This window comes from Meles meles, chromosome 1, assembly GCF_922984935.1.
Source record: "Meles meles chromosome 1, mMelMel3.1 paternal haplotype, whole genome shotgun sequence".
NCBI lineage: Eukaryota > Metazoa > Chordata > Mammalia > Carnivora > Mustelidae > Meles > Meles meles.
In genome coordinates, this window is record NC_060066.1 from 152089266 (window position 1) to 153242698 (window position 1153433).

Sequence of the window (1153433 nt, forward strand, 5' to 3'; positions counted from 1 at the left end):
CCTCCCTTTTGTAATTGAACCAGAGAAGTCAGAGCCCGGCCTGCTTCTACATATGTTATAGCATTTGTCAATATTAAATTTAATTTGTGCTAAGAGCAGCTTGCTAACAGCGAGAACACAAAGCTTGCCGAACTTCACTTTGTGTGTTCAGTACAGCCAACATTAACAAACCTAATGAATTCAGCTACATTATCCTATCCAAATCTAGGTCAGTTCTGTTGATTAAAAATGTTCTAGGTTTGAGGACTGACCCTGTAAAAACCCACTTAAAATTTAACTACTTCATCACCTTTTCTGTCTCCTGCACTTCTCAAATGGAAGAATATGTACCGGTTACCAATCCAATGGGCCACCATTAAGAGGTCATCATCAACAACAGACATTTATTGAGCGCCTATTGTGTGCAAGGCACTGTACTAGGCATGGGGCTACAAAGACAAAGGAGAAACAGTCCCTGCTCTCAAAGAGCTTACAATCTAATTAGACTAATAGGACACACACAGAAAGAGACAGGAACAATAATACAAGGTAGCATAGAATATTAGGGCACTGAGTAAAAACAAACAGGATCACAGACTTTTTTTGCTTTTCTATGGCGGCTCAATACCCTGAGTAGGTGGGGGATTCGTGAGCTGGAGTAGACGGTTTGCTCGTATTCGTTTTCAAACCTGTAGACACTCTCTCACCTCTCTCCACTCTGAAGCATCTTCTGGCATGTGCTAGAACCCAGGCAGTGGATTTACACCCCCCCCCCCGTGACTTAGTATTATATAGTTCTCTCTGAGGTGGCCTTTTGATAGGGTGACCCACTGTCCCAGTTTGCCCGGGGCTTGTCCTCTGTTTTAGCACTGAAGATCTGTCCTGAAGCTCCTCCCCGCCCCCACCAGCCTGAGGGGAACCAGGATGGTGCTTCTGAACAACCTAGTCCTGGAGCCAGATGTCTTCCTCCCACCTACTGTGCTCATTGCCTGGCAGGACCCACCCCAAACCTGTTCCCCAGGTAGGTCTCTAGTTGAAAAACCTACAAGGAAGACCTTAACAGCCTCCAAAGACCACTGGTTGAAGAGCCCAGTGTAGACAAACAATGAGGAGAGAATGATGGCCGAAGGATGGGACTGAGGTCCCAGAGAGAAGCAGGGAGGATGGAAGGAAGGATTGGCTCAGGGACGAAATATGCAGGAGTGTTACCCTCACCTCCTAACACGACAGAGAGAAGAGAAATCTCAGAGTAAGTCTGAACTAACAGTCTGAGTCATCACCCCAGTGGAAATCAGGGTGTATTTCCGAAATGCGGTCACCTCTACATAAGGACAACTATTTGGGTGGGTATTAAACAGGTACAGATATGTTCACATAAGACTGCATGGATCCTGACAAAATTCTTGTTTGTTCCTTCCACTTTTACTTAACATTCACTTAGCTTCCCAATCAATAATTCTAACTTTTGAGGTGAGTTTTTACTTCAAAGTGAGATGATATCCCTCAGTTTTAATGTGATTAAAATAGGTCACTAATGGAGAATACTTCAGGAGACAAAGGGAGTCTGTCCAGAGAGGTGGTGTTTGGCCTCTGAGGCACATACCAGCAATGGGTCAGGGTTCGGAGAGAACCGCAAATTTCTCTTTCAGGTACAGTATTTTGTGTTTTGCTTTCCTTTATTTTTTTTTCAAGATGAGCTCTCACTCTGAAATCTTAGGACCTTGGAAGTTCCTGAATCACTCTGGTTTTATGTCTAGCCCTTAGGAGCACATCCCAGGGTTAGTGAAGCACAGGGACTTAGTTACCAAACACCCATTAACCATAATGGAAATCACGCAGCAAAGTCCCCATGCAGCACACTGAATATTTACCTCCTAATGTTCTTTTAATGTACGCTTTCTTGGGTGAATATTTACTGTAGAATATTAAATGTAAGATTCCTATTTTTATGGGCCATTTGAAGTGATTGATTTTGTTTGTGAATTCCTGTATCTTTGCCCATAATGGCTATCTATTGTAATGGCCTCTGCCAAATGTTCTTGCATTGAAATAACAGACGCCATGGATCGGCCAGCTGTGGCTTTGTATTACTGGGGTCTTAAAAGCGAGGAGGTAGCGGATGACACAGCTGGGAAAGAAGACAAAGGTGTATAACATAACGAGTATGACTCAGGCTCCCAACACAATTGGATATTGAAATCACTGAGGTCTGTAAACATGGTTCTGTCATCATCTTTTATATCAGGGTTGATGTTTAGTGGTTTTGAATGGTGTTGAGACCGAGAGTCAGGAAATGATAGTAGCAAGATAAGAATTCAATTGCCCATGGCCAGCTCCGTCGGCACAATCTATCAGAATTCCAGGCATATTCTTGAAATGCTATAATAAAAACCACTGCCCAAGTGATCAGTCTTACACCTATTTATACCATATTTGAAAAAAATATGAATTCCCATACTCCCGTATCTTAGCTACATTTAGATGTAAGCTATTTCCCAGTGAAGCCAGGGGTTTACAGAATTTGTTTGCTTTACACTCTTCTGAGTATTTGGGAAGAAGGAAGAAGTTACAAAAAAGATGCAGTTATCATACGGTCTTAAAACAAAAACAAAAACAAAAACAAACAAACAAAAACCAAACCAAATCCTAAAACCTAAAGATAGCACAGGCATTTGAGATATTACAGATTAGGTAATACAGCTACATTTTTGCAGGTCCCAAATATGCCTTTCCAAATTTCCATAAAAATAAAAGTTGTTAAAGGAGCTACTTACATGTGAACAACATAATGTCTTCAAGTAATGGTAAAGATGGCCTATAAATCCATCACATGAAATTCATACTCTTTTTCTTATGTTCACAAAGGATCGTGTGTCCGGAGTCCATGCCGCAAAAGAGATTGGGCTGGAATGATGTTCTACAGTCTCTTTAAAAAACTACGAGAAAGTCTGAAGAACACATACGTTTCCATTGTACTGGCTTTTAGCAGCTCAAGCTACACCACAATAATATCAATTTTGTTTTGTTTCTGTCCTATAAATATCTGGACTGTGTTTACACCCCAACCACAGTACCCCATATGATTAGTAGTAATAGTTAGTGCAAGGGAATGGAATCTTAGTACTAAGTAAGGAAAGCAAAAGGAAGTGGCAATGTGAAAAAAAAAAAACCTTCTTTAGTCACAGGTCAGGTCAGGTTCTGTGAAACAATGTCGGTCTCCACACGTAATACTTGCTGGCGCCTTTTAATTTGGCATTGGAAAAGCACATGCCTTCTAAGTCATGTGGAAAAAAAACACTGGTATATATCACTTGCTTAAATGATGGTCCTTCATACTACTCTCTTGGCTCTGGATAAAATACGTCCTTCATACTCCTCCAGACCAGGGAATGGCTGTGACTATCATGTGAGACTTGCAATGAGTGAATCTGAATAGTTCACAGGATAAATGAGTCATCTGATAGGGAAGCTCCTTCTCTTCTCACAGACTCAGAGAAGGACAGTTCCTTGCTCCTATAGCCAGGGAACACCACAGACGTTCTCTCTCTCTTAGTTTTTTGCCCTCCCCCTTTTTGGGGTTCAAGAAACACCAGAAAAGCGGGGGGCAGACTGTAGTCAATGGGGACCAGTGAGGAAGTTATGTTTTTAACCACAGAGGGAGATAGTGGCGGGGGGGAAGACCCCCTAAAGTCAGGCTTTTGCTACTGAGGAAACCCCATCAATCCACGTGCAAGGTCCTCAAGTGGGTCAAGAAGAGGCTTACAGAATTTTAGATTTGGAAGGAAACTTATACTGTCATCTGGTACAGGGACATCATTCTCACACGAGGAAACTAGGGTTTATGCCAAGTAACCTACACCAACTATTACTAAAGACAACTATCTTTAAGTTTCTTTTGTTAGTATCTTTTTGTTGTAACAACACAGTTTTTGGTTTTCGATTTTGTCATTTGGAGCATTTCTTTACGTTAGAAAATGTCATAGCTCTTCTTGAAGGTTCAAAAAATGCCAACTCGACATTTCCAAGCCAATCAACTGCTAACAACGAGTGTCGTGAACGCAGTCACTCACCAGCCCCATTCTAGGTGTCTTCCAACCATCATTCAGGGTTAAAGAGTTAAGAAGGATAAATTATCACATAATCATAATCTATAAAAATACTGGCCTAGAGTACACTAAAAAACTTTTAATAAATAAATATCGGGCATTTGCTTTATGAAAGTCAGTGAAGATGTGCTCTTCAGAAATCATGTCCATACTTTCAGACTGCTTTTTACAAATCACACATACAGAGCCCAACAGATGACAAAGATTATAGATCAGGTTAGGATACAACTCGATAGAAAAAGGTCTTTCACTGTGGCATTTCTACAAAGGAACACAACTAACATTGTTGAGCTGCTCATGCTTCGGTTTTGAAGGCGATACTTAAAGAGATCCAGAATGTTCTTTAGACCACGGCAGCATCACTGACATGGGTGTTTAACTCCTCAGGTAACCCCTTTTGCAAGGGATGACACTCCTGCGGACATAGTAATTCTGGAATTTTCTCCTTACACACCAACCGCAGTGCTTGGTGGTCCTGCTTCTGAACCATCTGTACATGTTGCTCATGGAGGAGTTTCCTGCTCCCGATCCCGTCCCTCTCGTGTGTCTGCTGGCTCTGGAAGTTCAGCGCCCTGGCGTCTGATGCAGTAGGTACTTGAGGTTTTGGTCTGGCACCCTCACTGCTCAGAACACGGGTTTATTCTCCGGAGGCTTTAGAGCAAGTGATTCTGGTTTCCAGTCTGGCTGAAAAAAGTGAATGTTGAATGTCCGTGCCCAGTTCTTAAAGACCCGTTTCTCTGTGATGAAGCGGTGATGACTGCCCTTCCGTCCTCGCTCGTGGGAGAGGTACATGGTGCATTCGTCAGGTCCAAATGGTTCGTAATAGTGGTAAGGTACTGATGGGTGATTGGGATCCCTGTAGGAGGAAGATGAGATGACTGAGTAAAGAGGGAAAAACCTCCTGTGACTGATGAAGCTGATGAGCACAACACGTATTTCCAAGTCAAGTCAATTGCAACAGAGGGTTTTCCTGATGTGTGCACAAGAAGCAAGTGGAAAGGTTTTGAGGTTGTGAAATAAATGTTTGAGCATCACTATCAAAGAGAGAGATTAAAAGTATACTACGGGACGTGCAGGGGTTTGGGACTTAGAAAGCCCACGTTGCTAAGACCCCCACTGTAGTTCCTCCACTCTAGCCCTTGTAGTCAGCTCAGCATAAGCAGCTACAAAGATGTTTACAAAACAAAAACACACCACATTTCCCTCCCATCCCCCCGCTCCACCAAATCCTCCAGAAGCTTCTAATTATAATAAAAGTGTGGCTTATAGGGTGTTACATGAGGTGGTTCTCTCCAGAGCTTTCTTCTAACCCCGGCTTGCCAAACATGCTCCAGCCACGCTGGCCTTTCTGGTCATCAGCTCTGCCAAACTTGACCTTTAGGCCTTGGCACGTGAAGACAGTCACCTGGTTGTAACACGTTTCTAACCAGTTCATCCCTTCTTACTGCTGGGTACTGACTTCAACATGTCCTCTTCAGAGAGGATTTACCTCACACCTTTGTGCTCCCTTTGTGTGTGCTCGCTCTCTCTCTCTCTCTCGGGTTTATTTTTCTTACAGCATTAATCCCTCTCCAGAATTGCTGCTGTTTACTCTTTATATGTTCATGAGGGCAGGCCTTTGTCTTGTTCTTAGTAGGTGCTCAACAAATAATTTTTAAATTTCTGTTGTTGACAGAAATTTGTATGGCGTTGAAAACTAAACAATAAAACCTCTAAAGACAATTTCTCTTCCAACATGGAAAGCTGATGATCCTAGTAAGCACGATGCCACCATTTCCTTCTTGTTGCTCTAGGTAGACAATGGACCCACATCCAGAGTCTCTAAATCCAGAAATTCCAAATCCTCAAATCCTTGCACTTAAGCCCTATAGCCCCAACAGTTTTTCCATTTCTCTATCCCTATTTCACCTCAAATGAGAAATCCTGGCTTATTTCTTCAGGTCAGTGTGCAAAGGATTAACATGTTGAGGCAGTTGGGTGCCCTATGTTACTAAAATATCTAACTCCCAAAGAGCCCTGGTCTCACACTGGTTTCCATTCTAGTCCAATCCACACCACCTCTTCCATGTTGAAGTCTATGATGGAATTAGTCAAGGTATCCCAACAGGCAAACCTTCCCGCCTTGAGCTACGCTCACCAACTGGTTCTGACATAGAGCTTCAGTGCTTCTCTTAAAAGGCGCAGGCAAATCACCTTTCCATGCCCGGTGCCCTGGGGCCCCCCACTTGGGTCACTCGGGCTCTACTCTAAGTACAGTACCTTTGTTTCCCAGAGATGTTCATCCTGCTAGACACCTATTTGTTTTCTTCAGACAAGATCAATACACAAATAGCTCCTGGAGTGGCAACTTTACCGAGGTCAGGGATCGAAGTCTTTTATCAAGAGGGTGTCAAGTTTGTGGCTCTGACAACAATAAACCTTTTGAGCTGCCTCTCCTCTGAGGTTAAAGTTCTTCCAGGAAGAAAGATTTATTTTTGTCATGCAGCATTTAAACGTTCCTCCTCCTGGGTTGGATGCTATGCTGAATTAATACTTTGCATCTGCATCAGGCTTGTCTCAGAAGTATCTCTGTGTTCCGCAGTGACACATCAGATCCAACCCTGTCTAGCTAATACAGATTTCACGTCTTTACTTACTCCAGACATTGGAATCCCCTTGAAGTTTTAACAGAGGCTAATTTCCACACAGAAAATGCATTCTAGGAAGAATTCAAGCTGGAACTGACCACCATGGAGAAAAGAATAAACAAGAAAAGATAGAAATTTGTGAGACAAATGTCCCCAGATTCATATGGCACAATTTGGGGAACAGTGCCAAATTCACCGTGGCATGGTACACTTGGAGTTAAGCTTTTATTCCAATATAAATCCGGTTTTAAATCTGATTTATCTGCACTTTGAACATATTACTGGAATCAATCTGATTAAAGAAACAATTAAGCTTCTAAAAATACCGTGAGATTGAACTGGCACCTAGGAATACAGAGAAATTGGAAACCAGCTAATGGATGCTAGAAGATCAGTTTCCTTATTCAGGAAGACCATCTCTTGGAATGAAAATTTATCTGGCTCCCTATTGATCCCTTAAAAGGAGAATTAAATTTACACATTTAATTGTTATGATTTCCAAGGTATCCAAATAAGTGGGATTGTTTCCACACTTTAAGACTCTGCCCAAATGGCCGAGGAGTGCTTTGTGGGCCTTGAGGGCAGAGCCGAAGAGCGTGTGGGAACAGCCCTCCCGCTGGAAAGCCTGCCACCCGCTGTAATCCACCGCTGCGTCCTTCCCAGAATAAGGTCCTCATTCCTTAGGTCTTTCCTCAAACCTGACTTTAAAGACTGCAGTAGCTTTTTCTCCTTCCTCCTGACCCAGCAGCAATATACATCAGCAGAATTTGCGCACCAGAAGGCAGTTGTAAAGGTGGGTCTGGCACCCCAGTTCCTGTTTGTGGGGGGCCAGGAGAAGCAGAGGACGTGGAGGTGTGAGGGCGGAGATCATCTCAGAGCCAGTTTCCCAAGGAGCCACAGCCTGTCATCAGCACTCTAAGGGTCACCTCAGGAATAAATCCTGCAAAAAACAGTGCAGCAGAGGGTTTTTGTTTCTTTAGGGAGGAAGCAGGGTGGGGTGAGGGGAGTCATGAGAGAACGAACATTCAGTGCACACAGGGAGCTTTAAAGAAATACCGCTGCCTGTGTCCCACCTCCACAGATTCGGGCTTAATTGATTTGGAGGGGGTCCCAGGCATGGCAATTTGAAAAGTGCGTGAAGTTTGAGTATCAGAGTAAATAATGGTAGTACTGGATTATAAACCCCATATAATAAAAGAAATACCCACGAGTCCATGATGATATCAGTAAATAGCTGAATCTATAAATAAACAGGGAGGAAGAAACGGCATTTCCATATAGAAGAATTCCAATTACTAAATCCAGAGAGAATGAGGGAATAGAGAAATCACCACTAAAACAGCCTTGCAACTGTTGCAAGCAAGGTGCGCCGATGAATGAAACATTAGTGGGGGAAAATGATGAAGAGAAATAGGTTATTTACATGAAGTATCTCCCCCAAGATATTTATAATGACAAAGGGAAAAATAATAACTTCGAGGTGAGTAAACCCAGCAAACACCACCTTAGCGAGGCAATCGAGGTTAACACTGCCACACTGAGACATCTGACATCGTATGTCTGTTGACACGTGGGATGCTGGGAAGGGCTTCCTGCTCCTGTGGTACCCTCCCCAGGAATGCACAGCCTCAACCCGATCACGAGAAAACATCACGCGAATCCAAAGTGATGGACCTCCCACAACAATGACCAGATTTCTTCAATGTCGTGAAAGAGAAGGAGAGGCTGAAGGATGCCATGGACAGAAGACTGAGAGCCAGGATATGTAAGTGCGAAGGGGTCCTGGAGTAGGTCCTGGAGATCAGAGACCTCAGCAGGAAAACTGGTGAAATCTGGATAAAGTCTGTCATTTAGGTAAGAGTTTTGCTCTGGTGTTAATTTCTTAGTTTTGATCATTGGACCATAATGATGCAAAATGTTAACATTAGGGGAAGTGGGGTGAAGGGTATAGAGGAACTCTCTGTGCTACTTATGCAACTTTTGGTAAGTGTAAAACCTTTTCAAAACAAAAAATTAAAAAAACGACTGTTAATGTTGAAAAGTGCCTTATGAGGGGCACCTGGGTGGCTCAGTGGGTTAAGCCTCTGCCTTCAGCTCAGGTCATCATCCTAGGGTCCTGGGATCGAGCCCCGCATCGGGCTCTCTGCTCAGCAGGGAGCCTTCTTCCTCCTCTCTGTCTGCCTGCCTGCCTCTCTGCCTACTTGTGATCTCTGTCTGTCAAATAAGTAAATAAAATCTTAAAAAAAAAAAAAAAAAAGAAAAGAAAAGTGCCTTATGAGATTCTAAATAGACAGCCAGGTTGAGGACGGCTGATTTAGTGAGGTTCTTGCTAAGCTCAGGGAGGGAGCCTAAGGTCAGTGTCATTGCTCTGTCTGAGGGCTGAGCAGCCGGCGGGCAGGTGGGGTCTAGGGCCATCATGGACCATCATCACTCATGGACCATCCTGGGTGCCGGACTTTAGTTACCTTTTCAGCACCAAACAGAGCGCTCGGCATTTGACACGACTGAATCCTCACAACACCCCTATGCCAGAGGTACCGTTCTGACCCCAATTTCAGAGATGACAAAACTCATGCATGGAAAAATTGAAGACGTTTCAGGGCTCAGATCTGGACCAAAGTGGAACTCCTAAGAGCGAGGCTCTGTATCTTGGAAAACCTGCTCTACCAGGTGGATTTCTGTACCAATGGCACCTGCTGGAACCTGATTTGGAACGACTCTGTCCTCGCTGCGTTCTCCCGAGCACCTGCGGACAGAGGCGCCCCATGCTCCGTGGACACCCCGCAGCCCGTCAGCGAGAGCAGCAGAGCCCTCGTGCTCCCTGAATGTTATACTCGCGAATATTAATGGTGACGGGAGTTTGTCATGTTCCATCTGTGAATCTCCGACAGCTAAGCTGTACAACCGGCAGAAGCGTCCTAATGTCAACACGCCTGCGAGAATCCTTCCAGTTCCAGGTGTGATCTGGGTGGACCTGGATCCGTTAGTTGGGGCTCAACTATCCACAAGGCTACAAAGGTGCCAGGAAGGGAATGGTGGCTTTGCCTCTCTCTAGAGCTCTCAGTCTCTAAACATGCTTCTATGCTGGTACAGTACGGGGCATCCAGTAGGTAGTCAGGAAACGCTTGTAGAATAGAGCTGACTGGACAGCTGTCAAGTGTCTAGAGTGTTCTGAAATTAGCTTGCATCGCGGGCGTTAGGGATACTATGTAGCATCCCGAAGGAAATGCTCCTAGAGCAGGCCTTCCCACACATCTGCTTCAGCCCGGTGGGACCTGCTGAGTCCCCTTTACGCTGCTGTCTCTTACAGCTTCTTTTGGAAGGAAAACATCTATACCCCTTGGAAGCCAGTGGACTAAGTCTGGTGACTCTGGGGCAGACAGAGCAGCGAGAGCCTGCCGCTGTCCACCCTTTCTGGGGCAAAGAGCCGGAGTGAGTCGTCCGGACTCCCACTCACCCTCCACGACTCCAGCACCTCCGGTGGTGTTACAACATCTCTTCGTAGATCCATGGTACCCACAGGGAGGAAGGTGATAGAAACACCCCGGGACTGCCAAGAGTGGGTCAAATCAGCGCAAAGACAGAAGAAGGAAATGATGGCAATGAGAACTGTCTGGGAAAAAAACACAACACTGTATCTGAAGTCTACTTCATAAAATGTGAACCTCCTGGGTGCATTACCATTCCCTACCTGTCTCTGTAAGCATCTGATTCTACACAGTGGACTGTCGCCAACTAGAACTTTCCCTGTTACACTGGCAGCTTTATTAATGTTCGCTAGCTAATAATTCTAGTAGAATCAACTCTGATATTCACGATACCTTTGAGATGTCCTTCACATTATGGATGAGATATTAATTTAGTTCCATGACAGTGATCACTCTGAGTCATTACTCTGCTAATTAATACTCAAGAAACGACGGGTGACAGAGAGTTGTAAACTTGGTAATGTGTTAAGTATGACCAGAAATAAGATTATTAGGTAGAATTTAAACGCTTGGCCCATTATTATCACAAATAATTTACAGTGGAAAATGAGATTAAAAATACCATAATTTAGTTTGGAAGGCAATGATAACACATTTTTTTTTCATTGCAATTTATAGACCATCTGGATAGAATGGATTTGGCTTTCCGTATGAGATGGCATGACTTAAGGGTCTACTGTCCACACAAGAATATATTTTGAGACTGTCTGGTACAACGTGGCATTAATTTTCCCCAGCTTTCAGAATACCGATGAGCCTGGAGCCCAGGGCTAGGGACAGGATGGAGACTAATTGCCTGATGGCTGAGCCCGTCTGTGAAGACCTAGCGCTCACTCCAGCTGAGTACGACGAAACAGGTGGCTGCCACTGATGTCCTAGGACCCTTCGGATTTGAATTGGTCATTTGCTAATTATATTTTTCATTCACTGGACACTTCTGGTCTTGGGATAACAATAGAATCAGTTTCTTACACACTGCCAAGTTAACGAAGGTTTTCTTTATTCACTGAGTCAATCAATACTGAGTACATACTATGTGCCAGACACAAGAACAAGTCCTGAAGACGCAAGTCTGGACAGAGCACTGACCCCTCCTTTTGATGAGACCACAAGCAAATAAAGGATCCCGACAAACTGGGGCGGCGGGAGGGGGGGGTTGGCAGAGGGCCCAGTGGGGGCTCAGGCAGGGTCTGACAGGACTGAGGAAAAGTTGCAGGAGGAGGGCCTGCTGCACTGAGACTGTGGAGGGAGGTCCCGGAGACCCTAGCTCTGTCACTTCCCTGCCCCGTGACCCTGGACAGCTGTTTTAGGTCTTCAAGCTTGACATGTGAAATGACGAGAGTAATGTTTATCTCATGGCATTACCACAAGACTTCCACGAAATGGCACATGTGTTCATACTAAGCACAGGACCAGCGTGTGGTATGTGCAGAAAAATAGCCATTAATACTATCGTAAAGAACCAGCAGTGATGGGCCAAAAGAAGAAGGAAGGACTGGAAATTCCAAGCTGAGGGCCAAAGGCCAGAGGTCTGCAGGGAGAGCTCCTTTCTAAGTTTTCCCTACAGCAAAAAGAAGTCTGTGTGGGAAGAAGAGGGGGAGAATAGAGCAGATGAAGCCAGGCTCTGGAGGGCTGTGTGCTAAGCCAGGAGGTAGGGATTCTGTTCTAAAAGCTTTAGGGAGGTGGCGCCTGGGTGGATCAGTGGGTTAAAGCCTCTGCCTTCGGCTCAGGTCATGATCTCAGGGTTCTGGGATCGAGCCCCGCATCCGGCTCTCTGCTCTGCAGGGAGCCTGCTTCCCTTCCCCTCTCTCTGCCTGCCTCTCTGCCTACTTGTGATCTCTGTCAAATAAATAAATAAAATCTTTAAAAAAAATAAAAAATAAAAGCTTTAGGGAGGGCGCCTAGTTGGCTCAATCCATTAAGCATCTGCCATTGGCTCAGGTCATGATCCCAGGGTCGTGGGTTCGAGCCTCACATCGGGCTCCCTGCTCAGCGGAGAGCCTGCTTCTCCCTCTCCCTCTGCCTGCTGCTCTGCCTACCTATGTTCTTTCTGTATTTCTCTGGATAAAATCTTTAATAATCTTTAATAAAATAAAAGCTTTGGGGAACTACTGAGGGGTTGAACTGAGTCAGATGTAGTCTCTCCAACAGCACAGTGATGTCTGGAGAGGAAGGAGAGAGAGCAGACTTGGGGACAGCAGTCAGGAGCTACTTCAGCACCAAGCGACAGAGGGAAGGGTTACGTGCTCGTCAGACGACCTTCACCCTGTTAGATTGAGCCAGGTTTTGAGGAATGCGTCCGTCCATTTATAGGTCCACTGCTCCCATCTGTGGTTTTAAATATGAATGTGGGACTATGAGGAGTCCATGTGCTTAGTAGTTTAGGGACTACGAGAAGTTTTCTTGCCAAAGAATGACTCCTGGAAGCAACTCAGGGCCTTTGGGTAGAGGGGTAGGGAGGCCAGACCTCTGGGAGAGCTGGATGGAAACGGGGAGCTCTCGGCTTGCAGGGGCGAGCTTGTCCACCCTTATCCTGGAAACCGGTCCCTCAGGGATTGCTCTGCTGGTTGCTCCCCCGGGGAATAATTTAGTCCCCTACTCCCTCTCATCTTCTGTTCCCTCCCTCATGCTATGCATATGGTGGCTGACGTTCCCTTTGGGTCACTGCCACCTTAGGCTGACAGAGACGACCACAGAAGTAGCCCAGTGTTCGGTCTCTCTGTGCCTCGGTTTCCCCAGCAATAAGAAGGCAATGATTAGATTCTCCTGAAAGGCGTGTGACCGGAGAGCAGCAGGACTGTAGCTCACACCGGAGGCTGTCAGAGCTCTTATTTGACAGGCAACCTTTGACCGAGAAGAGCCTGGATGTAAAACAGATAGAAGTGGGTCTGCTCTTGACGGAGGGGGATGGGTGGGCCCGGTCGTCCTTCTCTCTTGTCCCTGTTCCACCCGGTAGGGTCAGAGGAATGCATACAAGGACCCCTCCGAGTCTGGCAGAAAGTCAGAGGCGGATGTTTGAGGAAAGCTGCGGGTCAGATGCTACTGACGGGCAGACAGTGTGGATTTTCTCCCACAGGCACCTCGTGAGCCTTCTGGCCCTTTTGACCCAATTGTGTCCAAGTGACCCTAAGGGGACTGAAGGCAGAGACTCTGTCTTATTCATCCCTGATTATGTGCTCAGTACCCAACATGAGTCGGTTGAGAGAATGACGTCTCTGTGGTTAATTTAGCAAATAACTCCTTTTGAGGATACTAGTTGCGTCTTAAAGTCAGAAATAGTCGATTTACCCACAATCAGCAGTTGGCTCTCTTTTTGCTTGCTGAAGTCTGGCCCCCGTGCCTAACTCTTCAGTCTAGCGAGACACTGGGAAGCCACAGAATGGGCAGGTTCACTCGAGCCACCCCATGAGATGATGGCCTGTGGGATCTGGAGGCTACGTGCAGCCCAGTCCCCGTGGGACAGAAAAGTGGCATCCTGTTCATACAAGAGGCCACACAGGTCCTTCCCTCTCTAGAAGCCGGGCTCTCCTCACCCCCTGGGAATCATGTGATACCACTTGCTGGACATCTCCTTAAAATGTGGTAATGGGCACCCACACTTGCATATTAGTGCGTCCCTTCACCTGATAAATTTGTGCGTGTCTAATATACACCATGCTTAATATACGCCAAGCCTTCCTCATCTAGTATCTTATGAGATAATCATAGAAACCGTCACAGTAAGTACTGTTGTTGCCACCATTTTAGGGATACGGAAGCTAAGTCACTATACTACAGAGATAGTCAGTACGTGAGATAGTATGTAACTTGCCCAAGATCACTAAGGTCAGTAAAGTCAAGTAACTTTCTCCAAGTCACATAGCTTCTGAGCAGCAGAAGTGGTTATTTTCTCTTCTTTTTTTGGAAGAAGTTCAGGGCCCTTGGAGAATTTAAGTTCCAGTGGGCTCAAACAGCCTGAGCTCTGCTATCTCCCAGAAACTTCCATACCATTCCTGGGTCCTGGTGAGAGCTTACCTCCTTAAGTCCTAGAGCCCAGGACACATGAACCCTACTTGGCCCTTAGAGTTCTCGACTTCTTCCAAAATAAAAACAAAAGGGGGAACGGCTAGATGAGCAGCAGGACTGACTTCCAAGTTGCTTTTTCATTCTCCAGTGGTCGATACTGTCTGCGAGGGTCCTTTGACTCCAAGTGGCTGTGCTGTGTTCATTATGTCTTCGTGCAGATAAGGCTTATGGTGAGTTTCTAGAAGGCAAGAGCTGTGCCCTAGTCTTTGAACCCGCCGAAGTTCTTAGTAACTTTTGGGGGCAACTCTCAAGTACTTAGGAAAACATTAATAATTATTTTATATATCTTACAATATCATATTAACGTATTAGTACTATTCATAGCACCAATCGTCTTTCCTGAGCACAAGCTGTGTGCAGGACACTGAGTCAGACATTCTACAGTCCATGATCTCATTCAAGCTTCACCACGACCTGCTGGCTTTTTTGGCTGTTTTCTTATTACCATCCTGTACATAAGGGAAGCAAGACTCAAGGTCATGGGGTTGCTAACTGGGTGGTTCAGCTAACCTGTCACGGAGACAAAGGTTACAGGAACTTGGGAGGCAGCGTGTGCCGCTCCTGGTTCTTCCCTTCTCGGCCTCCCTGAGCAGAAATTGCGACTGAACAGGGCACTCCCTGCAGCCTCACCGTGTCTGCTGCCCGACACCCGGCACTCTTCTCCACTTGCTCCGCCAGGACACAGAGTACAGGGGTCCTTCCAAAGAGCTCTTGGAGAAAGGGTGTTGTGAGAGCACCCATCGAACCTTCGGGAGGGGAACTGGGGAAAAGAATGCCTGAACCGGTGACCCCATAAGGCTCACCAACAGTCTCTTGACCGCCTTCTTAGGGCCATCCTGAAAGCTGCTTCCCTCCTAGGGACAGTCGTGATGAACTAACCCGGAGTAAGAGGAATGACAGGTTGACTTGCTTTTCATTTGTTTTCCATAATAAATGGAATATTTCCTTGAACACTAGAAGTCATTAACATTTCAATTTATTCATGCTCTTTCTCTCCGGCATCCTGATGGCAATATTACATAATTACACCTGCCGTATAGCTATCAACTTTGACGGCCCTTTGTGTGCCCATAAGCACCTGCTCCCACTGCCCTTGTTAGCCTGTTGGCTTGAGGAGGCAGTTGGCTGTTTTGTTTTGTTTTTTTTTTCTTTTACACTATCCTACCTTCTTTCTGCATATGGATTGCTAACTAGGGAAGCAAGGCCAGTGAGTTAAGTGACGAGGGACTGGGTGGGGATCCAAGCTAACTCTTGCCATGTATAAGGTGCTGTTCTGAGCACTTTACATCTACGAACTTATTTCATCCACTGATGACCTCATGGCCGAGTCTCCAGGATCACTACCTCCACTTCTAAGGAGGAGGAAGCTGAGCTCCTGAGAGACCGAACAACTAGCTCAAGATCACACTCAGTTAGGAAGTGGCCAGGCAGAACCGACTGGAGCTGACCCCAGAACACACAGCCTTCCTCACACCACGTCCCTCCTGGGGACCAGGGAGTCTAGGCATCTATCAAAGGCCTCTTCTGCCCAGCTTTCTCCTCTGTGCCCTGACTCTCACAGACAAACTGGTACGGCCGCTGTGTCGGGTCTCTGGGTTAAAGAGAGTGGGAGAAACGTGGCAAAGTGGTAAATGAGCATGATTAAGTCCTCTCGTACTTGCATCCAAACTCCCAACTTCAGATTCCGTGTAAAAGGCCGTGGCCTTCAAGAAGTCATTAGGTTTCAAACACACACAGGTATGAGCAGGCATATATTTTAATGAGCAAGTTCAAAATGCCCCCCATCCCAGGTTTTGCCATTTGAAGATCAGGATGGAGGCCATGAGCAGGTCATCAGACATTCCCGAAAAGTAGGGCACTTTCTGAACGTACCGGCATCGCTACTCTCAATCACAGGTGGATTTTCAAACCAGTTTCCGCAAACCAGGCCCTGAGGTTTTCCCAGTACGGCTGAGCGTACGCACCCAGTGCTGGCCAGGCCTGTACCGGGGGAGTGGACTTAAGGTAGCAGGGGAGACATGTGTCTGTTCCCTTTAAAGTGGTACATCAAAATCATTATGTCTGTGCTTTTGGCCTTAGAAGTACAAACCAAGGCTACTGACGTAGAGAGGAAAAGAGGCTCAGAGCAATATTTTAATTTTAGCAAATAGGCCTTACCGTCAAAGAAATTGCCCTCTTTAATTCATTAAAAATTACTGCATTCCTTTCAAATGAGAATAAAACTAATATTCCTTAATGCTTGCTCATCATTAATATTATGCCAATTATTTCATTCCTTGTGGTTGATAAATATTCAGAGGATAAATGAAGCCCACAAGATGGATTAATTCTCCAGCAGTACAAACAAAAACTTTCAATATTTTATATCACATAATTAAATGCTGTTTGTTGTTTCTAGCACCAGAACTTGGGACGTGTTAATTAATTGCTTCGAGAAGACAGTTAGACATGTTTCATGGCTGATATCTGGAATCAGACCCTTGTAAGCCCTGCACAACCGCTGATGAATCACACTTGCAGAATAACCCTACCTGCAGAAGTCCGGGGGCACCATGCCATACACATTGATCCTGTCACAGAGCTCCAGCGCGATCGTCATCGTGAACCAGCCAGTGCTGAGCCAAGTGTTGGAGATCTTCCTGGAAGGAACAACAAAGAAGTCCACAGGCTGCTGAAGTCCTCATTACAACCATGACCATCTTAAATCCTTTGGGGAGCAAGGCCGAGTCTCTCTCTCTATCCATCTGGTAAACAGCTGAAACTTTACCAGGTAGAAATCGCTCACCAATAGCATCGTATTCCGCAGTGAGTGATAAATGACATCCGTTTTCTGCCATGGTGGGTTATGACAGGAAAGGGTGCTCAAGCGACTTCTACATCTATAAAGATGATGACTTCATCATCTTTAGCGAAGATGAGAGTGTTTCAGGGTCTAAGTGTGTAGGACCACAACCCAAGCTTTTTAAGGTGACAATCCCCACGTTCAACCCTTTATTAACTAGAATACTTGACTAATTAGAAATATTCCTTGTTCCTCAAGCAGGCTGAATAATGAAGAGGTTATTAAATATGTATAAACACACAGATGTGACTAGGTATTGACTGATATCTATTGATCGATCAAACAATCTTGGGGTAAAAGCTTGCCTTCAATTAGACTAATTAACATTGACATCTTGATTGAATGTCTTTCCTTTTAGGAAGAGTGCATTCATTTGGGAAAGGGCTAATTACTAGAGGAAAAGGACCACAGGAATGCTTATGCTTAATTGAGCATTTGCTTTATTTTACCTCAGAACATCCAGAGCCCTCTAAAACTTTTTTTTTTTATTAGAAGACTGAATTGACAAAATTTAAGGAGTGAATGTGTGTGTTCCTAAATTCACTCGTTTGCCCATTCAAACACCTGTGCTGAACTCCAGCCACGTGCCACGCCTAAGGATAACTGTGGAGATGTAACATCAAGGTCTAATTTGACCCTCTGAGAATGACTCGGTCTACCATGCTTTGCTGCTGTGGATATTAATTTCAATTCTTAGGGGGTTGCGGCTTTTGCTTTTTTTCCCAGTGCTTATGGTATGCCTCATTAGCCGGTTTCAAACACCTTATCCCCAAGGTCAGACTGTCTGACTTTGCCCGGCCATAGCACCATATGTGATGTGAATACCAGAGTTACTGAAAAGCTTTTCTGCTTGCACTGTGTAGCACCCCTCTTTGAGAAGGAAGAAGGCTTTTTGCGAAATCATTTTGCATTATTTCCATTTCACATATGGGCCCCCCAATCCCACAAAAAAAACCATAAAAGCAAAGAAGCATAATAAGGAGTCTTTTATCTTGTCAAATACCTGACAGGATTGGGTGATGCAGTCATGATGAGTTCGTGGTTTCCACTTTGTAGTTCTTAATCCCTTTATTCATTTTAGCTTTCCATAACGTTGTCCCCTGACCCAGTACTAGCCCCAGGAGTACATTTTTTTAAATTTATTTTTTATTTTTGTAAAGATTTTATTTATTTATTTGACAGAGAGAGAGAGAGACAGTGAGAGAGGGGAACACAAGCAGGGGAAGTGGGAGAAGGAGAAGCAGTCTTCCTGCTGAGGATCCTGGGATCATGACCTGAGCCAAAGGCAGATGCTTAATGACTGAGCCACCCAGGCGCTCCAGGAAGTACATTTTAAAAGCCCCTAAGGAGGAGAACATCATGGGTTTGTACGTTGGCTGTTCTACCACAGGCCAGTGGAATGACCTGAGGTGGGTTATCGCTCATCGCTCATGAGCCCGGACTGTCCATCTGTAACACAGGCCTGGGCTTCCTGAGCTACTCCGGGCACTAAGTGAGAGAACACCATAAAAAGAGTCTAGTATGGTGTGTTGATACATCAAGACTCCTTCCTCCTCTCTTTGTTGCCAGATTGGAGCAAAGAAGCAAATAATTCAGCCATTACTTTCAGTGTGTGGTTTTGTTTTGTTTTGTTTTTTTAGCATCCCTGAAGAAACTGCTATCCTTCCAACTCCGCTGCTGGCTCTGGTGTGGGATCCACCATCAATCATCAGGGCAGGAAGGACGAAATTCTGGAGCCTCCAGCCTACAGAGCTATTAACGATCCTCTTCTTTCCCCCAAGGCTGTATATTCATAAGGCAGCCTGGTGGCTCAGTCAGTTGACCATCTGACTCTTGATTTTAGCTCAAGGTTGTGATCTTAGGGCCGTGAGATCAAGCCCCGCGATGGGCTCTCTGTTGCCCGTGAGACACTTGGAATTCTCTCTCTCCCTCTCCCTTCCCACCCCTCTCTCTTAAAAAACCAACCAACCAACCAACCACTATGGGACTGAAGAAGGTGAGGCAGAGCAGAGTTAGCTGACTGAGGAAGGGAAAGGGGAAGGTCTCTTGCCTCAAGTTAGAATCTGTCTTCACCCGCAGGGCTGTGTGGTGCAACGGCCAGGTGTTCTAGACTCACACTGGGTCAGTGAACAACCGAAGGGTTGGGAGGCCCAGGGAAGAGACCGTGTCCCTGTGCTTTCAGGGTTGTCGGCAGCGCCAAGAGTGTTCTCCCCGTGGCAGAAACTCCCCGTTCTCTTGGCTTTCTTTTGCGAGATATAGTAGAGACTGTCAGGCACGGCCAGAAATACTAGAGAGTGTGGCTCTACAGAAAGAGGTTTCGTGGGTAGCAATGGGGGAGAATGCGCAGCGAAGGACAAAAGAAGCCCCCGTGAAGAGCTCTTTCAGATGCCACTTAGAATTCCCCAGACCCCAGAAAGAGTCGTCTTCTGGGATCGCGTGCTATCCAGCTGCAACTGCCTTGTGCTGTCGTTCGGAAAAGATCTGAACTCTTTTTCCAGCAAAGGAATATCTACTGTTTTTACACTTAATCAGCTATAATGAAGGAATGTGAAGAGCTGTCATGTGCTTATTAGGGAAAATGATCAGATATTCTTTTATATGATGAAGTAACACACAGAGCTGATAATTCTACAGTGCACACTAAATTACAATTAAAGGCCTTTCTGCTCCACCAGAATCTCATTTATAATCTCTATGGAAATACTCTTCCTGCAGTTATTTCATTTATGCTTCCTTTATCTAATTACGATAATATTGGTTCTGAATCATATTTTCCTAATATACCCTTATTCAATTAGAAAGTTATTTTCACGTACAGTTACTTTCTGATATCCAAGAATACCACTTGGCCATCTCCGTCATTTGTCACACTTCTTAATTGCAGATTCTTCCTGGGCCATATTTTCCCCTCCACTTTTAAGTAGAGTGAAACTTCTATAAATCAAAATCTATTGTTTTTTTTCCCTCCCAAATAACGGCCTGAATGAATGTTCTGATCATGAGATGTACAAAATTAGACATTCCGCATTTTGGGTACCTATTTGGCTGGGTTTCAAGGAAAACATACAGAGAAGAAACATTCTTGGACCCTCCCCCCACATGTTTTGTGTTTTAATGTTCAGAAACACATTTGTTCTGAGGGGCTATTTCTACCTTGGTTCTCTTAGCTTGGAGTATCCACGTTAAGAATATGGGCACATGAGAATACTGAGTCAATACAATATTAGCCCCTTTAAGACAGGTTCCTAAAGGTAAGAGGCACAGAGATTCCAGAAGCAACAATGTCGTTTGGCACCCTACAACATCCATAAGTGTGAGTCCCCTGAAAAAGAACTGTATGGAACCTTGTAGATGGATGTCTGCACGTGAAAGGCCCAGTAGCCCGTACACAAAGACTTGGTTCCCTCTACCAGTTGGGTTCACCAGAGAGACCGACCCACAGAACAAAGTTTTCGCTGGTCAGAATTTAATAAGCTTAGTGAAAAAGATATATCTCCATGTGAGCGTGTTTCCTGAAGATCTAAGTGACCAAAGGGTGGAGTGATTAGTCTCCAAGTTACCAACTTAAAATAATCCCTTAAGAAGACGCAGGACAAAGTGTAGTTACCTTAAATAGCTTAGACTGCAGCCACGTTTCAGGAATTCTTAAATTTAGCAAACAACCATTAAACTACAAAGAGGGAAAGTGTTTTCTATTGAGGAGCGTTACTACTTATTTCAAATTTTCCAGAGAGCAAAAATGAAACTGTAAATAACTCCTCTCATTCTTCTTCCCTTATAAAATGCTCTGCTAGTTAAATAACTCATTCAAATGTGTGACAGTCCCTCCTCTGATTTGTGGTTTTTACAGGGCAGTAAAATTGGATGTCGTGATGACCAGGATCCCCTATGTGATCTGCAGGCTGGGCTAACCACAGAGGCCGCTGGGCCAGCAGCCAGCTCCCCCCTCTTTTGTTCATCACATGCCATGCTCACCCTGGCCTGGACCTGCTCTTAAAGGGTCCCAAGGTTTCCAGAATTTAAAAAGAATGGTCCTCCTTACAAAGAAGTTGGGGCAAAGCTTTGGTCTTTCTCTAAGACCCTGCTCTCTGATAGTAAGTTCCCCAACCTAGCCTAACCATGGATTTCATACTTTATGTTCTTCATTTCGTTTATCGTGTCTTTTTAGTTTTAAGAAATCAACCTGGCAACAGTTTTTGTAAGGGAAGGGGGTAAATTATATCATTAAATATATATTAATTATAAAATTACATGTTTTAGAATTAAGGAAACAAATTTAATCTTTAGACCAGTCCTATGAGCCTAGTCGCTATGCCCTTTTCTCATCTGAGGTCACTGCAAGTTAGATAACTTGTCCAGGGTCATGTAACCAGTGAAAGATAGAGTCAGAATTCCAGCCTCGAGTTGTGTATTTCTACAACACTGCACCATGCCTTTTGATACCTAGCTGTCCTTTCTTTTTCACCTAGCTTGGGCCAGCTGGTGGCCCTTCATCTCGGCCTCCTCAAGGGCCACTCCCCGACCCCCGCCAGTAGCCCTCCGGATTGGAGCCTTAAAGGACTTTTCTCCAACCCCTTGTGCGTTCTCTCACCTCCGAGCCCTGTACCCACAGGGAGGCTTCCCTCCCCTTCCCAGCTTCTTCTTTACCTGGATAAATACTTATTGGCCCAGGTCTCAGCTTAACTATATATATCCTTTGGAGAAAGACTTTTCCTCATTCCCTCAGCTCCTAGGCCAGTGCTTTTCAAAATATTTTGACCTATAACAAGAAATAACACTTCACATCACAACTGAGATTATACACATATGTGCGTGTGATGGTTTTCATTTCATTTTATTTTTTAAAATGTGTTAATTCAGGGACATCTGGCCAGCTAAGTTGGAAGAGCATGTGATTTTTGATCTTGGGATTGTGTATTCGAGCCCCACATGGAATGCAGAGATGACTTAAATAAATAAAACTTGAAAAAAGTGAACAGGAGCACCTGGGTGGCTCAGTGGATTGAGCGACTGACTCTTGGTTTCTGCTCAGGTCATGATGTCAGGGTCCTGAGAACAAGCCCCGGGTCGGGCTCCATGCTCAGCAGGGAGACTGCTTGAGATTCTCCCCTCTCCAGCCCCCACTCCGGTCCCTCTGTCCCCTATGCACATACCTGTCCTCTCTCTCAAATAAATAAATGAATAAAATCTTAAAAAACATGAAGTGTGTAATTCAGTGGTTTCTTTTTTGTGTATTCACAGGGTTGTGCAATCATCACCACTATCTAATTCCAGAACATTCTCATTACCTCAGAAAACCTTATATATGTATTTTTATGTGGGATGACTGCGGATATTGTTTGTTCTAGTCCATCTCATTCCATGCCATTCTATCCCACTGCATTAAAAAAAAAATCTTGCCGTGACTCACCACATTGATTTCGAGTCCCATTACTGAGCAGTAATGGATAGTTTGCAAAACCTGGCCCTGGACCATGGCAGGTCTCCCCATCCTGCATGTCACAGCACTATTTTCTTTCCTTTGCTTGACGCTTAGCACGTGGGCCACTGCTTGGCGAATGCTTGCACACCTGGCGAAACTTTATATTCCGGGAAGGGAGGGCCTAGATCTCTCTTGTTTTCGACTGTATCCCCAGTGCCTGCTACAGTGGAGGGGTAGATACTCATCAAAAATCGATGCACTGGGGGCACCTGGGTGGCTCAGGGGGTTAAGCCTCTGCCTTCAGCTCAGGTCATGATCTCGGGGGTCCTGGGATTGAGCCCCACAGGGAGCCTGCTCGCCCCTCTCTCTCTGCCTGCCTCTCTGACTACTTGTGATCTCTGTCTGTCAAATAAATAAATAAAATATTAAAAAAAAAATCGATGCACTGAATGCATGTTTGCTTCGAAAGGGAAGAATAAACCCATACCCTCCCTGAGGTCGGCATTCACACGAGTAAAAGGAAATGCAATAAAACTATTATCTTGCACTGACTACAGGGTAAGCGAGCAACTGTGTAGCCTGCTCCTCCCAAATAAAGACTTGGCCTTGAATTACCCATGTAGAGTCTCAGAGCTTGGCTAACTTGGTCTTAATGAGTTCGGTTTGAGCAGCTGGGCAACCAGGGCCCCCTGGAGGCGAGCGCTATCAATGGCATGAGCAGCGGGGCCCCCACAAAAAGCCTCAGCCGAAGTTTTGCTTTGGGTGACTCCACCAGCAGCGCGGCCAGGGGCGCAGATGCGGCCCCGCCCCTCCCCGCCAGGCCCCCTACCTGTCTTTGCCGGTCTCCCGCTTGAAGAGCTCGTCGAACTGCAGCATCTTGTGGCGCGTGGTCATGAAGGCCTTCAGCCGCGGCAGCACCTGGCTCAGGAGCTGCAGGTTGTTGTAGACCTGGCCCTTGCCGTCCCTCCGCATGTAGCTGCTGGGGCCCCAGAAGATGAACACGGTGCCCTGGCTTACGTTGAGCAGGTCGTGGCGATTGCGGAGTATCCTCTGGATGCTGGAATGTGCGATGACCCGCAGGCTGGTGCGGCTGCCCACGTCGCGCCCGTAGCCGCGCGTCGGGGCGTCATTCATGCGGATGACACACTCTGTCTGGTCTATCTGGGGGCCTTGCCGGCTGCGCAGCAGGTGCCCCGAGCTGGTCACCAGGGCACAGTCCCCGCAGTGCATTTTCAGGGGCTAGAAAGCAGAAGGGGAAGGACGTCATCAGCAGGCCACCCTCACTTGGCATCAGCGGGTCATTTTGCTGCCGCTGAAGGATGCCGGGTCCCCCTCTACCCCTCCCATGTCAGCATCTATCCCTGCTGCTGGGGTCTCATCAGCCCTTCCTTTCATTCTCTCCCAAAGCAGATGACAAGACCGTAAGAAGGCTTGCACTGACCTGTCAAACCCTGGTATTAAATAACCAAATCCCCATATCAACCCTGCAAGGTCGCTGTCACTGCCATTTTACAGAGGGGCGATGTAAAGAAATCCGCCCAAGGACGCATAACTAGCAAGTACTGAAGTCACGCCTTCAAACCCAGGTCTTCCTGAATCCAAAGTTACCCCCAAAATGAAGTAAAGACTACACTACCATTTGCTCTGACATGAGCCTGGAAGTTCTTAAGTCACCTTATTGAAAGTTAAGCGCGTATCAATATTCTTGGCTGCTGTACAAACATGTTTATCCTGAATAAACATCGCCTAAGAATCACATGGCAGGGGGAGGGAGGAAGACATGCATGTTGTAATCCCTCAGATGCCATAATTTTGAAAGGACAACTAGGATAGTTTCTCTGTTTTAAAAGGACAGGGAGCAAGACTGAGTTGGTCCATCTTCAAAAATGTAAAAACAAAACAAAATCCCCAAGCTCAGAGCACCGACCTCAGCCGGTGAACACGTGCCCTGTGGCACCCACCAGGGACAACTCCAATGACAAGGTTCATTTCAACACCTTGAACCAATGATTTGCTTTCTGAACGCCTAAGTTCCCACACATTAAACATTCCCCTGTTCATGTTTAATGAGAAATATCTCTTAGTTGCTGTTTGCAGATAATGTAATTAGGGCCGGAGGCCAAGGCCGGCAAGTGCACAAGAAAATGACAATCAAGAATGGTCTGAAGGAGAGCTGCATTGTTACACGTGCCCCAGAGCCTCGGCCCTTCTTCTCTGTGAGCGCTGAACAGGACGCGCTGGCTCCCTGCCTGGTTTCGGGAAGTCGCATCCTGCTTAGTGCTTCTATTTACCCTGGGAGTTTCCTGAGCCATAGCTCTGCCTTCAGAACGAGACAAGGGTACCTGAGGACAGCCACCTTCCCACACTGCATGGTCGTCAAGGGCACCAGCTCTGGGGGGTTATACAACCGGTCCAGCCTTGTCTCCATTACCTATTAACTGTGGGACCTTGGCAAGCCACTGACCTGTGAGAATCTTGGGTTTCTCATCTCCAAATGAGGATAATGAATGCCCCATTCTATCTTGGTTGAATGAAAATGCACATAGTATTAGACCAGGCCATTTGAAATTGCCAGTATTTGAAAAATAGCAGTTGCAGGGGAGTGGGGGTGAGCCCAGTCTTTACATAGGAGCCGGCGCCGTGATCATTGGGTAATGAGACCCTTCTTGGGATTACCTGTTGGAGTGGAGTGATTGCAGACACTCACTAAGTCGGTGCCGATCACTTCGGGTTGATAATTGACATAGAAGCTTATGAAGTGGAGATTCTACCGTTGCAAATCTCATCATTCATTTGACACCCAATTACTCTTAGGTGACAAGCACTATTATGGGCAGTGAGAATGCAAATGGAAGGCAAAAACAGAAACCCTTCGAAGTTTACACTTAAGTGAGGGACAGTAGGTCAGTCAAAACATGCAATAAAGTGTGAGAGGATGAGGCCTGTGCCAAAGTCTTAGTCAAGGGGGCTGTTTAGAGCACAGCAAGGCGGGGGGAGGGGGGCAATGGAGAGAGAGACCCTTTTGCTAATAGCGATGAGATGTCTCTATGGGCCAGACACTGTTCTGAGCTTTTTATATAATTGCATCAATCCTTCAAATAATCCCATAAGAAGGGCATTATATTATCACCCTTATTTTACTAATGAGAATTTTCAGGGATAGGGAAAGTAAGGAGCTTGCTCAAGGCCATACAGTTAGGAAGTGGTAGAGCTGGAATTCAAACCCAGGAAATCAGACTGCAGAGCCCGTAGGATTAACCATCACGGCACCACGGTGCAGTAGAATAAATCGAACATGTGCCATGAGATGTCTTCTTAAGTCATTGCCTTCTTTCCTTCCTCTCTCAACCCCAGAAGCTCAGTGATGCTGTTTCTTAACCAGTAGTGTTATTGCTTTTAGGGCATGGGGCCGGCTGGATGCGGTAAAGTGACAAAGGTCTTATATCCAATACGTCCAATCCTTGGGGCCCCGATAACAGTAGACCCCATCCATCTAGAGCCTTAAGTAAAGGAGAGTAACAGGTACTTAAGACCAAATCTTCCTGGGATGCCTGGGTGGCGTTGGCCACAAGACTCTCAGTTGAACCAAAGGGGCAGAGCCTGAGCCCGGTTGGCCGGGAGGGAAGTGGAGGTGGAGGTGGGAGCTTGGCGGTGAGGGCTGGTGGAGGGTAAATGGCAGAGCAGGAGGATCTGCAGGGCAACCTCGGACACTCAGGGTGACCAAAACTCCCAATTTGTTAGGGGTTGTTTGGGACATATTGGAAAGTCTGCATCCTAGGAAATCTCTACTTGGGAAACCCACTAAAAAATGTCCTACAAGATTGACAAGGGTATCTGCAAATATCATGTTCCTCTGCGATGATTAGGGTCAGGAGACCCAGGGTCTGAATGTTATGTCAGGTCCTTAGCATTCTAACTTGTAAAACAAAGAGGAGATCAACTAGATACTTGTGGTCGCTTGACATTCATTTGTTCATTCATTTAAAAGACACTTGCTGAGCACTCAGTACACCGGTGAGGTGCCATGTAACTCAGTACATTTGTTTAATAAGGTCACTTCGTAGGATTTCATTTCATTGGACCCCCAGGCCATTGGAACCTGCTTTTTCTCATCAGACTCACCCTGAATTATCATCTTGAATTTTCTAGCGTGACTGACAATTACAAGACATTGTGCTTATTTTTACTGGAGAAAACATTCTGAAGAGAAGTCTCCGCATCTCTCTTCCCCATAATTAATTATTCTGCTGTGATTCTCAGAGCATAGGCTGGTTGACAGGTGAACCCCGTGTCACCTATGGAAATTCCAGTGCCTTCTTTCTCCCGCCTCTGTGCATGTGAGGGGAGCAGAAGACCCTTCCAGGAAGGCCAAGGTTCCTGACTGTACCCTACTGATCCTCTGTGGTCACTAGCCGCCACCCACACATGCTGGGTCCGCCCAGTCCAGAAGTCCCTCCCTCATGATTCCTGCCCATCTGCCTGGACTCCGAGGGATTGATTACCTCGGGCGACAACACCACTCTTTGCCTTGTGCAGATACCAAACAATGAGCAAAAGAGTGAAGTCTGAATTATGCCTTAAGTGTCTTTTGGTAAGTGGTGCCCATAAAATGACAATAGCGGTTCTAAACAGAATGTTACATTTCCCACAGCTGAGAAGAGCGCGTACCAAAGGCTGAATCACTTCCCAAGGAGGAAATGAAGTCTGTTTTCTGCCTTCGGAAGGAGAGATGATGTCTGGGGAGGAAGGATGACTAGAAATTATACAAACTCCATGACCCTGTTTCCCAGGATGATTCTAATCCTTGGTGTCTTAATGATAAGGGTGGAGATACACATGCCTTGGTGAGTTAGGATTCCTGATGCCGTATTCACATGTTCCTCCATTAAGCACGCAGATGCTGGGTTCATGAATCACCGAGCAGAGGACGGGAAAGTGAACTTGCAGCTCTGTTAGCGGGTCTAGGAACTAAAGTTCCATGGAGAATGCAGGAGCGCAGGTAGCTCCCGGGGAACCCACTGGCTAGCCAGGCCTTCCCTCTGACTTCCTCCTCACAGTGCTCCATCCCTTGATTCTGGGACATTTTCCTTAAAGGCCCATTTAGTGAGGTATCCCATCCTTTGGTAAGACACACAGACGCCCATATTAGATCTTCATCATCTCTCTTGCTTCCTGACCCCGTAAGAGGCACTCAATTAACACTGAATAATAGATGGATAGATTGGTAAATGAGTGAATAAGATCCAACGGCCTGCCTTGTCTGTTCTCTGAGAAAGCCACTCTCTTGAGACATAAAGAGAAGACACGATGTGGTGCCCTAACCAGGTGTTTGCCTAAAGACCCTAGCCCTGTGTGCTAGATGCCATGGGGAGAAAAAGGCATGGCATATAATGTGAAAGCCTTTGCCTGCAGAGAAGGCGGCTGTGGCCCTTTGCCTCAGGACAGTCTCCCCGTCCAGGGAGCCATAATGACCAGAGCTGAGGGCACTGCTTGGAATTAATGGCTGGCTAGGAAAATGGCCCAGGACACGGTGAGGGCCATTAAGCCCAGCCAGTTATTAATCCCCAGTAAGAGCTTGATGCCAAGGTCATTAGAGCTGTTGTGAAGTAAAAAAAAAAAATGCCCAGGAAAATCTACAATGCATGGAGGCCACTGGTGCTCAGAGTTGCAGCCTCGTCAGGCCCCCAGTGTGTGCAGGAAAGGGGCCCGTGGGAGATGGACAGCCTGACTCTCTGTGGGGAGCGTGCACGGGGTGGACGGACACACGCACAGAGCTTACCATTTTATTTTTGCCCTCACTTTTGCTCTTGGCTAATATGTAAGCATTTGTCATCATCCCAGTACCTAGGGCAGTGTCTGCAACTTAGTAGGGGCTCAGGAAGGTTTTAGCATATTTTAGAAGGTGTGAGTGAGTCTCTCTCCTTCCACCTACTCCCCCCTCCATCAGAGAACAGCGGGCATGACAACTTGCATCACAACTTACTCCTTTGGGCTCAGGCGACAGGAGCAACCCTTGCTTGAGGAGGCACGCTCAGGGAATCAAGGTCTGATTTCTGTCACAGCCCAGAGAGCAGGAGCAGAAGGAATTCTCCCTGTGACCCAGCTGATGTCTCCTGAGCCTTTCTTAAGAGAATAGACCAGGCCAAGTCAAATTAAACTTGACACCTAAAACGCTCAGTGATGTCCTTGCAAACATTTGCAGCATGGCAATCTCAGGCTTCACTTTTTAAAATTCTGATTTATTTGGCAGAGGGAAAGGTACCTCAGAGCATAATGTCCATTAGCTCAGTAATGAGACCAGTCTTGCTCTGGGAGCTGCTTGTTGGTCTGGAGCAAACATAAGATATATTAAATGGCTTCAGGTGTTTCAAGAATCTCTGCACTTTTCAATCTGATGTTTTCCTGTAATTACTGGGCTTTTATTAGCTGTCAATCTCGGTTCAGCCTGACATGGGTATAAGCCACTCTGATTATTTAATGTGATTCCCTAGAAAAATGTTACTCTTTCAAGCTGCTCTTCTCTCTCAGTGACAAGCCCACCCACCAGCCTTCACTGCCAAGAAGTCCTCCTCCCCGCCCCCCAACTCATTTTCCATGATTTCCATCTACTGACTGCCAGAAGATGAGAGCTCCACAGGCAAGGGGCAGTACTGAGCAGTGTTTAAATTATGGCCTTTGGAGTCACAGGCTTGAACTGGCTTCTTCCTCTCCTTAGGTGGATAATTTTGGGCGAGGTGGCTTAGTTTTTCTGTGTCCCCTGTTTTTTTCATCTGTAATATGAATATGGTAACACCAATCTCAAAGGGAAGGCTTGCCATCTCAATTAAAGGCATATCTTCCACCCAGTTTCTCAAGACAAAATTCAAAGCTCATTCTTGATACCTCTCTCTCTCCACCTGCTACAAGTCTTCCAGCCTTATTGGATCTATCCCCTTCCACGTATCCTAAACCTATCCCTTCTCACCCAGTAGCATTGCTGGCAGAAATCTCATAGATTGTCTAGGCTGATAATTTTCAAGGTGTGGTTCCCAGACCCACCGTGACATGGTGACACCACGTGACAACCAAGTCTAGGAACTTTCTAGAAATGCAAATTCTCAGACCCCATCCTAGACCTATGGACTCAGATGCTCTGAGGTGGGGCCCAGCTACCTGTTTTCACAAGTCCTCCAAGTGCTTTCTGATGCATCCTCAAGGTTGAGAGCCTCTGGACCACTCCAGAATCCTCATTTTACAGAGGAAGGAGCCGAAAGTCAAGAGGTTCAATGATTTGCTCGAGGTCACACCCTACAAGAAGCACCTGAGATGAACCCCACGTCTTCTCAGTCCTACACATCTAAGAAAAGCCACCTATATCCATAGCCTGGTCAAAGTCGCTGGGCACCCACTGAAAAAGAGTCACAAGTTTGTGGTGCCCTGAAACAGGACCCAGCATCTGGAAGTGGTTTTGTGGAGACAGACGAGAAAGGAGGATCATTCTTTAGCAACGCTGCCCGCCCCTGCACCACCTGCTGCCTGCCTGGAAGAAGCAGCCAGGAAGAGCCACAGAGCCAGTGAGCCCTGCCTGACAGGGAGAAGGCACGCACAGGGCTGGCGGCAGCTCTCGCCCTGGAAGGTGGGACAAGGGAGTTCTTTCCAGCCAGCGCAGCCCCCCAAAGGCGTGGCCAGACTCAGAGACCTGCTGTGGATTGAACTGTATTCATCCAACAGCCCCTCCCCATACACCCACAAAGTGACATTGAAATCCCACCTGCGGACATGACCTTATTTGGAAAAAGCATTTTTGCCTGAGTAATTAAGAAGGTAAGTCAAGAGGGGTCGCACTGGGTTAGAGCAGTCCTTGTGTACTTAGAAGAAAGGACTCAGAGGCACGGTGACACCCAGGGAGAACACCCGTGAAGAAGGAGGCAGAGGTCGCAGCGAGGCACGGACCGGTCCCGGATGCTGAGGCAGGTATAAGGTACAAGGTAGGATTCTGCCTTAGAGCTTTCGGGAAGAGCTGGGCTTGGCTCTCAGGTCTCAGCTTGAAAGTCATCTCCTCCAGGAGGTCCTCCCTGACTGCCTTAATTGGCAGTCTCCCCGACTTATTATATAACAAAGATATTAACTGCTAATAACACTGACAAAACGTTCGGCTGATATGCCAGGCATGGTTCTCAACACAAGACGTTAATCTAACGCCTGAGTTAATCCTGAAAACAGCCTTGAAAGGCAAGTTCTACCACAGTTCTCATTTTTATCAGGCGAGGAAGTTGAGCTACAAGTTTATCAGGATCCTCTCATGCACGATCCTGTTTATTTCCTCTGACACCTACCACAGTCTCTAGTGATTTACATTTTTAATTTCTTTATGGTCTGTCCTTGCCACTACAGCAAGATTGCCAGGAGAACAGAGATCACGATGCACGTCTGGCGCACAGCAGGTCCTCAGCTGATTGTTAAAGAAATACTTGAGCGCCTTACTTTCTCCACAAGCAGCAGAGGATTTCTCTCTGTCCAAAAAAGGTGTGGATGAGTCGCCAGAGCCACAGGCCCGTTTCCAGAGCCTCCTTCTTCTCTGATGTGCCAGGACGAAGGCTGAGGGTACAGGATGGCTCACCTCACAGCCTTTCAAATAGCCCCCTGCTGGGAGTCCCCTTAAGGTCACTCCTACACAATTCCTTCCTCTAGGAGGCAAGCAGGTCTAAGGGCCACCTGTGCTCATTAAAACAAACAAAAAGCTGCATTTTTATGAGGGGAAGGCGACATTTAATGCTGTCAGACAAACCAGATTCCACAAAGCTGGCTTCTTTGGCCCCTGCTACATTTGAAAGGGCTTTCACGTAAACACAGCATGGCCCAAATCTGATAACTGATAACGGATGGTCAAAAAGACAAGAGAATTAGGAGAATGCAGGGGTACCACATATAGCTGAATCGAGCGGAGGAGAAAAAAGCTATGGTTTCAGCTGACCAGATGAGAAAACAATCTAACAGGACAGAACGTTAAATCTGTTAGAGTTGAAGTAGAAAGAGTCAGACTTGGGTTCAAGTCCCAGTTAAGTCATTTATTGATAGGTACTTCCCTAGTCAGCTTCGATGTTCTCATCTGCAAAATGACACGACAGGCACTCAGGAAGGTGTAACTAGTACAACTATCACGGATTAATTGTCACCAACACAAAAATGGCCCTCCTGAATAAGCCGCTACCCTCCTCTCCTTCCGTCCCGTCACTCCCGAACCTGCACACTCCACCTGCCGTATCTGCTGAGTCTGATCTTTTCTACCCATCGGCATCTTGCTCCCCCACCCCCACCCCTGCTTCAACCCACTGTCTTCCCTGGATCACCGCCAGGCCTCCCACATACACTTCTACTGTCCATATATGTCTGGGAGGCCTTTCTGAAAAGCATATCTCATTAGAACCTGCTTGTGCTTAGTATCCCTACACCCTAAAATCCTTTAGGATCCTCCTGTTGCTTTGAGGACAAAGTCCTTCCAGTGGCTTATGAGACCCTCATATTGCCCCCCCAAGTCCTTCTGTATCCCCCACCCTCTCGTAGCTCCCCATACTCCACTTGCATTGACTTTGACTTTGTAGCTCCAAGTGGCACTATTCAAAGGCTTTGCCTTGGGGCCTTTGCACATGCTTTCTCTGGAAGCCAAGCTGGCTCAATTATAAAAACTGGAACATAATGTCTACCTCGCAGTGGGATTCTGTGGCTTAAGTGAAATAATCACAACATTCAAAGCCTCCCTCCCCTGCCTCCTCTCTCCTGACTTCTGTAACTCCTTCATCATTCACTCAAAGCATCACACCCTCAGAGAACCTTCCCTAAACTCCACCCTGTTTCTCCTTTTCTAGTTCTCACCATGTCGGCAATCTTTGAGTCAGGGTCTCTCTTCCCTCACAGAATGGCAAGGTTCTTAGAAACTGGGTTCATGCCTCCGTGGGGTTTAGCTCACTGTAACATCCCCGGGACCGAATATATAGTGGTTGCTCTCTAAGTATTTGCTGCACAAGTAGCTAAATTTAGTTCATGCAGGTGAGGAGAACATTCTAGAACCACAGCCCTCCCCCAGGCTTTCTCTCTGGTTTTCCTTTCCGTTTGGTATACCCAAGTGTAGATCAAGAGACAAAATCATCCCAAATCACATATTTAACTTGGTGCAAATGCCTCATCTTCTCATAGAAGACGGAGTAGTACCAACCAAACTGATTACACTGTAACCTTACTTCTATCCACTTTATTATCTAAGCATAAGGGAGTTTCCAAAATGAGTCCTTATTTGAGGCTTTGGAAGCTGACTACTGCCAAGTAGCAAATAACCAGATTGTGTCAGTGTTGACACTTTGGTTCTCGAGCTGATGGTTTGTTTATGGAACTGCCTACTTTAGGGGCTCTGAGAGTGGAAGGATGGTCATCAGCAGCCTGAAAAACAACTCGGCACCCCGGCTGGAAACACAAGAGTAAACAGAATCATAATTTCTAACTTTGCCAAGCTCAGTAAACACCATCATGATGCGTTACCAGTAAGGCAGCCATTAGTTAAATAAACACAGCACAAGGCTAAGAAGAGGGTTATTGATGCTGGCACAGGATACTCATTTGCTGACCACTGATGGACATTAGCTGTGATGGACACACTAGGGAGCTACTTTGCCACCTGCTTTCATTTGCTGAACATCATGCATCCTCTGGGCCACAGAATTACTTACTTTGTATTAGTGAAAGATCGCCTTTTCTTCTTTTCGCTTGCTCGCTGTATAGTTATTCAGTACCTACTCCCTGTGTAATGGAAGCTCTTGGGCAGGCTGCCCGGGACACAACTGCTGTTGCTCCTCTGGCTATGGCTCGGTGCGCAGGGGCTGTGAAAGGCAGGGAAGCTGTTCCCGGCGAGAGAGACAAAGCCCCCCCCCCCCCCCCCAGCTTTGTCAAGAAACCTGGAGTGGATGAAGTCAGATAGCATTGATAGCTTAAGAGAGTTTCAATTCTTTTTTTTGAGAGAGGTGTTTTTTGGTTAAAAACAAAGCAACACCAGACGGAACCAGGGAAGATATTTATGCAGTCCTCATCGTGTCTCCATGTATTATTATTAGATCCATATATATTAGATCTCTCTCTAGAGTACACTCCAGCATATCAGCAGATCTGTGACTCCCTGGGGACTCAGGATCCTGACTCATGGCTTCAGCCCTCTGCGCACTGGAGATGTACCCTCTGTTCCAGCTCTTCCTCATCAGGTCCCGGAAATGCCATAATAACAACAGTGATGGCTACCAATGGTTATGAAGCAAGTTTTAATATTATTATTATTATTAATATTATATTAATCTCAGTTAATTCTAAAGTGAACCGGCAAGGTACATGTTACCACCTTGGTTTAAATTTGAGGAAAGAGAGGTTCAAAGTTGAATTGCTCAAGGTCATAGTGTTTCTTTTCTTCTTTTTTCTTTTTTTAAAGATTTTTATTTATTTTTTTTACTTGACAGAGACATAGAGAGAGAGCAGGTAGGCAGAGCAGCAGGCAGAGGGAGAGGGAGAAGCAGGCCCTCCACTGAGCAGGGAGCCCGATGTGGGGCTTGATCCCAGGACCCTGGCAGCAGCTTAACCCACTGACCCACCAGGCGCCCCTTGTGGTGGTTTTATCTGATTTTGGTATTAAGGTAATGCTGGTCTCATAGAATGAATTTGGAAATTTTCCTTCCTCTTCTATTTTTTGGGAATAGTTTATAAATAATAGATATTAACTCCTCTTTACATGTGTGGTAGAATTCATCTGTGAAGCCATCTGGTCTTAGACTTTTTTTTTAAGATTTTTATTTGTTGATTTGACAGACAGAGCTCAAAAGTGGGCAGAGAGGCAGGCAGAGGGGAGTGGGAGGAAGCAGGCTCCTTGCTGAGCAGAGAGCTGGATGCGGAGCTTGATCCCAGGATGCTGGGATCATGACCTGAGCTGAAGGCAGCTGTTTAACCGACTGAGCCACCCAGGAGCCCCAGGTCATAGTGTTTCTAAGGCACAGCTTGTATCAGCACCTGGGTCAATCTTACTCCTAAGTGTGTGGGTGATCTGGCCACCATAACAGGCAAGACAGAGTTGAGTGGAAGACTGTCAAAGAAAAGAAAATTGAAGAGTCTCAAGAGGAGGAAAAAAATCTACAGAGGAGAGGAACTAGTAGATAACAAGAATGGCAGAAGAATGTAGAAAGCATTGGAAAACCGACATTAGAGGTGCTGAGATGATACAGTGACTGTAAAACTTCTTAGGGTGACAGAAAGACTAAAGAGAAAATTTAGTAGAACAGCCTAGAATTCTGGAGGCATTCAGTGCAGAACAAATATTTCTAGCACTCAAAAGCCATCCGTACACAACACACTGCATTATAATAAGTGACATTCATAATGGGGACCCTAAGTCATCAAGAAGAGCTTAAGTTAAGTTAAGCTTTGTTCACTTACGTAGGAAAGTATAAAATCAATTTGGAACCTTCAAGAATAATTTAGACAAATACGATTTGGTGCTAAAAGGGACTATACTTATATTATTTTATTTTAAGCCTCATTTGTTCATAAGACTCATTCCTCAACCAGACTTCAAAATGAGGTGCTAGACTATTCTGAAGTTATCGCTGGCGGGAAAATAGGCTTTTCTTTCTGCATTCACGTGTGATAGACTTTCCGACACGAGTCATGTTTCCTTCTCCAGGGGCAGTCATAGATGGAAGCCCGCCCAGTCAGGGACCGCATTCCTTGTCCCCACGCCTCTGGCGGTGGGAGGACAGGCCTCCCAATGATACCAGAGTGGAAGGTCACTGGAGAACTTAAGAAGCAGTTGCCTTCCCCACTCTCTCTTTCCGATGTCTTGATATACACAGCACAGTGAACCTGGAAGTCCCTGGTCAAAGAGGGCAAAGGAGTGAAAGGAGATCAAGTCCTTGAATCATTGCTTAAATCAGAAATTTCAGAAACTCCCACTTTCTTGACTATGTGAGCAAGAATAAAGAAAACTATACATTTTATAAAGTGGGCAGCATAACTATAATTATTCTATCAGACAGCCAGGAAATTTTCTTTTCCTTCCTTTCCCTTCTCCTTCTTCCTTCCTTCCTCCCTTTCTCTCTTTTCTTCCTCCCTTTCTTTCTCTTTTTCCTTTTTTTTTTTTGTCTACTTATTTTACTAAGTGGCTAGAGCGCAGGAACCACAGTACAGCTCTGATCCTATCACTCCAGCTCAAAGATCTTCCACAACTCCCTATTACCTGTAGAGAGGTCTGCATTTCTAAAAGTGACCCTTCATATCTTATTTTTTACTGACCCATTTCAAGAACTCCCCCAATCGGGACCACCACTCATTTCTCCAAAAGCGTCATCTCTTTGTCTTTGCCCACAGAGTAGCGTCCTTCGGAAATGACTCCAGTCACTGAAAGCTAACTTACCACTCATGGTCCCATGTGACCCACAAAGTGTCCTTCATTCCAACTGCTTGAGTTCAAATCCCATCACTTACCAATTGCTGACTTTGGCAAATTTCTCAACTTCCTTGTACCTTAGTTTCCTCATCTATAAAACAATGGTACTAATAGAAACTACTGCAGAAAGTTGTGAGGGCTCAGTGAGCTAGTCTGCAGAGGGTGCTTGGCTGCTCTTTGCCAGGGATGCCATTGATGACTGCAAATTACTTCCTCATCAGTCGTGACCAGTCAGTCACGTGTCGCCTCTTTGGGAGGCAGAGGAACTTTCCATCCTTGTGTCCCATACTGTCCTGCAAAGTGGCTTAATTAAATATAGAAGATGCCTAATAAATGTTGGCTGAATGAATGGATGTGTAAGTTTCTAAAGCAGCAAGAATTGGGTGTCATGTTTTCTATTTACTCATGATCTGCTCAGAAGACTACAATGTTTTCCTCCAGCTTGAATTCTACTCAGAGAATGGCAATCTGTATTGTTTTTTTTTTTTTTTTAAACACAGATCTTCCTTGACTTAGGAAGGGGTTACCTAATGATAAACACCCTGTAAGTTGAAAATACCATAAGCCAAAAATGCATTTTTTTTCAAAAATGCATTTAATACACCTAACCTATCAAACACTGTGACTTGGTCTAACCTACCTTAACACTTCCATTAGCCTGCAGTTGGGCAAAATCATCTCATACCAGGCCTGTTTTATAATGAAATGTTGAATATCTCATCTTATTTATTGAATCCTATGCTGACGGTGAAAAACAGTGGTTGTCTGGGTATAGAATGGTTGTCTTCTTGCAATCATGGGGGGAGGCTGGGAGCTGCCACTGCCCAGCACCCCCAGAGAACATCGTACCACATATGGCCGGCTTCGGAGATGATCAAAATTTGAAGATTGAAGTGAGGTTTCTACTGAACGCATATTGCTCTCACACCACTATAAAGTCAAAAAATTATTAGATGAACCTTCATAAGTTGGGGACCATCTGTACCCTGAGGTTCTGAGAGGCTCTGATCATTTTTCTGACCTCCCATGAAATATTCTGACCCACCACCTGATCATGAGGACCTGTTTACTAGGAAGCTTTGTCTTGCCTTTCAAGGCATGAGACGGAGAGATACGCTCTGGCTGGGTTGAGCAGAGACAGATAATTTCACCTTCTGTGTTTCTTCCTGGACGTGTCCAAGATGTCTGAGATGTCCAGGATTTGTCTTGAAAGGCCACAGAAGGGTTAAATGATTTGAGGCTGGAAGGATAAATATCCCTGGGAGCTGACAGCACAGGGGGCCGGAGCCGGGGTCGCTGAAGAAAGGCACTGGTAAATACAGAGCCAGACAGACCGTATTCCCCACTGCTCTGGCTCGGCTCATTTTCACTTGCACTCAGGGCTGATGTGATGTTTGCTTCAAAGATAAGACTCTGGAGGGAAGCCAGGACTATAAATCAGTTTCCAAACAAGGAGGAGAGGGTTCTTTAGAACAATATTGGTGTTTAAAAATATTAAAACAGTGAAACTCTCCCACTCAGTAAATGATATCTGGCGTTAATTCCTGATGGACTTTTCCCGCTGGATAGCACATAGGAGCTTCGCCCTCAAACCATCTACAGCTAAACTCTTCCATCTCCCCAAAGCTGCCACCTTTCCTGTGCTGTGATGAGGATCCCAGCCCTACCCCACTGCCCAAACCCCAAGCCTGAGAGTCACACCCTCCCTCTCTTTCTCCACCTTAACCAATCATTACTCATTAAGTCCTGTTATCCTTAGCCTCAAGTTCTCGTAACTCTGTCACTTCTCTCCATTCCTACTGGGAATGCCCCTGTTCAGCCCTCCGCCGTCTCTCACCTGAATTCCGGCAACCTTATTACAACCAGCTTTATATGCCAGGGCCCCTTGCTAGCCCACAGACTCCTTGGGATGTTGTCTTACCCACAGAGCTTACTCCAGTATCCAACACACAGTAGATGCTCAATAAATGGTCACTCATTTCAAGCTTATGCTTCCAACCTTCGGAAGAGGCCAAGGGAAATCGAAGTAGACCTTCACTTCTGTCCCCAAGCGCAGGTCCTCCAAGAGAGGGTCAAAGTGCCACACCCAAGTATAAAGGAAACTGAGCACATTTCAATCCATCTTCAGTATAAAAGACAACACTAATTTTTGTTGCCAGTGATTGGAGGTCAGGGAATATATCTTTTGGGATTAGTTACATTATAGAACCGTGAAAAGACCCTTAGCCACTGTGCGGTGGGAGCTGGCACTTTCTCATTCTTCTCCATATCATGAACGTTTATTAGTTTCTGTTTTGGAATGGAGGTGAAGGGACTCTTCGTCAGCACCCCTCCTTCCTCTACCCCCTCCATCCCCTGGGGGAACATTGACATTGGAGCCAGCCGTTACCGGAACCACTGCACTGCTGCCTGGGACCTCTGCCTGCCTTGTTCTCGATCAGTTTAGGAGAAGCCTGTGGGGCAAGAGCCAGACTCCAACAGTATGTTCTGCGGCACAGCCTTGTACCAAACACATTCCCATTCATTCATTCGTTCATTCAAAAAACAAAAAAAACAAAACAAAAAAATATATATATGTATATAATGTTAAAGGATTTTATTTATTTATTAGAGGAAGAAAAAGCACAAGCAGGTGTGGAGGGCAGAGGGAGAGAAACAAGCAGGCTCCCCGCTGAGCAGAGAGTCCGATGCAGAGCTCCATCCCAGGACCCTGGGATCATGACCTGAGTGGAAGGCAGACACTTAACCGACTGAGCCACCCAGTGGCCCCTCAAAATATATTTCTTAGTAGCGTACTATGTTCCAGTGCCGTTCGATGCTAAGGATACGAGAGTGAGCTAACTGGACATGTCTCTGCCATCACGGCGGCTACCTACAAGCTGGGGAGGCAGACATCAAACTGATAAATAAGTCGAATAGGCCCAGGGGTGAACACCTGCTGCGCTGTGCCCTTTCTGCTGACTTTGGAGAGCCCTGGACAGTAGGCGGCTCCTTGACACCTGGAACCAGGGCTGTATGTGCCCCACCCTGGAGAGCACTAATGTTAGCCCAAATCCTCCTAACGACACCTCTGCAAGCCAGTGCCAACACTGGAATTAGTCCCAGCTCGACACAAAGGCATCCCGGCCAGGATGCATGGGTGTGCCTTTCAGAAAACAGTTTTACATGCAATCTGCCATGCTGTGCCCTCATCCGGACACGACAGGGTGGGTGAGAAGGAGGAGGAAATTAACGCGAGAGGAGCTGATCCAAAGTGCTCGCCCGTCTGAGCATGAAAGTCCCCTCCGCTGGTTAAGAGGCCGGGAGCCTCTCCTTCATCACATTTCCCAGGGTGCTTTTTCCTGCAAAACTGGCAGCAAACAAGTCAAAGGTGGCATGACATTTACATGAAAGAAAGAGTCTCTCCAGGAGGTGAAGGAATTTGACCAAGGTCGCACAGTGAGTCAGTGTCAATGCAGGGAAGAGAAATCCCGTTAAAACTTCCAGCCCAGTTTCCTTTCCATTATGCAACGCCGTCTATTAAGAGAAAATCTTAGGGAATAATATTCTTTCCTGAAAATAGTTTGGACAGGTGCCCGCCTCCCTCTGGAAATGAGCTTGTGATAGGAGACAAGCCTGTCTACCTGTATTTACATGTTTACTATTTACCATCCCCTGAAGCCAGTAAGGCAGCAGGGGCTCTGTAGTCAGAGAGGAGACCCCTTCCTTGAGTCACGAGACTGGCATGAAGAGGGGCCAGTGATCTTACGCAGTGCACGGAACTGGGAACTGGCTGACCTCTCTGTCTTTGGGCTTTTCCTATCGCTTACATTGCTTGCATCACGTCCTGCGACCGCCCCCCCACTTTCCTCACCCTAGCACATAACCAGCACACTCAAGCCATCTCCCTCCTGGCCACCCAAGGATGTCACTGTGGCTGCAGAAGGACCCCTTGTTCCAGATCTTCCTAACCACATTTCCTGGTCAGAATCCATCTAGTCCATGACCTGTTTTCCTCAAGACTATTCCAGGTGCCCAGAGAAAGCTGATTCTCACAAAGTAAATTATGTCCGGGAGTACAAAAGTTCAGTTGTAATCTCTTTAATTCCTTAAGGCAAAAGAGTGAGTGTGCTGGACAGTCAGGCACTTTAGCATCCTTGGAGGGGGATTTGTGTGTTGGTGGGGGGAGATTTCAAAATCCTTTTCAGTAAATGTTCAGTGCTTATGATGTTGATGCCAAGGACCAACAGAATCCACGAGGAGCTGGGGCCGGAGGAAGGAGTCAGAAGCAGAAAGGGCAGAGGGGCCTGGGAGATGACATGCCGGTGCAGAGTTTTGGGGTCTCCCATGTCAAAGGCTTTTCTGAAATCCCCCAAATCCGACTCCGCCACTGACATTTTCCTTGGCCTTCCAGAAGGACACACTCTCCCCATCCACACTGGGGCACCTGTCATCTCACGCCCCGAGGCTAGCAGAGGGCACAGGCTTCTCAGCTTACCCCGGGGAGGATGCTACATCCTGCTCTGGACCTTCCATGGACCCACAGAGTTCCATACCAGAAGTGAGACTCTGACAGCCTGGGGGCATCAACACGCATGAGTTCATTCATTCACTGAACAAGTATTTCTTGAGCTCCGACCCTTGTACATTAGGACCACATCAGGCGCCGTGAAGTCAATGGAAAGTGAAATAGCCATCGTTTCTGCCTTCATAAAACATATGGTTTAGCGGGGAAAACAGGGGTCAGATAATTGCACAAATACATAATTATAACCGAAATAAATGCTATGAAAGAAAAGCACAGGCTGTTATGAGAATATTTTCTGGGGACACCGATCCAGGCCGGGCTTGGGGTGTCAGCATCATGATGTGGTCCCCGATTTCAGGAAGCTCCCAAGCTGCCAGGCCCACCGGAACCAAACTGTCCCTTCCTCTCTGCCTTGGGTCGGGCTGCAGCTGGATGCCTGGGATCTCCTAGACCTGGAACCCCGGACGGCGACCCCTTTACACAAATGGGCTATAGTTCAGTCAGTGCTAACACAGGACGCCTGCCTAGGGGACCCAGATGACTCCCATCTTTAAAAAACGTCCCACCTGCTTCATAGCTCACGCTTTTCTGGTTGTCTCTGCCATGTCTCAATTCAGCCATACCCTCTGCTCGGCCTCTCGCTTCTCTGCCTGTGCTGTGCGAACACGGCGTAATGAAGTAGAGCAAGTACAGAAAGAACACCAACCCCAAATTCTAACCTTGAAGGCTCCCATCTCCTTCACTGCCATGAGTTCTGAGCCTGTCCCGGATTTCAGGTCTGCTTTCGTGGAGCAGCCCCCTAGCCTGGTGTCACCCCACAATTCAGAACGGGCCCTGTGCTCCAATACTGAACGTTGCTATGTCCGCAAGGGCCTCAGGTTACTTTTCATGCATCTCCCCAGGAGCCTGTGCTGGGCGGGCTTAAACAGCACGTGCCAGCCTGACTCTAGTGGCTCTTGTCGAAGATTCTCTCCTGGATCAGACGTTAGCTAGCCTCCTCTGAGCCTCTTTCTCCACCAGGCCTGTCAACCTTGGCCTATAAAAATGAACAAACACAGTTTCTAACAGCTCAAGCCTGCATCCCTGACATGGCCCGGGTTCCCCTCCAAGTGCCTGAGAGATCTCAAGGCTGCCAAGAGAATTTGCTGTTTGCTCCAGCCAACCTTTGAAGACCCCTATCTCCCAGTCGCTGTGGGAGGTGGGAGCCTAACCTCTTCTAGTGCCAGTTAACATGCCCAAGTGGATTTCACACGGGCTAGTTCCCTCTTCTGATTTTTGCAGTTTTCTACTTCCCTGCTTATACCGACCCCCACGCACAGCCATCCCGGAGCCCTCAGGCTGCCTTTTACAAGCCCGGTCATCTCTATACGTATCGAAGCTGGGTTCAGCTCATGTTGGACACTATCTCTGTTGTTTCCTTCTCCAGCTTTATCTTGGCACCCTGAAAGTAAGGATTGTCACAGCCTTAACTCTCGCTAAATCAGGGGACTGGGCCGCTGTCACCTTGCATGGAGCTGTACCCACACAATGCAAGGCGCTTCTAGTTAATCACCCAGAAAAGTGAGTTCCAGCTACACACAGGAGAAGCTCCCCCAGTACCCATTGGCTGGGACTGCCGTAAGTGAGATGCCACAGACAGGGGGGCTGCCACAGCTGTAGTTCATGTCCTCATCATTTTGGAGGCAGGAGGTCTAAGATCAACGTGTCTGCAGGTTTGGTTTCTTCTGAGGCCTCTCACCTTTGCTTGCAGATGGTCTCCTTCTCACTGTTTCCTCACGTGGTTGTCTCTTGTTCCGTCGGGGTCCTAATCTCCTCTCCTTCTAAGAACATAGGTGGATTGATTTAGGGCCCACCCTGAAGACATCATTCTAACGTAATTACCTCTTTAAAGGCCCTATCTCCAGATAGTCCTTCTGAGGTCCTGGGGGTAAAGACTTCAACATACAGATTTGGGGCGGGTCGGCCCAGAACACTCAATGTGCCCAGAAATATTGATTCAGAAAGAGCACAGATGTAGGAGGAAGGAAACCAGAAAGGCTGTGAGATACCCTCTCTTCTAAATGGGGTAATCCAGAGGATTGGCATTGCAGATACGAGAACAAGATAGGCAGTAAAATCCAACTACTTGGAAGTTTTCGTACCTTTATTTTCTCCTTTTTCTTTTACATTTTTTTTTTTAGATTTGTTTATTTGAGAGAGGGATAGAGAGAGAGTGAGGGTGCGCGTGTGCACGCACGTGTGCACACACATGTGTGCGTGTGCTGGAGCAGGGGGAGGGGCAGCGGGAGAGAGAATCTCAAGCCGACTCCCCACTGAGCAGGGAGCCCCGATGTGGAGCTCCATCCCCAGACCCTGAGATCATGACCTGAGCTGAAACTAACAGTTGGATGCTGCACTGACTGGGGGACCCAGGCAACCCCCGGAGTCTGACTCTTTAAGCTGCAATAGAAAACAAACCCAGTTTTCATCACGATTCCTTTTACTGGTCCCCAGTGTGACCACACTGAAGTTAAAGAGACAGAAGCATCCTTTCCTGAGTTTCATGTAAACTAATGAACAAATCACGAAGCCAGCTGGGGTTGCTCAAAAGCTCTGAGTCCCGAGGTAGCTCTGTTTTCTGGGTGCTAGCAGTCATTTGAAGAACATGAGGACTCTAACAGTGTTGCAAGTAAATACGGCCTTACACCAGCTTCCTTGGCCTGCAGGCTTCAGGGGTACAAAGTCCACAGGAGGAGTCAACACTTTCTACAGAACACTTTCTCGGGTCTGCAAGAATAAAGTTCTAGCTCAAGCCTGTGTCTGTGGGAGAGGGCCCCATGCTGTGTCTCTAAATCTCTCTTCCTGGGAGAGGTACAGTTCCATTATGTAGCAAAGCTTCTCTTCAGTGAGGTGTTTGCAACCACCCTAATTTTCTGTTTTTATGGAACTGATGGAAGGGAAAGCTTTTATTAGAGTAATTAAAATACCACTCTCCTCGGAAGAACGCATGCTGGGTTTCTAGGAACTGGACATGTCCCAGATGGCACTACATGAGCATCTTGTTGGCTAGAGAGAAAAAAAAAATTAAATAGACAAAGAGGGGCGTAGCACTTGCTACTGACTGGCATGACCATGTCTGTATATGAAAGGCATTTCTGTTCTTATTAGGAGGTCTGATTACACAGTTCTCAAATTTCCCCTTAAGCCTCCGGAGATGAGTGTGAGGTGCAACCTTGTAAATTGTCAGCACATATAAAGCTAAGATTTAGAGAGTGGTTTCCACTGTGCATCCTATAAAATGTGTCCCAGGAGGAAGATTAGTATCAATCACAGGCTTATTGGAGAGGGAGATGGGATCCAATGATAACCTGGCACTATCAAGTAGAGTAATGGTCTAAGAAGAAAAAGCAATCAGAGAGGAGAAAGGAATATCCCGAAAGAAAGACAGAAGGAGAAAATCAGGGGCAATGTATCATATTGATGAACAGGGGCTGTTGTCCAGGACAAAGGCTCATGTGAGCAATACGGATTCTCAGAGAATGGATATCGCTGAAAGCTGAGCTTGGAGAGAGCAGGAGGAGATTTCCAGAGCACACCCAACAGCCGGACTCTGGGCATGGTAGCACCGAAAGGGAATGAAATCATTACCACACGGGAGTCTTCCGTGTCCTACTTGAGAGTCATTGGCTTATTTCAGAGGCTTCTGAAAGGGCTCTTGGAAAAGAGCAAAGCAGCGTTCTCCATGTCCCGCCAAATGGGTTGTTGGATTCTGTGGACTTCTTTGAGCTGCTTCTCCTCCAGACATGAGTGGATGAGTGGGGGATGGAGGACAAGTGTGACTACTTTTGAAAAGGGAGGCTGGTTTGACAACTTTAAAAAAAAAGACTGTTGGGAATTTTTTCTTATCCTGGAATTTGCTGACACTCCTCTTATCAAGAGGCACAATCTAATTCTCTTTAATCAGCCTGACCTGTGGGCTGACCGAGTGCCTCATCTTCCGTGAATGGAATGCACTGGAAAGTGTCACTGTGGGACTCGGGAAGCTGGATTAGAAATGGTGAAATGCCTTTGGCCTGGCTCTGTCTTGGGATGCTTAACGCTGGAACACAAAAGCTCAGGCCACAGAAAGGGGCCATTTGTTGGTGCTCTGGCCAAAAGCTCCGTGTGAAGGCGCAGCCAACAGCTGGGATCCCAGCCCCAGCCTCTCTCTGACTGCAACCCTATGAGTCATGTAAGCGACCTTGGGGGAGACCAACCCTGCTTGATCTAGTCAAACCTCAGGACTGAGAGATAATACAAATAAGTGATTCTTGGGGTTTTACACCAACTTTCGAGTAGGTTGTTACAGATAGGTTTCCTAAGAGGCATGGCGTCAACAGCATTGCCTGCTGCCCCCCAAGCTAAAAGAGGAAGGAAGGAGGAAGGAATGAGGAGGAAGCTGCAAATACAGGGGAACTGCCTCATGAGCGCCAGACCACAGCCTGGGCTCCCTCTCAGAACCACATTTGAGACACACGGTATCCATTCAACAGAAGGATCCCCTCTAAAACACGCCGGTCAACTTCAAATGGCTCATGAGGAGAATCCGCTGTTGAAAAAGCATCCCAGATTTATAGTTCAGACTTCAAAAGCCATTGCTCCATGTGATTAGTACAATTAAAATTTTCCTCACCATCAAAATAATATGGATTCTTAGCTCCATTCTTTGCATCGTTTGGACCATATCACGCAATCTGAGGGATTTCCATGTAGAATATTGCCTGTGCCTTTTTGCTACAGTGTTGTGTGGAAACACAGTCTGAGGTCTGCGGTCTGAAACCTTTTCGTTTTCAGGCCAGTTTAAAGTAAAAGACGGGAAAGGACACATAAGCCACTCCTACATTCCGGAACTGTGGGCAAAATGTCAGTTTCTCCATGTAACGGAGACGTGTTTTTAATCACTTCCCAGGACTGCAGACACATCCAAGTGGGTCTTTCTAGCAGAAGGAGTTAGCTTCCTATAGCACTGCAGTTGTGAATGGGCAAGAACTTTCAGGAACCTCAGATTGTTGTAAACAAAGGACCCAGGTGTGCCTTCTCCAGCATGCCGATCTATTTATGAAGTCTGGCAGAAGCTGGAATTAACATGAAGTGGGAACAGAGTTGGGGCTCTGCGCAGTGTGCTCTCCGTTCTCTCCACCCCTTGGCTCTGAAGGTGCAGGCCCTCAGGGAGAACTCACAGGGCTTTGAAAACCCACACCACAGTATGGTGAGTAAAGCAAACGTCGTTGGGCTGGTTCCAGGGTCAGCTGGGAACCAAGGCACTTCTGCAGTGACAACAAAGCAGCTTGCCCCTACTGCTTGGAGGATGGCCTCTTTCTCCCTCCTCGAATTTTATCTAAAGAAGGGACATGTCTTTCAATGTTCCACGCCACTGAGCCGTGGGGAACATTTAATACTTCTGCCCGGAACAAATTGCATTTGGGAAGATCCAGGCATATTCTCCTGTGGCCCAGTCTTCAAAGAGTGTGATTGCTTGACAATGGAACAGTGTGAGCAGAGAGAGCATTGTTTTCCTTTCCAGAAGCTCAAGGGAATTTGTGAGGTTTCACTGCTTCCCCAGGGCTTCAAGGAACCAAAAGCTCCAGCGGGCAGAGCCAAGGGGCTGTGTGGGGGCCCTTTGAGTTCTTTTCTAGCTCCTTGGGAAACGTCACGCTCATCTGTTCTGTTATTTCCATGCTTGTTTTCAATCTGATGCAATGGGTCAAGTTTGCAGCCTATTCTGCCTGCTCAGTGAGAAAGAAGACAGCAGAGCGTAATCATGGACCAATCACAAGAATCACTACCGTTTATAGAATGCTCACAAGTACCTGATGTGTCTTATCTAGCTCACTTGATCCTCAAAACGTGGGGCAGGTCCTTTAATTCTTCCTCATCACACATCAGAAAAGTGAGGCTTGAGAGGAATTAAATTACTTTCCCACAGCCGCTCAGCCAGTGGCAGAGCTGGATCTGAGCCGAAGCCTGATTCCAGAAGCCCGAAAGCTGCAGCCCAGGACTTGGCCTCTTGGGCGTGATTCAGGTCTGGGGCTTTGGAGGCGGAGTCCCTGCTGGACTGTTTCCTCCTCACCATGTTCTGCACAAATGGTTTTTCCTCTGGAAGCCGCCATTCCCCCATCTGTGGAGTGAACACAGTAACAGTTCTCTAGAAACCTATTGCTTGGGGTCGTTGGGAGGAATACAACCGTTTGTAGCTGCTTCCCTGCACTCCGTGGGCTCAGTAGCCCGCAGACCGTCGCCGCTGCTAGGATTCTGAATCCTTAACCGTCGTTAGGATTCTTCACCAGGGATAAGATGTCTGATGATCATCCGTTAAATAACTAGACCTGGCAGGACAGAACAGATGAGATACTGAGGCAAGAGAATGAGAGTGGCTCTTTCTGGAACTCTCCTTCTGCCCTCTGTGGTGTTTCTAATATTCTCCGCAGCCCTGGTGTGACAGACTCTTCTCCTTCTTCTTCCATCACTACATCGCGGCGAGAACACTAACTCAGAATGAAACAAAAACTGCCCAGTGCTGAAAGGGGATCCTTGGAGGGATGCCATATGGATTTCACTGGAAAGGGGTGGGGAGGTGGGTCACCAGGTTATAGTTAGAAGAGTGCTCAGATAGAAACCGAATCAAATCTTTGGCTTTACAGCTGAGGAAACTGAGGCAGAATCAACCAAAGCCCTTGTCCGTGGACGCACTGAGATTCAGAAATTCGTATTCCACACCCCGTGCTCTTTTGCTCTGCCCCCTTTCCGCTCTACTTCTCTCGCCATATTAGCTCCTCAATATAGTTCCCACATTTTGACCAAGCCTTGTTTTTAGTATTTAATACCAAATTCTTATCTCACATTTACCTCTTTTCATACTATTGAGATTTACAAATACTGTAAAGTCCTGTGGAGGAACTTCCAGTAGTAAGCAGTGAACGATCATTTTTCCTCCTACTAGCTACGGATACGAGACAAGGGTTGCAGCAATTCAACATCAGGAGCTTTCCAATTTAAAAATATAAAAGAAACACGCAAAACCCAGAATTTTAACTTTCCTCGAAAATGTAGAAGATCCGGGTCACCAGGTCCCCGTTCCCTTACGATCCCAGTCAAGGGGAGCGGAGCAGCCGCCCTGTGGTGTGGGGAGGCATCCATCTGCCCATGTGCCCTTGGCAGTCACGAGGCCAGTCTCCTATTTATAGCTCCTGCCTGGCTCCTTGAGACGTCTCTATTTGTACCCCCTAAACCCGGACGACGATAGCTACTAGCTCTGTTGGCCAGTCAAGAGAGAATAAGACTCTCTGTCACTTGATATCTTGTGGAAACATCCGCTGTTCTACTTCATTGACATTGTAATGCTGAAGGAAATAGAAACTGACGTCATGCACGTCGAGAGCAGCCCTCCGGACGAGCGCCGCCCCGGGTACTGCTTGGGTGGGAGCGCAGAGGTCTCTGCTCTGCTTGCTTTCTGCCTGTTCCTGGGTACAGTCTGCAACATACAAGCTAGGACCAGGCCTGCGGGTTCCCTGTATGCTCTCCGACTTACAAGAAGGCCCAGCCTCTTTTTTTTTTTTTTTTTTTGGATGCTGTACCCAGACTCGTAGTCCATAATGTCCCATTCATGTCATTGCCAATTTTCCTTCTTTACAGTTGCTCATGTAAGTCAGAAATAAGGAGTCTCCATGATGACTCACGTTGTTTCTGAAACAATTCTGAGCTTATTACTTACATTCAATTAAAAAGGGTGTGGTGCATAAACAATGAATCTTAAAACACTGAAAAAAAATTAAAAAAAAGGAAACATGGAAGCAGTTGCTGAAACTCCCAATTTCAGTGCAATATTCCACCCCCTTCTGTGCACGGAGGGCACTTCAAAGGCTTGGGAATGGCGTTGTCTTCTCCAATATGAAACTATTTGAAAAAGAAAATAGTATAATTAAAAGAGGGTGCATCCCAATGAGTTTGAGTGGAAAGGCTGACATACAAGGGAGCCAAAGGGAATGTTTAAGTAACAATGGAACGCAGATGGGACCAGAAGGCTGGTGGCAATCTCAGCCTCTTCCTCAACTAGGAGCAACTGACCTTCAGAAAAATCACTTAGCCTACAGAGCCTTTTCCGTGGAGGCGGGGGGCGGGGATGTTTGAGTGAGGAGTCACCACTGTGTACTTTGAGACAGAGGCATTACCTCTGCTATAGCCATTCCAGAAATGCTTGGTGATGACTAAAAGTCAATCATCTTTCCTCCTGGAGAGAAGGAGGAGGACAAGGACTTGGCTGCGGTTGAATCTGAACCCCTGCCTTCAGGGATGCTGGTCTCAGAAGCCTGGCTCTGTGGAAACAGCCAGTTACAAGCTTACGAGTTCCTCTGTGAATAGGATGGAAGCCTCTCCAGCCCACCTTTCCCCTTTCCCAAACCATTTTCGAAGTTCCAACCATCTGCCTGTTAAGTTCTATCTTGTCGCTGGAGCTTTGCATAAGCTGTTGCCTCTGGAGCTTTGCATATGCTGTTCCCTCTTTCTACAAAGTCCTTTCAGCTTGGTTCTTTGAAGCCTTACACCATTTCCTGTCCTTGAGGCTTTACACAATTCCCTCAGAAGAAACTCTGTTAGACCACACCTAAGACTGAAATAAGCACCCTTCTGTCCTTCCCAAACACCCACTCTTCAACCACTTCAGTACGGTCCATTCTGCGTCATTTTGATGCTTGCTGCCCTCTCTCTCCTTAGACTGTGAGCTCCTTGAGGGTACATGGTGAGCTCTCCACACGTATTTGCTGGGTGAACAAGAGAATTGTTCTTGTGCATAGATGTGTGAGAACATTAGTACATTGAAATCTACTGACTGAGAAAATAATCTGTAGAGAAAGAGGTATCTTACCCTAGAGACCTGGAGTCTAAACCCAGCTGTTATTAAGTAGCCACACGTGAAGGAGGGTCGCTCAAATTTCTAAACCTTAGTTTTCTAAGCCGTGAAATCAAGACTGAAAAACTCCACAATTTCCACTTCACAAAGCATTGTGAGGAACATGTGATAATTTCTGCACATGGCCATGTTTCTCAGAAAATTCCATCCTGGTTGTTTTCTGGTGGCTGACATGCAGGTCCCAGAGGCCGTCTCTGTCTGAGGATCCATCATTCCCCAGAGCGCAAGGACGGAGGTCGGCGGTTTGGGGGCAGCGGCAGGGGCACACGTGAATCTGAGTGTGTGGCCCTGCTCTCTCCGTGGCCCACCCAGTGGGTGTCCACCCAGGTGGGCCAGTGGCGGCTTCTGGAAGCAGCCCATCACCTAAGTCAAGAGCACATCCCATTTTTACAACACCTTCTGAGAGGGCAGTGGCTAGAGTCACAGAATTCATTGCTTGGATCATGCCTTTTAGGAGGGTGGTAGTCTGCCTGCTTATATCCTTTATTCCTAACTTTCGGGAAAGCTACACTAAATCTGCCACTGCCTCCTGCTAATTGCCTGTAAATCACCCATGTGTGAAGTTCCACAGGCCTTCCCATATGCATAGCGTTGAAGGGCCCCACACAATCAGAGGCCCTGATGGGGAATCCTGTCATTCGGCCGATGGAACAGTAATAGATGTGGAAGTAAGTGATGCATAATGGATCATGGGATTTAAAATCCAGCCTCCACAGCCGAGCTGCCTGACAAGGTTAGCGGATTATATGGCACAGCCGCATCAATTGTGAAATAGCAAACACTCTCCCCTCCCCATGCATCTCAGAAGGTGGGAAACATTCTATCCTGGGTCCTTCTGTAAGAGCAGAATACTTGCTTTTATTGATCAGCCTGGGGCCTAAGGAAGTGGAAGGGATAGGGAAACACTTCGGGCCCAGGAATGACAGGCAATGATCCTTTACTTACGACTTTATCCACAATTTGGCTTGACAATTGATGGGAAATGAAGTGTGATCAATTTCAGCCGACTGTACATCGTTTCCCATTGACTGACCTGCCAAATCGTTGATTGAGTAATTAGTTAAGGTTGGGGCCGAGCAGCCATGTTGCACAGCCCTTTCTAGGACAAGTCCTAATGGTGTCCCAGAAAGGCCAGCCTGCTGCCACAAGCTGGGACATTAATTGTTTATCCTTTCACTTAAGGTGGTGAGCCACCATGTCGATGTAAATAAATGTTAATAGCCCCTAAGGGATGAGTGGCAGCTGGGAAATGTGCTGTAGCATTAGGATTTAGTGATGCTTCTCCTAGAGGAAGGAGATGCTTCCAAATGTAAATAGAACTCGGGAAGACAAGTTGTGATACTTCTCTGGTTAAAAGAGGAGGCTTCTCAGTGACAATTAAGGCAAGCTGCTACAGCTTGATGAACAAGTTGCTGGTAAAGGCAGCAAATACCAGTCCTTGCCCCCCCCCCCCCCCGCGAAAATCCTAACCGCCCAAAAGGCACTTTGCGTAGTAGTCACTGCTCGAGAAATATTAGCTTCTTTCCTCCTTGGCAATTCTAGTATTGCAAAAGGGACTGAATGGTTTTTACTATCATCCACCTTCCAGGGGATATAAGTATGAAATTACATACAGAATCACAGGAGCCTAAGAAACAGGGACTCGGACTTCGTGCTGACACATGGACCCAGGCTTGGGGTTTGGAAGGCTCTAGATCCAGGTCTGAGCACTCCATCAAAGAGTACGTAAGAGTTTGGCAACCTGCTGGCTAGTTCTGGTTGTTCATGAGGCACCTAAGGGATGTGGGGCTACCTTCACCTTATGTCCTGTTACACACTGCTCACTTTGCCTGGGATACACTCCACATCAACCAGGACAACTGCCACTCTTTCATGACAATGAATGGTAATACAAGGTCCCTTTAGGGGATTTTCTTGGACTTGACTTTCCCATCTCTAAAAGGTTTGAAGGGCCCTGGCCTCATTGATACCAGGCCAGCTCTCCAGTATGTCTATGGAAACATCACATGAAATGGTGCTGGTTTCCTGTTAGTGTCCACCCCTCAAACTGCGAAATTCTTGCGAAAGGGACCATTTTTTCTTCATTTTTCCATCCTCCTCATTAGATACCTTTATTAAAAATTCTTCCAATCAGGGCGCCTGGGTGGCAGTGGGTTAAGCCTCTGCCTTCGGCTCAGGGTCATGATCTCAGGATCCTGGGATCAAGTCCCACATCGGACTGTCTGATCAGCAGGGATCCTGCTTCCCTCTACTCCCCTGCCTGCCTCTCTGCCTCCTTGTGATCTCTGTCTGTCAAATAAATAAATAAATAAAATTATTTGAAAAAAAAATTAAAAAAACTCTTCCAGTCAACCCATGGTCTTCTGGAACCTGAGTTGAAAGGCCCTAGGCTAGACTATTATAAAAGCCCTTCCAGTTGCTCACAGTGTTCACGGGCTCCCCAATGAAGAGAAGGTCCCAGCTGGCTGGAGAGCAAAAGCGGCTTTATACTGATGCTGTTCCTTTCTCACTCACAGAGCAGAGCTCATCTGGGTTTCCTGCGACTTCCACACCCATCGCAGTCAGGTTGCTGGGGTTCTGCAAAGTCCATAGGTGTCAATCAATGAAGTATGCTCCTGGCCATAGACAGATGGTCTATGTGTATCTAAGGCCCAAGAAACTCCCAACCATCACTTCCACATCAAGAGAGAGAAGGCCTTTCTCTCTCTTCTAGAGTCTTATACTTCTGCTGCCTAGGGATGATGCAATTCTCTCCAAATTTCCAAAAGCTCTTGGTCACTTTGATTAGCACAGTGTGGTCATTAAAAGTTGTCAAATCACTAAGCTGTACATCTGCAAAGAATGTAATTGTGTGTCAACTGTACTAAAAAAACAAAAAGTCTCGGGCACCAGAATCACCAGGTCAGAGGTAAATCCCAGCCCACCACTTCAAGCTGTATCTGTGGCAAGTCTCTTAGCTTTTGTGTCTCTCTTTTCTGATCTATAAAATAGTGACGGGGCACCGGGCGGCTTAGGTGGTGGAACGTGCATCTCTCACTCTCAAGGCTGTGAGTTCAAGCCCCACATTTGGCCTAGAGCTTACTTAAAAAAAAAAAAAAAAAAAAAAATTGAATCACATACTTTAATTGGGCCAACTGTGTGGTATGTGAATTGTATCTCAATAAAGATGTTATTAAAGAAATAAAATGGTGATGATAATACCACCTCTTTCAAATAATAATTGTGAGAATTAATGGTGATAATGTATTTAAAACTCTTGGAACAATATCTTGTATATGATAAGCCGTCCTTATACAGTTACTATGTCACCATTCCCAGTATATTACAAAATGATAATACAGTATAAAGTAACTATATACAAAAGAATTATATTGTATGGTATACTACATATGCACAATATAAAAGGTGAAAATAGAAGACGCTTATATAGGAAATAAAAAGAAAGCAGGTATAAGTCATCTGAGATCCAACTATGTAAACTACACGTGGGAGGCTGCTCTCAGAAACAGTTATTCCCAAACCTGTTGGGCTTTAGAATCATTTGGGGTATCTGCTAAAAAACAAAAATACCTGGGCTGTATCCCCGGAGAATACTTCTCATGTCTTTTCTATCCCCCGACAGTGAAACTGTGTCCTGTGACTCCAGGGGCTGCCTCTATAATGACACTTTCGTGTCCCTAAGACTCCACTCCTGTTTGGATGTTTGGGTGACCTTGTAAAGAAGAGAGAAACCAAGACAATAAAACAAAAATGTTTCTCCACCCCTTAGTTCTGCTTGGGGAGTCAGTGGCTCCCCCCAGAAAAGCTCTCATTGCTCTAAACGCTGCTGCACCAGTGAGGGCTTCTCATAATGTTCCACTCCGGCCATGTCTCACCCTTAAAAAAAGGCCAGAGCTGGGGTGCCTGGCTGGCTCAGTCAGTGGAGCCTGTGACTGTTGATCTCGGGGTTGTGAGTTAGAGCCACATGGTGGGTGAGAGATTGCTTAAAAATAAAATATATATATTAAAAAACAAAACAAAACAAAAAGCCAGAGCTTATTCCCAGCAGGAGTCCCTTACCAGCCAGAAAGTGCTAGGGCATTCTATTCCCTGCTTCAAAGAGGCAAACAGCAGTCACTTCAGAATTCAAGGAAAATGATCAAAGTTTCTTATCTGCACTAAACCATCAGGGGATGAAGAACTTTCTGCCTGTTGAGGGTCCTCAACAGCTGAACGACATGCAGATTTCTTGGGGCAACATAGAGGCATCTCAACTTGCCCTTCAAACATCATTTTTAGGAGAACTGGTGAACTAAATCAACTCGTCTCCTGGTGGTAGTTGCTTTCAGAAATAGTCTGAGAATTTCCATCTCCAAACTAATTAGAGTATTCTCTTTGACATATTTAGGGAGAAATGGGCCAGGTGTTCGGTCCAGAATGCCCAGGTGTCCTGGAACCATGGTTCAGATGACTGACATGCATGGAGTATCCTGGCTTCCTAGGGTGGAGACCATGGGCCACACGTTTTCAGTGCAGTGACTCAGGCTGCAGGAGAGCGCTCCAGGGAAGGAGGGAAATGTCACCTGGAGCAGAGCTGCATAGGTCCACTGGTTGGGAAGCATTAATCCCAGTGGTTCCAGTTGTATCTTGCATGGTTATTGTTTACATCATAGATAATCTCTCTAATCAATGATACATATCTATTGAGCACTGATTGTAGACCAAGCCCTATGCTTGTGCTTAGATAAAACAGATATAATGAAGCTTTGTTGTCTATAGTACTGTCACTTCATGGATGGTCACTGGTAGAAATGCCCAAGGACTCTGCTTCAAGGACTCTCAGAGCAAACATTTTGAGCTCTCGATGCGGCTATTGCCGCAGGCTGACAACCCCTTCAATTCAATTTTTTCTAGCTCGTCTAGAAATTAGAAGGATAGCAAATGGGAAAGGATCGAGGTCATCCTATTAAAAAAAAAGTGATTTTAGTATTTTCCATAAAAGAGGAAATTGGCAATTTGTCCTAACAAAATACTCTAAGACTAGTAAGAAACTGGAAGGCACCTCAATTTCCACAGTGATAGAATTATTATTTTCTCAGGGGGAAAAAGATCACCTAGAACAAGGGAGGAGGTGAGACAAAAGTGAGGAGAGAAATATAGCCCTAGAAGGAAATAAATCTAGGCAGGCAAATCAGCTTCCTGTCACATGGGGGAGGCTGAGAAGATGGTATTTCTCCCAATGCATTACAGTTAATGTTGCTCACAGAACTCAGTCTAAAAATTGGTCTTTTACCCTCATTCATTTCCCCTCTGGATCCCTTTCCTACCCCCGACTTCTTTATTCCCCTGCTTTCTCCCCAGCACAAACTCCCTGCAATCCCCACCCCAGCTACCCAGAGGTAGCATCTGACCATCTCCCTGGTATCTCATATTTATGACGAAGTCACATTGTTCCAGAAAATACAGATTGCATTGTTCCTCTACCTATGATCCAAAATTATTTGTCCCTTCCCTTACTAGAGAAAACTCCATTCCCATCCATCAAAGTCGACTCCCAACCAAACTCTCACTGGGTCCAGCTGCTACTTTCATCTCAGCCCAAAACGGAAAACATGAGATTGAATAAATTCACATTTTCATAGTGTGCTCTTTCAGAAAGTCTGTGGAAAACTACCCAGGAGATGCTTTGGGGGGTTTCTCTAGCAACCCTAATATCATTCCAGGCAAGGTGCTAGCATTTGAAGTGCTGGTTGTTGTTGTTGTTGAGAAAAGATTGATTTGGGATTGCTTCTATGGGGACTCCAAGCCACTGAAAAATTGCTCAAATAATGGGCAACAGCCCAAAAAGGAATCTCTGACTGGCTACGAATAAACACAAGCTTCAGTTCCATAAAGGTCTTTGTCTTCACTTGAAATGGTGCTAGGGTGGTTCAAAGACCACCTCCCCTGGAGCTTAATTTCTGGCACCGACAGCCATGGTGGTCAAAGGCACTTTTTGTAGCGATGGAAGTATAGATCATAACAGCATTTATTAAGATAACAGCCTTTAGCTAGTATTCTTACCAAGTGCCTACTACATCTACGGTGCTGAGGAGTCCATATGCAATCTTTAACATTTCCAAATTTCACGGGGTAGATAGTATCATTATCCCGTCTTATAGACAAACAAACTGAGACTCAAAGAGGTTAAATCTTTTGCCCAAGGTCAATGCTAATAACAGATACATCTGTCTGACTCTGAAGTGCATGCTTTGAACCCTTCCACGGGTAATCGTCTGCTTCCCTTCCCCTGTGATGTCTCAGTACACAGAAACATGAAGCTTGGCTGCTACCCAGAGGAAGTTCTTGTGTATACTGTGAGTTTTCTTTGGCAACATTACTTAAAACCAAGTGTCCCAGCACCTATGAACCATTGGCTGGACATTAAGCTGATGTCACTTTTAGTCTATAAAAATCAACCTTTCCAACAAACTAGTGCTACTCTGAAAATACTGAGATCCATTCTACTCCCACAGGACCAAATACACACAATAGCAAAAAAGAAAGAAGTGTCCAAAGAAAATGTCTATCCTAGACATCCATCACTATTCAGCTGTATATGACCCTTCAGTGCCCTCTGAACTGTGAAGATCTGGGGCTCTCCTTTGGGCAGCAAGGGGGCCAAAAGTTTTAGCCACAAAACCTTGCAGAAAATGTGAAAGAGGTGAGAGACAAATCCATGTGTCTTTTATCAAGATTACAAGTTGGAAGTTCTTATGTCCTACAGAGCTTTACATCTGCTTCCTGGCATTCAAATATTTGGAACTATGAATCAACCAAATTATTTTCCTATATTCAAATATTCATGAAAGCACAAAGGGTGGAGAATGGGAAATAAAGCGTACTCCCCAGGCTTCCTCTTTTTCTTTTTCTCTCTCTTTTTTTTAAACACCATCCTGGATATGTGTGGGAGATCCAAACACATTTATTCTCACTCCTGAAACTTTCCACCTGCAGTAGAATGCAAGTCCTGACAGAACAGGAACTGGACTATTTGCTGACGGCTGTGTACCCAAGGCTTAGAAGAGTCCCAGACACAGGCAGATGCACAATAAATATGTATGTATTATTTTTTAATTAAACTTTGTCCTCAATGTGGGGCTCGAACTCATGATCCAGAGATTAAGAGTCACATGTTCTACAACTGAGCCAGCCAGGTGTCCCCACAATAATGGTTATTAAATGAATGAATGAACACACACATGGAGAGCACTTCAGAGCAGTAGGGACATGTAGTTTTGAGGCCTGCATGCAACGTCAGAGGCATTATGTTCCACTTACTGCTCTCCAACTGCAAGAGGATGTTTTCGGATAACTCAGAGTTTGTCAGACTATTGAATCCATCAGGTAAGTTGTGGTGGAAGGATAATAGTAATGGTCTCAGCTCTTTCTCTGCCTTGCCAGATCCGCACGCTTTGGTAGTGTCCTCCATACTGCCTCTGGGTGTGGCCAGGTGACGAGCTTTGGCCAGTGGGACAGGGAAAGTCATGCAAGAAAATACTTGAAAAGTGCTTGTGCATTGGGGCTGGGAACCTTGCCACCAAGTGAACAAGCCTGGACTAGCCTGCTGGACAATGAGAGATCCTAGGCCCAGTCACCTCATTGCTCCCACCAAACAGCTGAACAACCACTATAAGGCAAATTGGGACCAGGTGACACCCAGCCGACCAGCCATGCGACCATGAAAGCTTGAGCTAAACTGAAAGAGGTCAGATAAGTCTTTCCCAGCTCAGAAGAGCCAACCAGCCGAATTGTGAGCTTAATGCATGAATATTATTTTAAGCTATGAATTTGGGGGAGGTTGGTTTTCAGCAATATGTCACTGAAAAAACAAGTGCTTCCCAAATTACCTGATCACAGGACCCCCTGGAGTGTTGGTTAAAAACTGTACATTCCTGGGTGCCTGAATGGCTCAGTTGGTTGGGCAACTGACTGCCTTTGACTCAGGTCTTGATCCTTGAGTCCTGGGATTGAGTCCCACATTGGAGTCCCAGCTCCATGGGGAGTCTGCTTCTCCCTCTGACCTTCCTCCCTCTCATGCTCTCACTCACTCAAATAAATAAAAATCTAAAAAACAAACAAAGAAAAAAAAACCTGTACATTCCTACATTGTGGTGGTTCCTCAAAAAAATTAAACATAGAATTAACATATAAGCCAGCAATTCCATGGCCAGATATATACCAAAAGAACGGAAAGCAGAGACTTGAACAGATATCTGTTGATCCATATTCCAATGTCAATGGCAGCATTATTCTTTTTTTTAATTTAGTTTTATTTTTTCAGTGTTCCAGGATTCATTGATTATGTACCACACCCAGTGCTCCATGCAATACGTGTCCTCCTTAATACCCACCACCAGGCTCCCCCAAACTCCCACCCCCTCCCTTCCAAAACCCTCAGTTTGTTTCTCAGAGTCCACAGTCTCTCATGGTTTATCTCCTCTTCCGATTTCCCCCAATTCACTTCTCCTCTCCATCTCCCAATGTCCTCCATGTTATTCCTCATGACACAAATAAGCAAAACCATATGATAATTGACTCTCTCTGCTTGACTTATTTTCACTCAGCATAATCTCCAGTTCCCTCCATGTTGATACAAAAGTTGGGTATTCATCCTTTCTGATGGAGGCATAATACTCCATTGTATATACGGACCATATCTTCTTTAACCATTTGTCTATTGAAAGGCATCTTGGTTCTTTCCACAGTTTGGCAACTATGGCCATTGGGCAGCATTATTCTTAATAGCCGAAAGGTGGAAAAACCCAAATGTCTATTGATAGATGAATGTATAAACAAAGTGTGGTCTGTACATACAATGGATTATATTCAGCCTTAAAGAGGAAGGAAATTCTGTCATGCTAAAACATGAATGAGCCTTGAGAACATGCTATGTGGAATAATCCAGATACAAAAGGACAAATACTGTATGATAATATGAGTTCACTCATATTAGGTACCCGGAATAGTCAAATTCATAGAGATAGAAAGTAGGGTTGGGGAAAGGAGAAATGGGGAACTATGGTCTAATAGGTCCAGACTTCCAATTTGGGATGATGATGGAGTTCTGGATAGGGATAGTAGTGTTGGTTGTGCAACAATGTGAATGTACTTAATGCCACTGAATTCTACACTAAAAAATGGTTAAAAAGGTAAATTTTATGTTACATAAATCTTACCAAAATAAAGGGAGAGAAACCCTGTGTATTCCTGAAGCCCACCTTGCACCTACCAGGCACCATATCACTGGGGAAGGAATAGGTTTGTGCGAGATCACCCCATCTCTCAAATTATTTTAGTGTATAATTCAAAACAGCATACTCACACTAGATCAGAATTAAAATTTAAGTCTCTCCCTCTTTATGAACCAGGGCAATATCTGAAAAAAGTCACAAAGCATTGGGTTTGTTTGAAGGATTAAGTTCAGTATCTAAATCCCTCATCATTATGAAAAAGCACCAGATTTCAGACAAAACATACTACAAGGGAAATCCCTTCCTATCCTGGAGCCTAAGGCTGGCCAAGCTGCTTTCTTCCATTTGTTTAGGCATCAAGGGGAAATACCACATCAACTCCAAAAGGTAATTCTAACCTTTTTCTCTTCCTACAATATTGGAACAAAAATAAATTGACTCACTCGGTCTGAAAAGAGCCAGCTGTGTGAGTTTACTTCCCTTCCATAGTCAGTAGAACTAAATAATAATGAAAAAATGTTGCATGGAAATGATTCTAAAATAATTTCTATTCCAGGTATGAAAACAGCACTACTCTTTTAGAAGAGGCTGACTGTTATTTACGCAAGATAGAACTTTCGAATAGTATCCTCAGGTAGGTAATTCACAAGACAGAAACCGTTCCATATTCTGCAGTGTATAATTACAAAAGAGAGTTTCATCTTCAAACATTTCACACATATTAGTCACAGAACTTTTAATGCCTCTGGATTTTTGATGGATTACTCAATGATGGCTCAAAGTCTCTGGAGAATTTTTAAAACTCTAACTTAAAAATTTAAGTTCTCACCATGAGGAAAAAAAAAAAACAACCAGTAGGCAAGTGGTATTGGTATGTAAAGGAAGCTAGATTTTCTTTTCTTGTGAATAATGCCCTTCAGTCTGCTCAGCACAGGGTATAATTCATCTCCTTGCCCATAGTCCTTGCAGATGGTCATTGGATCGGAAATAAAAATACACTTTGTCCAATTACACCATGTAATTGTCCTCAACATTTTTTTTCCTTTAAAATGTCATTTAGAGAATGTCTCTAGACTAGGTACAATCCAAAATTGTCCGTTTCAAATGTAACCTATATTACCGCTATCTGGTTTTATATCTTTCGTGCAAAATGAAAGAAAAGATTGAATCTTGACATGATATTCATTCTAGTATTCGGTGAGTGGTAATTTAGTTGCCTGGATCCTGTGTAAGAGGGATGACTAACAAAAATCCTGACAAGGTTTCAATCCATACGGCAATGGTTTCTATGACCTGGCACTGCTTGACTGGGAACTTTGTGCAGAAGATCTCCAGGTTGGGGCGCCTGGGTGGCTCGGTGGGTTAAGCCTCTGCCTTCAGCTCAGGTCATGATCTTAGGGTCCTGGGATCGAGCCCCACATTGGGCTCTCTGCTTAGCAGGGAGCCTGAGTCCTCCTCTCTCTGCCTGCCTCTCTGTCTACTTGTGATCTCTCCCTGTCAAATAAATAAATAAAATCTTAAAAAAAAAAAAATTTTTCAGGTCATTTGGAGCCAAAGCTGACCTCATCTGTTGCCGCCACGGTCCATGCCTCATACAAAACCACTCCCTCAAGACCTCTTGCAACTTTGACAGATGCCTTCTGCCTCTGCACCATCGTTTTTAATCGTCTCTCCCTGAGTATTCTTCTCCCCTATCTTGAAGCCAGGAATCACTGCCTCCACAAACCATACACACTATGTGCCCCTTCCATGGGAAAACAAATCCTTTATCACTTACTTTATTTCCCGAATTTCTATTCACTTACAGGGTTGTTTTTCTCTTTTTGTTTTGAAGTCATCTATCGTGAGACAAACAAGACAATGGGTTTATTTTGTAAATTGTTATTTGGTGGGACCCCACCCGTCCCTGCGGGGCTTCTGCGAGTGTGACAGCCAAGCAACCCTCTATCTTTTCCAGGGGCTCATGTGACATTCCCGAAACGGACCCTTCTGGTAACTCTTCTTGTTAAAATATAACACATCCTGGTACAAATCCTGGAAGATTACTCTCTTAGACTCAGGTGCCATTTTCTTCCCCATCACCTCAGATCTCACCAGCTCGAATGTGGTAATATGATTTCCACCTCACACCTCTGCAGGTTCTTTTCTCACTTGGAATTCTATGGAACGCTAACACTGGAGTAAGGGGAAAAGACAAAATGCACTGGCTGCTAATATTTTCCGACACAACTAATTCCCTGACGATCCCATCCCGGCTCTCACTGTACATGCTGAAGAAGTTCCACAGTCATTTCATAAATTTAAGCCTTCTGGCCTCAGCTCTGCAAATAAGTACTACCGTGAGGATGCCGAACATATGTGCAGAATGGTTAAAATCTTGTTTCAAACCCAAAGCAATAGTTGTTAATGTACGTGCAAGCCACCAAACCTTGCTTTTCCTCCCATTTAACCTGCGTATTATTGAATCTGCGGGCAGGGTAGGATTCCAACCACACAACAAGATTCAACAACGTAACTTGAAAATTTACATGTTCAAAAAACTAGGCTAGTGTGAGATGGTGAGTATTTTTGAGGGCAAGGACAAAATCTCATTCACGGGCGCCAGCTGAAAACTTCGTGCACTCTAGAGTGGCCCGGCTTAGCCTTAGGAGACGGGTTCAGAGCCTGGTTCTGCCATGAATCAGGTGGGCAACTTCCTGCAAACTGCTTAGCCTCACTGATCTCCAGATCTCTTCTGTAGGTGGGGAAGGGGTAATCCTGCTTGTCATCTTGGTAATAAGGACATGTTTGTGAAAGCTCTTTGTGAAAGATAAAGGCGCTTGCGGCAATGCAACATGATCGAGCCACATTTGCTAAGAGGAGAACTTTTAAGGACAGTGAAATCTAGTGATCTCTCTCTTGTATTTATCCATTCATTTAATACATGCATATTCTGCTCTTCCTGGGCTCTGTTCTAGTTGCTGAGATGAAACAAGGCATGGTCCCCTGCCTCATGGGACAAGCTCATAGATGATACAGAAATATGTTTAGTAAACACAAATATAAACGTCAAATAGCGGCAAGCACTACATACAGGGCTTTACGAAAGAGAAGAAGGGGAGAACAGAGGAGAAATCGTAATTTGAAAAGCACAGGTACCTTGGTTGTTGGTAAGAATGGAGCCCATGTAAGTGTGAGGTAGGTTCTATGAATCTGCTCTTTCCCTGTTCTGTCCCAGTTATCCTGCCTCTCGGTGCCATGTTGAAGGGGATTCCTGATATTTAAAGATACGAAATTTCATTAACAGGCCCAAACGCAAGCTGACTAATCTGGTGATCAATCAAAGAGGCACTGATCCATACCAGTGGTGGGGGATTTACCAATTGGTGGGTTAATTCTGACCACAAGAGATTTTCTCCTTAAAGTTGAATTTAGAATCAACTTCCATTTTGAGGTACACTAAAAGGTTTGGGGGCTCCGCTGGGATAGATAGGAAAGGAGTCTTCGTAGGTTTCTACTCTGGGCAAAAGCCCACAGTTCTACAGGGACCCAGCCCACCTTTCTAATAATCTCTTCTGGAGCTTGAGCCCAAAGTGTAGCAAAAAATAAAACAGGACTTTCCTGCCTTTGGCAGATTATTGTCCCATGTATGTTTTTCTCTTGACATTGTAAGACATGACTGGTGTGGCCTGGGACGGCATGGGGACACTTCCCAATTCTCTCCCATTGGTAGCCTATAAATAGCACCTCTTCGGGGCGCCTGGGTGGCTCAGTGGATTAAGCCGCTGCCTTCGGCTCAGGTCATGATCTCAGGGTTCTGGGATCGAGTCCCGCATCGGGCTCTCTGCTCTGCGGGGAGCCTGCTTCCTCCTCTCTCTCTGCCTGCCTCTCTGCCTACTTGTGATCTCTCTCTCTGTCGAATAAATAAATAAAATCTTAAAAAAAAAAATAGCACCTCTGAGTCATTCCAGTTCCTGAAATTTCATGTACATATTACCAAAAATAGAGGTTCTAAGTGTGGGCTCGTGGTTTTTAATACCTGTCATCTTCATTCTTTTTCTCTTTCATTGAAATGAAATTTAAGAAAAGGTGTACAGCTCATTCGACAGGAGGCCACAAAACAAATAGCTCTGGGAAACTTTGGAAAATCTGTTTCCTACCGCGGGCCATGCCATTCTGAATTTAGTTGTGAAGGTTTTAGTTACAGAAAAATTTTCACCTTACTGAGTAAAACAAAGTCATTTTGTAAAGACAGCCAATGACCAAATTAATTCTTTTATGGAGCTGTCTGATTTGATTAAGTTGTTGTACCACATTTAAAACTCATTAACAGCAGCTATCAAGCTATTTTGTAAGTGATTTTTTTCTAATGTCTTCACGTTTACTGTCCCGGAAGCCTTTTGGTGTCAATCAAAGTAGATGACAATGTTAAATGACTAGCTTCACGACATAATTCAACAGTGGGTGAATTCAGCTGTCTCTATGAAATATGACCTTGCCAAGGTGGCTGATGTGCCTGTTGCCTTCTCTGATAAGAAAATCTATTTATAACAACATTGTGGTTGCATGTGTATTTCAAGGTGTATGTTATTTTATGACACGTTTGTTTACCCTTAAAAGAAATTTCTTCCAATTAGGTGAAAAGAGGGAATCTTAAAAAAAAAAAAAGTTATTTTCCTCTTTCTCTTTTCAACCAAAGTTTCCTCAAATAGATTCTATGTCAGGAAACTCTAGAGAAGAGAAATTCACAATTGAAAACAGAAGGAATATGGCTTTACTGAGAGAGTTTAATGAAAGAAAGAGGAGACAGTTGGATAAATCTGCACAAAGGAGATTAATAATGAGCATTTTCTAGAGCTAAAAGCTAAACATAACACAGTAGAGAATTAATTGCTCAGATACATGGCATAGAGCCTGGCAGAGTCAGGCTTGGCAAATTTCTCTAACCGTAACAATTTCCTTAAACATAAATCTCGGAGATTTGCCACTGTAGGGTAAGTCATTATTTCTAGTAATACAAGAAAAGTATAAACAGGAATTAAACTCCTATATGATCAAAGGATACTGTAACAATAGTCCATATTTCTCACAAAATTCATTAGAGAAAGCTTCAGTGAAATATAACATTGAGACATAAGAGAGATGGCATTAAGACTGCTCAATAAATTAGGTTAATAGAGTGTTCATTTACTTAATAAACTTTGATGGAGCCCTTGCTATCTTCCAAGTTTTGTATTCAGAGAAGGAATGACAAAGAAAAACTACAATACAGTCCAGGCCTTTGATGCTCGTAAAGTAGCTGAATAAACAGAAATTTAAAGATGTTATTTACTGTGAAGCTCAGAGATAGACGGGGCGCCACAAAGTCACAGAGATAGGAGTAAACAATGCCAGAGTTCTTGAAGGTGTCATGGTGGAGGTGATATTTGAGGCAATTTGAGGAGGATTTGGAACTCCTTGGGGAGAGAAAAATGTGCATGGCACCCAGAAAACATTTTAGGGAACTGTGAAAGGTTGATGGGTTGTTGTAAGGCAGTGGGTTGGGGAGGGAGATGAGGCTGGAAAGGTAAGTTGATTTCCATGCTAAGGACTTGGGTCTTTATTCTAGAGATAAGAGGACGTGACCTAGAAGGTAGCTTACATGCCAGTGAGTAACTAAAGAGGACATGCCTTGTCTAAAAAGACCATGAATTCAAATGTAAGGTATGTTGTCAGGTGGGTGCGTGTGCGCACACAGACTCACACACACAAAGGAACCATTTGTGTGCCCAGCAAACAAGGAAGAGATAGCTATTTATTTTGTTTTATTCTTTAAAAAGGAGGATAGTGGGACTAGAATTACATTTCAGGAAGGTAATTGGTTGCTGTGAAGAGAAAGTATTGGCAGGGGTACTACTGAGAGGCAGGAAGAACACGGGAAGGCTTGTCAGTGCTCCAGGAGAAAGATGATGAGGCTCTGTGTCAGGATGGGAGCAGCAGGAACGGAAGTGGAGAGACTTATGACCACCCGGGTGTGGGAAATGGAGGAGAGGGTGTTGAGGACTACGTCTGGGATGTGCTTTTGGGAAACTGACTCCTATATAGGCTCTAGAAATTTCTGATTTCTGCCTCATTCTAGCAAACACCAATGGAAAATTTTGTAAATTTACCTATTTCTCTGCTACAAAAGAAATCCCTTCCATATATTTGTCTATTTTCGTGAGGAAACAAAAATTATGGAGACCACGCCATGTTACTAAGTTTGAGAATGCCGACAGAGGCACAAGACTGTGTGTTGAACGGAGGCGTATTGGGAGGGCTTAAGATAATGAGTTAGGTTTTCAGTATATACATTAAAAATGTCTGTAAGGCATCCAAGTGAAACTGTCCCCTAGGTACCTAGATCTGTGGGCTTCTGTGTACCTAGACAGCCGAGCTGGAGAACTAGTTCGGAGTCTCATTAGAGAAGATACAGAAACTGACATCAAAGAACTGGAAAAGCCCGCCTAGGAGAAAGAGTAGGCATGAAAACGAGGGAGGGAAGAGGCAGACTGTTTATGGAGAATGCATAAGTGGTTGGAAGATTCAGGATAAAATGGTGATAAAAAGTTGATGATTTTCAGAGAATGCTCAGTGGGCGTGTGATTGAACATTTCTCTGCCTTAGCTTTTAAATCCAGAGATTTGTTCCTTTGCTCATGATGAGACATAATTGCGTTGAACCCTAAAATTTATCTTTTAATTGACACCTGGCCTCAGATTTATATTTTCTTTAGAACAATCTTGTATTTGCTTTCTGCAAGTCAACAATCTTTGCAACATGTTGGCTACAGAATAAAGTCCCTTTCAAATATTGCTTAATCAATTGGTGGATCCGTGGAGAGCTGTTTGTCTTCTGTCGGCCCCTCCAGACCCACCGTCCACTCTCCTCCCCTCTGCCGTGGGAGGCTGATCTTTACAGACCGATCGATGGGCTCTATTTGCCATCTGGCTTTAAATTGAGTTTGGCCAATGAGAGCAATGCAGGAGCTGGGAGAGTGAGAGGAGAGAGACTGGGATTCTTCCCCCTGCTTCCCTCCTTACGTGGTCTGCCTCCCTCTACCGAAGGCCACCGTTCCCTCCAGGAAGCCCACTCCAGATAATCCCTTCTATGGCTCCCATAACATGCGCACTCTTCAGGATACTGTGCTATCCCTTGACTGCTTTCCCCAGACTCTAGTGGACAGTTCACAATCTGAGGGGGTTAAGTAATAATCCCTTCATCAAATCCTCAAACCTGAGTGTGCTCTCTGGTTCCATATGCCGGGAGAGATTGGTTCATAAACAATTTGTCAATTGCCAGTGACCCTTTCCTGGAGTAAATGGGGATGTGTGCAAGAAGGTTCGGTGGGAGAGGGGTCAGGAAGGAATCTGGAAAGGCACAGGTTGCCTTCTTTTAGAGTCTGGCTGTCTGTATAGAGCCGGAAAGCCAGCCTCCCGATTATTCCTCTATGCAACCATTCTGAAAGAAGCAACAGGGACAGCAGAAGGCTGAGAAGGTCCACATTTCACCCTGACAGAACTGACAGATTGGAGGATGAAACCTCAGGTGTCTGGGTGTTCAGGTAACTGCTGTTTGAGTTTATGCTCAGCACCATCCATTCTGTGGTAGAGAAGTCTCATAAATCAGGTTGCCATACAATGAGCAATGGCTGCCGTTGCAAAGAAGATGTTCTAAAAGTATTTCTGGCTACTGTTCAAGAAACTCAGGTGGTAGGAGAAAGAATCTTCAAAAATATAAAAGAATATTCTTTGGGCGGAAGCTGGGGATGGGGTAGAAAGTCAGCATATACCCGTGGCTGTGTCATGTCGCTTTATACCTTCTCTCTCCAGAAACCACCCCAAAGCAAATGAGAAATGGAAAGGCAAGACAAAAATGCCATTTTGAATAAAACTTCAAGAGCGATTCAAACATATTTTAAGTATTTTCTAAAGGAACTGAGTCCTCTCACGAGGAAGTGGAGAGAGGCTGAAGAGAGATCTTAAGATCTCAGTGGTTGGAGCCCAGGGTTGACAGATCTCAGGAAATGCCACAAAAAATTCACTTCTTGAAAGTGAGGGATGCGCCTTAAGAGGCAGAAGTCGGAACTTTTCCTGGAGAAAGTGTGTGTGGAAACCAAAGTTCACTTTCTACCCACAAGAGAACCACAGTGAGTTCAATGAAAAGGAGAAAGCAAGGCCGAATGAAGACTTGGATGGATAAGACACACTTTAGGAAGCACTCTATTGTGGTAGAAGCCCTGGGAAGAGAAGAACCTTGACCCTGTGGAGCTGTGCTAGAAAGGAAGGCCAACCGGACTCTGGAAAACACTTAATGAATGCCTGGTCTAGGAGAAGGAAAATCATTCAGTGATGCATAAAATAAAAAATAAAACAATAAGAAAATGATCACATCATCTATATATAGGTACTGAAAGACAAAAGACAAGGAGCAAAATCTTTGAACATCCTTTTGCACTTCTTTTTTGCAATTTATTTCCACAGGACAGATGAAAATTGTGAACAATATTTTGTCATGAATTTGGAGGGGAAAAACCCTTCAAAATAAAAGGGTCACCTGGATGAAAGACGATAGATAACAAGGTAGAAATGGACGAATTCAAGGAATATAGGGTGGGAGAACAGGAGGAAATAAGGTATAGACTGACAGAATTTAGGAAAAGTGTGTAAGGGGAAAAACAGAATTTTTAAAAAAGACAGAGCGAGAAAGAGGACAAGCAGGGGGAGCAGCAGAGGGAGAGTGAGAAGCAGACTCCCTACTGAGCAGGGAGCTCAGTGCGGGACTGGACTCCAGGGCCCTGGAATCATAACCTCAGCCAAAGGCAGTCACTTAATGGACTGAGCCACCCAGGCATCCTGGGGAAAAACTAGAATTTAGGAAATGACAGCAAAAAGGAGCCAGAGAGTGAACAGATACCATGGAAAACACAGTACATTCACAGAAAATAGAAATGAGATCCTTACTGCCAATGAAACAGAAATAAAGAAAGACCCAGAATGATAGATGAGACAGAGCCCAGTAAAAAGTTACCAGGCTTAGAAGATAAACAAATCTTTTGTGCACACAGGTGAAAAATCAAGCCAGTTTAATAAGGAGGGTAAAAAAACCTCAAGCTAGTTCATGATTTTCTACAAAGCAGCCAAATACCAGATAAAATACCTACCAAGAGTCTCAAGAAAAGAAAGTTTGAGGGAAGCACTTTATCTACTTGCAACCTCTTCATTAAGTACAAAAGCTATATGCCATAATTTTAAGATGCAAAAACTGGAGAAATATTATTTTGCTGATCCCTTTTTGTGGAAGTGAATAAAGGAAAAAATTCATTCAATCAAGAAGTTTGGGGAAGAGACTGGAGGAACCGGAATATACTTAGCAATACCACTAAAACTCGAAGAAATATGGGTTAGAGGGCTGATACAGTATTGTAGAACTAAAAGATTGGGAAGGAATGAGGGAAAGCCATCAGAAGGAAGAATAAATGTGTTTGTTGTCTTGTGCAAGAACTGGATGTCAAAGAATTTCATTTGAAGTTGACAAATCAGGGGCACCTGGGTGGCTTAGGGGGTTAAGCCTCTGCCTTCGGCTCAGGCCATGATCTCGGGGTCCTGGGATCGAGCCCCGCATCGGGCTCTCTGCTCAGCAGGAAGTCTGCATCCCCCTCTCTCTCTGCCTGCTTGTGATCTCTCTCTCTCTCTCTCTCTCTCTCTCTGTTAAATAAATAAATAAATAGAATCTTTAAAAAAAAATGAAGTTGACAACTCAAAGGACACTTGGGTGGCTCAATTGATTAAGCATCTGCCTTCAGCTCAGGTCATAATCCCAGGGTCCTGGGATTGAGGCCTGTGTGGGGTTTGAAGGGAGCCTGCTTCTCCAATTTCTTCTGTCCTCACTCCCCCACTCGTGCTCTCTCTCTCAAATAAATAAATACATTTTTTAAAAAAAATAAAGTTGAGAAATCAAGAAATAAAAACCTAAACATACTTGACTATATGAAGGCAAGTACCAAGAAAAATAATATTGACTAAAATCAATTTTGTGGAGGAGAGATGAGGGGGAGAAGAGGAGGAAATGCTCTAATTGTTTAACTCTTCACAGTTAGAAGAATAGACAATCACTAAACAGAGGACAAAGAGGAATTCATAATTAAAGATAACTATAGAAAAACCATAAACTTTCCAAGAAGAGCACACCAAATAACTTCACCAGATAAATGAAATGAAGAAAACTGATCACAGAGTGCACATTTTAACTAATTAATTTTTAAAGTTTTATTTATTTAAGTAATCTCTACACTCAATGTGGGGCTAGAACTCATGACCCTGAGATCAAGAGTCATATACTCTTCTGACTGAGCCAGCCAGGTACCCCTGTAAATACTTTTAAAAATTTAACAAGACTACATTATATAAGATAAAGTGATAGAATTAATACAAAATATATCTAACTTTGGCAAAATTACCTGCTAAATGAAAATGGATTTCAGATGTGTTGCAGCACACAAGACACACATTTAAAATTAAGTGATTCAGAAAAGTAAAAAAAAAAAAAAAAAAGAGAGAAAAGAACAGACAGAAGTCTATCAGGCAAATCCAAACTAAAAGAAAGAAGCAGGAGTCATCATCTTAGCAGAGCTTAATAGCACAGAATGTTTAACTCAACATTTATACAGCACTTACCATATGCCAGGTATTTTTTTTTTTATTTTGTTTACTTATTTGAGAGAGAGAGAGGGAGAGAGAGAGCATGAGCATGAGCGGGGGAAGGGCAGAGAGAGAGAGAGAGAGAAGCAGACTCCCTGCTGCATAGGAAGCTGGATGCTGGGCTTGATCCCAGGACCCTGAGATCATGACCTGAGCTGAAGGCAGACGCTTAACGACTGAGCCACCCAGGCGCCCCAATGGCAAGTATTGTTTTAAGTGTTGTACATTTATTAACATATGCAATCCTCCCTCCAAAAGCAATGAGGTAGTTACCATCATTATGTCCATGTTGTAGATGAAGAAACTGGGGCACAAAGCTAGTAAGGGTGAAAGTCAGAATTTATACCTAAGCCAATCTAGGATTTGTGATCTCGGGGACAATATTTCCTGTTTATCCAGGCAAAGATGCATTAAATGAGAAAAAAAAATATGATATGATTCATGGCGTGGCATTTAAGTTACAAACTGCACAGGCACCAAAAAAGGAGATCAGCAGAGTAAAACCTAACAGGGATATTTACAAAGAGAAATGAGCAGAAAAACTGTAGGAGAGGGGACTTCAGTTTTTAAGCAGCTATATTGAGAGAAAATTGGCATAACATACTTTTCACCCACTGACAGTGTACGACTCAATAGCTTTTAGTATATTGACAAGAGTTGTGCATCCATCACCACAATCAATTCTAAAACATTTTCATGACCCCACAGTGAAGCTCTGCTCCCATTAGCTATTACCACAGAGATCTACATATAATTTTTTCTTTAAAAAATATTTTATTTTTTCAGTAAAAACTGGATGTATACCACATATACACAGTGAAATGATTATCATCAAGCTAATTAACAAATCATCTCACATAGTTACCATTTTATGTTTGAAGAGAGCACCTAAAACCTTACTCTCTTCGCATGTTTTCAGTATTCAACATAGTATTATTAACTACGGTCATGGTGTTTCATATTAGATCTTTACACTTATCCTCTGTAACTACAACTTTGTACCCTTTGACCAATATCCCCCCATTTTCCTTACTCCCGCACCCTTGGTAACCATAATTCTACTCTCTGCTTCTGTGGGTCTGATTTTTTTTTTTTTTTATTCTACATCTAATGATACCATGCAGTATTTGTCTTGTGTTTCGTTTATTTCACTTAGCACAATATCCTCCAGGTTCACCAATGTCTTTGCAAATGACAACACTTCCTTCTTTTTTCTTTAAGGTTAAGTAATATTTCATTGTATATCTTGAAAAAAAAAAACAAAAGCAAGGGAAAACATTTCACTTCTGAATAGTGATGCAAAAATTGTGAATAAATTATTACCAAGTAATTTTAAAACCTTTTCATTTTGCCATATACACAATGGAAAAACTGCATTAAATATAAAGGCAAAGCTCCATAAATTATTATAAAACACAAGCCTATGCAAATACTACCTAGATCAAGAAATCAAACACCACCAGCTCCTTAGAAACCTCACTAGTAACTGTGCCCAATCACCTTTCTCATTTAAACATAACCATGATCCTAACTTTCATGATAACTGTTTTCTTTATGTGTTTATCACCTATGTATGCATTCCTAAACACTGTAGTTTGGTTTTGCCCCCTTTTGAACTTCATATATATGAAGTCATGCAGTATATATTCTTTCACACCTGGCTTTTTTGAGGAGTGAAGAACTCAAAGTTTTGTTTGTGGGATTTGCCTGCCTTAGTGCAAATGTTTGTGATGTTTTGATTTCCATTAAATAGTTTGTGTATGAAAGTACCCCAAATTGTCTATTATTCTGTTGACGAACTTGAAGATTATTTCCAGTTTTTGAATGTTATAAATAATGCTGCTCTAAATATTCTTGCCCTGCAGAATAGAAAATCATTATGACCAGGTGGGATTTATCCCAGGAATGCAAAGATGGTTCAATGTTGGCAACTATATAGATGTAATTATCATTTTAATGTGTCAAAAGGGAAAATATGAAAATCTCCAGATATAAAAATATTTGAAAGATCCACATCCATTCTCGATAAACACTCAATAAAACAGTAATCAGTGGTTAACTGCTTAGGAGATAATGTAGTTACCTCTGTCCCAAACCCAAAGCTAGTATCGTTCTTTTTTTTTTTTTTTTTGAGAAAGAGCGAGTGAGAGAGCTAGCGTGATAGGGACAGTGGGAGAGGGAGAGAGAGAATGTTAAGCAGGCTCCACGCCCAAGGACATGTGGGGCTCGATCTTAGTACCCTGAGACCATGACTTGAGCCAAAATCAAGAGTCAGGCACTTAACAGACTGAGCCACCAAGGTGCCCCATCAGTGTCATTGTTAATAAAGAAACACTGGAAGTATTTTCATAGGTACAGGATACCAAGTACTAACATTACCATTTAATGATTTTCCAGATTTACAATCTCATAAAATTATCATGAGAAAAAAAGAGAGGTATAAAAACTGGAAAGGAGAAGGAATGATAAGATTTTATATCTAAAAACCTATACTAGCAATAAAAAATGTAGTAATGTATCAGCTTATAAAACTAACACATAGATATCAATAGCTTTCATACAAAACTCCATTTACAACAGCAACAAAAATAGTAAAACACCTATGAATAAATTTACCAAGAAAACTTGCAGGCTTTTATTAAGAGGGAAAAAAACCTCTAAAGCAGGCATAAAGAATATAAAGGAACAAATGAAAAGGCATACTACATGTTTTGATATAAAGATTCAAAATCATAATGGTGTCAATCTTTGCTAACTAACAATTTTAATTCAAATCTAATAAAAACACCAAGATTATTTTTTCCTATAACCAGATAAGCTGATTTTTCAACTAGAATTTTCAAGAAAACAAGGAAAGAGAACTAGTTTTAATAGAAATTTAAATATTCAGTAAGTCTTTAGTAATTAAAGCAAGTGCACAAGAATAAATGAATAAATCCCATCAGCACATAACACCGTGGAGAAGATTAATGGACAATCTCACTTGTGACCATAGTTGTAAAAATTCTGAATAAAATAGCAAACCGAATCCAGCAGCACACACACACTCTCTCTCTCACACACACACACACACACACACACACACACACCATGATCAGATGGAATTTAATTCAGAAATACAAAATTGGTTTAATATTTTAAAAATTAATTAATATAATTTATTTATTAACAGTTTAAGAGAAAAATCATTGACATGATCACTTCAGTAGATCAACATTCACCCTTGTCTAAAACATTTAGCAAATGAGATATAAGAGAAGAACTTCTTTAATCTGATAGATGCTATCTCCAAAAACAAAACAACTTTCAACAAACTTCATACCTCCTATGAGGTAACCTTGCTAAGCTTTTTTTGAAAGGAAAAATGAGAATAGCTGTTGCTATTTTAATTTGACATTGTACCAGAGGTTTTTCTTTTCTTTTCTTTTTTTAAGTAGGCTCCACACCCAATGTGGTACTTGAACTCACAACTCAGAGATCAAGAATTATGTGCTCTATGGACTGAGCGAGCCAGGAAACCCCACTCTACCAGAGGTCTTAAACAGTGCAATAAAGAAAGAATATGAAATGAAAGTGACTTGGAAGGAAATAAAATTGTCTTTGTTTATAGATCATTTGGTTGTTTACATAACAAATCCAAAAGAATTCAGAGATGGATTATTAAAATGAAATGAACAAACTCCAGCTACACACACCTGATTCTCAAAGATAGCAGTGAGTGAAAGCCACTCAATGGAATGGTGACTGTATTATTCCATTTATATGATGTTATATAATGTTCAAGAAACTGACACAACTGAATTATACGTGGCATACATATAGATGACTAAATTATGAGTAAGATTAAGGAAGCAATTATTATAAAAGTCAGTAAACTCAGTAGAGTTACCCTTGAGAGGGAGCTTCTGTGTCTAAGGGGGGGGGTTGCTGTTAGCAGTATGATTTAAGGTTCAAGAGCGGCCATTCAGACTTCTGGGTTTTATTCTAAGGGCATTCAACTCAATGAACAGTTTTGAGCTAGAAAATGCCATTGCCCTCGTATTTTTGAAGAGGACAACTCTGGACAATTGTGGGTTGTAGAAGGACAGAATCGGAAGCAGGGAAACCAGTTGCGGTGGGGTACTGTTGTAGCTCAGGCGAGTGATGTCAGTGGCTCAGATTAGGGGACTGTATTAGTCTCCTATTGCTGCTGAAACAAGTTACCATAAACATAGAGGCTTAAACAACACATTTTATTATTTTACCTTCTGTATGGCAGAAGTTCAATGCAGGGTTCATGGGATAACATCAAGGTGGTGGCAGGGCTGTGTTCCCGCCTGGATGCTCTAAAAAGAATCCATTCCTCATCCTTTCCAGCTTCTAGAGACTACATCCATTCTTTGGCTCCTGGCTTCCAACTTCCACTTTCAAAAAACGCCCTGTTGGGGGCGCCTGGGTGGCTCAGTGGGTTAAGCCTCTGCCTTCGGGCTCAGATCATGATCTCAGGGTCCTGGGATTGAGTCCCGTATCGGGCTCTCTGCTTGGCAGGGAGCCTGCTTCCTCCTCTCTCTCTGCCTGCCTCTCTGCCTACTTGTGATCTCTCACTATCAAATAAATAAATAAAACCTTAAAAAAAAAGAAGGCCCTGTGGCATCTCTCTTATCATTCTTTCATAGTCACATCTCCCTTTGACTCTGACTTCAGCTGGAAAATGTTCTTCCCTTTTAAGAATTCATAGGATTAAGTTGGGTTCACCTGGACAATGTAAAAATCATCTCCCATCTCAAGGTCCACAGCCTTGATCACATCTGCAATGACCCCTTTGGTAAGGTAAGGTAAGGAATTCTAAAATAATACATTCACAGGTTCTGGGGAGTAGGATATTTATTAGGACCTATTAGGACATCTTTGTTTTACTGGAACATCATTGTGGGTTTTTATCCTGCCTATCACAGAAGTAGATGGAGGGAAATGGAGAGAAAAGGACATACTCAACGTAATCATCTGCCTTTGAGAGGCAGTCTTGATGACTCTGGTAACCTCTACCTACTGAATTAGACTCCCAACCTACTCTCTGTATGATGATGACCTAAATCAGGCCATCCTTTAATTAAGACATCCCACTCTTCAGTTCAGACCTGTCCTGAATTTGTTGCTTATTTCCACCTTGCTTAGTCCCAGTCATTAGCTCTTCTCAAGGTCAAAGACATTTCAACCACCTAAAGTCTTCGGTTATGCACAATTCCATGGGGTTTTTATAGGCAGAATTGTATCTGTTCTAATAGGAATGGTTGTAAATGCACAGCATTCCGATTGGCCAGAGCACTCACTGTGTGATCTTAGCCTATTATCAATTAAGCATTGGATGCTCACATTAAATTTGATTTATTTTCTAGCTGGGAAAAAAATGTAGAGCTATTTGAGCCTTTAGCCACATAGAGAGTACAGTGGGCAATATCTCTCTCCTATCACAGTCCTATTGTTCCCTTAAAGCTATTTCCTTCAAACTCCTTGGTAAACATTAAGGAATTATAAATCTCTCTTCACTTTCGAATCAGTGGAATCCACTAATGAGTAGAAACAGTCATATTTCTGTTTCTTTTAGACTAAAAAAAAGAAGCCAATTAAAATGCAAGATGAATATATAGTATTTTGCTTTAAAAGATCAAATTAACACCATCTCTGTGTTATACTCTTTATTTTTTATACTTTCTTAAAATAAACATGTATGTGCATGTGTGTGTGTGTGAGAGAGAGAGAGAGAGAGAATTCTTTCGCAGATACAAGAATGCTTTACCCTAGCTATCAATTTCAATACTCCACACTCTCCTATGCCCTTAGATTCTGTAGTTGTTATTGATGATAAAAAATACTTCATAAATTTGCCTTGAATTTTCCAGACCTCTACTCTAGGATCTGCATTACCTAAATAGGTCTTTGTTAAAATGAAAGCAGGCAACATGATCACACACAGCAACTGAGCTTTGGATCTATAATTACATCTCTTTCAAGTCCTCTTGACTTTCCACTGTAAGTCTCTAAACTTTCTGTGAGCTGCTTGACATTTGATCTGGGATCACTGGGCTGCCCATCCCAAGCTCTTCTCTTCACTCTCTCTTTAAACTCCTTGCAGCAGTGATGTGACTAGAAATGAACACTGTGCTTTCAGACACAACCAGTAAGTATCTCTGAATTTTTTATCATGTTTTCTTCAACCTTCTTCCTCAATTTTCTCTTAGTTCTTCCATCTGTCTCTCAGGCTACATGTGCTCAGCTGTTTCAGACTCTCAGAGAGCACCAAATAAAGATTTTTAAACAAATCAGCCTACTCTCTATCTGATTAAATGGTTGTTCACTATTTGTTTCATTTTGGACAGTTAGTTCCTTTCCATGGATTAATTAATTCATGCATCCAACAAAAATTTTACCCAGCACTTTCTGAGGACCAAACTTTCTTCTAAACACAGAGAGTCAATGGTTGGCAAGAATAAACTCTGTTCCTACATTTGCTGAGCTTTTGTTCTGGTGGATGAGGAGCACATTGTTAGTGAAATGACCCTGCAAAAATCTAAAATTATAACTACAAGAAACTCCTTGAAAGTACAAATTACCGTGGGAATGTAAGATGGGACATTCAAGGAGGACTTCTCTGAAGAAGTGATATTTGACATGAGATCTGAAAGATATACAAGTACTACTAAGGGAAGAGATAGTATAGGTACCTTGAAGGTAGGAACAGAGAGTGGGAACAACATATGCAAACATCCTCTGGTGGCAAATGGCATAGAATGTTGGGGAAACTAAAATGAGGCCAGAAAGCAAGGACTTTAGGATGGCAGATGATGCTGGAGAAGTAGGCATGGGGCAGACAATGGACGACTGTAGAGGCTTTAAGAATTTTTCTTATCCCCAAACAAAGGGCTTTTCCGAGGGAGGGTGACATCATTCAATTTTAGTGTCCCCCTGTTTTTACTTATTTATATCCTAGGGACATGTGTGTGTTAAACCATAAACAGGATAACTCACAGAACTTCAAAAAGGTCTAAAGACCTTTTGAATTTGCAATACAATGCAGATTTTAAAAAAGATTTTATTTATTTTATTTGACAGAGAGAGAGATCATAAGTAGGCAGAGAGGCAGGCAGAGAGAGAGGCAGAAGCAAGCTCCCCGCTGAGCAGAGAGCCCGATGTGGGGCTCGATCCCAGGACCTTGAGATCATGACCTGAGCCAAAGGCAGAGGCTTCACCCACTGAGCCACCCAGGTGCCCCCAATTCAGATGTTTTTTTTAAAAAGATTTATTTATTTGAGACAGAGAAAGTGAGCGAGCATGGGGGAAGGGTAGAGGGAGAGGGAGGGAGAGCCCTCAAGCAGACTCAAAACTGAGCATGTAGCCCGATGCAGGGCTCAATTTCATGCCCTTGAGAGCATGACCGGAGCTGAAACCTAGAGTCAGACACTTAAGTGACTGAACCACCCAGGTGCCCCACAATGCAGATTCTTAATTGAATTCATGATCTTAATTGAATTCATGTGTTCATCAAATAATGTACATATAAAAAGTATGTAAAGTATAACTTAACCACATTTTAGAGCACCGTTTAACAATTTTGCAAACTTTCTTGTAGGAAGGGAGCTTACGACATGAAGATGACTTGTTTTCTATTTCAGATTTTATTTTAAAAGCCAGGTCTGTTAAACAAGGAAAAACCACAAAGAACCCCCAGATTCCTAGTTCATCATTCTGTACTCTTTATCCACTTTTTCAAGATACCTTGTTGCATCAGCTGATTGTTAACTATTCATGGAATAGCAAACAAATGCCTGTTTAATAAAGAACTCTGACCAAGGCTGTAAATGCCAGTTACATTATTTTCAGTATTGTTGGTTATATTTAAATTTACCTTATAATAAAGCACACTTTTATAATAATTAAAAAAAAAAGGCTTTCAGGCAAAGCTGCAAAGCTCAGGCAGCTACTTGGATAGTTGTTGTACAGATACAACATGAGATAGATACATGGGCATAAAAGGGGGACATAGATAACCTTGCTTTCTCACCACTCCTTGAGCAGAATGAAGAGGTCTTACATAGCCTATTGCAGAGCTGACCTCTGAAAGGCTGCACAGCACCCAGGTGCTTCTATACTCATTTCGACTCGGGTGTCTTTCTTTTCTTATCAGTCTCTAAAGGAAGATAAACTGCTTTTGATGGAACACCACTTAGGATCTCAAGGTAGAGGCAGGCTTTCAAAGGTGTCAGAATAGTCCCTTAGCACCCACTTTGTGCAGGACTCCTTCTGAGTGCCCTGGGAGAGAAGAAAGTTGCAGTTGCTTTTGAAAAGATGTACCTGAATGGAGAATTTGGGACATAAGAGAGTTACGAAGAATGTGACCATCCATAAAGCTATTCTGAGAAGTCTGATGAGCAGCCAACTTTGAAGGGCGGTCCATCCTCCAAAAACTCAGCAGAAATGAGAGCCTCAAGTGCTGAGAGGCTGGCACTTGACTTTTCTAAGAAACTTACAATCAAGCCCCTGTCCACTTGGTGCTTCAAAATGCATCACCCACATTTGGGCAAGGCCCTAGTTTACATGTTGTATCTCTAAACATCTTCCATTTCTAAGCAAATTAGGCCAAGTTTCCTTATGTTCTACTATGCCCATAGGGCAGGAGAGAAGCAAAAGCAAGGACTACTTCCAGAAGAGTTAGAGTCCAATGTAAAAAAAAGAAAAATATAGATATAATTATGCCATCATGACAGCTTTAAAAAAATACAAAGTAGACAATTGTATTTACATTAAAATACCAAGAAAATAAGAATAAATATATGCAGACTTTGAGTTTCTACATTAACTAACTATGGAGTTCTCTACACCTGTCCTCCAACACCTAAAGAGATCAACCTATAACCCGTCTACAGCATCAGGAAGAAACAGAGAGTGTTACAAATCTCAATTTATAGGGAAAGAAAAATCTGGAGTCTGCGGAGCCAATAGGGCAACGTTGCTGGAGCTGAGTCAGCTGGAGAATGCTTGGGACAGAGGAGAGACCACGTGGAGCACAGATAAAATCCTTCAAGGTAGGAAAATGTCACGCTCTGAGAGGATAAACGCTGATAAAGGTTTATAACCTGCCGGATCAAGGCCCTGCTACTGGGGACATGAAAGGAGAGCCTACTACTGCACAAGACCAGAGGTGGCAGCCTTGGAAAGGCACCTTCTTGGGAGACGGGAGGTGTCCTTGCAGCCTAGGTGGTGGAGTCAAAGAAGGAAGCAAGTGTTTGAGATCAGAAAAGAAGGCATCCCCCACTCCCCCAACAAAAGGTGCAATCTATTCTAAGATTTATTTATTTGAGGGGGCGGAGAGATATCATGTGCATGCATGCACAAGTGGGGAGAGGGGCAGATGGAGAGAGAGGGAGAGAACCTAAAGCAGACTTCCTGCTGTGGAACCCAATACGGGGCTCGATCTCACCACCCTGAGATGATGACCTGAACCAAAAACAAGACTTGGAAGCTTACCTGACTGAACCACCCAGGGGCCCCATGATCTGTTTTAAAGAAAGTACACTTAGCTACATCAACAGAACCCAGCCCTCTTGAACTAAGAAACCAAGTGAGCTTCGCCCAAACCTTACCACTATATACATAGAATTACGTGCTATTGCTGGTCCAGGAAAATAGGAGACAATTCAAAATTAAAACAGCAGACAACATCCCCCTGTCACTGTAAGACCTTGGAAAATGAGAATCAAAAATCTTTCAGTGGGCGAAAATTCTTCCCTGCAAAACTACAAAGCAGCAGAGAACTGTAGCACGACCCTCAAACTGAATTAAATGTCTGTAAAACAGCACTTATGTATATTTTTAAAACCTCTAATCAACAGTCATTTAAGTGTCAGACTTCTGATTTCATCACAGGTCATGATCTCAGGGTCGTTAGATTGAGCCCCAGGTAGGGTCTGGACTGGGCATGGAGCCTGATTAGGATTCTCTCTCTCCCTCTTCCCCTCCCCACCCTTTTCTCTCTCTCTCTTAAAAAAACAAAAACAAAAAAAAATCCCAAAACAAAACAAAAAAATTCACACCTCTAATCAGAAATTCAAAAGTTCATGGGCGCCTGGGTGGCTCAGTGGGTTAAGTCTCTGCTTTCCGCTCAGGTCATGATCTCAGGGTACTGGGACTGAGTCGTGCATCAGGCTCTCTGCTCAGCAAGGAGCCTGCTTCCACCTCTCTCTCTGCCTGCCTCTCTGCCTACTTGTGATCCCTGTCTGTCAAATAAATAAATAAAATCTTAAAAAAAAAGAAATTCAAATGTTCAGAACAGAAATAGAAAAATTTATCCATTCATTCATTCATTCATTCATTCATTCATTCATGAGAGTGAGAGTGGGGATAAAGGGTTTGGGAGAGCCAGAGGGGAAGGGAGAGAGATGCTTAAGCAGGCTCCATGCCCAGTGTGGAGCCTGGTATGGGGCTTGATCTCACCACCCTGAGTTCATGACCTGAGCTGAAATCAAGAGCCTGACACTTAAGCAACTGAGAGAGCCAAGCACCCCAAATTTTCAAAGACAACATGAAACAAGAATTAAGTGAACGGGGAATCATCGAGAACCCCGATACAATGGAGAGAAGTGGCTCTCAGCACTGCAGTCAAGCGATTGTATTTAGCATCATCAGTGATGGAGCAAATGGGAGATCTCAAGCCTCCTGGATGTGATGTAATAGGGACATACGATGTTGCCTATGTAATCTTCTTTCCAAAAATATTTAGCCTGAGCCTAATCATGAAGAAATAATCTGACAAATCTAGAATATAAGACGTTTTCAAAGGTAACTAATTTGGACTTTTCAAAAATGTTAGTGACATGAAAAAAAGGGGTGTGTGTTTTTCCTATAAAAGGAGACTAAGGAGACATAATAAATAAATGCAATGTCGGGTCCTTTATTCAATCCAGATTTAGAAAGAAAAAAAAAAGACAGGGACGCCTGGGTGACTCAGTCAGTTAAGTGGCTGCCTTTGGCTCAGGTCATGATCCTAGGGTCCTGCGATACTGAGTCCTGCATTGGGTTCTCTGCTCAGCAGGGAGCCTGCTTCTCCCTCTGCCTGCTCTGCCTGCTGTTCCCCCTGCTTGTGCTCTCTCTCTCTAGGTTAAATAAATAAATAAAATCTTTTTAAAGTAGACATTAGATATACAGAATATTTTTGAAATAATGGGAAATTTAAATATTGTCTGTATCTCAGACAAATTATGGTAACAGACGTTGAATTTATTATGTTGTTCATAACAATATTGTGATATACAGGACAATGTCTTTTTGTCTTATCAGATACCAACTGGCTGAAGTATGTAGGGGTGAAATGACCTGTCTAGTGTTAACTTTCAAATGGACCAACAACATCTGTGTGTGGGGTTGGAGGCATGCATGCATGCATGGATTGAATTTCAGATAAATGCTTTAAAATGTTAATAATTAATGAATGTACATGTACTAGGTGAAATAGCTCTCTGAAATTCATGTCTATCCAGAAGCCAAGAATGTGACCTTATTTGGAAATAGGATCTTTGCAGGTATCATCAGCTAAATTAAAATGAGGCCATATTGGACTAGGATGGGCACCTAATCCTATATAATTGGTGTCCATATCAAAAGGAGAAATTTGGATACAGACACTCACACTGGGATGATACCATGTGGACCTTAAATCCAATATGACCGCTGACCTTGTAAGAGGAGGAGGAGACACAGAGACACCCACAGGAAGAAGGCTCTGACAATGGAGACAGAGTGATACAAACCAAGGAATCCCAAGGGCTCCAACAATCACCAGAAGGTAGGAAGAGACAACAAAGAATCTTCCCTGGAGCCTTCAGAGGGAGCAGAGCTCCTCTGACCCCTTGATTTCAGAGTCCTAGCCTCCAGTTCTATGAAAGAATGCATTTCTGTTGCATTCAACTTGTAGTAATTGTTATGGCAGTCCTGGGAAACCACATAGGTCAAGGTAAACGCACAAATTGTTTAAAGAGGGGCTCCTGGTTGGCTTACTGAGTAGAGCATACAACTCTTTATCTTGGGGTAGTAAGTTTGAGTCCCACTTTAGGTGCAGAGATTACTTAAAAAAAAAATCTTAAAAAAATATAATGAAAATACTTTCAGTTTCCCCATAGGTTTGAAATATTTCAAAATCTTAGATTGGGAAAAAAAATAAAAACAAATTTTAAAAATTATATGCACAGAAAAAAAAAATCAAATAGCTATCTTCCTAAGAGTTATAAGGGGTTGCCGGCCCCCATGACCTCAGAAACCCTTCCCACCTCCATGTTAACAGGTACACGTAAGCACTGCTCCCCTCCCCAAACGTATGCTCAATTCTGCATGTGACTTTGGTTGTTAGGTGAAATGGCCAGATGCTCGGAACTGGGGAGGGAGTTCGAAGTTACATTCTACATGATGGAAGTGCCTTTGGCCTTCAATAGAAATGAGTGAAAAGAAGGTTCAAAGAAGATAAAGATACAAAGCAGAATCTCCATTCATAGGAGTGATAGACAATATCTCATAACAGGGCAAAATATGAACAAAGTCAATAGTGGGCTTAGATTGAGACAAAGAAACAAAGAAGGGGATGTGTTGGGGAGGAGGGAATAAGTCCACTTTCTATAATCCAAGAAAGTCAGTTAGCTCGTGGACTTGGAACTGGTCTTCCTGAGTCAGAATTGAGGTTATGCGTCTGACTGCCTTTGCGTCTCTAGAAAAATGGGGGTTGTAGTAGATCTCTTACAGGGTTTTTGTAAGCAAGGAATCTGCAAAATGCTTCGAATCATTCCTGCGCCATGGCATCTCCTGTTTTTAAGCGGTACCTGTTTCCTGGATCAGGGCCCATGTTAGGTACATCGCTCCGTCCATTAGTCTCAGACTGTGGTAGACACTGCAGCAGTGATTTTGACAGAGTCGAACTCTGAAATTTTGGAATTAACATGCCCGGTATTTCAGGGTCTGGGGGAAGAATTCTGCTAACAGTAGAACCACTGATCATTTTTCTTTTGTCCGTTGTAGTTTTTGTTATTTTCCAAACTTTCTACATTAACGTCGTGCTAATTTGTCAATCAGAAAACATTAGAGAATGGAAACAAAAAATAACTATGTCCTCCTTAGTTTTCCATCTTCCCACTGGAAAATGGAGATAATAGACCTAGTAGTAGAGTGGAAAGATGAATCCTTTTGTCCCAAAGGATAACAGCACAAGCCAAGAAGCAGAAGCCCTCGGATGTCTCCACAGCCCCTACCCAGGCAGCTACTGAGGGGGCTGGCTGCTCACGGAGACAGGGGAGGCTTCGTGGAAAACCAGGTAAACCAAAAAAACAGAAAAGACTCCAATTCTGAAGAAAGCACACAAATGCAAGCAGGAAAGCCAAAGGATGTCAACCAGTTTGCATGTTTACTTCATTACGAAAACCCATTGCTTAACAATGTATTTTTGAACAAAATCCAATGTTTGTAAGAGTTGAAAATAAATTTGATAAACACTTTAGCAGTCATTTCTTTGTCGCAGGGTTCCAGAGTCTAGCTCCCCAGTACTTTTTCATAATTTAGTCCATTTTTGAAAGGGCACAGTGACTACGGAGTATGCTAGAAAAATATTATTAAAAATATAAATACAAGGGGCACCTGGGTGGCTCAGTGGGTTAAAGCCTCTGCCTTCGGCTCAGGTCATGATCCCAGGATCCTGGGATCGAGCCCCGCATCGGGCTCTCTGCTCAGCGGGGAGCCTGCTTCCTCCTCTCTCTCTGCCTGCTTCTCTGCCTACTTGTGTGCCTACTCCGTCTGTCAAATAAATAAATAAATAAATATAGCATCGGACCTAATGACTACCATATTGAGTGCATTTATCTATGTCTTTAAGGTAAACGAATGAAACAATCTCTTCTCTTAACACATAAGCTGTTCACTGACTCATAAAGTAGGAGAGAGCCCTTTAAGAACCTCTAATTCAGCTTTATATGCAAAGTAAGCATTACAATACTCAGGAAAAAAAGGACAGTAGTTAGGCCTTCAGATGAGGTCTCCAAAAGTCTGCTGTGCTGCTCTGAAACTTACCCAAATCTATAATAAAAAATAGCTAACATTTAGCTATTTCCTAGTTCCTTAGCTAGTTCCTGTTGCTGGAAGTGTGTTGGGTTTTTTGTTGTTGTTGTTGATTGTTTGAATCACAGCACTTGCTTTTTTTTTTTTCCTTTAGGACACTTAACACAATTGTAATACCATTTTATTTACTAGTGTGCTCACTTTCCATTGTCCACCTTCCCATTGGACTGTAAGTTCTTTGAGGGCAAAAATCACAATGATTTTGCTCACTGCTATATCTTTAATCCCTTCTACATAGCCTAAAGCTCATCAAGTATTCAATAAATTAACGAACACAGCTTTTGATTCTTCTTTCCATTTTAACACTACGGGAGAATAAAGGTCAACAAGGCGTTTCCTCAAGGCTGGGAAATGTCAGAGCCAAGATTCAGACCCAGCTTTGTTTGACCACAGAGGCCACGATTGTATTACCAAGCTTCCAGGCTATGAAATTAGTATGAAGGAAACCCATTAATTAAGCAATTTTAAATTAATAGTACGAATTACATTCAATTCCTGCTCCCTCTCCCCAAAGCTAATAACGTGTGAGTTTCAAGCCTGAGTTTTAATTTTCTGCAAGATGGTACTAATGTCACCACTGGGCCTTGACACTTTTATAATGTCTTGTGGTATATGTTGCAATGTTTGCACACGCTCACCATCCCTAATCATCTCTATGACTGCATCTCATCTTCCTTCCCCCAAATCAAAACCACGCACCACAATTTAAATCAATAGTGTGCTGAAGCCCGAACGCACAGTCAAATTGTCAGGGAGTTTGTGAGCTGGATGTCAAATCACAGACATCGTTACAAATAAACTTACAAGAGGATAAATTATATGTAGAACAAAGGAAATTTCAATGGAGAAAGGATAATCTTTTAAGCAAATGCTGCTGGAACAGTTGGGCATCCATAGGCAAAAAAAAAAAAAAAGGAACCCTGACTTACGGCCTCATACCATATACAATTAATTCAAAATGGATCATGGATTTAAATATAAAATGTAAAGCTTTAAAACTTTTCTAAAAGAACATAGGAGAAAATCTTCAGAATCTCAACCTATGTGGGTTCTCAGACACGATACTAAAGGCATGATCTATAAAAGAAAATATTGATAAACTGGGTTTCATCAAAATTTGATATTTTTGTGCTGTAAAAGACCCTTTTAAGAGAATGAAAAGACAAGTTACAGACTGTGAAGAAAAACTTGCAAACCACGTATCTGACAAAGTTCTTTTAGGTAGACCATGTATCATATAAGGTTGCTATTATGCCTCTCTTCCTTACTCTGCACTCAGTGATATCTCATTGGTAGCTGGAAACCGGCCATGTGGGAGGATTTATATCACAGAAATAAGCAAACATGACAAGCTGGAACTTGGTTTATTATACTGTTGATTGTTAAGAAAGTGATGGAGAAAATATTAATGTTATAGACAAAATTTTAAAAGTGTGCTTTGTAGCCATTATATCATGAATAGCATAAAAATGGGTTGTCTATTATTTGAAAACGAAGGTTTGAATCAGCCGAGAAGTCATATGTGCTATTGAGGAGGTATTTTTTGTTTCGTTTTTATCTTACTCATTAAGTAACCAAAAATACCAACCCCATTCATGTTGGAGCTACACTCATTCAACTAATTGCAAACCTCTAAGTTGGCTACAGACACAAGAATTTGGTAAAAATCCATGGAAGCATTCTGTGAGAACTGATTGGCCATACAGAATTTACAGCAAAGAGTATTGTATATTTTATCTTTACTTGTAAGTTGTGCACTGTCTTTATATTAATAAAATTCATAATAAATTTAAGCATGTACATACTCACACTTTTATATTTATTTTTTTTAAGATTTTATTTATTTTATTTGACAGACAGAGATTACAAGTAGACAGAGAGGCTGGCAGAGAGAGAAGAGAGGAGGAAGCAGGCTCCCCGCTGAGCAGAGAGCCTGATGCGGGGCTCGATCCCAGGACCCCAGGACCATGACCTGAGCTGAAGGCAGAGGCTTTAACCCACTGAGCCACCCAGATTCCCCCATACTCACACTTTTAAAAAAGAACTAGTGTTTAAAGGTTTCCCAGCACAACATTGGTTTCAATCCAACCTTCTCTTTTTGTTCTTACTTCCATTGGGAGAAATCACCACTCCTCTTTAAAGTGGTGATGTAGATTAATAATGTTGCATCAGGCTTTTCTCTTTTGCAGATACTCTGTTTCTGGGAAGCTGATCTGAGGCACTGTATGTTGATTTCTGCATCCAGAATCAATGACCTATTACAATTGTAAATCCCGTGGACTCTACAGGAAAATGTTCCAGTTATACCCATGAAGAGATGCTCAGTGTGGGGTCGGTTCTACTTTGCTTTTAGTTTAGACACAAAGTTTACAAGTTTTCTAATGGCTTTCCCATTTCTTTTGGTAAAACAAAGTCAGAAAGCAAGATGTCTTTATAGCAAGTGGTTCATGAGATTAGTCATATTTGTTTTTTTATTTACTAAAGGTTTTATACTCCCGGTCCCTTTGTTGTAGCCATGTACTGGCCAGAGATCAGACTTTCCAACTGATTTGCCACTTGGGTCCTGGCGTAGTTAGATTTTCAGGTTCCTTGCCTCTGTTTATTCTGGAAGGCTTTCTACTCCAGTTCCAGTGCCGAGGACCTACCCTTCTTTTGAGGTTCAGTTCAGCTACGTCCTGACCCTTATCTTTCCTTCCTTAATCCATTCAATACGAAAACCAAAATACACCCCTTTCTCTGAGTTCCCCTGGAATGTAGCCAGATCTTTCTTCTGACATGAGTTCTATTTCTCCTTTATATTGCTGTTACATGTCAGACGTTACTATTATTTCTTTGAAGGCAGACGTCCTTTCTAGTTTATTTCTAAATTCCACCACAATGACTAGTTTAATACCTGTACATAGCAAGGACTTTAAAAAAAAATGTTCAATGGAATGAGTGACTATATGTCACCAAATGAATGAGTCAGTTCATCTCTCTAAGCCTTAGTCTTCTTATCTATAAATTGGGAACAATAATAAAGGGATTATATCTTATGGAGTTCTTGTACAATACAGAGCTAAGTACACAAAATGACTAGCACAGTTCCTGGCTAATGGTGGCTACTCAATTAATGTTGTCTGTGTGTGAGTGTGTATGTGTAGCATGTATGATATGCATAAAGTATAAACATATCGTGTCCATAATTACCATTATTGGCACTGTCACCATATTACTATTCTTGGTACCAGATTCAGGTTTCAGGGAGTGTGTCTATGAATTCTCTAGCACAGGACAGAATAAAAGCATGGGCCTCTGAGTCAGGAGTCTGAAGATACAAACTTTGTGTCAGTTCTGTCCGTTACTACTCATCTTTTTTTTTTTTTTTTTTGGTAAAGATTTTATTTATTTATTTGACAGAGAGAGAGCACAAGTAGGCAGAGAGGCAGACAGAGAGAGAGGAGGAAGCAGGCTTCCCGCTGAGCAGAAAGCCCGACGCGGGGCTCGATCCCAGGACCCCGAGATCATGACCCGAGCCGAAGGCAGAGGCCTAACCCACTGAGCCACCCAGGCGCTGCCGTTACTACTCATCTTGAGTTAGTCAACCTCTCTTGGCTTCAGTTCTCTTGTCGGCAAGATGTGCGTAAATGTGGGAAGGAGGCTGAGCCTCTGAAACTCTGAGGTCTGAAACTTCCCAATGTTGTGTGGTAAGCCCCCTTAGGCTGATCTGTGCTCCCAGTGACAGGCAGCTCTCAGCCTTCAATAACTTTCTCTCTATAAACTCACGAACTCTCCCCCAGCCATGGGCCAAGTATCCTTCGGCAAGGCTGTCTTAGGGATGTATTGGTGGGTACAAAGAGACCCAGCCATTCCACTTGCTGACTTTCCTGGCTGGAGGATTATTTATTTCCTTCTTCAGTCTGTGACCACAGTGAGCATCTGGAAGTTGTAAGAGAAAAAACCCCAATGCCCAAGAGTTTTAGAGGTGATGTGTCTAATGGTTTTTCTCTTGGCAAGTCACTGTGGAGTGGATTCCTTTTGAGGTGGTCAGCCCAGTGACACTGCTCCAATCCATCCTCCCTGCAGACCCTGTGTGACCCAGGGCTGCTGACCTCAATTACAGAGGCAGGAATGCAGAAGCCCACAACAGCAGGGTTTCACAGCTGGGAGAGCCCTGTCGTGTCCAAACATTCGATTTTACACACGAGGAAACTGGAGCTCAGAGGGCCAAAGGACTCCACCAAGGTCGCAGCGCTAATTAGTGGAAGAGGTGGGTCTCAGCTCCTGTCCCACTCCAGGTCCACCACTGCGGGCCAGTATCATGAGCCCCACACAGACACCAACAGGCAGTGTTCAGAACATGGTCCTCTGCCCTACCCCGTTACCAGATAAAGTCTGACAGACATTTGGGGAGAGCTGTAGTTTGCTTGGGGAAAAACTAATCGTAATTCTTGACATCTTTGAGAATAACAAATATTTTGTCTTTGATGTATGTGCCATCCCATCCTGGATATGATTATTTGGGAGCAGCAAGTAGGCAATGGGTACGTCAGAGGGCCTTCTTTTTATGGCTTAGCACATAAAAAGCACAGGAGCACACCTCGGGGCGTGGGTTACATGAAACAGTGATTATGGTTCCCACAGCGTATCCGTCCAGACTCCACGGCAGCTGCTAGACCATGAGCTCCTGGAGAGGAGCGCGGCCCCAGGAACAAGCTGGCGCAAGGCCTGGCACTTGGAAGACATTCAAAATGTTGGCGGGATGAGTCCAGAAAGTGTCACTCACGCTGAGGACCACAATGTCATTGAATATTCAGGAGAATATGAAATGGCTCAGGAGTAGCTACCCTTTAAGAAATGAAGATAAGGTTAATAACCGGGTGGCTTCAGATCAAGGAAGCTTAAGGTTCTTGATGTGTTTTTGGAATAAGGAAATCAGACATGAACTTCATCATCCTCACTACAACGGGAGTAATTACACGGGAGGAAGGGAAATAGAGTAAGAAGTATATTCTTATTCATATTCTTTTTTATTTCAGTAGTGTAAGCATATATTCTCATTTCAGTAGCATTCTTTCTCTCTCTCTCTTCTTACTCTTTAAGAAATGATGTGCAGGACAACCTGGAGTCAGGCCACCTGATTGAAATAGGGCGCCATGCTGGGATTTTATGCTCTTGGGCTTGGTCGAAAGGATAGTACTCTCATTCGATCTCTCTTCCTTTCTCTCTCACTGGGAAGTTTTCTTTCTTTGGAGGGACATTAGCTCAGAGGAGAGAAAACAGGGAGCTGACTGCTAAGATGAGATGACTTTCAGGGAGTTGGCAAATCTCCTGTGGCAGAGACCCCAAGTCCCATGTTGTATCTTCTTCCTGGCCCCACACAGCTCCACATCCCTTGCACTGGCTTGGGATAACGTGGCTGATTACGGTCAGCGAAATGTGGGAGGAAGTATACGAGGCACTTCCAAACCTGGCCCTTACAAACACTTGGAGCAAACTGTTAGCTCTCTCTTTCCTTGACACAGAAACCTTGGAGGTTATAAGATGGAGGAGAAACATCTCATTCATTTTGGACATTGACTGAGTGCAGATAAGCCCTTAGTGTGTTAAACAGTTTCCTCTTTAGGGTTTATTTGTTGCCGAAGTATAGCCTACCTTTTCCTGAATTTTCCTCGGATCTATCAACCCATCTCATCTGAAGATGTAAAGGGGGCCAAGAAAGTAGAACCTCTGCTGAATTAACAATTTTGCATTTGTTAATTCAGGAGAGAGAACCTCTCCTACCCCTTCACAACATGACTGTATCAGTCCAGGAGAGAGGGATTTGAGTGGAATTCACACACACACACACACACACACACACACACACACACACACAAATGTTCTCTTCTGCTTTAAATACTTTCCCCAAAGTCTTACTTTTCCCTAACTGTTCCTTTTTTTCATTTTGATGTGTACTAGAAAAAGCTTTTGAGATAAAACCTAAAGGTGAGTTTAACTTTCAATATTGTTTTTGAACAATAAACTTTCAATATTTTTGTATCTTTTTAAATAAATGTGATCTAATTTAAACTTAAGCAGTCCATCACTTAAAAACGTTACTTATTTAGTTTAAAGAACTATCCGAATGAATTTCTAGGCCCAAGATGGAGCTGCTTCTGCCGACTGGTGCCACGCCAGCAAACGGGAACCTTGATAGGTTTCATGACCCTGTAGTTGCTGCAATGACCAAAAACATGGTATATCCAGTCAGCTAATCCCAATCACCAAGCTAACCCTGGGCACTTTGTTTATTTCCTTTTTCCCAATCCACTTCCATTTTTTTCTCTTCCTGTTCCATATTCTTTACCCTACAGAAACTTCCTGCCTTCCACCCCATTTTGTAGTTCTCTGGACCCTTGAAAATGGACACTGTTCACTTCCTGAAATAGTTAAATAATTTGCATCACTGAAATTGTCTTCTTTAATCATTTTAACTGAATTTCATGTTCACTTATTTCCTGCTCTGTGGTAGAGAACAATTTTTAAAAAGCTACAAGACATAGCTCTTAGGCCAGAATTATTTATATTATGATCAACCTAGATATTATAAAATATGCATCCTAAACTTCGGTTAATATCTAATTAAAAAAAAAAGCAAATTCATTCATTCTGGACCTGGTCTGTTCTCAAAGTTAAATTGTTGCTAATAAATGAATTCTTGTGGTGAATTTGAATGGTTGCCCGTGCTGATTAGAATCATGGATGCCTAAGTAAATAAAAAATGTGTTTGAGTTTGGATAAGTGTTTTATAAACCTAGTATTTCACAAGAGGGAACTGACTCCTACTAAAATTGTATGATCCCTATGTACTGAAATTAATTTTGTCACCTGGTAAGACGCCAACCTATCCAATTGAAATAGATGCACCCATATGAACTAGAAGTTAAATTAGACGCACAAAGAACGGATGTGTGCTTATCCTTAGGTACAGAGAATGCATCATTAAAATTAGATCCAAAAGCATAAATCCCAAATCATTAAAATTCCTAGGTGAAGTCACTTAAAGTGTTAAAAATAAACAACAGCAACTTTTTATCAGCTACCAACCGTTCGGGCCTGCTCTTGCAAAAAAAAGCTCATAAGGCAATTTGGGTTGGAGGCATTTTTCTCCTTTGACTCTTCCAAATTCAGCTTTGTATTAGCATGTTCAATAAAGCAAGTAACACTTCCACTTGATTGCTTGAAACCATTCTTGACCCTCATTTCATTCTAGTTGGAGGTAATTACTTGCTTCTAATGCAAAGTGCTAAAGACAGCCTGAAATTCTGTTGAGTTATTATGTCGGTTGGGAACCAGGCCTCCCCAATTCGCTCTTCAAACAGCACCAGCACTCGAGTGTTTGCTTTGTCAACATCGAACGTCAACCCATTTTTCCAGAGTGAAAAATTCTCACTTGAAATAAGACATGGGTCCTGGAAGGGTGAAAGCAATGGGTGAACTGCTTTGGGAATGAGGTCAGGAATGAACAAATCCATAATGGTGGAGGGCTCTCAGGTACCACAGGATGGGGAGTGGAGCTTTTACTCTCTTCTTTCATAGCCGGTGCCCTGAAAACACAAGCTTTTGTTCAGGCAATCTGAGCAGAAACTCTACAATTTAGCCACAGTCACTGGATAATTTTGTTGTTTTTACCTGCGTCTAGATGGAAATGCTGAATATTAACTCATTTAAATTCAAATCAATCATTTCTCTGCACCAAGAACTCGTCTCTTGATTAATAGTATTTACGGTAAGATGGAGCAGGGTTACTCTTAGCCTCATTCCTGGAATCAATAAAAAAAACCAACATTAGTAAAAGGCTATTCTTTTCTGTGAATACCTAAATGACTTCACAACCATCATTCCACTCAGAGGAAAAATTATTCTTAGATCACAGCGAGAGGGAGAGAGTGTAGGGCTTCTATTAGGACGAATGGAGGTCAGGAGGCAAAGTTCAGTTGTCAAGAAGGAAGTTAGTTGCCACAAGCCTGGGGAACTGGAGGGAAATTTAGTAATTAGTTCCTCCTAACCCACGGGGCTGATTGTTTTACTCTCCCTCCTGCACGAGAAAGCAAAGCACAGGATCATATGTGTTCCTGAAAAGAGTAAGTGGAGGATCTTCCAAAAAATTAAAAAGATGGCAAATGTAATAGTGTGAGCTCAAATGTAAGATCGTGTATTAGCTAGTTTTTCACAAAGTAGAAAATTTAAGTCTACAGCATGTAGAAAAAAACCTCACACTTGAAAAATGGGGGACAGAGGGCCTGATTTATGACCTCAGTTCATCCCGGGAGGGCAGGCCCCAGGCTCATTTTCTGCTACATTTCTACTACTTTCCATTTTCTAAAATTACGCTTCTGGTCTAATCAAAACACTGTTTTGACACAGCCTTTTTAATCTTCCTTTTTTTCTCCCACAAAATCACCTCAGGCATCACAAATCCATTTTATTGGAAACCATAATCTTGTACTTAAAGAACAACTCAGCGTTAACCCTGGGCCCTCTGGACACCTTTTATCAGGTTTAGATGAGTCCTAGAATGTTTAGGATGCCAGTTGGGGCATGAGACAGCAAGGAGGGTCTCCCAGTCCTCCACCAGGTCCTGTTCACCGCAGAGCCATTTCCCCAGACCCTCAGGCACGGCCCTGCAATTTCACAGAGCCAGGACGGAATCCAGAGTCAGCCCTGATTTCCCAAGAAAGCGGTGCTGAGCTGGGCCCAAGCTGCCAAGCATCCCTCCAAAAGCAGCAGCAGCCGCACCGAGCTTCGGGCCCCTGACGTTTCAAACGATGGTCGCCTGTTCGCCTACGTTGCTTTTACTCAATTTGCTAAGCTTCACATGTAAGAGAAGTCTCTCCTCAAGTGAATTCTGGGCTGAAAAAGCTGAAACCGCAGATCCAAAACAAATGCAGGGAAGGAAAACTGGTGGAGGGGAGCCGAGAGCAGATTCTGTGTTAAAGCAATGTCATCGGGCTGGAGGCTGGGATCACAAACGCCACTGCGTCTTAACCTCAAAGCCAGCCCTTAATGGGGGAGGCTGCTTTAGAGATAACGCACAAGCTTATTTTAACAAATGCATCCTTTTGGAAGGATTGTTCTTCAAACCGCGATTCACTCACTCATTCATTTGCATATATGTATTTTTTAAGTTGGTTTTTTCTTTTTTTTAGATTTTATTTGTTTATTTGACAGAGAGAGACACAGAGAAAGAGGGAACACAAGCAGTGGCGGGCGGTGGGTGGGGAGAGTGGTGGGAGAGGGAGAAGCAGGCTTCCTGCTGAGCAGGGAGCCCACTGCGGGGCGATCCTAGGATCCTGGGATCGTGACCAGAGCCAGAGGCAGATACTTAACGACCGAGCCACCCAGGCACCCCACCAATGAATATATATTGAATAGGGACTATGTACCAGGCTCTGTGCCAGGCACCAGGGGTGCCATGATGAGCAAACAGACAAAAATCCGTGCCTTCATGTGGCTTATGTTCTTGGGAGGTGGGCAGGGTGTGCAGAATAAATAATTAGGAAGATAAGAAAGGGAGACAGAGAGGGGGCAACTGAATTTTCCTTCCACTAGAGAGCTCTTTCTATTTAATCCCTCCTGGGCCTGTGATTACATGAGAAAATTCTCTCCCAAACAAAACTCTTCCTCATGCTGTGTTATAATGAATATTACATTTCTTAGCTCCGGATCATCTTGACCTATAAACTGTGGGCTGTGGAAGGGACACAATAGTCCTCTATTTTCTCTTGTAAAACATGAAAGCAATTCCACGGGAATTTTTACCCGTGTTCTAGACAGAACCAGGACACGTTTACCTCTGGATTTCCGGCACCGTACATCAGGGGAAGCACTTCTGTGTCCTACTGGGATGAAAACTATTGCCTCGGGCAGCCTTGGGGTAAGAGAAATAGCCCCCCGCTCACAGGGCTCCTCTCTTTTGATCTGTCTACACTTGGACCTTTGTGCTGCTCAGCCCATGACTGCTAAATAAATCACCTGCTGGGCCCCCACAACTTTCCCGCACCCTCGCTGTGCAAATCACACCTTACTTTTCTTAGAGTGCAGGAGCTCAGGATCGTGCCCTCCAAAGAAATCTCACATGATTTCGTATGTGTACTGACCAAATTTTGGTTCCTAACTTACCGTCACATTTTAGAATTAGATGCGATATCTTGTTACAATAATGAATTAGAAGCATGATTTTTACACCGAGACCCTGGAGAGAAAAGATTCCAGTTAAAGTCCCCTGTTACTTGGGTTTCTGTGGATAGATGGACCGAGGGGACCTCCTCACACTGTCAGAGAGAGCTGAGGGGGCGTGAGCTGTGTCTGGAAATGCTTCCAGTCTGCACACTCTCAGGCCAAAGGCAGCACAGCGGGCTCTCATCCTGCAGAAGGGTGCTCTGCAGAAGGGTGCTGGCGACCGGGAACTGCCTCACGTCAGTGAGAAAGGAGGCTTCAGTGCGTTGCCTTGCCCTTTCATTTTCAATCTCTCTCTTCTCTACGATTCTTTCTGTATATGTCCCAGAGCAGACAGACGGGTATGTGTCGTCAAAGAACCGACATCAGCCACAGACAGGTTCCCAAGGCCTGGTGCCCGGGCCCTGTGATGGCAGCCGAGCCTAACGCCTAGGACTGTGGGCTTGGAAGCCAGACTACAGAACCCCTTCTGTCACTTTACAAATTGGGGAGTAACTTCACCTCTCTTTACCTCAGTTTCTCCATTTGGAAAATGGGAATAAAGGCACCTATCTCTGGTCTTTAAGAGGAGCAAATGAGTTACTACTTCTAAACATGCTTAGACCAGTGCAGGGCAGATCAGTGTCTCCATAAACCGACATGGTGGCTAGAGGGAAGGAAGGGGCAGAGAGAGAGAATTCGTGAGAAACAATGGAACTGGCTAGTGAAGCTCTCCTTAAGCGACGGTTCCCACTCTTTTTTTTTTTTTTTTGAATATTTTATTTATTTGACAGAGAGAAATCACAACTAGGCAGAGAAGCAGGCAGAGAGAGAGAGGAGGAAGCAGGCTCCCTGCGGAGCAGAGAGCCCGATGCGGGGCTCGATCCCAGGACCCTGGGATCATGACCTGAGCCGAAGGCAGAGGCTTTAACCCACTGAGCCACCCAGGCGCCCCAACGACGGTTCCCACTCTTAACGTTGTTATCCCTTAAGGGCAAAAACAAGTGAGTTGTTCTTTATGGGACTTATGATGGCTCATGTTAGCCTTTGAGAGGGGTAGCTCTTCAGACTGCTGCATACCGGTGACAAATCCAGCACAAATCAGCTGTTTGTGGATTTTGTGTCAGGTTCTTTCTTCGTTGGGTTGGGGAGAAGTTCTCTGGAGGTCTGTGCGGGTGGAGGGTGGGTGGGGAGGGGACATTCCCAGAAGCTCTGCGGATGCCCTCATCAGTATCAGAACTCTTTCAGGAATCCAGGTTGCTTTGACTCGGGCTGGGAGAGGGAAGTGTTCAAGAGAAAACTGGGGCGCCTGGGTGGCTCAGTCTGTTAAGTGGCCACCTTCGGCTCAGGTTGTGATCCTGGGCTCCTGGGATCGAGCCCTGAGTTGGGCTCCCTGTTCAGTGATGAGCCTGTTTCTCTCTTTCCCTCTGCCTGGCATTCTGCCTCCTTGGGATTTCTCTCTCTCTCTGTCAGATAAATAAATGAAATCTTAAAAAAAAAAAAAAAAAAAAAAAGGAAGTTAGATCCCAAAAGGATCTCACATCGCACCAAGCTTGGTCTGTCACCATCCAGATGTGCTCCTGTGCCCAGAGCTCCAGAAGGACAGGACCGGGCCTGTTCCGGGCTCCTGAGCACTCCGTGCCCAGCACAGTGCCTGGCACACACAGATGTCTCCACAGGCCAAAGGAAGGAATGCACAGATGTGCGCACATCAGTCATTTCTCCAGATGCCCCCATCTGTGGTACTGGAAGTACCAACTGTTCCAATCATTTTGGAAAGTATTCTGTTGGGTGCAGCTAGACTGATTTATCTATCATAGATGAACTTAAACCAGTCATGAGAGAACACTGGCCTGTCATGTGACTGATACATGAGAGTGAATGGTAAAGGGAAAATGAATGCTGAGTGAAGTCAACAATAGAAAGTATTAAAATAAAAAAACAATATAAGGGGCACCTGGGTGGCTCAGTGGATTAAAGCCTCTGGCTTCGGCTCAGGTCATGATCCCAGAGTCCTGGGATAGAACCCCTGCATCGGGCTCTCTGCTCAGCAGGGAGCCTGCTTCCTCCTCTCTCTCTCTGCCTGCCTTTCTGCCCACTTGTAATCTCTGCCTGTCAAATAAATAAATAAAATCTTAAAAAAAAAACCACAATATAAGAAATACTGTTTGCTAACGTGGTGGCCTCAGAGGTTCAAATTGTTCTTATCATACAGGTTAGAAGAAAAGGTAAATTTTGGGCATCCCTTCACTTCATACATATGGAGAGGGGAAGACTGGAAGTGTATGTGAGAAAACAAGCAAATGAGCAGTCCTTTTGGAAGTCAAGTACGCGGTCAGAGGCTATGTGAACTGTTCTTCCAGAAGCTTGGCCAGGCCTCTCTGTACGTCCATCTTGCTCAGGCAGGTGGGGCCCCTTCTATCTCCCAGGCCAGCCCATCTCTCCCCCCACAGACTAGCATTCTCCAGAAATGACTCTGAATCCTCTGCTCCAGCCAGCACCTCCCATTCAGGGAGCCCTGGACTTGCAGTTGGCAACTGTATTCCTTTCCTGGGGCCTCTGTAATAAATCACTGCAAACTCAGTAGCTTAAAATTTTTTCTCTCATAGTTCTGGAGACTGCAAGCCCGAAATCAGGTTGTAGGCAGGGCCGCACTTCCTCCAAAGACTCTGAGGGGCAGATCATGTCTTGCTTCTTGCATCTTTGGGGGACTCTAGAACTCCTGGCGTGGGGGTGCATCACTCCAGTCACTGCCTGTCTTCACGTGGCCTCCTCTTCTGTCTCTTAGAAGGACGCCTGGAATTGGATTTGGGGCTCACCCACATCACCCAGAATGATCTCATCTCAAGATTCCTAGTTACATCTGCAAGGAGCCCTTTCCCAAATAAAGTCACATTGACAGATTCCAGGGATTAGGAAGTGGACATGTCTTTTTGGGAGCCGCTGTTTTGTCGGCTACAGGGAGTGAGGACAGCAACCAGTTCTCCTAATTCAATGTGTGGGGTTCAAGCAGAACTGGGTACATCCCCTCACAGGAAAAGTCAACGGTGACAGCGCCTATTACGTGGCACTAATGTGAACTCCTCAGCCCGGGAAATTATGTGCTACAAAGATAAATCCAGGTCCATTTTAGAAGAAGCTGCCTAGTAACGTGCCTGAGTGTTGCAAGTTCCGTGTTAAATAGCCAAGCACACAGCGCTGGCTATTTAAGAAGGAACAAAAGTAGTACTGAAGAGGTCCGTGTGATAACAAAATGTCTGACCCACAGAGTTGTCGTTCCTGACATTTGGTCACTACAGCCACATCCTCCATATTTTGTCTCCAACCGCTATTTAATGGGAGTGGTATACAGTAAACCCAATGTTTATTTAATCCCCACAATTAAAATGCTAATTTTTGTGAAGCTCCAAACAGAAGTTCTCACTGATTCCATACAAGCACAACTAAGCCACAGCCATCCAGTGAGACCAGCGATGACTGTCAGTCTTAGAATTGTTGGGTTAGGTTTTTATTTTCGTTATGAACCCACACAACTGGCAGACAGGTGAGGACCCAGGAAAAGGCAAATCACTGTTCTCCAGGCTTATAACTAAGTTTGGCATCCAAGGGCAAGGGGTTTGCCGTCTGCCCTGTGGGGTGAGTGTCACTTATCCTCAACATTGGATCGGAGATGAAGCGGTGAGAAGAGGCAGTGTGGGGTACTGCAGACCATTTCCAGATGGGGCAAAAGAGCAGATTTTAGTTCCCAATTTACTATTCACTATGATATTTGGGCAAGTTATTTTACTTCTCCAGACCCCACGTTCCATCATCCCAAGGAAGTCATACTCCATAATTTCTCCCTCATTCCTAAGGTCCTTTCCATTTCATACATGCTTGGAATAGGTTTGCCATAAAGATGGAAACTAATGTGTGTGTTCATGGGTTGGGGTGAGTTAACATTTGCTAATTTTTGGATAATGTAGAAGTACCACACTTGTGCTCCATTAAGTCAGTCTTATTTACTTATGAAGGCTCCAGGGCCCAATAATCATAGCAACACTAAGAACAACTAGCATTTACTGAGCATTTATTTCAGGCCAGGTATGTGGCTGACCGATTACCCAAACTCAGAAGTCTGTCATCTCTAACATCTGGTCACTGTAACCACATCCTCTGTATCTTGTCTCCAACTGCTACTTAAACTAGAACTGTGTCCAGGAATGATAGTTTTAATTTAATACTCATAATTAAAATGCTAATTTTGTTAAATGCCTCAGATGCAGGTCTTTAGTGAAACTATACATGCATAACTAAGCTACAACAACCCAGTGAAGCCAGCCTAGGTGTTGGTCTTAATATGTCTGAGTTTCACACGCATTTGCATGTAAATAATTAAAGACTCATCACAGCTACACTATGAGGGAGATACTCTGATTATTCTCATCTTCCAGGTAGGATATTAAGGCCTGGAAAGGTTAATTAACTTATCCAAGGTCATTCAGCTAGTGGGTGGCAGTCATGACTCAAATCCTGGAGTCTTCAATTCACTATAAGTTCCATGAAGGTATGCATCGTATCTGTCTTGTCTGCTTATCTCTCTGGTGCCTGTGCCTGGCACAGAGCAGGTGATCAGTAAATACCTGTGGGATGAATGTTTAATTCATATCCCTCTCTCTTAACCACTATGTTGTATATATCACATAATCAACCCTCCCTCTGATCGAGTAAGTGGTAACAAGGGAGACCCCACTGGTGCCCATAAATAGATTAGCATCATTCCTTCTATCCTCAGTCCTGGAAAACCAACTGAAGCCAGTGCACGTTTTGTCGACCTTCTGCACAAAGGATGATGGAGTTATGGGGGTATTTGTGTCAGGGATGCTAAGACGGATAAGGCTGTTTTTCCCTTGGCCTTTGTTCTGAAAATGACATTCCCACTGACAGCGGGTCCCGATTGCACCATGGAAAAACGGCCTGGCCAATCCGTTCGTGTGAGTGACCTCCTCTTGTGACAGCTATGATTCGTGTTCATCACACCTCTACCTTTTGACCACCAATAAATTTGTTTCGCTTTTCTATCACCAGAACTGGCTCCTTGTTATTGTGTTTCCAGCCCTAACAGAAGAGAAATGAGAAGGGAGATGGCGTGAGTGTCCCCGTGGCACTCAACCTGCTAATATTAACACGGAGCAGGGCCATCCATCCCATTAGACTTGACAGAGTGTCCCTGAGACAGCACAGATCCCGCAGTGGAAGCCATAAGCGCCCGGAGTGCAGCCACCTCCAGAACACGGGGGTGCAAAGGAGGCCTCCTGGAAAGGTTTACTGCAAATTAAAAACATTCAGCTCTGCGGAATCCAAGAGGGTTGATTGTTTAGTAAATATTTCATCGAGAACATTAGCGGTGGAATTTGGATGCTTAAGTAAAGCAGATAATTAAATGTAAATATTTAAAAATTAATAATGTTTGAAATGTTAAGCATAATGAGATAGGTGATATTTCAGCAATACAGGGGGTCCACTCCTCCTGAACACCTGCTAAGCACCTTCAGGGCTGTGTCACAGCGGATGTGACCTGCGTCCAGTCCTCGTCGTTCCACTGTCAGCAGATGTCTTCTCTGCTAGACGCCACCACGGCACAGGTTTCTTTACAAAGGAGCTACATAGAGCAGTTATGGGGGGGCGATGGTGATGCGGTGGGGCGCGGGGATCTGTAAATACGTTGCCAGAAATCATATGTCCAGTAGAAGGAGCTGGAAACGAAACCAAGACGAGTCCGGGCTTGTCTAGTGAACCACGTCAGAGAACCACGTCTGGAGAGCGGCTCCCCTGAGTCTTGCTCTTGCTCTCTCATCTTCAAATATTTCCCCTTTCCTTCCCAGCATCTACTTCTCCTCAGTCTAAAAATGATAGAGTCAAGCTTGAAATCAGGCAACACGATGCCCCCAGCTTTGTTTTTCTTTTTGAACATGTCCTTAGCAATTCAGGGTCTTTTCTGGTTCCACACAAATTTTAGGACTGTTTACTCCAGCACTTCAAAGAATGCCGGTGGAATTTTGATCGAGATAGCATTGAACGTATAGATGGCTCTGGGCAGTATAGACATTTTAACAATGTTTATTCTTCCGATCCATGAGCATGGAATGGTTTTCCAACTTTTCGTGTCTTTACTTTCTTTCATGAGTGTTCTGTAACAATTATCCTATGGTTTCACTTACTTGTGGAGCATAAGGAATAACATGGAGGATGTTAGGAGAAGGAAAGGAAAAGTGAATTGGGGGAAATCTGAGGGTGAGGGAGAGATGAACCATGAGAGACTGTGGACTCCGAGAAACAAACTGAGGGTTTTGGAAAGGAAGGGACTGGGGGGATGGGTGAGCCTGGTGGTGGGTATTAAGGAAGGCACATATTGCATGGAGCACTGAGTGTGGTGCATAAACAATGAATCTTGGAACACTGGAAAAAATAAAATAAAATTAAGATGTTAAAAAAAATAAAGGAAAAAATGATATGGTCAGAAGTTCCTATTCATACCAAGAGAATTCTCTCAACACGTCCTCCAGTAAACATAGTGCCCCTCTCTTGAGTTTCTTTCCTTATCAGACCTTTTGAGAGAGCAAGCACACTCCCTCCTCCCTCCCTCTTGGCAGCCCCCTCTCCTTGGTATGGCAGCCTGACTCTGCCCCCACCACACCAGGCAAACCCTGCTCTTATCAGTTACCAACGTTTTCTTCTCTATATATCCAAGGATCTCTTAGGACCTCCTCACAGTATCTTACGTGACTACTTTTCTGAAATTCTCTCTTCCTCTGGTTTGAGATCTAACGTTTTCTCCTAATGTTCCATCTACCTCTTTCAGTTCCTGGCCTGCCCTTTAATGGGAGCTTTACCCCTAAGTTCTTTTTTTCCTCCACAAATGGCCTGGAAATAAAAATGCAGCAGAAGGGTGCCTGAGTGGCTCGGTCCATTGAGCAGCCAACTCTTGACTTTGGCTTTGGTCATGATCTTAGGTCCTGGGATTGAGTGGAGGACTCCACACTCAGTGGAAAATCTGCTTGGGGATTCTCTCTGCCTCTGCCCCTCCCCCAACTTATGCTCTCTTTCTCTCTTCTCTCTCTCAAATGAATACATAAATCTTTTTAAAAATGCAGCAGAGACAAGGCAGGAAATATAAATGCATGAAATGGATGGGAAATGAAGGAATACCAGGCAATAGGGAGTGGTGGAGCCTATGGCAAACTGATGTTGAATATCTTAGTCCTAAAGGCATTCAAATTGGAATACAGTCAGTTTTGATCTCTTCTGGGGCCTGAGAGCAATGAATTATACACATAAATATTATTGGTCATATAGGGTCAGAGGAAAACGAAAGCCTACTTCTTTTATGTGCTCCTCTGGTAATGGGGGCTGACATTGGTATCAGGCACCAGTTCATGGTGCTTTTGTCTTTCTCATTATCTTACCAATAACAGTAGCTAAGCACAATGTACACTTATTAGCTAAATACAATCATTCCCTGTTCTTCCTTAAGTTTGCCTGCACTCTGTCTTAGAAATACCTATTGGGTGTTTGCCTTAATTAGTGCATTTGCTCTTTCCTCTATAACTCTGCAGCCTCAACTCTTCCTTACACTATCTGGTATCAAACTATCAATCATTTCCTTTTTAAAAAAATTATTGGGAATTTAACATGGTTTTAAGCCATGAATAGAAAATGTTTGCACATCATATAGCTGAGCAGGGATTAATATCCAATATATAAGGAACTGATACGATACAATACAACAACAACAACAAAAACCAAACCATCCAATTAAAAATGGAGCAGAGGAACTGAATAAACATTTTTCCAAAGAAGACATACAGATGACCAACAGCTACATGAAAAGGTGCTCAACATCACTAATCATCAGGGAAATGCAAATCAAAACTACAAGATAGTGCCCCGCCTCACACCATTTGGAATGGCTTCCATCAAAAAGACAAGACGTAACAAGGGTTGGTAAAGATGTGGAGGAAAGGCTATCCTTTGTGTACTGTTGCTGAGAATGCAAACTGGAAATCAGTATAGAGATCCCTCAAAAAATTAAAAACAAAACTACCATATGACCCAGTAATCTTACTTTTGAGTATATTGCCAAAAGAAATAAAAACAGGATATCAAAGAGTTATCTGTATTCCCATGTTCAATGTAGCATTATTCACAATAGCCAAGTTATTTAATTCAAGTGTTCATCAACAGATGAAAAAGAAGGAAATTCTGCTATTTGTGACAATGGGGACCTTGAAGGCATTATTAAGTGAGAGAAACCAGAGAAACATAAATATTGCATGGTTTCACTAATATATAGAGTCTTTAAAAAAAAAAAAAGAAAGAAACAGAGGTCAAAAAGTGGTTGCCCCAGAGTGGGGGAGGGTTGCAGAAGATAGGGAGAGGTTCGTAAAAGGGTATAAACTTTCATCTGTAAGATCAGTAAGGTTTACAATAATGCAAAATATAGTGACTATAGTTAATAACATCCTATTATATATCTGAAAATTGCTAAGAGAGTAGAACTTAAATGTTTTCCTCCCCCGACACACACAACTGTAAATTTAACATGATTTTTAACTCTGCTGGTAATTTCTGAGCTTATTGTTGTTTTTATTAATGTTCTGGTTATAAATTGGGTTGTGAGTTCTCTGTCTTATCATTATTTCCCCCATAAGTCCCATTATTTTTTAGTGTTTGATTTATAAAAACCACCTTCAAGTCCAGATTAAGACCTCTGCTGTGATCTCATCATTCATTTTGGCTTTGATTAACCGCTCCTATGGAGACTTATATTCTCCAGCCCAGACCATTCTCTGAAGAAGTAGGGGATATTCAATTATCTGCCAAAAATCTCAACATGGCCTCTTCAATGAATGTATCCAAAATAAGCTTTTTATTTTATAGCTCTCCTTTCTATCTTACCAACATGTTCCCCGTCCTCCGCACCCCCCCCCCCCCAAACCCCGTCACAGGCTCTGCTTTCCTCTTCCTGTCCTAATTTGGATTGTGACCTCTGGGTCCATTTTGAGTCTTTATTCTCTCTCACCTTCTATCTCCAGTGGGTAGCAAAGTCCTATTGATTCTCACTCTGAAATAGCTTTACATCTGACTGTTCTGTATCTAATTCTGCTGTCGCTTCCTCTTTGAGGACCTCATCTTTTGCCTGAAGGAATCCACCAATGTTGAATTGTTTCTCTGACTCCATCCCTTCTTTGCACACTGACATTTCAGACAAACGGAGGGATAGACAGTAAAGGAAACTGATGAGAGTCGAAATAGGCTGTTAACTTTCCATTCTGGTCAGAATCAGCCTTAGCTCTTCATAGGCCTTACTTGAAGGGGATGAGTTATGTGGATAAGTGTTACAGTTCAGGTAAATCAGTGGAGAAAAAAAAAACCTGACGATCCTGAGAACCATTTAAATTTGTTCCATCTGTTGGTTGTCAACAAGGGATGAGACTGATTTTCTGAGTAACTGGCACTGAGAAGGTGGTTGAGAGGTATTTGTTGAATGAAAGTTGGAACACTGGCTGCGGTCTTAGGAATCTGAGAGTTGCCTGCCCTTCTCCTATGCCGCTTAGATTTTGCATTCTGTCTTAAAATCCTTCCATCAATAAAGAGAAAGGAGAAGCTAGTTGATGTTCAGTCAGAGGATGCATATTCTCCTTCCTGGAAGAATACACATTGGATTGAATTTGAGGGATTTCCTTTTTCTTGGGGATATCAGGGAACCGATGGTGGCACATGGGAATGACCTTGGAAACAAGGTCTGTCTAGTCTTGTCTCTTGTCTTCTACTTATACCTCTGCTTCTAATCAAAGAAAGCTCTCTGCATGTGTTCAAGTGTTATTAGTTCATCATGCTTAATAAAAAGTTCAAAATTATTTATTTATTTATACTCTTCTACTTCTCTGATTTTTAAATCTCCCTTTTAAATGGTTATCTAGAATCCGCTTCTCTATTTTAAATTCATTCGCTAACTTCTAATCAGCCAACTGGTTATGAATTAGTTACTCAAATAGCATGTAAGGTTCTTCATAATAGGGCCCTGCCTACGTGTCCCTTTTCAGCCTTCAATTCACTTGTGTAAGACTGGCTATAGCCTGCTTTGCCCTATGCTGCTTTCTGAAAGTACCCAATTTATGCTTTTTTCCTACTTTGGCTTAGTTTTTGTTTTTTTTTTTTTTTTTTTCGCAATCTAGAATGTCTTCACCTTTGACTTCTCCTATTATCCTTCTTAGCCCAGATTAATTATTTCCTCTTTCACGAAGACCTTTCTGATCTCCTTTATTTTCTTTCCCCCTCCTTCCTTTTACAACTGGATAAGAGGCTTTTTTCTTCAAAATCCTAAATTATATAGGAAGTCAAACAGTAATTGTATCAATAATGTATACTACATGGAGCTTCCAATACCTCATTTATTCTGTCATGTTAGGCCATACTTCTTTATTATTTTATCTGTGCTAATTTCTTGCTACTAACCATGTCTTAATTCTGCATCTAAGAGGACAACCAGGGGCGGCTGGGTGGCTCAGTGGGTTAAGGCCTCTGCCTTCAGCTCGGGTCATGATCTCAGGGTCCTGGGATCAAGCCCCGCATCGGGTTCTCTGTTCTGCGGGGAACCTGCTTCCTCCTCTCTCTCTCTCTGCCTGCCTCTCTGCCTACTTGTGATCTCTGTCTGTCAAATAAATAAATAAAATCTTAAAAAAAAAAAAATAAGAGGACAACCAAATGGCATCTTTAATTCTCGGACATGGTTCCCTGTCTCGTTTGCCAGTTCCTCTACTACAGAATCATTAGATTAGATCTTTCCAGTTTCATCCAGAATTCTTCTGGTTTCATGTGTTTCTTATGTTGTCTATTTCCATGGCTTTTAATAGTATTTGCTTGCTTAACAACTTCCAAATGTGCATCTTCATTTTATATTTTTCATTTGGATTTCAAATCCATACAGCTAAGAGCCAACTCGGATATCTAAGACTCAACATGTACAATTGAATTCTTGAGCTTCCCTATACCTAGAAAGGAGGAGAAGAAAAAAAAGGAAAATAACCTCTATTAAAAGGGGGGAGACTTTTCCAATGGTCCTAGAATCAGACATTCCTAAAAGGATCTTGGAATCATCTAGTCCATGTCCCCATTTACAGATGAAAACCTACATTTTCTTGTACAAAATCCAATGTTTTTTCCTCTACATAACCAAATAACCTCTGTTATGGGCCTGAGAAAAATCTTTAGTATCTATAATTCATTATCAGTAGTGTAAAAATTAATACAATTTCAAAAGCTAAGTGATTATAAGACTGAAAATAAATCTCCCAGCTTTATAAATACTTTACGTTTATTTACAAATACTATGTAATTACTATATAATAATGGTCCCTAATTTAAGGTTTAACCCCACAAAGGGAACTAGTCCATAGAAAATTTCCTTCCTCTCAAATTCCGGTAATACTTGCACAAAATATCTAAATGAAATTTGTCAGTGAACTTTTCTCCAAGGGGAAAGGCTCATTTACAAGATGAAAAATGCCATTATTTTTGGGGTATATCTTTTCCTTACTGTGTTTTAAGCTATGAACAACCAAAGAAACTGCAAGTTTGGTTCTTTAAGAAAATATCTGTTGCTTCAAATAAAACACAATAAATCAGACATTTGCTTTAAAGAGCTGTGTACCAACAAAATAAACTGATAGATGGGGACACTATAGTACATATGACAAAGACATAATATCTTAATTCTATAATGAGCTTCAAATGTAAAAATACTAGGACCCTAGGAAAGTAATCAAAGAAGAACTTATTTAAAAAAAGTAATACAATGAGCAAATAAATATGTAAAAATTTTTCAACCCAACTAGAGGTGGGTTGCCTCTTATTTTTCTTTTGAAAAATTAAGAATTTTTATCTTCACAGAGGATTATCTATTACACTAGAGAAAAGTTCTGTGTGCTTGGCTGGAAAGTCAGACAGGAGGAAACAATTCCTTCTTCTTTCTGAAACCATGCCCCATAGGGTTAATGAAGTTAAGACCAGCAGAACATTTAAAGCTTGTTTTTCAGAGAACTGTTTCTCCTTAATCACCTATCACTTCTTTTCAGATTCCACTAACAAATGCACTAGCTGTTTCTGCAAAAGCTTAGACTCAGAGTCAACTGATAGGGTTCCAGCCTATGAACAAGCAAGGCCCTGCATTCCTTAGCCTGAATGGTCTTAGACCGTAGAATAACCCTGGACTACCTATTGGCCAACCAAGAACTAGCCAGCCTAAGCCAGTTTAAACCAGCTTGAGCAGATGCCTGGGTGGTTCAGTTCTTTCAGCGTCTGCCTCTGGATAAGGTCATGATCAGCGTTCTGGGATCCAGTCCCAGGGGCTGGGCTTCCTGCTCCGCGGGGGAGCCTGCTTCTCCCTCTGCTTCTGCCCCTCCCCTTGCTTGTGCTCTCTTTCTCTCTTTGTCAAATACATGAATAAAATCTTAAGAAACAAAAAACCAAAAAAAAAAAAAAAAACAAAACAAAAAAACCAGCTTGAGCTGGGCCACCAAATCAATGCCTATGCAGATGAGCCAAAAAATGTTCAACAGTTACCTCTGCCTCATTATAATGTTAAAGTCTCCATCATAGGAAGAGCACAAGCTTCATTAACATAACATACCAAGCCTGTATAGGCACAACTACACGCCCGCCTTTACCTTTGTTAACAAAGCTCCCCTTTCTAAACATTCTTCCTAAACCCCAAATAAAAAGAACTTGCTCACCCTACTCAGGAAGTCACGGCTTTGGAAATTACTCCCCATGATCCCCTTATTTGCTGCAATTAAAGATTACTTTGTGCCGGAACTCACCTAGTGTAATCTCTAACGGTAACTCACCAAGGAGAGGAGTCCCACTGGTCCTGTTAAGTTTCCTGTACCAACAAATGACCAGAGTCTCAACGAGGTCTGGTGAGAAATTGGTACAGAACTTCAACGAGTTAACTTCAATTATACCTTAGATGTTCTACGGGCTCTAACACAGAATCTATATCTAGTAAGTATAAGCTCATGAGAGTAGAACTTAATTTTGTTCACAGCTGTATTCCTAGGATCTAGAAAGCTCATGAGAGTAGTACTTAATTTTGTTCAGGGCTATCTTCCTATGGTCTGAACTTTTCAGGTACTTAATAATAATAATAATTCTTGAATTAAATTGCATCAAAATGATTTGAATGATTTGAACTGCCACCTCGTTATAGGTCTTTTATACAAATCCCTAATGTTTTGCTATAAAATACTAGGGCCAAAGGTCTTTGGTTTTGTGCTAACTTTACAATTCAATTTTTTTGACATCTGGACCACTTCCACTTTTCCAAAAAAAAAAAAAAAAAAAAAAAAGAGTTAACTAAGGAATTTCAATCATAATAACCAACTAAGAGAACACCAATTTTATTCCCTAATTATTTCCATTACTTCTAGTTACTTAGCACTTCACAACATAATTAACTTACCAACCTACACCTTTATATATACATGTACTTACTCAATTCAACACAAGTATACAATGCCGCACTCACTGAATATATTGCCACTAGTAATGATTTATGCCTAAATAATACTTCGGAATAGAGCTCACTGTTTTATGGGTCTTTGGTGGGATTTTTAAAAAACAAATTCTGCCCAAGAGAGGATGTTAAAAAAAGAAAAACCCATAATCTGATTTTTCCCCCATCCGGTCATTGTATTAGTTTCCTTTTATTAATATAAACAATAAAGTCACTTTGACTTACTGTTATTTGTTATTTATTTCCGACATCTTTCCAAAAAAAGGATTTAGAGTAGTCCATTTTATTAACATGCTGTTAGTGTCTTCGATATTTGGCTCCCTGGAAACAGCTATAAAATTGAATATATACAGCTTCCTCAGCATAAAATCCTATAGAACCAATTTTTCCTATGACCGATAAATAAAACATTTATTATATATGTACATACTTATTATACTGAAGTAATTTCTATTAAATCAGCAATTAAGCAAAGTAAAATCTGACTTACGAATCAATAGCTGCATGAAATGAAAGTAATTATAGTTTAATTTGTGAATACTGTATACAGCCTTAAAAATACTAAAGTACAGATTCATGAAACAATTGATTAGCTCAAAATTTCCGAATTTTGACTGAAGACTCCACGGAGGCTTTCTAAAGGGGGCTGTCTTTCTTGCTTTCTTTCTTTTCTTTTTTTGTTGCCATCATTCCTTCAGAAGAACTGACTAGCAAAGGCTTCCCTTTTAGCCTGTTAATAACTACCAAAATATTCACAGTATTCCCTGGGTCTTCTCCACTTCTCACATCGCCAGGTTTTAGCATGCAGGCCTTATTCTCAACCCAATTACCTGGATATGAAGCAGGAACTTCGCAGCTGTCACAAAACACCTATACCGTTTTAGAAAGGCATTGCTATCAATAACCAAAAACGGGGATTTTATCGCAGACAATATGCGAAATTGCACCTCACTGACAAAACCATTGCAGAACCCGGGTGATAATATTATTATAGTGATTACCATATGTCTTACATCAAATGCAACTCCAGTTTTATTATCATTCAGGTTTTCTAGAAGGAGATAGGAGGGAGCTGTCATAGTTAGACAGATATTTTGTCCTCTATTCAACTGCCAGCTCTCCTCGGAAACACGGGGTTTCTATTCTGCTAAAGGAAATACAATTATAACTCCATTTGCATGGAGAACAAGAGAAGCCCTGGGTTAATTACAGGTAAGGTTCTATTTACATTCCCTGGGGCTAGCTACAGCCAGATTCCATTTCTCACGTGGAAAAAAAGCTGCCGGAGTTTGAGCTAAATCCACATTTTTTATTCCACTCTTGCAGTTCTGTGTGGCCGAAGGGAGCCTGTCAGTCAAAGATCTTTCAAACGTAACCTCAGAAACCTCCATTTTCCAGAGTCTGAATGTAGTTAAAGTAAGTTCAGAACCCAAAGACTAAACAAAAGGAAAGAAAGATAGAGGTCTGAGGCCATCCTGGTGAAGATCAGGGACAGAGAAGGAGGCAATGTGTGTATCATTAGCATTATTGCAATCAACTGTTTAAAAATGTAAGACAAAGGAGTATTAACAGGTGAGAGCCTCAAAACCAATATACTAACAGGACCATTTATTTACAAAAGACTGCATATCTAAAAAATAATTTTTCTCATCTTTAAGTAAGGCTTTTCTGGTTGTCAGGGAATTTTTTTTTTTTTTTTTTAATTTGGCTGAAGAAAGGATGGACAGCTGATGTCAGAAATGGGTCTCTGGGTTCCTTTCTCCTTATTTAGATTAAGCTTTCCAAAAATATATATACGGCAGTTCTTATGCCACTTCCATTCTGGCCAAGGTAATTGCAGACTGTTTAGCTGTCTGGTTGCAATCTGATAATCTTCTAAATTCTGCATATTCTAGATGTCTAAAGCCAGCCTCTTCCCAGTCATTATCATACCTATAATACATAACAGATACCACATCTCTGTTATTTTGCTCATACTCACCACTCACCACTATCTGCTAGATCTTTTTTAAACATATTTGTTGAATTGTTTATTTTCAGCTTCACTCTCCCTCTTCTCCCCCATCACATGCACATAAAAACGCTAGCTTCCTGAAAGCACGGGTCCTTCTTTGGAGCCTAGAACAGCTCCAGACCCATAGTAGTACATACTCATTTGTTAAATGAAAGGATAAACTGCAACAATATTTTCAGATGATCTGAATGTTCACTCTGGCAGTAGCTCCTGCCAGAGTTCCATTCTTGGTGATGTAGCTACAGAGGATGCTTTCTTTATAGACCATTTCTCCAGGAGCAAAAATGTAGGGTTCCATTTAAGAAATGAAATGGAAAACAATTCCAGCTTTATGATGTTAGATTCTTCTGAAGAAAACACAAGTTACCTCGGAAGAGTTGTCATGCATGCATGCACTGTTCCCAGAAGAACCAGCCAGAGAGAAAAATGAAGGATGATTCTGACCTCATTTCACTCAAATCAGATGAAGCAAGAGATGGGGACTGAAAATAGTGCCAACAGGAAAAAGAACAAGTATCACCCTTTCTAGTTAGGAAGGTGTGCATGTCACCCACTGTAAGGACTATGCCCTACAAATAGAATTCCTTGCTTTCAATCTGAAGACCTACATTTTTTTTGTTATGCTAAATTAAAAACAAATCAAAACAGAAGCCTGATTTGTCAGTCAAGATGTGGGAGAATAGTTCATCTGAGTGCAAGAGGGATGGCTTTGGTAACAGCCTCCGAAGCTGGGCTATGAGGTGCAAGCTGGGCTGGGAGTTGCTTCCCAAGTTCGGGTTTCTCCTGTGAATGGAAAAACCAAAATCCATTCACTTTCAACTCCAAGGGAGATTTCATAGTGGGACAGATTTTGGCTTTGGTAAGTCTTAACGCCTCTTAGAAACTCTACTCAACAAGACTCTCATTTGTGCCTAAGCAGCTTCCCTTCTAATTCCCATCAGTGGTTGTATCCATTTAGCCCCTACTCCCTGCCCCACTTCCTCAAGGCAAGTGGAAAAACAAAAGTCCTAAAAATTGCCTAATTACTCATGTGCACACCTATGAGTGTATTTACTTCCACATGTAGGAGCACTTCTTTCCTCCTAATCTGAAAAGAGTTGTTCTCCCCCAATCTGAGGCTGATTCTTCTTCATGCTGTCCATACCACCAATTACCTCTCACCAAATCCTGGCCCTCACTTGTACAGTAACCCCCTTCCTTTTTCACACTGACAACCTCTCTTCTAGTAACTCTTCACAGCAACAAACATGAAAGGCTCTTCTGTCTTAAGAAAACTCTTTCTTTGATTCGACGTTTCCCCTTTAGCTATTACCTAAGTAAATATTTACCTCTACTTCCCATTCCTAAGCTATTTAGTGACTCATTGAAATCCAACTTCCATCCCATCTTACTAAAATCAAATCGCTTCCTAATTCCTAAATCCAATTAATTCAGGTTTCCTTTTCCTTTTTTTGGTACTCTTTTTATCTTGAAACTCTAGGCATCCCTAACATCACTCTCTCTTAAATCTCTTTTTACCTTCCTGACTTGGTTTCCCTTTTGCCGATTCTTCTGTATGGCCCTTAGATGTTGTTTCTCTCCTGAGCCTTGTCCATAGTCTTAACTTCTACAGATGATCAGTGACTTAATCCATTTTAATAGCTCTTATTACCATCTGGAAGATGCTAAGGATTTGAAAGAAATATCTGGTACACAGGTACCTGTGTGGCTCAGTCGGTTAAGTGTCTGCCTTGCTCTCAGTTCATGACCAGGGTCCTGGGATGAGCCCCTCAATGGGCTCTGTGCTCAGCAGGGAGTCTGCTTCTCCTTCTCCCTCTGCCTCCCCCACCTCGCTCTTGCTCTCTCCCTTTCTTTCTCTCTCTCAAAATAAGTAGATAAAATATAAAAATAAATAAAAATAAAACCCAAAAAACCTATCTGGTCCATATCTCTCATTGGAGCTCTAGACATATGTGTCTGGTATTTTCTGAATCATGTCAAACCAAACTATGGGAAACCAAATTATCATTTACCAACCAAAAGTCTATTACATGTAAACTTTAAAATGCTATAAAATATTATAAATATAACTGACTTATTATGAAATATACACCTAAATCCCTCAGCCAGGCTTGAGAAGATGGCAGAGTCTACTGAATCCAAGAACAGGAACAAAGAATTTCAGTGCACATGTCTTTACTTAAAATATGCTTAATGGTTACAATTTGGATAAGTCAAAGTACCAGTGTGTTAGCTACCTATTGCTGAATAACAATATTACTACAAATTAGCAGATTAACAAAACACATATTTCTTGCCCAGTTTTCAGGGGTCAGGAGTCTGGGCATGACTTTGCGGGGTCCTCTGCTTAGGGTCACAACGCAGCAGTCAAGGTGTTGGCAGGGGTCATGGTTTCTTTCGAGGCTTGACTGGGAGGGGATGCAGTTTTAAATTCAATCTGGCTGTTGGCAGAATTTAGTTCTTTGTAGTTTCTTGGTAGTTGTTAGCAGAAGCTGCTCTCAGCTTCTAGAAGCTTTCAGCGGTTTCTTTCTATGTGGAATCCCTCAGCAGGAACATTTACTTCCTCAAAGCCATCAAGGGAAAGAGAAACTTCAGGAAGATGGGAGACACTATCTTATGTCATATTATCACACACATAAAGTCATAAGCATTCCATCACTTTCGCCTTGTTAGCCTGGTTAGAAACAAGTCACAGGCAGGAAACATGTGGGCTGCTCTAGAATCTAGGCAGATTCTCTGCTACAACCCATATATATTTTTTCCTCTATACACAGGTGTCATAAATACCTTAATTTTTGACTGACTTCCCAGTGTCTCCTCCGCAGTTAGTTAACAAGCACACAGAGATTAAAGAGTGACTGCCAACAATGCTCTTTAGCGGGTCTGTTTGGCAAAGAATCTATACTCAACTTAGAAGCTCGAATTTTCATACTTTAGACTTCTTTCTAAGAACCCACACAAAGTAAAAGGGGCCTGCAATTATGTGAAAAGAAAAATCTTGTAGATTTGCCATTCACTTCGGCATCTCTTTCCCAAATAGCTTGCTGGAGAGAAAAGTAATTAATTCCTTTTGAATTTTACTCGTTCCCCTCCATCTGTTCTGGACGAAGAGGAGGGTGGGAAGAAGGGAATTGAGTTAATAAACCATCACAATGTTCCCCAGGTCAGTCTACAATCACTGCTCCTTTAAATTTTGTTAGTTGACATACAGTGCAATATTGGCTTCAGGAGTAGAATTCAGGGATTCATCACTTACATAGAACCCCCAGTGCTCATCACAAGGGCCCTCTTAATACCCAACACCCATCTAGCCCATCCCCCACCCATTTCTCCTTCAGCAACCCTCAGTTTGTTCTCCATCTGTAAGTCTTTTTTTTTTCTTTTTTTTAATTTGACAGAGAGAGATTGCAAGTAGGCAGAGAGGCAGGCAGAGAGAGAGAGAGGGAAGCAGGCTCCCTGCTGAGCAGAGAGCCCAATGCAGGGCTCCATCCCAGGACCCTGGGACCATGACCTGAGCTGAAAGCAGAGGCTTAACCCACTGAGCCACCCAGGCACACCAAGTGTCTTTTTATGACTTGTTTCCTTCTCTTTTTCTTCCCCCTTTGCCTTATGTTCATCTGTCTTCTGTATTAAATTCCACACAAGTGAGATCATATAGTATTTGTCTTTCTCTGACTAACTTACTTCACTTAGCATAAGACACTCTAGCTTCTCCACGCTGTTGCAAATGACAAGAGTTCATTCTTTTTGATGGCTGAGTAATATTCCATGATGTATATATATCACATTTTCTTTATCTATTCATCAGTTGATGGACATTCAGGGTTCTCTCCATAGTTTGGCTATTGTTGATAATGCTACTATAAACATTGGAGTGCATGTACCCCTTTGAACCTGTATTTTTGGATACTTTTTGTAAATAACTAGTAGTGCAATTGTTGGATTGTAGAGTAGTTCTATTTTTAACTTTTTTGAGGGCCTTCATACTGTTCTCCAGAGTGGCTGCACCAATTTGCATTCCCACCAACAGGGCAAGAGGGTTCTCTTTTCTCTGCATCCTCGTCGGCAACTGTTGTTTCTTGTACAACACTGCTATTTAAAAACATTACCCCTTTGATAATTCTACTCACTGGGGTAGACGTGGTAGTGACCAGTAGATTTGTTTACTTACTTAACAAATACATAAAGAGTGTACATTACATGCCAGATACTGTCTGTATGCATCTATTCTCATAGCAACGGCATGAGTTAGGTAGTACTGATATCTTGATTTTACAAGATGATAAGACAAAAGAATTAAAGACAGATTTAGTAAGTTGCCAACGGCCACAAAGCCAGTAAGGGGACATGATCCAGATCGATAGTGGAGCATTCTCCAGCCCATGCTGTCCGACTCTCCACTCACAATATTCGATAGCAATATAATCCAAGTCAGAGATACAAACGGCATCAGTAAATTTAAATTGCCTAGTAGTCACATACATTTTTTTAAATGAGGTGAAATTAATTTTAATAATTTTATTACCCCAAAATATTAAAAAATTATTTCAACACATAATCAATATGAAATTAATAATGAGATATTTTACAGTCCTTTTCCCATACCCCATCGTCAAAATCTGGCATGTATTTTATAGTTTTCCTCCCTCTGAATTCACACTAGCACACTGCATGAGCTCACAGCCACATGTGGCAAGTGGCCACTCTAGTGGACTACACAGGCCTTTGTGTTTCTCTGCTATTCTGCGCTGCCAGTAACGAAGTCCCAGATGCAGTTTTTTAATTTACTTGTTTAATATGAGGGGATACTTGATTTGTTTATCCAAGTTGAAATTGAAAAACACATGAACTGGACAAAAAAGACAATTGAGTTATTTCATTAGATTTTTACTCCCTGAAGGCGGGTTTTTTTCCCTCTCATTTTCACCACTGTAGTCTCTGAGCCAAGAACAATGTTCAGGATTAAACAAGCACTCAGCAGATATTTCGAAAGGGAGAAAGGAAGGCTTGAAGGAAGCCAGACTCTTTCATCCATCAGTTGCATGTGTTACTCATTCAATACGTTAAGATGGCAAGACTGGGTTCACTCAGTTGGAGTCATCCAATTATCACCCTGTGCAAGAGCGCACAGTAGGCACCAAGCCCTGAGGATATATAGAAGACAGGCCTGAATTCTGCCCTTAAGACGCACACATGGAGATGGGTACTTTAAAAATGTAGTGTGGGTATGGACAAGAACAGCGCCTGAAGGCTTGGGAGTGATTAACTGGTCCTGGACAGGGGTTAGGGTAGGGAGCAGGGATGGCAAAAGGCCATATCCCGAAGAGCAAAGATGACAAATACTGAGGCTAGGCAAGAGTAGAGCTGCACATTTCCAAAATAAGGCACCTTTTCACTTACATCTATCCAATTATGCACCTGACCCTTACTAGCTGGGGTAGACTCACCCAACTGATTTCAGTGAATGCCACGGAAACTACAAGCAAAACCCATTGTGGAAAACAACTCTAAAACCTAGGTAAGGCAACGGAACCAATGTGCTGCATTTATTGCTATGAAATCGGGGAAAACGCCTCTAAGGAATTACAGTATATTAAGGACTTGATGGGACACAGTTGATATGGCACAAATGATCACAAGCATTTCCTTTTATTAAAAGTCACACTTCAAAAGCATAATTTTGGTGCCGCACACAATAATGAATATGGCTATAATACATCACATCATGTTAAAAATCAATGAAGGATGGAAATACAAGTACAATATTCAAAACAAGTCCGATTAGGATAAAGTTGTCGACCTTTATGTTCTATTCTCTGGTCTTCGTGTTAGAAGAGAGAGTGACAGAAACAACAGAGTTGGTAGTAAAATATGAGGCTATATTTCACTCTGGTTGGTACCAAAAGTCTGACATTATAAACTGCTGAATAACAGCAAAGTAATACAAGGTCTGTGTGGGGGCTCCCTCCCAAATGTCTGTTCCCAGATTGTCTCCATCATGATTCGTTTTCCTCCAATAAATCACATGTTGAAAAGATCACCACTTTCTACTTTGAACCCCAAATTAGGCCCTACAACATATGGTTAATCTTCTGGAAAGCAGCATTAATATTGGCGTGCACAATTATACCAGAATCAGGAATAAATGACTTTAACAGATTTGCAAACAACCTTTATGGATAAACTCATCAATCAAATTTAAATGCTTGAATGATGCAATAATGCCACTTATCAGACAAACTTAAAGAGATTGGATACATTTGATTGTTGCCAGGGGTAACAAAATGTGATAGAGATCACGAAGGGACTCCACAGCTAAGGAATGGAAGACCTTACATAGCATTAAAACAAATGGGACAAATACAAAAGAAAAAATAATCTCAAAGGTTTGTTTGAAACCATAAATTACTAAAACACACACATTGAGTGTATTATTGTCCTGATTATTTATTCATCTTCCCCCAGGGCTATTTTTTCTTTAAAGATTTATTTATTTAAGAGAGAGAGAGAGAGAGAGAGAGTGCGTGTGCGTGTGACAGAGGGAGAGAGAGAGCAAGCGAAAACACACACAGGCACACAGGTGGAGGAGCAAAGGGAGAGAATCTTAAAGCAGACTTCCCGCTGTGCATGGAGTCCCACATGGGGCTTGATCTCAGGACCCATGAGATCATGACCTCAGCTAAAACCAAGAGCAGATGCTTAACCTACTGAGCCATCCAGGTGCCCCAGGGCTATTTTTTCTTAATATGCATCCCATCATTTTTTTTTTAAAGATTTTACAATTGTGCCTTTGTTAAGTCTTTGTACCTTTATCAAGGGTGATAAAAAAAGATTCTCACATCATTTTGAGTCTCTCCTGTTTCTAAAATTTTGAAGAGACCAGCTACTTTAGTTTTTCTGTCTGCTCATCACCCCGCTATCCTCTAATCCAGCATTGTTTATAATGGTAAGAAACATACAATATCAATATAACCAGCAGTAGGGAAAAAAATCACTAGGAAACTACATTACAGTAAGATTAAATAATGGTGCATTCCTAAAACACATTTTATATAATCATTAAAATATTTTACTTGAAATTTTTAATGAGGGAAAGTAAAAACAATACAATGTTAAAAAGATAAAAGCTGGATGTAAAATTATGTATCAGGTGTTATGTGAAGGTATTAAAATTAATACATAGTTCAAAAACATCCCAAACAAGTCAAAAGACAAATGACAAATTGGGAAAATATTTGCAATACATGATAGACACAAAGTATGTATTTATAAGATAAGATTAAAGATTTATCTTTTGAAAGCAATTTTAGACAAGACAAAAAATCCTAATTTGGAAATGGGCAGAATAAAATGGCCAATAAATCCGTGAAAAGCTGTTTGACTGCACCATTCATAAAAAAGCTACTAGTACAAATGATCTATAGTTTCTACCTAATGAGTGGGGTAACTATTTTATTTTTTCCCTAGTAAGTTGGGAAAATATTAGTAATACCGATAAGGGCATGAGGAATCCCCTTTTCTTACTCCTTACTAGTGAAAGCATAAGTGCTTAGTCTTTTTTTTTTTTTTCCAGCAGTCTCGAAATAGATATAAAAATTCACCCAGTAATTCCTCTTCTAGAAATTTTTCTAGCGCTATTAAGTATAAGATACATGTACAAAGAGCTTCAGTGAAGCATTATTTCAGAGAACAGAAAGCTAGAAGCAACCTTCCTCCTCATAAATAAGGGACGGGTTGCACAATTTCTAAAACATCCATCCATCCACTTAAAAGAATAATCTGCATCCATTAAATTGATTTTTAAAAATATTTCCTGATATAGGAAGATCTCTCAAAAGCTCAATTGAATAAAAATTCCAGACGCAGGGTACGATAGAGCGAATGACCCTTATATAAATTACAGTCATAATTATGTGTAGGTGTGAATAGAGAAATAGACTGGGTGATGGATTTGGATTTGTTTTCTCTATGCTTGCATTTTCTAAATCAGCATGCTGTTTTAATTTTAGAAAAATATTTATTTGCTGTGATTATCACTTAATAGCAAAATCATGCAATTTGTTTCTCTTTTAGCACTTTTGGTATTTTGTTTTTTACTATTACTTTGCTTTAGTTCTGTAACAAGAAAAAAAATAAAATAATAAGAACGAAAAAAGAAAAGTCATGAAATTGTTGGTGCTCACTACCTCGATCCTACCAGAAAGATCGATTTGCTCAGTTTTCCCACCAAGGTACCAGGGGCATGGGAGGTATGGACGTAACTGTTCCTTTCACAGGTCAGGTCAGTAACCAGGGAGCCATGAAAGCCACCCATGGGTTGAAAGTCCTGGTTATAGTGTTGCTGGATTAAAATGTGTCAGTCCAGGTCCCAACCATCTCTTTCAGACAGTTCTGCCACAAGTTATCTCTTAAAATCCTGTCCCTTTAAAGTTGACAAAAGCAAAACAAGCTCAGTTGTTGAAATGGCGATCTGTATCTTCCACAGGTTTATGGTGTGGAAGAAAGGTTTACATTCATTAATGGAACTCTTGGGGAAAAAATGACAATCTAGGTTTTTACTTATAGATTTGTTTTCAGAACACATAAGTAATGATGGACTGTAACACGCAGGACACACAGAACTCACTACTGCTTTCTTCTAGGTATTGGGTATTTGATTTGGGTGCACTCCCAGTGATGATGGGGCTTACAGCTCCTGAACGCATTTTCCTGAAAGACTGCTATTTGAAATTTTAAAGCAAAGGACAGACCGTTCTTATTCTGAATTAATTTGAGTACAGTATTGACTGAAGGCAGAAAAATGGACTCTGCTGTGGTCTGTTCACCCTGTGATCTTCTAGTATAAGTTACTCTGATGGCAAAGATAAATAAGTCTTTGGCTTTGAATTGGCAAATTCAAATAGATTGCTGGAAGCTTTAAGGAAACCGGGCCAGCTATAATAACTCTTTTTAGTTTAAAAAACAAACAAACAAAAAATCTAATTATTGCTCATGGGTCCATAGTGGTTAGGAATGTTTAGACACAAAAGGCTACATATTTCATAACCTTTAGAGTCTCTTGGAACCTCTTGATACCATTAGTTGAACGTGTCCTTGGTCTGAAACCCTGGATATTTAAGCTAATTGGACTGCTGGTGTTCCAGTCCAGCGGTAGGGTGGAGAGGTACTTTAGTATGTATGTGACAGCATATAAGTTTCTCACTAAAGAAATATGTTTAAACTAGTTTTCCAGCAAAGATGACATTGTGGATAAAAGGGGACATGTTAAAATTCTGGTTACCAACATTTTAGGGAAAGGACAGTGTATTAAATATTTTGGTATCATAAAGTTTGATTTTAGTTATATGCGTGGATTCATCCAACTGCTCAACAAATATTTGTGTCCCTCCATAAAAGTAACTGTTTGGGATATTAAGATGTATGAGATGGACCTGCCATCAAGAAATGTGATTTGAATGAACCTTCCCAAATAGAAACATTGTCTCTAGATACTGAGGTAGTAGAGCACCTCTTCAATGTCTGCATTTCATTTCTCACAGCTGGAATTGGAGTGGAATGCAAAAGCAATGCCCCTGAGCAGACTCTCATTTGTGGGCTTTGAAGATATAAATAGTATTTCTTTTATCTGGAAAAAAAAAATAGCCTTTAATCCAACTCACCCACACTGCACACCTGCACACGCACACAAATGCAGAGTTTAAGACAACCCGGCAGACAGGCCCCTGGGTGGCTCAGTCGGTTAAGTGCCTGCCTTTGGTTCAGGTCATGATCCCAGGGTCCTGGGATTGAGCTCTGCATCTGGCTCCCTGCTCAGTGGGGAGTCTGCTTCTCCCTCTGCTTGTGCTCTCTCTCTCTCTCATTTGCTCTTTCTCAAATAAATAAATAAAATCTTAAAAAAAAAAACAAACAAAAAAACAGCAGAAATCTGTCTTTCTCACTCTTTGGCATCACAGACGTGCTAATTTTCCCCCTAACTGGCTCTCATGCTCATTTTAGTACCATCATGCTGTGTTTATTTGACCATGTTTTCACCAGGATGTCATTTGGTACATTTTCAAAAGCCCAGGAGTACAGTATGCAGTACCTTTTCATTGGAATGGAACGCGAATATGTGAAGTGTTGAGCTGATGCATTACAGCTTCTGTGAATATCTGTATAGTGTTTACTAACTAGGATCTGGGCTGGTCATAGGTTGGGATCACATTTTTCTAAGTACACTTCATTACGTCAATTTTTCTGTGGTAAATCTATGAAATCTAACCTCACCGGAGCTCATAATGGAACTGGGTGATCCCTTTGTTGGCAAACAAGTATCTTTTATATCCAAATTGACCACCCTTCCCTCCCCCGCAACTTCCTGGAAGCCACTAATCTGTTCTAACTTCATAGTTTTATTTTTTATTTATTTTTTAAAAAGATTTTATTTATTTATTTGACAGAGAAATCACAAGTAGGCAGAGAGGCAGGTAGAGAGGGGAAGCAGGCTCCCTGCTGAGCAGAGAGCCCGATGTGGGGCTCGATCCTAGGACCCTGAGATCATGACCTGAGCGGAAGGCAGAGGCTTAACCCACTGAGCTACCCAGATGCCCCTAATTTGGTAGTTTTAAAAGTTGTATATAAATGATACTAACCTTTGAAGACTGACTTTTTTTTCCCACTAAGCATAATTCTCTATAGATACATACAAGTTGTATCAACAATTTGTTTCCTTTATTGCTCAATATAATTCCATGACATGGGTTACCACAGTTTAACAATTTGCTCATTGAAGGACACCTGGTTTGTTTCCAATACTTGGCTATTATGAAGAACATTTCTGTACAGGTTTTTTGTGTGAACCTAAGTTTTCATTTCTCTAAGAAAAACTACCAAGAATGTTACCGATGGAATCACCAGTTTTATGGGCAAATGTTAATGGCAAATGAGCAAAATGGCTCTTTTCATACTCCTACCAGCAATGTGTGAGTGATTGCTCCTCTGCATCCTGGACAGCATTTGGTTCTGTCAGTAATGTTTATCAAGCCATTCTGGTAGGTGTGCAATAATACCCCATTGTGGTTTTCATTTGCATTTACTTAATGACTGATAACATTGAACATATTTTCATGTGCTTATTTGCCATATGTATGTCTTCTTCAGTGAAATGTCTGTTCGTATCTTTGCCCATTTCCTAAGTGAATAGTTTTTGTTTCTTTAGTCCTGAGTTTTGAGAGTTCTTTGCATATTCCACATAATAATCCTTTGTTGGAAACATGGTTTGCAAATATTTTCTACCAAATTGTATCTTATTTTTCCTTTCTCTTAATGGGGTTTTTGCTGTGGAACACTTTTAAATTTTGACGAAATGCAGTTTATCAGTTTTTCCTTTTATGGATTCTGCTTTCACTGTCAAGTCTAAAAACTCTGCCCAGTCCCAGATCCTGAAGATTTCCTCCTAATGTCTCTTCTAAAATTTTTTATTTTTTGCATTTTTCCTTAAATTCCACAATGCATTTTGGGTTATTGATTTATAAGGTGTGAAGTTAAGTCAAAGTTCCCTTCTTTTGCCTATGAATGTCCTATTGCTCCAGCACGATTTGTTCAAAATGCTATCCTTCCTCTATTAAATAGCTTTCACACCTTTGCAGAACATCAGCTAGGCATATTTGTGTCGGTCCATTTCTGGGTTCTCTACTCTATTCTGATGAAATATGTGCTGATTCTCCCAGCAATACTACAATATCTTGATTACTATAACTATCTAATTAGTGGCAATATCAGGTAGAGTGATAACTATCATTTCAGCTATTCTAGGGCCTGTGCCTTTCCATACAAATTTTAGAATAAGCTCATCTATGGTTACAGAAAAACCCTGCTTGGATTTTGACAAGAATTGCATTTAAACTATAGATCAGTTTGGGGAAAACTGACATCTTAACTGCGTAAAGTCTTCCAATCCATGAACACAGTATGTCTTTCCATTTATTTAGGTCTTTTTTGATTTCTTTTGTCAATAGTTTGTGGGTTTTGGTATACAGATTCCGTACATGTTTTTATTAAGTCAATATTAAGTATTTCATTTATTTTGGAGTGACTGTAAATGGCTTTGGGTTTTTAATTTTTAGTTCCAAGTGTTCATTGTGAATATACAGAAATGCTACTGATTTGTGCATGTAGATCTTTTTATCCTGTGATGATAGTGCAATTACTTACTGGTTCTAGGACCTTTTTTTTTTTTTTTTTTTGATAGAGTCTTTGAAATTTCCTCTGCGGATAATCATGTCATTTGCAGAGAAAGTTTTTAAACTGTTTTCTCTTCCTTTTCAATACATATGCTTTTAAAATTTCTTTTTCTTTCCTTGTTTCAGTGGCTGCAACTGCCAGCACTATGGTTAAGAAGAGTGGGGACAAATATACTTTTCTTGTTCCCTATCTTAGAGGGAAAGCATTCAATTTTTCACTGTTATATAAGATATTAGCTGTTTTTTTTTTTTTGTAGATATTCTTTATCAACTTGAGTAAGTTCCTCTGCAATCTTAGTTTTGCTGAGAATTTTGATTGTGAATGGGTGTAGGGTTTTGTCAAATGGTTTTCTATGTCAGTTGATATGATCGTATGTTTTTCTCCTTTAGCCTACTGATAAGGCAGATTATATTGATTGCTTTTTAAATGGTGAATTAGTTTTACATATCCTGGTTTCCTTTTCTGATACTTTTAAATGACAAATTCAATTTCATTAATGGTTATGGACTGTTGAGGTTGAGGCTTGGTAGCTTGTGGTTTTCAAAGGATTGCTGCATTTCTTCTAGGTTGTCAAATTTATAAGTGTAAAATTGCTCATAGTATTCCACTGTGATCATTTTAACAAATGCAGAATTTGTAGTGATATCTCTGCTTTATCCTGGTATTGATGATTTTCGTCTTCTCTCTTTGTACTTTTATCAGTCTTGCTAGAGGTTTATCAATTTTATTGATTTTTTTTTCCTGAAGAACCAGCTTTTTGTTTTGCCGATTTTCCCTGTTTACAATTTCTTCTTCTTTTTTATACTTAAAATCAACAAGACAGGAAAAGAAGAGCTCTTTTACTCTCTCATTTTTTTTCAGGTTCTTGTTATCTTCCTCTATCTGTTCTTCATTCTTTTTGTGTCCAAGAAAAAGGATCCTTCTTCCACTTTTCAAAAGCTAAGCCATTTATCATAAATTTTGTTTCAGTTTCTTTCTCTGTGGTCATGCCAAATTTGGTAACTTTGCTTTTTTATAGTCCAGCTTCTCCTTGGCCCATAAGTTTATTCCTACCTCCATTTCATCCTAAATAAAGTCCCTCAAGCATAACTGACACTAAACTATTGCTTCCCTTCATCATCAAACTTCTTAAGTCGGTAGTTACATTCATTGCCACTAGCACTTCATGTTCTATTCATTCTGGCTGTCCCCTATTCTGTGACTTTACCCTAATCATGTCTCAGTTTACTTCTGATTCTGCTTGTTGGCTCCTACTTTTCCTGACACTAACCTCTTGATAAATGATGGTTTCCCCTGCTCTGCCCAATTCTGACCCTCTATTCTCTTCTCTGTCTTATGTCTTCTGTTTTCTTGTGGCCTCTGCCTACTATCTGTTACCTATGTGACTGTGGGTTTTGATGTCAATCTACTATTTGTGTTTCTGCATTCAAACTCTTCAAGAGAGTATCTGACTAGTTGGCCAGTCACTCTCTAGTACAAACTGCTGGATTGGTCACCTTCATTTTGTAAGATTAGCCCATAGTTGACTTGGGGCTGCCCCTGTTCTCTGATCCAACAAGCTGTGCCTAGCACAGCAGGGTAGAGTGTGTACAAAGCATGGTTATTATGCATAAAAAGCTTTCCAGAGGAGGTTGGGAGCAGGGTCTAGGAAGCACTCAGAGTAAACTATGTTTTAAAATTCCAGATTATGTATACTTATGGTGTTATTTTTTAAGTTTTGGCCATTTTTAGTAAAGGAGATCAGTAGACTATTCAATGATAGACATTATATCCAAACTGGCAGGTTATTAAAAACAGACCTAAATATCAATGTTTTAGTTTAAATTTCTTTATAGTTTCTATGGCACATGATTTTGAATTTCATCATGATCAGTCATATGGCTCTTTCCCTTTCAGATGTGTAAAAATAAAGGATTCCTCATTAAAAATGCAGTTGGAACACCCTGAAAGGAGAGCTCTCAGACCCCAGTGCTAAGACCTCAAACAGGAGGAAGTTTACTTACATACTACAGCAGGAGAAAGGAAGAATCTCTCCTTGCCCAGCAACAGCTCTGCCCAGGAGAAACTGCCACACTCAGCCAATGAGAAACCGTCACCAACCAGAACTCTTTAAAATAGTCCTGCCCAACTTCTTTCTTCCTCCATAAAAGCAAGACTCTCTCCTCTGTTCTCTGGACTTGGATATGTTTTGCCATATTTTGATTGCCCCAAATTGTATTTCTCTGTTCTTGAATAAACTCATTTTTTTTTTTTTTGGTAAAATGGTTGGTGTTTTTGTTTTTGTTTTAAGGTCAACCGATGTTAAAAAATAATAAGATTAACTCACAGAAAGTCACTGAATTTACAATAGCTTAGATTTTTAAATTTCTAAGTTTTGTTATTTCTTTGTAGAAGGTAAGATTTAAAAATTCACCAGTACTTCAAAAGACCAGAATATATAGAGAGCTGACTAGAGAAGCTATTCTAAGATAGTTGACTCTCCTTTCCCAGACATGACATGCATATACTTTCCTTTTTCTCCTTTTTTTTTCTAATTTACTGTGAAATATAGTCATCACCAGAAAAATGAATACAGCATGTCAAGACAAGGTGCAGGGCATTATTTCTCACCACTTATTTTTCCACAAATATTTCCATCTTCAAGCTTCAGCACAACTTTCCACCTTATTTAACGCCATATTTACGGCATTTTCTCTGATTTTTATTAGCAGTCTTTGGTGAAACTGGTTACAGCTCTTTTCTATTATTTCTTACACACTGCTAAAAAATTCATTTTTTAGTACTACAGTTCTCATTCTCACTCAAGCTTCAACTCCCTGATTACAAAGTTATTTTAGGGTAAAGATATTCTGAATTTGCCAAGATTATAATGAAAAAGGTCAGAAGTTTATTTTATTTTATTTTTTTAAAAGAAACTAAGAACTCTTGACTTCATCTCTGGGAATTCAGCTTAGATTCAACCTACATTTACTCAGCACTTACAGTGTTAGACACTGGAGATGTTAAAATGAGTTAATACAAGTTCTAAAATCAAAGACCTTACAGCCTAGCAGAGGAGACAGTTGGATATAAGGTTCATTTACACCCAGTGCGACCACTGGTAAATTTCCTGTGGATAACAGGAGAAAGGTACCTTGTCTTTCTGAGACAGAGCAAGGGTGTTAGAAAAAACTTTTCAGACAAGAAGATGGCTGAACCATGCCTTACAAAATGAATAGAAACTCCTTGAGGGAAGAAGGCAAGGGATTTGTGAGGTGTGGAGGCAATGCAGGAGCGGGAATTGTATGAACAATTGGTATGTGAAAAACTAAAAGCTGATTAGTGCCCCGGAATAACATGGCTGCCTGGAAGAGAGGAACTGAGAGGCAAGCATGGCAAATGGGATAAGTTGTCCAAGCTTAGGAATTTTCACTCAATCCTCAGGGCGCCAAGGAAGCTCAGAAGCCATTTAAGCTGGGAGTGTTGGGGTCACATTTGTTCTTTAGAAGGATCACTCAGTTGCAAAGATGAATTTGAAGGGGTAAAATCAAAGGCAAGCAAACCAGTTCAGAACGTTCTGTACTTGTGATTAAAGAGAAAGATAATGGAGGTCTGAGAACTAAGACATTAGTAAAAGGAGCGGAGAGGTGCTTCCCTGAGGAAGTTAAAAAAATAACATTTTAATGTCATTTTCAGGATCTTAAGTGATGCTCTAGTAAACCCAATCTATAAATATAAAAAATATGGAGATGAAAACAAGAAGTGGGCAGAATGGAATCCATATGATTCTTCAGTTACGAGGGAGGCCACTTTACATCAGTAAAACTCATTTTAAATCTCTGAGTGTGTATATGTGTGTACATAACAGATAACAGTCCACTTAATAGCCATTTGTATTGCTGTCCAGCTAAAGAGACTGTTCATTAGGGTGTAAAGTACCAAAACCTCACAAATGCTCAAGCAGCGAGAACGACAGGAGTGTCCAGTGCTCAGCATGGGAACTCATTTTTCTGGTTTTCCAATACTGATGTGATGGTGAAAGTGACCCCTGTATTTAGAAACGTTTTATTATGTTCTCTTCTTTTCCTCATTTTCAAACTGTGTTAGAAGCCAGAGAACAAGTTTTCAGCACGTGATCAACTTGCCCTTGGGTGTCTTTTAGAAAAAAGACAATTTCTTAATTTCTTTAAAAATAATAACTTTTAGTATGTTACTTAAATAATAAATCACTTATACTAAAAATAAGAAAGGAAAAGTTTAAATTATTTATAACTGCATTAAGCAGACGCAACAGGAGTGTGTGTGTGTGTGTGTGTGTGTGTAGATTGACGGTTTAATTTTTCCAAATAATTTAATCACACTGTATATATTTGTTAGTGATCCTAGCTCGATAACAGATCAGGAATAAACACAGGATATTTTGACTCTGCTGTCTATAGTTAGTCTAATTTTTCCTAGCTTGCTTTTTAGCAATGTTCAGTCAGTTTTTGTCCATCACAAATTTTACTTTGTTTTTTAATTTCTTTTGACTTTATTTTGTGTTGGCTATTTACGCCAGTACTTTCATTATAAACTGAAGGGAAAAACTCCTCTTTGCTTTTGTATATATGCAAAGAAAAATAGTAAAACAGATACATAAGTTCTTGGCTTCAGGTAGGGTCAAATAATGAAGTCAAAATTTCCTTTTCTAAATCAAAACTTGTATAGTTGAATAAGGTAGGGCTCAGTTCCTTGTCCAACCGACTTTCCACTCACCCTGAAGGGAGTCCTGGGGAGATTCAATAATTAATCTAGGAGGAATTAATTGTGATGAAGTGTATCTGAGATTCTACTCAGGATTTGTATGTTTTTTCAGTTTGTTCATTATATTTATTATATATTTATTATATATTTATATATCTATATAATTTTTATATAATATATAATAAATATGTATTTATATATTTATAATATATAATATATTATATATAATATATGACATATATAAATAATATATATAACATATAAATAATATATAATAATATAATATATAATAATATAGTTATATATATTTATAAATTATATAATATATAATATATGTTATGTATAACATATAATATTATATATAATATACATTATGTAATATAATATATAATAAATACATATTTATTATTATATATTATAAAATATTGCATAATGTATATTATATATAATATTATATATTATATAATATTATATAATATTATATGTATATATATAATGTATATATATATGCTGAAAATAAACAAATAAAATATTTTCAGCATAACAGTGTTCCTTGTTTTTGCACCACACCCAGTGCTCCATGCAGTACGTGCCCTCCCTATTACCCACCACCAGGTTCCTCAACCTCCCACCCACCCCCCACCCCCGCCCCTTCAAAACCCTCTGGTTGTTTTTCAGAGTCCATAATCTCTCATGGTTCATCTCCCCTTCCAGTTTCCCTCAACTCTCTCTCCTCTCCATCTCCCCATGTCCTCCGGGTTCTTTGTTATGCTCCACAAATAAGTGAGACCATATGATACTTGACTCTCTCTGCTTGACTTATTTCGCTCAGCATAATTTCTTCCAGTCCCGTCCATGTTGCTACAAAAGTTGGGTATTCATCCCTTCCGATGGAGGCATAATACTCCATAGTGTATACGGACCACATCTTCTTTATCCATTCATCCGCTGAAAGGCATCTTGGTTCTTTCCACGGTTTGGCGACTGTGGCCATTGCTGCAATAAACATTGGGGTACAGATGGCCCTTCTTTTCACTACATCTGTGTCTTTGGGGTAAATACCCAGCAGTGCAATTGCAGGGTCATAGGGAAGCTCTATTTTTAATTTCTTCAGGAATCTCCACATTGTTCTCCAAAGTGGCTGCACTAACTTGCATTCCCACCAACAGTGTAAGAGGGTTCCCCTTTCTCCACATCCTCTCCAACACACATTTCCTGTCTTGCTAATTTTGGCCATTCTAACTGGTGTCAGGTGGTATCTCAATGTAGTTTTAATTTGAATCTCCCTGATGGCTAGTGATGATGAACATTTTTTCATGTGTCTGATAGCCATTTGTATGTCTTCATTGGAGAAGTGTCTGTTCATATCTTCTGCCCATTTTTTTATATGATTACCTGTTTTGTGTGTGTTGAGTTTGAGGAGTTCTTTATAGATCCTGGATATCAACCTTTTGTCCGTACTGTCATTTGCAAATATCTTCTCCCATTCTGTGGGTTGCCTTTTTGTTTTGTTGACTGTTTCCTTTGCTGTGCAGAAGCTTTTGATCTTGATGAAGTCCCAAAAATTCATTTTTGCTTTTGTTTCCTTGGCCTTTGGAGACATATCTTGAAAGAAGTTGCTGTGGCTGATATCGAAGAGGTTACTGCCTATGTTCTCCTCTAGGATTCTGATGGATTCCTGTCTCACGTTGAGGTCTTTTATCCATTTCGAGTTTATCTTTGTGTACGGTGTAAGAGAATGGTCGAGTTTCATTCTTCTACATATCGCTGTCCAGTTTTCCCAGCACCATTTATTGAAGAGACTGTCTTTTTTTCATTGTATATTTTTTCCTGTTTTGTCGAAGATTATTTGACCATAAGTTGAGGGTCCATATCTGGGCTCTCCACTCTGTTCCACTGGCCTATGTGTCTGTTTTTATGCCAGTACCACGCTGTCTTGGTGATCACAGCTTTGTAGTAAAGCTTGAAATCGGGTAACGTGATGCCGCCAGTTTTGTTTTTGTTTTTCAACATTTCCTTAGCAATTCGGGGACTCTTCTGATTCCATACAAATTTTAGGATTGTTTGCTCCAGCTCTTTGAAAAATACCAGTGGAATTTTGATCAGAATGGCATTAAAAGTATAGATTGCTCTAGGCAGTATAGACATTTTAACAATGTTTATTCTTCCAATCCAAGAGCATGGAATGGTCTTCCATCTTTTTGTGTCTTCTTCAATTTCTTTCATGAGTGTTCTGTAGTTCCTTGAGTACAGGTCCTTTACCTCTTTGGTTAGGTTTATTCCCAAGTATCTTATGGTTCTCGGTGCTACAGTAAATGGAATCGATTCTCTAATTTCCCTTTCTGTATTTTCATTGTTAGTGTATAAGAAAGCCACTGATTTCTGTACATTGACTTTATATCCTGCCACCTTACTGAATTGCTGTATGAGTTCTAGTAGTTTGGGCGTGGGGTCTTTGGGGTTTTCCATATAAAGAATCATGTCATCTGCGAAGAGAGAGAGTTTGACTTCTTCCTTGCCAATTTGGATACCTTTTATTTCTCTTTGTTGTCTGATTGCCGTTGCTAGAACTTCTAATACTATGTTGAACAAGAGTGGTGAGAGTGGGCATCCTTGTCGTGTTCCTGATCTCAACAGGAAGGCTGCAAGCTTTTTCCCATTGAGGATGATATTTGCTGTGGGTCATTCATAGATAGATTTTATGAAGTTCAGGAATGTTCGCTCCATCCCTATACTTTGAAGCGTTTTCATCAGGAACGGATGCTGGATTTTGTCAAATGCTTTTTCTGCATCAATTGAGAGGACCATGTGGTTCTTCTCTCTTCTCTTATTGATTTGTTCTATCACATTGATTGATTTGCGAATGTTGAACCAACCTTGTAACGCAGGGATGAATCCCACCTGGTCATGGTGGATAATCTTTTTAATGTGCTGCTGGATCCTGTTTGCTAGGATCTTGTTGAGAATCTTAGCATCCATATTCATCAGTGATATTGGTCTTAAATTCTCCTTTTTTGATAGGGTCTTTGCCTAGTTTGGGGATCAGGGTAATGCTGGCTTCATAAAAAGAGTCTGGAAGTTTTCCTTCTGCTTCAATTTTTTGGAACAGCTTCAGGAGAATTGGTGTTATTTCTTCTTTGAAAGTTTGGTAGAATTCCCCAGGGAATCCGTCAGGTCCTGGGCTCTTGTTTTTTGGGAGGTTTATGATCACTGCTTCAATCTCATTACTAGATATCGGTCTATTTAGCTTGTCAATTTCTTCCTGGTTCAATTTTGGGAGTTTATAGTTTTCCAGGAATGCATCCATTTCATCTAGGTTGCTTAGCTTATTGGAATATAACTGTTGGTAATAATTTCTGATGATTGTTTCTATTTCCTGGTGTTAGTTGTGATCTCTCCCTTTTCATTCATAATTTTATTAATTTGGGCTTTCTTTCTTTTCTTTTGGATTAGTGTGGCCAATGGTTTATCGATCTTATTCTTTCAAAAAACCAGCTTCTAGTTTCATTGATAAGTTCTACTCTATCTCTGGTTTCTACCTCATTGATCTCTGCTCTAATCTTGATTATTTCCCTTCTTGCATGTGGAGTTGGTTTGATTTGTTGTTGATTCTCCAGTTCTTTAAGGTGTAGAGAGAGCTGTTGTATTCTGGATTTTTCAATTTTTTTAAGGGAGGCTTGGATGGCTATGTATTTCCCCCTTAGAACCGCCTTTGCTGTATCCCATAGGTTTTGGACCGAGGTGTCTTCATTCTCATTGGTTTCCATGAATTGTTTAAGTTCATCTTTGATCTCCTGGTTGATCCAAGCATTCTTAAGCAAGGTGGTCTTTAGCTTCCAGGTGTTCAAGTTTCTTCTGAACTTCTCTTTGTGATTGAGTTCCAGTTTCAAAGCAGTGTGATCTGAGAATATGCAGGGAATAATGTCAGTCTTTTGGTATCAGTTGAGTCCTGCTTTGTGACCCAGTATGTGGTCTATTCTGGAGAAGGTTCCATGTGCACTTGAGAAGAATGAGTATTCTATTGTTTTAGGGTGGAATGTTCTGTATATGTCTATGAGGTCCATCTGGTCCAATGTTTCATTCAATGCTCTTATTTCTTTATTAATTTTCTGCTTCGATGATCTGTCTATTTCTGAGAGAGGCATATTAAGATCTCCTACTATTATTGTATTCATATCAATATGACTCTTTATCTTGATTAGTAGTTTTCTTATGTAATTGGGTGCTCCCATATTGAGGGTGTAGATATTTATAATTGTTAGATCATCTTGGTGGATAGTCCCTTTAAAAATTATGTAGTGTCCTTCTGTATCTCTGACTACAGTCTTTAGTTTAAAATCTAATTTATCTGATATGAGAATCGCTACCCCCGGCCTTCTTTTGAGGCCCATTGGCATGAAAGATGCTTCTCCATCCCTTCACTTTCAGTCTGGGTGTATCCTTAGGTTCAAAACGGGTCTCTTGTAGACAACATATGGATGGATCCTGTCATTTTATCCAATCTGCAACCCTGTGTCGTTTTATGGGCACATTTAGGCCATTCACATTGAGAGTGATTATTGAGAGATAGGTTTTTATTGACATCGTGTTACCTTTGAAGTCTTTCTGTCTGTAGATTGTTTCTATATTTCTGTTCAATGATATTCTTAGGATTTTTTCTCTTTTATAGGACCCCCCCTTAATATTTCCTGCACTGTTGGCTTGGTGGTTGCATAGTCTTTTAAGCCTTGCCAGTCTTGGAAACTCTTTATCTCTCCATCCATTTTAAATGTCAGTCTTGCTGGATAGAGTATTCTTGGTTGCATGTTCTTCTCATTTAGTACTCTGAATATATTTTGCCAGCCCTTCCTGGCTTGCCAGGTCTCTGTGGACAGGTCTGATGTTATTCTAATGGGCTTTCCTCTGTATGTAAGGAGCTTCTTTGTCCTAGCTGCTTTTAAGAGGGTCTTTCTTGAAACATAATTCCTCATTTTAACTGTAAGGTGTCGTGAGGACTTTCGAGAATCTAAAATCTTGGGGGGAAATCTCTCTGCCTCTAGTACATGAATGTTGTTTCCATTCGTGAGATTGGGAAAATTTTCATAGACAACTTCTTCCACTATATCTTCTAGACTTCTTTCTTTTTCCTCCCCTTCAGGGATTCCAATAATTCTGACGTTGGAACGTTTCATGGCATCATTTATTTCCCTGATTCTGTTTTCATGGCTTCTGAGCTGTTTGTTCCAGGCTTCCTCCTGATCCTTTCTCTCTATCTGTTTGTCCTCCAGCTCACTAATTCTATCTTCTGTCTCAGTTACCCTAGCTTTTAGAGAATTTAGATTAGATTGGAACTCACTGAGAGCATTTTGAACATCATCCCTGGTGGCTTTCAGTTCTGCCCTAACATTGTGAACATCATCCCTGGTGGCTTTCAGTTCTGCCCTAATCAATTCTGTCTGGTCATCCATGGCTTTCTCCAACCTAGCTATTGCCTGGATAATTTTTAGTCTGAATTCCTTTACCAACATATTGTCTATGTCGATAGCCATTAGCTCTGTTGCAGAAGGTCCATCCTCTGTATTTTTCTTCTGTTGGGTATTCCTCCTCCTAGTCATTTTGGTAGGAGATGACTGAACAGATGCAGCTGGATTTATTGATTGTGGTGCAGTCAAGGTGCACCCTGGAACGCTTCTGTGCAATCAGGGTTCCCCACCCAAATGAGAGAAAAAAGAAAAGAAAAAGAAATAGAGAAGAAGAAAGAAAAAAAAAGGGAAAAAAAGAGAGAGAGAGAGAGACACAGGAAAACAAGGGAAGATAAAAGAGAAGCCTCAGCCCAAATGGGCCCCAAGGTAAGATTTATGAAGTATACAAACAAAAACAGACAAACAAAAAGACTGATAAAAGTATATGACGAGAGAAAAAAAAAATATATATATATATATATAAGCAAAAAAGGGAAGAACCTCATCAGAAAGAACCCCAAGTATAAGATTTATATATTATCAGGACAAACACAAATTCACAGAAACACTGGCAGAAGGAAAAATTGGGAGAGTGGTTATAAATTCTCAGTGTGGGCGAGGAATGTTATTTTGATTCTTCCTGGATGTATCTTGATGTTTTTGTTAAGGAACTCAACTTTCCTAAGTTACAGGGGGATTAGAAACTGGTTTGCCTATAGGGGTAGCATTGATTGGTGAAAGGGGATTACCTTGAAGTTTAACTCTATATGTATAGTAGAAAATAAAAATTAAAAAAGAATAAACTAGACTAAACTAAGTTAAAATTTAAAAAAATAGAAAAGCAAAAGAAAAACATGGGTGTATGTATCAAAAAGTTCAGGTTAGAAGGTTATTAAGGAATTTGATGTACTGGACATCTCAGTGTGATGGTAAATAGGTTAAAAAATTATCTGTATGTATTTTTTTTAAAAAAAGAACCAGAATATTGGTAAAGAGTTAAAAATAAAAGTTGTATTTATGAAGGAGTGGTGGTTATTCTCTTGTAGTCTTCTTCTTCTTTTTTTTTTTTTTTCCTTCCTTCCTGGTTGGTTTTCTGGGGGAGGGGCCTGCCACGTGGGTTTTCAGACAATGATGTTCCCTGAGTTAGGTCCTCCCGCTCCCCTCAAGGGGGTGGGCTCTGAGGAAACTTTTTTTCAGGCTTTTGTTCTCTGGGGGTTTTTATGTTCTTTCATCTGTTTTCTCTTGCCTTGACAGCTTTTGATGGTTTTTGGAGTTTTAGAGGAGAGCAAACTGCACCCCGACCTCCCTCTCAGAGAGAAGCCTCAGAATGCTCTGCAGAGCTGCTGGCAGAGTCGGTTCTGAGTCACGGTGTCTGGGGATGCAGGAGCTCCTCGTTGTACCCAATACCAGGGCAGCGGTGGCTCTCTAGGCAGCTCCAGATCACCAGAGAGGTTCCAAGCCGAGATCGCACACTGAGATTTTCCCGCTGTCCCGGGCTGGGAATGTCTGGTTTTTCCGGATGCCAGAGCTCCAGGCTAACGCCTATGAGCACCTCTGCCTTTGGCGTCTTCTGCTCCTGTAGAGATCCAGACGTGTATAATTCTGATCTCAGACTGATTTCATGGGTGGTCGGAGTTCTTTGGTAATTAGCTCACTTTAGGGTACAGGTTGAAACAGCGCCTCCTCCTACTTCCCCGCCATCTTGACTCCCCCCCTCTGTTAATTTCTATAGTAAAACTTTAATAGCATCTAACACTACAAAGCTTAATTTATAGGGAAACCATGACAACATTTTCATTTAACAAAACATAAGGAAAAACTTGTTTGGATCATAAAGCTGCGGCCAAAGTAACATTAAGATACATACTAATTACAAGAACAATACCTAAAAAGAAAGGAAAAGTCTCAAATTTTGCATTGACAAACATAATTCTATTTTTTTACAAAGCCAATGACACACCAGCTACATTTTAACTAGTTTAAAGTTTATTCAAGCTTTGTGGTTTCTCCTTACTGAGCACTGAAGATTGTTTCAAAATCCCATCCTGTAATAACTTTATGTATTTTCCGGAGGATACCTAAATCTTGATGTTTAAAGAAGCTTTACTCTTCCCCTGAAAAAGAAAACTTAGACCGAGATCACAAGAGGAAGACAAAATTTCTGGATCACGAAGTTTCTACTAGTTCCAAACTCTAAGATCAATGTATGATATCTGAATAGGGAACAAAGAGGTGTTTTTTGTTTTTTCCCTTTTGAAAGGAACTAAAGTGAAAACAAAAAGATTGAAAGTCTCTCTGGCAACACACCACCATTCTTAGGATGCTGAACAAGGGATGGGTTGCTAGAGATTGTGCAAAGCAACTGTGTGAGGTGGCTGAGTCACTTCTCTCCTTGACATGTCATGTGTCCCAACCTCCCACCTGCAACTTCTGTTTCAGAAACACTTCTGCAGAGCACAGGTATTGGAAATTTTGTTTTCAAATCCAAAATTTGGATTCTTTTCTTGGTTCAAAGGCAAAAGATAGTTTTCCTTCTAAAAACTATGAATGCAGTCATTCCACAGGAGATAAATTCTCCATGAATGCTTCAGAGAATTTTTTTTAATGCTGATAACTAGAGCAATCTTGTCTTTTAATAGAAAGCACTTTTTCTCTTCACCTTCAAAATTCTCAAAACACAAATGATCATTATTACCACCAAGGTATTTTTATAAACATGTTAATATCCTAACAAAGATCTATACAGTTGCAAGCCTTCCTTGACTGAGCCTATGTGCTTCGATCATCTTCCAAAATCAAGTGTGGTTCTTTAATTAAAGATGAATGTAACTCAGTAGATGTTCTCTTTGTGCAAAGGGAATCCTAGAGCTAATGGGGTTAGCTTTATTAAAGCCTGGTTTTAATCATCTAGGGTTCCAGTTGGTGCTGAATTAGAATTAGGCTATTTTTTTGGCCTTGACTACTTTCTTTTTTTTTTTTTTTTAAAGATTTTATTTATTTGTTTGACAGAGAGAGAGATCACAAGTAGGCAGAGAGGCAGGCAGAGAGAGAGGAGGAAGCAGGCTCCCTGCAGAGCAGAGAGCCCGATGCGGGACTCGATCCCAGAACCCTGAGATCATGACCTGAGCCGAAGGCAGTGGCTTAATCCACTGAGCCACCCAGGCGCCCCGGCCTTGACTACTTTCTAAATGTGCTTATTTACCTAATGCATAATCAGAAGAACAAATTCTATAGTCATAGAGATTCTGAAAGGCATGTAAATCACCACCTGTAACTTTATGTCAACACAAATTTTACAGATTAACTTTATTATTTTTATAGATAGAAATGTCAATATTGATAACAAACATCCAGTTCAAGGAATAAATATGTCTTCAAACTTGCATTGATAACAATCTATGTTATCAAAAATTGTCTTTAAAAGCATATGATCCTCAGTGTTTTGTGTTTTACTTATTTATTTGACAGAGAGAGAGAGACAAAGAGGGAACACAAGCAGGGGGAGTAGGAGAGGGAGAAGCAGGCTTCCCGCAGAGCAGGGATCCCAATGTGGGTCCTGATCCCAGGACCCTGCAATCATGACCTGAGCTGAAGGCAGGTGCTTAATGACTGAGCCACCCAGGCACCTCAGTGTTTTATGTTTTAAAGTTAATACTGAAACTTTCTTTAAAGTGTTTCACCAGCGATCAAACTGATTATTTAAAACCAAGATGTCCAAATCTCTTAGCTGTCAATACAGGCAAAAGCTAAACCTCTGATCCACATCTAAATAAAAATGTTTGGTTAACTTCTTTGGACAATCAATTCAGACAACTAAAATGCTCTCTCCTGAAATTACTATATTTACTTATCCCCCCCCCCACAAAGATTAAAAAAATTATACATTTTTAACCACTGCAATTGTGACATTGCATATCACCACCCACATGTTCTAATTCCATGATTGCATGTATTTAAACAAATTATATAATAAGATACAATTACAATAATTACAGAGGAATAGGCAACAATTGAAAAAAATTACAAATTCCCACTAAAATAACACTAACATGATATGAAAATCATTAGACAAACCAATAAAAGGAAAGAAACAGTTTTAAGATGAATAAAACAATACAGGGCCAAACAATCCAGCAAACACCTCAGTCTAAGCAAACGGAAACATGCTATGCTGGGAAATTTGAGGCTGTTGGTTTAAAAGCCAAGCTCTTTTTCCTTTAAATTTGCTTCCCATTCCTATAATGTGAATGTTTACTATCTTGACTTTCCTAAATACATTATGACTAGAGGACCTTTTTTTTCTTTGTGATTTTTTTGTCATTTCAAAGAAAAGAGGAAGAATCATTACTAAAACAATAAAACATGAACACACTATAGACAACTGTGTGGAATTTAGGTAGGAAAAGCAAGTCCTGCTATGATTTTCTTGTCCTTTTCTCTATAAGCCATCTCCAAGTGTGCATCTCATTTTCAAGGAATTTATGGTCTGAGAATATTGTTTGTCCAGTTTCATTCTCCTTTTTGAAAAGAATATTTGTAAGACAAATAATGCAACTGATACATTTGAGCACTTTACAAATTGTCCTATAGTGCTTTTTATTTGCCTCCCAACATCTCCTCTTGTTTTCTATTTCAGACAATTATCCCTAATATAAAAATTGGGAAGTTTGCCTCTTTTGTTTCTCTTGCAAAGATTTTAGTAGATCTGAGACCATGTCTTGCCAGCCTATGACAAAGAAAAATCCATATTCTAACATAACAGAATTCTCTACAAAGGAGCTTATTCATAATTTCCTTATGTTCCACACACTCATACTGTATTTTATGTAATATTTCCAAAAAACCCCACAAGATGATCTTTTCTATGAGTCATATCCTCATTTTACAGATGAACAAACTGAGGCATTGAGAGCTTAAGTATGGAGATAGATGTCAGAGATAGAAAATAGTTCAGCCAAGACTTGAATTCTGGGCTTATCTTCAGCATTTATATAAACACTTGCTGACTGCTGACATTGTACCAGATATGAGGTTGTGAGGGTACAAAGATGAATACGACATGGTCACCGCCCTTGAGGCCCTTAATGTCTTGCAGGTTACACAGACACAAACACGACCAATTTCAATATACAATGGAAAGTGCGGAGAGATTGCATGGAGAGTTTTTACTATGAAACACGTTTCTTAAGGCAGTATTAGATGCCTCTTGTATCTTACTGTGTAGCAGCAATGGCTTTAATAAACATGGTAGTACAATTTAAAGTAGGGATACATCAGATTCTTTAAGAAATGAAACGAATATATAATTTCAGAAAATAAAACTTCCATGTCTGAGAACATCAGAGACTTGCATAGAATTGTAAATGAATTGAATCACTGATTAAGTGATGAGTGGAGTGATATCTTTATTCTTTCATTAAGAAATGATCATTAAGGGCTTGCTCTGGGCCAGATACTGCAATAGGCCTTGAGGATGCAAGGAAGAACCAGATAGGAACCTACCTCAACCCACTGACAAAGTGTGTCAGATGCCACATGAAGGGAAGGGGGAGGGCAAGTGGAAGTACATAGGAAAAGCTCTAACCCAGATATTCCAGAGGAAATGAAGTCTAAACTAAGGTTACAGAGTAGCCAAGCAAAGAGGAGGGGTAAGATCCCAGTGGTCTGGGGGCAATCCGGTCTACTAGTGTAAAAGCCTTCAGAAGAAAGAGAGCATGGCAAAAAGGGAATCTGAGAGAAAATTATCTGCTTAGAGCCATGGTAGGAAGAGAAAATGATGAGAATAGGTAGTATCATCGGAAAGGAAATTTATTGCATTAAAATCGGATTTTAGGCTAATGGTGCATATGGGAAATGAACCCTTTTCATAGACTCTGCAGGTGGCCTCACATGCTGGAAATATCTTGTGTTACCCTTATAAGAATATAATGCACTAAATTAATGTTTTTAGTGTTAACAAGATAATTGAAAATAATAATAAAATAGGAGGGAGATCAGGACCATTTTAGGATTAAAACTAAGGGGACCTAAGGATATCCACTTAGCTGGAATCCACTAAGTGAAGCGGAGCCAAAGGCTAAGTTCAAACATCTGTTCTGTTTGTCCCAATTATGAGATCTCTCTTCCCATGCTGAATAAGGAGCAAAACCTGATGTAAATGAAGCACACAGTAATCACGAATAGGGTAATGTGGGGTAGATCCGCAGGGGGGAGTCAGAAGACTTTGAGTTCAGGACAAAGTGAGAGATCATGTGAGGAAGCACTTAGGTGGTACATGGAAGGGGCCGCCCAGAGTCTGGCGATGTAAGAAATTGTGTAGATGGACTTTCTCTCACCAGTGTAGTAGCAGCTAGTGAAAACCAACTAAATGTCTTGTTATCATCATCCCACAGAAAGGACACTTGTCTTAAACTTGGCAATTTTGTGGGTTGGTTTGGGCCTTAGCAAATCTGATAGACGGCTGCCTCAATTGTTCTGTCTTTGGCTGCCACCAAAGATAGCTGGGCATCTTCAGAGACAACAGGAACAGGGGGCATCACAGAGACTAAAGTAGTAAGTTCATAAGTAATGCTAATTGAATCCAAGCCATAGTAAGGATTTTAGCTTAAGAACAACAGAAATCCAGCAACTAGGTAGACAAATGACACGAGAGTTGAGTTTTAGAAAGATGCTTCTGGTGGTAACGGATTGAAGAGGGCAAAAGAATGGATGGCTATAGGAAAGCTAGTTAGGAAAATGTTGAAGGGGTCAATGGAGGAATGATGGTGGCCTCCTCTAAATAGGCAAGTGTTGGAGATGCAGGAAGTGGGTGGTTTCAGGAGGTACATGGGAGGGGACTGGCTGGAAAGTCCCACTGGCATGGTAGATGGCAAAATGCAAGTATGATACCTAGACATAGGATTTTGGAAACTGGTTTAGCAAGGATTAATAAAAAGTAGAAATAGTAAAGGCCCAATTTTGAGGGACAGGAGAAGACCGAGATGATGAGTTCTATTTTGAACATGTTGAATTAGGGTACCTGTGGGACATTCAAGGGGATATGCCTAGTAAAGTAGTTGGATATTCAGACCTGCCACTTAGGAGAGAGACCTGGGGTGAAGACACAGGTGTTTTGCATTAGTTATGCACATTTCTAAGCAAAAGGAGACAAGTTCAAGTTCTAAACAGACACATCTTACTACTTAAGAGCACTTTCTGTTTATACTCCATCTTATCAATCAGAACTGTCTTCATAAAATTCTTGTCATGCCTGTACTCAACAATCAAAAAATTATGGGAGAAATACTACATTTAATGATAGTATTCCTCTAAAATTCAACACTTTAAGTGGCATTAATTCTCCCTTCCCATCTTCTAAAGACTTTTAAGAATAATTATCTGATGAGGAAGTTCAAAAGTTCAGATATTATTTTAACTGCTTTTCTCCATTTAAATTCTTCCTTCACCTTTGCAACTGTCATGAACAACGCTGCACTTTATTTCCTTCAAGGAGGAAATGATTCCTGAAAAGTGCTGCCAACAAAAACCAGTGTGAGAAACCTTAATGAGAGTGGCTTTATTCTAGAAGCTCTTGGAAGGCCCACTTTGGTGTGGGTGCGTGTGTGTGTGTGTGACTTTTCTTGTCATATTCTACATCTCAAAAGGGCTTTTAACTCAGCTATATCACTGTGCCATAGAAAGGAATTTTGGCAGGCAATTTTTTTTTCACATTGGCTTTGAATTTTTTTGTTGCTAGATAGTAGTTTAAATATCATTTGCTGCTGTTCAGTTAAGAAAAAGAGAAAGAAAGAACTCATTGTGGCTTTTCCTCCCACAAAATGATGAATACATTTAAGACCAGAGCATTCTGCTTCTTTTCAAGCAGTTAAGTCATGCTAATTTTCTGTATGCTTATGAAAATGGTAGTTCTGCCACACTAGAGAAGGTACCTTTCTCAATCAACACCAGCTAAAAATCACTGGGCTCTAAAAAAGGATTGCGGCAAATGAAAGAGATGAATGTATCACTCACTCTCACCAAAGCTCCCTGATACGTCACACTAACTGAAGCGTGCCCAAGCACATTTATTGGGAAGATTTTTCTTGATAACCCATACATGAACTTCAATCTGCAAAAGACCGATTTAAGAAAGTTAGGTTCTATTTAATGAAAATAACGTTTCAATACAGAATAGTAGTTTTGTTTTTATAACTGGAAAAATTATTTTTATTCATTATCAAAGCACAGAATTTTTAGTTTTTCACTGAACTCAAAGTGAGATCCCCTCCCCAATTCACAGTTTGAAGAACCATGACCTGACAGTTACTAATTACATTTCTTATTGAAAGATTAAGCATGATTCCTGATTTGGATATAATTACACTGTGGCGAAATACACTGTCCTCTACTCCACGTGCCCTCCCATCTACATCTCCTATCTCCATTTAAATCTAGTTGGGATGGGAGGATGCCTGAGCAGCCTTCCCAATGTGGGAGAGGATGGGCATTACCACCGTTAACCTGACATTTAGGAGAATGGCTGGACAGTTTGGTTCCAAGATAATAAAAATGAAATGGCTAAGATGAAAGGGTCTGGTTTTTTGCATGCTCAAGAAATGCCCCGTAACTCTGATTCCTATAAGTGATATCCCTCCACCTCATCCTTGGGCAAATTCTCTACCTCTGCATGAGAGAGAAACGTGATTTACAGCTTAACTCTACAGAAAATAAACAGAGCTTTTCAAAGCTTTTTTTTTTTTCACTTTTAGCAAAGTATAACTTGCATAAAGAAAGATATTATGGCTCAATGAATTTTCACAAAGTAAACATACCCATGTCGACAGCACCCAGACCAAGAAACAGAACATAGTCAGCCCCTCAACAGCCCTTCTTCCTCTGCTTTCATTCACAGCTCCCACCCAAACAATAATCTGTCTTCTCACAACATAGATCCACTGAGTCTATTTTTGAACTTTATTTAAAGAGATCATATAGTTTATATCTTTGTGATTGACTCTATCCCTTCACCATTAGGTTTGTGAGATTCAACAACATTTTGTGCAGTTGTAGTTGGTTCATTCTTGCCACCCTATGGCATTCCAGTTTGAATATACCACAATTTATCTGTTCAGTTAAAGATGGATATTTGGGGCTACTATAACTAGTTTTGCTAAAACATTCTTGTACATGTGTTTTAATGAATGCATTGATGCCTGTCACATGACTCAATAATTGTAAATTTAAATCCCCTCCCTTTGCTTTTCCCACTGAGTCTAATATAGTCCTCCATTCCCGCTCCTGAAAAGACCAGATTTCTTTAGGACCTCAAAGACAGGTATGGTAGACTTTTGCTCTTTTTGCCATCTGGCATTTTTTACTCTTGTTCTGGGAAAATTACGACTCATGTATTCAGATAGAACTTCTCCCCTCAAACAGGCAAAGAGCGTGTGGCCTGGCTCTAAGCCAATAGAGAGTCACATTCCTGTTTTATTTTTATAACACCTTTTTGGAGATAACATTCATATATTTAATTCGTATACCGTACAATTCACTGGTCTAAAGTGCACATTCCGTGTACTTTTCAGAGATATGCAAAACCATCATCACAGTCAATTTTAAAACATATTTATCACCTCAGAAAGAGTGCCGTTTAGCTGGCACTCTCCTGTCTACCAATTCCTCCCTCCTAATCCCCAAAACTAAGATATCACGAATCTACCCAGTTTCTATGGATTTTCCTATTCTGGACACTTCATAGAAGTGGGATTCTAGAATATGTGGTCCCTGGTGACTGGCTTCTTTATCTTAGCATAATGGTTTCAAGGTTTCACAGTTCAGCCATATTGAGGCAGGAATCAGTACTTCATTCTTTTTATGGGTGAATAATATTCACTTGTATGAATATGCCACATGTCGTTTATCCATTCATCAGCCGATTGACATTTAGATTGTTTCCATCTTTTGGCTGTTATGAATAATACTGCCATAAACATTTGTGCACAAGTGTTTTGGTAGCTAGACATTATCATTTATATTGGTAAATACCTTAGAGTGGAACTGTGGGGACATATGGCAACTCTGTATGTAATGATTTGAGGAGCTGCCAATTTTTCAAAATGGTAGCACTCTTTTACATTCCTACCAGCAGTGTGTGAGGGTTCTAATTTCTTTATATTCTTGCCAACGTTTATTTTCTGTCTTTTAGAGTATAGGTATCCCAGTGGGTGTGAAATGCTATCTCGTGGTGGTTTTGACTTACATTTTGCTGATGACTAATGAGGTTGGGAATCTTTTCGTGAGCGTGTTGTCCACTTGTATATCTTCTTTGGAGACGTGTCATTTCCCTATTTTTATTTGGAGTATTTTTCCTTTTTATTGAGATGTAAGTGTTCTTTACATATTTTGGATAGAAGTCTCTTATCAGAAATATGAATTGCAAATATCTCCTCCTATTTCATGGGATGTTGTTCTACTTTCTTGATAATGTTTTCAGAAGCATACAAAATTTTAACTTGAATGAAGAACAACTTATTTTTTTCTTTTGTTGCTTGTACTTTTGGTGTCATGCCTAAAAATTCATTGTCAAATCCAAGGTCATGCAGATTACTGTTTTCTTCTAAGAGTTTTATAGACTTATATTTACAGGCATTTTACATTTAGGTCTTTGATCCATTTTGAGTTAATTTTCTTATGTGGTGTGAGGTTAGTGTACAATTTCATTCCTTTAACATGTAAATATCCATCCAGTCATCCCAGCACTTTTCGTTGAAAAGAATATTCTTTTTTCCACTGAATGGTGTTGACATCCTTGTTAAAACCAGTTGGCCATTGACATATGGGTTTAATTTTGTACTCTCAATCATATTTCACTAATACATAGGTCTATCCAAATGCCAGTAACTCACTGTCTTGATTACTCTTACTTTATGGTAAGTTTTGAAATAGAAAAATTTTAGAATATGAAAGCCTTTAACTTTTTCTTCTTTTTCAAAATTGTTTTTGGCTTTCTGGGTCCCTTGTAATTACATGAATTTTAGAATCATTGTGTCAGTTTGTATGGAGACACCAGCTGGGATTCCAATAGGTACTGAGTTGAATTGGAAGATTAATTTGGAGAGTATGTTCATCTTAACAATATAAAGTGTTTTGATCCATAAACATGTTTTCCACTTATTTAGGTCTTCTTTAACTTCTTTCAAAAATGTTGTATCTTTCTCAGAATGTAAGTTTTGCATTTCTTTTTTCTTTTTTTTTTTTTAAGATTTTATTTATTTATTTGACAGATAGAGATCACAAGTAAGCAGAGAGGCAGGCAGAGAGAGGAGGAAGCAGGCTCCCTGCTGAGCAGAGAGCCCAAGATGGGGCTTGATCCCAGGACCCTGGGATCATGACTGGAGCCGAAGGCAGAGGCTTTAACCCACTGAGCCACCCAGGCGCCCCAAGTTTTGCATTTCTTTTGTTAAACTTATTCCTAAGTATTTGTCTAAAGATTATATTTATTTGCTCATTTAGAGAGAGAATGTGAGTGGGGATGGGGTGGAAGGAGAGGAAGAGAGAGAGAATATCAAGCAGATTCCTTGCTGAGTGCAGAGTGGGACACAGGGTCAGTCTCACCACCCTGAGATCATGACCTGAGCCAATGTCAAGAATCAGATGCTCAACACACTGAGCCACCCCGGCTCCTCTATTCCTAAGTATTTTTTTAATGCTATTATAAATGGAACTGTTTCCTTCATTTCATTTTTGTATTGTTCATTGCCAAGTATATAGAAATAGAATTGATTTTGTATATTGATCTTGTATCTTGCAACCTTGCTGAACTCATTTATTAGTTCTAACAGTTTTTAGTGTATTCCCTAGGATTTTTTTTACATTAGAGATCATGAGTCCTTAAAAAGAAAGAAAGAAAGAAAGAAAAAAGAAAGAAAGAAAGAATCACAATAAAGAGGGAACCAGTTAATTTCAGTGTATCATCTTCTAACAATTTTTTGGAGATGAGAGAATAACACCGTCTGACCCTGAAAGAAAATCTATAAAGGAATTAAAAGGAGAAGTGATGTATTACCCTGTTTTCTCAATTTACTGTAAAATAGGGCTGAGGGGGAAATCAAATGTAACATCTTGCAATTAGAAATAGATTATTCTATTTTAAATGGCCACCTAATAAACATATTGAAGAGAAATTAAAAATCAACAATATAATAAGGTAAGAAAGTAAAATTCAAATTAATAAAGACACTGAGGAAAAAAGAAAAAAATAATAAGATTTTATTTGCTGCACCAGGCAAAAGGTCAGGAAAATGTTATCCAGTTCAGAAAACCAATGCAATGGAGTTTCTCTCCAAGTAGCAAATCCATAGCCAGAACAAAACATTTCTCATTCAGTAGATCTTATATTCCCAAAGTACCCTGTTCTCTTGTTACTTGTTATTTCTCAGCAGTTTCTGAATGTACCATAATTTATCCTCATGTTTCCCAGATACAGTGTTTGATGACTGGTAATAAAAGCATTAAAATGATACTATAGTAGACTAGGAGAATATATATCACCACAGGCTGGTCTGAGTTCTTCCACATAAAAACCTAGGTTTTAACCATACTCACAGTGGTGAATACTGCCCGACTGTATAGAGGTAAACCCAACCCTGGGCTGAGGCCATCTCAGCGCTGCTGGCTCACAGCAGGTGCTGAGAAAGGACATGGGCATGCCTTAGCAGCCAGAACAACAAGGCTCCTTTCAACCCTAAGTGCAAGGAAGGTCCCAAACGATGGCCAGTACGACCTTTAGTCCACCAAAAGGACTTTAAGGACTAAGGAAGTACAATATAGCAAATGAATACATAATTCTTTGTGTCCTTGAAATACTGTGTAGCTCTGCTTTTGATAGATATGCATAAAAACACCAATTATTTATTTCATCAGAAGAAAATGTTGGAATTAATGAACCACAAGCACTTATTGCAACTATTCCAATTCCTCAACCTCCATATTCTAACGCAAAACATCTCACTCAAGACTACTGAGGAATTTCAGAAAATGCTTACTTGAAAACCACACTGACATCTAATGAAGTTAATAATGCGCTGACTGTAAACATTATCATGTTCTTCCCTAAAACACTGATGTTCTGGACCAATACTAATCCATAAATCTGTTCACAATTCATTATCTGAATTAATTATTTATTCTGATAATTCTCAACAAGCCAGTATTATTATGCTACAGAAGACATTAACAACAGATGCATCTATATGTGACTTTTTTAAATCACTGAGGAAATAAGAAACATGTTTAAGAAAAATTATTCCTATTTATAAGGCATAAAAATGAAATATTTGAAATGATTACTTTTATCAATTTGTTCAGTTTGGAAACTAAGGTGACCATTTTCTTACTTCCATTTTGTTTGACAGCATGATCAGCTGCTTTGACCAGGTAAAAATACAAATATTTGGCTCCACCTTATAGCAGACTTGATAAACATTTTCTTTTGCAAAAGTATGCTTTAATTTTGGGCTAACATGAAACATTTCTTCAAGTATGGAATATTTCTACTATACTATAATCTATATAACCTTTAATAATTGAAGTTAGAAATACAAGATGTTGCATATCACTTATTGTGAGGGAAACCCTAAGATATAATTGTGTAACTTCACATCTCAAAAAAATTTCAATACTTACCCCCATCCCAACACACTGTTATTATACATCTACTACTTAGTAGCTTAGTAACATTTTATCATTTATTTATCTTTAACTTTTTTGGATGACTGAAGTTTTTTTTTTACATTGAGATAAATTGGATATAATACATATGTAATAATTTATATAATTGATATATAAGTGAGACTTATAATTGATATATAATACTGTGTAATTTTAAGGTATACCATCTGTTGATTTGATATACCTCCTTGATTTGATATATATCCTGCAATTACATATATATAATACACTGCATATATAATATATAATACAGCATATATAATATAAATACTGCTAATATAATATAATATATAACACTCCTATAGTATAATCCTATTGCAATATATATAAATATATATATTTAACACTTCCATGTCATATAGTTATCATTTCTTTTTTGTGGTGAGAATTTTATATCTACTCTCTTAGCAACTTTGAAGTATATAATATAGCATTGTTGACTATAATCCAAGTTTTGTGCACTAGATCTTCAGAATTTATTCTCTTCTAACTGCAAGTTCATACCCTTTGATCAACTTCTCCCCAATTTCTTCACCCCACCCCCCAGCCCCTGATAACCACAATTCTACTCTGTTTCTAAAAGTTTGGCTTTTTTAAGATTCTTTATCTAAGTGCTATCATACAGAACTTTCTCTGCCCGCCTTGTCTCACTTAGCATAATACCTCAAGGTCCATCCATATTGTCACAAATTATCAGGATTTCCCTCTCTCTCATGACTTAGATTCCATTTTTGTGTGTATGTTCTATACACACACCACACACACATAGACATACAACATCTTCTTTATCCATTCATCCATTGACAGATACTTAGGTTGTTTCCATATCTTGGTTATTCATATCTTGAATAATGTTGCAATGAATATGGAAACACAAATACTTTTTTATATCCTATTGTTTTTTCCTTTGTATATAAGGATTTATATATCCATATATAAATGGGATTGCTGGATCATGTGGTAATTTCATTTTTTAAAGATTTTATTTATTTATTTGACAGACAGGGTGCACATAAACAAGGGGAACAGTAGGCAGAGGGAAAAATAGAAGTAGGTTCCTTACTGAGCAAGAAGCTGATGCAGGGCTCCAGGACTCTGGGATCATGACCTGTACCAAAGGCAGACGCTTAACCAACTGAATCATTCAGGTGCCCCTATTTTTTCTATTTTAGGACAGTGCTCAAGTGTTCCCTTTCCTCCACATCCCTACCAACACTTGTTATTACTTATCTTTTGATAACAGCCATTATAACAGATGCCAGGTGATATTTCACTATGGTTTTGATTAGGAATTCCCTGATGATTAGTGATGTTGAGCATCTTCTCATGCGCCTGTTGGCCATTTGGATGTCTTCTTTGGAAAAATGTTTATGCAGTTTCTCTGCCCATTTTTTAATTGGACTGCTGTTTTTTGTTGTATATTTATTATGTTTTTTGTATATTATATATGTTTTATGTATATTATATATGTTTTTTGTTGTATATATATTTTAGATAGTAATCCCTTATCAGATACATGGTTTGAAAATATTATCTCCCATTCCGCAGGTTGCCTTTACATTTTGTTGATTGTTTCTCTTGCAGTGCAGAAGTTTTTAGTGTGATAAAGTCCCACTTGATTGTTGCTTTTGTTGTGTGTGCTTCAAGAACTTGTTGCCAAGATGAATGCCAAGAAGCTTTTTCTCTATGTTTTCTTTGGAGATTTATGGTGTTGTTGAAGTCTTTAATCCATTCTGAGTTATTTCTTTCTGAGTGGTATAAGATGGAGGTCCAATTTCATTTTTCTGCATGTAGTTATGCAGTTTCCCCAAAACCATGTATTGAGGGCACTGTCCTTTCCCCACTGGATATTCCGGGTACCCTCATCAAATATTAGCTGACTGTATATGTGTGGGGGGCTATCTCTGGTCTCTCTATTCTGTTCCATTGGTCTCTGTGTCTCTTTTTATGCTGGTACCATACCATTTTGATTACTAGAGCTTTGTAGTATAGTTTGAAATCAGGAAGTGTGATGTCTCTGATTTTCTCCTTTCTTAGGCTTGTTTTGGCTATTCAGACTCATTTGTAGTTCCAAATTTAGGATTTTTTTTTCTATTTCTGTGAAAAATGCCATTGGAATTTTGATAGGGACTGTACTGAATCTCTAGATGGCTCTGGGTAGTATGGACATCTTGGACACTATTAATTCTGACCTATGAGTACAGAATATGTTTCTATTTGTTTATGTCTTCTTCAATTTCTTTCATCAAAGTCTTGTTAGTTTTCATTGTATGGATCTTTCACTTCCTCGGTTAAATTTATTACTGCCTATTTTATTGTTGATACTGTTGTGAATGGGATTGTTTTGTTTCTTTTTTGGATGTTTTGTTGTTAGTGTGTAGAAACACAACTGATTTCTGTATGTTGATTTTATATCACACAACTTTACTTAATTTATTGGTAAGTTCTAACATTTTAAAGAGTTTGCATTAACTGTGGAGATATCACCACCTTCACTCATGAAGTGGCAATACTGAGAGATAACACTGTGGAAGGTAAGAGGTTTTTTTTTTTTCATCTTAAGTGTGGCCTCAATCACCAAGTGACAAGTCACAATGGGGTTCCTATAAAGTCCACAGGGAAGACTATTGGACACAGCTGGAGACAAAGTTTCCCTGCTTAAATTTCTCCCCTGCCTCTCATCTGCTCCAAACATCTTTGTCACATGGTATCGTTAACTACAGTTGGTTAATTTTTGTCATGACTCTGAACATAAAACTCCTTAGCATCCTGAATACTGCTGCCACAGGGGCACTGGCCAGGCAGGGGGTATACTCTGTGCCCTGGAATGGGCTGTTCAGCTTGACAGAAGGTCAGTTACCAAGAGACCTCATCGATGTAGCTCCAAAGTAGATTCAAAGCAAACTTTTAAAAGTTTTATGATGATTCAGTTTGTTTCGGCTTCCAGGAAGGTCATGCGGGAAACTTTGGGGATTTCACAGATTTTAGAAAGCCAAAAGGTACAACAAAATTACAGTTTCTGATACAAATGCTTTCCATGATAGCATTGTCTTGAACCTCTTTCAAAGGTAAAGAAAAATTTAAAAGCCTCCCACCTATGACTGATTTGAAAATGTTTACATTTGTATGCCACGGCCACATTTCAGGGTTAAAGAAAATCTGAATATAACTAGCATCTTCCATGTTAATGGCTAACATTTCCTGAGTGCTTCTTGTGTTCCAGGTATTGTACTAAAAGAGTAACATTTATTATCTTATTAAATCCTTCCAATAACCCATGAGGTAGATACTGTTACTCCTTACACATTCTGGAGGGAATTGAGCCTCAAAAATAATTGATTACCCCAAATCAAAACTAATGAACAGCAGATCTAGGATTGAAATCTGGTCTCTGTCTCCAAAGATGGTACCCTTAAGCATTATGCTATAATTTTCCTTTTCTGCCTTCCTTAACTCACCTCTTCTCTCCTTTTACCACTTTGCCTCAGTGTGTCATCACGTGATTCCATCTTTCTCTGGTATGAGGGATGGAATCCAAGTTTGTCCATCCATCTGTGTCTCTGTCCACCCCTTCCTATTTTCCTTCTTCTTTCCTTCTTCATCAACCAACTTCTACTAAACACTCTTTGCCAAGCTATTCTCTGAGAGCTACGTCTTCAAAGCTCAGGCAATTCTCAAGGGCAGGACCTACATTTTTTTCTTTTTCTTTTTTTTTTTTTGCATTGTGCTATTCCTTCTGCTTGCCATGGCTACGGATATAAATTAAGCAGGGACGACACGAACGATATTTAGAACAAATCCCGCTATCTAGTAACCTCATGTACTTGGGGCTGCAACAACGAATCTGGATGCCCTAGCAAATGATAACTGCTGCTGAGAGTAAAAAAAAGTTATGGTGGACGACAGACATGTGTTGATTCATTTTCAGGAAAGTCTATTTAACAACTAGAGACACCCATTACTCCCTTGAATATATGATCCTCCTCCTTGTCTGCACAACTTAAAATGAGAGGTGCAAAAGTTTAAATTAGAGGTTTAATTATGTGTGTTGGGGTTATCATGTGCACTTCATGCTGATCCATTTGTTTGTTGCTTTAAGGACTCCAGGTATGGGAAAGCGGACTTTTTTCTTTGTTCATAAATTTCCTCTGTATCAGCTACAAATGACCCTTCTACTTCAAAAAATATGCGATTGTGTGATTTTGCTTACGGGTGTTCTGTCCTCCCACCTGAGAAATTCATTGTTTTATTAAAGAATAAGATTAATTTGGATGGAATATTTAATACACATTCAGATGCTTCTAGAATTGAAGGGAAAATCTGAGACACTGCTTTGGCTCTATTCATAAAGATTTGTATCAGAAACCACATTTGTCTTCACTGTTTAAAAGTGATGGTGACTCCCTTCCAGGGAAAATAGAAAATCACTGTGAATAAAGAAAACCAAAGTCCTAAACATGACTCTCCCTATTTAAGATCTACCTTATGGTTTTGCTGCATAATGCAAAATGCAATCTTTTGAAACAACAGAAACAAACAAAAAAGCCCTCAATAACAATAGTAGCAATAAATGAGACACAGTCTTTTTCTCCATCCTAGACCATAGTAACACTCTTATGGGAGTATTTTCATTTGAGACTGTCATGTACAAGTTGTGAAATCAAGCTTCCTGCAAATGTGAGCTTTGAGAGACCTGAGAAATTTTACAACCTTTTAACTACTTGCTCAACAGTGTACAAAGCAGAACTATTCTTGGTCCATATAAACCAAATAAACTCTCAGTTGCATAGGCATTTTGACAGGACTTTCAGAAATAATAGACCATGAGTGTTTTCTCTGACCATTGATAATCACTGTCCATGTCAGTCTTAAGCATGTAAGAGCTAGGGACAATATACCTACAATTATTGATGCAATAGAGTTGAGAGTCCACAAATAAACTCTTACATTTGTTTTCAAATTATGTTTGACAAAGGTGAAAAGGCAATTGGATGGAAGAAAGAATAATCTTTTCAAAATGATGCTGAGAAAACTGGATAATATGCAAGAGATAAATTAATTAATTTGGACCCCTATGTCACATCACATACACAAATAATTCAAACTGAATCATAAACATAAATAGAAGAGCTAACACTATAAAACTCTTAGAAGAAAACAGAGGAACAAATCTTCAAGATTTTGGATTATGCTATGGTTTTTTAAATATGGCACCAAAAATACACATGGTAAGAGAAAACAATAGATAAACTAGTGACATTAAAATTAAAAACTATGTCTCATTAGGTTGATGTAAACAAAAACCACAATGAGACAAGGAGACAATACTTCCCACCCGCTAGCATAAAATGAAAAAAACAATGACAAAACATTGGCAAGGATGTGAACACATTTAAATCCTCCTCTGTTGTGGACACATTTGAACCCTCATATGTTGCTGGTTGAGATTGTAAAGCTGTGCAGCCTCTTTGGGAAACAGTCTGGCAGTTCCTCAAAAGGTAAACCCTGGATTATCATATGATCTGGCAATTTTCCTTCTTGGGTATATTCCCTGGAAAAAAATGCAAGCATGTGTTCACACAAAAATCTGTACTTGAATATTCATTATTAGTTATTTTTAATGGCCCCAAAGTGGAAAAACCCAATGTCAAACTGATGAATGGATAAATAAAATGTGGTATGCCCCCATAAGGGAATATTATTCAACAATAAAGTAGGAAGAAGTTCTAATACATGAATGAAGTTTTAACAACTGTGTGTTAAGTGAAAGAAGCCACTCACAAAGGACCAAATATTGAATGACTTAATTTATATGAAATGTCCAGAATAGGTAATCGTAGAGTTAGAGTGTAGATTAGTGGTTGCCCTGGGACTAGAGGCAGAGAATGAGGAGTGACTGCTAATGAGCATGGAGTTTCTTTCAGGAGTGATGATATATTCTAAAATTAGATTACGGTAAAGACTGCACAAGTCCCAATAGGCTAACAACCATTGAATTATGTACTTTAAAAGGGTGAATTATATATGAATAAACCTGTTACTAAAAATCTAATCTAAAAATTTATTGAGCATCTGCTTAAGTGCCTGCTTTTAAAAAATATATCAGGAGCTCCAAGTTAGAGTTCTAATGCATCCCCCAATGTGCCTAGATGAGAGTCCAGAAGATAAAATTTTGTCACACAAGAATTTTTTGACAGCCAAACTGAAAGTATTTAAGAATGTCAGCTAGGCAAGAAACCAGAAATTTCATCTACCCATCTATTGCTACTGAGAAAGTGATTTAAATGTATTTTCCACCCAAATGAGACAAAGGAAAATTAATACAATGATTTGTTTGGGCCAAAAATGACAGGAAGTTCTTTTCTTATCTGATTTAAATCCAAAGTTAGAAATCCTATCATGGATTATATTTTCTGTGGGTATTTTGGTTTGAGGGTAAGATTGGCCTTAACGTTCTTCAGTTGTTCCATTTAAGATTTTCACTCCACTCAAAGAACTAGATCCTATTTTTTCTTTAAATTCTAGGCTTTAGATGAAATGTCTTGTTGTGTTTGATGATCATTTAAATCAATTATTGATACTGTTCTGTTACAACACTTGCTAAAAATGGCTATTAAAAAAAAAAAAAAGGTTTCAGAGGTGCCTGAGTAGCTCAGTCATTTAAACATCTGCCTATGGCTCAGGTCATGATTTCAGGGTCCTGGGATCCAGCCCTACATTAGGCTCTCTGCTCAGCAGGGAGTCTATTTCTCCCTCTGCTCCCCACCCTCCCCCCCACCACTTGCACCTTCTCTCTCTCAAATAAAATCTTTAAAAAGTTTTTTGGTTGAGACATGCTGCTAAAAGAATTACTGAACAAAATATTTTTGTTTTCCACAAAAAGAAGTCTGCATAGTGGAGAGTTTTATTGTTTAAAATATATATATTTTATATATATATATATAAAAAATAAATAAATATTATATTTTTAAAACTTAGATTGGATGGCATGAGAATTTAGATTTTGCTACAGAAAGACTTGATATTATTTGCTGCCAATCTTTTTATATTATCCTCCACTTTTCCATTTGTTAGTATCTTTTAACTATGTTTAAATTGATACATACAATATAATTTCATCTATGTAAAAATAATGTACATAGAAAATAGCCTGTAAGAAAGGATATTAAAAAAAAACTTTTTTAAAGATAAGGGCCAAACTGTTTGAGAACAAGGAAAGGAGAGACTTTTAAAAAAATTTCTTTTTATCTTTTTATTTGAGAGAGAGAGTGAGAGAGAGAGAACACAAGGTGGGAAGGGGCAGAGAGAGAGAGAGAGAGAGGAATAGATTCCTTGGTGTGCAGGAACCTGGATGTGGGTCTTACCTGAAAATCTGTGATGCAGTTGCAGCAGATGAGCAGTTATGACAAATTTATAAGACCCTGACAAGAAGAAGAATCTGAATGTTTTCTTATATGCTTTTATTTATTTATTTAGGATTTTATTTATTTATTTGACAGAGAGAGAGAGAGGGAGAGTGCACAAGCAGGGGGAGCAGTAGGCAAAAGGAGAGGCAGAGAGAGTGCTGACCAGGGATCCTGATGAGGGGGTTCTATCCCAGGACCCTGGGTTCATGACCTGAGCCAAAGACAGATGCTTATTGACTGAGCCACCTAGGTATCCCAAGAATATCAAAATTTTTACAATGGTAATGTTGTCTTTAGTTTATAAAATTTCTGGAAATTTTAATTTTATTCTTTTGATTTACTCTATTTCTAAATTAACCATAACAATCTAATATCAGTTAAAGAACTATATTTTTATACTTGCCACTGATACAAGCACTCAGATGAAATTCCTTGAAAAGTTGAATAAAACAATTTAAAATCTTTTTATTTAGTGAAGTTATAATAAAGTAAGGGAAATACACAGAGGTTGAAAATGAAGCCAGAGTACAAATCTAGCATGGTGAGTGGGCACTGAAGACAGCTGCTGCTCCAGGGATAACTGCTGATCCTTTCACCTAGAGCCCTGGATTTCAACAACCCTGTAGAGGAACAGGAGGCACAGCCCTGAGCCTGAAAAACAAAGGGAGATACTGGAAGGCCAATATAGCTCAAGGAAAGAGTGAACTTGAAAAGGAAAATTTTGTAGTATAGGGGAGGTACCTGTTTATTCTATCCTTGGCCCTGGATGAAGGTGGTAAAAAAATCTTCCTCAACTATTCATAAAAATCTTGTAAATTTGTAGTTTATATTCATTCTATCAACATGTATGCAGAAGGTCAGGCTTATTTTAAGGTGGTAGCTCTTAGTTGGTAGGGCCCCTAGGAGTTTGGCAGAAGCAAATGCAAGCTTTCTTTAGAGGAATACATTTTCAACATAAGTCACTAAGGATTTCTGCAGACACAGTCCAGATGAACATGGAGTCATGATAAACATATATACCTACATAAACACAAACAAACAAACTAAATAAATAAAGTTCTTTAAATAATATCAGAACAAAAATTCCTTAGACCCCCTAATGATTTAAGACATTGGAATTATCAAATACAGAAGATGAATGTAAGAAAGAATACACTATGAAAAAAAGGATGATGTAGGGGGAAAATATAAAAATGACTTGGAAAAAAATTCTTGGTGGATGCATTAAATAACGGATTAGACATAGAAGAATACAGAATTAACAAATTGAAAGATCAGAAGAAATTATACAGAATGCACTACAGTGAGACAAGTAAATAACATATAATGAAGAGATAGAATAAAGAGGAGACAATGTATTTAAAGAAATAATGGTCTAGATTGCTTAAAATGCAATGACAATTAACCTGATGACAAAGAGCCAATATCAACTCTGAGAGGGAAAGAAACTAGAGGAATTAGGTCTTCAAAATATTGCAAGCAAAAATAATTGATGATGTGGAATTGCATTGTCTTTCGAGAATGTGGACAAAATAAAGATATGTTTAGATTAACTAAAACTGTATTTACTGCCAGCAGATCTTCATCAGTCAAACTTCTAAAAAAATTATTGCAAAAAGGATAATGGAAATCTAAGTTGCAAGAAGAAATGATGCAAAGAAATCTGTAATATGCAGGTAAATCTGTATAAACATTGACTAAAACAAAAACAATAGTAATGCGGGGGTGGGTGCCTGGGTGGCTCAGTCATTTGAGCATCCAACTCTTGGTTTCAGCTCAGGTTATGATCTCAGGGTCATGAGATCAAGCCCCAGGTTGGGTTCTGTGCTCAGTGCAGACTCTGCTTTACTCTCTCCCTGCCCCTCCTGTTTGTGCTCTCTCTCTCAAATAAATGAATAAATCTTGAAAAACAATAATAATGTTAATATCCAATTTGTTAGACTTTAAAAAGAGAAAACTAAACTACTTCAATAAAATGGTATGTGAGTTTAGTGTTCAGGTTAACCAAGGTTCAAATATTCCAAGGTCTTAGAATTGTCTGAAAAGAGGATAAAGATATTAATTAAGACTTTGGTAAGTATGCATGTTAAAATTTCAAGAATGACATTAAGAAAATAAATATCAAGAATATAATTTCCAAATGAGTATAGGCTAAAAAATGGAATAAGGAAATAAGGTGGGGACAGGGACAATCCCCTTCTTACCCCCAACTCCACCAATGCAGAGGAAGGGGAAAAAAAAGAGTGAAAATAAAGCATTGAAAAATAGACAAATACAAAGCCAATGTTAAGGTTAAATATATATATATATATTTACATATATATATATTTACACACACACACACATATATATCAATAATACATAGCAAAAATCACAGTAAATGTAAATGAACTAAACTTAACTCTTAAAAGACAGTGATTGTAAATTTAGGTTAAAAAATAAATTCCAGCTATATGCTATTCATATAGGACATACATAGTATTATTCTTAATATCAGTTGAATGTGGCCCCTGAACTGGGCCCAGTGCTTTAGAGTATTGCTACTCAAAATGTGGTTCCTGGAACAACGGTAGCAGCATCACAGGGTGACTGTTAGAAATGCAGGTTCTCAGCTCCCAAGTCAGACCTAAAGATTCAGAATCTAAATTTTAATAAGACCCTCAGCTGATTCCTATGCACATTGTTTGAGATGCACTGCTGAAAGGACACAGCATATCACAAACAATGCACAAATTATATTAAAGCCTATTTGGGCACCTCTTTCATTCTGTCATAGCATTATCCATAGTCATAAATATCCAGTCTGTACCTAATACCATTGAGGTCCCAGAAAAAATGCTTTGCCTCATTTCTTACCCTGTCTTTGAAACAAAAGGCCACTATTTTCAAATGCCATTTGTGGGTTGTACTACTGCTAAAATGGAACTTGTCACTGCTTCAGCTTGTATATGGGGGAAAGAGAGTAAAATAAGCATTTGAGATTCTGATAAAATAGAACATATGAACAGAAACTTCATGGGGAGGGGAGAAACTGAAAAATAAATAGAAAATCTTCAAGAAGATAGTCTGCTTACATTTTTTAAAAATTGGAGATAATGTGAGTGAGTAGAATTCTACTGAACATTACTCACATAAAATTCTGAGGCATGATACTATGCACATTTTATCTAATGAATATTTAATTTTGATCAAACAATAACATGACCAAGAGAATGGTTCTGATCAAATCCTTAACTCCAACAGGTCAAATAAACTTTTCAACTTGAAAATCTTTCCTAAATGAAGACATAATTACGAGGAAAGCAATTAGGGTGTCTGTGGATCTCCATTTGCACTCTTGTCTCAGGCTCTGAAAATATTGTGGGCAGGTATGAATATACAAAAAATGTAAGAACACAGAGACATTGAAAATTTTAGAATGGGAAAAGATATAAAAGGCAAATGCTAACAAAATAAATCATAATGGCTATTTTAATATCAGCAAATGGAAACAAAACACAAAAAAAATCACATGCACTTTTTAAAAAAACCACATAGAGGCTCACATTTAGGTTTAAAGAAAACGGAGAATGCAATGCAAAAAACTGGCAGACATAAACAAAAATTGTATCATTACTTACACAAAGTGTTAGGAAGATGGAAACATTTCCACTTTCCTTCTATTTTTCAAAATGTTTACATTTTTACATAAAGAAATATGATCAATGCAATTAACGTATTTTCCTATTTTTATTTATCTGTTTATTTATATAGGGGTGGCAACAGCTAGAACTAAGGTGGTCTGCACAAGCATGCAGTAATGGGAACTGGAGGCTCAGGAATTTCCACAGGGATGAAAAAAGAAAGAAAAAAGAAGGAAGTACTTCAAAAAATGAATGAGAATGCCAGTGTTCATTGCAGCTTTATTCCCAATGGCCAATAGATGAAAATAATGCAAGTGTCCATCAAAAGATAAGCGGATAGTGCTCGCTTCGGCAGCACATATAGTAAAAAAAAAAAGATAAGTGGATAAACATATTGTGCTATATCCATACAACAGAATATTATTCAACCATAAGAAGGAACAAAGTTCTTTTTTGTTCTTTCAAGTTTTTTTCAAGTTCTAGTTAGTTAACATATAGTGTAATATTGGTTTCAAGAGCAGAATTTAGTGATTCATCACTTACATAAAACACCCAGTGCTCATCACAGTGCCCCTCTTAATACCTATCACCTATTTAACCCATCCCCTCATGTCCCTTCACTCCAGCAAACTAAGGGCTGCTTAGTCTGTTATGGTTTGTCTCCTGTGTGTGTGTGTGTGTGTGTGTGTGTGTGTTAAAGATTTATTTATTTATTTGAGAGAGAGAGAGAGCACAGCAGAGGGAGAAGCAGGCTCCCTGCTGAGCAGGAAGCCTGATGTGGGATTCAATCCCAGGAACCCAGGATAGTGACCTGAACCAAAAGTAGACACTTAACCGACAGAGCCACCCAGGTGTCCCTCCCTCTGTTTTTTTTTTTTTTTCTTCCTTCCCCTAAATTCATCTGTTTTGTTTCTTAAATTCTACATATGAGTAAAATCATACGGTATTTTTCTTTCTCTGACTTGTTTCACTTACTAAAATACACTCTAACTCCAGCCACACCATTGCAAATGGCAAGATTTCGTTCTTTTTATGGTTGAGTAATATTCCATGTGTGGGTATACACACACACACACACACACACACACACACACACACACATTTTCTTTATCCATTCCTCAGTTGATGGACTTTTGGGTTCTTTCCATAATTAAGCTATTTTTTAAAGATTTTTATTTTTAAGTAATCTCTACACCCAACGTGGGGCTTGAATGTATAATCCCTAGATCAAGTATTACATGCTCTCAACTGAACCAGCCAGGCCTCCTTATAATTTGACTATTGCTAATAATGCTGCTATAAACATTGACATGCATGTGCTCCCTTTGAATCAGTATTTTTGTATCCTTTGGATAAATACCTGAATGCAATTGCTAGCTTCTCAGCTAGTTCTATTTTTAACTTTTTGAGGAACTGCAATACAGCTGTCCCAGTTTGCATGCCCACCAACAGTGTAAGAGGGTTTCCCTTTCTCTGCAGCCTCACCAACAAGTGTTGTTTTATGTGTTGTTTATTTTAGCTATTCTGACAGGTGTGAGGTGGTATCTCATTGTGGTTTTGATTTGTATTAAAAGGAACAAAGTTCTGATACATTCAATGATTTGGGTGAACTGTAAAACATTATTCTAAATGAAGTAAGTCAGACATAAAATGACAAATACTGAATTACTCCACTTCCATGAAATTTCTAGAGTTTGCCTAAATTCTTAAAGACAGAAACTAGAATAGATATTACCAGGGTCTGGAGGGAGGGAAAATGGGGAGTTATTGCTTAACAGTTACTGAATCTGTTTGGGGTGAGGAAGAATTTTGGAAATAGGTAGTGTTGTTGGCTGGCTATGCCATGAATGTAGTTAATGCCACTAAATCATACACTTATAAATGGTTAAAATGTTAAATTTTATGTTATATATATATATATATGTCACCACAATAAAAAATATTTTTAAAAATGGATGGGAAGGATTCAGTGATGCCTCAATCTAGAGGATAAAAGAGACACTTGGGCAAAAAACCAAGCACTGGTTTGATAAAGAGCTGGCTGGCAAAGACCTCATGTTCTCAGACTTGAGAAGCCACCAACCAAGATATATGAAATATATCTCCTGCCAGTTAGCCATCAGAGTAGAGGCAGGTCCTGATGTCTCTAATGACAGAATTATTCTACTTGTGGACTAGAAGAGTAACAGGAGACTGGAGATTATGCCAAAATGAAGAAATAACAGCTAGCACATATTTGAAAAATGTAAGAAATAAAGAGTAGCTCAAAGACATCTTCGAGTACAAAACAAACAAACAAACAAACAAACAAAAAACAGTCAGGAAGAATTCCTGACTGGCATAGAATTCAATAAGTTGGTTAAAATAAGATAAAGGAATTAAGATGTTTAATAAGACAAAGATGAAAAATACAGAAAAACTTGCTAATTAAGAAGGTGATAATTACAATTATTTCTGCTATAAAATTTCTTTTTAAGAGAGACAGTTATGTCCAAGTAAACCTGTACTGTATACGGACAAGGATTAGATTTGTACTAGACATGGACAGAGAACCAAACCACAGAGTGAAGCCCAGAAAATAAAGGCAAACTTGAGATACGTATCTGGACAGGAACCACCCAGTGACCATGAAGACAACCATCATCTCTAACCCTGTCCTGGAAGCCTAAAGGAGTTTGCCACAGGCTATTCCCCTGAAATAGCTATTGATAGGTTGGAAGGAACTTACAGAAAAGTGACGAGAAGGATTAAGGGGCTACTGGGAATGATTCATAGAACTTAAAAAATTCTGGAACACATTCGTAGCTGAGCAAACAGGCAGGAGATCAAAGGTAGGGAAGGAGGCATAGCCACAATTTAAAAGTACTTTAGGGCTGTAAACAGCAGGGAAAGAACAGGGATGTTAAGCTAGTAGAGGGATGTATACACCTTTAAGATTAATAAGTGGTGAATTTAGCACAATTATCAAGACATATTTCCTGAATATTCTAATTATAATTGGAATATGCTTTGGTTTTAAGCTATCAAACAAGGTAAGGATCTAACAGATAGTTCATGCCCTCCTTTATACCACTGATGACATCATATTGACAAAACAATACAGAGACCCCACATAACCTACATAAAGGAATAAAAAAAATGGGAAGGAATTACATTAAAACATCACATCTACACACATATGATGTGTATGAAAAATTCTGTAAGGAAATACAAAAAATTACCAACAGTAGTTGTGTCTTGGTGGTAGGTTTATAAATAATTGCTGTTTTCTTTTTACTTCTTGCCATTTTGAGAAGAAAATTAATACACATGCATTTACAACCGGGCAGGGGGTTAAGTTTGCTTTTCAGAAGAAGACCCTGGCTCTCTTCTTCCTTACTTCTTTTTCAACATGCTACAGTGGGGATGAAGCAGAGGAAGGTTTTCCCAGATCGAAGGCTTCCCATGTACTCAAATATAGTCTACGGGCACAATTTGAATGAATTGCTACTGAGTTTTGGTGTTCACAGATTGGCAGGACACCCTGAAAGATACATAAATTAAGATCTGGTCCCTTTCCATCCTTCACATCTTCTAGTGAGTGAGACACTTTCAGGATGCTCTGTGGGTCCAGTAAGAAGAACTCTTCACTTGGCAGACTAGCAAGTATTGAGATTCATAACTCTCTCGAGGACATGAGCTTACTCATCTTAGAGAGATCCTATGGTGGTTAGTTCAGAAAAAAGTCTGGTTGTTAATCTCCCCAACTCTTGTCCATCCTGGTTACAGGAACTTATTTTGACAAAGTGATTCCTTTGCCTTCTGATGTTCTGTTCTGTTACCAAACAGCACATCAAATTACATTCAAATATAATAATATCAAGTTAACTGTGATCTCATCGTGGATTCTACAGAGCCCATGACAAGCCTCTGTTACTAGAACCCAGTCAGCATTTCGGGTCTGTATGGGCAGAAGGAGGGCCCTCTGCTAACAGTGAAGAAACAACTGGTGTTATTTCTTGTTCTGGTCCTTACTCTTGGTCCTGGGTCCTGTTATTTTATCTTTATACTTCATTACTGCAGCCCATTCAGTCAGGATACCATGTTCTTTAGGACAGCTCTCTCTTAACTTTAAATTTCTGAAATAGTGAGGTTTTTTAAAAAAAAAATTTTATTTATTTGTCAGAGAGAGACAGAGAGAGCACAAGAAGGGGAGAGGCAGACAGAGGAAGCAGTAGCCTCCCCGCTGAGCAAGGAGTCGGATGTGGGACTCATCCCAGGACTCTGGGATCATGACCTGAGCCGCAGGCAACAACTTAAACAACTGAGCCACCCAGTCCTGAAAATCCTGAACTTTTTTTTTTTTTTTTTTTTTTTTTTTTAAAGATTTTATTTGTTTATTTGACAGAGAGAGATCATAAGTAGGCAGAGAGGCAGGCAGAGAGAGAGAGAGAGGGAAGCAGGCTCCCTGCCGAGCAGAGAGCCCGATGCGGGACTCGATCCCAGGAACCTGAGATCATGACCTGAGCCGAAGGCAGCAGCTTAACCCACTGAGCCACCCAGGCGCCCCGAAAATCCTGAACTTTTGAGATAAGACTTATCACATTTCAAACTGAGCCCAAACCACACAGAATTGTTAATAAAAATAATAAGCCTCTATACGGCAAAACTAAGAGGCAACCCACGGAATGGGAGAAGATATTCACAAACGACACTACAAAGGGCTGATATCTGTATCTATAAAGATCTATATAGAACTCCTCAAACAACACACACAAAACAGATGATTACATCAAAAAATGGTCAGAAGACATGAACAGACACTTCTCCAAAGAAGACATACAAATGGCCAACAGATACGTGAAAAAATGTTCATCATCACTAGCCATCAGGGAAATTCAAATCGAAACCACACTGAGTTACCACCTTACACCAAATCAGCAGAACAGGAAACAACATATGTTGGAGAAGCTGTGGAGAAAAGGGAACCCTCTTACCCGGTTGGTGGGAATGCAAGTTGGTGCAGCCACTTTGGGAAACAGTGTGGAGATTCCTTAAGAAATTAAAAATAGAGGGACACCTGGGTGGCTCAGTGGGTTAAAGCCTCTGCCTTCCGCTCAGGTCATGATCCCAGGGTCCTGGGACCAAGCCCTGCATCAGGCTCTCTGCTCGGCAGGGAGCCTGCTTCCTCCTCTCTCTCTCTGCCTGCCTCTCTGCCTACTTGTGATCTGTCAAATAAATAAATAAAATCTTAAAAAAAAAAAAAGAAATTAAAAATAGAGCTAATCTATGACCCTGCAGTTGCACTACTGGGTATTTACCCCAAAGATACAGATGTAGTGAAAAGAAAGGTCACCTGTACCCCAATGTTTATAGCAGCAATGTCCACAATTGCCAAACTGTGGAAAGAGCCAAGATGCCTTTCAACAAACAAATGAATAAAGAAGATATGGTCCAAGGGGGTTATGGACATTGGGGAGGGTATGTGCTATTGTGAGTGCTGTGAAGTGTGTAAACCTAGTGATTCACAGACCTGTACCCCTGGGGATAAAAATACATTATATGTTTATTAAAAAAAAAAAAAGAAGAAGAAGAAGATATGGTCCATATATACAATGGAGTATTATGCCTCCATCAGAAAGGATGAATACCCAACTTTTGTATCAACATGGACAGGTCTAGAGGAGATTAAGTTGAGTGAAATAAGTCAAGCAGAGAGAGTCAATTATCCTACAGTTTGACTTACTTATGGAGCATAAGGAATAACATGGAGGGCATTAGGAGAAGGAAAGGAAAAGTGAATTGGAGGAAATCGGAGGGGGAGATGAAGCATGAAAGAGTATGGACTCTGAGAAACAAACTGAAGGATTTGGAGGGGAGGGGGATGAGGGGTTATGTGAGCCTGTCGGTGGGTATTCAGGAGGGCACATATTGCATGGAGCACTGGGTGTGGTGCATAAACAATGAATCTTGGAACACTGAAAAAAAAAACAAAATAAAATTAAGATGTTCAATTAGTAAATTAATTAATTAAAAATAAAAATAACGGGCATATTCTTCAAGAGATTTGTGATGGCTCGAGCATCAGAGTAAAGCTTTTGCTCATCAGTCTGGCTGGGGCATTGGAAGTGAACACATACAAATTCCTACAATCCTCTTTCCCTTTTCCATGTTCTAGCCAAATGTCATCACTTCCTGCACTTTGTTCACCACTTGAAACAAGAGAAGTAAAAATGAAATGAACCAGCTTTATAATTTGCAGTACAGAGTGGAAACACTATGGGTAATGGGTAATGAGAGACAACTGGAAATCCCGGACAGCAGCCTGGCAGGTGTAACATGACAAAGTCACTCCATATGGGCCCCATAAAAACAGAGTTTGTTCCAATATCTACTTTTTTTTTTTAACTCCCAATCAATTTTTTTTAATGAATCAGGACTCAGACTCCCTCTTGACAAATTTTCCATTAATTTATGGCCCATTTCCTTCTGATGCAAGTGAAATAGAAACTTGCCTCTTCCTAGAAGTTGTTAACAACGAAGTGATTTAGAAGAAAGACAATTGTTCTTTCTTTAAGTCTGTGGGAAAGGAAGGAGGAAATCACTCTCTACCCCATACTTCCAACGATCTATAAGATCTATCATGCAACAACTTGACAAGGTTATTCTAGAAGCAAGTCTCTCCTGAGGAGAACTGTTACATAAGTCTCTGGCACTCATTCCACACCCCACTGGCTGTATTGCGGATGGAAACTTTAATTTCTGGGAGGCCAGTATGCATTATAGAATCTCCAGGAATGGCTTGCTTTGGCCTTAACCGTTAACACCATCGTTTTGCTCCAATGTGTGGTGTTAAGATACACAGTGAGATTCAAAATTAGACAACGTTGGAGTGCCATCTGGGATCACCCTCCAACTCTCATTGCTAACTCCTGAGAGGCAGTCTTGAACCACTAAGCTGCTGATTGAGAGCCACATCCAGACGGTCTACACTGATGTGGTGGGGTGGGCAACCACACAAACATAAGGTGGGCAGAATCTTAGGGTCTCTTCCTCCTCTGGCCACCAGCATTATTCACTGAGATCACAGCAACGGTCTGCTAACTGCTAACTCTTCTATTCATCCAGAACTGTTCTGACCTGTGCCTCGCTGAAGCCATGTTAATCCATTCAAAGATACATTTGATTGGAGTCACTCCCACAATTTATCCCTTAAAGACTTCCTCAAAATTTTTAGGATAAAATCTAACCTGTTAGATACCCAAATCGGCACTGTAATTTCATGTCTGTTTATCTGTCTTTCAATAGGCATAAGTTTTGTGGAGTCAGGGAATCACACCTTTTCAGTGTTGCCTCCTGGGTCTTGAACACAATGTCAGGTATATGGATACACAATATTACTTGATAAATAAAGTAATTAATGAATTTAACTTTTCCTCCTCCACAGGCTAGCTCAGGCCTAGACATCATAGTGACTTGCCAAAGAGCTCACAACAAGTAAAAAACTTGGATATGTCCCCTGCCTCCCGTGATACCATACTGTCCTCAGACATGGGCATTCCCACATCTCAGCACCTGGTCTACCACTCTGAAGGGGCAGCAGATGCTGCTCTGTATTTAAAGGGGAACCAAAAATTAAAGATATGAATGTCACATATGTGAAGTCCTTTTGCCCCTACTTATCACTTCTGCCCATTCCTATGGTTAGTAAGTCTATTAGCCACACTTGTTCAAACCTCTTCCTATTATATACAGTTACAACAGGACACTTATCATCTTGACATTCAACAAAAATTTATTGAGTTTTGATGTGTATGAGATACAGTTTTAGGTTCTGGAGATACCATGATGGATTCAGTTATATTCTTTGGCTTAAAAAAGGTACAGTCTAGGGGCGGCTGGGTGGCTCAGTGGGTTAAAGCCTCTGCCTTCGGCTCAGGTCATGATCCCAGAGTCCTGGGATCAAGGCTCGCATCGGGCTCCCTGCTCAGCAGGGAACCTGCTTCCTCCCTTCTCTCTGCCTGCCTCTCTGCCTACTTAAGATGTGTGTCTGTGTATCTACTTAAGATCTGTGTCTGTCAAATAAATAAATAAAATCTTAAAAAAAAAAAAAGGAATGTGGGATCTACTCTGCACAGAGGTTATATGTGGGAGGACTCTGCAAAGGAGATGCTTGAGTTGGATCTTAATGAATGATTAGTTCTCTACCTGGCAGATAAAAAGAGAAAGGGCATTCCATGATGGAGGAAAAGCAGGGAAGCATGAGACAGCAAGATGTATTCCCTGGGTGTGTGGAGCTTGGGGAGAAGGGAAGTGAGGTTGGAGAACTAGGCCAGACAGACCCTATTGGGCCTTGTGAGCCTGGCTGTGGAGTCTGAACTTGAACCTCTAGGCAATGGGAAGCCATTGGAGGCAAGCAAGGAACATGAGCAGATCTGTAAATTACAAACGCAATAATGCAGTTCAGTCAGTGGAGAAGCCCCATATGTGCAATTAATTTCTGGAATATGCTTTCTTATTTAAAAAATGGTTTAACTCTGCATTTCAGTCTTCCCGAGTGTTCTCAGACTCTGTGAGCTTCCCAGGAACACTATGGACACCTTCTTAGCCATTAAAAGAGAATATAATAAAAAGTTCTATTTTCATAATGAGCTTCAACAATGATCAAGGTTAATTTTCCCTACTATGGGTAAAATGGTTTCTTATCTGCCTAAAGTAATTCTACCTCAGACTAGGTATTACATCTCAGAACTTAGGAGGAATCAATGGTTACTGGCAGAATGGCAGTATTTCAAACACTTGCTTAACTGAGTCTCCTGATGATGTTTTCATGTGGAGAAGGTAATTCAGCTAAATGAGTGATCTGTTCATGACATTTTTCCGCAGTAACATGGCAGTTCTTGTGGCTTGGTCTACTTTTTAAAGGCAAAATCCTGTCTTATTTGCAAATTGTTCTAATTACACGGGTACCATGCATTTTGTGAAAACTTTCAAGTACCCACTTGCTAAGCCAGTGGTTGGTGGAAGCTCTTTTGAATACCCAGAGGCATATTCTCATATTTGTTTCAGAATAGTAAGATATTTAAATATTTATTTCTTTCCAATAACTGGGTAGGCCTAGGCTCTTCATTTTAATAAATTCTGTTCAAATAATGTTGAGTCACTGCTTAGAATATATTGGCACTGAAACTTCCCTATGGTAATGACATTCATGTCAGAGACCCACACTGCAGCCCCAGCTCTGCCTCTCACTGGAGACTCTAGGCAAATCACACAAGCACTTGTGAACTCCTTTTGGGAATTTTCAAGTTTTTCTTCCAGCTCAAAACTCTGAATATGTTTTAAGAGATCGGATTAGGACAAGTACATAGAAATGCAATAGTTACAGAACTACAATTGGTGGCAGGGGAAATGGTATATATGTCATAGTGCCAAATAGAAATTTTTTAGGTGGAGTTAGTTTAGAAGAAATTACAATTTCTCATTTATACTCATTCATTCAACAAATACTTACTGAAGACCCATTCTATATCAGACATTATATTAAAGGTTGAGAATACAATGACAAAAATGAGAAAAAAAAAAGTCTCGGCCTCCAAGAGCTGACTGTAGAGCAGGGAAGACAGGCAAGTTGAGACAAGAAACAACAATAAGCTGGAGTAAGTATTACCATGGGATCCTGGCTATGAACACAAAACATATAGCTTAGATCTAACCCAGGCTATAAGTCAGGGAGGGCTTCCCTGTGGATATGTTGTCTAAACTGAAAGAATATGCATGCCTGTGACTTTTATTTGGGAAACCATACTGAATAGGGCACCCAATAAACATGTTTATTTGTCCCAGGCCTAGACTAAGAGTTTAGGACTACAGAGCTCATGAAGAAGAATCAGAGTGCATCTCATAAATAACCCACCTTCAAGTTTTTATCAGTCATTCGATCCTAAACTCACTCCTAATGGAATTCTTCTCTTGAGTCAGGTTCACAGGGTATGGATAATTCCATTATTTAAGAAATAATAATTCCTGGTCTTTGTATACTTAAGATTCTTCACAGCTACTCAAGGAGTATATAGTAGATGTACAGCAGGTTTCAATGATTTGTTGTTTAGTGATGGGTTTTAATTTTCAGTGTTTTCTCATCTCCAATCTTGCTTCATCTCAGCATTCACAGGATGGGAATTAGAGTGAGTTGCTACTTGACCCTACAGACTATGGAAAGTCTCCTCTCTAACAGATGTCATGTTTCTATGACAGATATGATGGCAAATGTTTTTTCTTGTGACCAACACAAATTTATCAAACCATGAGTTATGAGATTGGGTTTGGAAGACATAGTCACCATGTGACAGAAAGAGTTGAACAGGGCAATAGGGTTAGCTCCCTTCAAGATTCAAGAAGACCCTATGCCACCCTAAAGGAAAATCATAAAGAGACTGAGTATTTTTAATTTAACGCAACTATCCACTTTGAAGTTGCTTTGACATCCACGTTTTTATTAAGTATTCATTTCATGTCATACATATAAACACACACACACATATATGCGCAATAAAAAAGGGCTAAAAATTGCAATTTTAGTTGGAAAGTTTTATAACTTCTAAATTAATAATAGTATTTAACTTATTTTATAGATGAGAAAGATCACAGAAATTGGCTCCTTTTTAATGTCAATGCCTTGATTAATTGTTTCCTGGTTTCATATTATTATTCAGCACTTGCTTTATTATTTAACCTTTCTTTCTTGCTTCTTTGTCTTCTGTCTCCAATTAGATCAAAGATAACTTTGATATCTTCCTCCAGAATACCCAATTTTACAACTATTAGGCCTTCAGTGAATATTTACTTTGGGCTATGAGTAGTTCAAAAACCCAGAAACAAATTAACTATGGAACTACACATTATGATGATTAAAAACATTTCAAATGATGATTCTCAAACTTTAATGTGCATAAGAGTTGTAAGGGAAGTCTGCTAAAATGTAAACTCCTAAATCTCATTCTCAGAGTCTTGTTTTAAATCATTTCTTCATCTTCCTTCCATTATTATTACTAGTAGTGTAGTAGCAGTTAACCAAATTAGGAAAGATGAGACATACCAGAGCCTTGAGACTGCACTGATGTTTTTTATAACGAAGGGAGTTTACATAGGGTGAGTTAGCTTTGTCTCTCTCCACAACCTCTCCCCATATACTCGGCTTTCTTCTTTCCTTCAATAAATACCTGCTATGTGCTCATTAAGTGTCAAGTATTATTCTAGAGCCTGGAGTGAAACTGGTCAACAAGATGTACAAATACTTTGCTATCATTGCACTTAGATTCTACCTGGGGGGGGGGGGGACAATACCAAAGACAATTTTAAGATTCGCTCAGATATTATTAAACTAGTAATGGGAAAATAAAACAGGCTGATATAATAGAGAATGACTGTTAAGGAGAGAGCTATTTAAAGAGTATGATCTAGAAGATGACATGTAATTTGAGGACTGAATGACCAGAAGGAACCAATCATGTACAAAATCTTGGGCAAGAGCTTTCCAGGGAGAGGGGACAGAAGTGCAAAGGTCCTGAGGCACAATGTGTTTTCAAGGACCAGCATGGAGGTCAGAATGCCCAGAAATGGAAAGGGAGCCAGGTCTGACCTATTTTCCAGGTGTGGTCTGGACTTTGGCATGGGGATATCTTGGCATTACTCCTTGGGAACCTGAAGAAATACTCCTGGCTCTTGGAATTAAGGAAGGTTATATATTATAACAAATATTACATGAACACTTCTCCTGTTAAAAGCAATCACATTATTACAACTCCTCCCCCATGAAAAATAGTTCATTTTATCATTCTTTTTGGTTGACGATTTGTGTTAACAGGGCTTCATCACTATTGGCAGATTACATTTTAGTAATTACTAGATTTTAGTACTTGAGCTCACTTTGATTTTGAGACCCAAATTATCAATCGTTGATTGGATGCCTCAAATATTATAAAACAGGGTCTAATAAATGGTGCAAACTTATATTTGAGCATTTATATACTTTTTAAAAGAAAGAATAATTCCAAAAGAAGTTATACATCATGTGCCTTTTTTCTGGTTTTGAATGATTTTTCAATTCTTACATTGACTTGTCCTATCACTCCAGCTGGACATCTGTGAATTAATAGCAAACATACTGTTACCTCCAAGCGGTTCCGTTTTGTCTGAATAACTGAGTGCTTAAGGAAAGAAAGAACCAAGGACAAGCATATTATTAGTATGTGTAAAATCCATTCCTGGGAGCTACTACTGAAGCAAGGAGATAGCAGCTCAGCTTCAGACCCCATTGATCACTGCTCCTTCATAAGCCATCTTAGAAAAGGGCAGCCCAGGTGACAAGTGGGCCTCCCGTGATAAGGGCTCCTGTCCACTGGAAATGGGAATCCGCTCATAGTTTCATTTCACAGGGTCCACCAGACGGCAAATGACTTTATCTATTCAGACCAGATCCAGGCTGGAAACAGAATACACTCCATGCTCCCTTCCACTCTGCTGGGAGAACTGAAGCTTTTCTCTGAAGGTTGCTTGATTTAGTGTGTGTGTGTGCGTGTCTGTCTATATGCGTATGTGCGTGTGCACGCACCCCCGCATGCTTTAGTTTGGTTATACATTATGCTATAGTTCTAAATACAGAAGGTTTCTAAAGCCATGAAAATTGGCTTTGCTTGTTGTCTGGCTGATCTGGTTAGAAATCAGTGGCTCCAAAACTGAGGACCAGTACAGTAATGGCTTTTACAGATACAGTACCGGCAGTGACAGACGCGAACAAGATAGAAATGAGTTGGTGAAACGTTGGTGGGAAGAGGTCTGGGGAAAAGGGTTGGAAATGAAGAGAAAGAATCTCTCTAACAGAAAATGAAATGTCTTCATTATCACAAGAAACTCCAAGTAGCCTTCACTTAGTCACACTGGAATTACAATTTCAGTTCACATCGTTTGTGAACGAGGAAGGAGAGAATATGACCATGGAAAGTGATATTTTAAGCTTCAACACACATTGCTCATCACCGGCTTGACTTGCAGCATGTCTTTCAACAAAAGCACACAGTGATTTAATCTCAACAGTAATTTAGTCTGCAGCCGTATGAGACAAGACTATCATTGCCGACAAGATGTAATTTGAGAAATTCAGGTGTTGGGGATTAGGACCACCTGTTGAATTTAATCTCAGAGTTATAATGTTAATACCACCATGTAACTGAACATAAACACTACATATTTATCAGACTTTGGGACCACCAGCCATGGAGATGTGAATATTTTCCTCAATGGTATCTGTAACTCTCTCCAGATTCTGTAAATCAATGGCACATAAAGTCTGTTGGAATTCTGATTCAGTATGCAGCAGCATATGGCTTGGTGGTCATCACATTCAGCACATCCTATAATTTTTCTAAGGTCTGATATGAGAGTGGAAAAAAAAAAGCAATCAGGGTATCATCTGGCAACATAATAATAGAAAATCCTGATTTCTTAACCTCCCCTGTGTTAATCTGGAAAAAAAAAATCCTAGCAATATTCTAACAAATTTCTACCTCTGCTTAAGCAAGACTATTGGAAGATATTAAATAAACCGAAGTAAATAACAACTTGACACTATATGAACCTCCCTATAGCCCTCAGAAATAAAACTTCATCCAATTTCCAGCCAGCAGTCAAGTGACGACATTTTGAGAAGTTTTCATGAGGTTCAGTGGGACAACTGGAATAATGCCTAGAGAGAAGGCATAGATTTTAAGATTTGTATTTGTTTAAAAAAAAAAAAAGATTTGCATTTGTTCTTTTGCTTGGGGTGGGGTAAAATCTTGAATCCTTGGAGTATGGAATTTCATGACCCTGTTGGTTTTCTATGAAAGAATTCCACTGGTATTCATTAGATGCAAAGACCTTTCTGGTCACATTTATAATTCTCTGTTAAGAATTTTAAGAACTTTCACACATTTATCATCCATATAACACGTCACAGTTTATAAAACCCTTTACTATAGATTATCCCAATTTCTCATAAAGAGTTTCAACATTCCTTTCAAAAAAGGGCTGTTTTTCATTTTAATGAAAATACTCTAATACATTGAAAATGGAATCCAATATATTTACATGAATAAACACTATTTTTGAAAACGAACATGAGGGCATCATATTTTGCCTTATGCTATCAATATTCTTAGCTGCTGTCCATCCAGCAGAACACAGGAAGAAAAGTATTAGGAATACCATCCCAAAGGCAGATCAACCCTTTCAGAAAATTTACCTTTTGACACCCCATTAAGCAAAGCTTCACAAGTGCTATACAGCCATTTCCACTAAACTATACCAGTTACACATAAACACCACATCCATCCAGTCAGAAGCCAATGTCTAAAGTTTTCTAGAACTCCAGCCCTTATAGGTTGTTTGCACATACAAAGAGTGTAATCGATCAACACCTTAAAGAGAAAAGTGAAGCTGTTATTGAAAAACTGAAGACCCTCTCTACTTTTGATTTCAAGATTTTATTACCAGCCCCCTCCCCAGTCCCCAAATCACTTCCTAAAGAAATCCCTTCCTCTTTTCTGCTTCCCCAAATTCTCCCCAGGGCAAAGTCTACCTTTTCAGAGAGAATTTCCTTAAACCCTCCTGGGCAGTGATGTTTCTCATTTCTGTACCCCAACAGTATTATTTTATACCTAGCATTTCTTATACATTATATCTATTGGTCTATCCATCCATCCATCCATCCATCCATCCATCCATCCATCCATCCACATTTCATGGTATGTTGTTTTTTTCCCAAAAGCATTCAAAGATCCCTAGCAGCTGCCTTGAATGTTTACACTCCAAAATCCTTTTTGCAATATGCATTGCACAAATGAGTGGAAATATTTTGACTGTCACTTAAAAAAAAGTTAAGACCAATCTTTTCACGGAAAAGGACCACCTGCTAAATAATACTTTGGTTCACAAATATAAAATCTAGTAATATAAAAAGCGGAAGAGCTGGATGGTTTCAAGAAATCCTCTAGCCTTTATAGAGCAGATACGGAGTGGACTTGTTTTAATAAAAACATATTAGCAGCTTCAAATAATGGAGAATATATATTTAAACTATATTAAAATATCTTTTCAGAATCAGGAAACTTGATTAGAATTCTCCCAGAGGCTTCGCGCACTAAAACCAGAGATTTATCACTTGGGGGGGGGGGCTCAATTAAAAAAAAATCATCTTATTAATTATTAGCCAAGCCATGCTACGGCTTCCCGGAAGGCAGAGAAAAACAGGCCCTCAACGATGAGTTTTCAAGCCAATGGAGGCTGAGTTTGTGCCTCCAGTCTTCCGCGCCTGTCTGGGACCGCTCCCCAAGGCGGTGGTAATTCTGCTTAGAGCAATCCGGAGCGCCGAGATCAGAGAGGAATCTCAGAGCAGCCGCCGCGGACTGGATGCCACTGACGCTCCAGTTCCCCGCGGGCCACGCTCCGGCGTTACGCGCGCGATCCCGCTCTCCTCCCTCCCCGGCGCGACTCGGCGGCCAAACCCGACGCTTCAGGCACCCGGCACCCACCCGCGGTTGCAGTTCTGGGGACCAGAAGGTTCTACTTCCAGGCCAGTTCCTGTAAGGAAATTGGGCTTTGGGTCCACTCGTCTCACCCCTAGTCCCTGAAAAACTTTACCTCCGACTCCAAACAGGAATTCATACCGAAAAGGAACTATCCCACCCCACCCCAGCGGGTCCGCTCCCCCTTTCATCTTCCGAATGGCACCTACTCACGGCGCCTCCCAGCCCCGGGAAAGGGGGCAGGCTCAGGTGTGCGGGATCCCCAGGCTGGGTGGCGTGCGCGCCGGCGAGCGAGCTGTCACCTTGTGGTCCCTCACGCCGAGGTATCCGTCCAGCGGCTGCGGTCCCGCGGGGGCCCGGGGCCTCGAGGGGGGGCTGCTCTCCGCCGACGGCTGCGCGCTGCCGGTTGCCGCCGCCTGCTGCTGCTGCTGCGGGGGCCGCTCCTTCTGGCCGCCGAGGCTGCTGTACACGAGCAACAAGCTGGTGCACATGGTGGTGAGCGCTAAACACACAGCCAGACCATGGCGCTGCGGGCGGGCGGGAGAGAGCAGAGGAGAGCCGCTGAGAGGCAGCCCCGGAGGAGCGCGCCGGCGGGGACACGCGCGAGACGGTCAGACGCGCGGGGGAGGTCCGAGGCTGGAGGGAGGTGGCCCGGCTCTTAGTCCCCCGCGCGCAGCCGGGGCAGGGGAAGCACCGTCCCCGCGCGTACGGCAGGGGATGCTCCCGAGCGTTGCTGCTCTCGGCCGACGCTACCTCCCAGATCTCTCGGCAGAGGGCAGGTGGTGCGCGGCGCCCGGCTAGGGGAGGGAAAGCGCGCCGGCTGCCGGGGCAGAGGTGGGCTCGGACTTCGAGGAGGGACCTTCCTCCCCCAACTCGGCGGCTGGAACCTCTAACCCTTGCACCCGGTCCTTTCTGGACCCGCGCGGCTCTACCTCCGCGATTCTTGCAAGTTTGAAATCCGACAAGAAAACCAACAAAGTCTGCGAAGGTCCCCCCCTTCCCGCCCCTCTTAGTTTTTGCCAGGCTGTTGCTTTTGGGCATCCCCCTTCCCCCGAGCCACGCGCCCACCTCTCCACCGCTTCTCCAGTTCTCCGTGGGTCCCTAGACCTCTCGCCTGAGATCCAGAAGCCGAGGCAAACCGAGTTCCCACCTCGGCTCTGGGATTCCGAGCCAGGCAGAACCGGAGAACCGGAAGGGGACACTGAGCAGGTGGAAAGTTGTCCTTTTCTAACAAGCGACCTCGCGGTGCACGGTTAGGCGCCCCTGGAGCTCTCCCGTGCGCCCTGAGGATGCCGCGTCCGGGGGTCCCCGCCTCTGCTCAGAGGAGTTGCCACAAATGACTCACCATCAGGGTCTTCATTTTGGGCACCTCTTTTGTGAGGAATCCTCAGGCACACGCGTCCGGAGCCACTTTTTCTTGGAGGGTTTCCATGGTGGGTGATGGGGGGGGGGGGGCGGGCGGCGGCTCTGATTTTCGCCGGCCGCCGGCGGCGGCTGAGTGGGTAGGAGAGCCGCGGGACCCAGGAAGCGCGGCTATTGCAGAGATTAGAGACAGAATTAAAACTGAACCGGACCCTCGTAGTCTCTCAGTGATCTACACAACTGCCGCCTGCCGCCGCCTGCTGGGTCCTAAAGACCTCTGCATCCCCCCTTCCCGCCCCCAAATAATAATCTTTTCAGCCTACTGGAATTTCTGGGGCGAGAGAGTTAACCGTGCTAGTGTACCCACCTATTGGTCCGAGGGCTTATTTATCTTTTATGAAGTCATCAAGTAAAAAGGAAGGAGAACCCACTTGGATTCAGAACATGATAGCTATTTGAAAATTTTCAAACTAAATTCTGTTTTGTAATTTTGATAAAAACAAGTCAACTGTCCAAATGTCACTTGCTCTATTTATAGTTTTTGCATTTATGCTCCTGGCATGGGGGAATCTGACAGGAATAATTTTTCCAAAAAATTATTTATTATTTCGGTTGTCTGATTGTAGGCTGTAGACATCCCCCTGTATTTTACTTTTTAAATCCAGCTACTGTCATGCAACCTTTATATCTAAATTTTCACCTAAATTATTTAATTCATTTCCTTATTTTAAATATTACAATTTATATTTCTCACAGAACTTTGAGGTTTCTAGCCGTCATCTAAATGATTTTAAGTGTTAGAAACATTCAGCACATCATAGCCACATGATTAACTGGACCTGTAGATTCTTCCTAATTGTGAGCAAAGATTTCTGACTGCTGGAGATAAAACTGCTTATTGTTTATTTTTTAAGACTCCCAAGGACTTTGGTGTTCTCCTTGTATTGGTCTACTGCACTGACAGTACATAATTGCACACTTAGAATGTAGATAAAAATTTTTAAAAATTATTGTCTTATGTTGGGAAATTCACATCAATAGCTTGTTTTAACCCTCCTTGGGTTGAATTACAAATGGCATTTGTTAAATGTCTAATTTAGTCAAAAAAACATATTTCTTGTGAAATTGCTCAGCGAGAATAGTTGTCTTACTGTTTTACTTAACACCTCACCTGTAGCAGCATAATGTTAAAGATTACATTAAGATGGAAATGATCAGCAGGCCAACTGAACCATAGGCACAATAAGAGCTTTCTCAAGGCCAAAAAAAGGCATTACAATCATTTTTTAATCTTCAGTAATCCATTGCTCCACTGATGATACAACAGGAACCATTTTTAACTTATGAGGCATCCTTCCATACTTAGTATTAAGAAAGTTTAAATTATTGGTACCACGGTGACTATCCATGCAGTGTGTTTGGGGGAAGGCAAGACACACATAGGATTTTGCCTTTTAAGGGAAAACAAAAAATTCAAAACACGATCCAATATTGCCAGCCTTGAAGCTATTTATTCAATTTGTGCTCTAGGCATGAATAGTATCAGTTGTTAGGGCAGGAAAAGCAGCAGCCAGAAGAGAATCTTATCGGGTCTTGGCAATTCTTTATTGTATGGTTGCACTTGACACTCAAATTAGGGAAACAAAGGACCAACTTGATGAATCATTGCAAACAGATTATCTGTGTTTCTCCAGGGCTCCTTGTGAGATGCTCCTAGTCAGAGCTCCTACATTTTTCAGGATCGTTCCCCTCCCATCTAGCAAGTTGCCCAGTGACCGATGAAACACTTCTAATATATTTTGCTATGCCAAACAGAGCCATCATATTTATGATTTAAGCTCATGGCAGTACGTTGGACATCTGTTACATGGTATGTCTGACCACATTCATTAGGCTTATGCTGTTGTTTTGGGTTTTTTTTCCCTCTTGGGATAACAGCTAGTTGTTAAATCTACTTATGAGATGGCTGGAGTAAATTTAAAAATGTAATTCTGAACTTGATTTAAATAACTTCAAGGTCTCTGGCTTTCAAATACTTGATGAGATTGATGTGATGGTCTTAGGCAGTCTGGCCTGAGAGCCAAATGGACAAGGTAGAGTGGGGAAAGGGCATATGAATCGCGTAACAGAAGTTAAAATCCTTGTGCTGTTCCATTCAGTGATCATTTAATTATCACCTGCTATCTGGTGGTTCTGTATTAGGGAGTGCAGAGATGAACAAGACACAGATCCTCTCCTCTGGGAGCTCACAACCTAGTGTGCATGTGTGTGTGCACACACACTTGTGCATGGAAAGTGTGTGACACAAGTCTGCAAGTAGGCAATAAAAGATGGTACTAGAGCTTCAACATATATTTGTCAAGCGCTTACCATGTTAATCACCTACTGTTGTGATCACCTACTATGTGCCAGATGTTGGGGAAACCTGGGTGAACAGACCTACTATGTGCCTGATGTTGGGGATACCTGGATGAACAGATTCTGTGCTGCCCTGAAGGAACCCAGTCTATTCCCAGATAAATGCTAAGAACCTTTATGTTATAAAGAACTAACTAAGAAACAATTAAAATACTTGATTTGTTTTTCAACATCTGAGTGCTTACTTATTTAAGATCCAAGGGGTTTGATATTTTAAAGTTACCCAGCTGTGTTTGTGCAACTTCATGCATACTTTTCAAGTTAATATTTGAATATCCAGAAAGAGAAGAAAATAGACAGCCCTTGCAGACACTTGCTTGACCTGGAGACAAGAAGACAAGCCAATAAAGCTATTTTAGTTCATCTAACTTGTCCAGTTCAATACAAAGTGAGTTAGGGAATCACAATTTGCTTCTCAAAATTCAGGTAGCTGAGACAGATTTCTCACCACTTAAAATTTTGCCACATTTCTGCCTCTGGTGCCATCACATCCAATCAAATAGATTCCTACTTTTTGAAAAAAAAGAAAAGAAAGGAAAGGAATAGAAATGGAATGTTCCACAATGTAAGTTATGTAATACACTGAAGGCGAGAATTTATGAAACAAGACATGTCATGGGGTGAGGAGGAGGAGTAGAATCTGAAGCTCAGAGGGAACAGCAGCCTGTGCACTTGGCCATGAAAGCACCACGAAGCTACCGGAGGAGGCAGAAGGACAAACTACTGGAAACGTCACGAGCCCTGCCCGTAAATCCTAAGTGACCTCTCAGTTCAGAAACAACTATTTCAAACATTTCAAAGGTGGACGAATAGCAGAAAACAAAATAATGTAAATTGCATTTGAGATACAACTCTCCACTTCATGGTGCTAGAGAGAGAAAAGTTCTGTTAAATTCTGCAAAAGCAAAGAGCTTAAGAATGGCAGAAAGTCCTAGAACAAATTTGGTATTTGTCCATTTGAGTTCCACAGTTTACTTAGTTCTGTTCACTTCACAGGCTGCGCCTAGTGGGCTAGTTGGTTGGAGAACAAGTCCTTGGAGTCAAGTACCCAAGACCCAGATTCTGACTGTGCCACTTAGCAGCTCTGTGACCTTGGGTAAGTTACTTAGTTTCTTCCTCTGTAAAATGGCAATCAAAAGAGTACCTACCTCAAAGCATTGCTAAATGAAATACTACAAACGTCAAGAGGAGTACTCATAGACAGTTAAATATTGTTCATAATACTTTATGATTATGATTATTAAACTGGGTTTGAAGGCAAAAGACCAGGGTTTGACCTATGTGACCAAGAGCTGCAGATAACAGAGCCTATGCCACAAACTGTTCGAAGGCTTGTGAAGACACTATATATGTCGCTACTCTGTAAACTGAGAAACTCTGCATCAGTTAAGATAATAGTTATTCATTCATCCATCATTTATCAACTGAGCATCTACTGTGTGTCAGGCACCATTCTCGTCCTTGGGGTTGTGACCGAAAGATGCAAGGACTCTCTCTGCCCCACCAGGCTTATATTCAAGCTAGGGCAATAAACCAATACAACAGAATGCCAGGCACTAGGGGGGGGCAATCAGAGAAAAGCAGTTAGAGACTGGGGTGGGAGTGTATGTGATGTTTTAGTTAGGATGCTCGCATTTGAGCAGAGATTTGAATAAAGTCAGGGAAGGACCCATGAGACTATCTGGAGGAAGAATAGGCCAGGCAGAGGGAACAGCATGTACAAAGGCCGTGAAGTAGGAACTTGACTGGTATATTGAAGAGACAGCAAGGAGGTTGGTGTGGCTGGAGAAGGGAGCAAGAGAGAGAGAGTGGTAGGAGAGGAGGACAGAGAGGTAGTCCAGGGCAGATTATCTTGGGCTTCATAGGCTGTGAAAAGGACAGGGTGAGGGAAACCCACTGGAGGGTTTAAAGCAGAGGAAGGCCGTGGATCCTGAATGTTTTGGAAAGGTCACCTGGCTGGTGTGCTGAGACTAGTTCTGGGGGCACAAGACTGGAAGCCCTATGATCCCTTAGGAAGCTCTTGTCGATTTCTAGATGGAAAGCTATCATTGTGCTCTTAGGAATGACTGATTTTAGGATTTGCCAACTAGTGGGTATGAAATATGAGAAAAGGAAAGGAAGCAGGCCAAGACAAGGCAGCGGGAGAATGGAGCTACTCTTTCCAAGATGGGGAGCACTGAGGAAAAGGCATTTTGGGGTGGCTGAGGATGGAGAATTTGGATTTAGATGTCCTTATATACGTGGGAGTTCAGGCATGATACTGGATTCAGAGGCAAGAACTCAGCATCACAGCTCATGAAAGAGTGAGGTCACCTAGGACTGAGCTAGGACACAGAAGAGTAAAGGTCAGAGGCCTGAGCCCTGGGAGCTCCAAATTTCAGACGCCAGGAAGAGAGGCATCATTACAATAATAATACTGAAGAAAAATAAATGACTATCTGAACTTGATTTGATTTAGGTGGCTGATTATTTTCATTTTGAATGGCTATTCCATTCCAAGACAGTCGTTTATGTACTCAGAGCACTTTTCAAATTTTGCGATCATATCAAGCATATTCATTTACATGTTTATTGTTTATCCTTTCTTTGACATCATAAATTTTCTAGAACTGGAACTATGTCCTATTGCTGTTTATATACTATGAGCCTGGCACATAACTGAGGGTAATAATATGAGTCACTAGCATTTATTTAACCCTTACCATATGCAAGTACTAAGTCTAAGAATTTTGCATATATTCACGCCTTCAGTCCCCACAACAACCCCACGGGATAGGTACTATTACCATCCCCATTTCACAGATGAGTGAACCGAGACCCTGAGAGTCATTTGTGCCAAATCACCCAGATCCTGAGTGGTAGCATTGAGCTAAATATATATTTGTTAAAACAAATAATATTTGTTAAAGAATGAAGGAAGAGAAGCTTTGTAAGACTTCCATAACCAAGTTCTTCTACTGAACTCTAAATTTGTATGATTTGTAAGAATATAGTTTACACCTAATCTGTAGGTAACTTAACCAAAGGCAGTTCCTTGTTTTGTGATCTATTTTTTGGCTACTTTTATTTTTCCCAAGATCTATTTTACATACATTATAATACACTAAATCTGAGTGCATAGTTTGATGAGTTTTGACAAAATTTTGCCGTGTTAACCACCACCACCATTAGATATAGATCATTTCCATCATTTCAGAGAATACCCTCATGCCTCCTTTCAGTCATACTAACCCCACCCCATTAGCAAACAGGCAAGCCTTATTCTGATTTTTATCACTATGGATGAACTTCGCCTATTTTAAAACTTAATATAAAGGAAAACAAACCGCATATATACCTTTTATTTATTTGTTTATTTATATTTTTATTTTTAAACATTTTATTTATTTACTTGACACAGATCACAAGCAGGCAGAGAGAGGGGGGTAAGCAGGATCCCCGCTGAGCAGAGAGCCTGATTCGGGGCTTGATCCCAGGACCCTGGGATCATGACCTAAGCCGAAGGCAGAGGCTTTAACCCACTGAGCCACCCAGGCGCCCCCAGCATATGCCTTTTAGTCTGACCTCTGGCACTTAGCATAATATTTTAAGGTTTATCCATGTTGTTGAGGGCCTTCTTAGTCCATTCCATTTTATTACTGAGTACGATCTTATGGTGTGAAAACAGCACAGTTGTTTTTATCCATTCTTCTATTAATGAACATTTGGTTTGTTTCCAGTTTGGGGCTATTAGGAAGGAAGATACTAAGAACATTCTTGTCTTCTTACAGATACATAGTTTCATTTTTCTTGCGTGAATACTGGGGTACATGATGGTTGGGTCATGTGATAGGCCGATGATTAACATTAGGAGAAATTGTCGGACTGTTTCCACAGTGGTTGTACCACTTTGTATTTTCACAAGCAGTGAATGAGAGCTCTGTTTGTTCGACATCAACACCCGTTTGTCAGCACCTGGTGTGATCTGTCCCTTTGCTTTCGGAGAGTTTTGGAGATAAAGAAATCCTTGCGTAGCACCCAGGATCCTTCCTTACTCTGTGTCCACTATTCCCTTTTAATCTCATCTCCCGACTTTCTACACAAGAACACTTCAAACTAACCAAAAAAACCTGTTCCTTGAATTTACGATATTTATGGTCAGTGAGCTGAGCCTTTGAACAAGCTGCTCTATGTTGGGTTCCCTATTCACATCTCTGCCTGTGCCCTGTCTGCCAACAGCCCCCACTATCTGAGCCTGCAGTGGGACTGTGAAGCTCCTCCTTTAGCTCAGTTAAAAGCACAAGCTTGGAACCACACAGGCCAGATTTGGTCCAGCCTCTGACTCTTAACTTACCTGTGACCAAAAGCAAGCCATAGTCATTCTTCTCAGTCTCGTCATTTGTAGTAGGCCAAGAGTAGAACCTTTCTTGCACAGAGAGTGGTTGTGTGGACAAAGATGTACTAACATACATAGTGTTCATCACCATTCTGATTATATAGTTGGATGAAGCAAAAAGTATGTTTTTCATAGAGGACTGCCTGTTTGGTATAAACAGAGGGACCTCCATTCTCAAATGTTTATTGACATTATAATAAAAATAATAATTAAGATGTATTGTGTACCTGCCATCAAGCATTATTAATTATAGGCATTGGCTTATCTAATCTGTAATGATGTCATCTCCATTTTACCAGCAAGGAAACTGAGATATAGAGATGTGAGATCACTTGCCCAAGGTCATATGGCCAGAAAAGGATGGGTCATCTGCCACTTTGTTGCAAACTGGGGATGCTGTATACTAGGAACCAGCAAGGTGTTTATGGAGGCAGGGAGTTTTCAGAACCTCGGTGATTCTGTACAGTTGTAGAGGTTGTGCAGTGCAAAAGGATGCACATTTCAGTGGGCATCACACATCGTGGACACTGCAGATTTGTATATTATTTTGTCAATTTCCTTGAAAATGACCATTGAGCATCTTGCTCTACAGACACGAGAGTATTACAATTTTCCATTAGAACAAGAGTGTGGTAAGTAACAGAAGCCTTTTAAAATTTACACAATAGTGCTATTTGGGCTGAGAGGGGTCTGGTCAGAATTACTTTCCAGTGGCTGTCTCTGCAGATGGTGAGAAGGGTGGATTTGTTGGAGGGAAAGACTAGAGCCAGAGAGGGCAGCCAAGATAATGTGGAAATCCGGGTGAGAGATAAAAACTTCAGCCAGAGCAGGGTGGGTTGGATGGATTCAAGAAATTCTTAGGAGGTATTATGTTATAATGGCTAAAGTGGATCACATCCTATCTACGCAGAAGAGGATTTATAAATACAAAGCTGTGCTTTTTCCATGCAAAATATTGTGTAGGATTCTGGCCACATTTCAAAATGTACTAGCATAATAATACAAGATGGCTTACATCTTGTCTTAGTTTGGGTTCTCTCAGAAGCGTACCCTGGGATCAGGACCCATATGTAAGTATTTCTTTGGCAGGTGAAGAAAACCCCATGGGGTGGGGACAGAAGTGGGGAGTAGGGAAGTGGCACAGGAAGGGAAGGCAGCCAATACGTGGCCCATCATTAAACAAGTAAATACTGTACACCACTGGGGCTCAGGCCTGCTGGGGAAATTCTGGCAGTTAGTAGAGAATTCAGGCGTTGGTTTTTCCACCTGAGGGCCAAGGCAGTGGTGCTGTTTGTTTGATTGAGGGCCTCAATGGTCACAGAGTGGGGTGTATGGATGCGTTGGTCCAGGCTGCCTGCCCCACAGGTGGCAAGGGATGCAGGCTCTGGAGGCACCACCCCTCAGGCAGAGACATGCAGGTGCTGGAGCTTTATGTCCCCAGTTTGCACCCAAGTGGCAAAGGCAGGGGATATGGGCAGGCGAGCCACAAGCATCTGCCTCACGTAGAAATTGCTCTTCAGAGTTTTCAAAGGATTCAAATTCTTTATGTCACTTGAACCTCCCAATAACCTTGTGAGGTAGACAAATGCGTAGTTTCCAACTAAGGCTGGGAATCTCGTATTCATGGTAAATTCCTCCTGCCTCCCCAGAGGCTATTTCACATAGAAACATCTCTTGTCAGGGTCCCTCCTTTTTTCTTCGCTTCTGATCTGTTTAGATGTCTGTCTCCTGATGGAGATGTTGAGCAGTTGAATTAAGAAGTTTTGTATGGAAAAAAAGAAAAAGAAAGAAATTTTGTATGGTTCACTTTCATTTTTCCCAGATACTGAGAAACAGTATCTAAGCTTATGCTTGGTAAAAGTGACTGGGTGGATGGATGAATGATTATTCTCATCACCATTTGAACTTTGCTAAATTGGGACAGAGAGAACGAAGGCAACTTACCCAAAGTCACTCAGCCATTTGGTAGAGGCGGGACTTGAACTCAGCTCTTCCACTCAGCTCTGGAAAAATCTTACCGTCACCCCCTGGCTCAGTGAGTGTGGACGTGGTGAAACTTTGTTGGGGATTCGTAAACCCCGCTGACCCATGAAGTTTGGAGTATTTCAGTTTAGGCCAACAATCGTGAAGAAAGACCAAAAACTTCAGTAAGAGGGAGGTTTTTTTTTTTTTTTAAAGATTTTATTTATTTATTTGACAGAGAGAGATCACAAGTAGACAGAGAGGCAGGCAGAGAGAGAGAGGGAAGCAGGCTCCCTGCTGAGCAGAGAGCCCGACGCGGGACTCGATCCCAGCACCCTGAGATCATGTTAGGAGGTGATTTTTGTTTTATTATTTATAATATCTCAAAGTAAAATGGGGAAAGATAAATAGAGGCCAACACTGTGACCCCATAAAAGGAAACACATCTTTTTCTCCACATATAAAGGATAAAGCACTATCCCTGCAGGTCCTGAGGTTGCAATCCAAGAGCCCAGGGGGGATGTGTGCTGCAAAGCTCCCCATGCTCCCGGCTAATCAGGGAGGTCAAGGGTGACGCTGGGCCTACTTGGAAGGCAGGTATTTTTTATTCTTTTAATGCAGCACACAACATAAAGGGTAGCAGCTGCCAGAGGGGAAACCAGTTAAGAAGTTTTCAAAATGAATTTATAAGTGCGTTCTTGAGGGTCCTTGCAATATTTCTGCTAATGCAAAAGGCATGATTGATCTAGATGCATCTTTCTGCTTCTCTTCCCACGCTAATTTATATCGTTCTGTGTCTTCTTCCCTTTGTTTGGAAATGAAGCATATGCCATTTAAAATAGCTGATTTTATGTAAGCAGCTTTGGAATGTTAAACTTTTAAAAAGTCAACATCATAAAAAAAAAAGTCAACTTGAACCTCCATATCCTCGCTGAAAGCTAAATTTGTGATTTTCAGGTTATCTGTGGACTTCACCTACACTTCACCCTGTGTAAAATTAAGGGTAGCGGCTCTGCTGTGACCTAGATTCATGTTTGAATCATAGCTCTGCCCTTTATGGACTAGGGCTTTGAGCAAGACACAGAATCTCTGTAAGCCCCACTTGTCTCATCCACACAAGGGGACAGTAATACTGCCTTCCTCAGAGGGGCCATTTCATGGATTTATAATTTTTTTAAGGATTTTATTTATTTATTTGTCAGAGAAAGAGAGAGACAGAGAGAGAGTGAGTACAAGCAGGGGGAGCAGCAGGCAGCGGGAGAGGGAGAAGCAGACCCCCCGCTGAGCAGGGAACCTGATGTGGGTCCATCCCGGGACTCTGGGATCATGACCGGAGCTGAAGGCCAATGCTTAACCACCTGAGCCACCCAGGTGTCCCAATTTTGAGGGTTTAAATGAGGTAATGATGACAGAACCTAACATTCACCCAGCATTTTCTGTCTCCTTAATCCTCCTAACGATCTTCGGTTACATACTCTTGTTATGTCCTTTTACTGAGACATGGAATAGACACAACATCTTGCCTAAGATCCAGTTCCCCAGGGGCAGTATCAATATTTGAACCCTCACATACAATGAAATTTTTAAAAAACCCAGCTCTGTTGTTCATCGTTGTTGTTAAAATAATCTCCTACCTGGAGTCTCACTGTATGAATTAAAACTGGAGCTGTCCCGGTTGACATGAAGGTGGGGAACCCAGATCTCTGCCTCCCTGAGGCGGCCATGGAGGCACCTCCTCAGAAAACGAGCCTAACTAGGAAGCCGCTGGCTTTCCTAATGCTGGTAGAGAAAAACAAACATGAATAAAAATGAAGACAAGCTGACGGATACCTACACATGTTCTGTTTGTCTTGCCTTATATGGCCCCATTGGATATTTCAGAAGTAACTACCACTCCTGTTGTTTCTCAAATAATAAACCGCTGCTCTTCCTACGGTGACAGACGAGGGCTGGGACAAAAGGTTTTTTTGGCCTGCTTTTATGAAATCCTAACGAGGGTATGTCAGTGGCACAACCAGATAATTTTGCATTGAAATTTGCACTTAAATGACAACCTAAGGTTTTAAAAAGATTTTATTATTTATTTATTTGACAGAGAGAGAGCGAGAGAGCGAGCACGAGAGCGAGCGCACAAGCAGAGGGAGCGGCAGGCACAGGGAGAGGAAGGAGCAGGCTCCCTGCTGAGCAGAGAACCAGATGCGAGGCTCAATCCCAGGACCCTGGGTTGGTGATCTGAGGTGAAGGCAGATGCTTAACAGACTGAGCCACCCAGGGGCCCCAACAACCTAAATTCTTTGAAAAAATACTCAATTCGGCAAATACTGACAGAGTACAAAGTATGCATTGGACGTGGCTCTGGTCTTTAGGACTTGCTTGTTGGGCTGAAGGTTCTGAAGTAGAAAGCCGGTTATCCATGATTCTTCCTCCTCCTCTTCCTCCTCAGTCATTTCACTTGGCTCCTGTAGGAGCCCCCTGTCCATCCATTCCCTGTGTACAGGCATGACCACTTCTTTGTTGCTCCATATCAGTCCAGACACTGGTGTCTGTTCCCACATTCCCACGTATGTTCTGGAATGCTTCTATCCTGGTTCTCTGTGGAGACACGTGTTGTTTGAGTCTCTGTTTTCAGAACCTCCCTTCCATCCCCTATCAACAAGGGCTAATTCCTCATGTGAATTTATTTCCCTTTTCAAGTCCGATAGAAGGCTGATATTTCCTTCCCACACGATGTCACCGAAGGGACTGGGCTACCACAGTGCCTAACTTGCAAGATCATTACGAGACTTAACCTTTGTAACGCATTTGACAACTGGCACAGGCCCCGGCACATAGAAGGCCATCAGGGACGTATGATTTCCCTTCCTCTTTTAAAAACACGGTAGCTGGAATTACATACCGTGAGATCATTTACAATTTATGCATTGTTATACATCAGTGCTTAAATATATGGAGATCACTTCTTTCTGTTGTAAGTTATCATCAAATAGAATTTATGAGCCCTCAGATTCATGGGGTTGGGACGAATGGTATAAAATTGAGGCAATAAAGCTCCATTCTGCACTTTTGCTCAGAACTACTTTCACACACATTTTTGTACCTAATAATAATATTTCACAGTTGTAAAACTTTTTTTTTCCAACTTGGACATTTGCTACTGTGGTTGGCATTGTTTCATGCTTGCATTAACTGGTCTTATGTACCAGTGAGCTGAGTCTTAATATTCCATATATAAAATTTGGTGCCTGGATTTATATATGCCATAAGTGGAAAAGCTAATTGAAAAGTGGTAAGATTGGAATCTAACTGACTGGATATGCAGCAGCTTCTAGGACTAATTAATTAATTAACTGCTTCACTTATCAAGCATGTATTGAGAACCTACACTGTGACACGCAGCATGCTAGATACTGATAATACGAAGATGGAAATTTCTCAGGAAGTTCATAGGCTGCCAGTAGAAACACTTCAATAAAGGATTGCAGTGTGGTGGATGGAAAGCGCCATAATAGCAGCATGTCTGTGGAATTGCAGTAGCAAAGAAGGAGGAACAACCATCTTACCAAGTTTTAAAATGTGGGTTTTAATATTATTTAGGTGTAATGAGGCCAACCAATCAGGAAATGATGGCCATTGCAGGATACTTTGTTATACTCCGAGATCCCAAAGAAGAGGATATGCTATATCACAGAAAGCCTCAAGGAAAGAACTAGAGTTGTTCAGAAGGTGGGGAGAGGTGGGAATGTGGGTGAGAGCCTTTGCTGGCAAGGGTTGAGCAAGGCAGAGCACACAAGTTTAGTATTGGCTAGTTGAGCAAGTTCAATGGACTCTGGGGCAGAAGGGCTCTCCCTTGTTATCTGGTACCTGATGCTGGGGTGATTCGGGCAGATAGATGGTTGCTAATAAAGAAGGCAGTGCGGGTATGGACTCTGGATTGCCTTTTACTTTCAAAAGGCATGCTCCCAGGCTAGTTGTTCACTATCTAGGAATTAGCTAATCCTTATAGGGAAGGTAAGCAAGTCCTCAGATGTCAAAGCATCAGAACATAAAGAAAAAACTTGGATAACACCAGGGGCCGGGGCAGCTAGGAAAACAGGCCTAAACTAAGAGGAGAAGAACTTTCTGGGCAGAAGGTTCAGCTTATGCAAATTCCCAGGGACATGGTTAGGATGTTTTTAGTTCAGAATGTTTGGAGTCCGAGTGAGGACGCAATGTGAGCAGTGGGGTTGGGGGATGATGTAGGTGGGAGCCAGTTCATGAAGTTTGCCTGGATATTGAATTTGGATTTTTTTTTTTTTAAGTAGTGAGGAATTACTGACAGGTTTTATGTAGGAGGGGGCAGTAATTTCAGTTTATTTCTGTTTGGTAAAGATCTATGCTACTAAATTTGTGCTACTTAAAAATTAACGAGTTTTCACATCTCATCTTTGTAAGAGAAACAGCATGATATGTTTAGTACTTTCAGTGGTGATGTAAAGAATGTTTATTCTTTCTTTCCTATGGATTCTAACTGCTTGGTCTTCTCTTTCCAGCACCTTCCAAGCAGGCAGGTACTACAGCAGAGAGTGTAGAATGATAAGGCAGTAATTGAGGGAGCAGTGTCTTGGTTAGTTCATTGGTTGACTCACCTTACATCTCTAAAGAGAGGCCTAGTGGTTAAGATCAACCAGACAGGGGCGCCTGGGTGGCTCGGTGGGTTAAAGCCTCTGCCTTCGGCTCAGGTCATGATCTCAGGGTCCTGGGATCGAGCCCCGCATCGGGCTCTCTGCTCAGCCGGGAGCCTGCTTCTTCCTCTCTCTGCCTGCCTCTGCCTACTTGTGATTTCTCTCTCTCTCTGTCAAATAAATAAAATCTAAAAAAAAAAAAAAAAAAAGATCAACCAGACAGTGGATATAAGTGCACCTGAGTGGCTCAGTTGGTTAAGCAACTGCCTTTGGCTCAGGTCATGATCCTGGAGTCCCAGGATCAAGTCCCACATCAGGCTCCCTACTCAGTGGGGACTCTGCTTCTCCCTCTGAACATTCCCCTCTCATGCTGTCTCTCTCTCTCTCTCTCTCTCCCAAATAAATAAATAAAATATTTAAAAAAAAAAAAAAAAAAAAGATCATCCAGACAGTGTGTGGATGTGAATCCTGTCTCTTTATTATGTGACCTTGAGCACATTAACTTAAGCTTCGGTTTTCTTATATGTAAAATGGGAAAAAATAAGAATACTTATATCATAGGATTGAAAAGCTTTGGTTTCCTCACCAATCATGACTCTGCCAGCAAACCAATGCCTTATGTAGGGTTATGACGGTCTATGCAACGTTGGATGAATGGGTGCACACCACAACAGAATAAAGGGCAATGGGATGACACTTGTGGAAATTACTGGTACTGTCATATTCCTCAGTCCTCAGAAGTAGCAACTCTCATATGGTGAAGGAGTGGAATATTGAAGACTACTGTTCTTGGTTGAAGCCAAATCCTAAAAAGTTAGTGTGCTATCCTATAGGTTGCATTAAGTCAGAGATCAATATATGGGCTGTTTTCCTCCTACTACTTACAGTGACCAAGATACAGACATTTCACAACCAGCAGCTAGTGTGGAGTCAGGCCTTATACGGTTACATCTCATGCCTCCTAGCCACATTTATGCTTCCTGCCCTTATGATTCTGGGTTCTATTTCTAACCAGGAGATACAATTGTTCCCATGAAATGGAAACTGCCAGTACTGCCTTGCCTTTTCAGATTTTTCATGCCTTGAGGCAACTACCCCAAATGGTATTGTATTTCAGTTGGACTGGTTGACCCAGGACAGCAAGGCAAAGGGGGGTTCCTACATAGAGTAGGGAGGAGTAAGATATGTGTATCTTATTTTTTTTTAAGAGTTTACTTATTTGAGAGAGAAAGAGATAGCAAAAGAGAGAGAGAGCATGAGTGGGGAGAGAGAGAAACAGGCCCTCCGCCAAGCAGGGAGCCTGGTCCGGGCTTGATCCCAGGGCCCTGGGATCATGACCTGAGCTGACAGCAGATGCTTAACCAACTGAACCATCCATGCACCCTTGCCCCATGGAATCTTAATGGAAGACTGTCACAACCCCATATAAGCAGGTGTGCTAAGCACTCAAATCTCTCAAGAAGAAAGCCTGTGTCAATGAGCTTGGAAAAGAACGCCAATATACAAGTTGGTGGTTGAAGGAAAAGGAATGCAGAATATGTACCTTTGAGATGTATTTCCTTCCTTGCTACTCTATAGAGATGACAGATAGATGTTTGAATGTATGTATGTATGTATGCATGGATACATAGATAGATCAATGAATACACACATACATATGTACATATGCACACATATACATACATATATGCATGCATACATATATATATGTACATGTATGTGTATACATAGTAAAATCTCACTTTTACATAAAAGTTGGAGCCTAAAACTTATAAAAACTGTTTATTTGAGGTTGGTGAAAAGCAGTATCTAGAGTTGGTCTTCCAGTCACCATGTAAAAGGAAAGGAAAATGTTCAGTTATTAGTTGTGCGGGAAATAGTGCAACTATTACAAACAGAATATGTCCTATACACCAAGATAAGAAAGTTCCAAATGATTGTAAGGCAGTTGCTCTCTAACCTAAACTTTTTACTAGCCCCTCTCGAGAAGACAAGAATTTTAGCCCAGCCCAAGTTTGGAATAAGAGCTGAGTGGAGGACAGGACTCAATACAATCACGTTACATTGCATTGCCATTGTCTTCTTTTCGGGGGGGGGGGGGAGGAAGGTATGAATATATATTTGGTTTGATATGGTTTCATTATTTTACCTGATAAACGTATTGCTTGAATTAAGTCTTCAAGATTATAGAGGTAAGTTCTGTTAGTTTTGTTGCTGCCCATAATCCATTTTCCTCAGGGTTTTTTGTTTGTTTTGTTTTGTTTTTATGGGGAAATTACCTCTCTTTCATTCATGTCATTAAATGGCACTCTTACTCAAGGGCCCCTACCCTTCTTTGCCAGTAAGTGAGTTCATGACCAGGTACACAAGTCCTTAGCCAATAGGAGTTTCCCTTCCAGGACATGAGAGCTTGAGCAGAGTGATGCAAAGATGGAAACAAATTTGATTGAAGTGGACTCATCCCCATGGTAGGAGTATTATATGGTTCCTTCCCCCAGATCTCTGGAGCCATCTTGGTTCTCGCCCCTTCTATATCTGATTCTTTTCACATTCCTCCCATCTTGTGCACCATCCTTAATTCTTCCAACAAATTCATTTTTTCTTGTGTTAGTTAGACACTTGGAATCTAATAACCCAAGCCAGAATGGGAAAGCTTGTAAAGAAGGTAGGAAGGGGAAAGATTACTCCTGACATAAGGAAGATGTGAGCAAAGTAATGGTGGTCTCCAATAGCGTGATGAGTCTGGATAACCTCAAATAGCTCAGAATAGTTAGTACAAAATTAATCCTAAAGCAGCTTTTATCTTTACCTGGTGATTCCCAATATGTGGACCGTGGATCTCTAGGATATGTATAATCTAAAACTCAGTCAGTAATAATTCATATGTAACCAAACCTCAACTGTAGATTAAATGAACATTGATGGAATTACTATTATGATACTCTGTGAAAAAATTTAAAATACGACAGGTCTTAACATTGACCTGGTGGGAAATAACGGGTCTAAGCCAATAGTTCTCACTTGTAGACTGGTTAACACACTCACCTATCATGTGCAGTTTGATACTGATATCAGTTAAAATGTCAAGATTTATAAGTACATTGCTTCTTTTATAAGTTAGAGTAGATTTAAAGCTGTACTTTGTGTAATCCATCTTGTCTACTTGCATTCTCATTTGTTTTCTTGAGTGGGAGAGAACGTAGTGGAATTTTCACTGCTGCTCAAGAATTGTATACAAATCATCATGGATTGTCTCAGTCACAGAGAATCATGAGCCACGGTCCTGATGTGACATTGATGACTACAGAAGTGATGCATGGCTGTGATGTTGGGGACTTCTAATTCTATCATTACTTCTTCATTCTACCCATGAGCACATTTATTATTTATTTCTAAAACATTCAAAATTAACACAAAAGTTAATAGAAGAGAACAAAAAAATTCCTATATTTTCTCCACTTAGACTTCCCAAATATTAATATTTTACCACATTTTCTCTATCTCCATATATTTATTTATTTATTTATTTATTTCTGTGGTATTCTTAAAAAGAATGCATGCTTGGGGTCTGGTCTTAAGGAAACTGGATAGATCCAGACTATGTAATTATTTGTCCTGTCTCTTTAGTCTCCTTCAATTTGGAATAGTTCTTTATCCACGGTAATTTTAAACAGTTCAGGGCTTTCATGCTATAGGACAGCGTTGCTCAATACATGAACCATATATATATATATGTGTGTGTGTATATATATATATGTATATACACAGTGTATATATATGTATATATGTATCTATCTGTATGTATTTTTAAGTAAACTCTGTGCCCAATGTGGTGCAAAACTCACAATCCCGATATCAAGAGATGCATGCTCAGGGCACCTGCGTGGCTCAGTCAATTAAGTTTCTGACTCTTGGTTTCGGCTCCAGTCATGATCTCAGGGTCATGGGTTTGAGACCCGCATTGGGCTTCTCACTCAGCATGGAGTTCCCTTGATATCCTCTCTTTCCCTCTCCCTCTGCTCCTCCCCCTGCTTACTCATGCTCTCTCTAAATAAATAAATAAACAAACAAACAAAATCTTGGGGGTGGGGGAAGAAGAGACACATGCTCTACAAACTGAGCCAGCCAGGTGTCCCTGAACCATGCCTGTATTTATACTTTCCTAGTAGCCACATAAGAAAAAGTGAAAATAATCAGGTGAAATTAATAGTAAAATATACTTATTTAATCCATTGTATTCAAAATGTTATCACTTAAAAATGTAATCAGTATAAAAATTATATATTTACATTCTTTTTTCATACAAAGATTTTGCAATCCAGGGTATGTACAACATATCTCAATTAGAACCACTCACATTCTGAGGGCTCAGTAGCCACATATGGCCAAGTGGCTATCATACTGGACAGTGCAGTGTTAACATGCCCCATGGTCTAGGTCCATTTAGTTTCCTCATGGCCAGGCTCCAACATGCACTCTTTGCAGGAATAAAGCTGTGCTTTTGGTGGCTTATCACGTCAGAAACACACGTTGTTGAACTGACTCATTACTGTTGATGTCAACCTTAGCCATTTTGTCATGATGGTGACTTCTAGGTTTCTCTACTACAAAGCTACCCTTTTTCCTTTGGCAATTGGTAAGCATTTATCTTATTCCTCATCAAACCATCATCCACTGACCTTACTTTCAAGACAACTCTGCCTAAGTCAATTGCCAATATATTGATTGCCAGCAGGTGTTTTCTATTTCCATCATTCATCTATCTTTATTAGTTGGATTTCTATTATAAAAGAGAGCTTATTTTTCTTCTCCATTGGTTCATATATATTGGTGTGGTCTCAGGGATTTTTATTTTATCCAATAACAGATTTTCATGAGTATTTATTTTGATACTTATAATGTCTGAGATTTAACCAGTAGATGTCTCTTCTAGTTGGCATCTCTGTTGCCTTGACATACCTTTGTCATTTTTTTGAGCATTCCATAAATTTTAGCCAAATAAGGTATTCCAGGTTTGGCTCATATTTTCCCTGATTCACCCTTGGAATTAGTTACTTTGTCAAAGAAACTTGGTTCCTTCTAATGTAGAATGGTATTTAGAGACCAAGATTCTTGTATGTGTTGTGCTTATTTATACTGGGTCAGTGGACAGAACTAAGATATGAACATATCTCTTATAAATTATATATGTATATCTACATGTACATGATATTTATATACCTATTAAAAAAACATGAGTTCACACTGATACCTACAATTCCAATCGAGCATCATAGAGATCTTTCTACTCTTTCCCTCTTCTGTATTTTTTTTCCTCTGCTATATTTTTAATCCCTTTTCTGACATTGAGGAATGTGGTTTCCATTATTTTGAATGTATGGGTTTATTCAGTCCTGCTGCAGGTTACCATTATTTAGATCATGCTGTCTCTTTGGTCCTGACCCTCACTGCTGCCACCTTGTCCTTGTTTCTGCCTTCTTGGTCCCACTGTCATCTCCTCCGTACCACTGCCTCCTCGGTTCCCCAACCTGCAGTCACGTCCTTGACCCTGCTGCTTTTCAGCCCCAAGCCTTTGTAATCTGCTTCATGCTGCTTCTCCGAGGGAAAGGTAAAGAAGGAAAGGAGGGGGAATATGAAGAAGAAATGTTTCTTTTTTTTAAGTTAAGAAATCAAGCATAGACTTAGGCTTTTGTGATAATGGCAGATTACATGTTTTGAAAAGCTCTCCCACTGATAAACACCTAGGTGGTTGATAAATTAAAATCAAACACCAAAGAAAAGCTTTAAATACATTATTAAATATGCAAGAAAGTAAGAGAAATTTTCAAAAGCCAATAACTCCCCCCAAAATAATAAATAAAATAAAAAGTAAGAATCACAGTCATGTGGAACTGAAACCAGAGGGATAAAACCACAGGAAGCTGGGCTGGCCTGGGGTCCGGAAGGGAGAGAAATGCAGTTCCCAATAAAACAGAGCTTTGAAGATTGGTGTCACATGCAGAGATGAGGAATACTAGGCCTCCTGGCCTGTGCAGTGTGGGCAGAGAACAGGTCAATCTCACATGCATCTGGGACACGGAAAGGTGCCACACCCTCACTGAAAAGTGGGGCTAAAAATTGACAGTGAAACTGGCCTATCTCTGCCAAGCAGAAAACAAAAGTATCTCCTGAGAAATTGCTACCATAGATCTACTCCTGTGTAGTGTCTAGGGTTTAAATTTATACTACCTCTGTGGCCAGGCAAATATCAAGCCAAGACATTAAATTAAACTGGTTCTGGCATCTGAAGCGTTTGCAAATTTGAAGACAGAGAAAGCCATCTTAAACTTAGGCTCCTTAAATTCCCCAAGATTAAGTTCAGGCAAATATAAGTTCACAATTAAAAAACAAAACAACAAAAAAAAAAAGTAAAACTTACCAAAGGAAAACGAGCCACATGTTTAAAAATCAGCAGAAATAACCAATCAGAGATTTGGGCTCAGGAAGCTGCAGAGATTTGGATTATCTGTTATAGAACAGAACATACCTATGTGTAAAGAATGAAAGAAATGAAAGGGAAAAAAAAAAGGCAAAAAACAAGGTTCAAAACTAACCGGAAGTGTTTAGGAAAAAATATAGAATCGATGAAATTACAAATAGCTCAAAAGAATCCAGAACTCTCTTACACTACTGGTGAGAGTGTGGATTGGTACAAATACTTGGGAAAATGGGTTGTGTCTATTAAGCACAAATGTCTAGCAAACACTTTGACCTGGTACTCAGAGTACAAACTCAGTGCAAGTGTGAGTTTACGTGCAGCACAGACATGTCCTGGAATGTCCATAGCCCCTACCTGGAAACTGCTCACACGCTGTCAACAGCACACTAGGATGGTAAAGAGATTATGGCATATTAATACCATAGAAAACCATGGGGCAGTGAGAGTGAACAGGCTACAGCCACACTCAACAATACGTGTGAATCTCACAAAGAATCACCCTGTGTAAAAGAAGTCAGATGAAAGAGAACACATAGGATTCCATTTAAATAATGTTCAAAATCAGACAAAACTAAGTTATGCTGTTGAAGCCAAGATAATAATGACTTTGGGTAGGGTTTAGTGACTGGAAGGAAGCACGATTTGGCTTTGAAGGCGTTGGTTAATGGTTTTGGATCTGGGTGCTGGTTACACAAACGTGTTCTGTTTATGAAACTTTATGTGTTGTATATTTAGGATATGTAAGTGTACTCTCATGAATGAACATATATTGTACTTTAAATATTTATTTATTTATTTTAGAGAGAGAGACAGTGAGAGAGAGAACTGGGAGGGGCAGAGGGAGAGGGAGAAAGAGTTTTAAGCAGACTCCATGCTGAGTGCAGATCACTCAGATGCAGGTCTCGCTCTCACGGTGCCCTGTATGTTGTTCTTTAACAAAAAAAGCTGAGTATAGAAGTAATTCTACCTCGCGGCTCCTGGGTAGCTCAGTTGATTAAACATCCTACTCTTTGTTTCAGGTCAGGTCATGATCTCATGGTCTTGAGATCAAGCCCCACGTTGGGTTCCACAGTGGGTATAGAACCTGCTTAAGATTTTCTCTCCCTCTCCCCCTCCCCCACTCCCACTTTTACTCTCTCTCTCAAAAAAAAAAAATTGAAAGACATTTATTTTAAAAAATAATTCCACCTTAAGAGGTACTGAGTAAGGCATTGATGTTCATTCATTCAACGGGTATGTAATTCATTCTTGTAGTTACTGGGAAGTTAGCAGTAAACAAGAAAGATATTGCCCTCAGAAACCTTGTATTACCCTAGTGATGAGAGAAAAATAAAGGAAGAGAGAAAAATAAAGAAACAAATAAATACATTATAAAGTCATAGGAAGTGATAAGTGCATTGAAGAAGAAATGAAAAAAATGCAATGAAGAGTGGGAAAGGATAAATAGCATTGACTGGGGGTCATCAGATTTCTCCATGAGGGGAAGTAACAGAGCAGAAGTTGGAAAAAGTGAGAGCAAACCACGGAAATATCTGGGATGATCCAAAGACCCTCAAGTACGAAGAACATTGGGGTTCTTCTGGAAGAATGAAAAACTCTCCTTAAAGATTGGTAACAACAACCGAAAGAAAGAAAGAAAGAAAGAAAGAATGAAAGAAAGAAAGAAAGAAAGAAAGAAAGAAAGAAAGAAAGAAAGAAAAGAAAAAGAAAGGAAGGAAAAAAAGAAAGAAAGGCAGTCTTGAGCTATTTTTTTCTAATGAAATGAGATATCTAGCTAATAACACAAGGTCTCCTTGACAAATATTTGTGATGGTATTTGCTTTGCTTCTCTACAAAATGTGGGGAGGAGAGTTGGTCAGCAATGGGTGGGTTCTTGCCTCTGAATGATGTTTGTCCTGTGTGTTGCAGTGGAAAGCCACCAAAAGCCACTGCTCTGGGCTGTGAGGAGTCACTGAAGGGAGCTAAGTAGAGGAATGACATGATGAGATTTGTGTTTTGGAGGGATTATTCTGGTCACACTGTGCAGGATCCAGAGGAAAGAGAAACATATAGCCAAGGGGTGTGTGGCATACAGAGGGTGCAGGGAGGAGGGCCTTTGTAGACTTTAGGGCACAGAGGGAAAACAGTCAACAGAACAGTGTGAGTAAAATGACCCTGCCAGTGTAGCTTGTTGTAGACTCTAGGGGCCCGCGTGATGCCTATGGAAGGGTTAAGCTGTTACAAACATCTTTTCCTTGGGATCTGAGATGTTAAGGTGGGGTACTGATGACACTAAGTTCCCAACTTAGTTTTCATTTGCTTGTGTGTGTTTTCACTTAACGTGAGGGAATACTGATGAAAGGCTTGTGGGTTGGGTTTTTTTTTTTTTAACTTTTATTTGAATCTCTCTTGAGATCCAAACCAATTTAGTAATTCATTTCCAAATTCTTCAGATTTATTATTTATTTATTTGACAGAGAGCAAGAGAGAGAGATCACAAGTAGGCAGAGAGGTAGGCAGAGAGAGGGGGAAGCAGGTTCCCCGCTGAGCAGAGAGTCCCATTCGGGGCTCGATCCCAGGACCCTGAGACCATGACCTGAGCCGAAGATGGAGGCCTAACCCACTGAGCCACCCAGGTGCCCCTCATTTCTAAATTCTTACAAATATTGCATAAAATCCTGGTTGGCACCTTTTTTAAACTGAATCCCCTGCATCAAGCAAGCAACTATGCTGCTGAATTATTTAGATAACCCACTACGTAAACAGACCAGCCTTCACTGGACATTGCTTCTCTTATTTTTTTTTTTTATTTGCTTATTTACAGCATAACAGTGTTCATTGTTTTGGCATCACACCCAGTGCTCCATGCAGTACGTGCCCTCCCTATTCCCCACCACCTGGTTCCTCAACCTCCCACCACCCCCCCCCCCCCCGCCCCTTCAAAACCCTCTGGTTGTTTTTCAGAGTCCATAGTCTCTCATGGTTCATCTCCCCTTCCAGTTTCCCTCAACTCCCTCTCCTCTCCATCTCCCCATGTCCTCCGTGTTCTTTGTTATGCTCCACAAATAAGTGAGACCATATGATACTTGACTCTCTCTGCTTGACTTATTTCGCTCAGCATAATTTCTTCCAGTCCCGTCCATGTTGCTACAAAAGTTGGGTATTCATCCTTTCTGATGGAGGCATAATACTCCATTGTGTATATGGACCACATCTTCCTTATCCATTCATCCGTTGAAGGGCATCTTGGTTCCTTCCACAGTTTGGCGACCATAGCCATTGCTGCCATAAACATTGGGGTACAGATGGCCCTTCTTTTCACTCCATCTGTATCTTTGGGGTAAATACCCAGCAGTGCAATTGCAGGGTCATAGGGAAGCTCTATTCTTAATTTCTTCAGGAATCTTCACACTGTTCTCCAAAGTGGCTGCACTAACTTGCATTCCCACCAACAGTGTAAGAGGGTTCCCCTTTCTCCACATCCTCTCCAACACACGTTGTTTCCTGTCTTGCTAATTTTGGCCATTCTAACTGGTGTCAGGTGGTATCTCAATTTGGTTTTAATTTGAATCTCCCTGATGGCTAGTGATGATGAACATTTTTTCATGTGTCTGATAGCCATTTGTATGTCTTCATTGGAGAAGTGTCTGTTCATATCTTCTGCCCATTTTTTGATATGATTATCTATTTTGTGTGCGTTGAGTTTGAGTTCTTTATAGATCCTGGATATCAACCTTTTGTCTGTACTGTCATTTGCAAATATCTTCTCCCATTCCGTAGATTGCCTTTTTGTTTTGTTGACTGTTTCCTTTGCTGTGCAGAAGCTTTTGATCTTGATGAAGTCCCAAAAGTTCATTTTTGCTTTTGTTTCCTTGGCCTTTGGAGACATATCTTGAGAGAAGTTGCTGTGGCTGATATCGAAGAGGTTACTGCCTATGTTCTCCTCTAGGATTCTGATAGATTCCTGTCTCACGTTGAGGTCTTTTATCCATTTCGAGTTTATCTTTGTGTACGGTGTAAGAGAATGGTCGAGTTTCATTCTTCTACATATCGCTGTCCAGTTTTCCCAGCACCATTTATTGAAGAGACTGTCTTTTTTCCATTGAATATTTTTTCCTGTTTTGTCGAAGATTATTTCACCATAGAGTTGAGGGTGCATATCTGGGCTCTCCACTCTGTTCCACTGGTCTATGTGTCTGTTTTTATGCCAGTACCACGCTGTTTTGGTGATCACAGCTTTGTAGTAAAGCTTGAAATCGGGTAATGTGATGCCGCCAGTTTTGTTTTTGTTTTTCAACATTTCCTTAACAATTCGGGGTCTCTTCTGATTCCATACAAATTTTAGGATTATTTGCTCCAGCTCTTTGAAAAATACCGGTGAAATTTTGATCGGAATGGCATTAAAAGTATAGATTGTTCTAGGCAGTATAGACATTTTAACAATGTTTATTCTTCCAATCCAAGAGCATGGAACAGTCTTCCATCTTTTTGTGTCTTCTTCAATTTCATGAGTGTTCTGTAGTTCCTCGAGTATAGGTCCTTTACCTCTTTGGTTAGGTTTATTCCCAGGTATCTTATGGTTCTTGCTGCTATAGTAAATGGAATCGATTCTCTAATTTCCCTTTCTGTATTTTCATTGTTAGTGTATAAGAAAGCCACTGATATCTGTACATTGACTTTGTATCCTGCCACGTTACTGAATTGCTGTATGAGTTCTAGTAGTTTGGGGGTGGAGTCTTTGGGGTTTTCCTTATAAAGAATCATGTCATCTGCGAAGAGAGAGAGTTTGACTTCTTCCTTGCCAATTTGGATACCTTTTATTTCTCTTTGTTGTCTGATTGCCGTTGCTAGAACTTCTAATACTATGTTGAACAAGAGTGGTGAGAGTGGGCATCCTTGTCATGTTCCTGATCTCAGTGGGAAGCCTGCAAGCTTTTTCCCATTGAGGATGATATTTGCTATGGGTCTTTCATAGATAGATTTTATGAAGTTCAGGAATGTTCCCTCTATCCCTATACTTTGAAGCGTTTTCATCAGGAACGGATGCTGGATTTTGTCAAATGCTTTTTCTGCATCAATTGAGAGGACCATGTGGTTCTTCTCTCTTCTCTTATTGATTTGTTCTATCACATTGATTGATTTGTGAATTGCTTCTCTTATTTTTCTGAAAACAACCTGCACCTAGAAGAAACATTGTCCTCCCCTTTTCCTGTTCTCATAGTGTTCCACGCCCCCCACCTCCCCCAGTAGGTTCATGCAGAGCCAAAGGGAGGATAAACCCCACCTTTCCCATCATCTCCACCATTACTGGCCTTCAATCTGTACTAATGTGGTGGGAAAGGAATGTCTGTTACTCTTCAGTGTGAGTGATTTTGACTTCTCTCTGCTGAGTAAGTCCAGTCCACCTAGGACATAAGAAATTTTCATTTTTATGTGGACACCAACCCTAGACCTCCCGCCACATCCCCCATGGACCCTCACAGGTGCTCTGTAGTCACTGCATGCATACAGAGGAAGCACTCCTTTGGCCCACCAGTTTAATTAAGGAGACATGCTAAGTGCCTACACATGTATTTATTGGGCTTTTAAGGAAACTGACTCATCCAGATTACCTTGGATAACTGGATTTTTTTTTAAGTTTAATTCATTTCTTTTTTATTTTATTACTATTATTTATTTATTTGATAGAGAGAGAGAGAGAGATCACAAGTAGGCAGAGAGGCAGGCTGGGGAGGGGGGGGAACAGGGTCCCCGCTGAGCAGAGAGTCTCATGCGGGGCTCGATCCTAGGACCCTGAGCTCATGACCTGAGCTGAAGGCAGAGGCTTAATCCACTGAGCCACCCAGGTGCCCCAATAACTGGATTTTTTGCAAGGATGCGCAGAACAATGTATTATTGAATTTTCAGTCTGTGAAAGAGATGACTACCTACCTTCCGGTGTTTTTTCCTCTCTTTGCTGTGGTTATAGAGCCCCCCCCCCAACTCAACCCCACCAACTTTTAGCAAGCACATAGCTGTGGGCAACCTAAGCTTTCTCTGGTTGGACCACTATTTCCTGCCCCTGTGCAAGGATAATTCCTTCACTTGAACGCTCTGCTAAGGCATCTCCTTTTCTGCAAAACTTCTCCTGAGCCCTTGTGTCTAGCCAAGCCAGGCATCTCACATCTGTGCTCCCGCAGCACCCTGCTTACTTTCTGTCTGCAATACGATTTATTGCACTATCTCCCAACTTCGTGCACATTGACACATTTCTCTTAATCAATTGTAACTTTCTTGAGGGTGAAAATTGGGCATCTCTCAATCTCTCTGATTTGCAGTAAATGTTTAAGGGACTGAACTAAATTGGGAAGAATGTTGGTACCTAAATTTGACATTGCATTTTCATTTGTCTTTAAATTCAGCATAAATTCTACGCCAGATAATTGCCTGAAGGTCTTTGAATTCTTTCATATTTTCCCAACAGTAACACTTCATAATAGTAGGGAAGCAAGTTAGGTTGGATCCCGTCTTTTGGTAATTATAAGGACTAAGTGAACAAGAAGTCACTCAAGGTTTAGGTTAGAAGTTATGCAATTGTCAAACAAGTCTGGACAATTGTTCTGGTCTCCTGGGCATCAACTCTACAGCTCGGACTTGGAAGGAGTGGTACTCAGTGACTTTACAGTTGTGTGTTAGGGTAGAAGCTGAGCTGCAAGAGCAGAGAGATCCCAAAACATATGAGCACAAATGAGGTAGAAGTTTATCTTTCCTCTAACAGGCCAGAGTTGGATGAATAGATGGGCCAGAGTGTGTAGACACTTCTGCTCCAAAGACCCACATTCCTGTTCAGCTCATTTGTCTCTTGAGTTTGTTTTTTCCATCTCATCTTTCACCATGTGGGGTCTGGAAGCAGTCAGTTTTTTTAGTCTTGCAAGATCCCATAATTTCAAGACTCTCTACTTTCTTTCTGCTTGAAATTGCCCATTTTTTCCCCAAAATACTGTCTTAACAGTATCGCCAAACACAGCCAATAATAACAAACATAGAATTAAATTGCAGTTTTCCTACTCCTCCTTCTAAAGATGCCTGCTCAGTAGACACATAATCTGCCCCTCCCCCACCATGTTACCTCAGAAGATGGTTTTCCCAAATACATGACATAGATCTCCATCTCCTTGACTTCAGATAGCACTTTTCTCAACACCTCAATGCCATATGTTATGGGTTTTTTGGTTTGTTTTTACTTTATTTGGTGACAGCTCATTGCTTTTGTTCCCAATCTGTATATTAGTCAGGGTATGGTAATAGATTGTATTTTTGTCCCCAATTATTTGCGAGCCCTCCCTGTGAAGAGATTATAGTTCTCTGCTTCACTGTAGTAAGTCTTATCCATGTGACTTGCTGTGAGCAATGAAATGGGGACAGAAATTTTGTGTGCTGCTTCTGAACGGGAAGTGTAAAAGCCATCATGTGGTTCCACCAACTTTCTTGCTCTGCTGTGAGAACAACAGCGCTCTAGATCAGGGCTGCTTCTTCACCTTGAGTGAAGAAGACTCACAAATCAGAGACACAACCCTTCTACAACCACATCTTATGTCAGAACATGATTAGGTAGTGTTCTAAGCCGTTGGTATTTTGAGGTTGTTTTCACAGCATAACTTCGTGAAAGCTAACTGTTTATAGCTAGGCTATAATACAGTAATAAATAAATCCCCAAATCTTAGTGACTTACCATAAAAGAGTTTAATGCTCTCATTTTGGGTGGGGTGGGGTAGCTTCATTTTCTTTAGGACGCAGCCTCTACTCAGGCATCACTTGGCAAATTGTCATGGGCAACCATGGCTTTGAACTTATCTGACCAATTTCTCTTTGTACCACCATAACCAAATCTACTGGGATGGAGCCTCATACTGGTCTGAATTTTTATTTTTATTTTCTTGTACTTCAAATCCTCTTAGCTTGTTTATATCGTTCGACTCTTGCCATTTTGAGATTTGTTTTTATCTTGGAAGTACGATGTTTTTATTCATTAAAGAAGGATTAATTTGGTTGCTCCAAAATGAATTCCATTCTATTTTCCAAATTCAATATTCTTTTGAATTTATTCCAGAAACTGCAAAAGGCTGCTGGCGTCACAATGTAGAGAGCTATTTGGGCCTCTACAATCTTGGTGGGAGGGGGAAAGCTTTAGACTCAGTAGTCTACCTCTGACCCTCAGTCTCAAACCTCACGTAGAATTTCTAAATGCACCAAAGTGACCAGTTTCTTTCTCTCTTATCTAAAGATGGTGATTAAAATTACTCAGTGCTGAAGCTCTAAAAGCCTTTGAACAGATTTTAGCTGCTCAGTCTAACTTTGATTAGGATATGTTCATTTAGGTGTTCCCACTCTTTTAAAAACTCTTCAGTAAATTTCCCAGCCTCTTGTCTAATACAACTGACCGATTGCCTTTCCAACTCCCAGCCCTAAAGGAGTCTAAAATCATTCTCTGACATTCTCATTGACTAATTGGACTTTGATTGGTGTCAGCTTCTGCCAGCTGTGATAAAACTGTTTTCAGTAGGCCTTGACATTCTAGAGGTGACATTAGGTCACTTCCTCACACTTACAAACAGCAAAGTTTTAGAACTGAGAGGAGAGTTGATGCTTCGGATAGCTTTTTATTCAACAAACCTAAATTAAGAACTGACACTGTGCCAGGTGCTTTTGAATTGGGGTAAAAACTTACTCCTGCTTCCAAATTCCCACTGAAAAGAGCAAATTAACATAATTGGAAAAGATGGTGAGTCCAGACTAAGAGAAAGGCTGTCCAGCTTTGAAATGGCTGGGTGGGGAGGAAGATCCCACGTGTGGATAGAGAGGAGGAGATGAAGTGGAAGTCTACAGCAATCCCTGACTTCCCCAGCAGGGGTATGTGACAGGACAGGTGAGTGTGTGTGTGTGTGTGTGTGTGTGTGTGTGTGTGTGTGAGAGAGAGAGAGAGAGAGAGAGAGAGCGAGAGAGAGAGAAACAGAGAAAGAGAGAGATCTACATCCAACCCTTACAAAATGGCCAGGAGGTGAGTATCAGCCTCTCTGCCTAGAGATGAGGAAACCAGTGCCCTCACAGTACTCACTCAGTTTGTAACTGGATCAGATGATACGTCATGCAGGCACCAATAAAGGTCATTGTGCCAATTAGAGACCGGGTGCCAGAGCCCCAGCTGACATCCTGGCTGCCATGAAGCGCATGGAAGAGATCCACCAGCAAAGGGCCGAGGCTCCCGGACGTGCCGAACCTGGGACTGCAGCTTCCTCCAGTTTCCCCAGGGCCCAGCCAGGTTCCTCATCTCGCCAAGGAGAACTGCAGTAAATCTAAAGGCTCTCCTTTTCTATTTGAGCCTGAAATAGTTGGTGAGGGACCATATTCTCTGTGGCAGAATCTGCTCCACCTCTCAAGGCTGGACAAACAGAGAAAACTTGCTGGATGTGTGAGAAGAAGGAACACCAGCTCGGAGACAGTGGGCGTGCTAATGAACCAGGGCAAATGCTGCCCTTTGACTTACAGGAGGAAGAATCCTTTGTGATGAAAAAGCAGGCAGTCCTGAAAAGGGAAGAGTCTGAAAGTAAAAAAACTATTTCGTGGAGGTGAAAAATATCAACTCTGAATTCACGCAGTGGAGGAAACAGCGAATTGATCACAGGAGAGAACGGGATTAATGAATGAGTAGTAAACTTAATAAATTGGCCCAAGACACTAACAGAAAGGGATAAAGGAATAAAAAAGGTGAGAGAAGACACACACGACATGATCTAGGTGAGCTGGTTTTGTATAATTGAAATACTTTTAGGAGAGGATACAATCAGTGGAAGGAAGTAACAATCAAAGAAATAGTCAAAAAAATTTTAAGTGAAGAAAAAACCCTGAATCTCAGAGTTGAAATAACTAAAATGACTGGATATATCAGGGCAAAGTTTTTTTTAGTGTCATGATTTCTCAATGCAATGAAACACTTATTTATAAAGGAAAGTAATTCGACACCAGAATTCTCTTAAAATGGACGCTGGCAGAAAACAAAGGACAATGGACATTGCCCACATAATTTCGAGGGGCAAAATATTGTGTTTCCAGAATTCTAGCCACAGCCGCATTTGTCTTCATATGGAAAGATAGAGGAAAACAATCTCCCAGTGCAAGACTTCAGAAAGCATATTCTAACTGTACTTTTCCTGGAAAAAATATCGAATAAGTGCTCCAGTGAACCAAGAAATTAATCACAATAAAACATTTAGAAATCAGAAAGATTTATAAAAGAAAATGTAGTGGAAGATGGAACCAATGAAATAGCATTAAATTTAGATTACTGTTGCTAATATAGTTAGGAAAGTTACCGCAAATGTCAAAAATAAAGGGAAAGAGAAGAACTGTAATGTCAAAGTGTATTAAGAAGATTGAGATCTAAAACCCCGGATTATTTTAACAAAGACCAATGGCAAAGAGCGGAGCAGAATTGCACATTTTATGAGAAATTGCATTTTATACTGTTACCTGCGTGATGTTGATAGAAATAATCTTTATATATGTTTTTCAACCTTTTAAAGATGGACACCGGAATAGTAGGTAAAAGTCTGTTTTTAGCAGTTGAAATCCTCCCGTCTCCCACACCCCTACCCATGCACCTGCATATGACAGAGGTGAAGACTACCGCAGTGGAGGCAGAGCCAGAACCCCAGAGCTCTAAGCCCGGGGCTGCACTTCCACCCACAGGAGGGCCTGAGGCCATGCTCACAGAACAGAACTGGAAAACCACAGCACTAGCAGAATAAGGTGAATAACACATCACAGCTTTCGCCAAGGTGCTAGGGTTGGGATGGGTTACAGGCGAGCCACAAGATAATGATCTCTGACTGTGCTTGGCTGGGTGGGCCTGGGGCTAAGGTTGGACTTGCAGCTGCCTCATCCAGGGCTTCTTGAAGAGTGACATGGTCAGATGGTGTGCTCCGGAGCCCCACAGGCTGGCAGGGTGTCATCTCTCATTTGCATTCTGCTTACTACACCGTGTAGAGCAAGGGCAAGGAGGTACTTGTCGTACCTGGATATCCCTTTTGGCAGCTGGGGTTAACAAGTTAATGTTGGGGGGTTACTGTGGTAACTCCAGGCTCCCTGGCTGCCTGTTTTCACACATATCTGAAGCTTCTGTCCATTTGTGGCAGAGTGCCTTTCTAGTGGCAACTTAGCTGGCTTCAGGATTGCCTCTCCAAGAATATCTGCTCATCCTGAAAATTAGAGCATTGTCATCTATACATCCATGATATATATACTATTTTGAAATACTTAATATGAAAAAAATGCAATGGATTAAAAAACCATTCATATCATCACAATATATTTGAATATTACATTAGCACATAAAAGAAAAAGGAAGAGCTATTAGTTTCTTTAAACATAATTTAAATGTTTTTGTAGAATTGTAAATACGCCTTAATTTTTTTTTTTTTTTAATAATCACCTTGGGCAAAGAAAGTTTCTCATTGATTTAGACCTATGAAGAACTTGAAAATATCACGACAGATTCTTTATCAGGAATTTTGTGTAGTTATTTCAAGCATGAAATCTGATATAAATAAAAGAGTGGATGCACGTTCAGGTTTTTGTTAAACACCTTGAGAGTATTTTATTTGGAGGCTTTACACATACCCAATATTCATTGTTTTTCTCGGTTTTACTTTTTTACTTTTTAATCGTAATTTCATAATATAAAGAAAATATATTTTGCACCAAGTCCTGTAGATGCCCTTATATTTCTCCCAGTTTACTGACTGCAGCAAAGGCATTATTTTCCGTGTGTGTATGCCATAATGTGAGAGGTTGGGAAGCACAGTATTAGGAAAATAAACATGCAGAGAAAGTTTAATTTGTAACCAAAACAGGGAATAAAGGAAACCCATTTGAAAGTTAGCCAACAGGTATCAAGTGAGGAGGAGTAGTTATAAAAAGGTATGTATGGTTTATTTGCACTTTTGCAAAATAAAAATATTAAAACTACTCTTAGCGGAAATCTGTGGCTGTCTTGCCAGCTTATTGTGATTCTTCTTCTGGTTACCGCCCCTCTTCAACTCAAACATCCTGATAGGATGAAGGCAGCCATGTTTATGGAATGTAAGCATGTCCCATTCATGACTGATTGGATCAGAGTGCGTTCTTTTATTTATTTATTTATTTATTTATTTATTTATTTATTTGACAGAGAGAGAGAGAGAGATCACAAGTAGGCAGAGAGGCAGGCAGAGAGAGAGGGAGAAGCAGGCTCCCCGATGAAGAGAAAGCCAGATGCGGGACTCGATTCCAGGACTATGGGATCATGACCTGAGCTGAAGGCAGAGGCTTAACCCACTGAGCCACCTAGGCGCCCCAGAGTGGGTTCTTTGAAGAATCTTTATTCCCTTCCCTGGGGAGATTTGGGATTATATTCCAGAATGTCCAATCTCAGTCTGGCTGCTCACTCGAATAGAGAAGATTTACATATCACAAAATGTTGGTCCTTGCCATTTTCTGCCATAGCATGAGGAAACAGAGATGAAAGATGGAGAGAACAGATTTTCTTAATTCCTTGCAGTTTTAGTCTGTTTCTAAGACCTTCTTGTGAATTCGGAGAGACATCCTACTATCCTTATTGTAAATCTTCTCCTTTTGCATTAATTTCTTTAATTAGATTTCTTTTGCCCACATCCAATGAATATATTATATTTTAATTCAAATGAAGAGATGAAAGACAGCAACATCTACATTAAAATATTAGCAGAGCTTAACTCTGGATGGTAGACTATGGGTGAATTTTATTTTTTACTTTGTTTTTAGCAAAACTTTTCCAAAAAGCTTGTATTATTCCTTGTGACAAGAAAAAAAATTAACTAATGTATTTATTTAGGGGATAAGAAGCTGGGTAATTATGTTTGAGCCTAGTTTTTATATTTAAGCTCCTAATTTTAAGCCTTACTATACATGGCATAAAATGGAAGGCTTGACAAATAATTCTGAAAAGACTGGTCTTCATTATTTTAACTATAAAACTAAAATTAAAATCCAGCAATATAGTCTTTAAATAATATAAAATTAATTATATTTTTTCATTTGCTTACTAAGGGAGGAATATACAAACATTTTCTTGGAGTATAAGTTGTACTCCATTTAGAGAAATATTTTATGATGAGAAAGATATCTGTCCTCAGTTTCCTTTGGGCAAGTGAGCCATCAGAAAATGAACAGATTCCCAATCTTGACCCTCCCTTGCAATGTCTGTAAACATCAACAAAGTAAGGTTTCAATGATGTTTAGCCAGTGTTCCTATCCTAGGGGGATGGGGAAGATAAGAAAGCCTCGTTGATTTTGGGAGCTGCCCAGTGATTTGCGGATTAATAGGGAAGTATGTTTTTAATGAAGCACACGAAGCAAAAGGGTACAATCTCTAACCTCAGACTGTTTTCAAAATGCCAGGAAAATCTGAGCCATTGAGAAACCCTATATTTAAATGTTAGACTCTAAGGAGGCAAGAGTGAGAACTTCCTTCTCAAATTGTCTCTTTCTAAGGGAAAATAAAAATACCCAACACATTAATAATTTGGCAAAGCTGGCCATCTGACTCAAAAAGCTTAAATGCTGACATAATTCAGCCTGAAGACTGTGTACTTTTGTGCTCAGCACAGACAGGTTTACCTGCATGAATTTCGGTTCTTATTTAAAGTCGTTGTCTTCAAGATGAGAAATGGAAAGGTGACATTTCCTGCTGCATTTTCCCTTGGCAAGTCTTGAGCAGAAATAATCCCTAGTGTGATTTGTCGGGTGACAATACAATGCAGTAAATGGCACCTGTACTTTGGGTGAAGAAGGAAAAGACTTTGCCCTACTAGAGAGAAAACATGTTTGCTTAAAATAAAAAGCTATTGGATAAGACAGTGTTCAATGTGTGGATAACTCTGTCTTCTTCCTCAATACTTAACTCCAAACGTTGCTTACATCAGGTTGCTGAGTCTGTCATAGACCTTGGCCAGTTCTAATGTGGGCTTTGGATTCAGGCGACGTGGTTTTTTTCGAATCCCTAGTGGTGACACTTTTGAAAGGTAACTTAATTTTGTTGATTATTATTTTTCTTCTTTGTAGAAGGGGCTAATAATACTCACCTCCCAGTAGTGGCAATTAAGTCCTGTTCTCTGACTATCCAGACCCCTGGATAATCACACCCCTGCAGAATATTTCTGTTCTTTATCTATAATATATCTAGAAGCTTAATTTCAGCTCTAACCTTGTCTGTCTTGAAAAACTTCCACTACTCAGCCTCCTTATTCTTTATGAGTATATTTTGTTCATTGCACATGCATTCACGTTTCTTCTGGATCACTTATATATTTGCTATTGGAAAATTTTCTAGAATATTCTTCTAGGGACTCCTTCCTCTGTCCAAGGACTGAGATTCCATTAGCTGTTAGGATCTGGGCACTATCAAGTCAGTACCTTAGAAATATGATTCACTTCTGAGACTTGAAACTATCACAAAGTAGGGATTAGTTGTCTTTGCCTCTTTTGGTTTTTGTGAGAACTAAAGGAGACAGCGTCTCAAGCCTTAACATGATGCCTAAACATGGCTATGTGAGTGAAGATGTTGATTGTCCTGGAAGTCCTAAATGTGCCTGCCAAAAACAATAACTTCGACAAGTAATTATGTTGCAGATTCTTTTCCAATCAAAGATTAAAGGATAGCTCTAGCTTGCAAATAGTATTTGATTCCTTTGCCCACATGCTTTCTGGAATACCAGGTTAAGAAGGATTCTGAAGCTGCATCTTAGCTCAGTGGGAAAGAGTGCTGTAAATGAGTAGAGATTTCAACTCTGAGAGTTGAATGGTGGATCATATTTACTTGTCTTTCTTCTTTTAGGTCCGTTTTTTGTTTTTTGTTTTTCAATAGCTGCTTAGGTGGAGCAAAAGTTTCCTTCATTCATTTATTTTACACTTTCTAGTGTAAAAAAAATACTCTATGGTACAGAAAAAAATTGGAGAAGAGCAGAATAATGAACACTAAACTCAAACTTTTCCACGAAAAAATTATAGGCCCCTCAAAAAGTTATTAACTCACAAAAATGAAGTAAAAATAATAAAATAATAGTAATTCAAAAGCATAGCATTTGTTGAAAACCCTGATAATTTTAGACAACGCTAATGGTATTCTCTTTGTTCCCCTAAAGGGTGCAGATGTTAACCACGTGTATGCCCATGCAGGAGGTTTCCTATGTTGCCAACCCTCGAAGAGTGGTCAGACTTAGAGAATCCTAAATTAGAAGCTTCTATAATTTCTGGTTACACACTAATTTTAGTTTAATGTGACAGAAATTACTAATGGCCCCTAGTATCCCAAAAGGACACTGAGTATATTAGTTGTATATATTCATAAGGTTTGTGGTTGTTGAATGAAATGCTAAATGTAACAATGAGCACACTGGCTGGCACATGGCATAAGCACAAAAAATGTTAGTTATTATTAGTTCGTGCAATTTTAGGAATTCTGGCGAGATGCTGCTATCTCCCTGAATTCTTTTCTATCTTCTTTGTGAGCCTCACTACACCACTTGAATGCACTTTCTTTCATTTAAGGTTTTGATCTATGTTTTTTAAAAAGGCATATTGCTTTGGGAAATCTGACATTTCAGTCCTTTATAGGTTTAGCATATTTATAAGTGTCTATAATGAATTAGATACCATGCAATGCCCTGTATGGGAGAGGGGCGTCACTAAGATGAATGTCATGGTTCCTAACTTCGTGGAACTATCACTCTTTTTTTTTTTTTTTAAGATTTTATTAATTTATTTGACAGACAGAGATCACAAGTAGGCAGAGAGGCAGGCAGAGAGAGAGAGGAGGGAAGCAGGCTCCCTGCTGAGCAGAGAACCCAGTGTGGCTTGATCCCAGGACCCTGAGACTGTGATCTGACCCAAAGGCAGAGGCTTTAACCCACTGAGCCACCTAGGAGCCCCTGGAACTATCACTCTTTCTGGGATGTGTGTGGCTGCCTGGATTCCTCTGATAACTTCCATGAACTGGCCCAGCCCACCTTCCCAAATGAATTTCCTATCACAGTGTGTTTTGCTGTGTCGACATTGAACCACCATATTTCCTAAGCAATCCTTATGCTTTCCAAACCTTGCCTCTTGTCACATTCCATGTCTTCTAACTTGGAAAGATTACTGTTCTCACTTTTAGAAGAAATAGGTCAACTGTAGCCTCACCTGTGAAATCTCCTTTATCATCACAGTCTGAAAGTGAGACTCCCTTCTTTGAATAGCTATAGCAGCATATATTTTTGGTGGATGAGTCGATGTGTAGATGAGTAAATAAGTTTGTATGTTACTATAGTCCTGGCGCATGGGTAAAATTGTGTCTTAGGCATGCCGAGGAAGTCTGCAGGGAAAGGTGGCAAGAGATTCTGAGGCCAGCTTTGGAAGTCTGGCACTTAACACGTACGTACAGCAAGACATACTATATACTGGTGTATAAGGACACTGCTCTGGAATCAAATCCCAACTCCGGGGGCACCTGGGTGACTCAGTCGTTAAGCATCTGCCTTCAGCTCAGGTCATGATCCCAGGGTCCTGGGATCGAGCCTCGTCTCGAGCCCCGCAGGAAGCCGGCTTCTCCCTCTCCCACTCTCCCTCCTCATGTTCCCTCTCTCGCTGTGTCTCTGTCAAAGAAATAAATAAAATCTTAACAGCAACAAAAAAAAACCAGTTCTGTCACTGTATGTATGATCTTAAGCAAGTTTTCTCATCTGTAAAATGGAGATGACAATTATACCTTCATCGCAGAGGCACAAAGATTAAATGAGGCAGTGACTGTTTAGCTCTTGAGAGGGTAAGAACTTGGCATATAGTAGGAATCCAATAAATGTTCATTATTCTTGTCATTTGCTATTTGATGAGTTTCTCCTCCTCCATGTACCTGCAAGGCTAGACTTGGTAGTCTTGAATCCAGATCTTTAGATCCATCTTTCTTGATGGATACATTTGTAAATTGCTTATGCAAGTATAAGGCTGAAGATCATGAGGAGACTATTAGAAGTATCAGGAAATGTAGTTTGTGGGCTTATATTATGTTTCAGATGAGCCAGTTCTTTGACTGGAGTAGATCCTGCTCCATTCTCTTTCAAGTTCATACCTACTGCACTTGATGGTTGTCTCTTTCTGTTAGCCGGTAATAGCTGAAACCAATTAAAATGCAACTAATAAGTGATAACTCTGGTGTAGAATGATGTTGGCTTGTGGCAGAGGTGGTTTGGAGACAGCTGCCCAGCAGTCCTGTCAGACTGGCAGAATAAGCTGGAAACCCATTTAAATGCTCTTTGAAAAACAACTGAAATACTTTCCTCTGAGTGTCACCAACAAAGCACAACACATCCCTGAGAGCAACCTGATGTGATGCTGTTTACATCACATTTCCCCGATGAAGGACAAATGCATCATTTATGTTATATGCGTGTGTGTATGTGTTAAGTAATGTATGCCATCCACTGGAACAGGATATTTCGGTAATGTAATTTGGAAAGAGAAGTAAGGATGAGAAGATTAGAGCCTTATCTGCAACACTACAAAGGATTGGAGCACAGTATTCGAGGTCAGTTGGAGTTTCTTTCAAATCACTTTCATGAGCTACTTAAGCCTGCTGTGGCCTGGCAGGTTGGAAGGTGGCTGGGTAGATCCCTCACCAGGCAGACCCCAGAGACCTGTGAATGAAGGACAAGACCTGGCAGGAGGACCCGTCACTGCGGAGAGGAGCTGGGGAATGGAATGGTGTGTATGAAAGGAGGAGAGCCGTGGTGGGAGGCTAGTCTGGGCTTTTCAGGAGAGCGTGGTTTATACCTGTATTCAGGCATCTTCTCTACTTAGAACCCTCTTCACTCTCAGCGTCCCCGTTTATGCAATAAATTATATACCGACTGGAGTTTAAACTGCAATGCTCAATTTCACTCTAATAAACCAGGAAAAAGTAGCGTGGACCCAAATCTGTCCCTGGCTGCTGAAATTCCCATTTGTCTAATAGGGATTTAGAAGGAAAGGCAAGAGACTGCATGCTGAAAGGCCCAAGTGCATTCACTTGGTTACTTAGGTAATAAAGGTGACACATCTGGGGCTAGCAAGATAATCAAATGTATTAGTACCTAATGCAAATTTGGTCCTCTGGAGGCTCGACGGGCTGTTCGCCTGGGATCTCCTACTGTTCACCTTGTGGCAGAAATGATGCCTCCCTTCTCAACATAGTTGAAGTGAGAAAATACAGGCAAATGGTATGGCTGCTTATAAGATGAAGATTTTATTCAAGGAGGGGGTCTAGAGGGAGATATGGTCCAAGAGCTAATTCTAGTCCAGAGACTGGAACTCATTGCCTTGGAAAGAGTACCTCCTCGGAAAGCAGAGCCGACCCTCGCTATCATCTTCTGGGGTCCCTGCATGTCCACGCAGGAGGGGCCAGCCGCCTCTCCTGCGTGGAGCAGAGCTTAGCTGTGTCGCACTGTGGCGGCTCAGACACTAACAATGGAGTGAGTCCAAGAAGGTGAGCATGGCTCCTGTGCAAGAAGGTGATTGATGCATCCCATTTTTTTGAAGCCAAGTGTTATAACTTTTATTCAACATTGTAACGGAGGCTCTAGCCATTGAAGTAAGGTAAGAAAAAGAAATAAAAGTTGCCACGATTAGAAAGAAATACGCAAAACTAATTATTCAGAGATGACGTGGAAATTGTCCAAGTAGAGTACGCGTGTGCACACATACACACACATCCTGAGAGTTCAACAAGATTGTGAGATATAAGATCAACTGTATAGCCATGTGGTAGCAACCAATAGTTATAAAGTGTTGTTTAATTTCTATAAAATAACATCTAAAATATGATATCAGGGAAGAAACGTAATAAAAGACATCAGCCTTTTATGTGGAAAAACACGGTTATGTGGAAAAACACACATTAAAGAAAACCTAAATAAATGGAGACATGACATGTTTCTAGATAAGTTGATCAGGTTTTCCATAACTGATCTGTTAAAATAGCAATTGAATTCTTGATGAAACTTGACAGATAGCATCTAAGTGTATATGAAAGAGGAAAGGGCAAACAAACAGCCAAGAACAGCTTGAAAAAAGAAAAATGTAGGGGAACTTGACCTACCAGCTGTAAGGATTTGTTACCAAGCTTTCTGTTAGTTCAGTGGATGGCTACACAAAGATCACCTAAACAGAATGAAGAGCCTGGAACAGAGCCTTCCCATGTAGAACCCTGACTTTACAGAGCTCACGTCACAGACCCAGTGGGGAAGACGGGAGTGTGCAGATGAACAGTGTTGGGACAATTCCTTATCCCTATGGAAACGAGTCCGATTGGGTCTCTGCTGCATATTCCAAACAAATCTAGTTCGGGTGAATTTAAAGTTTAAAAGTGAAAAAAAGTTTAAAGCTTCTACAAGAGAATATAGGGTAAAATCTTTACCTCAGGGAAGTATGTATAAACAGTCCACACAAGATAGAAGCTATAAAGGAAAGGAAATAAATTTGGTTATATTAACACAATATTTTATATATATCAGTAGACAGACAGATAAAAAGAAAACCTAAAAGATAATGGGCAAAAGACATAAAAATGACATTCTACAGGAACAAGTACGCTTGATGCTAGTAAATATATGAAAATATTTCACCTGATTAGTAGCCAGAGAAAACCCAATTAAAACGACACCAAATTTGTGTCTTACACCCATTAGACTGACAAAGTTGGTCTGTATTAGACCTGATGAGAATGTGAGAGTGTAATCAGTACAACCACTTTGGAATATTATTTGACATTCTTTTTAAAACTTGAACAAAATATATCTCATTAACTAGCAGTTTTATTCTTAGGGGTATACATATGTAGAGAAAGGCTTGCTCATGTGCATAAGGTATAAAAATATTTGTACTGTGTTTACACAAATGTATGTTCAAATGTCCATGGACACGAGAAAGGATCAATAATTTGTACACCAGGTAGAAGTGAAGGTGATTGAATGCAGCTTCATGCTTCAACATGATGAGAACCAAAATCATTATATGGAGTAAAGAAAGTAAATCACAAAAGGACACCCAGAGTGGGATTCTACTTAGTAAATTTCAGACATACAGAAGGGAGTAGCATATGCTTTTGGGTTACCTGCATACAGAATAAAACTATTTTAAAAAGCTGTAATTGTTGGGGCACCTGGGTGGCTCAGTGGGTTAAAGCCTCTGCCTTCGACTCAGGTCATGATCTCAGGGTCCTGGGATCGAGTTCCGCATCCGGCTTTCTGCTCCTCGGGGAGCCTGCTTCTTCCTCTCTCTCTCTTTCTCTCTCTCTCTCTGCTTGCCTCTCTGCCTACCTGTGATCTCTACTGTCAAATAAAAAAATAAAATCTTTAAAAAAAAAAAAGCTGTAATTGTTGGTGGGGAAGGAGGAAATAAGAAAAACTAATGGGGAAAGATATCAGGGGCTTTGCCAGAATTAGTAATTTGCTATTTCTTAGGCTGGCTTGGGCATATGGATGCTCACTTAATCATTCTTTATACCTTAGCTATTCACTAGACATACTTTTTGAATGTATGAAATATTTCATGAAAAATAAATTTTTAAAAAGCTTCCAGCTGGCCACAGACTCCCATCAACTGATGTAGGCAGTCCAATTATTTCCTTATTTACAGCTGGATTTTATACTTTTAACTTTGGCTCATCCCTGAACAAATTTACTGAACATGGTCTAGTGATCAGATTAGCAGCCTTCTATAACGTTTTAGCTAATCCCAACCTCAGCATATGCATAATACAATTTTAATGACCCAGAACAACATATTTAGTCATCTAGTAGAGGCAGTTTCCCCATTAGCAATTGCATTGGAAATCCCCCAGTATGTAATTTCTATTAGTGACTTTATTATGAAGTTCCATTGCTGCCTGCTGGGGGCTATACCAGGAACCAGATTTGATGATCCCAACAAATGTTACTTCCTCCGTGAAGCCTTTCTCAGTGCCTGAAGGCAGAGTTTGTTGTTCTGTTCGTCTCAATAGCATTTCCTTGTTTGTAAAATGGAGAGTCCTGACTCCCACCTTATAGGTTGCCATGAGGAATAAACGAGAAAATGCATTTAGAGCTCACAGTAAGCACTCAGCAAATATTAGCCATTTTTGTGTTTATGTTTGTATTTGTATTTATATTTTTATTCTTGTTCTCATTATTGTTCTTATGCCTTTATTGGAATGCGTGGCACAGGATGGACATGCATTAATGCTAATTATGAGTAGCTGCTTCTCCCTCTGTAGTCTGTAAACCCACTGAGGGTATGAAGTCTGTCTTCTCATCTATGTATCTCTAGTACCTAGTATTGTTTTGAGTGTGTAGTAGGCACTCAATACCTATTTCTTGAACTCAGGTAAAATGGAATTGTTTTTATGGTTTCAAATTCTTCTTTTAAAATTTAGGATTTCCAGACCTATTCCAGATTCCAGGTCCTTGAAAGGTCCCGAGATTTGTTTCTCAACTCCGTGCCCAGGGAACTGCCAGTATTATTTGGATTTGTCCCTTGCTGGCTTTAATCAAAGTTTCAGTGAGAAGATGGCAGGGCTCTCGTGAACACAACCTGAGGAAAATGAGAATTGTCCACCCTTGGGTGGGCAGTTCACTATTCTGGTAAGAAAAATGTCCTTAAACTGTCATTTATTACTACTGGCTTGGTCAGAAAACGTAGGACCCACACATGAACTAAACCTTCTTTTCCTAAGTCAAATTGTTTTTCAGAAGGAAAAGCACTTTGCATTATTGATCATAACACTATAGTATTATTTATATTTATAATATTGTAATTTACTGCTGAATGTCATCCAGTGAACCTTCAGAGCTGGGGCCTGATTCACTGAAGCTAGACTGCTGTTCCACATGGATCTGAGGCATGAGCAATAGCTAATAGGATGCATGGCAAGGAGAGGGCCAGAGGATATAGACATTGAAGACATTCGGTGAGTCCATTCCTTCAAAGATCTTACATCCTGATCTTGATCTGTGACGAATTCTAGTTGTATAGTCATATGCTAAATATATCCAAGAATTTCTCCGTTAGTAAGGCAAAAAAATGATGTGATACATAATATAGATTAGTATGAAATTTTATTGGGAATTTTATTAGTTTAATTAATAAGCATATAAAATGTATTTGGTTAGAGGGTTTATAAAGATATAATTATGTGGTTACGTATACTTGGAGATAATTTGTGTTATAGTATTAGAACTAGAATATACTAAATCAGTGGATTTGAAGGAATAGATTTTTTTTTTTTAAAGATTTTATTTATTTATTTGTCAGAGAGAGAGGGAGAACACAAGTAGGCAGAGGCAGAGAGAGAAGCAGGCTCCCGCTGAGCAAGGAGCCCAATGCAGGACTCGATCCCAGAAGCCTGGGATCAGGACCTGAGCCGAAGGCAGCGGCTTAACCAACTGAGCCACCCAGGCATCCCTGAAAGAATAGATTTTTAGATAGTGAGCTATTTTAAAGCACTCTCAGGATGGAGAGTAGGAGGCTGGAAGGATCTATGTTTTGCAACCATAGCAATGTTGAGAAACAAGGACAGCAATCAGTCTCTCTAAGTGGGGCAGAAATCTTGGCTAAGAATGGACTCTAAGCATCAGTCTTGGTGGTCCAGGTACCAAGTACCTCCTCATCTCAAGATACCAGGATGAGCAAAACTCCATGCAAAGGAAGTAAACAGGCATCAAGGCAGGGCAGAACTTGGTCTCATAAGCAGGACGTTGGCGTAGGACTTGGTGTGAAGGAATGGCTGAAGTATTGGTAACATGCAGGATCAAACAGGGAGGGGTATTCATGGTGCATAAAAGAGATGCACCACCATCCCCCCACCCCAGAGCCCAGGACACTTTGCTCTTCTAGTCATTTTGCCCATTGGAGTGACTCTGATATATGTCACTAAACTGAGGTGATGTTGTCACTAAGGTGATGGATATGTCACTAAACTAAACATTAGTGATAGGGACAGAGGGAACCCTAGAAGCAGCAGATAGGGGAGCCCACATATTAGAAAGTGTGCAACTTTGGAGTCAGGCAGTGAATTAAGTCCAACCTCTGCCACTCACAGGATCTGAGTTCTTGTATAAGTTACTTAATATTTCTGAGTGTGTTTCTTATTTTTTTTATAAAATGCAATGGAAACAGGTTCTTCTTAAGCATACTTCTATTGGGTTTTGCTTTGTATTTTAATTAAGAACTAGAGACTACATCTATCAAATGCCTGGTACATTGCAGGTCCTTTGAATTCTCTTTACTAATAAACATGTATTGAGTGTAACTCTGGTCAGACCCTGGGCAAGAATGTGAGAAAGAAAGATGAACGAACAGTATTTTATTTATTTATTTTCTTTAAGGAACTCGCTATCTGCTTGAGAAGACAGGTGAACCAGTGTGGTAACTGTTTCACAAGAAGGAGTGGAAGAAACTGCTAGATAGCTGTTCCTCCTTCTTACAATTAAAAAAAAAAAAAAAAAAGAACCTCAAGTCTTTGATGGGGACATTGCCCTTCAACTAAAATACTCTTTCACAAACTCCATTTACTGGTCAGTGTGCTCTTGCAATTAAGTCACAGCCGATGGGAGATAATAAGTTCTGTGTGTGATGTCTGGAAAGTTTCCTGGAGGTAGAGGGACATTTATTTATTGCCTCCTTTTCTTTTTCTGCTATCTGGTATGTGGGAGCTGGAGCTGGAATGGCCAGCTTGGACCTGAGGTGGATGGAAGTCATGTAAGGACAGAACAGTGTGGCAGCAAAGCACTGCCACACCTTGGTAATAGTGAGGCCAGCTTCCAGCTTTTGGCGTCTTGCCTTCTAATTTCATTTACATGAGAGAAGAGTTGAATATATCTTTTGATATATCTTTTGTTTAAGCCTCTCTTCTTTTGAGTTTGCCATAACTTGCAGCCTCACTTAATTGACTTAATGTGATAGGACACAGTGAGGGACACTAAGAAGGGACTGGAGACATTTTTCTCGGGCGTGTTGTGGGGAGGACCAGGAAAGGTTTCTTAGAGGAGGTGATGGTTAGCAGGTTGGGGAGGATGAGCAGGGGGCCTGCCACTTGATATGGTGCCCAGACATTAAGAGTTTGGTTCTTTGTCTATTTATATATATTGTTGGCATTACCTAGACTGGTTTATTTTAAAAAGTGTTTGAGAGTTCTTATGTAAACTGATCTACCATTTCCTAAATAAAAGAATTGTGGAAATTTTCACTGAGAGGCTAAAACAACTGAACTGTTATTTTTTTATTTATTCTGTGTGTGTGTGTGCATGTGTGAGTGCGCATGTGTGAGCATGTTATGATGGTTTGGAAATGCTAATAATTGCTTCCTCCTCATGTTTCCTCTTATTCCATGACCTTTCTCCCATGTTTTGACCAACTAAATTGGTTTGTGTTCACTGCCTCAGAAGATGAAAGTAGCTACACAGAGCAGAAAAAAGGGAATTGTTTTGCTGACTTTTGAACTTCAAAAATACAGGCTCTGAGAAGACTCTCAGACTGTCCAAAGAAGACAAAAATTTTGTTACTGGAGATAGGAGATAGACAAGAAACACCAGTGAATCCCTACGAGGTTCTGTACGCCCTGCTGTCTGAGCCCAGCCTCAGGTCAAGGGAGTGGGCTCACTGGAAAATGCTAGCTTTGTGGGATTTGAAAACAGAAGGTCTGTTAGACCTTGGGTAGAGTCCTGGGTAGTTAACAAGGCTCCAGAAGAGAAGTGACTGTATTATGTCCAGGCAGAATGAACCTTAGATACTCAGCGTTCTCCTAAATTCTAATATGGCATGGGAGTTGCAAAATGATTCCTATGTATCCAGGAGTGGCCAGAAGTAGCAGAGAGAGCACCTCTAGATCCATAGGTGTCTGGGGGAATAGGAGGAATAACTCAGAGGCGACCAAAGGGCGTATTTCTCTGGGTCTTACTATGCAAAGATGGCTGTGAGGATGTGGCACCCACCCTCCAACAACTTGATACTATGTAAGGTCCAATACCATAAGGGTGATGGATGACCCCATCTTCAAAAAATGGAGCTGAGGGGTGCCTGGGTAGCTCAGTTGGTTAAGCATCCAACTTCCAATTTCAGCCCAGGTTATGATCTTGGGTCGTGAGACCAAGCCCCGCATCAGGCTCCATGCTGAGTGTGGAATCTGCTTAAGATTCTTACTCTCCCTCTCCCTCTGCTCCTTTCCTCTCCCACTGGCTTGTACTCACTCTCTCTTTCAAAGTAAAGAGGAAAGAAAGAATTAAAGAACAAAAGAAAGAAAGAAAAGAAAAAAAAAAGAAAAATGGAGTTGAGTCCCACATTGCTAATCTGGTTAAAAAAAAGCAGCTCAGTTCAATTATAGAAAAACAAAGAAAGTGATTGTTCTTGCAGACCTGAGTATGAGAATAGAGATTAGAACCTGCTGCATATTCATTCGGTCAACAATAATTTACTGCCTACCTATGAAGGGATTGGCACTGTACTAGGCATTTGGGACACAGCAGTGAACAAAACAAATGAAATTTCTGCTCTGGTATAGCTTACTTATGGTTAGGGAGATGGACAATTTATAAAAGACAAATAAATGTTTTTTATATTATTCAGACAGGTAGTCATAAGGACTAGGTAGAAAAATAAAGCAGAGTCAGGAATAATTTACCTGTACTAGAAGGTGAATATTCATACATTAATGATGAGTCTGAATAGAACTTCCTCCTCTTATTACCAGTCTCGTTGTGTGTCATATTGATCTTGTGTAACTGATGAGAACACACCATCATTGATCACTCTCAAGGTGGGGACGCCAGAAATGATGATGAAGCAGGTAAATTGTCTATGATACCTTCTAAAGATCAAGGCCAGTGTTGAACTTGAGTGCCAGATATTGGCTAAACCCGAGGGCTAAGACTGAATTTCAGTGCAAGCCTCATGCATTATCTCTCTTAACTCTTAATTCACCCCGCAGGGTAAATATCTGTATTCCATTTCCCCAATGAAAGCACTGACTCTCAGAAAGGTTAGTCAGTTGGCTAAGGTTATGCCAGAAGGCAGACCCAGGACTATAAATTCATGGCCTCCACTCTACACTAACCTGGGGAAAACACTCCATCAGGATCCATGGGCTGTACTCCTGGACTCTCTTTAGATTTGCAGGCAGTTTTGGGGGTTTCAAACGGAAAGAGAAGTTTGGAGGGTCTCAAATAGGTCTGAGAAATCTTCTGCCATCCCCTGCCAACCTTCCCTTGGCTATAGAAGTCTCAGAAAGTCCGAGCACTGCCATTCCGGATGGAGGGTAGAATGAGGTAGGAGGGGCAGGAATGTTTTGCAGAGAGACTCAAAAGCGTCGATTATTCTGCAGCAAACCTCTGTGGATTACATTCAGCTGTCATCAATCTGCAGACCATGACAGAGACATATGTTACGGTACTAAACCAGAAGATTAGAAGGTTTGAAGGGAACTTGGGGATCATCCAGTCCAATCACCACCCTAATCTGTGAATTTCCTCAATAGGGTCTCTGATTTGGAGACACCTCATCTTTTCATTCTCCTCCCACCTCTTGTTTTTTTAGAAAAGTTCTAACCTGACTGAACAAATGCCTGTGCTCAAAGAGGTCTTTCTATTGTAGAGGTGAATAAAGGGTAATGACCAGCTACAAGGGACGAGTAGCCTGGGGTTGTTTGAAAGGGATATCTAAGGACAAAACTCAAGGGTCTCTGTCCAAATTCCAGTGTACCCACTGATAATGCAGAAGAAGAAAATTGGAGCTGATTTTATCATAGTGGGGGCCGTGGACCTCAATTTCATGGCCTTCCTCAATATAGATATCAACAATTTGGCAAAGTTATTGGCCAGTTGACTCACAGAAGAAGTATTAATAAAAGAATTCAACCCAAACAATGTGCTATTTTATGGCTAGTACATGTAGGCTCAACTGTATGAATTTACTGTGCTTATTTAATATCCTCTTTAAGATGAAAAATGATGCCAGCTCAGTGTTAATAGCATCTTTTGACACTGAGAAAGTATTCCCATGGATTGAATGGCAGTCGCTTCTTCCTTGGACAGAGATTGAAAACTTTATCTTGAATGTCTCACATGGGGGAATGGCATCCCATGCAAACAAATCTTTGCTCCAGGGTGCATGTTGGTGGAACAGTGCATTGCTGCTGGAACCTTGACTTTGCAGGCTCACCGGTCAAGGATGTCCTCCTTCAGAGAGCCTTTGTCAGTTGCCATGAAGCCAGTATAAAAGAAGCTGCTAACTAACTCATATTTCAATTTTTAGGTTAGCTCTTGAGATTATTCTCTATCAGATGGCACATTTTGCTTTTTCGTTATTCTATATCTTACTACCTCTTTGAGTCTTAAAATCCTATCATCATGAATAATAACAGATTTGTAGAGATACTCTGGCTATGAAATTATTCAGAGTTTCCTTTGAGATCCTGAGAGCAGTGGGGGAAACACTTGAGAGAACATGGGGAGCACAAGATACTGATCTTTCCTGGGGCTTTGATTCTCTGCCTATCAACTCAGGGAGAGTCTGAAAGTATCTTCTAGCTCTAATATCTCAAAAGTCTATAATTTCTTTCCTGCCTTTAGGAACAAATTCTTAGAAAAGTCTTTCTATTCAGGCACATGACATTTTATTTCTCATTATTTTCTATATAAGATAGTGTAAGCTGGGTAAGGTGTTTGGCAGAAAAATAACATTGGATTAGGACTCCGGAAGCAGATTGTAGCTTTGGCCAATGAAAGTTGTATGTCCTGGAGTAAATCACTTAAGTTCTCTAAATTTTGGTTCATTCATTTATTAAATGAGCGCACTGGGTTTGACTCTGTTTTGTTTTGTTTTTCAGTCAAAACCCTTAAGCCTTGTAGACCATTTTAATTTTGTAATACATAACAAATTACAGAAACAAAAGATAACATATAATTGTCATTTTAACTTCTTTCTAAGGAGATCACATTCCTTTAAATGAAGAAAGGGTTAATGCATTGGGTTCTTATTTGAGGGGCTGGGGGTAAAATACTGACTAAACCAGTGCTTTTCACACTGGTATCCAGGAACTCTTGAGAAGTTATACATGTATTTTAAGAGGTCTGCAAGTTCCTATGTCACTCAAACCAAGTATTACCTGGAATTGGGAATGGGCAGGTTGAAAGTAGAGGTGGATGGGAGGTTGGGGGGTAGGAGGGTGTATGGGTCAGGGTTTTGGCAGTGAACAGAAAGGCATTTAAATTGAGTAATTTGAGGAGAGTCTACTGAAAAGAGTATTTCCAACAGAGCTTAGGAGCCAGGAAATGCATAAAGTGAAAAACAGGGCCCAGATAACTGTTAACACTCTTGGGTCAGCAAGGGTGGAGAAACGGAGATACGAGTAATTCCCAGAACAGAAACAGAGAAGAAGCTGTGACCTTCAGCTGAGGCATAGAGCCAGCCCACAGGTGGGGGCTGCGAAAATATCTCAGCTTCCCCCTCCCTTCCACCTTCATTTGCCTGCAAGGCTCTGCTAGTCTGCATTCGACCAGGGCAAAGGAGCCCACTGGATGTAGCCAGATAGGTCTGACTCCAGGATGGCCAGGCAGGGTGATAGACCTACAGAAGCAACACCCGTGGATAGAGAAAAAGAACCTTCAGATCGTTTAAATGAATGACCCAAATGTTCAGTACCTTCAGTCTATGCTAAAGGCAGGTTTTTCTTAACATGATTCTTTTTCATAAAGGTCTGCAAAGTAACATGGCTATGCATTTCTTCTCTCCTTCCAATACTTGGTGCAACACAAGGTACACATGAGAGCCTCAGTGAAGAGGTGTTGATTTGATTAGATGGATGCTTATACCTTACATTTGCAGGTAACATCTAGAGGAATTTGATCTAGAGGAGTTTCTCAAAACTCATACTTTCCCCTACAAATTAAGAAAAAGAAGAAAAATTAAAATATTCTAGATTTGGGGTTCCTGAGGAAATGAAATAAAAACAAAGAGGGATGCCAGGATTTTATTATTAACCATTATGAACGACGCCATTTTGTTTTGCAATGTCATTTCATGGCTGCTCCCTTATTCTGGTCTTTAAAACAACCTTTGAGTTTATTTTGGTTTGGGGGTCTTGGTGGGGGGGGGACTTTCTTGTTTTTTTTTTTTTTTAACCCCCAATTTCTAGATGAGGAGAATGAAGCTCAAGGAGGTTGAGCAGTTTCCCCCAGGTTCCCCCCCAGCAATGATGCCACTGTTGATTCCACCACACTGCTCATTATTTTAAAAAGACTTAATGCAAGATCCCCTGAGGGGAGATGTTAGCCTACTAATTTATTCTTCTCTTACCTTTTCTTTTTGTAAGTGGAAAATATGACAATTTTATTTGCAACCTAATGGACTATTTTGGAGGGGGGGGAATTGAATTTAAATGATATCATCAATCACCTAGCCAGATGATGTATGGCTTCAGGAAACAAAATTAAAAGAGTTAAAGCAGTTAAGCATATATTTTGTTTCTGTTTGCATTTTTAACAGAACCAGCATACAGTATATTCACCAACACCTGTTTGTTATTTGCAAAATACTATATTTAACTCGTTCTTTAATTGAGCAGGATTTCACATCAGATTCAGATTCTGCAGATGGATTGTTTAGAAATAAAATGTCACATTTCTTGTTCACACATCTAATTTCTTTTTGACCTTAGAGAATTCCTCAAATCTAATGAAACTGCCAGGTAGAGGAGCAAGCAGAATCTGGCTGCTATCAGGCAGTTTTCTTTCTCTTTATGTATTTTTATGATATCTGTCTTGCAATTACCAAATGGTGGTCTCAGGGATATCCATCTGTCATGCCTAATTAGGGACTATTAGGGATGACTTTATGATCTCATTTATATAAGAATCAATGCATATAAAAATATTTATACACCTCCACCCGCCCACATTGCCTATTCAAAATGATGACGTATGAATTGAAACTGAAAAGGAAGGAGAACAACTATAACTTTCTACCTTAACATTTTTTCCCATATGTATTTGTTTTATAACCTAGTAAATGTGATCAAATACTTTAACAATTACACAGGCAAATGAAAGATGAACCAACAATAGAGATTACCTTAAAATTTAGCATTGATTCAGACCACAAATACTGTAACATATGAATTACTATACACCATCTAGTGTGGACTATTAAAATGCTGTCACCTCAGTGTCCCAGATGACTAGGTTGTACATGAGAATACCAAATCAGGCTGCTGCTGCTGCCACCACAGGTTTTGGGGACTTTGGAAGACACTCGTACTTTCCTGAACCCAGATTGGGTTAACATAGTTCTATCAAGTTGTTTTCTTCAATCCAGTTGTTTTGGCCCATCCTCATAGGAAATTATTTTGATAAAAATTAGAATTTTCAATATTCTACAAATGGTGCAGGCAGAACTTTCAGTTCTTTCTCTTTTCAGGCGAATGGAACACAAGAGCAAGTTAGGAAGAGAGTTGGACAAAAAGCAAGTAGTTAATTCCTCACATTTAGGAAGGATGTTGTTATGCATGACATCTAATTTCACCAAGAGTATTATTCAAGCTCCCTTCTGGTTTTCTCTTTGGTGTATGATTTTGTAAGCAACACTACTTATATTTGAACAATATTTATACTTCTATTTTTTGATGTATGAAAAAAATTGTTTTTACAATACGAACTACATTTCTAACTTTACTGATGTGTTATGTTTGAGCATCCATGAAAATTTTAAGCCAGGAGTACCGAATGACAACATGTAACATATTTTCTGTGTGAGAAAAAAATCTAATTCTTTAAGAAATGCTATTTGGGGGGGCACCTTGGTGGCTTAGTGGTCTAAGCCTCTGCCTTCGGCTTGAGTCATGATTTCAGGGTCCTTGGATCAAGCCCCACATCGGGCTCTCTGCTTGGCAGGGAGCCTGCTTCCCCTTCTCTCTCTCTGCCTGCCTCTCTGCCTACTTGTGATCTCTGTCCAATAAATAAATAAAATCTTTTTTTAAAAATGCTATTTTTTTCTAAGATGATGTACTGAGAATGGAAGTCCAGTAACTTCTCTTTAGTAATGGTAGTTTTGTGTTACTGATGATTTTAAAAATTATTAATATGCAGTCTAGCTGTTCAAAATGCAGACAAAAGTGTGTGTGTATGTTTTGGTAGGTCTATTTGAGTTAGGGTGTGTGTGAGTGTATATGTGTGTGTGTGTGTGTGTGTGTGCATGTTTGTAGTCAAAAAAATTGGGACTGACAAAGCATAGCAAGAGTGATCCTCTTACCCTCACCATTTGGGTGTTCCTCGGGCTACTGAGACCAGCATTAAGAGACGAGAAGGCAAGAATTTACATGAGGGTACGGAACTCAGGACTAGTTCTGTTATGGCCCTTGTCAAATCAATCTCTTGGGGTTCCATCATTTATTTAACAAGTATTTATTTAGAACCTAATATGTGGGGCACCTGGGTGGCTCAGTGGGTTAAAGCCTCTGCCTTTGGCTCAGGTCATGATCTCAGGGTCCTGGGATCGAGCCCCGCATCGGGCTCTCTGCTTAGCAGGGAGTCTGCTTCCTCCTCTCTCTCTGCCTGCCTCTCTGCCTACTTGTGATCTCTAGTCTGTCAGATAAATAAATAAAATCTTAAAAAAAAAAAAAAGAACCTAATATGTGTCAGCAGAAGCAGGCACTGGGGATACAGCTGAGAACAAAGTTAGGACTTCAGTGTTTTAGGTAATGTTTTCTCCCCAAGGAGACTCCAAACTGTAAGCTGGAGATTTATTAAGTTGTGTTCTTGGCTTCAACACGTGGGGGAGGGAGGGCAGGAAGAAGGATTGGGCAGGAAGAAGGATTGGACAGGCAGAGAGTGAGCTACACTATAATCTCAGTAGATTATAATCATTTTGTGCTTTTAGAGAAGAAGTAATCCTTCTTTTCTGGAACTCTGTGATCCTGAGTTTCCTGTCCTTCCTTTTTCAGGCCCTTGGCTAATCAGCTACGTTCTTATCACTGCCCGTAAGTCCATGATATTATTACCTTGGGTCACTTTTCTTTTGACATAAACTTGGTGACCCTGTAAACTCTGGGATTGGCCTTCTCAAAGCTCTGCCCATTGGGAGGATTTCCAGTCATCATTGTCTATCAAGGACACTTCTGAAGAGGTGGTATTGTTGCCACCATTCTTTTTCGCCTTTCAGTCCCATACCAAACTGAGTGAACCAAGCTTTGGGGACTTCTCGTCCATTAATGGGTCTTGAGGAATCTCCCAGATGGCCCTACCTGTTGCAGTGCAGGGAGGGAGAAGTGCGGACGCAGAAACAGTGGTGGATGACATGGGTCCTACCTCCTCTTGCAGCTCGTTCATGCACTCCACAATTATTTGTGCTCAATCCTGGCTGTACCACTTCTGATTTAAAATGAACTTCTGTTGGGCCCATCCAATGTTATGACTTCTTGAGTCTCCCAGAGCTCAGGTCATGGTGAACAGTTATACCAGCATGGACATTCGATGCCCCATGGTCTGTCTTTTCCCCAAAGCCCTAGGGCAAGACAACAAATAGATATTGTTGTCTGTTCAAGTCAGTGCAACTATTTCTGATCCTCTTTTCTGATAGGGATGGAAAAGAATTCATTTGCCAGATCAGTATCTGCCTGGCATGTTCTGCTTTAGCATAGATGACACATCTAACATAGCATTTGCCATTGGGACTTCTACTTTTTGAGTTTGCAGGAGCATACTGTCATCCTCCGGTATCCATCTGTTTCTTTATAGGGGCCAGACTTAAGAATCAAATGCTATTCTGATGAGAGTCACCAAACCCTTCATTCTTTAGGTATAAGAGTGGCACTGATTTCTGCCCTCCGCTCTAAAGGTAACATTATTTTTCATTTCTTTTTTTAGCTTGGAGTGGGGAGCAGTTTCACAACCTTCTGCCTGGCCTTCCCCACTATGATGGCTCTTGCCCCACAGGCCAAGCACTCTCTATGTCAGTCATGCTAACTACTAGGTATAGTCAGACTATTAGTCCAGGGCTACATTTTTGACCTGGGCCTTCCATATCCTCATGCTAATGGTGGACCATGATGCCAACTTCAAGTGTTAATGTCAATTCATACTCTGTGTCTGAGAGTCCTGTCACTGTTTGGGTAATCTCCTTTCTTCAGTGTACATCTACTCAAGGAAATGGCAACAGGTCACTTTGGGAGAATGGTGATTAATATGCCAGTATTTACTGGGGAGTGTTTTTAACTATAGAAGGATGCCCAGTTGGGCAGAGAAAGTGGTTGACCTGGAGATACAGTCTCAGTGGAGGCTGAGCTGATCCTAAGGGGAGTTCCAAAGCTGGGATAAGCCTTCAAGTTGTCGTGGCTTGGGGTGAGTGAGATGGGGCTTTGTCTCCCATGTGGGTCACTCGTTGGATGCTTGATGCCTCAAGAAATGTCTGTGATTTAGGACAAGGTGGATCTCTGCAATCAAGGCTATTCCTGTTGAAGTCGACCCTTAAGAGATTTCTATTGCAAGCACTCTCTGCTCTATTCTTCCTGAAGAGGAATGTGGATGGTGGCATTTCAACATCAAACTACAGTCATCATAAATAACAGTCAGTCTACCCTAGGGCTTGGTCTGTCCAAGCACAGCGCTGTATGCGTTAAGGACATTATTTCATCTAATCTTCTCAACAATCCTATGGAATAAGTACCATTAGTTCCCCCATTTTAAAAGTGAGAAAACAGGTGCCTGGGTGGCTCAGTGGGTTAAAGCCTCTGCCTTAGGCTCAAGTCATGATCCCAGGGTCCTGGGATCGAGCCCTGCATCAGGCTCTCTGCTCAGCAGGGACCACCCACCCCCCGCTCCTCTGCCTACTTGTGATCTCTCTCTGTCAAATAAATAAATAAAATCTTTAAAAAAAATAAAAATAAAAATGAGAAAACTGAGGCCTGTAGAGGTTAAGGGAATTTTCTGAGGTGACAGCTAGTAAGCAAAGGAACAAGAATTGAACTTAGTCACTCACACCAAGGAACCCACACATTCTGAGCTAAAGACATCCACACATCAAAATGTAGCCCAGCCATAAGCCATTCTTCATAGCCAGAATGAAGATGGTGGTAGGTCTTTTGTTGCCTTCCGCCCTCATTTCTAGGTGTTCTTTGTTCACACTCAGGAATGCTGTTTGTCTATACCATGCATTTGTGCAAATTAGAAAAAGTAACTCCCTGTAACTTTGGTGGGTATCACCGTTCCTTGGGCACACGGGTTGCCCAGCAAGAGCACCTTTTGGTGAAGAATCGCGCATCCTTTTCTCTAGGCACCTCAGATCTGCTCCAGGATACAAAGACTGTCAAGCCAAACTCAGGCTGGATTTCAGCCCCCCACATCCCCTCTTGGATCAGCACCAATATGCACAGCACTTAGTCATATAAATGGCTTCAAGTGCCGCTGTCAAATACAGATGGCTCTTAAATCCCAATCTCCAGCCCATAGCCATGGCTTGAGTTTATATGTGTTTAATCAGTAGGTCACTAGATATCCCTGTTGGCAATTTCTCCAAAAACTTAAAACTGACATATTTAAAACTTAAAATTTTTCAAGGCAGTATTCCTCATCTTCCTCCTCCATCTCCACAGAAGTCTGTTATTCCTTCTGTATTTTCTAACTCTGCCACAGGCACTGCAACTCTCAGTTGCCCAGGTTAGAGACAGAAACTCAGTTAGTGTTCACTATGCACCTTGTATGTGTCTGGCCCGGTGCTGATGAATAAGACAAACATCTTCGAGTTTACAACCTAGTGAGAGAGACAGGCACAAGCTGGTAAATAGGCAAAATAATTCCGCATTGAGGCTGCTACTATGAAAAACAGTAGGGTGATGTGATAGAAAGTGAGGAACGGCTTTATTTTTAATAAAGTCGTTGGAACGACTTCTTTGAAGAAATGACATTTTAACTGAAACATCAAGAGAGAGAAAAGAAGCAAGGGCAGATGTTTCAAGTTTGATGAGTCATATGTAGTGCTTCACTCTGTGGCTTTTATTTCCTAAAGAGTTCATAAACTAACCTCCTTCTTTCCAGTTTCCCTGAATGCTCTTGCATTTGGGACATCACGTTTTTTTTTTTCCCCTAATTACTTCATATGCATTCTAGACACTGCATGCCATTGTCGTGGTCTCTCCTATCCAGCCTCCATAAAAAGGCACAAATTTGATCATATCATTGCCTTTCTTAAAATCTGACTGGGGTTCCTCTTCTTCAGGAGAAAACTTGTTTCCTGGCATGGAGTACTAGATATTCCTACCTTAGCTCTTGCCAGGTCTCTGGGCTCCCTCCCATAATTCTCTGCATACTTTCCTCCTTTCAGCCATATTGAATCGCTTGTAGCTCCTTTACGGAGCCATGTGCTCACCTGCCTCTGTTTGACTTAGAGTTGTTTTTCTGGAATACCCCATCACCTCCCCTGGAGCATAGTAACACACCTGGCGCTGTGCGGATTGTGATCGATTCACTTCCTCACAGCCTTTCCTTGAGAATAGTCAGCTGGATCCTCATGATGGCTTCTTCCTTTGTCACACTTACTATCTTCTGTAAAATGTGGGTTGGTGGTTTCATCTATTACTTTTCTCCTGCCTACATCTCAGTTTATTTATTTTTATTTAAAGAATTTTTTAAAAAGACTTTGAGAAAGGGGGAGCATGAGAAGGGGGAGGGGCAGTAGGAGAGGGAGCAGCAGACTCCTCGCTGAGCCCCGAGCCCAAAGTCAGCCTGACCTGAGTGGAAGTCAGCTGTTCAACTGCCTGAGCCACCCAGCCCCCCTCCCCCTAACTCCCCACCGCATCTCAGTTTAAAATGCTCTTGTTCAGGTTACTGAGTCTTCTTCCAAACATATTCTTTCCAGTTTTTGTGGTATATATTTCATCTCTTGCCAGAAATTGCATCCAGCAGCTAAATCTTGTTCATCTAACACCCGATGTGGAACTATGTGACTTGATGTGATCCTCTCAGTCAGAATATTTTTTTTAACCAGAAAAAAGGATTTAAAATGCTATGTAGACCCCCCCCCAAGTTCTATTTCCTAGAACTTTAAACTCTCCAGGGATAAACTCCAAGTTTCTTTTGATCGCATCATTGGCTTTCAGGATCAGGTTATCTTCAGTATCTCTTCCTTTAGTCAAATATCATATATTGAACATCTTAGTGGTTCTGAGCATAGCTGTGAAGTCAAACATATATTGATCCAATTCCACTCCACCACTTACCAACTCTGGGGCAAGTTACTTAATCTCTGAGCACCAGTGTCTTTATCTGAAGAGTGGAAATAAAAAGTCATTTTTATGTTACAATGATAATAATCAAAATAAAGTTTATCCACTTACTAAGTACCTACTTTGTGCCAACCTATACTAAATGGGTGATATATCTTGTCACTAATTATCAGTTATCCTGCAAATGGGTATTATTGTCCCCTGTAGATGAGGAGGCTGAAGCTCAAAGATTAAGAGACTTTTCTAAGATCGCTCCGCTAAGAAGTGGTGGCTGTCTAGGTCTGTGTTACTCCAAATCACAAACTCTTAGCTGGCCCTTCAGCAACTGTAAGAGAATTTATCTCCTCATTTAATACATGTCTCCCTTATTTGATCTTAATAAGAATGCTGCTTCCAAATTTTCACTCCATAAACAGTCTTATATATTTATTACATCTCTAGTGGTATTATTTTCCTTTTACTTAAATTTTGTTAGATTTGTTGAATTTGCCAATAGCCCAGGTCATTTTTTGGAAAGCTTTATTGTTTTATCTGGCCATAGTAGTACCTAGTTATTGAAAAAAAAAATTTTCATAAAGCTAGGGATAAAAATGAAGAACACTTCAATTCCTACCTTCCAGGTTATTATTAAGGTGGGATTTTTGTTTCTTTCTCTACATTTGTAATACTTTTAAAATATTCAAATATTGTTTAAGAGTAATTTTTTTTGATTACTCAACTCCTAGATTATTTATCTTGCCCAGGATCACATCTTTCCTACAACATACGGCAACATAGATGGCATTCTGTAAGTCTTTTCATCATTTTAGTCTTTTCATCTTAATTTAAATATCTGCTTAATTTGATTTGATTGCTTTTTCAAAATCGATAATTGGTCACCACCTATATAGACAGTCAAGTAGAATTCTTACCTTGAAGGCAAATACTGTCATTTCCTTGAAACCGTTAGAGCATTTGGAGTTATTCTCTCCTCCTAAAAATGCCTGCTTTATATAACTATGGTTATATAAAGATTGGTGGTTATAGATAAAAAATATAAGCTTGCTTGTTAGTCTTCTCAATCTTCATGATCTCTTCGACCATCTTCTAAAATATTAGTAATAACTTAAATGATTTGGAGCCAACTGAATTGCCAAACTATTGATTTTGGAAAAAACTGCTACACATAGACCTGAGTTGCATACATCCTTAATATGTGAGGGAACCACATAAATCTTTAAGAAAGAGCACTACCTAATAGAAAAATGGGTATATAAACATATTTTATAAAAGAAGATATATACACAACAAATATAATATTTTAATTGACTTCCATTAGTAATCAAAGAAATATAAATTGAAATGACTATAATTACTTTTTGGATTATTAAAGATTTTAAAATTTGCTAATACTTAAAGCTGATGACTATGATGAGATGAACTCGGGCTGGCAGTGGAAAGCATTTGGAAATACGTAACCTTACTCTTCATATACTTTGATGCAAAAATCCATCCCCCAAAATCTTATTTAAGAAAATAATGGCATATACAGACAAAAATTTAGCAGCAAAATTTTATTATAGCATTGTATAATAAAAGGAAAATAGCTTCAATTAGAACTAGTGTTAAGGAAAATACGTATTTTTTATAATGAAATACTATATTAATATAAAATACTGAAAGTAAATGTCTGATCAAAAATTAAAAGAGGTCAACACCCAAAGAACAAATAATCCAATCAAGAAATGGGCAGAGGACATGAGCAGACATTTCTGCAAAGAAGACATCCAGATGGCCAACAGACACATGAAAAAGTGCTCCATATCACTCGGCATCAGGGAAATACAAATCAAAACCACAATGAGATATCACCTCACACCAGTCAGAATGGCTAAAATTAACAAGTCAGGAAATGACAGATGCTGGCAAGGATGCAGATAAAGGGGAACCCTCCTACACTGTTGGTGGGAAGGCAAGCTGGTGCCACCACTCTGGAAAACAGTATGGAGGTTCTTCAAAAGTTGAAAATAGAGCTACCCTATGACCCAGCAATCTCACTACTGGGTATTTACCCTAAAGATACAAATGTAGTGATCCGAAGGGGCAGGTGTACTGAAATGATTATAGCAGCAATGTCCAAATAGCCAAATTATGGAAAGAACCTAGATGTCGTCCATCAACAGATGAATGGATAAAGAAGATGTGATATATATATATACATATATATATACAATGGAATACTACGTGGCCATCAAAAGAAATGAAATCTTGCCATTTGCGATGATGTGGATGGAATTAGAGGGTATTATGCTTAGCAAAATAAGTCAATCGGAGAAAGACAACTATCATATCATCTCCCTGATATGAGGAAGTGGAGATGCAATGGGGGGGCGGTTTGAGGAGTAGGAAAAGAATAAATGAAACAAGATGGGATTGGGAGGGAGACAAACCATAAGAGACTCTTAATCTCACAAAACGAACTGAGGGTTGCTGGGGGGCAGGGGGTATGGAGAGGGTGGTTGGGTTATGGACATTGGGGACGGTATGTGCTATGGTGAGTGCTGTGACATGTGTAAACCTGGCAATTCACAGACCAGTACCCCTGGGGCTAATAATATATGTTTATTAAAAAATTTAAAAAATTATAAAAAAATAAAAATAAATCAAAAGAGGTTATTTCTGAGTGGCATGATTATTTGCAGATTTTGATTATGTCTTTCTACTTCTTACATTAGCCTTTCTTTCAAATCCTCAACAGCAAAACAATAAATGTTTTTTTTAAATAAAACAATATGCCAGAGCCTTATCCATACTCTTTATCACCACTTACAAGTTATTTTGGTCATGTTGAATACCGTGGAAAAACTGTCTTGATTTTGTTTCCTTTCCGTCCTTATTTGAGATGAGGAACTGGAGTAACTGGTCATCAACAAGCTATGACATTTATAGTCCTGCTCCACCTGCTCTTGAAATGGTCCCCAAATCCAGTCTGCCTTTGTTATCGCCCTCAGGACTGGGGTCCCTTTGAGACCCTGAGGAAGTAGGCACCCGCACCCCTCTGCGCACCCTGAGGAAGTAGGAGGGATAGACCATGTTTTTATGTAGAGGCTACCAACTCCCAGCTACAAATCAAAGTAATTGGCTGGAGTTGGTCAGAAATAGTGGAGGGCACATTTCTCAGAGATAAGAAAATGATGAGTTGGTTCTGTCTGCGCTCATCTTCCTACGCCTTCGTTCTTTGTCTCTAACATTACACCCTTGATGACTTATGGATTTCTGAGATGGAGAGAGTTGAAGAAAGGCTTTGTTTTATCTGGTTCAGATCAGAACATTATATTTATTATGGAAATATTTAAGAGACATTAATAATCAAGATGAAGTGTGTTTTTGAGTGTTTGTTCTCACAAGACACCTAACAAAACACTGAATTCCCGAGACTGCCAACCCAAAACCAAACCAAAATGCAGGCATGCTGACAGTGTGGTGTTGTGCAAACTGAGTGTGTGAATATTTCCCTTCATCATTTCATATTTTATATCGATGGTGAGCAGCAAACTGCTCTTTGTGCGTTCTTCCAACCTAGATGATAATTATTTTTTAAAAACTCCAACACCGAGTAACATTTTTTACAAAATGCTGTCCCATACACTGTCTCATTTAAGAGAGGAAATCAGTATGGTGAAGTGGGAAGAATTCAGGCTTTGTATTCAAACTGCCCTGGACTTCAATCCCTTCTCTGCCACTTACTGCTCATGAAATTTGGAAATACTACCTACTTTGCAGTTTTGATATGAAAATTATCAATCACATATGTAACTACCTGGTTTGTTCATTGTTTTATTCACTAAAAAGAAGGCACGATGCATGTTCAGTTTCAGTGATTGAAGAAATATAAACACTATGCAATATATAGGGAACCAAATCAGGCATTGTTCCTCTTTACATAAAACTTATAGTCTAGTGAGTTTAGATACACATTAATCAAATGAGAACAAATAGATTAGTTGTCATTGTGATAAACACTAGACAGGATAGTTTCATGATCCTGTTCAAGTAGAAAGTTGTGCTTAGGCTGAGATGTGAAGAATGTGGAAGAGTTCCCTAGGCAAAGAGGGGAGAGACAAGCATTCTAGAAGAGAAGTTGGCATGGGCAGTGACTGGGGAGTATAGCAAGTGAGCAGGACAGAGAACAAAGGACAGGGTGACAGGTGTGCCTAGAAGGATGGGCAACCGCTAGGCTCTGCAGGAACTTTTGGATGAGTTCATGAGTTTATCTTAATCCACAATATTTCATGTTGAAAACTGTGACATAATCATAAAAACCAAACTAGAAAGAACCCAGAGAACATGCAGTTATATTAGTCAAAAGACTAATTAGTAGCTCAGAAGAGAGATCATAGTAGCTTCAACTAGAATTGCGATGGTGGAAAAAGAAAAATGTGGATGAAATCCAGAGACATTTAAGAGGCAGAATAGAACTTGGTTATGGAATGAGTGTGTGCATTGAGAGGAATATCTACAAAGCCTATTAAATCTCCAGGAGCTCCGGCTGGCTCAGTCAGTTGGGCAGCTGACTCTTGATTTTGGCTGGGGTCGTGGGATTGAGCCCTATGCCAAGTTTCATGGTCAGCATAGAGTCTGCTTAACCCTCTCCATTACCCTGTTTGCTCTCTCTCTCTCTCAATCTTTCTAAAATGAACAAATAGATAAAATCTACAAAAAACACGCAAAGCCTACTAAATTTCTGGATTGCATAACCCAAAGCCATAAAAACAAGGATGAGGGGAGGAGTCAAGATGGCGGAGAAGTAGCAGCCTGAGACTACATCAGGTAACAGGAGATCAGCTCGATAGCTTATCTAAACATAGCAAACACCTACAAATCCAACGGGAGAGCGAAGAGAAGAAGAACAGCAACTCTAGAAACAGAAAATCAACCACTTTCTGAAAGGTAGGACTGGCGGAGAAGTGAATCTAAAACGACGGGAAGATAGACCGCGGGGGGAGGGGCCGGCTCCCGGCAAGCGGCGGAGGAACGGAGCACAAAATCAGGACTTTTAAAAGTCTGTTCCACTGAGGGACATTGCTCCAGGGGCTAAACCGGGGTGAAGCCCACGCGGGGCCAGCGTGGCCCCAGGCCCCGCAGGGTCACAGAAGGATCGGGGGTGTCAGAGTGTCGGAGAGCTCGCAGGTATTAGAACGGAGAAACCGGCTGCAAAGACAGAGCCGAGGACTGAACTCTCAGCTCGGGGTTACCTTGAACTGGTCGCGGGCTGGGTGAGCTCGGAGCGCGGCTAGAGGCTGGGGATACGGGAGTGATTGGGTGCTGTCCTCTGGGGGCGCACTGAGGAGTGGGGCCCCAGGCTCTCGGCTCCTCCGGGCTGGAGACTGGGAGGCCGCAATTTTCATTCCCGTCCTCCGGAACTCTACGGAAAGCGTTCAGGGAACAGAAGCTCCCAAAAGCGAACCCGAGCCGATTACTTAGTCCGGCCGCCAGTAAGGGCGGTGCAATCCCGCCTCGGGCAAAGACACTTGAGAGTCACTACAACAGGCCCCTCCCCCAGAAGATCAACAAAATATCCAGCCAGGACGAAGTTCATCTATCAAGGAGAAAGCAGATTCAATTCCTAAGACAGCAGAGCAATTCCAGAGGAGGAGAAAGCAAAGCACGGAACTCATGGCTTTCTCCCCATGATTCTTTAGTCTTGCGGCTACTTCAATTTTTTTTTCTTTTTTCAATTTTGTATTTTTTTTTCTTTTTTCAATTTTTTTTTCTTTTTTCTTTTTTCTTCTTCTGCTAAATTTTTTTAAAAACTTTTACCCTTTTCTTTTTTAACGTTTTTTGACTAGTTCATCTAAATATATATATTTTTTCTTTCTTTTTTATATTTTTTTATTTCTTTTATTTCTTAAATTTTTTTCTTTTTTTTTTTCTTTTTTTTTCAGAACCTGTTTTTTATCCCCTTCCCCCCCCCCACAATTTGGGGTCTCTTCTGATTTGGTTACAGCGCATTTTTCCGGGGTCTTTGCCACCCTATTAGTAGTTTATTTGCTCCTCATATCCTCTTATCTGGACAAAATGACAAGGCGGAAAAAATCACCACAAACAAAAGAACAAGAGACAGTACCGAAGGCTAGGGACCTAATCAACACAGACATTGGTACTATGTCAGATCAAGAGTTCAGAATGACGATTCTGAACATTCTAGCCAGACTCGAAAAAGGCATGGAAGATATTAGAGAAACCCTCTCTGGAGATATTAAAGCCCTTTCTGGAGAAATTAAAGAACTAAAGTCTAACCAAGTTGAAATAAAAAAAGCTATTAATGAGGTGCAATCAAAAATGGAGGCTCTCACTGCTAGGATCAATGAGGCAGAAGAAAGAATTAGTGATATAGAAGACCAAATGACAGAGAATAAGGAAGCCGAGCAAAAGAGGGACAAACAGCTACTGGACCATGAGGGGAGAATTCGAGAGATAAGTGACACCATAAGACGAAATAACATTAGAATAATTGGGATTCCAGAAGAAGAAGAAACAGAGAGGGGAGCAGAGGGTCTATTGGAGAGAATCATTGGAGAGAATTTCCCTAATATGGCAAAGGGAACAAGCATTAAAATCCAGGAGATGCAGAGAACCCCCCTCAAAGTCAACAAGAATAGGTCCACACCCCGTCACCTAATAGTAAAATTTACAAGTCTTAGTGACAAAGAGAAAATCCTGAAAGCAGCCCGAGAAAAGAAATCAGTAACATACAATGGTAAAAATATTAGATTGGCGGCAGACTTATCCACAGAGACCTGGCAGGCCAGAAAGAGCTGGCATGATATATTCAGAGCACTCAACGAGAAAAACATGCAGCCAAGAATACTCTATCCAGCTAGGCTATCATTGAAAATAGAAGGAGAGATCAAAAGCTTCCAGGACAAACAAAAACTGAAAGAATTTGCAAACACCAAACCAGCTCTACAGGAAATCTTGAAAGGGGTCCTCTAAGCAAAGAGAGAGCCTAAAAGTAGTAGATCAGAAAGGTACAGAGACAATATACAGTAACAGTCACCTTACAGGCTAATAATGGCACTAAATTCATATCTCTCAATAGTTACCCTGAATGTTAATGGGCTAAATGCCCCAATCAAAAGACACAGGGTATCAGAATGGATAAAAAAACAAAACCCATCAGTATGTTGCCTACAAGAAACTCATTTTAGACGCGAAGACACCTCCAGATTTAAAGTGAGGGGGTGGAAAACAATTTACCATGCTAATGGGCATCAGAAGAAAGCTGGGGTGGCAATCCTTATATCAGATCAATTAGATTTTAAGCCAAAGACTATAATAAGAGATGAGGAAGGACACTATATCCTACTCAAAGGGTCTGTCCAACAAGAAGATCTAACAATTTTAAATATCTATGCCCCTAACGTGGGAGCAGCCAACTATATCAACCAATTAATAACAAAATCAAAGAAACACATCAATAATAATACAATAATAGTAGGGGACTTTAACACTCCCCTCACTGAAATGGACAGATCATCCAAGCAAAAGATCAACAAGGAAATAAAGGCCTTAAATGACACACTGGACCAGATGGACATCACAGATATATTCAGAACATTTCATCCCAAAGCAACAGAATACACATTCTTCTCTAGTGCACATGGAACCTTCTCCAGAATAGATCACATCCTGGGTCACAAATCAGGTCTCAACCGGTATCAAAAGATTAGGATTATTCCCTGCATATTTTCAGACCACAGTGCTCTGAAGCTAGAACTCAATCACAAGACGAAAGCTGGAAAGAACCCAAATACATGGAGACTAAACAGCATCCTTCTAAAGAATGAATGGGTCAACCAGGAAATTAAAGAAGAATTGAAAAAATTCATGGAAACAAATGATAATGAAAACACAACAGTTCAAAATCTGTGGGACACAGCAAAGGCAGTCCTGAGAGGAAAATATATAGCGGTACAAGCCTTTCTCAAGAAACAAGAAAGGTCTCAAGTACACAACCTAACCCTACGCGTAAAGGAGCTGGAGAAAGAACAAGAAAGAAACCCTAAACCCAGCAGGAGAAGAGAAATCATAAAGATCAGAGCAGAAATCAATGAAATAGAAACCAAAAAAACAATAGAAAAAATCAATGAAACTAGGAGCTGGTTCTTTGAAAGAATCAATAGGATTGATAAACAGAATCTTTGTGAATCTTCAGGCAAACCAAAACTAACATGCTGGTTCCTTCTTATTTCATTATTCATAATTGTAAGTATAAGAAAATAAACAATGTTCAAATGCAGGATTTTAGCAAGCTTTTTCTACAAAGGACTAGAGAGTAAATATTTTGGCCTTGCAGGTCACAGTGATATGTCACATATTCTTCTTTGTTGACTTTTTACAACCCTTTAAAAATATTCGAGTCAGGGATGCCTGGGTGGCTGAGTCAGTTAAGTGTCTGCCTTTGACTCAGGTCAGATCCTGGGATCTGGGATCAAGTCCTGGGATCCTGGGATCAAGTCCCACATCAGCAGGGATCCTGCTTCTCCCTCTGTCTGCCTCTCTCTCTCTCTCTCTCTCTGACAAATAAGTAAAATACTTTTTAAAATGTTCAAACCATTCTTAGCTCATATGAAAATAGGCCATTGCTTGAATGCGACCCACAGGCTGTACTCAGCAGACCTTTCCTCTAGTTTAAATTTGTATTTTTTATTACTAGGGTACTTCTGCCAATAAGTATTGGAATAAAGAGAATGAGAAAATACATTAAGTAAATAACATATAAGTGATTCTGATTCTGATTTGGACATATGCTGGGTTCAAGTAAGACCATTGATAGCTTCCCTTTATGGCATAGGAGCATTTTCACTAAGACATTAAGTAGTTAGTATGGTTTTGAGGACTGGGGACCATTCAGCACATTAGCTTTGACCAACATCCATGTGCTTTTCTTTCTCTTTCTCAGAGGAGCAGTTTGGATACAGGCTTTATAACATCAGATGCAAGCTGTCATTAACACCCTAAACTGAAAATTGTGTTGCCCTTTATGAAAATGAACAGCTGGTCAGCCCCAGACCACTGGCCACCTCAGATCTATTTGTGTTGTGTATCAGTTGCTATAGTATCCTTTCACAATAAGGGTTTTTAAGGCCTTTGTCAGTCATCGATCAGGAGGGAAATCCTTGCCACAGATAGCAATCTCTTTCAAGGCCAGCCCTGCCTTGGCTTCTGTCTTTCTGTGGACCTGGGAGAGAAATATTCTCCTGGACGACATGATCTAGGATTGTCTTGATCTTTTCTTTTCTGACCTGGGTCTCAAAAAGCTTCCTTGGAGATTTCTGTGGAGTGTCTTTTTTCTTTTCTCCTCCATTTTCCTGACTTTCCCTTTATTTTTCCATGACTACAGACATAAAGAAAATGGATAAATAATTTAAAAACATACAGGTTCCCCAAATATTTATCCCTGCACATGCTTAGAGCAAACTACATTCTTTTCATATAGTCTGGCATGTTTTTTGTTGAATCTTGTATTTTATGTTTAAAGAGGCAGATGGAATCGTGACCCAAGAGCTGAGTCTTCCAATCCTGCCCTCAGCCATTTCCCTGCCTCCCTGAGAACATGAGGTCAGGCATAGGAACACTCTGGCTGAGGTTCTGGCCTCATGCCTTACTGCGATCATCTGTGAGCTGGGCTAGACCAGGCAAATTCCTTTTGGTAGGGTCGATCTTAGTATCTAACACACAGTCCGGATCAAATTAAAGCAACCAACTTCCTTTGTACCTTTCACCCTAAGCCTCCATTGGAGTCTGGCCTTTGGTGCCTCACCCATCCAGGCAGGGAGAGAAGGCTAGCTCGAGAAGAACACACTCGTCGGGGAAGAGAAGCAGCTCAAGGCCAAGAGGGCCCTAGCACATTTGTCCCAGTTCCTAGGTCCGAGCTTGCCTGGTCTGCCTCTCCCAGCCTTCTTGGAGCCCTAGGCTCCAGGCGCTCTCAGGACAAGAGCTGCACCAAGGGAGAAAGCACCCTTCAGTCTCCATTCATGGGGCTTATTCAATCATTCATCCAACCAACGCAGATGTACTGAGTAGCTATCATGTGCCAGATGCTCTTCTAACTACTGGAGACAAAGCCGTGAGTGTGAGGGACAAAGTCTCTGATCATTTTACTCCATACCTTGTTTGGAAGATACCTTCTTTTCATGGACTCTTTCCTTGATCACTTGAGTTTGGTAGAGTGAGAACTGACTTGTGACCAAGGAAAATTTCTTTGAACCAGTCTAATCCCTAGTGCGGGCCTTTCTGAAAGGATAAGGAGGGAGGAGTATTGAACTACAATACTGCCTACAGGCCCTGTGTCTTCATAGGGATAACAGTCTCTCCTTCCTACCTTCTTCCTGATATAAAAAAGATGTGTAATCCTGTTTCATCTCCTAACCTCATCTCATTCTGTTCTGTTTGTCTGGTCTTGGTCTCACTTCCCTGCAGCCTACAGAGGATCTTTAAGTCTCAGCTTACTTAGCCCCAGGCCTGTCACATGCACATTGCAGGCACCATCTTTATGATGTCATGCAGTCAAAGAGTCTTATGTGTCGGGCAGGGAAGTTCCTTTGCGGACGTAGACCACCTGTCTTGACTTCTTGCAAAGATATCCTTTTCTGTTTTCTGTAGTCCCTTCTGGTTTATTTTCTGAGGAAACTCCCAGGCTGAAGCAATGCTTGTCCTATGTTTAATGTATCCAGGTTTTTCCTTTCTGAACGATCTACTGTAGGTAGTTTCTAAGGGGATTTCATTCCTCACTGAAATCAGTTTCTTTGTTGTACTGTCAAGCCCACTACCTCTAACTCCCATTCAGACAGAGAATGGACTTTTTTTTACCCATAAGACAAAAATGACATGTTACTCCTGTTCTAAAATCAATATACTACCAGTACCCCTTATCTTTTCCAGTCCTGTGCCTCTGATTGATTTCTCTGGTTGATCTTCTTCTTCCCATGGTCAGACTTGGGCTCCAGCCCTTCCTGCAGAATACCCCTCAGTGCAATATAAACAGGCTAAAGATGGTTTTCTGGAGACATACAGAAAAACTGAAATGCTATCCACTCCATGTATATCTCTACATCCCTAGAAGAGATTACTCTAGGAAGTAAGTTTAAGGGGCAGGACGGTCATTGAAATGTAGAAATAAACAAAATCAACGTTCTTGCTTTTCCCCAGACCTCACATAGCTTCATATAGTCCAACAAGAGTCCGACTACTCTTCATTGGTTTCCTCTTGGCCTGTAAAGACTCCCCTAGGTATCTTTGTGTCAACCTCTTTGTGTCAAATTTATCACTTTACTGGTCAACCCACTTTTTAAAATTCACATTTTTAAAATATGACATACTGACCTAAAAGTAGGAAAGTTGTCTGTAGTTCCTGGTTAATAAAAACAACAAAATTGACAGTTTCCATGTCTGTAATTAAATTTGTGAAACTGACAAATAGATATAATATGAAAGATTTTCTTTACTGGTCATGTTGTGACACCAGTTTGTATTAAATAATGAGAGTGAGAACTTACAGGATTTGCTTTTCATTGTGGGGAAAATTAACATAAAATTACTGATCTGCAATAGATTTGCATAAGAGTTACTACTATCAGTAATCATTTCGAATTCATTTTACTCAGATAAATTGGAGTCTCCAGGGATAACAAACAGAACTTATCTTCTTCATTCCTGAAGAAAAATTAAAGTAATATTAAAATAATTTAATAAGATTAAAGATTAAAATATTAAATAATAAAGATTAACATAATAGCTGTTTAATATAACTGGATCTTGGGACTGGACACACCTTATACATGTGGCTTTTTATATCTGCTCTTAAGTTTTAAGTATAAGCATGAATTAATGCTACATGAAACTAAGTAAGATGAAGTACAATGAGGATGATGGCTAGGCTAAAGTCAGGAAATCACAGATTTGAAAGGCACCAAAATGTCACCCAGTCCATTCCTCTGCAGAAGATACATAGTACCTCCAGCTGCTGTCATACTTAATGATCTCTGAGAAAGAAAAAAAGAAAAAGATCCTTCAGTAATCAGTTTTAGGAATATCTTTACCCTTTCCCAAATACTAGCCTCTCAAACTCTCTTTATAACACTCAGTTCTTATCTATGTATATAGTTTAAAATAAGATAATTTGTTAGAGAGGATAGAGGTGAGGACAACAGGTAATCACTATCCCCCCCCCTTTTTTTAAAGATTTTATTTATTTATTTGATAGAGAGTTCACAAGTAGGCAGAGAGGCAGGCAGAGAGAGAGGGAGAAACAGGCTCCCCACTGAGCAGAGAGCCTGATGTGGATCCCAGATCCCAGGACCCTGAGATCACCACCTGAGCCGAAGGCAGAGGCTTAACCCACTGAGCCACACAGGCACCCCAGTATCCCTTTTTATTACCCTGCAAATATGGTATGTAACAATTATATCAACCATAATCAAAACACCATACATTAAATGGTTTTTTAAAAAAGATTTTATTTATTTATTTATTTATTTATTTGAGAGAGAGAGAGACAGTACGTGCTCAGGTGAGCAGGGTGGGGGGACAAAGCAGGGCGGGGAGAAATCCTTAAGCAGACTCCCCACTAAGTATGCAGCTCCAAACCGGGCTCATTCCAGGACCCCAAGATTGCTACCTCAGTTGAAATCAAGAGTCAGTTGTTTAACCGACTGAGCCACCCAGGTGCCCCCATATATTGAATGTTCCAATAGACTAGACATTCTTCTGAGTCCTTTAAAAAAAAAAAAAAGTATTATTCTTTTGGTACCCATTGTTATTATCCATAAATAAATACAGACTTAGAGGAGATAAGTAGTTTGCCCAGTTTCACAATTTGTAAGGGACAGAATGAGAATTCAGACCATTTATTCCAAAACTTCACTCATACACTTCCTGATTCTGCATCATCATACAATGAACTACTGTGAATCTATTCATGTGCTATAAATCTATTTAAAAAAAAGTACTCGTTAGGTCCCCTGTGAGTTTTCTTATCTCTGCATTTATTTCCAATTTCTAACGTTTTGCTGCAGTGTCATATTCTAACATTAGTCACTAACAGAGGTGCAGGGCAGACTGTTATTTTAAATCCGCATGCATCAAGAAAATAGGCCTATTGGAGGAAATTAAGGTGGTTGCAATTTCCTGATGATTAAGCACAAAAATTTGTTACTAGAGGAAGTTGTAGAATTTTCCGTTCTGAAAATCTGAAAGAAAAACACAAATAAGGTTTGAACAAACTCTAATTTGAACACCCATTTTCTGATTTTATAAAATGAATGGTTTAGAGTTGATGATCTCCCTTGGGCCTGCCCCAGCCCTCACATCCCACAAGTCTGTAACTTTCTGTAGAGATTGGATGTTCCAACCTTTCAAGGTCTTTTTAGGCTTCTATTTTTATGCTTGAATGATTCTTGACTCTCTTTCGTTCAGCTTCATATTCTTTCAAATGGAGATCTCATAAGAGCTATTATTTAACAGTATCCCAAATGCACGATGTACAGAATTAAATACAACCGTGCATTTAGGACTTCAAAATCATAGTTCATTATTACTGCGTGTTTGTTCTCCTATTTGATTAAGGTTAAACAACAGGACCATATTTCCTATTGGGTAGCATTTTAAAGTGTATTACGTATGTGACAGATGGGATCTTATAAATGCATTAAGCGTGCTTATTTTAATATCTAAGCATATGCAAAAGTTCTAGAAATATTTTACATGCAAATGTCTGGGACTCTGCAAGGGCCTATAATAGAAATCCATACTCTGTGACTTCAAAGCTTTAGTCTCGACAACTAATCACTTGGCTATTTCCAAATCAAATTTCTTCAAACAAATCAAAGGCATTTGTCCTACCCAAGAACCAAGTTCTGTGGCAAGTTTGACATTTGAAAATCAAGCTGCTTATTGAGATATTCATGCACTGAAAAAGGCACCCAGAATTTCTTTCAAGGGCTGAGAAATACCTTTTTACATGCTCCAGTGACTCAGAAATTTGTCAAAGAGAATTTTATCAAATTTCCTTCACACACCCACACAAAACTCACCTTTGCAGTAAGAGCCAGCTTCAGAATTTCAGCCCAAGAAGTCCTTCATTTTCTGAAAGATTATGAGCCCCTGAGATTTCCCTTCTTTCGGAGTCATAATCGCTGTGTTGCTTCTGAGTTGTTAACAATAACACTGATTAAGAGGAGAGAAAAGGAAGAGACATTCCCCATACCAATATTAAATGACTTCACGGAGTAGGAATATTTTAAATACCACAGCATCTGTGGTAAGTATAATAAAGTGCTCAATTTCCCAGGGAGCAAGCAGAAAAGAAAAGAAGAGAATGATAAATAACTAACCTTTCTTCAGGGCTTCCTACATGCAAGGAACTGTGAGAGTTCCTTCACGTGCATTGTTTCATTTAATCTACCCAACCACTTCCCAAGGAGTAAAAACTATAGTAAAAACTCTTAACATTTTTTACCCATGAGGAACGTGAGGTTCAGAGAAGTGAAATAACTCGATTGGAATCACCTGGACAAAATCCAGGCAGGGTACACTTCAATTTCAAGCCTCTGCTCGTAGCTGCTCAACTGCACTCCTGCCTTCTCTTCCAGAGGAGAAGAAGGAAAGGCCCTGACAAGAAGAGGTAACTAAGGGAAAGGAAGAGCAGGCTGGGCTTCCAATGGACGGTGCTTTAAGCCCATATCCCCCCTCGGGTTATAGGGGCTGGCTCAGAGCCAGCGTTCATAATTGTTTGCTGAGTGAATGACTGTATGAATGAATGCAAGACAATGGAAGACAGCTTACAAGACATTCTGGCCCTGCGACGCCCTCCTCCCCTACCCTACTAATCGCACATTCTAGCCCATTCTTGCATCTGTCACTTGTCGGTGATTCTGCAATCCAAACCCTGGCTTCCTCTTCCAGAACCAGTGATGAGCATATTTGTGAAAGGAACAAAATGCCTCTTTGGCAGCCTCTGCCTTTTCTCCTTCCCTCCTGGTACGGCTGTTTCCGAAGACCATGCTGTCCTTGACGCTGGCTGCCGGCTGCCCAAAACTCAACAATCCCAGGGCAAAACCCCCAGGTGAATTTTTGTGATCTACTTACTTCTACTTTCTCCTCCTCTGCTGTCAACATTTCAGGCTCTCTGCAAGCAATTGTTTGTTTGCTTGTCCGTCTTCTCCTTTGAATGGTAAAATCTGTGAAGATGGGAGATGTGTCCACCCTCTACCTCCAGTTGCCCAGCCATGGTCCCTGGAACAAAGTAGTGGTTTAGTCAACATTTGATATCTAAATTGGTGAAGGAGTGGATGAATGTTTTCCACTGTAAACCTTACTTACCAAGATTTGAAGGTAATTGGATACTGCTACCACTAATAATTTTTGTAGTAATATACTTATTTAGAAGTATTACTACAGGAAGATTTTCCAGGGTTGCACATGTGTGTGAAACCAGCATGTTATTAATTTATTCAATAAATATTTACTATGTACTTACTTATTGTGTTGTTTTAGGTATTAGGATATATAATCACTAACCATTGTGCAATCAAAATACAATTCTATCATCGCTTTACTTTTTTTTTTTTTTTTTGAAAGAGATTCTCTTTTTCTGCTCCTGGATGAAAATTCTAGTAGGCTGTATCATTTCTCAACTCACTCATGGGTAAAACAGCCCTAAAATGCCTTGAAGTCACAAATGCAGTCTCAACTCAGTAATTGTAATGTCCAGTTCCATGGAATAATCAAACCTCTGAACTTGAGTTAACATTAAGCCTTCTCCCCTCCCCGGTAGAGCTGTGTGGTCAGAGAGGGCATCATGGGTCTGGGCTTTCTCACCTCTTTCCTCACCTTTCAGCTGCTATTTCAGAGCCCTTCAACTCAGAGTTGAGCATGAGATGGGAGGAAAGTTGCGGGAATAATACCTTACTCGCAATAATTCTTACTTGACTCTTGGTTCTTCAGGCCCGACAAGTGGTCCAAACTGATCCACCTGGATGAGGGAGCTTTCGTGGACCCTTCAGACATTCCCAGTTGGCTCTTTTCTCTGGGGAGGCTTATACTAAGCATGTGTTTCTATTCCAATCTATATGATCTCTTGTGGTCCTTCTCTCAGCCTTTAGGACCTGGAGAGCATATATCCTCAGTGGGAGCCTTCTGAGCCTTAAGGGTGATGTAAGAAAATCCCACACTTGTTCTCCGTCCTATGACTCACATCGCTCTGTGGGAAGCATTCACATCCCTACCCTGCCTGACTCTGGGATGATACGCTGGTTCCTCAGGGGTTAGGCACAAGTTTTCTGTCTCCTGACCAAGAGACACAGCTCACAGGTCTCACAGAGATCTTTGTGAAGATATCTTCACCACACTTTGCAGTAGAGATGGTAATGTGGAGTTTCAGCAAAGCAAGAACTTGCTGATGCAACTCCTTCACTCAGCTCTCCCTTGCACCACACTCTAGACCTCTTTGGATTCTCAGAGTGGGGATTAAATTATAAGATACAAGGGGCACCTGGGTGGCTCAGTGGGTTAAGCCTCTGCCTTCAGCTCAGGTCATGATCTCAGGGTCCTGGATCAAGCCCACATCAGGCTCAGCAGGGAGCCTGCTTCTGTGACCCCCACCTCTCTCTGCCTGCCTCTCTGCCTACTTGTGATCTCTCTCTCTCTCTCTGTCAAATAAATAAATAAAATCTTAAAAAAAAATTATAAGATACAAGAACTTTTTTTTTTTTTAATCTGCACATGATGTGTTCACCTTGGAAATTCCCATCTATTTTATATTGTAGTGTCTGTAGGCACTTAAGGTCTTCACGTAACATTATATAATGTGGGTATTTGGTGTGTGTGTGTGTGTGTGTGTGTGTGTGTGTGTGTGGGTGTGTGTGTGCGTGCACGCACATGTGCGCACGTGATGTAATGTAACAATAAAATTACATTTGTTACCTCTCTCTAAAATATATTTTTCCTCTCTCCCTAGATGAAAACTCAACTTAGGTATTTCCATGGTTTTTCTGATACTTCTTAAGTAATACAAATACTCTGGTCACTTTAAGTAACAAAACACTGTCACAGTTTGGTACTTTAAATGTTTGGTCCCATGTAGTGGTCAAATCTTCCAACTTCATCCAAAATTATGGTGACTCTTTCTCCTCCCAGTAGACCCACAACCTAGAAATGTGAGCACTTGATTTATTTTCCTTTCTTATTCCTCTCTGCACTAGCTAGCTGCTATTTATAGATCATGTGGAGGTAGAGCAAGAGGTAAGGAGGAGAGGCAAGCTCTTATATGGCCAGTTCTTGGTAAGGTGACCTCATGACCACTGGGCCTGGCCTATATTAAAACCTTTTCTCTCATGGAACCCTTTCCTGGGTTCTTTGGACTCCCCTTACCATCCTCAGTGCCAGGAACCTCCCAACTGCACAGTTGTCATGATATGGTGATGAAGCATTTTGCTCCAATTTGTTTCTTATTCCTTCCAAAATCCTGAGGAATGGGTGGGAAGCCCACCCCAGCTTCTATTTTAGGACTTTTCCCATTTCAAAGGTGCTATTAAACAGAAGGGATTTAAAAGAACCTGCATCTGGTTCCCTTGTTTGCATGGCCTGTGTTTAATGTAAGGCACATGCTCATTCAACTTTTGTACGAAGAAACTCAAGGAGACACTTCTTGAGCCATTGTTGGTGCTGGAACTTGTATGTCAGTTTATTATATCTCCCTGGCTATAGGGGACAGATACCAAATTTCCAAGTGACAAGTCAGAGTCTTTTACTTGATTGTATTTGAAGGGACAAGCATCCCTTTGGGGGAGGGACTTTACAACTTAGCTCTTGCTAAAGAAATTCCATCCGGAATTCTTTCCTCTCTTCAGACCTCTTATATTCTGTGCGGTTGACTTGCTTTGGGTTTTAATTGCCTCCATTGCAATTCCTGCAGGCTGGTCTGTATCATAAATCACATTGTATCTGATATCTGTGAGAGCTGAGTATTCAGTCAAAACTTCCAATTTAGCATCCTGTTAAAAACATACGGTTTGAGGAGGAGTCAAGATGGCGGAGAAGTAGCAGCCTGAGACTACATCAGGTAGCAGGAGATCAGCTCGATAGCTTATCTAAACATTGCAAACACCTACAAATCCAACGGGAGAGCGAAGAGAAGAAGAACAGCAACTCTAGAAACAGAAAATCAACCACTTTCTGAAAGGTAGGACTGGCGGAGAAGTGAATCTAAAACGACGGGAAGATAGACCGCGGGGGGAGGGGCCGGCTCCCGGCAAGCGGCGGAGCAACGGAGCACAAAATCAGGACTTTTAAAAGTCTGTTCCACTGAGGGACATTGCTCCAGGGGCTAAACCGGGGTGAAGCCCACGCGGGGCCAGCGTGACCCCAGGCCCCACAGGTTCACAGAAGGATCGGGGGTGTCGGAGTGTCGGAGAGCTTGCAGGTATTAGAACGGAGAAGCCGGCTGGAGAGACAGAGCCAAGGACTAAACTCTCAGCTCGGGGTTACCTTGAACTGGTCGCGGGCTGGGTGAGCTCGGAGCGCGGCTAGAGGCTGGGGATACGGGAGTGATTGGGTGCTGTCCTCTGGGGGCGCACTGAGGAGTGGGGCCCCAGGCTCTCGGCTCCTCCGGGCTGGAGACTGGGAGGCCACCATTTTCATTCCCCTCCTCCGGAACTCTACGGAAAGCGTTCAGGGAACAGAAGCTCCCAAAAGCGAACCCGAGCCGATTACTTAGTCCAGCCGCCGGTAAGGGCGGTGCAATCCCGCCTCGGGCAAAGACACTTGAGAGTCACTACAACAGGCCCCTCCCCCAGAAGATCAACAAAATATCCAGCCAGGACGAAGTTCATCTATCAAGGAGAAAGCAGATTCAATTCCTAAGACAGCAGAGCAATTCCAGAGGAGGAGAAAGCAAAGCACGGAACTCATGGCTTTCTTCCCATGATTCTTTAGTCTTGTGGCTACTTCAATTTTTTTTTCTTTTTTCAATTTTTTTTTCTTTTTTCTTTTTTCTTCTTCTGCTAAATTTTTTTTTAAACTTTTACCCTTTTCTTTTTTAACATTTTTTGACTAGTTCATCTAAATATATATATTTTTTCTTTCTTTTTTATATTTTTTATTTGTTTTATTTTTTAAATTTTTTTCTTTCTTTCTTTTTTTTTTTTCTTTTTTTTTCAGAAGCTGTTTTTATCCCCTTTCTCCCCCCCACAATTTGGGGTCTCTTCTGATTTGGTTACAGCGCATTTTTCCGGGGTCTTTGCCACCCTTTTAGTAGTTTATTTGCTCCTTCATATTCTCTTATCTGGACAAAATGACAAGGCGGAAAAAATCACCACAAACAAAAGAACAAGAGACAGTACCGAAGGCTAGGGACCTAATCAACACAGACATGGGTAATATGTCAGATCAAGAGTTCAGAATGACGATTCTGAACATTCTAGCCGGGCTCGAAAAAGGCATGGAAGATATTAGAGAAACCCTCTCTGGAGATATTAAAGCCCTTTCTGGAGAAATTAAAGAACTAAAATCTAACCAAGTTGAAATCAAAAAAGCTATTAATGAGGTGCAATCAAAAATGGAGGCTCTCACTGCTAGGATCAATGAGGCAGAAGAAAGAATTAGTGATATAGAAGACCAAATGACAGAGAATAAGGAAGCCGAGCAAAAGAGGGACAAACAGCTACTGGACCATGAGGGGAGAATTCGAGAGATAAGTGACACCATAAGACGAAACAACATTAGAATAATTGGGATTCCAGAAGAAGAAGAAACAGAGAGGGGAGCAGAAGGTCTATCGGAGAGAATCATTGGAGAGAATTTCCCTAATATGGCAAAGGGAACAAGCATCAAAATCCAGGAGATGCAGAGAACCCCCCTCAAAGTCACCAAGAATAGGTCCACACCCCGTCACCTAATAGTAAAATTTACAAGTCTTAGTGACAAAGAGAAAATCCTGAAAGCAGCCCAAGAAAAGAAGTCTGTAACATACAATGGTAAAAATATTAGATTGGCGGCAGACTTATCCACAGAGACCTGGCAGGCCAGAAAGAGCTGGCATGATGTATTCAGAGCCTCAACGAGAAAAACATGCAGCCAAGAATACTCTATCCAGCTAGGCTATCATTGAAAATAGAAGGAGAGATCAAAAGCTTCCAGGACACACAAAAACTGAAAGAATTTGCAAACACCAAACCAGCTCTACAGGAAATATTGAAAGGGGTCCTCTAAGCAAAGAGAGAGCCTAAAAGTAGTAGATCAGAAAGGTACAGAGACAATATACAGTAACAGTCATCTTACAGGCTAATAATGGCACTAAATTCATATCTCTCAATAGTTACCCTGAATGTTAATGGGCTAAATGCCCCAATCAAAAGACACGGGGTATCAGAATGGATAAAAAAACAAAACCCATCAGTATGTTGCCTACAAGAAACTCATTTTAGACGCGAAGACACCTCCAGATTTAAAGTGAGGGGGGGGGAAACAATTTACCATGCTAATGGGCATCAGAAGAAAGCTGGGGTGGCAATCCTTATATCAGATCAATTAGATTTTAAGCCAAAGACTATAATAAGAGATGAGGAAGGACACTATATCCTACTCAAAGGGTCTGTCCAACAAGAAGATCTAACCATTTTAAATATCTATGCCCCTAACGTGGGAGCAGCCAACTATATCAACCAATTAATAACAAAATCAAAGAACACATCAATAATAATACAATAATAGTAGGGGACTTTAACACTCCCCTCACTGAAATGGACAGATCATCCAAGCAAAAGATCAACAAGGAAATAAAGGCCTTAAATGACACACTGGACCAGATGGACATCACAGATATATTCAGAACATTTCATCCCAAAGCAACAGAATACACATTCTTCTCTAGTGCACATGGAACCTTCTCCAGAATAGATCACATCCTGGGTCACAAATCAGGTCTCAACCGGTATCAAAAGATTAGGATTATTCCCTGCATATTTTCAGACCACAATGCTCTGAAGCTAGAACTCAATCACAAGAGGAAAGCTGGAAAGAACCCAAATACATGGAGACTAAACAACATCCTTCTAAAGAATGAATGGGTTAACCAGGAAATTAAAGAAGAATTGAAAAAATTCATGGAAACAAATGATAATGAAAACACAACAGTTCAAAATCTGTGGGACACAGCAAAGGCAGTCCTGAGAGGAAAATATATAGCAGTACAAGCCTTTCTCAAGAAACAAGAAAGGTCTCAAGTACACAACCTAACCCTACACGTAAAGGAGCTGGAGAAAGAACAAGAAAGAAACCCTAAACCCAGCAGGAGAAGAGAAATCATAAAGATCAGAGCAGAAATCAATGAAATAGAAAACAAAAAAACAATAGAACAAATCAATGAAACTAGGAGCTGGTTCTTTTTTTTTTTTTTTTTTTTTAAAGATTTTTTATTTACTTATTTGACAGAGAGAGATCACAAGTAGGCAGAGAGGCAGGCAGAGAGAGAGGGAAGCAGGCTTGCTGCTGAGCAGAGAGCCTGATGCGGGACTCGATCCCAGGACCCTGAGATCATGACCTGAGCCGAAGGCAGCAGCTTTAACCACTGAGCCACCCAGGTGCCCCTAGGAGCTGGTTCTTTGAAAGAATCAATAAGATTGATAAACCCCTGGCCAGACTCATCAAAAAGAAAAGAGAAAGGACCCAAATCAATAAAATCATGAATGAAAGAGGAGAGATCACAACTAACACCAAAGAAATACAGACAATTATAAGAACATACTATGAGCAACTCTACGCCAACAAATTGGCCAATCTGGAAGAAATGGATGCATTCCTAGAGACATATAAACTACCACAACTGAACCAGGAAGAAATAGAAAACCTGAACAGGCCCATAACCAGTAAGGAGATTGAAACAGTCATCAAAAATCTCCAAACAAACAAAAGCCCAGGGCCAGACGGCTTCCCAGGGGAATTCTACCAAACATTTAAAGAAGAACTCATTCCTATTCTCCTGAAACTGCTCCAAAAAATAGAAATGGAAGGAAAGCTTCCAAACTCATTCTATGAGGCCAGCATCACCTTGATCCCAAAACCAGACAAGGATCCCACCAAAAAAGAGAACTACAGACCAATATCCTTGATGAACACAGACGCAAAAATTCTCGCCAAAATACTAGCCAATAGGATTCAACAGTACATTAAAAGGATTATTCACCACGATCAAGTGGGATTTATTCCAGGGCTGCAGGGTTGGTTCAACATCCGCAAATCAATCAATGTGATAGAACACATTAATAAAAGAAAGAACAAGAACCATATGATACTCTCAATAGATGCTGAAAAAGCATTTGACAAAGTACAGCATCCCTTCCTGATCAAAACTCTTCAAAGTGTAGGGATAGAGGGCACATACCTCAATATTATCAAAGCCATCTATGAAAAACCCACCGCAAATATCATTCTCAATGGAGAAAAACTGAAAGCTTTTCCATTAAGGTCAGGAACACGGCAGGGATGTCCATTATCACCACTGCTATTCAACATAGTATTAGAAGTCCTAGCCTCAGCAATCAGACAACAAAATGAAATTAAAGGCATCCAAATTGGTAAAGAAGAAGTCAAACTATCACTCTTCGCAGATGATATGATACTATATGTGGAAAACCCAAAAGACTCCACTCCAAAACTGCTAGAACTTGTACAGGAATTCAGTAAAGTGTCAGGATATAAAATCAATGCACAGAAATCAGTTGCATTTCTGTACACCAACAACAAGACTGAAGAAAGAGAAATTAAGGAGTCAATCCCATTCACAATTGTACCCAAAACTATAAGATACCTAGGAATAAACCTAACCAAAGAGACTAAGAATCTATACACAGAAAATTATAAAGTACTCATGAAAGAAATTGAGGAAGACACAAAAAAATGGAAAAATGTTCCATGCTCCTGGATTGGAAGAATAAATATTGTGAAAATGTCTATGCTACCTAAAGCAATCTACACATTTAATGCAATCCCTATCAAAATACCATCCATTTTTTTCAAAGAAATGGAACAAATAATCCTAAAATTTATATGGAACCAGAAAAGACCTCGAATAGCCAAAGGAATATTGAAGAACAAAGCCAAAGTTGGTGGCATCACAATTCCGGACTTCAAGCTCTATTACAAAGCTGTCATCATCAAGACAGCATGGTACTGGCACAAAAACAGACACATAGACCAGTGGAACAGAATAGAGAGCCCAGAAATCGACCCTCAACTCTATGGTCAACTAATCTTCGACAAAGCAGGAAAGAATGTCCAATGGAAAAAAGACAGCCTCTTCAATAAATGGTGCTGGGAAAATTGGACAGCCACATGCAGAAAAATGAAATTGGACCACTTCCTTACACCACACACGAAAATAGACTCCAAATGGATGAAGGACCTCAATGTGAGAAAGGAATCCATCAAAATCCTTGAGGAGAACGCAGGCAGCAACCTCTTCGACCTCAGCCGCAGCAACATCTTCCTAGGAACAATGGCAAAGGCAAGGGAAGCAAGGGTGAAAATGAACTATTGGGATTTCATCAAGATCAAAAGCTTTTGCACAGCAAAGGAAACAGTTAACAAAACCAAAAGACAGCTGACAGAATGGGAGAAGATATTTGCAAACGACATATCAGATAAAGGGCTAGCATCCAAAATCTATAAGGAACTTAGCAAACTCAACACCCAAAGAACAAACAATCCAATCAAGAAATGGGCAGAGGACATGAACAGACATTTCTGCAAAGAAGACATCCAGATGGCCAACAGACACATGAAAAAGTGCTCCACGTCACTCGGCATCAGGGAAATACAAATCAAAACCACAATGAGATATCACCTCACACCAGTCAGAATGGCTAAAATTAACAAGTCAGGAAATGACAGATGCTGGAGAGGATGTGGAGAAAGGGGAACCCTCCTCCACTGTTGGTGGGAATGCAAGCTGGTCCAACCACTCTGGAAAACAGCATGGAGGTTCCTCAAAATGTTGAAAATAGAACTACCCTATGACCCAGCAATTGCACTACTGGGTATTTACCCTAAAGATACAAACATAGTGATCCGAAGGGGCACGTGTACCCGAATGTTTATAGCAGCAATGTCTACAATAGCCAGACTATGGAAAGAACCTAGATGTCCATCAACAGATGAATGGATCAAGAAGATGTGGTATATATACACAATGGAATACTATGCAGCCATCAAAAGAAATGAAATCTTGCCATTTGCGACGACATGGATGGAACTAGAGCGTATCATGCTTAGTGAAATAAGTCAATCGGAGAAAGACAACTATCATATGATCTCCCTGATATGAGGACATGGAGAAGCAACATGGGGGGGTAGGGGGATAGGAGAAGAATAAATGAAACAAGATGGGATTGGGAGGGAGACAAACCATAAATGACTCTTAATCTCACAAAACAAACTGGGGGTTGCTGGGGGGAGGTGGGATTGGGAGAGGGGGAGCGGGCTATGGACATTGGGGAGGGGAGGCGAACCATAAGAGACTATGGACTCTGAAAAACAACCTGAGGGTTTTGAAGGGTCAGGGGTGGGAGGTTGGGGGAACAGGTGGTGGGTGATGGGGAGGGCACGTTTTGCATGGAGCACTGGGTGTTGTGCAAAAAGAATGAATACTGTTACGCTGAAAAAATTAATAAAAAGGGAAAAAAAAAAAAAAAAAAAACAAGGATGAATGGCTAATATTGGGAGTTTTCTATTTGGACATGTTGCATCTGGGGTACCTTCTGGTATCCTAAAGGAGAGTTAAGTAGGAAGTTGGACACAGTCAACTTTTGAAAATGGCATGTATTATTAATCATGTTCTATAAACATGTTACAGTCACAATAACACAAAAACTCTCTATACCCTGTCCCATAGGTCACTATTTCCTACACTGGACAGGGTCCTTAGTTGTGGACAACTGAATGCGCTCTAGCTGCTTGTAGCTGAACAGTATTTATTAAAGAAACCTGGTTAACTAAGAAAAAAATCTGTAAGACATCCAAAGGATTAGCCTTGGATACTACATAGTGATGAACAACAAAACCTGCAGGTGACACATTCAGGACAAATTCCCCAAAACACCTCTGGACTATTCAGTACCTATTAAGAATGGGACCCCAGAACCCAGGCAGCACCAGGAGAATAGGTATTTTGTCAACTGCTTGTCAGAAAAACCGAAATCCCAAGGAGTGTTGGGATTTGGATGCAGAAGTGAGCCCATTGCTCACTTGGGCTCACTTCTGCATCCAAAACGTGGGAGACTTTGTATGATGGGTGTAAATGAGATCATATGCCAGCATCATCACCGCAAAGGAATCTGATTGGACTCTGGTTCAGGAAAGCAAGTTATAAGAAGGCTGGATGGGTTTTGAATGAGCCAACCTACACTATCTTTCAGACCACCTTTTGGGCCCTTTTCCATTCAAACACATTTCTCTTCCCATCATTAAACTTACAAACAAGTTTCTGCCTAACATAGCATAGCCATCCCTCACATAAGCAAACCATGTTCACCCTCCCTTCAAGAGATGGAAAGGGATGATGGGGCAGAGGCAGCTTTTTGCCTGTGAAATATCCATTGTTTACTTTTTCCTTTCTAGGCCTGATTTTGTCTGGGCTGGTAATAGACTTGGCTAAAAAACAAACAAACAAACAAACACCAATAAACATTTCTCAGGCTCTCTTGCACATAGGATTGGCCATGTGACATAGTTCTGAGTAGTGAAATGCAGGTAGAAGTTGCTGTGTAGAATTCTGGGAAAGTGTTGTTTTTTTTTTTTTAAAGGGGTGGGCACAGATAATGACATGTTCCATTTTTGCCTTAGTGCTTCCTTTTCCTTCCTGCCTGAAATGTGGTATGTGCTGACAGTTGCTTTAGTGGCCATCTTGTGGCCATCCCCCATAAGAGAGAAGCCCAGATAAACACAGTAGATTCAGTCCTGATACACGAAATGCCTTTGCCCCGACTCTGGGTTTCCCTTCCAGGCTTACTGTCACACGAGAGGAAAGTCAGCTCCCAGCTTTTTATAAGCCATTGTCTCTGGGGGTATTCTAATACAAGCAACCAATATACTTATTAGATCATAGCTTTAAATATCCCTTCAAGGGGCGCCTGGGTGGCTCAGTGGGTTAAGCCGCTGCCTTCGGCTCAGGTCATGATCTCAGGGTCCTGGGATCGAGCCCCACATCAGGCTCTCTGCTCCGCAGGGAGCCTGCTTCCTCCTCTCTCTCTGCCTGCCTCTCTGCCTACTTGTGATCTCTCTCTCTGTCAAATAAATAAATAAAATCTTTAAAAAAAATAAATAAATAAATATCCCTTCAACATATAGGTCTATTCTGACCCCATAATTTAAAATAAGCCCCCCCCTGTTAATCTCTCTTGCTGTGCCATGTTATTTTCCTTCCATGGTTCTTATCTCTGATTCTATCTACATACAAGCTTATTTCTTTACTATATGTTGTTCATTTGATCTTGACTCCACGAGGACAAGGCCTTTATCTACATGGTTGGTACTTACTACTGAGTACAGATCCTTATACACAATAAATGTTTAATAAATATTGGTTGAATGCTAAATGAATTAATCTATCAGACTCTGCCAACAGCAGACATGTTTGAGCAGTTCAATCTTGTGCATGTTCATTACCGCTGAGAGTCAAATAGAGTTAATGAGATTTTATTGTGATAAAGGACCTTAGTTATCAATAGCCAAATACAAAGCTGGAAATGATCAGAGAGATTAAATGAGTTTTTCAAAGGTCATGACACCCCCTTCCTCAAATTCTTTAAAAAATTCTAGGATTAGATAACTAACTTGTCAAGCAACTTTTATTCATATAGTCATTTTAACAAACATTTATTGAGCTTTTGCTATGTGCCAGGCACTTTGCTAGAGAGAGGTATTAGAGATAAAAGACATACCTTTCCCCAAAAGAGTACATAGATGTGGAGAAGGTGTTTCTGCAGAAGTAGGTGTAGAATCCTCTGGAACCACAAAACTGGGGCACCTAACCCAGCCGAGGAGTATAAGAGAAGACTTCAAGGAAAAGATGACTTGTGTGTGATGTCTTGAAATATTTATAAATAATCATTCTACAGGCTGCTGGATATGACGATGGACATTTTGGCCAGAAGAACAGCATATACAAAGACGTGGAAATTGAAACAGTAAAACCAGAGCAAAATGGAACACTTAGGGAAGACGCCGTCAACTCCCAACTTTCCCCTGGGACTAAGCTCAGCCATCACTAGAGAACCACACTAAAGAACCCTCTTGACTTGGTTTGTCAGGTCTTTCCCCATGATAGAATGTACCACACTGTATTATGATCACTCATTTGCTTCTCTGTTTCCCACACAAGACTGCACAAAGAAATCTGTGCTAAATGGATATTCGAGTTTGGGCAAGGACCAGATTGTGAAAAGCAGGAGCAGGTGAGTTATGTGGCTGGAACTTTGTTTTTGATAGATTACCGTAGTCTGAGGAATTGCGGGCAGGTCTGTTCCAGAGGGGCTGAAAGTGAAGGCACGGTGACTAACAGAAGGATATTGAGATGAGAAACTGTTTTTCATATCCACTTTATGCTTAAGGTAAAATCTCTTCTGGTGACTACATTAAAAATAATTTTCATTAAAAAAAACTGAGGTGGGCACACATGACCCAGCTTGTGTCATACATCGTATAGAATGTCAACATGAGTCCTCACAAGTCGTTCCTTATTGTGATTTTTTTATAAGAAAACTGCCTGTCCTGTTGTTCCCCTCTGATGCCCAGTCTAAACCCCCACTTTTTCCCTCTTCATCAGCAAACTTCTCGAAAAAAACTCATCTGCTTTTTAAACTCAGCTGCTTCTCAAAAAGGGCAAACGGTGCTTTCACTAGTTGCCTAAAAAGTCTCACATTGAGTTGTTCATTCTGTTGATAGCTTTTGGGCTTCTAAAATGTGTGTTTTCTCTTCCTGCCCCAGCCTTGTCACCACTCATTAAATGATGTACTGTGCCGAACTGCTCTTTAAACGTTAAAATTCCATTCTTTTCTCTTCTCGGTCTACACAGAACATTGTCATTGTCATTCGCCTCTCAAGCTTCCAGTATAACCAGTACATCTAACTTTTACATCAATATTCCCTAGTCTCTGCTTCTTTCAAGTGAATGTTTCATAGATACCTCAAACCCATATATCCTGATGTGAATACCTCATGTCCCTCGTCCCCATAAAGCCTTCTCTTCTGTATCCTTTATCTCAGATAATGAAATCATTGTATACTCAATCAGCCAAGGTGTAAACCTCAGAATCATTCTCTGCTCCTCTTTTGCTGTTTCATACACGCCCCCCAATCCAGTTAATCACCAAATCTGATTAATTTTGTCTGTAGAATAACTTTCATCTTGTGGTTGTAATGATCAGAATTGTTCAAAAATGACACTGAAAGCTCATTGTTTGGACAATATGCTAGCTGGAACTAGAGATTCTTCTTTCAGAAAGAGGGACTACACCCAAACCCCACTCCTCCGGATCAAGAGATTTTCTCCTTCTAGCAAGGCCAACTGCATCATCTCATGGTCCCGAGCTCTCTAGGTTTTGAAGAGCTAGACTTTCTGGTCAGTTCCTAACTGTAAGCACCTCAAATTTGGTCTCATACTGGGCAGCCTGCAAAAGCAAGGCTGTTTTTCTCGAGCTTGTCCTAGAAAGACAGAGACCCATGGCTGAGTAGGGGGCATCTTTCCACTGGAACATAGATCCAAAATGCCTGTCTAGCTGAGAATAAATCCCAGAATGCCCTTCTGTGGAATCATGTTAAGACCCAGAGACCTAGAATGAATACTGTTACGCTGAAAAAATAAATAAAATGGAAAAAAAAAAGATCCAGAGATCTTCATCCTTTCTTGCCTTCTTGATCTAGCTTGTAAGTTATCCTCTTCCTCAGTGAAGTCTGTTGCTAAACCCTTGCCATGTATCCTTATAAAATATATCCCAAACCATTGTAAAGAACAGGAAAGAAGCCACAAGGGACCCAGGTGGCCTGTCACAGTGCCTCTCCACCCTAAAGCAGTATCTTTTGTTAAATCCTCATTACCTCTCCACTGGAATACTGCCTGCTCACTGACCTCCTGCCTCAGGTCTTGCCCCTTTTCATTCTAACCTTCACATCAGGTCTCAGGGTAAATTTAAAATGAAAATCGGATCACCTACTCCCCCTTTTAAATCTTTTAGTCGCAACATAGGGCCTATAATAGTGTTTTTCTTTCAAAGGAAAAAAATGCTTTTAGACTCCCAGTGTTGACTTAAATTATTTATTATAATATTAACAGGACCTATAGATAAATAGGCCTAGTGTAGTATAACAATTTCTTTTTCTCATAGAAAATATAGAATTCTAAATCCAAAAATAAATATACAATTGAATATAAATAAAACTATACAGACAATACAATTCTAATTAATAGCATTAACTTAATGTGAAAGATTAATAGTAAAAATGTAAAGCTAAATCTTTCTACATTTCTATGTTCTTTCTTTAATCTGTTTCTGTATCTTAAATTTAAACATACTAAGGAGGACAGCTTTGTTTATTCAAGTATGCTGTCAATAATGGTATTAAGTAACATCACAGTATTGCTTACTGTTTTAGGATATTCAGACAAACTATCTATTCTAATTCTACCCTGTGCAATAATCATCAAATGCCAACTTTAATGAATGGTCCCTTCATCCTCTGAGGCTAAATTAGTAACTTAAAAGTAAGGTGATAATTATGCCATATCTAAATCTGTTCTAAATGATTACTTAATCCAATTATTATTAGACTTGTGGACGGGAAAGTAATATTTGAGGTTATTTTTTGTTTCTTATAGTTGTTGAGAAATGTTCATGGCCACAGCACAGAACCAGTGGAAAGATGTCAGTAAAGACTAGAAATGACTCATTCAAACCATTTTGAAATGACTCGATCATAAATCAAAGTTTCTATCATTGTTTCCATTTTTTCTTAAATTTAGAAGTCTATTCAATCTAAACAAAAGCACCTTTGTACAGTGCCCCCACGATATTGTATGGTCTTTATTTGGCATAAATAAAACATTTTATTTAATTAATCTGTCTCAGATAACTTGTTATAAACCAGAAACACCAAAAGGCACATCATTCCTCCCATGCAATGTTGTTTTTATGATCTCACATTAAAGCCTACTTACTGTTTAACTCAAATAAAAGTCGTATTCTAGGGTGTGTTTTATTTCAATTATCAATGAGAGAGAAACATTTTTTCATAATAAGTAATAAAAATAATTCAACAGAATCACAGTGAATTCAGGGTGGGACAATTGCCATTTTGCCATCAGGCTGTGGCTGTAACCCCACACAAGCAAATCAAATCACTAACACATCAGAAGCTGAAAACGGTCACCTCAGGTCAGGGTTGCGAACTGGTGGGACAGTGTTTTGTTCGGCCTGCACAGAATTATTTTTTACAATCAGACTTAAGCACTTTTTAAAATGAGGCAAGTAATCAGTCCTGATTACTTGCCTCATTTACTCATTTACTCATTACTGGGACCTCCAGACTGGTGGACACGTAGAGGTGCTGGGAGAGTGACACCGTAGTGGGCATGGAAGCTGGGTGTCCTTTCCAAACCTCACCCTGTGCGTGGCTTCTATCTGGCTCTTCGTGTGCTATGCCGTTCTATAGTCAACCAGTGATCTCGGCCCAGCAGAATGGTGGCAGAAGAAGGGCTATTCTGCCATCAACAAGGTAGCGATCAGAGAATACACCATCAACATTCACAAGCGCATCCATGGAGTGGGTTTCAAGAAGTGTGACCCGTAGGCACTCAAGGAGATCCAGAAATCTGCCATGGAGTGAGATGGGGACTCCAGATGGACACACCGACACCAGGCTCAACAAAGCTGTCTGGGCGAAAAGAAAAAGGAATGTTCCATACCGTATCGGAGAGCAGTTGCTCAGAACATGTAAGGAGGATGAAGATTTACCAAAAGAGCTCTATATATTGGTTGGTTATGTGGGTAAGTGTCACCACTGTCAAAAATCTACAGACAGTTAATATGGTGAAGAACTAACTACTTATTGTCAAATAAAGGCATAAAACTGCAAAAAACAAGAACAAAACAAAATACAAGTTTTTGAAAAGACTGTGACTTGTACCCTTATGTTCAATTGCATTAAGTAAAAGTAAAAAAATAAATGGGGCATGTGAGCTAATATGTCACAGGCTCTACCACTCTTGAGTGTTTTGTAGCCACTGTGATCATTTATCTGCAAAATGGACTCTACTGAGTATTCAGCTCCCACAGTGGATGTAAGGTGACAGTGTAACCATGGGCAACAACTACAGTGGTCATCAAGATGACCCAGAATATATCTGTATTCATATTAGGGCTTTTGTGTGTTTTTTCTTTTTCTTTGCTTTGTTTAGATTCTCATCCAAATGGAAAAGAAAAAGCTTTTCTGGGAGAAAGTTTGCATCTGAAGAGTGTGCCCTCATTTCTTCCACCTTAAAGATATAGACTCCTCTGAGAAATACTGGCCTAGAGGATAAAATCAAATTTCTTAATTGAGTGTTTATTCCATTTTAGTGCCATCTTAGGTGTTCAACAGACCTTCCCTCCTCTCTTATCATACACTCTATATTCCTGCCAAATCAATTGCTTGGTTTGTTTGCATTTCTGTACTTGACATTGTACTTTCAAAAATGGGAGGCATAGAATAATACTTTTCTTCAAAGAGGATTTTTATTGGCCTTTGCTAGGACCTTGAGGCAATACTAATCTTGGAAAACATTCATCAGAATTTAAGCTTGGAGGTTCCCTGGACCTAGTGGCCATAAACCTAGGCCACAAGTCCAGCAAGGTTGGCTTATTTCTGGATCACTCTTGAGACAAACCCTTTAGGGTCCCACTTTAATGCAGAAAGATTGTTTGACTCCCCAGATGGGGCTGGTCCTTAGGTTTTATTTTTTCACTCTCTCCCTTCAAGGCTCCCAGAACTACAACTAGGTTCTGCGGCCGTTTATTCCAAATAGGCAAGTGTGCTTGGGGCAACGGCAATTTTGGATGCTGGGCTTCCTTTTTTGGATCCTGAGCAACTCCTAGACCGTGACCAAGTCATTCTTATGGTCTTGTTAGCTCTTACGTGCTTTTAAGAAGATACTTTTATAATTCATACTTTCTTTTTGTTATCTGCAGCAAGAGGGTTAATTAAAATCACTTAGATTGCCATCATTAGAAGAAATCTCACTATAAAACATCCCTGAGCCATGAATTTGGTCATCTCCAGCACGTAGTACAGTGCAAGGCACAAAGCTGAAGCTCAGTAAATATTTGCCGTTGAAAGAATCTGTAGCAACATCTAACCTAAAGAAACGTATTAAGAGAAAAATGAGACAACCCACATAAAAACACAAATTCAAGGTGCCATTTGACGGCTCTAGCTTGAGAGGTGTCGTGACCTGTCCAAGGTCCTAAAGCCAAGTGTGAGAAGAATCAGGATTCCTGATTCCCACTCCAGGGTTCTAGGAGAAACGATGTTCCAGCGAATAACTGCCTTGTGGCATTAGAAAGGCAAGTCTTCCAGGGAGCGATGGAGCTCATTGGTAATGGCCTCCTGTCAGGACAAAACTGTTTCAGTGCCACATGACTGCTTCCCAGAATCTCTCTGGGTGCACGTACACTGACTGTCACATCTCAGCCTGGAGATACTGCATGGCACGCATCATCCACTGGAACAACACACCAAATAAATGGAACATGTGTAGCACTTTCAAAGAACAGAAAGGACAAAAGCCTGGAAGAAAGGCAATCTTTCGCTGGCCACTGTCTCTGCCTTTCAATGGAGCCTGGATCTGCGTTGGATCTGACTGGGGCTACATCGTGGAATGTGATAACATGTTTGTTGTTGTAGCTTGACACTTTCATCTATTAATCTTGTGCTTTACTCATGAAGCGTGGCTTAGCTCAGATCCGCTCAGTTTCACTTGCCCCAAAAATTCTTTCCTGAGGGCATGCCATGTGCTCTGCGCTGGGGGTTCAGGGGTCAGGAATATGGGTAAGACACACACAAACTTCTATCTAAGAGACGGCAGCAGGTGTAGACAGACACAGGAACATAATGATTACATCCCAAAGCACTTCGCTATTGGTGTCCCCAAAGAATTTCTTCTTTGGGGTCAGAGTGTGGGGATATTTCTGCAGATGGGTTTCTTCAATAGTTTTGGTCATAACTTTCATGTTAGATCTTCAGTCCACTGAAATTCAGCACCAGAGCAAACACTGATTTCTGTATTAGGCTTAAATTGAACTCAAACAATGCTGACTATAGACTCAATATTTCGAAGAGCACATGTGTGCCCTTTAGCTGTGAGTCCGTTCTATTTCTCTGGACCTGATTTCTCCAACTGCCGGAAGGAAAGAGTGTTCTTAGTTGAAAATTCGGCCCTAAAGAGAAGCTGGAGACTATGCAAATCTTTTGAGAAATCTGTTTCTCACCAAATTATTCGTTCACTTTTACAAATTCAAAAGCTGGGATAAGTTTCAGGGAAGAAAAAAAAAAAGGAAGAAATCTGATCAGATAAGCTTCCATGCTTTCTAGCTTTTGGGCACTAATTCACTCTGAACTGATCCAGCTTTCACCATCTAATATTTCCACCCATCTCTAAAGGGTATAAAGAGTAGACAGTTTCTTGATTTACTGGTCAGGAAATAATGGGGAAGTGTGTGTGCATGTGTGTGTGTGTGCCCATGTTGTGAGGGTTATAGGAAAGACAGTGGGAATAAAACCTACCTTGAACAAAAATAATGCATATCCAAAGTGAATCTGGCATTTGACACTGAGCAGGATGAATTTTCTGCACAGTGTTTGATATAAATGGGAAAATGGAGGAAGGGCAACGGTGTTGTGTCAGCATACGGATTGCAAATGCAATAAAAATGGTATCTGAAACTAAGGAGGGAAAATGGGAAACAGTTTAAAACACTCTGAGTGGAAAAAGGGAAAGCAGAGGTAGTTGTCTAAGTGGAGAAAAATAAATGTGAGTCAGAAAAGGAAGCAAGAGAGGAAGGAACAGAGGAAGGGGAAGGGGGGTGGTGGGCAGAGAGAGAGAGATGGAGATTGAGAGACAGAGACAGAGTGGGGATAGAAAGAGAAAGACAGAGAGAGAGAGAGGGAAAGAGAAACAAAGAAAAAAGACTTGCTCTGCACTGTTTAGTACTTACCCAGTCTTGACAACAACTCTGCAAAGTAGGTGTTATCCCTATTCTCCAGATGAGGACACTGAGGCTTTGGGGGTATGGCTAACTTGCCCAAGATCACACAGCTAGATTGAGGCATTTGGAATTTAAAATTAAATCCACCTAACTCTGAGACCTGTGTCCTTCCACTTCCCGGGTAGGGGCCCTTATACGTGTTATGGGGAGTAATCCTGTGCTCACAGTGGGGCAGGGGATTAGAATTCTGAACAAAGTGCTTTCTAATCATTTTACTGTCAGAGGGCCTCCACTTTACTTAGTACCAGCTCCAATTTTTCCAGTGTGAAAGGAGGCCTTTGCAAAATAGAAAAAGTGCTTTCATTCCAGAAAGAACCCTAGGAATAAGAAAAAAGGAATCCGTAAAGAAAAGCAGTGGGGGAGATAGCTAATACCACTAGTTTCATTCTCATAAGAGAAAAAAGAGACATTTTAGAAAAGATCTATTGTGTGAACTTGAAAACAAGAAGTAAGGTCAGAAGTGCTATGGTGGCAGGTCCGTGGAGGAAGTAGCCACTAGAATAATAGCCTTGATTGCAAGCCAGTGTTAATTAGGCTTGTGGGCTCCAAATGAGCAAAGAAGATTGAGCTCTAACCATCAGTTCCCACATGGATTTTTTTTTTTTTTTGGTAGCACAAAAAAATATTTAATTTTCCTTTCACACTGTCCTTTTGAATCCTTGCATTAATAAAATCATTTTTAGTGGAAATATCAGCAGCAAGAAATATAAAATACTAACAGCAAGCATTTTTAAAATGCCCACAAGAAGCAGCTAGGAAATTGACACCCGATTGCCAGACATGTTTTACAGCTTTGCTCTTTACCACAGATCAGAGATGATTTTTCTTACAGAGAATTTGCAAGTTTCCAGATGCATCAGGCTGAAGATAGCAAGATCTAGTGCGAGGCAAGTGCCTGCTCCATTCCTGCTTGAATCAATGAGAAGCAGCATGAAAGCAAGAGGTCTTGTACCAGAGAAGAGAAAGGGTGCCGCGTTCAGGGAGAGAGAATAAGAAAGGACTGCTTACCCTTGGTTTACCCCCTCTGTAGTCTGTGCTTTCAGTTCTTGATACTCATTAACATTTTTTACTTAATGTCTGTCTTCCTGAATAAACAGAGAAGCTCCATGATTTTGGGGCTCTATCAATTAATCCTCGTGGAAGACACAGTAGTAGGGTTTAAAAATCTGCTTATGGAGCTAGGATTACTGTTGTTCACATCCCAGCCCCACTAACTGTTAGCTTTGTAGCCTTGGGAAAGTTCCGTTTTCTCAGCCACATTACAGGAGTGATTGTGCAGAAAAACAACATGATTTAATATTTGTTATAATAGTGGCTGGTACCTATATAAACCAGATACACTTTTGCTGCTATAATTATTCTTTATAGCTATATACCCAGTGCCTAGCTAGTATGGTGTTGTTCCTGCAAAATAGTGGATTTTTTTTTTTTTAATGAATGGATAAGTAAGTGAAACAAAAATTTTATTTCTTTTTCCTCTTGGAAGGAAATCGTTTTCTTCTTAAGTGATTAGGAATCCCGAATTTGCCAGACTACCTTAATTTTGTTCCACATGCTGATATAAAGTCAAAATCAAGACAAATGCCTGGGGCGTCTGCATGGTTCAGTGGGTTAAGCCTCTCCCTTGGGCTCAGGTCATGATCTCAGGGTCCTGGGATCGAGCCCCGCATCAAGCTCTCTGCTCGACAGGGAGCCTGCTCCCCTCCTCTCTCTCTCTCTCTGTCTGCCTCTCTGCCTACTTGTGATCTCTCACTCTGTCAAATAAATAAATGAAAAAAAATAAATAAAAAAGAGACAAATGCCCAATGTGGTACACTGATACGTTTTGTTCAGGTATCCATACTCCTAATGATTCTAATAATATATGTAACTTCTGTTTCATAATTGTTTACAGGGCAATTATGTCTGTGAAAAGGCAATTGACAGCCAACCCTTGAATATATTCTAGCTCTTAGTGAACATGCTTTAGCTTAACTTCCAAATGGGATCAATGTTTTCCCACTGGGAATCCTGTAGAACAAAGAGCTCCCCTGTTTAGAGCTACATTGGAAGCCAATTCATTATTCTTTCTGTGAATTTTAATGTCCTTATCTTTTTTTCTTTTTCCTTCTTTCCTTAAAGTTATATTCCAAAACATCTGTTGTGGAGGTTATAGCCAATCAGGGAATGAATAATTTCTCTCTGGTGGCAGTGCAGGCTGATGGAGACCACTGTTTACTCATGATGTGACACCATCATTTAACGAATCCTATACTCTGAGAGGAGGCTAATGAATGTGGAACATTCTAGTATTTCAGGCTGGGCTCTTACAGCCCCAGAGAGCCTGAGTACTTGTTGTTGGGTGCTTTTGTATTTGATGGCCGTTCTTTTAAGAGCGTCTCTTTTCCTGCACTGAGACATCTTGAAGAGATGGGACGAGGTTGCTTAGGGGTGCTGCCTGGTGTTCGTAATCAATCTGAGTTCCAAACAACGTAAACATTCTTAGTGACCAGTGACACCAATGTCACCTCCGTGGCGTGTATTTCGGGACCATGACTTCTTGCTGTTTTGAAAGAGTGTGGTCTAATAGCCTAGGACAGGAATCACTCTGAAGAGTAAGGCCTAAGAATGATGAAAAATCAGGACTAGCCTGCAGTGTGAGGGCCCAGGCACAACCTCCCATTGCTCAGGGAAGACAACATGGTTCATTTCAGTGTCAATTATTTTCAGTTTCGTATTTGGCTTCCTTTTTTATTTGTCTCACATGACTGAAGTTAAGCTTTGAGTGTGTCTTTTATTGATTTTTATGAGTTAAATTTTTTATTTTGAAATAATTGTAGACTCACATGCAGTGGTAAAAAAAATAATACAGAGGCATCCCATGCTGCGTCCTCTACCCAGTTTCTGCTAAGAGCATCTTTGAAAACTGTAGCACACTCTCATAAGCAAGATGTTGATATCGATACAGTCAAGACGCAGGTCCATGGCAAGGGTCCCACACACCCACTTCCTCCACCCTCCTTTATCTTTAACCCCTGACGATCACTAATGCATTTTCCATTTCCATAATGTTGCAACTTTAGGAACATTGTGTAACTAGATTCATACAGGATATTCATTATTTTAATCTTTAGGAGAAAGAAAGCTGCAGTCAGGGAAGGGCTAGAAGTTAAAAATCAAGGCGCTTGCCAGGTACCACTACTAAGTAGCACTGTAATTTCAACAAAGTCATCTAATCGCATCTTCAGGGTGAGTTAGATCTGATGATCTCCTAGGTTCCTTGCAATTCAAAATTGTTCTGATTCCATGAGTCACATGCTATCACAGATAAACTGAAACAACAGGAAGGCAGGGCTGAGGCTTCAGGAATGAGGAGGGTCACTGTCCAGGCATCTCTCTGAAGATATTTCAAACAATGTTCTCATCTTTTCTACCAGAGGGTCACTTTTGGATACTCCCTGCCATGTGAAATCTCTCTCCATTTTCAGTTTTAGGAGGCAGTAGAACATTCAGGAATTTCTCTCCCTGTCCTTTCATTAAGTGGGGTTATAAGGGCCTCTCTGAAATGCACCAACAGAGGAAAAGCATCCCACCTATATTCAAAACTTCATCTTCTCTCATTCTCCATGAATGCTAAGAAAAGACACTTGGGTCATCTGCATCCAGGGACACTTCCGGTCAGGAGGAGTCCCCGCGGACTGCAGGGTGCAGTGGGTGGAAGGCTGGCTGTTAGGAGCCGGTAGCTCCACTGGCAAGACATGTCGGTTCAGGGTGAGTGTCACGTGTCTGACACACACACTCGTACAAGGACCTAGGTGTAGAAGTGGTTTGTCCACCATCACTACCCTGAAAGTCTTCATAATTTTATCTTCCACTTATATTTGATAAGTAGAGTTTCGTGGATAATGGCATTGGTATGTGAGTAGAGGAGGTGTGGAAAGTATGTGTGTTCATGGCTGGGCTTATCACCTCACTGGCACAGAGCCTTTACATGCCCTGCCAGCACCGAATTCTGGGGGATACACGATGTGTGGGCATCCGGGAGACCCAAAGCCAGTACCAGATAACTGGGGTACATCTACGACTGAGTAAATGGGCGGCTGAGCCCCAAGAGGCCATGCTTTCTATTCAAGTCAGAACCTGCTTTGAGTGCTACAAGAAGGCAATAGTTTCTAAAACACATGAATGGCCAAGGAACCTTCTCAAGTCCTTTCTCACTTGTGTTACTTCTCTAAACTTAAGCTAAAAATGATGACATAAAGGGAGGGTTCTCATGATTCCCACTCCCGTTCAGTTCTTCCTTACTCATCACCAAGTCAAAGATGAAATGTGCATATACTAAGGAGTGAAATAAAAACAGTTGTTTTGGGGGCACCTGGGTGGCTCAATGGGTTAAGCCTCTGCTTTCAGCTCGGGTTATGAATCTCAGGGTTGTGGGATCGGATTGAGCCCCGCATCGGGTTCTCTGCTCAGCAGGGAGCCTGCTTCCCTCCCCCCGCCCCTACCTACCTCTCTGCCTACTTGTGATCTCTGTCAAATAAATAAATAAAATCTTTTAAAAAAAAACCAAACAAACCCAGTTGTGTTAGTTTTATGCACTGTTCTCGCAGCTTTGGGAAGAACAAAATACATATATGGATACACCATGCAATATGAATGGTGTAATTTTGGTGGTTCTCTGTATCAGTTAAATGCTCTGATACTTGCATTTAAAACAGGCATTGCCCAATATCACTATAAATAGTAAAATTCATCATCATAATGTCAAATTTTAATTTTTTTACTTGAAACCACATTAAATAAAAAAAAAAAAACTCCATGATGAACCAAGAGACAGATCACATAATAAAGGAGAAATTTTGTATGTTAGTATCTTCAGTGACATTCTCCCCTGTTCTGTATAAGAAGTCCCACGATTTCATCTTGCACTGGGCTCCCAAGTGATACAGTAGCCTCGGGTGATCTGACGGTGGGGGGATGCCAAGCACACACAAATAGGGAGAAGCTTCCTTAGATGCAGTCATTGATTTTTTTTTTCAGTTTAAAGAAAGAAAAACCACCTTAGCTAACTCTATCAAAATATTTTTATTTTGTCTGGGAAGGACACAAAGTACTCGACAGAACTGAAGAAACACCTGAGACAACAGGCTCAGAAAAAGCAGAAATCAGGAAAGTTCAGAGATGCAGCTGTGGGAAGCAGAGGTCAGTCCTGTGGGTATTGTGGTTAGAGTGAATCTCTTCCAGCTGGTTGTCTCTGCCTGTGCAGGTCCACTCAGCAGCCTCAGTCTGGAGGGGTATTTCGATTCTTCCACTGTGGTTTGCCATGTGGTTAGAAGAGGGCAGATCTCCTTGACTGATAGTACCCCAAGACTGCACATAGTAGGAAAGTCACTCCCCAGATAGAAATTGGGGTGCTGATCAGCAGTAAGGGAAAACACCAGCTGAGTTGCAAATTCAACAAATCTTTATTGCACAAAAGAGATCTTCTGAAAATGTAATATCTATACCACCAAAGTATTTGTGCACACCAAAATCCTGATTTTAATAATCGGGTAGATACCATCAGTCCATATATCTATGGACGACAAAACTTGGAGAGATTATTTTTATTTATTCCTTCATGATTCACGCAGGAACTCATATTGAGAGCCCACTACAAGCTGCACTATGTCAAATACTATTGGTCAATATCGGTGATGCAGCCATGGGAATGACAGATATGATCCCTACCTTCAGGGAGTTTGTAACTTAGAAAGACTAGGATGACAGCTATAAGATTGTCAGAGATTATGAGATCCTAATGAATACATGTTTTATCACACACCAACACCTGCAGGTGTACACACAAAGGACGTGCCATTGAATTGTGACGTTGATGTCCAAGTCCCGCTGTCTGAATAGATTAGGGAAAAAAAAAAGCTGTAGTGGTGTTTACAAAAGCATGGTCTTTTTCATTTTTCAGACATCACTGGCTTAGGCTCTACCTGTCTGGTATGGCTAATTCTTTTGCAGGTTCTGTGGATCCTTTTCCATAGTCTGCATGGTGGTTGAGAGAATGGGCTCTTGACACCTGCCTGTCTGTATACAAAACTGATACCACCATTCATAGCTGTGTAAGCCTGAGCACGTTCCATAACCTTCATTCCTTTCTGTAAAATGAAGATAATCCCCTACTACTCAGGCTGGTACTTAATCAGTGCTGGTCTATTACTACTACTACCACTATTGAGTTGATGTCATTTCATCTTTATTGGCCACATTCACTAAATACTAAGGAGCTCTAATCCCTTCCCCTTTCTCTCCATTGTCTAAATTTAGTGTTTGTTCTTAGAATTTTCTGCAACAATGGAAATGTTCTATATCTGCATTGTCCAAAGAGTAACCATTAGTCACACATGGCTCTTGATCTCTCGAAATGTGGTTAGTGTGACTGAGGAATCGAATTTTTCATTTTATATCCTCTTTATTAGTTGAAATTTAAATTTAAATTGCCACATGTGGCTAATAGCTAACATATTGGACAGTGCATGTCTAGAAAAAGGAGCTTTGATTGAATAAGAACAGCAAAGAATCTTTGAGTCACATGCAAGGGGATCTCTCTGATAGGAACATAGCCCAGTTAGAGGAGAAAAGAGGGTTTAAAGGTTATCTTCTCCCCCTCTTCATCTTGCTTCTCTTCTTCTCTCTTTTTATCTTTTCCCTTCCATCTCATATAGCATTGACTTGAGGGGATCCCTGGTTTATCAACTTTTTCATCTTTTGAGGAGTCAAAGGTGGGCCCCAAAGTGAAGGTGATAGGAGGTCAGCCCCTAGACTTGATCTTAGCCTGAAAGGATAAATGATTCTTGCTGGTCTCACACATACCAGCTCAGTTCACTGGTATAAAAGACCCGAAAAAAAATTGGAGCAAAAGCCTAGCTGGTTACAAGGATTTTGCATTTTTCTAAGCTCTCTGTTGGACCTCTCTATTTATTAGAAGCTTAGCTGGGGGCCAGGATCCAGGGACTTCAGTTCTTTGCTATGAAAGTTTAGAAAGGGCTATCAGATTTGAAAAGTCCCTAGTTACAGCCACGTTCTTAATTCCCTTTAGGTGTAATCTTTAGAAATAATATTACCAAGTTTTCTTCTTGCAGAAGACTTTGCAGAACCTTGGCCACTTGATTCTTATTAAGATGGTACATGAAAATAATGCTGAGAAATGTGCCCTTTTGTCTTCAGCATTTCCTTGAAGGTGATTGACATGTTCCTTAGACTCTTGGAGGCATCCACAATCTTGAAAAGAATGAGAATTATTGCAGCAGAAATGCAAAGAGGAAAAAGAGCCAGGTGGAGGGGTTTTTGACTTCTGTTATAGACTATTGGAGCCCACAGCAGAAAGAAATTTTGAAAGGCAAAAGTTTTGAGTTAGAGAAGATTCATCAAGAGAAGATAGGTTCTGAAAAATCACGAGGACAGCCCTCAAGCATACAGGACATAAAGATTCTGCCAGAATATCATACTGGGAAGGGAAACAAAAAGATTCACATGATCTTGCCTCCAGGGACTTGAAATGATCATTGAGACCTGGAGGGAATAAAAAGTGGAATAGGGCATGGGCTTAGAGAAGGAGCTGAGAAAGGAACCCCATATAAGAGAACCATAGGGAAGGGAAAGGAGGCAGCAACAAAAGATCACTCTCCTCCAATGCAGTGGGGCCCTGTGGAAACCAGACCAACCCTGCAGACCATATCTCAACATTCCAGGAGGTACTGCCCAACATCTAGCCAGGAATCCACATTGACCCTTCATGTTGTCCCTGATGCCTGGTGGGACCCTTTTAGTAGTGGCTTCTAGCACACTCATTATTGGGTTGTTCACCAGGAGAAGTGAGGCTTTGCTAAGCCCCACCACCCACGTGAACTGTCCCAACTAGACATTCCTCCATTTTTTAACTCCTCTGGGACACTCATAACCTCCTTAATTAGGTGATGAAAATGTCTGATGTTGACAGGCATGTGGGTAGTGTGTAGGGGAACATGGATGCATTGCATAGTAGAGAAACCCACTCCAGTGATACAGAGAATAATTCACAATCTTACTTTGCTTAGAGCCGAAGGTCTGTGTTTTTATAATTTGGATGCTTTAGGCCCTCCCATCTATGTTTTGTCTTCCCAGTTTTGCTACAATGTAGGAAATACTGTTTTGATTTTTTTTTTTTTTTAAGGAAAGCTAACTTTCTGATTTTTTTTCCTTTTGGGCAGAAATATGGCTCCATGTATTAGCCATTCATCTCTGGTTGAGAGCACATTCAATTCAATTCAATCAATTGCACCAAGAATGTATTGAGTGCCAATTCTAAATCAGGCACCATGCTACTTCCTGGTGATACAAAATTGAATCAGACATGATTACTTGCATTCATGGTCTGGAGAGAGCTTAGTTCTGTGTAACCTTAAAGATCATGCTGTTCATTAATACATTCTTGTTGTCACTGTGGTAGACATGAAAACATTTCAGTAAATGAGTCTGGCTTTTTTTTTTCCTTGGCTGCAAAGTACTACTTAACCTATTCAAAAGTGACTAATGTGGCCCTTTAAAAGAGGGTAAAGAAGGTCTTTGGTGGTTCCGCCTATCCCGGCTTCTCTTTTTGCCAGTTCTTACCTTCATCACTCAAACTTCTCAGCTCTGAAACCCTTTTCCACTCCCATGACTACCTGCCTGGCACTGGGTCAGACTCCTGTGTGTTCCCAAAGCCGAATTCCTATTGTCTTGGTTGTTCCCATTTAGCTCTTAGAGACAGCTGCTTGAGGGTGGTTGGTGGGTAGCTGGAGGCTGTCCAGCTCCATTTGGCTTGTGCTAATAATTTAGAAGGTTTTGTTTTATTTGTTTCCCGTTCTGGATTTTTTAAATAGAAATTTGCTGAGTGGGATGGAAAGGTAGCAGGTGGGTGAGGCTGGAAGAATGGGACTGGGTGCCTCATTCCTGCCACCTGTTAGACTGAGAAATTCATTCCTTTATCTTTTGTGTTTTGTCTCCACCATCTGCCAACCTATGTGAGTCAGGTCTCTTCGGTTACAAGTAAGTTACAAAAACTAAGTTGACCTCATTTAAGTGAAATGGATGTTTATTTTGAGGACATAGGGATCTTTTACAGGACCCAAGAAAAGGTGGACCTCAGGAGGGATTTTGAGCACCTGGAAAGTCTGGCTCTCTCCCTTTTTTATCCCTTATCTTTATTTCTCATGATTCACTGGCTTTCTCTCTCTTTTTCTATCCCCATTTCTGGTTTTGTCTATAGATTCTCTTTCTAGGTTTCTTGTCCAACATGTGAAATATGGCCACCTGAGAGCATCCAAATTCAGATGTTACGGTTCCATTCAGATGCAAAGACTGACCAATACTTCTCAGTCCCAGTTCCACATCTAGGTTTCTAGGTTTCTAGGTTTCTTGTCCAACATGTGAAATATGGCCACCTGAGAGCATCCAAATTCAGATGTTACGGTTCCAATCAGATGCAAAGACTGACCAATACTTCTCAGTCCCAGTTCCACATCCCAGTTCCACATCCACCAATTGTTAATATTGATCTGGTGCTTATCCCTGGTTGAATCAACCAAGAGGAGAGGTGTGGGGACATATAGTATGAACTTGCTGGAAAGATGAACTTCTGTGGACCAGAGACAATCCCTAAATAAGGGAAGATAATTGAGAATAATGGAAGATTTACTAGATAAAATTATCCCTAGAGATGTGCTATAACATATGCCTTTCCCCACTCTAGATCCCTCTAGTACTTTGTTTATATACCTTTGCCACAGGAAGATATAATCATTGTAATTCTTCAGGGCTACCCACCTGTATTCAACCAGATTCATACAGTGGCAGGCATTAAAATTCCAGTGGCTGTAGATCTCCACATATTAACATCTTGATATCTAAGTTCTCAAGTAGTTGGTTTGTTATTCAAGAGGCTGTGAGTGTCTCTGCTCAATTAACTATTGAATATCCAGTGATAACAATAAAGGAGCAACAGCTCCTTGGATTTCTGGGCCCTCACTTCTCCTCCTACTCATCAAGAAAGGGCAATAGTGATATTTGGAAAGTAAGGGCACTTGAGTTAGAGTCCTGACTCTGCTGATCATCTGTAGAATAATGTGATCATAACATCATTTTCCTCATCTCCACATAGTACAATGATGTCTGCTTCATTAATTAATTCAGGGACTTGCTAGATACCTATTACAAGCCAGACATTGTCCTGGGTTGGTGATACAAAGGCTCTGCTCTCACAGATTTTACAGTATAATTTGAAGAAAAAATATTTTAATTATCATAAAATACATATTTTATAATTATTACAAAGTATTTTAGACATTAAAGGAACTATAAAGAATAATAGAGTGAATATTTGTATATGCATGATCTACTTTAGACATAAAATATTCTCATGGCTGTTGAAGTTCACAAACACGTCCCTCCTTTTCCTTTGAAGAAACCACTTCACTTAATTCAGCATTTATCATTACCATGCATTTCTTTACACATTTATGTTATAGATTGAATTGTATCCCCCCAAATATGTTTAAGTCCTAACCCCTAGTACATGTGCATGTGACTCTATTTGGAAATAAGGCATTTACAAATTGTCAGGTTAAAGAAAGATTATTAGAGGGGCGCCTGTGTGGCTCAGTTGGTTGAGCGTCTGACTCTTGATTTCGGCTCAAGTCATGATCTCAAAGTCCATGCTCAGCGTGAAGTCTCCTTAAGATTTTCTCTCTCGGGTGCCTGGGTGACTCAGTGGGTTAAAGCCTCTGCCTTCAGCTCAGGTCATGATCCCAGGGTCCTGGGATCAAGTCCCTCATCAGGCTCTTTGCTCGGCGGGGAGACTACTTTCTCTAATCTCTCTGCCTACCTCTCTGCCTGCTTGTGATCTCTGTCTGTCAAATAAATAAATAAAATCTTAAAAAAAAATTCTGTCTCTCTCTCTCCCTCTGCCCTGCCTCCTCTCTTTCAGAAAGAAACGATTATGAGGGTAGGCCCTAATCTACTATAACTGTGTCCTTATAAAAAGGGGGAAATTAAGACACAGAGATATACACACACTGGGAGAAGCCATGGGCAGGACACAGAGATAGACACACGTGGGGAGAAGCCATGGGCAGAGGCAGGCAGAGATTAGAATGACACATCGATGAGTCAAGAAACACTACAGGTTGCCAGCGAACTGCTAGAAGCTAGTCTACATGGATGGCACAGATTCTCTTACAGCCTTCAGATGCTAACCCTGCTGACCCCTTGATCTCAGATTGAGATCTCCAGACCATAAGACATTGATAGCCTCCAGAACCCTAAGACACTTTTCTATTGTTTCAGCCATCCAGGTTGCGGTACTGGTATAGTATTGTTGCATATTGTATGTAACAGTGTGTAACAATGTATTCTTACAGCATGGTATTGTTACAGCAGCCTGAGCAAACTAATACAACTTACTCCATCTATGTGTTCCCCAAACAAGTTATAATTGTGTGGAGGTATTTTTAAACTTGACATAAACTACACCATGCTGCAGGTAGTCTTGTATAACTCAAATTTTTCTCTTAGAATTATGCTTATGACATTTATCTACTGGTATGTAGAGCTTTAATTTCTTTATTTTTATTGTTGCGTAGTGATCCATTTTATGAATATTCTTTAGTTAAGACAGTTTATCCATTTTCCTGATGATGTACGTGACAGATAATACTGTATGTACATTCTCATCAATATGTCCCTGAATGCATTGAAATAGTTTCCCTGGGGTTTATACTTAGGAGTTGAATTTCTGTGCTGTTATGTATTGTGCAAATTTTCACTCTGGCCAGTGGTATTAAGTTTATGTTGTTCCTGTTGATACACAACCTCACTAATATACAATGTCATCTGACTTACAAATTGTTTCCAGTTAGTCAATATGCATAGAGCAGATATTTAAAACTATGGAGGGTTTTATGAGCAGGTCAATACAGGGTCCTATGGGGATGCACGACAGGTCGAAATTGTGGTGGTATGGTAGAGAAGGCTCTCTTGAGGTGGTACCATACCAGCTGAGACTTGAGATGGAAATGGGTATCAGCCAGCTGGTGGGAGTGGGGGTAAAGACAGCAGCTTTATCAAGAGTGTAAAAGCGAACATAATTACAGCATTGTTGAGCAGGAGGACAGAGAGCATAGCCACTAATGTTAGTATAGACCCTAGATGATGATTAAGGTAAGTCCTCTTCCTGGAGGGGAAGCAATGGTCAAAACATTTTTTTTTTAAGATTTTATTTATTTATTTGACAGACAGAGATTTCAAGTAGGCAGAGAGGCAGGCAGAGAGAGAGGAGGAAGCAGGCTCCCTGCCGAGCCGGAGGACCCTGGGATCATGACCTGAGCCGAAGGCAGAGGCTTTAACCCACTGAGCCACCCAGGTGCCCCCAAAACATCTTTTTGAACTCAATCGTAACACCTGTTGAATGCCAAGGCTGGGACATATGTCTTGAAGGCTGGATGAAGAGGTGTTCTTTTCTCAATATAGATTCGGATCAGAGTTCAAAAGCTGGAAGCAGTGGGCTGACTTAGATTCTCAAATGTATTTTGTTTGTATGTCACAATAATTTTTTATAATTTTTTCATAATTTTTACATTTAATGCCTTTAGTGTTTGGGATACCTAATTTTATATGTCAACTTGACTGACCATGGTGTGTACAGAGTAAACATTATTTCTGAGTGTGTCTGTAAGGGTGCTTCTGGATGAGATTAGCATTTGAATCAGACGAAATAAAGAAGATTGCCTTCCTCCTTGTGGGTGGGCATCATCTAGTCTGTTGAGGATCTGAAGAGAATAAAAGGAGGAGGAAGGGAGAACTGTCCCTGCTTTGCTTCCTGCCTTCCTGTGTGAGTTGAGCCATCACATCTCATCCCCTTCAGCCTTTGTACTGGGATTTAAACCATTGGCAACCCCCATGCTCAGGTCTTGGGACTTGGACTAAATTTATACCATCGGCTCTCCTGGGCTTCTAGCCTGCAGAGGACAGATTGCGGAACTTCTCAGCCTCCAAAAATGCGTGAGCCAATTCCTCATAATAAATTTACATTCTGTATATACACAAAATTTCATATGGAGAAAAAAATATGTATATATATATTCATATCTTACTGGTTCTCTTTCTCTAACTAACTAATTCAGGGTCCTATGGAGACCCTAATACACTAAGACAGTGTTGAATAGCATTAAATGAATTAAGTTACCAACATTCCTTACTGTCTTATACCCCCTTATCTTCCTGGTCTCTGAAGTTAAGTTTAAGTTTGAGACCCCAAACTAAGACTGTAGTGATATGAGTAAGGAGTGGGAAGGGACAAATTACACCCTCTGGACATAGGTTGCCTAATTGTAGATGCTCTAGTTGAAGTAACTGGTAGGACTACAACTCTGGTGGTAAGCTACCACCAAGAAAGCTCAACTGGAGGATCTAGGACCACTTTGGCCCCTGGGACTGGACTCCATTACTCCTCTGGCAAGTTGAGGAGCTTGGAAGGCTGACAGTAACACAGCCCACCTGGTTTTCACAAATGGCCACTTCTCAAGACTGCAGAAATCTGTGGAATATGGCGTATGGGGGACTGGTCTGGGAGTGAAGAGGGTTGCATTTTCCCCGAGAAGATAGAGATTTCTACTGAGAGACTTTAGAAAGGAATTTTGGTAGACGAGCTAGCTACCATGCTGGCAGGGAACCCTGGTAAATAGTGGGGGAACTACCCATGAGGGATACCCTCCCTTTCCGGCTCAGGAAAGTCCAATTCAGTAGAACCTCCTGTACATTTTTTTGAAGATTTTATTTATTTATTTGACAGACAGAGATCACAAGTAGACAGAGAGGCAGGCAGAGAGAGAGGAAGAGAAGCAGGCTCCCTATTGAGCAGAGAGCCCGATGCGGGGCTTGATCCCAGGACCTTGAGATCATGACCTGATCTGAAGGCAGAGGCCTTAACCCACTGAACCACCCAGGTGCCCCCCTCCTGTACATTTCTAGACTCATAGCTCCTTCCCAAAATTGCCCCCATCCTTCCATTAAGTTTCCTTTCTGTGTGAGGTGCATCTGGTATATTGGATGTGGGGAGACTGAGAGGTCAGATAGCAGGGAGAAGGGAGTCTACTTTGTTTATTAGGCTCTTGAAGAAAAGGATACCAGGCCCATTCACTGGGCTGCACCTCAGACTTAAAGTACCATTGATGATTCAGGAGAGATGCCTGTGGGGAATCCTGGAAGGTCAAGAAAGCAACAGGATGTTAGAGAAATAATTCTGAAAGGACAATAAGCCCCCACAGACCAATTATACAATTGGTCTGCAACACAGACCAATTATAAATCAGCATCTCTGGGGAGGAGGATCTAGGCATCAACATTTTAAAAAAATAAAAAATAAAAATAAAACCCTTCCCAGATGATATACCCAGGTTCCACCAAGATAGAGAACATTGTGTTAGAGGATACAGCCTTCTGGAAGGCTTTGGAGGGCCACGGCACACCTGTCTTACAGTTCATCTCAATGATAAAATAGAGCGTATTTGAGTAGAAATTCATCTCAGGACTTCCACATGGCTGTTAAGATGATTTATTAGTGGAAACAAAACAAAACAAAACAAAAACGGGTGGCATTGGAATGGGAAAGAGAGATGCACTATTAGAAATGAAATGCTTTTTTTTTCTTTGCTCGTGAAAACTTGGCAAAATATTACAAACTTTGCCAGAAGAGGTTAGATTCCCATCATATTTTATCTCTTGTGGCAATTGTAATTGCTAGCTCCAGAATGCCCTCCTGCACCACCTTCTGGTTCGTAGATCCCAAAGAGGTTGTGTATTCCCTCTCAGAAATTCATTCTTCCTTGAACTTGCAACATGTTCCCACTCTGGGGGCATTTAGAAGGAATTGCTTAGAAAAAGCCCTGCAGGGAGCCCGTCATCATGATGCAGTTTTAAAGAACACCCCAGACCACTTGTGGGGAATCACTAACCACCCTCCTGTGTTTTGTTTTCCTTCCCGATCTCCAAGCTTTTTGCAATCCTTTGGTTTGGTTTCTAAGGTGGAATTTACGATATGTTGCTGACTGAAGAACAATTGCATTTTATCCAACAGTCTTGTTGGGTTTCAATTTCTCACCAGGAGAACCGAGTACTATTTTCCCATGGTCTCCCCCAATGGGTTCATCTTTATTTTGTTTCATGGCCTCCCTAAAATGGAATGGAGAGGGGAGCTCAGGGAAGCATGTGTGCCCTTGGCAAGCGGGCCGCAGGACAGATGTTTTTCTTCCTTTTTCTAAATGGGGAAGCAGAAAATTTCATGTTTGTGTGCACGTGTGTGTGTGTGTTTACGTGTGTGTGTACTGAGTCCTCTGCAGTGTGACAATAGTAAACAAAATGGATCTTCTATGGCTTCAAATAAAAGCCAAATGGGAGTCTGGGCTTATCATTCAGACGGTGTTTGCTTGGGTTTCATGACACTAACATTGCTCCAGCATCTCCATTTCTGATCTGTTCAGCCAATCATTTCACCTGGCAAGCGGTTGTTTCATGTGGATAAGGGCCTCCGTGTGGAATTTAGAGGCTATAATTGAAAGCCCTGGAAATTTGCTTTCAAAGCCTCATTTTTAACCAGAAGATGCCAACTGCCTTTTACGACTCGATCGCACTGCCTTTATGTGAATCCAGTTGAGTGGGTTTTCTTTAAAAAGCAGACATCGTGTTCTTCCCCCATCTGTTTTCAAATGTTTTATTCAATATTTGTTTCTCATCAAAATTCGGGTATCACTTTCCACATCTTCACATACCTGAGGCGAGCTTGCCTTCCAATTCAGTGCTTCTGATTGGCTGTCCTTCTCCTCTTGCACTACGATTGTTCATTTCTTCTTTTCCATATCAGGCCTGAAAAAGACTCCACAGGTGTTATCATATTTAGCATATTTTTTTCTCACAGCTCAGAATGAAGATAGTGGTTCTGCAGGGTCTGATAGGAGTCTGTGGGCTAAATCGATAATGAGCCTGTCGAGACCCATAGACCCGCGATTGTTCTAGCCAGGCCAAAGGAGGAGAGCAAAGTACTGTCTGCAGCCCCAGCAGTGAGCCAGATGCAGAGAGCAGAGGCAGTCCTGGATTAACGAAATCGCACCGACTCGGCTTGCACCCAGAGCTAAAGCAGCTTTGGAAAAGGCATATGGCAAAAAATAAGCCAAAGTTAATCGCAAAGTCAGGCGTCCAATAAAGCAGCATCTGCTTGAGAAGAAAAGCACATCAGCCCCAGCACAGTGACTTCTCTCCTGCTCCTGTCAAGCAGGGGGGCGTGTAGAGTGGGATTAGCAGGGCGAGGAACCACAGTTCCCAGGCTCCCAGGGTGGCAGCTGAGCTCAGGCCCAGGAGCACCTGGGGCTCAGAGAGCCGCTAAGCACCTGCCCAAGGCAGCCAGCTGTGGCTCAGATGATCAGAGGCGGAGGTTAGGACAGCTCTGGGGCTCATCCCCCTCCTTTCCCTTCCCACTCATAAAACAGCCACCACCATGTCTGTTGTTTCCCACCAATTCTGCCTGCATTGCTGGTTATCAGCAATCGTCTCTGCACTTAAGTGCATGACCTCATTTAAAGAGCTTTGGCAGAATGTCAGCATCGTGTTTTTCCCTCCGCCTTTAATGATGGTGTCCCTTTTGGCCACTTGATTCTGAGTCTGTCATAATTGTCACAAAGAGCTTCTGTGTCCGGGATTTGTAACCCTCCTCCTCTCCTCCCAAAGAGACAAGAAGAGACCAGAGGGTTGCAGACCATCATAGGCTTGCTGCCATGCCTAGAATTTGTTTTCTCAGTTATTATAGAAAATGGCCATGATTTCAGCTTTGGGCTGCTCTCCTGCTTGAAATTCAATTACATTTTCTGAGGGGTACTCTATGGGTTATGGGGGTGGGATGTAAATAAGTGTCATTTAAGAAAATAGCTTTCCAAGTCATCTAATTTTGAGAAAACTGGGTTTTACAAAGTCTTCTTGTTGTACAAAGTTTCTTTATTTTAGGGAGCCTTGATATTTTTAAGATGTGATGTGCTTTATGAATGTGGATAGTGTGGAGTTGGCAAAAATTCCCAATATCTTTGGTATTAGAACTCTCTTTTGGAAGAGTATTTATTATGGGTTGAATTGTGTCATTCCTCTTCCCCCACAAATTCCCATATTGGAATCTTGTCTTGTCAGTTCAGCTGCTATAACAAAAAAGCTATAGAGTGGGTGGCTTAAACAAGATTTATTTCTCACAGTTCCAGAGGTTGGAAATCCATGATTAAGTCACTGGCCAATTCAATGTCAGTGTGAGCACCTTCCTGGTGTATATATGGCCATCTTCTCGCTGTGTCCTCACATGGTAGAAGAGGCAAGGGAGCTCCCTGGGGTCTCTTCTATAAGGGCATTAATTCCATTCATGAAGATTCTGCCCTCCTGACCTAATCACCTCCCCAAACCCTCACCTCCAGATACCATCACATTGGAGATAGGGTTTCAACATTTGAAGCTGGGAGAGTAGAAGCATTCAGTCTCTAGCAAGCTCCGATTCTCAGTAGCTCAGAATATGACCTTATTTGGAACCAAGGTCATTACAAATGTTTAAAATGAGGACATAATGGAATAGTCTGGGCCCCTAATCCAATGTGACTGCCGTCCTTATAAAAGGGGCAGATTTGAACATGAAGACAGACACACACCTAGGCAGAACTCCACTGGCCAAGGAACCACCAGAAGCTAGGACGGGAGTCTGTGACACAGCCTCCCATAGTGCCTTTGGAGGGCAGGTGGCCTCTAAGGACAACTTGATCACAGACTTCTAGCCTCCAGAATTGTGAGAGAATAAATATCTGTTGCTTAAACCACTCAGTTTGTTGGTATGGTGTTTCGACAGCGCCAGGAAACTAACATAGTATTCAGGGGAATACTGTTTTGAATCACTTACTTTGAGAACTGCTGCTTAACAGACTTCCCAGAATAGCAATTATAGCCGTCTATGAAAATATTTGCAGAAGTTTAAGGTTTTTAGAAGAGTAAGTCTCAATCTAAGACTTTCTATATATTTGTGGGTCGAGTTAATTCTGATTAAATTGATGTTATTTCACATTTAAAAGAAAAATCTTGGCTCAACCACATGAGATATTTTTGTAAAGCAAATGGACACGCTGCCCTCTTAGTGCCCCAAATGCTCGAATTATAAAACTAGTTTCATTACTTAAGCCGATGGTAATCTTTCTGCTTTGCCCGAATAACTGCTGCAGTCTTTAATTAGATGGGTTGGCAAAAGTGTCCCAGGAGTTACACTAGCTGTTTTTATTGTATTCCTTTATCCCACTGACTTGAATGAAAATGGGATGCGCTACAATCCGGGGCAGTACGGGGCTGGGGGTGGAGCTAAGAGAGAATTCCTAAGGTTGACTAGGGGGGCCCAAGTTGGGGGGTTTCATGGATGGGAAAAAATTAGAAATTAATTTGGAGACTGACCTCGTTTGTCAACTTTTTCTTTTGGCCACCAAGAATATTAAAACAACACCAAAGGACAAAATGAACAAGAATCAACAAACACCATGTGCCAATGACATCATTTACACTTTTTATTTTGTCAAGCAAGAATATTAAAACAAGAACCAACTAAATATACCCAAAAAAAACCACCCCAAATCAACATCTGCAACAACCATGTACTCGTGACCCTGCTTATAAAAGTGAAGACAATTTCTTAAACTAAGAAGATCAAAAGAGTAAGATGCCATGATGATGCCAGTGAGTTATGTGTTTTGAGTGCTATGTGCAGGGCACATTCTTAAATGTTTTATACACATGAACTCAATCTTCACCAGAAACTTGTAACGTTTTTCATTTAAAAGAGGGGAAACTGAGGTACCAGGGTAGGTAGTGAGGCTGCGAGTTGACGTCACAGATCTGGCTCTGGAGTGTGCGATGCTATGATCTTGAACATCCTGTGATTCTGAATCTCTGACAAGATGGTCCTTTCCAAAAGAGGAACCTCAGTACACTGAGCACGTGTGGATGTTTTTATTCTATTTTTCTCCATTTTGCTGCAGACCTGTGACAACATCATCACAGAGCAGCCTGGACCAGCGTTTGAGAAGCCGGGCTGCAGCTGAAGGCTTGGTGCCAGCAAGGGACGAGAATAGAAATGGCTGGTGCCGTTTGTGGAGGGAATTCCGAAGGTAGACAGTGGAAATGGCTCATTTCATTTTCATCAGTCATCTACGTAGCGTGGAAGGGCTTGAGCAGCTATATAAAAGTGACTACAAATCAATCCTCTCTGTTGACATTTTGAAAAGACTTCAGGGTGGCTGAAAGTCAATGTATCAAATGTTATTAAAGGTTTCAAATGACCAAGCCAAAACTAACATTCTTTAAATTTAACCTCAAAATCTGGGCTTTGATTCAGTCCCGGGTTTGGTGTAGGGGTGTGTGTGTGTGTGTGTGTGTGTGTATGTTTGTGTGGGAGTGTGTGATATGATTTGGATTCCATAGCTGAGATGCATGTGGAAACAGACCACATAAGCGACTCAAAAAGGAACAGCATCAAGTACATCCCTGATCTTCTGTACTTGGAAATTACACACAGGTGTAGCCTTTTCAAGCAAAAACCTTCCTGGTATATAGTGATTTAGTGAAAAGAGTACTGCTTTGGGAGCAGATATACAGGGGTTCAAATCCCGACACTTCTTCTACCTTGCTGAATGGCCTTGGAAAATGAGTCTATTTCATTTGTGAAATGGGAACAATAAAACCTTATCTTACAGGTTTCAAATGAGGATTAGGCTAATTCGTGTCCAATGCTTTGCGTTATTACTGACCGAAAGAGAATTCTAATTGTCAAACAGGTATATATACAGTGTTCATATTGCCAGATCCTGTTCTAAATAACTTCCATTTATAATAATGATGAGGGTAGATATTACCGTTCTTTTCATTTTACAGTTAAGAAAAATGAGATATAGAGAGTAACTTGACAAGGTCACAGAGCTGATAAGGGTCTGGGGCTAATAAGGTCACAGAGCTGATAAGGGTCAAAGGAGGAATCCAAACCCAGGCATCCTTGCGCCAGAGACCGTGTTCTGAATCACTGTTCTGTAATGTCCTGATAAGGAAAGTTGAAATACTTTTTAAGTACTTATCAGGTCACCATAATTGAAAGATTTGCTTTCCCAGAACTTTAGAAACAAAGGAAATAGTTGGATCTGGACAGATTGTATATGAATTTAATTAGTTGTGCATATGCATTGCTAAATTCATAGAAATTGTACAGGGTGGATTTTCTTGTTAACCACCACTTTTTTCACACTAGCAGTTGGCACTAGTGTGTACGCATCAGCTTCCCAGATGGCTCCTATTCTTCTCCTGTCTCTTCCCATTTACCCGCCAGGGTCCCTTCTGGCCTGACTCCCTCCCCACCCCTCAAGGTTCTGTCCTGGCTGTCACTAGATGCAGGAGTTCTCAAACGCTCTCCTGGGCTCTCTGCCTTTGTTAATGTTTTCAGTGTGGGCTGCCACTCTCCCAACATCTCCCCTGATTCCTGGCCACTTCCTCTCCAGATAGCCTTTCCTCCCCTTGCCAGGCTCCCACTCCTATCAAGTCCCCTCCCCTGTCAACACAGGACTTTGCCTCTTTGTTCTCAGAAAGGACCGAGGCCAGTGCACGTGAACTCCCAAGCCCGCCTCCCTGCCACCATTTCTGCATGCGCACAGCTCCATGCAACTAGAGATTCTCCCTCCTCTCTGGAGCTTTGTTGCCCTTGTGCTTCTGGTCTTACTGTTTTGTCCACGGGGTCTTGCTTTGTCCATGATTCTCCCTCTTTCTCTCCTACATCTTCCTTTTTGTCAAGTTTTCCCCATCTTAAAACAAATCCTGTCTCAGCCCTGCAATGAGGTCAGCCTCCTGCCCTTTCTCCTTTCCTTTGTTCACACACATCTTGAAAGAGAGTTGTACTTGCTTTCTCTCCTTTCTCTTGTGCAATCCAGTTCTCAACTCCTGCAGTGTCTTTGGCTTCTTTCCACAACACTTGACTGAATTGCTCTCACGATGGTCATCAATGGTCTGTTAATTGTTGAATCGAATAGCATCTTCTCAGTCATCACACTTGACCTCTCAGCCAGACCCTGCATGGTCTGGCCCAGGGCCAACTCTCTTGCCTCATTTTTCTATTACATCCCCCTTACTTACCAGACCACAGCTACACTGCCCTACCCACTGTTCCACAAACAAGCTAACAGTGCTGTTTCATGGCCTTTGTATGTGCTGGTGCCTTTGCCTCTAGAACATTATTCTCCCAGAAATTTTCATGGCTCTCTTTCTCTTCATCTGGGTCTCTGTGTATGTCACTTCTTAAACAAGGACTCCATGACCCAGTTATCTAAAATGGCACCCATCAGAAAGGATGAATACCCACCATTTGCATCGACATGAGTGGAACCAGAGGGGATCAAGCTAAGTGAAGTAAGTCAAGCAGAGAAAGACAATTATCATATGGTTTCACTCCTATGTAGAACATAAGGAATAGCACAGAAGAGCACAGGGGAAGGGAGGGAAAACTGAATGGGAAGAAATCGGAGAGGGAGACAAACTCTGAGAGACTCTGGATGCAGGGAAACAAACTAAGGGTTGCAGAAGGGAGGGGGTGGGGCAGTGGGGTAGCCGGGTGACAGGTATTAAGGGAGGTGCATGTGGTGATGAGCACTGGGTGTTACATGCAACTAATGAATCGTTGAACACTACATCAAAAACTATTGGTGTGCTATATGCTGGCTAACTGAACATAATAATAAAATAAATAAATAAAATGGCACCCATCTCTTCTCCCATCACTCTCAATCCCCTTGCCTATTTTAGATTTTTTGATAACATCGTATTACCACCTACCTGTTCCTTCTTTGTGTCCCTCGGAAGATAATTTTGGGAGGCCAGAGACAATTCTTTTTTCTTTTGCTTTTTGCAGATGTAGTTGCAGCACCTGTTGTAGGGCCTGGCACATAGGTGTTCTATCAATGTTGAGTCAGATGAACAAACTTGAATGTTGCTCACCTCTTAGCTTCTGTGACTCTGCACTTTCTGGTTCTCCCATTGTCTCCTGACTGTGCCCTCTCTCACTTACACTTGGATGTTAGGGTTTTGTTCCTGATCCTTTTCCTCCCGATCTGTATCTTCCTCTTGGGTGATCTTATCAGTTTTGATGACTTGGCCCTCACTTATGTGTTGATGTCTCCTAGGTCTTTTCTCTTGGACATTTCTACCCAGAGGCAGATCCATCTTTCCAATAGCTTACTATATGCCTCTACTCAGAAATACTCAAACTTAATATGCTCAAAGGAAGGGCTCATTATTCTCCCTTCAAGTTTCCTCCATATTTCTTATTCTCTGTCTCAACTAATGGCCACCTAGCCAGTGGCCCAAGCTAAAAACTTTCTGTCTTCCCCTTTCATGCCCAAGTCCTTGTGCGTCTACTTCAGAAGATGTCCATTTCCATTTCTTCTGCCACGCTTAAGCCCAGGTCCCCATCATTTTTTGCCTGGACTATTCCAATAGTGCATTATATGGTTTCCCTGACTCCAGCCATTTCTACCTCCAACCCAGTATATCTACATAAACTGTTGCCAGAATTCTCCTTCTAAAATGAACATTTGGGGATGCCTAGGTGGTTCAGTCAACTAAGTGCCTGCCTTCAGCTCAGGTCATGATCCCAAGGTCCTGGGATCAAGTCTCACATGAGGCTCCATGTTTCCCCCTCTGTCTGCTGCTTGTGTTTGCTCTCTCTCTCTCCAACAAATAAATAAATAAAATATTTTAAAAACAATACAATTAAAATCTAATCATCATTTCCTCCTGTGGGAATCTTAGTGGACACCTATTGCTTTGGAATTGAAACCCACACTCCCTTGTGTGACCCCCAGACTCTCATGTTTGGGCCTAAGATACTTTGAATCAGTTCTGAGATCAAGACCCAGACTCCCCATGTAGTTGGTGAGCTATGCTAAGGTAAGAAGACCAAGAACTTCTCACGGTGAGATGGGGAGAGGGTGGAATAGCTAACCCAGGAAGTGTATTGATGCAATGCCAACTGCCTAAATGTCCTTTCCTTCAAAGATGTGTAACTTTTCCTGAGTAGGATCAGTGAATATCTTTGTGAAGTGTGCTTTCTTCATAGATACCAGTGGCAATATTTACCATTTACTACATACTAGCATTATTCTAACTATGTATTTTAACTAATTTTATCATAAAATATTAGGTAGATACTATCATTTTCCCCATTATGCAAATGAAGAAACTGAGATACAGAGAGGTTTTTAAGTAACTCTCCAAAGTTCTTATAGATAGAGGTGGAACAGGGATTCAAATTTAGGTAACATAACTTTAATATTAGTTAAGAGGTCAGGGGGGAACTATAGAGCTTATTGAGAAGGAGTTGAAATTGGAATTGAGGGAGCCATAGTCCCTCTTTCCTTCTCTAGGACTCTCAGTGACTGGGCTGAAGAGAATGCCATGAGTAATGATGGCAGGAAAGTACAGGAAGAAATTTTATGGGAAAGAGTTTAGTTTTCTTGAACAATAGTTTGGATGGCTGAACAGAGATATGAAGGTGGTAGAGAGACTAAAGGGTGGGAGGAGGCGGGAGGCAGGGAGAAAGGAAAGAGACTGAGACAGAGATAGAGACAGATGACTGAGAGTGCTTTGTGGACTCCCTCCCTGTGAGACACACAGAGCCTGAAAAATCCTTGTTTGGCACTAAGATATGATTCAGTTAACTAAAACGTGGCCTTACATTTCTCCAGTCCTGGCTTCTGCTATCCCTGCAACAAGCCAGAGGCCACTGCATCTTTCAGAGTGTTTGGTCAGGTGGAAGTGGGTGGCTAGAGTATAGAAGAAGGGCAGATTTAATCCCCTTGGTGCATTTCGAAAGAGAAGGGACTGAGAAGAATTAGGGTTTGTTTGTTTTTTTTAAGATTTTATTTATATATTTAACAGAGAGAGAAATCACAAGTAGGCAGAGAGGCAGGCAGAGAGAGAGGGGGAAGCAGGTTCCCCACTGAGCAGAGAGCCTGATGCGGGGCTTGATCCCAGAACCCTGGGATCATGACCTGAGCCTAAAGCAGAGGCTTAACCCACTGAACCACCCAGGCGCCCTGAGAATTGGTTTTTTGAATCAATTAAACTTGGATACTAGAGAGAGGCAGTGATCAAAGAGACACCTTGGATGTTCCCAGATTCTAGAGTCAACAGTACCATACTAATTGTTGTCTCAGGATGCTGTTCAAGGGCCTGCCATAAGAAGATGCACATGCTTCAAATACATTAAAACGCTCACTGTTGACCCAACAATCAGGATATCTGGGAGAAGCGTCTGTCCATATGCTGCTCTTTCTGTCTTGAATGACCTTCATTTCCCCCCAACCCTTGTCCTGCTCTTATCACTTCCTTTGGTTCCTTCCCCTCTTGATGGAGATCTTGAAGGTATCAAAGGATGGGAGATATATTCTATGACCATATAAAACACATTCAAGTATGGTTTTCTCACTGAACTGTGAGCTTCTTTAAGAGCATGCTTTGAATTTTATTCTTGATATTCCCAACAAGAAGAACAGAGCACATGGTAGGTGCTTAATAAATGTTTGATGAATACATAAATGAATGAATACCTGCAAAACATTTAATGGTGCTGCAGCTGTTGCTGTTGTCACTCCTCATGCATCTTGGTGGATTTTTCTTTTTTCTTTTTTCTTTTTGCACACTGCTCCCACTAAGAAGTAAACAATCCCTTTTCCCCTTGGGGGATTCCAAGAGTGTCATTTGTTACATGGCACTCCTTATGGCATGCAAATAATCCTTTATCCAGTGTCCTTTCTGTTTCTTTATTCAAAAAAAATGAACTAGCTTTGCATTAGAATTCTCTAATTGCAAATCCACACCAAAAAGACTTTACTTCTTGATAATGATGATGGAAAATTCCACTGAGGGATTTACTTTATGCTGGCTACTATGCAGCACACTTTTAACACATGTTCTCACTTAACCCTGAGAGGACTCTCCATGCGAAAAAGCATTATTTTCCATTTAAAGGTGGATGTACTGAGGCTAAGAGGGGCTGAGTGACTTGCCCAAGACCATCTTACTACTAAATGGAGAAGTTAAAATTTCAAACCAGATTCATTTGAACCCCAAAATCCATGTATGGAGGAGCCATGATGAGATTCCTGTTTAGCAGACCTTTCTGACTGCTTCATGGTGCGTGGCTCTGGGCAACAGGGTAGGCTGAAGAGGCAAGTGTAAGCACACGACTGTGATTCCTGGGACAGGGGCCTAGGAATTGAGCCAGGGTGACTGTGACAATTGCGATAGATTAGATGTAGGAGGTTAGGAGCGGAAAGACTTGCTGGTAACATTCAAGGTCTTGGTTGGTTGCCTGGGCATCATTCACTGAGGGGGGCATGTTAGGTGGAAAACCTGAACTGGTGAGAAGAGAGTAAGTTCAACTAGGGGTGATGAGTATTATGTCCTTGGGAAGATTTAAGCTCAGCGTCTGGTAGACATTTGTGGATATGAGTCTGAAATTCAGAAAGAATACCTTGAATCTTTTGTATCATTTGTGTTAGATGATCATTCCATTGCAAGTTCTTCTCAGTTACCGAAAGTTTTTCACTTACTGGTCAGAGGAAATCAAGGGAGTATCTATTAGTGACTCAGAACCTCTTAGGGAAACCTTTTCCATATTATTCTGTTAAATGCTTGGGTGAGATTTTTCCCTTTTCTGCATTTCTCCACGGTCTAACATCCTTCTGCATCCTTAAATTTATGGTATCAAATATTGCTCATTGTCAGGACACAAATAGCTGATTGTGTCACCCTCTATTTCTACAGTTTGAAACTTATCTTGGTTGTCAGGTGAACCATTCACCTCTATGAGTTATCACCACTGTCTTTTTGGAAATACATGTTACAGTGACATCTATTTTTCTTCGACACCATCATCTAATTTGAACAAATTCTATTTTTCCCTTGAACTAAGCATTTGGTCCTTCAGTATAGCCTCGTTTATAATGCTGGACACAAATGAAAATACCATGATTAAATAAATCCTAGGAGTCCCTGTGCAGACATCTCACCAAGGAGAAAAAAATGCTCTAAGATAAAAGGGAATACAGGATGGTCTTAAGTGATAAAAAGCATTATCTTATTGGACAAAAGAAAGAGGACATGTAAGCCAAAATGGGACCTCCTCTTCTTAAAATGGGTGCCCAGTATAGCTTGCTTGATGTAGTAGATACCGCAATGAATTTTGTGTTTGTGGATGTCGCCCCCACCCCATCAAATTATAAAGAGCTAATTCCTACTAAAGAAAGTGAAAACTTCTTGACTCTTCTTCTAGACCCTTGAATTTCCCATGTGGGCCCGTGCCCCAGATGCTGGCAATGAGCGATAATCACTTGAGGCTTGCAGCTGGACGCTGAAGACACGAGGAAGAGCAGGGACTTCACAGACTCCACTCTGAGGGGAGGGGTAGCAGCAACATCCAGGTTTCAGAGACTGCAGAGTGTGGTTCTGGGGCCAGAAGGCTGTACCCACTGTCCATGGTTAGTAGTACATGTTGTGGTATCTGTGTCTGGCTCCCGTGGCAGCGGTGCCTTCATCAGTGAGCTCTGTGGTATGTGATTTTGGACATTGCTTTTATCTGCAAAGCTTCCATGTCTGGCTCTCCTAGAGATTTCATCAGCTACCCATTATCCCTTCATTAAATCTACTTTTTGCTCACATTAGCCAGGGCTGTTGTCTGTTGCTTGCAACTGATTGATGCCTCCCCATTCCATATGATATACTGAATTTTAAGAATTCCTAACACTTGTCCTCCTACAGCTTCTCCTATGGAATGTCTTGAAAATGAATTTCACTTTGCCTTGCATCATAGTTACTTGGGTTATTTATTTTTTTTTCTTTTAAGAAATCAGATTTTTGAGAGTAGAGATTGTGTCTTATTACCTGTGTATTCTTCTGTTACTGCCCCATCCCAAATGCCTTGCTCCTAGTGAAGATTATAAAATTGACTAAAGTAGCTGTAAATAAACCAGACCTTTATGGCTGCAAGGAGATAACATGAGCTCAGCCCACATGTAAGAATGGAGTGTGGAACACTGGGAAATACTGGTGAGAATGGTTCAAGGGTGTCCTCTCATAGTCAAGATTTAGGCGGTGAGAGGCCCCCTCTGAAGCTTTGCCTGTTAATAGGCTCAGGCCACTGGTCGGTAATAGCCAGAATAATGGCAGTAATCCCTTCTCTAAGTATTTCCATCAGAGTCTACTCACTGAGCAGTAATAGTCTGTGTCTCAAAGCCTACTGGGTCTTCTGGTGAGTTATTGCAGTGGACCTAATGCTATTCTTCTTTTCAACAGAGTGGATAGAAGCTCCTATCCCTGTTAGAGGCAAAAAAAAAAAAAAAAAAAAAAAAAGTCTGTAGAATCAGCAGCATGTGCTCTAGATTGTTGTCTTTATTTCTCAGGATCTCACTTTTGTTCTATGGATACAAAAGAAAATACTATATGAATTTTGCATTTATTTCTCCTACACACACAGCTACCAGCCTAATATTTTCATAAACTTTGTTGGACACTTGCATAATATGGAACTTGAAGTCACATTTTGCTACTATTTGGAATGAGTCTAGTATACAAAATTCTGCTAAGTTGGGCTCATCACACCTGAAATTGATCATAGATCTAGCTTATCTGAGCGTGGACACGAATTGAACTCCTTTCCCTTTTACCCCACTTTTTTGAAGCTCATTATTGCTGCTATTACATATTTGTTTGTAATTTCAGTTTGATATTGATTTCTTCCTTATGGAATGGACTTACAGAGGCATGAGAATTCCTTTCCTCCCCCTCCTCTTACCTGTACTGTATAGTGCGACTTACCAAGACTATCATACAACATACTTTCCCTTTAAACAAAAGAAAATAAGTAAATACCTTTTCTGTTTTGTTCCTAAGGCAGCAAAATCACTTAATACACATTTTTAAAGCTTTCTGTTTGTTTTTATTGAAGTATAGTTGACACACAATGTTACATTAGTTTTGGGTGCACAACAAAGTGATTCTACAAGTCTATACATTGTGCTCTGCTCACCACAAGTGTGGCTGCCATTATTACAGAACCACTGACTACATTCTCTGTGCTGTGTGTTTCACCCCTGTGATGCAGTAATTCCATAACTGGAAATCTGTACCTCCCACTCTCCTTCACCCATTCTGTCCATCCCCCCCATATTTCCCCTTCAGCAACCATCAGTTTGTTCTTTGTATTTATGAATCCATTTCAGCTTTTTGATTGTTTGTTGGTTTGTTTTGGATTCTGCATACATGTGAAATCCTATAGTATTTGTGCTTTTCAGACTTATTTCACTTAGCATAATACCCTCTAGGTCCATCCATGTTGTCACAAATGGCAAGAACTCATTGTTTTCATGGCTCAGTAGTAGTCTACTGTGTGTTTACCTGTGTGCATGATCACATCTTCTTTATCCATTCACCTACTGATAAACACTTGGAAATATCATTTCTTTTGATAGAGAGAAGTCTTTCAAGGGATTCTTAGAATAACTTCTAAGCCCCACATTCACGTTTATGTAAAAAAAAAACAAACTGTAAAAACTATTCTAGGGGTGCCTGGGTGGCTCAGTCGGTTAAGCATCTGCCTTCTGCTCAGGTCATGATCGCAGGGTCCTGGGATCAATCCCAGGATCAATCCCCTCATCGGTCTCCCTGTCTCCCTGCTGATGGGCAGCCTGCTTCTCCCTCTCCACTGCTTGTCCTCTCTTACGTGTGCTCTCTCTCCCTCCAATAAGTAAATAAAATCTTAAAAGACAAAACAAAACCCAAAAAACTATTCTAGTTCCTCTCTCTCATAGCCCAATTGTTAAGTGTGAATTTGCCATTTTCCAGATAGGGTCTTCAGTACAGGGCTTAAGAATATGGTATAGCGCAGTAATTAAAAGTATAGCCTCTAATATTAGACTGCTGGGAACCAAATCCCAGCTCTTCCACTTACTGGTTTTGGACTACTAAAATAATAACATCTTGATTCCTCATTTGTAAAAGAATCTAGTAACCTATCTCAGTGTTGTTGTGAGAGTTAATTTTAATATGTAGAGACTTAGAGCATGGTTCCTAATAACACCTCCTTAAACGTGCGCTACTGTTATTTCATTCTCCTTTTATTTATATCATTTAAAATTGCAAAGAGGGGCACCTACGTGGCTCAGTCAGTTAAGTGTCTGCTTTCAGCTTAGATCATGATCTCAGGCTCCTGGGATCAAGCCCCATGTAGGGCTCCCTGCTCAGAGGGGAGCTTGCTTCTCCCTATCCCTCTGAATCTTCCTCTGTTCACACTCTCTCCCTCCCTTTCTCTCTCTCTCTCAATAAATAAATAAAATCTTTAAAAAAAAAAAACTACAAAGATAAGGCTATTCTTTGGGTCTTCTAAAAATATATCCATTGGAATTTAAAAGGAATCAAAACACTAACATTGAACCATTAAGCATCTGAGCATATAATAGATCTAGGAAAAGTTATGTCATACATTACTTTTTTAAAAAATTTTTTATTTATTTCTTATTCTTTTATAGACATATAATGTATTTTTATCCCCAGGGGTACAGGTCTGTGAATCGCCAGGTTTACACACTTCACAGCACTCACCATAGCACACACCCTCCCCAATGTCCATAATCCCAGCCCCCTCTCCCAACCCCATCTTCCCCCAGCAACCCTCAGTTGTTTTGTGAGATTAAGAGTCACTTATGGTTTGTCTCCCTCCCAATCCCATCTTCTTTCATTTATTCTTCTCCTATCCCCCTAACCCCCATGTTGCCTCTCCACGTTCTCATATCAGGGAGATCATATGATAGTTGTCTTTCTCCAATTGTCATACATTACTTTTAAAATGCATAAATTCATCAATTATTTTCATCACCTCCCATGCCATTAAAACATTAGCTCATAAACTAATAGGTTTTGTCAACTTAGGTGTTAGTTTTCTGTAGATCATAAACATATGACTCAAAATGGACTCATGACATTTTAGACTTGGGAGAGGTCTTTGATGTTGAACGTTCTCATTTTCTACCTAAGAAGGAAACACCATTGTACAAGGTCTCACAATACTTGAAGATTTCAAGCCCAAGATGGCAGGTATTTTAAGTAGCAGGAGGGCTAACTGGAAAAGAGTTTGCTTTTCTCTGATTGTAAGATTCTGTTCATATAGAGGACATACCCAGGGACAAAAATCTAGTCTGCAAGGAAACAGTATGATGAAACAGACAATGTTAGACTGTTATTCAAAATAATTCTTATAAAATAAAATTCATGTATATGGGAATAAATGAGCACAGAAAACTGAATTTCATAGGTAACAAGCACTTTGAATTAAGAGTTTATAATAATATATAATTATTATAAATCTCAAAGTGTTACCTATGAAATTCAGTTAATAATATATAATTATTATAAACACTTAGGTGTTGATTAATCTTGTCATTCAGGTCTCAGGTCAAATGTCAGCTCTATAGAGAAGTCTTCCCTCATCATTCTAGCTAAAGAACCCCTCCCCTAGCTACTCTCTCCTTTATCCTTCTTTATTTTCTTCATAGTTTATATCAGAAATTATATGACTCACATTTTTTTTTTAAAGTCTGCTCCACGTCCAGCATGGAGCCCAGTGTGGAACTTGAACTCACAATCCTGAGAATAAGACCTGAGCTGAAATCAAGAGCTGGATGCTTAACCCATTGAGCTGCGAGGTGCCCTGACTTCCTTATTTTTTTATTGTCTTGGTCTCTCACACTAGAATGTAAATTCCATAAGGGTATATGATATTTTCTTTAATATTGTATCTCTGTGTACTAGAACTGTGTGGGACATATAGGTCCCTCCATAAAAACACATTTGTTTGATTGAATGATGAAATCCAGTCCCTGATGAGGAAATTTAGTTTTATTCTGAGTGCATAATAAGGGCAGTCAAAGAATTTTGCAACAGAGTAAGATGCCCAGATTTACATGTTAGAGAAACACTTTGGCAGTTTTGTGTGCTAACCGTTAGCAACCAGGAAATTAAGTTTACTTTTGGACTTAAATTGAGAATACTAGCAAATGTCATTTGAGGCAAAGAAAGCCATGAGATTTAAAGAAATTAGAGATCAGAAGAAGAATAAAAAGAAAGAGAGAGAGAGAGAGAGAGAGAGAGAGAGAGAGAGAAATAACAGGAAAAGATTTGTGAAAACAAATGCCTGGGAAAATGAATTCCAGACAACCAAACAGGTACATCTCAATGAGAGGCAGTGAAGCTTACACAGATTAAAAGAATTCTCCAGCAGGAGCTTGGGGTCATGAAATGTTCTACCGCTAGAGATTAATTTCGGCCCCTGCAATTTTATTTTCAGAGCTGCTTTACTGTCTTTTCCCTCCTAAAGTTTTCTTGCAATTTTGTGCTGATACATGGACTCAATGGTCCAGGAAGTTGCCTGTATCTTGGGGCTCTAGTTAGCCTCATAGGTCACATGTAAGCACCAAGCAGCTGCTGGTAAGTTTGGGGGTGGGCGTGGGGGGTGAAGCCCATGATCTGAGCTGACTTCTGTGTATTTCAATACAGCAGTGGTGACTGTCGACCAAAGAGAAACAAGGCCTCTTCGAATGCTGGATTCAATTTGAGAATTGCAGGTGGGGAAAGGAAGAGGTCACATAATTAACTCTGAGTTAATAGAAAGAGAACAGTGTCATGAATCATGCCAAACAGTAGATCATTTTAAAATTGCATATAAACCTGGCTTTGGAATGCACTGTCTGACTTTTTGGCAAAGGATTTACATCTTATTTGCTTTGCTTAAGCTAATAGTTAAATTAGTTTGTCTTCTGTCTGTATGGAAAGTTGTTTGGCAGCAAGTGAATCGGATGGAAGGAGAGTAGAAGAAAAGGAAGGCGTAGGAAGCAGCCTGGCGAGCTGAGAAGTTCAGGCTGGTGCAGAGATTTGCCATGTGAACCTACGTGGCACAAAACCCCTAGGGGCACAGTGAGGAACAAACCACGTAATCAACTGATATAATCAAAAGCGCCAAGCCAACTAAAATCAGCCTTGTTTTTAAATATGTGTTGAATAAATGGAAATAATTTTTCTCTGATTTTGAAGCAATGATTCCTTAGTTCATTGGAAATCTTCAAATGGCTTATTTAGTGCTGTTTACTTTTTATTAGGCGCTGTCTTGGTACAAAGGCACAGAGAAACTCTTCCTTCTTTTTTCATAGACCAACCCCTGGAAGAAAATTTAGGTCATAAACCCAGCTGCTGCAACCAGAGCTTAATAATACATCCATTTGAACTCAGGTACCAATGCTATTTTTGAAAAGCAATATGTGATTGGCTTTTAGGTATATGTTTTTAAGAGACTGGAGAATGAGTTGCATTCATCTGGGGTTTCCAGCTCTTGAATGTCTGGCTGCTTTTACCATGTGTCCGTAAAACATGCACACACCTGCTGATCACCGATGGAGCTGGAAGCCCGATCTTGGTATGCTCTGCTAATTCTGAGGGGTCAGGGCTACTCTCACCTGGCCCAATCCCAGGAGGGTATGATGGCCAATTCTCGGGACAGCCTGGGGCAGCAGGACACTCAACCAGCCTACACTGCTGCTCTCCTACCAGTTAGGACCCACTTGAGGATGTGATCCAGATCTCAGAGACTCGGTGGCCATCAGAACAACACCCATCGGCAGGTCACTGCACACCCTGCCTGGAGCGGCAAGACACTTGGAAGCCTTAATTTCTTCACTGGCAGGGATTCTGCATTCTCTTTTCCACTGGATCTCAGCAGGACCAAGACATTAAAGCTTGCTCGAGTTTGTCTCCAGATGGTGTGAATCTGTAACTCCATGTAAATAGACTAATCTGGAAAAGAATCTGTTTTGCATCCCCATCATCAGACTACATAGGCATCTGTTCTGAGATTCTCTGTTTCTGCTATCTCACATACACCTACACATAAGTATACAAACTCTCTGTGTCATAGCTGTCGAGCATGATACAAATAGAGCAAAGGCACACAAGGAACAGTTCTGACCAGACACCACCCTAGGGATCTCTATGCTATTCCTAAAACTGTGACCTAGCACCCATAGCAATAGAAATTCTAAGGAAGCCAGTTAAAAACACTTATTGTCATCAATTATTCTTATTTGTTGCTAACACAGTACAGAAAGAAAACCAAAGCCCAAGCTGCTCTGTGACATTTGCTAATGTTCTCTTATGGCAAAGAAAACTGGTGGTGTCCCTCATTGCTAATAAAACCTGGGCTGTGTATATATTGGTAATTGTATCTGCCTGCATGTAATAGAAATTTAACCTCAGTGGTTTAATGGAATACGGTTTTAATTTCTGTAAAGTACTGAAGTTTAGAGGTGGATACCCAAGTGTTGTAGGGTAACTCCATGATGTCATCAAGGACCCAAGTCTCACCTACTTTGCGACTCTGACATTCTGTTGTTAGCTTTTACTCTTTTGCCCACAAGTTGCCTTTTTCCCTCTGGACATCACATCCCACTCCAGGAAAGAACAGGGGGTAAGGTGGGATAAAGGAGGGCAGGTAAAAGGCAAAATAGATACGTTAGATGATTCTGCCCCTTTTCATCAGGAAAATAATAATTTTCCTCAAATCTTAACTGAGTAGATTTCTACCTCCATATATTTGGTCAGAACAGGACCAAATAGCCACCTTAGCAGCAAGGGGAATGGGAAAACTTGTATTTTTTTCTGTTCTAAACAAATTCAAAGTCCTATTGGTAAGAAATACAGGGAAGAATTAATTGGTAAGGATATTGGATGGACAACTTGTGTTTGCCTCAAACTATAACATGTAGAATACAGTTTTTTAAAAGATTATTTATGTATTTATTTATTTGACAGAGATTGAGAGAGAGAGAGCGCAAGCCGGGGGAGCAGCAGGCAGAGGGCAAGGGAGAAGCTGGTTTCCTGCAGAGCAGGGAGCCCAATGCGGGGCTTGATCCCAGGACACTGGGATCATGACCTGAGCTGAAGGCAAATGCTTAGCTGACTGAGCTACCCAGATGCCTCTGGAATACAGTTTTTTCCACATTTGTTAGAATTTGTTGATACTTGAAATGATTCATGAGAGGTTGCTCCGAGCTTCTAATACATGAAGCATATAGATGACCAGATTCCAACAAACTTTTGTTGGGGCAGTGATGGTGTGGCAATTAGACCTAGATCTCAAGGACCTTACTCACTTTTCTTCCTTAATAAGCTGTCAGCCCTGGTGAGTGGGGGAGCAGAGTGCAGGAGCTCAGAGTGTATGCTTTTCTTCTTCACTATTCCCACCCCCCCCAAGCATCTAGTGCATCACATATATTAAATGCTTAGAAAAGCAAGTTTAATGATGAATGAATGCATGAAGAAGAGTCAGTAGATCCAGAATCTGGCACCATCACCAATGGTCTATCAGCTCTTGAGCACATCACTTGACCTATCCATGTCTGCTTTCCCCCGTCTCTGATAGGAGATGTCACATGGGCAAATGTGCCTCATGGGGCTGGGGAGAAGGTCAAATAAGATAACACGTAACAAATATTGCTTAAGCAATGTAGGTGTCTAGAATCCACAAGGTGCCTTCAGTTCCATTGTCTCTCCTACTTTTTTTCATTGCCCAGACCCACCCCGGGCCTGTGGTAGAGTGACAGCAGGCACCACTCATCCACACGTAATGGATCCACTTTTAATAGATTATTATTTAATATATTAATAATAATAGATATTATTAATATCTATTATTATATCATTATTATTAATAATAATAGATATTATTTAATAGATTTAGTGGATTGTTAATCCACTTTTAATAGATTAAGAAACTAAGGCTAGGATGGCTTGTAATTTGTCTAAGCCTAAATAAATTAGAAGAGGTAAAGGTTGATGTTTTGGGGTTTGAAAAAAAAACAGTGTTCAATAAGCCTTTCTTATTCACAACCTGGTTTTTTCCAAAATAGGATTTAATTTGGTTACTCTGAGAAACACATACATTCACTAGCTTACAGATAGCTCAGTACATAAGGTATCAGCTAGCCTACTGAGGAAAAGACTGAGAGCCCTCACGAAGAGTTTCCAGAATATAAGGGACCTAAGGATATAGAACAAAAGGAGTTGAACGAAGCTCAATAAAATTGGGCTAAGTATTGTTAAATATCAAGGAGTTTAAAACTCTAAAATGGGTTAATAAAGTTAATTTCTCTAACGGTTTTTTAAAAATAAGAGAGATTCTTAGCTGTGGGAGGTAGTTTAAGTGCAAAACACTCAGAACAGACCATGTGGTCTGCCTTCTTAAGTGTGCCTTTGAGCCTTCTAATCTCTACACTCTTAGAATTCATTATCACTTCTGCTTATTTACTTCAAAATAACAACTGACACTTTGCAATTTACAAAATGCTTTCACACATAGCCTCTCATTTAATTCTCACAACAACCTTCTAATATATTATGCACGTTTTCCAGAAGGAAGTAACAAAACTGAAATTTGAACCAATTTCTTCTTGCTCTATCTGTGATGCTCTTTTGTGAACATCTCATCTACCTCTCCTCTCCATACGGTAATAGTGTGGCTGGAGAACTGATGAATTCACTGACTTCTGCTTCAGTCCTGGCTCCTTTTACAGTCCTCATCTTGGTTGATGGAACCAGTTGCCTGGGTCAGAGACTCAAGACTGGAAATAGACTATTTACTTTTTTTCTCTAACACTTCTGTTCAATCAAGTCCTGTCGATTTTAGCTCCTAAACATATCTCAAAACTGACCTTTTCCCCACCCCACCCAGTGCCTTTTTAGTTCTAACTCTTCAACACCATTTATCTGAATTATGAAAACATTTTTCTTCTTAGATTTTTCTCCTTTCAAGCATTGCTTCCTTAACTCCAACCTGGGCCAGGGTGAAGAGCCTTATATAGGAGAGTAAGGTGGGGAGATTCCCATGGAAATCCCTGGCCGAGAGCCCTTCAAAAGCTCCCCATTTCCTACTGCAGTGCTTCCTAGATTTTACCATTTTCATAGCCCTTCATACCATTGCCGTAGTCTTAACCACTGAAACTGATATTCAACGTACTGTTGAAAAGAATACATTGCTACCCATAATATTCAATAAAGCAGTGGCCATATGACTAACCCACACTATATGCTCTTTCCAACCTTCCATAGAGTTATGAGGGAAGTTTTGGTTGGTCAAGCTCTGCAACATTCCTGCTAGAACACTGGGCCTGAATTCACTGGGTCTAGGTAGGTTGGCTCACCAGAACAATAACTATTTCAGTACATCGAAGGCAATAATATCCATAAAGTCACGAGTTTGATATGACAGCTATGCTTTCTCCCAATATGCATTAAAATGCAGATAGAACCTGTAAAATAAAATTTTAGAAGTTTGTGTATTACCTAAAAGCATCTCATAATACCAGTGGTAAACTTAATCTGTTTTTGGAAGCTTCTTGATATGAAATAAATGACTTTTTGTGATTTGGCCTCTATTTCACTTTGTAGCCTTTCACATGTAGGGTTATTGTAAGGTGGCCATATAATTTATCACCCAAACCAGGATGCTTTTGAGTGTGAAGTGATATTCACACTTAACTTAGTTGGAACTCCAGGTATAAAATTATACCATCTCAAGAAAATCTGGGCCTACCGTCACTCTATTCCTCTGCTCATTCCCTAATTTCCACTTCATACCTTGAGTGATACTCAAGTATTTTCAGGGTTTTATACTCACAATATGATTTCAATCCTCAGGTTTTTGTGCTTTAGCCTGGAAAACCTTTCTTACATTTCTTCTGATGCCTAAGTTCTAGGTATTGGCTTCTCCAGGGAATCTTTCCAGCTCCAGATTGTATTTCCTAAAAATTCTAAACATATATTTATCTCACTTGCACATTAAGGAGCTGGCCAGAATAGGTCCCAAGTCTTACTGATTTTGTTCCCTGCAGCACCTACACACAGGGTCGAGGCATATACAGGTGACACATTTGACTCCCTGTTCACCAACCCATTGTAGGGATTTGTGCTGTTCTCTGTAGGTAACACCAAAGTTAACTCTAGCCCTTCTGATGATGCTGGCACCGCTGAAAGTATCTCTCTGGAGACAACTGCTTGTTCCCCCTCTCTTTTCAGTGCTTACCTGGGCTTAGATCCAGAACAAGAGTGTCTCCGTGCTTAAGACATGGCTTAGGACTTAGACAGAACTGGTTTCGTACTGCTGCTCTGCACGTACTACCTTTGTGACCTCAGTTTCCTTGTCTGTAAAATCTTGGGCAAATTCCTCAACCTTCCCAGACCTCAGTTTCCTTGTCTGTAAAATCTGAATGATAATAAAACCCTCTTCACAGGAATGTTATGATGATACAGGGCCAGGACGCATCCACAGGGAGGACTATGGTGTCTGGCGTACAGTATGTGCTCAATAAAAGTTTCAGAAAAGAGCCATGGGTGGATGTGGTGAGATTATAAAGAAAGTATTATCTTTCTTCATTAAGGAAGATTGGATTTTCAAGGTCACTTGCTTTGAATAAAAATCCAGGCATAAAGTAAAATTCAAGGCTCTGAAGAAGCATAGAATGAGCACCGAGAATGAAGCTCTTACTTTAGGTGGCATGTATTTCCTGATGTATAAAAATGAAGGCTTTGAAAACATTAATGTTCTTCTCCCACAATATAGCACTGAGATTATCAGCTGCCACAATTCTATTTGGAACTTTTGATGCCACATTGTCTGTGTACTAGAAAAAGTAGATTTTAAGTCCCTGAGACCATCTTCTCCAGCCCCATGAACAACCTGGCTAATTAATCAATCACACAATAATTATTAATTGGTTGACCAGACTTATTGTACACCCATTACACGACATATGCTTGTCTGTGTTCCCACTGTGTGTTAGACATTGCAACGTGTCCCGAGGGTCAAATGATGATAAAGTAAGGATCTGACCCTGGGGGGGTGAGTCAAAGTTCCATCAGTGAAGCAGGTGAGTCCTGATGGAGCTGTGCCCAGGTGCTAAGGGAACGTGGAGGGGTGGTACCTAATGTCCCCTAACAGTGGGAATGGCCGGTCAGTAAAGGCTTCTGTTTTGTTTCTTGAAGTTTTTCTTCAGTGGGGATAACTTGACATGCATGATCTAATTATGCAATCATGAGTAAGAGATTTCTTCACCGCGTCCTTTAACCTCACGTTTTAAAGAGGCTGGGTAATTCCCATGCGTGCCTTTGGGGATTTAGGCCAGTCTCTGCGCAACACACTACCTTCCACTCCTCAATCCTCAGTGCTGGGAACAGAGATAATTGGGTACAGCAGGCAGGGGGGTAATTTAATTAGGTGATTTCTGCAACGCTAGGAAAAAACCACAGGTAGGAACCAATGGAGTAGAAGAAATCTGAGCTTAAGGGGCAACAAGAGGGAGAACGATAAGTTCTGATCAAGATTTTAGCCTAGCTGACCTGATGATGGTGAATAGTATTAAGAATTAGGGAATCAGAGAGGAATAGGAGAAAGCTACCGTGGGAGCCTTAACCTATTTTGTTATGATGGGATTTTTTAATAAGAACTAATCTTTCCATCTGCAAATGGCAATTGCCTTTCTGCCCAATGTTTTCACATTTTTTTTCAGGTTCCAAACAAAATGAGGACTGTCATACATGTCCTAGTACTACCCTAACCCACTTGGTACAGAGAAAATTTGAACAGTGATTAGGGAGATAGTACAATTCCAGTCCGTGTGTAGCTTCAGTCGAGCTCTGTCAGTTGTTAGCTAGTGATTCTTAACAATTCATCAGTCATTTTTAAATGTCTCTATAGACACATGTTTGAAAAATGACAGAGATTAAAACTGTGGTGGCTGCTAACTAATGTTTGGCATGCTCTCCTTGGCCAGCTCGGTGAGATGTGCATCCCTGAAATGTTCTTTGAACAATCCCAGTGTTGGTGACTTAAAATAAACCTTGTCACACTGGCATTCAGTGCAAAGATCATGTCTAATAAAATGGTTCCAGTTTGGAATATTTAGTAAAAATGTCTGAACTGTGGGATCCTTTAAAATAATTACAGACATCACTCTGTGATGTCAGAATTATTTCAGCCAACGTGTTGTTGGACAGCTGTCCTGCCCTAACACAGAGATAAAAATTTACTTATAATTATTGAATCTAAGTATCAGAATAAGCATTTAGGTGATCACAAAGTTTATGTGAAAGTAGGTGCTTCCAAAGTGTGTTTAAAAGCTCTATCCTAAAATATCCTAAAAAAAAAAATAATAAAAAAATAAAAAAGCTCTATCCTAGGACATAGCCAGAATCCTCTTCGAAATCTTGTTTTTATACGGTCCATTGTTCTGGAAGTATACCACTTTCATCTCTATTAGTGAAAAATTAAATTGCTGCCCATTTTCCATTTAATTTTGTTGATTTCATTTTCAACAAATACTAATTGAGAATCTGCTTTACCCTTCAGCAGTCTCCTAGGTGTGAAGAGATACAGCATGAACTGTATGACCCAAGTCCCTGATCTCATGGAGCTTTCATTCATTCTGTTGTGTGCAGATGGTGAGACAGAGAATTTATTGTAACAGCACATTTTTATATCAGTAGCTCTTACAAACACACCAAGTAGGGAATTGAAATAGAGAGTACCTAGGGGAGTAGGAGCTACTTTTGATAGAGTATTGGGGAACATATCTCTGAGTTTGTTTTTGATCTAAGATCTCATGATGACAGGAAGACAGTCAAACTAATATGTGGGAGGAAGAGGACTCCAGGCAAAGGGGAGAGCATGTGCAAAGACCTTGAGACATGATTGAGAATGATGTGTTCAAGGAATAGAAAGAAAGTCTGTGTGGCTAGAATATATTAAATGAGAGAGGGAGGAGGAGATGAGGTCAGCAGGAGATAAAGCCTTCCCTAATGCTTTACCATGGAAAGGCAGAAGTGGGTGATGTGATTTACTGTAAGTGTTGAGATCACCATGCCTGCAATGTGGAGCATGCAATCTGGGGGGACAAAAGGGAAGGAGGGAAACAAGTGGGAGGTGATGCATTAGTCTGCATAAGACTAACGGAAGCTTTTGACTTTGGAAATGATGATGAGTGGTTGGGTTGGGATTTACATTGACAGTCAGGTCTGCAGTACTTGCTGAAGGGCTGAAAGAAGAATATGTTGGAAAGAGAAAAATTAGAGATGGCAATTTTGGAGTTTTAGTTTGAAAAACTCCCTGGATGGTGGTGCCATTTACGAGTTGGGAAACACTGGGAGAAGTTTGGGAGATAAAAATCAAGAGATTAAAGACACATTAAGTTTAGAGGTAGTTTTTTAGACATCTAAATAGAGACGTCACATAGGTAGTCATAAATGTATGTCTATAGCTCATAGAAGGGTCAGGACTGAAGATGCAGATTGAGAAATAATGGGGAGAGTGAAGGTGGGGGACTAGTAGACCCATCATTCCTGTAGGGTCAGAAGAGAGTTAGGCAGGAAAATCCTGAATAAGAGAGCCGGAAGGGTAGAAGTATACAGAAGGTAGGATGAATTGAGTGGTTATGTTAGTTATTGGTGAAAATGATGCCTAAATTAAGACCATGGGAGGGAGATGTTCAGGTAGAGGGCAGAGGATAATATGTCAGGGAATAGTGGTTGGTCCTCCCTGGGGATGTCAAAGTCACTTAGAATGACTACAAGAATAGAGGTGGAGATAAAGTCAGAGGAGCAGATACTATAGCTGCCATAATTGAGGAGCAGTGACCTTGAATGTTGACAGATGGCAGTAACCAAGGATGGTGGGCACCAAATTTTGATGACTTACATGTTAAAAGGTCTGGCAGAAGGGAAGTTAATGGGTTTGGGAGCAATAGAGTGGAGTAAGCGGGACACACCCTACCCATACACCTGATATATAGGTCACAGGGAGATTGGCAGGGTTGGAAAATCAACTTGGGGAGTGTTGATAGGAAAGCAGTATCTTCAAGGGAAATCCTATTTTCAGTCACAGCATCAGACTCCTCTGGGGGAACTTTTTAAAACAGAGACTTCTGGGTGCCATCCCCAGAGTTCGTGTTTCTGTCGTTCTGGGGCATGGCCCAAGAGTCTACATTTATAACAAGCTCCCAGGTGAGGCTGGTGCTGCTGGTCCACAGACCACACTGTGAGCACCACTGAGTTAGAGGCAGAGAGCAAAGCACAGTTTCAGAGAAGAGGTTGAGGCTATGGGGAGACCACCGACAACAGATGGAAGCCCAGAGGATGACATGGAAGCTTTGGGAGAAGAGACAGGATATGATAATAAGTTAAAATGATCAGCTTTGCTCTCTGATGGTGCCTGAAGAAACCAGAGACGTGAGCTCTTTTGGATTAGTCTTTGCTGTCCATGGGAGGGCAGTGATCAGTGAAAGCTTCATGGTTGGGGTCACCAGACAGCTCCATACTTCTCTCACTTAGGAAGGTGCATAGATCCAGACGATCTCCATCTCCATCTCTTGGTCTCTCTAAGTCTACAGGTATATTGGTTTCATTTCCAGAAGGGCTCTCCCTTTATGCCTGTGCATTGGCAGTCAGCAGCCCCAAGCTTACATCTAACCACTCAGAAAACCCAGTGAAAAGAAATCTTTTCTTTCCTAGTAGTTCCTCATAAACTGGGGCAGCGTACCAATCCAGGTACTGATCCTGGTGGCTGGTGGGACAGATGCTCTGATTTGACCTTATCTCATGTGGTCCCTTCTGGAAAAGGAGGGGATGCATGGAGTTCTCCCTCAGCTCCATCTGACCCACGTACACCAAAAGTGGAGGAAACTGGTTTCCTAAAATAAAGTGAAGATACGTGGTTATGATTTTAAAAGATAGTAAGAAGTGTTTTTTGAATGTGTACTCTTCGTAAGGCGTAGTGCTAAGTGTTTTACATGCTTCATCTCACTTAATGGTCAAGGAGCTTGGTGAGAACAATACTACTATGATTTCCGTATTACTGAAGTGCTGAGAGGTTAAGTCGGACCTTGGGTTCACATGACTTGCGAGGAGCAGGGCAGAACCCGGAGTAAATACTGGCGAGGAGCAAGGACAAAGAGCAGTGTGAGGACAGGGGTGTCGGAGAGAAGGACTGACTGAACAGCCCCGGGAGAGCCTCCTGGAGGCGGATGGGAGCAGTGGGGCCCACAGTCAGTAGGGGGATGTGGGCGGGGCTCATTTTCAGGGTGGGGGGTACAACATCAACAGTGACAGGGCAGTGCCAGAGAGCAAGATGGGAAGAGAATGTCAAAACGATGTGCCACCAGACTCGGAAAACCAAGTAAGTGACGATGGACTTAATGAGGCCTCACAGCACAAAGCTGTGGCTGTCACGATCACTTACTCCCTCCGCAAACAAGCTGACCTAGCACAAATGTCGAAGGAGAGAAAATCTGAGTCACATGGCTTGCTGGTACCTCATTGACATGTTTGTACAGAGAATCATACATTTCCCATCTGGTTTTCAATTTACTTCATGAATCTGGATCTTTTGTTTACAAATCCCACCCCCTTTCCCCCAAGGCAGAGTTGTGCGTGATGATACTGAACTTGAGTCGAAAACATGATTATGATTCCAACTTCAGCCGTAAGAATATTCATTTTGTTATCACACACAACACTTTTAAGTAACATTATGGGAACGAGAAACTACAGGGAAATTTCAGCAATCGTGAAGCTCACAAAACACGCACTGTTTTCTTTGCCGGTGTCCAGATGGAAACACTTTTGGGGAAGAATGAACGGGATCACACACAGTGCGTTGGGCGCAATGAGGCAGACATGGAGAACTTCCAGTTTCCCTTGGGAGGAGCCCCTTCTCGCCTCTGTGCAGATTTCTCTCTCCTTTTTCGCCCTTAATTGATCATAACAGCTGCGATAAAACCCCCTTCACCTAACAACAAAAAACAAAAAAACCCACCCACTTCACCTTAATAAAAACACATCAGAGAGACTCCTGCTATATATTCCAAACTTACTTGCACAAATGTTGATTATTGATCTGAAAACATGCTAAGCCTTAGCCTGGTAATATTTAGCTTCATTTTCCCACTTTAGGCTTCACCTCGCCTGCAGTGGAATTGCCCGAGCAGAACGATATGATAGCAGACAGGTCAGAAAATCTATCTTGGGTCAACAATTTGTCATAATGAAAATTGCAGAGGCCCAAATGTGTTCACTGAACAGTTAGCTAACTTATGCTTTTCTCCCCGATATATCACATGCTTCGGGCTTGCGGACGCCCATCGATAAATCCAATTTCTTCAGAAGAGCTGATAATTAAGGTACTGAACGATTGATTTGGCATCACCACATAACCAAAGCTGATTTGGTTGTCCCTGCTGCAAAAAGGAAAGTGACCGTAGTTGCCGCCAAATGCCATGTACCCCTCAAGAACAGTTTAGGAAGGCAAAAACTCAAAAAGCATCTAATGCTTCTTTCCAGATGAGCTGTTTTGCTAGCACCTCATGGTGATGTGAGAAGAGGCTATCTTAAAAGTGATACTAGGGCCGCGGCTAGCTTTCCTTTCCTTCCCTAACTTCCATCCTCTTCAAACCACAAAGTCTACAGGTTGATGAGGTCATCTTGCCAAGGGCCAGAATCTCAGAGCTGTTTCCAGATGGGAGCATCAAGCTGTGTGTTCTGCCTCTTCTTTTCTTGTGGACAATACACACTGTAATCTTCCATTCTGTTCGATAGCAGCTCAGGGAGTAGCCACACGTCCGGAGCCCTCGGCTGGGGTCTACAGGTGTGTGTGATTTGTATGCACCTTGTTTCTGTTTGTTTTTGAAAGTGCCACAGGGTTGTTTCCTGGGGTAAGCATTTCTCTGTCAGCTCGATTTCCGCTCCATTCCGTGGCTGTCATGGTGTGTTATTGTGTCTTCTACGCTCTCAAACAAACCACAGACCGAGGGGTGGGACTTCACAGCTGCGATTCCAGGTGCCATGACCCGGAAGCGGGGAGGTGTCACTGGGCTCAGTGGAGCTGGGCTCGCCCCACTTTACACAGCTTGGCAGACTCAGTGACAGTACCGGGAGGTAAGAGCTTGCCTGGTCCTCCTGTGCAAATGCACAGTAGTTGAAGAATACTTAGAAATTATTACTAAAAGAAAAAAAAAGGATAAAAACTGTTGACAATCACCTAGAGATGATCACTCTTGTTATTTTTGCTACTTTAATATTTACTTTGTACACACACATAGACACATACACATACACTCACTCTTACGGAAAATGGAGCTGTGCTATTGTGGAGACAATTTTTTTTTTTCCATTAAGAAAATACTGTGAATGTGGATTCTTTTCTTCCCCATTTTTTTTAATTTAAATATTTTATTTATTTATTTGACAGAGAGAGATCACAAGTAGGCAGAGAGGCAGGCAGAGTGAGAGTGGGGGAAGCAGGCTCGCTGCTGAGCAGAGCCCAATGCGGGGCTTGATCCCAGGGATCATGGGATCCCTGGGATCATGACCTGAGCCAAAGGCAGAGGCTTTAATCCACTGAGCCACCCAGGCACCCCTTCTTCTCCATTTTTAAAAATAGAGTGCCCATTATGTGCAGGCACTGTCCTGGGCATGGAGGTTTGTGAACAAAAGAAGCAGATTCTAGGACTCATTTACTGGGGGTGGCAAGAAAATGAAAATTAAAGAAACAAACAAGAAAATATGATGAAAATGTTCACAGGAGCTTGAGGGATGCTTTTGTTTGGATGGGCAGAGGAGGCTTCCTTCAGAAAATAACATTAAACAGTCACTCCCACGACAAAAGGAACTGGCCATGGGAAGATTTCAGGAAGAGCGTAGAAAGACCAGCTAGTGCAAGGGCTCAAGGACAGACCCGGTTGGGCAGATTGTAGGAAGGAAGAGAAGGTCCTTGTGGGTGAAGTAGGTGAAGGAGGGAAGACCAGTATGAGATGAGTGGGGAGAGGGAGGCAGGGAGCAGCTCCTGTCTGCAGTTTTCTTCTGTGTGTGATCAAAATCACTGGAGGGTTTTAAAATGGGGCAATACCATGAATGGATTTGTATTTAAAAAACAAAGAAACAAACAAAATGAAACAAAACTCTAGCTTCTGTGTGGGGATGGATTGCAGGGGGAAAAGTGTATCTAGGGATGTCACTAAAGAGGTCATTAAAGTAGTTCTGGAGAAAGATGACAGCGGCTGCCCCAGGGAGTTCAAGTCATTACCCTAGAAGGTTTATGTATACTATCTAGGGGGTATTAATTTATTCTAAAGGTAACTAAGGTATGGGCAGAATCTAGCAGTATGTTCTTGGGAAGAAGAAAACCCATGCAAATCTTTGGATGTTTTAATCAGAGACAAGAAAACTCTTGAGCATTGAGGGCCATTGATAGGGTTGACACTGGAAAGAGAAGAGAGATGAAAAAGACAATGTCAGCAGAAAACAATGAAGAGAAAGAAAGGAGCATGCCAAGAGGAGAAATTATAAAAACAGATGTCAAGTGGTCGTGAGTGGTAATGCTATTACAAATTTCTACTCATTGGCACCTTTGTACCAAATCATTTACCTCCTCCAGCATTGAGTCATTGGTAAAATTAGGTAATTGTTAGGAACTTGCAAAGAAGGGTGGAATCCAGTGGGTTGATCACAACTTTAAGTATTCTATTGTCTGAACTGTGGTGGAAACTTATTAAAATCTGGAAATAAGCAGTACAGGATCTCAGACAGGAATAGATATGCAGAGCAACATGATGTCATCTCAAAATCACTTCCTTGATAATTACACATAAAGGACTTGGTCTGTGTTCTCTTTTATGTACTTAATTCCCAGGAGAAGCCAATTATAAGTTGAGGACCTGACCTGACTTCCCTGGTTTCCAGTAGTGTATTTTCACACCCTTTCTTCTAATGACTCCCTTTATTTGTTCTCATGTTGCTAGTATCCCTCTCCATGGTGTATGACAGGGAGAGAGAGATGAACAGAAGAAGAGAGAGAGAGAGAGAGGAGAATGACATATTTAGAATCTAAGTGACTGCCTCTTCACACAGACAAATGTCTTCTAAGTGGGAACTGTGTGGAAATCTTATTTTGCCTGAAATATCTGGGCAGTAACTGGAGACGTCCTATATCCTAGAATGATTGTTTCATGTAAGGAAGAACAGAAGTTGCAGAAAAAGCAGGCACTTTGGTGCCAGGGGCATCCTGATTTGAATACTGGTTCTGACATTGTTCTGTGACTTTGTCAATGTAGGTGAGCTCTCTGGTGGCCTTGGTTTTGTCATCTGCACAATGGAGGCCAAATCACCTCTCCTGCAGAGCGTGAGGAAGAATAGCTATGATCGATGTGAAAAATGCTTTACACCCAGCGTCATTTTCTTCTCTTCACTGCTTTCTTTCCGTTGGGCCATTTATGCAGTCCAGTACTCCCTCCCTGGAGCCTATTTCTACCTATGCTTAGACCAAAGCACTTCGTTGGCTCTCTGTCTGTTGTCACCTGTCTTCCTGTCTACTAAATCCTGCTGCCACTTTCAGTGGATGAAGCTTTGCTATTTCAAGCTGTCAGCTCGTTGGGCCACAGTCTGGATCTGTCAGCTTGGTTATGGGCCATGTAGTATGTAAATAATGACATCTCTTCAAATATTTTTAATCCTTCATCTTGATGGATGCTTCTGTGTCTCCTGTTTGTCCTTTAAGGAAGAAGGAAAGTAATAGCTCCTTTAGGTGACAGGGTAAGTACACACCAAGAGCTGCATTAGCACCAAGAACTGTGCCGAGATGTCTTGGTAAAGGACAGACTTGTTCAAAATTCCACCCCTCTTCCTGATGGTTCGAAGAGAAGGTAGGTGCACTTTTAATTATGCTTAAACACTGGATCATCAGCAATGCGAAAAGCTGTTGCCGACTCAGTCAGGTTCAGAATTGCCCAGCAGTGGAGTCAGGAGAACATGGCTTGGCTTCAGCACTAGGCTGACAAAAGCCAGTTTGATTGGCATTTGGAGCTGAATTCATGCACCATGTGCCCAGAAAATCACACAACCAGAGGAGAAGATCGGACTTGTGGTCTTGGTTCTACGTGTGTCCTTGTTTCTTCCTGGCATAACCTGACTTCAGTGAAATGATTCTTAGCCTGTTCCACAGTTGCAAGAAGTAGGTTGTCCATAAAATACCCCACGAAGGGATCTATGCAGGTTAATTGGATGAAGCAGTGTAACGTAATAGCTAACATTTCCTGAGCACTTACCATGTGCCAAGCATTTTACATACATCAGTCCTCTCAGCAACCGTGACGTAGGTAGTCTTGGTTTCCCCATCTTACAGATGAGTGAATCAATGACCAAATAATTAAATAGCTTTTCCAAGGTTACATGGAACTGGAATCTAGGCAGCCCATGTCTAAAATCTGTGCCGTTAGCCACAACGCTGTGTCACCTGGTGTAGACTCAGGGTCGAAGCCCACTAGCCTGAGATTCGGGAGATCTGGGCTAGACTGCCGTCACGCTTGCTGTGTGCCTACAGGAAAGCCCCTTATGCTCTCTGGTGTTTCGTTAAAAAGGTGATAATACTGCCTTCCCAACCTCAGAGGACAAATAACCCTAGACTTTATTAAGAATATATTATGTTTCAGGTATGTTATATGCATTCTGCCTATTTCTTTAACGCACCCGAAAGGTACAAACAATTATCTTCAGTTTCTGATTCACATTTTAAGTAGTGTGCCCAAGACCTGTTGGATCCAAATCTGTCAAGACTCAGCGTTTAAACTCTTTCTAAGAGAATCCACGACCTTGCTTCCTACGTCTTGCTTGGCCAGCCCACAGCCGTACTCTGTCTCCCTGACCCATGGCTGATGGTTATTCATCTCACCTCCTCTTTTGTACCATTTCCCAATTACTTACCACGTGTTAGGAATTGTACAATGTGCTTACCCTCCTTTCAATTCTCCAAATATGTCTATAAAGTAGGAGCTTAGTGCACTTTTCTTGGTTGTTCTCTTATGAATATAGAAAGGAATAAAGGAAGGAAAACGAGAACATGAAACAACATTTTATTGAACACATATTATGTGCCAGGCTGTGTCCTTAGAAAGTTACGCAGGTACTACTATTCTTTCCTTTTTAACAGATGAGAAAACTAAGGTATAGGGAGATTATACCCAGCCTGTCAGGCAGTCTGACTCCAGATCCAGTAGTCTCAACCACATTTCCTTCTCCCAGGGCCTGGCCAGGTAGATAATTTAATGTTCTTCCTTGATGAGCAAACGATCGCTGAGAGCAGTGAACTTAGGACACACACCTGTTATGTGTCAGAGCTGTGACTCGAACTGAATCTGACTTATAAAGGTCATTGTTGTTGTCCCGCATTGCTTCACTTGTCTCTCAGTCACAGGCCTGCATCGTTTCCAGAACTTCAGTTTGAAAGGTGCTCTGTGAGCCTTGAAGTCACATTTAAATAAAACCTCTGAAGGACCCCCTAAGAGCCAGATGACTCTCCTTTGCCTTTGGTACCCCCGCCAGCTCGGTAGTTTAGAAGGTGAACACAGCTGTGGGATAGAGTAGTCTGGTGAGCATCAGACTGAGACTGAGAGGTACAACGCAGGACCCCTATCCAACTGGTATAAATGGTCCCCTAGACCTGCGCTTATGCCTTAAAGGAGGCACGATCCCCAGTGCACGTGTGAGACATACTTAATACATCCCCAACCCCAGAGCTTTTCCCGCGGCTTAGGGAGAGTCACCTCATCTTACAACGTCTCGAAAGACATACCTTCCTAAATTGGTCATCCAATCCCCAAACATAGGGAAATAGATGATCTTCTTTAGCTCACAGTCCTCTTGCGGATTTGGACAGGGCTCTCAGCTGGGTGGTCTTCCGGGCTGAGCAACACTTGCTTATTTCTTGTTTGCTGTTTCAAATATCCGGGGTCTCAGCTGGGAAGTCTGGAAGCTCGGGGACCTGTTCTCCAAAATGTCACCTCTTGTTGTCCAAATGCCAGCTCAAGATAATTGTGTACGGGGAGGCGAAAGGCTCCCTGCACGAGAGCATAGCCTGCAAGGCCCCGGGAGGCCGAAACTGAAAACTTGCACAATGTCATTTCTGATACATTCTATTCATGCAAACAAGCCTTAAAGTCAACTACAAGTAGTATTCACGGGGCGAGGAAGAGAGTCTACTTCTTGGTAGAAAGAGCTTCAGAACTGTGCAACCATATTTGCAGTCCATCACATTTTCCTTATTTGGTTCCTTCCTCAGAAATTTCCAGATTCTTTTCTGTCCATCAGTCACCCCATAGCTGATCTATTTCAAGGACTCAGTCTTATAGGAACTGCTCTCAGTTATATATCGACCATTTCTATTTTCTTCTGGCCAGGGTCAATCTTTTACATCATAATTACGCATTATCTTTTATAGTTCTTTAAATGGAATTGTTTTGGTGGACGTGGATCGTGCTACTCCTGCTTTCTTCTTGCTGGTGTTTGCCTGACAGAATTTTGCTCTCTTTGTTTTCAGTTTTCTATGCTATTTTATTTGCGATACCTCTTATGAACAGCTCTTATAAACAGCACATTCCAGTAGTTTCAATATCTTTTTTTAGGAAAATATGGTGCATTTGGATTTATTATAACTCTTTACCTTTACCTACGTTGCTTTTCTTTGTTCCATTTGCTTTTTTGCTCAGGAGTTTTGAAATCATGCTTCTTGTGTCTTTCCTTCTACGCTCTCCTTCTGCTCTATGGCTTTGTTATATTTTTTCAACGTATTTAATCTCTTTACACCTTCCTACTCTAACCAAGACATGGGACATGCTTTCATAATGCCCTTATCTTCTCCTGTGTTTTATTGAAATAGCTTGAGATTTTGGTTCTAGATAGTTATTTGTCCTCACAAGCCCATATTCTTCTTAGAAACTGAGTCTTCCAATTTATCTGAATTTTCACCATACATTCATATGCAATATTAAGGAAAAATTGATAAATGTAGACCAAAAATTTTGTAGACATAGGTACACTGCTCAAAGTTCGAATGCGTATGATTGGGAAATTTGCTATTTTGATGTAATTTTTCTTTTTGTATCTTTAATTGATTTTATCGAGGTATAGTTCACAAATAAACTTCACCAATGTAGTAAAATTAATTGTTTTGACAAATGTAATTGTTTAACCACAACCAAAATCAAGACATAGAACATTTCCATCACATCTGAAATTTTCCTAGAAATGTCTTACAGTCAGTTTTCACCACTAAACCTCCAGCTCCCTGTGGTAACCTTATCAGAAACCAGATGATCATTTATGCATGCATCAATTCTGTACTTTTTTTTAAAAAGATTTTATTTATTTATTTGACAGAGAGATAGAAAGAGATCACAAGTAGGCAGAGAGGCAGGTAGAGAGACAGGAGGAAGTAGGCTCCCTGTTGAGCAGAGAGCCCCATGCGGGGCTCGATCCCAGGACCCTGAGATCATGACCTGAGCTGAAGGCAGAGGCTTAACACACTGAGCCACCCAGGGGCCCCCAATTCTGTACTTTTATTCTGTTCCAGGGACCAGTTTATCTGGTTTCCCTCTGATACTACACCATCTCGTTTATTATAGTTTCATACTAAGTCTTAGAGCCAAGTAATATTAATGTTCTCACTTTGTGCCTGCCCCCTGAACTCACTGTTCCATTAGCTTAGTAATCAATAATGACTGGATAGAGATTTAATTAAACGCCTGGAACCGAAAATATTCCAGTCTTTGCTGAAGTATATTCTGGCAGAAGGGATTCTTGGTTATGCCTTCTTGTGTGTCTAAACTATATTTCTTTATGTGTTGGCTAGGCAAACAAAATAGATAGAACTTAAAGACATTGCTTTATTGTTTTCCAGAATCTACTGTTTCGTATAAGACTTCTAATATCAAATCATTGATAGTTCGTTTTCATCTCTTAAGGAGAATTTAGGATTTTCTGTGTTCTTTGGAACTCAGCTTTGCTCCAAAACTCAGTTGCTTTGGTGGGAGGAAGATATAGGAAGCTATTTTAAAAATCTAGACTTCTGGGAAAAAGAACTGTGAAAAATGGGTTTCCCCCCACAGAGCTTTATGAGCTCCTACTCACATGTAGGAGTGACGCCTGTCTGATGCCTCAGGCCTGCCTTTGTCCCCAGTATTCCTGTCTGTGTCCTCCTTCTTACTTTGAAATTCCTCACCCCGTCTGTCAACGGGTCTTGCCTTTTATAGGCTATTTTGAGTCCTGAGGACCAGGCTTGTGCTATTTGTTCAGCTGACAGTCATTTTTGCTTTACATAGAAACAAGTCTGAAAGTTTTATTCCCCTTATAAAAAAAAAAATCAAAGCTCAGAGATTTATCCGCTTTACCTTATAGATTTTTTTCAGCTCCGTATACAAATGTTTGGAAACGAAGTATAACAACTTTGCAGCTAGATCTAAAAGAAAAATGCTTCAGCTTGAACCCCAAGTTCTGATCTGAGGATCACATATACTTACTGGTAAATGGTATTGCCTATGAAAATTAATTTGAGGTTTAAATAGGCAAAAAATGATATTAGAGGGGCGCCTGGGTGGCTCAGCGGGTTAAGCCACTGCCTTTGGCTCGGGTCATGATCTCGGGGTCCTGGGATCGGGTCCCGCATCGGGCTCTCTGCTCAGCGGGGAGCCTGCTTCCCTCTCTCTCTCTCTCTCTCTCTCTCTCTCTGCCTGCCTCTCCATCTACTTGTGATCTCTCTCTGTCAAATAAACAAATAAAATCTTTAAAAAAAATGATATTAGAGGTGATAACGTGTTAAAGGGAACATCGCATGCCCATTTTCATTTCATGAATCTTTCTTAAATTATGTAATGCCATCAAAATTGAAGCCAGCCTATGGAAGACCACAGCTATGGAATAAAAGTGGGTGAAACAGCTATGCCTTTGTGTGTGTGTTTTAAACCTAGAATGCCTGCTATCAAACAGCATAAGAAAGGGCTATTTCCTTCCCAAACATTCAGCAAAAAAGAGTGGGGGGAAGAAGATCTGGGGATGTCTGGGTGGCACAATCTGCTAAGTGCCTGACTCTTGGTTTCGGCTCAGGTCATGATCTCAGGATCATGACATCAAGCCCCATGTCAGGCTCTGTGCTCAAGCAGGGAGTCTGCTTATGAGTTTCCCTCTCCCTCTGTCCCTCCATCCCCCTCCCGCCCATGCACGTGCATGCACCCTCATTCTCTCCCACCCTCAAATTAATTAATTAATTTTAAAAAAAAGAAAAGATATAAACTAGGGTAGATGCTTTGTGTAAAAATGTGGTTTCTGAATGCAAGTTTAAATACCCTTCTGCTATAGCATATTCTGACTGAAGTTTTATAGATACATGGAAGGTAAGAAGAAGGTAAGTTCCCTCCTCTTGGCATTTTAACACACGTACAAGGAAGCATTCCTTTAAATACTTCAGTCAACCGTATTTGTTGGTGTTCTCTATGGTTGCAATGCAAACTATTCTCAGTGCCTAGTATGTGTCTTCATGGCCGAAATTAGTTTACTAGGAGTTCTGTTTCTTCGGGGTTCCTAGGAATAGCTGGGCATGTCACCAGGTCATGTCCCCCAGGACATTGTAATGGGGCTCCTGTGCTCTAGCCTTTAATGTTTCTGTGCTTCCAAACGCAGACAGCAGAAAGTGACAATGGCTGGATGTCCATTTCAAACAGCCCTTCCCTGCATCGAAAGACTGGCAGAAAAAGAGCACTTTTCTGAAAAGAAATGCTTTAAAAAGTAAAAGATAAAACAGAAACACGACATGCGAAGGTAGTATAGGGAGAAGGTTAAGGTCTAAGATTTAGACAGAAAAACAAGCACGTTATTCAATATAGAAAGTCTGCTTGGAAATAAAGATCTTAAAAATATGGAGATATGCTTGGGCAGGGCAAAAATCCTGTGCAACATGGACTCCTTATAACAAATACCGGGGTATAGCCATTATGAGCTCCTGTCACAAAAGAAACAGCAGGTGGTGGAGAAGGAGAGGCTGCAAGGCCATGGCTAACAAATCCAAATTGTGGCAATCCAGTCTAGTTGGCAAAGAAACTTTGGACAAGCAAAAACCAGGGATGTTTTAATTTTTCAAAAAGGGAGAAAAGCAAAGAGTCAAGAATTTCTATCTTGGGAGAAAGAATTTAGAATAGCAGAAATGATTAATCCCACAAATGCCAGATAGTTACATTCCAATTGGCATTTTGGTACATTGCCGGTGACAATTGCAAACGAGTGTGATTCTCTTGAAAGCAATATGGCAAGACGAAGCAAGAGCTGGAGAGACAGTCATAGCCCTTAACCCAGGAATCTGACCCAGGGGAATGTGTCCTCAGGCCATAATTCCACAGAAGCAAAACATCTACATGCAAGGAAATATTCATTGTAGCAGCTTTATAATAACAGCTGCAAAAATGTCTCTGAGAAACAATATATGTATAGAACAGTTGTGAATTTGTTTAGTAAATTATGGAACATTAAGCTTATGGAATATTACTCTACCATTAAAATTGTAATTATGAAGGCCATGAGTAACCAGAAGTTGTTAATATGATGTTAAGAGGAAAAAGTGAAATTAAAGCACTATTTACATCACTATTGCATCTGTTTAAAAATATGTAAGTGAATGGAAAGAAAGTGTGCAAAACAATATGGTTATGTTATTTTGGTGGAATTATGATTTATTTTCTGTTTCAAAATCATGTTTAATAAAGGATCAATGTATTTTAATAAAAACTGGCCAAGGAGGATAAAAAGATTAAGTAATGGAATGCTGGCAAAGAAGATATAGAAAGCAATGCTGTCTGATGATTGTGGAAATCTTGTTGCTCCAAAGGAGCTGTTCTAAGCCTTGGCATTAAGTGTATAGTTTTCTTTCCATGATAATCAGTTACAGACACAGAGTGTAAGCAGAACTGACCAAAGCACTGACTTACTGGAAACAGATTTGCTGACTCCGTATTCTGCATCCCCGATAACTACGGTCTTGTCCACTCCCGCCACAACGTAGCCCCATGCGTTTAGTAGATACAAGTGAATGTGCAATGTGTACATCTTTGAATCTGTATGTGGTTATTTATTTGCTTTTCCTTTTAAAAATTATGGATGACTTTGTACATAAAGAAAAATGTGTGAAACCCATTAAGTGTACTAGATAGTTACAAAGAGAACCCTTCCACAACAACCATCCAGAATGGGGGTATAGCTCAGTGGAAGAGCATTTGACTGCAGAATGTGGACAACAGTGTTACCGCTACCTTAGAAGCTCCCAGTCATGCTTCTTCTGTCACCCACCAGAGGTAGTCATAGTCAGGAAGCACTACCCTGATTTGGGGGGTGGGGAATAATCACCCCTTGGTTTTGCTTGCTTTTTCTACGGGTCTCAGGTGCACAGATTGTAATAGTCCTAATTCTTGGTTCATGGCACACTGTTACGATTGGCCTATGCATAGACTGCTATTTTCATTCTCCTTCATAATATCATGATGGAGCATATGAATCCATCACCTAATCCAAGAACTAGGACATTATCACTAACTTACAGCTTCCTAAGTGCTCTTCAACTATCCCATTCCATTGCCTCCTTCTCAGAGGTACCCAGGATCCTGAATTTTGTGTTATTCTTCCCTTGCTCTTTTTAGAAATAGTTTTAACACCTGCAGATGTGTCTTCAGACAATCTGTGTTTAATTTTGTCTGGCTCTGAATTTACATGAATGGAATTATACCACATGTATTCTTCAGTGACGTGATTCTTTCACTACAATTATGTCTCTAAGATTCATCTCTGTTGATGTGTCTACCTCAAGTTTGTTTTTCTCACCTTTAAGTAGCATTTGATTGTATGTGTATATCACAATTTACGTTTCAATTTAAGGTTGACAGGCATTTGTGCTTCCAATGCTTAAAATTATAAACAGTGCTGCTGTGAACAATTTTGAACAAGTCTCTCGATGCACACATAGGAGACTTTCTCTAGGTTATATTCCGGAGGTTCATCCAAGGTACATTTCAGTAGGGTACTGAAATCAGTAGTCCACCAAAACGGAAGTCAAGCATAAATGCCATCCTAATAGAATAAACTCTATTCTATAAGCATAAAATTTGGAATTTTGTACCAAATCGTAATTATCATAATTTAAATATTAAAATTTTTAGTGACTGAGTTTTAAACCTTTAGAGTGGCACACTGATTTCCTCAGTACTGTTGACCAGTATCAGTTCTGTTGGTGACACTGTGACTACCATATTGCATTTTTATAGCAGACACTTTGAATTAGGGTCAGGTGAGAAACAGGTATCATTTCTCCCACTCAGCTTAGTATAGAGCTTTTTGATGGAAGTGCTGGCACCAGTTATTATGCATTCCTTCTTTCTAATGGAAATGGGCTATCAAAAACACAACTTCGCTTCAACTCAAGAACCTGAGAATTTGGTCTATGGTGATGATGCAATTTTACTGAAGCAAACTGAAGTTTTGGCTATTGTTTAAAGAAAACCACATCTGACTATTTTCTGAAGTAAACTTAAGGCTAATGTCCACACATAGGTTTTTAAATTTCTGATAGTTTTGCTTTTTTTTTTTTTAAGATTTTTTTTTTTTTTTAATTTGACAAAGAGAGAGATCACAAGTAGGCTGAGAGTCAGGTAGAGAGGAGGAAACAGGATCCTTGCTGAGCAGAGAGCCTGATGCAGGCTTGATCCCAGGACCCTGAGGTCATGACCTGAGCCAAACGCAGAGGCTTAACCCACTGAGCCACCCAAGCACCCCTGATAGTTTTGCTTTTAATATTTCCTACAACCATCAAATTGAGAAAAAAACTTAAGTATTGGATTTATAAATGGGGCAGTACAACAATATGGTAAACTTTCAAGTTAAAAAAAAACAAGTCATATGAAAATCTCCATCTCCATCTCAGCTTTCACTGAATGCACAATAATTTCAGATTGTTCTTTTAAGTAGAATGATGGGAGAATTTTTTCAGCAGGTATTAGGTATACTTGAATTTTCAAGGCAAATGAGTTTGATTGCTTCTTCAGCAGCTTACAGCAAATAAATCATTTCATTGTGTGCTAACAGACCCTACTTTATTGATATTGTTCACTGCAATATATAGTACTAAAGTTTTTGTTGTTTCTTTTATTAACACATAGTAGTTGTTTCTCTAGTTTTTTTTTTTTAACATTTTGTGTAAGTATAATACAAAGATGTTCCAAAATCTCTTGTATGTAATTAGGTCGGCTTTCGTGGGAAGAGAATAGTGAAGGTGGCCCAACAACAATTTATCTGTGATCATCAATTCTGTAACATTATGTTGAAAATGGAATACATCACTGGAGGGTATGAACAAAATGTCATAGGTATATGATTTCTGAACCATTCATAATCTTGCCATATGGTTTCATCATTAATGACAATTGCACCACGCTTATGTTCATTGATTTTTCCTGGAACTCAGCCATATGAGTAGCAAAATTCATGCAATGGACATATATAGAATATTGCATCCAACAACTGTCAGGAATACATTCTGTTTATTTTTTTTTTAATTTTTAAAAGATTTTATTTATTATTTATTTGACAGACAGAGATCACAAGTAGGCAGACAGAGAGAGAGGAAGGGAAACAGCCTCACTGCTGAGCGGAGATCCCGATGCAGGGCTTGACCCCAGGACCCTGAGATCATGACCTGAGCCAAAGGCAGAGGCTTTAAACCACTTAGCCACCCAGGAGCCCCAGGAATACATTCTGTTTAAAACATATGCAAAATTTGAACATTATCTGAGTCATAAAACAAATCTCAGCAAGTATTCAAGAACTGGAGTCATACAGACACATCCTCCGACCACAATGCATTTAACCTAGGAATCAGTCAATAATTTAAAAATTATATATTTGGAAATTCTAAAAAATACATTCTTTAATTTTAGTAAACCAGTGGATCAAAAAAGAAATCACATGGGAAATTAGAAAACATTTGAACTGACAAAAATGATAATGGCACCTATCAAATATGGGGGGATTCAACAAAACCTAGAGGGAAAAGTGTAGCCTATAGCATAAAAATGCTGGCATTTAAAAAGAAAAAAAACTTTAAAAAAATCAATAAAGTAATTATCCAAATTCGATTTAGAAAACAACAGGGAAATAAACCCAAAGAACAAAAGAAGAAAAGTAAATGTAAGAGTAGTAATTAATGAATGCAATTAAAACTTTAAATATGAAGAACTAAAAAGACAAACTTTTTAAAAGAGACTAATTGGGGTTCCCAGCTGGCTCAGTCAGAAGAGCATATGACTCTTGATCTTGGGGTTTTAAGTTCAAGCCTCATTGTGGGTATAGAGATCACTTAAAAATAAAATCTTAAAAAAAAAAGACTAGTTTAATTAAGAAACCTGTGCACGAGAGTGAAAAAGCAAAAAAGAAATAGCACAAACTATACAAAGAATGTAAAAGTATAGAAGCTAAGACATTAAAATGTAATAAAATATTAATTTATAGGCAGTTTCGTGGAAATAAAATATAGGTTAAGTAGGTTATATTTTGTTAAAATACAAGGTACAGTATAAAAAATAAATAGACTGTGTTCTGTAACAGGCTATATTCACCACTGCAACTCAAAAAGAAGTAGGAAATCTGATAGAGCAATAAACATTAAAGAAATTGTATTAGTAGGCAAAATTCTTCCTGCATGGCAACTCAAGGACCAGATGGCCTCACTGGCAAATTTTACCAAGAATTTAAGACAAAAGTGACTTCTAATCTTCAACAAATGATTCAAGAGGTGTGAGAAGGAAGGAATGTTCCCAAACTGACCTTATGAGACAAACTTAATCTTGATACTAAGAATTAGAAAAGATTATTCAAGAAAGGAAAGAGGTTGCATATAAAAATAGAAGCAATAACTCTAAACAAAATGTTAGAATGAATCCAGGAGTAATATATGGAGCATCATAATACATTATGGCCATTTGGGGTTTAATCTAAGAATTAAAGATTAGTTAAATATTAGAAAAATTAATGAATGTCATTTATCACATCAAACAGATGAAAAGGAAAAATCTCCATAGATGCAGAAAAATTCTTTGACAAAACAACATCTATTTATAATTAAAACTCTAGACAAACTAGAAAAGTTTCTTAACCCATAAAGGTATTTACAACAGTTTTTATTAAACCTCATGTTCAAAGTGAAATGTTGAAGTCTTTACCTTTGAAATCAGTGAAAGAAAACAGGTTCTCATCATTCCTTCTTTTAGTATTTGTTGGAGATCCCAACCAACACAATAAGGCAGGAAAAAGAAATTAAAAGATTATAAAGAATTGGTTACCATTTTTCAATTGGGATAATGAGCATTATTAGAATTCATATTATTTTACATTGAGTCTGTAATTTTTATCAGTTGTTAAAACTCCTCATTTTCTACTAAGAAAGAAAAAGAAATGATGCCAAATAAAATCTGACACTACCTTAACAATAGTCCTGCATACTGCATGAATTAATCTGTATTTATACTGAGGGTTTGGTCACTTTCTCCAGTCTTTCCAGGATTTAAGGAAGATCTTCCCTCAGTTTTATTGCTTGATGTAAGGTAGATAATTATTTTGTACTTGTGGTGGTAACAACCTGTCACATACCTTTATCTACTTATGGGAATTTTTCTTTCTTTTCTTTCCTAATAGCTCTTGGTTATTGTTTTGTAAGTAAATATATTTTGATTATTCCTCCCATAATGAATATTTACTACATTATTATCTGGTTTATGTGCTGTTGCTCTATTTCTGTGCCTTTTGTGCATTCAATAACTTTTCTTTCCAAAACTTAATAATAGTGTAATTGTTTTAAAGATGTTTTAACTGACACATTCAGCACATGGATTACTAACTACATGCACAATTCAACTGAACTAATAACATCAGCTATGACCAAGTTCACTCATGCACAGACAATGGTGACTACTGCCTAAAAAACAGTGATTATAAATTAGATTATAAGATTCCTTTCAATTTCAGAGGTGTTAAAATGTATGAAAAGATGTACTTTGGATTTGCTTAAATATAAGACAGTTTAGCAGGTTTTCAGGATACAAGCTCAGTATAGAAGAAAGATTGCACTTCTTTACCAGCAATAGACAGAACACCTAATTAGTTGGGTTGGAGCTGCTGAGCTGTTGCCCTATTTAAGGTAGTATAAGATGGAAGAAAGAGCACTATGAGAAAACTTCTCCCCACCTCCCTGCTCCTCTTCTACCCTAGGTTCTTCCCTGCCTCCTTCCCACCCAGCATACATACTGGGAGCCAACTACCTTCCATTTCTCCAGAGGTTTCCTGCATTGCGTTTGTAACCTTCTGGCATTGTGAATCTTTTGGATTCTGGACCTCTCCAGGATTGGACTTGAATAACGGAATCACATCTGGATAAGTTTTCCATCTAAAATCCAGTTTAGACTTTTCTAAAGCTTTTTGAATCTCTCATATTTAATGTGTGCATTTTTGTTTCTTTTAAGAAACAAGGGTATGAGAAGGGTTTATGTCATTCAATGTTTCTACAGAACAAGGAAAAACTCACCATATGATCCCTTTCTCTGTCTTGCCATTTGAATCTTCATATGTATATATCAAAATAAGTACTTTTAGTCAAACCCTGTCATTTAGAATAGTTAACTCGAATAAATGAGCACAGAGTTTGTTATTGGAACTCTCAAAGTTCTGATAAAAGGTTTTGAATGTACTCAGTAGTTAGAGTGTTGGATCTTGTAGATATTTTCTTCAGTTGTATAAATTCTTGGTGACATCTCAAATCTAAAGAGAATTTGAGCAGGAAAGACACACATTCCTTTACTTTATACCCAATCTTTTCAGCAAACTCTCATGAGTTGATCAGCCAGTTTCATCATGTACTAAGTAGATAATTTTATCTTGCACTACATAGGTAACCACTTTATGGTTGGCAAATCTTTGACAACTTCTGTTTTTGGTAGTTGATTATTTTCTAAACTACGGCACCACCAAAAGATCACCTGCTTAATGAGACAGGCAAGGAAGCTATTTGCAGACATGCGGATGCTTATTTTTTCACTCTCTTTCCAATTATTTCTGCAGCCATTGTAGTCATCCTCCCTGGGTGACACCTTTGACTTCATCAGGCAATGTGCTTCTTTTTGTTAATCACACAATATGGCTTTCTTATCAACCTTACCTACGCTGTGCTCTTTCTTTTTCCATCTTGACCATTGTGTTGTGAGTCAACGAGCAAAATAAGATACACTTATTGTATTGTTTTGGAAGAAAGTGATTGTCAAAATAATACCATTCTACTCCATATATCTCTTCCCCAAGTGACACAGCTGACTGCTTTATTGACAACAACAAATGTTCACTTTTGGGAATGTTGCAAAGCCAATATAACCAGGGAGGAGAAAAAGAAATGTCATTCGGTTTTCGTTGTCAGCAATCAAATTATATCTAAAGTCTTACTGCAAAATTTATCTTACTGATCTATGAAAAACACCTGAACACTTTGATAGAGTTTTGGGGATGGACACAACCGTGTTAAATATATTAAATCTATTTTTGTCTTTATAGGAAAGTTACTGGGACTAATAAACTATAAACCACTCTCAAGTCAATTTTAAAGTTATTTCCTTTGGTCTATTTTGTGAGCAGGCTTATTGTGGAGGAGAACTGACAGTGGAATAATTCTGTCCTGGGTATCTATTTTGCCCTGTATCCCTTAGCAAGTTGTTTCCTGAACTGTCTGCCTAAGAAAGTGGCAGAATTCTCAAGTTATTTAACATTGGTTGCTTCATAAAGATATCCAAGTTCTTCTCACTATTTATAGCAGGACTCCCTCTACTATAATGCCAAGTAGATATTAAGAATGTGAGCTCTGGGGGAACCTGGGTGGCTCAGTGGGTTAAAGCCTCTGCCTTCGGCTCAGGTCATGGTCTCAGGGTTTCGGGATTGAGCCCCACATCGGGCTCTCTGCTTGGCAGGGAGCCTGTTTCCTCCTCCTCTCTCTCTGTCTGCCTCTCTGCCTATTTGTGATCTCTGTCTGTCAAATAAATAAATAAAATCTTAAAAAAAAAATATATATATATATATCCAAGTTCTTCTCACTATTTATAGCAGGACTCCCTCTACTATAATGTCAAGTAGATATTAAGAATGTGAACTCTGAGCTCAGTTCTTGGTTATTAACTTTGTACAAGTTACTTACCTCTCTGAGTCTCAGTTTCCTTATCTGTAAAGTGGGAATAGTATGTGTATTTACCTCCTAGGGATTAAATGAGAAAATGTATGTAACCATGTAGTACAGAGATGGAATGAGAGAAGACATTCAACAAATGCTAGCTTACTATTGTTACTAACAGCAGGGCAAATGAGCAGAGGAAGTGGTTGTGTGCGTCATAGTGGTTAGGATGTAAGGGATATAACTTGATCAATACCACACCTGGTACCATGAACCATATTACTAAAAGGGCTTCTATAGTTCTTATCAAAAAATAAAAGTTACTCTAAATCGTAGAAGATTCCCAAAAGAACATAGAGCTGGTATGACTTGGACAAAATTACACTGCTAACCCATTGACTGTAAAAATCACTTTCAGCTTCAGAAGGAAATAAAAGTTAATGCAATGAATGGAAATGAAATAAAATAACCTTGAAAGTGATGATGATTAACTGATGAATAGATGATTAGAAAACTCTTTAAAAATAAAACGTGACCTAGATCAAAGCTTTGGGCTAATATTTGAGTACTTAAGAAATACTGGATGTCTTACAAAAGAAATTTCAATCTAACACTGGAACCCCAAAGCAAGCAAAGAAACAAAGCCAAACAAATCAGGAGATACTCAACTACAATACAGCAAGTTAAAATCTCTTACCATTTCCCTGTCCATCTGCACCAATATAACTTCCCAAAGTAACACAATTCACTGCATCAGACAGAATAGGTAAGCTCAGACCCAAGGATGTGACATATCCAGAAATGTCAAGCAGTAAAGGGAAGGCATTTGCTTTATTACCACAAGCGTTGCAGACGGGGTTAACAATCCCATAACCTCTGATCAAGGTATCTTTCATTTGATGAAAAAGCCCTATAAATTTAACATGATAAAAGATAAATCAGAGAGCTCTTGAAAAAACCATTAAGTCTTAAGTGTTAATTTCCTTAGTGAAATCTTCACTCTCGATCACCTTGTTATATATGAATCATGGCATTAAAGTGTGAAAGGACTGCTCACAGACATTGAGGGCTCAGCTTTATGTCTCCCAGCCCAGGTCAGGTCCTCAAACTTCTAGTAAAATCTACCAATTTTCAAGAGCCTATTTAGGAGATCTAAAAAAGGGAAAGGAAGGTTGGGGAGGGGGATATCTGAACAAATAAAAAAATGAAGACCTATTTCACAGAGATCTCATTGACTTTTAGAAATACTTTGAACAACAGCCATGGCCACTGGGGTGCTGTAATGACATGCCCCATTATAAAATGTAACACTAAGTAAACGTAGGAGTGGAAATTTAACAATTGAACATTTAATGGCTGCAATTATGGCAAAAGAATAATGAACCTATTAGACAGGAGAACTGGCAATTACTCTACAGCTTATTGGAATACAGCTGTGAAAAAGTAATACAGCAGCATACTTAAGAATGGTTATTAAAAGAGGATAATGCATTCTGTTTACACTGACAGAAGCAATTTTTCTTTTGAAATGAAATGGGGCTTTTTGGCGATCAGACATATGAACTCAGATATGATGAATCCTACTATTTAAAGGTAATGCATTTTCAGATATGCCTCTCTGGCTATAAATGATGCCTCTACTAAGATCATAAGGGTGAGAGTTTTTTGGTGGAAGAAATGGAAGAAGATGTCAAAATGGACTTATAAACACTAAATAAATCACCTGGAGAAAAGTGGGCTAAATTTTAAATGATCCAAATAGCTGCAATAAATGAAACAAGTACAAGTTCAAAGATGAGGGTTGTCGAGAGAAGGTGTTAGGAACAATTACATGATCTATGAAATCATCATTTTGGTCTCCAGGAGTGATGGATGGGTCCCATTAAATTTTCAAATGTATACACTTCTAAGTACAATTTATATGGCCCTCTCCATTTTCAGATAGACCCTTCCAAACATCGTTATCAGAACCCTGGGACTCAGCCAAGCTGCAGGCTGGCTGAAAACAATAATCTAGACAAAGGGTCAGGCACTGAAGTGCAGTTGAAGTGTAGGAAAAAACATCCTACCTAAGTGCATTTGACAGAACTGAGAGAGGGCTCAGTGCCTTCAAGATCTAGACACCTGCCGTAGACGGTTTTGAAGAAGATACATTCTTGTAACAAGGTGTCATTTATGGCCGTTTTCAAGGTATATTGGAGGAATACAAGACAGAAGTCTCAACTTTATAAAATGCTGGATATTCAGAGATCTTTGGAGGAAGTCCTCTGATCTATCCGTCAGTTAGATGGCAGGGCCATATTTAAGCCATCTAACACAGACAGAGAAGCTTCCATTTTGTCTTTCACTGAGGAAGACTAACTTGTTGTTTATGATAATGAGAACAATTGCCTACTTTCCTCTCTGTGGGGAAAGTCTGCGTGAAATTCAAGCTCAGATCCCTTTTCTTATTACTCTCCGTAATTGTATAGGACAGGATTAAAGCAAGGTGACCAGGTCTTGAACCTCAGCATCCCTGGCAAACTGTGGTGCACAGATGCCCCACCCACTTCAGTCTGCACTTGGCCACAATCTGGTCACACCGTTGGAGCACAAGTCAGTTGTGCTCAGTATGCCTTACATAACATGCTAATGTTTCTAATGGTGTGTTGTGTCTGCTCTAGGGCCATTTTGATGTCTGACACATGTAAAAAGAACAAAGTAAGTTATCTTTTGACCCGGAAGGAAGTTGCTTAGGTCAGGGAATGAATGTAAAGCTAAAGAACAAGATTTTTTTTTTTACAGTTCCAGGGTCACTAACCTGTTTTTAGGATCTAATGGAATCTGTAGACAATCACTCCAGAAAAATGAATATGCATACTAGTTTTGCACAGAATTTCAAGGCTAAAAACCTAGTGGGAAATTTACAGCATTAAAAAAGAAAAAAAGTGGCCATTATCAACCTCCTCAGATAAAGCTTTATGCAACTGCTAGTTCTCAAACGTTAGATTTAACGAGGCCAGTGACAGTGGTGAAATTAAGTCCATGTAATTTTATTATTATTTTTTTAAATATTTGTTATTTATTTATCCGACAGATAGATCACAAGTAGGTAGAGAGGCAGGAAGAGAGAGAGAAGGAAGCAGGCTCCCCACTGAGCAGAGAGCCCTATGCGGGGCTCAATCCCAGACTGTGGGATCATGACCAGAGCCGAAGGCACAGGTTTTAACCCACTGAGCCACCCAGGCGCTCAAGTCCATGTAATTTTAAAAAATGGTTATAGCTAAGTGGTTTTCTCAGCTTTCTTACCAAGTCAGATTCTAACTGGTTTGGATTTCACCTTCCTTTCCTTCCCATGTTCACTCTGGTAGAGGAGTGATAGAGAACAGACATCTAGAGTATGGACTAGAGGATTTTAGATGGCCAGTTCCTGAGTAATGAACATTAATTGTCAGCTTTGAGAGAAGAAAGAGATGGAAGATTAGAAGACGGTTTTGCCCCTATCCTCCCATCAACTCTGTCCTCACCTCTGAACCAAACTTCTCCTCATCCAAGTTCAAGATGATGGAAAGAATAAGACCCCCTTTCTCCATAGGGGCCAATAAAAATGGGCTTAAAAGGTCCAGCCCTTTGTAGAGTTTCTGTAATGACTTTCAGTCCTCACCTGCTCTGCTCAGTTCAGTAGCTGCCCTCATCTGTGCATATCATTTGGCTCTTCATTCTGGTTTCTCCTTGGACTTTGGGTCTGGTCTCAAAATCAAAATCACTCTTACCCTGTTTACTTTCTTACTTGGTTTACTTGGATTTTTGTTCCCTTGAGACAGTTGTTAGTGTTTCCTTGAGTGAGCTCCCGTTTTTGATAAGCAGCTGCCCAACTAATCTCGACCTCCCAGACTCTGAACCCCATAGAGAGGGTTGGAGAATGGTCTGGATCTTGTGCTTCTTGAAACCGCTCTGCTATCAATGAGTACATGCTAGGGAAGAAAAGGAATGACTGATTATTAAGGTGGGGTGTGAGGTAGAAGGTGTGGGTACTTGGTTGGCATCTGTGCCCAAAATTTCCTCAACTTGAAAATTCTGGCTTCTCTACTCCAATCCCACAGATAGGTTAGAAAGAGGGCACCTTTAAAAAAAAAAAAAAAAAAAAGAGTTTTTATTTATTTGAGAGGGGGAGGGATGCAGGGCAAGGGATGGGGGAAAGGGAGAGAGAGACTCTCAAACAGACTGTATGCTAAGCGTGGAGCCCGATGCCAACTCGAGCCCAGGACCCTGGGATCCTGACCTAGCCAAAATCACGAGTTGGACATTTAACTGACTGAGCCACCCAGGCACCCCAAGAGGGCATCCTTTTTACAATTTTAGGCTTGTGCACCATTTCAGATCACAGTGCATATTTTTTGCAATGAAATAATTCTTTAAAAATATTTTAGTATGAATTATGCAATTATATCTCTTCATGTGTATTAAAATTGTTAATTTATTAAATGAAAACATTTAATCTGTAATCCTGATCTGTTTTTTTTTAATTTTTATATAGTTGGAGTCTCAAAAAAAATTAAAAACAGAGTAAATATCCCAGACCCCTATCTATTTCTGAAATATCCCACTCTTCTATCTATTTCTGATAGCCCTGGGGAAAGGAAAGAGAATAAAAGGAGAGAGAAAGAAAAATGAGGAAAAAGAAAAAAAGAGAAAGTACAGGGTTTTAGTCTGTACAGAGATTGAGTCTGCCTTTTCTCATAATCCCTCTGTTATCCTTTATCTCTCACCATGAAAATGGAAATGTTCCCTTCCCTGGTGCTCCCTATTGCCTGATTGTGTACTGATGAAACTATGCAAATTAAAATATGCAGAGGGCAAGGTGTGGCTTCCTTGAGAATATCCTAGAGGGTTTGTTAGATGTTAAAATACGAAGTGCCAAAATTCCCCAGTTCTGTGATTTCACATGGTAGTGTCACCATAAACGCTGGTTATAATAAATTCAAAGTGAGTGAGTTTTGGTGCATTTTCAAGTTCCTCTCCAAATATCCACAGCTAATCAATTAATAGCTCCATTTACTGATATTCCCATGAATTGTGTGGATACTGAATAAGTCACTCATGACTTATCTAGTCAACCGTTTACATTGTATACACAAGAGAAATGTTTGACTATTTCAAAGACCTGAATTTGACTATTTCAAAGACCCAATTCTACCTTCAACTAGCTGTGTGATTTTCAGCCAGCCACTGGAGCCTTCTGAGCCTCGTTTCCTTCTCTGAAAATAAAGGCATTGACTTATGACAGCATGGGAGATGTTTTCCAGACCTGAATGCTTGTGGTTCTGTGATTTTTATTGTGCACTATGATGCTGTTAATGCACTACGGCACAAAAACTCAATCCTAGGTATTTTGTTGTCTGCGTACACTAGATCGGTATTTCTAAAACAAATTAATATTTCTATCCATGCATACAACTGGAGCCCTTGTTTTTCTGAATACACCAACAGCTTATTTTCACTTGGCATGTCAATGCAGAGATAATAGGAACTTGGTCTGAGGGACAATTGAAGAAGTAAGGCTTGTGATTACTCGGGAACTTATGCAAATTTCTCAACGGAACACGGTCCCTTCGTAGATTGCCATGATGAGATTTTTAAAAAGTCTGACGCCAGCCCTAGCCTACCTCTGGAGATTATGATTACATGTTTAGACACATTTTATCATATCTCAGTGGGAGCTGGTTGAACGCACCAACAAACTGTGCTTCCTTGCACTAGAATTTTCAGTCACGCCGTGGTAACACAACCTGTTTGCTTTAGGACATGCGTTTAGCTGATTAGAAAATACAGAAATAAAGCTGGAGTCTGGCAAACACGGAGCTCAGAAAGGTGATTAATAAGAAAGAGGAAATTATGCAGCAGCAACATATCTTTATGAATGTGTACTCCCCGTAGCTAATATCTGAGGCAAATATTTTGAATTTTGAATTGGCTCGTAAATGCAGCTATCAACAGAGCAAGAGTAGCATAATTCTTAGAGAATGCATATATTGCTTAAAGAATAAACATAGCTCTTTCTTACAGAGTAGGGAAGCTTGGTTGATTATTGACAGAAAAGCTAAAAAAAAAAAAAACAGTAAGGGGATATATTCAGAAGAAACCGTTCCAACCCATGCCAATCTAGGTAAATTGCATTTTACAGAAAAGAGCAGCACCGTAACCTGCTTTGAGGACATGCAACATCATCTTTTCAATATTTTCTTTGCTGGCGTTAATGTTCATTGTGAAGAAAGTAACTGTTTACATCCGAAGTACCCTTTCTTGGCTGTCTTCATCTTTAGCAGACTTTGAGGAAAGATCCGATTGCTTTTACAAATACCATACAAAAATTCCTGCTCTAGGAATAGCTCTTCCCTCTCAAATCTAACAAATTGATGCAAGGCCTTTTTTTTTTCTCATTTACTCTCCCTATAGCATATCACTGCATATATCACTGCTGGTGTATTAATAATATTTAATGATAATTATGTTAGCAACATTAATAAAGCATTTTAATTCTCTTTCCCAATTAAATCAATTCCCTTGAGTGAAAAAGAAATCATCAGTAATTCCACATTGACTCACAAAATTTTCCAATTATTTTCATGTTGAATTTTCAGACTTCCACAGAGATGTGGTAAATAAACAAGGCCTTTGCATGTGATAATTCAAACCCTTTCATTTCAGCTTCTACATGTGGCATTGGAAGAGCAAGCTGGTGAGGCGTTTGAAAGGGGGGCGGGGATTTGCACCTTCATTTGCCAATTTCAACAAGAAGCTGCTTCAGTAATACACCAGGGGGGCTGGGATTGTATCTTTTCCCTTGTTCTTCTCTAACATTTAATGAATCATGTTTCTCTTTTACTGTTTTCCTTTGTTTTGATATATAACACAGGCTTTGGTGTTTATAAGGAGACTGCTCATTAAATAAATCCTTAAATCTAGTTGGATTAATGCAGTCAGTGTAGCAATCCTATATGGCTCTTAGCCAAGCTATGTCTTGGGGACCACAATATTTCCAACTTGCAAGTCAGGAATCCCAGAATCCCTTGCTTTTAGCCTACTGGATGGAAGACTGTGTGTGTGTGTGTGTGTGTGTGTGTGTGTGTGTGTGTGTAGAAGACCTAACCTCTTATCTGCCTCAGATTAGAAAGTATGCAGATTTCCTTTAATTTTATGCCAGCAAGAATTGGTCACATGGCCCCACCTAGTTATATGAGGGCAGAGAAATACAATGGTTATTTTGTGAGTACCAGCAGTCTCCATCATATCTTTAAAAAATACATGATTATATCTATTGGGAAGGGGGAAAAGCAAAATTCAAGGTGTAGCTAAACAAAACAAAGAAATTGTCATTTCTGCCAAGAGCATAGAGGGCTTTTTGGATAAAGAAAATCTAGACACTCAATATCATCAGTAATTCTAGCATTAATAATTCTGGTATTTCCACTTTGGAAAATACTTTTACAATACTGTATACTCAGAAACATTGACAGTTTCTTTTTTTCTTTTTTTTAAATTAAATTTAATTTAATTTTTGTGTGTGTGTGTTCCAAAATTCATTGTTTGTGCTGACAGTTTCTGACGTATAACAGTTGCTCAATAAATATTTGTTGGATCCATGAATGCTTATCAACTCCACTCAAGCTTTTAATGGCCTTACATCCCATCACTGGCTGGCTAATGAGGCCACTAGTAAATAAAACTCTGGTTACAAACTCCTTAGCCACAGTTTACAAAGACCATCAGGCAGCAAATGAACAGAGTTGCCCTCTTTCTTCTTTGGCTCTGCCCAGCCAGCTGGTGAACGTGGAACTGCTCTGGACCTCTTCTCTAGGGAGGAGAAGAAGACGTACAGTTGTAGCTTTCCTTTTCCTTTTTCTTTTCCCCTTAAATATTAGGTTTTCTGATCGAGTGTATGGTAAATTCTAATGGCTGTTATAGATAAGCCCCACTGAAATTTATTCCTTACTCAGTGTGCGTGCTCCTGGTCAGGAAGGCTCTCTTGCAAGTTATGTTCTGATGACTAAGGCTACTTCCATTTTGAGGATCCACCGCTCACCCCTTCCGTCTCTCAGGTTTTGCTGGAGGGTCTTCTCCATTCAAATTAGCTCCAAGGAGAATTCATCGCAGATCGTACCTGGAAGGTTTTTATGGCAGGTTTGGTTTTTTTTTTTTCCTTTAATTTTTTATTTTTTTATAAACATATAATGTATTTTTATCCCCAGGGGTACAGGTCTGTGAATCGCCAAGTTTACACACTTCACAGCACTCACCATAGCACATACCCTCCCCAATGTCCATAACCCCCACTCCCCCTCTGCAGGTTTGGTTTTTTGTTGTTGTTGTTGTTGTTGTTGTTGTTGAATAGACCTGTAAGTCTTGCTCATGACTGGCACCTGTATCCCACAGACTGAAACTCAGCCCTATGACCTATGACGAAAGGGGACTGGGAGATGTCTCTAAGTTATCATTCTGAGGGAGAAAAACAGGCAGTCTCTGTCACAATAGTCAGCACAGATTAAACAGACACAATGTTCATAAGTTAGATATGAATTCCCAGGAAACACGAGATACTTATGTTAACAGGACTTACAAATTTGACTCCGACGACACACAGACATATATTTTATCTATTAGCTAGTCACTCTTTTTCACAAACTGCCATCCACGGGGTAATGGAAAAAGAAAAGACACTAGATTTTAGCTTAATCCCATGCTACACTACCACCGAAGGCTTCTTATCTCGTGTTCTTATTATCAGTATTTTGTTGGTTACTTGAAGAAAGCTTAGTAAGGGAGCAAATCATAAAAAGAGATTCATAAACACACTTAGGATGTTTGCTTAAAACATATAAATGCGCATTGTCTAGCCTAGGTCATAATATAAATGCAGACTTTCATCTGTGTGGGGATGTATTGGGTAAAGCACACCTTAACTTTCTTACGTAAACTACCACTGCTATGTGTTTTCTGTAATTCTCAGTTTCAGTTTTCTTAAAAAGGAGCAAATTTCCAACTCCCTCTGTTTTTTCAGTTGTCTCTCCCATATCTGACTTGATCATCATTTTTTAAATTGACATAGACTTACCAAGATTTTCCAAGACATTCATATTTATTTATTTTTCTTACGGGGAAACACATCAAACAAATCAAAACATGTATCTATAGTTAAAAGAAATAGATCTACTACTCATCTTTAGAAATTGACCATTATTGTGCACTTGGAGCCCTACTGTGTTCCCCTCCCTGACACACTACTCACTCTTCCTTTCCTTCTGAGGCAAACCCTATCTTGAATTTTAACCATTTCCTTTGCTTCTCACATAGTTTTGCTAGATGTGTAAATACTCTTGGAAATACATGGTGTCTGATTCGCCATTTTTTATATTTTAGATGCATGTAGCATGTAATATACAGAATACCAATAACTGACTTCTTTTTTAATCAAAGTTAATTCTTTTGAAAACCATCCATGTTGATGTATATTTCCATAGTTCATGCGTTCTTTAAATTGAGATACAGTCGACATATAACATTGTGTATGGTTAAGGTGTACAACATATTGATTTCACACATTTATACTGCAATGTGATCGCCGTGGTAGTGCTAGCTGTCACCTCTATCGTGTCACCTAGTTATCATTCCTTCTAGTGTCGGAAACAGTCAAGATCGAGTCTCTTAGTAGATTTAATGCTTATAGTACAGTTGTGTTGTCTATAATCACTATACTGCGTGTTAGGTCTCCAGGACTCGCTTATCCACTCATTGCAAACACACATCCTTAAACCACATCTCTCCCATTTACCCTGCCCCCAGCCCCTGGTAACAACCATTTTACTCTGCTTTTACGAGTTTGGTGTTTTTGCTTGTTTGTTTGTTTTTTAGATTCCACATATAACAGAACTACAGTATTGGCCTTTCCCTGTCTGACTTATCTCACTTAACATACCCACACACTCAGCGGCTGTATATGACACCATAGTTTGGTTATGTCAGTTTACCCATTCTAGGGTTGTTAGAGAGGTTTTGCCACTGTGAAAATTCTTGTATATGTCTCCTCATACACATTTACAAAATTTCCTTGGCTCTATCTAGGAGTGGAGATACTAGTATAGGTAATGGACATGTTCAAAATCATTATAAAATGCCAACCAGTTTTCCAAAGAGGCTGTGGCGATGTGTAGTCCTACTAGCCATATACAACAATTCTCATTGTTCCATATGAAAACCAATGCCCAATGCTTGATATTTTCCTGCTGTTTCTTTGGACACTAATCAATGGTGGGATAAATGTAGTAAACATCTTTTGCCAGCTTTTGGGTTCTTATGCCTCTCTTCATTGTGTCTTTTAGTGAACAGGAGGGTTTTTTTTTTTTTTTTTTTAAGATTTATTTACTTATTTGAGAGAGAGAGAGAGAGAGTGAGAGAGCATGAGTGGGGGAAGGGGCAGAGGGAGAGGGAGAGAAGTAGACGCTTCTGAACACAGAGGTCGATGCGGGGCTCAGTCTCACAACCCTGAGATCATGACCTGAGCCGAAATCAAGAGTCTGTTGCTTAACAGACTGAGCCACCCAGGTGCCCTGTAGTGAACAGAAGTTTTAAAAGTTCCACGTAATTAAATGTATTGTGTTTTATAAATGGATGTCTTATGTCTTATTTAAGGAATATTAAACTATCCGAAGGTCATAAAGGAATTCTTCTGTATTCTGTTTTAAAAGTTTAATAATTTTTCTTTCACAGGTAAATATTTAAGCTCTATGGAATTGATTTTTGTGTGTGTAAGGGTCCAATTTCATTTTTTGTTCAGTGATGAATCAATTGTTCTAATGCCTTTTATTAAATAATCTGTCATTGCCCCTGCCCTAAACTAATCTGCAATGCCAATTTTCTTATATATCATGTTTCCGCATTAAATAGATTTATTTCTAGACTCTTGCTGTTCTCTTGGGCTATTTACCCCTAAGACAATACAAAACTGATAATTGCTATAGCTTTATAATTTTTTTTTTTTTTTACTACCTTGTAGGGAAACATTCCCTAATTTCCCTTGTGGAAAACAGGAAACTTTATGATATTGATTTCTTTCATCCATGATCATGGTGCGGTTTTCATTTATTTACATATTTTAATACCTTTCAATAAGAGTTTGTAATTTTATCCTCAAAAGTCTTTTGCATCTTTATTACTGAATAGTTTATATATTTTTTGATATTATGAAAGTACATTTAATGTTATATTTCTAATTATACTTGCTGCTATGTAGAAATGGTAAACACAGTAACTCAGGACTTTTTAAACATCTATATACATTGTAAAATACAGTTGTCAAATAATGACAATTTTGTCTCCTACTTTGTTGAAATTCATCAAATGCTTTTACTATAGTATTGAGATGATCATATAATGTTTTCTCTTATCTGTTAATGTAATGAATTACATTTATTGGCTTTCCAATGTTAAGCCAATCCTGAATTTCTGGGCTAAATACAATTTGGTCATGAAAATGTTCTCTAACTATGTCTGCATTTGGTTGGCTGAATAGCACTTCTTCCTTTATGTTCATAAGAGACACTGAGCTATAAATTTTCCCTTCTCTGTTGGGAAGGATCTCATATCCACATTGTGTCGGCCTCAACAAATGCAAAAGGGAATGTCTTTCTTTCTCTACTCTGAGAATAGTTTGTGTAAGATTAGAATAATTTATCTCCTGAATATTTGATAGAATGTCAGTAAAACCAACAAAAATAAATAAATTCTGGTTTGGTTTCATGGGTTATGTGACTCTTCAGTTTTCTTATGTATTTGTGAATCAACTCTGAGAGGTTAGAGTTGTTTAGGAATTTGCCTATCTCGTCTCAGTTTCCAAGTTTTTTCTGGTATGAAGTTGATCTTAATACAGACTTTTTATTTCTTCATTTCCACTCAATGTGTAGTAACTGCCACCTGCTTCCTTCTTAGAATCACTCATTTGTAATCTTTGTTCTCTGATTATTCTTCCCATCGTTTTGCCTGTTTGAAGTAACTTATCTTTCTTAAAGAACTGACATTTGATTTGCTCTACTCTTTATAGTAGCTTTTTCCTTCTCCACATCATTGATTTCTCCTTTTATCACTGTTGTTTCTCTCTGTCCAATATTTTAAGGTTTTCTTGTATTCTGTGTCTAACTAAATATGTTGAATACTTAATTCACTAATTTTCGGCTTTCTTACCTTTTTAAAAAGACTTATTTATTATTTTAGGGGGCGGGACTGAGGGAAAGAGAGAGGGAGAATCCTTTGTTTTTTAAATTATTTTTATTATGTTATGTTAGTCACCATACAATAATGTCATTAGTTTTTGATGTAGTGTTCCATGATTCATTGTTTACGTTTAACACCAAGTGCTCCATGCAGTCTGTGCCCTCCTTAATACCCATCACTGGGCAGACCCATCCTCCCACTCAGTTTGTTTCTCAGAGTCCACAGTCTCTCATGGTTCATCTCCCCCTCTGATTCCCACTCCCCTTCATTTTCCTCATGCCCTCCGTGCTATTTCTTATGTTCGACAAGTAAGTGAAACCATATGATAATTGACTTTGAGAGAGGAAGAACCTTAAGCAGGCTTCATGCTCAGTGCGGAGCCTGATGTGGGGCTCAATCTCACCACCCTGAGATCATGACCTGACCTGAAATCAAGAGTTGGCTGCTTAACCAACTGAGCCACCCAGGTGTCCCATCAGCTGTTCTTACTAATGGAAGCATTTCAGGCTATAAATTCTCCTCTAAGTAACACATTAGCTGCATACCACAAGTTTTGATAAATACTCTTTCAACTACTGTTCTGTTACAAATATTTCCCAATTTCCATTGTTTCTTTTTCCAAAAGAAACCAGGAGTTCCTGACTGATTTTAAATTTCCAAACACTTAGAGTTTTTAAGTTCTTTTGTTATTAGTCTCTAACTATATGCATTGTGCTTGACACTAATCCTTTGAAATGTATTGAGGTTCTCTTTATGGCCTTGCACATCATTAATTTTTATGAATATGCCACATGTACTGGAGAAGAATGTGTGTTCTGGAGTTTTGGGATATAATGTTCCTGCTAGTCCTAAATAATTCATTGTGCTGTTTAAATTTCATCTATCCTCACTCAATTTTGGCTGCTTATTCTATCAATTATTGAGTACCTATGTTAAATACCCCCATTTTGATAGTGGGTTGTTAATATCCAGTTTTAGGATAATGATAGATTTTCAGATAAACCCCTGAGTAAGCAGATGCATATATGAGTCTGGAGTTCAGAGAAGTCCAAGGTGGAAATGCAAATCTAGGTATTTTGCATGGAGGTAATCTTTCCGGGAAGAGAATAGATGAGATCACACAAAGAACGGAAATGAGAAAGAAGATTAGAAGTCTGAAGTTTGGGCCATGGGGCACTCAAGTGTTTACAGGCTGTGGAGATGGGGGCAGGGGTGTGGGGAATAGACAGAGTGACTGAAAAAAAAAAAAAGGTATTCTCTATAGTGGCAGAGAAACATGGTGAACTAGGAGATGAAGACGTTTGCAAAGTATTTAATGTTTCATAATTAATAATCCATCATGTTTGGCCTATAAGAAATGTGAATTTCCTATCTTACTCTTCCCTCTACACACACACACACACACACACACACACACACACACACACATGCACACACAGGTTGTTTCTGGTCTGGAAGAAGATGGCTGCCGTAGATAGTCCTTCACGGGGAGATTAAAATTAATGGTTAAATGAAGGAGCCGTCTTATTGGAAGCTTTGGGAACATCATCATAACAAGCCCTTAGTTCTAACCATCAGGACTGTCCCTAGAAGGGTAAAGGACTTCAGATAACTCAATCAGAACAAGGGGGGACAAGGGAAATACTGCTCTGAGACCTGGGTCAGAGAGGCCCCTTCCCTGTATCCTGCACTTTGACAGACACTTAACTCTGGCCCTTCTTGGTCCATGCTCCCTGACTGGGGTAGAGTGCCAGGGGCAAAGTAACAGGTCCACTAGGAACCTGCACCTTTCCCCATTCCAACTTGTAGGCCACATCCTTGGTACCAATGATTCATGGCTCAAGTCCATCACTAAGGCATATGGAGAATTATTCCTGGAATCTGTCCTCCTGGGAGTGGACCACACCTCAGATGACATCCTTGTAGGCCCTGGGTGAGCTAATGTGTGGTTGTGGGGAGGCGGGGCTGTAACATAGCTCAGCAAGTGGACAGACATTTCCAGATATATTTGAACATCCTACAGTGGGGGATGTAATCAGGTGTGGGAAGAGTGGCAGTGGATTTCCTCAAACCACCAGATTTCAGCTTGAAACTTGGAAGATTCCAGGAACTCTTAAACTCAAAACTTACCTTCCAGCTTGTTAGGAAGATATATTGGTCAGGGCAGAAATGTAGAACGGTCTTCATTTAATATTTGGTTAGATTGATTTATAAGTTACAAATATTTAAATATACTGTATATCTTGCTGTGGGTCCTATGGATGCTAAGGACAGAATGTAGGAAGTAGAACCTATTAAGGTTGGTGTGGGTAAAAAGTTATGTCATAAAATAACACGTGTACTGTAAAATAAGTCATGAAAAATGCTTTAGGTGTCCCTTTTAGTATGACACAGCACCTTGCTGCAGCCCTTCCCAACACAACCTCCAAGCAACACCCTAACTGCCAAATCCCCATCACACTGGGTTCCCCATCTCTCTACAATTCTCCTCCCAATTAAAAGTCTCTTCCCTCTCGAGGCTGTGCACCTTCCCACCCTCTTGTATTTCTCTTGTCCTCTTACTGAGCTGAACTGTGCCATCTTACCAGCTCCCTTTGCTCTGTATATAGTAAAACTCCACTTGTCTTTCCAGTCCTCGCACAAAGCCCAACCACGGTGATTTCTAATCATCCCTTTACGCTCCTGTGGCTCCCAGTAGCGTTTGAGCCCCTGAGGTCAGGGAGAATATCTGATTCATCCTTGTTTCTCTAGGCCTCCGCCAGAATCCCACACATGCAAGGCATTCACCGAGTGTCTTTGGGATAAATGAATAAATTCCCCGAGCCTTATAGCATACATATCTAGCATGACGGGTTTAGTCCTGGATGATATACTGAATATATCAGCAGGAGGGCTGTTTCCCCTCTGTACAGTTTTTCTTACCAACTGATTTAAAATTCTAAAAAGGATACTGTAGTTATCTTTCTATGAATCTTTTGGAGTAACTAGCGTAGTTGTGAGATCGCAGTTGGTTCCCCGTAATACCTCGTTAAGTTCATTAGAGGAAAAAAAATGGGAAGAAAATGATTTAGGATAAAAGTGAAGATAGGTACTTCTAAAATGATAGTAAAGAATGCCTCATGTCCACACATGTGTTTTGGTAAGGGGGAGAGGGAAGGAGAGAAAAAATTGGAGAAGATTAGAAATTATCCCCAGATCCTACAGTGAGAATTTCATTTCTATTTTTTCCTTCCCTATCACTGTCCTTATTTTCAGGATTCACAGTGATCTTTGAGGAGATTCCCCACTGTCACTGCACCCTTTCCTCATAGTGCAGGCTCTCATATTGCTTGACATATTGCATATTTCTCTCTAGTAGATACAACTTGCAAACACCTTCCAAAGCATCATTCCAAATCTTGAAAAAAATAATGCTAGCAGTTTTCACTTTGTATCATCCCCTAGACCAATAACGGAGCTTTCAAACCCCTTCTATTAATTCACCTTGGTCTCTGGAATACTTTTTTCCTGAACATTAGCACAGCAGTGAATTAGTTTCATCACAACTTTAATTAAGATTTTTTTTAAAAACCATAATCACAGATAATACAGTTAAGATGGCTAAAAAGAGTCAGTATCAAGCCAAAAAGCTACACTATGATTAGGCAATATATCAGGACAACACCTTTTTTCACAATTCAAGTCAAATAAAAATGAAGAATAGAGAGTGAGGTGGCTGCGGAGAGTGGAGATCTATAGTCATACCCCCATTTGCATGGGGGACGGGAGGGCGGGGCCGGAGCAGGAGGCAAGCCAGAAACAGAGGGAGTAAAAAGTAGATCTGGTAGCAAGAGCAAGCAATTGGATTTGCATGCACTTTTTTTTTTTTTCAAACGGTTTACTTTTGGTGGTTCAAAAAATAGTCCAAAATCATCATCTTTATATACACTCCTCTTATTCTCCTTCTGTTGTCTAGTGAAGTAAATACACACGCATACGCTACAATTATGATATACCAAACTTTTCAATAGCTTCCTATTCTTTTGTTTTGTTTTTGCTTCTTAAACTTTTATTTTATTTCTAGTTAGTTCGCACTCAGTGTAATATTAGTTTCAGGTGTACAATATTGTGGTTCAACACTTCCACATACCACAATGTGTTCACCATGACAAGGGCACTCAAAAATATAGAATGCTTCACGAGTTCGAATGTCATCCTCACGCGGGGGTGGGGCATGCTGATCTTCTCTGTATTGTTCCAATTTTAGTATATGTGCGGCTAACGCGAGCACTTGGATATGTTTTTTAAGAGAGAACTGGGGGCAAATTCCACTCACTAAAACCTTGGGCAACTAAAGTTCTCTGAGTCTTCATTTCTTCATGTTTTATTAAATTATCTCACGAAACTAGGACTAATGAGCAGTATTTAGTATAGCAGTAGACTTTATGAGGTTGCAGCAAACAGGGTGAATCTTGGAAGAAATTTAATAAGGAAACAGAAAATTCTACTCTTATGACTTAAAAAAATGACCCTATCACCAAACTCACAAATACAGTAGTAATTACGCACACACACATAACCAGAGTGGGACCAACAGAACTTGTAAAAGAAAAAAAGATACACCAGCTTTCAACTATCACACACAAAAACTTTACACAGGGGGCACTTGGGTGGCTCAGTGGGTTAAGCCTCTGCTTTCAGCTCAGGTCATGATCTCAGGCTCCTGGGATCGAGTCCCGCATCGGGCTCTCGGCTGAGCAGGGAGCCTGCTTCCTCCTCTCTCTCTCTCTCTGCTTGCCTCTCTGCCTACTTGTGATCTCTCTGTCAAATAAATAAAATCTTAAAAAAAAACAAAAAACCAAAACTTTACACAGAAATGACATATGAGTTAAGTCTTGGAGGACAAATTTAAATTCCCAGGAAAAAGACTTTTGGCAACTGACAGATTAAACGTTCTTATTACTCCAGAGGGCTATATAGGCAGAACTATTAGAGAAGAAGACTTTAGGTCACTGGCAGGCATGTCTAACCAGCAGAACAGACAAGGATGAAATAAGCCTTTTCTGAGGCTAGTGAACTCTCATGCCTGTATTCAAGCGAAAACTCAACTGAAGGTTGGATAATGTAATGGGTAATCACACATCCTGGAGACAGATTGCCTGGGTTGAAATCCCAGGTCCGCCTCTTTTACAGGCTGTGTCTTTTTGTGCCTCAGTGTAAAATGAATATAAAAGCAATGTCTGCCCCATATAGGTGTTATGCAGATTAAATAATTAACACATGTAAAACACATTAGTGCTATGTAAGCTTTAGACACCATTAATGATAGTATTTCTTGAAGGGATTATTGTAGAGGAACTCATGCCTTGGTTGGGTTGGGTGAGGTAATCAAAGAGGGATCTGCCTCTTCTGAGATCCAATGTTTCTATATTCCCCGACGTCCAGGGATTGAAATTGCTGATCAACTGAGCATGAGCTGAAGCATCTTTGGAAAACAAAACAAAACTAGAGCATGTTTCTCTTAAAAAGATCTTCATCATCCTTTTTTTTTTTTTTTAAGATTTTATTTATTTATTTGACAGACAGAGATCACAAGTAGGCAGAGAGGCAGGCAGAGAGAGAGAGAGAGAGAGAGAGAGGAGGAAGCAGGCTTCCTGCTAAGCAGAGAGCCCGATGTGGGACTTGATCCCTGGACCCTGGGATCATGACCCGAGCTGAAGGCAGAGGCTTTAACCCACTGAGCCAGCCAGGTGCCCCTTCATCATCCTTTTGAAGATAACAATGAATAGCCTGTGTGAACAACTATTCATATAATTATTTTATAACTCCCAAAAGAAAATAGGTCCCCTCAAACCAGCCCTGGAGCACCTAGGAGCCGCACAGATAGGCAGAAAGGAGTGGGGGATGGGAATCAAAATTAAATTCCTTACAGAAGAAACCAGTCTGTAAGTGATTTTAGAGTGTGATGTACAAAATGAAAGCTGATTGTTTGGGGTCGTGAAGAATACGTTCCCTTGCTGTGAAGGGTAAGCTTCAGTGGGGATGGGGGGGAGGGCAGCGCTACGGGCGTCCACACCTTGAGGGAATGCACCGATTCCCTATTGCAAACAGCTTCTTCACTGTTCTCCCCTACCTCAGTCTCCCTGTCCCCCGTCCATCGTGTGCTCCTGTCTCAGTGTTCCTTCTAAAACGCTAATTCACCCCTGCCTCACACCTCACAGGGGCTTTCCATCCAGCCACAGTATGACTTGCGAATTCCTGGTCTCATGACTCATCATCAACCATAGCAAAGTTCCAGCTGTTTCCCATGCATGAGGTTTGTTTACATGCAGTTTCCTGAGCTCCCCACAGAGGTATTAAAATCAGAGTCTCCGCAGCTGGATCCCGAGGTAAAGCAACTCAACCCAACTCTGTATCCCCATTCGGACTGGCTGCCATGACAGAAGCGTCTTTTTTTCATTGCATTTTAAGTGGAATAATGTTCGGCAGCCTTCACATCTACCTTTCCTCTCAACCAGCCAGGTGCCCCAGCAGCAGCAGCAGCAAGCACTTAACAGAGCTCTGATTGAGGCAAATGGCCAAAGACAGCTTAGCCCTTTTCTCTGGCACTGTGTCTTCCAGCTGAACCGGAGATATAACTCACGGTAGCAAACCTGAAACTGCAACTCTTGACAGATTAATTCCATAACAAAAATCAATCATGGCACTAGTTGCTGGCATACATAATATTTTGAGTTTCCTGTCGAGCACCACCGAGAAGCAGACCTCCTTGACCTTGACTATATTAAACGAATGCACCAATACAGTAATGTAATCAGCTGATCACGCATGCACCATCATCCCAGGTCTGTATAACAGTGATCAGCATTGAGCTCTTGTTTCCTGTGGCGCCTCCTAACCCAACCAAATTGCCGTCTTTACTAGCAGAATGTCTCTTCTAGACAAAAATAGTAGTTGCAGCAGCTCCTCAGAAGGTCTTATTTTTCAACTGGTCACCTCAGGCGATATGTCAGCTGACTTGCCTGCTAGCTTTTCCCTGAGCAAATATCAGCCAGCCAAACCGGGGGTGGGGGGCAGGGGATGTGGAGGAGCACACACAATAAATCCCACTCTGGCCACAGATAGAATACCCTCCTGTTCAGAAAAACCCCTGTTCACTCCTCGGGCCAAAGAGGCTAGACAGGAAAGGAAGCATGAACAGGTGGCTGGGTGAGCTCATCACCTACATAATGAGCAAAATGAAAGGGTTGGAGCCATGGGCGTGCAAGGTGGATGGAATGGAGAGAAGAAAAGGAACTTCTTCTTTTTAACATTAGAGGGAATAGGTTACACCTGACATGTGAATTGCATTTGGGGCAGAAGAACCATCTGGAAAAGGGCAATTGACAATCCTGCTGGGTTGCTCATCATGGCATGGATCAGGATGGGGGAAGACTTTCACAGCTGATGGCACCTGACAGGCAGAGCTTCTGAGTAGCCTAGGGTGAATTTCCCAGAAACCAGGACCACTCTTGCTAGAAACCAGTATTTTCCTAGAAACCAGGACCACTGTTGCTGATTTGCCCCATTTGGTTACTTACAGCTAAAACAAGTGATACTTGGGCTGCTGGGGAAGTGGAGATGATGTGGCCACCATCCCCAGCATCCAATGCCTATAGAGAAGTCTCGTGCGTCATGTCTAACCAGAAGCATGCTTGCATGAGTATTTCACTCATTCAAAGATGCTTTAGATACCTGCAAGCCAAATGGAGATATTTCATCCTCAAAGCTCTCAATTTACCTTTTTTAATAAAATGATCTTGTGGCAAAAGGGAAGAGCTAATTAAGCATTTCATTATCTGACTGGTATAATGAACCACAAAGTGGCAGTGAAAAAAATCAGCATTGGGAAACATCTGTCCCACTCTAATGCTGAGAATGTCACAGCCTAGGACAGCATCTGCAGATGGAGATTTTTAAAAATTGAAATAGAAGAATCTTCAAATAGCATGTTATAGAAATACCTCCAGGGAATAAACTCCAGGTAAAATTTGCTCTTCAAACCTGCACATAGAATTTACTGTTCTTAGAAATGATAGTGTATCTGTACAAAGGAAATCATGTTCAAGTTGGCAGTGATTTAATGAATACAAGGAAATTATACCAGAATTTACTGTGTATTGTCTCTTTCATGCTCAAGGCTTTCCAAAGTGTCTTACTAACAAGCAATTAAAATGCTGAGAGACCAGGGATGGTGGGCAATGGTAAAATGTCTACTCTTATCCTGGTAGCTTGCAAATTGCCTAGAATAGCTCCTTGGTTGCTGAGGAATGTTGATTGTGGATGTCACAGCTGTCCTTGCAATTGTTTAAACAGGCGATGAGATCTGGGGTTCTCCCTAGTTAGTGGAATTTAAGGGAGAACTTCATTTGTAGCCTCTTCTATTAATACTGTAGTAATAAATCAGTATGCACACATCAGGCATTTATCCTGAAAATGTGCTGCCCAAAATCACATCAGTCAAAAGTATCTAAGCAAATAAAAGCACTTGGCTTAATAATTTCTAATGTAAAATTAATAGATCACTAGTGTTGAAATATAGAAAACACAGATAAGCAAAAAGAAGAAATAAGAACAATTTATAATTTCACCCCAGGAAGAGTTAATTGGCACAATGCCTGGTACATAGTAAGTGCTTCAGAAATACTTCTTAAATAAATATTTCCTTCTAGTCCTTTAAAATGCAAATGTATACACTGTTTAAATAAAAATTGGATCATATCGTACTTACTTTTCTGAAACTTAATTGTAAAAATTTTAGCATTAGATCCTATGTAGTTTTCCAAGTCATTAAATATTCTAGCAGTTTAAACGACTGGTTAGTATTACATTTTGGGAAAGATTTGGGGTAAAAATTAGTTAACATTTAATAACATATTCTCATTCTTTCATCCATTCAATAAATAATTTTTTGAGCACTTCCTATGTAGTGCCTCTAGTCTAGACATGTGAATACAACAGGGAACAGATAAAACTCTTGCCTTCAAGGAACTTAAACTGTAGTTGAGGAAGACGGGCCATCAAATTGAGAGTAATAACTAAATGTTTGAAGATGGTAAGAGCCATGGAAGAGGATAAAGCTGGATAAATTGGTTAGAGAATATCTGGAAAGTAGTGGAAGAGTAGTAATTTTTTTTAAGAGTAGTAATTTTAAAAGGTGAAATTTAAGTAAAGTCTTGAAGAAGGAAAAGGATTTGGTCACAGGAATATTTTAAGGAAAGTGCTTCTGGCAGAGGAAACAGCCAACGCAAAGGCCATACAGTTGGAATGTAACTGACATGCTCAAGGATAAGTGAGGTGGTTGGAGCAGGATCAGTAGAAAGAGTAGAGGACATGGTTGGAGAAGAACAGAGGAAAGAACAAGAGTTTTGGCTTCTTCTCTAAGGGAAACTGGGAGCCCCTGCAGTGTTTTGAGCAGAGAAATGACACAGTGTGCCTTCTATTTTTATAGGATCTGCCTGAATGCTGTGTCAAGAATAGAATGTACGGGAAAATGTGTGAGAGGCTACTGCAGTGAAGCAAGCAACAGTGGTGATGGCTCAAACCAGAATAGGACTGTGAAGGTGGTAAGAAGTTTACTTCCAGATGGATTTTGAAGGTAGTGCTAATGGCATATATTGATGGGTAGGATGTCGTGTGCAAGAGAAAGAGAAGCATGGAAAGTAAGTCAAGTCATCTGGCTGAGCAGCTGGAAAGGGTAGAGTTGCTTTGTATGAAGATGGGAAGACTATAGGCGGAGCAGATTTCAGGAGGCAGAGATCAGGATTCAGTTGGGGGCATGTTAAATTTGAGATGTTTATTAAACACCCAAGTGGGGATGTTGAGGATATAGTTGGATTTAAGAGCCTGGAATTCAGGGGGAGTCCAAGAAACAAGAGTCTGGCTAGAGACAAATTTGGGGGGTCATGGACATAAAATTAGCTTTGAAGTCAAGCAACTGGTAAGATCACGTATGTGTAAGTGTGGGACAAAAGAGAATCCAAAGTGCCGAGGCATTCCAACATTGCCATGTCCACCATGGGAAGATGAAGACCTAGTGAAAAAGACTTAATGGGAGCCCCCAGTGAGTGGGGAGGAAAATCAAGTGTGTGGGTCCTGGAAGCCATAAAGAAGGTGCATCAAGGAGGAAGGTATGATGATGTCAACTGTTGCTAATGGGATCACTGGTACTGGTCAAGATCTTTGTGTGAGATAGGAAATGGCACCCTCTACATGGAGAAGTGCTCTTACAGAGCCGCAGTTCAGCAAGTACAAGGTGGACTAAACTCACATCCATCCGTCCCCTTTTCCAGGAGCCTTGTGCAGGCACAAGCTGCATAACCATCATATTAACCCTCACTGCTGATGGGAAAGATAAGGACCAAAAATTAGTCACTGAATTTAGCAACATGGATGCCACAAATGTCCTTGGCAGGAGGAATTTTGGAGGAGTGGCGGTCACAAAAACATCAATGTTAAGAGTTTAAGAGAGAATGAGAACAGAGGCATTGGGGACAGTGAATACAGATAGCTCTACAGGGGGGCGATTTGCTACAAAGAGAAGGCAAGCAGTCGCTGGTGGGGGATATAGGGTTAGAGCACTGGAAGAAACTGCTAGCACTGGAAGGAACGAGGCACAGCATCGTTCTCCTGCCTTGACCACTGTGGTGGTCTTCTCACTGTTTGCTTACATACACTCTTGCATCCTACAGTCTTCTCTCCAAATACCCCTAACGTGATCCTCTTAAATCATCAAGTAAATAATGTCATAATCCCTTCCCATCACACTTCAAATGAAATGCCATCTCGACCATGACCTGTAAGATCTTGCCTGCCTAACTCTGCCCCTTCATTTCTTACCCCTTGTCCCCTCAAATATGCAGGTCCAGCCATGCTGGCCTGTTTCTCCCTCCAACATGCAAAGCATTCTCCCAGCTCAGGCTCTGCACTTGCTGTTCCTTCTACCTGGAACTCTCGGCCCCATATTTTCACAGGTCTCACTTCCACATCTCACTCAGGTCTCCACCCAAACACTGCTTCGCCCTGACACATATGGTCTCCCTATCACAAGCTGTTACAGTGCTATTGGATTTTTCATAGTGCTAATCACTACCTGACTTCATGTAATTCCTTATTACTGTTTGTCTTCCCTCAAACATGTAAGTTCCGTGTAGACAGAGATGTTGTCTCATTTCATTCACATCTTTATCCCCAGCCAGTGCAATGATGTCTGGCATGTAGCAGGTGCTTAATAAGTATGTTATGTACATGAGTAATTGAAAAAAAAAATACTACTATTGATACTACGAACACTTCAATGATTTTTAACATATTGACATTAAGGGTCATGGGTTGGAGTTCTGTTGGCCTTGGCAGATGAGCAGAGAGGAGCTCTAGGGTATACCCTTCCTTCCAGCATACATAGGCATGTGCCTTGAAGATAGGCAAAGGATGTGGTTCAACCTAATTGTACTGTTTAGGATTTTAATGTAATGGGAAAAGTTTGGTAGAAAATAAAACCAGAGGTGTCCTCTGTTGTAGTGGAGAGGACACCGGATATGCATCACAAGGGCTGGATTCAAGTCTGCACTCTATGTGCCTGTGCTGTGTGCTTTCTGCAAGTCACTGTATCTCTCTGTGTCTTTGATCCCTAAATTTAAATTTGTGAGAAATAATACCTCCTGCACTTCCCTCACCTCCTTGCTGGAGGGCCAAATGAGATATTTGGGATAGTGCTAAACAAATGCACATAAATATTTTCTCGGGATGAAAAGAAAGTGTTTGAAGTGAATCTAGGCAGGGTGGCGGGGAGAAGGCAGAGTTCTGCTGCGGCATATGCACCATCTGGCACTTTAAAATGTGTCCCTCAGGAAGAAAAATGAGACTGTTGTTGAGACTGCAGTAAAGAATCATTCCAAAAGTGATATTTTCCAACTCTAATAAGTCTGTGATCAAACAATCAGTTTCTGGGGTAAAGGCCACTACTTTCCACCAACTGACCTGGAAGCCTGTACCGTATACTTAATGTCAGGAGTGTGCCAGCATAAGCAGTTTCTGCTGCTAAAGAACGGAGAATAAAATCTTGTGGCATGAGAGACTAGACACCCGCATCTAGCTGGAAGCTGGAAGAGAAACCTGCCTCCACAGACCTCTGGATGCACTGCCTGGCAAATGCCAGCCCGTCCCTGGAGTGACCAGAGGTGGTATTTGAAATGCGGCATCTGTGTACAGCATAGTTGCAAGAAAACAGGAGCTGCCTGAAGGGATGTGAAAGCCAGGACTGGCGGGGGAGGGGGCATAGCTCAGGGCTCTCCTGGCTGTTCCCTCTGCCTCCCCACGGCAGCATTTCCTCCTACTCTTCTTACCTGCTCCTGTTCCCTCTTCACCGTCACCTTCCGCAACTTACTTGTGGTCTGTGCCTGATCCACTGGGGTCACCCTGAACCTGGACCATTCCATGTGCCGTGGCCCAGAAAACTAAAACAGCCTCTTAGTTTCCCAGGTCCAAATATTTCTAGACAACTCTTTTTGGCCCAGCTCACCTAAACACTTTGAGTCTGGCCACATAAATCTTGGGTCCCTGCTGTCTTTATTTTGGACTGCCCTTGAGAAGGGTGCTCATCCCGGACTAGAGCTGTGTCAGGCGGTGTAGAACGCAGCTCTGCACATTGGCAGGGACTGCGGGCTTGGACGGATGCCCTGAGAAATGATTAGGTGGCCCAGACATTTTAAGTGATACCTTGTTTAGGTGAGGGCCTATGTGTGTGGGTTGCCCCCACAGTCTCTTCTAGAACCTATGTTTATTCAAAAAGCAGAAAGCTGCTAACTCAAAGAGACAGATTCAATAGGTTACCAAATCTACTTGAAATCTTTCTTCTTGTCTATCAGTCTAAAATATTTTATGTCAGGCTTATTAATTTTCAAGGCTAACAAACTGGTTTCTAATGTGCCAGAAAAGGGCCTGGACATTAAGTCCCATTAAGTTGTAAGAGCTGTTTGACTACACACACTTTTCTCATATGTGGCTTGGGCTGTCCACACTGTGCAGTAAAACTGGGGATCCTACCATGCTGTACCCTTCCTCTGATGCCCACCCACCCAACTCTGATTCACTTCTCCAAGAGGTCCTAGCAGTGAGAGATGGACATCACACTATGACCTCCTGTTCCCAGGAATTTGCTTTTGACTCTGTAGACGACCACTATTTGGCAAACAATACAACCGGGGAAATGCTGTAACACTTCCACCTGCCAGACTGAAAATAGAGGCTGCCTTGGACAGATGGAGGAGATCAGGACTCTCTGCTCTGACCATCAATGCCCCTGATACCATCCTTCTATAAAAATGAATTTTTGTGTCATTGTCATAGAGATGGAAGCTGGAAATGCTCTCCTCTTGGCTCTTAGCTACCAGCACTGCCTGAGTGTGCATCTGGCCCAGGGCTTGGAAAATTATGTGGCCTCATGAGAAATTTTCTCAAGATGTGGAGCTGGGAACTCCACATCCCAGAATCTGAAGTACAGTGAAGCTCTAATGCCCCAACACTTCCACATACCATTAACAGCCAGAGAATTGTCTTTGGGGATTTTCTTGAAGAGGGGGCTTCTAGAGATTCCTTCGTCATGCCCTGTAACCAGCCCAGTTGCCACTTATTTAAAAAAAAAAAGAAAAAAAGAATGAGGAGCCTTGGCTCTGCTCAGGTCATGGGGCTGATTGTGTAAGGTTGTTGTAACTCCCATTCATTCCTAGATTTCTGCACTGGTTAAGGGAGGCATTCACACAGATAGACTTCTTGCTGGGACATAGCCTCTTTATGGTTGAGACAGCCACCAATGAAAGATGGAGTTTTACACCTTGCCCTGGCGGTTTAACTTCCCCTAAAGTGTGTCTTAGAAAGCCTGAAAGTAGAGTCTTTAAATAATGACCTTTCTGACCAGGAAGTCCAAATGAAGGTGAGAATGATGATGATGTTAATGATGATGATAACATCAATAAGCCCTATAGATATCTGGGAGTGTTAAGTGACTTGACTAGAGTCACATATATAGTAAATGGCCCCAATTTTAGAGAGGTTTCCATGACCATTAAGGAAAAACATGCAGGTGTTTGAAAATTTTACATGGGCATAGATGACTCACTCTCAATTTTCCAGCCCAGGTTTCTTTCTGACTTTTAAAATGGAGAATATTGACTTAGACTCTAGATATTCAAGGACTAAAAGGATTCCACCTCTCTTTGCATCTTGAACCACTCTCTATTTGTCTATAGTATGCACTGGGGGGTTTGGAAGAGAGATTCGATGCAGGAATTGCCTTAGAGGGCTCACTTGTGCCTGTATTTAGGCTGCAAATGAGATACTTACCAAAGAAGCCATATATCTTTGCAAGAAGGATGGCTTTGGGGGTTCTGAAATCACACAACCACGTACAGTTGGGCAGTTTGGCACCGCAGAAGGGTCCTGGCTTAAATAGAGCGTGGGAATATTAAATACATGCCAAGGTCATAGGGCTGGTAAGGGACAAAACTCCTAGCACAGTGCCTGAAAAACAATAGGTTATCAGTAGATAGTTATTGAATGAATGAGACACAGAGTCCAAATTCAACTTTCTATTCCAAAGGCACTACAGTTTCCATTTGGACGGTCTGCTTCCATCTTCGATGTCTTTCACTAATTAGCCCTGAGGAAAAAAGACATTCTTAATTTTACTTGTTATCTCTGCAACAGAGACATCATGTTTCAATAGTAAAGAATCATATCAGAGCAATGCTACTATGAAGATAGTAGAAACTCAGTCATTCTGACCATCCCCCTTGTGGGCCTGGAATTTCCTTTGTGTTTGACAGTGGAATACCAAATGAGTCTAAAATTAGTGTCAATGAATATTGGAAGGAAAGAATCCCACTTGAGATGATTGTGTTGCCGTGAATATGATAGGCAGACCAAGGTGTCAGTCTCCCCCGCTGAGGAGAGCAGCGGATTGGATGGCGATACACGACGACTCTGACCTGAGTGGGACCATTCCTGAGATTCATCAGGTAAGCTGTTTCAGGACTGTTTCATGTTTTAAAGGCCAGTTAAAAATGACCACTGTGGAATATCACTGTAATGCAACCTGTCATAGTTTAGAACTCAGCATACAGTTAAATAACCTATCCAAGGATATTATGCTAATCAAGTAGCATAAAAGGGCGTCTCCCTTAGTAAGGCATACCCAGAGTATGGGTAGAGACAGTGCTCAATGAGCACTCCACTTAGTATTCAACAGGTGAGAAAAGGCTTAATAAGGTGTCTCTTAGATTTAAAAATCTGAGAAATTTTCTCTCTCTCTTCCTCTCTCCCTGACCCCTTCATCTTCTTCCCCCTCTTCTTTTCTTTCTTAAAATCCCAGGATCAGTGAAATTTGTAAACTCCACCGAATTTCTTACCCACTTTAACTGTGTTAGTAAAACACTCTGTAATGTAGTTCTTGGTGCAAAAAATGGAGCCATTAAGCCCAGTTTAAACCCTATAAAATAACTGTCCCTATCCCCAATTTTGCTCTAGCAGTGATCTCTCTTCTCATCAGTTGGTCTCACGCAAAAACAGGGTAAATTTTAATTACTTTTCTCATGAGTACAAGCAAATGCTTTGCTGCCTACTTGTCTCCTGGCCTATCTGTGGATGTTGGGAACCGAGGTGGGGAAAATTGGCAGAAGGAATATGGCAGAGCCAGGGCAAAGGGTGCCCAAAACATGGCTGGAACCTACGTTTCTGTATCCCTGGCCAGAACGGATTTATTAAACCATGTAGGTATGCAAAAGGCCATTGCACCTCCAAGGCGACCTGTTTATCCTTGAGGGTGAGGGAAAGGCTCACTCCTGTTCCACTTCTGTATTATTGCATCTTCCTTTTGGTATAGGATCACATAACCAACAGTAGGCAGCATGGCGGGGGGTGGGGGCAGAAGCAAGTGATGTACCCCATCCAGAGCATGCTCGTGTCAATGAAAGGACTCCTCACAGAGACCCAGTGGTCTGGCCTAGACTAGAATGAGAATTTCAACTTCTTGGCGCCACCATCTCTCTTCTTCAAAGTGGAGAAATTGCTCACTGAAAATGTTAACTGATCTTCAAAGTCTTTCTAGCTCTGCACAAACTTACTGAACCTCAAGTATGATTTCAATTATGTTCACCTAGTGCCCTTCACCAGCACATAACCTCTGATTTTTCCCTTGGTATATATTTATTGCCTTAAGAGTTTCCTTACCTGCCCCCCAAGTTGAAGCAATTTAAAATGGAATAAAATTTAACATATACCACATTTGAATGGTGTCTCTGTCATAAAGCACTCTGTTCCCTGAGAGGAACAGACTGCAAAATAATTCCTTAATTAGTTTAGGGGCTGTGAATAGGGTGAAGGAAGATAAAGGATCAGAAGTGTTGTGAAAACTTATTTTAGTTTAAGCAGAAAAGAAGTATTTCTCAGGAAGGACTCATTTCATAAGATTATCACTTAGCAGCTTAGTGAGTTTATAAAATTTAGACTCCAAAATGATGATTCTATAATAGCCACCTTCAGGTAGCCTTTGTAAGTGAACTTGGCTGGGTGAAAACAGACATGAGCAGCCCCAGTAACCCCAAAATACCAAGCTTGCGGGTGATGTGTTTCCAACCATGTCCCACATTGGTTAAAGCCAACTGAGCAGCTCAAACAACAAATTCTGCAGCCCAGTGATCACCTGTGGGGCTTTAAGTTCAGTGAATAGAACACTGATCTAGAAAACCTTACACATCTGGAGAAAATTACCTGCAGTTGTATGAAAACATGATGAATTTCAAGAAGTACTCTTTGTTTTAGAATTTGATGACTAACACCCTATTTAACCTTGAGATACTGATACTGTAGGAGTATTGGTGTGGTCCAGCATTGGCGTATATAATTATAAATCTGCTTTGTCAGAGAGAGATTTATGTGCAGGCTATTATGTTATTATTATTATTATTATTACTATCATTATCATTATTATTTTAAAGGTATTTCTTTTTTAAGATTTTATTTATTTGAGAGAGAAGGAGAGTACAAGTGCAGGGTGGGGGAGGGGGCAGAGGGAGAAACAGACTCCCTCCTGAGCAAGGAGCCAGACTCAGAACTCAATCCCAGGACCCCAGGATCACGAGCTGAGCTGAAGACAGATGCTTAACTGACTGAGCCCCCCAGCCACCCCTATATTATGATGATAATGATGATGATGTTAATTCTGATATTAAGATTGAAAGAAAATATGTAGGTGGCTAAGAAAATCAGGTTTTGTGTTTTTATTTGAAAAAGATTGAAAGACATTTTCTAAGGCAAAGTATTTTTTGAAGTCCCTTTTGTTTGAATGAATTGTCCTCCTACACTTTTAAGACTATTCTGGAGTGCAGATTATAAGTTTAGGAAAACTTTTTAGTGGCGTGAGTTCTACTTGGTAACACTGACTTCTGCAATCAACTTCTTTTTCCCTTTGCTTTTTGCTTGTGAGACACACGTGTAGCCTTTCAGCTTAGGCTTTAGAAACTTCGAAAATAAAGCCTTGTCTTGGAAACACAGGAAGGCGGGCCACCCGCAGCTGGGAGCCAGTGGTTCTCTGGCCTTGTTCAGCATGGCCATTCCAGTTTAAACTCACATTTGAAGCCAGTGTCGGGAGAGCTCTTGCATAGTATGGAGACTATCAAATAAGGTATTAAAGCTGGAAATGACTTCGTTGAGGCTGCAGTTGGAGCTTGCAATGACAGCTTGGAGTTTTAGGCTGTTAATATCTCTAGATGCTTATTTCTCCTCATCTTCTCCCTCCTATAAATGAACATAAAAACAGGCAAAGCATCTCCTACCCACATGAAATTCTCTTTTCAATTTCCCCAGGTCCTTTGAAGATACCTTTTGTCTCTCATGCTAGCTCTTCTTAGGTCCTCAACATCAGACTAAGGAAATCAGAAAGAAGATTAGAGGTGTTCAGGGTCATTTCCAAGGAGAGATGTGAATGCCCGGCAGGGTAAAGGAGACCAGAAGAGAAAGTGTAGACCCAGGGAGACAATGGAAAACAAAATTAAGCAGAGATTGGCTTGAGGATCAAGAAAGTGGAACATTGGTCATGCAAATGGGAGAAAAGAACAAAATTCTTCTTTCAGAGATTGTCTCCAGATGTTCAGGCCATGTGTTTGGAGAAGAATGCATTACTTCATCATTACTCCCCAGAACTGTTAGCAGAAACCTTTATGGAATTAAACACTGCTTTTACATAATTGTCATTTACTTAATCTTTTGTGGTTTTGGTGGTGGTAAAATATATCTAATATAAAATTTGACATTTTAATCATTCTTAAAGTATAATTCAATTCAATGACATTAATTATGTTAAAAATATCTTATAACCAACACCACTATTTCCAAAACATTGTATTATCCTAAACAGAATTTCTGTAACCATTAAGTAATGAATCACCATCCTCCCTCCTGCCCCAGTAATTCCCTGGTAATCTTTAATCTACTTCTGGTCTGCATGAATTTGTCTCTCTAGATATTTCACATAAGTAAGATTATACAATATCTGTCCTTTTATGTCTGGCTTATTTCATGTGCCATAATGTTTTCAAGGTCATCTATACGATAACATGTATCAGAACCTCATTCTTTTTATGGTTGAATAATATTCCATTGAATGTGTATACCACATTTTGTTTATCCATTCATCTATAATGATCACTTGGGTTGTTTCCACCCCTTGGCTCTTGTGAATAACACTCCATTTAACTAGTCTTTTAAAATTTACAATAGCCATTTGTTGAAGAATAGTCCTTCCCTGCAAGGTTAATTCTTTAAGGAACAATTTTAAAATATCTTTATTAGGGAAAGGAATTTCCAGTTCCATCCTAGCAGCGTAGTATGGTGGGCACCACTATTCTTGCTTTGAGTACCGAGTCAACAGAGTCACTTCTGAACTTGTTCTGGTTCCACCAAGGTAAACCGAGGGTTATCGGTGTAACATTATTGCCCTGAATGAACCTGGATGATAAACAGTGCTCAGCATTAAGTCAAAAAATAGATGAGAGCTGAGATCCAAGAGAAGAACGAGTGGCTGAATCAGCCACCTAGAGAGTTAACAACTATGTGGTCTTCAAGCTAAGGCTAATGAGAAAGGAGACAGACCCACTCTAAATACTTAAAGCAAGAAGGGATTTAAGACGGGGAGTTGGTTGCTTCTATTCTTAGAAGGACTGGTGGAGTGGATATGAAGATGGCATGAGAAATCTCTCAATGACTTCACTGACCCCTAAGAGAGTTACCATCTGAAACCATCACTGGAGCTAAGAATTCAAGAACACACCTTTGCATGTCCAGTGGTCCAGGGTTCTGGAACCGGAAATCACTGCAGTTGGTGCTGCTTCTGCCCCAGCCGCATCCAAGGCAATTGCCTTGCAGTCCTTATAAAATTGGAAAACGGTCTCTGGATAATACCTATAGAATTGTCTCACATTGTACAGCCTTGCTTGCCAACAGAAGCGAAAGGCGATCTGTCTCACTTTCACCTAAGCTCAGTTTGCTCTTATCTTGGGAGCCTTTGCTTTCCAACTTGGTGGAATCAACTTGGATAACATGGCCCTTTGCCCCACAAAGTAGTCTCATGGGGGGAAAAGGTAATTTAGGCTGAATCAAAGGTCTTGCATTCCCTGATGCCATTTTCTTTCTTTTTTGAGTAGGATCAAAATAGAGATAGATTGTCTAGGGCTATTCACTGAACTCTGAAGTTTGTGAAGAATGGAAATTGAAAATTAGAAAGAGATCTCATCACTTCTTAATTTTTTTTTGATTACAAACTTATAGATGGTGATGAAAAATAACATTTCCATAGTAATGAATTTAAGACGAGGACCCGGGTCTGTGCAAACAGAGAAGAACTCGCGACTTCAGAGAGAAGTTTCTTCTGGGGTCAAGTGTGGAGATTAGGGCACCCCAGTCAGAGCTCAGCAAACTCTGGAATGAGCCTTGCAGTTTCCGAGGAAGAGGTTCTACGCTGGAGGCTCGGAACACGCTCTGCCACTTTCTAGCAGGGTGAAAATGGCCACATTTTCCTCAAGTGTCAGATGGGCTTGAAAGTATCCATTCTCCCCAATTTTCTTAAAGGACATTGAAAAGACATTGAAAAAGTATTTCGCAAGAACAACTGAGACCTATCCATATGGAAGGTCTTGTTATGATTATTTTTATCATTCTTTCGAGATACATAAAGTGCCTTATACCACAGAACGCTCTATGTAGGAAGATTTTCAAAGAATTGCAGTTGCGTTACCTAATGAACTCAAATATATTCATTGGTTATGTGTCGAGACATCATGCTGGTGCTGGGAAAGCAGAGGTAGTTCTTGCCCTTAAAGAACTCCTCATTCCAAAAGTCCCATAAACAGTATGCCCGCTAGATACATCAACAGATCATTTCAAGGCTAAGTGCTAAGAGCAGTAATTGAGGAGTACACTGGGTACTGTGGGAACACAGCAACAGGCATCTCATTTGGCCGAGCCAGGAAAGGCTTGCTAGAGGAGGTGAGGCAGAGAGAGTGAGGGACAGCACCAGCAGGAAGGTGCCCTTTGGCACTGGTAAAAAAAAAAAAAAAATCTTTTGTTTATTTTTTTCTTTCAGAAAGGAGGGAAGTTCAGAGAGAAAAAAAATAATTTTTTAAAAGATTTTATTTATTTATTTGAGAAAAAGAGTGAGAGCGAGAGAGCACAAGCAGTGGGAGCGGCAGAGGGAGGAGAGGGAGAAGCAGGGAGAGCCCGATGCGGGGCTCCATCCCAGCACCCTGGAATCATGATCTGAGCTCAAGGCAGACACCCAACCAACAGAGGCCCTCAGGTGCCCCACAGAAATGTCTGTAGAGCACATTAGAAATGATTTTAAAGTAGGAAATGGTTGTAGTAAGGTAGTAAGGTACTACTTAAAGTAGTAAGCTTGAGCCTTGAACACCACAAGTTTGAACTGCATGGGTCTATTTATACGCAGATTTTTAAAAATAAATATAGTAGAGTACTATAAATGTATTTTCTCCTCCTTATCATTTCTTAGTAACAATTTCTTTTCTCTAGCTTACTTATTATATGAATACAGTATATAATACTTATAACATGCAAAATATGTGTTAATTGACAGTTTATGCTCTCAGGAAGGCTTCCAGTCAACAGTAGGTATTAGGAGTTAAGTTTTGGGGGAGTCAAATAGTATACACGGATTTTCGGCTGCAGAGAGGGTCAGTGTCCCTGACCCCCACATTGTTCAAGGGTTGATTGTACTTTGTGTCAAAGCAGATTTTGACATTTCCTCCCATCACTGAAAGATTTGGGGGTTTGGATAAAATTTTAGGAACTACATTTAGCGTACTTCCCAGTGTCTAGTTGTAAGAGCATATTTGTAGACATCTTATAGAAGTTGAGATCTGGTAGTGAAGTGTTGAGACCAAGCAATTAGGAGAGGCTGATGAATTGGCATCCAGATCCTGTCTGAAAACAAGGATGCAGAGATAGCCCTAGTGGAGAACTCCTGGATACAAGGAAATCAGGAGAGGGGAGCTGACCTTTGGTAGGGTGACTCTAAGTGGGTGACTCTAAGTGGGCTTGAAGTTTCGGAATCCCAGCAAGAAGTGGAAGGGGGATACATGCAAAATTTCCTGTGGCTCATGAACTTGTCTTCTCGCTTGTCTATTTGCAAAATAAGTCTCGCTGCAACACTGCTGGAAAGTGTGTATGTGGACGGGGTTGGGAGGAGGAATTTCCTGAGCTGCCTTCCTTGGCGTCCTCCACTATCCACTAGAGTATCACTGGTTGGTGAGCCAGGGAGAGGGAACAAGGCAGGTATGATTCAGTGCTTCCCCCCCCACCCTCTCTCTGTGGGAGCTGGCAACACTCAGTACATGATCTGCTCTGTGCCTAAGTGTTCATAGTTTTCAGGGGCCTGGTTGAGAGGCATCTTTAGTGTTCAGTATGGCCCACAATATTTGGACTTTAATCTTTGAGCTGCAATTTCTTCTTGGGAAATTTCATAAGGGAAGATGACTCAAGTTCAAACATGTTCAGTCTTTTTGTTACTGGAGAGTCTTCAGGTTATCATGCAATTTCATTGCAGAACCACTAATGGACAAATCAGACACTGTGAATGGACATGGTTTAGGTAGGGGAATTGAGTGGCGGAGCGAATTTTCAGCCTTGAGTCTAGAATGACCTTGTATAGTACTGTCCTGTAACATTCTGATTGACTTCAGAGCCTTCTGGGGCCAAGATCTAAATTGTCTGCCAGTGCTGAGTAAAGGGTGGTTTCTTCCTTCAAGACTAATCAAGCCCCTGATCAAACCTTTAGGTTAGGGAATATCTGGGGAGAAGTTCAGTTTTCTAGCTTCATGCTTCCATATGAAAACCTCAATTAATTGATGCTTTTGGGGACACTGAGTTCACAAAGTTCAGTTTCTTCCTCTCCCTGGGGTCTTTGGAGAGAGCAGTCGACAGAAGTATAAATTGTGTTCTGCTTTGCTCTTTGCCTCCAGGGCAAGCTTGTGGTTGTTCCGCACATCCACTGATTGTGGGTGGGCAAGTCCCTTGCATCAGAGCAAAGTACTACCAGGCCTGCTATCAGTAGATCTCGATCACCAGTCTCCAATATCAGTTCTTATCAATAATCCCTCTGACTTTTGGACCTCTCTCTTAATTGATTCTAAACTTGGTCTCTTTTTTGGTTCTGAAATTGGGAGAGAAAGGGGGAGGTATATTAAGGAATAACCCACTCGAACCCTTACAGATGCACGTTAAGAGGATTTTCCCCACTCCTTGAGCCCGGTCTGATTCACAGGGTGCACCAGGGAGGGTGCAAATGCCACACCCCAGGAGGCTGATTCTGCCAGGAATGTAGGCCTCCAGTGGTAGTCATCTCCCTAGCTCAGGCTGTGATGTCATGAACTTGGGAGGGGATTTGTAATGCATTTGCCTATTTTTTTTAAAGATTTATTTATTTATTGGTCAGAGAGAGAGAGAGCACAAACAGGGGGAGCATCAGAAAGAGGGAGAGGGAGAAGAGCCTGCGACTGAGACACCCAGGTGTCCCTGGGACTATTAGTGAAATAGATTATTAGTGAAACTTAATTTTTAAGTGATATCCAGAGAAATTCCAGGGTTTCACATGACCCAGTTTCATCCTAGTGTCTTACCTAAAAAAAACATAATTCAGCAGCAAAAAAAAAAAAAAATATATATATATATATATATATATATTTCAAGCTCTGTAATTGTCACTTTATTTATTTTTTTAAAGACTTTATTTATTTATTTATTTGACAGGCAGAGATCACAAGTAGGCAAGAGAGGAAGGCAGAGAGAGAGAGAGAGAGGTGGAAGCAGGCTCCCTGCTGAGCAGAGAGCTCAGTCCTCCAGCTCCCAGGACCCTGGGATCACCACCTGAGCCAAAGGCAGAGGCTTTAACCCACTGAGCCACCCAGGCGCCCCTGTAATAGTCACTTTATATAAATTATCTCATTTAATGCTCACCATAAGTATTTCTCATCACATTTTTATAGAAAAAGAGAGAAAACAGAGAAAAGAAAAAAGAGAAAACACACATGCACATGTGCACACACACACACACACACACAACACACACAAATAGGGAATGGCTACCTTGTGCTGGGTACTGTGCTACTGTCCTTGCCTTCTTGAAGTTACGGTCAGATGTGTGGAGGCCAGGGGAGGAATATAAATACCATATATGTATAACCACATATATAATATAATTCCATATTTATATACCATACATATATAACCATACACTGTAGCTAATAGAGAACCCAACAAGGCTTGGAGAGCAAGGAAGGTTTCCTTGAGGAAACCATATTTCAACTTAACCCTGAATTTGATTTGTTTGATAGCAAAGCCTTTTAAAACCCTAATGAGTTGAGGGGCGCCTGGGTGGCTCAGTGGATTAAGCCGCTGCCTTCGGCTCAGGTCATGATCTCAGGGTCCTGGGATCGAGCCCCACATCGAGCCCCACATCGGGCTCTCTGCTCCGCAGGGAGCCTGCTTCCTCCTCTCTCTCTGCCTGCGTCTCTGCCTACTTGTGATCTCTGTCTGTCAAATAAATAAATAAAATCTTAAAAACAAAACAAAACAAAAACAAAAAAAAAACCCTAATGAGTTGAGAACAGTTAAAGTCATGAATTTAAGTTCCAGCAGACCGGGATTCAAATCCTAGGGGGTTTTGTTGTTGTTTTTTGGTTTTCTTTCTTACCTTTTTTTTTTTTAACTATCTGTGTTAAGCCAACTAATTTTCAATTTCATTTGCTTAGAGTGGTGAAGATGATGACGATGGTAGTGGTGCTGGTGGGACAATGACAGCGATCTCACAAGGTAAGGACTAAAAGTGATTAGTATGTAAGCATTTAGCTCAGTGTCTGGCATCTGGATTTTCTTTTCTGTTCCTCTTGCTCTTGTCCACTTTCTCCTTCGTTGTAGTTGGGCGGTCTTTATTCTGGTTCCCAAGAGCCTGACTGTTGGCCTTAAAGTCCCCTTGCTTTTGGAATGTCCCTTTGGCATGGGACATTCGTGCAGATGGGATTGCTAGAAGTATGTTCTCATGCCCAAACTCCCTCAAGCAGATATGTAGATTAGGTGACCACCTTGCAAACAGAAGATGCATTTCTTATGAGATAAAGCCCTTCACCATGAGCCAAAGATTAAAAACCAGCAAACAAATAGGATTGCTTATCTCTGACAGCATCCTCTCCAGCTGGCCAGTTTTTCCCAGCCCTGATTCCTTGGGGTTTTACTTTCCCTGGGTAAGTTGCAGACCTCTGCTCATTGCCACAGGTGATGCAGCTCCCTCTGCTTACTGTGTGGGTTGTGGCAACCTTGCTGAGCCTCCCCACCCAGGACACAATTACTGCCAATTGCACTGGGATATTCTGTGGGAGAGAATACCCTGTAACAAAACACACAGAGGGAAGCAAAACACTGATTATTTAATTTGCATTGTTTTTCCATGAATCTAAAGAAACTCCCTTCTGGAAGGAGAGTGGATGCAAAATGATTAAGACAGAACAACCAGAATAGAATAAAATAAACCTACTCACTTGAAAGAAAAGGGTGGTGGTGGGGGGGACTCCTGGAAGCAGAAGCAGTCATAAAAAACAATGTTATTTAAATAATACTATATCTTTCCTGCCTTATCATTCTGATTACATTCAACTAATCTACAAAATTGAAAGGTAATGAGCAGTATTTCCTTAAAGCACATTAAATAATAGTGTCAAAATGCAAATTTATTCATTAAGTATAGATGAGTGTGTTAAATATTCATGAATTGTTGCTCACAGTATATAATTAATCCCATGGTCTTTGTGTCCAAAGCATTGAGAGCTTAAAGGGTTGCACCACCACTGTTATAAAATTATATCACTCCCCAAAATGCCCCTTAGGGTAAAGGTTAGGCTTCTAGCAGATCCCAATCTGTAACTTCATTTTATCAATAGAGTATGTTGTATTTTAATAGGGACATGGTCATCTGATGACACAGATTTATTTTTTCCAACTCCTGTATCTGATAATCTAAGTGGAAAATAAATATTTCAGGCCTGAAGAAGATCTTGCTTGGTTTGAATATACTAGATCTGAGATTCTCTTTGTTTCTGACCTTAGGCAAATGGAAGCATTTTATAAAAGTCCCCTGATTAAACAAAAAATGTCATGTTTCTACCTCCTGTCCTATTCTTCCTTTTTCTCTTTCTTTCGTTCTTCTTCCTTTCTTTCAGATTAGTCCTTTCATTTGTGATGGAGCACTGTAGTTTTACAATCTTTTGAAAATATGGCCCATTTTTTCTACATGGCCCATCTCATCTAGGGCCATATGCAGTTTAAAAATCATTTCTCTCCCAAAATGGCTAATGTATCTTTTTGAGTTCCGGGAAGTTAAAAACCACCCACTCATAGTATTTCTTACTTACTTCTAAGTTACTTGTGTTACTGTTTATTTTGATTCATGAGTAATGTTGGTCTCTGGGGAACTCATACGTACAAAATAACAAATGAAAAAAAATCCAGATTTTTACCAAAAGTCAAAAAAGCTATAAGTTTTATTCCTCCTTTTATATCCAAGTTTATTAATAAACTTTATAGTGTTTGGAAATTTTAAAGTTAGAAAGCAGGTTTTTCCAATTCTGTGACTTATCAGTAATGAACTAGTTGTGCATGATGTCTTTTATGTAAAACTATATTTTTATGTCTGTTTATGGATTGAATTCTTGTTCTCAATTCCTTACCCTTCATATATTATACTTATAAACCCTAGCCTTTGGCATCTGATTTTTGCAGTATATTCTCCAAGAGTAGCCAAAGCAGATTTTTCTGCTCCATTGATGTGGGACTTAGCCATATAATTTGTTTTATCCAATGAAATGTTGGCAGAAGTGAAAGTGGGCCAGCTTAAAGCCAAGGCTTTAAGAGGCATCATGTACTTGTACTCTCATTTCCTTATGCTTTTGTTATTCACCACAAGGAAAACATGTCCCAAGGAGCTGCTAGTCTAAAAAGTATGAAAGGAAAAATGGATCTCTCTTAGGCTGGGCCAAGACCAGTCGAATTCCATACAAACCCTAGCATACCTGCAGATCAGTGAAGGCGAACACAAATGTTACAACAGGCTACTAGGTTTTGGAATATGTATGTGTTTATTCTGGTAAGTATACACAACATAAAATTCACCATTTTAACCATTTTCATTATTTATTTATAAACATTTAATTTATTTATTTATTTATTTATTTATTTGGCAGAGAGAGACAGCAAGAGAGGGAACACAAGCAGGGGGAGTGGGAGAGGGAGAAGCAAGCTTCCCACTGAGCAGGGAGCCCAATGTAGGGCTTGATCCCAGGACCCTGGGATCATGACCTGAGCCAAAGTCAGATGTTTAATGACTGAGCCACTCAGGTGCCCCTATTGTAACCATTTTTAAATGTACAATACTGTGTCATTAAGTACATTCATATTGTTGGTCAACCATCACCACGACCTATCTCCAGGACTTTTTCATGTTCCCCTTCTGCAGCTCTTGATCCATTAAACACTTATTCCCCTTTCTTCCTTCCACCAGCCCCTAGCAACTACCATTTTACTATGTCTTTCTTTGAATTTGATTATTCCAGGAATCTCATATAAGAGGAATCATATAATTTTTGTTCTTTTGTGGCTGGCTGATTTCATTTAGCATGTCTTCAGGGTTCATCCATGTTGTAGTTTGTGTCAATTCCATTCCTTTTTAAGGCTGAATAATATTCCACTGCATGTGTATACCACATTTTATTTACCCATTCATCAATGGACACTTGAGTTGCTTTTACCTTTTGGTTATTGTGACTAATGCTGTTATGAACATGGCTGAACTACCTCTATTTGAGTCCCTTTCTCTTCTTTTGAGTGTATACCCAGAGGCAGAATTGCTGGATCATACCATAATCCAACAATCAATTTTTTTGAGGAGTTTCATACTGTTATATTGTTTTTCGCAGGTTCCAGACCATTTTATTTTCCCACCATTTCCCACATCACTTATCATGGCAGCTTCATTTGAATTTGTGACTCCTGGGAAAAACAGATATGTGGGAGCTTGGGACATTTAACTTTCCCAAGTCTCCACATGCCATGTGTGGCAGTGGGCAATGCAAAGTAGTGGAAAGTATCTAAGATTTAAAGTCCGAGGATTCTGAGGTCAAATCATGTTTCTGTCTTGGTATCTTGGTGACCTTGCAAAAATAATCTCAACTCTTCAAAGGCTCTGCTTTGTTATTTATAAAATAGAATTACCCACATTACAGGGTTATTGTGAGGATTATATGAAATTATATATATATATATATATATATATATATATATATATATAAAATATGAGAAAAAAATATATATATATGCCTAAAGGAGCACATGGCAAAAGGAAGCCCTTATATAGAGAGATCTCTTCTCCTTCCGCTGCCCCAGACTGTCAATGTTTAACAAGGACAACAGCAGCAGCAATGATAATTTTCATTTTTTGAGTGCTTATTGATTGCTAAATACCGTGTTAACTATTTTACAGTCACTCTCAAGACCCATGATTTCCAGTAGTCCCTGGAGTAGTCTTCCTATAGATATCCACGTGGCAGTGTCCTTCTTCAAATTTTTGCTTAAAAGTCATCTTCTCAATGAGACCTATCCTGACCATCCTTTTACTTAGGTTTTCTCTCTGTCTTTCACTTTGGATAGATTTTATTGCTTCAGACTCAACTTGTATAGATTCTATGTCTTCAAGTTTACTAGTTCTTTTCTTTCTCAATTATCTGCTGTAAATTTCATCTAGTATCTTTTTAATCTCATATATTGTAATTTTCATGTCTAGAAATTTAATGAGTCTTTTACATATATTACATGTCTTTACTTGACTTTTTTGAGCATATTCAGTTATAAGAATTGTTTCAATATCTTTGCCAGCTAATGCCAATACTTGCATCAATTCTATATTGATTTTTATTTGATTGATTTTTCTTCATATTTTCCTGCTTCTTTGCGTTCCTAGTCATTTTTTTATAGAATGCCTGATGGTTGTAAATTTTACTTTGTTGGGTACTGGATATCTTTGTATATTTATAAATAGTCTTTACCTTTCTTTTGGAACACAGTTACTTAGTAGCAGTTTAATCCCTTCAACTTGTTCTTAAAACTTGTTAGGTGGGACCAAAGCAATATTAAGGGTAGGACTAATTATTCTTCAGTCAAGAACTTTCTGAAAACTGTACTCAGCACTCCATAGATGATGAGGTTTCCCAGTCTTGCTGATAAAAATGGCCACTATTCTTGGCCCTGTGTGAACCCTGGCAATTGTTCCTTCTAATCCGTTTAGGTAGCGAGCTCCTATGTCTCGAAAGTTCGTGCTGACTGGAGACTCTAGGGGATCTTCTGCAAATCAACAAAATTCTCCATCTGTATACTTTTCTCCTGTCTGGGACTCTGTCTTGCCAACTCTTATCACCTTGGTCTTTCTAGAATCCCAACTTCTTCTTCTTTACTCAGGGTAACCACCAGAATTTGTTTGGGTTCCCTCTTCCTGAGAAATAGCCTGGAAACTCTTGCAAGTAGTAAGCTGGGACAATGATAAAGATTACCTCATTTGTTTCCCATTTCTCAGAAATTACTGTTCTTTGTTCCCTGGTGTTCAGTATCTTGAAAACCCATGTTTTGCATATTTTATTTCCTTGGTAGTTTCAGGCTGAAAGGTGAATCCAGCCTTTCCTATCCTGGTCAGAAGAAGTCTTTAATTATTTTTAAATTTTATTATTAAAATTATATATTTATATATATGTTATATATATATATATATCTCACAAGAAAGGTCAGAGAACTTTAATTTATTTTTGTCATTTATAGGTGGGGAAAGCCATTTTTGGCATGTGTATTGGTCAATACTATTCAGTTTTTTTATGATAAATTTGGGAATTTGGAACCAGAAACCACAAGAAAATCTGGAACTAATCATCTTTTCTGTAAATAACACACCATCAACAGCAAAAGATAAAATAAAGAATGCTTTGGTTTTCCCTTATGAGTGTTTGGAGGTGGAAAGGGCAGAAAAACATGGGTATAACTGGAATTACCAGAATGCAGGACTGCAGACATGCAAGCTAAATTTCAGGACATCTTTTATCATCATCAGTCAAATGATTAATAAGACAAAAGAATACACTGTGTAAAGCATTAGAATAGGATGGTGTCATTGTGAAGGACATCTCTTTGAGATATCATGATCAATGGAAATGAACAGTAACTACAGTGATTCTTCACTCTGGAGTTGTGAGACCATAGATGCCGAAAGTAATCAACAAAGGCATCACTAAGCAAGGCTACATTTGTATGGTCTTCAGTGGGAAAGCTGAGCATGATTTGCTTGGTATAACATGATAAGGCTATAAAGTAAGATGAGGGGTATGGCACCTAGAATTTCCTCACATAGTTGGGTGTGGAGATAAAGGTGGGGAAACAGGTGGGAAGGCACTTCTGTCTGCCTAAGTATCACTGGTGATCCAGGGACATTTCTGGTATTTAAGAAGCGATCCTAGGTTTTTTGCTTATCTTTAACCATGGGCCTCATCCCATATGTTTATATATTCAATTCTGCTTTCATAACACAAACTGTAAAGTCTCACCAAAATGAATACTTTACTGTGAACAATTCAATTTGGTTCTATCTCTTGGATATAATTGACCAGGTAAATCTTTTGGTTTCTTCATACCATATATAAATGATTCACATATGACAGTGTGGAGGGTAATAATGATAGTATTAGCAGGATACGTATTGGATTCACCATAGGCCAAGTTCTTTATATGTATCAATTCATTTAATCATGTCAATAGCTACAGAAATTAGATATTTTAGCTTTGTATGTGAGGCTTGAAGAGATTAAATAACTTGCTCAAAGTCATATACTTTATGTGTAGTGAAATCTGAAAAGCTTCAGATACCTCATCTAACAGTATGCATGCTTATTGGATTCCCCTGAGTTGTCGTTAGTGTTAAGCAAAATACGGGTGAAGTGTTCTTAGCTACAATGCCTGACACAAAGTAAGTACCCAGTACATGATAGGTAAGTACCACCTTCATTATCATTGGTGTTTTGTTCAAGGTCACACACTTAGTAAGTTAGAGCCAGGCTTTAGAAACCTCTTCTTCTGGTTCCAGATCCTAAGCTTTCTAACTGCTCTTCTGACTGTTTTTAATCTATTTCCCACAGGCTTTGGGGTAATTAGAGGCATAACTTCAATTACTGGCAGGTGGATCTGACAAACAGGAAAGTTGACAAGAAAAATGCAAGATGGAATCATAAAAGAGAGGATCCATGGTTTCCAGAGGAGCTAGCTCATCATGAAAAGTTCTCTGGAAGTTCTTCCTGCTTACTCAAAACTTGAGATAAGATAGTGTTCTAAAAGCAGACCAGTAGATGACTTAGCAACCAAAGAGGAATTGATAGGACGCCACCGGAAATTCTTGTGGTTATCAGTCAAATTGGAAACATGGACTAGCCAGATGCAGCAGTAGTTTACCATGACTACCAACTGGTCAGCTCAATGAATAGCTAGTATGATTAGGAAGACCAAGAAGAGAGATGTGACAGTAAGGTCATTGCCTTGTGACCATGCAAGGATGGGGTTCCTCAAAGCTTCCTGGTGGGTTCAAGGAGCATAAAGGAAATATAATCCTTAAAAAAACAAAGCATTAAACCAAGAGATCAGTAGTGGTGGTGATGGATGAGGTGGGGGAATACAGAGGTGGTAACGAGAACAGTAGTGGGTTGTGCTCCCCCTCTGGTCTTTTATAAGAACCAGCTCATCCAAGTGCACACAAAAGCTGATAATGGTTGATGATGGTTGCTACTTGAGGAATTATGTGAGAGTTTCTTTCCATGTACCTGATTGACCTACTAATCCCTGTATTTTTTAGCACATATTTTAGTTTTTCTTGGCTTCCCAATATCTCCCCCGCCCCCCTTTCACTTTGCTTACCTGTTGAGCATTATTCTCAGCTGACTGCAGTTCCTATCCCCTTTGAAGCTTCACCTATCTCTTACCTATTGCAATGTCCTTGTGGTCACATGATGGTAAGAGTTCCTAGACTCTGGCAACACTAAGCCTTTGAAGCAGAAGCACCACCACTTGAAGTGATCAGAAGCCCTAGGGACGCCCTGGAGTCCGAACTTTGGGGCACTGGGCTCTTAAAACAACTTTGCACAAAGTTCTAGTTTGATTCTTCTCTGCCTCTCCAGGTGCTTCCTCACTTCTCCCTCTAGATCTTATGCTCCCTGGAAGAAACTGAAAAGACTTCAGCCTTCACGAACAGTCAGGCATGGAATAAAATTCTGCTCAGTTGCTGATTAGCAGTCTGATCTTGAGCCATTTACTTAAGTTCTCTGAACCTTACCTTCCTCATCTGTAAAGGGGGAAATAATAGCACTTACCTCACAGAGCTGAGTGAAGATGAAAGGAGAGAACTCCATAATTTTTATGCTTCAAATAACAGTCTTCAATTCTTGCTCCGTTTAATATTACTTGTTAATTGTCCCTCTCTTCTTCCAGCCCCATCACCTATCTTTCCCATCTCTTAGTTCTGCTATCTTCTTCCTCTAAATCTTCCTTTTTAACACTTCAAGAATATTATTTTTAAAAAAACCCTCCTCTACACTCTTTTTAAAACATGTATTTTATTGTCAAATATGATAGACATACAAAAAAGTCCAGGAACTCTAAGGGTATATTTAATAAATTGAACAATGGGTAACAGTATAGCTCCTTCCAGGTCAAAAAAACTCAGACTTTGTGCTCCAGAATCCCCTATATTCATCACCCTTTCTCAGAGAGCCTCCATCACTCCCTTGCCCTAACTGAAGAATCACTTCCTCCTCTCCATACAGATTTCCTTCCGGTTTCTGAAGGGAAGTCATGGCACTTGTTGTCTGCCAGGAACTCCCATGAGGAAAGAGTGGGGAGAAAGGACTGAGGGAGAAATGCAAAAAGGATGAGAAAAACTGAGCAAATAGAGAGCCTTTTCTAGGGAAGTCAGCAGCCCAAGCTAACTGGGCTCTGATCTTGGGGACTTGTCCCTTCCTAAGAAGTTGCATCAGGAGAACTCAGGACCTGGTGATGGAGCGTTCTGGCAGCACCAGTTCTCAGTGTCTGGTGGATTTCTGAGTTGTACCACAGGTGACTCTGTCCAAAGAATGTGGACATTTCCTGAAAGCAGCTCCAGGGAACTGCCCTGGGAGGAGTTTATAACTAGGTTGCATTTCAGAATAGCGCTGTAATCCCAGAATGCATAATTAATTTAAGGGTGTACTTTTACTATTTCCTGGACACAAGGAACTTTATTCTTCTTGTGTTTATTAGTAATTATGTCATGTGCTTCTATTTTAAAATATTTCTAACTCCACAAACTTGATTATTATTATTATTTTATGCCACCAATATATATTACTTACGTATTTATCCCCTCTATTGCTTTTTTTTTAAATTTTATTTCTAAGTAATCTCTACACATAACACGGGGTTTGAACTCACAACCCGAGATCAAGAGTTGCATGCTCTACCAACTGAGCCAGTCAGGCACCTCTCTATTGTTCTTTATTACTTCTTGCATTTCTGTGTTTCCATTTCTGATAGATTGCTATTTTCCACCTTAAAAAAATACTTTCTTATTTATTTCAGCCCAGATATACTGGTGACAAATTCATTTATGTGAAAATATCTGTTTTTTGTTCCATTCTTATAGGGTATTACCCCTGGTTATAAAATTTAAGGTTGGCAGTTTTGCAGATGGCATTGGATTATCCTCTGGTGTCACTATTTCTATTGAGAAGCCACCTGTCAGTATTATTTTTGCTCTTTTGAAATTAATATGTTCTTTTTTCCTTTGGCTGCTTTTAAGACCCACCCACCCCCACTTTTTTTCAGTTATATTATGGAATGTTCATGTGTTGCTTTCTTTGTATTGGTCCTTCTTGGAGTTTAAAGTACTTTTTGAATCTGTGGCTTGATGTCTTTTTTGCTTAGAAAATTTCCTGGTCATATATTTTCAAATTTCTAACCTTCTTCTCTTTCTTAGACTTCAGTTATATGTGTATTACTCTTTTTCCTGTGCTTCAGCCTGGATATTTACTACTGACCTATCTTCCAGTTTAGTCCTCTTTTTAGCTATTATCTAGTCTACATTTGAACTCATCTCTTGAGTTCTTGTTTTGTTTTTGAAGTTTACTGTGGTAGAACTTTTATTTGGTATTTTGGTTGTCTGCTGAATTATTCATCTTGCCATATATTTTAAAAAACAGATTAGACATGGTTATTTTTACTTCATGTATGATACCTCTAATATTTTATTTCCCATAAGTTCATTTCCATTGTCTATTATTTTCCTTGTTGATCCCTTCCACTAATTTCTAAAAAGATTTTTATTTTTTTAATATTTAGATTTTGCATATGAGAAAACATAGAAATAATTTTATTCTGGGTCCTATTGGTTTCCTTGAAAGAAGGGTTTTTGTTTGTTGGTTTGGTTTGGTTTGTTTTATTTGTTTTCTTGACAGACAGGCTGGGGGTAAATCACTTTAATTCAATTTAGATTAACATGATTAGACTCCAGTTTCATGTGGGCTGGTCTGTTTCTTGTTAACCTTTTTTCTAGTGAGAAGTCCTTTAAGGGTCTCAACTGAAAGTCTTAGGTGTTTGTCATAGCTCCTTCTCTTTGATAGGACTTGAATTTTTTACTCCCAAGCTCCATAGACTGTTGAAAACTTTGCTTAGTTTTTTAGTGTCTCAGAGTCTGCCTACAAATCAGCAGGTACTTGGAAGGGAACAGTAGAGACAGATATCTGGCGTATCTTTTTATTTCTATTCTCCAAGGATCTTGGTTTCTTGCATTCTTGATAGCTCCCCAGGGTTTTCCAACAGATTTTTTTGAGGGGGTTCATATTTTATCCAGCCTTCCCAGTTCTTGGCAGTGAATATTGGTCTTACATGAGTTAATATGCCATCACTGGAATCAGAACATTTTATCATGCTTTTGAAGGTGTAATATTTGATGTAAATATTTTATCTTTATTACTAGGTGGTAAACTCTTAGATGAAAGCCCCATTTTTTATTTGTAACACCTTGCCCTATATATAGTATGTGCTCATATTTTCTGACTAAATGAATTAACACATTTTTTTATTGGGAATCTCCCAATTTAAAAAATAATGTTAAAATCCTTTTCTTCAGGAGTTGAAATTTTCCATAAAGATGCTATTGAGGAGTCATTGTGGTAAATGAATATAGACTCAGAAAAGTGAGCCAGATAAAGTACATCAAAGTTTCAGAATAATGTCAGAAAAGTCAGACACAGAAATTCTGAAAACTTTTAACTCTCCAGGATTTATTCATTTTACACGAAATAAGTGTTTGGCTGGTGACACTTTGATCTGACATCCTCATGTTGTCAGAGTTCAGAAGCCTTAAGACTTCAAAGTGCTCCTCTGATTTTGATCCAAAACCATAATCAGGTTTGATCCATTGCAGACAAGAGATTTAATCTCTAGAGTCCAGTGGCAGCTATGGCACAGAGGAGCCGTAAATGCATAGACCAAAGGCCCAGCAAGGAGCAAACAACTGATAAATGTGTTGCTAAAACTGTTAGTCCACTTCCCTCTTCCCTTTCTTTGATTACTTGCCATAACCATATTTATTTCTTTTTTTTGTAGCTTTTTGAATTATAGGGTGTTTTTTTTTTTTTAAAGATTTTATTCACTTGTTTGACAGAGATCACAAGTAGGCAGTGAGGCAGGCAGAGAGAAGGGGAAGCAAGCTCCCTGCTGAGCAGAGAGCCCGATGATGCGGGGCTTGATCTCAGGACCCTGAGATCATGACCTGAGCCAAAGGCAGAGGAGGTTTTAACTCACTGAGCCACCCAGGTGCCCCTGAATTATAGTTTTTATTATTGTTATTTATTTAAGAAATATATTTAGTGTCTACCATGAGAAATACCATGTAAATACTAGGGCTGGGTAGATTCAGACAGATGTATAAAAGTATCAAGTAGAATACTTGACCTCCAAATGGGGGAAAAGGGGTGTGTGTGTGTGTGTGTGTGTGTTGATATATATGATGAAGAGAGGAGATAGCCTAGACAGAATGAAACTAGAGATAGTTTTCAAATTCCAGATTGAAGCCTTACAGTGGAAAACATGTTTACTGAATGAACAAATGGATTTCAAGGAAATTTTTGAAAGGTAGGTTCTGATTGCAAAAGAACTTGTTTAGATCTGAGGTGTTTATAACTTTAGTCACAGGAAGATGGTAAGTTAGGTTCACAGGATTTGGATATTTCAAAAATAAAAGCATCTCCGAATTTTTGCCTAGTTTTCTAAGTGTAAAAAGGAATTCTAAGATTCCAACAAATAGGAGTCTTTGGGATCTCTCAGATCGTAAAACTGGAGTTTTCATTTAAGTCATACTGTCCAGGAAGATTTGGGCAGGGGAAGTCTCTATGGGGATATGAGACTAGGATCAGGTTCAGAAGGGAGTTCTCTCTACATGTCAACTCACAGCTGACCAGGCAGGGTCCTGGAACCTCCACGAGGAGAGAGTCAGACTGCTTTAAATTGAATGGTCTTTTTTTTTTTTTTTTTTTTTTTTTAAATTGAATGGTCTTAAAACAGTTTGGTGTAGTGGATCCACAGATACAATGACTGATTTATCCAAGATGGGCTCAACCAACTTCTTCCTGTACCAAAGAAACATGATCATGATAAACACTTCTCTTTCAACTCCTCAATGAGATGATTCTAACAAGTTTATAACTGGCCAAACTGAGGAATACAGTATTTTGATTATTAAGAGGTAACAGTTTGTTAATCTCTCTTTGTCTAGAAGTTATTTATTGAATATGTACATGTTACTAGATTCTTGGGGAATCATAAATAAATGATACTGATTATTATTCAGGACAGTTTGCTACTAATAGAAAACCTTCAAATAATAGCCCTAGCAGGACTGGGCTAGAATGTTGCTGATTTCCAGGTAATTTTCATACACAGATTTAAAGGAATCCTTTCCTTACCTACTTCCTCTATGTGATTTCCCCCATAACTCTGGTTCTCAGAAGCACCCTTTTCTAATGCTTTGTCCATAACTCTAGTCCTTTAGCCTTCCTGTTTGCCCAGCACTTCCCCATGTTGGGTCTGCCTTGGAGTGGAGAATTCAGAGAAAAGAGACTTAAATCCCACTTCTGTTCTTACCACCACTGCTGGAGGGATGTAGCTTCATTACTGAGGCTCCATCCTATAGGAGATTCTTTCTGGCCCTCTTGTTGGAGAGAGAGAGAATTGGGGGAGGGGGGATTCTTTTCTTTCTTTCTTTCTTTCTCTCTTTCTTTCAAGAGAATGTGTGTGTGCAAGTTGGGAGTTGGGGGAAGGGGCAAAAAGAGAGGGAGAGTGAGAGAGTATCTTAAGTAAGCTCCATGCCATCGTGAATCTTGATTTTAGGACCCTGAGAACATGACCTGAGCTGAAATCAAGAGTTGGACACTTAACCAACTGAATCATCCAGGAAACCCTGGGAGATTTTTCTGTTCATGCATAATTGCACTGTTCTAGGATTTGGGATACCTAAAATGTAATCCAGGAAATATGAGAGGAAACACAAGCAAAGAAGGAATTCACTGCCATATGGGATATTCTTCACATTTTTGTTTCTATCTCCAGTCTGACTGCTATTATTTAGTGTTCAGAGAGTGAGAGATAGGGTGCTCACTCCTTAAATGGAATTAGAAAACTATCAGCCATTTTGTAAGAAATTTGCTGCCTCAAGCTTACACAACATGCAGGCGTACATCTCATTGACCAGAACTTAATAATATGACCATACTCACCTGCAAAGTTGCATGACCAAATTCCCAGACAAAAGTTAGAGGCTTTGCCACCAAAAAGAATGGAAAAATAGATTTTAGGGAACATCTAATAGTTTCTACACCACTATTCTTACCTTCAAAAATCTCAGTGTCTAATAGGGGAGAAAGGTATGCAAGCCATGAGTTACATTATTATGTTGTAGGTGTTTTAAGAGACATTTGTCCTCAAGAGCATAGTTTCCACACTGACTGAAGCCTTTGGAATCTAGGGCAGTCTGGTGATAGTCACATAGGTCCCAAGATTTTGTCATCTTTTGCAAAATTTCATGGAAGTTTTACGTTTACCTTTGATTAGTTTCCAAAAGTTAACAAAGCACTACATTTCTTTTCCTTTGGTTCTGTCAACTCAATTAGTAATTCTAGTTTTCTTATCCTGATTAGAAATTTAGAAAGTTTCTCAGTTATTAAAAATATAAAACAAATTTCTTTTTACTTAATAAGTGCAATATAGTAGACAATATCTTTTAAAACATGTTGGTACATTTTATTTAGTCTAGATTCTTTTGACAGCAAATAGTAAACATCCAATTCAGTTCCTAGATAGTTTTTATGAAACAAAAAAGAAAAGGGGCATTTATTGGCTCATATAATTGAGAAAAACATACAAAGTAAGCTTTATTCATTATTTTTTTGAAGATTCAAAGTATTGCCGGCTAGCTTTTTTGTCTTTTCGCTTCTGTGCAGCATGGGCATTTTTCCAATTGAAGGGAAGATCGCTATTGGCCCAATAGGTTAATAGTATATCTTTATAGCAATGTCACTGGGAAGAGTCCATTCCTTTCTTCCAGAATCTGTATTTCAATCACAGGAATGGGATAGATACCCATTCCAAACCAATCACCATGGGCAAGATAATAAGGTCCAAAATTTGGCCCATCATGGATTATAGACTCATCATGAAGATCATGGTTTGTTACTAGATGACTAGATAAAGAAAGAGGAAAAAGAAAACAATCTGTGTTGGGAAGAGAAAAATAACAGCTACCAAGCATTAATATAGAGTACAATAAGACCACCAAATAGGACACCTAAGATTATTTGTTTGTCTTTAGTTGGGTCTCATTTTTTTTTTTTCTCAACTGCAGAGCTATATCATCCACTAAGTTTTTCCATTGAGAAAGATCACAATCAAAAACGTCTCTGAAATTATTACTTAATGACTGTGCCACCCAGGCACCCCTGAAATTATTACTTAGAATGTATTCTAGGGGCGCCTGTGTGGCGCCCATCAGGGTCATGATCCATAAGCCCATCAGGTCATGATCCCAGGGTCCTGGGATGGAGCCCCATGTTGGACTCCCTGCGCAGTGGCAAAACCTGCTTCTCCCTCTCCCACTCCCTTTGCTTATGTTCCCTCTCTCGCTCTCTCTCTCTTTCTGCCAAATAAATAAATATTTTTAAAAAATGTATTCTACATTTAATTTTCTTTTTCTGTCAAGAATTCTGAATTGTCACTTTGTATCCCCTAGTCAGGAATATATTCTGTCATTAGAGCCAGAGAGGAAATATCAACTTCATCTTAGCCATAGGTGGTGTAGATATGAAAACTCTTTTTCTCCATTCTTTTGCCACATTCCAGCTGTGATACAGATAACTTAGCACCAGGACTGAGTGTTAATTTGAAATATTATAGTTTTTTACTTAAAGTTCCAAACTGTTTTACTTAAACTTTCAATGATCACTTAGTAAATATTTATTAAATGAATTAATTATAAATGAATAATCTGATAAATATTGCTCACTGAGAATATCAAAAGATACTTTTGTGGTTTTTGGGGGGATCTTGCAATTTCCCCTATATACACTTAACATTTATGATGCATGTTTTATCCTAATTAAAAATGTGATTTTAGCTCTTTTTTCTTTCTTCTAGCCTATGGCTCATGCATTTCTGGAAACAGTATTCCTACCATCATGTCAGTTCTAAAAACTTGACTGAATTTCTCACTGTTCCTGTCCTCTTTCCATCATCTCAGAGCCTATCTGGTGCCAATATGTCTGCGACTCTCAATTCCCGATGTGTTTGTTCTTGTTTGGGAAGCCAAATAACATACAAAGCATATTTAGAAACAGATTTACTCTCTTGATTTTTGATAATAACTGAATTCATACTCCTTCATTAATACCTATGCATCCCGCTATGCTTATTTTTACTAGCAGAACTCCACTCTAAATATGTCTCTATTCATTTGTACATTTGTAAACATGATAACTTATTAAAATCATCCCCCCTTTTTTTCTTGATTTTTTTAGTCCATGAGACTATTTTTAGTTGTATTCATTCTTTCAAGTTATATACTAGATTTATGACAACTTCGTGTATGTTGGTCGATTTGATCCATGTTCAATACTGACATAGAAAAGTATGGAAATTTTACCAATCAATATCAAGATAAGAAACTGAAACATCACCAATCTGCCCTTTCCTTTTGACTATTTAGAATTCACACATTTTTCCCTCATATTCAAGCGTCACTTTCATGTGGAAGCTTTCTTACCCCTACTAGGTAGAGGTAGAGAGATAGATAGCTTGTAGGTACTCTGTAATGATCCTGACTTTTGGTATTCATGGCTTTATGTAATCCCCTCCTCAATAGGAACTTGCTTCTATCCAATACAATACCTCAACATTGAGGTTATGTTATGTCCATGATTAAATTACAGGAGCTTATTACTTTTATTTTGCTAACAGACTGTTTTTTTGGTGACTTTGATAAAGCAAGCTACCATGTTGATGAGCTGCCCTATGGAGAGGCCCACATGGCAAGGTATTAAGAATAGCCTTCAGCTTATAGCCATCAAGGAACTGAATCAAGGCAACAACCACATGAACTTCGAAGTGGATCCTTCCCCAGCTGAACTTTGATGGGGTGTCAGTCCTGGTCAACACCTTTATTGCAACTTTGTGAAAAACTCTACAGAAGAGGTCCCAGATAAGTCATGCCTGCACTCCTGACTCACAGAAATTGTGATAAAACAAATGCGTGTTGTTTGAAGTGACTAAGTTTGTGGTATTTTGTTACACAGAAATAGATAATTCATATAGACGTTCTTTTTTAATGCCAATTAAATTTATTTATTTATTTATATTAACATATAATGTATTATTTGCTCCAGGGGTACAGGTCTGTGAATCATCAGGCTTACACACCTCACAGCGCTCACCATAGCACATACCCTCCCCAATGTCCATAACCCAGCCACCCTATCCCTCCCCACCCTCCCCCCAGCAACCCTCAGTTTGTTTTGTGAGATTAAGAGTCTCATATAGTTTGTCTCCCTCCCGATCCCATCTTGTTTCATTTTTTGCCTCCATACCCACCACAACCCTCCACCCTGCCTCTGAAATTTCTCATATCAGAGAGATCATATGATAATTGTCTTTCTCTGATTGATATTTTGCTTAGCATAATACCCCCTAGTTCCATCCACATTGTTGCAAATGGCAAGTTTTTGGGGTTTTGATGGCTGCATAGTATTCCATTTTATATATATACCACATCTTCTTTATCCATTCATCTGTTGATGGACATCTGGGTTCTTTCCATAGTTTGGCTATTTGGACATTGCTTCTATAAAGATTCGGGTGCACACACCCCTTCAGATCACTACATTTGTATTTTTAAGGTAAATATCCAGTAGTGCAATTGCTGGGTTGTAGGGTACCTCTATTTTCAACTTACCTCTCTGCATCCTCGCCAATATCTGTCGTTTCCTGACTTGTTAATTTTAGCCATTCTGACTGGTGTGAGGTGGTATCTCACCGTGGTTTTGATTTGTAATTTCCTGATGCTGAGTGATGTGGAGCACTTTTTCATGTATCTGTTGGCCATTTGGATGTCTTCTTTGCAGAAATGTCTGTTCATATCTTCTGCCCATTTCTTGATTGGATTATTTGTTCTTTGGGTGTTGAGTTTGATAAGTTCTTTATAGATTTTGGATACAAGCACTTTATCTGATATGTCATTTGTGAATATCTTCTTCCATTCTGTCTATTGTCTTTTGGTTTTGTTGACTGTTTCCTTTGCTGCACAAAAGCTTTTTATCCTGATGAAGTCCCAATAGTTTCATTTTTGCCCTCGATTCCCTTGCTTTTGGTGATATTTCTAGGAAGAAGTTGTTGCGGCTCATGTCAGAGAGGTTGGTGCCCATGTTCTCTTCAAGGATTTTGATGAATTTCTGTCTCACATTAAGGTCTTTCATCCATTTTGAGTCTATTTTTTGTGTCTATATTTTGTGTGTGTCAGGAAATGGTCCAGTTTCATTCTTCTGTATATGGCTGCCCAATTTTTGCAATACCATTTGTTGAAGAGACTATCTTTTTTCCACTGGACATTCTTTCCTGCTTCGTTGAAGATAGTTGACCATAGCGTTGAGAGTCCATTTATGGGGTCTCTATTCTGTTCCATTGATCTATGTGTCTGTTTTTGTGCCAGTACCATGCTGTCTTGATGATGACAGCTTTGTAATAGAGCTTGAAGTCCGGAATTGTGATGCCACCAACTTTGGCTTACTTTTTCAATATTCCTTTGGCTATTCGAGGTCTTTTCTGGTTCCATATAAATTTTAGGATTATTTGTTCCATTTCTTTGGGAAAAAAAGGATGGTATTTTGATAGGGATTGCATTAAATGTGTAGATTACTCTAGGTAGCATATTCATTTTCACAATATTTGTTCTTCCAATCCATGAGCATGGAACATTTTTCCATTTCTTTGTGTCTTCCTAAATTCTTTCATGAGTACCCTATAGTTTTCTGAGTACAGATTCTTTGCCTCTTTGGTTAGATTTATTCCTAGGTAGTTTATGGTTTTGGGTTGTAAATGGGATCAACTCCTTAATTTCTCTTTCTTTTATCTTGTTGTTGTTGTGTAAAAACGCAACTGATCTCTGTGCATTGATTTTATATCTTGACAGTTGACTGAATTCCTGTATGAGTTCTAGCAGTTTTGGAGTGGAGTCTTTTGGGTTTTCCACATAAGGTATCATATCATCTGCAGAGTGAGAGTTTGACTTCTTCTTTGCTGATTCAGATGCATTTTATTTCTTTTTGTTGTCTGATTTCTGAGGCTAGGACTTCTAGTACTATGTTGAATAGCAGTTGTGATAGTGGATAGTCCTGCCGTGTTCCTGACCTTTTAAGGAAAAGCTCTCAGTTTTTCCCTATTGAGGATGATATTCACTCTGGGTTTTTAATAGGTGGCTTTGATGATATTAAGGTGTGTACCCTCTATCCCTACACTTTGAAGAGTTTTGATCAAGAAAGGATGCTGTACTTTGTCAAATAGTTTTTAAGCATCTTAGAGAGTATCATATGGTTCTTGTTCTTTATTTATTAATGTATTGTATACATTGATTGATTTGCAGATTGTGAGCCAATCTTGCAGCCCAGGAATAAATCCCACTTGGTTGTGATAAATAATCCTTTCAATGTACTGTTGGATCCTATTGGCTAGTATTTTGGCGAGAATTTTTGCATCTGTGTTCATCAAGGATATTGGTCTGTAATTCTCCTTTTTTGATGGGGTCTTTGTCTGGTTTTGGGATCAATGTAAAAATGAGTTTGGAAGTTTTCCTTCCATTTCTATTTTTTGAAACAGTTTCAGGAGGATAAATATTCATTCTTTTTTAAATGTCTGGTAGAATTCCCCTGGGAAGCCGACTGGCCCTGAGCTCTTGTTTATTGGGAGATTTTTGAGGACTACTTCAATCCCATTACTGTTTTGGGTCTGTTCAGGTTTTCTATTTCTTCCTGGTTCAGTTTTGGTAGTTTTTATGTCTCTAGGAATGCATCCATTTTTTCCAGATTGTCAAATTTGCTGGTGTATAGTTGCTCATAATATGTCCTTATAATTGTTTGTATTTCTTTGGTGTTGGTGTGATCTCTTCTCTTTCATTCATGATTTTATTAATTTGGGTCCTTTCTCTTTTCTTTTTGATAAGTCTGGGTAGGGGTTTATCCATCTTAATAATTTTTTCAAAGAACCAGCTCCTAGTTTTGTTGATTTTTTCTACTATTTTTTTGATTTCTATTTCATTGATTTCAGCTCTGATCTTTATTATTTCTCTTCTCCTGCTGGGTTCAGGATTTCTTTGCTGTTCTTTCTCCAGCTCCTTTAGGTGTAGGGTTAGGTTGTGTACTTGAGACCTTTCTTGTTTCTTGAGAAAGGCTTGTATTGGTGTATATTTTCCTCTCAGGACAGCGTTTGGTGCGTTCCAAAAATTTTGAACAGTTGTGTTTCCATTTTCATTTGTTTCCATGATTTTTTTCAATTCTGCTTTAATTTCCTGGTTGACCTATTCATTCTTTAGTAGGATGCTCTTTAGCCTCTGTGTATTTGGGCTCTTTCCAACTTTCTTCTTGTGATCGAGTTCTAGCTTGAGAGCATTGTGGTCTGAAAATATGCAGGGAATGATCCCAATCTTTTGGTACCAGTTAGAGACCTGATTTGTGACCCAGGATGTGATCTATTCTGGAGAATGTTCCATGTTCACTAGAGAAGAATGTGTATTCTGTTGTTTGGGGATGAAATGTTCTAAATATATCTGTGATGTCCATCTGATCCAGTGTGTCATTTAAAACCTTTATTTCTTTGTTGATCTTTTGCTTAGATGATCTGTCCATTTCAGTGAGAGGGTTGTTAAAGTCCCCTACTATTATTTATTATTGTGGATATGTTTCTTTGATTTTTTTTTTTATTAACCAGTTTAGATAATTGGCTGCTCCCAAGTTAGGGGCATAGATATTTAAAATTGTTAGAAATTCCATTGTATATTTTTTCCTGTTTTGTCGAAGATTATTTGACCATAGAGTTGAGGGTCCATATCTGGGCTCTCTACTCTGTTCTACTGGTCTAGGTGTCTGTTTTTATGCCAGTACCACGCTGTCTTGGTGATCACAGCTTTGTAGTAAAGCTTGAAATCAGGTAACGTGATGCCGCCAGTTTTGTTTTTGTTTTTCAACATTCCCTTAGCAATTCGGGGTCTCTTCTGATTCCATACAAATTTTAGGATTATTTGCTCCAGCTCTTTGAAAAATACTGGTGGAATTTTGATCGGAATGGCATTAAAAGTATAGATTGCTCTAGGCAGTATAGACATTTTAACAATGTTTATTCTTACAATCCAAGAGCATGGAACGGTCTTCCATCTTTTTGTGTCTTCTTCAATTTCATGAGTGTTCTGTAGTTCCTCGAGTATAGGTCCTTTACCTCTTTGGTTAGGTTTAATCCCAGGTATCTTATGGTTCTTGGTGCTATAGTAAATGGAATCGATTCTCTCATTTCCCTTTCTGTATTTTCATTGTTAGTGTATAAGAAAGCCACTGATTTCTGTACATTGACTTTGTATCCTGCCACGTTACCGAATTGCTGTATGAGTTCTAGTAGTTTGGGGGTGGAATCTTTGGGGTTTTCCAGTTAGAATGGCCAAAATTAGCAAGACAGGAAACAACGTGTGTTGGAGAGGATGTGGAAAAAGGGGAACCCTCTTACACTGTTGGTGGGAATGCAAGTTGGTGCAGCCACTTTGGAGAACACTGTGGAGATTCCTCAAGAAATTAAAAATAGAGCTTCCCTCTGACCCTGCAATTGCACTTCTGGGTATTTACCCCAAAGATACAGATGGAGTGAAAAGAAGAGCCATCTGTACCCCAATGTTTATTGCAGCAATGGCCACGGTCGCCAAACTGTGGAAAGAACCAAGATGCCCTTCAACGGACGAATGGATAAGGAAGATGTGATCCATATACACGATGGAGTATTATGCCTCCATCAGAAAGGATGAATATCCAACTTTTATAGCAACATGGATGGGACTGGAAGAGATTATGCTGAGAGAAATAAGTCAAGCAGAGAGAGTCAAGTATCATATGGTCTCACTTATTTGTGGAGCATAACAAAGAACATGGAGGACATGGGGAGATGGAGAGGAGAAGGGAGTTGAGGGAAACTGGAAGGGGAGATGAACCATGAGAGACTATGGACTTTGAAAACCACCAGAGGGTTTTGAAGGGGCAGGGGGTGGGAGGTTGGGAGAACCAGGTAGTGGGTAATAGGGAGGGCACGTACTGCATGGAGCACTGGGTGTGGTGCAAAAACAATAAATAAATTAAATAAATTAAATAAATAAATAAATAAATAAATAAAATATAAAATATAAAAATAATATAAATATATATAAATATAAAATAAATAAATAAAATAAATAAATAAATAAATAAAAATAAAACAAAATAAAATAAAATTGTTAGAAATTCTTTAAAAAATTGTTAGAAGTTCTTGTTGGACAAACCCTTTAAGTATGATATAGTGTCCTTCCTCATCTCTTATTATGGTCTTTGGCTTAAAATCTAATTTATCTGATATAAGGATCCCAGCTTCCTTTTGATGTCCATTAGCATGGTCAATTGTTTTCCACATCCTCACTTTAAATCTGGAGGTGTCTTTGGGTCTAAAATGAGTTTCTTGTAGACAGCATATCGATGAATCTTGTTTTTTATCCATTCTGATACCCTGTGTTTTTTGATTGGGACATTTAGCCCATTTACATTCAGGGTAACTCTTGAAAGATATGAATTTAGTGCCATTGTTTTATCTGTAAGGTGACTGTTACTGTATATTGTCTGTGTTCCTTTCTGGTGTACTACTTTTAGGCTCTCTCTTTGGTTAGAGGACCTCTTTCAATATTTCCTGTAGGGTTGGTTTGCAAATTCTTTTAGTTTTTGTTTGTCCTGGAAGCTTCTTATCTCTCCTTCTATTTTCAATGACAGCTTAGATGGATATAGTATTTTTGGTTGCATATTTTTCTCGTTTAGTGCTCTGAATATATCATGCCAGTTCTTTCTGGCCTGCCAGGTCTCTGTGGATAGGTTTGATGCCAATCTAATATTTCTCCTGTTGTAACTTATAGACCTCTTGTCCCAAGCTGCTCTCAGGATTTTCTCTTTGTCACTGAGACTTGTAAGTTCTACCATTAGATTACGGGGTGTGGACCTATTTTTGTTGATTTAGAGGGAGTTTCTCTGTGCCTCCTGGATTTTGATGCTTGTTCCCTTTGCCAAATTAGGGAATTCTCTGCTATAGTTTGCTCCAATGTACTTTCTGCCCTCCTCTCTCTTTCTTCTTCCTCTGGGATTCCAATTATTCTAATATTGTTTCATCTTATGGTATCACTTATCTCTCAAATTCTTCCTTCGTGGTCCAGTAATTGTGTGTCTCTCTTTGGCTCAGCTTCCTTATTCTCCATCATTTGGTCTTCTATATCATTAATTCTGTCTTCTGCCTCATTTGTCCTAACAGTAAGAGCCTCCATTTTTTGTTGCACCTCATTAATAGCTTTTTTTATTTCAACTTGGTTAGATTTTAGTTCTTTCATTTCTCCAGAAAAAGATTTTCTTTCTCCAGAAAGGGATACTCTAGTATCTTCCATGCTTTCTTCAAGCCCAGCCAGCACCTTGATAATCATCTTTCTGAACTCTAGTTCTGACATATTCCCAATGTCCATATTCATTAGGTGCCTAGCCATAAGTACTGCCAATATTTTTTATTTATTTATTTATTTATTTACTTACTTACTTACTTACTTTTTGTGTTGAGTTTTTCTGTTTCGACATTTTATTCAGATAAGAGTAGACAAATGAGAGAACAAAGTACTAAAAGGGTAGCAACGACCCCAGAAAACTTTACACCATCCAAATCAGAAGAGACCCAAAACCAGGGGGAGAAAAAAGGGGGAAAAAAGGAAAGAAAAGAAAACAAACAAACAAAATATATATGTATATACATACATATATGTGTATATATACATATGTGTGTGTGTGTGTGTGCGTGTGTGTGTGCATACACACTCCTTATACTCCTCAAAGCTCCCTCAGAAAAGCAGTCAAACCCTCCCATCTCCCTGGTGTCCGGCTGTACTTTGTGCTCACCTGGCCTGTGACTGAGCATTTGTATTGCTGGCACATGGCCCTGTTTGGAGTCTCCAAACCCAGCCAATTCTTGCCACATATTCCCATGCCACTCCTCCTGGAGGAGGGAGGTGAGTCTCCCCAGATCTGCTGCTTGTTGGGTCCCTGCCTGAAGAGCCGTGGTCCAACTACACTTCGGATCATGGTTTAGGGTAACCCCGAGCTGAGAGTGCACTCCTTGGCTCCTGTCTCTGTAGCTGGCTTCTCTGTTCTGATACCTGGGAGCTCTGCCACTTGCAGATACCCCAGGTCTTTCCGTGGTCCCATGGCTTCTAGACAACACTGTCCCATGAGGGCTTTGCCCACCAGTTAGCCTCTGCAGCAATGTCCCTCAGTGCAGCAGACTTCTAAAAGTTCCAATTTTGTGCCCCACTGCTCTCTCACTTGCTGGGAGCTGGCACCTCCTCCCACGGTCTATCTTCCTGAATGTTGCCTCAGATTCACTTCTCTGCTCATCCTACCTTCTGGAAAGTGGTCAATTTTCTGTTCCTAGTATTGCTGCTCTTCTTCTCTTCTCTCTCCTGTTGAGTTTGTAGCTGTTCAGAATGGCATGGTAACTATCTAGCTGAATTCCTGGGGCCTCATAATATTTAGGTCTCCTACTCCTCTACCATCTTGCTCTTAAGGAATATAGGTGTTCTTTATCTTTTACGATATTCTGTACATATTTTTACCATAGCACTTATTCTCTATTACATTGATAACTGCCAAATTTATATCTCTAGACTAGACCTTTCTCTTGAACCTTATATGTAAAACTTCATTTCAATGTCCTACATATACCTCAAACTGACCATGTCTAGAACTCAATTAATCTTTAATTGCTTGTTCTATTACATTTCATATCATAAACAGTAATATCAATATATGCCCAATTGTTCAAGCTAAAAACTTGATCTCTCTTTTCTCTGTGATCCTTTTAAAAAGCTAGTCAGATATATGTCTTTGTTTAAAACCTTTTTATGCTTTCCATGTATTGCTCTTATAATAAAGCTAAAATCCCTACTGACAGCCTATAAGACTTATTAAATTACTTATTTATCTCTAACTACCTCTTTCCACTTCTTACTCCTATGATCTTCCTCAAGATAGCCATAGCATGTAAACCTAGATTTTTGAACTTTTCATGCTCTTTTCATCTTTTTCTGTATTATACTGTTCCATATCCATGATTATCTTCTTCATATCTCCTTTGCTCAATTTGCTTCCCCTCATTTTTCTGACCTGAGCTTAAATTCATTTTCACCAGGAAGTCTACCTTGATAAACCCCTTTCTACCTCTTGTCTGTGTTAGGATTTCCTCTGTCATCACCTCCAAAGCACCTGTATGTTTCCTTTCCTAACACTATGACATTGTTTGTGAATGCCTATTCACTTCTCCGTGTTTCTCATTACACCATACATTTTCATAAGGCAGGAACTGTGTTGAGATTTTTCACCCAGTAAGTCCCTTATGCCTAGTAGAGTGTTCCATTTTAATTTGTATTTCCTGTTCATTGTGGTGTTCAGCATCTTTCCATGTGTTTATTGTCCATTTGTATATCTTCCCTTGTGAAGCATATGTTCACATTGGTTGTCCATTTTAAATTGAGATGTTTATCTTTTCATTGTTGAGTTGTAAAAGTTCTTTTTAAAAATTAATTAATTTTTCTTATGTTATGTAAGTCACCATAGAGTACATCATTAGTTTTTGATGTAGTGTTCCAAGATTCATTGTTTGCTTATAATACCCAGTACTCCATGCAATCTGTGCCCTCCTTAACACCCATCACCTGGCTAACCCAACTCCCCCATTCCCCTGTCCTCTAAAACCCTCAGTTTGTTTATTCAGGGTACAAATTCTTTGTCAGCTCTGTATATTGCAAATATATTCTCTTGTCTGTGACTTACACTTTCACATTCTTAACAGTGTCTTTCAGAACATTTTTAATTTGGTTAAATCTCCATTGTTAATATTTTTCTTTTATGATTTTTGTTTTTTGTATCTCAGGAAATTTTTGTCTAATCTGAAATTAGGAAGATTTTATACTTTGTTTCCTTCTAGAATTTTTATTGTTCTTTTATGCTTAGATCAATCACACATCTCAGGTTAATTTTTCTATGTGGTGTGAGGTAAGAGTTGAGAATCTTTCTTCTTTTTCTTTTTCTTTTTTTTTTTCATATAGATATCTGGTTGTTTCAGCACCATAGGCTGAAGACACTTTTCTTTTTCCATTGAATAACTTCAGCATTTTTATAAAAATCAACGGACCAAGTATATGTGGATCTCTTTCTGGACTCAGTAACACAGTTCATGAGATCACCTGGGTAGCCCTTCCAGCTGAGCAGATAATGGAGATGAGCCTTTTGGAAAGAGCACAAGATTTTAGCAATGCTTGAGAAGAAACACAGAATCTTACAACTAGCTATCTCCTCTCCCTTTTCTCATTCTCCACCTACAATAACTCACTTACAACATAGGAGAGTACTTTTTCCTGGACTAGGTCACTTCCACAAAGACGTAAGTAAGTTATTCAGGTCATGAAAGCCATTTAATCACAGAAGTGTGACTCCTCTATTAGATTTTCTTTGGAAGTTGTAGACAACAAATGAAAGGCGGAAGAGGTACATATAGTGATTTTTACTTTCCCAGTCTGTTTCTTAGCCCTGCCTAAGTCTCCAGTTAGATGCGTATAGCGATCATTACATTAGAAAAGTTTCATTTAAGCTCAGTAGATAAGTATAGATGAAACCATCATAAGAAAGAGCATAATTAGGGTAATTCACATTCATGGTAACTCCTAAAGCTGAGAGTGAATGCATATCAAGAATAATAATACAAGACTAATTGATCTATGTGGATAAAAGGGATAAAACGGATCCATATTTACACCTACATTGGTTCCACATCCTATGCTATTTGAATTCACAGCTTACTTTGAAATGTCTTTGAAAGGTACTGTTTGTTCAATGAATACATTTAAAAATAGTACCAGAGACTTGACTGAACCCTGAGGTCCCCTAGCAGATTTCAGAGCAGACAGGAGAAGAGTTTTGAGCATTTTACTTTACCATGGACGTTTTCATTTCACTTTTCAAAAATAACTCCTACATTTTCAAACAAACATTGCTCTTCTTCTACAAGATACTGCTGTCAGAAAGCCTCATCTTGTGTTAGATGAAAGCGTCTTTATGTCTTCGTGGCTGTCTCCTGTATTAATAATTTCTATAAGGCATTGTTAATAGAAATTCAAGATGTACTTCCTGAGGTCCACCATGTGCTGTGTCATCCTGAGAGTGTAAATCACCCTATAAGTATATTTGAACATTACTTGCACATATAATGTAATGACAATTTTTATATTTGAATCCTTTCCTTAGAATTTTTTAACTTCTGTATCTTTTGCAACATTTTCGTTTGCATCATTATTGTGGCCATTAATTTGTTCTGGGTTATCTTGTGGTTATTTGGAAGGTTGATTTAGTTTTCTAATTTTTTCTTTTTGTAAATGCCATAAAGACAAGTACCACAGCCTACTCATCTCTGTACTCTCCAAAGCACTATGAAGTACTGTGAATTGGTTATAGTCCATGTGTTTTTGTTAAAATAATATTTTTATATAGATATTAATAAATACCAGGACTAATTCTATAGTTATGTACTAATCATATTAGCAAGCTTCCAGTCTACTTACATTGCCAGGAACACAATTAAGCTCATGGCCTATCCAATTCTCAGTAATGAGAAGACAGGTTTGACAGTGTGGGATGATTAAAATGCTTAATGTTCAATTAGTCTTCTTGGATTAAGTCTAGTAAGGGAAAAGACAGGTAATTTAAAGTTGTATTATAGAGAATATTATTTTACAAAAACCTTAAGAGGGCAATTTGAAAAGGGCACTGATTGCACAAAACGTAAAATATCCAAGGCACCATTTTTGAAACTACAAAGACCAGATAAAAGGATTATAAATATACTGAAAGTGAGTGATACAGACGAGAAACCTGAAAAATGCAGCAAAACTCGATATGAAGAATTTATTTAATCTCGCAGAAATAGGAAAAGGTGGACAATATAAATGACTCTTAAATCTACAGTGACATCTATTATCATAAATTACCAACATGAGGAATGCTATGATATCAAAAGTAATTTTCTTGAGTCATTACATTTCAAAGACATAGCACAATAGCAAGTCTATAAAAATATGAATGTGTGAAATGTGAACAAATTTCCCCCACTGGGAAGCGAACGAAGACACAGCTCCTTGCGAAGCATTTCAAGGATGAAGTCAGTGATCAGCAGTAGTAGTTGGGGTTGGTGGTTGTGGCGTGTACATGTGTGCACTGACCAGCTGTGGAACGTACTCCCAGCATTTGGGAACCAACTCTGAACATGAATTTGGTGAAATTTGCTCTCATTAGAAATAACTTGTTTTAAGAGATGGTATCTGAATATGTTGCTGCTAAGGCAAGGAGCGCCCAAACTCAAACTTTTTAGGCTAATTTTGTCAGTTTCCATGTCAAATCTTGCTTTCCCAGAGGGAGTTGCATCCCATTTCACAGAACATGTACTTTGGACGGGACCTTGGCGACAAAGGAATCCAACTTTCTATGTAGTCATGTGAAATGCTACAAACAAGTAGGTAGTCTGATCTGTCTGAGATCCCACAAATCCCACAAATCTACTCATTCTAAAAACCTACACTCTAATTTTGGATTTTTCCTAAAATCTGAAATTTCACCCATTGGCTATGGTTCTGTCCAGTGGAGCCACAGAATTTGAAACTCATTTTGTACCTGCATTAATGCCTTTCAAATGTTTGAATTTAGTTCTTCCTAACACCTTCTATCAAATTAGCTAAATGTTTCTAATCTCTGGTGCAACAGGACTTCCGGTTCTCTCATGATCTTGATTGCCCTTTACTTGTTCCCTTTCTTTTGAATGAATTCTCATTTGTCTGTATCATTAAGGTATTGTGACTTCCACAGCAATAAAAAATGGGCAAAATACTGGAAGAACTAATCCAGGAGAGAAGAAATGTAAATTTCTAAGAAATATGCAAAAGTGTTTAATTTCCATAGTAATCGGCTAGATGCTAATGAAAGCAAGATAACATTTTTAGCATATGTAAGATTGGCAAAGATGGAAAAAATAACACCAATTTTTGGCAAGGGTGCCGGGAAGCAGGAATCTCTGCACGTTGGTACAATAAAAGAGAAAAAAATACAGAGAAGTGTTCAAAGACTCACGAACAAGCCTATTCCTCTCATAGTGAAAAATGACGGAGGAATTGTTAAATACCTTATGGCACAACATAGTTATTAAAAATGTTTTTATGACAACTTAATGACATTGAGAAAATGTTTGCATTTTCTTATTAAGGAGAAAAAACAAGTTTTAAAAATAGTTCCAGAAGTGGTCTAATCCATTCTGAACCGTACTATCTTGCCTTAGACTCTTCTCTGCATCTTAGGTCACAGCGACCTTTGAAATTGTTATGTATCGCAGTAGAGTGTTCTAAAACCTCCAAAGATTTTTCAAGAGTACTGCTGTTAAGTCATACTCTTGTCTTTTTCAAACCTAAGTGCTCTGCTTTACATTTGTTCCTGTCAAATTTCATTTGGTTTTATTGAATCCATATGTTTGTGTTGTTGAATGCTTTTCCCCCTTTTTATATTGTTCCATATTGAACAGCCACTCACAGCTCTGCACGATCCACAGATGCATTTGCATGACACTAATGTCCTCATTCAACATTAATGTCCTTTTATCTACCAAAGATTATAGAGTATAACCCTTTTTGGGGGGGGGGATGAAACCCATTATAATCAGCTTCCCCCAAAGCTGTGTTGGACAAATCATTTTAAGTTGAGGTTAAACTGCCACTAAAGATGGAAAACCATTCTAAGTGAATTGCGTTGTATCTGTTACACTTCTGCAGAGATTTGCGCATGTGGAGGAAAATTCTTCTCGAAGATTACATAGACTTTTAAGTGACTTCCTAAGCATAAAAAATAGTATATTTGCAAAATGTTACCCATGATAGATGCAGGAATTCTCAACAATGCACGGTGTCAGATGCTGCCGGTGTGTGTAGACACTGTGTATTTGTGTTACTCAGTGGCTTTAGCCATGGGCTAGTGAGAACCTTCATTTAATCCTCTAAAGCACCTTCAGATATCATGACCTGTTACAAATCTTACACAGAAACTCAAACCGATGTGATTTACCAAGTAGGTGCGGTAGTATCTTGTCCTTAAAAGGAATTCCACATTGATTTGGAAGAAGGTAAACACTGGCAGCTTCTCTTCTCTAATTATTTTGTTTTTAGAGTTTCAACTAATCTCTCTCAATGGACAAACCAAGAAAATTTATATGCTAACATACAAAGCATTTTTCCCAAGGCAGCAAATAGTTTCCTATTAGGTGAGAAAGAACTTCAGGATGTAGAATTCTGTTAGCATTAAGGGAAAAGGATTTCTAGATAGCTTAAAGAAAATAAGGTGCAAAAATAGGAAGTATTGAAAAAGGAGGAAAAATGTTGGGAGCCGAAGAGAAAAATTCTGAAGGGCCTCTCTCCATGGGAACACACTGTGTGCTGGACGAGGGAAATATGGACATTTTAGGATCCTTTTCTGAACCTCATATTGCCAATGTGCATAGAGAAACGGAGGGGTGTGCATAGAGAAACGGAGGGGTGTACATGAGAGATATTTGTTATTTTCAGATATGAGAACTATGTTTCATTTTTTACTTAAAAAAAAAAATGATCACAGCATTGCATAGACCTGAAGACCAAAGGGAAGTTGAAAAGGGAAGTTGATCTTTGTGACATTTTACAAAGAGGCATATGCACAAAACTGGTTGATCAGAGGCAAGGAGGGATCTGTCTTATGTTAACCAAAGACCATTAAGACATTAAAAGTCACGTTACTTCTATTGTTGGTAGAATTAACTCAGTGGAAAGTGTGGCTAGCCTACCAATTTCTGTCTTTATTTCTTTGGGTAAGGGAAATAATTTCCTATCTTTGGCATTATGGGACCTAGAACAATATTTTGTTCCCTAGCTTATTTTGTTTGGGTGTGGGTACTGACATCCATGTGAAGAGGCGTTTTTCTTAAGTATTCTTAAGAAGGATTATTGGGACGCCTGGATGGCTCAGTGGGTTAAGCCTCTGCCTTCAGCTCAGGTCATGATCTCAGGGTCCTGGGATTGAGCCCTGCATCAGGCTCTCTGCTCAGCAGGGAGCCTGCTTCCCCCCATCTCTCTCCCTGCCTCTGCCTACTTGTGATCTGTCTCTCTCTGTCAAATTAATAAATAAAATCTTTTTTAAAAAAAGGATTATCAACATACTTCATAAAGTTGCACAAAACTAAATAATTTTTTTAAGTTATATGTTACCATGGCTAAGAAAATTATGATTGCTACATGTTTATCAAACCCTGGTACTTTTCCTCCTGGGCACACGGAACAATATTGCCCACCTCTACCAGGCCACGTGACCGAGCCTGGATGAAATGTGGAGGGGGTGCTGCACACTGCTTCTAGACTTACACATAAAACCCTCCAATGCAGAATCCTCTGTTCTCTTTCCGCATTAGCAGGCCAAACAGAGAGGCTCCCAAGAGTACAGAGGAGGGCAAAGCTACATGATGGGAGGAACCTGTGTCTTTGAGTCATCCTTGGAGAGGAGCATCTAAACAAACCTTATTCTGTTAAGTCACTGAAATGTTGGGATCATTGATTATACCTATAGCCTGCTCCAACTTGCTATGAACTTTGGGTCGAACTGCCTGGGTTCAAAAACCTCATTTCATCAATAGCTGTGCCTCCTTGGTCAAGCAACTTAACCTCTCTGTGTTTCTGTTTCTTTATATGTGACACGGTGATAGTAACACACCTCACGGAGTGCTTGAGGGGATTGAATGAGGTATACAGCCCTATTATAAACATGGCATGTAAGTTATTATCATTTTATTCCCAAAGAAGACTCTCATTTTAAGATTATATCCAAAAAAGTGTCACCTATAGAGTTTGGTAGAGTACTAGAATTTGATTTATAAATGAGAAACTGCCCACATATAAGGTTTAACTTCAAGAGTGCTGAGTTTTCTAGAAAGAAAATTAGGGAGCAAAAGAGGAGTTGGGGGGAAGAAAAGGAGGGTGGTAATGAAGGAGGGAAGGAGGGAAGACGTCTGTACTTTAAGCAGCGTTATGTACTGACCCAACTTGCTATTCAGCAAGAAAGGAAATATACCCCAGCATTAGATAGTTAATGTGGCCAAAACATGGTCTGGAGACTGACTGACATTTTCTCTCATTTTCTGCAGTAGTATGCTGGACGCCTTTCTGCCCTGGGTACTGATATCCTAAGTATCTCCCCCGCCTCGCACCCGAACTCCTGCCTTCCTTTTTTTCTCTCAATGACAAATACTCTCTGGTTTTATTCACAACTCCTCACTTATCTTATAAAAGCAAACCAAACTGAAATATACCAGTAGCCCTTTGCCATTTAGTAAGCTTTATTCTAAGACATGGTGCCTATAAATAAAACAATACGATGCTAGAAAAAAAGCTCACCAAGTGCACAAACCGTGCGTTTACAGTCTCTACTATAAATAGATGAAGATTACAGGTTTTTAAAGTGAATGAGACTACAGCCAAAACTGTGTGAACTCAGAAAAATGAGTGAAGCATAAAATATACTGTATGTAATAGAAATGGGTATTTACTCAGTAGCAATGACAACAAAGTTAAACACAAGAAAATTAGTACTTTGAAGATTTGGTAACAAGGAACCATGAAATGCCCTGGTTTGTGTCCCTTTGGAGTTTCTCGGGAGACACTGCTCACTATCTAGGCAAAAATATGAATATATGAAGTTGGCTATTTATTCGTCAAGATGTTCTTCACTTTTTTGAAAGTGAGCTTCTATTTTTCTGAAGTCTCCAAGGCATGAACAAAGGGAAATATATCTGTGGAGAAAGAAAGCTTTTCTACTCCATAAACAAATTGTGACTATTCTGAAAAGGGGGGGGGGGGGAAGTAGAGGACTTAAAAAAAACTAAATAAGGTTTTCTGCAAAGTTACAATGCCCAAGGACAGTTCTGATTTGATGCTTTAGCAATTTACATGGAATTTTACTCTAGTGGCTTCTCTAAGTTTCTGCAAAAACAAGCAACAAACAATATGCTATCTCTGAGTCAAAGAAACCATTTTCAGAGCCTAGTGAATATAGCTTTAAAATTCTCCTCTTCCAACAATATCTTATGAGTGGAGTGAAGAAAAAACTCTCTCAATCTCAAATTATGATTAAGTCCTGTGGGGCGCGGGGGGCTGTGACTTGCCTTCCAGAACGGTATCTGCCCTCAAAGATTGCGTGTGGTACAGAGACGGGTGTGGAAACAAAGGGTAGAATTTCACCAGCCAGTGCAGGTAGGTTATTTCACTAACGGGCAGTCGAATTGATCTGAGAATTAGGACACTTGGTTTCTGGAGCTAATTGGACAACAGGACATGCCAGTTACACCAAGCGCCCTCCGTACTCAACGGTTCTTAGAGTATCAGTGGCTTGATCATCCTCAACAACAAGGAAGTAAGACACTCACTTTTACATTCCTTAAATTAGTCCTACAATTTCATGATAACAGAATGTGGTGCAGTCTTAGCAATAAACATCGATAACAGAAAATACGGACAATTACAGGGATGTGTTCCTTCAATTATGTGGTTTCTGCACTTCAGTGTGGTTTCTCTGATCATGAGTAGAATCAACACTACTAATTGAAAGCCCTTGGATTCCAGGTTACCTTATTCATGCATTTTTTTTTTAGCTACCATTTTGTGCTTAAAAAAAAAAAAGTCATGGAAATGATAGAGGAGACATGAGATAAGAATTTGAGGCTCAGAACTGCCCTTAGTCTGTGTTATAGCCATGGGCACTTCTCTAGGTCTGTTTCTTCAACTCCGACATGGAGGGGTTGGATTGGCTGGTCTCTAAAACCCCTGCAGCTCTAAAAGTCTAGAATACTTACAAAGCTAGCACTGGGTCTATGAAGACCTGTTAGAATGATGAGGTCTTGCCTTTTTTACAATGCAGTGGAGGGAAAGCATTTTTCCCCTTATGGCTCTGGGATTGTAAATCATTCATTGTGATAAGGTTTGCCATCGCCTGACGTGGGGCAATAGAGTTTTGCTCCATGCATTTGACATGCCACATTAAACGCTAAATGGGTATGCTGTTAAAAAAAAAAGTAAACCTTCTGATTATGTTATCTTGCTTATTAAAATGAAAACCGAGCTTACAATTAGCATCTAATTAACATAACCAGGTGAAGAATTCAATGTTGCCTTTTTTCTAAGGAAGTAACAAGAGATTTTCTTCTGATGGCTTTATACCTCTGGAAAGGTCAGCAAAGTCCCCATCTCAGAATGTTGCTCCCACAATGGCTGATTCATTTCAAATCCTCAAAGAGTAATCTCTTTATCTACTTTTCTCTTTCCACAATGGCTACAGTTCTCTAACCATATAATAAAAATCATGCAAATCTGAGTTTTGCTTATGCCAAAGACAGGCTTATTTGAATAAAGGGACCAATATTCATTCACTTCAGTGTGAATGCAGCTTGATGGAGTGTTTTTCAATGTGACTTTAGCTGAACTGAGATCGTCAGAGCCTACATACAGACTGCTCTCCTTCTAGGTCTGACCTGTGACAACTGTGGCATTTGTGTTCTCAGTTCTAGAGACAGTGGCTTCTCCAGATTTATTCTATGGGCCAGCCATTAAGTATTATCTTACATACTCTTTACAATCGGTATGTTTAATTTGGATTTTTGCTTTATTTTTTCATCGGGATTCAAAATGTAAACCAACAAATTTCACTGAAGTCTAAAACAGGTTTTCTGTGATTCACACACATCCCTGAAAAATATAGGATTACAGGTATGCTTTTAGACACACACACACCCCCACACACCCCCACACTGACTCTGTGCATATATACAAACATCTTTCCAGATTGGTTTTTCCTTAATAGGTTTCATAGCAAGGTAAGATATAGTCTAGAAGTTTTCTAATTCACATTGCCATCATAACAACATAAATCATTACTACTCAATCACTAGGCTAACTTAGAAAGGACTCAAACATCCATTTTAAAACTCTTTTTAAATTTCCTTGCTTTTTTCTAAAGTTCCACAGAATCAGAAATAGTATTTACTCTATTATGTCTAGCTTTCATGTTTTTAACGCTGATTTCAGTACATTGTGGCCATTTTCAATAGTCCATTTGCCTAGACCCTTGGATGGAATTGAAATGCCTTTGTTTTTTGCAGATATTAATTGACTTCTGGAATACATATACATCAGTGATAAGTGAGTTCAGTCGAATTCTTCAATGTTTAGCTGCTGGATGAAAACTTTGAGTTGGCTAGAACCAGTGAAATTGGCCAGAAATTTGTGTGACAAGTTTGAATTTCTCCTTTGTCATTCTCTTCTGTATCCATAAATCTTAGATGACAAATTTCTCAATATGGGAGAAATTACATTTTGTATTTCCACTAGATTTAGGAAGCTGAAGGTAGGGAAGAACAGGAAATGGAAGCAGAGAACATTAAGACTGTAGAGAAAAATAAGTTATGTGATTCTACCAAGATGCTGATTACACTGGAAATCATCCAATTAGGTTTCCAAATTGAGAATACAGTTTTCTTGTTTCCCACTTTTAGAAAAAGGAGGCAAGAGACAACAATAATAGAAAGTGGGGTTGGGGCTAAGTTAAGGAAAAAAGAAGGGGAAGAGAAAGGAAGGAAGGTGGGGGGAGGGTCCCCTCATCCCCACGGAGGAAACACTGACTTTTCTACACACCTCCTGCCTCAGCGCAACTGTGGCATGGCAAAGTCTCCTTCATGGAGAGGCAGGGGAGCCAGGAAGGGGGCAAAGTTTCTTATTAGTAAGGACTAAAACAAATCAATTTAACCCTCTGTTTACCAGAATACTAAATAAATTATGTCATTCCCTGAAGCATTCTGATATTCAAGTGTTCCTTTTTATTTAAAAGTGGAACTTCAGTATCACAACAGGGGGGGAAACCATTTGTATTACAATTTTAACATTCGCATCTGTCTCTTTTTCTTTGAGTGGGCATTTCTATCCATCATTCGCTCAACAAAACCTGGCATACATACAACTGAAAAGCACACGAGGAAGCAACAGAAGTATTGATGGAAATGGTCTTTGGCCATTTTCTTGGCTCTGGTATTGGTGTTATGCAAAGGGCAGCAGAGAGCAGCAAAGAGACTTTTGCCCAGGATGGCCCCATTTGAGAACTTATCATGGGACCCAGCACTGGTAAGGACCTGCAGAGAGCTGCCGACGTGAAATGCGTCATCACTTTCATTCTCCAAATCATTCTGTCAGTTAAGCTCGGCTGTGTCTTTTGAATCACTTGCAAGGATATTTTTGGTCTCTCGGCTTCTGTCAGCGAATCGACCGTCTCGTATCTAATGAGCAATGAGTGTATGGAGAACAATGTCATCTCAAGATGGGGACAGGAAACTGTATTTCTCTGCGTTCATTCCCTCCTGTTGCCCTGCTTCCTTATCTTTTCTCTACCTAAAAAGAGTCATTCTAAAAGAAAAAAAAAATCAAAAGTACTTATGCTCACAGGAGTCCTCGTCTAAGGCCAGGACGATCCTTGTGATATTTTCTGCATAATCCTCATATAATATATTGTATTTGGCACTGAAATCAATTGGTTACTAGTCTACATAAATGCTATTCTATACAAATATTAGCAGAGGCAAAGATCTGGAGTATATCAAAGCAATGAACAAATTACAGATCATCTGCTCAGGAGATGTCAGAATGTGCAGGGAACAGCCCAGGGGGGGTGGCATTACATAGGACAGCATATGTATAAGGACTTTAAATTACAAAGCACTTTGGACATTAAGGTCATTATTAGTGTTGTTATTATGGTATAACAACTGGTAACACTGTGGGGGAAAAGAACCCCAAGAAGGCAAAAGCTCTGGTCAGATTTAATACCAGGAATCATTTCCTCTCCACGTCTCACAGTTGGCACTTGGCAACGATAATGTAATGGATGGAGAGATGCATCTGAGCCTATAAAGTAGAAATTTGACTATATAAATATATATTATGAAGTATGGTAGGATACAAATTGATGTAAAAATATGCTTTGCTTTCCTTGTTTCATGATTTTAAAAAGCATATATTTTTGTGTTGTTGGATGTTGAAGCAGAGTTAGCAAACCCTTTTGGTTATGTTTTAAGAACACTTTCACAGTATATGTTATTACAGTGTTGGTATCTTACATGTTAAATAGCTTTCTAAAATATTTAGGACTCAACCAAAAATAACTAAGCAATAATAGAGATCACTCTAGTGACATGTTTAGTTATATTGTTTGGGGTAGTGAGAATGGAGTGGTGAGACTGAAAATTCATCAAGATTTTCTAGTTGGCCCATTTTGAATTAAGTGTTTGAACTGTTGAAGGATCCTGATGGGTAAAGCGTCCATGATATCTTCTTTGTTCATTAGGAAATGGCCTGAGGCTTTAGCTGAGGGAGGTACTCTAGGACCATGTTCTGTCAGGAAGAGATTCCTTCCCCGCCTCTGGGCTAACAAGTAACTGTGGTACAGTACTTGTACCCAGATAGCATTGCTTGGATCAGTGTTTGACAATCAACCATTCTTCAAGATGGTAGAGCTGCTCAAGTTCAAGAGACTGGAGAGTCAACCTTGCCCCACAAGGCCAAATCCCATGGCTTCTGAAAGTTAGTCACTGTTTAAGAATTCTGAGCAGCTATCTTGAAGGATAATCTTCCCATTTCTTAGGTCACTGCTGTCTTGTTACTGGCCTTCATTTCAATTCCAGTTAAATTATAAAGTGCAGTATGTAATGTTGAACCTTCAGAAAGAATGTAAAGAACACATCCACCCTCCATGAAATCCCAAGTTCAAATTACTGGCAGAGTTGCCAACTATTTCGGAGAATGTACAGAAACTCGATCATCACTGTTGTCTTTCCCATCACCATCATCAGCATCGTCAGCATCACAGTTGTGGTATTATGATCGTGTCAACTGTTGCGGCAAGATCAGAAAAAACTAACATCAAGACACTGTCCAGTTTGGGTGTGTGAATATTATCCTGTGACTCTTGGCCCATTTAGCAAACACTTTCTTTTCAGTGATAAACCTATGCCCCCCATATGGAGCATGTTCGTGAAGAAAATATTCATCACACTCATCTCTTCCTTGTTCATAGTAATGATAAGGGACTTTTCTATATCCTTCTGTCCTAAAAAAAGAAAAAAAGAAAATCAGAGAAGAATTGAGATGAAGAATGAAGCATTCATTCGCAAGAAGCCATTATGTGCCCAGTAAATGCATTTACTTGCCAACCTATGCATGATTCTTGTCCATGAACTCAGTTAAAAGCTATTATGTATAAAAGCTTTTAGGAAGATGTACCAGATCCTTAGTGCCTTAATAAATCATATAAAATTTATATATCACACCAATTGCATTCAAACATATACCTATCTTGGAAGGAGAAAATGGTGTATAATGGAGGCAAATTTCAGATAGCCAATGCCCTTGCAGAGCTTGAAGAAGACTTGTGATTTTTTAGGGTAAGATATTTCATACATCTGTGCTCCAGTTTACTTACAGTTAGGGTAGAAATATTTGATGATGAAGACTGTGGCTTAGTTACCATTTTGACAATATGATTAAAATGCTGAGTTATATGATACCAGTTGTTAGTGGGGAAATAAATTTCATTACCTGGATGAAACAAGGAGGGTTCATTTTATTAAATAATTAGAAATGATCCCTCTATCAGGATATACTGTGGATGAACACATGTATTTTAAATCTGGATCTGGCAGATTACTTATTAGTAAACTATAATTTCCAGGAATTTTTGTTAAGCTGTTAGCTTCTTTAGGCTTCAGGACATTTTGTCCCTCAATATCAAATATAACCATTGAGTAGCTATTATCCATCAAGCCATTAGAGCAGCAGAAATGACAAACTTGCTTTGCAAATTAAATAACCACTAAACTTGTTCTGTATTTCCAAGCCACAAATCCCTGCTATACCACTGATTAAGGGGAAACTGTTCCTTCTGACATTTGACATTAGGTGGTGGAAAATATTTTTCTTTTTATCACCCCTAGAAGTCGCAACTTGATGCACTGACAATAAAATGTCATGTCAGCAAAGAGCACCGGGAAATAATTGTTGCTTTATCTGTTTCTCCGATTTATGGTATTGAAATGAATTGTGATATTTTGACAAGATATCAGAATTGGAGATGCATAAAAATAATTTCCTGTGATCTTACTTGCAGTAGGTGTCATTTATCATCCCGTAGACGTGAATGCCATAACAGGCGTCCATGGCCAGAATGAAGGTAAACCATCCCGTGCTGAGATAAGAGCCAGACTGGATTCTGTAGGGAGAACAAGGACAAACAGCAACAAGGAACAAAACAAAACAAACAAAAAACATACACAGAACAACAATAAAGTGTGGTGAGAAACGAGTAACCTTCTATCAAACACATAGCACTTGTTATCAGGAAAAAGCATTAAGAAACTTGACAATCTGTCAAAGATACACACTTATTTTGAATTATCTCTGAATAATTTATAGGCATGCTCTCACTCTTACTACCTTAAGCCTAGAAGCTATGCTGTATGGAAGAGAAGCCATATGGCAAATATCTGAAGTCAAATAATCCTGCTCCCTTTGGGTAAGAAAATAATTCATTTGATTTTCCGTAAGACACAAATTAGTGTTGTATATCAGAGGACAGGTTTTCTAAAGTTGCTTGGAGCCCTGATGGGAACTGAATGGTAATGGTGTTATCTTGCTTACCTGGACACATCACTTTCTTTAAGATTCGTAGTGTTTCTGAGTGTAAATTGCATACAGTGTAGGTGAATGACTTGCTCTATGAAAGCGTCTGAAAAGTTTTCCTTCACTGATTTCTAGGCATCATGAAACAAGACTTTTCCTTTGTATGACCTATGCTACCAATCTCTTCAACACATCTTTTACTGAACACCTACTATGTGCAATCACTGTTGTAGATGTTGGCGATACTGCAATTATCAAAACAACCAAAGATTTTCTCTTCATAGATTTGGAGGTGGCTATGCTTAGAAAGCCTCTTTGAAAATGGGAATAAAGATCTGGTTTGGGGTGGGGAGAAGGTGGTTGTTGTTGGTAGTGGGGTGGGAACAGTAAGAAGCCATGTGGAACATACTGGAAAAGACGGTCTTACGTGTGCAGTCTTTTGACTCTCATCTCGGCTGTATTAAGAATGGGCTTTGACAGGTTATGATTCCAGGGTCTTGGGATCAAGCCCATGTTGGGCTCTCTGCTCAGCGAAAGCCTGCTTCTCCCTCTTCCTGCTGCTCCTACTCCTTTGTTCTGCTTCGGTATGTGTGCTACATGACCTCTGGTCAACCGCAGACTCTGTCTGTCCCCTGCCAAGAGCAGACAGGGTCCTTTGGTTGCCTGTCAGCGGAGGGCCCTGAATCAGCAGCCAGGAAGGACCCAAAGGCCATAAGGACCAAGGCTCACTTTTAGAGCTGATCTTGATCTGTCTCTTTTCTACGTGAGTAAAGCACTGCTCCACCCTGTGTTTGACTGTGTTGTGTTTTTCTTGGCAATTCAAATAAGACACAGTGAGAAGAGGTGCTTGGACTTCTACCTCTGGTAACAGCAGACAGATGTCACTTGCTCAGCAGACCATATGAGAGTAAAGTATTCCAGGAAGAGGAAATGGAAAGGGTAAAATCACAAAGATGGAAGTGTGCTTGGTATGTTTACGGAAAAGATGGGAATCACAGTAACCAAACGAAGGAAGAGAGTGGCTGATGTAGTTAGGTGTCAGGCTGATGGGAAGGGTCTGCCAAATTTCAATGGCTCAAGGGAATACTGGATGAAAAGCTGGATCTCCATACTTGGCTTTAGCCAAGGGGACCCAATCCATCCAAAATGGGTAACTGTCTATCTCCTTAATCTCTTCCCATAGGAGCATTTGGGTCTCCCCAGGCTATCTGGCAACTGTGCAGCACCACTTCTAAAACGACTACATTTCATACCTTCCACCTAGACTTCCTGGCATACGGGAGCATAGCCAGCTCTTCTAGAAATGGACACTTAGCCCTGATAACTGCTCTCTGGGTACAGCCCTCCAGCCAGTAATCGCTTTCCACTGATGTCCTATATTGTTGATGTAATTCTCCAGTACCAAGCCATCAATGTGCTATAATTAGAACTCTGGATCCTTTGATTCTTTTTTTTTTTTTTTTTCTTTTTAAACAGGCATTGTTTAGTATCAATTGACTGGCAACATGCAAGCATTTCAGGAGAAACACTAGCTCACAGAGGGGTATGATAACTGGGTTTTCTCACTTCTATTTTAATTGACTTTGGATGATCTGTAAGGAGAGACAAACCCAGTCCATATACATCCATCCGCTCTGCTCACTTGCCACTGAGTCTGAAATGCCACTGTTTAAGTCATTTTCCTTTGTATTTCCTGGTGTGTCTTCTAAATGGAAAATATTCCAGAAACAGGATCACATAGAGTTACATGCACTTTCCTCCAGGATAAGAATAGTAGCAGCAGCATGGGTTAGGAATGAGTGCCAAGTGGGTGGGAAGATGTACCAGAGAAGAGGTAGAATACACTCAAGAACAACTCTGCTTATTGTACAATTTAACTCGCTGTCCATCCCGTCTTCTGGAGTCTGGGGGAGGGGCAGCAATGATGACATCTGCTTAAAAGTGCTTATTTGAAAACTGGGAGAGATCAGAAGAGGCCAGAGTCTTGATTAAAAGCTCCCAAACCGAATCTAGAAGTTTTGTCTGCATACTGATTTTTTTCCAGTTATACTTCTACTTGAACTTTAGCTCCTTTTTACCTCTTTTTGCCTTCTCATTCTACTTTTTTAAACCTTTCTATAGTCTCTATCCTTTTTCATTACTAGGCTGGCCATGCACTAGCAGAAATCCTTAAAAATTACAACATTTATTTGTACGTGATAAGAAAAATAGGTCTCATTTATTTGTTTTTTTTTTTAACAGAAATTTATTTCACTCCTATGCCAGAAGTTAGTGATGAAATAATTTATATATATTTTAAATGCACGTGGAACCCAGTGCAGGGCTTGAACTCACCACCCTGAGGTCAAGACCTGAGCTGAGAGCTCAAGAGTCAGAGGCCGAACCCACTAAGCCACCCAGGTGCCCTGTGATGAATATTCTCTTGAAGAATACATGGTCTAGTGGGGGTAGCACACCTGTCAAGACAATCACAATATATGTAACAAAGCACAAGCCCAGGTGTTTCAGAGTCAATACAGAGTGCGGTACGGAACTGAGAGTGTGGATACCTAGTTTCGTATTCCAGCTCTGCTGCGGCCAAGCCTTGGACAAGGCATTTAACCTCTGTGAGTCATCTTAGTTTCCTTGACTCCAAAGTGAGATAGTAGAACGAAGTCATATCTAAGGTTTGTTCCAATTTTATTTATTTTTTATTTTTTATTTTTTTAGATTTTATTTATTTATTTGACAGAGAGAGATCACAAGTAGACAGAGAGGCAGGCAGAGAGAGAGAGAGGGAAGAAAGCTCCCCGCTGAGCAGAGAGCCCGATGCAGGACTCGATCCCAGGACCCTGAGATCATGACCTGAGCCGAAGGCAGCGGCTTAACCCACTGAGCCACCCAGGCACCCCTGTTCCAATTTTAAAACCAAATGCTTCTGTGATCATCACCCTCAACTGTCCATCTGTTTTAAGCTTTACCCATTCTACAGTCATATGCTCCACACATGCTGAATGTGAAACTAACAAATGAGTTAATCAGTCAGATAACATTTAATGCCCACTTGTGTGGTAGGCATGCCACTAAATGTCTGAGGCATATATAAAGAGGGTGTAAAAAGTTTTACCTCACAGTGGTGGTGGCTATAGTCACTAAACTTTTCCCTCTTTCACATTACTGCTCATGGAACCTGCTGGAATGGCTGTCCAAGACCAAGAACACAATGAAATCACAGTATTGAGAGTAAAGCTTAATTTGAGTGAGAGAAAAAGGAAACCGAAATTAGGGCAAATTTTTTTCTTTTTATGTGGTTTTCTAGGAGTCAGTTTGTCCCCAGAGAGGCTGTCAAGGACCAAGATAACATTATAGCTCCAGACTAAAGTGTGGTCGGGGGAGGGGAGATCATTTGTGTGATGTGTGGATCTCTACTCTGCAAAACAAGTTCTCCTGGCTCATTCTGGTCCAATCCCGATAGTCACTCTGAGTGGTCAACAGCAAACTTTCAGGACAGCAGCAAAGGATAAATAGGGTACAGTCATCAAAGTGGTTCCTCTTCCTATCTGTCTTCTCTTCACCACAGGAAAAGAAGGTCATTGATTTCAAAATTCGGCATCTGTCAACTATCATCTTATCAAATGATAAGGAAATTTTACCATGTCTCTGATACTTGATGACTTTTAAACCTAACCTATTACTTGTAAGCAAAACCTTATTTTGTTTCTGGATAGACAGATCATAATAGGCTGAAAATCTTCATGTAAGCTGCGTTGCATTCGGTTCTGACTGCGGGGACTCATACTGCTTAAGTGCCCCGTCCTAAAAACAGCACTTTAATGAGACAGTTGCATTTTCTCTCTCTGGTGCCTCTGATAAATTTGGGATGTGAAATCATGTGAGGTTTCTTCCCATGGTACATGCTGGGGATAGCAAAGTGGTTTCTCCTCAGAATACTTGGAGCTAATGTCATCTACAGAATACTTATAGTGGCATAATGGCAACTGCTAGAGTAATCCAGAAACTCTTCTGAAGAATTGCTCAGGTGATCCGACTCCCTAACGGAATGCACTGACCTGGATGGCACTGGCTCTGGAAATTCTTGTAGCTACATCATTCCAAACTCCTGCTGGGTGGGGGTGCTAGAGATGAGGATGTATAAATCACACCCAAGTAGACCTCTGGAGGTTCAATAAAAGTAACAAAAAGACTTGAGCCGATGTATGTGAAATTGTTTATGCTTTTCAGCTAGAAGGGATCTAGGGCTAACTATCAGATGCTTTTAAAAATTCTTCAAGGGTCTCCTCTGGGGCCAAATATTGTCTCGTAATTTGTCAGTCATGCACGCGGCGCTAACTATGTACCAGCTGGCCATCAGCCATAGCACTTTTTATACCTTCTACATTTGGAGATCGATAAAAATAATTACTGTCATCTACAAATAAACAATCAAGATTCCCATAGGGATGATAAGAGAATTTAAAGCCCTAATTCAATACAATAAGAAAGCTTAAATTAATGTGGCAGAATAATGAGCCGTGCAGAGGAAAATAAAGGCAGGAGTGTTAAGAGGAAGCTATCAATCATTTGTTTCCACTGGCCAAGCTTTGCATCCCACTGCTCCTTGGTAATCAAGGTACTTACTACTTGGAAACTACTTAAATTTACTTGCTCATCTCTTGGAAAAATGATGCTGTCAACACCTTGATATAGCACATGCTTGAAGGCATATCATTTAAAATATGATCTTTCATCTAGTTTATTACCAATAAAATATAAGCTACCTTGCTCCTTGATGTTTACTTACTGTTGCTTGATGTCTAAAGGTCATCACATGCCCACAGGGATTCGTTGTCTGTCAAGCTCTCCTTATTTTTACCAGCCCCAATCTTTTTGGCTGTCAGCATGCTTCATTCACCTGTACTTTTGCTTCTGAGCATGCTCTCTCATCTTCTCATTTCTGGAAACATATTGTGAAGCACTTTCTTCCTGTTACCTGGTAAGCTCGAACTTTCTAATGAGCGAGATTTCCCTTCTGGGGAATTTCAGGGGAGGAACTGAAGAAACTGAAATGGATATTCTTCAGAAGAAAATGGGATTACACCGAATCTACTATTTATTCACAGGATGCTTTGCTAATTATTGAACACCATTAACTCAGTGACTTGGGTTCTGAACTCAAGAAACTGGACTCTGATGGATGAAATAATAGCACTTTCTCTATATCAGGGTTTCTCAATCTCGGCACTATTGATATTTTAGATGAGACAATTCTTTGTTGGGGGGGGGATGCTGCTCTGAGCAGTAAGTTCTTTTTCATAGCTCACCAGATTCCTCTCTGTTCCCAGATCATCTGTGCCCTAAAAGGGCAATAGATTTCTTGACTTCCCCGTGCCTACTCTTGACTTGAGTGGCTTGCCTTGAGGATGTCCCTGATCCTAAAAATCCAGGTTCTCTCTATCTACAGTTCCTATTCTGCCCACTCTACTCACTGTCCCACTGCTTTTCTTCAACCAGCCAAATATTTCACTTCTTTCTCTTTCTCTACAAGCCTATCCGAAGCCATTCAGGTTTGGTGAATACTAAATCATTATTATCTTACCTTTTAATATAACCCTAGGAATCAGCACAATCACTTGGTCTAGACCCAAAGGGCAAGTCCTGACCTGCACTGGGGAGTGTACAATGGGAAAAGGAACAAGGATGAGGAGTTCAGTTGCTTCAGTCTCTGGCTGCTTCCTCTTCACGGAATGGCTCCTTGGGGGGCCTTTGGCTCAAACTCTGCAGCCTAAATTTTACTATTTCTTACTCATTTCTTCGATGAACTGATGAAAACAAGGCCTGGGGCACTGCAAGCTAACATTTTAAAAGCATAATTATCATTTATCAAAGCCCAAAGGGGACCAAGACCCTCCCAATAATGGAGGTTTGTTGGAGAGCACAATATTGGCAGCAGTGTAGGAAATCTGCTACACTCAGGAGTAGAAAGGGAATTTAAGAAAAGAATTAATCAATATTTCATGTCTTGTTTTAACACTATTGGATCTCCGTTCTCTCATCAATATACTACACTGGCAGGATAAATAAAAATAGCAAAGTAAGTTTCCACATACCTTCCTAGGGAGAAGGAATGCCTGACAGAATACAGATTATTCAATTAAAAACATTCTTTCCCCCATTTTTTTTCAAAAGCCTGTGGATAATGAAAGGATATATTTAAACAAAAAGACTGGGCAAGAAAAACAGCTGATGATTATCAGTAGCACCTTGGGATTCAATCTAATATTGTGAACCAGTCTAATGGAGGCAGAGCTCAAAGTGTGGAAACAATTTCAGCTGTCCCCAAGTCATATATTTTTGTATATTATTCGATAGTCAGGGGCTATGGAAATACTCTGGAGTTTTCCCATTATATTAACACTGTATATTTGTACTATCTATCAATGGGACATGCCCAGCAAATCTTTAGGCAGCAACAACTTTCTGCAAATCAGGCAGCAGAATTCTCGATCTTGGCTTGAATCATTTGCAAATGGACATAAACTTCTCAAATGAATAAAAATATCATACTGTGGATGGTGATTCTTAAGAGAATGCACCAAATGAAGGAATCTAGACCTGAAATACAATGAAAAATGGACCGTGAGTAAATGGAGAAAGCAGTAAATCTTAGAGGAAGACTGCTGTACCCTCCCAATCAGCTCATGTGAAATGCCCATGCTAATCAGTAGGCACTTGGACTGTGAATGTAACAAATAGTTTTCCTGCTATAGAATCAACAGGACTCTCTGACTCGTGATGAATGCAACGAAATTGTACAAAAGGAGCATAATAAGAAACGACTGTGTTCTTTTCAAAATGTACATTTAAAAGTAAAATGGTACAGCTCCCAAAGGTATGATTTATGGCTGCTGTAGAAATAGAAGATACCACTCACAAAAATTACTTTGTTCATTCATCTCAGAAATTAAAAGGTTATTTTGCTTTTGCCCTTTGGCTTTAAAGCCCCTTCAGTTGGAAATCTTGATTTCTGGGATTTCTTTCACTTTCTTAAACGAACAGTGGAACCTCAGGAATGGCAGGGCGGCATGGTGGAGAGCTCACGGGCCCACTTCATTAAGGCAGGTCTGGTTCCTTAACCATACGGTATTGACTGAAAGGTATTCCCTCCAAATTCTTACATTGAAACCCTAATGCCCAATGTGTTGGCATTTGGAGATGTTGCTTTGGGGAGGTAATTAGCTTTTTATGAGGTCATGAGGATGGAGCCCTTGTGATGGGATTAGTGACCTTCCAAGTAGAAGAGATACCAGAGCTCTCTTTTTTCCCATCATGTGAGAACACAGTGAGAAATCTGCGAGTCAGGAAGAGATTCTCACCAGAAACTGTCCATGCTGGCACTCTGGAGACTTCCAGGCTCAGAACTATGAGAAAAATCAGTTTCTGTTGTGTTCACTCTAGGGTATTTTATGATGGCAGCCCAAGCAGGCTAAGACAATGGGTATCTCTCCCACAAACATAAACTCCTCACTATCTTTTCTAAGACTTCTTATAAACTCTCTCGTTTAGTTATGTGTGTCCATTTTTTGCTCCTTAAACACATCTTGTATATGCCCGTTTCTCTTTTCTCATTTTGCTGATGTATACCTTCTTTCTTCCTGAAATGCTCTCCCCCACATCCTCTTCTGTTTCTAATCTTATTAAGTTTATTCTGCTTCCTCTCATCCATTCACACTGTAGGGGTGAGACAGGGCACTATGCCCGGGAAATACCAGGGACAAGCTGGGGAGACAGACTCAATGACCATGTTTAGAAATAGGGCTATCGGGCGCCTGGGTGGCTCAGTGGGTTAAGCCGCTGCCTTCGGCTCAGGTCATGATCTCGGGGTCCTGGGATCGAGTCCTGCATCAGGCTCTCTGCTCAGCAGCAAGCCTGCTTTCCTCTCTCTCTCTGCCTACCTCTCTGTCTACTTGTGCTCTCTCTCTGTCAAATAAATAAATAAAATCTTAAAAAAAAAAAGAAAGAAAGAAAGAAATAGGGCTATCAAGGAGGTAATTCCCTGCAAGTGGTGAAGAGCATTCCTTTCCCAATTGGGAGCAAGAACTGATCTGTGGATTAAAGCTAAATAATACCAGGCAGAAAAAGGGGAAGGAAGAGAGCCTTTCAAACAGAGGGGATGGCCTTTGCAGTTGCACTGAGGCATGAGAATAAAGGGAATACTGAATAGTTCTCAGCCATCCTCTTATCTGGACTGGACCTCAAAACAGCATCAGTGTTTATTTCCATAATAGATTATTGGTTAGAGACAGGATGCATATATAACACTGATTTATTTTTCTTCCTTACATTACACTTTGAAATATTAGAGATATCTTGATGTTCTATATAGCCAGTCTTTTCAGATGATGGAAATTTATGGATCTGGAGAAAAGCATCTAGGGAAAAATTGGCAGAATTATGTTTTTTTCTTCCTCATTAAATTCCTCATTAATTCAGAACTGTGAACAAATGTAAACAATATGTGACTAAGAATAAAAACAATTAAAATGTGTGACGACAACGGACGTACCCAGTAGTGTTCGTCTGTGTTATAAACCAAGTTACAAGTCATGCGCCAACTTCTCTGATCTTCACTTACCACCAAGCAGCCTCCCTCAATACACACCTAGAGGCTCTCGACCTTCTCCGTTTAAAAGGGAAACAGTTTTTACATAAGTATCAAATTTACTGATTTTTTTTTTTTGACAAATGGAAATGAAAACAAATACCATTAATGCTGCTTTAAGGATGTGAGCCCTTTAAAATACCTTTTGGCTCTAGAAATGCTGACCTAATTCTAAAGCAACCTCTTCTACAGGAAGAGATGCTACAGTTGCTACAGTGTCTTTTTATACCTAATCTCTATTTCTAAACTCTCTTTGCCCTGAATCTCTGGTTTACCTAAATGGCCCATAATTCTGATGACATGAGAAATTAGGGACAGCCTATGTCGGTTCTGGTTTCAGACTATTCAGGCTACTCTAGAGGCCCTTATCTCAATGATCATAGACTTTCTTTCAACTTTCCAGTGCTAGATTGTACTGTTCATTCTCTCCCCAAACATGGCTTGCTTGTGAGTTCAGTAACTTCCCTGCCTCCTTGACTTTGGGCTTGGTCAAATGACTTGTTTTAACCAATGGAACAGAATTAGCAGTGACAGTTCCCAGAATAGAATTTAAAAAGCATCACATGGTTCCCATTTTTTTACACATCTCCCCTCCATCATAAGAAGATGACGCCACCCAGTAGGGGGTGCTTCTTTAGCCTGGTTCCTGGGATGAGGACACCCATGCCCCAGACATGAACTCAAAACTGGAGCCAAGTTCAGCTAAGCTTAGCGGACTTATAGCTGATCACAAACCTGTGAACAGGAAATAAATGCTCTTTAAGCTATTGAGTTTCAGGGTTATTTGTTACATAGCAAAGAGCTGACTAAATTTTTTAAATTAGTAATAATAATTGCTATCATTTATGGGGCATTTATGTGTAGTAGACATTGTTCCAAGAGATGTGCATGGGTCATGTCATTTAATCCTCACAACAACCTTGACCTGTAGGGAGTATTAATGCCCCCATTATACAAATGAAGGTTTGGGAAGATATAAACTGCTTGCTCAAAGACAGCTAACACCAGAAAACTCAGGTTCTTAACTAAGTTCTTTCTCAGTCATTGGTCTCGGAATCATCCAAGACACCACATGTCTGACAGGGCAGTCATCAAAGAACCTCAAGTCTTCAGATTCTTTCAATAGCTCTCTAGGAAATCTTGAACCTGCCACTTCTTCTTGGTCCATGATTTTTGTTTGATTGTTTTTGGTGGCAGAATAAGGAGACTGGCATAGGTTAGGGTTAGGGTCTTTTGTCACTAAGGGTTCAGAACTGCAGTTACAGTAACAGAGCCCATGCTGGAGGGTACAGCTGTATATTTTAGTACAGAGATACTATCACTTTACAGATTTGTATTTATGACTTCAGGATTGAAAACAGCTTTTAGAATTTCAACCATGGTCATGTCCAAACAACAGCTTCATGCCACTGGTGTGGAGATGTGCATCAACTTAAAAAAAATAAATAAATAAATAAAGGGACAAGTCGTGACCTAATGATCAAGTTCCTAGATCCACTTCTTTCCCCAGGCATGGCTTCCTTCCAGCCATTAGGTTCTGTAATCTTTCAATAAATTCTTCTCTTTGGCTTGTGTCTGCTGGAGGAGGTGTCTGTTCTTTGCAACCAGAGATATGAAGTTGGATTGATTGACCTCTAGGACCTTTTCCAAGAAAATGAGTCTAATAAAAACTCCAGGTATAATTAGGGACTTCACTTCTAACTAGTCTTTAACTCTTATTAATAATCGCTATTTGATTTGATCCTGGTTTTATACTTAGGCTTTAAAAATTGCTTCTTTCTAACCTACCCTTCAACTTATCTTGAAATCATGCCCTTCCTAAATTGATGTGGGCTTCAGTATTCTGAATGCTAATCACCTTTCTCTACCTAAGGCATAGGTACCTATTCCACTGCTAACCTGATAAAGGTAATTAATGGAAGGTTTTGGCTTTCTCTTCTAGCTCTCTTATCATCCATTCTTTCTGCATATACTTTCCTTAAGACTGAAGGAAAAGAAAAGGAAAGATTATGATCAGGTAGGAGTATATCTAAGTAGATAAAAGCCTTTTCCCTGCCACTTTTCCTTTTTTAGCAAAGAAATGAAATGACTCACTTTCCCTTAGCTTTTTGATTTAACTGGAACTTGAGTTAAACCAAGATTTTCCTTTAGGAATAATCCTAGCACAGAATCAGACTCAAACTTGCTTCTGACACAAATGCTTTCCAAGCCCTTGTTTTTCTCTCAAAATGAAAATTTATGTTTAAAGAGAACTTTTAAACTATCAAAAGTTTTAAAAAGGATTGAAGACAAAGATTTGAGGTCTTACCACCCCATTGAAGGAGACTGGGGATCCAAGCTTCTCGCTAAAGCCTCCAGTACCACCGGGATCATCACTAAACCAGCCTCAGCCCGAGCCCGAGCAATTGGGGCTACACATAACTGTGCAATTTGAAAAACCTGAAGTAACTCTCACATTCTTCTGATTAAGAAAGACTAGTTTTGCTGCCTCGCTGAAGCTATTATCGCCTTTTTGACTGAGTTACCTGACTCAAAAAGTCCTGAAGTGAATGATTTTGAGGGGTAGATTTATTTTTAATAGGAAAAACTAAGCAGTACCCTCATTTCCCCCATCTATTAAAATCGTTTTTATCTGGCTCACTAAAGAAGGATAATTCAATTAGAAAAGGTCAGAAGCAACAACTGACATATGAATCTTCAGGCACTGAGGAAGTTTCCTCAGTTAAGAGGAGAATTCCTTTGTCAGTTTTCCAGTAAGTTGACATTCACTGACTACCTTACATACAACGTCTTTGCAAATGATAGGCCATCATCAGTGTATCAAAGCAGGATCTTGTTCTTCTAGTCTACCTCTAGCAAATTCCTTAAAAGGGAGTCTGTCTGCTCTAGCAGAACATCTGAAGTCAAGTGACGTGGTGATGGAATCTTCCTTGAAACAGTCGGAGCTAATGGAGTCTCACCTGTTAACCTAGCCCTTTGCCCACTAAGGTTGAAAGTTATCCCCATTTAATTTTGTCCAGCAGTTTCAGTCCTCAAAAAATAAATAAATAAATAAATAAAATTTCTCTCTATTCTTGAGATGGGATCTGGTTTGAGAGGAGAACAGTCTTCCTTTGAAATCTAATCCATATTTTCCAACTGAGCTACACTTCCTGCTTAGTGAAGTGAAGAATTTCTTTCAAGGAGGTGGTGTTTCCCCCCACAGTGTTGCTACACAGCTTGGCCAGCGATCTATGGGGAAGGGACCCATGTGTTTGTTGCTTACAGTAAGTTCACACATGGAAAGAAGCCTTTCTGTGGGCACCCTCTCCATACCAGAAACGCTTCCATACTAGTACCTCCAGAAACTTGTAGAAAAAGGGCATCTTCATCTCTTTTCACAATAGTATCCTACCCATATCAGGAAAAAAAATCAGGAATATCCAAAAATGCAAAGAAGGGGGAAGATAATGACAATTCCTTTCCTCCATTCAGAAGAGAAAACTTTCATGTGTCTCCAGAATTCTTCTCGCCCAGTATTTTCTTTGATTCCATTATTTTCTTTCTTTAGGGCAGACAAAATGCCCTAAAGAGAGAACTAGAACACAGAGCAGAAGCAATATATTATAGAAAGTGCCAGAAAGAAATATAGAGTACAACTTAGAACTTGAGAGTGTCGGACTGAAATGTGAGAATGCTATCTCAACAGATTTCCCTGCATTGCAACAGTCGCAGAATGTCGGAAAAAGAAATCTCAGCACCCAAACTATAAAAAATGAGAAGGACGCAGGAAGACAGTTGAGATCCTTCACCTGGCATATTTGTTTTCACCAGCTATTGAAAAGACTTTATGCCCATGTTTCTGACCCCTGACATTCTGACTCATTTGCAAGGGAGTGACTGGAAATAAGAGCTCCAGAATTCTGGAAGCTGTTGGGTAGTGACAGCAGATGGCCAGAATCACCAGCCTACTTTTATTATCGGAGCCTGTTTATTGGATTTCATCCATTCCTCTTCCATTCCCCTTACCTCTGCTTAGTCTTGAGAGTTCATAATGATGCCAAAAGGATGAAGAGATCTAAACATTTGCCCTTTGTAGAAAGGAAATATGAGGCATGAAATTCTGTGAAAGCCTTATCCCAAAATAAGAAAGTGGTTTAAAGGTAGAGCTGTCTTCCTCCCTCATGAATTGGACAAAAAAAACTGGTGAGTGATGCTGACCAACTGGGTTCTTGCCTGCTCCCTCTGCATCATCGCCACACCAATCCTGTGCTCCTGAAATGGAAGTTTCCAGACCCCTTTACCATGTCCTCATTCCTGAAAAACCCTTTACTGTCACCAGAGAACAAAATCTCCCAAAGGCTGTGAGTCTACAGTCTATTCCTTCTCCCAGGGGCATTCTTCCTTCTTATTTTATCCATCCATGCCATTACACCTGGGCCCCACCATCTACCCTCTGAAGCCCCGACCTCCAATTCCTAGTGACAGGCCTGATGCCACTCTCCCTAGAGGCCTTGTTTCCAGTCCTTTCCACCCTCTCCCAGGCCCCATTTCCCACCACTGCTCTCATAATGGCTTCTGATTTTATTGTTCTGGGGGTAAGGTCTGAGTCTTTGTACTTATTTTTAAAAATAAATACCAAAAAAGCCTTCCTAGGTGATTATAGTGGGATGTGTGCAGCCAGGGTTGAAAATCACCGCTACAAATGGTAGTTAGGTTTGAGGATTCAATTAGAAGTTGAGTTCCACTTTATTATAAATTAAATTAGCTTTTGAAGATTGGCTTGAGAATCTAACCACTATTTTAAAATTTGTTTCTTTAGCAAAATGTGTCCCAATTTATAAACAGCTGACTTGCAAACTGACTGGAAACTTGCCAGTGAAGGGATGCTGGTCAGCAAAAATGTCCCATCTTAGATAACTATGTCTGGTACACAGTAGGCGCCCAATATGTCCATCTTAATCGAATTGTTTTTGGAATGCAGGTTGAGCCTAAGTAGGAAACTGACAACATCTTTCCCCTCAAGGAAGTTTAACACTTTGCCAATGTATTCTCATTGATGATGTAAAAGAAAGGCTTACTGATATGTCGAAGGATATACCACATGTCCGAGATGGGGCCTAAATCACCACTTAAAATTAGGTTAAGCCTCACATGCACACACCCCTTGTAGCCACTTACCTCCAGAATCAGGTCCCCCACTCCCCAGCTTTACTGAGATGTTAATAACATATTACATAAAAGATTAAGGTGTGCATCGTGACGATTAGATACATGTATATATTGTGAGAAGTGATTCCCACAATAATGTCAGTTAACACCCCCATGCCTCATATTATCACATTGAGAGAGTGTGTGTGTGTGTGTGTGTGTGTGTGTGTGCTCGCGCGCGCATGCAGTGACATTGAAGATCTACTCTATTAAAAGTTTTTAAGTATAAAATAAAATCTTTTTTAAAAAAGTTTTTAGGGGCGCCTGGGTGGCTCAGTGGATTAAGCCGCTGCCTTCAGCTCAGGTCATGATCTCAGGGTCCTGGGATCGAGCCCCGCATCGGGCTCTCTGCTCTGCAGGGAGCCTGCTTCCTCCTCTCTCTCTGCCTGCCTCTCTGCCTACTTGTGACCTCTCTCTGTCAAATAAATAAATAAAATCTTTAAAAAAAAAAAAAAAAGTTTTTAAGTATAGGGCTCCTGGGTGGCTCAGTAGGTTAAGCATCTACCTTCGGTTCAGGTAATGCCATTGAGGCCCACGACAGACTCTGCGCTCAGTAGGGAATCTTCTTCTCCCTTTCCCTCTGCTCTCCCATCCCCTGCTTGTCCTCTCTCTCTCTTTCTCTCCCTCTCAAATAAATAAATCTTTAAAAAAAGAATAAAGTTTCAAGTATATAATACAGTATATATATACAATATTAATTGTAGTCCCCATGCTGTGCATTAAATCCCTAGATCTTATTTATCTTATAGCGGACAAAGAATCAGGTTTTAAATTCCCTTTTCTAGTCAGCTGACCTACAGCTCAGCCAGAATTCTGATTTCATCTATCAGGATTGAACTACGCTCTGTACATTTTATAAATCACAAACCATAGCAAAGGGCCAGCTACAAGCGGTGTGCCAAAGAAAAGAGTAAATGAACCCACAGTAGATACATCAAGATCAAGAGGCATATTCACTATTAAATCCCTGAAATCATGAGGTAAAATATCAATTTAACTAAATTAATTTCAGTCTCTTGAATTTTCACTGCAAAACAAACTCTGAAAATTGAGAGTGTCATTTATACCTTCCTGATTTGGTAAAGCACATGCTTAATGGAATCTCGTGGCAATTAATGTCTTAGGTCATCATACAGACACAGGCAAGACTCTTGCCTCCCTGCTTTTGGCTGTCACCAGGCACCCCTCCTACAGTTGCTGTCTCCAGTTTCACAGTCAACAAAACCCAGAAAGTGACATTTGCATACCAGCCTCCCATAGGAAAGCTTCCTTAGTCTTCTGTCAGCACAAAGCTCTTCCAATTATGTTCAGCCTCAGAAGTGCCATTTTATTTATCAGAAGGCCATTTTCCAGTTTTTAAATGGCTTCGGACCTGCCACTTCTCTGAGTGACCCTGACGAAAAGAGCACTTGCCATTCACCTTGGACTGGGCTTGTAGGGCTCCCCCATGACCAGCATGCAGTTAATACGACTAATGTATTCGGGATGGTGCCCTGACTGGATGGTGCCCTGACTGACCGAGGCAGCTTTCTAAAACCCAGGCTTGCAACTGCTGATTTGCACATTGTAAGAGAAGAAAAACTAAGTGCTCACGACTGTGGTGCTGTGAATACTGTTTCCTTCCGCTCACTCATGGTTCAGGAATCATGATTATATTCATGCAACCAAGGGCTTATGTCAGATAGTAGATGGCTCCTGAATTATTTTATTTTATTTTTATTTTTATTTGGATGGCAGCACCATCGTTCTCCAGGCTACCTGCGTCACCCTTGACTTTGCCCTCTTCCGCATCCTTCGTGCCCCATTAGTTACTGAGTCATGTCAGCCCTTCCTTCATGCTGTCTCTCACATCTGTTTCCTACTTCACATCGCATTGCTCCTCTAAGACCCTGAGTAACAAAGCAGCTTTGAGGTGGACCTCAGATGAGTACGTCCACCTACTGTGGTATATCTCTGAAATCTTCGTGCGCTCCAGTCGCAGAAAGCCACCAACACACAAGGTGTCCCTTTACAATCATGGTGTTTTCTTTAAAATCACAAAAATTGGACCCAGTGAAGGGGGATAAGAAAAAAAAAAGAAAAAATACATATTATGACAACACGCAAGCAGGGCAAAGGAGAAAAATATGTTTTTCTATCTCCATGCTCAATAATTTTCTGTAGTCATATGGGACTTTATTGTGGAAACAGCCTCTATGTATTTCCTGGTAAGGTGCTGGAACTGAGAAAGCCGGGTTAGACACAAAATCAATATTCTTTGATTCAGTCTCTGCTCTTCACTGTGGCACTTTCCCCCATCATCTCTTTCAAGAAGGCAATGCAACAGGAAAATCAGATTTTCCTCTAATCAGGGGTAAGGAGTGATTTTTAGCTTTGTGACTGATCATCAAGGAGCTTCAAAGAACTCAGTGTTGGTTAGCCATTCAAATCTTGAGTTCATATGGCTATATAACACCAAAATCGTTTGATTCTCTTCCCTCTGCGTCCAACTACATAAGCAGTAGCATTTAATAAGCATGTTAAACACTGGCCTAGCTTCCACCGATGGCTATTCAGTGGAAGGATCTTTGACCAGATGAACGGATGAGTTAGTCTCTCCCGATAACTCACCTTTGCACAATGTGCTTCTTTGAAGAGAAGAGTGGTGCGTGGAGCAGAGGGAAGCACTTTTCTATAGATAGCTATTATTTTCCTCTAACATACGTGTTTCCTTTTTCGGCACTCATCACATTCTAGAGGATAACTCAGAGACATGTAACTTAGCAGTTTCTTTTTGTCTTGAAAGAAATACAAGCTGCATGTGGTTAAAGAATTATATCTTCTGTGATTTGTGTTTTAGGCAAAGGTATGTCATTTTTATGTTTATCCTACTCAGCATGTCAAAAGACAAACAGAAATAACTGGCAACTTATTAGCTTATTTAGAAAAAAATCATTTTGAGTATTAAATTCCCTCAAGTATACTGAAATATTTGAGGCCATTACTGCACCTTGAAAGTACTGAAATTAAATGTTCCAGGGAGAAAAAATGCACCAACTAATGAAGGATTCAAAAAAAAAAAACAAAAACCCATATATATTTAGCACCTAAGGAGTTGTTCTATAGAAACCTGGAAAAAAAAGATTCATTTAATTTATGAATTAAACATTTTAGGGACACATCAGTTGCATAAAACCAGGGGAAGTCAACACATGGGCATTTATTTAACAAACAATATGCAGTTATTCAACAAACACTAAACATATCAAGTGGCCTGCTATGAGCCGGGCCCTGCACAGATAAGGAATTTTGCCTTTTAATGTTGAGTGATCCTTGTATTAGAAAGGAAACCATGTAAACATTTTTGTGTGCTTTTATGCCCAAGCCCGTAGAAGATCCATGACGTATTCTGTCTGTAATAATGTGGCATCTCTCCAAAGAAAGCGTTCTGTGCCTGGGGGAGGAATTTGTCTCAAAAGTGGCCTTAACACCCCATTTCTCCCCTTACAGACCATAAAATGTTCAACATCATCCCAACACTGCTTCAAAGTGTTTTAAAAACCCAATCGATACTCTTTAACCCTCTTCTTGGGATTCTAGACCATCAATTCACCCAGCTCTGTGTCTTCCTTCAGACCTTCGCTCTGTTCACCTCACGTTGTGCCAGGCATCAGGGACAACACGCTCATGGAGAAGTGTGATTCTCCTTTCTGGGCTTCTATCATCTTCTTCCCTGACCTGACTCTGATGCCTCCCGTTCTGTGGCGCACTGGAGTGACAGAGCAAGGGGTTACTGCTTCCAAGCAGAGAGCAATCATGTTTACTCAGAGTGAGGAAAAATGGAGACACTTGAAGCCTCGTCAGTAAAGAAAATTGAGCTAATAAGGGGATTCAATTATAAGTCCACTGACAACCAGTTAGCACTATGTTTGGGTTCATCTCTCTTTGGGCTATTTTATAGAAAATATTTCAAATTAAGAAAATAAAATCCTATGATAATTCCCATGCTGCATAAATTGTTCCAGAGCCCAGAAAAATATGGAACATGTCCCAATTCATATTACCAATCCAGCATCACAGTGATACTGAAACCTGGAAGGAGCCAAGAGGGGGTAGGGATGAAAAATGACAGTACAATTACTCTTATAATTACAGGCTCAAAAATCCTCAATTAGAGAGGGAGTTGAGGGAAACTGGAAGAGGAGATGAACCATGAGAGACTATGGACTCTGAAAAACAACCAGAGGGTTTTGAAGGGGTTGGGGGGTGGGAGGTTGAGGAACCAGGTGGTGGGTAATAGGGAGGGCACGTACTGCATGGAGCACTGGGTGTGATGCCACAACAATGAACACTGTTATGCTGTAAATAAACAAAAAAACAACAACAAAAAAGAGCTAATAAATCTCATATTATAAAATTTGATAATTCAGGAAAATTTATGAATTAAAATTGAAATACTCCAGAAAAAAAAAATCCTCAATTAAAACCCAACCAAGTGATCTTAGCACCAAATTAAACAGTCATACCCCTATGGCCAAGCAGGTTCTATTCCAAGAGTGCAAGGATAACTGAATATAGGGAAAGCTATCAATATGGCACTCCTCAAGTGTGTTAGACTGAACCCTAAGTCCATGGGATACTAGTAAGTATTCTATAAAGGAAGGGGGACAGGAAATGTTTAGAAATGGTGGTTTTAACGAAGTTAACTGGACTATTTTCATTGTATTGAGATATAATTGATATACAGCACTATATAAGTTTAAGGTGTAGATCATTAATGACTTGACAAGATATATCACGAAGTGATTATCACAGTAAGTTTAGTTAACATTCTTCATATCATATAGATACACACAAAAATGTTTCTTTTTCTCTTGATAGGAACTTTGAGGATCTATCCTCTTAGCAGCTTATAGATATACCATACAGTAATATGGGGTGTGTGTGTGTGTGTATAATTTTTTAACAGAATTTCTTGACTGCCAAATTCAGACTTGTCAGCATCTTTCACATGATAATGAGCTAATAAATCTCTATGAAAAGACTGTGCTATGCAACATTTCCCCAAGTTATTTGACCAGATGACAATTTCCTCCCCACTCAGTTTTTTTCATGGACTGGCCTGTGGAAAAAGTATTCTCTGGGAGAATGTTTTTGGTGGATCCTGTATTAATTTAATTCATTGCATCAGTCCCTCAGGGAAACACTATATCATTTCTTCAACAGATGCCAGAAAGACAGATAAAATTCAATATTCAATCCAAATAAAATTATTTTAATCTATGACCAACGGGATATCTCTTTAACATAATAAAGAACACCTCTTAAACTAAAGGTGAGCATCATAAGTAATGCTGAACTGCTAGAGAATATGTGTCATTAAAATCAAGAACAAAAAACAAGTGGATGCTGTTATCTTTTTTCTTTTAACATTGTTCTGAAAATTTTAATGAATGGAATAAAACATGAAATGTTAATGATGAAAAGACACAGAGATCTTATACCTACATGAAAGATTGTTTAAAAACTGTAGAAAGAAGGGGCACCTGGGTGGCTCAGTTGGTTGAGTGTCTGGTTCTGCTAAGGTCATGATCTCAGGGTCATGAGATTGAGCCCCGTGTTCCATTCTCTGCTCAGTGAAGAGTCTGCTTTGAGATTCTCTCTCTGCCTTTCCCTCTGCCCCTTGCCCTGCTCACACGTGTGCACTTGATCTCTCTTTCAATAAATAAAATATTTTAAAGAATGACAGAAAGAAGCTAAAAGCAGTTAGGATTAGAGAATTTGATAAAATGGTCAAGTACAAAATACATATATTTAAAAATGAATAGTTTTCTTTAATAACCAGAACCAATGGGTACAAAATATAATATGCTGAAATAATCCTAAAATTCATAAGAGCAAAAGTATTTTTTAAAATACTGAAGAATAGGGACGCCTGGGTGGCTCAGCAGGTTAAGCCTCTGCCTTCAGCTCAGGTCATGATCTCGGAGTCCTAGGATCAAGTCCTGCATCGGGCTCTCTGCTCAGCAGGGAGTCTGCTTCTCCCTCTCTCTCTGCCTGCCTCTCTGCCTACTTGTGATCTCACACGCTCTCTCTGTCAAAGAAAGAAAGAAAGAAAGAAAGAAAATCTTAAAAAAAATATTAAAGAATAATCATAAAAATCTGTGGGACTTTCAGGACTGGACTACCAATTTCATTGACTGGAAAATATGTATCCATTCTCCCTAAATTAATAAGTTTGGATCCAATTCTGATAAAAATTCCAGTGGTGCAAAAATAGTCACAAAGGTAAAATATATTGACAAAGTAGGGGAAGAAACATTGGTAACACATATAGAATGCAAAGAGTTGATGTTTTATTTATTTAATAATTTTTATTTATTTATTTTAAAGATTTTATTTATTTATTCAACAGAGAGAGAGAAAGCACACGCACAAGCAGGAGAGAGACACAGGGAGAGGGAGAAGCAGGCTCTCTGCTCAGCCGAGAGCCCGTTTTTCCCTCTCCCTCTGCCTGCTGCTCTGCTTGCTTGTGTTCTCTCTCTGTCAAATAAATAAATAAATAAAACCTTTAAAAAAACTCTCTCAAGAAAAGTCACTGGGAGAAGTCAAACACAGAAGAAAATAGACACTGGTGCATATGCTCACACAGGTTCAGCTTAGTGACTGTAGGCTCTGATGAATGCTCGTCCTGGTGAGCTTTCTTCTGCCCACCCTGTGTCAGCATCTGATGCCCCCCACCCATCCCCCACCCTCTCACCCAGCTTCATTCTGCTCTACTTAATACCACCTGACAGAGTAGAGATGTGTTTATTTACTGTCCTTCTCCTCCCACTCCATTATAAATTACATGAGTGTCATTTATTTGGTTAATCTCTGTTTTCCCAGGATCTAGATAATATTTGTCATATAGCAGGGACTCAATAAATATTTGTTGATTAAAGGACCAAATACCATTTAATTTCCTCTATTTATTTAAGTATTTCCTAAATTCATTGGACACTGGACTCACTTATTCCCCGTGTGCCTGACTTTTTAATTCATATCAGCATGTCCCTGACTTCGGTTCATGTGCTTAGGGCTACCTCATTGGCTTAGGATGGACTTGCTATTTTGTAATGACATTGTACTTCACATGAAGTAGGGCACTAAAACTTTGAGTAAAAACCACATTTTAATCGGAATCTGTCATCGGCCCATGAAAATTCCCATTTGTGTTGACTTATTAGCTCATTTCAATGTATCAGAAGATTTCTTATAAAGGAAGTAGTTTAAAAGGAATTGTCACCCCACAGCAGGCTGGCTGCCAAGGATAATTAGGGAAGTGATATGCTTGGCTGGGGTCATCATGGGACCATAAGGTACAGGGCTGCTGAGTCAGAATCAGAGAGGTAGGTCATGGCTGTATAGCTTGACCAGGGCACAAGGGTGCACCTGGGACCTAAAACCAGTCCATATTCTGTTTGCCATGGTTCTGGCTGCATCAGCCCAGAGAAAGGAATGCCTTTCGGTAACCCCTCACCTGGTAGGGTCATCTTTTTCTATTAGAACAAAGGTTAAGAATACGGTAGCATTGGGCCTGATCATAATGGAGACTTGCCTTAGTAATTGAACCATGAGTTCAGAAGGCAGAGAAAATTGGAAATGATCAGAGATTCTACAGCTAGAACATTTGCTGTCAGTGAAGGGAAAAAGTAAGCTCCTGGGAAGAGCCACTAGTAGTAGCAGTAAGGGGAGCAAAATGCTTTATTTTAATTAATTTCAATAAGCTTAATGAAAAACAATTTTTAAAATAAAAAGACTAAAGTGAGAATAATCCTGGAAACATGACCTTAAAAAAGACCGAATAAGTTTACACCAAAAATTAAGTTCAGTAAGATTGATAACGAGAAAGGTTTAAGGATATAAGTACTATCTGGCCTTTTATTCATTAATCCATATATTTAGTTAGATTCTTCCAAGTGCCCATAGGTTATGGAAAATGCAAGGAGGACGAAGTTTACGTGAAGAGACAGTACAATGTGTCAGGAGCTCCAGTGAGGGTCCAAACAGATTCTTGGTAGTATAGAAAATAAAGTGACTGGCTTTTATTATAGATGTCGGAGAAGGTCTTTATAGGAGGCTATTTCTGTGTATTAAGGTATGAATAGGAGTTTACTTATTAGATGAAGAAAGAACATTCTGGGCAGAAGTATCAGCATATAATGAAAGTCAGAGAAATTAAACTATGGCACATTCAAGGGATGATGAGTTTAATGTCACCACACCATAGAGTGTCTGTGATGGAATGGCAGGTAATAAGGCTAAAGAGGTAGATTTTGTAATGTTGGACTGTGAAAGGGCCTTCTTTGCTACATGTGTGTATTTGGGTTGTACCTTTTAAGTTATAGAGGGCTAGCAGATGTTTATTAGGAAACAATATGGTTAGATTTTATGATAATAAGCCTATGTGGGTTATGAGGTGCATCTGGGAATAGAATGTGGGTTATGAGGTGCATCTGGTGATAGAATGACAAAATAGGAAACCCAGTTAAGCCATAATGGAGTTAGAGACTACAATGTCACAAGAGACTAGAGAGAAGAGAGAACAGAGCTAAGGAACATTCTAGAAGAATAGCAAGATGGATGCAAGTAGATGCAGCAAAGAATCAAATTAAAGTTTTTTCTAATTTGAAAACTAGCTGGGATGATGACACTATAATGGAAATGGAGAATCCAGAGCTAAGGGACATTCTAGAAGAATAGCAAGATGGATGCAAGTAGATGCAGCAAAGAATCAAATTAAAGTTACTTCTAATTTGAAAACTAGCTGGGATGATGACACTATAATGGAAATGGAGAATCCAGAGCTAAGGAACATTCTAGAAGAATAGCAAGATGGATGCAAGTAGATGCAGCAAAGAATCAAATTAAAGTTACTTCTAATTTGAAAACTAGCTGGGATGATGACACTATAATGGAAATGGAGAATCCAGAGGTCATGTTATTTTAGGGTGTACGATAACAGAGTCTAGTTTGGATATGCTAAATTTGAGATGCTGTGGAATTTCAGTTTGTGGAGTTCCAAGATAAATATAGAATATGAGTTTTGGTAAGGAGAGATCTTGAAATAATAAAATTATCAGTTGTAGGGGAGGAACAGGGTTCATGGAGAGGAGAGGAACAAGAATGAGTGTTGAAGGAACTCCAACAAATGGTGTGTCAACAGAGGGCAAGGGGTCAAAGCAGGAGATGGAGATGACACTGTTAGGGATGTAATCTGATGCAGGTTCTCTTAGACATTGCTAGAGATTACATTTATATTCTCTTTTCATCTCTCATGGAGAATATTTAAATTATGCATACTGTTCTTTTCATTAATTTTTTTTAATAAAAAACTATTCTAGCAGGCAGATTAGGTGCTTACTTATGAATTTCTAAGAGTGGGTGTAGTATCCAGCATTTCCTGAACACATCTGATTACAGAACCCTTAACATCTGATGTTTTGTAGAACATATTCTGGAAAATATTACACTACATACTTTTAATCTTGTGTTATGTACAGAGGCTAAATTGACAGATTCATTATAATAAAGTACTTCTTACCTATTAAAAATGAAACACTGAATTCATCTGTTCTCATAATTCAAATATTCAGCCATTCTTTTAAAAAACTGTGACTTTGCAAGGCCCAGCCAATTTTTTATGTAGTGCAGAATGAGAGTTACAAAGATTTATGCATTTGAACCAAACATGTATGTTTATAGACTAACACCAAGTTTTCTTCTATATGCTTGACTTTTTATTTCTCATTTAACTTTTGCCCAGATTCACCTACATTATTATTATGAAATATTTCATACATATGAAGGACTAGAGGTAATATATGCATCATCCATACAATAATAAACTACTAAGCTTAAGAAATAGAGTATTATCAATCCAGATCCTTGAATTCCAATCCTGTCTCCCTAGCAGGAGTGATTGTTATTTTAGTTTTTGGATTTATCACTCCATTTTTTTTTTCAGTATAGTTTTACTACACATGTATGTATCCATGAACAAGATGTTATTTGGTTTTGTGAGGTTTTTTTGGTTTTATGTAAACGGTATTATTTTGTATACTGTATATTTGTTCCTCTGTGACTTTTCTTTTTCATTCAGTATTTCGTGAGATTCATCTGTGTTAGTGCTTGTGGCTGCAGTTCACTCATTTTTTTTTTTTTACTACCATAGTAAAATACATTTATGGGTACATAACAATTTACTTATCCATTCTTTTGTCAATGGATGTTTGAAATGTTTCCAGTTTTTTTTTTGCTCTTGCAAATGTTACCAATATGAATATTCACACACCTGCACTAGTGTTTCTCCGGGGAAATATCTATGAGTAGAATTGCTAGGTAGAAAGATAAGCAAATGTTCAACTACAAGATAATTCCAAATTGTTTTCCAAGGGGCTGGGACCAATTTATACACCTATCACTAGCATAGACAAGTTCTAGCTATTCTTTATCCTCAGTAATACTACATAGTTTCAGACCTGAAAATTTTTGCCAATGGTATATAATTAATTTGATGTAAATTTGTATTGCCCTGATTACTAATGAGGTTGAGAATATTTTCACATGTTTATCGGCTTCATGTTTCTTTTTTAGCGAAATGCCTGTTGAGGTTATTGCTTAGTTTTGTTTTTGTTTTCGTTTTTTCCAATGAATTATTTTTCTTTTTCTTTAGGGTTTTTAGGAATCCTTGATGCTACTCCCATATGTGTGTGTTGTAAGTATCTTCTCTCACTGTGGTATATCTTTTTACTTTTATTCCTTAAATCTTTTTAACTTAAAATTATTCCATTAGTTAAGCTGATGAAATTTTTAAAAATATAGATCACTACACCAATTTATTAATTAGTAAAGTTAATAAGAGTGAACAAATGTATCAACCTTTTTCTTTACAGTTTGTGTTTTGGGGGCTGTTTTTAAGAAATTTATCCCCAATTGGATATCAAATTAAAGGTTCTTTAAAAAGCACATTTCCTGGGGCGCCTGGGTGGCTCAGTGGGTTAAAGCCTTTGCTTTCAGCTCAGGTCATGATCCCAGGGTCCTGGGATGGAGTCCCACATCCAGCCCCACATCAGACTCTCTGCTCAGCAGGGAGCCTGCTTCCACCTCTCTCTATCTGCCTGCCTCTCTGCCTACTTGTGATCTCTGCCTGTCAAATAAATAAATAAAATCTTAAAAAAAAAAGCACATTTCCTTTGTTTGCCTTACAACTTAAACATTACAAATCTATCATTATATTAAGAACTTACAAACAAAATGATTTAGGAGGTCTCAAGTGTAATTTCATGTCTTTCCTCCTGTTATTGGCTTTCCTGGACTCTACAACATTCACTCATAATCTCCTCCTTGAGGATGCACGCGCACGCACCTGCCCATCCTTCCTTTTCTTTCCCCATGCTCATCTCCAGCTCTGCCTCCCCACGAAAGCAGTCCCCAGTGAGAACTTGGGTGAACTGACAGCATCAGATTTTCACACCGAAGCTTGTTCCCATGTGCTTGCTTCACACAATCTTTAACCAAGCTGTCTGTAGTTAGGGCTGTCTTTAATTTTCTCCAATTCTTTTTCCTCTTTCTTTCTTCTAAAAATACAATAGCATTGACTTTTATTCATTCATGTCAAGGCCCTTGAAATCATATCTGCTGCATTTAAATACTCATTAATGCAAATGCTGAACAAATCCATTCCAATGCATACTCAATATCCCACAGAGTTAAGTCACTTCGACACAGCCTCATGACAACTCCCATGGCAAAACATTATTTTTAAAAGTTTGACCCACTATTATTCCCATGTTGTGTGGTTGGTTTTTTTGTTTGTTTGTTTTTCCAGCAGTCGAGTATACATGGGACAGCTTTTTTCTCTTTCTAGAAGCCCTATTAACATCCTACCTTTCTCACAGGATGACCTCATCTCTTACTTGGCAAAGAAATTACAAACTATTTAAGTCTCTGGGGGTGCCTGAGTGACTCAGTCAATTTAGCATCTGCCTTCAGCTCAGGTCATGATCCTGGGGTCCTGGAATTGAGCCCCCTAGGGCTCCCTGCTCAGCAGGGAGTCTGCTTCTGACCCTCCCCTCCCCTCCCCCTTGCTTGTGATCTTGCATGCTCTCTCTAATGAATAAATAGAAAACTTAAAAAAAATTTAAGAAGTCTCAGATTTCTCCCTCCCCATCTTCCCTGTTCGGTTCCTTAAACTCCTCTGCGTTTATTATGTGTTCTCATTCATTTGGATTGAAGAAGGATATCTCCCTCTCCACCTGGAACCCTATTTGGATCATGGCCACGCCAATTGCTAGTTAGACTTCTTACTGCTCTACCTTTCTCTTTTTCCTCCTTTGCGAGTGATACTATTCTCATCTTTCCCTCAGCTGGTCCCTGTCAGCATTGCCTGTGCTAATCTCCCTATTCCCACTGCATTACTTCCTCATGCCAGGGTAGATTGGCTTCGTCCACTCCCACAGGTGATGGACTCCAAGTGGTTTTTCTTGGGAGATCTAGGTTTGAATCCTGACTTGGCCACTGACTGGTTGTTCCAAGGTTTGGAAGAAACATGAGGAATTTCAGCCACAGTGCCCTTGTCAATGGGAATAATTTTTCCTACCTCACGAGGTTGTTGTGAGGATTAAGTAAAACAGTGTTTGAAACCGAGCTTCAGCCAGCCATGACTGGGAGTTCTCTATGTGTAAATTCTCTTTAACTTTTAGTTTCATTGCGTCTTCTTTAATCTCTTTTTTCAACTTTGGAAAAATAAATTCCTATAGCTTCTTGAGCTAATGGTTGAAATGTTTTACCCTATAATTATCTCTTTTAACTAAGACCCAACGTCCTAATTCTGTTATTTATTTAAAATAACTATACATTTTCCTCAAATTACTCATTTCATTTTATTCTTACTATTTATCCAGTTACATTTTAGTGAACACTAGAAAGTAAAAGGCAAAGAGGACTAAAATTAGTGAACTTTAATATGCTGTTTTCCTGAAACAGAAGACTTTTTAGGTGGCATCTTGACCTCAGAACATCTGGCCCATTTTGAAGATGACCATTTCCTGGAAACTTTTCACTGAAATGGGATTTGGAAAAATAGATTAGATAAATGGTTTCTGAAGTAGTGTTCTAATCTAATTATTAAAGCCAATCCATATTCATAAGTTGGAAGCTGGCAAAAAAATTTCTTTGATGCATCTATTTTATAATAACCTTGACGTTTTAACATGTATCAGACGGCCATCTATCAGAGATAGCTCAGTGCACTTTCAGCACAAGGGAGATGGCCACAGAGGAGGAACAGATTTATATACAGGATGATGTAGTGACTGGTATACACTCAGACCCAGGACTTTTTGGAGGGAAAAATGAGCAGGGGTAATGTCTTATAAGTCCTTACATGCCTGCCTCCAGCAGAATGTATGTACTCAAAGTGGGTACTCACAGAAGTCTGGACTGAATAATGAGAGTAGGGTTGAAATATAACGTCATTTGAGAGAGGTGAAGGCGATCCCATTTCCAGATTAGTGTACTTTAAAATAATCTTTGCTCTAAAAACGGTTTTTAATTCTTACCAGTTTTTCTCTTCCACCTAGACTAGTTTTCTAGCTACAGAGAATAAACATAACACAATGGATATCAAATTGTGTGTTCTGAAAATTGAGTATTAATGATCATAATCTCATTGATGTGCATCACTCCAAATAATAAAATATGATAGAAAATGAAGTACTTTTCTATGTTTTCTGAGCAACACTCTTGTCATCACGTGTGCGCGCACGCACACACACACACACACACAAACACGGGGCTAAATAATAAAGAGAGCAATAAAATAAGCGAACAACACATTTTATCATAATTTCTTGGATATTCCAGGTAATCTATGCTTTTGAATTGAATTAGACTTGATTTTTCATATGTGGACACAGCATTCAGTTCCTTTTCACCATAAAATGTTGATTCTACTACAGTTCCTTTTAAACAAGTTCCTACTCTAAAGCTACAAAACCCCCTACAAAACTTACATAAACATTTCAATTATTTTGTGCATAACAGAATGATAAAGGACAACTTATTTTAATGTGAACAGCTAATGAAAAATTAATGAGAAGCATTAATGATATTTTTCTACAAAATTTATGGAAATCACAATCCTAAAAATATCTGTAAGAAGAAAAAGCAATGCAAGAAACCTACAGTCTTGAAAAAAAGAATAGTACTAAAAAGGTAGCTTACTCTTCAAAAATAAAATTCAATATACATAAGTTTCACCCAGTGTTTTTACTTTCCATTAAAAGCACAGAAATGCAGTGAGAATTAGGTACACTTAGATTTCACATATTTTTGTCAGAAATTTACTTTTTACATAGGTATAGGAAGGAGTATGTGGTAGGCATTAGTATTATTGAAGAAATGCCCTAGTCAATTCTCACTTAGGCACTTAGTAAAAAGAATCCTTTCCTTTTGGTTTAACAGAGGCTTCCATTTATTTTTTATTTTGTGAAGTATTAATGGTAGGAATTCACAGGGAGGCTCCATCCTTGTCTATAAAGCACATATGAGTCATAAGTATAGACACGATCAGTAGAAGGATAAGTGGAGGTGTAAAAAAGTATTTTACTTTTTCCCATCATTGAGTACAATGGAGTAGGCACACAAATATTTTTGAGGGGGTGCCTGGGTGGCTCAGTCAGTTAAGTGCCTGCCTTTAGCTTAGGTCATGATCCCAGGGTCTAGGATCAAGTCCCATGTCAGGTTCCTTGCTCAGTGGGGGGCCCACTTCTCCCTCTCCCACTCCCTCTGCTCATGCTCTCTCTCTCACTCTTTCTCTCAAATAAATAAATAAAATCTAAAAAAAAATCTTATTTCGGGGCGCTTGGGTGGCTCAGTGGGTTAAGCCGCTGCCTCCGGCTCAGGTCATCCCAGGGTCAGGGTCCTGGGATCGAGTCCCGCATCGGGCTCTCTGCTTGGCAGGGAGCCTGCTTCCCTCTCACTCTCTCTGCCTGCCGCTCTGCCTACTTGTGATCTCTCTGTGTCAAATAAATAAATAAAATCTTTAAAAAAAATTTTTTTTTGATCTAAGAAAGATCGAAATAGGATTAGAATTCGTATTTCTATCCCAAGGCCTCACCATCAGTTTAAATTCTGAATCTGTAAGCAACATTTTATAAAACATTTCTACTTGTCAGCTTGACTCCAGTCATTCCTTTGGTACCCTGGGGCAGCTTCTCCTGAAAGCCTGGATGCTGTGGAGTGGGCAGAAGCGCAGGAGTGCATGGGATCCCTGAGCTCCCGGAGTCTGACCGACACCCTGCTCATGGAGTGTCTGCCATCTTGGTTGACAGCGTGCACTTAAATTAAGTCTGGATGACAAAAATCAGGGCCTGGAGGAAAGGAAGCATGCCACACAGAGCAGAGAGCATAAGCAAATGCATTCTTTTCGGAAGGGCTCAGCAGAAAGAGCACAGGCCCCTGGGGCTTCAGTCCCAGCTGTGATACCTACTAGCAGTGTGAATTTGGGTCCATTACTCAAGTCTGTTTAAGTCTCTGTTTCTTCTTTATAAAACAACAATAAATGTGCAGAGGCCCTCTGTTTACTAATAGTTGTTTTTAGAAGCTGTTCAGAGGTCCATTTGCTTAAGTCCAAAGGATCCACTTTTTGAATTTCTTTCAAAATAGTAGTCTACGCTGATCCTTCAAAATTTAAAGCCAAGAATATTTTCTCTCTTTCTAGTGGGTATACATTATTATGGGGATACCTTTTCTCAAAACAGAATCCTTTTGCTCAGTGAAAATCTGAAGAGGAAGGTAATCAACCTCCCCCATGCCTTCCCAACACCAAGGATGCCCACAATGGTCAGAGGGAGCACTGCCAACTCCAGCATCTGCACGCCCGACTTCAGGATCTGCACTCAATGCCTAGCCCACTTCCTCATGTGATGCAGAGTTGAACAGTCTACAAACTTACAGACCATCCACAGCACACAGGAGAATAATTTTACCAGTAGCTATTTTCCCATGCTTCTCAAACCATGCCTGGCCACTCCTGAGTTAACTTAGTTTGAATCTCAGGACACAAAATCAGATATATAAAGACATAAATTTCTTAAACTCTATTTTCAGCTCCCATTCAGTTTTGTATGGCCAAAGTCGTGTATGTGTGTGTGTGTGTGTGTGTGTGTGTGTGTGTGCAAGTGTGCACATGAAAACCTGTGTTTGGCCTGGGTGTAGCTATAGCTTTCCACTAGAGAGGGAAGGAAACTCACTGCTGCTCTCACCAGGACTCGGCACATGGTAAGCAAACAACTTATATTTATTGAGTAAAGGAATGTAAGATGACCTGAAGTGAATGGGAATACCTAGATTCTCTGCTTCTTCATTAGAGCTGCTTCTTATCCCCCAAATATTCTAGGGAGGAGTGTCATTGGCAGGCCTCCTACACTGATCAAATGAGAAAATGAATCAATAGAAAACTGCCCAGTATCTCTTTACTTTGTACTTTCAGACTCAAACTGAACTATGGATTTTCTTTGCTTTTATTAATGTTTTCTTTGCTTTTATTAGAATCTTTTAGGCCAGTGAGTTTCTCTGAAAACACAGCAGTAAGAAAAAAAAAAAAAGAAAGAAAGAAACCTTTTAAGCCATCTCTTAAACACAAGAATAATTATAAGCTCACAAGTATAAACATGTTCAATCAAAATTGAATTTAGGTCTAAAGAGACTGACAGCACCTCACACATCTCTGGGTGTGGAGCCCCAGACTGTGGCTGGCCAAGTGTACCATCCATTGATAGCAACAGTCATCACAAATATTCTGACATGTGAAATACAGGGGGGAAGTCCTGGACTGATGTTATTTCAATTTTATTGTGGCTCAACGGAACTAGTCATTCACTCGTTAACAATCCCTATATTTCACTACAGATTGCTTCATTTTCTAAAATGAGATACTAAGCTAAATTGTTTTTATAGCATTTTTTATTATTTTTATTAACATATAATGTATCATTTGCCCCAAGGGTACAGGTCTGTGAATCATCAGGCTTACACATTTCACAGCACTCACCATAGCACATACTCTCCCCAATGTCCATAACCCAAACACCTTCTCCATACCCTCCCTCCTCCCAGCAACCCTCAGTTTGTTTCCTGAGATTAAGAGTCTCATGGTTTGTCTCCCTCCTGATTCCATCTTGCTTCATTCTTTCCTTCCCTACTCCCCAAGTCCCCCACCTTACCTCTCAAAGGAGGCAAGAATATACAATAGGAAAGAGACAGTCTTCAACAAGTGATGTTGGCAAAAGTGGACAGCTAAATGTCAAAGAATGAAACAGAACCACTTTCTTATGCCATAAACAAAAATAAACTCAGAATGGATCAAAGACCTAAATATGAAACCTGAAACCATAAAATCCCTAGAGGAAAACTTAGGCAATTTTTCTTTGACACTGGCTGTAGAAACATTTTTCTAGATAGGTCTCCTGAGGCAAGGGAAACAAAAGCAAAATTAAACTATTGGGACTACACCAAAATGAAACGCTTTTGCACAGTGAAGGAAACCATCAACACAAAAAAGATGATCTACTGAATGGAAACAGATTTTACAATATCTGATAAGGAGTTAATATCCAAAATATATAAAGAACTCACATAATTCAACGCACATGAAAAACAAGTAATCTGATAGAAAATGGGGAGAAGACATGAACATGAACAGATGTTTCTCCAAAAAAGATATACAGATGGCCAATAGACACATGAAAAGCATCACTTATCCTCAAGGAAATGCAAATCAAAACAACAATGAGATAACACTCACACCTGTCAGAATGGCTAAAATTAACAAGTGTTGGCACAGGGATGTGGAAAAACAGTGACCATTGTGCACTGTTGGTGGGAATGCAAACTGTGGCAGCCACTGTGGAAAACAGTATGGAGATTCCTCAAAAAATTCAGAATAGAATTACCATGTGATCCAGTAATTCCACTATTGGGTATTTACCAAAAGAAAACAAAAACACTAATTCAAAAAGAGATATGTTTATGCCTATGTTTATGGCAGAATTATATACAGTAGACAAGATATAAAAGCAATACAAGTGTCCATCAAAAAAATGGATAAAGAAGATGTGGTATATGTATACAACAGAATATTACTCAGCCATAAAAAAGAATGAAATCTTACCATTGGTAACAACATGGATGGATCTAGAAGGTATAATGCCAACTGAAATAAGTCAGTTAGAGAAAGACAAATACTAGATGATTTTACTCTATATGGAATTTAAGAAATAAAACAAATGAACACAGAAAAAAAGACAAACGAAAAAACCAGACTCTTAAATATAGAGAACAAATTGGTGGTTGCCATAGGAGAGCTGGATGGGGGAATGGGTGAAATATGGGAATGAAATGGCATGAAGAGGATTAAGAGTCCCTTATCATGATGAGTAATATATAGAATTGCTGAATCATTATATTGTACACCTGAAACTAATACCCCCCAAAAAGAGAAACACAAAGGTTTAAAATCTGTAGCTCACTTTTGTAAGACTAATCAATGTGAAAAATCAAATCCAGAGTGGCCTACTACATATAAATGATGTTTATTGATAGTTACTGGCTCTTGAGAATTACAAATCAGTATGTGGACCTAAAGACTTTTACATACTCAACACTCTGGGGTTATAAGTACTGTACCTGAAATGATTCCTGTCTCAGTCAAACAACCCCGAGTGGTTTCTGAACATTTTAAGTATGCAATGGATTAAGTATAGAATATATCACCAATGAAAAGTTGTCCCCCCTTTTTAAAAATTAGGTAATCTGAATAACATATGTATCTTGGTTCATCATTTATGATAAATGAAAAATACTAACGTGAGACGCTAATGATAAGGGAAATTCTGTGTAGGGTATATGGGAACTCTGTACTACATTCTTGACAATATAGATTGTAAATCTAAAACTGCAAAATTTTAAATGTTTCTTTTTTAAAAGTATCTCCTTTTTGTTTTTAAAGCTAAGATACATTAGATGCTATCTTTCTCCTTCCACATGAGAATCTGATCTTCAGTTAACTTTCTAGCTCTCTTCCTCTGTAACCTAATAAGACAGAATATTCAACTATGTTACTAGGCCAAATTGCTTATGATAAAAATGACACCTGGTTGATAAATTGCATCGATCTGGGAGAACTATAAACATCGGATAGGAAGCCACAGCATTAAGATTACTTTAGTGTGGGGACTCCTTCTAATTGACATGACTTTTGTGGGGGTCTTGGAAACTATGCCAATGGTATTGTTATAGGAGACACTGGTTCCTGTCAGGATGAGGCTTTTTTTTTTTTTAAGATTTTATTTATTTGACAGAGATAGAGAGATCAGAAGTAGGCAGAGAGAGACGGGGAAGCAGGCTCCCCGCCGAGCAGAGAGCCCGATGTGGGGCTCGATCCCAGGACGCTGAGATCGTGACCTGAGCTGAAGGCAGAGGCTTAAGCCCCTGAGCCACCCAGGCACCCCGGGATGAGGCTTTTAAACCATGGTACATCTCACACTTGCCTGGCATGAGGCTATTTTCCTTATACTTCTGCTGTCAACCCGGATGCCAAGAGAATAGCTTCAGGACAGTATGGATTCTGCAAGGTGTCCCCAGAGAAGACAATCTGATACTGCCCCACTGGTAGGGTGTATTTGTTGTCCTAGAGTTAGTTCTGAGTCTCCATATTGCCAAGTGTGGACTATAAGAGACCTATGAGTCTGTTAGAGGAACACTGCCTGATGAATATTGATGACCCGTACCATTACGTCCTTGGAGAAACCGTAGACAGATGAATATTTTTCATATATCCAGACAAACATACATGCATCTATTGAATAGTCACACAGATCAATTCAAGGAACAGTACTAGTATGTGTGCTTATTTATGCCAATTCCATGGAATCGTAGTTAATTTAAAGATGATCAAAGAAGGGAGGTAAATGGCCCAAAGGAGCACCCATATCTATCTATTATCTATGTATGTATGTATGTATGTATCTATCTATAATCTCTCTATCTTTTATCTATCATCGATCTACTTACCTTTCTATTTATTCATCTATTATAATTGAGGACTTCCTTTATGAGAGGACATCAGCATAGAGTTAAAAATATTATAAAGTATAAAGTGATAACAGGTTTTCAGAAAAGCTGGAAGTAGTGAGAGTATTAGAAATGTCTGATAATTTTGAAGGTCTTAAAAGTCAAGAAAGATATTAAGGGATAGTATGTTTCTTTCTAAGAGGAGAGAGAAAAACCTTCAAAGAGTTAGGTAGATGTGGTGTGTTCTTTTTTGTTTATCCATGAATAGTATTGCAAATGGAAATTGTGGGATATCATATTTGTAATACTGACTGATGAAGACTGCTAGCTCTCTAATTAAAAACAAAATTAGTTCTGGATGTGTAGAAATAGCTTCATTTTTTTTTAATAGCTTCATTTTTATGTTAGTATTTTTTCATCCTGTACATTTGTCAGAAAAATATATATGTATTTGCAGGAGCCACAATTAAAATCATGTGGCCAAGTAACTGGATTTCAGTAGCTACTGAAAGTTATCCCCCAACCCATGTTCAGAGCCGTGTCCAAAGCCAATCCCGGAGCTCCTTGTGGATGAAATGTGGGAGGAGGCAGCTGGAAAGTTCCTTCCACCCTAGGTTCTCTGTTGTGCTAATTGTGATGGACTGTGTGTGAATCTGGATAACTTTTTAGAGATTTCCACAAGTGAGCGGGTGCCTTATTCCACGTGAGTAAGTGGTCTCTCCTGTGTCATCACTGTGAAGTACGACCTACTACATTAGCATGCTTATTATGTTGTAATAAAACCATTTGTCTACAGGCCTGTGCTTCCCACTAGACTCTAGTGTGAATACCTTGAGAGAAGAGACTGGGTCCCATTTATCTTTGATTCCCCCAAAAGTATCGAAACTAGTAGGCATTCAGTGATTAATTATTGGAATGAAAACAAACTTGGGGCAAAGAGTCTCAACAAAGAGTCTGAGCCATGATTCTAGAACTCTGGACAGAGTCTGGTACATTCTTTACCCAAAAAAGAAAATATAAAAGTAGTTTAGAAAGATGGTTGATAAAGTATTTTTTTATTCTGCCACATTCAGTTTCTTAAAATTGTGCCCTATTTGGGGTGCCTGGATGGCTCAGTTGGTTAAGCATCTGACTCTTGATTTTGGCTCAGGTCATGATCTCGTAGTTGTAAGATCGAGCCCTGTGTTGGGCTTCTAGCTCAGCACAGAGTTTGAGATTCTCTCTTTCTCTCTCTCTGTCCTCTCCATCCCCACCGCTTTCTCTCTCTCTAATTAAGAAACAAACAAACAAATAAATAAAATCTTTTTTAAAATGTGCCCTGTATAAAGCTACCAGAGCCTTCTGGGTCTCTTTTCTAACTTGATGGACGTTTATTTCCAATACTCACCATACCAAGATTTTGTTAATATGGACACCAAGAACTCTACGTAGGTGCTAATAACCTTGTTGCTACTAAGGATACCAAATTAAAAATTAACAATGCAATCACATAAAATTCCAGTGATAGCATCGCAATTAGCAAAACACAATTCTTTACAGAATTTTCCTTTGCTTCTATACTGCATTTTGTCTGATAAGCACTTGCCAACAAAGACATCATACTAATTACAATTTGTTATACAAAGGGCAGGAAAACTGATAAATGATTCATTGATTATTTTCTTTCAGAAATAATTCTTCCATTCTTGTCCTTAAGTTACATTTGGATAATAAACGGAGGCTTTAAGTGCTTTCCCAAGGAGTTATTTAGAAGAAATCATGTTGACAGTTTTAAATCGTAGCAGCTTAGCAAATGTGAGTGGATACCCATTAAAAAAAAAGAGAGAGGAGGACAAAATACACACAAAAGTATTTTCTATTCTTTGTGTGAGGAAATAAATGGTTCTTTTAAAGTAGATTTATTCTATAAAATGTTCTTTTCTTCTCTGTAAGATTCTTCAATCCCCAACATTCTGTGTCAGGTAGGGTGTCACTTTCTTCTGTATCTCTAGATGGGTGTCCAGCAGGACAAGATGTCACTTAGCATTCATCCCAGTTTTCCTGTCCTGAGAAGGTCAGCACAAGACAGCTATCATGCGCAAGGACAACAGCTGAGCAATAGCAGGAACTGCGGCAGAGGGGGGAGGTGTGCTAGTTCACACAGTCTTCAGTGACGAGGAAGGAGTGCCCAGAAGGTCTGAGATGAAGATGCGTGGAGGGTGGACAGTGCAAGAGTCAGGCAACCCCAGTGTTCTCTTTGACACCTTCTTCCCTAAGTGGGTGAGATTTTTGTTTGCTTTTGTTTTTTTAAACAAGCTCTACACCCGATGTGGGGCTTGAACTCAAGACCTTGAGATCAAGAGTGGCATGCTCTACCAACTGAGCCAGCCAAGTGTTCCCCTAAGTGAGTGTAGGAACGAGTGAATAAATAAGTTCATGATCTACAAAACTATCCAGGAAGCCCATGGCTCTTTACATCTGGAAATTTCCCCTGAGTGCGTATGAGGATCCTCTTCCACAACATGCCCCAAACCAACCTCTGTACGTTTTCTCACCCCATTTCCCATTTCTCTATCCCCACCTCAATTAATGGTGTCAGCAGCCATGTAGACCAGAACCATTTCCCTTCATCCCTGTCACTTTGTTCTCCCTTAAGTCCACATGTGATTGCTAGATTTTACTTCATAATGTCTCAAATTCTCGACCCGCTTCATCTTCATTCACTTGGGACCTCATCGTCTCTGTCCTAGGTCTTTCAGCCTTCAGTCTTTTCTGCCACTCACCCATCTCCTAAACTGCTGCCACGGTGAGTTCCCTATAAAGCAAAGATGATTATGTCATTCTCCTGGCTAAAAATACTTCCGTTGCTTCCCACCATCTAGGCCAGTGAATGAAATCTAGGATTCTTCATCTCACCTTAAAAAGCCTTCACTATTTTACCTCTGTTTACATTTTTGGCCGTGTATCTGAAGTTGACTATCTACTTGCCTAGTGTATTTGAACCATTCAGAATAACTCGTAGAACTCCTTATTGCTCCATTTGTAAACTAAATTTATTGATTGTTTAGATACTAGATTCCGAGTGCTTTTCTAGGTCCTGGGGATATAGATGTGGTGTCTTTACACATGCTTTCTGGAACGCCCGTCCTGGGTTTCCTTGAAAATTCTGCTCATGCATCACCCCCTCTGTGGAGATGTCACTGACTCATCCAGGCGGAGGCAGCCAGGCCATTTGCTTGCCATCAGAATTTATTGACCAAACACACACAACTCTGATATGGCATATTTTAAATATGTGCTTTGGTATCTCTTTCCCTTACTGAACTCTGGGATTGAAGTCTTCGAAGTCAGAGGCTGTGCCTCATTCATCTCTGTATCCTTAGCCTTTAGGGTAGGACTGGCATGGAATTGACAGCTGGTAAATGTTTTTTGAATGAATGACAACTTGTGCCCATCATATGTGTCCAGGAGAAATGTACTTCATGCACACTAGCCCTACAGCCTGCAAAATATATGCATGTCACCAAAGGACCCACATACATACCTACTGTCAAAGGAATTCCCCAAATTTCTGCATCAAAATGAAGCTTGTTTGGTTGAAAAACAACATAAACATAACCAAAGGAAGGTTGACAATGGTTGTCTCAGTGTGATGGGCTTCTGGAGAGAACCTAAGTACATGTTCTCGCTGCCTGAAATGTCTACCCCCACTCTCACCCCTCTCCCCGTATGTTGCCTAGTTCACTTGTAAGAATCCTACCCACCTCAAACTCATTGGCATTTCTTCAGAAAACCTTCCTTGATTCTCCCCTCTCCCCAGATTAAGAGAAGTCCTCCTGTCATATATTCTCATAGCATCAAATATCTTCTCTCTGTAGCTCTCATCTACATGTAATTATATTTATTTGTGTAATTACTTGATTAATTTCTATTTCCCCTTCCAAACCATAAATTCAACAAGGACAGGCTCTATGTCTGTTACGTAGGAGATGCTCAAAACATTTATTGAATAATGAACAAACAAATGATCTAGTTTAATCCCTATAATAATTATCCAAGGTAAACACCATTATCGTCTGCCTTTTCCAGAGAAAAGAGTACACTGAGTACAATTAAAGAACCTGCCCAAGGTCACACAGTCAGGGCTGAAACCCTGGGGCAGTGACTGGATTTCTGCATACCAGCTTCCTGTATCACAGAGAACTAATCTGGAGCTATTTTAAAACTTTAAATAAGTGAGCCCAGCTTTATTATTCACTGTTGAATGACTAAGAAAATTGTTAATTTTAAACATGAGTTAAAAAAATGTGAGGGGATCCACAGAGGGTTTGTCTTTTTTGATCTCTCAGCTCTGATTGGAAATAAGTCAGTTAACAGGGCTGCTGAAATCTGCCCGTGAAGATCCGTGTGGATGCCTGGAGTCTGACAATAGGAAAGGTAAGCCTATTTTCTCCTCTAATATATGGTTCTTGAATAATTCCCAGTGTGGGTCTGAAATAATTAAAAAAGTAATCTGATATTTGCAATTTAGTGAAACATATCTGACAACTGGGTATTGAAGAATTTATTGTTGCATTATTTTATAGCCTTTCTAGAATCCTAATCCTATTTCCTTGACAGAAGGGATATATTCTTTCCCATTAAAAGACCCCGAAAGTAATGGCAGATGAAACGTGGCCACATTAAGCAGTCGCTCAGGCCCTCAGAAAAGTATGGGTCTTGATTACAGAATCCTACAAACCCTAGGAAACCGGGAGGAGAAAGAAGTACATCTTGAGTACAGATGTACCACGTGGGTACAACTTAGCCGCTCTGAACACATTTTCCAAGGCCACTTGCTGATCCTGCTCTTAGCTGCCTTTGGACTCAGCTGGAGATGACTAAAATACATTCCCAGTTTGCAGAGTACTGCATCCAGGGAGAGGGCAGGCGGCAAGGAATACACAATGGATTGTAAGAACAGACCTGGAACCCACCTTCTGCCCCTCACAGAGAAAATCGGGACTTTGGTTGTCCTTTCCTTCCCAGACTTGGTGTGGACAAAAAGCTCTATGCGTGGGCTGGTCATTGAGGAAGAATTGGTCTCTGACTCATTAAGTATCTAAATGCCCAGTGTATCTGCCTCTTTAGTGGGATCTTACTGTTTTCAAAGCTAATTGCAGCCATCCTTAAAAACAAGCCAGTTTTTCTCTTTCCCTTCTTTCAGATGGGTTCTCAGTGTTACTCACGCAGCCGGGTAGTTGGGACTAGTGCTCTGAGGGGTCAGCTCCCCACCTGGCACGTTGCATCACAGTAATGCTAGATTTTAGGAATGAATTATTTTCATGGCCCATTTTACAAACTACTGTCTGAATTCCTACAGAAAATTAGTAAATTTTATTCTCTAACCACCTAATAAAATTTCTTTCCAGGGTTCTTATTCAGGAGATAGGGAAAAGCAGGTCAGGGAACGTTTGTCCTATGGACCATGCAAATTCCTTTATATCAGGGCCTTGGGCAGGCCTTCTGGTGTGTAGAAATGGACTACAAGTTAGAAAGCACAGGGCAAGGGGAAAATTTAGTTCAGAGCTGTTTTTCTCACCTGGAAAAGTGCAGAATTCTTGCGCACTATTGTAGAAGTATTCGACTGTCATGTGAAATAGTTTAGCTCTAATGAAAAAATCCCAAGAATAACAAACAGGGAGATATTTGCAAATGGCATGAAATATTAGAGCCCAACACAGTGCTTTGCTGTGATGGAATGTCTTGGTGCATTATTCATGCATTTTTGTTTTTATTCAGAGCTGTGTAGACATATATCTGCTTAAATACATTAACTTTCTTATTCTGAGTCATTGGCAGAAGTAGGTTCATATCACCATGTGTAGCGTTATCAATCAGAGTCTAGACAAGAAACAGAAACCACTCTACGTTCTTCAAACAGAGGAAAATTAATACTGGAATGGTGACCTGGATGATGGAAGAGCTAAAAGGCCAATCAGGGGAAGATGAGGCATATCAAAGACAGGCAGCAGCAAGAAGCAACTACCCCTGGGCGGCGGTATTTCCAGAAGCTGGCACTATCAGTCTGGAACAAGTACTACTGTGCTGCTGCAGAAACATGGGCCATTGAGGGAAGAGGTGTCCATTGGGAATGGAGCCAATGGAGACACACTTTCTGCTTGGAGATGCCCGCCTCCCCGCCCCCCAATGTCAGAGGGAGAAATACCTTGATTTGACAAGAAATACTTAGTTTCGGGGCACCTGGGTGGCTCAGCAGGTTAAGCCTCTGCCTTCAGCTCAGGTCATGATCCCAAGGTCCTGGGATCGAGCCCTGCATCGGGCTCTCTGCTCAGCAGGGAGCCTGCTTCCTCCTCTCTCTCTCTGCCTGTTTCTCTGCGTACTTGTGATATCTGTCTGTCAAATAAATGAATAAAATCTTTAAAAAAAAAAAAAAAGAAATACTTAGTTTCTTCTTCCTCCTACCCTCCAGTCTTCTCCCAGCACCCTGGCTGGCCAGAGCTAGCCAGAAGCTGATTTTAAGAGAGTCTGAAAAATGGTGTTTCCTGTGGTAGACAGTAGAGCAGGAAAGGCGGACATGGTCTGAAGGACAAACAGGCAAATGGCCCCCCAGCATTCCACCCATGGCAGATACCGAGTACAGTCCTTTTGTGTTATAAGTTTGCAATTTAGTTAACTTTTTTTTTCTTCTCCTTATATGTCTTAGTGACTTTTATTGACTTCTCCCCTGTGTCCTCTGTAACACTGAGGTGCAGGAGTTTGCTGTGGTCATAAGCAGAGATCAAGATGGGGTGGGGCCAAGGGTGGAGAGAGGTGAGCAAGGCATTGCATACTTTATTTGGATATGGCTTCATTAAAAAATATCTCAGTGGAATTTTTCTTTTGGTAAACGCTATATTTAAAAGAAGTATTCAGGACCATTGAGCTGTTACTGGGTCCATCATTCATTTTTAGGAGGGTTCAGGGGCACACAGTACAAAGAGAAATGGGCTCTCAGCTGAGATCTGTACTATTAAAGAGCAGAGTGGCTCTTGGTAAAAAAGGGAAAAGGAGCAATGTGTAATTCTATATATGCATCATCCCTGCTTCCTCTCTCTGTCCCCTCTTGGCATACCCTAGGCTTGCGGGAGCACAGTGCCCCCAGACCCTCCTCATGTTCCTGGAGGCATGGGTGGGGCCTCATCAGCAGAAACCAGTGTTTTATGCTGCTACAATCAGCAGTGGGATTTGTCTGCACCTCTTGCCAATCCCAGACTCTGGGCTTTGCTGCCCACATGCCACTTCTCTTGTCCCATTAGAACTCATTAGACCTGCGTCTCACTGCCCGAGGGCAACTCTGTCTTCATAACTTCCATTTATCAGGAGACCATTATGTGTCTGGAATTGGACTTGACACTTTGCCCAGATTATTTCATTTAATCCTCATGGCATCTCCCAGTTTATAGATGAAAACACAAATTTACAGATTAAGTAATTTTCCCAGTGTCACCCAACCAGTAAGTCATAGAAGTGGGATTTGAACCAGCTTCTGGGCTCGAGCATATACTTTAGTTACTGCTTCAGACAGCCCAGGGCCAGACAGGGCAGCCATGCTACAGGCTACTCCTCGTTTATACCAGACTATCAACATCTAGAGAAATGTACCCCCTTTAAAAAAAAAAAAAAGTATTATTTATTTATTAGAGAGAGAGAGAGAAAGAGAAGGAGCAGGGGGAGGAGCAGAGGAGGAGAGAGAAGGACAAGTAGACTCCCGTGCTGAGCATCGAACCCAACAGGGGGCTTGATCTCATGACCTGGAGATCCTGACCTGAGCTGTAATCAACAGTCAGACGCTGACGCTCAACTCACTGAGCCGCCCAGGCACCCCTCGGAAACACTGTCCTTTAAACGGTATCTTAAAGCCACAGCTACAGTTCTGCACACACACAGGAGCTAAGGGGCACCCCCGGTGGAGAGTCATGCTTCAGACCCCCACTGGTCAGTGACGGTGTACGCACACACAGAGTGCTGACCAAGGCAACATCCTCGCTCTCCCAACCCCTGGACCTCTACTGAGCTTTCCCTCTCATAGACTGAGCTGGTATCAGGTAATCAAACACATTTATTTCCTGGTCTATTCTCATTTAGGGGGCTGTATCTACTTCCTAATACTTATTTTGTACCACTTATCAAGACTAATATAAAATCATTCTAATAATAACCCACCCAAACTGGAGTATAACAGAAATCTTTTCATTTCAGTTTTAAAGCATTGCTTCATCCAACCAACTGATGGACATTCTAACCTAAGGTTATGGATCAGCAGCTAAATGCAGAAATTCTATTAGTTTTCAGACCTGGGGTTTATGCCATTCATTAAAAAAAATAAAAAAATAAAAATCCCATACAGGAATAGGAAAAGTACCATGGATAGATTCATTTTTAAAAGCATCCACTTACCTATTACACAAGGGCCAAGAAGGCAGTAGTTTCTGTATTACCAAGTAGATACTGTTTATTCATGTTCATTGACTTTGACAACGACAGTAAATAACACACAGAGAATAGGGACATTTTGAAGAAATATTAAAACACTGATTAATGTAACATTAAGAAAGGTAAAGTCCCTTGCATAAAGAGAGAGAAAAATTAAAACGCCTTTGGTTCTTAATGAAACTGCACCAGGCTTATATAAATCTAAATTCCTTCCCTTAACCTGAGCTTAAAATAATGGGCTAACCTGACAGAGCTTTACAAATCCTAGCAATGAACATTATCATTTATTACTGGAATGAGTAATAATAGGAGGAGCAGGGAGATATCGCATATTGGGAAATGTCCAAAGAGTTTAGCAAGACAATACTTCTTTTTCACAATACGAAGATAAAACAGTCATAAAATTGAGAGTGCATTTCATTCGCTTGGAAGAGAAGGGCAGGTGGGCGCTCTCGCTAAACAGATTGCAACCCTCTGCTATAGGAGTGTGAAGGAGAATGAGCAAACATGAGAGGTAATATTCACTCCACAGTGCAAGAAGGTATGTGGATTTAGAGTCCATCACAGTAATTAAATTTCAGTGTTGACACAGTACAACTCAACATTCAGAGTTCTAAATATAGTTTATACAGTGCCTGTGAGCAAAATGCAACGCACATGAATATTTAGCTTGGTAGTGCTCATTCTTCTGCCACAGGCCCAGAAAAGAAGGGTTGAGATTAGGACAGACCAGAACAGAGTCCACAGAATTTGATGATAATCATTTCAAATAGTTGAAATGATCTTGGGGCCTTATCTGAGGCAGTGGTTTTCTAAACATATTTGGCTGCAAACCTTTGTACAAATGAAATCTAATTAGAAGACAAATATTTGAAATAGATTGGAGTAGGTCAGTTGATTTATGGGGGTGGGGGGGAGGGGGAGCCTGTTCAGACCCCTGACTGCTCAGTGCCACAGCAGACTCTGAGACGTGCAACCTAAAACCATTATTTAGCCCATAAATAAGTAAAATAAAAATCCACTTGGGGTCTGATTGGTTTTAAGGTATGGCAGTGATTTTAAGGTATGAAACGATGGGGCGCCTGGGTGGCTCAGTGGGTTAAAGCCTCTGCCTTTGGCTCAGGTCATGATCCCAGGGTCCTGGGATCGAGGACCGCATCAGACTCTCTGCTCAGCGGGGAGCCTGCCTCTCTGCCTAATTATGATCCCTGTCTCTCAAATAAATAAATAAAATCTTAAAAAAAAAAGGTACTGAACAATGGTGGAAAGCTATGTATTTCAAAGGTAGGGCTTACGGAAGTGATTGATTATGATAGGGAAGGAGCAATAAGATTAGGAAAAGGAATGCTATTTTCTTTCTGCCATTCTCCAGGAAGATACCATCTTTTTTCATATTATTCCCAAGCCCTTGACCACGGCCCTGGTCCTGACATGGGTCTGTACCCATTCCGTGTAAACGTCTATCCTCAGTTTGTCCAGTTCTGCCCTCAGAGATGGCGTCTGAGTTTGGGCTCGTCCTTTGCTGAAAGTGGATGGGACTGCAAGGTGCTGCTCTTCCTTTTATGCCTAACATGCTTTTCTACCACTAGCTCATATTCCCTCAAGTATACTCACTAGTTAATCAGGCAGCTTAAGTTTAGTATGCTGTGGTAACAAATGGCCCCAAGTCCTCAGTGACTTGTAAGTACTTATTTCTTGCCGGTATTATATTATCATAATGGGTTGGCTAGATGTCTTCTTCACTCTGGGACCCAGGCTAATGGAACTCTCATATTTAGAAAACGGCTGGCCTTGTAACAGAAAAAAAGACCACATGGTAGTATACTTCACAAGGGTTCTGAAAATCTTCTGCTGGAAGTGACACACACCACTGCCGCTCACAAGCCGCTGGCCTGAGAAAGTAACTATCCAAGTTTGATATCAAAGAAGGGAGGGATATATCATCTTTCCACAGGGATGTACCCCATAAGGAGAGGCCCATTAAGGGAGTGGCAATATTTCTGATAACCTACTACAACTAGTTAATTGTTAAAGCTGACCAACTACCCCTACATACATCCCCAGCCATTGAAAAAGCTCAATGATCTTGCTTTATTTATTTATTTTTTTGGTCACATAATTTCAATGGTGGATATCATATTTTTCTGGAGTTGCTATGACCCATGGCAATTTCCACTAAAAGACAGAAGGAGAATTTCTTGCATGTTCCTCTTTTAGAGCTTGTTCTTCCTATTAGGATTGCCCATGAAATAATTTCATGCCTGAGGCTGCTGCTGGCTTTTAAGATATTTGGAAAGCAGAGATACCGAACATGTCCTGAACAAAAGGACTGCTCTGCCTCAGTGCTGCTGACTCTCGCAGGAGGATGTTTTTATGGGATTCCATAATTATGAAATTATAGCTTTAAAAATATTTTTGGTACACATTAAGAGTGACAGACCTGATTTGCACCAAGAGGAATTGGACTTTGGATCACAGATGCTTAGTAGTGGATTCACAGATTGACTGATTCCCAACGTATTCATTCATCCACTTGCTCAGCATCTACTGTGAACCAAGCAAGCACTGTGTCATATCAAGTTCTGTTCTTGCATAGTTTACAAACACACCAACATGGGAGGGATACCTGACATCAAAAATAGCATAGTCACCATCTCTGATACAATCCCAACTGCTACACTGATCCCAGCTCTATCATTTACTGAATATAAGGCCCACCTAGATTCTATAATCTCTCCATACTAAGATGGGGAGAACATAAGTAACTACCTCACAGATTTGTTACAAAGATTTCCCGAGACGGTGAAAAGCACTTAATTGTTCCTGGAGCATAGCAAGTGCCCAGTAAAAGTTAGTCATGTGCCTCATCATGACCATGACCAGACTGAATGCTAGAAGGGGTGGAGGAAGAGAATCTGGCTTTCTAGAATTTCATCTGAAGAAGCTTACTGTGGGCCAACCCTGTAATGTAGCTGTTAAAATCTAAATTCAACCTGAGTAATAGATGAAACATGTTGTATTGTAGCAAAATTAATTCTATTTCAGTGTCCCCTGATCAAAATTCACCTAAAATACAGAAATACGCTTTTTGGTTTGGGGCATACATTTCCAAAAATGGAATACGAGCTCTTTCTGCATCACACGGGGTCCTAAGAACACAGTCCCTATAAAGATGAGTTCTTGGCATTCTATGCTGGCAAGCACTTTCCTTTTTGTTAAGTCACTAGAAGTCATGACATGCTCTAGTTTTAGTTTCTTCTAGGAATTTTTCAGACAACTGTTGGTCAATCCCACAGAGATGCTTTATAATGCCCTTCAGAATGTCAGAAGGACTTACACCAATCCCTAATTTCCTGCTGATCTTTACCATCTGTTACCTTGACCTTTTCATCAAAGGCTCCTTAAGCTGCTGGAAGCCCTGCATGTTAACACCCGGTATGATACTCTTCCTGTGTTTCTTTGTCTCAATCTCAGCACTACCCCTTGCATACATTTTGTCTGCCATTATGGTTTGAAGCAGTTCACCAGAACACAGAAATATATGCCAAAAACAGAGGCTCCTGAGCGGTGTGTAACACACATTGCTGAACACTTTCCACTCAGTGTGGTGCAGCGGACTGTTCACTGGCTGAGAATATTTGCCATATGGGGCCCAAATGTCTGCTGCCTGAACGTATATAGAACAGTCTACCACACCAGCTCTTACTGGCTCAGAGTATGCCATCACTTCAAGGATCTGTGCTCTAATGGCTTGTTCTATAAATGCATATATTTTGTTTTGGGGAAACGATTTCATAGACAAATAGTACTGTAATGACCCAGCCAGCAAAGGACAATATTAAGTGGAACACGTATTCAAATTTAGCGACACCATAGAGGGATAGGGATAAACTTTGCTTAGAAGGTAATCAGGTAATGAGGGATATGGAACACATCGTTCCTAGAACAACTAGGAATGTGAGCATCCAACAGAAAATATGGTTTACTTGAAAGCTACTTTCAAGCAAAAAAGGGAAGCTGACTTGCCCTGTTTGGTTTCCAGGGGCAGAAGAAGGACGAAAGACTAGAAATTATAAGAAAGTGTATATTTGTCCAGCTTGAGAAAAGATTTTCTCAATTTATTTAATACTGTTCAAAAAGGGAACAGTTTGTGTTCTGTGATAATGAGGCCCTCATCACTAGAGGCAATAAACTTGGATGACCATTTGTTAGGGACACTATGTGGGATTCATGCTTTGGGTAGTGTGGTGGTTTTTAAATACTATCCACAAATTGAAGTTTGACAAATAGATATTTCTTCCACAGAGAGGGAGAGTCTTTGTCCCCTCTCCTTGAATCTGGGTTGGCTCATAATTGCTTTAATTAGTTAAAGATGGTAGAAGTAACACTATATGACTTCCAAAGCTGGGTCATAAAAATCTAGGCAACGTCTGCTTGTGTTCTTTGAATGCTCACTTTTGAGATGCCCCCATTCAGAACCCAGTCACCATTCCTGAAAAATCCAAGCCATGTAGAAAGCCATGTAATTCCAATTAAAGTTAAGCTTTCATTTCTATTATATCATATGAAAATTAGAAATAAATTAAGTTCAGTTAAATGGTAATATTCTATTTGACAATGGCACCATCACTCAACCACATGCCAGACTCAACATATTAAATATTCTCTTTAGCATCTTGTGACATATTCTGATTTAGGGAGCCTAGTCAAATTGGTTAATATATGTATTATATTACTTAGTTTTGACTTATTAATTAACCCTCTTAGAAAGGACAAGAGGCTTAAAGAGATTCCTGCAAAGAAACCACAGACTGACAAAAAATACAATGCAAACACATGCACACAACAAGAAATGGTCAGTTGATAACTTCCTTGCTGCCAGGTCAAGTTTCTAGCCAGCCACAGTGCCAAAATGCAAACTATGACAGTCTGATGAGAATTAACTAAACAACTTAGAAATTATTCAGGAGACTATGAAATAGATTCATATCCACTATGTTGCTGACCCTCACCTTAAGAGTTGTGCCTTGTATGCATATTTGCAAACAGTAAATACAAATCCATGGTTGAAAATATGAAATTACAAATGTTTTAAGTATTTTTGACCCACAAAATGTCAATTTCATGTGATTCAACCTAATTTATTGAGGTCAAATGCTCAAAAATGACTTATCTTTGAGTGAATGTAATAAAAAACTATTTATAGACTCCTGATTTAAAGGATAAGACATGAGGCAAGCACCGGCTTGGTAAGTGCACAGGAAACTGTTTCCTATTGCTCTCCAACTGTATTTATCTCTTGTGCGTGTGAGCATTGACATGTGACATGTTACAAAGTTATTGCTTTCTTTTGTCTGGGGGATAAATAATTTTATTATAACACACGGACTCTTTCCAATTAGAGTGGCTCTTAGCACCCGGATATATTGTGAAGCACTGACTTGAATGACAATGATGATTCTTTGCCTGACTCCATTCAGCAGTGATCTATCTAGAAAATCAACATTCCTTAGGAAGAAACAAGGCTTTAAAAAGAATGATCTTTATGGGAGCTGGTGGTTATAGAGAATTTTAGTGCCAATAAAAAGAAGATGAGGATTACTTGTTCCTTTGAGGCCGTGATGTAATTAAAAAACAATATTTAGTGGCTTTTAGAACACCTATTTCCATGAAATCTCAGCACTAAACAATTCAGGGAAATCAGAATAGATAAATCACCTAAAAAGATCAGAAGAAATGGATAAAACAACCATAATTCTATGCTACCTCCGCCCCCTTCAGATTCACTAAATTATTTCAACCTCTTGGCACAAAATCCCGTAACACGCCAAAGCATGTGTCTTGCTTTGGTGCTTGTCAAAATTAGTGTCTGAAAGACTGCACAGGGAATGCTTTTTCACACAGGGACAGCTTCCTGTTGAAGCCCTCCTCCCCAGTGGCTCAGGAAACCCACTCTCATCCTGTTCGTGTAGGATCAACTCTCTCTTATCAGCTATAATGTGCTGTTTCACATCACAGTATCAACAACTGGACTTATGCTGAAAGTAAAAGGATAAAGTAGATTTTTTCTTTTTTTTTTCATTTGCTCATTCATTCACCGATTCATTCAACAAATATTCCAGGGACTACTACACGCCAGGCAGTGATGGAGAAGAAGCAGAAGAACACAGCAATTTGCAGTCCAGGGCTGAAAAACCACCCAAAAATTGGAATTCCAAATACCAGGCGAATTTGGCTCCCTAAGACAACATAAAAATGTGAGAAGAATGAGACATGATGTTGAAAACTAATGTGCTCTGGCACTTTTGTGTATCTCGTGATTATCATTTAAAGACTAGCTCCTTGAGAAGCTATCCCGGTTAAAACCCTGCGACAGACCGCTTGGAATATGCAAGAGACGGAAAGGTTAGCTCTAAGTAAAAGGGAGCAGTCCATTTCCAAAGTCTCAGAAAAACAATACTGCAAACAGAGTTAAGAGTAGACACGAACTATCAAAAGAACTTAACTGGGGCGCCTGGATGGCTCAGTCAGTTGAGTGTCTCACCCGATTTTGGCTCAAGTCATGATCACAGGGTTGTGAGATGGAACCCTGCATCGGGCTCCGTGCTCAGCGAGGAGTCTGCTTGAGTTTCTCTTTGTCCCTTCCCCTTCCCCTGCTCCTGCTCTCTCTCAAACTCTAAAATAAATAATTAAATCTTTAAGAGAAAAATTAGCCAGCTTTAAGAGGCTCCTGCTAGCCAAAGATTAAATGATTTTTGAGTATCCATAAAGATAATGACAATAACAGATTGAAATACTTCAATAAATTTTTAATTCCTGGGTTCTTCATGATATTAAGAAAATTACTGAGAATTTATGAAGAATGCCAGGGAAATAACTTGTTATTTTGGAAACCAGAAATAAAAGAACAAAGAATTTACTCTTCCTTTTCTACACGAAAGGAACCATTATGAGAGAGTAAATGATGCGAATGTTTAAATCACGGAAATATTACATTTAATAAACGTAGAATGTGTGAGAACATAAAAATATTATGGTTTTATAATCTCTAATGAATTAGTGGAACTAAGAATTGAACACCAACATCTCTTTAAAACAGAAACCAGATATGTGCTATCTACTAAGTAGATGATATCAGATATGCAGTCGTCTTATCAAAAAAAAATGAATGTGATCAAATCTGTAGATCCAACTACTAACTACTGGAAATAAGAAGGCCGAAGAACACATTAAACTATACTATGAGGATGCAATCAGCAAAAGGTAGACAATGACAAGCTATGGGACAAGCAGTCAAGTATCTTCAACAAGTGAACTGCAAGGAAAAGGAGAGGAAGGGAGTACCTATGTATATATTTCTTAAAGATTTATTTATTTTAGTGGGGGAGGGGTAGAAAGAGAGGAAGAGAGAGCATCCTCAAGCAGGTTCCCCACTGGGCACAGAATCTGACATAGGACTTGATCCCAGGACCCTGAGGTTTGTGACCTGAGCTAAAATCAAGAGTCTGCCGCCCAACAAACGGAGCCACCCCGGTGCCCCTGAGTACCTACACAGTTTTTAAAGCATTACAGACATATCTATCAATTGCAATATATGGACTTCATTTAAATCTTGGTTTTTTTGTTTTAAATAGAAGCATTAATGACACATGAGACAAATGGAGATGTAAACACTATCCAGATATTTGATGACACGAAGAAGTATGGTTAACTTTTAAATGTGATATTGGCATTCTGGCCATATTTAAAAACTGACCTTTAAAAAAATTTTTAGATGTACTGAAGTATTTAGAAAAGGAAATAATAGAAGTAAAATGATTTTGGATTTGCCTCAAAATAATACAGAGGATGGGGTGGGGAGTGTGTCTAATAGTGGAGAAGGGGCAGGGTAGACCAATGAGTGGATGTTTGTTGGGACTGGTGATAGGTAAGCGTGGAGGTTCATTATACTACCTTGTTTGTATTTCTGTATTTTTAAATTCTCCACAATAAAAACCAAGAAAAAAATTACCAGATATATAAACTTGTATCCCAAGAGCCCAGCAAGACTATTTTATGCTGTTTCAGATTTTCCAGTCAAGTTACTATACAACAAATGGTTTGGTTTCCCCAGGTCCAAAGCTATCTCCACATGGAAGGATGTGAATACATGTAGATATGATAGAAAAAACCAGAAAGTCTCTCGGTCCACTTGAATAGAATACATGTATGACTACATCCACACAAATATGTGCGTGCCTCGATGCAGCCTCCTCAGAGGCATCTTTTTTGATATTCTGCTTGACACTGCTTATAGCCTTGTCGGAGAAGGTTAAGATCCGACTGAAAACAAATACACCAATATTTCAATTAGTACAAAAACACGTTTGAGATTATGTACCAGAAAAATGACCTTGGTCGCATGGCTAAGGGGTAGATATCAAGTGTGTCCTTTGTGAATGAGCACGCAGACATGCCTTGAAGAGGAAGAGAATCCTACACCACCAAATGTCTGTGTCCACCTCGATTTTAGCCTGGAGAAAATGCACTAGACCTAGGAATTCATACTTCAGAGGGGCTGCAAGTTTCCCAAGGCTAATCTTAAGAACTCAATCCATATAGAATCTTCTCCATTCCAACAAATCAGGCGATAAAAAGATGCTTCACCTACTTTTCATATCAAAGGTCAAAGCATCCATCTTAATACCACACTGTCAAATGCTAGCACAAGGAAATGAAAACAAAATAACCCAAGCAAACAAAAAGCTCCCAAACTCCTGAAAAGTACTAGAGTTCAGATTATTATATAATGGCCTCTTGTGTCTGATTGCTTACCACAACTAGTTGTTTACAAACACAGAAACCCTTAAGGGCCCCTGCATTATTAGAGCAAATTAGCATGTTTCAAGAAAGTAGTGGATTATAGCAGATGAAAGCGTTTTACCAACAGGGGTTTTATGGTTGGCAAATGTGATTATATATCCATTAGCATCTGCAAATCAAACAAACATGTGCCACGTACCTCCCGGAAACACCTCGATGTGGAGATTCTAATTTCCACCACTTCGAAAGAACAAAAGGATTTTTATCCAGGCGTAGCCCAAGATGATTTTAAAAAGACAGAGTAGTAAACTAGGGCAAATTATTTCTGTAACTTAAACAATTATCATCTTCCCATCTGCTTTCTAAGGATAAATGGCAGAAGGAAAGGTCTGTCATTTTTTGAAACATGGCAAATGTTGACCATCTACTTAATTAGTCTACTGTGCTCACTCACTGAACATATTGAAATTTAATGAAGAGAAACTTGGGGAAAGTGGTAAATAGTCTCTCCCCATCTAAACAGAATAAGGTCAGCAGAGATGCCTTCCCAGAACTGCCTGCTGGATACAATTCTGTGGAGCTTTATCATTGCATTGAGGTATGCTTGAGGTTGTCATTCCTACTAATGGCAGCAATGTGTGCATGGGGATGAGAGGATGGCATCTTGAGGCTTTGGCTCTAAATATTTGTGTTGGCCCTAAATATTCCCCACTTTACCTCAGCTTTATTTTTGACAGACACGCTTGTGCTTGTAATGAACTTGAAACAACAGCTGGAGGAAGACATACCCAGTGTTCAAGGTCTATAGGAAATGAATGTTTTTATGACATGATTTATACATGATATTATATCTATGAAATTTTAATGCTTTAATTTTGGCTCACATGGCATGAATTAGTGAGCCAAGATACTATCAGGCCCTATTTTCACAAGAGCAATTTCCACTCAAAGATTAAGAGGCCATAGCTCTTACTAAAGGTTACCTTCTCAGCAGAAGGTCACAGTGGTGATGGAGCCTAGCACGGCCTTTTCTACAAACCAGTTCCTTTGGAGGAACCACGAAGCACTCCATTCCACAACCTTATAATCAAAATCAGAATAATAGGAAGATGAACAAGTTTGGCTTGAATAAGATTCCATGAGGATAAATTAAGTGAAACAAAACAGACCAGAAGAGAGAGAAAACCTTCAAAAACATTTACATAGCAAAATTTCCCTTCCTTTTTGGGGGGGGGGGGGGGAATTTGCCATTGCTATCCCATCTGAATAATTATGCATCAAGTGAACAAAGGAAAAGAACTTTGCACAAAACCACAATTTTAATCTTTGAACCACAGAAGTAGAAATCTGTTTTGTTTTGCTTTTTTTTTTCCTTTGTTCCTTTCTTGGGGGTGGGGGGACGGGGGCAGTGGCTGCAAGGGCACTTCTGGACCAGATGCTGCGGCAGCGGGAAAGAGCAGGGAGAGCGGGGAAGAGCAGGAATGGCGAGGCTGGCTTTGGTCTCAGAGGCCAGGTAGGGAGGGGAAAGGAACCATCGCAGAACAATCTGTCAAAGTGGACGATTGTGTGATATATGTCACAGACTCTAAATAGTTCAGGGAGAAGGGAAGCTAAGGACAGCTATAGTGATGAGGAAAAAGCTCCATGAAGAACAGACGGAGAGTTACGATTTGAATGGGATGGGAAAAGGCCAGAATATTGATACCTATGGGGAGAGGGGACACTCCTCCCAGGCAACAGAGCCTACTGGATCAGTACTGGAGCTTCTAGCCTCCAGATAATGAGTGTGTATGATTGTTTCAGAGGAATATATATTGCATATGTAAAGATATTTTACATATACATACATATACATATTATTTTATACATATACAGAAAGAGAGAGAGACTGAAGGGAATTAGTTACACATGCAAATGTACTCCTTCAGCTATGGGAACGCTCTTGTTCCTTGAGACTACTGTGGAAATGATTCATCACGATCCTTCAAGCTCATCCCTCTGGCATTTATTCTAACATGTCATCTGTATATTCCAGAGTTATTAGACAACTTTTATGAAACTAAGTCTACAAGACAAGCTCTAAGGTGTGACAGATGCCTCTTTTGTAAGCCACAGAAATTTGCACGGCCTGTGTCTCAGGAGACTAAAATTTAGCCCTTCATGCGGTGTTATTACCTGTTTGTGTCCGGCTTCCACAGCACCTGACCGCCGACATTCCTGGTCTAACTGCAGCAAGGGAAAAGCTATCATCATTATGGATTGGGAGCAAACAATTCAACTGTACCTCATTTGGTACAGGAAGCAATTCAAATGAGAGCCAGATTTCTTTTTGGACATTCTATGGTATCAAAACTTTGGTTTATTAGGAGATACAAAAACACTTCATTTTCCGTAGTGTCTATGGATTGCATTACATTTTATCCCTTGGCCTTTCCCCGTGTTGCTTTAAGAACAAGTGCACCATCATGAAGAGCAACATTCGTTGCCAAATAACTAAAAATCCTGTTCTCCATTGCATCTAACAGTCTCTAGGGGAGACATTCTTTGAGCAGAGTTGCCTAAGGTTTCCCTAGCTGGTCCTGACTACACTGGCCACCTGTTCCCTGTTTAGAGAAACCATCCTCCTCCACCCCAACCTTCTGTTCCCTGTCTCAGACTAACGATGATATATGGGGTGCTATGTTCCTCCTAATTATGAAAATTGCTTTCCATTGGTTCCAAGATTTTTATTTGGTATCTTCTCAGAATCTTGGCTAGCCTCTGTGCCTTGGAGTCCTTAAATAAAATTAGATCTTGGAGCACCCCCCATACAGGGACTGACATACAGCTTTTAACCAGGAGCTCTTATCTTAAACAAGAAAGCTAACATTCCAAAGAAAAGATGCATTACTGACCCAGTAGTCCTCCATACCTCTAAGGCTGGGCCTACATGCCTGAAGAAAAGTTCCCAGGCCTGGGTGCCTGAATGCCATCACCAGTGAACACACCATTGCTCATGTCCTCTTTCTGGTAGATTTTCATCATGTGCTCTTCCTTCATGATTCTTTACCTAAGTTTGTGGGGGCACCACCATCCCCTAACTCCCCAAATCAGAACCCGAGAGTTACTCTGGATGCCTTATGCACTCCCATATTAGTTGCCTTCAAACCTCCCTCCTCAGTATCTTCTAAGCCAGTCCACTCCAACCCATCCAACACTCTACTACTTTACATGACAGCTTAGTCTGCATGTCAGCGTCTCATTTCAGCTACAAAAATAGGTATTTAGGCTGCTTCAAGTTGCCATTCCAAGTGCAGAGTTTCCATTAACATGTCTCAGCTCTTCAGCTCCTCTTGACCAAAGAAGAGCCCAGATAGAGTTTACAAGACCAAATTCTTTGCCTTAGCTTGAGGCAGGCCACACAAGGATCAGGGAGGGAGGAAGGGGTCACCCTTCCAACTAGCTAAGTCAGACGAAATCAACCCTGCTGACAAAGGAGTGATAGAGTCCTTCCATACACCACTGGAGTTTCCTTATCCATTCTATTCTTCGTTGGTTTAATGAAAGAGAGTTTAGTACCTTAGACAGTTTCGGGGTGTCTCTGGCTGGTTGACCTTGGAGGCTTGAGAAAGTAATATGCTCATGCCTCAATTCCTTTACCTGAGACATTTTCTGAGACTTGCACGTTACTTCCAACAGAAGAAACCACAGGTCGTAAAGGAAGAACATTTTAAAAACTGGAGCTACCGCCTGGTAGAACGGGCTGCCTGAAGAAGAATAGAGATTCCCGTGCCTGGAGGTTTTAAAAAGAGGCGGATAATTAATGATTCATATGCTAGGGAGAGAATTCAGCCATGGGGAACAGGAGTATAGAGTAGGTAGAACAGAGAGGGCAGACCATGTAATATTCAAGTCTCTTCTATCTCTGAGAGTCTATGAGCCTAATAGATTTGACTCAACTGATGATAAATTCTATCCATGTGCAGACTTAAATAATTGTCAAAAGACTGTAAAATATCATCTAGAAAAAAGACTAATAAGACTTTCTCATTTTTATGTAATCCACTATTTTAGACACATAGATTAGATAAAAATTTCTGATCATGAATTTAACACATCATCACTCAAAACTGTACCAGATACCAAGTCCTATAAATGCTTATTTAGAATGGTTTGGCTACAAATTTTTTATTGGATTTTAAAGTTTTACACTGGGTATTTCTACCCTTTCCTTTCCTGTTTCCATTATTATGTCCCTTACAAAGACATTGTTGGATTATTAATTACAGTATTTTTAGTACCTAAAATAGCAATCGGTGCATAGTAGGTGTTCAAGTAATACTTTTTGAATGTTGAATATTTTCTTACCCACAAGAATGGACAAAAAAGATAAAGGTATTTTTCTAGCATGAATATTTTCCTTGACTACTTTTCTACTGCCCCTGCCACCACCCAAACCTACCCAGAATAGCTCTAAGTACTCAAAGAACACAATGAGACCACCCATTATTTTCTACAGCTGTAAGACCAGATGATAAACACAAAATGTTAACAGTAATTATATCTCAATAGATGATTTATTAAATGTGCTTATTTTTTTCTTTATGCTTTTTCATTTCTCATGATTTTTCTAAAATGAATTTTTATTACTTTTATAGGATACAAAAATAAAAGGAGAGAGAAAAGTGATGAGGGAGCAGGAGGCTGGCTGAGGACAAAGCAAAAGCTGGCACCTTGCACCCCCTCTCCATCTGCTCCCCTCGGTAATATGTGTAGCATTCCTCAGGCACGCCTGACCGCCATAAAGGAGAAACAAATAGTTCCCCTTGGTTTACAATGTCCTAGAGATCTACAAACAAAGAAGTTACCTTGTGCTATTGATAATTTCCAGAGGCAAATAACTCAGTTCCTCAAGCCCTAAGGTTGCCCTCCCCTCCATACACAAAACTGAAGGAGGCTGAGGTAGAAGGAAATGTAAATAAAGTTAAATCTCTTCTGAACCTAAATCTCACTAACAAAGATAGCAGGATTGTGACATCCCACCAGGAATCTCCCAACTATCTTGATGTTAATAGCTTGCCAAAAGACAACATTGATCAAGCCTCCGGGTATCCCCACTAAGACCTCCGGGATACTCCCAGCACCTTGTAGGCCCTCTTTAGCATATGAAAACTCCTTTGAAACCTCCCTTCCCCTCACCTTCCCCCAACTGCAGGGTACGTAACCTGCCATCCCTCACAACCGCGGGGCAGCAGCTCTTTCTGCCCACGGGTCCTGTCCCCGTGCTTTAATATACCACCATTTTGCACCAAAGATGTCTCAAGAATTCTTTCTTGGTCATCGGCTCCAGACCTCAGCCCACCGAACCTCACCTAAGTTCTAGAACTTCATCAAAAGGAATACGATGTTACCTCGGCCATACCTGCATACAAATCTGGCCAACATGTCTAAAAACACGAAGTCAAGAGATTGTTTTTTCTTTTCCTCCATGTAGATGAAGCACAGGAAATGTGACCTAGGCCACGCAGTCTCACAAGATCTGGGTAGAGAATAAATTGAACACTTAGGATCCCTGGATCAGGGCAGGGTCCAATCTTGAGTTGTTCCCTACTGTGTAATTCACACAGAGATTCCTCAAAAAAATTAAAAGAAGAGCTACACTATGACCCTGCAATTGCACTACTGGATATTTACCCCAGATACAGATTTAGTGAAAAGAAAGGCCTATGTTCATAGCAGCAATGTCCACAATTGCCAAACTGTGGAAAGAGCCAAGATGTCCTTCAACAGACAAATGGATAAAGAAGATATGGTCCATATATACAATGGAATGAATATTACACAGCCATCAGAAAGGATGAATACCCAGCTTTTGCATCAACATGGATGGGACTGGAGGAGATTATGCTGAGTGAAATAAGTGAAGCAGAGAAAGTCAATTATCATATGGTTTCACTTACTTGTAGAACACAAGAATTAACACGGAGGACATTAGGAGAAGGAGAGGAAAAGTGAAGGGGGGGATATCGGAGGGGGAGATGAACCATGAGAGACTGTGGACTCTGAGAAACAAACTGAGAATGTTGGAGGGGAGGAGGGGGGATGGGTGAACCTGGTGGCGGGTATTAAGGAGGGCACGTATTGCATGGAACACTGGGTGTGGTGCATAAACAATAAATCTTGGAACACTGAAAAAAATAAAATTAAATAAAAAATAATGCTGCAATAAACAGAGTTGAATATAAAAAAAGTCGCATAGAAAGCACTGTTTCCTTGAATTCAAGAACACTGCCTCTGGGTGTTTAAGATATATGTGATTATGATGCTAACTGCATGCCAATCAACTACAGGATTTGTAAAGTGGAAGGAGGAGGCAGGTGACATAATGACCTGTCAGAGGGTTCATATTGCCTTTGACTTTTCAACAAGGAACTAGACGCTTTTGAGAGGAGCCAAAAGACAGTTTCATTCACAAAGACTGGTAATCACTTTAAAAAGTGCCTGTGAGAATCATCGGGAGCCTGGCATGCTCCCTGAATGAGAGTTGGCCAAGTGACTTCTCAGGTTTGCTCAGCATTGCCTTGAGCGCGAGGTACAACTAAAACAATGAAGCCTATTTTCCCACAACTCCTCAAGCAACACATTTCTAATCGAGCTGCATTGATCACTGAGCAAAGATTATCCATTTCTATAAAACTTAGTTAACTTTCTGGGCTACAGTCTGAGTTCAGCACAGCTTCCCTTAACTGATAAGACAAGCAATTTCATTTTCTTCTCTAGTGAATTTAAGGTACTAAGTCACTACCTAGAATGGTATCTTCTTGTCTCTTTGCCAAGCCATAAGCCTAACAATACTTTTGACAAGCTGAAAAATTTCTTAGCTGCCTGCTGTTTCTGCAACAAATTTCCTTCATCAACTAATTCACTAATTTGGGCCTTCTTGAGGACTCAGCTAATTTGTAAGAACAGGTGGCTCATTCCATAAGTGTTCAATAAAGATTCACACATGATTACACATACAGCATTGCCTTAAAAACAAATGAAGAAATGTGTGTATTTATGGAGAAGCTAAAGAGACAGACAAGAGATTCTTCAGTAGCTAATGGTGTGCATCTGGTGATCTGGTAAAATAATTTGAAAAACTGATGGCGGAAAGGAATGGAGGCCAGTGACATAAGGATATAAAGTCCTTGTCACAGAGACAATTAACTCTTCTTGGGAAACCACCAAGAGATAATGCATAGGAGAACAAACAAAAACACTACTAATTATAGCCTCACTTTAATTTTTTTCTTTATTCTTATGTTTACCTGAAGTTGTGTTCATTCATTCATACATAACACATTTTCTGAGCACTTAATAACACTTTCTGTGTGTCAGGCACTGTTTCAGTCAATCAAAGTCACCTAATCTCTTTTGTTATAAAAAGAGGAAAAGGTATGTTACATGGTTAGGAAAATATCATAACCTTTTTAAAAAGTAAATGAAATGCTGAGATATTACTGGAATAGTAAAGAAAAATAGTTCATATAAAGAGTTGTAAAGTCAACCAACCAAAAAGAAGAAAAAGAAAAGAACTACAGCAACAATTCTGGCTAATGTTTTTGTTGACTTAAGGGTGATTTTCCCATGTGAAAGATAACTTATTTAACAAAAACGCCTAACATATGAGAAAAACAGAGGATACCAAGTGATGTTATTCTGTATTTTTATTTTGATTTAAAGACAATAATTTCTACTAAAAGAGTTACTACAAGAGAATATAGAAACTTTCCCCTCTTTTCTCTTTGTAAGAGTAAGAAAAGCCATGTGGCTGTTGCAAAAATCATTCCCTTACAAACCATCAGAACCAAATAGTACAAGGTACAGTGAGTGCCACAATGGTTTTGAATTAACACTTACATAATAGGGTGACAATGAATTCAGTCACTCTTTACATGTGGTAAATAAAGAGAAGTCACTCAGGCAAAACAGACCTTTCAGTCTTATTTATAATTCTAGCTATCCTTTTCTATTTATCTAGGAAAAAGGAGTGTTTGCATTTATAAGATAGTAAATACTCTAGCCCTCTGAAGGTTTAAAATCCAAGTTAATGGAGGTGAGGAATTCAACACAGTTCCATACAAAAAATATGATTTTCTAAAAGAAAGAAGACCTGGTACATCTACAACCTCTGATACTGACTATTTATATTGAACATATTATATTCAATAAAAAGAATACATTTTGAATGTTCTTTGAATAATTCTTCAACTTTGAATATTCTTCAAATGGTATAAGGATGATTGGCCTGAATAAATGTGGAAGTTACCTCTTTTAAAAATAAGAGGGATACAGGGGCAGCCCACATTTTTTGATTCAAGGGGACCAAGAGGGGCTCAGTCATTCATTTGCTTTCATTAATTTGTTCATTTAGTCCATAAACATTTACTGAACATCTAATAAAAACTACATATCTTGATAAGCTCAAAGCAAATGAAGACAAATAGAACATTATCATTAACACAGTAAAGTTAATAAGTGCTAAGAGAAGGGCATGTAAACTTGAGAGGGGGGTCTACACCAAATTTCCCAGTAGATGGGATGACAGATCTAAGGTTTAAAGACAAAGTAGAGGATGCTACAAGAAGGGGGTTGGGATATAGAAAGTTATCACAGGGGGAAGTGGAGACAAAAAGTTGTAAAAACAAACAAACAACAACAAACATAAAGTAATCCATAATGTACTATGAAAATAAAGTAGTTTGGTCTAACTGTAGAGATGGGAAGAACACAAGGAGGTAGGAGATAGGTTCAGGATGAGTTCAGGAAAAATCTCATCTGCTAAACTAGGGTCTAGAAACAGTGGGTGTACAATAAGAAAAAAGGGTGAGAAAGAGTGAAGATAGCTTAAGGGCTTATGTGGCACCGTATGTAAACCAATAGACATATTATGAGACCCTATTGTGTATATTATTTAGGAGAAGAGAGAGAGAACGGGCAAAAAGATTATTCAAAGAAATAATGGCTGAAAACTCCCCAAATCTGGGCAAGTAAACAGACATCCAGATTCAGAAATCTCAAAGGATCCCAAAAAAGATGAACCCAAAGAAATCTACACCAAGACACATTATAATCAAATTGTCAACAGTCAAAGACAAAGAAATACTTTTGAAAACAGGAAGAGAGGGGTGCCTGGGTGGCTCAGTGGGTTAAGCCGCTGCCTTCGGCTCAGGTTATGATCTCGGGGTCCTGGGATCGAGTCCTACATCGGGCTCTCTGCTCAGCGGGGAGCCTGCTTCCCTCTCTCTCTCTCTGCCTGCCTCTCTATCTACTTGTGATCTCCTTCTGTCAAATAAATAAGTAAATAAATAAATAAATAAATAAATAAATAAATAAATCTATCTTTGAAAACAGGAAGAGAAAAGTGACTTGTCTCAAGGGAACGCCCATGAGATTATCAGCAGACTTTTCAGTGAAACCTTGCATGCTAGAAGGTTCAGGATAATATAGTCAAAGTGCTGGAATTAGTATTTTGACCAAGAATACTATTCCTGGCAAAACTGTCCTTCAAAAATAAATGAGAGATAAAGACTTTCTTAGACAAAAGGCTGAGGGAATTCATCACTTATTAGACCTGCCTGACAAGAAATGTGGAAGGGAGTTCTTCAAGTTGAAACAAAAGGAGGTTAGACGGCAATATGATAGTATAAGAAAATATGGAACTCATTGGTAAAGGTATGTATATAAATAAATAAATAAATACAAAATACCATATTACTATAGTTGGATAAATCACTTTCCTTTCTGGTTTGTATTTAACTCAACATTTTTAATCTAGTGTCCAGTCATACATCTAATTTTTCATTTCCCACATTTCTTTAAAGTTTAATTCCATTAGAGTTAGCATACAGTGCTATATTAGTTTCGGTTGTGTAATACAGCAATTCCACAATCCTCTATGACTCAGTGCTCACAGTACATGTACTCTTAATCCCCTTCACCTATTTTACCCATCCACCCCACTTTGCCTCCCCTCTGGTGGCCATCAGTTTGTTCACTATAGTTAAAGGAAATCACTTTTAATTCTACTGTAAAAGATAAAAGACAAAAGTATTAAAAATAACTAAATAAAATTATATTTATGGATACATAATATAAACATGTCAAATGTGATATCAGTAATGTATAATGTGTACAGGTAAAGGTGTAGGGTTTTTGGATACAAGTGAAGTTATTATCAACTTAAAATAGATTGTTATAACCATAAATATTTTATGTAAGCCCATGCTAAACATAAAGAAAATACTGTAGAAGGGACACAATATAAATAGTGGATATAATGATTAATTTTATGTGTTAACTTGAAAGGGCTAAGGAATGTCTACTTAGCTGGTTAAATACTATTTTGGGGTGTGTCTCTGAGAGTGTTTCTGGAAGGGTTAGCATTTCAGTTGGTGGACTGAGTAAGCTAGATGACCCTACTCAACGTGGGAGGGCACTATCCAATCCATTGAGAGCTTGAGTAGAACAAAAAGGCAGATGAAGTTTGAATTCCCTCTCTGCCTGACTATTTGAATTGGGACATCAATCTCCTTTCTTCAGAGCTCCTGGTTCTTAGGACTTCGAACTGTACCACCAGCTTTCCTTCAGCTTCCAGATGGATTTTCAGTCTCCATAATTGTGGGGTCCAGTATCTTATGACCAATCAGGTCTATTTCTCTAGAACCCTGACTAATACAGTAGGAAACCATAGATAGATTTTAATCAGGGGTGTGATATGATTGGATTTGTTTTTTGGAGGAGGTCATACCAGAAGTACAGATAATATTTCAAAAGAAATTTTAATAATTCAGTAGAAAGATTCCAATTAAAATGCAGCAGGTGATAACTGGACTTATTATGGGGATCGCTTTGTAATGTATAAAAATATCGAATCATTATGATGTGCACCTGACAATAACAGGATATTGTATGTAATTAATTTCAGCAACAATACTTAAAAAGGAAAAAAAAAAGGCAGTGGAAATGGGAGAAGTACAGATATGACATAGAACAGATAAAATTCGATGCAAAATTGAATGTGGAAGATGAGAAGACTTGTCCATCACTAAGGATATCATTTTTGCCCATCTTAGGGAAAATAAACCAAAGAGAAGTTTTGGGAGAAAAGAAAATGTGCTCAGTTTCAGGCAGTTTGAGTTTTAGTTGCCTACAAAGACACTGAAGTACAGACATCTTATAGATAACTGATTCTTGATTCTGGATCTCACAGGCTGAGAATATGAACATAGAAGTGCTGAGTCCATGGACATGGATGAAGTCACCTAAAGAATTATATATAGAACAAAAGGGAAAGAACCAAGAAAAAGATCCTGGGGAGAACGATATTTCTGGATTAAGAAAAAGAAAATCCAAAGAAGGAGATGAAAGAGGAACATACAGAGTGAGGGCCCCCAAGGGAATAGAAGAGAGAATTTTGATAAAGGGAAATGGGTCAGATGCCCCAGAAAGAGAAATAAAAACAAAGAAAATATCCATGCAGTTTCACAACACTGTACACCATTGGCAAGTTTATTGGTATGGTAGTGTGAGAACCGAGCTGTATGAATTAGAGAAGACGATGAAAATTTAGGGAGAAAGACGTACGCACCACTTTGAAGTAGTTATTTAAGGATAGAAGAGTTTATCATATTAAAGACAGGAGAGTATGGGATTGAAAAAATAAAAAGTAAGAAAAATGGAATTAAGCATAAATGGAATTAAGCATTTTCATAGGTTGCATGGAGAAAAATCAACAGTACAGAGAACTCATTGAATGTATGAAAGGAAAGAAGCGAAAAAGCAAGGAAGGAAGGAAGGGAAGGCAGATGGAAGGAAGGAAAGAAAGAATGGAGGGGGTAAGGAGGGAAGGAAGCAGGGAGATTGGGAGGAAAGCAAAACGAGGACCCTTGGACTGAGGGCAGAGGATCCAAAGCATAGGTAAAGAATTGCCCATTACTATACATATATATTTTTAATTTATTTATGTGACACAGAGAGAGTGAGAGCGCATAAGCAGGGGGAGGGGCAGAGGGAGAAATAGGCACCTGGGATCATGACCAGAGCTAAAGTCAGAGGCCTAACCGACTGAGCAGCCCAGGTGCCCCTATACATACACTTTAATGATATTTCATAAAGGTCTTATATATCTTATAAAGATATTTTATTAACATATTCCATAAAGTTGGAATAAATTTATTAAGATATTCCATAAAATTCGTGTTGATTTCAGATGGACATTATTAGCTCAACTAACATGAGTGTACACTACTGAGAAATGGCTGAATTAACTCACTACATTAGATCCAACACTTGCACAGTTTAGAGCACGGCCCAGCCCTTTAACTTTGCCGCTCAGTTATGGAAAACGGATGGCGTTCACATCTAGCATCAGATGGAAAGTGATTGGTGATTCACACCACCTGAACCTAGATGAGACACTAAGTCACTTGATTCTTGAAGAGAAAAGTAGATGGAAACACTGGTTTCCTCAATTTTATGAACATCAAATGCAAGAACACAGAAGTTCTATGGCTTAAAAAAAATCTCTGATGCTCAGAGTGATAAAATATGGGTCTAATCAAAATGACTCAGTACTGAACAGTAAGCCCTGCAGCACCCAATTACTTAGTGCTGTTTCTGGTAAGAAATATGATATTTGGGGCTATCACCTAACCTGCAGCCATAAATAATACACAGGGTGCGAAGTGGGAGGAGGCTCTCCACATTCTACCCTGCGTGATTTTAATTGTGGTCCTATTAAGAGAGTAATTATTTGGGAGTCATTTTTCAAGCAATCAGGTTTTCACATCCAGACTGCACTTCTCCTAAAGTTGACTTGCTAATAAAGTTGCATTTGCAACCCATATTAACATGATTTTATTTTGAACATGTCATTTTGATTTGCCTAGGAGTCTTGTTTTGATTTGCCTGGCTAATTTTGCAGCAGAAGAAACACAGAATTTTCTTTAGTTGTCTTAGCTCACGCAAGGTTAATCTGGCAGGCCTTGTACTGGGTGAAATAAGTGACTTACCGTGTTCCTACTAATTCATTTTTGCCAAGCTGAAATCCATTTTCAGTCTGGAATACTTCTTCCTTCTTGCCTGTACTGAACTTGTTTTGTATCAATAAGACAAAATATGTGTTGGAAGGAAAACATCATATTTTTTAAACTATTATTTTTTTATATTGTTTTGGTTGCTTTCACTTCAAACAAGTGTACATTTGAGCAGCAGAGACAGTAGTATATGGCTCTTCATTCATTTCCCTAGAGAATGGCTTATCAGCAGCTGAAGAAGGGGTTATTTTATTCTGCAAAATGCATAGCAGAGCCTTTGACAGCAATACTCACCAAGGTTCTCTCAGAATGCCGGGGTGCTTCCAAAGACAAGCCATCCCCTGGAGCATTTTCACCCATTTATTCTTCTCAATTTCCCCCTAGGTTTCTAGCTACCAGAGGAGCAAAATAAACTAAATTAACAAAATCCATTTGGAAAAATGCATCTTTTGTGATGGGTTCCAGGAAATGCTTAGCACAGGCATGAACATTACTTGCATTTCCCCTCACACCCGAGCTGGCTTCGCTGTGATACACGAGCGCAGACACTCCTGGCAAACCTGGGATTTGAGGCGAGGGCTCATTAATGCACCTGCACGCTAAGTAATGTACGGTGTGTCAGTATTTCTACTACGCCTTTCCATCGCCTCCTCTCCATGGTGTAGGAGCTCAGTCTGCTATTGTTTGGTTGGGTAAAAACTGCTGGAGTCGGTGGGGAATGGTTGTGTGTATTGAAGTAGGTGTTAATCCATGCACTGTTTCAATGCAGTCAGCTCCTGTAGAGATTCCAAATTACAAAGCGACTGCACAGGGTTTATGGACAACTCTCATGCTGGGTTAGAGATGGTCTGCAAAGAGAGTGTCAGGAAGAAAGTACACACACAATACAGAAGTGGGCTTGGGCACAAACCTTCCATACGTTTCTGTAGATAGGCTTTGGTACAGTAAAACAACAGGAAATGGTTCGCATAAATCAGTTCAATTACTGGAGGAAATGCACAGGAGTCCTGGAATGATGACCAGACTACGGTTGGAAGGGCAAGGTTCGAAGCATGCCTCTCCTGTGTACCTGTCATCTGATCTCACGCAAGCTGCTGAACCTCTCCGCGCTTTACAGGCAAGGTGTGATAACACCTGCTTCACAGGGTGGCTTACAGGATGGAATGACATAATAGATAATCAACCTCCCAAGGCCTGCAGTAAGTGAGTTGGGCGTTCTGCCACGCCCTGAGGATATAGAATAGTACATCTTGAGTTTAAAGTGTTTTCTTCCTTGCCTTGATTTCTGAAGCTTCTTCTCCCATTGCCATAAGACTACAAGGCAGCAATAACCTTATTTCGATACAACCACCGAGGTATGTAATTATTTGCTTATTAGATCAAATGAAACAGATACTCAACAGTGAGTCTTTGGTCCTGATACATAACTGACAATTACAAGCTTAGGAAGTCAGATCTTCCTTTATTACATTCCACAACTGGTTACAAATGGACACGCCCAGCCCAGACATACTGAAGTATCCAGGTAAATAACTGAAATGCACCCAGAAGAGAACAGTAGGTCCTTGGGACCGTGATGTAAGGATCCACAAGAAACAGCACCAGTTGGATTTGATCTGGGTGGTTCGAAGGACATTCTTTGAAATATCAAAGGAATTAAAAATTAAAACTGCAATATTATTAAGTACCTTCACATTTGGATATCATTGCATCTGTTGGAGAGACTGCCCAATGGTGCAGCTTTACAATGTTTTATTGTGTAAAGGGAAAGGGAAAAAATGACATTTTGTAACACTGTTTTGTTAGTTTTAGTACATCACTGGAAACAGTCTTTCATTTTGCTTCATTTTTTTCTAGTAAAATGTTGGAAGTAAACAACAATCGGTACTCCCCCTGTTTTTTGATTATTGTTCTCTTGTTAGTACCTTACTTTGCCAGTCATATCAAAAGTAAGGGCATGATTGCTCCCATGAATATGCATAATTATAGAGCCTACACCAGCTTGCATAGTATATTAAACCTGAAATTGAAATTCCAATTAGATGTGTTATGGTACTGTGAAACATCAAAACCAAGAATAAGAGGGTCTCACTGCTTTAAAAAACATATTTAATTTGATCCAGGCATCCCCTGAAATCAGTACAAAAATATCTCTTTTGCTTTCCACATATATAATAGGGAAATATTCAGATCCTTTCCCTCTCTCTCTCTCCCTCTCCCTCCCTCCTTTCTTCACTAGCCCTTCCCACACACCTTCCCTGTTTTTATTTTTTTTTTCCCCTTTCTTTCACCACCAACTATTTATTGAGAGTGGGGTTGCCAACAGTCAGATTTCCTGGGGCAGAGTGGGTTCCAAGGATGTGAAAATTTCTGCTAAAACTGAGAAGTTTTTAAGTGACCTGGGATAAGTTGGTCACTGTAATTGAGAGTCTACTTTGTGCCTGGGACTCCTCTAGGTACTAGGATTTCAGCAAGAAATAAAGCTGATTCCATCTCATGTAGTATACTTTCCAATGGAGAGATGGAAAATGAATTATGACAACCAGAGTAGGTGCTAGGAAGAAAAACCAAACAGGGAAAGAGGCAGATAGTGATGTGTAAGGCAAGGAGAGGACTTCATTGAGCGGGGTCCAACAGAACTTTTGGGATGGGGTGACTTTTCAGCAGGGTGTGAAGGAAATGAGGGGACGAACCACAGGGTATCCCAGGGAAGAATGTTCCAGTAATTGGAAAGGTCCTGAAGCAGGAGTGTGCCTAAGGGTTGGAGGCACAGCAGGGAGGCCAGTGTGGCTGGAATGGGGCAAGAGGAGGCAGGAGGTAGGACATGGAGGACCTGCTGCGATGTTGCAAAGAACATGAACTTTTGCTCTCAGTAATGAGAAACCACTGGAGGGTGATTTAGGTTTATAAGAAATGTTCTGGGTTTTGTGTAGAAAAGAAGATACAGGGAGAGAGGGTAGATGTAGGAAGACTAGTTCGGAGTTCTTGCCATAGTCCTTCTGTTATTGGGATGTCTTAAGTATGAATTGCTCTTTACCTTCTAGTTGTTACCCAGGCCACTTTGAAAGATACTGTATAGGGGCGCCTGGGTGGCTCAGTGGGTTGAAGCCTCTGCCTTCGGCTCAGGTCATGATCCCAGGGTCCTGGGATCGAGGCCCACATCAGGCTCTCTGCTCTGCGGGGAGCCTGCTTTCCTTCCTCTCTCTCTGCCTGCCTCTCTGCTTACCTGTGATCTCTGTCTGTCAAATAAATAAATAAATAAAATCTTAAAAAAAAAAAAAGAAAGATACTGTATATATCAAGCCACATCTGAGGTATATATAGCTGGACAGCCACGTGTATATAGTAGGTCACTACTTGGGAGTGGAATCTGGGAGAACCTTGCTGGTTGGAATTTGACCTCCAAGGTTCCAGATGGCACCTGCCATTTCACTATTACCTAATATCTACTACTCAAAGAATTTGAGTAGTGGTATTTGTTAACCAAATATAAATATGCCCTTACCTGACTAGTTTCTAAGTATATCAGAGTAGCAAACGGTCACTTAGACCAGTAACTGAAATAAAACAAAAATACAGCACTGCTCAAAATAGAAATACTTACAAAGAAAATCTGAAAAAAGACCTCTTAATAGTCTTGTGGTAGAAGTAATAATTTTGAATTATGTTAACATGCTTTTTCTTTCTGCAGTCTTTCATGCACATCCCCATAGTGTTCCAGAGGCATCCATTTGCCCCAGGGAGGATTAGGATTATTAGGATAGGATTGCAAAGGTAAAGGGAGAGTTGATACATGGCTTTGGATATCCAGATCTTTGGCACAGGCAGCAAGACAATCATTTTGAACAACTGGATCAGCTGAAAATGAAAAGGATTTTCTAAAATCTGTTAGCTTCAATTAACACATCAAGAACCAGGCCCGAAGCACAAATCAGGCATAGTTATGCTTTTTCTATAACACAGAGAGGACATTTTTTCCATTACTGTAGTTGAGCTGTAAGGTTACTGTTCCAGGAGGAAGGAGATGACTTAGAAGCAGCCCATTCAAGAAAGGAAGAGAAAAATGGGACATGGGTGGTGGGGGAGTTTCCTCTTTCTCTGAGAACTTCCCTTGTGGGAAGAAACAGGGAGAGAGGGAGGGGAAGCCAACGGGAAGATATGTGTCCTGATGTCTCTTGCTATGGAGGAGGTGGTGTGCTTGTGCTCTGGGAGGTCACTTCGGGGGTGGCCCTACAGAGGGAAATGGCCTGTGTTTAGCTATCCAGAATCTTACTCAACTCCAGCTTCCTCCTGCATTCTGGAAGACAGCGGGAGGAGGATGGCATGCGTGTTAAGCTCTAAAAGGGGGCATGCCCCCAGTTGAAGTCATTTTGTTCCCAGCACGGCAAATCCCCATAAAGTTTACCCAGTGAGAGCCAGAAAAAAAAAACAAAAACAAAAACCACAGGCATCATGAATGAGATCAGAGGGGCCCTCTGCTCTTAGATACAAACACCAAGGGATACCTCCCACCCCTACTCCCTATACCCAGACACCATTTTGGGGAAAAGAATGGGGAGGTGGAAAATCCTAAAAAGTTCAAGCTTTTACCCGGAAATGAGTATTTTGAGTGGAAAAAAAAAAGGAGAAAAAAACACAACAACTACCAAATTGAATTTTCCCTACTACCCAGGGGGAAGATGAGGAGCTGAAGAGTAGATCAGTTTCAGAAAAATAAAAATGCAGGATTAAAAAAAAAAAGATTCGCCTTTTACTTTGCATATTTGAATTTGGTGTGTTACTGTTTGATCTCATCAGTTTTGAATCACTAGTGAACCTACCAATAGTTTGGCATTTAATCCAAATCTGGCCTTGCTATGATGGTTGAAGCCATTTGCTGTGGTATTAGTAGTAGTAATATTAATTTTAAAGATTTTATTTTTAAGTAATCTCTACACCCAACGTGGGGCTTGAACTTACAATCCTGAGATCAGGAGCTGCATGCTCTACTGAATGAGCCAGACAGGCACCCCTGCTATGGTATTATTTTGAATCAAGTCCTTTCAAGGGTGGATCCAAATGGCATGAGGCCTAAAGCCTACATGATTGGGAGGAGTGAGGGTCTTTAAGAAAAAATAAAATTACAAATACAAATTAGGTAAGAAAATAAATTTTTAGAAGGAAATGGTAAATCACAAGTTATTGGAGACCTGAAGATTCAGTTCCTCCTTCTGTGATCTCTTTACCTCCAAAAGGAGCCCATGCATGTCAAGGGCCCTGGTGATCAGGCTTCATTAGCTTTGTGTTAAATCTCTGGTTCATCCTGGTAGATTGTCCTGTTTTCTGTAAGAACCTATACTGCAAGATTAAGTCTATGGTCTAGTGAGAGGCAAACCAGCAGACGAGAAGTAGATAACGTACTTCTTTGCTATGACTCTCTTTATCAGAGAAATGTGGTCAAGTTCATCATATGCTCTTGTCTACCCCTCTGTGGACTTGGGATGCTCAATGGATCCTTCCTGACAAAATGGGAGAGATCGTTGCTACTCTCTGCTCCTGGTGAAGGTATTAGGAACATTTACTACTAGCCAAAGTATCTTTGGAGGGACAGGAGGGAGAAAGAACACTGCTGAGCATTCCCACAGAAGCTATGCTAGGAACTCTTCTATGGCCTTTATTTTCCTATGGAGAAAAACTTCTTGCTTCATATTTTTTCATAATAAAACCAAATTAAACATATATTGAACAGTTAAATAGCACAGTTTTCTCCACTGGGTAAATTAGATAAGATAATATATGTGAAGTGCTTTGTAACTGTACCATGCTAAATAAATGCAAAATATTTTTATTATTGTTATTATTGCTATTACTTCTACTGCTCGGGCGTATGAAAGTTAAATTGGTTACTAAATATGCCTGACTTTGTCATCAGGTTGTTGTCGAGACTCCGAAACCCCAAGCACTATCTTCCTTTGGGGAATACCGGAGAAAACTATGTATGGGTGAAAAGTGCAACATTTTAAAGAAGGTGCTGGAAACAATCAGCATGACTTCTGAGATACCTCTGATTCTCCAGGCAAAAGTGATGCCAGGCTTCTGCCTCTCCAAGTGTGTCCCTTTGCCAGCATACAGAAAGGGCTGCAGGTTTTAAAGTAGATGGACCAACAAAGATTTAATTTCATCTCTGGCTGAAGGCCTAATATCCCTTCCTCCCTTTCCATGGGATTCCTGCCCGCCTGGTTTAGTGAGACGGTTGCCAAACAAGATTGAAAACTGATTGATTTCCCATTCTGATACAGCCATGTGGCTGGTTGTATTTTTCTTTAGTGGTGCTAAATATTTAATGGAATCTTAAGAGAAAAATTCTGTCTGTGTAATGTAAACACATTGTCAGGTGGCCGAAAAGAGTGCGATCTTGATTAAGCTGAATGTCAGGAGTATCGATAGGACCTTCTCAGTATTCCAAAGAGATGCCCTCAGGAAGTCTCCATGTCGTGCTGGTGCTGCTGTGCTTTTTCTGTACAGCCCAGATGGACTCCTGGTGCGAGAGCTGGTCCAACGCCACATGGGGAGTTTGAGCCCTTCCTCTGCACATCTGCTTAACAGCTTAGTCTTTCGACTATAGATTTCTAATTTGAGAATTAGCCTCTCTGACCTTTCTTGTACAGACATTTATATATTCTAGAATCCACAACAGATCCTAATCATTTACTAAACAAACAAAATTTTCAAGAGTTAAGGCAACGTGCCAATTTTTACAAGGCAGACCTCAAAGGGCGCTACAGACAAGCACATTTTGCCACTAGACAATAAAATTAATTAAAATTATTTTCCAGCTATGCCAGTTGGAGGATAGGAACTGCTGGACAGAGGCCTCAGTTCTGGGTGTCTTTTTTTTTTATTTATATTTTATTTTTATTTATTTTTTTAGAGGGAAGGAGGAAGGGGGAGAGAGAGAGACAGAGAATCTTTATTATTTTTTTTTAATTTTTTAAAATAATTTTTAAATTTTTTTGTAAGCATATAATGTATTATTAGCCCCAGGGGTACAGGTCTGTGAATCGCCAGGTTTATACACTTCACAGCACTCACCATAGCACATACCCTCCCCAATGTCCATAACCCCACCTCCCCTCCCTACCCCTCTACCCCCGGCCCCCCTTAGTTTGTTTTGTGAGATTAAGAGTCTCTTATGATTTGGAGAGACAGAGAATCTTAAGCAGGCTCCACACCCGGCATGGAGCCTGACCCAGGGCTTGATCTCACAACCCTGAGATGTAAGCCGAAATTAAGTGTCAGATGCTTAACCAGTTAAGCCACCCAGGCATCCCTGGGTGTTTTTAAATAAATTGGTGGTTATCACCCACTAAGGATGATGTTGAGTTGGTTTGCCTAGGTACCTCCTGATCTAACACTTGCCGCCACAGAATTATCCCCATTTCCTTTGTTAATTCAAGCCCAGCTTATCACTTCCTTGGATTATATCAACACTTTCTTGGCTCACTTCCTTATCTACAGTGTCAGTCTAACATCCCGTCTTCCACATTGACACATGATGATCTTTTCCTCCTTTTTAATCATTTTGTAGTAACTCACAAACCATATTATTCATTCCTTTAAAGTATAGAGTTCAGTGTTGTTTAGTATATCCACTGAGCTGTGTATCATTATCACAATCCACTTTTCTAGACTGTTTTTGTCAGCCCCCATCAGTTTCTCCATCTTTGTCAATACTCATTATTGTCTATCTTTTAGATAACATCCATCCTAGTGCTCATGGAGTGGACTCTCAATGTGGTTTTGATTTGCATTTCTCTGATACCTAATGATGTTGAATGTCTTTTCATGTGCTTAGTAGCTAGTTGCATATTTTTGGAGAAATATCTATTCAAATCTTTGTCTATTAAAATCATTTTTAATTGGGATTTTGTCTTCTTGTTGTTGAGTTGTAATAATAATTCTTTATATGTTCTAGATACAAATCTCTTATCAGGTATATGATTTGCAAATATTTTCTCCTATTTTCTGTGGGTTATCTTTTTTCACTTTCTTGATAGTTTCAAGTAAAAAAGGTTTTAATTTTCGTGAAGCCCAGTTTCTCTATTTTGTTGTTGCTTATGCTTCTAGTGTTGAATGTAAGAAACCATTGTCTAATCCAAGATCATGAAAATTCACTCCTGTGTTTTCTTCCAGGGGTTTTAAAGTTTTATTTCCTACCTTTAAGTCTGTGATCCATTTTGTTAATTTTTGTATAGTGTGTGAGGTAGGAGTCTAACATTTTTTTGTACGTGGATATGCAGCTGCCCTAACACCATTTGTTGGTAGGGTGCTCTTACCTACATGTTAGTCTAAGGGTTTCATTTCACTTCACTCAAAATTCCTCAGTAGCTCACTATTGCATGTGGTGGTGGTTTCCAGACTTGGGCTTTCTCAACCAGCAAAATTAAATAAACAATTTTGGGAGACTTATGTAGGGTTTCAAACTTTCTATTATTATTCAAGAGAGCAAAAGGTAAAACAAATAATTTTTATACTATCTACATAATTTAACAAGAATATGTTTTACATAGATGCACATGTCAGTAAAGAAAATAATCTCAGAAGCCAAGTATTTTAAGTAAATTTAACTTTATTAAAAACTAGGCAGACTGCCCCTCTTTTAAATGTTGTTGTGGAACACGAAATATTTATCACTATCTGCCATTTGGCAAACACCATGTATGGCTCCTCCTACCTAAGAAACTTCATCTTTTTTCATGTTCCTCCTGTATACCTTCATGATTCAGGTACATCAAATAAACTTGATTTACTGTGTTTCTAATACGAATGTTATGAGAGTGTACAAATGCCATAGGTGTTTAAATGTTGTTTCCAGCCTATCTGATCTATATTTCTTGGGTAAGAATTAGAATAATTAATGCAAAAACTAAGTTTAAATCTCAACATCACTACCAACTATCTATGGACAAGATTTTACCTTTCTCAGGGGCACATGGGTGGCTCAGTTAGTCAAGCATTTACCTTCGGCTCAGGTCATGGTCCTGGGATCAAGTCCTGTGTCAGACTCCTTGCTCAGTGGGGAGCCTGCTTCTCCTTTTCCCTCTCCCCCTGCCTCCCACCACTCATGCTCTCTCTCTCGTTCTCATTCTATCTCAAATAAATAAATTTTTTAAAATCTTAAAAAAAAAGATTTTAACCTTTCTTAGGCTCCAATTTATTGCCTGTAAATAGAGATAACAGTGTCTGTCCCATAAGGTTACTGCAGGGATCAAATGACTCAAGAAAAAAATGTAAGTCACCCAGTGGAGAGCTAGATGCGTAGTAGTAGATCAGTAAATATTATCTGTGGTTCTCAGACATATATCAGTGGTTTGCAACCCTGACTATACATTAGAATCACCTGGGTAGTTTGGAAAAGCCTACATCCTGTTTACAAGTTAATCACAAAATTTATATGGCAATTCAAGGGATCCAAAGTAGCCCAAACAGTCTTAAAAAGGAGGAAAAAAAATTGGAGGGCTCACATTTTTTGATTTCAAAATTTGCTCCATGCATCTATAATCAATTGATTTTTGACAATAGGACCAAGACAATTTGTAGAGGAGAGAAATAGTTTTTTACCAAAAATAGTGCTGGACCATGGTATATCTATGTGAAAAATAATTAAGTTTTACCCTCTTCACACCACACACAGAAATTAGCTAAAATGGATTACAGATCAAAGTACAAGAGTTAAAACTATAAAACTCTTAAAAGAAAATAAAGGAGTAAACATTCCTGTCTTTGGCTTAGGCAAATTCTTCTTAGCTATGACATCAAAATCTCAAATGACAAAAGAAATAATGTGTAAATTGGACTTCATCAAAATTAAAACCTTTCGTGCTTCAAAGAAAACTGTCAAGAAAGTGAAAAGGAAACCCATAGAAAAATGAGAGAAAATATTTGCAAATTATATATCTAATAAGGGACTTGTTTCTAGAGTGTATAAAGAATTATCAAACTCAATAACAAAAAGACAACCAATTAAAAAATGGCAAAAGATTTGAATAGAGTTTTTCCCAAGAAGACTGACAACTGGAAATAAGCACATGAAAAGATGTTCAACATCATTAAGTATCAGAGGACTGCAAATCAAACCCAAATGAGATTCCACTTCATATCCACTAGGATGACAAATACCAAAAAGATAAGACAATAACAAGTGTTGACAAAAATGGAGAAACTGAGACTCTCATATGTCACTGCTAGAGATATAAAATGGCATAGCTGCTCTGAAAGACAATCTGGTCTTTCCTCAAAGTGTTAAACATAGAGTTAGCATGTGACCCACCAATTCCACTTCTAGGTATATATCCAAGAGAAATGAAGATGTACCGTCGCCCAAAATTTGCACATGAGTGTTCACAGCATAATTATTCATAATAACCAAAAGGTGGAAACAATATAAATGTTCATTAATTGGTAAAGGAATAAATAAATTGTATAGTCATATATTCATATAATGGAGTATTTTTCCATTATAAAAAATAATGAAGTGCTGATACATTCTAGATTACTGATGAACCCCCAAAACACTATGCTAGCAAAATAAGCCAGTCAAAAAGGTCACCCATTATATGATTCCATTTATATGAAATATTCAGAATAGGCAAATCTATACGGACAGAAAATAGATTAGTGGATGCCTAGAGCTGGGAGGTAGATTATGGATATTAGGAAGTGACTATTAGTGGGTAAATTTTGGAGGGGTGATAAAAATTGTTCAAAAATTGATTGTGGTAATGACTGCACAACTCTGTACTAAAAAGCACTGAACTGTAAACTTTAAATGAGTGAAATATGCGGTATTTGAATTACATATCTCAATAAAACTGTTTATAAAAACAGTGTCCTATTCCCAGATTTTCAGATTCGGTTGCTCTGGCACACAGGGCTTTAAAAAAAAAGTGATCTCTGGTCATCCTAATGTGCATTATCAACCTTTTCTTTAATTTTCCTGATCTACTTTAGAAAAATTTATTCAGTTTGTCACTCCTGCGCCCTTTTTTACACCTGCTATTTTCTCACTCTCCAGCTGATCAATATCCTCACTCTACTTTATCCCCAAATCTGAACATCCCCCAGCCCCTCTGAACTAATCAATGTCTCACCCTCTTTGGATCTGGTTCAAATCTTATTGCCAGAAGACCTTGAATGATTGGCTCCCACTTTGCTTTGATAGTTGCTACTTGCTGTGTGCTCCAAACTGATTGGTTCATATGTACTCACTGGGCTCTCCAACATTTGTCTGGGAGCAGGAAGAAACCTTGAAGGGAAGTAGTTGCCACCCCACCCCCATCTTTTTACCGCTGATACAAATGAAGTCCAGAGGAAGTAGAGTTCAATTCTAAGTACCTGCCTACCTTGCATTTGTTGACATTTTGTTTTTTAATTATTTCAAGTAATTCCTCATGTATTTGTTTTATCTGCCTGATTAGATTACTATCTTCTTTAAAAAAAAATTTAAAAAAAGATTACTATCTTCTTGAAGATACATAGTAACTTCATCCCACATGAATTTCTCAAGTCTGTTAACAATAAAATATACGCTCACCCTAATGAGCCAATATTTCTGGTGTCTTCGGGAAATCTCTTCTTTTATGATTCAAGGAAGTTTTATTTTTTAGGGTATTAAGGCTATTTTATAAAAGGCAACAATCAAGTAGTCTGTTTTCATTTCAAAGAGAGAGAATTTAACCTGTCAAGGGAGACACTTACATAACCTTGGGCAAATCACTCAACTTTTCTGAACTTCCCTTTCTAACTATAAAATAATAGAATACCTATTCTGTATGGTTTTCATGACTACAAATAAGTTGATGCTTTATGTCTAAGAAGTGCTTACATATGTATCTGCTCAAGAAATATTACTTTCATAATTGTAGTCCTTATGATTATCACAAGTATTTCTAGCCTAGAATTAGTCCTTAGCAGCCCACTCTTACATAGTTGAAATATATTTTTGCTTCAAGCATTGAAGTACCTCTTCATCAGCCTGTTTGAGTTAATACGGTTTCTCAGCTTTCATCCGAGTGCAAATGCTCAGAGAACTATATGTAACAAATTGTTCAAAACACTAATTTCCATTCATCTATCCATCAAACTACATGTTTAAAGGAACTGACTTTTTTAACTAAGTAAACTTCCTGACTCCAGCCTTCAGAAAAAGAAAAGCCTGTGTCCCAGCACACACCATCTCCATTAAACGGTAACATGTCCCATGTGGAGCGTTCTCATTAGTGGAGTTCTCCCATCCATTTTCAAGTTGAAGTTTTTTTTAAAGCTGAGTAAACCTGGCTTAATTGGCTTTTCCCCCTGTAGCAGAAGTTTTGGGTAAGATGTATATCTTGAAATCTAATTACATATCTTAACTGTAACCTGAGAAGCTTAAAATTCACAGATGTACTTTATCTGTCAAAAATGGAGACAGTTGCCAAATGCAGGCCATAAAGGTGGAGATTTAGTACCCAACAGCATGAATTGTTGCTGCTTTGCTATGTTTATTACTTCACAGTTAATCAAGGAGATAACTCCCAGGAGTTTGGTATCGTTCTTCCTATGTTCTATAGAATGAAAAGGGAAGGAGAAAAGAATATTCCCTCTGTAACACATTTCCAGCTGGAATAAGGTATTTGCTTCACAAGTCCTTGAGTTAGAAACCAACATTAAATGTTTTAATCAATTTCTGAAATCCTTTTTAAAGCCAACAGACTGGGACATCACATTATCATTACTATTTGTACATACTACTTTTGGTAAGACAGTAATTGTATGAATATGTGCATGTAATTAGGACAGATATTCCGAAACAGGACTGCTCAACAACCATCAAAACCATATTTATACAGTGACTTGGCATTCTACCACCAAAAGCAATTACACTGAAATAATTTTTTAGTGTGAACGCTCTAATTATTGAGTAGAGCATGGTTTCTTTGCTGAGTATTCGAACTGCAAAAGGTTTTACATGTATATAAGTCTCAAAAACAACACAATTACCAAAGATGTATAAAAACAGGGAAAAAACAAAGGTGGTTCTAAGAGAATGAGAACAGATTCTTCCTCCATCACCAGCTGTCATCAGTCATCAGTCACCAGGATAGCATTTTGGAAGCCTTTAGGGAGACAAGCCTTCCTACTTCACAAACAGTACCCAGCTACCCAGAGCAATTAAGGGTTTGTTTCCTGAATGACTAGATAACGGTTTCTAGACAAATGGCCAGCATGATTCACCTACTAAGTAAATAAGTAATTATGGCACTGGACCAAGTTACCCAAGAAATTCTGCTGATAGGAAGTTCTTCTATCCCTTCATTTCATGGTCCAAAATAACCAGAGCTAACACTTCCACCCTCCTCTCTCACTGTGCATCTATTTTGCTACTATTATACAACTTTTACATGTCTCATTTTTTAAGATGTAGAAATTCCAAAAAAATTCAAAGAAATAAAGAAATTATGAGCCAAACAAAGAAAGATCTAACAAAAAAACTGATGTGAAGTCAAAATAAAATAGTAATTGCTCAAAAACCTTTAAGGTCTCTTGTCCTTTAGTAAAAGACCCAGGTGCTTCCTTAGAACAGTCCAGATAACCAATGCATATTATCTTAGGAATGAAAGATGTTTCAGTATTAGAAAATCTATGAATGCATTACACAATACTAATAATTAACAAATTAAAGAACAAACAATCCTTGATAAGTTCAATAGATGCCAAAAAAGACTGAGTGAAATTTAACATTTACTTAAGTTTAAACTCTTAGTAAATTAGAAGAACGTGGGAACTTTCTACACTTGATAATTATTATTTATCAAAAATCTACAGCAGGATCAAACTTAACAATAAAATTTAACAATGTCACCATCACAGTGAGAATTAGACAAGGAAGCCTGCTGTCACTACTCTTCTTTAATGCTGATAGAAGTTCTCAGTCAACACAATAAAAGAAGAAAAATTAAATGAGTACATATTGGAAAGACAGAAACAACACTGTATTTCTGTATAAATGGTCAGCTGGTTTGCATAATAATCCACGAGAATGTATAGACCATTAGAATTAGTAATTGTTCAGCAAGGTGGCTAATACAGAATCAATATAAAAATGAGAAGATTTCTATGCAGCAGTAATAAGCCATTCAAGATTAATAATATTAAAAAGTACCCCATTCAAAATAATACCAAACTAAAATACCACTAAGAATAAATCTAACTCATATATGTTGATCTCTATGAAATAAATTACAAAATTACTTTCTGATTGACACAAAAGAACTAAACAAATAGGTATACCAAGTTTATGGATAAGAAGATTCAAATTAATCCATGTAGCAATGCAATGTCATCTGCCTTTTCAACAGGCTTTTTTATGAGACATTATAAACCAATCTTGAAATTCCTTTAAAAGAGCAAAAGGTCAACAATAACTAAGAGCATTTTGAGGAAGAAGAAAAGGGTAGAGGTGGCCGCTCTATCAAATATCCTAATTAGTAGTAATAATAGTGATACTACAAATTAAAACAATAGCTGCTTTTATTGAGCATTGATATGCCAGGGGAAAGCCTTTCATCTATTCGGTTTAATAAGATTATTGCTACCATTTTACAGATAAAAAGGAAACTGGGGTACAAAGAGACTAAGAATCTCTCTCAAGGTGCCATGGCTACGCAGTAGCAGAGTTAGGATTCAAACCCAAGCAGTATGGCTTCCATACTGACACAGGAATAGAAAAATAGAGCACTGAAACATACTACAGAACTCAGAAAGTGACCATTCCGATACGGAAACTCAGTAAGTGACCCAAAAAATTTAACACGCAATATGTTGCTGGATTACTAGTTATTCCTGTGGAATAAATAAAATGAAGCTAGATCCTTTTATATTATATGAAAATAATTCCAGCTGGACTAATTGTGGAAAGCCAAAGAGTTTTTATAAGAAAATGTGAAAGGATATCTTTAAGATTTTGGAGGCAGCAAAAGTTCCTTATATAAGACATAAAAAGCCCAAACAACCCAATAATAGGCTGATAAATTTTACTCTATTAAAATTTAACTCTCCTATTCACAAAGCAATATTATAAGCAATATAAGTAGTCAAACAACAGTCTGGGCAAAGACATTTTCAAAGTATGTTAACGAGGAAGGATTTCTTTTTTTTTATTTTTAAGATTTTATTTATTTATTTCAGATAGATAAGAGAGAGAGTATGAGAGTGAGCATGAGTGGGGGCAAGGGCAGAAGGAGAGGGAGAAGCAGGCTCCCCACTGAGCAGGGAGCCTACACGGGGCTCTATCCCAGGACCCTGGAATCATGACCTGAGCTGAAGACAGAGGGTTAACCAACTGAGCCACCCAGGTGCCCCAACAAGGAAGGATTTCTATCTATAATATGTAAATAATTTTGCAAATCAATAAGATAAAAAACCACAATTCCCATTCTTCTAAAAAGGGCTATGGATACAATTAGGCAATTTTAATAAAAGGAAACCTGATTGTCCAACACACATATTGAAAGACCCTCAACCTTCCTCATTGTCAGGGAAATACAAATTAAAACAATGTGATATCATTTTGTATCAATAGACTGACAAAAATCAGAATCTGATACCAAGTGTTAAGTACAGAAACAGTTTCTCTCATCTACTGCTTGTGAGAATATCAACTGGTACAACATTTTGTAGTACACTTCAGCAAAATCAAAGAAAATTGAAGAAATATACCTCTTTAACCCTGTAATTTCACTTCTAGGTATGTACCTTACACTAAGAAACCCTCACATGCTGACAAGGACATATGTTGAAGAATGTTACTTGTAGGTATCATTATTTGTAAGAGGTAAACACTGTAAATGATAAATCCAAATCTCTGTCAAGAGAAAAATGGATAACTGAATTGTGGTATATTCACACAATGAAACTGCATAGCTACATGCAAAAATATGGTTAAATTAATTAATTAAATTAATGCTAATAATAAGATAGATCAAAAAGACTGGAGAACAACACTTTAGGATTTATAGAATGTGTATAGTGTTCATACAAAATACAGTATTTATATGCAGCTTGAAAACATGCAACACAATACCCTATTGTTTTATATTGCTTAAGGATGTGTATAGACAGTCATAGTATAACAACACATACTAGACTGGTAAACCCAAACTCAGGGCAATGGTTGTTTCCAGGTAGAGAGAGGCAGTAGCAGGAGCATGGAAACAGGGAAAGGGACACAGGGATTCAACTATATTTGAGATGTTTTGTTTTGAAATTCAACAATGGTATTAACAGACTTCAAAGGCCTCTGGCAAAATCTGTGAATTTGATAGTGCTGGGTGGTAGGTATTGGAATGTTCATTATTTTATTTCACATATGTATGAATATATCATACACACATACACATATATCTCCTTATATTTGAAATATTTTTAATAAATACTAAAAAAGGAGCTATACGTAAATCAGATGTTGATAACCAGAAGCCTATTCTCCTGGGAGGTTGTGATTTTATGATGATTTCAGAGGTAGCTTCTCTTCTCTTCTAGCAGCCAACTAGCCCATGAATTAAGCGATATTTATTAAGTTCCTGCCATTTGTCAGGCACAAAGCTAGGTTCTAGTGATATAGTGGTAAAAGAACCAGACATGGAATGAATATATATCACACTCCTGTGGGATTACAAATGTACTTCTACAAACCACGATAAATGCCATGAAGAGAAGTAGGGAAGTATGGCATGGAATAACTGGGCAGGGCAAGGGGCAGATACGATGACAGACACTGAGATCTGACTACCTGAAAATTACCCACATCCACCCTTCCCCCTTGCCACCTTCTGCTATAGAGGTTGAGAAGCTAATCTTCATTTTCCAGATTCTCTTGCATGTGGCACAGTCCTAACCCATTAGACATAGTTAGGAGTCTCTGGGGAGAGTTGCCCTTTCTGAATAAAAAGGCAAAGCCTCACTAGAAAAAAACCTCCAAATCCTCCATCCTCCCCCCTCCCCCCCTTAACTCTCTCCACGCTATTCTGTCTGCAGCAGGATGTGATCCTGGGGTGGAACAGACATCTTGAAATGATGAAGATGGAGGCCATATGCTGTGGGGGTAGAGCACAGGGTTGGACTCCTGGGTCCCTGACAACATGGCTGAACCATGGTTGGGTTGGACTGTTCACACTGAACTTCTTTTCAGCACATTATTAAGGAGATTTCTTCTTATTTGGAGGCAAAATCATTCTGAACAGACAGCTTCTAGAAGAGGCAACATTTAAATTGAGAGGAGAGGGAGCCAACCTCGCAGAGAGCAAGAATGGGGCAGGGAAGTGGGCGGGTAGATGAGCCCCACAGAGAGGGAAATAGCATGTTTCAGAGGGCTGGCTTGCTTGAGGAGCGCACAGAGCCCACTGAGGCTAGAGCTTAATAATGGGTGTGGGACTGCTTTGCAACTGGCTGGGAATCTGGTGTCTGACTATCTCAGGTTAAGAACTGTGGAGTTAATGATCTGAAAACAATAGACAGACTCCGTAGCACCGGCTAGTTGCTGTTTTCAGGGACTTCTTTTTATAACACGAAGAATTAACCCCTAACCCATCTACTTGGATTTTTGTGTGTTTGATCCTTCAGAAGTGAAGTCCGCCTGTAGTCCAGAGGTACAGCTCTCCCCACCTACCTCCTCCACCAGCTGGAAGGGAAAAAAAATTAGCATCTCTCTAGTCCCCTTGACATAAAGGAAACTGCAATGATAGGATTTAACCAAAGGGTAGCCAACCGTGTCTTAGGCATCCCCTGTGCTACAGAGGTTTCTATTTTGTTCTGTATTTATCTGAATGGGAAGAGGCAATGTCATTGTTGAAAAGAGTCTGACTTGAATAACACAACAGAAATCTAGCTCCTTTAATCCTGTCCTCACTGGGCACTAAGGCAAGGAAGGGTTGGCTGACTTTCTAATGTGCTTCCTATTGGTCTATTTCCTGAATCCTACACTCTTGGCAAACGAAGGTTATTTTACAAGACAGTATTTACTGAGCACCTGGGTAGGCAGAGTGCCAGTTGAGGCAAGAAGCCCATGGCTTGGAAGAAAATGTCCATTTTCCTCTGAAAAGTCTCAATTTGATGGGTATTCTGCAAGTTTCCACTTGGTTATTTTAGAATAGACTTGGTTATTTATTATTCATTTTCCGCCCTCTCCCTCCTCTTCCCTTTAGCTTTCTGTAACTAAACTGTAGCCCATCTAATTCTTTTAATCTTTCACCCACGTCCTTCCCTGAATTCATTCATTCTTGTTGCTATTCTCTGCACTTCTTCCAAACTGCCCGAGCTGTCCCAGTAATGAGGTGGTGGGGACAGAGCGCGTGGTGCCAGGGGCTGCTCGGCTCCAAGTGTCCACAGAGGAACTGTTCTTCCCGTGCTCTTCTGCACAGGCAGCCTCTACCTGGCCTTCCCTTTCATCCTGCCAGACTGCCTGGCTGGCCTGAATTTAATTTGCAGACCACTATGCCCCCTGGGCCTACTTTGGCATCACTGCGCTTTGGCATCTGCTTCCCAGAGATCAGCTCTGCGTTTGGACTCTCCTCCCCCAGGTGTATGCACTGCCTTGCCTTTTTCAAATGCTCACAAAGTTATTATTCCCAGCCTACATACCTCAAGTCTCAAAGGTCGTTTGCATTTTATTTCTGTTGCCTGAGCTGCTCACGATACTTTCTAAATTGGAATTATTAGTGAATTTCAAAAACGCGAAGCTTCTTCTTTTCCTCCACCCAGGTCATGAACAAGAATGCTTAAATAAGAATCAGACCCCCGGTTGCAGCAACAGCTCATTAGGCAGCGCGTCTTCTTAATCCTCCCTCCATGGTCATCCCCCCTCCAGCAGCTCCCTCCGAACGTTCTTCCTTTCCAGTTTTTTGGCCAACTTAAAACCCACATATTCAACCTTCCAGATATTTATGGAGAATTGTCCTAGAGCCTGTGAGACTCTAAATCATGAAAGACACAATCATCGCCCTTTGAAAGGCTTCTGTCACTAAGGAGTATATACGATCTTCAATATTTAACCAGCCCCTTAAATGTGCCAAGCACTGTTAGGTGCTAGGTTTCAAACAGGAAAACAGTATAGAGTCCCAGCAAGTTTCCACCATAGCGGATAATGGCACAGCATATGATTACAATACAGTATAACAATAACGACACGGACACCTGGGAAGTCAATCTTCCAGTCTTAGTATCTTCATCTGTAAAATGGAGCCAACCTTCTAAACTGTAGTTAGGGCTTACATAAGATGAGGTATGGACATGACAGGGTGCATGACACAAAGGGTTAACAATGTCATTCTCAATAACAGTTGTATGAAGATACAATGGTTATTATTGTTAGTAGTAGTATCACAGTAACTTCCACATTCAATCTGATTGACCACAGCTGTCTGGAACATTGTGATGAGATAATTCAGAAAGATTTACTAGGTCCACTAGCAAAGAATACGGTGATGGAGGCCGATGCTCTGATGGACAGGAGGAGGAGATAGCTTTCTAAGTGTTGACAGACCCTGAGCACTCATATAACCACACTCCAATTGCCAATGTAGCCCTCTGACTTAGGAATATCACCGAGTGTGTAGGAGGTAATGAACTGATTGCATTTCAGGAGAAGAGGGAACTGATGTCCTACTACACGATCTTATTCACTCTTTGTGCTACTTTAATTTAGAAACCCCAGATGGGTTCTTAAGTGTGAAGTCTCAGAGGTCAAATGAAGCTGGGATGGATAAGAACTCTTGCTACCAAAAGGAGGTCCTTTCTGCCCAAAGCTCTGACACTAGGGTAGTGGTTTGCGACTGGTGCTCCATGACAAAGTTCTCAATATTCTGCAGCAAAACAGGAATGGTAAGGCCAATGGAGAGAGTATTTCATGTGATGAAATGTCCTTAATTTAAAGAACGGATATTATGTTCTTCCTATTTTGGGTGTTAAAACGTCATTGTTTTCACAGAAAAATGCTCTGAAGATTTCCCCTTCTGTATCAAGCCTCAAAATGTTCTAAGTTCCAGAATGCTTATTTCTGTGAAATCTTATCTACCCCATGACATAACATCATCAATATGCTGATAACTTCTAAATGTGTATCTAGTAGCAAAATACTCCTCTAAACTTCTGATTCATGTATTTGCCTGCACTGGATGTCTCACAGGCACCTTAAATTTAACAAGCCCCCAAAGGGAACCTTGATTGTCCCTTCCTGCCTCAGCCTGTCCTTCTCTTGGTCCTTTATCTTAGTAAATGGTATATGAAATGGCAAGTTGCTCAAGGCAGGAATATGAAGTCATCCTTAATACCTCTCTCTTCCTTCCCTCATCCCCTCATCTATCAATGAGCCTCAGCAATTCTAGTTCCAAAATATTTTTCAAATCCAACTACTCACCATCACATGGCCGTCACACTAATCATATTGACAGCAATGACATTCCGTTCCATCTGATATCACTCCTGCCACTCCTCCTTCTCTCCTCCTTCTCTCTTGTCCAGTGACATCAGGTAACTCTCAGCATAAAGTTAAAAGTTCTTACCAGGGGCTGATTCCAAGCACAATTTTCTTTTACTTCATTTTTTTTACTATTACAAAAATTTATTTAACAAAAGAAGTTCAATGTGAAAATGCACATGACCCAAATTTTATATCGTAGTAAAGCAGGTGCTATAGAGAGAGGATATTCAGAAGCAGTTGATTTCTTCCAGTGAACACACTCATAATTTATTCTCATACCAAGGTTTCTAATATGATGACACTATTTCCTCATATTACCACCATCCCACAGTTCTGGTGCCCATAGTCGCCATCTCCACACATTCCTCTATCACAAGACTCATACAGGGATCAAACCTCTGCAATATTCCTTGGACATATCCACCACCATTTAATTTCAGTGATAATTCCTTGTCAATGAATACTTTCAACTCAGGAGGGTAAGCTTTGCTCACGGTATCTACTTGGTGAGCTCAAAGATGCCTCCAAAACCCCAAGCACAATTTTAAAGAACAGTTCCCTGCCCTTCTCTGTCCATATAAAATTAATGTGTTATGTGCTCTCAGAAAACCTTCATAGTCTTTATCTCAATGTGAATTTTATAACTATTAGTATAATTGATTAATAACTCTCTCCCCCACCAAGATGATAAAGCATGAGGGCATGGATTCTATCTAGCTTTGTTTCTCATTGCATTCCCAGGGCATACTTTAGTAGATGCAGACACTATACACTTAATTTTCACAAATTAACAAACTAGTAAAGGAAAAAAAATTGCACATCATTACTAGGTAAAATAAAAAGGTGACTATACTTAGTAGAACTCCAAGTAAGAATTTTTTTTCCTGGTCTCCGAAATCCAAAGTCTTAGAATTACTGCCCCATGGTCTCATCTGGGACCTGCAGATATTGTAATGGCCTGTGCAAACGGCCTTTGAAAGCCCACGGGAGGTGCTGGTAGATACCAGCTAATTGTTGGACTAGTTCTCCGCTCTTTGGGATGCAGCAGGTGCTTTGGTCTAATTGTACTTCTGGAGCTCTGTTAACTCTGAGCATGGGCTCTTACAACTCTTAAGTAAATGCCAAAGGAGAAAAAGAATAAAGAATCATGGTACCCATCTCAAGTTAAAGCTTTGCATTTTAGAAGAATTTATTTGTATATTTTATCTGTCATGTTGATAGTCTAAAAAAATTATTTATGGTAAAACCTGCCCATACACCCATTGGCTATACAGTATCCCAATTCATAATATGTGGACTATAAATCAGAAAAGTGAAATTCTAAGCCAGCCAATCAGATTTACATTCCCAGTGGCAGCTTATGTTATAGCACTTGGATTGTTCTGTCAAATAATTTATTGAGATCCAGATGCTCTAGCTCCCGATCTTCCCCGAGTAAGTGGTTGTCAGGTATTCCTGTCCAAAAACAAGGCAGTTGGTATTTAACTATAGGCTCCCACACTTGTCAAATGATCTCCAAAGAATATGAAATTGCTTGTCATCTTTGTCAAAATTACATATGAATGGGATATTTGCTGTGTTGTAATTAAAAACTCAATTAAAAGAAATTCCGAAATCATTATCAACTTTTCAGGCATGAGTTGTTCCACCAAAAAGCAAGCTGTTTATAGCTTAGGCTTTTACCAGGATTCAGAAGGTGGCTGAATTCCAAAAGAGGCCCAAGGACAGGATGAGATCTGGACCAAGATGGAAGCATCCGAAAGGGGGACAACAGCAAGCTGTAGACAATGACATTACCTGTTAGGTGGCAAGTGCTCTAATTCTAGCACTCGTATGTGCAACTGGAATTCTATAATTAGACAGTATCATTTCATTAACACTGAGGACCACTGTCCCTAATGAGTCTCTTCGAAATGAACAAACAGGAGGTAGCTTATCATTATGGCTCTCAGTTATACGGGGCCTATCTACAAGCTGCATATTATTGGACCAAATTAATTGCACTACAGTGGGTGCCACCAAGTGTAAGCACGTTTGATTCTGAGGGAAACGATTATCTTAAGTGGCCAGTCGTTAATTGACTACAGACAGTAGGCATCAGTGGTGAGAGAGAGGCAAGGATGTGCCTGTATCTGAAAAGGAAACTCATCATTTCATAGCCATCTAGCTGAAGCTGGAAGAGAAAGCAATCCCAGCCTCTGCCTGAGGCCAGTTAAGCAGTTTCTTAAATCAGGGCATGAATTATTAATCGTAATAATTCAATAGAAGCCTCCATTTATTGAGAACTTACTATGTACTAGCAAGAAAGCTAAGCCCTTTAAATTCATGATCATACTTAATCCTCACGACAACCTTCTGAGATATGTCTCATGATTTGTAAGTGGTAAACAGGAAGCAAATCAGTTTGACTCTAAAATCAGAACGCCCTAATCATGAAGTTGTCCATTCTAGATCCAGACTCAGTAGAGACCAGAGAAACTCTGGGGTAGTTTACTACTAGCCTGGGCAGAGCTTGTACCTGGGCAGAGCCAGGCATCTAGGTATGATGTTGAACCCAAGAAACTCCTATGGGCATTTTTTCCCCCTTTATTCATTTGGAGATTGTTTGGACATAATGAAAATCACTATTTTTATTTTTATTTTTTAAGAGGAAAGAGCTTTGTCTTTGCTTTTGTGACCATAACACTAACCAGTGAATAGCATTAAAACCTCATTTTAAAAAAGCAATGTTGATTTAAATTTTCCTAAGCCTCTATTAGGACAGAAGGGGTAAATAGTATTCCTAATCTATAGCTTAAATCTTCTACTGGACAGAGGCTATATATATATATATATATATATATATATATATATATTTATATATGAATATGCTGTATCAGAAACCAAAGCACCCTTTTGTACAGAGCTGCCTCTGGAGTTCCTCTGTCAGGCGTGACAATGGGGATGACTCAGAAAATCTTCCCTGTTTAAATGTTATTCCAACTCTGATTTCCATAGCAGGTGCTTCACTTTTTGAAACAGTGAAGACTAGAGTGTGACTAGAGCAGAGTGTGCACTGGATGCAATGTGGGAAGAAAGGCTGAATAGGGGGGTGAGGACTAAGAAGGCAAGGCCCCCGAGAACCAGATATCCATCTAAAGGGCAAGTGCTCCTGGGACAGTGGGCCTTGCTAGCTGGATATCAGTTATTTATATCTTGGAATGCAGTCATTTATAATTTACTTGAATGAGGACAATGAGTGGATATTCTAAGGGAATATCCCAAGTGTTGGGGAATCCAGCACTGCTGGAGAAAAGCCCACACACGGAGGTAGGAGAGGAGCAGCACGAGAACCAAGGGTACAGAGGGAATGTTTTAATGGCTGGTGGGAGAGTAACCCTGAAAAGGATAATGAGGGACTTTTGAAGATTTCATCTGCTACGTCATTGTATATGGTCCTTGGGGAAATAAGTAAATACTGTGATATTTGTCCTAAAGCCATGAAACATGACCTACCTCTCCTTCTCCCCCCAGTCGCCCTCTCTCTTCCTCCCAGCTGTCCTACCGGTCTCAGAGGCTCAAGAGTTTATGCCCTTCCTGCTTAACATCAACCTTTCCTAGGGATCTCCCCCTCTGCTCCTGCCACTTCCTTCGGGAATGTGCTACATGAATTTTTGTTTGTTTGTTTTATTAGAGTCCTACCTTTCCCCACTATTGGTTCATTCTCTTCAGCCTCTAACCTTACTTCAACCACTCTAGTCTTAAAATAACCCACTCCTGATAATACATTTCCTCTAGCTGCCATCTTATCCCTCTACTTCCTCCCATCCAAAATTCTCTGCAAAGACTGCTCTGAAAAAGTCCTCTAAAGTCACGGCTTTCTAAATTTATAGGATATAAGTCCTTATACTGGATTTCATTGCTTTGGTTTCACTTTGGATGTTAGCACTTTCCTGAACCTCTACTCTTCTGATCTCTGTGACATGACACACTACTGGGTTCCTTCAGACCCCATTTCACCGTCCCCGCCCGGTGTCTTTCTTGGCTTTCTCATTGGCCCAACTTCTAAAAGTTGGCATTCTTAGGCGTCTTTACCTTACCTCTTACCTTTTACCTTACCTCTTTCCTCTGAGGGTTTTAACTACTACTTTTATGCTGCTGACTTACAAATCTGAACTTCTTACCCAGATACCTTGTTCACAATTCAGGGTCATATATCCAATTGCCTCCAGAACACCTTCAATCAAATGTCTTATAGAAATCTTGAGATAAACATGGCCTAAAAATGAACATCTATATTATCCCCTCTTCCTGTGTCTCCTTTAGTATTTTGGATATAAACTGTATTACAAATCACCTAATCAGTCAGACTATAAGCTTGAGGGTCATCCTCACCAATGCTCACAAAATTTATCACCATACATTGCTATTCTTTTCTCTTTTTCAGATTTGCCCTCTCTGTTCTATCCAGTTCTCCCTGCTTAAGTTTCTGCTCTCACCATCTGTCACCTGGACTACAGCAATATCGTCCTCAGGCGCTCGAATGTACCTCCCGTATTCTCCAAGTGCCTATGTTAGGCCTTGCCTCACTGGGTTTCCATCACCAACAGGATAAAACCTGAACTTTTCACAAAATATGCAGGCCTTCTATAAGCTGCTCTCTTGAGACTCATCTTTTGCTATTCTCTGCTCGATATTTTAAGCTCTAGTCATACTGATCCTTTTACTAACTCAGAATACACTGTGCTATTTTTCACCTCAAGGCTGCACTCATGCCATCTCCTCTTCCTGGGACTCCCTTCTTCTCCTCTCCCTAACTTTCTGTGACATCCCTGACTCTAAAAACTTAGGGATCCCATTCTATTCTCCTAAGCACCCTACATATCTCTATCACTGCACTTACCACTGCATTTACCATGACTTCTCTGTTTGCCTAATGTAATGATAAATCCTTGAAAGTAAAGATGAGTATAATTATTTCTCTGACTCCTCAGTGCCTGAAGCAGGTCCTGATACATGGCAGACACTGCTCTGATTTTTACTAAGTACAACAATAACAGAAACAAATATGTGTATAGGACTTCAGATTTTTTAGATTGTCTTTCCCATACAGCTCGTTTAATTTTCATGCCAATCCTCCCTGGCGATTAAAAATGTATATTTTATTTCGGGGCGCCTGGGTGGCTCAGTGGATTGAGCCGCTGCCTTCGGCTCGGGTCATGATCTCAGGGTCCTGGGATCGAGCCCCGCATCGGGCTCTCTGCTCCGCGGGGAGGCTGCTTCCTCCTCTCTCTCTGCCTGCCCCTCTGCCTACTTGTGATCTCTCTCTCTCTCTGTCAAATAAATAAATAAAATCTTAAAAAAAAATGTATATTTTATTTCAGTTTATACCATATGGAAATAACTGGCAGCTTTAGCTGAGACTACCAGAGAAACACAACACAGAAAGACATTGTTAGAAAACAGCTCATCTTTATTTTAATATAAATCTATAGTACTTTCCTGAATTAAGTTAATGAGTCTAGAAATACCCCAAACCACCACTACCGCCACCAATACCCAGAAACGAAAGCAAAAACACAAGATGTGTTTTAAAATTCCCCATTCAACATGTAAGTTGTAGTTTACTCCTGTTTCTGAGCTCTAAAACCAATGATACATAGTTATTTTCCTGTGCTGTTGTTGTTAATGGAACATTTTACATATCTATTTCTCCAACTTTTTGAGTAGAAGTTGTAATCTTTCCTTGGTCCAAAAATTGCCAGTTCATCTGGATTTCCCAGTTCCCATTTTGTATTTTTACCTGATTTTTTTTCTTAACTTTTAGATAACAGACTAATTCACAAATTGGATTTTTGTATGTAAAAATATTAAAGTGAAATGGTTTAAGATTTCTATTGCCCAGTTGAATAGAATAAAATAGTTATTAAATGCTATTTTTGTTCATGAAGCAAATACAGTTGTTATAAAACCTGTAACCCATCACCAATGCACTTAATGTTTTTTCTTTTAGACAAATAGCTTTACGTCTTGACCTAGAGAAAAAGGAACTTATGGCAAAAAAACAAGCTCATGCATTAAATGCTGTTAGAATTTTAATAATGGTTTGTCCAATATTTCAATTCACTTCCCTAAAGATAAGAGAAAGCAAATTAGATTATTTAGTTACTTCTTCCCTGCTAAAGGGAAAAAATATCATCGGCAAAGATATTAACACATTCCTATGCGATTCTAAGTCAAACTATAGACTTTACAGATTGCTTTACAGAAAAACAGTTGTTTTTTTGATAGATAGTAAACACAAAACTCAGGATTCTTGTTCTAATGTCTTTATTGGCTGCTACATGATCTTCAAAGATAATATTCCTTTGCTTCATCTTACAAAAGCTATGAAAATTAGAGCTTGCCCATTACCAAAAAGACAACAGTTTGGGCCCAAAAGAAATCAGGCTGCTCTCTGGTGATTATTGTCCTATAAAATAGAACTATTAATTTCAGCAAGGATACTAGAATTTCTTGGCTTTGTTTGCACAAACATGAAGACCAGACTTCCAAATGCCATACAAGAGGCTGTCGTCCAGGCTAGTAGATTTTCTTAAATTTATAAAAATAATAGTAAAGATTTATATACCATTGATTTTATGTCAGGCACTCTTCTAAGCCTGTTACAGGTGGCAAGAATTTTGTCCTCCTAATCATTCTGGGAGCCTAAGATCAGAACCCATAGGATAGGGGCGCCTGGGTGGCTCAGTGGATTAAGCCGCTGCCTTCGGCTCAGGTCATGATCTCAGGGTCCTGGGATCGAGCCCCGCATCGGGCTCTCTGCTCCGCAGGGAGCCTGCTTCCTCCTCTCTCTCTCTCTGCCTTCCTCTCTGCCTACTTGTGATCTCTCTCTCTGTCAAATAAATAAATAAAAATCTTTAAAAAAAAAAAAAAAAGAACCCATAGGATATGCTCTCATCTCTACCCCTCCCCCATGCTCTAGTGCCCTGAGTATGACTGTTCTGTATTCCACGCAGGTGATTTCATATTGAAGACTCTCTTGCTTCATGGTGAAAAATTGTTAGGGAAGTCACAGAAGCTTAGCAAGTTAGAGTGAACAAGGATCTGTGAAATCATTCAGTTTAACCAGGACCTACAGAAGCTCTCTGACATGCCAGGTGTTGCATACCTATTCAGCGGCTGATTAGAAACAACAACATAGTATCCTGACCTCTGTATATCCTACTATTCCAAATTCCTTTTCTCATGCGAAAGATAAGCTACCCATTTGCTTCAAACAAATCCCCTGATCATCTGCAACCTGCTGGGCACCATTTTAGATACTGAGGGTATAAAGAGGAAGAGAAAACACCCTCATGGAGTCATGCTATTGAATTCACTGAATAAACAAGGATTTACTGAGTGCCAGTTATGCACCAAGCTCCAAAGAAGGTCACAGAGATGGGGATGGGTAGAGTAGGGGAGAGAAGAGTACAAGACATGGTCCCTGATCTCCAAGGAGTTACACAAAAGACAAAGAGAAAACAAAAAACTCACAGGAAAATGAAAAAAAACAAACAAACAAACATTAGCATATAATTAAGCTATAGGGCAAATGACTACCAAAGAATTTCAGAGAAGGAAAGATGCAGAGGGTGGGAGGAACCTGTGCCTCCCACAGGTTCCTCCTGTGGAGAGGCAAAGATGATGGTTGCCTACCATGGGGTACGCAGTAGCCAGACTGAAAGACATGCACTGAGTAAAGTAAGGAACAGATGAAATGTAATATACATCATCTGTGTAAATTCAAGTACATGCACACATAACAATGGTAATTATTTGGCAAAGATGTATGCCATCAAAAAATGCACATAAAACATAACAGAATGCCTGCCTAGACAGAGGGGGAAGAACAGAGGAATAAATATAATATATTAATTAATTGGTTGATTTATAAATAAGTTCAGGGCCCTCACAGACCCATGATAAAAATGTGTCAAGACCTGATTATGTCAACTCTTTTTTGTCATGTCCAAGGAGAAAACTCGCCATGGCCTGCGGTAAGCACTGCGGACCTTTGCAGGACCTATCGACAATCTTCGTGCTGAGAGAGGAATGGAAAGGCGATCTGGGCGAAGGGACAGTATGAGAAGGGAGAGACCGTTATGCCGGGAGAGGAAGGTGCATGTGGAGAAACCAGAGGAACTATGGGTGATTATATATGGCTTCGGTGTCTTACAGGAGCCCTCTAAATTCAGGCAGATTAGATTGTTGGTGCTCCAGTGGGAAATCGCTTGAGTCGAGGAGCTGATGTGGCAGGACCATGCCCTGAGGGCGTTGGCTGAGCAGGTGAGTGATATAGAGAGAGAGAGGAGACTGAGGAAGGAGAGTCCCGCAGCGTCCAACATCCGTCCTTGGGATGGAGGATACAGGTCCTCCATCTAGGAATTCAAGCTGTGTAGGGATGAGGGCCTGAGTGAGTGGTGTTTGTGGGAAAGGAAGGGTCATGAAGAAGTGACGGCCACACTATGAGGAGATCACGAAATGTCACAGGGATGTATTTGTTTGGTTCTTTGGGTAGGACTTTATTGAAAGTTCGCTTCAGCGTGGCTGTGGTTCCTGGAAACAGTTAAGTGGGTCACTTGCTGAGCTTTCCTTAGTGGTAGACGAATTAGCCAGCTGTAACTCCCGGATCTCTATTTTTAAATAACGACTTGCATAAATCTCCAAAGACAAGAACTCGCCACTAGTATACAGCACATTTCGGCAGCTGCAAGTTATTATGCCCAGTGGAAATTAAATATCTTTTAGGGAAATCATGCAAGATCTCGTGACAAATATGAAATTAACCCCTGCCACCTCCCTGCCCAACTCATTTCTTCGCTTGCCTGCCATCCTAATAAGGAGAGTCTCGGGGGGTCCTGAAATGACAGCAGAGTTGGCAATATTTTAAAAAGGCATTATTCATCTATGAGTATTAGTGAAACATAGAGCCTTTGTCCCTGATTGAGCTAGAAGCTCTGGAAATCAAATGTCAGTAAACACACACGACAGGCCCTTCCTAAAAAACTGTTAACCCGTGGTCAGGCCGAGATGCTTAGAACTCCAGGGATGTAAACAAACCAATAAGCCACTTTATTTATCATTTTAGGTATTCTGTGTCTTTTGCTTAACATCCCCAATCCCCACTTCTCTTTCCCTCTGACCGAATGCATTCTCATTCTGGTTCTTCTTTTGCTTCTTTCTTTAGTTACAAGCTTCAGATTTCAGATAACGTACGACTTTTTACTTTCCCTGTTCATTGCCGATTTTTTACATTAGGTTTGGGTTCCTGTAGTTTATAGGAGATACAAGACACCGTGTCCGCAGAGAAAAACCAGAAAAACGAGCAAGAATAGCAAGAGCTGGTTACGAGCGACTGCAAGAACGCTGCCGCACCATTAGGAAGGCTCCTGAGGTCTGGCATAGCTTCAGGTATTCAAATGCCATTTGTAAATGGGTGTTTAATAAAAGGACGGTCAACACCCTGGCCATAATTGTGTATAAAGAGAAGGACTTGATTTGTTTGGCCGTTTTTACTCAAGGACAGAAGCCACACATGGCTTTGCCAGGAACTTATTCCCTGGGTGGGTGAAAATGGAATCCTCAACTTTTCCAGGTCGTTGAAAAGACACCACAACCAATCCCTGATTTCCCATGTGAGCACCAACAATTTAAGATCTAGGAGAGAAAACGAAGGAATGCCTCTGGAAAGAGTATAATTTTGGGTTTGATGCAAAGCAGAGGAAATCGTAAGGACCTGAAAAGAGAAAGGGAGGCGACGGTTAGGACGGCAGTGCTGCGTGGAGAAGCCCAGCACTCAGGCCCATCTCCTTGCAGACCTGCTGCTCCTCCTTCACTTCCCATCTGGATCCCCAGGTCTTCCCTTAACTTTCCACAGGCGCCAGGACATATCCCAGCTCTCACAGGAAAGGCTGCAAGCGCTCAGGCTGCCAGGCAGCACTGTTTCCCTCTTTCTTCTAAGCCCAGAAATGGCTGCAGCCTGGGCCTTGACCTTGACCCTGTGACCTCCTATGTCAAGAAGTTAACACGGTTTCTGCCTCCAGCTAATGGTTTCCAACATCACAAAATGGGAGTCTATCTTATCAATTACGTGAACTTCAGTCTTTGGCATAAAGGTCATTATTGTGTTATGCACCTGGAATCACACTGTAATGAGGCACATCACATTCTCTTACAGTCAATGAGGGGGAAAAGAAGCACACAAAATGGAAATTACTCCTACAATGACCTTGCTGGGTTTCTACATCTGGCTAGCAGAGCCTGTTTCTATACATCAGGAAACTGACGTGGCAGCTTTGTCATACTATCGGGCAGCCCAGTCCCATGTCAGCAAACATGCTATTATGGAACATATGGTGGAAGCCTATTAGGCGTGTGCACAGTTGATGAATTCCTAGCGTCGTGTACCCATGATGTTTACTGATTCACTGCCACCCTGCCCAGGGCTGCTTCCAAACATGTCAGAAAAATAAAATGGCATCCATATTTGCATTCAAAAGTTATTCCATACTTACACATGCTAATAAAAACAAAAGCTTGCTTTTTAAGGAAGGGGCAAGATCTGTAATCGATTTTCTGAGAGGCCCAAGTGTTTGACATGTACGGCATGACTTGCATTTCACCGGAGGAGCAACGTGGAAAGCACGGGGAGACTGGCTCAGCGATTTCTCACCCCTTGCTGGGCCAGCAGTAGTTGAGAGTGGATAGGAGCACCCAAGAGAGCCAGGGGTACCTGCAGATGACTCGCTTCCTCTCCCTAAACAGCTTGCCTTAGATTGTTGTTCCGTGACTGAACAAATATTTGATGAACCAGTGAATGAATTAGCTCTGTGGAGAGCCATGACCTGATGATGCCCTAAAACTTCTCTGTCCCTTTCATTTGTTATCAGCTCCTTCTCCAAGTTCCTCAGCCTTGCTGTCTTTTCTGGAATATAGCATTTGGGGTCATTCACCAGGACATGAAGTTCTGGCTCTGAAAACCACTGGTGTTGTGGTTTTCATGAGCATATCACTTAACCTCTCTGAGCCTCAATTCCCTTGTCCATAAAATGGGTGCATTATCCTGCTTGTTGTGTAAGGATTCTTTAAGTTACAAAAGACAAACCAATTCAAAGTATTTTAAGAGAACACCAAGAATAAATTCATTAGCTTATATGGCCGGGAGGGATATTAGGCTCTCTGACCAAATCAAAGGATGGGGACCTGGGCTTTGAGTGCTACAATCAAGACTCAAAACCACCAGAACTCCTTCCTCCTCCATCTCACAGCTCAGCCCTATTCTGCTCTGGCTTCATTCTCTCCTATAGCAACCATATCTTCTTCACTTGAATGAACCCGGCCACTCTTAACCCTAATTTTACATTCTTCTACAATCACGGACCCAGAAGCAAAGCTGTTTTTTCTTCCAAGCTCAAATCAAATCCTTCTTTAGTAACCCAGGAGAAGTCTCCGATTGGTATGCTGGCTCACATGCTTACCACAGGATGAGAAGTCTGTGACTGACCAGGCATGAGGCTGTGTCCGTTTTGTACCTAGGGTAAAAGGTAGTGGCTAGAAGGAATTACCAGGAGGGGGCTCCACCCCTGCTGAGCAAATGAGACAAAAATAAAAGCTACCACTCTGCTAAGCTAACTCACCAAGTTGTGGGGAATCTAGGCAAACAGCTACTGCTACAAAACCACGGTTAATATCGTAAGTCAATGGCTCTGTAAGCTGCCAAATGTCATAGGAGTGCTAGCAAAATCACCACCACCTCTATTTATCATTTCTCTATCCACGGGCAGAACCTGCTTTGGTTCCTGTTAATGACAAGTTATAATTAATGACAAGCAATTGCCACATGTTTGGAACTGCTTTTCTGAGCATCCTATCTGTATGAAGGATAAAACTGGAACTATTATCGTTCCCAGTTTTTATATCAACAAACTAATGCAAAGGGAGGTAACACAACTTCCTCAAGTCACTTAGCTAGCTGTAGAGTGAGGGTTTGGACTGGGAATAGAGTCTGGGCCAGTGTTCACACTCCCAACCACCAGGCATCAACAACTCCTGTGCTAGAAGGATGAGGTGAAGTCTGAAAGGCAACTAATATTTTGTATTACGCTGTGTGTTCTTCCCCCAATGCACTGCAAATGCCGCAAGATTGGTGATTGGATCTGTCTTACTCACAGTTGCATAAGTACGCCACTCTTAAGGTCTACATGACTGGTATGAGCAAAGTAGAGATAATTAGAGCTAGGCTAGACTTTTTTTGAGTGCCTGAATATCATTTAAATAATAGTGCTTTTTGAAAATGAATATGCACATCCATTTTCCTAAAATTCAGAAAAGATGCATAATATTCAGGTGCCTAATAACTTGGCTGCTAGTTAATCATGCTTGACACTTATATAGCACTTCACCTTTTAAAATCACTTTAGAATATGTTAGTTCATTAATCCCTACAAGATCTATGTGAGACAGGGAAGGTCTCTGCACCTGCCCCTGATCCCCCCTTCCTTCCGGTATGCAAGTACTTGGTGGACCAGGGAAAGAAGAACAGAATTGGATAAACCAAGCAAGGAAACACATGCAGCCAAGAATGAAGGAAACTAGTAGGCAGTGAATGTGAAAGGAATATCTTCTGACTCTGGAGAGGTTTGCCCTTGATACAAACTTACAACACACAAAAATCCATATAATAATAATTACTCAATTCCAACTGGTTAAAATGTAAGAAAATAGCAATCAACCTGCCATCTTCAACTCAAAAGCTTATACACCAATCACTTGACCTCATCTGTGGTCATTTCCTCTGATAAAGACATGCTTCTAACTATAAATTTTCATGATCTTTTTATACTTACATTCCAAGTTCTGTGGCCCATTCTAATTTCTGCTTTTCTCAAAAACGATCTGCCTAAAGTTAACATCCAGTGTGACTTGGGCCACATTCAGCCTAGATTCCTTCACGTTCTCTTGTCATTCGGCTAACAGTTGGCCCTAGGTTTGGATGTGATGCTGAGCTAATTCCACCAATCATCTGAACATTTCACTCATATCCTGGGACTGCACCTGCTTCTCCTCAGGCTTGGATGCTGATCAGCACTGACAGTTCATGAAAGCAAAGAGAGAAGGGTACCTGAACAAGGTAATAGGGCTAAAAACACCATCCTAGGATGCTTTGGACCACCAAAAAACATTTCCAAAATTAGTGAGATGTCATCACAATTAATACAATGGCATAAAGATCAGACCCACCCAATCCAGGTTCCCATATAGAATATATTTCTAGTTAGTAGAGAATCATATTATTTCTGACATCAGCTCATCCTCCTTCCTCGAGGTACCAAGGATTAAAGGGAAGGAAGGTAGAGGATTATAATTTGAGTTTACATTCTAGGATCAGGAATACCTGGGTTCAAATTGATTGAACAAATTACTAACCGTGTGACCTCAGCCTAGTTGCTTAATCTCTCTATCAGCTTCCACAGGATAATACCACAACCTACTTTATAGACTTGTTATAGGATTAAGTACAATAATCACTCACAGACTCAGCACAGTCTTAGGGATATAGTGAATACTCAGAAATAAATACTAACTATCTCCAGGTCTCTTTGATATTCTCACACTCAATTTTGAGGTATGATACTAAGGCTTCCTTGTAATGGTAAATCCAAGAATTCTAGGTGTTGGTTGAGAAAGGGGAATATGGTGTAGTCTGTGTTAAAACATAATGATCTTTATCCACTCTAGCTAGAAACAGGAACATTCCAAATCACCCGAAAGGTCAGATGTTTTCCAACAGTTAGCAGACTAATATGCAATGTTGACCCTGGGCAAAGTCAGGGAATAGAGAGGTAATCTGTCTGTTATGAACCTATGTTTTTTATGTGTGTACCCTCTTCCCTCTTCTTGAGATACTACCCTTACTTTATTTTACTTCGGGGCAATTGAGGCCCTCCCGCATGCTTTGGAAGTCCCAACAAATAAAGACCACTTTATCTATTCATGGGGCTCCTCTGGCAGCTCAAGACTCCCAAGGTTACTGATAGTAGCTTTTGCCCATTTCTTATAACCACATCATTAACCTGGAAGATTTTTCAGCTCCTTTCCCTGCCTTCAAACAGCTACAAAGATAATCCATGATAAAGGGACTTGGCAGTGTCTCTGATTACCCATTAGCATGGGACATGGCAAGGATGTGGGGGGGGGGGGTTGGGAGGTGTGTTATCAAGTTCATGGGTTAATTTGCACTGGTACGGGGAAATCAGAGCAGACCTTTTTAGAATCAATCCACTGGGGGAAAATATAGAAGGAAGCATTCAAACCACGGTGCTCGAGCAGAATGAACACTTATTTCACAGACACAATTACAACTGCCAGGGGAGAAAATTTTTCCAAAACTATTTAATCTCCGAAATGGGCAATAAGCTTGTCAGCCTCTTGGGCATTTCAACCTTGGTGCAATGGTTCATAGCAAATCTTTCCATGACCAAACCTCATCAGATTCATCAAGTGTCTCCATTCTCTCACAATAAAAGTCATTTAGGGCTCCGAGGATGAGGCAAGCTTTGTGTGTGCAATATACGCTCTCTCTGTCACCAATGCAAAACCTGGGGATGTGCTAGAGAAAGGAGCCTTGAAAAACGAGGATATTCATCTTGCAAGTGTTTGAGATGCTATTTCTAAGCTAATCTCCCCTACAAATCAATGAGTCCAATTCAATTCAAGTCCAATTCAAGCTTGCCTTCCAGAATGTCTAGTAAATCCTCAAAAACATGAACTATGTACTTGCTTTGTGTCTCACTTTTTACCCATCCTTCTCTCAGCCCCATGAGTTCATTATAGCTATGGAAGGTATTAAGATTCAGACTAGAATTAGCAGCAAGAGAATTTACTAGAACCAGCCAATTTCCCCCCATCATGTCTATTAATGACTGCAACATCATAAACAATAAAGTTTAATTAGGAACTAAAGTGTCTATAGCAATTAAATATGAAGGAAGTATTCAAAAACACAGCAGGAAGGATCATATTTTTAAAGTATTTAAATTGCAAATGCTGTTATCGACAGAACTTTAAAAAAAAACTTTGTGTTTGGGGGAAAATGTCTAAAGTGCAGTGTTGACTCCATGACATTTACAGACAAATAAATATTTAGGATGGATCAATTTGTAACTATGAGCAGATGCTTCAGGAAATATAGAGAGCTAATGGGAGCTGTCCTTAATTTCTACCTCACTAAGACAATGAAAGAAAACCCAACAACTTAAAGGATTTCAGAGTAATGACAGGACTCATTAGTGTTAAGGCCACTTCAAATTAAAGGACTTATCTTCAGCTACTGAGAGAAGAAAATGTTAATGAGCTTCATGCATGAATATCTGGAAAGGGCTCTTGTTCGCTCTTTAGGCATGAAACTACCCGAAGTTGTATCCACAGGTATTTAAGTTTCTAAGACCAGATTCTAAGTAATTTTGCCTCACTGCTTGATACACAGTGTTGGTAATGGAAGCTGTGTGCCCACGATCCACGGAGAAAAGTGGGGAATGTTGTGCACCACAGGAGATGCTGGAGAAATGCTGGAGAAAAAGGGAAGCCCTACCATTATGGAAAGACACGCAAAGGAAGGGCTAAGATGAGCCTTCACTGCTCTAAGTTTATGCTCTTCCAAATATAGTGGGGACAACTTGAGAACACAATGTAAAGATGAAGAAAGGTTAGGCCTGTCTTTCTGAATACTCCAACACACTGCATAGCTACTGAATCTGTCACTGTTTTTGGCATTTACTCTTGAGCTGGGAACTTGACCGTCTTCTTCCCTGTTTAACTCCACTCGGATGAGGCCCATTCCAGAGAGGTGTCCATTTGAAGCCTCTGGTAATAAACGTTTGGTGTTTGAAGGAACTATGCTGGATAAGTTGGTTTGTTTCTTGCAAACAAGTTACATAAATGGTAGTCTCATGGAAAAGGAAATACTCAGGTGCAAACCCAAAGGAGACGTAAAGAATATGAAAACGAAACAGAACTGGACCTTTGTAGATTGTGGCACCGTCTCCTATACCAGTTATGAAAAAGACATTCGATTAAGGGTCTCTTGACAGAATTGGGAAACTGCCAAAATAACTGGGCATTTGTTCATTGACTCCTGGGATGACCTACATCTGTAATTCATTTCTAAGTTTGGGAAGAAAACAGAGGCTGATATTTTTGAAATGCCTTTCTAATGGCCAGGAATCATGGCAATTTTATTTTCTAGTATAATTATGTCTTTTCCTACTCTGTGTTTCAACTGAAAAGGAACAGAAGCATGGGATTCCCAGTTGAAGTTTTTAAGTTGACAGTCTGATAGCCTGATCTATTTTTATTTACTTTTAAATTTAAATTCAAAGCCAGTGTTCATAGGTACCTTTACAACAAGCTGCAGGCCTATGGGAAATACTCCCTGGCTCCTTGTTTATCTAAAGTTTGGCCTCTTCATTATGATCAATTAATATTTCAGAAGGTTCATTTTTTTCCCCCTGAGATTGGAATAGATGTCACTGTCCAGAAAGCCACTTTCATTGTTATTCATTTTCTTTTCAGTGTCTTGTTTATGACTCAAAAACACTGATGATTTCATAATGAGAGCACATTATGTAGAAATGGAAATATAATCTTTGAAAAGTGTGACTTTTTATGTGTTAGGTAACATTTCTCTTCAATTTTCCTTTTCATGCAATTTTTTTTTCTTCTTTTCTAAAGGGAAATAAGTGTTAGGAGAGAACTGACATATATATCAGGAATTTAGAAGATATTTCTTAAACTACTCTAAAATCTAAAGGGACCAGGTGATTAAAGTCCTTCATTTTTAAAGAATTCTCTTTGAGAAATCCCAGAAGCTGGAGAAAAATTGTTTTTATTATCGCTTAAGTTTCATTTAAGGGCGTAGAATATACCAGGTTCTATAAAGAAACAAAATATTTGCCTCTAATATTATATACAATTGTTTTTGTTTTTAAAAGCAATACAGTTTATAATGTAAAAGATGCCAATAAAGCCAATGACCATGAACAACATGCAGTCATTTATTCATTTATTTTATAGCTTATTTAAGAAGTTAAATGAGGAGTACCTATTATACGTGGTTACACAGGTTATTATGGCAAGCATGAACATGAATAACATATGTCTTTACCTTTAAGAAATTTATAATACATTAATAGAGACAGAGAACTATAATCAGAGAACTATAATATAGGTCAGAAGGATTCATTAGTTGCATATAAAATCTAATTTGTCTGATATGAGAATTGCTACCCCAGCTTTCTTTGGAGGACCGTTGGCATGATAAATGGTTCTCCATCCCCTCACTTTCAATCTGGAGGTGTCTGTAGGTTCAAAAAGAGTCTCTTGTAGACAGTATATGGATGGGTCCTGTTTTGTTTTGTTTTGTTTTGTTTTTTAATCCAATCTGAAACCCTGTGCCTTTTCATGGGAGCATTCAGCCCATTCACATTGAGGGTAACTACTGACAGATACGAATTTAGTGCCATCGTGTTGCCTCTATAGAATGTGTCTGTTAATTTCTGGTCTATATCAAAAAGTAATCATGTATTACATGTTGGCTAATTGGACATAAAAAAATATAGGTCAGAAGGTTCAAAATATTATGGGATTTCCAGTTCAAGATGGCTTACTGATGGTTTATGTAAACTTGTCTTTCCCTCTCAAATATACTAGTGATATAACCTTATAAACAAACCATTATAAAAGCCATAAGACAGGAAAATCAGACATCCCAACAGCAGAGCAGTATACTGATAGGAATTTGGGAAGACCTAAGTAAGGTAAGAATAGACTGATAGGCATTTCTGTTCCATGTAGCTTAAAGTAGTTTTTGGTAGACCAAGTCATCTGCTGAGAAGAACAATTTTCCAAAAGCAAAATAAACATAAAAATCCTCTGTTTAAAGATATACACAGCTGCAGAAATAATGAAATCTGAAGTGAAAAGCATGGAAAGGGGAGACTCCTAGAAAGGTACAATAATGATCATCAGCTGCACCTCCACTGGAAGCTTGTGCTGATTCTTGCATGGGTAGACTGGGGAAGTGGGTTTTGACTGGGCAGAGGGTCACTGTTGAGGACAGAGAAACCAACAGATACTTTGGAGGTTAGGTGAGATGGAGTTAAAAAATTGGATACTTGAGGAGCTTCAAGAGAGAACTGATCCTCTCTCCCTTAAAATATGTACCAAATTCTGAAGGTGTACAAAATAGGAGGCTTAAGAACTAAGCTACAAACTCTGAGAAGTCAAGTGGAAAATTCTGCATCTTCTGGAGCTAAGATGACAAAACCTTCTAGGGTAAATGGGCTTAGTGAATACAGCAAGCTCTTAATTGGAAGTGACGAAAACCTCTGGACTAGAGATAGGGAAAATGAGACATAGACTGAGTTTTAGTTTAATTTAATAAAAATTTTAATCCAGCCTAAACCTGGCCCCTTCCTAAATGATTTAAGATAGGCCCTCACTCAATCTACCTAGCAGAGGAAAGGATAATCCTTTTCTGGTGCACGATCACAATATCTGGGGTTTCTTCCATACTTATATATTCAGTGTTTTTCACTTATTAAAAACATTCTAGGCATGGTAAGGGAAGGGCCAAGTGTCGGAAAACCAAGAGGAAAAAAATAGGCAACATAAAGAGATTTATATGTGATACAGACATTAGTTTTGTAAGATAAAAACTCTAAAAAACTGATTAATATGAACAAGGAAAGAAAAATGAAAGAGGAAATGTTGGGAGTTTTTATCAGGTAATAAGAATCTGAGTCAGTAATGTTTACACTTTATACACATATAAACATTGCTCTATATATGTGTGTGTGTGTATATCTATCTATCTATATATACCTATATATATATAGATATATGATTCATTATAGGGATTTGTCCTTACACAACTGTGACAGCTGGTTAAAAATTAACTGTATGGTGGATGTCTTGGTATTTTGTACTGGAGCTTCATGTTTAAAATGTTAAGCATTTTGGGGAAAAGATATATATGTAAAGTTCAGGACAGTGAAAACAAACTAGAATCCAAAAGATTGAGTGGAACACATGAAGATGGCCTAAAACCCACACCAATCTTTCACTGCCTTTAATTTTTATGGCAATATTCATGCACAAGAAGTTCTTACCCTTCATCACACAGCTGACTGAGGATTCGAGAAGCTGAACTAGGAAGAGACACTGAAGACCTAGCCGCTGCCCAACATCAATGAGATGGGCCAACAGATCAGTGAAAACGTGTATGAGAAGCAACGGCATCTGCTTTTACTTCATGACCTTCCAGGTATGAATCAATATAACTACTGCTTTAATTCTTCCTTCCAAAACTCATATATAAAGTCTTTTGTGGGTCACTTGAACTTAAAACATGTAAGGAAGAGCACTCTTGAAATGTAGCTTAGCCTAGCTTAACTGACATAATACAAGGCCACCAAAAAAATCTATACAAAGAATTAGATGGGGATTCCAGAAATAAAAAGTGTTCTATCTTAAAGTAAAATTAATGCATATAACACAACACTGGACAGAGTTGTGCACAAAATTAGTAAACTTGAAGACAACTGAAAAGATCCAAAAGCACAGAGTAAAAAAAAATGTGTAGGAGGCAAGAATAGAGCAAAAGAGAAATAGTATAACATATATGCAATGGGTACATCAGAAAGAGAGGAAAGAGCTGGAAAGAAACAATATTTGAAGAGACAGTGACCAAAAAAACCCCTCCAAACTGAAGAAAAACAGTAATTCACAAGTTGAAAATACTCAGCAAACTACGCGCCTGGGTGGCTCAGTGGTTTGGGCCGCTGCCTTCGGCTCAGGTCATGATCTCAGGGTCCTGGGATCGAGTCCCGCATCGGGCTCTCTGCTCGGCGGGGAGCCTGCTTCCCTCTCACTCTCTCTGCCTGCCTCTCTGCCTACTTGTATCTCTCTTTGTCAAATAAATAAATAAAAATCTTAAAAAAAAAATCATTAAGGCACATGATAGACACATGGACTTTAAAAAAGACAAATAAATGTTAAAAGCAACCATAGGAGAAAAAGACACAATCTTCAAAGGAACACCAATTAGAAAATGGGTGACTTCTCAATAGAAATGATGTAAACCAGAAGACAATGAAATAATACCCTAAAAGTGCTAAAAATAACTGTCAATTTAGCACCCTACAGTGAATACAGTGTAAATGTACAGTGAAAATACATCTCAAAAATGTATCTCAAGGGGCGCCTGGGTGGCTCAGTGGGTTGGGCAACTGCCTTCGGCTCAGGTCATGATCCTGGAGTCCCGGGATCGAGTCCCACATCGGGCTCCCTGCTTGACAGGGAATCTGCTTCTCCTGCTGACCTCTCTCCTCCCATGCTCTCTCTCTCTCTCAAATAAATAAGTAAAATCTTTAAAAAAAAAAAAAAAAGTATCTCAAAAATAAAAAGAAAAAAAAAGAGGAAATAAAAACATTTCTAAAAAAACAAAAATTGAGACAATTCATTGACAGTAGGATTGTACTAAAGTGGATATTAAAGAAAGCTCTTTAAGCAAAAGGAGTATGATCATAGAAGAAGATATCAAAATGAAGAAAGAAAAATTAGTAGCAATACAAAAATAAATATGTGGGCAAATATAACTGAATTTAGGTGGTACAAAAGTTCTATCATTGTTATGGAAAAGGTAAAAATTGTCATTTGTATTAGGCTGTAATAAATCATGAAGACTATTTTGACCTCTTAATCATTAAACATTTGTTTAAAAATGTAAAACTGATAAAATAATAGAAAAAACTGAATGGCAAAAATCCAAGAGAAGGCAAAAAACCCACAAATGGAGTAAAAAAAAAAGAGCAAATGGGCCAAATAGTAAACATATAATAAAATGATGGATATAAACCCAAATATACAAGTACATTAACTATAAGATGGAAAAAATAGTCCAGGTAAAAGATGAATATTTTCAGACTAGGTCTTAAAAAGTTTTATGTGCTTGCCAACGAGGTGCCATTTAGCCATTAATCAAAGAAAACTGGTATATCTATACTGATACCAGCCAAAATAACCTTAAGGAGAAAAGGATTACTAGAGATAAACAAGGTCATATCATAAATTAGCCTACAATGAAGACATAAATCTGAATGCATCCAAAACAAAAAAAAATTAGCAGGTTTCTGCTATAAGTCATACACATAAAAAGTCTCAAAAATCAGTGATTTTTTTCCAAAAGAAACCCAACTAACCACAAATGAGAAGTAGTAACCAAGGCTGGAAGAAGTCGACTATGGGTAATTGGTCAGGAAATTTTTATCCCTGTGTGCGTGTGTGTGTCTTTTATGCCAATCTGCTCTTGGAGCAGTCAATGTCAATGTTTGCTTCAGGATTAAGCTTTATGTATAGCTTTATAAAGTGGGAATTTCAGAAGTACCTGGGTAACTTATGGTCTTCTGTGCCAAGACAAGAGTCTATGCACTATCTTTAGTGAGAAGCCCATCAAGTTATAGGTCTCTCTTTCCTTGTCCAGTTCCTTCTATTATTAGAGCTTGTATCTGCTGCTAGGTCAACAGGAATTCTCATTTGCGCTAAGTAAATTAAGATGTCACTATCAATATTTTTCAGTCAAGATCCTCAGATACAAATATGAGCAAACATGTATGGAACACTCACCATTTGAAGGAAACTGCAGCATGAAAAATGTGTCACTGACTCAACAAACAAAAGTAATCACTAAGGAAACAAGTTAACAGAAGAAACAGGAAGAAAATGTATATATATATATGTAGATATATATACATATATGTAGATATGTACATAAATGTATATATACATAGATATATAAAGTATATATAATATATATTAATTAACTGTATTAATTATATATAATATGTATTATATTATATATATTATAATATATATAAAGATGTATATATACATTTTTTAAAATCTCATAAATATTTTAAAAATATATTATCTATGATTAAAGCAACTGGCTTCTATGAAAAATAAATGAGCATAATTCTTGGAAATTAAAAACAGAATTACCATAAACTTAATAAATCAGAATAGTTGAAAATTGAATAATGAACTCAAAGATCAAAATAAGGGATTCTCCTACAAAACAGCACAAATGACAAAGGGTTGAAGGGTAAAGAAAAAGCGATGGCTTGTTAGTTTATACAGAACAATAAAATGTTCAAGAATCTCAAAGAAATCTTTGAAATCAAGCCATAATTAATTGAGATCTGTCTCAGCAAATAGCAAATAAAAAAAGATAAAAGGACTTAGAAAAAAACAAGGAAAAAGGCTAATTTTATTACATAAACATTTTAAGCTTCTGTACTGAAAAGGCTATGAGGAGCAAAATTAAAAGATAACTAAGAGGAGATACCTATAACATGTATAATAAACAATTGTTTACTATTCATTTTACACAGATTTCTTTCAAAAAAAAAATAAAGACGAATAAGCCAACAGAAGTTTGAACAAAGGACAATTTACAAGAAAAGAGATGCATGTGGCTAAGAAACTTATGCAAAATTCATCGGTCTCACTAGTATGAGAATAAAAATTAAAATAAGACAGTGTATTTTGCCCATTCGATTACAAATGTGAAAAACATTACTAGTATTTTTGAAAATGTGGTGAAAAGAGCAACCTCAGATACTATGCAGTCTCAGCCCTTTTGGAAGCAATCTCTCCATGTGTATCTATCAAAATATAAAATGCACATACTCCATGACCTAGCAACCTCATTTCTAGGAATCTCTCCTAACAGAAATCTTGCATTTATTTACACAAAAGTCACACATATTCAGTGATAGAAAAAAAAAGAGGCTTTTGAAAACTGCCAGTTATTGAAACCCAACTTAGATAGTTTAAGCAACAAACAAAATGAAAAAGGAAAAACCATAAATCCATTAAAACAAACAATAAGAGAAAGAAGAGGGTGCATATATGTGTGTACATGTATATACATATTTATAGGTGTATGTATATATGTGTATCTATATACAGATTATTTCAAAACATATTGTTAGATACTATTTTAAAAATAACTCAAGTGACAGAATAATGCTTACAGAATAATTCCATCTAAGAAGCAGCAGCAGAAAGAACAAACACTAGGAAAGTCAGGGTGTATGCCTGTGTATATATGTGTATAGGTAAGTGGCTAGACCCTTACTAGAGGTTACCTGTGGGAAGCAGTGTGGGTTTGAAGGAGAAATGGAGGCAATCCTTCACATTTTTTTTTTTAAAGATTTTATTTATTTATTTGACAGAGAGAGAGAGATCACAAGTAGGCAGAGAGGCAGGCAGAGAGAGAGGAGGAAGCAGGCTCCCTGCAGAGCAGAGAGCCCGATGCGGGGCTCGATCCCAGGACCCTGAGATCATGACCTGAGCCGAAGGCAGCGGCTTAATCCACTGAGCCACCCAGGCGCCCCAATCCTTCACTTTTTTAAATTCTGTTTTCCGGGGTGCCTGGGTGGCTCAGTGGGTTAAAGCCTCTGCCTTCAGCTCAGGTCATGATCCCAGGGTCCTGGGATCGAGCCCCGCCATCGGGCTCTCTGCTCCGCAGAGAGCCTGCTTCCTCCTCTCTCTCTGCCTGCCTCTCTGCCTAGTTGTGATTTCTCTCTGTCAAATAAATAAAATATTTAAAAAAAATTCTGTTTTCCGTTATTATTCAACTCTTCCCCTTCAAAAGTCATAATATTCAACTGTGAGGTTTCTGTGTAAAAACAGTCATTTAAAGAAAAAGAAATGATGTTATGTTAGCATAGAGGAAAGAAGAGACCAACACCAGGAAATCATTCCAAATTTGGAACCTGAGGCAACCTCTGCCCTTTAGGAGGTTAAGGGAGATAAACAGTACTCCGGCTGCCATGACACATAGCACGCAGGTCTGTAGGAGAAGTAAAAACAAATTGTAGGAGAAGTCAGAAGAGAGCTATTACTTCGAATATGTTATCTAATAATTCATTTTGTTCCACCACTTAATGTAGAGAGGAAAATTCAATTCAACTGAAATCATTTATTCATATCCCTAAACTGAACGGCATATTGATTTTGATATTCATTTTCACTACATTCAAGAGGCCTTCGATGTGGAGCCCTTTCCATTTTTAAGTGTCCTTGAATCACCCACGATTGTAGTGCCACTCTCTGAATGTCAAAAAGGCAGAGCCACATGAAGGGGAGAGATGGCTTCCTGCTCAGTTTAGTGGAATTTGACAAACATTGGCCAAACGGCACTTATACGCCAAGTATTGGCCAAGGGCTGAAGAAGGGAAGATGAGAATTCTATGTCCTTGCTCTAAAGAACCTTCAAATCTACTGGGGAGATCAGAGGCATGAACACTGGAGCTATGTTCAGGGTACATGGGAGACAAGAGCAGGGGAGCTGCACACAGGTGGGGATGGCGGGGACTGGCAAAGAAGTCCTGAGGAGCAGGCCTTTATGGTGAGACTTGAACAACAGCAGAATTTACGTGGTGGGGAGGAGGTATGGAGATGGGTCCATGACATGTAACAGCACAACTGTCTGCATTGGCTAGAATCCACTCTTTCTGCATTGTCGATGATAAGAGGGAATAGGGAAAGAGAGGGCAGAGGAGAGGCTGAAGAGGTCAGACTCCATAGGGCTTTGAAATGGAGAGTTAAGAAATGTATTTTATTCCGGGCAGGATTTGAAGGGCTTTAAGTTGCAGAGTTAGATTTATTTTGCAAATGGGTCACTCTGTGTAGGATAAGAGAAGAGGGCAAAGACACCAATTCCCAGAAAGACCCTATGTCCTGAACTAGAGTGGTAGCAATAGGTAGGGGAAGTGGAGATTTGTTTGAGAAACTCTGTCTGGAAAGTCTACTTACCAGACTTAAGTTATGAGGATTAAATGAGTTCATATAAACAAAGGTTTTAGCCCAGCGAATGACATATAGTCAACACCACACAAACTATTTGGTATTATTATTGCCGGATCCTCCCAGTTTCTCAGTACCCCTTCACACTTTCTGCTCCCACTTCTTGGATCATCCTCTCTTCAGTGCCCCTCTCTCTGTCCCATGGCTTTCTACTATTTTGATCACGACATATTCTGAGATTATATGTGCTCTCCCTGGCAACTAGATTGTAAGGTCTGGGTCTCATTTATGTTAATGTCCCTAGCACGCAGCATACTACCCTGCACATAGTCCTCAAGGTATTCTTGGTGAAGGGTAGGAACCCAAACCCACAATACCTTACACAGACTATTTTTGGCTCAAGATCATACCTCCAAATGTAAATAAATTAAACTTAGTGTGAACACCCATCCTAAAGTTTCTGTCCAGAGCTTCTGCATGCTATGGGTTAAATCATGTCTTACATAGTTATGCTGTGACTCTTACTCTGATATGGGAAAATCTATGCTATCCAGGCCTATGATTTCATCAGCTGCAGATGACATATCAGGACCGTCCACCATATTTTTAACTGTGCTCTGGAGAGTCAGGCTTTTCTCTCTCACAAGAGAAATACACTCTCCACCATTTTCAGGCTGATATTCAAAAGGTTGAGAAAATCCTTTCTTCATTGTAATAGGTAGAAAAACGGCCTTAAAAATGTCTACAACTGGGGCGCCTGGGTGGCTCAGTGGGTTAAAGCCTCTGCCTTCGGCTCAGGTCATGATCCCAGGGTCCTGGGATCGGGCCCTGTGGCAGGCTCTCTGCTCAGCAGGGAGCCTGCTTCCTCCTCTTTCTCTCTGCCTGCCTCTCTGCCTACTTGTGATTCTGTCGGATAAATAAATAATATCTTAAAAAAAAAAAAGATGTCTACAACCTAAGCCCCAAAACCTGTGAATATGTTACCTTACATGGCAAAAGGGACTTTGCAATTGTAATTAAATTAAGGATCTTGAGATGGAGAGATTATCCTGGATTATTCAGTCCCAATGCAATTACGAGGATCTTTATAAAAGAAAAAAATGGAGACAAGAGAGTTAGGAATTGACTTGTAACTCCAAAACTGCAAGAAAATAAATTAGTGTTGTTTTAAGCCACTAAGTCTGTGGTAATTTCTTACATCAGCAATGGGAAACATACATTCCCTTTACTCAAATCTCATCGGTACAAACAATTTCCAGTTTATTTGTTCCCTTTGATGTAGCTCCAGTACCTCAAGGACTGCCCTTACATTTTAAAGTGTCAGAGTAAGGATGGATCCTCATTTTTTAAAAAATGATTCTAACCAAAATATTACTGTAGTACCATCCCAAACAACCCCAATATTATAAATTTCCATCTATTCTTAATATAAAGCCAGCTCTCTGAATTCCTGCAATATTTTTAGAACTATTTGTTGAGCACATATTGGATAGCAACTATTCTCATCACTCCCCACCTCTTTTCTTCATCTTCTCTTTTGTGTTTACTATTTCGTTTGCCTGTTTGTTTGTTTTTTTCCCCGCCTTAGGCTGCACTCAGTGATGAAAGACAGTTTCTTAGGCCCCAGCATTCAAATAATTTCATGCTATATCAACGACTGAAGAATAACTCTGTTGGTCTTTCCAGAATAAATAATGACATTCCCATTTCTTAATGAGCTTAAAAATGACAAGCTGTTCAAATCTTAGACTCTTACATTAGCAGGAACACAGACCTCGAAAATTCTGTCCTACTTGGTAAAGTATTTATTCTTAATGCACATTGTCCTTACTAAGCTGATGTTCCATGCTCACCATCTGGCTTATCCTGCCAATTTCAGTACATTTTTATATGACCAAAACACTTTCTAACTGGTTCTTTTTTTTTTTTAAAGATTATATTTATTTATTTGACAGAGAGAGATCACAAGTAGACAGAGAGGCAGGCAGAGAGAGAGAGAGAGAGAGAGGGAAGCAGGCTCGCTGCTGAGCAGAGAGCCCGATGTGGGACTCGATCCCAGGACCCTGAGATCATGACCTGAGCCGAAGGCAGCGGCTTAACCCACTGAGCCACCCAGGCGCCCTCTAACTGGTTCTTAAATGAGATGTCTCAGACATCATCTGAAGATTTTCAACTTTTCATTAAAGTAAAGATGATACTGTATCCCAAAATCTATAAAATTTTAGAGCATAAAATAGGGAGAATGAAAGGACACCAGGGGATATTGCTACTTGATACTATCCTAGAAATCTGGGGTCCAGCTCAGCCCCCGGCTGGTCCCTGCTGTGGAATCCTTCTCCCTCCCTCACTCTCCTTTCTAGGGTCTCTTCTGGGTGGCTTTCTCAGCAGCACAAGCTCTGGTGGGAGACTTCTGGATGTCACATTTCAGCAATACTAGGGCCCAAGTGACAAACTGCAAACATGATGCAGCCTTCCTAGGTCTTTCTGCAGAGAATCTAGGGACTGTTCTATTCACAGACTTTAGTGTTGAAACCATTCTGCCATCACATCTCCATTGCCCGGGCCAAATCTCCTTGAGACGAGTTTGCTAGTCAAGATAAAGAAGTGAAAGGAGTTAATAAGCACATGAGAAGATGCTCAACATCATTAGCCATGAGGAAGATCCAAATCAAAACCACAATGAGATACTACTCCCTAACAAGGGGATGGCTACACTAAAAATGACAGATAGTAGCAAGTATTGGTAAGGACGAGGAGAAATTGGAAAGTTGGCTGGAAAGTAAAATTGATACAGCTGCTTTGATAAATGGTCCTAAGGCTTCCTCAAAAGTTTATACATAGAGTTCCTATATGACCCAACAATTCCACTCTTAGGCAAGGACCCAGGAGAAATGAAAACTCATGTTGACACAAAAATTTGTATATGGATGTTCACAGCAGCGTTATTCATAATAACCAAAAGCAGAGATGCCCCAAATGTTTACTGAGCGATGAATGCATGAGTAAAATGTGATACGTGCACACACCCAGCCACAAAGAGGAATGATACTTGCTGTAACATGGATGAACACTGAAAACATTACGTTAAATAAAAGAAGCCAGTCACAAAGAACCTCAAATTGTATGATTCCATGTATATGGAATACCCAAAGTAAGTAAATCCATACAGGCAGAAGGTGCATTAATGGTTTCCTAGGACTAGTGGGGGCTAGGGGACTGAAGCTAAGGGGTGTGGGGCTTCATTTGGGGATGATGAAAATATGCTAAAATTGATTATGGTGATGATTGTACAACTCCGAATACGCTAAAGCCACTGACCTGTACACGTAAGTGAGCAAATTACCTGGCATGTGAGTTGTATCTTAATGAAGCTGTTTAATAAACAGAAAGAACTGGAATGAATGAGTATTTCCCACCAAGGTATTTCCTGAGCTGTGTCACGGGTTGGGGAACCCACATACCCTCTCTTCCAGCCACCTCTCTCTCCCTCCGGCCCCACCTCCTCTTTACTTGGAATTGGCAGGATCAACACCAGCAGCTGCCCCTGAAGGACACAGCCCTGGACTGCCCGGAATTTGAAGTTTTGTTTTATTTGTCAAATAATGAATCGCAAAGGCAATTTGCTTCCTCCTGCCTGCGTCTTCCTGAAACATCCTGCTAGGACCCAACAGCATGTCATTTTTCAGTAGTTCCAAAAGAACATTCACCTTAAATCTTTGTTTCTGTTCTCTTCCACGCATGCTGCAAGGTGCCACTCTTCTGTGTTAGCATTCGTATATACTTACTTCTCCTGACTTGTAGTCACTTGTCCAGGACCTGCCCTCAGCAGCCAACTGCCTTTATGACACAATCCGACTGTTGTCCCCTAGTCCAAATCTCCTTAGCCAAATTGTCTGCAGCCTCCTCTTTTTCACCAGCTAAGCCACCTGCCTTGGACCTAAAACCCCCATGATTAGTCTTTCTTTTGGAATAGGACACTGCAGTTCTCCTTGAATTATAAGTGTTCCTTGGAAAGAAAAACATTTTAGTATAATCCCACATATGTCCTCAATGTCATCAGACACAATAGTTGCTCAATAATGTTCTTAAAGAATGAGCTGGGAAGGTCTATGGGACTGACACAATCAGGGAGGGTTTTGCTATACTGGTAACCTCAGCACTGGGCAATGAATCTCTGTTTACATGTGTTACTGAAAGAAAGAAAGGGACCATTAAAGGAAAGATGAGGTTTTAGTGTAAGGAATCTTTCACTTCATTCACAATCTTGCCGGGATGGACCCAGATTCCTTCTTACTGTGACAAGAGTCTCCATTCTTCATTCCCTCTTAATGCGATGTTAATCTACTACTGTTGAACTTCTGTCATATTTCAGTGGCAGAAGTCGCTGTCCTCTCCCCCTTGGGTTTACACCAGCTAATAAAGATTTGCAAGAGCCCCGAGACTCAACCAGGTGCAGGGTGCTTCCTAATGTAAGCAGGGCCTGCTCTCGCGGCTCCGTTTCCAAGGACTCCGCAACACTCTGGAGTTTATTAGCATATGATGTGTCAAATAAAACCCATGTTTCATACACAGCGCATTATTAAATAATGATTATGTCTCAAGGTAGGAGCCGAACATATTTCATTTTTCCCTCTGCTGTTAAATAAGGAGGTTGCCCTCAGCAGCAACTGACAAGTACAAACAGTCAAATCAACACTGTGCCTGGCACTGAAATTAAGTGGCGCGGCTTCCTCCCTGGCACACGCAGTGCCCCATGTCCATCTTAAAATTATTTCTGATGGTTAAGATTAGCACAGGTGCAAGATTCATGACAGCGAAGCCTAGGGCCCTCCATCCTGAGCTCTCCTTTCAGTGATTTTAACATCTGATTCTGTATTCCAAGCAATGCCCAGCCAGGGGGGTTAGCCCGGCTTCCCCAGAGACATGCAGGTGATTTTCCACCTAAATTTAAGGAAATCCTTGCCTCTTTGGAAATACGATTCTGAGTCTGAGTCTGAGACTGAGTCTCACTGATTTGGGGCTCAGTCTAGCTGTCAGAGTTGGGATCTATTAATAAAGTGAAGAACAACCACTGCCCGTGGTGTCAACCATTGATGAGGAAGGGACAAGCGCTAGTTTGATTACATGTCCAAATGTTATCTGACCTATTACCCTCAGTTTTTCAATGAAGTTTCAGCTGCCCATTTTTTGACTATATGCTCAGTAGCACAACACTACTGAAAAATAATGCTCCTACTAGGTACCAGGAAATACTCGGCCACATTTTGGGATAGAGAATTCTTTTCTGTTTCGTACAACTGTGCTATGAAGACACACGCTTCCTCACTGGCTGTGCTGAGTTTCCTATGCAGATTACAGGATGGGAGGGAAGGACGAGAGGCTTCTAAGCCCTCTGTTCTTGAAGAAGGGCCACTATAAAGTAAGCTAGAGAAGAACAGAAGTGGGTGTGATCCTACTAAAAATGCTTCCCACATCAGAACATCTTTTTATAGTCCAAGTCTTTTTAAAATCCCTGAATACTTTGTATCAATACTAATAGGTAGTATGACTTAATACCTTAGAGAAGATCAAAGAGCAAATAATATAACTCCAGGAATCGTAAAATCTCAGAGTAACATAATCTGCTATGCCAATGAACCACAAATTATGTTAGGTTCTTTCCAATCTAAGACTCCAGACAGTGAAAGGGCAAAATACCCTCTATCATATGCATCTAAATGTTCTTCCAGCATCCATTATTGTGTTTTCTATGCTCTGTGAATGTTTCATCTGCATTTACATTTCTTTCTTTTTTCTTGATAAGATCAGAATCTTTATTTTATGACCTATTGCATTTACATTTCAGTACGCTTTTAAATATAGCTTACTTTCATGTAGTTATGAATGCATAACTATTCATACTAAATATGGTGAAGCCACATTGAATATTCATTCATTACTCGAGATATTTATTCAATACTGTAGCAGGTTGAATTGTGGCCCCCTAAAATATGCCCACCTGGAACCTCAGAATGGGACCTTATGAAATAAGGGTCTTTGCAGATGTAATTAAAGCACCACTGGATGGCTTTACCCTTGAAAAATCCTGCTTTGTGATACTGTTTTGGTGGGCCTCTGATTCTTTCCGCCGCCCTCCTTGAATTCTTTCACCGGCTTTCTTTATTTTAGTGTATAGAGATTAAAGCATACTTAGCTTTTACGTTCTGTTACGCGTTATTGGATCTACAATTATAATTTAAACTGTATCTACACTGAGACACTATTTCAAATGTTTTAGTTGCATGTGTATTTTTCACATATCCCTATATATTCAGTCATACAAGAATATTATGATATTGTTTACTCACCTTAGTTTTCATATATTAACTTTTGTTTTCTTGTGTTATGGTGGGAAGAACACAAGTTTGTCATAAAACTAACTTGGAGACCTTGTGGTCTTAGGCAAGTTCTCTAATCACCCCTCTCCTCAGTTTCTTCTGCCCAATGATGTTATGGGCTAAACTGTGCCCTCCTAAAATTCATATGCTGAAGGGATGCCTGGGTGACTCAGTCGGTTAGGTGTCTGTCTTCGGTTTAGGTCATAATCCCTGGGTCAGGCTCTGCATAGCAGTGAGTCTGCTTTTCTCTACCCCCTGCCCCTTCCTCTGCTCTTCTCTCTTACTCTCTCTCTCAAATAAATAAATAAATAAAATCTTTAAAAAATAATACTTAACCTCAATCAGTTATTTTGAGAGGATTAAACAATGTGTTTAATGTGTTTTGAGAGGACAACAATGTGCAGACATTGTTGGTCATTTCCTGAAGACCATGGTTATTCTCCTATAATAAGAGCTCTCCTATAATAGAGCTCTGATTTTTCCTTAGGTTGTCAGGGAGAGATCCCTTGCTCTCAAATATGTAGATGCAGTCCTTGGGGTAGGATGACCCTGTGACACAGCTATGGCCAATGGGATGTGATGGGAGACTGCTAGGGGTTCTGAGCAAGGTATCTTTCCCTAAAAAAAAAGAGCCACAGGTGGAGAAACATCGCACCGTGTCCCACTTTGGCTCAAGGTCTGGAAGTGGGTTGTGGGATGATGTGATGCTTGACCCTGCCACAGCTGGCTCAGACTGTGGGAACCTTGAGGAAGCAAAAGCATCATGGAGATGCTGAACAGATCAGAAGTTCTGATTTCACTGATTGGCTGAATCAATTCCAGTGACTGCCAATATCTAGACTGCTTGTTATACGAGAAAAAGAAATTTGTACTGTTTAGGCACTCTTAGCTTTTGGTTCTCATATAGAACCAAACCAATAAGGCTCCCATCTCCTAGCATGCACTCATTAAACACTGATGGCCTTTTCTTTTCGCTCTCATGTCGAAGCTTCTGTAACTTTTTTCCTGTCTTCCTGTTGAAGCTTACTTGTTTAGGCTGTCTTGATATCCCGCTTCTCTATCTTTGGTTTCATTAATTTGAAAAAAACTGCATTTAGCTTGTTCATCAAGCATGTTTTGTTCTTTTCATTTCCTTTACTCATCTCATAAAATTTGCTTCCTCCAGTCAATTTTCCCCCAAACTGACCTCCTTTCCTGCTGTTTCAGCACCCGAAAAAACTCAGAATGGTTTTTGTGTGACTTGGAGTCTAATCTCCTGGGATAAGGACCATGCCTTTTGAATGAATCATTTGCCTTGCAGAGCATCGTGCATGTGTTTGGGGATTTACAAGTTACATATAGATGTAACTTGTAACGTGGCAAGTGCCTACGGTGGAGGATGGATGGGAAACAGGCTAGAGTCATTGAACAGGCCTCTGGCCTTTTCCACCAGGAGGTCAGTGATTAAATCTGGCTCAAGGTAATAGCAAGCAAAACTCCAAATAAGAAACAGCTTGAAGGAGGAGGCAGAAGGGAGAGAGGAAAAGGAAAGGAATGCATTTTAAATTAATTTTCACTTAACATGTTACTGCCAACACTGGAACAACAGTAAAAGAGGAAAATATGTGTCTTCCTCCTCCTCTTGGGGACTTCTCCCAACACCCTAGGAGTAATCACTATGTATTACTACAGAAAACGTGTACAAATATGTGGTCATATACGATTACATATATGTTTACTGGTGTCGCCTTTTCCTTTTGTGCACCTGGGTTCACTGTAAATACGACTCTGCAACCATTCTTTTACTTCAAAATGTATCTTGGATATTTTCTCACATCTTTGTATATATATATTCCACAAATGCTTGAGTAAAAGCTGCAGTTATTGTCCCCAAATTATCCTTCCGGGAAAAAAAAAAGGATAATTATCTGTGGGTTCTTGCAAAGTCTCTCAAATGATGAGAGGTTTTCCTTATTGCTTAACTTGAACAGAAGATTGTTGTTTGGAAAAGATGCGTGAGCCTGAAACAGTTAACCAGCCCTTCCAGATGCTTACTGACGTTATCTATCGGGATCCATTTAAAGAGGGCAAAGAAATTTATCACAGATTAGTCTTCATTACTGGGGGTAAGAACTCAAAATTTCAAGCTTGAGATTCTAAATGGGCCATTCAGAGATCATTTAATAAGCAACAGAATAAGCAACTGTTTTGTGAAAACCTACATATACCCCCTACAGGATGAGTGATACAAAACAATTCTCCTCACGTTCTATGACTGGGACTTGTGGTTTGGGATAAGATTTCTACTGGAACATCATCTGTGGGCCAACAAATGCTGCTTCTCAAGTAACAGATGGAAATAAGTCAAATGTACACTGAAAAAATATGTGTTAGATGACTCAGAAAAGAGCTCCCATTTGTTAAAGATGCATGTGAAATACTGGAATAATACTGATTCGAGAAGTGCAGAAAGTAGCAATATTTCCAAAGTAATATGTTATATGATCTTCAATGTGAATGTGCAGCTAGATTAATAAATGTCAGTAGACACTTAATGATTTCATTTGTAATTCTACAAACATGTACATTTAAGTTGGCCAGTGTTTAAAAACTAAAATCTTCACACTGGAGAATACAGAATGCCTTGTAGTCTAGAAGACTTCTTGAAAGTGTGATGGAAGATCTAGTGTTAAGGGCTATCTAGTACTCCACAACAGAGAGGCACCATGGTTTACTCTGCTACTACTGACAGCCATTTATACTTTATGTTCTGCAATTACAAACAATGTTGCCTCAGATTAATTATTTCTTCAAACATATCTTCATGCACTCTTGCAAGTATGTCTACGGAATAAATTCCGCCAAGTGTAATTTCTGGGTGAATTTATATTATAGCTCAATAGAATTTGCTATTCCTTCTTTATGTTCTCCCTTGTTTGCTAAGAGGGAGTTTCTACTGAGTTGAACTATAAGTGATGGTCAAAATAAGCAAGGGGGATGTTATATTATCTTATATATTTTCACTCTGAAGTCCATAAGGCCCCTTGCCCTCTGCTGACGCCCAGGACACAAGAGGACCCCACCAAAGGAGGACTAATAGAATCGAGAATCTAGAGGCTGCAAATCTGGGGGAAAACTAGAAAGATAAAAAGACCATCTGGGAAGGAAAAGAACCATGAGAAGAGGAGGTGAGAGAGGTCATAGCAAAGGAACTCAGAGCAGAGGTTTCCCGATATTTTTCTAAGCTGGACCCTATAGTCTAATAAGTGACCCAATGGGTAGATCAAACACATCTTCTGGGCTCTCCATATACTTTATTTCTGGTAATGGGATTCTATTTTCACACCCCACCAGATATTATGAGCATTGCTAAGAGGTTAAATAAACATTGTCAAATTGCCCTTCAGAAAAGCTGTTTCAAATTATACTCCCACCAAGAGTTTTCCCCATATCCTATAACGATGTTTCATGTCATCAAACTTTTAAATTGTCAGTCAAAAATGATCTCAGTGGTATTTCTCTAATTACATATAAATTAAAGCATCTTTTTGTAGTCATTGACCAATTACTTATCTTCCCTGCCTATTTTTTTATTGTTTATAGTTTTCTTACTGATATGTAAGGATTTACTGTTTATTAAAGAAAATAACCTTTTGTCAAGCAGGGCAAATTACTCCTCCACTTATTATTTATCTTCTTGTGTTGTTTGATTAATTAATATTGCTATATGGAAGATTTGTATTTTTATGTAATCAAATTTATCACTTGCTTTTCTTATGTCTTCTGTTGTGCAGTGTTGTCATTTTTAAGGCCAGTTGATTAACGTGTCTGAACACAGAAAAGCAGTCAGAGTTTCAATCTAGCCACTTACCAGCCAAGTGACCTTGACAAGTCACTTCAGTACGTTTTCTCCTCTACAGAGAGGAGACTGTATCTTCTGCCTTCCTCAATTTTTCTCTGCTGTCTTGATAATTGAATGAAGCTATGCTTATCAAAGGCTCTTGACCCTACCCGGTCTACACAAATGGTAGAGTAGTTTATATCTGCAAATGTGGGATAAAATGTGAAGTATGTTTAGAAGTTGGATTTCTCAAAAATAAAACCTTGATTTAGTAAAAAGTAATGCAAATTTGTCAGACCAACTTTAAACTTCAAGCAAGCCTTCAAAAAAGGCTAAGAAAGAGCTTCATCTCTTTCTTCTATTGGTCAAGATTCCCCCTAAACATCCCCAGACACTGTAAACTATCATGTTGTCTTAATAACCTCACATTCAGAAAGTTCTTCCATGTGCATTGTCAGAAGTAGAGACTAGTGGTAGAAAAACAAAATAAAAATGAAACCCTAATTACTCATCCTCTCTAGGCGTTCTAGACAATTGAAGACAGAAAGAACGAGCCAACATAATAGAGCATCAGCTTTACTGATGGAAAGAAATCAATGGCTAATGTGGAAGGACCTCCTACTATCTTGTTGGGATCACATGCTTTTGACTGGCACCAGGCGCAAACAGAAATACAGAGATGAAGAGTCACAGGGCCAAGGCCCTCAGAGCAGGACAGACTGGGATACCAGTAACAAGAGAGAGAGAGCTCAGCCATAGGATGGCCTGAGTGGGTTTGTGTTGTGGTCCTGCCCTTGACCAACATGGTCAAAGATGCTCAGGCTCTCTATATTCTCTTTTAGATGAGGCCCTCCCTTGGGAAGATTGAGGTGATTGAGAGAGAGCAAGGAAGTGGCATTCTCTTCAATACTGCAAATGCAAGGGTGCTGAAGGGAACTCCCTGTTCTCTATTGGAAGCATATAATGGAGAGAAATAGGTGTGTATTTGTCTCCTAATTTATAGCTTTGATGCAGACTCCCTTGGCTTTGAATCTACCAATGCTAACTGGGCATCCTTAGGCAAATTACATAAACTATCTGAGCCCTAGTTGCCCTCTCTCTAAAATGGGATGTGAATACCTACCTGCCAGGGTATGCGAGAGAATTAAAGAGACAGTATATGTAAGGCAATTAGTAGAGTAATTGGAGCAGGATGTGAACTCAAGGGATGTTGGTTTTCTTTCCATGTCCTCCTAAACCTTTCTAAAGGACCACACTCATTTTTGCTCTTTCACCTCAGTGAAAGCGAACAGTTCTGTCAGCCTTCCATCCACGCGCAGTTAGGCTTCATGCTTTCGAAACTAAACAATACCATGTTTTTGATCCTCTTCCACATGTGCCCAGTTTCCAGCCCTGGACCATATCATCGATCTCTTCAGAAACCCTCCTCTAATCCTCTTCATGGCTCTTCCTCTGTGGCACAACAGACTGGGAAAGGGGTCCACTCCCCACACTGAGAAGATCCAACAGGCAAAGGTACAATTGACTATCTTCCCCTGGCTCCCCCACAGCTGCCCCAGTTACACCACTCTCCTGGCCAGGAACTCATGTGGTGTCAGTGACTCCTCAGTTCCTGCCATTCCAGACCCTGGACCTCCCCCTGCCTCAGAGGATCCTAAATTAGAGTTATTAATACTCATGACTAGGTCCCTCGAAGGAAACAGACCAGCTGGCACATTGGCAAAGTTCCAAATTATAATTGTTAAAAATGAATCCCCCTAAATAAAATTAAACGAATGAATCCCAGACTTTTCAGTGTCTTCACAGCAAACAGCAGAATGGCTTCAGCACTGGACAAAGCTCCCACCCGTGGCCCCAGAGCAGTCAGCCTTAGAGGGCTGTGACTTCGGGATGCAGACATATGGAGAGGTCATTTGTTTCTCATTTACCCAACAGATAAGAATATGGAAATAGTCTCAGTCCATTTGTTTGATGGGCCTCCTAAGCCAATAATAAACAAATCAATGCAATTAGTTTTGGCTCATCATCATTAAGGAACCTTCACTGCTGGGACACAATTTAATTATACCTCTTGCTCCACAGGAAAGGAAACCTGTCAAGATGGGTGGCTTCTCTTGGGGTTGTAGCAAAATGGTGGTGGGAAAGGAGGCTCAGAGGCAGCATCTGCATGACTCCCTGAGAACACTGTGCATGTGTATGGCATAGCAAGGGTCTCTCCAGGATGGTTCTAAGTGCTCCTACTACAAGTTCTTGGGAATTCATTAGAGCCAATCAGCATTCCATGTGGAGCTCAGATAGGTAACAATACTAACACACTGAAACAACGAGTAAAGATTAAAATGACAATGTCTAATCCAGAACTGAAACCAAACCAGGAGCCAGAACGCCTGTGCCCCTCTGTGATAGTGACAGAGATCCAAAACCACCTTCTCCCTCTGCTTTGCCAGTGAAGTCTCTGGCACACAATGATGAACAAGCAGCTCTTACATTCTGTAAATGAGACCTGGGAACTTCACATGGTGCGCAGTGAGCTCTCTTTGGGCCATGGTCAGTGTCCAGTGGACCCACAGTTTTGAAGAGTGCCTGCCTACAGTTCAGGTGGGTTGTTTTACAAGATCACAGAGGAATCCCTTCACATGGCTTCACTTTCTTCCCTCACCTCCAAGCAGATCTTCTTTGTAAACCAAATCTAAAGAGATGATTGTCCAATTGGAGTTACTGCAGTAAATTTGATTTGGAAGCAATCTCAATCAATGATGTGGCCAACACCCCAAGTTTCAAATTAGGTAAACAAAGGCCCAGAGCAGTTAACTGGTTTTCTGAGGTTACCCAGCTTGATGAGGACAACTGGTGCTTGAATCTAAAACTAGTCAGAAGTTTCCCTCTGCTATATTGGCCTAACAAGCCCACATTTCCAAAGCTCTCTGGTAAGAAAGACTCCCTCATAACAAAACATTTGAAAATTTAATTTGCTGTTTCCCCCCTGGGCTCCACAGAACATCATCAATGAAGAAAAATGATTTTGCCAAGGTTATGCAGCTTCTAATTTATAGGAGCCAGTAATCAATTAAATATTTATTTTGGAGTTGATTTTGTATCTCTTTCATTTTCAAAGTAAAGCAACATACATATTGATTTTAGAATCTATATTTAAACATATAGAAGTGTTCTACAAGTGGATATTATAACTTGGAAGAGATACCTAGGAGAGCCTCCTGACCTTTCTCAGACTGTGAGGTAAATGGGAAATAACTTTTTTTTAATTAAGCCATTAAAATTTAGGGACTAATTATTATAGTACTTAGCAATACTTTCTCTGACTAACACAAGAACCTTGTCAAGCCAGTGTTTGGGATTACAAAGGTAGCCAATGCTGACCTTTCAACCATAACAAGAAAAGTTTCCCTTAAGCATCTGACTACCCAAATGCAACAATATTATGACAAGTATACTGTTATGTTCAGTAATCTTCCCTAATAATAGTAAATCAACTCTCCATTATTTTATTATTTAATAATAGTAAAAAGTTCTGTTAAATAAGTACCATAGTATGTACTCTGGATGGTTAATTTTAGGTCAACCTGAGTAGGACACAAGGTACCTAGACATTTGGTCAAACATTATTCTGTGTCTGTGAGGGTTTCTGGAAGAGATTAGCATCTGGATCAACAGACTGAGTAAAGCAGATTACCCTCCTTAATTTGAGTGGGCCCCATGCAGTCAGCTGAAGTTTGACTAGGAAAAAGAAGAAAAAAAAGAGTCATCTCTCCATGAGGGCACTCTTCCTGCCAGGTGGCTTTAAGCTGGGACTCTTTTTTTCCCACTACTGGATTCAATATCCACTCTTCTTGGGTCTGAAGTCTACAAGCCTTTGGTTTGGACAAAAACTAGACCATCAGCTCTTGGGTCTCCACTTGGACACCTACAGGTCTTGGGACTTATTAGCCTCCATAGTCACATGAGCCAATTCCTATATATATAAATAAACACACGCACCTCCTATTCTTTCTGTTTCTCTGGAGAACTCTAATACACACTTGCATTCTATAGAAGTATATAACTTGCATGTTTGTAACTTAACAAATGGACCAGAAAACTTAACTCAGGAGGCATAAGTGACTTATAAGAACCAAGATTTTCTAAGAAATAAAAGCAATTTGACCTAAAACAGGATTCTCTCAGTAGAATGTCAGAAATGAGAATGCTAGATATTTAAGATGGTACAGATTCCAGAAAGCATAGGATGTGGTCAAGATATCATTTAGCCCTCAAAATGGATATAAAATGTATTAGGAAAATGGCATCGGAGATGTGTTCAGAAATCCTGTTGCCAAGAATGAGTCAAGGTTTTGCTAAAACACCAAGATATCCTAAAAGATATTCTACTATTTGAACAACTTCAAAGAGTTTCAGAGATTTAGAGCTATGGAAACAGCAGAACTCTACTACAGGTCTGAGCAGAGATAACAAAGGAGCTCTGATGTGAACAGGGGACAGTCCTGCAGTTTTGGAACATCCACATGAACCTGCTCATATCCTTAAGGAAATGGCCCTATACACATGCAACACTTACAGACTGTGGAGATTCCTCCCAATACGTTTGTTGATATCAATTTGTTAGAAGTACAATGAGTTAACTCAACGGCAAGAAATGAGCAAAGACCATGGAGTGAGAAAACCTAACAAGTCATAGTGCAGGTTACTTAACTTGTCTGAACCTTAGTTTACTTACATGGCAAATAGGAATAATAATATAGGCTGCACATGCCATGTGACAGTTGTGCACATCAAACCGTATGTTTTTAACAGGATGCTAAATTGGAAGTTTTGACTGAATACTCAGCTCTCACAGATATCAGATACCATGTGATTTATGATACAGACCAGCCTGCAGGAATTGCAATGGAGGCAATTAAAACCCAAAGCAAGTCAACCGCACAGAATATAAGAGGTCTGAGAGAGGAAAGAATTCCGGATGGAATTTCTTTAGCAAGAGCTAAGTTGTAAAGTCCCTCCCCCAAAGGGATGCTTGTCCCTTCAAATACAATCAAGTAAAAGACTGACTTGTCACTTGGAAATTTGGTATCTGTCCCCTATAGCCAGGGAGATATAATAAACTGACATACAAGTTCCAGCACCAACAATGGCTCAAGAAGTGTCTCCTTGAGTTTCTTGGTACAAAAGTTGAATGAGCATGTGCCTTACATTAAACACAGGCCATGCAAACAAGGGAACCAGATGCAGGTTCTTTTAAATCCCTTCTGTTTAATAGCACCTTTGAAATGGGAAAAGTCCTAAAATAGAAGCTGGGGTGGGCTTCCCACCCATTCCTCAGGATTTTGGAAGGAATAAGAAACAAATTGGAGCAAAATGCTTCATCACCATATCATGACAACTGTGCAGTTGGGAGGTTCCTGGCACTGAGGATGGTAAGGGGAGTCCAAAGAACCCAGGAAAGGGTTCCATGAGAGAAAAGGTTTTAATATAGGCCAGGCCCAGTGGTCATGAGGTCACCTTACTAAGAACTGGCCATATAAGAGCTTGCCTCTCCTCCTTACCTCTTGCTCTACCTCCACATGATCTATAAATAGCAGCTAGCTAGTGCAGAGAGGAATAAGAAAGGAAAATAAATCAAGTGCTCACATTTTTAGGTTGTGGGTCTACTGGGAGGAGAAAGAGTCACCATAATTTTGGATGAAGTTGGAAGATTTGACCACTACATGGGACCAAACATTTCAAGTACCAAACTGTGACAGTGTTTTGTTACTTAAAGTGACCAGAGTATTTGTATTACTTAAGAAGTATCAGAAAAACCATGGAAATACCTAAGTTGAGTTTTCATCTAGGGAGAGAGGAAAAATATATTTTAGAGAGAGGTAACAAATGTAATTTTATCGTTACATTACATCACGTGCGCACATGTGCGTGCACGCACACACACACCCACACACACACACACACACACACACACACACACACCAAATACCCACATTATATAATGTTACGTGAAGACCTTAAGTGCCTACAGACACTACAATATAAAATAGATGGGAATTTCCAAGGTGAACACATCATGTGCAGATTAAAAAAAAAAAAAGTTCTTGTATCTTATAATTTTTTTTTAAGATTTTATTTATTTATTTGACAGAGAGAGAGAGAGAGATCACAAGTAGGCAGAGAGGCAGGCAGAGAGAGGTGGGGGTCACGGAAGCAGGCTCCCTGCTGAGCCTGATGTGGGCTTGATCCAGGACCCTGAGATCATGACCTGAGCTGAAGGCAGAGGCTTAACCCACTGAGCCACCCAGGTGCCCCTTGTATCTTATAATTTAATCCCCACTCTGAGAATCCAAAGAGGTCTAGAGTGTGGTGCAAGGGAGAGCTGAGTGAAGGAGTTGCATCAGCAAGTTCTTGCTTTGCTGAAACTCCACATTACCATCTCTACTGCAAAGTGTGGTGAAGATATCTTCACAAAGATCTCTGTGAGACCTGTGAGCTGTGTCTCTTGGTCAGGAGACAGAAAACTTGTGCCTAACCCCTGAGGAACCAGCGTATCATCCCAGAGTCAGGCAGGGTAGGGATGTGAATGCTTCCCACAGAGCGATGTGAGTCATAGGACGGAGAACAAGTGTGGGATTTTCTTACATCACCCTTAAGGCTCAGAAGGCTCCCACTGAGGATATATGCTCTCCAGGTCCTAAAGGCTGAGAGAAGGACCACAAGAGATCATATAGATTGGAATAGAAACACATGCTTAGTATAAGCCTCCCCAGAGAAAAGAGCCAACTGGGAATGTCTGAAGGGTCCACGAAAGCTCCCTCATCCAGGTGGATCAGTTTGGACCACTTGTCGGGCCTGAAGAACCAAGAGTCAAGTAAGAATTATTGCGAGTAAGGTATTATTCCCGCAACTTTCCTCCCATCTCATGCTCAACTCTGAGTTGAAGGGCTCTGAAATAGCAGCTGAAAGGTGAGGAAAGAGGTGAGAAAGCCCAGACCCATGATGCCCTCTCTGACCACACAGCTCTACCGGGGAGGGGAGAAGGCTTAATGTTAACTCAAGTTCAGAGGTTTGATTATTCCATGGAACTGGACATTACAATTACTGAGTTGAGACTGCATTTGTGACTTCAAGGCATTTTAGGGCTGTTTTACCCATGAGTGAGTTGAGAAATGATACAGCCTACTAGAATTTTCATCCAGGAGCAGAAAAAGAGAATCTCTTTCAAAAAAAAAAAAAAAAAGTAAAGCGATGATAGAATTGTATTTTGATTGCACAATGGTTAGTGATTATATATCCTAATACCTAAAACAACACAATAAGTAAGTACATAGTAAATATTTATTGAATAAATTAATAACATGCTGGTTTCACACACATGTGCAACCCTGGAAAATCTTCCTGTAGTAATACTTCTAAATAAGTATATTACTACAAAAATTATTAGTGGTAGCAGTATCCAATTACCTTCAAATCTTGGTAAGTAAGGTTTACAGTGGAAAACATTCATCCACTCCTTCACCAATTTAGATATCAAATGTTGACTAAACCACTACTTTGTTCCAGGGACCATGGCTGGGCAACTGGAGGTAGAGGGTGGACACATCTCCCATCTTCACAGATTTTACCATTCAAAGGAGAAGACGGACAAGCAAACAAACAATTGCTTGCAGAGAGCCTGAAATGTTGACAGCAGAGGAGGAGAAAGTAGAAGTAAGTAGATCACAAAAATTCACCTGGGGGTTTTGCCCTGGGATTGTTGAGTTTTGGGCAGCCGGCAGCCAGCGTCAAGGACAGCATGGTCTTCGGAAACAGCCGTACCAGGAGGGAAGGAGAAAAGGCAGAGGCTGCCAAAGAGGCATTTTGTTCCTTTCCCAAATATGCTCATCACTGGTTCTGGAAGAGGAAGCCAGGGTTTGGATTGCAGAATCACCGACAAGTGACAGATGCAAGAATGGGCTAGAATGTGCGATTAGTAGGGTAGGGGAGGAGGGCGTCGCAGGGCCAGAATGTCTTGTAAGCTGTCTTCCATTGTCTTGCATTCATTCATACAGTCATTCACTCAGCAAACAATTATGAACGCTGGCTCTGAGCCAGCCCCTATAACCCGAGGGGGGATATGGGCTTAAAGCACGGTCCATTGGAAGCCCAGCCTGCTCTTCCTTTCCCTTAGTTACCTCTTCTTGTCAGGGCCTTTCCTTCTTCTCCTCTGGAAGAGAAGGCAGGAGTGCAGTTGAGCAGCTACGAGCAGAGGCTTGAAATTGAAGTGTACCCTGCCTGGATTTTGTCCAGGTGATTCCAATCGAGTTATTTCACTTCTCTGAACCTCACGTTCCTCATGGGTAAAAAATGTTAAGAGTTTTTACTATAGTTTTTACTCCTTGGGAAGTGGTTGGGTAGATTAAATGAAACAATGCATGTGAAGGAACTCTCACAGTTCCTTGCATGTAGGAAGCCCTGAAGAAAGGTTAGTTATTTATCATTCTCTTCTTTTCTTTTCTGCTTGCTCCCTGGGAAATTGAGCACTTTATTATACTTACCACAGATGCTGTGGTATTTAAAATATTCCTACTCCGTGAAGTCATTTAATATTGGTATGGGGAATGTCTCTTCCTTTTCTCTCCTCTTAATCAGTGTTATTGTTAACAACTCAGAAGCAACACAGCGATTATGACTCCGATAGAAGGGAAATCTCCGGGGCTCATAACCTTTCAGAAAATGAAGGACTTCTTGGGCTGAAATTCTGAAGCTGGCTCTTACTGCAAAGGTGAGTTTTGTGTGGGTGTGTGAAGGAAATTTGATAAAATTCTCTTTGACAAATTTCTGAGTCACTGGAGCATGTAAAAAGGTATTTCTCAGCCCTTGAAAGAAATTCTGGGTGCCTTTTTCAGTGCATGAATATCTCAATAAGCAGCTTGATTTTCAAATGTCAAACTTGCCACAGAACTTGGTTCTTGGGTAGGACAAATGCCTTTGATTTGTTTGAAGAAATTTGATTTGGAAATAGCCAAGTGATTAGTTGTCGAGACTAAAGCTTTGAAGTCACAGAGTATGGATTTCTATTATAGGCCCTTGCAGAGTCCCAGACATTTGCATGTAAAATATTTCTAGAACTTTTGCATATGCTTAGATATTAAAATAAGCACGCTTAATGCATTTATAAGATCCCATCTGTCACATACGTAATACACTTTAAAATGCTACCCAATAGGAAATATGGTCCTGTTGTTTAACCTTAATCAAATAGGAGAACAAACACGCAGTAATAATGAACTATGATTTTGAAGTCCTAAATGCACGGTTGTATTTAATTCTGTACATCGTGCATTTGGGATACTGTTAAATAATAGCTCTTATAAGATCTCCATTTGAAAGAATATGAAGCTGAACGAAAGAGAGTCAAGAATCATTCAAGCATAAAAATAGAAGCCTAAAAAGACCTTGAAAGGTTGGAACATCCAATCTCTACAGAAAGTTACAGACTTGTGGGATGTGAGGGCTGGGGCAGGCCCAAGGGAGATCATCAACTCTAAACCATTCATTTTATAAAATCAGAAAATGGGTGTTCAAATTAGAGTTTGTTCAAACCTTATTTGTGTTTTTCTTTCAGATTTTCAGAACGGAAAATTCTACAACTTCCTCTAGTAACAAATTTTTGTGCTTAATCATCAGGAAATTGCAACCACCTTAATTTCCTCCAATAGGCCTATTTTCTTGATGCATGCGGATTTAAAATAACAGTCTGCCCTGCACCTCTGTTAGTGACTAATGTTAGAATATGACACTGCAGCAAAACGTTAGAAATTGGAAATAAATGCAGAGATAAGAAAACTCACAGGGGACCTAACGAGTACTTTTTTTAAATAGATTTATAGCACATGAATAGATTCACAGTAGTTCATTGTATGATGATGCAGAATCAGGAAGTGTATGAGTGAAGTTTTGGAATAAATGGTCTGAATTCTCATTCTGTCCCTTACAAATTGTGAAACTGGGCAAACTACTTATCTCCTCTAAGTCTGTATTTATTTATGGATAATAACAATGGGTACCAAAAGAATAATACTTTTTTTTTTTTTTAAAGGACTCAGAAGAATGTCTAGTCTATTGGAACATTCAATATATGGGGGCACCTGGGTGGCTCAGTCGGTTAAACAACTGACTCTTGATTTCAACTGAGGTAGCAATCTTGGGGTCCTGGAATGAGCCCGGTTTGGAGCTGCATACTTAGTGGGGAGTCTGCTTAAGGATTTCTCCCCGCCCTGCTTTGTCCCCCCACCCTGCTCACCTGAGCATGTACTGTCTCTCTCTCTCTCTCTCTCTCTCTCAAATAAATAAATAAATAAAATCTTTTTTAAAAAACCATTTAATGTATGGTGTTTTGATTATGGTTGATATAATTGTTACATACCATATTTGCAGGGTAATAAAAAGGGATACTGGAGTGCCTGTGTGGCTCAGTGGGTTAAGCCTCTGCCTTCGGCTCAGGTGGTGATCTCAGGGTCCTGGGATCTGGGATCCACATCAGGCTCTCTGCTCAGTGGGGAGCCTGTTTCTCCCTCTCTCTCTGCCTGCCTCTCTGCCTACTTGTGAACTCTCTATCAAATAAATAAATAAAATCTTTAAAAAAAGGGGGGGGGATAGTGATTACCTGTTGTCCTCACCTCTATCCTCTCTAACAAATTATCTTATTTTAAACTATATACATAGATAAGAACTGAGTGTTATAAAGAGAGTTTGAGAGGCTAGTATTTGGGAAAGGGTAAAGATATTCCTAAAACTGATTACTGAAGGATCTTTTTCTTTTTTTCTTTCTCAGAGATCATTAAGTATGACAGCAGCTGGAGGTACTATGTATCTTCTGCAGAGGAATGGACTGGGTGACATTTTGGTGCCTTTCAAATCTGTGATTTCCTGACTTTAGCCTAGCCATCATCCTCATTGTACTTCATCTTACTTTCTTAGTTTCATGTAGCATTAATTCATGCTTATACTTAAAACTTAAGAGCAGATATAAAAAGCCACATGTATAAGGTGTGTCCAGTCCCAAGATCCAGTTATATTAAACAGCTATTATGTTAATCTTTATTATTTAATATTTTAATCTTTAATCTTATTAAATTATTTTAATATTACTTTAATTTTTCTTCAGGAATGAAGAAGATAAGTTCTGTTTGTTATCCCTGGAGACTCCAATTTATCTGAGTAAAATGAATTCGAAATGATTACTGATAGTAGTAACTCTTATGCAAATCTATTGCAGATCAGTAATTTTATGTTAATTTTCCCCACAATGAAAAGCAAATCCTGTAAGTTCTCACTCTCATTATTTAATACAAACTGGTGTCACAACATGACCAGTAAAGAAAATCTTTCATATTATATCTATTTGTCAGTTTCACAAATTTAATTACAGACATGGAAACTGTCAATTTTGTTGTTTTTATTAACCAGGAACTACAGACAACTTTCCTACTTTTAGGTCAGTATGTCATATTTTAAAAATGTGAATTTTAAAAAGTGGGTTGACCAGTAAAGTGATAAATTTGACACAAAGAGGTTGACACAAAGATACCTAGGGGAGTCTTTACAGGCCAAGAGGAAACCAATGAAGAGTAGTCGGACTCTTGTTGGACTATATGAAGCTATGTGAGGTCTGGGGAAAAGCAAGAACGTTGATTTTGTTTATTTCTACATTTCAATGACCGTCCTGCCCCTTAAACTTACTTCCTAGAGTAATCTCTTCTAGGGATGTAGAGATATACATGGAGTGGATAGCATTTCAGTTTTTCTGTATGTCTCCAGAAAACCATCTTTAGCCTGTTTATATTGCACTGAGGGGTATTCTGCAGGAAGGGCTGGAGCCCAAGTCTGACCATGGGAAGAAGAAGATCAACCAGAGAAATCAATCAGAGGCACAGGACTGGAAAAGATAAGGGGTACTGGTAGTATATTGATTTTAGAACAGGAGTAACATGTCATTTTTGTCTTATGGGTAAAAAAAAGTCCATTCTCTGTCTGAATGGGAGTTAGAGGTAATGGGCTTGACAGTACAACAAAGAAACTGATTTCAGTGAGGAATGAAATCCCCTTAGAAACTACCTACAGTAGATCGTTCAGAAAGGAAAAACCTGGATACATCAAACATAGGACAAGCATTGCTTCAGCCTGGGAGTTTCCTCAGAAAATAAACCAGAAGGGACTACAGAAAACAGAAAAGGATATCTTTGCAAGAAGTCAAGACAGGTGGTCTACGTCCGCAAAGGAACTTCCCTGCCCGACACATAAGACTCTTTGACTGCATGACATCATAAAGATGGTGCCTGCAATGTGCATGTGACAGGCCTGGGGCTAAGTAAGCTGAGACTTAAAGATCCTCATGTAGGCTGCAGGGAAGTGAGACCAAGACCAGACAAACAGAACAGAATGAGATGAGGTTAGGAGATGAAACAGGATTACACATCTTTTTTATATCAGGAAGGAGGTAGGAAGGAGAGACTGTTATCCCTATGAAGACACAGGGCCTGTAGGCAGTATTGTAGTTCAATACTCCTCCCTCCTTATCCTTTCAGAAAGGCCCGCACTAGGGATTAGACTGGTTCAAAGACATTTTCCTTGGTCACAAGTCAGTTCTCACTCTACCAAACTCAAGTGATCAAGGAAAGAGTCCATGAAAAGAAGGTATCTTCCAAACAAGGTATGGAGTAAAATGATCAGAGACTTTGTCCCTCACACTCACGGCTTTGTCTCCAGTAGTTAGAAGAGCATCTGGCACATGATAGCTACTCAGTACATCTGCGTTGGTTGGATGAATGATTGAATAAGCCCCATGAATGGAGACTGAAGGGTGCTTTCTCCCTTGGTGCAGCTCTTGTCCTGAGAGCGCCTGGAGCCTAGGGCTCCAAGAAGGCTGGGAGAGGCAGACCAGGCAAGCTCGGACCTAGGAACTGGGACAAATGTGCTAGGGCCCTCTTGGCCTTGAGCTGCTTTTCTTCCCCGACGAGTGTGTTCTTCTCGAGCTAGCCTTCTCTCCCTGCCTGGATGGGTGAGGCACCAAAGGCCAGACTCCAATGGAGGCTTAGGGTGAAAGGTACAAAGGAAGTTGGTTGCTTTAATTTGATCCGGACTGTGTGTTAGATACTAAGATCGACCCTACCAAAAGGAATTTGCCTGGTCTAGCCCAGCTCACAGATGATCGCAGTAAGGCATGAGGCCAGAACCTCAGCCAGAGTGTTCCTATGCCTGACCTCATGTTCTCAGGGAGGCAGGGAAATGGCTGAGGGCAGGATTGGAAGACTCAGCTCTTGGGTCACGATTCCATCTGCCTCTTTAAACATAAAATACAAGATTCAACAAAAAACATGCCAGACTATATGAAAAGAATGTAGTTTGCTCTAAGCATGTGCAGGGATAAATATTTGGGGAACCTGTATGTTTTTAAATTATTTATCCATTTTCTTTATGTCTGTAGTCATGGAAAAATAAAGGGAAAGTCAGGAAAATGGAGGAGAAAAGAAAAAAGACACTCTACAGAAATCTCCAAGGAAGCTTTTTGAGACCCAGGTCAGAAAAGAAAAGATCAAGACAATCCTAGATCATGTCGTCCAGGAGAATATTTCTCTCCCAGGTCCACAGAAAGACAGAAGCCAAGGCAGGGCTGGCCTTGAAAGAGATTGCTATCTGTGGCAAGGATTTCCCTCCTGATCGATGACTGACAAAGGCCTTAAAAACCCTTATTGTGAAAAGGATACTATAGCAACTGATACACAACACAAATAGATCTGAGGTGGCCAGTGGTCTGGGGCTGACCAGCTGTTCATTTTCATAAAGGGCAACACAATTTTCAGTTTAGGGTGTTAATGACAGCTTGCATCTGATGTTATAAAGCCTGTATCCAAACTGCTCCTCTGAGAAAGAGAAAGAAAAGCACATGGATGTTGGTCAAAGCTAATGTGCTGAATGGTCCCCAGTCCTCAAAACCATACTAACTACTTAATGTCTTAGTGAAAATGCTCCTATGCCATAAAGGGAAGCTATCAATGGTCTTACTTGAACCCAACATATGTCCAAATCAGAATCAGAATCACTTATATGTTATTTACTTAATGTATTTTCTCATTCTCTTTATTCCAATACTTATTGGCAGAAGTACCCTAGTAATAAAAAATACAAATTTAAACTAGAGGAAAGGTCTGCTGAGTACAGCCTGTGGGTCGCATTCAAGCAATGGCCTATTTTCATATGAGCTAAGAATGGTTTGAACATTTTAAAAAGTATTTTACTTATTTGTCAGAGAGAGAGAGAGAGAGAGGCAGACAGAGGGAGAAGCAGGATCCCTGCTGATGTGGGACTTGATCCCAGGATCCCAGGACTTGATCCCAGATCCCAGGATCTGACCTGAGTCAAAGGCAGACACTTAACTGACCCAGCCACCCAGGCATCCCTGACTCGAATATTTTTAAAGGGTTGTAAAAAGTCAACAAAGAAGAATATGTGACATATCACTGTGACCTGCAAGGCCAAAATATTTACTCTCTAGTCCTTTGTAGAAAAAGCTTGCTAAAATCCTGCATTTGAACATTGTTTATTTTCTTATACTTACAATTATGAATAATGAAATAAGAAGGAACCAGCATGTTAGTTTTGGTTTGCCTGAAGATTCACAAAGATTCTGTGAAATAACCAAATTTATCCCCAGGAAGGAAATCTTCATGTCACTTATAAAATGACCTGCTGTGATATAATATTAAGTTAAACATTTATTACATTTAAAGCATTGACTAAAATGCAGTCAGACCCATTTTCTTATAGTGTAAATATTCTTGAGAAGCTGTCTCAATGGCTGACCCGATGTAGGAAAGCCCTGAATTACCCTAAGTTCCGGTGACTACAGCCACCACCTATTGTGCCTTTCCTAGATCGAGTGCTTTGTGTACAGTATCTCATTCAAAGACACTTCAGAATTATGCCATGAGGGAGACAGTGTTCTTCCCATTCTACAGCTGAAGTGACTGAGGCTCAGGGGCCAACAGCATGTCCGAGGCCCCCAGGATAGTCAGTGATGGGACAAGGATTTGAACTCATTTCTGGCTGACTGCACAGCATGAGCATGTTTTCTTGACAGGATCCTCGAAGGTCACTCCCCAATCCTGTCCCCTCTTAGAAGAGCGACCGTGTCAGTTGTTGTCTTCACTTTTTAAAGAAAATAAATATTGCCCAACATGGCGAGTGGGAAGTCACAGTACCGCCTGCTGAAGGAAACCTCCTCACCTCAGCGTTCTGGGCTGGCCGCCTCTGCACACAGACACCGGCATGCTGCTCAGGAAGCCAAAGGACCCTTTCGGAAGGTTTATGAACCCATAAAAGGAAAGCATCTCTTGTCCTTTCATTGTGATTTAAAAAGCTGAGGTTAGGGTTTTGCATTTTCGTTTGGGGCTATTTAAAGGAAGAACCTTTGAATGGTGGTAATGTTAATTGAGTGTGTATGTTGCATTCCTTATTTTTACTGAAGTAATGCAGCCTTTCAAGAAACATAACTAAAACAAGGTGCAACCCCATAGGACTGCACGGGGCCTTTTTCTCTCATGCGAGTCCCCTCTCCCTCTCCTTTTCCTTCTGCCCTCCACCTCTGTTTAATGTCTCTGGCTTCTAAGGGAGAAAGGAGCTGAGAGTAGCCTTTTGGCTGGATCAAAAGGGTAGGAGAGCTGGTTGTATCTGTTTGTTTGAAACCTCTAGCAGCTCTGGCTTGAAGCAGCCCTCACGTTCGGGCCTGTGTCCTGAGCTGCTAAGGGAGCATTTTTACACGGAGTTGTGCTGTCACATCAAAAAATAACAACTGTAAACTGGACTTTTCTTCCGCAAGACTCCAGCTCTTTATCTAGACATACTGCTGTCCGTAAATATTATATCCCAGAAGGAGCTTCATAAAATCTTTTCTTTCCCTTTCTCCTTTGCCCTCTATCCAGTCACTGGGTCACACGGAACCCTGCCACCCACTCATCTCCTGTGTCTTACCCTGTCTCTCTTTCTGTACTTGTCAGCTCATCACCTGACACCTGGATTCGGTTCAAGGTCTTCCCATTTGTCTCCTTGCCTAGAGACTCTTCCTCTTCACATTCTACTGCAGCATAATAAAGCTCTCAAAACTCAGAGGCTTAAAGCAACAGCCACTATTTATCGGCTCATAATTCTGCCATGTGGGAGGGTTTGGCAGCAATGGTTTGTCTCTGCTTGGTGTGTAATGGCGGGAGTAACTTGACCAGGGGCTGCAGGCATCAAGTGCTACTGACGTGTCCGGTGATTCTGCTGGATTGCTGAAATCACATGGGGCTTCCTGAGCCTCTTTCTCTTGTGCTTTTGCAAACCCTGGGGGCCTCTGTCCACCTGAAAATGCCCCCACCCCCGCCAGTCCCCTGACTGGGCTTTTGTACTTACTTGGTAGCTTAGGATTCCAGGAAAGCAAATACAGAAACTGCAGTGTCTCTTTAAGGCACAGGTATGAAAGTCATGGTGGGTCCCTTTTGCCTCATCCTGGTCAAAGCAATTCACAGGTCAAGCTCAGTTCAAGGGAAAGGGATTCACTCTACCTCTTGATGGGAAAAGTCACAAAATAACATTGTGGTTGGGCATGTAGGATGGGAGAGCTTTTTGTGTGACCATTACAACAAGGTAAAATCCATATTCTAGCACTTAAGTTTCAATATTAGTGGATATTCAGTCTACCCAAAAATAGAATGATCAGCTCTATTAAAAGTAAGTTTCCCCTCTCTGCCTACTTGTGATCTCTGTCTGTCAAATAAATAAAATCTTAAAAAAAAAAAAAAAAAAGTAAGTTTCCCTGGGGTTATGGACATTGGGGAGGGTATGTGCTATGGTGAGTGCTATGAAGTGTGTAAACCTGGTGATTCACAGACCTGTACCCCTGGGGATAAAAATACATTATATGTTTATAGAAAAAAAAATAAAATAAAAAATTAAATTAAAAAAAAAGTAAGTTTTCCATTTATAAGTATATTCAAGGACCGGTTTGGTGGTATAGAGATAGGATCTAATCCAACTCTAAGAGTCTACCTCTCCAGCAACACTGCATACTTATAAACCGGAAAAGAAAGGTGATTGAAAAAAATCAAGTTGAGTATGAATAAAATCAACCATTGATTTGTGGTGAAGAATCTTTTTTTTTTTTAAATAAAGAATCATTTTAAATTCTAACTTTACACTGTAGACCAAAACAATTTTCAAATGGCTCACCTTGGACTTGTCATCACTTAGAAATGTTCCGTCTATGGAAGTGAACACCAATCTTTTCTTTTATGAGCCCTATTTCTTATCAGATCAGAATTCTCACTTGTCAGACTCTACATTCTGGCCAGTGTCATATTGTCTCCAGGAGATGCTGCTTTGTAACTCCTTCATTTATTAGTCCTTTGCCATTCCTCACTTCTGCCACCTCTTTTCTCCTACCAGATGAGCTTGTTCCTATTTCAGAAAGACAACTGGCTTCATCTGTCTCAAACGCCTTCAACTTTCTGCTCCTCACCCACAAAGATATGCATCTCTAGCTTTGCCCCTCCTTATTATAAGAAGGAGACAAGAAAACAAGAAGTCCCTCCTCTCCAAGGTTCATCCATCCATCTACCTCTTCTCTGAGTTCCAACCTCCCTCATCTTCTCAGTAATACTATTCCATCAATTGATCCCTCTTTTTTCTATATCTTCAACCTGTCACCCCTGGAGAGCCATTTCTCCTCCAGCATAGAAAATATCTGGAATAAACTTTTTCACCTATCTGGAATAAACTTCCTAATCTCTGTCCAAGATCTCACTATGAATCTCAATTGCTTTCCAGTTTTCATAGCCAAGCCTTGAAAGTAGTCGCAACATGCCTTTGCATACTCATCAAAAACCACAGCTAGTATTGACTAAGAACTTGTAAGGAAACTAGCACTGTTCTAAGCACTTCACCCACTTGAACCCATTTACTCCTCATAACAACATGGAGAAATACTATTTTCATTTCTACTTTGTAAACGAGGGGACTTAGAGAGAGAGAGAGAGAGTTAGTGAACTGCTCACAGTCAACAGCTAATGAGTGGCAGAGTCTGGGTTTGAAGTTGGGTGTTCCAGATCCAGAGCCCATGAACTCATTCCCCAGAAGCTACTGACTCAACCATTCACACTATTCAGTTCGCTGAATTGTGGCTTCTGCCTTCACCATGTGTGAAACTGCTCCCACACAGGCCACCAAGGGCAGGCTAGTTGCTAATTTCAACTGACACCTGGTGGCACTCATCTAAGATGGCTGCCAAATTATTCATGAAGAGGAATGAAGAGGGAAACTGACAAAAAAAGAAAGAGCAGAGAATTCCCATCCATTGTTTAGGTGGGAAGGCACAGCATGGGAAAATCTGCCCTTGTCCAGCTGAAACCAAGAAAAGGAATCATGCCTCCCACCCACCTATGCCTTATGAATTTTAGACCAAATTTCTACATGGAAATATCTGCAGGGTTAGTTCAAATCACAAACTCGTAACTAGAGGCAAGGGCTTAGTTATACCTGTAAGTAACCCCACAAATCTAGTGTTTACCTTGCTAAACACCAATTTTGCCAGGACCACTGAACACTCTCACTCACTAACACCTGCACAGAACACGGGCCTGCAAAGTCCTTTGCTGTTAGAAGCGTTTTATAAGGCTCAGTCTTTCCACAGTGGGTCAATAGCATTGACACGTGCAGTTATTGAAAAAAATCCCCGTGTTTAAAAAAATGACCTTAATCCTACTCAAGTTAGAAAACCAGAACAGAAAACTGTTTGGAAAAATACGGTAACAACAAAAAGTCTCAAAAATGATGCCAAAAGACTAAAGAATATAAAATAAAGGGGAAATAGTTCATTCTTAGATATTTGAATATTTTTCATTTCTATCTCATTTAAGATGGTCAACAAATGTTTATTGGAATGTCAAGCACAGGCATGTTGCTGTATTATGTAGAGAGAGTGACCTGAGAGAAACCAGGACCCTACTCTCTTTGGCTTTAAATGCTAGTGTCCAATAAGTGTGCAAACTGGATGAACATTTATTCATTCATGGGGCACATGTCAATTGCCCATGATGTGTAGGTAAGTCACTGCCCTTTAAGGATCCCACTTTCAAGGATCTCAGAGATTATTAGGGGAGAACACCATGCACAATAATACAAATTGGAAAAAAAATATTTTTACACATTTAGAACAGTCATAAACAGTAAGATTCTATAACATTTGTTAAATAATAGTAAGTGCTATAACATAGGTTCACTTGAAGTGTTGCGAATATTAGAAAAATAAAGTCAGTGTGTATCATGAAGATAGTATCTGAACTGAACCTGGAAAAGACACAGTAGCATTGATAGGAATGGAGAAAAGCATTTCAGGGCAAAGCCATGGAGGTGGGAACATCTAGAAGATATGTGACCAGTTGCTTTTGCCAGGACTGGGAGGTGAGCAAGAAGTAAGTTTAACCAAGGAAAGAAGGTAAGGTAAGAACCAGCAACAGGTAAGAACCAGCAACATTACTGGGGAAGAGTAGGACAGTATTAGAACGCTGACTACAGGAGGTGCACTGATGAGGTATTAACATGAGATTCAGGGAGGGATAGAGGTTAAGTCATGTTTGTCTTTGTATCAAAAACCTACACAAGGTCTGGCCATCAGTAAATAGAGGGGACATTTGTCCTCTGCTTTCAGCATCTGGTGCATGAGCAAAATCATCCCTGCTCCATGCTCAGCTGTTTTTGTGGAGCTGAACTTAAGCTCCAGAAGAGAACAGGCACCCCAGGCACTATCTTGGCCTCAGTGATGGAAATGTGACCCACTTGGAACTAAAGAAATCAGGCCCAGAATTTTTGTATAAGCCCTTAGGGAAGAAAAGCCCTCGATCTTTTATTTTTCTTTTTAAAAAAATTTTTATTTTTTATTAACATATAATGTATTATTAGCCCCAGGGGTACAGGTCTGTGAATTGCCAGGTTTGCACACTTCACAGCACTCACCATAGTACATACCTTCCCCAATGCCCATAACCCAACCACCCTCTCCCTAACCCCCTACCCCCAGATCTTTTATTTTTCTATTGGACTTTGGAAGCATGAGGGAAAAGCCTGTTTGAAAATATAGACAACACAGGAGAACATGTATTTCATATTTCATAATAACATCCTTAGTTGCTTAAAACATTTTCAGTTGGAAGTTTCTCCTGACTTGCAAATGGGAAGAATCCTAAGTGATACAGTAAGAGCTTTATTTAATGAATCAAAATAAGAATGAGTGATTTTTTTTTAATATGAAGAAACAGATCTAGTGGGAAAGGACACCAGTCTCTGTTTAACCAATCTACCATATCATTTCCCGTCCCTAGAAGCCAGAAATTAGTTTCACTTGGAATCCCTTTCACCCATGAGCTCTGATTTTTTTCTACCCAACAATCTCATGATCTATGTTTCTACTGAGTCAGTTACAGAGAATCACACTACTAGGCACACAGTGCCAATGCAATAAATCCAAAGGAATCTAGGCCTCAGAGAGAAAACAAATCATGAAAGACTCTGTTCCCCCACAAAAAGTATAGTTTCACTTCAAGTCAAAAGTGATTCCTACTTGAAATATCATTCAGCTGGACCAAATAACCTCCTCTGGGCAAATGCTAGAGAAGCAAAGGGATTCATGTCCATATGTGCTCACCTAAAGCAATGGCTCCATTAATTAAAAAAAAAAAAAAATCAAATATCGGTCAGAACATTTCAAACTTTTCCCATTCTAGCTTCCTCCCAACTAGTCACAGCCATTCAATATTCCCATAGTGGCATTACACTGCCAAGACTTTGGCTGTTCTGAAATAAAATAACTGCTCTCCTCTTGCCTTACCTATTGTTAAATTGGTGGGCTTTATACATCATTCATAAGCCTCCTGGTGTTATTTATTGTGACTCTCTCTTGCTCAAGTCACATTTGATCAGCATACTGAGAAACAAGTGTTCCAGCCACTAAACAAAACTTTTATAAGGAGAGAAATGATTTGAAACATGTTCTGGATTCAGCTTACCTTAATACAGTTAACTGGATTAGCTGCCAGGGATATGTCTCTTTGTGAATTATTTGATAAATTTGTGACTCTCTTCCCCAGGGTTCTAAATTGAGTTCATTCAATATTTACTGAATGCCTACACCATGTAAGATACCGTGCAAGGACCTGGGGCAATCTGATGTTTTATACTCCAAGATATCATTCCTTGAATCCATAAGAAAGCAACAAAAATGTAAATGATGAGGACATGAAAAGGAAATAGAAGGGGGTGTGTTGTGTTAGGGTAGAAATAAATAGGGAAAAAGAAGTCTTTCAACAATAGTCTTTTTTATTAGGAGAAAAAACACTTTTGGTTAAGCCCCAGGCAAAACCACTGCAACACATAACCAGAGGAATTTAAAAGAAACAGACGCAATAATTATCTCCTGCATAAATAACATGCTTTTACAACCTAGCTAATATGATTGTAATAATGAATAGGTTACCCTTTTGTGAGGTTTTTTCATTTACACCACTAAGGTAGAAAAAGCAAGTCATGCTCCATCAGTAGAAATGGTGGTCAAGGAAAGACTGTAATATTTTCATGTGTGATGCCACAGCATTTTCCTCCCTCCCTCCCTCCCTTCCTTCCTTCCTCCATTTTATAAATATTTACCCAAAACCAATAAAAAGATAAGGAGAAATTTCCACAGTTTTTGCAATTACCAAATTACATCAATTAGAAATCCTTTCTGATGCTTAATTACTCTGAATCATCACAGTCTGGACCTAAAATCCCACAGTCCCTTGACCTCAGTGAAAGGAGTCTAGATCCTCAAGTATTACAAGCAAAGATAAATTTTTTGGTGAAAATATGAGTAAAGAAGGGGAACAGAACTATAAGGAAACTCCCCATTTATCAGTACTTTTACAGGGATGGGTGAAGGGAGTAGCCTTGAGAATTTACATCATTTCATTAACTGCAGGGCTGGTCTGTTCAGTGATGAGAAAGCTGGCAGATTCAGGGGCAAATCTCCCTCAATCTCTCACACACACACAAATACAACACTGTCCTTTTGCAGGGTGTTCTATTTAGGAGGATTCTGAGCTTAAGGAATTTTTGTTTCTTAGTGTATGAATTCAGAAGGCTAACGTCAGGCTCCTCATTGTGCCCCAGAAGTAGCTATTTAAGTCATAGGCATTAAAGCATTTGGGGATAAAAGCTTTAGGTAGTTGATAACTAGTACTTAAGTTAAGGGTCTCAAGGACTGTTACTTTCATATTTTCAAGACTGTATAAATCAAGGAATTTTGACAAATGGGCAAACTGAGCTAAACCCATCCTTAATCTCTCCACTTACTGCTGTAGAACTGAATGGAAGGATGCAAGTAAGGAAAGGAGCCAGGGAGGGAGGGAGGGAGGAAGAAAGAATTGACTGATTCTGGTGAGAATTTTTTTTAGAAATTTAGAAAAAAATTTTTTTTTCAGAAAGAAAATAGAAAATATGAGAGTGTCAGCAAGAGCTTGCATATACATAAATACCAATATTTGGCATTTCAATGGAAGCTACTCACTGGTGGATTTACATAAAAAGCAAATGACCTTACCTGGACACCACTATAAACTTTCAGCCAATTGCTGCAATCAAAATGCATTTTATCTTAATTCATATGTTACCTCTCTCTAAAATTATTTCAGGCATCAGTTCAATCACTACATAATAAATTCAACTTAAAAAACAGCTTTACAAATGACTTTTTCCTAAATGGGGGAGGGAAAAAAAATTAAAAATTCTGGACATGAATGAAGAGTTAATTGCCCACTATCCCACTATCCAGATGACCACTACTGACAAGTTTACATCTTTTAAATTTCTTTCTTCTTATGAGTAAGAGTGTACAATTTGGAGTAATGCTCTAGCATAATTTTATATCTCACTTTTTCTCATATACCTTTACTACATATACTCAGATTAATATGTATTTTTCTACTTTACTTTCAATGCCTGTTCAATAGTCCACCTTATGACTCCAGTATGCTTTACTTAACCAATTCTCTATTGTTGGGTATTTCGGTTATTTCTCTTTTTCTTTCTTTTTTTTTTTTTTGAAGATTTTTTACTTATTTATTTGACAGACAGAATTCACAAGTAGGCAGAGAGGCAAGCAGAGAGAGAGAGGGTGAAGCAGACTCCCCGCTGAGCAGAGAGTCCGATGCGGGGCTCAATCCCAGGACCCTGGGATCATGACCTGAGCCGAAGGCAGAGGCTTTAACCCACTGAACCACCCAGGTGCCCCTATTTCGGTTATTCCTAACAAGCCTTTGCTATGTATGTTTTGAGGCCTGATTCAAGTCTGGCAGGGATGTTTTTACACTTCCTTTTTTGTCCTGTGGTTCTTCCGGATAGAGTCTCTCCCACAAAACCTATTTACCCTACTCATCTAAAGATTTCTTCGTTCATGGCCACAAGCTACACTGTTGCAACATTTAAAGGAAATGACTTCTGTCTAAATGATCTGATGAGATTTTCTTACTCCAGGCACTGATATTAAAAAATTCAAAAAAGAGTAAGGATAGGAGGTAGTATTATTATGGAAAGATGTCTCTTTTGTTTACCTGCTTGGTTTCTCTTTTGTTCAAATTTGATTACTTAAGTGACAGTCTTCCAACTCCTTGATACTTTGAGTCCTCAAAGGTTAACATTTAACAACTATAATATTCTTAGCAAAGTTCTAATTTAAAACAAAAAAGCAAACAAAACTTTCCATTGATATTAATCTTCCTACTCAAGTAATTTTTAGATTCTGATTACTGTTGCAGGCAAAACAACATTGTAACACTAAAACAAAATTTTAAAATCTAAATCTGGATGGATTTTACCGAATTCCATCCCTTCATAGGCATAATAATTTTATATCCTCATAGTCAGATTTTTTTTCTGAGCCGCATATCATAACATTTTACATGTTACCAACTAGACTTCATGTATATCAGCCTGACAGATTAAAAAAAAAAAAAACAAAAAAAACCTGACCAGAATATTCTCAATTGTTGAGTACCTGGGTTGTTTCTAATTGTTCATTAATATAAGAAGTTCTGCAATGAACATCCTAGCTTTTGTTTCTCTTCTTCTACATGATTTCCTTAGGCTAAATTCCCAGAAGTAAAATACAGTATCAAAGGATATGGACAATTTTCTGTGTGCTAAAATGCTTTCCAAAGCATTTACATTGCTACCAACAGGAGATGAGTTCAGCAGCTTCACCAATATCTTACCAGCAGTGACTGCTACACTTGAAAAAATGATTTCTGATTTGACAGATGTAAAATGGTAACTGCTTATGGTTTTTAATCTATGTATTTCCATGGGTTGCTTTCTCAAGAACCCCCGGGAACTATGTGTAGGATGGACCTTGGTACCGTGTGTGAAGTAGTAGTCAGAATAAACAGATACATAAATAAAATGGGTCACTCCAGAGCAATTTCAGCTCATTGAGACATCTCTTCTAAATAAAAGATGATCTAGGGAGTTGATATCAGTTTGTATCTCCTCTCTAAGACCGTATCATCACCGTAGTGATTTAACCCAACTATCTGAAACTGAAGGTCGGTTTTTCAGGAGACTAAAAATATTCAACCTAGATTTATTTGATATTAGGGCTATTATAAACCATGACAGGGAGAAATGTTTGTTACGACACAATTTATTTTTATATGAGCATCCTTTATACCAAGAGTCATAAAGCATTTTACAGTGATGCATAAGCTAATGGTCCTTGTAGAATGCTGATTTTTCAATGTTTATTTAACTTGTGATGAAAAATTGGTTGTTTTATTTTCTGGCAGGTAACAGCCGACTTTCCAACGACTGTGTTAAAGAAAATAATCCCAGAGGTTAGCAAAGACCATACACCCAGATCATCACCATTTACCCTTTCTCGGGGCCTCACTCAGAACTGAGGAAGTACAATGTGGTGATAACAGAGGAAAAGGAAAAAAAAAAAATTAGGAAGGAGCAACAGCAATCCTCACCAACAGAGAAAATCTGTCAACCAAGTAATATTTTTTCCTAAAAGAAGTAAAAAACACTGTGCTGTCTTTCCCCAGGAAGTGCACAGCTCCTCAGCTGCTTTCAGTGTAGGGCTGATATGACATTTAAATGATAAAGTAAGACAATTTGAAGTTCACCATATCAAACAGAGCAACGGCTCCCCAAGGAACAAGAAAGAAGAATCAATGGCTGTACTGTTGGATGCTTTAGGCCTGTGGTATTATTTTCATAAATTAAATTTATAACTGGCTGGCTTGCTTTCTTTTGCCTTTTTATTGAAGTCAAAACATCATAACTCCCCATCAAGATGATACTGACAGTTTTCGGATAGACTTGTTGGCTTTCTCTTTTCTTTTAGTCCCAGTCCCTCATCCCAATGCAGAAAATCTGGGAAATGCTTGCTTCCAAGGGAATAAAGTATAGGGTAGGACTCTTAAAACCACAAAGGGACTCAGCCAGTCAATGGTAAAGCCTTTATTCTCCAAGGATACAAGTTCAAAATCTGAAATCAGGAGAAAGTCTCATCAGGTCATAGGGCAAGTAACTCAACATTTAAAATGCAGAAAAGAGGGGCGCCTGGGTGGCTCAGTAGGTTAAGCCTCTGCCTTCGGCTCAGGTCATGATCTCAGGGTCCTGGGATCGAGCCCCACATCGGGCTCTCTGCTTGGCAGGGAGCCTGCTTCCTCCTGTCTGTCTCTGCCTGCCTCTCTGCCTACTTGTGATCTCTCTGTCAAATAAATAAATAAAATCTTAAAAAAAAAATAAAATAAAATGCAGAAAAGAAAATGTTTGATTATTATTCACTTGAGAGTTCCCCAAGCCTTTTGTTAATATATAGTTCATTTATCCTTTCTTCTTCTCCATCAAATTTCATGCTCTCTACTCTTGTGCCACTGGAAGGGAAGGCGATGAATCAACGCCTGATTTAAAAAAAAATATTTAAAGCTTTGAAATGATCAAACATGATGGAAAAATGGCAAACGTGACTTTCGCCAAAGTTAATGGCACAAAGAGGCTTTTGAGAGATGAAATGGTGGAAAGAACACTTCTGAATCACATGGGACTGAGTTCAAATCTTTGTTCCAAACCTAGCTGTGCAACCCTGGACAAGTCACTTACCCTCTTTAACTCTTAGCTTCTCCATCTACAAAATGGAATTAAGAGATACCTCACAGAGTAATTGCAATGATTAAATAAGATGATATTGAAAGATTCTAGTATGATGCTGTACAGTACAATGCTTGGCAGACAGCAGGCAATGAATAAATGGCCACTGATTCTGCTATTGCATTGCCAGGGGCTTATATAATTACCTCATCCTTTTTCCATCTTCCCTGAGAGTAGATAACAACATTCAACTAGGACTCACATAGTGGGGACTACGGCAAATTTGTTAGCAAGATGGTGAGTTGTCTTGCTCTCTTGTAGGACTCTTCTTCCCAGGAAACGTACCACAAAGCCTAGTGAACAAGGTAATTAACAATGACGGGCATGACTGCTACATGGGTCATGATCAGTGTCACCCACAATGACAAATATTTATTGAGCTTTTCAAAGGTATCAACTGGATAGAGATAAAATATTTGTAGGAACCAGAGGTTGTGGTTTTTAAATACCTTTCTATACTGATTAATATGATGACTTCCTGGAAATATATAGAAAAATAAATAAATCTCTTGAAATTGTTTCAGCTACGTATGTCATAAAATTAGCAAGCCATTAAGTCAGAAGAACTAAAAGATCTTAAAGAAGATGTTTAGAATTAAAGTAGTGTTCAGTCAAGGTACACAGTGCTGAAAAGATAATTTAGGAAGTGTGGGTGTAGTGAAGCCATGATGGATAGTGCTGTACCCCCAGCTGGGTAACAGTTGGGGGGGGGGTGCTGGAGGAGGGGGTCACTGGAACAGAGAGAGAAACAACTGTATGGAGAAGGCATCTGAAAGGAGGTGCAATTTTGGCTAGAGCAATAAACCCAGCCTAGAGTGAACTAGCAAGGAGGATGCTGAGAGAAAAAATACTCCAACCTCACTCTCTTTCTTCCTGCTGGTCTTCTGCTAATACTTCCACTGGTTAAACCCAACCAAAATCCAGACAACAAGAGACCTTATGGGTCAACCTCCAGGACAGAGAGCAAGGGAAAGGGTATAGAGTGGCTTTGGGAGGGCAAATGGAGGATCTTCAGCCTACCCATAGACCTAGGCAAAATGAAACCAAGTCCTAAAATAGAAAGACACCTAGACCAGACAGTCCTTTAGAACAGGGATTGTGTCTTGCTCACTTTTGTAACCCTACTGTCTGATAATCGCCTAGCTCAGAATAAGCACTCCACAAATATTTGTTTTAGGAAGAGGTATTGCTTGGGTATTCGCTTCAATATTAGGTTTTTTTTAAGAAGAACATTTTCAATTTGCTACTAAAACGATCAAAAGCTTGTCTCTGCAGAGTCGTAGAGAAATATGAAAATAGACGAAGTGACAAAAGTTTGGCATGTGAAGTCAAAACTGTCTTATCTCCAATGAGCTGTGCAAGGCAGCTCCGCACATGAATGCATTCCACAGCAAAGTTTGGCTCCTTCACAACAAGTTCAAGTTTAAATCCTATATTAATACTATTGACTGATACAAACGGAGCCCCCACAATTTACCTAAAGCAGCAGAGCTTTCAGATAAACATTTGGAGGAGCAAACTTAAATAAGAGTACAAAATGGAATAAGTCTGCAAATTTAAAGGTAAGCTTCTACTATAAAAAAGTTTAAAAACCTTCTATGCATTTTCCTATTAAAATTATCTGTAATATTTTTACTTTTGATCAGATGATGTTAAAATAGATGTATTACGATTAAACTTCCTAAACCTTGGCCATGTTGGTTATTTTTTTAAGTTTTTATTTAAATTCTAGCTAATTAACACTTCAGGTGTACAATTTAGTGATTCAAGGCTTCCATACAACACCCAGTGCTCATCACAAGTGCCCTCTTTAATCCCCATCACCTATTTAGCCCATCTCCCCCATCTACCTCACTTCTGGTAACCACCAGTTTGTTCTCTATAGCTAGGAGTCTGTTTCTTGGTTTGTCTCTCTTTCTCTTTTCTCTCCCTTTGCTCATTTGTTATGTTTATTAAATACCACATATGAGTTAAATTGGATGGTATTTGTCTTTCTATGACTGACTTACTCCTTAACATAATACTCTCTAATTCCATCTACTTCATTGCAATTGGCAAGATTTCATTCTTTTTGATAGCTGAGTGATATTCCTTTATCTTTATTTATATCTATATATACCATACCTTCTTTATCCATTCATCAGTTCACAGACACTTAGGAGGCTGCCATAATTTGCCTATTGTAGATAATGCTGTTATAAACACAGGGGTGCATGCATCCTCTGAATCAGTATTTTTTTCTTCTTTGGGTAAATACTTAGTAGTGCGATTGCTGGATCATAGGGTAGTTCTATTTTTAACTTTTTGAGCAACCTCCATATTGTCCTCCAGAAGTAGCTGAACCAGTTTGCATTCCCATCAATAATGCAAGAGGGTTCCCCTTTCTCTGCACCCTCACCAGCATCTGTTGTTTCCTGTGTTTTTTATTTTAGCCATTCTGACAGGCTGTGATGTGGTATCTCATTGTAGTTTTGATTTGCATTTCCCTGATGATGAGTGATATTGAGCATCTTTTCATGTGTCTGTTAGCCATCTATATGTCTTCTTTGGAAAAATGTCTGTTCATGTCTTCTGCCTATTTTTAATTGGAGTATTTGTTTATTGGGTGTGTTGAGTTTTGTAAGTTCCTTAGGTTTGTTGGACACTAACCATTTATCAGATATGTCATTTGGAAATATCTTCTCCCATTCTGTAGGTTGCCTTTCAGTTTTGTTGACTGTTTCCTTTTGCTGTGCAGAAGCTTTTTATTTTGATGTTGCCCCAATAGTTTATTTTCTGATTTTGTTTCCCTTGCCTCAGGACAAAGATCCAGAAAGAAGCTGCTTTAGCCTATGTCAAGGAAGTTACTGCCTGTGTTCTCTTCTAGGATTTTTGTGATCTCAGGTCTCACATTTGGGTCTTTAATCCATTTTGAATTTATTTTTGTGTGTGGTATAAGAAGTAGTCCAGTTTTATTCCTTTCAGTGTTGCTGTCCAGTTTTCCCAACACCATTTGTTAAAAAGACATCCATTTTTCCATTGCATATTCTTTCTTGCTTTGTTGAAGATTAGCTGACCATGTCGTTGTGGATCCATTTCTGAGTTTTCTATTCTATTCCATTGATCTATGTATCTATTTTTGTGTTTTTGTTGTAACATTGGCCATATTTTTATAAAAACAGACTAAAAAGAAAATTTCAGAAACTCTTTTTTTAAGATTTCATTTTTAATTAATGTCTGCACCCAACGTGGGGCTCAGACTTATAACCTTGAGATCAGGCATCATATGCTCTACCAATTGAGCCCCTTCAAGAACTGTTTAAGTGAGACAAGTTATGTTTGACCACAAGTCAAACATTGGGATATATTTCATATGGTACTCTTGTACACATTCAGATATAACCTGGGTCACAATGTAAAATGTTTTTCTTAGTGTAGAGAATAGGAAAACATTTTGAAATGCACCATCTTAAATGCACCATCTTAAGCATGGCATTTGCCCTGCTTAAAACATGGCTTAATATATGATAGTTAATCAGTACTTTGATATATATGTATTCTCTATTTACCCATCCATCTAGAACAAATACTGTGTCTGTATGTCATGCATACTGATAAGCTGTATTCTTTTGCAGTCTGATTTTTGCTTTTTAAAAAAAGTGCTGACTGCCACCTAGTAAATTAATTTCAAGACCCACTAATGGGTAGAGGCCTACAGTTTTAAAAGGCCTGATTTGGTTTAGCTCATACATAAGTGCCGTGGAAAATAAGAAAACACAAGCCTGCCTAAAAAAGGAGATGATGGGGACTGAAAAAACTAAGGAAAAAAACAAGCAGTAATTTATCCACAGCCTATGGAGATGGTTGAGCTCATTTTATATTAACAGTTGTGAGACAGAGCAGTAAACAATTTATTAATTCAATTACATACATTAATTTTTTCTCCATTAATTCAATCATTCATTCCATAAACTTTGAGTTCCTGCTCTATGTTGTATAGTGATAAAAGACGCAAGTGCCTATACTTTCCAGAAGTTCACGATCTGGGAAGATGGAGACAGGTATGGAGATAATTACTCTATGGTTGACAATAGTTGCTCTAGACATACAGGGTGCCCAGGAAACAGGAGGTCATGGTATCAGCCCAACCAGGAAAGTCAGGTACACTGCCCAGAGGAGGCCATGCTGAAGACACGTTAGGTACCTTCAAGAATCTGCCCCGCTTGCATTTTCAGGGCTGCTGAGAGGGTAACCCAGCTCTGAATCTTTATTCTGCCTTTTATTATCTTGGTGACTTTGAACAACCTTCTGAGCTCCAGTCTTCCCACCTGCAAAATGAAAAGGTACTAACACACACCTAGGAGGAATATGGTAAGGATTAAGCAGGATAATGTCCAATAAGGTGCCTAGCACAGCACCAAGAGTCCAACACACACTCACGGCTATTATCAATATCATTGTCACCATCAAGATCATCATTTTTTCTTCTTCTCAAAAGTGGTAGTAAGAACTTCCTTGCAAAATGGTATCTTGAATAATTAGACTTTGAGGCTGGGTCCCCTGAACTTCTAACAAGCATGGCAGATGCTCAGGCTGGGATAGCGACCATAGCCTGAAGTTCTTAGAGAAGAAGGAAGTGGAATAAAGGCTTCAGTATGATGCACTTTTGCTCTGGAGTTCTTTTTCTGAGTTTTAGTACTGTTGTCTGAAGTGTTTAATTGTGTAATTTAAAATATTTTGATGTTTTTGATGCTTAAGGGAACAAGATATAATTACTTAGAGGTGAAAGAGAAAATACGGAGTACAGAGCTATCAAACTCCGAAGTCTGTCATGGGCAACCACCAGGGGAGAAACTACTTAAATATAAAACATAGCTTATTAAAGTTGTACTAAGATTCAAATGATGACTGATCACTCATCACTATGTGTTTTGCATAGTTAGAGAATTCTATGATGGGTATGAACTACCAGCTGATACAGAGCCTCATAAAGAACAGTTTTATAGGTGAGAAGAAAAAAAGCAGGACCAGATTAAATAAGACAATGACCCATCTTGACTGTCAAGATTCAATTTCCACTTCCAGTTTTCCTACGTTAGATCTTTTTGTGCTATGATCTTACTTCAATAGATAAGACATTCAGATAAAACGATCACAAATATTACTTCTACTCATCCTACTCAAAGCCCACAGAAGCCTAACCCAGCCACTGCAAAATCCGCTACCATTCCTTCTCCTAACCATTGACCCAGGGAGCTTAAACAAAATCAGAAACCCTGAGTCTCTCACTGACTGACTGGATCTAAAAGAAAAAAAAAATTCATCCACATTATCAGGCTGTTTCCAATGAGAATGATTTCATTCTCAACGAAAGAAAGAAGAAGTAAATGCTCTTTAAAAGACTCCATTTCTATATTAAATCAAATAAATAAAAGATAACAGGATGCTGGTTAGGGTTATAATCTTGTTACTGCTTAGAGCAATTGCTAATGCAAATGAAAAATAACGAAGTCAAGCCCATTTAGCAATTGTCTTTGACAGCAATGCCGACTCCTAGAAACCCTCAGTGATCAAACTTCAGATGCAATAGTGAGACTTGGTTCTGCAGTGTCTCATTTACTCACTGAAATCAAAGACTGGCTTTTTCTTGACAGATGGAGTCAGAGGACCAATGATCAAAGGGAAATTAATGAGAAAGGGACTTCTTAGTGAATTGTGGACAAAAAACTTAGCAAAATGTTTCATTGAGAATTTTTCAAGTTGTGTGATTTCTAATAAAATGACCGATCAGCAGCTTCCATTTGTCTCAAGTTTTATGCTTAGAACATCATGGCACGAAGACCCACAACCCAATTAAAAAATGGGCAAAAGACGTGACATGTCTCCAAAGAAGATACACAAATGGCCAATGAGCACATGAAAAGATGTTCAGTCTCAATTAGTCATTTAGGACATGCAAACCCAAACTACAGAGTGATGCCACCTCACATAGATTAGGATGGCTATTCAAAAAAAAAAAAAAAAAAAAAAAGTAAAGAAAAATAACAAGTGTTGGCAAGCATATAGAGAAATTGGAACCCTCATACATTGCTAGTAGGAATGTAGAATACTGCAGTCACTGTAGAAAACAATGTGGCAGTTCTTCAGTAAGTTAAACATAGAATCATTGTATGACCTAGCAATTCTACTTCTAGGTATATACTCCAAAGAATTGAAAACGGTGTTCAAGTAAAGAAATCTTTTAAAAAAAAATGTCCATAGAAGCACTACTCATCATAGTCAAAAGCTGAAAACAATTCAAATGTCCATCAACTGATGAAGGGATGCACAAAATACGGTATATTCTTCAGCCATAAAAAAGAATAAAGCATGGACACATGCTAAAACATGGATGAACCTTGAACACAGCATGCTAAATGAAAAGAAAGCCAGATACAAAATGCCACACATCACATGATTCTATTTATGTGAAATATTCAGAATAAGCAAATTTACAGAAATAGAAAACAGAGAGTAAGTGATTGCCAGGGGCTGGGGGAGGGAGAATAGGGAGTAACCATTAATGGGAATGGCTTTTCGTTGGGGGTAATGCAATGTTCTCAAACTAGAGAGTAGTGATGGTTGCACAACATTGTAAATATATATCCTCAGTAGCAGGGGATTGTACACTTTAAAATGGCTACATTGGTAAATTTTATGCAATGTGTATTTTAACACACAAACATGTGTGTGCACGTGCACACACACACACACACACATCTCCTGGCAATTCCAGAAGTTTTATATAGAATTGAGGGAAGTGCTTAGGGACAGCAACATGTTTGAAAGGGCTCTAGAAGCTTTGCATCAAAACTGTGTTTGCTAAGCATGAATATGGATTTCCTTTACATTGGGTATTTACTTAGGATGGCTAAGAGTGAGAGACTGATCAAGATCAAGAGAGGGGGAAAACTTATGGGAACCACCCCATACCAGCACGCATTTTAAAAATCTTACAGAAGTACCTAGTTTTTCCATTTTAAAGTAATCAGTACGTGATACTATTTGTAGTGCACACACACAAAAGAACTCAGCAAAGTTCACATTCTGTTATCTATATTTATTTAAATGAACACAGCATATCATTTCTGCTCCCAGTGTCACCACTCTTCTCCCCTGTAATACAGAAACACTGCTAATTTTCTTCTCCAATCCCCTGCTATTTTTTATTGTTTTGAGTAGCAACAGGGAGTAAGCATGTTTACATAAATGTAATAAGCTACTCCCCTCAGAAGCCCACAATCAATTCCATTCTATCCCCACATTTCTCTACTAGACAGTGATGCCTTATTGTCTAAGGACACTATTTTAATTTGTCAGCCCATCTTGAATTAAAGTTTCAAAACTAGCAAATGGAAGGAACCAAATTCCTCAGAGCTGATGGCTTACAGGTTGTTTCTGTATAACTTAAGCATTGGTATGTGCACTCCCAGGGATATTTACCAACATGTTTGGAGGTATATAAATCCCAGAAAGAATACAGTACATCTTCCTGGATTGTCAGTTTCACTCCATGATAAGGGATCTAAGAACATTACTTTTATATTAAAACAGATATATTATGGAGAAAGATGCAAGAGCCACACGTATTTTTTAAGATTATACAAGACTTAAAAGAAATTGCTCACTAACTTCCAGCCTCTAAAGGGGCAAGTTCATTGCCCTGCCCCCCTTTAGGAATATGTAAAAGCATTTTGTAAACTGTGGCAGACCACACCAACTGGCAACAATGGAGCACTGGGCGGGCCAGGGGAAAAGTAAGAGGGCTCCCCCTAATATCCCACTGAGGAGTCACAATCCTGTTGCAGAATTGTATTGTGCTTTATAGTGAGTTTACCCAGTGCTTTTACATATATAACTGATCAGTCCTTTTGGTGACCCTGTGAAGTTATATTTTCTAGAGAAAGGTAAGGTGGCTCTGAAAACTGAAGCAATGTATATAGGGTTAGTCACAGTCAGACCAAGAATCCAAGATACTCTAAAAGGCAAAGGAAAACGCCGAGCTAAGAGAGAGATGCCGTGCTGAGAGATGTGATATCGATTCCAAGTCTGTACTCAGAGAACCCTCATGCAACTGTGCTCCTCCCCCAGAGAGGGAGCAAAGAGTTCTCTAGTGTAACTGAAATAAAGAGAACAGTGGCCACAATGCAAAATGGGGATGAAACCTTGCAGCTGAAAACGCTGAATCTGCCCTGAATGGGAACAGCCTCAGTATCCCGGGAGATTGGGGTGTTTCCTGGAGACATTAAGTATCTCCCTAAAGTAAAACCTGCATATACAAAATTCGGAGTCTTCCCAAAAACCTGGCTCAGCAAGACCAAGCTACAGTGAACACAAAACGCTCCATGTAGCATACACTTTTCAATTAGCCTTATTCTTTGCACTATTCTTAAATCTAAATCAGCAGCAGAGGTTGCCATAAATTAAGGAAAGCTTACAAAATAAAATCCAAAAATTAAAATGAAAAGAAAAAAGGAAATAAAAAAATAATATGCATACATAATATGTGCAGAAACAGAAAAAAATGTAATGACACAATGTAAATTTAAAAAAATTGCATCCATTAAATAAGAACAGGTTGTTATGAAACAGAAACAATTGAGAATGCAAAAGAACTGTTGAAAATGAAAACTTCAGTAGCTGAATATTTAAATCTTAATTCAAATGTACATTTAAGTAAATTTTCCAGAAAACAGAATAAAAGAACAGAGATGAAAACTAAAAAGAAATCTAGAGAACAAATCCATATCTAGTACAAGCTTAACAGAAGTTCCAGAAAGAGAACTTTTAAAAAATGGTTAGTATGAAATTATAAAAAAAAAAAATTCAAGAACATTTCCCAGAGCAGAACAACAAACTAGAGTCTCCATGTTCAAACTGCTTGAAGTCTAGTACAATTTACTTAAAAAGACCCAAATGTAAGCATATCACATTAACATGTCATAACTCCAGAGATGAATACAAATTTTAACAGTTTCTAATGAGGGGGAAAAAAAATAGGTCAGGCACAAAGAAGTGAAAAATCAAAATAGTATCGTATCTCCCAACTAGAAAATGATGGAACAATTTCTTCAAAATTCTTTTTCTTTTTTAAGATTTTATTTATTTATTTGACAGAGAGAAATCACAAGTAGGCAGAGAGGCAGGCAGAGAGAGAGGGGGTTAGCAGGTTCCCCATTGAGCAGAGAGCCTGATGTGCGCCTCGATCCCAGGACCCTGAGATCATGACCTGAGCCAAAGGCAGAGGCCTTAACCCACTGAGCCACGCAGGCACCCCAATTTCTTCAAAATTCTTAAGGAGGGGCGTCTGGGTGGCTCAGTGGGTTAAGCCGCTGCCTTCGGCTCAGGTCATGATCTCAGGGTCCTGGGATCGAGTTCCGCATCGGGCTCTCTGCTCAGCAGCGAGCCTGCTTCCCTCTCTCTCTCTCTGCCTGCCTCTCTGTCTACTTGTGATCTCTCTGTCAAATAAATAAATAAAATCTTAAAAAAAAAAATTCTTAAGGAAAGGACTTCCCATCTAAATTCTATATGTGATCAAACTACTAATCCAGTGTAAGGGTAGAATGAGGACTGTTCCAGACAAAAATGCAAAGTAAACTTATCCTTTTAATCCACCGTTTCTTAGGAAGTTTCTGGAAGATGTAATCTAACAAAATGAGGGCATTAACTGAGAAAGGAAGAAAGGGATCCAGGAATCAGAAGTCCAGCAACAAATGTAATGCGGGGACAACCAGAGAGCCTGGAAGATGTGGCACTAGGCTTGAAGGAGGGGGAACTCCCGTGCATGTGGAAATGTTGACAGATTATTTAGAAAACTGTGTAAGTAAAAATGCTGGGGAACAAGTCATTAAAAAAAAAAGTTTTTCAAGAAAAGAAATAGAACCATGGCCTATTTCTTGGCTTTGCAATGAATAACAGTCATACAGTTTTAAATATCGGATTTTTATATTAACTAAAAATTATTATAAAGCTGTATTGGAAGAACGGGTAAAAAATATATTTAGCGACATGAGGGAGATAAATTCTCAACTGTTAGCCCAGGAATTTCATAGCAAATGTCTAAACTTGAGACATCAGAGAAGTTTATGTATGTTATTTAGAAATATGGATATAAAGAGCATTATCTAAAGGCATATGAAGAGTTTGCTTCTACAGGTAAGACTGAGGAGTGGGGAAGGGTGGATGGGCTGCTATTTCTTAGCAGATTTTAAAGTATATTCTTGGATTATTTTCATAAAAATTAATTTAAAAAACAACTCCATTCTGTCCAATACTAGAGAATTAAAGAAATTTTGATATAATCAAATGTTACACAGTCAACAAATACCGTATCATAAAATATCTGTACCCAAAAGAAAGAATGTTCTTGCTATATTGTTGGGGGGGAGGGGGGATAAGAGCAGGTCACAGTAGTATTTGCTGTATGATCCTATTTTTATAACACACACACACGGTACAAAATAAATGGTCTTTACCTGCAAACAACTTCCAGTCCAGTATAGAGGCACACATATAAGCTGATCATTTTATATGATGTGTCTGTCAGTAAGATGCAGGGGCCCTCAAACTTGAGCATGCATCAGAATCGCATGGAGAGATAGCCTGTTTCAATGAAGGGTGCAGGGCCAATGCCAGACCTGATTAGCGGTCTGGAAGGGAGGCAAGAATTTTTATTTCTAACATGTTCCTGGGACATGTTGATGTTGCTTATGTGGGACTACACTGGAGACTGTTGTAAGATTGTTGTAAGCAGAGTTCTCTGACACACTTGGCCCAGCAAGGGCATCAGGGGGAAACCATTCTGAAGGAGATGTCCCCGTTACATCCTAAATGGTTCTCAGTAGTCTCTCAAGTTCTGACGAAGGTGGAAAACCATTTTCAAATGCTAATAAGAGCTTAATGGAAATTCTGGATTTACCAATGATAAGATTATATATACTAAGTAGAAACAACACATTTCCTTGCTTTGATTTGGAATTCTCTAGTCAGTATTGGTGATTTCAGATAACTCAGCATCTCTGCTTGGCATTTTCATATGCCTTTGATTGACAACATGAAGAAATGAAAAAAATGGCTGCTTAAAAATTGTGGTTTGATGACCAAGATTTTCTGAGCTAGGGATGACTGGGAGAGGCTGATATAAGTTTGGGATCCTTGATAATGAAAGGAAAGGGGTTTTGATTTAGTCTAATAAGTAGAGGACATAAGGTTTGCCTTGGCCTGTTCAGTCAGCGACAATTGCTTCCAGCTGAGACTCTGCTCACTATTGATGCTGTTTCTCTGTTCGTTTCTCCAGAGAAGAGTGGTGGAAAATGGAGAAGGACTAGCATTAGGACTCCCTACCAGAGCCCAGGCACTATCCCATGCCCTTGATAAGGCCCTGCAAAGGTAGGGGTATCCCTAAGTGGGTAGGATGGTAAGGACTCATCAGAAAAACTAACCTGCTTTCACATTGGCCATCTAGTTTTTCCTCATTGATTTTTTTCACATTTGTTCCCCTTCCCACCCAAAGGACAAAAATAAAGGAGACTTGCAATATAAAATCCAAACAGTGTAAGATAACATTATATAGAAAGTCATCCACTGAGCACTGATCAATTGAAGGCATTGTGTGGAGCACTACCTAGGACAGACAGATGAGCCTGTCATCTTCCAAAGCATAAGCACTTGCCCATGAGCAAGTAGGTGATTAGTGGGAATATCACCACCTGCACTCAAAGTTTATAAGCAGAGGCTGAACGATGACATGTTTTTGACTTGCGAATCCTTAGCCTGGCTTCTTATGGCTGTTCTGTCACTCACTAGCTGGGTGGCCTTGACCAAGCCTTTTCTTTATCCATCATCAACAGACAGAAAGGCTGTCGCTCTTTACATCACAGGGTGGACGTAGAAATCCAATGACATCAAAACCAAAAAGATACTTTGGAAAATAAAGGGTCTGTACAAATGTATGGTAACATTATTGCCACTGTTATCTGCCAGGGATTTTCAAGATTAGAATGGCATCAAAGGCTGTTCATGAGCTGGTTCTTGAAAGCTTCTCCAGTTCCATTTTGATGTTTCATGAACTTGCCTGTCTCTAACTGGACAGTCTCTAACTGTCTCTCAACACAGTAAGTGTCCCAGAATTGGTACTGAACAGAAATTGTTAAATAAAGGGTAAACAAATGTTGTATAAGCTGTCTGGGAGAATTAGGGAACAAGTTTCAAGCATGCAGGAGGTTTTCCTTCCTCATCCCCAGAAAAATAGAGAAATAATCTAAATACCCCTTTATCTAACTCTAACACTCTATAATCGGATCTGTTTTTATAGAGATGAATACTAAAGAGGGTTGCCATGCTACTAGCTGTCAGTTGACTTACTGGTAGTAGAAAACTCTTGAGTGTGGATACAATGAAGTCTGCAGTTGGCCAAACCTATCATAAATTAAAAGCTAAACTTCCCCCTCTAGAAGGGTGCCAACTTCTTTGCTTCTGATTCTGTTAAAAAAAAAAAAAAAAAAGTCAATTCCATTTACCTGAAGCATTGGGCTCAAGTACTCTAAAAAAACTACTTTAATGAAATTTTTGCTGAGAAATAATTGGAAACACTATTTTCTATACTTGCATAATTTTTAATATGCCAAATTATACCTATTATGGAGTTCCCTAGAGAGGGAGAGTAAACAACATTTATGTGAAATATGTTCTCTTGCCATCTCTCTGGGGTAGAAGCCTGACCTCTTCGCAATGCATAAGGCAAGATCAGAAGGCTACTTTCTATCATATTATCTTCATTTTCAAATCATTTTGTTTTAAAATTCATAGAATAATTTTTACAGAGCATCAGACTGTGCTTTAAAATCTTGGCAAGGCCCAAAAAAGTTAAACTACAATCTCCCTCACACTTTGGCCAAAGATACTCAAAACAGAAAAAGAAGATTCTTTTTGGTATAGGAATTCTTGGTGCGTGTGGGGCGGGATAGGAGAAAGGTGTTTAGGAACTACAAAGGGCCAAGAGTTAGTTCTCCGGCCTGGTTAGCAAGGCTAAGAAGTCCTGCCTTGTACTCTGCAACAGAATCTCGCAGACTGAAGGCAGAGCCCTTCCAATTTGAGGCTGAATGAACAGATAGAGTCATCACTCTTCAAGGCCAAGTTGGAGCACAATGCCTTAACATGTCCAAGGAAGTGTTTGAATTAACAATGACAGGTCTGCCTTTGGCTTTGGTTTGGCCAAGACTCTTGGATCTTATAATTAAAAGGTATACATCAGTAAATGTGTTGGAATAAAACCAAATTGGTACTCTTAAGACTTCAGAAATGGAGACTTTAAGGAGGAGAGATCTTGACTAATCATAATTGTGATACTAGAGATGTTAGAGATCACAGAAGGAAGTTAAGGAAAAAGAAAAGATCTTAAAACACAGCAGGAGGGCGCCTGGGTGGCTCAGTGGGTTAAGCCGCTGCCTTCAGCTCAGGTCATGATCTCAGGGTCCTGGGATCGAGTCCCGCATCGGGCTCTCTGCTCAGCGGAGAGCCTGCTTCCCTTCCTCTCTCTCTGCCTGCCTCTCTTGTGATTTCTCTCTGTCAAATAAATAAAATAAACAAAATCTTAAAAAAAAAAAAAAAAAACACAGCAGGAGCCCATTTTGTTCTTCCTTATCAGTCCTATGTGGGGAAAAAATGAGGGCTGAATTTCCCTAGGAGTCCGAAGAAAGATGAATTGCCTAGTTGTTTCCACTCAAATTTTTGAGTCTTACTTTCATTAAAGAAATACGTATTTGCATTGGCAGTCACATTCTGTTGGCGGAAGTCAAAAGAGGGGTCCTAAAAGAAGCAGTGGATCAAGATGTCCACTGAGTCAGGATCCCTGCTCGGTGGCATGAGAATGCCAAGCAGGGCACAAGTCAGGTGTTCTCATCAGGTGACAGATCTGTTGCTGAGAACAGGCAGAAAAACAAGAAGTGTGTTCTTAGTTGATTGGGCAAAAAGCAGATACCTTTTCCCCCAGTCCACACCATGGTTCACTAAAGCCTGAGATGAATTCTATCACAACACACGTAGACTGCTTCTGAGTAGTGTATGGAGTAAAACCAATCTAGTCAACTCTGAACCATGTCATGCTAATGAAAACAATCAGTGATGCAGATATTCCAAAACAAAGCAAAATCACAAAATCACTTATTTTTGGTTATAGAATATACCATACTATTTGTGAAGTATCAGGTTTATCTTTGTATTTTTGTTTTGCTTATGAAGCTGAGAAAAATAGTATGGTGTCTCTAGTACACACATCTGGTGGAGGTGACAAGTGGGGTAGGAGAAATAAATCAGCTTGGAATGCAGAATTTTTGCAGACAGATTTCAGGTGGCAAATTTAGAGCTAATTAATCATTAGATCATAAAGGACATCAATTCATTTTCTGGAAGGGAAAACTACAATTGATATTACTTCACCTAACCCAGGACAGAGAGGTAGAGGCCCCAGTCCCTTGGCTCTGACTCAAAGGTTCCTCCCACTTGGTCACACTATTTGTTCTACCTATCCGGATATTAGTACTTATCCCGAGTGGACTGGAAGGACACAAATGGGGTGACAAAAGATGCTAACAAATTGGTGAGAGAACATCAAAGGGTTATTTAGAGAAATTATGCTTTGATTATGATTGAGATTGACATCAAGAGAAGCCTACTTTTCTAAGGTATGTCCTTGGCTAGAGAAAGAACCATACTTAATGAAGAACAATGTCTCAATATGAATATTTTTAGTTTTTCTTTTCTTTTTTCTCTCTTTTTTTTTTTAAAGATTTCATTTATTTATTTGACAGAGAGAGAGATCACAAGTAGGCAGAGAGGCAGGCAGAGAGAGAGGAGGAAGCAGGCTCCCTGCAGAGCAGAGAGCCCGACACGGGGCTCGATCCCAGGACCCTGAGATCATGACCTGAGCCGAAGGCAGCGGCTTAATCCACTGAGCCACCCAGGCGCCCCTCTCTTTTTTTTTTTAAGATTATTTATGGGGCACCTGCGTGGCTCAGTGGGTTAAGCCTCTACCTTCGGCTCAGGTCATGGTCTCAAGGTCCTGGGATCGAGTCCTGCATCGGGTTCTCTGCTCAATGGGGAGCCTGCTTCCCCCTCTCTGCCTACTTGTGATCTCTCTGTCAAATAAATAAATAAAATCTTAAAAAAAATTATTTATTTATTTGACAGAGAGAGAGAGAAAGACAGAGAAAGCAAGAGAGGGAACACAATCAGGGGGAGTGGGAGAGGGAGAAGGAGGCCTCTGAGTGGGGGCCTGTGATCCTGACCTAAGCCAAAGGCAGACGCTTAATGACTAAGCTACCCAGGCGCCCCAATTTTTAGCTTTCTACACAGTGTTCCCTGCTAATATTTTTTGGATGCTCTCAGTATAGAACAGCCAAGTATATGGGCTCTAGAATAAATTCTGGGTTTGGATTATGCTTTGAGCCCTTCTCCCCCCACACTGCTTATAGCTGCTTGCTCTCTAGCTTAGGCTAAAATGAACATAATCTTTATGAGGTTCACTTTTCTTACGTGTAAGACAAAGATAATAATTGTAACTGCCTCATAGGGTTACTTAGACGATCACATGAGAAAATACAGATAATACATGGGCCAGGGATGGCATAAAATAAAGGTTTAAGAAATCATATTTATTAGTATTAAAATAATAATTATAGGGACATACACATTTTTTCAATCTTTTAAGTTGAACAAATCCACATTCTCTCATATTTCCTTAAGGTTTGGTATTCACCTTTTTTTTTTTTTTAAAGATTTTATTTATTTATTTGACAGAGAGAGATCACAAGTAGGCAGAGAGGCAGGCAGAGAGAGGGGAGGAAGCAGGCTCCCTGCCAAGCAGAGAGCCCGATGTGGGGCTCGGTCCCAGGACCCTGAGATCATGACCTGAGCGGAAGGCAGAGGCTTAACCCACTGAGCCACCCAGGCGCCCTCCACGTTGTTTTTTCTTTCTTTTCCTACTCAGTGGCTCCTGAAAAAAAGTACATCTTTTATCTTATTTTCTCTGCCTAGTTACTGCCAGACAGACATTCTCATGATAAAAAACAAGCTTAAAAATTCCATTTACTTTAAATAGTGAGTCATTAAATTAATTAATTATAATATATGAGGCTATCATGTTCCTAGGTGGTTTGAAGGTAAAAATCTCAAACAGAATTTGATGAAGAACAATAAGATTTTATCAAGTACAATTCTATTTTCTAGAGAAGAGAAAGGATATACCTGTAGTGGGTATTCTGCCCTTGGTCGGGTCTCTGCTTTCAAATTCTGATTCCCACAGCCTTCCCATGGATGGCATGTCCCCAGCCCAGCCCCCAACATCTCTAACTTGGTCTGCAGCAAAAAACCAGTTAATAACTCTTAACTGGGCTCTTTGGCTACACCTTTTTTACAAGACATCATTTTTTGGTCACAAAGCTCACTTTTTGAAAATATAAACATCAAGGTCCAAATTTCTTGATCTGATATACTATGCTTTCTCTAATCTGGTGCTTAACCACATTTCCAGGACTTCTCAACATTTTCCATTAAAAGAAAGTTCCACCAACACTGAATTCCTCTAGCACACCTCTTAATTTCAATGCCTTTGTGGTTTTTACTTGGGCTGTTACCTCTGTAGGGGAAATCTTTTCATCTTTGTTCCTAAAAATCCAGAATATCCTCTGTAAAACAAATCTTATATAGATTCTACTGAGTATACACTTGGTGCCAAGGATAGTTGTAAGTAATTACAATAGTTCCGCATCCACTGAGTCCTATGAGGGGGTATTATTATCATCACTACAGAAGAGAAAAGTGAGGCACACAGAAGTTAAGTATTGTTTCCAGAGTCATATTGCTGGTAAGCAGATGCTACTTCTGATCAATCAGAATTAATTCTGTCCTCTTCTATTGCAGGATTTTGTTTATATGGCCATTTCAGCGCTTGCTGGAGTTTGGTGTGTTATAAGCTCCTTTTCTTATTTACCTTTGAATAGTCAGTCCCTATACTTTACATTTAATTAGCACTTAATGGAAGGTTACTAACTGCATGAATCCTGAGAAGGAAAATACAGCTACATTCTGTATAGATTTTCCTAACATCATGTATGCTACTGTGTCTTTATTTGGTTGCAAAAATAGGTTTAGCGTCAACTGAATAGAAAATAAAAGTGGGCAGACAAGAGAACATAAAGAGTTGCAGAGATGGTATACTTTTGTAAAAGTACATGCTTCAACCTACAGCAATCACCAAATGCCTTACACACTCCTAAATTCTGAAGAGTTACTGAAGCATAGAAGGAGAAATTGAAAACATAAAGCATAGCTTTTCAAAGCTCCAAACCTCTTTAAACAAACTTCCTTTTTTCATTTCTAAACATTAGATTTTATTTTCAGCTATACATATTAGGGAGAGTTAAGAGTCTCTTGAAACAGCATAGTTTGGTTCTGATAGTAACTCTTCCGCAAGGACTCTTTATTACACCATTTCTCCAGGACTCACTTTTCCCCTTAACTGTTACAGGAAAACCAATGATAGATGACATCTCATGCTCTTCCTTGGACATCACTTACCTGGACCAATAGTTTAGGTGAAGAGTTACCAGGGGAGGATTCCTACAGCAGAGTTACTATGTCACTATGTAAAACCTTCAAATGTTTCCAAAGCCAAGATCTTGGTATCCACTTCAGCCTTCAAGAAAGGTATATGACAAGGAACAACTGGGTCCTTATTTCAAAGAAGAAAAAGTAAACTGTGGACATTCAGCTCCTTATACCACTACTTTTCTGATTTCCAAGTTAAAAGTCATTGAGCATGGTATTATAGACAAAAAAAGATAGTAAAATTGCCCATTGCTCTCAAGAAAGCTCACATTCTAGGTGGTCAGGAAGACATTTACTCAAAGAACTACTCCATTCTATAATCTGGCCGTAAGTTTGAGAGCCCAGAGGAAAGAAGGAACCACCCTGTGTAGACATGGGCATAGCAGGGAGGATTGGTGGAGGAGGTCCCAATTTTGTGCCTCAAGGAAGCACCAGCTTTAGCCTGGTAGACAGGTATGGAGGAGGTAAGGTGGAAACTGAAATTATAGATACAATAAAATGCAATAATGAGCAAAAAGGCAACAAAAGAAGCTTAAAATATTGTATTGTTAGAGCATGGGGTGTTTAATGAAATAAAAGGAGGAGAGAAAGAGGAAGTGAGCATAAAAAGGTTCTGTCCTACTGCAGAGAGGGAAGGCAAATGAATCTCATGCAAAAAAAAAAAAAAAAACAAAACCAAAGGAGAAAATCAGAAATCTATAGGAATTAAATGCAATTAAATAACTTATTAGAAGTCAGAATATGTTGTTTGAAAGCACTGCATTTAATGAAGTCGGGACTACTTAAGGAAAATCATATGGCCTTCCTAACTGGACCACAAGTTATCAGTATTTGAAAAATTAAGATCAAGGGTTGGTTCAGAAATTTAGAAGATAAAATACTTTGGGCCAAAGAAGTTTAGATAAGGCCTTTATCACACCTCAAATATTCAGGTTCATTTTCTGTTAACACTAGGTTTGTTTTGTTTTTTGTTTTTTTCAAAATAAATGTTTATTGAGAACCTATTATTTATTAAGTAAATTCTTAGAACTGATTTTAAGAGATTAAGAAAACACAAAAATGAAAAAAATTCCAAATGAAACTAAATAATCAATCTTATTATTCCTGTGAAATTTTATGTATTTTTTTGAAATAAGTAATTCAGTAAGTTTAAAAAGAAGCTTAACTGGACACTAAGAGTAAACCAAGGAAATACTGACTAGAGAACAAATTCACCTTAGAAAGCAGAAAAGCACATCTGATTGTGAGAACAATCAGACAAAAGAAAATCTTACTGAACAGGGTTGTTGGAAGACAATGATGTCAAACCTAACAGAGCTACTCAAATGGGGAATCCTACACTTCAGAGAAAGGGTTATGAGTCAGCATCTTGAGAGACCCAAGGAAGCTAGACTCCCCCCAAAAATCAACCCCCACGGGCAGGTCCTCTCTCCTCTTAGGTGGGGCTTTTGCTTTCTCATTCACACTGATTTTATAAAATATGCTTTGAGGATGTGAAAACTTAAGGAAAAAAAGGGATCAAGAAAAAGCTTCTGCTCATTTTGTGGTATTGCACCTTCTATTGGTATGAGTGCATGAAGTTACAGGGGATTATGGGTAAAAAGGAGCTGTAAGAATCCCATGTGACAAGAGTAAGATTAGGTCGACCAGATGCACAGCAACTTTTCTGGTCAGAATGAGGATCTACTTCCCTCATCCCATCTGGATTGAGGATTGGAGATAAAAATCTCTAGAATATGTAATGGTTCAGTTCCAAAAAATGATGATACCATAATCAATAGTTGTTTCCATTTTTAAAATGGGGACAGTTTTTAAAATTAAAAAAGAAATCCTCCATATGTTACATATCATCTTAGACAGAAATAAATTTTGACTGCATGTAACATCTCTGTCTCAATCCCCTTATCTCTGTGTGTGTGGCGGAGAGAGTAATATTTTTCTTCATGAAATTATTGTAAGGATTAAATGAAATCATGTAAGGAAAATAATTGCTACTACTGATATATTATATGTTGGCTAATTGAATTTAAATTTAAAAAAAAAGAAGAAAAGAGTTGGCATGGGGTCGGGTAAAAACCAAGGATTTGTTAAATTATTTTTTTAAAAAAGAAGAATAAGAAGTCCTCACATTTATATACCCTCTATATTTTTGGTTAAGAGTTTATTTCCAATATTTAATGTATTAAATAATGGCTGATATACCACAATCAGGTAAAAGAAATGTTGACCCTGATTTCGTAGGAGTTACACAGTTGTCAGTAAATGAAAACATTGTAGCAGGATACTTCAATACTAAGACTGGCTAATTCATTCTAAACAACATCCCTCTAGACTTAAATTCACAACCCATAGCCTTAATGACCAACCGTTTCCCAAATGTGATATTCTGATGGACTTCCTGATCCTTCAGGAATTACTGCCATACTCAATCAGTTATCCTTTAATCTAGGTTAGAAATCAGTCTCATTTGATTATTAGTAGTCGGAGCTTAAGTGAGTTTAGAAAATTGCATATTGACACAGAAGATGCATGCATCTCGCAGCAGAACACTCTAATGCAAAGGCACTGGGTTACAGATTTCATTCAAAGGCATTTTTAAAATGAACATAGTGATTTTGGTTTTCACTCCACGTGAGGAGCTTTAGAAGAGGATGAGCAGAAGGCAATAGGTCTATTTTCTATTGATTTTCTCTATGATTTGTAGATATTTCATCATCAACCAAAAATAATTTACCAATACAAACCATGAATCCATCAAAATTAATATCATCTTGAAATTACACTGGAATACTGACCTGAATCCTATGGAAACTACTTTTGCAGGAAGGAAAAAAGAACATTAATTTTAGGAGAATTATAGTTAAGTCTTTTTAGATTCAACCGGACAATAGTATCCAAGGAGAGTATCATACAGCACAATGCAGTTCACATTTTTAGATTTATTAAATTATTTACCCAGCATTGAGGACAATCCTATCTACGATCTATCATTCAAACATGAGAATGTCAAATCTCTAACTTTCTTTAAGCTTTGCTCTAGCAACTGAATAAGAATGCTCCTTATTTCTGAAAGAGGAGATACTAGATTTTTCTCTCCATTTGCTATATGCATATATTTTAAAAATTTGTCCTCTATAATATGTATATATTTAATCACTTGTTTTCCCCACATATAAGTTAATAATGATAACGTTTATAATACCTTTAATTTTAGATATATTCTCAAATTGCCTTTAGATTCGTCTTCTTGATATTTTCAACCAACTTTTTGGCGCATATATTTTTTTAAAGATTTTATTTATTCATTTGACAGAGAGAGATCACAAGTAGGCAGAAAGGCAGTCAGAGTAAGAGGGGGGAAGCAGGCTCGTCACTGAGCAGAGAGCCTGATGTGGGGCTCGATCCCAGGACCCTGAGATCATGACCTGAGCCAAAGGCAGAGGCTTAACCCACTGAGCCACCCAGGCACCCCTGGTGCATATTTTTAATATCCTTAACCTATATACTTTTTGAATATTGAATACATGAATTATTAACTCAACTTTAGAGATAAGGAGAATGAGATATTGAAAAACTAAGTGGCTAAGAGTACTGAATATGAAATACTGAAATATAAAATAGCAATGAAAAGTTATCTTCCAGTGACAGCTCATAATATGCAACTATACCCATATATCAGTTCATTGTAGTCAATTCAATATAAAGACAATTCTGTTCATTTGACAATAAAAAATGGTTTAATAGAACTTTAATGTCTCTTTGTACTGTATCCTGTAAATAGCTACCTCATCTAAAATTCTTTTTTATAATCTTGCTTTGCACTTATTTGTGAACATGGCCACATCCTCACCAGAAGAAGTACTTTCAGAGAAATTCTGTTACTCATTGTTGCAGAGCTTTTAGCACATAGTGGGTATAGTAGATGTTCAATAAACACTTGGTGAAAAAATAAATGAAATGCTGATTTGTCATACTATGTGAGTTGATTCCTTAGGAGAGAAATCTGCATTTAGCGGACAGCCAAATAGAGCAAAGTGTTTAGAATAGGACACTTCATAGTCCTGAAATCCCATGCCTACGTTCACACATATACAATGAGTGACAACAGTTTTACTGGCAGTACAAAGGGCTCTGCTCTCTGGCCAAAGTTCATTACCTCCATCTCAGACTCCTACCACCTTGTCTGGGTGACCTGCCATGGTTTGCTCTTTGAGATCGTTATCTCTGAGGAGTGAGCAAATAGCAACACTTGCCATGCAACTTAAATGAGCACCCAGTCATCAATAAGAGCAATAAAAAAGAATGTTAAACTAAATAAGTGAATGAATAAATAGATAAAAAAATTTTTTTAAAAACTTCTGAATCACTGCATGACATTGTTGAATGAACAAGTCTCATCACATTTCACCATTATCAGGTATCATCAGTACCTTTTCAAAAATAATTGCCATATTGGACAAAGGTTCCTGGATTTCATAAGGCAGTCAGTGCTATTTCCCTGCATTTCTTACACTTAGGAACAACTGGCAGCGAGAGTCTGGCCTTGGGGATTCAACAGAAGTGACCCATGACTTGTGATCTTATAGGCGGCTGCTAACCATCGGCTCCTTTCTACAATCCCCATGGACTACTGTCCATCTCCAGATCAGCCAGCCATTTTTTGTCACGCTTGGTGGTGAAGACAGACAAGGAAAAGGAGGTTTGATGGAGAGCTAGAAGCAAGACCCGAAGCCGAGCACTCATTAAGATATTTTTCTTTGCCAAATGGAAATGGTTTTATTTCTTTTTCTTTCTTACTATAAATATTTGCACATATGTGCCATGAAACAATTTCAGAAAATATAGAATGCTGTAATGAAGAAAACAGAAATCACACGCAACCCCACCACCCACTCTGCTATCTTTCCTTTTGGTCTTTAAAACACATTTCACATCCACATTATAAAACATGACAGAAAGGAAAACCTGGAATTAGGGTGAGGATAAACTCTCTCTCTCATACAGTGAAAGAAAAAAGAATTTCACGAAAAATCAAATCAAAACAAGACCAAAACCTAACAAGCATTAGCAGCCATCCAGAAGATACGCAGGACAGAGAAAGCTTTCAAAAGGAAGAAGAAAAGATAGTGATCAAACCAGCCTGTCTCAAAAAACCATGGCACTGAAAAGCATCAGTGGCAGAAGCAAGAGCTCTCTGGCAGAACAAAGAGGTGCAGAGAGAACAGAGTGAGCAGGTACCAGGAGGAGAGAGAAAAGAACAAGCAAAGAGGGAGAAGGCAGCAGGAATGGTCACAGGAAGAAAAGCAACATAAGAACGAAGATGCCCCCTACCCCTTAATTTTACCCTGGAAGACCACCTCTGTAAATCTGTGGACTGCTCTATTTCTTTGTTTTATTTTTGTTAAACAATCAGAATAGTTTAAGGTGATACAGATGAAAGGAAAGACTTCTAGTTATAGTTAAATCCCTAACTCAAAAAAAAAAAGGGAAACCACTCAGCATTATAAAAGATTAAAAAAAAATTAATGAAGGCAACTTAGCTACGTTATTACAGCCAGAATTTTTTCAGCATATAAAATGAGCCACTCTAAAAGGAAGTCAGCTTCTTATCCTAGTCCCATGTCTTATTTTATTGGCGGCTCTTTCTGTGGGGAGGAGAGCCCAGCATGCAAGAGCTTTCTGGGAAAAAAACTGTTCTGATAGAGAAGTGTATGTGTCTGTGTGTGTGTGATAGAGAGAGGGAGACAGGGAGAGAAGGAGAGAGACAAAGAATGACAGAGAGACACAGAGAATCACAGACACAGATACGGACACGGACAGAGGGAAAGGGGAGAATCTGTAATGTATTGGCCACTCTGAGTTGGAGAGTGACAAAGAGATTAGGTAGATTTGTCTTGAATTTTATTTTTTCACCAAAATAACAATGTTCATTTTCTTTGGCTTGATCTAGCTGCTGATTAAAACTACAAAAATCATATAATCTTAATGTTCATCCATTTTAGAGTGCAGGAAACAAAGCCTGGAGATTGTGGAAAGTGACCTGACCAAGGTTACCTAGTTTGCCAGCAACAAAGTTGAGGCAAGCATACTCCTTGTTCACTGCTCTTACACCTGGGGTTTGCTAAGTGTCATTTGCTACAGAGGACCTGGCACAAGGTAAGTTAGGGACTCTTCTAAAATGGGAGATTGAGAGAGCTGCTAGGACTCAGATGCTAATCCCTGCCCGTCTGACTTCTCTCGTAAACTCTCAGCCAGAAGGATACTTCCTCAAGGAGAAGGGCTTTGAACTCAGGGCAGAGGGGATTGTGCTTAATTCTACCAGGAGATCTGACAAGACTCCTATAAGGAGGCTCAGAAAACATTAGTTCTAAGTATGAAGCTAGCTCCAGGCTGATTCCCGTACCTGCAAGAAGGTTTTTGAGTATCATCTCCATGTGCTTACAAAATTGACATTCTCATTAACATATATTTGTTGAGGACCTTATATACACCTAGTACTCTGCACAGAGAAATGTAAGACAGCCTTGAGAGGCTTCCAAACTCGCCGATCCTACTGGGCAGCCAGAACCATACATAAAGGATAAGAAATAGCCAAAGCAGCCTGTCCAGAGTGCATGATCCAGGGCTGGCAAAATAAATACCTGAGGAATTCACAGGGAAGAGAGACAACTAGGGCTGTTAGACACAGGTGCACAAAAGAGCTGACTCTTGAGCTGTGCCTAAACAGATGTATATGACAATACAAAAGCAGGGGCATTTCAGCTGGGGAGAGAGGGCCAGCAAAGATGTGAAGATCAGAGTGTATTGCGGGATAATGGCGATCATCTGGTTGAGCTAGGGAGTATCTGTAAAAACAAGCTGGTGACAAAGTTGGAGAGAGCGTAGGACAAAGTCCTCAGGACAAACATGCCAGATGAAAGACGCTATAGGCAATGAGGAGCCATCAAAGATTCGTGGGTAAGGGAAGGAAATACCAACATGATTCAGTACGATTACTTTGCTGGAAGTACAATATGTGGATTAAAAGGGAAAAGATGGGAAATAGAATAGATGGAGAAAATTTTAATAGTCTAGACAGGAGATGATGAGAGTCTTAAAATAAAAATAAAGCATACAATCATACAATCAATACTATGATGCAAGAAGCCAAGGATTTATTACCACAATCAGAATTTGGTTTGGAAAAATGAGCCAAGTTTTAAGACCTGGACTACATTTCAGGAAGAAAATACCTAATAGCTAATCTAGCTTGATAGAACAATGGTTAGAAGTGATATCAGAGATTGAGATAACATGTAACAATGATGGCTGACACTAGGCAGCTGAATGAGTCCTCTGGAATGAACACTTCCTCTGTGCTTAACATACAAAGGGAACAGAGAAAGAAAAAAGAAAGGCCAGCTTTGTAGCTTCTTGGGACTACCATAGCAACAGACTGGTCTGCCAACTTTTACCTCAACTTCCTTCCATAGTCTAGGCCTCCTAATGATCCAAGACTGATGACAGTGGCCAAGGGTCAGGAAGGAACCCACAGCCCAGCATTCTGAAAGTAAAACCGGAACAGTGGGAAGCTCTGGGGACTCAGCCAATGCCTCCTATCTCAAAAATCCATTCAGTAGAACATGCTGATCACTTACTCAGGGTCCCATGCTGTTTTCAATATGACATGTATAAGAACTTTTTTTTAAAGAAGGGAAGATTAAAAGTCTCAATGATTACCCAAATACATAATAAAATGTCAGTGAAGGAAAATTGATACTGAGCTTGGAATTGTTCTCTTGATATTGTACTATGGCTGTAAAATAAAGCATAATCACTGTTATTTACTAATGCTTACCATGTGCCAGGCCCTGGCTAAATGTTAAATGTTATAAATTTATAAATTAAATGTGTAAATAAATGTTAATTCCGACAAAAGTGCAGAAGGCAGATAGTATTACTTTCATCCTTTTTTTTTTTTAAAAGGTTTTATTTATTTGAGAGAGCGATAGCAAGCACAGGCAGTGGGGGGCCGGGAGCAGAGGCAGAGGGAGAAGTAGACTCCCCACTGAGCCGGGAGTCCAACGTGGGGCTCGAACCCAGGACCCCGGGATCACGACCTTAGCTGAAGGCAGGTGCTTAACCGAATGAGTCACCCAGGCGCCCCACTTTCACCTTACCTTTACACACAAGAGAAGTGAAGCACATAGCATTGCCGTGGAACACACAAATAGAACACAGGATAATCTACAGCAAGGCATTAACACACCCGAGCCCACCCAGCGTTATCACCCCAATATGGGTGAATGTATTCTGACTTGCAATTTTAGTATAACTCATTTGTTACAGACAAAACATAAATTAATCAAGCACAGACACACACAAGTTTGTGGGAGGAGAAAGGCTCTTCGATATTTTAACTACATGAATGATACAACCCAAGAAACCTTTTTATAAAGCTACCCTTGGTAAGAACTCCCATGTCCAGTTGATTTAACAAAAAGGCACCAAGTTCCGGTTTCTAGTAGGACTGATAGTTATATTTCAAAACTCACAATAGTGATGGACCTCGGCTTCACTAATGTCTCCACATACACTGTTTCAAGCAAAATATAGTCCATTTACAAGAAGTGCAGAAATGTTGTTAAACTTAATTAGATGTAATTGTCACACTTTCATTAGCTATTAACATTATGTAAAGATAAACTAATGCATAATGAGTTCTTTCATTGTCACATAATTATAATTTTAATGATTACATTATGACCATTATAATACAGCACATATTTTCACTTTTCCCATTAGTGGGCAATTATTTATAAGGTTTTCTATTACAATCTATCCATAGAGACTCAGTTATTAATGCCTTCATTTTCCTAGAATGATGACCACAGTGTTCAAATCAATATGATGGCCACAGGCAGAACTGCAAAGCAACATGGAAAGAACAACAAAACTACAACCATGAAGTCAGCTCATTCAACACATGCCTGAGGATATTTCGAGATGAAGAAAAATAATATATTAATATTCTTATGAGAAGCTCTAGTTTATAAGGTTTTCTCAAGTCTATTTCCCCCTCATTTTTTGTGGTCTTAAGTATCTGATCTTTCTTAAGTCAGTTTCCAGGGTATGAAATATTCAATAGCCTAACCTTTGAAAAATGTCTTATGCAGTTTTCACCATTCAGAGAATTAAATTAACAGCCCACAAAGCCATTTCTGGGAAATTTTTTGAATTGCTTAGTCTCAAGGTTGTGTGTCAAGCAGTAAAATGCTGATGAACTGTATGATTCATCCTCAAAGATGATGAAGAGTGGGAGATATTTCTTAGAACAAAGCAAAGGGTGATGCAAATGGACAACGGTTATGACAACAGTGATTTTGAGTCCTGCAAACTAAAAACAGCAGCAACAATGATTGTAACATCTAACAAAGTTTTCATTTTTAACTACCAATCGCAGAGAGATCGCAGAGCCCCTTGACACTCTTTTGGTGAAGTCTGACATTATTCGGTGGACATGGAAAGGTATCCAGGAGTATGAAAAGAGATTTAGAAATGTAGCATAGAAAACACCTGGTTAGCTGGTTTTGTTCCTTGGTCCTGAGGCCTTATCACAAGCCCCTCAGGGCTTCCCTGTAGCCCTCTGTGTCTCCCCCTCACAGCTTTAAGTTGCCCCTTTATGACTGAATCCTGGGCACCTTGCAGTCTACAGGGTTCATGGAAGAAATTAATAAACTAGTTAGACTGAAACCCAAAATTTTGAAGCAGTTCACAGCTTATTATACAACTTGATGGTGAAACAGAACAGATTTGAACATGGCCCAGTATACCTCCCTGAGAAAAACTGTTGGTCAAAGTGTTCAACAAATATGTATTCAGATCATTCAGTGATAAGATCTGAATATTTTGTCTTTCCATTCAATGGAGGAGACTCAAGGATCTTGGCACATGATAGGTGACTTATCCTCAAACATTGGTAATATGTAAGACACACCTGAGGAACTAACTAAAAGGCAGAACCCAGAGATTATTAAGCTACAGGGATGAGGAGCTGTTTTTATCAAGACATCCCAGAAGATTCTGAAACAGGTGGTCCACAGAATATGATCGAGAAACACTGCTGTAGCTGGTGCTCAATGCAATGGTAGGGAAGACACATGGACTAGTAAACATGTCACTAGTATAGGATTCAGAAGACCCTTGTGGTTGAAGCTCCACTACAACAACAGGAATGACCTGGAGAAAGCCCTTAGATCTAGGCAGTCTTAAGTTTCCCACCCATGAGATGCATGTTGGGCTCATTGTGGATTTTCTTACTGTGATCTCTGTACAAGGGGACTGTGAAGTTGGCAACAGAGATTTTTGGGCCATGTATAAAATTCTGAAATGTCAAACAGGAATCATTTAGATATCCAATTCAAAGTCTTTTTGACACATCCACTTTTCTGGTTTCTGGCTGGAACTCTATCACCTCTGGTTACCAGAATTCCTGATGACAGTTTACATTTATTTCAGATTTACGTAGACGGAAAAAATGTAGTTCTTTCCTGGATCCCATTTTTCAAAGCATAAAGCCCGCAGGGGTAAAACTACGCAAAGGAGTATTGGTATGAAAATGTTGGGACTGAGCAGGATAGAGATTTCTAGTCCCAGTCCAACCCTAAAAGTTCTTGACCAATGTCTCTTCTTAAATTAAGAAATGAACAATTCCAAACAGACTCATGCCATCCATCCATCCAGCAACTGGGGGAGTAAGCGTCACCTATGGGCCAGGTGCTACGTGATGGGGCAGAGATACAGCACTGGGTCACATGCCATCCTACTCTCCCCCGGCCTACAGTCAGATGGCAGGGGAAGATGGACAAGAACAAACCCATTATGTGTCAGGACATGATAAGTGACAGAAAGGACAATAAAGTTAGGCGAGCAGGTTGTGGGGAGGGGGGCACACTGAAGGTGCTGTCAAAGAAGGGCTCTCTGATAAGGCAACATTTGAAACAAGACCTAAAGACAATGAGGGATAAAAATCGCAGAGGTCTCTGGGAGGACTCCAAGATGTACTGAGTTACTGAATACATGCTTTTCAAAAGGGGAAGATGATTCATCTTCTATATTATCATAAACCTTGCTTTAGCTCACATATTTATGAGCTCATGTTCTGGGCAGACTCCAGGCTTGTAGAAAGCACATGGTCATTATTTCTTACCAGGGCTTGGGGAGGGCACAGGTGAAATCTCTAGCCCACTGATGATCTGACAATGAGGTAAAGCTTGGACTTTGGCACCACCGTGATTTTTGCCGCTTCAAGAGCACATCTTGGTTTGCCGCACATCCTTGTGGTCAACGTATTTTTAGTTCACTCTGGGATTTTTTCTGTCTTGGCAGCGTTTCTTGGCGACTTTCATTTCCTACCTACTGACAGCCTGATGAGCATGATTTATAAATATTAAAAATAAGGAGGTGAGACCGGATGCAAAGAACCTGCCAACACATGCCAGAACCTCTGATGAGTTCCCAATAAAACTAGAGAATATGTTTCAAATATCAGTGTACTCCCCATGTCTAGGCAACGTCTGACACTTAGTTAGCACCCAGGGAATATGTGCTCAAAGAAGGAATGAAATGTTTGTAAAAGACTTGAGCATGTCTGTGCTGCCTATCTCAAACCAAAACAAAAGCTCTGCCTGGATAGAATAGCTTGGTGTGAGCATAGTGGGTGAGGGCGTGTGGGTGTATGTTAGTAAACAGGATGTTTTCAATCCTGTATGAGAAAGCATGGCAGCTGCTCCCTAAGCTCCTAGTAGAGGAAGCTGCCAGTTTTACATCCTTGAAAGCCCTATTTGCATAGACCCTTTATAGAAGGCAGACGTTAGAAATGGAAATAGTATATGATCACCAAATCTCACTTGAGCTAGAAAGTTCTGCCCGTGGTTTGTGATTTTTGGAGATGTGTGTGTGCTGACAACAAAATTAACTTCTCCAAAGAACTGAGAATTGCCTACTCTCATCATCCCTCTCACTGTAATTTACATGACTTGACGAAATTAGACTGTTATTTCCATCGGGGTGATCTGCAAAATCATAAAATGATGTGTATTTTGGGAATGCCTAATTAACTCTCCTTAGTTCCACTGAGGTTTCAGCTACTAATATAAGCACACTGCAGATACCATGGAGGTGTTCACATCTAGTTTTAGAAATCATAAAGAGATATTCAAAGGACTTGAAAGAAAAATTTCTTAAGAAATCAGGCGGTAACAAGGATTCAAGTCAAATGGTGAGCCTACGGGAGAAAATCATATATCCACTGATTTGCCAAAACTTTACAGCAAATAGCAAAAAATACTCTTATAGTTGAAGTCAATATTCATAATCAAAACAGCAGAATTACAGACATATACACGCAAAGTCCACGCCTACTCACAGTTTTTTTCACAAACATTACCTATTATTGATCAAACTGTCACAAAAGTTTGCTTTAACATATAATCAGCATCTGATGCAAGAGCCACGCTTCCTAGACAATTGCCAGCACCTTGTGTCATACTTGTAAATAATGGGCTACTCCTATTGAGCACCATCTGCTTAATATAGAAAAATGTTCATCTTAATTAGGAAATTCTTCTTATTATTTAATATTTACTGAGAACCCTCAATGTGCTTGGCAGCAAGAACACCAGAAACACACTCTCTGCCTACCAAGAATCCACCTGCTAAGGAAAATATGATGAACCAGTTACACAGTCATTTCTGGTTTTAACATATTTTATGTAATTTTTTTCCAGGTGACAAAGTTGCCAACGGTTCAGTCTTTGGAAACCTCTTCTCTTCTGATCAAAGGGGAATGGTAAACTATCCGATGCGTTATGAATTGAAGTCAAGGTAAAAGAGGAGAGAAAGGGCCAATTAATTATAACTGTATAAAAACATAAATGAAATTTGCTCCATTGTTGGGAAAAAATATAATGCACTCCTAAGTAAACACAACGGTATTTGTTAAGGACTGCATAACACATTAAAAATACAGAATAGGCCGTGAACAAGTCACCTTGAAACAGCAACCCTTTCCTGTTTTGCATTTACATTCAGAGCTCTTGCCCCTCCACAATGATAGACATAGGCTGTGGATATTCATTTCATCACAAGGATATTACCATCTTAGTTAAAAAAGACATAAAAGTCAAATATCTACAGTCAACTGGAAGAATGAAGACAGATTGGCAACCCCTCCCAAAAATCTTTGACTATATCATCTTCTCTTTTTCCCACTCTCCTCTCAACAGCTCAGGAAAATTTGACATGTTCAGTATTACCATGGTAGAGGGAAGCATTCTTGGGGATAATAAACTGTTCATACCAGGAGATTGTTACATATATGCCTGTCACAGTGTCTTCACAAGAATTCTCTAATAATAATTTTAATTATCCTTTTAGTGAAAATTATAAATGTTTTCTCCTCTAATAATTTAATGTCTCAGGTATATTATTATTATTTTTTTTAGATCTTGAATTCTAACTAGTTCTCCACCTCCCAGGGTAAGAGGGTCCCTGTTTACCTTACCAGTATCTCACTAAGTATCTATCTGAAGTTTTGTTTTGTTTTTTAGTATTTTTCTTTAAATCATATGCCTTCCTCACTCTGCTCTCTTCATAAGAAAAACATACAATGAATGAAAAGAATGCAATGATTTGGGTCATGTTACTTTTTTTTTTTCTCCTCAATTTTTATTGTTTTTCACAAATTAGCAATAGCAATTGCCTCCCTTACCTACTTGGCACATGGTTAAGTCATAGAATGGAATATTATCCAGGATCTTAATTTTATGGCTATACTTCCTAGATAACCACGTTACCCAGATAATTTAGGCAAAAGAGAAATGACATATTAGTGGAGGTAAAGCCATGATGATGGCAGTTGTCAAATAGTGCCGATATGAACTTTAATATAATTTGAAAGAAATCCTTGACAGAGGGTTAATGAGTAGCTCATATATTGTCAGGGTAATAAATACCTAATGAGCAAATTGTAAAGCAAATAGTAGGCTGAGCATACACCCAAATGTTGATTCTTGACTCAAAGTCAGAGAATAGAATGATTTGTCTCTCTGTCTAGAATGATAAAGCATCCCTTCCTCATAAGCTAATGAGCAGCACCATCTGGCACAATTACAGACGAGCAAGATCTTAAGAAAGTGAAAAATACAACGACAGAGCTGTAGTTGGATTTTTGCAGGAGGTTAAAAAATTCGTACTGTTAAAAATATCATAATAAAAATAACTTTAGGTGTTTGCATAACACTACACCAACAGTATAAAGATTATAGGACTAAATGTTTTCCAAATAATTGAGTATAATTCCTGGTATCTTAGTAGTTCTCAAGGGTAGTCCTAGGAGAACAGCAACAGCAGGACCTGGGAATTTGTTAGAAACACAAACTCTACGGCCTTGCCCCTGATCCAACAACTCAGAAACTCTCAGGATGGGCCTGGCAATCTGTTTTAACCAGCCCTCCTGGTGATTGGGATGGCAGCCTTCGTTTAGGACCCACCTTTCTACCAAACCAAGTAAGAGTCAAAAGATTGTTGTTCTTTCTGCTATGTAGTAAGAAACTAGCTAATTTGGTCAATTCAGTTTAAACAACCGGTCCATATGCTGAAGAATAAAAAATCAGTCAGACTATTCCTGTGACATGATCATCTCCTAGAATAGAGTCGTCATCCTACTAACCTTTTGCAGAACAGCAAACTGCCTTACTCCTACCTTCATTGCATAGTTTTTGAACATATGTATTTTCTTTTTTAAGCTACTTTGGTTGACCCCCTGAGACAAGTTTTCCAGGTTTGCCTCAATCCTTTATTTATTTAATTGTTTTTCCATTCTCTTGGTCATTCATTCAGCAAATATTAAATGTGTATTCTATGCCACACACAATTCTAGGTGGTTGGGATTTATGAGTGACAAAAATAGATCATGATCTCTGGGTTAAGAAACTTTTATCCTAGTGGGGGAGTCAGACAAACAATAAACAATTAAAAAAACCATATTATATAGAATGTTAGAAGTAAAATACTGCTACGTGGAAAAAAGAAAGGCAGAATAAGGTAAGGATAAGTGGGAATGCTGTTTATGGGAAGTGGGATTTCAATCCCAAGTGACATTATGTTAGACTTACTGAGTAGGTGACAAGTGAGCCAAGGCTTGAAGGAGATGATGAATTGAATCATGCAATCAGTGGGGAGAAAGGGTGGTCCAGCAGAAGGTTAAAGTAGAGGCTGAAGGAGGGAGGATGCCTACTATGTCTGAGGTGCAGCTAAGAAGTCTGCGGGACCAGAGAAGTGAGCATGAAGGAAGTTTAATCAATGAAGGTTAGTGAGGCAACAAGGAGCCAGACCATCCTGAAAGTAATGGTAAATCACTGTAAAAACTTGTGTAAAAACAGGAGGCTATATCAGGGTTTCAAGTGGGACAGTGACAAGCTCTGAATTATGTCAAAACACTTTCACTATTTCTCCTCTAAATCCATGTACAAATTCACTAACCATTTATGCAGTGGGTTGGAAGATACTGCTACCATCTTTTTTTTTCTTTTATGTTCATCATGAAGTTTTTAGAAAGAATTTTCACTAAGGCAATTCACTTTCTTTGTTATCAAAGAAGAAAATGTTCTGGGGGAGATAATTAGAAGATAAAGTTGGGTAGTGATCAGTTCTCCGTTACTTGGGTCTTTTCTTCTCTGCCTTCTGGGATGGTTGTTGTATTTGCTTCCTAGAGCCTGAGAGTATAACCTGGGGTTTGGGTGCTAGCAACCGTTTTTTCACTAGGCAACTGACAGCTAACAGAATTGAGAGTGAAGTTTCAGAACCTGCTTTGCTGTGGATGTGAAACTAAAATGGAAACCTGTATTTGAGGAATGGCTCTGTCAGTGACTTATTAAAAACCCAGCACCCAGTCACAAGGTCCCTAGAGAAGGTAATAGATTTGCCAACCTCTGGGTAAAGTAGAGCAAGGGGTGGTCTGTCTGAATAGAACTGTGGAAAATTTTCTATCAAAACACAATCCCAGAACTTGCCTCGTTCGTATCACAGTAACCTCTATATATTGAAGAAAAGTGTTTGGAAATTCACAAGTATTTCAACAAGTGGCAAAGGGACTTGTAAACTTATAATAAAAAAAAACTATCATGTACTAATTTTTTTGCTCATTTGCTCTTCTATTTATTTATTCATCCATCAAATGTCTACTAGGGAAACAAATACATAAGAACTGATATTCCTTCAACGAGTTTATAGACTACCTGAAGAGATCAGACATCAATGGCAAAAATTCATGGTAGAGAGTGATGATTTCCATTTTAAAAAAGTCCAAACGCCATGGATTTTCAGAGGAGGAAATAGGAGTTCTAATTAGAGACACTATAAAAGGCTTCATGGAAGAGGTGACATCTGATTTGCTCATAAAGGATGTACTTGTGTGCATGGTGATGGGGAGGAAGTACGATTTAGGCAGAGGGAACAGTCTCTGCAAAGCCACAGAGTCAAGGCTGTGTTAGGAGTCACCATGTGAGAGGCAAAGAAGGCCTAACCTGGCCCAGGGGTAGTGGTGATGACAAAAGAAAGAAAATGACCTGAGGTCATTTCAAGGAAACCTGAAACATCTGTGGGCCATTTAGCTGAAAGAAGTAGTGAAAACAACACAGTTGGTATTTTGGTGGCAAACCACCACTATGGTAAGTTGGAAAATAAAATGGAGATGGGCATTGTCCCTGTCCTTAAGAAGTGCGTTGTCAATGAGAGAAGGACCAATAAACACAGTGAGGTCAGATAAATAATTCTTGGAACTGTAATTCCTGGGACTGTACCCCAGGACCCTGGGCTGAAGCTGACAGGCAGACCCTGACCTGAGCTGAAGGCAGACACTCAACCAACTCAGTCACCCATTCTTAAGACTTAAGATGCAACTTAAGATGGGCCCCATGCTTAATAGGTCAGAAACAAAGCAGTCACAAAACTGGGATTCAACCACAAGCAGATAACCAAGCTATTTGGAAAACAGTTATTCTTCACTTATGCATTCCTCTGGCTCAAGGAAAAATGAGATGTTGTCTGTCCCTTCACTCAAAGCCATCTAAAATAGCACAATTCGAAGTATCATTTGCAGATTAACAACACTGGTGTGGCCTGGAAACTTGTTCAAAATGAAAATTCTCAGGCTCCACTCTAAATCACCTGCATCAGCAGGTCACTATATGCACATGAGAGTTCAAGAAGTACTGTGTTAAAAAGAGATAAGTATTGTATTGATCTAGAGAACCCATTCTTTAGTGAGAAAAAGAGCCAAGGAGGGAAGTCCATTTAGAAGGTCAATAATACCACACCTGATAAGAACTCTCATATTTTTGTTTTCAGAGAAGCAAAAAACTCAATTCAGCAGACACTTGTAAAGCCCCTACAATATCTAAGACAGGATTTTTACTTTGAAATGATTGTCTAAGCAATTAAAAATCTAATAATCCAGATGGATATCGTATAGTATGAAAAGTCTCGAAACAACCAACTTTGTCTTAAGAGTCAAGGCAGGTAACAATTGAGGAAAAAGGAAGGATACTGCTCCTGGTTCATAAGTTTTTTATGGACGAGTGTAAAACTTTCATAATTTTCTTGATTTTACCCTCAGCTTGAAGAGAGACAGAGATGGTTGAGATTAAAAATCAAAGGAGAGCAGAAATCCAAACTATAGGAGGGAAGTAAACCAGTTTAACAGACACATCCCTGACTTTAAATAAACAGACAAATCAACAAGGGAAGAAGTTAAAAAATCTTTAAAGCCCTTATAAAGTTTAGAAGTGTAGATATATTCTAAGAGGCTTCTTATTTCAGGCCTATTTGTCTTTGAGCTTCACACCCTTTACAGTGTTCAAAGCCTTCATATTGAGGGAATGTTCAGCGTTAAGCATCTGTCGTGACTTTCTTTCTCTACTGTATAATCTGGCTATGCTGTTCTGTCAAGTCATATCCTAACGCCCAGGAGAACTTATTTCCCCAAATAGACTGGTTGCGAGTCTTGATTTCTACAACTACCAATAGTTGGTACAGCCTTCCTTTGAAAAATATGGTCACTGAATCTTAGCTGCTTCTCTTCTATTAATCCTCAACCAAGCTGTCTTGTCAAGTACATCATAGTTTTCACTCAGTGTGTGTACGGGTACCCAGTGTACGCATTTTAAAGCACAAGGCAGGTTGGTACTGATAGCTTGATAAATTACAAACATCTTCCCTTCTCCCATTATTAAAAGAGATTCTTCCCTCTTTTTTAGTGAATTTTTAATTTCCAGCCCATGTGTACTATAGAGAAGGCCTAATATAGGTCATTGGATGCCACCGTGAATGGGAAAAATGAAGTCCCTTGTTTCCCAATGCTTGTTAGTATGAAAACAGAGCCCTGGGTGCCTTATTATACTTTTTGACTCAGGAGCCCTATGGGTCTGCCCATGACTGCTATGTGAACTTATTGTTCCTGCCAAATATATCAGCTGGGATGGGAACATTAATTCATTTTCACAGAGGTGTGTCAACATTGCTCTTGAAAAAATGCTGAGATGCCATATTTGCAAAGACCACCTTCAAAAAGGAAAAAAAAATACCATTTTTAATAATGTGTCCTGCCTTTCCATCCAAGAATTTTTCCACTTTGCCCATTTCCTGTTGGTCTAGGATTTCCTGGAGTTACACCTATTTATTCTGAGTTCTAAATAACTAGTGTTTGTTTTCAGAGTCCAGGTAAAATAATAGTGCTAATTTAGGTGAATTAGGCACATTTCAGTGCCTTGTGGCTGACTCTCAGGCTCGTGCAGTGTTTTGTTCTATTTTGGTTTTGTTTTCATCCTTGCGCCTTGCTGCCCTCCTTTTGTTGAGGCAGCTTACCTGCCTTGTAACCCAACCCAAGGGACTCTCAGAGAGTTCCCAAATTCTCGGGGTGAGGAGGCTTGAAACTTCTTCCCACTCTAGAAACCATGAAGGGTTTGCAGACCGAAGGGATAAGAGCCAACTTAATCCTTAAAGCTGATCACATGGCAGCGTAAGAAACTTTGAAAATGGCCAAGCTGAAATAGCAAAACCCAGGCTGTACTTAAACATGCCAGATGACAAACCTGTCTCCAACAGAAGGCAGTGAGAAATGACGCCTCACTGATTTCTTTTTCTCTCCTTAAGACGGAGGAGGAATGGATGGAGCGTGCCGGCAAATATTAAACAGCCATCTTGATATTTATGAATCAGCCTGCCATGTTGACTGTGTTTTCCAGAAGTGACTTTTGTGCACCCTATTTCCTAAACAATCCTTAAAAGAAACTCCCTCCCTTCCCGTCCTCTGCACCTGAGGCAGTAACATCTTGAAACATTGATCTATTTGCTGCTAACTTTCATTAATTTCACCCATCCCTGAAGGCGGAGTCACATTGGTGCCAGCTAATTAAGACCTATTTAGGGCAGCTCAGGGCCCTTTATCAGCCCTAAATTAGCTTTGCGTTTTTAATGGGGACTGTAGCTTTCTCAATTATTACTTAATTAAATAATGTGCTTGCATTTGCCAGTGTATTTCTAAAGTGGGAGGCAAGCCCACCTGCCTATAGGTGAGAAGAATGTCTCACGCTGGGTCCCCGTTGCTTCTCTAGGAGCACTGTTCACATTCCTTTTGCGTTGGTACATGGCCAGGCACCTAATCACATTCCTCAGATGTTGAGTGTGGCGACACGTGCCACTGTCAGCCCTCCATCACCTCTAGGGTATTTCGGTCTTAAGATGTATTAATGTAAATGTGTAAATGTCAAGGGGCTCATATTATTTATGCATACCAGTCATTCAAAGGGGGAAAAAAGATCTATTTTGATCTAGATTCTTTTGAGTATAAGACCTTTAATTCCAAAGATTTCTGGTTTGTTGAAGGTTGTTTTCCAGAAAAAATATTTGATTAAGTGAAACTATAAAGGTGACCGCCACCCCAACAACCTAGAATTCTGGAGAAAACTAGGCCCCAGAGGATGAAGAGAGAAAGGACAAGATGCCTTCTCTTTCTGTTCTCTCAGCCTTTCCCACAAGGTCACTATTTCTAATTGACAAGCCAAATAATTTTAGTTGGTAGCTCATAAGAAAGCCAATTAAATTTCATTTGGTTTGAAAAGCGTTCCAATATGTTTATGAATTGATCTAAACTCATTCTAGGAAATTTAACACTACATATATTTCTTCTACTACTTTGTGTTTCCTCAGTGAAGAATATCTTAAGACAAAAATAAAAAGCACTGGAAACAATGAAAAGGTGCACACCTTAAATGAGGAAAGGATTTATATTTCTTTAAAAGGATTTTAACAGTTTGAAGACACAAGTTGAGAGCCAATTTTTTCTTTGAGAAACTCCATGTAGTCATTTTCCTATCATGATTCATTTTAACTATTAGGGACATAATTTTTTTAATTCTATAAATTATACATAATGGTGACATAACCTCTCTATTAAAAACCTAATGATATGGGCGCCTGGGTGGCTCAGTGGGTTAAGCCGCTGCCTTCGGCTCAGGTCATGATCTCAGGGTCCTGGGATCAAGTCCCGCATCGGGCTCTCTGCTCAGCAGCGAGCCTGCTTCCCTCTCTCTCTCTCTGCCTGCCTGTCTACTTGTGATCTCTCTCTGTCAAATAAATAAATAAAATCTTTAAAAAAAAAACAACAAAAAACCTAATGATAAAAATGAACACTTACTAAAAATTTCCAGTAAGTTCAGGAATATCAACCAAAGTAGTTTCACAACAAAAGTCCAGTTAAATGGACGTCCCTTTTTCCTTACTCCTTCATGTCAGCAATGGTATATCCACTACACATACTCTTATTTACTTAGGAGGAAAAAAAATGTGTATGTGTGTCTGTGTGTGTGTGTGTGTATGTATTTACTTTAAGATATATTTATTTATTTGAGAGAGAGCACATTTGCAGGGGGAGAGGCAGAGAGAATTAGGAGAAGGAGAGAGAGAATCCAAAGCAGACTCCTCACTGAGCACAGAGCCCCACTCGGAGATCTCATGACCCTGAAATCATGATCTGAGCTGAAATGAAGAGTCAGTCATTTAACAAACTGAGCCACCCAGGTGCCCCTGGAGAAAAATATTTAAAACTTTTGTTATGATAAAACCAATACACACTTTGTGAACATGGACCCACACAAATACTTGCCATTAAAACATCTTCTTTGGCGTAAAACAGGCTTAAAATGCTGACAGTAATAATGTGATGTGTTCTTACTCTAAGATTGTTGTGTGCACACTTTGGGATAAAATAGATGAGGAATTACTTTGGTGTCTCTAGGACCTGTGATTTCCAATATGGCAAAAGGAGAAACACACATAAGATACACGAGGTAAAATTAAAATGCTCCCAGTAGCCCTGAATCTGAATTGGAAATTTCAGTTTAGAGGCATAATGATTTTATCTTTAAACAATATATACAGCATATATTGTTTCTATGCTAGCTATGTCCAATGAAAACACCAAGAAACAAAGACAAGCTTCATAGCAATGAGCCCAAGATTATGCTCTCTTAAATACTAAAAGGACCAAAATTCTTTGGAGAAATGTCTGGATCTAGGTTTGCATCACAATACATACAAGAAGAGCCTGAATCATCCTATAATACCAGGAATCAAAGAAGCTATCCAAAATTACTAGTGGCTTATAAAAGGACTCCAAAACTAATTTGAAGAGGGTCCAATAGCACAAAATAGGACAGTTTGAGCACAGAGACATAAGTCTCATGGACTAAATATGTTAATATATAAATATTAATAATAATAAACTTACTGGTCACTTTTGGAAGATGCTAGGGGACTGATAGCTTAGAACCGGTAAAGAAAAAGGATTGGTACTATCTTCTATCTCTGTTTAAAAAGATGGCTAATGAGGACAAGTTTCTCTTTATAAAGCATCAACTAATATAAGTGAAAAAAATGATGAAATATCATCATTTTGCAATATCTAATGAATTACTGGATTTAGACAATGATCATTAATGACTGCCAACATAAAAAGAGAAAACTAGACAGTATTCCTGCTGATAGAAGTACCATCTATTGGTCTTGGTAAGAAGCAATATGATCTGAATCCAATAAAGAAAGGCTCAATATAGAAATACCAATGAACAAAAAAACATCATGGGGGGACAAGTAGCAAAAATCAGATTGTAGAATACTCTTTTGGACAAATGACTGTTGTTTTTTTTTTTTTCAATAATAGACAGCAGAGGAATGATATAGATTCAGAGAAATACAGAAGACATGTCAATTAATTGTAATGTACAGACCTTAGGCTAATCCTGCTTTGAGCAATGTATGTATCTTAATGCTAATCCTAATTCAAGTTAAATTTTAAAAATATTTTAAAAAATTTGAAAAACTATATAATGTTATTAAAGAAATATTGCTGGTCTTTATGTAGGACAATGACATTGTATTTCTCTATCTTCTACAGATACATGCTGAAATGTTAATGAATGAAATAATATGATGTCTGGCACTTGCTTCAAAATAATTCTTGGGGAGAAAGAAAGTGTAGGGATATAGATGAAACAATATTGGCCATGAGTTAATAATTATTCAACCTGAGCAGTGAGTATACAGAGGTTCATTACACCATTAGTCTCTCTAGTTTATAATTTTGACATTTTCCTTCATAAAAAGTTAAGAAACATTCTTAAATGAAGTTTAGCCAAGAACAACAGATCACCATGGGAAATCCTTAAACAATAAAATTCATATTGCTAACATTAGGATACAGATTTAAATCACAGAGCTGATAACAGGTCATTGAGGCCATTTGGTCAACCTTTTGTCATCCAACCAGATTTCACCAAAACCACCCATTCTGTTCATTTCTAAAACACTAGCACAGTTGTCTTTTTCAATTTGGTTGCAATACTCCATGTTGAATAGACATGAATACACATAGTGAGGAAAACAGAAGGAAGCATTAAAAAACCAATTTGCCTTCCCCTCTTTTATTTTGGTAACCTTACCAATTGAATGATATCTGCAAATTAATTTTATCAAGCAAGATTTTTCCCATTAAACAAACAGCTTTCCTCATCACAACCAGTAAGAAAATGAGTCTTCCAAAGCTATTCTCTCCCGATTCTTGCTATACAATCCACACATATGTGACAGTGTACTGTCTCACTGAAAGCTCACAGCAAAAGCCAACATGATATAAATACATAGAACCATACGACACACTGAGCTCTTCTCTGATGCCTCAAATGATTCTAGGGCATATAGTTATGACTGGGGGACACCCTGAAGGCTGACTATGACTAATGAAATACCAAATATATCTAATTAATTGCATTGCTTTGGGCTAATGAGAGACCAGAAATTTCCAAACCCCTTGAGATGGCCAAAATATTTATATAGAATTGTGCTACATACCCACTCCTTTATCTCTCGTGCCTATCTCTTTGGACAGCTTCTGCTACACTGATTCAAATCTAACCACTGGGATTCTTCTTGTGAACTCTAACAGTGGAAAAGGCCAGCATTACCGCAATTCCTGTCTTGCATTACATTAGAAGCTGTGCATTTTGGGTGCTCAGAAGTAGAAAATGCTACGTTCAGCCTGCATTATCAATAGGACAATCAGGACAGATAAGATTTTAAAATAATTAACAGCATACAAATTATACCCAGAGATATCAGAAACTTCCCCCCCCCCACAAGCACATACCCTAATGTAGTTAAAAATTCAGATCTGATAATATTGAAGAGTGAAAGACATACATTTTATGGAAATCAGATTGTTAATATTGGAATTACAGCCAATGCTCAATTTATCCATGGTATGACATGAGTAAGTACAATTCACACATAGCTTAAAACTTTTGCAATTGGCTTCAATATTTTCCTTCTACAATTCTTTATTAGAACTAGAAATACAAACTAATAATTGTACCTATCTTCCATATACTGGTTATCTTTCTAAAAAGAAAGAAAAAATGGTAGCCAGTGGAGTCAGATGGGAGAATGGGGGGTTTGGTTAGAGGGAGCAGAGAGAGAAAACAGGAGATGTAAGGAGTAGGAGAAAAATAAGGTGAGCAGGCCTCCAGAAAAGGAAATGGGAAGGTGGTTTACAGAAGGCTACGGGAAAAAAAAAACAAAAAACAAAACTAAAAACAGATGTAATGAAAAATGCAAAGTGGTTTGTGGGATAATTGAGTGAATGGTATTTATACCTCATTTCTCGTCAAGAAACCACTGTCAATGACTTTCAGTAATGCCTCATTTCAATATGGTATTCTGCTGAACGTACCAACATATCTGCTAGATATCAGGTATGGTGTTCACGATCATACGGTCTATTTGCATGCAAGAAGCGATGCAACCTTATTAGAGAATAAATAGCCTGCTGTGTTTTGTTGTCTCAGGTAAATTTTTATCACAACTTCCAAAGGAGTTTAGGTCCTAAAGTTCCTTAACATTTCTGTTTTGAAACAGAAATGTGTATACTTCCTTTCGGCTAACATCCAATTTAACCGATAGCAAATTGAGCTAAATAAGAACAAATCTAAAGATATCTTGGGGAAGCATCCAGTATTTTTTGGATCCTCAAGCCAATCAAAATGGAGAGAACAGAAGGTAGTGTAGGTGGAATAAATGCGGCCTAGTTGCTGGCTCATCAAGTAATCGTAATAGTCAAAAAACATATAACAATCAATTTGAAAAATAACTCTGTTCATTTGATAGCTGGCAAAAGAACTCAGCAAGGGGCTAGCATAAAAGACAATGAGGCTGCCTCTCAGAGAACTCACCTGTCTTTCCCAGTCTCTTTCTTAAAAATGCCATCGCAGTAACTCATGCGCTTCTCAGTGGTCACATAAATTTGGGCATTCGGGTAGATGTCAACAGTCTTTTTCAGCATGTTGTAAACGATGCCATTGCCGTCTTTCCTCATATTGCGGAAAGGGCCCCAAATAACATAAATAGTAGCATTTGCTTCCTTGAAAAAATAATCAGGGTTTTTCAGCAAAAGAGGAACGCTGGTATGGGACACAACCCGAATCATTGTCATGCGGCCCACATCTTCTTCATAGCCCTTGGTGGGGGCGTTGTTCATTCTCCAAATGCAGGATGACTGATCTATCTCATTCCCCACCTTCTGGCCAACCATCTGACCTGAGTTTGACACTATGGCGCAAAGGTCACAGTCCAGTTGCAAAGGCTGAAAAACAGAGAAATGAGACAGGGGAGATACATGTAAATTAGTAAGTTCTAGCTATCCAAATAAGTTCCTCTGAGAAAATGAAATTCAGATGTTGTGTATAGTCCCCGAGTGTGGGATTTTCTGAAATATTCGGACCAATCCTATGGCAGCTACCACAGGTTATCAAGGTAGGGACATGCTTCCATTTAAAAAGTGAATACAGACTGCTAAGAAATAATTTTAATTTCTATCCCCTTGTATCTGTTTAAAATTAAATGGAAAAACAGTCATTTGTTTTCCATGCTAAATAATGACTTTTCATTCAAAACCGTAATTTCAAATGAAATAAGGCAATAGGAGAAGATTTGATCTCTTTAATACGGACAGTGGCTAAAAAAAAAGAAATGCAAAGGGAATATATCTAGGCCTCAATTCTGTATTTTACTTGTATGTATGAAGTTAGGTAGCAGTTGATGAAAATATGAAAAATTCAGCAAATGACGAAGTTCTGAAAAAGATGTTCAGAACCAACAACTATTGAAGACAAGTCTCAGGTGGGCAAACATTTGATTAAAAACCCTTAAAAATTTCCCTATATCACCATGTTAACTGGCCTTTGTGTTCTCACTTATTTTAGATGGATAATGAAAGCCTTCTTTTAAAAACTTGGGAAAGGGTTGTACAGAGATAATAATCTCTAGTGCTGGTCTAACCACCACACCACCCTCCTTGTTTTAAACCAATGAGGTAACAGAGACTCATAGAGGGTAAAGCACTGGCTTCCAGAACTTGCAGATGCTAGATTCGAGTGATAGCTGCAGATTCAAATCTAGATCTTCTAGCTCTAAACCCATTGCTCTTTCCATCATTCCCTACATTTCTTCCTCCCAGGCAAACCAAATAAATTCCTTTTGCCACTTTCCTCCTATGTGAGGAAAAGTCACTCTATTATTTATTTATTTATTTGACACAGGGAGAGATCACAAGTAAGCAGAGAGGCAGGCAGAGAGAGAGAGAAGCAGGTTCCCTGCTGAGCAGAGAGCCCTATATGGGGCTCAAACCCAGGACCCTGAGATCATGACCTGAGCCAAAGGCAGAGGCTTAACCCACTGAGCCACCCACGCGCCCCAAGTCACTCTATCTTTTAAAACAGTGTTAAAGGAGCAATGCACTCTGTTGATATATATCTTTCTCATCTTCCTATTATGAGATTCCACATTTTGTATCTAACATTTGATTCTGTGTTTTTATTGTGCCTATTGGTCTAGTTCTGCTCACATTGAGTACTGCCCTTATTTTATTAGTTATGTTGTATTTTATTGTTTAATCATGTCTGTCCACTGTACAGTAAACTCTGTAAGGGTCTGTCCTTTTCATTTTAATCGCACTCCTGAGAAGTTCTGGGATTACTATAGGACCCAGTATAGTGGTTAAGTCAGGAAGTGAGAACAACTGAATCAGAGTAATTTATTAGGAGCCTGAACACTGAACTCAGTATTAGGGAAGAAAGGGACTTTACCAAATTCATTGAGAATTGTTGATTTAGATGAAAGAGAAACACAATCCAGAAGAAACCTATCAATACACAAACAGGTTCACTCTAGGTAGGTAAATTGAGAGACAAAGTACCTCAGAAAAGTCATCAGTAAAATTACCACACAACTGTCACAAGATGTCTTTTCTATCAATGGTAGGAATCCAAAGTAGTTATTGAGCAACTAAGATATGCCATGTTCTAGAGGTTTGGGGATGATTCAGCTGTGAAAATTTTAACCAAAACCCCTGACCTCATAGAGCTTACATACAACTTCTCCTCCACTGGGAGGAGAAAGGCAATTAATAAATCAGCATATGTTAGGTGAAGACAGGTGCTAAATAGAGGAAATTAAAGTAAGGAAAGGGGATTAGGATGCATGTGTGTGTTGTGTTGTGTGTTTGTGTGTGTTAGTGGAATGATCAGAAAAGGTCTGCCTGGGGTTGGGTAGACAATGGTATTTGAGGTATCTGAGGAAAGACGAAGAAAGTAAGAGGGCTGGCTATGGGGATTTGTGTGTATGTGCGAGGGTGAGAGTGGGTAGTATTCCGCAAAGCGAAACCAAAAGCCACCACAAACACCCCATGGTAGGAGAGGAACACAAGGAGAGCAATGTGGCCTGACAGGGCATTGAGGAGAGTCAGAAGGTACTGGGATCAGAGAGATGACCAGGGAGACACCACATAGGCACTTTTACTCAGGAGCCTTTGGAAGGCTCTGGATAGGGGAAGGGCTGATCTGCATTATATTTTAAAAGCACTAGCTGCAGTGTTAAAAAACTGACAAAGAGGAAAAGGGTAGAAACTCAGAGAATAGACTACTGTCACAATCATGGCAAGAGAGGATAGTCGCCTGGACTAGGTAGGGTAGCAGAAGAAGTAGCAAGATGCTGGCCACACGCTGAACATAGTCTGAAGGTAAAGCCTATTGGGTTGACCAGTAAGAGGAAATGTGGAATCTGAGAGATGGGGAAGAATCAAGGATAACTTCAGCTTTTAGCTTAAACAACTAGAAGACTAGAGCTGGCTTTAAATGAGCAGGCAAAGGCTTTAGGAGGAGCAGGATCAGCTGAGGAGAATAAGCTCATTTCTAGACCTGTTAGATTAGAGATGCTTTGAACACAGACTCCCCACAGCTAGTGTTATAACAGAACTACTCAAACTCCTTTAAAACACGTTTTCCCCCTAATTATTGAAGTAATATGGGCTCACTGTAAAAACTTAAAAAAAAAAAAGAATAAAAACTCCATATTTCCACCCTTTTACAACTGCTACAATCTTTCGTGTTACTTTCCTCCTCTTAGATATATTAGACAGATTGAAAAACAGTATTTATAAAATTTGGCAACCATGGTTTTTCAACTAATTTCCCATCATTAAACTCTCCCATGCCAGTAAATAGTCATTAGAGATGTATTTTTTTAAAGATTTATTTGTTTTGGGGGGTAGGGACAGAGGGAGAAAATCTTTAAGCAGACTCCCACTGAGCGCGAAGCACAAAGGCCAGGCTCAATCCTAGGACCCATGACCAGAGGCTCAATCCTAGGATCATGACCAGAGCTGAAACCAAGAGTAGGAGGCTTAACCAACTGAGACACCCAGGCACCCCTCCTTAGAGATATTTTTAATGCTGATACAATATTCTCTTATGTGGACATACCATAATGTACCTATTTGCCTACTGTCGGGCATTTGGGTATTATCTGATTTTTTTCCTTTGTATAATTGCTTTGATTAATATCCTTGTGTTTCCCACTGTATTTTGGATGTTAGCAGTTATTACGTTAATTTAACTTTACTTCTTTTAGTTTTTATTGTTCACCTGTGAAATACGCTAGATGGACAAATGTTTCCATTTGTTTCATGTCAAAATGAAGGATTTTGAAAAAACTTGACTGGTTACATCCACAAAGTTCTGCTTATGAAGTTTCTTTTTTCCTGTATAAAGAGATTCACTGAACTGTTAGAATCATGTAGGGTTTGAACAGGGCTGGGCATGAAACAACACAGGCTCAGGCATGGACTGGACATGCCGCTGGGGTCTCGCCATTTATGAAGTGTCTTAAAACTTGGCTATCAAAGGGACTGTCCATCACTCCTGCTACAGTAAGATTTCTGAACAGCACGTTAGAATAGTTCTCTCAAGGTGGGTGAGTATATTAGGGCATTGGAAATGAGGTTCTGTGGGTGGTACCACAGCGAAGACCTCACTGATGGCCAGATGGGGGCATAAGAGAATGCCTCTTGGGATGGGACTGTGATCTAAGACCTTCATGCATCTAGGAGTCACAGTTTTTCAGGGCAATGAGGAAGAACACAATATTCTCCTGCCAAACGATTTGCAGCAGGGCCTAACATACATTACACTTAGCTGAGTCCTCCAAACCCACTTACAGTCATGCAAATCAATGCCTGATTTAAACTGTGCGTGTCATATGGCACACTCCAACTTATCACCAAGATGCATATGGCGCAGGGAGGTTACATTCCATTTTCTGTTCCAAGAAGTTGCTTGACTGCATAATAAAAGCGTTTTTGGGTATGGCCTCCACAAATGTAAAAAAAAAAAAAATCAGAAAGAAAAAAGATAGAAAGAGCCTCAGATGTGTTCTAATCTACAGATTCGCATCAGATTTCCTAGTCGTTGAGTGAATTAGCTGGTCGTGCTGTAACAAGCCTTAATTTAGCTAATAAGAATCAGCATCCTGGTTTCACTTGACAATTGTAACCTCTGAAAGTCATCAATTAAGACATCACAATCTGTTTCATGACAACATATCGGGAGGCTGCAGCTGTGCGGATTATGAGGTCAGCAGCTGACTAACAACTTGAGGGCAAACATTGGCAACCACTGCCTCTTGTTTATGTAACAAATATGGAATTGGGCAGAGGACTGGGAATGTAATGGCTTGGAGGATAGGTGGTGATCCTGAAATCGTCCCTTTCCTTTATATATTGTGACCATAGCCAGAGTTGCAAGAGCCTTCCGTGTACCTATCCTGCTTCGCCACAGGCCTGCCTGGCTGCCTGGCGTCCTAAATGATGTACAAGGAGACATGGCTGCATATGGTGATGCTCTATTTGCCACTTGGTGGCAGGGACCATTTTGCAATACCGTTGGGAGAGTCAGACTAGATGAATGCAACAGTCCTAATCATAATCAGAAGCTTCAGGTAGCACCAAGAGCTTGCTAAGGCCCAAGGGACTCATTTATACATTTGAAGACACTTCAAACTATGGTAAGCTATGATAAAAAAGAAAGAAATACCTAGGCATGAACAGACGGTTTGACCCAAGAGTTGCTCTTATCTGGTTATCTCAGTTTCTTTTATTAGCTTTATCCCTGCATCTTGTGATCTCAGCTTTCTTTGTTAAAATGTACTGCTGTTTCTTGAACTCATTTATATTATTTGACTTGGGGCCCTTGCTCAAAAATGTACTCCATATGTCTCCACTCGCTCAGTTCTGCCTCAGTAAGCAGTTTCTTTCCAGATCGAGGCCCTGGATTTTCTGAGATCTTTGGAAAGATTTAGCCAGCTCCACTGTATCAAGTCCTATCTTAATTTTGAATTCTCCTTTTTAGTTGACTTGTCCTTATTTTTTTGCTTTTCATTAAAAACAAACTTGACCTCTTCATCTTTTTCTCTTGTCCACTCAAAGCATCATCAAGACAAATGCTTTGGTTGGGTTTGTGCTGTGTCTATAAACTGAGATTGCCACAAATATTCAGCGAACTGTGTCTGGGCAACGGTGTCCCTGTTAAAAGAAAGCCCACAAACATCAAGTGGGAGGCAGAGGAAGAAGGAGAAGCAGGCTCTTCATTGAGCAGAGAGCCTGACTTGGGGCTCGATCCCAAGACCCTGGGATCGTCACATCACTGAGACAAAGGCAGACGCTTAAATGAGCCTCCCAGGTGCCTCCAAACAGCTGTTTACTTAAAGTCCAAAATGATGAAAAAAAAATTTTAATGGTAAGATCACTGTATTTGATTTGGGTATTTCTCCCTTGCAAAAGGATACAAACTCTGTACCTGCAAATCTGGTTATGAGCACTTAGCTTGGAGAAAGTTAAGAATTTGGCAAAATCTATTAAACAACCAAGTAATTTTTACTTAGTACTTATTCTGTGAAGGCACCATGAAGGATAAAATAATTTTAGAAATCTAATCAGTGTGAGCTTTTAATCTCAGTACACAGCTCTGAGGCATAGCAGAGTTCCATGATTAACTAGGGTCAATTCATTCACTATTTTAAAGGCCTTAGGGATTGCCTTAAAAAACAAGTCCTTTCTCTGCTAAAATGAATCATTTTATTCAATATACTCTTATAAGGAGACATTCGCCTCCTTATAAGAAAAAAGGACTTGATTCCCATCTCAGGCACAGGGAAAGGATGAGAGAGGGAGGAAGGGAAGAAACAGAGTGAGAAAGACATCTAAGCATAGTGTATTAAACTTATTGATAGAAACAGGATTGAACATCTATTAAGGACCATTCATCCTGCCCAGCACTTTATTACATTATTCCATTCATTCTCATAATAAATTCTTCATAAGTTGGATTGTTTTAATTTCCCATTATAGAGTTGAGGAAATTGAGATGAACATGATATCCAGTGGGTATTAAACATCTTTCAGGTTAAAAAGAGCAGCATATGTTATCTTTCACAAAAGGCACTCGTAGCACTAAGGGAAAGATATTAAAGAAATATTTATTATTAATTTGCATTATTTCTAATATACACTTAGGCAAATATCTCAAATCTCACCCACTATTATACTAAAATTATTGATATTAAATTATAAATTAATGATTTTAAACATCTTGGTGGCCAAGAATTTCACCAAAAGAGGACAATGTTTCTCAACTGATGAGAAGCTCCTCAGGGATATTAAGGTTTGCATGTAAGCAGAATTAACCTCTCCTCTCCGGTAATGGTATTAGCATGGCATAAGAAATTATGTAGAAAAATTTTTCTTATTTTTTATTTGAAATCTGGCTGAAACTTCAGTCAAAGATAAACTAATCATGATCAACTCTAGTAGTCTCAAATGGTTCTCCACATCTTCACTTAATTTGTTTTTTAAAACTTTTTCATAACAGCAGTGAGTTATATTTCTTTCTGAAGCATTAAGTGATTATGATCCATGTCTGAGGGAAAAAAGGACATGGTGATGTTTTTAGAAGCTGCTCTCCATGGCTAAAGGGAATATCTCCCCATGCATGAAAACCTCCTTGAGATAAATTCAGTTTAGAAGCCCACATGGCTGCTTTCAACTACTTGGGAATCAAAGTTAGCTCAAGACTGCCAAGCCTTTCTCTAACTCATGAGTTATTTTTCCCTCTGTACTTACGAAGATTCCAGAATACTAGCTGATAGGGAGATTAGGTCCTTACAATAGGTCCTCTTATAGCCACGCCAAATTTTATTTTTGTTTTATGAGGAGCATGAGTATTTGGCACAAAAATGAACTTTGTAAAAATGCTGAAGAATGAAGCCCAGGGAAATCAAGAAGTTCCTATATTATCTGATCCTATGGGGGAGGGTGGGAAGAAGTTTCGCTCTTCTTTACCTCTTTTTAAGAATCTGTGACATTTTAATAATGAGCTTTAAATTCCTGTGTTAAAATAGAATTTACATGGACCCTAGAAACCAGCTTACCATGACATGCCCAACTGATCCTTTCCCTGTTTAAAAAAAAAATTTAAAAAGGAAAAATTAGCAAAACTAACATGTCACCCACCCTGATTGGCAAGTTTATCCTTTTGTTACTTTGCAGTCACTTTTCTCTTCAGATTAGTACACATCTAGTTAAAGAACTCTTCTGTTTCTCTGCTCCAAGTTTACACACACACACACGGACACATACATGTCTGCACACACGTGGGCACAGTTATCCTCATGCAGCTAAGGAGTCCGCTCGCTCTCGCAGCCACTTTTTTCATCCCGCTCCTTACCAATCACTCTGGAAAATTCCCCTTTTCTCTTCTTTGGGTAAGAACCTGACAAATTGCCCTGTCTTTTTTGAATGATATATTGGGACAACTGCCAAGCACTTTACATTTTAATCAGCAAGAAGAATGAAATATTTAACCTTTCCTCTTTTTCTCTGTGAATAAGCTTATAGACAAGATAATTAGAGCTTATAGAATAGATAATTAAAATCTGAGAATTAAAACTTGCAAAACAGTGTGGTTTCCCCAGCAAAGAGAAATGGCCATGTACGAAAGGTCACCTGTCAACCAGTTCTAGTTATTAAATCTCTGCATTTATCACTAAGGTGGCTCTATGGAAAACGAAGGTCAAGACATTAAATTATGAAACAGTCAGGATTAGAAAAGGTCACCAAAAACTCAAGTAAAATTTAACCAAACCTGCTACTTCGGCACCCAGAAGCAAGCAGACACAGTCACGGATGAAACACTACACTGGAGAGGGCTAATCTGTCTCCCCACACTAGCCCCATACTGAACATGAATTTCTATTTGACGCCTTGAAGTCTAAAATGAAACTTGCTCATCTCAAATAAAAACAGGAGCTTTGATAAATATTTCAGAATAAAAATCATGTTTGAATCGAACTAGCTTAAATTATTAAAAACATTGTTTTACACTCCTCTAATGGTTGCTTTCATTTCAATCATAAGAATGCAATTTAAAATATTGGCCACGGGGCACTCCTGGCACCCTAAATGCTTTACAGGACAATTAGCCACTCACCACTCACTAATTTACTACTTTAATATTGAAACAAATGAGAACTTCGCTTTTCATCATCCAATTTGAGTGAGTTTGAACAGAGCAAGTTGAACAAAGCTCCAGAGATGCACTCTTCAGTTTGCTGTCATTTATTCCTCTACTCTTCATGAATGTCTTTAGAGTTTTGGTTTTTAGAGGCTTCAACATGTATAATGATGTCATTGGGGAATAGATTTTGCCTTTATTCTCCTTGATGTTCTTTTGAGGTCTTTCAAGTGAAAGGTACAAAAGAGGCATTAACAATCTGGCATTGTTTTTATTGCTTGACAAAGAAAAAAATGTATTTTAATTTTTCCCGTGTTTCAGGAATGATTAAGCAAGCTGTTTTCATCTCACTGAGTCACTTTCAGTAGACCTCTAACTGTGAGCAAAGAATTGTAAAGACTGTTCTAGAGAGAAAGCAGCACAGTTCAACCAAGCCAGCCTGTAAATGTACTACCTTGCCCCTTTACAAACCAGCATCTTTCAGTTAATGCAGCTTTCAAAAGGAGTGTATATAAATCACACACTACGAGTAACAGCACATAAAAAGACAGATTTGATAACCCATGGTTTGGCTCTGATTCTCTGTGGATTTGGGATATGGCATTTACCTTGATGTCTACCTGTGGCATTACATCTAAGCATAAAACTTAATATGGGGGTACATAAAAATGTTAATGTCAAGAAATAATTCTAAAACAGGCAACATAAAGCTATGTTTCTCAGTTGCCACAGATGATGTGTTCTTTTTATTTGGAAGTTCCTTGAGGGAAATGAATCTGTATAATCACGTAAGCATGCCAAAGGAAAACAGCTTGCATTCTCTGGAGTAGAAGGCAAAAAAACAAGTCTTCTTAAACTAAGAGTTTTCTCCTACGGGCTGGAATCATGGGAAATCATACTTCACTATCACTGGAAGGTCACAAAATTAGACTAATTTTGTAGCCAACTTACCTCTGGATTATTTTCCTCTCAGGATGATGTACTCAGGGACACAGTGCTAACATTCTACCCCTCCATGTCATATCAGAAAGTAAGAAAGAATACTGATTCATGCTTTAATATTGGTATCTTAAAACGTCACTCAATTAGGGACATGGTTCTCAACTTAATTCAACAATGACCAGGAAAGCTTTAAAAAATGTATAATGGCGATACTCTACCCCGACCACTCTTGAGGATGGCACCCACACATAAGGTTTTTTTTTTTCCAAGTTCTGCAGATGATTCCAATAGATATCTAGCTTTGAGAAATGTCCTAGAGGAATTAGTAATGATAGATATGATAGTAATGATATGGTTCCTAGAGGAACCATAATGACTGATTACAGAGATGAAAAACAAAATGATAAAGGTCAATTCCTGGGGTACTATGTGGAAAAGATCCTAGGGTAGTAAATCTTGCCAATTAGAACCTTGAATACTACTAGATTGGTGAGCAGCACTTACAACTGAAATCAATCCAAGAAGTCAGAGGCTATGAAGAGCAAATGAAGAAGATATTGGAAGTATGCATGTAGTACCAAGCATGGGAGCTTTTATTTCCCACAAAGTTATGTTAATTACATAGCATTAGATGTCCTCTGTATGTTCTGGTTAACATTTGCCTTGGAAGTAAGGAAGAAAATCATGTTACCTTATGAATTTTCTTAATTGTCACGTGGAACTCCTGCCAGCATTTAAGTCTAGTGATAAACTGAACGTTTGTTCAATCTAATTTTTTTCCCACCTTGTTTCATTTTCTAGGCTAAAGGATACTTTGAGAGGAAGGAGCTGGTGAAGATGGAGTGATTGCAAATGAAAGAGAAGAGCCAATGAATGGAATGAGAATCCCAGGAAGACAGGAGTCAATAATCTAAGAGTATAGCTGAATGGTTATCCTTTGAAAAGACAGAGACACTTCTTCCTCTGAGATAAGAAAAAGGAATTAAGAATGAGAGGAGAAACCTTACAAGAGAGGACTGCAATTGGAGTTCGCTCAGGATTCTTTTGCATTTCTAAAAAGCAAGTAAGTGTTAATTACTGAGTGATGGGATACTTAGAAGTAAGGTTAACCAACTTCAGAAGAGGGATGGAATTTTGAGAAAGAGAATATTTTGAGCAAGAATCAAAAGGATTGCCAGTAGTGCCACAGCCAGAATTTAGAAATTATAGATTTTTGATGAGTGTGCTGCACGATTATACATTCTTTCTAGTGCTATTCAGGAGCACAGAGGCAGGAAGAAGCTAACCAGCTTGATCCAGGGCTGGATACTGAGGCAAGTGATCTACTGAAAGTTCATAGTTGAGAAATTATTGTGAGCACTAGTAACATGGATTCCCAGCAAAAGTGGGAGGAAATGGTGGCAAAATGAGCAAATGGAGGAGATAAGGAAACATGAATGTCTCAGTGGGGTTAGGTTCATTCACTGGAGACAGGGAGAGATATGTGTGTGCTGTAAGTCCTAAGAATATGCTTATTTTAGGAATAAGGAGAAAATGTGGTTTCTGTAGGCTTTCAACTGGCTCAGGCTTCAGGAAATAAACTTTAGTTTGGAAATGCAAAACCAAAGGACAAAGGACATTCAAATTCATTATTTTTAAAAAGTACCGGCTTAAGAAGATCTGATTCAACAAATTAACTTACAAAGTTCAGACAAACTTTCCATGGCAGATAACTAGAAGAGCTGGAAAAAAAATATAGAAATAATCTGTTTGAGATCATCCAAGACTTAATAGGACAGTGAGGAATTGCCAGCCTGGAGAAGCCGGAACTTGGGAGATAGACCAACACTAAAGGCTGCTTTGTCCTCAAGGCATTTGTGGCTCTGAAATAAATAGCTGAGTTCTGCTTCTGCAGAAATCAGAATCCAAAGCCCAAAAAGGATAAATCAACATCTACTCTGGACTGGGACTCCTAAGATAACAGTAACAGTGTAAGTTTGAAATAAACCGGTCTACCAAAATCTTTCATCTTCTTTCATGCTGATGGACTAGCTCTGAAAACTTCAATTTCAGAAACTGCATTATATAGTCCTGAACTTCTAATAACCACAGACTCCTGGAAAAAGCAAAAAACAAAACAAAACACCCCAAAAAAATAAAACAACAAGAAACCTTTTCTGGAGGAAGGTAATAGTATACTAGGCCTCAAATTATCATTACAAATAAAATTTCAAACACGAAGCCCAACACACAATCTTAAAACCCAGACATGTTAAAAGAGAAAGCATCAATAGAGAAAACCAAAAGAAAGAATCCCGGATTGCCTGGGAGGCTCAGTCGGTTCAGGATCTGCCTTCGGCTCAGGTCATGATCCCAGAATCCTGGGATCAAGCCTCAAATTAAGCTTTCTTTTCAGTGGGTAGCCTGCTTCTCCTTCTCCCTCTGCTGCTCCCCTTGCTTGTACTCTTTCTCTCCCTCTTCCTCTCTGTCAAATAAACAAATAAAATCTTTTTAAAAAATAAGAAAAAGAAAAAAGAAAGAGTCCCATAGGAGCTCTACATATAGAATTACAGGGTATAGACTGAAACAATCTATGCTCACTACATTCAAGGAGATAAAAGCCAAGTGAAATGTTGACAGGAAAATGAAAACTATAAAAAGTGATGGACTGTATGTAAAAAAGAACCACTTAGAAGTTCTAGAACTGCAGTACCTGGGTGACTCAACTGGTTAAGCATATGCCTTCAGCTCAGGTCATGATCCCAGGACCCTGGGATTGAGCCCCATGTGAGGCTCCCTGCTCAGTGGGGAGTCTGCTTCTCCCTCTGGCCCTTACCCCCACTCCTACTCTCTCTCTCTCTCTCTCTGTCTGAAATAAATAAGTAAAATCCTAAAAAAAAATAAATAAATAAATCTAGAACTGATATATAATACATGAAAGAAGAACTCAATGAATGTTTTTAATAGCAAATTAGACAAAGCTTGAAGAGAATTAGTGAAATAGAAGATAGAAGAACGGCTGGGTGGCTCAGTTGGTTAAGAGTCTGCCTTGGACTCAGGTCATGATATCATGGTCCTGGGATTAAGCCCTGTGTCTGGGCTCCCTGCTCAGTGGGGAGTCTTCTTTTCCCTTTCTCCTTCCCCCCGATCATGCTCGCTCTCTCTCTCTCTCAAATAAGTAAATAAAATCTTTTTTAAAAAATTTTTAAAAAGATAAAAGCAAATGTTCAGAATAAAACATGAGATTTTAAAAAATGGATAACAGACACAAAGAATACACTTAAAAAGACCTAACATATATTTCTTTGAAATACCAGAGGATAGGAGAAAGAGAACAGAGGATAATGGCTGAGAATGTTACACAATTTATTAGAACCCGCACATTCGAAAGGTTAAGCTAATGACTCATAGGGAAAATAAATAAAAATCTATATCTAAACATAGCACAATGAAGCTTCATAAACACAAAAGCAAAGAGGAAATTCTAGAATTAAAATTACCATAAAAGAGCATATAATTTGGGAAGGGGTAAATGGACTTAAAATATTTTGAGGTTCTTCGATTGTCATGGGAAGAGGGTAAATGTGCCAAATAAAATTATACTTTCATAAGCTTAGGGTGTCTGGTGCTATTTCTAGGGCAGTAGTTCTCAAACATTCTGGTCTCAGGTATGATTTATACTCTTAAAATTATTGAGGATTCCAAAGATAGTTTGTTTACATGAGTTGAACATGTTATCTATATTTATCATATTCAAAATTGAAAATGAGAAAATTTTAAAATATCAATTCATTTAAAAATAATAATATACCCAAACATGTTAACATAACATGTTTTTTCTGAAAACTACTATATTTTTCACAGAAATAGTGAAAAGAGTAGCATTATTTATATTAAATTTTTGCAAATTCTTTAGTGTCTAGCTTAATTGAAAAATAGCTGGATTCGCGTATCTGTTTCAGCTTTCAATACACTGCAATGTACGTTTTTGGTTGAAGCAGAAGAAAAAAAATCCAGCTTCACAAAGATATATAGTAGGGAAAGGGAGGTAATTGTAGATATTTTTCTTTTACTATACAACAAAATTTGACAAATGGTGATATCTTAAATTTTATTTGCAATATGGAACCTGAAGCCATATCAATAAAATTTTCTCCTATTGCATTAGAATCCATTGGTCTATCTTATACTTTTCATCGATCTTTAATACTGTGATATATGATTTTATAACATCACATACTGGTCTTTGAAAAATATTAGTGTAATGAGTTATGCTGATATTTAATGTGTTGAAATTTTCAAATGTATATTTTAAACATATTCATTCATATTATCACTGACCTCATCAGAAAAGCCTTTAAGTTCTGAAAAACCAGAAAGCTGACGGTGACAAATACAAGTTTTCCAAAATGCTAATTTTGACTTGAAAGCTCAATTCTTGTCATTAGTAAAATATGCTGTCTGTTATTTTCTTGAAGTGACAGGTTCACTTCACTCATTTTTAAGATGATGTCTGCCAGATACCTAAATCTCAATATTCATAATGTGTCTGTGGGCTGTTATTTTAAGTAAAAAATGGTATTCAATGAAACTTGCAACTCACACAAAATTTTCAGAATAAAAAGGTTGGGAAGAAAGATATATCAATGTAATTTACAACATTAACAACATTCACAAACAAAAACAAAATAAAACTTCTACAGTCAACATTGTACTGCACGTTTAATCATAAAATGTTGAAAACTGGGAATAAAACAATGATTTCTACTACCACCATTGTTATGCAATATTATACTGAGGTCCTAACCAGTGCATCAAGGCAGGAAAAAAAAAGTGAAAGTATAAGAAATGGAAAAGAAGAAACAAAAATATAATTACTCACAGATGATATGACAATATAAAAGAATGCACATATAATTTGTTATCATTTTTATTAGACTTAGTAGGATTGCTCGATACAAATCAATTGTATTTCAAGCAAATCAGCAACAGGGAAAGTATATCATTTATAACTGTATCACAATAAAGAACACCTAGCAATAAATCTAGTAAAAGATGTGCAAGACCTCTGTGGAGAAAATAACAGATCTTAAATGATAAACACTTTTAAGAATAACTCTATATAAATGATGAGATATAACATGTACATAGAATAGAAAACTTAATGATCTAAAGATGTAACCTGTCCTGAGATTGAGCTACAGATTCAAAGTAATCTCAGTCAAAATTCTAAATACCACAGGATTTCTTTTGTCAAATTTTTCATGCATATGAAATGAAAAGGGCCATAAAAGCTAGGATACCCTTGGATGAAAAACAAGATGTTAACAGGCATAAGGATGGACAAACAGACCAATGGAACACACACACAAAAATACCCAAATAATATAGGATCAGCGGGCGTTGGTGGTATAGTGGTGAGCATAGCTGCCTTCCAAATAATATGGGATCAAAGCACCAAGCAGAGCAGTGGAGGAAAAAAAAAAATCAGGCTTTGAAGAAAGGGGAGTTGGAAGAATTGAATCTTTTAAAAAGTAAGTCTAGACCCTTATTTATATGGAGGAGAATTGGAAACTTGTATCTGAAAGACAGTACAACTCTATTAGAAAAAAAATGTAGGAGAAAAGTTTTATAACATTATAGCAGGACAACTTTTTCTTAAACAAGATACAAAAGCACTAACAATAAAGGAAAATGTTGACAAAATAAACTATATTAAATTTAAAAATGGCTGTCTTTCACCAAAAGACAATATTTCTTTTTAAAGATTTTTTTTTTTTTTCCCGACAGAGAGAGATCACAAGTAGGCAGAGAGGCAGGCAGAGAGAGAGAGGAGGAAGCAGGCTCCCCACCAAGGTGAGAGCCTGATGCAGGGTTTGATCCCAGGACCCTGGGGTCATGACCTGAGCGGAAGGCAGAGGCTTTATAAAACCCTCTGAGCCACCTAGGTGCCCCACCAAAAGACAATATTAAGAGAGCAAACATGCAGGCTACAGGTAGGGGTGTGTGTGTGTGTGTGTCTATCTACTCTGTCTCTCTGCCACCCTGTGATGTGTGTGTATGTGTAACGTATATGTGCATATATATACATATGCATATCCTAAGAAGGGTCAATATATAGATATATAACAAATCCTTACAAATCAATAATTAATGATAGCATAGCAGACAGTCAAAGCAACAGAAAGATGGGCAAAAGATTCAGTCATTATATAAAAGAGGAAATTCAAATGGAAAATAAGCATCAGAAAAGGTGCTTGCCATTAGTAATCAGAAAAATGCAAATTAAAACAATGAGATGCTATTGCACCTCTACCAGGTTGCCTGGAAATTAAAATGTCTGACAATATCAAATGTTAAAAAGAATGTATAGGAACTGGAATTCTCAAACAATAACTGGTAAGAGTGTGAGCTTTTCATAAACATTTTGGAAAACGAAAGCATTCTCCTGTATCCTTGAGTATATATATATAGATATAAACCCTAAGACCCAAGAATTCTACTCCCTGCTATATAGCTTATACAAATGCATTTCTTTATATACCAGGATTCATGTACAAGAATATTCAGAGCTGCATTGGTTTTAACACCTTCAAATTGCAAATAACACAAACATTTATCAACACTCTTGTGCAAGAGAATACTATCCAGCATTGAAAAAAAACGAACATGTATGAATCTTAAAACATAATGTCAAGCAAAAGCCAGACACAAAGGGACATACAGTAGAAGATCCTACTTATACGACCTTCTTAGTAAGCTATGAGTAGGATATTTTCTTAACATGATAAGGAATATAATTCTGAAATCATAACCAACATCACAGGGAACAATGTCCTGCTAGAGGGGCTCTGATGGTAAGATGGTAGTTAACTGTTCTTCAGAAATGGTGTGCTGAGAACAAATATGTCAGCAAATGTTACATACATTCTCCACCTCCTGGAGATGGCCAATGCATGTTAAATACTAAAGGCTGGGACACCTGGCTGGCTCAGTCAAAAGAGCATGCAACTCTTGATCTCAGGGTCATGAGTTCGAGCCCCACACCGGGTGTAGAGGTTACTTAAATAAATAAAACTTAAAACAACAACAACAACAACAAAAAACCACACCACACCTGGGGCACCTGGTGGTTCGGTCAGTGAAACGTCTCCCTTTGGCCCAGGTCATGATCTCAGGGTCCTGACATGGAGCCCCGCATCCCGCTCCTTGCTGAGCAGGGTGCCTGCATCTCCCTCTCCCTTTGTCTGTTGCTCCCCCTGCTTGTGCTCTTTCTGTCTGTCTGTCTCTCTCTGTCAAATAAATAAATAAAATCTTTAAAAACAAACAAACAAAACCTAAAAGCTATAATATTAAAAAATACACTAAGGCTAAAGAAATCTGTCTCATTTTGTTTAATTTGGAGTCCCAGAAAATTATATGGAAACCTTACCCACCCTTTCCTTTCTTCCTTCCTTCCTTTCTTTCTTTCTTTTCGTTGTTGTTGTTATTGTTAGGAGACTGATTAACATCTTACGGAGTAATGGTCTGGAAGATGGTTTGGAAAGTCTGTACTAGATATGGTCTTTTCAGGGCTGGAAAGAAGATGTGAATGCTCACTGATTCCACAATTATTTTACATTGTTCTGGAAGTTCTACTCAATATAATAACTGAAGCCCAGAGGCAGGGTTGGAGGAAGTATTCATACTGGAACAGAGGGGGAAAATCAGCATTATTTGCAGATGATATGCTAGTGTTCCTTGCAAACACAACAAACCAGAGAAAAGTATTAGAACAGGAAAAATTTAAAGTGGTAGTCAGTTACAACACGGATATACAAAATTACCATTCATAGTACATCAGCGAAAAACAGAACTACAATAGAAAAATATTTAATGTATAATATCACCAAAATGCAAAATACCCAGGGGTAAAAACTGAATAAGAAATTTGTGAATGCTCTAAGAAAAATGAACATGTAGGCCTCCAGTCCAGATATGGAATTATAAGGGTTTTTTAAGGGGAAAAAAATACTTGAGTGTCTACAACCTGACTAGATGCTGCTAAAGTTTAATTCAGTTCTGAAATCTGGTGATCCACTATCGAACAAGCTAAATAAACCTTTTGAGTTATAGGAATCCGATATTAGGATTTAAATATAATGTTTATTCTTGCTTTGGAGTCTCTCTTTCCTTTATTACTGTGGTAATTATAGCTTAAAATTCCTTTCTTGTTTGAATAATTATTTTTAAACTATTTTAAATCTTCTTCTAGATATCATGGGTTATTGACCCAGTAAATGAAATTACTGAGCCCACAGTATTTTAATGCTTTAATGAAGAGGCTTTCTAAAATGCTCACTCCCCGTGACCATGTAAAGCACAGCAATTAGCTAAAACTAAAAATTACCACCCTTCTAGTACCCAAGATTGCAGAAACCAGACAAACTAGAGACCTTACTTAGGCTTCAGAAGATCAAGAGACAACAATAAATAATTATTCACAGGATGAACAAACCAACGAGCTTTATCGAAAATGACAGTGCCTTGTGGCTAGTTTTAAGAGCAGATTTCAGCCTGTCTTAGAGTCTTCTCCAAAACCTATGTAACTGAATTTTAGAACTCTCCATGGGATCATTTTGATAAAGGGCAGTTTGAACATCTCAAGCACTGAATATTGTAGCAACTTTACATATTTTGAAGCTGAAAAGAAATAAGGCCCCGGAGTTAAAACTGATCAATTGCCATAAAATGAGAAGGCATAGGCAATCCAAAATGTAAACAAATTTTTATTTTTGTTTCATTTACAGAATAGGCTTACCGACAGGCTATGAAAAGAATGGGTGTCCTTTATCTCCTTCCAAGAAGGAAATCTGACTGCTAAAAGGTGTGGCCGTGTGCTGCAGTCATGCCACATGCCCTTCTCATGGTTCCCCTGCCTCACGCCTGGGCTCCTGTCTGTCTGTCATTCCATACTGAAACATGGGGCCTAATTAACAAGTTAGTGAATTATGTATGAATATATTATTGAACACACAGGCCTGACCATAAAAATAAATAAATAACCCTGTTCTACAGAATTCCGTTTGCAAAGTGGAGAAGTAAAAAGCCAAATAATTTTTCTAGTTCTGATTTTTATGAAAATGGTCTGCCTCTGTGTGTGTGTGTGTGTGTGTGTCTAACTGCTATAAACAAGGAAGTATTAATTTTTTGCAAAGAATAGGAAATGCTTCAAATAAAACTGGGACTTGTTGGGGTGTCTGGGTGACTCAATTGGTCAAGCATGCACCTTTGCTCAGGTTATAATCTCGGGGTCTTGGGAACAAGCCCTATGCTTCTCCCTCTCCTTCTGCCACTCCCCTTGCTTGTGCTCTCTTTCTCTCTCAACCAGCTTCAAGCAGGATAATAGAACACAGATATGCACTGACTTTGCCATCATACCTGTGTTCAAATCCATCTCTGTCACTTTCTAGCTGGGCACTTTCTTGTCCGTCTCTCAAATTTGTGACTCTGTTTTATAACTTTTCCCATTCATTGATTAGTCATCCATGAACAACAACTGTATTTGCCCACATGGCGACCTTGAATAAAATCCAACATTACCATTCATCCCCCCACCAAGTCATTCATGGGCAAGATAAATCTAGCTGAAGACACCCAGGAGGTACAAAAGAGGGCTCTCCCCTCTGGGATCTTAATTCCTTCCTACTGACTCTATTCTTCTGCATTTCTTCACAAAGCAGTATATTTCTCCTGGTGCTTCCAAGCTCATATCCACACGACTATCACTCACTAGGCCCCCTATAGACTCTCTAGTTACCAGGATTGACCCTGCTCTCGGGGGTTATAGAGATATATCAATAACAGATCGTGTGGTTGATAAAGTCATGCATACACACATTTTACAAGAGGAAATGAGGCCTTGTTATTTCTTGCATTATATCATGTGAGGAGGATTCCCTTTAGGACTAGTAAAATCTTTCTGATTTGACTTAGCTCTTTGTTGTTTTGCTTAGAAGATGTTAGTAATAAAGTTAAGTATGTTTCAGAAGCCTCAGACAATTGCTTCCTTCATTTTGCTCCCCCCACAAGTCTGCTCGGTACATAGGTGCTACTAAGAAAACATCAGAATGAAGGCTTCTGTGTGGGCTGGATTGTGACTGGAGAGCACGCACTGTGAAGAAAATCATTCCTCTATCTCATGATGAGAAAAATTCCTCAGATCGAAGTTCTCCCTCTGCCCCACAGAGGAAACATAAGTAACAATCGTGATCCTTTCTTAAGACCGCACTGCAAGCTTCAAAAGACAACCAAGGCCGGGAAAATTCCTCTAATGGTGATCTGTCTCCTCCGATTGACAGTGAGAGGCCATTCCAAATCAAACACGGCATTGGGCTTGGGCTTTGTCTCTTAGAAACAAAAGGATAGATTAAACTAAAAATTTTAGAAAGAAAATTAATTTCAAAATAGATTTCCTGGCTGGGGGTTAGGAAGACTATTCTCAAAAAAAAAAAAAAAAAAAAAAAAAAAATTATTTGTAATCCTTTTTGGAAAACTAGAAGGCTTTATGCAGAGTATGGCTCCCCACAGATGGCAGTGAAGCGTATAATGTATGCACAGGGGAACAGTTCCAAGCTGATATTTTTTCCCCTGGAAAACTTTCTAATACTTCCCCATTAATAATGGGCCATTATCTTGAATTGAAGCTGGTGAGTCCAAACTCCACAGGACTGGTAGTTATGCTTTGGATGTGTTCTTGCAGTTCTCCAGCTGCCAAGTTAAATGCAGGGTAAACTGTGGCTTCCCAAGTTGAGTTTTGACTCATTTCTAACCAACTGACCTGTGCTCTGGTTTTTGACTGCAACAGTAAGTCGGTCAACAAAAATATCCTGGATGAATGAGCAGACATGACCACCAAACCCTGAGTTCCAACTCTCAAGCTGGAAGTCAAACCCCTAATTTACTCTAGTCCCAGGCTGATTAGACCCATTATTTAATGAAGTCTCTCTTGGCTGTCTGTCTATCAAATTATTTGTATTTATGGAGAGAAAGTGATAAGCCAAAATGCTAATTATCCATTTTTCTAAAATAAAAGGTCCATGCTAGGAATAACAATGAGTTATTAAAATAGCACTTTTCATCTGACATAATACATCTTAACAAGCTCTTTAAATCCAGGGATTTTCATTACTGGACATCTTATCTGATAAAAAGGAAGATGTTTACTTTCTATCTATTCAGACTTTGGGCAACAGCTTTTGAATTTGAATGTTATTGAAAATAATGAGATAAGATGGGGAAATCCAGTCTTAAAAAAAAAAAAAAACCAACCTACATTAATGTACTGATTTATATGATCATTTTCCCAAGAACCTGAGTCTAAAATAGTGATTCTCAGCTAGGATGAATTTTGTTCCCTAGGGGATATTTGACAATGTCTGGAGACATAATTGGGGGTTCTGGGGTGGTACTGGCTGGCATCTGGTGGGTAGAAGCCGCGAATGCTGCTAAACATCCTACAATGAACAGCAAAGCCACACTCTCTCCAAAGAATTCATCAGCCTAAACTGTCCATAGTGCTGAGGTTGTGAAACTCAGATCTAAAAGAAATGAAAGAATTCTAATAAACAATCAGGCAATGGCTCTAATGAAATTTGGTTACATTAGTGCTATGAAATATATATATGCTCCTAATAGCTTTGCCACTTGTTTCTAAAGAATATGCAATCCTGCAAAAAGTTCTGTTAGGGAGTAAACTCCTCTTCTCCCAATCTCATCAGCACTACCTGCCCACAGAACTTGAGTTCATTCGTATACAACCAACAAGCTGGGATAAGTTCCATCCCATGTCCCACACTCACAACACACATTCACACCTGAAGCCTGTCACACACAGGGGCTGCCTTAGCTCACAACCACCATCACCACTGCAACAATTACACTGATCACTTTAAAAAAAATTAGACGGGGGTGCCTAAATGGCTCAGATGGTTAAGCATCTGCCTTTGGCTCAGATCCTGGTCTTCAGGTCCTGGGATTGAGCCCCAAGTCGGCTCCCTGCTGGACGGGGAGCCTACTTCTTCCTCTCCCTCTGCCTCTCCCCCTGCTTGTACTTTCTCTGTGTGTGTCTCTCTCTCAAATGAATAAAAAAACAAACAAACAAACAAACAAACAAAAAACATTAAAACTAAACTAAACTAAAAAAAAAATTAGACATTTTGATAACTGGGAGCAAAGTGATTCAGGGAGCATAATTCATGCATCAATTTGTTTTCTTTGTAAAATTGTAGCATTAAACTTCCCACGCAATGTCCTAAATCATTTTTAACCACAAAACAACTTACAGGTTAACTTCCAGTCTTCCTAGAGGAAAAGTCAAGAGAAAACAGTTTATTTTCTAGACAGGTTTCTGTTTCCTTGGCACACCAACTTTTGGCACTGGAGAGCTGTGAGAAACACAGTGGTTTGGGGTTGGCAAGCTCTGAGCAGTTCAGTTCCCAGCAGCCAGGCTCCTCTGAGGCCTGCCAAATCCACAAAGCAACACTGAGTCTTTGGAGCCAAAAGCCCTTGGGAGGGAAACATCCTCTGTGCAAAAAAATCAATATATGCTCCATTAGCTAAAAGGTTGATTATCAGTAGCAGTATCCTTAATAAATCTTAGCAAAGTTTTAGAACTGGAAGGATACTAGTGTTCTAGAAGTTTAGTAGTGAACAGAGTATCAATACTGTAGATGCCAGAGAGAGCCAACCATCTCTAAAACTCTCTCTTTAGTTAACACCAAAGTCCCTCTCACTGGCTCAGATTCATTTAATTCATAAGTTCTTTTCATAAGTAAAACAAACAAACCAAATCAAAAAACCTTGGAAATTAAAGAAAATAATAGAGGCAGATAGTGTGCAGAAATAATCATGAACATTTGTTTATCTGCAACATCTTACCTAAAGTTCACGTATACCCCATGATGAAATATTTGCTGGAATACAAGGTGCTCCACCAAAACACAACAAAACACAGAAGTAAAAGCACCATGAAACCAACATAAATAATAAATCATTCTATAAATAAATGAGCAGAGAAATCTATCAAAATCCATTAAAACAAGAATCATACATAAAACTGAGTTTGGGTGTAGAGGCTGAATGAAAGGTCAGTACGATACAATGATGGGAAGTGGTAGCAGATCATTCAAAGGGGAGGAAACAAATATCCAGCTGCTTTAAATTGTTGGTTATTATGAAAAATTAAATTATATATATATATATTTTTAATTTCACAGAGAGAGAGAGAACAAGTAAGGGAGCAAGAGAGAGAAAAGCAGCTTCCCTGCTGAGCAGGGAGCGAGCAGGGAGCCCAATGCAGGGCTCGGTCCCAGGACTCCAGGATCATGACCTGAGCTGAAGACAGACGCTTAACTGACTGAGCCACCCAGGTGCCCCAAACTATATCCATTCTTAATAAATGGTATGAAAAAGCTAGGCTGAGGGTACAAACAGTGTTCTGTAAAAGCAGAATACTAAATCATCTAGAAAACAAACACAATGGGATGTTTGGCACTTGATCTTATTTTGCATTATTTTCTCAAAGTACGATCATTTTTTCATTTCCCCCTTGACAGACAAATTCTGTCCAATACAAAAAGCTTCCAGAAGAAAGTAATTAAAATGTTGATGTGTGCCATACTGTCTTAATAGAAAACTTTTTTTAAGAGGGTGAATTAAAACTGATCTCAAAGGTTAAATGTAATGAAGTGTGTCTAAGATACACAGCTACCAATTAAAAACATATTTGGGGTAATTAGCATTCAAAATAAACATGGAGACTGTTTACTCTGGAATTCACATCTCATACTCTAACAAAGCTGTGGGTCCATAAAAGTAACTGAATCAAAACACTAACTACACAAAATAAGATGCTGCCCTCTGGCACTCCTTGCTAGAAGAACCCTTAGGAAGACTGCTTTGTTACTTCTGTTAACCCCAAATCTGCAAGGTTCTTACTGTATGCAGAATAAACTCCAAACCCTTCATGTGGCTTCAGGTGCCCTGGACTCTGGCCCTCTCAATCTCAGCCAGCCAGCAAACTTGATTTGTTCTTGACCATGTCATGCTCTTGCCACAGTCTCAGGACTTGGAACACTGTCTCGTTTTTTCTGGAACACTTTATCTTCCACTCCTGCCATTTTCACAAGTTCCTTCTCATCATGTAGGACCTAGCTGAAATGTCAGCTTCTCAAAGAAGTCTCTTTCTGACCGCTCGTTCAAGCTCAAAGTAAATCCTTAGGCCCTTAAATAGCACACGGTGGTGTACCTTCAGAGACCCTCCTCATCATTATAACTGTGTACTTCTAAACCATTCACTCATTTACTGTCAGTCTTCCCTATAAGCCCTGAAGTTTCTTGAAGAAAGAGGACATTCCGTTTGCCACTGTATCAACAACACTAACAAGTTGCCTGGCCCAAAGCAGATGTTAATCAATATTTTTAAAAACATAAAAGTAGTTTTAGATGCACTTAAATACCACACGGGTTAAAAGACTTAGCCATGATGTTTACTGATAAAGTGGTTTCAGCACCATTACCCAACACCAGTGTTAAGTAGGATACTACTTTATTCACAAAGCTTCTCATATTTTCAGTGCATAAATTTTAAATTTTGTTAAGTTCAATGAACTTGGAGGAATCTCCAAGAATAGAGAGACCTCTGGTACCACTGGGACACACGGTTTATCCATCTCCTATTGAACAAACAAACTGAAAAGTACACTCAGTATAGTCACTGTCTACACCATATAAATGTGTGCATGTGTCCAAACTCACTTATAAGCAGATTCCTAGTCAGGGACCCTGCCAGACAGACTGTCCTGAAATAGACATGTCAGGGTTTAGTCCCTGATTCTTTTCTTCTCCTGAACTTTTTCAAAAGACTGCTTTCTTCACCCACATTTTACTTTAATATCCATGAGGTCCAGTATGAAATTTCAGATAAAGTATCACACTGAGTTAGAGGAACAGAATCTAAAAGAGACTTAAATTTGTAATGAAAACATTATGATTGCTGGAGAAGCCAGGATCACAGGACGTTTCTTGTTTAAGCAGGCCCGTCCAAATGGGCACAACATGAAAATGGAGATATGTTAGAAAACAAGGAAAGGATAAAATTACAGTAGGATATTCATCTATGAACAAGAGTATAAAATCATGTTTAACTCTTAAGTTTGAGAAAAGAAAAAGGCAGATTTTAAGGGTCATTGGAAAAGGGTACAAAGCATAACATTCAACTGCAATTTTAATGTTTAGTTAATAATTAGATGTAAGTTTTATAAAAGCAAGGAATTTGTTTGGTTCCTAGTATAACTCCAGCATCCATAACTGATCTGACATCTAGAGGCCATCAGCAAATATTTGTCAAATGAATAATAACCATAACGGCAAGTTCTATTAATGCTGTCAAATACTGTCCAAAACAATTCACAGATAAACACCAATAACCATCACAACAGTCTTAGGAGGAAGGCTTATCATTACCATTTTATCAATGAGTTAACAAAGTCCTAATAACTTCTCCAGGATCAGAAGGAAAAGCCAGCATCCGCAATCAGGACAAGCTGGCTGCAGAGCCTGCTCTCCTAGCCACCATACTAACCAGGCTTCTGGGACATGCAGAATGGTACGGAGGACAAACACAGGCACATTTAAAAGGGAGTGCAGGGAAAAAAAAAAATCAGAATGTAAGATAACTACAGGGCTGAAGAACAGGGCCTGTTTCTGTATATCAGCTCGCTAGAAGCTGCAAGTGCAATGCCATAGGATATTATGGAGGAGGCTAAAGGCACGATGGGGGGTGGGAAAGGGAGTCCAGAAAAGATAGATAAAAAATAAAGAGCTTATTCTGTTCCACAGTAACAACTATACCACTAGCTGCAACCACTAGTGCTGCCAGAAGAACCCTACAGAAATGAGGCAGACCCTGTTTTTCAAAAGAGTAATAATGAAAAAATAAAGTCCTGTGGTGCTTTTCCTCTATTGGCCCTGCTTATAAATTCATAGCACAGCATGGAGGTTATTAAAATCCCATATGTGAGAACCACACACAGCACAAAGAGATATGAATTGGCGTTCCATGGAGATAATGCTATCTAATGGGCAAAACAAGTAGTAGGGTTTCATTTTTATTCTGAGTACATGTGAAAAGGGCTCAGCATCACACTACCATGCATGGATAGCTGACCGTCCAAAGACTGTTTCTACCCCTGCTTCTTATGAATTAATAGGTGGGATATAAAGAGTAGGGCTGTTACCTGTCCAAGTCTGGATATTCCCATGATATTTTTTCTTTGCTTGCAACCATCTGAAATAGAGTAGATGAAAAACTTTTCCAGCTGCCCTGGCACAGAAGGGAAGTAGAAGAAAACCTTCCCCTGCTCCCTACACAGCATCACGGAAGCCCAGGGGTCTGAAGGAGTTCACTCTTTCCACTCAAGGGTCTCCCAGAGACTCACCTCTATACCCAGTGCAGGCTGGCTTACACTTTGTTGTTGTTGAATTGGTCTGTTATGGTTTTTGGTTGGTTGTTTGGTTGGTTGGCTGGGTTTTTTGGGGGAGGAGTCAGAAGAGGCTGCTGAATGTCCTATTACAGAAGATCAAATCTGACTAATCAGAGTAAATGCTGTTTGATCTGGCATTGAGAGTGGGCGGCCACACTTAAGATCAGAAAAAGACAGTTTTATGAATATCCTATGAACTTAATCAGCAGAAAACCTTACATCTAAAATTTCTTAGGTAACTTAGTGCTGAAATTTAATTAAGAGAGAAGCTATTTTTAATTGACTTACTCTAAAATCAACCTTCAAAAGCAGGTAAATTTGTGGTCATAAACACCTGGACAAGGGTATGGGCAGAGGACACTACTCTAAGGAGCCAGGAAGTTTAAAATCCAGCTGGTAACACAAAGTAATTCTCTGGCCTTCTTGGTAACCAAAACCCAAAAAATTTAAACTGAATCTAATATAACTTAATGTAAGTCAAGAAATGTATCATGTAAAAAGGTAGGTCATTAATTAAAATATGAGTGGTTTCCGAGTGACCACATCATTCTTTCACTCAGCAAATACGTAATGAGCATCTGCCCTGTTCCATGACCCCAGCGCTTCATGAAACTCACTGTAGTGCTGAGAGGGCAAGGAGATCACCTCCTCCAGTCCTAGAGTCACCCTTGAAGAAAATCAAATGGTATGGCTGTTGATCTATTGGTTCCTCAAGGAAACTTAATTTCGAGTGTAAATACAGTATCGAATCTCTGTTGGTGGCTTGAAACGAGGAGCAACAAATTCAGGAGCCATGGGTAAGATAACCATGTCCAGGCTGGTAGGCAGAAATAAGCCACCTCAGAACAAGGAGAATGCGGCAAGATGAAAGGCTATGTTGCAGAGAGGCTAAACTGAGCTCTAGGATAGGAAAGTAAAATACTGGGTTCAGAAAGAGGGAGCATCCTTACATGAACTTCCAACATCAAACCTCTTAGACCTCTTAAAAATCTCTACTGACCAGTGTCAACCATCTTACTACCACATCTGAAAAGATGAGTGTTGCACTAGCAATTTAGGATAAAAACTCTCTTTTAAGAATCCTCTGGGCGGGGCGGGGGGGGGGGTGATGAATACTCTCACTGGTTATCAGAGGTAAGAATGCAGACTGAGCAGGAAGGAATAAAAACCTCAAGGCTAAACAGACACATGAAAAAGTGCTCCACATCACTCGGCATCAGGGAAATACAAATCAAAACCACAATGAGATACCACCTCACACCAGTCAGAATGGCTAAAATTAACAAGTCAGGAAATGACAGATGCTGGCGAGGATGTGGAGAAAGGGGAACCCTCCTACACTGTTGGTGGGAATGCAAGCTGGTGCAAACACTCTGGAAAACAGTATGGAGGTTCTTCAAAAAGTTGAAAATAGAACTACCCTATGACCCAGCAATTGCACTACTGGGTATTTACCCTAAAGATACAAACGTAGTGATCCAAAGGGGCACGTGCACCCGAATGTTCATAGCAGCAATGTCTACAATAGCCAAACTATGGAAAGAACCTAGATGTCCATCAACAGATGAATAGATAAAGAAGATGTGGTATATATACACAATAGGATACTATGCAACCATCAAAAGAAATGAAATCTTGCCATTTGCGACAACGTGGATGGAACTAGAGGGTATCATGCTTAGTGAAATAAGTCAATCAGAGAAAGACAACTATCATATGATCTCCCTGATATGAGGATGTGGAGATGCAACATGGGGGGTTAGGGGGATAGGAGAAGAATAAATGAAACAAGATGGGATTGGGAGGGAGACAAACCATAAGTGACTCTTAATTTCACAAAACAAACTGAGGGGGGGAAGGGGAGTTGGGAGAGGGGGAGGGAGTTATGGACATTAGGGAGAGTATGTGCTATGGTGAGTGCTGTGAAGTGTGTAAACCTGGCGATTCACAGACCTGTACCCCTGGGGATAAAAATACATTATATGTTTATAAAAAAAAATAAGAAATAAATAAAAAATTTAAAAACGAAACAAAAACAAAAACAAAAAAACCCCTCAAGGCTAGCATTGAGGAAGCCTGGGTTCTAGGTTCTTCTCTAACATCGATAGTCATGAGATTGTTAGACCAACAACTCTGTCTTTTAACACTATTCTCTCATAGGCCAGTTGCAAATAATAGCGTCTACACTGTCCAAACTCTCAGGGTCACCAGGAGAATAAAAACAAAATGGATTTTTAAAAGTAAGGAAGGGACACATTTAAAAAGCTTATGCCTAGTTTTCACAATTCCATTCTACCAGGTTGAGCCTCTTGGCTGAGAAAAAATTTTAAATATAAATAACATCTATAAGAACAGTAACTGCTATGATTTATTAAAGACTTAACATATGTATCAGACACATATACCTCATTTACTCTTTATGTCAATCCTATGAAATTCTTATAATTGACCACGTATTACAAACGAAAAAACTGAGACCCCGAGAAGTTAAATGTCTTATGAAAATACACACATCTGGCAAATGGAACTCAAACCCATCTGACTCCAAAGCTATTGAGTTAAACAACTAAGCTATTCTGGTTCTTAGTCATCTCTCAAGGGTCATTTCATTTCAAATCAGTAGAATCTGATTCAATTGAACCCACAAACATTATTGGCAGTAGGAGGACTTAACATATAGGCTTTCAGACTTCAGATCATTTACACATTTGCCAAAAATGGACACACACATAGCATTGCTAGCAGTTCCCAGCCTACTGAGCCATGAATGAAGACTGCAGTGGAAGCAAGGTGATTGCACAGGGAAGGGACTGAGTTCACATGTCTTGGCACTTATCACTTGGTTCCCTAGCAGAGTACTAAGCTGCTCTTGACACCAGGGTGGTAGGGTGCTGCCAGTGTTGAGAAAACAATTTTGTTCCCATCTTATTCTTAACATACTAATTTATGCATCTCTATTTAAGCTTCTGGGTCGGGAGCCAAAATTGTCATCAGTGTAAGCTCATCCTCAACCATGGAGAGAAAACAGAGTCAGTTCTCAAAATATCTTTGCCTCCAGCTTTCCAGAAATCCCATCTTCTTGATTGCTCAGTATAGTTCCAGGTATTAGACAAAATTAAAACAAATAGAAGGAGTGGCCCAACCCCCCAAGATAGTTAAAGTCATAATCACAAACATTTATGGACAGCTCACTTTTGTACCAGATATTGTTTTAGATAATTATCGACTCAATGAATTCTCAAAACAACACGATGACCTAGGTATTGCCATTGCCTCTCATTACAGTGAAGAAACCAAGGCACAGAGAGTTTAAATGACTTGTCCAAATGTTAGACTGGGATTTAAATCTAGTAATCTGCCTCCAGGGCTGTTTTATATCACACTGCCCTATATGCCCCTCATGATGGGGGAGAAAACAGATCTGAGAATTAAATATACAATTAGCTGGCATATTTATTTCCATAATAAATAATCGATGAGAATGCTAATGGAGTTTTAAAGTAACTTTACACAGTGAAAGAAAGTTCATGGAGATTATAAAACTTGAAACCAAGAAATTTCCCTGTTTGTAATGTTTGCCCACCTTTCGTAACCCAAAAAGCACTTCTACATTTCATCTTGAGGTTTTTTTGGGTTTTGCTATTTTTTTAAAAATGTATTTTTAATGAGGTATAACATGTATATAATAAGAAAACAAAACACTTTTCTGACCTGTATCATTACAGCTTAATATTACCTGTTTTGAAATTTATAAAGGGAATTATGTAATATGTATACATTCTTTGTGTCTGTCTTTGTTTGCCCACATTATCCTGCAAGATTCATTCATGTTGTTGTGTGTAGCAGTAGTTCATTAATTATTTCATTATGAATATATAACATAACTTTTCCAGTCTATTATAGATGAACAAAAGATTATATTTTCAATTTTATGATCATTATTGTATATTTCCTTTCCTGTCAGATGTACCCCCTAGTGTTAGGTTTCCAAGAACAGAATTACTGGGTCATAGCATAAGTGTATGGTCCAACTATCTTTTTGTTATTGATATGTAGCCTAATTCCATTGTGATCAGAAGAAATACTACATGTGATTTTAATCCACTTGAATTTTTTAAAGGCTTACTTTAGTGACTAGTATGCAATCAATTTTGTTAAGTGTTTCATGTTTATTTGAAAAGAATGTGTATTCTGCAGCTTTTGGATGCAGAGCTGTATATACATCTCATTTAAGTCCAGTTTTTTAACTATGATGTTTAAATCTACCCTATCCTTACTCATATTTTGGTCTGCTAATGCTAACAATTAAAGAGACAGATAGCTATTGGGATCTCCAACTATGATTGTCGGATTGTCCATTGTTCTTCTTAGTTTTGCCGGTTTTTGCTTTAATTGTTTTAAGTGTATACCTTTTTAGATTATTGGATATCACGGGGCACCTGTGTGGCTCAGTCAGTTACACATCTGCCTTCAGCTCTGGTCGTAATCCTAGGGTCCTGGGATGGAGCACCACATTGGGCTAGCTGCTCAGCAAGGAAACTGCTTTTCCCTCTCTTCCTGCCTGCCGCTCCGCCTACTTGTACTCTCTCTCTGTCAAATAAATAAAATCTTACAAAAAAAATTACTGGACATCAGTGTCAAACTGTCCATTTAGTTACTATTGACCTAACTTTTTCATTTTTAGCATGACTTCTTTCCTTAATATCTAAAATGTCTAATACCAGTATAACTATATCAGCTTCCTTTTGATTCGTGTCTGCAAGGTATATCTTTTTTCCATTCTTTTCTTTTTCAACTTTTTTGTTCTGTTATTTAAGAGTGTATATATTCAGGTAGCATAATAGTGTTTTTTTTTTAAATTAACAGATAATGTATTATTAGCACCAGGGATACAGGTCTGTGAAATAGTACTTTTATATAGTATGTCTTTTAATGGGGATATTTAGACCCTTTATATTTAATATAATTATGGATATATCTGGATTTAAATCCACCACATTCTTGTACATTTCTCATTTCAATTTGTTCTTTGTTTTTATATATTTTGTCTTTTTTTTTTAAGATTTTATTTATTTATTTGTCAGAGAGAGAGAGACAGAGAGAGAAAGATCACAAGTAGGCAGAGAGGTAGGCAGAGGCAGAGGGAGAAGCAGGCTCCCTGCCGAGCAAGGAGCCCGATATGGGACTCGATCCCAGGATGCTAGGATCATGACCTGAGCCGAAGGCAGCCGCTCAACCAACTGAGCCACCCAGGCGTCCCTATATATTTTGTCTTTTTAAAAATTAATCAAGAATTATTATTTTTCCATTTTTTCTGTAGTAGTCTGTTACTTCTACATTCTTGCACTATTCTTCTTTAGTTATTATCCTATAAATTACATTATTTGTTCCTTGACTTATTAAAGTACAATATAATTTAGTATTTTCACCAGTTCCCAGACATTGCAAGGCTCTTACAACACTTTAATACTTTACCCTGCTTCTACATTTTGACTATTATTGCCATGTATTTTAATTTCCCTAGACATTTTTTTTTTGCCCAGGGTTCACCTATATTTACCTTCACTTTAAACTTTTTTCTTGCTCTTCATTCCTTCTTTCATTTCTGTACTTCCATATAAGATCATTTCCTTTTACCTAAACAGTTCCCTCTAATATTTAGTGTGAGCCAGCTATCACCAAATTCTCAGTTCTTGTTTGTCCACAAATATCTATTTATCTAAGCTTTGAAGAAACTAGGTTTACAGCCTGATTATTATTATTTGTTTTCAACACCTTGAAGATGCCATTCCACTGACTTCTGAATCCACCAATTCTGTGGAAAAGGCATTTTCAGTCTTGCTATTGCTCCTTTGAAGGTTTTCTTTCCTGATAGACTTCGAGATTTTTAATTTTATCTTAGGCTCAGTAGCTTCACTCTGATGTCCTTAGGTATGGTTTTATTTGTATTTACGATGCTTAGGGTTCATGGAGCTTCATGAAGTTGTTCCTTGAGGTCTTTACCGGTTTTTAAAAATCCTCAGTCAATACAGTTTCAAATGTTACTTCTGCCACATTCTTTCTCTCCCTGACTTCTGGAATTCCAAGTGTACATATGTCATACCAGTATTTCTCCAACTATTTATAATGAATATGTTCTACTTTTATTTATAATTCCTTGCAGACCAATTCTGTCATAAAATACATTAAAGGTTTTGTGGCTAAATCTGTTGCTATAAATATTTATAAATACTCTATCTTTCTTTATTTATCTTATCAGAGACCAGTATGAGAAGCGGTCTCAGAATCATACTTTGAGAAGCACCATGTTAGATTTTTTTCACTGGTCTCATATATCTGTTATGTGTTTTTTTTGCGGGGGGGGTCTTTCATCCTTTTATTCTCTATGCTTCAATCTGTTATGCTTTACTAACATTCTCGGGTTTACTAATCTTCTTTTCTACCAAGTGTAATAGGTGGAGAGGAAGACAGAGAGAACTAGTAGGGGGAGGGGCAGCGGGAGAAGCAGATTCCCTGTGGAGCAGGGAGCCTGACCTGGGACTCAATCCCAGGACTCTGGGGTCATGACCTGAGCTGAAGGCAGACACTTCACTGACTTGAGTCTCCTGGGTGCCCCATCTCTTACATTCTTAATTTATGTTTTTCAGTTCTAGGATTTCTATTTGATCCTTATTTATAGATTCCTGTGGGAAAATAATAAATTTGTAATCTATTTTCTTAAACATATTAATTATAGTTATTTAAAATTCTGTCTGATGATCTCAGTATATCAATTACCTATTCATCTATTTGTATTTTCTCTTGAAATTCAGATCTTTGGTCTTGTTTCCTAATATGCCTGGTAATTTACTATTATTTCTACATTTTAGGTGAAATAATTATTTAAGTTCTTCCTACATGGAGGATATTGTTTTCTTCTGAAAGACAGAGCACAGACTCATCATCTTGATCCAGTAGGGAATGGTCTATCTCCAGTTTGCCCTTACTGTTACAGTCTAGCTGAGTCTCAATTGAGTGTTTGTCATTTTTATCAAGACTCTTCTTCTTCAGGAGCCTCTGAACCACAGTTTCTGCTTCTTCAGTTATATGGGATTGCTTAAATCCCTGCTTAGACTTTTGGCCTCTTGACTTTGGATTCTTCTTGGCTTCTCTTGTGCACAGTGTAAACTCCATAGATTCCTCAGGCACTGTTGCATGCAGAATGCCGGCTCTTTTTTTTTCTGGGATCTTGGTCTTTCATATCATGGCTCTCTTAGTATTGCAAGAATTTTTGTCTTCTAATTCCACAGAAATTCCTGTAAGATCTAGGCCACTACTTTCTGTTTGGCCTCTATGCTCTTTTTTTGCATTGCAAATGTATCAAAGAGAAAAGGCTACAGAGAGGGTCATGCTCACCTTTTCTCAGCTGTCTTAATTCTTCAAATTCTAGTCTCTTTAGCTGCTTTCTGATGCCTTCAAGCAGTAATTTATCCAGCTTCTTAGTGGGACAGTTAGTCTGATAGCAGCCACTCCATTATGTCTGCAAGCAGTGTGCTCTTGTGAGGATTAAATAATGTATAAAAATAGCTAGCATTACTAAATAATAATAAATATCCAACAAATATTTACTAACATTATTATTCCTACATCTGAGCTAACTTTAAGTTCAGGGGCATCTTTTAGTGTAATGTTCCTCAGAGTCTTACTCCAAACTCCCAATTCCAACTGCTTTTTATTCTCATATTTGCCCCTGGCATTATAAGTACACAGATATTGCCTTTAGGTTACATGGTCTTATGCACCAGACATTTCCCTGTGTCTGGTAATCTGTTATCACCATATTAACAGTCCTCTAAAGAAGTGATTGTCTTTTTAACAACCCAAACTATTTTCAAACCAAATCTTATGTAGATCCCAAGTAAATGTATCCAAAGCTACTTATTTTACCCACTATTATCTCAACCCTCCAGGTAGACAGATGGATGGATAGATAGATAGATACTCCTGAGTAATATGTCTTGGAGTCCAAAAGCTCTGAGGAATCCAACTTAAAAACTATTACCATAGGGATAATTTCTGGACACTGAATCTCTTAGAACAAAAGAATACTTAAACATTAATACCATAATATGGAAAAAATTGTCCAGTATTTTACCTCCTTTAGGTTCCACTAGAGAAAAGTTTGGAATGGCTCAACCCTAATTTCTAGTGATGTTCACACATCACTTCACTCTTTTGTGCTCACCAGAATCCAAATTAGCATTATATTCCCTCCATAACAAGAAATATACATCAGAGCTGACGTACCAGGACTGTTTATCATCCAAAATAAACAAGCTTCAGATGAAGCATCAGACAATCAAAGAAATGTCTGACTCAGGATAGTCTAAATGTCAATCTTAGATTACTTGTTGCTAGAAGAGAGCTACAGAGGATGAGGAAGGAAGAAGGAAAGAGAAAAGACAAACAACTAAACACTGTATAGAAAGATAAACCTCCTGGGTCCCATGTGCTACCATTTATATAGGCACAATGTCACATTAAAAGGAACTGAGTTGAATACAATTGGGAGATGGAGAGGAGAAGTGAGTTGGGGGAAATTGGAGGGGGAGACAAACCATGAGAGACTGTGGACTCTAAGAAACAAACAGGGTTTTGGAGGGATGGGGTGGGGGGATGGGTGAGCCTGGTGGTGGGGTATTATGGAAGGCACATATTGCATGGAGCACTGGGTGTGGTGCATATACAATGAATTTTGGAACACTGAAAAAAAAATTCCAATCTTACTTTGGTTTATCAAAAAATAGATGATAGATAGATGGATAGATATCTAATTCATAATCCAATTCTCTTCCCTCTTTTTAATCAACTTTTAAATTGAAGTATACAATTCAAAAATGTAGAAATAATAAATTTACAACTTAATGGATTATTTCAAGTTGATCATGAGTGTGTAACCACCACCCAAAGTCATGAAATAGAATGTTACAGAGACCTCAGAAATCCCTCATGTCCTCTCTTAGTACTACTCTCTCTCTCTGTGCCCAAAAGGTAAACACTACCCCAAATACAGATTAACCTGTTCTGTTTCTGAATTTCATATAAATGAAATCCCACAGTATGCAGCTTTTTTTTTTTTAAGATTTATTTATTTGACAGATAGAGATTACAAGTAGGCAGAGAGGCAGGCAGAGAGAGAGAGAAGGAAGCAGGCTCCCAGCTAAGCAGAGAGCCCGATGAGGGGCCCGATCCCAGGACCCTGGGATCATGACCTGAGCTGAAGGCAGAGGCTTTAACCCACTGAGCCATCCAGGTGCCCCAGTATGTAGCTTTTAATATCTGTTATCTTTTGTTATTTTGTGAGACTTGTCCACACCTCATTCTTCTTCAGTGCTATATAGTGCTCCACTATATAAATAAACAATTTGTTTATCCATTCCATATTGATGGACATTTTTATTATTTCCACATAGGGCTATTATGAATAAAGCTTTTTTTTGTTCTTATATGAATAAAAACATACAAGAGCATGAAGTTCAGTGATCACATATACTCATTTTATTTGAGCATATACCTAGAAGTAGAATAGCCAGGTTACAGGATACGCACATGTTCAGTTTTAATAGATAGTAATAGTTTATCATGGAGGTTGTACTAATTGTGCTCATATCAGCAGCATAAAAGAGATCCACCCCCTGCCTATCCTTGCCAACACTTGGTTTTGTTGTCATTTTTGGGTTAGCCATTCTGGTAATATTTTTATCTCATTGCCGTTTTAATTTGCATTACCCTGATTAGTAAGGTGGTTAAGCATTCTTTCACTTATTTATTGTCATTTCACGACGCTTTTTTGTGAAGTGCTTGTTCAAGAAGTGCCCATTTAAGAACACTTCTTGAAAGTCTCCTTCTTCCCTTCTCCTCTTCTCTCAGGAGCCTCTCCTTCATCACAGTCCATGTGGCTAATTTGGCATACTCCTTGCCCCTCGCCTACTCTCATCCATTTTTTTTTTTTTAAACCCAGATGGATGTGGCCTAGCTGCCATAATTTTTTTCTTATCTCTTTGCTTCTTCTAATACTCAGATTCTCCCTAACCAAGGAGAGTCTAGGATGCAGCCAGCAGGAATCCTCTCCCTTCCTCCCCTGCTGCTAGTCTCTACCATCTTCCTGTTTCTGCATCACCAAAATCTTGTGAAACATCTCTTTCACATAGAAGTCTTTTCTAAGTTCTGTGAGTTTTTCTAATTCCCTCTCATGACTCTTCTACTCCCTTATGCCATGTTGGCCACTTGGCACAGAATGAATTCTGAAAATGAGCTAGGAAAGAAAGGACCCACCCAGGAGGTCACTCTAAAGCCTTGGATGTCAAATTTGACCCTTTCCTGGAAGAAGCCTGTTTCTCTGGGAGATGAGCCACACATTACAGAGAGTACAAGCCTACCAGCTCTCCTAATCTTCCTCTAGGGCCGACTCATGTCTCAGTAACCTCAAACCAAAGCCATTATCAGATTCTCTGTCCTTCCCCACCATGGAAGACTACTTGGCCACAGTTTGACAGGCACAGATGGTACCACCAGCTGCAAGGATTTTGAGCTCTTGTTGACTCTAAACTGCCCTTAGTCTTAATCTCTTTGCAGTTTGCTCAACAGAATGGGAGATGGGGTCAAACTTCTAATCTGGGAATAAAATTTATGGGGGGAGATTTAGTAGGGTCTGGTGAAGGGTGAGATGAGGTTAGGGATATTGGCAAGATGCATGGGAAAAAAGCCCTGAAAGAAAATGTATGGACAGTCAAGTGAATTTGGAATTGTTTAAACAAAGGATCAGGGATGAGGGACAAGGAGAGGAAAATATTCTTAGGTCTGATGATAATCTATCTGCTGGTCTGAAAATAGAGCCAGGTATTTCATGATACATGAAAGTTATGTATCAAGTAAAGAACAAAAGAAATAAAATGAAAGACCATTCCAAGAAAATGTTCTCTGTGTGGTTAGAATAGCCTAAATGACCATTCTGATTGTGTGAAGTGCCATCCAACAGACCTGGATGATTTCTTGTACTACAAAAAGCACTAAAAAAGCAACTATAAGAGTCATATACATATATTCTGGGTCCTATATAAAGTAAGTAAACATCAAGCAGGGTATGCATTTCTATCCCAAGATCTGTCAACAAGGATGCATGAAAGCTAGAAAAGACTGATCATGTATCTTCCTGCTAGGAGCAATGCTAACAGTTCTGACATCTTTCTCTCATCTTCCAAGGGTAAGAACATCTGAATCTATATCCAAATTTTATTTTTTGCTCTTTGTTTATCAACAGAGATAGAACTCCTCGTTCTAATAGCTCCACAGTATTCCAACTCATGAATGAATCCTGGTTTACTTAATCAATCTTTTCTTCACAGAAAAACATAATCCAACAAAAAACAGACATGTAGTTTATTTCCAAATAGAGCCTATAATAGACAATGCTCCAGGGTGGGCCACTGAGCACTGACTTGGGTTTTTTCTAACCATATCTAACCAGATACCATACATATACTCTCAAAAAACCACCCTTGGTCCTGGGCTTCTGGGAACCAGGCCTAGACCCTCCAGTCACATCATAGTGTGCTGGGTTCTGAACTCAGGAGATGCTGACCAGAGGCTTATTTATCTCCATGCCCATGTCCCTGGCTTTGCATCACTCAGCTTCTCATTTTTGGTTTACTCTATTTTTAAGCTTATAACTTTTCTTTAGCAAAAGTCCACCTGTTCTTAGTTTTTTGAAGATATTTTCCTCCACTTAATGAGGATGTTCCCTCCCAGTTCTCTCCCAATTACCTAGAACACCCTCTTCTCTTATTTACCTCCCTACCATCTTTGCCATGACTTGTCCTCCTTGAATAAATGAAATAATTTTTCTTCCCACCCCATTTTGACAAACAGCTCAAAGCTACAAATTACCCTTTCTCCTTGAGTACAATGGAAGTAAGGTGTTCTAATATGCCTTGCAGGTGTATAAGCATGTATAAATGATGTGGTGTTTACAATAATGGGGGGCAGGCACCCATATTTGAACACTGTATGCTCCCTCCCCCTTTTTTCTTCATGGATCACCCCCCCTCATCTCTGTGCAATTTGCCAACTCCCAAAGAGGCACTTCAGAGAGAATGGCAGGTATAAATTAAAGAATTTTGCTATTAAAAAAATAAAGAGAAAAAGAAAAGCTGGCCACTTCCCAATGCCTAGCGCAGAAAGCCACAACAAAAGACTGTTTTTGGTTACTTTGTTTCCATAACCAGTCACAACTCAGCTCATACACTGCTATGTTAGCTCATTTCTGCCAGCAAGTCAACAACAACAGCAAAAATGTTCTGCGTGAACTGAATGTGTGTGTGTGTGTGTGTGTGTGTGTGTGTGTGTGTGTGTGAGGAGTGGTGTAAAATTAAGGTATTATACATAAATGACATACCATGACACATATGTAATCATTTTTAAGTTATTCCATGTAATTTTAAAACGTATGGCCCTAATATTTAGTAAGTGTTCTCTATATATCCGTTGAGTAAACGTGGATGAAGCAATGAGAATGCCTGCTCTCGTCAATGGTTTTTCTTAGATCATCTGTGTCTACACGTCAGATGTCTGTTTTATCAGTGTTGCATTGCCTGTGATTATGGAATTTTAATACAAGTTAGGTGATGAAGCTTTTCTTTGGCTTTCCCTTTTCAGGCAAATATTCTGTAGCCCTTGCAGTATTCTATCACGTGCAAGATCTGACCTCTCCCTAACCATTATTACTCTGCGCAGCCAGACTATTTTAACGTCTGATCTATTCCACCAGGTGAAGCAAACAATTTAGACAGAGCACCACAGCTGCTTGATATAGGATGTCCTCATGTTTTTGCTCCCTTTTTTAATACACCCAAGCATCACATTTATTTTTTCAACAGCTGCTGCACATGGCACAGATTTCTTAATTAGCTAATGTTTGAAAAGCCCTTTGAAGATAAAAAGCCCTATATAAGTGCTAAGTGTTATTATTACCTTGACAAAAGAGTTCTCTTTTACCTTGGCTCACTGCAAAATGTGTGAGCTTTCCTTCTCTCTAACTAGCGCTAGTCAAACCACAGGCTGCATGAATCACAGGAGAAAGAACTCAGAAATTCAGCTGTGGCCCCTGAACGCAGGCGCTTGGGCACCCTGGAGTGTTCCTTCGTGTCTTAATGTAATCTTTGCCAGGCACCAGGAGAAAAAAATGCTGGGCAAGGAAACACATTTTCGGGCTCTAGAATGCTTTGGGGGGAATGGAAAATAGGAACCTCTTTCTTGTAAGAGCTCTTCGCACATCAAACTTACATTTGTTTCTCTTGGCTTGATTTTGGAAAACAAAGCAAATGTTGAGCTATCACAGATTGCATCCTTGCAAATAGATACCCGTGCCCTAGAGATGAAAAATGATTTTCATGAAACATAAATGTACAAGCTGCCTTCACCCCTTCCTCATTACCAAGAGGCAGGATACTAAAGAAAATCTACTAAAATGATGGGAGAAGGCAAAGAAGGCCTCTGCAGCTCAGTGCTCACACCTTACCCCCACCCTACGCACATCGTTGCTTATCAAAACACTACTCTTCAAGGATGTAGAAGATGCAGCTTCTGTCCTGGAGAATTTTATATTTTACTATTAATAAAACAACAACAGCGATGTCTGAGTGGCTCAGTCAGTTAAGCGTCCGACTCTTGATTTCAGCTCAGGTCATGATCTCAGGGTTGTGAGATTAAGCCCTGCATTGGGCTCCAGGCTTAGTGGAGAGTCTGCTTGGGGGTTCTCTCCTCTCATTCTCCCTCCGTCCCTTCACCTGCTTGCTCTCTGTCTGTCTTTCTCTCCCCACCCCCTCCAAATAAACAAATAAATAAATCTTCAAAAAAATTAAAAAAAAAAAAACACAAAATACAGTAACTTCCATTAGGACCTATTTCTAGGTCTCATGCTTTGTGCCCTACAGTTATTATTTATTTCCCACAACAACCCAGAAAGGTATTTGTTATTATTATCTCCATCTTACAAGGGAGCAAGCAGGCCAGGCAGTTCAAATGACATGCCCCAGGCTATCAAGTAGGTAGTGGAGTCATAATTTGAACCTAGGATTTCCTGGCCACAAAACTGAGCTCCTTCAACAAACAATAACACTTCAATGTCATCATCATTAGAGCCACAAGTGTGGTAAAAAATAAGTATGGTGTCACTCCTGCTACAATTTTGTATTATTTTGGAAAGGTGGCGGAGTCAAGGAGCATTCTGGCTGGTATGATCAGAGAAGTCTTCGGGAAAATGACTTTGATCACTTTGTGAGGAGACAGCTTGCTACATTCGGCACAGTGTGAGGACTGGCACACTCAGATCACCAACTCGTGGATTCACATTTGCTACTACTCCCATTTCAGAATTTATTCAAGAGAGAGAAGACAAAAATAATGGAAATGAATGGAAAGAACAAGTACCCGTGTGGTAGAAATGAGCTCAGTACTTTACTGCTAATTTAAATAAATTGTTTTTAATTTTTTAAAATATTTTATTTTTTTAACAGAGAGAGAGAGATCACAAGTAGGCAGAGAGGCAGGCAGAGACAGGGGGAAGCAGACTCCCTGCTGAGCAGAGAGCCCCTGTGGGCTCGATCCCAGGACCCTGAGATCGTGACCTGAGCTGAAGGCAGAGGTTTAACCCACTGAGCCACCCAGGTGCCCCTCTTTAATTTTTTAAAAAGATTTTATTTATTTATTTGACAGAGAAAGAGATCACAAGTAGGCAGAGAGACAGGCAGAGAGAGAAAGGGGGAAGCAGACTCCATGCTGAGCAGAGAGCCCAATGCTGGGCTCAATCCCAGGACCCTGGGATCATGACCCGAGCCAAAGGCAGAGACTTTAACTCACTGACCCACTCAGGCGCCCCTTTTTCTTTAATTTTTAAAGATAAATAAATTGCCTAAACTTACTTAAAAAAATAAATTGTGCTATTACCAGTTTTTCCCAAGGGCACTGAAGTTTCACATCTGAGTACCTGGGAAGATATGACAGTAGTGAGATTAATCTGAGAGAGAAAGGACTTAAAGAAAAGGAATTGGGGACAGGGGAAATAACAGAATCTACCAAAAGATCCAAAACTGGAAAATTTTCCATTAAAACCCCCAACTGTTAGGCAAGGACTATGCAAGCAGCTTTGTACCGTCTGCCCATGCAGAGCTCTTAATCAGCCTGCTTCTCCTATCACTTGAAAGCTGCTGTCTCTGCTTCCCCGTGCCAAAGCACTCTTACGGAACAAGAACACACTAGGCAGTCTCCCATGCCAAGACAAAAACACTTCTTGGTGTCCTCCCTAAATGATACGAGGAGTAGAAAATACTATCTGTTATTACACCACTCTAGGGCTGAAACACTTGCGAAGGTGGAAATCTATACTCCTTATCAGCTTCGTAGAAATCTCTTGGAGCTGGGGACAATTCATGGCTCCCTGCTGAAAAACAGGAACAGGGATATTGAGATGTTCAGTAGTGAAAGCTTGTCTGTGGCTAATCTAATAGATAATTTTTTCAAGAACACCATCCCAGTGAGCCCTGTGATTCCTGTCAAGTCACTGAGCTTGTTGACCTACAAAATGTAGATCAAAGACCAAATCTGCATTTTACACAAGATTCCTTCCAGGCTCTAGAAATGAAGTTGGCCAATTGCTGATTTGAAACCCAAAACATAAAGCACAACATGTTGTCTCTCAGAAGTTATAAGGTAGGGAAGATGGAAGAGTTCAAGTATCAGAGAAAGAGAATTGTTTTGAACTTCCACCGCCAGCAAGCGTCATCAAAATTCTCTGTAATTTGGTCCAATCATTCTTCCCAGATAGATGCTCCAGTACTCCCTTTTTGGTCTCCAAGTTTCCTCTAACCTGAACTACTTGCCTTTCTGTCTCCCACAGATCTCGTATTTCCCACCTTCACTCCTGAATTACAAGTACCACTCTTTTTACTGGAATGTCTTCCACTCCAATGCCCCATTTCCAAATCCTTTCCCTTGTTCAATTTCTATTTCATATGTCACTTCCTCAGGGAAGCCTTTCTCTCAGGGAGAAGTATAAATAGCACCTCTGACTCATTTCTCGTATGGAAACAAGTAATTTTCCCTGTATAATGATGCTGTTTAAAGGACATATTTTGGTAATGACTTTATTAGCTGGAATCTCCTTGAGAGTCAGATCCACATCTGTTTCATCTTAGATCCTTTTGGCTCTCAGTCCAGTACTTTGGAGAGCAGTAGATGCTAAACAAAAATTTGTCTAATAAAAATTCACTCAACAGTCCTCATATTAACACTTCTTGCCAGGTACTATTTTAAGAGCTGGGGATACGCTAGAGCAACGTTGACTAGCCTTTCTGACCGAATAGAATATACATTCTAAAGTTTAGGACAAACAATAAAAAAATTAAGTAAGCTATGTAGAACAGCAAAGATTACAAGTTCAACGAGGAAAAATAATGCAGAGAAGGAAAATAAAATAGGTCAGGATAGTTGAAATTTTAGATTGCCTGGTTGGATGGTTGGATTGGATGGATGCCTAGGTGAATGGAGTCATTACACATTTAAAAAACTGACTTTACCTGTAGGGGGAAAAATTTGCGCCAAACTCTGTCTATTCTCTATATAAATCAGCTTCTGGAGCCAAAAAAGTAATGCTCATTTCATCCACAATAATTTTACAAAAATAGAGGACAGAGAATCTGATTTCTCAATTTATTGCTATATTGACTTCAGGTGCCCCTGAACAAGTCCCTTTTGGTAACCTTGGGGGGAAAAAAAATAATGCCTATGACTTTCTGAAGAAACAGTTTCGTTGGGTCTGAAAAAAAGCATGTTTTTATCTGGCAATACTCCCATAAAAAGAAGGATTTTTTTAAAAGATTTTATTTATTTATTTGATAAACAGAGATCACAGGTAGGCAGAGAGGGCAGGCAGAGAGAGAGAGGAGGAAGCAGGTTCCCTGCCGAGCAAAGAGGCTAATGCGGGGCTCGATCCCGGACCCTGGGATCATGACCTGAGCCAAAGGCAGAGGCTTTAACCCACTGAGCCATCCAGGTGCCCCTAAAAAGAAGGATCTTTTCAAATAAGAATTAACCATTGAAGATGGAAATACGAGAAGGAAGATTTTCTACACTGAAACATGGATGTGTTATCTGTTTATGCTAATTTAATCAAATCTTTATTCTAGGTTTAGTTTTCACAAAGCATTTGGGATTTCATATCTTCAGACCCACAGTGGCCAGTTCCTATATCACAAGGAGTTCATTAGGTTTATTATTACTAATTTACTAGTTTTTATTTGCAACATGGAATATGAGAATCATTTCGTGTGCCACCATTCTAGAGACGAATGAGTATCTAGTCCAAAAGGATGACCACATTTCTCATTGGTCTCTGTTGCACTGTCACTGGAAAAATAGCAACAGGCATCACATTCTCTACATTATTTCACAAATTGATTCCAATCTTGGGGAAAATATGTCTTTATGGCTGAAAGTCTACTTCAGACTCAGTGTAAAAGCACTCAGTGAGTAAGAACATCTTTTCAGTGTTCCAAGCTAGCTCTCTGAAAAGAGAAAGCACCACAGCCATTCAAGGGCATTTTCATTTCCATCATGACTTTCAAGGCTCCCAATACTCTGGGTTGGGCATTTTCTGCCTTTTGTAGATAGGGTTGCTTACTGTCTAATGTGGCCTCTGAACATTTCCCTCCAGTTTCAGTCTCCACAGTTGGCCAGGCACTCTCACTTGTTTCCCTTCCCTCTTCATTCCTATTTTCTGAGATCTTAAGAGAGAAGTGGAAAGAGTGTTACAGAACAGGGAGGGGGAGGTCAGTGATCACAGTATGAGTGAAATGTTTTAATGGAACAACTCAGAATCAGATTGTGTCCAAGTTCCTCTCCTAGGTCCACAATTGCTATCTGTGTGACTTTGGGCAAAGTAGCTCAGTTCCTCTGTGCCACTGTTTTTTCTTTGGTAAAATAAAGATAGTGCAATAAAGTTGCCATGAAGGTTCAGTAAGTTACTATCTATAAATAGCTTACAGAGAGTAAATGTCTGGTGCATGGTGAGCTCCATGTATTTGTTATTAGTCATTCTTCCTACACATAGAAGAGGTAAAAAAGAGATTCTTCTGTGGCCACGGTCCCAGCTTTCTCTGGCTAGGATTCAAAGCAATGTCTACGCACGTTGATAGATCAGGAGGCAGGCCTCTCGAAGTGCGTTCCTATAAGGGATAGAGGGGCTTCCTGGGAAATAATTCCTCCCAAATGCTGAGCCCCACAATTTGGACCCAGCAACAAAGCCTTATAATCTTAGTGGAGGAAAGAGTTATTCTGATTATATCTGATCTGACTCTAGACTAGTCTCATAAGTCAAATAAACCTATTTGGTTCTAGGGAGGTAATGAGGTATATTAAAAGGGAAAGAGACAGTTACTAAAAAATTCTGTAAAACTCTGGAGAACAGACAACATGGTTCTGCAACTGTCTCTGAAAAAAAAGAGTGTAAGACACTGATGGGAACAGAGGCACTATCCTCCACTTCAGCAGAAAAGTAGTGGGGGATAGAGAACAGGGCCATAGGGAGGAGGGGCAGACACCAACCTCTCAGAGGTCAAAGACAGCCCAAATGGCATTTTGCTAAAGAATGGCTAAAACTACGGATTAGCATAGCCCTCTGAATGCTGCTGGAACCAAGATAATAGTGAAACTTCTGCTTTGTTACAATATGGTGATGGCAACGTGACTCATAAACTACAAAGCCCTAAATAAATTTCCCCCCCTAAGCTTAAAATCCTAAAAAGTCAGGGAAAGGGTAAATAATTTCATTCACTAAGCATTAAGCAAATACTTCCTAAGTCCCTCCTGTGTCCCAGGCACTGTGTGTTAGGTGCGAGAGACGTGAAGGAGAGAAAAAGCAAGCAGGTTTCCGCCCTGGCAGAGCTGACCATCTGGAGGGGTGAGAGACACAAGTCCCCAGGCTACTGGAAAGCAGTCCCTGCTCTGGAGGGGAAGGTACACAGTACCCGTGGGAGTACCGTGAGAGACATATTGCCTGAATTTGGGGTACTGGGAGGGCTTCTTCCCTGACGGGTGACCTCTACACTGAGAGCTGAAGAACAACTAAAACATAGCCAGGCAGAGAGAGGGAGGAGGAACATTTCGAGCTATGGCAACTGTATGTGCAAGGGTCCAGGTGCTCAACTTAGAGAACTTCTGTCAGCAGGGGTCAGCAAATGGTAGCCTCGGGCCACTGCCTGCTTTTGCAAATCCATTTTTGTCGGACCACCACCATGACTATGTTTGCATACTGTCTTTGTCTGGTCTCATGCTGCAATGCACTACTTACTTCTACTTGGCAAAGCTTAAAATAGCTCCTATCTGGACCTTTACACACAAATCTGCTGAGCCATGGACTAGATCAGAGAGGGCAAGTGGCAAAAGTGGGCAGCATTCTCCCAGGAAACTTCCTCCAGTACGATCCTGCTTTGGGACAGGACAGTTGTATAAGCAGATGGAATAAGAGGACAGCTATACTCCTCTGCATGATTTACAAGTCAAATTCACAGCAACAGCCTCCGGGGCACCATGAAATGTGCCTCTGTGGCATGTTTTTACATTTCTGCTTCCTAGAACCTTTTTTTTAAAAGAAATATTTTATTTACTAATGTGTGTGTGAGAAAGAGAGCATGCAAACAGCGGGGGCGGCAGGCAGAGGGAGAAGCAGACTCTCCTCTGAGCAGGAAGCCCAACAAAGGGGCTCCATTCTGGGACCCTGGGATCATGACACCAGCAAAAGGCAGATGATGCTTAACCGACTGAACCACCGAGGAGGCCCTCATGAAACCTTTTTAATAAGAGATTTTTATCCAAGTATCTGGAAGGCTCACTGCACACTGCTGAGACCAAAAAACCTTCCAGATTATGGCCTCAAACTTGCAGCAACATGAAGAATAAACACAGCCTGACAAGTCCCATGACAAACCCTCTTGAGACGACATGGTGGACGTCACACCCAGCATGGCCACACTGTCAGTTCTTGGCATCCAGTTTGGAGAAGCTTTGCTGCCTATATAAGCAAAGGACTTTTACTTGGGGTTTTATAATAACAAACGCTTCACTGAATTTTGAACTATTCAAAATTTAGTACCTCCTTCTTTTGGATGCCTCTCCCCTCCCCTTTTCATCCGACTCTTCCTTTGTTCTTAGTTAAATTTATTTCCTTGGCCACAAGGATTCAGATAAATATCCCCACGTCCTGTTCCCATAATACACTGTGCGTACCAGTGTTTCTTGCCTGCCATCTGCCCCATTCCTGTCAGATCCTTGAAGGCAAAGCTGTGTCCTTTTTACCATTTTAGGCCAGTGCCTGAAATACTTGTCGGTCTCAGTATATAGTTACTTAAGAGATAAATGAAAAGGAAAAACTAAAAATGATGAAATTAATACTATGGGATGAAAGTTTTACATATGGTTTACTCTTCAGTTCACAAGCATAATTACATGATTAATGAACCCTATGTTTCTGTTTTCACCCCCCATTTTCTTCACACTAAAGAATTAGCCAGGGGTCACTCAGAGAACTTTCTCTTTTCTGGTGTAGTTTATGTCTTGTTCTGGTTTCTGGGTCCAGGTTATGCAAGCCCCCTGATTCTCTGCCTCAGACACACCCTGTCATTTTCGAATACGGACCTGCTAGAAAGGTCTTCCTTACATCAGAATTGTTAATACTTACTGTAAATACTTCTCAATCTCTCTTCTATAAAAAGAGACGTAACTAGCTGTATTTCTGTGGAGTTTTGTTTATTCTAATTTTCCCTGCAAAGTGCTGGCTTCCAAATTTTATGCCTAGCCATGGTCTTACTGCAATAGTTTTCTGTTTTCAGCACTTGCATTTTTTTCCAGACCAGAGAGAAGGGAGGGAGATTTTATCCAGAAGAAATGGTGGTTTCTTTTTTCTTTTCTTTTTTTTTTTATTTTAAAGATTTTTATTTTTTTTTATTCATGAGAGACAGAAAAAAAGAAGCATAGGGAGAAGCAGGCTCCCCACGGAGCAGGGAGCCCAAAGTGGGACTTGATCCCAGGAGGCTGGGATCATGACCTGAGCCAAAGGCAGACGCTTAGCTGACTGAGCCAGCCAGGCACCAGAAATGGTGATTTCTTGATTGATTTCAAATGGTGACATCAGGGGCACCTTGACACTTGTTCGATGGGAACTTTCCATTTAATTATTTTATACTCACGACTATGTAGAAGAAATCAAACTAAACAGGGCAAGACCTAAACCTTCTCAACACAGTTAAGTGTCCAAAATGGGAGAGAGATCATGGTACATGGGCAGTCATGTCACAACCTTGAATCCTTGTATTTATTCTTATTCTTATCACTTAATTATTTTGATAAGTAGATAATCCATGTGGAAAAAACCTCGTAGGTGATATTTCAACAAACACATGAATCGAATAGAATTGACCACGCACATTTTTTTGCACTTAGGGTCTATTGTCAAATGTCTAAAAATATAAATAGTAGGCACTCCATTTTAGAAGCTAAATTAAAAATCAAAGGAAAAGAATTTTGGAGGGGGTCAATCAGATTAGGTTTTAAAAGATCAGGGACTTGAATTCACACATTTTTGGTCTGCTTTGAAAGCCAGAAAAGGGGCACTGGACACAATCAAGCTGGGTTAAAAACTAATTTCATGCACAGATTGACTTAAAGGGAAAACGTGGCATGGGGAAAGGAATTCTGAAACGAATTATGAATCAGCTTAGAGAAAATGAATTCAAGAATTTAATTCCGAAAATAAGGAAAGCTTCCAATGTGAAAAGGGAGGGACTCAGTCTGAGGTAGTAAGGCAATGGCTTTTTCTGACGTTGGCAGTTCTCTTAATTTCACACCTACCACATATGTTTTGTCAGGGATTGTGGATAAGATAAGGACTTGAGGGAGAGAGTAAAGAAGAGAGAGAAAGTGAGGAAAAGTAAAAGATTACATTTACATATATATATACATCTATGCCACTGACACAAGAATGATAACCATGAGTTAGACTAATGAACTTGATCTTTGTTAAAGAGAGTGAAAATGGCTCTGTTAGTTTATCAATTTTCAGAATGCAGACAAATGGAAAGACTATGCTTGTCATTATTTTAAAAGAATTCTAGGACCTATTTTTACATACATACTACTCAAAGCTCTTGTGAATTCTTTCTTGAAAAGATCTTAATTATATGGATGACACATTGAGTTTTCACTGGCACAGACCTCTGAGACTCCTAGGTCCTGGAATTATTTAAGATATCACCAAAAAAGTCGACTCACTCTGGTGTTAAAGCAAAAATAATAGCTTCAACTTTAGGAAGTATGGAAAGGAATCTAAATTTTAAAGAGTTTTGTAAAAAGATGGATTTGTCTTAATAATTCTGTCCAAAGTGTCCTTGATCTTTCAGGTCAAAAGTCACTCATTTCCATAGTTTATGCACCAGACTGCCCAAACATCCAATACCCATTTTTCGAGTTTTAAATGTTCCTCGTGCTGAGTTTCACCACACTACTCTGCCTAAAGAAGTATTTGGTACAATTACTGAATAACAACCTAGAATAAGGCTTAAGTGACAAAGAGTTTTGGGAATCTTTAAGCATATTAAAATATGCTTCCTTCACTTTATAGGAGGAAATTAAAGACAGATCTAATCTAAGAACTTTGTATTTACAAATACATTTAATTTTTTTTAAAAACCCCAAAATAAAAATAAATAAAAATAAAATCATAAGCACCAAGAAGTGGAAGCAACCTAAGTATCCGCTGACAGATGAAAGGATAAACAAACTGCTGTATATACATACACTGGGATATTATTCAACCTTAAAAAGGAAGTACATCCTGTCACATGCTAACAATGTGCATGAATGTTGAGAACACTATGTTAAGTCAAATAAGTCAGTTACAAAAGCACATTCTCTAGGATTCCACCTATATGAACTATCTAAGTAGTATCTAAAAGTAGTCAAATTCATAGAGACAGAAAGTTAGAATGGTGGCCACCAGGGGAAGGGGAGAATGGGGAGTTGTTTAATAGGTAGAGAGTTTCAGTTTTGCAAGATAAAAAAGTTCTGCAGATTTGCTGCCCAGTAACATGAATGTACTTAATAATACCGAACTGTACACTCAAAAATGGTTAAAATAGTAAATGTTATGTTATACATTTTTTACCATAATTTAAAAAGTTATGTTTCTGACTCATTTACATTTAATCCATTGCTCATTTGCAGAGAAATCAGAGGGCCATGAAACCCTTGCCATGAGTCCTTTAATTAGCCTCCAGCTCTTTTTCTTAGACACAAAATCTCCTATTTTGACAGGATTAAATGAACAGGAGTACATGAAAGGAAAGGTTTAAATTTTCCTTGAAATTGAGATGCTGACTCCCAGAAGGCCAATGAGGTTCTAAACTTGAAATGTACACTTGACAATCACTATTAATAACTAAGATATACCATCAGTCCAATTCCCCAACCTACTTATTATGTATGAACACAAGCAATTATGCCTTTGCACAAGCCACATGCCATATACCACGGAGCATGCAATGAAATTAATGCATAATATACTCTGGCATGGGTAATTGATAACAGGAGCATTGATTAGTCACCAGAAATATTTCACCCCAACATTCTGTACTTTCATTATTAAGCAAGGAAATAGAGAGGTTTATTTATTACTAAACTATTGAAAGAAATAGCTGGAGTAGAGAATATTTGAAATCAGGGCCCAAAGCTGTTCATTCTCAACAGAGCACTAGTTATTAAGTTATATAGCTTAGTGTTGACTCCGGGTACTGGGAGAATGAAGAAAGCATAGTGTTTGCTCTAGAGATCTTACCACAAAATGAGGAAGATAGCTAGACCTTTATAAAATTAGAATGGAAAGAGAATTTAAGAGCTATAAAAAGGGGGGCTGGTGGTGCTGTAGGAATACAAAAGAGAGGAAAAATTAGACTAAAGCTGCAGTCTTAGGGTCATTTAGACTCTGCTTAATGACATGAGAAAAAAATCTACCTCCCATGTACATTCCATTTTGGGGAGTTCTGGTTGACTAAAACTTCTTTCTTCAGTGAAATGAAAGTCTGTCTCTTTCAGCATACACTTATCTGGAGGACTAACACATTCTCTCCTCTTGCATCTACATGGCAACTCTTATTAATTATTAGTAATTAATTCATTTATTTAAACATTCATCAAATGGGTGTGGAAAATCCTAGAGGAGCTGACTTGGCACTTGGATAGGAGACTCTGGAAGGCTAGAGAGAAATTCCAGCTAAAGATGTATATCTGGGACTCACCAGCCAATGAACGGGACTCGAAACCCTTCATCGTTTCTCAGGCCCTTCTTCTTTCTTCCCGCAACTCTCCAGATCTAACCATCCACCCATCCTTGTTGATTCTACTGTCAGTTCAGCTCTCTCCTCTTTCCCACGGTCACTATCCTCTCTTATTTTAAAAGCCCCAAATTGTCTTTCTCTGCCCAGTTTTGTGCATTTCCAAACCATTCTCCATGCTGCAGACAGACTTGACCTTACTACATGAATTTGCATGGTCTGCTAGAACAAAGCACTACACACTGAGTAATTTAAATGACAGAAATGTACTGTCTTACAGTTCTGGAGCCTAGAAGTGTGAGATCAAGGTGTTGATCTCAGGGTGGTATCAAGCCTCACTCCCTCTGGCTTCTGACAACATAACTCCATCTTCACGTGACATTCTCTCTGTGAGCATGTTCATCTCTTTACTTGACATTTTTTAGAATAAAGACACTAGTCATATTGAAGTAGGGGCCCATCCTACTCCAATATGACCTCATCATAACTAATTACAATGACCCTATATCCAAATAAGGTGTCATTCTAAAGTACTGGGGTTAGGATTTCCATGTATGAATGGGGGGATGTAATTCAACCCATAATGCTTATAAAATGCAAATATGATCCTGTTATTTCCTTTTCAAATTATCTAATGGCTCTGTACTGCCCCCAGGACAAAGGCTAAAATGTCTTAACATGGTTTACTAAACTTTTTATAATCTGTCCCCTGGTTTCTCTTATGTTTTAGCACTTGGAACTGTCCTTCTCCCCAGAAGCTTATTCTCAAAGAGCTTTAACTGGAACAGAAATGTAGAGGTACACTCATAAATACAGTGCAAATTGCCAAAAAGAGTTTATTATTCAGAGGAAGTGATTATTTCCATTAAGTTTTTCTAGAAAAGGAAACATTTGAGCTGAGTCCAGTAGAGTGGACAGGATTTAGGAATCAAAGAGATGGCAGCGAAAAACCTTCCAACTAGAAATTAAGATAAAATAAAATAAAATAAAGGCAACAAGGAAAGAAATTAGAAGATTGGTACTGGGGTGTGTGAAGGAAAGATGTTAGAAAACTAGATGGTGGAGGGCCATGAATATTACACTGAAGATTTTAGACTTTTTTCCTTTTGGCAGTATGAACTTGCTAAATATTCGTATTTCCTACTTATGTCTCATTCTGGCTCCTGGAAGTCCCATCTTATGTACCGTGATCTACCCACTTGAGCATGACTCTTTGGATTGACCTTAGTCTTTTCTCTAAGCACAATTCCTTCTTTCCTTCTTTCCTCCCTTCCTTCTTTCCTTTCCTCTCCACTTCCTTCCGTACTGCCTGCCTGCCTTCCTACCTTCAATACAATTATATTTAGATCTCCATAAGATTTCACTGAAAGTACTGACCTAGGACAGCGATAGTTCAGGGTAGCTTAGCAGCTATTATAATAGTTCTCGTTGCATTAGGCTTCAGCATAGATGATCACTATGATTTGGCATCAGTATCAGGAGATTGAAATTAACAGTTTATAGAATTAGGATGCCTTTTGCTGCATTCCTTTTGTTCAGACCTGCTTAAGTTTTAATTAACTTTCATTTAATTAACTTTCTATACCTTCCCTGTCCACCTCAGCTCTCCCTATGTCCCTTCATTGCTTTACTTTGCTTCATAGCACTTAATAACAGACAACACGCTTATGCTATTTTACTTATGTTATTACTTTACTTATTTACTTATTTATTGGTGACTTTTCCATTCCACCACTAGAATGTAAGCTCCATGAGGCCAAAAAGCCTTACTTCCTCTTTTATTCGCTGCTGTATCTCTAGAGCTATAAACAGGGTTTGGCACATGGCAGGCAGGCAGTGTTACTGAACGAATTACTTTATTTTGGTCTTTATATTTGGATCCTATCAAAAGCATTCTAAACAAATTGTCTTGCTTCTTAGAAGACAAAAGACAGCATCAAGAGTCCAGTAAACAAAGATGATGAAGAGTAGACTCAAGAAAAATCAGGGAGGTAGAATCTAAAGGCTTTGACAATTCCATAAATGCTTGAAAAAGAGGAGAGAAAGAAATCAAAGATAATTCAGATTTTCAGGCTGAGTAAGTAGGAAAAGGAGGAGTCACTGGCAAGGACAGAACCAAGAATACAAGTGAGGGAACAGGTTTGGACATTAATGTTCAAAAAACTGATTAACAGTGTAATTATAATTCCCTATAAAACATCACTTTGTGCTATATTATTTTATAATATATTATTTTGAAAAAGCAGAGAAATGTGATAAATCCTTGCATTCAAATAACATTCTCTAAGCCGATGGTATACACATACAAGATAATACCATATGGGAAGGCGAGACAGAGAGGAGCAGAACAAAGGAATTCTGACTTTGATAGATTAAACCCTTGACTTGATAAATGGTTCATGCAGATCAGTAATGGGAAGTCTTACGTGCCAACACAAAGAGCCAAAAATAATCTTGTAGTTTTAAAGAGTGAATGAATGATATGGCACTCTGAGCTTGGAAAAGCCTCAGCTGTGATCATAAAATATGTATCAAAAGCATTGGCTCTCTGAGTGATACGTAAAGTTCCTGTCTGGCTGTGCTGGAAGTTATTTTTTCTGATAGAGAGTGGGCCAAATTCAGATTACAGATTCTACATTTTATAATTCTTCTAGCATAAATTGCTGCAAACCAAGCGAAATCCAGGATACGCTTTTTCTTGGTTTGTGGAGAAGGTGGCAGTCTATAAAGGGAAATGAGCCAGCAGATTTATCCTCTTTATCACAAAGGGAGATCACAACGCATATCTCAAAGTAGAAAAGAAAAAGATTATATATCAGAAAAAGGACTGAAAGGAAATATACTAAAATGGCAATTTTCTTTGGAATATATTTAATTTCTATTTTATTTCTTTGCCATGTATATTATTCTCCAACTAGAGAAAATAAATAAAAGTTTTCTTTAAAAAAATTATCACTGTTTCAAGCTGCTTGGCAATAAGCTCATCGGTCATTTTTTAAAAGAAATTCTGGCAGTATGGCATCTCTACTGAGAGAATAAATTAACGGGGGGAGATTTTATATCAATCCAAATCATTTTGCATTTAAGAAAAAAAAAGAAACAACAAAAGCATGGGTAATTCTAATCACTTTGATGAGATGCTAAGTATATTAAATTAAATTGAATTCATAGACACTTAAATTCTGTTTTAATCAATAAAGTCAACCCTGGTACCCAAAAATTATTTCCAAAAAATCAGTAATTTCTACCTCTTAAAATTTCCCTTCCGGGGCACCTGGGTGGCTCAGCGGTTTAGGCCTCTGCCTTCGGCTCAGGTCATGATCTCGGGGTCCTGGGATCAACCCCCACATCGGGCTCTCTGCTCGGTGGGCAGCCTGTTTCTCCCTCTCTCTCTGCCTGCCTCTCTGCCTACTGTAACCTCTCTCTGTCAAATAAATAAATAAAATATTAAAAAAAAAAATTTCCCTTCCTGTCTCAGTAAGAGCCTACCAAAACAATTCTGTTTTGTTTTTCTTTACTTGTTTTAAAGGACCATAATAGAAAAAAAAATAGCAGAATGCAAGGGGTAAAATAACCAATTTGATAGCCAAATACAGATAAATGTAAAATTCTCAATACTGGTTACAGTCCCCAAACCAATATTCACAGACTTTCCGGAGCAATAGTGGCAAAGCATAACTAGTCATTTGAAAGGAAATAAAATAGAAACCTCTTCCCTATATACTCATTTGCACAGGCACATACCTTATCATATTCTATAACATTTTCTTTTTCTTTTTTTTAATTTTTAGACCATTTTATTTATTATTTATTTGAGAGACAGAGCGTGTACATGCACACATGCACGTGCTTTGGGGAGGGGCAGAGGAGGAGGAAAGAGAATCTGAAGCAGATTCTACTCTGAGGGAAGAACCCCACATCTGGCCTCGATCCAGAGATCATGACTGAGCTGAAACCAGGAGCTGGATGCTTAACCAATTGAGCCACCCAGGTGCCCCTCATAACATTTTCAAAACATAAAGCCTGATTTGATTTTAAAACCAACCAACCAATCAACAAAGACTTCTGAATACAATATATCCTCCGCATTCAATGATTTAAGAGTCATCATTTGGAGCTATAAAAATTCAGCCAAAAGTCCATTATGTAAGATACACGCATAAATACCTACTGGAGGACAGCTTATGGTTCCAGCTATTGAGGGTGCATTATAAATAGAGCAACAAGATCCCTTCTTTCCTGGAGCTGACAAGACAGCAGTGGAGGGCCAACAAGAGAGGGCCAACAAGAAAAAAAGAGCCATACGCCAAATTAAGATTAACTCTAGGACTCCTGTGTAGGGCAGGTGATGGCCCAGAGGGAAGGTGGGTCAGGCAAAGCCTCAGAACCAGGTAATGGAGGCCCAGGGGGTGACAAAACTGAGCAGCCTGGGATGGGATGGTAATCACTAGGGCAGCTACTGCAAGTCTGTGGTGGTGGCAGCAGTGGAAGCAGAGTGGCTACTGTAAGAAGGAGAAGGGTAGAGCAGTTTCAGCAGTGCCTTTGCAGTCATCACCCCTATCAGGATGGGAGATTCCATCTGGTGTGGATGCTATGTAAGGAAAGATGAACCTGGAAGACCTGTGCAAGGGCAAGATGGGTGCCTCAACCTTGGGCTGTCCCAAGACCCACCTACTAGGGTTTGTGCAGTAGATTGGGGCTGTGATGTCCAAAGGGGTCCAAGCCATTGAGCATCAATATCATTGTGACTGGCGGGTGGGTATGAGCCCTCAGTATGGAAGGCAAAGTTCAGCTCCTCACTGACCATTGTGGGGCCTTCAGGGAGGGGACAAATTTATTACCATTTGATTCCTTGTTTGCCATTCTTTGGAATTGCTTGGCTTAAGAGTTTCTCCATGGTAATGGATGAAGGTGTGGTGAAGTTCCTGAATGCAGAGCTTGAAGAGACAGGCTTCACCTTCAACACTGGCCTCCCCCATCATCGCACAGCTCTGAAACCTACACTCGGAAGCCCTCCTTTGACCCTTCACTGCCTCACCTGCGCAGTCTGGGCAGGAAACCCCAGCTCAAAATCAGATGGGGCCATCCCGCTGGAACCATGACCAAATTTCTGCAATACTCAGTCTGGCTCAAAACATAAACAAACAAAACAAAAAAACTGGACACAATAACTTCATAGTCACTGGAGAGGGGCCAGCATGAATTACAGGGCCAGAAGGGAAGGCCTCTCTGAAAAAGTGGTAAGTGAGCTGAGACTTTTCAGAAAACACTGACCAGCTCATGAAGACCAGAGACTAAAGAGCGGCCAGGTCGAGGAAACAGCAAGCAATTCCATGGCTGAAACCTGTGAGATGATTTCTGGGATCAGAGGGAGGCCAGTGTGGCTAGGGGGTATATGTGGGCAAGGTTTCTTATTGGCCAGGAAAAGGAGTTTGGCATCTATTCTGACTGCAATGAAAGGCCAATAACAATTTTAAGGAGAGGAGCCAACCAGTCTGGCTTATATTTTTAAAAGGTCCCTTTGGCAGTTCTGGAGAATGGGTGGGTGGGTGGAGGCTGGAAGAGGAGAGTGGAAGCAGGAGACCATTCTAGGGGACAGTCAGTGGTGTCTTGGTGTAACAGGGGAATTTAAGTGGACAGGTTTGGAGATATAACTACTGATGGATGGGATGTGGAGGAAGGTAGGCAGTTAAATCTCTAGGACGCCTCTTAGGTTTTTGGCTTGAGAAACTGAGTGGATGTCATTGTCACTTACTGAGATGAGGAGGAATAAAGAATAAGTGTGAAGAGAAGACTCTATTTTGAACATGTATGCAACTGGGATAACTCTTACACAACCACACGGAAGTGTCAAACAAGCAATGGGTTATTTAAGTTAGAAACTTATGGGAGTTGTCCAGGTTGGAGACAAAAGTTTATAGAAGAGGATTTAAAGCAATAGGGTTGGATATGAGGACCCAGGCTCAAAGTCTTTCCACTCCAGCAATTAGAAGTCAGCCAGAGGTAACAAAACAATCAAACAAGTCTGAAAATGACCAGGGAGGTAGAGGGGAAACCAAGAGACACACTCATTCTGAGCAAGTCACTGTCAGTTCACTGACTCCTCTGCAGCTGGTAATATTCACTTTGTAAGAAGAAAGTTGTCAACAGGGTCAGAAGTGCTTGAGAGGGGAAGTCAGCCAAGGACATGAATGAGACAACCGTACTAACAACAGTGATACCACAAATGTCAACAATGGCATTTCTGTGTGGAAACACTAACCTATCATTTAAACAGAACTACAGTTATTTTCAAATTATAAAACACCTGAATAACTACTAAGCAAAAAAAAAAAAAAAAAAAAAAAAGTAACAAAATAATGAATGGCAGCGTTCAAATAGCATTACAACAGTGTTTCTCCACCTTTATTTCATTATTGCCCCTTCAAGGAGCCTTGTTTCCTAATCGCACTGCCACACCTATGAAATTTTAACACCCCAGAGAGACTGTATATCTACTTACATAGTGTAACCCTTTAAATGGCAACAAACCATTAAAATATCAAAAAATGGGGCACCTGGGTGGCTCAGTCATTAAGGTCTGCCTACTGCTCAGGTCAAGATCCAGCCCATATTGGGCTCTCTGGTTAGTAGGAAGCCTGCTTCTCCCTCTCCCACTCCCCCTGCTTGTGTTCCCTCTCTCACTGTGTCTCTTTGTCAAATAAATAAATGAAATCTTAAAAAAAAAAAAAAATCAAAGAACTTGTGCCCCACTCTTGAATCAATTATGATTATAGACTACAGTTAAAGTTGCATTTAGGGAAAATTGTATAATTCATTCACAGTGATTTATCATTGTTATTTATTATCCAACCGATATATTTTTGAGAGGAAAGAGGGTGCTATTGGTAATTATATTAGGACAGTTGGCATACACCAAAATATCCCAGGCAAACTACAATATGTGACCCATCTACTCATTATAAAACTACGAAAAACATTATAAAGATAAACTTGGCAACAACTTAACTCTAAAATGGGCAAATAAATAAACCTAAGAGCTGGTTTGTCAGAAAAATGATGGAAAAGGTCAAACATAGAAAATCCAGGAAAATGAGAAAACACAAAGCAAATCAGAAGTTATAAAACAATATAAACACATAGATATAATTATGTAAAATGTATCACAGAACACTGTATATATTTCATACTAAAAATTTTTAAAATCTAGGTAAAAAGAGAATTTTCTGGGAGAGTATACATTTTTTAAATGGACTGAGGATTTAAAAACAGTTGTATTTCTGGTTTTGTTTCCCCTGCCTCAGGAGGCATATCTAGAAAAAAGTTGCTCCAGCTTATGTCAAAGAGGTTAGTGTCTGTGCTCTCTTTCTAGGATTTTTATGGTTTCAGGTCTCATATTTAGGTCTTCAATCCATTTTGAATTTATTTTTGTATATAGTATAAGAAAGCTGTCCAGTTTCTTTCTTTTGTTTGTAGCTATCCAGTTTTCTCAACACCTTTTGTTGAAAAGACTGTCTTTTTCCCATTGGATATTCTTTCCTGCTTTGTCAAAGATTAATTGACAATATAGTTGTTGGTTTATTTCTGGGTTTTCTATTAGGACTACATCAAAATAAAAAGCTTCTTCACAGCAAAGGAAATAATCAACAAAACAGAAAGGCAACCTATGGAATGGGGAAGATATTTGCAAATGATGTAACCAATGAAGGGCTAGTATCCAAAATATATAAAGAACTTACAACCCTAATACCACACACACACACACACACACACACACACACACACCCCAACAATTTAAAACCGGGCAGAAAACGTAAACAGATATTTCTCCAAAGAGGGCATCTAGATGGCCAACAGACACATGAAAAGTGTCTCGTCATCACTTACCATCAGAGAAATGCAAATCAAAATTACAATGAGATATCACCTCACATCTGTCAGAATGGCTAAAAATCTATTGGCAAGGATGTGGACAAAAAGGAACATTTTTGCACTGTTGGTTGGTAGGAATCCAAACTGGTGCAGCCACTGTGGAAAAGGGCAGGGAGTTTCAAAATTTTTTAACTCAAAAAGTTAAAAAAAGAACTACTCTCTGATCCGATGATCACACTGTTGGGTATTTACCCCAAGAATTCAAAAACACTAATCCAAAGGGATACATGCATGCTGATGTTTATAACAGCATTATCTACAATAGCCAAATTATAGAAACAGACCAAGTGTCCATCAATTGATAAATGGATAAAGAAGATGTGATATATGTGCACATATATGTGGAATATCACTCAGCCTTCAAAAAGAATGAAATCTTGCCATTTGTAATGACACGGATGGAGTTAGGGAGTATTATGCTAAGCAAAATAAGTTACACAGAGAAAGACAAATACCATATGATTTCACTCATACATGGAATTTAAGAAACCAAACAAATGAGAAAAGGGAAAAAACAAGAGAAAGAGAGACAAACCAAGAAAGAGACACTTAACTATAGCGAACAATCTGATGGTTATCAGTGGGGAGGTTCATGGTGGTGGGAGGGGGTTGGGTGAAATAGGTGATGAGGGTTACGGAGGGCACTTGTGATAAGCACTGGGTGTTACCTAAATAATACTGAGTTAATATAACTGGGTGTTACACTAAATCACTATATTGTACATGAAACTAACATTACACTGTATGTTAACTAACTGGAATTAAAATAAAAACTTTAAAACAACAGTTATAGATAATCAAGAAAGAAACTGAAAATATTAACAATGAAATATGTCTAGAAAGAAACTTAGGATATACATTTCTTTAGGAAGAATTATTCGAAGTCTTCAGAAAACATATAAGAATATGCTACATAATCTGTTCTCAAGCAGAACAAAAAGAAAGTTATCCAATTCACTTTATAAAGTTAACATAAACCTAATGATGAAAACTTGACAAAATTAATGCACAAAAAAGAAAACTATAGCCTAATCTCATATGAATAAGGCCATGCACATGCAAAAGAAATTATAGCAAATTAATCTATTATCACAAGCTGATTAGTATGCATGATTCAGGAAAAAATTGACCTTACTTCTCAACACTACATTACACTCTGAACTTTCATACTTAATTTAACACTTTTCTTACTCACACAAACAAGGAGTTAGAGAAGAATGGGATGCTACAAATCCTTATAACTATAAAAGTGAAAAATTTGTCAGAAAATTGAGATGTGGTGTTTAAAATAGTATGATCATATATCAGAATAATAATGCCTTGGAAAGCCCTAGTAGCTTAGGGTTTGCTTCACAACTGCCAGCCCTATATTAATGCAAGCACTAAAAGACTTAATGACACTAATATTTTGTGCTTTTGAGGAGATAAAACAATACTTTTAATCCATTATTATAATTTTAATCCATGTCACAGAGCTGGTATAATAGAAGGCTTATCTAAGAAGCTGGAAAATATGTTTATTTTCAACCTGTCTTAGTTTAAAAATCTAAGACATGATTCACATGGTTACCATCTACTGATGATTCTTTATCTAGACTATTAATTGCATGGGAGCTGAAGAAATCTGACTCAAATCAATGCTTCTAAAATGTATCACTCAATGGACATTTTCATTTTTTTCTTAAAATTAATAACTCTAGGTAGTTATACCTTATATTAACTAAAGTTTAAATACTCCTGTTTGAATTCAGTCATTGGTAAATCTTGGAGGGAGATAAAAGCATGATTACATTCATCTACTTTAAACATGTTGAAAATTCTGGACTTTGAAATGGACTTTTGAAAACATTTAAACCAACAGAAAAGTTACATGACTAAGGGGCTGAAACATGGGAGGAGGAGCAAGATGGCGGAGAAGTAGGAGACCTAAATTTTACCAGGTCCCAGGAATTCCGCTAGATAGTTATCAATCCATTCTGAACACCTACAAAATCCACAGGAGACTGAAGAAAAGAACAGCAACAATTCTATGAACAGAAATCTGGCCACTTTCTGGAAGTGAGGACATGTGGAATAGTAAATCTGAGGTGACAGAGGAAGATAGACCAGGATGGGGAGGGAGCCTCTTTCAGCCAGCTACCAGCAAGTGAGAAAGCAGCAGAGCACAAAATGAGAACTTTCAGAAGTCTGCTCCAGTGAGGGACATCGTTCTGGAGGCTAAGCAGGGGAGTAGAATCCTCACTGGGACAGTGCAGGTGCAGGACACTCGGGTCACAGAAAGACTGGGGGTGCCTTAGTGTGGCAGAGCTCCCAAGTGTCAGTGCAGGGAAGCCAGCTGCAGAAGTGGAGCCAAGGAGGGGGCTCTCAGCTCTGGTTGCCATAAACGATAATCTGCGGTACAGTCATGCCACTGCTCGTCGAGCAGGGACCCCTCAAGTGGCAGATACAGGGAGACCTGGGGACTCCCCACACTTCCTCCACGGGTAGGAGTGGCACGGGAGTACACTGCAAGAATCTACTGGGTTTAGAGACTCTAAACGGGGCCATGCACCGGAGACAGAAATGTTCAGTCACAGGCCTGGTGAGAATGGAGTGTGCCTGAGGACTAGGGAGACAGGAGTGATTGACCTCTTTTTCTCTGAAGGCTCATTGAAGAGGAGAGCCTCTGAGCTCTTCTCTAGAGCCAGAGAATGGGAAGCTGCCATTTTCATTCTTGTCCTCCAGAACTATACAGAAAGCTTTCTGGGAACAAAAGCTACTGAGAGCAAACCTGACCAGAATACTTAGCCTGGCCCCTAGCAAGGGTGGTGCAATTCTGCCTTGGGCAAAGATATTTAAGAATCACTGCAATGGGCAGAAGATCAGCAAGAACATCCAAGAAGGACCAAGATTGCCAATCAAGGAGAACTGCAAAACTATAGCTCTAGGGGAATACAGCACATAGAATTCATGGCTTTTCATCCATGATTCTTTAGTCTTTCAATTTTAATTTTCTTTTTTTTATATTTTCTATTTTTAAAAAAAAATTTCTTCTTTCCTTTTTCAACCAATATCTTACCAATCCCTTTTTCAAAGTTTTTAATTTTCATTTTTACATTCAAATTCTATCCCTTCACTGTATTTAACCTTATTTTATATATATGTATATATGTTTTTCTTTCTTTAAAATTTTGGGATACATTTTCTTCTAATAGACCAAAATATACCCTAAATCTAGTGTATGGCTTTGTTCTAGTCTCCCCCTGATCACATGCTCTCCTTTTTTCTTTTTTTAAAATTTATTTTCTTTCTTATTACAACCTTATCAATTCCTTTTTAAAAATCTCTTAATGTTGGGGGGTGCCTGGGTGGCTCAGTGGGTTAAAGCCTCTGCCTTCGACTCAGGTCATGATCCCAGAGTCCTGGGATTGAGCCCCACTTCGAGCTCTCTGCTCAGCAGGGAGCCTGCTTCCCCCTCTCTCTCTGCATGCCTCTCTGCCCACTTGTGATCTCTGTCTGTCAAATAAATAAATAAAATCTAACATCTCTTAATATTCATCTTTACACTCATATTCTACTCCTTCATTGGATTTATCCTTATTTTTGTATATACCTGCTTTTCTTTCTTTAAAATTTTGGAAGGCAGTTTCCTCTAATACACCAAAATACAGCCAGACTCCAGTGTCTGGCTTTGTTCTATTCAACAGCCTAATCATATTCTTTTTTTTTTCCCTTTCTTTTTCCCCAGTTTTGGGGCTCCCCTAATTTGTTTAGTGTGTATTTTTTCTGGGGTCACTGTTACCCTTTTAGCATTTTGTTCTCTCATTCATCTGTTCTTCTCTGGACAAAATGACAAAACAGGAAGTCACCTCAAAAAAAAAAAAAAAAAGAACAAACAAACAAGAGGCAGTACTGACTGCCAGGGACCTAATCGATACAGACATTAATAAGACATCGGAACTAGAGTTCAGAATAACAATTATAAAGATACTAGCTAGGCTTGCAAAAAGCATAGAGATACTAGAGAATCCCTTTGTGGACCAATAAAATAACTATAATCTAACCAAGTCAAAATGAAAAAGGCTATTAATGCAGTGAAATAAAAATGGAGGCTCTAATGGATAGCATAAATGAGAAGAGAAAATTAGTGATATAGAAGAGCAAATGATGAAGAATAAAGAAGCTGAGAAAAAGAGATATAAACAACTGCTGGATCATGACGGGAGAATTCGAGACATAAGTGATACCATAAGACGAAACCATATTAGAAGACGAAACAATATTAGAAGATGAAACAATATTAGAATAATGGGAAACCAGAAGAAGAAGAGAGAGGCACAGAAGGTATATTGGAGCAAATTATAGTGGAGAACTTCCCCAATTTGGGGAAGGACACAGTCATCAAAATCCAAGAAGCACAGAGAATTCTCCTCAAAATCAATAAAAACGGTCCATACCCCATCATCTAATAGTAAACCTTACAAGTCTCAGAGACAAAGGGAAAATCCTGAAAGCAGCTCAGGACAAGAGCTCTGTAACCTACAACAATAGAAACATTAGATTCGCAGCAGACCTATCCACAAACACTTGGCAGTCCAGAAAGGTCTGGCATGATATATTCAGATCATTAAATGAGAAAAATATGCAGCCAAGAATACTATATCCAGCTAGGCTGCAATTGAAAATAGAAGGAGGGATAAAAAGCTTCCACGACAAACAAAAACTTAAAGAATTTGCAAATACCAAACCAGCCCTACAGGAAATATTGAAAGGGGTCCTCTAAGCAGAGAGAGAGTCTAAAAGTAACATAGGCCAGAAAGGAACAGTGATAATATACAGTAAGTCACCTTAAGGCAATACAGCAGCACTAAATTCTTATCTTTCAATAGTTACCCTGAGTATAAATGACCTAAATGCCCCAACCAAAAGACACAGGGTATGAGATTGGATTAAAAAAACAAGACCCAGGTTCCTGGATGGCTCAGGGAGTTAAGTGTCTGCCTTCAGCTCAGGTCATGATCCCAGAGTCCTGGGATTGAGTTCCGCATTGGGCTCCCTGCTCAGCCAGCTGTCTGCTTCTCTGCCCCTCCCCTGACTCATGCGCTTTCTCTCTAGCTCTTGAGCCCTCTCTCTCTAAGTAAATAAATAAAATCTTTAAAAACAAACAAACAAACAAGCACCATCCACATAGTGTCTGCAAGAGACTTCATTTTAGGCCCAAAGACATCTCCAGATTTAAAGTGAGAAGGTGGAAAACAATTTACCATGCTAATGGACATCAAAAGAAAGCTGGGATGGCAATCCTTATATCAGGAAAATTCGAATTTAAGCCAAAGACTATAATAAGAGATGAGGATGGACACTATCATACTTAAGTGGTCTATCTGATAAGAAGATCCAACAGTTTTAAATATTACTATGCCCCTAACATGGGAGCAGTCAATTATCTAAACCAATTAGTAACAAAATCAAAGAAACACATTGACAATAATACAATAATAGTAAGGGGCTTTAACACCCCCACCCCCCACTGAAATGGACAGATCATCTAAGCAAAAGATCAAAAAGGAAATAAGGGCTTTGAATGATAGTCTCGATCAGATAGACTTCACAGATAATATTCAGAACATTCCATCCAAAAGCAACAGAATACACACGCTTCTCTAATGCACATAGAACATTCTCCAGAATAGATCACATCCTGGGTCACAAATCAGATCTCAACCAGTACTAAAAGACTGGGATCACTCCCTGCATATTTTTGGACCATAATGCTTTGAAACTAGAACTCAATGACAAAAGGAAAGTTGGAAAGAACTCAAATATGTGGAGACCAAAGAGCATCATACTAAAGAATGAACTGGTCAACCAGGAAATTAAAGAATTAAAGAATTTAATTAAAGAATTTAAAATTAAAGAATTTAAAAAAATTCATGAAAACAAATGAAAGTGAAAACACAATAGTCCAAAATCTTCAGGATGCAGCAAAGACGGTCCTCAGAGGAAAGTATATAGCAATACAAGTCTTTCTCAAGAAACAAGAAAGGTCTCAAATACACAACCTAACCCTACACCTAAAGAAGCTGGAGAAAGAACAGCAAAGAAAGCCTGAACCCAGCAGGAGAAGAGCAGAGCAGAAATCAATAAAATAGAAACCAAAAGAATACCAGGGCAGATCAACAAAACTAGGAGCTGGTTCTCTGAAAGAATTAATAAGATGGATAAACCCCTGGCCAGACTTGTCAAAAAGAAAAGAGAAAGGACCCAGATTAATAAAATCATGAATGAAAAAAAAAAATCATGAATAAAACAGAGATCACAACCAACACCAAAGAAATACAAACAATTGTAAGAACATATTATGAGGAACTATATGCCAGCAAGTTAGACAATCCGGAAGAAATGGATGCAACCCTAGAGACAAATATATTACCAAAACTGAACGAGGAAGAAATAGAAAACCTAAACAGACCCATGACCAGTAAGGACATTGAAGCAGTCATCAAAAATCTCCCAACAAACGAGAGCCCAGGGCCAGATGGTTTCCGAGAGGAATTCCACCAAGCATTTACAGAATAATTAATTCCTTTTCTCCTGAAACTGTCCCCCCCCCCCAAAAGAAGGAAAGCTTCCAAACTCATTTTATGAGGCCAGCATTACCTTGATTCCCAAACCAGACAAAGATCCCATCAAAAAGGAGAATTACAGACCAATATCCCTGATGAACATGGATGGAAAAATTCTCATCAAAATACTAGCCAAAAGGATCCAACAGTACTTTAAAAGGATTATTCACCACGACCAAGTGGGATTTATTCCTGGGCTTCAAGGTTGGTGTAACATCCACAAATCAATCAATGTGATACAATACATTAATAAAAGAAGAACAAGAACCATATTATATTCTCATTAGATGCAGAAAAAGCACTTGACAAAGTACAGCATCCTTTCTTGATCAAAACTCTTCAAAGTGTAGGGATAGAGGGTACATACCTCAATATCATCAAAGCCATCTATGAAAAACCCACAGCAGGGGCACCTGGGTGGCTCAGTGGGTTAAAGCCTCTGCCTTCAGCTCAGGTCATGATCCCAAGGTCCTGGGATCGAGCCCCACATCTGGCTCTCTGCTCAGCAGGAGCCTGCTTCCTCCTCTCTCTCTCTCTCTCCCTCTCTCTCTCTCTCTCTGCCTGCCTCTCTGCCTAGTTGTGATTTCTCTCTGTCAAATAAATAAAATATTAAAAAAAAAAACCCACAGCAAATATCATCTTCAATAGGGAAAAACTGAGAGCTTTTCCCCTAAGGTCAGGAACATGGCAGGGATGTCCACTATCACCACTGCCATTCAACATAGTACTAGAAGTCCTAGCCTCAGCAATCAGACAACAAAAAGAAATAAAAGGCATCAGAATCGGCGAAGAAGACAAACTCTTGCTCTTTGTAGATGATATGATATGTTTTTGTGGAAAACCCAAAAGACTCCACTCCAAGACTGCTAGAAGTCATACAGGAATTCAGTAAAGTGTCAGGACATAAAACCAATGCACAGAAATAAATTGCATATCTATACACCAACAATGAGACAGAAGAAAGAGAAACTAAGGAGTCAATCCCGTTTACAATCGCACCCCAAGCTATAAGATACCTAGGAATAAATCTAACCAAAGAGGCAAAGAATCTGTTCTCAGAAAACTACAGAATACTCATGAAAGAAGTTGAAAAAGACATAAAGAAATGGAAAAATGTGACATGCTCATGGATTAGAAGAACAAATACTGTAAAACTGTCTATGCTACCTAGAGTAATCTATACATTTAATGCAATCCCTATCAAAATACCACCAACTTTTTTCACCGATCCGGAACAAAATATCCTAAAATTTGTATGGGACCAGAAAAGACCCTGAATAGCCAGAGGAACATTGAAAAATAAAACCAAAGCTGGTAGCATCACAATTCCAGACTTGAATCTCTACTACAAAGCAATCATCAAGACAGTATTGTACTGGCACAAAAAACAGGCACATAGATTAATGGAACAGAATAAAGAGCCCAGAAATGGACCCTCAACTCCATGGTCAAATAATTTTGACAAAGCAGGAAAGAATGTCCAATAGAAAAGTTTCTGCAACAAATGGTATTGGGAAAATTGGATAGCCATATGCAGAAGAATGAAACTTGACCATTTCCTTATACCACACACAGAAACAGACTCAAAATGGGTGAAAGAATTCAGTGTGAGACAGGAATCCATCAAAATCCTTGAGAACACAGGCAGCAACATCTCTGACCTCAGCTGCAGCAGCTTCCTCCTAGACACATCACCAAAGGCAAGGGAAACAAGGGCAAAAATGAGCTACTGAGACTTCATCAAGATCAAAAGCTTTTGCATAGCAAAATGACATAGCAGATAAAGGGGAAGTATCTAAAATCTATAAAGAACTTATCAAACTCACACCCAAAGAATAAATAATCCAATGAAGAAATCAGCAAAAGGCATGAACAGACATTTTTGCAAAGAAGACAACCAAATCGCCAACAGACACATGAAAAAGCATCAGGGAAATACAAATCAAAACCACAAAGAGATACCACCTTACACCAGTCAGACTGGCTAAAATTAACAAGTGAGGAAACAACAGATGTTGGTGAGAATGCAGAGAAAGGGGAACCCTCCTACAGTGTTCATGAGGATGCAAGCTGGTACAACCACTCTGGAAAACAGTATGGAGGTTCCTCAAAAATTTGAAAATAGAGCTACCCGATGACCCAGTAATCACACTACTGGGTATTACAGACCAGATAATACAAAGGTATCTGCAAAGATACAAATGTATCTGAAGGGGCACCTGCACCCCAATGTTTATAGAAGCAATGTCCACAATAGCCATATTATGGAAAGAGCTTAGATGTCCATCAACAGATGAATGGATAAAGAAGATGTAAGGTAGGTGTGTGTGTGTGTGTGTGTAAGTGTGTAAAATGGAATATTATGTAGCCATCAAAAATGAAAACTTGCCATTTGCAACGGTCTGGATGGAACCAGAGGGTATTACGCTAAGTGAAATAAGTCAATCAGAGAAAGAATTATCATATGATCTCATTAATATGAGGAGTTTGATAAAGAAGACAGAAGATCATAGGGGAAGGGAGGGATAAATGAAACAAGATGGAACCAGAGAGGAAGACAAACCATAAGAGACTCTTAATCTCAAAAAACAAACCGAGGGTTGCTAGAGGAGAGGGGCTGGAAAGGATAAGGTGGCTGGGTATGGAGACTGGGAAGGGTATGTGATACGGTGAGTGCTGTGAATTGTGTAAGACTGATGAATCACAGACCTGTATGCCTGAGACAAATAATACATTATAGGTTAAGAAAAAAAGGATGGGGCTGAAACACGCATATCCCCTGCATTTAGAACAACCAGTTGTTAATATCCTGCCACATTTACCTTTTTTCTCTCTCCATCCATTTCTCTTTCTCTATTTCTAGATATACCTATTTTTTGTTAAATTATTTGCAAATACATTGCAGACCTCGGGGTCTTCCAAATCCCGTGTGCTGCTGTGCAGACCTCAATGGGAGCATGCTGTTGTCCCTCAGCATGTATATTTTAAGTATAATGATAGTCTATGTAAGCAAAATAGAATTACCAAATTGAGGAAATTTCATAGGGAAGCAATATTTTCCAATATACAGTCCATTTACAAATTATGCTAATCAACACTAGAATATAAATCCTATTTATTGGTTTTCAACTTTTATAATCAAACTATAAAACCTGGAAACTTTAAATGTGGTTCTAGAACAGAACATGAGTGGCCTTGACAATGTAATAGAGGAGGGAAGAAAAGTGCACGCATGCTTACCTTGGTGGCTAGACAATAGAGACTGCCTGAAGATGATGTGACAAAAATCATGTAGTATTTAAAATAAAAAAGAAAACAGAAGAAGCAAAATCTAACGTAACGTAACGTAATTTGGGAGGGGAAAGAGGGAAAAAAAAGGGATAACAGATGAACTAAATTCTCCCTCTTCATAGATCAGAAAAATAAATCATGTCTCAAGTTGATAAATCAAGAAACAGTAAAATAACAGAATAAGGCAGTTTGGTTATATCTCAAAATGTTAATCTAGTTGATCTCTGTGCATTCCTCCAATTAGTTGCCTTCTTCCAACCCCAAAGAGCTACTTCCTCCTTCCATACTTACCCCTAGGCTATACCACAGGGGAAAACAGAGATTCAAAGAGACAGACTAAGAGGTCAGCAGAGTTTTTCCTCTTGCAGAGAGTGAATGAGATTGGATTTGGAGAAAGTGTGAGAGAAGAAAAGGGCCAATCCAGTAAAAGGGAAAGGAATGCATCATGGTGGAAAGGAAAGAGAAGCCACTCCCGTCAAGGTCTGGTCAGCAGCGCACAAGGGAATCTGAAGATAAACTCCCCAACCGTGGACTCCCCCACTCTAATTCATCCCCCTGGATGACAGGTCTGGCATCCAACAACTGGGGACACTTGTAAGACCTCCACCTGAAACAGGGTAAGAGAGAAATTTGCCCTGATGAAGGCAAATCTAGACTGACCCCGCAGGGGCTGTCCCTGTGAGAGTACATGGAGGATGCATCACCCTGGGCACCGGGATTATTTAATGCTCTACAGGCAACTATCAGAAAAAATTGTTTTAAAAATCAAGGCTCCGGAGACTATGACTGGAAAAGAACAGAAGCAGTGTGAGGAATTGCTGCTTTATATGTCAGCAGTTTTACTCTATTTGATTTTTTACCCTGTACATTACTTGTGCAAAATATTTAAAGAGAAGATTAAAACTAGTGGTTTTCATTACTAAATACCTACTATGAGGCAGGCACCGTGTTGAGTACTTTAAATACCTTCTTTTATTTATTTATTTTTTATTTAGTCTTTATATATTTATTCTTATTTATTTATTTACTTATTTATAAAAAAATTAAGTATTGTATATGTAAAGTTAGGGACTCATTATGGATTTAATGAATGAATTACCAAATGAATGCACAGTGCATGTCTATCATGGTGCTTGCACACACGAACAATTACGGCATGAAAAGCTTCAAACAATTTCAGAACTCCAGTCTTGCCACTTCATCAAGTGCCAACCACTTCATCATACTTAGGATGGCTTCTGCCTGGGTTGCATAAAATTGGCATCCACTTGGGGCGCCTGGGTGGCTCAGCGGGTTAAAGCCTCTGCCTTTGGCTCAGGTCATGATCCCAGGGTCCTGGGATGGAGCCCCACATCGGGCTCTCTGCTCCGCGGGGAGCCTGCTTCCTCCTCTCTCTCTGCCTGCCTCTCTGCCTAGTTGTGATTTCTCTCTGTCAAAAAAAAAAAAAAAAAAAAAAATTGGCATCCACTTTTTCAAAGTTCTTTTTTTGGGGGGGAGAGGGAAAAAATGGGAAAATCTATCTTGAATTGATCATTTCAATTTCCGTAGCCTCATTCTGCCTTGGAAGTTCTCAGTCTCCAGTGGTTTGGAGAAGAGTCTTCCTGGCATGGAAACCCTGAAGTTGGAGTGAATAAATGGACACTTGGCGTAACACTTCTGAAAGGTTGCCAACCTCTGCTCTGCTGCCTTTTCCACATCAACTCTCAAGTGCAAAGGAAATCAGAATGTACAGGTTGCTGGGAACGATACTTCCACATTCTGAATTGCACCAAAATCACAAGTGGTCTCTCACACTAAATTAGGCTTTCAGGGTAAATCAATAAGGTCAGAAAGTGCACAAGACAATAAAACTACAGACCGGACAGTGCTAAATAATAAGTTATCTCTGTCTGTAACACAATGTAGAAAGTTAGAAAATAAATAACAGAGGCCATTTTTCAAACACATCCAGCATGGGCTATTTTAATTTGTACAGCTCGTTAAGAATACAATATCTTTAATGGTAAACACTTGTTTTCAGAGCTTCTAGTTAGTGGTCTTCTAGGAAGAACAGGAAAAAAGTTGTCTTATTATACAAATATTGCTGTAGTTTGCAGAGAGAGTATTACAATTAAAATCTGTCAATAGATTTGTAAAGTTTCATTTTCTTTTTATAAGTTCCTAAAATGAAAAACAAAACAGAAGTCATAGTAACTAATATTTGTTAAACACCAACTACCACACACCAAGCTAAGCACTTGACATCCACTACTACATTTACTTCTAAAAGTATCTTCTGAGATAAGATCCACTCTTATGGCTCCATTTTGTTGATATGGCTAAGCAACTTGTCCAAGATCATTGTTTTAGTCTGGGTTTTCTAGAGAATCAGAAGATGGAGGATGGATGGATGGATGGGTAGAGAGATAATAGTTTCAGTTGGGTTGTATATATAGATATATAGGGAGACATAGATTTTTTTATAAGGAATTGGTTCACATGATTATAGAGATTGAGAAGTCCAAAATCTACATTTAATAACTGGAGACCCCAGAGAGCTGGTGGTAGAAATTCCAGTCCAAGACCAAGTCCAAAGGCAGAAGAAGACCAGTGTTCTAGCTTGAAGACAGTCAAGACAGAGAGAAGAAAAATTCTTCCTTACTCAAGCTTTTATTCTATTCAGGCCTTCAACAGATTGCATAAAGCCCACTCACACTAGGGAGGGCAATTTGCTTTACTCACTATATTGATTCAATGTTAATCTCATCCAGAAACATCCTACAGACCCACAAGAAATAATATTTAACCAAACATCTGTACATCCCATGGTCCAATCAAGCTGACATAAAATTAACCATAAAAATCACAGAGCTAATAAGTGGCAGAGCAAGAACTTGAACCCAGGTAGTCTGACTTCAGAGTCCTGGTTCCTAACCACTATGATATATCCTTCTCACATCCAGTAAGCCAAAGAGGTAAACTCTATGGTAAGTAGTTAATTTCATCAGGGGTAGGAACAGTATAGGATCAGTATAGGAAGTAGATAGTTACTAGGGTACACCAGGATTTCAGTATCTTAGGTACACCAGTTCCTTATTAGGAGATCATATCATATCATATCATCACTCTATTCTATTCTAGCTATTTTACTGTAATACATATGACAAAATTAAAAGCATGTGTAAAACATATATTAAAATCATTAATGAAGGAACCAGCAAGACAACAAAGCTAATTTGAAAGAGAATACAAGAAACTGAGAGGTAAGTAAATGGGTAGACAGGTAGGTAGGTAGGTAGGCTGGCAGACAGACAGATGGAGGGATTGGTGGTGGAAAAGATTGCTGGAATAACATTTCTAAGATATATAACCAAAACTGTCTAATGGTTTTGAAAGCAATAAAAATGGTTTTGAAAGCAATAAAACCTGAACATCTCTACTGTTTAGAAGTCATTTGTTTTTCTACTGGACAGTAATGATTTGCATCTTAGTAGTTTTATATACATTAGCATCAACTTTATAGAGTCTGGACTGTAATCAATGGTAATTAATAAGACAAAATGATATGGTCCAATGAAGTCAGACAACCTTTAGGAAAACATGTTAGATAATGCTCTGGTATGACAGTGAAAGGATATGCAGTCATCTTTTTGCCTTGTTTCCAAATTTTAGATGCTCTTTCTTAAAAAATAATAATGTATGAATAGATAACATTTCAACCAAAGCTTTCTCTGCATATATACAGTGAGTTAACTCTATGATGATTATGCTAATATCTTTAATGCTTACTGAACTCTTACCATGAGCCAGGTAGTATGCTAACCAACCCTCTGAGAGAGGAGTCCTTACAGTGTGGGAAGACCCTGGAGAACCAGCTAGCATAGCCATTAAGAGTACTGGCCCTACACCTTGGCAGATGGCTATCTGAAGCCTGGCTTTACCACCTTCAATTTATGATGCTGGAAAACTTATTTACTTGATGTAAGCTTAATTCTTCTATTTTGCAGTATGAAGGTGAAAAACCACCTTCTAAGGTTACTGTGAGAACATAGTAATCATGAATCTACTATGAGTCAAGAAGGTTGACATACTGTACTCATAGTCTAGAGTCAAAAAATAAACAATTAACATAAAATACTATTATATGCCAGGTGAGGATAAGTAGCATAGAGAAAAAGCAAGATGAGGAGAATGTGGAGCAGAAGAAAGTTACGGCAATAGAGCTGTCAGGGGAAAATATGCTTAGCAAGTAAAGGAAGAAGAGCTCCAAAGGATGCAAGGGATAAAGTCATGCGGTTATCTGGGGGAAGACTGCTCTTGGCAAAATAAGAACCAGTGCAAAGACCCTGAGGCAGGATAATTAGTTTGAGGGAGAATAGCAAGGAACCAATGTGGATAGAATGGAGAGAGCAAGGGAGAGAGTGAGAGGAAGTATTTTCAGAGATGGAGACTGAAAGTGGATCCTACAAAGAGGTGGGCTTGAGGAGTGGTCCTATAAGATATTGGTTTTACTGTAGGTATGATGGGACGTGACTGAAGAATTCTGAACAAAGGAAGGGCAGGATCTGCCTTCAGTTGAAAGGACCATACAGAGGAGATAATGTATGTAAACTCTTAGCATTGTGTTTAATAAATGTTATTTTGTTATTACTTTTATCATTATCAATCATATTCCAAGGTAGAGATACTACTAGAATTTTCACAGACTTTGCTGTTAACATCTTTTCTGTGGTTGTGAGATATGGCAGCATCTAACAGGCTTAGTTACCTGCCTCTTTTCTCCTTTCCTCTTTCATTCATTCTCTTATCCCCTTTCTTCTCCCTTGCCCCTTTTGTCTTTACACTCTGTCCTCTTTCTATGCCTCTGCTCTCCTGCCTTGCTGTCTCCCTTCTTCAGTACTATTTCATCCTCCTGCTTTTCCTGAGGAAAACGGATTCAAGAAGCCTTTTCTCAAGGTTGGTTAGTGAGCGTGGAAATGGGATAGGTAGAGGCCAACAGTGTCACCGTCTGTTCCTCACTGCCCAGAAGAGAGAGGCTGAGCCCACATGCAGGGCGATGGCGTCTGCTGGTGTCGCCTGCTCTAACCCATCCATGGGAAGGCAGGCTGGTCTGCTCCTGGCACAGTGGCAGTCATTAGGGGTTCAACATGCATTGGCTGTGAGTAATCATCTGTTCTTGTACACCAGAACCAAGGATTCTAAGGACCTAGCATGACAGACAGGTTGGGCTGGATGGGACATGATGGAAGGCTAGAGCTGGGAGCAATGTGTGAGAGAGGAAGGCTGGAGGAAGGCCGGAAGAGCCTAGGAGGACCCCAGCAAGGGAGTAGAAAAACACTAAGTATCATCTTCTCCTACTTCATCAGGTTTGTAGCTCTTGCCCTCTGTGAGTATGCTGAAAGAAAGAGAAATGGGGAACCACGAGAGAACAACATTTGTTCAGCCCGTCCACACCAGCATGGCACTCATTCTTTATGTACATGCTCTCATGCAAATGTCCTAACAACCCTGTGAAGTATAGCATATTATTCCAGATCTGGCAGTTCTCAAAATTGTTGATCTTTCTTCTATGCCCTACTCCTCTCTAGGGGCAAAAGGAAATAGCTCAGTGTCATGGAAATGGTATGCTTTGAATACCTAGTTATTCTTCTAGGCACTGGAGACACAGTCGTCATGAATAACACAGACAAAATGTGGGTCCTTATAGAGCTCACATTCTAGTGGGGAAGAGAGACAATAAACCAGGTAAGTAAATTAGAAAGTATGTCAGATATTAGTAATAGCTAGGGAGAAAAAAAATAATGCTGGGAAAGAAAGTAGGAAGGGAAAAGAGAGCAGAGGTTAGGGTGGTTTACAGGCAATAACCTCTTTGACCTCAGCCGTAGCAACTTCTTCCTAGAAACATCACCAAAGGCAAGGGAAGCAAGGGCAAAATGAACTATTAGGACTTCATCAAGAATCAAAAGCTTTTGCGCAGCAAAGGAAATAGTCAACAAAACCAAAAGGCAACTGATAGAATGGGAGAAGATATTTGCAAATGACATATCAGACAAAGGGCTGGTATACAAAATCTATAAAGAACTTATCAAACTCAACATCCAAAGAACAAATAATCCAATCAAGAAATGAGCAGAGAGGGGCGCCTGGGTGGCTCAGTGGGTTAAAGCCTCTGTCTTCGGCTCAGGTCATGATCCCGGGGTTCCGGGATCAAGCCCCACATCGGGCTCTCTGCTCGGCACCAAGCCTGCTTCACCCCTCTCACTCTGCCTGCTTCTCTGCCACTTGTCACCTCTCTGTCAAATAAATAAAATCTTAAAAAAAAAAAAAAAGAAATGAGCAGAGGACATGAACAGACATTTCTGCAAAGAAGACATCTAGATGGCCAACAGACACATGAAAAAGTGCTCCACATCACTCAGCATCAGGGAAATACAAATAAAAAACACAATGAGATATCACCTCACACCAGTCAGAATGGCTCAAATTAACAAGTCAGGAAATGATAGATGTTGGTGAGTACGCAGAGAAAGGGGAACCCTCCTACACTGTGGGTGGGAGGACAAGCTGGTGCAGCTGCTCTGGAAAACAGCATGGAGCTTCCTCCAAAAGTTGAAAATAGAGCTACCCTATGACCCAGCAATTGCACTCCTGGGTATTTACCCTAAAGATACAAACGTAGTGATCCGAAGGGGCACGTGCACCCGAATGTTTATAGCAGCAATGTCCACAATAACCAAACTATGGAAAGAACCTAGATGTCCATCAACAGATGAATGGATAAAGAAGATGTGGTGTGTATACACACACACACACACACACACACACACACACACACACACACAGGAATACCATGCAGCCATCAAAAAAGGAAATCTTGCCATTTGCAAAGGTATGGATGGAACTAGAGGGTATTATGCTAAGCGAAATACGTCAATTAGAGAAAGACAATTATCATATCATCTCTCTAATATGAGGAATTTGAGAGACAGGGTGGGGGGGTCATGGCAGTAGGGAGGGAAAAAATGAAACAAGATGGGATCGGATGGGAGACAAACCATAAGAGACTCTTAATCTCATGAAACAAACTGAGGGTTTCTGGGGGTTGGGGGGTAGAGATAGGATGGCTGGGTTATGGACCTTGGGAGGGTATGTGCTATGGCGAGTGCTGTGAAATGTGTGGGCTGATGATCCACAGACCTGTACCCCTGGGGCAAATAATACATTATATGTTAATTATAAAAAAAAAAGTTAGGGTGGCTTGGAAGGGGGGACCCAGTAGTCTCCTTAGAAGCATATGGTGAAAAGACCCCTTTTAGACCATGTGACTATAAATCAAAGTCCTCTTTTAAAAAAATACATATTTTTAATTCAAGTGTGATTAACATATGGTGTTATATTAGTTTCAAGAGTACAATTAGTAATGCAGCCATTCTATACATGACTCAGTGCCCATCATGGTAAGTGTACCCTTACTCTGCATCACTTATTTCACCCAGGCCCACCCCCACCTCCCCTCTGGCAATCACCAGTTTGTTCTCTATAGTTAAATCTGGTTTTTTGTTGTCTCTTTTACTGTTGTTCATTTGTTTTTGTCTCTTTAATTCCGCACCTGAAATCTTATGGTATGAAAAGCCCTTTTTGTAAACACAGGCTTTGCCGTCTTCCCAGAGTAGCCAGAGTGAACAGTTTCCATTCCTGGTCTCTAACAGTGTACTTGGCTTCTTCTCAGATTCCATCTCAAGAAGGCCATCCCTGGCTGCTGGAAGTTGCTTCCCTCATCCTCTACCTGCAGTTCCTCCCTTCTAGCATAATATCTGTCTTTTCACACCACTTCAACAAACTAGAATTCAGTTGCCGATTTGTTCATTGCGTGTTGTCTCCACAGCCATTTACATTCCGAGTTCCAGGAGCCCCAGGATAAGGTCTTGCCCCACACCCATCCCATGACCAGTGCTTATTAGCTCTGTACCTATCATCTAGAAGGTATCACGGCCCTTTGACATGTAAATAAACGAATATGCTACTTGAGGCAATGCTCAGACTGCCTTAATTCGTCTGTAAAAATTTGCCTTGCAATTACTTTCCACTAACACACTTATCCTGGAATGCAAGGGAATCATGCTATTTCATGGCATTAACACGCTATTGAGGTTTTAAAAAAATAAAAGGCGAAGAATATCAAAGCACTTCAAAGCGAAAGGGACGTGTTTGGTCCTCACTTCTCTGTACTCCACAGGGTTTTGCTTCAGATGTTGAAGAGAAGAAAGGGGAAGGAAGAGAGGTATTTGTTGTGACCTTGAGGACCAGGGAAGCTGCCTACATGCCGGCAGTAGACAGCCTCCGGTTCCTCAGAGCTGCTCTCGCTGTTCATCCTGGCTGCATGCCTGCTTTCTGTCTGGTTTGGACTATCTTCCCAGGCATTCTAGGATCCGGATTCAGCTCCCACAGAATTCGGAGCACACACAGATCTCCCCCTCTTTTTATTTTCGTTTCTCCTGATTTAGACTTGCTCATCTTTTTTTTTTTTTTTTTAAGATTTTTTATTTATTTATTTGACAGACAGAGATCACCATTAGGCAGAGAAGCAGGCAGAGAGAAAGGAAGCAAAGCAGGCTCCCTGCCGAGCAGAGAGCCCGACTTGGGGCTCGATCCCAGGACCCTGGGACCATGACCCAAGCCAAAGGCAGAGGCTTTAACCCACTGAGCCACCCAGGCGCCCCATGGACTTGGTCATCTTGCTTAGCCTTCCTTTACCCTTCCTCTTACAGTTCCTCCAGACTGCAGAGCAAACTGGTATCAAAGCCCAAGTTTTATAGTGAGGCTCTTTCACAGAAAGAGTGGTAAGGCTGAAGATGTCCATTTTACTTTTGTTACTATGTGTCTCAAAAGAGAAAGCTTTCCTACTCAGATGATAAAGCACTCACATTAATCTTTCAATTCTGAAGATATTCCATTTATCTATCAAAAAGTAGAGAAAGACAGCTTAGAGAAACTCATTTAGGGAAAGAAAAAATCTAACAGGATAATCAAATGATGACTGAAATGCCTTTCAGCTACAAGTGGATTATTCAGCATAAAGAAGGATGAAATACACACACATCGTCTATGACCTTGCCATGGTCATTATGAGATTAGAGACACAAAATGTACTGAAAAAGTCCCTTAAACCTAGGATGTTAACAGGTAGGCAGACAGGTCAGCTCTAGACTCTGTAAACCTTCTGGGTGCTTCACGCCCTGAGCCGCCTCCAATCCCCCATAGTTGTGGAGGAAAATCTTACTTCCAAACACAAAGCCTTGCACAGCATGTCAGTATTTTAATGTTCTCGGGCTTTTATAAAAACTAGACAATTTCACCACCTGCCTTAGAAAAAGAAGTGTGTGGATTATATTTCAAATATTTTAATTTCATCCTTTGGCAGAGCTTAACTCCTCCTGGGGGATTAGTTGCCAGCAAGGCTGGGCTGTCAAAAGATATCCTAAGTGCTTCTCACTGGTCCCTGGCCAGGTAGGGTTCAAGGTCCCTAAATTCCTCAGTGATTTCTTTCCAAGAGTGGCTGTGAGCCTTCATGAGGGACAGGTACACTTCTAAGCCCCAGCTGGCTTACGGGGAGCACCCTCCTGACTGAGAGGTGTAACAGCTGAGACTGGCCACAGTGGCCATGATCTCCCATCCATCCTACCCTGTCCTCACCAACCCCCAAAGGTTCGCCAATCTAAATGGCACACATTCACTCACCAGCATTTCCATGCTGGGAAACTGCTTCTCTTTCTGGACCTCTGTGCATAATTCCCAGAGCCTGGGGCCATTGGCTGTTTCCTCCTCACTCTTGTTCAGAGAGAAAATGAAGGTCACCCTCTGAGTCACCTGGCAGCCCCACAAATCCATTCTGAGGGGCCGTAGCAATGATAACTAATATTTGCCAAGTGCTTTGAAGTTCACCAAGGGGTTTCATATATTTTGCCAGGAATTCTCACAATAGCCCTGTGAGGCAATTATTATCATTATCCACACTGGCTCCTTCCCTGTCCTTTGAATCCCTGAAGCAAGTTAGGAGCATGTGTTCAGGGCACGTGTTCTTGCCTTTTCCCCTGCTGAGAACAGTCTTCCTTCAGATACCTGCATGGCTTTCTCCCTCACTTCCTTGAGGTTTCTGCTGAATGTCATCTTACCACATCTTACCACATAATGTCATCTTCCCTGAATGTCTTCTAAGAACAGCCATGGAAGGAAGATAAGCCATTCCTTATCTGCTTCAACTTTCCTTCACAGCACTTACCATTCACATAACCGTACACATCCACACATTTCTTGTTGTTTACTGGTCTCCTGTCACTAGGCTGGAGCAGCGGTTGGTCTGTGTTGTTCACTGCTCCCCCCCCGCCCCAAGTGCTTAGAATTGTGCCTGACACACAACACGTAATCAGTAAGTAACCGCTGAAGTATGAGGCCCATTTTACAGTGGAGCAAGCCCCATCTTACAGCGGGATAGCAAGAGGAAAATATCTGACTCAACATACTAGTATGCTAATACCGCTATAACAGATTACCACAAATTTAGTGGCTTAAAACAACACAAATTCATTATCTCTCAGTCATGGAAGTCAGAATTCCAAATCTGGGCCTTTCTGGGCTCAAATCAAAGTATCCACTGAATACTAGTATCCTAGAGCCTTCTGGAGGCTCTAGGAGAGAATCCCTTTCCTTGCTTTTCCAGCTTCTGTGGGTGGTCTGCCTTCCTTGCCTCACGTCCTTTCTTCGAATTTCACTTCATCTTCAAAACAGCAGCACAGAACCTTTCATCTCTGACTAACTCTCTTGTCTCGGTCTTTCACCTGTAAGGACCCTGGTGACCACACTTGGCCCACTCAGGTCATCCAGGATAAATCTCCTCATCTCAAGATCCTTAACTTCATCACATCTGCAAGTCCTCTTTGCCAGAAGCTAACATAGTTACAGGAATTAGAATGGGGCCATCTTTGGGGCCCATGACTCTGCCTACTACACTCAAGGTCACTCAGTAGTAAATATCAATGCTGAGACTATAGTGTAGGCTAACTTTCTGAAACCAGTAGCTGACTCATCAAAAAGAAGGAAAAGGAACCCTGAGAAAGTCCCTGATAACAGCATGACTACCAATGACAGACAGCTGGGAACCATTCCAGTCTCTCTCACTGGATGCTCCTCCTGATTCCATCCCAGGTGGATACCCTGGCAGATAATCCTAGATGACTGTGATACCTGTAGACTTAATTTATCTCTTGACAAACAGGATATGGAGTCGCTCCCAATTCTTTGGGTCACGTTCAGAGACAGGGGTGCTCTGGAGCAGAGTTTCTCAACCTCTGCACTACCGATAGTTCAGGTCAGATCATTCTTTGCTGGGGATGAGAGTGAACAATGGTCTATACACAGTGGGACATTCTTCCTAGGTATCATCCTGGCCTCTCCCCACATCACCTCTCTCCTAGTTATGACAACCAAAATGTCTCCAGAGATTTATAAATGTTCCATGGGTGGGGGAGGGAGTTAAAAAAAAAAAATCACCTCACTTGAGAATCACTTCCCTAGAGGAAACAGACCTAAATGCCACAGTGTGAGGGGGGAGAGATGCATCACATGTCCAGGAGTCTGGAATTAGAGATGTCTTTGTCTTCATCCACACTTAGGCCCATCACTTATAATGCAGGATTCTGGCTGAAATACATTTGGCTGCACCGAGTATAAAGTGCTTCCCCATACTGCTGGCAAAACATAATTAACCAAATGACAATGGCTTTCACATACACATTGATTCCTGTAATTTCAAGTCTCCATTACTAGATAAATCAACAGCAGAATTATATTTATCAGCAAAAGCCTCCTCTCCTGGCAGACTTTTTGTTAAATATATTAATCCTGGAAGAATAATACTTTCCCTCAGCTTTGCAAAGCAGTCCACCCATAAAAATGTTAATAGCCACAACATCATTTTCAGTGTGCTGCTCCTCCATTAGCTCTGCGGCTCCCCCACACAGCACAGCTGGGGCTTTTCTGAAGATAAGGTGCGAGACAGAAAGAGGCTGGTCTGTGGAGGCCATGCAGCTCAAGGACTTCTGGGAGAAAGTTCATGCAACGGTAAGTCCTTGTCTGGACATATACCACTTCACACAGCCCTCCGGAAATGTCACTATGGCCCAGAGCAAGGTTAATATCCCTGCACTCTCAGTACTGCAGGGAACAACCCATTTGGTGTGACCAAGGAATGCTACAGAACCACGGAGGAAGGGGCACAGCCCCCACGGGTCTCACAAGCCCCTTGGGTTCTCGTATTGAGGTCAGAGTTTCTCAAACATGCAAGTAAATGCTCTGGAGATCTTCATAAAATTCAGATTTTGATTCTGTAGGTCTGGGACAAGCTCTGATTCCACATTTCTTTCTTTTTTCTTTGGAAGATGTATTTATTTCTTTTATAGAGAGAGAGCACGTGTGAGCGGTGGGGAGGGGCAGAGGGAAAGGGACAGAATTTCCAGCAGCCTCCCGACTAAGTATGGAGCCCCAAGAGGAGCTCGACCCCACGGCCATGAAATTATGACCTGAACTGAAATCAAGAGTCAGACACAACAGACTAAGCTCCCCCAGGTGCCCCTGATTTCACGTTTCTAACCTGCACCCAAGTGATAGTGGTCTGCAGGCCACACGTTCGGTATCAAATGCTAGACCACCTGCTCTTAAGCCCCTCACCATTTAGACTGCTGAGAAAGGCTTCATTCCAAGAGGAGCACACCACTGAATGGAAGCCACTGGTAACTAGTCCTACTTCACACACAAAGAGAAGTTTGTGGCCTCGGTTACTCTGGATTCCAAACCCAGTGGGAGAGATAATTTCACGACTTATTTCTGTACCACGATAATTGCACAGTAGCTCTTGCCATTTATTAGCACGCACATCTGGCAGCTCTCTTGCCTGCAGGCCGGCAGGCTCCAGACTCCAGAGTCCTGCAGATCCTGGGCGAGCATCCAGTTGCTGACACAGCAGCCAGAGGGTGCTTGGGGACTGCAGAATGACTGTGCACGGTGTCCAAGGGGGCCCAGCCTGGCCTCCCCTTAAGCAACAGGAGGGGACCGATCTGGGTGAAAGCAGAGCCCGGGGATCAGAGGCTGGCCTCTGCCCAGGACGTCACTTCTCCAGCTGCGGGCAGATTTGAATAATTGGGGCTGTGAGGCAAATGCAGATGCCTTCTTTGGCCTGTGAAGTGAGCCCTGTGAGTTCCCACTCCGGCGGCGCATTAGCTCATCTGGAGGAAGCCCTGGCTACTTGATAATGCAGCTGCTGTGCACAAACACGGCGCAGACCAGACCAAAAGCGGACAGGAGGGGGAATAACTAAAGAATCCTTCTGGTATGGCTGGGAGGAAGGCGGGAGAGGTGGTGCATTTCTGTTTAAATTCAGGACATGAGATTCCCGCCACTCTCACCCTTGCCTGCGCCACTGAATCAGCCTTGCCCTCTGACTGGGACCAAGTCACCAACCTTTCTCTTGCCTCATATTTTCTCTAATCAGACAAATGAGAATAAAAAGAGCTCCTCTTCACAGAGGTGCTGGGCAGTCCAGTGTCCCACATTAGGCACTGAGCGGAGTAGGGGGAGGGTGGGAAAACCTGAGATGTCCTCATGGACTTCACCACTCACAGCTGTTTCATTTGGAACAAATCAGTTAAACCTGGAGTGACTTAGTTTCCTCACCTGTATAATGAGGTTAAGAGCCCAATGATTATCTCACGACTTTCTAATGGAGATCAAATAAAAACATGACTGTTGTAAACCGCCCAACGTGCTGAGATTACATCATCGATGGCAAATGGGATACAAGAGCCTTGTTTATACCACAAAGACACATTACTGTTTAGAATCGAGCTTTCTACACTACTGTCTTGGGATTCACTTATGCAGCAAATTTAAGGGCACTCCACGACCATCATTATGGAAAACAGTAAACAGTCTGTGCCTTGCCATACTAAGAAATACGATACTAAGTAACATGTTTTAGATCAAAGTTCCATTATTCCAACAAATAATTGAAACGATGCCAAAAAAATTTAAGATAACTGAGCTCAGCCTCGCCTCCCTCATGTAAATGCAATCTACCCTGTGTTCTTCCCAGTAAGCTAATGGCACTCCAAGGAAATCCACAGTGAGGAAGTGCATCTTCCCTCCAGCCTGCTCAGCCTGCTCTAGCATTTTCGTCCTTGCCTCGTGTCAGGCAGACTTGGGGAGTTTGACCCTGCCCTCCAGACCTGTTTATCATTCTTCACCGAAATAGGAGTCCTTATTAAAATCAATGTAGCCCGTCCAGCTATGGCACTGCGGGCTGAGCCCAAGTTGGGAAAACTGAAAATAGCAAGTAAAAAGAGGAAAACAATTTTGCATGGCTCTTTTGGATTAATAGAATCAGTAATCTTATCAGAAGTAGGTTATCATTCTAGCATGCTAGAGATAATATGGTCAGTCAGCCTAGCCTAGTGGAATAAGGGTGTTATTGTAAGAGATAGCCATTCATCCCACACACGTTCCTTGAGCACCTACCACGTGCTGTGCCATGTGTGGTAACTGGAAAACATTACTGGGAAAAGGAGGTATATTAAATCTTCAATTAATTACTTGCTTGGTCTTTACTGAGATAGACATCAGCCTGAGTTCTGCTCCCAAATGATCTTTTGAACCAAGTAGGTGTAGGCATGTTACCAAGGAGTGACAAATGTAGAGAGTGCTCAGAGCAAACTAACAAAGTCAGTAGATGATTGAATGGCACTGACTCAAGCTTTTTGAAAGTTAGAATAATACTGTGAAAATGTGTAACTCCTGAGTGTGCATTAGCATCACCTGTGAAGCTTTCTAAACACACCTCTGCCATCTGTGACCCGGTCTAACCTGTAGAAAGCCCAACCTCTCCAATCACGGTCCCAGTACCAGCAACATCAGCACTACCTGAGAACACATTCCAAATTTAAACTTTTGAAACTGATCCCAGAACAACTGAATCTGAGACCCTGGGGCTGGGGCCCAGCAACTGGTGTTTTGCCTAATCCTTCAGGTGAATGTTAAAATTTGAAAATGGCTTCTCTCAATTATACTTTACAAGGTCTAAGGTGTGCTCATAGAAGAAATCCGTCTGTCTGTGGATCATGGCACACTACTGTGGTTCCCACAAAAGCAAAATATAAAGGGAGACTTTCAGGACAGGATAATTAACATAATCATGGAGACAGAATTCCACTCCTCTGAGTTCAGACTCAGTTCAAACTTGCTAAAGTTAGATAGCAAGTTTAGAAAATCATAAATGCTGTAGATCAAAGGAGCATGGATGCCATTGCCAGAATGCTAGGAAGCAATTAAAGCAAAGAGAAGCACAAAGGCAGAAATCTTCAGAATAAGTAAAAGCAAGCACCACCTTGTCTGGTGTATAATAAACACATGTAATTCTACCAGGTGAAATCATCTTTGAAGGTAAGAGATAGTATCTTATTAAATTTATTCATCAAAAGTCAGCAATGTTCAAAGTTACAGGTTCAGATTCCTGGGTTTCTTCTACCTAGTAGCTCTATGGTCTTGGGCAAATCACTTAACTTTCCCGAGTCCCAGAATTCTAATGTATAAAATGGGAAACTACTTACCTGCCACATAGCATTGTTGTAAATAACAAATGTGTTGATATATGTAAAATGTCAGGAAGCACTTGACAAATGTCAGCTACCATAATCATTTTAATATCTTCACTATGTCCTATTGCACCTGGCCCATTATTCAAGTATTGGTCAACTTAAATTGATAGGTCTTTTAAAAGTCTTAGGAATTTTGCCATGTATTTATAGACAAGGAGAGAAACAAAACATGGATAAACAAGGACAGCGAGATTCTTTGGGGAGTGAGGCAGAAGATAATTGTTTCACTGACTTGGATTAATAAAAAAATTTTAATGAAGGTTGAGATAAATTGATGGATATCAACTCCATAATTGGAAATTATGAGAACTTAAAAATATTTGAACTGAATTACAGAGATAAAAATAGACCCTTAAGATTAGAAAGGATCTTGGCAAGCACTTATTTCCAAAACAATATAAGACTATATATTTGACAGCATCCCTGTGAGTCTTGGTATGAACACTTCCAGTCATGAGACCCCATTATGTGACAAGATAGCACATTCCAACTTTGAACAGTTTGGATGCCCAGAAAGTTATTACTTATATTGAACTCAACTCTGCCTTCATATTTTCTTTTTTTTTTTTTTTTGCCTTCATATTTTCTGATCGCTTATCCTCCTTCCTGTGATTTTAAAATACAAATCTTACTGAGCATTTCTACCCATTGAATATACTATGTGTGAGGAGAGGCACATCTCTGGATAAAATCAATCTGTTTTTCTGTTAGGTCGGAAATAAACACTACACTGAAATTCACACATTATAAAATATTTTTGGATGCGCTTCTCTCTGAGTGGAGGCACTAATCTTGGCAGAAAGAAAATGAAAGGGCTTGAGATATAAAGAGGATCCTACCTGTAAGTGCCACATGGTTATGGAGCAGAAGTCAGCTCTGCACCAAGTACTGGCATATACAGTTAAAGAGGCTCTGATAGATATATGTTGAGGCCACGTAAGAACACAAGCACACCCAGAAAGAGGAGGTTATCAGAAAAGGCCTGGAAGCTGAGTAGTTCACCAGGTAAATGAGGGGAGGGGCAAGCACGTGAAAATTCAGAAAGGTGTAAAATATACTGTGCATTCTGGAACTCAAAGTGATTCAGCACAGCCAAAGCACCAAGCTCTGTGAAGGAGGGGTGCAGTGAGAGACGGGCACATGTCAGAGTCTGTAGATCAAACAGTCATAAGGACTCTACATGGATTCACAACACAAGCTCTAACCTTGTAACCACCTTCTCCACTCCCTCAAGGAATGCCATTAGCCCTTAACCCCTAGCAGAGCCGACGCATGGTGGAAACCTGACTCATCACGGCCTTATTTCTTTCCAAGAACTGGTGTCTACTCTGTTCTATAGAAGGCAACTCAAAGCCCAGTGAAGTTAAGTATCTTATCTCGATCTGACTACTATGGGGACCAACAAAGGAAAATCAATCTTACAATTTGCCAAGTCCCAACTTTCCCAAATGGTACTGTGTCTCTTTCATGCATTAAAAGCAAGAAAAAAGAAATGACTAGATAAAGAAAGTGCACCTCACTTCACGGCTTCTGTGAAAAGGAATTGATGGGATACAGAAACCAGTGTTGGCAGGTTAGTGATGAGTTCCCCAGCAGAGCAACTGGTGGGTTCAGCTCCCACAAGACATCTGAACCAAACAGCTTGCTTTCCCTTTGGGGATCTCCGTTGTTATTAAACCAAGTAAGCTCCATTAAAAACACTGAGTTGGTGGAAGGTACTCTGCCCACACTAATGCGCTGACACAGAATTAACTCCAGGTAAGGAAAACTGTGAGTACAAGGAAATTTATAGCACTAATGACGTTAACAAATCTGAGCTGATTAACAGGACGCCATGAACTGAAATCCTTGTGTTCCGATCAATCTTCCAGGAAACTTCCCAAAAGCACACTTGTGGGAGAAAAATCCGTGAGATATTCTAGGCAGGTTTCTTCATAAAGAGAGGACTAATTGGAAAAGACACAGTACACTGACAAGTGGGGTGATTATTAGCTAGTAATTCTTCAGTTACCACTCTTTTTGGTAAACAAATGTCTACATTTACATTTACACTCGTTTCCCCATAAACAGAGTCTCTGACACTTTTTCAAACAAAGGCCCCCCCCGAGACACATACTCATCAGCTCAAAGTCCGCCCTAATCAGTTGGCGGTAGTGGGGAATTTCTGTGATGCGACATTTTCATGCCAAGACTGTTACTGGAGAAGGAACCTGCCAGCAACTGGGTTAGATGAAGAATTGAGAGCAATCCATCCAGCAATTAGAGGGGTAAGTTGCAGAACACTTAGGAGATGATGGTTCCGAACAAGAATGTTAATGAAGCAGCATTTGAGCAGGAAAGGGGGAACAAAGGTTCTACTCAATCATTACTTAGGATTACTTGGATGGTGGCATATCCATTGAGTGACTGCATTAGGAACACATCTGGATATAGTCCTTGGGCATTTGTTTGCCCGATTAATTTTCTGTTAAAGATGGAATGGGTGCCTGCTCATAAGCTGAGAAAACATCCACTCCTTCCTCAGTCCTGTATTCCACTATTCCTTAACAAGCAACCTTTTTCTACATCAAATTATATGGTGGTTCATCTCCCCTGCACTGGTCAGGTGAAACCACTACAGATCTGAGTGACAACATCCGACAACCATCTTAGCAGGGTCTTACTCAGAAGGAACCGCCAAGAGCCTCACATCAGCATCACAGCTATGCTAGGTATCACCTATTAGCGCACGCTATTTTTACCTTCTTCTGTGCTCTTCCCCTATCTTGCAGAGCAAAGGCTGAAAAACGAACAGACTTCCTGATCACTATGGTCCTCGATGGCATTTATATTCTGCCTATAGAATGCATTACTGGAAGATCTGAAATGCAGAGGAGATGGATAATCTTTCTTTGGTGGCTGAAGTGTGGCCTCTGATAATTCTGAGTTTCCACAGCATTTTCACTGACTAGACACCATATTCGTGAGGTGGAAAGACTATGATGCTCCCAGTAACTTCCTGCAGCTATCTGCTCTTGAGTAAATTACTTCAGCTCTCTGTCTCTTGGAGTCATCACCAGCAAACAGTGGGATGATAATGATATCTACTGCATAGGGTTGCTTTGAAGACTAAGTATCTGGCAAGAAGCTTAGGTATTATTTCTGCAATTTGGTGTTAGGTATTATTTCTGCTGCATATAACCACCTAGAAGGATGTCTGGCAAAAAGAGGTGCACCGTAAGGGTTAGCTAAGATGATGACAATAGTTTAAGACCAAAAGGATATAGCTGGTAAAGAGACTAAATGTCAGAAGATAGCGGACAGTGTGCAGCATTTTAACAAATTAGTCTCTCTGTGCTTCATTTATTTAATGTGTCTAATTCAAACGGAGATGATATCAGGTTCATAAGATCATTTATTACATGGGATAATATGTTTATAAACTTTGTAAGGCAAGAAGAATTATGCAAGTGTTTATCAATCGTAGTGACAATAGAAAGTGCTGAGGGGTTCACAGGAAGGAACCGTGACTTCTATGGAGAATCAGGCAAACCACCATGGAGGAAATAGCGTTTGGACAGGGCGTTGAGGGGTGGGTAGATTTTCTACATCAAGAGATGACAGGTAGGAGCCTTCCAGTCTGAGCTAAGGCATGAAGGTGAGATCTCGAAAGACCAATAGAGAACATGTTATTCTTCTTCTAACACCTTATTCTAGCAGTTATGCCACATAAGCTCTGAGAAACAGTTAAGCAAAGGAATCCTAAGTGAAACATCCTAATTGGCTTTCTACATATTTAGCATCGCTTACAGAAAGAAAAAAAAAAAAAAACAGTTACAGGGGCAGGTTGCACTGAAAAGAGAAAGCTCATGGGCATGATTAGGTAGCCTACAGAATTTAGGATGCATTCTTCTGAGTTTAAAGCAAAAGAGAAAAAAGAAAGCTTCCTACTAGCAGGAAAATGTCAAGGCGGCTCAGGTGGTGAATATGATTCTGTTGCCATGCTTCCTGTGTTTTTGTCAGCATAAGAATTTGCAACACAGGCACAGCACTCGCTGAAGAGATGAATGACCTCATGTTAGGTGACTCCATTCCCAATCTCTAAGTGGAGAATAACAACAACGGGCTGAGAGTGAGTTATTTAATGAAAAGGAGAATTATAATGATCGTGCTGGTTTCAAGAAACAAAGAAGCAAATTGGCCACAGACCTGTGCACAAAATAAATAAATAAGTAAGTAAGCAAACAAACAAATAATTCTGGAGATGATGAGGGCACCGGAATCAGTTCATATGCATGCTCCCATGGATATCAAAAGCAAATCTGCCTCTTTGAAGTAGATGTTCAAGAAAGAAACACAAGGGCTATTTGGCTTATAGCTGAGCACCCAAAACTGTGCCTCATTTTCATCCTCTGTGGATTTCTGAAAAACTACACCAATTTCCACCTTATTTTAAATCAAGAGAATATATTACCATAGACCATGAGCTCTTTAATTTGGGAACATCAACATTTTTGCTCTGAAAGGCTGTCCTGAACACATCCTGCCAGAAAGCTCATATTATTTCAAGGATACAGGGTTAAAAGGCTCAGTACAGCCAGGGATGAAACACAGTCATCAACCATACTGCTTTCGAAACAGGGCTTAAATAACTTGCAAAACATCCTGTGTCTTTTGAAAAATATAAGGAGAGAAGTATGAGGTCAACTCATCAGCAAGATAGCAAGAATGGTGGTGCTTTGGTTATTATGTCTACCAGTACAACAGAGTAAAAAGTCAGGAAGAGAGCTTCAGTTTTGTACTCAGCCCAGATGCAGACTGCAGCAAGGTGATCAACTTACATCAGCTCACAGCAGTAAGTATAATCTCAACTCTTATTACTCATCATCCAACCCACAAAAGCAGACAAGACCAAGTGACATATGAGAGACATAGGCAGCTGAACACCGACCAAAGGAAGTAGGGGACCAGTATGGAGAATAACACGTTAACACACTGGATGGTCTTGATCATATGACTAACCCTAGAGTTGTGGAGTCCAGAGTTCAAGACTCAGCCCTGCCACCAGAAGCAAGTGTGACTTGGAACAAGTTGTATAACCTTTCTTAGTCTCAACTTCCTCATCCACAATATGGGAGAATAATGTTACATAACTCATACTGTGAGATATTTTTAAATTCATTGATTCATTAAAAGCCTTATATACTGTTATAATTAATTTTACATGTTAACTTACTGAGCTATGATGGCTAGATGTTTGGTGAAATGTTATTCTGGATATGTCTGTGAAATTGTTTTTTGGATGAGATTAACACCTATTTTTTAATTTTTAAAAAAGATTTTATTTATTTATTTGACAGAGAGAGAGATAGAAAGAAACAGAACACAAGCAGGGGGAGTCGGGGAGGGAGAAGTAGACGCCTCACTGAGCAGGGAACCCGATACGGAGCTGGATCCCAGGATCCTGGGACCATGACCTGCATCAAAGGCAGACATTTAACAACTGAGTCACCAAGGCACCCCAAGAGATTAACACTTAAATTGTACTTTGAGTATAGCCAAGTACCCTCCATAATGTGGGTGGGCCTTATCCAATCATTTGAAGTCCTACTAGAACAAAGGCTGACCTCACCCAGAGAAAAGGAATTCTTTAAAAACAGACTGTCCTTGGACCAAACTGCAACTCAAGAACGCTAGACTACCCCAATCATATTTTGGACTCACCAGGCCTCTACAATCACATGAGCCGATTTCTTAAAACAAATCTCTATAAATACACACCTTCTGTTGGTTCTGTTTCTCTGAAAAATTCTGACTAATGCTTACACTAAGAAAAAAAGGAAATCAGTTGGTAAAGGTGATTCAAAACAAAGTACCATCTTGATAAGTTTCAAGAGAAAAACCATACAGTCATTTCAATAGATGCCCAAAAAGTCACCTGACAAAATTTAACACATACAAATATGATTTTAGAAAAATGATTTTAAAAGCAATAGGATTCTTCCCTAATATGGCAAAGAAATTCAAGTCAGGTCAATTTTATTCTGAGTGATCAAACATTAGAAGCACTCTTTTTAAAAATCTCTTTAGAAGCTATTGTTTACAATTGTATGATAAGCTTAACTAGTTAATACCATAAAATTTTGAAAAGGATCATTTAAAAACACTGAGATTGTGGGGCGCCTGGGTGGCTCAGTGGGTTAAATCCTCTGCCTTCGGCTCAGGTCATGATCCCAGGGTCCCGGGATCGAGCCCCGGATCGGGCTCTCTGCTCAGCAGGTAGCCTGCTTCCCTACCTCTCTCTCTGCCTGCCTCTCTGCCTACTTGTGATCTCTGTCACAAATAAATAAATAAAAATCTTTAAAAAAAATATATATATATATATAAACACTGAGATTGCACATAGAAACAATCTAAAGGAAACTTCTAAAACTTAACTGGACCTCACAAAAGAGTGCAGTATAACAAACAAACGCACAACCATATAATGGGCTTCCTAAAACAAAGGGAAAAGGGATTATAGAATAATGAATGTAGTGATAAATGGTTAGCTATGTAAAAAATATACACAACCTTCTCTATATACCACAATTATAACTTCATAACCCTGTCTGCATATAGAGAAAGACTAAATAGGAAAGTAAGGCAATAGGATATTTAAATGAAACTACTTCTGTCTCAAGAGTTTTGGGAGAAACAATAAAGACCAGAAAAAATATAACCTAGGTGCACAGTACTTCCGCATACTAAACCTAGGGGGACATTACCTATACAGGACATTTGAAGTTGCCACAATACTTCAGTGGCATTTACCTTATTTCTGGCATATATAAGAAACGTGAAAGAGGCATTTTTTGAGGAAGAAAGTAGTCCCTCGGCTCATCCTCAAGTTTTCCATCTTTCCGGGAGCAGAGATGTCCCTGCTCTATTTACATGTGAGCTCTTATTCTAAGAGGCAGTACATGTGGTAGTGAAGAGGAGAGGCTCTGGAGTCAGGGTACCAATTTCAGCAACTCCACTCAAAGGCCATGCAACCCTCCACAAGGTATCTCTTCTGAGCCTCTGTTTCCTCATTTGCAAAATGGGACGATAATAATACCTAATTATTAGAATTACGAGGTTTAAATAGATAAGAATATGTAAAGTATTTAGAATGGTGTCTGGCACATAGCAAGCACTGTATGTGTTGGCTTATTATTATCATTGTTATTATTACTCCTGTTACGTAATTGTTGACACCTTCTGGGGACACGCTTTGGAAAACCTCATCTTGTGAGCTCTGGGAAAGATAACTGAAAGATATCTAAGTGTCCTCCATCCAATAAACATTATTGAGCCTTATTAGAAAGTTATTGGCAGCGGCGCCTGGGTGGCTCAGTGGTTTAGGCCGCTGCCTTCGGCTCGGGTCATGATCTCAGGGTCCTGGGATCGAGTCCTGCATCGGGGTCTCTGCTCGGCGGGGAGCCTGCTTCCCTCTCACTCTCTCTGCCTGCCTCTCTGCCTACTTGTGATCTCTCTCTGTCAAATAAGTAAATAAAATCTTTAAAAAAAAAAAAAAAAAAAAGAAAGTTATTGGCAAGGGGTGCCTGAACAGCTCAGTCAGTTAAGCCTCTGACTCTTGGTTTCAGCTCAGGTCATGATCTCAGGGACGTGACACTGAGCCCCGAATGGGACTCCATGCTCAGTGGGGAGTCTGCTTGAGATTCCTTCTCCCTCCCTCTTCCTCTTCCTCCCAGGTTGCACACACTCTCTCTAAAATCAATAATAAATAAATAAAATCTTTTTAAAAAGATGGGGAAAAAAGTTAGTTATTGGCAAAATATAATACCATACAGAACCAAGAAATTATTTACTTGAATCTTTCCTTCTAGGCATTCTACAAATCATTTGCAATGCCAAAAAGTGGGCCGCATTAACAATAGAGAAAACTGATTAAGTGCACGAGGATAAAGCTCAGATTGGTTTCCAATGTGTTTTTGGAGGAATCTTTGAAGAACTTGAATTTTTTAAGTTTTTTGAAGACTACAGGAATTATTTCTAGGATATTCACTTTTCCCCAAAAGTATCTATTGTATTCAGTATAGAAAATTAAGACAATGGTATATTCACAGTGCACCTGTCTTATACATCCCTTGCTGTGGTGCTGGACTATTATAAATTTCAAATTATTTTGAACCACCTCTTTCTGTGGTCTTCCTCATCTCAGTTAATGGCAATTCCAACCTTCCAGATACAAAGATCGAAAACCTACTGCCATTTTTTAAAAAATTAACTTCTTATTTTAGGACAGTTTTAGATTCACATAAAAATTGAGAGGACAATACAGAGGGTTCCCAAATACTACACCTCCAGTTTCCCCTATTATCAAAATCTTGTACTGGTATGATACATTTGCTATAATTAATGAACCAATATTGGTAAATTAGTAACCAAGGTCCATACTTTATGGAGATTTTCTTAGTTTTGACCTAATACTCTTATTCTGTTCCAAGAACTCATCCAGGATACCACATAACAGGTAGCAGTCATGTCTCCTCAGGATCCTCCTGGCTTTGGGAGTTTCTCAAATTTCCCTTGTTTTTATGACCCTGGCAGTTTTGAGTAGTACTGGTCAGAATGGTCCTCCATTTACATTTGTCTAGGGTTTTTCTCATGATTACACAGGAGTTATGGGTTTGAGAAAAGAAGAGTGTAGAGGCAAAGTGTCATTTCATGGCCTTACACCAAGGGTATATACTACCCACATGATTTATCACTATTGATAATGACCTTGTTCACCTGGCCGAGGTAGTTTCTCCACTATAAAATTACTATTTTTTTTCCCTTTCAATATTGTACTCTTCAGAAGGAAGTCACTATAAGCAACCCACACTTAAGGAATGGGAGTACTCACTTTTAAAATACTCCAATATATTTATCTAGATATCTTAAATTCCATTTTTTTAAATGATGAAAACAGCTCTAAAATATTTCACAGATAGATATTGCTTTAAAAATAAAGGGCTTAGGGGCGCCTGGGTGGCTCAGTGGTTTAAGCTGCTGCCTTCAGCTCAGGTCATGATCTCAGGGTCCTGGGATCGAGTCCCACATCGGGCTCTCTGCTTGGCAGGGAGCCTGCTTCCTCCTCTCTCTCTCTCTCTGCCTGCCTCTCTCCCTACTTGTGATCTCTATCTGTCAAATAAATAAATAAAATCTTTAAAAAAAAAAATAAATAAAGGACTTAATTCTACTAATTTTTCCTAATAACAAATACAATACTTGCTCATCATAGAAAAAATGGAAAACGTGATTAAGCGAAATGTCACCTAGATTTACCATCCTGACAGAGACCATTATACTGAATATTTGGAGCTACTGTCTCCAAACTATCTTTCTAGGCCTACACTTCAAGAGCTAAAATAATCCTCTACCTCACTTATTACCATTCAACATATGAAAGTGTTTTATCTTTACAATTCCAAAACCTACCACGGGGCTCAGGATGTAGTGCATTCAGCAATTATGAGCCAGTGACCTTTCTGACTTGATGAACTGACCAACCCTCGTGAAACCATTTAATGAAATTTGCTGACTAATGTAATCTCGGGCTCTGCCTTTGCCCTCACAGGACGACTAAAGTCACTGGCACAGAATCACCAATTTGGGGCCTTGCAAAATAAATTAAATCAGTAAAATAATATGTAGTCTGTAAGGACTAAAAGAAATGATGGCATGTGAAATGCTTAAGTACACGGGTCCATGATCCCTTTTCCCAGCCAAATGCCTTGAACCAGGTACATTTGGGAACTGAGAATTCTCCCACTGAGGAGGACGAGAGAGCAAATGCACAGCATATGATGGAAGACCACAACTAAGGACAGGGGAACACACTGTAAGCAACAGAGATATCTTCTATAGCAAAGCATGCAAATCCTCACAGTAACACACTGTTTCCTTCCGTCTTATCATTTTTAATGGTGCACTTGTGTCCGAGTTGTGGGAACACCTTCCTGGGGAGTTCTAGTCAATTTAACCCCAGTTTATCACTAGCTGGAGACCAAATTTGGGGTTGATTTCTCATCTTGCTGATTGCCTAGAAATTTAAGTAGTAAAATTCAAACTGAAAGACCACTAGGATAGAGGTCTAGCATTTTGAATTTCCAGGGATGATTTTTTGTTATCCAAAAACCAAAGATATAAATAAGCCTCCTCATTGGCGCTCTGTGCCAGGTTTCAGGTTTCTTCCCCAGCCTCCCCTTTCACTAGGGCAGAGCTGTTAAGCGCCCAGCTTTAGGGCTGTGTATGGACAAGGAGTGGGGCGGAGATGGTTCTCACTCTCTGTGTTCGTTAGTGAACGAAGGCCCTGCCTTCTGTTCTGGGGGGTCGATATTATGTACCCCCTCCATGGCTGATAATAATAAAACTCCAGGAAACCACAACATCCACGTTCATGCTTACATCTATCTCCATTCCTTTGGAGTTCCTGGTGCCTAAAGATTTATTTTTTTTCTGGCAGTGTCAGCTGGGCATTAAATAAGGCAACCTATTTATCCAGCATGACAGCAAGAGAGCTGTCATGTTCTCAGAGACCACCATATTGCCAGACCAGAACTCTTCATTTCCTTTTCCTTTTAAATCAATCATCTATTTATTAACTACTTAAAATTCTTCCATTAGCCAGATTGCTCAGTGAACCAGATATACCATTTCCTAAGTCTTGTAGGATACTATTTGATATAGGAGATGTAGAGTTACATTTGAAATGAAAATTCTTTAATAAATATTTTTCTTTTGTACGTAAACCTTTGTAAGCCTACTCTGGAAAATCACTAGGCTGGAGAAATCACAGCTCGATGCTATCTACTTAGTGACAAATTATCCCCCACACACTGAGTACAATTGTTTAATGAAAATTACTTGAGTGTTCTCTATCCTTAACAGCAGTGGAATAAATCTGTTGTGATGAAATGTCAAAGCCCTTTAGATGGTATTGTTCCAGGACACTTGTAACTGGGTCTTTCTCATTCTCTTCCTTGGTGAACCCCAATTTTAGTTTTTTTGAAAACTGGGGTTTCTTGCTGATCCTTAGCACAGCTAAGATCTAGAACTGAGCAAGCACTTATTAAATATTTGGGATTGACTATTATTCATGGTTACTACTAACTGCCACTTGATAAATGGTTTTTGTGTTAGTCATTCTGTCAGGCTGGAACTTGAGAAAAGCTGAAGCAAAACTCTTACCACTGGGGCCCTAGTTCTATCAGGATGCTTTTTTGTGGGTGCTCTGTTTTGTCTTTCTTTGCTTGTCACAAATGAATTTCAATTTTTCATAGGCCCCTTTCAAGTGTGTTAACATGGCAGTTGGCAAATGGGCATTTATCTACTTAAGGTTCTGTAATGAATAAAATTCCCTGTATCTTCCTGGGGAACAAATTACTACGTTGAAAACTATGAAAATAATGGATCTTTCATCAATAACAAATGTGATTTGTAAAGTGAAAATCAATCTATTTTGACTGATGATGCCTCATAGCAATAGGGAAGATTTCAACTGAATAATTATAATAAAACTATATGATTTATCAGTTGAGTAAGACTAGAAAGTCAGTAAGTAATCAGTCTTGTCTGGCCCTTTTCTGGTTTGATGACCTTGGGAAATCATGACCTTTACGTCCCTCTCAAAAGAACAAGCTAGTTTCCTAGACATATGTCCCTGATGAGGAAGACAGCGCGCATCTCTGTGGACACCTGAGCGGACTGATGGAGTGACAGAAGTGTCTCCTCGTGCAAAGCCTCCCAGCGGTTATGAAGTATGGGTTTGGAAAGGTAGCTCCTCACATCCTGCAGGCAGCACCTTGTTTAAAGACAAGTTTCAGAATGTTTGGTTATTGTTCTTATAAAATACTTTTAACGTATAATGTATGTATCAGCTAGGACTCTGGTTGCAAGTGACCAAAACATAGTTCAAGGCAGCACACATAAAAAGGAGGGATTTATTAGGTTATATGCCCAAACCACAGAGGAGGGTAGATTGACTGGTCTCAGCACCAGAGCGTTTGTTCAGGCCCTAGCTTTAGCTCTGCAACTGATTTTTGCTTCTCTTTGTGTCTTGGTCTTGTCCCCTCCAGGGAACGCAGCCACTGCCACCCAGAAAATCCCATCTCAACAGCTCTACAACTAAAGAAAAGAGCACAGCATTACCCAGGAAAATAATAAAGTCTGGGAAGAGTTCAAAATGGCTTATCTTGAGCCATGTGTCCATCTCTTGGCCAATCACTTGATTGGCCCATTACTAGCCTGAATTTTCTGCTCACCCCTGTCATCAGAAGGGAGGGATTATTTCTGTAATAAAGAGGCAGTGAAGAGGAGACAAGTATAAAAGATACCACATATACCTAACTGACTAATCCTATATTTTAAGCATTTAATTATGTAATATAGTATATATACATACAGTCTATGTGTATTTAAGAAAGTATAAGTTGTTCTGTAAGCATGTGTGTATGTATAGATCACATGCATATAGGTGTGTATATATATGTATTTCTCTTTTCCGTATTATTTGTTTATATTGGTTCATGAATGTGTATGTATGTATGTATATACTACTGTTTTGCCAAGTAAGCATGTGGTTTTTCCCTTTTCAGAGATTCCATTCCCAAACTACATCATCATTCCCCAATGAATGCATTGTTTATCTTCTATTCCCTAGAGTAAGTTGCGTTCCAGGCAAATGGGCCTACTTATTGACCCCACGTGTGTCTGATTTCCTTCTCTGGAAAGTCAGAGGATCATGCAGGCCTCTGGCGTTCCTCAGGGGTTCCTTGGGCATAGGATGCCATGTCTATTTTGGGGGTACATAGAGGGAAGCATTATTAGAAGTGACCCCATATGTAGGTTTCGGTACAGCAGGACCAAAGCATGAGCGCTCCAAGACTTGCAGTCAATAGCCCAACAAAATTCAGAGGCAAGAGATTAGCAACAAGGCTGACAGAACCAGAAAGAGGTAAGAAATGGATCAGGTGAGTGTGAGGCAGGGGTGATGTCCAACACCAACAGTAGGCGTTCACGTTAACTTTCCGGTTAGTGTACTTGGCCTACTGGCAGTGGTAATGAGTAGGAACTGAAGGAAAATGGACAGGGTCTAATCAGAACTTTGGCTCTTGCTCTTTTCCCTAACTCAACTTTCTCTCTTCTCTCCATGCCATCCAAATTCTTCTCCTACACACAAGTCTCACTTCTCCCATGAAAGCTTCATGGAGCTATTCTAGCCCATAGTTATGTCTGTCCCTCCCATGAGGCTCTGGAGCAGAGACTGCCTTGACATGCAGCCACTGCTGGGGAGTTTATACCTCATGACCACACTGAGAAACATCATATCTTCTCCACTCAATAAATATATGCCCTTATACTTAGGAAAAATATAAATTATCTTAAAAATGATGAATTTAATATGCACATGCCAAATAAGTAATCTTTATGGTATGTTAATTTAGTTGTTTCCTTTTCTATAACAATTTAATAGTTGAAATTTCTCTTACTTTACGATTACACAAATGTAATTTAATTTACAATTTAATTTTTTTAATTTAATTAACAATTAAATCGATGAGATTTAAACTTTTGGAACATTCATTTGCATATAATTGCTCTCACTATACTTATGAAAAACCCAAAGCCTATATTCCCAAATATAAAAAACGTATTCATGTCAGCTTTAGTTACATGTGTACATTTATTTGAATTTGTGGAGTGTGTGCGTTTATTGCCAAGAAAGTCAGTTCTGTTCCTTAATTGTTGCTATAACCACAATTCAGGAAATTCTATTGCAACATCAATATGTTATGCACATCTTTAATTAGGCTAGTATGGCCTGTCTGTCACAGCAACTGATCCTAAGTATTCTTATTTAGTCTACTCGAGGCTTTAAAATGGTCTCATTTTTAAAAGAGGCATATTTCGGCCTCATTAAATTGTTAGGCAAATCAATATGCAGCCCTACAACTTGATTGCTATGTTTCAGAAATCCTGTGTTTCTTCTCTTAGCTCATCTTTAGGTACCAGCAGAAAGGGCACTCTTCCAACAATACCAGAATCCTCTGCAGCGCTATCATGTTACACTCTCTTATCAGATGTGAGGGAGACATCTGTCACCCCCACTGATCACCAGGAAGATCTGGCAGGGCTTCCTATTGATTGCCAGAGCTTGAATCTCTTATCTAATAGTTAATGCAAATAAGTTGCTGGTTCCTTGCTCTGAGCAATGTCTTCACACCAGGTCACCCAACAACAAAGACAACACAACGACTGATTCCATGGTCTAGAAACCAAACAGAATCTAGCCTAAAGTTCATTTCCTTCTCTTTTCAAAATCTGTCATGATTTCAAACAGGGAGAAACAATGGCTACCTCAACCAAGCCCTACAGTAGCTTGGCCTTTTATACACCTTCTCTAACTGCCGCAGTAACTAAATTTAAAACAAATCATTAACACCTGCATCAAGGAGAAAGCAGAGTGCATAGGTTACTGCCAAGAACTGATATGGATTTTTTGGAAACACACTAAGTGTCATATGCTTTTTACCGTGTCCAAGGTCAAATGACAGTACAGTAACTCTGCCATAACGCTATATAGGTAGGGTCCCCCGCAAGCAGTCCTATTAAAACGCAGAGTTGCATTAACACAGTAATGACATTGGAGGGCACATCTGAGCACCCAGTGGGTCAGAAATTAAAGTGGGGTGGAGCACAGGAGGAATACAGGGCCTACTGCAAAACCTAAATCTCACTGAGTCCCAGCTTCAGTTCGGTAGTACACCATGGCTGATGGCAGATCAAACACAAGTACTGGCCTGGAATTCTGGGTTCTGTGGCCAGCAGAGACTTGTAGCATTTCAGCTCGCACCTCCCTAGTAGGAAGGCATTTTACTGCCCTGCCTCTCAAGACTGCTCCTCCCCCAAAGATAAGAAATTTAGACTGTATTGATTAAGAAAGAGAAGGGTCAAAGGGCAAAGAATGGGAGCCAATCACCAACTGCATTGTATTTAGATTGTCACTGTTTTAGTGGGAAGGGTATTCTAATCATTTCAATTTAACTCCTCTAGAATAGTATTCATAGTTTTCAAAACATACTCCTTTTCATAGACCTGAACCAGGAAAAAATCCTCCAACAATTTAAAATAAAAGCAAGTCCACTTGTTTGTCTTTCTCATATTCCTTATACTTTTTACTTCTTGCACTTCCCTTGAAAATAGGTCTCTCAGGAACTAGGTGATTTATAAAATTAACCCAAGCTTGAACAGAGTATAATTTACTATCCATGAGGCCTTCAGAACAGACTGCCTATACTTCCACCTGTGCCAAGCCCAGGGGACCAGAGCTCATATTTTTAAAGATTACCACAGCTAAGCGTCTGCCTTCAGCTCAGGTCATGATCCCGGAGTCCTAAGATCGAGTCCCGCATCCGGCTCCTTGATTAGCAGAGAACCCATTTCTCCCTCTGCCTGTTGCTCCCTCTGCTTGTCTCTCTCAAATAAATAAATAAATAAAATCTTTTTAAAAATAAAGATAACCGGAGAATCCGTTTTTTGTTTCCAAGAAATCCAGTTCTCCCAACATCCACTCATCTTCGACCTAATTCTGCCACCCCCACACCCACTTTGCGTTAGACAACAGTGGAGAGATACTCTTTCTTGTAAACACTTTTGTTCATAAAAACCTTGTTTAGCATCTGGTCCAGCTACAGCATTAGGCAATAAAGCCATCATCAGCAATGATCATGTTTGTAGATGTTCTAGGTCTAGAAACCATTGCTGGCATGTTTACATGCTCAAAAAATTCTGGGAAGTCTGTTGGTTTCTAAAAAGTTTGAGCTTTCTTCTGAGAAACTTCTGAGAAAAAACCTCAAGGACCAAGATATTAAAATAAACACATCAGCTTGGTGACCACTTGACTCAGTTAAGCCCTACCTATTGCCCCGTCTCTAGGTTAAAATAGAGTGAATAGGAACATAGTGATGAAGTTCTAGAACCTAGGTGAAGTTCGGTGGGCTGAGGTCCGGAGCCGATGACCAAGAAAGAATTCTTGAGACATCTTTGGTGCAAAATGGTGGTTTATTAAAGCACAGGGACAGGACCCGTGGGCAGAAAGAGCTGCTGCCCTGGGTTGTGAGGGATGGCAGGATATGTACACTGCAGTTGGGGGAAGGTGAGGGGAAGGGAGGTTTCAAAGGAGTTTTCATATGCTAAAGAGGGCCTACAAGGTGCTGGTAGTATCCCTGAGGTCTTGGGGGGGGGATACCCGGAAGACTTCCGTCTTAATCAATGTTGTCTTTTGGCAAGCCATTTACATTTCCTTCTACCTCAGCCTCCTTCAGTTTTGCGTATGGAGGGGAGGACGACCTTAAGGCTTGAGGAACTGAGTTATTTGCCTCTGGAAATTATCAGTAGCACAAGGTAACTTCTTTGTTTGTAGATCTCTAGGACACTGTAAACCAAGGGGAACTATTTGTTTCTCCTTTATGGAGGTCAGGGGTGCCTGAGGAATGCTACACATATTACCGAGGGGAGCAGATGGAGAGGGGGTGCAAGGTGCCAGCTTTTGCTTTATCCTCAGCCAGCCTCCTGCTCCCTCATCAATAAGAGTGGGTGGCTAACTTTGAGGTAAGGTTTGAGGGTCACTATGGAAGCTGTCTGCCTCATGGTGACATGAGCCTCTTGGTAGATCTGCCTCATGACCATGCCTCTTGGTAGATCAAGTCTACCACCTATCATTTAAGCTATATGACTTTGGTTCTTGAAGACATTTTCTTCCTTTATTTAATGCAAGCCATATTTAAATGCAACCATCTCTGGGGAGGATGACATCTGGTGAAGACCGGCACACAGAGCATTTGGGAGGAAGAGTGAAGCGGACACAGGGGTGGGGTGGAACTGTGAGAAGGAAAGAGGAAATCAGTGAAAAAGGAGGTAGAGAGCCACCGAATTTAGCTTTCCACCCAATTTAGCCGAAAACTGTTGGCCTAAAATTGTCTGAGGAAAATCTCTCCTTCCTTTTGGATGTTATTTTGTTATTTTTCAACTTCCATGCAAAATTTTCTGCTCATCACCTATGCTCATATTACAGCATGGACCTCTCCTTCTGTCACGCATAGACTAGAGTAATAAGTTACCTATCTGTTAGTCTCTGCATAAGATGAAGTTGCCTATTGCAAATATTTCTAGTTTGTTTTAGAAAGCTTAATGCCCCATTGCTTCTTTTTAGTTACTTCCTGCTGTTAACTTAGGTGAAATGCTTTTTATGATTCTTGGTCAGTAAATACCCTCCCTGGGCTCAGAATATATTTTTAATTTTTTATTATGAAATAGACAAGTACAAAAGTGAAGCATCGTTAATGTGTACTTAACAAATAGAATGTGAACATCCTGTAACTTCCAACTGGATCAAAAGATAGGACACCGCAAATATCCCAGAGACCCACTCTGATCACAAACAGCACAATTCTCTCTTCCCAATTCTATGACGATGATTTTCTTCTTTTTTTTCTTTGTAGTTTTACCTCCTATCTATGTCTCTAAGCAACATCGTTTAGTTTTGTCTTTTCCTGTGACCTGTAAACAGAACCACACTCTGTATTTTATTATTCTTGCATCTTTGGCTCAAAATCATTCACCCACAGTGTCACACAGAGCACACTCTAGACGTGTGTCTAAGCTAACACACGTAGCTTCTTCATTTTCATGGCTGTAGCGTATTCTGGTGTGTGGAGCACTATCTGAATCCATTCTCCTTCTGGCAGTCAGTTGGGTTGCTGCCAGGTTATAGCTGTTGTGAATCATGCTGCTCCTGGTGTGTGTGCTCCTGAGTACCTCTAGTGAGTACATCAATGACTGGACACGCTGGAGCATGGTATATGCAGATCTTCAACTTCACTCGGCAACAGAAAGCTGTTTTTCCCAAAAGGCTTGTTCCAATTTATACTGCCCATCCTAGTGTCTAAGAACTCCTGTTGTTCTAGGGGTGCTGGATGGCTCAGTCAGTTGAGGGTTGGACGCTTGATCTCAGCTTAGGTCATGATCTCGGGGTCATGTGATCAAGCCCCAAGTCGGTTGGACTCTGAGCTGAGCATAGAGCCTGTCTCTCCCCCTCTGCCTCCAGCCACCTGGTATTTTAATAACATTGGTGTTGTTTTTACAGAACTGACATGTAAACCATGCCTGTGTCCCTCAAAACTTAAAAACTCTTTCCAGGAATCATGCTTCCTCCCAAGTTGGACCCTCCGTGGGAGCAAAATAATGATCAATATCACCTGGTAAAGCTATTGCATTAAAAACTATACCAAGGTTCAAAAAAAATAAAAAATAGAAATAGAAATAGAAACCATACCAACAGAATTTTAAAGGTAGCTTGTTGATGTAACTAATTAAATAAGTGCATTTCAGGTCAGTTTTCTGGTACTGCTCCAAGATCCAATCCATTAATATTTAGATAAATGAAAGGGTCTTTAACATTTGCTGGGATTTCCCTCAAGAGATTAGTTCACAAGACACTTTAGTCACGTGTTTCATTTTCTACCTGTGACAGGCACTTGTGAGATGATAACACAATCCAGCAGTTACAGGATATTCAGTGACAACCAAAAATGAAAGAAACAGAAGATGAGAGTGACACAACCTATTCTCTAAGAGATACATTTTTATACAGGCTATCAATTTACTAGGACACTCAACAAACGCAAGAAATGGACACTTTTTAAAAAAAGAATTTAAAACCAGTGAAAAGATAAACATCAAGCAAGACTCCTACGAATTTACATGTTATTAATGGCATTTTGTCTTTTCACTATAAATGTCTAATAAAAAGCCTATAAATCCTACAGCTACAGAAACAATTTTCAAAGAATCGAATTAACCAGAAGCAGTGACTCGAGTATGATATTGCCTACAAAAGGGGATGGACCAATAGAGCTTTCAGTATCCCTCCCTGGATGCTAAGAATAGCTCTCGGGACAGGAACAGCTAGCTTTCTGCATGTTAAGTCTCCTCTCTAGTATCTCTGGGCAATGACCTGTCAATGGGATCTGAGCCAAACTCTTCCCAATGATGTAGACACTCTGGCAACTTGTACCCTTCTTGCCAACAGTGTCAAACAGGCTTGGACTTTGCATCGACGAATATTAACCTCACATATATCCTACTTTATAGAAACAAATAGTGAAAACAATTGTATTAATCACTTCTATATACTTCACACATTTTGGAAGGTTCATTATTCTTTACCTCCCTCCAAGATATAAATTCTTGCTTATAAAAGTGGTGCTAGCACAGCGTAGCATACTTTCTAGTTGTCCATGTACCTCCTGTATGACCAAATGGCTACAAAGATTTAGAGGTTCAGTGATTATAGGACTTAAATGCTTTTAACCCCTTTAAATTTGGAAACTCTTTAAATCCCATTATCTCTGCAGCCACGGAGAATTTTAAAATCAGCTTGGCCTTTCTAGCTCCAGGTCTAAGGATTACAGAGTTTTAAAGAATATAAATGCTTCTCTGCAGTTCTACAAAGAGCTGTCCCCAACTAGTTGACCTCCAGGAAATAAAGCCAGCCTGTTCTCCAGCTGGTAACTGCTGATCAGAGAGTTTTGAAATAGAAAGATATGTATGTTATGCCACAAACCACCAGGAAAACAAGTAATTGCCTCCTCTGCTCCACATGAAGCTAGTGAATCCAAAGATTCGATGTAGAGGGGGCCAGCAGACTTCACACATGTGTCAGTAAATGTTTGAGAATGAGAAATGAGAAAATGCCAGGGACCCAAAGAAGCTTGTAGGGGCAGAAAGAGTAAGTTCAGTGATTGGGAACCTGTTACCTTGGATACCCATGAATCCTAGGAAACCATTAGGCCTTACCTCTTGTGTCCTCACATTTATGTATCCATAGTGAGTTCGAAGGGGCCGCATATATGTGTAGGAGAATGGGATCCATTTTGTGCCAGGCTGTCTGAAGCAGTTTAGCAGCAGTGGGAAATTCACTTCATTTACCAGGCGGACAACCAACAGGAAGAGGAACGCTGCTATGAAGCTCACTGCGATCACAGACTTTCTCTACAAAATATTAAAAAAAAAAAGAGTGAATGAATGAACGAATGACTTTCAACCAAAAGTAGTCACAGAGGGAGGTTCCTTTGTTTCTCTCACTTTTTCTTTCAGAGGGGTCAAAGGATGATTCCATTTGGGATATTTCACTTGAAGACAGAACATAATCATTTGGTGACCAGGTTGCTTTCATAAGCCTCTGAGAGCAAGCAGAGCAACTTTCTTAGATTATCTTTCCCTTCATTCCTACCCTTCCTTACTTCCCTATATCCCTCAACAACTTCTATTCAATTTTCAAAACACAAATCAGACATTCTCAACTACAGGAAGCCCTTCCTAACTGCTCAGGTCCCCTCCCATCATCAACCCTTCACCCCAACCTATCTACCCTAATAGAAATAAGCAGTCCTGCCACTCCCATACCTTGAAGGTAACTTTTACTGTTGCATGTGATTCTTTGTATAATTATTTAAATGACTTTTCCTCCATCTAACTGTGATATCCGGAGAACAAGAATGTACTGTCATACTGACCTCTGGATCCCAGGTCCTTGACACAGTACCTTACATACCAGAGGTGTCTAAGAAACATTTGAGTGAATGAATGAATGAACGAATGAATGGATTTTTCGCATGCTTGTAGACACTTTATTAACAATGACTCTGTTTCTCGATTATTTAGCACCCACAACAGGCAGGAAACTTTGCACAAAAGTAAGACTCAAAAAGCTAAGAATACGAGTAGGACAAAATCCATGCCCAGCAGCATAAGAACATCTGTGTAACTGTGTTGCTATGGAGTAAGAGCAGGAGAAAGGGCAACTGACTGGGGTGGGAGACAGCAGAGCTGTGGCTGAGACTGCGCAAGATAAAACGCATGAATTTTGTTCAGTAGAGATGTGTGAGTGAAGCTTTCCAGGTAGAGGGCAAGGAGGAAAGAAAACGGGTTATTCATAGCTCCATAGCATACTGTCTTCCGGGAGCACAGAGGAAGAGAAAAAGCTGGAAAAACAAATGGTAACTTGACGGACTGCCTGAAACCCCAAGCTAGGAAGTCCACTGAGTTTGCTAGGTGACAGAAGACTGAAGGAAGTTTTATTTGTTTGCTTGCTTGATTTTTCAAAGGTGACTGTTGTAAGATATAATCAAACATATGTGCTTAAGATGTTTTAGAGCAGGGAGACACTAAAGCTAGGCAGCAACTTGTTAGGAGCCTATTCCAAATGGTTCAGATGAGGGATAGGAACCAGAACAGTGGCAAGGGGAATACAGGGGTGGAAAAAGATACGAGAAACTCAATGTAGGTGATAGGCAGAAACTGTGACTCCTGATTGGACAGAGGTGCAGATGGAAAATTCAGAGAGGCCTGAGAGTTCAAATTTAGGTAACTACAAGAATCCTGGTCATATCAAGAGACACCAGAGTGGTCAGAGCAAGAACTTATTTAAAAGAGTAATAGGATAAAGCCCTGGGCTTTCAAAGTCCTGGTTTTCTCCAGATGGCAGGTCATCTGAATGGAAGGTCAAGTCTAGAGCAAGGAGAACAGAGCTGAGGGCAGATGTCAGGAATAACTCTGCCTTGAAGTCCATGGTGAAGACACAACCAGATAGGGACGCCTGGGTGGCTCAGTCGGTTAAGCCTCTGCCTTCGGCTCAGGTCATGATTCCAGGGTCCTGGGATGGAGTCCCGCATTGGGCTCCTTGCGCGGCAGGGAGCCTGCTTCTCTCTCTGCCTGCTTGGGTGCTTGCATGCGCACGCGCGCTTGCTTGCTCTTTCTCTCTCTCTCACAAATAAATAAGTAAAAAAAAAAAAAAATCTTAAAAAAAAAAAAAGACACAACTAGATATTCTCCCCCTTGAAGCTGGGCTCAGCCCTTGATTCTTCTTCAAACTTAAGGAATACCAAATAACTCTCCAGGAATGACTAGATATGTGTTGTTGTGTTTCCAGCTTAAGTTTCTTTTTGCTCTTCACAGAACACCCCAAGAAGAAAAGAAACCCAAAGCCAGTCCTTGTTCCTCCCTGGGCCATGGTCACAGTCTCTGCAAGGACAGTGGAGTAAGTCCCCAGAAGCCAGAGACCCCAAAGGAAGTCTTTGCTCTTCCTCAGCTCCCATAATTAATAAAAGCCCCATCCCTCTGTCTAGTCAGCCTAATTTCCCAATCACCTGAAAGTCCCTTGAGTTCTGCCTCCTCAAAACCCTTATCTCACCACTAACTACCACTGCCTTACCTCATTTAACCTTCTAATCATGAAAAACTGTTTTAATTTGCTCCTCTGTGGAATCATTATGTCCACAACATTGCAATGTGTCAAGGTAACAGCTTAAATGAGGTGATGGATCTTACAAGTTTAAAGGGACACAGACCAGAACAGATGGCTAAATAAAAGCAAAGAGACCAGTCACCCATTAAGTAAACAGGTAAGAACCTTTTTTATCACCATCAGGTAGCTTGTTGCAAAACAGCAGTTTTCTTTGAAGGAGACCCAGATGGGATTTGTGCCTTTGTCTATTCCAGAGCTCAGCGCGGCTCTCTGGTTCTCCTGCTTGCTGCATTGCATTGCATGGCTGGGGGTTTGGGGACAAAGGCACAGAGGGCCTTTCTGAATTCGCTGATCCCGCGTAGCCACACATACATAATGCGTACTGAGAGGAAAATAAGTCAACTTTTCGGGAGAAACTTCAAAATGGAATGAAATCACAGTTGTAAGAGTCTGCTCCCTGGTAATCCATGTCTGCCTCCCATGTTTTATCAAAGGGAACCAAGTAATGAGCACAGAAAGGATGAGGGGAGCAAATGGAGAGTAGATGCCAGGCAGACTCATCTGTGCTTGACCTGGAATCTTATTCTGCAGTGGGCAGAGTGTTCTTTTCATAGAACAGGGCTTTGCCTGGACCAGATTCTTTCTTTACCTGCAATATTCTTCTTTAACATGAAAGTATTCTCAGAGTGCTGATATAAAAGTGCTGAAATTCCACTAGCAGAGGTATAATTTCAAGCACATTCTGTACTTCAGACAGCAAGGGCAACAGGACGGCACACTGACATGCATCCTTCTAACAGGCATTCCTGGCAAATCATGACCTTGAGCTTTAGCAATGACAATAAAGCCCGTGGATGAGGCTTTGGGAAGTCTACCATCCCAGAATGCAGTGAGAATGTGTATGTGTGCTTGTGGGAGGGATGTGGGAGTTGGGGAAGTAACAAAATACTAACATGTATATATATATGAATGCATTTACTCCTCCAAGTCACAGTCACTCATTGAGCCAGTGCTCTGTACAGACTTGGTGAGGGGCTGAAAAGCAGAAATAAATCCCTAAAAGTCATAAAACGATGCCTCCAGAGTCACACCTTAGTGCCCCTGGCAAGTAAACAGAAGGGTAAGTAAACAGAAGGGTAGCCCCGTCACATGTCAAATGAAGTAATAGAGGTTACGCATAGGGCGTTGTGCCAGTCCAGAGGGAGTGGGAAGGGTTGTGCGTGGGACAGGGAATGCTTATTTGGGGAGGCAGTATTCAAAAGGGGTCCTTAAGAATGAGGTGGAGTTAGACAAATGAAGATCGGAAGGGCATCCCAGGTAGAGGGAACGGCATAGACCAAGGCCTTAAATTGGTTAGCAACCTGCAAACAATTTGGTATAATGAGTACATATACTGTATATGGTGGGAGATGATGGTAGGGAACTAGACAGGGTTCAAATCCAAACACAAAAAATAATAAGCCAAATACATTCAGTCAGATGCAATTATCTGTCCCATCCATCTTACATTAGGATAATGAAAAGATAAATGCATAAAAGTGTTATGCTTTATAGTTCTAAAACTTGCTGTACTTTCCAATCAAGTGTAAATGTATCAACCACATCATCGTATTTGATACTGCCATCTAACACACCACAACGCCTTATTTCTAGTTACTGAAGTTTATTCCATCAGTGACTTGTTCAAGTAATTGTTTTGAGTCCAGCAACACTCAACAAATTAGAAGACTCTACTTATTTTTCTGCTCTGTGTCTAACAATCTGCTTATGGAAGCGATCGCTGCTGCCTTTAATGAAGTAATCAGGGCATCTCCTAGATCCAACAACCAGCAACTAGGTAAGAAAAAGCAACAATTAAATACTCATCAAATTTATAATGGAGAAGACTCAGTCTGACAAACTTTTTATACTGAAAAAATAGGCAGTACATTTAATAGGTCTTTCCTCTAAGATTAGAAGTATGCACTTTCGGGGCATCTGGCTGGCTCAGTCAGTAGAGCCTGTGACTCTCAATCTCAGAGTCATGAGTTTGGCATGAAGCCTACTTTAAAAAAAAAAAAAAGAGGAAGTACAAACTTAAAACAATACAACAGGTGGAAAAATGCACCATTCTGGCACACAGTGAGTACTCAAAATGGGAGATATTATCATTATAACTACTAATTGTCAGAGCCTTGTTGGCCATTAGCCAGTTGGTAAGAATTGGCCAGCCCATGTGAATGCATGCAAAAACTTGGAGATAATCTTTTCTCAATATTCCAGGCAGCTGCACACCCTTGAACTATTCAGTGAAACTTATCCACACAAGCTCTGAGAGAATGTCACTGTGCCCAAATAGATCTGATGAATTGCTTTAGGGAACGCTTTCTCCTTCTTTGTTCTTCATTTTGCGCAAGTCTGAAGGGGCCTTTAACAGCTGAGACATTTAGAATTTAATCCCCTCTGTGCTGCAAAAATATGCATCAAAAATGTGGCATTCCAGTTGCTTGCTCTTTAGAGTTGGAATATCATTTATCAGACTTATAGCAGAGATACCTATCTCAAAATAAAATCCACAGAGAATTTATGATTTAGGGAGAAAACAATTGCAAATATTTGTACCTAGCAAATTTGCAAGCTGTCTTAATGTTTGTATGTTTTTATTCTTTCTACCACAGAATTAGTCTTTAACCTCAGGATAAAGCCTTTACCTTTTAATTTAGTCAGTCGCTAAATTTTTTGTTTCTTTTTCATAAATGATTAACAATAGTCTAAAGCTGCATTTTTTCCATTTAAACAGCATTATTTAATTACCAAAGTAAGTTGTTTTCCAGGAAAAAACTGTATATAATTTTGTCCATATGCTATCATCTATCCAATAATAAATATTTGTGCTGTTTATTTATATCAGTGCTCAAATACTTCACACATTGACAAGTCTACCCATTACATGTTTGTGACCTTACTAAATACAAACTCTTCTCCCATATAGAAAATTGTGTCACCAGTTTAATTCTACCTTGTGTCATTGGCCAAGCTCCAAGTGTGGTTCTCCCAAAATACAATAAAGCTTCTTCTCATTTGTATAAGGATAAATTAGCAAAGCTCAGAGTATACAGATAAAATCTTCATTTGTTTTATTTATCTATTGAATCAACAAACTGGAGCCTGCTTATTAAACTATAGTGAACTCTGGGGAAAACATCATCCATTTGTTGGGAGGGGGGTGAGGAAAGGGAAGTAATAAGAGGGGGCCAGACCTAAATCAGTAGAGTCCATACTTAGGTAGCATAACTGGTGATAGAATCATTGAGGTCATCAAGAAGAGAGTAGTGAATGTCAAACAAGGTCAACATAAAAGAATAAGCAGCATTTCAGAAGCCACAAAGCTCCTGAAGAAAATGTGATGACCTAAAAGAAATATATTTCAGGAATAGGCTTTGAGGAGGGCAGAAGGAATGGAGCTAGAAAGACAGAAAGGGATCTGCCTATGGAAGGAAGGTCTTGTATATCACACCAAGGAGTCTGGACTTATACCATAGAATCCAAAGAAGAGGTCTAAGTGTGAGAAAGACAGGATCAGATTTTATTTTGGGGGAACTCATCTGGACATGGTATGGTCAATGGATAAAGAGGTGGGAAAGACCCTTTTGGGAAAGACAATGACAAGAGCAAATGCACGACTTCATCAGTGATCCATTATCACTAATTGACATATAATTCTCAATATGAAAACTGCAATTGTTACTTTTAGTGGTTGGCTTTTCTTCTCCTAGTGGGGGCACTAGGATAGAGTGCAGATACAGTGTATATGTATGAACAATCATCATGGTCTTAATAAAGGGTAATATTTAGTGGGTGTTATTAGTTGGAGAAATGCTTCTGTAATCCTCATTTTCCAGACAAAGAAATAGAGATGTAGAGAGGCTGAGTGACTTACCCAAGGTCACAGAGCAAGAAAGTAATAAACACAGGTATTTAACTCAGATATTCTGACTTCAAAGCCCATGATCTAGTGTATGAATTAACTAAGTTGTTAATTTTTACCCATACCAAAGGGAACACTCTAAGACTGGTCCAGAAATTTTAAGAACTGGTGCTAACCCTGAGTAGATTCCGTAACACATTTTGTCAATAAAATAATTCTTATGGAAAATTAAGTGGCTGATCTGAAGCATGATAATTATATTTACCTCAAAATCAGTAATTTCTGGGCAAATTTAATCCTGGCTTTATTCCCAGTCTACCCACTTCAGAGTACCATTGGTTAGCACTCAGGGAAAATAAAGCAATTATTCTTTCACTTTTTTTTTTTTTTTTTAAAGATTTATTTATTTGACAGATAGAGATTACAAGTAGGCAGAGAGGCAGGCAGAGAGAGAGAGAGGAGGAAGCAAGGAGGAAGCAGGCTCCCAGCCAAGCAGAGAGCCCGATGCGGGGCTCGATCCCAGGACCCTGGGATCATGACCTGAGCTGAAGGCAGAGGCTTCAACCCGCTGAGCCACCCAGGCGCCCCTATTCTTTCACTTCTGCTAGAGAATATTCGGTGCCCTTTGTCAATCAATAGTATGGAGTCCTATTACCAGCAGTTTGCAGGAACCAACATGATCAAATGGACATGTCTTCCTTTCTTAGATCCACAATTCTACAGTCATTCTATTTAATGAAGATGAAGCTAAACAACATAATGCTGATAGTTTCATTAAAACAAACAAACAAACTTAAGTAGCAGACAACCTTCAATATGGTGACCTGCTTTAAGAATCTGGAACCCATGTCAACATGTCACCGTCAGACACAGGTACAGTCTAGTAAGAACTACAGATCCAACAAACAAAAACCAAAGCAACAGAGTTTTCAGGAGCACCGCCGTCATACCTTATCCTGGGCAAAGTCCCAGAGAGAAATTATAGGTAAGCAAAATTTCTTCAGGGATTTTTTTTTTTCCCCCAAAGGAGACTGCATATAGTTATAAACACTACAGAGAAGTTCAAGTTCACATGAACACTATGAGTCTGTAGATGACACAATAAGAGGTCACACCTAACTTTCTAACACCTGTATTAAAACCACAATGAAAACTGTCAATGGATATTTTGTATGCTTACACATCTTTCTTATTCTATTTGAGGAGGGGAGTTAGGTTTTCCTGTCCTGATTTGATTTTCAGACTGCTACAATATTAAATGAAAACAATCATGGCTACATTGACTGAGTTTGTTTCATTTTGAAAAATTATATAAAACCAGTTTATCTCATTTTGCCTTTCATCTTTATCATACTGCTTCAGCATAAGTCCTTTCACATGGCAGAAAGGAATCAAAATTCTTCAGAAACACAAGATAAAGCTGAAGATTGGTACTGAGTATGTAGAATGAAGGGGTCCAGAAAGCAAAGTCTCTCACAGTGTGGCTGTGCAGTTAGACACAGAGAAATTTATCAGAAAGGACCAGTTCTCATGATAAGAACATTAGACATGAGGACAGATAGCCCTGAAGTTACCTCTCTTTTTTCCCCATTAAATTCTTAAACTTAGGGGAACAAATATCTTCCAATCTGCCTGTTGTTGTCTCTCTCTACCCCTGGCATTCTGTAGAAGGAAGAGAGGTGCTAACTAACCAAAGACGATGAAGATTCTTAGGTAACCAATCTGGGTGGTTTTGTTTTATTCTCCATCACCTTACAGAACACCAGCCCCTTTTTATGGTTCCTTCAGACATCTGCTTGGCATCTTTCACTCTTACAGAGTGCATCCAATTCTTACTTTCAAGGTGTTCATGCCACAGAAATGGAACATAAGGATAAATTCTGGTGACCTGGTGTCATTAGGGAGGGAGTCATCCCCAGAGGCATCATGCTAATGACGAGAATGACAACCATGAAGATGATGATGGGACCCTCTATTTTTCTGTGAATCTACATAACATTGATATTGTACAGCATATATCTTAAAAACACTTTCAGACCTGTCAGCCCACCTGATTCTTCCTGTAACCAGTGAAGTAGGTAGAGAAGTATGAATGCTTGGAGGTTTCATGTCCCATCTGTTGTTTCATCCCTCCCTTTTTGAGGATAGCATCTCAACATTCTCCAAAGCCCCTTTGCTACCCAGTTTCTGTGGCTTTGCCCCGACTGCTCCTCACTGGTACCCTGCTATTTTCTACCAGCCTCATCTCTACAGGGGCAAATACAGCTCAATTCAAATGGTGTTTCTTCCTTAAAACCTGTATCCCTTCCTGCCTTCCAGGTGGTGAATGAAAGGTGAGATGGAGTGGATGGAGAAGAAAGACGAAAGAAAGAGGAAAGGAGGAGGAGGGAGGGAGAAGAGGGGCAGGGAGGGAAATTTCCCCTATAATTTTGATTGTAATAATTCCTTGAGGGATGCCTGGGTGGCTGAGTCACTTATGTGTCTGACTCTTGATTTTGGCTCAGGCCATGATCTCAGAATTATGAGATCAAGTCCCATGCTGGGCTCCATGCTCTGTATGGAACCTGCTTAGGATTCTCTCTCTTCCTCTGTCCCTCCCTATCCCGCTAGCTCTCATTCTCTCTCTCTCTAAAAAAAAAAAAAAAGGAAAGAAAGAACTTTTTGAGAACATGAACAAAGTCTGAGAAACAGCTCAAGCAACATTAAGCACAGCATCTTGAATTTGGAAGATATTCAGCAAATATGTGTGGAAGAAATTAAAGAATGAAGGAGATAAGGAGAATTAAAAATTATTCTCTTCGAAATTCAAATGGTAAATTATCTGAGAAGTTTTAGATTGAATCATTAGGGGAAATACATTTTCTACACATTAAATCATTCTTTTCTTTTTTCCTTCTAATTCACCTCACCTGGACATTTCTGTGTAGATTTGATGTGGGTATGCTATGTAGATATGATGTGGGTATGAGGAGGTGGGGGAAAAGGGTTAGGATGGGGGACTATAAAGTGAAGTAAGAAGAATGTGCATATTCTGAGAATTATTTCAAGGTTCCTGGTACAATTTGCAGATCTGAATGGTAGTACATCTGCTTAGAACAACATCTTTTCCATGGTACCTAATGAGAATATTTAGTGTATTCACGTTTTTTTAGAAAACCAACTCTTGTCTGAGGATAACACTTAAAACATGAATCCCCCATCTAGAATGAGAAGTGGATAACAAGAGGACACCCTGTCCTAGTACTAAGGACAATGGCACATTTTCTGAGGGAAGGGGCTCACAAGTTAGTTGTGTGTTCAGCAAGAACTTTACAGGAATGAAACAGATTCTCTCCAGCAGCCTATCCGCCGACTCAGGGTGGTCAAGTAACACTAAAGAAGTCAATGTATGTAACATTGAGCATGTTGTTCATAATTTTTGTGCTTCTGTTTTCTTACCTGAAATTGGAGAAGCAATAGTACCTGCCTTCTATGATTGCTAACAGTTTAAATGATTTACTACATAAGAAGAACCCTAAAAGCACTGCCAGGCAAAGAGAAAGCGCTCAGCAAATGTTAGCTCTTACTGTTAACAGTATTTCATCAACTCTGAGATACCATCAATTGTTATTGTTAGATACACGGTTACTCAAAATATGGTAAGAAAGAAAAGCAAGATGGGGAGTCTAATAATAGACCTCTGCAAAAAGCTAAGACACCAAAATGCTATTTCCTTAAAGTTAGAATATCCCAGAAATAAAGCTGCCATTCAGAAAGGCACAGCAAGAGAAGAGAAAGGAAAAAATAATCTCCTCTGAGAATTCGAACCACAAGCAGGTACTCATGAAGGTTTTTGATACACGTGCACACTACCGGTGTGATTCAAGAAAAATCTCAGTAAATAACTCAATTTAAAGTGGTCTCAGGTTGGCAGCATCCCCAGGTGACCATTTGAAACAATGCAAATCCATCAGGAGGAATTTAACTTCGTTGCAGGCTTGTAGTGACTGTAAGGTAGTATTGGGAATACAATGCACCCCACTCCCCATTGTGTGGGAAAAAATGTTTTAAAATCAATGCGGTATGGTAGTATCAAAGTCATTGTCATCACTATGATCAACCTTGTCCTCATCCTAGAGAACAAAGAGAATCAGGAATGGGACCTGGATTATTCTAAACACTTATCCCCTTACCCTGTACTCCAAAGGAGCCTTAATCACAAGTCCACAAAGAGAATAACAAAGAGCACTGAGTTGTCCAGGACATTGGAATTCACCAATTTCTTTTTTCTTGTTTTTGAAATTGCACAAGTTAAAAACCATATTTTTTTAAAGGCTTCTTTTTTTGAACATGGTTTGATGACCCTGGGCGAGTACGCAAGTCATGCCCCATCTCCATGCCCTGTTAACTATGGCACCTCTTGGTGTCTCTCTAAGGACTAGACATTGTCCTCTTACAGGTCAAAGTTGAACCCTGGTAAAGGAACACACATATTCAAAAGTCTTTGCTGAACACAAGTAGAGTTTTGCCAGAGCACAGGTCTCATGGTGATAATAAATTGTACTGTGCCAAGAACACTTGAATTTCTAAGTAAGACAGTTTTCCTATCAATTCTAGGTTTAATATTGCATTGGCAGTAATTTGAATCGCTCATGCAACATAAAGCATATTAGTTTATTACTTATAGTCTCCTGTGCTAGGATAGCAAAGGCAGAAAGATCTCCACTGTTAAGCAGAAGCCTGGAAATGTAAGCACAAAGTCTGTTATCAGTGAGTCTTTGATCCATTATTTTTATCACAAACAGATCAGTCAATGCCATATTTCCAACAGCATACAAGCCTTCTCTATTTAGATGTCCCAGAGGCAACTCAAATTTAATAGTCCAAATCCAAACTGATGATATCCTCCCTCCCCAATCCACTCTTCCTCATCTACCCTGTTCCTTTAAAAAGCTCCCACTAAAGTTCCTTTGGAGCCCCCATAACTAAAATCTCACCCTATTTAGCTATATGACTTTGAGCATCTTACATCTTAATTTTCTTTGTCCATGTTCCTCATCTGTAAAATCTTCGCGTCATTATGAAAATTAAATAATGAAATAATACATAAAGGACCTAGCTTAGTGCCCAGCATGAAGCAAACAATCAATAAGCATTAATTTCCTTTGTTTTTTCACATATTAGGTCCCCACCCAAGCTAGTCTACCTTTATGGCATGTCTTCTTCCTTCCTTTCTCTGTGAGGAATACTGCTAATTATTCTTCAAGACCAAATCAAACGTCATCTCCTACAAAATGGTCCTGACCCTCCAGGAAGATTTTAGAGCATTTTGTTCTTTAGCACACTTCAGATCATATGGTAATTATCTGATTACCCATCCTCTTCCATCACTCAACGGAATTCAGAAAAACACACGCCCCCCACATTCTCTGCAGACAGACATTGCTAATCAACCCCAGCACCATTTTCCGGAGTCAGGATGCAACTTCCGAATCCCATCAGCACAATGTTTCAGGCAGTAATGGTGTTCACCAATTCAACCTGGTGTATTTATCTCTGTAGCACAAGACAAGTAGCAGTTTGAGGCCAGAGCTGCTTTGGTAAGTCCATGACCACAGGTAAGGGTGTTACCCTCTCATGGCCTTGATTTCTTCTTCTGTACGAAGGAATGTCTTCAGGATCCTAGATGGTTCTCATGTCTAATGACACTGTAATGATGACCCAGGGACCCTGACTGGCCAGAGCTGGTGTCACAAGTTAGGCTTGCAGCCGGCTGTGCACATGAACCCACCCTTTGTCAAGGCCTATTTCTTATCACAGAGTCAGGCATGCCTTCAGAGATGTGCAAATAGAACCCAGTGTCTATGTAATTGAAATAGGAATAGGGTGAGAATCTGTGATCTTTCAACTTGGTAGATAGCAGCTGCCACTTACCAAAGCCTACCTGATTGCAGCTATTTTGTACCTGCTGAGAAAAAGTTTGCAGCAAAAGAGATTATTTCCTTCTTAGCCCTTATCTGAAAAGAAGCTTCCATATTTCTGCACCAGGTTGTGTGGTACAGAATCGGGTTCAGTCTCTCATACATATACAGACAGATGGGTTAACACACCTGGTCACACCACCCCCACGAAGCCCCGGCACTCCCAATAGGAGTTTTAAAACTGAGAATTTAGTTTGTTGAAAATCTGAAATCAAAGCAAGGAGAGTATGAAAATGTTCATTTCTGTGCATATTTCTTAAAATAAGAAAATACCTGTTTTTGTATCTTATACGTGGCTGCATAAAGATGAAGATTTCTCTGGAGATTATTTGTTGGTTCTACAAGGCAAACGTTCAGATTTGCTCAGTAAACATTATCATAAAAAATATTCACAAAGGTGGTCCCAGGGGGAGACTTACCAGTAAATAGATGTAAAGAAACAAAGGCCATTTCTGAAAATGCAGAAACATTTAGTTGACAGAAGTGAATCTGTGCTAGATCATAATATTTTAACTAAAAATCTCAGCTCCAGTGCCCAGGACCCAGCCCAGGTGGGTATTCTTTCGCAAATTGGGGCCCAAAGACTGAGATTTCGCAACCACTAAAGGGCTTGGCCCACGGTAGACTGAACCTCCCTTGCGTATCTCCGGGCACTGTTACGAAGGGGGGCTTAGTATCTCTTTCCCTCCTAGACCGTGAGCTCTTGAAAAGTAGTAGCTCTATATGTCTTGCCCCCCAGTGCTTCCCCATTGGCAAAGGCAGCCAAGCCCCACGTCTTGTGGACACAGACCTCAAAGACACAGGAGTAATCTGTGAGCAGTCCTGAGGGCGACATGATTCACCGCCTTCAACCAAGTGTCTATCTGCCTGCCTAGCCACAAGGGCAAGACCACCCCGCGAGTTTAGCTTATTCTGGAGCCCCTAACCACCAGTTTGTAAGGCAATGCTTAGGAAATATACATGGCTCGTTCACGTAAAAAAAAATATTTGCCAAATTTGGTAATTTCCAAAGCACAAGGTGGGCCCATAATCTCAGCACATTTTGATATCTCCTTGCATTTTGTTATTTTTAGGCAATATTTTGAAAATCAGGTTTGCTTCTGATTTTAACAAAGGCTTTTCTTCCTGAGTAAAACAGATGAGCAGTTCAGCAAGATAGGGCAGCTTTTATCTGCAAAAAAATCTGCCTTTCAGCAGAGCAGACAATATGAGCAAAACGGAGGCAAATACATTAAATATTTCCTATATGTGAATTGTGATTCTCTTCTCCCGTGGGATGTGCAAGTGGCAAGATAGTTTATTCCCGTGTGGCACTGATAGCAGGTCCTGAATACTTCTGAATATATCACTTTTATTGCCTTTTATATTGAATTACTGTGAAAGAAAAAATACTTTTGTGAGAATTCAAAATCAAAATACTTTAGGAGCTTTTAGAATCCACCTCCAGGACATAAAGAAGAGCTTAAGAAAACAAATAATTCTGTTCTGCTAAGGGATACTAGATACCACTCCCACTGAGCGAGGGCCCCTTCACAGGAAGGGAGACATTATCAAATATTTATGCTGACTTTCAGGGAAAATGGTAAGTGTTCTATTTGGGGTTCAGGTCTCAGTCCTCTCAGACTCTCAGTCCTGTCCCTGCAGCTTTAGAACTTGCCACGTAATGGACAAAATTTGCCCCAGGGAGCTCTGACCTATAACATTTGGGCACGTTCCTTCTGAAATTTGCCTTAAGATGCCTCCTGATAGTATTTTTCACTAGAAATCTCCATTCATCAGAAAGATTCTTGTTCAAGATATACCATTTCTTATTTTTGAAGATACATTTTTGGTAGATTCCTCTATTTTCCATGCAATCAAGAGCTGCTCCAAAAACCAAAACAAGTTGTTTCCATCACTTTTGTTCCAAGCTTGTTATTTTCTATTTAGGTGAGAGAAATCTGTATGTAGGGAAAATAAAGTCCAAGTGGCTCAGCATGAGATAAAAGCACCTTTATGATCTGACCTCTGACTATTTGTCCCGCTGAGCCCTCAGCCTCCCCAAGTTCATACTTCATACTTCAGCTATAGTGAGCATCTCATGGTTCCTGGAAGATTCCATCACTTTTGATGGTTTCATACCTGGTACAGTTCCTTCTACCTAAAATTTCAGTTCATTGGGGCGCCTGGGTGGCTTAGTCAGTTAAACGTCTGCCTTCAGCTCAAGTCATGATCTCAGAGTCCTGGGACCCAGTCCCGTATCAAGCTCCCTGCTCAGTGGAGAGCCTGCTTCTCCCTCACACTCTCCCTCTTTAAGCTCTCTCTCTCTTAAATAAATAAATAAAATCTTTAAAAAAATAGAATTTCAGTTCAGAAAAAAAAAAAAAACAAAACCAAAAGATCTGTCTTCAGACACCAAAAAACATCACCTCCTCTCAGATATTTCCCCTAGCCTTTCTATTATCTTATCAGGAAATTAGTCTCTAGATTCTTGGGGAGCCCACAGTCAGAGAGTAGGTAGATGGATGGATACATAGAAGGATGGACAGATAGATAGAAAAGAGATAAATACAAAACACAATTTTATATACACAGAATTTATAATGACTCAGTCATGTTACAACTGTAGTACCATTAATTCAGCACCACTAGCCCATGGAATTATACTGGGCCCTTTGTACACACTTTCTCTAATATTTACAACTGCAATGCAGGTTAATATTTTTATCCCCTGTTTCATAGATGAGGAAACTTTGGTCAAAGAGGATAAATGATGTGCCCAGGATAATAGCTAATAAGTAGTAATTAATGTCAAGACACAAACCAGACTGTCCAAAAAGCTAGTGATCTTTGCATTATGCCTCAAGAATATCTTACCTCAAAGTCCTATATTTATTTACTTATATGCCTGTCTACTCCAACAAATCATAATGCCTTGGACAAAAGAACTACATCTTGGACCCCTTGTCCTGGAAACTCATTGTTTGGCACATATTAGGTGCTAGGAAATGTTGGTGAATCAATAAATTAAGTGGATATAATAATTTGTCTCTGTGCTTTTCAGGTGAAAAATATTTATTATAAGTGGAAATCAAGATGCTTATGTATCTCTTGATGTTTTGTTTTTAATCATTTTCAAGAGGCAATGGTAGTCAAAGGAAAAGATGATTTGGAGATAGAGAGACTATGGTCTAATCTCAGCTCCACACTGAATATATTAGTGCCTATCTACAGATTTCTAAACTTTAAAACAGAAATTATAAGAGCCCCTTTTTCACCAATTTATAGTGTTTAACTCTGATAAAGCTTATAAAAAGCCCTACCTTCATAAACACCAAAGTTCCATACAAATGTTGACTAATGCTGATTATCAACTATAAAGGATGATTTTCTTAAAGAATATTTGTTTTTGTTTTTGTTTTTTTTTTAAGATTTTATTTATTTATTTGACAGACAGAGATCACAGGCAGGCAGAGAGGCAGGCAGAGAGAGAGAGGAAGAAGCAGGCTGTCCGCAGAGCAGAAAGCCCGATGCGGGGCTCGATCCCAGAACTCCGGGATCATGACCTGAGCCGAAGGCAGAGGTCTCAACCCACTGAGCCACCCAGGCGCCCCAGAATATTTGTTTTAAAACATTATTTGTGGGGGCGCCTGGGTGGCTCAGTGGTTTAAGTCTCTGCCTTCGGCTCAGGTCATGATCTCAGGGTCCTGGGATCGAGCCCCGCATCGGGCTCTCTGCTCGGTGGGGAGCCTGTTTCTCCCTCTCTCTCTGCCTGCCTCTCTGCCTACTTGTGACCTCTCTCTCTGTCAAATAAATAAATAAAATATTTTTTAAAAAAATAAATAAATAAAACATTATTTGTGTAACAAGAAAAATGAGGGCTAAAGAGATTTAATATTCTCTACAAATCAATACACACTTCCTGAGTGTCAACACCAAGCTTGTATGGGGCCTAAGTTCAGTCTGCTCTAAAATAAGAAACTTGAAAACATGAAGGAGAAAACTAGTATGTATTCATTATAAAATAACTTGATGTTTTTCTTATTAAGGTTAAAATTGTACAAGGGTAAGAACTGTGTCTGTTTTTGTTACCGATACATCATCCTAGTATAATATTTGGTATACAGGTGGTGATCAATGAACATTTGTTGCTTATACACTCAGGGTTCACTGTTTAGCAAAATACCATCATGGACAAAGGTTTGTAAGATAAGGCAGGGTCTGGAAATGGAGGGTAGAAGTACAGAGAGAAATGAATTTTCTATATAAAAAGCAACAGAGGGGCACCTGGGTGGCTCAGTGGGTTAAGCCTCTGCCTTCGGCTCAGGTCATGATCCCAGGGTCCCAGGATGGAACCCCACATCAGGCTCTCTGCTCAGCAGGGAGCCTGCTTCCTTCCCACCCCTGCCTGCCTCTCTGTCTACTTGTGATCTCTATCAAATAAATAAATAAAATCTTTAAAAAAAATAAATAAAAAGCAACAGGAATTTTTTTTTTTTTTTTTAAGATTGATTTATTTGAGCGAGAGTGTGGGGGCAGGGAAGGGGACAGAGAGAATGAGAATCTTCCAGCAGACTCCCTGCTGAGCATCGAGCACAACGTGGGACTTGATCCCGTGACACTGAGATTGTGACCTGAGCTGAAATCAAGTGTCGGATGCTTAACCAACTGAGCCAGCCAGGTGCCCCAAGAAAAGGAATTTTCAGATGGAAAATTTGGAAATCTTCTAGCAGGAGAGGAAGAAAAGGATAACAAATGAAAAGCAGCCCAGGAAAGGAGGAGCAAGCCAGGGCCTATGTGGGGTGACCAAAAAACATTTCTTCGTAAAGAAAAGATAATCACTGAACTTCAACCATCTAGTAATATTACAATTTTCAAAGCATTTTGTTGCATGAATTTGTATTTTCTCCCTCCGCGCCTAACACATGCATAATTCTCCTCAAGAAATTAGCTCTGGTGCCCAGGTTTTAGTCTCTGTCCTCTAATTCCACCTCTCTGGAGACTACCCTAGTGAGCTCACTGCAAACATTAAGGAAACCTGGGTTGGCTCCTAGACAAGTAAACTTTACCTCCCTGACCCTCCAAGTTGGAAAATAGTAACCTAGTGTGCTTCGCATTCTAACAGTGAGCTCTAAAAAAAGAAATAATACATTGTGTATCTGACACATAGTGAGTGCTCCTAAATGTCCATTCCACTTCTGCTCCCTACCCTCTGTCTATTCATCCTACCTCATGAGAGCAACACTTGTAACCCCTGCGATTCAGTGCAGCAGAGGCAAGAACACACATAGGCACACACTCACTCAAAACACCTTACCTTGTACCAAATGCAATAGTACTTTAGTCCAACATCTCCAAAGAATAATACACTTGGTAGAACATTCTGCGAATTTCTAACTACAAAGGCCCATTCTGGTAGCACCCTGAAATATCACCTTTGGGTCTCTTTAGTTTGAAAATCTACAAGAAGCTCCAGAAGCTCTTTGATATCAAAGAACATACTTATTTTCAATAGCTTTAAACTATCATTGCTAAGGTTCTCTGCTGGGGAGGCGGGGGAGTTCTCATAAAGAAAAAGAAAACATCTCAATAAAAGCTCGAGGAAAAATCTCGCACTAGTTTGCAAAATTCTTAATAGAGTTCTTCCTTCTCATAGTATGGAGTGGGGAGGCTGCCAGGTAGAACAGATTTACAATAGGAGGAGCAAGGAAAGAATCACAGTGCTCCATAACCTGATCAGGTTTTGACAAGTTGAATATCTTCCCTTCCTCATCACAAATTACAAAAATTTGATTTATCTTACCTTCCAACAGGTGAACAAAATCCATAAAATAAATAGAATCTTCCCGGGATATTTCACCCGCTTAGAGTAATAGGCAAATGCATTAAGTTTCCATAAAGTATATGCCTAAATACACCAAATAACAACACACTACCACAAACCCAGCACTCTGCTTCCCCTAAGTGTGTTGAACCTGACCTTCAAAGCCCTTGAAATGTAAAAAAAAAAACCTTACTTTTTTCTGACATTTATGAGTGTCTTTTCTGCTTGACTGCCTTTTACCGCCTGGAAATAATAGTGAAAGCTTTGTAGACGAACCCAGCTATAAACACTGACAAATAACAGGAAATGCAGACATTTTATTCCAGGCAGGTTAGAGCTAATCTAATCAAATCTAATTCCCTCTCTTTCTGTAAGCCTACCACTATGTTCAATTTACTTTTTGATTAGAAGTGCAATATGATAGTCCTCTGTTGGGCCAGAGTTAGACAATACTGAGGTTTACACAAACGATTCTGATGAAACAACAGATTTTAAAGATGGTTTTTTAGAACACAGTCTCCTATGAAGGTAAATTCTAAGGAGATTTTAAGGAAAACTTTTACTCAGTGTTTTTTGACTCTAAAAATTTATGGATTGGTTTTCTTCTAACCAATAATAAAGTATACCTAAGAGGAAAGTGTTCTTTGGTTCTGGGTTTCAGAGATTTATGAAAAAAAGCTCTTTGAAAATACTAACAGTAGTAAAGACATTACATTACATTATGTCTATTTAAATACTGAATAATGGGAACAATGAGACTTGTGGTTGAAGAACAGTTAGCAATTTGGCCAGCAAGGTACAAAGAGCTATTTTCTTTCCATTGAACAAAGGTATAATCCCTCATCAAAAATAGAGCTCCCTTAGGGAGCACAAAGCAAGGCTCCATGGCCCCCCGATGGATGTGCATAAAGGACCAGTCTGCCTTTATGTGAAAAGTTTCCACTGACCAGGAAATCATTCTATTTCTCCGACTCCTTAATTATGGTATAAATCCTGATATGGAACACCCAACTACCTATACACACACACTTACTTCTCTCTGAGGTGAACCAGTTCTTAGTGAATGCCACTGTCACATGTTTTAGAGTTTTACAATTAGAAATAAGAAGAGTTGTACTGATGGTCTCAGAAGAAGAAAGAGGAGAGACCATCATTTTGCTTTATCTTCAAATTAACGTCAGTATGTGATCTCACCTTCTTATAAAGACTAGGAAAACTCATCAGTATGTTCATTTTACACCTGAAACTAATGCACCATTGTATGTCGACTCTACTTAAATAAAAAAGTTGATTAAAAAAATATCTCGGAAACCTTCCAGAACATGTTGGGATTTCAATAAGACGTGTAATGTTTCTGTACTAAACTTGAGAATGAGATGAAGAGTGGCAGCTGTGGAAGACAGCTTAGAGGTTTCTTACAAAATGAAACACACCCCTACCACATGATCTAGCAGTCACACTCCTTGGTGTTTACCCTAAGGATCTGAGAACTAATGTCCACTCAAAACCTGCACATAGGGCGCCTGGGTGGCTCAGTGGGTTAAGCCTCTGCCTTCGGCTCAGGTCATGATCTCAGGGTCCTGGGATCGAGTCCCGCATCTGGCTCTCTGCTTGGCAAGGAGCCTGCTTCCTCCTCTCCCTCTCTGACTGTTTCTCTGCCTACTTGTGATCTCTGTCTGTCAAATAAATAAATAAAAATCTTAAAAAAAAAAAAAAACCTGCACACAGATATTTACAGCAGCTTTATTTAGAATTGCCAAAACGTGTAAGCAACCATGATGCCCTTCACTAGGTGAACAGATAAAAGAACTGTGGTCCATCCAGAGAATGGAATATTCAGCACTGAAAGGAAATGAGCTATCGAACCTTAAGGAGACATGGAGGAAACTTAAATACATATTACTAAGTGAAAGAAGCTAGTCTGCAAAGGCTACTTACTGATTACAACTGTATGACATTCTGAAAAAGGAAAAACTATGAAGACAGTAAAAAATTCGGCAGTTGCCAGGAGCTAAGGGAAGAAGGGGATGAATAGGTGAAGAACAGAGGGTTTTCAGAGCAGTGAAATTACTCCATATGTTACTGTAATGGTGGATACGTGTCATTATAAATGTCCAAACCCATAGAATGTACAACGCTGAGTGAAGCCTAATGTAAACCTTGGACTCGCCTTGATAATGATGTGTCAATGTAGGTTCATCCTTTGTAACAAATGTACCATTTGGGTGAAAGATGTCCATAGTGGAGGAGGTTGTGCACGTGTGAGGCCAGAGTACACGGAACATCTCTGTACCTTCAGATCAATTTTGCTATGAGCTTCAAAGTGCTCTAAAAAAAATTATTTAAAAAAAAAAAAAAGTGTCATAAAGGAAAAAGGACAACTCCCTTCAGTATCATTTGGCCTTGATTCTAGTCTGGGTGTTTTCTACTAACCAGCTGTGTAGCTCTGGGCTCTTTTGGATTGATTTGGTTTCCTTATATGTGAAATCGGTAGAGAGCATGAATAGATTTAACATTTTCTAAAGTCACTTTCAGCACCATGTGGAAATTTGTGTAGGCCTAATGATCACACAAGAGGGCTAAATGATAGCCCACTGTCACTCCAGGAGGAAAAGAGGACCCCAGTGGTAATTACCAAAGCATCCACGGTTTTCTGTTACCAGTTTTGGTGGTCAAATCTGCAAAGATATAACATTGTGGCAACAACACTATTGGAAAAAAACAGCAATGAAAAACTCTCAGGAAGGTAGAAAAATGGGTAAAATCAGTATGATTAAATTTTACAATGATAAATGATAGAGGTTATAAATTCAGTTAGGAAAAAAAAGCCTCTGCTCCAATAAAAGATGGGAAGGAACATTTCCTTGACATTACTTAAAGGCAAAAGGATCTAAGGTTTTTGATGACCAGGAAGTTCAAAATGATGGGCAGAGCTACTAAAGAAAATAATTAATTGAGGAAACTTGGGATTAATCTGGAGCAGAGAAAACCGACAAAGTGATTGAGAATCAAAATACATGGGGAAAAAGTCACTTTGCTGTTTTCTGAGCAAAAGACAGAACTAAGTCTGCCAAGTAGAAGCTTAGAAAGGTAAATCTTGATTTCATATAAATAATAATAACTTTTGTTTCATTTATGAAAAAGCTTTTTGGGGGTATTTAATATGTCACAAGCATATTCAAGATGCGGAGCTCAGAAAAAGGCAGAGCTTCATGCTCAAGGGGCTCATAGTCCAGTAACAGGCTTTGAGAGAAAGTGAACATTCCATAGGAAGAAGGCATGCAAGGGCTTACTGATGATTTTTAAAGGGGCACCTTGTCCTGGGTGATTTATCAAGTTAAACCTCTTTTTCTTAAGTGTCCATCAATGCATGAATGGATAAAAGAGATCAAATATGTATGCATGTACATAAGTGCACACACACACACACACACACACACACACACACTGGAATACTATTCAGCCACAAGAAAGAAGGAAATCCTGCCATTTGCAACAACAAAGATGAATCTAAAAGACATTATGCTAAATAAAATAAGCCATACAGAGAAAGACAAATACTGTATGATTTCGTTTTTATGTGGAACCTAAAAAAGAAGAATGAAGTCAAACTCACAAACAGGGAGTAGAATAGTGGTTACCAGGGGCTACGGGTGGATGAAATGGGGAGATGCTGGTCAAAGGGTACACGCCATCAGTTACAGGATGAGTAAGTTCTGGGGATCTAACATACAGCATAGTGACTATTTAATACTACTATATATATATATTTTTTTTTTTTAAGTGACAGCCAGGATGCAACCTTCCTCCATCTATCTTTATGATTTTATTTATTTATTTGACAGACAGAGATCACAAGTAGGCAGAGAGAAAGAGAAGAGGAAGCAGGTTCCCCAGGGAGCAGAGAGCCCGATGTGGGACTCGATCCCAGGACCCTGGGATCATGACCCGAGCCGAAGTCAGGAGCTTTAACCCACTGAGCCACCCAGGCGCCCTGTAATACTGTATTTTATACTTGAAATTTGCTAATAGATCTTAAACATTCTCCACACACACACACACACACACTCACACACACGGTAGTAACCACATAAGGTGATTGATGTGTTAATGAACCTGACTGTGGTAATCATCTTACAATGTTTATATGTATTAAATCATCACACTGTACAGTTTAAGTGTATACGTGTATACACTTTAACTTGTCAGTTTCTCAATAAAGCCATGTGGAGAACAACACTTTTTTTCCAACTTGAATTCTGAGCTACTGGTCCAAGGGGTGGCAGGGCATTTCCTTTAAAAATTGCCTTATATGAGCCCATCTTAATTGTACTCATCCACCACGTGTCAGAACTCCAGTCATAAGGAGTATTTAAATGAAAAGAGGGAGGATTCATGGTTACCAGTTCATTCATTCTTTCAACAAATACTTCATAGAAGTCGCTTCAGACCTGCCTTTGTAATGTCCAAAAGCTCACTAATTTTTCGTGAGCCTTCCTCAGGACCCAGGTCTCTCAGTACATAATCTCCTACTATGCTGAAGTCAACCTTTCTAACAAAATAATTTTAAATTGGGATCAAGAATGCTTTAACTTCCCATGAGATGAGGCACCAACAACTGCCCATTTGCAATGTTGCTGTCAGAATATTAAGTTCCCGAGAAGGTTCACTACTCATTACCAGTTCTGGCAATGTTTTATGACAGGCTACAATGAATACAAATCCTAAGAATTATCTTGGGGGCTTCTCAAAATAGTACTGTAAGATTTCCTCAGTGAGGCTTCTAAGTCTTGTGGCTATAAATCTCACCCAATAACACTGCTTATTCAATTTAAGGCTGCAAGCCTAGAGAGATTAATGAGATAAGTTGTCCACTAGTCAAGGGAAGAACACAAGATCTATCCTATCTTATTTCATCTTCTGGTTTAATCATTGTAAGTGTTATATAATGTGACATTCACACATTATTGAAGACGTTCAGGGAACAAATTGCATATCACTAATCAGCGGATCATTTTTCATTTTCATTTCTTGCAGACTCTAAAATTAATGATATCCTCCCTTTTCTATTAAATCTCCCTTTTTAAGTTATATTAAATAAGAAATTGAACATGGGAACAATAAGCATTGCTTTTCTGTTTTGTTGTTGTCGTTGTTGTTGTTTAGCAATTTCGGTGCTTTTCCCCAAGCTAATGAACCCCAGCAGGGTTAGAAAAAGGCTTAAGAGCAGCAACTTATTTTGTTTCGGTTTGTTACATCTCTGACAAGCAACCTGCTCCTTCAGGATCCAAAATGCTCTTTTCCCACTTGATTCTTTCATGTGTGTTATTCTTCTCTAACTTAGTGGTTGCAACACACTTGGATGCTATTTCCAATCTGCTAATTGGGTCCAGGGGAGTGTCTGGATGGATTGGGGCAGCAAGGCCATGACGAACTTGCTGGGCTCCCTGCTCTCTGACAGGATGTCCTCTGGCTGGAATCCCAACCCGCACGGCTGCCGGAGCGCCCCCTGGTCTGGGGCAGCTGATGGATGTGAGCAGTCTAGCCCCTGGCATCACAGTCTTGATTAGCTGGGGAAGAAAGGGCTGGTGCAACCACGCTGATGTGCAGCCCTAACAACGTACTGGGGGATTTTAATTAAAAATCCTTTCAATATGCTGTTGTGAAATACCAAAGAAGCCTCATCAGAAAGACGCTCAGGATTCTCTGAAATTTAAGCTTTTCATAGGCCCCAGGAACCCTTTTTATTTTAGGGTATGATGGCCAATTAGAACACCCATGTCTTCTTTTCCTGCTCAAAACAAGCCAGGCTCCATGGGTTATTATTCCCCGCCCTCTTTAGCACCTTCTTCCTTTGTAATTTGTGTTACTTCATCCTGACATTTCTCAGTTGAAGCTTTCAAATTTCAGCCATGGATGGAGAAAGCTGTGCCTGTTTTGGCACAGTGACTTGGTAAACAGATAGGGCTGGCCATTCTATGCAATCTCCTCCACCCCCATTTTAATCCCACATAGCTGTCCACCTCGAAAAAGCGCCCTTCCTTCCTGCAGGAAACACGAGGTAGTTGATCTATCAGTGCAAGTGAGTAACGAAGCAGCAACGTTTTGGGCAGCCCCTCCAATGCTACCATAAGCAAACAGGTCGCCCAAAGCACATGCTCCAGTCCCGGCGAAGGGGAGGGAGGTAGCTGCGCGATGGGAGGGGAAGAAAACTCATCACACTTGAATTTGGAACACCTGGGTGGCTCAGTCAGTTAAGCATCTGCCTTCTGCTCAGATCGAGTCCCCCAACCTGCTCCTCGCTCAGTGGAGAGGCTGTTTTTCCCTTTTCCTCTGCTGCTCTCCCTGTTTGTGTGCTCTCTCTCTCTCTGAAAAATAAATAAATAAAATCTACAGAAAAAAAAAAAAAAAAAAGACCTGAGTTCTGAGTTCTGATCTAGACCTGCTACTTACTGACTATGTCACCCCTCTGGGCCTCAGTTTCCTCTGCTGTAAGATAATATCTGCTCCAAAGAGCAGCTATAGAAATACCCACAAGTATCTACCAGAAGGAGAAATGGGTGAGTAAGTAAAGGTAATATTCCTCCCATGGGCATGCAGCAGTTTAACAGAATGAGATCAGCATGTTTTATTAGAGAATGATCTCCAAGACATGTCTCGAGTTACCAAAAAAAAAAAAAAAAAAGGGGGCTGGCAGTAGAAATTATATATAGTATATTATCATTAATGTAAAAAATACAAAATATTATGTACCTCTAAAAATAGGTTTAACTGTGTGTAAGTGAAGAGGGAAAAAGTGTAAAAACACACAGTTAATGGTGGTTAACCCTGTGGAGGGGAGCAGGGAATGAGACCAAAGGGAATTTTTATACTTACCCGTAATATGTCCATTTTCTTTAAAAGAATGTATTTCTTTCTTAAATGTGTAATTTAAAGTTATTTTTAAAGGAAAACAGTGCTTGTGAGATAATGTTTGTGAAACTACTTTGAAAAAACAAAACCTGGCAGATGTGAGCTCTTACCATTTACTCTGTCCAGACCACACACACCCAGATCACTGGCCCCTCCGCCAAAGTGGGCAAAGCAGCTCATTCCCTCCTCAGCTCTGTGCTCCTACCACCACAAGCTTCAAGAAAAGACCCAGGAAGGAACAGAGTTTTCTCCCTTTGGTTACCTCACTCTGCATATGACCAAAAAGTGACCTAAGACTGGGCCTCCAATGGGGCTTGGTAAATGCCTGCTCATTGAATGCTCTGTTGATTATTATGCACCAAAGTTCTAACCCTCCTTTTGGATTCTTTCTGAAAGGGCTTCATTAGGTCTGATTTAGTAGAGTTGATTTAAGTTAGTGTTTCCCCGAACACTTCTCAGGTGCCCAAACATGCTCCCAAAAGGACAATATTTTTCCTAATCATGCCATTCATTGAATTTTCACCCTCTTCATGGTGACTGAAGCTAACAATTCTTTATTGTGTCCCAGGTACTGTTTAGAGCATCATCCCTGAACTGGATGAAAAATCTGAGGCACAGAGAGGTTAAGCATGTCTCTAAGGTTCCACAGCAGTTAAGTGTCAGAGCTGGGATCTTAACCCAGACAGTCAGATCCATCTGCCTCTTTGAGAAAATGTGCCCCCAAAAAGCTCAAGAAAAATATTTTGCCTCACAGAGTTCAGTGGAGTTTATCCTGAATGAAACTGTCACCTTTCCCTATATTTGTAGCAAATAGAGGCTGAGATTAAAGGTAACACCCAGAGTGTAAGTAACATAAGGTCCTGTAAACATAGGTTTCAAGAACACAAGTGGGAGAAAAAAACCAAACCTGTTTTTATCAGAGTTCATGGCATTTAAAAACATAGCTTCTTGGACAAGATGAGAACATATAACAGCACAAGACGAAACTCTGGAGGGTGAAGGCTGATTCCACAGGCCACATACAAAGCTCAGATTTTTGAGCTCCATACCTTCATACACCAATGAGCAAAGTACAACATGTTCTTTTTCCTGTTCCCTGTAGGGAAACCAGGTCAGTTGGTATCATTCTAACCTCATCACCCAGAACTCCAAAAGCAGTGCTCTTCTCCCTGGCTCTGGCCATTGCCAGAGGCTCGCTTACACACCTCCACACACGGAATGTCTTTCTCTCCAGTCATACAAGTCCAACCCATTTTTGAGGGTCTACCTCAAATCCAATCCCTGCCCCCATCCTCAGACAAGCCCACCCTCTGCCACGACCTTGGAGACCCCACCCACCCAGCCAGAGAGGATTTCTCCCTCACCTGAGCTTCCTAGGATTCAGTGAGTACACCACTCAGCTGAGGCTCTTGATGGTAAGGGTGAACTTGAAATTTCAGTGTGTCACTCTCTCTGAAAGATCTGGATTCCTTGGTGAGAAGGACTGGCTAGGACTTACACTTCTAGGTGCTTTCTCCAGGGCCCAGCAAATAGTGGGTTGCTGATGGGTTGGCATGTTAGGGTGACTAGTGTCTGATGTGGTTTGCTGGTAGAATGTGCCTATTCAAACATCTATATAAAGGCCTGGGGCAGGGTGGCATTGTTTTGGTCACTCTGAAAGCAAAAGTTGGACCACTGGACTTTAAAAAACATTATTATTGGATACAAAGTTGATGAAAATAAAATAATTCACATTTCAGCTCTGAGTTCCCACCACAATTTTATACTATCCCTTCCCCCTGGAGCTTTTAGGTAACAGTCATAGCTTAGGCCCCTAGGCTAAAAACGCAGCAGCTAAAAATCCTGGTGAGCAGAAGAGCTTGCCCCATCGGTCGAATAATGGATCAATATTCTCCCAACGGTGAGCTGGAGATGTCATTTCCTATGTGACTTCTGAGGAGGGCAATGGAGGTAGCCAAGAAGATGGCAGCTCCCAAGGCAGGCTGGCTGCTAATCTGAGCTCTGCTGCTCACAAGCTGTGTGGCCTCGGGTAAATTACTCAACAACTCGGTGCTTTTGGTTTCTTCATGTATAAAGTGGGGTTAACAAATAACAGCATTCCTACTAAAAGGTTGTGGTAACAATTAAATGTGGCCCACGAGGAAGAGGGTTGTGAGCTATGCTACTGTTTGCAAAAGAGCAATCACTTTTTTATTATATTATAAAAGGTGCATATAATCAGGGAAGAAGAAACTAGCAGAGGCTGTTTATATCTGTATAATGTGGAAGAAGAACAAATTCACCCAATGGATAACTTTTAATAATGCTTCAACTCTCTGGGCATCATTGTGTACATTTCTCACACAACAGTCATAAAGCAGGCTTGCTTTGATAATGCCTGTGATTTTGACTAGAGATGATGGAGTCACTCTTTAATTAACCTGCTGCTACAAGATGATCCTAAATAAACTATACATCTTTTAAACAGATGAGCTTCTCACACCTCCTAAAGTGAATCCAAAGTAATTGCAGTTAGCTTGGGGGAAGGGGGGAGGCTTCAGCTTAATGTGACCACAAAACTCCATTTTGGATGGGATTTATGCACCATCCCACACCCTGATACTGTCAACAAACAGCAAAAAAATAACCCACAACTGACAAAAAACAAACTTATAAATAACTTCAACTGACCTTATTCTCTGAACTGAGAAAAGGATCTCTATAATGATGTTGGACGGAGGCTATGACTGAACTTACAAATAGACACATGCTGGGATCATTTGTGCAAAATAAGAAATTACTTCACCTAAAAACACTTTCCACAACCAAGGACATGTGAGCATTTTCCCCTCAAGGCTGGCACTGTCTTAAGGAGTACCTCCTGCCTACTGCCCCTTTCTGGCCCTGAAATGTGGGAAAGGCTGAGCTCCTTTGCGGTTTAATAATTTCTCTCACCCTCCCCTTTTTTTCTTATTGATTTCTTCCTACAACCATCTCTGGCAAGATTAGAAAACCAGAATTCAGAACAGATTGAAGTATATACACTTTTTACTGTAAATTATTTGATTTCACTGGGCTTTCTTTCTGGTAAGGCATTTTAAATGGTATTTTTCTTACTGGGTCTCTTACAAACGATCTCTATTCCTATTTCCCAGAGACAATACAACTGAAAAGGAATTGTGTGACTTTCAATTAGGTGGCAAAGTCTTCATGTTCCAATTGTTCCAGCTTGTCCAATTTCTGCTTTCAGAGTGACCAAAATAATGCCACCCTGCCCTCAACCTCTATACCCGTTCCTAACCAAGACCTAAAGCTCAGGCTGGAAGGAACACTTCTTGCCCCAACCCCAATCTTGATTGTGCAATTCCCACCTGCTATGGGTGAAGCATGGCCATGAGGTCTGAGGCTTTGTAACGTGGACCTAGGTACTTTCTGGGGGAAGAGAAAGACCACCGTATTTCAATTCACCTGCAAAGAGGAATGTGGGCCCAAGGTCAAGACCAGGGATGGACACAAACTTCCTTTCCAAGACTCTCATGTACCTAGGATGGGGTAGAAAGGAAGTGGGCAGGCCCTCTCCTCCCTCTCCCTTGATTCTCCGTGGCTGGGTACAAAGGCAGTGGTTGAGAGGCCTGTAACTCTCCAGACACATTTATTCCTGGGTGGCTGAAAAAAATCAGACTAAGGTGCTGACTGCCCCTTCTAGCAGAGTGTTCCCTGTGACATCTTTGTCTGTGTCTATCTGTCTGGTCTGTGTCTAGTCTGTCTTTTTTTTTTTTTTTTAAGATTTTATTTATTTATTTGACAGATAGAGATTACAAGCAGGCAGAGGGGCAGGCATAGAGAGAGAGGAGGAAGGAGGCTCCCTACTGAGCAGAGAGCCCGATGTGGGGCTCGATCCCAGGACCCTGGGATCATGACGGGAGCTGAAGGCAGAGGCTTTAACCCACTGAGCCACCCAGGTGCCCCTCTAGTCTGTCTTTGTCTGTGTCTCTTGGCTCTCCACCAATCGCATTCTCCTTGCCTTTTCATATCTATTGGGTGTGTGTGTGTGTGTGTGCGTGTGCGTGTGTGTGTGTGTCTGTCTGTCTGTCTGTCTGCCTGCCTGCCTGTCTGCCTGTCTCTCCCTCTGGGTAGGTATCCTTCTTCATCCTCCTCTCTTTGTCTTTCTGCTTCACTCTGCATGGGTCTTCCTTTCTTTCTCTCTCTGTTCCAACTCTGTCTGCCTTGGTGAGTCTCTGCTAGCCTGTCTGCCTCTCTCGTGGCTGCTCAGCCAGGAATGCATTATAACTTCCATGAGGTCTCCTCACTTCAGCTTCATGGGCTCCTCCCTTCATTTTATATATAAATACAAAAACATATTTTAGGCTGCATTAGTAAAGAGGCAAATATAATCCACGATGGACCCACTATTGTATATTAATTATTATTATATTCAGTTTTTCTCCTGATTCAAAAAAATAACTTAAACAATGATTGTGGGCCTCGGGCACTCTGCCCTGCAGTCAGTGTCTCCCTGTCCCTACACGCGTCCACACACACACACATACACACACACTCTCACACTCTTCCAGCTAGGGAACTGGCCTTGCCTTCCCAACCTAGAAAAGTATAAGTTAGATCATATAGTGTCCTTCTGCTCTAAGCTTTGCGGCTATCTTGTTCCTGTACAATCTTTTACTTCTCATAGGTTAGGGTAATAGCACTGGTCTTGTCCTTGTACCAGAAGATTAAGACCAAAAGAAAGATAGAAATAAAACAGGTGTGTGCTCCTGCCCACCCTAACTCTAGGTGAGGCTCCAGAAGCTCCCCATGCAGCTAGGTCTGGTCCTCTAGACACCGGCCTTCGGGATGCAGCTGAAGCCTTGGGCAGGACTCGGATGCTCCTTTCTTTGCCTTGTTTCCTGCCTCTCTTAGCAGGAGAGTGGCCTGGGTGGAGGCAGCAGGATGTGCAGTCAGTAGCTCCCTTGTCCTAGTCCCGGTCGTGACACGACTCATACCCACCATCATCTCTCTGCATGCCTTGGCATCTCACACCACAATTACCTGCTTGGAGGACTAACAAAACAATGACACATGGTGAGGGGCAGGAGCAACTGGATTTGATCATCTTGACCTATGAAGACTGAGAAACCTTATCTGAGAAACTTTAATAATCATTTGCTTCCAAACCTAACCATCATTCACACTCTATCCCCAAGACATAGTTTACAGGTTTGATATTTGGTTCTTCAACTTGTTTCTATAATAGTCCTAATTAAAAAGTCCCCCACAAAATCCCTAAGCTTTTTGCTATCTCCCTGGGAAATAGAATAAAATGAAATTGATTTTCTTCTTTATCAGCAAAGCTTATAAATTGAAGGCACAAATCCCAGGAAGCCAACACATTAAATTTATCTTAATGCTACTAATTGGACCAAAAAAAAAGCCTTTTTTGCTTATTAAAGTTTTAAAAAAACAACTAAATCCCACCTGTTTCAATCATACTTTTCTATTTCTTTTGGCCCCAGTATAATATAAAATGGTCCAATGTGTTTTTAAAAAGATTTCTCCCTTTTGGAAGAATTATTTGACCATTTCTGGTCCCAAACATTTCTTTTTGTCAAGTTTTGTTTACAATGATGCCCTCTTCCTAGATGCTTTTTTATTTGTTAATAGATTTCACTCTCTGATCCTTTGTGTTACCTACAGGCATTTATCTTCTAGTTTCCTTCTGGTCTCAGAAACCTGTCAACAATTCACCTTATCTAAGACTAGAGGAAAAATTAAAATTATAAATCTAATAATGGTAATACTTGAAAGCATAAATTTCTGTCCTTTCAATATCCTCTGCATATTTAACTCAGTTCTCTGGCATTTCCATTGGTTTGAACCAATCACAAAATTCTCTTCCTCCAACAAGCAAGGACACAGAAAGGATGAATGACAAAGGGATCAAGTTCCTAATAACATATTCATGAAGGTTCCCTTTTGCATGGTCACATGCAGTCTATCTATAAGTTAGGCCCAACATGTGAAATTTCCAGACAATTTGAATCCCAGTATTGGAAGGAAAAAATGCCACCGATTTCCTTGTTAGCAGCTAGGCACACAATTTCAGAGAGGTTTACCTTGGAGGGCACAAACAAAAGAATGGCAGTTAAAACACAAAGGTGGATGCCTGCGTTTCTGTTTCCTGACTCCTCCCCACCTCAGCACCCTGAAAGAAACTCAGAAATCATAGGAAAACCAGAGCTTCATTGCATAGGAAAAGAATCTTACTGTTGAAAGTGATGGCAAGATACGCCAGGTTAATCCCCGCTTCCAGTAGAACAGCAAAAGGGGCTGTTTCTCCCTTTCTCAGGCAGAAGCACAGTAGTACTGACCAGGCCAGATTTGCTTCTGTTTTATTTCAGGAGATATGGCAGGTCCCAAGTCCTTGTGCCTTCCCCTACGTTAATGGGACAATGGACACAGAATGGACCTCACGTCACTACACAGGCCTACGTATATTAACACTTCACTGAGTCTACCCCAGACTGCCTGAATGTGTTTGAGTTTAAGTATCAAGGCTCTATTATAACATACATAAATATATTTTAAAAATTAAAATAAAATTATTATTCATTCGGCTGGCAAGGTAGCCCATCAAAATTCAAAGAAAGTTAGAAAGAGAAAATGTTGTCTCTTCTTTTAAAGGAGAAAACAGATTTTCAGTACTATGTAATATCAGCAAATAATTATATCATAGAAAAAAAGACAGGGAGGGGCACCTGGATGGCACAGTCAGTTAAGCGTGGACTCTTGGTTTTGGCTCAGGTCTGATATCAGGGTCATGAGATCCAGCCCCACCTAGGGTTCTGTGCTCAACTTGAGCTTCTCTCTCCCTCTAGCTCTCTGCCCCTCCCCCATTCTCACGCATGCATATAAGCGCTCTCTCTCTCAAATCAACAAATGAATCTTAAAAACAAACAAACAAACAAACAAACAAACAGAAAACAAAGCTAGTACCTAGCTGGCATGTCCTGGGTTCTCTAGGGTACTGTGGAAGCTCAAGGGTCACTGTGGGCACAAGAGGCAAATCCACAGAAGGAAGAGCCTCTTCTGTTGAGTTTCACACCATGTGTCCTCCATAAGCTACTGTTGAAAGAATGATTCCAGTGCTTTAAAAAATTAGTTTGGGGGTGCCTAGGTGGCTCAGTGGGTTTAAGCCTCTTCCTTCAGCTCGGGTCATGATCCCAGGGTCCTGGGATCAACCGCATGAGGCTCTCTGCTCAGCGGGGAGCCTGCTTCCTCCCCTCTCTCTGCTTGCTTCTCTGCCTATTTGTGATCTCTGTCTGTCAAATAAATAAATAAAATCTTTTAAAAAATTAATTAATTAATTAATTAAAAAATAAAAAATTAGTTTGAGGGGCGCCTGGGTGGCTCAGTGGGTTAAAGCCTCTGCCTTTCGCTCAGGTCATGATCCCAGGGTCCTGGGATCCAGCCCGGCATTGGGCTCTCTGCTCCACAGGGATCCTGCTCCCTCTTCTCTCTCTGCCTCTCTACTTGTGATCTCTGTCAAATAAATAAATAAAATATTTTTAAAAAATTAGTTTGAAAACACAGAAAATTCCTCTGACTTAAGAAAAATCATAACAAAGCTTTTCCCTGAGAAAAAGAAATTTGTGCCATTTAAAAATAATTTTTCCAGGTGTCATTGCAGCATAATGCTAAAAACTGGAAATGAGCTAAATATCTAAAAATCAACCACTGGCATATACTTTATAGAGTTTTATGCAATATTAAAAATGATATTGCAGTTTTAAACATTTTGACAAGGAAAAATACTCATGATAAACTTAAAGGGTTTAAATCATAACAGAAGCTTAAGTATGGTAAAACCTCATTTTACAATGTTCATGTATTTATCACCTACAAAGTTATATATATACAAAAATACATAAATCCACTTACACATAGGAATATATTTATGTGTCCATAAGCCTCTTGCCCCCTTCTCCTCTCCCTCCTTCCTAAAATCCGTCACAAAAGCTTATATATCCAGTCTCTCAGGGCAGGACAAAAGAAGGAAAGGAACTGAATAAATGAAGCCAAGACTCCTTCAGCAGAAGGAGAGAAAAGATGAGAAACACATATAACATCATTTTTGTCTCCCCACACAAGGCGATTATATATTGTCGCTAATCACTTCAGGTAACTTGAGGGCATGGATTCTGGAATCAAAAAGACTTAGAGATGTCCTCCCTTTCCCATTTCCAGTCTCCACGCAACCTACCTTCTCCATTAACATTTTCCTACCTTTGCCAACACTGTCTGAAGGCATTTCTACCTCTCTGCCATTATTAGCAGAGCTAATCCAGGTAGAAGCACCCAGCACAGCTCCCGGCACCTGGTATGTCCGCAGTCTTTGGTCCCTTCTTCCCTTCCCTTACTGTCAATTGCGCCTAAACATGTGTGAGTCATCTTAACTAATAAGAAATCTAGGCCACGTGAATGAACACTTTCTTGAAAACTCCCAAATAAGCCATACCACTCGGTAGCAAAGTGAGGTTTGGGGTCTTCCCCAGGACCAAACATTTGAAAATGAGAACAAGATGCTGAATCAACCCAAACCACAGCCAGTTTGTAGTCATTACTCTCTGGCCCCGGTTCCAGAGCTGCGGCTAAACAGAAGGGGCTGTCTGTTGGCCAGGTTTCCCTTTCCAACACTTTTTCCAGTGGTCTTGGCCCCACTTGAATTCTCATCTGTGCGCCTCTGAACACTGAGTGTGCTCTGTGCTGAGGATGCGCGGGCTCGGTGAGGGAGCAGCTGGTGCGAGCTCTCCGGGGGCTCTTTCGGGCTGGCCTCAGGGCTGCGGAGGCAGCCGGCACCGCAGCCGGACAGTTCTGCAGACTGGACCCGAACGAATGAGGGCATGCTTTGCGAAATCCTCACCCCTTTACTACATTAACACAGAAAATAAACTCATAATTAAGTGTGCTCTTTGTTCATGTTGTTGCATTGTTTTGTTTTCTTTCCTAAGGTCTCTAAGAAAATTTGCAGACTCAAGAGAAAAATCTGTGTTGACTTCCAGGCAACATTTCAGGGTAATAATATGTTCAATTAAAAGAATAAAAAACTTGCACTCAGGTGTCGTCTCACAAATATCAGTTAGTGGCTTTGGGCAAGTTATTAAACCTCTCTGTGCTTTAGCTTCCTTATCTGTAAAGTCTGTAATAATGGTAACTACTTCAAGAGCTATTATGATATTAAAGAGTCAAGTTTATAACACACTTAGAACAGCGCCTGGCATGAAGTAAACATTAGATAAGTATTTGATCCATTGACACACACATACATTACACATACAACATGTGTACGCACTACTGGGCGGAAGGAATAGACGTGGGTGGGGAGAGGAAGGCAGTAATCAGGAGTACCTACTCTTTGTTAGGTAATTTCATCTCTATGACCAAAGGGGTATCACTGATCCCATTGTAAAGAAAAGAAAACAGAGGCTCAAATAGAACAAAGAGACTTAGCCAAATCTGCAAGGGATTGAGCTGGGATTTGAACAGAGGTAAATCGAACCCAAATTTTTGTACCACAGCATGTGCATAATATTAACAATGATGCTAACAGCAGTTATTTCCTTCTTAATTCCAAGCCTAGTATTTCCCTTAATTCTTACAAGAATGCTTAGTACAGTACACAGAACCAGCCGGGACATGCCCAAAGTGCGCCCAACTCAATCTTCTGTCTCCGGTGGCAGCCGCAAGGGAAAAGCTGACATAAGATCATAGTCCTCGCCCGGACTCAAACTGTTACAGAATTACTCCCCAAATGGCACACTAGGTATTCATTCATCAAAAATAACAAATGCTGAAAAGACCATAGAAGAAACATAATCCATGCACTCCAACTGGAAAGGATGCACTTAGTTCGTAGATGAAAGCAGTAGCTTCTAGTCTTTCCTTACTCTGTTAGCAACATACTCACACAAAAGGTAGAGCTTTACAAGGGTTGAAATAAATATAAATAGGAGTTCTGACATTTTTTCCAACTTTCTGCTTTGGCATCACTGTCTCAAATGGCAGCATGGTGAAAGAGAGAGACAGTAAAAAGGGAGAAATGGATGGAGCAGGAGACAGGCAAGAGAAAGAAAGAGGAAGAGAAGTGGAGGTGGCTGGTGAGTAGAGGAACAGAAGAGAGAATGACAGATGAAAGGAGAAGAGATGGGGCAGGGGTGAGGTAAAAAAGAGGAGGGGAGACAGAAAAAGTGTTTACTGAGCACCCACTGTCTCAAAAAGCTGTCATGTTGGAAAGTATTTAGAGCTCCTCTGGTTGAAAAAACCCTTATCTCCACCCTGTTTCTGAAATTGCATCTATGAAGAGGATCTCTACTGAGACTTCATCTTTGGCTTCTGGAGAGACCCAGGTGAGGCACCCAAGGTCACCATGCCTCTGGAGTGACAGTGAGGCTCAGGCTCGAACAAAGGGGACCGGGCACAGGGAGAAGAGGGGGACAGGGATGCTCCTGAGGCCATGGGTGCAGAGGACTCTGTTTCTGCACGTTGGACAGCAGCTGGTAGGCACTATTCTGGCACCCTCAAGTGCTGTACTCACTGGATTACTGCCACTCCCTGCCTCTGACAAGCCATCAACAACACTAATCATCTCTTCCCCACAAAAGAGTCCTCCTTCCCATTTCTTCTGGAACAACATCCCCCGAAGCTCTGGAGGCCTGTTGGATAGTGCAGGTTGATTGATAACAACTGTGTCTTCCAGCAGAAGATTCCACCCATGAGGATCCCAGATGGCGAGATGACTTGCGGTAATTTTCTCACTGAAGAACACTGGGCTCAGGCATCCAGGCCGTATTCAGCAGAGAATCCTTTCCAGACGAATCCACAGAGGAGACGTTTTACAGCCATAAGCCTTTACTTGAGTTGTTATCGGAGTTTTCCATCACTGGCTGTTTAAGAAAATATTAAGAAGCTCCACACAGACTTCTGCTTTACAATTTCAGTTCCCCAGCCTGGCTACGTGTACTGGCAGTCCAGGGGAAGCATGCTGGTAATGCCTGCTATCTGCTTCCTCTTGTGTGCAAAAATTCTTCCCGGGGGCCAGTTGGCCTCCTCAGTGAGCATCAGGGACAAGGAGTAGGATAAAGTGCTATCCAACCTCTGCTGACTTGAAGGGGGTGGTAACGGGTCCAGGTGGGCAGAGTCACATAATTGGGCTACAGAAGGGATTATCCATTCTGGTCATTCTACTCAACGCTTAGAAAACTCTAAACATCCTTTTTGCCTGAGGGAATGATGAATAAAATGTATGATGAATAAAACCATTTTGGAGTGAAACTCTCCTCATTTTAAATCCTGGCTTTGCCATAAACACGTTAATGGATTTTGAACTCTAAACCTTGGTTTTCTTGTCACTGAAACAGGAGAACCAACACCTACCTTGAAAGGTGGGGTTTAGTAAGATCATGTAGATGTGGCAGGCAAATTTACCAAAATTACTTTTCAATTGCATTGTTCTTTCTTTAGTTCTTTGTTCCTTCTCCTTTCAAGCAACTAAGCAAACTCTCATCCCTTGCCTCAGGACTTGAGCTAATCAAAAAGTAGCAGGTGAACAGGTATCAAAGGCCCTTCTTATATAAACACTAAAGGCCACTGGGGGAAAAAAAGCCCAGCAATATTTTGAACATGTGATGTTGAAAGATACCATTTATAATAGCAACTAAAGACAGAAAGACCTAAATTAGTAAAGATATGAATAGATAAAGCTATAGAAAAATTCAATGTTCTATCATGAAAATATCATTTCTCCCCCAAATCTATAATTATAATCTATAATCTCAATAACAATATTGGAAACTTTCAAGCCCATTATAAAGTTTATGCAAAAGAACAAAGGGCCAAGAATGGCCAAGACACTACGGAAGAACAAGGTACAGGGGTCGGGAGGTGGGAAAGACCTGCCTGATTAGATTTAAAGCTAGTGACAGTGTGCTGCTGCCAAAAAGACAGACAAACAGACAATGGCACACAATAAAGAGCCCAGAAAGGGGTCCACACATATATGGAAACTTGACAGGTGACAGAGATGCCCTTGCAGATCACTGGGAAAAGAAAAATGGTGCTAAGACAATAAATAGCCATATTCAAAAAATATATGGAATAGGATCTCTCTTTCATGCCAGGTCAATTAAAGATGTGTGTGTGTGTGTGTGTGTGTGTGTGTGTGTGTGTGTGTGTGTAAAATGCAGTTGGCATATGAAACAATTTTTATAAGGCATCAAACTATAAACCAGATGGAATAGTTTGATGGATTTAATCATCTAAAACTTTTTTTTTTTTTTAAAGATTTTATTTATTTATTTGACACACAGAGAGAGATCACAAGTAGGCAGAGAGGCAGGCAGAGAGAGAGAGAGGAGGAAGCAGGCTTCCCGCTGAGCAGAGAGCCCGATGCGGGGCTCGATCCCAGGACCCTGAGATCATGACCTGAGCCGAAGGCAGCGGCTTAACCCACTGAGCCACCCAGGCGCCCCTCATCTAAACTTTTTTAACTAATTAAAATACATTATTTTTTTAAGTGAAAAATAACTGGGAGAAGATACTGTAACATAAATAACCAACACTGGATTAGTAAGCACAATATATAAGAACTTCTGTAAGTCAACTTAAAGAAAAACAACCCAAAAGCAAAATGGGTAAAAGACACGAACGGATAGTTTGTAAAAGAAGAAAGAAATACTATATAAATACTATATAAATATATAATATATAAATATATAATATATGTAAATATAAATATATACAAATAAATAAATAAAATCTTTTCAATCTAATTAATGTGTTAAGAAAGTAAACTGAATCACAGTTTACACAGACCAATCTGGCAATTATTTAAACTCCTGACAAAATCAAATATTGGGAAAGAGGTGAAACAACAGCATATCTTATACTCTGCTTGTATTGAAAAGAATTTCATCCTATTTTGGAAAATAACTTTGCATTATCTAGTAATATTAAAAACAGTGCATGATCGGGGCACCTGGGTGGTTCAGTCAGTTAAGCATCCGACTCTTGATTTTGGCTCAGGGTATGATCTCAATGTTTTGAGATTGAGCCCCATGTCCAGGCTCAGCACTGGGCACAGAGCCTGCTTAAGACTCTCTCTCCCTCTCTCTCTCTGCCCCACCCACCCTCCATGCTCTATTTCTCTGTCTTTAAATTAAAAAAAAAAAAAAAAGTGCACGATTTCAGTTAGCAATGTCATTCTCAAATATTTATGTACTTGTGGGAACTCCTTCCATGTAGGCACCAGGATGCTCAAGAGATGTCTGGCAGCATTACTCATATAGTCTCAAACTGGAACCAATTAACAGTCCAACAAGAGCAGACAGATGAACGAATTGTGGTTTAATGACACAATGAAATGCTATAACACAATGAAAACATCAATTGACATGGATGAATGCCATAAACGACGTGGAATGAAAAAACCAAGGTGTAGAAGGATATGCATAGATGTTATCTTTTCTATAAAATTCAAAATCATATAATGCTAATGTACTGTTTGAGATTGTATAGAAAAGCAAGACATTAATAAACACAAAGAAACCTTATCTCAGGCAGTGAATGTGGGAGGTACCGCAAGTGAAGACTAGAAGTGGCCTCCAATGGAACTGGTAGTACTTGAGCTCTTAAGCTGGGTGGTAGCTCTATGGGTTTGTATTACATATATTATTCTTCAAATATCTTATATGTTACATACAGTTTTACATGTATAAAATATTTCAAAATAATTTTAATGAACTTGTGAGATCCAAGGAAGGCCAATAACAAGTTAATAGGAATTTGATAGGAGAGGAATTCTTAAAATTCTGAGAAGGTACCCCAAGCCAAATGGTTGTCTCTCCTTCTGGAAGATGTGGTACACAAATAAAAAGCCTGGAATTGCTTTAGCTAAAATCCCCCCACCCTCCAAAAAGGAACAGCTCTTAGGATCAACCTCATTAGTCAACACAACACAGAAGAATTAAACCAGTACCACAGTGACACTGGTAAACTACTGAAACCAATCCGAAAGCTTCACTAACAGTGGATAAGCTAGATGCAGAAGTCAGTAAATCCCCTTGTCTAAAAAAACATAAATACTGGGGCACCTTGGTGGCTCAGTTGGTTAAGTGTCTGACTCTCGGTTTTGACTCAGGTCATGATATCGGGACCATGAGATCAAGCCCCAAGTTGAGCTCCACGTTCAGCACAGAGTCTGTTGAGATTCTCTCTCTCCGTCCCTCTCCCTGCCACTCTTCCCCTCCCCCTGCTCATGCGCTCTCGCTCTCTCTCAAAAAATTAAAAACCTTTAAGAGAAAAAAATATACTGGAGGAGGTAATTTTCTCAAATACTAAGGAAACCATCAAGCAAAAAGAAAAGATCTATACCCACATCTCCAGCAGTAGAGACTCCAGTATTACCCAGGAAAGACCCAAGGATGGTTCCTAGGTACCGTCTGGGACCAGAGACAATTGAGACAAATGAGCAATGACCAGAACTTTGGCATAGCACTAACTTTGGCACAGCACCAACAAAGGTCAATGTTAGAACTCCCACCACCCAAGAGGGATGGGGCTTTAAAATCAGAATTTAACATTTTGAAAAATAAAATGTTCTTGCATATTTGAGTTTGTAGTTGAAAAATAAAATGTATTTCTTGCATATTTGAGTTTGTAGAACAAGATTCAAATCAGCTACATTGGCAAAGCTCCAACACAGAATTTCTTAAAGTAAGCTTTAAAAAGCCCTACTCTCTCATGAAGAAAGGTTTCATAGTTATGCAGGTTTAGGAAATGTATGCTACAACCTGTTCCTATTGATTCATAATGCACCTTAGAATATTAAAGCCCACAATGAATCTTTCCCTAAATGCATTTAAGCGATGAACTTTTCTAAAGGAACATCTATCACTAGCTGAGAAACTGTAATTGCTAAACACATTTTAGAAAACAGTCTCCATAGAGCAAAGGCAGCTGGCCTCTCTGTCTACAGGGACACCATATTGTCATCCTTTCACTCCGTGTACAAAGCAGAACTCTAGGCTCCATTTATTGCCCCCCTCAGAGAGTGACAATGTTCCATTTCCTAGTGAAGCAATGGCCTTCCGCCAGGTTTGCATTCACCACAAGATCAAGTTTGACATTCCCCAATTTTGAATGCTTCTGCTGTCATAGTAACAAACTGTTGGTGAAAGTCTCCACCAATAACCATTAAATCATATGAATTTGTCAAGAAAACAGTAAGAGAGCCCTCTGGAAAAGCATCCCCTTTTGACCCCCAGACCTTTAAAATGCCTATGTTTCCATTTACTCTTTCCTTCAGAGATTAGAAATCAGACAGAGAGGACTGGGGCTAGCACCTTAAAAATCATATCAGAATAATATTAGAATTTAATAGGTTCTGACTATAGAACTGCTGACATTCTTTTATTGATTGAATAAGTTTGGGTCACAGAAATAGCTTTAACTCCTGTTCCACTCAAGGTTTTTGCACTGCTTACTAGTGGATTCCTGATGTGGAATGATGAGTAATGGGAGAAGAGGCTGATGGAGATAAGGTTGAACAAAGTGAAATGTCCAAATTCCTGGAGGCTGGGAGAGGCTGGGGGCAAACTTGTGAAGACTGCTCATGTTTGCTCCAGCATGCTGTGCTGTTAAGAGTTACAGAGACAGATTTCACAGCTGGATCCTCCAACCTCACTTTGCATCGCAGGTGTGTTTTTAGAAGGCTCTCAGTAAATTAGAATTTTTATAAAAACTTTAAAAATTGAATATGAGTTGGAATAGGTTCAGAGCCTAGTACTGAGTTGGAGAATTAGGATAAAAGTTGCTTAAATAATACATATGTATGTACCCACAACTGCACACATACATAATCGAAGCAGAGTTTTTCTGAGAGACAACAACTAAGTAAAATTCTCTCTGTCAATATCTTTTACAGAGATTAAAAAGGAAAAATACTACAATATTAACTATGTCTGGCTTAGATGTTGTAATTATGGCTGGTCTTTTTCTCATTTTTAGTTTTATGTACGCTCCAAAGTTTCTGTGATAAATGGGACTCTCACTTCTGAGCCATAAAATGTGTTCCCACTGAACAAAGCAGGGAGGTGCCACTGGCTTTGGAAACAGCCAAAGAGATTTTTTTTCCAACAGACCTCCACAGTATATAAAGCACAAGAGTGAGTATAACAAAATTTATTGACACCTCTTGAATGGATATTTAGATAGTTTCCAATTGTTCCTTATTTGTAAATCAGGCTGTGATGTAAATCTTGGCTCAAATTTTAGCTTTTTCTTTTTTGAATAAAGTCTCAAAATTAAGATTAATAGATGATTATTAATATCCTAAAAATTTCAATGCATATTGTATGTTGCTTTCCAGATTACTATATCAGGAAATGTTTCTACCAAGAATGTACAAGTGGGTCTGTCTTGTTAGCTTTAAGTATTTTTTTTTTAAAGATTTTTATTTATTTATTTGACAGACAGAGATCACAAGTAGAGGCAGAGAGGCAGGCAGAGAGAGAGAGAGAGGAGGAAGCAGGCCCCCCGCGGAGCAGAGAGCCTGATGTAGGGCTCGCCACCCAGGCGCCCCTTAAGTATTGAAGATTTTATTTAACCTTTGTCAATTTGACAAATAGAAAATGGTGTCTCCGTCTAGTTCTTTTTCTTTGATTACTAGAAGGTTATACCTTTTCCTGTAAGTTTATTTGCCATTTCTGTTTCCTCTTTTATGAATTGTGACTGCTTCCTCTCAACTTCATTATCCATTAATGTTTTGGGTTTTTTCCCCTCAAGATGTATATAAGCTTTTTTTTTTTTTTTTAAAGATTTTATTTATTTACCTGACAGGCAGAGATCACAAGCAGGCAGAGAGAGAGGAGGAAGCAGGCTCCCAGCTAAGCAGAGAGCCCGATGCGGGGCTCGATCCCAGGACCCTGAGATCATGACCTGAGCTGAAGGCAGCGGCTTAATCCACCCAGCCACCCAGGCGCCCCGTATATAAGCTTTTTTACCTTAAGTTTATTCACCTTTTGTCAAATATGTGTTTTTCTGGTTGTGTTTTAATTTTTTTGTGATAAACATTATGGTTTTTCCCCCTATTTTTTCTTTGCTTTTAAACCTTTAAAGTCCTACTCTATTCAGTGATCAAATAAATATTCACTAAATTTCCTCAGAGTTTTTTACGATTTTTTTCATTTAAATTCTAATCCATTGAGATTTTTATTTCTGTCTATGATATGAGATGAAAATAGAACTTGATGTTTCCCCAGATATCTAATTTTCTCAACATTCTTTTCCTGGCAATACTCTCTTTATCAAATATATTAAATTATTCTATATACCAAGATGTATTTCTCTTATAATAGAAAAAAAGTTATTTTTTTTTAGGTTTATAAATGTAATGAATATCTTGTCACTGAAAGGACCATAACTGAACCCTCTGAACACTTTTTCAAATGGGTCTCTTCTCCTCACGCCTTCCCCTTTTATCTGTTATGTAAACATTGATCCATCCATCAAGTAGCCCAAAGCAAAGTACAGACTCCTATTCCCGTTTTATGTAGGCTGTCTGTTACCCATCACTTCACTGCAGTACCCACCAAGCTAGTGAGGGCAATGTGCTACTCCTTATCCTCTTGAAGTTCACAATTCCTATGGCACACACACTGACTGGGTCAATCAGTCCCAAGGGTGTTCTGTGGGGTGGCTGCGGCAGGAAAGACTTGAAGTTTAAGAAGTGGACACTTGACGAGAGAGATGACGGAAACAGTAAAATGAATACCTCAAGTTGCCTCCTTGGAACGAAATTAAGAAGAGCATTCTAATTCTGCTGGTGCTCACTCAGAGTGACATTAAATTGAAAAGTGATTCATGGTTCAAGTACAAATGTAATGAAAGAACACCAGACTACAAACAGGGAAACCTGAAGCTCTGATCCTGATTCTGCCTCTAAGGACCTTGGACAAGTCAATGAACTTCCCATGACCTTGAATCTCTCATCTGTAAAATGAAGGGCTTGACTATTGGAGGATGCAGTTTGGAAGTTCACGGGCCAATTGTGCAAATGTATTTAGTTTGGCTCACATAATGTTTTAATTTCTTTTAACGCAATGGAGCATAACATTCTGTTCCTAAAAGCCCCTATCGTCATGCAGCTGGTTTCACTTACTTATTTCCCTATCTGGCCTTGGAAGGGAGTTAGATAATCCTTAAAGTCCCTTCCAATGTTATAAGTTTATAAATCTATCAGAAACCCATGTTAACTGTGCCTGCAAAACACCCTGGAATCTGACCACTTCTTACCACCTGCACAGCTTCCACCTTGCTCCAAGCTACCAGCTTCTTTCACCAGGATTATTGTCATGGCTTTCTAATGGATCCCCAGGCATCCAGCCCAGCTCCTCCGTGGTCATTTCCCAATAGAAACAGCCAGAATCATCTTTTTAAAATATAAATAAAGTCATCACTCAAATGTCACCTAATCAATCAGGGATACCTACTCTGACTATCCTGTTTGAAACAACAATCCCTTTCCCCATGCTCCTCATCACCCTTCATTTTCCACACAGACGCGTCCCCTTCTCACATACTATGTAATGTACTTCTATACTGTGGGTTTGGCTTGTCCAACTAGAGTGTAACAGCACGGAAGACAGGCATTTTATCTGCTTTGTTTAGTGGTTGTTATAGCCCCAGTGCCTGAAATAGAGCAAGGCACACAGGGGTACTCAGTAAATAATTGTGAATAATTAGGATGCCAAGAAAAATTTCTCTATCTCCTAGCATAAGTTCTTCTAGTTGCAAGAAGTAACGTCAGTTAAGTGTCATTTCAAAATGGAGCTAGTTTTCTGTCTTCTAAACTTTACTGTTACAGCAAAGCACTTTACACCTACTCTGCAGCCTGGAAAATTCTCGGCAAGCAAGTCACTTGCCAAATCAATGAGGGTTAGGAAGGCTTTCATGTGATAAGCAGGCTGGTCCTTTATTAACAGTAGCCTACAAAGACAGGAGTTCAAACAGGAGGGAGACTTCTTTTCCACAGCCATCAAGGAGGGAATCGATAGGAGGATTAATTTATAAAACAAACAAGGCTGCCGGTCCCAAAAAGCAGGCTCCGCGATGCTCATATGAAATAGGTCAAAGTTCCATGATATCATCCATGTTCTTTGAGCCCATCATCCCTCGGGGCCATCTCCAGGTCTGTTTGCTAAATTCCAGGCATGCTGACAGTAAGATCTTTTGTTTCTCAAGAGTAATACATCCTCTTTCAAAGACTAGAAAAGGTCAAATCCACCTCTCAAACTACACCCCCCACCCCCCCCCCCAAAAAAACCCCAAACCCTGAGCTGCTTGCAACAGCTTTTAGATAAATCTCTTTCAAGTGTGGACTGAATGAGGACATGCGCCTCTTACAAAGGTGACCAATATCACTCCTCCACCTCCAGCCCCTGGGGATCTCTGTCATTCCCATACTTCTCTCCCTTCCCACACCTTTCATCAGCTGAGGGTATGGCTCAAGTCTCCTCACAGACTTCGACTTCACAGACCAGACTGATAAAATCTAGAAATAAAGAATTAATATAGAGAGATGGGAGGAACCATTATAAGGCTGCCTACTTTTTATTTTATCAAGCAAATGGACTCTTCCTAAAAAGACCTCTTCTGCTGGATATTCTGACAAACGCCCAGGAAACACTAGGTACATAATCACAAAATAAGTTTAGAATAATTTCACCTTGATGAAATACTTGTTTTTCTCTCACAGCGTGAGATGTAGGTCAGAGAAATTTTTCTCAGGAACCATCATTTGGGGAGCACCAATGTAAATGCTCCTGAATCCCTCATCTGGAGATAAAACCTCAGAGTCAGCCTGACATTGGGAGCAGGGCTCTGACTTTCAACTGGATGCCTTTATAAGGACAAAGAAAAGAACTGGGCCTTCCTGGGTTTCAGGCACACATACATTTAGATTCCCCACTAAATCACAAGGCTCTGAAGCAATTAATCTGGGAGAGAAGACAGAACTCATTAGTAAGGTCCTGGATTTTAAACGGTGTATTCATAGTGGATACGACACTACCCAGATCTATACAGAACTAAGCAACTAGCTTTCCTTCTTCCTATTCCTTTCCGAAGCCCTCAACTGCTTTTGCTAATCAGCAAACAGCACTTGGCAAGTGACCAAATATGCATGGCCTTATACTAAGAGAGCCACGGTTAGACAGTCAATCCCATTATAACTGGGCAGCTACCAAATAAAACTTTAAAGCAGACAGTGCAAACCAGTGGTGCACAGGCTGTATATGGCAACCAAATATTTAGGGGTGAGTGTGGGGATGAGGAGGTACGAGGGAATATATATACATGTGTACACACACACACACACACACACACACACACACACACTTGCTGACTATGTTTAAAAATTATAGTATTTACTTAAGACCGGATTCGACTTGTCTTAAAAAAAAATCTAAAAATTTGGCAACCATGGGCTCTCATTCTAGTGCGGCCACCAGTGCCTGGAGGTGTGCAGAGACAGGTCATGCTCTCTTCCCTGGGCTGAGTCATTTCATTACCTGCCTGGAGGCTGCAAGCTTCTGTGTTGATGACCCTTGGCTTCACATATAGAAGGTTATTTACACTGCCTAATCCCTACAAGGATTGAAAGAGGCTTAGAAGAGACAGGCAACAAGAAGAAAGCGGAGGGAGGAAAAGCACAAGGCAATAAAGCCAGGAATGGGGTCATGACTCACAGTGTCCACCACAGAGGTCTAGCCTTAGCGGGAGATGGGCTGCAAATTTCACTCCCAACTTCTCCACAGCTGACCACAGCTTAGAGCCCGAGACCCAAACAAAGTAAAATTTCCTCCCTTTAGTGAAATACACTCTTTCTATAACAATACCAGAAAATCCCATGAAGCAATTAAACACGAGACAGCACTACACAGCACCATCAAGTGCCCAAATATGTGTGGTATTGGTGACAGAGTAACCTGGGTGGCCCCTTAAGGCACAAGGGTATGAAAAAGGAGCCCTCAGTTGGGCCTGGGAAGATGGGCACACCACCTTGAGCTGAATAAAGGAAAACAAAAGCATCAAGACAAGAGGAGAGAAGGCTGGATTCGTTCAGCTGTTAGGCACTGCCCTTAATTTCCAACAGCTCTACTTTTCTTCCTGAAGTGTTTTCTTGATTTGGATTGTTGTCAAACTACGGGAAATGCAAAGGTAGTTAAAAACAAAATGCCTCTTAGAGTTTAGTGCATAAGTACCTCAGCTTGGAGACTTAGGGACCCAATTTCTTTTTCTCTTCAAATCATGATAACTTGTGCATAACTGACTTTTGGGTGTGGGAGGGGAAGGGCTGGCTGCCTTGGGCCGTGCTCAGAGCAACAGTCACTGTCCTTCCTGGCCCTGGAGCCCCAGTGCTGTATGGCTTTTGCTTTCTCTCTTAAATCTGCAGTAAGCACCATCAAGACAAATACTGGCCACTCCTTGAAAATCCCACCTCCATTTCTGTGCGTCACTGACGTAGAGCTTTATGTGGCCAGAGTGAAGTTAGCAGCAAATCCATCTGGCAAAGCAAAACAAATCTTGAATGAACAAACAGCACCACCACCACTTCTCGGTTTATTAGTGGAGAAAGATATATTTCGTGCATTTTCTTCAGGTCAATATCTTATCTGTATCAAAATGAGGAACAAAGGGCTTAACACATCAATAATGGAATTTCAAGCCGTTGTGGGGACAGGACTATACAGTTTTCTTCTCTACAGAAATGAAGATCTGTGAGCTCTCCAGGGAATGGACCCTCCAGACAAATCAATTAAAAAATTATAAAGCATTTTGGTGGCTCTGAATCAGATGGACATAAGAACATCGCGTACTTCTTCCTCTCCATTCTGTACTGCAGAAGGTAGAAAGTTGAAATCTTTTTTCATGAGATATCGACTACATCCTCATATCAAAGCAGTCAGAGTCATTACAGAGACTGCCAGTATTTCTGTAAGAAACTCTATCTAGGGAGGATTTACAGAATATTGGCTGCTTTCGATTCACAAAGAGTTGATTTTAAAGCCAGGGTCTCCGTTGCCATGAATTCATTTCATTTGCATATCACACAGAATCAGAACAAAGCCATTTCTTGGGGCTCTGACCACAGCAGTTTTACAGGGGTGACAATTAAGGTAACAGTCTACTTCAGAAAATATGTGTGGTTTTTTAAATCTGAGAATCATGAAGATCAGATTCATACTCAGCCTCGGTACAGACATATTTTCCTTTCAGAAATTTAATCTTATTTTCAGTCGGGCCCTGAAGGAAAGTGGTAAAAGTACAGTAAGGGGAATGCAGCTGCTCTTCTCTGGTGGAGAAGGAAAGAGGGAAGAAGAGAGGAAGATACGGTGAGGAATGCAGTTCTGCCTCATCCGACACTGAACAGCAGCAGGACAGAGCTCAGACAGGATGAGAAGGCAGGGAACAGAGCAGGTGACTTAGCAAGATCCTAACTGAAGACAAATGACCAAGTCCAGAGAGATCACTATGACCTGGAAAGAGAAGATGGATAGTTCCACAGGTCCATCAAGCAAGGTGCATGACTAAGTGGTCAGGCCTTGAGGATCCATAATCTGGAGAAGGTAACTGGGGACAGAGCGGGCAGGGACCTAAGTCAAAGAGGTCAGGATACAGGAAAGAGATCTTAACACAGATTCTTTTCTGCCGCTGCCCCTGTATGGTATGGACGGGATAGCTAGTTTGTGCAGCATACCCTGAATGCCTGTTAGCTACTATCATGAGAATGTACAGGTACCATCCTCCCTCCATACTCTCATCAAACAGATCATGTAGAAGAATGTGTTGTTCCGTCAGGGGCTCCAGGAATGGCCAATACAGAACACGTCCTTTGAAGAATGCCAAGATGGCAGGTCTTGGTCTCCTTCGAACCGGGCTGTGTAAGGAGGGGAGAGGCTACAGACTGTTGTTAGGCTAAGTTGCCACACTGTAAAAGCTTGCTGCACATAGATCCCAGCAGCAGATGCTTTGTCCATTCAGCTGCTCCTAGATTATCTGTATGTAAATTCCCCCAGTAAAGCTATTTCTGTTGCTGTCTCTGGTCTTTTCTTTGGACTCACCAGACCATCATGCACTCTTGGCTTAGAGTCTGCTGAGGTGCAACTGCGTAGCCCCACAGGCATTCTGGGCTGGAAGGAGATCTGGAATTCTCTAGAAAGATGTGGTCCTTGGCCAAGGTTGGGGAGCTTGCTGGAGCAGAAGTGCTTTGGCTTCCATTGCTGGCTGTCAGCCCAGTTCTCTCACCATTCACCATGTTGTCCTTCATAGGACTTGAGCATGGCTCTCCATGGAATATAACCCAAAGACATTGCTTCCCTGGGCCATTTGTGACTGATCTTACAGAGCAGCTGAGCCTAAGATAATAGGTGGCCACAGAATCTAACACATGGCTGGAGAGGTCAGATTTTCTCAACATTTCAGATTGTTTCTGCCCACAGAGGTACAGAAGGGACCTGAGTTAGTGGTTGGAACACTCCCAGGGAGAATGGCAGCAGGAAGTTCAGATGGGTGACTAATATCTAGACAGAGCAGGGAAATGAGAACTGGAGATGACATCAACTAGCTAGTGGCCCTACGAGCAATCAACTCTCCTCCTCTAGGCATCAGAGTGCCTTGTCTTTATAGGTGGGAGGCCACTTCTGCGATCCAGGAGACTGTGCTCCTCATCTGATAAGAACAATAAATTTGATCTTAGCCAGGAATTTAGGGTCTGATCCCAACAAAGCAGAAACTTCAGGCTCTACTTCCTCTGAGACAACTTCCTCCAAGACCCAACATCTTTCTGGAGCAAAGGCAAGAATCCTGGCAGCGGGGACCTGAAAGGATCTATAGCCCTACTTGATAGAGTCTTCTCGATACTGAGGAAGAAATGTCCTGGGAAATAGAGCTCCAGGCTCTAAGGAGAGAGAAGTGCTGACCTAGTGTTCTGCCTCCATGCTGCCTTGTCTGCCACTGTAGTCCCTGCAGCAAGGAGAGGTTCTTGCTGGTTTGAATGTGCCTGATAACACATGGTGAATGAATAAATGAATTCTACTACATCCAATTTTCCATTACTAGCTATTTGCAGGTGGTGAAGTGACCCCTGAAAGTCATAACTTCTTTCTCTGAAAAATTGAGGGAAGTTGACCATAGCCCAGAAAAGTTGGAAGAACTCATTATATAGGCCATTTGCCTAGAACCTCAAGCATGATTTTTCTAAATATGATTCTCAGACCATCTACCTGTGAAACTCCAGATTCCTGGTCCCTAATCAGATCCACTGCATCAAAATCCTCGGCAGGGGAATGGAGAAAACACAAGAATCTGAAGCTTTTATAAGCACTGCTAGTTATAATTATATATACAATAATTTGAGAAACACTAAGATTTACATTTATTGAAAAACACTCTATAGTAGGCCCAAGTTTGAGATTTAATATGTACTTTCTTTTAGTTCTTATAATTATTTTATGAGGCAGTATTATCCTCCTTATTTTATAGATAAGGAAACTGATTTGAACAAGTCATGCCACCAGTAAGTAGCTGAGCCAGGACCCAGGACCCGTCCCAGGTTTGCCTAAATCCAAAATTCCAACCCTACACACTAGAATTAGTTCAATGAATGCCAGCCACAGAACCAATGATAAATAGAATGCTCTGGATGTTATTTTCAGTCTTATTTTACTTCAATTTTGATGAAAATATATGCCTTGTAGTACAGAACTGAGAAATACAGTTGCATTTGTGGGTATTTATATTTTCACAGCCTATCACTGTGAAGAGCGGTAGGGGCAGAAAGAACATAAGGAGGATGGAAAAGAGCAACGTGGATGGACAATAAAATGTTTGTCCACTAAAATGAAATGTTACAATTGAATTTAATAGTCTTGATTTAAAATGATTAGTAATGCTGGCTTATTATAACATGCTCAGAGCATGACATTGTATCAATATCACAACCCTGCATAACCACAATGACTTGCCCACTGATAACCCTGGAAGGCCAATGCAGTCACAAGTGGTCTCAAAAACTTGAACTGTGCAAAAAAACCCACGATTAACTGAAAGCTGCCATATCAAATTTTAATTGTTTACCCTAGCCAAAATGATTTTTTTTTCTTCACAGCAGTTCTCAAAGTCAAATATCACCTGTATAATTATTCCTGGAGCAAAATGGCACTGAGTTTTAGATTTTGGATGCTGTAAATGCTTTCTTGATGTTCCTGAAAGAGCCACCAGGCTTCCTATAAGGCATAGGAATAGGTAATTTATCTTTTGTAATCCAGAAGGATAAAGGTCACTCCCTAAAAGTATCACTACGTTATCAAGGAAAACACATCTCTAGGTAATACAATCTAGTAGGAAAAGCACTGAAGTTACAGCCAATAGTCATGGGGTATAGTTTCATCAATAACCAGTTTGGTGTTTTTAAAGCCGAAAAAGACATCTCCATCTTGTTTTAATGTCACAATATCTCCCATTATTATTTCAGAAGAGTTTAATGAAGATCTATTAATTCAATAACTACGAAATAGCTTTGAACACACAAGTTGATGTTCTAATCGCATGAATAAGGATCACATCTGAACAAGACCAGCTTTAGGTTTGGATTCTCCGAGCTCCTGGCACCTCTCCTCACCTCCTACTGAGCCACTCCACTCTAAGCTATTCCATATACCATCGTGAAGGATGGATTTAAGTAAGTGATTCCTGCAAAGTACTTTGAGCAACTCACAGAAAGAGACATTTGAAGCACAAATTATTATTTTTATAGAAGATATTACAAGAGTAGGGCAGCAGTTACTACAATTACCATTCAGCAAAGAATGTCCTTAAGTGCATATGGCAGACGTGCTTGGGGAACCAAAGTATTTTCATGGATCTTAAAGGTTTAAACTAATAACACCTACCTAGTTACTGAAGATAATTTGATGACTATAATATATAGAGATAGATAGGTTCATTATAACAAATGAATTCAGCACAGTATGAAGAAAAATTGAAGTTACTACTATTATGCTGATATAGCTGCCTAGAGCAAGCCCAGCTCCCTCCTGACACATCCTTTGCTTGTTGTATTAGAATTCAGACTATTACTTAAATAAGTTTCCTCATCTGTAAAATGAGGGACAGAGGAAATCTTTCTGGCTCCTTCCAGGTCCAAGGTTTTTGTATGCTGTACAAAATAACAATTGTATTGCAATGGTATACCACTTGGAAACAAAAGATAGAAGGTAGAAAAAGAGCACTTCCCAGGCCATGGGAAGGGCAATGCTAACTTTGGTTTAATGAGTGATTCTAATACATTAACAGAAAGAATATGTCAACTGCCAGAGATGAGCATTAGAGAAACATGGTGTTCAGAGGGGCAAAATGTGTGACCTTGGCTTATGCAGGTGGGTGACAGGAGATCCAGCAGTCTCTAAGGGAATGCGATGCTAGAGCTGAGGGACTAAATGGTTTCTGTTACCAGAAAGGTAACTGCCATTGTGAGGCATGACTGTTTTGTCACTTTCCTAGAGCTTCAGGATTACATGCCTAAATAACCTCCTATGTTTAGCTCACTAAGCTACCTTTTGATGAGCAGTTCAATTTCCCAGTAACTCCATTAAGAGAATGGGGATGGGAGGGAGAGGGAAGAGGGGACAAGGGGAGCACAGAGAGCCCTTGATATAGGGACTTGAGATTTGACATCCCTACAAAAAGGATACAGAGAAGTTAATTCTGATCTATAGATCAATCATGATAATATCAGCTTATAATATTTATTTATAATTGTTTTTATATTTATATTTATATTATAATTTGTTTTATATAATTATAATTATTTTATAATTGATTACTTGCTATGGTCCCAGCACCTACTCAAGTGCTTTATACATATTTAATCAGCATGGTATCTTACAAGGAAAATCCCATGCTAATCTGGGGAAACTGAAGCTGAGATAGATGAAGTAGGTTACCCAAGGCCACGCAGTTAAGAGTGGCAAAGGGTTAGAACCACAACCTCTATATTGTTCTTCTGGTTTAGTTTTCCTGAGGCAGAGACTGAACTGGATCACCTGAAAATACTCACAGAACTAAAGATCAGAACTGAAACGTGATGACTCAGCTAAGATACTGCTCCTGAGAACCCCTGTCTGAGGTACTCTCTGGCCATCTCCTCATAGATATGGTCTTTGGATCACCACATAACCATGGACCCAATAAGACTCAAATAAGAAAGAGCTTCCCCAGCTAGGACATCACAAATCCAGAGGCTGGGAACTACCACTCATGAATGTTCCCTAAAGCTTTGGAAAGGGAACTAGGGAATGTCTGAAGTTATCTTTTCAATCTCCAGGGAAAGATGACATTCTGAATGATGATGAGCCATGCTCCCCACTCTCCACAATCCACTCCTGGAGAAAGGCCTAACTACTACCCATTCTATGTTCTGCCACACTGTTTATCACATTTGCTGATTTGTTTCTATTACCACAGCCACCCCTCTCATCCCAGACATGCCTAAAGACAACAGCTGTTTTCCTTGTAGCCTTTACCATCTCAGCTTTGGTCTAAACAAAGTAGCCAGAGCCATCTCTTAAATATTGTTTTTCATCATATACTGAATTAAATCATCCAAATATCAACATTAAAGAAGAGGCATTAAAACTAATGTAGCTTTTTTTAAAGATTTTTATTTATTTATTTGAGAGACAGAGAGTGAGAGAGAGCATGAGAGGGGAGAAGGTCAGAGGGAGAAGCAGACTCCCCATGGAGCAGGGAGTCTGATGTGGGACTCGATCCCAGGACTCCAGGACCATGACCTGCCAACTGAGCCACCCAGGCGCTCCAAAATTAATGAGTAGTTTTGAGCTATACTCTCTTCTTTTTGCCTTCTGTGTATGCCTCCTTCACTCTTATAAGTCTTACAGTAAAGGTTCCCATATTTTTACAAATATAAATTTCCATAAAAATTGGGCCCAATAATACATAATTATAACAGTATGGCATGTAATTAGCATGGGCAGAGCTGGATTAGAGTCTTGGTCCCAGCAACACAAATAAATCTGGTATATCAAAGAGTCCCAGTTTCCCCAAGTATAAGATAGGGATAATGAGGGTATGTTCCTCATGGGATTGCTATGATGATTAGGGGATAGCTGGTAAAGGGTGCTGGGCACATTTTTCTGGCATATAAATAAGTCCTCAGTAAATGTTCACTATCATCATATCATCATCATTACAGCAATATGGCTTAGTGCTTGTGAGTCCAGACACTGGAGTCATAAACACATGGTTTGGGCAAATGAAAATTATGAGGCAAGATCTCTATAAATTTCACCCAATCTTCCTTCCATGTGAAAAACATTTCTTTGGCAAAGTTATTTAAACCCCTAGAGTTTCTCCATCCCAGACACTCTTGAATATCATCCAGGAATTTGTTAGAATAAAAATATAGGAAAGAACAGGCGAATATTGCCCAGAACAGTAGTACATTTTCAAACCTCTTTGATTGACAAATATTTATTGAGTTTCTATTACAAACCAGCCCCAAAGATAAGTGACATGGTCCTGGCCTCAGAGAACTCATGTCCTAGTTCTAATCAGAGGATGTTTTTGCTGGGTCCCTCCAATAGGGTTGCTGATGTTGTAGAGCCCCTGTTCCATGCCTAGCTCTGTGCTAAGCCCACTGCACACAGTATTCTGTTAGTTCTCTGGGTTATTCCTTGAGAGCAACACTATTTCTTCCATTTTTCACAGGAAGCAATTGAAATAGAGAGGTTGGATGGCTTTTGCAAGGTCACACAGCAGGTAGGTGGTAAGGTCAAGACTTGGACCAGTGTCTGACCGACTCTACCACTTAGGGGCTCATCACTGGGCCATGTCTCTTGATTGTCCAAACATCACCACTACCCAATTGTTATCACACAGCAGTTGCAATGCAAAGAATAGCAACTTTCAAATGAAAAATGTACCTAACTGGGGGGGAAAAAAGCCCACAACCATGGAAAACATGAATGCCCATCAATAAAAAGGCAACTGAATAAGCTACAGTGTATCCAATCCAACAAAAGAATGATAGAATAAATCATGATGTATCCAAACCATGTTATGCAACCATTAAAAGACAAACACAAATGTATTGGTCTGGTCGGGTGTTCCTGGTATATTGTTAAGTTTCAAAAAAAAAAAAAAAGTCTCTTCCCCCTCCCTCAAAAAAAGTAAGATTGTTAAATGAAAAAATTAGGGAATAAGGGACACTGATGCATTGAATTTGAATTTAATCTGAGTCTATACCTAATTTTCTCTAGGCTACATCTGATTTATCAACAAGGTAAAATATCTTTTCAGTATAAACTTTACCCCATGAAACATACATGAAAAAGCATAGAAAAGTGGCTAAGAGCACAAGGTTTGCAGTCAGACAGATCCAGGATCATATCCTATTCTCTGCAACTTATTACATGTGACCTTGGACAACTTACTTATCTCTAAACCCCAGTTGCCTCAATTACAAAAGGACGGTAAGATCCCACCTCACGGAGATGTCCTGACTGAATGACCTCATGCAATGAAAGTGTTAAGCACAGTATCTGGCACATAGCAACTGTTCACTAAGTAATTATTATTACTTTAACTATTTTCTAATTGCCTTAGCGATCAGCCTTTGCTAAAAACAGAAATCCTTCTGCAGATTGGTATTTAAAAGGCCACCACCACAAAGAATATGCTTAGGCTTCCAGGAAGGTACTTGTGAAAGCGTAGGCCTATGAATAAATGACATTTGATTTTCTATTCCAACATCTTTCCATTTCAACATTTTCTGATTAGGCAGCCACATGGTACTCTCTAGTTGCTCGGCTTTCCTCCCACATTTTCAAACTGGGACTATTTCAGATGTGAGCAATGGTCCCCAAAGCTTCCTGCTTGCCATGATCACAGATCACCCACAGGTCTTTGGGTTCTAAGGCCCTGAAGCAGGTGAGGTAATTAGCTCAATGAACACAACCCAGTTATTCCGTGTTTTAGCCGGAGAAAGGAAGAGAGAAGCAAAATGAGAGCAAGAGTGAAAAAGGACCAGGCTCTGCTCATTCTTGGGAGGGTCACTGTAGTTCCACAGCAACCATATAAGAATGAAGGAGAATACTTTTAATTTGGGAGATTCCTAGATTTTTGGACAATCCTAGCTGCTTTGTTATCCAGAGCAAATAAATACAAGCTTCTCAACAATGAAAATGCTACTGCCCAAACTGAATGAAATTCAGCTGCAGAGTGTGTATACTCAGCACCAACATGTAGATACTAACAGAGATACAGTCAAAACCATACAGATCACGGCACCTGTACCTGCAATCTCCTCGATGCAATCGATGGGAGCACTGGTCTCCTTTAAACTGTTTAAAGAGGCCTTTGGTATTCAAGTATGGGCTTATCCAAGACAGTGGGGCTTAAGTTTTATTAGAGAAGGGTGCCGGTGGTGGTGAAAATAGCTAGCACTGATTGACCACTGATGGGCCGAGGAGCACCATGCCGAGAGCTTTGCCCAACAATGCCTGTGATAGGTACTACATGAAGCAGGAAGAGGTGAAGTCCCCATTCCCGGGCAGCAATGAGCAGGATTTAGACCCATGTGGTCTCTCCTCGGAGCCCAGGCTCTTGCCATGAAGAGCTCTTCACCACTTTCCTTTTACAACCCCAGGAAGTCCTCAATCCCTCACTGTATGGAGCATTCAATTTCATCTACCATTAGAAGTGTCGACTGCCGCAGCGGCTTCTGATTTTTTTGTAAGCAAATGGTAACCTAGAGCATTTCACTCTAATGCTTCCCACCTACATATTTAATTTTTCCATCTCCTAAAAGAAATCATGGCCATTTCAGCTATGCATCATAATTCTATATCCTTTCAGAACATGCAATCCGTCTTTTACGTTCCTGAATGAGGCTCTGCTTATAGCATCTAAGATACGAAAACAGGATTGAAAAGGCAGGGAGAATATAAATCTTCTCATAGAAACAAGATACTCCTCTCACATTTGATTGAGTTTAGAGTTCTCTGATGTTCCTCCATTCACTAGAAAATTTTGGAGGAAGTAAATTTCGAGGGTCCGCAAATATGTCCAAAACAACCTTGCTGGTTTTTCCAGGTCCACTAGGTAACCTGGTGATTTCTACTTCTTCAGCCATATTATGCATCCTGTAGTAGGTAGGCTCTGCCCCTTTTGTTTGAGCTCATTGTGTTTTCTTATTGCCAGATCTTGATTTCCAACTAGACTACAAGCTCCTTGCGAGCTGAAGCCACATCTTCCAATACCACGCACACCCAGCCCTCCCACAATACCTTACATAGAGCAGGCGCTCAAAAGAAACTGCATTAATCAAAGATAATTTATTTTTTTAAGCAAATTGCAACTTGCTGAAGAGTCCACACTCTAGACTGTATTACTTCCTCCACTATTGCTCCCTCCCAGGGGAGCCTTCAAATGACAATAAAATTGACTTCTTTTTTTTTTTTTTTTTTTTTTTTTTTTTTTTAAAGATTTTTTATTTATTTGACAGAGAGAGATCACAAGCAGGCAGAGAGAGAGGGAAGCAGGCTCCCGCTGAGCGGAGAGCCCGATGCGGGGCTCGATCCCAGGACCCTGGGATCATGACCTGAGCCGAAGGCAGCGGCTTAACCCACTGAGCCACCCAGGCGCCCCTAAAATTGACTTCTTTCCCCAGCAATGAAACCCTGATGGCTCTGAAATTATTATCTGAATATGAACCCATCCATGTTAAAGGTACCCAGTTCTTTAAAAAGCTAAGGAAGTAAAGTTCTGAAGAAGCAATATTTGATGAGACTATCTGGCCTTCTAATTTACAGATGATGCAATTTTATAAGGGGGTACACTCTACTTTTAAAACTGAATCATATCATATCTAGAAAGTGCTTAATAAATATCGAATGAGTATCTTCTTCTCCCCCAAAATGAAACTTAACACCTCATCTTACTTTGCAATTGAATTTCACTATAAAAACTGGAGATAGGTTTATGGTGAAAAACACTTTAGATGACACGTGAATCATTTTAATTAAAGGCCAATTCTGCTTTGAGAACATATCAGTTACATGAGACAATTTAAACATGAAAAAGCCACCACAATGTGCGTATTGCTTTTAGATGGGACATTTAAGCTTAAAGGTCACAGCAGTTTTCAGGTTCATGAGAGGGGCCTACGCACAGTGTCTGAGTCAGAGGTAGGCCAAATGGGCAGGGCTACCAGCCAGAGCCACTTCACATCCATTGGCTTTATGGGGTGTGATTCTGCATAAGATTCAATTTAATGAAAGGAAAAGCACTCAGAAGTGCAAAGATACTGGACAGAAAATAAAATAATATCATCTGGCTTCTATCACACCCTTTTTTCCCAATATCATTCAGCAGAATAGCCTGTCATTTTTTCTCAGTTTATATCAACTGTGAATCTCAGTCCATTTTAGAAACTCCCAGCTTCTGTTGGTAAACAGTGCGTCTAGGCCAAAAAGAGAGGGACACAACAGAAGCAGAGACTCAAGAGGGGCAAGGACAGAGCAAATAAAGGAGACATTTCCTGGAGTGTGTGTGGCGGTACAAGGACCTACTAGTGGTGAAGAGCACAACTAAAGAAAGGCACTAGAAAATTCTCTGAGCTAAATCAGGGGCTACCCAAACCAGTGCTTTCCAGACCTGACTTTGGCTCAGAATGGCCCTTGTTGAAAATATAGATGCCTGAACTCCACCCCAGATTCCTAAAGCAGAATCTCTAGAAGTGGGGAGGGAACCAAGCAACTATGTATTTAACAAGTTTCTCCAAATTATTCTGATGCACACAGACTTCAGAACCGCTATTACAAGCCATATCACTGTCATTCTTGGCAATGTAAATTCTTGACAATGTAATTCTCATAAAATCAATTTTTTTAAATTAAGAAATATCAAGACATTTTGATGGGTGATAATAAAACCATATACGTGTAATAGAGGTATTAAAACACCTTCCAACATCCAGGAAAATTAACTGTCACTTTTAAAAATTGGGGGCTTCACCATATGCTCTGAAACCTTCTTTATAAACATGACATCACGATGCAATGCTTCCCTGTAACAGTTCTATACTTGCAACAGTGAAAAAAATTCCCTGTCTCCCTCATAATAACTAGCTGCTTTTGACAACTGTCAGATTTTTCTCATTGCTTAACATTTGGAGATTCATCAGAATGAATTGCCAACCAGACATCTGGTTTTGTAAGTTTCTTTAGAAATATAATCACTAGCCCTGAATACGGACAGGATATTCAAAGTATTGTGAATGCCTCAGATTACTCCGATTCTAACTTTTGTGACTGGGTTTTTTTTCCCCCACTCCTGTGAAATCACTGTTCAGTGTGTCCTGTTTATATCTTACACAGTGCTTGTCTCCTCAAGTCTCCTACAGATTAAAAAAAAAAATCCCAAGTAATTTTATGTTTTCAGAACTTCATGAGGTACTCCCAATTACTTACTCCCACTGGGGATATCTGCAGCCATCCTGCGAACCCGTAAGAAATACCAGAAGAGGAGACACATTTGAATCTTATTAAGACAAAACAAAACAAAACCAAAAACGCTAATGTACCCATATGGATCCTCCAAATCAATTTTTTAATTGACTTACTTTTGGGGGGGGCGGTCAACAAAATTTAAAATCATGGAAGCACTGGGATGCCACTGATGATACCACTTTAACTTACACCTATCCTGTTGTGAAGCAGCTGGCTCAGGAATGTTCCCTTCTTCCCATTGCTATTCTTTGCACTTATAATGTGGATCTCTTGCTGCCTGAGTTTAGTGTTCTTTTGCTATGATTAAAGAATATTACAAATAGTTGGACCACTCATACATGAAGATTACCCTCAAAAATTACTACAATTTTAAAAAGTGAATGGATTTGCAATCAGTTCAACAATGGCTATTCCAAAGAAATAGAATCAGAAAGAGGGAGGGAAGACCATTACCTTTTTCTCTGCTTTTTTAAATTACAAAGGTAATTTAATTCTTGTTAGAACAAGTCAAATGTACACAAAGTAGACGTATAGTTTTAAACTATTTTAAAGTACCTTAATTTTTACCTCTAAAACACTGGATTCAATTTTGCTAAGTTTGATATTACAAGTACCTATATTTTTTCCTGACTTAGTTAAATAACTTAGACTTGGGAACCCTTTATAGCATATCCTAATTATACTTTGTGTGTGTGTGTGTGTGTGTGTGTGTGTGTGTGTGTGTTTTAACCATTGAGAGTTTTTCTTTAATTCATTAATTCTATCTTTGCCCTGTATCATTATGCTTCATTTTTCCTTTTCCTTTATAGAAATTCTCATAGAAGTAAATGTATTTGACTTCTATTGTATTTCCTTACATCATTATTTTCCTGACTTTTACATATTTTTTTTTAAAAGAGACTCTTTTTTTTTTTTAATTTTTTTTTTTTATTTCTTTGACAGAGAGAAATCACAACTAGGCAGAGAGGCAGGCAGAGAGAGAGGAGGAAGCAGGCTCCCTGCCAAGCAGAGAGCCCCATGCAGGGCTCGATCCCAGGACCCTGGGACCATGACCTGAGCTGAAGGCAGAGGCTTTAACCCACTGAGCCACCCAGGCGCCCCCTGACTTTTACATATTAACTTTTGATTTTTTAAAAAAATATTTTAGTAAGATCACTTAACATGAGATCTAGCCTCTCAACGTTTCAGGCATACAATACACTATTGTTAACTATAGGCACAACGTTGTGCAGCAGAACTTAATCATGAACTTAATCATCTTGCTTAACTGAAACATCACACCCATTGAACAGTACTGCCCCATTTTCCCCCTCCCTACTATGACCATTTGCCTTTGTCCTTCTTTCCTCTCTACCTTTTCGGTTTTCAACTATTGTTCTGGTGTAGCTCTCCTTTCCTGGGATATACAAGGAAAAGATCAAGTCCTTAGCATAAAAACACACAGCTTCTTAGTAGGAACAAGTCTTTCAACCAGAGGTTGAAAATTCATGTTCATTCAGGGAGCAGGAGGCAATAAAGCAGTGAAACAGGCAGGGAGCAATGGGGACTGTAGCAAACCACACTGGAAAGCCATTTAAATACGGTTGAATTTAAATTTGCAACAACCAAATCGAATATATACAAAAGCCGAACTCAGCCTTCCAGGGCCAGTTTGCAACCTCTGCAAGATTTCATTCCCAATCTCGGTTTATCTCTCCAGACAGGAAGTTCAATTGACTCTTTCTTATTTGCACCAATGGAAAAGTGCTATAGAATAGATAAAACAAAAGAGCAGATAATTCAAAATCTGCATACAGATGGCCTCAGAGTGCACTGCTTTTTCTACAAAATTTATCACTTAGCAATAATTTAGTTCAAGCTAACCCTGCATTAAAAATAGTTTGTCTTCCTCCCAAGCCAAATAACCCAGGGGGGTACAAGGGAGGAGGAGGGTGATAAAACCACACAGGGGTGTTGTCAACACACAGGGCCAAACAGCTTATTGTAAAACCCAGGATGGTTTTAAGACTAGAAATACCCAGGCAGCTTGTGACAATAACTAGATTCCCAATGTCTATGGAGCACTGAATTTAGTCACTGAGTTTAGCCTTTGCAGATGGTTAAACCTGGTAAAATAAAAGCCAACTACAGTCCCCCACCTTACCATGTTGCCATTGTCAGGAGAGTATGATTTGTCACAAAAACAGCCTTTGAAATTGCATCCTATGTAAACTCTGCCCACTGTTTACCAAAAATGGAAACCAACACAAGCGGAGGATAATTGTCATTTTCTCCTATCACAAAAAAGATTTCCAACACACTGAACAGGGGAGAAGAGTCAAAAACTCGGCATAAGACAGCTCTGCCATCCTGATACAGGGGTGAGTCACGAATTCTACAGCAGTTTCCTTAATTGCAGCTAAGCACACCAATATCCAGCTTAACACTCGTTTTCTTCTTAGAGCATTAGACTACTATTCTCCTCTGATCCACTTATAGCCAGAAATAGTAACTGTCCTGAGAACAGAGGAAAATCACATCCTAGACACATATATTTAGAACTCTACAGCATTTCACGGTTTCAAGGTTTCGTATGACCATCTGCATGATTCCTTCCATCTGCAAAAGCACAGAAATAAAGTCATTTGCCAAGGTCACAGAGAAAATGAACGGAATGAGACTCCAACCTTCACCCCTTCCAGACCATTACTTCATTCACGGAAGCCTTCTACCTCATTTACTACCTTTTCCCTTCAAATGTTGATTGGCCACTGAGAAACCTTTCAAGGATCCCAAGGTATGTGCAGCACATGCCATCCTTCCACAGAATTCCCCAGGAAGATGCATCAGTGTATGGGGAACAGATTGTACCCCAACAGCCCATGCCGTCTGCTAGAATACTGGCAACTAAGGAAGTCAGAATGCTCTGCAAAGAGAGGGGCCTCCTGTGCTAAAAGAGTAAATGACGCCTGGTCTGCTTGCCTTTCCGTGTTTTCAGTCAAGCTCAGAGTTGCATGTCACCATGGTGATCCTGTTCATGTAATTGCATCAGTAATTTTCCATGGGAGGCTATGCTCCAATTAAGCCCATCTTAAATAAGGAATAGTAAAAGAATTCTTTTTGACCAAATTTGAGATGCAGCCTAGCAGTGTCATGGAATATACTAAGTCAGACACTTTACAACCTTTTCAGGACCTGATGTGTTGACTTAATCAATCTCGTTCTGTCATGGTCTCAAAAAAGCTTTGATTCTGTGTCTGTTCAGGTTCACATGAAGCTTTAATAGTGGAAGGCCTCATATCTTAAATGAGCTCCTCCGTCTTCGTGTAAGCCAAGAGACATCAATGACAGTATTTTTGCCCAGAACTTTAGGAAACTCAGCAAATACTCCTTTCTACTTCCTTCTTCAGAAAGAGAATAGGGCATGTTGTTTGTTACCAATTTACTGATGGACAACAATGCAGAACAAAGTTTAAGGTGGAAATAATCCTAACCATAGAACCCAAGGCTCCTGGGACTTTCTTTAAGACAAAATTATACTTTTCTCTGTATTACATTTCCTCAGATTTCCAGTCTTGGAGTGAGTATACGTGCATATGTTTCATATGAAAATACTGACTGGGAATATTCCAGTACTGGGAGCCAGAGCACTCCCGATACCGGAAAGAGGCTGCACAGGGCAGGAGGGGTAAAATTCTATTTTATATCCTCATTTTCTCCACCTCCTCCCACTGGTATACTACCATCAAAAAGAGAATCTGATCGATCAGTTCATGACAGTAGACAGTGATTTAATTTCTGACACCTGGCAATAAGGGAGACTTCATCAGCAATCTTTGATCCATGGAAGATTGCCTTATGATCCTCCCTTCTACAAACCTCATTTAAATTGAATGCTATCACAGAGCAGCTTACCAATTAAATCACAATGTCTTAATATTACAGAAAAGAGATTCTTAAATGCAATAACAGCATTTCTCAGCTGTGTTTACAGCCTTGGACATTGCTATTTAAATATCCCCAAGGATATAAATTTTAGGAATAATTTCGCTTCGCACAATTTCAGTTCACTGGCTTGAACTGCACATCTCTCTGAGCATCAGTAGCATTCAGGAATGAGGATCTGGTCCCTGGTCCAAGACATTAAGAAAAGGGACCACACTCAAGGGAACTGGGTCAGAGTGTTAGAAATATCACCTATATTTGTTTCCATAGACCGTGCATACGTATCCCTTTAAACATGCACATGAAATAGCTCCCATGTGACAGCCATGTGGAAGTTTGGCTTCCAGCACACACATACTATCCTCATCATTCCTACAGAACCCTTGAGGGGAGTGTTTGTTTCCTACCTCAGTGGTAGCTACTGAGATTTAGAGAAGTTAAGCAGATGACCTCCAATAAGACTGACAAGCTTGGATCCAAATCCCTTCTGCCTCTAAAGCCAGTGTTCCTCTAAACTCAGTGTTGTCACCCATCCCATGAGCCATCTCCACGGGCCTATGTGCAGTAACGACAGAAGCAACTGTTCCCTGTATAGAACCAGATGAGCCACTCCAGGCTTGGCTCCTGGCCCTCCATGGCCAATTTAGCATCATTTAACTCCACCCCCCATTTGGTTTTTCTGGGTTTTGTTGCCCTGGTGTAACTCTCCCCACCATCCAATCAAACAATTAGCACATGAAAAGCACTTAAACTTGAAATTAAACTTGAAACTTAAATTTGAAATTTGGACAGGTTTGCCTGTAGTTTTTTAATCATATTTGGGGCAGCAAATTCATTCATTTTAACTAACATCTTTTCTGAGTGAAGCACTATGCTGGGTTCTGAGGTGAGACACTAGCTGCTTATCTAGCACTTGACAGGTGTGTACGTGGAGTTTGTGCACAGAGAGAGACTGAAAGAGGGAGAAAGAGATTGGAGGATGCACTGGAGGGACAAAGAATGAGAGACTGGCAGGAGAAAAACTTGTGAGCAATCACAGAAGTATGATAAGAACCATAACAAAGGTCTATGCAAGGTCCTGTGGGTCTCAGGGGTGATTTTGTAGAATTCAATGTGGGTCTGCAAACTTAAAGAGTGAGTAAGAGTTCACCAAGCAGAGAAGAAAGAGACAGGACACTCTAGGCAGAGGAAAGAAAATGGTCAATGGTATGGATGCGCAGAAGACCATGATGTGATCAGAGAACAGAGAGGAATCTAGAGCTGTGAGAGGCAAGGCTAGAAAGGGAGGTGGAGGTAATATGAACAGGTCTACATATGCTTATAGAGAATTTAGACTATTCTCCAGGCAGTGGAGAGTCACTGCAAGTGTCTCAACAAAGCACTGGCCAGATGAAGTAACAGGTTTTGAAAAATAATTTGGGCAGAAATGTAGACCAGGAATTAGAGGAGAAATGGTTATAGGTAGAGTAGCTTTAAACAGTGATATTCAGGAAAGACACAGTCAAAATCAGAACAAAAGCAGTGGGTAGGAAAGGAAGGAACATAATGGACTAGAACGGGTGATGTGGGGGTGAAAAGAGGAGACTTAGGTAACTGGGGAAGGTGGTTGTGCTATGACCAAAGGAGTAGCACAGATCGGTGAGACTGAAAGAGGTGAGAAAGAAGAAAGGAAGAAGTTCCGTTTGCAATCTGTGGAACTTGCACTGCCAAGACGAATCTCTGTGGACCGCAGGAGGGAAGTCAGGGCGGAGCCCCGGAGAAAGATCAAGGCTGTAAACCCAGATTTGGAAGTCCATCGTATCTGGCAATTAGTTGGTTATTGGTGACATTCGTCCTTCTCTGAGCGAAAAATGAATGTAGAGCAGTCAACTGAAGCCAGAATATATGAAGCAGAGGAATGGATGGAAAGTATCTGACAGTATCAGTGAAAGATTTCTAAAAATTTCATTTGTGTATTTTCTATTCCTTCCAACGAGAAGAAGCTCCTCAGGGCAGGTACCATAACAGACCTCCCTTGTGGGTCTCATAGCCATTCTGCTGGCACTAACAAACATTTGCTGAGTTGAAGAAGCGTGGTTGAGAGAGCGGTTAGATAAGACAGTCTTGGAAGTGTACTTGGAAGCTCCTGGGATGGCAGACAACAGCTCTTTCTCTTTCACCTCTGCAAATGAGATTCAGGTTTCTTCCTGGCTGATGGCCTCTGCTTATTTTCCATGGATTAACGCTTCCGAGTGAGCTAGGATTGACTTGCCAAGTAGTCTAATTCACTTGGCTGGTGTGTCTCACTTAAAAAGCCATTAACAAGTCAGATCAGAGAGGTGAGGAATGTCCAATTAAAGCAATTGCGGCAGTGTCCAAATGCCTAGCAGCTGTGCCCTCCTCACACCAACAGCCTGCTAGGAAAATAAGATTCAAACAATTCTTTGATGGCCTGGCCAGAACTTTGCCTGGAAGCCACTGAGACCTGACAAAGGCAGGCTAGAAATCATAAAGCACCCTCTTGTAAATATCTCTGTTTGCAAAGGCCTGAAAGAAACTTCTGTGACTTAGGCCATTCTTTCTCAGCTGTGACACTCAAAGCACAAGTGACACAAGGAACGACAGATAAAGTAGGCTTCAACAAAATTAAAAGTTGGGGGCTTCAAAAGAGTCCATCTAAAAGGCGAAAAAGCAATCCACAGATAAAGAAAATGTGTGCAAATTATATACGAAAAAGAGACCTGTATACAGAATACATAAAGCACTACGAAGCACACTTACAACTCAACAATAGAAAAACAACTCAGTTGAAAAAAATATTTGGAGAGGCGAAAAATTTGGATAGGACTTTCTCAGGAGAGGATGTACAAGGGGTTCATACACATATGAAAAAGTGCTCAACATTATTAATCACCAAAGAAATGCAAAACGAACCCATGAGATAGTACTTCAAACTCACTAAGATAGCTAAAATAAAAAAGATGGGCAATAACAAGTGTTGGCAAGGACGGGCAGGATTACAGAATGATGCAGCTACTTGTGAAAACAGTTTGGTGATAAAATATAACAGTTACCATTTGATCGTCACTTCCACTCCTAGGTATGTACTCCCAAGAATTGAAAACCTCCACGCAAAAAAAAATCTGTATACAAATATTCAGAGCAACATTGTTTATAAGAGCCAAAAACTGAGTACAACAGATGGATGGATGGATAAACAAAAGATGGCAAACTCCTGGGATGAAATATCTTCAGCAAGAAAAAGAATGAAACATTGACACAAGCTACAATATGGACAAAATTCAAAAACGTGATGCTAAGTGAAAGCCAGTCACAAAAGGCCAGATACTGCATGATTTCATTTATAGAAAAGGTCCAGCATAGGCAAATCAGTAGAGACAAAAAGTAGATGGACATTACCAGGGGCTGGGAGAAGAGGGCACAAGAACGAAGTGCAAATGTATACTTGTTTGGAAGGGTGGAAGAAATGAAGAAATCCGGTAGTGCAGTCGGTGGTACAACTCTTTGAGTACACTAAAAACTACTGAATTGCATATGTTAAAAGAGTGAAGTTTACGGCAAGTGTATTATATCTCGATAAAGCAATTTAGAAAAAAGAAACCTAACACTTCTCCCAGGGTTACCCCCTCAACTGAGAACATAAACAGCTTCCATCTAGGAAGTAAGAGGGGGGTACACTGGCCCCGAGAGTGTCTAGAGAGCCATGTTAATACAAAATACATACGTGCCTGGGGAAGAAATGTATTAGTGCCTGATCTTAGTGACTTCTGGTTTGCAGGTGGCCACAAATGGGAGTTTCTCAGTCTTCCTGGGTCATCCTCTTTCCATCTTTGTTTTTATGAACCAAGGAGGAAGAGGGAAGAGAAAATGGAGAGGGAAGAGAAAACGGGAAAGGAGGGGATGGGGGAGAGAAAGAGAGAAGGGAAGGAAGGAAAGAAGAAAAAGGTAAATAGTGGTGAGGAAGAGAGGAGTTAGGAAGAGAAGACAAGAGAAGTAAGGAAACAGGAATTTGCTTCTAAGAGAGCAGTTCTGGAAATAACATGCTTCACATAGACAATTCAAATTATGGATCTTCAACCAAAAACAAAGAAAAAACATTTCTGGGCTTAGGCTAATAGCCATTTAGTTCCACCCCCTCTTTCTTTAAAATTAAGGGGCAGTGATTTGATTAAAGAAAAGCATTAAGTAAGCAAGGGGCTTTAAAAATAGGGATTACTAGACTTGAAACCTATTCCCCTAATTCCAATGAAGCTAATTGCTCTCAGTTTCCTTAGATTAGATTCAGAGAGGTTAGCTGTTATAACTACACACTTAGGGAGATGGTGACATTAAAAAGGCTGTAAAGGAGAACAAAAACAGCCTCAACTTTGATATTGCAAATACATTTTAGAAGGGTTTTTAAAATAGGAAACAAAAGAATGTTTTCCTTAATGAGAAAAGTCAAAGCCAGTAGCCACTGACTGTGGAAGCTGTTCTTGAATTAAAAGAAAAGGTGGGAGAATAACAATATCTACCCCTGTTGAACTTCTATAAACCACAGATCATACATATAAATTTTTTAAAGATTTATTTATTTTAGAGAGAGTATAAGTGGGAGGGGAAGAGGGAGAGAGAAACTCAAGCCAGCTCCACAAGGAGCACGGAGTCCGACACGGGGCTCCATCTAACGACCCCAAGATCAGGGCCTGAGCTGAAACCAAGAGTCTAACACTCAACGGACTATGCCACCTATGCACTCTATACAAAAAGAAATGTTAATCCCAGTAACAGCCCTGAATAAACCATCATCTCCATCTAAAAATAACCTTTCTTCCCAATTCCCACTACCCATGTCCCACATCTGGAGGTATTAGAGGATGTCTGCTGATATTAAATAATAATATTTTAACATCCAGAGCAGCACGGTCCAACAGAAATGTAGTATGACCCATGTATGTGACCCTAAACTTTCAGGCAGCCACATTAAAAAATAAAAAAAGGAATTCATTTCAATAATATATTTAAACTAACATATCCAAAATATGATCACATCAACATGTAATCAACACTAAAATTCTTGAGTAATTTGATACTCTTTCTTTAAATTTTTGTACAAAGCCTATGGAATCCGGTGTGTATTTTACACCTATAGAATATCTCAATTCGATTCAAGTACTCAATAGCAATATATGGCTAGGGGCTACCATTTCAGATAGTAAAGTTCCATAGGACTGTACAGATTAAAAATTATGACATGCATTATACTAATTAATCTTTACAATAATTCTGTGATAAAACATGCAGGTAAATAACTTGAAACCCAAGAAGTTAAATGATCCAACAAAGTCACACAGATAATCACCATTTTTTTTTTTAATAAGAAGGAAAAGGGTTGAATAAGTAAATAAAACATTCACATAGCTTTTGGGTACAAAGCCATGTCTCAAACCCAGTTCTGCTGATAGATTCAGTGCTCTTTGTAAAGTGCTCTACAGTTGGCATCTCCCAGCGATCTCAGTCACACTCAGAGACAGAAGGAGGAAAACAATGAGTATTCAGGTAGGCTAAATAGCCAGAACCAAAAGACACAAAATTAAATGGTTCGAAGACGATAGTTTACTTCCAGAGGTTCCAGTTCAGTGTGAGTGTGTTTGTGTGTGTGTGTGTTTAACAGTGTTGTGGTAAATGTTGACGACTTACTTTGCTCAACAGTTGAGGGACTCAGGCTGACGGCAGCTCAGCTGAATGGCTTCCAAGGTCACTCCAGGCAGCCCCATCCCAGTCATTTGGAAGGGGGAGAAGCACGCACGGGGGGCTTGCGGGAAATTAATGGCCAAGCCTGGAAGTGGAACACATCACTTCCCTTCACATTCTGCTACGAAACACTTAGTCAAGTGGTTACACTTCATGATAAAGAAGGCTGGACATGGAGGGAAAATGGCCAAAGGAAAGAAAACTAGGAGAATGGATTTGGGTGGACAGCCAGCAGTTAACATGGCTAACTTGGCAGAACGCTAGCCAGAAGAGGAGACAGAATGCCAGCAAAGAGTGAAACAAGTTAGAAACTCTGTATGAGCCTGCAGGAGAAGGGGCTGGCATTTTTAAGCACCTTTCATGTAAAACACCATACTAAGTACTTTATATAGGTTCCCCCAACTAATCCACACAAAAATTCAAGGAGGTGGGTATAGTGTTTTTTCAATTTTCTAAAGAAAAAAAACTAAGCCTTGTCAAAGTGAAGTAAGTTGCCCAAGGACAAAAAGCTAGTAACTGTTGGAGAATGCTGTCACCACCTAAAGCTCGTTCTGGTAGAGCATACTACTAATAAAGAACTATCAGCACAAGAGGCAGAGCTGCCATTTATGGACTGTCTGGCGTTACAAGGGACTACATGATGCATCACATGTTATCTTATTTCATCTTCCCAGCAAATCTAAAGACGCAAATTTATTTCCTGTTTACATTTAAGGAAACTAAGACCCGGAGAGGTTAAGTAATTTTCCCAATGGCACATAGCTAAACTAGTAATAGTTCTAGATTTGAACCCACCTCCAACGTCAAGTGTATAGACTCTTTCCCCAGAATTAATTTATCAATGGACACCTTCATAGGGAAAGGCAAAAATGAGGCAAAGGATGAAACCTTGTACCTGGGAGGTAGAAAGAAAGAGTGGGTAAATAAATAAATAAGGCAAGTCCAGAAGAAAAACAGCCAGGAGCTGATAGAGGACATTTCTTTAGCACAGGGCCTTCTTTGCCTCTTACCTCAGTCCTGCATCAGATTTTGTAACAAAGTTGTGGTTGGAAGTTGAAGTTTCCTTCTAGGAGAATTCAGGCTCCTGTCTCCATATCCTCCCACTCTCCCCAGGAGAAGAAGAGTATTGTTATTGCCAAGTCAAGTTCAGGGATGCTGATTTGGGCCATATATTCGGAAACTGGGAAGTTAGAAGGAAAAGCATTATGAGGTAGAATGTCCCTTCTTCTGTGTGTTCTCTCCATGTGACCAGGGAGATAAGAAGCCTGGACCACTCCCCTCAGATTCTTCCTCCTACAGGGCCAACCTGAGATCCCCAGGAATCCCCCTGAGATCCCTAGGAATCCGCTCTGCCAGACTCTTGGGCCCAAGTCTCCTTGCCCTTCCTTGTGCTCACTGCTTGCTTACTGGGCCTAATACTTTCTTAAACAGTAAGAATCCAAAATATGGGAGCAGGCTGAGTGGGAAGATAAGACTGGTTATCTAGATTGCTCCAGATTTTAAAAGACCTTAAATGCTTTGATGAAAAGTATGGACTAAAAATCCCCAGTCATGTCAGTACATGTATAATCAGGCACTTCTGTACTTGCTCTTTTCTGCCCTTGGAAAACATTCTGTCTCACAGTTCTTTCAATTCTTCCACCCAAAAACATCCTATCCATCCTTTATAGTTGAAGTCCAGGGCCATCGCTTTAATGGACGCCTTTCCTCTCTCTTCTCCGCAGCTGGCCCCTTCCCCTCTGAGCTCTCAGAGATTTTTGTGTATTGTCTGCAGAGGCACTAACATTGCATTACTATTAGCTATGGCTGCTTCATCCATTTCCCTGGCTAAACTGTCGAGCTCCAGAATGCAGAAGGTCTCTCTGCATGCCGGTGTCCAGCACCGGGCACAGCAGGGGACCGACCTTCAACAAATGTCTATGGATGAACTAAGAAATGAAGGCTTCAAAATCCCCTGAGATGGTCTGCTTGGTCTTTGGTGTTTTAGGAGGCTGGCTTCTCCTGGATGAAGGTTGATGCATGCTGGGGGCATCCTCTTGTGCTTTTTTCATTCACCATAATGGCCTCTTCTTATCATGCATTTTATTGATCTGTCTGAGCACTGAAATTTATTATTTATTAGATTTCTGTAATAGCTTTGCTCCAAAGAGCACAGTGTGGGATGTGGAGAACTCCAGGGCAACAGCAAAAAAGACCAGAACAACAGAAGCACAGCGTAGAAAATAATGGAGGGGAAGGGCTGAAGCCACACACTAGGAAGGAATGACCAGAGATAGTCACTGCTCTCAGAAAAGCAGAAGCCAGACCAGGCTCCAGAAAAGTCTTATGCTATTTCTGGTCACAGCCCAGCCCTCATCTATACCCATGCTCGTTTGACAGGCTGGCAGAAGAAAATCATATGGGAAAGCACTTTGGAAAGTTAAAAGCATCCTGTAAATGCCAAGTAATATTATTCCATTATCATTAATCAACATCAGCATAATTCATTTGAGAGCAGGAAGTGTTTCATATTCAGGCAAGTGAGGAGAAAAGTTTGGAGGATCTGTCTTCCCTTAAGATTACATGCTCTTTCTAAAGCAAGAACCCTACTACATTCACTTTTGCACATGGCACCAAGCCCAGCATTTCCATCTCCAGAAAATATTCATTTTGTCAGAGTCCCAGTGGATGACTAGCTGTTAAACAACTCTTAAGCAAATACCTTCCATCATATTCTGAGTTCTGAGAGAAGATGGCCTTACAAGAAAACAACTGCTTTTCATTCTTCCATTGGCAGTGACTACCCAAAAATTCTAAGCCTATGATACTCATTCAACGTCCACAACATTTCTGGAAAATCAGGCATGGATTGATACAGATAAGTATATCTTGAACCTTTCAACTTTGTTGACTGACCCAAAGGCACAGCTAAAGTGGGTCCCCACCTCCCTGCACTTGCAATGAAGAGAAGATTCTCTTCAGAGTTAAGAATGTCTGAAATGACGAAATGACTCACTGACTCCAGGTCGTTCTCTCTGCACCTTCCCCACTAATCATCAATCTGACCCCTTCTTCACTGGGCTCCAGCCCTACTGCACTCATCCAAATGATTCCAAGTCTGGCCAGTGGCCAAGCCCTTCAGCACATTCCTGAATCCAACCATGAGCTCTCAGAAGGCAGGAACCCCATTTTATTGGTCTAGAGATTCCTTACACTATATCAGGGACTGTCCACTGAATGTTAACTAAATCAGAAACCCACCATTATTTTAAAGACATTATTGAAAAGATCAAAATGACTATTTTTGTATCTGTTTAGTTAATAGTTTTCATGCAACAGCTGAGCTTCCTGTCTAAAAACATGGCAGATCCTTGATTACACAAAGTCCATACACTACATGGAAAATTGCATTTACATACAAAAGTAAGAAAGGCGTTATACATTTTTGAAATCTTCTTCCATGACTCAAAGTCTTTCACAGTCAAGTTGAATTTATAATCTTCTTTACAATCATAAACAACTTGTGAAGTTTCAACCACATGAAAATGATATCACTTCTCTAGCCTCAGTTTACCCAATTATAAACTGGGGATACAGGAGATAAAGAACCTACTTTGAAAGTTTCTATGAGAATTACTAAGAAATATTATAATATAGTCCTGGCACATAGTAGGTCCTCAAATAGTAATTATAATTACGTACATTGTTACTCTTTAGGATGTCTGCTTACCAATAATAATTAGAGCAAATGCTCAAATAGCACTTTGATATACTCATTTAATCCACACAATACTCTATGAGGTGTTATGGGTTGAATTGTGCCCCTCCCCAAATTCATATTTTGAAATTTTAAACCCCAGGACCTAAAAATATCACCTTAATTTGGAAACAGGGTCACTGCAGATATATTAGCTACATTAAGATGAGGTCATATTGGAATAGAATGGGTTCCTGATCCACTATGATTGGTATATGTTATTAATAAAAAGGGGGGGGATTTGGATACAGACACACACACCAGGATAATAATATGTGAAGATGAAGACAAAGATCAAGAAGACCAAAGACTGTCAGCAAGCCACCAAAAGCCCTAGGAAGGAACCAGCTTTGCTGACACCTTGATCTACAACTTCTAGTCTCCAGAACATATAGCCTCCAGAACTGTGACACAATAAATTTCTGTTGCTGAAGCCACCTCATTTGTGGTATTTTGTTACAGCAGTCCCAGCAAACTAGTACAGGCGAATATTCTTCCTGATTCCATTTTAAGGACAGAGAAACTGAGGCATAGGGATTTATCTGTCCTATCAAGTGAGAGGCACCTATTTACTTCTTGTTCTAAGAAAATAACCCTGGCTTTCACAAGCATCCAGAACAGGTCTAAGTTTTAGAATTTTACACTCAAATGGGTGAGTTTGGGCACTGAAAATGTGGGGAGTAAGTTTTTTTTTTTTCTCTTTTGAGAAGTAGCTCCAAATAGTTCTCACTTTTCTCTTGAAAGCTGGAGACCATCAGCTGAGTGGTTGACTTTGGTGCCCTCTGCAGACAGTGTCCAAGTGTCAGGCCCCTGCACTCTGGGGTGTAACCACCAGCGTCTCTGCAAGAAGCTAAAGCCCACTCTTCTTGGTTGGGGCAGAGTCATGAGGCGGTGTTAGCATTAAGTAGGGCCCTCCAGAGTGCTCTTGTGAAGGAAGCGTTTAAATGTAAATTTGACTGATTGGCTATTATTGCTTATATTCCTCATCTTCCATGGGCCCTTTGGGAAGAAGAGAAAGGGATCCACTCATTCCTGATAAATTGATCCTAGATACCCTGGTTAAAAAGCCAAGACTGTCTATCCAATTCTTGCAAAGCAACACCTTTCAAAGCAACAACAAAGTGTTTGTCGTGGTTGCCACTGTGTACTATAAACTGTGCTTTAAGATTGAATGCTCTTGGAGTTGCTACACAGAGAAACTCAGGCGCAGAGCCCAGTTCACAGTGTAACAGCCAGAGTCGATTCAAGAGGGTCAAATGGAGATGCAGAGCATGAAGGGCTTCCGTTAGAGCTAGACATCATCCTTCCTGCTACAATCTGCTGCATGGTTCCACAAAGCACAGGGTTCTGAGTTGCTTCCCATTAGCCTGGGAGAGACCCTGACCCCCCACTGGGAAATAGCCAGTCCTCTGGGCAATTCCTGGGCACATGCATCAAAATGCAAATACCCACTCCTCCAACCCAGGAACCTAAATTTCCCCTGAAGCATTCCTCAGCTAACGATTAAACCTCAGTGATGCGCAGGGGTGGGGAAGGGAGAGGAGGGCTCTTGGGCTCAGAACCCAGGGGAGGAAAGAGGGTCCAGGCCACCACCACAAGGAGAGGATATGAAAGAACTGGGGAGGAAAGGAAGCAAGAAGCACTCAGAGCAGGTAGAAGGTTAGAGAGCTGTTTTCCCACCCAGAGAACCCGCAGCTAGCAGGCAGGGCATTGTATTGAATAAATCAGGCATGGTTTTGCATCACAGAGAGTATGAGTCAGGGCCTTACCCCTACTCATTTCATGTTCTTAGGCAAATTATTTAACCTCTCAACCGACACTTAAACATTGATTTAATAAAAAAAATAACACCAGATGGCAGTACTTAGGCTTTTAAAAAAATTATTGCCACCCCCAAGAAGCCTTTTATCTTTTCTTCTTGCCTCCCATTGACTATAATACCACAGATATACTGCATATCTGTCTATAGATCGCTATGTACATCTGTGCTTTACACATAAACGAAGTAAGATTATTTGTTCCTTTTTGCCCTTGGTGGAGATACTGCACTGCTTGGAATAAATGCATCCCCCCAAAAATTTCGATGTTGAAACCCTGTATAGTGGTATTTGGAGGTGGGGCCCTGGGGGAGATAATCAGGGTGTGAGGAGGGATGCCTAATGATGGGATTAGTGTTCTTACAAGAAGAGGAAGGGAGGAGCTCTTAACCCTCAGGGCTCTCTCCACCAAGTGGAGGAAAATGGTTTCACCAGACACCAGATCCGAGACTTGGACTGGAAGATCCCCACCCTGACATTGGACTTCTCAGGCTCCAAAAAATGAGAGAAATAAATGTTTGTTATATAACCTACTCAGTCTATGGTAATTTGTTGTAGTAGCCATAACTAAATCACGCCCCCCACTGATAAATGCATGCCATATAGGGACCTTGTTGAAGAATAAATGATATACTGAAGATGAAGCCCTTACCACAATGCTTGGAAGCAAGGAGAGATACTCAAAATCTTTAATAATAGGCTCCACACTGGCACTAACACATCCAGTATGGCCACTGCCCATTTAGAACAGATAAATGTCCCAAACCACTGTTCCTCCATACCAGTTCATGTGACTTGCGGTAGATTAAATCAGAGGTCACAATTCTTTACTCTCTTACAAAGACATACACATCCATACCTTGCCTTGGCTTACATTTGTTGGATGCCCTTCATCAGTCCTCACTTTGGGGCTGGCCTGTGTGCTTCCTTTGGCCAATGGAAGTTAGATTATTCTCAACTAAAATGCTTAAATCTTTTTTGTAATGTTGTTGCTAATCCATGTCTCATGCATCCTATACCCATGCAGGTAAATTTTTGGAATCAAAAGTCGGTCTTTATTCATAACTCTCTTAATTTTAATCGTATTACCACCAAATCTAAGTAAACTGGACTCTTCCAATGCCAACATCCTATGAATTACTGGTACTAGTAGTGGTTTTAGTTCTAATAGTTCTAATATCGATATTATTATTGGAAAGGGATTTGAGGAAGTCAAGGAAGGAACGAATAAGGAAGAATGGGTACAGTGTTGCAGCAGTAAACAGGAACTGAGTATCTACTATAAAGTTGGCACTATTCCCGTCCATTTAGAGACTCTGTTCTGATCATCCAACTGTCCTATGAGATAAGCCCTTTTTCATGTGCCTGTGTCTCAGAGTCTTGGCAAGGCTAAGTGCACTGCCCAAAATTATACGGTTCCTAAGTGGTAAAACCAGAAACTGCTCTGGTTCCAAAGCCCAAGGCTTTAAGTTCCAAAGTGGAGATATCCTTCTGGATTTCATACCGACAAAATGTTCATCTAGGTCTATCCCTACTTGGCTAGTTCCTGTAAACCACACGGGCACGACAAAAATACTCAAGACAAGAGTTCATCATTACTCAACCATAGCCTTATCTAGCTGCTTCTTCTAAGACACAGACTGCCCCAGTGGAAGAGATACAACAGTCATCCTGTACCGGGAGGCAGGGACTTGATGTTCGAGAGAGAGGGAACTGGGAGCAAGTTATTCATATTTCAGCTAGAGCCCTACTATCCTAGGTAAGAGGGATTTGAAGCAGGACAGAGGATCTTAGAAAAAGAAGACCTTCTGATCAGATGAACTGTTCCAAATATCCCCCTCTGGGAGGGCCAGTTGGATAAAGGGCCCTTCTTCCTTTGGCCAAGATGGCCAAGGCACAGGTTTCGTTCCACCTGAGTGGAATGTGGCCTAGAATTCAGAGAGCATTCATGCCCCTTTCAGACAAGTCCCTTGGTCCTGGCCCAACTTGCTCGGCTGTACCCAAGAGCCATAAAATAAAATGAATGGTCTCTGTTGGTCCCAGTACTATTCCCACCACCACTAGGTTAAGCCCTGCCAACAACACAGAAACGAGCCCAGAGGCCATGTGCTATGTTATCAATGTTTGTGTCCCCCTCAAAATTCGGGTTGAAATCCTAGTGTCCAATATGATGATATTAGAAGGTGGAGCCTTTGGGAAGTAATTAGGTCCTAAGAACAAAGCCCTCCTGAATGGGATGATTGCCCTTAGAAAAGAGATTTCAGAGAGATTCCTTACCCCTTCCCACCATGCAAAGACATAGTAAGAAAGCATCTGCTGTGAGCCAGGAAAGCTTCACCCAAACACCATGCTAGCACTTTGATCCTGGACTTCTCAGTCCCCAGAATTGTAAGAAATAAATTGTTGTTTATAAGCCACCCCAACTGTCTTATTTTGTTATAGCAGCCCTAACAGACTAAGATCCTACCGTATGATGGATAAACACTGTCACCTTTGGGAAAGCACACTTCCTTGAACTACATTAGTCATAGATAGCCATCTTTTCAATGTTGCTGGTTACCAATGCTTCTCTGTGTCCAATGTAGACCACTATAAATAAAACAATTCTGAACATACTTTTTTGTAAAGTACTATATTGTGCTAAAAAGATGGATTCTGATGCCAGACCTCCAGAGATCAAAGCCTGGTCCTGTTCTGTACAAACCATATAACCTTGGATAAGCTAGTTTCTCTCTTATGAAATGAGAATGATGATAGTACCTACCTTTAAGTGTTGTTGCCAAAATTTAATCAGTTGTTTCTGCTGTCATTACATAACAAACCATCTAGTCATTAATGACTTAAAACCACAACCACTTTAAAAACAGAATTACTGTATAATTCAGCAATATCACTTATGCGTATATATCTAAAAGAATTGAAAGCAGGGTCTTGAAAGGATATTTGCACATTCACATTCATTGCAGCATTATTCACAATAGCCAAAAGCTGAAAGCCCAAACACTTGACAGATAAATGGACAAATAAAAAATAGCACATACATACAATGGAATATTATTCAGCGCTATAAAGGAAAGAAATCATGACACATGCTATAACACAGAAAAAGAAGGCAAACCAAAAATTAAAATATATTTAATAATGCTCATCTCAAGCTTTTTAATAAACTGATCTAATTCATTAGGTTTACCCAATCATAATTGCATAAAATTGAATTATTTTGAAAAATGCTCGGACTCTAGTATATTGCCATAAGTTCCTACTAAAAGCTCAACTAATAAAAATAAAAGATAATTTTTAGATAATGTAGATCTTTCACCATGAACAATGCTTAAATATTTTTGCATCTTTCTTTTGCTTCATTTTATGAAAGCTCCATAACTGCAATTTTTAAATACAGGAAAAACAGAGTAAACACAGATAATGAACTCAATGCAGAAGAAACCAAATGTCATCATAAAAGAAGGTGTGATATGATGTCAAACCGTTCTTAGGCAATTTTCCAGTTTCTCATCTTAGTCCTCACACGAGCTACTTAAGGCTTGAGGGGACATTGACATTGCTGAAATGTCATTGAATTTTCATTAGGAAAAAAAAAACTTGCTTTTGTTTCTTGGTCTTGTTATATTGGGTCCTATTATCAGTACAAACAAGAGGATGAGGAAGTTGAAGCTTCTAAGCCAACTCATCTATAAGCAACTATTAGCCCTTTGGTGACTTGCAAAGGTCAGATTTCCTATTCCCAAGTCTTTTGAGGATAATATTTGAAAAGGCTTTCCTTTATATTCTAAGATTTAAAAAAAAAAAAAAAAAAAGCCATTGGCCATTGATCTCTGTGACAAAGAAGCCCTCTGCTCCTCCCTACTTGGTGCCATGAGACTGGGGTGCACCACCAGAAGGTAATGCATGCGTTGACATCTAGTAATGTGCTTTTCTACCACATGGAATGGCAACTGGGGGCCATGACGCATCTCTCTCAGGCCAGCCCCAGCCCCCTCAGAGCTAGGAAATTCTAATACACCAAAGGAGCAACAGTCACATGGAATCACCCATCTGCAAAGATTAAAAAGTGCTCCTGGAGAATATCATTCCTTGCCCAACAAGGCCCAGGGGAAATAAGCAAAAACCAACCAAATGAGAATAAGCCTAGGCTAGTTATTCAGAGCTTACTACAGCAAGGGAGTCAACCACTGTTGCTTATATTTTGGTAGAGAATCAAAGGCAAGCAGAGAAGTGGAAAAACTTCTTAGGGGAAAAAGGCAAGGCTTTGGGTATGGGGAAAACTGGAGGTAGATGAACTAGAGCTGAGATGAGGTATCCTATGCAACAGTCTAGGAGAACATATTTGGCTTCCTCTGGTTGGTCCTAGTTGGAAGTTGGAAGTAGAAAAAGAGATTGGGAAACTGTCAATCATTAATCAAGCCCCGGCTGTTTGAGGCCGATTATTATAGAAGTTGTGGTTCAGCACCCTGGATTGTTACTAGACATAGGAGTCTGACTTCCAAAAGTCTAATTTATAGCAGGTGGCTACCTGGGCTATTTATTATAGATGGGGTTAACTTCCTAGGCAGACTCCTGCGGGTCATTGGTCAGAGTTCCACTTTTATATATGGTCTGGCACACTGTTTGTATATTCAGTCTCTCGGCCCTAAATGAAACCAGAGCAAGCACATTAAACATTATCCTGGTGAGTCTAATTTAAATCTGATAAAGCCTCTTTGAAGGCAGCTCCCTTCCGCAGGCTGCCTTATTAACTGTTCAGATGTCTATTCAACATTTATCATCTGAGAATGATCATCAGCATACAGGGCTCTCTCTCTCTCTCTCTCTCTCTGGAGAAGCTCCGGCGTGAGCTTCTCCAGGCAGATCCCCTTGTTTATTTTGCTTCATTTCAAACTTACAAATGAATATACAGCAAACAATATGAATCTAAATGTACTCGCGGATAAAACAAAAGGAGTTACACATTTTATGTTTTCTTACAATAGAAGGCACATCTCAATTACAGAGATAACATTTTTCCTGGAAGTAAACCAAGTGGGATGTCTGAGGAATGGATAATTAAAAAATAATTTGCAAGACTGACATAATTGTTCCTCTAGAGTTCTGAGACCTGCTTCCTGCAGAGTTTTAAAAGGCTGCCACAATCTGACCCAGAGCAGAGAAGAGACAAGGAAATGGGGTGGATTCATTCCAACCGAAGTAGAGCAGAAATGAATTGGAAAGGAGGCTTCATTTGCATTCGCTCAAAACTGACCTTTCCTTCTGGGGTCACCTATGAACTAACGTGGTTAATACAAATGTTTAAGGAAAACAATCGGATTTGGGCGGTAAACATCCCTGGTTAATGCAAGACAGAGAAGAATGAGAACTGAGAATAAGTGTCTGAGAGGAAGCTCTACTTTAATCAGAGAGCCTGTTCCTGCAGCAGTCACGATTTGATTCATAGGATTACTAAAACCACAAGATTTTACTTAAAATTTGGTATTCCCGAACTCTAATGTCCTTAAAAATTCTTAAGTGGTAGGCAAACCTCTGTGCCATGGTCTATTTCCAACGTTTCAACAGGGGGAAAAAAAAAAATCTCATCGAGAGCAAATGCATTTTGCTACAATAGGCATCTTTTTGCCTTGACATCCTAACCTCAATTCTCTTGGGCCTGAAGCATAATTGTGGCTGATTGGTGCTTACCTCCAGATATACACTTTGTTAACGAAGTAATGAAATTAAATGTTCCACAAATGAGTACTTGCAGGTTTTAGATATTTTCCCCCTGAACACAGGTTCTAGAAACCACAGCCCTTACAAAGGAGTTCAGCACAAGATTTTCCAAGGTTTCCATAGAATCCTGGCTGCAGATCTGTCGTCACACTTTGGATATACACTATCGGGTCACAGGAGAGCAAATAACACTACAGATAGCCTAAGTTATTCGGGTATTTACCCTACCCTTTGTAGATGCTGATTGGTACTGTAATTGAACTTTGAAAATAGAGTAACAGGGAAGTTTTGAAATGTTCTTCCCTAGAGATTTTTAAAATATCAGTCAGAAACTCACCCAGTCAATATGAAGCAAACACACTAAATTGATGCTAAACTACATTCCAGTGAGTGTGATTTAAATACTGGTACCTTCATGACACGATGACAAATTTGCATTTATTTAGAATAAAAAATACAAATATCCTTTAAAATTTTAAATCATTTGGCAAATATTTACTATCTCTATGCTAGATACCCAAGTTGGTGATAAAGATATAAAGATGGGTAGGGGCCCCTGGGTGGCTCAGTTGCTTGGGCGTTCACCTGGGCTCAAGTCATGATCCCAGGGTCCTGAAATGGAGCCCAGAGTTGGGCTCCCTGCTCTGCCTCTCCCTCTCCCTCTGCGCTCCCCCTGCTTGTGTTCTCTCTCTTCTGCCTGCTCTCTCTCTCTGTTTCAAAAAAATAAATAAAATCTTAAAAAAAAAAAAATACAAAGATGGGTAAATACAGACCCTGCCCTCAAGGACTTCACTGTCTGGTAAGAAATTAAGCTGGACAAACAAAGAGACAAACAGTTTTAATACTATGTGATAAATGCCACAGGAGAGATTGATCTTGAAGTTCTTAGGCATCCCAATTGAGAAGGCAATTACTGCTTCCAGGAAGGACCTGGGAAGGCTGACAGTCAGCCTGGGCACCAGAACCATACTGGAAGTTTACAACCAGCATCTGTTTTTGATTGATTGTTGAGGAAGGAGGCAAAGTAATGAAGGGCATTCCAGGGTGCAGACTTAAAAGAAAACAGGGATACACTTCCTGAATTTACCTGTCATTTCCAGTTTCCAACTGATATTTCCAGTTGCACTGGGTTTTGATTTCACTGTAAACTCAAATCACTTTTGGAAAACAAGCACAAACACCTATATTTCTACATGATGAAGAAATAGTTCTCTTTTTTATCACAAAAGTCAGTTAAGCCCAGTCCAGGAACTGGGATTATTCTCTGGTATTTCCAATTATTGGGATTCCAGTAAAATTCCATTTGTTGATGCTAATGAGATGCTTCATAACCATATTTGTAATTACTTCTAATTGAAGGCAACCCTCTAGAAGAAAAAAGAAGTCACTCCAACTAGACCAAGAAAAACCACCTAGGTTCCCTTGAAAGTAAATTGGCCCTGGGTTATCCCTAAGAGCCAGGCCAAACATTGATCAAAGATATACTTTAGCAAACAAAACAAAGTAAATTCTCTTTTTCAGAAGAAACACAGAGTATTAAGTCAAATTTCAATATTTCTCACCCTCCACTATCTGCCAGACAAAAGAAAACCCAGAGCGCTGTGTTTTATACCCACAGTCTGGGTGCAATTGATTTACTTTCATTGGAATCATTCATCTATCAGGGCTGAAAACATAAATGTCAAAGCAGCCATAATATATTTGCACCAATATAGTCATTGGTTATGCTTTCACACCACATACAGAGAGAAGACTTTATTAACCTTCATGAGGATTAAATACAAAAATAATGTTCAAGGAAAACACTCGTGAGTATTTTGGGTGACTGGTGTGTGGGTGGGCAGAGCGGGATAGGATGAGGCAAGTGAGCAAGATGCACAGGGCAAGAGAAAGTGCCTCTTAACACAGAACAGCTCCTTTCAAATCTTAAATCTTTGGTTCCCATACAACACTCATTCCCCTCTCATCCCAGTCCGTCATCAATTTCCCTCCCTTGTACAATTCATGGATACATGAAACTTATTAGCGAACTATTTACCCCACTTTTCCACAAGCTATTATCCAAGGAATATTCTATCCTCACCAAATGAGAGTACATTAACTAAGTTCTCTAAATCTAGTGAAGCAGCATATCGCGGATTAGAAACTGTCCTCAGAATAGTGACACAGGCAGGGCACCTGGGTGGCTCAGTCAGTTGAGTGTCTACCTTCAGCTCAGGTAGTGATGGCAAGGCCCTGAGATGAAATCCCATATCAGGCTCCCTGCTAAACTAGAAGTCTGCTTCTTCCTCTCCCTTTACCCTCCCCCTGTGCCCTCCCTGCAGGTTGCGCTTTCTCTTTTTCTTTCTCTCTCAGATAAATAAAATACTTATTAAAAAAAAAAAGAAGAAGAAGAAGAAGAATGACCTAAGCAGTACTATCTTTGGCGGCCTTAAATGCTATTGGGGGTGGGTGGGTGGGTGGGTGTGTGTGTGTGTGTGTGTGTGTGTGTGCAGGTATTCTTTTCCTTCTTTAATGGGCCTGTTTTTCCCCTGATGTCTGTACCAGCTCTTTTGCCTCCATCAGTGGCTCATCTCAGGAAAGGAACCTCTGATAGATTCATTCAGACTCAACACAGATCACTTAAAAACATAATGCTTTCTTCTCAAGGGACCAAGCCTTAAGTTAAAGCAATGAGTTTCTAATCGGGAAATTTCTGGCATCCGTGTACAGGCACAGGGACTGGGGTGGTGGGGGGTGGGACTGTTGTTTGGAATGAAGGGATATGATTCAAATATCAGATTAAATCCCATTTCAGCGAACTTGGAAGTCCTTTAAATTCCTTGGGCAGAACAGACTTGGATTGCATTAAATATATTGTGAAATAAGAAAGTCTTTGCCTCTTGGGTTAGCAAGTCAGCACTCTGTTTCTCAGTAGATGCAAAATAAAAGAAGGCTTCTGAAGAGCATCACAAGAATCCCTCTAGTAGCTACAGCTCAGTCCAGGTTCCTCATGCACAAATCAGAAAGCCACCCTCTGTCAAGGCAGCTCCTGGATATAATGCCAGGTAGACATCTTTGCAGTCTGAAGAGAAGCATGCTGACCTCCTGGATTCTCTGCTGTTGTCAGATGCCCAGAGTATGAATCTCCAGGGGACCATAGCACCAGACCAGATCTCTCTTTTCACACAAGGGATTCACATACACACCATCAAGAGTCACTGGGTGAGCAACAGTGTACTTTAAGATGAGATAAAGGCAATCACATCATGTAGAACTTTTTAGCAGGCTGATTTAGAAGAAATCTTTCCACCCACCTAGGCCCCTTTGTTCCCCTTAGAGATTCAGTGAGAAGTTTGTAAGTATCAAAGTCAATCTCTACCACCAGAAATCTTTTGTTTCATAAAACGTAAAAGAATCCATTAAAACCTGTTTGTGATGAACAGAGAATCAGTATATGTTATTTAATATAGGAGACCAAGATTACATATCCAGGGGACAGGAAACTTGATGTTCCCATTACATAAGCCATTCACCTGCAGGAAGGCAAAGCTGTTCCCAGCACTGAGGTTTTGTCAGTCTATCTTAATTCCACCCAAAGACAAACTATGTCTTCCTATTTGTTCAACAAATATTCAGTGAGAATTTACCTCAGGCCACCACTGTCTGCTGACAATATATGGATGAAAAGAATACATTTCTTGTCCTCAAATGTAGTGGGGAAACAGAATGAGTGTTAAGAAGGAGGCAAAGAGATGAGAGAACCACCCTTTGTTCCTGGCAAAGGAAATACGATCTCTCCAAAGCAGGTGGCCCTGGAGTAAAATCTTGAGAGTAAAAGAGAAGTTCGTCAGGCAAAGCCAACGAAGAGGAAAGCAACCTCACAAGCAGAATGACTATCAGAATCAAAAGCAGGGAGGTATGGGAGAAAACAGTAGTCAGAAAATGTTGACTAGTTCGATGGAAGGAAGCGTCATATGGCTGGAGGCTGCATGTAAAGTGGGGCAGGTGTGCTCCTCATTAAAGAGTTAAGATATTCTAGATGTCTAGATGTCATTCTAGATCAAAGATACCTTGGACTCCGTCCAAAACTCTGGATTTTCTACACATAAAATCTTGCATACGGATTCAGAATTCATCAGTTTCCTGACTGTAATTTGTGGACCCAGTTTTAAGAATTCTGAAAGCTAGAGAGATAGGAGGCAGAAAGTTTACATAACCAAATTGTTTTGAAGAAACAAAAGCATCCTCACATCAATAATTAGGACAGACTGGAAATGTGAATTAGTAGCGTCAGGACAACAGAGGCTGCTGCAATGTTCCAAATTATAACAGGGCATAGGTTCCTAACTGTATTGATCAACGGCAAGACAATAACACAGGTTTATATAAGTTCTGTGCTAGCCTGGATACTTCCAAAGGGACATTCCAAGTATCTAATTTGTAACACTTAGAGAAAGGGCTTTCAATGAGGCCAGAAATGAGGGGGGAAAAAATTTTTTAAAAAAATTTCAGAACCCTCCTCTTCAAGAGGGTGGCCACCCAGCAACAGTGCACTCATTCCCCTCTCCATCACTCACATCAAAGAGCCAAAAACATGCTCGTTGCGCAGTATCGCTAGCGGCTTCCCTCTTCCGTTCTCGGATCCAGCGGCACTCCCTCGTGCTGAGCTGCTACGAAGCCCCTGCCGGCGAGCTCGTAGGAGCTTGGAACCATTGTCACCCCTCCGACTCTCATCAGGGGGAAAAATGGTTGAAGCAGATCGCCCAGGAAAGCTTTTCATTGGTGGCCTCAATACAGAAACAAATGAAAAAACCCTTGAAGCAGTATTTGGCAAATATGGACGAATAGTGGAAGTTCTATTGATGAAAGATCGTGAAACCAACAAATCAAGAGGATCTGCTTTTGACACCTTTGAGAGCCCAGCAGATGCTAAGGATGCAGCCAGAGACATGAACGGAGAGTCCTTAGATGGAAAAGCCATCAAAGTAGAACAGGCCACTAAACCATCATTTGAGGAGGTGGTAGACGTGGACCACCACCACCTCCAAGAAGCAGAGGCCCTCCAAGAGGTCTTAGAGGCAGAAGAGGAGGAAGTGGAGGAACCAGGGGACCTCCCTCACGTGGAGGGCACATGGATGATGGTGGCTATTCCATGAATTTTAACATGAGTTCTTCCAGGGGATCACTTCCGGTAAAGAGGACCACCGCCACGAAGTGGTGGGCCTCCACCTAAAAGATCTGCCCCTTCAGGACCAGTTCGCAGCAGCAGTGGAATGGGAGGAAGAGCTCCTGTGTCATGCAGAAGAGATAGCTATGGAGGCCCACCTCGAAGGGAACCCCTGCCCTCTCACAGAGATGTTTATTTGTCCCCGAGAGATGATGGATACTCCATTAAAGACAGCTATTCAAGCAGAGATTACCCAAGTTCTCATGATACAAGAGATTATGCACCACCGCCAAGAGATTATACTTACTGTGATTATGGTCATTCCAGTTCACGTGATGACTACCCGTCAAGAGGCTATAGTGATAGAGATGACTATGGTCGTGATCATGACTATTCAGATCATCCAAGGGGAGGCTCCTACAGAGATTCATATGAGAGTTATGGTAACTCACGTAGTGCTCCACCTACACGAGGGCCCCCGCCATCTTATGGTGGAAGCAGTTGCTATGATGATTACAGCAGCTCACGTGACGGATATGGTGGAAGTCGAGACAGTTACTCAAGCAGCCGAAGTGATCTCTACTCAAGTGGTCGTGATTGGGTTGGCAGATAAGAAAGAGGGCTTCCCCCTTCTATGGAAAGGGGGTACCCTCCTCCACGTGATTCCTACAGCAGTTCAAGCCGCGGAGCACCAAGAGGTGGTGGCCGTGGAGGAAGCCGATCTGATAGAGGGGGAGGCAGAAGCAGATATTAAAAACAAACAAAACTTTGGACCAAAATCCCTGTTCAAAGAAACAAACAAAAAATGGAACCTTTTCTGTCGTAACTACCCAAGGACTACTAAAAGGAAAAATTGTGTTACCTTTTTTTAAATTTCCTGTTTAAGTTCCCCTTCCATAATTTTTATGTTCTTGTGAGGGAAAAAAGTAAAACCTGTTTAATCTTATTTGACTTTATGACATTGCTTTCAATAAGCAAATGTTAAATGTGTTAAGACTTGACTTGCGTACTAGTGTTGTAATTTTTCAAGTTAAAAGTGTCCCTAAAGGCCACTTCCTATATCTGATTTTTCCCAGTAAGTGACGCAAAGCAATTCTAAGACCTTGCACAAACATCTAGCCATCTAAAATGGAGAGGTGAATCCTTCTGCCTATACAAACAAGCTAGCTGTTAGAGGGTGGTCAGGGTATGCTATTCGTAGGATTTCAGAGGGTCTTCAAACTGAAAGCTCAATGTTCTCAGTATGAAAAACCTGAGATCAGATGCTTATATAAGGAAAGTGCTATTCACCCAGTAAACCCAAAAAACCAAATGGATAATGTTGGCCATATTTTGCCTTTCTGACATTTCCTTGGGAATCTACAAGAACCTCCCCTTTCCCCTCCCCCCAATAAGACCATTTAAGTGTGTGTTAAGCAACTACAGAATACTAAATAAAAAGTTTGGCCAAAACCAACCATGGGGGGGGGGGGGGAAGAGCCAAAAACACAAGTTCATTCTTTCAACACAAAGCTTACACCAGGAGCTGAATAATAAAATTTGCAGGGAGTGTGAAACAGCAGTGATATTTCTTGAGCTGGAAGATTTTTATATTAATAACTTATACAAATAATTTCTAACCCTAAGTTAAATTAAGTGGAAAAAATTCTACCATTCATTATAGGGAACAAACAGAAACAAAGCCTTTCTTTCCAAAGTTTGCATTTAAGTCTGACTAGAAATGCATATGACACTTTCTTCCTCCTCTGTTTTGAACTGCTGAGCACATGAAATGAAACAAAAGAGGGAGGGCAAGCAAAAACAGGGTCACAGATCCTTGTTGCTGAATCACTTAGGCAAGGAACTATGACTCGGAATGATGGATGGAAGGCAATCTGAATGACTTTTGACAAAACATATTCCCAGGGAGCCCTGGAAGCGGGAAGCTGTGAAGCCCAGCAAGAAGCTGAAGATGGGTAAGAGCCAGAATTGCTTCTATTGTATTGGAAGGTACCCAGTAGTCAACGGCTGCCCTCACTACAGCCAAATCCATGTCAGGGTGGTAACACATGGCAATAACAGCTTCACTACAGGTTAGTAAATCCTTGATCTAGAATACGTGGTTGGAACTAGAACCCACCCCTTTGAGTTGTCCTAAGTCTGGGCTCTTTGCACCATGGAACACAATTTTATGATATAATATGACTTTGTACTTTGAAGGTTTCTTGGGAAATGAATCAAAATATGTCCACGACTATGATCCATGTGCCTCTAACAGTTCTTTTCACTGAGGGTTCCAGAACTCAAGAGATTCTTGACATTTACTTCTGCCTCTCATAATTACTTCTTTCTCCCCCTCTCCCCCCAGAAGCAGTCCAGGCAACTTTGATTTACAAGGGCTTCCCACGTCATCGCCAGGAGCATCCCCATCCCAGGCTTTACCAACCTGTACCCATCACTCCAACGCCAACCTGGCTTGGGTGGGAAGCAACAGCTCAACATGTCTGGGCCTCAACTAAGGGCAGAGGACTGCCTGTATGACAAGTGCTACCTTTGGACCTATCAGAGAATACACCTATCAAGACTGGGATGGTGTTCGCCAGGCAGCTTTTGCAAGATTTTTCAAACCACAAATGTCACAGTCAAGAACAATCTGAATTTCTTGCTCTTGCAAATATGTCTGAGAAGAAGAAGATCCCAACAACACTATGGCTTATTCCCAGGTCCTGGCACCTGACGAGCTAGTTCCCTGGTTCGATCCCCCTACTCCACCCCACTCCAACAGCTTCACCAGGTTAACACTCACTGCTCCCCCAGGATCTGGGTTACATCCGACTTTATCCAGAAGGCAGTCCTTCCCAACCCCTTCACCAAGTCATTTAGGTGTCTGCCTTGTGTGTTCCCATAGTGCTTGGCCCTATATTATAATGATCTGATTAATTGTTTATATTATGCCAAAAGATTATAAGATCTACAAAGGCCTCAGTAGCCCTAGCATATAATAAGATGCAAATATTAACTAAATGGAATGAATGACTCAATTAAGGCATGAGATACCTTACACATGAACCAAACTTCTAAAATATTTCTACTCTGGGTAAAACGCATGGATTTAAAGAACAGATATAAATAATGAAAATTTACTTATGTCATATGTATAACCTCAACACTCATTCTTTTCTGTCTCTAACATCTCCCCAAAAATATAAAGTTAGGATCGATCTTCAAGAAATTATCTATAGGGGCACCTAGGTGGCCCATTTATTAAGTGTCTGCCTTCCGCTTAGGTCATGATCCCAGGGTCCTGGGATCGAGCCTTGCATGGGGCTCCCTGCTCAATGGGGAGCTTGCTTTCCCCTCTTCCACTCCCCCATTCCTTCTCTCGCTATCTCTCTGTCAAATAAATAAATAAAAATCTTGAAAGAAAGAAAGAAAGAAATTATCTATAATCATACCACTGAGTTTCAGGGCAAAAATTTGAAAAGTCTTACCCTGTCCTCAAACTTCTGACAACATTTACCAGATTAAACAAGTTTTTATGAAGTGTGAACCAAAGAACACTCAAAAATGAAGAGAAAACTGTAGTAAAAAGAATTAATTGGGCAAATAAAAGTTTCTACTCTAGCAGAGTTTGCCAGTATAGAATTTCAAGGAAAAATGGTGTTTGCTAATAACAGTAATAAGCTTTCTCTTCATTCACTGAGAGATGCTTTCTCTATATCAGCCTTCATGAATCAGAGCAATGGTTCAGGGCTGGGACATACGCCCACTCAGGATTCCAAAGCAAGATCCAGAATCACTCTCCAGGTCTCTAGAAATCCAAACTTCCAATCCCAACATTCTTAAAATGACAATTCTACCTGGTTTATGGGAGGCTAAGTCTACGTGTCAAGTGGGTCATTTGTTATGATGGAGTTATATTCAGTTACAGGAAAAAAAAAAAAAACCACCTGCAAATTAACAAATAATGCCAAGTCCTATGACACAGTCTCCAGATCCAATCCTGTAGCTGCCTTGGGCCACTTACGAGACACTCTTAGCAACATGTGGTCAAAGCCCAACCTCCCTGTCACTGTTCAGAGCCCCTTATCACCAGGAAAAGCCCCAGGTGGTGCTTCTAGAGAGTGTATTCCTGTGCATGGCAGGGAACTGCCCTATAAGACCCACATGGCCCCCAGCACCTGCTCAGCTGCAGAGAGAGCTTAGGAAAAAGCACCAGGCAGAGGTCTCACATCTACAAACCCAGAGATTTGCAGCCGTTCCCATGCTGCATCTACCCCAGGGTCACTCAGAAACATTTCCTGAGTTCTCCATCCTTCAGGCTCCACTGGGTTTTCTAGGATGAGGAAAAGAACAAAGCTCCAAACTTAAGGAGGGGGTGAGGAAATAGCTAAGAAGACAGGAGAAAGGAAGCAGATTATTCAGTCTTAAAAACAGATAGCTAGGGGCCCCTGGGTGGCTCAGTAGGTTAAGCGTCTGCTTTCAGCTCAGGTCATGATCTCAGGGTCCTGAGATGGAGCCCTATGTTGGGCTCTCTGCTCAGTGAGGAGCCTGCTTCTCCTCACTCTGCCTGCCACTCCCCCTGCTTGTGCACTCTCTCGTTCTCTCTTTCTGTCAAATAAATAAATAAAAATCTTAAAAAAAAAAAAAAAAAAAAAGACATCAGACAGCTACCAGGGGCGGGGAGGGGGCAGAATCCACCAGACACAGAGTGGGCACTTATCATGTTCCCATGTGCCAAGGACCCAGCTGCAAACATGAAGCAGTTCACCTCACTGAATCATCCCAAGCAGCTTCCTCAGCAGGAATTAGTACAACCTTTTACAAAGAAGAAACCAAGTCCTGGAAAGTTTGAATCAAAGCTTGCCCCAGTTCCTCTACTTACCATGTGACCTTGGGCAACATATTATATAAAATCTCAAGGCACACTTTCCACAGCCCTAAGAAGGAGACAATAGTATTATCTACATCATAGGATGGTTGTAAGGATTCAATACAAAATGCACAGATCCCTCAGTGCCTGACATGGGAAATGACTAATAAATATAAGCAGTAGAAGTAACTGCTACCTATAGCAAAAACAAGAACAGCAGTAATGATGGTAGTGGCGATAACCAGTATTACTAGGAAATGGCGGTTAGGATTCAAATACAGATTCTTCTGATTCTAAAGACTTTGCTCCTAATTCTTACACCTGCAATACAGCACTTAGCTAGAATCAAGATGCACGAATGAATGGATAATGGGCAGGGAAGAAGAGGAGAGAGGAGAAAGGAGGTGGTAAGAAAAAGTAAACATTTGATAAACACTGATATATATATATTCATATACATGAATATAATATTTTTTCTGTAGGAGATAATGATCAGTTTTTCTTCATTTCAAAGAGGTAACAGGCACATGTTGCATTAGTTCTTTAAGTCAGGTATTTTCTAGAACAAACCATTTTCCTCACCACCGTACCTCCAGCCCTAAGCACAGAATCTGAGATGCAGAAGGTACTCAATAAATATCTGTTGACAGTTTCCCCTCAAAGGAGATTTCAATGAGAACAGACATCCAGCTGTTCAAGCCTCCAAGGTCTGTGAACTGGACAGAAGGCTGCAAAGGCTGCCCTCCTGGGAAGGCTACAGTGCCGCTCTGCTTACAGAAGACCAGCCGGGCGAGGTCCCCAGGCTAGGTGGGCCATGAGAACCACAGCCAGCCCTGACCTTAGGTCTCTTCGAATTCATAGTTGCAAAGTGAGGTCTTCAAGTCACAAGGGAGTTGAGAAGCGATCGCCCTGGATGGCAATGAGGAGGCACCATTTATATAAGGAACAAAAAATTCAGTTGTTCTACTGAATGTAGGAATAAAGATTTTGCTGGATATAGGACAACAATTTAGACTATCTCATCATGATAGAGATAAAATATTTGATTCACAAAGCTTTCTCAACCTCCTTCTGGACTAAAGACTAAAGGAAAAAATCTACTTCTAAAAATGAAAGGAATTCAGGATTGCAATTTAATTTCCTCTTCTCCTCGAGAAAAACACACAAGAACACAAAACAAAGTAATGGGGGATTTCTTAAAATTTTCTGTCAATAAAGGGAAGTTATTAAAGGAGAAAGAGGTTTAAGTCTTTCCACAGGGAGTTAAAGGGTACTATTATGATTTCAAAACTTATATGTTAAAAGACCTTTGAATTGATAGATTTAATCATGTATGAAATTAAAATGAGGTGTTATCTTAAAAGGCTGAATTTATTGTTGTACAATTCAAGCATTTTAATATATGCCCAAGGCTGACTGTTTATCAGAGTTGGCATTTTTAAAATAACAAGGGATGACGCTAATACTTTTTTTGTAACAAGATTTGTAATTTGTGTAGCAGGAACAACTTAATGTCCCAGTGATTTGTCCTCCTGCATCTGTAATTGATGACAAAGCACTAATTTTTATACATCAAAGAAATCAAACCTAACTTTCCTGTGCATTAGTGACCTTTACTGTATCTACAGTGGTTCAGAAGAAACAAATTATACTGAAGTAAGGTTTTGTTATTTCCTTTCCACACTGGATTTCATTCAATGGTTGCGCATAAACTGCTAATAAGTGAATCATGTTTTGTCTTTAGAAGATGCTATTCCCACTTGAGGCGGGGGGAGAAAAGAAAGAAAAAAAAAAAACTCAGCTTGAAAATGGTCATTCTACCCATATGTTACTAAATTTATCCTTCAAAGATGCCAGTTAGGTGGTCTAGGCCAGAACAGAAAATTCAAGATACAATCGGTGAGATCCTACAGAAGTAGATGATCCTGAAGATTTATTTAACAAGTATTTCTTGAGCACCTCTGAAAGCCCAGCACAATTCTGGTACTGGGGATACATCAGTGCACACTTCAGACAGCAGTCCTAGACTGTGTGAGGCTCACAGTCTATTAGAGAAAGGCATACAAATATATACATGTACATGTGCATATGTGTGTGTGTGAGAGAGAGAGAGAGAGAGAGAGAATATGTGTGCTCAGACAGTGAGAGAGAAAAACAAAAAAGAAAGGGGGATAAAGAGTCAAGGTAGGGATTGTGATTTGAACAAAAACCTGAGTGAGAGTACATCGTACTGACATGTAGAGAACAGGTGTTTCAGGAAGAAGGAAGGGCATCTCCATCCTGAGATGGAGAACACGTTGGGGAAGGAGTGGGGAGACATCTAAGAATTGTGATGAGAACAGCATGACTGAGGCAGAGGATGGAAGAGAGAGAGTAGGGGGTGAGGTAAAGGGTGAAAGAAAATGTGCTGGTAGTTGAACTAACCAATCAGCCTTTAAATCCACAATAAAATCTATGAGGTCTCTGCCAATCTCCAGGATCTGGCAATCCTGCCATCTCTAGAAAGCACCATTGTCAGCAAGCTCTAATCTACGTCTATCTCCAAAAGCTTCTACTCTGTGCGTCCCTGTCTACCCTCTGGAATGCTGGGGAGAGAACTAAATCCAGCTTCCTAAAGACAAATCAAGCAAGCAATGTCCAAGACTGTTACCTCTTCCCATTGTTCTCTAAGAAAACAAGCCTCCCCCGTAAATGATACAATTGCCAGTGTGCTCACCGTCCCAACACAATTCCCTGAATACACTCCAAACATATGTGGGGCATTCACAAGTTCATGCAGCACGCATTTTCCCCATGCCAGTTACATTTATGGACTGTGCAAATCCGGAGCGAACAGAAGTAACAAGGATCTCCCTCAACCTAGACCAGGGGTTCCCAAACATGGCTGCACATCAGGACCACTAGGGGGTGGGGTGGGAGAAGTTAAAAATCCTGATGCCAAAGCTGTATCCCACACCAGTTAAATCAGAATCTCTGGCTAATGCCCCCATCATTAGCACTTTGAATTTCTCAGGAGCACCCATGTGCAACGCTGGGTGCCTTATTCCTACTGCTCAAGTGAACTCTGGCAGTCACAACACATGGTACGTGACACGAACCATTTCTTAAGTCCCCAAGTTTGCATACAGAGGTTAAGCCGCATGTCCTCTGTCTACCACCATCGCAGTTTGTCTTTGAATTAATCAATATAAATCATCATATTTCTCCTTACTAAACCTTAAAGGATTAGATTTAGACTATCTTTTGAGTTTACTAAGGTCCCTCTGAATCTGATTCTTACACCAGATTATGCCATCCACAAATCAAAGCATATATTCTTGTTGTTGAAGACGAGAGAAACATTGGCTAAGTCGGAATGGAGACTCAGTGATAACATCTTCCTAGGTACCTTCTTCAAGACTATTTTTATGCCAGCCTTTTATGTTGCCAAATTTGATACTCAGGACAACCCTACAATATAGGTATTATGAAGATGAGGGAATGATGATTCAGAAAAGTGAAAGGACTGCCTGGGATCACACAGGTTGAATGAATGAAACTAGAATTGGAAGTGGGTCTATATTTGATTCCAAGTCTCTGTTCTCTTCATTAACTGCTTATCATGGTTATTTAACTACTTCAAAACTCACCCAACTGTCTTATTACCCAGCAACCATTGCTTCAAAAATAGCATGGGGAGCACCTGGGGGTCTCAGTCTATCAAGCATCTGCTCAGCAGGGAGTCTGCTTCCTCCTCTCCCTTTGCCCCTCTCCCCTGCTCATGCTTTCTATCTCATTCTCTCTCTCTCTCTCAAATAAATAAACCTTAAAAAAAATAAAGAAAAGATAGCATGAGAACCTTCCTCTTTTAATAAAACTGAAATGAACTGCATCAACCTTATTTCTCTGAACACCTTCTATGCTGCAAGCATATTGAAAATATTGAGAACTCAGCAATGAAAAAAAAGATCAAAAATTCTTCACTTCATGAAGTTTAGATTGTTATGCCAGTCATAGAAGAAAATGAAATGAATCTGTCATAACCTAACTTAGTGAATCCTTGATAGTGCCTAACTATCATAATTTCCCTTTACATGTACTCAGAAATTGTCCTTTTATTATTTGCTGCGGAGCCTTTCCTAGAATTTAAATTACAACAATCTTAAGAATACCTCATGTTCTTTAAAAAAAATAAATAAATAAAGTAAAACACAAGCAACACAACAACAACAAAACAGCACAGTGTTGGTAAAAAAAAAAAAAAAAAAGAAAGAAAGAAAGAAAGAAAAATCAACTACGTAAACCTTAAGATCTTACTGGCTTTATTAAGCAATTTTTGAATTGGGCAACATCCAAGCTAATAGACAGAAAGGAACTCCGAAGACCTAACTATACAAGGCAAGAGATTTTACAAGTAGAGGGGAGCAGAAACAGGAGAGTTGTAGTGGGCAAAAAAAGGCAATTAGTTATTGCAAAGTTCCTTTCCTTTAGGGGATGGTGGATGTTTATCAGGCAGATTATTTAACTAATGCTGATCAAATGATTCCTGATTGACTGATTTAAGGTTACATTTCTGAGAGAGCTGAGACTGTAATTAAGTTTTGGTTTGAAGATGTCGGTTTAGCATAAGTGACTCCATTTGGGCCTGTTGTCAGGTTTTCCAACAGTGCTTTTAAATATATGAGTAGTGAGAAAATCTAAAAATCTGGATGCATCATGAAAAGATGAAAATATCAAAGCCAGCTCTCTGTACCACTGCTATTTAATAGAACTTTCAGCAATGACAAAAATGTTCTTTGTCTCTGCTGTCCAGCATGGTGGCCACTACGCTCATGTGCCCATTGCATGCATGAAATGTAGCTAATGTGACTAAGGAAATAAATTCTTCATTTTATTTAATTGTAAGTAATTTAAGTGGTCACATATGATTTTTTTTTAAAGATTTTATTTATTTATTTGACAGCTATCACAAGTAGGCAGGCAGAGAGGCAGACAGAGAGAGAGGGAGAAGCAAGCTCCCTGATGAGCAGAGAGCCCAATGTGGGGCTCGATCCCAGAACCCTGAGATCATGACCTGCCGAAGGCAGAGGCTTAACCCACTGAGCCACCCAGGCGCCCCAGTCACATATGATTTAAGGCTATCCTAAGAGACTACACAGCTCTAAGGGAACCTAGGTGATAAAATGACTGTCTCTCAAAGGGAGATGGAAGGCAAAAAAAAAAAAAAAAAATCTTTTTTTAAAAGATTTTATTTATTTATTTTGAGAGAGAGAGCATGCATAAACCGGGAGAGGGACAGAGGAGGAGAGAAAGGGAGGGAGAACCTGAAGCAGACTGCACACTGAGCACCGAGCTCGACCCAGGGCTCAATCACCACCACGAGATCACAACCTGAGACGAAATCAGGAGTCAGACATTTAACTGACGAAGCCACCCAAAAAACTTATAAACTCACTCTTTATGGCCTTTGGCAATTGCTTTTTCTTGGCTGTCTTTTAAAACAATCCCAAGAGACAAGTGGTTCACTAATACATTCCTAAAAAGTAAGCATTCACTTAAGACCTAAAACAAATTACATAATGGCCATACGTGGAACTCAGGAGCTTTTGACTGTGCAAACACATCTCCTCCATGGGATTTTTCACAGTTAAGAACATGCGCCAAAATTGGTTCCTGTCTTCCCTTAATCAGAGGGCGCTGGCCACCGGAGGTAGATGCTCTCACCTACTGGGCTGTGATCAGAGAATGCAGACTTCTAAAGATTTCAGAGGCAGAATAAACACCTGGCACTATTCACCTCCTAAAACATTGTGCATGTCTTTGTTGCTTTAATGTGCACCTGACTTTAACAAGGTCTCTGACAAATGCTCAACTGGCCTGTAAGTTAGCACATCTCTGTGACTCCACTAGACACAGGTAGAGCAAAAGGAGGATATTCTCAAAGGGGCAGAAACCGGCATAGATACAGCACTGGTGAGCATTCAAGTGTTTTTGGGTCAAAGATTTTCAGCATAATAGCACTGGGAAACAAAACCAAGCTGCAATTTTATTGTTAATTATTACAGGGTAATATAACAATCTCTACATCAAATTTGGGTGGCTTAAAACACAATATAGATTTATTTCTTGACCAAATCACATTACACTCCCATATGGGTTGATGAGGGGCTCTGTTCCACACAGTGTTTCCAAGACCTGGCACCTTTCCATCTATGTCTCCACCATCCCCTGGCTTTCCCATGTATCTCTTGTAACCAGTCATTGAATAAGGGAAGAGGGAAAATGTGAAGGTCATGCGGGAGGACTTCTAGGAGCCAGGATTTAAAGTGCCGTATGGCAGGATGCCTGGGGGGCTCAGTTGGTTCAGCATGTGCCTTTGGATCAGGTCATGATCCCAGGGTCCTGGGGTCAAGTCCCCCATCAGTCTCCCTGCTCAGTGGGGAGTCTGCTTCTCCCTCTGCCTGCTGCTCCCCCTGTTTATGCTCTCTCTCTCTCTGACAAATAAATAAATAATATCTTTTTAAAAATAAGGTGCCATATGTTATTCCTACCAAACCCCAATGATCAGAATTCAATCCCGTGGCTCTAACCAACATCAAAGAATATAATACCCAATTCCAGCTATGTGCCCAGGAGAAAAAAGAACAGGAGTTTAGTGAACACACAGCACTGTCTTTGCCATTAGCACTAATTTGGATTATTGGGAAGTAGTCCAGCCTGAATTAATGAAGTCATTCATTTACTGATTCAGTTATTCATTTCGAGCATAAGCAGTAGATTTTAGCTATTTGCCAAATGTTTCCAGCCCAGAACTGGTCAGACTTTGGAAAATAAGCCTCCTCCCATCCTGTGTCTTAGACCCACCACTGAGACCCACTGATACTATCTATCTAGCCCAGCAAGTAACTGATCAAATAGTGCAAATAAAAAATTCATGACCAAGAAAATGGCCCTTATTTCATTATACTGATAAGCTTCCTTATAACAACCCTGAAACATTTCATGATTAATCCCCAAAGAATTTGCATTTTTTTATCATGCACCTGCATTTCAAGATAGTCTGGAAAAAATACTCTCTTCTCATGGAAATCACTTTTACCGCCCCCACTGCCCCAAAACCTAAGTGTTGAATTTGTTCACTATCACATGGTAGATGTGAAAACAAGTCCTGACAATCCCTAAATACTGGGAGATTCAAGGTGGGTAATCAAATCCTCCTCTTCATTATCATCATTACCAAAATTGTTCATTAATGTTATACACAAGGTGGGTGCTTTTTTTCCCAGGTAACTAAGGCCTCTAACTCCTCTTCATGATCCAGATCTCAGGAATCTGAACTCCAGAACATCAAGAAGTATTTTTCAAATGATCAAAAAAGAGAAGCTGCCAAAATAAGTCTCTTGATTAAAAATCAACATGATTACTGCAAGCACAGGCTGGGGGGCAAGCCTGCCAAGCCCTTCGAGAATGCTACTTATGGGACAAATGCGGTCCAGAAAACACCAATTTAATTTTAACAAAATGAGATTGCCTGGAAGCATTTCACTATATTTAACATAGGGGAGCAGTTTCCGAAGATGAGGCTTAGATTTTTGGATATAACAATTAGGACGCCATCTAAGGGGCAGGGTCCAAAGTGTAATTACTGCTAAATGGAGTGTTTCTCTAAGGGTGGAAATGAAGTCTTTAACATGGCTGCATCAGCCCAAACGGATGGGAAAGATATCACTAAAATGTTTTTGCTTTATTATCCACTGGATTTGTTCAGAAAGTCTAGTAAGTGTGGGTTACTATGGAGTGAATTGTGTCTTCCCAAAATTCACAGGTTGAAGTCTTAACCCCAAAGGTGACTGTATTTGGAGATGGGGCCTCTAAGTAAAGTTAAATGAGGTCAGAAAGATGAGGCCCTAATCCAGCTGGTGTCCTTGCAAGAAAAGGAAGAGATTCCAGGAACAAACACACAGAGGAAAAAGCCAGGTGAGGATGCAGAGAGAAGACAGCCATCTCTAGGCGAAGGAGAGAGGCCTCACCAGAAACCAATCCTGTGATCTGAGACTTCCAGTCTCCAGATTTGTGAGAAATAAGCCTCTGTTGTTTAAGCCCATCCAGTCTGTGGTGTTTTATTATGGCATCCCTGGGGGACTAATACAAAAATGAGTACAGAAAGCTTTAGGCCACATTAGTACAGGTGCCCAGGAGAACAGATAAATTCAGTTCAATGTAGATAAGGTCCAAGCCATAGATCTCTGAACCAAGGGCAACATCAAGAAATGTTTGCTAAATGGAATTGTACTAGCCCTTCAGCATACTAGACAGAGGACGGGTATTTATGGTTCACAAGAGGAAAACAATAAAAAACCTAAGGTACCTGCAGCTCTCAGATACAACAACAGTATGGCAAAGAAGGCTGCCAAGTCATCAAACTGTTGACTTCCAGAAAATGCAGTCCCGACTCCAAGTGGGGCTGCCTGGGGCACTGACCAAACTGGGTAGAAAATGGAGGCTGACTTGTCAGAGCCCCTGGGGACAAGGTTATCTTAATAGAGCTAGGCTGCCTGAATATAACTTGGGGGCAGCAATTGTCTAGGGAGAGTGGAACTCGGCAGGCAAGGGTACTTCCGGAGCTCCACAGGCTCAAATCAGATTGGTAGCTCTGACTGCAAGTCCCCTACTCAGTAAAGAATAACTGAGGGAACATAATAAATCATCCTGGGCATGTAAAATGCTAGCAAGTGCCAAGTGGTTCTTTAACAACTTTTAAACAATTTCTTTTGGCCTCTAATCCTTCATCTTGGAGAACTGCAAGATTCCAGGTGGGTGAGCATATCTTAGTCCCCCACAAAAAATACCACCCCCTCTTTTTCCACCTTCTCCTCTCAAGATACCTAGCCAAATTAAAGCAGCCCAGCTGCTGGCCCATATGACACCTTTGTGCATATCAGGATGAAGCCCCTCCCCTGGGGATGCAGCCTTGTTACCAGGTACAAGATTTGGCTAGGGAAGCCCAGGCTGGCAGTCAGCCCCCACTTGGCCCCCTGGTCCAGCATGCTTGCGCAGGATGCGATCCACACAACCATATGAGATGCTCTAATGTAAAGGAGTTTGTGAAGCCTCATGAGCTACTGTGCTCACTACAGTAAAAAGTCCATGCTTTTATTCACAGCACAGGCTCAGTGGCCATGATAAACATTCCGCACAATGGATGGGGGTAGAAGCCACCATTAGAATGGGCCAAACATCACAAAGGTACTCTCAAGACAATGCAACTTCGCATGTGCCATGTGAACATTAGACTATCAGCTTAGCAGATTCTAAGAAATCTTTGAAACTAGAAGAATTAAATAATAAAATGCCTAAGAAAGCCCTTGCACGTAAGCAAAGTGAGCCACTAAACACTAAAGCTTTGAGAAGTACAAAAGATAAATTCATCTCTAAACATGAAGCACCGGAGGTTTCTGAGACCAAAGAAACTCAAAACTGGGCCAAGAAGAATCAGGAAAACACTAGAGAGAGAGAGAGAGAGGGAGGGAGGGAGGGAGAGAGAGAGAGCATGCGTAGGTGAGAAAGACAAACTCCATAAAATCCTTATCAGCACTAATTGTCCCCAGAGAAGTAGAAGATGTCTATACAATACAGTTAATCCACTTGAAGAACAGATTTAATGTGAAGAACATTTATGATGTATATTACTCCAAGTATAATGTGACTGGAAAATGGTGGAAGCAGATATTTTTTAAAAAAGGAAGTAAACCAACAATGCCTTTAAATCCCCCATCATCCTAACAGAAAAAGAATCCTGCTACATGCAACACAGGCACTCAGATCCCAGTTGAGAACGAGAATCAGAAACAGGTACAATGATCTTTCTCAGCCCACGATGATGGGACCTTCTACTTGGACCAGCTCTCTGTCTTTTGAGGTTGGATTCAATGGCTTGACATAAAAAGTCACCTGAATGCCTCCCTCAGAAAGTTAGACTGAAAGTCCTTGTATTTCATCCAGGGCAGCAGTCAGACCCTGGAAGGCAGAGGTGCATGGCTTGAGTCTCTGGTTCCACTTCCGGCAGATTCTGACCTACTAGACCCTCATCCTTTATAGACTGATTCTCCAGCTAAATATCTTGTTTGGAACATTTGTTGCTCAAGCAAGCATGATTTAACAGTGGCTAAATTTCTATGATACCTGCTACAGTCTGCATGTTTGTGCCCCTACCAGAATTCATATGTTGAAATCCTAACCCTCAAAGATCATGACATTAGGAGGTGGGGCTTTTGGGAGGGGCTAATGTCATGAGTGTGGAACCCTCATGAACCAGTAGTGACTTTTAAAAGAAGCTCCAAAGAGAGTCTTTCCCCTTCTGCCATGTGAGGGTATTGTGTGAAGTCTGCAAACCAGAAGAGGGCCCTCATCCAACCATACTGGCACCCTGATCTTAGACATCAGCTTCCGGAACTATGAGAAATAAGGTTCTACTGTTTACAAGCTACCCAGTCTGTGGGATTTTGTTATAGCAGCTCAATGGGATTAAAACAACATGCTATCATTTGCAAAGCATTCTGATATAAAAATCGTTGTCTTTACAGTCATCAGGACCACCTGCCAATAGCTGCCCACATCCCTCAGGCCTAGTGGTGCTCCCTCTAGGAAGCCAAGATCAGCCCTCAGGAAGACAAACCTGGAGAAAAGTTCTCAGCAGACCCTGAGATGAGGAAAAGTGCTACCTGAGTGGAGAATTCCAGGGTCCTGGGTCCCCGTGGTTTCCAAGAGAGCCATCCCCCAGGCCCTGTGGACTTCTCACTCATGGTGGGGAGGAGATGGGACCAAACACTGAAGAGAGTCCCGCTGCAGCACAGGGGCAGGCTGGGGGCCAGGTTCCCTGTGCCCACGTCTAACGATCGTACAGCTTCTTTATAAAGCAAGTCCCAAGGTCATTTTATATGTTAGGCTCATTGGCGCATTTAAGGTGAAATTTTAATGGTTATGGGCTGTGGGGAATCAACACCGGAAAGAAGATAAATTTAACTTCCATTTTTTAGCATCAGTCAGAAAGGTGGGGGGGCAGGTAAGCAACCTTACTGTAGAGTCTCCCAAATGCTGCTAAAACTCCATGCACAGGAGCAGAGGGAGCGTTAAGTGAGGTGATACAGCCCAGGTGAACTGGGTGGGAGAGCAGGTGAGCTGGGCACCACAGGGAGAGGCTCAGAATCAACTGCCAGCCTACCACCCTATTGCTCACTGGCCAGCTACACCATTTGAGTTCCTAATTTATAAAATAAGGTTAACATCTACCTTACAGAACTGGGGAATTAAATGAGATTAATTGTGTCAAATGATCTGAATAGTGACTCAATAAATATAAGCTGTTATTGCTAGTTACCAGAATGACAGAAAGAGGAAACAGAAGCCGAAAATAATGGATTGGCAACACCCTCCTAATATGTGGCAGAAGCCACCTGAGGCTTCCTTCTTTGGGAATTCTTGAAAAATGTCAACGGGATAAAAAATAAAACAACATATTGCTTCCTCAAGGGGAACAAGCACTGCTCCATGATATATTGTGTAATGCTGCTAATTTAGGGGAATGAAAAGTATTAAATCTGTCATATAAAGAAAGACAGGTTAACCTGAGCAAGGTGAATGGAGTCATTTTGCTGGAAGTAACCATTTAAGTATGAGTTTAGTGGCCCAATAGAAATACCTTTACTGTTACAATTGTTGTTAATAACCATCAGCACCTATCGAGTGCTTTCTAAATGCCAACACTTTGCTAACTGTGAGCATTAGCGCTATGCCTTACACATCTCTGGAAGGTATGGATATGCTTAGGTTTGCTCAGAAATATTAAGTCCTCTGCCTAAAGCTATGCAACTGTAAAGTGGCAAGGGTGGGATTCAAATCCAGAAATAATTCCAATGGCCATACTCCTGCTTCCACCCCCATTCCAAAGTCTACAGGAGAATTAAAAGCCACCAGCCCTCAGCTGGCTCAGGCTGACAACAGACAAGGCATGCTTACACTCATCCCGAAAGGTGTTATTATTTTCTGTGCTGCTCCCTTCCTCACCGTGGCCTCATGGAACTGCATCATATAAGACCTCATAGGATTGTTTTATGGTCTCATTTTTCTGTTTCTTGATATATAAGCTTCTAGAGTCCAAAGACCATGTCTCACACTTTGTTATACCCTTCTCAGGAGCTAGCACCAAGCCATAACATGAAAGGAGCTCAAGAAATGCCATATGAATAAATGAATGATGTCCTGGGAGAGAAGTAATGTAAAACAAAATTGGGAGAATGTAATGATGACGGCTAGGGTGAGAAACATAAAGGCAACTTCATTCGATTCCAAGATGGAAAATAATCCTGATATTCACTGTTTGGGGATCCATGGTCTAATCTCCTTTAACGTCCCCAGTGCTTAATCTGTCAGTCACCACACACAGATTTAGTACTTACTGCCAGGTATTCATTCTCAATTCTTTGAAGCATAAAATCAGCAGCATCAGATAATATAGCTGTGGAAATGCTTTTGGTTTCTTTGGGAGAAAAAAATACATACACTTTCATTATTTCTCACTCCCATTGTAGATTTCCCTCCTCTTTGACAACATGAAAGTAGCAGCAAGGGTCCCATTCATAAATGCACACTAACTTCCCCCCAGAGGATGCCAGGTAGGGCGAACAGGATGCTCCCTGGAAAAGGGGCTCAGGCGTCTGGCGGGCACATCGCCAGGCTCTTATCACCTCCTCGTCCCTGCTCTCATACCCACTACCCTTTGGGCCCTGAGATTAGTCTTCTGTAGAACAGGAGGCAGGAACTAACCTGCACTTTGAGGAACACTGAGCAAGGAGGGAGGCAGATGGGGAGGGGGGTGTGGCCCGCCCACCATTAGGAAGGCAAAAGAGAAGACCACAGATCACCAAGTACACCTGGGGCCCTTTCTTCTAAAGCAGTCATTCTCTGCAGTGTTGACATGGCAGACCATATGGAAGACATGGAGCTCTTTGCTCATGTAGCAGACCACTGAAATACTGATATAAGATACTTTTAAAAATTACATAAGGGCTATGGGCCCAAATCAGATTTAAACCGGCCACACCTTCACTCAGCACACATCTAGTGAGTGCTGATTCCATGCCAAGCATTGTACTAAGGTATCAGTAATATAAAGATAAGAACGAGAACTTGCCTGCCCTAAAGGGCCTTACCATCCAGGAAACAAAAGTTGGGAATAATATCAGTAGTGGGGAAGTTCTGGAACTGCTAACATTTACTGAATTCCCACTCTGTGCCCAGTATTGTCCAAAGTGCATTTACATATGCCACTTCATCCAAGTGGGCAGAAGAACCCTATGAGTTAAGATACTATTATTATGTAAGATTCCAAGGTTATTGGTACTCTGACAGAGTACTATGGAAAGCCAAAGAACTCTCTCATGCCATCTCTCATCTCTCAGTTTTCTTAAAGTTGTATCAAGTAAATATCCCCACACCCCATACAAAGAAACTGCTACTGCTTGATTTCAGCATTGAGACGCACACCCTGTAATATGGAAATTTCTTTCTCTTTTTTTTTTTTTTTTTAAAGAGAGAGAGGGAGAGTGAGCATGAGCAGGGAGACGAGGGGCAGAGGGCAAGGGAGAGAGAATCCCAAGCAAGCTCCATGCCTAGGGTGGAGCCCAACATGGGGCTTGATATCACAATCCTGAGATCATGACCTGAACCAAAATCAAGAGTCAGGTCAGATGCTTAACTGACTGAGCCACCCAGGCGTCCCACAATAAAAAATTTTCTGAGTAGTGCACATTTGGGAAACATGATCCTGGGTATCCAGGCCAATGACCCTTCCCACACACACCCTTGATCCCACCTCCAAGGTATGATAAAAAGGACTGCCTTTTATCATACAAGCATATCATCATCATCATAATATCATCATCACAGCTCTGCCAGCCTACCCTACTATCTCTACAAACAGAAACTAAGCATGCTTAGAGACCAGATTAATGGAGCAGTTCTCAATGCCATTTCTTCCACTCAAGAATGTAAGGAAAGGCGCGCCTGGGTGGCTCAGTGGGTTAAGGCTGTGCCTTCAGCTTGGGTCATGATCTCAGGGTCTTGGGATCGAGCCCCTGATCAGGCTCTCTGCTCAGCAGGGAGCCTGTCCACCCCCCACCCCCGCCTGCTGCTCTGAGTACTTGTGATCTCTCTCCCTCTCTGTCAATTAAACAAATAAAATCTTTTTTAAAAAAAGAATGTAAGGTAATTCTGGCAGGTAAGAGGATCAAGTTTTAATCTATAAGGCAGACTAAGTGGTGAAAACGTATGCTAGAAAAAAGAATTTCTAAGAATTCCTACACTTGCAAACACCTCCATCTGAATCAGCATGTTAAATACAAATCATTTTTATTTATTCATTAAATATTTACTACTTATATTTTATCACTACTTGCCCTTATTCGTTTTTTTGGCATTCAAACATAGACTTTCTTGTACTTTTCCTCAACAGTTTCACACATTGAATCACCTTGCACCCTTATTTGACTGTAATCCTCGGGAGGACAATGACTCTACCACAGGTACTAAACCCTCCACGCACATCAGAATCACTTACGGAGGCTATAAAACTTACCAACCCCAGCCCGATCTGCAGAGGTGTTAGTTCTTTCATACAGGGTCATTCCTGGAGCTCTCCAGAGCTTTGATCTAGTTCTCACAGGTGGAATCATTTGGGGAGATTTACCCACCAGTGATGCATAGGACCCTCTCCAGAGATCATGATTTAATTGATCTGAGTGTGTCCTTCATTGATCTGAATGTGTCCTTCATTGATGTGAATGTGTCCTTCATTGATCTAGGTGCCCCGTTCATTGACTTGAGTGCTGCCTTCATTGATCTAAGTGTGTCCTTCATTGATCTGAGTGGATCATTCATTTATCTGAGTGCTGCCTCCATTGATCTGAGTAAAGCTTTCATTGATCTGAGTTGTAGCTTGAGTCTCAAGATTTTTCTAACGTGCTCCAGGTAGCTACTTGGAAGCCACACTGAGAGCAACCTTATTATGTCTTTGGCATACACCCTAAGACCTAGTCCAGCGCTTGCATATGGCTGACAGTCATAAAGGGTTTTTTTTTTTTCAATATATAATAACAGTTTCCTTTAAAATATTCTAAACTCTGATTCTACAACTTCCCACAAATTAATCAGGACCCATAAAGTTTAATTACATGTTAAAAGTTACTGTACTTGGATCCCTATAAAACAGCAACCTGATTATCTCGGGAAGTATTTCCTTCCTTGACAGGCAATTTCTTCACAATTAAGATGAACTAAAGAGTATTCCAATCTCCATATTTAACACCAATGGCCCAAAGGTCACATCAATATACAACTAATAAATCAGGACTTTAAAAATGCAATGCACTGAGGCCTACATTTTTTAAGACTTTGGGCAGATTTTTCACTGAAAACACTGATCTCAACATCCAAGGCTGACTGGTTTCATCAGCATAAAAGAGGCAGTCTCTGATTGCAGATACTGCACACTTCGCTCCTCTCATCTGATGCTGTATAATACCACCTCTACTTCTCTTCCCAACAACTCACCATACACATTCCTCAGTTCTGCCTACAGAGTTTCATGAAAGTCATGACTGGGGGAGGTTAAGGGAGAAGGACTTGGAAGATAGGAGGAGGTGCTCTTCCCTCTCATTTGATGCTCAGCTTTCTAAAAGCAAGGCCTGGGGCTCTGCCCATATATACATGCACACACACACACACACACACACACACACACACACACACACAATACACTTAATACATCCACACCACCTTAAAGGACTCTCTTAGAAACACCAATGGTGGGGCGCCTGGGTGGCTCAGTGGGTTAAGCCGCTGCCTTCGGCTCAGGTCATGATCCCAGGGTCCTGGGATCGAGCCCCGCATCGGGCTCTCCGCTCAGCGGGAGCCTGCTTCCCTCTCTCTCTGCCTGCTTGTGATCTCTCTCTGTCAAATAAATAAAAAATCTTTAAAAAAAAAAAAAAAAAAAGAAACACCAATGGTTTTCCCCTGCTCTCTAGGTAAAGAACATTGCCTTTTAGTTAAATTCAAAGTCAACTGTATATGCATGGCTTTGTCTCTCTGTGTGTCTTCCTTCTATTGTAGGCAGCAAATTCCTGATTTGCCTCTGTGTCCTTCACAGTTATCTCTGACATCGAGTCACTTTACCCAGAAGGAGTGCTGAGTCAGTTAATTACCTTTGCTTTAATGGGGATTCCGTTATTTTACCAAGTCAATGCTCCCAGAGCTTTGGGATAGTTAAATTTACTAATGCATTTGCCAATATATTTTGCACATGCTGAATGCTGTGTACATGGAGGTTATTAGTAATTATAAACTGGAAATTGCCACTCTGCATCCAAGGACAAATTCTTGCCATTTTGCATGTCTTCCTGTTAGAATTCCAAATGATACTGCTCAAAGGCACTCTACTACCTTTCTTCTGAAGCCTCTGATTTCCTCCTCTTTTTACCTTTCTTTTCCCTCTTACTCTTTTAATTCAGTAGCTCCACTGAAATACAGTTTATTCTTTCTGGCCCTCCTTTTTTGAACAGCTATTTTCTCCCTACAATGTACGTCCTAGATTCCAGAGCAGAGAAACCACTATTTGTTTCTATACACAAGAGAACTACAAATAATTGTCATCAGTGCCAACTAGCCACACAACTATCTAAAATTCAGTTTCCATCTCAGTGATGAATTCTCTTTTGCTTTCAGGCTATCTGTCTCAACACACGGATTTAGTAATCTGGGTTTGTTTTTTCCTTTTTTTTAATACACTGCCGCATTTTCAAAGGCTACTCTAGCTGGGGTAGAGTAGGAGAAGCCTAAAAATTCAGGTACAGATGATATTTTTTTGGTATTTCCTATGGCCCTAATAACTTCTGGGTCTCAAAAATATTTGTTTTTATTAATTATAATAATAGCTACCATTGTCTGAGCCCTTACTATGTACCAGCATGGAGCATTTCACATGTTTCTCTACCCCAACAAACTTGTATATAATTAACCCCATTTTAAATGGTTTTTTTTTAATATTTTATTTATTTGACAGAGAGAAATCACAACTAGGCAAAGAGGCAGGCAGAGAGAGAGGAGGAAGCAGGCTCCCTGCGGAGCAGAGAGCCCGATATGGGGCTCGATCCCAGGACCCTGGGATCATGACCTGAGTCGAAGGCAGAGGCTTTAACCCACTGAGCCACCCAGGCGCCCCTAATTAACCCCATTTTAAAAGGTGCTGCCAATTTTCACCAGCATCATCTCCTTCCTTGTCTCCTCACATTCATGTTCTCAACATGGCAGCCAAATGATAAAGTGATTTGTCTAAAACACTGAATAGATCATATCATTGCTTTCCAGTCCACTTTCCTTCCTTCTCCCTGTCTCCCTCTTTGGAAATATGAATGCTTTCCAACTGCCCTTTGAGAAAAGGACAAAATCCCTAATATGACTCTGCACTGGTCCCTATCTAGCCTCCAGCTCCACCTCGTAACTTCCCCCCATCTCTCTAGCTGTCAGTACCACAGCCAGTCTCTTCCCGGCACGCTCCATGCTCCCTCCTCAAAGCTTCTGTCTGAAAAGCCACTGCTTCCCAGTCTCATTCCTCCTTTACCCACTTATTCCCAACAGTTCAGTTCAAGCGTCACTTATTCAGGGAGGCCCTGCCTGACGTCTCCACATTCATATGCTCTTTTGTAGCACCAAGACCCTCTCCTCTTCAGCACTTAACACGACTGGAGTCTGACAACTTTGATTCACGCCTGCAAGCTCTGGGAAGGTGGCCCTCAAAGTGCTGTTCTGGGATCAGCAATAGCAACTTCATCCAGGAACTTGCTAGAATCACAAATTCTGGGCCCCCACACCAGAGCTCCTAAATCAGAAATTGGAGGCGGAGTGCAGAATCTGTGTTAACAAGCTCTGCAGTTGCTGATGATGAAACAATGGAGACTGTAAGTGCCAAGAGGGATTTTTTGGATCATCACGGTATTCCACACTATTTGATGAATGAATGAATGATGAAAAACCTAAGACTCTGAAAGGTTAAATTACTTGTCCAAAATCAAAGATCCAGCAAGTAACAAAATCAAGAAGTATGCCTTTTTATCACCAATTTTGCAACCATTTTTCTTTTCCAAGAAAAAAAACTAAGAAATATTGCTCATTTCCACTGATTAATAGCTGGACTAGCTCCTTGGATTTCCCTTCCTCTGCTCTGTTTTTCCATATACCCTCATTTCTATAGACACATACAGGATGTTAGTTATGAGAACACAGTAAGAGCACCTAAGAGTTTCTAAGAACCTTTCTTTCCTTGGGATGCTAAAGGCATACAGATGTTTCTATAGACACATACAGGATGTTAGTTATGAGAACACAGTAAGGGTACCTAAAAGTTTCTAAGAACCTTTCTTTCCTTGGGATGCTAAAGGCATACAGATGTTTCTATAGACACATACAGGATGTTAGTTATGAGAACACAGTAAGGGCACCTAAAAGTTTCTAAGAACCTTTCTTTCCTTGGGATGCTAAAGGCCATAACCAGGATGATACGAATTGAGATTGCAAAAGTCACTTACAAGATTTTATTTTTTTTTCTTTTTTTTTACAAGATTTTAACTAAATGAACATAACTGACATTTAGAAAATAATAACAAGATGCATAAAGATGAATATGATGTCAATAAATAATTGGAAATGACATGATAACAAAAGTAGATAATCACAATTTTCACTTAACTAAAACATTTATATGTGACACATATCAAGTTCCCCAGTTCATTATAGTTAGACATCAATTATCAATTTTCTTTATACCTTTTCATGCACACGTGTGCATGCACTACTCTAACAACCTATTTGGTAGGCAATCATACTTAGGTAAGCACTTATTTTTTGGTTAAGTGCAAGTATTGATCTTTCATCTCTCATTATAATAATTTCAAGCCACAAAAGAGTAACTTTGCATTTCTATTTTTACAGTAGTAAAAAATTCATATAAATGTAATTCTAATGTCACTTATTTAAAATTTTTTAAGATACAAATTGAAAATTTCCTCCCTTGCTCTATCAATTCCATTTTCTCAGAAGTAACACTTTTAACATTTGGGGGCTATCACAATATCTTTGTAAACATACAGACACATCTCCATTTCCACATACGAATACATGTGTCTACATACAAATATGTATTTATATTTAGACATAAAGTCACAGTTTCTGAATAATCAAAAAGGAACACTAGATACATTGGGATACATTTTGGCTTTGCATTGCTATCCTATGGACACAGGAACTTTGTGAGGATATTTATTAATAATCTTCAAATGTCAAAGATGCAAGAGCTGTCTTCTTCCCAATGGTTAAAACATTAGGTAATCAGAGGGCCCTGTTTAGGTTGGGATCCCAAAGCACTTATTTCAAGGAAAAAAGAGGAATAGGAGCAGAAAATAAGAAACAAAGTCTCTTGGGAGAAGGGCAGGAAGAGACGTTTCATCCCAAAGGCACTTATAGTTACCAAATCCTACTGCCTCATAACTACCACTGAGAGACTGTAATCTCTTCTCCTTGTCTGCACATCAAACTTTAAAAGGCTTAGATTACTAGACCTGGAGCCAATCGTTGCTTATGCACACACACACATCTCTTCCTTTGTTTTAAGAATCTCGTGTATATTGTTACATTTCTCATCCTTATTGTCGTAGGTTTTCAGAAAAATAACAGTAACATTTAAACCAAAGACTAGTTCAACCTAAAGCCATCAAGTAATAGTCAACTTATAAAAGATCTGGTTTTATGAATATAAACAGAATATGAATACTATCATCCAATCAAGAAATAAAACTCTAGGCAATGTAGCCGATTTCACTGCTCCCATGAGCAAAACCATCTGCTATAGTTCAAGCACACAGGGTGATTTACTAGACGAAACAGGAGTATTGCAAACCCCCTTTATTAGAAGGATATAGGACTCTTTGACTACAGGAAACCTTAAAAGCATGGACGAGTTGGGTCTTGGAAACTCACTGGAACTGGGGACTGAGACGCTCCAGGGAAGCCTGGGAGTCCCTTCTCCCTGTTACTAGTCTCTGTTTCTTCCCCCTTATTCTTCTATTTCTATAAACCTGCTTTCTCATATTCCCCACTGATAGAGCAGAAAATGGCCACATCCAAAACATACTGGCAATGTGGTAGAACCAATTACAAAGTTCCAGATGCAGGGGGTGACTAGTAAAGTTTGGTATAGAGGTCTAATCCTAGTTCAATCAGTCACTGCTGAAAAGTTGTATTATATAAAAATGGCTTCTCCCATAGTCACCATGTTGACAGTTGAACAGGTGGAACTACCAGGAAAAAGGATGTGGTACTAAATTTGGGAGATAATCCACTACAAATTTAATACAAATTTTATTTTGCTCAGCTATAGTTTTCTATTTGAATACACAAACAAACTCTCATTTAATCAAGAGTCTTACGTTTTCTAGTTGGGATGGCTATAAATCTCAACTTCCCAACTCCTTCAGGACAAATGGGACACATAAATTAGAAAAAATGAAGATTGCTAGACCAGAAAATGTAAGGCATCTAAGGGTTTTAATTCAAATATGAACTACTGAGCGCATTCCGTATTATGTAGGAAAAGTTATGAAGCATCTTACTTTAATTAATAGAGCATTGAAACTATTGCTGAAATTTTAAAGCATGAAATCCAAAGTACACGGCACACAATTTCCTTAGAGTCAAATTAGCATATGGCCACAGGACCCAATTCTGAAATAGCCATGATAAATCACAACCACTTAGAATGCACTGGATCTTAGTTTCATGTAAATAATACATTACTGCTTTCAAAGGTTAGGTATCTGGAGCACACACCACTCAGGAAAAAAAAAAATCATAATATTGTACAAAGCTGATCTTAGAGACTTGGTTATATGACATCATAACCCTTTGGTGATAGCTACATGATCTCTAAATTAAAGTTATTACTTTTTCATCAAAAGTAGCTTTTATAAAACAGAAACACACTTCTACTACTTATCAACTCCAAAGAAAATTTTTTTAAGGAAGTGGCAAGTGATCTCTGGATGAAGAAATCTGTCTCTATTACTAAGCCTACTATATAATTCAGCATCCTGGGCCATATCAATCCTGCGGAAGCATAGCATCTGTCTTCAGCTCTGGATGTTATGACTCAAGAGCTTCTACTTGGGTGGTATCGGAGTTGAATGTGGTGATCTCCGTAAGTAATCATACCCTTCTGTTTCATGGAGGTTGCAGTAACTGCAAAATGACCCTAATGAATATCTAGGACCAAGTGAAACTTAAATCCACCAAAGGAAAGAAAGGACTCTGAGCCACAAAGTTTGCTCCTCTTCACAGAGCTGAGCTCTTCTAAACTTCCCTGGCACTGACACGTCCTGGTTTTCTTCCTCCACATTCCCCCCTTTATCAGCCCCTCCTCCTCTTGCTGGGACCTGAACTTAGGTCTCTGCTCTTCACCCTCAATGCATTCTGGCTCAGCCTCACCCAGACTTTCAACTTCCATCTAGTTACTGATGGCTCAATATATCACCTAAGTTCCAAAACCAAAACTGCACTTACAGATGAAAATCTCCACTTAGCTCTCACAAGGAACTTCAAATTTGACATCTAAAATCTAAGATATTCTCTCCTGATCCTCCGAAATAAATCTGTTCCTTCTCCTGTGCTCCTTCATCCGCGAATAACACCACCATCTTCTTCAAGGTCCAAGCCAGAAACTTTGAGTCAGCCGTGATTCCTCTCTTTTCCTCACTATTTGCATATAATTAGTCACCAACATTTGTCAATTCTATCACCTAAATAGATCTCAAGTCTAGATATTTCTCTCCATCCCTACAGCCACTCCCTGAGATCAGATGGCTGGTATTTTCCACCTGCTGCAAAAGCACTCTAACACATTTCATGCCTCCTGTCTTGCCAACCCCCAATCATTCTCCATACTGCTACCATAGTGGTTGTCCAAAAATATAAATCTGTTCATGTCACTCACCTCAATAAAGCATTACAACTTTCATCCACTGCTCTTAATATAAGGGAAAACTTGGTAACAGTGGTTCAGAACAGGAGCAATTTTACCCCCCACTCACAAGGAACATTTGGCAATGCCTAGAGACATTTTTGATATCTAGGACAGAGAACAGGAATGCTGCTAAACATCTTATAATGCTTAGGACAGCCCCCACTCCCACCCCAATGAAGAATTCTCTGGCCCCGAGTGTCAATAGAGTCAAAATTGAGAAACCCAAAAGACATGGGGACACTGCCTAACCTTTCTATCTTCTTGTGATTTCCCACCTCTTACAATGCCCCTTTTGACCCAACCTTAATGAGCCAGCCAAATTAAACTTCTTCTCAAAAACAGAATTAAACTTCTTCTCAAAAACCATGCTTTCACTCTCTTCCAGGTCTCCCTACAAACTATGTGTTTAGGCTGGAAATTATTCCCACAGTTTCCATGTTTTCTCTACCTGAGTAATTCAAAGTCACTCAGGCTTCAGCTCTAATACACTTACCCTGGAGCTCTGGGAAAACACCCTTGCCCCTCATGAATTAGGTGTCCCCCCAAGCTCAGCCTAACCAGCTCCCTGTTCTTCCCTATTTTATAACTGCCTATTGACTGACCAGTGACCCAGACTGTTTGATGCCCGTCTTGGCTTTAGTTTGGTTCTCAGCATCTAGCACAAAGTCTTGCACTCACATATTCATTAAACGAATGTACAATTTAATATCAACATCAGTGGTAATCATCAAACTGCCAACACTCTTCAACAGCTTTAAAATCAGCAGCTTTATCTGTATTTCTGCATCCTGGAAGAAAGTAAGCTATGGCAGGTTCAGAAAATTACAAAGATGCCCTGTGACATTAGTCAGGGTGCACAGAGCTACTGAAAATTATGCTGGTGAATAAAACCACAGACAGTCAGGTGAATTTTTGGAACCCAGTCACTAGCTTTAAATAGCAATTAAGTGCAGCAAAACAGAGCATGTTTTCAAAGGTAATTACTGCTTCAGGTTATTGGTCAGAGAAAAAACACACAAACATGCAGGAAAATTTCAATTCTTAGGAAAAATTAAATGAAACAAATCCAACTAAACGGGAAAAATAGGTAGACATCGTTTTCTATCTAAGCCTATCAAATAACAGGAATGGGCTAGCTGGTTAACTGGGAATGAAAAGGACACAGAGTGAATCCCTCTGATTCAGAGTTTCAAGAAATGGGTTACCTAGAATAATAGCATCACTATCACCCAGGAACTTAACAGAAATACAAATTCATGTGCCCATCTCAGACCTTCTTAACCAGAAACTCCAGGGGTCCGGCCTAGCAACCTTTGTTTAACAAACCCTCCAGGGCATTCTGCATCTGCTGAAGTTTGTGAACTGTCCCCTAATTCATCCCATAACTACAGCAAAATTCCATCTTTACAATAGCAGCATTTAGACAGGTCGTACTATGTACTAGGCCCTGTTCTAAGCTGTTTAGACATTAATTCAAAAAATACTAATAGTATTATACTCCCATTCTACAGATAAGGAAAACACATGGACAGTATCATTCTGTCCCAACAAATTTTGGGAAATCCTGATTTTCCTTGAGGACAAATTACCCCAGAATCTGTGCTTCTGAGGTTTAGGACTCTTTGCTAAACCTTTCTTTTACCAATCTCATTCAAGGGTTATCTGTCCCCACCCCACACTCATTTCAGAGTTACTAATCCATGAACTTTATACTCAAACCAAATGCAGACCTATTCCTGGCTTCTTTCATGGAACACATCCCATGACATAATTCTTCTAGCCCAAGAGTTCTCGAAGTGCAGTCCACAGATCTTGGAGCAGAGGAAGGAGGAGTCCATGAGACCCCCATTAGGGGGCTATACGGCCAAAACTTTATTTATTTTATCATTTTTTTTAAAGATTTTATTTATTTATTTGACAGACAGAGATCACAAGTAGGCAGAGATGCAGGCAGAGAGAGAGAGAGAGAGAGAGAGGAGGAAGCAGGCTCCCTGCTGAGCAGAGAGCCCAACACGGGACTCGATCCCAGGACTCTGAGATCATGACCTGAGCTGAAGGCAGAGGCTTTAACCCACTGAGCCACCTAGGCGCCCCTATTATTATTATTATTATTTTTTGGTTAAATAATACAAAGGTGTATTTGCCTTTTTCACTTTGTTGACATGAGTACCAAAAACACAAAAGCAACAGTAGGTAAAAGTGCTAGGGCCCAGCATGAATTAAGGCACTGGCACCAAACCACCTGTAATCACTGTGTTCCCCGAAGCCCGCCACTCGCAGTAAAATAAATAGCAGTTCCAATTAAGAGTGTTCTTGGGGTGCCTGGGTGACTCAGGTCATGAACTCAGCAGGAAGTTCGCTTCTCCCTCTCCCTCTGCTCCTCCTACAGCTGATGCACATGTGCTCGCGCGCTCGCTCTCTCTCTCACAAATAAATAACTAAAATCTTAAAAAAAAAAAAAAGAGTTCTTAATGGAGCAGTAAGAATTATTAATTTTATTAAACCCTGAATACACATCCTTTTCATAGTCTACGAAATGGGAAAATGCAAAAGCCCCTCCACATGTGAACACAATGGCTGTCACAAGGAAAAGCACTTGTGCAGCCGTATGGAGTTATGAGTTCAACTCCAGTAGGACAAGTCTTACTTGAATGAAAAACTAACAAGGTATGATTATTTAGATGCCAGCATTTGCTTGAAAAGGAATGCAGTAATCCTACCACTTCAAGAAAAAATAACAGTACCTGATACCAGTGATAAAAATCTAGTTTTAAATGAAAATTAGGATTTTATATGACCTGTGTCTGCCACCATGAGCGTGACAGCTTCCTAGTACTTAAAGACATTTCTGATGAGATATTTGAGTGGTGATATTAAGGAATGCAATTTTGGGCTATTGTGTAATGAAATGTGTCAACATTTGAAAGATCTGAATTAATTCAGTGAACCGATATTCTCAAATGACCAATGCAAGATGCTACAAAATCATACATGGGTAAAAAATCCATTCCACATGCAAGCTACAACAGTGGATTTTAACATAACAGAATATGAAAAGTTCATTGATTCAGTTTCAGATTTCATATTGCAACTAACCTTTACAAAACTACCACTTGGAGTTCTGCTGTAATAACAAAGCAGAATGTCCACAATTATCTGAAAAGGCTATTTCAAGGCACCTCTCTTTCCAACTACATAACTGCTTTAAGTCCAAATTTTCTAGATCTACTTCAACCAGCACAACGCAATAGATTGAATGGAGAAGCAGATATGAAAATCTAGCTGTCTTCTATTAAGGCAGACAGCAGAGAGATTTCAAAAAAAAAAAAAAAATTCTGTTAATAGTCTCACTAAATTTCTTTTTTATTTTGGAAAATATTACTTCTCTTAAATATATATTATTTGTGTCCCCATGTAAGAATTTTATTATTATTACTTTTTTAAAAATATTTTATTTATTTAACAGAGAGAGGTCACAAGTAGGCAGAGAGGCAGGCAGAGAGAGAAGGAGAAACAGGCTCCCCACTGAGCAGAGAGCCCGATGCGGGGCTCGATCCCAGGACCCTGAGATCATGACCTGAGCCGAAGGCAGAGGCTTAAACCACTGAGCCACCCAGGTGCCCCTATTATTATTACTTTTTTTTTTTTTTAAGATTTATTTATTTGACAGAGAGAGATCACGAATAAGCAGAGAGGCAGGCAGAGAGAGAGGAAGAAGCAGGCTCCCCGCTGAGCAGAGAGCCCGATGTGGGGCTTGATCCCAGGACCCTGAGATCATGACCTGAGCTGAAGGCAGAGGCTTAACCCACTGAGCCACCCAGGTGCCCCATTATTACTTTTAAATGGATTAGTAAATATTTTTAAATCTTCTAAGTTTTAATTTCTAATACTATGATATCAATAGATATAAATCACATAAATATAAGCTTTTTAAGATTCCCAGTACTTCTTAAGAGTATAATGGGGTTCTAAGACACAGGTTTAAGCAGTATTGTTCTAGTCTCTAAAACTTCTTCCTTTTGTATAGTTCCATGAGATCCTACTCAGTATCTCAGAGTACTTCTCTTCCAGAAGTCCTCCCTGGTTTATACCCAACCAACTCTAATCACTTCTTTAGTCTGTAGTCCCTCACTGTACATACTTTTACACCTCTAGGCCCAGTTTGAGTACACAAGCAATAAGCAGTATCTCCCACTGGTTAACTAGTGCAGTTCTGGGAAGGTGCTAACTCTAAGCCTCAGTTTCCTCATCTATAAGACACAGATAAGCATATGCCTACCTTCATTAGGGTTGTTGGGAGGCATATGTGTCCCCCTAAAATACAGATACTGAAGACTTAAACCTCCATGAGGATATGTTTGGAGTCAGGAAGTAATTAAAGTGAAAGGAGATCATGAAGGTGGGGCCCTGGTCTACTGGGATCAGACTCCTCACAAGAAGTAGGAGTCTGTTGTCTCTCTTTTTGCCATGCGAGGGTACCTGAGAAAGTGGTTGTCTATAAGCCAGGGAAAGAATGCTAACTAGAAACCAAGTCAGCGAGACCTTATCATGAACTTCTAACCTCAGAATGGTGAGAAAATAAATTTCTCTTGTTTAAGCCACCCAACCCATGGCACATTATTAGAGCAGCCCGAGCAGACTAGGACAAAGGACTGGTAAGATAGGTAAAACATTTAGCACAGCTCCTGGTATACAGTAAGCACAATAAGTATTCTATTATTATCATTATTTATTCACCAAATATTAATTTCATAGCTACTAGAGTTACACCAAGGCTTCTGCTGCCATGGAGCTTATAGTCTGGGGAGGGGTGGTTAATTTTAAACAAATAATTATTCAAAGAAATACATAACTACAGTTGTTTTAAATGTTGTGGAGGAAGACAAGAATGCTAAGAGAAGGGGTGCCTGGGTGGCTCAGTTGGTTAAGTGTCCGATTTCAGCTCAGGTCATGATCCTGGGGTCCTGGGATCAAGCCCTGCATCAGGCTCCCTGCTCAGCTGGGAGGCTACTTGTACTCTCTCCCTCTGTCAAATAAATAAATAAAATCTTAAAAAAAAAAAAAAAAAAGCCAAGAGAAAATACAAAAGGGACACATAATGTGGACAGAAAGGGAAGCAGACAGTAAAGAAGGCGTCTTTGAGAAAGTGGCACTGATGCTTTCACAAAGGATGAAGAGAAGTCTTCCAAGTCTGGATTCCTAAAGAGAAGGGGCCGCATCTTTCTTTTGTGGACCTTGCACACGGTGGAAGAATCTGCTACTTTCATTACTGGCTATTTTTTTTTTCCATCTAATTTAAGCAACATTCAGAAGCATAAAGGTTTCTAGTTTTTATATGACACTCCTAAACGTAATGTTTATTCTGGCTTTTATATGGATGTTTTAAGCTTAGTGTTTATTGAGAATTACTAAAAGAAGTAGAATTACCTTCTGGGGAAATTGAAAAATGACCTTTACAGGCAAAAAAGCAGACGATAAAAGGATCAATAAACAAAAGTCCCCAGTTTCCAAATTCGCCTGACTAATGTTACAATCAAAAAGAATTTAATTCATAAGGTCAGACTCTTCAGAGAAGTAAAGACCAGGAGGTGAGAACAAGGACACATGGGAGTCTATGAAAGTGGATTCCAGTCTCACTGTTAAGTGATTTTTCCTGATCAAAGAGCAAAAGCACTGAAAAGCTTTGAAAAATGATAGAGCGCTGAGAAGTATATTTCCGTGAATATTCCAGTTAAGGCAGAATATTTTAACCACCCAGCCTCGAAACAAAACATCCTCTTACCAAAACAAAGGCCCCCGCAACAAGGAGCCACCAGAAGGATGAAAAGCAGCTATGACTTCCTGTTGGCAGGGACAGTGGAAGGGGCTCTGAGGCTGTATGTCAAGATACTAAAATATTAAAGCGTCTCTCTCTTTAACTTGTCCTTCGGCTTTCCCACAGATGTTCTGTGAGAGCAAGACTCCTCAAAAATTCCTTTCCCAAGTCAAGTAGAGTGCAGGCAGGCTCTTGACAAATCATGAAATGTAAATCGTCTAGTGGAACGGACTTCCCACAGGAAGTTAGCAGAGCCTGGTACCTAACCTCAGTTCACGACAATGGGCAACATTTATCACATATTGGGCCCAAGATTCTCCATCTCTCACACTCCAATGACGGATTTTGAAGAAATGTTGTTCATGTACAAAGATGCTCTGACTGTTTAGAAATACGAAAGTATTAAGTCATGCAAGATGCTGAACATTACTCACAGAAAGATGCTCAACATCATTCATCATCAGGGAAATGCAAATCAAAACTACAATGAGAGGGGTCCATGGCTGGTTCATTTTATAAGAGCATCCAACTCTTGATCTCAGGGTTGTGAGTTTGAGCCCCATGTTAGGTACAGAAATTGCATAAAAAGTAAAATCTTAAAAAAAGACACACACGCACACACACGCACACGCACACACACACAATGAGGTATCACCTCACAACTGTCAGAATGGCTAAAATCAAAATCAGAAGAAACAAGTGCTGGCCAGGATGTGGAGAAAAAGGAACCCTTGTGCCCTGTTGTTGGGAATGCAAACTGGTACAGTCACTGAGGAAAACAGTATGGAGGTTCCTCAAAAAAATTAAAATAGAATTACCACATGATTCAGTAATTCCACTACTGGGTATTTACCCAAAGAATGTGAAAATACTAATTCAAAAAGACACATGCTCTCCTATGTTTATTATAGATTTATAATAGCCAAATTATGAAAGTGGCCCAAGCGTCTATCAATACATGAGTGGATAAAGAAGAAGTCAGGGGCACCTGGGTGGCCCAGTCATTAAGTGTCTGCTTTCAGCTCAGGTCATGATTCCAGAGTCCTGGGATCGAGCCCAGCATCAGGCTCCCTACTCGGCGGGAAGCCTCTTTTTTCCTCTCCACTCCCCCTGCTTGTGCTCCCTCTTTCTCTGCGTCTCTGTCAAATAAGTAAATAAAATCTTAAAAAAAGAAAGAAAGAAATGGCATAGACACACACACACACACACACACACACACACACACACACACACACACAGGAATATTACTCAGCCACAAAAAAAGAATGAAATCTGGCCATTCGAAACAACATGGATGGAACTAGAGAGTATTACGCTAAGTGCAGTAAGTCAGTCAGAGAAAGATAGATAATACATGATTCCGCTCATATGTGGAATTTAAAAAACAAAACAAAACAAAAACAAAGAAAAAAAAGAGACAAACCAAACACAGAGTCTTCACTATAGAGAACAAACTAGTGGTTACCCCTTTGGGTGGGAAGATGGTGAAAGAGGTAAAGGGGATTAAGAGCACACTCACTATGATGAGCACTGACAGTCATGCACAGAATTGTTGAATCGCTATATTGTACATCTGAAACTAATATAACACTGTATGTTAACCAGACCAGAATTAATTTTTTTTTAATTTAAAGATTTTATTTATTTATTTGACAGAGAGAGAGATCACAGGTAGGCAGGGAGGCAGGCAGAGAGAGGAGGAAGCAGGTTCTCCGCGGAGCAGAAGCCAGATGTGGGCTCGATTCCAGGACCCTGGGATCATGACCTGAACCAAAGGCAGAGGCTTTAACCTACTGAGCCACCCAGGTGCCCCCAGAATTAAATTTTTTAAAAAATTAGTCAATGCAGTCCCACATTTTAGGCCAGCATTGGTTTCTTTAACTATACAATGCTTAGCACTGAAATTCAGTATACATAGATCTAGAGTAACTCTTCCATTATAGAGCTATAGAAGGTATTTTTAATTGACTAAGAGAGTGGCCAAAACAAGCTATCACAAACTATTGTTTCTCCCCACCCCACCCTCCAGAGTATTTCCCTGCACCTTCCTTAATCCTATGACCAACACTTACCTTTACTCTCACCTCCATTGTCAGTGAGAACAAGCCATCGTATCTGACTATACTCAACTTTCCAACTTCACTACTTAACCCTTCCCAACATTCAGGAGAATTTATGTGACTTCCATTCTTTCCTCCCTCCCATCTCAAAAGAACAAGGGTCACTCACCCAGTATCTGTACCTCAGTCCCTCCTCCTCCCTAGGAACCTTGGTCACTTCTCTTCTTTTTAATCTCTTATTCCCAAATGTCTCCTTCTCTAAAATACATATATGTTCAAGGCATGTCCAAGTTTAAAAAAAAAACAAAAAACAAAAAAAAACAGGGGCACCTGGCTGGCTCAGTCAGTGGAGCATGTGACTCTTGATCTTGCTTGCTGTTCCAAGTTTGAGCCTCACAAAGAGATTACTTTAAAAAAACAAAAACTTAAAAAAAAAAAAAAGTGCCATGAACCCATGCTCCGTCTCTGGGAAGGGCTTTCTCCACATCCGTTCCATGTTGCATGTGGCCAAGCTTTGAAAGGGCATCTCAAACTTTAATGTGCAAACAGATCAACTGATGAGCCCAGGAAAATGGAGATTCTAATTTACTAAGACTGGTGGAGGGCCAGAGACTCTGAATTTCTAACAATTCCTAGGTGATGGTGATGGTGCTGGTCTGTAGGCCAAATTTTAAGAAAGAAGTTTCTATACTCTAATTTCACTTCTATTTTTGCTACTAGAATCAACATCCATATTTAAATGAGCTGCCAAGGATGAGAAACTGCTTGATTCCATTTATATATGTCCTTTGAGTCAGAGCACCTTTCTCCTGGGGGCCTCAAGTAAATATAGCACACTCTTATTTATTCTTTTTATATAAGAACAATGGCAAATAGCGTATCAGTCCCACGGTTTGTACTGGATAACTAATCAGCTTTATCTAAAGAAAAGGAGACCTCTCTATGTTTAAAAAAAAAATGCTGAATAGCAAATTGAGTTTTTCAACAAATGATGAAAACATTATTTTACACTCTGATCAGTAAGGATAGGTCAAATTCCTGAAGTCCTTGTGAACCACGACAAGAATCTTTTCTTCACATTCTAGCTGAAATTTATAAGAAATTGCCTCACTAAATAATTTAATTTGTGTTTGTTTGTGTGGGTTTTTCATGTTGTTTTGTCTGCTTTGTATGCCTTGTTTTATTTTTCAATATGATGTAAGCTAAATCCTTCCAACTGCTGGGCATATGTCTCAAAGCTTGCCAAGAAGGAACTAACAACCATTTCAAAACAGCAAGAAGTCACTGGGCTGAAAGCTTGGTGTCCTGTGTACTTTTCTAACAATTTTGCACTGTTCTGTGAAATCTTTCCTTCCCATCTCTGAGCCTGACCCTCATCCCACTCTACCCTCCAATCTATTCAAAAAGATGGCAGAGCATACTGTCTTTAAGTCCTACCAATATCACAGAATACTCCTGAACAAATTACCATCAATTACTAGACTGGCGAAATGTCGTGTCATGTACTACATTAATTTTGTTGTATTAATTAACAACTAGATACAATAAGTCGTCTTCTAATGAGGATTGTTAAGACTCTACCCCAAAAGTCAGAAGGTTCTTATAAGGAAAAGAGCATCCATCAATCAGATGGACTTTCCTTGTCAGCCACAACAAAGCTCTCAGAATTCACATTCTACTGTGATTCAATGACTAGAAATTCATGCCTCCAGCCATACTCAGGGTCAGGTTCTCACCATGTCAGTCTCCACATGATAGCCTTCAAGGGTCCCTTCAAGCCTCCAAGATGATGCTCAAACTCCTTAATGTGGACTACAAGGCCCTTCATGGTCGGCAGCTGGACCCAGCCCCCATGGGTCTCTGCAGTGCAGTCCACTTGCCACGAGCTGTACCTCTCCCGAGGGCCCTTTCCTTGCCCACCTGAATGTGGGCCAGCAGGACAAATCTACTGCAAATTAAACTAGCATTCCCAGTCAAGACGAAGGAATGTCAAACTTTAGACTATCTGTAGCACTGGATTTACTCTTTGCAGGCTTCCAATCTCTGATGCATCATTCTACTCACTATTCATCATTAGGTCCTTATTCTCAGATTAAACAATTCCAGATTCACTAATCACAATGACCAAAGTGCACCTAATCCATTCATATTTCATTCCACTGTCTTCTGGCCTGCTGGCATCAGCCCAGATCAAAGGGGGGACTCAAGAAGCCCAGGGTAACTGCAAATAGAAATGGATACAAAAGAGACAGGCCCTGTGTGCTCATGGCTCGTCTCTGGGTCCTGGAAGCTGTGGACTTATCACAGGGATGGTGGTGCTAGAGGTAAAGGATACAAATTCACTTTACTGTAGGAAAATAACTGAAATTCCTACCCCCATGAAGGTGGGCACACAAAACATATTCTCCCAGTGCAGGAACAAATTGCCCTATAGAAAGAAGCATACAGCTTGGCAGGGCAAGAAAGGGCTGGGATTATACTCTCCTGTGTCCATCCAACTCTTCTGGAAAGACTGGCTCTGGACCTGCTGCCTACCAAGGAGCTTGTACCTGATTAGACCCCAGGCAGTCTGAGAGCTTAAAAGACTAAGTAAATGGCAGATCAATTTCCCTCATACAACAATCCCTTAGTGGGCCTCACAATCCTATTCCTACATAAGCGAATTCCTTCCTACTCCCAAATATACCATAATACTTTTGCCTTTACCTACAAATACATAAAGATTATTTCCGATCGACTGGTATCTAGTCCTAAGTTGACTCATTTCTGAGCACAAATCAGATTCCAAGTCCCACAGGCTCCAAGAGCTCAGTCTCACAGTGTTTTCAAGGGAAAAAAAACAAAAAACCCTAAGGCGTAGATAGGTTTCTCTGTCAAAAGGTCAGAGGATACGGGGAGGCACAGAGGCTTGAGGCAACGCCTGGGATGGACCCAGTGATGGAAAGTGAGCTGCTCTAAACCTGTAGGCACTGCCAGGAGCATGTCTCTGTAAACACAGCATTGCTCGCCACTCTCTCCTTAGGGGAGCAGAGAGAGAGAGAGAGAGAGAGAGAGAGAGTGCGTGTGTGTGTGTGTGTGTGTGTGTGTAGGTGGGGACAGAGAAATGAAGAATCTGGAGAGATGGTCTTCAATCAACACCTCGAATGCATCAACAGCGTGTCTGCATAGGACATCCTGTAACACTGTGCAGTTACCCTCCCCACAACACCTTCCCGCAGGATAACAAGGACTCCAGGACACTTTGGAGGAAATACACACTCACTGTCTTTCGTGGCAAACATGGCTGCCTAAATTCAGTGGTTTATACAATCTCCAAGGATGTTTTTAGTCACCAGTATCACAATCTATAGAACAGTAATGCTTAAATCCAATAATTTATCTCGAGGTTGCAAATTTTTTGAATCTAGCCAATCAGTTAACTGGAATGCACACCCATACTGAGCATGAGATACACCTATGTATCTTCACCTAACCTTTACTTTACTCCCAGACCTCACAATGGAATATCAAGTAAGCAATTATACAACCACAGGATGTAAAACAAGCAGCATAGTTTGGCTAAAGAAGCTATGACGCTGAAGTGTGATACACTCATCTGTTTCGTGTTAAAACGAAGGCACTGATTTGTTTCAGAATACACAGCTATTCTGAAAAAAAAAATCCTAAACATAAGAACATCAGAAGGAAACTAATTTCTCAGGAATTGGTGCTGGAGCTAAAAATTTAACAATAGCCGGAGATTAAAATGGCATATTTTGAGTTAAAACAAACAAACAAACTCGGGCTTGAGGAAATGGGAGGAACGGAGGGAAGGAATGGATAAGCAGTTTCCGTGGAAACTAAATGTAATATTATTGCAGCAATAAGACTCAGGAATCATTGTTTAGAGGGCACAAATACGGCTCATCTGCTTAAAACTGGACAAGGGTAATTTAGAACCTAAATAATTGTGATCTCTGCGAGCATCCTTGGGGAACTCTAAAGACTGCCAGAGTGGAGGTGCTACGTATAAGCTCATAAATCTACAGAGGAACACGAGGAAGCCCCCGCCGCAAGGTGACAGAGAGCAGACGACCACGCTAATGACATCCAGGTACAATTTCCAGGGCACTGATATAAATAGGCGCCACCGGGCAAGTCACTCTCCGGCTCTCTGCGACCCTTATTCATGTTCTTGCGAATATACCCCAATCCCAGACAAACAAGTTCACAGGGAGACCAAGCCTCATTTCCAGCTCTACTGCTCCCTTGTTACCTGAACTTGAACACCCCACTAATCTCAGTGGGTCTCCTCTGCAAAACAAAGAAAATACCACTTTCTTCTCAGGGTTATTAAGCAAACTAAATAAAGAAAGAAACCACACCCCCCACACACACCGAATATATTGCCTGGCACATAGTGGCAGGAGCATACGTGTGAATGACCTTTCTCTTCCCAATGTTAATGAGTTTACTCTGAGACGTGTCTGCTTCTCTCTACCACAGACAATCCCAGAGGAACAAAGTAGATTTTGGATGAGAATATATAGCAGGAGGTCTTTACAGAGAAACTCATAGGGGTGGCATCTGGTTATGTCATAGTTGGGGTATGCAGGCCTTCTCTATCATTCAGATACTTAAAGAATCAAACCTGCTAAGGACATAAGGATGGCATATGGCTACAGATCGTGTGTGGATGAGGAGCTGAACTGACTCCAGGTTGTCTGAGTAGAAGAGTATTCCTCCATGAGGACAGGGACGATGCCCGGTCTGTCCACCTTTATGTCCCTAATGTTAATGCAATACCTGGAACATAGTATATATCCCAGAAAGCATTTGGGGAATGAGTGCAAATGGCAGCAAGGCGTTCCAGGAGCTTGTGGGCAAAGCTACCTAGGGATCAGGAGCCAGGAGTAGAATCTGAATTGAAAGTACAAATGAAGGGGCGCCTGGGTGGCTCAGTGGGTTAAGCCGCTGCCTTCGGCTCAGGTCATGATCTCAGGGTCCTGGGATCGAGTCCGGCATCGGGCTCTCTGCTCCGCAGGGGGCCTGCTTCCCTCTCTCTCTCTCTGCCTGCCTCTCTGTCTACTTGTGATCTCTCTGTGTCAAATAAATAAATAAAATCTTTAAAAAAAAAAAAAAGAAAGTACAAATGAAAACCATGGACAAGGCAAAAAACGCTTCCTTCCATGACATGTTCATACACACATTTAACAAATATTTATTGAGTCCCTACCATGGTTGCGTCACTTGTTTTACATGCTTCAAAGCAAAAATGACAAAAGCCCTCCTCTCCTGGAGCTTACATTCCAGAGACTCTCAGCTGTGTTACAGTATAGTCGCCCCCCCCTTATCCACAGGGAGTCCATTCCAAGACACCCACTAGATGCCTGAAACTGTAGATTATAGCAAAAATTAAATATGTATGTTTTTCCTGTATGTACACACCTATGATAAAGCTGAAGCTATAAATTAGGCACAATAAGAGATTAGCAATAATAACAGAAACGTTATGACAAGACACTGTAATAAAAGTTATGTGAATGTGGTTTTTCTCTCCTCAATATATTTTACTGTACTGTACTCACCCTTCTTGTGACAGTGATGAGATGCAGTGACGTAAATGAGGAGGCACTGTGACCTAGTTTAAGGCTTCTTTTGACCTTCTAAGGTTATGTCAGAAGGAAGACCAGTTGCTTGGCTGACGGTGGGTCACTGAACCATGGAAAACAAAACCATGGCTTGGGAGGGTGGGGAGGCGGGAAGCTACTGTAAAATGGTTTATGTGTCTTTCTCCTTCATTTTGGTGTGAGTTTCTCTCATGGAAGGCCCATGTCTTAGTCATCTCTGACTCCTCAATGCCAGCCACAGTGCCTGTGAGATCACAGAAAGAAGGTAGTTTCGAACTGCACTCAAAGTCAGGCATCAAGAGAAGCAGAAGCACAGAATACTGGTTTGCGTTAGGAAGCAATGCAGTCCTAGATTTGAGTCCCGGCTCTACCACTAACTAGCCTGTAACCAGTTCCTTTACCTCTCTGACCCTGTAAAGTGCAGATATTGATAGTATGCAGCTCATGGGGCTATGCTGAGGGCCAGAAGACGAGCTGCCTTCATAGTACAGAGGAGGCCACTCAATGGTCAGGAAATGGAACCCACTGCTCTCAGATCATGATCATGATCACTGTTACTCCTCATCAGGGACAGGAGGTGGGCCATGATCAGCTGGAGAACATGAACAGAACAATGGAGCAAAACCACACCTGCAAAACTTTTCATCACGATCAGACAGTTTGGTACTTAAGAACCCTCCCTCGCTGATAACCATGTCTAAAGGAGACTCCTACCCAGGCCAACACAATTTATTTTGTGTGACAAAGCATTCCCTAATCAGCCACATAGACCTCCCTGTAGTGAGCCCTGATTTCCACGCAACTTCCAAACAGCCCCAGCTCCCACTGATGGCCCTCATGAGTTGCTTTGTTCCTAGTGATCATTCTCAAGGGGTCAACACTCAACCTCACACTTGTAGTTCTGGGCCAACTTGGAAGAACTAGGAGCCCCTGGGCTGGCCATATATTTCCTATCTCAGTTTTGGTGACTTGGATAAGCTAACTTATCTATCATGAAGCAGAGACAACTCTCTCAGAGAAAAACTCCTGTAGAGATACTTTTAGCTTATATAAGAGATGATCACATAACACAGTTAATAACTGGAAATGAGCTGAAGGAAATATATATATATATATGTATGTACATATACATACACACATGTATATATAGAAATGGAGATGGATAAAACAAAAATATAAAATATATACATAAAATGTATATAAATAAAAATATATAAACATATAAATATACACACAAAATGAGTGGAGATGGGGAGGAAAACTGGCTAGGAAAAAGAGGAGACATACACACCTGTATGTGTAACTTTCTATGAATGCATACATATGACCATACGTTGATGTATATGTATGTATTTTACAATGAACTGAGGTTTCAGTAACATGCATATGTACATATAGTCATTACTTATCTCCACCCACCCAAACCATATACAGAATACATATATACGATTACATATATGTACACAAATAGTTTGTTTCTACCTACTCCCCAAAAAAGCATTTCTGAAATTTAGTATAGAAATCAACAAAAACAGAAAAGACATTAAAGCCAGGAAGCCTTATGATGCTGACCATTTTTTAAGTAAATAATAATGTAATAATATACCAAGGAACAAACTGGAAAAATAAGTTTAAAACAAATTGTACAAAATGTTCCCCAGACAAGTCTAAAACAGCAGTGCTAAACCAGTGTACAGAAAAGTCCCCTAAATTCTCATTATATTACCACAAGATTGACAGTAACTACTACTTCATTGTCATTCCTTTCTATTCTTCTCCATAATCATATATTGAACAGAGCCCCAGATAGATGGCAGGAGAGCTACATCACACATGGCAGCATCTGCAAACTCTGTAATAGTCCGCACGTCGAGCCTTAGACACCAATCCCATAAATACAGACTCCATTTCTCAAACGACAATTTTGCTCATAGGAAAATAAGTGGCAAGTCAAAATTCAAATGACTGAAGTTGTTTTAGGTAATTCATAGGTTGTAAAAACTAATGGGAAGTTAAAAAAAAAATTACGAGGGTATTACAACTCTCCCATTACAATGAAAATCTATGTTATAACTTTATGCTCTTCAAATGCCATCCGACTGACACATCAAGCAATATATCAAGTATTCTGTCCCTAAAAAATGACTTCGTTTATGTGGAGTGATAACCTTATTTATTAATTTTCAGAAATACTTGCCTAGTTATCCTTTAAAATCAGAATCATCTCCCATTCTACATAACCAGTAAAGCTTATGTTTAACCAGCAATTCATTTGAGTAACTAAAATGAAAATAATTGCCAAAAAGGCCAGAGGGCATTATATACATAGGTACAGACACACACATGCACGCATGCCCACACACACACACACACACACACACACACACTCCAAGTGCAACAGAGTAAAACTAAAAGCAGATAATCATGTCCCTAGAAAGGAAAGAAACCCCTATGAAGTCATCATTATGAACAGTTTTATGAATAGCACTAAAGGCATTAGCACATGTATGAGAAATGATCCTGCAACAGGATTCAATCAGCCAGATCCCAGTTTCATGCTGCAAGAAAAGATTATGTCTAGACTTGTTCTTGAAAATGGCAGTTGTTACTCTTTTATTCTCTCTTAAAAGCGGCTGCTCAGTACACAGAGGGCAGTCTGTATTTGGGTGTTGATTGGACAAATGATTGCCAATAATCAGATGGCATGATTTATCTTTGGAAAACCGTGGAGCAATTCTAAGGAACACCAATAATTTGAGTGCTAAGCATTGCTCACCATAGTGAAAATGCTTATTCCATTTCAATCTTCAAACCCAGTATTCAGAGAAAACAAATACGGTGAGTTTGATACCGGACTCTGAAATTTGTATCAGTAGGATTTGCTGATAACGCACGATGATACTTGACCACATCGTAAGAGAGATTCAGCAACTCTTGCAGGTATGAGAAACAAGCTGGTTCGAATTTCTAAGTGTTCGTGTCCTGTCATAGCATTAAAATAATCATGCAAATCTGCCTCCAGCTGGTCTCTGATTTGCATTCATTTTTTTTCTGTTTGAAATGATTTATACATACTTGTACTAAAATCTAAATTCTAATCTTAACATTCAGTCTTGGAAGAACAGACATTTATAATATTTGAACTAAATTTACAATATTAATAGCTAGCAATTATTAACATTATAACTATGTGGATGACACCAAACCTGGTTAATACGCAAACTATCTACATGAGTGTTCTTCACAGAATTGAGCACTAACCACATTCTTTTTTGGTTAATGTTTAAAAAAATTTTAAAAAGCTGTCTCCCATGGATATTACCTCCTTAACAGGTGGATGATAAAGTCACATAAAATATTGCATGTTGATTAAGTATAAGAAGACAAGGAATGAATCGTCACAAACCCTATGTAATTGAAAAAATAGAACACTCTCCCTTTTGTAGTTGATTTCATGTGGGGAAAATTTACACTGTGGAAGTCCTTACTTATGCAAAGGTCATTTAAGCAAAAATCGAGAAGCCATCAGCAGGTAGCCCATACTCTTTTAGGAGAAGAGAAACCACCAAAACTTCCTTTCTAGAAAAGTCATACAGGATGAGAGACATCCTATCTGGATGTCTCCTGACATGGATTCTTCTGCTACTGAAATCCAACCCATACCTGAATAAATTATCTTAAATCAAAGCTCAATCAATACTAATAACAGGAGCACCCAGGTGGCTCAGTAGGTTAACCGGCTGCCTTCCGCTTAGGGCATGATGTCAGAGTCCTGGGATGAGCCCCACATCGGGCTTTCTGGTCTGCTTCTTCTTCTCCCTCTACCTCCTTCTCCCTCTACCCTGGCTCATGCCTGTCTCTGTCTCTCTCTCAAATAATGAAACAGAATCTTTAAAAAACATTAACAATAGTAATAACAGCTATTATATTTCTAGTGCTAATTGGATCTAACACTTTCCTTGAGAAACAAGCATTCACTCTGTTCTGCAAAAGAATCCAATGAAATAGGATGCAATTAAAAGTTGCATTTTTTTAAATGACAAAACTTGGACCCCGAGAAGTAACAAGCTGAATGTCACCAACAAGTAACCGACAAAGCTAAGCTGAAAATCCTGCCCTACTAATCATACATGAGGACCACCAATACATTCATGCAATAAATACTATCTGAATACCCACTACCTACTGGACACTGTTGTAGCTACCAGGGATCTCAGTGGACATCACGTGGGCGCTGCCCTCACAGAGCCTGCATCAGGGTAGGTATTACCGCTTGAAAAACAATAAACAAGATAAACAGAATGCCAGGTGATAAAACGTGCTATGACGAAAAATAAAGCTGGAATAAGAGTAAAACACTCTAAAATGAATGAAGGGGCTCCGTTTTTTTTTTTTTTTTTTTTTATTTTAGATTTTTATTTATTTATTTGACAGAGAGAGATCACAAGTAGACAGAGAGGCAGGCAGAGAGAGAGGGAAGCAGGCTCGCCGCCGAGCAGAGAGCCCGATGCGGGACTCGATCCCAGGACCCTGAGATCATGACCTGAGCCGAAGGCAGCGGCTTAACCCACTGAGCCACCCAGGCGCCCCAGGGGCTCCGTTTTTATACACATTGGTCCAGAATACACTCTCTAATAAGAAAATAATATAAAATATAAGGTTCTCTCAAAAATCGGTCAGACTTGAAGAAAAGTGAGGGAACCATACACATACCTCATAAAAAATACGTTTGGCGGGGCTGGCGGCCGGGGGGCTCTGCGGGTTGAGTGGTGGGCTCTTGATTTCGGCTCAGGTCGCGGTCTCAGGGTTGCGGGATCACGGCGAGCGGGGAATCAGCTTCTTTCCCTTCCCGACGGCCCCGCCCCAACCCCGGGCACACGCATGCGCACGCGCAAACCCGCCCACGCACTCGGGAGATCTCTAAAATAAATAAATAAAATTTTTTTAAAAAAATGCTTCCGGCGAGGGAAACAAGGACAGTTGCCCAGGGGCAGGAGCGTGTTTGACCAAATGAGAGACAGCAAGGAGGAAATTATGGCCAGAGGGGAAGTAATCACGGGGCAAATGACTCTGAGAGGAGGCGAGGTCAGAGAGATGAAAGGCGGAAAACACATCTTGGAGGGCTTTGCTGTGTTTGGCTTTGACTCCGAAAGAAAAATCTGAGCAAAGAAGGAAGGGACTTGAGTTATATTTTTGTGTTAGAAGACTCAGGGAACAAGGGGAAAAGCTAGGAGACCAGTTAGGAGACTGTGGTAATAATCCAGGCAACAGGTGGTGGTGGCTCAGACCAGATGCGAACCATAGGGATGGTGAGAAGAGATGGCTTCTGAGTACATTTGAAAAGTTTCACTATTTAAATGGGGAATGAAAAAGACAGAAAGGAGTTAAGAATGACTCCAAGAATTTTGACCCTAGCAAATGGAAGGACAAGGGGATATTCACTGAGAAGAAGCCTACAGAAAATCTGTCAGATGTTAAAGCCCATGGTCTCTTGAAATCGCCATTAACCAAGTGAGTTTGGAATTCCATTCAGACTCACCCGGGTGTCCAGTCCTGTTCAGCAGGCATGGAAAGTGGAGGTTCTAGTACCATGGCGAAGCAGACAGGTGTCATGCTGAAGGCAAACCTGCAAAGCCACTGAGCCAAGGCAGAAAAGGGACAGCAGAACCAGAAGAGATAGCTGAAAGGGCAAAATCAGAGCTCGAAAAGATGGCACATAGGGATGAAACAGCCCAGAGAGGCTGAAGGTGGCAATGGCCGACAGGGAAGAGGGCTATGACATCCGCACAAAACCAATGAGTGGGGGTTTGCAGTGCTCAGTCTGGTCTTCCCTGGTATGGCCCTGGGAACCTAAAACCAGGCTGCCTCCAATTCAGCCAGCGCAGTTCTGCTTTGAATGAATTTGCATACTCCTCTCGCTCAGATATTTCAACAAAGGATTCCAAAACATCCTCGCTTTTTCTTGTCAGTTTCCCTCTATCCCACCCTGTCTCTCATCTTAATTAAAACTATTGACCTTGACCACTAGTTTTCAAACCAGGCTGTCCACCAGGAAATCTTTTAGAAACACAGCTTCTGAGGCCCACATCTGGTATGCTGAATTGGAATCTACAACGAAGAGAGGCATACAGTGAGCTTTGGAACCAGCCCTGCCCTCAGTGACCCATGGTTTCTCAATAAACATCAAAGACAGTTACAACTTCTAACTTGATCACAGTCTTGTGTACTTTCTCTCTCACCATTAGGGGCCCTGAGTCTGCCCCACATCTGGTGAGTCTTTCTAATTTCTTTTCAAGGAATCAAAGCCAGAATACTTGCCCATGCTCTTGGGTCTAGTGAAGCCCTATTACCTCCATCTCCAAAGTTCAATATGAGACCTTTCTTTCCAAAATGACTTTCCCTAGTGAGAGAGCCAGATATTTTTCTGCTTCTTTACACGCTGTATTCTCCTGTGTGGTTGCTCCGGATACTTTTAATTACTGTTTAATCTTCCTGCAATTGTGCCCTGAGGCAGAGCCTAGGAAGGGCAGAGTTCAAAATCATGGCCTCATGACATGCCCCAGGTTTAACGTTCAATAATCACGACAATTCAAACAAAGACCAAAATCTCACTCCAACTGCCAGGAATCCAGGGTCAGCATGTGCAAGCCTTGTCAGATGAATCTGTCATTTTCATTTTATTCTCTTACTGTTACACAGGTAGATGACTATTCCTGTTCCCTCCTTCCCAGGGAGGGGCCCTATTCTGTGAGCACACTGCTCCATCACTCACGAGTGATGAAATCGGTGGAGCAACTCTGGGATAGAAATGATTACTGAAGTCCTGTTAGGAGACGCCAACAGAGACTCTATATTAACATCATTCCCTCTGCACGCAGCAATCTAAAAGAAAAAGGAAAGAAGACTTTCAGCTGCTACGGTATCTTAGGGAATCATCTGACAGCTTATTTATTAAATGCATTTCAATATTAATTCTCCTCTGCACCATAGCTGACCTTCAAAAAAATTTACAGAGTCTCAAGAACACAAAGCAGGATGGTCGAGGAGAGGCTGTAACGGGAAGAAATTCTTCCCATATTCTCGTTTCCTCCTGCACATTTACAGACAAAAATCCGTTACCATTAAACACGACCTCATGTAGCTGATCTTTTAATATAGAACCTGACACAGATAAATTAGAACCCAATTAATTGGGATCCCAATTATTTTTCTCCCTGCACATTTAGGGGCAGAATGCAAATCACAGGAAGGCACAGCCATATAAAGAAATCAGCTCCTTCTCAAACATGTCCTGAGTCCAAAACACATTCTGCCTTCTCTAGTTCTGTAAATGAGAACTGCGTGCAGAATAATGACTCTCAAACAGTCACGATACATACAATTATATTTAATCTCCTATATTTACGAAGTCAAAATGTGGATCAAGAGCTCTCTAAAAGAGAATCCCATTTAATTCTGATTTTCATTGTGATAATATACACCTAACATAAAATTTACCATCTTATTTTTAAGTGTACAGTTCAGTGTTAAATACATTCACATTATGCAAACATCACCACCACCCACTTCCAGAATTCTTTTCATCTGGCAAACCTGATAATCTGTACCCATTAAACAACTCCCATTCCCCCTGTATTCACCTCTTAATCAGAAAATTGTAAGCGGAATTTTCTAAACAGAACTTCCCATTCTTTAAACATCATCTGAGGTTTCATTCTAACATAGGGTAAAACTAGAACTCTCTTTCTTCATGATTTAAATCACACTTAAGCCCAGTTTATACATTATGCGCAGGAAAGAGCTGCCATTTTGTTCCAGGAAGTCATGTTTAGTCATCGAGTATCCATATGCCAGTGCTGATGGGTGTTATGGACTGAATGTTTGTGTCCTCCAAAAATTCATGTGTGGAAATCTCATCTAATCCCTACTGTGATGGTAGAGCCCTTGGATTGGATTAATGGCCTTCTAAGAAGCTGTCAAAGAGATAACTCAGGGGTGCCTGGGTGGCTCAGTGGGTTAAAGCCTCTGCCTTCGGCTCAGGTCATGATCCCAGGGTCCTGGGATGGAGCCCCACATCGGGCTCTCTGCTCAGCGGGGAGCCTGCTTCCTCCTCTCTCTCTGCCTGCCTCTCTGCCTACTTGTGATCTCTGTCTGTCAAATAAATAAATAAAATCTTTAAAAAAAAAAAGATAACTCACCTTCTTTCTAGCTGGTGAGGAAACAGCAAGCTGTAAATTGGAAGAGGAGTCTCACCAGAACCTGAGCCGATCTTGCGATCGAACCTGATCTCGAACTTCCCACCTCCAGAATTGAGAAATAAATTCTGGTTGTCTATAAGCCATCCCATCCCTGGTACATTGTTCTAGCAGCCCAGATGGTCTAGGACAATGCTGTTAGCCTAACCTGAACTGAAAGTCACAGACCTCTTCCTTTACTCTCTCTGAATCCATTTACATCATTCATTAGGATCAGAGCTCTTTTCACAAGAATCTGGAAAATGACTACCCATAAAACCACATCCTAATTTCTTTAAAGCACTAGGAAAAATGACTACCTAGGACCTCACTGAAAAAAAACAAAACAAAACAGTTCTTGGAAATGAGCATCTTGGGAAGTCCAAACAAAAGCCTTTCCAGTGGGACGCCTGGGTGGCTCTGTTGGTTAAGCCGCTGCCCTCAGCTCAGGTCAGCGTCCTGGGATCAAGTCCAACACCAGGCTCCTTGCTCAGCGGGAGCCTGCTTCTCCCTCTGCCTCTGCCTGCCACTCTGTCTGCCTGTGCTCACTCTGACAAATAAATAAATAAAATCTTTAAAAAAAGAAAAAAAAAAGCCTTTCCAGTGCTACATGGAGCAGGTACAATACAGAGACCAGCTGGGCGGTAGGCACTTGTCACCATTCAGCACACCCAAGAGGGCATGGACGCTCTGTGGAACCTTGCAGCCCCAGCATAAGATAAAGCTCTGTGTCAGTCCTTCTTGTTTCTGAGTCATTAGTTCCAGGGTAGAAAGACATTAGACAAGCTTTCAAGCCACAAACCACATATCTTAGGGAGATGGCTAATTAGAATTCACCCTAAACTGTGACAGAATTAACAGACATTAAATAATCATTATTTATAATTGGGGAATCAAGCTACCCAAGAGAGAAAAGGCAAAGCTCAGACTGCCTTGGTTAATGTTTAAATTGGAAAACTAAAAGGATAAGTAGTTCTTCAAATGACCAGTAGCTTATGTTCCCATAGTTAGTAACCTAGAAAATATTTTTTTCTGGAGAAGTGATACTAGAATCGTGATTGGGGTTTTTGTTCTTAAAAAAAGCACCCAAAAATGATTGCACCCACCTGTAGCCTAAGTATAGGACAGTCTGCCCTGAGTTCTGGAAAAGTGGCCAAGGGGTAATACAGCATTGCAGGGGAAAAAGAAATTTTCTTCCTTCGTTTCATGGCAAAGTATAGACCTGGAGGAATATTTTTAAAGATTGATTTATTTACTTGAGAGAGAGAGAGGGAAACCGCAAGAGGAAGGGTCAGTGGGAGAAGGGAGACAACAGACTCTGCGCTAAGCACAGAGCCCAACGTGACACTCAGTCTCACAATCCTGAGGTCACAATTTGAGCCAAAATCAAGAGTCCGTGGCGTAACTGACTGCGCCATCCAGGTGCCTCTCCACTGGAGGAATATTTTTAAAGAAAAAAAAAACAGTCCTTAATATCTTTGTTTCTTTTTTTCTGTACCTCCTTCCCATCTTCTGGCACTTCTCTTACAAGAACCATGATATTCTCAAACTACCTTAATTTCACTTGTCTCCCAACTGGGTCCCCATCCTGGCCAGGGCAACCCTAATGTCCTATCTCTCAGGGCAGCTGACCGCAAGGGATTCAAAGCAAATGTATCACACCAGTGTACGGATGAAATAAACCTTCTTATTTTCCATTTTACTCTAAAACAACAGTTTTGCAATATGTGACTCAAAAAAAGTCAAAGAAACTCCACAGAAAACATATTCTCATCTGATGAGCTAAAAATGTTTAAAAAAAAAAATGAAGTTATCCAGTATGAAAAGGTATGAGAGAATAATAACTCCCCCAAAACCCCAAGGCAGTGTAAACTGAGTACAGCCTCTCCAGAGGGCACTTTGCCTACACACATACAGGTCTTAAAAAAAAAAGTATAACATTGACCCAATGAAAACACCGCTGAGAACTGTACAAAAGAAGTAATCAAAGATGTGCAAGAAGATGAATGTGTACAAAGATGTTTAAGATGTCACTTTTTAAAATAGCAAAAAATCCATAATTTACTGATTAATGTGAATGTCTGACCAGAGCAGATTTTTACGTAAATAATGGGACTCCCATACACTGTAATACATGGATACCATCAAGTAGCTCATCATAGAAACATATTTATTGCTATAGGGGAAAATCCTCATGCTAAGTGAAAGGAAGGGATAGACTAGAAAACACACATATTTATTATACTACATGTACTATTTTATAATTTATATTTCCATTTAGATAATTTATATATAATTTTATTATAGATGTATACATATACAAAATAAGCAAAATAGTAGAAGGACATTCACTAAAATGCAAACAGTGGTAACTTTTCTTTTCCTTTGTGCTCATCTACGATTTTTAGGATTTCTCTCTTTTTTTTTTTTAAATTTTATTTATTTATTTGACAGAGAGAAATACAGTGAGAGAAGGAACAGAAGCAGGGGGAGTGGAAGAGGGAGAAGCAGGCTTCCTGCTGAGCAGGGGAGCCTGATGCAGGGCTCGATCCCAGGACGCTGGGACCATGACCCCAGCCAAAGGCAGATGCTTAATAATCGAGCCACCCAGGCACTCCTACAATTTTTAGGATTTTTGTATTAACCATAAAATTAAGTAGAACATTCTATAATTAGTTAGGAAAGGTTGTTTATTTTATTTTATTTCATTTTATTTTAAAATTTATTTATTTAATTGAGAAAGAGAGAGTGAGATGAGTTGGGGAAGTAGCAGAAGGAAAGAATCTCAAGCAGATTCCCTGCTGAACACAGGGCTCAATCCCTGGACCCTGAGTTCATGAGCTGAGTCAAAACAAAGAATCAGATGCTTAACCGACTGAGCCACCCAGGTGTCCTGAGGAAAGATTATTTTTTTAATTTAATGCAGAACACTGAAAGCAACAAGATCAATAGTTCCAGTAGAAAAATGACAAAAGGGGGTGGGAGAAAGAAGTTGCTGGTTTTAAGTATGGAGAGTCTGTAAGTGGGAGATTATAGACTGTCTCTATGTGATATTAATATTTGGGATAACACTCTCCCCAAAATGCACACATACACTAACCTCAGTGAACACCTGTTGGGTAAAGAACAAATAAAATAAATATTTAATCCTTAAAAAAAATCATTCCTACCAATAAGCAATTCTACCTTTATACGTTTCCCAAAATAATTTTTCCCTCTACTGTAAGAAATACTGTATATCCTGATGCTTTAGAACACTTGAAATCATGTAAATTATTCCTGAGGAATGTTTAAAAATTCATATTATTTACTCCTGAGAGACCATGATAACATCTTTCCAGATTGCGCCAGCCTATTCTGTGAATCTAGCATTTTAATTTCTAAGATGTAACAGCAATGCTTTGTGCTGGGATCAATAAAAGGAAATGAACTACTGTGGTTTGTCTGCCTTTTACTAGACCACCCCCAACACTTATTCGCAGTCCTGAGTGTATCGAAGCTCCATTTGTAAACTAAACTAGCTTGTATGATACACAAACAAAGCTAAACCGTGTACAGTGCAAACCACACTCGTGGCATTTTCTCAGCACCACGGATGGATCTCTCTTCCCAAGCCAGATCCCTAACCAGTGAGATAAACAGGCCAGCAATGAACCAGGCTCTGCAGAATCCTGGGTTTATGCAGACCTTGGAAATAATGTCTTCATAAACATTTTTGTCTCCTCTCTCAAGCAGCACAGTTTATTAGTACTATCTGCATTAAATGAAAAAAAAAAAAAAAAAAAAAAAAAAAAAAAAAAAAAAGCTTGGAGATAGATGCCCACATTTTTCAACCACACATAGTCCTCACATTATGATTCGGCCTCAGCATTAATTAAGAGCATCCTTTCTCCCTCCTTATTTGTTTATTTATCCCTATTCTTGAAGATTATGACAGCAATTCCTAAATGTGCCATACTTTTATTATGGACTTGAGGTAACTATACAATTTGAATATGGCATGTAAAAATTGCTGACATATTAATTCTTTTAAATCCATCCAATTTCTGAATTGCATAACTGGCCAAGTTAAGTGATGGCTGGACTAAGAAAATCTAACTGGAACCAATGCTTAGACATCCTAGGTAAACATAAAAATGCTTTCAAATGTCTACTTAAGGGGTATGTATAACAAATAATGGAATATTTTCAAACTTTGGGATCACGCCAATGTCTGTTAAGCTGTCATGCTTTTCTTTAACAGTTACCATCTTTTAAAAACTTACTCTATGCAGGGATGCCTGGGTGGTTCAGTCATTAAATGGCTGCGGTTGGCTCAGGTCATGATCCCAGGGTCCTGGGATCGAGTCCCACATCGGGCTCCCTGCTGATCGGGGAACCTCCTTCTCCCTTTCCCTCTTCCTCTCCCCCTATTTATGCTCGCTCTCTCGCTCCATCAAATAAATAAATAAAATCTTAAAAACAAATAAAAATAAAGACCTACTCTATGCAAGGTGTTGCCCCACTCTGAAACTTTCCTTTGGTTTAGTGGGGCATTGCTGGAGTTCCTCTCCTGGCGTAGATGACCTGATCGGTGAGCCTCCTATGTGCTCCAGCTCCTTCCTCCTCCCCTCTTTCCTTGGCATGAACTGCCCCCCAGAGCACTAGGCCTCTGATGCTCTTCCACACCTTCCCCTACAGGCGCACATGGGACTGCTGTAGTTAATTCCGGGCACAGTATGAGGGGGCCCGTTCATGCATATATGTAAGTCCCACACTCCAACCTAGAGCTAGTGACATTTTGGTTCTCCCTCTACTGGTTCTTTCATCTAATTTCTCAATTCGTTCAGAACCTGGGTAGGAGAGTGAGTGTGGCTACATGGAGAGGAAGGAGGGTTTCTCAAAGTCCTCATCATCTTGAGTGTTCTGCCATGAAACTTAAAAATGTCAAAATGGGCAAAATACATTTGGAGGAATTAAGGCTAAAGGTGCATGGCTTTGAACTTCACTGTGCCTTACTAAGCACAGGCCGTAACCATTTTTAACTGTGGCAGCTTGCAAAGCTGGTACTGGGTCACGGGACTAGAATTATAGTGTGCAGCTACCTTTTAGCTGTTATGGCAACATTGGGTAAACACCAGATGAATTGTGTACATTATCCCGAATTTTCACAACAATCCTAAAAAGCAAAAGCTACTGTATTTCAGCAAATCTTAAAATGCTATTGAATGTAAGACACACCACTATTTTATGTAATCAAAAGAAACAAAGGGGAAAAAAAAACAACACTGCCAATTGAACTGTCACATGTTCATTGTAAGAAACATCCAAGTTTTGGAAATGTTAAAATGTTAAGAAAAATCAAGGAATCTTACGTCAATCAACTACAGCAGTAATTTCATTATTTATTCAAGGAAACTGAGGCTCAAGAAGAGTGCATTGTCTTTGTATGATCACACACATAGGAAATGGCAAAGTCAGGGGTCGACCCCCATTTGGTCCACAATGCACATTCTCCCAACTCTAACACATAGCCTGGGGTACCTGATAATTTTTAGCTAGATGATTGATTTCCAACATTCAGCATTACATATTTGTTGATTACTACAGACTCGGCATTTTGCTCAGCCCTCAGGAGACCCAGATAATGTGAAATCAGGGCTCTTCCCTCTTGGAATCTTCAATCATCTCTTTTGATGATTCGGAAAGATACATTAACTTTAGGAGTGGTTTCTTTTCTGTTCTTTTTTTAAGATTATTTGTTTATTTATTTGACAGACAAGAGATCACAAGTAAGCAGAGAGGCAGAGAGAGGGGAAGGGAAGCAGGCTCCCCACTGACCAGAGAGCCCGATGCCAGGCTCGATCCCAGGACCCTGAGATCATGACCTGAGCCGAAGGCAGAGGCTTAACCGACTGAGCCACCCAGGTGCCCCAGGAGTGGTTTCTTAAAAACATATCTTAAAATGTCAAAATATTGCGACACCAACTAAAATGCTGTATGTCTTCAGCATGGAAACAGTTCAGAGGTGGTAAAAGAAACCAAGAAGGAAGAGGGGAAATGAGACCCCAATTTTGAGTTTGGATCCCATCACCTGAGAGGGAATCTAGAATAACAACCTCCATTTCCATGCAGCACTTCTCTCAGCTCTTCAAAACATGCCACCTGCTCTCCTGCCTTTGAGGTTAAACACATGCTGCTCCACCTGCCTGGACCCGCCTTTCCCTGCTCTGGACCTGCCTTTCCCTGCTCTGGACCTGGTGATCTTGTCTTTGTCCATCACACTGACCTTGGGTGCCACATCCTGTTGTGAAATATTAAGCGATCTTTAGACCCCGCTGGGTTCCCTGGCTGAGTGTTCCTACAGCACTCCCCCGCTTAAATGCTTTGCATCCCTGTAATTATTTGCTTCAAATCAAAAACTTGTGGGGCGCCTGGGTGCCTCAGTTGTTAAGCATCTGCCTTCAGCTCAGGTCATCATCCCGGGGTCCTAGGTTCAAGCCCTGCATCAGGTTCGCTGCTCAGCAGGAAGCCTGCTTCTCCTCTCCCACTCCCCCTGCTTCTGATCCCTCTCTTGCTGTCTCTCTCTGTCAAATAAATAAATAAAATCTTAAAAAAAAAAAAAAAAAGTTAGTTGTAAGTGTATAGTTAAACATCCATTAGACCTGATCATTCTGTGGCAGCAGGGACTTGGAGGTTGCTTACTGCTCTGCCTCCGGGGCTAACATGTAATAGGAGCTCCATACCGACTCATCGTGATCTTGACGGAGCACTCACCAGCATTATCTCATTTAAGCCCCACTGCTACACTGTAAGTTAGAGACTGTAATTTCTCCCATGTTACCTAAAGGAGATGGTGAGGCTTGCAGAGATCAATTAACTTAACCTATGTCTCACAACAGAGATCAAACTCCAGCCAGATGTGCCCGACCCCAAAGGCATGTTGTTAACCATTAGGCCATACCCTCCTTCTGCTCGAAAGCAAAGGCATGGACGCAGGAACACAATGGCATTGCATGGGGCAGAGAGGATTATTTGCTACAATGCACGACGCATACAAAATAGATTGAAACTAAACATGCATTGAGGACCTGCCATATGCCAAGCAGTGAGCTAGGCCCCTTGGACAGGGGTTATCTTATTTAGACTCACAATTGCCCGATAGGTTTGGATTTATTATTTTTACAATGGAAAAACGGACTCGGACAGGTTAAGTAACGTGCCCACCCACACACCTGGCAAGCAGAAAAGCCAATGCTGTGAGCTGGAAGTTTAGACAACAACGTACCCACAAGGGTAAATTTAAAGGATTTGGGGGGGAAAAATTTCCTGACCCTGTTCTCTGAGCTCAGTGCCAACTGTCTTTGGCTGATTGACATTTATAAATGCCAATTTCCAATAACTTCTTCTGACCAACTCTGATCTTTATTTAGGGGGTTTTGACAAAAGGCTGAAAATGTAACCGAAACACTAATGGACACTGTCATAATGAAACAGCACTTAGCAAAGGCAAACCAACAGAAATTCACAGACTCAGCATTAGGCACCATGTTAAATCGGCATCTGTACAGACAGTGTCCAAATCAAGGGGTGGCCCTTCAAGGCAAATTATGTGGCTCATTTCTAGGGCAAGCCAGAGCTGGAAGAGCCAAATTACGGATCAGCTCCTCAGTAAAATTGAATTTGACACCTCTTTCCTCAGGAGACTAGGAGTTATCTTCCCCAACATGCACTTTAGAACATCAGTGTCAGCCCATCTGCTATATAAATTTAGATCTCAATACACTATGTAAAGCCTTTTTCTGCTGTGGTCATTAGCAGAGAAAAAAACCTCCAAAGGTCCCGCCATTAAATGAAGACCCACAGCATCTGTTTGAGCCCCTGGGGAGCCTGTCATTTGTACAGCAGCTCTTGGGGAAGGAGCGAGGGGGGGTGTCTGGAAAGCTAGTAAGTCAACAGTGTACTAGAGGGTCAGGAGACCTAGGTGCTGGCCACACTCTGCTGCTCCTAGCTGTGTGATTGTGGTCAAATAAAACGAAAAAAAAAAAAAAATTCAGGGTTGCAAAGACTATAAAAGGTGTGTTAGCTCAGACGCGTTCCCAGTATTTGAATGCCTTTCATGACATCATCGCTAAGTTTTGATTCAGTTTATGCTGTACACTGAAGAATAACTTGCAGCCAGGGGATCTACTTCCATCACCTCTCTAGAGCTCTATAACTTCTGAGAACCTTGGAGAAGCCACTGTGACCTGAGCATTGGAAGTTGAAGACAGCCTGAAGTCTGAAAAACAACTAACTCTTAACAATACAGAAGAATAGGAAGAGGTCACTAGACCATCCTTATGTAAAGTGATCAATTAATTGGTCAAGGTGAAGTAGTCATGTGAGTTCCAAAATACAAAGGAACAGAGGAGTCCTGGATACCAGTGGCTTGCCACTTAAAATGCTGAAGACACGTTGTCTGCACACAAGGTTTGGCCATAGAGAAAAAAGATATGGAAGGTGAAGAGCCTACCTATAACAAAGAAAATCGATCATAGAGCAATGCTGCTCTATCTGTGGTTGTGAACTGGTGAAGGTCCACACATTGTTATGAGGCTGCAAGGAGTTGGGAGCTCACACTAGACATACACAGCACGTTGCTTGCTCCGGTTGACCTCATGTACGCTTCTGCGTCCACCGAGACTTTCTCAATGAAGGAAGCAGCGTATCAGTTCACACTACGATGCAGCCCCTCATCTTGGCCCAAAGGGTAATAAACAGCTCACAGACTGGCTGAGTTGTGGAGAAGTGCTGAAGAGCAATTGGGTGGGCGTTTCCCCATGGGACTCGAATGGACCTCTAATGACAGCTCTTTCTTCATACCACGAGGCACAACTTCCCAAAACTGCCAAGAGCAGGCACATCCATTGTGTCATTCAGAGGCTGATGCCTCTCCAGACCACTGGAGAGCCTTCCCGGATCCCCTGGCTTCAAGTCATTCTGACACACACCCAAACAGCCTCACCCGGCTACTAGAGGAATCTTTTCAAGACAGAGCTGAATAGCCACTCCTCAGCTCAGAATCTCTGCGAGGTCTCCATTGCCTACTAGAATAGGATTAACCTTTTGAGTTTAATCACTAGCCATTCTTTGCCACCCCTAATCCCTGGGATTATTCGTCATTCCCAAAACACAGCTCTGCCTCCGGGACTAACACGTAATAGGAGCTCTTATATACTCTCGTCCGTCTGTGCTTTACACTCATGTTGTTTCCTTTACTCGGAATACTCTTTCCCTTCTATCCACCTATAAATTCCTATTCATCCTTTAACAGCCAATTCGAAGAACACCTGCTCTAGAAGTCCCAGAAGTTCCCAGAAGGAACTCCATACTCAGACCCTCCTTGGGAAGCTGTTTAGTGCCATGATGAACAGGACAGGCTCTGGAACCTGACTCCTCCTGTCTGTATAACCTCGGGCAAGTGACTTCACATTGCTGTGCCTCAGTTACCCTGTCTGGGTTTTCTCTGACATATTATAAGCTCTGAGAATATAGACATTTCATGGGTTTCATGTATCCCTTCATCTCTGTCCATAGCACGATGTCTGGCACATTGAAGGCACTAATCAAAATGGGGTGTTCAATACATGTGGAAAGCTATAGATGGGGGAAGCCAGAAACTGCCAGAAACAGTGCCTGACTCCAGGCACTGCTCATGCCTCAGAAGGCAGTTCAGAAAAGAACGCCAGGCCTAAATTCCCCAACCTAACTCACCCTAACTACAGAAAGAGACACCACTTTCAACTTGGACTATTCTGCTCTCCGGCCTCTGGAAAGTGTACTTTCCTATCGCCACACTCGTTCCCTGAAAACTGGAAAAAGAAACTGTCTCCCCTCTCTGTGATCACTCATCTCTGCTCAGACCAGGCAGGAGCCTGAAACAGGGGCAGGACCTCTGGGCTTGCCAGCAAAGGGCCTCAGCAGGTTCCCGACTCAGCCACTCAACAGCTGCGTGATCTTGGGCAAAGTCATAAACATCGCCCAATTTCCTCATCCCGAAAGTGCGGACACAGTTTCCACCCAGTCGTTAAGGAGAATAAGCAGGTAACAGAAGGGTGTATAGTTTATAATATGAAGTACTAGGTAAGTATCAAGAGCTCTTTCTAGATAATAATAAAAGCTACTAATTACCAGGTACTTACTTACTGACAGGCGCTGTGCTAAGTGCTTTGTACGTTGTCTTATTTAATCCTTCAAACAATGCCGTAGCTACTATTATTCCAGCACTAATTAAGGTAAGCAAGAAGGGCTAGTTCTGCCTGGTTTAAGTTGTTGTTTTGTTTTGTTTTAATAAGGAGAAGACAGAGAAGAAGAAGTGGGGAATGGGCTGTTTTTTGTTTTTGTTTTTTTAAGATACTGGAGTCCTTCAAAGAACTAATCAATCCCTAAGCATCCAGGCCAGGCTGGGTGAGGACGAGGGGCAACCCCAGAAATCGCAGCAGCCAAAGCTGATGTACCACCTGCTCTCCAAACTGTAGTCACAATGGTGCCTCAACACCGAGGGCCCCTCCCTCTGCATTTCAAAGTTCTAGCCTAGAGAAGCTAACTGGCCTGACTCAACCAGTCATCATGGCCGGGGAGCAGAATCACGCTGCACAGATAGCACACCATTAGGGAGAGCGGGGAGTTATTGAGTCAGCCAGCAAGACATTACTACAGGGATCTACTGTGTTCCTGTCTCGTAAGTGAAGACTCTGGGTTTAGAACTCAGGTTTGCCCAAGGTCCTGTGGCTTGTAACTGATGGAGCCAGGAGTCCAACCAAGTCTCTGATTTCAAAGCAAGAACTCTGAGACTCCCCATGGCCTATTTTCCAACCAAATGGATCCAGGAAATAATTTCATGAATATTTTCACTAAGTTGTCAAAAATAAATAAGGATTCCTTCTCTATTACCTTCAGTGACCATCTGCTGGGTGGAGCCACCCCACCAAGCCTTCAATCCTGCCTCCTCCATGTGTTAGCTGTGTGACTCGGAACAGGTTGCTCAACTTCTTGGGGCCTCTTTGTGGGCCACGATGAGGATTAAGTGAAGTAATATATGTAAAGCCTTTAAAACCATGGGTAAGCAAAAGATCTAGAAGAGAAGACACAGTACTAAAGAACCACAAGTTAGAGGAATCCTACTAACTGATTTCAAAATGTACAATAAGCTACAGTAACTAAAACAGCACAATATTGATGAAAGAATAGACATTAGATCAATGGAACAGAATAGAGTCCAGAAACAGAGCCACACAGATTAACTCAAGTGATCTTTGACAAAGGAACATAGAATTCAATGGAGAAAGGACAGTCTTTTCAACAAATGGTGCTGGAATAATTGTATCAAATGCAAAAAAAGAAGCAGCAGCAGCAGCAGCTAAACACAAACCTTACCTTGCTCACAAAAATTAACTCAGAATGGATCATAGACCTAAATGTAAAATGCAAAATGATAAAACTTTTAGGAAAGAACAAAGGAGGACATTTAGGTTACCCTGGATTTGGAAATGAGTATTTAAAGACAACCCCAAAAGCACAACCTAAGTTAGACTTTATTAAGATCAAAAACATTTGCTTCTGCAAAAGATAACTGTTAAAAGAACGAAAAGATAAGCCACAGAAGGTTGTAGATATTTATAAACACGTATCTGACAAAGGGCTTGTATCCACAGAATTCATAAAACTTGACAAGAAAGCCCAGTTAAAAATGGATTTGGGGGGTAGGGGCTGGGTGGCTCAGTCAGTTAAACATCTGCCTTCGGCTCAGGTCATGATCTCAGGGTCCTGGGATCAAGCCCCGCATCAGGCTCCCCTCCTCCCCTGCTTATGCGCGCGCTCTCTCTCTCTCTCTCTCTCTCTCTCTCTTTCAATCTCTCTCTCCAAAAGTAAATAAGGTCTTTTTTTTTTTTTTAAGATTTTATTTATTTATTTGACAGAGAGAGAGAGATCACAAGTAGGCAGAGAGGCAGAGAGAGAGGAGGAAGCAAGCTCCCTGCTGAACAGAGAACCCCATGCGGGGCTTGATACCAGGACCCGGAGACCATGACCTGAGCCAAAGGCAGAGGCTTAACCCACTGAGCCGCCCAGGCACCCCTAAATAAGGTCTTTTACAAAATGGATGGGGGATGACTGGGTGGCTCAGTCAGTTGAATATCCAACTCTTGATTTCAGGGCAGGTCATGATCTCAAAGCCATGAGATCAAGCCCCACCTCGGGTTCCATGCTCAGCAGGAGTCTGCTTGAGATTCTCTCCCTCTCCCTCACCCTCTGCTTTTTCCCCCGTTCATGCAAGCACTCTCTTTTGCTCTCTCTCTCTCTCTAAAATAAAGAAATAAATCTTAAAAAAAAAAAGGCAAAAAACAATAAGAATGGATGAAAGATCCGAACAGAGATTTCACCAAAAAAAATATATATTGATAGGAAATAAGAATATGAAAATATTTAACATCGTTTGTTATTAGGGAATTACAAAATAAAACAAAAATGAGATACCACTGCATATTTAGAATGGCTAAAATAAGTAAAAAATTTGACAACGCGGGGCACCTGGGTGGCTCAGTGGGTTAAGGCCTCTGCCTTCGGCTCAGGTCATGATCCCAGGGTCCTGGGATCGAGCCCCGCATCGGGCTCTCTGCTCAGCGGGGAGTCTGCTTCCCTTCCTCTCTCTGCCTGCCTCTCTGTCTACTTGTGATCTCTGTCTGTCAAATAAATAAATAAAATCTTTAAAAATTTGACAACGCCAGCTGCTGGAGAGGAGATGGAGCAATAAGAACCCTCATTCTTCACTGGTAGGAATGCAAATGTCACAGCCAATTTGGAAGACAGACTGACAGTTTCTTACTAAGGTAAATATAGTTTTAGCATACAATCCAGCAATCTCACTCCAAAGGTATTTACCCACCTGATTTCAGAACTATGTCCACACCAAAACCTGCATGCAATAGTTGTAACCATCTTATTCATAAGTGCTAAAAAATTGGAAGCAACCGAGATGTCCTTAAATGGGTGAATGAATAAACAGACTGGAATAAATTTATACATTGCAATATGATTTAATAATAAATGGAAATGGGCTATCAAACCATGGAAGGATACCAGTAAGTCTTAAATGTGTATTGCTAAGTAAAAGAAGTCAATCTGAAAAGGCTACATACTGCATTATTACAATGACATGACATTCTTGAAAAGGCAAAACTATAGAGACAGTTAAAAAGTCAATGGTTTGGGGGCACCTGGGTGGCTCAGTCAGTTAAGCAACTGACTCTTGATCTCAGGGTCGTTGAGTTCAAACCCTGCATTGGTCTTCATGCTAGGCATGGAACCTACTTAAAAAAAAAAAACAAAAACAAATAGTTTCTAAGAATTAGGGGAGGATTAAATAGATGAGCAGGTGAAACAATGAATTTTTAGTATAATGTTTAATATATGTAAACTTAATCATTTAGAAGCTCAGGGGAATCTTAGGATGAAATACAGAATGTGACAGAACAATCTAACTGTATTAAAAATGTATGAAACAACCTTAATAAATAGTGAAGAAAAATGGTGCGACCTAAGTGACTTTGGAAGTGAAGAGACTGTACATAAGTGCTCTACTCTAGTTGATAAAACTATTTCCATACGGACATGAGTTAACACCTCGGATAGTGGTATACATGTGTAGCGGACTGAACAATTAAGTAAATGCTGGCAGAAGGAGTGAAGTTCATCACTGTTGGAGCAGGAGAGTATAGATAAGCCAGGGGAGAGACTGGAAAGATCCATGCGGCAACTGATCAGAGTTGGAGATATTAGTATGAACCCTTAGCTTAATACAGATACAGATGGCTACATGTAAATGCAGTTATAGATTAGGGTACACACGTATATTTCCCTCCTCTGACAGCTGAGAGAACCCATAGACAATAGTACCCTTGTAGCAACAAACATACCTAGAGCCCAGATCTTGGTCTCTAATAGTATCTTCCAATAAAAGAAACCAGGGATCCTTGGAGAAGTGACTGATTCTAGGAATGGGTCAGGAGATGAACCAGATGAGTCTAGAATATCTTGTAGTGCCAGAAAATAAGTAAATACTCAAAGACAACAGCAACAAGAATGAAACTCACAGTGATGGAGGTAGGTCAAAGGGGCCCAAGAGCCAACTGAATGAGGGCCCAGTGACCAAATCTGGAAAAACTGGAGCAAACAAAATTAAACAGTATTTTATTATAACCCAGAGTGTAAAATAAATCTCCATGAATCCATACTGATAAAAAAATAATTGAATAAATAAATGCATGGGCAAGAAGAGACAAATTTCCTGTGCATAATTGTGAAAAAGAAAAAAAGTGTGTGTAGCTACTCGGCCATCAAGTAGGTGAAGCATATCTCCCCACTGTTTAGGTGTGGAAGGCACATAATGACTTTCTTCCAATGGCACGTTATGGATATGGGCGTGGGGGTAGTAACTTCACAGGGAGGAAACCTGCCAAACACTACTTCAGCTAGGGGGTAAAGGTCAGCACCAACCATTGATAACTCAGTATATGCCCTTGATCTGATGTGATGAGAACTACACTTTATTTCTGTGGTCTTCCTCTCAAAATTCCACAGCCCCATTCTAATCATGAGAAAGCCCCAGACAAATTCCAATGGAGTGACATTCTGCAAAATACCTGACCAGGGCTCCTTAAAATTGCCAAGGTCATCAAAAACAAGGAAAGTCTGAGAAACAGACTGGAAGTCTGAGAAACAGAGGCCCTTAAGGAGACTTGACAACTAATGTAGTGTGCGTGGTTCTTTGGATGGATGCTGGAACAGAAAAAGGACATTAGGTCAAAACTAAAAAAAAAATCTGTATAAAGCCTAGACTTGAGTTAATAACAACGTGTCCCTATCAGTTCAGTAATTTTAACAGACGTGCCATTCCAGTGTAAGATGCTAATAATAGAGGAAACCGGATGTGTGGTATATAGGAACTCTCTGTACTATCTTCACAGTTTTTCTGTAAATCTAAAACTGTGCTAAAATATAAAGTTCATGAAAACAAACAATTAGAAATAAGCCATACCTGGAACATGGTAATGCTATATAATTATTAGCTATAATGATAGTGGAACTCCATAGATCTGGGGTAGAGCCAAGGGGGAAGATTTCCTCAGTGAGTCCTTTATGTTCTTCCTGTACAAATTCAGGTTCAAAGGCCCAGAAAATAAGCTGTCACTGTACTAGTCGCCAAGCAACAACCACTTCCAAACCATGTACAGCAAACCAGGAACAGCACTGCCCATAGCTCTCTGGATTAACATTGGTGACCTTCTAGGGAGAAGCTCCTCCAATCCCACAGTTAAAGGACAGGTCACCTCATCCATCCTCCAAGGCTGACAAGAAAAAAAATAGATAAAAGATTGGTGGAAACGTAAATATTTCAATAAAGAGATGCTTCGTAATTGGAAGGCAGTTCTGACCAAAGGCCAAGGAACTGACCCCACACAGCAGCTGCCAGATGACCTAAAAACCCCAGAAGTCAGAACAGTGGTTTTGTTAAATGGTAGAACTCCCTGATGTATTGAGAGTGAAATATGGCTTGTATTTCTCTTGCTTAAAGTCTTAAATCCTCTCTAAATGGAAAATCTTCCGTCAGGTTGATCCATACCAACCATGGGCACTCTTCAGCTCTTCCCCAAATAAACAGAATCGACAGAGAGAGTTAGTTAAGTCCTCCCCTCCCAACCTCAACACAACCGTGCTGCAGCCACATTTGAACCAAGTACCTGCGCAAAGGACAAGAGCAGACTGGATGTACAGCACTTGCCCTGGGAAGTGTGAAAAAGCCCCAAGGTTACAATCACATTTCATTAATGAAACACAAACGAGCAGGGACTGCGCTTCATTTACAACAGGAGTTTCCAGACACTGATCTTCCCCCTGCCTGACTGGGCAGGAGAGTGTTGTTCTATTCATAACACACCCTGAGAGTGGAGGCTGGGACACCAAGTAGCACCTTAAACGCAGCCGGCTTCTGGGGACTCCAAGAAAACCACCAGTGTTTCCCGTGTACTATTGCTTTAAGAGTGGCGACAGTGCCCTCTAGTGGCGGAGAAAGGACCCTGCATGCAGGGTGGAAACCCGCGCCCATCGCCCCAGGTCCTGCTCAGGTCACATAGTGTACTTGGTTCCTGCTTCCTGTTTTCTCCTTTTCGTAATCCTAGTGGTGTTCCAAGAGAATCATCCATCCACCAGGCACAAGAAAATTCCTAGGGGAAATGAACAGATCCATTTTCAGAGGGACTGGACCGGGTTCAGCTTTACCTCTCTTCCGACTCGTGTCCGCCTGGATTTGTAGCTCGTTCTCCACCCTGAAAACGCCACTCTCACTGCAGATCCCAGAGCCGACATCTCTCCACTAACAAAGATCAAGCCAACTCACTAAGCTAGTAGGAAAAGTGGTAAAGAACACATGTGACTGGGAAAAAATGGCCCATTTCCAAGGGGCCCAGCTTTGGATAAACACCAGAAAGGGGAAGATTTCCTGATTTCAACAGCCCTTTCTCTCAGACCTAGGAAAAAAAGAAGCAAAGGGGCTCGGAGTCAATGGCCTGATACAGAATATGACTGTCCCCACCCGGGTCACCTCATTAGAAGGCAAAATAAAGTCACTCAAAGAAAGCTGTGTTTATTGTTTCAAACAAAATACAGTTTTGTTTTGTTTTTTAATTTAAAAGTTAGCAACACAGAACAAGCTATACCAACAATAAAACACAAAAGAGGGGCGCCTGGGTGGCTCAGTGGGTTAAAGCCTCTGCCTTCAGTTCAGGTCATGGAATCAGGGTCCTGGGATAGAGCCCTACATCGGGCTCTCCGCTCAGCGGGGAGCTTGCTTCCTCCTCTCTTCCTGCCTGCCTCTGACTACTTGTAATCTCTGTCTGTCAAATAAATAAATAAAATCTTTAAAAAAAAAACACACACACAAAAGAGTCTGACTTGAAAAAGTAGGAATGGACCACCATCCCGGGACTCATTCCGTGCTTTATTGAAAAGAATGAGGAATATGCCTGATTGGAATCCCCTCCCACAAACAGTCTGTTGGCCAGAGACAGCCATTTGGTCTCATATGCACACACAGGCAGGTGAGGCCCTGAGTGGGGAGCAACCCTAGGGGCTGATCTGTCTCCCAGGGCCTCACAGGCACTCTCTAACCGGCTCGTATGTACTTGGAGCCCTGGGGAAGCAGGAATGGGCCTGGTGTAGTTGAAGTCATTCTGGCAGCAAAAAGGGAAGGACAAGAGAAGAGCATTAACGGTGTCCTTCAAGTACACGCAAATGCATGGCATGCAAATAGGCAATACCCACAAGAAAAAAATCCACAGCTGTACTCAAAGGGATGCAAATTAAAGGGGAGATGCTGCATCATCTTCAGCCTATTGGATTGGCCAGGTGGAAAAGAATGACATGTCCATTACTGAAGAAGACCTAAGGAAAGAAACACCAGGAACCACTACAATGGAGAGTAAAAATGTTTTTACCATTTCTGGAAACCAGAAGCATCCCCTTAAAAAAATGCTCCCCTTAACACCCAGCAATTCCCTTCTGGGAATTCTAAAGAAAGACGGGCAAGCTTTTCCAACATGAAGCTCTTTTTCTCAAAAGTTTATGAATGATTGCATAATAGGACTTAAACTTTGTGCTTCTGAGAAATAAGCAAATGAAAGGACAGAAATCAATGCCAAAATGCATCCAGGAATTGGGGAACATGATGAAAGCTCTGGATCTTTTTCTCACTTGTCCAGTGGACATGATCTTTGGCTAATCCATGATTGGAAGCCTCTGCGCAGAGCTCAGAATAATTTGTCATGCTTCTAGCTAGTTTCAGGAGTTGGAATCCCACACAAGCATTTTGTTTCCAATGTAAATGTTTCTGGTCTGCTGGGGCCTTTTGTTTCTGCCAGAGACCACAGTCAACACCCTCAGGGGATGTGTTCCCCTGGGCACAGGCTGGTCGAAGTCTCAGGCTCAGCCTGGAGAATCCCACAGACGCTTCACTCTTGGCATTCTCCACTCTTGGCATTCTCGAAGGCTTGGGAGGCATTTCAGAATCTAAGAGAGCCCACTCTCGCCTAGTGCAGTGCTTTATAAACAAGCCTGACCCTTCCGTCCGGAGGAGCTCCCCAAACGTGCGATGTGCAAAAGTCACACGCCTCATCACACCTGGTAAGACATGCTTAGAAGCTGCTTTACTGTGATAAATATTTGCACCATGTCTTAAATAACCTGGACAGTAACGAGCCATTGTTAAGGCAATGGCTGTCGGGCTCTTCTAGGATGGATCAGCCGTGCCCTTGGAAAAGCAAAAAGCTAGAAGACCAAGTAAACACTAAAGACATGACAATGACAAAAAGACATGAATAATAAATGCCTTCAAAAATATGATCTTCCTGGGAGACTTTATTTACACACTCAGCCATTTTTCGCTCTTTCTCTGGCTCTCAAAGGGGATTTAATCCCTTTGACAATTTTTCACTCAGAAAAAGACTAACAAACCCACGTTGGTAAGGGAAATATTGTTCCATAAATCATGACAAATCTAAATTTCTGCCTTGAGTAACCAAGTGGAAGGAGCACTGAAGTGGGAGTCAGGAAACCTAGATCCTTGTGAACTTGCATCTCAAAAACTGGCTCTGTGACCTTGGGGTTCAGTTGCCTTTCTGAGTTTTGAATTCATTCTCTGTTTAAAAAAAAAAAAAAAAAAAAGTCTGGGAACTTTTGGAAGGTGAATATGGGATAATAGATGGAACAGAGCTGGCACTCCTTCACATTCCCTCAGCCTTTACTATTTCTGAGCACATGGACCTGACCTCGCACAGCCCGCCCCATCTCCTTGCCAGAAGACCCTTCACCTCTCAGGGTAACTTGGAGGTGTTTGTGCTCCAGGACATTCCAGAATTTCCCCCTGGGATTGAGGTCCAATTGCCACAAGGATTGCCCTGGAATCCTTGTCTCAGCTTCCGCTTCTGTGGGAACTCAAACTAGGACAGGGAGTTATACGCCTTTCTATCGGGGCTTAGGCTTTTTAAACGGCCTGTCTTTATGTGGTTAATCCTTCCTTGTGATGTAGGAAATAGGCAATTTTCTCCAGTAGGCTGACTGGAGTGTAAACTTTTGAAAGTAACACAGCTTGGTGTCCCTATCTCCCTGCTAATATCTCAAGGCAGTTCCTGCAGGCTCCTCCTTAGTCTAGACTCTCCAGCGAAGGCAGAGGCAGCGATCTACAGGCATCTCCCCTCTCTGCGGCAGAATGGAGGGCCACCATCACACATCCCCTAGGGTAGGGTTTACCAGTGTGTTACTGCTGGCTCAGAAAGGGGCTCGAAGGCCAGCAACATCAGGTTGAGAAGCAGGCTGAATGGGAGTTGTGCCTGAAGCTTCGAGGCCCAGCCCCTCCCTTTCAGAGTCCAGAGTGGCTGAAATACCAAGGCCACAGCCAGGCATAAAACAGAGGTGTAGAAAGACCTAGCTCTTCAGAGAACCAGCCCACCTGTAGCTTGGCAGAGACAGGCCAAGACCTATGGAGGGAGCCACCTCTGGGTCCTCGCCCATTGCACATCCGGGCTACCCTGAGAGCATCCCTGGAGGGATCTTTGTGCCCAGTCTGAGGGCCTGTAATTGTCACCGTCCAGCTAGAACAGAGGTGGGAACAAGGAGTGAATGACGTCAACTTAAAAGAATTGTGCCCTTTGCACCAAAACACTACGTGTCAGAGTCAGCCCAACAGTGTGGTGACTGGCGAAGTTGTCCTTACAGGCAACATAAAGCGCCCTTAAATGTGGATGAAGAATGTGAACTTCAGTCCTAGATGTCCTTAAGGTCCTGCCACTGCTCCGACCCCTCTCTGCACTCTCCCAAATAAATAAATAAAACATAAAAAAAAAAAGAATGTCACCACATCATCCAGGAAATGTCACCCAGCATACCAAACACCTCCTAAAAGTCCTCCTTTGCCTACAGATCTGCTTATAAACTCATAGGGAATGCCAGACTCCCAGGGAATATACTGCTTTCTACTGCATCATGGAGTCACCTTCACGTTTGAGCTTTTTCTTTTACATGTCTGGACACAGAAGGCAGAGACCAGCAATGCTGTGCTCCTCACTTGACTTAGCTGAATGGCGTGTGAAAGCAAAACGCTGCATGTTTGTCTTTGAAACCAAAATTATTATTATGGGTCAGGTACACATAGGATGAAAAAGATTCAGGTCCTAGGACCCCATATACTGGAAAACCAGAGAGTATAACCTGTTTTATCTTGGCCATTTAGTGAGTGATAACCAAACGCCACACACCGTGCTTCAAATTTCACATGAATTATCTGATCGGATTCTTGCTGTGACACTACAAGGCAGGCACTGCTGTCCCCATTTCACAGATGAAGAAACTGAGGCTTAGAAAAGACCATCAGTCAGGGTGACACAACTAGCCAATGGGAGAATCTGGGGATAAAAGTCTGCCTGGTTTCAAGCCTTTGCTATCCTACCTCCCAAATAAATACGTATTTTTATTCATTTAGGTAATCCCCACCTTAGAGCAGAACACACTTAAGGTGGTGATATAAGGAAAAATAGAAAAGCTGTATTAGAAAAGGCTTGGGGGATTAGGGAGGGTTTATGAGACAGAGGACAAGTTATGGCTTGGCTGCCACTGAGCCCCCTGGGGACAGGAGACATGCTGTGGAAGAGAAAGAATGACATACTTTCCTGCGGCTTGGTGGAAAGCCAGCGTCAGCAGCCTTAAAACAAACATGGGGCCCAGTGTCGCCCACGAAAACGTACTCTGTGAAAAAGAGCACTGCAATTTCCCAGCATTTGTTTATACATTGTGGGAGTGTCTGGATTCTCTCTGAGGGAAGGTGGTGGGGGGTGGGGGGGGAACCAATAACAAAGAGAAAGAAATTTTAAAAAATATATTGGGGGAAAAAATAGGCATACTTGCCTGAAAGCAGAAACCTATTTACCCAAAAGGGGGGGGGGTGAAATGCAAAAAAGAAACCTGGAAAGAGAAAGTCCTCGAGCCCCTCACAACCCTCCCATCTGAATTCTTAGACCATTCTCTCCTCCCAGGATGAGCAGTTGACATTTCTGCAACCCAAGCTTTGTTACATACCGAAGAAATGCCTTTCAGGAGAAAAGAAATGTTGGGGAAACATTCCCATTCACAGCCTCTCGAGGACACCAAGCGTTCGCCTCAAGGGCCTCGATAAGGACACAGATGTACAGAGCACAACGCCACAGCCCACTCGGCAGCCAGAGACACAAATGCGGCTTGCTGTACCAGAAACCCGATGTTGGATTTGCTCTATTCATTTATACATTTACTGAGCATATTCCACCGTGAAGAAAGAGGCAAACACCAATTCCCCCCGCTCCTTGTTCAGCTTACAAGGCACTGGACTACCGGGCAGAATGTACTTACCAATAAGACAGGTACAAACAACAATGTTCCAAATGCGGGAACATTCCAATGGGGAAACAGCTCCAAGACTTTTTGGGAGACACGGTACTTAGGACGTTAGACTCCGAAGGGCACAGAGAAGTAATGACAGATCAAGACAAGGGGCTTCGAGAGAGTGGATGCACACTAAGAAAGAGCAGAGAGTCAACGCGGAGCCCAGGCGGGCGATGAAACAAAAAATTCTCAGTCATTCATTCAAGTAGATTTGGAACTTGAACCCAGTACCTCCTAGGGGGCTAGACACTGCCACACATGCTTGGGATACAGCACCACGGACAAAACAAACATCCAGGTCTCGTGGAGCTTACGTTCTAGCTGAGGGAAGATGGACAAGGGACAGAAGAAATAAGTAAACTAAGAAGTGTAAGGGCTACAAAGAAAAACCAAGCACGGGGGAGGACATGGAGTGTTCAGGAAGGCCGAAGGGTGGTTGCAACTGGTTGGTCTAAGAACACAGACAGTCTTGAATAAGAGGTGAGGTGTTTGAACTTGATTTGCCACGCACTGAAGAAGCGAGGGAGCTTTTCCGAGAAAACGCTTGTAGAAGGCTGGGGGTAAAAGTCAGTGGTCAGTGGAAGTTGGCTACTGGTGGCAGCAGTTAATCCAGGGTGAAGTTGGGATACAGAATTCACAGCAGCACATGGGGTCATCGAACATAACAGGGGAAGTAGAGAAGCACACAGCAGAGGTACCAAGGAAGAGACTGGAAGGTGCATTTCCCTGCACGCTGATCTCACTAGATGCTTCCCAAGAGGGTCCTACCGGGAAAGAAATTTGGGAATGAGGCATACAACAGCCCAAACCCACCTGGCAGCGTATTAAATGTTCTGGGCTGTCCTGTGGTTAAACCAACAAAGAGAATCATATTTAGTTCTGTCTAAATCGGCATATTGCATTGTTTTCCTGACCAATTCCCTTTTTAGGGGCCGAGGGGAGGCAGAATACCTAGGAAAACCTGGCAGGATAAACTTTGTGAAATGCTGATCAAGAGGGAAAGTAATAAAACCCTGTACCTTGGAAGCAGAGGATAGATTTCCAAAAGAGATGGACAGGCCAGGGCGATAGGCCAGAGCGACCACTTGACTGGAAATGGAGGGGTGTTGGGGGAGGGGACAAGGGAGGAGCTGTGAGAGTCAGAGAGGACAGGACGCCAAGATGCCACTATCAGAATCCTCAAGAACATCTCCATCAAGAGGCAAATCACCTTCTGGGAAGGTACAATGAATGCTAAGTCACTTCTCTGGAAGCCTCCCATCTGACAGCAATAAAAACAAGGAATTAAGAAAGGGATAATCTTCCATTTATAAAAAGAGAAAGAAGTTACGGCTGTAGACAGGCAGCACGCTGGATCAGCCCCACGATCAATCCAGAGAGGATGGGAAAGGATGGCGAATTTTGAAGCAGCAAGAAAAGGAGAAAGTGTGGTTTCGAATTAAGCCTCATTCAATCAGGCTAGGAATGGAAAGAACATCTTATATCATTAGTCTTGAATGCCCACCTCGTCCACTCCCACAGACGTGTATGATTCAAGCATCTCTTCCCTCCGGCTGTTGGGCAGTTTGTCTGTATTTACTAAACTGCCTTCCAGCCCTTAGATGGCCATAAATTCTTCACAAACAAAGACCTAGGACGCTCTTTACATTTATTGCGCAAGTTGGCTTAGACCGCCGACCCGCTCGGCCCGGCCAACAACGTCACCTCCTTACTCAAGAGAGCTCATTTGTAAATTAATCACTTCTAAGTCCACAGTGGGAAAACACACACACAAAAACTTAGACCCAACATAAACTTCTTTTCTGATTCCACTACTCAGGACAGTGCATTGAGAAAGCAAGATGACTTACGCATGTTAGAATTTCAAATCCCCTATTAAACCGTCCTGTGAAATTTATCTCATTGTTCAACATACATACAATTTACTTGCTGGCTCAAAAATGGCATCAATTCTGTGAGGTCAGGACAGCACTGAGGCAGATGTATCTGTTTAAACAGCCTTGTGGTCCTGAATCGAAGTGAGTTTCAAGTCACTAATACTATCATTATTTTAAAAGAACAACACACCTGAATAGTATTTTGGTGCAGAGGCACTCAGGAGACAGATGCTGTTGAACAGTACGGTGGAGGATGACCCAACCTGCAGATTCTGATTCGGGAGGTCTGAGGGGAGGCCTGCGATCCCACGTTTCTCACCTGCTCCCTGGCCATGTCCATGCTGCTGGTACATAACCCACTCTGCCCCCATTTCTTAGTGAGGTATCAAATGAAGTGGCAAAAACACAGGGTATCAAATGAAGTTGTTCGTTTACTGAGCACATCCATGTGACGGACACTGCTGTGAGACATTACGGCATCCATCACTTGGTTCTCACAGCAACCGTGTGAGATGGCAGGACACAGTTCTGTAGATGAAGGGACTGAGGCCAGAAAGGCTCCTGACTTGCCCAAGGTCAGCCAGTGAGGAAGTGGCCAAGCGACTTTAAACCCGGGCAGTCTGCCTCTAGAGGCCACTCTTCCAGCCATAGCTCCGCGCCTCTCCCGGTGATGACCTCAAGGACCCCACAGTCCTCAGGATGCACCAGTCACAGACTTTGTCTCAGGCATGTGTTTGGCACCTCAGACTGTCTGGTAATAATCCCACCTGCTTCCGTAGGGAAGACAGCCTCTATTTCATTTCAAACAAAAGCTGGATACTGTTATTAGATAACTGTCCTCCCAAGTTCTTACCTCAACCTGAGAATGCCACAGTGTAATTTACTGAATTGAGAGAAAAGCGTTTATGGATTCTCCAACATACAGAGGCAAGAAAAAAAAAAAACACACACACACACACACACACACACAATGTCTGATATTATATTTCAATGGAATGGCCCAATTTATTTGTTTTTTATATGTTTTAAGTCCTCTTCTTGGATATAGCATTTTATCAGAGGAAAAATGGGTGCTGTGAGTCTCTCTTTTATACTGACATGTCTGAATACTGATTTCAAACCCACACAGAGATACACACACACAGAGGGCTTGGTGAGAAGTCCAGATTGGGTCCTGGGCAAGGACCTCTGTGATCACCTAACAAGACTTTGACAAATGAGCTTGCTAATGGGACCATCCAGCAACTAGAGAAGAATTGCTTAGTCTTTCTACAAGCACTGGAAAAATGCTCCTCTTTTTAAGGACAGAAGATAAGTCAGTGGTACAGACATTACTTTTTAAATAAATCTAAAGTTAGTTTTACCCCTTTCCTGCCAAGATCCATTTCATTAAGTGCAAAAATAGGTTCCTTCTCATGGCCCAGAAAGCCTACCATAAGGGTAAACAGGATAAGCTGAATTTCCCTCAAAATTTGTTTAAAAAAATATCACGACACTCTAGCTTAGACATCTCATTTCCTCGTGATAAGAAAGTAATCCCTTTTTCTCCCTTTCCCTGCTCTGGTTGCCAGCCAACATTTCAAACAGAATCAAACCAAGGAACCGAAAGACACAGCGCACCCAGATCTAATCCTCCCATGAACGGACCCGATGTAGCTCACGGCGATGTGGTCCTGAAGCAGATGCAGGATTTCAAATAAGAAGTGTCAGGTGTATCAGACAGTGAAGTGTGTCCTTTCCCAGCTGGTTCTGCCCACTGCACCCCTCACTGGCTGAAGAGGTCCGAAACAGGCTTCTCCCTGACTTTAGAAGGACTATGAGTTCTCTGATAAAAGGTATTTAAGGTCCTTCACGGTTTTCATTCCCATTCTCCTGATCTCCTGATGGCAGAGATCACTGACTGCCCCCCCCCATTGTTCCCTCAGCAGCAGGTCCCGCACGCCCCCAGTCAGAAGCTACGTCATTGCCCCTCCTTGCAGCGGAGGGTGGCCGTACATCCGAACTCGGGGGGAGGGCCACGGGCAACCACACCTGAGGAAAAGGAAGCTGCCTTCCTTCCATTTCCCCCGGCCAGTGGCAGTAGTGGCACGCCAACTGTGACCACCCCAGGAGATGATGGAGCCCCAGGACAAAAGAGATGGGTGTCCCAGGAAGACATCTTGGGAGCACAGCCAACTATCCTTTCTAAATACCCAGCTACATCTAGACTGGCAGGTGAAAGAGAAACATGATGTAACTGCCACTGTTTGTTTGTTTGTTTAAATCTCTTTGTTATAATAGTTTAGTTTCTTACATAACAAATTCACTATCCCGAATTCCTGCCCCAATAAAGATGGAATCTGCCAACACTTCTCCACATCCCCTCCCATCTGCATGTCTGTGTCTTTTGGGGTACCTGCCCATTATGGGGTGTCCTCTTCCAGACTAAATGTGTTCACTCTCTAAGGTCCAGGCGTTAACATGATCCCTGTTCCTCAGAAATTCTGTTGCCCCGATGTGGATGGAACTAGAGGGTATTATGCTGAACGAAATAAGTCAATCAGAGCAAGACAATTATCATATGATCTCTCTGATAGGAGGAATTTGAGGGGCAGGGCGGGGGGGTCGTGGGGGGCAGGGAGGGAAAAAATGAAACAAGATAGGATCAGGAGGGAAACAAACCATAGGAGACTCTTAATCTCAGGAAACAAACTGAGGGTTGCTGGGGGATGCGGGGGAGGGACGAGGTTGCTGGGTGATGGACATTGGGGAGAGTATGTGCTATGGTGAGCATTGTGAATTGTGAAAGACTGACGGTTCACAGACCTGTACCCCTGAGGCAAATAATACAATACATGTTAATTTAAAAAAAAAGAAGAAAGAAATTCTGTTGCCCTTTTAATCTGAAACTTCGGCTCGCTGGAAAGAACTCTGTCTCGTGAGTATATTCCTTCATGCCTTCAAGGGAGGGGCAAAGCAGCATACCAAGAAAGTCTAAGATGCTGCATTGCCCCCTCATGAAGACTTGAAGGAATATATTCTTAAACCGTAGTTGTCATGAAGAGACAAAGCACAGGCTCAAATACCTAGCACAATGAAGATACTCAAACAATTTTGCTCATTCCTTTCATTTCCGAACAGGAGGAGCTATCCATGTTCTTTATTTCCCCCCCTTTATTTCTATGTTATAGAACAGGACATCTACCAGGGATTTTAATAAATACTTTAATCACAAAATACCCAAGTGATTTTTTTTTAAAGGCTTTTTTTGATACAAGCAAATACGATGCTGACCATATGCACAGAAGGCAAGCTTCTGTCCTTCATGCTTTTAAAAACAAAAACAAAAACAAACACATGCTGGGGCACCTGGGTGGCTCAGTGGGTTAAAGCCTCTGCCTTTGGCTCAGGTCATAATCTCAGGGTCCTGGGATTGAGCCTCGCATTAGGCTCTCTGCTCAGCGGGGAGCCTGCTTCCTCCTCTCTCTCTGCCTGCTTCTCTGCCTACTTGTGATCTCTCTCTCTCTGTCAAATAAATAAATCTTTAAAAAAAAAAACAAACATGTTATCGGGGCGCCTGGGTGGCTCAGTCAGTTAAGCACCCAACTCTCGGTTACAGCTCAGATCGTGATATCAGGGTTGTGAGATGAGAGCTCTGGGTCGGGCTCTGTCCTCTATGGATTTGGCTTGAGATTCTCTCTCTCCCTCTGCCCGTCCTGCTCATGCCCTCTGTCTCACTCAAATAAACAAATCTTTAAGGGAAAAAAATGTTATCTTTTGTTAGATCTTGACTCCCCTCCTCGGACCTGGATTCTCTAGGAGTTCAAGTGACTTGAACACAAGCCCTCCAGGAGCCATGGGGGGTACCTACGAGCTGTGGTTTGTTTCAGGGATTGGCTGTAAGGAATATGAGATTCTCTCCGTTTGGCATGCCAGTGATTGGACCACCTCTCAACCCATCCCCAGACAGACAAGGTAGGCGGACACCAACCTCATTTCTTCCCCAGGTCACAGACAAGACAAACTCTCTTCAATCTGGGAATGGCCCAGCTCTTAGAACATGCCTTGACCCACTGCAGAAACCCTGGCCAATTGCGGTGTCTCAATTCAGGATTACAAAATAGACCACACTGGCCAGTAAACACGTGCTTTCAGCCGGCCACAAAGGAGACTGGCATGTCCCTGGTGCCACTTCAGTAGACAGAGCTGCCAGGGATGTCACAGCATGGGGAAAGGTTACAAAAAGTGTCCTCTCTGCATCCCTACTTGCATCCAGATCAACTCAAGACAGTAATTATTTCAAGAAGTATTTATTGAATACCTACTGCAGGTACATCGCAGAGGATACGCTAAGAAATAAGACAAAGACTTGAGGTTTTAAAATTCTACAAAAGGCAGAAGTTAACGGGTCATTTCAATATAATCTCAGAAACATTAGGCTAAGAAGTGTAAGAATTTGGGGAGTAGCACAGAATGGTCAGCAGGGGAACACCTGTTTCCCAGGGGCAGCAGGGATGAACGGAATGCCCATCGGACTCCAGGGAGGTGCTGAGCCACCGCTTTTTCCGCCTCTTACCTAGCAAAAGAAAGGCTTTCCTTTTTCAGAAGCACTGGCAGGGCAGCCAAAAGTACAAGGTGCACGAATCGCCCGTGGCGTTAATGAAATACCCTGTAAATGCCAAATGGACAGAATGCGAAACTTCTCTCTGCTCAAGAGATCTTGATGTCTGCTTCCACGGCGCATCAGATTAATCCCTTTCACCATCAAAATCAATAAGAGCTGAGACAAGAGACACGCGGGGGAAGCATCCGTTTCTGCAGTCAGGAAACCAAAATTAGACCGATTATATTGTTCAAGAGCCTAGATTTCATGGTGAGAGGCACCATATGAATAAACCAATGATTGATAGATAGATCTAACACAAGCACTGAGCAAAGCGGTGAGGAGGTAAAGAGGTTCTCTTGTTCGGGAACAGCTTTTGCTTTTATTCCAGGTGGGGACTCAGATCTTATTCACATGCTACTCCCATCCTATTCTGCTTTGAACTTCCTCTGTCACTGGGAAAAAACATGCATGGAATTTCAGAGCTAAAATCTGAGAGATCATCTAGCTAGTTGCTCATTTTGTGCCTTGTCCTGCTGGTTAGTGACGAAATCAGAATCAGAACTCGAGTCCTGAACTCAGCTGAGGGCTTGTCCCACTAATCCCTGGTGAGCCTAGAACCTGTGCTAGACAAGTGCTTATTTGGGGAAGATTATGATTTGCTTAGAGACCTTTTTCCTTCAATATTCCTCTCTTTCTGAGAATCTATGTCAGCAAACATAGCTATCAGGGCAAAATCTGTAGCTGTTTAAAGTTTTCAGCCTGGCTTGCTACAGGGAAGACGGCCAAGGCACAAATGTGCAAAAAGAGAAAAAGAAGTCACTGTCATCAGAAGAGGGTTTTGCCCAAGTACACAGTATATGTGCATGTGAGGGTATGTGCTTACATGTGTCTCTGCATGTTTTGACATGTATGTGTGTGTCCAAGTATGAGTGGTGCATACGTACATATGTGTGTCTGAGAGCTGTGAATATGTGTGTACATGTTTGTGAAGGTCCTGTTTGTGGATTTGCATACATGTCTTTGTCCATTATGGCTGCTGTAACAGAATACCACAGACTGGGTAGCTTATAAACAACAGAAATTTATATTTCACCATTCTGGAGGCTGGGAAGTCCAAGATCAAGGTTGCCAGCAGATTCTATGTCTGGTGAGAACCGGTTCGTAGGCAGCTGGCTTGTTGCTGTGCCCCACATGGTGGGAGAGGCTAGAGAGCTCTTCCGTAAGAGCATAATGCCCTTCGTGAGGGCTCCATGCTCATGCTCTAACCAACTTCCAACGTTCCCCCTCCCACCTTCCCTCACACGGGGTGTGAGGATTTAACATGGATTTGGGGAGGGGCACAAACATCCAGTCTCGAGTAGTATCACATACATGTGTATATGTTTTTGTGGCTGTGATTATGTGTATACGTGGGTATATATTTACACATTTTTAAATTCTACCTTGTATTTATGGGGTGGGGGGAAGGAAGAGAATAGTAGAATCTCTAAAAATGGCTTTTAACTGCCTTTACAAAGCTATGCATGTGCTCCCTAGCGAGTTACAGGGGGTTCCCTAGCCTGGCAGCCCTTTTTAATGTTCGGTGGACAGAAAAAGTCACTGTACTACAGTTCTAAAGAGTAAACAGAAGCCTAAAAAACACATACAAGAAGCTATAGCACAACAAGTCAAAAAATGCTCAGGAGACTTCCCTTCTCTCCATATCAGACAGAAATCATACAAATACTTGTTGAGGTGAGCACTGAAATTCTATTTGGAAGGCTGTTTGTATCTGCATGTAATGACAGCTGTTTGTACAATGACCACCTGGGGAGGAGTTTAGAAGAGCATTAGAATAACAAGGATCCAGGCATCAACTCTGGTGTGGCTAAGCCTGCCTCCTTTAAACACTGGCCTGGAATCACGCATTGGGAAGAAACTTGCAGGACACATCATCGCACGGATACATCATCGCAAGGACACATCATTGCTGTCCCACCCCGCTAATGCACTAACGGATTCAATGTGCAGGTCTTCCTAAGGGCCAGACACCTTCCCCTTGCAATACCTTCTGAAAATGATGTTACCTTTTCTTACGTTTAAAAAAAAAGGGTGGCATTTTTTCAGCTAGCTTTTTTTGACATTCTGAGACTGTGACCTTCTTCATTAGACTGTAAGATCTTTGAGAGCAAGGACCATGCATTTTTTTTTCCTCCATATCCCTAAGACCTGACACGGTGCATGGCACACATTTAAGTGAATGGGGATACTCCCTAACATATGTCTGAGGAGCATAGGGACCGAACTTTGACCACAGAAGAACGAAGATTTGTTTGTTTTTGTTTTTTTTTTAAGATTTTATTTATTTATTTGATAGACAGAAATCTCAGGTAGGTGGAGAGGCAGGCAGAGAGAGAGAGAGAGAGAGAGAGGAGGAAGCAGGCTCCCCATTGAGCAGGGAGCCCGATGTGGGGCTCGATCCCAGGACTCTGGGATCACGACCTGAGCCGAAGGCAGAGGCTTTAACCCACTGAGCCACCCAGGCGCCCCCGAAGATTTGTTCTTAAAATGATGCAACAGCACGTAGCTCTCCTAAGTCACTTAGCTATAGGCCAGTACACTGAGTTCCGTGCCAATAATTTCACAAGGAGGGTCTGGGAAGACATCCTCGGGACATCAGTGAATTCAGAGTCACAAGCAGCTGAAAGCAAGAAGAGCATATTCAAATAGACATTTCCTGCTGAACCAGACAAGCATTTGGCTTTGGTTACAGGACTAAATCCCTTAGAAGAATCTCCAACCTAGAGAATCACCACCTTGAAACCCATGGCAACCCACATTTTCTCTTGGCCTGGCCATGGCCTCCACTTCATGAGAGAGGTAGCCTGTAATGCCTTTGGCTCAAATACTGAATATTACCCATAAAGGATTATTAAATCAAAATCTTCTGAGCTCATGGAAGTGTGGGGGTGGAAGGGATTCTGCTTTACTGGAAGTTTCTACTTTAAATAAAATGTCCTGAACTTTCACTGCAATTGTTTGGATTCTACCTGAATCCATTTCATGCTTTTTGACCATCAATATGTGAATCACCTGCCTCCTAGAAATGTGTTTCTACCAACCTACGTCAGCTGGGGAGCATGTTTAGTTAGAGCAAGTTAAAGAAAGTCTTCTCATGCACATGCAACTGGCCACTGGACCCCGAGAACTCTCCCAGACCTCAGGTCTGTAAAGCAGCAAACGACCGCAGGTACCTAAAAAGGGAATAGGAATCTCCGCAAACACTCCAGCTTCCAGACAGACATCACCTGATAGAAAGGACCTACTCTGCAGTTTTCCGCCAGGTAGTCAAGTGACCTGGCAATGATCTCCTCTCTGCAGGAACAGGCAGGCTAGCAGCACAGAAGGCAGAGGGGACAGGCTCCCCGGCAGGCAAACCTCACGGCAGCCCTTCCTCTGTCTTCTCAGTTGTACCATCTCGGCCAAGGTACCAGACCAGTCTGAGTTTTGGTTTGCTCATGAAAAAAAATGTAAGCTAAAAATATTAACCTCATGAACTATTGTAAAGAGTGGGGGGTGCTGTTGTTCAAGCCCCCAGAGCTGACTCTGACACTGGATAAATGATGGCTGGGGTGATTCCGAGCATGTGGATGAGAACTGCCATTTCTCAGGCCTAAAGAGTCAGCACAGTTGGGGGGAAAAACATCTCACCAAAGGGTTAGTGAGATTCTGCAATTCCAAATCAAGGGAGTGAAAAGACATACCCTCCCAAATATGTCAAACCTTTTCTAAACACCAATAAAAAAGTTCCCAGAATTGGTAGGCCCAAAAGATGTCGCAGGATTTTGGAGTCAAATGCCTTCCCAGCTCTGATACTTAACCAACACTTAACCAACTGTGAAAGCTATTCTTTACCCCCCATCTTCTGGGTCCTCTTCATCTAAAAGATGAACACACACGCGCGCGCGCACGCACACACACACACACACACACTTTGGTGAAAAGCCCCCTAGAAGATTTTTTTTTCCCCTGTAAAAAACCAAGTAGGATAAAAGTAGCTTAGGAATCTCTACACATAATCACAGAAGGTACTGCATAAGAAGATTATAATTGAGTTTGTCAAAGATGACTAGATAATACACTATAGACTGCAGATTTAGCACTAATTTCAAAGCCCTTGCACATTAGCAAGTCCTATAAATTCATTTATTTGTAAACTGTACATCAAGGAACAAAGAGTCTATTGACAGCAAAGCTATTTGGGAGAAAGTTGGCCTCCCAACAGAAATAAATGCATTTAAAACGGCTATTGACCAGGCTCCCGGCATTTAGTAAACCTTCTGAATTTGGATTCGAGAACTGCATTTATAAATGGCCTATAGCTGTCTCTTTTTATTAGCTATTTACAATAAAGGATATAAACTTCTAAAATAGAGCACCTGGGTTAAGAATTCTACCATGAGCCTGGTAGACTGGTAGGGGCAGGCTGGGCTGCTTCTCAGCCCTGTGCAATGAATTCCAGAAGATTGCACGTGAGCAAGCACAAAGGCCTGACCTCAAAAGGGCCCCCATCCTGAGCCAAGGTCTTTAACAGAGCCAGGGCAGACAAGCCTGGAGTGTGCAATCAAATCACAGAGTCAGAGGTACAATTTGGACAGAGCCAAGCCGTTCAAGAGCACTGCTGTGGGGCCCCTCTGCCACAACCCAGCTTGGGACATGTGACACCCGGAATCAATCATGTGCGCCCAATATTACAGCAGAGGCCCCACGCATAAGAAGCTACACAGGGAAGGCAAGCAGAATGCTTCACCTCATGGCTGTGTGCCGCGTTGGGGCTGGGAGGCAGAAACCCCTGGAAAGGCAGATTCTGCCTCAGTTGGCAGATGTCCCTACCCAGGATGTTCTCACCTGGCAGTCCGTTCACATCACGCTATAATGAGAAGGGATATTTGATGGCCAGTAAAATGCAAAGTCGAAAGAACATAGGTTTTTGAAGTCAGCCCCACGCTGAATGAATTTTGACTCTGGCTCTCCTTAGCTCTATGATCTGGGCAAGTGACAAAAACTTTCAGAGCTTTCATTCCCCCAACTGCAGAAAAAGGGAGAGTACTGTCCACCTCACCACAGTGCTGTAGGAAAGGAGCTCTGATGTAGAAAGACCCAGTTCATTTCTGTCCTGTTGGTAGATACTCGATATTTCATTCATTCTTAAAACAAGCCGTGGGACAACATGCAAAATCCACAGCTTTGTGTGACTGAACAGACAAACACACAAAACAGAGTAAAAGAAAACATATGAGAATCTTTGCCAACCTACTTTTCTGTGGAGTTTTTTTTTCTCTTTTCCAAATTCTTTTAGGAAGAAAATATTGCTTTTCTAATAGCAACATTTTATAGTTTTTGTAAAAGGTTTAAACCGTTTCGGAAAGAGACAGCTTGTCTGAAGATGGGTGCTTTCTACGACATGGAAACAAACTAGCACATTCTCTGAGCAGCCGGTGAGCGCCGGGCCCACAGCAAGCGTCCAGTCACCACGCCTCCCAGGGGACACAAACAGGAGTCAAGGGATACTCTGGGGAGGCTGAACGGGACTCAGAGTCTCTGGGTGCACGCACTAATCGGAAGCACCGCAGCTAGCGGGCCTCCCGGCATACTGACAATCCATATCCTCTGCACAGCCTTCTGGAGCCACCTTAGAACAGGGCTCTTCTCAACACAAGTACTGGAAGCCATTCAGCAAACTGCAGCCCAGGCACTGGCCTTGGGACCTCTGGAGCTTCTTAGGTGTGTGGAACTGCACACGACCACAACACGCACACGTGCTGAGTGAGGCTGTGGCAGCAGGGGACTACACCCAGGGGCCGGTCTCTCAGATTCTGGACACACGAGCTGCCTGAAGCCACTGCCCGATATGCACCGTTGCTTCTCGCTCCTGTTGGGCTCTGGTAAAGACAGACTGTCTCACCACCAAAGCACTTTATGGGGTCTGGAGGCCTCAGGGGACCATCCTTACCTGGGTTCTCACAAATGCCGCTCATAAAACTGGACAAGCCCATCGTTACATGGAAATGGTACATACAAGACCGAGCCAGGCCAGGACCCCAGGGGAGCAGTGGACTCCATGAGCAGATGGTAAACCTGCCAGAGGGAGCAGAGCATCCTGTAGAGGTCTCCCAGCCACCGGCAGACTGCCGCTTGAAGAGGTTCTGATTGAAAGCCTTTACCAGTGGTTCCACAAAACTAAAAGCTGGAGTAGTCCACTGGGCTGCCATGGCTGTCCACCACACGGATGGCCCCCATTTTTTGGAAACCTGAAGAGGATGCTTTACCCAACGGACTGCAGGCAGTGGTGATGGCTGGGCAAACCACCCCCACTCCACACACCTCACTAAATCTTCCCTGATGCCTGGGCTGTGACAACTGGTCTAGCCATTTGGGTAGGAGACTGGCAACTAAAGATTATTAGGGTATCTTCTGTCTGGGGACAAGGACAACAGCAACAGCCTGCCACATGGAATGACTAAATCTTTGTCACTCGTGTGGATGCCCATAGCAAAGGACCTTTCAAACGAGAACATGACTGGAATTCCTGAGCTAACAAGCTACAATGGTAGCCTGCTGGGTGCATAAGCAAACCAGTCATGGCAGCCCACCTGAAATGCAGATATGAGCCAGATCCATGAAAGTCATCCTTAAAGATGCAAAAGTCAAGATGCAGCGCAATCTTGTGATTCCTGCCAAGCAGTACCACGAAGAGAATCAGCACATGTATGCAGGGCCTCCTGTAGGCAAGGGTCCGGCAGGTTAATCACACTGGGCCTCTAATACCCAGCTGTGGATTCCTCTGGTGACTCACAGCCATTGACCCTATTCTGGATACGGAACTGCCATCCTCATATGGCACACACATGTCACCACCACCCTAGTCACACCAGAGAAAAATTACTGCCACATGCTCAGGTGCCATACTGGCCTTCCATCAGGTAAGGGAGTCATAGAAAGGCACAATACCGGAATTCTCCTGGGAGTGTTAGGAACTTCCAAGTCCCCTGCACTGGTGGGTGATGTTATAGGACATGCAAAGTTTGTACAGGATATAACCTCTTTGTCTGGATTGAATGATGGGGCTGAAAAGTCCTGGGTGAGACAGCTAAAACAATGGTTTCCTGAGGAGGCACTGACCCCAGGCTTAGGAAAGAGGGACTAGATGGCCATCCTTGGATACTCTACACCTCAAGTGACACAGGAATATCTCCTGCCTCAGGATGTAAGGGGGTAAGTGAGGAGAGGGGACACTGATCTCTCTCTCCCCTCCCTAGACCCATAGTGATGTCTGGACTGATAACACCCTCACCAAAATCAGCACTGCTATAGCAAAGGGAGATGACCAGAAACAAAACTGGATCTGGCACCCAAAGCTGAGATCCCTTTTACCTCAGACTCCCATCTTGGTAGCCCAGCTAATCCATAAAGACGCAGGATTTCCTCAGGGCCATCAAGGGACCCACCCATCGAGTGACCCCACCGATACAAGTTAAGGTGCAAGATCATTCCAATGTCCTCTGCTTTAATGTCACCTATAATGTGATGGTACATTTTTCTCTTTAAGCCACAAGATGACAACAACCAGCAGAGACAAGCGTTAACTGGATTAGTCAATGCTACAACAACCACATCCTGATGGAGGTCACTTATTCTCCTCTAGAATACATTTCCCTGTGGACCTTAATAGGTGAGGGAACGCCTTTCCCCTAGAGAAGAGTCTTGCTGCCTCAGGGTCCAAGGATCCACCGTCCACATCGATAACTGCATGGAGGGTTGAAATGTCGCCACCCTACTGGCTCGTCCCAGGGCAGCAGGTGACACCCTTCCGAAAGGGCAGACCAACGACTGGTTCCATTTGACTGCCCAAGTTTGACTACCAGAACAGCATATGGGCTGCAGAAAAGATAATACACAAGCTACACAGGCTGGTGATGGGTAACCGGACCCTCCTCCGTGACCTTCCAGCGATCAGGAGAGAACCTATCATGGCCAAGAACTCTTGCTGTGTGAACATCCACAATTTGGGGAAGGTCAAGACAGAACTGAGAAAATCCACACACTATAATCAGCAAACTGACAGTCCCCATTAACACTCATTCTTTGACCTTTTCAGCTGGCTACACCCTGATACCTGGGGCTCCTGGCTCACAGGCATAGGCCAGAGAGGTCTGAGGTCTAGTCCTCCTCCTTAGAAGGGGCTGTTAGTGGCCATGACCACATGCTGTCTCAGCTGGCTGGGGAGGCTCGGATCACACCCAGACCACGCAGGATAGCCCTCCATCTCCATATTCAGGGTAGCCACTGGTCCTACCCAATGTAACATGCTTTGCTTGTTTGTTCATTTCTCTTGGCATCAGTGAGAGTGGAGGGTGGATGACTAAGGAAGCATCCCAGGACAACCCCTGGGTGCTCTGAGCCTAGACCATCCCCTTAGATGAAGGCGAGGTGCTGAGCTGTCACTTGGCTCCAGATTCTTCTTCCTTTTTAGGAGGATTTGTTCCCTCTTCTGGATAGGCAGCAAATGTCCTTGTATTGCATTAAATGTGTGTTATATGGCACCTGGCCAGATCCACTAGTATAGCTGGCCCCCCACACCCCTGCCTTCTCCTCAGGGAGCGAATGGGGCTTTGCCAACAGAATGACAGGTGCAGTCCAGGCCCCAGTGCTGGCCATCAGGAGGGACATGGGCCATGGGAGACCAGCCCACACCACAGACTCTGATCTTGCTGCTCCTTCTCCTTTCTGGGTAAAGAGCTCTTCCAGTGAGCACTGTGTGTTGACCTGGAGCCCACAAGTTGGCACTGTTACGCTCTTGACCACCCTTCATGCGGTGGGAATCCTGGCCCCGGACTGTTAACCAGATCTTCCTGCGTACACATAACATCATGTCAGGTAGCCATAACTGCTTCATAGACACAGAATGCAGGGTACGAAAAAGAGAGACATGGGCAGAATAACAGAAGAGGAAGCTGAGTCATGTAGAGCCTTTAAGATGACGTCAAATCGTTAGATGTGCTCTAATGTGCTGAGTACAGTCGGGGGGCGAGGTGTGCACACAGTCACCTACCTTGCATGGACAGTCTTCAGGCACACCCTCCAGGGTTCCTAGCACCCATGGGAGGCTGCCTCCCTAATGAGCAGTCAACTAGTCCATCATCAGACGATGGACACCACTGACCAATGTTATCGGGTGCCTTTGCGGAATCTTTACTCCAACCTTTTGTGCTACTGGAAATAGAAATTCCTTCCTCAACATCATGGTGAGGAATAAATGAGAAAATCCATGCAAAATGTTGAAAAGAGTGCATGTCATAATCATGTAATAAATGTTTATTATTTCACCGCACAATAAAATATAAGAATAGAAAAGCCCACTTAACACACAAAGTTTATTGTAGTAAATAAAGACAGAGCCTTGACTTTATTTCCATTTCAGATTTGCGATAAAATCTACACTCTGAGTAACATAGTTCTTGCCATAATCCTTTAGTTACTGTCTTAGCTCAGGCTGCTGTAACAAAAATACCACAGACTGGGTGATTTAAACAAGCATTTATTTCTCATATTTCCGGAGGTTGGGAAGTCCACCATCAAGGCACTTGCAGATCCGTCGTCTGACTTGGAGAGAGCCACCTTCAGGATGTATCCTCACATGGTCAAGACAGAGAGACAAGACAAAGATAGAGAGAGAAAAAGAGAGACAAAGAAAAAAAAAGAAAAGAAGATAGAAAGAGACAGAAGGAAAGCAAGCTCTTGCGTGTCTCTTGTGATAAGGATACCAATCCCAGCATAAGGTCTCCACCCTTGTGATCTAGGCCCCATCTCCAAATACCATCACGGGGATTAGGGTCAATATACGAATTTGTGGGGGCAGGGACACAAACATGCACAAACATGCAGTCCGAAAGTTGCCCCTTGACTGTCCTCTGTTAACAAGAGAGTAGGAAGTTCATATTTTTCTGCCAAAGCAGATACAGTATCACTCTGCTGCCCATAAAAATATTACTAATGCCCTGGAGCCCTCATGATGGCTTTCAACATTGATTAAAAGCCCAGGCCCCAGGGACAGTCACTTCTTCCCCGAAGAAGCTCTTTGGGCGTCTCCAGCATTCCTGGGCTCCTGGAACAGCAGATCCTCATTTATACACCAGCCCACATTTTTGAGGCCATGCATTTCACATAGCCCACCAAAAGGAGAATACAAAAATCTTAAAGAGGATTCCAGAAACCTATTTCATACCTCAAAACTTCCCTTTTAAAAGCATCAGTGAAGAACAGAGAAACTTTGAATTTTGTTGTAATCAGTCTCTTCCATGCCTCATGAGGTTTTGAGAGAACACAATCGAGTTTCAAGAAAGCATGGAGACGACATCTTTGCTGGATTCAAGAAGGCCAAGATAAGGTGTTTTTCGAAGATCCTGGAGGGAGTTGTTTAGAACTCCCATTCCAATGTCCACTAGGGGCTAAGCACGTATTCATTCTTTTTTAATTCTTAACACAGCGTGGCAAAGTACATATTATTCACTCCATGTAACAGACAAGTTAATGGAAATACAGAGTAGTGACATCATTTGCTCAGAATAACAGCCAAGCTGGGTCTCAAACCCTTGGCTCTGATTCCAAGGCCCACACTCTCTCTTCTGTCAGATGCTGCTTCCCAGAACAACAGTCGTCAGGGAACCATATCCTTTATGGGAGCAAGGAGATGCTCACTTGATTTAGGAAAAAATATAAATTTTTTCATCGTGAAATGGATTCACTTAGGTCTATAAGGGACATTCATTCTTCCCCAAAGCGGGGGAAAAATGAAAGACTTTTCCCTTGTGGGCATCACTTACTAAGTTTCATGGTTAGTAATTAATGCCATTTGAAGCAGGGACCTAAGGTTAATGAGTGAGTGAAAGAGGAGAAGGAATGTAGGGGAGAGGCATTAAGAAGGCACTGCAGAGATGGAAGGGCATGGATAGAAAAAGTATTGAGAAAATAAAAGTATTTTTGTGTTCTGTTTCCCTTGAAATATTAGAAATAACTTCCTTATCAGCAAGACTCTTGAGATGGACCTCTGAAAATGTCTTTCAAGGCAAAGAAATTAATCCCTACACTACCCTACACTATTTGGGGGAGGGGGTTCTATATTAACTTATGCCTTGCAAATCCAGTAAGATTTCCAGATGGAATCCCAGGAGACCTTGCTCTCTCCAACACCAGCAGGAAGACTTACACTAACTGAAAATGGCTTTTCAGCAGGGCCCGCTCAGGTGGCTTCGTCTGTCTAAACAGGGTTCTATCCCAGAAACTAGGACTAAAAGTAGGAGACTGGTCTGGTGGATGTCAGTGGACACTTCCGCATGGACACAAGTTGCATATCCCAATTGGTATTTATTTTTATTTTTTTAAAGATTTTATTTATTTGACAGATCACAAATAGTCAGAGGCAGGCAGACAGAAAGCCGGGGAGCAGGCTCCCTGCTGAGCAGAGAGCCCAACGTGGGGCTCGATCCCAGGACCCCAAGATCATGACCCGAGCCAAAGGCAGAGGCTCAACCCACTAAGCCACCCAGGCACCCCCTCACAGTTGGTATTTAAAAATATACTGGGATGAAGCAGATCTTGGTGTTAAAGAGAAAGCAGACAAACCCAAAGGTATCATCCCACAGATCCACCAAAGGGGAGAAGATGCCAGAAGGAGTCCACAACAAAGATTTTGAACCCAGCTACAGAAGAGACTGCTGTTTGTTGATGGGAAACACATGCCTCTTTGTACAGAGAAACCTGCTTCTGATCTTCTGAGTGTATTCCAGGTACTAAAAGAAGATGACAAAGATGCTTTATGGCCCTTTCCAGATGGACCACAGAATCTTGCAGCGTGAACTGGAAGACGTTCAATGTGAATCTGAGACCCAAGCAACCATTCATATTCTAATCACAAGCTGACAGTGTTTCATCATCCTGTTGTATCTATACCTAAACGATTTCAGATCCTCAGACCCTACCAAAGTCATGACTAAGTGGGTGGGATGCAGGGCAAAGTCAGTGCAAAAACAGCTCAGAAGGACAGTGAGATGCTACCCGTGTCCTCCAGCAGAGGGGAAGGCTCCGAGGCCAGGAAGCAGCGCCGGACCCGACACCAGGTGGCTATGTAACTGTTACATCACACTCCTAAGTCACATCTCCAGGAGACATGAAATACACTGTCCAGCAAGAAACAAAACCCATTTTCCACATTTCATGTTGTCAGTGTAACTATCTCGGTCTTGCACTTGGCGGTCATTGCTTGCAACTGTCTAGAGGTTAAACACATCATTCTGGGGGTTCCGGGTATGTGCTGCACACAGCCAGAAAGGCATAGGCTCTCAAAGAGATCTTGTCTCACGCACATCTCAGTTATCAAGTGTTCCAAAGTCGACGCTGGGTCTTCAGGAACACAGGGAGAAGCTGGTCGATAAACGAAAGCCCTAGTCACACACAAACACAAAACAATTATTTTGAGTCCTTAAGTTTGACCTCTTGCTCATCAGATCTTTCACCAGCATGTGCCAATCAGACCATCCCAGATGGGTGGTCAACAGTCACTAGGACCCTGGGCCTTCCCGGGACCCAGTGGAGAGCTCGCTGAGGGAGCAGAACCCAGTCGGGGGGTAGGGGGAGATGGCCAGCCAGCACTGCTCTGAATGGCTGTGCTCTTACCACACCCACAGGCAAGGAGCCAAGGGTTGAGAGTCCTGCTTCCACTTCCCATCTACTGTTATAACTACCTCTAATAGCCGAAATCGTTACTCATTGACTCCACAAAGACTGAATGAGGTCACTGCACAGGTTGGACAGGGCACAGGATCCCCAAGATACAGATGGACAAGCACAGGCTCTCCAGTGTTCTGGATTCACAGAAGGAAGGGCAGGGAGAACAAACTAAATCAACAAGCACGGCCTAGCAGCCCTCGTCAGAACAGCAGCGGACGGGAAGCCTGGGGCCCAAGAGGAGGCCCTAACCTAAACTGAGGAGACTGGCCAAGACAAAGCAAGGGCGGGTGGACTTGTGAGGCATAAAGAAGATGCAAGTTGGCTGGTGTGCAAGGAGCTGGGCTGATGGGGGAGCAGAGGAGGCTGAAAGGAAGCCAGAAAGTACAGGTCCTTGTAGGTCACATAAAGGAATAGGACTGGATCCTAAGAGTGAAACTCCGTGTTTGAGAACAATCACAGCAGCTGAAGAGAACTGCCAAGAGGAGTGGAACACCAGAAGCAAGGAGGAAGGGAGTAGCGCAGCTGAGGCAGAGATAGAGGGAGCGATGGCGTCCTGAGCTAGGGCACAGCAGAGAGTGTGGAGAAGAGGGTACACTCCAAAGGATTTAGACATCGAGCTGATAGAGCCAGCACGTTGACTAGATGTAGGGAACCAAGAGCATCAAGGATATTATTGTCGGAGTACCTGACTTGGAAAAGTGGGTGGATCTGAGCACCATTCCCTAAGATCTGAAGACGAAACAGGCCGAAACAAACGTGGGAGGAGGAAGAGTCTGGGTCGCACTGGGAACATACTAAGTTCTGAGGTACCTACGGGGCACCCCAGTGTGGTCATCCAGGCAGGGACTGAGCTAATGACATCAGGAGAGCAGTGGGGGCAGGAGACACCAATTTGAGCGTCACCTGTCTAAAAATGATAAGTGAAGCCCATAATCATAGATGGGATCACCCGAGGCCAATGTGAAATGAGAAGAGGAGGGGAGGCACGTGGAGGGAAGGGCAGGAAGAGGCTGAAGTCAGAACTGTGAGGGCACTCACATTTAGGGCTACCTGGCTGGGGACACCTGAGGAGGAGTCCTAGAGAAAGACTAGCAGATGAGGCAAAGCACCAAGCAGGAGGCTCTCCGTGATCAACAGTCTCCATGCCTAAAACCTGAAGAGGATCTGATTGGTGCGTCCAGGATCACAGACAAAGGCAAGGGGTGAGGAAGGGAGAGGAAATCCTGGGGGGGAAATTAAACTCACTTGATGTTCAGCTCTAAGAATGGATTACAGCAGACAGAAACCTTACTGGCTGCTCTCTGGTCCAACAGGTTGAGGGACCAACCCAGAGAAACACAAGGTAAGCCACAAACATAAGCCATATGTGTCATTTTAAATCTCAAGCAGTTACGCTGAAAAGTAAAAATAGGAGAGAAGTTATTCTAACCTGATATATCCAAAATATTATCATTCACTAGGTAATCAATATTAAAAAGTGATAAATGGGACATTTTACTTTTCTTTTTTTGTATTAAGTCTCTGAAATCTGGTGGGTACCTTGGGCCTCACAGCATATCTCTTTCAGACTGACCACCTTCCAAGGGCTCAGAGGCCACATGGACCTGGTGGCTATCATATTGGATAACGCAGGTTTATGGTACGAACAACTTACCTTTCCTCAAATCTTATGTAAACAAGTAAAAAAAAACCTGAGAAAGTATATGACAACAGGAGCTCTCTGCAAGTTCTAGGAAGCAAGCAGGATATCAAATGCACGTGAGGAAGAATTGAGAAAATCGGGGAACCTTTTCTTTAACACTGTCACAAAAGGAAAAGACGTTGGGGACAGACCGACCTCATGCTCATTGCTGAAGAGTGCAGCAGGAGGCGGCTGCCATGAAAAGGAGATCAGAGCCGGTCCCCCATGAAGAGTAAGCCAATACTCGGTAGGTGGAGGGCTGCCTGTCCCCATCTAGGGACACAGTGGAGAGAGGTCCCTCCCCGGCCCCGGCCTGTCAAGATTTCTATCTGGAACTTCTCGAAGTCTTTTAGTCACATCTTCACATCACCTTGCAAGGGTGCTTTCCTCGTCATGGGGGCACTAACAGGACTTGGTTTTCCTGCTCTCTCTCTCTCTCCGCCTCACCAGCAGCAAGGTGGGCTCCCCAAGGAGGAAGGACAGACAGGGAAGTGTCAAATCACCCAGCTCAGATCACCTGCACACCAGTAATCACAGCCAGGAGCCCAGCTCAATTTTGCTGCCCTCACTCTTCCAGCTTTTGGACCTCACCACTGTACCTACAACCAAGAACATTCTTTCTTGAATAACCCCAAATGTTGTTAGTTAGAAACTTTACTGTGCCACTCCTGGGGTATAATGAAAAATGTTAATCACGTATATACCACTTAGTGTGTTCCAGGCCCCGCTCGACTCATTTGAAAGTCTAAAAAGCTTAGTTTAATGCATGAACTCGGTTTAATCCTCATAAGTCTCTGTGAGGTTGGCATGGCTCTTCTTCCCATTTTTCAGATAAGAGAATTCTTACAGAGGTCAAGTCATCTGCTCAAGGTCACGCAGCTAGCAAATGTCACAGCGGGATTTGAATTTGTCTCCAAAGCCTGGTCCATTAACTGAATAACCACAATTATGGTTAATAGTGCTTCCATTCCCTAGGTTAGGTGTCAACATTTCACCCTGTTTTCTCTCTTAGGGGTGAGAGTTTCTAACTAACAACTAAACTGCCACTGCGAGGAAGCCTAGGGTACAGGAGAATATTTTCCATCCAGAACCAGAAGACCCGCAGTTAAAGCCCAGCTTTTGGGGCACCTGGGTGGCTCAGTCGGTTAAGCAGCCGGCTCCTGATTTCAGCTCAGGTCATGATTTCAGGGTCCTGGGATGGAGGCCCATGTTGCATCAGGCTCTGTGCTGAGTGGGGAGTCTGTTTCAAGGATTTTCTCTTTCCCTCTGCCCCACCCCCTGTTTGTGAGCACTCTCTCTAAAATATGTAAATAAATCTTTTCTTTAAAAAAAAAAAAAAAAGCCCAGCTTTCATTTATGTATTTATTAAATTTTTACTACATGCAAGGCACCATACCAGGTTCTGAGAAAATGCAAAATTCTTTGTCCTCATGAACGATCCTCTCACAGAGAAAGATAGATGGCACACTTACTCACACACACACACACACACACACACACACACACTACTGTCAGGAATGCTAAGTGTTGGGGTGGGAAAATAAAGCAGGACAAAAGAACAGTGTGGGGTGGACAGGCTGACACTGGAAAGCAGCTCTGAGCAGATAAAATCTCAGGAGAGACATGAAAGAAGGGAGGGAGTAAACCACGCAGAGTTCTGAGCGAAGAATGTTCCAGGCATGTTTAAGCAACAGCAAGATATGGTGTGGCTGGAGCTCAATGAGTGAGGCAGAGGGAGGAACGTTGAGACGTGCAAAGACAAGAGGGCCAGACGGTAGGGCCCATAACCAACAGAAAGAGATTTAGCTATCTTTTTCTGAGTAAGATAAAAACGTCCTGGATGGCTCACAGGAAGAGGAGTGATGTAAACTAACCCAGACTTTAAAGTCACTCCTGGGGGATGCCTGAGTAGCTCAGGCAGTTAAGCGTCTGCCTTCGGCTCAGGTCATGATCCTGGTGTCCCGGGATCGAGGTCTGCATCCAGCTCCCTTCTCAGTGGCGAGCCTGCTTCTCCCTCTGCTTGCTACTACCCCTGCTTGCACACGCTCAAATTTATCTCAAATAAATTTTAAAAATCTTTAAAAAATAAAGAGTCACTCCAGCTGCTATGCAGAGAAGAGAGAGTGGGGAGGCAAGGAGGGTGCAGGCTGAGTGGCTGGGCAGCATTGGCATCAATGGTCCAGGTGAGACAGGGTGTGGGCAAGGGGCGAGGACAGAGACCCCAACGGGACTTGCTGACGGAATGGAGGGAAGAAGAGAAGCAAGACCTTGGTTTGGGCCCTAGAACTTGGTGTGGTATGCAGAATAATGGCCCCAAAGATAATCCATATTATATCCAAACCGGTGAGTATGCTATCTTCCATGGCAAAAGGGACTTGCAAGTGCAATTAAAATATAGAGTGCAATAAAAGTGCAATAAAATTATACATGGAGAGATTATCCTGGATTATCTGGGTGGACCCAATATACTTACAAGGGTCCTTATAAGAGAACAATGGAGGCAGGAGGGTCAGGTCAGGGGAGGAGACGTGATGATCAAAACAGAGGCTGGAGTGATGCAGGGCAAGAGTCCGTGGAATCTGAGTGTCCTCTGAATGCTGGAAAAGGCAAGGGAGAACGGATTTTTCCCCTAGAGCCTTCAGAAGGAACGCAGCCCTGCCAACCCGTTTTAGACTTCTGACCTACAGAACTGTGAAGTAATAAAATTGATGTTGATTTAAGTTGGTGGTAATTTGTTACAGCAGCAAGAGGAAACTATTACGTCTGAGTTCACTGTGATGCCTTTTACTAAGACAGAGAGCCCTGGAGAAGCAGCAGGAATCGGGGGCTCTGTTAGGACATGCTGGAGTTGAAGTGCCCATTACCTATCCAGGTGGAGACACCAAGGAGGTAGATGATCCTGCAGCTGCGAGGGAGCTTGGAACTGCATGTGACCTTGAGTGAGTCCCTTAATTTCTCTCACTTTCAGTGTCTTCAGTAAAAGAGGAATTATATCTTCTTTATCTCTAGGATCAAAGGAGACATTTGATCCAAGTTCTCCAAGTATGCCACGAACATAAGGCATTTACCATTCCTAGAAAGTAGCCTCTAATCCAAAGGCAATGGGAGTCATTCTTCAGAGACTTTCTAAAGTCTTCGGTCTCCTCAAAGCTCATCAAATCCCATCAAGCTCCACAGGAAGCAGTGAGCAGTACTCGGGGCAAAAAATGGCCACAATTCTCAAGGAAACATCAGATTGCCCGGGGCATTCCCAGTTAATAGAGCTATAAGGAAATCCCAGCCTTCCCACTCTCGCTGCCTGCTACTCTCTCCCCAAATCCAGCCTTGCCAGCCTGAACGTAACTAGCTCATGTCCAATGGCCAAGTGATGAGATGTTGGATCCCCTTTCCTGCTAACGTATTAGTGAGTTTGAAAGAGTCTTAGAGCCCAGAGAAATCCAAGACCCCGCCCAATGCAAGATCCATTTATTCATTTCACTGCATGATGGTTTGCTGAGCACTGGCAGAACCAGGTCCTGTCCTGGGTGGCCTGGAAAAGGGGAAGGCGGTACTCACAGAACCCATTCCTCCTACAACCTCTCATCCACCCCGGGAGGGAGGGAGGCATATGCTCTTCAGGAGACTCTGGAATCCTACAGATCCACCGCTCAGGGTGCCCGTGGGCCAATTCCCAAACCTGTCTGCACCTTAATGTCATCATGTATAAAATAAGGATCGTGATCCCTGGAAAGCATTTAGCATGGGACTTGATACTCATTACGGACCCACTAACTGGCCGCCTTAGTTGTTACAGTTATTATTGTTCAAATATCACCTCATTTTTTACATAAACAGCCTAAAATATGTCTCCCTGAAATATCCAGTCTGACAGACTAACTAAAATCCCTCCTTCTCCAGACAGCCCTAAAATATCTGAAGGCGGATTTTATCACTCCTCTTCATCTTTCTTCTAGGGCAAATATACCAAATTCCTTCACCATCCCTCACAGAACCCAGCTCCCTGAACTCGTTCCCAACCTCACTGCCTGTTCGTACGTATATTATGTTTGGCTACAGCCCTCTTAAAATACGGTCCTCAGTGGAACACAGTGGTCTAGCCAATGTCAAATATAATGGAACTGTTACAGAGAAATATTTACCATTAAAGCACTTAATTACCAGTGTTTCAATCCCTCATGGGCAGCAATTCCAAAGATCTGTGACATGTTCGAGTGGGGAATTTCACTGAAGTACAAATTTGGAATATTCCAGATGAGGCACCTAGTGTTCAGAAGAGTTACTGAGGTTCCAAGGGCCCAGCGTCTTTCTACAAATAAGACTTGGAGTTTCCCTCCTTGTCCCAATGCCCATGACATCACCACAAATTCAGGCGCTTGTGAAAGCTTGACAACCAGCAAGAGAAGATGCTTTAGAAGTGTATTCACATAAAAGGCTCTGCACAGAAAACATGATCCTGATAGAAATATGATTTGGGATAAACAAGGATCCAGAGAAACATTTCCATGTTCACAAGTCTGGAGGTTTGTGGTGGCCTCTAATGTATCTTTTCTAAATGTCATGTATCCTCTGCATACATATCAGTGTAGCTAGGAAAGCTCTAGGTCTTCAGCACATGAAACAGCACAGCGGGTACAGAACTGATATAAGGGACAGGACCCTGAGACCCAGCTCTGCCAGGCACTGCCTGACCTTGAGGAACTACCCCTCTTCTGGGTCTCAGTCTTCCTGCCTACTGAATGAGAGGTTGGATGAAGTCAGGTACTGTTAACCTACCATCCAAGGACAGATAGATGAGGGGAGAGGTTTATCTACTGAAGTCTTAAGGATATGAATCTATACATTTTCGTGGTGAAAGAGCCATAGCATTTATCAAATTCTAGGCATTGTGGTAACTGCTTTATATAATAATACCTATAATTGCTAATACCTAAAAAGCTACTGTGTGCTTTGAAGCGCCTGGATGGCTCAGTCAGTTAAGCCTCTGCCTTCAGCTCAGGTCCTGATCTCAGGGTCCTGGGATCCAGCCCTGCATCAGGCTCCCTGCTCAGCGGGGAGACTCCTTCCCCTTCTCTCTCTGTCCTCCCCCACCCCAACTCGTGCTCACTCTCTCTCTCAAATAAATAAAATCTTTTTTTAAAAGTTGCTATGTGCTTTATAAATATTATTTTACTGAGTCATAATATTCCTAGGCAGAAGGTCCTATTATTACCCCACTTTATTGATAAGAAAGTTGAGATTTAGAAAGATCGGATACCTTTCTCGGAGTTACCCAGCAAACAGCAGAAGGAGGATTTCCACACAGGTCTGAATCCACAGGTCCTGTTCTTACCCACGGCGCCACGCTGTCTCCCAACCAGCTCAGTAACTAGGTAACGAGACTAACTGGATATCACACCCCAGCGCAGAACGGTCTCTAATGTGCCCACTCTTCAGGCTAGCACTTTCTCCAATCTCACCACTGCTTGGCAGAAACTGTTCACTCAAATTAGCAGACCCAGAGGCCAGATGGGCGTGAGTGACCCTGCCATTAGCAAACTGCTCTCCCCAAGAACTGATGATACAGCAAAGACAGAACTGAGAAAATGCAGCTGATCACACATATAAATAAAGCACGTTTTTTAAATATATGCTAATACTATTGCTGTTTGCATCACCTTCAAAAAGAAATAAGACCTGAGTGGGCTGTAAAGACTCAGATGAGAGAGAACGTTACAGGTAAAATTTCATTTCTTATTAAGGTTTTACAATCAAACCCATAAATTATGTTGTTAACTTGCTAAGGTATTTCTGCTTATGCAGCAGAGTCTCCTTGGGTCACATTTCCATTCTTGAGAAATGTTAGATGAACTTAACTTCCCCTGTTCCTTTATATCTTAAACAAAACTGGAGGATAATTGACTTTCCATGAATTAACAAGCTTTGAGGCTCATTTATAACTAGAAAATGGGCCTAAAGCAGAATTATATGTCTATAAATATCCACACACAGTAACAGAAACTAACTCTGGCTAGTTTATTTTATTTTTTTTTTAATTTTAAAAGATTTTATTTATTTATTTGACAGAGAGATCATAAGTAGGCAAAGAGGCAGAGAAATGTAGGCGGGGAGAGAAGTAGATCCCCCCGCTGAGCAGAGAGCCAGATGCGGGACTCGATCCCAGGACCCTGGGATCATGACCTGAGTCAAAGGCAGAGGCTTAACACACTGAGCCATCCAGGCACCCAACTCTGGCTATTTTAAACAAAATGCAGGAGATGTCTTTAGAGGACCACTACTGTATTGTGGAATCCTAGGCTATGATAGAAGCTGGAAAGATCAAAACCAAGGGCTGGAGCAGGTGGAGAACTAAAAGGTAGGTCGTCCCTTGCTGATTTCACCTGAAATTTAAATTCTCTCCACAGATTTGCTTCATTCCTCCATCTCTCTGCCTCAGGCCCACTGACAGGACAGCCAGATGGCCCTTCACTTTGCAGGTTCTCCACTGCAGCCCCCAGGAGAAAAACTAACTTCACTTTCTCAGCTGCTGTTCTAATACCCCAAGGAATCAAGCAAGAAAAACCTCCGGGGGGGCCCTGGGGATTGCAGTGGTGGTTTCAGCTAGGGTCTTGATCTCAGGGTCAGGGGACTGAGCTCCCCCTCCCCTGTCCACCAGCACCCCCGCCCACCCACCCTGCACTGACATTTGTCTCTCCCTCTCCCTCTGCCCCTCCCCACACTCTGTCTCTCTCTCAAATAAATAAATAAATTGAAAGAAAGAAAGAAGAAAAAAGAAAAGAACAGAAAAGGAAAGGAAGAAAAAGAAAGGAGAAAAACCCCTGGGTCAGTCAGCTGTAGTGGGGACACAGAGTAGCCTAATACAACAAAGCTGCTTCCATGATAACCACAGAGTAATGAAGTTGCAAGCAACTTCCAGAACTGGGAGGGGACTAAAGGACGGGTGGTCAAGCTCAGGTAAATAAGATGATCCGTGTCCGCTACACATACTTCGTAGGTCAGACAACTTTCTTAGATGGGTAGAGAGCTCCTAGCCTATAAAGAATCCAGAGTCTTCGACATGGCCTGGGAGTCTCAGCATCTAGCCCCTGACCTTCATTCAGTCCTTCCCCAGTGCACACACCTTCCCATAGGAGCTCTGGTCACTGCCTTTATTTATCATCTCTATGACAGCTACTGCTCTTCCTTTCCAGGTCTCCCTGTGAGGTTACCTGCACTCCCTCCCACCCAGCCACCTCCCCTGAGCCTATCTTCTCCCTAGACTTCCCTGTCCTAACACCCAGGCCAGCCTAGAGCACTGTTCAAACCCGCAATAGAAAGGCCCTACAGCTTTTGGGTTGACTTCTTTATTCTTTCCTCTCATACTACAAATCTAATAAAGGCAGACCTTTCTCTCCTGCTTGATTCTAATTCTGTAGTGCCTAGTACAATGCCCTATGATAGTAAACACTCAGAAGAATACCCAATGCATACTTTTGAGTGAAAAAAAATGAGCAAGCAAACCAGGCCAAATCCTAAACGTTCAAATTTAATGATATCCAAAAGGTAGGAGTGGCCTAGAATCAAATAAAGTATTTCTCACACCTCATTTTCCGACTCAGAACACTTACATAGACAGGCACCAGTTGGCAGGTGATGGCTAGCAAGGGCAACCCCAGAGGCATAAAAGACACTCTGTTACACCAAGGCAACCCTGAAAACAAAGTCAAACTGTGGTCCACTGAGAAGCAGAAGTCCTGCACTCCAGGAAGCCAAGTACTCATTCTGTCCCCAAGGCCTTTCTCTAAACAGGCTAATAGCCACTCATCTGAAAACCAGAAACCTCAACATCAAGGTTCTTTTCAACCTAAAATCAAAAGATGCATTGCCAAAAGATCAGTGCTGAAGACTCACAGTCCTTGTCAAATGGAAATGACTCCTTCTGTGGTTTTAATACTAAATGTGGCTTTGGAATACAATTGGCCTGTCCTTAATTTAAATTCTTTCCCTTCTCACTGACATTAAAAAGAAAAGCTCAGCTACCCCAAATCTGTCACAAACCATGGGGGATTGGGGAGATGTAGCTATCCAGTTTTACTTAGAGACAGAAAATATATGAAAATCGAGGCACCTGAGTCATTCATTTGGTTGGGCATCTGCGTTCGGCTTGGGTCCTGATCTCAGGGTCCTGGGATCAAGCCCCACATTGGGCTCCCTGCTCAGCAGGGAGTCTGCTTCTCCTCTCCCTCTGCCTGCTGCTCCCCAGCTGAGCTCTCTTTCTGAAATTAATATGTAAAAATCTTAAAAGGAAGGAAAGGAAGGAAGAGAGAATGGGAGGGAGGACAGGAGGTAGGGAGGGAGAGAGGGAGGAGGAAAGGAAGGGAGAAAGAAAGAAAATGAAAACCAAGCCTAAGCCCCCAAAGCCAACTTTCCACCAGGAAGTGCCTAAAAATACATCCCAAAACATAACACATCGAACCCGTGATTCTCATTAATTAGTAAAGCTATAGTAGCAGCCTCATTAATTTTTTTTTTCCTTGACAAATTTTTTTCCTTGACAATTCTAAAGGGTGGAGAAAAAAAAACATATTGTGATTATTTTAAATGAGGAACAAGCTGTCATGTCAATGATCCACTATCATGAGGATGGACTCTTCTGGCCCTCAGCACACTTTGGACTCTTTTTAGGATTCTTCTCCTCTACTGATCAAGTTCTTAGGTCTAGGGAAGGAAACCTACCACTTAACCTATACTTCTCAACCTGTCTTTGTAGGTCTCTACTTCAGTAGCACGAATTTGTTTCTTAAAAGTAATATAGAATACATGACAATGTTTGCTCCATTTTGGTAAGCCTTATATTTTATAATCGGGGGGGAAAGCAGCTCTTGTAGAAGCTACAATACTAGAGAAAGTCAGGAAGAAGATAACAAGCAGTGCTCATTCCAACGCTCAGAGGGTTAGTTTATAGGACTCTGGACCTGGCACAAGACAGAAAGTCTCTTGTCCTAGAAAAGGAACCGATAACAAAGCACAGAGGTAATGAATTTTAATTCTGATAAATGTTACAAAGAAAAAGTATAAAGTTAGATACAATGAAAGCTAAGATGGGACCCCTCACTCTCGTTAATATTTTGAGACCCATGCTTCCTACATTTTTCAGAGTGCTTGTTAAATATGCATACATTTTATGAACCTGGGATTGGATAGTGCACACCGTTTGAGGATAGACACTCCATTTGCCATTTCCAAAGCAATTTCCACAGCCAAAGGAGTTGTTTGTCTCAGAATTTCCTTCAGAAACCCTAGGAGACAACAGTAGACATGACAGCCATCCGTGAGTTACAAATGGCCACAGATGAAACCAGGCAATGATGTTTTCTAGACCTTTCTGAAGCAGTCACCCTCTAGTCAAAAGGGGACCCTTGCTGAGAGTTGGATGAGGTTCATCACCTCATCTCAAAGGTACAATTGAAAGCATATAAGAGGGGTGCCTGGGTGGCTCAGTCGGGTAAGCATCTGCCTTCAGCTCAGGTCATGACCTCGGTCTTGCTTCTCCCTCTGCCTGTCACTCACCTTGCTTGTGCTCTCTCTCTCTCTGTCAAATAAGTAAATAAATAAAATCTCAAATAAATAAATAAACACGTACAAGAACTACATTCAGGTTTTTCTTCTTCCTGCCAGGGTCTTAGAAACTTGTCCTAACTGCTCATCTACCATTACTGCATCACAGATTTTTCAGATAAGACCCCATAATAATGGTAACTCCTCCACCTGAAATGCCCTTTAAGATTTGGCTAGATCTTTTTTTTTTTTTAAACATTTATTTGACAGAGACAGATCACAAGTAGATAGAGAGGTAGGCAGAGAGAGAGAGAGGGAAGCAGGCTCCCTGCTGAGCAGAGAGCCCTATGTGGGACTCGATCCCAGGACCCCGAGATCATGACCCGAGCCGAAGGCAGCGGCTTAACCCACTGAGCCACCCAGGCGCCCCAAGATTTGGCTAGATCTTAAAAATTGACTAGGGACCCCTCAACTCCATGCCATATGGAAATATAAATGTCTTACTAAGATTTCTGCAAATTTCTAGATGAGGCTGTGTTCTCATTGTCAAACTCTGCCTATAAGATTGTATTTCCCTACCTACTAGCTCCATGTCAATGCCCCAAAATCTAGACAAAAAATCTCAATACTTTCCTCAATGTCTACAAAGTAATCCACTTAAAAACCATTTGAGAGTAAAATTAGAGTTGCAAAAGATTAGTAGGTTATAGAAATTGGACAGATAGCACACTGAAAAGCAAATGACAGTCTCACATTAGACATACGGTTCCCAACACGTCTAGGGTTTACTTATTGACCAGAATACACAGCACCCTGTCTTCTGCCATCTCTCCAGATTCTCCAAATTTGGTCTCTGCTCCTCTATTTTCTTCTCTCCCTCTGCCCAGGGCAGAACAAAACATAAATCCCTTTCACTTTCTCAGATTCTTCTTTTTTTCCAAGATTTATTTATTTGAGAGAGAGATTGCATGCACAAGAGTGGGAGGAGGGGCTGAGGGAGAGAGAATCTCCAGCAGACTCCCCACTGAGCATCAAGCCCAATGCAGGGCTTGATCCTATGACCCTGAGATCATGACCTGAGCTGAAATCAACAGCTGGATGCTCAACCCACTGAGCCACCCGGGCACTCCAACTTTCTCATATTCAAAAGATGAGCCGTCTTTCTGTGGCTTGGGCTCCCGCACCTTAATGTTTTCACTAGAGACTCATGTTTTCAACGTTTCACCATCTACTCTAAACGACTGATCATGGTATCCCCTCCACCCCAAACAAAGACAGTTTCCTCCCCCAAGAAAAGTCTGGTACCAGCTCTAAAGATTATAACATTTTCTCCATTTCACATTGGTTTTGTAGGAACCAAAGATCATGATGAAGCTGACTTATTATTCTAAGACCATCCCCTGGTGGGATCTGTGGTCTGTCTGATTGTTTCTTCAAGACTCAGCTTCAACTCCAAGGACTCTCGGGTCGCAAAGGGCCCTTGGAGATCATCTAACACAACCATTTCTCTGTACGAGGGTGGGGGGAGCTCCCTTTCCCAAATCCACAGCGCGAACTAGTGGCAAGACTGAATTCTGTCAGGTCTCCGTCTCTCCTGGACAGTACTGTTGAGAAGGCTTACTCACACACACTTCTGTGTTCCAGTCCTAGTGTTAATCCAGGCAATTCAAAAACAGGGCAAAACATGAAAGCTTCAAGTTTGGTTTTCAAATGTACTTAGGTATCAGTTGCTACTGCCTCTTTTATAAAGGAGGGAAAGTCTTCTAATTCGAAATAAGTAACAGCATTCTGAATCCCCTGGGAGGATTAATATCCAGGTTTGCACTCACATTAAGGTGTATAAGGGGAAGGTAACCAAGATCAGATTCTTTCTGAGAGTAGGACTGCAGGGAGGAGGGGATGTGGAGAATACAAGGGTACTAAAAGAATCAAAAGAAATTAGAATGAGGCCCTTTGGGTCGAAGGTGGAGAAAGGAAGTGAGCATTGCCAGCCCTATTAGTTTCCATCCAGATATCTACAGGCAAGCAAACAAATTAAATTTCAATGCTAATTCTCAGCTCACTGCCTGATCTTCTCTTAGTCTGTCTTATAATTTTTTAAATGACTCTGTAATTCAGTACATTTTCAAATGCTTTCAAGTGCCTATTTTTTTTCTCCTAGTGGAAACTGGCCTTAATAATTTGTTAGTGGAGGAAACAATAGAAGTAATAGCAACGTGATCCACCTTTCAGACTTACGCTTGCAAGAACACACTCCCAGCTTGTTTCTCAGCTAGGCTTTGCTTAACCTCCTTAGTCAGTTCCTACATGTCAGGAAGCATTTCACATCTCAGTTTTCAGGGAAGAATGACTTCATCCGAAGTGTGTCTGCAAGCCCAGTCTCCACAGGGTGCCCTGGCAAGCAGGCTACACCCGGGACCAGGCAATGCAAATGCAGCTTCAGCCTCTTGCCACGCAGCCTGAGATGGGATCGACCAGGATCCAGACAGGCCAAAGAGAAACGTGGGTCCTCTAAAATGCTACAGCAAGACAGCCAGGCCCCAAGCAGGGCATACTGCCCAATGGACAGGAGTCACCAAAGACTTCAGGATGGTGAAGACAGAGCTTGGCTTCTTTCCCTTTGGGTAAAACATTCCAGAATGAATGGGTCTATACAAAGCTCGGGATGATGAGCCCCTCTGTCCAATTATGTCACAGCTCTTAATAACAAATGACAAATGCCCAGCCCTTGGACTTGATGCCCTTCCCACCTCAGCTCAAATTACAGGAGACTTGGGTTTGCTGCAACACAGTGCCATTCTAGCTTGAGAATTCTCCAGTTACTCTTCATGGGGCAGGAGGCAGCGAGTACAACCAGAAGGAAAGTCAGCACAAAACTGGGTTCACTCCTCTGTGACTGGCCAACTTCTGTTTATGTTAACAGAATTCAGACATAGCTAAGTCACCAACATAAACCATTACAGCAAATGAGGCCAGGCGACTCTCGTTCTCCTCCTGTATTCTAGTGCTCCAAGTTATAGATGATTCCTTCCAGGAATGCAAAGGCTGCACCAGACCTGTCAGAGAAACTCTAGATCATCTAATTAAATAATATGAAAAAAGAGTCAATGAAACCCCTCAGAGTGTGGCAGCTTTCTGATTAGCTGTCACAGTGCCACGGAGTGGAAAAACCTCAAAGGAAAATGCTCATTTCTTTAGATGTGAAAATTTTCACTTTCTTCAGGCATTATACATACACATGTGTTTACAGACTTCAGAATTCAATGTACTGGTATTTCTTTTCTCAAAGTAACCAAGCCTTTTGCAAACACCTAACCCACTAGACCTAACCATTACTGAGCTCTTTTTCATCCCTCCTCAGATCTTTATTTCAACCAATGGATTTAAATTCTTCACAAACTAATTTAGTGACCCTAGGTCACCTGGACGAAGATGGCACCTTTGTGAAGGACACCTTTTTGATCATGAGTAATTCTGCACAGCTACCTTCTTTCTATTTTTAGTCTTGTAATGCTTCAGGGATGAGCCAACAGAACTTGGCTGAACACAGTTTATCCAAGAATCCAGGTTGAATACCTCCCTCTATTCATAGTGGAAAAGGCCTTGATTTAGAGATTAGAATATGGTTAAGCAAGAAAGGTGGGGCATCCCAAAGTTGGGTTCTTAGCCAGGACTCCTCAGATGGGCTTTAAAGGGTCCAGGTACTCCCTCAAATTGAATGCAAATCTATGTTATATATTCTGTGGATTTCATGTAAAAAGAGTCCCTAGCTTTTAGTAGAAGGGTTGGTTGATTCAATGAAATTTAGGAACCTTGAGGAACATGGGCAGTAAGTGTTGAATAAATGAATAAATGAACTCAGGGAGAACAGCTCCAGAGCCCCCATGATCTGACCTACCATGATCAAATTCTTCTTTATTAGCACCTTAAATAATGCTGGAAAGGAAAATGGGAGACACCGAACCGGTGTCACAGAGCCTAAGAGTCAGGCTTAGACCAAGTTGTTATCCTGTCCCCCAACTCTGTTACAAACATTCCTCTACTCTTCATAATTCTCAACTCAGCCCAAATCAACTGAAATCATAGCTCTTTTTTCACATTTTTTAAAATCACTTCAAGTATTAGGAATCTGTAGCCAAGACAGCAGTAGTTGTAAAGGTCTCCAGACCAAATGCCAGAATGTGAGCTCCAAGGATGATGGAAAGGCAGACAGGAGCAAAAGGACAAAGACAGTATGGTGGGGTACAGAAGGAAGGAGGTGGACCAAAAAACCTAGAAGCTTCCTTTCTTCTCCACATTGCATCTTCCATGAGCCTCTGCATATGGACCACCTCCTCTGGTCCACCTGCAGGACTCAGTGTAAAAATGAGGTGAGCTAGGGAGTGGGGCAGGAGGAAAGAGAAGTTTAGTCGCAAAAAGGTGCACAGTGATTAATGCGGAAGGAACTAGGAGCAAAAGCAAGAGAAAAGAAACCTGTGCATAACAGAATTTAAAACAAAACAAAAAAACAAGGACAGCATCACATACAAGAACACTTACAAGGCAAGGAGATAATCGTGGCATTGGAGAATACAATAGGGGTAAAGAACATACTCTCTAGTATCAAACCAATCTGGGGTTGAGAGCTGGCTGTCCCTCCTGAAGCTGTGACCTGGGTAGGTTCCCGAGCCCTCAGAGATTTTATTTCCTCCTCAGTGAAACGAAGATAAAAATAGGACAGACAACACTGGACCGTTGATTATTGTGAGAGAGAAGTAGACTGCATTTTAAGAATAATGTGTTTGGGGGCGCCTGGGTGGCTCAGTGGTTTAAGCCTCTGCCTTCGGCTCAGGTCATGATCTCAGGGTCCTGGGATCGAGCCCCGCATCATGCTCTCTGCTCAGTGGGGAGCCTGCTTCTCTCTCTCTCTCTCTGCCTGCCTCTCTGCCTACTTGTGATCTCTGTCTGTTTTGTCTATCAAATAAATAAATAAATAAAAGCTTTAAAAAAAAAAGAATAATGTATTTGATTACCAGCAATAACCACTTTTATTCTCATGAGCCAGTGTAGCCATGGGGTGAGTCAGGGAAGAAGTTAGTCAGGACGGAGGAACCAAGTGCACGAGGCCCAGAGGCAGCCCGGGCATGACAGCTGCTCAAAGGCCGTAGAAATCCCCTCCATGACCAAGGGAACCCCACGTGGCTGGTGCAGACCCTGAATGAAGCCTGTGTTTCTTTCCCCAAACTTCTAACTAGGGAGCATGTGATGATTCCTCTTTTGGTTCACAGGAAGGGAAAAACAGAAGTTAACTTCTCAGGAAGATAACAAGAAATTGTCCTTAGGCCTTTAAAATGTTCAAAGGGAGTGGGCACAGGCACAGACGTATATGTCGTGTTCCCGCTTGCCAGAGTGAGTGCTCCCTGGCACACGCATCCCATGACAGAGGCAGCGAGCCCAGGGTGGGGGAAGAACGTCACCTAGGAAGTACCATGATTTTATTTATCTATATATTTCAGCACACTGATTTCAGTCATTATTCTCCGTCCCAGCCTTTTGTTGTTGTTGCTAATAAGTCCACTGTCTCCCATCTGAAAATCAACATTCCTCATATTGGAATTATGGATTTTTCCGTATACTTGATTCAAAAAGAAAAAAAACAACAGTGTTTCATAGCTATAGCACGGCCTCACCCCACTTGATGACACGACTGTTTCAGCAGCACGACTGTTTCAGCAGTTACATGGGGGACACGGTCATCCCAAGCACAAGGAACACCACTATGGTGAAAAGTGCAGACCAAGACTCGCTCGGAGAGCTCCACTTCCAAGAAGCTTAGAATACAAAGGAAATGGCAGGGTTCCCAAGGTCATTAGCAAACCTTACACTGTCTGCCCCTCTTGCCCTAATCAACATTGTTCAGTTCATTTATTTAGGGATGAGGGCTAGAGAGGAAATAGACATTTGTTCTAGAAGAGAATGACCTGTTAGTAACACCAACAATAATAATCCCAACAAGAGTAATAATTAACAATTAACTCATTCACATTCACTCTATGAGGGACCCTGCACTAAACACTTCACATAAATCAGCTCAGGTAGCCCTAATAGCCCCAAATCAAGTAGGTGTGATTATTACCCTGAATTTACAGACGAGGAAAGTGCAAGTTAGCTGTATCACGTAACTGGGTGAACCAGAAAGTGACCAGTTGGGGGACAGGTTTACAAACCAAGCCTGAAATCCTAAAACCCTGCCATAGCATCACAAGAGGCTAGAGGGTCATCAAGGACATGGACAAAGTGCCTTTTTTCACTTTACTTTGGTCTTAATAGTTAAACTTTACTTACTGCAGTTAATGATGGGAAAGTTCTAGCTCTATTACTAAAACCCCCAAACTACAGAAAATGTATACAATGTAATTATATAGACCAGGATAAGCTCAAGTGCATGAGACAGAAAACCCAATTTAAACTGGCTCAGACAATAAAAGAAATTTATTAGTTCATGTAATAAAAAAGTCCTGCAGTGAGACAGACTTTAGAGATGGGTTGATCGGGGCTCCAGCTCAGTCTCTTTGTGAATCTTTCACCTCTGCCCTCTCCCTTATGTCTGCTTAATTCCTTAGTTGCCCTCCCTCATGGGAGCAAAATAGCTGCAGCAGCTCCAGGACTCACGTGGGCAGCCCAGACCATTTTGAGTAAGAATGATTTTCTCTTTGTCCAGCCATCAAACAAAAGTCATGGACTTCACACTTATTTGACCAACTTAGGTCAAATGCACAGCACTGAAAACATCAATGCAGACAGGGAAAAATGCTATGAACTCGCTGGATAATGCCTGAGTGAGGTCTGCCCACCTTTCCTTAAAAAGCATGGTATTGGGAAAATGGCTCCATGCCAATCAAACTCAGTGGCTGCTCTCAAATGAGGTATAAGATGGCACCCAAAAGGATTTTCTAGGTTCTGTTAGGAAAAGAGGAGGTAGATGCCAAGGAAGTAACAAACAATTGTCTAGCCATGGGTGTTATATTACTTTGCTAACCAAAAGTGTACCAGCAGAGAACATTTGAAATAATCTGCAATCACAAACACATTAAAACCATTTGCATTTAATTCTATGTGTAGAGAGGTGGTGAGAAGCTTGGGAAAAATTTACTTCCTTAAATATGTTCATATTCCCTTTGTTGGGAGTATGATTCATTTTCTTAAACATGGCCACCTTCAAGATTAGCAGTAGTGTAGACTTTCGGCCAAGCCCTCCATCAGCCTGGTCAAGAACCATCTGCATTAGCAACATTTTTCTGATTGAATTCTCCCCATTCAATTTCAATTTTCATCAGATATGTTTCTGTTTCAATGAACTCCTTGGCATTACTGTGATCTCCAAATGTACTGGAGAGAAGCAATGTAGCAGAATAGTTAAGACCACAAGCAAAGGGAAGACTGAGCTCAGTATTAGCTGTTTCTTATCTGCCAGAAATCCCTGACAAATTACTTGACTTCTAAATTTCCTCAACTGTAAGTAAGGATAATAATGTCTATCTCATAGGGGCACCTGGGTGGCTCAGTGGGTTAAAGCCTCTGCCTGGCTCAGGTCATGATCCCAGAGTCCTGGGATCAAGCCCCGCGTCCGGCTCTCTGCTCAGTGGGGAGCCTGCTTCCCTTCCTCTCTCTCTGCCTGCCTCTCTGACTACTTGTGATCTCTGTCAAATAAAATCTTTAAAAAAAAAAATAACGTCTATCTCATAAAATAAGATTAAATGAAAGAGTATACACAAAGCACTTAGGAACACAGACTGGAACACAACTAATGTTCAACCCATATTAGCTCTTTTATTAATAAGAATTTATTTATTTGTTTATTTATTAAAATATTTTATTTATTTATTTGGCAGAGAGAGATCACAAGTAGGCAGAGAGGCAGGCAGGGAGAAGAGAGAGAAGCAGGCTCTCTGCTGAGCAGAGAGCCCGATGTGGGGCTCAATCCCAGGACCCTGAGATCATGACCTGAGTCAAAGGCAGAGGCTTAACCCACTGAGCCACCCAGGCGCCTCTATTAATAAGAATTTAAATTATTCATGTTAGTGCTCTGAGCCACTTTTAGTCTCACAAATAAATTGACAAATTAGAAGAAAAAAATCTCCGCTTGCATTTATCACCATTACAACAACACTCTATGATTTACTGACTACTTACTATGTACAAGGCACTATGTTAGGTGTTTTATAAGTATAAATTCTAAAAGGCAAGCATTTTGTTATGTGACAGAAGAGAAAACTAATTCTCAGAGAGGTTAAGAAACTAGCCTAATGCCAAAGAGCTAGTAAGTAGCAGAGCACATATGTGAACACACAACAGTCTGTCTCCTGAGCTCATCCGTGCTCCAAGCTACCTGACAATTCCATTTTCTCTAGCCAGTGAAGAATTGTCTCCATAAAAGAAAGCTAATCTTCCCAGCTGAAAGAAAGAAAGAAAGACAAAGAAAGTAAGAAAATTATTTAAAGTGGTATTTATACAATAATTTTAGGAAATGTAAAAGCCAGATGATAATAGCACTAGCAATCCTGGATGTATTTTATGGGGCTATTAATACACGCCTCGGGTGGTCAAAGGCTTTGCCGCTCACTTGAGGCAAGTAGTAATAGCTGATAAAACTTGTCTTGTCGTGTCTTAATGTTACATTATATCATCACACTTGTAATGAAAGGCTCCCAAACTTCGATGTTACCAGAAGAACAGAAAAAGTGGCAGCTAAGCAAACTAGCAAAGTGAGAAGGAAGTGTAGACGAGTGGAAGGAGCCCTCAGCCAGGACCCTGGCCTAACTCTGCTGGGCACCTGTGTGACCATCATTATCCCTCTATGTGTCTCAGGATTCTGGCATCTCCATCTGTAAACTGAGGTTCATTACCGCAGGTAGAGAACTCTTCCAGCTTCTCCAGCCCCACCAGTCTCTTGTTCTACAGAGAACTTCATTCATTCAACAACAGCTCAGAGAGAGCAAACTGTGCACCAGGTACACCTTGCCTCGGAGGCTGGAGATGTGGCAGTCCTTAAGCCACAACTTCTCTAACAATGGACTTCAGAGGTGAATGGATGGCTGCAGGTCGGAATACTGCCCTGCTTTACAATATTCTCTTCTGATATGTCACAAAGAGGTGTCCAAGCAAATGTAACCAAATCTTGATAATGACTGAATGTAGGTAATGGTGTGGTTCTTTGCACTATTCTTCCACTTCGGGGATGTTTGAGATTTTTTTTTTAATCATAAAAATTTAAGAGACGATGGGGTGCCTCGGTGGCTCAGTTGGGTAAACAACTGCCTTGGGCTCAGGTCATGATCCCAGGGTCTTGGGATCGAGCCCGGCATCGGGATCCCTGCTCAGCAGGAAGCCTGCTTCTCCCTCTCTCCTTCCTGGTGTTTGTGTTCCCTCTCTTGCTGTGTCTCTCTCGGTCAAATAAATAAATAATATCTTTAAAAAAAATTACGAGCGATCAGACAAACTTCAGGGAGACCTCTGCCTCTAATAATAACCCACATGTGCCAGATAAAGTTTTTCATCAAGGATAAATAGGAACAATAAGCAAAATATTTATTAAATGCTTAAAACCATTCAAAAACCAGCAAGATTGGAGGGGGGAGGGGTCGTGGTGGAGGGAGAAATCAAGTGAAGATGAAAGGAAGAAGTCCAGAAGGCATTTTGTATATGTGCTGCCGAAGGGAGCACCAGAAGGCATTTTGGACCTGCTCTCCCTCTATAAATGTCTTGAGAAATTAGACGAATAGAGATCTGGGTTCACAGTCTGCTGAGAATGGCAGGAATAGACTTGAGCATAACATTTGTTTTGGGTTGGGATCTCTGAAGAGCTGCACCTTAGCAGAAAGGGAGAACAGAAGCTAACAGGCCCTTACAGAGGACCCATGGCTTATCTTCAAACCATCACAATCTCTGCAAGTGAAATAAGGTGTTTCTAGACTGCTAATGCCCCAAGTATTTGTAAAAGCAAACGTGAAGCCCTTGCAGAGTTGAAATAACGTTAACTTCAAATTATATCTGTAAACAACTCAGCAAAAATAATGACTCACACACAATTAAAAATGATAAACACATGAAAAGATGAGATATATCTAAAAACCAGCAGAAACAACAGAAATAGAAATGGACCCACAGGGTTCCTGATTTGGAATTATGTGAAAAAGATGTTTAGTTAAAAGTTTTACTATGTGTGAGAAGATAAAGTTAGAAAGTTGAGAATTTCAGCATAGAATGCTGCTAAAGGGTAGCCACCAAAAAGATATGTCCGTGTCCTTATACTTACGACCCGTGAGAGTTTCTTTATGTGGCAGCGGAATGAGTATTCCTTTATGGTAAAAGACCTAACTTATGGGTGTTAAAAGGAGAAGCTCATCCTGGGAGTTTCAAGGCAGAAGCACAGAGGAGAGGGCAATGTGAATACAGAGCAGAGAGGGATGTGGCCCCAAGGTTAGGAATGTTGACAGCCACCAGCAGGAAGAGACAAGAAACAGAATCTTCTCTAGAGCCTCCAGAGGGTGTGGCCCTGCCAACACCTCAATTCCAGGCTTACAGACTCCAAAACTGTGACAAAATCAATTTCTGTTGTTTTAGACCATCCAGTTTTTAGTATTAGGAAATTACTATAAAAGCCCTAGGAAATTAAGATAAATGGGAAACTCAAAAAAGAGAGGCTCAAATGGAAAATTGGGCCATAAAAGTATATTAACCAAAATTAATAACATAATGAATGAATTTAGCTCTAGAAGAATAGATACAGCTGAAGCATAGATTAGAGTAAAACAATAGTGAAACACAGAAAGACAAAAGAATGGAAAATACAGGAAAAGAGACATTATGGAATATAGTGAGAAGGTAATTAAGCCCACATAGTTAATAAAGTAAACAGAAGTAGGGGCACCTGGGTGGCTCAGTGGGTTAAAACCTCTGCCTTCGACTCAGGTCATGATCCCAGGGTCCTGGGCTCAAGTACCACATCGGGCTCTCTGCTCAGGTAGGAGCCTGCTTCTCCCATTCTCCCTCTCTGCCTGCCTCTCTGCCTACTTGTGATCTCTGTCTGTCAAATAAATAAATAAAATCTTTTAAAAAAAAAAAGTAAATAGAAGTAATTATAGCCCAAGGAAGAGAGAAGAATGAGTGACGCAAAGCAATATTTGACAAGCATAGAGCAGCAAACTTTCCAGAACCTGTAGAATAATGTCTGGCCTTAGAAGTTAAGACAAGAAGCCCTAGAAACCTCAAGAAGGATTAATAACAAGAAAACTTCATCTGGGCACACTATTATAAAACTGCTAAAAACCACTGAAAGAAAAATGTAAAATCAGCCAAAGGGGGACAAAAAAACAAAAACTAGACTTTCATCTAACTTACTAATAGAAACAAGAGAAGCCAGAAGTAAGTAAACATCTTTAAAATGTTGAAAGAACACGAGTGACAGCCTAGAATTCTATGCTCAGAGAAAATACCCTTAAGAATGATAGTGAAATAAATACATTTCAGACAGACAAAAATTGAAAGAATTTGTCACCAGCAGACCTACAATAAAGGAACTACTAAAGGGTATTTGTTCTTCAGGCAGAAAAGAAAGTGATCCTACGTGGAAAACCATGATACAAAAATAAATGAGGAGCAAAAGAACAGGATAAATATATGAGTAAATCAAAATAAATAATGATCATATAAAACAATAATATTATCTTGGGCATCTGAAATGTATTGAAGCAAAATACGCACCAGTGACAGACAAGTCAAGAGAGATATCAATGGCATTAAAGTGTTTTAAGACCTAAATCAGGACACATATTAAAATCTCTAAAGCGGGGTGCCTGGGTGGCTCAAAGGATTAAAGCCTCTGCCTTTGGCTCGGGTCATGATCCCAGAGTCCTGGGATCAAGCCCCATGTCGGGCTCTTAGCGGGGAGCCTGCTTCCCCCTCTCTCTCTGCCTGCCTCTCTGCCTACTTGTGATCTCTCTCTCTCTGCCAAATAAATAAATAAAATCTTTAAAAAATAGAAATAAAAAATAAAAAAATAAAATCTCTAACGCAATCTCAAAGTAATAATAAAAGAATGTAAAACTTCCAACTTAAAAGAAAAAGTGGAAGGGTAAGTAAACAAACTCAATTCAAAAAAAGAAAAAAATAGGAACATGGAACATTCAGGTCTAAAAGGAAGCATATAATATGATAATAAATTTCAACCCAGCTGTGTGTATAATTACATTAAAAGTGAGTGAACGAGGGACGCCTCGGTGGCTCAGTGGGTTAAAGCCTCTGCTTTTGGCTCGGGTTATGACCCCAGGGTCCTGGGCTCAAGTCCCACATCGGGCTCTCTGCTCAGGTAGGAGCCTGCTTCTCACACTCTCCCTCTCTGCCTGCCTCTCTGCCTACTTGTGATCTCTGTCTGTCAAATAAATAAAATCTTTTTAAAAAAGTGAACAAAATGTTCCAATTAAAAGACAAAAGTTGTCAAACCCAACACTATGCTATATACAAGAGACACATCTAAAACATAAGAATGTAAAAATGTAAAAACTAAAAGGATTTTTAAAAAAGATATACTGGGGAAATACTAACCAAAAGAAAGTTGGTGTAGTTTTATTAATGTCAAAGTAGCACTTATGGCAAAAATTCTTATTAAGTGTACACTAATTAAGTGTATGTAAGTGACATTTGTAATGTCAAAAAGGTTTCAATTCACCAGGAAGATATACCAATTGCAAATAGCAAATTTCTCCAACATAGTTCCAAATTATGTAAAGCCATCATTGAAAAAAGTAAAAAAGAAAAAGAAAAATCTCTTTTGCAGGGAATTATAGGGAATATGAACACACTTCTCTCAGAAATATATAGAACAAAGAAGAATAAAGAAATCAGGATGCATATCGGAAATTTGAAGATCAGAAACAGCAAACGTGACTACATAAACATACAGAACTCTGTATCGATCAACTAGAGAAAACAAATTATTTTCAAGCACATAACAAACATGTATAAAAGTAGGCCACATACAATGGAACCAAACAAGTCTTAACATATTTTAAAGTATTGAAATCAGAGTGTGTTCTTTATTCACAATGAAAGGAAACTAAAAAAAATCAATAACAAAATGACAGCTAGAAAATCCCCAGGAGAAATTAGAAAATACTCTTAACTGAATGATAACAAATGGTTTTGTATAAAATTATGGGATGCAATGAAAACAGTACTTAAAGGGAACTTTTTATTTAAATACCTATATTACAATAGAATTGAAGCTGAGAACTAGTAAACTATGGATCCCACTTTAAGAGATCATTTTTTTAAATCAGCAAATTTAAAACAAAGTAAGTAGAAGAAAGGAAGTGGGCAAAAAATACGAGCAGAAATAGTGAAGAAAAAACAAACATAAGGGGCGCCTGAGTGGCTCAGTGGGTTAAAGCCTCTGCCTTCCGCTCAAGTCATGATCCCAGGGCCCTGGGATTGAACCTGGCACTGGGCTCTCTTCTCAGCAGGGAGCCTGCTTCCCCCCCCTTCTCTCTCTGCCTGCCTTTCTGCCTACTTGTGATCTCTGTCTGTCAAATAAATAAATAAAATCTTAAAAAAAAAAAAAGAGGATCAACCAGAGGGTTGTTGAAAAAATTAATAAAGCTGATAAACCCTTGGAATAGTGAACAGAAAAAAACCAGTATCAGAAATTTTAAAAAGGGGACATCTCTACAGATCATACAGATCTGTAAATATATAAGAAGATTTTATGTAAATATATAAGAAGATTTTATGACCAAATTATAAGATTTTTTGACCAAATTTATGCCAGTAACCTTGAAAATTCAAATGAAAGGGTCAAAGTTCTAGAAAACTACTTTCACCAAAACTGACACCAACGAAATAGAATTCTAAAAATCTGAAATATTAAGCTATTAAAAAAAATTATAATGCATCATTTAAAACCCTACCACAAAGAAAACACCACATTCTGACAGCTTCCCCAGGGAATCCTACCAGAAATTTAATCCTACCAAAAGAAACAATAATGATCATGCTCAAACATCTCTAGAGAATAGAAAAAGAAAATATTTACTAACTCACTTTAAGCATAACCTTGATAACCAAAACTTGAGATGGACTTTGCAAGAAAGAAAATTTGAGGTCTACCACACCCATGAACATAGAGGTACAAAGCCTAACCAAATTATTAGCAAACCAGATATTGCAATATATAAAAAGATTAATCCATCTTGATCTAATTAAGCTTATTACTTTTGTAATAAGCACGATTGTTTAATATTTTTAATGTTATTTACCACATTAATAGAATTAAAGAGAAATAAATACAATGATCTTTATATATGCAAGATAGTTTTGATAAAAGCAGTATCCATTATGATTAAAAACTTCTAGCAAAATAGGAAGAAAATTCCTTTAAAATATATCTTAAAAAAAAGACTACTGCAAACCTAACACATATTGAGACAATGAAAGTTTTCTTTCTGAAATCAGTATCTTTTTAAAGGCTGTAGCCAGTATAATCAGGTAAGAAAAATATATAAATAAAATAAAAATATATAAAAAGATAATTAGAATGCATGAAATAAAAGGGTTTTGGGGGGCACCTGGGTGGCTCAGTGGATTAAAGCCTCTGCCTTCGGCTCAGGTCATGATCCCAGAGTCCTGGGATAGAGCCCCCCATCCAGCTCTCTGCTCAGCAGGGAGCCTGCTTCCCTTCCTCTTTCTCTGTCTGCCTCTCTGCCTACTTGTGATCTCTGTCTGTCAAATAAACCAATAAAATATTTTAAAAAATAAAAAATAAAAGAGTTTGTTTTTAGCAGATGATATGATGGTCGATATAGAAATCCAAAGAAAAATCTAGATTAAATGACAATAAGTGAGCTGAACGAGACTGCAGGATAAAAACCGATAAATAAACATGAACTGCCTAGTTATATACTAGGTATAAACAAAATGAAATTTTAAAAAGTAAATTCCAAAATAACATAAAAAATACTCAAGAATATCTAAAAATAAGTACCTTAGATTAATTCTTAAATAGATACGAAAAATCTCTATTAGAAAACAACAGAATACTATTCAGAGAATTTAAAGGCAATACTCTTCGGAGCTATATGCCATGTTCATAGATTGAAAGTATAAAGTTAATGGAGTCTTAAAAAAAAAAAAAAAAAAAACAACCTTACCAAACTCTAAGTTATAGACAATAACTCACACTTTTAAGTATAAGTATAGACAAATACCCACATTTTTAATATGTGGTTTGATGAACTCTGTAATCACCATCCCAATCAGCACCCAAATGCCCCTGTGCAGTTCACCTTCCCCTCCCACAACTCCTCCACTGCTACCCCATTCAAGCACTGATTTGATATTTACCACTATAGAGTAGCTGGGGGTATTATAAAACCTCTTATAAATGATGTCCCACAGTATATATTCTTTGTGCCTGGGTTCTTTTGCTCAACATAATGTTTTTGACATTCATGCATGTTATTGGATATATCAGTAGTTCATTCCATTTCATTGCCTAGTAGTTTACATTGTATGAACAAACATATTGGTTCTTTCTAGTTTGGAGAAATTATGAATAAAGTGCTATAAACATTCATATACAACTCTTCTTGTGAACATATGCTTTCATTTCTCTTGGATAAATACCTAGGAGTGAAATTTCTGGGGATTCAATGCAGTTTTAAAAAACCACAAATAGGGGCGCCTGGGTGGCTCAGTGGTTTAAGCCGCTGCCTTCGGCTCAGGTCATGATCTCAGAGTCCTGGAATCGAGTCCTGCATCAGGCTCTCTGCTCCGTGGGGAGCCTGCTTCCTCCTCTCTCTCTGCCTGCCTCTCTGCCTACTTGTGATCTCTCTCTGTCCAATAAATAAATAAAATAAAATAAAATTTAAAAAACCCACAAATAAAATTCCACAGTTTTTGTGGAAATTGATACACTAATTTTAAAATTCAAAAGGAAATATAAAGGATTCAAATTCAAAAGGAAATATAAAATAGCCTTTAAGAAGAACAAGAGGGGGAAGGGCTGGCTCTACCAGAAATAAAAACTCATTATAAAATACATTACAAAAACACTACACTGTGATGTTGATGTTTGGGGGTCTGGGTGACTCAGTCCGTTAAGCATCCGACTCTTGGTTTCAGCTCAGGTCATCAGATCCAGCCCCCCTCCCATACCCCCCACCCTTATGCCAGGCACCAGGCTCAGGGCAGAGTCTGCTTTAAGATTCTCTCCCTCTGCCCTTCCCCCCATGCATGCCCTCTCTCTCTCTCAAATAAATAAAAAAATCTTTACAAAAAAACAGTCAAACAGATCAATGGAATTTAACAAAAAGCCCAGAGACAGACCCAAACACATATGAACACTTGATATGTGACCAAGGTGTCCCTGCCAAGCAGGAGTAGAGGACAGTTTTTAAATGAATGGTGCTGGGAAAACTGCATACTATAATAGGGGAGGGGAGGGGGCACTGATAGTTGATTTCACATTCTACAGAAAAATACATTCTACATGGTTTTTATATTTAGATTTGAAAGGCCAAATAATATCGTTTCTAGGAGTTAGTATTATATACTTAAATATTTTCAAGAAGTCTGGGTAATGAAAGCCTTCTTAAGGAGAGATTTTAAAAATCATCAACTATAGAATAAAAGAATAATAAACTAGGCTGTATTAAAATTGTTTTGTTCATCAAAGACACCAGTAAAAAAAAAAAAATGAAAAGGCAACCAGGCAAAATGTGGGAGATAATATCTACAACAGATACAGGAAAATGTATAATATATTAATATATAGAACACTTATAAAGAATCCCTACCCAAAATTGGGGGGGAGTAATCCATTTTTTTAAATGGGAAGAAAAAATAGAACAAGCAGTTTACACAAGCAGGTACTCAAATAGCCAATAAGATCTGAAAAGCAGCTCAACCTCATTCTTACCAGGGAGATGCAAAACCACAAAGAGATAACCACTGATAACCTACCAGAATGGTAGACGTTAATCCTGACAACACCAACTGTTAAGGATGTGGAGCAAGTTGGAACTCTAGTACCTTTCTGGTGGGACAGTAATTTGAGATAATGACTTTGGAAAACAGTTTGGTATCACAGACTGCCAGGAAAAATTGTGCAAGATTTTGGATATGGAAGGGAAAAAAGAGTATACAGGGAATACAATAAAATAAAAATAAATAAATTTTATTATTAATAAATTTTATTTATTTATTTATTAAGTGTCCAGTCCAATGTACCTTTCTGCGTTATCCTGCCTTTTGCTGCTTTGCACTATTTCTCCAAATTTAGAAACTGATAAAAATATAAATGCTTCCTAACTACACAGATGTTAATGAATTGTCTGATAGAACGCAATGGATCATTGCCTTACGGATAGACTCATTTTGCATTTACTTGTGAACTCATTTCGGTATCTCCATTGCCTAGATATATGTGGTTCTTTCAATTCTCTTTTCAGCCTGTTACAATCATTTAGCGACTCCCTCATTAATGAGTTAAATGAAATCTTTGCACATGTTCATTCTATATTTGTATGAGAGTAACGATTTCACTAAAAAAAATCGTTTAATATCACAAAGGCTGTAGATACATATATCTTATGCTCTAGCAATTCCACTTCTAGGCACACAACGAACAGAAATGCATGCTTCTATATCCCAAAGGACATGTGCAAGAATGTTTATAACATCAGGGTTCCTGGGTAGCTCAGGCAATTAGACATCTGATTCTTGATATTAGCTCAGGTCTCGATCTCAGGGTTGTGAGTTCAAGTTCTGCGCTGTGCTACACACTGGGCATGGAGCCTACATTAAAAAGGAAAAAAGAAATGTGTATAATATCATTATTTGTAATAGCTAAAAACTAGAAACACCCCCAAATACCTATCACCAGTCAAGTAGATAAACTGTGATATATTCAGATAATAAAGTACAGCATGTAAAATGAATGAAAGACAGTTACATACCCCAACAGAAAAGAACCTCAGAAAAAGAAAATGTTGGAAAAAAACTAAGCCAAACATAAAACAATACCGTACAATTCCATCTATATGAAATTCAAGACAGGTACAAAGCTAAACCCCAGTGTTCAGAAATACATGTTTTAGTGACAAAACTTCTGGTACCAACTTCCTCACTATTCATTATTAAGTCAAGACAATGGTCTCCTTGTGGGGAGTGAGAGAACATAAGCATGGGGAAGGAGGAGGAGGAGCATTTCTGGGACACCTGCAATGTTCTATCTTCACCCCAGTAGAGGTAACAGTTTTAAACATATTCACCTATGACAAATCATTGGACTATTTCATTGTTCTGTGTATTTTCTTAATATACATTAGCTTTCACAACAAAGAAAACATTAAAAAGAAAAAAAAAACTTCAGAGTGAAGGATCCAATAGCCAATTAGAGACAAGAGCTACAGCATTCACTGTAATGTCCAACAAGCAAGTTTTCCACGTAAATATTCCAAGTCATTAAAGAAATGTCCTTCAGAGACTATTTTCTAATCCCCCAAAGCAGTAAAATAAATGCAATAAGCTTCCAAAAAGACAGGAAGCCTAACAGCCCAGCCTCAGGACGTTTCTTTCTTAAGGGGCTTGCCAGGATCAAAAACTGAGTATTTTCAGCCACAAGTGAAGGTTTAAGCTTGTCCTGCTCTTTGAAAGTGGGAAATTAGCTGCCATTCAGAAGAAATTAACACCTGCATCTATCTCATTTCAAGAGAAAATTGTTTCTTTCCATCTCCCCCATAACTTGATACACTCACGCATGCATGAGGCGGTGGTGACAGGTCCCTTGTCGTCAGCATCGGTAAATGTTGCCTAGGTAACCAAGCCCTCCACCAGCCGGGCCGGCTCCTCCAATCTCCGCCTGGGCTGACTAAGCTAGGCAGAGTTGGCACCATCCCTGCACGTGAGGGGATGAAAAGTCAGCAAATTCAACCAACAACCCTCACCTGTTGTTTTGATTCATTGGTCAGAGTGTCCCATGGGCATGTCTGAAGGTGCTATGGCGAAGAGGGCACCACATTTACAAAATACCCAATCTCATTCAGCCTGGAGGGGAGAAGAAGACTGGAGACGGGAGAAAGCATAAAAACACTTCTCAGGCTCTTCACCCCACTCCTCAACCGCTGCAGTGTTATTCCTCTTCAGGAATAAATATTCACTGAACACTTGCTACGTGCCAACACTTTCCATCAAATAGCTCATTAAATCTTCTTCACAATAGTCCCTGCATGATGGCAGCTTTGTCAGCTTTGTCTTCATTTTCCAGGATGAAACAGTGGCTTAGACAGGTTAAGTGATGTGTCCAAGATCACTGCTCCTTGAGAAGTCTGACCCACATCCTGAAGAAAACTGATGGCAATGACTCACCCGTCTTCCTAAAAGGCAACTAATTAACCAGGGTCCAAGGAGAACTCCCCCAGCTTTGAAATGATGTATAAAGTTACCACAAATGATACCCAAAAAAAGAGAGAGCAAGTAGTAGATAAAATTCCTTACAGTAAAGACAATGTAAACAAATACCATTTCTACAGAGTATATAGTCTTTCTTCATATTGTTCCTGACAACAAAGAGTGGAGCAGATATGATTATTATGCACAGTTTAGAAACAGGGAACAAAGGTTCAAAATGCTTCACGGCTTGTTCCCAGATCCTGCAGTAAATGGCAGTGTGAGGACCCCAGGTGACCTAAAGTCCGCAGTCATATCAGACACCAACAATGATGACTGAGTGTGCACATCCCGTCACTCTACCAGGTATATGTGTGACCAGGGACCACGTGGATGTTCACAACTTACAGAGAAGTCCTCATTAACGCCAGCTATCAGCATCATCGTCACCCAATACCTTGGGTTATACACCTACACTCCCTAGGTTAGCACACGAGTTCAGCAGTACACGGTCCCCACCCACCTCTCCAGTATCATGTCCAACACTTTGGCCAGGACCATGTGCTTGCAGTTCACCTTGACCACAACCTTCCTGGCCGCCTCGCTTTTGTTCTCACTGTTCCCTCCACCTTGGACACTCTTTCTCACCTCTCTTACTAGAGAATTCCCCTGAACTTCCTGGACTCCTCTTAATGTCATCAGATGCTTTTGTGGGGCTCCTGTGGCAAATGGGTGCCTCAGTCAAGGCCCTGGGGGCCCTGTGTCCTTACTCCTTCCACCTCTGAGCTCTGGCGTCTTGCTGGCCTCTGCCTGTCCACAGAAAGTTCTCAGGAAATGCTGAGAGATGGATCCTGGGATGTCTCCGGTTGTAACCGTAGACCATGGAGGGACGGTTTTTGCCAGCATGATGTAAATCCTCTCCTGTCTTTCTATATTTCCCTTTACAGCAATCCATGCAAGGCTAAAAAGCAGCTTCTCATAAAACAGTCCATAAACCTGTATGTGGTAATTAAGTGCTGCCGATCCACAGTGCTCCGCATGCAGGCAGGTGGTGCTGAGGGACTGCCTCCCTTCCACAGGCACTGGAGCTGTCTTTTTCTATTTTTTCTAGTAAAGTGCTGCAAAGCAAGTACGTTACAGTATTTCCAGTTTATTCTCGTTTACTTTTAGGCTATGGTTCTCTCGTTACGGCAAAGGTACACAGTTCTTGCTGCATCTTCAAATCTTCCCTACTGCCCTCCTCCAAACCAAACTGGAAACTGTATGGATCAGATAGAGGGCCCAAGAAACAAAACTCAGATCCAAAGAATTCAACAGAGATGAGTTGAGCCACCTGTCTCTAAAGATGGGTGCAAAGGAAAAGAAGGTGGAGGGAGCTTGCTTTAAGAATATGGGCTATGGGGAGCTGGAGAACATAAATGAAAGAGTATAAGCTTAAGGTCAGGCAGTCTGATCTGAATCTCGACTTTGCCGCTCACCGCTAAGTGAAGTTAGGCAACTCACCAAGGCAGGACCAGCTACATAATTTGGGGAACCCTGGGCCAATAAAAATGCAGGGTCCCTTATTCAAAATTATGGAGAACTTTTCAACAGCAAGTGCAGAACATTAAATCAAGCATGAGATCCTCTGGGCATGCAGTCAGTCCTGCCGTCACACATGTCACCCGCCATGAAGCCGCTACCCCTTCATCTAGCCTTTCTGCATCTCCGTTTCCTTCTCTGTAAAATGGACACCATAATAGCACCCATATCACAGCACTGTTGTGAGGCTCAGATTTGAAACTCTCATTAAAAAACCCTTATAAGAGCACCTGGAACCATTATTATTTTAGAAAGTCTCCTTACTTAATCCTGATTGAGTTTACAAAAGACTGATGCCTATACTACTTATTATTTTTTAAAAATCTATTAGAGGGGCACCTGGGTCAGTCAGTTAAGTGTCTGCTTTAGGCTCAGGTCAGGGTCTCAGGGTCCTGAAATCAAGTCCTGTGGCCAGCTCCCTGCTCAGCGGAGGGGTCTGCTTCTCCTTCTCCCTCAGCCACTTCAAAACCCCCTTCTGTGTTCGCTCCCACACTTGCATGGGTGTGAGTGCTCTCTCTCTTCTCAAATAAATAAAATCTTTTTTTTAAAACCTATCAGGCAAAACAAAATATATTTCTAATTAGAGAAATAAACCCAAGACAGAAAGATGGGCTTCAGACAAAATGGCCACAAAATGGGTTTTTTTATTTAAGGTCTACAGGGAAAAAGATCTCTTTCTCCATTCCTACCTACTATTCTGACCTATGTATAGGGCAGCCTTGTGTCTAGACAGGGCTGGGGTTAAGAGCATGGATTTTGGGAGTCAGTAAGAACAGAGTTGGACTCTCTAGCTCTAGGTCCACTAGCTCTTTGAATTAACTTCTCTAACCCCTTAACTTCTAAGGATTTACTAAATCTACATTTCCTCATTAATAATGCAGACTCACAGGGGGCTTACAAAACAGTCACAGGCTGGTAGAAATTTTAGCCGCCGTATACATGTGGTGCTTAACTTGAGGTCTGGAGCCTAGTCTTGTTCATGAAACAGTTGCCCCAGGACAGTAGTATGGAGCCACGCCCCACCTCAAGGATGGGAAACAGCAGGTGCTTAATAGGCAGTGGGCCAGAAGTATCTCACACTCCCAAAACTACAGTTTCAGATTACAAACATGAACTGTTTATGCAGGTCAGAAGGAACCTGAACTGTCTCATCAGTGACCTATGGGCTCAAAAGACTACTCCTAAAGTTAGGATTGCCCTGATTAAATGAAATTTGACCACCTATATTATTAGCTTTATTTGCCAAGAATATTTTACTTTTATTAGTACGTTCAAATGGATTGATGTATTTGCTCATCCAAATGTTAGGTATTTTAGAAAGAACAACCTCACTAAAGCAGCCACATGGACTGTGGTCTCGGGCCAGTTCAGGACCCCAGCTCAGCTCTTTGACTTCAAGGAACACGCTCCTTAAATGTGACTGAATGTACCACACACAGGGACAGAAAAGGCACTGCCATGTTTTAGCTTAGAGCTTTCTGATAAAAATTCTGCCTGTGTAGTCATTAAGGCTGCCATAATTGGAACAAGTAATTTCTAAATACAAAGAACAATAACCAGACCCAGTCCAAGGACTCCCAACACTCTAAAAAGTCATTAAGACAATAGGATAGTCTATCTCCTGATCAATGGCTCCAGCACATTTAGTCTTCTGCAGAAAACGTCTCAAAGCCGTCATCAGCCAAAACGGTCCTAAGGTGCTCTTTGGACAAGGTGAAGTCCAAACTGATTAAGCTACCTAATCTCCCACCAGTTCCCTCAGTCCAGCCTAACCTCAAGCCACATAGTACTACCCACCAATCTCCACAAATGTTCTCTTTCAGGTCCAGGACCTGAAAAAATCTCAGAGTAGCCAAGGCAGTGATAGAAAGGATCAGCGCCTTGAAGGCTGGAGAGGAAGGCAGGAATAGGTCATGCAGGGCTGTAGAATCATGATAAAAATACTGAAATTTCTTGCAAATGAAAGGGAAACCACTGACCAGTTAGGCCAGTTAGAACAAGATCATCTCATATGCATTTTTATTGAGATATAATAAATATATAACATTATACTAGGTTCAGGTATACAACATAATGATTTGTTATTTGCATATAAACAATCACAACAAATAAAACGATCACAATAAATAGATATGAACTAAAATCCATCACCACACATAATTACAAGTTTTCTTCTTGTGATGACAACTTTTAAGACCTATTCTCTAAGCAACTTTCAAACATGCAATACAGTATTACTAATTACAGTCACCATGCTGCCCATTACATCACCAGGACTCACTCATTTCATAACTGGAAGTTTATACCTTTTGATCCCCTTCGCCTATCTAACCCTCCAACCCTCCACCTCAGGCCATCTGTTCTCTTTGTATCTATGAGTTCTTGTCTTGTTTTGTTTTGTTTTGTTTTAGATTCCACATCAAATTGAGAGACCATGTAGTATATGTTTTTCTCTCTCTGACTTATTTCATTTAGCATAATGCCCTCAAGTGCAAACGGCAGGGATTCTGTTTTTATGGTTGAGTAATATTCCTCCGTGTGTGTGTGCATGCATGCGCGTGTACACACATACACAAACACATACACATCGCTAAATATATACACATATTTTCTTTATCCATTCCTCCATCGATGGACACTTAGGTTATTTCCATGTCTTGACTATTATAAATAATGCTGCAGTGAAATGAGAGTGCAGATTTCTTTTCTAGTTAGTGTTTTTATTTTCTTTAGATAAATACCCAGAAGTGGGATTATTTGATTATTCAGTAGTTCTATTTTCAATTTTTTGAGGAACCTCCATACTGTTTTCTGCAGTGGTTACACTAATTTACATTCTCGCCAACAGTTCACATGGGTTCCCTCTTCTCCACATTCTTGCCAACACTTGTTTTTTCTTATCTTCTTGATAATACCCATTCTAACAGGCCTGAGGTGGTACCTCCCTGTGCTTTTGACTTACATTTCTCTGATGATTAGTGATGTTGAGTAGCTTTTTACATACCTACTGGCCATGTGTATGTCTTCTTTAGGAAAATGTCTACTCAGAGCCTTTGCCCATTTTTTCTTTTTTTTTTTTTTAAAGATTTTATTTTTATTTGACAGAGCGAGACACAGCAAGAGAGGGAACACAAGCAGGAGGAGTGGGAGAGAGAGAAGCAAGCTCCCTGTTGAGCAGGGAACCCAATGTGGGGCTCAATTCCAAGGTCCTGGGATCATGACCTGAGCTGAAGGCAGATGGTTAATGACTGAACCACCCAGGTGCCCCCTTTGCCCATTTTCTAATTTGATTGTTTTTCTTTGCTAGTGAATTGTGGGAGTTCTTCATATTTGGATATTAACCCCTTATGATTTACAAATTATTTGCAATTTTTTTTTTTTGCCCAAAATATGACCAGTTAGGCAAAGGAAGGAGATCAACTTATATTTTAGAAGTTCCTTCTGGGGGTGCCTGGGTGGCTTAGTGGGTTAAGCCGCTGCCTTTGGCTCGGGTCATGATCTCAAGGTTCTGGGATCGAGCCCCATATTGGGCTCTTTGCTCAGCGGGGAGCCTGCTTCCTCCTCTCTCTCTCTCTGCCTGCCTCTCTGCCTACTTGTGATCTTTCTCTGTCAAATAAATAAATTAAATTTTTTTAAAAAAGTTACTTCTGGCTACTGTGATTCCAGAATGGCAAATAAAGAGAAGGAGACCAGTAGGTGAAGGCAGCACAGCTGTTCCAATGTTCACGCTTCTCCATCAAGATTCTGTTCAGGGACCCGCTCTCATCAGTGAAACTAATCTTACTAGCGCTGAATCGAAATGAACAGGTTGAATAAAACGTCTGCCTAAGTGTAAATTAGTTTAAAAGTTCTTCAAATTAAAGAAGTGTTCTTAGGGCCACCCAGGTGGCTCAGTTGGTTAAACATCAGACTCTTGATATCAGCTCAGGTCATGATCTCAGGGTTGTGAGATCGAGCCCCTCCTCACTTCCCCCCTTCTCCCCTTCAGGCTCATGCACTGGGCATGGAGACTGCTTCAGATTCTCTTTCTCCCTCTCTCCCTTCCCCCTTAAAAAAAAATTCTTAGAATTCTTTACTTTTTTTAATATTCAGTTTAAGTCAGATTTCAATTATTTCTATGAGCCTTTCCAAGTACAGGTATGTTTAGTTCATCTCAATCGTCCTATATGATTCTCCCCTCTACAGAGGTAGGCCCAGCAGAGGGTTAAAATAAAAGTGAAGCATTTTGAGTCAGATCTGAATTTAAGCCCCTTGGCTCTCACTTGGGAGAATTACACTAGTCCCCCTTATCCACAGGGGTACACTCCAAGACCCTCAGTGGATGTCTGAAACCATGGATAGTACTGAACCATACTATTTTTTTTTTCCTACACATACATATGATAAAGTTTAATTCATAAATTAGGCTCAGGAAGAGATCATCAATAATAGCTAATAACAGTACACCGTAATAAAAGTCATGTGCATGTAGTCTCTTTCTCAAAAGATCTTATTGTACTGTATTCACACTTCTTGTGATATGAGAGGATAAAATGCCTCTGTGATGAGTTGAAGAGAAACGAGCAATGTAGGCATGGTGAAGCAGCATCAGGCTATGTAACTGAAACTATCCAAAGCAACACCATGGGTAAGGGGAGACCATTTTACCAAGTTTTCCAGAACCTGTTTCTCCATCTGTACAGTGGGAATGCATCTACCATAAACAGATGCGATAAAGTTTTGTCCACCTATAATGTAAGATGACTAGTTCCGCGCCTGCCACATAGTAGATGCTCAATAAATAGGAGCTGTGCAAAGACAATAGTATTGTCCTTTTAGGGCAGGGTCCCAAGACAGTCACTATATAATTGATCCACAGGGCAGAACCATACAGCACCCACTTTCAAAGCAACACTATCAAGTGAATATAAAAGTCTGCTTTACCAAACAGAGCCTAAAGTCAGCCACATATCACCTAAATGACTCAAGAGATTATGTCCAAATTCAAGATTCTTTTCATTATACGGAAAGCTGAATCACCTGAACAGCTAATAACTTATTTGTATAAAATGTTTGGTTTTATTTTATCATTGGCTCATCCACACTTGAGAGATAAAACACCAACCTATGCCATAAACAAGCACACTTACATATTTGGTATATTTTAATTTCCAGCATTCTGTTTGACATTCTGCCTGTGCAATCCTTGTACAAAATCATAATTGGGACATGTAATTTCCAAATACAAAGGACAATAATGAGAGTCACTCTAAGGACTCTTGAGTACTCTAAAAGACAGTGAGACAACAGAATGTTCTCTCTGACTCAATACCTCAACTGCATTTAATAATCTGTTTAAAACCCATCAGCGTTTCCTCATTTCCAGAGGATAAAGTTCCTACTCCTTGGCAGGACCCACATAATCCTTCATGATCTAACCCCATATATGTATATCATCTCTTCTAGCTGCCAAAACCAGTCCAGTGACAGCCATTTCCACAGCCTTTTTAAAAGATTGATTTATTTATCTGAGAAAGATGGAAGGGGGGGTGTAGTAGGAGAGGGAGAGAGAAAATTCCAAGCAGACCCCCTGCTGAGCGCAGTCTCAAACAGCGCTCTATCCCATGCCCGAGACTGTGACCTGAGTCAGACACTCAACCAACTGAGCCACCCAGGCACCCACACAACTTTGACTACTCCCCAAAATGTCCTGTTGCTTCATGCCTCATGCCACCGTATCTCTGCACGTCTTTTCTTTCTTTCTTTTTTTTTTTTGCCTGAAATTTAATTCATTCAACCATTCATTAGTTTGCTGAATGTACTGTGCTGGATGCTAGTAAACAGTGATGAATAAAATAATCATGATCCCTTTCCTTTCAGTCTTTTGACTTACAAGTAAAACAAATACACATAAATTCATATATTAAAAAGTGCTATGCATACAGTTAACAGGGGAGCATAATAGGAAATATCAGGAAGAATTTTATATATACAGATATATTTTTAAAGACCTGATTTATATATTTGAGAGAGCATGCTCATGCACGAGAGAGAAAGAGGGAGAGAGAGCGCGCGCAAACACAAGCAGAGTTTGGGGACAGGGAGAGGGAGAAGCAGGCTTCCTGCTGAGCAGGGATCCTGACTCAGACTCCATCCCAGGACCCTGGGATCATGACTTGAGCCGAAAGCAGACAGTTATCTGACTGAGTCATCCAGGTGCCCTGGATGAATTATTTTTATTGGCATAATCAGCAAAAGACCTGCCTGAGGCAATGCATTAAATAATTTGGACATAGAAGAGGGGAAAAGATAGCATCACAAAGAACCTGGGGGCAAAGATGACAGAGGAACAGCAGCCCAGAAGCTCTGAAGCAGAAGGGAGCTTGACATGGTCCAAGAACTGGATGGAATGAAAATGATCAGGGGAATAAGGTATAGGAGATGATTTCTCAAATAAGCAAAAGCAAGACCATGAGCATAGTGAGCCATGGGAAGGAATTTATATTTTGTCTCAAGTGGAATGGAAAGCCACTGAAAGATTTAGACAGGCAATTGCCATAATCTCATTTACTTTTTAAAGGATCACTCTAGCTGCCCAGTGGAGTTATCCAGGGGGACAGCGAAGAAGGGGAGAACAGGGAGAGAAGTCAAGAGGGAAAATTACCTGGCATTCTCCACCCAGTCAGAATGATGGCCTTAGGTTCAAATACAAATCCCATCTTCACAAAGAAATTAATTCCACATTCAATGACCTAAATGGGTCTTTCCTAAGTGTGATCTGATTCAAAATTCTTCAAAGGGAAAACAAACACAAATTTTTTAAAATTTGGTTTCTCTCAAGTCAAAAATCAAGAAATCTTTTTTATATACATAACCGCCTTTGATGTGGGTTGATTTCATACTGGAATGGATTTCAATAGTCCTAAGTGATTCTTTGCACTAGGATGTAAACCATAAAAGTGGCAGAAAACAAACAAAAAAAATAAATAAATAAACAACAACATTTAAAAACAGGGTGTGGGGCGCCTGGGTGGCTCAGTGGGTTAAGCCGCTGCCTTCGGCTCGGGTCATGATCTCAGGGTCCTGGGATCGAGTCCCGCATCGGGCTCTCTGCTCAGCAGGGAGCCTGCTTCCCTCTCTCTGCCTGCCTCTCTATCTACTTGTGATCTCTGTCTGTCAAATAAATAAATAAAATCTTTAAAAAAAAAAAAAAAAAAAACAGGGTGTGTGGCCATGTGCGTGTTTGTAACACACACAGATCATAGCCAAGGGGTCTGGGTTTCATCATAGCCAGAAATAGTCTGGTGACTTGTGTCTTGATCTCCTTACTTGGAAAATAGAGATTAAATGAGTTAATAAGTGTGAAGTGCTGAAAATAAGGGCCAGGCCTTAGAGCACAATAAATCTTAGCTAGTAACAATATTTTTTAGAAAAATGGGTCATTACTTTCAATGTCATGTTTTTGTTTATTCTGGTCTCCATTTTATTTATTTCTGATTTTTGTTTGTTCTTTCCTGCCTCTACTAAAAAATTTCAACTAAGTTTCTTCTTTTTATAGTTCCTTATAGTATAATGCTAAGTTGCTTATGTGAACTTTTTTCTTTTAATAGAAGCATTCATAGCATAAATTTCACTCTAATGTCTGCTTTTGCTGCATCCCATAGCTTTTGGAATATTGGTTTTCTTTTTCTTTTGTTTTGAGACATATTTTGATTTGCTGTTTCTTATTTAGCCCATCATTTGTGCAGTAGTGTGTTGTTTAATATTTACATATTAAATATTTAATATTTACACTGTAGAATTTCCAACTTGGTTTTATTGTTGATCTTTAGTTTTGTACTACTGTACTTTAAAAAATATTTTGGTATGATTTTTGTCTTCTTAAATTCATAATATTTGTAATGTCTCCTTTTAGGTGATTTAACCAGTGGATTCTTCTGTGTCCTTGAAGAAAACACGTATTCTAATTTTCTGGGATGGAATGTTTTATATATATCTTTAAGAACCGTGTATCTGAAGTATGCTTCAAGTAAAAAAAAAATGTCCTTGTTGGGAAAAAAAAACAAACAAACTTTAAATGAGGGTACTCATTTAAAATAAAACATATCAGGGGTGCCTGGGTGGCTCAGTCAGTTAAGCATCCAACTCCTGATCTCAGGTCTTAATCTCAAGATCATGAGTTCAAGCCCTGCGTAAAATAAAATGAAATAAAATAAAGCATATGAGAGGGGAGGTGAGTGGAGGATGGCTGGGACAGATGATGGGAACTAAGAGTGCACTTATCATGATGAGCACTGAGTCATGATGTTTAGAATTGTTGAATCACTCTATTGTACACTCAAAACTAATATAGCACTGTCTGTTAACTATACTAGAACTAAAATAAAAACTTAATTTGAAAATTTTTTTTAAATAATGGTAAAACAGTTAATAAAAAATAATATGGTCACACAAATTCAAATTCTCTTCTCACTAGCCACAGGGGTGGGCAAAGCAGAAGAGTTTTTCTAAGCCTCAGGGTTCCTCGAAGGTAAAACAGAGTTGATAATAATAGTATTTTTCTAATAGGATTATTGAATAATAAATGAAATCACATGTATGCCTCACAGTGCCTACCACAAAGTTAGCACCCAGTAAATGTTCGTTATTATTATTATTATTGTGCACAAGTTACAAATAGGCTTGTCCATGTATGACTATAGGAAAAGATTCTATTACATATATTCTACTCCAGCCAGACTCCGGGATTCAAATCCTGCCCACCCACACCCTGACCCAGCTTTGTACAACCTTGGGAAGGTTACTTAACCTCTCTAAGCCTCAATGTCTTCATCTAAATGGCAATCTGTAACTCTTTATATCTACCCTATCGGCTTGATTAAAGGAGATAACGCAAAAATATACAGCCCTCAATAAAAAGAGGAAGCACTGGGTAACTGTAAGCTGTTGTCACAAATAGTATTATCACCCATGCAGACTCAATTTCCCTTAGAAAGGAATTAAATCCTCAGCTAGCTCCGTGAGTAGAACATGCAATTCCTGATCTCGGGGTCATGAGTTCAAGCTTCATGTTTGCTGTGGAATTTCTTAACAAAAACATATATATATAAAAATAAACAAAGTAAAATTGTTTAAAACAAAAGCAAAAAAATAAATCCTCAGCTTCTCTTTCATCTCCATGCCTCCCAGCCCTCCTTTTGCCCACTGTTCTTGGGTTCTCCCGAAGTGCTTGATGATACAATTCCTCTTCACAAGTCTCTGCTTGCTGAAGGGAAAAGGGAAACACAGGTCAGATACAGACCCCTTTCACCTACACAAATCAAGAACATACAGCGAACTTCAATTTTTCTAATACAGAAATCTAGGGTGGTATATGGTTCAGATGTCATTTCTTTGACATCTTTGGTTTTAATACCAAGGGTCAAACATGGAGGAAAGGAAAACAAGCCTTACTCTATCAACAAGTTAAAAGTCACGAGCAGAAAAATCTTGGCTCAGCTTAAGCCATCAACCAGGCTTCTGGGCTTAAACAGCCTGGTAGAATTAAATAAACATTAAGCCAGTTAAGGAACAAATCATTAAGTGGCATAAACCAGGGTCGGAGAGAGAGGTTCTCTTACTCCCAACTGAAAGAACAAGAGAAGAATAAATAAGGCAGCAGGCGAAAGGTGGCAGGTAATTGCTGCTTCTGGGGAATGAATTTTCTCCTGGAAATAGGGAGAAAGAAAGGGCCACAAGGTCGAGAAGGTCAGCAATAAAAGAGCAAACACCAGCAGTTGTAAAGCAGCCTCCAGGCCGTGGCAAAGGTGTGGGGGATGACATCCCGGAGCTGTCACGAACACCAGCTGGTGGTTTTATACCAGGCAGAGAAATGAGTCACATTTCCCAAAGAATTCCTAATGGAATGCCTTATAACCTGGGACCCTGTGAGAGGGTTTCATCTCCTTGGTAATAGAGTTCTATAAGGCTTCCGTTCTACAGAGCTGAGATTATGGTTCTTTACACATACTAAGGAATGATCCCAGTAACAGGGGTACTAGGGAGGGGCTCAGAGGCCAGAGGGAAAAGGAGGGGGGGGATGAGAAAAATAAGCTGCACAAAGAATGGAGGCATGGAAACAGAGAGCCAGGAAAAGTAAAAAGGTACACCTTACAAGATTTATTTTCTTTATACCAATATGAGCCTATAAGAAGAGATTAAATCAGTGGTTTCCAATGCTTTGTGTTACTTATTAAAATTCCAAACAAGGCTGTGAATCATCAACATGAAAAAAAACCAAAAACTATCATCTTTCGCCAGTGTTCATTCTCCCCATTCCTAATCCTTAAGTAATGACTTTTTAAACATGAGACCAAGTAGAGCCAATAATTAAGATCGTGAACTCTAGCACTAATGCATTACCTTTCATGACCAAAGCCAGGACAATGGGACTACAGAAGCTATTTCCTGCACCCAGGGCAGAGAAACAGACCTGGGGAGGGGGGGGGGGGGGGGCGGTGCATGGGCGGAAACAGAGCCCAGAAATGGTTTGATATACAATCACGGCAGAAACCAAAGTCCTGGTTTATAAATCAACATAAACTGATTTTGAAACTGTTTTGAAAGAAACTAAAGTTTCCAGAAACAGAGGAGGAATGCCACCAGTGAGGGGTTCATTTCACCCCCCAGCTCCTCATTGTTGGAGGCAGAGCACATGCGTTTCAATATTCATGATGGGCTGAGCCCTATGGCATCAGAAAGCTTGGGGTTTAATGAGAATAATCACAATGTCAAAAAAGCTTATTAGAATGGACTTGACTTAAATTTCTAAACTGCCTTAAATTCTTGTCAGTTTCTATGGGGCATCACATGTGTGTGAAGCCTTCCACAACTCAACAACTATTTGTTGTTCTTTTTAAAAGATTTTATCTATTTATTTGTCAGAGAGAGAACACGGGCGCACACGCACGCACACAAGGAGAGGGAGGGGCAGACTCCCCGCTGAGCAGGGAGCCCCAATGCCAGGCTCAATCCAAGGACCCTGGGATCATGACCTGAGCCGAAGGGAGACGCTTAACTGAGACAGCCACTCATCCTGGGGGCTTGTCAGAGCCACAACTTCTTGAGCCCCAACCCAGACATACAGAGTCATAAACTCTGGGGTTTAGCAACCTCTGGTCAAACAGGCCATTCAGGTTTCCTGGTTCAGTTCCAGCTGATTAACACTTGCGGTCAATACATCTGTCAGAAGCCACAGACTTGGGGGGCTCTGGAGTCTGAATTACATCTCCTCCCTAAGCTTTCGTTTCCTCTTCCACATGGAGCACTTGGCTCCACGCTCAGTAAATCTCTCTGCCGTCCGCAGTGTGGGGCCCCGGGGCGAGAGCTGAAGATCCCTGGGAGACCCTGGGCCCGCCCGACCCCAGCTCTCACAGTCTGCAGAAGGGATCTGACAGCCAAGCACAGAGGGTGGCACAATTTATCTGCAAAGGGACAGCAAATTTTTAAGGCTTTGCTGTTCAAGTGTCAGCTTCTCAACTTTGCTACTGCCCCAGGAAAGCAGACATAGACACTAAGTAACAAATAAACACGGCTGTGTTCCGGGAAAACTATTTATGGGCACTGATATTTGATTCTCATACATTTCACACATCATGAGATCTTATTATGCTTTTGATTTTTTTCAATCACTCAACAATGCAAAACCCATCCTTAACCACGGGCCATACAGTTTGCTTGCTTGATGGACACAGGCCACAGGGGATTTGGCCCAAGGGCTGTAGCTGGAGGCTCCTGGCCTAGCACTCTTGTGTTAGCAAAACCGTTCAGCTCTACAAACCAGAGTTCCTGGTCAGTCCAACTAAAGTAAATAACGCTCGTCCTGAAATCTTGTGAGATAATAGATAGCTGTAACAGATATCTGGAAGGCTGTCTGGCCAAGAGAAGGCACGCGGCCAATGGCAGCTACTGCCATTAGTATAACGAAGTGTTCATCTCATGATCCAAGAAGATGAGGCGGAGCGGGGCAGGTACGCAACCCACGAGTGTAGACAAAACAGAGCTGTGGGTTTGCAAACCGATTTGCACTAAGCACCCCTGGACACACAGCTATTTGCGTACTATATACGCTATTTGCGTATTTATACACACACGAGCAAGCAGTGAAAAATAAACATGCTGTACAAAGGAACGCCAATCACCTACTCTCTCTTTTTTTTAATTTTATTTTATTTATTTGACAGAGAGAAATCACAACTAGGCAGAGAGGCAGGCAGAGAGAGAGGAGGAAGCAGGATCCCTGCGGAGCAGAGAGCCCGATGCGGGGGTCGATCCCAGGACTCTGGGATCATGACCTGAGCCGAAGGCAGAGGCTTTAACCCACTGAGCCACCCAGGCGCCCCAATCACTACTCTCTTGACTTAAAAGAAGACACGGGGTTTATTCCGGATTCCAAATTGCTGCCATGTGTGGACTGCCCTGCTGGAGCAAAGCAATGGCTCAGATAAAAGCGTATACACTCTGTCTCTGACCTCAAAGCCTACAGGAGTTCACACCACCATACTGAGCCCAAAACCGCACGCCCCTGAGAGAATTCACAGCTGTTCAACATCTGGGGGCCAATCGGGCTCAGGATGTGGAAAAACCTAGGACTCCATTTTAGGTGAAATTCCAAGGACTCAAGAAAGGCTTCAGTGTGTCCCTGGGTCCAGCATTAATGACTCGCTCATCATTTGCCTCCCTGTGGCTACAAGGATGTGACCCACAGGAGTGCCTTCCCTTCTGCTCCCCCCGCCAGCAGGCCCTCCTTCCCCTCACCTTCTTCCACTGCTCTCACTGCCTCTGTCCCTGGTTGGTGGTCCCTTCTGATGGTGAGGATGAAGACCTGGATAAACACACCGTCCAGGACAGTAACCACTACCCACAATCGCCCACAGAGATTTTGAAATACGGCTGCTGTGACTGAGGAACCACATTTTTAACCACACTGTTAATTTCATTTTATTTTATTTTATTTATATTTAAAAACTAATACTCGATTCAACTCTTGGGAAACTTTTGAGCACCTCTGAAGCAACTTGAACATAGGAACCTACTTTTTTAACTGTACATTTTATAAAATCTAAATTTCTGATGAAAATTTAGCGTCTAAATTGAGATATGCTGTAATGGCAAAGGTACACTGAATTTTGAAGACTTGACAAAAGATATGTATAAATACCTCATTAATTTTTATATTGATTACATGTTGAAATAAAACGTTTGAGATATACTGGGTTAAATGGAATATGTTATTCACGTAAATTCCGCCTGTTTCTTTTTGTTTCTATGTTTTAACGTGGCTCTTAGAAAATGTAAAACTGTGTAAGTGAGCTGCATGAGATTTCTACGGGACAAAACTGCAGTAAATAGACGTACTACTGTCATGACTCATATGCATCACAAAGCAGGAATCAGACTTGGCACTGGTTCAGCTCTGACCTCTGCACCCCAAATCTTCTTACCCCTCGCACCCTAGAGAACAGTCCTTCTTTCCCGGATGCCATTTTACCTGCTTGATAAGGCAAGACCTGCACAGAGAGACTTTCACCCCTCTTTAGAGTCAGTCTACTGGTGGGGCTGGCAACAGCAAACAACAGTGCCAGGAACGGCAGCCCCTGCTCTCTGCAAGGGTGTATCCTACTTGTCCCAAGGAGGGAGATGATCCCAGAGCACTTCCTTGCTCGTGCTAGTCCTTGAAACCTAAGATGAGCTCCAGGTGCACGTTCTAAACCCATATTGTGACTCATTGTCAATGCAGGACATACACATCTTACTTCCCACTCCCTCGCCATCAGGACCTTCTCAGGGCAAGATGCAAATACAGTTTTCATAACAAACCAAAGAAGTTTTTGTTTTTGTGTCCGATAAAGGCACAGCTAATAAATACACTAACACAAACAAGCAAAATAGCCTCTGAAATTAGAGAGAAGTGCCTTCCAAGAAGGATTTTTGTGTAAGAATTTTCAAATCTGAATTAATAGGAAGGTACAACTGATTGAATGAATGTGGGTATGTGTTTTTATTTACATATTTACATTGACTACGTCTAGGCAGAGACATGTGTTTCTTTTTTACACAAACACTAGAATGACTCAAGTACAAGGACCCCTTTTTCCTGGCCCCCAAGTCATCTCTTCTGGAGTTACTTCCCCCACTCTCCCAAGCACCAGATGTTGTGAGCCCCCTCCCTCCACATCACATGGGAAATGAGAGGAGGCCCGGAGATGATGGGGTCTGGGGCACAGGGCCTCTCTGAGAACGTTACTTACCCCGAGGCTCCTGTTTATTGAATCTCTGGATACCCTGGGCCAAGGTCTCTGATGAGGCAAATTTAAATCAGTTTAAAATCAGAACCAGAGCCAGGACTCTCAGTCCTTGAGCTGAGGGGGGGGAAAGAAAACAATAGCGAAAGCACAGATAATCCCTTCACCTCACTTGGGCCATCTCCTATAACCACCTTCCTGGCAACAACCCTTGACACAGCTGTTAACAAAGAGAGGAATTAAACAATTTGGGGTTTCGCTCTTCTCCCTTCCCTGACTCTGGTGAAGGTGCTAATTGGCAGTAAAATGCATAAAAGGTATACATCAGAACGGCCGGGGACAGACAGGATCTGGATAATCCATAAACTGAATAATGAGCCTTTTAATAACCAGGCGCTAACTGCAGCTTTCTGTAATGGGATCCTGGTAGCACTTGTAAATCTACTCTCTCCAATTAGAAAAATGCCTTCCTCCACTTTTCCCAGAAGCCAGGAAACAGAAAAGAACTCCTCCAACTCCCAGGCCTCAGGCACAAGTGTGTGTTAAATTTTCACAAACAGATAGAAATTTTCCTCCTGGGGAGGAGATTTCATAATTTTCCCCAGTCATCTACTGGAAAGCTTAATAGGCTCCCTCTGCTTTCCTCAAATCTAAACCCTTCTTTAAAGCCCACCAGTTCCCAAGACAGCTCTCCTCGACTCAAGCTGTTATCTAACTATTAATAATACTAATAATGGTTTTGCCATATGTGTGCGGCGCATTCTGCTTTGAAGAGTGCCTTTGCAAGCATTAACTCTTTTGGACTAAAATGCTGCTCCAGAGGGGATCCAGGTTGGGGAGCCTGAAGTTTATACGATTTGTGGGTCTCTTTAGGAAAATGAATAGAAAATTATAAATACAAAAATCCAGGACCTCTTCCCAGAACTTTGGAGGGGCCCTGAATCTTGGCCCAAAGGGAAATCTACCTCTGTACGACCCCTCTCCTTCACTCCCACCCTCAAAGGGACGTGTGGGCTGCTCAGGCTAGGGGGAAGGGTCATGTGACTTACGCAGGATCAAAGGGCTATTCAGTGTTGGAGGCAGAACCAGAACTTTCTAACGTCCCCAGTCTCTGTGGCCCCTCTATTTCCCCTAGTTCCTCAGTCACAAAGGAAACTCTGAAGAAGGAACAGATAAAAACAACACAGCTAAAAGTGATCCCAACCAGGCGGGTGTTAGGAAGCTGTCTAGACGGAGTATCGCCTGGGTAGTAGATGGTGAAATAAACACAAAGTCCCCACAAACATTCACTTAAATTGGCACTGAAGGCAAAAGACACACCACATAACCACACAGAGCCAGGTGAATTCCACCTTCACCACTGACTAACCACGGGACCTGGGACAAGCTACTTAGCTTCTTTGAACTTCAGGGTCTTCATTATAATCCCAGTTTGCATGAGATGAGGCCTTTAAAGCACTCAGCACAGGACCGAGCCTGACCACTCTAGGTGTTCAATAAACAGCAGCTAGTATTGTTGCCGTTGTTCTCAATTCATCCAAAGAGCGCTGCTTCTCCACAAGACACTCGTTCCCCAAAGTGTGCAACTGGAAGTTGCCAAAGCCTTCTGTTCAGTCACCTTAAGACTGAAAATGAGCCAGGACCGCTGCCCAGACCTCAGCATCCCAGAAACATCGTAGCAGATTTATTAGTCCAAGGGCCTCGCCTGTTCCACTTGCTGGGTGATCTTAGAGTTTCAGATTTATAATCCGTGTATCTATGAAGTCTCTGTGGCTTTCCAGGCTCAGCGAAGCCAGACTGTTTTCAAACACTCTGAGACCTCAGTATGAGAACCACAAATTGGGATTGTGGGTGTTGGGGGGTTTTGTTTTGTTTTGTTTTTACTTTTGCTTTTTTGTTTGTTTCTGTTAACCTGAAGAACCAAAATGATCGTAACAAAAGATAAGCCATTCCCACACTTCCTTGTCTCTTCCTTTCAGTCCGGGGTTTCCCTTCCGCTTCCCTCCAGATTTCAAATTAGCTCCAGATTTTATAGGAGACACAGTAACAGATGTACGAGAAGCAAACAGGAAGGAATTTAAGGAGAAAAATAACTGATAAGCTCTAACCTACTTGCTATATGTTAGAATGAAAAAATCCATTCTATATCCATGAAAACTTCAGCTGTTTACAAAAGAGGACAGGTTAGCCCATGTCTAGAAATTGCATCTCAAAAAACAAAAAACGGGGGCACCTGGGTGGCTCAGTGGGTTAAAGCCTCTGCCTTCAGCTCAGGTCATGATCCCAGGATCCCCTCGATCCCAGGACCGAGCCCCACATCAGGCTCTCTGCTCCGCAGGGAGCCTCCTTCCTCCTCTCTCTCTACCTGCCTCTCTGACTAGTTGTGATTTCTCTCCGTCAAATAAATAAATAAATAAAAATAAAAACAAAAAATGAATACATTAATGCATTGATGCATTCAACAAACATTTAGGTAACATTTTAGTGAGAGGCAGGCTGGGTCTGACGGATACCAACTTGCATTAAGACAAGGCTTTTGCTTGTAGATGTCCCCAAGACTCATTTGGGCAGCCGCCCATACTTCCATCCATATACTCCGGCACCAACAGCACCATTCACTCATCGTCCTCAGCAAACACTAGCTGATTGACTTACAATTCCCAAACAGAAGTCAGGAAGGCAGACAGCGAACTGACAGGACAGGGTAATCGCTGCTGCTACAGAGATGAGAACTGAGACCACGGGAGGCAGGGGAAGCCTGCCGAAGCACAGGAAGGCTTCCCCGCAGATGGGACATGGACCTAGGAGCTGAAAGATGAGCAGGACTTTTGTCGCTGGAGGAAAAGTGATAGCGGAGGGAATTTCCTGCAGAGAAAACAGCATGCCAGCAGCAACGGATTGCTAATGATTACCCAGGACTGATATGTCAGGTTCTGTTCTACAGAATTAGCTCATTTATTCCTCGTAACTCTAGTAAGTCAGCACTGCTTCTGTTCCAGTTCCACAGCTGAGGAAGCGGAGGCTGATGGATCTCACTGCTCAAGGTTGTCGCTCTGACCTCAAAGCCAAGGCTGTTAACCCCTATGCTGTCCCACAGTGACACAGAGCCATGAGGAAGTGCCAGAGCTACAGACCTGGGATGAGCGTAGGTAAGTGTCTGGGTGTCTGCACCACCTGCAGCAGCAGGTGGTGAGGTCAGGTATGTGTGTAGAGGCAAGATGGTGAAGGAACGTGAGTGAATGCGGAGCTAGAGGTAAATAGTTAGTTTCATCCCCCAGGGACTGGGGAGCCAAAACAAGCTTTCAGGCCTGGCAGTGGCTTGATCAGCACTGCCCTTTAGCACAATACCATGACAGTGATGTGGAAGATGGGCCAGATTTGGGGGAGGCTGAAGAAAGGGAGCCTACTTCAAAAGACAGAGCAAACACTAGGCCCTGAATGAGGCGGAGAGTAAGAATGGAGCGTTAACAGGCAGATCTGAGAGATTCTTCTAGATATAATTGATGCAATATGGTGAAGAATGAGGTCTGGGGCAGGGGGAGGAAAAGAAAATGAAAAGACGCCAAGTTCATAACTTGGTATCACCAGTCGCCGAATTTCTCATCCATCTGAGTAAATGTTACACGGGGATGGGTGACTGGGAGGGAAGAAAGCGGTGGCTTAGTCAAGCACCTGTCGTGTTATTGTCTAACTGCTTCGTGCTCATAGGTCTGGCGAAACCGTTATCTTCGCTAACGCAGAAATGACTCATAAGTGTCCTGTGTCTACATATCCACTCAGTGACCCCTTTAGCGCCAGATACAAAGGCAACGGAATACAATTCAGCAAATACTGGTAAATACTAAAAGTGCACCAGATACTGGGCCCAAGGCAGACCTGTCGACTAAAAGTATAAATCATAAAAGGAAACAGAAACAAGTTTTATTACATGAAAAATTTTAAGAATCTCTAATGTACAGAAGAAGAACAAATGACTAACATGAATGTAAAAGTTTTGCTTCACTAGTAATCCAAATAAATACAAATGAGATACCTTTCATGTCTGTCAAAATCTCCGAGACCTTTAAAAACACTCCTTGGAAAAAGACTAGTCCTTCCCTTAATTGTTCACAACAGCACAACTCCCCAGGAGGGCTGCCTGACCAGGAGCATGGCAAGAAACCTAAGACTTGGACTTGTGTTTACTAAACTATAACTAGCCTATGCTTTCTAATGCGCAGTTATTCTCACTTAACCCCTAGAATAACCCGCTGAGGAATGCATGATTATCCCCATTTCAGAAACCAGAGCAGTGAAATCAAGAAACTTGCTTGTGGTTACACAATTAATAAGTGGTGTAGCCATAATTAAAACCCACATAGTTCTAGCTTCAAAGCCCAGGCAACGTAGAGTGAATATATATTTCACAATTTAATGATTATTGAGGTACTAATCATCGTTCTGTTAGGAAAGCCAGCTCTGTGCAGGGGCAGAATGGGCCTTCCCCATACACAGTACCTTGAGGGGACCGTTCTGAGGGCCACATAGGACCATTCCCGGCTGCCACGGCATGGGCTTCTCCTCTGAGCTACTCAGAGATCCCCACTTTTAGGGTCACTACTGTGTAGGCCATAAGGATATTTTAATCAAACTCTATCTCAGTTTTCTCATATATAAAAATGGATAATAAAATCGACCTCAAAAATCTGTTAAGAAATTAGTTTTCACCCAAAGAGTAAAGTTACCATTGCCTCAAAAATTATCTTTCAAAAAAAAAGCTCCATGATAGTACATTTGAGGCAGTGTTCAAAACCTAGCTCCAATGCAGGACATGGAAAGCCTGTCTTGAGGAGTCAGTAGGAGGGTTCACGGCTCTCCCCCTCTGCGTTGTATGCCTTCCACAGATCTATGTTACTCTTCACGTTGTAACATAAACGTTCACTTACTTTTCCATTCCCTTTCCAACACCGTAAACAACTTGAGAACCAAGTCAAGTCATTGGTTCATACACCCTGTGATGCCACAGGATGGCATGTGGCAGAAAATGTTTAGTTGAAAGAAAAAAAGAAGTCCATCATTTCACCTTCATAAAACCCTATCAGATAATTATCATAAACATCTGCATTCTAAAATGAGCAAGATGCAGTGACTGCCTAAGATCATGTACAGGAGGTCAGACTTGCACTGGATCCGGGTCTCAGGACTCTCCACTCCGCCATGGATGAACTTCCAAAAACCAGAAGGGGAAAAGGCCTACCATAGGCCATTGAGACCAACACTGCACAAAGGTATGTTGTTTCTCAAATGTGGTAAGGATTCTGAATGGTATCAGGATATTTTAGAAAGTGGTCACCTGAGAAAGTACAGAGAACAGCATGAAAGTATAAGAAAGGCTGGCAAATCTGGGTCTAAACCAAGCTCACTTTGAACTTCACCCTGTTGCCTTTGGCAAATCTCTTAAACTGAGGAGCCTCGGTTTCCTCGTCTGTAAAATGGGTTTTTTTTTTAAGATTTTATTCATTTACTTGACACAGAGAGAGAGAGAGAGAGATCATAAGTAAGCAGAGGGACAGGCAGAGAGAGGGAGAAGCAGGCTTCTCCCTGCTTCCCTGCTGAGCAGAGAGCCCGATGCGGGGCTCGATCCCAGGACCCTGGGACCATGAGCTGAGCCGAAGGCAGAGGCTTAACCCACTGAGCCACCCAGGCACCCCTAAAATGGGGTTTTAAACAATGTTACTCACCTTGTAGCGTTCGATGTAAGAATGAGAGTTATAGTATATGAAAGAAACAGAAGACATATTACAGATTCGTTAATCTATAGTTATCATTACATGTCAGAAAAAAGTGGCAAATACCATTGCCTATGCCACAGCATAGTTCTCTTCCCCTATCTTACTTTGTTCCCACAACAACCCTGGGGAGTAGGTGCTATTCCTTTGATCTTACATTGAGGAAACTCTGACTCAGAGACATATAAGTAACTTGTCCAAGGCCACACAGGTGGCAACAGGCAGAACCTGCAAACAGACCAAGGTCTTTTTGAATCCAAACCTCTTTGAAGTTTATCTGTCTGCATCCCAGATGGGTTTCAGTGGAGGAAAGATAAGGAGAACTCAGATGTGCCCCCAAATGTACGAGGTCAATGTGAGGTGCTTAAAAAGAAAGCCTGGATCAGATTCATGTGTAGCTTGGGGTATTAGTTAAAAATGTTTGGAACATGTGCAAGATAAGGCAGGGAGAAACCAAAAGAAGAAGATGGCCAATAAATACCATGCTCCTCAATTTCCCTTTTAGCTAATAATAAAATAAATAGTAAAGAATGACTCATACTCTTATTTCAGTCCTTGTGCTGGGTCTCCCAAGTTAAAAATCTCATATTGTAATACCAGTGTATTACGTATTTCCTCTTGATCTTGCTACCATTTGTTATGTCCCAGAAAATGTTCCAAATCCAAAGAGAGGAAGTTCAGAAAAGTCACAGGAAATATCTGACCTCCTTTACGCTAAGGAAAAAAAAAAAGAACAAGAAAACCTTTCCTAGGTTAGTCTCTTATTTGTATCATTAACACCAAGGCATGGTATAAGATGACAAGATGACACAGGTAGCAACCAGTATAACAGTAGATGGCTTCAAATCATCGTACAGAGAAACAAATCGTATTTCACAATAAACAACAACAAAACTCTTTTTGTGGTGTTTTCCTCTATCACACACAGCTCCCCCAACCTTGGAACAAACAGGCCTTTACATTCTCCAGTCAAGGCCCAGGAAACCTTCAGGCTGTGAATGTTTAAGATTCAGGCAGTCAGGAGTCAGGTTAGGCATGAGGAGAGACAGGCGTGAGAAAAATGAAAACAAAAAACAAATAAAACACCTCTCCCTGTGGAATGAAAAGTTATCAAGTGAGGCACTGAATCCACATCCTCCCACCTGACACCACAAAGCTATAAACCCAGGACGACACTTGGTCTGGGCTCAGAACCAAGTGTTCTGAGGGAACCAAGTTTCTGGGGAAAGAAAACTCAGCAAAGAAGGGGTGGTTCAGCGGGTTCTGATATGTAGTGAAATCACGGGGTCTGTTCAAATTTATGCACTTAAGGGTCAGAAATTCTCTACTAATAAAAACATCCTTCTGTGAACTTTTCCGAAGTAAAGTTAATGGCACATAAAGCCAGAAAACTCATTCCTAAGGGACTACCTGTAAACTCAGAAGTTTGTCTTCAGATCAAATGTTCAACAGAACACCCCTCTGCTCACTCTCACCCCCATTCAAAGTGCTATATCCTTTACCACCAGTCACCCATGCCCAGACTCTTCTCCATTCTCCTTGGCCCCTGAAAGGCCTCAGGCAACAGAGCCTCGGGACCCGCGGGAGCAACCCTCCCCTCCCTGCCATCCCCATTATTCGGCACAGAGCCCTGCTCTCCCCTGGAGCCAACAGTCTGCAGCTCCTTCAGTGCAGGCGCGAGCAGGCAGGAATGGTGGGAAGAGAAGCCGTGCCAGCTGCATGTTTCAGAAGCTCCCTCCATATGCATTTGCCAAAGGAACAAAAAGAAAATCAATGCCAGGAAAAGACAACTGAGATGAGGATGCGGTGGGACCGCGGCTGACTCCTTGCTTCTTAGCAGCAAGAGACCGGCCATCCACGCGTCCGAGCCACAGACCCCAGTTGTTACCTTCAGGATGCAGGCCATGGCGCTCCGCCGGCCCTTCTGCCACCGAGCAGCGGGCGCGCCTGGGTCAGGGGCAGTCCGGGCGACAGGCTGGAGGCTGGTACCGCGGCAGGACCGCTCCAGCCCACATTCCCGCAGATCCAAATAAGGGGACCGCGGTGCGAGCTGCGCGGGCACAGGCCCCGCCCCCCGCGCCGCGGCCCCGCCCCCGGGCCCATCCACTGGCTGGCGGCCCCAGAGACCCCGCCCACGGATTACGTGCCGTCCGGGTCTCCCGCGGCAGCCCCTCGATGCTTGCTACTTTTTCTTTTCTCTCTCCCCATCTTTTTCTCCCCCCGCCCCCCTCCTCAGTAAAGGTTCTGTGGTTCAACGTATGCAAAGTCTGCTGAGCAGCAGGCGGGGATCTGGGTCTTGCTGTGGCGAGAAAGCGCCCTTTTCTTCTCCTCGATTCGGTCTCCTCCAGCAGATCAGAGAACCCCTTGCAGACATTTCACAGTTTTTAAAAAGTTACGTGGGTTTGGAATCACCCTTCTACAGGCTCTGGGCGCATCAAAGGATTCTTCAAAAGTAGCAGACGAAATTCTCCCCGGGCTGTTTAACGATAGAGCCTTCCCTCTGCTTAAAAATGCTGTGATGAGCTCATCTAAAATTAATAATTTGCCACTAATAAGGGAGCACAAATACCTATCAATAAAAGACGCCAGAAAACTTAGGCTGTATGTTTTGTGTGAGTGTGCACGTACACAGACATATATTAATTGCTTTTTGATTTGAGCTTGTGCGTTTATTTTTTAAAAAAGTATTTACATAAATATACAGTAAATAGAATGTATATATTTATATGAAAATTAAATGTATTCTCATATATATATACGTTGATTTTATACGTTTATAAATTGGGTTTGTGCCCACAAGCACAGGACTTCGTTCTCCCATCCCCCAAGTTTAGAATTTGAATGAACTTTGTTGCAACTTAAGTAACAAGGTTAATTCTAAAGTCTCCTGTAACGCAAGTCTCTGATGATAAAACAAAAGGTGATAGAGCAGCTTTAAAAGGCAGACAGCCTGGGAGAAGATATATTTTGGGTCTCCTTAGCAGTCCTTTTGGAGTGAAAATCAACAAGGAAAGCCCAATTCCCAAGCAAGGAACTGGCTAAGAGAAACAGAGTTGTTTCTCTGAAGAAAGTGACATCACACACATAGCAGAAGAAGGGAGAGAGAGCATTCTGTATATAGACACAGATTTCCGCCACTTGGTCTGTCAGAGAAATCTTAAAACCAGGCCCAAAATATTTACCCAAAAGAGCTTTCACTTGCTAGAAGCCCTGTCTGGTCTGCCTACATAGAGTCAGGAAAAGCACTGTGGGCTGCTGGTGGCTGTGACGTCATGAGATTGGCTCACAAACCACAAGGCAGAAACCAGACTTTCAAGGGATTTGGCGTTTTCTTGGTGAGAACATTCAGAATCCTGAGCAAGCAGGAGGCACCACACGAAAAGTGTTGCAAACACTGAGAGTGGACAGACTACCTGCTCCCAGGGAAAGTCCCTCTTTTCATTCTTCCTAAGGGACACTCCCTGCTCTCCTACTCCTTCCTCCAGACCCTCCGTGTGGTTCAGAGATCTGCTCTATTTTCAGTAAAAACTCTTTGATCAGTAAGTTCAGTAAGAGCTTCCTCTATTTGGTTGATCAGGACTGTAAATTTTTTTAGAACTGTATATTTTAAAACACTCTTTAGCTCATGATCTTTAGTAAGCCAGGAAAACTCAGTATTTTATTCGTTTATGAATTCGACAAACCTTTACTGAGCTGTTACTAGAAGATAAATCTTTTTGAGCTACCACTAACTGGAGGGGAGTTAATAACAAAAACAAAAACAAAAAACTTAGTGAGGTAGTACAGGACCCATCAGGAATGAATGATTTTCGGGGTCTCTAACATCATCTCAGATTCAGTCAAGTGGGAAAGATAAGAGATACATGAAATTATAACATGATCAGGTCCTTAACCAAAGTAGAAGCAAAGCTCTAAGGAAAGAGAGACAGAATCTGGCATGTTAGCAGGTGAGAGGGGCAAGGGTGGACAGGGCACATCATTCTCTCTCCAGAAAGTCTGGGCAACAACCCAGCTGACTCTAGTAAGCAAACTTGCTGAGCATTTCCTTACTGGGTGACCTTGTTCACGTTTCTTAACCTCTCTTTAACCTTTACTTTACATAGTAGTATTTATCCTTGTGAGAATTAAATGAGATGATGTTTGTAAGTCCACTCACTTCAATTCCTGGCACTATGAACACTCTCAAAATGGTAGCTCTTTATCGGAGGGTAAGGGTTGGGAGGGGGTGGTTAACTACAGATAGCTTGTAGGAAAGGATGAATAAGATGATTGCCATTCACCTCGAATGTCTCAGAAAGATAAACATTGATGAGGCAAAAACTTAGCATCTTGTGACTTGGGTATAGCCAACTGAGGGTATAATGAGGGCTTTGCCAGCTCCAACAGTCTGGGTATGGCTCTCTGAATTAAACTCTCCACTCATCCATACCCACACTCCCCCAAATGTTATTTTTTATTAGCATCCACATTTATGCCTAAGTACAGACAGGAGTAAAGGCATGTTTATAACAATCTAAAAACAAACTCAGTAGATTCTACAATAAATCTGCACTGAAGTTTTATAAATCTGGGCAGAAGTTTTACAAAACAGCAACAGTCACTGCCTCAGATGGACAGCTACTGGATGGGAAAAAGCAGTTGGATGGAAATGAAAACAGATTCTGAACCTACTAGGACATGAAGGTGCAGCCAGGGAAGGGTATGGCCAGGATCTTTTTTTATTTTATAACTTGCTGGACTATAAGAATAGCTTAGTCTATCCCATGGATATAGCCCAATTTTCCAAGTCCCTAGTTATATGACTTAAACCAAAAACCTACTTCCAAAGATAACAAACCGCACCTTGCAATTATATACAGTAACCCATGTGATCCTTACAACATCGATATGGATATTGTCATTCCCCAGCTGGTCAGTGGGAGAACAGGGATTTGAACTCAGGTAATTTGACTTCTGGGTCTGCCATCTTAACTGCTGCCCAGTATGTCAGGAGCCAGTCATTGGTCACCATTCAGCTTTAGTCTCTTGCCTTAAGTTTAGTAGTCAGAAAACCTAGGGTAAGTATATATTTCCCTAAGATAATACACTAGGATATAAAACCTAGGGCAATTATGTAAATAAGTAGAAGATAGTTACTATCTGACTGTACCTATTCAGGATAGGTACACTCACCTTGTATCTATCCTCCCTCAGCACCTGGGGCCTTTAACAAAGACACTGTCCATCCCATCCAGATCTCCCATACAACAAAGCTGTTGCCACCTTCTGCCCACGAGAGCTACCTCCCACCAAAGACCCTCACTACCGTATCTTACCTACAAAATGGAATCTGCCATATAGCAACATGACTGCCCTTTTTCCCTTCCTGGAAAGATCCTTGGGGGCTGGTCCTATCCTACCTGGGTCTCCCTAGGGCCCTTCTTGGCTCCAATTGGTCCATCTTCCCTCGCCTCACAGGCCTTTCATCAATAAGATCTCAATATGCCTTAAGGCCAAGACCTCATGAGTTATGACCAGTCATGTGCTAAAATGTCCTATTTAAATTCAGTTTTGCTTCATTGTAAACAACCCCATTACCAAGTAATTCTCAGAGTTACACAGTTTCCTGATAGAAATAGAATTAAAATGAAGAATTCCATAACTTTTCCAATTTCATCTTGCACACATATTAATTTAATATATTTATATTCAACACAGAGTCATTTATTAAGACTTTAATTGGATCTCAATTTTTCCCATCTAAAGATTTTAAATGAATTCCAGATATCATAAAACTCTTCTTGTCATCCACTACATAAATTATGCTTCCATAGGAGACCATGACTGGAAGATCCATTATACAATGTTATGGGAAAATCATTTTTTTTTTTAATATTCTGAGCCAGAATAGGAAATGATTTTTTTTTTCTAGAAACCATTGCACTGTTACAGGGCAATGACCTAGGAACTTTTTCATACCCTAAAACACATGCCTACCCTGTCAGTGTCCTTGTGGATGTCTATATGGATGTCTGTGTCCAAGTATGTCTATGAATGTGCCCTTTTAGATATACATGAGAATATATTGACATGTGGATTAAGCTTTATTTCCCTCCATTTTGGATAGCAGATCATTCTAAAATGTCATCCGTTTTGTATTCCCAAGACTTGGGCTTACTGCTTTTTCAAAACTGCACACAGTTCTAATACAGAATTCATCGTTATACTGACTATACTCATACTTATCTGGGATGAACTCCAAAACAAGTTATGCATGCTTTAGAATTGTATTTTTCAAACTCTATATATTTTCTCCTTCTCCCTTAATGTTCTCTCTCAACTTCCTCTCAGCTCTACTCTTCTTATTGGAAGTTCTCATCTTTTCTCAATTTTTTTTCTCAAATGAACCAAAAAGGGAAAAAAAAATCTGTTTTTAATTAAGAGAAAAATCTGAAATTAATGTTCTTTAATGTTCTAGGTTTTAACCAGATTTGTTTTTCTTAAACAGTTCTCCCCTAAGATCTTTTAAAAATATAATCAATTGAAAGTAACTATGGCTGGAAGCACTGGCAGGTAGTTGGAATTTGGTTTGTATTGGATTTCTCTAAGGCCATTGACAGCTCCATTATTAATTGAGTCTGATAAATCTCAACCACGTTTCTTAGAGTTTGTTTTCCTTTTATTGTGAGGCTCTTCTCATGTGTGTTTCTGTACACTCTTCTTGGATTTCACCACTTAGTGAGGTTTGATGACATACTGTCTCAACATATTAGAGTGGAAATCTAGTATTTGAAATGTATCCATGGTGGATCTGATGGGAAGACCCACAGGACGGGGGTCTCACAGTTGGCCTCCTTCTGCAGTTTGTTTTGCCTGAGCCAATTTTTCTCTAATGATTTGGCTCTCACAAGCCCTCTGGAAAGAGCTAGGATTTTTTTTTTTTCTCTAATTTCTTATGTTAATACAAACACTCACTTTTTCTGTAGCTATGTCTGGCTATGGTAGGAAGGAGAAGAGCAAAGTCATGTAATCCAAAGATGAATGGTGCAAGGAGAAGTCATCTAAATATGCTCTTGAGAAACCCCCAAACACAAGGTATTGTTTTGGGTCCAACAGTGTAAAAATCTGTGACAGCTGCTCACAGTACACCACTGTGAAGTTAGGATGGACAATCCAAGAGAGTCAAGGGCCACATCCCATATGGGAAAGTCATTCTTTTCAAGGGCAACGAATAGAGGGCACCTGGGTCGTTCAGTTGTTTGTGTACCTGTCTTGGGCTCAGCTCGGGTCATGATCCCAGGAGACCTGGGATGGAGCCCTGCATCAGGATCCCTGCTCAGTGGGGAGTCTTCCACACCCTTCTTATGCTCTCTCTCTCTCCCTCTCTCAAATGGATAAATAAAATCTTAAAAAAAAAAAAAAGCGACAAGTAGAAAGCAACAGAGCACTTAGGAATCTGAAAAATTTTGTTCCTTTGTTGATTTAACAAACATTTGCAAGCTCAGGTGATGTGTTTAGGAAACAGTGTGGCTTCCTCCTACATGCAAAACCTCCAGTGGTTCCTCTTTATCTCCACATCTTGGTCTATTATAGGCCAGCCAACATCTCTTTCCATCATTACTGCCCTAGAAGAAATAGGGCAGTGGTCTCTGACCCTAGGATTCAGCAAACTTTGTCAGAAAGATCCAGATAGTGAAAGTTTCAGACTGCTTGGGCCATTAGGTGTCTGTTTTAACTCCTCAACTCTGCCATCCTAGCACAAAAGCAGCCAAACATATCAACAAATAGAGAGTGGTTCTGTGCCAATAACATCTATTTATGGATGCTGATGTTTAAGTTTAATATAATTTTCAGTGTTATGAAATATCATTCTTTGTTTCTCTCAACATCTAAAAATGCACAATCCATTCTTGGTTCTGAACGTGTACAAAAACTTTCTAGAGGTCAGATTTAGCCCAACGGTAATTTGCCAATCAGACTTCATCTTTGCCCTCTTCATTGAGCCAGATTTCATCCTTCAGGCCCGGGTCAAATCCCATTTGGTCCTTTATGTCTTTTCGGACCACCCTAGTCTAGTGCCGTTTCCTCTACTTGAATTCCAGCAATGACCATTTGCAAAATTCTTCACATCCTATCTGCTGGTATTTCTTCTCGCATCAACTTGTCCTATTACCTAAATCTTTATTTTGCCTTTCATTTTTGGCCTTGCTTCCCAAATAGATCACAGGCTTCCTGGCTTTTTTTTTTTTCTTCTTTGCATCCAGCACCACTCTGTGCCCCAAGCCAAGAAATATCTCCAAAGAGATAACGAAGAACACCAGGTGAGAAGCAATCACAAATTTATAAAATTGAAAATCAGATTGCTCTACCATTTTGGATATCACTCAAAGATTTTCAGAAGAGAATTTTGGATGTATTATTAATTCTTCCACCACATATGATACTCTCAGATCATCTCACATTTCTTCTATAAGGAATGTATCAGATTATTTTAGCAGTTGGCTTTTTTGTTTTTTAATCAACAGGGTGATTACTTGATTTAGATGGATTTTGCAGACCATGTTTAATGACAAGAGTGGCCTGTAATTACTCCTGTGGGTGTTCTCAGTTGATTAGGAAATCAGTGATGCTTTTCTTTTAAGTGGAAGCTGCCTTATTTCCATCATGATTTTTAAAAATCACTCTATACGGTATTTTTTAATCACTCACATTGCACTATGTTTATTCAATATTTATTCTCTTTAAACATGACTCGCTGACTTATGCTGTGATTTTTTTTTTTTAAGATTTTATTTATTTATTTGACAGACAGAGATCACAAGTAGGCAGAGAGGCAGGCAGAGAGAGAGGAGAAAGCAGGCGCCCTGTCAAGCAGAGAGCCTGATGCGGGGCTCGATCCCAGGACTCTGGGATCATGACCTGAGCCAAAGGCAGAGGCTTTAACCCACTGAGCCACCCAGGCGCCCCTATGCTGTGATTTTTTCAGTCCATTCCACTTTATTTTATCTTTATTTTCATTTAATGAAATGAATAGGATCTTGTAAATAAATCCGTTTTGTCTAATAGATGAAGAGATAGGGGTTTTCAAAGTAATCAAATATTTAAATAGCTGAGTTTGTAGTATCTACTGACACCTGTAATTAAGAAATTGTACGACGTGGGGTGCCTGGGTGGCTCAGTGGGTTAAAGCCTCTGCCTTCAGCTCAGGTTGTGGTCCCAGGGTCCTGGGATCGAGCCCACATCAGGCTCTCTGCTCAGCAGGGAGACCGCTCCCCACCACACACACACCCGCCCTTCTCTGCCTGCCTCTCTGCCTGCTTGTGATCTCTGTCAAATAAATAAATAAATAAATAATCTTAAAAAAGAAAAAAAGAAAGAAGAAATCATACAATGTTACACATTACATAATGGCATATTCCAAATAGGATTAGTCTTCTCTTCGAAGTGGTGAGTGCAGCAGTATTTAGGACAAGCAAGCATCACGTGATTTGGACACCAGAATAATATCACTTCCTTCATCTTTCAACAGCTTACATTTTAAATGACTTGCTCTCCATTTTCTCCTTTTTTGAAGTGCAATAAAAATTTGCCATTTAAAAAGAGATGAAAATGGTAAGCCACCTCTCTCTTGATAAACTAGCTTCTCTATATTTTCCTTTTTAAAAGATTTTATTTACTTATTTGAGAGAGAGCTCACACATGCCCTTGTTTGCACAGCAAGTGGGGGCGGGACAGAGAGAGGGACAAGCAGACACCCCACTGAGTGCGGAGCCCAAGGCTTGACCCAGGACCCCAAGATCACAACAGGAGTCAAAATCAGGCGGGCACTCAACCGACTGAGCCACCTGGGTGTCCCACCTGTTGCCTGTATTTCCAACAAAAGTACATCTAACAGCACAGACATTGGATGAACCCCAGACTTATTTATTTTTAAATATATTATTTATTTGACAGAGAGAGAGACACAACGAGAGAGAGAACACACACAGGGGGAGCGGGAGAGGGAGAAGCAGGCTTCCCACTGAGCAGTGAACCCGATGCAGGGCTTGATCCCAGGATCCTGGGATCATGACCTGAGCCAAAGGCAGACACTTAATGACTGAACCACCTAGGCACCCTGGATGAACCCCAGGTTTAAAAATTGTCTAAACATACACAAATGTCTAATATCTATGTCCTCGTGCTCTTTTCTTTGGCTTGTTTTTCTTTTTTTCACTACTTTGGGTATTTCCATCACCTCATTTTACCCCTTCCTTCTTTTATAATTTCCTTTGCTCCTTTTCCCCGGGCAAGTTTTTCAGTTTAAATTCAACAGAAAATTAAAGACCAAGGGAGATCTTTTAGCTTGAGAAACTACTAGTTTGTCTCAAGTATTTGTTTGGATAAAATGTAAATACTCAGAGCAATTGACCAGATTTGTGAAGAGCCTGAAATTTTATCCTACATGCAAACTAAGAAGTTATCTGCACATTTTATGGCTGTTGGCTAAAGCCCAGGACTCCAGGGCCAGAGATAGAGGACCATTTATTACCAACGACCATAAGGCTATTCAGTACTCCCAGCGATCACTCACAGGCAGAGAACGTCAGCATTTGCACCCATTCCTCAAGCCCCAATTCCCACAACAAAACTTGAAGAAAACCACACATTTGCATTTGCAGCCAGTTGTGTTTCAGAGAAGAACCTTGAGCCTAGAGAACTCAAATATTTTATACTGGACAATAAGCATGCCAGCCTGTTTCTCCTGAAGGAAATAGTATTTTTCTCTTCCAAGACTGTGAGTTACATAAACATCCTTGAGAAGATAATCCAGAACAAAGGCATTCTGTACCTCCATTTGCAAGATAACACAGAAACTTAAGAGACCAAGTGAGAATTGTCCCCTACTAGTAATCACAGTCACTGTACATGTTATTATAAATTTTTTTAAGATTTTATTTATTTATTTGTTAGAGAGAGAGAGAGAGCACAAGCAGGCAGAGTGGCAGGCAGAGGCAGAGAGAAAAGCAGGCCCCCGGTCAAGCAAGGAGACAGATATGGGACTCAATCCCAGGACCCTGAGATCATGACCTGAGCAGAAGGCAGAGGCTTAACCCACTGAGCCACCCAGGCATCCTGTCATTATGAATTTTAACCAGTGTGGTACTCTGTACCTATTTTCAACAAATTTAGGGAACCAGAAGAGTATGCAAGGCATTCAGTAGCATTTACTGAATGAATGTGAGCGGCTTCAATTTTTTAGTAGGTGGAATTCATAAAAATAATAATGATGATAAGTAATTCTAAAGTAGACACAGGTTCACAATATTTTTTATTCTCCTCCAGCCCCTGATATCATATTCCATTAAGACTTTATGCTTAACATGAAATATTTACCCATTGACTTAAAAAAAATCTTTTATTTTCTTTATTTTTCTTCAGGTACACACACACACACACACACACACACACACACACACTTCCTATCTTTCTCATGGCCAGAGATTATACACAATATTGCTAAAGTTTAAGTCATGTAGAGAACGGTGCTTGAATTACTGGTAAGTAATTGATACTTAGTTAAACATTTTAAGGTACTCATATCACCAACTAGCTGTTCTTCTAAATTACACTTTTTTTCTTCCTTATTTCAGCAAACCCAAATATTCACTCTCAAGCCCAGGAAAGAATTAGAGACAAGAGGTCTGGCAGAGCCCTTGATTTGCAGAACCGTTGTATCTATTTTTGAATGCTATGAAACGGTCACACTGACCTGGCCACCGTGCAAATGTCTTCAGTGGGCATTTGAATTATTTCTGTTTCCAGGCAAGCCAGTGTTAACTTAGCCCAACTCAGAAAGGAGAGAACCCAACATATTTGAGAAGGAAATTTTACACCATTCTTTAGGCTTGGTTCCGGTACTTCTAATCTTTCCAAAATTCTCCTTGATGTGAAGATCTGCATTTCCCTCGCAAAAAATTAAAGCTCTTTCATGACACAGAACTCTTACCTGCCAGTCTCTTTATGGCCCCACATTCCCCTTGGATTCTCCACACCCACCCCAGTGACCATGTGCGTGTGCATGTTCAGTGCACGGAGCCCTGATATGTGTCTGGCGTTGAGCTTCTGACGAGAGACAGAAAATAAACTTTCCATTTCCCTTCAGTGGTAAACTTCCTCCTCTTCTCAGGCGTCTGTTGTCTGCAGCTGAGGAACAGGAGTGACATCACTAAATGTGTAATGTGTGGTGTGCCATGGGGTCAGCGGAAGGGTAATTTCTAGGAAGCACGCCTATTCAGAAGTCAAAGCAGCATTGGCACTGAGCAGGGACACTCAGCAAAATGATGCATTTGGGTCAGCATCCCCACAGGGGATCTACACCAGTGACCTCATGCACTAACCCAGCCGTCCTAACACTCCGCACACTAGTGTTCTTCAGAGACACCTCAAGTAGCTTCTTTATGGATTTGAAGTAGCAAAATGATGAGATTTAGCCAAGGTTTCATCTTGAATCAAAGTGGAGACATGCTGTCAAATGAAATACTTCTGGAATCCTGCAAAGCTTTCTTCCAGCTCTGCACCCTCGAGTGGATGTACCCAGTTACCAGTTTTGTTCTGAATGCTCGGAGGCTCAAATCCACACCGACACTTATCCATAAACAGGGCTCTTTCTCCAAATCCACACACAGTGTGTGTGTGTTGGGAGCGGGGAGTGAGAACAATATGTGGAAGAATAAAAAGCACAAACATAAAATGTCTCTCTCTCAACCATCGCCAAGTCTAAGCATGAGATAAGACACAAGGATCATCTATTAAATGACTTTATCCAACTCCGTGCAGTATCCTATCCTGCCCTTCACTCATGACTTTTCTTGCCACCTCAGCATTTTTTCACATGCTTTCCATTCCCTGGATGGTCTTTCCTCTCCTCTTCAGCGGTCAAAATTCAACTCATCTGTAAATGTCTAATTCAAAAGCTGAAATCTATATGAAGAACCTTAAAATAGGAAATATTTGACAAAGTCATCCAAGTGCCTAATGTATGCCAGGGGTTAGACATGTAGCCTTGAACAAGGCAAACACAGTTCCTGGCCTTATGGTACTACACTTGATCTTAACCAAAAGGCCGAGAAGCAATGGCCTTATAATACTTGTAGCATTCAATTCCCCTTCCAAATTCTTGCAGTCTTTACTATAACTCTGATGAATTTTGTGGTAAAGGTATTCTTCGAATTGAGTTTTTTTTCCTTCCTGAAGATTTATTTACTTGTTTAAGGGGAAGAGAAAGAGCAGGGGGAATGGCAGAGGGCAAGAAGCAGACTCCCAGCTTAGCACTGAGCCCCCTGTGGAGCTCCCCATGGGGCTCCACATAAGGATCGATCTCATGACCCTGAGATCAAAAACCCGAGATCATGACAATCCAAAGTCAAGAGTCTGACGCCTAACAGACTGAGCCACCCAGACATCCCTTCTTTATATTGAGCTTTCTTGATGGATCTCTTTGATAGGCCTGTTGAGAGATTTTGCCATTCTTAGAGACCCCGAGAAGAGGCCACAGAGCACATCTCTACACTTGATTATGTCTCAAAACTTAATTACCTCAATAATGGTAAGTAAAACTGTGGTTTCAGTAAAATCAACTAAGTTATATAGAAAACTCTTTTGCCTCAATATTTATAATTAAAAGATGTTTCTAAATGTGCTTATCCTCTTTATAAGAGTAATACTGAAAACAGAATTGATATTTATCTAAAGGCTGATATTTTCCAGTGTCAGTCCTAGCAATAATAGTTTCCACTAAGCAGAACTATAGATGGAGGTGAGTAGAAACTGGACTTAATGTATAGTGATCCAAAATCATGCTCAAGAACTCAAAAAAAATTCCTCTTATTGATTACCCTCTTAGCATTGTTTCTTTTTCTTCTTTTATTTACTTCGTAGAGAGAGAACAAGCCCCGGGGCGGGGGGTGCCTAGCAGGAGAGGAAGAGAGAGAATCGCAAGCAGACTACCCGCTGAGCATGGAGCTTGACTCAGGACTTGGTCCCACGACCTTGAAATCATGACCTGAGCCAAGTTCAACCGTTGGATGCTTAAACAACTTAGCCACTCAGGTATCCCGGCATTGTTTCTTCTTCATGAAACAAAAACTCAAGGGGAAAAATCCAATCATTTGAAGGTCCCAGTTAGTTGGGTCTCCATGGGGCTTATTCCCATAGTCATAAGTCTATTGGGTGATAGCTGGACAAACATCAATTATGGAGAGTTGTTCTCTGATCATCTGTGTGAGGTGTGGTGGATTATCTCCTGTAGCATTTAATCAGTAACTGAAAATTACCTATACTTGTAACAATATAATAAAGGACTGTCAACATGAGAGTTAACAATGAATCAAACCAAATAAAACATCAAACACACACAATTTAAAACTACTGGCTGTAATATACTGGTTAAGTTTCTAATTATTTCCTGAGTGTATGCCTTATGCTTGTGTAAGTCACAGACTCCCTATAGCAAGGAACTGTGTCTTTCCTTTCCTTGATTTCCTCTGAAAGACCTAGTATGATGTAAACAAAATCAAGTCCTGATTGGAAATATCAAGTAGTACCTTCCCTCAATATATAATTCTGCTGAGAAACCTACCAAAACACAAATTAGTCATAAGAAGTTCCAATGAAGTTCTTATTTGTGTTTCTCATGGAAATTAGCTTGATCCTTAACAACAACAACAACAACAACAACTATATATATATATGTGAAATATATATAAGGAAATAAAATATAAGAATATATTTTTATTCTTTATATTCTATTTCTTATTCTTTATATATAAAGAAATAAAAATATAAGAATATATTTATATATAAGAAATCAAAATATGTACTATATACATGAAGAAACATATATATAGATATACATATAAACATATATACACATACGCAATGCTTACTATCAAAATCTTACCCACCTCAAATTGTTTCTTTTTTGATACCTCTGTTTTGTTGATGCTTTTACAGTGCATATAGTTTGCCTACTAGGTAATCCATATTGCATATAATAAATCCACACTGGAAAAAAAATACAACAGAAGGCATTTTATTTTTTGTCGTTGTTCTTGTTTTTTATGTAAGCTTTACATCCAATGTGGGGCTTAAACTCATGAACCTGAGATCAAGAGTCGCATGTTCTACCAACTGAGCCATGCAGGCGCCCCAGCAAAAGACATTTTATTTTATTTTATTTTTTTATTTTTTTCAAAAGGCCTTTTATATGTATAGAGACCCAGGCAGAATTTCAACAACTGGTCCTGACCTGTAGGCAACTTATCTTAAAGAAGAGGCTTCGCTAAGGTATTACTATACTATTGAGCCGTCACATCAGACCATTTACCCTAAAAAATAAAATCTCTCAGATGATGTTGTTTTCATCATTAACATACTTGGAAACAACAAGCCCTCTTAATATCCTTGCCTAAGTCAATGAAATTCCTAGAAGTTGAAAAGTTTTCACAGTCTATGTCATTTTACTGTTTCATGAGTGTACTTAGAATGGAAGATGCCCAAGAAAGGACAAAAAGGCAACTAAAATCCATTGTCATAAAATTTACCTCTATTGTCGAATAGTTCTGATTCCATTTCCATACCCAAAGTATCCATGTGTGTTATAGCTCCCCTCAAGCTGATATAACTCATTTATCAGCACATTTCAAAGTTAGAGTAAACTTTTTACAACACTCCCGTTGCAACTCCTGAGCTGTAAAGCCGGTCTCACTGTTTGTTACAACTTTTAAAGCAAACATCTCCTGTTCAAATTCTTATGCATCATCGAAACTGTGTTTCTCATCATGGTGGTGAGCAAATACACCCAGTTTAAAAACAAATATGATTTTGAAAGACACTGTGTTGTTCTAACCAAGGGAACATTGTTCGTCTTCCCTGACAGCCCCTCTCTCATTAAAGAGGCCCTGACGCTCTGCAGAATGCCAGGCTCCTTAAACAGCCCCCTCCAACCCACTGTTTTCACTGCACAAACAGTGGAGAAAACAATTTGCAGCCTACTGGGGGCTCCTTCCTAGAAGAAAATTTAATAACGTCCACGAAGGGATAAGGAAACAAAGTTTCCTAGTGGGACATACATTTCTTCTTCCCAAGTGCCCCTGGCTGGGAGAATTGGTTAGAAAGGGGGGCTCCTTTTACCACCGTCTCTTAGCTGTCTGTGTGTTATCAGTCTTGGTTTTTGTCATTGTTGTGTGTGTTTTTTAACAGTGTCCTTTCACTTCTTTTATCCATACAGATAAACCATCTTTGACATTATATTTTCCCAAATCTGGCGCTGCAAAAACACAAAAGCTGAGAGATCATTTCATGACAAGAAATGGCAGCACCCACTTCTTCACTTTCAAAAATCATCGGAAGAGAGACATTTTTCAAGAACAAGCGAGGATGTGCCAGTACACACCGGCCTGTGTCTATGTTGCAGTCACAATGTTCCACCTTAGAGCTTACGAAGGGAAAGCTTTCTCTATTTTTCTAAGCTTATTCTAGGTATTTGCTTAGTGAAGTTCATTTCTACAGCACCTCGCATATGCACACGTATCTCTACACCTTTATAAAAAGAATGCAATAACATCTATGTAACTCCACAGCGTTTCTAATTTCTATTTGTTTGGTTATGAGAAATATTTATTCAGTTAGAGGCAAATCACAACATATACTGAGTTAGGGCAAAAGTAACAGCAATAAAAATATTCCATATTCATGCCTTAAAGGTTCCAAAAATAGTTCGTTCCTAGTCTATCATTTGACTTTCACAGCAAGTCTGTGGATCAAATAGCTGGTAAATGTTAAGGGTTGTGATACAAAGTCCAATTCTCATGCTGTAAACCAGACATCAGCCCCATTTTTCTGTAAAGGGCCAGAGAGTAAATATTTTAGGCTTTGTGGGCCATATGGTCTCTGTCACAACTAATCAACTGTTATTGTAGTACAAAAGCAATGACAGAGAGTATATTAATGAATGAGTGTGTCTGTGTTCTAATAAAACTTTATTTGCAGAAATGGGCAGTGGGCTGGTTGTCTAGAGGGTTATAATTTGCTAGCTTCAGCTCTAACGCACTATGCTATAAAATCCTGAGAAACTAGAAGTTACAAGACAGCTTTGAGTTAAAATTATTATTGGCCTTCAAGGGAGGAAGAGATTACATCTTGAGTTTTCAAAAAAGACTTTTTATGGAAGAGGAAGCACTTTAACAGGACCCGAAAGATTGGTTTTAGGGCACCAGAGGGTTTAGATTACATTTTGGGCACCAGGGTGTTGGGTATGTCACACAAAGAGGATAACGTACATACGTAAAATTCTACAGAAAGGATGTAGAGTGGGGTATGTAGGGAAAAGAAGTAATTCAGTTTGACTGAGGCACAGATAGGTGAAGAGAATCAATGAGATAGAAAAGGTACAATTTTGGGGGCACCTGGGTGGCTCAGTGGGTTGGAGCCTCTGCCTTTGGCTCGGGTCATGATCCCAGGGTCTTGGGATTGAGCCCCGCTCGATTTTATTTTTATTTTTATTTTATTTTATTTTATTTATTTGACAGACAGAGATCACAAGTAGGCAGAGAGGCAGGCAGAGAGAGAGAGGGAGAGGGGGAGAAGCAGGCTCCCCGCTGAGCCTAATGCAGGACTCGATCCCAGGACTCTGGGATCATGACCTGAGCCGAAGGCAGCGGCTTAACCCACTGAACCACCCAGGTGCCCCTAAATAAATAAAATCTTTAAAAAAAAGAAAAGATAAAATTTTCATTAGATACAATTATCTTGAAAGCCCATTCCATTAAAAAACCGGAAACTGTTATTTGTGCATAGAAGGGTGGCATGAGAGAGGAAATAATTATTCATTTTTCTTTATAATAATTAGAGAAATTCATGCAGAGGATCTGAGAACTAAACTGAGTCCTAATGAGTGAGGATACATTTCCAGTCATTGCAGTGAAATGGTCTGACATGGAAGGACCCAGTGAAAGACGAACTTGAAAGGTTGTACCCATTAGACTAAGGTAGTGATGAGATAGCAACACCCTGTGAGCAGAGAAGGGCCAATTATAAGAATCAGAATCCCAAGGCTGTATGGTGGGTTCAAATCATTTGCTTGTGATCTGTCGGTCAGGGATTCAGGTTGAGCTTCTGCTCCACTTAAGGCTGAGGTCCTTTGCTGCCCTGGTGGTTCAATTCAGGTGGAGATTCAACTAGGCTGAGTGAGGTTTAGGGTCCAAGAAATCTTCACTCACATGTTTGTTCTGGTGCTTCCCAACCCAGCCTTTCCTTCTCTACAGAGATAGCATGGCCCTCTTCGTGGCATGGTGGTCTCAAGGCAGTCAGGATTCCAACATGATGGCAGGCCTCCAAGAGAGAGTATTCCAAGTGGTGAAGGTAAAAGTTGGAAGTCTTTTTTTTTTTTTAATTTTATGTATTTTTTATTTTATTTATTTGAGAGAGTGAGAGAGAGAGAGCACGAGCACAGGGGAGGGCAGAGGGAGAGGTTGAAGCAAACTCCCTACTGAACACGGAACCTGATGCAGGGCTCAATCCCAGGACCCTGGAATCATGACCTGAGCCAAAGGCAAATGCTTAACAGACTGAGCCACACAGGTGCCCCCAAGTTGGGAATCTCTTAAGACCTGGTCTTGGAAGTTACACAGTATCACTTTTACCCTATTCTATTAGCCAAAGCTAGTCACAAGGCAGCTCACACTCAGGAGAAGGGGAAATAAACTCCAGCTCTTGATGAGAGATGTCAAGACCATATTGCAAAAGAGCTTGTGGGTGAGGAGATATTGTGGCCCTCTCTGGAAATACTATTTACCATAGAAGTTTAATATAAAAATTAGTCCAAGGCCAATGAAAGCCCTAGGGACTTCACACAGGCAAACTCAAAACCACCCCCATAACACAGGCCTCCTGGACTTACATAGAAAACAAACTGAGAAGAAACTTGTGATCAAAAATGACAAACCATAACAAACCAACAAAAATTACAAATCACAGGGAAACAGAGTATAGACATAGCAGAGAGAGGAATTAGCACACTGTGACTTGGAATAGTGGAAGAAATGAAGCAACTTAGAAATAAACACCTTTAAAATGTGCAAAGAACTACAGATAGAAATAGAAGACATTAGGCTAGTATAAGAAAAAAAATGGGCATGTTTGAAAAATATTAAGTTGAAATATTAGCCCTGAGAAATACCTACATTGAGATAAGAAAACGTAACAGGTGAAAAGAGAATTAATGAATTGGAAGTCATCCTAAAGAAATTATTCTAGGGGTACCTGGGTGGCTCAGTGGGTTAAAGCCTCTGCCTTCTGCTCAGGTCATGATCCCAGGGTACTGGGATCGAGCCCCGCATCGGGCTCTCTGCTCTGCAGGGCGCCTGCTTCCTCCTCTCTCTCTGCTTGCCTCTCTGCCTACTTGTGATTTCTCTCTGTCAAATAAATAAAATATTTTAAAAAAAGAAATTATTCTAGCAGAAGGGTAGCACAGAGATGTAAGTATAGAAAATATGAAATATGAAAGAGATGTTAAGAAAATAGAAAATGAACTTTGAAAAGTCTAATATATATCCAGTAGGAATTTCCAGCAGAAATGATGGAGAGGATGAAGAAGAACAAATATAGAAAGCGATAATGGCTAAGAACTTTCCAGGAATGAATAAACAAATAAGTCATTGGGTTTATGGATCAACCAAATCTCAACAAGATGAATAAAAAACAACCAGACAGAGACACTTAAGTCTGCAACCAGACAGACTTAAGGTTAAATGTACAACATCCAAAACAAAAAGTAAAGCTTTCTTCAAAACTCCTGGAGCAGGAAAACAGGTCATATTAGCAATTTGGACTGATTGAGTTCAGGTAGATAATAGAATAATATATTTAAAGTGTGAAGGAATATAACTATCGACCTAGAAATCTGTTCAGTATTAAACTATCATTCTTAATGAGTGGGAGAAAAACTCATGTTAGAAAGAAATCATCAGATCAGGGATTTTTTTGGTTACTCAACTTTAATTGAAACATATTTTATGTCCAAAAAAAATACATCTATCTTAAGAGTATAGTTTGATGAGTTTTGATTACCATAATCAAGGTACAGAACGTTTCCATCTCCATGAAAGGTTTCCTTGTGCCCCTTCCCTGTCAATTTCTCTCCCCAACCTTTGTCTCCTAGCAACCAGAGATCTGCCTTCTGTCACTGTAACTTAGATTTATTTTTTCTAGAATTTTTTTTTAAAGATTTTATTTATTTATTTGACAGAGAGAGAGGTCACAAGTAGGCAGAGAGGGAGGCAGAGACAGAGAGGGGAAGCAGGCTCCCTGCTGAGCAGAGAGCCTGATGTGGGCCTTGATCCCAAGACCCTGAGATCATGACCTGAGCCAAAGGCAGAGGCTTAACCCACTGAACCACCCAGGTGCCCTTTTTCTAGAATTTTTAAAATGTAATCATACTGTATGCAATCTTTCTGTCTGGCTACTCTCACTCAGCTTAATGTTTTTCAGATTCATGCATGTCATGTGTATCTCTAGTTCATTTCCTTTCACTGCTGAGTAATATTCCATTCTACAAAAAAGAAGACTGAAGTTTTCAAATTAATTTCAGGAAAAAAACCCCACTTAAGTCAGAAAGCACTATTAGGGTTAAAGTAGAACTGTGCATAATGTTAAGAAGCAAATTATAGATGAAGAGAGTAAAGTAAGTATGAATGTCCACATCTTTGACAATATAACCACAAGGCACTTAAAGTAAAAACTGACAAAATTACAGAGTTACAAATTTACCATTGCACTACAATTTTTACAAGACATGTATCTCAGAAATGGATAGACCAAGCAGTGGGGTTTACACTACTAACTATTTTGTAAGACACTGGTGACCCTGCGTCTGGGAAAGATTTAAAAGCAGAAGTAGAGGGACACATGTGTGGCTCAGTTGGTTAAGGGCCTTCGGCTCAGGTCACGATCCCAGGGTCCTGGGATTGAACCTGCATCAGGCTTCCTGCTCAGCGGGGAACCTGCTTCTCCCTCTGCCCACTGCTCCCTCTGCTTGTGCTCTCTTTCTCTGACAAATAAATAAAAGCTTTAAGAAAAAATATCAGGGTTGTGAGCTCAAGTTCCATGTTGGGCTCCTCTTTGGGTGTGGAGCCTACTTAAAACAAACAAACAAACAAACAAAAACCCCCAAAAACAGAAATAAGAAGATTTTTCCTTCTGCATGAAATAAAGCCCAAAATAATAACAGCAACAAATTAGATTAACGGAGCACTCAGTGTGTATCAGGCAACATTTTAAACACTGGACATGCACTCACTATCCCTTTCACCTCTTGCACCAACTTTTGACTTCCGGGAAGAGGAAACTGAGACTCCAAAAGGTTACTGGGGAGTAGCAACATCAGGACTTGAACTTGGGTCGACTCTACAGTCACCCCTTAACACTACCAGACCATAGTGCGTCGACCCAAAAACAGAGTTCACAGACTCCCACCATTAACTACCTGGTCAGAAAGCAGCGCATTCCAACTTGAATCCCTCCTAAACCAAAGGCCAGTTCATTCTTATTCAAACTGTGGAGCAAACTCAGCTGGATTATTTCTCATGTAAAGCATTCCATCTGCAGAGAAGCAAGACAGGCCTATTTTATTTTAACAGTCCGCCTGGGGCTGGCCTTGGGATGGAAGTGAGAGTCAGCGGGGTGCCAAGGCAGAGGCTGAAAATGAGGCTGGAGATCAGAGCTGGAAAATGACATGCAAACAGAGCACATCAAAGCGGTGAGGAGACTCCTGAAAACAGGCAGCTGGGGTACAGCCCGCTCCGTCCCTGCTCCCTGCTGCCTGAGGCCGGTCTGGGCCTCTGCAGTGGTCCTTAGTTAACCACGGACTGATTGCCCATAACCAAAGAGCAGATGCTTTGCTCTGCATTTGCATGCGTCTTTGCTTCCTATGACCTCGATTCTTACCTCGCCCCTAGATCCTCTTACAAGAAAAAAAAAAATTTTAATGCAAGACATACTCAAGTTCTCATGAATTTTGGAAAGCTGTAAAAATCAGAACCTGAATGAATCCCACATGTTTGAGTTACCTCACCTAAACTTAGGTTTTTGAAATTGGCCCTTTCCGTATCTGAATTATGTCTTACACAAAAGAATAGAAAGGAATAACTCATTGATATTCTGCAGACAGCTTGTCATTTTGTGCAGAAAGATTGTGAGGAGATACATGAAGAAGACCCAAATAGCAAACCTTGGAAGATAAACATTACTTTAGCTTTCGCCAAACGCCCTGTATATGAGCCACTTCATATGAGGTCCGGCGTGTGCTTGGTGCTAAATAAATGCTTGGTGACAGCAGTGAATGATTAGAGGGCTTGGTGAAAAGCTATCTGCGGAATTAAGCCAAGTAAGTGCTTTGTACTTATTTGTTCATGAACAAAATTAAGGGGCAGATGAGCAACTGTTCAGTGAATATACTCAACGGGGATCATCACAGCCGAGGTTCAAATCCCCATTCTTCTGCATGACTTTGAGCGTACTTGATTTCCCTGTCCCTCCGTCTCTCTTCTGTGAAATGAGGACGATAAGGTGACTCCTTCTAGAGCTGCTGTGAGGATTACATTAAATTGTGTATGCAAGCATGGGGTACCGTGCTTAGCCTCTGGTGAGCTCCCAGCAAATGTGGGCTGTTGTCGTTTTATGATTTCCTTACGTCTCTTCCTCTAGTGTTTCACTTTTGTGAATAAAATGTAACCGTACAACTTCAAAGAGCTTTTTAAACCAGAGGGTTCCAAACACTTTAAACCCCAAACTCCACACCAAAGCAGATTTTCTTCCCATGGTTAATGTGACGGTTAGTGTGACCCCGTGCTATATAAAATACTGAACTTTGATTTTCTTCTCTTCACAAAAGACACTTAATAAAAACAGAAAGCTGGTCTCCTAATTAACATGTATTTTCAGATATGTGCCCCTACTATGCACCGTGTTTAGTCAAAACAGATAAGTATAAAAGAAATGTTCTTGCGGGTGGTGAGCGAAAGACCGCTTTAGCTTCGTATTAAAAAGACTAGGGAGTAGGTATTTATGAGGAAGCATTTGTCTGTCTGTTCACGGTCACAGCAGCTCAGGTGCTTGGCACGGAGCCCAGCACATGCAAGGCCCCTCAGTAAGAAAACATGCATGACAGTGCCTGACTGCTGCTTCTCTGATGCCAAGCTGCTTTCTCCAACTTCATCCTCCAAAGATCAGGTGGTACAGTGGAGAATCCAAATCAGACAGACCTGGATTCAAATCTCTAATCTCTTACTAGAGGTTGGCCTTCAGCCCGGTAACCTTTCTAAACGAAGCCGCAGTTTTCCATCTGTAAATGGGGCGGCAGGACTGCTCTAAGAATTAAAGATAGCAATGTGGACATTTTGTAGACCTAACAGCAACTTCACTATAAACCATACTGATTCTAGCTGGAGATTTCCCTAAGTTTTTATCCTCCACAGACTTATCTACACTTTAATTGACTCCACTTAAATCAGCCAGTGCTTCCTCTTCCTCTTCCTCACATTTTTCTATCTTTGTGTGTGAATGGAGAACAGTGCGACATAGTAAGCTCACATTCTGGAAACCCACAGGTCTGGGTTCAGAGCCAGCCCTGACACACACAAAGAGCGTTTGCTCCAGGGAGGCAAAGACAGAAAAAGATTCTGACCTATCATTTACCACCTCAGAGACCTTAGGTGAGCAAGGACCTACTGTCCCCAAGCCTCTGCTTCTTAAATGGAAATGAAAGTAATAACCCTCACCTCTAGAGTGGTCAGGAAGATGGAATAAGGGGTCAGTTTGGGCTTCATCTTCCTCGATCACCTCCCACAGAGAACCAAGTGCAGAAATCATGAGAAGGTGATCAATAAAGGGGGGGGGTGTGAAAAAAAGTTTGAATGGATAAATAAAGGAGAAGAAAGAAGAACAGACAGAGAGAAGGGAAAAGGGAGGGGGAAAGAAGAAAATGAAAAAGAAAAGAAAAGAAAAAAGGCAGGCAGGAAGGAAGGGAGGTGGAAGGAAGGAACAAGGGAGAAAAGAGAGAGGAAAAGAGGAAGGCAGGCAGAAGAAGGCAGGAGAAAGAGTAAGGGATGGAGGAAAAAATGTACCCCAAGGGGCGCCTGGATGGCTCAGTAGGTTAAAGCCTCTGCCTTCAGCCCAGGTCATGATCTCAGGGTCCTGGCATCAGGCTCTCTGCTCAGCAGGGAGCCTGCTTCCCCCTCCCTCTCTCCCTACTTGTAATCTCTGTCTGTCAAATAAATAAATAAAATCTTTTTTAAAAAAAAGTACCCTGAGATAGTTGAGGACATAAGTACCTTACACCGAGCATTTGCTTTTAAATCACAGGGTAGTGAAATCTTGAGGGCAAATCCTAAAGGAAGCATTTGTAAAAATTAGCACTTCCTATAAGCCTGTCATCTCATCCTTCCCAGACCTCATTAAGCATCCAGAATACCTTGGAAAAGCACCAAAGACCAAATCATGAAAAATGGGAGAAAAAATTCCCAAGGCAAAAGGATCATTTAATATCTTCCCAAGCATCTGTTCCTTCACACTGAAATATTTCATGCAAAACCTATTTCATGTAATTCAAATAATTAACTGAAACAAATATTAAACAAGTAACAGAGAGTAGCAAATAACAAATCTCTTCTGATTTCACTGTCATTGTTCTAAGCCTTCAATAAGATATAAACACTGTTGTACTCAAATTGCCAGCAAAATTATGAATGCATTACCAGTTTTATTAGAAAAAAATTATTTAGGAGGAAGTACTACTTGAGGTTTTTTTTAATTATGAGAGAGCAAAGCATGCAGTTAGCATTGTTTGTTCTTTGATGAAAAGAGTAAAAAAAAAGGTATTGGAATCAATTAAACCTTTTTATTTTAAATAGAAGGATACATCCAAAACGCATTGACAATAGTCTACTTTGGGCAGTCATAGTTTTCATTTCTTTCTTAAATGTATCAGACATAGATTTCACAGCTCGTAATTAATTCCCAGTGCCCACGTCACCATTAATTTTTAATCAAAGTGGAGCTGCTGCGGGTGCTACCTGCTATCTCACCAAGGTTAGTAGAGGATTGTTTCCAGGCTCAGAAACCTTCTTTGTTGTGCATAACAGAGAATGATTTCCAAAAGGCTGGCCAGATGCACCCTGTAATCCCAGCTAATTATAGTCAGCTGATGGGGACCAAACTCTGTGCTTTGACTCAAAAAAGAAAAAAAAAAAAAGGAAAGAAAGAAGGAAAAGAAAAATCTAGTTTCACAGATAATTACACATTTGCACAGTCTAGGGATTTGGAGTTTTATATTCTTGGCAGTGTTAGACTGAGGAGGTATGTACTGTTGGAAGCATTTCCTCTATATGTATAAAAGGAACACTCCACAATCAAGTTACCATCCTCATGCTCATATATATACGTTTACAGGAGCTCCTCAGAGAGCACAGTAACATTGCACCAGGGAGCCAATGTGATACAAGTTCACAGAACTTTTATGGCATAAAGTCACCGGACAAGGAAATGATTTCAGTTAGGTTTAGGAAGGCCCCAGGCCAGCTTTACTCCAAGTCAACATCAAACAACACAGGCAAACCCAGAGGACTGATACTCAATTTTAGCAGGTAAGTATTCTAAGGAAAAACAAGTTCTATCAACTTAACGGAAACCCCACAGCAAGGAAATTCATTTTCCTTAGGTTTAATACTTTTGCATAAAAGATATAACTTAGTCATTTAGATTTAAACTATGGAATATAATACATACATATATCAAATTAATTTCTTTTTGGAAAACAATATGTTTATAAAACCTAATAAACTGTCTAATAATAAAAGATTAAGGCTGGCTAAACCTAACCAAATATAAATAAAAGTCAAATGGTTTTAACATAATTTATGAGACTTATATACATATGCATACAGATACATCTTAAAGATACATATATATCTACTTTAAAATATTTATGAGAGACATAGATATATATACTTAATTTCTTAACATATATATCTTATATAATTTATAAACATTTAAGAAATAATTTATAACATAAACATTTTAGACAGCTTAAAATATTTTTAAGCAGCGTGGTGTTTATATAGACACACAAAGATTTTTTAAGAGCAAAGTATTAGGGGTATTAGTGGTCATTTCAATTTTTATTTATTATTCTCTGTATTTTTCAAATTCTTATATTCTATACCTATATTCTTATATTCTATACCCATATTTTCCAAAGTCTTAAGATTAACATGTATTTTTTTTCCATTTCTTAATTTAAGTTCAATTAGTTGACGTATAATGTATTATTGTTTTCAGAGGTAAAGGGCCATGATTCATCAGTCTTTTATAACACCTAGTGCTAATTACATCATGGGACCTCCTTAATGTCCATCACCCAGTTACCCCATCCCCCCACCTCCCTCCCCTCCAGCAACCCTCAGTCTGTTTCCTATTATTAAGAGTCTCATGGTTTGTCTCTTTAACATGTATTGTTTTTACAAGAAAAAAAATTAAATATTTTCAGCCTTAAACTTCAAAACTTACTAATTCTCTTATATGTCAAATTTGAGTAGGATGAAGGAAACTGGCTCCCAAGAATATACCTAACTAAAATTAGTTTCCTCACTAACCACACCTCCCACTATCAAACCCTCCGTAATGTAGCAGTAAATATTCAATAAATGACTTATAAGTGCTTATATAATGATACACCTTTCCAAGGACTCCAGGGGCAGATCTAGCTGAGCAACTATAATCCTATAAAAACAGCATGGATGAGATTTAATGGGTACCACTCCATGCAATTGTGTGGATCTAAATTAAGTTTAGAATTCAATGCAACTTCCAATAACTTTAACTGTGAAGATATGTAAATCTAGAGTTCATTAAATGAAATGCCCAATTCTATCCCATCATTCCCAACCCTCCCTCCAATACAGTTAGCACCCCACCATTTCAGATAATTGGGTCACTCTGTGTGTGGATGTGTAAGCCATTAGATACGAGAGGCTCTGAAATATTTCCCAGTTTAAGATATCTCCACTGCCTTCTCAGAATACTTAACTTTCCTACTATTTGAAACTCTTAGCCCAGACTTGAACATCAGAAAGCAAAACACCAGGATTCTTTTAACAGTTGGGAATAAAAGCGGATGAATCACTTGGACGAGGGAACAAAGTTAACAGATGCAGAGAAATGGAAAAGGAGGGCATACATATGTCCAGGTGGATGGAGTATTACTTACATGCAGGGAAAGTCAGGCACATCTTGGAAAAAAGAGTTTAGGACCCTGTTGGGGAAGGCTCTGAGAGTGGGTCTCAGAGGACAGATTTTATTGTTTGAAGGAAGTAATCCACTGAAGACTTCTAACCAGAATATAACATATTGAAGTGGTACTCTAACCTGAGGATGGATTCCAAGAGGGAAGACTATGGGTGAGAAGACCCAGAGGTACCAGTTAGTGGTTCAGGCAAGGTGGGTTGAGGGCATGAACAAAGGAGGAAGTGGAGGGAATGGAGAGAAGGGGAGCTGGTAGGCATAGATCAAGGGTAAAGAAGGATTCAGAGAGGACTTCAGAAAGCAAGGAGGTCAAGGGAAAGTTTTAAAAGAAGACCTGACTGTTTTAAGCTATGAAGGAGCTAGTGGAAAGGAAGAGACTAAACCAAAGTATGGGACAAGAAAGGGATCAGGGCAAAAGAAAAAAATTTGCATTTTCTGAACACTTACTGTATGTCAGACCAAGGCTAGATGTTGTAAATAAATATCAACTCTCAAAAAGCAAAATGTGTGTCATTTTCATCTTGATAGCTCACACCTAGTAGACACCCAGTAATTGTTTGTTGAATGAAGGGCGGAGAGAAGGAGGAAGGCTTATTAATGGTGAGATAGAAGGAGAAAGAAGTTTCTCAAAGGCAGGAGTGAATGAAAGGGGTGCCTAAGAAAGGGGAGTGGGGCGCACACCCAGATGGCTCAGAAAAATGAGAGTCAAGTTCATTTGTTTGTTTATTTATTTTTTAATTAAAGATTTTATTTATTTATTTGACAGACAGAGATCACAAGCAGGCAGAGAGGCAGGCAGAGAGAGGAGAGGAGGAAATAGGCTTCCCGCTGAGCAGAGAGCCCGATGCGGGGCTTGATCCCAGGACCCTGGGATCATGACCTGAGCCGAAGGCAGAGGCTTTCACCCACTGAGCCACCCAGGCGCCCCAAGTTCATTTGTTTAGATGAAGGACAATAATGTGGGTTGTGAGAGTAATGTGATTCAGGCTCAAAAATGGAAAAGTGTTTCAACAGCTCTTGTAAATGGTGAAACGAGGATTCTTCTAGACATGAATACAAATGTCCAAATAGTAGTATGGTATGAGCTGGTGTTAGCAAGACCCTGTAGGTCATTTGCTGACTTCCACTCCCTAAACAAGGATTAGAAGTAGAGAAAGCCAGATAAAGATTGTTCGTCTCTTCTGACCATATAAATGCTGGTGTGTAACTTTATCATGCATTTGTCACATTATCTGAGTTATTTGTTTAGATGAATCTCTCGCAAAACACAGATTTCTTCTCAAAGATAGGACCTATGTCTTCTCCATCTCTGGTCCCTAACCTAGTGTCCAGAACATCATCAGTGCTCAGGTAATACTGGTGGACTGTGATTCAAGGACTGTGCACCAGTCGGTGGGAATGGTGGAAGTTCAATGCCAAGCCCCTGACTCTGGGGTTGTAGACAGTACATCAGCCTAAAGCACACACCAGATCATGCACAAAAAGGAGACAGAATGAGGTGATTAGATTGTAAGAACATGAAATGGAGCTGACTAAAAGAAACATAATGGCAGACTCTAAGTGTCTAAAAAAAATAAGAACACTTCACTAATCACCTAACAAGAAACCCAGAGGCAAGGCAGTTCCAGAGTTGGTGGCTCAATAGAGTCTAGGACTCAGTATTTTCCATATTTTTTGCTCAGATTTCAGCACATCATCAGCATTCACTTTTGTTTGCAAACTAGCAGTTGTAGACATAATATTCAGATATAACAAGTTCTGGCCAGAGAGAGAGAGAGAGAGAGAGAGAGGGAGGCATTTCTTTTTTGTATTGGGAAGGAAAACCTATTCTAGATCTTGGAGGCAGAGCCCAAGTGCCATTGGTCACATTAGGGTCATATGTCCCTGCGTTAGCTGCACCATGGGCTGGGAAAGTTAGGCATTTCTAGTATATATATTGGGGAAGCTCTGTTCTTTCAAGAAGAAAGAAGCAGTGGTGGTGTGGCTGGTGGGAAATGGCTGGAGGGTAGTGAACAAACAGCATCCCCAAGGACGGCTGAAGCAATAGTGATCCCAACGAGAATTTTGTGGCCTGGAAAAGCCTCAGAATTACCGTGCTGCCTATTGTCCCACCCATAACCCCCCAGAACAAAGCAGGTATATGGACTGTGGGATTTAATCTTTAGCTGACTGGACCAGAGTGGACACCTAACTAAGGGAAGTCAGTAACATATGACATAGCTTAAAACCTTAAGCAAAGTAACTAGATTCTTCTTTAGCTATTTACATTAAGGGCATTTGTAGCAAGGACGTTATATTCCCAGGTATACTGATATACTGTATCTCGCCGTACTTGTTTGTGTCCTTCCCTTTATTCAATAAGAGGCATTTACAGTGCCTCAAGGAGAATCAGTATTGTTAAAGCAGAAAAGCAGTGGGAAAGAGGCATCACGTTTCAATTTGTCTGTGTCCTTTAGTTAAATCCTTTTTTTCTTAAGAAATGCCAAATGAGTGACTCTCTGTGTTTTGCTATTAAAATTGCTGAACTGTAACATGGGATAAAAACATGACTTATTTGAGTACTAGTTGTATGCCAAAGAACTAGGCAAGGGGTTAGGATTTCTAAATATCATCAAAAACAATAATAACAAACATTTGGTCAATACTTTTCTCAGTGTAAGGCAGAGTGTTAATCCATTTGAGGCATATAACAGTCCTGTGAAGACGATACAATTATGATCCCCATTTTATAGATGCACTCTGCAAATAGTCTGGGGAGAAGACCTTCTTGGCTTACTGGGTATTCATCCTCACTGTCCTCTTTCTACCACTTCTCCATTGTATTCCAGCCTGCACTTTTGGAAAAGCTCCTGAAGCATCTAAAGATAATCCCAGCACCACTACCCCCCCTACCGCACCCACCCACACACACGCACCCAGTAACTGGTTCCAGGCCTATGATAATTAGCACATGGCATTTCCTTGAAGACAAGAATTGCTTCAAGAGTAAGAAGATGATCCCATCTGGGCCAGTGAGGCACAAAGGGAGGTTGACTTGGGGTTCCTGCACAATAGTCTCCTCACTTGTAAGAGACAGCCTTTGTAAGAAAAGTTTGCTCTTTGTCTGATCATGGTGATTTGCAGAGACAAAGCTTGGAACTATAAGAGGTTTTTTGCCATGGCATCACTTAGGATGATTCTTGGCAGCATATAAGTTGTCCAATTCAAATTGACTTCCAGATTAGGAAAGTGTGTTGTTTCACAAACACAAGGTCTAAAGGTAGGGAGTTTTAAGTTAATTCCATGGCCAAGCAATGTCCTTAACAAAACCCAGGTGTTTTCCACCTTTCTTCTCCATGCTTAGCACGTTACACGATTGTTGTGCTTGTCTCCTCGGGAGGGCTACCACAGTTCTGGGTATCGTAACTAGGTTCCTTATTTATCATTGGCCATGGTAACATCCCATGCCTGTAACTAAACCAAAGTTTGGCAAGAAGAATAGAATTACCATGTTTGGTTTGAATAATTAATATTTCCCTTTAGGCTATAGAGAGTCAAACTTCCAAATATATTGATAGATAAATGCTTGACAAAATCTGAGCTTTCCCAGCAAAGAAAAAAGGCTGGTATTGGGAAGGCCATGTGCATGCACAGTCACCAAGGATGGAGGAAATGTGGTGACAAGGAATAAGACGGGAAACACATGGTCTTCTTGAATGAGCGAAATATAAAGAAAAAAGAGCAGAGCCACTGATTAGACTATAAAGGTCATTCTTCCTTAGATCTCTGCTTATGTCAATACTTTTTTTTTTTTTTTTAGTTATTTGACCCGTTAGAGTCAGGTTTTCCATTACTTGCAACCCAAAATGTCCCAACTGGTGCAGTAGAAGTGGCAGGATTCAAACTAAATCTTTCTGAACCATGTCTGGCTACTGGCTCCGTAGTTCCTATCTCAACTATGTTCCCAGAACCTACAGGAGCAATGAGACAGTGGCCAGCTGACTTGACCTACTTAATTTCCAGTAGCCACCCAATTCTTTTTTTTTTTTTTTTAAAGATTTTATGTATCCATTTGAGAGAGAGAGAGAGAGAATGAGAGGGGAGAATGTCAGAGGGAGAAGCACACTCCCTGTGGAGCTGGGAGCCCGTTGCGGGACCCGATTCCAGGACTCCAGGATGAGGACCTGAGCCAAAGGCAGTTGCTTAACCACCTGAGCCACCCAGGTGCCCATAGCCACCCAATTCTCGACATCAGGTTTTAGCAAGACAGCAGGGGTGGGGGATTGGGAGGCGGGGGAATGAACTCCCTGGCCCTATTCCCTTAGGGCTGGGTCTGCCACAGTCTCCTTCATGAGCAGGTCCTCTTTGCTGGCTCACTCTTCCCATTTCCTTCCTCATGTTTCCTGATATCATCTTTCTTTGCACCTAATTCAGGCTTTAGCTTGGGGAAAGCCAAAATAAAATAGTCAAATAGAGATAAGAATAAAAATAAATAAACAAAGTGGAGGGATTTGGTAGAAAGACAGTAAGCTATTTCCTCGTGTCACTGGAGAAGATTTGAGGAGGTCTTGCTGTCCGTAGGCTCTGGTGAGCAAAAGAAAAGAGTGATGGGCTCGTATTTTATTCAAACCATTCAGCCAATATATATTGAACACTTATTCTGTGCCAGAAACTTTATTAAGATCTGGGAATACAAGAGAATGAAACTTACAGTCTCTGCTATTTTGGAGTCTGCAATCCTGTCTGGAAGACAGACATTGGTAAAAGAATCACACAAATAAATATAAAGAGAACTGCTGTGAAGGAGAGGTATGTGGTGTGCTGTTTGAAAGAGAAGCTACCGTAAGATACAGTGGGACCACAAACCAAACATAATGGAAGATATAGATGATTTTCACTTCTCTGCAAGGGGAAGAGGAACCATATAGTATAACCTGCCTGCTAGAGTGCTGTGTGATGTGAGAAACAAAGGAAGAAGGAAAAACATAGATACGATTAAATGGCCTTATAACCTACAGCCCATTGACAGATACTGAGGCAGGCAGAGTACAATGCTCTTCCTGGAAGCTCCTCATGTCTTCATGTTAATGTCTTGCCAGAGGGAAAAGCAACATTGGTTTGACAGCAGTGAGGCCTTCAGTATTCTGTGAGTCTTCTCTAACACCTGAAAATCCTTTTGGAACTTCCCTTAACTTTACTTCTCCCAACCCCAAAGTATATAATCACCTGCTCCTCATAAGCCTGGGGCAGCAGGAGGCAGCAGCAGGCACAGCTCCTTCTGCCCACAGGTCCTGTCCCCTCATGCTTTAATAAAACGACCATTTTGCACCAAAAATGTCTCAAGGATTCTTTCTTGGCCGTGGGCTCTGGACCCCACCAACTTCACTTATATTCAAAAATTACATCACTGTCTAGTACATCAGACCCATAGATGTTGAGTACCTTAGACCCCTATTAAAAGAAAAATAATAAATTATAATAAACCAGCCACATAATCTGATTAGACTCACATGTTTGTCTAGCTCTCTTATATAAATATTAAAGAGCTTCTGACCCTATAGTTAGAAAACATGACAATGAATGTACCCATTCTAGAATCTTCTAGATTGAAAGTAAGATTCTAGTCTTCACATGGCTGGGAAAATTGTCAGCACTGCCATTGGGAAGAAAACCGAGATTTTTATTCTGTTTCATTTTTAATGTATTATAAAATTTCAGACAAAAAAAGCTACAAAAATAATAGAATGAAGACTCAGGTCATTTTTTAACTTAAGAAATAAAATATTTCCAATATAATTTGAAATTTAAACTACCATATGCTTCTCTCTAATCACATATCCTTTCCTGGTACACAGAGGTAACAATTATCCTAAATATGGTGATTATCATCAACATAAGTTTTTTTATACTTCCTACATAAACATACACATCCCTAAAAAATAGTCTTAGTTGATATTGGTTCTGGTGTAGTTCTGAAGTGTTAGTGAGGCTGGTGGGGTCTGGAGCCAACATCCAAGAAATAATTCTTTTTTTTTTTTTAAGATTTTATTTATTTGACAGAGAGAGAGATCACAAGTAGGCAGAGAGGTGGGTGGGGGGAGCAGGCTCCCTGCTGAGCAGAGACCCTGATGTGGGGCTTGATCCCAGGACCCTGAGATTGTGACCTGAGCTGAAGGCAGAGGCTTAACCCACTAAGCCATCCAGGTGCCCCAAGAAAGAATTCTTGAGACTTTTTGGTGCAAAATGTGTTTTGTTTTTTTTTTTTTTTTTAAAAACACTAGGAGACAGGACCTGTGGGCAGAAGGAGCTGTGCCTGCTGCTGCCTTCTGCTGCCCCAGGCTTATGAGGAGCAAGTGATTATATAACTTGGGGTTGGGGGAAGTAAAGATAAGAGAAGTTCCAAAAGTAGTTTCATATGTTAAAGAAGACTCAAGATTCTGGAGGAATGTTATAATCTGCCTATCTCGAGTATTTGTCAATGGGCTACACGAGATTTAATTTTACCTACGTTTCTTTCTGTCTTTGTTTCCCACATCAATTCCATACTTTATATTTATATTAATATATTAATTATATTGCATATATTCTTCTGAACCTTTTTTCTGTTCATTTATATATATGTGTATATATATTGTATGTTCCATTTATGTAAATGTATGTATTTTTCAATGCTTTTTAACATTCCAGTATATCATTCATTCTCTTACTGATGAAAATTTAGCATATTCCCATTCGAATCCTTCTATCCACAAGCACGATATGTTTCTCCTCTTAAAATACGTGAATGTTACTTTCCTTCTTCAAATCTGCTTCAAAAACATCCTATGGATTTTTGCATGATGTCACAGAGTAAATACTCAACTAGTGCATCGGAAATCTGGTGAAATTCTAGATGCTAGAATTAACATGTTACCTAAATGTGGGTATTTGGTCCCACAGTTCAAGGGGAATGGATCTGGGGAGTACATCTTTAAAATTCTCTCTATAATATCCTCAAATATTTTTTTCTTTTCTACAAAGGAAATTACAATGGCATGCAAGCATGATTACCCCATAGACTCAGAAGAGGAAATGTTAGAAGTCTTTTTCCTATGTAGATATAAAGACATGTCAGAAAAGGCTATAATTATTTGAATTCATGACCTATCTTTCTTCTAAAAGTACTTTAAAACCATATAAATGAATTTATCCTAAAAGACTCCTAAGAAACAGAGGTGCTTTTAGCCCAATTTAATAAGTGCCACTAACGTTTGTTGGATCACCCTAGATCACACAGCCTAGCTTTGATTCTTGCTTAAAATGGCATAACTCAACTAAGCTGTCTCATATAGTTTCATCTTTGATAAAATAGTTAAAACATGCATTATTTTAAGTTCTGGCACAAGAAAAGCTATTTCAGCGTGGAATGGACTAATGCTCCAAATCCACTTGGGCAATTTTATCAGTTATGGTCCATTCGCCTGGCAGTAAAAGGAACCCAATGGTGTAACAATAGGAAAATTTATTATGTCACAAAAGAAGTCTAGAGGTAGTTAATTGACTCAGTTGCTTACCATTGTCATCAAAGACCCAGGTTCTTTCCAGCTCTGCCGCTCCTTTTTCAATATCACCATTATCGCTCAGGCTGATAGCAAAATGGCTGCAGCTGTTCCAGGCATCACATCCAGACCTAAAACATTTGTTCCAGGCACCACATCCAAACCTAATAACTTTCAGAGGAATACGGAAATGTATCTTCTTATAACTCTCTCTCAAGTATGTTCCTCAGAGAGGCACCTGGGTGGCTCAGTTGGTTGAGCGACTGCCTTCAGCTCAGGTCATGATCCTGGGGTGTAGGGATCGAGCCCCGCATTGGGCTCCCTGCTCAGCAGGGGGTCTTTCTCCCTCTGCCCTTCCCCCTCTCATGCTTGCCCTCTCTCTTTCTCTCATTCTCTCTCAAATAAATAAATAAAATGTAAAAAACAAACAAACAAAAACACCTTAAAAAAAGAAAAAGAATGTTCCTCAGAACCCCTCTTTCTCCTTCATCCAGCAGACTATGCCTCTAGCTTTGTTGGCTGGTCTGAGTTGCATGTCCATCACTGAACCAAATACTGCCAAAGAAAATGATTGATATTTGAGCAAACGAAGCTCATCTCTAGAGCTGGATTGGGGGTCAACTTCTTCTGAAACACATGACTGCATGGAGGACAAAGATATACCTAAACGATCCTGATGGAAAGGATTCAGGGTGGGCAAGTAACTGTGTCTATTACCTCTTCAAATCCCCGTCTATACACCAAGGATAGATTTCAAACACCAAGGAAGTGAATTTTAGCTCTGCTTTAGTCCCAGGAAAGAGTTTTATAAACTCCAGATCCAAACCGCAAAAAACTACCCTACCTCAACCTCCTAAATCCTGTTGACATCTGATCCAGAGCTGCTATGGTCTAAATGTGCATGTCCCCCCAAAATCCATACATAATTCATACATTAATTCATACATTAAGATCCTAATGATCAAAATGATTTTAGAAGGTGGGGTCTTTGGGAGGCAATTAGTGCCCTTACAGAGGAGTCCCAAGGGAACTTAGCCCCTTCCAACAGTGAGGACACAGTGAGGACACAGTGAGAAGGTATGATCTATAAACCAGAAAGCAGATCTTCACCAGACACTGAATCTGCAGGCACCTTGATCTTGTACTCCCCAACCTCCAGAACCGCAAGAAGTAACCTTCTACTGTTTACAAGCCACTCCGTTTCTGTAACTTTGTAATAGCAGTCCAAAAGGATTAAGACAACAACTTTAATCAGCAAAGGTGATCATCAGTATTTGGTTATTCATGGTCCAAAATAGAGATGAATCTGGGCCTGGGTATTAGAGTTAATTAAAACAAGAACGACTGTTTAATGTCCAGTGTAGCTGCAGTCTTATTTGGGAACTTACACACATTAAATCTAATGTTAAATTGTAGACTCACATTCAACATTTGCTTGGGGAGCTCTCTAACGTTCAATGTAAAATTTAAAGTATATGGAATTAAATTACTAGGAACACTTCCCTTCATTCCCCTCCCTTCTAGCCCCTAAGTATAAACTGCTGAGTTTCCAGACCAACTTGGAAAAAATAAATCAGACTTCGAGGAGGTATTTCAGATCAACTTGAACATTAGCCATCTTTTTTGAGTGACAGCTATGTATTTGCCAAATGCTATAGTTAGAACACATCCAGACACTCTGTAGGGAACTTTCCTAATCCAACACTTTGCATATATGCTCTTTTTCAAATTCACATGTTCTTAAAAATAAGTGGATTTTAAAATGCTGCCAATATACTCAAAGATGCCAGTCCAATTTAGACAGAGACTTAACAGACTACCTCAATTTGAATGAGGCAACTGTCAAAAAATAAGAAGGCCTTCAGAAAATCTATTGATGAGGTTCTGGACAGGTCCAGTATAAAATCTCAGCTGCTTCTAGCGCCAGGTTTAGAGATCTGTGAACTACATTACAACTCAGGTCTTTAAATTATGAGAGACCTCCACAACTGCAAAAGTTTTCCAATAAAAGGAAACTCCTGATGCTCACTGTGAGTTGTGCATCAATCTCTTCAACCCTGAGCTAAGCTTCTGAGAGCTTCAGCTACAGGCAAGGCAGTGAGCTACGACACCGTTCCCCAGCTTCCGTCAATTCTCTGACGTTTATTTGCAAATACACATGGTCTCCTCACTTTGCTTTCGCACCAGCTCACAAGGAGTTCTGTTTCCACCCATAAACCATGTAAGCATGTATATATTTCAAAAAAAGTTTATTCAAGAATTCAAAAGTATTTTTGATATATATTTGATAAGTATCTTTGGATACTTCCTCCTATATTTTTTGGATACAAAAAATAAAGCCTGTAGTGGCTCAGTGGGCTAGTTGTTCAACACTTGATTTTAGCTCAGGTCATGATCTCAGGGTTGTCAAATTGAGCCCCGCATGTGGCTCTGAGCTGGGCAAGGAATCTTTTTTTTTTTTTTTTTAAGATTTTATATATTTATTTGACACAAAGAGAGTGAGGGAGAGAGAGAGACAGAGAGCAAGCACAAGCAGGGGGAACGGCAGGCAGTGGAGAAGCAGGCTCCCTGCTGAGCAAGGAGTCTGATGTGGGGCTCAATCCTAGGACCCTGGGATCATGACCTGAGCTGAAGGCAGATGCTTAAAGGACTGAACCACCCAGGCACCCCTGGGCATGGAATCTGCTTGAGATTCTCTCTCTCCATCTCCCTCTGCCCCTCCACACCATGCAAACACACTCTCTTTCTCTCATACATACATACATAATTTTAAAATTATGTAGATTTCATCAACATACATGCATGAACACTAGCTATTTGAAAGCTGCCGGTCATCTTTCTTCAGGAATATTTGGTGCAGTGATGCTTGGTTGGAGAATGCCAAATGAAGTTACTAAATTAAGCTCTAATAGATTAAAGGAGAATGTCAATGATTCCAAAGCCTGGAATATGATTTTAAGCCATTTTATGGGTTAATTCTTATGATTATTTTTTGCATGCAAGCATTTCTCTGCATTATTTTCTCCCACTACACACATTTCCAAAACTAAATCATCTGCTTTCATAGCAGACAGTGGTAAGAGAAAAGTACAACAAGGGGTCTTCGTGGCCTATGGGAGAGGAAGGTTGGCATATGATGTGCATTTACAGAGATAAGAGAGAAGTCACTGGGCAGAGAGAGGTTGCCTAGAATCAGAAATCTCTTTCCCTCCTATTCCTCAGCTGCTATTCATTCTTTTATCTGTTATCTTTTCCACTCCTTTTTTCTCTTCTTCTTCCCCCCTGCTCCAGTCTCTGAAACATAGAAAAAACACTTAAAAATGCCATGCAGTTAAAAGAAAAGATACTAAAATGCATCTATTACGTGTTTGCAGTCTACTCCACCCCCCTACCAGCTACAGCCCCCATGCACACCCCCATGTACTAAAGAAAAGCCTTTCTTTGCAGGGAGCTCTTTTCTCTCCCCATTCACATCCCACAAGTGTAGTATTCAAGGAGATAAAGAAGACCTTAAAATGGAGTGAGAGGCCAAGGAAGTCAAGAGCCCCATCTGCCTAAGTCAATATGAGGTTGAGTGCAAGAGGTGTGGTGGGGCTTTAGGGGTATGAGAGATATATGAGCTCTATGGGCCCTGGAACATTGTCCACTCTAAAGCATGTCTGCCACATAGGAGCCTTTTAATAAATAATATTAAATTAATTAAGAACAAGAGAAATGCAGACAATAATTTTTTAAGTACAGAGTTACAAATTAGGCCACCTTGTACATCATTTCTTTTTTAATTTATATTTTTATCTAAATTCAATTTAGTTAACATATAGTTCATTATTAGATTCAGGGGTAGAATTTAGTGATTCATCACTTGCATGTAATACCCACTGCTCATTACATTAAGTGCCCTCCTTAATGCCCACCCAGTTACCTCATCCTCTCAGCTACTTGCCCTCCAGCAACCCTTACTTATTCCAGATAGTTAGGAGTCTTATCGTTTGCCTCTCTCTCTTGTTTTTACCTTATTTTATTTTTCCTTCCTTTCCCCTATGTTCATCTGTTTTATTTCTTAAATTCCACATATGTGTGAAATCTTATGGTATTTGTCTTTCTCTGACTTATTTTACTTAATACAATACCCTCTAGTCTATCCATGTCATTACAAACGGCAAGATTTCATTCTTCTTGATGGATGAGTAACATTCCATTGTACATATATGTATCATATCTTCTTTATCCATTCAACAGTCAATGGACACCTGGTCTCTTTCCATAGTTTGGCTATTGTGGACATTGCTGCTATAAACATTAGGGTGCATGTGCCCCTTTAATCACCATTTTTTTATCCTCTGCATAAATACCTAGTAATGGAATTGCTGGGTCATAGGGTAGTTCTATTTTTAACTTTTTGAAGGACCTCTGTACTCTTTTCCAGAGTGGCTGTACTAGCTTGCATTCCCACCAACAGTGTAGGAGGGTAGCCCTTTTTCTACATCCTTGCCAACATCTGTCGTTTCTTGACTTGTTAATTTCAGCCCTTCTGACCGGTGTGAGGTGGTATCTCATTGTGGTTTTGATTTGTATTTCCCTGATGCCAAGTGATGTTGAGCATTTTTTCATGTGTGTGTTGGCCATTTGTATGTCTTCTTTGGAGAAATGTCTGCTCATTTTATATTTTCTAAGCATCTCCAATAAAGATTTGAATTGCTGTTGCTTACTTTTGTTTGATGGATTAGAGTTCTATCTGTGAGACTCCCTGCCCTGGCTTTTGTTCGAGTTACACACACACCTTGTCATGCACAGTGTGGAGATGTTGATGTCATTTAGCAAACTGCGGAGCCGGAGTTAGAACTAGGTTTGGCTGTTGTGGATGAGCATTTCAGTGACAAGATAAATTTGCTTTTTACATGTAAAGATGTCTCCACAAGAAAACCACAGAATTTTCACCACTTTAACATATTGTTTTAGAGGGGAAATAGTGACAAATGCTTTATTCTTCCAAGTGAAGCAGTAGGATGAAGGTAAATGGATGAGACGTTTTTATACTTTCAAGAGTGGCTGAACATCGGCTGGGTGCCAGGCATCATGTGAGGTGCAGTGTAGAATAAGGAAATATGGGGCACCTGGGTGGCTCAGTGGGTTCGGCTCAGGTCATGATCTCAGGGTCCTGGGATTGAGTCCCGCCACATCAGGCTCTCTGCTCAGCAGGGAGCCTGCTTCTCTGCCTACTTGTGATCTCCGTCTGTCAAATAAATAAATAAAATCTTTAAGAAAAAATAAGGAAATATGGTTGGGGCCTGAGAAAATAAAAGATTCTGATTTAAATAGTTGTATGATAAATGCACTCCTCACATTATGAAAATGGAAGTCAGAAATCATATGGAAGTCTTCATATAAAATTAAGCTGGAGGGGCGCCTGGGTGGCTCGGTGGGTTGGGCCTCTGCCTTCGGCTCAGGTCATGATCCCAGAGTCCTGGGATCGAGTCCCGCATCGGGCTCTCTGCTTGGCGGGGAGCCTGCTTCCTCCTCTCTCTCTCTCTCTGCCTACTTGTGATCTCTCTCCTTCAAATATATAAATAAAATCTTTAAAAATAAATAAATAAAATTAAGCTGGAGCCTTCTATTTAGTAATCTCACAGTGTGGGGACCAGGAGACCTTCCTTCTGAGAATGCTTTCTTCTTTTTTGGAAACTTCTCTCTCCCTAACTCTAACACATGTGGAAGTTCTAATGAGGGCTGCATGGGACAGAAGCCCATTTTTTTTTTTTTTGACATACCTTCTAAGTCCGAAGGTCAGCATGTGACCAAAACCAGGCAGGGCTGCTGCTGGAAGCTGTTTCCTAGAAGTAGAGGAAGTTTGTCTGAAAGAAAATCTTCTTTGCATTTTTTTTTAACACCTCCTGTACCTTACAGTGTAGTCTTTTATTATTAGTATTATTTCCTGATGAGAATATTTAAGTTCTACTCTCTTAGCAAATTTCAGTTATACATCTAGTATTGTCAAGAAGAGTCACCAAGTTTTACGTTATATCCTCAGAGCCAACTGATCTCATAACCGAAAGTTTGTACCTTTTTGCTAGCTTTTCTATTTTCCCCTTTCCCCAGTCGTTGGCAATCACTTTCTTACTCTCTGTTTCTAGGAGTTTGACTTTTTTTTTAGGTTCCACATATAAATGATACCATACAGTATCTGTATTTCTCTGTCTGGTTATTTCACTTAGGATAAGGCCTTCCTGGAGGGCACTTTATCTGTGTTGTGCAAAGGCAGAATTTCCTTCTTTTTTTTAGCTGAATAATATTCAATTGTACACATATACCACATTTTCCTGAGCCATTCAACCATTCACAGACTCTTAGGTTGTTTCCATACCTTCGTTATGATGAATAGTGCTGCAATGAAAACTTGAGTCCAGATATCTCTTTAAGACAATGGTTTTGTTTCATTTGGATATACATCCAGGGATGGGATTGCTGGATCATATGGTAGATCTACTTTTATTTTTTAATTGACATATAACTTATTGTTGATATGAGAGGTACATATCTATGATTTATCAGTCTTCTATAACACCCAGTGCTCATTACATCACATGCCCTACTTAATATCCATCACCAGTTACCCCATTCCTCCACCCCTCTCCCTTCTAGCAATACTCAGTTTGTCTTCTATGATTAAGAGTCTCTTATGGTTTGTCTACCTCTCTGGTTTCATCTTGTTATATTTTTCCCTCTCTTTCCCTATGATCCTCTGTTTTGTTTCTTAAATCTCACATATCAGTGAGATCATACGATAGTTGTCTTTCTCTGATTGACTTATTTTGCTCACCATAATACCTTCCAGTTCTATCCACATCATTGCAAATGGCAAGATTTCATTCTTCTTGATGGCTGAATAATATTCCAATGTATGTATGTGTGTGTGTGTGTGTGTGTGTGTGTGTATACCACATCTTCTTTTCCCATTCATCTGTTGATGGAAATCTGGGCTCTTCCAGTTTTGCTATTGCGGACAGCGCTGCTATAAATATTAGAGGGCAGGTGACCCTTTGGATCACTACATTTGTATCTTTGGGGTAAATACCCAGGAGTGAAATTGCTGGGATGTAGAGTAGCTCTGTTTTAAACCTTTTGAGAAACCTCCATACTATTTTCCTGAGTGGCTGCACCAGGTTGCATTCCGACCAACAGTGTAAGAGAGTTCCCGTTTCTCCACATCCTCCCCAACACTTGTTGTTTCTTGTGTTGTTAATTTTCCTTCTGTGATTGAGTACAAGCTTCAAAGCACCGTAGTCTGAAAATATGCAGTGAATAATCCCAATCTTTCGGTACTGATTGAGACCTGATTTGTATGTGATTTGTATGTGATCTATTCTTGAGAATCTATTCTGGAGAATGTTCCATGTGCCCTTGAGAAGAATGTGTATTCTGTTCCTTTAGGATGGAATGCTCTAAATAGCATGGTAAATGGTTTTCCACACCTCACTTTAAATCTGGGAGTGTCTTTGGGTCTAAAATGAGTCCCTTGCAGACAGCAAATAAATGGGTCTGGCTTTTTTATCCAATCTGATATCCTGTGTCTTTTGATTGGGACATTTACATTCATTTACAATTCAGAGTAATCACTGAAGTTTATGAATTTAGTGCCATTGTATTACCTGTAAAGTGGCTGTTTCTGTATATTGTTCTGTTCCTTTCTTTTGTCTTACTTTTGGGATCTCTCTTTGCTTGAAGGATCCCCTTTAATATTTCTTGTAGGGCTGGTTTAATGATCACAAATTCTTTTAGTTTCTGTTTCTCCTGGAAGCTTTTTATCACTCCTTCCATTTTGAATGACATCCTAGGTGGATATAGTATTCTTGGCTGCATATTTTTCTCATTTAGTACCTGAATATATCATGCCAGTCCTTTCTGGCCTGCCCGGTCTCTGTGGATAGGGCTGCTGTCAATCTAATGTTTCTATCCTTATAGGTTAGAGGTCTCTTGTCCCAAATTGCTTTCAGGATTTTCTCTTTCTCTGAAATTTGTAAGTTTCACTATTATATATCAGGATGTTGACCTATTTTTATTGATTTTGAGGAGGGTTCTCTAAGCCTCCTAGTATTTGATACCTTTTCCTTCCCCAGATTAAGGAAGTTCTCTGCTATAATTTGCTCCAATATACTCTTTGCCCCCTTCTCTCTTTCCTCTTCTTCTGGCATCCAAATTATTCTTATACTGTTTCTCTCTATGGTATCACTTATCTCTTGAATTCTTCCCTCATGATCCAGTAGTTGTTTATCTCTCTTTATCTCAGCTGCTTTATTCTCCATTTCTTGGTCTTCTATATCACTAATTCTCTCTTCCCTTTATTTATCCTAGCAGTTAGAGTCTCCGTTTTTTTTTGTTTTTTTTTTTTAAAGATTTTATTTATTTATTTGGCAGAGAGAGATCACAAGTTGGCAGAGAGGCAGGCAGAGAGAGAGAGAGGGAAGCAGGCTCCCTGCTGAGCAGAGGCCAATGCGGGACTCGATCCCAGGACCCTGAGATCATGACCTGAGCCGAAGGCAGCGGCTTAACCCACTGAGCCACCCAGGCACCCTAGAGTCTCCGTTTTTTATTGCACCCCATTAATAGGCTTTTTGATTTTGAATAGGTTAGATTTTAGTTCTTTTATTTCTCCAGAAAGGGATTCTTGAGGGTATTTTATGTTTTTTTCAAGCCCAGCTAGTATCTTTATAATCATTATTCTGAAGTCTAGTTCAGACATCTTACTTATGTCTATACTGATTAAGTCCCTGGAAGTCAGTACTGCGTCTTTTTCTCTTTTTTGAGGTGAGTGTTTGTGTTGTCATTCTTGAAGAAAGTGTTTCTTTTCTATTTGTAGAGTTACAGCTATTCTTTTCTTAGATCTCCAGTTTGAGCTCATAGGTGTTCAGACTGATTTGATAGCTATCTAGCTGAATAACTGGGACCAGATGAAATTAAGGGCTCCTACTCCTCCTCTGCCGTCCAGGACTCCTCCTTCTCTACTTTTATTTCCTGAGGAACTTCCATACTGTTTCTCAGAGTGACTGTGCCAACTTACATTCCCATCAACAATGTACAAGGGTTCCTTTTTCTCCATATTTCTAACAGCATTTGTTATCTTGTGTGTGAAGAGAAAAGGTAAGAGATGGGCAGAGAGAGACCTGGCAGAGCAAGAGTCCTTGGCTCCAGTGTGTCTGAGCTCAGGGGCACTGCTGTTCTCTCCTGCAGACAGTGGAACCAATAGAGTCCCATTTTCTACTAGACTAGCTTGAACTGAGTTTTTCCCTAGCAATCAAAATACCTCTAACTAATGTACTTAATAAATTTAAAGTAGTTTCTATCACTAAACAAAGGTCTTAGCTAAACCAAATAATTATTTTGTCAGTCTTATTAACATGGGCTTTGGAAAGCAAAGATTCTGGTTAATCCCAAGTTTTCCCATGTGCTAGTTTAGTAACATTTGCTTACTGCCCTTGCACTGTGGTTTTCAACACGTCCCCTCTATAAAACAATAAATGATATATACATCACAAGGGTGTCCTAAGGATCTTATCAATAGTGTACAATAAACACTGTGAGTGTGGGTCACTCCATGAGAGGTAGTCATTGTTATATACCCACTGTGACAAACCAGAATCATTAAAGGAAGCAAGAGTTACAGATACATTGGTGCTATTCTGGAAGAATGTGGCCCAGAGTAATTCAAGGAGTTTAAAGGTATTCCTTAGTCAGATCAGGAAAAAATGATGTCTGTGTTACGTGAACCCACAGATATTACTCAAAACAAAGTCAGAAGAATTATTTTGTCACAAGATGGTCCAGATAAATGACCTGACAGAGCACATTGATGAATTCTTTATAGAGTTTATGAGTAATTATTCAGTAAAATTATTTGGAGAAAGAAAGTGCAAGAAATAACACTTCAAGAAATAATGAACCCTTCTCTGAAAATTCCTGTTTTTTGTTTTGTTTTGTTTTACAATGGTCTAAGCATATTAACTGGACACCTTGATGAGACTCTGTATAGTTTAGGGATGTCTATGCATAGTCAATAACTAGAGAAGTTGCACCATTAGATCACTGGGGAACTTTAAAACTAATCTCAACTATTGATTTATGCAGAGGGTTCTAGCAAATTGTCTTAGATGAAGAATCTGGAACTGAAATGGCATTTGTAATTATCAGTTGTGTGTGCAATGTGACACTCTTTGGATTGATGACCTACTTTTCAAAATTTGGCAAGTGGTTCAGCCATTTGCAGTAGCTAAGAGGCATCATCCCAATGTGTAACTGAAGTGTAAAGTCATCCGGGACAACTCAGATTATTGCCATTTGAAAACCATAGGACTGATCTTAAATGAAACTTTAAAGCATCAACTTTTAACTACCAGAAATGAAATACTCCACAGATGATGGAAATCTACAAGTAGACATTTTCCCCCACCACTCACAGTGTTTATTGCACACTATTGATAAGATCCTCACCCCTTCCATGTGAAACAAAAGACTCCTTCAATCATCAGAGAGTATCTGTAACCAAAAGGCAGCTGTCACTTTCTGTATGATGTTTTCCCTGAGCTTCCACTATGGCTCTCACCTCTCAGGCAGAGTAAATAATTTCCTGTCTGGGCTCTTACAGCACATTGTTCAACACCTACTAGTATGGCCCTTATCATGTCATATCACAGTCACTAAAATAGGTGTTCATTTCCTACTCATGACTTTGGTGAGACCTAACACTTGGATTCAATAAGCTTTCACTTAATATTATATTTTCTTCTTACAGGAAGGACACTTATCCCTGCTGAGAATTAAATATTGAGACCTGAGTAATTTTACAAGATCCACCTTCACAATGACCTTCAGAGAAGTATTGTTTGTTCTCACATATGTGACTATTGAAGATATTTAAGAAGAAACCAATGAAATTTGAGCCCTTTTGGTTACATAGAAACCAAATTATTTAATTTAAAGACTAGGTGCATCAGTTGAGGTGATAGCCATGGAAAATGGCCTACCTTGGGGAAAAGACAGTTTTACTAAAGCAAGGTGAAATGTGCTTCTTCAAGGTTGTTGGTCACAGAGGTGAAACAGGGCTGAAGACTATTTCAAATCTGGATTATTGCACTTGGACAGTTGTCTGATTTAAATAAGCATAAGGAATGGGATCTGTTTATCCAGATCCTAGGGTGTTAAGGAATTTTTGAAAAATTAAAATTTCTAGATTTGTCTTGAAGTCTCCTTATGTTTCATTATCCTTCAGAATGTCAAGTACTCGATCAGATAAAAGTTTTAGATCAGGTATTCTTTTAAGATTACACTAGGATAATCTACTTTTGAAGAAAAGAATTAACAAAGAAAAAAAGAAAGATATTTTTCTTCTATTCAGAAAGACTATTTAGCAATCACAAAAGCTCTGATGAAACCAGGATTTCCAGAACAGTGATTCCTGAAGAAAGTCAAGACGATCTGAGCCTCACTCCATTTATTTGGAATCAATCCCAAAGTGAGACTCTGAAGCAGGGGGCACCTGGGGTTTGAAATTGCTGTTCTAGGTTAACATTATACTGGTTTCTTGTTTGGAAAATGTACAGAAGAAAAAAACAGCTCAAGAAAGAAGTTTGAAAGCCAATTTCTATATATTTTAAGACAACATTCTCTAACTGGCATCATTTGGAACCTAATAATGCATATCCTCAGGACCAGCCCTGTCTCAAAAATCTGCATTAGAGGGGGGCCTGGGTGGCTCAGTTGTAAAGCAACTGCCTTCAGCTCAGGTGATGATCCTGGAGTCCTGCGATGGAGTCCCACCTACTGAGCAGGGAGCCTGCTTCTCCCTCTCCCCCTCTCTCTGCCACTCCCCTGTGCACTCTCTCTCTCTCTCAAATAACTAAAATGTAAAAAAAAAAAAAGGTCTGCATTAGATCACCATTTACAAACATTTCTTATAGACTCACTTTCAAAAGAAGGATGTGGGTCTTGTTAAGCAAAAGATTTTATGTCATGAGAAGAGAATAAGAGTTGAAGCAATGATCTTGAATGTATGGAATATGGTTTCATGTGCTACCTGTTGATTTATTGATGATGACAAGATATGGGTTGATCTGGTCAGTCAAATTATCTGTCAGCCTACTAGCTGTGTTTCCAAGTTGAACGATCCATATTCTAAGAGCCCCTGTTGGCCCATGAACTAATTTCAGGATGAAAGATTAAAGAGTTGTATCATGATAGCAAAATTTTTGTGGGTAATAAGCAGTGCTGTTTTCTCATACTTTTGTATTAAATAAAGTAGGCAATTTAATTTGTATGGGTATACATTCTCTCCAAGAGACCTAAGTGCATTTAAAATTTTCAATTTTAAAGTGACTCATAAATATTGAATATATCCTAAATCGGTCTTCAGGCCAAAAAGTTGTTCACCTCTGGTGACTCCACGCTAGACGCTGGACATCAAGTGGTTAATGAAGCAGGAGCTACTGAGCGCTTACTACACTCAAGGCACAATGAGAAATCTGTACATACACCATCTCATTTAAACCTCATACCAACCCTATGTGGTAGGTACTAGTAGAATTCCTATTTACATATAATGAAAATGAGACTTGGAGACATTAAGAAACTTGAATACTGTCATTTCGCCAGTAAGTGCTAGAATTCAGATTTGAATTCAGGCCTGTCAGACTCTGGACTTGTGTGTTTCAAGAACTAAGGGTACATGCAGGCCTGGCTGGTTCTCCTAATTGGACTAAGTACGTGGAAATGTTCATATTTTGTTGCATGGTTAAGTTTAAACCAAAGAGCAGGAAAGTTGCTGTTTCCTTTCTAGACTAGGAGGGAGAATTAAGAAACAGTTTTCTGTTTTCTGCTGTGATCTATAAAAGTAACAAGACTTGCCAGGCAGCAGGTGGGGGACTTTCAAAGTCTAGCCTTTGGCCCAAGTGCTGCTCATCATGAAACTTTCAAGAGACCATCACATGCATGTCTAATGATGAAAGGCTCACAACTAAATAAAGAAGCTCCTTGATTAACTGTTAATATATTGCTCCAACTAGCTTTCTGTAATAACCATCAGAAAAAGACACCGAAGCACATGGGCAGCATGCAAAACTGACAGGTCAAAAAGTGGACATTTGTGGAACTCTGAAAGGCAAGCAACATGAGGCCATTAACTCTAAGCTCTTGGGCCAACCAATGCCATCTCCTGGCAAGGCCAGTAAATTTGAAACCATGAAATCATAGAGGACTGATCAGTTATGAATACAAAATGTTAACTAGAAATTACTTGTCCGACAACCCCAAGTCCCAAAATAAAGCTAGAAACTGGAAAACAAGATGAAAGACTTCTGAAAATACAAATGAGGGATCAAAGCCTGTGTGCCTTCCTCATAGAAAAAAGAGGGCATTTAAAAAAATCTATTTCTTAAAAACAAACAAACAAACTCCAAACACAAAACTGAAAGTTATCCCAAGGTAAGAGGAAAAGAGGGCAAGGGGTCAAAGCCCTGTATGCCTTGCAGTCATAAGAACAACACTGTGCTACAGCCCATTAGTTTTCATTGCATTGTTAATAGACATATTAGCATGAGTCTACAAGAATATTGTGCACCAGCACTCTGCCTACTGATTTACAGGCAGGGAAGGGTACATTATTTGAGAAAGAGGAATGGGTAATAGTGAGACTTTTCATTTTTTTTTTTAATAATTTCTACACCCAACATGGAACTCAAACTCTCAACCCCAAGCTCAAGAGTCCCACACTCTAATGAGTAAGTCAGCCAGGCACCCTTAATCTGTCAATCTTAAAAATAAAATAGCCAGTTATTTTACTAGCAAAATGGGTTTACTCAAGAATAGCAGAAGAATTGCAATTCAGGACATGCAAGGTATGGTGAACCATGGGCACGTCTGAGAAGATAAAGGGAAGGTCAGCTTTTATTAGGTTTGAGAAGGAAATTGGAGAGGGGTGTTTTAAACAAAAGTTCAGAGGAGAATAGCGAGAGTCCCAGGTTGTGGTGGTTTCCCATTGGCTGCAAGCGGTGATCAGCACATTCCTTGGGGGCAGGAGGGACCATCTTTTTATTAAGAGCAAGAGATGAAATTCCTATGTGAAAAATGTCCTCCTTTGTTAGGTTCCGTCTTTTCTTGCCAAGGCAGGCCACAATGAGTAGCTCGTGTGTGAGAGCTTCCCCTTCAGGATCTCCTGACTCCCTTTTAAATGAGGTTTACTTATTTTCACAAATCTTAGAACAGTGTTGTATTTGTCTTTTGGGGCTGCCATACAGAAAACTACAGACTGGGTGGCTTAAATGACAAAATCCGTTTTCTCATGGTTCTGGAAGCTAGAAGACCAATATCAAGGTGCCAACAGGATTGGTTTCTGGTGAGACCTCTTTTTCCTGGCTTGCAGATAACTGCCTTCTGGCTGTGTCCTCACATAACCTTTTCTCTGTGTGCATGCACTCTTGGTATCTCTTCCTCTTCTTATGGGGACATGAGTCATATTGGATAGGGGTCCTGCCCTCACGACCTCAATTTACATTAATTATCTCCTTAGAGGCCTTGTCTCTAGTACATTCACACTGGGGCTAGGGCTTCAAGATATGGATTTTAGGTAGATACAATTCAGTCCAAATTTCAAAAATCTCATCTTATCCTGCCACCTCCCCACTTCCCGATTAACTGAGCAGCTGCCATGTGCTAGGTATGTGGTAATACTCTAGAAGAAGATGAATCATGAGAAAAGGAACTCACAATAGAACAGAAAAAGAACTAACAAATGTTGTAATTTATTTAATTTCCTGGAAAAGGAATCGTCATTTTCTAATGATGTTCCTAAGATGCTGCTGTACCCGACATACCACAGAAACTCTCCTCTCTTCCCATCCTTATTCTCTTTTTTCTTCTCCCATTTATTCCCCCTCAATTCTTCCACTTCTCGTTTTTCTTGCTCATATTTCTCAGCGATTTTCTGTGATATCATTCATTTGATTTTTCCTGATTAGAGTCTCTCATTCAAGAAGTAGCCTAGAGACTTCTGAAAGTTTCAATTCAGTCTTGTTCACTTAAGAGAATTCGGGGTTTGATAAATATTCTGTATTTACTTCACTCTGTTGAGGTGTGGAGGGCAGCAGGGATTCTGATTTCCACTAGGGACTGGCTTTCATTCCCTTTTCCTTTCCCACATCATCATTATTATTATTTTGAATTATCTAGATAAGTTTTCAGCTCTTGGGGCGCCTGGGTGGCTCAGTGGGTTAAGCCTCTGCCTTTGGCTCAGCTCATGATCCCAGGGTCCTGGGATGGAGCCTTGCATCGGGCTCTCTGTTCAGCAGGGAGCCTACTTCCCCCTCTCTCTGCCTGCCTCTCTGCCTACTTGTGATCTCTGTCAAATAAATAAATAAAATAAAAGAAAAGTTTTCAGCTCTCTGTCTTACCTACACAAAGATACCTACATCCCAGATAACACGATTTTTTAAAAAAGATTTTATTTAATTGACAGAGAGAGAGAGAGAGCACAAACTGGCGAAGCAGCAGGCAGAGGGAGAGGGAGAAGCAGGCTCCTAGCTGAGCACAGAGCCCAGTGCTGGGCTGGATCCCAGCACCCTGGGATGATGAACTGAACTGAAGGCAGACACCCAACCGAATGAGCCACACAGGCGCCCCAGAAAGTAAGACTTTTTACACACAAAATTATTTCCTTTGTCCAGAAAAGCACTAGAAAAACACAATCCTGGTTTGACTCTGTCATAAAGACCACAAGGCCGAGAAATCAAAGTAAATGGTGACGACTCCGAAGCCAGTAGCCAGAAAGTGCAGTGTTCTCGGCTACAAAATGTATCACTTGCTGTTCTAATGAGATTCTAATTCATTGGCAATTGAGGGCAGCTGTTGAACGGTCCTAGCCATTTCGAGGAAATGTTTAAAAGGAATATTTTTTCACCTTTGATTTGTGAGTTAAGGTTCCTGTTTTAAATTTGTTTTGCCAGACATCTAAAGTGCGCAGGGGAGGGTGTACTCTGTTCAGCAGCAATAAGCCTGCCTGCGCATGAGACAGCCGGGGATGCGTTATAAATATCCCATAACTTGCTGGGAGTCCTGAAGCACAGCTTTACCAGGTTTTTCTTATTCTTCTTCTTCAAACCTCCTGGCATTTCTCTTATCAAGATTCGGCAGCAGTAGGCCTGTAGCTCAGTTGCCTATTTATGCTTTAGTACAAGACTGAGAAAACATTTCACTGCTATAGATAACTTTCTAGAAAGTTAGATCCCTGTTTAGTGGGAAGAGTTCAAGGTTTGCCTGCTTGAAATTGTCTGTCAAGCAGTCACCACAGACTTTACATTGACTGAAGGGGGAAGACAAGATTGCAATGGCCTTTGAAGTAAAATTTTAAACAGGACATTGAAATTAATGGCCATAAAATTGACTTGTGTGAGTCCCAGGCCAATGACCAGCTGCAGAGTTAACATACCTCCCTGCTGACTGGCTCCCCCCTTCTATCCTCATAGCAGCTCAGAAGCAAAGCTTTTCGATAACGTCAAAATGTCCTGTGCCAGTGGGGAGTTCCCTGGGATGAAAACAGTCACAAATTGACACCCTAGTCCCAATTTGCATTCTGGGCTCATAGTATTCCTAATCTGTTCAAATTTCTGTCTGGCTGAAAGATAAGCTCACCTTTTTTTTTTTTTTAATTTTTATTAAAGATTTTATTTATTTATTTGACATACAGAGATCACAAGTAGGCAGAGGAGGCAGGTAGAGAGACCGGGGAGCAGGCTCCCCACCGAACAGAGAGCCTGTTGTGGGGCTCGATCCCAGGACCCTGGAATCATGACCTGAGCTGAAGGCAGAGGCTTTAACCCACTGAGCCACCCAGGTGCCCCGATAAGCTCACCTTTTAAAATGGCCCAATAAACAAAATGTTCTTGACCCCTTAACCTCGGCGGTATGAAAAATTTTGTGATTTGAAGCAGAGATGCTTATCTTATAAAATTCCCGGGGTTCTAACATACACACTGTGCTGGATACCTGAAGTTCACGGCGGTAGGGGCAGCTGCCTATGCCCACACTGAAATACTTATTTTACTGCTTCACTAGTCCAAGGATTGCATGTGCTTCCTCCTAACAGATGGCAGGGAGAGCAGTGGCGTCCTAGAATTGCAGAGGTAAGAGGGCATCTATCCAGTGATTTCAAATCAGAGCTCCTCGAGATGGTTCCTAGTTAGCTGCAAAGAACTTGCTAAAAACACAGGGCTATTTGTCTCTCCCCCGAGAGACCACGAGGTGGGTCATAGGAATTTAAAGTTTATATGGCTCCCTAAGTGATTAGGATGTGCAGTCAGGATGGAAACCTTTGCTATAAATCCAATCCCTCATCTAATAGAGACAATTCTGTTCTCTCACCCTTTATTCTCCCAAATTACACACTAAAAATTCTCAAGTTCATGGGTAAAACAGACATAGGGGCAGACCATTGAAAACACATGGAACTTGGTAACTGGGGTGTTAACAAAAATAGTAACAATACGATAACACTAACATAGTTTTTTAAATGTTAAATCCTCAGAACAGAGGTGTAGTAAATACAAGACCTAACCTTGAAAAAAGGGAGGTAGATTTTGGTCTAATGGGGAAAAAAATCACAGAGATTGGGAAGAACTACCCAACAAGCACTTCTAAGTTGGCATACGTGGTCGAACTGAACCAAGAAGAATCTGGAGCATGTTCACCTTGGACACCGCACCGCGCCTGGGTCTTGTGCTGTTCAGCATCTGAGGGCAGGTATGAAGGTACTTTGCCACCTTGCTTAATGGTGCAAAATGGCAAGGGGCTGAGGAGAACCATCAATGGTCCCACACAATGTCCATGTCATACTGATAGCGTTCTGCTAGTGGCCAACTGAGTGTGAGCAAAGTCACATTTAGAAACACGTGTCCTGGCAGAGCAGACTTAATCTTCTAGACAGCACTTCTCCCCAGTATTTTTTATGTTTGTACTTGAGGGCTTCTGCCTGAGGTCACTTACTCCATTTTTGGAGAGTTCTAATAATCCAAAGGTCTTCTGTATGTTGAGCTGAAGTTCTTCTTTCTGTAGCGCCCACCCATTTATCCAAGTCTAATTGTGCTTGCACACGACAAGAGAGACTTTCAGGTATTTGGAAATGGTCATATTAAGTCCCCTACATCTTCTCTTCACTCTAGTTTTCCATATGCTCCTCACTGGGTATTGCTTGAAATTCTCTGACCATTCAGGCTTACCTCCCTTTAAAATGCCCAGGGTTTCAATACCCAGAATTGACCATAATACTCCATATTTAGCTGCTCTGTGTAGACATGAGTGAGACTATTAGCTTATTTGAGATGGATCCTGTATTTCTATGGATGCAGAGCAAGCCGAATAGGCTTTTGGCAGTCAAATCACACCACCGACTCAGATTGTCATGCCGTCACCTATACCCTGAGTACATTTCCACCCTCAGGGCACACCCTGCCCTTGGAAAGGAACAGGAACCTTACACAAGGCCTCTGTCATTACCTGATTGTGGACTGGGAGTTCTGCCTGGTCTCATCTTTCCACATCTCTAGGCAGCATTATATGTGATTCTAGATTCTCCCTTGAAAATTCTACCACTTAAAAAAAAAGATTTTACTTATTTATTGGAGAGAGAGAGGGAGAGAGAGAAAGAGAGATATCATGAGCAGGGGCAGGGCATAGAGGGAGAAGCAGACTCTCTACTAAGCAGAGAGCCTGATTCGGGGCTCAACGCCAGGACCCTGGGATCATGACCTGAGCTGAAGGCAGTTGCTTAACCAAGTGAGTCACCAAAGTGTCTGAAAATTATATCACTTTTATTACATCCCATTTTTCTTGTAATTTTTAAAAGATTTTATTTACTTATTTATTTAACAGAGAGCACAAGCAGGGGAGTGGCAGGCAGAGGGAGAAGCAGGCTCCCTGCCCAGCAGAGAGCTTGATGTGGGACTCATCCCAGGACCCTGGGATCATGACCCAAGCTGAAGCAGATGCTTAAGTGATTGAGCCACTCAGGTGTCCTTACACAATGGAATATTATGCAGCTATCAAAAAATATGAAATCTTGCCATTTGCAATGATGTGGATGGAACTAGAGGGTATTATGTTAAGCAAAATAAGTCGATCAGAGAAAGACAATTATCATATGATCTCACTTTTATGTGGAATTTGAGAAATAAGACAGAAGATCATAGGGGAAGGGAGGAAAAAATGAAACAAGATGAAGCCAGAGAAGGAAACAAACCATAACAAACCATACTCCTAATCTCAAGAAACAAACTGAGGGATGCTAGAGTAGAGGGGAGTGGGAGGGATGGGGTGGCGGGGTGATGGACACTGGGGAGGGTATGTGCTATGGGGAGTGCTGTGAATTGTATAAGACTGATGAATCACAGACCTGTCTGAAACAAATAATACATTATATATTAATTTAAAATTTTTTAAATTAATTAACTAATAAAACCCAATGATAAATCCCTTTGGGGATGTCTCTTTGGGTACTGTGAACCTATAGCTGACTCAAAAATAAGCTTACAATTAAATAATTTATATTAAAAACAAAAATTTATTATATATTATACATAATATATATATATTAAAAACAAAGATCATGGAGGAGGGGAAAGCAAAGAAATAAGGAAAGCCTGAGAAATTGTCACAGATCAGAGGAGACTAGGGAAATATTACAACTAAACACAATGTGGTATCTTGTGGGATCCTGGACAGAAAAAGGACATCAGTGAAAAACCGATAAAATCCAGATCAAATCTGTGTATTTCCACCAATGCTCGTTTCTTAGTTTTGATAAATGTGTCATGGTTCTATAATGTGCTTATATTAGAGGAAGCTGGGTGAAAGGCACATGGGACTTTCCTATATCACCTTGCTCCTCTTCTGTAAATCCAAAATTATGTCAAAATAGAAGTTTTGAAATTTTTGAATAGTTTTTTTAAGGGAATAAAGACTCAAAACTTGTCACTTCCTATTCTTAGTACATTTTATTATTATCTATGGCCTAGAGGCTATTTAATTCTATGGTATTTATTTACGAGCACACCACTCTTGGAGATCTTCCTTACTAATTAGAAAAATGGTACTAGTCTGCTCATGTCCTTGACCATGGCAACCATTTCTTATCAGTTGCAAGCTATGGAAGAATCTGATCTTCTGCTTTACTTTGTAAGCAAAATGCATGCATGATGATGCAGCTTTGGATCTCTTTTCTTTTTTTAAGATTTATTTCTTTATTTGAAAAAGAGAACACACACAGTGGGGGTGGGGAGAGTGGAGAGGTAGAGGGAGAAGGAGAGAGAATCCCAAGTAGCTTCTCCGCCCAGGGAGCTGGCCACCGGGTTCCACGTAGGGCTCGATCTCATGACCCTGAGATGATGACCTGAACCAAAACAAGAGTCGGGCACTCACCCAACTGAGCCACCCAGGCACCCCTGGATCTCTTTTTGGCTGCACTGTCTTTATGTTTGCTTTCTTGCTGAAGCAATCAGTGTTTACTGAAACCTGTAGTAATTTGAGGAGCATTTAACATACTAAAATCAGAAGAATCGCTTTTCTCTTCAGTTCAAGCTAAAAATAAATTCTCATCTTGTGCAAAAATGTTACACTATTAGCCATCTCCCTGGAATCACCCAGGCACTACTACCTAATCACTTCCTGACCTCTATACATTGGGTTACAATCCTACCTCCCTGACCACATTTTCCAGTTTGACTGCAGAGTTGCCACAATATACCCTGCAAATGCTCTTTTGAAATCAGGTACGTTATGTCAATAGTGTTCCCTTGACTAACTGGCCAATTTACCCCTTTAAAAGAATTGGGCTGAGCTGATACATTTTTTCCCTCAGTAAATTCCAAACGTATGTACCACCTTCTTCTAAAAAGTATGTGAGGTGACTCCCCTGTCTAACAGTTTGATCGCAAACCATGTAAGACTCAGACAAATGTAAGAGAAGTGCAGGAAATTGCTTCCTAATTGTCAGACTCCCACACTATGTTCAGGAAAATACAATCACAAGGCTTGCTTCAGAATTGCTTCTATTTACCTTCATTTTAATCGAAAGCAAGTAATTAAGAAATTTTCTCTCCGGAAGACTTCTAATAAGCAAATTTCCATTATCTTTAATCACATAGTGTGAGCTGACTTTTCTTTTTTTAATGAATCCTGTAATGTGAACGTGGACATGCATTAATCCAGCCATGGCTGAGTAGAGCTGAGCCCATGAAGACAAGAATCAAGGGCCCTCCTCCCTCAGCACACAGATTAATAAGAGCAGGATATAGACTTTACGGTCCAAGAGTCGAAAAGGACAAGAAAACCTGTCTCTCTCCAGCCCAAGGGACTAGACACTATTTATGTTTTTAAGGTATCCGTGTTCTATTGACACAGCTAAAAATGTGACAAATTGGATGACCACTTGTTTAATGGATTTTACAATTAATAATAGTAGATACTATGTCGTGCCAAACACTCTAGTATGCACTTTAAATAAATTGCCTCATTTAAAATAATGGGGATAATTATCCCTTTTTCACAAATGAGGAAACTGATATTCAGAGATATAAATGTGCCCTAGAGTAAATGGTCAAGCTGGGATCTGGACCCAGGACTCTTGGTGCCAAAGCCTTCATTGTGTCCTTATGCTTCTCTCTTTGGATCTGAATTCATCCGAATTACTGAACAATAAAATGACAGACTCACTTTTCTGCCGTGCCATATGAAGTAGTTCTCACATCCCATTAGTAAGATCTTTCCAGAACACACTTAAGACATATACATGTATGGATTCATAAATTATGTACTTGTAGTGCTGCGACAGCATAATGTAGACATAAAATACACCAAGAAAACTGTAAAATGCTATAAAATTTTAAAATATGTTCTAATATTTTCTTCTCCCAACCTAAGGAGTCATCTTATGCACCTCTGCCATCTATGCACCCTCTGTGACACAGAGGTTGCCCTTTGCCAAATTTAATTAGTTACGTACTACCTTGTTAAATTCTTGTGCATCGGGATGCCTGGGTGACTCAGTCGTGAAGTGTCTGCCTTCAGCTCAGGTCTGATCCTAGGGTCCTGGGATCGAGCCTCACATCAGGCTCCCTGCTCAGCATTTGGAAGCCTGCTCTCCCTTTCCCACTCCCCGTGCTTGTATTCCCTCTCTGTCTCTGTCAAATAAATAAACAAAATCTTTAAAAAAAATTCTTGTGCATACCCTGCACCCTTATTTTTACAGGTGGGTCTATTATTCCAAATATAATTAATATCTTGCAACGTTGGCTACTTTTCAGTGGTAGGTGACACAAAAGGAGTGTGACTCTTGGAGAGATCAAAGTGTAAGAGCCAAGACGAAATCCAGTCCTGTCCCGTGCCTGTGACGACCTGCCCCCTCACAACAGCCTCCAGAGCCATAGTATAGCACGTGTCCAGGTGTAGAAGTAATACCACTAGACATCGGGGATTCTGAAGATTAACAAAGGTCATATGGCATAGAGTTCCTGGCAGCAATCCAAGCGCCAATATCACTATTTCCTAACTTCATAATCTTTTTTGTAGACTCCCAGTGAATTTCTACTAATTGACTGAAATGTGGAGAATTCAGACAAAACCTAAAGAATTTTGCAAGTGAAGTTTCCTTTTTTCACAATAATTATTTACGCATTTATCCACTAGGCTCCCCTGTGTTTAGTTAGAACATAATGAAGACTATTCTTTTACTCCTTAAATTCTCAGCACATTAAGGGAGAGTCTTCCAGAATAAGCACACTATCCATGGCGTAATTCATTTGAGAATGAGGGTACAGATGGGATAACTATACTACATAGAGAGCCCTGGAAGAATGGCTGTCTTTATGGTGGTCCAGTTAAATACTCATTTGTATCACTTTAATTCAGTAATTACTAAGTTGTGTTCAGTGGAGTTCAAGAAAGGTGTTTGCCTTAGAAGGATTGGTTGGTGGAGAGGAACAAAAGCAGGAGACCGGCAGGGGGCGCTCTCAGCCCCCTTCTCTAACCAGAACAATTATCTCCTGGTCTGTTTTATTTTTATTTTTATTTTTTTTTAAAGATTTACCTATTTCTTTGACAGACATCACAAGTAGGCAGAGAGGCAGACAGAGAGAGGGGAGGAAGCAGGCTCCTTGCTGAGCAGAGAGCCCAATGCGGGGCTTGATCCCAGGATCTTGGGATCATGACCTGAGCCAAAGGCAGAGGTTTAACCCACCAAGCCACCCAGGCACCCCTCCTGATCTGTTTTATATAAGGGGATAGCTCAGAGAATTCCATTTAAATAAATGGGACTGTTAAAAAAGAGTAACCAAAACCCTATATATATTGGAAATTTTTAATTTTATCTTTGTAAGTAAAATATAAAAATTTTTTGCCATTCGTTTTTAAAACTTAGGCCAAGAACGTGAGGTAAAAATCAGATTTGATAAAACTCCAAGGGCAATGAACAGTGTAAAAAATTTCAGCAAGTTAATAATTTTATCATTTCTACATATGTTCCAAGTTGAGACACAAGAAATACCTGGATGACCCAAAGTTAGACTTCCCAACTTAATCCCTGCTGAGGATGACCTCCGTGACAAAGTCACTCAGCCTGACACACTTCAGAGGGTCTTTATTCAGACATATCTGGAGGATTAATGAGGCCTGTGCTGGGGTTTTGAACTCTGAACCACTGATTATCAATCTTTGTGGGTGTTTTGGGAGCAAAATCAAGATAGATGAATCTTATAGTGTGTAGGGTGGGAGAGAGTATAAGAATTAAAACACACTGAAAGAGCCAATGTCCTTGCTCTGAAGGATTTTTCTGCAAAATATATAGTTAGAGGAGTATCATTTTCAGTGGAGTGTAACATTTAAGCCTGTCAGTGCTGACAGTCTGCTCAACGTAGGCCTTGTTAGCCGTTTGCTGTAGGCAAGACAATGAACATTCAGTTCCCGGGTAGGTCAAACACACCCATGATTACAAGCACAGACAGACTGCCACAGACCTGGGGAAATGGAAAAGGCTTTGACATGAGTGACTCAGTCTCTCAAATAATTTTAGTGCCTAGAGGAAATTCCTCCAGCACCTGAGGAAATTCCTTACCTACGTGATTAACTTGGCCCCAATAGATCGATAATCGACAATAAGAAACCTACCAGGCAAGGCAAGCCTACTCCTAGCATGTTATCACTCCAAAATCTTTGCTGTGGTTACTTCTTGCTCCTGAAATGTCTCCCTGCTTCTATCCAGATCGTCATTCTTCCATAACTAAATCGAATGTCCTCTGTTCTGTAATAACCTCTGCTTAATTTCTCTCTCCTCCAAAATCATTCATTCACTCAACAAATATTTATTAAGCACTTACTATGTGTCAAGCATGGTTGTAGGTGCTGCGGATAAAAAAGTGAGCAAGATACCAAGCCCCCCCCTTAATGATCGTAACATTCTAGTGGTGAAGAACAGGGTGACCACACACACACATGCACACACACATTTATATTTATATTTATGTATTATGACTCCAGGAAATAGTGCTATGAGGAAATACCAAGCAGGATAAGGGAGTCTCTAATATCTATAGTCTGTGCCACTTACTTTCGACATAACACCTTGAATTTGATTTAACTTTTAATCTGCAACTGTTTTGTAAGAGTCTTAAGGGAGAAATGTGCAATCTTTGTATCCTCCACAATGCCTAGCTCAGATCTTGCAACAGATGTTCAGTAAATATTTGTTGAATTTCCTCCATTAAATGAAATCCATTTGCCGGTATCATGGAGAGGGATTTTGACTTGATGCTGACTAATGGGCTGGCTTAGGCCCCACATAAAGAGGAGAAGCTTTGGGAACGGTTTGCAGCTGTCATAATGACAGACGCTAATTTAAGTCACAGAAATTTTGTTTTGAAATATGCATAGATTCTATCTATTCAATACTTACTGTAACTGCACTGTGATGATTCTTAACATAGAATGCTCATATTTTCTCCATTTTTTCTGGAACAGTCTTGATCCATATATTTTTATTCTTTTCACAATCAAATTTGTAAATATTTAATTATATCGATAACTTTAATTTATGTGAATTTAAGAATTTCTCCTATAAGTAAATCCACAAATCATGGGGGAAAAATAATGCTGAGTGAAGTGTAGTTGCTCCTTTTCAGTAATGCCTTCCCCACAGAACCGAACCCTGAGAGGCACGTTCTTTACGCCGTTCTTGCTTTATGGTAAGTTATGTTTTACGGTAAGTCAGTCTGATCATATTTTTGAGTGTCGACAACCACAGACATGTCCTGGGTAAAGGACACACGAATGCAAGCAGTGATGAAATTCTGCACTTGCCCTGGGGTGTGGTGGCCAGTCGGTACTGTCTTATCAGGGGCTTTCATTCTTTTCTATCTCATTATGATTCAGGAAACAGAGCACCTTCCAGGATGACCTTCATCTTGTGGTTGTTGTGAACAGAACATCCGTTCTAGAGTCGATGAATTCAAGTCCTAATTCTGCCACTTACTTGCCAAGTGACCTGGGCCAGGTGTCCCATCTCTTGACTCTCAGTTTATTCATTGTAAAATCAGAATAATAACAACTACATTTTGGACATGTGGTGAGGATTAAATGAGATCCGATGCATATTAAATGCCTGCGTATGAGATGCTATCAATATATCGTCCCTATTTTTATCCTTATTTTACACTTAGAATCACTTTGTGTGAAGTGAAATAGAAACGTGAACTGAAATAGAAATATGAACGAGACACCTTCCAAGACTTCAAGAAACTCATCATCTAGATGGGGAGCGAGAAACAGCAGCAGACATTTCCAGCTGGGGAATAAACAGAAATTAATGAATACAATGTCGGAGAAATACCCAGGGTAGTGTGGGACGAAAAGCATCTAACTCACGGGGTGGGGGAAAGCTTCCTAAGGAGTATCACACGGGAGGCCTTACAGGATCCATGGAAGTTCAGCAATGGAGAGAATGGAGTAATATTCAAGTACAGGGAAGAAGATCAGCCAAAGCATGGAAGCAAGACAACAGTGTGTGCGGGGAGCTACAAGCTCTTCAATGTTGCTGCTCAAAGAGTCCCAGGCAGAAAGTGGTGACCACGGAGAGGTGAGACTTGGAAAGATAAAGCAGGAAGCAGATCATGGAGGTAAGGATCTTGATCTTCGTCCTGGAGAAAATTAGTAATAAATGCAACGATAGCATTTAAATAAATAATTGCCGTAATTATATATGAATAAAACATATCACACTGGTGGCTGTGTATTTTTTAAAGATTTTATTTATTTATTTGACAGAGATCACAATTAGGTAGAGAGGCAGACGGGGGGGGGGGGGTGGGGGGGAGGAGCAGGCTCCCTGCTGAGCAGAGAGCCCGATGCGGGGCTCCATCCCAGGACCCTGAGATCATGACCTGAGCCGAAGGCAGAGGCTTTCACCCACTGAGCCACCCAGGCGCCCACTGGTGGCTGTGTAAAAAAGGGATTGGACAAAGACGATGAGAGGTAGAGAAACATTTTATTAAAATCCTGAGAACAAAATTTCAAAAAATTCTGAACTAGGGCATGGTTGTAAGGAATCAAGAGGTGATTAGGTAGGGTTTGATGTAGGGAGGAGCAGTCAAGGAGAATTCACAGGTTTCTGCCAGGTAGTTGAAATGGAATGAGTTGAGAAGGTCCAGGGAAATGGTAAGACCCCCAGCGGGGGGCTGATTCATCTATCCTCCAAGGTCCCGAAATACCCTATGATCACAGCAGGGGCTGGCATGCATGGAGGGTGATAATGAAAGCTAGAGCCTTCTGTGAATTAGTCAGAATGACATTTGGGCTCCATAAACAACAGTTGCTAGTACACTGGGGTACAGCTTGGTTGTGTCAACCTCCCAAAAGTATGCATTTTATACAAGGGTTGAGGCATGCATGTGTGAAGTGGCAGTGGGGTGCCTGGGAAACACAAGCATATGACCCCAAACTTCCATCTGTGGTATGCACAGTGTGGGCGAAGAGGAGCCTCCCTGAGTGGGGCTGGAGGGGCAGTCCTGCACTGAGTGGGGGAGTCGGGGTTCAGCCGAAATCCAAGGGAATGCAGCGTTCTGTAAAGAGAGCTTAAGGATTAGGGGTTTGTTTGTGGTGGCACAAAATGTTCCCTCACCCTTAGATCTGTCAATTCCCAGACCATCATCAGGGGTGCCAATATTAAGTACTCTCTAATTTATTATCCCTTCTCCTCTTAAAAGAGCAGACTATTAACTAAGCTGACCTCTGTAGTCACAAAACTCTTCACTGACGCACTGATCGATGCCTATAATGTATTTTTTCCTGAGAAGTCTCAGACACTCCAGTACTCATCACGGTGGATGAGCAGCTTGGACTGTGCGCTCCTTGGTGCCCCAGTGTGGTCAAGATAGCAACAGTCAAGGGTCTGCCGTCATGAATGATTATCCCAATGGGGCCACGGGCCACAGTGCCAAGACCCTCAGGGATACAGTCACCTGAAGGCAGGGGGGTCACTCAGTGCCTCTGACTTCCCCTTACCAAACAAGACCAAACTGGCTCTGTCTTTCTGAGAAGTTCCATCACTTTGAGGCATTACAAACTGACTTGTTAACAGTTCTGAACTTCTGAGCTTAAAATCCATTCTTACTGAGGATGTATATCTACATGAATGCTGTGATTTGGCTAATAAAATATTTGGTGGGAGACAAACCTGTAGATGCCACCAAGAGGTCATGTGAATTGAGGGAGGAGTTCTTCTACCCTTGAATATATATAAATCCCAAACCATTAATATACAGTTGACTCTTGAACAACACAAGTTTGAACTGTGCAGGTCCACTAACACATGGATTTTTATTTATTTATATATATATATATATTTAATTTTTATTTATTTGACAGAAAGCGAGATCACAAGTAGGCAGAGAGGCAGACAGAGAGAGGGGGAAGCAGGCTCCCTGCTGAGAGAGAGAGCCTGATGCGGGGCTCGATCCCAGGACCCTGAGACCATGACCCGAGCTGAAGGCAGAGGCTTAACCCACTGAGCCACCCAGGTGCTCCTGGATTTTTTTTTTATAAGTACATTACTGTAAACTTCTTTATGATCTTCTTAATAACATTTTCTTTTCCTTAGTTTACTTTATTAGAAGAACACAGCACATAATATATGTAAGGGTGTTGGTAATCAGCAGGCTATTAGTCTAATAGAATACCACATATATCATTAGTAGTTAGGTTTTGAGGAAGTCAAAAGTTACACACAGATTTTCAACCGGGCAGGGGTCAGAGGCCCTAAACATTGTGGTTCAAGGATCAGCTGTAGATCTGTAAAAACATTGAATTCTCTTTACTCTCGTAGGGCTGGAAATGTTGCCCTTTTTTGGTCTCCTAACAAGGCCACCATCAACAAGCCTGTCTACTAAGACGTGTTACTCAAAATAGAGATTACAGAATGCTCAGGTGGTAGAGCAACTCCAAGGAGATCCAGGCTATTTATTACTTTCACCTCTATCGGGGCAGTGAATGTGTTCATACTGACACTGTTAAGAAAACTCTTTCCAGACAGCACATAAAAAAGACAGAGACAAATCCAAAGTTTTGACTCGGCGCTTATCATTCTCATGAAATACCTCAGCCCAGTGTTCCTTCCTCTTGTTCTACCTTATGACTCCCTTCCTGGCTCTTTTAAGGAAAAAAAAAAATGACTCTAGGTCCCAAACTGAAAGACACCTACACATGTATCCAAGCACCTGTGAAGCCCCAGTTGGGGAGAGTTAACTAAGAGACTTACCAGCCTCGTAAAAGGGTAAACAAAAAGGACGCTAGCACCGACAGCAGGCTATCTAGGGGACAGCCACAGAGAACTAAAGGAGCAAAGAAATTACTTATTTTTGACAAAAACTGGGTTGGCAGAGAATACATGTTCCTTGGACTTGTTTTCTGGCTGCTGTTTGGAATCAATTTTAGGGCAAAACTGTGTGAGGCTGGAGGTAGGAAATGGAGAGAATCTTGTATAACAGCAGTTTCAAGGATACAGTCACTTCTTGGTAGAATATAAAACCGTGGATACTGACAGCTTATTCAAACAGAATGACTCCGGTTGGGTTCTGTGAACAAGGGCCCCAAAAGAACCTGTGCTAAGCACATTTGCAAACAGAGGATGAAACCACTTGCATTTTTGCTTTTTGTCTTTTAGAGTTACAATTGTGTTTATAATTTTTTTTTTTTTTCAAATTGTGCTTTTTAAATGCTCTGGGTACCCCTGGTGCCTGAACATAAGTTTGTGAATGCTCATACTCAACTGAGGAGATGCAGACATTTACATTTCAATAACATTTGAAAGATTAATTTTTTTTCCACAGCTGTGTGCATTGCAAAGAGCTTTTTATCTTCCCAGAATAATCATGGTTTTTACAATCTGTAGTTAGTTGTGTCTAGAGGCTGCATCTTGAGGCGTGAACTTCAGCAACATACAAACCCTGCAGACTTGAAAAGTCCCAATCAGAACTAAGCATCTGTAGCCTTTCAATGTGGAAATGGAAAAGTGACAGATAGCCAGTGTTTCCACCTTGGCCGGCCCAACACTGGGTTGGAGATGTAATATAAACTGTAGTAGTTATAGAATGAAGCATCCGTTCACCTTTCTAGAGTTAAATTTATTTGACATTGAAGGCCCATCTTTTTAAAACATAAAGGAAAGGGCTGATCGGCCTCTTATCTTATTTAATTTTAATTAAACTCAACAAATTTATTAGCTATATTCCTCATACCAAGCAAAGTACAAGTTATAAAGTACGTGTTCATGAGTTAGACTAAAATAAGGGATGACCCACGAGACATGGGTGAGAAACACTGATTATGGTATTAAAAACAGAATGCTAAGTAATATTTTAGTTCTAAAAATTGTTCTTTAATGCATGTGTAAGAAAAGTACCCCAACATCTTCCAGTTGTTTTCATGATCATGCATGAGCCACCCTCAAAAAATGGTGTCCTGTGCCCAAGAACACCAGGGAATCCTATAAGAGACACCCTGCTGCTGAATGCAGGATCTCTGCGTGGATGCAAAAGCAGCATTCGCCATCAAGACCCCTGCATTAGTACCATTCTACACTGGCTACTTGTTGGTTTCTGGATGACAGTAGTCTTCAAATTTTCCTGCTCATGTGTCCCCAAAATAAATATAAAACCTAGATACCCACTGGCATATTCATAGACCGTTATCTTTCATTATTAGCTTAAACAGTTGCAAAGAAGTAATTTCCAGCATATTGTAAATATTCATGTTTGTAAACATCAAGTATTTCATGACACCTTTAAATAAATAAATGCAATAGAATCTAAATACCACAGTGTACGATATCCACCATCATCTATTTAAAATACACATGAACATACACTTTGACAGTTGAACCTTATACACAATACTTTTTCTTTTTGTGAAATTTTGCCAATCCATTTCCCTCACATAATGTGATATTTACGTTGAAAATATTTCATTGATCACCCCATTTGTTTGCTACAAATATATGTCTGAACTGAAATTTCTAGGGACAAAGTTATTTCTTTTGTAAGCATGAAGCTTTCTAGAAAGAAAGAAAGAAAAAAGTAAGAGAAAAGAAAAGAACATGGATTTACAATATTCGATTATTTTTCGGTAAAAGGTCATAAGTTATTTCTCCTATAGATCTAGATAAATGTTTAAGAAAAGCTATTCTGGTTATATATTTCATTTTCATAAAGATGCACTGTTGATCTGTCAAAGTAAATACCTCCCCCCTTTAAAATCACGAAAAATACTCAACCAAACAAAAGCACTTCCTTGTTATTTTTTCATTACTTGAGATGGTGAATGGGCCAGGAGGGCGGACTCCATGACCAATTAAAATTCCCAGCATCTTTGTTGCAAATCTTAACTATCCTAAGATAAACTGCTATATAGTATTGCGTATGTCACTCAAAACAAATGCCACAAGAGACATTTTCACATGAAACTTACCACAGGGAATTATTTTCCCAGATGGTGGAGGGGCTGAATGGGCAAAAGGGTAACTGATCTCCTACAGCAGGAGCAGCTGCCATCCAGGGAAGAGGCGGGAATGACCCGAGCCCCGAAGCTCAGAGAAGCTGGGGCTCAGACCTCTGTGGAGGGGCACAATCCGCTGCTACGAATGTTCTGAGAACATGCCCAGACTGGTTCTGAGAATGCCGAAGAGACCAGAGACCAGAACCAACTGCAGCAGTCAGACAACGTCATTGCCAGAGTGATACTGAGAGGAGCCACAAGAGAACAGGGAGGAGAAAGCCCCTTCCTCCATCCTTCCAGACTCATTCTACAGTTCCTACTAGCAGACTAGTAACAGGAAGCCAGCTAGCAAAGGAGAAGGGGTTTACAGAATCCCAGCCCGGCCCCATGGAGTAGTCTGCAGGAGAGGAAACTTGCACTCTAGAAGTAATATGGGCACACCTGGCTCAGCACAGGGCTGAGTGAGCCTCCGGCTTGTTACCTGGATGGTAGTGGCTGCCTTTCCAACTGGAAGGTGCGCACCTGTTTTTGCTTTTCCCCACTCAACACACCCGAGGCTTTGAACAGAGTCCCGCAAATACAGGCACTCAATAAATATTTGTTGAATCAATAAATGAATCAATGAAAAAAAAAAAAGAAATGAATAAATGGAATTCAAACATGGATGATGGCAAAGCCTACAATATTAACTCTTTTTACTGCTCCCCCTACAACATGCACCGCCTCTGAGGAGGAAAAAACCAAAGGGACTCTCTTTCCACTTTACAAGTGTGCCTGTAAGTGACCTTGGCAGCCTCTTTTATTCATGTCTCCAATTCTGCTAAAATCAGAAAGAAGTGATGAAACACCAGCAGTGACTAATGACTTCCAGGCTGCCTCTTTCACAACAGAACACAATTTTACCTGATGACCACGTTGACATAAAATGTAAACACAGAGACAGTCCAGGTTTTATTTTGTGCTAAACTGAAACTACAAACAAAATGAAGTAGGAGTGTCTGGCTGACTCAGTCATTAGGCGTATGTCTTTGAGTCAGGTCATGATCTCAGAATCCTGGGATGGAGCTCCACATCAGGCTCCTTGCTCAGCGGGGAGCCTGCTTCTCCCTCTCCAACTCCCCCTGCCTGTGTTCCCTCTCTCTGTCAAATAAATAAATAAAATCTTTTTTTAAAAAAATGAAGTGAAAGCTATGACGAGAATCTCAGGAATGTTTCGACATATGTTTTTCCAAGAGACCATTCTCTATCTGTTAACTCCTATAAAAATGTAGATGACTTCAGTGCCAAACAACAAGTTGTTGCAAATGAGTGCTGGCCTTCTTAACCCATGGCTTCATACCTTGCTCTTGAGAATGGTCACTCTCTGTCCTCTCAGCCTGCCCTGAGCTATGGACCATAGCACGACCTGCTCTTCAAAGTTCAGAGACATCCCTGACATTCTCATTTGCATTTTTAAGAAGAGAAAACAGAGAAAATTTTTTCAGATAATAAAAACCCAATTCCCTATGACCCAACCTTGACAACCCATTGGGGTGCACCCATTCTAGCAGCAAACAGGTAGGAATTTAGATTTTTTTTTTTCCTACCAGTCATGATAGACTTAAGTAAACTTTCTCAATGGTGTCAGGTACAGGGCAGAATACCAAGGTCCATGTCCTCAAGAGGAATAATAAACAGGTTTCTACAACGTTGGGCCACCTTTCACCCAGCACCAACGTTTCAAGTTATGTTACCTTTAGCAGCAGCTGGGTCTCTGTTCTGTGCGGCTGAGTGCATCTCAGTAGAAATTCTTTGGAAACTTGAACCTGGCCTTAAACCTGTTCTAGTGTTTTTCACATCACCTTGAAGTTCTAGGCCATGTAATGATGCTGTGAATTCCTGTGGCTCCTTTTGGCAAGAGCTGGACATTAATGTAGTTTAGGTTTTGAATGTCATTTACTGATTGACTGTATTTTCTGGAAGGAAAAACTTGTTTTTTGCCTGATGCTCCATTTGGAAGTGGATTAAGTTTCTCATTCTTCCCTCATGTGTAGGATTGCCAGATTGCATTCCCTTTCGGATTCAGGTGAATGAGGCAATGGGTTATTTTACATTCAGTCATGCTCAACTACAGTGAATTTTATGAAGGTTTTGGTGTTAAAACTAGTGTCTCACTTGAAGAAGTGAAGTGTTGGCACCTGAGTTGGAAAAGCTTAGGCAGAGGTAGTGTTGGCTCCCTGTGGAGTGATGTTAGACCAACTCATGGCTTTAGTCATGCGAGTGTTTCCTCCTTCGGGCCCCCTCTGTGGGAAGTTCTTAGGGCACACAATTCAGAACTCGTTGGCAAAGCAAACCACTGTTGACTTATTGACTCAGAATGGGTAATGGATGTCTAGAGCCACTCCCCCATCCAGAGGCAATTCTTATCATTAATCTCTCAGTCCTACCACACATATCCTATTCTCTTTAGTCATCTCTTTCTTCTCATTGGTCTGTGACTGTTCCTTTTTTTTCCCTCCCTTGTTTTGTTGTCTTCTGTCTGGTTCTTTGCGGTTTCATGCTTAACCCTATTAATGTTATCAGAATTTAAAAGGTTGTGTGCCCCCAACTTAAAGCAATCTTTAAATTGTGGTCTGGCTTTCTATATATTTCTAATGCTGGTAATTACAGGCAATAAGGGCATTTCACAATGGTTTCATCATCTAACTCATGGGATTGATGCTAATATCTCTTTTAGACAGAGTTATAATCTTACCACCAAGATGACTTTCCTTTACATGAACAATTCTTAAAATAAAGTCTAAGGAACACTGGGGATAAAAGAAATCCTTGCAGGGAGTCTGAGGTCAAAACTTGAAAAAAAATGATAATACTAAGATGTTATTAGCCTTTTTTATGCTCATTCTCTTATAAGAGTACAGTGGAGTTTTCCAGAAACTACATAATGTGTGTAATCACAATAGACGGACTGAATGCAGAAGTAGATAGAAGAATCCAGTGTCCTTCTGTTATGTGCTTGCAAAAAACTTGCAAAAATATAAAGCAATGCTATTATTCTCACTAATGTGTGTGTGTGTGTGTGTGTGTAGAATATAGTCAGTTTTCACAAAAGTAGGTTATTTCTCTTAACATGTAATGGGTCTATTAGGTTTAGGTTTCTTATTATTGTTTTTAAATGAGTCAGCAAATAGATATTTATCAATAGGTCTAATTCACATAAACACAATAGCTCTTTGGGGTCCTCAATAATTCTTAAGAGTATATAAATTTAGAGACCAAAACTTTTGAGAACCCCTGTGTTGAATTACAGTCTGAGCAGACAAGTATCAGTCGTCATTTTATTTATTTATTTTTTTTAAGATTTATTTATTTATTTGTGAGAGAAAGAGAGTGAGTCCATGCACAAACGGGGGAGGGAGGAGCAGCAGAGGGAGAGGGAGAAGCAGACTCGGTGCTGAGCAGATGCTGATGAGGGACTTGATCCCAGGACCTTGGGACCATGACCTGAGGCAAAGCCAGACACTTAACTGACTGAGCCACCTGGGTGCCCTCAGTCTTCATTTTAGAGTAACTTCCATAAAGTACAGACTTTATGGGAGAGTTTTATTATTTATTTATTAACGATTTTATTTATTAGACACACAGAGAGAGAGAGAGAGCGCACAAGCACAGGGAGCAGCAGGAAGAGGGAGAAGCAGGCTTTCCACTGAGCAAGGGCCCAATGACGGGCTTGATCCCAGGACCCTGGGATCATGACCCAAGCCTAAGGCAGATGCCGAACCGAGTCACCCAGGTGCCCCTGTGGAAGAGTTTCAATAGTTCAGAATAAATCCTGGTAGTCTGAACTCCAACCTGTGTTGGGAATTGGAGCACAGCTCACTACTTTCATCACCTACAATCTCATCCACTTTTATTGGAGAGATTTTCTCCAAATGTGTTTAACTGCATCCACTTGTACCCCTGTAGAATCTATTCTGCATATTGCAACCAGGAGGACCTTTTAAAAATATAATCTGATCGTGTCTCCCCCTAGCCCCATATTTCAGTGGCTTTCCATCACACCCAGAAGAAACCTTTGCTGTCCTACAAGATCCCAGGTGATCTGGTCCTGCCAATCTCAACCCCTTCTGCAACCATTTCTTGCTACTTCAATCAGTTTTCTTGCAATTCCTGGGATGACCCTGGTTGATTCTTGTTTTGGGAACTTTGCCCAGGCTGTTCGCTGTGCTTGGAGTGTTCTTTCATCTATCTGTGTGACTTCATTCACCCCTCTGGTATCTGCACCGAGTTCTCTTAAAATTGTGCACCATCCCCATGCCACCTCCTTCTCCTTACCCCCTTATTCTTCTTTATTTCTTTGTTAGCATTTCACGTCCTAACATTATATTATATATTCTTTGTGTATTGTCAGTTTCTCCCACTAGAGTGAAACCATGAAGGCAGAGACTTTGACTGTCCTACTCGCAGTATATCCAATGCCTAGAATAATGCTTAGTACTGAGTAGATGCTCAATAAATACCTGTTGGATAAGTGAGATCATATCCTTGTAGCTGTGTATGAAATCCACATTTATGGATTATGGATTATGGATTATGGATTTACAGAGCTTAGCTCTATAGCAGGCACCAGGACACAGAGCTGAATAAACCACACCTAAAGCCTATATTATAAATCAGAATGATACTAATCTTAGATAAGAGGTCCAGGTTAGGTGATGGGAGAGAAGTACATAGGAGAAAATGATTAATTACGACTGGGAGACTCAAGGAAATCTTCATGATGTAGGGAATAACTAAAAATGTCTAGCAACACTGATTTCAACTTTATCTTGTTTGGGCTTTGCAAAACAATCTTTTCCCTTTGTATAGTCTAAGTTGCAACCATTCAAGGCTTTTACCTTAAAACAACCAGAAGATCGTTGGTTTATCCCTGCTACCAAGAGTTAGCTGTTTCCATCGGCAACAGACACAAAGTAAGGGAGCTAATTTTTACTAAACGAAGAAGAAAAGAACATGATGAGCAGTGACTATTTGGGACTCCTGCTGCTGAGGAGATTTCTAGGCCATTAAGACCCAGACATTTAGCCTAAGTGATTTTTAACTTGGAGACAAAAAAAAAAAAAAAAAAAAATCACTAAATGTCACAAGCTCTGATCTGGTGTTAGGAAAACCCACAAGATCCCATCAACATTTTACAAGAGTCTTATATAAAGCATCAGATCAATGTGCTATGAAAATTCCAAGGAGCATAAAAAGAAATGAAAATTAAATATGTCAATACACATTGCCCACCTCCACACTGTTGCTAAAATGAGAAACAAGGGTTTGAAAGATTAACAAAGTGAGGGATCCAGAGTCAGAGGAAGAGAGGGAAAAAAAGGAGAAAGAGAGAGGGAGGGAGGGAAACAAAGTGGGAGAAGAAGGGAGAGGGAGAGAGAGAGCCACAACAAAGGACATAACTTTTATTGAGACTCCCCAGTGTTTGAAAAAGAATAGAAGTTTTGGCAATAAAGCCTGAAACAGCACATCAATCCAGTTACTCCTAAATATTAGATGACTTTTTTGGTATCATTCACCTCAGAATAGTGATGAAGTGACTCTAGTGTCTTAATGCTATTCCACAATGGAGAAATTTTGGTGACTCCCCCTTATCCCAGTTTGTACAGATTTTCTTTTTTTTTTTAAAAGATTTTATTTATATATTTGAGAGAGAGTGTGTGTGTGTACATGAGAGAACACAAGTGGGGCCAGTGGCAGAGGGACAGGGAGAAGCAGGCTTCCCACTGAGCAGGGAGCCCGATGCAGGGCTCGATCCCAAGACCTGAGCCAAAGGCAGATGCTTAACTGACTGAGCCACCCAGGCACCCCTTGTACAGATTTTTCCATATTGGATCCAAATCTCCCCAAGCCAGTCACAATTTTGTTCTTTATTGCCATGCCCTGTTGAATAGGATGTTTAAAAACTAGTAATATTTCACCAGACATACACTGCTATGTTGATCACCAATTCCATCCAATGGGATCAGGCTCCTGAACTACAAATCCTACCACATCAGAAATTAATTATAACAAAACACTCCTTGTGAATGAACACTATGTCATGTTTTTATAATAGGGGACTTGTCCATACGTACTACTGTTCTCTCTAAATCTCACACACCTTTGCACACCTAGTGGCCATCCATTGATTGTTGGCTTAATCAGGGAGATCCATAATTTCTCTTGATCCCTGTCCAAACTATTGTTTTATCCAGGAATCCTGATGTTATCAAGGATTTATCTTCTTTTTCCATGTTTCTTCTCTCCTGTCCACAAAGTGGGCTTCCTTCTAGGGCTGGTTCCCCTCATGGACACAGGAAGTTTGCTGGTAGCAATGCATGTGGCCTGCTTTTTTGTTCACCTCTAGGAGAAGACAGAGTCATGTCCAGAAGCTGTCTCAAGAGTGAGAATATTCCATGCCAGAAGCCTCTGGAAAATTCTTTGAGTCTCACTGTCCTGAATTAGACCTACCTAACCTTGAGCCTGTAATTGTGGGAAGGAGGATAGGCTCACCCTGCCTGGAGGGTTAGCTCCCCAACCTTCATGGCCAGAGTAAAATGAAGAGAGTGAAATTGGGGTAAGAAATATGGTGTGCACAACAAACTAGGGAGTCTGTTGTCTAACCACAGTTCAGGGTTTCTTTTATAGACCTGGCTATCCAACTATAATTCTGTCAAGCTCTGCAAAGTGAAATAACTTATGATAGATGAGCATCCATATTGCAGATCTATAACCTGCCCTCCAGCTTCTTTGTTTTATTTGTAGCAGTTTGTCTGGATTTACCATTTGTCTCCATCAAACTCCCCCTTCACTTGGCCATAATGGAAGATACTCTCTGGTCTCTTGCCTCAGAAAAGAGAGACCATACCTTGCTTCAACCTTATGGCTGCATAAAAGAAAGTTTTTCTTTTTTTTTTTAAAGATTTTATTTATTTATTTGACAGAGAGAGATCACAAGTAGGCAGAGAGGCAGGCAGAGAGAGGGGGGAAAGCAGGCTCCCTGCGGAGCAGAGAGCCCGATTTGGGGCTCGATCCCAGGACCCTGGGATCATGACCTGAGCTGAAGGCAGAGGCTTTAACCCATTGAGCCACCCAGGCACCCCTATAAAAGAAGGTAATAATGAATGCACTGAGGTTGGCCAGCTCCTGCAGTGGCCCTGGTAAGAGGAGTGTTAGAGCCCTCCTCCTTCTGGCTGCAGGACCTTCATCACCCATGCAGCATCTGGAGGGATCACAAAGTGACTCCAGGGGGTTAATGTACCTTGTCACTTTGATGCTGAAGATGCAGTCATTTTCTTCTATCATAGGGATAGTTTAAAAATGGTGATTCACATCACATGTTATCCTGTTTGTAAAGATGCATACTTTACTGGATAACTAGCCATGTGGCTCTCTTTGCTTCATCCAAATACTTTAGAGCCCCTGAGGATGCTGTGGGACAGCTGGACCCAACAGTATCTCCTAGGATGTCTTGGATGGCCTAGAAGCCTCCCAAGGGTAATCCTGTGATGAGGCTGAGACTTCTTATAGGAGGCTACCACTCCAGGCACACAAGGGCATTCCCTGGGTACACACACATACTTCTAACAGAAATCAACAAACAAATCCAACATGATTTTCAGTGGGCTTCGAGTCATAGAAGAGACTTCCTTCATGTCTGCTGGAATGTTCCACTTTGGCCTTTACTGCTCTCCTTTGATGAAGGATGACTAATTCTTTCTAATCCAAATCAACAATCCTCATCTTCACATGGCAGGGAGTTTCATATAAGCTGCCTGTTCTCCTGCTGTCCTTTTTCTAATGTCAGGGACAGCTAGCTTAAATTTCAATAAAAATCCTCTCGGGTTGCACAAAATTGACATCTTTTCCTATCCAGAAAGATGGAAAAAAAAATTTACTTACATTCCTGGCCATAGTTTCACCCTGGGGGGGAAAAAAAAAAAAGCTCTTCTTTATAGACATTTTATTCTCATAGGTCTTCACAATACAGATTTTACAGAATTGCTTTTTGGACATTTTTTGATCCAAGTATTTGTTCAGAGCACTGAAAACATCTCATGTGACCAAGTGCTAGACCGTGTTATTAAACATTAACCGAATCAGTGATGTGAACATCTCTGTGTGATCTCAAGTACAGCAATTGTAAAAGCACCGGGTCTTGGGTGAGCCCTGCTACAGCCCTGGGGGAGATGCCAAATGATGGCTTTGCACTGCACGAAGCCACAAACTGAAAGAAGTCACGAAACATTTGCTTGTCATCCAGACCTCCTTTAGAGTTGAACAGGCCAAGTTCTTATCAAATGTAGCTGCTTGCCTATTTTAAGTTCAAAGATCATTAACAACAACAGAAAGAAAAAAAAAAAAGCCTCCTCAGGGCCTAAAGGAGGGCTGCAAAGGATTTTTTTTTAAGCCAGTGCTACTATCCAAGATCATGACAGTCTTAGATCATTCTGCTTGCTGGCAAGTTAGTTAAGGATGAGATAACCGAAGTTTCTGCACCGTAAGCTGAAGGAAGTTACCACTTGCAAAGCTGAGCCAACAGGAGGATTAGAAGACATGTGCAGAACAACTAAGGCATTTTCCAAGAAGAGACAGTAAATTCCGAAGATAGGAGCACCACTCAGTATCGCTGCACAGAATCAGTTTTATCTATTGGTGATAGATATCTGAGTTTGCTTGAAATTGGACAAGCCAATAGTTTCAAGCTGACTTAGAAAATAGACAAAAAATTGGATATATTTTGTTACTGAGCACAGTCTACCTCCTACCATGATCTATAAGCCTAAAATATCCTTCGATAATGAAAACTTGAGATTTGAAGTCTGCTTCTAAGTTTGCTTTTGGACCACTTTCCCACCCACTTAACATCAGAAGAAAGAACTCCTTCATGACGTCATTGCATCTGCACCTCCAGCTTCAACAGAGACCTTTCTGAAACACAGGAAGGATCTGAGCCCCAGTGACTGAGATGGAGGGGAAAATGACGATGATTTATTGCCAACACCTGCCTGGTGAGGTTAGGAAAGCCTTTCCTGGAAGATTTTTATTTTTATTATTATTCATTTCTTGAGCCTCTATGGAATATTGACTTAGCAGTTTGGCAATGGAAACAAAAGTACAAGACAGCCATCTGGAGTGAGGGCTATTGTTAACTTCAATTCTAAAACAGGAGAGGAAAAAGCATCCTTGCTTACCCCTAGAAGTCTAAGAGACATTCTGGGTATTCCGTAGCCTCTTCCCTTAGAACCCAGGCTTCTGCTGAGAAGCCCCTCGGCAGTTTCCATACTGACTAGGAGCAGAGTCTGGAACCAGCTGTAGCTATAGGAGCTAGACAAATTACTTAACCTCTCTATACCTCAGTTTCCTCATCTGTGACACAGGAATAATGCTACTACCAACCTCAAAGGGCTGCTGTGAGGATTAAATTAATTTACATATGCAAAGTGTTGAGGATAATCCTTGGCATTTAAAATCAACATATATAAAATATATATTCAAAAATTCATATATATGAAATATGGATGTCAACAATTTATAATAAGAGCTACATAAAATTAAATAAATTTTATGGCAAACAAATTTAATACATATACTATAAAGCTAAATAAAATTACCCTATTCTCGGCTAAAATTAACAAGTCAGGAAATGACAGATGCTGGCGAGGATGCGGAGAAAGGAGAACCCTCCTACACTGTTGGTGGGAATGCAAGTTGGTGCAACCACTCTGGAAAACAGCATGGAAACTTCAAAAAGTTGAAAATAGAGCTACCCTATGACCCAGCAATTGCACTACTGGGTATTTACCCTAAAGATACAAACGTAGTGATCCGAAGGGGCACATGTACCCAAATGTTTATAGCAGTAATGTCCACAATAGCCAAACTATGGAAAGAACCTAGATGTCCATCAACAGATGAATGGATAAAGAAGATGTGGTATATATTCACAATGGAATACTATGCAGCCATCAAAAGAAATGAAATCTTGCCATTTGCGACGACGTGGATGGAACTAGAGGGTATCATGCTTAGTGAAATAAGTCAATCGGAGAAAGACAACTATCATATGATCTCCCTGATATGAGGACGTGGAGATGCAACATGGGGATTAGGGGGGTAGGAGAAGAATAAATGAAGCAAGATGGGATCGGGAGGGAGACAAACCATAAGTGACTCTTAATCTCACAAAACAAACTAAGGGTTGCTGGGGGGGAGGGGGGTTGGGAGAGGGGGAGGGGGTTATGGATATTGGGGAGGGTATGTGCTATGGTGAGTGTTGTGAGGTGTGTAAACCTGGCGATTCACAGACCTGTACCCCTGGGGGTAAAAATACATTATATGTTTATAAAATAAATAAATAAATACAATCTATTCTGGTTAAAAAAAATTACCCTATTCTCTAAGATCACTCAAAAAATGAAAGTATCCCTCAAGTTCTAGAAAACAATTACAAAAGGGATTCCAATGTAGAAAACACATAAAACTGCATAAAAATCTCATAGGTTATATGCTAGTAGCAGTAAATTCACAAACAATACTTGAGTAAAAGAAAAATTTAGTGATCTATATCTATCCAATAAAGGATTAGATGATACTTTCTTTAAAAAAGAAAAAATCCTTTTTAGTATTGAGCAGTCATTTAGATAATTTTATTAGCCTTGTAGCTTAATGGAATACGTACTCAGTAAACATTTATCACTGTTAATAATTATGATAGTAATAGCTCTCTCACAAACAAAATAATAAAATATCATTAGCAACAACTAACATTCAATTAAGTCTTCACAAAGCCCTTCCCATATGTGATTTTGATAGAGCCTAATAGCAATTCAAGGGGGAGAGGAGTGTGTTTTTCTTTTTCTCAGATAGGAAAACTAACTCAAGATGGAAGAATGACTTGCTGGAGGTTACACGGCTTATAAGTAGCAGAGATGGCCTTCGAATGCAAGTTCACTTTTTCTACACTCTAAAGAAGAAACCAGGCATGTTCCCAACAACTTAAGTCAAATTGTTTAAAGTCAAAGTCTATAAAAGTTTGTGGGCGTTCTGTGGATGAAAGCAGGTGGAGCTGGAGCTGCCTCCTCTAAGATACTTACCCAGTACTTTCCTTTTATTCTTAGTTACCAGTGCAGCTGACTCAATACCCCATGAAAGCAATGCTCAGAGAAAATAAGCCTATCTGGACTGTCGTTCTTTCTCAGAGTTCTTCCTGGTCACTAGCATATAATCTTGCCTTGCTTGAGTCTGTGGTTATTAAAGGCAACAGTAAGCAACAGTATTACACATTTAATTACCAAATTTAAAACTACTTCGAACTATTTTTTTTTAAACTACATTTATTTTCCAAGAGCAAAAATTGGCTAAAAATCAGGGCTATTCAATATAGAAGGGAATTCTCAGAAAGGGGTTCCAGAAAATTTTGGTCAAAAGTACATCATGACAGTAAGAGCCACGTTCTTCTTCCACCCGACATGTAAAGAACCAGGAAGAGTGCTGCTCCCACCGGATAGTGGGAACCGTGGTGACTGGGCAACAAAGCTGCCTAACTTCCAAGTATAGCCAAGTCCCTTCAGGAAGAGTGGGACACACAGACTGGCTTACCTGTGGCAGGAGGGAAGAAAGACTTACTGTTCCCCATGCAGCAGGATAAGAAGAAATTAATTAAAAGCTCAACAAGTTGCTAAAGGCCAAAGGCGAGCTAGTGTGACAGGAAAGAACTACCGGGTGTCTCAGATACAAGAGGAGTTTGCATTACCAGCACATCTTCTCCTTCCCTGAACCACAAGGAAGAACGGGGGCAGATGGAGACAGTCAGCTTCAGTAGTGCCTGTGTGCAGAAAGAAACTGGCTTCCTCTGAAGGCAAAAGAATATAATCTGGACCCCTTCCTGAATCCCTTCTCCCACAAGAAGCAGTAGCCATAAGCCACCGATATGGGCTGCAAACTCTGTTGGCCTACAAGCCACAGGCAAATTACTCACCTTTTGGTACTGGAGAAAGAGTAGAAAGGAAAAAGCCCTCCACTCCTGGGGAAGAAGCCGAAAAAGTCCCATGTCCACAACCCCACAGATGCACCACTGAGCTCTCCTATTACTGGGGGAGAGGCAGGGACTCTTTTCCATTCAAGACACACCATAGGTTTAAGATGGTTGCCAGGAAGAGAGGGGACAGAAACACTGAGAAATCCCTACCCCAAAGGCCTAGACATACTGAAACGACTGGGGACTGGGCTAGACAGGACAAGAGAATAGTGCGAACAAAAGCCAATAAGGAATTATTGCAATAATCCAGGAAATAAACAATGATGTTGGCTAAAAAAAGAAAGAAAGTAGTGGTGGTAATAAATTGGTAGACTTTAGTCCAATTCCAAAGGTGTAGCTTATATTTATAGAAGGGCTAGATGTGGGGTAGGAACAGAGTGTCACAAACCTGCTTTACCATGGATAATCCCAGTTTATGCCTATTGATTGTATAGGAATGACTGGTAATAGCACTTCCTTTCATTCTGAAAGTATCTTGGTTTGTACGGAATGCCTAAGCTTGAAAGACAAAGAGGAGTCAAAGATGCCTCCCAGTGTTTGGGTTGAGCAACTAAAAGGATGAAACTCCCCTGAGATGGGGACGTCTTTGAGTAGTACAAGCTTGGGAAGGATGGTCAGGAGCTCAGTTTGGGATGTGCTGAATTTGAGTGAAATTCACATTCAAGTGGAGATATCAAGCAGGTAATTTGCTATTTACGTCTGTAGTTTGAAAATAAGTTTATATAGGAGATATAAATTTAGGAGTCATAAGTATATTGATGCAATTACCATGAAAGTGAATGTACAGAGAGAAGAAAATAGGATCGTGGGCTGAGCCCTGGACTACTTCAGCGTAGCAAAGGAGACTGAAAAGGCTCAACTACTAAGGTAAAAAAGCAATAGAACGTCATGTCCTGGAAACCAAGTGAAAAAAGTGAAAGTCCTTTTTTTTTGTTAATATCACATACTCATGATTTTATAGTAGGTCATATTGACCTTCCTCCAAATTAAGCTGATAGTGAGATTTAAAAAATTTTGCAGGTATGTGGAAGAAGTATTCACCTTATTATGTGAGGTCAGAGATGCACTGAAAGCTAACATGATATTTACTTGAGGTTTAGTTCAAATTCTAATGTTAACTTGCTCTCTAACTTCAAGTTGGTCATAATCTAGTATGTTTCAATTCCCTCATTTGCTAAGTTTTTCACTTATTCAGCAAGTATTTTTTGAGTGCCTACTCCATGCAGTGCCCAAGTGGGATCAATTCTACTATCCCCTAATTATTAGGATAGATGTGACAATACAAATGATTCCCTAAAGTGCACTATAAAATATTCTACATGTTATATACGATTTTGCTGATTATTCTTTTCCAAAGACTCTTAAATCTAAGATATGATAGAACCACCTCCCTTAGACATGATTGATACAGTTCTATTCAGAATTAGAAGAATGACCCAAGACCTTCTCTCAACATGCACTCACTCATTTTCATGTGTTGACTGTCCAGAGGGTGGCAAGCTCTGTACCAGCTCTGGGAATACAAAGATGAATAAGACACAATTCTTGCCTTCAAATAGCTTATAACTTAACAGAAAGACAGTCAAGTGAACAAATATGTACAATGCAATGGGCTTTCCTAAGACTTTTCTCAGGAATAGTCAGATCTAGTTAAGAAACCACAGATGGCAAACCTTCTTTATTCTTCCTGACAAAGTTAAAATATTTTAATAAGTTGTATATTAGAGAGGGAAACTGTCCACTTCCCATCAATTTAGAATAGTTAAAGAAATCAAAATGCTTTAAAAAAAACCTCCGGGAAACAATTTGATTCCCTGACAGCAAATGTTATCGTAAATGTTTCTTGGCTAAAGGATGAAGAGCTGTGTCCAGGAAAAATAATGCAGAAGAAAGCTGGAAATAAAGTGACAACAACATTAAGGTATTAAAGCTCCAAAGATAGACATCCTGACAGCAATTTCCAGGAGGATTCACCCTTCTAAGAGAGAGCCAAAAATACTACCTTAGAATTCTCTTAGGAATTAGCTGAAATTCTGCAGACCAGCATTTTTGGTAGCTTGACCCTCACCTTGATGAGAAACCAAAAAATTTTGCTTACAATAAGATTCCATCAGAATGGACAACCTCAAGAACGGGAAAGGAAGTAAATGAAAGTGCCCTGAGGGGGAGAAATGCATTTTTTCATCCTCTTACTCATAAACAATTACTTTATTATTGAGAATGCAAGACCTTGTTAAAATTAGAAAAAGACAAATAAGGGCAGGGCATTAAAGGGAATGAAGTAAATTTTGGAGGGAAGAATTAAATTTAAAGTCCAAATTGTAAAGGCAAAAGGACTTTAAAAAGCATTCAGCTGAATTAATAGCCACAGCATTTTTTTTTAAAGATTTTATTTATTTATTTGACAGAGAGAGATCACAAGTAGGCAGAGAGGCAGGCAGAGAGAGAGGAGGAAGCAGGCTCCCCACGGAGCAGAGAGCCTGATGTGGGGCTTGATCCCAGGACCCTGAGATCATGACCTGAGCTGAAGGCAGCGGCTTAATCCACTGAGCCACCCAGGCGCCCCAGCCACAGCATTTTTATAATAACCAAAGTGCTTAATTTCAGAGTTTTCCTTTAAAGGTAGTGGCACTCACTTTTAAAAGAAAGAAATGGTTATTTCTCCAGAACACAAAACTGTCTAAGTTTTCAACAACCACAGAGGGGTTAGTTATGACTATGACCTTTAAAGGCAAACTAGTTGGTTGACTTTTTAAAATAAAAACCTCTTTAGAGGGGCACCTTGGTGGCTCAGTGGGTTAAATCCTCTGCCTTCGGCTCAGGTCATGATCCCAGAGTCCTGGGATCAAGCCCTGCATCAGGCTCTCTGCTCAGCGGGGAGCCTGTTTCCCTTTCTCTCTCTGCCTGCCTCTCTGCCTAATTGTAGATCTGTCTGTCAAATAAATAAACTTCTTTAGAAAAAAGTGCTTCTGAGTCTACATTTCCCATCTCCATTCTTACCATTAGTTTGTTAAATTGATGGTTGCTTGGTGTTCACCCAGTTTCTCTCCTCTGCTAGATTGGTGTGTTGATTTAATATGAGTTTAGGAAGAAAAATTACATATTTCCTTTGAAAAATTCAATACATGTCACATTCAAACAATGACACTCCAAATTGATTTATAAGGCCAACCCATGTAATTTTCAAATATGTGAATAGACCTCAAAGAATGAGATTGCTTTTTGCCTGATAGGCATGATTGCAGATGAGGTCTCCAATAAGACCATTTCTCACCCTTTAGAAAATTTTAAATGACACCCTAATAATAGTTAACTTCCAAACATGAAACATTAGGGCTGACACTAGCCAAGTAAAATGTATAGTTAATGTACCACGGAAAGTTAGCACGTTGCACTTCCAAAGCCTTCTTCATCCAAACAATAAAAAATATTACAAACGTAGGCAGTCTTTATCTCCCACATCTAGCATTATTGCTATAATAAACAATTTGATGAAAATGCTGGAGAACCAAAGAAAATATTTTACTTGACTGGAAGTGCTGTGCTTTTGCTATGGCTCAGGACCTTGTGAAGTCTTCCAGGAAATATGCACTTGGGCCACTCTGCATGGCCAGCGGGACAGGGAAGAGGATGAAATTTCAGAAACACCAGAATGTCCGTCTGCCATGTGACACCTACTAGCCTTCCATGATACTAGAGACTCCTCCCTACAATGGCCTTGTTCAAAAGTGAAGTGTAAAACTTGGCGGGAATTACTCAAGAAGTTATTAGCACTAGCTTGTATGTGAGCAGGTGTTAGCATCTGTCTCTTTGGAAAGAAAAGGATATATATACCTCATACAGGTATTGTGAGGGTTAAAAGAATACATGAAAAGGATTTAGAACCATGCCTGCAGATTCTAGATACCTAATACATTATACATATAAATATATAGACATCTGTATGTATATAAGTATTTCAATAATAGCTATGAATATTGAGTAGAAAGCTGCTGTATGGCCCATAGAATATAAATAAGGAAGAAACTCCAAGCACTATGAAGCTCTCGCTCCTCCCCAATGGAACTAGGGGAAAGGTTTAAATGTACTGTAGTTTATAGCACATATAAAAGTATAAATTATATCCTTATATTTGAAGTTGGCAATCATGACCACGATTGCACTTCTAGCCCTCTCTCCTTTATAGCTGTTAACATTTGAAGATGTGACCTGAAGTTTTGTGTGCCAATTTCTGTATAAGTACCTTATCTATAAAGTGTCAAATGCACTAGAACAATATTTCTTTACATTATTAAAGAGGGATGTTGTAAGGGCCAGCCCCAGTTATATGTATACTTGCCAATACCCGTTGTCAGGAACTGCTGCACTACATGTCATCTGCACCATGCAGAACCTATGTAGAAGGAGAAAAGCAAAGCCATCCAAGACTTTCCTAGGTTAAAAAAATGACAGGCCAGTATCTGCACAAAAAAAGCACTTCGACTCTCTTCATTTTGGAATAATTGAGGTAGTTTCAACTTATTGGCATATGGAAACTTTTAAAAAAAACCTTCAATGAATAATCAGTTCCAGACAGCTCTGTATGCAGAACATTTTTATACAATTCAAATACAAAACAACACTCAGCATTACTTTTTGACAGAAAACCTTTCAGTGGCTTATGATACAAACTCTGCTTGTGGTAAGTTTTTAAACCCTAATATGAATGCATTTAAGACAAAAGAAAAGACCAGTGCACAAAAGATCTCATGACTTTACTTATCACAAATGTCATTTCAACATGAATCTTCCCATGTAAGCAAGCTGAAGGTGATCTTCTGCTCTCTTGGTAGAGTAGACAGCAAGGACTTCAGTCAGGTTATATCTTGCTTGCACTGCCATACTGAAAAATCCAAGAAAGGCCAAAGACTTGACAGCTTCAAAATAATTCACCTGGGCATGTTCCCCAAAACATGAGAAGATTGGCTAGCACTACGCTTCTCCATCAGAAGCCCACTTTCAGTTTGACCCTGCCTGTTCACCATTCCCCAAGCTCTTTTTTAATCTATTAATATAAGCATTTGCAGCAAAAGACCTTGCTTTATACTAGTTCATTTTTAAAAAAGCTTCAGACAAGCATCCTTAATAACATAGATAATAAAATATTATTTTGAAAGTTTCCTGAGAAAGTTCTATATTTTTATGTAACCATTTCAGTATGTCTTATATAGATGTGGCCTACTCCCAAAACAAAAATCTTTTTTTTTTTTTTAGAGACTTTATTTATTTGACAGAGATCACAAGTAGGCAGAGAGGCAGGCAGAGAGAGAGAGGAAGGGAAGCAGGCTCCCCGCTGAGTGGAGAGCCCGATGCGGGGCTCGATCCCAGGACTCTGAGATCATGACCTGAGCCGAAGGCAGAGGCTTTAACCCACTGAGCCACCCAGGTGCCCCCCAAAACAAAAATCTTAAAGACAAATAAGAACATTATCATCTGAGTTAAAGCCACAGCAAATCAAGAACTTAATTGATAATTAATAAAAGAGAATTTATGGAGGTCCCTGAACATATAATTCACCTTGTTTTAAGCAGAGACATAGTTTTGAAAGAAATTAAAACAGAATTGCTGAAAGAAATAAATCAGTCTGGTCAGTATTTTGGGTAAAATTACATAAATAGGGATGCAGGGACGCCTGGGTGGCTCAGTTGCTTAAGCGTCTGCCTTCAGCTCAGGTCATAATCCTGGGGTCCTGGGATTGAACCCACATCCAGCTCCCTCTGCCACTCTCCCTGCTTGTGTTCTCTATCTCTCTGTCAAATAAATAAATAAAATATTTAAAAAATAATAGAGATATAAACTTGTTGGAATGAATAACAGATTCCATCGCTGTTTCATAAACTAGTTTTGAAGACCATTCTGAGAGTTGTAGAATAATCACAGAAGCTCTCTAGATGTCTACTTTTAGCACTAATTTTATAGCTAGTGCTTTAAAAAAAATCTTACTTAATAGCCATTCCTAATATTATTATATTATATATTAATTATATATATTAATATAATATATTGTATATTATATATAATTATATAATATATATTATATATATTGTATATATTATTCCTAACAATTATTCCTAATTGTATCCTAATTCCTAATTGCTTGCTATCCACATTCCTAATATGTATCCATTAGTTGGATCTGGCCATTTGCAACAAGTTGATTTATCCAGCCTAACTTCTGTTCTGATAACCTGGTGCTCCTGCTAATGACTGAAACAAACAGATTAATCTATGATTTCCATTTCAGTTTAGAGCAGAGGTCAGCAAACATTTTTGTAAAGGACTAGCCCGTAAATATTTTAGATTTTGTGGGTCAAGTAGCAAAATTGAAGATATCATGTAGTATTGATTAAATTCAAAATATAAGAATAATAATTTAATACAGTTTTTTAATAATATAGATCTACTAATGAGAAGAAGGAAAAGTTTTTGGACAGTAATTCACTTAGTTGTGGTCATAGTTAATGCTTTCTGCCATTATATTCATTTCAAATGTTCATTTGTAAAAACAATCCTTAGCTTGTAAGCTGTACAGAAACAAACATTGTACTGGATTTGGCCCCCAAACAGCCACAGTTTGCTAGAGGCTACAGTGAGTCACCATTAACCACAGGCGTTGACTTAGCTTTCCAAGGAAAAGTGGAAGGAACCTGCTACTATTTGTCTTCCCACCACGCCCCTCCCAATCCCCCAAACTCATAATGTTTGATGTTGAAATCCTAACCCCCATAGGTGATGGAATTAATGGATAGGGCCATTGGGAGGTGATTAGGTCAGGAGAGTGTAGTCCTCAAAATGGGATTAGAGCTCATGCAACAGAGCTCCCTTGTCCCTTCTGCCCTGTGATAATACAAGTCTGTGGCCTGGAAGAGGGGACTCATTTGACCATGCCGGTACACTGAACTCAGACTTCCAGTCTCCAGAACTGTGAGAAATAAATATCTGTTATTTTTAAGCTATGTAGTCTTTGGTATTTTAGTATTACCTGAATAGACCGTTCTGCATGTAGTCTCACTAAGGACAAGAACGATTTTTCTGGAAGCATAGTACCCTTGACTGTAAGCCTATCTCCTCATTGTCTAGGGTAGAGGGGGATTGAGGGGGAGGCTAAGACATTTAGGAGGCAGTTGGTCCTGAAACTTGTCCTCAAATTTACCATATTTTATTGAATGAAAAACACAACGATTTTTCACATTTTAATATCTCTGAAATCAGGTCAGCCCTTGGAATCAATGATCTAATTCATTTATTTACCTTTTTAAAGATTTATTTATTTATTTTAGAGAGAGAATGTATGCACAGGAATAGGGGCAGGGGCAGAGGGAGAGAATCTTCAAGCAGAATCCCCACTGAGTGCAGATCCTGGCTCAGGGCTCAATCTCAGGACCCATGAAAGCATGACCTGAGCCAAAACCAAGAGGCAGATGCTTAACGAACTGAGTCACTCAGGTGCACCACAATGAGCTAATATAATTGGCAAGGTTTTTTTCTTTTTCTTAATACAGATAAAACAATGAAGAGACTTATAATCAATGGCATTTTAGCTTCTATAAAATATGTCAGCGTTTCTTATTCAAAGTTGCCATCCAGCTCCGTTCCAAGTCTCCTCACCTATGAGTAAGTGTTTGTTTGTTTGTTTTAAATCTACCAGAGCTTATATAGTGCTTCTTTCTGCTGCCACAGAAATGGGCCCTTTTAGAAATGCTGTTCCCAGTGAAAGCCCTGGATGAACATCAAGAAGCCATATCTTTTGGATTACTTGGTAGTTGAGTGTGATTAGGACATGGTGAGGGATGGATTTTATTGTAAAATTGAAGTTTATTTTTTAAAAAATTAAGAATCCCTTTCCTTACCAAATGATGGGGGCGGGGAGAGAATTTTTGAAGTTTAGTCTACCCACCATAAAGCGTCTCCCTTCTGAATTAGTTTCCCTAGATGGGGAAAACCAGCCTGTCTCCCAGGTTGGCACAGAGCCCCGTTCCCTTGACGACTGCCTCTCCAAATCTGACACCTGGCGCCACCTGGTGTCCGCATCAAGCAGGCACAACGAACGGGCATCCCACTGAAGAAAGTTTAAAGGCTATGCAAACATTGGAATGTAATGAATAGAACCAGGAAGTCAGGCTCAGACCAGGTGAGGTATTGCAACATGAGTATCTGCTTTACCACATGGAATATAAAGGTCATATATGAGTGTACATAATGTAACATAACTGACTTTTTAGAAAAACAAAAACGGTTATGGTGGAAAGGGCATCAAATATAAGTCAGGTGTCCTTGGTATTAATTCTGGTTTTGCCATTAATCAGGGGATTGTCTGCTACATGGAAAGCACTTTAGTAGGCACTTGGGTTTAGCTAAATACTGTACATGAATCATTTCATTCAAACCTTATACTAACTTATGAGGTAGACACTATATTTTCATTAGGAAATGAAGCTCAAGGAGATTAAATCATTTGCTCAAGGTCAGCTAATATGTGGAGAAGCTGAAATAAATACAAAACTTTTACTTAGTATCATGCTTGCTACAGAGTGGGCACTCATTTCTTTAATGAAAAAAAAAAACGTATCTGCATGATATCAGCAACACCCCTCATAACCACTCACATATTACCTTTGAGTCCACACCCTAAAACAAGTTAGCCCAATGCTTAGGATGCTTGCCTCTCCTTTCTATTACTTGTGCAATACACTGGGAAGCAGCATTTGAGGCAGAACTCAGGAGGTTTAATACCATGGAAGACCCAATCCTTTTAGTCGAGGTGCATAAAAGCAGAAAGAGAAAGCAAACAGGAGAAAACCTGATCTTTTGTGTGATCAAGGGCTAAGATCCTCCCTATTGGTGGTGAAAGCTTTTGTTCATAGACAAGTGTTTGCTCGTATTCTGAAATTGTTATAAAACTGCTACCAATCTTTTATGTGTGTGTGATCTCCTGGCCTCACCGAAAATCAAATGATTTCCTGGTGAAAGTCAGGGTTCCCAGAGCTATTTTCGCTACTCTGTGGCTGTCTGAACTCTCCGTCTTTGTGTAAATGCCAGGAATTGTGTCACATCAGGGCAGCAACGGTCTCACCACTCCTGCAGCCCTCCCAGCCATCAATCTCCCCAGCACCACTCACAGATGAGGCCTGAGCCAGCAATGAATCACAGACATAAGAAAAAGAAAAATGTATAAACATATGGAGGAAATAAAACTCTCCCAGAAAGTGACAGAATTTATTTTTACTCTCCAGGAGCTGTCCTCTAGACTTGCAAACCTCCACTTTCTTGAAAAAGCATCTAGAAATTCAGAATTACTTTCATCTGGCAAACTCATGAACTGTGACTCCAATATTTTGTATCTATTTTCTTACTTAAAAGTTCTAAAGGCACCATAGAAAGAGCATTTTCTCTCATCTTTCACCGTCCTCACTCTTAAGAGGTTTGGAATTAGTGTGGATAGACTCATAAAGAAAAAATAATAATAATTTGAGTCCTAGGAAAGCTTTGGAGTAAATGAGATCATGTCTATGAAGATTATGTGTAAGCTGAAAAGTACTGTGTGTCAGGGTTCAATTAAGAAAGCAGAGTACAGTATTATGGGTATGAAGGATTTAGTAGAGGAATCACATGAAATACGGGAGGAGCTGGGGAAGTGAAGGTCTCGAAAAGGAAATAAGAGAGTAAGAGAAACAGTCATTAATCAATGCACCTAAAGCTCTGGCGCAGATGGACAACTTATTCCAGCTCTCCTAGCCTTGGTCCCCTCGCCTGTAATGGCAAGGCATGAAGTCTCCAGAAACTGACCCCCTGTGCTCAAGTCTTAGATCTGCCACTTACTAGATGCATAGCCGTGAGCAACTTACATTTGTAAAATAAGGATAAGAACAGCACTCATCTGATAGGGTTGTTCTGAGGATTAAACAAAATGATGTAGAACAGTGCCAAAAATATATAAACATTCAGGAAATGTAGCAATATTTACCATCAGAGGATTGTGGTAATACTAAAGGAGATACATAGCAAACAGCTAGCTCATTAGCTGCAACATAAACAGTGCTCAGTAAACACTAGCTATGTGCTATGATGATTTAGGATTTTGAGTCAGAGACATTGTAAGGACAATGTTGGAAAAGTCTGGAGGTTGGAAATGCCAACAAGTATCATGGCTGAAGAACAGGTTCTGAAGGTGACTGATGGGCAGTGCAACTAGAGACATGCCAAGTCTAAAAAGGAAGCGCTTGACAATCATATAAACAAGAGCTTCGGGGCACCTGGGTGGCTCAGTGGGTTAAAGCCTCTGCCTTTGCCTCAGGTCATGATCCCAGAGTCCTGAGATCGAGCCCCACATCAGGTTCTCTGCTCAGCAGGGAGCCTGCTTCCCTCTCCCTCTCTGCCTGCCTCTCTGCCTACTTGTGATCTCTGTCTGTCAAACAAATAAATAAAACCTTAAAAAAAAAAAAAGAGCCTCAGCATGCCCTGGAGACTGATAAAATGAAAAATTCAAAGATTATCTGGCACAGCCTATAGATTAGAATGGGAAAGTGGGGGTGGGGAATCAAATCTACAGGGAGAAAGACTAATCAGAAAGTTCTTAAGGAAAAAAAAAAGCAAGTTCTTATAATAAGCTAAGGCAAACAGTAATTAGGACCTGGATTATGAAAATCAAGATGGAAATAAAGAGATGGAGTCAAAATATATCCCATGGCAAAGCTAACAGACCCCTGAACCTCTTGGGTATAATAAAGAGGAGGAATCAAGGTCATTTTTAGGTTAGGAGAGTTAGAAAAGGTGGGCATTTGTGGAAGATGATTTTTGAGCAAGCTCAAATGAACTATTCAGGTGACTATGTGTGGTCTGGAGCTGCAGAGAAATGTCAGGGCTGGAAATAGTGATCTGCAATTCATCTGGTGAGAGAGGTAAGAGTGGAAGACAAAACGCTGTCACTGCCAATCTCTCTTTGGAATATGGAAAAAAAGAAACAAGAAAGAAAATCAAAAGACAATGAAAGAAACCTGAAAACTCTAAATATAATATTAGCAAATTGTATTTAACAAGGTATGTGTGGGGCACCTGGGTTGTGCAGTTAGTTAAGCATCAGACACTTGGTTTCGGTTCAGGTGGTGATCTCAGGGTCATGAGATTGGCCTTGTGTTGGGTTCCATGCTGAGCACGGAGTCTACTTGAGGTTCTCTCTCCCTCTGCCCCTCTCACTTGTGCTCTCTTTTCCTAAAATAAATAAATAAATCTTTAAAAAAAATGTGTGTATGTATAAAGGCAAACATATAGATGAATAGAACATCATGATCAATTGAGATTTATTCAAGGAGGTCTAAAATAAAAGAGACAAAAAATAACAAGTGTTGGCAAGGATGTGAAGAAAATGGAATCTTTGTCCACTGTTGGTGGGAATGCAAACTGGTGCAGCCACTGTGGAAAACACTATGGAGTTTCCTAAAGAAATTAAAAATAGATCTACCATAGATCCACTACATAGATAACTCCACTACTAGGTATTTACCCAAAGAAAACAAAAACACTAATTTGAAGAAAATATATGCACCCCTATGTTTACGGCAGTATTATTTACAGTAGCAAAGATATGGAAGCAACCTAAGTGTTTACTGATTGACAAATGGGTAAGGAAGATGTTCTATACACATACACACACATACACACACAGGAATACTGCATAGTCATAAAAAAGGACTAGATTGTGCCACTTGCAACAACATGGATGAATCTAAACTAAAGGGTATTATGCTAAATGAAATAGGTCAGACTGAGAAAGACAAATACCATATGATTTTACTCATAAAATATATATTTGATTATATATAATTATATATGATTTCACTCTTTAAAAATATAAATAACCCGACAAAAACCAGAATCAGACATATAAATACAGAGAACAAACTGATGGTTACCAGAGGGAGGAAGTGGGGGATGGGCAAAATGGGTGCAGGGAAGTGGAAGATATAGGCTTCCGATTATGGAATGAACAAGCCATGGGAATAGAAGGCACAGCACAAGAAATATAATCAATTACATTTTAACAGCATTGTCTGATGACAGAGAGCAGCTACGTTTGTGACAAGCATGGCATAATGTATGTATAAATTTGTCGAGTCACTGTTGTACACCTGAAACTAATGTAATATGGTGTGTCAACTACATTTATATAAAAAAAGGGTTTTAAACATTTATTCAAGGGTTGAGGATGATTTAACAACAGGAATTCTATTAGTTTAATTTACATATTGCCAATTAAAATAAGGAAAAAACAAATGGTCGTTTCAATAAATGTAGGAAAAAAACCTTTGATAGAATTCAACATCCAAGTTTTGCAGTGGCAGTATCGTAGTCAATGAGGTTTATCTGAGGTGCAATTATTGCTAATAGAATTCAACATCCATTCGCTATACTAAAAAAGAAAACAGCAAACTAGAAATAGAGAGTTCTTACCATGATGAAGAATATCTACCAAAATCTAGAGCAAACATTCTTGCTGGCATATCATTAGAAAAATATTCATTTCAAAATCAGAAAGTAGAAAAAATACTCTCTAATACCATTTCTATTCAACATTTCACTAGAGGTCTGAGCCAGTAGAGCAAGACAAGAAAGTGAAATAAAAGGACTGTAAAGAACAAAACACATTATTTTCAGGTAAAGTGGTCTATTGTAAAGTTATTGAAAGCAAATCAACAATAATAATAATAATAAATTTTCTGTAAATTCGCAGGATATAGGATCAATATATAAAAATGAATTGCACTTTTATTTTATTTTATTTTTTTTTAAATATTTTTTATTTATTTGACAGAGAGAAATCACAACTAGGCAGAGAGGCAGGCAGAGAGAGAGGAGGAAGCAGGCTCCCTGCAGAGCAGAAAGCCTGATGTGGGGCTCGATCCCAGGACTCTGGGATCATGACCTGAGCTGAAGGCAGAGGCTTTAACCCACTGAGCCACCCAGGCGCCCCTGAATTGCACTTTTAAACATCCACAGGCAAAATGTATTTTTACAAAAGATGTCATTATGACAGCAGCAAATAATATTTGTATATGTACCATATATATCATATACATATATCATCTATATTTCATAGCATATATATGATAATGAGGACTAAATCCAATCCAAATATGCAGAGACAGTTATAGAGAAAAATTTTTCTTGTCTTGCCTTTATTGATTACTGCAAATATTTACAAAAAGTAATCTACAAATTACCTTCTTCATAATACATGAAGAATTGTCCTTCAAACATGCGTACACAAATACAAACATACCCTGTTTTATTGAGCTTCACAGATGCTGTTTTTTTGTTTTGTTTTTTAACAAACTGGAAGTTTTTGGCAACGCTGCATCAAGAAAATCTACTGGCATCATTTCTTAAAAATCCTTTTGAATTCGTGTTTTTTTCCTACCAAGGTTTATTTGAATTTTAGTTAGTTAACATATAATGTAATATTGGTTTCAGGAGTAGAATTTAGTGGTTCATTACTTACATATAACACCCAGTGCTCATCACAAATGCCCTCCTAATACCCATCACCCAGTTAGCCCATCCTAACCCACCACCCCTCCAGCAACCCCCAGTTTGTTCTCTATATTAAGAGTCTCTTGTGGTTTGCCTTCACCTCCCCTTCTCTCTTTTTTTTTCCCCTTCCCACATGTTCATCTGATTTGTTTCCTATATTCCACATATGAGTGAAATTTTATGGTATTGTCTTTTGGAGGAAAAATTTTTAAATATTAAAAGAGATTATAGATATCCCAATGTTCATGGATTAAAAGACTATATTATAAATATATGTTTTCCTAAAATTTATTAATCCAATATTAATTCAACTAAAAATCCAGAAATCTTCATGAGTTTGACAATATAATTTAAAAAATATATACGGGAAAACAAAAGATCAAAAATGAATATGAGGGGCGCCTGGGTGGCTCAGTGGGTTAAAGCCTCTGCCTTTGGCTCAGGTCATGATCCCAGAGTCCTGGGATTGAGCCCCCGCATCAGGCTCTCTGCTCGGCGGGGAGCCTGCTTCCCTTCCTCTCTCTCTCTGCCTGCCTCTCTGCCTACTTGTGATCTTTGTCTGTCGAATAAATAAATAAAATCTTTTAAAAAATTGAATATGAAATTTTTATTTTTTAAATTTTTATTTTATTTTTATTTTTAAAAAGATTTTATTTATTTGACAGACAGAGATCAGAAGTAGGCAGAGAGGCAGGTAGAGAGAAAGAGGGAAGCATGTTCCCTGCCAAGCAGGGACGTGGGGCTCGATCCCAGGACCCTGGGATCATGACCCAAGCTGAAGGCAGAGACTTTAACCCACTGAGCCACCAGGGGCCCCTGAATTTGAAATTTCTAAAAAAGAAAAGATTGAGGGAGTTGTCCTATCTAACATCAATATTTATTATCCATCCTTGGTAATTAAGACAAGATGATATTGGCCAGAGATAAATGAAAGACCAATAGAACAAAACAGGACCATGAAATTGACCCATGCATATCTAGAAGCTTAATATGTGAACTATATAGGTCATCATAGAATCACAGGTCATTAGGTAAAAGATAAAAAAAAAATCATGCTAAAACAACTGATTTTCCATATGGAGCAAAATAAAAACATACTCCAACCTCATGTTATAAATAAAAATAAGTTCTATTTGGTTAAAAACTTGAATTTGAAAAACCAAATATTTAAAAAATTTAAAGTATATTGACCACAGAAATTCGTGATTCTCACATAAAACACAAAAATCACAAACCAAAAATAAAAAGACAGACTGGGCAAATGCACTTGCAATCATATAACTATGAAAGTGTAGTGCCCATAATATCGTAATAGCAAAAGACTCACACAAATGATAAAGGAAAAAGACGAACAACTCTAATGAAAAATGAGCAAACAATATGAACAAGCAATTCTTAGATAAAGAAACACAATGGCCAGTGATACTATGAAAAGCAGCTCATGTGTGAAGAGACGATGAACAGCTGCAACACAAATTCATGGTGATTGGATCTGTATGCCAGCAGGACCAGCTGGAGAGCCACTGGTCTAGTGGACTTGCAGGTGAGCTCATGATTTACCCAGCAATATCATTCTAAGGCAGGAACTTCAAAGGGAATGGTACTGTCCCCTCACAGCATTTGTAAATCTGTCAACTGTCACTGGATCCAAATTGCAAAACCTACCTCCACGCCAGTCATAAAGTTACAAGGAAATTAGTGATTTTATCATGAAATTACGAATGTAATGGGTTGTATTCCCTTAGCTATATGAAAGGGGTGAGATTTCCTTCTGTCTTTGCAATCTCTTAGTGGATTGTCAGTGATGTGCATCACATTCTGGTTTAATCTTATTCAATAATAAAACTATTTTCTTTCTCTTAAAAACAGGCAGCTCAAACTCACTAGTAATCAGGAAAATCCAAATTAAAGCCATGAGATATTATTACATGCCCATCAAGAAAATTAAAAAAAAAAATCCAGCAATAGCAAATGTGGTGAGGCCATAGAGCAGCTGCAACTTTCATACACTGGGAAAATAAACGGTATGTCCACTTTGGAAAACAGTTTGGTATTGTCTAGGAAATTTGAAGAAGCATATACCCCACAGCCCAGCAATCCCCTCCTTAGTTATATATACAGATCCCAAAGAAACTTACATATGTATACCAGGATGTATGTACTCACATGTTCATAGCATGAACTTGGAAACTACCCCAAATATGTTTTAGGAGGAAAATAGGCAAGCGTTAACTTCCTGCAACAATATGAATGAATCTTTCAAACATAATATGTAGGGAAGAATTAACTTTACCCAAAGACACATCTGGCCTTTGCCCCTGGCTAGTGGGGGCTGATCTCAAAGGCTCTTGAATGTCATACCTGGTATGTTTTTCTTTGCTGGGGGGCTTTGGTCATCAGACCACACAACAGGGTGATTTATGGTAGGGGTTTGGGCTACCCAGTATCTACTTTACTTCTGGAGGAGCTGGAGACTAGAGGTAAGCCATATGGGCAGTCAGCTATGGAGCCCTAATAAAAACTCAGATACCAAGGTTTGGGTGATCTCTCCGGGTAGGCAATACTCCATGCATCTGTCACACACTGTTGCTAAGTAAGTAAAGCTATCCATGATTCCACAGGGAGAATGAAACTGGAAGCTGCAGGTGTGGTAGTTTCCTGGACTCCGCTGTATGCATCTCTTTCCTTGGCTGACTTTAATCTGTATCCTTTCCCTATGGCAAGCTATAACTGTGAGTATAGCAGCTCTCAGTGTATTCAGGGAATGTTTTAGTAAATTATCAAATGTGAGAGTAGCTCTGGGAACACTAGAACTTGCAACTGTTGTCTGAAGTGAGGCTGGTCTTGTAGACTGTATCTCCTTCCCCAGTTTTGCAATGATGTTTAGAGAAAGAAGCAAGTTACATGCATACATACATTCAGTATAGTACCATTTATTAAAAAATCCCTAACAGGCAAAACAGTGAGGGCCGTGCATCTCTCTGTGCAGGTTGTACACTGCACAATTTTAAGGAGCACTTTATCACAACCTTTGTAAACAGTGCCTCCCTAGACTTGCTCAAGCACACACTGCTCAACTGGACAAGAGGGTATCATAACAAACATTTTTAGTAACAGTATAAGGCATACATGAGACTGATAATCCCAAAGTCAGAACACTGGTTATCTCTTAGGGGAGAAAGGGAGAAAAGAATCAAGAAGGCACGCATAGGAAATTTCAGTTACATCTGTAATTTTCTCTCTTAGACTGGGTGACGGGTGCTTAGATATTCTTTATGTTACTGTTTTTGCAGTTTCATATACATGGAGTATTTCATTTTTCAAAACTCTGTACTTTGGGGACAAAAGGAGGAAAATATCCAGAGAAGGAAACAAATCTGTCTCTGTCAGAGATAGAGATATAAGGAAACAATCAGTAGAGCACAACACTGGGAAATCAAAAGAGGAGTTCTAAATCAGACACAATGTTGGCAGTGCTGCAAGGAGCCGAGGAGGATAAGAAATGATTTGTGGATCTGACAATTAGATCATTTTGATCTTTCAAAGAACAGTTTCAACAGATCAATGAGGGTGAAATCAGATTGCAGGAGGTTGATGAGAGAGCAGCAAGTGATGTGGAAACGAGTGTTGATGCCATTATTGGGAAGTTCAGCAGTAAGAGAAGTGGAACAGGAACAGCAACTGCAAAAATATCATGGCTAAAGGCAGGCAAGAGTCTTGATGGATTGAATGTTCATGTTCCCTAAATTCCTATGTAGAACCTAGACGCCAATGTGATGGTATTAGGAGACGACACCTTCAGGAGGTGATTGATAATGAAGATAGAGCCCTCATGATAATTATTGCCCCGATAAGAGCAACCCAGAGTCCCTAGTCCCTTCTGCCACATGAGGACAGAGTGAGAAGACAGCCATCTATGAACCAAGAAGTGGGTCTCTCCAGATGACAAATTTGCCAGAGCCTTGATCTTGGACTTCCCAACCCCCAGAACTGTGAGAAATAAATGTCTGCCATTTATAAGCCATCTAGTCTCTGCTATTCTGTTATAGCATCCTGAATGAATTAAGACAGAGTCCTATTTTTTTTTTTAAGATTTGTATTTATTTATTTAATTGATAGAGAGAGAGACAGTGAGAGAGAGAAAACAAGCAGGGGGCGTGGGTGAGGGAGAAGCAGGATTCCTGTGGAACAGGAAGCCTGATGTGGGCTCAATCCCAGGACCCAGGGATCAGGACCTGAGCAGACATTTAACAACTGAGCCACCCAGTGGCCCCAAGGCAGAGTCTTTTTTGTTTTGTTTTGTTCTTAAGGAAGGGCGTTTGTAAGCCGGTGGTAGATAGAGAGAGAAATTAAAGATTGCAAAGAAAAACACAATTTCATTGTCATTCCTCAGAAATATTTACTCTCTTGCTTGCTGTACATTCTAGAAAACTAGCTGGAAGTGATTTAAACATTTTCCTTATCAAAGTCTTAAGTTACAAAAAATGATTTATATGTTTGGAAATCTGAGCACATTTCTCCATCAGGACACAAATACGAAGGATGGTTGTTTTCCATGCTAGTCTTTTTAATGCACACAGAGTAAGCAATAGACTAAAACCTGTGAATCTACCTTTATTCCCTGTAAATGTGCCTTATTCTGACAAAATAGTCATAAGACAAAATTAGGAAAAAACAGACTTTAAAACTTTTATCTGGAACTCAAGTATTTGAGTGAAGCATAGGGATGAGGGTGGGAGTAACTAGATTGACATTTTTGTTAAGAATGGTCTGAAGGGCCTTAAGTTGCTCAAAGCCTCTAATCATGATGGCCACTGGCCCTTTTGTTCAAGGCCAAGAGTGACATAGGAACTAGATATGTCAAGTCATTGCTCCAAGTTTATGTTTGTTTTTCATAGAGCTGAGCACCTGTGAAAAAAGGCTTGACCACTGTCCATTGGTTGTGGCAAGTCCTAGGCATGCATGGGGCTTCAGTGGAGGTGGTGAAAGGAAGAGCAAAGTCCCTCAGAAGAAATTCTCCTTTAGGAATAAGTCTGGCCTGGCACACAGTGAAGCAATAGGGTGGGAGGGTCTGAATGTTGCATGGCCCCTGGCCCACTACCTGGGTGGTATGTAAGCTGTTTCATGAAACCCTGTAATATTCTTGCATCCAAGTGACTCTGTTTTGTGAGACCCCAACACACACACACACACACACACACACACACACACACACACACACACCCCATAGGGGACAGAAGCTGCCTCCCTCTTACTACACTTAAGACTGAGCATGACAGGGGCCAAGATGAAAGACCTGGGTCAGCCCTCCATGTCAGCACCAGCACAGCCCCCATAGACTCAGTGGCTTGCAAAAGTATTGCAGTAACCTAGAAGCACCTTGGTCAGCAAGGCCAGCAGCAGGTAGCTGCCAAGAGCAGTAGTGGTCCTGGTTCTGTGTAAGGCTTGCGGACCCACCTCAATACTAGAGGGAAGGGGCAAATAGGATAGGACTTTGCACTGTGGAGGCTAGGCATACAATCCTGATGAGATTCGGGAATTAATACAAGCTCAGTTATACACACAAGACAGCTAGGGCTTGGGCTCATTTGAGCAATATATCTACATTGGGAGCAATTACAGCTTTCTTTTTCTTGATTCCTGCCAATCAGGAGCTACTCTTATTAACTCTCATTAAGGGCATTTTTAGCTCACAAATGGAAAACCACAAAATATCTTCAAAGCAAAAGTTTTTTCTCAATCTGTGTAGATTCTTGCTTTCGATCTTAATTTACAGTCCTTCCCAGTCTTTCTCAAGTTACTTTTATCTTGCTTTTGTGATTCTTATACAAACAAGAATGTTGGCTCATCTGGATGGAATCATTTTTCATATGCCCACATCCTGGCCTCTCATAGACCTCATGGCTTCACCTCTTGACAGGGCACTGTGGTTGGTGAACCAGGATTCTGGTCCACATTCTAACTGAGAATGTTTGCTCAAAACATACATTTGTTAGCCTTAGCCTAATCTTCCAAACGTCCAGTCATAGGCCACCAAACCAGGCAGGATGAAGAAACCACAGGAAAGAGGGAGTTTCCTACTCCCAAAAAGGGTAAAAAGAGGCTAAGCTACCCTCAGGCTATGGTGAAAAGTTCAGTGTCTATCCCTCCAACTCATCAAAAATTTAAAAAGCTGTCTTTTGGGGGCACCTGGGTGGCTCAGCCATTAAGCATCTGCCTTTGGCTCAGGTCATGATCCCAGGTCCTGGGATTGAGCCCTGCATTGGTCATCCTGCTCTGCGGGAAGCCTGCTTCTCCCTCTCCCAATCCCCCTGCTTGTGTTCCCTCTCTAGCTCTCTCTCCGTGTCAAATAAATAAATACAATCTTAAAAAAAAAAAAAAGAAAGAAAAGCTGCTGTTTTCATTAAAGGAATAAAAACAGAAAGAGGGAACTGTAGGATGAGAGGCAAGCCTGAATTCCAGCAGCAAACAAAAACTAGCCAGTCTGTCACCCAAAGGTACGGGAAGCAAGGTAAAGAGAAACAGAAGAGGGTTTTCCTTACATAACAGTGAGAAGGGTAGAGAGGGTGAACATTGGCAGGAGGAGAAAAAAAGTAGAGGTGAACACTGACATGAGGAGAAAGCAAGAAAGGAGAGCAAGGGGGAAATGGAGCAGAGTGGAAGGAGGGGAGAAAGCGCTATCGGTGTGATCATTTTTATACAAGGGACTTGCAACAATCCAATATAAAGGACAAGACTATCTGTAGCAACTTTGTCAAAGAATCAGCATGGTAGACCCACTCCTTCCATATCTAGTAATCTCTGTAGCAATTGTTAACTTGTATAGAAAGCAGAACTACCCATAATTGAATTAAATTTTATAGAAAGCAGAACGACTCAATATCATGAATTTCACAGATCCTCATCTAACATGAATTCAAACTTCTGTGCTTTTGGAAGGCATGGTATGGTGCAGGAGAAATAGGGCAGCAAGCATCCTATGGATTTTGATGATCCCATGATGGGCCCATTGAGACTGGGCTGTTATGATCCATTATCCCACTTGTAGATGGTCTGGAATGGTTACTTAATCACATATATTACCTGATTTTAGGCTTAAATGCTCTCTGTGTTTACACTGCTTACATAAATATTGCTTTGGTCATTAAAAGTTAGCAAATTAGTATTCTGGATTGGAATGGAACAGAATACTATCTGGCACAAACAAGATTGTTTTCAGTCAAATGTGTTTTATCAGCTGTGTCATTCCCCTGTGGTGCCAGAGGCTAAATCCATGTCTTCCTTTAAAAAAAAAATTAATTCGGGGCGCCTGGGTGGCTCAGTGGGTTAAAAAAAAAATTAATTCTAGTTAGTTAATTCTAGTTAAATTCTAGTAAATTAGTGTAATATTGGTTTCAAGAGTAGAATTTACTGATTCATCTCTTACATATAACACCTAGTGCTCATCCTAACAAGTGCCTACTTTAATACCCATCACCCGTTTAGCCCATCTCCCACCCACCACCTTCCACCAACCCTCAGTTTGTTCTCTACAGTTAAGAGTTTCTTATCGTTTCTCTCTCTTTCTCTCTCTCTCCCTCTATCTCTCTCTCTCTCTCTCTTTTGCCCCTTCCCATATGTTCATCTGTTCAGTTTCTTAAATTCCACATAGGAGTGAAATTATATAACATTTGTCTTTCTTATACTGACTGACTTTCCTTGGTGTAATACATCCTAGTTCTGTTTACATCATTGCAACAGCAAGATTGCATGCTTTCTGGTGGCTGAGTAGTATTCCATTGTATATATACACCACCTCTTTATCCATTCATCTGTTGATGGATATCTGGACTCTTTCCATAGTTTGGCTATTGCTGATAATGTTTCTATAAACATCAGGGTGCATGTTGCCCTTTGAATCTGTATTTTTGTATCCCTTTGGGTACACACCTAATAGTGCAGTTGCTGGGACATAGGGTAGTTCTATTTTTAACTTTTTGAAGAACCTCCATACTATTCTCCAGAGTGGCTGCACTGGTTTGCATTCCCGCCAACAGTGAAAGAGGGTTCCCTTTTCTCCGAATCATCACTAGCATCTGTTTTTTCCTGTGTTGTCAATTTTAGCCGTTTTGACAGGTGTGAGGTGGTATCTCACCATGGTTTTGACTTGTAGTTCCCTGATGATTGGTGATGCTGAGCATCTTTTCATGTGCCTGTTGGCCATCTGGAGGTCTTCTTTGGAGAAATGTCTGTTCATGTCTTCTGCCCATTCTTAACTGCATTATTGAGTTTTGGGGTGCTGAGTTTGAGAAGCTCTTTCTAGATTGTGGATACTAAACTTTATCAGATATGTCATTTACAAATATCTTCTCCCACTCTGTAGGCAGCCTTTTAGTTTTGTTGATTACTTCCCTCACTGTGCAGAAGCTTTTTATCTTGATGAATTATTTCCCTTCATTATTTTCCCTTGCCTCCAGTGATGTGTCTAGTAAGAAGTTGCTGTAGCTGAAGTCAAAGAGGTTACTGATCGAGTTCTCCTCTAGGATTTTGATGGATTCCTGCCTCACATTGAGGTCTTTCATCCATTTCAAATTTGTGTATGGTCTAAGAAAGTGGTCCAGTTTCATTCCTCTGCATGCTGCTGGCCAGTTTTCCCAACACCATTTGTTAAAGAGACTGTTTTTTTTCTACTGGATATTCTTCCCTGCTTTGTCAAAGATTAGTTGATCTATCTGTTTTTGTGCCACTACCATACTGTCTTGATGATTAGAGTTTTGGAATATTGCTTGAAGTCCAGAATTGTGATGCCTCCAGCTTTGTTTTCTTTCTCAAGATTGCTTTGGCCATTCAAAGTCTTTTATGATTCCATACAAATTTTAGGATTATTTGTTCTAGCTCTGTGAAAAATGCTGGTGGTACGGTGCCTGGGTGGCTCAGTGGGTTCAGCATCTACCTTCTGCTCAGGTCATGATCTCAGGGTCCTGGGGTCGAGTCCTGCATCAGGCTCTCTGCTCGGCAGGGAGCCTGCTTCCTCCTCTCTCTTTCCCTGCCTGCCTCTCTCTGCCTACTTGTGATCTCTCTCTGTCAAATAAACAAATAAATTCCTTAAAAAAATGCTGGTGGTATTTTTAAAAATAATTTATCTATTTATTTGACATAGAGGGAGAGAGAGAGAGAGAGACAGTGAGAGAGAATACAAGCAGGTGGAGTGGGAGAGGGAGAAACAGGCTTCCCCACTATCTTTCCAGTTCTATTCCCTCTTGTTCTGAATTCCTAAAACCCACCCTTTGACTCATCTCCTGAGTTCTCTGAACCTTCTTTTTCAGCAGCTGCCCCTCGCTACCCCATTTCTGACCACAGATCTTTGTTAGTGACCTTCACTGGAGGCTTCCTATCACACCTTTCTCACAACCATTTTCCTTCCGCAGCTACTGTTTGGTGGTCTTCTCCCTTGGTTTGCACAACATCTATAGGTTTCCATGACAATGGCTGTGCTCTAGACAAGCTGATCAATAAAAAACCATACCAGATAAATTATAATAACTTTGTTATCCCCAAAACTAATTTTAAACATTTTTCTCCATGCCTTCTTTGGAATACCAAGAGACCCCCACTGAAATTACACAAATCAAGTGTCAAACTCATAGTCATACATACCAGTAGGTAACATAAATGATAAAAACAAATAGATAGGGAGACACTGGGATGTGATAGGGACTTAAACAAACTAGAACACATGCCCCATCTCATGAAGGTACAGCCCAAACTCAGTTTGAACCAACTGTTACATGGGAACAAACTAGGGTCCACTCATTGCATATCCTTTCTTTTTATTTTTTTTTAAGAAATCTAATTTTTTTATTACTGGCAACTAATTTAACAGTCAATATATATGCTGTATAGACCAACACTATGAGGGACAAAAGAAACACATCTGTAACTCCAGTTTGTGACATGTGACATGCTGGTTAATAATAGAAATGTCAATAGGGATCTGTGATGGACAGTAGCAGTCAGATAATGACCACATATGACTGTCCAGCTTCCATCATATTCTGATGAGGAGCACAGAGAAATGAATCCTAGATGGAAGCTCTGCAGTATTATTTGCTTTTCTCCTACTGGTAAGGTAAAAAAGGAAAGTGAGAGATCAATAATGCATTTTAGGGGCATCTCAATCAGGCTATATAACTATGAACTGAATTCTGGTTACAAAGTAACATGTAGCCAGAGAGAAAGTAAATTCATATCTCTGAACCCAGGGAGTCTTTCTGGGTCTCAAAGCCATTTGGAGTAGGGAGGGTTCGAAGTGAATACACTGTGAGCTAGAGCCTAGCCTCTGATTTTTTAGCAGTTAAGGTACTCAAAGAGGAAGACACAAATGTGACAGGGAGAATTATGCTTTACTTCTTATATGTACCAGTGACTCTGTACCTTTTCCTAAGGATTCCTATCAGCTTTGCATGGCTCCCCTCAAACCTGCCCTCATGACTTTAATTTACCACTTCCCAAATACTGTGCTTAGACTCAGGTTATATTAAACTTGTTAAAACTCTAATTGTCTGAGCCCCAGGCTATCAGGTGGGCATATGAAAGCTGGAGTCCCTCAGCCTGTCACCTCTGACCACAAGCAGCCCAATCTGTTTATCCTAATGTAAAACAAAATATTATTATTTTTGACGTGCCACAATGAAGAAAAGATTAGAAAGCACATCTAATGCCTCTGTCTGCAGAGTTCTTTATGGGTGGGTTTGCCTTGGCGGTGACTTTCACCTCTGTGTTGGGTGTGCTGCTCAGATTGCCCCTCCAGGACTGAGGCATTTGTTTCCCTAACCACTGGGAGGGTTGGCAGCTGGTGCTCTTGGCTGAGTCCTTCAGTGGAGCTCATACTCTGCTGAAAAGACTCTAACTCAAGGTCACCTCCCTCCTCAAGGACAGCCTGCAAGCAATAACTGTTCAATGACAGGAGATGAGAATTAAGTCCTGGCTCCTACTCTCCAATTCTAGTCAAGTTTGAAGAGCAATACCAACACCAAAACTCCTGTAAATTCAACTGAGGCCTCTGTTTCAATGAATCATTGTTTAATTTCCCTTTCTGGCCAATTCTGTCTTCTTCTCTTCCTGAAGGTGCTGATCCCAGGAGCACACCCAACAAGATTCCTGCTTGCAAATCTCTACCTCTCAGTAGGCTTCCCAGAACCCACCCATGACAACCTCAAACTCAACATCTCTTTCATATAAAAGTCAGCCCACCAGGAAACATGTAGAAACATAACTAAGCATAACCTTTTCATTTTGGATGAATCTCATTTCAATGTCCATTTCTCACACAGGTCATGAGATCTGTCTTGTTTTCACTATACTGCATTTCGTTAGGGAGGTTTAGAAAACAAGTTTTATACAGTGAAGAAAAGAAGTGAATCCAGATTACAGGAAGTAAAAGTTCCTATTCTAACACCCTCCTTCCATGTCAGGCCAACCAAAAGCATCAGAGGTTGCTATCCAGGAGTACACTCAGGACTGGCTTGTCCATGCTATTATTCTTAGATAATAATTACAATAATAATAATAACAACTCTTACTACCTTTAATCATATACCTGCTACGTCAAAGCTCCAGAGTAAAAGTTTTTTAATATAATAGGGGGAGGAGTCAAGACGGCAGAGGAATAACAGGCTGAGATGACATCAGGTCGTAGGAGTTCATTTAGATACCTTAACAAACCATTCCGAACACCTGCAAATCCAACAGGAGATCGAAGAGAAAAAGAGCAGCAATTCTAGAAAGAGAAAATTGACCACTTTCTGAAAGGTAGGACGTGCAGAGAAGTGAATCCGAGACAACAGAAAGATAGACCGCAGAGGGAGGGGCTAGCTCCCGGCAAGCGGTGGAGCAACGGAGCACAAAATCAGAACTTTTAAGTCTGCTCCACTGAGGGCCATTGTTCCAGAGGCTAAGCGGGGGTGGAGCCCTCATGGGGACAGTGTGGTCTCAGGTCCTGCAGGGTCACAGAAGGATCAGGGGTGTCTGAGTGTAGCAGGTATTAGAGCAGGAAAGTCAGCTACAAAGACAGAGCTGAGGAGTGAGCTCTCAGCTTGGGTTTACCTTAAACTGTGATCCGTGGCAAAATCAGACCACTGCTCTTTGAGCAGGGACCCCACAAGTGGCAGATCCAGGGAAACTCATCTTCCTTCTCTGGAGGCAGGAATCTGCTGGGTTTTGAAACTCCAAATGGGGCTGTGTGCCAGAGACAGAAACACTCGGTCACAGGCCAGGTGAGCTCGGAGTGCGGTGGGAGATCAGGGAGATGGGAGTGATTGAGTGGTTTTCTCCGAGGGTGCACTGAGTGGGGCCCAAAGCTCTCAGTTCCTCCGGGCCGGAGATTGGAAGGCCGCCATTTTCATTCCCACCCTCCAGAACTCTAGGGAAAACGGAAAGCGTTCAGGGAACAAAATCTCCAGAGTGAACCTGAGCAGATTACTTAGCCCGGCCCCTAGCAAGGATAGAACAATTCTGCTTTGGGCAAAAACACTTGAGAATTACTACAACAGGCCTCTCCCCCAGAAGATCAGCAAGAACATCCAGCCGAGACCAAGCTCACTGATCAAGGAGAACAGAGGAATTCCAGAGGAGGGGAAAGCAAAGCATGGAATTCATGGCTTTCTCCCCATGATTATTTAGTCTTACAAAGTTAATTAAATTTTTTAAATTTTATTTTTTTCTTATTCTAATTTTTTTAACATTTCCTCTTTCCTCTTTTAATGTTTTTAAACTAGTTTATCTTAACAATACCTTTCTTAGAAAAAGTCTTTTTGAACCTTCATTATTATAGTCATATTTTATCCTTCATTGTATCTAACTTTATTTTTTGTATACATATACGGTTTTTTCTTCTAAAAGATTTTGGGATACAATTTTTTCCAATAGATCAAAATATACCCTAAATCTAGCTCAGGGCTTTGTTCTAGTCTCCAGCCTGAGCAAATTATCTCCACTTTCTTTTTCTTTCTTTTCCCATCCAACTTATCTTATCAACTCCTTTTTTTAAGAATTTTTAAACAATTTTCATCTTTACAGCCATATTCCATCCCTTCATCATGTTTACCCTTATTTTTGTGTATACATACATACATATATATATATAGATATGTTTTTCATTCTTATAAGAATATATATATATATGAGGGGCGCCTGGGTGGCTCAGTGGGTTGAGCCGCTGCCTTCGGCTCGGGTCGTGATCTTGGGATCCTGGGATCGAGTCCCGCATCGGGCTCTCTGCTCAGCGGAGAGCCTGCTTCCCTTCCTCTCTCTCTGCCTGCCTCTCTTGTGATTTCTCTCTGTCAAATTTAAAAAAAAATATATATATATATATATATATATATGAGTTTGTCATTCTTTAAAATTTTGGGAGGTAGTTTCTTCTAAGAGACCAAAATACACCCAAAATCAAGTGGGTGGCTCTATTCTATTCACCAGTCTAATATATATGCTTAATTTTTTTGAACTTCTTTTTAACCCCCTTCTTCTCCCCACAATTTGGGGTCTCTTCTGATTTGGTCAATGCACATTTTTCTGGGTTCTTTGCCACCCTTTTAGTATTTTATTCTCTCATTCATCTATTCTTACCTGGATAAAATGACAAGGCAGAAAAACTTACCAAAAAAAAAAAAAAAAAAGAACAAGAGGCAGTACCAAATCTAGGATGGACATTGGTAACATGTCAAATTTAGAGTTCAGAATGACGATTCTCAAGGTGCTAGCTGGGCTCGAAAAAGGCATAGAAGATATTAGAGAAACCCTGTCTGGAGAAATAAAAGCCCTCTCTGGAGAAATAAAAGAACTAAAATCTAACCAAACTGAAATTTAAAAAAGCTATTAATGATGTGCAATCCAAAATGGAGGCTCTTACTGCTAGGAGAAATGAGGCAGAAGAGAGAATTAGTGATATAGAAGACCAAATGAGAGAGAATGAAGAAACTGAGCAAAGGAGAGACAAACAACTACTGGACGATGAGGGGAGAATTCGAGAGATAAGTGATACAATAAGACAAAACAATATTAGAATAATTGGGATCCAAGAAAAGAAGAAAGAGGGAGAGGGGCAGAAGGTATATTGGAGCAAATTATAATGCAGAATTTCCCTAATATGGCAAAGGGAACAAGCATCAAAATCTAGGAGGTGCAGAGAACCCCCCTCAAAATCAATAAAAATTGATTTTTATTTTAAAATCACACCACATCATCTAATAGTAAAACTTACAAGTCTTAGTGATAAAGAGAAAATCCTGAAAGAAGCCGGGACAAAAAGTCTGTAACATATAATGGTAAAAATATTAGATTGGCAGCAGACTTATCCAGGGAGACGTGGCAGGCCAGAAAGAACTGGCATGATATATTCAGAGCACTAAATGAGAAAAACATGCAGCCAAGAATACAATATCCAGCCAGGTTACCATTGAAAATAGAAGGAGAGATAAGAAGCTTCCAGGACAAACAAAAACCAAAAGAATTTGTAAACACCAAACCAGCTTTACAGGAAATATTGAAAGGGGTCTCCTAAGCAAAGAGAGAGCCTAAAAGTAGTAGACCAGAAAGGAACACAGACAGTGTACAGTAACAGCAGTAACAGCCGTCTTACAGGCAATACAATGGCACTAAATTCATATCTCTCAATAGTTACCCTGAATGTAAATGGGCTAAATACCCCAATCAAAAGACACAGGGTATCACAATGGATAAAAAAACAAGACCCACTGATATGCTGTCTATAAGAAACTCATTTTAGACACGAAGACACCTCCAGATTTAAAGTGAGGGGGTGGAAAACAATTTACCATGCTAATGGACATCAAAAGAAAGCTGGGGTGGCAATCCTTATATCAGATAAATTAGGCTTTAAACCAAAGACTATAATAAGAGATTAGGAAGGACACTGTATCATGCTCAAAGTGTTTGTCCAACAAGAAGATCTAACAATTTTAAATGTCTATGTCCCTAACATGGGAGCAGCCAACTACATAAACCAATTAATGAAATCAAAGAAACACATTGACAATAATACAATCATAGTAGGGGATTTTAACACCCTTCCTCATTGAAATGGACAGATCATCCAAGCAAAAGATCAGCAAGGAAATAAAGGCTTTACATGACACACTGGACCAGATGGACATCACAGATATATTCAGAACATTCCATCCCAGAGCAACAGAATACACATGCTTCTCTAGTGCATATGGAACATTCTCCAGATTAGATCACATCCTGGGTCATAAATCAGGTCTCAACCGGTACTGAAAGATTGGGATCATTCCCTGCATATTTTCAGACCACAATGCTCTGAAGCTAGAACTCAATCACAACAGGAAAATTGGAAAGAACCCAAATACATGGAGGCTTAAGAGCATCCTACTAAAGAATGAATGGGTCAACCAGAAAATTAAAGAAGAATTGAAATAATTCATGGAAACAAATGATAATGAAAACACAACTATTCAAAATCTGTGGAACATAGCAAAGGCAGTCCTGAAAGGAAAATATATAGCAATACAAGCCTTTCTCAAGAAACAAGAAAGGTCTCAAATACATAACCTAACCCTACACCTAAACCCAGCAGGAGAAGAGAAACAATAAAGATCAGAGCAGAAATCAATGAAATAGAAACCAAAAAACAACAGAATAAATCAATGAAACTAGGAGTTGGTCTTTGAAAGAATAAGATTGATAAACCCCTGGCCAGACTTATCAAAAAGAAAAGAGAAAGGACCCAAATAAATAAAATCATGAATGAAAAAGGAGAGATCACAACCAACACCAAAGAAATACAAACAATTATGAGAACATACTATGAGCAACTACAGGCCAGCAAATTTGACAATCTGGAAGAAATGGATACATTCCTACAGAAGTTTAAACTACCAAAACTGAACCAGAAAGAAATAGAAAACCTGAACAGACCCATAACCGGTAAGGAGATTGAAGCAGTCATCGAAAATCTCCCAACAACAAACAAGAGCCCAGGGCCAGATGGCTTCCCAGGGGAATTCTACCAAACATTTAAAGAAGAATTAACACCTATTCTCCTGAAACTGTTCCAAAAAATAGAAATGGAAGGAAAACTTGCAAACTCATCTTATGAGGCCAGCATTACCTTGATCCTCAAACCAGACAAAGACCTCATCAAAAAAGAGAATTACAGACCAATATCCTTGATGAACACAGATGTGAAAATTCTCCCCAAAATACTAGCCAATAGGATCCAACAGTACATTGAAAGGATTATCCACCATGACCAAATGGGATTTATTCCAGGGCTGCAAGGTTGGTGCAACATCCACAAATCAATCAGTGTGATACAATACATTAATAAAAGAAAGAACAAGAACTATATGATTTTCTCAATAGATGTTGAAAAAGCATTTGACAAACTATAGCATCCTTTCTTGATCAAAACTCTTCAAAGTGTAGGGATAGAGGATACATACCTCAATATCATCAGAGCCATCTATGAAAAGCCCACAGTGAATATAATTCTCAATGGAGAAAAACTGAGAACTTTTCTGCTGAGGTCAGGAACACGGCAGGGATGTCCATTATCACCACTACTATTCAACATAGTACTAGAAGTCCTAGCCTCAGCAATCAGACAACAAAATGAAAACAGTCAACAAAACCAAAAGACAACTGACAGAATGGGAGAAGATATATCAGATAAAGGGCTAATACCCAAAATCTATAAAGAATTTATCAAACTCAACACCCAAAGAACAAATAATCCAATCAAGAAATGGGCAAAGGTCATGAACAGACATTTCTGCAAAGAAGGCAACCAGATGGCCAACAGACACATGAAAAAGTGCTCCACATCACTCAGCATCAGGGAAATACAAATCAAAACCACAATGAGATACCACCTCATACCAGTCAGAAAGGCTAAAATTAACAAGTCAGGAAACGACAGATGTTGGCAAGGAGGCAGAGAAAGGGAAACCCTCCTACACTGTTGGTGGGAGTGCAAGCTGGTGCAACCACTCTGGAAAACAGCATGGAGGGTCCTCAAAAAGTTGAAAACAGAGCTATCCTATGACCCAGGAATTGCACTCCTGGGTATTTACCCTAAAGATATAAATGTAGTGATCTGAAGGGGCATGTGCACCCAAATGTTTATAGCAGCAATGTCTACAATAGCCAAACTATGGAAAGAACCTAGATGTCCATCAACAGATGAATGGATAAAGAAGAGGTGGTATATATACACAATGGAATACTATGCAGCCATCAAAAGAAATGAAATCTTGTCATTTGCAATGATGTGGATGGAACTAGAGGGTATTATGCTGAGCGAAATAAGTCAATCAGAAAAAGACAGTTATTATATGATCTCCCTGATATGAGGAATTTGAGAGGCAGAGTGGGGGGTTTGGGGTTAGGGAACGAAAAAATGAAGCAAGATAGTATCAGGAGGGAGACATACCATAAGAGACTCTTAATCTCACAAAACAAACTGAGGGTTGCTGGGGGAGGGAGATAGGGAGAGGGTGGTTGGGTTATGGACACTGGGGAGAGTATGTGCTATGGTGAGTTCTGTGAAGTGTGTAAACCTGGCAATTCACAGACCTGTACCCCTGGGACTAATAATACATTATATGTTAATAAAAAATAATAAATTAATTTTTAAAAAGTTTTTAAACATAATATCTTTATTTTTTCCAACAAACTCAATTAGTAAAGTATTATTAACCTTTAATAGACCAATAAAGTGAGGAACGTCAAAATGCTCAATGCCACACCATTTGGAACTGGGATTAAACACAGGATTCAAGCCTAATCATGTTCCTCTGCACCAACACTCTGTCTTTTATTCTTCTCAACTCCCAGATGTCCACAGTTCGTAGTTCACTTTGGAGGGAAAGCACCATGAGGGCAGGGATTTTTTTTTCTCCATAACAGTGGCTGGCATGTGGCAGATGTTCAATTAATCTTTATTTGCTTGTTTAAATAAATGAATGAACGAGATCCAGGGACACAATCCTGCCAGAGTGGACTCAAGTATCAAAGAACACTGAGGAATGTGTAGGTCTGATTTCATTTGTTTTTGAGCACATAGCTCCTGCTAGCTCATACGGTGTATCCAAATTAGAAAAGGAGCCCCTTTCTCAAGACAGTTTTATCCAACTATCAGAAAATTGTCCTTCTACATGGATTTGTTAAAACAAGACACTTAAGTGACATCTACTCAAAGATAATAACTACACGATCTATGACGTTTATGCTGTGGACACCATCCTCTCTAAGGTAGCACTCTGTACACCAGACAACCCACACAGCCCTGTGTGACTTCTCTGTCTAGGATTGGCCAGTCCTAGTTTACGCTTTTGTCTAACTAGGTACTGGAGGCAGATTTGTCTTATTTTCTGACAGCTGGACTCTAACTCACATTTGTTTTTAATTCCTCACTCAGCTACCTTCTGTCAACTTTAAGTAATGGCCAAAGTCTCAGAAAGTTTTCTGGATGATAGTCGTGGCATTACCCAGGCTCCCCACTCTGTAAGTTTCCTGCTTTCAGAGAGCTCTCTTATCACTTTTTGATGGAGAGCTATTTTCAGGAGCCATACAATTTCCTGACATTCTTCTTTGCTTGTTGAAGACAGATTCTCTTGAGAGAGTACAATATCTTAAGTACTTTAAAAACACTGTGAATGCCATCACCTCCCTTCTGAGTCAGGCTTTCTTTCTCATCAGTAATCTTCCACTCCGACCTGCTTTTTACAGTCTGTTTTATTCCCTTTGTCCCAGACAGATGAAACAACTGGTCTGGAAAAGGTCAAACTCAGCATGCCAAAATAATATATATTTTTACATTTCCAATGAAAAAAAAAAGGCAAATTGAAAGATAACATTAACCAATCTGTCTCTGAGGTTCTTGAGGAAGACATGTCAGAAATGTGAAATTTTGAATAGTCTTTGATCAGAGACACTCAGATGCCAATATATAAACCAACTGAGCATTTTAGTTTGTATACAGTTCTTTACAAACAAAGGCCAGGAGAAAAAGTGAAATAAAATGAATGTAACAGGCCACGCTGCTGTTAAAAAATGTAATAAAGCCACAGTAAAACGGACAGGAACCAAAAATCTATTTGGCGTAATTCCAAAGGTACTAAAGTGAATGTGCTTTGGGTGTATAAATAGGTCACAGTAAATAAATATCAACTTTTTAAAATGATCTGTTCAGCCCACTTGCCATGGCAACCAAACAGACCTAAGTTGTTCCCACATTGAGAACCCACTGCATTTTGTTTATTCTTCTGTTTGGAATATTTAACATGTTACATGGAATTTTCAGCTTACTCAACCATCTTTTCCCCATTGGATTGATATCCTTGGGCAAGAACCACATCTTACACATTTTTATATTACCAGTGATGAGTATAATGACTGGTACATCATGGGTGCCCAGATGCTTTGTGGGAGTCAGTTACTATTTCTATGGATGAAATATTTGTGTCCCCTCAAAATCCATATGCTGAAGCCTTAATCCCTAATGTGATGGTATCTGGAGGTAAAGTCTTAGGGAAACAATTAGGTTTAGAAAAGATCATGAGAATGGAACCCCCATGATGGGATTAGTGCCCTTATAAGAGAATAAAGAGAGTAGAGCTCTCCACGTGAGGATATTACAAGAAGGCAACCATCTATAAACTGGGAAGTGGACCTTCACCAGAACCCAGCCTTGCTAGCACCCTAATTTCAGACTTCCAGCCTCCAGAGCTGTGAGAAATAAATGTTTGTTGCTTAAACCACCCCACCTGTGCTATTTTTGCTATAGCAGCTCAAGCTAAAATAGATGTTCTTCCACGGTGCAAAGGAATCAGACATCTGATTCTTTATTCTTTATTATGAAACCTTGCTTCTGGATAGCAAAGGAAGAGGAGTCATTAGCAGCATCCCAAGGCTCAAAGAATAATGTCTGTAATAGTACATTTTCCCTCACACTGTTATTAATATATTGATTTCCTTTCATTTTTCCTGAATTTGCTGAAATTCACCCATTTCTGAGAAAACTCTGTATATTGTCCTGTTGTGTACAATGACTCAAGCAGTGAAATACAGGGGCTTAGTGGGCCTCTGTGACCCTTACCATATTGAGCAGGAAGCAAATGAGCAAATGAGAATTTCCCTAACCTCTATAACAAGAAGATGTTTAGTGATGTTATACAGCAAGTGCCATGTGCTAAACAAATGAAGTCTCTTAGAAATCAACTCTGCCAATCAAAGGATTTTTTTAAATTTATTTTTTTCAGTGTTCCAAGATTCATTGTTTATGCACCACACCCAGTGCTCCATGCAATACATGCCCTCGTCAAAGGACTTCTAACACCTTCTGTCATTCCACCATATTCAAGGATAATCTAGCAGAAGGATAAAATTATAAAGGCCCACCACAGAGAATATCTACTCTATAAAAAGATTTGTAGTTTCTAGCAAAATCCAGTACAGAACATTGTGATCAGGACGGTAGCAAACATCACAGCTAACACCCAAGAGCACTTACAATCTGCTAGGCACTTTGTTAGGGATTTGACAAACATGCATCTTTGGAACCACTCAGGGAAGGAGGCTTTCTTGTAACAGATTTATTAAATAAGTTAGTAATTCACCTAAAGTCTCATGGAAAGTAAGAAGCAAAGCTAGCCTTAAACCCCAGTCTGTCTGCTGACTGTCTGAAGGACCCCCTAATGGGCCAAGCCAAGGGCTGTGGAGATCAATGGACCAAGAGACTTCCTTGGAATCAGAATGGAGCTCAGTCTAGGAATATACCTCACCAGCACATGCCAGTGAGTTTTCAGAATTGCTCCAAACCAGTTACTGCTATGTGTCTCTCATTCTTCCTCTTACCAAACGTGAATGTTAATTGAAGTTAATGTCCCTGTTCTCTTGGGAAGGCATGAGGGACTTGTCTTTTTAGTTCACAGAGTTTCATGGAAATCTGGTATTCTCTCTTTTGCAGGATGTTATGGTCTAAATGTTCATATGCTGAAATCCTAACTCCTGGGGTGATGGTATTAGGAAGTTGGGTCTTTGGGAGGTGATTAATCTATGGGGGCAGAACTCTCATGAATGGGATTAGTGCCCTTATAAAACAGACTCAAGAAAGCTCCTTTTCTTACCAAGTGAGGACACAGCAAGAAGGTGCCATTTTTGAACCAGGAAATGGGCTCTCACCGGACACCAAATCTGCTGGCATCTTGATCGTGGACTTTCCAGCCCCCAAAACTATGGGAAATAAACTCCTCTTGTTTATATGCTACTCTATCCCTGGTATTTTATTACAGCAGTCCAAACGGACTAAGTCACAGGGCATAGGAGCATACTGCATGTAGGGAAACAAGTGTACCTAACGCTTGATTACCAGATTATGGTAGATACTGTAAGTGCGACCTGATATTTCTCTTCTCTTCTTCTAGGAATACTGGAGGACTGTACTTCTCTCTCCCTCTCTCTCTCTTTCTCTCTCTCAGTTAGGTATAGCCAGTGGTTTGTTTTGCCAATGAGATAGGAAGAAAAATGATGTATCACTTCTGGGCAGATGTGTTTAAGATCCAGTACATGATCATCCATGCTTCTTTTCCCTGTCAAGGCAAACCCTGAGAACTTGTGTTGAAATAGCAATGTTAGAAGTTAATAAAGCCTTCACGGGCCTGGTCCCCTGGATGACCATTGGAACACTGTCCCCTGCCAATACAAGTTAGTATATATAGTATTGGGGGGGTGGGGGAGAGGAAAACTTGGTTGTTCTAAACACAGTTTGAAGGTTGTTTGTTACCACAGCCTACTCTGATAGTATCCTAAAACTTGGCATTACGAGAGCCCTGAAACTAGAAGTTAGTATCCCAGCTCAGACTGGACTATGTGTGAGAAGAGCAGCCTAAAATGAACCCGAACTCTTCATTAGCACACTGATAAGCACCTGCTGCTTAGTGAAGAAGAGGTGAAATAGACTTGAGTTTATTGTAAATGCACATCTATAGTAAAAGATATGCAGTTTAGGGAGCCACTCATTTGCCAAAGCAAAGCAAAGCAAAGCAAAACAAAACAAAAAACTTTATCTTCAAAAAGAACGGAGTTAAAGATCCCTTTAGGGATCCCCCAGAAAGAATAATTTCCAGGTAAGAAACTCCTGGAATAGCAGTATTTCTCATAATGTGGCATGTGAACACATTATATAGGAACCACTAGAGTCTATTTTCAAATCCAAATCCCTAAGCCCTACCACTAAAACTCACTGCTTTAGCAAATTTGGTTTCAGGGAGCCTTAATTCTATTGAGTATGCCACATAATATGCTCTGATTTTTCTTAGAGTTACATAACTTCAATGCAATAATCCCACAATCCCTTTAGGTCAATAAATGTTTTAAGACCATTCACAGTTCCTTAGGAGTTAATGCCCAAACTAATACTAAAAAGTGAATTATAAGCATCTGGCCTTTGAGCAGGCATTCTTTGTGGACTTGGAATAAGGAAGAATCCATTTCAATTACCAGTGAAATTATATTTGAAATATCCTTTGGTACTATTGTCAAGAGTATTAAGCACCAACCATATTCTTAATTTTAGCCATCATTCTGGGTGTTAAGTATACAAAGATGATGGTCTCATTTCTCAAGAAATTCTACACATACCTAAACAAATGAATATAGTTGATTCTCATTATTTGTCATTAGTACATTCTGTAAAGTCACCACAAGCCCTGACTTCGTGAATACTGAGCCACAGCTCCTAAGAAATACGGGGTTATGTTTCTGCAAGACTCTGGTTGTATTTTTGTCATCTGGTAAATACATAACCTTGTTTTATGTGTGTTTCTGTTTCAAGACAACTTACTCAATATATATTATTTCTTAATTAACATTGAACTCTAGGCTCAATCTTTGGCAAAGCTTATGTAATACATGTGTTTTTCTCTGTAAGGCACATCACAGTCTTCTTGTACTTAGGAACAGTACTCAGCACTTGAGCACTATGATTGGTGGGGGGCATTTTGAACAGTAAGATCACCAACAAAAAGCATAAAAACGTGAAAATATATTACAAATTACATCAACAAAAGGATACTTGTTCACAGTATGGGAGCTGAAACAAGAAGGCAAAGCATTGCTAGTGTCACCTGAGTTGGAACATTCACAATGAGTGGCTCAAATTTTTTGCTTCTGTGAATATACCCACAAGTGACCATGAAAGGTCCACAAGTATTGATTTGCAGATTAGAGATACATTTTTAGTAAGTAGGAAAATTGACAAATATGGAACTGTGAATAAATGAGGAGACTGCATATTATATCCATAACACACAAATGCTGTAATGGAAGCCCGGACAGGGTACAATGGGAATGCAGAGGAAGAAAAGAATTTGGAGGGTGGGGATGGCCCAAGGAAGAAAAGCCATCAAAAAGGAAGTAATAATTAGTGAAGACTTATAATGTGAACAGGAATTGGATCCACAGGTAAACAAGGAGAGAGCATTCCAGGAAGAGGAAAATGCGTGTGGGGAAAAATGAGATTGAACAGACTAGCAAGCAACAATCCTGAAAGGCCTTGTGTTCATGCTAAACAGGTGAGATTTTATCCTCTATAAGGAGCAGCAAATGATAGCCTCGTTAATTGAGTACACTCTCCCAATCTGCATTTCCTTCTATTTGCCACCTTGCTACCCCACTGCCAAGTACCAGGAGAATGTAAATGATTATCCTCAGAATAGCAATTGTTTGCCCTATTCCTTTTGTAATCTCCTACTTAAATTTCATTTCTAAGCAGGGCTTCCCTGGAAGCTTCACATTATGATTTATTCACTGAGTAACTTCACATTTAGGAGACAATGTTTTGGCAATGTTTTGATTAGATGAGAATCCAAGGCACAGAACATGACATGAATCAATATCTGTCTAATCCGCAGATAACTACAACTCAATCAAATAAAACCAGTCAGAGTGGCTATGATGTCTACTGCATATCAGTAGCGTGCTTTTAACCAAGGAGGGGAAATACCATCAAGGAGTGTGGGTCAATCAATTCAAAGACAAGTTAAGTGGCCTGCCAACTGAGTGGAATTTACAGAACTGGGGGCCCTGTAGTTGTTGTCCTTTTTTTAAGTACCTGGAGTCCTTTGGTTGCTTTGCTAGCCTCAGAGAGTGCTTAGGCAGGCCTGTCTTTCACTCTCCAAATAGAAGTGTCACAGTTACCCAGATGTGGCCACTGCCACTCTTTTTTTTTTTTTTTTTAAGATTTTATTTATTTGACAGAGGAAGATCACAAGTAGGCAGAGAGGCAGGCAGAGGGAGGGGGGAAGCGGGCTCCCCACTGAGCAGAGAGCCCAATGTAGGCTCCATCCCGGATCCTGAGACCAAGATCTGAGCCAAAGGCAGAGGCTTAACACACTGAGCCACCCAGGTGCCCCAGTTCAGGCCACTCTTATCCATCACCTCTTTCATCATTATAACTTCTTAATTTTCCTTCCCTATGCTAGTCTTACTTTCTCTTCCATCCATTCTCCACACTCCTGCCAGAGTGACCTTTTCAATGTAATAAAACAACACACTATTTCCCAGTTTAGAAATCTTCCAAGGCTGTTCTTAGTTCCAAGACCCAGCTTGTTCAGGTTTCCCTCACCTATCCAACACTCAGTGTTGAGCTAGTGGCTGAAGGGGCCACTATTTAACATTTACCTTCCAACCCATGATTTGCCCTGACTCAGGACCTTTGTACATGCTGTTCCCATAGTTCAGAACATTGTTTTCCGTTCCCCACCACAAATTCCTCCTTTTTTTATTCTGTCTCACCTTAGGCATCACCTCTTTTAGAAAGCTTTCCCTGACCACTCCATACTGTCCCCTCCCCACTCCACTGGGGCTTTCATCATTTCCTGTATTCTTCCTAACAAGAGCACAGATCGTCCTATATTATTCCTTCCTATTATTTGACTACCTTCTCCCTTCTGCTTCATCAGAGCAGGGATTATGTCCTATTTACCCTTGTATTTCAAGAGCCAACATAGCACTCATAAATGTTAGTTGAATGTTTGAGTAAATGAAAAATTAGTGAATCAATATGGACTTCTCCCTCTGAACCAAGACACAGGATTTAGAATCTGAAAAAATGGGCATGAGTTCCATTTCCATCAGTTACTAGTATGTGATTACAGGCAAGTTACTTATTCTTTCTGGGACCCAATTCTTATCTTTAAAATAGAAAAGACAATAACACCTCCTTCACAGAATGGTAGTGACAGTTTACTAAAACATTCATAAATAGGCACTAAAAACTGATTTGTTAAATATATGTTAGTTGTTACATATGTAGGAAATATACATTTTTATTGTTTGGAGAGTTAATTTTTTTAACCACGGATTTCATTTAAAAAGAGTTTAATTTGGTGCCGTGGGTGCAATTTTATTTTATAAATGAAAATCATTGTACTGTGACTAGATTAGGATATTAGGACTCTCAAGAAATGCAGCAAGAAATTGGAAATGTTCTTTAAAAAAAAAAAAGAAAGTCTAAGTAGAGGGATGTTGTAATTCCAAGCTTTCAGTATTTACTGAAAAGGTAAAAAAAAAAAAAAAAGAAAGAAAGAAAGAAAGAAATATACTATGCAAAGATTAAAAAAAAAAAAAACAACTCTATCCATGATAAAAGAAATATGCTCCATGATAACTTTATCTGCCAACACCGAAACAATAATTTATAGACAACCCATTTTCTGTGTGGTCAGGTGGAAAACTGGACATTGCAGATGAACTTGGGGCATGTAGACAATGGACATTTTACTCTTCAGGTCATTCAACCATACAGAACTCTCAGCTCACTTTTCCAAAGACCCTGCAGAGAAAGCATTGTAGGGCAATAGCCCAGCTTCACTAAATGACTAGAGTTGCTAATAGACAGTGAAGCTTATCTGAAAACTGACACAGAATATTTCTCACTGTTCGTTTTCAGACCATTTCCAAATCTACTTCTTTTTCAATTTCTAGATCCACAATCTTTTAAAGTTTGGGGAACTTGCTGGTTTATCAGTATATGACCTACCAGTGAACTCCAATATGGAACAACCAAGTTGTTTCAATAAAACAAGGGCCTTATTCAAACCAGTTCCTGCCCCCAGACCTTAACTGTAAATGAAAGTCATGTCAGCAGGTGGATTTTTCAGTTGCTGTTTTTACTAAATTGCAAAGATAAGGTCTGACAGTCGAGAAAATATTTCCCCAATTGTTTCCTTTGAGCTCTGATAACAGATTGGGCAGGCCCTCAGCTCTCCTCTTGCTTATGTTTATCTCTGCATATCTATGTTGCTTCAACTCTCCTTGTCTATTTGCCCCTGTGCTCTCAGAGGAGAAATGTCCATATTTCTCAGAAGATTATGCTTTTCTGTGAGCTCTGTGCTACTTTGTCTTTCTATTACTAGGCAGGAAAATATACTCAATAAACTTATTGGTGAATTGACCATGATCCATTAATACATTCCTTTGTGGCATCTTCAATAACTACATTGGCCCATATTTGATACCTTGAAACATGTCCAAGTTTTCCCTACCTAAAACAAACAAAAAGTACCACTCATTCAATTAATTTCAACAAATACTTACTTGTACTTAGATATGTTCGAAGAACTATGATGGTGCCATGTGGAACACAAAATAAAAAAGCCTCTTCCCGAAGAAAAACTTCTGGTCTGGACCATGAGATGAGACACATAAATAGTAAGATGCTGACTTGAAGAGCCTGGCTCTTCTGCAGACCTGTGTGAACTGCTCATTCTCTCCAAACCTGTTTCCTTGTCTTTAAAACAGAAGCAATGATAGTGCAAATCTCAGGGGATTACTGTGGGACTGAATGCATTAATGAATTTAAAGTACTTAGTACACTGTGGTTCAAGGTAAACATCAAGGAAGTGTGTTTTTTTTTTTTTATTTGTTTATTTTCAGCGTAACAGTGTTCATTGTTTTTGCACCACACCCAGTGCTCCATGCAGTACTTGCGCTCCCTATTACCCACCACCTGGTTCCTCAACCTCACACCCCCCCGCCCCTTCAAAACCCTCTGGTTGTTTTTCAGAGTCCATAGTCTCTCATGATTCATCTCCCCTTCCAGTTTCCCTCAACTCCCTCTCCTCTCCATCTCCCATGTCCTCCGTGTTCTTTGTTATGCTCCACAAATAAGTGAGACCATATGATACTTGCCTTTCTCTGCTTGACTTATTTCGCTCAGCATAATCTCTTCCAGTCCCGTCCATGTTGCTACAAAAGTTGGGTATTCATCCTTTCTGATGGAGGCATAATACTCCATTGTGTATATGTACCACATCTATCAAGGAAGTGTTTTAAAAAATAAACCGAATACATATAAAATGGTACAAAACCTCATAATCCAACAACTATCAAATGACTTGCCAAATTAAATAGATGTTCTATAATGGATGGAACTAGAGTGTATTATGCTAAGTGAAGTAATTCAGAGAAAGACAAATACCATATGATTTCACCCATATGTGGAATTTAAGAAACAGAACAGATGAACACAGGAAAAGGGAAGGAAAAATGAAATAGGATAAAAACAGAGAGAGAGACAGCCAAAGCACAAGAGATTCTTAAGTACAGAGAACAAACTGAGGGTTACTGGAGGGGTGGTGGTGAGGGGATAGGGTAAATGGGTGATGGGTATTAAGAAGGGCACTTGTTGGATAAGCACTGGGTGTTATATGTAGGTGATGAATCTCTAAATTCTACTCCTGAAACCAGTACTACACTACATGTTAGCTAAATTGAATTTAAATTAAAAAATTATTACAACCTCAAAAAAAGGAAACAATAGATGTCTATGATCTTTTTATAAAACATACTAAATTTTCATAAAACATATTAAATGGAGAACAAATGAAGGATTTTTAAGCAGGAGTATGATATTTATATTAAATTATGTTAAAAATAAAAATAAAAGCTAATAAGCTGAGAAATAAATATCTTATTGGGCGCCTGGGTGGCTCAGTGGTTTGAGCCGCTGCCTTCGGCTCGGGTCATGATCTCGGGGTCCTGGGATCGAGTCCCGCATCGGGCTCTCTGCTCGGCGGGGAGCCTGCTTCCCTCTCACTCTCTCTGCCTGCCTCTGTGCCTACTTGAAATCTCTCTCTCTGTCAAATAAATAAAATAAAATAAAAAAAATCTTTAAAAAAAAAAAAAAAAAGAAAGTGTGAATAAAATCTATCCATCCATCCATTCAACCATCCATCTACCATAGGAGGGACTATGTTAGTCAGTCTGTCTACTTGTCTGTCTGTCTATCTGTAGCTATCTATCTATATATCTATCTATTTCTACTTTTGCTATTTTTTTTTTTAAGGTTTGGGTATCAAAGTTAAGTGGTACTCATAAAATGAGTATTAAGTGAATTTAGGCACTTTCTGTCTTTTTCTATGTCTGGAATAGTTTAAAAACACTGGAATTATTCTTTAAAAATTACCTGAAATTCAGCTGAGAAACTTTCTGATTCCATTGTCTTTTAAAAATAGTAATCTTTAGCCATATTTCCAATGTCTACTATCAACATTGTTCTACTCAAATTTTCCAGTTCTTCTTATGCCAACTTTGGTGATTTGTGTTTTACTAGAAAAACACCTATTTTCACTAGGTTTTCAAATTCACAGGAATCCCCCCCCCTTATCTGCAGGGGAAATGTTCAAAGACCCCCAGTAGATGCCTGAAACTACAGGTAGTACTAAACCCTATATATACTATGGATTTTTTTCCTTATATACACATACCTATTATAAATTTAACTTAAAAATGAAGCACAGTAAGAGATTAACAGCAACAATAATAAAATAGAACAATTACAACAATATACTGTGGTATAGTTATGTAAATGTAGTGTCTTGTGATGATGGGAGATGCTGAAATGCCTACATGATGACATGCAGCGAGGAGCTTAATGTAGGAGTTGTAACAATGCCTTAGGCTACTACTGACCTTCTAATGACAGAAAGAGGATCTTCTGTTTCTAGACCATGGTTGACCAGGGGCAAATGAAACTGCAGAAGATGAAATCACAGATAAGGAGGGACTGCTGTATTGCCAAAAAATAGCACATTGTATGAGATACCACCTCATACCAGTGAGAATGGCTAAAATTAACAAGTCAGGAAATGACAGATGCTGGCAAGGATGCAGAGAAAGGGGAACCCTCCTACGTTGTTGGTGCGAATGCAAGATGGTGCAACCACTCTGGAAAACAGTATGGACGTTCCTCAAAAAGCTGATAATAGAGCTACCTTACCACCCAGCAATTGCACTACTGGGTATTTATCCTAAAGATACAAATGTAGTGATCTGAAGGGGCACGTGCACCCGAATGTTTATAGCAGCAATGTCCACAACAGCCAAACTATGGAAAGAATCTAGATGTCCATCAACAGATGAATGGATAAAGAAGAGGTGGTATATCTATACACAATGGAATACTATGCAGCCATCAAAAGAAATGAAATCTTGCCATTTGCAACGATGTGGATGGAACTAGAGGGTATTACGCTTAGTGAAATAAGTCAGTCAGAGAAAGACGACTATCATATGATCTCCCTGATATGAGGAAGTGGAGATGCAACATGGGGAGTTTGGGGGGTAGGAAAAGAATAAATGAAACAAGATGGGATTGGGAGGGAGACAAACCATAAATGACTCTTAATCTCACAAAACAAACTGGGGGTTGCTGGGGGGATGTGGGGTAGGGAGAGGGTGGTGGGGTTATGGACATTGGGGAGGGTATGTGCTATGGTGAGTGCTGTGAAGTGTATAAACCTGGCGATTCACAGACCTGTACCTGTGGGGCTAATAATACATTATATGTTTATTAAAATAAAAAATTTAAAAAATAGCACATTATATTCTCTCTCTACTGTATCTATAGTACCTTTTGAATCTGCACTTAAGCCTCCTTACTTCTAAACACTCTTCTCTCTCTTTCATCTTCTTTTATGTGGATGTTTCTGTTTTAGTTCCTTTGTTTGCTTGGGGTTTTTTCTCATATATCTTCCTTATTGGGGCAGAGCCACAGATATCCTACTTTCAGCCTGACAAATGAATTATATCCTGATTCTGCCTTGGATCCTTGGGTTTTAGTCCTTCTCTCTAAGTCATCTACCACTTCAAATACTGCTGAAGTTCAAAGTCAGTAGGAGTATTTTGCCTTTCTAACCACCTTTCTCTTTCCTTGGGAATTCTGGTGTTTCTCTTTATCCTGGTATTTAGGACTTTAAGCAGGATCTTCCTAAATAGCTCTTGCCTCCTCAGTGCATGATATGCTCTTCCAAACTATAGTCAGGACTTTCTTTAGCTCTCTCATCCTTCTGCTGCTGTTTCTTCCTTTTTTTAAAATTGAATTCCTATAATACCCATATAAGGTTTTTCATAGATCTTTTCTCGAAGTCTGTTCTCCTATCCATTATAATTTCCATCTGTTTGAAAGTTTGCTCTGTGTTGATAAATTTAATCTTTCAGACCAATACACAGCTCTTGACTGGGTTGATGTTCTTCTTCGTCTATTGAACGTTTTCATTTATAAGCCACATTTTATTTCCAGACAGTCTGTTTTGTGCTCTCCTTGTATATTTTGAGTGTTCTTTTCATTGTTTTATTCCCGTTATCCTTTACCTTCTCCAGCAGCTGTATTTTAATAGCAGTTCAATCCAAGAGTCGTGCTCAGTCCTGTTCTCTCTACCTGGGTGCCTGACGTGCCTTATTTTCCTTAACCTGCTTAGTAGGGCTCAGACGCAGCTGCTGGGGCACCTTACATGGCCAAATATCTGAAAATAGAAGAAGACACAAGGGTCTCTGCTCTTTTGGGTGCAGCTGTCTGGCAGCCAGTCTCCATTCATTATTTCTGCCTTTAATTTCCTCCCATTTGCTCATTATCTGGAATGAAGAAGATTCGGCCCATTTGTTCAACTACTCCTCAACTCCTTAGGATCCAGGAAACTATGGAACCTGGTATCAACTCTCCCCTGGGATTGACCCAGAGGGAAGATATTCCTGCACATGTTCTCTCAAACACGGGTGCATGCCAATCCTCAAAGCCTTCCTCTGGAAAGCCCCCAACCACTTGGATCACAAATAGACAGAGACTAGAGTTGAGAATAAAGAGTTAGAATAAAGCCATATTGAAACCATAATCTTTCCAGAATCCCCTCTGTGTGTGTGAGTATGTGCTTTATGTTTTACGTTTGTGTGTGTGTGTGGTAAAATGGGTGAGTGTGTTTTTAACTAACATTTATTGCATACTTACTGGTATTCTGGGTTGAATAGTGTTCTCCCAAAATTCATGTCTATCTGGAACCTCTGAATGTGACTTTATTTGGAAATAGGGTCTTTGTAGGTATAAGTAGTTAAATTAAGATGAGGACATACGGGATTAAGGTGAACCCTAAATGCAATTACTAGTGTCTTTATCAGAAGGCCAGGTTGGACACAGAGAGACACTCAAGGAAAAGAACATGTAAAAACAACATGTAATAGTAGAGACAGGGATTGAAGTGATATGTCTATGAGCCAAGCAACATCAACAGTTGCCACAACCACCAGATGCTAAGAGGCAAGGAATTATTCAGAGGGAGTGTAGCCCTGCTGACACATTAATTTCTGATTTCTAGCCTCCAGAACTGTTATAGAATAAATTTCTGTTGTTTTAAGCCAGGCAGTTTGTGGTGATTTGTTACAACAGTCCTAGGTATCTAAAACTCTTCAGGAGCAATGTGAAGAACTTTAACCTTACTATCTCGTTTAATTCTTATATCAGTCCTATGAGGTAATGCTATTATTCCCATTATATAGACTGGGAAACTGAGTCATCAAGAATTTAAGATGCTTTCCCATCATCAAACCATTAATAAGTTGTGGAGCCTGGACTCAAAACTAAGCAGGTTGGTTCTTAATCACTGCTCTCTATATAATCTCCAATTGCCTTGGGAATTTTAACCCTTCGTATGGTTGTTACCACAGGCAAGTATGTGTTAAATGCAGCATGTTTTATGGATGGGGGGGGGTCTGGCTCACCCTCATGAGAGAATCTTCAGTGAGCACTTTTCCACGCTAGGTGGAGGAAGTTGGATGCATGTGATCAAGAAAGTGACCCAGCAGCCCTTTCCTTCATTTAGTGTGAAACAGTGACATGAAGAGCTACTAGCATCTAATGGTGCTCAAGTTCTGACCACTGCCCTTCACTGGAAACATTCCTTCTGATATGTGTTTTCATTGGTTCTACTACAGTAAAATGTTTCTCTCCCCTGCCATCCTCCTCCCCCAGGAATGTAGTAGTTAGTTGGCAAAGTTCAAAAAACTAAATTGTGTGGCAACTGTGTGTCCCAGCTCCTGAGATAATGCAGTTTCTCAGTGCCACCCACGTGACAACAATGCTCCGCGGCACATGGGTACCTTCCTTTCCCCTCCCCATAATGCTCTGTGTCTGTTGCTCCTACTACATCATCTTCAGTGTATTACTTTTCTGTTTCTCTCTGTCCCTCACAAGAAGTTAACTTCCTTGGGGGTAGGATGATATTTACTTAGGATTCTATCACCAGCACAAGCACAAATGGTTATTAGTTGTATATTATCTTATACTCTTTCATAGTTGTTTCTTTAGAGGATGGTTCATTTTCTCAGGTGAACCTTATACCTTGAACAGAGAATTTTGATTAAGCTGGGCTCATGTGAAGTCAGAGGCATGGGTTGCCCAAGAGCGTTGAGGAAGGCATTCTGAGTGGAGACAACAGCACTGAAACATTGTACAGAGACAGAATGAGGAGAGCACTAGGAGGAATCAGGTAAGGGAGATTAGCACTGTGATTAGTGTGGCTGGAATTAGAGCCCACATTAGAGAGAAGGTGAGAAAACAGCAAGGCTGCCCTTAACATCCAGGAAAGCAGAGAGATCCCATTCTCTACATGGTATGATTTCAGCAACTCAAGCAATGTCCTTCTGATTGTAGTAAATGCCTCCTCAATTGCATTGATACCTAAAATGAAACCTTTTTAAGTTATGAAGCTTTTTAAATTCTATAGGGGATGGGTAAAAAGAGCACAATAATTCTTATAAGTCATTGTATCTTAATAGCTGTGAGTTTATCACATCCTTTGCTAAGAACACAAAATGTGGAGATGAAAGAACATGAGGATTTTGGATAGAAGATAGGAGGCCCCATGGCAAAAGAAAAAGAAGGAAAAAAATAGAACTAATTTCAATTTTGCTTGGAGTTTTGCCCTAGAAATGAGGTGAGGGGTGTGGGGGACTAAGCCTTTAAATACCACTTATTCCCTAGAAGTCTATATTTTATTTACATATTGGAAAATCTGGTTTATTACTTCATTAGAGGGCCCTTTATCAACATTCCCTACACCCCAGGAAAAGAAGGAGGCAAATTCCCCAGTGCCTGAATCACTGGAAGTGAATAAGTATTTTATTTTTATCCCAGAGAATAAAGTAAAGAAGTACATTTAAGTGATTTCTACTTTTTCCCAGCGCTTTTGATCTTACATTAGATTTGCTAGGAGGCCTTTTAGAAAAAGGCACTTCAAGGACAAACAAGTTCAAATCTGATTATTATTTCTTTTGATAATACTTATTAAAACTGGAAAGACAGAGATGCTGTCAATTTCTCATTTTGGTTGACCTTGCCATTTTCTAATGACATCAGCAGGAATAAGGTATATCTCTGCCAAAGGTAATGTTATTTCTGCAAGAGGATATGTTGGAGAAATTAACTATCTAGTGACTTACTATTTTTTATCTTTATATCACAGAACCAAGGGAAAGAACAGAGAATAATATAGGTCAAATATATCTTCATTTAAAGTACATTCTGGCATTTTCACTAGCAAGTATTCTAAGGACAAAAGTTTGTTCATAATCATAATCCTTTTAATAATAATACTAATACTACCACTAATACTAATAATGTTAGTTATATATACTGAATCTATATACCAAGCACAGTGATATGTGGCTTTAGATTCATTTTTTAAAAATTTAATTCTCATAAAAACCAAGGTCTGTCTAAATTCCAAATCTTGTCCTCTTTTTAAAATACCAAGTTTTGCCCAGTCAGATTTGGGTAATTGATATAATAAAGTTGAGAAAGAATGGGTCTGAGTCTCTGTCATTTACCAGTTGTATATGGCAGGGAAGTTATATCACCTCTCTCTTTCACCTCATTTAAAAAGCAGGAGAGTCATGGAACCTACTACGTAAGTGTGATGGTTAATTTTATATGTCAATCTGACTGGGCCACAGATACTCAGATAGTCAGTCAAATGTTATTGTGGGTTTGTCTGTGAGGTTGTTTTTGGAAGAGATTAACATTCTTATTAGTAGACTGAATAAAGCAGATTGCCTTCCCTAACATGGTGGGCTTTGTCCAACCAGTTAAAAGCCTGAAGAGAGAGGCGCCTGGGTGGCTCAGTGGGTTAAAGCCTCTGCCTTCAGCTCAGGTCATGATCCCAGAGTCCTGGGATCAAGTCCCACATCGGGCTCTCTGCTCCACAGGGAGCCTGCTTCCTCCTCTCTCTCCCTGCCTCTCTGCCTCGTTGTGATTTCTCTCTGTCAAATAAATAAAATATTTAAAGAAAAAAAAAAAGCCTGAAGAGAACAAAACACTTACCCTCCCCCAAGTAAGATTCCTCCTGCATGGGACTGCCTTTGAACTGGGACATCAGCTTCTTTCCTGCCTTCAGACTCACACCCAGTCATCAACTCTATGAGTCTTCAGCCTGCCAACCCACTCTGCAGATATTGGGATTTTCCAGCTTCCATAATCACATGAGTTAATTCCTTGTGTGTATATATCTTATTGATTCTGTTTCTCTGGGGAACCTTAATACAAGAGGGTAGTAAGATCTAAATGTGGCAATGAAATAAAGTATTTACTTAGTAGGGTGCCAGCACATAGTAGCACAAACCACTATGCAATGGCCTCACTCATAATAGTCATATTACATAAACTGGTTTGGTCTCTTTATGAAGAGAGACCATCCAGGACCATTCTCCTTGACTCAAAACACAGAATGAATATGATAGCATTGATCACCATTGCTTATCATTCATTTAATGTGCCTTTGTTGGTTGAATTATTTGTTTCAAGGGAACTACAGATTGGCTGATTTTAAGATCTATCTTGGGTTAGTTCTTACATCAATGCTATGAAAGTTGGCTTATTACAGTGTCAGGAATTTAGCAGCCAACTATCTCTTTTTCCTTACTTTGCTCATATACAGATACTTTAAGTCCTTTATCTTTTAAACCTAAATTTTTCTGAAAGAAAGAGAGTCCTTGAGACAAATAGACAAATAGTTCAATAAATAAGCTATTCAATCACAGTGATACTAACCTATATCAAAAGAGTGACAGGATAATTACTGTCTATAAAATATTACTGTGAAAGGTATGCAATCAGAGCATACAGACAGAACATGATGTAAGTGGCCTTAAATGACCTGTTCCTAAAATGAATCTTCTAAGAAAAAAACAGAAGAGTAGATATAGGAGTCATTGCAAGACCAATGAACAAATTTCTTTCAGAAACTCAATTCAGAGGGTGGAGCAAGATGGCAGAAGAGTAGGAGACCTAAATATCATCAGGTCCCAGGAGTTCAGCTAGGTAGTTATCAAACTATTCTGAACATCTACAAACTCAATAGGAGATAGAAGAAAAGAAGACAGCAATTCTAGGAATAGAAAATTGACCACTTTCCGGAAGGTAGGACATGTGAAGTGAATCCAAGGCAACACACAGGAAGATAAACCAGAGAGGGTGGGGCAGGATCTTGGCAAGCAGTAGAGCAGCAGAGCACAAAATTGGAATTTTTAGAAGTCTGCTCCACTGAGGGACATCGCTCCAGAGGCTAAGCTGTGGGTGGAGCCCTCATGGGGACAGTGTGGTCTCAGGATGCACGGGGTCAAAAAAAGACCAGGGGTGTCTGAGTGTGGCAGAGCTCCCATGTATTGGAGTGGGGAAGCCAGCTGCAGAGATGGAACCAAGGAGTGTGTGCTCAGCTCTGGGATACCTTAAACCATGATCCAAGGCACAGTTAAGCCACTGCTATTTGGCTAGGGACCCAACAAGCAGCATATCCGGGAAGACTCACATTCCTCCTCCAGGAGGAGAGATGTGGGAACATGCTGCAGGAATCTGCTGGGTTTGGAGACTCCAAATGGGACTGTGCACCAGAGATAGAAATGCTCAGTCACAGGCTGGGTGGCCTTTGAGTGCAGCTGGAGACCAGGAAGATGGAAAGGATTGACTACTTTTCTCTGAGGGTGCACTGGGGAGTGGGCCCTGAGCTCCCGGCTCCTACAGAGTCAGAGATTTGGAGGCCGCCATCCTCATTCTCCTCCTTCAAAGCTGTATAGAAAGAGTTCAGGGAATAAATGCTGCTGAGACCAAACCTAAGCAGATTACTTAGCCTGGCCCCTGGCAAGAAGATGCAATTCTGCCTCGGGCAAAGACATTTGAGAATCACTGCAAGAAGCCCCTACCCAGAAGATCAGCAAGAACCTCCAGCCAAGACCAAGTTCACCAATCGATTAGAACAGTGAAACTCCAAAGCTAGGGGAAAGCAACACAGAATTCATTGCTTTTTTCCCATGATCCTTTAGTCTTGTAAAGTTAAATTTTTTAATTTTATTTTTTTTTGTTTTTTTAACTTTTCCTCTTCCCCATTTTAACTTTTTAAACTATTATATTAATACCTTTTTAAAAAATCTTTTGGGGGAGGAGTCAAGATGGCGGAGAAGTAGCAGGCTGAGACTACGTCAGGTAGCAGGAGATCAGCTCAATAGCTTATCTAAACATTGCAAACACTGACAAATCCAACGGGAGATCTAAGAGAAGAAGAACAACAATTCTAGAAACAGAAAATCAACCACTTGCTGAAAGGTAGGACTGGCGGAGAAGTGAATCTAAAAGGATGGGAAGATAGACCGCGGGGGAGGGGCTGGCTCCTGGCAAGCGGCGGAACAACGGAGCACAAAATCAGGACTTTGAAAAGTCTGTTCCACTGAGGGACATTGCTCCAGAGGCTAAACCGGGGTGAAGCCCACGCGGGGTCAGCGTGGCCCCAGGTCCCGCAGGGTCACAGAAGGATTGGGGGTGTCGGAGTGTCGCAGAGCTCGCAGGTATTAGAACAGAGAAGCCGGCTAGAGAGAAAGAGCCGAGGACTGAACTCTCAGCTCAGGGTTACCTTGAACCGGTTGCGGGCTGGGTGAGCTCGGAGCGCGGCTAGAGGCTGGGGATACGGGAGTGATTGGGTGCTGTCCTCTGGGGGCGCACTGAGGAGTGGGGCCCCGGGCTCTCGGCTCCTCCGGGCTGGGGACTAGGAGGCCGCCATTTTCATTCCCGTCCTCCGGAACTCTACGGAAAGTGTTCAGGGAACAGAAGCTCCCAAAAGCGAACCCGAGCGGATTACTTAGTTCCGCCCCCGGTAAGGGCGGTGCAATCCCGCCTCGGGCAAAGACACTTGAGAATCACTACAACAGGCCCCTCTCCCAGAAGATCAACAAAATATCCAGCCAGGACGAAGTTCATCTATCAAGGAAAGCAGATTCAATTCCTAAGACAGCAGCGGAATTCCAGAGGAGGAGAAAGCAAAGACGGAACTCATGGCTTTCTCCCCATGATTCTTTAGTCTTGCGGTTAATTCAATTTTTTTTTCTTTCTTTTTTCTTCTTCTGATAAATTTTTTAAAACTTTTACCCTTTTCTTTTTTGACGTTTTTTGACTAGTTTATCTAAATATATATTTTTTCTTTTTTATATTTTTTCTTTATTTGTTTTATTTTTTAAATTTTTTTCTTTTTTTTTTCTGAACCTCTTTTTATCCCCTTTCTCCCTCCCCCCACAATTTGGGGTCTCTTCTGATTTGGTTACAGCGCATTTTTCTGGGGTCTTTGCCACCCTTTTAGTATTTTATTTGATCCTTCATATCCTCTTATCTGGACAAAATGACAAGGCGGAAAAAATCACCACAAACAAAAGAACAATTGGCAATACCGAAGGCTAGGAACCTAATCAACACAGACATTGGTAATATGTCAGATCAAGTGTTTAGAATGACAATTCTGAACGTTCTAGCCGGGCTCAAAAAAGACATGGAAGATATTAGAGAAAACAGCATGGAGGTTCCTCAAAATGTTGAAAATAGAACTACCCTATGACCCAGCAATTGCACTACTGGGTATTTACCCTAAAGATACAAACGCAGTGATCCGAAGGGGCACGTGCACCCGAATGTTTATAGCAGCAATGTCTACAATAGCCAAACTATGGATAGAACCTAAATGTCCATCAACAGATGAATGGATAAAGAAGAAGTGGTATATATACACAATGGAATACTACGCAGCCATCAAAAGAAATGAAATCTTGCCATTTGCGTCGACATGGATGGAACTAGAGGGTATCATGCTTAGTGAAATAAGTCAATCGGAGAAAGACAACTATCATATGATCTCCCTGATATGAGGACATGGAGATGCAACATGGGGGGTTAGGGGGATAGGAGAAGAATAATGAAACAAGATGGGATTGGGAGGGAGACAAACCATAAATGACTCTTTTTTTTTTTAAAGATTTTATTTATTTATTTGACAGAGAGAGATCATAAGTAGGCAGAGAGGCAGACAGAGAGTGAGAGGGAAGCAGGCTCCCCGCTGAGCAGAGAGCCCGATGTGGGACTCGATCCCAGAACCCTGAGATCATGACCTGAACTGAAGGCAGCAGCTTAAACCACTGAGCCACCCAGGCGCCCCCATAAATGACTCTTAATCTCACAAAACAAACTGGGGGTTGCTGGGGGGTGGTGGGGTTGGGAGAGGGGGAGGGGGTTATGGACATTGGGGAGGGTATGTGCTATGGTGAGTGCTGTGAAGTGTGTAAACCTGGCAATTCACAGACCTGTACCCTTGGGGATAAAAATACATTATATGTTTATTAAAAAAAAATTTGGAAGGGGAGGCGAACCATAAGAGACTATGGACTCTGAAAAACAACCTGAGGGTTTTGAAGGGTCGGGGGTGGGAGGTTGGGGGAACAGGTGGTGGGTAATAGCGAGGACACGTATTGCATAGAGCACTGGGTGTTGTGCAAAAACAATGAATACTGTTACGCTGAAAAAAATAAATAAATTTAAAAATCTTTTTAAATTTTCACTGTTATAGTTGAATTTTATCCCTTCATTACATTTAACTTATTTTTTGTATACATATGGGTTTTTTTTTCTTTAAAACTTTGGGATACAATTTCTTCTAATAGATCAAAATCTACCCTAAATCTAGTGCATTTCTTTGTTTTAATCTTGACTCTGATCACATTCTCTCCTCTTTTTTTCTTATTCCAACCAACTTCTTATCTTGTCAATTCCTTTTCTAGAATTATTTTCATTGTTAATATTCCATCCCTTCATCGTGTTTACCCTTATTTTTTAAAAAAAGATTTTATTTATTTATTTATTTGACAGATAGAGATCACAAGTAGGCAGAGAGGTAGGCAGAGAGAGAGGAAGGGAAGAAGTCTCCCTGCTGAGCAGAGGGCCCGATGTGAGGCTCAATCTCAGGATCCTGAGATCATGACCTGAGCCGAAGGCAGAGGCTTTTAACCCACTGAGCCACCCAAGCACCCCTACCCTTATTTTTGTATATGTGTAAGTTTTCCTTTCTTTAACATTTTGGGAGGTAGTTCCTTCTAAGACACCAGAAAACAACCAAAATCAAGTGGGTGGCTCTGTTCTATTCACCAGTCTAATATATATATTTTTTATTTTTTATTTTTTTCCCTTTCTTCTCACCCGTTTCAGGTCTCCTCTGATTTGGTAGGCGTATATTTTTCTGGGATCTTTGCCACCCTTTTAATATCTTCTTCTCTCATTCATCTATTCTTAACTGGATAAAATGACAAGATCGAAAAACTTACCACATACACAAAGAAAGAACAAGATTCAGTACCAATGGTTAGGGACCTAATCAATATGGCCATTAGTAATGTGTCAGAACTAGAGTTCAGAATGATGATTATCAAGGTGCTAGCTGGGCTCAAAAAAAGCATGGAAAATATTAGAGAATCCTTTCTGGAGAAAAAAAAAATCCGTTTCTGGAGAAATAAAAGTACCAAAATCTAACCCAGTTGAAATTTAAAAAAGCTATTAATGAGGTGCAATAAAAAATGGAGGCTCTTACTGCTAGGATAAATGAGGCAGAAGAGAGAATTAGTGATACAGAAGACCAAATGATGGAGAATAAAGAAGCTGAGCAAAAGAGAGATAAACAACTACTGGATGATGAGGGGAGAATTCGAGAGAGAAGTGACACGATAAGACAAAACAATATTAGAATAATTGGGATCCCAGAAAAGACGAAAGAGAGAGAGGGGCAGAAAGTACGTTGGAGCAAATTATAGTACAGAATTTCCCTAATATGGCAAAGGGAACAAGCATCAAAATCCAGGAGACACAGAGAATCCCCCTCGAAATCAATAAAAATAGTCCACACAACATCATCTAATAGTAAAACTTACAAGTCTTAGTGACAAAGAGAAAATCCTAAAAGCAGCTCAGGATTACAGGTTAGTCACATACAATGGTAGAAATATTAGATTGACAGCAGACCTATCCACAGACACCTGGAGGGCAGAAAGGACTGGCATGATATACTCAGAGCACTAAACGAGAAGAATATGCAGCCAAGAATACTATATCCAGCTAGGCTGTCAAATTGAAAATAGGAGAGATAAAAAAGCTTCCAGGACAAAGAAAAATTAAATGAATTTGCAAACATCAAACCAGCTCTACAGAAAATATTGAAAGGGGTCCTCTAAGCAAAGAGAGAGCCTAAAATTAACAGACCAAAAAGGAACAGAGACAATATACACTTTACAGGCAATACAATGGCACTAAATTCATATCATTCAATAGTTAACCTGAATGTAAATGGGCTAAATGCCCCAATCAAAAGACACAGGTATCAGAATGAATAAAAAAACAAGACCCATCAACATGCTGTCTACAAGAAACTCATTTTAGACCCAAAGACACCTCCAGATTTAAAGTGAGGGGATGGAAAAAAATTATCATTCTAATGGACATCAAAAGAAAGCTGGGGTGGCCATCCTTATAGCAGATTAATTACATTTTAGGCCAAAGACTATAATAAGAGATGAGGAAGGACACTGTACTGTACTCAAAGGGTCTGTCCAACAAGAAGATCTAACAATTTTAAATATCTATGCCCTAACATGGGAGCAGCCAATTATATAAACCAATTAATAACAAAATCAAAGAAACACATAGACAATCATACAGTAATGGTGGGGGCCTTTAACACCCCCCCTCACTGAAATAGATCATCCAAGCAAAAGATCAACAAAGAAATAAAGGCTTTAAATGACACACTGGACTAGACAGACATCACAGATATATTCAGAACATTCCATCCCAAAGCAACAGAATACACATGCTTCTCTAGTGCACATGGAACATTCTCCAGAATAGACCACATCCTGGGTCACAAATCAGGTCTCAACCAGTACCAAAAGACTGGGATCCTTCCCTGCATATTTTCAGACCACAATGCTTTGAAACTAGAACTCAACCACAAAAGGACAGTTGGAAAGAACTCAAATATATGGAGGCTAAAAAGCACCTTACTAAAGAATAAATGGGGGGCACCTGGGTGGCTCAGTGGGTTAAAGCCTCTGCCTTCAGCTCAGGTCATGATTCCAGGATCCTGGGATCGAGCCCTGCATTGGGCTCTCTGCTTGGCAGGGAGCCTGCTTCCTCCTCTCTCTCTCTGTCTGCCTCTCTGCCTGCTTGTGATCTCTGTCTGTCAAATAAATAAATAAAATCTTAAAAAAAAAAAAGAATAAATGGGTCACCAGGAAAGTAAAGAAGAATTTTTAAAATTCATGGAAACAAATGAAAATGAAAGCACAACTGTTTAAAAACTTTGGGACACAGCAAAAGCAATCCTAAGAGCAAAGTATATAGCAATACAAGCCTTTCTCAAGAAGCAAGAAAGGTCTCAAGTACACAACCTAACCCTATACCTAAAGGAGATACAGAAAGAACAGCAAAGAAATCCTAAACTCACGAGGAGAAGAAAATTATAAAGATCAGAGCAGAAATCAATGAAATAGAAACCAAAAGAACAGTAGAACAGACAATGAAATTAGGAGCTTGTTCATTGAAAGAATTAATAAGATGGATAAACCCCTGGCCAGACTTGTCAAAAAGAAAAGAGAAAGGACCCAAATTAATAAAATCATGAATAAAGAAGAGATATCACAACAAACGCCAAAAAGATACAAAGAATTATAAGAACATATTATGAGCAACTACAGGCCAGCAAATTTGACAATCTGGAAAAAACGGATGCATTCCTAGAGACATATAAACTATGAAAACTGAACCAGGAATAAATAGAAAACCTTAACAGACCTATAACCAGTAAGGAGATTGAAACAGTGATCAAAAATCTCCCAACAAATAAGAGCCCTGGGCCAATTGGCTTACCAGGGAATTCTACCAAACATTTAAAGAAGAATTAATACCTATTCTTCTGAAACTGTTCCAAAAAATAGAAATGGAAGGAAAACTTCCAAACTCTTTTTATGAGGCCAGCATTACCTTGATCCCAAAACCAGACAAAGACTCAATCAAAAAGGAGAATTACAGGGGCACCTGTGGGGTTCAGTGGGTTAAAGCCTCTGTCTTTGGCTCAGGTCTTGATCCTGGGGTCCTGGGATTGAGCCCTGCATCAGGCTATCTGCTCAGCGGGGAGTCTGCTTCCCCCCCCACCTCTCTGCCTGCCTCTCTGCCTACTTGTGATCTTTGTCAAATAAATAAACAACATCTTAAAAAAAAAAAAGGAGAATTACAGACCAATATCCTTGATGAACACGGATGAAAAAATTCTCACCAAAATGTTAGCCAATAGGGGACGTCTGGGTGGCTCAATTGGTTAAGCGGCTGCCTTCGGCTCAGGTCATGATCCCAGCGTCCTGGGATTGAGTCCCACATCGGGCTCCTTGCTTGGCGGGGAGCCTGCTTCTCCCTCTGCCTCTGCTACCACTCTGCCTGCCTGTGCTCGCTCTCTTTCTTTCTCTCTCTCTCTCTCTGGCAAATAAATAAATAAAATCTTAAAAAAAAATGTTAGCCAATAGGATCCAACAGTACATTAAAAGGATTATTCACCACGACCAAGTGGGATTTATTCCTGGGCTGCAAGTTTGGTGCAACTTTCACAAATCAATCAATGTGATACAATACATTAATAAAAGAAAGAACAAGAACCATATGATACTCTCAATAGATGCTGAAAAAGCATTTGACAAAATACAGCATCCTTTTTTTGATCAAAACTCTTCACAGTGTAGGGATAGAGGGTACATATCTCAATATCATAAAAGCCATCTATGAAAAACCCATAGTGAACATCATTTTCAATGGGGAAAATTGAGACCCTTTCCCCTAAGGCCAGGAACATGGCAGGGCTGTTCACTATCACCACTGCTATTCCACATAGTACTAGAAATCCTAGCCTTAGCAAACAGACAATGGAAAGAAATGAAAGGCATCCAAATCAGCAAAGAAGAAGTCAGACTCTAATTCTTTGCAGATGATATGATACTTTATGTGGAAACCCCTAAGACTCCACTCCAAAACTGCTAAAACTCATACAGGAATTCAGTAAAGTGTCAGGATATAAAATCAATGCACAGAAATCAGTTGCATTTCTATACACCAACAGAAAGACAGAAGAAAGAGAAATTAAGGACTCCATCCCACTTATAATTGCACCCAAAACCATAAGATATCTAAGAATAAGCCTAACCAAAGAGGCAAAGAATGTCTACTCAGAAAACTATAAAGTCCTCATGAAAGAAATTGAGGAAGACACAAAGAAATGGAAAAACGTCCCATGCTCATGGATTGGAAGAACAAATACTGTGAAAATGTCTACACTACCTAAATCAACCTACACATTTAATGCAATCCCTATGAAAATATCATCAACTTTTTTCAAAGAAATGGAACATATAATCCTAAAATTTGTATGGAATCAGAAAATACCCTGTATAACCAGAGGAATGTTGAAAAAGAAAACCAAAGTGATTGGCACCACAATTCCAGACTTCAAGCTCTATTACAAAGCTGTCATCATCAAGACAGTATGGTACTGGCACAAAAACAGACACATAGATTAATGGAACAGAATAGAGAGCCCAGAAATAGACCCTCAACTCTATGGTCAACTAATCTTCGACAAAGCAGGAAAGAATGTCCAGTGGAAAAAAGACAGTCTCTGCAACAAATGGTGTTGGGAAAATTGGATAGCCACATGCAGAAGAATGAAACTGGACCATTTCCTTACACCACACACAAATAATCCAATCAAGAAAAGACCAAAAGAACATGAACAGACATTTCGGCAAAGTAGCCATCTAGATGGCCAACAGACACATGAAAAAGTGCTCCACATCACTCAGCATCTGGTAAGTACAAATCAAAACCACAGTGAGATACCACCTCATGCCACTCAGAAAGGCTAAAATTAACAAATCAGGAAATGACAGATGTTGGCAAGGATGCAGAGAAAGGGGAACCCTCCTACACTGTTGGTGGGAATGCAAGCTGGCACAGCCACTCTGGAAAACAGCATGGAGGTTCCTCGAAAAGTTGAAAATAGAGCTACCCTATGACCCAGGAATCGCACTCCTGGGTGTTTACCCTAAAGATACAAAAGTAGTGATCCAATGGGGCATGTGCACCCAAATGTTTATAGCAGCAATGTTCACAATAGTCAAACTGTGGAAAGAGCCTAGATGTCCATCAACAGATGAATGGTTAAAGGAGATACACACACACACACACACACACACACACACACACACACGCACATACACACACACATATACATACAATGGAATACCACGCAGCCATCAAAAAGCTGAAATCTTGCCATCTGCAGCAACGTGGATGGAACTAGAGGGTATTATGCTGAGCGAAATAAGTCAACCAGACAAAGATAATTATCATATGATCTCTCTGATATGAGGAATTTGAGAGGTGGGGGGGGCGGTTAATGGGAAGTAGGGAAGGAAAAATATGAAACAAGATGGGATTGGGAGGGAGACAAACCATAAGAGACTCTTAATCCCACAAAACAAACTGAGGATTCCTAGGTGAGGGGTAGGGATGGGGTGGTTGGGTTGGTGACTGCTATGAAATGTGTAAGCCTAATGATTCACAGACCTGTACCCCTGGGGCAAATAATACATTAATGTTAATTAAAAAATAAATTAATTTAAAAAAAAGAAACTCAATTCTGTTCACTATGTATCCCACGGTTATTTTATGCCAGGTACTGTGTTGGTATTGGGCATATAAGGGTGAGTGAAATGTGCTCTCTGACCTCAAGGAGATCACCGTCTAGGTTCCAGTCAATGTGGAGTCCACAATGTATTGAAGATACAAGGAAGAACTGGTCCTCTCAGATTGGAACATAAGGATAACATGAGAAACAACATTGTCATGGTGATAGACAGAACAGGAGAAGGGATGGAACAGGGGTCTTAGGGAGAAGGAAAGCATGAAAAGATGCCAGTGGATAAAAACAGCATGATGTGTGGTAAGCAAACAGATGCTTCTTGTGATTCAAAGAGGGGATAGGTGGAAGAACAGTACAGATGTGATAGATGGTGCTCAGAATACGGCAGTTCTTCAGTGTCAAGCACAGCAATGTAGATGGGTCACCTAACTCATTCGTATTAATCCAATATGATGGTTTAAAATACGCTAATAACAGCTATTGCTAAGAACAAAATATATCTCTGTCACCTTTCAAGTTGACTCGTCTGTTAGTGCTAGACTACCCAGCACATGATTTGCTTTACTGAGGTCTTCTAGCAGAAACTATTTGATAATAGTCCTTCCTTTATCAACTGTATAAAGAGAGCGAGACATGGGGAGAGGGAAAAAAGGGAGTTGGGGAAGGAATTACAGCTATATACTTGGTCTTTTCTCCATTTTACCTTTTTCCTAATGAAGAAGGGTGTGGAAAAGGTGATGTTCCATTTGCTTCCCTCTTTCACCCTGGAAAAAGCTTGCAGTTCCAGAAGAACCATCAGTCAGCATCTGAGGATGAGTCCAGGGCCTGTTTTGTGCCTGGAGTGGCTGAGAGCTGATGCAAAGCATTCAGAGTACTCTGTGGCCCCAAAAAGGAGAAGCAGAAGGTTTCCTGACTCCTTGGTACTGAGGATTTGGAGGCGAGTTCAGAGAAACATCATTCTGCTAGGATAGCCACCTGCTTAGCCAGAGGGCTAAGTGGTACACTCTGCTGAGGGGGGGACTGAAGTGAGATGGAAGCATTTCCTCTTGGGATTCCCCTGGTCTGAAGCTTCATCAGGGGCACACAGCTATACTAAGACCAATGGACGAGGGGGAGTCTGCTTCCTACCACACTCAGGTGGAGATATCTGCAACTCTCATGGCACTAAGCATCTGAGGGAGGAGCAAAATTAGCTGCAGAAAGGAGTTCACTTCCTTATCTTTTTTTTTAAAAAATATTTTATTTATTTGACAGAGAGAAATCACAACTAGGCAGAGAGGCAGGCAGAGAGAGAGGAGGAAGCAGGCTCCCTGTGGAGCAGAGAGCCCGATGTGGGGCTCGATCCCAGGACCCTGGGATCATGACCTGAGCCGAAGGCAGAGGCTCTAACCCACTGAGCCACCCAGGTGCCCCCACTTCCTTATCTTTTTTTTTTTTTTTAAGATTTTATTTATTTATTTGACAGAGAGAGAGAGATCACAAGCAGGCAGAGAGGCAGGCAGAGAGAGAGGAGGAAGCAGGCTCCCTGTGGAGCAGAGAGCCCGATGCGGGGCTCGATCCCAGGACCCTGAGATCATGACCTGAGCCGAAGGCAGCGGCTTAATCCACTGAGCCACCCAGGCGCCCCCCCCCACTTCCTTATCTTTAAGGTATAAGCAATCACCTAAATGTATTCCTCTCTCTCCCTATTCCAACCCCACCTTTGCCATGAGGGGCCTAATTGTATAAGATGGGTGGGGAGTGATGGAGGGGGAGGAAGCCACATCCTTTTGTGTCCTTCACCGAACCTACTCATTAGGTGGAGATAGAAAACTTGCTGGAGATGAGACTGAGATCTTAATAGCAAGATTAGATTTCCAAGCACTGAATTGGGACTGAGATATTAATTGGTAAATCTGTTTCCTTTCCCTTTTCTCATCTAGTGACTTGGGTCTCTGAATTGTAACCAGGTGTCATGATTAATATGGAAATAGGTATGTGGAAGTGGGATGTTGCAAACAACAGACTCTGAAGTATAGGATTTACTCAATTAAGGAGTGCTGTGGGCAGCAGGGTTCCCCCCTGACTCCAGCTTGAAAGTTGATATTCCCTACAATGCAGTAGGAAATCTGCTGTTTAAACTTTCTGGTTAAATTGTGAACTGTTGTATCTTAGGATCTCAAACATGCTATCTGAGGCTTGTCTTGGCCATTGCCACAGGCTAGTGGGCATTTGGAGTTGGAGCTTCTTCTGCAGGTCAGGGCAAATACCCCTCGGAAAAGGCCTGGCAACAGAATAATTAGTAGTTGAATACGAGAAGGGATTTTTAAGATTTACTATGGTGACAATAAATTTTGAGCATTTTTACTGTATAACTGTATTTGGCATTATGCTCTTCATGTTGCTTATTTTAACATGGTCATGGACAATGTCCAACATGGACAATGGTCCAGTGTGGTGGACCATTTTTGAGATGACAGGAATGAATGAAGGATTTCACTGAGGAATGAAATCTCAACCTAGGGCATATGGTGGCCTTGGGATAAATTTAATCTCCCAAGTTAATCCTTGTAGGGGCAACACTGAGAGACACTCATAAAAGAACTTGGGGCCTAGACTCCCCTTACATTAGCTCTCAATTGTTGTTACTAAAGGAGTACCACAAAGGAATGAATGGGACTTACCTAAACATGCTGCTAATCCTTCCCCCATGAGAGCCATGAACACATTCTAGATTAACCCCTCATGTGGTTAAGTCAACTAGATTAATAGGATAAAAAACAAAAAAGTGGAGGAATATTAATCTTACTCATTGCCCTCCCCCCACCCCGAGTTGCTGCACTGTGAAAGAAGAGGTATCTGCTGCTACGATCTGGTCAGTTTTAAGGGCATTGTACTGGCAGGCCACTATATTACTGGGGAGAGACACTTTGCTAATTAAATATCATAGGATATATATGTTGTTAGGTCCCCCAATAATGGGTCCGTGATTAAAGGAGCAAGACTGATATAAAGCGAAGATCAAGCAAAGCTTTATTTAGCGCCAAGCATCAAGAATCAAACATACCGTCAAACAGACCGGTCAGGGCCACCCCTGACAGAAAGGACGACCCCTCTCTGTTTCACAGACTAGCTTTTATAGAGCAAAGGCCATGTGGTTGGGCCTGGCCCCGCACAGGTGGTCAATGAAATTGTAACACACAGAGAAAGCTGCACAGTCATGCTAGGTGACCAATTGAATTACAATTTACCCTAGTAGACATTTGAACCAGCCTATCACCTTGGTCAGAATTCGCACCCAAAAGGTGCCTAAAGGGCAGGGCAGGGCCTATACTCCTTGGTAGCTAGGGAGACAGTATGCCCCCCCCCCCCCCCAACGGATGTCTCCACCTGGCCTGACCCACCCTGGTATTTGGGCTTTGTTACCTGGGACTGGTTTCCAGGACTTGTTTTTAAGTAAGTTCCCCTGGGGGGGTGGGGCAGAGTCAATTTAAGTTTTACAGCAAAATGGCAGTTCAACGAGGGTGGGGTCGCTCTGGCTGAATAGGCCCTTACAATGTTGGGGCTTTTCTTTCACAAGCCTGAAATGATAAGAATACTGTAGCTGCCCTATGATCCCTCCATCATCTCTCTTTCTCATTTTCCATATCTTTTCTCCAACACAGAAGCAGCCCTGGAGCTACTACCCTATTTGGAAAAACCTGAGGCAAGCCACTCTAGGTACTAAAGGAAATCTTAGCTCTCCCCGCCTCCCTTTCTCTTCATTCCTGGCTGCTATTTCCACTTGTCTCTCCCTGAAGTGCTTAGGTTTTAGAGTGGAATTATACTGAAGAGTTTTTTGGCCTGCTTTTGTATTACGTCATTCAGACCCATCTAGCTTCACCTACAAATTTCTCCCTTATATATTGAGGTTTGGGGTCAAACTCCATCTTTGTCTTTCTTTCATTGTCATTTCCCTGTGAGTGTGCATTCCCTTGAGAATCTTTTTCCAAGAGTTACTGGTCAAGAGCAGGATTCAGATTGTGGTGGTTTTTCATGTCTGCAAATTCTTTGACATTCTTCCTTTCAAAAGGTGGAGCCAAATTTACCTCCCTTTGATTGTCTATTGGACACAGTGAATTGCTTGTAATGAATAGAATGTGGCAGAAGTAAGTTGGTGATTTCTGATACTGAATCATAAAAGGCATTGTCACTTTCATCTTCCTTTCCTAGATTTCCCACCCTAGATAAGACTGGACACCATGTCATGAGGACACTCATGCAGTCTGTGGACAGGCTCATATTGCAAGGAATGGAAACCTCCAACAAAGCAACCAGCATCAAGTCACCAGACCTATGAGGGAGCTACTTGAAAAGAGATTCTCCAGCCCCAGTCAAGCCTTCATGTGAATGTAGCTCTGGTCAACATCTTGACTGAAACCTCCTGAGAAACCCTGGGCTAGAACTGCCTAGCTAAGGCACTCCTGAGTTCCTGACCAGCAGAAATTTGAAAATAATAAATGCTTATTTTTGTCTTAAACTAGTACACATTGGGCAATTTGTTATACAGCAATAGATAACTAATGGTGATTTTAGTACTAGAAATGATATGATGCTGTAATAAAGACCTAAAATGTGGGAAAGGTTTTAGAACCAGGAAGCAGGGAGAAGTTGAGTGGACTTTGAGGGCAAGTTTAGCAGAATCTTGATGACCTCTGAGGAGGCTACTAGCAAAGGCTTAAAGGAAAGTAAGAAAAATGTTATTGGAGGCTGGAGGACAGAGAATCCTTGTTATGCAGTAGCAGAAAGCTTAACAGACACTGTAACATGCAGTTAGCTATGTAAAAAGTAGAAAATGTGCTAATGAACTGGATTATCTAACTAAGGTGATCTCCAGAAATAGTTTTGAGGGTGCCACCTATTTTTTTTCTGATTATAATTAAATGTGAGAGAAGAGAGAAAAGCTCAGAAAAAGATGATTAAACCATAAAAGAATCAGGACTTGCTGGTTTTGAAAATTCCCAATCTCTCCAGATGGCAACCTATACTAAAATTAAAGAAATGTCCCTAGGTAGACATCAAACCCAGGATTCTGTCAGAAAAACTGGTAAAGATGAAGCTGAGGGAGTGGCCATAAAAGCCTTTGACTGAACCTCAAAAAGATGTAGGGAGTTCTTCAGAGAACACTTTACTTAACAAATAAGGCTTCTAAGAAACTTGAGTTCTGTTCTCTTAGCAGTCTCAGCAGAAGACTAATTAAAAAAGAGCATATCTCAAAAATGTTCAGAGGTGTGTCTTCTGTCAATAGGATGAACCCTCAACAAGAATCATAGGAGACCCACAAGTTTTAAAGAGAATTACATGGTAGGAATACTACCAGCATGGTCTTAAAGGAACAACATAGCACAAAATAAAAAGAGGTCTTTGGGTTCCCAAATTTCTTGCAGGAAGCAGGCTTATGAGACTACTCAACTGCAAGTGTAGGCTACCTTTCACAGAAAAGGGAATGACTCAGAAGGTGAAACCAAGAGACCAGGATGCAGGCCAACAGGTGTGGAGAATGAGTCCCAGGTCTAGATTCCCAAGTCAAGGAGCTACCAACTAGTGCTCTACTAGAATATGGAATTTTTATGGACTTCCTCATAAGCCTCCTGTTTTCAGTCTTCCAGAATGTGGGCATTTAAAGCACTTATTCTATGCCTGCCCCATCACTGTGTGTTCAGCATTTGTGGGACAAATAAATTGTCTCTTTGGTTCATAGATCTTCAGGTCAAGAACAACTGTATTTGAGGAACTGTGCCTAAGGAACTACACCAGAGAAGCCTCATCTATACCTAGATATAATATAGATGGTGGGATCCGGGACTCTAAGCTGATGCTGTAAAGGACGAGTCTTTGTGGAGAGGATCTGGGAGTGACTGAGTATATGCTGCATGTAGGAAGAATGTAACCAATTTTTGGCTGAAAGGCAGAATGCAGTCATTTAAAAACATGTCTGCAGCTCTCTTTCAATACTTCTCTCTTTCAAACGTAGAAACTGATTCCCCTCCCTTTCTTTGTGGGTTGGACTTAATGACTCATTTCTTTTTTTTTTAATATTTATTTATATTAAGTAATCTCTATACCCAATATGGGGCTCTAACTCATGACCCTGAGATCGAGAGTCACGAGTTGCCCCGACTGAGCCAGCCAGGTGCCCCCAGTGACTCACTTCTAATCAACAGAAAATGGAAGAAGAGATAAAATGGACTTCCACTGTCTATTGTAATTTGTTACACAGCAATAGACAAATCTCCTTCCAAAGCAGTATCATAATACTATTTCTAAATATAAATCAGAATCTTATATTACTGAAAGCACATTTCTCCCTTCATTTGAGACAACTCATGAGTGATTCCTTCTCTGTAAATACTTCATTTCTCCTCTCTATGCCTACAATTTTATTGTTGAATTTATTACTATGTCATCTCCCAGAATAATATGAAGACTTCTTGAGAATAGGAGCCATTTCTATACAACTGTGATACCTTGCATATAGTAGGTGAGCAAAATTGTTTATTTTTTGAATAAATGAAATCAAAAACAGATATTACACATTCTAAAATTTTAAGTTAATAACAGAAGAGTGACTTTTAGGGGCGCCTGGTTGGCTCAGTGGGTTGAGCTCCTGCCTTCGGCTAAGGTCATGATCTCGGGATCGTGGGATCAAGTCCTGCATCGGGCTCTCTGCTTGGCAGGGAGCCTGCTTCCCCATCTCTGCCTGCCTCTCTGCCTACTTGTGATTTCTTTCTCTGTCAAATAAATAGATAAAATCTTTAAAAAAAAAAAAAGAAGAGTGACTTTTACATAGCAGTTACGTCTTAAGTTTTGGTTGTGTGATTGATTGATAGATGGAACATGATTTACAACAAAAAATGATACAAAGAGAAAAGAATATAAGAATAGAGAGGTTTGTTCAACTGAGTAAAACTAGCCCTGAAGCCAGGAACTAAATCGGTATAAAAAAATTAGCAAGATTCTATTGAGTATCTCCAAAAAGACAGAATACCATAATACAAAACAAATGAGGATAACAGAGAAAATGAGCAAAATATATAACTAGAAAGGATTAAAAGAAAAATTAATTCTCTTTTTCTCTTCATTTCTAATATTATTTCTTTTTAAAAACATAATCATATCTTTCTCAGTAAAAAAAAAGAAAAATATAATATGATTTTTAGGTAGAAGATAGAAAATTTTCCTAGAAGAATCTATTTATCTCCTTAATAAGTTTAAAAATAATCCTTTACATTTGGATGGTGCTTTATAAGTCACATGGGATTTTCGCATATTATCTAATTTATCTCTTGCAAGATAAACACCCTGTGAAGTAGGCATGGTAGGATTTTTTTTTTCATTTGCAGATAAGACAAAGTTCAGAGAGGCTAAAGATTGGCTCAGTGTCAACACATAAGGTTAAGTGGCAGAGCCAGTACTTAAACCTAAGTCTTCTGGCTCCAAATCCAGTATTTTTTCACTCTATCACAATGAAAAACTGAGTTAAATACAAAGAAAGTTTATCAGTGAATGATCTGTAAGCACAGCAATATATCCTAGCAAACCATAGCCATAAAAGCTCCATCTGGAACAAACTGCCCAATTCCAGAAATATAGGCCACATAAAAATCATTCCTTACCTGAAATTAGAAGAGAAAAGTCTCAACACTGGTGAATGATAGCCTCGTCTCACAGGGTGGCTTCTTTGACTTTATAAAAAGCTGTACCTTCAGGCATCATTATGATGTTTGACTCACATTCTCATCTAATAGATGGTGGCTGTGGACATCAAAAGAAAAAAAGTTATTCTTTAAACAAGTTTGTCACATGTTTAAAACTTTTTTCAACTTTTCAATGACTGTAACTTTGAATCAACATAATCCCTATATTGAAAAGCCATTCTTTCCAGCTGGGGGAAAGAAAAAACATTGTATTGAAAATTACAAAAGTATATGCCAAAAATTAAATATGTGATCAGTTAAAAAAAAACCAACTAAGGGAATGATTTGTGTGGTGCAGGATAAATCATAAAGCGAGATAAACATAAACCAGCAGAAATCATAATACAGATTTCAGAGGAAGACAATAGGATATAGGAGATAAAGGGTGGAATGACAAGATAATATGTAGAAGATAAAAGTCAAACAAACTTAGTTGGGGCAAAAAGGGCCTTCTGAGGGACTAAAAAATATAAGGTGTTTGAGATGATCAGCTCAAGGATTTTTTTTTTTAAGATTTTATTTATTTATTTATTTGAGAAAGAGAGAGAGAGCATGAGTGGGGAGGGGGGCTTGGGGATCAGAGGGAGAGGAAGAAGCAGGCTCTGGGCCAAGGTGCCAGTCTCAGAGCCCTAGGAAGGCCCTGATCCTATGACCCTGTGATCATGACCCAAGCCAAAACCAAGAGGACGCTCAATCAACTGAACCACGTAGGCACCCCAGGATTTTAGATACTAATAAAAAACTAAGAGTACTTAACCCAAAATAATGAAAGTAATTAGAAGACTTATTTGGCAAATACTGGTGGTATAAATGTACATTTAGGAGATTCAAGACATAACATATATTCCAACATAATGTATCTTCTGGTATGATGTAAAACACATTTCAATATCATGTATAAAGAAATCTTGTCCAGGATTTTATACTGAATCTAATAAAATTAGATTATATGAAAATTTTAAAGATAAATAAGTTAAATCTCAGTATGAACAATTGGACAAATGCAGAAAATGGAACATTCTTGGAGTTGGAGAACTGTTTCAAAGTTCAAAGAAACAAATAATTAAATACAATGTATGAATTTCTACTGGATTTGTATTTCTCCAAAAGTTCTAAAACCACATCTAGACTTGGGGAAATTTGTATGAGTACTATATACCAGATGACTTAGAGATGAACTGGAGAATTAAGAAGCATGCAGTATAACATATTCATTTTACAGAAGAACAAACTAAGGCCCAGGGAATTTACAAGAGACCTGCACAAAACTACATTTAATTAACCACAGACCATGCTTGGTATCCTCATTCCCACTACTAAGCTCTTTTCACTAGTAGGGACAGATGCTATATATAATGGGAAAACAAAAATAACTAACCATATAGGAGATATAGAAAGAAATGTTCCTTCTTGGATATCTTTTACCAACAGGTTTTATTCATTGGCTGGAAATGTGTGTGAGGGCTGATAAGTTCTCTGCTCAGTGAGAAGCATCTCTAGCCCCAATCTCATTGCATCTATGTATTGCTAACTGCTTTTTCAATCCTTTAAAATCAAGTTGAAAGACTTCTTTTTTCCTACTGGTCCAGCAATTAAAACCACAACTGAGAAAACCACAGCAGAAAACACAAAGGATTCTATCTTGTCCTTTTTAATTATAAAATTGTATACCGTCTCCCAGAAAAATACAAATGTAATGAAAAGCTGGAACAAGAACAAAGATGTAAATAATTCACAGCCTAAAACTTTTATAGTCTGTGTCCATAATTGTTCTATCAGTCTCCACAGCTGATATTCAATTCTTTTCAATACTGAGGGAATGGTCATTTGTACATGAATACATACCCACAATATGATACACTTACTCAAACATAGGTAGAACAAAAAAAAAAAAAAAAGCCTACCACAATTAAAATTCTAACTCATTTTCTTTTCATAGGGAGCTAACTAGAGCTCTGGACATGCTTTTTTGTTAGTTGCTGGCTTGAAATTTTGTTTACTTGCTTGCTTGTTTTGAGAGAGATAAAGTTTTTATTCCTCCATTTGTTTACAAGACAATTTTTAGAAATACATGCATATGATCATTTCTCATTTATGCACTGAAATAACAAGAATTGACAAAACTCAGTGATATTTCACCAAAGAATATACTTAAATTACACTTTTGACCAAATATTTTATTTTTAAAACAAAATTAGCTTTAAGAAAGCATCCAAACATTTTGATTCTGTTTTATGTTCTCTACTAGATGCTTCTTATAGTCAATATTTATTTAAAATAATATTTAATAATATTTATTTTCTATAGTCAAAATTTATTTAAAATAATATTTAATAAAATATTTAATAAATATTTAATAAAATAAATTTAAAAATAAATTTTTAAAGACGACCTGGAGAGACAAAAAAGAGAAAACAAGAAGACTAAATAATATACAGGCTTTGTAACCAACAGTCAGAAGGGATAGTCATAGATCTGCAAATATTCAAACTCCCCACTAGCTCAGAAACCTGTCCTCTGATTGAGTCTCAGGTATAAAGACGAACTGATATGCCAAATCAAATCATAGTTCTTACTCTATTATTGAGATAAAAAAAATCAACTAAAACTATAACCAAATAGGGACACTGGGTGATAGCTAGAGATAGTAGATTTGCTTAGAACCATCTTTTCATGATATAATAAAGAAAAGACAGTGATGCTTTATAATCTACTGGAACCCAGGATGAATTTCCATAAAGCAAAATGCAGCCGGGGTCCTGAGGCAGAAAAACTGAATGAGAAAAACCCTGTACAATAATTAGACCCAATCCCATTTTTGTGTCCCTGCACATCATCTTTGATGAGGAGGACATGGCATCTTTGATTACGTAAAGGAAGGACTCTCTCTGTATATCTCTATATTTCCCCTACCCAAAGTGAAGATCCAAGAGAAAGGGATCATATCTGTTTTACTCATTTTATTCCCAAGACTTAGTACATTGACAAACAGTTGGCATTCAAGACATACTGGCTAAATAAACAATGAAGTAAAGGACACACTTGAGAAGATTCTTAAATCCTAGAACAAAAGAGGATTGTAGGCAAATAGTGAGACATATGATAGACACCATTAAGAGACCAGGAGTGAATTCACAGAGAAATAATAACCATCTAGCCACAATTCAATGACATTTAAGATTTTCAAGGGTGAAAATGCAATCCTAAAGTATTTAGAAAACTAAAATACAAAAGCAAACAAAATGTGATCTAAAATATTTGCGCAGAAGTAATGTCAGAAGACAGCTGTGCAGGATTCACCCAACTCTGAGAGAAAGATGGTGCAATACCCAACCAAATTATTGCTTATGTACAAAGAGAAAGATAGTCCTAATTATACAAAGATATGAAACATATACCCCTAAACTTAACTTCCCTAAAAATATTTACTTGAAAGTTTACTTTAGGGGTTATTTTAATTTTAGAAGAGTGAAATCAGGATTGAGAAGACAAAAAAAGACTTGTGGAGGGTATTAAAACCAATTAATATTTAGACATATTGTCTAAATAGCCATTGAAAAGATAATGGTAAAGCATAAAAAAGTCTGAAGTAGTGAAGTAATGATTTAGAGAACACACACAAAAATAAAATCGTTACATAACATGGATAATATAGAATAGAAATAACAATGTGAATCTAAAACAGTACATTTTATCACCAGAGTCAATAAAATATTGCTTATAAGTTGGCCAATAAAATAACCTAAAGACATATGAAAAAGCAAAAACTGAATGAGTCATATTCTCAGACAAATACATAATAAATCCAGTAATAATTTTTTAATTCAAAAATTCAAAACACTTGGGGATCCTGGGTGGCTCAGTTGGTTAAGCACCTGCCTTCAGCTCAGGTCATGATCCCAGGGTCCTGGGATAGAGCCCCACTTTGAACTCCCTGCTCAGTCGGGAGCCTGCTTTTCTCTCTGCCCCTCCCTCTGCTCCTACTCTCTTTCTCTCTCACTCTCTCTCTCTCAAATAAATAAAAAATAATAAAAATTCAAAAAAAATCAAAACACTTAAAAATAATAAGAATATTAAAATATAATTATCAAGCAAACATAGTTCAATCATCAGGAATTTAGTAAAATATTTTTCAGGCTAATAAATCAAAGAAGAAAAACCATGCAGTTGAGGATGGCTTTCAGATGCTTTCTTCCTACAGTAGACATGCCACTCTTTGGCCCAGCCATAAGGTCTTGTGAAGTTACCTCATGCAGGCGCCACCTTCCATGTGTTAGACCTGCTTCTTGATTGCCTATTGAAATTATTAGTAAAGTTTGATACTGGACAAGATCTTTGATTCATGTGAGTCTGATCTGACAATCTGATCCTTTGTATACTACATCAGATTGTAGATCAGGATTTGATGCAAGGATGGCTGCCTATCCATTTGTGTAAATGGATGAAAGCTTTGAGGCCGATTACAAATGAAATATCTTACCAATGAAATTGGAGGAATTCAGAATTTGTAGGAAATAGATTAGACCTAGGGGAAATGGCTAAATAGATTGTCAGGGGGTGGCAGGCAGAAAGTAATAAGTAGCCACCAGAAACAGTTTTAAACCTCTTCAGTGTATCAATGGCAATATGCCTCAGTAAAAATATTTTCTCAAAGCAACCAATCCGCTTGCTTCAGAAAGTCACCTAGTCAGGAACAGACAACAATAAACTGTCTATGAGTGCCAAGCAACTAACAGTCTCACCCAAGTAGCCATGCTTCTACAGATTATGTCAGCTGTTACACTTCTGAAAGTCCATCAATCCTTGAACTCAAAGCTTCCCCAAAAGCCCTGTATAAAATCAGCAGTCTGTTCTACTCAGAGTGACTGTTTCTGACCAGCATAGATTTCACATAGTAGCAAGAAATTCAACTTTCTTTTTTTTTTTTTTAAGATTTTTATTTATTCATTACACAGAGAGAGGTAATACAAGTAGGGGGAATGGGAGAGAGAGAAGCAAGCTTCCCGCCGAGCAGGGAGCCCGATGCGGGGCTCGATCCCAGGATCCTGGGATCATGACCTGAGCTGAAGGCAGAAGCTCAACGACTGGGCCACCCATGCACCCCTCAGCTTTCTCTTTTTATTCAGATTTTATTATGGCCTCCTCATCATTTAACATTACTTTAAGCTTCCCTCAAGATCATTTTGAAGATTCTCGCTTGACAACATTCCAAAGGACCATCGGCTAACAGAAATACTCACTGGGTCCCTTTGTGCCCATACTGCTTTGCTTTCTGTTGCCAGGTAGGTCTACCATGATCTGAGTTCAAATTTCATTAAGCTCTTGATACAAATTTTTCTCACTTTAGGATTTGTAATCAGATTTAAATAGAGGAATTAAAAGTATGCCATTGTAATAAAGTAATTAACCTTTTCACTGTAAAGATACACATTTGATTAATATTTTGTCATTCACCTACTTATTTTTCCACTGTTTATTTTTTTCTTTGTGTGTGTGTATGTGTCTGTCTAGATGTATGATTGTCTTGTTTCATATGTTGTTTTGTCCCTAGATTGCCTTGCTTCTGTTAAGTGTATGACGCAGTGTTTGACAAGAATATGTAGAGATGTAGGCCTAATACATCCTTAATAAAATCCAAGCTGGCCCTGACTGCTAACAGATGGAAGTCCAGAAATAATAAAATAATTTGTGAGACAGAGAAAAAGAGAAAAAGTTTAAAAATTAGGAATTTCAAGATAGCTACAACAGAAAATTAAAGCGGAGTGTGGAGTCTCTCTAAGCATGGAGCCCTGTGAAACTGCCAGTTTACATACCAATGAAGCTAGTCTTACGAAGATCCTTTAGATTGGCAGTCAATTTATGAAAAAGATGATTAGTCAATATTTTCCTTGGATATCCTTCAAAAACTGTCTTGTTCATTTGTGAACAATCACTTTGTTTCGTCCATATTCAGAGGTCAATGATAGGTTGTCAATAGTTCAGCTCCTCACTGAGGCTGATAGGGTGTGGCAGATTTTATTTTCCTGCAGATGGCCATAACAATATAACACATCTCATATGTTCTTATAATGTGGCCTTAAAACTTTTACCACCAAGAGATGGATTTATGTACCCTTCCTTTGAACTAGGGAAGATCTTTTTTTTTTTTTTTTTTTTTTTACTATTTTATCTATTTGAGAGAGAGTGCATGAGTGGCAGGAGTGGAGGGAGCAGAGGAAGAGGGAGAAACAGACTCCTCACTGAGCAGGGAGCCAGATGCCATTTGGGGCTTGATCCCAGGACTCCAAGATCATGACCTGAGCCAAAGGCAGATGCTTAATGACTGAGCCACCCAGGAACCCAAGGAAGATCTTTGTGTGACTCCTTTGATCAGTCAATATAAGAAAAGTGAAACAGTTTGACTTTCCAAGCTAAGTAATAAAAATGACATGCACTTCCAACTTGTAGGATACTCACCTTTGGAGCCCTAGACCACCATGTAGGAGGGCTGAAGCCACATGCTGTGAAAAAGCCCAGGCTATAAGGACAGACCATGTGTAGGTTTGCCAGGCAATAGCCACCGTCAAATGCTAGACATGACTGAAGACACTTCAAGATGACTCCATTCCCTAGTCATCAAGACACCCTCAGGCTTTAAGCCTTACCAGAGGAGTCCCCAGAAATTGAGAAGCAGAGAAAGACCATATCTGCTATGTAAATAGCAGTGATCTTCAGCCTAATGCCTTAACCAGTTGGCCCTTATGTATATAGCAACATTATTTATGATAGTCAAGATAGAGAGGCAGTCCAAATGACCATTGATTGATCCATGAGTATAATAAAATGGCTGTTTTATATCATTAAGTCTGGAGGAGATTTGTTACGCAGCAAAAGATAACTAGAACAAAATTTTAAGCCTGGAAGTGGAGATTTTCTTTCCAAAACCCTAAAACATGTGGCATTGACTTTGGGACCAGATAAAGGCTAAATGGCTTTGAGGAGAGTGTTAGTAGCCAGTTAGTTTCAAAGTTAGCTTCAAAGAGGGTTTTAGTAAAGGCTCAAAGGATAGTAAGGGATATGTTACTGGAATCTGGATGAAAGGGAAATGCTTTTAATATAGTATTAGAAAGTTTGGTAGCATAGAAATGTACCAAATATACATCAAAATGTACATGGAGAATTTAATAATATTAATTAAGGAGATTTCCAGGAAGAGTATTAAAAATGCTACCTGACTTCTGTGATACAATATGAAAGGAAATAAACGAGTTAAATAATAAGTTGTTAAATATAAAGGATACAGGATTCACTGGGCTTGAAAATAAAACAGTCTCTCATCCCTAGTAGCTTCTAGGCTAAGGTTGAATCCGGAGTAGGGTTGTAAGACCTTTATTAAGACCTCAGAAAAACCTAAAACCATATCTCATAGGGTGTTTCAGACAGAGAAAAGACTTCTAACTATCTTAAAGGCTTTCCCCTCAACAATCTCACAGGAACCCGAAGTAGAGAAGGGTTCGTCTCAAAATAAGTGTGTTTATGGCTTTTATCTCTTTTATCTAAAGAAGCAGATTATAAATTGATACATTAAAATCCCACAGTGTTTTTTTTTTTTTTTTTAACAATTTTACTAGCTCTGATTGAAAGGGAAAGAGACAGTGAAAAATAAGAACAAGTGTTTGGACTATTACAAACTACTTCTACAGATGATGTCATAGGTGACCATTTACACCTGTGAAAATCCACCAATCCCTGAACTCCATGCTTCAAAAAAACCTATATAAGATTGGCAAGAACAGGCTATGTTGCAAACAGAGACAAGTTCTTATGGAAAAGGAGGGATGACTCAAAAGGCAGGAGTGGAGCCATGATTTCAGGGATAGAGCCAATGAGTCATGGAAACAAACAAACAAACAAACAAAAAAAACACCTTCCAGGAATTAAGACTGAGATTTATTTAAAAAACAAACAAACAAACAAACAAACAAACTAGCAATATGTGCCTGACTGGGTTTCAGAATTGCTATGGACCAGGAACTGCTGTGTGCCTTCTGTTTTCCTTCTTTATCTAAGAGGGGTTTTCCTGTGCCTCCCGCTATATGTTGAGTGCATTGTTCAGAAAAATAATCCCATTAATTTTCAGGTCTTCAAAGGAAAGGTACTTAAGGAACCACACCCTTGGTGCCCCTTCTACACCCAGACCTGATTAGCTGGCAAGATCCTTGATTTCAAGCTGTTGCTGTAATGAGATAATACTTTGGTGGTGGGGGTGGGGGCAGGATTTACAGGAGGGGATGAGTAAATGTTTCACATGAAAGGGTTGTGAACTATCACAAGAAGGTGGCCAGAGGGTGGATCTAGTGTTTCTCAGGGATAATATCACATGCAACTAAATGTGAAATTCATAATTCACATTAATTTCATTTTTTCCTTAATATATCAATTGTGTTGGAACAAGTTCACACTTTCAAACCAGGCATTATATCAGAATTGACTACTTGAAAGGAGAATGAGTAGTCTGAAAATTGATTGCTTAGCAGGGAATTAGAACAAAGAAAGGATTTATCCAGGGGGCATAGTCTGATGAAATCTGATGTAAAGTTCCTGCCTCATAACAGAGACAGACTCTAAAGATCTTTATGCTCATGTAATTCAGATTCACAACACTCTAGGAAATGCTGGATGCACACTGCTGACATGTGTTTGTGTGCAGCCTGTTTTTTTAATATATTGTCTATACATCTTGGTAAAAGTTTTAAAATATGTATTAATATTACTTTTAATATTAAACAATAAGAAAATAAAGCCTTATTTTCCTTAAAGCTTTACATAAGTACTATCCCTATCAACACTTTTTATTCTGAGTTGTTAGGTAAATAAAACAAATAAATAAAATGAGACTTACATATATATGCATATATAAAAAAGATGACAAATCACTCTCATCTAAAATTTAAGCCATTCTTCATTGCCATCTTGTGTTGACCTCCTTTCCACTCCCCTTTGCTAATGAAGATTTTGGAAATTTACTTGGCATTCTTTATCTACCCTGAATTCTGCAATCTTCATATCAACATCAACATGGACAATTCATATAATGACTTTGTCATAAAATCACTGGACTCTTAAACTGTATAAACCTTAACTCTACCCCCAGACTCTAGTGCAGATTCTTGTCTTCAGTAGAACTTTTCTACCTCAAATATATTAAACTTTAATATTGCACTCTCTGATCCCAACTACCTATCATGCCAGATCTTTCGTTCCTTCACTTTGCTTTACCTCGTCTGTGGACATGGAGAAATTTAGTCCCATTTTCTCCCAGTCCAAACACTTCCTGACCTCTCCTTCTTCCTAACCTGATCCAGATACCACTGTTGAACATTTCAATTGCAGCTCTATTTGTTTACGTACCATAGTATAACAAAAAATTCACTGGGGTGCCTGGGTGGCTCAGTTGGTTAAGTGTCTTCCTTTGGTTCAGGTCATGATCTCAGGGTCCTGGGATCAAGCCCCATATCCAGCTCCCTGTCAGCAGGGAGTCTGCTTCTCCTCTCTCTGCCCTCCCCCTCACTCATTTTCTCTCTCTCAAAATAAATAAATAAATAATAAAATCTTTTTTAAAAGTTACAATACTGATTTAAAAATAAAATTATTTTGGTTTTGCTTGCTTGATTACAAAAGAAATGGATGCACATTGGGAAAATATTTAGAGAACAAAAAATGATAAAAAAATTAAAATCATGAACCACCTTAAAAAAGAAATAACCAATATTAGTTCCTGTTACTCTTTAAAACTCTAGTTGTGATTATATTGTCTCTTTTGATTTAATATTTCTATATGTAGAGGTCATCTCTTATTTTAAACACTGTTTGGTAGTCAGAATTTCACAGAATTTTAATACATGAAGGTCTGCGTTCTTTCTAGTATTGCCACCTTCTCCAAATAGAATATAATACTACCATAAGTCTCTGTGTACTAATTTTCATGGGCACATGTTTTCTTTTCATTATCACTATATTCCTATATTAAAATACACATTATTTTTATAAGTCGTTGACTTTATAAAGCCATTTTGAAGCCTTCTCCCTCATCCCATTTAAGTAGGTACAAAAGCCAAATAATAAAACTAATTTAGAATAAGAAGAGGAAAAACTCCAAAAACCAGCCTACTTTCCAAAGAGTTGAAAGTATTATTGCAGAATATTTTTAAACACTGGGTTTTGCTTTAAAATTCAAAAGAACACTAGGTCAGTAGTTTTTAAATATTTTAAACAGAATTTATTTTGAAAAAAAAAAAAATTTTTGTACAAACCGACACATAAAACACATGAAGTGGGCTGCTTCAGTTCAAAGCATAGGAGGCAGGCCCCAGACATACCCTGGTTGGTATCTACTTCTCCCTGCAATGGCCTTTGAACCACAATTACAGATTCTCAGGGTTCTGAGGGCAGGCATTAAAAACTTATGCTAAAACGTTTATGAGTGATATAGTTTCAGTAACAGGTAAGTCTCAGAAACTATTCAAAAATGTTAATATGGGAGCATAATTGGGTGGCTCAGTTGATAAAGTGTCCAACTCTTGATTTTGGCTCAGGTCATGATCTTAGGGTTATGAGATCAAGCTCTGTGTCAGGCTCTGTGTTAGCCATGGCGCCTGCTTAAGATTCTCTCCCTCTCCCTTGGCCCCTTCCTCCTCTAAAAAAATGTTAATATGTATCAAGTATAATTGTTCTGCTTTTATTTTCTAATGTTCAAAAATCACTAAATAGGGGCACCTGGGTGGCTCAGTGGGTTAAAGCCTCTGCCTTCAGCTCAGGTCATGATCTCAGGGTCCTGGGATGGAGCCCCACATCGGGTTCTCTGCTCTGCGAGGAGCCTGCTTCCTCCTCTCTCTGCCTGCCTCTCTGCCTACTTGTGATCTCTGTCTGTCAAATAAACAAATAAAATCTTTTAAAAAAAATCACTATATAGTTCTATTTTTAATGTTTTGAGGAACCTCCATACTGCTTTCTAGAGTGACTGTTCCTTTCTACATTCCAACAGGGCACAAGTGTTCCAATTTCTTCACATCCTTGCCAACACTTTTAAAAATGTGTATAACAGCCATCCTAATAAGTATGAGATGATATCTCATATTGTGGTTTTAATTCATCAATCCCACTTCTGGGTATATATTCAAAAGACTTGAAATAAGGATCTCAAAGAGGTATCTGCACACTCATGTTTATTGAAACATTATTCCAGGATATGGAAACAATCCAAATGTCCATCTACAATGAAGGAATAAAGAAAATGTGGTCTATACAATACAATAGAATATCATTCCAGTTAAAAAAATAAAAGAAATCCTGTCATTTGTGTCAACATGGATGAACCTTGGAGGACATTAGAGCAGGCAAAATAAGCCAGTCACAGAAGGACAAATACTGCATGATTCTACTTATATAGGGTATCTAAAATAGTCAAACTGATAGAAACAGAATAGAATGGTCATTGCTGGGGGCTTGGGAGAGGAGAAAATAGGAAATTATTTTTTGATGAATATAACGTTTCTATATGCAAGATGAGTAAGTTCTAGAAATTTGTTGTACAAATAGTACCTTTGGTTAACAATATGCTATTGCGCACTTTAAAATATAAAGAGGATAGATCTCAGATAGAGTGTCCTTAACAGGTACTCTCTAGCAATATACCCTTAATAAAACACTCCCATGTTTGGGGTGGCGGGTGCTCAGTTGGTTAAGCAAACAACCCTTGATTTCATCTCAGGTCATGAACTCAGAGTCCTGGGATCAGCCCCCATGTAGAACTCTGCACTCACTCAGCAGGGAGCTGGCTTGAGGATTCTCTCTCTTCCTCTCCCTCTGCCCCTTCCCCCTGCTTACATTCTAATATAAATAAATAAATCTTTCTTAAAATTACAAAAAAAATGCTTTCCAAATTTAATCTCATATTGATGTCTGCTTCTTAGAGAACCGGGACTAACACATTTCATTTTTAAAAAATAGAAATGACAATATCTTCCATTTAGTATACTTTGCTTTTGCCCCAAGTTTATCAGGTGTTTTAGCACCTTTAGAGTATTTTTTAAATTAATATTTTGGCTTATGTAAAAAGTTGACTAAAGTTCTCAACACTTTAAATTTCTTAACCATAGGTATACCTGGTGGCTCTATAGGTTAAGTGTCTGCGTTAGGATAGGATTGTGATCCCAGAGTCCTGGGATTGAGTCCCACATCAGGCTCCCTGCTCTGCGGCGAGCCTACTGCTCCCTCTCCCTCTGCCTGTCACTCCCCCTGCTTGTGTTTTCTCTCTCTATCAAATAAATAATAAAATATTAAAAAAAAAAGGTATACTGTGAGAGAAAATGGGGGAGGATTTAAAAAGGCTGGGAGAACTGGCAATGGAAGTCTAATGCTGAATGAAAGAGAGGAGGGAAGGACCTAGGCTGAGAGAGGATGTACAACTCATGGCCACCACAAATACATAAACATTTCAGTCAAAACATTTCCACAAGCACCACTCAGAATATCTTTCTATTACAACTGTGAAATAAGTCACCTAATGACTCTTCTCAGATGCTTAACCATTTGAGTCACCCAGGTGATCCTGGAAGTCTTATTTCTAAAAACTGTCCAATATCATTGTGGTGGCTTAGGTTGATTTATAAAATAGTTCTTCAAATCCTTGAGCATTTCTAAAATCTCACTGGTGATGGCTCAAGAGAATGCGTACCTTCTGAAGTATGTTTTATAATTCAACACAGGGATTCACCACAAAAACTGTAAGTTATTTGCCTTGTGTAAACAGGTATGTCTACATTTTGACACCAAAGCTTCTATTTAGACTATTCGAATATCAGAGCTTTCTTTGAATGCAATTACATGTAATGTGTATTCCACAACAAATTTCTAGTATATTTCTATTCCACAGGATTCTTAATTTACTAAGAACATTGTGTTTATCAAAAGGCTATACTTCTTAATAAAATCTGCAGTACCATCATAAATCTGATTATTTTCTTTTTAATGAGAAATTTTACTATTGACCTTACCAGAACACTTGTAGTATTTCACCTTAACTAATAAATTCCCAAAAGCTTTACTTTAATTCCATGAATTGGATAAAAAAGTGAACCATCATTCTAATTAATTTAACTGATCTTACATTGGAATCATGAGGACATTAAAATTGTCAATATTTGACTTTTTTGTGAAGTTCTGCTGATGAAGACAATATATTCACATTCTGTAATAGTTTCTTACTTTTAAGTTTCTAATACTATTCACTGACAAAGTAAACTATCACTTCACTTTTCATACCTATACGTAAAATGGAATAAAAAATAGTAAGTTATAGGAGGGAGCAAGATGGCGGGGAAGTAGGAGGAGGCACCATTTCAACCTGTACCCTAAAGTGAGCTGATTACCTACCAAAGAACTCCGACCACCCATGAAATCAGCCTGAGATCAGAATTATACACGTCTGGATCTCTACAGGAGCAGAAGACGCCAGTGGCAGGTAAAGCAGACTGGGAATGTCCGACTGATATCGGAAGATAAACAAAAGGGGGAGGGAGCCACCAGAGGTGACCGATCGGAAAGTAACACCCCAAAACGAGAGTGCTCTGCGTCTGGGGACAGCATTAACTTGGAGTCTGGTTGAAAGCACTCAAAAAACAAACAGCAGAGGAGGAGTCAAGATGGCGGAGAAGTAGCAGCCTGAGACTACATCAGGTAACAGGAGATCAGCTCAATAGCTTATCTAAACATAGCAAACACCTACAAATCCAACCGGAGAGCGAAGAGAAGAAGAACAGCAACTCTAAAAACAGAAAATCAACCACTTTCTGAAAGGTAGGACTGGCGGAGAAGTGAATCTAAAACGACGGGAAGATAGACCGCGGGGGGAGGGGCCGGCTCCCGGCAAGCGGCGGAGGAACGGAGCACAAAATCAGGACTTTTAAAAGTCTGTTCCACTGAGGGACATTGCTCCAGGGGCTAAACCGGGGTGAAGCCCACGCGGGGCCAGCGTGGCCCCAGGCCCCGCAAGGTCACAGAAGGATCGGGGGTGTCAGAGTGTCGGAGAGCTCGCAGGTATTAGAACGGAGAAACCGGCTGCAAAGACAGAGCCGAGGACTGAACTTTCAGCTCGGGGTTACCTTGAACTGGTCGCGGGCTGGGTGAGCTCGGAGCGCGGCTAGAGGCTGGGGATACGGGAGTGATTGGGTGCTGTCTTCTGGGGGCGCACTGAGGAGTGGGGCCCCAGGCTCTCGGCTCCTCCGGGCCGGAGACTAGGAGGCCGCCATTTTCATTCCCGTCCTCCGGAACTCTACGGAAAGCGTTCAGGGAACAGAAGCTCCCAAAAGCGAACCCGAGCCGATTACTTAGTCCGGCCGCCGGTAAGGGCGGTGCAATCCCGCCTCGGGCAAAGACACTTGAGAGTCACTACAACAGGCCCATCCCCCAGAAGATCAACAAAATATCCAGCCAGGACGAAGTTCACCTATCAAGGAGAAAGCAGATTCAATTCCTAAGACAGCAGAGCAATTCCAGAGGAGGAGAAAGCAAAGCACGGAACTCATGGCTTTCTCCCCATGATTCTTTAGTCTTGCGGCTACTTCAATTTTTTTTTCTTTTTTCAATTTTTTATTTTTTTTTCTTTTTTCAATTTTTTTTCTTTTTTCTTTTTTCTTCTTCTGGGCGCCTGGGTGGCTCAGTGGTTTAAGCCGTTGCCTTCAGCTCAGGTCATGATCTCAGGGTCTGGGGATCGAGTCCCGCGTCTGGCTCTCTGCTCTGGCGGGAGCCTGCTTCCCTCTCACTCTCTCTGCCTGCCTCTCTGCCTACTTGTGATCTCTCTCTCTGTCAAATAAATAAATAAAATCTTTAAAAAAAAAAAAAAACAAAACAAACAAAAAAAAAAAACGTTTACCCTTTTCTTTTTTAACGTTTTTTGACTAGTTCATCTAAATATATATATTTTTTCTTTCTTTTTTATATTTTTTTATTTGTTTTATTTTTTAAATTTTTTTCTTTTTTTTTTCTTTTTTCTTTTTTTTTTTTCAGAACCTGTTTTTTATCCCCTTCCCCCCCCCCCACCACAATTTGGGGTCTCTTCTGATTTGGTTACAGCGCATTTTTCCGGGGTCTTTGCCACCCTATTAGTAGTTTATTTGCTCCTTCATATCCTCTTATCTGGACAAAATGACAAGGCGGAAAAAATCACCACAAACAAAAGAACAAGAGACAGTACCGAAGGCTAGGGACCTAATCAACACAGACATTGGTACTATGTCAGATCAAGAGTTCAGAATGACAATTCTGAACATTCTAGCCGGGCTCGAAAAAGGCATGGAGGATATTAGAGAAACCCTCTCTGGAGATATTAAAGCCCTTTCTGGAGAAATTAAAGAACTAAAGTTTAACCAAGTTGAAATCAAAAAAGCTATTAATGAGGTGCAATCAAAAATGGAGGCTCTCACTGCTAGGATCAATGAGGCAGAAGAAAGAATTAGTGATATAGAAGACCAAATGACAGAGAATAAGGAAGCCGAGCAAAAGAGGGACAAACAGCTACTGGACCATGAGGGGAGAATTCGAGAGATAAGTGACACCATAAGACGAAACAACATTAGAATAATTGGGATTCCAGAAGAAGAAGAAACAGAGAGGGGAGCAGAAGGTCTATTGGAGAGAATCATTGGAGAGAATTTCCCTAATATGGCAAAGGGAACAAGCATCAAAATCCAGGAGATGCAGAGAACCCCCCTCAAAGTCAACAAGAATAGGTCCACACCCCGTCACCTAATAGTAAAATTTACAAGTCTTAGTGACAAAGAGAAAATCCTGAAAGCAGCCCTAGAAAAGAAATCAGTAACATACAATGGTAAAAATATTAGATTGGCGGCAGACTTATCCACAGAGACCTGGCAGGCCAGAAAGAGCTGGCATGATATATTCAGAGCACTCAACGAGAAAAACATGCAGCCAAGAATACTCTATCCAGCTAGGCTATCATTGAAAATAGAAGGAGAGATCAAAAGCTTCCAGGACAAACAAAAACTGAAAGAATTTGCAAACACCAAACCAGCTCTCCAGGAAATATTGAAAGGGGTCCTCTAAGCAAAGAGAGAGCCTAAAAGTAGTAGATCAGAAAGGTACAGAGACAATATACAGTAACAGTCACCTTACAGGCTAATAATGGCACTAAATTCATATCTCTCAATAGTTACCCTGAATGTTAATGGGCTAAATGCCCCAATCAAAAGACACAGGGTATCAGAATGGATAAAAAAACAAAACCCATCAGTATGTTGCCTACAAGAAACTCATTTTAGACGCGAAGACACCTCCAGATTTAAAGTGAGGGGGTGGAAAACAATTTACCATGCTAATGGGCATCAGAAGAAAGCTGGGGTGGCAATCCTTATATCAGATCAATTAGATTTTAAGCCAAAGACTATAATAAGAGATGAGGAAGGACACTATATCCTACTCAAAGGGTCTGTCCAACAAGAAGATCTAACAATTTTAAATATCTATGCCCCTAACGTGGGAGCAGCCAACTATATCAAACAATTAATAACAAAATCAAAGAAACACATCAATAATAATACAATAATAGTAGGGGATTTTAACACTCCCCTCACTGAAATGGACAGATCATCCAAGCAAAAGATCAACAAGGAAATAAAGGCCTTAAATGACACACTGGACCAGATGGACATCACAGATATATTCAGAACATTTCATCCCAAAGCAACAGAATACACATTCTTCTCTAGTGCACATGGAACCTTCTCCAGAATAGATCACATCCTGGGTCACAAATCAGGTCTCAACCGGTATCAAAAGATTAGGATTATTCCCTGCATATTTTCAGACCACAATGCTCTGAAGCTAGAACTCAATCACAAGAGGAAAGCTGGAAAGAACCCAAATACATGGAGACTAAACAGCATCCTTCTAAAGAATGAATGGGTCAACCAGGAAATTAAAGAAGAATTGAAAAAATTCATGGAAACAAATGATAATGAAAACACAACAGTTCAAAATCTGTGGGACACAGCAAAGGCAGTCCTGAGAGGAAAATATATAGTGGTACAAGCCTTTCTCAAGAAACAAGAAAGGTCTCAAGTACACAACCTAACCCTACGCGTAAAGGAGCTGGAGAAAGAACAAGAAAGAAACCCTAAACCCAGCAGGAGAAGAGAAATCATAAAGATCAGAGCAGAAATCAATGAAATAGAAACCAAAAAAACAATAGAAAAAATCAATGAAACTAGGAGCTGGTTCTTTGAAAGAATCAATAGGATTGATAAACCCCTGGCCAGACTTATCAAAAAGAAAAGAGAAAGGACCCAAATCAATAAAATCATGAATGAAAGAGGAGAGATCACAACTAACACCAAAGAAATACAGACAATTATAAGAACATACTATGAGCAACTCTACGCCAACAAATTGGCCAATCTGGAAGAAATGGATGCATTCCTAGAGACATATAAACTACCACAACTGAACCAGGAAGAAATAGAAAACCTGAACAGGCCCATAACCAGTAAGGAGATTGAAACAGTCATCAAAAATCTCCAAACAAACAAAAGCCCAGGGCCAGACGGCTTCCCAGGGGAATTCTACCAAACATTTAAAGAAGAACTCATTCCTATTCTCCTGAAACTGTTCCAAAAAATAGAAATGGAAGGAAAACTTCCAAACTCATTCTATGAGGCCAGCATCACCTTGATCCCAAAACCAGACAAGGATCCCACCAAAAAAGAGAACTACAGACCAATATCCTTGATGAACACAGACGCAAAATTCTCGCCAAAATACTAGCCAATAGGATTCAACAGTACATTAAAAGGATTATTCACCACGATCAAGTGGGATTTATTCCAGGGCTGCAGGGTTGGTTCAACATCCGCAAATCAATCAATGTGATAGAACACATTAATAAAAGAAAGAACAAGAACCATATGATACTCTCAATAGATGCTGAAAAAGCATTTGACAAAGTACAGCATCCCTTCCTGATCAAAACTCTTCAAAGTGTAGGGATAGAGGGCACATACCTCAATATTATCAAAGCCATCTATGAAAAACCCACCGCAAATATCATTCTCAATGGAGAAAAACTGAAAGCTTTTCCATTAAGGTCAGGAACACGGCAGGGATGTCCATTATCACCACTGCTATTCAACATAGTATTAGAAGTCCTAGCCTCAGCAATCAGACAACAAAAAGAAATTAAAGGCATCCAAATTGGTAAAGAAGAAGTCAAACTATCACTCTTCGCAGATGATATGATACTATATGTGGAAAACCCAAAAGACTCCACTCCAAAACTGCTAGAACTTGTCCAGGAATTCAGTAAAGCGTCAGGATATAAAATCGATGCACAGAAATCAGTTGCATTTCTGTACACCAACAACAAGACTGAAGAAAGAGAAATTAAGGAGTCAATCCCATTCACAATTGTACCCAAAACTATAAGATACCTAGGAATAAACCTAACCAAAGAGACTAAGAATCTATACACAGAAAATTATAAAGTACTCATGAAAGAAATTGAGGAAGACACAAAAAAATGGAAAAATGTTCCATGCTCCTGGATTGGAAGAATAAATATTGTGAAAATGTCTATGCTACCTAAAGCAATCTACACATTTAATGCAATCCCTATCAAAATACCATCCATTTTTTTCAAAGAAATGGAACAAATAATCCTAAAATTTATATGGAACCAGAAAAGACCTCGAATAGCCAAAGGAATATTGAAGAACAAAGTCAAAGTTGGTGGCATCACAATTCCGGACTTCAAGCTCTATTACAAAGCTGTCATCATCAAGACAGCATGGTACTGGCACAAAAACAGACACATAGACCAGTGGAACAGAATAGAGAGCCCAGAAATCGACCCTCAACTCTATGGTCAACTAATCTTCGACAAAGCAGGAAAGAATGTCCAATGGAAAAAAGACAGCCTCTTCAATAAATGGTGCTGGGAAAATTGGACAGCCACATGCAGAAAAATGAAATTGGACCACTTCCTTACACCACACAGGAAAATAGACTCCAAATGGATGAAGGACCTCAATGTGAGAAAGGAATCCATCAAAATCCTTGAGGAGAACGCAGGCAGCAACCTCTTCGACCTCAGCCGCAGCAACATCTTCCTAGGAACAACGGCAAAGGCAAGGGAAGCATGGGTGAAAATGAACTATTGGGATTTCATCAAGATCAAAAGCTTTTGCACAGCAAAGGAAACAGTTAACAAAACCAAAAGACAGCTGACAGAATGGGAGAAGATATTTGCAAACGACATATCAGATAAAGGGCTAGTATCCAAAATCTATAAGGAACTTAGCAAACTCAACACCCAAAGAACAAACAATCCAATCAAGAAATGGGCAGAGGACATGAACAGACATTTCTGCAAAGAAGACATCCAGATGGCCAACAGACACATGAAAAAGTGCTCCACGTCACTCGGCATCAGGGAAATACAAATCAAAACCACAATGAGATATCACCTCACACCAGTCAGAATGGCTAAAATGAACAAGTCAGGAAATGACAGATGCTGGAGAGGATGTGGAGAAAGGGGAACCCTCCTCCACTGTTGGTGGGAATGCAAGCTGGTCCAACCACTCTGGAAAACAGCATGGAGGTTCCTCAAAATGTTGAAAATAGAACTACCCTATGACCCAGCAATTGCACTAAATACTGGGTATTTACCCTAAAGATACAAACATAGTGATCCGAAGGGGCACGTGTACCCGAATGTTTATAGTAGCAATGTCTACAATAGCCAGACTATGGAAAGAACCTAGATGTCCATCAACAGATGAATGGATCAAGAAGATGTGGTATATATACACAATGGAATACTATGCAGCCATCAAAAGAAATGAAATCTTGCCATTTGCGACGACGTGGATGGAACTAGAGCGTATCATGCTTAGTGAAATAAGTCAATCGGAGAAAGACAACTATCATATGATCTCCCTGATATGAGGACATGGAGAAGCAACATGGGGGGGTAGGGGGATAGGAGAAGAATAAATGAAACAAGATGGGATTGGGAGGGAGACAAATCATAAATGACTCTTAATCTCACAAAACAAACTGGGGGTTGCTGGGGGGAGGTGGGATTGGGAGAGGGGGAGCGGGCTATGGACATTGGGGAGGGGAGGCGAACCATAAGAGACTATGGACTCTGAAAAACAACCTGAGGGTTTTGAAGGGTCAGGGGTGGGAGGTTGGGGGAACAGGTGGTGGGTGATGGGGAGGGCACGTTTTGCATGGAGCACTGGGTGTTGTGCAAAAAGAATGAATACTGTTACACTGAAAAAAAAAATAAATAAATAAAAAGGGAAAAAAAAACAAAACAAACAAACAAACAAAAAAACAAACAGCAAAGGATAGCGGTGGGGGGGGGTAATAGTGGGAACCTGGGCGGTTAGGGTCAGTGACCTAAGTCCCGGGACCCAGGACAGCCTCCCCTGGCGCGGAGCCAGAGAGAGTGCGGCTGAGAAATCAGGTCTCCGTCCCTGAGCCGCGAGTGCACCTGAACGCCAGCGCGCCTGAGAACGAGTGGGGTCTGTCTCCCGTGAGGGGCTGGGAGCCTGGCCTGACGGCAATCCTGAAACGCGCGCGTCCCACACCCTCCCTTGGGATAGGTGCTCATAGGCGCTAGCCTGGAGCTCTGGCAGCAGGAAAAACCAGACATTCCCAGCCCGGGACAGCGGGAAAATCTCAGTGCGCGATCTCTGCTCGGAACTTCTCTGGCAGTCTGGAGCTGCCTAGACAGCCACAGCTGCCCTGGTTTTGGGCACAACGAGGAGCTCCTGCATCCCCAGGGACAGTGACCCAGAACCAACTCTGCCAGCAGCTTTTGCAAAACAGTCTGAGGCTTCTCTCTGAGAGGGAGGTTGGGGTGCTGTTTGCTCTCCTCTAAACCTCCAAAAACCATCAAAAGCTGTCAAGGCGAGAGAAAGCAGATGAAAGAACATAAAAACCCCCAGAGAACAAAAGACTGAAAAAAAAAAAAAAAACAGTTTCCTGAAAAAAAAAGAGCTCACCCCCTTGAGGGGAGTGGGAGGACCTAACTCAGGGAACATCATTGTCTGAAAACCCACGTGGCAGGCCCCTCCCCCAGAAAACCAACCAGGAAGGAAGGAAAAAAAAAAAAAAAGACTACAAGAGAACAACCACCACTACTTCATAAATACAACTTTTATTTTTAACTCTTTACCAATATTCTGGTTTTTTTTTTATACATACAGATAATTTTTTAACCTATTTACCATCACACTGAGATGTCCAGTACATCAAATTCTTTAATAACCTTCTAACCTGAACTTTTTAATACATACACCCGTGTTTTTCTTTTGTTTTTCTATTTTTTTAATTTTAACTTAGTTTAGTCTAGTTTATTCTTTTTTAATTTTTATTTTCTACTATACATATAGAGTTAAACTTCAAGGTAACCCCCTTTCCCCAATCAATGCTACCCCTATAGGCAAACCAGTTTCTAATCCCCCTGTAACTTAGGAAAGTTGAGTCCCTTAACAAAAACATCAAGATACCTTCAGGAAGAATCAAAATAACCTTCCTCACCCACACTGAGAATCTATAACCATTCTCCCAATTTTTCCTTCTGTCAGTGTTTCTGTGAATTTGTGTCTGTCCTGACAATATATAAATCTTATACTTGGGGTTCTTTCTGAGGAGGTTTTTCCCTTTTTTTTGCTTATATATACATATTTTTTTCTCTTGTCATATACTTTTATCACTCTTTTTGTCTGTCTGTTTTTGTTTGTATACTCCACAAATCTTACCTTGTGGCCCATTTGGGCTGAGCCTTCTCTTGTATCTTCCCTTTTTTTCCTATCTCTCTCTCTCTTTTTTTTTCTTCCTTTTTTCTTTCCCCCTTTTTTTCTTTCTTCTTCTCTATTTCTTTTTCTTTTCTTTTTTCTCTCATTTGGGTGGGGAATCCTGATTGCACAGAAGCGTTCCAGGGTGCACATTGACTACACCACAATCGATAAGTCCAGCTGCATCTGTTCAGTCATCTCTTACCAAAATGACTAGGAGGAGGAATACCCAACAGAAGAAAAATACAGAGGATGGGCCTTCTGCAACAGAACTAATGGCTATCGACATAGACAATATGTTGGTAAAGGAATTCAGACTAACAATTATCCAGGCAATAGCTAGGTTGGAGAAAGCCATGGATGACCAAACAGAATTGATTAGGGCAGAACTGAAAGCCACCAGGGATGATGTTCACAATGTTAGGGCAGAACTGAAAGCCACCAGGGATGATGTTCAAAATGCTCTCAATGAGTTCCAGTCCAATCTAAATTCTCTAAAAGCTAGGGTAACTGAGACAGAAGATAGAATTAGTGATCTGGAGGACAAACAGATAGAGAGAAAGGATCAGGAGGAAGCCTGGAACAAACAGCTCAGAAGCCACGAAAACAGAATCAGGGAAATAAACGATGCCATGAAACGTTCCAACGTCAGAATTATTGGAATCCCTGAAGGGGAAGAAAAAGAAAGAAGTCTAGAAGATATAGTGGAAGAAGTTGTCTATGAAAATTTTCCCAATCTCACGAATGGAAACAATGTTCATGTACTAGAGGCAGAAAGATTTCCTCCCAAGATTTTAGATTCTCGAAAGTCCTCACGGCACCTTATAGTTAAAATGGGGAATTATGTTTCAAGAGAGACCCTCTTAAAAGCAGCTAGGACAAAGAAGCTTCTTACATACAGAGGAAAGCCCATTAGAATAACGTCAGACCTTTCCACAGAGACCTGGAAAGCCAGGAAGGGCTGGCAAAATATATTCAGAGTACTAAATGAGAAGAACATGCAACCAAGAATATTCTATCCAGCAAGACTGACATTTAAAATGGATGGAGAGATAAAGAGTTTCCAAGACCGGCAAGGCTTAAAAGACTATGCAACCACCAAGCCGACACTGCAGGAAATATTAAGGGGGGTCCTATAAAAGAGAAAAAAATCCTAAGAATATCATTGAACAGAAATATAGAAATAATCTATAGACAGAAAGACTTCAAAGGCAACACGATGTCAATAAAAACCTATCTCTCAATAATCACTCTCAATGTGAATGGCCTAAATGCGCCCATAAAACGACACAGGGTTGCAGATTGGATAAAACGACAGGACCCATCCATATGTTGTCTACAAGAGACCCATTTTGAACCTAAGGATACACCCAGACTGAAAGTGAAGGGATGGAGAAGCATCTTTCATGCCAATGGGCCTCAAAAGAAGGCCGGAGTAGCAATTCTCATATCAGATAAATTAGATTTTAAACTAAGGACTGTAGTCAGAGATACAGAAGGACACTACATAATTCTTAAAGGTACTATCCGCCAAGACGATCTAACAATTGTGAATATCTATGCCCCCAATATGGGAGCACCCAATTACATAAGAAAACTATTAATCAAGATAAAGAGCCATATTGATATGAATACAATAATAGTAGGAGATCTTAATACGCCTCTCTCAGAAATAGACAGATCATCGAAGCAGAAAATTAATAAAGAAATAAGAGCATTGAATGAAACATTGGACCAGATGGACCTCATAGACATATACAGAACATTCCACCCTAAAACAACAGAATACTCATTCTTCTCAAGTGCACATGGAACCTTCTCCAGAATAGACCACATACTGGGTCACAAAGCAGGACTCAACCGATACCAAAAGACTGACATTATTCCCTGCATATTCTCCGATCACAATGCTTTGAAACTGGAGCTCAATCACAAGGAAAAGTTCAGAAGGAACTCAAACACCTGGAAGCTAAAGACCACCTTGCTTAAGAATGCTTGGATCAACCAGGAGATCAAAGATGAACTTAAACAATTCATGGAAACCAATGAGAATGAAGACACCTCGGTCCAAAACCTATGGGATACAGCAAAGGCGGTTCTAAGGGGGAAATACATAGCCATCCAAGCCTCCCTCAAAAACATTGAAAAATCCAGAATACACCAGCTGTCTCTACACCTTAAAGAACTGGAGAATCAACAACAAATCAAACCAACTCCACATGCAAGAAGGGAAATAATCAAGATTAGAGCAGAGATCAATGAGGTAGAAACCAGAGATACAGTAGAACGTATCAATGAAACTAGAAGCTGGTTTTTTGAAAGAATTAATAAGATCGATAAACCATTGGCCACACTAATCCAAAAGAAAAGAGAGAAAGCCCAAATTAATAAAATTATGAATGAAAAGGGAGAGATCACAACTAACACCAAGGAAATAGAAACAATCATCAGAAATTATTACCAACAGTTATATGCCAATAAGCTAAGCAACCTAGATGAAATGGATGCATTCCTGGAAAGCTACAAACTCCCAAAATTGAACCAGGAAGAAATTGACAACCTGAATAGACCGATATCTAGTAATGAGATTGAAGCAGTGATCAAAAACCTCCCAAAAAACAAGAGCCCAGGACCTGACGGATTCCCTGGGGAATTCTACCAAACTTTCAAAGAAGAAATACCACCAATTCTCCTGAAGCTGTTCCAAAAAATTGAAGCAGAAGGAAAACTTCCAGACTCTTTTTATGAAGCCAGCATTACCCTGATCCCCAAACCAGGCAAAGACCCTACCAAAAAGGAGAATTTCAGACCAATATCATTGATGAATATGGATGCAAAGATTCTCAACAAGATCCTAGCAAACAGGATCCAGCAGCACATTAAAAAGATTATCCACCATGACCAGGTGGGATTCATCCCTGGGTTGCAGGTTGGTTCAACATTCGCAAATCAATCAGTGTGATAGAACACATCAATAAGAGAAGAGAGAAGAACCACATGGTCCTCTCAATTGATGCAGAAAAAGCATTTGACAAAATCCAGCATCCATTCCTGATGAAAACGCTTCAAAGTATAGGGATAGAGGGAACATTCCTGAACTTCATAAAATCTACCTATGAAAGACCCACAGCAAATATCATCCTCAATGGGAAAAAGCTTGCAGCCTTCCCGTTGAGATCAGGAACACGACAAGGATGCCCACTCTCACCACTCTTGTTCAACATAGTATTAGAAGTTCTAGCAACGGCAGTCAGACAACAAAGAGAAATAAAATGTATCCAAATTGGCAAGGAAGAAGTCAAACTCTCTCTCTTCGCAGATGACATGATTCTTTATATGGAAAACCCCAAAGACTCCACCCCCAAACTACTAGAACTCAAACAGCAATTCAGTAACGTGGCAGGATACAAAGTCAATGTACAGAAATCAGTGGCTTTCTTATACACTAACAATGAAAATACAGAAAGGGAAATTAAAGAATCGATTCCATTTACTATAGCACCAAGAACCATAAGATACCTGGGCATAAACCTAACCAAAGAAGTAAAGGACCTGTACTCGAGGAACTACAGAACACTCATGAAAGAAATGGAAGAAGACACAAAAAGATGGAAGACTGTTCCATGCTCTTGGATTGGAAGAATAAACATTGTTAAAATGTCTATACTGCCTAGAGCAATCTATACTTTTAATGCCATTCCGATCAAAATTCCACCGATATTTTTCAAAGAGCTGGAGCAAATAATCCTAAAATTTGTATGGAGTCAGAAGAGACCCCGAATTGCTAAGGAAATGTTGAAAAACAAAAACAAAACTGGCGGCATCACGTTACCTGATTTCAAACTTTACTACAAAGCTGTGATCACCAAGACAGCGTGGTACTGGCATAAAAACAGACACATAGACCAGTGGAACAGAGTGGAGAGCCCAGATATGGACCCTCAACTCTATGGTCAAATAATCTTCGACAAAACAGGAAAAAATATTCAATGGAAAAAAGACAGTCTCTTCAATAAATGGTGCTGGGAAAACTGGACAGCGATATGTAGAAGAATGAAACTCGACCATTCTCTTACACCATACACAAAGATAAACTCGAAATGGATAAAAGACCTCAACGTGAGACAGGAATCTATCAGAATCCTAGAGAAGAACATAGGCAGTAACCTCTTCGATATCAGCCACAGCAACTTCTTTCAAGATATGTCTCCAAAGGCCAAGGAAACAAAAGCAAACATGAACTTTTGGGACTTCATCAAGATCAAAAGCTTCTGCACAGCAAAGGAAACAGTCAACAAAACAAAGAGGCAACCCACGGAATGGGAGAAGATATTTGCAAATGACAGTACAGACAAAAGGTTGATATCCAGGATCTATAAAGAACTTCTCAAACTCAACACACACAAAACAGATAATCATATCAAAAAATGGGTAGAAGATATGAACAGACACTACTCCAATGAAGACATACAAATGGCTATCAGACACATGAAAAAATGTTCATCATCACTAGCCATCAGGGAGATTCAAATTAAAACAACATTGAGATACCACCTAACACCAGTTAGAATGGCCAAAATTAGCAAGACAGGAAACAACGTGTGTTGGAGAGGATGTGGAGAAAGGGGAACCCTCTTACACTGTTGGTGGGAATGCAAGTTAGTGCAGCCACTTTGGAGAACAGTGTGGAGATTCCTGAAGAAATTAAGAATAGAGCTTCCCTATGACCCTGCAATTGCACTGCTGGGTATTTACCCCAAAGATACAGATGTAGTGAAAAGAAGGGCCATTTGTACCCCAATGTTTATTGCAGCAATGGCTACGGTCGCCAAACTGTGGAAAGAACCAAGATGCCCTTCAACGGATGAATGGATAAGGAAGATGTGGTCCATATACACAATGGAGTATTATGCCTCCATCAGAAAGGACGAATACCCAACTTTTGTAGCAACATGGACGGGACTGGAAGAGATTATGCTGAGCGAAATAAGTCAAGCAGAGAGAGTCAAGTATCATATGGTCTCACTTATTTGTGGAGCATAACAAATAACATGGAGGACATGGGGAGATGGAGAGGAGAGGGAGTTGAGGGAAACTGGAAGGGGAGATGAACCATGAGAGACTATGGACTCTGAAAAACAACCAGAGGGTTTTGAAGGGGCGGGGAGTGGGGGTGGGAGGTTGAGGAACCAGGTGGTGGGTAATAGGGAGGGCACGTACTGCATGGAGCACTGGGTGTGATGCCAAAACAATGAACACTGTTATGCTGTAAATAAACAAATAAAAATAAATAAATAAATTAAAAAAAAGAAAAAAATAAAATAAAATAAATTTAACTTTGAAAGACTAAAGAATCATTGGAAACGAGCTATGAATTCTATGTGTTGCTTTCCCCTAGCTCTGGAGTTCCGCAATTCTCATTGATTGGTGAACTTGGTCTTGGCTGGATGTTCTTGCTGATTTTATGGGGGAGGGGCCTGTTGCAGTGAGTCTCAAATGTCTTTGCTCAAGGTGGAATTGCACTGCCCTTGCCAGGGACCAGGCTAAGTAATCTGCTTAGGTTCACTCTCAAGAGCTTCTGTTCCCTGAATGCTTTCCGTACTGCTGTGGAGGATGGGAATGAAAATGGCGGCCTCCCAATCTCCCTCCTGGAAGAGCTGAGAGCTTGGGTCCCCACTCCTCAATGTGTCCTCAGAGAAAAGAATTCAATCCCTCTCATCTCCTTGGTCTCCGGCCATGTTCGGTGCTCACCCGGCCTGTGAGTGAGCATTTCTACCTCTGGCGCACAGCCCTGTTTGGAGTCTCCAAACCCAGCCGATTCCTGCAGCATGCTCCCATGCCACTCCTCCCAGAGAAGGAAAGTGAGTCTCCCAGATCTGCCACTTGTGGGGTCCCTGCTCAAAAAGCAGTGTCCTAACTGTGCCTGTGATCACAGTTTAAGATAACCCTGAGCTGAGAGCACACTCCTCGCTTCTGTCCTTTCTTCCTGGCTCTGATACATGGGAACTTTGCCCACAGACAGACACCCCTGGTCTTTTTGTGACCCCAGGGGTTCTGAGACCATAGTGTCCCTGTGAGGGCTCCACTCCCCACTTAGCCTCTGGAGCAATGCCCCTCAGTGAAGCAGACTTCTAAAAGTTCCAAGGAGCTACCCCCCCACCCAGGTCTGTCTTCCTGTATATTGTCTCAGATTCATTTCTCTACACGTTCTACCTTCCAGAAAGTGGTTGCTTTTCTGTTCCTAGAGTTGCTGTTCTTCTTCTCTTTGATCTATTAGATAGCTGAACTATCTTCTTTAAAAAAAAATTTTTATGACAATTTTCCAAGTTCTCTATATTTTTTCCAGCAGGTAATTTGTAACTACCATGTTGCATGTTTTTATTGAAGATATATAATGGTTTATTTATTTATTCCCCTACTGTTTGATGCTTATGTAGTTTCCAGTTGTTAATAACTATAAATAGTGTTGTAGTGCATGTACTTTTATTTAGCATTTTTATTCTCTTTGATAACTTCTTTAGGATCAATTCCTAGAAGTTGCTCTCCTAGAATATATAATTTTAAAGTTTTCCATTGCTCTTGTATGAGTTTCCTGTTGCTGCTATAACAGATTATGCCACACAAACTTGGTTTAAATTTTTAAAAATGTATTGTATTCTAATTCTGGGGGTCAGAAGTTCTGATTTCAAGGTGTAAGCAGGGAGGGTTGGGGATTCCTACGGGAGGGTTAGGGAAGACTGTTTCTTTGTCTTTTCTAGCTTCTAGAAGACACTTGGGATACTTTGACTTGTGACCTTTTCCTCCATCTTCAAAGCTAGTAGTGTAGCATCTTCAAATTCTTTGATCTCTGCTTTCCCCCCTCATCCTGTCTCCTTCTCTGATTTTGACTTTACTACCTCCATCTTTCCTTAGGATCCTTTCTCCAACTGGTTTATTTCACTTAGCATTATACTCTCTAGCTCCATCCATGTTGTTCCAAATGGCAAGATTTCATTCTTCTTTCTTGGCTGAATAATATTCCATTGTGTATATATACTACATCTTTATCCATTCATCTATTGATATACACTTGGTTAAGTGTCTGCTCCCCCTGTCTTTTTATTGATGGATACTTGGGCTGCTTCCATTATTTGGCTATTGGAAATAATGCTGCAGTTAACATAAGGGTGCTTATATCTTTTCAAGTTAACGTTTTTGTATTCTTTGGGTGAATATCCAGTAGTGCAATTACTGGGTCATAGAGTAGTTCTATTTTTAACTTTCTGAGGACACTCCATAGTGTTTTCCACAATGACTGTACCAATTTGCATTCCCAGCAACAATACACAAGGGTTCATTTTTCTTTTTATTTTATTTTATTTTATTTTATTTTATTTTATTTTATTTATTCATTTGACACAGAGAGATCACAAGTAGGCAGAGAGGCAGGCCTAGAGAGAGGGAGGAGGCCTGATGAGCAGAGAGCCCAGTGTGGGGCTCAATCCTAAGACCTTGGGATCATGACCTGAGCCGAAGGCAGCGGCTTTAACCCGCTGAGCCACCCAGGCGCCCCCAAGGGTTCATTTTTCTGCACATCCTCCTATCATATGTGTGTGTGTGTGTGTGTGTGTGTGTGTTTTATTTTAAACATTCTGATAGGCATGATGTGGTATCTCATTGTGGTTTACATTTCCCTAATGATGAGTGATGTTGAGTATCTTTCCATGTGTCTGTTGACCATCAACAAGTCTTCCTTGGATAAATGTCTGTTCATGTCTTCTGCCAATTTTTTAATTAGTTAATTTGTGGTTTGGGTTGAATTGTATAAATTGTTTATAGATTTTGAATACTTACACTTTATCAGGTGTCATTTGCAGATCTCTCCTCCCATTCAGTAGGTTGCCTTTTAACCTTATTAATTTTCTCCTTTGCTGTGCTGAAGCTGTTTATTTTGATATAGTCCCAATAGTTTATTTTTTGCTTTTGTACCCTTTGCCTCAGGAGACTTGTCTAGAAAAATGTTGCTACTGCTGATGTCACAGGAATTATTGCCTATGCTGTCTTCTAGGAGTTCTGTGGTTTCAGGATTTTGATGAATTCCTGTCTCCAGTTAGGTATTTGTGTATGGTGTGAGAAAACAGTCCAGTTTCATTGTTTTTCATATAGCTGTCCAGTTTTCCTAATACCATTTTTTTGAAAAGACTGTCTTTTCCCCATTGCATATTCTTGCCTCCTTTGTCAGAGATTAAGTGGCCATATAATTGTGGATTTATTTCTGGGCTCTCCATTCTGATCTTTGTGTCTGTTTTTGTGCTAGTCCCATACTGTTTTGATCACTACAGATTTGTAATATATCTTTAAATATGGAATTGTGATACCTCCAGTTTTGTTCTTCTTTTTCAGGATTGTTTTGACTTTTCAGAGTCTTTTGTGGTTCCATACAAATTTTAGGATTGAGTGTTCTAGTTCTGTGAAAAATGCTCTTGATTTTGCATACTTATTTCATTATCAGATAACTTTTTAAAAAGATTTACTTATTTATTTATTTATTTGACAAGAGAGACAGCGAGAGAGGGAACAGAAGCAGGGGAGTGGGAGAGGGAGAAGCAGGCTTCCTGCTCAGCAGGGAGCCTGATGTGGGGTTCAATTCCAGGACGCTGGGATCATGACCTGAGCTGAAGGCAGATGCTTAATAATGAGGCACCCAGGCGCCCCTTGTTATCAGATATCTTACTAGACTCTCCTAACTAGTTTTAATCTTGTCTTCCATTTTTAGTTGGATAATGGTATCATATGAAAGTAAAAATAATTTTGACTGTGTACAATTGCTATATGTCATATTTTGGTGTTTTGGCTTATTTATTGTACTGGCTTGAAATTTCAAGTCAGTGTTTAGTAACTGTCACTATTGGACTTCCTTGCTTTGCTTCTGACTTTAAGGAAACTCTCTTCAGTGTATCAACCAGGACATTTTATTTTATTTTTTAAAAGATTTTATTTATTTATTTGACAGAGAGATCACAAGTAGGCAGAGAGGGAGTCAGAGAAAGGAAGGGAAGCAGGCTCCCTGCTGAGCAGAGAGCCTGATGTGGGGCTCAATCCCAGAACCCTGGGATCATGACCTGAGCTGAAGGCAGAGGCTTTAACCCACTGAGCCACCCAGGCATCCCAACCAGGACATTTTAATGCTCCAGTCATACTCTTCTCTTTTAGTTTCCTCTTTCTGCCACAGGGCATTTTCATAAGCTGTTACCTCAACCTGGAATGATATCTGCCTCTTCATTTCACCCAAATAATACTAATTATTTAGAGCTCTTAGTTTAGCCATTATTCAGAGAGATTTCATTGACACCCATAAGGGGAGATCATGACACTATTTCCTTCTGAATCTGGAAGAAGCTTAAGATTCTCCTTTCTAGTACTACTTCTGTTAGCCACTACCAGGTGTTTGAGGCATGGCTGATAAAATCTTTCTATATTTATCCTCTCCTCTTGCTCTGTTTCACCATAAAGTATAACTTTAGCTACAACTAGTCAATGAAATTTTTTTCAAGATTTTTGTTTTTTGTTTTTGTTTTCTATGAGGAACTTGTACTAGATTTGTATCAAATGTCCTTTCCTGTGCATCTATTGATCTCACTATATGGTTTTTCTCTTTTTGCCTGTTGAAACTATATTACTGTATTTCTTAAATTTTCCATTCTCTTTGAATTCCTTTTTTAAAAGAAAAAGATTTTATTTATTTATTTTACACAGAATGAGAGAGACAGCAAGACCAGGATCCTGGGATCATGACCTGAGCCAAAGGTAAACGCTTAATGACTGAATCACCCAGGCACCCCTATCTTTGAATTCCTGAGATAAATCTACTTGGTCAGGGTTGGTTATTTACTTCTTTATTTATTTAGATGCGGGGCAGTGGCAGAGGAAGAGGGAGAGAGAGAATCCTAAGCAGGATCCCCTCCTACATGGAGACCCAACTGTGAGATCGTGACTTGAGCTGAAATAAAGAGTTGGAAGGTTAACTGACTGAACTACCCATGTGGCCAAGGTACATTATTCTTTTAATATTCTCCTATGATTGAGTTGACAGAATTCCATTTAGTATTTTTACTGCTATGTTGATAACTGAGATTGAATTGTTAAGATCTTTTTTTGGTATTATATTTGTTGTCCCTAGTTTTTAAAGCTAGATTATGCCAGCTTTACAAAATTGCATTTGTTCTTTGAAAGTTAAAAGGATATTTTGTAGGGATCATATTTGAAAAACTTCAAAGAGTTTTCCCTGGCTATTGGATTATTTTTCTTTGTATAACTTTTTCTTATCATTTATATATTTCCAGGAAATTATTGATTTACATGAGATTTTAAAATATGGTTACATAGGCTTACATTTAGTGATCTCTGACAATTTATAAAATCCTTTTAACATAATTCTTTCCTTTTTTTTCATTCTTAATTTTGTGTATTTGTTGTTCTTTTTATTTGTGGATTTAAATTTCTGGGAAGTTGTATATTTTATTGTATTTTTTTCTAAGACTTCTTCCATTCATTTATTTACCTATGTACTCATTCAATGTAAATGTCTTCAGCTGATACTGTATGAAAACACTATATAGTGCACTAGAAGTTCTGTGGTGAAATAGTCAGATATAGTTCTTGCCCTGATGAGTTTATAATCTAGCAGTGAACAAGTAATCAAAGGTGATAAGCACTAGACTCTTGAGAAAGAATTAACCCATACGGTTTTCAAGGAAACCTCTCTGAAGAAGTGTTGTTTAAATTGAGATCTCTAAACACTTAGTATTATCTAGGTGAAAGGAAGGGGCAGTTACCATTCCAGGTTGAAGAAACAGCTTATGAAAATGCCCTGTGGCAGAAAAAAGAAACTAAAAAAAGACTAGTGTGGCTGGACTATAAAAAGTCCTACTTTTTATATTTATATATTTTTGTTGTCTTTCACTAATATTTTGATTTCTACTTTTATTAGTATTATCCCTTTACTGTAGTTGTTTTTTTAAATAGTTTCCTGCCTACTGATTTTTCTTTCTTTTTTTTTTCTTTGTTATTATCTCTTTAGTTCAGCTTACTAAAAATATTTAAGGTTATACATTTTCCTTTGAGTATAACTTAGCCTGCAATCATAATTTTTAATTTGATGTATTCTTGTTATTTTATTTTCTAAACTTTTTCTATTTGTAGTCTTCGTTTCTTATTGTATTAAGAAATGATTAGCAAATATTATCAGACACATGAAAAAATGCTCATCATCACTGGCCATCAGGGAGATTCAAATTAAAACCACATTGAGATATCACTTTACACCAGTTAGAATGGCCAAAATTAGCAAGACAGGAGACAACGTGTGTTGGAGAGGTTGTGGAGAAAAGGGAACCCTCTTACACTATTGGTGGGAATGCAAGTTGGTGCAGCCACTTTGGAGAACAGTGTGGAGATTCCTCAAGAAATTAAAAATAGAGCTTCCCTATGACCCTGCAATTGCACTGCTGAGTATTTACCCCAAAGATACAGAGGTAGTGAAAAGAAGAGCCATCTGTACCCCAATGTTTATAGCAGCAATGGCCACAGTCGCCAAACTGTGGAAAGAACCAAGATGCCCTTCAGCGGACGAATGAATAAGGAAGATGTGGTACATATACACAATGGAGTATTATGCCTCCATCAGAAAGGATGAATACCCAACTTTTGTAACAACATGGACAGGACTGGAAGAGATTATGCTGAGCGAAATAAGTCAAGCAGAGAGAGTCAAGTATCATATGGTTTCACTTATTTGTGGAGCATAACAAAGAACACGGAGGACATGGGGAGATGGAGAGGAGAAGGGAGTTGTGGGAAATTGGAAGGGGAGATGAACCATATGGACTCTGAAAAACAACCAGAGGGTTTTGAAGGGGCGGGGGGTGGGAGGTTGGGGAACCAGGTGGTGGGTAATAGAGAGGGCACGTACTGCATGGAGCACTGGGTGTGGTGCAAAAACAATAAATACTGTTACACTGAAAATAATTAAATAAAAAAAGAGAAATGATTAGCAAATAATTTAAGGTGATACATGTATTACAAAGAATTTATGGTTAGAAAATATTACTGGCCCAACTTGGTAATGTTTTGTGGGTATCAACCTGAATCTACATAAAATAAGAGAGATCTTCTTTTTAAAACTGTTTTGTCTGAGATGGCTTAATTTTTTTTTCACAATTTATCCTTTTAGACCTCAAAAAGCTTTTGTTGTGCCCTCATCAGATAGTCCTTAACTAGAAATCTTCATTGTTGCCAACTGAAATAATTACTGAACTATTGTATCTCTATATTTTATCACATTAGTTCACATGTGTATACTGGTATTATACCAAATAATATCAATTATTGGATAACATTATAAGTTTTTAGATTTATCAGAGAAAAATTGTCATTATATAAAGGTAAATCTAGTGGACTAATATACATGAACCATTTTTGTTATGTTAAGTAATACTAAAATTTTTTTCCTTTTTCTACTATGAATGAAAAGAGATAACTTCAGTGACTTTTCTGTTATAATTCAGTGCAAAGCTGGCTTTAAGCTATGTTTAAATGCAACTCAATGTGATGTGCCTGCCTGAGGCAAATGACATTTCAAATTGTGATTCTTTTTACCCCAAAAGCAAGAAGGTCTGTTCTTTACTGTGGCAGGACCTATTTAAATGAAAATTTAAGAGGTCAAAATCCAACTTATGACTTCTCAGATTCTTTCATTTGCATTACAAATCATTTGAAAGAAATGAAGCAATTGACTAAAATATTGAAGAAAGACTAGAGAAAAATGTTAATTTGAAATCTCTTATTTTTGAATATCTGATCATCTACACAGAGGGAATACAAGACATTGGACAAAATAATTTACAGTGGAAATCAATAAGTTTTATAAGGGAGATTAAATTATTCATTCAAGCAGACTTTTTAAATAAAGATTTTATTTATTTATTTGACAGAGATCACAAGTAGGCAGAGAGGCAGGCGGGGTGGGGGGGCGGGAAGCAGGCTCCCTGCTGAGCAGAGAGCCCAAAGCTGGGCTTTTCCCAGGACTCTGGGATCATGACCTGAGCCCAAGGGAGAGGCTTTAACCCACTGAGTCACCCAGACGCAAACTTTTTAATCACTATTAGTACCTGAGAAGCAAGTACCAGTTACATTATGTCCGTTTCATACTGAGTTACTATGCCTTGTTTTGCAGGACAGGGAGTAAAAGAAGTGAGGCTAGTGAGTCTTGGTCATTTGGTGTCAAGCAATCATTTTATTGGTCAGGATCACTGGTTAAAAAGAGCCTTGAAGCCATAGATTGCACATTATCTAACCTCAACCAAATATAAAAATTCTTCAGTTAAACTTAGTTTCAAACCAAAATATTATATTTTGTTAAAATAATCTCCACGTTCACATGACCTTCTTCCCTCTGTGTCTGTGTGTGTTTAAATTTTGATCATTTTGTAAGGACATCAGTCATTGAATTAAGGCCTCCATAATTCAGCATGATATCATTTTAACTTGATTGCAGCTATCAAGACCCTGTTTCCAAATAATATCACATCCACAGATACCAGATTTTAGGACTTGAACATGTATTTTTTAGGGTCACACCTCAACCCACAATAGCACTCTTCCTTATCTTTTGTTTTTTCCTCCCCATAACCTTCCTGTTTCAGGATATTTCTCTCAAATTTGTCCTCTTTTTTCTTCTTAGTGACCTTGTCCAGGTATCATTTTCTTTTCATGTCTTTAAACTTGATCTCTTTTCTGGCTATTTCTCAGCATTTTTTTTTTTTTATTTCTCAGCATTTAATCATATTTAAGACTCCTTCATCTTAGAACAACAACAGATCGCACCTATCTCACGTGTACATTTCTTCTTATCTCCTTCTCCTTCTTTCTGCATCCCAGAGAATGTGTCACATATCTCCTCTGAAATCTGGCTTCTGTCCCACCACCGAGACTGCTCTTGTCAAGATTTTTTAACACTGCCTTTGTTCGGGCAGTTGAATCAATGGACATGTCTTAATTCTTCTATTACAAAGTTAATGCCTCATTAGATTTTTTTTTTTTGATCATTCCTATCTTCTTCAAACCAACCTCTTCAAGTCAAATCCCTTGATTTCTACAGTATTTCACCTTCCAGATATTTCCTACTTCTCTGCGTGCTAACCCTTCCAGGACGGTTTTCTTCCCTATTCTATAAATTTTGATGTCCTTGTAAGATTAATTGATCTTTTTCTCCTCAATCTAAAGATTTTTTTTGGTTAATCCTATCTCTTTACATGCCTTCCACATCACTTATATTGCTAATCATATATTTACAACTGCCTGTTATAAATCACCTTTAGGATGTCTCATGAGCACTTTGGATGCAACAAGTTGAAATTGCATTCACCAGTTCTTACTTATGACTTTACTCCTTCTTTTATATTATTTTCTTTCTTTTTTTTTAATTTTTTAATTTTTTCAGCATAACAGTATTCATTGTTTTTGCACAACACCCAGTGCTCCATGCAAAACGTGCCCTCCCTATTACCCACCACCTGTTCCCCCAACCTCCCACCCCTGACCCTTCAAAACCCTCAGGTTGTTTTTCGGAGTCCATAGTCTCTAATGGTTCGCCTCCCCTTCCAATTTTTTTTTTTTTATAAACATATAATGTATTTTTATCCCCAGGGGTACAGGTCTGTGAATCGCCAGGTTTACACACTTCACAGCACTCACGATAGCACATACCCTCCCCAATTATTATTATTTTCTTTCTTAATGAGTAACACTACCTAGTCAGTCACCCTATTGGGAAACCTTAGCATATCCGTAAAATTTCTTCTTTCTTTTTTCTCCTCCTCACTCCTGTATTCAGTTTTTCTCTATTATGCCCCCATAATCTCTTCCAAATTAGTCCTTTCCCCCCAGCATCACTTGCCCTTTATAGTTTATTTTTGGATTCTTTAATTATTGTAACATTCAATTCAATCCAATTCAAACCGTTTTCCATGTGTTGCCAGTTTGATTTTCTAAAATGCAATCTGATGATGGTAGTCCGCGGAAAATCTTTTTGAGCCTCATCATAGCCTTTAAGATAAAGTCTCAAACTCTTATATGTCCTTCCTTAGTACTGTGTCTCACTGTTTCATCTCTGCAAACTTCACCCATGTTGAAATATGTGTATCAGCTTAAAGGTGCCACACTACTTCTTCTGTGTGGAAAATCTTCCCTCCTACTCTTCATCCACTAATTCCTATTCTTTTCTTATGTCCTTTAAGAAAGAAAGTCTTCTCTGACCCTAAATGCCTCCATATGATTAAGCTTTGGTGTTCTTTGATGAGATTTTTATATACTCCATAGAATCACGTGTTTGCCTCTATATAGCAACATAGATGAGATCTTATTTTTAAAAGTATCTCCAGAAATGAGCAGTGTTTGTCATATAAAATCCACTCCATTTTTTTTAAAGTCATGGGTATGGCCAAGATTGAACTGAATATAAAGTAATAAGAGGTGACAAAGACTGAATTCTTAAAGGAAGACAAACATTTAGGAGGTAGGCAGAGGAAGAAACTCTGTTATAGAGACCAAAATGTCAAAAATTCCCCAAAGAGAAGAAAACCAGGAGGTAGTGGCAGTACTTGATTTATGTGCCAGTGTGTAGGACAGTGCTGAATTACGCCTGCTTCTGATTCTTGTCCAGTTTAGCAATGTTCCAGGTTTTTCATTTTCAATAGGGAATTATTATGAATAGTTTCACTGAGATAAGCTTGGATGTGTTTGGAGAAATAGTATGCTGAAGTATGCCACTGCGATTCCTCCAAGAACCAAAGCACCTATTTCTCCAGCTGCTGAGAGGGGTTAACAGATCTCTCTCAACTGAATTCCATTCTAAATGCTTAAAATATAAAACTTATTAACTTAATTCCAAGGCTTGTCCTCAGATACAGCCACTTACCTCATCCAATGATTGATAAATATGATCCCATTTTTAGGTACTACATCCAATGACTGATAAATGTAGAGGTCTGTCCTCTCCTCTAATTTTTGACATTCATAAGAGCCATCCCAACTCAGAATTGCCCATGGGATCAGCCAGGGCCTTTGTTGTGACTGTATTGCTTCTCAGCTCTTCCTCAGCCCAGTAGTATTTCTTTTACCTCTACCACATGTTTTGCTCCCAAGAACATAGTCCTGTAAACTTCCTGTACTTGGGAACATGGGTGGCTCAGTGAGTTAAGTGTCCAACTCTTGATTTCTGCTCAGGTAGTAGGATTGGCCCTGCATCAGGCTCTGCTCTAGGTGCAGAGTCTGCTTGTCCAACTCCCTTTCCCTGCTTGTGTGTTCTCTCTCTCTCAAATAAATAAATTTAACCTTAAGAAAAAATTTCTGTGTACCAGTCCTCATCTCCCTGTTTGCTTCATGAGTAAACTGATCAGTGGCAGTACATCTCCGCTTTTCACTTCCAGCTACTGCCATGGTTTCCTCTAGTAGTATATGAGATGTATGTGTAGTTAAAAGATTTCTCACTTTGACACATAGCAAAATCCAAAAGATAATCAGAGATAACTTGAGTCTGTATCTTGACCCTTCCCAAGTGCATCAAAATAGTACTTCCCTTTCTAAGACAGCATAATGGTGCTCACTGATAAAATGAAACATTTCAACACATGATTAAATCTATTTCCCTGTAGTCTAGAAACATGTAACTCTTTCTGGGCACTGATGGTGGTAACAGTATTCATTGATAATGTCCCTGACAACACCTAGTGTTCCAGCCACTTGTGATGTCACTTATGCTACAACATGCAAGACATCCAAGGCCACTAAGGCACTAGTGGACACAATTAGTTCGCTGGGTATTGATGAAATAAATGCATTAAGTAGAGGCTGAGTAGTCTTGTTCTAGAGCATAGGACCTATAAAGCTCTTTTTGTTATTGTTTTCTCATTTATTGTACAATGAAATTACTTTTTAATTTGATTACTATATTTTCCAATGCACTTTTTCAGCAGTAATGATCTAAATAAAGTACATTCCTTATTTAACAGGAAATGAAGTACAAAATTTCCATTTCTCAAACTGATGATCAGAACGTATTGTGCACAAAATAGTTGTCAATATTATAACCCACATGGGGGCCATGTCTTGTCACTTGAGAACCAAGAGACACAAATCTGCTGAAGAAGCAGTATCATTTATTTCAAAAATTAGTAGTTGTGTGAAGGAGACCATGTCCAAAGTTGATGGCTTTACATATGCACTTTTAGGATGTGCATTTATATTTCACCCTAGGAAGCATGATTCTTTCATCTAGTTCAAAAAGCAATTTTTCAGGGCATCTGGGTGGCTCAGTCATTAAGTGTCTGCCTTCGGCTCAAGTCATTCGGGTCCTGGGATTGAGCCCTGCATCAGGCTCCCTGCTCAGTGGGAAGTCTGCTTCTCCCTCTCCCACTCTCCCTGCTTGTGTTCCCTCTCTTGCTGTTTCTCTCTCTGTGTCAAATAAATAAATAAAATCTTTAAAACAAAAAACAATTTTTCTAATATAACTTACTATTTTTTTAAATTAATTTATTTATTTTTATTTGCTTATTTACAGCATAACAGTGTTCATTGTTTTGGCATCACACCCAGTGCTCCATGCAGTACGTGCCCTCCCTATTACCCACCACCTGGTTCCTCAACCTCCCACCCCCACTCCCCGCCCCTTCAAAACCCTCTGGTTGTTTTTCAGAGTCCATAGTCTCTCATGGTTCATCTCCCCTTCCAGTTTCCCTCAACTCCCTCTCCTCTCCATCTCCCCATGTCCTCCATGTTATTTGTTATGCTCCACAAATAAGTGAGACCATATGATACTTGACTCTCTCTGCTTGACTTATTTCGCTCAGCATAATCTCTTCCAGTCCCGTCCATGTTGCTACAAAAGTTGGGTATTCGTCCTTTCTGATGGAGGCATAATACTCCATTGTGTATATGGACCACATCTTCCTTATCCATTCATCCGTTGAAGGGCATCTTGGTTCTTTCCACAGTTTGGCGACCGTAGCCATTGCTGCAATAAACATTGGGGTACAAATGGCCCTTCTTTTCACTACATCTGTATCTTTGGGGTAAATACCCAGCAGTGCAATTGCAGGGTCATAGGGAAGCTCTATTCTTAATTTCTTCAGGAATCTCCACACTGTTCTCCAAAGTGGCTGCACTAACTTGCATTCCCACCAACAGTGTAAGAGGGTTCCCCTTTCTCCACATCCTCTCCAACACACGTTGTTTCCTGTCTTGCTAATTTTGGCCATTCTAACTGGTGTTAGGTGGTATCTCAATGTTGTTTTAATTTGAATCTCCCTGATGGCTAGTGATGATGAACATTTTTTCATGTGTCTGATAGCCATTTGTATGTCTTCATTGGAGTAGTGTCTGTTCATATCTTCTACCCATTTTTTGATATGATTATCTGTTTTGTGTGTGTTGAGTTTGAGAAGTTCTTTATAGATCCTGGATATCAACCTTTTGTCTGTACTGTCATTTGCAAATATCTTCTCCCATTCCGTGGGTTGCCTCTTTGTTTTGTTGACTGTTTCCTTTGCTGTGCAGAAGCTTTTGATCTTGATGAAGTCCCAAAAGTTCATGTTTGCTTTTGTTTCCTTGGCCTTTGGAGACATATCTTGAAAGAAGTTGCTGTGGCTGATATCGAAGAGGTTACTGCCTATGTTCTTCTCTAGGATTCTGATAGATTCCTGTCTCACGTTGAGGTCTTTTATCCATTTCGAGTTTATCTTTGTGTATGGTGTAAGAGAATGGTCGAGTTTCATTCTTCTACATATCGCTGTCCAGTTTTCCCAGCACCATTTATTGAAGAGACTGTCTTTTTTCCATTGAATATTTTTTCCTGTTTTGTCGAAGATTATTTGACCATAGAGTTGAGGGTCCATATCTGGGCTCTCCACTCTGTTCCACTGGTCTATGTGTCTGTTTTTATGCCAGTACCACGCTGTCTTGGTGATCACAGCTTTGTAGTAAAGTTTGAAATCAGGTAACGTGATGCCGCCAGTTTTGTTTTTGTTTTTCAACATTTCCTTAGCAATTCAGGGTCTCTTCTGACTCCATACAAATTTTAGGATTATTTGCTCCAGCTCTTTGAAAAATATCGGTGGAATTTTGATCGGAATGGCATTAAAAGTATAGATTGCTCTAGGCAGTATAGACATTTTAACAATGTTTATTCTTCCAATCCAAGAGCATGGAACAGTCTTCCATCTTTTTGTGTCTTCTTCCATTTCTTTCATGAGTGTTCTGTAGTTCCTCGAGTACAGGTCCTTTACTTCTTTGGTTAGGTTTATGCCCAGGTATCTTATGGTTCTTGGTGCTATAGTAAATGGAATCGATTCTTTAATTTCCCTTTCTGTATTTTCATTGTTAGTGTATAAGAAAGCCACTGATTTCTGTACATTGACTTTGTATCCTGCCACGTTACTGAATTGCTGTTTGAGTTCTAGTAGTTTGGGGGTGGAGTCTTTGGGGTTTTCCATATAAAGAATCATGTCATCTGCGAAGAGAGAGAGTTTGACTTCTTCCTTGCCAATTTGGATACATTTTATTTCTCTTTGTTGTCTGACTGCCGTTGCTAGAACTTCTAATACTATGTTGAACAAGAGTGGTGAGAGTGGGCATCCTTGTCGTGTTCCTGATCTCAACGGGAAGGCTGCAAGCTTTTTCCCATTGAGGATGATATTTGCTGTGGGTCTTTCATAGGTAGATTTTATGAAGTTCAGGAATGTTCCCTCTATCCCTATACTTTGAAGCGTTTTCATCAGGAATGGATGCTGGATTTTGTCAAATGCTTTTTCTGCATCAATTGAGAGGACCATGTGGTTCTTCTCTCTTCTCTTATTGATGTGTTCTATCACACTGATTGATTTGCGAATGTTGAACCAACCTTGCAACCCAGGGATGAATCCCACCTGGTCATGGTGGATAATCTTTTTAATGTGCTGCTGGATCCTGTTTGCTAGGATCTTGTTGAGAATCTTTGCATCCATATTCATCAGTGATATTGGTCTGAAATTCTCCTTTTTGGTAGGGTCTTTGCCTGGTTTGGGGATCAGGGTAATGCTGGCTTCATAAAAAGAGTCTGGAAGTTTTCCTTCTGCTTCAATTTTTTGGAACAGCTTCAGGAGAATTGGTGGTATTTCTTCTTTGAAAGTTTGGTAGAATTCCCCAGGGAATCCGTCAGGTCCTGGGCTCTTGTTTTTTGGGAGGTTTTTTTTTTTTTTTTTTTTTTTTTTTTCTCATTTTTAGAGAATTTCCAGGTATTTATTTTTCTCCGCTTCTTTTTTTTTCCCTTTTTATTAATATTTTCAGCGTAACAGTATTCATTCTTTTTGCACAACACCCAGTGCTCCATGCAAAACGTGCCCTCCCCATCACCCACCACCTGTTCCCCCAACCTCCCACCCCTGACCCTTCAAAACCCTCAGGTTGTTTTTCAGAGTCCATAGTCTCTTATGGTTCACCTCCCCTCCCCAATGTCCATAGCCCGCTCCCCCTCTCCCAATCCCACCTCCCCCCAGCAACCCCCAGTTTGTTTTGTGAGATTAAGAGTCATTTATGGTTTGTCTCCCTCCCAATCCCATCTTGTTTCATTTATTCTTCTCCTATCCCCCTACCCCCCCATGTTGCTTCTCCATGTCCTCAAATCAGGGAGATCATATGATAGTTGTCTTTCTCCGATTGACTTATTTCACTAAGCATGATACGCTCTAGTTCCATCCACGTCGTCGCAAATGGCAAGATTTCATTTCTTTTGATGGCTGCATAGTATTCCATTGTGTATATATACCACATCTTCTTGATCCATTCATCTGTTGATGGACATCTAGGTTCTTTCCATAGTCTGGCTATTGTAGACATTGCTGCTATAAACATTCGGGTACACGTGCCCCTTCGGATCACTATGTTTGTATCTTTAGGGTAAATACCCAGTAGTGCAATTGCTGGGTCATAGGGTAGTTCTATTTTCAACATTTTGAGGAACCTCCATGCTGTTTTCCAGAGTGGTTGGACCAGCTTGCATTCCCACCAACAGTGGAGGAGGGTTCCCCTTTCTCCACATCCTCTCCAGCATCTGTCATTTCCTGACTTGTTAATTTTAGCCATTCTGACTGGTGTGAGGTGATATCTCATTGTGGTTTTGATTTGTATTTCCCTGATGCCGAGTGACGTGGAGCACTTTTTCATGTGTCTGTTGGCCATCTGGATGTCTTCTTTGCAGAAATGTCTGTTCATGTCCTCTGCCCATTTCTTGATTGGATTGTTTGTTCTTTGGGTGTTGAGTTTGCTAAGTTCCTTATAGATTTTGGATACTAGCCCTTTATCTGATATGTCGTTTGCAAATATCTTCTCCCATTCTGTCAGCTGTCTTTTGGTTTTGTTAACTGTTTCCTTTGCTGTGCAAAAGCTTTTGATCTTGATGAAATCCCAATAGTTCATTTTCGCCCTTGCTTCCCTTACCTTTGCCGTTGTTCCTAGGAAGATGTTGCTGCGGCTGAGGTCGAAGAGGTTGCTGCCTGCGTTCTCCTCAAGGATTTTGATGGATTCCTTTCTCACATTGAGGTCCTTCATCCATTTGGAGTCTATTTTCGTGTGTGGTGTAAGGAAGTGGTCCAATTTCATTTTTCTGCATGTGGCTGTCCAATTTTCCCAGCACCATTAGAGGGCACATACCTCAATATTATCAAAGCCATCTATGAAAAACCCACCGCAAATATCATTCTCAATGGAGAAAAACTGAAAGCTTTTCCATTAAGGTCAGGAACACGGCAGGGATGTCCATTATCACCACTGCTATTCAACATAGTATTAGAAGTCCTAGCCTCAGCAATCAGACAACAAAAAGAAATTAAAGGCATCCAAATTGGTAAAGAAGAAGTCAAACTATCACTCTTCGCAGATGATATGATACTATATGTGGAAAACCCAAAAGACTCCACTCCAAAACTGCTAGAACTTGTCCAGGAATTCAGTAAAGTGTCAGGATATAAAATCAATGCACAGAAATCAGTTGCATTTCTGTACACCAACAACAAGACTGAAGAAAGAGAAATTAAGGAGTCAATCCCATTCACAATTGTACCCAAAACTATAAGATACCTAGGAATAAACCTAACCAAAGAGACTAAGAATCTATACACAGAAAATTATAAAGTACTCATGAAAGAAATTGAGGAAGACACAAAAAAATGGAAAAATGTTCCATGCTCCTGGATTGGAAGAATAAATATTGTGAAAATGTCTATGCTACCTAAAGCAATCTACACATTTAATGCAATCCCTATCAAAATACCATCCATTTTTTTCAAAGAAATGGAACAAATAATCCTAAAATTTATATGGAACCAGAAAAGACCTCGAATAGCCAAAGGAATATTGAAGAACAAAGCCAAAGTTGGTGGCATCACAATTCCGGACTTCAAGCTCTATTACAAAGCTGTCATCATCAAGACAGCATGGTACTGGCACAAAAACAGACACATAGACCAGTGGAACAGAATAGAGAGCCCAGAAATCGACCCTCAACTCTATGGTCAACTAATCTTCGACAAAGCAGGAAAGAATGTCCAATGGAAAAAAGACAGCCTCTTCAATAAATGGTTTTGGGAGGTTTTTGATCACTGCTTCAATCTCATTACTAGATATCGGTCTATTCAGGTTGTCAATTTCTTCCTGGTTCAATTTTGGGAGTTTGTAGCTTTCCAGGAATGCATCCATTTCATCTAGGTTGCTTAGCTTATTGGCATATAACTGTTGGTAATAATTTCTGATGATTGTTTCTATTTCCTTGGTGTTAGTTGTGATCTCTCCCTTTTCATTCATAATTTTATTAATTTGGGTTTTCTCTCTTTTCTTTTGGATTAGTGTGGCCAATGGTTTATCGATCTTATTGTTTCTTTCAAAAAACCAGCTTCTAGTTTCATTGATATGTTCTACTGTATCTCTCGTTTCTACCTCATTGATCTCTGCTCTAATCTTGATTATTTCCCTTCTTGCATGTGGAGTTGGTCTGATTTGTTGTTGATTCTCCAGTTCTTTAAGGTGTAGAGACAGCTGGTGTATTCTGGATTTTTCAATGTTTTTGAGGGAGGCTTGGATGGCTATGTATTTCCCCCTTAGAATTGCCTTTGCTGTATCCCATAGGTTTTGGACCGAGGTGTCTTCATTCTCATTGGTTTCCATGAATTGTTTAAGTTCATCTTTGATCTCCTGGTTGATCAAAGCATTCTTAAGCAAGGTGGTCTTTAGCTTCCAGGTGTTTGAGTTCCTTCTGAACTTTTCCTTGTGATTGAGCTCCAGTTTCAAAGCATTGTGATCGGAGAATATGCAGGGAATAATGTCAGTCTTTTGGTATCGGTTGAGTCCTGTTTTGTGACCCAGTATGTGGTCTATTCTGGAGAAGGTTCCATGTGCACTTGAGAAGAATGAGTATTCTGTTGTTTTAGGGTAGAATGTTCTGTATATGTCTATGAGGTCCATCTGGTCCAATGTTTCATTCAATGCTCTTATTTCTTTATTAATTTTCTGCTTCGATGATCTGTCTATTTCTGAGAGAGGCGTATTAAAATCTCCTACTATTATTGTATTCATATCAATATGACTCTTTATCTTGATTAATAGTTTTCTTATGTAATTGGGTGCTCCCATACTGGGAGCAATTGGGAGCAATTCACAATTGTTAGATCGTCTTGGCGGATAGTACCTTTAAGAATTATGTAGTGTCCTTCTGTATCTCTGACTACAGTCTTTAGTTTAAAATCTAATTTAACTGATACGAGAATCGCTACCCCGGCCTTCTCTTGAGGCCCATTGGCATGAAAGATGCTTCTCCATCCTTTCACTTTCAGTCTGGGTGTATCCTTAGGTTCAAAATGGGTCTCTTGTAGACAACATATGGATGGGTCCTGTCATTTTATCCAATCTGCAACCCTGTGTCGTTTTATGGGCGCATTTAGGCCATTCACATTGAGAGTGATTATTGAGAGATAAGTTTTTATTGACATCGTGTTGCCTTTGAAGTCTTTCTGTCTGTAGATTGTTTCTATATTTCTGTTCAATGATATTCTTAGGATTTTTTCTCTTTTATAGGACCCCCCTTAATATTTCCTGCAGTGTCAGCTTGGTGGTTGCATAGTCTTTTAAGCCTTGCCGGTCTTGGAAACTCTTTATCTCTCCATCCATTTTAAATGTCAGTCTTGCTGGATAGAGTATTCTTGGTTGCATGTCCTTCTCATTTAGTACTCTGAATATATTCTGCCAGCCCTTCCTGGCTTGCCAGGTCTCTGTGGAAAGGTCTGACGTTATTCTAATGGGCTTTCCTCTGTATGTAAGAAGCTTCTTTGTCCTAGCTGCTTTTAAGAGGGTCTCTCTTGAAACATAATTCCCCATTCTAACTATAAGGTGCCGTGAGGACTTTCGAGAATCTAAAATCTTGGGAGGAAATCTTTCTGCCTCTAGTACATGAACGTTGTTTCTATTCGTGAGATTGGGAAAATTTTCATAGACAACTTCTTCCACTATATCTTCTAGACTTCTTTCTTTTTCTTCCCCTTCAGGGATTCCAATAATTCTGACGTTGGAACGTTTCATGGCATCGTTTATTTCCCTGATTCTGTTTTTGTGGCGTCTGAGCTGTTTGTTCCAGGCTTCCTCCTGATCCTTTCTCTCTATCTGTTTGTCCTCCAGATCACTAATTCTATCTTCTGTCTCAGTTACACTAGCTTTTAGAGAATTTAGATTGGATTGGAACTCATTGAGAGCATTTTGAACATCATCCCTGGTGGCTTTCAGTTCTGCCCTAACATTGTGAACATCATCCCTGGTGGCTTTCAGTTCTGCCCTAATCAATTCTATTTGGTCATCCATGGCTTTCTCCAACCTAGCTATTGCCTGGATAATTGTTAGTCTGAATTCCTTTACCAACATATTGTCTATGTCGATAGCCATTAGCTCTGTTGCAGAAGGTCCATCCTCTGTATTTTTCTTCTGTTGGGTATTCCTCCTCCTAGTCATTTTGGTAAGAGATGACTAAACAGATGCAGCTGGACTTATCGATTGTGGTGTAGTCAATGTGCACCCTGGAACGCTTCTGTGCAATCAGGATTCCCCGCCCAAATGAGAGAAAAAAGAAAAGAAAAAGAAATAGAGAAGAAAGAAAAAAAGGGGAAAGAAAAAAGGAAAAAAAAAAGAGAGAGAGAGATAGGAAAAAAAGGGAAGATAAAAGAGAAGGCTCAGCCCAAATGGGCCACAAGGTAAGATTTGTGGAGTATACAAACAAAAACAGACAAACAAAAAGAGTGATAAAAGTATATGACAAGAGAAAAAAATATGTATATATAAGCAAAAAAAAGGGAAGAACCTCATCAGAAAGAACCCCAAGTATAAGATTTATATATTATCAGGACAGACAGAAATTCACAGAAACACTGACAGAAGGAAAAATTGGGAGAGTGGTTATAGATTCTCAGTGTGGGTGAGGAAGGTTATTTTGATTCTTCCTGAAGGTATCTTGATGTTTTTTTTAAGGGACTCAACTTTCCTAAGTTACAGGGGGATTAGAAACTGGTTTGCGTTTAGGGGTAGCATTGATTGGGGAAAGGGGATTACCTTGAAGTTTAACTCTATATGTATAGTAGAAAATAAAAATTAAAAAAGAATAAACTAGACTAAACTAAGTTAAAATTTAAAAAGAATTAAAAAAATAGAAAAGCAAAAGAAAAACACGGGTGTATGTATCAAAAAGTTCAGGTTAGAAGGTTATTATAGAATTTGATGTACTGGACATCTCAGTGTGATGGTAAATAGGTTAAAAAATTATCTGTATGTATAAAAAAAAGAACCAGAATATTGGTAAAAAGTTAAAAATAAAAGTTGTATTTATGAAGTAGTCGTGGTTGTTCTCTTGTAGTCTTTTTTTTTTTTTTTCCTTCCTTCCTGGTTGGTTTTCTGGGGGAGGGGCCTGCCACGTGGGTTTTCAGACAATGATGTTCCCTGAGTTAGGTCTTCCCGCTCCCCTCAAAGGGGTGAGCTCTTTTTTTTTCGGGAAACTGTTTTTTTCAGCCTTTTGTTCTCTGGGGGTTTTTATGTTCTTTCATCTGCTTTCTCTCGCCTTGACAGCTTTTGATGGTTTTTGGAGGTTTAGAGGAGAGCAAACAGCACCCCAACCTCCCTCTCAGAGAGAAGCCTCAGACTGTTTTGCAAAAGCTGCTGGCAGAGTTGGTTCTGGGTCACTGTCCCTGGGGATGCAGGAGCTCCTCGTTGTACCCAAAACCAGGGCAGCGGTGGCTGTCTAGGCAGCTCCAGACTGCCAGAGAGGTTCCGAGCAGAGATCGCACACTGAGATTTTCCCGCTGTCCTGGGCTGGGAATGTCTGGTTTTTCCGGATGCCAGAGCTCCAGGCTAGCGCCTATGAGCACCTATCCCAAGGGAGGGTGTGGGACGCGCGCGTTTCAGGATTGCCATCTGGCCAGGCTCCCAGCCCCTCACGGGAGCCAGACCCCACTCGTTCTCGGGCGCGCTGGCATTCAGGCGCACTGGCAGCTCAGGGACCGAGACCTGATTTCTCCGCCGCACTCTCTCTGGCTCCGCGCCAGTGGAGGCTGTCCTGGGTCCGGGGACTTAGGTCCCTGACCCTAACTGCCCAGGTTCCCACTATTACCCCCCGCGATCCTTTGCTGTTTGTTTTTTGAGTGCTTTCAACCAGACTCCAAGTTAATGCTGGTCCCCAGACACTGAGCACTCTCGTGTTGGGGTGTTACTTTCCGATCGGTCACCTCTGGTGGCTCCCTCCCCCTTTTGTTTATCTTCCAATATCAGTCCGACACTCCCAGTCTGCTTTACCTGCCACTGGCGTCTTCTGCTCCTGTAGAGATCCAGACGTGTATAATTCTGATCTCAAGCTGATTTCATGGGTGGTCGGAGTTCTTTGGTAGGTAATCAGCTCACTTTAGGGTACAGGTTGAAATGGTGCCTCCTCCTACTTCCCCGCCATCTTGACTCCTTATTTTATTTTTTTCTTATTCTATTTTTTAAAAAATTTTCTGCTTTCCTATTTTAAACTTTAAAAAATATTTTCTTATCAATGCTTTAAAATTTTTTTCTAATTTTCATAGTTACAGTCATATTCTTTCTCTTCATTGCATTTACCCTTATTTTTTATATACATATAGGCTTTTCCTTCTTTAAAATTCTGGGATAAAGTTTCTTCTAACAGATCAAAATATACCCTAAATCTAGTGCATGGCTTTGTTCTAGTCTCCAGGCTGATCACATTCTTTCTTCTTCTTTGTCTTCTTCTTCTTCTTCTTCTTGCTTCTTTCAACCAACTTCTTATCAATTCCTTTTTTAGAATCTTTTAAAATCTTCATCTTTGCAGTCATATTCCATCCCTTCATCATGTTTACCCTTATTTTTGTGTGTGTGTATATAAATATATATATACATATATAGTGTGTGCGTGTGTGTGCATAATTTTTCTTTCTTTAAATTGTTGGAAGGCAATTTCTTCTAACGGACCAAAATAAACCCAAAATCAAGTGAGTGGCTGCTCTATTCACCAGTCTAATATATGTATATTTTAAAAAATTCTTTTATATCCTTTCTTCTCCCCTTGATTCCAGGTCTCTTCCTATTTGGTTAGTGTGTATTTTTCTGGATTTGTTGCTACAGTTTTAGTACTTTGTTCTCTCATTCATCTATTCTTATCTGGATAAAATGACAAGGCAGAAAAACTACCTCAAAAAAAAAAAAAAAAGAACAAGAGGCAGTACTGACAGCTAGGGGCCTAATCAATATGGACATTAGTAAGATGTCAGAACTAGAGTTCAGAATGATGATTATCAAGGTGCTACCTGGGCTCAAAAAAAGCATGGAAGATACTAGAGAATCCCTTTCTGGAGAAATAAAAGAACTAATATCTAACCAAGTTGAAATTTAAAAAGCTATTAATGAGGTGCAATAAAAAATGGAGGCTCTTAATGCTAGGATAAAAGAGGCAGAAGAGAGAATTAGTGATATAGAAGACCAAGTGATGGAGAATAAAGAAGCTGAGAAAAAGAGATAAACAACTATTGGACCACAAAGGGAGAATTCAAGCGATAAATGATACCATGAGATGAAACAATATTAGAATAATTGGAATACCAGAAAAGAAAGAGAGAGTGGAGTAGAAGATATATTGGAGGAAATTATAGCAGAGAATTTCCCTGAGAATTTGGCGAAGGGAACAAGCATCAAAATCCAGGAGGCACAAAGAACTCCCCTCAAAATCAATAAAAATAGGTCAACACCCTGTCATCTAAGTAAAACTCACAGTCTTAGTGACAAAGAGAAAATCCTAAAAGCAGCTCAGGACAAGAAATCTGTAACACACAATGGTACAAATATTAGATTGGCAGCAGATCTATCCACAGGGACTTGGCAGGCCAAAAAAGACTGGCATGATATATTTGGACCACTAACCGAGAAAAATATACAGCCAAGAATACTATATCCAGCTAGGTTATCATTGAAAATAGAAGGAGAGATTAAAAGCTTCCAGGACAAAGAAAAATTAAATGAATTTGCAAACATGAAATATAGCTCTACAGGAAATATTGAAAAGGATCCTCTGAGCAAAGAGAGAGCCTAAAAGTAACAGACCAGAAAGGAACAGAGACAATATACAGTAACAGTCATTTTATGGGCAATACAATGGTACTAGTAATAGTAATCCTGAATGTAAATGGGCTAAATGTTCCAATCAAAAGACACAGTGTATCAGAATGGATTAAAAAAATAATACCTATCAATAGCTGTCTACAAAAACCTCATTTGAGACCCAAAGACACTTCCCGATTTACAGTAAGGGGGTGGAAAAATTTTACCATGCTAATGGACATCACAAGAAAGCTGGGGTGGTAATCCTTTTAGCAGATTAATTAGATTTTAAGCTAAAGATTATAATAAGAGATAAGGAAGGACACTATATCATATTTAAAGGATTTGTCCAACAAGAAGATCTAGCAATTTTAAATATCTATGCCCCTAACATGGGAGCAACAAATTATATAAACCAATTAATAACAAAATCTAAGAAACACATCAGCAGTAATACAGTAACAGTGGGGGACTTTAACATCCCCTTCACTGAAATGGACATATCATCTAAGCAAAAGATCCACAAGGAAATAAGGGCTTTAAAATGACACACTGGACCAGATGGACATCATAGATATATTCAGAGAATTCCATCCCAAAGCAACAGAATACATATTCTTCTCTAGTGCACATGGAACATTCTCCAGAATAGATCACATCCTGCGTCACAATCAGGTCTCAACCAGTACCAAAAGACTGGGATCCTTCCCTGCATATTTTCAGACCACGATGCTTTGAAACTATAACTCAACCACAAAAGGAAAGTTGGAAAGAACCCAAATATATGGAGGCTAAAGAGCATCTTACTAAAGAATGAATGGGTCAACCAGGAAATTAAAGAAGAATTTAAAAATTCATGGAAACAAATGAAAATGAAAACACAACTGCTCAAAATCTTTGGGACATAGCAAAGGCAGTCCTGAGAGGAAAGTATATAGCAATACAAGACTTTCTCAAGACACAGGAAAGGTCTCAAGTACATATCCTAACCCTACCTAAAGGAGCTGGAAAAAGAATGGCAAAGAAAGCATAAACCCAGCAGGAGAAGAGAAAATAAAGATCAGAGCAGAAATCAATGAAATAGAAACCAAAAGAGCAGTAGAACAGATCAAGGAAACTCAGAGCTGTTCTTTGAAAGAATTAATAAGATGGATAAACCCCTGGCCAGACTTACCAAAAATAAAAGAGAAAGGACCCAAATAAATAAAATCATGAATGAAAGAGGAGAGAGCATAACCAATACTAAAGAAATACAAATAATTACAAGAACATCTGATGAGCAACTATACACCAGCAAATTTGACAATCTGGAAGAAATGGATGCATTCTTAGAGCTCTATAAACTAACAAAACTGAACCAGAAAGAAATAGAAAACCTGAACACACCCATAACCAGGAAGGAGATTGAAGCAGTCCTCAAAACTCTCCCAACAAACAAAAGCCCAGGGCCAGACGGCTTCCCAGGGGAATTCTACCAAACATTTAAAGAATTAATTCCTATTCTCCTGAAACTGTTTCAAAAAATAGAAATGGAAGGAAAACTTCCAAACTCATTTTATGAGGCAGCATTACCTTGATCCCAAAACCAGACAAAGACCCCATCAAAAAGGAGAATTACAGACCAATATCCTTGATGAACACAGAGGCGAAAATTTTCACTGAAATATTAGCCAATAAGATGCAACAGTACATTAAAATGATTATTCACCACGACCAAACGGGATTTATTCCTGGGCTGCAAGGTTGCTGCAACATCCGCAAATCAATCAATGTGACACAATACATTAATAAAAGAACAAGAACCATATGATACTCTCAATGTATGCTGAAAACGCATTTGACAAAGTACAGCATCCTTTTTTGATCAAAACTCTTCACAGTGTGGGGAAAGGAGGTACATACCTCAATATCATAAAAGTCATCTATGAAAAACCCACAGTAAACATCATTCTCAATGGGGAAAAAACTGAGACGTTTTTCCCTAATGTCAGGAACATGGTAGGGCTGTTCACTATCAACCACTGCTATTCAACATAGTACTAGAAGTCCTAGCCTCAGCAAACAGAAAACAAAAAGAAATGAAAGGCATCCAAATCAGAAAAGAAGAAGTCAAACTATCACTTTTCTCAGATGATATGATACTTTATGTGGAAAATCCAAAAGACTCCACCCCCAAACTGCTAGAACTCATACAGGAATTCAGTAAAGTGTCAGGATATAAAATCAATGCACAGAAATCAGTTGTGGTTCTATACACCAACAGCAAGACAGAAGAAAGAGAAGTTAAGGAGTCCATCCCATTTACAATTGCACCCCAAACCAAAAGATACCTAGGAATAAATCTAACTAAAGAGGCAAAGAATATCTACACAGAAAACTATAAAGTACTCATGAAAGAAATTGAGGAAGACACAAAGAAATGGAAAAACGTTCCATGCTCATGGATTGGAAGAACAAATACTGTGAAAACGTCTATGCTACCTAAAGCAATCTACACATTTAATGCAATCCCTATGAATATACCATCAACTTTTTTTCAAAGAAATGGAACAAATAATCCTAAAAGTTATATGGAATCAGAAAAGACCCTGAATAGCCAGAGAAATGTTGAATAAGAAAACCAAAGTTGGTGGCATCACAATTATAGATGTCAACTTCTATTACAAAGCTGCATCATCAAGACAGTATGGTACTAGCACAAAAACAGACACATAGATCAATGGAACAGAATAGAGAGCCCAGAAATTGACCCTCAACTCTATGGTCAACTAATCTTCAAAACTGAGGAAAGAATGTCCAATGGAAAAAAGAGAGTCTCTTCAACAAATGGTGTTGGGACATGCAGAAGAATGAAACTGGACCATTTCTTTACACCACACACAAAAACTGACTCCAAATGGAGGAAGACGTCAATGTGAGAAAGGAATCCATAAAAATCCTTGAGGAGAACACAGGCAGCAACCACTTCGGCCTCAGCTGCAGCAACTCTTCCTAGAAACATCACCAAAGGCAAGGGAACCAAGGACAAAAACGAACTATTGGGATTTCATCAAGATCAAAAGCTTTTGCACAGCAAAGAAAACAACCAAAACCAAAAGACAACTGACAGAAGGGAGAATATATTCACAAATGACATGACATAAAGGACTAGTATCCAAAATCTATAAAGAATTTATCAAACTCAACACCTAAAGAACAAATAATCCAATCAAGAAAAGGGCAGAAGACATGAACAGAGATTTCAGCAAAGAAGACATCTAGATGGCCAACAGACACATGAAAAAGTGCTCCACATCACTCAGCATCAGGGAAATTCAAATCAAAACCACAATGAGATAACACCTCACACCAGTCAGAATGGCTAAAATTAACAAGTCAGGAAATGACAGATGCTGGCAAGGATGCGGAGAAAGGGGAACCCTCCTACACTGTTGGTGGGAATGCAAGCTGGTGCAACCACTCTGGAAAATAGCATGGAGGTTCCTCAAAAAGTTGAAAATATAGCTACCCTACGACCCAGGAATCACAGTCCTGGGTATTTACCCTAAAGATACAAATATAGTGATCCGAAGGGGCACATGCACCCAAATGTTTATAGCAGCAATGTCCACAATAGTCAAACTGTGGAAAGAGCCTAGATGTCCATCAACAGATGAATGGTTAAGGAAGATGAGGTACATATATTATATATACAATGGAATACTGTGGAGCCATCAAAAAGCTGAAATCTTGCCATTTGCAACAACGTGGATGGAACTAGAGGGTATTACGCTAAGCAAAATAAGTCAATCAGAGAAAGACAATTATCATATGATCTCTCTGATATGAGGAATTTGAGAGGCGGGGGGTGGGTAATGGGAGGTAGGGAAGGAAAAAATGTAACAATGGGATTGGGAGGGAGACAAACCATAAGAGACTCTTAATCTCAGGAAACAAAACTGAGGGTTGCTGGAGGGTTGGGTGTAGGGATAGGGTGGTTGGGTTATGGACATTGGGGTGGGTATGTGCTATAGCAAGTGCTGTGAATTGTGTAAGACTGATGATTCACAGACCTGTACCCCTTAATCAAATAATACATTATATGTTAATAACATTAAAAAATAGTTTACAAAATGCACAGTTTCATGTCTGTCTCAATCTATCAGTAGTGGTTCTATTGGCTAGGAATGCCTGGGGCACTCAGCTGTGCCTGTACTAGTTGTGGTAAGCCCCTACATATATTTCTTGACCAGGGACAACACTGTGGCTGAACCTACATTTGTGGCTCTAGTTATGGATCTAAGATGCACCTTAGCAACAACTACTAGGGAACTTTAAAAAGTCAAGGCTTATTATATCAGAAGTCTTGGCATACTTGAGAAGAAACACACAGGGAGAAGAAAAAAGCAAGGACCTGGGGTTCTACCTTTATTAGTGTCAAGAGTGAGGTGCCTAGGTTTTTACAGGCTTACTCTTTAATGGTAAATTTTCTTTTATTTTTTTAAAAGATTTTATTTATTTATTTGACAGAGAGATCACAAGTAGGCAGAGAGGCAGGCAGAGAGAGAGGGAAGCAGGCTCCCCACTGAGCAGAAAGCCCGGCGCGGGACTCGATCCCAGGATGCTGAGTTCATGACCTGAGCCAAAGGCAGAGGCTTTAACCCACTGAGCCACCCAGGCGCCCCTAATGGTAAATTTTAAACATAAGTGCAGGAATTAGGGTGTGGGAAGGGAAAAGGGTTCACTCAAGCTGTCAATTACCTAGGTCAACCAGGGCTTCCTAAAAGGGAACTTTATGGGTGAAGGCAGCCTTGTTTTTATCTAGTTATTCAGCTAGTAGCTGTGTCATATTGCTAGCATGAGTTTATTCAAAATGGAGGTCTTTTGTTTTTTAAGATTTATTAATTTATTTGACAGAAAGTGAGTGGGGCAGTGTAGGGGGAGAGAATCTTCAAGCAGACTGCCCATTGAGCATGAGCCTGAGGAGGGGCTCCTTCTCAGAACCTATGAGATCATGACCCGAGCCAAAATGAAGAGTCAGACACTCAAACGATTGAGCCATCCATGTCTACCCAAGATGAAGGTCTTTGAAAAGGATGGCTCAGCAATCAAAAGCTTAACATCAGGCACTTATATTAGAATCAAAAGAGCTTGTCAGGCACTTACGCTTCATACATATAGTATAATACAAATTTTTTAAAAGCTATACACCTGAGGGGTGCCTGGGTAGCTCAGTGGGTTAAAGCCTCTGCCTTCGCCTCAGGTCATGATCCCAGGGTCCTAGGATCGAGCCCCACATCGGGCTCTCTGCTCAGCAGGGAGCCTGCTTCCCTTCCTCTCTCTCTGCCTGCTTCTCTGCCTACTTGTGATCTCCATCTGTCAAATAAATGAATAAAATCTTAAAAAAAAAAAGATAGATCCCTGATTATATTCAAGCCATTTTGTTATCTCTGGTGTTGAACTGTAGGTGATTTTCCTTCATACTATGACAGAGACTAATTTTATAATCACAGATTATAAATAAATAATATATGTATATATTTTATATATATATCTACTAGCTAAAATGAGCCTATGAAGAAATAATTATCATAAATATCAGTATCAGTTATTATACAATACAAAATAGCTTCAAGGTATAATTGTGTTTTCCTCCACAATAAATAACCCCAACCTCTCTAATAATTGGAGTCTTGTTTATATTAGCTCTACCTATATAAGCAGAACCTTACAGTGATACTTGTCTGGCTCTACTTACTGCCATCATAATATAATTTCCAATTTTGGAAAATATGTCAATCATGAAATTTATCTGAGAACAACAAATAACAAAGTTTTTTAAGTCATTAGCCTTAATGTTTTGTATCATAAGTTATCTGGCCTTTGACTATTTTAAAGTGCACTGGTTTATAAGGGGCTCTTTTTTTTTTTTGATACTGAAAAAACTTTTTCACTTCATGCTTATGTTTTGGATAGGTTAGCCTATCTCAGTTAAATGAGAAATATATATATTTTTTAATAATATTACATATACTTAATTTTAAATATACATAAATTTTATTTATTATACATACACACACACACACACACATATATATATATATATATATATATATATATATATATAAAGTTTGGGGATTTTCATAAAATTCTAGCCAAAAACATTGTCCATTATACTTTAAAAGAGTGAATATCATAACATATGAATTATATTTGAATTTGTAAAAAATTGCTTGTTAACACTATTTAGTGTCCATTATCAACAGGAGCAATACAATAGTACCTTAACAAAATATCTGGAACCTTTAATTCCTGCTCATTTAAAATGCAGACATAATGTTAGAATAACCTGAAGAAATATATCATGAATTTGTCCCTTAGAATTTTCTCTCTTTTAGATACCAGCTTTCGGGGCGCCTGGGTGGCTCAGTGGGTTAAAGCCTCTGCCTTCGCTCAGGTCATGATCTCAGGGTCCTGGGATCGAGCCCCGCGTCGGCCTCTCTGCTCTGGAGGGAGCCTGCTTCCTCCTCTCTCTCTGCCTGCCTCTCTGCCTAGTTGTGATTTCTCTCTGTCAAATAAATAAAATATTTAAAAAATATATATCAGCTCTCAATTGACTATTGGTTATGTGCTAGGTCCCAATAATTTCATGCTTAAATTCTTTAAACTGCTGACTTATTATGGTAAGTGCTTGATATAAGACAAAGAAGTAAGAGGTGCTATCAGCAAGATGTTGAATAGGAGGCACTAGATTCTTCTTTCCCCACTGAGACACTGATTTAACAATACACAAACCAATTTCCTTTGTGAGAAATCCAGAAACAAGAAACTCCTATACCACATGCAAGCATGAAACCAGCTGCATTGAAGCCGATGGAAAAAAACATGGCACCCACTTTCCAGAGTTCTGCCCCCTGAAGGAAAAAGTTGGAGAATATATCCAACATTCTGACTTTTTTAATATACCCAACATTCTGACTTTTCCAACATTCTGACAGTCCCTGGGCTGTCCCGGGGACTGATTTCTGTCTGGTCTGTCTCAGAGAGCTCACTTCTAATCTCATTTTATGAAGCCAGTATTACCCTGATACCAAAACCAAACAAAGAAAATAGAATTACAGGCAAATATCTCTTACGAATATAAATGTAAAGTCCTCAACAAAATACCAACAAACTAAAACCAATAGCACATTAGAAGAATTATAGTACCATGACCCATTGGGATTTATCCCTGGGATGCAAGAATGGTTCAACATATAAGAATCAATCAATGTGATTCACCATATTAACATAACAAAGTGAGGGGGACCACACTGTTCTCTCAATAGATGAAAAAAAGTATTTGATAAAATTCAACACCCTTTCATGATATATAAAAAAAAATCAACAAATTTGGAATAGAGAAAAACTACCTCAACATAATAAAAGCCACATATGACAAGCCCATATGGTTAGCATCCTATTTAGTGGTAAAAAACTGAAAGCTTTTCCTCTAAGAGCAGTAACAGGGCAAGAATACCTCCCCTCACCACTACCATTCAACATAGTACTGTAGCGCTAGCTAGGATAATTAGTAAAGAAAAAGAAATAAAATGTGTCAAAATGGGATATGAAGTAAGATTATCTCTGCTTGCAGATGACATAATTTTACATCTTTACAAAACCCTAAAGATTCTACCAAAAAATGTTATCAATAATAAACAGTGAATTTGCAGGATATACCAAATACAAAAATCAGCCGTGTTTCTATATATTAACAATGAACAATCTGAAAAGGAAATTAAGAAAACAATCCCATTTATGATACCATTAAAATACTTAGGAGTAAACTCAACCAAAGAGGTGAAAGACTTCTACACTGAAAACTGGAAGACATTGCTGACAGAAATTAAAGATGACACAAATAAATGAAACACATCCTATATTCATGGACTAAAAGGCCTAATGTTTTTAAAATGTCCATATTTCCAGAAACAATCTACACACTCAATACAATCCTATCAAAATGTTAATGCTGGTTTTTACAGAAATTTTTTTAAAAATCCTAAAATTCATATGGAACCAGAAAGGAGCCTACATAGCCAAAACGATCTTGAGAAAGAAGAACAAAGCAGGAAGCCCTCACACTTCCTGACTTCAAAATATATTATAAAAGTACAGTAATCAAAACAGTTTTGTACTGGCATAAAGACAGACATAAAGACCAAAGGAAGTAGTCTAATAATGATCTAATAATCTTCAGTGAGGGGAGGAGGAGGTGAGGCAAGATGGCAGAGAAGTAGGAGACCCTGTTTCAACTGGTCCACTAAAGTGAGCTAATTATGTACCAGAACACTCTGAACACCCATGAAATCAGCCTGAGATGCAGCATTATACACTTCTGGATTTCGATGGAAGCAAAAGACAACAGTGGAGAGGTAAAGCAGAGTGGGAATGATCGAACTGATATCGGAGGATAAACAGAAGGGGGAGGGAGTTACCAGAAGTGACACTTTGGAAACTAATACCCCAATATGAAAGTGCCCTGTGTTGGGGACCCGCATTAACTCGGAGTCTGGTTAAAAGCACTCAAAAAGAGTAAAAGATCTTAAGGGGCAACTGGTAGCATCAGGTGGTCACGGGGACAGGCCTAAGCCCAAGGTCCCATGCCAGAGAGAGTGTGGCGGAGCCCAAGGTCCCATGCCAGAGAGAGTGTGGCGGAGCCCAAGGGTTGCGTGACTTGTACCACCGCTCAGCTGGGCACACTCCCGGCACCCACATGAGGGAGTCTGATGATAGCTCCAGCCTGTGCTCCCTAGAACTTTTGTACACTGCACGATTGGGGTATGATCCACTCTCAGCCAGTGCCTGAGAAAACTCTGCACAGACCCCAGCCTGCAGTCTCTAGGACCTGCCAAGTCGCGATCCTGTGGTGGCAACCTGAGGTCTGGACCCCAGACAGCAGTTCCTGCAAAGGCAGAGAACAGAAGCAGGCTCCTTAGACCAATATCACTCGTGATTTTAGTGGCACGAGGGTACAGAGACAAGTGGGAGCTTTGGGTAACCCCTGAGACAGTGGCTGGGGACATTCTCTGCTTGTGGGAGGTTGCATGGCTCAGCAGAGTTTGCAGAGGGGGAGTCGTGTCTTCTGGACCACCCACAGGAGAGCAGACTGAGGCTTCTCTCTAAGACGGAGGTCCGGGTGCAGTTTGCTTTCCACTAAACCTCCAAAAAGCGGCAAAAAGCCAACAAAGAAAAAAAAAAAACCTCCAGCGAACAAAAGCCTGAAAAACCGGTTTCCACAGAGCCCAGCCCCTTGATAGGGGGCAGTAGGACTCAACCAAAGCAAGACTGCCTGAAAAACAATGCAGCAGTCCCCTCTCCCAGAAAGCAAGCCAAAAAAATGAAAGGACAACCATCACAGGTCCCCATAAAAGTGTAAAACCCCAATATCAGGAGAAAACAATATATTAAGCTCCCGGTATAGCCCTAAAACCTGTATATTTCATCGATACAACTTTTACTTTTAATTTGCTCTCACTATTCTTGTTCTTTTTAATTTTTTTAACTACTTACCATAATAACTACAGGTTTAATACAACATATTCCATAATAACCTTTTAATTTGAACTTTTTTCATACATATATCTGTGTTTTTCTTTTCTATTTTTTTAAATATACATATAGATAAAGGCTTTAAGGTAATCCTCTTTCCCTAATCAATACCACTCCTATATATAAACCAGTTTTAATCTCCCTTTATCTCTAGAAAGTTGAGTCCTTTAACAAAGATATCAAGATACACCCAGGAAGAATCAAAATAAACTTCGCATTGAGGGTTTATAACAACCCTCTCATCTTTTTCTTCTGTCAGTATTTCTGTGTATTTGTTTTTGATCAGGTATTAAATAAATCTTATCCTTACAGTTCATTTTGGCTGTTTTTTTTTTCTTGTCATTTACTTTTTTTTTTCCTTTTGAAGTTTTTATTTTAATCCCAGTTAGTTAACATACCATGTTGTATTAGTTTCAGGTGTACAATATATTGATTCAATAATTCCATACAATACCCAGTGTTCATCATGGCAAGCATACTCCTTAATCTCCATCACCTATTTCACCCAACCCCCCACCTCCCCTCTGGTAACCATCAGTTTGTTCTCTGTAATTTTTTATTTTTTTATTTTTACTTCTTTTTAAAATTTCTTTTCAGTGTTCCAGAATTCTTGTCATATACTTTTGTTGGTCTTTTTGTTTGTCTGTTTTTGTTCATATACCTTATAAATATTACCTTTGGGGCCCATTCTGGCTGGGTCTTTTCTTTTTTTCTTTTTTTCTGTCTCTTTCTTTTCTTTTTTCTATCTGTTTGGTGGTGACTTCCAATTGCTCAGAAGCATTCCAGGGTGCACCTTGCCTGGATCATGGTTGACATATTCAGCTACACATCCTCTCAACCACCTCTCACCAAAAAAAAAAAAAATAAGAGGAAGACACCCAACAGAGGAAAAATTCAGAGACTGTACCCTCCCCATCAGAACTATCGGATATGGACATGAACAGTATGTCAGAAAGAGAATTCAGGGTAACAATTATTCTGGCAATGGATAGGTCAAAGAAAACCATTAGTGACAACATGGGATCTCTAAGGCAGAAGTGAAAGCCACCCGGGAAGAAGTTAAAAAATGCTATCAGTGAGATCTGATCTAATCTAAATACCCTAACAGCTAGGGTAACTGAGGCAGAAGATAGAATTAGTGATCTAGAGGACAAACTGATAGAGAAAAAGGATCAGGAGGAGGCCTGGAACAAACAGCTTAGAAACCATGAAAACAGAATTAGGAAAATAACTGATGCCATGAAATGTTCCAACGTCAGACTTATTGGGATCTCTGAGGGGGAGGAGAAAGAAAGAAGACTAGAAGATATAGTTGAAAAAATTCTCAATGAAAATTTTCCCAGTCTAGGGAATGGAAAAAGCATTCGTGTCCTAGAGGTAGAAAGAACACCCCCCAAGATCAACGAATCTAGAAAGACCTTGTGGCGCATGATTGTGACACTGATGAATCATAATTTTAGAAAAGAGCTTTTGAGAGCAGCTAGGGGGAAGAGATTCCTTACATACAGAGGAAGATCCATCAGAATAACATCAGACCTGTCCACAGAAACCTGGCAAGCCAGAAAAGGCTGGCAAGACATATTCAGGGCACTAAATGAGAAGAACATGCAGCCATGAATACTTTATCCAGCAGGGTTGACATTCAAAATGGATGGAGAGATAAAGAGCTTCCAAGACCGGCAAGGTAAAAAAGAGTATGTGACCACCAAGCTGGCACTACAAAAAATATTAAGGGGGGTTCTATAAAAGAAGAAAGAACCCAAGGGTGTCATAGAACAAAATTTACAGAGACAATCTACAGAAACAGATTTCACAGGCAACATGATGTCAACAAAAACGTATATTTCGGGGCACCTGGGTGGCTCAGTGGGTTAGAGCCTCTGCCTTCGGCTCAGGTCAATGATCCCAGAGTCCTGGGATTGAGCCCCGCATCGGGCTCTCTGCTCAGGGGGAGCCTGCTTCTTCCTCTCTCTCTCTGCCTCTCTGCCTGCTTGTGATCTCTGTCTGTCAAATAAATAAACAAAATCTTAAAACAAAAACAAAAACAAAAAACAACATATCTTTCAATAATTACTCTCAACATGAACAGCCTAAACACTCCCATAAAATGGTATAGGGTTGCAGATTGGATAAAACAACAGGACCTGTCCATATGTTGTCTACAAGAGACCCATTTGGAACCTAAGGATACATCCAGACTGAAAGTGAAGGTATAGAGAAGCATCTTTCATGCCAATGGGCCTCAAAAGAAAGCTAGGGTAGTGATTCTCCTATCAGATAAATTAGATTTTAAGCTAAAGACTATAGTCAGAGATAAAGAAGGACACTACATCATTCTTAAAGGGTGTACCCACCAAGAAGATCTAACAATTGTAAATATTTATGCCCACAATATGGTAGCAGCCAACTGCATAGGACAACTGTTAATCAAGATAGTCATATTGATATGAATCCATTAATAGTAGGGGATCTTAACACACCATTCTCAGTAATAGACAGATCACTCAAGAAGAAAATCAGTAAAGAAACAAGAGCATTGAATGACACATTGGACCAGATGGACCTCATAGATATATATAGAACATTCCACCTATAACAACAGAATACTCATTCTTCTCGAGTGCACATGAAACTTTCTCCAGAACAGACCACATACTGGGTCACAAATCAGGGCTCAACTGATACCAAACAATGGAGATTATTCCCTCCATATTCTCAGACCACAGTGTTTTGAAATTGGAACTCGACCCCAAGAAAAAGTTTGGAAGGAATTCAAACACTTGGAAGCTAAAGACCACCCTGCTTAAGAATGTTTGGATCAACCAGGAAATCAAAGAAGGACTCAATTCATGGAAACCAATGAGAATGAAGACCCTGTTGTCCAAAACCTTTGGGATATAGCAAAGGCAGTCCTAAGGGGAAAATATATAGCTATCCAAGCCTCCCTCAAAAACATTGAAAAATCCAGAATACACCAACTCTCTTTACACCTTAAAGAACTGGAAAATCAACAACAAATTAAGATAACCCCACACATTAAAAAGGGAAATAATCAAGATTAGAGCAGAGATCAGTGAGATAGAAACTAGAGATACAGAAGAACACATCAATGAAACTAGAAGCTGGTTTTTTGAAAGAATCAATAATATTGATAAACCACTGGCCAAACTAATCCAAAAGAAAAGACAGAGCATCCAAATTAATAAAATTATGAATGCAAAGGGAGAGATCACGGCTAACACCAAGGAAATAGGAACAATATTCAGAAATTATCATCAACAGTCATATGCCAGTAAGTTAAACAACCTAGATGAAATGGATGCATTCCTGGAAACCCATAAACTTCCAAAACTGAATCGGGAAGAAAATGACAACTTGAATAGACCAATATCTAGTAATGAGATTGAAGCAGTGATCAAAAACCTCCCCCAAACCAAGAGCCCAGGACCTGACGGATTCCCTGGAGAATTCTGCCAAACATTCAAAGAAGAAATGGTACCTATTCTCCTAAAGCTGTTTCAAAAAATAGAAACAGAAGGAAAACTTCCAGACTCTTTTTATGAAACAAGCATTACCCCAATTCCCAAACCAGGCAAAGACCCCATCAAAAAGGAGAATTTCAGACCAATATCCCTGATGAATATGGATGCCAAGATTCTCAACAAGATTCTAGCTAATAGGATCCAATAGTACATTAAAAAGATTATCCACTATGACCAGGTGGGATTTATCCATGGGATGCAAGGGTGGTTCAACATTTGCAAATCAATCATTGTGACAGAACAAATCAAGAAAAGAACCACATGGTCCTCTCTATTGATGCAGAAAAAGCATTTGACAAGATACAGCATCCATTCCTGATTAAAATGATTCAAAGCATAGGGATAGAGGGAACATTCCTCAACTTCATAAAAATCTCTCTACGAAAAAGAGTGAATATTCCTCAATGGGGAAAAGCTAACAGCCTTCCCTTTGAGATCAGGAACATGACAAGGATGTCCACTCTCGCCCCTGTTGTTCAACACAATACTAGAAGTCCTAGTAACAGCAAGCAGAAAACAAAAAGAAATTAAAGGTATTTAAATTGGCAAAGAGGAAGTCAAACTTTCTCTCACAGACGACACAATACTTTATATGGAAAACCCAAAAGACTTCACCTCCAAACTACTAGAACTCATACAGCAATTCAATAATGTGGCAGGATACAGAATCAATGTATAGAAATCAGTTGCTTTCTTAGACACTGACAATGAAAATATAGAAAGGGAAATTAGGGAATTAATTCCATTTACTATAGCACCAAGAACCACAAGATACCTGGGAATAAACTAAAGAAGTAAAGGATCTGTACTCAAGGAACTACAGAACACTCATGAAAGAAATTGAAGAAGACACAAGATGGAAGAGCATTCCATGCTCATGGATCAGAAGACTAAACATTGTTAAAATGTCTATGCTGCCTAGAGCCATCTATACTTTCAATGCCATCCCAATCAAAATTCCACTGGTATTTTTCAAAGAGCTGGAAGAAACAATCCTAAAATTTGTATGGAACCTGAAGAGATCCTGCATTGCTAAGGAAATGTTGAAAAAGAAACACAAAACTGGGGCATCATGTTGCCTGATTTCAAGCTTTACTACAAAGCTGTGATCACCAAGACAGCATGGTACTGGCACAAAAACAGATACATAGACCAGTGGAAGAGAGTAGAGAGCCCAGATATGAACCCTCAACTCTATGGCCAAATAATCTTCAACAAAGCAGGAAAAAATATACAGCAGAAAAAAGACAGACGCTTCAATAAGTTGTGCTGGGAAAATTGGACAGCTATGTGTAGAAGAATGAAACTCTTACATTCTCTCTTATGTTCTCTTACACTGTACACAAAGATAAATTCTAAATGGATAAAAGACCTCAACATGAGGCAGGAATCTATCAAAATCTTAGAGGAGAAATAGGCAGTAACCTCTTCAACATTGGCCACAGCAAATTCTTTCCAGATATGTCTCCAAAGGCTAAGGAAACAAAAGCGAAAATGAACTTTTGGGACTTCATCAAGATCAAAAGGTTCTGCACAGCAAAGGAAACAGCCAATGAAACAAAGAGGCAACCCACGGAATGGGAGAAGATATTCACAAATAACGCTACAGACAAAGAGCTGATATCCATGATCTATAAAGAACTCCTCAAGCTCAACACACATAAAACAGATAATCACGTCAAAAAATGGGAAGAAGACATGAACAGACACTTCTTCAAAGAAGACATACAAATGGCTAACAGACTCATGAAAAAAAATGTTTGTCATTAGCCATCAGGGAGATTCAAATCAAAACCACATTTCAGATACCACCTTAGGCCAGTTAGAATGGCCAAAACTAACAAGACAGTAAACAGAAAGTGTTGGAAGGGATGTGGAGAAAGGCGAACGCTCTTACACTGTTGGTGGGAATGCAAGTTCATGAAGCCACTTTGGAAAACAGTGTGGAGATTCCTTAAGAAATTAAAAATAGAGCTACCCTATGACTCTGCAATTGCACTACTGGGTATTTACCCAAAGATACAGATGTAGTGAAAAGAAGGACCGCCTATACCCCAATGTTCATAGCAGCAGTGGCCACAGTTGCCAAACTGTGGAAAGAACAAAGATGCCCTTCAATAGATGAATGGATAAAGAAGATATGGTCCATATATACAATGGGATATGATGCAGCCATCAAAAAAGATGAATACCCAACTTTTGTATCAACATGGATGGGACTGGAAGAGATTATGTTGAGTGAAGTCGGTCAAGCAGAGAGAGTCAAGTATCACATGGTTTCACTTACTTGTGGTGCATAAGGAATAACACGGAGAACATTGGGAGAAGGAGAGGAGAAGAGTGTTGGGGGAAATTGGTGGAGAAGACGAACTAGGAGAGAAGGTGGACTCTGAGAAACAAATTGATGGTTTTGGAGGGGAGGAGCAGAGGAGGATTGGGTGAGCCCGGTGGTGGGTATTATGGAGGGCACATATTGCATGGAGCACTGTTTATGTGGTGCATAAACAATGAATTTTGGAACACTAAAAAAAATTACATTAAATTAAAAAAATAATCTTCAGTAAGGGTGCCATGAATACACAATGGGGAAAGAACAGTGTCTTCAACAAATGGTGTTGGGAAAACAGAAAATCCGCATGCAAAAAAGAAGTGGGATCCTTATTTTATACCATACACAAAAATCAACTCAAAATAGACAAATACTTAAATGTAAGTCCTAAAACTTAAAACTCCTATAAAAAATATAGGGGAAAAGCTTTAAGCACTGGTCTTAACAACGATTTCTTGGATTTGACACTAAAAGCAGAGCCAACAAAAGAAAAAAATAGATGAGGAGGGGACTACATCACATTTGACAACTTTTGTGCGGCAAAGGAAAAAATCTACAAAGTAAAAAGGCACCCTACAGAATGGAGAAAATATCTGCAAACCACATCTTTGATAAGGAGTTAATACCCAAAATATATAAGGTACCCCTACAAAAATAAAATAAAACAAAATATACTTTGATACCTTCTATTAGATATGTTCAATCAGAAAGAGTTTTATATAGCTCAACAAAAGAATGACAGATAAGAATCTGTTTACAGCCCTCATATCCTGAAAAATCCTAGAACATGTACCATGATGAAATTTAAATAGATTAATTAGCAAATAAATAAATTAGAGGGATTTAATATTTTACTTTAATTTTTAAAGGGCTATAATTTCATATATGTTCTTAGTATTCTTCTGTAAGTAATCATATTTCTAATATGCTTGATATAAACCATCTATACATTTAAGTTTTAATTGTAATACTAGATACTTTGTGGTGTCTGCCACCCAGCCACAGGTGACTAGCCTAAATGGTAGACACAGTCCAAGTGATAGTATATTAAGTTGGCCAGGGATCTATGACTTAAAACAGACTACCTCAAAAATTTAAGTTAAATGTTGAGAAAAATTTGAGTGGACACCATGGGGTAGAGATAAGTCTGACAAACTGTAGCTCTGTGCAACCTAAAGTTTGAGGGAAGCAGAATTATAAGTCTAAATGTTTCGGGAAGGTTGTCTCAATTCATGAGTAAAAGAGTAAAAATTCAATTTGCCATGTATTTTAAGATACCTTTAAAACTGGCACAGAGTTATTAAATATACATTTAAAGTATTATATAATATAGACATGTACTTCTAATTCCGCTTTTTGAAAATACACTGTTCCTAACCATATTGAGAAGTCAGAAAATTCTTCTTCTCTCAATTCTATCTTCTTTTAAATACGTAAATCAATATTAGACATGAATAGTAAAGCCTAGCAAAAGGGCTAACATAAACTTTATAGAGTAGCTAGAATCTTTACAAGCAATAATTTTATATTATTGTGTAGAAATTGCATTTATTACTGAATCCACCAAAAGGCCATTCTTACCTACCAAAGTTTGCTTTATTTTTGCCAATATTATGGAAAAACATCCCTCATCTATGACTTACATACAGAACTCATCTTTGCTGAAACTCCTTAACAAGCCAAATTTGTCGATGGCAACTTCCCCTGTCACTCTCTTGCTACTGTCTTTCTACATCCTTTGTACTTTCCTAATCCTTAAGCCATTGCTCTAGGATTATCCTGATATGCTTTCCATTTAACAAAATGTAGTTATGCTGGGTGCAGTCAGATTATGGATTTAGGCAGCTAATAAAAATGAATTTACTTAAAGGTTAATGAGGAATAAGGGTTTCAAGTATAAGCCTTCTAGACAATGCTTAGGACTGAAATGGTCTATCTGAAGGACAACTAAGTATGAATTTTAGGCAGCATTTGGGATCCAGAAGCTTTTGGCTTACTCACAATACATAGTGGCAAACATGCAATCTATGCCTAGGTTATTCAATCTTAAGTACTGAAAAGAACAGTAAGATATTTATTTGAAACAATTTCTCAATTATCTGTGTGTAATATATGGAACCTTTTTCTTTAAGTCAGAACATTTATTAAAGCTGTTGAACATGAACTTAGTGTCACTAGACTTCAAGTGATTTTACTGAGGGCTTTCCATGAATATGAGATGTATAAATTATACTCAGGAACAGAGGTTACAGTTATACCAAAGCCTGAAAGCAGCCAAGCACAGTGACAAAGGACATGTGAGCTTAGCTTTGGTTCAAATCACTGCTACTCACTAGTTCTCTCTTAACCAATTTAAGCCTCAGATTCCTCAACCATGAAATGGAGATAATAGTAAAGAATTGTGAGGATTAAATGAGAAAATGTATTTATATGTAAAATACAATGTATTTTATATGTATTTATATTTAATATTTATATTTACATGCATTTATATGTAAAGCACCTGTCTAGTATAGTCTAAGTACATAAGAACTCCGTATATGTTAGCTATAACTATTAATCAGTGAATTGTCTCCTGAATATGTCTTTGATGTTTACTATTAGTACTGGCTATAATTTTTTAAAATTAAAACAATAAAAAAGTAATACTTATTTGGCCTAATACGTTCCAGTTATTTCATTCAGTGAAAATGACTTGTATTTTTCTGATTAAAAAATACATATTCAGGTCAAGATGGTGGAGGAGCAGCAGACTGAGATGACATCAGGTCGCAGAAGTTCAGCTAGATAGTTATCAGACCATTCTGAACACCTACAAACACAACAGGAGATCGAAGAGAAGAGCAGCAATTCTAGAAACAGAAAATCGACCACTTTCTGAAAGGCAGGACATGTGGAAAAGTGAATCCAAAGCTAAGAGAAGATAGACTACAGGGGGAGGGTCCAGCTCCCAGGAAGCAGTGGAGCAACAGGGCACAAAATTTGAACTTTTAAAAGTCTGCTCCACTGAGGGGCATCACTCCAGAGGCTAACTGGGGGTGGAGCCCTTGCAGGAACAGTGTGGTCTCAGGTCCCGCAGGTTCACTTAAAGTTCGGGGGTGTCTGAGTGTAGCAGAGTTCACAGGTATCAGAGAGGGGAAGCCAGCTACAGAGATGGAGCCAAGAAGTGAGCTCTCAGCTCGGGGTTACCTTCAGCTGTGATCTGCAGCACAGTCAGGCCACTGCTTCTAGAGCAGGGACCCCACAGGAGGCAGATTTGGGAAGACCCACCTACATCTGCCGGAAGAACAGAGCGTCAGGATCTGCAGGGTTTGGAGACTCCAAACAGGGCTGTGTGCCAGAGACGGAAACACTCAATCATAGGCCCAGGTGAGCTCAGAGCACAGCTGGAGACCAGGGAGATGGGAGTGATTGAGCGGTTTTCTCCAAGGGTGCACTAAGGAGTGGGGCCCTGAGCTCTCAGCTCTTCTGGGCCAGAGATTGGGAGCCTGACATTTTCATTCCCATCCTCCACAGCTCTACAGAAAACATTCGGGGAACAAAAGCTCCTGAGCCACCCAGGCGCTCTGAGGCTCTTGTTTATATGATTGTCAAGTGCTTCCTGTTTTAGGCTTGGCATGTCTCTAGTTGCACTGCCCATCAGTCGCCTTCAGAACCTGTTCTTCAGCCATGATACTTGTTGCTAACATGTCCTGGCATTTCCAACCTCCAGATTTTTCCAACATTGTCCTTACAATGTCTCTGACTCAAAATCCTAAATCATCATAGCACATAGCTAGTGTTTACTGAGCACTGTTTATGTTGCAGCTAATGAGCTAGCTGTTTGCTATGTACCTCCTTTAGTATTACCACATTCCTCTGATGGTAAATATTGCTGGGGTGGCAATCCTTACTATCAGATAAATTAGACTTTAAGCCAAAGACTATAATATGCGATGAGGAAGGACACTATATCATGCTCAAAGGGTCTGTCCAACAAGATCTAACAATTTTAAATATGCCCCTAACACGGGAGCAGGCAACTATAAAACCAATTAATAACAAAATCAAAGAAACACATCTACAATAATACAATAATAGTAGGGGACTTTAACAAAGACCCCATCAAAAAGTAGAATTACAGACCAATATCCTTGATGAACACAGATGCAAAAATTCTCACCAAAATATTAGCCAATAGGATCCAACAGAACATTAAAAGGATTATCCACCACGACCTGTGTGGGATTTATTCCAGGGCTGCGAGGTTGGTGCAACATCCACAAATCAATCAATGTGATACAATACATTAATAAAAGAAAGGACAAGAACCATATGATACTCTCAATAGACTCTGAAAACGCATTTGACAAAGTATAGCATCCTTTCTTGATCAAAACTCTTCACAGTGTGGGGATAGAGTGTACATACCTCAGTATCATAAAAGTCATCTATGAAAAACCCATAGTGAATATCATTCTCAATGGAGGAAAAAGAGCTTTTCCGCTAAGGTCAGGAACACAGCAGGGATGTCCATTATCACCACTGCTATTCAACATACTACTAGAAGTCCTAGCCTCAGCAATCAGACAACAAAAAGAAATTAAAGGCATCTGAGTCAGCAAAGAAGAAGTTACACTACCATTCTTTGCAGACGATATGATGCTTTATGTGGAAAATCCAAAAGACTCCACTCCAAAACTGCTGGAACTCATACAGGAATTCAGTAAAGCATCAGGATATAAAATCAATGCACAGAAATCAGTTGAATTTCTATACACCATCAACAGGAGAGAAGAAAGAGAATTTAATGAGTCCATCCCATTTACAATTGCACCCAAAACCATAAGATACCTAGGAATAAACCTAAGCAAAGAGGCAAAGAATCTGTACTCAGAAAACTATAAAGTACTCATGAAAGAAATTGAGGAAGACAGAAAGGTGGAAAAATGTTCCATGCTCATGGATTGAAAGAACAAATACTGTGAAAATGTCTATGCTACCTATGCTGTGTTCAAATTAATCTACACATTTAATGCAATTCCTATCAAAATACCACTAATTTTTTTCAAAGAAATGGAACAAATAATCCTAAAATTTATATGGAACAAGAAAAGACCTCAAATAACCAGAGGAATGTTGAAAAAGAAAGCCAAAGTTGGTGGCATCACAATTCCAGACTTCAAGTTCTATTACAAAGCTGTCATCATTAAGAGAGTATGGTACTGGCACAAAAACAGACACATAGATCAATGGAACAGAATAGGAAGCCCAGAAATAGACCTTCAACTCTATTGTCAACTAATCTTTGACAAAGCAGGAAAGAACGTCCAATGGAAAAAAGACAGCCTCTTCAATAAATGGCGTTGGGAAAATTGGACAACCACATGCAGAAAAATGAAAGTGGATCATTTCCTTACACTACATACAAAAATTGACTCCAAATGGATGGAAGACCTCAATGTGAGACAGGAATCCATCAAAATCCTTGAGGAGAACACAGGCAGCAACTTCTTCGGCCTCAGCCACAGCAACTCTTCCTAGAAACATCACCAAAGGCAAGGGAAGCAAGAGCAAAAATGAATTATTGGGATTTCATCAAGATCAAAAACTTTTGCACAGCAAAGGAAACAGAACCAAAACCAAAAGACAACTGAGAGAATGGAAGAAGGTATTCACAAATGACATATCAGATAAAGGGCTAGTATCCAAAATCTATTAAAAACTTATCAAACTCTACAACCAAAGAACAAATAATCCAATCAAGAAATGGGCAGGGGACATAGACAGTTCTGCAAAGAAGACATCCAAATGGCCAACAGACACACGAAAAAGTGCTCCACATCACTCGGCATCAGGGAAATACAAATCAAAACCACAATGAGATACCACCTCACACCAGTCAGAATAGCTAAAATTAACAAGTCAGGAAATGACAGATGCTGGCGAGGATGCAGAGAAAGGGGAACCCTCCTGCATTGTTGGTGGGAATGCAAGCTGGTGCAACCACCTGGAAAACAGCATGGAGTTTCCTCAAAAAGTTGAAAGCAGAGCTACCCTACGATCCAGCAATTGCACTACTGGGTATTTACCCTAAAGATACAAATGCAGTGATCCGAAAGGGCCCGGATATTTACAGCAGCAATGTCCACAATAGCCAAACTATGGAAAGAATCTAGATGCCCATCAACAGATAAATGGATAAAGAAGAATCGGTATACACACACACACACACACACACACACACACACACACACACACAAATACTATGCATCATCAAAAGAAATGAAATCTTGCCATTTGCAACAACATGGATGAACTAGAGGGTATTATGCTAAATAAGTCAATCAGAGAAAGACAATTATCATATGATCTCTATGATATGAGGAATTTGAGAGGTGAAGTGGGGGGTTTGGGGGTAGGGAAGGAAAAAATGAAGCAAGATGGGATTGGGAGAGAGACAAATTATAAGAGACTCTTAATCTTACAAAATAAACTGAGGGTTTCCAGGGGTAGGGAGGTAGGGAGAGAGTGGTTGGGTTATGGACATTGGGAAGGGTATGTGCTATAGTGAGTGCTGTGAAATGTGTGAGCCTGATGATTCACAGATCTATACCCCTGGTGCTAATAATACATTATATCTTAATTTTTTTAAAAAGTAAAAAAAAAATACATATTCATTGACATTCAAACCTTAAGGAAAATTATAATGAAAAACGAAGTAAAATTAGTGAAATTTATACATGCAGAGATATACACTGTTACTACGTTAATGACACTTTTTTTTTCCAAAAAGCAGGATGAATCTACTATCTGTGTCTTTATGTTTTTGTTTTTGTTTTAAAGATTTTAGTTATTTATTTGAAAGACAGAAATTACAAGTAGGCGGAGAGGCAGGCAGAGAGACAGGAGGAAGCAGGCTCCCTGCCAAGCAGAGAGCCAGATGTGGGGCTCAATCCCAGGACCCTGGGATCATGACCTGAGCCGAAGGCAGAGGCTTTAACCCACTGAGCCACCCAGGTACCCCTGTCTTTATGTTTTTGAAATATAAGTGCAGAGCTCTTATTTCATGACCACTATTCATAAACTAGCCATACAAATGGAAAAGTAGATCTCTCTTTTTTGAGAAACAGAGAAAGTAGAGGTAAAAGTTCTGGCACCATCCGGCCTGTGCTCAAGAGCTAACTTAACCACTTACTAGACATATCATCTTGAGAAAGTCATTTAGGCTCTGCTTCTTCACTTCCTTATCTGTGGAGTTGATATAAGGATTAAAGGAGTTAATAAAGTACTTAAAACTGTTCCTGGTATATGGTAAGTAATACATAACAGCTGACTATTATTATAAATGGTCATACAAAGGTATCAATGATACATTATTATATAAATATAAAGCAGTTCATAGAACCAGTTATAATATTATTCCATTTGTATAAAAAGAGCAAAGTATATAATGATATATCTATTTATATACATAAGATAAAAATATTTAAGATTATGCATAAAACTGTCAACATGATTACCCCAGGAATAATTTCCACTGGTCCTATTATGTTGCAATTTTTTAAGACCCTTATGTAAGAAATCAATAAAAATATTTCACTTAAAAAATATATTTTTTGACGTGGAAAAAATAAAAAGACGAGGAAAATAACAATAATCCTGGCTTTCAGAAAGCTGACATAAGTTATTAGTTTTTTCTGTTAATCCTAGGAAAACAGAGTTTAGAGCTTTTAGAAAACTAAATTCACTATTAGTGGAAGTAAATTATAGTAAACTCAAAGCTATAATTTCATTTACTTAAAGAGACATTATTTTCTCTGATTTCATGAAAAATATTCAAAAGGAAAAAAAAACTCAAGTACCTTTAAAATTACTAATAAATGCACCTAAAGTTATTAAATTTAACAGAAATGTGGCTGAAGCACAAACGACAAAACAACCATATTTCCCCTTTATTTTACTGGGGCAAGGATGCCACATCAAGCTTGAAACACCTTTGATGTCCAAGCTGTGTATGTTCTGCCTAATTTTTAAAGGAATAAGTTCTATAAATTTCTAAATTCTAAAGCAAAGTTTCCAAATGTTGTTTAATGTTGAATGGCAGCTTTTCTGAGAAGAAATATAGTGCCTTTTGGCAGATGTCATAAACTTTCTATGTCTCTATCTCCTCAGAGAAAATATCCTATGAGGTTTAAGTGAGAACATGCAGTACTCATGCTGAACATGACAGCCTAAAAGGAATAACCAACCTGGTTATTAATATTATTTTGTCAAATGTGCTTTAAGTACTTCACAAAAATACATTCTGGCTTGAGCTGAAGCTTTAGATTTAAAAATATTAGCTCTTAGCTATTACACATGACATTTATGTCCAATATGTCTCTCTCAAATGTCACCAGTCACATATAAGATCCCAAATATCTGACCTATGCTGATGACAGATCATCATCTATTGTGATGTCACCCAGTACTTTATGGTAATATTTCTTATGATATTTTTTCTGGCTACAGTTTAAAGGGCACTTCCTGTCTATGGAGTAAAGCCTATCACATTATCAAAATATGTAACTGAAGGATTACAGTATGACTGCCTGTGATTTTATTTCTATATTGTTGCCATAAATAGCAATGAGTAAATCTTCTAAATTATGCCGTAAGACTTCTTGTCCAAGAAGCAATATATTCTGCAATCTCATTGACAAAATTGTTAAACGACCATCCTTGCAGTTTTTGGGTCAGTGGGGATATCACTGTTATGAACCTAGGATTTACAGAACCCTGGCAAAAATTCTGAGGTATGTCGACTTGGATGGGTTTGACATACTACTCTCAGATTATATTGCATTTGTGGAAAAATCAGGATACCGTTTTGAGCTAAATTTTAATCTTGAATTTACTGAAATATGTGTGAATACAATTCTGTACTGGGTTTTTGCCAGAAAAGGTAACCCTGACTTTGTGGAACTGCTTCTCAAGAAGACAAAGGACTATGTTCAAGACAGAAGTTGTAACCTGGCACTGATATGGAGGTAATAATCTCATGTTTTCACCATAAAAGGAGAAAATTTCTCTTTAGGAGATTATTTTACTTTTTTTTTCTAAAATGAATATGCATAGTGGCTATATATAGATGAGTAATCCTGACTTGATTGCTCATTCATTTACTCCTTCATTCCTTCATTATTGATTCAATAATTCCCCCTCTACACACATTATTACATACCAATAAATTTCTAGAGGTTCTGCACTATAAAGTTTACATGTTAGTGCTCAAGGTAATGGCATGTTCAACAACTTAGATTTCTCTAACTAGACCAAAACACTATTTTGGGTAATACTGTGATCTCCTCTTCTTGAGCATACCGATAACATATATATATTATAATCCTACGGACCACAACACCATATATATATGCATATAAAATGACTTTCAAAGTGTAATTCAGAATATACACAAATATTCACTTAGTAATAGTTATTAAACATAATAATTCCCTTTTTGTATGTTAAACATTGATAAATTTAACTCCAAATTCTTCAAGAGTGAGCACAATGAAGTCAAATACCTGATTAAGTCTGTTCTAGAACAAAATTTTCACATACTCTGAAATGTCAAGCTAGCTAATGAATACTACTGAGGATCTTTTAGAATAAATATTCATTGTACTCTTTGGAAAGTCCATAATATAGATTCTAAAGTTACTTAGTTTGCAGTATCTCTACCTCACTCTACAGTATTGGGTAATAGTTTGATTAGAACCAATGTGCATTTGTTCACTCATTCAACAAATTATTTATATACCACCTTACTATGTATAAGGCACTATACTAGCTAAGCACAATGATAGGAGCAAGAATGCAGTAAAAAACAAGACAGATAAGATCAGTTAAAGTCTAAACCAATTTAGATTCTGCCTGAAGCAGCTGTTCTCTTGATTGTATATCACTGTGATATTGGAGAACCACTAGATTGCTTTGCTTAATGATCACCCAAGTACATGAACTAATAGCTGCAGTCTGGAATATCAGTAAATAAAACCCCCAAATAGCACCTTTTGGTTGTTTTAAGGATCATTATATCTATAACTTTTGCAAAGAGCAGCAGGTTCTAGTGTCACTAGCTGGGCTAAGTAATGCCTATGTGCGTCCCTGGCAGGCCCAACGAAAAGAAAAATGGAGTAAAACGGGAAGAGAAGATACATTTTTAAAACTTTTAAATGGGAAGCAAAAGGGGAAAACTGAAGAGTGGAAGGAAAACGAAATGAAGAGAAACACACAGTGGGATATGATACAGTGTCATTAACTGTCTTAAGTGACAGTTTTAAAAATAAAGAAATCTTGACTTAGATACATCCACACAGTAAAATACATTACTATCCAATCCTACGGACCACAACACCATCTGAATCTTTCAGAATCATAGAATCTTACTTAGATTCAGATGGGATCTATGAATTCATTGGCAAACTTCCACCTTGGACAGCATCTCTATGTTGAACATCTCTGTCTGATGCTAATATGGTCTCTACTTGAATAACTCTAGTGGTAGTTACCTATTTTATGAGGTAAACCATTCCTTTGCCCAGGGATCCTTCTGTTTCCCAGCCATGACTGTTCTGTTTTCCTCAAAGATTTTACCTAGTCCCGTGACTTTAAATATTATGTGTATGCCAATGACTCCCCAGTCTCTCTCTCCAACCCTGACCTTTCCTCTGAGCTCCAGATTCCTCCTGTATAAGGTCGTCTACTCAACATCTCCACAAAGCATCTCAAGCTTAACAGAAATAAAACAGAATATTAATCTAACTCACTCTCTCCCAGTCAAACTGCTCCTTCCCCTGAATTCCCTACTAATGGTCCCTTTTGTTCTATCCTTTGCTCAAGACAGAAATCCAGGATTTATTCTTGATTCTTCTCTTTCTTTCATCAACACATTAGCAAGTCCTTTTGACTTTGTCTCTAAAACATACCCCAATTACACTTTTCTTTCCTCAATTTTTAACCTAGATGAAGCCACATTCATCTCTTACCTGCACAACTGCTATAGACTATAAAAGAGTCTTTCATCTTCCACTCTTCCCTCTCAACCCCTATAATCTATTCTTGACTCAGAAGCCTGAACAATCTTAAAAAAATGTGAAATACATCATATCACCCAGGCTTAAAATCCTCCAAATCTTTCCTACTACAAGTGAAATAAAATTCAAACTCAACACCCGTTTTTTTTTAAAAAAGTCCTACATAATCTGGTCTCTCACTATATCAACCAAACCCAATTTCATGTCATTTTTCCCCTTGAACACTATATTCCAGCCACCCAGACCTTTCTGTTTCTTGAATATCTTCAGTTTCATTCCTGTCTGAAGGTCCTGTAATGACGATTACCTACAAGCAAAATAAGTCAGACTGAGAAAGATAAGTAACATATGATTTCATTCATATGTGGAATCTCAAGAGCAAAACAAATGAATAAATAAACAGAGAAAAAGCAGAAACAGACCCATAAATACAGAGAACAAACTGATGGTTGCAGAGGGACGGGGGTTAAGGGGATGGGTAAAATGAGTGAAGGGGAATGGGAGGTGGAAGCCTCCAGTTATGGAATGAATAAGTCACAGGAATAAAAGGCACAGGATAAGGAATATAGTTAATGATATTGTAACAGCATTGTATGGTGACAGATGGTAGCTATACTTGTTAGCACAGCATAATGTATAAACTTGAGTCACTGGGTTGTACACCTGAAACTAATGAAACATCGTGTGCCAACTATACTCAAATTTTTAAAACTAAAATTAAGAAATAATAAAATAATAACTGTTCTCTCTACCTAGAAATCTCTTCACTCAGATCTTCCTATAACTAGTTCCTTTTTATCAGGTAGAATACAGTAAAAATGTCATCTCTTCAAAGAGACTTTCTCTGGTCTCATCATCTAAAGAAACCATCATTCACTATTATAATACTATTTTAATTCTCTGCGCAGCATCAATCACTATATGTTCATTTGCTGCTGTTGTTTTCTTTTTTTTTACATTGATTTTTCATTCTGTGCTGTTTTCCCTTGCTAAAAGTTGAACAGCCATCTTTGTTATGTTCATTCACATATCCCAAGCACCTAAATCAGAGCTTGGTATACAGTATGCATTCAATAAATATTTGTTGAATAAATTAATAGACAGTAATGGAAGTTATGGTCATGGATGAAATTGCCTGAGAACAATAAGTCAAAAGAAAATTAGTCAAAAGGCCAAATCTTCTTTACTTAGATGCTAAGGGCAGAGAAAGAGAAACCAGTAAAAGGTGGTTGAAAAGGAACAGCCAAAGAGGTAGGTGGATAACAGAGAAAATAGCCTTACTAAGTTAGCATAAAACATGGTTCCAAGAAACTCAACTGTCTTAAATATCAGAAATAATATTATAGAGAAGCATCCCTTAAATTTGGTGGCTAAAAATTAAAAGAGGAGTAGAAAAAATAGAATTAATTAGTATAGCTACAAAACTGAATCATTCTCTGCAAGTCTATATGGAAATATTATGCCCCATTTCATAAGCATATATGACAGGTTTTCAGATACAGAGGGTTCAGCTCATTAACTTCACATTTAAAAACTAATTCTTGCTGTGCTTGCCTTACTCCATCCATATAAGTACCATTATAATTAACTGTCAGTACAGATTAAGCAAATTTTGGTTTACAGTAACATGCTCTTTAAACATGAGGATTAATCATGTCATTTGGGTACAGATTAGACTTTTAAATCTCATTTTAAGCCTATTTGACTTTTAGTTATGTTTTTCAAAATTTTTGGTCCAAAATTACTTCTAAGGTAGTATCAATCTTAATATTTTAAAATCAACTAATACCCCCAAATCTTACCAAGGACCATTTGTGGTATCTTTGTCCCCCAAGTCTCCTGAATGCCTATACTTAACAATATTCTTAGTCAAATATCTTAAGAGTGAACAAGATCAGAGGTGGTTCAAGACAGTAGTATAGAAGAATCCTGAACTCACCTCCTCCAATGCACACAACAAATCTGTATCTACATATGCAACAATTCCCCCTTTAAAAACCCCCCAAAATTAGCTGAACAGATCATCCAGAGCAAAATATTAAAAGACTGGTGTCCCTGGGTGGTTCAGTTGGCTAAGCACCCAACTCTTGATTTTGGCTCAGGTTATGATCTCCAAGTTGTGAGATCAGAACCCTGCATTGGGCTCCATGCTGGGCTTGGATCCTGCTTATGATTCTCTCCCTCCCTCATCCTCTGCCCCTCTCCAGCCCCACTCAAAAAAAAAAAAAAAAAAAAAAAGATTACCAAACCACATTAAATGGGTAGGGGAAGCAAAGACATGGTCTTGCCAAAAACCACACCCCTGGCATGCCAGCCCACAAAGAGAAGGAATCAAGAGTGATCTCACAAATACAGAGCTTCTAGCTGAGAAACAAGGTTTTTGTACCCCACATCAGCCACTCCAACCCTTGGGACCTGCACTGGAGAGATAAGCCCCCAAAACACCTGGCTTTAAAACCAACAGGACTTACATTCAGAAAAAATAGTGCTATAGTTTGAAATGGAGATCCCACTCTTAGAGGATTCGCAAGCAAACACATTCACTTTGGGACCAAGTACAAAAGCAGCAGATTGAAAAGTGTTTAGACCATATGTGAAAGAGAATCATTGCTAACTTTAAGGTATCTGCTGGAGGGACAGATTCTTTTGAGACTTTCCAGTAACAAAGGCACCAGTGGACATCTTTTCAGCATTCTCCCTCTACTTTGCTAGTGCTGGCATGATATGTACCATCTTTGCATTACCCCTCCACCTTAATGCTGACAAGAAACTTACTTCATATGTAAGGACACACACAGACTGAAAGTAAAGTGATAGAAAAAGATGCTTCATGCAAATGGGAACCCCCTCCCCCCGAAAAGCTACAGTAGTTACACTTACACCAGATAAAACAGACTTTAAAATAAAGACTGTGGGGTGCCTGTGTGGCTCAGTGGGTTAAGCCTCTGCTCAGGTCATGGCCTCAGATCCTGGGATCGAGCCCCACATTGGGCTCCTTGCTCAGCACAGAGCCTGCTTCTCCCTCTCCCTCCCTCTCCCTCTGTCTGCCTCTATGCGTACTTGTAATCTCTATCTCTCTGTCAAATAAATAAAATCTTAAAAAAAATAAAATAAAGACTGTAATAAAAGACAAAAAATGGGTATTATAAAAAATAAGAGTCAATATAATAAGATATAACATTTATAAATATTTATGCACCCAACATAGAAGCATCTAAATATATAAAGCAAGTATTAACAGACCTAAAGGGAGAAATTGACAACAATAAAACAATAGAAAGGGGCTTTAATATACTACTTACACCAATGGATTAATACTTCAGGCAGAAAATCAGTAAGAAAATATTAATCTTAGTTGATACATTAGACCAGATGGACTTAATATATATAATATGTGGAACACTACATATAAAAACAGCAAAGTATACATTCTTCTCAAGTGCACACTGAATATTCTCCAGGGAAGATTATATGTTAGACCACAAAACAACTCACAATAAATCCAAGACTGAAATCATATCAACTATCTTTTCCAAACACAATAGTATGACACTAGAAATGAATAATAATAATACTGGAAAATTACAAATGCCTGGGTGGCTCAGTTGATTAAGTGTCTGCCTTTGACTCAGGTCATGATCCTAGAGGTCAGAGATAGAGCCTCCCATCAGGCCCCCTGTTCAGCCAGGAGTCTGCTTCTCCCTCCCCCTGCTTGTGCTCTCTCTCCCTCTCAATTAAATAAATAAATAAATAAATAAATAAAATCTTTAAAACAAAAGAAATTACACTGAAAGGAGCTAGAAAAACAAATGAAGCTCGGTTGGCGGAAAGAATGAAATAAGATCAGAGCAGAAATAAATGAAATACAAACAAAAGATCAAATAGAAAAGATCAATGAGATTAAGAACTGATTCTCTGAAAAGATAAAACTAATAAGCCTTTAGCCAGATTCATCAAGAAATAGTCCAAATAAATCAGAAATGAAAGAAAAATTACAACTGACACCAAAAAATACAAAAGGATCGTTAGAGACAATTATAAACAATTATACACCAAAAATTCAACAACCTAAAGGAAATGAGTAAGTTCCCAGAAACATACAATCCTCCAAGACTGATCTGTGAAGAAATACAAAGTCTGAATAAACCAATTACTAGTAAAGAGATTGAATCAGTAATCAAAAACTCTCCAACAAACAAAAGTCCAGGCTCAGACAGCTATACTGGTGAGTTTTACCAAATATTCAAAGAAGATTTAATATCCATCCTTCTCAAACCCTCCCAAAAATTGAAGAGGAAGGAACACTTCCAAAATCATTTTATAAGGCCAGAATTACCCTAATGGCAAACCCAGATGTGGACACTGCAAAAAATAAGTAAAATAAAATTACAGGTTAATATCCCAGATGAACATGTATGCAAAAATCCTCAACAAAGTATTAGGAAGCCAAATTCAGCAATAGATCAAAAGGATCATACACCATGATAGGATTTATTACAGGGATGTAAGGATGGTTTAATACCTGCAAATCAATCAACATAATATACCACATTTAAAAAATGAAGGGTAAAAAATATATGATCATTTTAATAGATGAAGATAATGTATTTGACAAAATTCAACATCCATTTATGATAAAAACTATCTTGAAAGGTATAGATGGAAGGTACCTCAACATCAAAAATACTATATATGACAGACCACAACTAACAATATAGCCACTACTTTAAGATCAGGAACAACAGGATTCCCACTCTCACTACTTTTATTCAACATAGTATTAGAAGTCTTAGACATAGGGGCGCCTGGGTGGCTCAGTGGGTTAAGCCTCTGCCTTTAGACCAGGTCATGATCTCAGGGTCCCAGGATCGAGCCCCGCGTTGGGCTCCCAGCTCAGCAGGGAGCCTGCTTCTCCCCTCTCTCTCTGCCTGCCTCTCTGCCTACTTGTGATCTCTCTCTATCAAATAAATAAATAAAATATTAAAAAAAAAAGAAGTCTTAGACATAGCAATTAGTCAAATAAAATATAAATTGAAATAAATTAAAAAATAAAATAAAATACATCCAAATTGAAAAGGAAAAAGGAAAACTGTCACTATATATAGATGACATTATTTTATATATAGAAAGTTCTAAAGTTCTAAAGACTCCACCAAAATAGTTAAATAAATTCAGTAAAGTTGCAGGGTAAAAAAATCACTATACAAAAATCTGTTGTGTTTTTATACTAACAATGAACTATTGGCAAAATAAATGAAGAAAACAATCTCATTTATAACTGCATCAAAAAGAAGAAAATACCTAGAAATAAATTTAACCAAGGGGGTTAAACTATAAGACACTGATGAAATAAATTGAAGAAGACACAAATGGAAAGATATTTTGTGCTCATGGATTAAAAGAATCATCATTTTTTAAATAATTTTTAAATTTTTTTATAGACATATAATGCATTATTAGCCCCAGGGGTACAGGTCTGTGAATCACCAGGTTTACACACCTCACAGCACTCACCATAGCACATACCCTCCCCAATGTCCATAACCCCACCACCCTCTCCCGACCCCCCTCCCCCCAGCAACCCTCAGTTTGTTTTGTGAAATTAAGAGTCTCTTATGGTTTGTCTCCCTCCTGATCCTATCTTGTTTCATTTATTCTTTTCCTACCCCCAAACCCCTCACATTGCATCTCCACTTCCTCATATCAGGGAGATCATATGATAGTCGTCTTTCTCTGACTGACTTATTTCGCTAAGCATGATACCCTCTAGTTCCATGCACGTTGTCACAAATGGCAAGATTTCATTTCTTTTGATGGCTGCATAGTATTCCATTGTGTGTATATATATATATATATATATATATATATATATATATATACCTCTTCTTCTTTATCCATTCATCTGTTGATGGACATCTAGGTTCTTTCCATAGTTTGGCTATTGTGGACATTGCTGCTATAAACATTCGGGTGCACTTGCCCTTTCGGATCACTCCATTTGTATCTTTAGGCTAAATACCCAGTAGTACAATTGCAGGGTCATAGGGTAGCTCTATTTTCAACTTTTTGAGGAACCTCCATGCTGTTTTCCAGAGTGGTTGCACCAGTTTGTATTCCCACCAACAGTGTAGGAGGGTTCCCCTTTCTCTGCATCCTTGCTAGCATAAAAGAATCATTATTAAAATGTCTGTATCACCCAAAGCAATCTACAGACTCAATGCAATCTCTATCAAAATTTGAATGGCATTTTCCACAGAATTAGAACAATCCTAAAATTTGTGCTAAAACAGAAACGATCTTGAATAATGAAAGTAGTCTTGACAAAGAAGAACAAAGCTGGAGGCATCACGCTCCCAGATTTCAAACTATATTAAAAAAGATAGTAATCACAACAGTATGACATTAAAAACAGACACACAGATCAATGGAACGAAATTGAGAGCCCAGAAATAAACTCATGCATATATGGTTATTTAGTATTATTTTTTTAAAAAGACAAGAATATACAATGGGGAAAAGACAGTCTCTTCAATAAGTGATGTTGGGAAAACTGGTCAGATGCAAAAGAATGAAACTAGACCCTATCTTATACCACACACAAAAATTAACTCAAAATTGATTAAAGACGTGAATGCAAGACAGAAACATGAAACTCCTAGAAAAAAACATAGGCAGTAAGCTCCCTGACATTGTTCTTGGCAATATTTTTTGAATCTGACCCCAAAGAGATGGCAACAAAAGCAAAAATAAACTAAAAAGCTTCTGCACAGTGAAGGAAACCATCAACAGAATGAAAAGGCAAGGTACTGAATGGGAAAAAGAATATTTGAAAATGATATATCTAATAAGGTGCTAATACCCAAAATACATATAAAGAACTCATCAGCTCAATAAAAATATCCTATTAAAAAAATGGGCAGAGCATCTGAATGGATATTTTTCAAAAGATCTCTAGATGGCTAACAGGCATGTAAAAAGATGTTTCAAGGGATGCCCTGGATGGCTTGTTTGTGAGTGCAAGCCCCACATTGGGCTCCATGTCCGGCATGGAACCTACTTAAAAAATTAATTAAAAATTAAAAATTTAGAAAAGGGGACACTTAGGTGGCTCTGTTGGTTAAGCATTCAACACTTGATTTTGGTTCAGGTCAAGATCACAGGGTTGTGAGATGGAGCCCTAAATCAGGCTCCATGCTGGGCATGGAGCCTGCTTAAGATACTCTCATCCTCGGGGCACCTGGGTGGCTCAGTGGGTTAAGCCTCTGCCTTCGGCTCAGGTCATGATCCCAGGGTCCTGGGATTGAGCCCCGCATCCCGCTCTCTGCTCAGCAGGAGCCTGCTTTCCTCTCTCTCTGCCTGCCTCTTTGCCTACTTGTGATCTCTCTCTGTCAAATGAATAAATAAAATCTTAAAAAAAAAAAAAAAAGATACTCTCATCCTCTTCCTTTGCCCCTTCCCCCTCTATACTCTCTCTCTAAAGAAAATTAATGAAATTTAAAAAGTTTAAAAAAAAGAAAAGATGCTCAGCATCAGTAATCAGGGAAATGCAAATTAAAAACATGAGATACCATTTCACATCTGTCAGGATGGCTGTTATAAAAAAGACAAAAAATAGGGACTCCAGGGCGGCTCAGTGGGTTAAGCCTCTGCCTTCAGCTCAGGTTGTGATCTCAGGGTCCTGGCATCGAACCCTGCATCGGGCTCTCTGCTCAGCAGGGAGCCTGCTTCCCCCTCTCTCTCTGCCTACTTGTGATCTCTCTCTCTCTGTCAAATAAATAAAAAAATCTTTAAAAAAAAAGACAAAAAGTAACAAGTTGTGTTTAGGGTATAAAGAAAAGGAAACCCCTTATGCAATATTGGTGAGAATGTAAATTGGTGCAACCACGATGGAAAACAATACGGAATTTCTTTGAAAGATTAAAAATGGAACTGCCATATGATCCAGCAATTCTACTTCTGAGTACTTACCTGAAAAAAACAATAATTTTAATACGAAAAATACATGCACCCCACTGTTCACTACAGCATTATCTATAATTGTCAACATATGGAAACAACCTAATGTCCAGCAATGGAAGAATGGATAAAGAAGATGTGATTTTATACATATACACACAGTGTATATAACATATTTCGGACATGAAAAAAGAATGAAGCTCTGTCATTTGTGACAACATGGAATGATCTTGAGAGTATTATGCTAAGTGAACTAAGTCAGAGAAGGACAAATAACATGGTTTCACTTATATGGAATCTAAAAAGCAAAACAAACAAAAAACTCATAGACACAGAGAAAAGATGGTTGCCAGAGTGAAGGTGGGTTGAGGGTAAGTCAAATGGGTAAGAGGGGTCAAGAAGTACAAACTTCCAGTTGTAAAACAAAGAACTCATAGTAATGTAATTTACAGCATGATTACTACAGTCAATAATATTTTATTGCATGTTTGAAAGGTGTTGAGAGTAGATCTTGAAAGTTCTCAACACAAGAAAAAAATTTTTTCTAACTTTTTATGAGGACAGATGGTAGACTTAAATTAATCACTTCGCAATGTATATAAATATTGAATCATTATGTTGCAGACCTGAAACTAATATAATATCAGTTACTTCAATAAAAAGACATATCTGATTTAAAAAAAGAATGAGCAAGATGAGTAAATTAGATTGCCTTTGAAAAGTTTAAATGACTGCACTTCACTAATAGTCTTGTTAGGTCCAAAAGTCACAAAATAAATTTAATTATGTATATATATATATTTTTCTGGATAACAGTAAAAAAATCAACAAACACTTGAGTGTCTACTCTGGGCTAAGCATTATTCCAGGCATTTAGGGATATAATAGTAGATTAAACAGACGAAAACTGTTGTCCTTGTGGAACTTAAAAATTTTTTTAAAGCATGTTTGGAGCTTAAATTTTTATTGCACATATTGCTCACTCATTTATTTTGAAGATAAGAAAATGAAAGATTAGAGACATTAAGTTGTCCAAAATGGTATGGGCTTACCAGAGCAATGTACAAAGTATCATGAGAAAAGAAAGATCAGGTCAAAAACAGTCTTTTATTGAAGTCTTATATGATGAGCAAGACTTGCCAGAACTGAAAAGGGAGGGAAAGTACATATACAAATCAAAAACTGTGAAAAAGTTGGAAGCAATGGTGGTTTGGGAAAGTGAATACCAATAAGCAGGACAGGAAATGCAGAAGGAGAAGTAGTTTAGGAGTTCAATTTGGGATATATATTGGAAGTATATATGAAAAAGATGAGATGTCTGGGGAAATATTGATCTGGAGATTATTCCAACAGAGAATGTATATATTTATATGCAGAATTTAGAAAGATATATATAGTAATGCTGGCAGAGTTACAACAAAAACTAAACTTCTTAATTTCTAAGATGCTACTCTTCACTACATCACTTTTTTTTTTTTTAAATCACAAAATCTTGGCGTTTCAACACTCAATGAAGCTTTGGAGATAAACTAGTTGGTCTAAGGATTTTCAAACTGTTCTCTTGGAGCTTCTGACAAGGGAATCACTGCAAGGGAGGTTTTGGGGACTTCTAAATACACTTCAACAGAGAACATATCTAATACAAAACACTCTTTATATATAGGTGGTTCAACAATCCTCCAATGTTGCTATATGCTTGTAAATGAGACATTACTTCTAACTTTTTTATTGATAAAAACCTACTAACCTTTCAAATCTTAGCTCCAAGATAACCTCTGAACAATGGTTATTCCAGGTAGAGTTAAGTGCTTCTCTTCAGTGCTTCTACAGTACACCAAGCATGTTTCTATCATAGCAATTATAATTTTGTACTGTATTATTGAATTATTTGTCCATTTCATTTACTAGACTATAATAAGCATCTTGATATAAACGACTGTATCCTTCATTTCTCTGTATCTAGTACTCAGTACACTCTGGGCAAGCAAATGTTCAATTAATTAATTAATCAGCAAATAAAAACATAAATGCATAAAGAAACTAAGACTCAAAGAGACTGACTAACCCAACGTCATAGAGAATTAGGAAAAACCAAACCTCAAATCTAGAACCCCTAAATTTCCATTGTTTGTAGCATTATACTGTGTTGCCTCCCTCATTAATTAAATATATGCAATCTTAAAATTCCTCTTTTTGAATAATGTTCTCCTTGCTCTCCTATTTGTCCAAAACCAGTATGTATGGTTTGTATGATGTTCTACAAAACATATTAGTATTTTATTAGACCAATCAAGAGAATTCCAGAAACAAAGGATTATGAATACAACTTCCCTTTCTTTAGTACTGAAAGACATTTTTATCTGGCCAAATCAAGACTTGATAATATAAAACCTCTGTGGTTGGTTATACCATGTCCTATCTACATATAGAGACCAATTCATTAGCAAACATAACTATTTCAATTGAAAGGACTACATAAAATTAGAAAAGATAAAATTTTCATTGCCTAAACCTACAAATACCAATCCTAACTTTATTTAAGTGAAAAAAATAAAATTACGTTAGTTGCACTTATTCCTTTCTCATCTAATTTCCAAACTCAATTCATGACTGACCAAGAAGAAAACAAATAAAAAGGTATCAAAATGGTCACATAATTATTCTACAAATAAAGTGAAATAAAAAGAGCCTTTTTACCTTTTCTGTTTTAAATTTTCCAGAGCTACCTCAGTTTTATAATACTGGTTCTGATAACAATAGGATTTCTCCAGTGAGAAACATAATTGCTATTACTAAAAGTAAACTGAAAAAGTCAATTACCATATGGTTTTACTTATTTGTGGAACAAAAGGAATAGCAAGGAGGACATTAGGAGGAAGGACAAATGAAGCGGGGAGAAACAGAGTGGAACACGAATCATGAGAGACTATGGACTCTGGGAAACAAACGAAGGGTTTTAGAACGGAGACAGGATAGGGGGGATGAGTGAGCCTGATGGGTATTAAGGAGGGCATGGATTGCATGAAGCACTGAGTGCTGTATGCAAATAATGAATCATGTAACACTACATCAAAAACTAATGATGTACTGTATGGTGACTAACATAACACAACAAAAAAATTCTGGAAAAAAAAAGTAAAAGTAAACTTTCCATACATCTAAATCTTTGTTTGTTTTTAGAAGTGCAAAGTTTAAATGTGTAATGGGAATTTTCTTATTTTTTTTAACTTTCAGTTTGGTCTAGATTCATAGAATAGAAAACTCTTTTAAGACATACATAAAGGTAAAGTTACATTAAAAGTCATTTAAAACATTTAATATTTAAGATAATACTATTACGTCCCCATTACTATTAAGACAAAGTGCTTACCACAATTGTTAATTCTGTATTCAGTGAAACTATCATTTGTTTGATTTACAGAACTTTCACACCAGTATACTGTCCAAGTCCACTAAGTGGCATCACACCTCTACTCTATGTAGCTCAGACAAGACAATCTAATATCTTGAAAATACTCCTGCAATATGGAATCTTAGAAAGAGAAAAAAACCCCATCAACATTGTGATAACAATATTGCTCTACCCTTCAAGAGTGAGAATAATGGTTGATCATGAATTGGTAGACATCCAGGAAGATGCCAAAACATGTTTAGTGCTATGTTCCAGAGTGCTTTCTGCCATTTCAATCAGGGAAATAGAGGTAAGCAAAATAGTTCTTTGGGTTTGGGCTCAAATATTGATCAATAATTTTAAGATAAAATTGTGAAACAAGATTGAATTTGGTTTTTTATCTATGAATTGTAGCCAGTGAAAAATTAAAAATCGAGTGTAGGCTTACAAATTAAAATAGGTAAAATCTAAATTATGTTGAACATTAGTCCTTTATTTCATGACTTTGTCTTCTAAATAAATTATTTTAAAAGTTATAGTTTTTTTAGTAGTAATTAAGTAGATGTATGTCATTATTATATTCTAATTACACAATAATCAGTGTTTATTAGGATTTCTATGTCTTAAGAACATCATAAACTAAAAATTTAATAGAATTCTTTACAGAATATTTGAAAATGAGTTACATTTCTCCTCACAAATATAATCACATGCCAGGAAATAAAAATATAAAGGCTTAAAATATTTGTGCAATTAAAAATATCTATCCCTCAGGGCACCTGGGTGGCTCAGTCAGTTTAGCATCTGCCTTCAGCTTAGGTCATGATCCCAGAGTCCTGGGATCGAGCCCCCGCATTGGGCTCCCTGCTCAGCGGAAGGCCTGCTTCTCCCTCTCCCACTCCCCCTGCTTGTGTTCCCTCTCTTGCTGTGTCTCTCTCTGTCAAATAAAATCTTAAAAAAAAAAAAAAATATATATATATATATCCCTCAGTTCTGTGAGCAGAGACTATTTCTTATACCCTAGCAATGATCCCAAGCAATGAGCTAAATGCTTTGTGCTTAGGTGCTA

The 1153433-nt window shown here is 40.2% G+C and overlaps 3 protein-coding genes, 1 non-coding gene and 1 pseudogene across 6 annotated transcripts in view; 2 read left to right on the forward strand and 3 right to left on the reverse strand.

Annotated features, from left to right (window-relative positions):
* Nucleotides 1–376: 376 nt before the first annotated feature.
* Nucleotides 377–173340, reverse strand: ST6GALNAC5 (ST6 N-acetylgalactosaminide alpha-2,6-sialyltransferase 5). 2 transcript variants are annotated; one of them, XM_046007163.1, is made up of 5 exons: nucleotides 173199–173340; nucleotides 172156–172380; nucleotides 23359–23768; nucleotides 16797–16904; nucleotides 377–4941 (listed from the first exon to the last, which is right to left on the reverse strand). In XM_046007163.1, exons 1-5 carry the CDS (start codon nucleotides 173211–173213, stop codon nucleotides 4710–4712), a joined length of 990 nt encoding a protein of 329 aa, XP_045863119.1. In that variant the 5' UTR covers nucleotides 173214–173340; the 3' UTR covers nucleotides 377–4709. The 2 variants fall into 2 exon arrangements, with proteins under 2 accessions (XP_045863119.1, XP_045863128.1); XM_046007172.1 differs by lacking the exon at nucleotides 377–4941 and adding an exon at nucleotides 10240–10325.
* Nucleotides 173341–341398: 168058 nt separating this feature from the next.
* Nucleotides 341399–341509, reverse strand: LOC123928180. The gene has a single exon (XR_006815639.1). It is a non-coding gene; the product is annotated as a U6 spliceosomal RNA (small nuclear RNA).
* Nucleotides 341510–391963: 50454 nt separating this feature from the next.
* ST6GALNAC3 (ST6 N-acetylgalactosaminide alpha-2,6-sialyltransferase 3) lies at nucleotides 391964–921399 on the reverse strand. Of its 2 annotated transcripts, none has more exons than XM_046007184.1 (5): nucleotides 921240–921399; nucleotides 692998–693192; nucleotides 589100–589509; nucleotides 400062–400169; nucleotides 391964–399011 (listed from the first exon to the last, which is right to left on the reverse strand). In XM_046007184.1, the coding sequence occupies exons 1-5, from the start codon at nucleotides 921255–921257 to the stop codon at nucleotides 398825–398827; spliced, it is 918 nt and encodes a 305-aa protein (XP_045863140.1). In that variant the 5' UTR covers nucleotides 921258–921399; the 3' UTR covers nucleotides 391964–398824. The 2 variants fall into 2 exon arrangements, with proteins under 2 accessions (XP_045863140.1, XP_045863150.1); XM_046007194.1 differs by lacking the exons at nucleotides 391964–399011; nucleotides 400062–400169 and adding exons at nucleotides 564385–564395; nucleotides 576224–576234.
* Nucleotides 777180–778671, forward strand: LOC123943193 (annotated as a pseudogene).
* Nucleotides 921400–1138567: 217168 nt separating the features above from the next.
* The window catches only part of ASB17 (ankyrin repeat and SOCS box containing 17), a 16042-nt gene continuing 1176 nt past the window's right edge, over nucleotides 1138568–1153433 (forward strand). Inside the window, exons 1-2 of the mRNA XM_045978584.1 lie at nucleotides 1138568–1138968; nucleotides 1152395–1152674. Of these exons, the coding sequence (XP_045834540.1) occupies nucleotides 1138568–1138968; nucleotides 1152395–1152674 (681 nt within the window). The remainder of the gene's footprint in view (nucleotides 1138969–1152394; nucleotides 1152675–1153433) is intronic.

Bases quoted from the DNA above. Each gene is read 5' to 3' on its own strand.
- ST6GALNAC5 (XM_046007163.1), bottom strand. The intron at 23,769-172,155 runs GTGACAGCTCGC...TCTGCTTTCTAG, and splicing joins TCGGCGTGAGGGACCACAAG to CCCCTGAAAATGCACTGCGG. The intron at 16,905-23,358 runs GTAGGGGGCCTG...TGTTCCTTCCAG, and splicing joins CGGGAGACCGGCAAAGACAG to GAAGATCTCCAACACTTGGC.
- ST6GALNAC3 (XM_046007184.1), bottom strand. The intron at 589,510-692,997 runs GTAAGGCCTAAT...TCTGTTTTTCAG, and splicing joins TAAATGTGAGGACACAAGAG to CCTTTGCAACTGGACTGTGA. The intron at 399,012-400,061 runs GTAAGATCACAG...TTCTTTTTTTAG, and splicing joins ATAAATGACACCTACTGCAA to GACAGAAGGATATAGAAAAG.